At 36.5% G+C, this 1,064,862-nt stretch overlaps 2 protein-coding genes and 1 pseudogene across 3 annotated transcripts; 2 read left to right on the top strand and 1 right to left on the bottom strand.

Annotated features, from left to right (window-relative positions):
* Positions 1–89,999: 89,999 nt before the first annotated feature.
* Positions 90,000–92,484, bottom strand: LOC150103751 (pinin-like). The gene has a single exon (XM_090396527.1). The coding sequence runs from the start codon at positions 92,251–92,253 to the stop codon at positions 91,075–91,077; it is 1,179 nt and encodes a 392-aa protein (XP_090252653.1). The 5' UTR covers positions 92,254–92,484; the 3' UTR covers positions 90,000–91,074.
* Positions 92,485–107,960: 15,476 nt separating this feature from the next.
* sws (patatin like phospholipase domain containing sws) lies at positions 107,961–1,053,876 on the top strand. 2 transcript variants are annotated; one of them, XM_090396526.1, is made up of 34 exons: positions 107,961–108,084; positions 181,522–181,603; positions 208,148–208,242; positions 232,826–232,905; positions 256,917–257,054; positions 268,870–269,029; positions 269,121–269,201; positions 288,072–288,133; positions 288,556–288,703; positions 316,649–316,802; positions 334,536–334,672; positions 372,380–372,529; positions 395,565–395,717; positions 414,377–414,510; positions 420,838–420,969; positions 445,055–445,178; positions 445,890–445,939; positions 473,201–473,264; positions 494,135–494,207; positions 517,765–517,893; positions 565,217–565,280; positions 588,815–588,983; positions 610,793–610,975; positions 636,795–636,913; positions 645,792–645,948; positions 690,420–690,483; positions 724,744–724,866; positions 890,909–891,025; positions 932,570–932,718; positions 954,016–954,168; positions 954,315–954,419; positions 982,925–983,012; positions 995,197–995,285; positions 1,052,919–1,053,876. In XM_090396526.1, the coding sequence occupies exons 1-34, from the start codon at positions 107,971–107,973 to the stop codon at positions 1,053,003–1,053,005; spliced, it is 3,927 nt and encodes a 1,308-aa protein (XP_090252652.1). In that variant the 5' UTR covers positions 107,961–107,970; the 3' UTR covers positions 1,053,006–1,053,876. The 2 variants fall into 2 exon arrangements, with proteins under 2 accessions (XP_090252652.1, XP_090252651.1); XM_090396525.1 differs by lacking the exon at positions 890,909–891,025 and adding an exon at positions 890,712–890,828.
* LOC150103750 (U6atac minor spliceosomal RNA) lies at positions 828,678–828,761 on the top strand (annotated as a pseudogene).
* Positions 1,053,877–1,064,862: the final 10,986 nt, after the last annotated feature.

Raw genomic sequence — 1,064,862 nt, 5'->3', positions numbered from 1 at the left:
TTCATATCCAAAGTAGCTTTTGTTTGCTAATGAATAATAAAGGAATTATTTATAATGTGAAATCTCCAATTCCCAATCAGAGATTTCAATCTTATTCAGGCATCTTTAAAGTTCATTTTTGTATGATTCTATTTTACTTTCCTAAACTATCTGTACTGTGCAATGTATGTTGTGAAAAGCTGTAACAAAGTGTGGGTATATTTCCTAAGTTGTTTGTTATTTTGCTTCCGTATATTAAATATCTTTGATTTCAGTTAATTGATAAGTTTACTAAAATATATGTTCTCAGTTTCCTAGTTGATATAAATGAAATGGCCAAATCTTCTGTCTGGATATTATTCATATTCCAGACTACAACCATGCATAATATGAAATATAGTTAATTTGTCATAGAAAATTGTTTTTATAGATTGTAATAATTGTCATGATGAAAATTTGTTTGAGCAGATTATTTCATGGGTCGTTTTAATCTCTGATAAGATTTGTATGGAATGCTATCCTTTACTACTTGCCTTTCAAGGAGATTCAGCTTGCATTTTAAGTACATATTACTGTATTTCCTAAATCATTCAAACTTCAACATATAATGCTAATTAGTTCATTTATTTTCTTTTGCTTCTTATTTATCAAAGTGTGTTGTTTCTCTTCATAATTAGGATTTCTGATTTATATAATTTGGTTCCAATATAGCAAGCACTATTATAGCAAACTACTTCTGTGGCATAGCGAGAGTTGATTGTATATCCATTTGTTAATTAAATCATGGCTGTCAGTATGATATTCATATACACGAGATTTTCCTAAGGTGGGAGGTGAGAATATAATTATCTTTTAAATTAACTTTTTATACTATTATCTATCACTATGCTGCACGTACTAATAAAAATTCAATACAATAATGAAATCTCAAAAATTACCCTGACAAAATAGTGCAGTGTTCATCAATTTTGGTATATTGATTTTTCAGCATGGCAGTATATGCCCTCCTTAAAAGAGAGATATATTCCTCTTCTCCAACATATGCCACTGTGATAGGGTAGTGTTTGTAAATAATGGTAATACTAAATGTTGCAAAAAACATGTTCTAGTTCAAGAAGATGCAATTTAATTTTATTAGTTCAGTAATACTTCTCTTTCATAATACTTTATTTATTTTACATATCATGATATACATGATGTATTTCAGTGAGAGAGGTATCTAGATTTGTACACAAGATAAGGAATCTGAAAAGGGACCTCTCATCTTTCCTTAATAGGTTAGGCTCAGTCACCTGTCACCACCAACTAATTTGGCTTTGTATAAACCTACTTAATGATGTGATAGGATGGTTAATCTTGTTTTGCATTATGTTTGTCAGTTGTGTGCATTTTCTGTTTGGGTCCAGTTTACCTCATCTGTTAAATGGGGGGGGGGATTTCAAGTATTCCAGGAGAGGAACCTTGTCACTTCTATATGAGGCCACCTTACTAGATGTAAGAAACATTGTTGATTCACTGTGAGCTGCAGAAACTAAGGAATTTTTACCAAACAATTGGAATAAGTAAGAGATATTCTATGTTGGGTCCTATTAGTTAAGTGAGGTTGGTTACATGTTCAACTGACATGACATAGGAGCTAGTAGAGTTTGTATAAGTGTATAAGGATAATGTTTTTTTTTATATACATATGCATGTATATAATTTTTTGCCAATTCCAAAACATTGGCAAATTTGCCAATGTTTTATAAATTTTCAGTCTCATGAGAGATTGTAAATTTATAAAACATAAATTGAGTACTATTGGTTAGGAGTTAGATATTGTGGGAAACCTACTCTTAGAGCCCAAACATTTTTACCTTTTTTTTTTTTTTTTTTCAAGTCACTTCAGATGTACATCTAATAAGCAAGATAGTGGTCTTGCATTGAGTAATCCAATTGAATAAAAATCATAAATAAACATCCATGTCACAGTTACATGGAAATACAGTAACCTGCTTGATTATCTGGCATCTCTCTAGAAACAAAGAACAGAACCACGTAACTCATTTACATGGTTCCTCATGGATTAACTTGAGCATGATGATAAAGCATTTTTTTAAACTGTTCTATCTCCAAGCCAGCTTTGCAGGCCAGATAATATACTATGAAGGCTACAAGATATTGAAAAATTTACAGAATCTAAAACTATGATATCAATGTAATGTATTGTAATATCATGACATAGGAGTAATAAAAGTCATAGTTACATGGAAATACAATAGTACACTTGATTATCTGCCATCTCTCTAGAAACAAAGAACAGGTAACTCATTTATGTAGTTCTTCATGAATTAACTTGAGCATGATAATAAAGCATTTTTTTTTAAACTGTTCTATCTCCAAGCCAGCTTTGCAGGCCAGATAATATACCATGAAGGCTACAACAAGATATTGAAAGATTTACAGAATCTAAATTTGCCCTTTAAAATCTATGATATCAATGTAGTTTATTGTGATATCATGTATTGTCTTTGATGCTTTTATGGTGATGAGCTTTCACCATACATACATCACTTGCATGATTGCATGAAAGAGATCTAGCTTCAAATTTCATTTATGATGAGAAAAATGCACATGTGCATGTGTGCACGCATGCGCGCACACACACACACACACACACACACTTTCTTGAACCTGGATAAGTAGTTAGATTTAACTTAGCCTGCTTGTCCTCCCCCTTCCTCCAGAAACTTATGCATATGTTCTTAGGTCTAAGAACATATGCATTTGAAAACACATAATATGCATTTCTGACCAGTGATTGGCTTGATTAATAGGCCACAAGATTCTTATCTGACATAAGCATGATAAAAAAAGTATTGTGTCTATTCATATTGTCTATGTCGGCTCATATCATGATGATATATGTCACTGAGATATGTCTTTAACTGCCCAACTGGCCACATGGATCAGATATATTAAAAATATATGCTTCATATCCATATAATTTTTTCTATATTATCCAATAGTTATATTGACTTAAAAGGACACTTCGCATCCATGTAATTATGGTTGTATATACACTTACAGACATGGTTAAACCAGTGATTTCCAAATTTTATCTAGTTATGTCTAGTTATCTAATTGTAACTCTCCCCCCCCCACCCCCCAAAAAAAACATTTCACTGCATCTCTCCATTTCCTTCTGTTAAATAATTTTCTCAAATAAATAATGTAATAACTATCATATTTATTTAAATATAATAAATTGATATATTTTGGGACTATGATTTTATAAAGATATACAAATTAATGTACAAAAATTAATACATACACACTGGATGTTAATGCATGACATAATTACATTTGAAATGTAATTTAAAAAGATGAACACTTAGTGTGATCATTTAGCTTGTTTTTTTAGGGGAAAGTTTTTCATGTTGTGGTGTTTTATCTTGTCAAATCACATGATATTGCATTCCCCTGAACTTGCTACACTGTAAATAGCATGATAAATTGCTTCTTTGGACATGATTATATCTTCACGCTTCATCAGAGTTATGCCCAGTTTTGAAAGCAGCTGTAAACACTAACAAAACATCATTTTTGCACACTTAAAAATGATGCTTTAATGCTTAGTTTTTTTATTTTTTATACAGAATTATTTAATGTGCATTTTTCAGTTAGAACTGATGAAAAAATGAAATATAAACAAGCCAATAAGCATTTAGAGTTCACTTTTTCAGTATATGCTGCAGGTGCATGCATAATTTTTCACTTAAACTTTTTACTCACCTTCTGAAATTTTCAATGTATCTATGATATCAATGTATTGTAATATCATGTTTTGTTTTTGATGCTTTCACACAAGTAATAAAAATCATCAATAAACATCCATGTCACAGTTACATGGAAATACAGTAACCCACTTGATTATCTGGCATCTCTCTAGAAACAAACTTCTTTCAACTTCTTTGAAAATTTCAGAAGAAATTTTAAAAGAAGTTGAAAATTTCTTCTAATGTCCTTGCGATATCTTGAATATACAGTTATATCTTGAATAGGTGGACATTGAGGTGATTTATGAAGCAGTTGGTATTCCATTTGTCTGAACGTTTATTTTGCTCTTCAAAGTGAGAAATTTCTTATTATGCACTTGTATTTCTGTTTCAATTGTTCAAAAGTATAATGTCATAGGTACGCGGATCAAGAAGGCCTTACCCCAAGGTGAATACAAGTTTAAGTGGGAAATATGCATGTACCTGCAGCATATACTGAAAAGGTGGACTCTAAATGCTTATTGGCTTATTTTATATTTCATTTTTTCATCACTTCTAACTGAAAAATGCACATGGTCAGTAATCTGAGTAGAGACAATGTGTAATATCAACTCTTTAGCTTACCCCCCCCCATGCACACGCACACACACATACACACACAAACAAGAGGTCCCAAGACCAATGACATGATAGTACTGTGTGTGTGTGTAAGTGTGTAGGCAAGTGGTTAAAGATAAGGGATTTGTTGATTAACTGAGAGATGTAATCATTGAAGTAAACAGAGGTGTGGGAATGAAGTGAGATGTTGGTTAGATAACTGTGTAGCTGAATTATATATGGGTGTTGATCAGCAGCTACCTTTGTTCGTACATGATTTAAGGAAAGTAGAGGGGATGATTGTGGCCACTTAAGTGAAGCATTGTCCATGGAAATACTTATCAAAAAAAGACATAATTCATCATCATCAGCAGCAGAGTACATGTCAGAAAGTGACTGGAGGGAATCAATGACGAGCAGGGGATCATAAGTCTCATGCCAGCTCTCTTGAATACAATCAAGCATTCTGGGGATGTCCTAGGTACATACCCCAAATACGAGAACAATATTCTAAGGTTGGGTAGGCAGAGGATTTGTAATTTAGGGTATATTCAAAGTATTTTGAATAGGTCAATTTTCTATTTATGGTGTTTTGATTCCACATGATTATGTATTGCTCACTGTTTTTTTTCTAATGCCAAAAACTGGGTATTTCTTCTTGTGAGATGTCTCTTAAGGTGATATGACACTCCACTCTGAGCATTATAACTTGGTACATGTGTGTGTACATGAAGTTTTTGTGGCTGTTATAAGCAACTGACATAATTGAAAAAAATAGGAACATTGACAGTAACATCAAATGCCTGATATGTAACCTCAGAGGGGGGAGGGGGTACACAGGATATTATGATAGTACTAGATAAAGATTACATATTACAATCTTCTATTGGCAATTCTCCTCCAAATTGATGTGTTATTTTTTGTTAGGACTCTAATGTCATCAAATCTGATATTTTAGTCCTCTTCTTACTATTTTTTTTTTTTTTTTTTTTCTCCACCCGTTTTCATAGTCTGTCTCTTTATGGCTGATTTTCATACTGAATTACTGATCTCAGTAATTACACCACTCCACATGGTTCTTCTTTAGTTCTTTTGCCAGTATGATTTCTTTTCTGTTAATGCTTCTTATGTTGAATTCTACTGATGTTGAGTTTGTTTTTCCTGTAGCTGACTTTTTCACTGTGTTGGTTCCCTGATGAAACTTGTTTTAACTGAGAAGCACCCCAGTTGGCATGAAATTTCAACACAGCTTGATTGGCTGAGTCCCAGATTGCCAGCCCATCCTGGTATTATTCATCATTCCAATATTTACTAATGTGACATGACACATGAAGTTGAGGATTGGACATTAGATCAGAAGCCCTAGTTGATTCTCTGCATTCTCTGAAAGTTATGTGGTGTCTTCCCGGATATCCAGCTCTGATCCTTAAGCAACCCTAAGTGCTATGTATTATACTATAATGACTTTTTCTTCATGCTAATTTAAGTCTTAATGACTTAAATTAGTACTGAACCATGCTAAAAGGTTAGGTGCTAATTCAATGATAAACATCCACTTGTTAAAAACAAGTGGATATTTATCATTCCTACCTTATTATACTATATTTTTGATATCATGCTACATTTTTTGAAATGTTGAGATAAGGTGGCATAGCATAATAGAGCTATGAAACTTCCAAGAACTATATTACATTTCAAAAAGACAGTTTATGCAATAAATTGATGACTTTATATAAAAGTAGACCATCCAGTGATGTAGTCTCACAGATGCAGAGTGCTTTCATTTCTTTGGTGTTGAAGATCAAATTATGTTTTTCACTATTACATATAGTAACTCTGAGTTAGTTTTTTTTTTACTTTTCTTTTTGCTTTATAATTCTGAGATGAGATAATATCCACTGGAAATAAATGAGTTTTTTTAGTATCGTCTGAAAATTAAAGTTGTCTGAATGAATGAATGAATGACACACACACACACACACACACACACATCCACACACAGTATTTTTTGTTTCTTCTGTATTATTAAGGTAAGATAGTCTGAATGCAAACAATGTCACATGGAGTATAAAAAATTTGGTTGTAGTTTTTTTTTTTAAACAGTCTCTGGAACTTTTAAGATGCTTATTAGTTGTGCATTGAAATGGAGTATTTATTTGATTTCTGTAAGGATTGGTTCACAGTTCTTTGGGGGATAGTTGTCTACTTTCCTTTCTATCAAATTGAGCTCCAAGTTTATTCGAATTTGCATACATAAGAAGTGTATATGTGTATAAGAAATGTAGAAAAGCAAGTTTTTTTCAGCATTCTGCTCAGTTTGCTATCCAGTTTAATTAAAGGGCTCTTGATTACCAAAGCAAGTAGTGTCCCATTCCATATGAAATCCAAATATCCATTAATCGATTTAGCAGAAAAGAATATGGAAAATTAAAAGAAAGTTTGTAAAGTTAAAGTGACTTTTACTTTAAATTCAAGAATTCAATTCATTACATTAAATTTCATTAAATTAAAAAAAAAATCATTTCCTTAAACTCAAGAATTCACACATTGAAGTCAAGTCACACATTCTTAAAACACTATCTTGATATTTAAACTGTAGTATTTGTATGTGAGCAAGGATGAACATGTAAATTGCTTTTCATTGAAGATTACTTTTGCATGAAGAAGGAATTGCATTGGTTGTAGAATCAGCTACCATGTTTATTATTTCTGGTATGAAAACTACAATATAGGCGCAGTTCTTACACTTTAATGAGACTCATATTGTAAGAACTTTCTCTCTCTGTTTATCCAGATTCCCTCAGTTGTAATTGATATTTCCATCAAGAAATGACACAATTGTGCTGCATTTTCCTATTTCAATGTAGTTGTGTGACTGACTTGCACTATGGCTTGTAGGGACCAAAGGAGGAGTTTACTTTAGCAACTTGCCATTAAAATAGTACTGTTGACATGGGTGTTGTAATTTTGAAGATAGTCCTTATTGGAATTTCTCACCATACTTAAAACACATTCAGATATTGTTTGTCAAGTTCAAAGTTACCAGTGCATGAAGAAAACATAAGTCTAAATATCCAATATATAAGATTCTTTGTTTATTATGTAGTCTATATGAATAGCTTTCACAGCAGATTTACTCAAGTGCCTACAGTTGGGTAAATCTGCTGTGAAAGCTATTATCTCATTCCAGTTAATATGCAGAGCATATTAACTGGAATGAGAAAACTCAGAATTTTATTACAGTTTGGAGTCACTGTTGTGATGGTACTCACTTGTACCATTTATGAATTACATATATGTAATTACATGATATTTGATCTTCTTGGGGGTGGCGGTGTTTGGTAAAGCTACAAATGACAGACATTGGAACAGTTGACTTCTAGAGTTTTATGAAGTTAGTTCAAGATTTGATTCCCAAAACTGGTAAAACTGCAAATCATGAGCATCATAATATTACCTGCAGAAGCTCTGATATGAACTTGTACTCTACTGGGAGATGACATTCATCTTTCACTTTAGGTGGGAGACAGAAAATATCCAGAAATATCTAGAATGGCAAAAATATATGAATTAATTATATTTGACATATATTTAGATGTATAATAATATAGTATCAGCCTGACCTAATATAGTTAACTCTTATAATGTACACATGAAGATGAACTTCATCATCATCATGCATATCAAGGATTTAGGCCTAGCATGGCCTGTTCTGGCCTTAGAAGTCATCGTGGAATCTTTTAAGAAGACGTCCTGGTTTTCTTTTTCCTAATGGCTTGTACTTTAAGCCTTGTTTTGGTAATCTTTCTATTTTCATTCTTTGAATGTGTTCCATCCATTTATGTTTATATTTTTTAATTTTTTCTATTACTGATTCTTGGTTTAATTCTTTCATAATTTCTTCGTTTCTTTTGTGATCAAATAGAATATACTTTGCAGTTTTTCTCATAAACTTCAGAAGATGAATGCTCATTATAAAAAAACTGAAAAGTCCTAGCCAAAGTCTATAGTATGAATGCAATTTTAAAGCAAATTTGTATTACAAGTTTATTTCCTTAACAGACAAATTTCCTTTGATCCCTCTTAAGGACCAATGGAAAATAATCTATTATAGGGATAGGCATTTGATTGTATTTGATAACTATTTTAGTATCAACCTGATACAAAACATATAATAAAGTATATCAGTCAAATTGGATAAATATTTTTTTCTTATCAAGCAACAACAAATGGAAGCCAGCACAGTGAAATTGAGGTGTTTAATAAAAACAAGAATGGATATTATTATCCTTGTAGCTTTATCAGTGGATTTTTATCTTACAGTATTACATGTGTATAGTTATCCCTTCTCTTCTGTGTGCTTCAAATCATATATAATTTAAAAATATGTCTTTATATCAACATCTTTATGGTTAAAATGCACAAAGATTACAATATTCTTTGCCCAATCCTCTTTATACCTTCAACTATTTTCACATTAATGTTTACCATTTTTAGTAGATATTGACTTTTCTTGGGAAATGACCTTTATATGGATTTCTTTATAAACTAGGCTAGACCTCCATTTGTGTTTGAAGAAAATGTACCTTAAATTTTCATTGAGTTTTGTTCACCTCAAAACACTCTCTAATGACATTTGAAAATAAAATTATTTTCTTGTTCTGTTAATATTTGGGTATTTGTTTTCAATGTTTGCTATCCAACCATGTTATTATCAACAATTATTTAAGAACCACCTTGACCTTTGACTTATTTCACAAAATGCCTATCATTTGAATTTAGCTTCATATCCATTTTTACTTTCTCTCAATTTTTTATTTATTTATTTATTTTTGCATGATTAAGGCAATAAAATTGGCACCTGTACTAATAATAATGTATTACCCCACAGTAATATTTGGTCTTTAGTTGTTTTTGTCATTTATAGCATTTAAAAAGCACACATTAGTTAACCCATTCCATGCTGTTCTCTAGCATCTGCATCCTCAGTCATAAGGTTTAAATTATGATAATTTAAACCTAAAAAAAAGTGTGAGAATAAATGTTCTAAATTAATGCAAGTCATTTTGCTTGTGTGTGAACTGGTTACCCATTGTTAATGTAGAATAAGGTGTAGTTTCAATAATTAATTTTCAAAAGATCATTTTAGTTTTCTTTGCTTTTCAACTATATCACTAACATTCTTTAAAATAATTTAATAAATTTGCATTATCTCGCGTATATTGCTTTGCTGAAAAACAATGTAATCAACTTCTGATTGTGTCTCTGGTCATATATTTGGTGCATCTTCAAGACGAAAGTAAGAAAAGTTAATGGCAAAAGAAAAAATTTCATTCACTAATGTAAAGAAAAATATACACCTGCTTATATAAGCAAAGAAACTTTAAATAAAAATATTCAACTGGTGAAATTGTTGTTACACATAAAATTTTTCTCAAGAAATATGTTCATAAGTTTTGTCTGTGATCTTTAATCTGATATGTGGGCCAAAAATAGTACTATATATATTTTTAGACTCTTATTTATACTTATTTATATTGTTTGTACTTCATGTTAAGGTAGGAAGTTACTTGTTACAATGTGTGTGTGTGTACAAAAGTTCCTTTAATGTATTTACATTTGGTTTTTGTTTTATAGTGTTTCTAAAAAAATATATATTTGAACTTCTTGGATTACAGTATATAGTCTGGACTTTTTTTTTTTTTTTGTATGAGATATAAATTGAAAACATTTCCAGTTTGCTAACTAAATTGGCATACTTACAGGTGCTTCCAATAAAGCAAATAAAAATTTCCTTGGAAAATATTGTACTTTTATTTTTGTAAACGTGTAATATATTGCATATAAAAATGTTGAAGCACATATCCTATTGTATTTCTTTTTTATCACATATTTATGTTCTAGACTCTTCCAAACAGATGTAATTCTTGGTTTACACCCACTAAAGCAAAATTTAATTCCCCTTCATCCTTTAAAGCCATTGCAACAGCATCACACTCCTCTCTCTTTCCTCACTTAAAAAAAAAAAAAATCACCTTTTAATAGGAAGGAGCATATGAGCTATTTTGGAATTTCTTGTGGGATATATGGCCGTATGCATTGAATTACATGATATTTGATCTTCTTGGGGGTGGCAGTGTTTGGTAAAGCTACAAATGACAGACATTGGAACCGTTGACTTCTAGAGTTTTATGAAGTTAGTTCAAGATTTGATTCACAAAACTGGTAAAACTGCAAATCATGAGCGTCGTAATATTACGCTGCAGTTCAGAAGCTCTGATACGAACTTGTACTCTACTGGGAGATGACATTCATCTTTCACTTTAGGTGGGAGACAGAAAAGAGCAGTCACTGATATACTTTATATCAGAGAAACTTATTTATATCAATGACTGTTAATAAGAGTGTTGTAATGAATTAGTGAAGTAATTAACATGTGTAATCTGTTCCACTCTCTGTGTTCACAAGTAAAACTGCTTATCATGATTTAATAAACAAAATTTACATAGTTATGGTATCTGTGACAAAATATTATAGCTGACCAGCTATTCTGTAGTGGACCTTAGATGAGATCTAAATGCTATCAGAATGTGAGCAAGGGGATGAAGCACAGTAATGTTCAATTATGCAAAAAACTGCAGAATAAAGTCAAATTGACGTATGGTTATCTTTGCAAAAACTATTATGTTTATACTATATTATTGATATGCACATATACTGAACAATGAATTGAAAGTTTATTTTTCACTTGGTCAGACTATAATAAATTTAGTTTAATCCTTTATCCAAGTGTGTGCAAACAAAGTTTGCCCCTGAAAGTAAGTATCTTCAGGACTGGGGTAAAGTGGTACAACACCAGGCAACTCCTTGCAAAGGTGGAGCAAGCTACCAACACTTCTATCTCAGTATCTCCCATAATGCAAAACACATCTCCTTGTGGATATGTTTAATGTTATGCATTAAGGGAAGGGCCACTACCCAGACTAGTTTCGACCTTTATTGAGGTCTCTTCAGTGGGAGCCAGGCCCAAGTGGAGATACCAAGGCAGAAGCATTAGCAAGGTCATCTCCTCCTATAGGAGCTGCCAAACGGTGTGCCACCTTTTTATTAAATTACTCTGGATTTAGAGAAAGATGTTGAAAGTTTATTTTTCACTTGGTCAGACTATAATAAATTTAGTCTAATCCTTTATCCAAGTGTGTGCAAACAAAGTTTGCACCTGAAAGTATCTTCAGGACTGGGGTAAAGTGGTACAACACTGAAGAGACCTCAATAAAGGTCGGAACTAGTCTGGGTAGTGGTCCTTCCCTTAATGCATAACATTATACATATCTGCAAGGAGATGTGTTTTGCATTATGGGAGATACTGAGATAGAAGTGTTGGTATCTTGCTCCACCTTTGCAAGGAGTTGCCCGGTGTTGTACCACTTTACCCCAGTCCTGAAGATACTTTCAGGCGCAAACTTTGTTTGCACACACTTGGATAAAGGATTAAACTAAATTTATTATTATGAACAATGAATTAGAAACCTTTATGCAGATGTAAGTGTCACTTACTCAGTGTATATGAAGAATACTTGGTCACTTGCATCACCACATCTTCTAGGCAACTATTTTAAGAGAATACTGCTGGTCAGTAGTGTTGATCACAATGGGAAAAACAAAGGATCTTTTAGAGTTTGCTAAAGGACTTATTGTTGGTGCCTGTCTGGCTGGAGCGAGAGTTGAACAGCAGAGCTGACTGGTTTGGTGTGATATCCTGGGTATTGAATCAGTAGAAAAATAACCCATATTTGTCTAAGATTCGTAACTGTGGTCCCAAGACTGTCATGAATGAGACTGTAGTCGTCTGAAAAGGCTTGTAAGGACAAACAGAACTTCCTGTGTAGAGTAATTGAAGGACACATTTAACGAAGTCTGTTTCTGACCCATATGCAGAGAATTGAGCGATATTGGTGTGAAGAACCAGAAAGTTCATCTCCAGTGGTATCAGGAACACAGTGACTGGACACTGGAAGGCTGTAAAAAAAATTGTCATCTGGCAAGTCACAGTATACCTTGTTCTGTACTGATGCTAGAAGCCCCCATGAATAAATGAATCCATCCTGCCTTGTAAACAACTCAGTTTTAGAGGTGGTGTCATGGTAATGGGGCATGTTCTCTTAGTATGGAATGGGTCCTCAGATATTGCTGGAAGGTCAGGTGTCCTACAAGGAATATTTGAATGTTGCTGATTAAGTCCATCCTGCAATATTGATGTTGACTTTTTATCCAGCAGTTGACAATTGTTTCATGCACGACAATGCTACTGTCCATCATGCAAGAATTGTTCAACAGTGGTTCAAAGCTTGGATCTGAATTCCATTGAGAATGGATGGGATATGTTAGAAAAACAGATCTGGGAGCAAAGTCTTCTTCCATCAAATCTGAGCAGGTGAAACACTGTCTGGTGAATGCCTGGTATGTTGTAGACCATAGATTGTTGGATTGCACAAAGGAGGGCTAAAGGAGGTCCATGGTATTTAAAAGTTTCTAATTCAGTGGCCAGTATGTGCATGTTCTGGAATATTTTTAATTTTAACCAAATGACATGCAGACTGGCATTATACTTCACCTCCAACATGATCCAGACCAGAGACGCAATTTGTTTTGTACTAGTAGTTTTTCCACTGATATCCTGCTTCATAATGGGGGTTGAATGACTATATGTTAGTATTAAGAGGTTGAAATAGAAATTATGTGCAAGTATACATATTCAACTTAGCCTTTGTAACGCAGTTGGTAGATAATGAGTCATGTAATCACAATGCCCTTTGTCATTACAATCTCATCTATGATGTGAAGGAATAAGTACTTTAACAAGTGAAAATAAGTCAGCCAGTCTCATATGGAGGTTGGCAGCGGGCCTGGCTGGTGGCATGTGTGAAGTGTGCAATATACACAGGTGCCTAAAAGATGTCAAAAAATATGAGATAAGAGTAAATGAACAACGAATGGTACATATAATTATGAATGTATGTCTTCTTCCGTCTGGCCCCTTCAGATCTTCCCGGAAACGAACAAATGAATTCTGAAATTGTGTCCTGGACCAGATTATATCACTAATTTTGGATTAAAATTTATGAAAATATACCTAAAATAGTTCTTTATTTATTGATGTATTATAAATCAACTTATGATTAATTGTTGAGTTCCGTGTAAGGGCCATATCCTAATTTTAATTAAATCGGATGCATGTGGTCCAGCCCTAAAAGTCGGCTTACTACTGATAACTCATTCTTCTCGACATTCGAGCCGGTTATGTTAGCGGGCTGTTAGGGCGGTGTCAGCGACTCAAAATAATCGGCAAACTCTCGAGTCCAATGCAAAACATTCTTGTAAAATTCTCTTATCTATTTTCGTTGAATCTTCCTGGGAGAACTAAGTAGGCTAGTATTCTGTAACATTTCCGAGTTATATTGAACAATTGTTGGTATAAAAGAAATATTGTTTTGTATAAAAGACAAAGGTAGGATATTTCACTTGCTTTAGAAGAAATGCACATGGCTCCCATAAAGAGGAATACAAAGATGGATATTAGAAAATATAGGATAAATATTTGTGAGAACCTCCCAGAACTTTGCCAAAGCAATATTTCAAGGGACTTATCTTCCTTATAGAACCTCAAAAATAGTGCTCTGGGGGGGGGGGGTTCATATTGTTTAATATTTAATAAACAAAGATTTTAATAAAACACCAATATAACATCTAATACCAATCAATATTTTTCGTTCTTTAATTTTTAAAATACAGTAATTTTATCTTTTTTTTTCAAATTTATGTTATTTTAATAAAAATATTTTTTGCATTTTTCATAATTTTATCATTCTCTAATTTTTGTACCCATTTTTAAATTTTCCAAAAAAACCAGGAAATCCACTTAGCCCGATATATGGATCGAAAGAGAAAATTGTCAGATGGGCAAGACAAGGATAATTCTGTTCACACTATCGAACCAATGGACACAAGTGAGCTTAAGCATGATGGTGGAATTGTAACCATTGTGAGGCCTGGAGCTGAAACTGATGAAACTTGTGTTAAAATTGAATCAAATACTGGTACAAGTGCAACTAAACAGGATGATGGGAACTCAATCCACGTAGTGTTTGAAAGATAATGTTCAAATAGTGATGTAGAAACAAGTGCTGTGGAGATGGCTAGCTATTCTGATCTTGAAAACATTAGTGGATTAGCCAGAAAACTTACAGAATTTTCAAATTGAAATGATGGTAATGAAAGGGCCAGCATGAGCTAACCATTAAGCATTATCCAAAAGGCGTTTGTTGGGCTAAATGTTGGGTGATCATTTAGTAAAATATATTTCCAACGAAAAATTGGAAATATTTTTCTAATTTTTCCAATATTTTTGGGAAGGCGCCGAATGGTGAATTAGTGGATAGAACATGGCTTGTATATTCAACCAAATTAGATAGAATGTTCTGTTTTTGTTGCAAAATATTTAGTAGTGATGAATTTACCTTAGCAAAGGCCGGCACAAACAATTGGCGACACATGACGTTGATTTTGAAGAGACATAAACGAAGCACTCATTTTGATTGTTATGGAAAGTGGACTGAGTTAAAAAAAAATGACTTTCTGATGGTCAAACCGTTGATTCTTTGACGAACAAATTATATTTGAGTGAAGTAAAACATTGGGATGAAGTGCTGAAGAGAATTTCAATTATTTTAACGATGGCCTCAGAAAATATGGCATTTAGAGGGTCATCAGATAAATTATTCACCGAAAATAATGGTAAATTTTTAAAGTTGGTCAAGTTGTTCTCAAAATTTGATCCATTCTTAGAAAAACGTAAAACAGGCAATAGAAAATCCACACAAGACTCATTACTTGGGAAAAGATATCCAGAAGGAAATTATTTTATTGATCGCCAAAGCTACAAAGGATAAGATTTTGGACATGGTAAAAAATGCAACGTATTTCTCAATTATTGTGGATTGTACACTTGATCAAAGTCAAAGAACAGATGTCCATTGTTGTGCGTTACGTCCACATCGAAAAAGCAGCTCAGGGTCACAATGTCTGTGGAAAATAAAGATTTTTGGAATTTATTAGCGTAGAAAGAACTGGAGTAAAGATGACTGAAGAAATTTTAAATTCTTTGAAACAAAGTGATCTATCTATTATGAATCTTCATGGTCAAGGCTACGACAATGGAGCCAACATGCGAGATGAAAGAAACAGTGTGCAGTCTCAAATTGCAAATATTAACCACCTTACCGGCCGTTATGGATCAAATATGCATCCGCATATGCTTCGTATCCATCATATATTTCATTGTTATAACAATGGTATTACAATTTTAATAAGCACTTCGCATCCATGATAAAGTGAACGTCTATAGACGTCTTGGCCGGTAGCGTGGTTAATCCAAGTGCCTTTTTCATTCCATGTGTCTACTGTTCCTTAAATTTAGTCGTTGATGCAGTAAATGACGCTATTTAAATTGTTAATTTTTTTTTCAACCATTCAAATAATTTACAAGTTTTTCTCGAGATCGACAAGGTGTTGGCATATTTTTCAGTCCATGTGTTGTACATGTGTTGTAAATTGACAGTGAAATTGTTAAGCGATACTAGATGGGAAAGCCATGTTAATGCCATTAGTGCTTTGAAGACCAAAATGAAAGTTATTTATTCTGCATTAAAAAAACGTCGTTCAATTGGAAAAAGATTCATTTACACATATAACAGCGGAATAAAAAAATCAAAAATCGGCTAACGGCGTTTTGTTCCCGTATAGGGAGTAGGCGAGACCGTTTTTAAGCCTTGTCTAACTTTTGGAGACTGAGTGGACAGTTCAATCTCCACTGGTAGCCAACCAGAGATAGCTGGCCCAAGGCTATCACTAGTTAATCTGAAGATTCCTTTGAGAATTATATATCCCAAGCAAAATGCATCACAATAGATGCGGATTTAACAGACTATTTTAATCCTGAGTTAGATAATCGGATCGGAAAGAGAAAGAAATTCTTTGACGAGGGACCAGATACCCTGGAGCCCGTTGATGCAAAAAGGAAATTGAAAACCAAATTTTTCGACATTTTGTTCACAACAGCAATTACTTCAATAAAGGAGCGTTTGATTCATTTAGTAGCGTTTTGGAGTCCTTTGAATTTTTGTACATTACAGAATGTAATAACATGGAAGCCCAACAATTGGAAGAAAAATATAGTTCATTAGAAAAAGCATTAAGTGACAAAGAAAATAAGGATATTGAAGCAGAACTGCAAATAGAGCTGAAATTATTATCTAGAAAAATTGAAGCAACTAGTACACCAGAAATGGTTTCGAAGTGGATTTATAACAACAACCTTGAAGAACTCTGCAAATTCACTGATTGCATTGAGAATACCATTGACTTTGCTCGTTTCAATTGCTAAGGGAGAGAGAACATTTTCTAAATTACAATTAATAAAGAACCACCTGCAATCAAGCATGAGTGAAGAAAAACTAAATGGATTGGCACTAATTTCAATAGAAAATAATATTGCTCAGTCTATCAACATTGATATACTGCGACAGGATTTCGCTACAATGAAAGCCAGACGAGTCCCTTTTAGCAAAATTAATGTAAAGCATATTTGAATAAACCTCTTAACTTTATATTACTATTTTATGTTATTTTGAAAATTTATATAACTTGAAAAAATTTGTATAAGCAGGACTTGTTTTTCATTTCCTGTTCGTTTTATTCACACTTTATTAAAAAAGACCTTTTTTGGAAAGGCACCGAACATTAATCGCACACACAAGAAAAATACTATGCGCTGGTCCTGGTCGGCAGGGATGAAACATGTGTGAAACTTCGGAGTTTCATTCTTGCAAACGGGCCAGGAGGACATGTAATTTATAGACAGAATATCTATCCCAATGAGCATAAAGCTTTACCATCTTATCCTATTAAATTAAAATATCGAAATCAAGGATATTTGAGAGGTTAATGGATTGCAAAGGCCCAGAAACTACTGCAGAAAAAATATACATTCATTATATCCTTCAATGACTAATTCTCCATAGTTTCAGCATTGTGAAGTTACTTTTGGATATGCAGAAAGTTTATTTTTCACTTGGTTAGAGTATAATAAAATTAGTTTAATCCTTTATCCAAGTGTGAGCAAACAAAGTTTGCGCCTGAAGTATCTTCAGGACTAGGGTAAGGTGATACAACCCCAGGTCAACTCGTTGCAAAGGTGGAGAAAGCTACCAACACTCCTATCTCAGTATCTCCTATAATGCAAAACACATCTCCATGCGGATATGTCTAATGTTATGCATTAAGGGAAGGGCCACTACCTAGACTAGTTTCGACCTTTATTGAGGTCTCTTCAGTGGGAGCCAGGCCCTAGTGGAGATAGCAGGCAGAAGCATTAGCAGATCATCTCTACCTATAGGAGTTGCCAAATGGTGTGCCACCCTTTTTTAATAAATTACTCTGGATTTAGAGAAAGATGTTGAAAGTTTATTTTTCACTTGGTTAGAGTATAATAAAATTAGTTTAATCCTTTATCCAAGTGTGAGCAAACAAAGTTTGCGCCTGAAGTATCTTCAGGACTGGGGTAAGGTGATACAACCCCAGGTCAACTCGTTGCAAAGGTAGAGAAAGCTACCAACACTCCTATCTCAGTATCTCCTATAATGCAAAACACATCTCCATGTGGATATGTCTAATGTTATGCATTAAGGGGAGGGCCACTACCCAGACTAGTTTCGACCTTTATTGAGGTCTCTTCAGTGCGAGCCAGGCCCTAGTGGAGATACCAGGCAGAAGCATTAGCAGATCATTAGGAGTGTTGGTAGCTTTCTCCACCTTTGCAACGAGTTGACCTGGGGTTGTATCACCTTACCCTAGTCCTGAAGATACTTCAGGCGCAAACTTTGTTTGCTCACACTTGGATAAAGGATTAAACTAATTTTATTATACTCTAACCAAGTGAAAAATAAACTTTCAACATCTTTCTCTAAATCCAGAGTAATTTATTAAAAAAGGGTGGCACACCATTTGGCAACTCCTATAGGTAGAGATGATCTGCTAATGCTTCTGCCTGGTATCTCCACTAGGGCCTGGCTCCCACTGAAGAGACCTCAATAAAGGTCGAAACTAGTCTGGGTAGTGGCCCTTCCCTTAATGCATAACATTAGACATATCCGCATGGAGATGTGTTTTGCATTATAGGAGATACTGAGATAGGAGTGTTGGTAGCTTTCTCCACCTTTGCAACGAGTTGACCTGGGGTTGTATCACCTTACCCTAGTCCTGAAGATACTTCAGGTGCAAACTTTGTTTGCTCACACTTGGATAAAGGATTAAACTAATTTTATTATTTTGGATATGCACTTTAACCACCTCACGGGCCATTATGGATCACATACGCTTCGTATCCATCATATATTTCAATGTAATGTCAATGGTATTACAATTTTAATATGCACTTCGCATCCATGATAAACTTGACGTCTATAGACGTCTTGGCCGGTAGCGTGGTTTTAAACCACTATGTAATACCACACTGAAATGCCACCAAACTAAAATATGACACTTAAATTATGATATGATGAAATGTTACCGGATTTACTGTTTTATAGCTTCTTAAAATAAAATCTACATTTGTTCAAAACCAAGGAATCTCTTTACACAATAAATTTTTCTGCAGCATGTTAATACTACAGGAAAATTTATTGTAATTTTGAATTATGGGTTTTTATTTTTTGATTGGAGTCAGTTTTTCAAAAGCCTCTGTTAATCTTTGTAAAGTGAAGATAGAGGTAGGATTAGTTCTTCAATTTCTTCTTTGCTGTACCATTTTGATTAGGTTCTCAATGGTCGACTTTTCATACAAGTTCAGCAGTATACTAATGTCTTCAGTAAGAACTTTTAGGGCCTAAAAGGGCCTTGAGATTTGCTATCTCAACACCTTCAAAGAATTAACACTTTCAGAGCTGCAAATGACAGACATTGGAACCGTTGACTTCTAGAGTTTTATGAAGTTAGTTCAAGATTTGATTCACAAAACAATCAAGTTTTGTGAATCAAAAGTGTGTGAAAGCTCAGTTTTACAAATCAAGTTTTGTGAAACTGAGCAGAGTTTCTTCCAACCTTCAAGTTGGATTCAGCAATTTCATTCCATACATCTCTAAATTGGTTTGTAGCATCCAAAATGATGAATTTTTGCCCAAACTCTTGGATTGTTCTTCTCTATCAGCTGATAAAGGCAGTTTTCCAATGTTCAGCACTGGATGGTCCACTGGATGAAGAACTGAAGTAGTATTTAGAGGATAGAGCTTGAAGGATCGAAGAATGGCCTGATGTGTTATTCAAAAGTAGCAAAACTTTAAAATGAAGATAATTGAAAATTTATAACAATAATCCCTTAACATACAAAGACGTCTGTGACATGTCTTTTGTTTATTGCACCAAATTTGATTTTGAATTTTGGTTTCATATATACATACAACCAAATATAAATGCTATACAATCTTGTGCCTATTTCCTTTCAGCCAAGAAAAGTTGCCAACAGCGTGTATCGGCTATTTCGGTTGCGTTTGCACAAATTCATCATTATTTTTCAAATAATGATGAAATTGATCCAGCAAATCACGCTCTCCCAAAACTCTCAAAAAATTGGCAGAAAAACGACCGCTTTCTGATTTTTAATTGGTACGTTAAAAAGTTAAAGCAGGGCTCACTATATTTATTAAGGTTTAGTTTTTAACATACATACATCTTCATGGCCCACCTTTCCTAATTGGGTTGTGGGGGCAACAGCTGCAAGAGGAACTTCCAATGGTCACGATCCTCTGCCACCAAGCTCAGGTGTTCTGGTAGGCTTCCCAAACGTGTCCACCCAAGGTTTTGGATATAATCTATCCAGAGAGTCTTTGGCCTTCCACGTGGCCTCCCACCCTCTGGCTTGGCAAAGAGGGCCTGCTGAGGGAGCCTCTCTTGTGGTATTCTGACCAGGTGCCCGTACCAACGTAACTGTGATCTCTCAACACGGAGAAGCAGCGGTTGAGTATTGAGGGTTTCCCGAATTGCAGAGCTTCTGACACTGTCGAGTCTTGTCAGCCCCGCAACCCCTCGAAGGAACCTCATTTCAGCCGCTTGGATTCGTGTCCGCATTCTTTCGGTCATTACTCAACTCTCATAGGTGAGGATGGGGACATAGACTGTATTGAAGACAGCCAGCTTTGCCTTGTGGCTTAACTCCCGCTTCAATACTACCGAACAGCCAAGCTCCCGCAATATTGAGCTTGCTAAGCCAATTCGAGCATCTAGCTCTACGTCTCATTTTCCATCATTCGTGAATATGGACCCAAGGTATTTAACACTTTCATTGCCAAGCTAAAAATTGGAATTTCGTGTGGTGGCCAAATTTTTTTAAGTTTTTTATTTAGTTAGCGACGTCCGCGCTATAACGCGTGATCGGCAGTTTGGTGAGAACTCGCATCGAGTGATCACGTGATATCCTTCATTGCCAAGCTGAAAATTGGAATTTCGTGTGGTGGCCAAATTTTTTTACTTCTTTATTTAGTTAGCGACGTCCACGCGATAACGCGTGATCGGCCGTATGGTGAGGGCTCGCATCGCGCGATATCGCGTGATTGGCAATGAACGTGTTAAACTTCTCCACCTGCCTCATTGGGACTCCACTTACATTTAGAGTGCACTGGGATGGTTGTCTTGAGACCACAAATGTTTCAGTTTTGGCTACATTGATCTTCATTCTGGCATCTGCACAAACAGCTACAAACCTATCCAGGGTCTGCAGGAGGTCATCTCTGGAAGAGCTAAGCATAACTAGGTCATCTGCAAAAAGCAGACGTCCAATGCTACATCTTCCAATTCTGACACACTCACTGCCTCGGCTGTGCCTATCAATCCAGTCCATAAATATTATGGAAAGGAGGGGTGACAGAACACACCCTTGGCAGAAGCCAATGGAGACTGTGAAAGGTTCAGACTTTGTGCTGCTTACCCTGACACAAAACTCTGGGCATTCATACAGGTACTTGATGTCAGCTAATAGCTCGCCATCCACTCCATACTCCTGTACTACTTGCCAAAGCATATCCCGAGGAACCCGGTCATATGCCTTCTCCAAGTCCACAAAACATGTGTAGACATTCTTGGCATATTCCCAAGATTTCTCAAAGACTTGCTTAAAGTGAAGATTTGGTCAGTTGTGCTTCTACCAGGACGAAAGCCACATTGTTCTTCCTGGAACTTTGACTCAACTCCTGCACGGTCTTTCCAAGCACTTAGCATACACTTTCCCAGCCAGACTGATCAGAGAGATGCCATGATAGTTACTGCAATCCTTCTGGTCTCCCTTCTTAAAGACTGGTAATATTATGCCTGTCTGCCATTGCTTTGGTGCTCGCTCAGATATCCAAGCAGCCTGACACACTCGAGTCAGCCAGAGAACACCGTCTCGATTTAAGGCTTTTAGCATTTCGGGCCAAATTTCATCATCGACAGCAGCCTTGCCCGATTTTAGCGATTTTATTGCTAAATTGACCTCTTCTGCTGTGAGACTAGTCACTGCCCCGATCTGCATCTCTTGGATGTCCACAACTGCTGGGTCACCCGGGTTAAGAAGGCTCTCAAATTATTCCCTCCACCTGTGGAGGATATCCTTCTCGGTTGTTAAAAGTGCACCATCAGAGGCCTTAATTGCCCTTGCTGCGCACGATTTCCTTTCTCGAAGGCGGCGGATGGTCTGCCAGAATACTTTGTTTGCATTTGCATAGGATGGGTCTAATCTTTCTCCAAAGGGTTCCCAAGCCTTCTGCTTTGCTGTCTTTACTGCCTCAGCAGCAGCTTTTCGTGCCTCGGCATACTGCAAACGCATCTCAGGTGACCTGACTCTAAGCCATGTTAGGTAGGACTCCTTTTTTACCCGGACAGTTTTTTTGGGCTTCTTGATTCCACCAAGGTGTCCTTTTCTCACTGCCCGTTGCCACGCCGAGCCACTTTCTTTCACAGCATGAGAGTGCAGAGGCAGTGACAGCTGTTCTGAACAGCTTCCACTCCTCCGCAACATCTACAGTATGCCTGGGAATCTCTTTGAACTTGGAGGAAATGTCATCTGCAAAATTCTTCCTCACAGCCTCATTTTCCAATGTCTCCCATTTCACGCGGTATAGCTGCTTAAGCCTACCAGCGTTGATGGTAGCATCTGGTTTCTGAAGCCGTAGAGTGCACACAACAAGGTGGTGTCAGTTGACAGTTCTGCCCCTCTTTTCACACGAACGTCCAACACTGAGGAAAATAGGTCTGCCGAGACTATAAAGAAGTCAATCAGAGACCTTTGTTCTAGTGTATCCCTGTATCAGGTATACTTATGGACTTGTCGGTGCTGGAAGAAGGTATTCATTATGGACAAGCTGATAGTACAGCAGATGTCTAATAATTTCAACCCATTCGTGTTAAGGTCACGGGCGCCGTTCCTCTCAACCACACCCCTCCATGTCTGGTCATCTGTTCCAACATGTGCATTGAAGTCACCCATTAGTAGGTCTGATTCCATGTCTGCCACCCTCTCAAAAGCAGCATCCACTTCCTCTAGGAAGGCAGAGTATTCTGACTCCAGATTAGGTGCATAGGCTTGCACCACAGTCAAATCATGGTTTTTCATCTGAAGCCTTAACACACACATCGGCCCCCAATGGGATCCACTCTGGTGTGTCTGATAGCTGGGGACTTGTGAGTATCTCCACACCCGACTGATCAGACACTGTCGGGCTCACACCAGAGTAGTAGAGCTTCCACCCCTTATCCAGGTCGACAGTTCCAGAGCCTCTCCTCTTGATCGAAGAAAGCCCGACTAAGTCTAGCCGGTAGCGCTTGGCTTCCTCGACCAGTTTCAACTCCTTCCCTGTCAGAGAGAAGATGTTCCAGTTGCCTAAAGCCATAGTTTGGTGCCGTTGTCGTTGCCATTTCTGTCCTTTTGCAGAACCATTTCTTTGCGCTGCCCCTAAACACCCCCCAAACGGGTAGCGGGACCATTGATGGAGTTTCCTCTAGCAGAGTGCTGAGGAGTGGTGTCTAAGTGAGACTGTAACATATTTTTCGAACTGGTCCCTCTGCCTAAAACCCGAACGCGTCCCTTGGTAACCCGCGCGACGGACGACGTGGTATGAACATTTTTTGATGGCCTGATCAAGTTACAGTGTTTGATAATGTCCTGTTAGCACAAGACGAAATGATACAGCAAAATAAGAAAGCTTCTCTCGAATACTCTAATAGCATTCAGGGGAAGAAGCAAGAAGAGAAGAAAGAAAGAAGCAAGGGAGGAAGAGGAGGGACCAGTCTACAGATATTATAACAGATGTATATTACACGAAGTAAGGCATGGCCCAGCATCAGGTACCTCGGGTTTGCCACACCCGTACTCACTAAAGTGAGCCCCTGAGTTTTTAAAATATGAAATAATTAGTTTTGCTATTTTATGTAGTGCTACTGCTAATTGACATAAGTTTGAGACAAAACAAATATTTTAAAAAATATATTAATACTAAAGAAATGTATTTTAGTGGGTTAATTTTATTGACAGTATAGCAGGAGAGGGAGAAGTAGCTTGGGCCATGAGAAAACCGTCAAACAAGAAAGCCTCAGATATTGACAGGATACCTGCAGAATTCATAAAGCCAGTGCCAGTTCAACATTATCACAGCTTTCTGCCAAAAGAGATGGTTCACTTGCAAATGGCCTAAGGACTGGCAAGAAAATCAATATTAATCCCGTTACCAAAGTGCTGCCAGAGATTGCTCCAATTATCGCACAATAGCATTGATTTCTCATGCAAGAAAGATTCTACTGAAGATTATTCAATAGTCGTTCAATCAGGAGCTACCTGATGTCCAAGCTGTTTTCAGGAAAGGGAGAGGCACTAGAGATCACATTACCAACATCAGTTGAATTATTGAAAAGACCTATACACGTGCTTCATTGATTATAGTAAAGCTTTTGACTTGTAAAGGATTATGAGTCACGGGTGGCTTTACGTGACATCGGTGCCCATGTTACGTGATTAAGTTTATTGTTTACCTGATCAATATCACTATATATTGATCAGGAAGCAATAATATGAACACTTTATGGTGGCACACTTTGGTTCAAGATCAGCAAGAATGTGAGAAGGGATGTATTTTGTCTCCATTTCTTTTCAACCTCTATACTGAAGTGATCATGAGGAAATTAGATGTACTCATCCAATATCAGAGTGAAGATAGTTGGAAGAACTATAAAACAACGAGGTATGCAGATGATACAACTTTAGTGGTGGAAAGAGAAGACCTGTTAAATCTAATTTTGAAAATCAAGAAAGTGAAAAAATGGGGTTACACCTTAACATGAAGAAAACAAAGATCATGACAACATCAGCTAGTAGAGAACTGAAGTGTAAAATCAATGAAGAACAAATTGAATCAGTTCGGGATTTCACCTTCCTTGGTTAAAAAATTGACTATGATGGTACATCCACCTCTGAAATCAAGTGTAGGATCACACTGGGCCATACTGCAAGGGTCAGCATGAAATAAGATCTGGAAAAGCAAAGACATCGCTCTGAGTACAAAAAAGTAGACTAGTCGGAGCTATATTCTTTCCCATATGACATATGAATGTAAGAACTGGACATCAAAAAGTGCTGACAGAAGAAAAATTGATTCATTTGAAATGTGGTACTGGCAGAAACTGTTACAAATACCATGAATAGCCAGGGTGACAAATAGAGAAGTGCTGAAACTCATAAAAGCAGTGACATCACTGGAAGCTAAAATAGACTATTTTAGTTTCCATCCTGATAATTGCTCAAGATAAGGGTGACACTGATTTTATGATGACAAATGTGGTTGATGTTTGAAGCATGAGTGGTCTAAAAGTCAATTTTAAAAGACAAAATATTTGATGGTTGGTGAAGAAGGTATAGACTTAGATGTAAGTTGGTAAAGTCAAGCAGTAGGTCATTTCAGATACTTAGGATCTATTATTCATAAATTGGGAATGTGAGAAAGATATTAATGATTGTGTCAGCCAAGCTTGTAATGCTATTGAAGAATTGATGGTGTTCTATGGATTCGAGACATCCAACAGAAACGAAGATGATACTCCAAATGATAGTAGAGAGTGTATTATTGTGTGCAGGTGAAGAATGGACAGCTGCAACGCAGAAGAGTCCTTCATATAAGAGCTGGAAATGGATGGCTTATGACAAAGTGTGTATATCTTGCCTTCAAAGAATTAAGAACGACACTATTATGGAGAGATTGAATTTGCAAGAATGTCTCGAATCCATAGCACACCATCAATTCTTTAATAGAATTACAAGCTTGGCTGACACAATCAACATTCAACAGAAGTGAAGATGATACTCCAAATGATAGTATACACTAACTGCAACGCAGAAGAGTCCTTCCTATAAGAGCTGTAGAAATGGATGGCTTATGACAAAGTGTGTATATCTTGCCTTCAAAGAATTAAGAACGAGGCTATTAAGGAGCGATTGAATTTGCAAGAAAATGTGTAGTGTTCGTCTTTACAGTGGAAGGGCATGTTCAATACAGGAGAGATGACCCAAGAGTGACAAATTAGTCACCACCAGGAAGATGAAAGGAAGGGCAGCTTTGACTTACATGGAGAGGAGGAAGGATTGTGGAGATGATGTGGACAATAGAGTTCCTGGGATGACTGGTCACAGTGGAGAATGGAAAATGCCTATAAAAGTAAGTAAAATAAGTATCAACAGCTTTAGAGTATGGCTGTAGGAAATTCTGTTTCTCCTATACTTGCCAACTACTTTATGGAGTGCTTTCAAGATTGTCCCCTTAATGACATTGTCCCTTGTGGTATGGGTGACATATTTGCTGTGTTGAATGGTTCTCCATCAGTTTCAGGACTTTTTATCTATAAAATAAATGCAATTCGTTCTAGGATTCAGTTCACTTTAGAGGAGTAAAAAAAACAAAATGGGTAACTGTTCTGGATTTATTGATTCTCCTTGAAATGGATGATAATCTAAAATTCTTACTATTTCAGAAAGAAATAAGCTGAGTATATTTTGATTTTTCCAAAACCTGGACGATTCTATACGAGACAATAACTGGTATTACAAATATATCAATGAATAATATATGCACGTAAACACAAGAAAGATATTTAATTAACCAAATATTTTGGTCTGGAAATAGCAAACCATCTTCAGTGGCATTACAAGAACAGTTTTTTTTTTTTTTTTTTAATACAAGGTGGAATGCTAACAATAGATCACTTAAAAATAGAACAAGCCGCGTGATGTTATATCACTAATTATTAAAGGGAATATTTTTAAGCAGAGACATGATTGAAATAAAGATATTAATTAATAATATTAAATTACATAAAATTAACATGAATTAATGCGTTATCCTGATTAAACTTTCCCAGATTTTTGATATAGATATACAGTCATTCCGATTCAGGTTAGGACGATGGAGTAAGGCCTCTATGCTTTCTTTGAATAAACGTTCAAATTTATAACGGAATCTATATAAGAGGCGAGTTTTTGATCAAAGGATGTTGTGGTTAGTTTCAATCCCGTGCTGAGCCAATGCAGATTTTTCAGGTTTGTTGTGATGAGTGGAGGATTGATGTTCTTGGATTCTTTTTTCAAGAGAACGTCCAGTTTTCCCAAAATAGGAGAGATCACAGTTGCAGGGAATTTGATAAACTCCAGGAAGAGATATAGTTGAGCGTTTGTCTTTAGGAGAAGGAAAATGGGAAGATAATTTGTTAATAGGTGAATGCATAGTTGTTAATTCGTATTTCTTCAGAATTCTTGCGATAGGTTCTGAAATCCAGGAGATGTAAGGAATTGGAACTCGTCGTATTGAATCTTCGTTGTTTTGTGGTGGATTATAAGAATCTAGACGATGTTGGGTACTCTTTTCTGAAAAGCCATTGAGTTTCATGTGTTGTTGGACAGTAAAAAGTTCTTTCTGTAGAAAATTAGAAGTAGAACAATTAGTTCTGATTAGACATCTTATGATTACTGTTTTTTGACAAGGATGATGGTCTGATTCTTTAAGAATATAACGACCTGTGAACGTTGGTTTCCTGCAAACTGTAGTTGTGAGAGTATTTGAAGGTGACCGGATGAGGAGAACGTCTAAAAAACATAACTGGTTGTTTTCTTCCATTTCCATAGTAAACATTATACGATGATGTAAGGAAATGATACTGTTTAAAAAAGAAGGTAAGGAATCTTTGTTTTGCGGCCATACAGTAAAGATGTCATCTATATATCTGAAGATGGTCTACTATTTCCAGACCGAAATATGTGGTTAATTAAATATCTTTCTTGTGTTTACGTGCATATATTATTCAGTTTTTATGTCACAAGTATCCTTAAAACATCAAATTTTAATCCTTCACTGGGAAAATGCCATCACAATAACCGGTAAATTAGGAAAACTTTCAGTTATACAAGGTAGGTTACGAGCAAAGATCATTTTTTTAAAAAAATGCCGCGACAGCACAATAAGATTATTCCCAATTTCGCTAAGATTAAAGAAACTATAAAATCTCCTGGAGTTCATAATATTTACCGGAACACAAGTTTATCGATAATCCGTAACCAACTTAAAACTGCTAAACGTGACCTTGCTATTCACAGTCTTCATATTTCTGATCTTCGCACCTATATTTCCACAAAGTTGGATCCACATCTTTCACACATAGTTCTAAATGTGGCTAAACGTTCTACTCAACGAGCATATAATAAACTAAGTCAACATCTAAACCGAAAATATGAAGCTCTTTCGTCTGAACAATTCAAGCCCTTCAAAACTCCAGATAATTGGATTGTCAATATATCCGGACATCCTCTAACTGATAGCGAAACCCTCATCCTGTCAAAAGGACATGATTTTTCTATTGTTCCTAATAAGATACCATATCTAGATTTCCTAGTTAACATTGAATGGAATCTCAGTCATCTAACTAGTGATAAAGCTAATGCTCTTCGCCTAGAAGTCGCTTCTTCTCTACTCAAGGCCAAACTTCCTCCTTCCAACATATCTCTTTCTGAAATGAAATCTTTACAGTCCTTGAGAAAAAAACAATCACCTCATTATCACCAAAGCTGACAAGGGGAAAGCAACAGTAGTTATGGACTCAGCAAATTACAGAAGAAAACTTTCTCTTTTTCTTCGAGTTCGCTCCACATGTCAAGAACCTGATTATAATCCAACCAACAGACAACTAAAGAAATTAAATTCTCTCTTAGATGAAGTCATTAGTTTAGATAGAGATACAATTGAAAGACTCAAAACTCATTTTGCAAGACCTCTGAGATTTTATGGTCTTCCTAAAATACATAAGATTGACTTTCCTCCTCGTCCAATAGTAGATTGTATTGATTCTCCTACTTATCATATAGCCAAATATCTAGCTAAATTATTGAAATCTCACATAGGTAACTCTAGTTCCTTTCTAAAAAACTCCTCAGATTTCTTAGAAAAATTAAAAAATGTCTCATTGCAACCCACAGATCTCATGGTTAGCTTTCATATAGAATCTTTATATACAAATGTACCTCTCAAGGAGACTTTAAAATTACTTGCTGACATCTTTCCAGAAGACATTATAAAACTATTCGATTTCGCAATACACTCTGGATATTTCTTATGTCAAAACAAATTTTACAGCCAAGTAGAACGGCCGTAGGAAGTCCTCTCTCTCTCTCCTGCTTTAGCCAGCTTTTATTTAGAACATCTAGAAAAAGTCCTCTTCTCATCTATTTTCCCTCAACCATCCTTTTGGGTAAGATATATAGATGACATCTTTACTGTATGGCCGCACAACAAAGATTCCTTATCTTCTTTTTTAAACAGTATCAATTCCTTACATAATCGTATAATGTTTACTATGGAAATGGAAGAAAACAACCAGTAATCTTTTTTAGACGTTCTCCTCATCCGGTCACCTTCAAATACTCTTACAACTACAGTTTACAGGAAACCAACGTTCACAGGTCGTTATATTCTTAAAGAATCAGACCATCATCCTTGTCAAAAAGCAGGAATCATAAAATGTCTAATCAGAAGAGCCAAAACTAATTGTTCTACTTCTAATTTTCTACAGAAAGAACTTTCTACTGTCCAACAACACATGAAACTCAATGGCTTTTCCATTGAGTTTCATGTGTTGAAAAGAGTACTCAACATCTTCTAGATCTATACACGAGTGCAAATCACGTGTGCATGATATAGCATCGTGCGTGTTTACAACTATTAGTCCATTCTAGTAGTGATTCAAGTGCTATTCACAACGTGAACTTGACGTGTGCCGAGAGTGTTTTGCTTTAGTTTATGTTATAATTCTGCTTTGTTCCTATCCCTGTCATGCCTAAAAGGAATTATAAGTTCACCGATAAACTACAAAAGGACTTTCCTTTTTTTTCTTAAGAGATATTGTGATGAAGTTGATCGGGTGCGATGCGATCATTGTGCCTCAGTTTTCACTGTAGCGCATGGCGGGGGTCAGACATTAAAGACCACTTGAAAAGTACTAAACATAAAGCATTAAAATGTGGCAAAACAGCTTTGGTGAGGACGCCAGATCCTTTGCTTGGGCCAACAATAACATCTTATCATGGCCTGAAGTAGAAAAGTCTGCAGAAATTGCTAATGAGGCAGTTGGGTTTGAAGCGATAGATTTGGATAACCTTTTTGTCGAGTTGGTGATTGCTACGAATTTTTTAAAAGAAAGTAGGAAGAAGCAAACAGAAGAAAACTTGACTAGTGAAGAAAAGTGGGTTGGATTGTTCTCCCATTTCAAGAGCCAAAAGATAAATTTGTGTAACCTCTCTCGTGTCATAGAATACATATTCTGTGACATGATGAACAATGTGTGGTCAGAAGAAAAAAGTAGAATATTGGAATCAACTGTTAAAAGTTTATTGTATTGTAAAATTAATATTGCACTCACCTGCACACAGTTCTACGACAAAATAAAAAACAACACACAATTCTTAAAGAAGGTCCACTCAAGTGATAAATATGAGTGGTATACTACAGCTCAGAAGGAATAAAGACATTGGATAAAAATATTACGAACATTGTTTAAAATAATCATTAATCTCATCAACATTCAAAGACTCAAAACTATTTTTAAAGTTTAACAGTTTTATTCCAAAAAATAAGATAGACATTTAAAACATACATAATTAATAAAATACTTTAATTTTTTTAAGTTAATAGTAAACCTGTTTTGGAAGAATCGTGCTTAAATGTACAAGTACAATTATTTTGATGCCAATTAAACAATATAAAGTTAAAAGTCAATATTAATATATTTGATGTTTTATGGATACTTGTGACATAATATATGCACGTAAACACAAGAAAGATATTTAATTAACCAAATATTTCGGTCTGGAAATAGCAGACCATCTTCAGAGGCACTACAGCAACAGTTAAAAAAAAAAATAGTAGTAAGCCCAGGCTTACTCGCTTGGGCGAGCGCCTATGACTTTTAAGTGGTCAACGCTAAGGCAACTCGTCAATACATACGTAACAGGATGAAACCAAGTTTCCAGGAGAAGACCTTGCTAACGCCGTATGAGATCGGCTAACTCACCTTCAATTGAAAAAGCCCGTATGAAGATTCCTCTCATTCTTCACGAAAAGAATCGAATGCAGGTTCTTTTCATTCGAAGAGCGCAACGTTCCGCTGTTCTTCCAATTGTACTACGGAGACGCGGATTTCTGTTAGATTTTACTTCATAGAGCCTATTCGTAGAGCCTGTGTAGCTCAGTGGATGTGGCGTTTACACACCACGGCGCTTGGCCGCACGAAGGAAGACTTGGTTTCGAGTCTAGTCGGCGACTAGAGGAAATTTTTCTAAGCCTTTTTTCGACCGGTTCCCGAGTTAGTCGATCTCTGGCACGGGCAAGCGGGTTTTTCCTCCCGGAAACTCGGGTTTTTCGTCCCGTAAACTCAAGAAAATCGACCGTAGAACCCACATTATTTCGGACATTAAATATATTGTGTTAGGGTTAGGGACCACGAGATGGCGGCACATTTGAGCCGTCTCTCTTCACTGTGTACCGCTTAATTAGTGATAGCCTTGGGCCATCTATCTCTGATTGGTACCAGTGGAGATTGAACTGCCAACTCAGTCTCCAAAAGTTAGATAGGGCTAAATGGCCTCGCCTACTCCCCGTATACGGGAATAAAAAGGCGTTAGATGATTTTTTTTTTTTTAATTTTACTTCATTCCAATTTAAAACACATCTGATGGCCTGCGGTTATCCCTGTTGTGGGAAATATTATTGTATCGCTCCTAGATCTAACAATTCATAATTTTAGTTATATATATTAATATTAGCACATTCCCTTCCCCCGTCTCTCTCTCTCTCTCTCTCTCTCTCTCTCCAAGTAATCAGGAATTTATTGACAGGCTATTGTCTTAATTGAGCTGTGATGGCACTTTTTAAAATAATACTGTTAGCTTTATTTTAATATTTCTATCACTCTATTGTACTGAAGATGCCTTCCGTGATAAGTCTAAAATTTTACATCTTGCATCTCTAATTTTCGCTAATAATAATAAAGCTTTAGAAAAAAAACCGTCCATATCCATATGAGATGATAAAAACTTACCTTCAGCTGAAAAGTCTTAAAAAAGTTCCTAGATGGGATTCAAACCCAGGTCACTTGATGGGAAAATATCACAACACCTGGACAACTACATTTCAGAGGCACTATCAGGCTAGGTGGAAAAAAATGATAAAAAAAAAGAAACAAATGTCATTTGTCAGCAGTATTCAAGTGGTGCAGCAACACCGCTGCTCTGTGCAGACTTCAAAATAAGGTCGAAGATAATCTTTGGAAGCCATGGGATGAAGACAATTAAGTGTTTAGCTTAAAAGAAGAGTGTGAGGAACCGTTTTAGGAAAAGAGTGTTAGAGAGCATTTCGAATGGACTAGAAAGTGTACAAGATTGGTGGAGACATAATTCAAAGCAATTATAAGCTGTGCAATCGAGATGCTTGGCGAAACATCTGGAAAGATTAGAGAGCACAAGGATGGTTGCTGGTAGAACAATAACGTACAAGTAGTAGTGACGGATAAGAGGAAGGCAAAGAAGTAGGACGAGTCAAGAGTGGGAAAGGACACAGGAGTACAGAGAGAGAGAGAGAAAGCGAGAAGCCAAGAGAGTTTTTGCAGAGGCGAAGGCCATGGCATATCAAGATCTGTATAATCAATTAGAAACAAAGGAAGGACAGAGAAAAATTTACCAACTAGCGAAATGTAGAAATAAAGCAGCAAAGGACATCTTACATGTGAGGCAGATCAAAGATGCCGAAAGAAGAGTATTATGGAGGGATGTGGACATAAGAAACAGATGGGGAATATACTTTGAAGGGCTTTTGAATTTGGAAAATGCGAGGACTAACAGAGAAGATGGGCAGCCTTATCAGGGTATGGTGCAGAACATCATTAGAGTGGAAGTGAAGGAGGCCATAAAGTGGATGAAGAATGGAAAATCGGTGGGCTCTGATCCTAGTGGAGGCATGGAAGGCACTGGGGGAAGATTGACCTGCTGTGGGACCTGTTCATGAAAGTTTGCCAACAGGAAAATATACCTGAGGAGTGGAGGGAAAATACTCTTGTCCCCATCTACAAGGGTAAAGGGGATGCACAAAACTATAAGAATTACAGAGGAATAAAGTTGATATTCCACATAATGAAAATTCTAGAAACAGTTCTTGAAGGAAGACTGAGGAAGGAGGTGGAGATTGCAGTGGAGTAATTTGGCTTTATGCCTGATCAATCGACGACATGCTTTCTTTAGTTTACGACAGATGATGAAAAGTTTCGAGAAAAACAACAGGAGCTACATCTGGTGTTTTTTGATCTGGAGAAAGCGTACGATTAGTGCCAAGGCAAGAGGTCTGGAGGTGTCTGAGGGAGAAGAAGGTACCAGAGAAATATGTTGGGTTGGTGCAGGAGATGTACAGAAATGTGAAGACAAGAGTTCGGACCTGCTTGGGAGAGATAGAAATTGGCTTGCATCAAGGGTTAGCATTGAGTCCGTCCCTGTTTAATATTGTGATGGAGGTGATCATAGAGAAAGTGAGAGAAGACGTGCATTGGACAATGTTGTATGCGGATGACATCGTGCTGTGTGCAGAATCAAGAGCAGCGGCAGCTAAACTAAAAAGATGGAGGATAGTACTGGAAAGAGTGGTATGAGGCCGAGTAGAAGTAAGACTGAGTATATGTGTTGCAAAGTGGATGGCAGCCAAGAGACAGATCTGGAGCTGGAAGGAAATATCATCGGGAAGGTCAGTGACTTTAGATACTTAGGTCCAACAATAAAAGAGGATGGAGAGGCTGAGAAGGAAGTGGGATGCAGGATACAATCTAGATGGAGGAACTGGAGAGAGAGATGGCTGGAGTGCTATGCGATAAGAGGGGCCGATCAATCTAAAAAGGCAAAATCTGCAGAACAGGATGGAGGTAACGGAGATGAGAATGCTTAGGTGGATGTGTGGTGTGACCAGAAAGTATTGTCTGAGAAATGACTATGTGAAGGGAACGGTCAAAGGTAAGAAACTTAGAGGCGAAGATACAGGAGGCAAGGTTGAGATGGTTTCGTCATGAGATGATGAGGGAGGATGAGTATGTGGGAAGAAAGGTCATGCAGATGGATTTGCAGGGGAGGAGGAAGCAAAGGCAGCCAAAAGAAGAGATGGAGGGAAACTTGAGGATGAAGAACTTGGATGTTGTTACAGCCCAAGACAGGAGAATGTGGAGGAGACTCATTGAGAACAGCGACCCTACTTAAGTGGGACAAACTGCAGAAGAAGAAGAAGTATGAAGTATCCCCCTAACACTAACAATTATAGCTGCATTAATTCTGTCAAACTTTGGGAGACTTATTTTAAGGCCATCGACTGTTGACATTTCCAACCTTTGAGGTTGGAAATGTCAACAGTCAATGCCAAGCATACAGAAAAATAGAGTCCTAACATACATCCTTTGAGGATGTATGCTAGGACTCTCTTTTTCTGTGTTACAGTTTTAACTTATTTCCACTAGTCACTTAATTGTAGTTTAATTTTATTCATATAATATCATAATTTATATGAATCTTTTTACAATTGTTTATATTAGTATATTATTAGTTTTAGTTTCGTAACACGTATGATGTGCCTTTACTGATATTATTATTATTAAAATGAGAAGTAAAGAGTTTGAGATTTGATGTACTTACTGGATAGTTTGGAATAATTTCAATCTTCATTATTGTGATTTATATTTGTTAAGTGTTGAGATATTTCTCGTTCTTTGGGAAGACATTCTCTGTTACTAACGGCAAGAACGTCTCTACCTTCTAGCTTGCTTTTTACATGAAGTACTCATCCTCGCTGAGGAGACTGAATGGTTATTGACAGCTGACAAAGAGAGCATTCGGCATCCCAGAGAGAGAGGAACGCAAGTAGAGAGAGAGCGAGAGAGAATGAAAATTTGAAAACGGCAACCAGAGAATGCGTTTTCAAATACTACCCAGTCCTCCCCTCCACCCACAATGCCACTCGAAGTTTTTAGGTTTTACTTGACAGTCGGGAGAATATTAATAGAAGATTCCGAAAAGGAATCGTAGTACTGCGAATCTTTATACTGGAAGAGTTAAGACTGTCAACAAGCGTTTAGAAAATAAAAGCCGATATTTGGAGTTGCCATTCTAGTTCAATGTTCGAGAAAACGCTGAACGAAAAGTTTCCTCTTCTGTCTTAAGGACACCGGATCTATTTGTTATTCTACTGGGAAAAAAAGCGACGGAATTATTAAAATCTGGAACTGTAAATTGGCTTAACATTTAGATATGTTGTTTATGAAGTAGTAGAGGAAACCTCTTTCTTTGGTACAAAAATTAGTAATTTGTGCGTCAAACTGAACTGCGAGAGGTAAGAATATTTATACTACAGTGAAGCCGGAGGAATGATTGAAAAAATCACATGCTAAACAAGGAATTTAAAAAAGAAGGATTCCATGGAAGTGAAGAGGTAGTTCTGTTTTCAGAAAACTGCCTCTGATGAACATCCTCCACGAAAAAATTCTTGCAAGGTACCTATTCAATTCTGATATCTCTCAATCATGAATAAAAGAAAATATAAGCATAACTCCCTTATCATAACTGAGTGAAACGCAAATGGACAGCAACAAAATCCTGGAACTGCAAGAGTTCACTCACAGATACAATTCTGATATAATCTTTGTAAATGAAACACATCTCAGGCAAGCTAATAACCCTAAATTACGGAGCTACATATTGTACAAAACAGACAGACTCACCACCAGTGGAGGAGGTACAGCCATATACATTAAAAACTATCTAAGCCACAACGTCATGACCAATCAGCAAACAAAGAACCTAGAGATTACAGGTATTGAAATTCATACAAACAATGCTGGTAGTATCAAATTATGCTGTATACAGTCCACCCAGCATTCCAATACTAGTATCTGACTTGGGCTCCATTCTCAGCTCCAGGGACTTCATCATCATGACTGGAGACTTTAATGCCAAGCATACAGCTTGGTTCAGCTCCACAATCAACGACAAAGGCCGTATTCTAAATCATTACTCAACGTGAAATTCTATTGTTATGGCTAGACCCACAGAGCCCACCCATCACAGCTCAGCTGAAAGCTCAGATGTACTCGACATTTATATCTTGGGACAAGCTCTCCAGAACTCTCTTAGATGACATCGGCACAGTACCTATTATCTACAATAAAGAGGAAATAGACATAGCAGTAAACAATCTTACCAGCGAAGTCAAAAAAGCAATGGCATCAGTTACACAAACCACAGTCTTTCATCCTGGCAGTCAGATACCCGAGGAAATCATGGACCCAATCAGATTAAAAAAACAAAGCCAGAAAAAGGTACCATAATACAAGAGCCCCACAAGATAAAACAACTCTGAATAATTTAAATAGACAAGTCTGTGAAGTTCCTCGGCGACTAGAGGAAATTTTTCTAAGCCTTTTTTCGACCGGTTCCCGAGTTAGTCGATCTCTGGCACGGGCAAGCAGGTTTTTCCTCCCGGAAACTCGGGTTTTTCGTCCTGTAAACTCAAGAAAATCGACCGTAGAACCCACATTATTTCAGACATTAAATATATTGTGTTAGGGTTAGAGACCACGAGATGGCGGCACATTCGAGCCGTCTCTCTTCACTGCGTACCGCTTAATTAGTGATAGCCTTGGGCCATCTGTCTCTGATTGGGTACCAGTGGAGATTGAACTGCCCACTCAGTCTCCAAAAGTTAGATAGGGCTAAATGGCCTCGCCTACTCCCGTATATACGGGAATAAAAAGGCGTTAGCTGATTTTTTTTTTTTTTTTAAAGTCTGTGAAGCTCTGCAAAAACATCGAAACCAAGATTGGGAAACCAAACTGACCAATCTAATCCCAGAGGACAACTCCATCTGGAAATTCTTGAGAACCCTCCACACTAAATGCCAACCTATACCCCCAATACAGACCAAGAAAGGAATTGCTCATATAGATAAAGAAAAAGCTGAGCTCTAAGCAGCTTGGAAATTCAATGTAATCCCTCTTATGAAAATCTGAACATTCATCTTATCTACAAGATTCACTGCGGAAAAGGATAACCCAGAACCTATCACACCCACTTCTCCAGCAGAAGTTACAAATATCATAACCCATCTGAACAACACCAAGGCTCCAGGTTCAGATGGAATCACAAACAGAATAATTAAACTACTCCCCAGAAAAGCCATTGCGCATCTAGTCAACATAATCAATGCCATCCTCAGATTCAAACATTTCCCAATAACCTGGAAGATGGCGTATACCATGCCAATCAAAAAGAGTGGAAAAAACTCTCAACTACCCGAAAGCTACAGACCTCTCAGTCTTCCATCCAGCCTTGGAAAGGTTGCGGAAAAAGTAGTCCTTACAAGGCTTCAATCAGCAACGGATAAATTAGGTATTATTCCAAATGAGCGTTTCAGATTCAGAAAAACCATAGCACTGTACAACAAATACACCGACTGGTCGAATATATCACAAAAGGGTCAACTGGAATCTCCACACAGCTACGGTCGTTATATATGCTGCGAAGGCTTTTGATAAGGTGTGGCATCAGGTTCTTCTGTGCAAACTCTAGAAATTCAATATACCAATTAATCTAATAAAAATAAATAATTGACAAATACCTCAAAAACAGATACATGCAAGTCAAAATAAATGAAACTGTATCAACCGGACGCAAGATCCTAGCAGGTGTGCTGCAGGGTTTACTGGCCTCACTGCTATTTTCTATCTACATAGCTGACATCCCTCAAAATCTAAGTTCAAGAATCACTGCATTATATGCAGTGATTCTTGAACTGCTTTATTAGCAAGATATCGTAGCCCCAAACTAGTCAGAAGACTCCAAAGCAGTATTCATAACCTGGAGAGGTCACTGATGGACTGAAGGATCCAAGTAAACACCCAGAAGAGTTCAGCCATACTGTTCTCAAAAAGAAGGTCCAGACCAAGGAGGATATACACCTGCTAGGAGTCAAGTTTCCATGGCAGAGTGCAGTCAAATATCTCGGCGTGATGCTGGACAAAAAACTTCAATTCACCAGTCATATAAAACACATAAGCTCAAAGACTTGAAAAGTAATCGCGCAATTCTATCCCATGATCAGCAGAAGAAGCAAACTGGATACTCAGAACAAACTACTCATATACAGGATGGTAATATGCCCAGTCATCATTTACGCATCTCCTGCTTGGAGCCATACCTGATACAAACATTCAAAAACTGCACAGGGTACAGAATAAATGCCTGAGAATGATTCTGGACGCCCATGGTTCATTAGAAACTCCCAGATTCACAGAGACGTCTACATTCCCTACATCACATCCCTCCTTTATGATCTAGCAGTAAGGTTCTTCACCAAGACAAGCAATCATCCAAACCTGCTGATCAAGCAAGCTTCAGACTACAATAAAGCAGAATTCTACAAATACAAAAGACTCAAGTCATTCTGTGCTCAGCTGGACACAACTAATCTCACTGCCCTTCCAGGGCGAGCTTAAAGCTCAATAACTCTCTACTCAAAGAACTTCCTTCTTAGACAAAGGGGAACATGAAAAGCATATATGCTTCACTCATCAAACCAGTAACGTTCTGCGAATCTCAGCATTTACAGCATTGACTTTCGCTTGAACTTTTGATGAGATTAGACATGTTACTTTAGATTGAGCCTGATATTATTTTATAAGGTATTTCGGGAATCTCACATTTCACTGGCGCTAACACAATTTGATTCCTACTGTCTTCCCCTCTGCATGAAATATGCAAGAGAGGTCTGATGGCCGTGTAGACTGCAATGAGTGCCAGTGGTGGATGTATGGTATTTCAGGGCAGCGTTTCCCAGATTTTTCCTACAACGGAACACTTCATAAATCCTGAAATTTTTAGGGAACAGCTTGGTTATTTTGTAATGTATTAATAATTAATTATGGCATAATCATAAAGAGTATTAGTACACTTATGTATAAGGTGTGACATGTTGACAAATACAAAATTACATTTAAATTAGTTATCAATCACTGGACTAATGAAATCTTGTAGCATATTGTAGTTTCCTCAGGTCAACATCATTAAATTAATTTGTGCTGGTTTTCATTGACATATCCCATTCTGATCACACAAAATTATAATATTATTATAAGTACTTGCGAGTTAATGCAGACTTTTTCTCCTGTGTGCGGTAGTTTTCCCCTCGTTTTGTATATCCCGGAGATCGCTTTGTGGGCTGGAGGTAGATGAATCACTATCTGTTGCATCACAAACACCTTCAATAAGAGATTTCTTAACGCCAAAATTAAACAAAGTCCCTTGTCTCTTATTCATATTAAATTTAAATCAGTAGGCCAATTACTTTTAAAAAATCACTGCACTACGGTTTCGAAACAAGCACTTTCATCCTACAATACGAACTTGCGAAAAAAGTATTCATTATTACTTGATTTGAGAACCGGATACAGACTACCTTGAACTTCAATTTCAGTGGAAAAAGTTTCTTTATACTTCTTTGCTGATTGGTCACTAACATTGGCAACACACATGTTATTTCTTTCAGTTTTGAGAACAGATGATATGTCGCCTATTGTAATCGGCTTGCAGGCAATGTTTTTGACCGGTCATAAACAGCGGTATTTCCTTTCCGAATGTTGAAAGATTTCGATGTGTGAAGATTAACGATAATTCATGAATACTTCCATGTTTAAAAATATGCGGCTTAGTCACTGACATTTGCAACACAGATGTTATTTCGTTCAGTTTTGAGAACAGAGGATACGCTGCCCATTGTTGTAATCGGCTTGCAGGCAATTTTTTTGACCGGTCATAAACAGCGGTATTCCCTTTTCCGAATTACTTCCATGTTTAAAAATACACGGTTTGGTCACTGACATCACCGAACACTTATTCACTTTCCGTGGAACACAATTTGGGAAACCCTGTTTTAGGGAGGTAGGTTTTCACTCTGTGGCAAAGTGAGTTCTTGACACTCCTTTCCCCTTTTAGTAGGGCATTACAAAATTGTTTTACTTAGCTAGTAAATTTCCGCGTGAGTCTTCAGGATCTGATAGTAGGATATAAGCCTACATTGTTGTTATAATTATAACAACGTACTCCATCTGGACATACTGATGTGACAGAATTTATGGAAGAGCTACAGCCCAGATATAATGCAAAAACTCAACAAACAACTAAATGAAATCATAACAGACACAATAAACAGAAAAAAGATAACAAAACACCAATGGTGGAAGACAGGCCTTATCTCTGATGAATATGAAGAAAACATACAAATAATAGAAATAAAAGACCCACCATAAAGAAAAAAACATGAAAACAAGCCAATACAATTCACTCTGAAAGGAAAAATAATGGAATAGAAAACTAAACACATAATGTAAATATGTAGATATAAGTGTAGAAATATTGTATAGTAATGAATATATCTATTGGCATAAGAGGAAGTATAAGTCTTATAATTTTCAGATAAGGTAAAAATATTGTAATATTTCAATGGATGTTAAATGGCAAAATAACTGCCCAAAAGATTGCACAGGACTCTAGGTGAAAATAGATAGCAAATTTCCAAAGTAATAATTCACTTAGAGCCTATGTAGCTCAGTGGTTGTGGCGTTTGCATACCACAGCGCTTGGCCGCACGAAGGAAGACTTGGATATTTCGAGTCTAGTCGGCGACTAGAGAAATTTTTCTAAGCCTTTTTTCGACCGGTTCCCGAGTTAGTCGATCTCTGGCACGAGCAAGCAGGTTTTCCCTCCCGGAAACTCGGGTTTTTCGTCCTGTAAACTCAAGAAAATCGACCATAGAACCCACATTATTTCAGACATTAAACACGAGTGTTAGGGTTAGGGACCACGAGATGGCGGCACATTTGAGCCGTCTCTCTTCACTGCGTACCGCTTAATTAGTGATAGCCTTGGCCATCTATCTCTCTGATTGGGTACCAGTGGAGATTGAACTGCCCACTCTATTGGGCATGTTGTAAATAAAAATAAAAAAAATAAAATAATAAAATAGATAAAAAAAAATGTTAACTGAAATAAGCATGCCATGTACTTATTGCATATATGTTATTGTATATTGTATTATTTTATTGTACTGTATATATTATCATGTTGTAAATGAAAATTGTTAACTGAAATAAGCATGCTATGTACTTATTGTATATATGTAAATAGTTCGTCCGAATGTACATAGATGCTTTTGAGAAAATAAAATATTTAGAAGTGGCATTTGCACGCTACGGCGCTTGACTGCATGAAGAAAGGATTTGGTAGTTCAAATCTAGTTGCCGACTACAGAAAATTTTTCTAAGCCTTTTTTCGACCGGTTCCCGAGTTAGTCGATCTCTGGCATGGGCTAGCAGGGTTTTTCTCCCGGGAACTCAAGAAAATCGACCATCAAACCCACACTATTTTCAGACATTAAAAATATTGTGTTAGTGTTAGGGACTATGAGATGGCAGCACTAGCTTGCTGCCTTCTTCACTGCATACTGATGAATCAGTGATAGCCTTGGTTAGCTATCTCTCTAATTGGCTACCAGTGGAGATTGAACTGCCCACTCAGTCTCCAAACTTTAGATAGGGTAAAAGGCCTCACCTACTCCCTATACCGGAACAAATAGACATTAGCTGATTTTTTTTTTTAGGATAATGCGCCACTCTCTGTTCCACAGTTCCACTGTTGTTTATATGCAGTTTGCGCAAATAGTGGAGTGTTCGTAGTGCTTGTTGTCTTTAAATTTTGGACATTACAATTAAAGACATAACATTTGTTATAGTTTTTATTTTAGAACATTACTGGGGGGGGGTAGGCCTGTGTAGCTCAGTGGAAATGGCACTTGCATCATCTGCGCTTGGTCGCTTGAAGTCAGACTTAAGTTCAAGTCTAGTTGCCGACTGGAGGAACTTTTTCTAAGCCTTTCTTCGACCAATTCCCGAGTTAGTCAATCTCTGGCACGGGCAAGCAGGTTTTTCCTCCCGGAAACTCGGGTTTTTTTTCCCGTAAACTCAAGAAAATCGACCGTATTACCCACATTATTTCATACAGTAAAATATCTTATTAGGATTAGGTACCAAGAGATGGCAGCACTTGTTTGCCAGCCTCTTCATAGGCGGCTGCGATAATTAGTGATAGACATGGACCAGCTATCTCTGATTGGCTACCGATGGAGATTGAACTGCCCACTCAGTCTCCGAAAGCTAGATAGGGTATAAAGGCCTTGCCTACTCCCTATAAAGGGAATAAAAGGCATTAGCTGATTTTTTTTTTTTTTTTTTTTAACATTACTGGGGTTAAAAAATATTGTTTTATTTTTAAGTAATTTTGAATTATACCAAACCGTATAATTTTATCGATAATAAACAATATTGTTTCATGTTTAATTTTTTTTGAAATTTTTACCATAATTTTGATATTTTATTCAACCACATATACACTATACTTACAGTGTGTATGTATATTTCGAAAGCTGCAGCACCCTCATGATTTCAAGCCATGAGCCGCCACTTCTAACAATACTGGCAGCATCGAAATCTATGCCGTATACAATCCACCCAGCTTCCCACTGTTTGCATCTGATTTGGATTCCATTCTCGGCTCTACGGACCCCATTATTATTGCTGGAGATTTCAATGCCAAACACACAGCTTGATTCAGCTCCATAATCAACAATAAAGGTCATACACTAAACAGTTACTCAACCCAAAAATCTATAGTCATAGCCGGACCAACAGGGCCCACTAATCACAGCCCAGTTGGAAGCTCAGATGTATTTGACATAGTGATCCTCAGAAACGTTAGATAGATACCAATATCAGCTGGAAACACTAAATGAACTGTCTTCCAACCCCAACCCCATCTTACTTAAGCTAGGTATGCAGGAGCAACTCACTCCTCCGCACTCATTTATACCTTGAGAAAACTCTCTAGAATTCTCCCAGAGCACATCGGCCTAGCCCCTGTTATTCATAATAAAGAGGAGATAGACTTTCCTGTAAATAACCTAACCAGTCAAATAAAAAAAAAAAGCAATAAATTCAGTTATGCAAACTACAGTCTTCCACCCAATCAGTCGAATCCCTGAGGCAATCATGGAACTAATAAGACAAAAAACAAAGCCCGAAAAAAGATTCCACAACACAAGTCCCACAAAATAAAACAATACTGAACAGATTAAATCGGCAAGTCCGTGAAGCTCTTCAAAAGCACTGAAAACCTTGATGGGGGAACCAAATTGACTAATCTAAACCAGAGGACAACTCCATCTGGAAATTCTTGAGATCTCTTTGCACTAAAAGGCAAATTATACTCCCAATACAGACCAAGAAGGGAGTAGCCCACACTGACAAAGAAAAAGCAGAAGCTCAAATAGACAACTTGGAAACACAATGTAACCCCTCTTATGAAAATTTAAACATCAATCTCATCTACAAAATTCACCGCCATGTCAAGCAAGTCAACAAAAGTCAATCTCATCTACAAAATTCACCGCCATGTCAAGCAAGACAACAAAAGGAAAATTCAGAACCTATGACACCTACTTCTTCAGCAGAAATATCAAATATTATAGCCAATCTGAACAAAAAAAGGCTGCAGGTCCAGATGGCATCACCAACAGAATAATCAAATTACCCAGAAAAGCTATAATTCATTTAGTCAACATAATCAATTCTACTCTCAGATTTCAGCACTTTCCCACAACCTGGAAGACTGCCGACATCATTCTATCAAAAAAATTGGAAAGAACCTCCAACTCCCAGAAAGCTACAGACCTAACAGCCTTGGTAAGGTCACTGAAAAAGCTAATACTCACAAGGCTTCAATCTGAAATGGACAAGTTAGGAATCATTCTAAATGAGCAATTTGCATATGTAAAGACCATAATACTGTACAACAGATACATAGACTGGTTGAGCAAATTACAAAAGGTTACAATTGGAACTTCCATACAGCTGCAGTCTTCATAGATGCTGCAAAGGCTTTTGATAAGGTGGGGCATCAGGGCCTGCTATATAAACTTATAGAATTCAACCTACCAATTAATTTAATAAAAATAATAGATGCATACCTCAAAGACAGATTTATGCAAGTCAAAATAAATGAAATCGCATCAACTAGATGCAAAATCCTGGCTGGTGTGCTTCAGGGATCTCTCTTGGCCTGCCCTGTTATTTTCAATTTACATAACTGACATTCCCCAAAACCCTAATACTACCATCACTGCTTTATATGCAGATGACACTGCTCTACTAGCAAGATCACTCAGCCCCCCCCCGACTGGCAATCAGTAGGCTCCAAAGCAGTATTCATATAATAGAAAAGTGGCTGATGAGCTGGAGGATTCAAGTATTCAAGTAACCCCCCCCCCCCAAAAAAAAAGTACAGCTATAATGTTTTCCAAAAAGAAGGTCCAGAGCAAGAAAGACATACACCTATTACGAGTCAAGATTCCATGGCAGACCAAAGTGAAATACCTAGTTGTGATACTTGACAAAAGACTTAAATTCAACAGTCATATAAAACACATTGGCTCGAAGACATCTAAAGCAATCACGCAACTCTACCCCATGATCAACAGAAGAAACAAGCTGGATGTACATGACAAACTACTTATATATAAGATTGTTTGCCCAGTCATCACTTATGCATCTCCTGCTTGGAGCCATACATCGAATACAAATATTCAAAAACTCCAGAGGATACAGAACAAATGCCTGAGGATGATTCTGGATGCCCATGGCTCATAAGAAACTCCCATATTCACAGAGAAGTCAATATTCCTTATATATCCTCCTTTCTCTGTGATCTATCAGAAAAGTTCTTCATCAAGGCAAGTAATCATCCAAAACCGCTGATCAAACAAGCTTTGGACTAAAGCAGAATACTACAAACATAAAAGTCCCAAATCCATCTTATGTTCAGCTGAATATAGTTAATCTCAACGCCTTCACAGGGTAAGCCTAGAGCTCAATAACACTCCACTCAATGAACCCCTCTCGCATACAAAGAGGAATATGAAAAGCATTAGTGCTTCACCCATCAAACCAGCAAGCAATTGGGTGGAAGATTTTATGGTAGTGAGTAAATTGTGATTATAATGGTATTGCAAATGGCGATTTTGCAAGAAGATTGATACAGTGAATTGAGTGAGTGAATATGTGACTGTTTCCTGATATTGTGAGTTCTGTACATACTTGACCTGTTTAAGAAGCCTATTGAAGAAGTTCGAGACCAAGTGGCCAGGTTTCCTAAAACTGTATACACAAACAAACAATCCTGAAGGTGAAGAGGAGGATACAGAAGGTAAAAACGCAACTGTCTCTTCACCTAAGTAGCCCTGGTAGGCATGCTCTCAGGAGGAATAAACCAGCAAAAGACGTAGGATCGAAGATGACCACATGGAGGAGGGATCATCTGCACAAGACGTCCCAAGCAACAAAGAAAAAGGTCCCCCCCCCCCAGTAATTCTACAAGACAAAGAAAAGTGGACCTCAGTCTCACTGATTCTCAGGGAACAAAATATCGCCTACTCCTAGGCCAAAAGTACAGATGAGGGGGTAAAAATCCAACCTACCACTGTTGCTGATTACAGACAGATGATCAAAATGATAGACAATTATAAACTACAATATCATACCCTTCACTCTAAGTAGCGAAAGAACCTTGAGGGCATCACATCTGATGAGATCATTGCAGACCTCATTAACCAGGGCCTAATCCCAATCAGGATGTACAGAACAGACAAAAAACCAATGCCACTAGTGCTGGTTGAAATTAACAACACCCAAAAACAGATTTATGAGCTAACCACAGTCTGCAGTCTCAGGATCGCCACTCAGAAAAAGAGCTTCAGCAGGGCAATGCCATAGATGCCAAACATTTGGCCATGCCCAAAAGCTATGCAAAACAGAATATAGGTGCCTAAAATAGAATGAAAACTATCAAGCCATCACCTGCACCAACAAGAACCACACCGGCCAGATGTACCAACTGCTGCTGGCCTCATCCCGCCAATTATAAAGGTTGCAGCCTCCATCAGAAAAATTGTGGGGGTTACGAACACCCCCTCTCCCCAGGGCAATCATCCCCCCCAATACAAAGAAATCTAAACTCATTAACTCAGGAAAGAATCAAATCTCCAATCAAAACCTACATGGATGCAGTGCACTCATAGAGTACAGCACCTAATGACCAAACAAGCCCCAACCTAGCAGCAGTCTTGACTGCCTCACTAGCCACCATGCTCCATGAATTCAGTAAAACCAGCCCATCTTCCACAAAGAGATTCCTGCAAGGAACCCACTCCATTCTAACAGCCCTCAGTGAAGAATAAAAACAAACTAAACTCCCTCCTGATCACTGCCTGGAATGACAACGGTCTTACCAACAAGATACTAGAAGTACATGAGTTTGTACACAGACACAATCCCGACATAATATTAATCAACGAAATGCACCTCTGATCTGCAAATAACCCAAAACTAAGAGGATACTCCATATACCAGATGGACAGATTTGTCACTAGAGGTGGAGGCACTGTCATCTACATCAAAACCTATCTAAATCACAATGCCATAACCAACCCACAAACCACCAACTTGCAGATAACTGGCATAGAAGTGCACACCAGCAATGCTGGCAGTATCAAAATAGAGCTGGCTTGGTTGGCCGAGTAGTTAGCATATCTGTTCTCCAGCCAAAAGGTTGTGGATTCAAATCCTGCCATGGGCATGGATGTTTGTGATTGTTAAAATACTAGTGGTGGTGGTGGTGGTGGGTGGTACATGGTGTTGATGTAGACGATGATGGTAGTTGTGGTTCACTGTAGTTGATGGATTGAGTGGTGAAGACGGTGAGTTGTAGAGTAGGTGCCCTCCCTCGATGAGTGTTTGGAATCCTTGGAGGTGTCACGTAATAATAATAAATAATATATGCAGCTTGCAACTCACCAAGCAACCCCCCCCCCCCTACTGATATCAGACTTGTCATCCTCAACTCTACAGACTCCACCATCATAGCAGGAGACTTAAACACCAAGTACAAAGCATGGTTTAGCACTGCAATCAACAAAAATGATAGCACACGAAAACTATACAACACAAAACTCATTTGCAATAGCAGGACTCACCAAACCCACCCATCACAGATCAGATTAACTAGACATTGTTATTTTCAGAAACATCAGATATCAGTATCAACTAGAGACGATCAATGTGCTATCATCAGACCACAAGCCCACCCTGCTTAAACTAGGCACTCAGCAACTCCCCCCCCCCTTACACTCCTTCATAACATGGGACAAGCTATCCAAAATTTTCCCAGAACACATTTCCCAGCACCCATCATCCACAAAAAAGAAGAGATAGATGAAGCTGTGAATAACTGAACAAATCAAATCAACAAAGCTCTAGCAGCAGTCACCAAAACTACAATCGCCCACATGACCAGCTAGCTCCCAGAGGATATCATGGACCTAATTAGAACAAAAAACAAAGCCAGAAACAGATCCCACAAGATAAAAAAAATCCTAAACATGAACAGCCAAGTTAGAGAAGCACTTCAAAACTACAGAAATCAGGAATGGGAAAAACAAGCTAACAGCACTTGACCCAGAGGATCATACAGTCTGGAAATTCCTGAGAACCCATTACTAAATGTAAGTCACCCCCCCCCCCCACCTTAAGGCTGTCCAAGGACAACTCAGAATACATAAAACCCCCACTATCCAGCAGACATCATGAACATCATCAAGCATCTCAACAATAAAAGAGCCCCAGGTCCAGATGGCATCACCGAGAAAATTATAAAGCTGCTTCCATGAAACGCTATAGTGTACCTAGCCAACATGACAAATGCAATATTAAGTATACAGCACTTTCCCACAGCATGGAAAACTGTCCAAGAAGCCAGGCAATGACCCCCAGCTCCCCCAAAGTTACCTACTCATCAGTCTACTATCTAACCTAGGAAAAGTCACAGAAAGAGTCATCCTCTCAAGATTACCAGAAACAACAGATAAACTAGGAATCATACCAAATGAAATTTGGCTTCCGATGAGAGCACCGCACAGTTCAGCAAATCCGCCGACTAGTAGAATACATCAGAACAGGATATAATTGGAATCTGCACACTGGTGTGGTATTACAAGATCTAGCACCAAGGCCTCTATAAACTCATTAAAGCAAACATGCCAATAAATCAAACAAGATTAATAATAGCATACCTCAGCAAAAGAACCATGCAGGTAAAAATCAACAGAACAGTCTCAACCAGGCACATAATCCTAGCAGGAGTTCCATAGGGCTCCCTGCTGGCCTCCCCTACTATTCGTAATCTACATCACAGACATTTCACAAAATCCGAGGACAACCATCACAGCCCTATATGCAGACATGGCAATACTAGCAATATCTCTCTTCCCCCATCTGGCAATCTGATGACTCCAGGACAGTATCAGTACATTAGAGAAATGGTTCTCTGACTGGAGGATCCAAGTAAACCCCCACAAAAGCATAGCCATACTTTTCTCCAAAAGGAAAGCCTCCATCAATGATGACATCCAGCTCTTCAGAAAAAAAAAGATTCCATGGCAGACAGAAAAAAATATCTCAGAGTACAACTCAACAAAAACTCTTATTTAACAGCCACATCAAACTCATAGGTGCAAAGATATCCAAAGCATAACTCAACTCTCCCACATGATCAAGGATATCCAAGAAAAGGAAAGTCACTAGTGGAGTGCCTCAGGGGTCTGTTTTGGGGCCATTACTGTTTAACTTGTATATTAATGATATAGGTGAAGATTTGGATGGAGATATTCAGATGTTTGCAGATGAAGCAAAGTTGGGACGTACCATGAAGAGTAGTGAAGATGTTGTAGCCTTACAAGAAGACTTGAATAAATTGAGTGATTGGGCAGGAAATGGGGATGTGAGTTCGATGTTGCAAAATGTAAGGTTTTAAAATTTGGAAAACAAAGATGGGATACAGAATTTATGCTTGGTGAGGATATATTGTTGGAGGTGGAAGAAATAAGAGATCTAGGGGTGATAGTGGATAAGGATCTGAAATTTAGGGGACACATAGCCAAAATTGTGAAGACAACACAAAGACTTCTGGGAATGATGTGGAGGACACTGACGTGTAGAAGTAGGGAGATTCTTGTTCTGTTGTATAAGGCTTTGATTAGGCCACACATGGACTATTGTGCCCAGATTTGGTCACCTGGTTTTCAGAAGGATGAAGAGATGCTGGAAAGGGTCCAAAGGCAACTGACTAAGGTAGTTTCTGACCTCTGGAATGTTGAGTATGAGGAAAGATTGAGAAGATGTAATTTGCAGAGTCTGGTGGACAGGAGGAAGAGGGGAGATATGATAGAGACCTACAAGTTGGTAAGGTGGTTGTTATAGGATCAATGCTGGAGAAGTTCTACAGAAAATAGTGGGAGAACCAGAGGTCATCCCTGGAAACTGTATAAAGAGGGTGTGAGTAGGGGAGTGAGAGGCAGGTTTTTTTCGTGCAGAGTTGTAAATGATTGGAATGCCTTGCCTGAGAGTGTGGTGTCTGCAAGAAGTTTGAATATGTTCAAGGCACGGTATAATGAGCTGTGTGTATGATAAAAGGACCTTCCAGATGAGTCTTTGACTCCATGAGGTCTTGGGGTAATAATAATAATAAATAATCAACCTCTGCAGCAAACTAGATACATGAAACAAACTACTACTATACCAGATGGTGATACACCCTGTAATCACATATGCCTCCCTAGCATGGAGTTATACCTTTAAATCAAACATTCTAAAATTGCAACAAATACAGAATAAGTGCCTGAGGATGATACCGAATGCCCCATGGTTTATTAGAAACACTCAGATCCACTGAGAGACTAAAATCCCATACATCTTTCCACTCCTTCATGACCTAGCTGAGAGGTTCTTCTCAAACCCACTAAGCAAATAAGCTGCCAACTACAATGAATCCGAACACTGCAAACACAAAAGACCCAAGACAATCCTGCTCCCAGCTGAACACAGCTAATCCCACAGCCCCAATGGGTGAGCATAAAGCTCACAAACCCCCACCCCCAAGTTTCCTTATACAGATAAAAGGAATATGAAAAGCATATTTGCTTCACCCATATAGCCAGTAATGTTGTTGTTATATCTTTACATAGATGAAAAATGATAAATAAATAAAAACAATGGTGCAGCTGACAGTTTTTTTTTTTTTAAATAACTGGAACAGCTGAGCAGACATACTGATATAAAATTAAACAGTAGTGTCTTGGGTTTTCAGGACCAGTACTTTAGGGGCTCTCAAGATGCTGGTTTGAATCCAGTGAAATGTCAGCATCTTAATAACTTAAAGTTTAATAACTTTAAGTTATTAAGATGCTGACATTAAATTATATTAAATATAATTTAATCATTTTAATACTATTTAAATAGGTTAAAGTTATTTATATCAGATGTGTGTTAATTTCAGGCTATCATTAATGTTATCTTTGACAGCATTACTTGGAACACTATATTAGAACAAAATTAATGCACCCAAATATCTATAAACTAGCACTGTTAGAGAAAACACTTACCAGAAGCATAAGACATTACAACCCGGTATATAGTAGGAACTATTCATATTGTCAGGGGAAAGCAAGCAGTGAAGTTCTAGTGAGTGCTTGGGACTAGAAATAGATGTAGCCACGGTGTTAGGGTGGTATTAAAATTAGTTCCTCAAAATCTGGATGAAATGCAGTTACAATTTTAATGCTTTCTATGATAGATTGTAGTGCATTGAGTATTAGACAAGTCTTCTGTATCCTACAGATGCTGGTTTATATCTAGAAATATTTTTCCTAATATGATGTGTTAAATATTATGTTTTGTTTGAGTCTAAACAAAGGCAGAATTCTGAGAAGGTTGGTTGGAATTATGAATGGGGCAACTGAGAATATCAGGCTAGCTAGTGCATTTTTCTTCTTCCAGCTTATTAAGCCTGTATGATTTTTCACTGTAAAGACCATTTTCTTCCACCCTTTTCTATCCTATGCATTTCCAGTCTAATCCAGGATTCCAATTTTTTAGTCAAGCTTTTTGGATGTTATCCTGTTATCCTTCCAGTTCTCATTATTTTCATGTGTTCAAGCCATCTCAGTTTGTAAGCTCTAATTTCTTCAGTTAGTAGTGGAGATTTACATGGAATACAGTTAATAGATTTAGTTTAATCCTTTATCCCAGTGAGAGCAAACAAAGTTTGCGCCTGAAAATATCTTCAGGACTAAATATAGTGTTGTACTATCTTATCCAGTAAGTAGTGCAACACCACGAGTTGCCTTGGTGTTGCACTACTTACTGGATAAGATAGTACAACACTATATTTAGTCCTGAAGATATTTTCAGGCGCAAACTTTGTTTGCTCTCACTGGGATAAAGGATTAAACTAAATCTATTATAGTCTAACCTAGTGATAAATAAATTTTCAACATCTTTCTCTAAATCCAGAGTAATTTTTAAAAAAGGTGATAAACCTTTTGGCAACTCCCATAGGCACAGATGACTTGCTACTGCTTCTGCCTGGTATCTCCAGCTCTGGGCCTGGCTCCCACTGAAGAGACCTCAATAAAGGTCGAAACTAGTCTGGGTAGATGGCCAATCCCTTTAATGCATAACAGTATACATATCCACATAGGAAATGTGTTTTGCATTATGGGAGATACTGGGTTAGAAGTGCCTGGTAGCTTGCTCCACCTTTGCCACGAGTTGCCTTGGTGTTGCACTACTTACTGGATAAGATAGTACAACACTATATTTAGTCCTGAAGATATTTTCAGGCGCAAACTTTGTTTGCTCTCACTGGGATAAAGGATTAAACTAAATCTATTATAGTCTAACCTAGTGATAAATAAATTTTCAACATGGAATACAGTTCTTGATTATGTATTCTCCACTTTCCTGTTGTGTCGATTTCCAATGCTTTGCAAGGTTTTTTCATCTTGGTCTATTATGCTCTACGTTTCAGGTCCAAAATATTAGGTCAAATTATTGTTTTGTATATTTTTATTTTAATTCTGTGTAAGATAATTTTGGATTATAGTAAATGATAAACCCTATTTGATACTTTAATTAAATTTTGAAATAATCTGCATTAATGTTCCAATATATTTGAAGGAAGTAGCAATCTAAATTTCTTGTTGTTGGAAGTTTTTCTACTTGGTTATACTATAAATTAAAATACCAAGTAATCATATGCTTGGTTCAATCCTTTATCCAAATGTAAGCAAACCCTTGTTTGCTTACATTTGGATAAAAATTGAATTGAGGTCGAAACCCAGACTGGTTTCGACCTCAATAAAGGTCGAAACCGGTCTGGGTAGTGACCCTTCCCATAATGCATAGCATTATACATATCTGTAACGATATGTGCTTTGCATTATGGGATAAAGCAAGTAATATAAAGTCATAAGTCTCTATACACGAGTTGTCCCAGTCCTAAAAATAGTTCAGGTGCAAACTTGTTTGCTTAAACTTGGATCTACTTACTTATTACAATAAAGTGACTGCTTCCTTGGACAGAGGAGAAGGATACACAGTAATATACTCGGATTTCGCAAAAGCTTTTGATAGAGTACCTCATGATAAGTTGACAGTCAAACTAGAGCAGATGGGGTTGGATATTAGATTAGTGCATTGGATTGGAGACTGGCTATCTGATAGGTATCAACAAGTTGTGTATGGGGGTGCAATATTCAGGAAAAGGAAAGTCACTAGTGGAGTGCCTCAAGGATCTGTTTTAGGGCCATTACTATTTAACTTGTATATTAATGATATTGGCGAAGATTTGGATGGAGATATTCAGTTGTTTGCAGATGATGCAAAGTTGGGACGAACCATAAAGAGTAGTGAAGATGTCGTGGCCTTGCAAGAAGACTTGAATAAATTGAATGATTGGGCAAGCAAATGGGGATGTGATTTCAATGTTGCAAAATGTAAGGTTTTAAAATTTGGAAAACAAAGATGGGATGCAGAATTTATGCTTGGTGAGAATATATTGTTGGAAGTACAGGAAATAAGAGATCTGGGAGTGATAGTGGATAAGGATCTAAAATTTAGGGGACACATCGCCAAAATTGTGAAGACAACACAAAGACTTCTGGGAATGATGAGGAGGACACTGACGTGTAGAAGTAGGGAGATTCTTGTTCCATTGTATAAGGCTTTGATTAGGCCACACATGGACTATTGTGCCCAGATTTGGCCACCTGGTTTTCAGAAGGATGAAGAGATGTTGGAAAGGGTCCAAAGGCGACTGACTAAGGTAGTTTCTGACCTCTGGAATGTCGAGTATGAGGAAAGATTGAAAGGATGTAATTTGCAGAGTCTAGTGGAGAGAAGGAAGAGGGGAGATATGATAGAGACCTACAAGTTGGTAAGGGGTTGTTATAGGATCAATGGTGGAGAAGTTCTACAGAGAATAGTGGGAGATCAGGGGAGAACCAGAGGTCATCCCTGGAAACTGTATAAAGAGGGTGTGAGTAGGGGAGTGAGAGGCAGGTTTTTTTCGTGCAGAGTTGTGAATGACTGGAATGCCTTGCCTGAGAGTGTGGTGTCTGCAAGGAGTTTGAATGTGTTTAAGACCCGGTATGATGAGATGTGTGTGAGATAAAAGGACCTCCTAGATGAGTCTTTGACTCCATGAAGTCTTGTTTAATAATAATAATAATAATAATAATAAAGGATTAAACCAAGTATATAATTTTTTGGTATCTTTAATTTAAATTTCTTGTTATCGATAGTAAACTAGTCATTTCTTCTAGGTTACTATTTCTACATACATTTAAATATTAGTCTTAACCTGGTTGGTTTGTAACCTTAGATTTTCAGCAGCTGTTTCCTGACAATCTAAGGTTACAAACCAAACTTAATTTTCCTGAGTGTTATTCTAAGATCTTTAGCACTTTCTCCAACTTGTCAATTATTATTATAGTAACCTCCACTCAGTCAGCAGACTCATTGTGGGAGGCCAACTTAACTACCAACATATCTGTCATGTTGAACCTTGGAATCATATACACTTCCTGCATTCACAATGCATCCACTCACCAACTGCTCTCCATGTAAAAAATCTACCTCTCACATCTTTCTTCATCACAACTTCCAGGGATGACCTCTTGTTCTTTCCATCTCACTCTCTGCTCTTTTTATAATTCCTTCTGTATTAACTACGCTGGCAGGACCAGTACTACTGTAAACAGGAGGTTGAAGTTTATTAGACACTGTAAAATATAAGAACATGACTGGTGAAATGGTGAAAAGAATGTTGACAAGCAAATGGCTATTCAATTATAATAAAGCATTGATTACACCACGTTTGGGTTGTTGTGTACTGATTTGATCATTTGAATAACTGAGGAGATAAGGAAATTGAAAAGATTTGAAGGCAGACAACTGATGTAATATTAAAACTACAGAATATCTGCAAGGAAACTGAGTGAATGTACTCTGCAAAGTATGTGAACAGAACTAACTTACCAGCAAGATTTTTTTTCAAAAGGAGAAAAGAGTGAGAACCCATTCTTAGAAATTGTATAGATAAAGATGAGATAAGCAATGGTATAAAGAGCAGATTTTTGCATAAAAGGTGGTTAAGTAAGTGAATGAATCATTAGAGGTGAGATGTACAGATGGTAAATACATTTAAAATGCAATATAATAGATTGACAGGAAAATAAATTTGGATCTTGTTGGATTAGATCTACCATGATGGATCTTTTCACTTAAAAAAGATGTTAACACAATAATAATAGATCAGGATAAATCAGGTGGAAGATAAACGAATCATTATTATGCAATGTAAGTAGAAATATGATTAGTAAGCTTATAAATACAAAGCACTACATGGTAACAAAGGAAAAATTAATTATAAGAGAAAGTTAGCCAAGCAGGCCAAATGAAATCACAAAGAGTTCTTTTACTATGTGGCCAGTAAAGAAAAATTTATTATGGAAGAATTCATTAACTATAATGAATGTAGATAATAGGAAAGTAATAGTAGCAGAAGAAGAGTTGAGTTAGTAACTGACTACTTTGCAAAGATGTATCATTGAGGTGAAGATAGCACAGCAACTGATGAGAGTGAATATAGAAGAACAGACGATTTTCAAATCTCTTTGTGAATATAGTGATTAGATAGGATATCCTTCCATGTATTACAAAAAAGTGCAAGAGAACTAGCAGTGCCTTTTTTTTTTTTTTTAAATATATAAGTCTCAGCAGTAGCAGGTTCCCACAGACCAGTATGGGCAGGGATAATTCCATTACATAAAAGAGGGCTCCAAAATAGAAGCAGAAAATTATAAACCAGTATCTCAGTAGTCCAGTAGACCTCAATAGAATAGTATCTCTAAGCCAGCCTGATTAGCGTGTCAGCTCTCCAGCCAAGAGGCCGTGGGTTTGAACCCCGCCATGGATGTTTGTGATTGTCCTACAAACTTTGTGTGGAAAGAGAATCTGCGACCCTACCACTTATTCTAGCAGAAGACATCATTGCCAAAATCCATGTGAGGCACAGCAGTGACCATACGGCATCTACAAATGTGAAAATTTTTTTTAATCTCAGTAGTGGCAGGTTAGCATTGGAAAAGGTGGTTAGGGCCATTCAAGAATGGGTGGATAACAATATGATATTCTGTGGTGGACAGCATAGCTTTGTGAAGAGAAGTTTTTAACTAAGTACAGCTAATTCTCTTTTTACATGGCTTTTTTTACACGATTTTGAAATACCACAGTTTAGAAAACAAAAGCAATTCTCTTTTTTGCACTGTATATTTTGATTTAACACAGTTCAAATGGCACTTATTTTTAAAATTTCTGTTTGAATTCAGTTCTGTTAAAAAGGGTATTTCCATTATAATTATCATTTCCTAGTATGGTACATAAGTACTTAGACTTTAATTTTGGGGAACCCCCCCCCCACGATGTTTTAAATACCAGGGGATTACTCTATGCTACAGAATGTAGACAAATGCCAAGGTAGAACTTATATGGCGGAATCACAAAACAGTGCTGGTGACTTTAAAGCAGCTAAGAATCATGGACTCTATTATTTTGCAGCAGTGCTTCAGGAGATCGTATATTATTATTATTATTATTACTCCAAGACCCCATGGAGTCAAAGACTCATCTAGGAGGTCCTTTTATCACACAGCTCATCATACTATGTCTTAAACACACTCAAACTCCTTGCAGACACCACACTCTCAGGCAAGGCATTCCAATCATTCACAACTCTGCACGAAAAAAAACCTGCCTTTCACTCCCCTACTCACACCCTCTTTATACAGTTTCCAGGGATGACCTCTGGTTCTCTCCTGATCTCTCACTATTTTCTGTAGAACTTCTCCAGCATTGATCCTATAACAACCCCTTACCACTTGTAGGTCTCTATCATATCGCCCCTCTTCCTCCTGTCCACCAGACTCTGGAAATTACATCTTTTCAATCTTTCCTCATACTCAACATTCAGAGGTCTTAGTCAGTTGCCTTTGGATCCTTTCCAACATCTCTTCATCCTTCTGAAAACCAGGTGACCAAATCTGGGCACAATAGTCCATGTGTGGTCTAATCAAAGCCTTATACAACGGAACAAGAATCTCCCTATTTCTACACGTCAGTGTCCTCCGCATCATATTAAAACCATTACTCATTAATCAATCCCTAAAACCGCAGGCAATGAAAAGTGTGGATTTTAACACCTTACCAGTGAACTGGAAGGCAAATAAAAAAGGTTAGGTTACAAAAGAAATTTTTAATGAAAGGTTCCATCAATGTTTTGTTCCAAAAGTTAAATGCTATTTGATGGGAAAAAAAATCTGGACTTTAAAGTTTTATGGGTTATAGAAAATGTGCCTGTCCATCCTGTTCCAGAACACCGGAATGTGGAATTTTGTTTTCTGCCACCTAATTCAACATCTTTAATAGAACCACTAGAGCAGGGTGTGATCGCTATCTTCAAAACTTACTACATTAGAAGAACATTCCAATCATTTTGGATAAACTAGATAAGGATAATTTACTGAGAGTTATTGTTTTTGAAGGGTTTTTTCACTTGGTTAGACTATAAATTATATATTTAGTTTAATCCTTTCTCCATGTGTAAGCAAACAAAGTTTGTACCTGAAATATCTTCAGGACCGTGGCAAAGGTGGACAAACTTCACATCACTTGCATTAGTATCCCATAATGCAAAGCACATCTCCTTGTGAACATGTATAATGCTATGCATTATGGGAAGGGTCACTACCCAGACCAGTTTCGACCTTTATTGTCTGCAAGGAGATGTGCTTTGCATTATAGGATACTAACGCAAGTGATGTAAAGTTTGTCCTCCTTTGCCACGAGTTGTCCCAGTCCTGAAGATACTTCAGGTGCAAACTTTGTTTGCTTACACTTGGATAAAGGATTAAACTAAATATATAATTTATAGTCTAACCAAGTGAAAAAAACTTCCAACATCGTTCTCTAATCCAGAGTAATTTATTAATAAGGTGTGACACATTTTGGCAACTCGTATAGGTAAATATGAATCTCCATTGCTTCAATCTGCATTGCTTGAACTTTGGTATCACATGGAGTGAACAAGATGGCGAATTGTATTACGACGATTATGAATTGTGAGTGAATTTGATCAGTATTCGACTATTTCAGTTTTTTTGAGTTTGTGTGGTGCATAGAACGATTGAGGTAGTGTTGTTATCTGATGTGCAGTTCTGGTTACTCTAGGTAAGTACTTTACTTCAGAAAACTGTAATTACAACCAGGGCGATTTTCTAGGCCTAATTTTTCCTTCCATCGTCATTGCATACACACCGTCATTAGAATTGCCATTGTTGGCTTATATATATTATAAATAACAGATTATTAACTATTTTAGTGCCGTCATCACCATGTGTGAGGAGGAAGATGATGCTTATATTGAATCGCTCAACAAAGGGCTGGCACTCAGCATTCTCAAAAAGATTGTAAGAAAAGTCGAACATGAGTGGCGTGGCATCCTTAATTTCTACTCCTTGCCAGGAGAAGTTGAGGAGGGCGAAGACACTGCCCAGATGGAGGAGATGCTGGATTTGGTGATTTCCACTGCCCCAGACTTTGAAGAGGTCCGGGTGCACAAGAAGCGCAAAACTACTGATGCAGAACCTCCCATCATGGATTCCGGTATGGAAGATGACACTTCCAGTTCCGATCCCTCGGCCTCCCCCAAAGAGAGGGTGCCACCTATTGTCCTCCTGGAAAAGAAAAAATCGACACACTTAAGGTTTACCATGACAAACTTACAAATACAATATATTTCAGCTAAGAACATGGATGATGGCATCAAAATCCAGCCTACTAACGTAATGGACTATAGAAAGCTGACCAAAGAGTTAGATTCAAGTAATACTCAATACCACACTTTCTCTCTTGGCTCAGAGAGGAATCTGAAGGTGGTCCTCCGAGGTGTTACAAAGGATGTAACTACAGATGAAATAGAGGCCGATCTCCACCACCAGGACATGTCACCTATTAAAGTCAGTAGGATGATTAGAGCTGACAAAATTCTTATGCCTCTGGTTTTAGTGAAAATCCTTAAAGCTTACAAAAAATTTATGACCTAAGATCGGTCTGTGGACTCTGGATCACCCCAGAGCCCTCTGAGGAAGAAAGCTTCAACTGGACAGTGCCACAGGTGTCAAAGATTTGGCCATGCTCAGAGACTCTGCAAGGCAGAGTATAAATGCCTGAAATGTGCCAAGAGCCACCCCATTAACACCTGCACAAAGCCAAAAACCACCCTGGCTAGTTGTGCAAACTGTGGTGGCCCTCACCCAGCTAACTATAAAGGATGTGTTCAACACCCAAATAATAGACAGTCCAAAACCAACAGACAATCACCTGCCTCTATCAGCTCACGAACACTTACACCTCTGGCACCAGTCTCACAATGTTCAGCAATATGTGACAGAAGTCCCACTGCCGCAGTTTGAGGCTCCTAAGAGAACAAACTGCCAACGGCAGGCAAGAACCTATGCAGGCGTAGCCTGCTCCAAAACGACAACGAAGGAACAGAATCAGAATCAATCAGCAGATTCTGATTCTGAGTCAAACCTGACAATTGTCATTACTGCCTTGCTGGCAAATATGCTACAGGATTTCAGCAGGTCCAATCCTTCACCAGCTGCTAAAAAAGATTCCTATATGAAACTCAATCAATCCTCTCAGCACTTATTGATGAACAGGAATAAACTAACTCCAGACGCTTTACAGATTGTGATCTGGAATGCCAATGGCCTCAAACACAAGATTATGGAGCTCCAAGAGTTCACTCAGAGACTTCAGCCAGACATTGTTTTGATAAGTGAGACACATCGGAGGCCATCGGACAGCACAAAATTAAGGGATATCACCTCGACAGAATTGACAGGCCAAATTACAGAGGTGGTGGCACTGCAATCTTCATTAAAAATTATATCCAACACCATACAGTGAACAACCCACCCAACCACTAACCTCGAGGTTACTGGTGTGGAGGTTCTTACTAGCTCAGCTGGCAGACTGAAAATTTATGCAGCATACAACCCACAGCAAAGAACACTACTGCACACAGATCTGGATGCCATCTTAGATGCCAGAGAGCCCATCATTATTTCTGGGGATTTACACTCCAAACACCCGCATGGAATTGTAGAACCACAAACAAGAATGGATGCATCCTCGCTAACTACATAGGATTCAATTGCACTGTCGTCGCAGGCCCCACTGAACCTACTCATCACAGCCCGAATGGCACTGCTGACATCTTGGATATAGCCATCCTGCAATATGTTAAATTTCAATATAATTTAAGAACATTAAATGAGCTATCATCAGATCATGATCTAGTACTATTATAGCTGGGAACACAACACAACCTATCTCCCCCCCTCACACTCATTCATATCCTGGGAAAAATATAGCAAAAGCACTCCCAGAGTTCATTGGCCCTGTTCCTCTTATAAGGTAAAGCAAGAAATTGAAACAGCAGTCAAAAATTTTACTCAACAAATTAATGCAGCCATAACGGCAGTCACCTCTTGCACAACTTGCTCCACAACAAATCGGTTACCGGAGGATATTATGAACCTGATCAGAGATAAAAATAAAGCTAGAAAAAGTTTCACAATATTTGCGTGCCTCAAGACAAAAGAATTCTTAACAGATTAAATGGAGCTGTGAGAGACGCCCTCAAAGCCCACAGCGATCGACTATGGGATAATAAGTTGGCTTCCCCCCCCCCCCCCCTGCGGATCACTCTATTTGGGAACTCTTGAGGAATCTCAGAAACAAAAACAAATCTCTTCCCCCCTCTACAATCGGACCTGGGCATTGTGCACATGGATGCAGAGAAAGCAGAAACCATTGCAAAAAATTTAGAAGGGCAGTGTCGACCTGTTTATGAAAACTTAAATTTCAACCACTTGTATAAAATTCATCATTATGTGATGATGAATTTTAATTGAATGAATGAAAATGAACGAGAATTGAAACTCAACTTGCTGGAAATGAAAATGCATGCTGGAAAGCTACTTAGCCAGAATATGTGAAAAAGAAAAACTCCATACAACTGAATATCCCAATATCATCAGATTAGTACATGCAATTGGCAGAGAAGGATTTGATGATTTTTTGTCTGCAGATGTGGAAGAATTGATGGTTGATAAGGCTATTAGTGATGAATGAAATAATAATAATTATCATTATTATTTGACACCTTCAGGGAGTCCAAGGACTCAGCGAGGGAGGGCACCTGATCTATAACTCTGTTTGCACCATTCATTCACCAACTGACTGCAACTACACCAATGCCATCTACTGCCGACGACCACTGGCATTTCCACAGACAATCACAAACATCCATGCCCACAGCAAGATTCTAACCTGCAGTCTTTTGGCTGGAGAGCGGATACACTATCCACTTGGCCAACCAGGCTGGCGTGCTGTCCTTGAGAATCTCAATGAAAAAGAAAAAAGTGATGATGATGAAGAGATTCTACTCACTCTCACAGGATTAATTAAAGAAGAGCTTCAAAAATGGCTAGTAAAATTGCAAAGTCATTTTCTTACACATGATCCAAATACTGAACGAGCTGAAAGTTTAAATGCGAACTGAAGTCATGTATGGTGCAATATGAAGAATTATACAAAGATCTATTCAAAACAGGATTTCAACGATTAATTACAGAGTTCGTGGTAAAAAAAAAAAAAAATCAACTTTCAGAATTACTGGAAATTAGTGCTAATTTAGTTCCTTTTAATGAAGAAAACGTTTCACCATTGCAGTATGAACAGGACGGCCAAAGTGTTTCAAGTGATGGAGGTGATTTAATTCTGGTCTCACACAAAATAATGCAGCTACTGTAGAAAGTGACAGCGAATAAAATTTAACTAATAACCATATGCATGGACGTATTTGGGCCTTTTCGAATTTCTGTTTTATTAGTGACGCACTATGCTCTTTAAGATATATATATATATATATATATATGTGTGTGTGTGTTTTGTTTGAAAATAATTTATTCTTCGTATTGGGTTTTCACATCTGGAACTATTCTTCTATTTTTTCATATGCACTGTATTCTTTTTTTACACGGTTTTCATTTACATGAAATTTTTCTGGACCCAAATCTACTGTGTAAATGGAAAATTGGGTGTAATTTACTCCTTTTCTACAATAAAGTGGCAACTGAATGTAACAATAGAGGAAATGACTACACCATAATATTGCTGGGCTTTGCAAAGTCATTTGACAGGATAACACATGAAAATTTATTATGTAAATTACAGCAAATATGAAGTTGGTGGCATGGATAAGAGGATATTGAGAGAGACAGACATCACACAGTAGTATATGGTGGAACTGAATCACGCAAAAAAATTGCAAGTGACAGGTGGTGTGCCACTGGACTCTGTACTTTTGTTTAATTCTAATCAATTCTGCTTAATTTGTACATTAATGATAGTGGAAAGGAATTGGAAGAGTCAGGAATTGCCAGTTATTCACTGTTGAGTTTTCACTGGGAAGAAAGAACAATGGTAAATAATAGTAAATTCATAAATTAAAGATGCAAGATATTTTATATTTTTGGTTTAACCCTTTATCCAAGTATAAGCAAACAAAGTGCTAACATTGCATATGATGATCTAAATTGACTGACATTGTGAGCAAAGACAATCACTGCATTTTGATGTGACAAAATGGAATGCTATACACTTTGAGCTTAAAAGATTAAAACTGGGTATTACACTGAATGGACTATAAATGCAAAAATTAATTAGGCTTTGCAATGAGTTAATTTGGACTGATGATGGGGACAGCGATTTGAAGTTCAGCGTACTGATAATAAAACACAACAAAGATTCACCATGATGATGAAAAAGCACTATGGCAAGTAGTAATAAGGAAATTATTAATCCTCTATATAACCACATTGGGCCACTGTGGGTAGGCTGTATATTTCCTGTATATGTGGATGTATAAATGGTATAACAACAATGGTATTATCTTTGATGGACAGCATGGATTTGTTAAAGGGAGGTCATGTTTTAGTAATCTATTTACTTATTACAATAAAGTGATTGCTTCCTTGGACAAGGGAGAAGGATACACAGTAATATACTTTGATTTGGATAAAATTTGAAAAACAAAGATGGGATGCAGAATTTATGCTTGGTGAGGATACATTGTTGGAGATGGAAGAAATAAGAGATCTGGGGATGATAGTGGATAAGGATCTGAAATTTAGGGGACACATAGCCAAAATTGTGAAGACAACACAAAGGCTTCTGGGAGTGATGCGAAGGACACTGACGCATAGAGGTAGGGAGATTCTTGTTCCATTGCATAAGGCTTTGATTAGGCCACACATGGACTATTGTGCCAGATTTGGTCACCTGGTTTTCAGAAGGATGAAGAGATGTTGGAAAGTGTCCAAAGGCGACTGACTAAGGTAGTTTCTGACCTCTGGAATGTTGAGTATGAGGAAAGATTGAGGAGATGCAATTTGCAGTCTGGTGGACAGGAGAAAGAGGGGAGATATGATAGAGACCAACAAGTTGGTAAGGGGTTGTTATAGGATCAATGCTGGAGAAGTTCTAAAGAAAATAGCAGGAGAACCAGAGGTCATCCCTGGAAACTGTATAAAGAAGGTGTGAGTAGGGGAGTTGTAAATGATTGGAATGCCTTGCCTGAGAGTGTGGTGTCTGCAGGGAGTTTGAATGTTCAAAGCACAGTATGATGAGCTGTGTGCGAGATAAAAAGACCTCCCAGTTGACTCCATGAGGTCTTGGATAATAATAATAATAATTTTGCGAAGGCTTTTGATAGAGTACCTCATGATAAGTTGACAGTCAAACTAGAGCAGATGAGGTTGGATATTAGATTAGTGCATTGGATTGGAGACTGGCTATCTGATAGGTATCAACAAGTTGTGTGTGTGGGGGGAGCGATATCCAGGATAAGGAAAGTCACTAGTGGAGTGCCTCAGGGGTCTGTTTTAGGGCCATTACTGTTTAATTTGTATATTAATGATATTGGTGAAGATTTGGATGGAGATATTCAGTTGTTTGCAGATGATGCAAAGTTGGGATGAACCATGAAGAGTAGAGAAGATGTTGTGGCCTTACAAGAAGACTTGAATAAATTGAATGATTGGGCATGGAAATGGGGATGTGAGTTCAATGTTGCAAAATGTAAGGCTTTAAAATTTGGAAAACAAAGATGGGATGCAGAATTTATGCTTGGTGAGGATATATTGTTGGAGGTGGAGGAAATAAGAGATCTGGGGGTGATAGTGAATAAGGATCTAAAATTTAGGGGACACATAGCCAGCATTGTGAAGACAACACAAAGGCTTCTGGGAATGATGCGGAGGATACTGACATGTAGAAGTAAGGAGATTCTTGTTTTGTTGTATAAGACTTTGATTAGGCCAAAAATGGACTATTGTGCCCAAATTTGGTCACCTGGTTTTCAGAAGGATGAAGAGATGTTGGAAAGGGTCGAGAGGTGACTGACTAAGGTAGTTCCTAACCTCTGGAATGTTGAGTATGAGAAAAGATTGAGAAGATGCAACTTATAGTCTGGTGGATAGGAGGAAGAGGGGAGATATGATAGTGACCTACAAGTTTTTAAGGGGTTGTTATAAGATCAATGTAGGGGAGGTTCTACAGAATATAGTGGGAGATCAGGGGAGAACCAGAGGTCATTCCTGGAAACTGTATAAAGAGGGTGTGAGAAGCAGGTTTTTTTTCATGCAGAGCCGTGAATGATTCGAATGTGGTGTTTGCAAAGAATTTGAGTGTTTAAAGACGGTATGATGAGTTTTGTATGATAAAAGGACCTCCTAGATGAGTCTTTGACTCCATGGGGTCTTGGGTAATAATAATAATAAGTTACACAGCCATATATGAGACTTCCAGATTTTATAGTATTACATCCTGGTTCCAGTTTTTGTGTCATATTATCATATTACTTCAGGGGATTACTAAAATGTCCTTAATGTGGTTGTTGTCTTTAGGTATTGAAGCAGATAACCAATCAATTTCATGATGTTCTGAGAAAATGAGTGAAGTGGTGCCACTTTTATCTTTTCTGTTATATTTAATGTCTCTCATTGATACTTTTTTTTTTTGCAGATTTCAAATCTTCTTCCAGTTTGACAACTGGTTGCTTTGCTGCATGAACATGGAATCTCGTGATTTTCAAACAAAACACTGTTCTTTGGTGAACATAGAAAAATCTGTTGGGTGTGGACCACCTATTTAAAAGTGGTTCTAATGCTGATCTGTTTTAAAAATTGTAATATTTTGCAATTTTTAATTGCAAAATATTACAATTAAAAATGCAAAACTCTGCAGATGGGACAAGGAAATGGTACCTTTATAATCTACTTTTGTTATTGTACGAGTTGGTTTCTCAGAGAAGGGTAACTTATTTAGTAACTTTTTTTTGAGTAGCCATTATGAAGAAATTGGTGGAATAGAAGTTTTTTTTTTTTTTTTAAATGATTCTCAAGGCTGTTTTTCCTGTATATGGCTCCCTGTAGAATGTCCTGTGTTATTTCTTACAAGAGAGATCTTATAATCTCTGAGTGTAATTTCCTGCTTAAGACACCACTTCTCATCTGTACAACTGCTGACACTGTATACATTACAAATCCACCAACCATGATGTACTTCTCAGACATTTGGAATTGTGTACTGGAAACTTCCTTAAGAATGCTTAATGTTCTCCAGAAGAGGGGAATCTTATCAACTGATGATCACTAACTCATGGAAATCTTTTATTTTGCTTATATTTATATTTTCACAGATAATGTCCTGCTGAAGTGGCCACCATGAGAGGCTTCCATTTTCTCCATGACAGTAATAACACAAGTAGCTACTAGTTAACATGTGGTTACCATTCATCTTTGAACCTACCTGACCAGCTTTGTTTCCTCCTCCTCCTCCAGGTGTTAGAGGAGAACACTGATCACAAGAGATAAAAGTATGCTGTTCCATTGATGTAAAGATTGAACAGCAATGGTCCCAGGACTGAATCCTGTGGAACTCCACTTGTGTAATTACTTCCTACAACCTGATCTGCTCCCCCATACACAACTTTCTGATATCTATCAGAGAACCAATCACCAATCCAATCCACTAGCCTGATATCCAAATCCATATGATATAACTTAAAAAAGCAGCATACTAGGATGGAATGCTGTAATAAAGTGGTAATTAAATAGCTCAACTATGCCATCTGCTTTGGTTACCTGATTTCCATCTTCATCATGCAAGATAAACCGTCAACTATAATTTTTCCTCCTACTTGTCACATAGCAAAAAAACTCCTTGGATTGCAGTGCTAGGCTTCTCTCATATTCTAATTTTTCTCTCCTTTCAATACTAGTCACTTTCCTATCCTGAACCTTATATTTTTCATGCAACTGCTCTCTGCCTTTCTCCATATATGCCTTCACTAATCTCTTTTTCTTCTAAATTCCCCTTTTATTCCTTTTGACTCCAAACTGCTTTATCTTCTTCACTTGAGGTATACAATGTCATTATTGCTATCAACAATCTTTCCTGTTTTTCTTAAGTATCTCCTGTGCACTAACAACTCCTCTTCCTTCAAATTCTTTCATCCATGGCACTGCTGCAAGCTGGTTTCTAAGTCTATGATAGTCTCCTGCCTTATAATTCCACATAACTTCCTTCTGTTTTTTGATATCTCCCCATGACTCTTCATCCCCCAAGTCAGGACTAGATAGTCACTCTCACCAACGGGACAAGTATGTCACCATCAGATCCACTGATGCTATGACTAAATAAACTCTCGGTCCTCATGTTCCCTCGACAACATGCTGCCTAAGATAGTTGTCTTTCAAACTGAGAAGACCTTAACATAGCTTATAAAAATGCAGGGCAACAAGCACTTGTTACAATACACAAGCAACAATTAGTAGACAGTTCAAATTGTAATGGACAAAAAAAACCTAGATTCCTAATTGGAATCCCACTGATGTTGTATTAATAGAAATCTTAAGATGATGGTTTCCAAATTTTTGGCAGATTAATGCAGCCATGCTAGTTGTAGTTAGGCATGTTTCATTGCTGTTACCAACTCTAAGTCTCTCTCTCTCTCTGCAGCTAAAGTAGATTGTCCATGGAGCCAAGTGGCAAATACATAGCACATTCAGACTAAAGGTTTCAGAGTAAGTATGCTATAAAAAAACCCTGTTCTCTAAATACTCCATGTAAACATTAGCCAAAACAGAGAAGAGGGAAGGAACCCATTGCAGTACCATTCATTTGTAGATTTTTCTTTGCCAGGATGAAATAAACTGCATACATAGTAGATTTGATTAAATGTCAGAGAAGAAATTTGACTTTATTAAATCACGTCACTGTTAGTAGTACATTAGTAAATAAAAATGTGGTATCAAAACTAAACATGTCTGCATTTTTTAGTATGTGATACCTAAAGATTTGAAATGAACAGGATTTTTATTATAAAAGTAGGGAGTTGTTTATCAGGGGAGCAAGTAACTTTGCTAATTGTCTGGAAAGTTTGTAAGAGGGACTATCTATACTATCAAATATAGCACAGGGGTATATTGGATTTGTGAATTTTTGAGATCATGTAAATACAGGGTGATTTATTATATTATTATTAAGTGACACCTCCAGGGAGTCCAAGGACTCATCTTGGGAGGGCACACTACTCTATTTTGCTAAATACATCTCATCCTCTCCACTATTACTTAATTCTCCAACTATGACACTACTACCATCAATGCCATCTATTGCCCATCATCACCAACAACAACAGTATTTTTTGTCTGTAAATTGCATGCGTTCTGAAGGCCGATTTGTCTGTATGCAGGATGAAAAACTCAAGTTTACGGGAGAAAAAACCCTATTACCATTGTATGAGATCGGCTAACTCACCTTCTACTGAAAAAGCCCATATAAGGATTCCCCTCGTCACGATGAGAATCGAACCCAGGTCCTTTCCAATCAAAGGGCGCAATGTTCTGCTATTCTTCCAATTGCACTATGGTGGCTACATGAACAGATATTAATTTGTTAATGATTCTTTGGACCGAGAAGTAACTATGTTTTCAATAATGAACTTTTTTTTTCTTTTGAGACATGGTGGAATCTCAATCTATAATTTAGTGTAGAACTGTTATCTAGTACAGTGCTTCCCAAACTTATGGATGTAAAGGTCCCCTTGGAAAAATTAAAATATTTCATGGCCCCCATCGAAAAAAAAAATCGTAATACAGACATATATTATTATAATATTCATATTCAATACAAAACATACACAGCGAATATCACAAAAATCAAATGTAAATATTACATTTTTAGCATCTTACATACACATTTGACATGCCACACTTAGTCTTAAAACATTTTAAATTTGTTTTCATTATTTCATGGCCCCTTCAACAAAACTAACAGCCTCCAAGGGGACCGCAGCCTACAGTTTGGGAAGCGCTGATCTAGTACATGTACACTTTGGGAAACACTTTTTCCAGGGATAAACAAAAGGTCTTTAAGGGTGCATGTAGCACTTTTTAAAATTTTGACTACCATTTTTTTTTTTAAATTTTTTGTTGCTATATTGTTGCAGATAAGTGCAACAAATAATTAATTTTTCACTAGCTTTATTTTCCAAACTAAAAAAATCAAAAGGAAGTTTTAAACAAAATGGATAGTTTGCAGAATGCAATGTTTGCATAAAAAGTTTATATTCAAATAATTCAAACTATGAAGTCAGAAGTCTCTGCTAAATTTTAGAATCATATCTTAAATTGTAACAGTCCTCGGCTATTGTTTCATCACTAATATATATGTTTAATTGCATTTGTATCACAACTTGTGACAGATATAAAGATCATACATGTATAGATAATATTCTTACTACTTTAGCAGTTGCAGTGTTAGTTATTAATAAATCTTAAAAGTGTAGTATAATAGGAATCAACATTAAAAATATTTAATTAATATTAACATCTCTCTTTTGCATTTCTTAAATCCTTTAATTTGGATCACTGGTTAAAAACATGGTATTTGCAACACACAATAGAAAATAATGAAGGAAATAAAAATAATTATGGTAACTGTGAGAAAGAACACATTGATACATTAAGATCAAATATTTGTAATGAAAATAATGAGTGTGAACCATTAATTTATCATAATGCATATGTTAAAAAATAAATACCTTTATAATTATTTGTTTGAAAGAAATAGTATACAACTTCTCCCAAATTGCCTTTGGGTATACCAGTGTTACTAAAATTTTAAAAGGGGTACTTGATCCAGAAGAACCTGAATTTTTTTTTTGTTGTATTCCTCAAGATGTTCTCAATATGGAGGACATCATAAAGGTTTAATGGAGTATTGATAGTGCTAAGAAAGGATTAAAAACTAATTTTAATGCTTCCAATATTTCTTGTCAGTCACTGAGACATCTGCAGGAAGTACAAATAACACTTGTAGCACACACACAAAGACAGTACGATACTCAGTGAAACATATGGCTATGACTAAAGTCCTATCTAGGTGTCCTAGGATGTAAATTGGGACCTCTCTTAAAGGTTCGTTGTGCTAAGGAACCAAAGATGCTGTTGATCTGTTTAACGAAAATCTTGCAGCTTGACAAGTTCCACAGAAGACGTAATGGTGCAGTGGTTCTGTTGTATAGGGACTAATCAGATTGCTTTGGACTATTTACTTAGATCTTGTCATTGGGATTTGAAGAGGATGATGAAACTTTTGAAAGGATACAAAGGTGAATAACAATCTTTGTCAATGACTAGTTTATATTTCTGTGGTCAGTGGAGCAATGAGTAAGAGCCTGTATCCAGAATTGGACAGATGAGGGTAATGCTATTTATGGTCAGCAAGCACAGGTTATTAAGGAATGCTCTTGTTTCTGTAATCTCATTGTCTATTATAGAAAAGTAACAAGAGTGGTTGATGGGGGGAAAAGGCATACACTGTAATTTTTCTGGATTTTACAAAACAACTGGACAGTTTACCACGTGAAAAACTGATGTTTAAGGCTGCAATGCATGCATTTATATAGGCTAGTGGACTGAACTGGCCATCTGATAAATATTAGAGATGTATAAGGGAATTTAACATTAGCGAAAAGGAAAATTACAAATGATATTCAACATGGCTCAGTACTGGAATCATTGCCATTCACTCTTTATGTCAATGTACTGTCATGGGATAGTTATTTATTTAGTGTATGACATAACAATACAGACAAATCGGCCCTTCAGAACAACGTGCAATTTACCCACCACCAAAACATACTAGTATTGGTGGTGGGCAGTGAATGGCGTTGATGTAGATGATTGGTAGTAGAGGTTTGGTGTAGTAGTGAAGACAGAGAGTTGTGCAGTGGGTGTCTTCCCATGGTGATTCTTCGGACTCCTTGGAGGTATCATGAATAATAATAATAAAAAGAAAAAAGACACATGGCATCAATATACATACATACATATATATATATATATATATATATAATACATTTGTGTAGACAAGAAAATGAGACAGGTAGTGTATATGTACAATAACTAGTAAAAATATAAAATTCAGATAAAAAAAGTCACTAAAATTTTAAATCTAGTTCAGCTAGCCATTCAAGAGCTGAAGGATCTGCCTCGAAAAAGCTCTTATGCTGCAATCCTGCACAATGTGCCAGATGATTTGGTTTGTAGCCCCAGAGTCACATTGGTGTGTAGGTGATCTTCCCCACTTGTGTAAGCCGTCTGTGCAGATACCATGTGCTGCCCTGCGTATCCTATTTAAGCTTCTCTATAGGTGACGTGGAAGCCTAATCCCTTTTGGATTTTGGTTGGGAAGGATATACTTGTTTAAGTCTGGTGGCAATTTTTCCCAAATTTCTAGCCATTCTGAATTAATATTGAAATCACTATTTACAAGTTCTTCAGACAGTATTAGTGGAAGCTGTCAGGATTTCAGGCAATTTTTACTTAAATGTGAGAGGTTATCATGAATTGGTAACAGGGAGTTACTATTTATTTTTCTATACTCTTTTACGAGAGCATCTTGTCTGCACAAATTCAATGGTGCAATATTGCTCAAAGTTGGAAGCCATTAGAGGGGAGCAGATTTGACACCACTTGTTATTGGCCTCGTTGCTGCATTTATTCGAGTGTGGTCGATTTTCTTGATATAAGAACTGTTTAGCGATACGGGTGAACTATACTCTGCTGAAGTATAGACCAAGCCCAAATGGAGCAACACAGTGTAGTAGCAGAACCTCCAAAGTTTTTGTGATATTATTACGGGTTCTGATCTTTAATGAGATATTCTCCAGATGTCTTTTGAATGATAGTGTTTTATCGAAGGTAACACCCAGATATTTAAGGAAGTCTTGGTGTCACAGCATCGTGTTGTTAAAGTTGACCTGATGTTTCCTATTTGCCAATTTGGTGATTAGATGAAAAGAGCTAACATAGGTCTTATTGAGGTTTGGTGGTAGTCTCCATTTATAAAAGTATTCCCCAATAATTCTAAGGTCATTTGTAAGAATATTTTCAGTTACTTCGATGTTCTTATGTTGAATGGTGAGGGCTATATCATCAACATAAGTAAATTTTCTTGATCTAGTTGTTGGTAGATCAGATGTTTATAGAGGTTGAAAAAGATTGGTGCCGATACTGAGCCCTGCGGGAGACAGCTGTTCAGCTTTCTCAGTTTACTCATTTTGTTTCCCAGTACGACATGAAAGAATCTGTCAGAAAGCATGTTACCAATAAGTAGTACAATGAATTGGCAAGGAATGATTTGTATCAGCTTGTATAGCAACTCCTCTTTCCATACTGTATCCTATGTGGCAGTGAGGTCAACAAACACAACAGAATTCTTCAAGCATGTCTGAGAGCCTGCCTCGATATGGGTAGTAAGGCTTAGTTGGGTGATAGCTCTCTGCTTCATCCTGAAGCTTGTTGAGTTTTACTATGTGTGTTACTTGGGCCCTTAAGCCTGTTTGCTCAATACGGATATTTTTGGGCCAATTCTGTTAAGGAGGAATCTTTCGAGGAACTTATAACAGCAACTGAGGAGCGCAGTTGGGTGATAGCTCTCTGCTTCATCCTGAGGCTTGTTGAGTTTTACTATGCCTGTTATTTTGGTTCTCTTAAAGGCTCTTGGAAGGTTTCTGTCCTTAAAATATGAGAAAAGAATCTTGTTAGCCATTGATGAAACCAAAAATTCAGGATGAATACCACCAATGCCTGGTGTTTTGCTGGTTTTAAACTCCTTTAAGGCCACAGTTACTTTGGCTGTGATAAATTCTCTTGAAAATTGGAAACTATCAGCTGCACTTTGTTGTAAGTTTCTGAGTGATCTTTAAACCTTCTGTGTGCTGATGATCTTGAGGGGGCTCTAGACAGCGAGATTATTTGACAGGCAATTTGATCTGGAGTCGCCAAAAGATCTTTACTGGTGACTGAGTTGCTTCCACCCAACTTCTTTAATAGGTTCCATGCTTTTCTACTTCATTTTTTAATTTTTGATAATTAATTTTTTTTAAATTTTAAAATGTAGATTTTTAATTTTCCTAAAGCCAGTGTAGCTTTTATCCATTTCTCTCTGCACTTGTTTTCAAGCTTCTGGAGTAATTCATCAGCTATGTCACAGTCGCCAGATTCTAAATACACTTGGTATAACTCTTCGGTTTTTATTCCAGCAAGGTATGTATTCTTTTTGAAAACCTCTTGGAATATACTTCTTTGCTGATGATATGACTGCTTCAATGAATCCATCTTGCTACTTCATCCAGTTCTTTTGAAAAATCCTGCCAGTTCACTTTCCTAAAATTCCATCTTGGTTATGGAATGGACCGTATTACCGGTATTTGTTTTCTTCGTACTACTTCTATTAATACTGAGCAATGTTTGCTATGTGGAAAATCTTTAAGGACTTGACTTGTGTTTAGCAGCTGATTATGCAAATTTTGGGTAACAAAGCAGAGATCTCGGTTATATTCCCTATTCCATGTTGCAGCCTTAAAGGCTCCTTTGTCCTTTGCATAGAATATTAAGCTCAGACTGTTTTGCTCTGCCCAATTTGTTAATGTGTCACCATTTCCATCATTATTATTATAATTCCACAGGGTGTGAAGGCTGTTAAAATCCCCTGGAATGTGGAAATTACTTCAGGTGACCAATCTACCAGGGAAGGCTAGTAGATATAAATCACTGTGACATTCTCAACTTGTGCTATGATAGTGTGTATAGTTCTGGTTAATATGTGCTGATATTAAATGAGCATTCTCTATATCAGCGTTTCTCAAATTTTTCCTACGACGGAACACTTCACAAATCCTGAAATTTTAATGAAACACCTTGGTTAGAGTCGAGTATTATTAGTCTCTATTCAATGTAAAGCTAAGCGAACACTATCACTGCAGCAGGCTGTATCGCATCACATTGCAAAATTGTGACAGCGCACACTACAGGTGTGCCAGGCCACAGCACATTGCATTGACCTTGCTTGTGACTGCACGTTTCCTAGAATAGACACCTCAGTACTTCACTCGTGCTCGGAGGTGTCGACAACTGTGGGTGGCTGAGTCAAGGCCAGCACATGCTGGCCTTAACAGCACAATCCACATGCAAAGTGAGGAGCACCTGATTTTCAAACATATTTGAATTGTCACAGTATTTAAAACCATTCAAGGTTCATATTAATTTTGATAATTTTTCACGGAACATAGTTTGGGAAATGCTTCTCTATATTATATTATTGTGTATGTAAATTGTTCAACCATGAGCTTGGTGATATGTAGTCCTAGAATATCATACCCTACAATTCTTCCTCTAGATTTCAATTGCTGTTCATTATCTGTGTGTCTCTTGAATGACAGCTATGTCTATATCATTTTCTCGAAGGAAGGATTTTTGAGAGATATTGACTTTTAGCAAGGCTGATTCCTTCAATGTTGAGTTGGCAAATCCAGAAATTAGTACCCAGCTTCTGTAGCCAGGAGATTGTTAAGATAGGTCCAGCTGCCAGCGATTGCTCTAGCTTATTTAGCACCACCCATGGTGCACCACATTGAGGCATGCTAGAAATGCATCCCCCATTGGATAGTCAGGAGTTATGGCAACCTAGAGAAATACCAGAAGAGATAACAGCATGGTGATCCATTGTATAGGGACTGATCTGATCACTTTGGACTATTTACTCAAAGTGGATAACAAATAATAAGGAGCATTATTTGTGGAACTGTGAAACATTAGCTTTTAACATTGAGAAATTTTTTCATATGGTACAGCAAGATGCTACCCTTGGAAGTTGCATGAGGGAGTGATGAGAAAAGTAGGTGCATGGAAAGCATTGACTGAAAAGGTAATGAGAGTACAGACAGTAAATGAGTTTAAAGAGTAGTATGATATTTTGTGGTGTCTAAAGCAGATCTACTGCAACAAGTCTCATGACTTCATATAGGTTCTCTATAATAATCGACTAGCTGAAAGAACTCCACTTAGTATAAAAATAATTCTTTATTGACATCTGGTATAACACTTCTCAATAACAATACCAAAATTTCTGCATGAGACATGTTATACCAAAGTTATACTGCATGTGTATACTATACATATGAATAATAAGTATTCTCTGACATAACAGTTCATTCTTCAAGATATAAAGCTTTATGAATTATAAAGCAAACACCTATTAGAAAAATAATATATAGTTTCAATACTTCCTGGAATGCAAGTGGGAGTTAACATTAACCAAAGATAATAATAGTGAATGATATAAGAAAGGCATACATTACAAAATGCATGCTGCAACTTGAATGCACAAAAAAGACAATTATGCTAAATCATGATTCCATTTACATCCATAGTCAGTCCAGTTCTTTTTTGCACAATTCATATGCTTAAATAGCCGGTAGAATTTTTTTTGTGAGGACACAACAACATACATTTTGTAATGTATATAATATGCACATGCGTGTGCGTGCACACACAAAAAGAAAGTATTAAAATTAGATATATACAAGTCAACAATTTGGTTAAATCTGTGTGCTAAGAAACTATTTACATTTACTGTTTTTTTATGTAATTAATAATCAACTTTAATAATGATGAGTCCTTAGACTCCCTGGAGGTGTCACGTAATAATAAGAATAATAAGTGACTGTTGTTTGTGTTAAAGCAATATGAACTTTTCCCTCAATATTTTTATTTTGCCAATTCTCTCTTGTTAAAAACATTTTTTTAATCCAATTCACGTTTTATCTTTCTATCTCTTATTAATACTTGGATTTTGCGAAAAAAACAGGTCAAACCTTCCTTTAAAATTTGAAATGTAATCAGAGCTCAGTGTAGACTTTCTGGCATCTGAGATGAGGCTTTGATATTACATTTTGGTTTATTAATTTACCATTAACAGAGATCCTTGAACTTATTAAGTCCCACTTTCCCTAACATTTTTAAATTATTCAAATACACTGTTCATGCTGCTTATTTCATAAGTAAAGGAAAAATATACAAGCAGCTAGACGAGACTATAAATAGCCAATTTCTATTAAGCTTTTTAGCTAAATTTATATATATGACACTTACAGAACAAAGCATTCAATACAGCCACATGCAAACCCTTCAAGACTGGCTGTGCTATGCTGATGACATGCTTGCTATCTAGTCCTATGGGTCTAGATGTGTTATACTTTTTTTTTAGTGCATATAAAACGTCCAGAATAATCCAAAAATATACTACACAATAGAAAAGAATGAACTGTCTGCCTTTCCTGGAAGTTTGCAAGATGTCACACGTCTTAAAAATAGTTATAATTCTCACTATTTTCACTGTTTATAGAAAGCTAAGATACTTGCATATACAGAAACACCATTACTCTGATAGCCTGGTTGGCCAAGTCGAGAAAAAAATTTCCACTAACTAGAAGTTGGAATTTCCACTGTAAGAAAGATGTTTGTGAAAATTGCTGGTGAAAGATGATTTTCATCACCCCAGTGTGAGATCAATATCTTGCTTACTGGATGCATGAAGTTGCTTGACAGATTACTGTTTGGTCTGTGAAGTGGGATTTCTAGATTATTTAATCTCTTAGCCCAACTACTTTATTAAATGTACTATAGGTTGGCTAATTTGAATTTATGGCCAAAGCAACTCAAGGCTTTGAGGCTATTGTATTGTCTGTTAATTGCATGTGTTCTAATAACCAATTTGCTTGTTTTGTGGAATGAAAACCAGATTTCCAGTATTATATCTTTAAAACAGTGACATATAGCATCAGCGCTAAATAAATATAATCTTCAAAAACCACTCTTTCCTGTCAGTCCATAGGAAGCAAGGTTGCAAAGTGCTACTGACTCAACCAACCAGACAAGTATTCTTCCATTTAATCCTGTAAAAAAGGGAGTGCCCAATTCATTATGGCAAATCAACACTTTCTCTGGGTCTCATCTTCACAAAAAAAAAAAAAAAATGTTTTCCTAACCTTTCCTCTTCCAAGTAACCACACCACCTGAAGTTAGCTCTCTTCGCACACACACTAGTGAATGCAAACAATATCAAGTTCCTTCCTAATATCCTCATTTTCAATATGAAATGCCATCTGTTCACCGCCATAACCTTTCTTGGAACTACATGAGAGTTCTAAGTGTGGTCTCCAACTGATTAGATGTTTTATTCCTAATCCAGCACTCAGATCCATAAGTTAAAATTGGTTTAAATACCATTTTGTATACAGCTTGTTTAGTGTTTAAATTTCTCTCTTATTCAATATATAAATTAATAAAGTTGACTTCCTACGTACTAATTCTACTGTTTATTTCTATATTTAATTTGCCAACTTTGTTTAAAATTGTGCCTAAATAGTTGAAATGTTTTATTAGTTCTTAGAGGTTCTCCATTCAGGATGCAGTTGATGTTTTCAATGTTCCTAATTTATCCTCATTTTGCTGATTTTAATATTGAATTCATTGAAGATGTTATTCATTTTAGTTAGAGAATTCTGCAAACTTCTAATGAATTTGTTTAGAAGTAACATATCATCTGCATAAAGCAAAGAGCTGAGTTGAATAACCCCAATTTTAATATCAGCCATCTGGCATCCTTCATAATGTGATCAATATAGATGAATAACAATGGTGATAATGTGCATCCTTGTCTCAACATCAAACTATCCTCCTTCAAACTATCATCCTTTACCTCCTTCAATTCTAACTGCTGACTTCCAAGTGTTCCATTTACATCATATAATTGTAGGGTTTTGAACAGCTTTTCTCTTGGAGCCTTGTCGTATCTTTTTTCTCGATTACAAGATTTAATACAGATCCTTGTTATATTCCCATGATTTCTCAATTATTTGTCTTACAGTGAACATCTAATCCTGACAACCTATGTTTGAAGCATCCAGCTTTTCCAAGTTTCCCCTTCAACAATTTTTGTTTGCCTTTTCTCAAGCATGCTTGCATAAATCTTAAGCTGAACACTTGATAGAGAAATTACCAAATGATTCTCACATTCAGTGTTATTTCCCTTTTTTATAGCTGGCTACTATGAGAGCTCTAATCCAATCATCTAGAATTTGATCTTCTTATGAGGTTTTCTGAACTATGCAGTATTTGTATACAGCCACTTTAAAACTTTTAAATCCCAAATACTTCCATATTTGAGCGTTTCTGGTCAAATATCATCTACTTCAGCTGCCTTCCCACATCTCAGATTTTTGATAGCTCTACTCCAAATATAAAATAAGAAGCTGCAGCAATGTGGTGCTGTCACTGATTGTTTTATTTAGCAATCTTGCAAAGCAATTCCTGGAAATGGGATACTGTATGGGGGGGGGAAGAATGGTTTTGTGAAGGGCAGATCATGCCTCAGTAATTTGCTCACATTTTATAATACACTGATGGCTGAATTGGATAAGGATGGGTTTATAGTGATACCAAAGGCTATTCACAGACAACACATGGAATCCTGTTTTAGTAATCTACTTACTTATTACAATAAAATGACTGCTTCCTCGGAAAGGGGAGAAGAATACACAATAATATACTTGGATTGCACAAAAGGCTTTTGATAGAGTACCTCATGATAAGTTGACAGTCAAACTAGAGCAGATGGGGTTGGATATTAGACTAGTGCATTGGATTGGAGACTGGCTATCTGATAGGTATCAACAAGTTGTGTGTGGGGGAGCGATATCCAGGAAAAGGAAAGTCACTAGTGGAGTGCCTCAGGGATCTGGTTCAGGACCATTACTGTTTAACTTGTATATTAATGATATTGGTTAAGATTTGGATAGGGATATTCAGTTGTTTGCAGATGATGCAAAGTTGGGATGAACCATGAAGAGTAGTGAAGATTTTGTGGCCTTACAAGAAGACTTGAATAAATTGAGTGATTGGGCAAAGAAATGGGGATGTGAGTTCAATGTTGCAAAATGTCAGGTTTTAAAATTTGGAAAACAAAGATGGGATGCAGAATTTATGCTTGTGAGGATATATTGTTGAAGGTGGAGGAAATAAGAGATCTGGGGGTGATAGTGGATAAGGATCTAAAATTTAGGGGACACAGCGCCAAAATTGTGAAGACAACACAAAGGCTTCTGGGAATGATGCGGAGGACACTGATGTGTAGAAGTAGCACGATTCTTGTACCGTTGTATAAGGCTTTGATTAGGCCACACATGGACTATTGTGTCCAGATTTAGTCACCTGGTTTTCAGAAGTATGAAGAGATGCTGGAAAGGGTCCAAAGGCAACTGACTAAGGTAGTTTCTGACCTCTGGAATGTCGAGTATGAGGAAAGATTGAGAAGATGTTGCAGTCTGGTGGACAGGAGGAATAGGGGGAGATATGATAGAGACCTACAAGTTGGTAATGGATTGCTATAGGATCAATGCTGGAGAAGTTCTAAAATAGTGGGAGAACCAGAGGTCATCCCTGGAAACTGTATAAAGAGGATGTGAGTAGGGGAGTGGGAGGCAGTTTTTTTTTGTTTAGTTGTGAACGATTGGAATGCCTTGCCTGAGAGTGTGGTGTCTGCAAGGAGTTTGAGTGAGTGTTTAAGACACGATATGATGAGCTGTGTGTGTGATAAAAGGACCTCCCAGATGGGTCTTTGACTCCATGAGGTCTTGGGATAATAATAATAATAAATCCTAATCAGTAAACTTCAGCACATGTGGATGGATATAGGGTTGGTGAGATGGATTAGGAGGATGGTTGATGGAAAGATATCAAAGAGTAGTTTATTCAGGAATAGAGTCCAAAAGAAGGCCTGTGACTAGTAGTCTGCTACAGGGTTCTGTTCTTGGACCACTGTTTTTAATTTGTTCATTAATGATATAGGAAAGGATCTGATAGGAACTGTTCAGTTATTTGCCAATGATGCAAAATTGGGTAGAGCAATAGTTAATACACATGATGTCAAAAGTTTGCAGGATGATTTGGATAGATTGGTAGACTGAGCAAGGAGAATGGATGTCAGTTTAATGTGACAAAGTGTAAGGTTATTCATTTTGGGGTGAAAAGACTATCAGCAGTATACCACATTGATGGAACCGTACTCCAGGAAATTGATGAAGCCAGATACTTGGGAGTGTTAGTGGACAGGAGTTCGAGTTTAGGGGGCACATATCAAAAGTGGCTAAAGCAGCTCATCAGATCACTTGGTTGCTGAAGAATACTTTGACAAGCAGGTATTGTTCCTCTTTATCAAGCCTTGATAACACCCCCATCTTGAGTATTGTGCACAGATTTGGGTGCAGGATTTCTTGGTGATGGGGAGGTACAGAGGATCCAGAGGCGAGTGACCAAGATAGTAGCAGATCTATGGAATGAACCTTATGAGAACAGGCTGAAGATTTTGTGGGTTACAGAAACTGGTTGTCAGGCAGAAAAGGGGTGATATGATTGAAACATTCAAATTACTGAAGGGTTTTTACAAGTTTAATTCAGAGGAAATTTTTCAGAACAGGTCTGGTGATGGGAGAACTAGGGGCTGTCCGTGGAAATTGAGCAAGAGTGTAGTTAGCAAGGGTGTTAGAACTAGGTTTTTTACTTTTAGAGTAGTGAATGAGTGGAATAAGCTGCCAGAGTCTGTTGTGGGTGCCATGACTATGAATGAGTTCAAAGCAAAGCATGATAGATGCTGAGCAAATGCTGAATTGTTCTTCACATGATGTTTAGGGCACCTCTCTCAATGAGTCTAAGGACTCTTTGGAGTTGCCCGTAATAATAATTCATCCAGGCATTCAGAATATTATTATCTTCAGTTCTCATGTCATGTTTATAATAACTGATTCCTTTTACAGTCCAGAATATTTTGCCATCTTCTTGATATTTCTTTTCTTAGTTCATATCAAAGTCTTTCTGTGTCTTTTGTTTAGCTAGTTTTACACAATGCTTTGATTTCTTACATTTTTTTCTTGGTATTCTCTCAAAGCACATGCTGACTTACTAACCGGAAACTTTCAATATGCTTAAACGTGTAGAAAGGTCTATGTGTTCGTCATACATGTTGACTAATTTTGACGGTAAGATATCAGAACACAGAAAGATAAGTAAATAATTATTTATTGACTTATTGCTGATATTTCGCTAGTGTTATAACCAGCACCTTCAGAGAACAAAACACAATTTGTCACAGTACGTGAGACTACAGCAACAACAACATGGTATGAAAATTGTAGCAACAACACAAAGACTCAAGTCCTAATTAGGCACCCTCTATGTTTAAAAAAAAAAATGAAAAAAAAAAAAAACAGAGAGAGAAAGCAGGTACCAGTTATGACTTAAGATGACTGTCTCCCAAATCTTAGGCAATTTAAAGCCATATTTGTTAAGATTCGGAGTATGTTTCAAGGTTTCTGTTGCTTCTAAGAACAATCTCTCTGACTTGTAAACAGAAGACCTGAAACACACTCCGATCTTAACAAATATGGCTATATAAATTTGCCTAAGATTTGGGAGACAGTCATCTTAAGACATAACTAGTACCTGCTTTCTCTCTCTCTCTCTCTGTTTTTTTTTTAAAATAGAGGGTGCCTAATTAGGACTTTAGTCTTTGTGTTGTTGCTACAATTTTTCAAACTAGCCCCATTATTACACCACGTTGTTGTTGTAGTCTCACATACTGTGACAAACTGTGTTTTGTGCTCTGAAGATGCTGGTTATAACACCAGCGAAATATCAGCAATAAGTCAATAAATAATTATTTACTTATCTTTTTGTGTTCTGATATATTATCGCCAAAATTAATCAACACTTCCAATATGCTTTTTCTTGAGTCCTCCATAGAGGACTCAAGAAATCACTCAAGATCCCAAGGATAGAAAAATCAGACCTCTAGGTCTGATTTTTCTATCCTTGCAGACAACCTCATAACATGCCTCTTTGGCTGAATCAGTTGATGTTTTCATCAGGGTTTGTGAATGAATCTCCAAGGTTTGGCTCTTGTTATCAAATTCTGTCATTTTTATTGAATAGTAACGTATATTTGAATCTACAGTTCACCTCGGAAAGATGCTTGATTTCGATTCTTTCTAAAACTTTCTTACACACTTTTCAATTTTTTAATTTCAATCACTCAAAACTAAATAGTGATCATTTTCAATTTCGAAATTTACATATTCTATCCTTGCATGTCCTAAACCAGTATGAAGATATTGCATTCAATATCATTATTACCAGAATATAACTTTGTTGCTTAGAAGTTAGAATCTGTTAGATTGGCACCATTTTATGGTGCCAATCTTGAATGCTTCTGGTGTAGAGTTGGAGTTTGAGTAGCTGACTTTTCACTGTTTGCCCTAGGTTCCTGATGAAAACAGCAGGGGGCCTTGTTTAAGTGGGTGATGCCCCAGGTGGCATGAAGTTCTGTCATGTTGTATCATTTTATTTTGTTTTGGTTTAAGCCAATAAGAATAAATTTGGATTGGCTAAATTTCAAATTGCCAGTTCATTCAGCATCCAGGCAAATATCTTTAATGGAGTGCACCATGAGGTGAGGATTGGACATTCGGTCAGAAGCTTTGGTTGGTTTTCCACATTCTTAAAAGTCTATGTGCCAATCTCCTCCCAGTTATCTAGCTTTAACCCTCAACAACCCTTTAAGTAGCTTAACAAATATGGAAAATTTGGGAGACAGTCATTTTAAGACCACATTCAACTCAAACAGGAGACACCTTATACCATTTTGGGTAGGTGTCATAATAGGATGTTAGTTCTTTTGTCCGTTCTAAGTTTCTTATTGGCATCAGCAAAACTTTGTTTATAGAGAATGATATAAGGTTAGAATGTAGAAAAGTACTGAATTTTGATGGAGAGAATAGAATTGGAGAAAGCATATTGTGGACAATAGCATAATTACAACCAAGGTTAGAAGTGCAGCAGAAAGATAGTAGGATATATGAGGCAGGTATACTTAACATGGCAAAATACGTGGGCTGTTCAATAAGTAATAAGACTACTTTTACTGTGGCGAAACCACTCATCACAATATTAATTTCTGGATAAAGAAATGTTGCTATCTGTATTAACAAAAGAGGTTGATAGATAGCATATATGGGCTGATGTGCCAGAGTGTCACGTGACTAAACGCAAGCTTGTTTCGGAGCGCCTACGAGGCGTGACCAGTCTTCGAAATTGAAGCGTCCTTGGAACAGCATTATGCGATTAAATTTTGTGTGCGTTTGCAAAAATCGGCATCGGACACTTTTAACATGATACGCGAAGCTTTCCACGATGAAGCAATGTCGAGGGGAAGTGTTTTTCGCTGGCATAAAACTTTTAAGGAAGGAAGGCAAAATGTGGAAGATCTTGAAGGTGAGGGAAGACCTTCAACGTCCATCACAGAGACAATGATCAACACAGCAGCAATTATCATCAAGCACGTCAAAAGGAAGCGTCCATTGCTGAAGAATGGCTTCTTATTGTACCACGATAATGCAAGGCCACATATTGCTGGTTGTGTAGCAGGCGTTTTGCAGAAGAACAACACAGATATCCTACCACACCCTCCATACAGTCCTGATCTCGCACCGTGTGATTTCTAGCTGTTTCCTCAGCTCAAGAAACCACTAAGAGGCCGCCATTTTGAAAGCAACAAAGCATGTGTAAAAGCTGCGGAGGCGGTTTTGAAAGAACTCTCAAAAAACGGACTTTCACGTCTTTAAGAAGTGGACGCAACGTTGGGACAAATGCATCGCGTCTCATGGTAGTTGCTTCGAAAAAGACCATGTAAATGATGACTATTAAAGGTAATCTGTTTTCTGTATAAATATAGTCTTATTACTTATTGAACAGCCTACGTATATGGTCAATTGATGCTATAAGCTAGAGGTACAAAAGAAGATGTGGAGGACATTATTATTAACATCTGACTCAAAAGCCTTTGCAAAATCTAAGTATATCACTGTACATATCTACATTCACAACACACTCAGGCAATGCATTCCATTCCAACCATTATCCATGTAAAGAACCTGCTCCTCACTCCCATCACAATATCCTTATACAGTTTCACGGATGGTCTCTTGTTCTACCCATCTCTCCCATGCCAATCTGACCCTGACTAACTTATATGTCTCAATCATATCCCACCCCTCCTCCTATTCATGTATTCATGAGGCTTTGCAATTTACATCTTCTCAATCTGTCCTCTTACTCCACAAAGACACTACTGACTTAATCTTTATGACAATAATCCATATGAGGCCTGATACAATAGCATGATAACCTCTTTATTTCTGCCTGACAGGGTCCTCTGCATTACTACCACTATCCAATGTGACATCTACACAACTTGTGTAATGTGGCCCTGAATTTCAGGTCCTTGTCCACAACCACTCTCAGATCTCTCATCTCCTCTACCTCCTTTAAAGTTTCCCACTAAGTGTGTACTTTGCATCCCATTGTTGCTTACCAAATTTCAAAACCTTACTTTGCAATATTGAACTGACCTGCCCATTCATGAAATCTACTCAAATCCTCCTGTAAGGTCATAATATCTGCTTGACTCTGCATTGCTCTCTCCAATTTTGCATCATCTGCAAACAGTTGCATATCACCAGTTAAATACATCCCATTATTATTAATATACAAATTGAACAATAATGATCCCAAAACTGACCCCTGTAGCACACACGACCTTCCTTTTTTGGGATACTACACCTGCATATACAACTTTCTGATATCCATCTGACAACCAGTCACCAATTCAACTCTGAAGTTTGTTATCCAATCCCATTTGTTTCAGTTTAACAGCTTATCACGTGGCAGTCTATCAAAAGCCTTTGCAAAATCTAAGTATATATCCATCTGACAACCAGTCACCAATTCAACTCTGAAGTTTGTTATCCAATCCCATTTGTTTCAGTTTAACAGCTTATCACGTGGCAGTCTATCAAAAGCCTTTGCAAAATCTAAGTATATCACTGTATATGCATTTCCCTTGTCTAAGACATTGGTCATCTTGCTAGAGTCATAAGTTAGTATCTCCCTTTAACAAACTCATGATGACAACCACAGAGAATACTGCTGTTATCAACCCATTTCTGGATCCTAGTTCTCACCAATCTCACTAATACCTTTACCACAACTCGTTGTACAGATTGGCCTATAATTCATAGCCATAGCCTTATCACCACCTTTATGCAGTGGAACAATTTTAGCTTCTTTCTGCTCTCTTGAAACCTGTGCTGTTGTAAGACTTATTAATCAGGCATGCCAATTCCCTGGAACATTACCTTAGGGATGTGTCATGAGATGTAATCAAATCATATTGCCATATCGATATCAAGTTTAGTTCCTCATATATCTCCAGCTCACTCACAATTAAGCCATCCTCTCATATGTCCTCTACACTTGAGTTTCTCATGATTTCACCATGATGAGAATGAGACACCCTTATAAATTGATCACGGAGTACCTCAACAATGTCTTCTGGAGCAGTTACCATCCTACCATTTTTATTCATTAACATCATCTTACCATTATCATTCTTCTTTTGACTTGCCACATATCTACAAAACTCTCTAGGGTTTTTTCTTTGGTTGATTTGCTAATTTCTGTTCATACACATTACATTTTTGTTGTCCTTACTGAGTAATTCTCTTTCCTCTTTATACTCTTCATGTAACTGATTATTCCATTATGTATCTTGTATTGCCTCCAAAGCTCCTTCTTCCAGATTTCATGCTTAATCCCCTCATTCATCCATTTTACACCTTATTCAGCCTTCTCACCTTCAGAATACATTCACAGATGTTATTTCTTTGTCAGTTCTCAAGCAGCATTTATTTCCTTACCACTCAACTCCTCATTCCATGCCATAGCTCCTAGCTGTCTCCTTAGCTTGTCATAATCGGCAGCCTTGTATTCCACATATATCCTTTCCTCACAGAAGATTGCATATGGCTAGCCACAACCCAGGTGATCACTTCACGATCACTTTCACCAGCTAGAGGAAAGTGTGAAACCCCACTCACAATTACATCCTCTGATGAAATGATCAGATCTAAAACTCTCGATCCTCATGTGCCCTCCTTTATGTGCTGCCCGAGATAGTTATCTCTCAAGAACTCCATTTTTCTTATTCCCAAATGTTATCTCTTCATTCCAATCTATACCACCATAATTGAAATCACACATAATAATTACCCTTCCTTAGTTCACTATCCAAGTTGTTTATATATATATTTCTTCATCACCACCCTCTACATTCCCAGGCCTATAAGTAACATCCAACCAAATATCTCTTCCTGTCAACCTATACCTCAAACTACACTCCTCAAAACTATTGCCACTATTTCCCTTTTTCATATCCATGTCCTTTCTATCATCGTTAAAAACACTGTGCCCTTCCATTTCTATTACCATTAGGATATCTTCTTAATTCAACATATTTCACAATTTCGGGGCAAATAAACTCAATCGTTGAAACCATTTCATCTCCCTTATTTCTGATACTCCTGGCATTTGTAAATAAACACAACAGTTCACTTTTAGGTCTATAACCAGTTCTACCCAAGCCACTTGTTGGTGTGATTTTCACAACCAACAAGTGGTTGTGAAAATTGGGCAAGCAAACCTGTGCTTGCCCAATCACCTTTATTAATGCTTACCACATACAGGGTGTTCGGGATAAATTTGACATATTTATAATTAATTATATTTTTCCGTAAGTTACATGTATTAACACACACTTCTCTTCATTTAAAAGTTTGGACCCTTCTTCATTCATATACAAGATGTCAGAAAGGATGGATAGCTGGAACCCACCTGAATCATGGAAGAGAATAACTTGTATCATGATGATTCGTGCCCGCCATCAAAATAAGGATATTACGACTGCTGCCCAATGCTCCCTGAATACAGTAAAAACAATCAGGCATGAACTAGAGACTTGCAATGGTGACTACGAGGATGTAGCAAGAAGAAAGATCCCTAGCAGACGATCTGATTGCGTTCGTACAGCAGAATTCCTCGCAAATCTGCAGGAACAGGTGTTGAAGAACCCTGGCATTGGAATTCGGGCTTTGTTCGTGGAGTTGCTAACTGTAGTCAAGCCCTGGATAACAAGGGTAGCCAATGGTAGGCCGTATGTATGGCAGCAGGATTCGGCCCCTTGCCACACCTCTGGGAAAAGTCAAAAATGGTTGTCTGAAAATTTCTACGACTTCACCAGTCCAAATGTTTGGCCTCCAAACTCCCCAGACCTTAACCCCATGGATTATTTTGTATGGGGCGCAGTTGAAAAAGACACCAATCGCACTTCCAGTAATACAAAAGCCCAGTTAATGGATAAAATTAAAACAGTTTTTGCGGCCCTTCCCAGGGAGACTGTAGCATCAGCTTGTTCGAGGTTCCGAAGCAGAATTGAAGCTGTGATCGATGCTAATGGTGGTTATTTTGAGTAAATCTTGTTGATAGTATTGTAATTAACTCTGCCTGTAATGTTTTTTTGTCAATTCATTAAATTTAATAGATACAAAGAAGATTTTCTTTTTCCTTACGAAACTGTCAAATTTATCCCGAACACCCTGTATGTCTGCTCAGTCTCAACTGTCCCACTTACATCCCAATCTATTCTATGCTGATCATCCTCATACATACATTTGCTACTACTTCCAACATCCTCTCTTCCTATGCCATGTCTCCCTGACTCCCCCTGTTTCCTTTGAATTCCCATTGTCTCTCTCACACTACTACCATTGCCAAGCATTTCTGCATCTTCAATATCACTCTCCTAATTTTCCTCTTCATCTCATACTTGCATCACACACACTGCACTTTCATCTAGCAAAAGTTTCTCCAGTTCACTCCCTCCCAAACCATTCAAATGCAATTCACTAAGTCTGTATAATTCCATTCTTCCCTCAAATACATGCTATACATCCAAAAACTGCACTCCCTTCTCCTTACACAGCTCTGTTAGCATGCCATTCATGATTCTGGCTCTCCATCTCAACTCATCCTTGCAAAACATATCTCAGCAACACATCAACAACCTTTCCCACTGTACCGTTATATTTTGCCCTCCTGAATAACCTGCTGATATTTGCCCTTTTGTCCGCTTAAATCATTTCCTTTTCATATCCAAAGCATGAATTATCTTCCTTATCCCCCCCCCTCCAAGATAACAGACCTTATTGACTTTCTCATTAACCAATCCTCTAACTGAATCTCCATACAATGCTATTCTAGAATCACTCGTCACCTCTTTTACTTTCATTTTATTCTTTTGCAAGGTTTCATTTGTTTTCAATAAACGTCTAATATCAATCCGCATGTTCCTCATTTCATTTTTCATTTTGAATAACTGTTTCATTCATTCCGACAATTTCACTCTGTACTCTCACTACCTCTTGTTCTACAGCACTTTACTTCTGTTTCCTCATTTATACTTCCTTTTGCTTCTACATTCTCATATTCTTTCACTCCCTCAGTGTCACTAACTTTTGCTCTGTTTCCATTTCTTTCATTTACGCTATCTTTCATTTCTTTGTATGTGTTTTGCATTGTTAGCATTCAGGAATGTGTTAGCAAAGCTAATCTGAGGTGGTACATTGATTTTAACAGAATGGGAGAAGAAAGATTAGCAAAACAAGTGTTCTTTGTCAGGCTGGCAGGAAAAGACCCATGGGAAGATAGAAATATATGGCAATACTGAAGTTTAAGAGATAACAGATTCTCATGTGGAGGAAAATTGTCAATTAGAAGTCAGTAATGATGTATCTTTTCATGTAGTACTATCATAATATTCTGTCTACCCCCTGAGGTTACATGCAGAAATTTCACGATGATGATGATTAATTTGTCTTAGATTCCTTATGTAGCAAAATATAATACTCGTTTCCTGTTTTGTCCATTAAAACTACAAAATGTAGTTTTAATGGACAAATGGGCATGCACAATCATTAATATGAATTGTAAAAGTCTGTAGTGATGTCATCTGCTGGAGAGGAAGAGGACAAAAGTCATGGTTAAGACTTTTGCCTTTTAACAATGATAAGCACAAACAACACTGAATAGTAAGTTCTGGCATCAGTTAATTGGAATAAGGAGTGGGGGATTTGCGTCTTAGAAAATTACTCAGCCAGCTTACGATTATAGGCCACAAATATGTTTCCAAATATCACATTTTTTTCATTTATATAATTTCTCAATAATTTAATCAGTTATAATAGGAACATGCAATATTTACTTTAATCAACGTCAAAAATACATGAGACTTATGTTGCTTTTTTTTACCATGTATTTCATTTATGACATGTACAAATCTAAAAATAAAAACATCAACCAAAGAATCATACTTAAGAGCACATCTACATAGAAATACAATCACATCTCAATCAAATAAGCTAAACAAGTGTTTGGTTTTGAATTTGAAAGTGTATGTTGTAGTCAGAAGCTTTTGTGTTCTTTCAATATCAGGCAATATGAGGCATGCAGAATAGTTTTGCTTGAAGCTGGAGAAAAATTAAACATCTCTTTTTCCTAATCCTATCATTCCGTGAGTATAGTAATTTCATGTCAACACAAGCAGTTTTTTTTTTTTTAAAATATTCAATGTAAAATGGACTGAATATCACAAAGTAGATTTTTCCCAGCTTTTTTTACTTTCAAGGATGAGTAACCGCACAACATTTATCACAGACCAACAATCAAATATCAATGATGTCACAGAAATTAAGTAGTATTACTGAAGCTTAGAAAATGGTACAATGCAAAAATACCTGAAGACAAATATATTTTGAAATGTCAGCTTTTTTTTAAATTTTTTATGAAAGTACCAACTGAATCCTAGAATCAATATGCAATTAGCTTGCAGTTATTAATCACAATTGTATTTTGTATAAGCACAATGGGAAAAAAAGTATTTTAAAACAAGAGCAATATAGTATAGTTAATGAAAGTGATTATTTCACACCTTTCAGTATTATCTGATAGTTCACACAAAATCATTAGGTACAAATGTTGGGATAATTCACTGTATTATCCTCATCAGAACTATGCAAATTTGAAATAAATTTGCCTGTACTGTAAAATGCTAATGTATATTAATGTGATTTCAAATAAATGACAGAAGTAAAATTATTATATCTAATGATGATCTAGTCACTATTTGATAGAACTACCTCTGAAAGAAAATGATTATCATGCAATATTTGTATAAATTAACATACCCTTCATAATTAATTAAAGAATCATTAAACTTCACGATTCCTCTTAAAATTGTATATAAAATTAATGTCTGTTTTCTTCTACCATGATTCCAATGTTACCCTGAGTATATCAGTGTGAGTAATTGTATTTGGCTCTATCATGCTGCTTCACATGTGATGTTTTTAGTTTTCTTCTATGGCTAAGAAACAGTACATCACTGCTCATGTCTGCATCTTGCTGTGACTTGTGGTTATGTTTAGCAGAAAAATACATAATACTTCATTAATATAAAAGGTTAGATTAGCTTGCATCAGCTTGAAATCTTAAGTGTCTGAAGGCTATAGACTATAAGGCTAGTGTATCGTGTTTGTAAAATTACCTACATTTTTCTAGCCAGTTTGCCTATTTAGAGGGATGAAAACAACATCTCACCTCAGTATGATGAGACCAGCTAACTCACCTTCAGCTGAAAGTCCTTATAAAAGTTTCTTCATATCCTAGACATGATTCAAACATAGGTTTTTCCAACTAGGGTTCAATTGTAAAATGTTACATATGACTTCCTGTCCTCAGATGTTTAGTTATCTAGTAGTCCTTTTGTGGAGCAGAACGATAAAAACGAGTTCCACTATGCGATTTATTTTTTACTGATGGAAGAATACAACTACAAATTTTATGCACAATAGCTGACAAATCAGATATCATTTACAAGTCAGCATGGAAAGAGCTTTATTAACCTTTAAAAAAACAACAAAAAAACTTTGGTACTCCAAAACAATTTCTTGAGCCTAGATATGAATCATACCAAATGTTTTGAGAAAAACATTTCTAGCTCAGGTTTTAACCCATTTTAACAGAATTCTTACACAAAAACACATCATGCATACTTCAAATGATAGACTTAACTTTAAAATTATAAATTAAAAGCAGCTAAGCGTGAGGACCAATGGATAAAAATCACATAGGTTGTCAGTGTTAATACAGCATTGGGGTGTGTATGTCTGTGTGTAATAACAGCAAGCTAAATTACAGTGTCATTTCATGGTCTGATTTAAATTTTGATGGTCACTAAATCAAAATCATTTCTCTAACTTAAAATCATATTTACTTAAGATGGACTTAAAAAAGATATCTCAGTTATACCAAGCAGTAATTTATCACAACTTCAAGCTCTCATTATGAATAAGAGGTGTTATCTACACTGGATAAGAAAAACTTTTCAAAATTAAAAAAAGACTTAATTTCAACATAAAACATTAAAAGCATCAATTATTAGGAGAATAATGGCTGATTACCACCACTGAAAATGGCCATTCGTATCATCTTTAAAAAAGCCTTTATATGTCTTCATATCTATTATAAAACATTTTTCCGTTTATTAGTTGTCATTAAACCATAGTAATTCAGGTGATTAGCTTTAAAGGCAATTTCTATTTTTTTTTTATTTCAATTTTGTAGCACCACACTATAAAATTTAATTCAACTTACTTTAAATTATTTATAACCTGTAATAACACTCATTAAAGAAAGCAAAACCTAAGAAAGTTCACTGGATGATATTTATTATGGTTTCAAAATGCTAACAAACTAGTGAAATCTGTTAGCCTTTGGTCCAACTTGTAACACTTTTTAGTATACTTAAAAAAAGTTATTTCACAATCTTTTTTAGAATAATTGCATTTCCTCTCTTGAAAATCTCCCAAATTTAGTTTATAATATTCACTTTCAAATTTCCATAATTACATACAATCCTGTACCTATAAACATCTTTCTTACACTGCTACACATCATTCATCATATATTGGTTCAAATTCAGGATCACCCAATGCTTCTAAAACTTTTACCTCCTCTGTTGTCACTTCTTCATTTCCAGTTGCTGCAGATTGTGTTGTATCCTTGTCTTCACTAACTTTTGTTTCCTCCTGCTCTGGTTCTTGCTCTTCTAATACAACAGGTTCTTCATCAACTGACATTTTTTCTAAATTATCTTCCTGCTTCCCATTTTCTAATTTTTCTTCAAGTGGACCCATGTTTTCTTTGTCTACTGTGCTTTCCCCTTGATCCATCTCTTCCTCCAAATCTGCCTTTTTATACAGTTCATCAATTTCTTTAAGTTCAGCTTCCATTTTTAATCTCTGTGATTTAATAAGCGATTCAATTTTCTGTTTACTTTCTTTTAAACGTTTTTGAGATTCCTGATTATGTTTATTTGGTAAATACATTATATGTGGTTTAGCTTTTGTCTGAATGAAATTTAGAAGTAATTTCTTTTTTCCTTCCCATTTATCATACATCTTAGCTAATTCTATTTTTTGTTCTAAACGACGTAACTGGGCTTGTTTCTCTCTTCTTGATAAAAACAAATTTTGCCTTTCTTTACGAAGTTCTTCCCTTTCTTTTTCTGCAGCTTCCTCAAGTTTCTGTTCAATCTCAGCTCTTTTCTGTGCCTTCTCTTTCCTCCTACTTTCTTCATCCTGAAATTTATGGAGTGTTCCTATAATCATCCCGAACATTCGTCGATTTCTTGCCATTCCTCTGGTATCGTTCTTTTGCTCTTCTATTGTGTCACGGCGACTACGAATATCTTTAGGTGTTGCCACAACAGAAGATGGAAGTGTAGGTTTTTTCACTTCGGGATCATCATCCCCACTGTCTTCTTCCACGTTTCGTGAATCATCAACCCGTGTTCCTAACCTATTAAGGCCACTTTCAGAGAACCGTCTTTTAGATGATGGCCTATCATCTCCAGTTCTAGCTTCATGTTGCACTGCTCCTGCAAACCTTTTCACAGAATTATTAACACTAGAAGCGTTCCTCCTTATACTTGGAGCACGAAATTCATCCGGTTCTCTTCCCGTCAACCTTCTAATACTGTCTTCAACATGTTTTAGACTCGTCTGAGTTTCTTCAAATTCTGTTTGTAACTGTACATAAACACTAGGATCGATAGTTTCAACAGCAGCCATGCCCAATGAATACTTATTAGAGATAGCAAGTTATTATGATAGCCTAACTTACCATACACTTAATTACAAATATTAAAAAAAAAATGGTGCATTACACACTCAAACGTTATCATTTTAACCAAATATAACTGATGAATACACAGACTAAAAAACAACGTATTCTACTTATCACCAACATATCCAAAAACTTAAAAATTATCGGAAACATACAAAACAGTATGTTTAATATGTTATTTCCCGCATACTAAAGAGAGCGCAACGATAAGAAACAAATAAAAAAATATAAAGAGGGCGCTACAATAAGAAACAAATAAAATATATATATATATCAAACTAAAAATTATTGGAAAAAATATCGACTCCTGTAAACAATGATTTAGTATGAAATTTAATCGTGCGCATAAATTATAATCGGAATTTCTAACTTTTCTTAGAATGTTAATGCGGTCGCAAACCTAAATAATAATAATAATAAAAAGTGAACCTAACTAAAATATGATAGTTGCACTGCTAACTAGGTTCGCTGTGTTTCTTTATTCAGATTGTGTTGAACATAATCTGAAAAAAAAAAAAAAAAAAAAAAAAAAACTTGGGTTTATTTTTTTAAATCGTTATTGTAATAATTTTCTAATATCTGTTTTCAGCGTTAATTAGCTAAACTTCTACTTTATAATAATGCAGCAATTTTGATAATTAAATTCTCAGTATGCGGGATTTAGTTTATGTGCGTGTAGAATTTTTTTTTTTAACTGTTAGGGGTGAATGAGCAGAATGGATTATCTGAGATTGTTGTCATTGCTTTCTCACTAAATCAATTTACAAACCATTATTCACACAATACCTATTATATCTCTCCTTAAACTGTTCCAATGACAACAACCTCAGCTAACCCATTTCACCGATATACCATACTCGTAATATACATTAAAATATTTAAGTTCCACATTCCTACTAACTACATTTTCACTGAACTTCCAATTGCAACTTATTTCCAATCGAGCACTACTTATGCACAGGCGCTAGCTGGGGGCCTCCGAAAAATGAGGGCAAATTTAAGAACCCCAAGCAATGAGGGAGGAACACCAGAGCATTCTAGCACCTCAGGCCCCGCCCTCCTCGCCAAAAGTGTAAGCACGGCCTTGTTCCCTTCCTGATGTCTATTAAAAAATTATCCCCTAATCAATTATATTAAGCCATTATTTCTATTATATTCCTTCTCTTCCGTCTATCAACCAATTCTTGTAACTCACATATTTTCATAAGCATTCCACAAACCTGAAGCAAATTTTGCTACCTTGCCCTGAATGCTCGAAACCACCTTCATATCCATGAGAAATACAGGGGTTCAAATTCTATTAAATGTAGGGAATTCATTATGCAATCTCTGTAATTATTGATATTTAAGATCATGGAACCTACTTAATCTGAACGTGTTATTATGAGATTATGCAATCAGATTTATTATATCCATTAACAGCCTTTTTCTCTTTCTGAGCATTTGGACTAGCCACAATACTGGATTTTTCAACACGATAGTTAAGGTGCTCCTTAAGTGAGATTGACAGTAAGCCATATTAATATAACTCGCTGATTCCATTCTGTGAACCTTTCTACCGCCTGTTTTTAATGGATTACGGAACAGTAGGTAATCTGGAATTAGAAAGGATGATTAGCAAACATCAAATGTCACGAATGTGATTTTTGAAAAAAATGAAGACGAAACCTACGACAATATCAGGATGAAATCTCCCCTCTAATTTTTTATATACGGCGCTAAGCGTCTCCGTAGCGCACTTAGGAGAACGATAGAACATTGCAGCTTAATAATAATGATAATAATAATAATAAATTATTATTATTATTTGAGATCTCCAGGGAGTCAAGGACTCATCGAGAGAGGTCATAAATCACCCAAATCAGCTGTCATACCTTACTTTAAATTCATTCACACTAGATGAACTCACTGTCCCTAATTCACTGTCCCTCATTCACTGTTCTGTGAGATAAAAATCTAGCTATTACCCCTTTCTTGACTATTAAGAAACTTAACTTCCATGGATTGACCCGTGTTCTTTCCCCACCATTCTATATAACGAAACATTTCATCAATTTTTCACCTTTTGAATGGGTATAACACCCATTCAAAAGTTTATAGAACTCTATCATATCATCCCTCTTTCTCCTGTTAACCAGTGACTGCAGTCCACATACTCGCAATATGTTCTCATAATCTAAATCCCGTAATCCACATACAATCTTTGTAAATTTTCTTTGCACTCTTTCTACAGATTCTTTATCCCCTTATAACCCTGGAGACCAAATCTGTGCACAGTAATCCAGGTGTGGACTTATCAAAGTCTTATAAAGAGGTAAAATACCTTCCTTATCTTTATAAGTCAAGGTTTGCTTCAACATCATAATTATCCTCTAATTGTATTTGTGTGACGATTGAACTTCAAATTTCTATCCATCAATACGTCGAGATCCCTTGCCTCCTCAATTTCTTGTAGTATAGCCCTGCTAATATAATAAATATATCGCTGGAGTTCTAATCACGCCAAAGTGAATAACTTTATATTTACTAACATTAAACTGACAACAAACCGTTTAATTTCGCCCAAATTTCCAGCCTATTCAAATAATTTTGTAAGTGCTGAATAACAGTAGCATCTCTGATTGCCCTGCTCATCTTTTCATCATCGGCAAACAGTTGCACACCTGAAATTAGACCTTGCCTGATATCATTAATGTACAAATTGAACAATAATAACCCAAGGACCGAACCCAGAGGTACACCACTAGTAACCTTAAATCTGGCAGATTCACATGCACTGTATACCACTTTTTGATATCTATCTGTCAAACATCCCCTGAAAGTCAAGAATTTATATTCCAATTCCATGTTCTTATATATCTTCTGATGGAATAGATCAAAATAGCTTGATATAATTTGGACTTCCTCCCATATCACCTGTGGTTTTCATGTAACGATAGTAGCTCCTTGGTAAATTATATGGGAGAATCTGGAGCGTCTGCTGTTCCTATTTCAAGTAATGATTGGTTAGCTAAAAAGTCTGTTAGAGGCGGGTGGAAGGAGTTTGATGCTTGTAAAGGGAAGAACGAAGCCTCCAGACTCAACAGCCAATCAGTTCTTGTCTTAATTCCACCGTCTAGGCTAGAGTAGAGAGTTGTTCCTGTTATCTATCCGTCTAATACTGATAGTGCTAAATGTCAAACTGAAGTTGCTGCTGACCTACAGTTCTGAGAAAATAGCATACCTTTATTTCTGGCCCTACAATGTCAAAACTGCGACGCCTCGAAAAAGAAATGGATGACAGTCAGAAAGAAAGCGGAATGTATTAGAGCTAAATTGAGGACAGTGAATTGAAATGTTGGGATTCTTGAGAATACTTTAGTTGATGTGACACGAACGGGTGAGAGAGAGAGAGTCAGATGATCGACAGGAAGTCGAGAGATTGAAAGAATATTCGAAAGAGAAATAATAAGTGGATGCCGTGAAAGTGCGGAAGAAAGAGAAAGCGTGTTAAAGGGAAGGAATGAAAGAGCAGAAACACGTACACAGAGATTACTGAGCGATGTATAAAAGAATGTGAGAGAAGAACAAGGACAAAAACAAGCATCAGTAGGTATAAGGGATGTAAAGTTTAAAAGGAGGAAAAAAGATATTGTGCTGTATGGGAATTCAATAATTAAGGGTATGAAAGATGGTTGGTTTATTAAAGCATGTTATCCAAGGCAAGAGATTAGAGATATAACTGAGGCTGTGAAGTTGCAGAGGGATAGAGTGAGTGCTATCATTGTAGTTGTGGGGACGAATGATCAAGGTAGCGAAAGATTTCCTGTGAAACAGGACTTGAATGACTTGTTGATGATTGCAATGAATGCAGAGAGTGTGTGAGTGTGTGTGTGTGAGAGAGAGAGAGAGAGAGAGAGCAAAGATAACTAGTGTTCTACCTAGATCCGACAGTGATGAGTTAAACAGAAGAGTAGTTATAGAAAATGGAATAATGTCACAAGTGTGTAGAAACCTTTGCGCAGACACGAAACGGAATGTTCATATTATGAATGTCGGGGATGAGTTTGATAAAAGGAAGGAATTTTTTTTGAAAGTGATTGTTTGCACTTAAACGGATTGGACGCAGACATGAAACAGAATGTTCATATTATGAATGTCGGGGATGAGTTTTATTAAAGGAAGGAATTTTTTTGAAAGTGATTGTTTGCACTTAGATCACTAAAAAAAAAAGGCGTTAGCTGATTTTTTTTTTTTTTTTTTTGTTTGCACTTATACGGATTGGGCGCATGGCATTCGAACATTTATTGATAAAAAATAGAGTAAATGGTCAAAAACAGGGAATGAGATTTGCTAGGGAGGCAAGTGATAGAGTTAGCTGTTAATAGTATAACAGCTTACATTATATAGTATAATAGTATATAGTATAATTATAGTATAATACTATATACATACATACATATATATATATATATATATATATATATATATATATATATATATATATATATATATATATATATATATATATATATATATATATATATATATATATATATATATATATATATATATATATATATATATATATATATATATATATATATATATATATATATATATATATATATATAAGGGCTAATTCACATGCAGGATGGTTATGGGAGGAAGAGAGTATTGCACTTTATGTATACTAATGCGAGAAGTTTTCGGAATAAGTGTGAAGAATTTTTGATATTAGTTAGTACAAGAAGACCAATAATTATAGGGATTAGTGAGACTTGGTTAACTAAAAATGATATTGTTATAGGGATAGAAAATAAAGGGTACAGTGTTATCAGGTAGGACAGAAAGTGTAGAGGAGTTTTTTGTAATGATAGACGAAGCGGTAAAGCCAAAAAAGATATCAAAGCCTCAATATGACAGGTGTGCAGAAGGCAATTCATTTGGGGCTATTTGGTCTAAGATAGAGATCAACAGGATGAAATATGTAATTGGTTGCTGCTATCATCCATGGGGGTATAATAGAGAATGTAGATGGTATGCACTGGCAAGCTTGCATGATGAGTGAAGGTCGAGTAATTATTATAGGGTATTTTAAATATGGCGACATAGATTGGGAGAAGGAATGGTCACAAGGAAGGAAGGAGGGAAATGGAGTTTATACAGTTGTTAAGACATCATGTAATGGAAGGGAGAAGAGGTTCGAGAGGGTTGGAACTGGTGACTGCGTCTGAGAACATATCAATAACCAATTTAGTTGCACTCTCACCACTTGGGGAAAGCGATCATATGGTCTGGGAGATTGTAAGAAGTGCTGAATATTCTGTTATGTATAAGTGGAATAACGGGCTGGTGATTATGATAAGCTAATGAGTCAGATTTCAGTTGCGCACTGACTTAGGAATTTGTAGGAGAGATGCTCAAGATGCGTGGGAGATCGTCAAAGAGTGTTTAAGGAAATCAGATTCAGACTGTATTCCTAGAGTCAGGAGAAGAAATCAAGTAGGGGTAAGATAGATGAGTACTATTATTAAGCAGGAGTTGAAGATAATGAAAAGGTTGAGAAGGAAGTATAACAGAATACCCATTAGCAGTACAAGGTACAGGCAAAAAGAGTGAACCGTATTGTAAGAAAGCCAAAGCTAATTATGAGAGGAAGCAAGCAATGAGTCCAAAAGAAATCCTAAACAGGCCTTTCGCTAAGTGGTAAATAAAAAGTAAGTCTTAGTGCATTATAACTATGGAAGGATGATTTTAAAAAGTGTTGATGGTAGGAAGTAACAGAAGGAATCAAATAGTTGAATTACTTAGTGATCATTTTGCAAATTTGTACAATAGGCGTTGTAATATTGAGGTGTCGAGTGTCGCTTACTGATGAGAGTCTAGAGACAGAAGAAATAGAGATGCTTAGTATATTACAGAACCTTAACACTAACACTGCCATAAGGTCAGAGGCAGATCGGCCCATGTGTTAAGAGAATGTGCACGAAAATTAGCACCTCCTCTGACCGAGCTTTTTAATTTAAGGCTCAAAACTAGTAAAGTTCAAATTGAGTGGAAAGAGGGGGGAAATAATTCCACTGTAAAAGGAAGGGTCCAAGAGAAAAGTCGCAAATTATAGGCCAATCAGCATATCAGGAGTGGTAGTTAAGGTTTGAATAAATTGATAAAATTAGAATTCAGGAATATCAGAAATATGATATTTTATAAGGGGTAATGTGGTTTTGTAACGACTAGGTCTTCCTTTATGAATTAGATACTTTCTATAATAAAGTTACAGTAGAATTGGATAAAGGAAATCCTTATTCTGTGAACTACTAGACTTTGCAAAGACATTTGACAGGATTCCACACGAACCTCTGTTGCATAAATTGGAGCAACGTAGCGATCCGAAGTTTGTGAATTCGATTAGAAGGGCGCTGATGGAGAGATATCAAAGAGTGGTTTATGAATGAGCTGAATCTCTTGGAGAAGGCTAGATGACTAGTGGTGTACCTGTACTTGGTCCTCTGTTCTTTAATTTGTACACTAGTGTTATTATAAATAATTTGAAGGAAATATACACTTGTTTGCTGATATGCAAAACTGGGAAGGGCAACCAGCGATAGTCAATTCAAATAATGTAGATATCTTGCAGGATGATTTAAATAGGCTGCAGTATGGGCTTATGTAAATAGTCGTCAGTTTTAGTCTGGCTAACTGTAAGGTGAAGCACTTCGGGAAGATGAGATCACATCTTACTATACAATCTTAATGGAACTGAACTACAAAGCGTTGATGAGGCTAGGGACATGAGACTTACTGAGGATAGAGAACTTAAGTTTAGAGGACATATTTCAAAGGTTGCCGAAATATCACATTAAATTACATAGTTGTTGAACAACACGGTTACAAGCAGGGTGTGAAAGGTTTTTGTACTACTTTATAAGGTATTAATAAAACATATCTGGTTCACAGATATGGTCATTTGGAGTCTTTGGTGATGACGATATGGTGGAGAGAATCCAGAGATGAGTGAAAAAGATTGTCACCAAGGAAAGATAGAAGGTCTATGGACTTCGACACTAGCTGATAGATGTAAGAGAGGAGATATGAGAGAAGCATATAAGTTATTAAATTGCTTTTTATAGGATTGATGCTGATGATTTTTTCGGAACATTGCAGGAAAGAGGAGAAGGAGAGGTCGTCCCTGAAGATTGTAAGTGTGTGGTTAAAGACTTTTTGTTTGTAGGATGGTGAATGTGTGGAATACGTTACCAGAGGTGATTGTTTCATCTGTTAATGAATTTAAGGAGCTGTATGATAGGTATTCTGTGAATAATGGTCAGTGTGTGAATGTAGGGTATCCCGCGATGTGTCTTCTGACTCTATGGAGACAATTACAGTTCAATAATAATAACAATAATGGATTAATTTTATATTAATATACATAATTTTTCTGAATTTTGCCTTTTTTGTTGTTTTTTCAATATTTTTTTATAGATTCTGTGTTTAATACAGATATTTTATTTCTCTACAAAAATTCAATTCATTCTACAAGTTACTAAGTACATTCTTTTTTATATACTTGTTCGTTTGGGTGGAATTTCTGCTTACTTTCTGCAGAGCTTATCTGAGAAAGATAATAGATGGCGGTGGTTTCGTCACGAGATTAATTGTTTATATTTATGTGCATGGAAACTTATATATGAAGATATATAAGTTTCCATATATACATATATCCATGACGACTGTCGTGTTTCCTTTATCTGCTTTAATTATCACGATGTTGTTGTCAAGCCTTAATTCTTTAAATGCTGCAGATGAATGCAGAAGATAATGCAGAAGATTACGCAAGAGAGACGAACACCCTCTTAAAGGATTCCACCACCTATTCGCACATGGCGAGCACATAATAAAACTAATGACTTAATCAAAGAGACACCTAACTTGCCTGAAGAACTGAAAAAGAACTCTATCATCCAAACACCCATTAATCCCATGAATTTATGGAGCGCCAAAAATATATAAAAAAGATACCACGTTAAGGCCAATTGTGGATGGAAGAGATTCCCCGACGTCAAGTCTGGCGAAATATCTGACGAACATGTTAACACTACACATAGGAAAAACAGATTCATGCGTAAAGAACAGTTTACATTTCATCGAGAAGGAAAAGGATGTTAATATAGAACCTTCAGATGTTTTAGCAAGATTGGATATAGTCAGCCTCTTCACTAATGTACCGACAAATGATACAGTGACTCCTTGAAAATTTTCCCACCAGACATTGTATAACTCTACAAACATTACATTAATATTACGTTTTTCACATTCCATTACAAATTTTGGGAACAAAAGGAAGAACTAGCAATGGACTCCTCTCCCCATCTAGCCAACCTCTTCATGGAAACCTTTGAAACTAATGCTCTAAAAATATCAAAAGAAACCTAAGAGATGGCTACGTTATGTGGATGGAATTTTTGTAATTTGTCTAGGAACGACAGATGAATTGATTGTTTTTAGAATAACACCAAAATATAAAATTCACTTCGAAAATAGAAGAACATAAAAAATTACCTTTCCTGGATATTTTCGTAGAAAAAAATTAAGAGGAAAAAAGTTTAACCTTTTCCATTCACAGAAAACCGACAACTACAGGAAGATTTCTTAATGTGGCCACACACTGCCATCCATCATAAAAAATAGGTAAAATAAAATCCTTGAGAAACAGAAATATAAGATATCCAACATGGAAAAAAGTAAAATGAGGAATTACACTACTTAACACAGAACTTCATACTTAATGGATTTGAACCAAAAACAATCAAGAAAATCCTCAACATAGCTCTCACAACCAACGCAGAAAAACAAGATTTCAAGAACGCAATCTCACTACCATACATCAAAAATGTCACAGACATATTAACGACATTGCTCTGCAAGTACAACTTAAAAGTAGCTTTTCTCCCTTTAGAAAAATATCAAGACTCCTACATCCACCGAAACCATCCCATTAAAAACCAGGGATCTATCAAATCTATTGTTCTTGTGGCATTTGTTACGTAGGCAAGACGGGAAGTTCAGGAGAAATCCGTATGGAAGAACATGAAAAAGACGTAGAAAAATGAAGAGTACACGAATCAGGCCTAGCTTTCCATATAACTTCTACTAGCCGTACTTTGAGAAAAAACGATTATGACATATATTGATAAAATCTCTTTCACAAGAAAATTCAAGGAAGCGGCAAAAGTGCTTAGAATTCCTACACAGTGCAACAAAAATCAAGGTTTAATATTACACCAATTGTGGTCGGCCGAGATCTGAGGAAATTAGATTTCTAATTTCCTCAGATCTCGGACATAACACACGTGAAGCACAGAATGTGACAATGAATAAAAAAGTTCCAACAAACATTCAGTAACGAATGTTTCAAGTTTTTCAATGTTACAGTTGGCAACATGGACTATGAATTTAATCTTTGTTAGTTGTGTTTAACTTTTTTTATACAACAATTCCTTTGATGATGTAAGTCATACGATTATGAAACTTATCGGGTTTTCTCGTATCCTGTTCGTATTTAATAAACATATGGTCTCAATACGGAATCTATCTCTCCAACTACTGACCCACAGAAACCTTAGGATATACATGAGGTGATAGTATTTTCAACTATCTCTTCTAATGTATGACTATATGGATGGTGTTATGCTATATGCTGATAAGAGGTCTAGACATTGTGCTGTGTTGTTATTTATGTTTATAATATTTACATTTATGTCAAGTCACCTATTAATATCAGGTATTCTGAGTCTCCTTCTTCCTTCTATATAATAATAATAATAATAATAATAATAATAATAATAATAATAATAATAATAATAATAATAATAATAAATCAGCTAAAAAAAATCAGCTAACGCCTATTTGTACCCGTATAGGGAGTAGGCGAGGCCGTTTACCCTATTTAACGTTTGGAGACTGAGTGGGCAGTTCAATCTCCACTGGTAGCCAATCAGAGAGATAGCTGGCTCAAGGCTATCACTGATTCATCGGTATGCAGTGAAGAAGGCGGCAAGCTAGTGCTGCCATCTAGTGGTCCCTAACCCTAACACAATATTTTTTAATGTCTGAAAATAGTGTGGGTTCGACGGTCGATTTTCTTCAGTTTACAGGACGAAAAACCCGAGTTTCTGGGAGAAAAAACCCGCTAGCCCGTGCCAGAGATCGACTAACTCGGGAACCGGTCGAAAAAAGGCTTAGAAAAATTTCCTGTAGTCGGTGACTAAATTCGAACCACCAAATACTTTCTTCGTGCGGTCAACCGCCGTAGAGTGCAAACGCCTCTTAATAATAATAATAATAATAATAATAATAATAATAATAATAATAATAATAAAATAGAGCCTGTGTAGCTCAGTGGATGTTGCATTTTCACACTATAGTGCTTGATCGCATGAAGGAAGATTTGCTTTTGAATATAATCGGTGACTAGAAGAAATCTTTCTAAGCCTTTTTTCGACCGGTTCCCGAGTTATCGATCTCGCTGGCACGGGAAGCGGGTTTTTTCTCCCAGAAACTTGGGTTTTTCGTCCGGTAATTTCAAGAAAATCGACCCCTGGCCACAGGTTGAGCGGTCTCTCCTCACCGCGTGCCGCGTAATTAGAGATAGCCTTGGACCAGTTATCTTTGATTAAGTACGAGTAGAGTTTGAACTGCCCACTCAGTCTCCACAAGTTAGATACGACTAAAACGGCCTCACCTACTTCCTATACGGGATTAAAAAGGCGTCAGCTGATTTTTTTTTTTTAGTATGAGGATTAGTTGATTGAGGTGGACTAATACCACCTACTTCGAAGCTAGGGTTAGCTTTTATGAGGAGAGTGGGATTAGCCTTCAATATTTATGACGTTTCATACTGTTTATGGATGAAATGTGTATATCTGTTAATGCTATATTAGCTCTGTTGGTATAGTTTCTAGAGTTCGTGTTTTAATGTTCTGTAGTTGTTTATATGTTTTAAATTTCTTGGTAGGTTGTTGAGTAACTTGGGTATCAGATGTGATCTCATAAAATAAAAACTGTATGAGTTGTTGAATGGTCTAGGGATATAAAGCAGGGAGTCAAATTGGCGCCCCGCGGACTGCATCCTGTTCGCAAAACAATTTCTTGCGTTCCACGACGCCTGAAGGAAAGATACAAAAAAAAAAAAAAAAGAATTCTATTGGATAGCAGCTGTTCACGTGATGCGGAGCATACGTGCCCATGTGAATCCAGGCTATGCGAGTTTATAATTGCCTGCTACAGTCAACCAGCGATCTCTGAAGCACATGTCAGTGCTCCGAACACGAATAAATTTACTTTTAATAATGTAAGTAATTATATAAATACATTTTATAAAAATGGTCATCTACCCTATAGATATAAAATGATAAGCCTTTTATGTAACGTTTCTACGTAACGTTTTTGTGTCACGCTTTTTACTTGGCTTCTTAATATAACATATATTTAATAGTAATTAATAATAATAATAATTTGGTGTGAGTAGTGTAATTATTTTTATATAAAAAATTTGAGGAAAATAATACATTTTTTTAAAATTGAAAAATATTAAACGTTGCACTATTTTTATAGATATATAAGCCAAAGCTAATATTGAACAAAAATGGCTGTTTTCAAGTCTTAGCAATTAGTGCAACATGAAGGCGACTCGGAAGTAGTGCAAAAAGGGCCAAATCGCGGCAAAGGTGGAGCAAGCTGCGAGCATCTGATCCAATTATAACCAGCTTACCAGCTCAGAGAACCGGCGGTTTACCAGCCCGAAACCCGGGGCTTGGCGCCGTAGGCGCAAGTGGGGCGAAACCCTGCTTTCGAGTCATCAGAATTCGGCCTACCAGTCTGGAGAACCGGGAGAACCGGCCTACCAGTCTGGAACTCGGGGGGGGGCGCAAGAGGGGCGGAACCACTTTTCAAGTCTTCATAATTTGAATCATCAGAATTCAAGGAGAACAAGGAAACCGGCCTACCAGTCCGGAACTCTGGGGGTTGGGCGCCGGGGGGGGGGAAGAACTCTCCTTTCGAGTTTTCAAAATTCGAGTAACCAGAAATCAAGGAGAACTGGCCTGCCAGTACGGTTTGGGCACCATAGGAGCCTGGGGGAGGAGCTCCCCCTAGTTAATAATATATTTCTTCACTCCGAAAATGTTGCTTTCTAAGACAACTAGAAAAAGAAAAATTGCTGATAAGGGGAGAAAATTTCAAGAAAAATGGGAATTGAATTAATTCTGCACTGAAACAAACGACAAAATTGTGTGCATTATTTGTAAAGAAACACAGAATATAATACAAAAAGACACTATGATAAAATTCACAAAGAACAATATTCATTCTTTGAGGGTAAGAGAAGAAAAATTAAAAATATGAAGAATTCACTTCAAAGTCAACAATAAGTATTTTCAAAAATTATGAATGACAATGAATCAGCAGAGAGAACCAGTTATGAAATCAGCTATTTATTGCCAGAACATTCCAAACCTTTTAGTGATGGTTCCTTGGTTAAGGAGTGTATGATAAAGCAGTCGAAAACGTCTGTCCCAAAAATGTGCAAGTATTTCCCGATATTTCTTTGTCCAGAAATATTATGATCGAAAGAATAACCGAAATGGCAGATAATGTGCGTGACCAGTTGCAAGAAATATCTGCAAACGTAGTGCTTTTTAATTGCACTTGACGAAAGTTTCGATATTCACGACGTGGTTCAGGTTGTTCTGTTTCTTCGGGCTTGCGACAACAATATGAATATTACTGAAGAGTTCTTGGAAATGATTCTCATCCATGGAACCACTACAGCGGAAGATATTTATTACGCCGTGTGGATTATTTTGGAAAAATACCAAATTCCTCTGAACAGGCTCGTATCTGTGACAACCGATGGTGCTCTAGCAATGACAGGCAAAAATAAAGATTTTGTACCAAGACTTGCAGCAAAGTTAAAGGAAATATATCCAGACATTTCAAAACTGCATTCTTTCCACTGCATTATTCATCAGCGGGTCTTGTGCTCCAAGCATTATAAATGAGCAGGTAATCAAGCCTGTGACAATTACAGCGAACTTCATCCGATCCAGAGGCGTCAATCACCGCCAATTTCCACAATTTCTTAAAGACTCGGAGAGGGAATTTGAAGGGCTACCTTATTATACAGAGATTTGTTGATTATCTTGTCATTAGTTTCTAAAAAGCATTTTTCTACGTTTAGAGGAGATAAAAATTGTTCCTAGAAATGAAACAGTATAATGTTGCATTTCACAATGATCAGACATGGGTTCAAGATCTAGCATTCTTAGTTCATATTACAGGACATTTGAATGATTCAAATGTCAAACTTCAGGGTAAAGATCAGTTAATAACACACACACACATGAGATGTTTTATTGATTGAAAATGATTGTTCAATAGTGGGTGCGCATATTACTAAAAGCTATCAACCTGGTGTATGCAACACTGAGCTCACTGCTACCTTTCACAGAATGAAGAAACTCAGATGTATGCAGAGGAATTATTACAGTTGTTAATAACAATGCAGCAATAGTGACTGACGAGGTATCGGTGCGGATACTAAAAGCATTCAGTTGAACTAGCTATTCCTTGATTTTCAGAACAGGGAAGATTCTCAAGGAATAAGAAGAATGTATGGTAATCCCATTGTACAAGCGTGGTGCAAAACCGATATATCCAACTACTGACCAGTCAGCATATTTGGAGAGAGTGCAAAGGAGAATGTAAAAAATGATATCAGGTTTGTAGAATACAGATTATGAAGAAGAAGATTGATAATTTTTAGAGTGCAAGTACTTGCAAACAGGTGAAAGAGGGGTGTTATGAGACTTACAAACTTCTAAAAGTTCCATACAAGACTACAGTTAATGGAATTTTTCATTTTATGGATGGTGGGAAAGGACAAGAAGGCATCCTTAGAAGATGAGAATGAATGCCACTAAGAAGGGGGGATGATTGCTAAGACAGCTCCAGGGAGTCTGGGACTATTCTCCCAGACTATCATAGTTGTTCTTTAATTTATTAACACTGCTAAAACACTCCTGCCTCTGAAAGGATTATGCCAGGGAAACTCTGGCATAATTTATTAATTTATTATTTTCTTCATAGAAGGATTCATTTCAGAAATAGGATTTGTTTTGTCTCTTTACATGAATAACATCTACGAAAGAATATAATCCTACTGCACATTATTACCATGGATGTTTTGAAGGTTGGATAATATGTAAACCCTCCAAAACATGAAAGTTTCTCAAACCAGTTTAGTAATCACAGTTTTTTTTAACATTTCTTCCACTCTGCTGCGCTTTTTATTCCTTAATAGGATATTAAACCGTCAGGCCGTTTTAGTTTTATCTAACGTCTATATAAAACAGTGGAAATATTTCAGCACTTGGCTATATGGAAAAGAACATGTTGTGTTAGCTGCAAGTTGAATAAAGTTGTGGTTACTAGGGATGTATGGGCTCAATTTTTTGCATTGTAAGTTGTGAATGCGTGGAATGAGTTACTGAAATCAGTGGTGAGTGGTTTGTCTGTTAATGGGTTCACCTAAAATTATGATACATTGCATGAGACTTCAGATTCCATGAAGGCATCCATACAACAACAACAATAATAACTTTTGGAGATAACACGGGCAGGTAAATCTCCACTAGTAGCAAATCAGAGATAGCTGGCCCAATGCTATCATCAATTTTAAGTAAAAGAGATCACTAAGAAGTTCTGGTGTAGCTATTAAGTCAACACAATATTTTTTATGGGGGGATCTTACTCACAAAAAGTTTCTTTAACCAATTGGTAGTTTTGATTTGTTTTAGGAAGTCTAGGAAACCCTATTTTAGAGATCAAAAAAGGAACTTTTTTAAGCCACTGGGAGGTGATTTCATACCAGACTATGAAATTGATCTGCCATCTGAAGACAATCACAAACATTCATTTCCACGGTGGGATTCGAACCACAGCGTATTACTTGGAGAGCAGATACGCTGACCAGAGCGGAAGACAATATGTTACTGTCTGAATTAGTGTAAGTTCTAAGGTCGATTTTCTTCGCTTTATGGGACGAATAATCTGAGTATCTGGAAGGAAAAAAATGACTTGCCCATGCCAGAGATAGACTGATTCGGGAATTAGTCGAAGCAAGACATAAGATAAGTATCCCTAGTTCGTGACTAATACTGAACTTAGGTCCTTCTACAGGCAGCTTAGTGCTGTGGATGCAAACGTCACCTCCCTTGAACTACACAGGTTATGTTAACATTTATTTTTTGTTAATAATATTTTTTCATATTTTAATATATAATCTTTATTCAAATTTTAAAATTTTAAACTGGTCGCTATTTGTTTACTCTTCCAATACTAATAATAATAATAATAATAATAAAGCCCACCTGTCTTCTTAAAGATAGCTAGAGCTAACAGAGCTATGACTTCGGGAATAAAAGGCATTAGAGAATGTAACAACAATAATTAGAATAAAGATTCATTTGACTCAACAGATGAGACATTCTTACCTACTTTATGCTATATGTATTCTTTTGAATCGTCATAAACGTACAAATCTAAGTTCATAGATGTCGCAGCAAGTTAGCAGGTAACTATGAGCTGCCTATTCAAAGTAAATATTGCTAACAGAAAAGAATATGGATATGGTTAGTGATCCTGAAGCGCATTTTGAGGAAGAATTATTAGATTGGAACATAATGTTTTATAGATTGTGTCGGGTAGTTTTTACAACTTTTCTAGAGCCACCTGTGGTAAGCCTTTTGTTTTTGTTAACTAAAGAAACCTATTTAAAGTCTCGAAAAGCGTAATAATACACTTTCCGTTTTAGTTTGTCATTCCAGTTTTTAGGGCTTTCGATGTTTGTTTGACGTTTTGATGTTGGTAGGTGTGTAGCAAGTGATACATCTGTGAAGTTAAAACTTATAGTTTTTATTACAAGTTCGACCACAAATTTGAATTACAAGTTAAAACTTTTCTATTTGTTTTAGCAAGCCGTTATTGGCGTATGATGAACTAGATATTATTGAACTTTAAATATTTCAACAACTAGAGAATTATTCTCATTTCTTAATTAAAGTTATACGATGTTTATAAATTGGATATCCCATTAGGGACTGCGTTTTTATTGGTATAAGTTTTTTTTTCTTTCGTTCTTTTTTCTGTATTTTAGACAATGTTCCTATGTGTATTAATAAAAAATGTGGGTGGGAAATATAGCGACTCTTTTCGACGATGCCTTTTCGTTAGAAAGACTTGACGGTCCAGGACAGTGCTTTTTATTTTTATATATTTTTTCAAAGATTTATGAAACTGACCCACAATAAAGAGTATTCCACATCGCATCGCATCTTAACTATGCTCTCTCTCATACACAGCAAGACCCCGAGGGGAGTAGGATAGTACAATAAGAGGGTAACTCCAAACTTCACTTTCCAAAAACATTTTAATATCACTGCTCCCAGTGATATTAAGCTGAAATTTCTGATACGAAAATATGAAAAGCTACTGTGGAAATCTCTTCTTTTCAGTTTAAAATCTGATACTTGTCTCAAGACATTAAGCAAATTTTTGGAATGCAGCGAAGTGTCTGGAGGTCGATTTGCTTTTGCCTCGAGGCTGTGGTATCTCTTGAGTCATTCACACCCCATTGAATAACTTTTGTATTATATTGCACATAAGTTCATATCCCTGGATATCTCTTATAAGTTAACCTCCTTCAATATAATAAAGTTAATATCAAACACAATTTTATTAAAATTTAAATACAACATATGGAAAAAAAAAAAACCTCAAAGAACACAAATTATTTTTAAGAAGAAATATTTTATTTTATGCCATGAGTGTTCTTGCCATAAAGCATAAGATTTATTTTTATTCATAAGAATAAGGCTCACTATACATATTCTTTTGGAAGACCGGAATGAAATTGCCCCTGTGTACTCTCTATAACAGACTGTATATATATATATATGTGTGTGTGTATATATATATAAACTTAAAATCGGAATTATATCATTGAGACAGTTCAACAATATTAATTTTACAAATAAAATTTACCGAAAAAATTCAGATTAGAATCCTGTGTATGTTTAAAACTTATACAGTGGGTGAATTTTAAAAAATTCACCCACTCGAGATTATTTTATGTCCCTTCTGCATTAAACGAGTTCCTTCTGAATGGAAGGATGTGATACTGCCTGGTGTGAACCTGTTAAAGCTACAAATTGTGCAAGATACACTAATATTTTCTATTCTATTTCATTAAAACAAGCAAACAAGCTGATCATGACCTGCTAAACTGATTTCATAACCCACTAATGGGTCACAACGTCCAGTTTGAAAAACACTGGTCTAGGACATGAACTTTATCAGGACTTTTCAGTTGAAATGGGAAGTTAGCTGGCCTCATACAGTGCTGTAAGGATTTGTTCTTGGAAACTAGGATTTTACATCCAGTAAAACATACATTTAAACAGACTTAATTGCATATCATAAATCATGATTTATGATATGCAATTATGATTATAGTAAGCCATTTGGAGCTAGTGTGTTATGTCTGTTTAAATGTATATGTTTTACTGGATGTAAAATTCCAGTTTCCAGGAACAAATCCTTACAGCACTGTATAAGGCCAGCTAACTCCCCATTTCAACTGAAAAGCCCTGATATTATAATCATAACTGCATTTAACAAGCAAACTTATTTTAATATATTAAATGGTATTTGTGGATAACAGCTTACAGCTGACATAACTAATTATTGGCCACATCAGATTTTTGTAATATATATAAACTTATATTCATGAATATTAACTTCGATACTTAAATCATATGTAGAAGGTGAAGCACCTCCGTAGCGCAATTGGAAGAATGACAGTACGTTGCGCCCTTCGATTAGGAAAGGCCTAAGTTCAATTCTCATCATGACAGGAGGAATCTTTATATATGGACTTTTACAATTGAAGGCGAGTTAGCCAATCTTATACGGAGGTAGCGGGCTTTTTCTCCCAGAAACTCGGGTTTTTCATCCTGCATACAGACAAATCGGCCCTTCAGAACACACACAATTTACAGACAAAAAATACTAGCTGTGGTAGTGGTGGCCAGTGGATGGCATTGATGTGTGTGTGTGTGATTGGTAGTGGAGGTTCGGTCTCGTGGTGGAGGCGGAGTGTTTTATAAGGGGTGTCCTCTTGCGATGAGTCTTCGGACTCCTTGGAGGTGTCACGGATAATAATAATAAAGTTTGTGAAGAACAAAATGGCTTCCTAAAAGGAGATGATCATGCATTGATCTGGCTTTTACATTAAAAATAATAATATGAATCATGAATTCAACATAGAAACACATCTGGCATTTTTAGATTACCAGAAAGCCTTGGACAAAGTCTGGACCTTACTCAAGAATGTACATTCCAAATCAGCTGGTTGCTTCAATATCTAACATGTATCAAAACAAATGAATAGGTGTAAGAATAAATGAAAAAGTTACAGAATGGAAATCAATAAACAGGGGGGGAAGGGTCTGTCAAGGATGCCTAATGTCACCACACTTAATATCTATGTAGAAGAAATAGTAAAGAAATGGAACAAAAATATAAAATTATCATTTAAACTTGATTGTGGAACTATACTTAATACATCTTTTGTTTACAGATAACCCAAATGATCATAGGAAGTGAAGATGAACTCCAAAGATCAGTATACTCCTTAAACATAATTGCTAACATATTTTGAATACAAATATCAACTGAGAAAACAAAAATCTGGCTTTTTTTTTTACTTCTGACCATCTCCAGGCAGAAGTAAAATCATGATCAAAAATAAAATTTTAGAACAAATTAACTGTTTCAGATGTTCTATATCATATGCAAAAGAAGCTGACAGTTGATATCAAAATTTCAAACTTTCAAAAGATAACGGGGATGATCAGCAATCATTTCAAACCTTACAAAGTTCAAAAGCATACAGGAATAAGAGTTAAAAATTTTAACTTCTCTATTATATAGAAGTAAATTGTGGACCATAAAAACTGCAGAAGAAAAAAATAATAGAAACTGGAGAAATTAAATTCCTGCAAAGGATAGTAGACTATACTCTCTGGGACAGAAAAAAAAAAAAAAAAAGCACAGAAATATGTAAAGAACTAATCTGTATTCATAAAAGTATATGAATACCAAAAGAAGCTAACTCAACATATCGAAAGAATGGACAGTTGAAGGCTACCCAAAAAGACACTCCTATACCACCCAGTTAGAGAATGTAGAAGTCAGGGATGACTAAGGAAAAGATGAAATGAGATTGGAACAGGCCACTGGTCCTATTATAAATAGTTCTTGTGCAACAAAATGTCTTTTGTTCACAAGTAGTATAGAAGATTGGATTGTCATTGAAAGAAAAAAAAAATTGATGATGAATTTAGTCAATGACAAATCTGTACATACATTAAAAAAAAAAAAAAAAAAAAAAAAAATACAGAAAATTATGAAAACATTTGTAAGACGAGTTTTGAATTATGGAAGGAGCATCTAAGGCTCTGAGCCCAGTGTATTATATTATATACATACCCTGTATATATTAGACAGTCAAATTGGCCAGAGAATGTGTATTTAACAAGCAAAAATACTATTAGTGAGCAATTGGTGTAGTGCATGGTTGGAAGATTAAGTAGTGTAGACAGTTTGGTGGTATCTAGTGTCCTCCTGTGGTGAGTTCTTGGAAGTGTCAAGTGATGATGTTAATTGTGTGTTCCTAGTCTTCCTGTTTTGATGGAGGAAAGGGAAGTTCTGCTGCTTCTGTGTGAGATTGACTAATAAAGCTTGTGGTTGTAGTTACACTTCAAAGATAGTTTTTGGGAGATTAAACCTTGACCTTGAAATCAGTGAAGCATAACAAAAACATGTACAGAAAAAAATACTGAAAATTGTTCTAAATATTGAAATGTAAGAGGACAACATAATGATAAAATTATATAGTAACAGCATAACACTTATATTAGGAAAAATATTTACAGATCTGCTGGCAGATACAATAAAATTATTGTGCTGTGAATTTCCTCATGATATTGCGAAATTATTCGTCATAAATTACAGTTACTTCAGTTGTCTAAACAAACTGTATAAGCAGGATGAACTACAGTGGGGTCTCCTATGTCCCCTACTCTTGCAAATTATTTTATAGAACATTTTGAACAGCATATTCTCAATGTTTTTTTCCACTAAGCCATCTATTTGATCCAGATATGTTGGATGTTTTTTCTGTTTGGAACTCTTCCTTGTCTGAACATGATGAATTTCTTGAAAAAAATTATTACAGGAAACCGACACATACTGGTAAATATTTTAATGCTGCTTCTCATCACCATCCTTGTCAAAAATATGGTGATTAAAACTGGTGTACTGTTCACATAAGCTGTGTTCTACTGATTTCTTTTAAAGAATGAACTGTTATTTATCAGAACTACTTCCATTCTCTGATGGTTATAATACAAAAATAATTGACAAAATAATAATTAAGGCCTTCATCTTAATCCTCAAAGAAGTTTCTAGAATTTCAATTCCATATGTTAAAGGACTAACAGAGAAAATTACAAAACTTCTTTGCCTTATTGATATGAGTTTCTTTCTGTTCAGTTCATAAACTAAATTTTTTCCTGGCCTCTGAAAGACAAATATCCTCCTCTCTCTGATCTTGGAGTTTACAGGATCCCTTGTTCATGCAGCCTTTGTTATTATAGACAGATGAATTTTATTATTATTATTACGGGTATCTCCATGGAGTCCATTGACTCATTGTGGGAGACCCAAACTATCAAAACATCTCTCATACCTCTTCTTGAATTCATTTACAGACGAAGAACTCTCAACTGAGTCAGGCAATGCATTTCACTCATTCACCACTCTCCAAGCAAAAAATCTAGTTCTCACACCCTTGTTAACCACACTTTTCCTTAATTTCCAGGGATGACCTCTTGTTCTTCCATCACTATCACACAGCTAAAATATTTCCCCTGTATCAATGTTATAAAAACCTCTTAGTAATTTAAATGTTTCTATCATATCCCCTCTTCTCTGCCTATCAACCAATCTCTGCAATTCACAAGCTCTCAATCAATGTAGGGAACATTTTTTACATCACTCACCAACTTAGTCACTCACCTGTGAACTCTCTCCACAACCTCCTCATCTCCAAGGAATCCAGGTGACCAGACTTGAGCACAGTAATCCAAATGTGGAAGTATCAACACCTTATAAAAGGGAATAATAACCTCTTTATCTTTGGATGTTAGTGTGTTCTTCAATAACCAATGTGCCCTCTTAAATTCATCTCCCTATCCACCAACACTCCCAAGTCCCTAGCCTCATCAATCTCTTGGAGTACTGTCCCATCAATGTGGTACACAGCTGGTAATCTTTTAATCCCAAAATGCATAACTTTACACTTTTCCACATTGCACTGATATCCATTACCTTTTGCCCATTTTTGCCAGCTTATTTAAATCATTCTGCAAACTCTCATATCAGCTTGATTTTTTATTGCATTATCCAACTTTGCATCATCAGCAAATCATCTCCCGTCAAGCCATTTCCTATATCATTTATGTACAAATTAAATAATAATGGCCCAAGTACAAGAGCCCTGAGGCACACCACTGTTCACCTGCCTCATCCTAGACTCTGCTCCTCCATACACCACTTTCTGGTATCTCTCCATGAGCTATTCTCTTATCCATATCACCAATCTAGTATCCATTCAAATCTGCTCTAATTTGCGTGACAGTATTTCATGGGGTATCCTCTCAAAAGCCTTAGCAAAATCCAGAAGTATCACTGTGTAGCCATTTCCCTTGTCCAACTCAGATGCCATTCTATGTAAAAAGTTAATACATTTCTAAGGCAGGATCAACCTTTAACAAAACCATGTTGGCCCCTATAGAGTATCATATTCTGAACCGCCCATTCTTGAATTCTGTCCTTAACCAACTTTTCCAATACATTTACCACCACTCCTGAGATGGTGATTGGTTTGTAATTAACTACCTCAGTCTTAGAGCCACCTTTATGCAAAGGAACCACTTTGCCTTTCTTCCACTCCCTAGTTCTGGGACCATACCAGAGTTCAAACTTACGTTAAATAACCAAGTAAGAGGCATTGACAATTCCTTTGCACATTCACTCAACACCTGAGCTGATATTTCATCTAAACCTACAGCAGTGTTTGCATTTAAATTCTGCAACATATTAAGTACCTCTGATTTATTAACTTCAATTCTCACATTAGTTATTGCTACAGGTACAAAGATATCCTCACTTGGGTGATAGACTTTTGAAAAGTGATCACTCAGTAACTCTACTGTTACATCTGAATTGGTCACCTCAATACCATCAGCACCCACTAAGGTTATCCTTCCAAAGTCATTCTTCGTTTTACTTGCCACATTGCTGAAGAACTCTTTGGGATTACCCTTTATCTTCTTGGCTAAGGTCTTCTCATAATCTGATTTAGCTTTTCTTACTATGCTGGTAACCTTCTTAGCTTGAACCTTGTACTGCTCATGGGTGTACTGATCGCCTTTCTCCTTGTAAATTTTCTTAACATTTTCTTTTTTTGCAGATCAAGCCTGATACTACTACTCATCCATCTAATGCCTACCTTGTTTGTCTTCCTGACCATGGGAATACATTCTGATATTGCCTTCCTCAGATACCTGCTGATTATATCCCATGCACTGCTAACATCTTTCCCCTGCAATATGTTCTGCCATGGGATGGCTGTAAGCTCACTCCGAAGCTTGTTATAATTACCTAACTTGTAGTTCCGTATACACCCCTTCTTAAGAGAGAAATCCACAAATTTTGCAACCTCCCAAGTCAATACCACATGATTGCTCTCAGCAATTGCAGGTAACGAGGACACCTTACTTATGCATATACCCTCTGAATCTATGACCAGATCCAACACCCTCACATCATGAGTCCCTTCAGTTATGTGCTGTTTTAAGTAATCATCTCTTAGAAGAATTCTTCTGCTTATGAATTCTTCTGCTCAGATTTGTCTAGAACATCAAGAGTATATTTTACTTCAAGAGTCTGCTTCAAGATATGTTTTGTTTAGCTAGCCATACCTTAGAATACATAGAATTTATTTGGACAAAACTTAAATTATTATTATACAGGTATCTCCATGAAGTCAGAAGACTCATCACAGAAGACCCATTATTTACACAATACCTATCCTACCTCTCCTTAAACTCATTCACTGATGAAGCACTCACAACCACCTCTGGGTTGTGAGTGCTTCATTGTGTTGGCGAATGGGCAACACATTCGCCACTCTCTAAGCAAAAAATCTAGTCCTAGTATCCTCGCTAACCACATTCTTACACAATTACCATAGGTGACCCCCTTGTTCTCTTCCTTCCTGCCATGTATTGAAAAAAAAAGTCTTCAATGTTAATCTCATAAAATCCTTTTAACTTATGTTTCTATCAAACTCCCCTTTTTTTGCCTGTCAGCTAGTTTTTGAAGTCCATAGACTGTCAGTCTATTCTCATGGGGAGTATTCCATAGACCTACCACAATCTGTATGGCACCTTCTAGATCCTTTGCACCACTTCTTCATCCCATCAAATCCAGGTGTCCACTTCTGCATGCCCTATGTATATAAGGCCACATCTGGGCCTTATATACATAGGGGAACAATAACTTCTCTACTCTATCCCTGATTGTGTTTTTCATTGACACATAATCTGATGTGCTGTTTTGACTATCTAAGCAGTATGCCTTCTAAACTTCAACAACTTCCTGTCCATAATTCCCCCCCCCCCAAGTCTCTAGCCTCATTAGTTTCTTGTAGAAAAATCTTACACTAAAGTTTTCTTCTTGAAAGTTTAAAGTTTATATAAAGTTGTAAAGCTCACATTTGCAGTCCAAAAACTACTTCCTTAAACATTTCCAATTTTGGGAATTCATCCTAAGTGTGTTTCTTAATATGATTATTAAATTTATTTTTTTGAATTCTAAGTTGTAGATGGGGTTATCCTCCTGCAGTTGTTAGCGTATGCTGTCACACACTTACAGTTTAGTATTGTCTTTATCTCTTTACAACTTGATTAACATGGTGAGGATATCTAGCTGAAAATTCTACAAATAATTTTTTCCTAAAATAATGTTATCATTAAATGTTTAAAATATTATGACAGGAATTGCATCTTTGTGGTTGGTTCACCAAGGGCTGTTCAAAGAGGGGAGGCAAGAGCAACACCATCATAACCTACTAAGCAACTAAGGCAATTCTTAGGAGCAGTAAATTTGGAGGGCAGAATAAACCAGCAAAATTGTATCTCATCCAATAAAAACACCATTTTTAATTGTGCAATTAAAATGTACAATTACAATTAAACATTGTACAATTAAAATTTACAGTTGTACATTTTAATTGTTCTCTAACATTGGTCCTTTGCAAGAGTAATGTATGCAATTTCCCCTTCACACGAAAAAAAAAAAGAAAACAATTTTAGAAGATGTCAGTTTTTGTAAATATTAACTTAGAAGTTATTGAAAAAAAATAGTTAAGAGCTAGAAGGCTTGAGTAGGGGGCAGAAAAAACTGTAATAAAGGATATTATGAATTCATAATTTCATAGCCAAAATAATTTGACCAGGAGCTTACGAGAATACAATCTTCATCGCAGTTGCCTTGGTATGCTCTATTTGAAATACTTCTAGCAAGTTTCTCCTCTATCCTTACTTGGCCAGTATGTAAAATTATTATTACTACACCCTCTTTGGAGTCAGCAGACTTCATCGTGGGAGGTTTATTCAAATGACAACACATCTATCATACTGAATATTAAAATCTTGAACACTCCTTGCATTAACAACATATTCTGGTAATGCGTTCCATTCACTAATAATTCTCCGTGTAAATAATCTACTCCTTGCATCATTCTTCACCCCCACTCTTACATAACTTCCAAGGATGGCCTCTAGTTCTTCCTCTCTCGATTAATGCATTAAAAAAAATTATAAATATTATTTCTGGAAAATTTTCCATGTTATTTCTCTAAATTAATGTTAATTTTTATGGCTATTTTGCCTATTTTTCTTTAAGAGTACCTTTGTGTAATGTCATTGACTTGTTACTCAATTTATTTAAGGCATTATTGATATTTTAGAGACATGGATAAATGGAAAATATATGGAAGGAATAATTTTGGACATACCTTTGTAGGATGTTTGAGGTTGTCTTCTTTTGGAACAGCATCAGGCATATGACAGTAAACATTTATATAATACTGTGAAAGTATAACTGAACGGAAGTGGGGAGGCCGGAAATGTGGAGATAGAAGAAAGTGGGAGTTGGAATTGTGAGTTTTCTTCAACCTCTCTCCAAAGGTATGTGAATTAAAAATTGATTGTTGAAGGATTCTTTGGTGGGGAAAAAAAAAAAGAAAAAAAAAGAGAATATTTTTAGGGGAAAAGAGAAGGATAGAATATTTAGGGGTGCGGTGGGAGTCCTACCCCCCTAGAATATTATGGGAGTGGAGTCCCACCCCCATAATGTTCTATCATCATACCTAAGATGATAGAATATTTCTTCCTCCTTCCCCCCCCCCCCAAAAAAAAAGAATTTATAGTCCATTCTTGGGCACTCAGTTTTTTTTATTCACATACCTTTTGTTTTATCTGCAATTCTGACTTCTTCTTTCTCCGAATCCCCTCCCTCCTTTCAGTCATATTTTCGCAGTATTATATAAATGTTTATCGTTATATGCTTGATGCTGCTCCAGAAGAAGACAACCTCGAACATACTACAAAGGTATGTCTAAAATTATTCCTTCAATATATTTTCCATTTGTCCGTGTCTCTTAAATACAGTAATGCCTTAAATAAATTGAGTAAAAACTCGATGACATTATACACCGGGTACTCCTAAAGAAAAATAAGCAAAATAGCTATAAAAAAATCAATATTAATCCAGTAAAATCCTCTCACTTAACTTAAATGCCTCTATCATACCATCTCTTTTCCTCCTATCTACCAAACTCTGCAATCCACGTTTCTTCAACTTCTCTCCATAGCCAGCATTCCAGAGTCCTGATATTGTCTTAGTCACTTATCTCTGGATCCTCTCCAATGTTTCCATATCACATTGAAAACCAGGTGAGCACAATAGTCAAAATGTGATCTGACCAGTGCATTATACAGTGGCACAAGTACTTTTATATCCCTACACCCCACATGTTAGAGCATTTCTTATCAAAATGGCACTTCAATGTACAGTCTTTGCAACACTAGCAATATGCCCTCTAAACTTCAGTCTGCTGTCAATCACCACTCTCGAATCTCATCCACTTCCTGGAGTATACAGCACCATCAATATAGTACAGAGCTTTATATTTCTGCATTCCAAAATCCAACACCTTGCACTTATTAATATTAACACTGCATCCTCACTCCTTTTTCCAAGTCAAAAGTCTATTTAAATCTTCCTTCTTCCCAACTCTACATCATCAACAAACAACTGAAGATCCCCAGTCAGTTCACATGATATAAGATTTACAAACATATTAAGCAGCAGGGGCCCAAAAACAGAACCCTTGGGCATGCCACCGGTTACCCTTTTTTCTTTCTTTTTTTTTTTTTTTTTTGAGAGACTGCTCCATCATACACAACTTGCTGGTATCATTCAGAGAGCCAATTGTTGATCCATCTAACCAATATACTATCTGTTCCCCATCCTCTGCAGCTTATACACCAACTTATGATATAGTAATCTATCAAACACTTCTGCAGAGTTCAAGAATATCACAGTATATGCTTCTTCCTCATCTAACATACTTGTTACCTTATCATGTGAGTAAATTGCTAAAACAAGACCTGCTCTTTACAAATCCATGCTGACCATCATAAAGAATGATATGTCCATCAACTCAGTCCTGTATTCTATTCTTGAAGAATAGAATACAGGACTGGGTTTCTCCAACACCTTGACTAAGGCTGCAGTTATAAAGACTAGTCTATAACTGGAAACTTCTCTCCTAGCCATGCTAATGGAGAGGTGCTATTTTGCCTTCTTTACACCTCTTAGGAACCCTATCCACTGCAAGACATTCATTAAACAACCATGTCAAGCGAACTCCTTAAGAATACAATGTGATATGTCATCCATTCCCACAGCCTTATTAATATCTAACCCATCAACACCTGATTCATTTCCAATTCTCCCAATACTTACCTTCTTTCAATATATTGTACGGTATCATTTACATCAGTATGATATACACTTAAAGTGCTTGTTTAGTAATTCTGCTATAGCCTTTGTAGCTGTTATTCTGCTGCCATGGCTATCTACTAGTGTGGTGGATAGTCAATCTCCTTTCATACTGCACCTTTTCTTTATCATGCTCATCACCTTCCTAGCCTGCACTTTATACTCTTCATAGATCTAATCACCACCAACTGTCTTGCACATCCTCCACAGTATTTTGCTATTCCAGCACTACTTGCTTGATTTCACTGTTCATCCATTTCACTCCTACTCTATTTATTCACTTAACCTTTACTTGACAAATTCTTGATTTTATATTTTATCGAAGCATGAACAATGCAAGTTTGCATGTTAAGTATTTTCGTGACTGTGCTACTTGTATATGAAAAATTACTTATGCATTGATTTAACTCTCAGTAGCATCTTATATCTGGTTTTCACAGATGAGACCTAACTGAAAGTTGAATCTAGTTGTATTGTAAGTGGTGATGTCATGACGTTGTTCTCTTGATATTCGAATCCGCCATCTTGTTAAAAGTCACTTTCATAAATAATAGAAAACTAATTGTAAATTGATCACTAATCTAAGGTTAGAGAAATTTCTATTATACTGCGCCACTCTATCCTAAGATAAGTCTATATGAAATAGTAGGATCAATTCAAAGTTAGTTAGCAGTCTTCTCATTCATTCCGGCCGAAGTATTTATTTTCTCTCTCTTTGGGATTCCCGCTAGATTCAAATTTTTGTGAACGGTGCACTAAAAAGAATTTCAGGCAAATATAACAGTTAGGTTAACGAATAAAACATTTAATATAGGTCATATAACACTTACATAAATTTTACTTCTAATTTTTAACAATAGAAATAAGTCGCACATTAAGTCAAGTCAATTACATTAGCACAATCTTCCAAGTCTTCACATACACCTTCTTAGCTTCTGGGTTCTAAAGTTTTTACACTTAAATGAATATAACTGAACATCCAATCTAATTAGTTTTCACACATTTTTTAGTCATGCTATAAGTTCAAAATATTACAGGATCTAATAGCTGAAAATATCTTTCAAACAATTCTTATCTCCAACTCTTAATCACGAAGGGTTTCCACAGTTAAAGTTAATAATACACTATGATAAACCTTACCGGAAATGGTTCCTAGAACATCTAATATGTTGTGAGCAAACTTCTGGAATTCACTTATTACACTTAAAGAATAAAAACACATCTACAAAACTTATCCGCAGTTATACTTAAAGCACTATCAATTACGCTTCAGAATTCTTGACATCAATTACAGGGCACTTCAACTATTCTTATTACCACTCTTAAACTAATTAAACACCGTGAGGTTCTTTTTAGGGCAAATCGGAAATAAGCGACAATTCTAGAATAGCCGGGTTCATTCAGAATTCTTCCTTAAACATCCAGCTTTTTATTTCATCCGATTGTAGTATTAATTTCCTTTTCATTATTACTGCTGATTATACTTTCAGCTAACTATAAAGCTCGTTTCGTCCTTGCTCACTTATAAAAAAATATCCACTCAACTCCTACCCTTAAGAACCTTTTATTTACTTCTACTTCTCTAGTTTATTAAACATTTATTAAACAATTAAACATTCTCGCAAATGTTACATTAGGCTATACAACTACATTGAGTTAATACATAACATTAAGCTTTCACAAAACAGGAATAATTAGAATATTTGCTTTTCAATAAATGCGTAGTTAAATTACAAATATAAGTTCTTACAATATTGACATAACAATAAATAAAATAGCTTAATAATATTTAATACAGAATCTTATTATCATTAACACATTCCTTTGATTAAACAATTAAATATTTGACAAAATTAAGGTAGTTATATGAATATTAAGTTTTAAAATAAGTTATATACATTAAATAATATTTACAAGTCTAGCCTTTGTGATGGAAGATCATGTTGGATTCTGAAGCAAATAATAATTACTCTAATCTCTACATAATCAGAATCCAACAGTGACACACCTCCCAATAATACATGGGAGTACACACATGGGAACGTGTGCTGTGCATTATGTAATACTGAGATAAATTGATGTTAAGTCAACAGCTACTATGTGTGGGTAGCCTAGTCATGAAGATCATGTGCATACTTTTGTTTACTTAAAACTGAATAAAGGACAAAAAAACAAAATACACTTCTTGTCAATCGGTAGGTGTTGCACTGATATAATCGTCGGCTTGTCGAGAGCTCCTGAAAAGATCAGTAGTATTTTATGTTATCATTGGCAATTTTACTAGAATTTTACATAGTATTGTTTGCATTTTGTATCTTAGTGTGTCTGTGCGATTTTTCTGTGTTTTCTGTGTTATTTCAATTATTATTTTTAAGATACGATAGCGTCCATATGGCACCAATTAAAAAAAAAAGTGGCGGCCAGGTCACCATGTTTGTTTAAGAATTTGGATATAAAAGTGTTTATGCAATGCACTGTCTGTGAGATGTATACTTTGCAGAGAGCGGTTGGAGTCTGGTTAGATGGTGATAGTGGAGTGAATATGTGCAGAAAGTGTAAGGAGAATGAGGATCTAAAGTGTGTTTCGGGTGGTGAGAGTGATATCGTTAAAGAAAGTCAGAATATCAGATAGGTGTATCAGATAGGTGTGAGAGTGACATTGAAAGCGTAATTGAAGGTAAAAATACAAATGGAATGAATGGATGATTTAAACGATAATGAAAATGGTGAGATAGATGCACGTAGTGAGATGGCACGGTTGAGCGGAGCAATACATAGAGCAAAGCAGCAGCTGGAACGTATGCAAAAATGTGTACCAAACGTACCAACTAATAAATGGCGAAAGTCTGATACGAAAAATAAGAGAATGTTCGTAAATGTAAACAGAACGAAGGAGTGAGTGCTGTATGAAGATTCGTTATTAACAGGTGTGATAGTTGAGAGTTTGACGAAATCGTACCAACCGGGTGTGAACATTAAGGACGGCAGTGAGTCTATTAGAGCGCAAAAAAGAGGGTGAAAAAATGATAGTCGTGGCAGGAACAAATGATTTGAAAGAAGACAAAATGGAAATGATAGAGAATATGAGGGAATTACTAGAGGTAGCAAAAGAGAAGAATGAGAGAGTTAGGATGGTGAGTATTTTGCCGTGGTATGACAGTGAAGTGTTTAGAAGGAGGGCCATAATTGCCAATGACTTTATGGGCGGGTTATGCATGGAGAGTGGTGTGGAATTTGTGGAGTGAGGTTTAGGCGAAAGGATTTATACAAGATGGATGGTTTACATTTGAATGGATTTGGTGTACGGAGGCTTGAAAAAGTGTTGGTGAATGAAGTGGAAGTGGATGTACAGACTCAGGGAAACCAGATTTATTAAGGGGGTGGGGAGTAGATATGCAGACTTTAGAGAAGCAGTTGAGTGTATGAATGAGTATAATATGCCTGAGCGAGTACGAAGGACAACAAATCAGAATGGGATAGTTAGCATAAGGCATCAAAGTAGGGATGGGACTAACGGACTTCTGCAATTCATGTACACTAATGCCAGGAGTATTAGGAACAAGAAGGAGGAGGTTTGGCCTTGGTTGGTACTTCCAGGCCACAGGGTGTTGGTATTAGTGAAACATGACTGACAGAAGATGATAAAGCTAGTGGGATTGAATGTGACGGGTATAGCGTGTTCAGGAATGACAGGGAGAATAAAAGGGGGAGGAGTGTTATTGATGATAGCTGATGAGTTGCAGCCAAGGAGTATAGAAGTTGAACTGCAGGGTAGAGAAAAGAGCACATTTGAGGCTATTTGGTGTGAGATAGAGGCTAGCAGAACAAAATATACAATTGGGTGCAGCTATAGACCAGGTGATGGAATAGATGGTGGGGATAGTATACATAAGCAAATAGAAAAAATGAGTGGAAGAAGGGTAATTGTTATGGGGGATTTCAATTATGGTAACATTGACTGGAAGGAGGAGAGGGCACATGGGAGGAAGGAATTGGATTTTATGCAGTTGAGGGACAACTATCTGCGACAGCATGTAATGGAAAATACTAGGGGGCAGAGAGTGCTTGACCTAGTAATTGCAACTGAGAATGTGGCTGTAACGAACATGACCATGTTGCCACCAATTGGTGAGCGTGATCATAAGGTCATGACTTGGAAGGTGGCTAAAGGAGTGGAATTTACAATTAAGATAGGGTACATGTGGAATTACAGGGCTGGTAACTATGAGAATCTTAGGAACGTGCTTGGCTCAGTGCCATGGCATGTAAAACTGCAAGGGCTGGATGTTGATAGTGCATTGGAGGTGGTTAAGAAGTGTTTGCAGGAGGCAATGGTTGACTGTATACCAAGAGTCCAAATAATAAATCAAGTAGGGGTTAGATGGATGAATAACACCATTAAGCATGAGTTGCAAAAAAAGAAACAATTGTGGAGTGAATTTAAGGAGAAAGGTGACCTGCAGGTGCAGGAACAGTGTAAAGCTCAGGCCAGAAAGGTAACAAGGGTGGTAAGAAAAGCAAAAGTGGATTATGAAAGAATATTGGCCATGCAGGATAAAGAGAATCACAAACAGTTTTTTCAATATGTTGCAAGTAAAAGGAAAAATGTTCATGGCAGAATGATTTTAAAAAATGCTGAGGTTAGGGAGGTAACTGATTAAGTCGATATAGTGGAATTAATGAGCAAGCACTTTGCAAGAGTATATCATCCAGGTGGTGCCATTGCAGGAATGGAAGAACCAACAGCTTATACTGGAATTGTGATGAATGAAGTAGAGGTAAATAGTCTATTACAGAACTTCAATGTCAATACATCTGTGGGATTGGATGGTATACCAGCATAAAGGTGGTTCCAAGGCTGCTGTTGAAAATTACCGGCCAATCAGCATAACAGGAATCGTTATCAAGGTCTTGGAGAAAATAATCGAGAGGAAAATACAAGATTGGATAGATGAAAATGGGATACTGTATCGGGGACAGCATGCTTTTGTGAAGGGTAGGTCATGTCTCTGTAACTTGTTCACGTATTATAACACAGTGATGGCTGAACTGGATAAGGGTAATGGGTTTACAGTGATTCTACTGGACCTTGCTAAGGTCTTTGACAGGATACCGTGGAATTCTAATCAGTAAAATGCACCACATGGGGATGGATATAGGATCGGTGAGATGGATAGGAGGGTGGTTGATATCACAGAGAGATATCAGAGAGTGGTTTATTCAGGAGTAGAGTCCAAAAGACGGCCTGTGACTAGTGGTGTGCCACAAGGATCTGTTCTTGGACCACTGCTGTTTAATTTGTTCATTAATGATATAGGAAAGGATCTGAGAGGAACAGTTCATTTGTTCACAGATGATGCAAAGTTGGGTAGGGCAATAGTGAATGCAGATGATGTCAAAATTTTGCAGGATGATTTGTATAGATTGGAGGTCTGGGCTAAGGAGAATGGATGTCAATTTAATGTGGCAAAATGTAAGGTTATACATTTTGGGGTGAAAAGATTAGCAGCATTGGTGGAACTGTACTCCAGTAAATTGATGAAGCGAGAGATTTAGGAGTGTTGGTGGATAAGGAGTTGAAGTTTAGGGGGCACATTGCAAAAATGGCAAAATTAGCTCATCAAATTACTTGGTTGCTGATGAGCATACACAAGCATGTTATTTTCCTCTGTATCGAGCCTTGATAAGACCCCATCTCGACTACTGTGCCCAGATTTGGTCACCTAGGTTTCTTGATTGGGAGGAGGTTGAGAGGATCCAGAGGCGAGTGACCAAGATGATAGCAGGTCTGTGGAATGAGCCTTATGAGAACAGGTTGAGAATTTGTGGGTTGCAGAAATTGTTTGATTGACAGAGGAGGGGAGATATGATTAAGACATTCAAATTACTGAAGGGTTTCTATAAGATTAATTAGAAGATATTTTTGAGAACAGGGCTGGTGGTGGGAGGACTAGGGGGCATCCATGGAAGCTGGGCAAGAGTGTGGTTAGTAAGGGTCTTAGAGCTGGGGTTCTTTATTTTTAGAGTGCTGAATGAGTGGAATAAGCTGCCAGAATCTGTAGTGGATGCTGTGACAATGAATGAGTTTAAGGCAAGGTATGATAGATATTGTGTGAATGTCGAATAGTTGTGATGAACATGATTTGGGTCCTTCCTCGATGAGTCTAAGGACTCCCTGGAGTTGCCCGTAATAATAATAATTTAAAATCTCAAACTCTGCTCAGGAACCCAATAAGTTGTCTTTGGTTAGTGCTTTTGATTGAGGTCTCACTGGCCTCACATCTGTTTTAAACTGTTTCTCATTGGAGACCAGGTGAGTTTGTTCAAAGTCTACCAATCCAAGAATTGTGAATGATGTGTAAGGATTATCTCTCATTACTTTGTACCTGGATCATTCCAGAATAATTGGTCTGTTATGAATTTTGGCTCTGAAAAAAAACATTACCAATTCAGTGAGCACTAGTTGTAGACAAAAACTTGCCATGGACTGAGCTCCAGCTCTACTTAGTAGTAAGTCTATAAAATTGGAATGAACAGACAGCACCTAGGAATAAGAAAAATCAATTTTGATGTGAGAGACATCCAAATTGGACAGATGAATATTGATTCTTGAATGTGATCATACCATCAAATTATGTAACGGGAATCTTTCAGTTATATCATTTGATGGTATGATTAGAGTGGCAAAAAGTGACCATGAGATACTCTACTAGGCAGTTGTCCACACAAGAGCATTTTGTAAGAATATTTATGTTGAACTGTAAAAGTAAGTGATTATGGAAACCTTAGACAACTTGGAACAGTTGCATTGAACAATTGTGATCATTGCTTCTTGAGCACTCATCAAGTAATATTTAAAAACAACAGCTGAATGCGTTCAAAAGGTTAGGTTAAATAGAATGGATGTAAAAATGTCTGGGGGGGGATGTAAAAAATGTATAGGGTCATTTAAGGGTCAAAGCCAAATAACTGGGAGGAGACCACCATATTGCCTTTAAGGAATGTGGAGAACCAACTGGGGCTTCTGACCTGATGTCTAATCTTCACCTTGACGTGGTGTGCCCTGTTAGTAGGTATCTAATGGGTACTGAATGAATGAGGATAGGCTGGCAATTTGGGACTTAGTTGACCAAATTGTATTCTATATTGGCTTAAACCACAAATGTATATGATGGCACAACATGATGAGATTCCATACCAACTGGGGCCATCACGAGTTAAATAAGGAACCCCGCTGTTTTCGTCAGGGAACCAGAGTGAACAGTTAAGTCAACTACTGGAACAAGCTCCAACATATAGAAGAAGAATACACCTGACATCAGAAGAATTGAAGATAGGAATCATTAATATAAAGAATATTAACAGAAAGGAAAATGAACTTGCAGAAGAATTGGAAAAGTACCTCGTGGACATATTTGCATTACTGAGACAAAAACAAGACAAAAACAGGCAAGATCTTACCAAATAAGATGTTGGTTCCTCCACTCAAATTCCTCCACTTCTTCCTTGGAAGGTCCTTCCAAAGAAGTGGAGGAATTTTTTGAGTCATTAAAACAAGCAGCTGACATAAAGAAAATGGAAAAAGTGGTTCTTGTTGGAAATCTGAACAACAGAGTAGGAAATGAATCCCACTAGGCATATAGGATGTTATTTTCAGGCAGTAATATTCAAGGAAAGAATAGCGATAGCATTCAACACCAAACATCAAGATACTTTTCTTGATTGGAAGGCACTTTCAAGTAGAGTTTGTGGACAAACTTTAAAATGGGGAGATGGACAGTGAAAGTTATCTGTGCCTATGGTCCCATAGACGGTCCTTCCAAGGAAGAAGTGGAGGAATTTTTTGGCATTAGAACAAGCAGCTGACATAAAGAAAATAGAAAAAGTGGTCCTTGTTGGAGATCTGAATAGCAGAGTAGGAAATGAATCCCACTAGGCATATAGGAACATTGTGGGAAAATTTGGAGAAAAGGGCAAAGCTAATAATAATGGTAAGTATTTACCATTAATGGACTTCTGCTCAGAACATGGACTAGTCATTGCCAATACCATGTTTCAACATGAAGATGTGCACAAGTTCACATGGAGAAAAGACACAAGAAATAAGAAAAGCCTCATTGATTACATCATTGTTCATAGTGATATCAATATGCTGGTTCAGAATACAAGAATTACAGACATGAATGGCAGATATTAAAAATGAATATATTAGAAAGGAAGTTGACATTATTAACATTCAAAAATGTGTCAACAGAGGTAATCTCAGGTGGTATGGCTACTTAAATAGAATGGGTGGAGAAAGGTTAGCAAAACAGGTGTTTGATGATAGGAATGAGACCCAGAGGAAGACCAAGGTCTAGGTGCATTGATTCGGTCAGAAGTGCCTTAGAAGCACGGAGTGTTAGATAAGACAATATTGAACTGCTCACAAGTAATAGATTGATTTGGACAAAAATTATTGATAGGAGATAATAATAATGTAAACTTAATCATGTAGTGCTATCATAGTAACACTGAGCACCCCCTGGGGATACATAATCAGGAAATTGATGATGTAAAAATGTCGCATTTTATATCTATCCTATTTATCTCCCAAACCATTCAAATACAATCTATTAAATATTCCTTGACTAGTGTCCAAAGAACTTAGTTCATCTTATACTTCAAAGTAGTAGTATAAGTGAGAGGCAATAATCAATAACATGGAGCCTCTGCTACTAATGGCCCACTCAAGAAGTTAAGCAAGTTTGAGCACGGCTAGCAGTTAGAAGGGGTATATCGTTCGATGCTGTTGGCACACTCCCCCCTTGATGAGTCTTTGGACTCCCTGGAGGTGTCACATAATAATAATAAAGAGTAGGCTAGAAAAATCATAGTTAAAGAAAGAGAATGTGAGTGGACCAAGCGAATCCAAGAAAAATTTCAAGGAGTTCTTTTGATATATGTTTCAAGCACTGTGTATTGGGTATTGGACATGAGAAAATTGAATTTCATATTGAAAAGAAGAACACGTAAGAAAGTTTTGAAGCAAATAAAAATTGAGCAGCTCTGTTGCAATGTATTAATTTATTATGTTTTCTTTTTATATTATCTTTTGTACATGTGCATGTGAATTCTTGCTCTGCAATTATCCTTAAATTGTACTTCTTTAGTAGTTGTAATGGAAACACTACTTGTACCTCTCCTTGTATGCCTATTCAGTGCATAATACCTTTTGTGCTCTGTGGCCGTCACTTAGATTGATCACGTGTGTGAATTAGATTAACAAGGGGATTGCCTTTGGCTAGAGCCAATTCCCTTGTTACAAATATCCGGAGTTATCTCCTCGTTAGGTTCTGGAAAATTTATTTGTTATTGCTGCGCCATCCAGAACCCTTAGATTAGAAAAGCTTCTTAATCAAGGAGTTAACTCTCTGACAGACACACAGTTAATAGTTCTATTAAATTATTTAGTTCAAATTAACTAAATTTTCTGTACCAACTCTAGTTTGCAGTCATGGTCTCCGTTAAACAATTAAATTCTACTCAGGTTCTAATTAATAAGTAGTGCATTGGATTCATTTATTAGGCAACTAGTTAGGTATAAAGTACAAAGGTTCATTTATTAAAACTTATGCAATACACTTTCACCAAATATACACTGCTAAGATAATCACTTTCTTAAGTTACAGAACTTAATACAACAAACTATAATTTATATAGTTGAATCTTGTCATAAGACGCTACTATCAAATTGTCCTTTTGCATTCTTTGATCTACAATTCCTTCCAGGCATTAATCCAATTAACGTCACGTACGATTATACTATGACATACTAAACACGATCGACATTTACAATACATTAGACTATGCTCCTGGAACTGTAACACTTTGCTATTAGACTAAATACCAAAGTCCTGCCTCTTACATAATATGAGCTCTACTAATGAATGTTCCTGTTCACTATTATACAATAATTCTTTCTTCCACAACAAAGACTAAGGTTTGTACATTACTGGATCTTTAATTCCCTTTACAGCTTACTAATTCTTTATCCTGACGGTCGTCTCACCTAGGCCTGGTTTGGAGCTTGCTAACGTGATTTATCCTCTCTGATGTGGACGAGAAACAGCTCTGCTTAAGTTGGCCCACGTGGTCTAGCATTACGGTCAGCTTGCATAGATTTCCTCTGTACGCTGACAAAATGCTCATACCTGGCTCACTACTTTGCTGTTTATTTCCGTCGGGACATCGTTCCGTTGGCCAGGTTCACCTACATATCTCAGGGAACAACTCGAGCTTGGGCCCTCGAGAGACTGGTGCTGATGCTGAACAGGACAGCACGAGGAAGAACTCGAATCCAAGAGAAAAAAGTCCCAAACTGGGGGAGCCAAGCCCTTTTATATTGCATCTTTAGCGTCGCCCCTTCTGCGTCACACTTTTTCACCCGATTCTTCTGCACACAGTTCCATCCTTCTCTCATAGTGTCTTCCGGGAAGCTCGCGTGCGCACTGTGCTCCGTGCATACATGACTGCCGTAGGCTCTGTTGCTAATCAGAGTGTCTTGCTCACGTACCTTGAACTCATAATTTTACACGCTAACATATATTTCACAAATTATTCTTCCCTTGTTAAACATACAAAGATAGGTAATATTCCTTTACATAGAATTATTTAATGTCAAGATACAATATCTTTAAAGCTTTCCAGTAATTTACAATTCTATTTATATACGAGTATATCCTTGTCGGTGTGTTAAAACTTGTTAAATCTCGAATGAAATATTTCTTAGTGAAATCTCTTCATTCAAGATTTAACAGCTCTCAGATGTGAACTTTAGACTAAAATACACAAACATTTATTCAAGAAAAAATGAATGAGTTTGTGAACAGGAACCAAACCTTGGAGATTTAGTAGCAAGCCCTGAAGGAAACATTGATTCAGCCAGAGAGGCATCTGATGAGGTTGTCTGCAAGGATAGAAAAATCAGAACTCCATGTGGACACAGGAAGTTAAAGAGACGGTGAAGGAAAAGAAGAAAGAATATCAAAAGTTCCTGGTAAATAAATTCACATAATGGCATAGAACACTGCAAGGTAAGTATGTTAATAGTAGGATATAGTTAAAGGTCATCTAGAGGAAGCAGTATTAAATTGCATATCTAGGGTAAGGAGGGTTAATCAGCAGGAGTTAGATGAGTAATATCATTAAGCATGGGCTGCAGAAGAAAATAATGCTGTAGAGGTATATAAAGAGAAAGGTGGCCTGCAAACTCATGAACAGTACAAGGCCCAGGCTGACCAGCATGGCAAGGAAGGCAAAATCAGATTATGAGAAGAATCTAGCGGAGCAGGCCAAAGGAAATCCCAGAGAGTTCTTTCATTATGTGACAAGTAACAGGAAGAATGACTATGGAAGATTTACTTTAATGAGTGGTGATGGTCATGAGGAAGCGAATAAAATAGTTGAGCTACTGAGTGATCACTTTGCAAGGATATATCATCTTAGTGAGGTTACTGCTTTAACCTATGTGACACATACTTGTGTGAACAGAGGTTGATGAATCGGAGGTTCTTAGGATATTGCAGAATCTCAATGTAAATACATCTGTGGGATTAGATGGGATGACAGAATACCACGTGGAACTCTGTTATGCAAATTATAACAAATGGGAATGGATATGACACTGGTTAAGTGGATAAGAGGGTAGCTGCTGGACAGATATCAAAAAGTGGTAGAGGGGCAGAATCAAGGTGAAAATAAGTGACTAGTGGTGTGCTGCAAGGTTCATTGCTGGGACTATTGCTGTTTAATTTGTACATAAATGATATAGGAAATAACCTGAAAGGAAATATACAGTTGTTTACTGATAATGCAAATTAGGAGATAGTTAATCAGGGTGATGTGGAGAGCTTGCAGGACAATTTCAGTAGGGTGTCCGTTTAATTCCAAGAAATGTAAAGTTATGCATTTTTGGATAAATAGATTACAAGCAGTGTATCACATTATCACATTGATGGCACTGTACTCCAGGAAATAGATGAAGCTAGAGATTTAGGGATAGTGGTAGACAGTGAGTTAAAGTTTAGAGGACATGTTGCTAAGGTATCCCTTAAAATTACTCGACTATTGAAGAACACATTAACAAGTAGAGATAAGGAAGTTGTCATTCCTCTTTATAAAGCCTTGATATTCCCACATCTGGATTGCTGTGCTCAAGTCTGTCTCCTGGGTTTCTTGTGGGTGAGGAAGTGGTGGAGAGGATTCACAGGTGAGTGGCCTGTGGAATGTTCCTTGTGAGGATAGATTGAAAGTGTGTGGATTGCAGAAGTTGGTTGATAGGAGAAAAAGAGGGGATATGATACGAACATTTAAGTTGCATAAAGGGTTTTATAGGATAGATGCAGGGGAAATGTTTCAGCACTTGGCTAGAGGGACCAGAACAAGGGGTCATCCCTGGAAGTTGACTGAAGGTGTGGTTAGTAGGGGCATGAGGACTAGATTTTTTTTTTGCTTGGAGAATTGTGACTGAGTGGAATGGGTTACCAGAGTCAGTTGTGAATGCTTTGTCTGTTAATGGGTTCAAAGAGGTATGATAGATTGGGTCTCCCACCAACGAGTCTTCCGACTCCATGAAGGTACCTGTATAATAATAATAATAATAATATGAATATGCTTGTTGGATAATTACTTAACTAAATTTAATAGAATGATTATGGATAGATTACTTTACTCAGTGCTGATGGTGGGAAAATGACAGAAGCAGATAAAAATACTTCAGTTACTAATTGATCACTCTGCAAGGGTATATCATCCAAATGGTGACTTTGCAATTACTAAATGTGACAGACTGTTGTAAGAGCTGAGGTAAATGAAACGGAAGTACTCAGTATGTTGAAAAATATCAATATGAATACATCAGTGAGCCATGATTGTATGTCAGTTCACTTGTTCATAGCACAGAAGAATGTACAAATGAACTAGCAGTTCCTCTGAAGAAGTTGTTTAATTGGTTTTAGCTCTGGCAATGTTCCAATGGTTGGAAAAGGGGGAGATAGTTCCATTATGTAAAAGTCACTCCAAGGCAGAAGTAGAAAATTACCCAGCAGTTAGCATCTCCGTGGTGGTGGTTAAAGCATTGGAAAAGTTGGTTAAAAGTAAAATTCAGAAATGGGTGGATTGGAATATGACACTATAGGGTACAGCATGGCTTCATAAAAAGGTAGGTCCTGCCTCTGTAATTTATTCACATTTTATAATAAGTAAAATTATAAAACTGTAAAACAGTAGAATTGGATAAAGGAAATGGCTGCACCATAAGAGTAAGAAGTGGGGGGGGAAAAAGTGAAAAGAAAAAGTGAAGAGTGAGAAAGTGAAAATCATCAATATCTTACCTCGATATAATAAAAATTAAGAAGGGCTATGATGGCAAATGATTCGATGCATAGGCTGTGTAGAAGGAATGGATGTGAGTTTTTGGATGTGTGGAGTGAGTTTGAGGGAAGATTGGAATTGTATAAGAGGGACAGCCTACATCTGAATGCATTTGGTATCAGGAGCCTAGAAAAACTAATAACTAGTATGAGACCTAACACAGGAAGTCAGGGAAACTAAATTATAAAGGGAGGAATGGAGAGAATGTGAGTGTAAGAGTAACAATGTTATATAACTATGTTAATGATGGGAATGGGCTTTGTTGTGGAAATGTTGATGTGGAGAGAATGATTTCGACTTTGTGTTTGTCCAGTTCAGACCCATCAAACGTGTGTAAAGATGTCTGCATGTATAAGACACTAGAGAAGAATACAGATCTGCAAGTTGTCTGTGTCATGCAGACTGCAGACAAGAATATACAAAAGAACATGCAGGCAGATTATTATGTCTGTACATGAATGCTAGGAGCATCAGAAACGAAGTGTAGAGTTTGTTGTTGCCTTAGTCAATATGTTGGGACCTCAGCTTGTAGGGATTGATGAGACCTGGCTGTCAGAATCAGACATAATAACTGATATTGAGTGTCAAGGGTACACTATTTTTAGGAAGGATAAAGAGGATAGGAGAGGAGGGAGTGTGCTGCTAATGATATCGGATGACTTGAATTCCAGTTAGAGTTGAGACCTATGATTGTGGTATAGTACTACTAACAGTATTTAATGTGGCAGTGAGTTTGAAGCCATCTGATGTGAGGTGGAATCCAACAAGATCAATTACATAGTGGAGTGTTGTTACAGATGCTAGAGATGAAGAAATGCATCACCAAATAGACATGATGAGTGCGAAAAGAGTAATCATAATGGGAACTTTAATTATCCAAGTGTTGATTGCGCAGTAGAATCTCACGAGAAGAATGAAAATGCGTTTATTGAGCTGTTGCAGGACAACTTCCTCAAGCAGTATGTGACAGAAGGAACTCGAGATCAAAGAGTATTAGATTTGATTATAGTGTTAGAGGGCGTTTCAGTTAAAGAGGTATCTATTCTGCCTCCAGTTGGTGACAGTGATTATGCAGTACTCACTTGGGAAGTGACTAAGTTTATGAATAATCTATTCATGAATGGTTACGTGCTGAACTATATATATATATGACTAACTGAGGAGTATACCAAGTTCAGTGGAATGGAATCAGTTAATGGATGGGAAGAATATTGATGGTGCATGGGAAGCATTTACACAATACTTAAATGATGCAATATCAGAGTGTCTGCAGAGTTCGAAGAATAAATAGGAATAGTTAAATGGATGTGTAATCTTATTAAGCAAGAGATTCCTAAGAAAAGGATGCAGGCTAGAATAGTCACAACTGTTGTATGTAAAGCAAAGTCTGAGCATGAAAAGAAACTGGCTCTGCGTGCTAAAGACAACCCACAAGAATTCTATCAATATGCTGCAAGTAAAAGAAAGAATGAATATTATTATTATTATCTAGACCTCCATGGAGTCAAAAGACTCATTGTGGGAGGTCGTTCTTAGGAACCACAAAGTTTATCATACCACTCCTTGAACTCATTGGCTGTTCCTGCTCTAACTACTCTCTCTCTCTCAGGCAGTGCATTCCGCAGTTCAGCCACCCTCCATGCAAAGAAACCACTCCTTGTCCTCTTGCTCACAGCTTCCTTTCATAACTTCCAGGAATGGAAGAATGAAAGAAATGAATATGAAAGAATAACTCTTCCAAATGCAGATGGCATGAGGGTTATAGATGCAGAAGAGGTTTAACTAATGAGTGCCCATTTTGTTAAAAGCTATCAACTTGGTGTATGCAACACTGAGCTCACTGCTACCTCTTCACTGGATGAATAAATTCAGGTGGTGAGGTATTAGAAATGTTGCACAAGCTGAATAACAATTCAGTAATAGGGACTGATAGGATAGCAACACTGGTGCTAAAAGAGTTTTCAGCTGAACTAGCTATTCCTTTGACCAGGCTGTTTAGTATGACTCTCAGAACAGGAAAGATTATGCAGGAATGGAAAGAATATATGGTATTTCCATTGCATAAGAGTGGTGCAAAGACTGATGTATCCAACTATCGACCAATTAGTATCTCAGGAGTGGTGGTGAAGATTTTGGAAAAATTGGTTAGAGCTTGCATTCAGAAATGGGTTTGACAGTAAATCTCTACTACTTTGCAATGAACAGCATGGGTTTACTAAGGGGAAGGTCATGGTTTAGCAACTTGCTCACATTCTGTAACAATGTTGCCATTGAACTATACATTGAGAATGGATACACCATGATACTTTTGGATTTTGCTAAGGCTTTTGACAGCATGGTAGACTGTTGCATAAATTGGAGAATATGGGTTTGGAGTATAGAATATCAGCGTGGATAAGAGGATGGCTGACTGACAGATATCAAAAACTATCTCCAACCGGATTCCACCTGATTGTAGTAATTATATAGCCGAGTTACATGCCATTCAGGCATGTGCATATAAAAGAAAACTGTTACCAAAAGTGTGTAATTTATACAAATTCATTGAGCTCATTACTAGCTATCTCCTCTCCTATGTATAATCTACATCGAGTGCTTTATGAAGTGTTACACCTGTTGTACAAAATGAAAACCCTTAATTTTGGTGTTCGGTTGTGCTGGATTCCCAACTACGTTGAAATTAAAGGAAATGAGACCTCAGATGCAACTACTAGATCAGCTCATACTTTCTCCATGTACTGTTGATAGTACCATATACAGACTATAGGCAGTTTATAAAATCAAAGCTAATTGCTCAATTGCAATCATCATGGCAGGAAGCATTGGCAAATAAGTTATATCACTTTAAGCCTGAAATTAAGCATTGGCATTCTAATCAATTTCAAATGAGAAGAGAGAAAGTTCTTGCATAGATCACAGTCATCTTACACATTTTTATTTACTGAGGGCTAATGACCCTCCTGTGTGTGAAAAATGCAATGCACGTCTATATATATATATATTATTTACTAATTTATCTTTGACTGTTTGTGCTGCCTTTGACTTTGTGTATTGCTGTGACCTTTGCTGTAATTTTGTTTATATAGGTACTGCATTGCTAAACTTATTTTTGTGCATGCATATTGTTTACTAATTTGTCTTAGACTATTTATGTTTTGCTATAGCCTTTGACTTTGTGTATTATTAACATCTGCTCTCTATGGAGTCAGACTCATCATGGGAGGTACACACTATCACACAAAGCTCATCCAGCTGTTCCTTAAACCAATTCTGTGTGTCTACATACACAATACATTCAGGCAATGCACTCAACCACTGTCCATGTAAAGAACTCTCCTCACTCCTCTGCTTATGTCTTCCTTATTCAGTTTCCATGGATGACTGCTTCTAACTTTTTCTTCCATTCTATGAAAGATCTCTTCCATGTCAAGCTGATAACTCTTGATTAACTTATGTCTCAGTCTTATCTCCCCTCCTCCTATTCACGAGGCTTTGCAATTTACATTCTCTCAATCTGTCCTCGTACTCCACATTGAAAAGACCACTGACAACCTTTATGAATCTTCTCTGGACCCTTTCTAACATATCTCCATCACCATGAAAACCCAGTGACCAAATCTGTGCACAATAATCCATATAAGGCCTGATCAAGGCCTTATGGCATCACGTCCTCTTTATTTCTGCATGTCAAGGTCCTCTGCAATTGCCATTATCCAATGTGACGTCTTCGCAACTTGTGCAGTAGCCTCTGAATTTTTACCTGCCCATTCGTGTAATCTATGCAAGTCGTCTTATAAGGTCATAACATCTGCTTGACTCTGCATAATAAAGCATTGCTCTCCCCAATTTTGTATCATCTGTAAACAGCTGCATATCACCAGTTAAACCCATCCCAATATCATTAATATACAAATTGAACAACAATGGTCCCAAAACTGACCCCTGTGGCATGCCACTAGTGACTTTCCTCTTTCAGGGTACTACATGCTCCATATGTAACTGATACCTGTATTGTATTGCTGTGACCTTTGCTGTAATTTTGTTTATATGTAGATTCTGCATTGCTAAACATAATTTTTGTACCTGCATATTGTTTACTAGTTTGTATTTGATTATTTATGTACTGTTGTAACTTTTGATCTTGTGTATTGCTGTAACCTTTGCTGTAATTTTATTTGTATGTAGATACTACATTGTTTAACTTAATTTTTGTACAGAAATTAGGAAATGATGTGTATCTTTGACTATTTATGTATTGCAGTAACCTTTGATGTTGTGTACTTCTGTAACCTTTGCTGTTCTTATGCTAATAAATCATAAACCAACCAACCAACCAACCAAACCAATCTCTCACTCCTCTTGTTTAATCTCACAGCAAACATATTTGCCATATTGCCCATGCATACATATTATACTCCTTACACAAATCACCTTAGTGAAATCCACACCACTGAACACTTGATTTTTGCACCAAGTGTTTGACTGACCTAGTTCTTACAGCTATTTTAGCCTTCATTAACTGTTATTCTGATAAAGTGCTTCAAACTGAATAACTTTCAAATGCAAACATAGTACACTCAATCACAACCAAATATTCATAATCATAAGTAGTATGTACATTTATATTGTGTATATTATTAATAAAATGTTCATCAGAGTATGTACAGTAATCCCTCGATTAATGCACCCCCGATTAGTGTGTTTTCGATTAGTGCGTCTTTTTTCGATACACAAATTCGATTAGTGCGCCTATATACATCTTAAAAATAAATGTTACAGATTTTAAAAATTTTCTATCGATACATTTTTATGGCTACTATTTTAAAAAATCACTCGCTAGAATGAAATAATTTAGTTACCTATTTAAAACATTTTACAAAGTTATTTTTAATGGCATACTACACTACTTCCATGTACACTATGTATACTATGTTCCAAATTTTTACCACCAAAATTTATGTCGTCTGCTATAGTACGCCCACAGATTCGAGACCCTTCGACACTTCTGTGCATGTCACAAAAAGGAGAATCCATTCCAATAATAGGATAATCAATCTGTCTTTTGGGATGAGTTGTTTATTATTACACATCGAAAAATTAACTTCTCTTTTATGATCATTGTAGTTTTTAAAGTGGTTTTTAAACTATTTTGCTTGTATAACAGTTGGGAAATTTTATACATAAAGCATGTGATTTCACTTGTTGGCGACCAATTGGTACGTCCTTCATTTCTTTCTCCCCTTCAATGATAATGTCCAAGAGTTAATTAAATCTCATTCTGAAGAATTGAGTGATTCTGACCTGCTAAATTTAGATGCACAATGGGAAGATTCCGAAGAATATGAAGAATCAATCACTGATAGCCAGCCAAAAGAGATTTCACAGAAACAAATTTTTTTGAAAAAATATTTTCCAAAAAAAACAATTTGAAAATATTTTTCGTACAATCGAAGTTTTTTAGCAGCAATACTTAGACTGACCCTGATGAAGAGAGAAGCAGTAAAATTTGCAAAAGAGTAGAAGAGGCAATAGGGTCATACCGTCCGTTGTATGAACAAAAGAAACAAAATGCCCGCCAAACTACGTTATCTCAATTCTTTGTTAAGAAGTAGAATAATAAAATTTATATTCTAAATATGTTTTATTGTCTTTCAGCTTCATGGTTTTCCTTTAACTAGGCCCTAAGACATACCTTAATTCTTTTATAAAAAAAAATTAAGGTTCAAAAAAGAAATTTGAGGAACAAATTATACTTTTTCCCCATAGGTTATTATATTCGATTAGTGCGTTTTCGATTAATGCGACTGTTTTAAAGAATGCATTAGGTGCACTAATTGAAGGATTGCTGTATACAAGTAACCTAATTGTGAAGTGATTTCACATGCAAGCTTTGTCTACTTACTCTTGGATAAAGGATGAAACCGAGATTATAATTTCTTGGTATCTTTAATTTATAGTATAACCAAGTGTAAAAACTTTCAAAAACTTTTTCTAATCCAGAGTATTTTAATAATAAGATGAGATATCTTTTGGCTACTCGTATATGAAAATATGAATTCTGAATTACTTCAACCTTAGTATCACGGAACTAAAGATGGCGGCTCACGTGTTAGTGTTTTGTGTCGTGTATTATTGATGGTGAATTGTGAATTTGATTGATATGTTTTTTAGCGATTTATTTATGCTTATTCATTAGTAATAGTAGTTAATTTCTTGCTACCATAAACAGACACTTTATTTTCCATAGTGGTTTGTCCAGGGTAAGTCATTTGTAATTACAAGGGTGATACACTAGGCCTACTGCTGCTAGTATCGCCATTGTTTCTTACAATGACATTTTATTGCTGGTAGACACCTAAGAGTGTCTGCGGGATTTGCTAGTGGACCCTCAAAAGTCCACAGGATTATCTTTACCTGCTCGGGACACCTGAGAAATCTATGCTCTTTCTCCATCTGTGTCTTAACACATTTTAAATTATTGTAATGGCAAAACTTCTGAATGAGACCAAATTTGAGGAAACATGGAATTCCTCAGGCTGAGTGATAATTGGCCAGGAAAAGTCAAGCTCTTTGAACCACATTCCCACCCACAGCAGTCACAGAGGATAATATGGATGACATAAGCGAAGAGCCCATAACTCTGACGCAATCAGATTTTACACACTCCCCAAGTATGGAAGATGCTACATCCCAAGACAGCAGTTATCATACCTTGGAAACAGATACAGAGTACCAAATGGTCAAAAAGAAAAGGAAGATCTCCACCAAAGTGGAAGAACCCAAAACAACAGGGATAGAAACACTCAATGGTCCTAAAGAAAAAATACCACCAGTCATATTAAGGGATAAGGAAAAATGGATCCCTGTCTCGTCAGCCCTCAGAGAACAAAACGTCTCATTCTCATGGGCCAAAAACTCAGATGAGGGAGTTAAAATACAACCCACTACTGTCTCTGATTACAGACAGATGACCAGATTAATGGACAATGCTAACGTCCCATATCACACCTTCACTTTACCCAGCAAAAAGAACCTGAAAGTAGTTCTACGTGGGATAGCCGAGGGTATCACTCCTGAAGATGTGAGCACTGATCTCTCCAGACAGGGCCTGTCCCCAGTAAAAGTGAGCAGAATGCTCAGATCTGATAAAAGACCAATGCCTTTGGTGCTAGTGGAAATAAGCAACACACAAAAGCAGATCTATGAACTGACTGTAGTATGCATTCTCAAGATATCAACTGAGCCTCTTAGGAAAAGAACATCTGCAGGTCAGTGTCATAGATGCCAAAGGTTTGGTCTTGCCCAAAAATTATGTAAGGCAGCCTTTAGGTGTTTGAAGTGTGGCAAGGGACACCAGACCATTACATGCACCAAACCACGCACAACTCCAGCATGCTGTGCAAACTGCAGAGGACCTTACCCCGCCAACTACAAGGGATGCCTTTCCAATCCAAAAAATCGAGGATCTACAAAAGTCAATCTTGCTCCTCCACGTAACAACGTTTTAAGCAACCAAACAAATCATCCTCCAGTCCAAAACACCTCGCCTTCAACCTCACAGGAAGGAACAACCATGACCAAAACATATGCTGAGGCTGCAAGAACTAAGCCTCCTACATCTCTTAAGCTAGAAAGCTCCAACATAACATCCGTATTAACAGCCTCACTTGCCACTATGCTGCAGGAATTCAGCAAGACATGCCCCTCAACATCTTCCAGAAAGAGATTCCTGCAAGGCACTCAAAACATTTATTATTTGAATTTATTACTCAAATCATGAGTAATAAATTCAAACCAAAAGCTCGTAAGATAATCACATGGAATGCAAATGGATTGATGAACAAGGTTTTGGAACGTCAAGAATTTGCAACCCGTCTTAGTGCTGATATCATTTTAATTGGTGAAACACACCTAAGACCAGCTAATAACCCAAAAATCCGTGGATACACTATGTACAGAAACGACAGAATTGGCACAAGAGGTGGAGGCACAGCCATATATATTAAGAGTTATTTGAATCATAATACAATAGACAAGCCCAAAACAGTAAACCTGAAGGTGACCAGTGTGGAGGTACATACCTTCAATGCTGGGTGTCTCAAGATCTATGCTGCTTATAACCCATCTGATCTGGGTTAGATCCAACAACAGATCTGGACTCCATACTTGGTCTGAAAGATTCCATAATAATAGCAGGGGATCTCAACTCAAAACACACAGTTTGGTACAGCTCATCAACTAACACCAAAGGCCAGACACTTTTCAACTTTGTAATGCTCAACTCTGTTGTTATGGCCGGCCCTACCGAGCCCACCCACTTCAGTCCTTCTGGTAACTCGGATGTACTAGACATTGTCATCTTTAAAAATTTAAGATACCAATTCAAATTGGAATCAGTCAACGGATTATCTTCTGACCACAGTCCCATAGTGCTTAATCTAGGTTCATCAGATCAATTCTCTCCTCTGTACACATTCATACCATGGGACAAGTTAGCCAAGGTTCTTCCCGATCATATTGGTCCGGTGCCCAATATCAGTAAAAAGGAAGAGATTGACACAGCAATAAATAACTTAACCATACAAATTCAGAAAGCAATAGAATCAGTCAGACAATCCACTGTCTTCCACCCAACCAACCGTATCCCTGAAGAAATCATGGAGCTTATCAGAGCAAAAAATAGAGCCAGAAAGAGATACCACAATACTAGAGCCCCACAAGATAAAACAGTATTGAACAATCTAAACAGGCAGGTCCAGGAAGCTCTTCAAAAACACAGAAACTATCAATGGGAAACCAAATTGGCTAGCATCAACACTGAAGATCATTCTATATGGAAATTCTTAAGAGCAATCCGCACCTAAAAGCAACTCATACCTCCTATACAAACCAAGAAAGGGACAGTTCACAAAGATGAAGAGAAAGCCGAAGCACTAGTAGATAACCTAGAATCTCAGTGCAATCCATCTCATACAAATCTAAATATCAACCTTATGTACAAGATTAATCGTCATGTTAGAACAACCTTAAGTTAGAACACTGTTAACTCCAAACATATCACTCCTACAAATCCGGCAGAAATGATAAATATCATCTCCCATCTAAACAGTAAAAAAGCTCCAGGACCAGATGGCATAACCAACAGAATAGTAAAACTACTTCCAAGAAATGCCATAGTCCATCTAGTCAACATTACAAATGCCATCTTTAGATTCCAGCATTTCCCTACTACATGGAAAACAGCCACCATCTTGCCACTGAAGAAGCCAGGAAAAAATCCTCACCCTCCCGAAAGCTGCAGACCCATAAGCTTATTGTCCAGCCTCGGAAAGGTGACAGAGAAAGTGATCTCTCAAGACTTCAAGCAGAAACAAATAAGTTAGGAATTTTGTCTAATGAACAGTTCGGCTTCCATAAGGCCCATAGTACAGCTCAACAAGTGCACCGGCTGGTAGAAATCATTACTGAAGGCTTTAACTGGAGACTCAACACAGCTGCCATCTTCATCGACGCAGAGAAGGCGTTTCATAAAGTATGGCATCAAGGCCTTCTCTACAAACTGATTAAATTTAACTTGCCAGTTAAGTTAATAAAAATAATACATTCTTACCTGAAAGACAGATATATGCAGGTCAGGGTCGGTGAAACGGTTTCGACCAGATGCAGGATCTCAGCAGGCATACCTCAGGGATCTCTTCTGGCACCTCTCCTGTTCTCAGTCTATGTAGCGGACATCCCTCTGAACCCAAGAACAACATTCACTGCATTATATGCAGATGATACTGCACTGATGGCAAGATCACTGAGCCCAAAACTTGGCGACTAAAAGACTCCTCCAAACCAGCATACACATTTTAGAAAAGTGGATGGCAGACTGGAGGATCCAAGTAAACCCCCAGAAAAGCTCAGCTGTATTGTTTACTAGAAAAAAAAATCCATACCATGGAGGATATTTATTTATTGGGAGTAAAGATTCCATGGCAGATTGAAGTTACATATCTTGGAGTGATTCTGGATAGTAAACTCCTATTCAGCAAACATATTAGTTACATTATCTCAAAGACATCCAAAGTCTTAGCACAGCTCTACCCTATGATCAACAGACAAAGTAAACTGGACACGCAAACAAAATTAACAATTTGCAAGATGGTAATTCAACCGGTGATCACTTACGCATCCCCAGCGTGGAGCCACACCGCGAATTCAAACATTCTAAAACTTCAGAGATTACAGAATAAGTGCCTGAGAATGATTCTGGATGCCCCTTGGTTTATAAGAAACACCCAGATCTGTAGAGAAGTTAATATCTCATATATCTCTTTCCTTTCTCCTAAATCTAGCTGAGAAGTTCTTTACCAAGACAAGTAACCATCCAAACCAGTTAATCAAGGAAGCCTCGGAATATAATGAAGCAGAAATTAACAAATATAAAAGACCAAAGTCTATCTTAATTTCAGCTGAACACAGCTAAACTTCACTGCCCTCAATGGGCGAGCATATAGCTCACAAACACTCCATTCAAAGTTCTTTCATTACAAGACAAAGGGGAATATGAAAAGCAATTTTGCTTCACCCATCTAGCCAGAAATGTTAATGTCTTAATATCACCTTTGGGTCTGGTGATATTAATTCAACCGGTGATCCCACTGATGAGACCTCAATAAAGGTTGAAACCAGTCTGAGTAGTGACCTTTCCCATAATGCTATGCATTATATATATCTGCAAGGAGATGTGCTTTGCATTATGGGATACTAAAGCAAGTAATGTGAAGCCATTAGCTTCTTTATTTATATGAGTTGTCCCAGTCCTGAAAATGGTTAATTTCTTGGTATCTTTAATTCAAGTGGAAAAAGCTTTCAACATCCCAGATCTCAATCCCACTGAGAATTTGTGGTGCCAAATGGAGACTGAAATACACAAGAAGATGCCAGAAACACTTTGGGAGCTCCAAGAAGCCATTATAAGGGTATGGAACCATGAATTGGCAGTTTCATCCATCAAGAAATTGATTTTGTCCATGCCAAGCTGTAATAAAGGCAAGAGGAGGACCGATGAAGTACTAAACAGCAAAAAGTGAATTTTTAGCTTTGAATGTTAATAAAGCTGTTTAGTTGAACTAAATTTTGATATTGGTATTTGTTCTTCCAGAGAAAATATCACTGTCTACTCCATTTTGAAATATTTGCATATTTATCAAGTTGTCATCACCTAATTATGTTACATCTTGTACTAAAAAGAGCCAGTTATTAATCAAAAATAAAAATGTCAATTATTTGTGACAATTATTGTGTTATTCCTTTTCACATAGGCATTCAAATTTAATTACCAAATAAACATGGTTACAGCAGGTGATGCAGTTTCTATGAACATGAGTAGTTAAATTGTTTACTATTTTTGTGTGTTTTCAAAAGTAAGCCTGTTAGTTCATTTTGTCTGTCTGTCTGTATGTATGCAAGTTGTGTGTATAAGGGGATGCTAAACATTTTTCTTTGGATAGCTAAGATAGGATACATGATAGTAATGTCAAGAACTTAACCTCAGAAGTCTAAAATATCGATGCTACTAATGTTTCAACTTTAGTTAGTCTGTGTATCAAATTGTCTCATAGAAGTTTGTGGTTATTTTGCATATTCTTTGAGATCATGATTGTATATCTGCACAATCATGACACAAGGAATCTTTTTATAATTTTTTTTTTCAGTTGCAGCTGGATTAGGCCTCACTTGCAGGTGGAGTGGTTTTTCATCCTAACATTGGAGAATACAAATTAACAGACAGAAATACCATCTATTGTCATAGCAGATGATAGATTATGGTGGACAGAGTTCTTGGAACTCCATGGAAGTGTCATGTACCAATAATAAAATATAATTTAGTTATTTAGCTTTGTGGGCTCTGTGATTTGTTTTCTTGGGATTAAAATTACTTAAAATATGCTTACCATGTTAGATATGCAGGGCATTAAATGACATCATTTGACAGCTTAAAAACACACAAGACCTATTATTACCCCAAGACCTCATGGAGTCAAAGACTCATCTGGGAGGTCCTTTTATCACACACAGCTCATCATACCGTGCCTTGAACACATTAAAATTTCTTGCAGACACCACACTCTTAGGCAAGGCATTCCAGTCATTTACAACTCTGCACGGAAAAAACCTGCCTCTCACTCCCCTACTCACATCCTCTTTACAGGGATGACCTCTGGTTCTCCCCCGATCTCTCACTATTTTCTGTAGAACTTCTCCACCTCTGATCCTATAACAACCCCTTACGAACTTGTAGGTCTCTATCATATCTCCCCCCTCTTCCTCCTGTCCACCAGACTCTGCATCCTCTCAATCTTTCCTCATACTTGACATTCCAGAGGTCAGAAACTACCTTAGTCAATTGCCTTTGGACTCTTTCCAACCTCTCTTCATCCCCCTGAAAACCAGACCTTCCAGTAAAATAATGAGACTTCATATGTTTGTTATTTTATTGGAAGGTCTTGTGTGAAATATGTTATAATAACAAACTTAGGTGGAGCTAAGGGATCAAGACTTAGATCTAGTGGATGGTACTTGGATTTAGGGGTTGAAAGATGTCAGAAACTTTTAAGACAAGTAAATATCACATCTGGATAAACTGAAGGTGCTGGGCAGTGAATGTAGATCCTGAAAGTGGATTGCTTTATTTTTAAATGATAGCAGTAATTTGCTAAATAGTTGCTTTATTTCATTAATAACATTTATTTCCATTTTTAATTTATATTATAATAATATTGTCCATCCTATTTCAGTCAACTCAGGTGGAATTTTATGCATGCAGATGAAGTAAATAAATCTAATTGTAGTAATCACATTGGCAGATTTAAGTACTGTATTTCTTTTAATATCTGATATAGATATCTTTTCAAATTTTAATTATTTTATATAAAATATCAGCAAAGAGTTTGATTTGACAATTAAAATGACTATGATTATCATTTAAAAACATTTGATTAAATGCATTTATCTTTCTTTGGATTTTTTTTCCTGTTGAGAAATCTGCACTGGAGAAATGTTTTAGAAAACATGACCTTGACCAGTATAACAGTAGCAATTTCTGTACAAGCAAGATTGTGAAATCTCAATGGTGATGTAAACAACTGAATCAGGCACCTGACCTTGGGGGGGGGGGGAACCTTATAGTGAAGGTAAAATGAGAAGTTTTGGCAGTTGTCCAGATGGCTTGCCAAGAAGAAGATGAACTGTGCATGTTCAGTTTGTTTTGGCAATTGACATTTGAAATGCAGTTTATTTCCTCATTATTAGTTGTTAAAAGAAACATTGGGTCTAGATAAACTCCTGTTCCTTTAAAAATGTGCTTAAATATCCTCTGCTATACTTTTGTTGTTATTTCTAACTGTATAATTGGAATTATAAAAAAAAAAAAGCAGGCAATTGTTTTTTTATTCTCTAAGAATCAAGAATGTTAGTAACCTCATTTCACTGTCTGAAACAGATGTCAAAAGTTCAAAATTTTTGTATGACTTGATTGCTTTAAAGAGTTGTTTTGAATATTAAAATAAACTGTTTTATTTAACAGTAGTTTATCTTAATATAGTCTCCAAAGTAGTGTTTGTGTTAGTTTTGTATCCTGCCATTAGTTGAGCTTTTGTCACAGTCCATAAACACGATGCCCTTTGGTTGGTAATAGTTGGGCATAAAACACGATTTAAATCCTGTCTAGGATGTGAAAACCTTTGTAAGGGTTCAACTGAAAGTCAGCGTGCCTCATATGAAGGTGAAAGGAATTTCAGCATAATAGGCAAACGAGCTACAGAACACCCAGTTAGACGAAAATTGCATTTGCAACATGATTGTCATAGTGTGCGTAGCCTTTCGTGATCAATCCTGGAAGTCCATGGAGATGACATTTAATAATAAAAATTATTATTACATGACATCTCCAAAGACTCACCATGGGAGAGCACTCTCAATCTACCTACTTCTCCACTATTCACCATGTGCAACCACTGTACCACCCATTAATAGTATTTTTGTCTAAATTGTATTTTCTTGCCCATTTGATGTGTGTGGGATGAAAAACCAGAGTTTTGGGAAGGAAAAAACCTGTACTAAGTATGAGATCGGCTCACTTACCTTCAATTGGAAAAGCCCATATAAGATACTCAAGTCCTTTCAGATCACAGAGTGCAATGTCCTATTCTTCCTTCAACTTAGTATGAAGGCACTGAATAATAGGGACATTAAGATTATTTTAAACTATCCAAGTTTAAAATTCGTTTTTTGATATTTAAATATGGGTTGTTAAGGATTAGATGAGATTCAGACATAGTTTAAATCAGAAAATATAATTAAAAAAAAAAAAAAAAATATATATATATATATATATATATATATACAGGGTGTTCGGGATAAATTTGACAGTTTCGTAAGGAAAAAGAAAATCTTCTTTGTATCTATTAAATTTAATGAATTGACAAAAAAACATTACAGGCAGAGTTAATTACAATACTATCAACAAGATTTACTCAAAATAACCACCATTAGCATCGATCACAGCTTCAATTCTGCTTCGGAACCTCGAACAAGCTGATGCTACAGTCTCCCTGGGAAGGGCAGCAAAAACTGTTTTAATTTTATCCATTAACTGGGCTTTTGTATTACTGGAAGTGCGATTGGTGTCTTTTTCAACTGCGCCCCATACAAAATAACCCATGGAGTTAAGGTCTGGGGAGTTTGGAGGCCAAACATTTGGACTGGTGAAGTCGTAGAAATTTTCAGACAACCATTTTTGACTTTTCCCAGAGGTGTGGCAAGGGGCCGAATCCTGCTGCCATACATACGGCCTACCATTGGCTACCCTTGTTATCCAGGGCTTGACTACAGTTAGCAACTCCACGAACAAAGCCCGAATTCCAATGCCAGGGTTCTTCAACACCTGTTCCTGCAGATTTGCGAGGAATTCTGCTGTACGAAGGCAATCAGATCGTCTGCTAGGGATCTTTCTTCTTGCTACATCCTCGTAGTCACCATTGCAAGTCTCTAGTTCATGCCTGATTGTTTTTACTGTATTCAGGGAGCATTGGGCAGCAGTCGTAATATCCTTATTTTGATGGCGGGCACGAATCATCATGATACAAGTTATTCTCTTCCATGATTCAGGTGGGTTCCAGCTATCCATCCTTTCTGACATCTTGTATATGAATGAAGAAGGGTCCAAACTTTTAAATGAAGAGAAGTGTGTGTTAATACATCTAACTTACGGAAAAATATAATTATAAATATGTCAAATTTATCCCGAACACCCTGTATATATAACTGATGCACATAGTTAACTTCAATTGGAACTTTAGCACATTTTCCTTAATTAAATTAAGGGGATATTAGATCCCACATTGTTTTAAAACCGAATAAGAAACTCAAGGATTGGAATCTTTATACTAGCTGTAGATCCCACATGTTTTAAAACCGAATAAGAAACTCAAGGATTGGAATCTTTATACTAGCTGTAGATCCAGAAATCCAGAAATTGTGTTTGTATACCAATGCTAGAAGTATAAGAAACAAGGCGGATGAAATGGTTGCACTAATTGCATCTGTGCACCCAAAGATTGTCGGAATAAGTGAGACATGGTTAGATGAGGATGACATCCTGAAAGGAATAGAGATGGAAAGGTATGATGTGTTTCGTAAGGATAGAAGGGGTAAAAAGGGAGGGGGGGGGAGTGCTATTGATGATAGAGCAAGAGTTATGTCCATACAAGGTAGAGATGCAAGACGGGAATAGTGCCAGTGGTTTTGAGGCAGTATGGTGTGAGATTGAGGTGAATGGAATCAAATACTTGGTGGGATCTTGTTATTGTTGGGATGTTGGTGATAGTAAAATGTATAGTCAAATTAGCCAAGCAAATAAGAAAAGGGTGATCATTATGGGTAATATTAATTATGGCAATATAGACTGGAATGATGAGATAGCAACTGGAAGTAAAGGAAATGAGTTTCTTGAGTTTTTGAGGGATAACTACCTCAGACAGTATGTAATGGAGGGCACACGAGGATTAAGGGTCTTGGATTTGGTCATCTCATCAGAGGATGTAATTATAAATGAGGTGTCAAATCATCCACCAATTGGTGAGAGTGACCATGAGGTGATTACCTGGGTGGTTGCCAGCAGTGTGAGGAATCCTGTGAGAAAAGGGTATATGTGGAACTACAAAGGGGGGGGGGGATTATGAAGAGCTCAGGAGACAGCTTGCAGGTGTAGCATGGAATGAGGAGTTAGCTGGAAAAGAGATAAATGCAGTTTGGGAGATTTTCAAAATTATTTAGTAGATGCAATGTCTAAATGTATACCATGGGTGAGAAAGTTAAATAAGGTAGGTGGGAGATGGATGAATAAAGAGATTAAGCATGCGATACAGAGAAAAAGGGCATTGTGGAGGCAGCATAAGAGAAGTGGAAGTAACCAATTTCATGAGGTCTACAAAGACCAGGCAAGGAGTTTGACTTGGTTGGTGAGAGTAGCTAAAGAGAGGTATGAACAGCAGTTATCTAATGAAGCCAAAAAGAATCCTAGGGAGTTCTTTCGATATGTAGCCAGCAAAAGATAGAATGATTATGGAAGGATGACATTGATTGGAGTAAATGGTATAAAGATAGCTGTTGCAGAATGTGTGGTGGAGATACTTAATGAGTAGTTCATAAAGATCTTCCAATCTTGTGAATGTGACTTCATGGAGAGATTGAGAGCAGTTGATAATGGATAGGAGAGACTGACTATAAGTGAGCAAGAGGTGTTTGGGGAGTTGAGTAAGCTAGATGTAAATAAGGCTGTGGGACGTGATAATATTAATATAATAATAATATAATAGCCGGCAAAGGTTGGTCGATTGGTAGAGCCTCTGCTAATAATGGCTCAGTTAAGTAAGTTTGAGCGCGGTTAGTAGTTGGAAGGGGTCCAATCGTTCGATGCTGTTGGCACACTCTCCCTCAATGAGTCTTTGGACTCCCTGGAGATGTCAAATAATAATAATATATCACCGCGTATTCTGAAGGAATGTGCCAGAGAGTTGACACCTACCTTGACATATTTTTTTAATACGAGTCTTGCACTTGGTCAAGTTCCTAAAGAGTGGAAGGAGGGCAAGATTGTGCCACTTCATAAAGGAGGTGATCGAACTCAAGCATCAAACTATAGGCCTATCTCTGTGTCAAGTGTTGTAGTTAAGTTGTTGGAGAAGCTTGTGAGAACTAGGATCCAGAGTTGGGTTGACAACAATGGTATAATCTTTGATGGACAGCATGGATTTGCTACAGGGAGGTCATGTTTTAGTAATCTACTTACTTATTACAATAAAGTGACTGCTTCCTTGGACAGAGGAGAAGGATACACAGTAATATACTTGGATTTCACAAAAGCTTTTGATAGCGTACCTCAATATAAGTTGACAGTCAAACTAGAGCAGATGGGGTTGGATATTAGATTAGTGCATTGGATTGGCGACTGGCTATCTGATAGGTATCAACAAGTTGTGTATGGGGGTGCGATATCCAGAAAAAAGAAAGTCACTAGTGGAGTGCCTCAGGGGTCTGTTTTAGGGCCATTACTATTTAACTTGTATATTAATGATATTGGCGAAGATTTGGATGGAGATATTCAGTGTTTGCAGATGATGCAAAGTTGGGACGAACCATAAAGAGTAGTGAAGATGTTGTGGCCTTGCAAGAAGACTTGAATAAATTGAGTGATTGGGCAAGCAAATGGGGATGTGATTTCAATGTTGCAAAATGTAAGGCTTTAAAATTTGGAAACCACAGATGGGATGCAGAATTTATGGTTGGTGAGAATATATTGTTGGAAGTAGAGGAAATGAGAGATGTGAGGGTGATAGTGGATAAGGATCTAAAATTTAGGGGACACATTGCCAAAATTGTGAAGACGACACAAAGTCTACTGACAGAAGTAGGGAGATTCTTGTTCCATTGTATAAGGCTCTGATTAGGCCACACAAGGATTATTGTGCCCAGATATGGTCACCGGATTTTCAGAAGGATGAAGAGATGTTGGAAAGGGTCCAAAGGCGACTGACTAAGGTAGTTTCTGACCTCTGGAATGTTGAGTATGAGGAAAGATTGAGAAGATGTAATTTGCAGAGTCTGGTGGAGAGAAGGAAGAGGGGAGATATGATATAGACCTACAAGTTGGTAAGGGGTTGTTATAAGATCAATGGTGGAGAAGTTCTACAGAGAATAGGGGGAGATCAGGGGAGAACCAGAGGTCATCCCTGGAAACTGTATAAAGAGGGTGTGAGTAGGGGAGTGAGAGGCAGGTTTTTTTCGTGCAGAGTTGTGAATGATTGGAATGCCTTGCCTGAGAGTGTGGTGTCTGCAAGGAGTTTGATTGTGTTTAAGACATGGTATTATGAGATGTGTGTGTGATAAAAGGACCTCCCAGATGAGTCTTTGACTCCATGAGGACTTGTTTAATAATAATCAGAGAGTTTCATGCCGAATGTAGTATAAAAAAAACTATAAAAGTATCGGCGAATACTAGCGTGAGCTGAAAGCAAGTAGTCCTAGAACGTAGTACAAACATGGGCAACTTGTTGCAAAGGTGGGGAAAGTGCTGATCGCTAATCTTGGTATTTTCCATAATGTAAAAATACATTTCCTAGGAAATGTATGCTGTTATTACATTATGGTAGGGAGGTCACTACCCAGACTGGTTTCAGCCTTTTTTGAGGCTTTTTTAAACTGTACTACAGTTTTTTTATTTTAGATCTGTTGTTATTTTATGATGTTTGTGTTATTTTTATATAATTCTCTGTATTTGACACCTGAAGAAGTTGATTTTTTCAACGAAACTAGTAGTGTCTCATGATTAAACCTTATTCTTTTTTATTCTTGGTGTTATAGTCATTTAAACTATATCAATATATATATATATATATATATATATATATATATATCATCATCAACGGCTTTCTTCAGTCTACTGATGAACGAATGCCTTTCCTTCCTTTTCTATTTTAGCTGTTCTTGTGCATCTCTCCACCATAAATGTCCATAACATCTTATCTTATCATTTTATGTTACCACTGGTCTATCTGGTTTCTGATAACCAGTTGTTGGCATCAATTCTCTTTGTCTATCTGTTATCAGACATTCTCATCACATGTCCTGCCCAGCATCATTTGTTGCCTTTTATTACTAAGGCAATGTCCATTACCTTTGTTTGCTTCCTTATCCCAATATTATTCTTTTTATCTAACTGGGTTATTTTCAAAATGGCTTTCCATTTCATTTTCTTTGTGTTTTTAGTTTCTCTAGGTGTTTTTAGTCAGACTTCAGGTTTCACTATTATAGGTCATTGTTGAGAATACACACTGATTGTAGATCTTTCTTTTTAGGCAGATTGATAAATTGCTTTTAAATATCACCATAAGGGTTAAAAACTTTGAAATTTCATTATCAGGTTTATGATTATTGTAATGATTTGTCCTGGATATTTGTATGAACTCACTATTTCAATCTGTCTTTTGATTTATTTCAATTTGTTTTTGTGTTCTGAAGTATTTCTGCTATACATTATTTTTGATTTATCCATATTTATTTCTAGGCCTATATCCAGACTTACTTCATTTAATTTAGTAATCAGTTTTTTTTTTTTTTTTTTGTCCCAAGGATTTGAGGGTGATAAATTAACTGTGGAAAGGGTACAGAGGCAGATCAAAGATGGTTTCAGGGTTGTACAATGTTAGTTAAGAGGATCGACTGAGGGAATGTTGACTGCAGAGTTTGGTGGATAGAAGGAGAGGTGATATGATTGAGACTTTTAAACTGTTGAGAGGTGGTTACAGGGTTGACACCGGGGAGTTCTTTTGCTTGGTTGAACAGCTGGAAGGAGTGAAGACAAGGGGCCACCCTGGAAGTTATGAAAGGAAACTATGAGCAAGAGGCTGAGGAGTGGTTTCTTTGCATGGAGACTGGTTGAACCGTGGAATGCCTTGCCTGATAGAGTGGTGAGAGCGAGAATGGTCAATGAGTTCAAGGAGTGGTGTGATAGACCGTGTTTCCTAGGAAGGACCTCCCACGATGAGTCTTTTAACCCCATGGAGGCCTGAATAATAATAATCAAAGAATCATGGAGAATTTGGGCTTCCATTCTTAAAATTCTGCTATTTAAGCAATACAGCTTCAAAAATCCATAAAATATTGCTAACCTTCTCCATTACTACCTGGGTTTCATCTTACCCTTTTTGGAGTAAATGATAATAAAGGTCCATAAGCTGAGATTGTTCCTGAATACTGCGACACTCTGTGGCTAACTCTGACTGCTACAACACTCTGGCATTGACATTTTTTCCGTTAATAAAAATTAAAATTTGGTATAAAGAAATGTTTAATCTCTTTTGCCACAAACACTTCCACAGTTGGGTACTGACAACAACAACACTTTGTTTCATAACTTATTGAATTTCCAAGGATACCCTAGCAGGAGAGATCTTGCTTGGAGAATTGTATATGGCCACCTTCCAGTCAATACCATCAAATGGAGATACTTTCACATTGGAGATTCAATCTGTGACATCTGTTATCGATTGGAAACAGTAGAACATGGATTCTACAGCTGCCTTCTTGCCCTGTGTATTTGGAACAGAATATGTAATGGAATGGGCAAGCAGAACAGTTTTTTTTGCAGTACCCACCACTTGTCAGCAAAGGGAAGAGAATTTTGATTTTTATAATTAATGAATTAAAATACCATTCATGGAAGGTTAGAAAGAAACATGGATTTAAAAACTAGCAATATGACATCCAAATGCTTTATAATATTGTATATTGTGGAAGTTTTATTGTTCATTCAGACAATTTTTGTACTTTGAAAGAAGCATTCTAGGCGATATAAATTCTTTGACTACGTGGTGTAAACCATCCACATTAAGCAGTATTCACCACGGGGAGATAAAATTCTGTCTATTTTTGCTATGAGAAGTTTTTTAAATAGTTTCATCTTTCAAATCTTTCATCATCATCTTGGAACTACAAGGGTGATGTTATGAAGAGCTTAGGAGACAGCTTGCAGGTATAGCATAGAATGATTAGTTACTGGAAAAGAGATCAATGCAAATTGGGGGGGGATATTCAACAACTGTCTAGTAGTGTCTAAATGTATTCCAAGGGTCAGAAGGTAAAATAAAGTAGTTAAATAAAATAAAATGGATAAATGAAGAGATGAAGCATGCGATACAGAGAAAAAGTGGATTATGGAGGCAGCACAAGACAAGTGAAAATAACCAATTCCATGAGGATTACAAAGACCAGGCAAGGTGGGTGACTTGGTTGGTAATGGTAGCAAAAGTGAGGTTTGAACAGCAGTTAGCTAATGAAGCCAAAAAGAATCTTAGGGAGTTCTTTCGATATGTAGCCAGCAAAATAAGAATGATTATGGAAGGATGACATTGACTGGAGAAAATGGCATAAGCACATCTGTTGTGGAAGATATAATGGAGATACTTAATGAGCAGTTCATGAAGGTCTTTCATTCTTGTGAATATGACTTCATGGAGAGATTTAGAGCAGTTGATGATGGGGAGGAGAGACTGACTGTAAGTGAGCACAAGGTGTATGGGTATTCAAGCAAACTTGATGTTAATAAGGCTCTGGGACTTGATAATATATCACCATGTATTCTGAAGGAATGTGCCATGGAGTTGACATCTGCCTTGATATATTTTTTTAATATGAATCTTGAACTGGGTCAAGTTTCTAAGGAGGGCAAGATTGTGCTGCTTCATAAGGGAGGTGATAGAACTCAAGCATCAAATTATAGGCCTATCTGTGTGTCAGGTATTGTGGTTAAGTTGTTGGAGAAGCTTATGAGAACTAGGATCCAGAATTGGGTTGACAACAATGGTATTATCTTTGATGGACAGCATGGATTTGCTAAAGGGAGTTTATGTTTTAGTAATCTACTTGCGTATTATAATAAGGTGACGGCTTCCTTGAACAGAGGAGAGGGATACACAGTGGTATACTTAAATTTCTCAAAGGCTTTTGATAGATTACCACATGATAAGTTGATAGCCAAACTAGAGCAGATGGGGTTGGATATTAGATTAGTGCATTGGATCGGAGACTGGCTATCTGATAGGTATCAGCAAGTTGTGTATGAGGGAGCAATATCCTGGAAATGGAGTCACTAATGGTGTACCCCTCCGAGGGATCTGTTTTAGTGCCATTACTGTTTAACTTATATATTAATGATATTGGCGAAGATTTGGATGGAGATATTTAGTTTGCAGATGATGCAAGGTGGCATGAACTATGAAGAGTAGAGATGATGTTGTGGTCTTACAAGAAGACTTGAATAAATTGAGTGATTGGGCATGAGAATGGGGATGAGAGTTCAATGTTGCAAAATGTAAGATTTTAAAATTTGGGAAACAAAAATGTGATGTAGAAGTTATGCCTGGTGGGTGGATATATTGTTGGAGGTGGAGGAAATAAGATCTCTTATTTCCTCCACCTCCAACAATAGTGGATAAGGTTCTGAAATTTAGGGGACTCATTGGCAAAATTGTGAAGACAACACAATGACTTCTGGGAATGATGCGGAGGATACTAACTTGTTGAAGTAGGGAGATTCTTGTTCCATTATGTAAGGCTTATGTGTGATTACGCCACTACTGTGATCAGATTTGGTCACCTGGTTTTTAAAAGAATGAGATGTTGGAAAGGGTTCAGAGGCTACTGACTAAAGTATCTGACCTCTGGAATTCTAATATGAGGAAAGACTGAGAGGATGCAATTTACAGAGTCTAGTGGATAGGAGGAAGAAGGGGAGATATGATAGAGACCTAAGTTAGTAAGGGGTTGTTATAGGATCAGTGTTGGAGAGGTTCTACAGAAAACAGTGGGAGATCAGGGGAGAACTAGAGGTCATCCCTGGAAACTGTATAAAGAGGGTGTGAGAAGCAGATTTTTTGTATTCAAAGTTGTGAATGATTTGGAATGCCTTGTGCAAAGAATTTGAGTGTGTTTAAGGCACAGTATGATGAGCTGTGTGTATGATAAAAGGACGTCCTAGATGAGTCTTTGACTCCATGGGATCTTGGGGTAATAATAATAATTAATTCAGTGTGGCCTTGTAGTCAATTTCAGGGATTGACTGGAGAGCAATCCCAGACAGGGAAGACCAACTCATGGCAGTTAACTCAGATAAGGCTAACAACCTGGATATCAGTGACCTTTGTGCTTTAGTTTCAATTCGTCTTTTGGTTATTCATTCATTTATATGAAATTGGTGAAAAAAAAAATGATGATATAGCCAGAGGCTATAACATCATATAGCCTTTTGCTATATAATATAAAAGAAGCTGAGCCTTTTCTCTCTATATCTCTCTCTCATACTATCTATCTATCTGTCTTTTCTTTCTCCTGATACTGTCAGGCTCTCTTGCATCCCTACTCTAGGCCTATTCCCTTTTACTTTTCACTTCAAAGGTCAAAAACCAATCTGGGTAGTGGTCCTTCCCATTATGCATGTCATCATACATAATGGGAAGGACGTATAATGCTATGCATTATTGGAAGAGTCACTACCCAGACCAGTTTTGACCTTTATCGAGGACTCATCAATGGAAGCCAGAACCAGAGGTGATACTACGGTTGAAGTAATGCAGAAGTCATATTTTTGTATCTTCTTTTTCTTCTTTAGTATTCTGCAATTGAGCAGGTTCTTCTTTTAGTAGCAGAAACTTTCCTTCCACTCTCTTCTTTTCTGAGCCTTCTCTTTCAAGGTTGTGTACCTGTCTCCATTCAGCATGTCATTTAGCATTGTTTTTCTTACTCTTCCTCTGGGTTTTTTTCCGTCTATTTTTCCTTCGATGGCATCTCTGATGATTCCATTCCCTCTCAGAATATGTTCGATCCAGTTTCCCTTGCTTCTTTTTATCCTCCTTAACAGACTTCTTTCTTCTTCTACTCTTTTTAAGACCTCTTCATTAGTTATTTTATCTGTCCATTTGATTTTTTCCATCCTTCTCCAAATCCACATCTCAAAGCTTTCCAAAATCTTAATTTCTTCTTTCTTCAATGTCCAAGTTTCAGCTGCATAGAGGGCAACACTCCACACATAACATTTTATTAGTCTTTTTTTTAGGTTTCTGTCCATTTCACTTCTGAATAAATTCCATTTTCTATTAAAGGCATCTCTTCCCATCGCTATTCTTGCTTTTATGTCACTTTTACAACTTCCATCACTGCTAATAACACTTCCTAGATATTTAAATGTCTTTACTTGATTGAGTTTTTCCCCATTTATTCTGATATCCATATTTGTCTCTTTCCTTGCTATTTTCATCAGCTTTGTTTTTCCGATGTTAATTTTCATTCCATAATTGATACAAGATTCCAGTAATCTGTTCAACAGATGTTGTAGTCCTGTTTCAGTGTTTTGATAGTAATGCCTTGTCATCTGCATATCTTATTGCAAATATCTGTCTACCTCCCATCTTTATTCCTTCTTTCGAATTCTCCAGTGCTTCTTTTAGCATTGCTTCGGAATACATGTTGAACAAAATTGGTGACAGAGAACAGCCTTGTCTTACTCCTCATTCAATGATACCTGGTTCTGTTGTACCATACATGTCTCTCACCATGGCAGTTTGTTCAATATAGTGAGATAATTAGCCTTCTGTCTTTCCAATCTATACCAATCTTTTCCATTACTTCCACCATCTTATCCCATTTTACATAGTCAAAAGCTTTCTCGAAATCTATGTAACAGATGTTAACTTCTTTATTCACTTCCAGACTTCTTTCACTTACTATTCTTAACAGTCCAATCGCATCTCTTGTTCACCTACCCTTCCTGAAACCAAACTGATCTTCTCCAAGAAATTCTTCCACTTTAGTTGCAATTCTTCATGTTAAGATTCTCATAAGTATTTTTGATGTATGGGAAATGAAGCTTATTGTTCTAAAATCCTTCCAGTTCACTGCATTACTTTAATTTGGTATAGGTATAAATATTAAGGTCATAAAATCTTTTGGTAGTTCTCCTTTGTTATAAATTAAATTTATTATTTTGGTTATTTCTTCAGTTCCTTTCTTCTGAAGTTGTTTCAGGAATTCTGCAGGTATTTCATTTATTCCTCCTGCCTTTCCACATTTTAGTTCTTTAATGGCCATTTCAACTTCGGTCTTCAAAATCTCTGGGCCTAGATCATCTTCATTTACCTTCTATATATCTTCTAATGGCAACTCATTTGATCTATTTTCCTTGTCATATAGATCTTCAATGTATTCGTTCCATCTCATTAGGATTTTGTATACATCTCAATTTTGTATACAAGTAGCCAAAAAGCGTCACACCTTATTATTAAAATACTCTGGATTAAATACACTTGGAAAAAGGATTAAACCAAGAATATAATTTCTTGGTATCTTTAATTTATAGTATAACCAAGTAAAAAACTTGCAACAATCTTCAGTGAGTCCACATCAGAAGTGCATGCACTTTCTCCACCTCATTGTGAAATTATTATTATTCAGGCCTCCATGGAGTCAAAAGACTCATCGTGGGAGGTCCTTCCAAAGAACATAAAGTCTGTCAAGATTCATCGAGGGGGAGGTACCCCTTAAGAAACACAGTCTATCATACCACTCCTTAAACTCACTGACCGTTCTCGCTCTCACCACTCCATCAGGCAATGCATTCCATGGTTCAACCACCCTCCATGCAAAGAAACCACTCCTCACCCTCTTGCTCACAGTTTCCTTTCGTAACTTCCAAGGATGGCCTCTTGTCATCACTCCTTCCCACTGTTCAACCAAGCGAAAGAAGTCCCCAATGTCAACCCTGTAACCACCTCTCAACAGTTTAAAAGTCTCAATCATATCACCTCTCTTTCTTCTATCCACCAAACTCTGCAGTCCACATTCCCTCAGCCGATCCTCATAACTATCCTTGTACAGTCCTGAAACCATCTTTGTCATCAGTCTTTGTATCCTTTCCACAGTTAATTTATCCCCTTCAAATCCTGGGGACCAAATATGAGAACAATAGTCTAAGTGTGGTCTGATCAGAGGCTTATACAATGGAATGATAACCCTTTTATCTCTGCAGGTTAGTGTCCTTCTCATAATTGCAGCAATCCTCTGTGTTACCTTCATTACCTTTGCAATATGTCCCCTAAATTTCAGGTTTCTATCAATCAACAACCCCAGATTTGTGGAAAGGATACAAAGACGGATGACAAAGATTGTTTCAGGACTGTACAAGGATAGTTATGAGGATTGGCTGAGGGAATGTGGACTGCAGAGTTTGGTGCAGGTCAGTGTCCTTCTCATAATTGCAGCAATCCTCTGTGTTACCTTCATCACCTTTGCAATATGTCCCCTAAATTTCAGGTTTCTATCAATCATCAACCCAAGATCTCTTGTCTCCCCTACTTCCTCCAGTATAACTCCTCCCATAGAGAATGTAGCATCCCATCGATGTTTCCCAACCCTCAAGACCTTACATTTTGCTACATTAAACTGAAGCCCTCATTCATTTGCCAATCTATCTAGCTTATTCAAATCCTCTTTCAGAGCTACCACATCTGCACTATTACTAATAATCCTTCCCAGCTTCGCATCATCTGCAAACAAATGAATATCCCCTTGCAATCCACTGGCAATGTCATTGATATAAAGGTTAAACAATATAGGTCCTAGTACTGAGCCCTGTGGGACCCCACTTGTAACCCTCTGCCTCCTTGAAACTGCTCCACCATACACAACTCTGATAGCTATCAGACAGCCAATCCTGAATCCAGTTGACCAATCTGACATCCAGACCCATGTGCTGCAACTTAAATATCAGCTTATCATGTGGCACCCTGTCAAATGCCTTCGCTAAGTCTAAGAAAATTGCAGTATATGCCTTTCCCTCATCTAATGTTCTTGTAACTTTATTATAAAAGGCTAGCATATTGCTAAAACAAGAGCGCCCTTTCACAAATCCATGTTGACTCTCACAGATAACATTACCCTCATCTGCCCAATGCTGTGTATGGTCCCTCACTACTTCTCCAAGATCTTAACAACTACTGATGACACACAGACTGGCCTATAATTAGACACTTCCAGTCTGTTACCACCCTTATGCAATGGCACTATCTTACCTTCCCTCCATTCCCTGGGCACCCTTCCCACAGCCAGACTTTCATTGAAAAGCCAGGTCAAAGGCACTGTCAGTTCCCTAGCACATTCTCTCAAAACTCGTGGTGAAATACCATCCAGTCCCAAAGCTTTACTGACATCCAAAGTACTCAGTATCTGAAACACACTCTCCTCCTGTACCTCTAAACCTATCCCTCTAGCATTAAAACTGACTCCTCCAGGATGAAATACTTCGATAAAGTGTTCATTGAACAATTCCACTATGTACTCTGCATCAGTCACTCTATTCCCATTTTTATCCGACAATATCATTCTTCCACAGTCATTTATTCTCCTACTGGCCACATAACTAAAAAATTCCCTAGGATTTTCTTTGGATCTTAGGGCCAATCTCCTCTCATATTCCAGTTTTGCTTTCCTTGCCACACTAGTCACTCTGCTGGTCTGTGTCTTATATTCTTCATGCATCTTCTCTTCACCTGTCTCCTTATATCTCTTCCATAGCCTCTTTTTCACATGCAATTCCTGTTTAATTGTTTGTCATTCACTTTACTTCAAATTGTGTCCTCTTCTTCACTCGTGGTATACAACTTACCATTGCTGCTAACAATTATTCTTTCACAATTTCCCACACACTAATGATATCCTGGCCTTCCAATTCCTTCCTTCATGAAACTTTCCAAAGTTGACGTCTAAGACTATTATAATCACCTGCTTTATAATTCCACATAAGTTCCTGTCTCTTTGATACTCCTGCATGTCTATTCATTTTCCAAGTCAAAACCATATGGTCACTCTCTTCAACTGGTGGGAGAGATGTCATTTCAGTTATTATCAACTCTTCTGATGCTGTAACCAAATCCAAAACTCTCGAACCTCTTGTTCCCTCTATTACATGTTGCCTATGACATTTGTCCCTCAAGAATTCTAGAAATTCCATTCCGCTATTGCTACATGCATCTTCCTCTCTCCAATTTATACTACTGTAGTTAAATTCTCCCATAACAATCTTTTTTCTTGTACTTGCAAACCTTAACTGTCTAAACATCTCTTGGTCCCTACCCTCTGTGCTCCTGGGTCTGTAGCAACACCCCACTAAATATCCTGTATTGCCTACCTCTACCATATGCTCTCAAAATCATTTGTCTCACTTCCTTCCAAAGCCTCCACTCTTAGAGGACATAGGTCATCACTTATCATAAGCAGTACCTCACCACCACGCTTTCCCCTCCTATCCTGAGGAAAAATGCTGTACCCAGCGACTTCTATTCCTGTTATTATATCCCCTTCTGTCAACCACGTCTCAGTGATCGCAATAATTTTTGGCCAGGCTGATGCTATCTGCGCCACCAATTCCTCTCCCTTATTCCGCATACTCCTGGCTATAAAGCATATAAATGCCATTGTTTCTATACCCAGCATTATCCCTTCTAGACTCCACTGGGCTCAGTGTTACCTGTGTCGTCTCCCTTCTCCCAAGTATCCATTCCCACAAGAGGCCACCCCTGCTATCATCCTCCCGGGGGGACACTGGCTCATTCAGCAATCTCTCCAAATGCCTACGTCCTTCCTCATTCAAATGTAAGCAGTCTCTCGCATACAATTCCTCTCTTTCCTCAAATGCACTCCAAGCATCCACATATACCAGTCCTCTCTTGTCACACATTCTCGCTATTATGCCATTAAATATCACCGCTCTTCTGCTTAGCTCATCATTATCATACCTAGGCAACATGCACACTATTTTTCCTCTCTCTGTCTTCTTCCATACAGCCTCGAGCAAAAATCTCATATTTCTTGCTGCCCGACTTACATTACCACTCAAGTCATTTGTTCCTAGCATCACAATCATCTCATCCACCCTTTTACCTCTCTTAATTGCCATAGCCGCCCTTTCTATTGTTCCTCCTGGCAAACATTCCTCACGCATCCTATCTTGAACACCACGGATCATTGAGTCGCCATACATTATACCTCTTACCATTCCCTCTCTCCTATTGTTTCCATTCTCTCCTCTTCTTTCATTCCCATAGGTCTCTCTCATTCCCTCTCCTCTACTGCTATTCTCTCTTCTAGCATTCCCATACCTCTCTCTCTCCTACTGTTTCCATTCTCTCCTCTTCTAGCACTCCCATACCTCTCTCATTCCATCGCTCCTACTGTTTCCATTTTCTCCACTTCTAGTACTTCCATATCTCTCTCTCATTCCATCTCTCCTACTGTTTCCATCCACTCGTCTGCTAGCATTCCCATACCTCTCTCTCATTCCCTCTCTTTTACTGTTTCCATTCTCTCCTCTTCTAGCACCCCATACCTCTCACTCGTTCCCTCTCTTCTATTGCTTCCTTTCTCTCCTCATCTAACGCTCTCAAAATTCTCTCTTTCCCCCCCCTACTCTGATTCGGCTTGCATTTATCTCTTCCATTCTCCTAATCTTATCTTTCATACTTCTGCTCTCATTCACAAGACATTCCACCTCCCCTTTCAGCTCATCTAACTCCCTCTGCAGGTCAGTCACTCTTAATCTAAAATCACTCTCCCAAACAAAACCATCTCCTAAACTTTCAGTCACTCACACCTTCCACACTATCAACTATTATTTTCTCATTCATATATTTTTTTCATTCTCTCCTATCATACTACTTGTCTTCCTACATTCATTCCCTGTTCCTGTAGCAACAAGGTCAGATATTGATATTTTGAATGCACTTATTTCCTCCCACTGCCTGCATTTTGCACATATACGCACTTTGCTCTCTTTCACAAGCCACATATCCATTTCCTGAGATGCATACATGCCGCAAGTACTGCATGCCACAAAGTCCCTTATGATATTGCTTATAATAGAGTTCTTAAATGGCGGAGGACTTGGCGATACGCCACTTGCAACTGCAGCTGAATCCGCCATCATTCCTTACTGCTGAGTAGGGTAATCGTTAATTATTCAGTTAATAAATTCCGTTAAATAAATAAGAAAAAAAGTACAAACAAAACATTTAAGTACACTAAATAAAATGAAATATAACTAAATACGGTAATGAAAACTTAGCTTCGTTTTGTCTTCCACCGTTATGCATTCAATTCCGACGGTAACCAAAATATATTATATCGCGACAGCAACTAACTTCCAAAAAACAATGGATGTGTTACATGAATAGTGTTCTGGTGTAGATGGCATTTCTCCAGTTGTGATGAAAATATGTACTTCCGAATCAACATACATCCTATATTGTCTCTACCATCACTGTTCATTCTTTCAATGTATAGAAAGAAATTTAACCACAGTCTTATAATATATGCATTATTCTGAGTAAAGGTTTATAAGAGGAAGTGAATCCTACAGTTGACTTTTGTTCTTTAATGCTGCACATGTAGTGCATCATTAAAGAACTGGGAAGGTGATGCTCCACATATGTCCAATTGAATTTATCGAGTAGCACTTTCTTGTCTTGATTGTGTTCTGTGGATGTTTGGCTCTGTGTGACTGGCAGTGATGTGCAAGCAAGCCTACATACTTCTCAAGAAAAGGAATAAAAACTGTTGATCAAACATCAGACATTAGGGGGACGACATCAGGTAACACTGAGCAGGAGTCTAGAGGGGATAATGCTGGGTATAAAAACAATGGCATTTTTATGCTTTATACTAATGCCAGGAGTATCTGGAATAAAAGAGAGGAATTGGTGGCGCTGATAGCATCAGCCTGGCCAAAGATTATTGGGATCACTGAGACATGGTTGACAAAAGAGTATATAATAACAGGAATAGAAATAGTAGAGTACAGCATTTTTCGGCAGGATAGGAAGGGAAAGCGTGGTGGCGGAGTACTGCTTATGATAAGTGACGACTTTTGTACTCTAAGAGTGGAGGCTTTAGAAGGCAGTGACACTAATGATTTTGAAAGCATATGGTGTGAGGTAGAGGTGGGCAAGACAGGATATTTAGTGGGGTGTTGCTACAGACCAAGGAGCACGGAGGGTGGGGACCAGGAGATGTTTAGAATGTTGAGTTGAGCTTGGCAAGTGCAAGAAGAATGATTGTTATGGGAGATTTTAACTACAGCCGTATAAATTGGGGAGAGGAAGATGCATGTAGCAATAAGGGAATGGAATTTCTAGAATTCTTGAGGGACAAATGTCTTAGGCAACATGTAATAAGGGAAACAAGGATTTCAAGAGTTTTGGATTTGGTCATAGCATCAGAAGAGTTGATAATAACTGAGATGACATCTCTCCCACCAGTTGGAGAGAGTGACCATATGGTTTTGACTTGGAAGATAAACACACATGCAGGGGTATCAAAGAGACGAGAACATGTGGAATTATAAGGCCAGGTGATCATAATAGTCTTAGACGTCAACTTGGGGAAGTTTCATGGAGGGAGAAATTGGAAGGATGGGAAATCATTAGTGCTTGGGAAATTGTGAAGGAATATTTGTTAGCAGCAATAGTAAGCTGTTCCACAAGTGAAGAAGAGGACACAATTTGGAGTACAGGAGCTGCATGTGAAAAAGAGGCTATGGAAGAGATATGAGGAGACAGGTGAAGAGTAGATGCACGAAGAATATAAGCCATTTCTTTGGATCTTAGGGCCAATCTCGTCTCATATTCCACTTTCGCCTTCCTTACCAGGAGAGTGACTAGTATGGTATGGTATGGAAGGCGAAACTGGAATATGAGAAGAGATTGGCCCTAAGATCCAAAGAAAATCGTAGGGAATTTTTTAGCTATGTGGTCAGTAGGAGGAGAAATGACTGTGGAAGAATGACATTGTGGGATAAAAATGGGAATAGAGTGACTGATGCAGAGGATATAGTGGAATTGTTCAATGAACGCTTTATCGAAGTATATCATCTTGGAGGAGTCGGTTTTAATGTTAGAGGGATTGGGCAGATTTGAGGTTTAGAGGTACAGGAGGAGAGTGTGTTTCAAATGCTGAGTACTCTGGATGTCAGTAAAGCTGTGGGACTGGATGGTATTTCACCACGAGTTTTGAATGTGCTAGAGAACTGACAGTGCCTTTGACCTGGCTTTTCAATGAAATCTAGCTGTGGGAAAGGTGCCCATGGAATGGAAGGAAGGTAAGATAGTGCAATTGCATAAGGGTGGCAGCAGACCTCGAGTGTCTAATTATAGGCCTAATTAGTGTTAATTATTGTGTCTAATTATAGATCTAATAAAGTGTCTAATTAATAATTATAGGTTTGTGTGTCATCAGCAGTTAGTAAGATCTTGGAGAAAGTAGTGAAGGACCGTATAGCATTGGGCAGATGAGGGCAATGTTATCTGTGAGAGTCAACATTATTATTACAGGCAACTGCAAGGAGTCCTTAGACTCATCGAGGGAGGCCCTAAACATCATGTCCAGAACAACTATTCAGCATCTACAAAGTATCTATCATACTTTGTCTTGAACTCATTCACAGGCATGGCACCCACAACAGACATTGGCAGCTTGTTCCACTCATTCACTCTCCACGCACACAAAACCTAGTTCTAACATCCTTGCTACCCACACTCTTGCCCAGTTTCCATGGATGGCCCCTAGTTCTCCCACCACCAGACCTGTTCTGAAAAATTTCTGCTGAATTGATCTTGTAAAAACTCTTCAGTAATTTGAATATCTCAATCATATTACCCCTCTTCTGCCTATCAGCCAATTTCTGCAACCCACAGATCTTCAACCTGTTCTCATAAGGTTCATTCCATATACCAACTATCATCTTGGTCACTCGCCTCTGGATCCTCTCTACCTCCTCCCCATCAAGGAGAAACCCTGGTGCTCAGATTTGGGCACAGTAGTCAAGATGTGGTGTTATCAACGCTCGATAAAGAGGAACAATAAATTACTTGTCTCTTCTCGTCAAAGTATTCTTCAGTAACCAAGTGATCTGATGAGCTGATTTACCACTTTTGCAATGTGTCCCCTAAACTTAAACTCCCTGTCCACCAACACTCCCAAATCCCTGGCCTCGTCAATCTTCTGGAGTATAGTTCCACCAATGTGGAATACTGCTGCTATTTTTTTCATCCCAAAATGCGTAACCTTACTTTGCCACATTAAACTGGCCTATTCTCCTTATCCCAGTCTTCCAAAATATCCAAATCATCCTGCAAAATTTTGACATCATGTGGATTCACTATTGCTCTACCCAACTAGTGCTCTATGCAACATGGATTTTTGAAAGGGGTGCTCTTGTTTTAGTAATATGCTAGCCTTTCATGATAAAGTTACAAGAGCATTAGATAAGGGAAAGGCATATACTGCCATTTTCCTAGATTTAGCAAAGGCATTTGACAGGGTGCCACATGATACGCTGATATTCAAGTCGCATCACATGGGTCTGGATGTCAGATTGGTCAACTAGATTCAGGATTGGCTGTCCAATAGGTATCAGAGAATTGTGTATGGTGGAGCAATATCAGTGAGGCAAGGTTACATGTTGGGTTTCACAGAGCTCAGTACTACTGCAAACTATATTGTTTAATCTTTATATCAATGACATTGTCCGTGGTTTGCAAGAGGATATTCGGTTGTTTGTGGATGATGCGAAGCTTGGAAGGGTTATTAGTAATAGTGCAGATGTGGTAGCCCTCCAAGAGGATTTGAATAAGCTAGATAGATTGGCAAATAAATGGGGGTGTCGATTTAATGCAGAAAAATGTAAGGTCTTGAGATTTGGGATACATCGATGGGATGCTGCATACTCTATTGGAGGAGCTATACTGGAGGAAGTAGGGAGACAAGAGATCTGGATTTTGATGATTGATAGAAACCTGAAATTTAGGGGACATATTGCAAAGGTGGTGAAGGTAACACAGAGGATTGCTGCAATAATGAGAAGGACACTGACTTGCAGAGATAAGAATTATCATTCCATTGTATAAGACTCTGATCGGACCACACTTAGACTATTGTTCTCATATTTGGTCCCCAGGATTTGAAAGGGATAAATTAACTTTGGAAAGGGTACAAAGGTGGATAACAATGATGGTTTCAGGACTGTACAATGTTAGTTATGAGGATCGGCTGAGGGAATGTGGACTGCAGAGTTTGGTGGATAGAAGGAGGAGAGGTGATATGATTGAGACTTTGACACTGGGGAGTTCTTTCACTTGGTTGAACAGTGGGAAGGAGTGATGACAAGGGGCCATCCCTGAAGTTATGAAAGGAAACTGTGAGCAAGAGGGTGATGAGTGGTTTCTTTGCATTGAGGGTGGTTGAACCATGGAATGTATTGCCTGTTAGAGTGAGAACGGTCAATGAGTTTAAGGAGTGGTATGACAGACTGTGTTTCCTAGGAGGGTCCTCCCACGATGAGACTTGATAGACTGTGTTTCTTAGGAAGCACCTCCTGCAATGGGTTTTTTGATTCTATGGAGGCCTGAATAATAATAATCCCATTGCCCTTCCTTTTGTCCTCTTAAATAATGGTCATCAAGAGTGAGTCTCCAATAACATGGAGGTATGTTTCCAGGTGATGTAAGAAAGTTTTGGAGAAAGTCTTGTTTTATAGCTGTTCACATTCCAGGTTAGCTAGAAATCACTAAATCCAACATTCTTGCCATACAGCAGATTTAACCAAATTTGCACACCTTTGAACAGAAGTCATAGCAAGCTTTCGAGAAACTTATGTGGTTACTCTTGATATTTCAGGCATTAGGTCTGGTATAGAGGCTTCCTTACCAAGTCACATCTTATGATCTACCTTTTGCAATTAGTTGTTTGCTGTGTGTCATTACAGATGGTTTCCTTTTTTTCTGATTTCCCTCAATAATGCCAGAGTTATCCTAGGGATCTTGTATTTTTGTCCCTGCTTTTCATTCCATTCACTAATGACTATCTTAGTAATCTCTAATCCCCTCCCTAGTGCAGCTGATGGCAGCATACTTAGTGCTTTATTTGACAAAGATTGTAATTCTCAAAGTTTCAATATCTCCTATAAATATCTTACACTGATTCCAGTAAGGTGATGGCAATCCAGTGAACTTCACAGTCCTGTCTTATTTCTCACAAGAAAGATCTTTCTCCACTTTCCTTTATCATTTCGTAATATCTAACTTTTCAGGTAAGATGCAGTTTCTCTTCTTTGGCTGATTTAAATGTCTTGTTTCTGCACAGGAATTCTTTGGCAAGGAACTTCTGTATGAACATCCCCTCCCCTTCCCCAATTTTCTCTTAACCTGATAATGAAAGGATTTTGAAACATCGTAGATAAGTGAGAAGTTGCTTAAGGATTAAAGCTAGATAACAGGGAGTAAACCATCACATAGTCTTAACGAATGCAGGGAACTAAGCAGAGCTTCTGACCGTTGAGATCTCTCCTTGGAATGAATCATGTCAGCCCAGATATCCATCTGGGTACCAAACCAATGAAGTTGTGCTCACAGTTTGAGATCTAGCCAACCAAATTGTGTTCTGTGTTGGCTTTAATCAACAGATAGTGATGGTACGGCCAGATGAAATGTCAGGTACTAGAACACATTCAAACTTGACATCAACAGAATTCAACATTGGCATCAGCACTTTGCAACATTGCATTGACAGTTCCACTTACTGCCCATTCATGCAATCTATTCAAGTCGTACTGTAAGGCCATAACATTGCTTTAATCTGCATTGCTCTCTCCAATTTTGCATTATCTGCACAAACAGCTGCATATCACTAGTTAAACCCATCCCAATATTAGTAACATACAAATTGAAAAAAATGGTCCCAAAACTGACCCCTGTTGTACACATCTAGTGACCTTCCTCTTTCAGGATACCGCACCCCCATATACAACTTTCTGATATCTATCTGACAGCCAGTTACTGATCCAGCTCAGAAGTCTGTTATCCAAACCCATCTGTTGAAATTTATTTAATAGTTTGTTGTGTGGCAGTCTATCAAAAACTTTTGGAAAATCCAAGTACACCACTGTATATGCACTTCCTTGTCCAAGGTATTTGTCACCTTGTTATAGCACATAACTAGCACCTCCTTTTCCATCTAATTAGGGCCATTTGGCTACAGTTACTTCTCCTACTTGCCACATCACAAAAGAATGCCATAGGATTTTCCTTGGACTGTAGTGCTAATCTTTTGCATGTATTTCACATAGTATAGTAAGGAAGACCATTTTGGTCTTCCTTACTATATTAGTTGCTTTCCTGTACTGAGATTTTCTCATCCAATTACTCTCCACCTCTCTTTATCCTTTTTTCCATAACCTCTTTCATCTACAGGAAGTTCCTGTTTGATGTTTGGAGTGTGTTTGAAGGAAAAAGACAGTTGTATGCTAGAGATGGACTGCATCTTAACATGGAAGGACATAAGCGATTGAAGAAGTTACTGTTTTCTGAACAAGTTGAAGTAATTGGGCAGGGGAACTAATATTGAAAAGGTTGAGTGTAAGAGAGAGAAACTTTAGCTGATTGTATATTTATTGATCCTTATATGCAGAATAAATTGCAGAAGAGAGGGGATAAAAATCAGCATGGGACTACTGAAATTAGTGACATATATCTGTTCTAAAGCTAGTACAAGATCTAGAGGGAATCTGCAATTTTTGTATACCAATGCAAGAAGCATTTGAAATAAGAGAAGAATTTTTGGCATTAGTCAGTGCAATCTCACCAAAAGTTGTAGGCATTAGTGAAACTTGGCTGTCAGTAGAAGATGTGGTCACTGGAATTGAATGTGATGGGTACAGTATTTTCAGGGAGGATAGAGAAGATAGAACAGGGGGAGGAGTACTGTTGATGATAGCTGATGTGTTGCAGCCAAAGAAAGTAGTATATCAAGATGATAGACATGTGAATGAGAGTTCATTTGAGGTGGTCTGGTGCAAAATAGTGACCAATGCAACCAAATATACAGTTGGATGCTGCTATACGCCAGGGAGTTCAGGGGGAGATATTGAATTCATGCATCAGCAAATTAGTGCAATGAGTGCAGGCTTAGCGATTATTATGGGGGATTTTAATTACAGTGATATCAATTGGAAGGAGGAAATATCACGTAGCAAAAAGGAAATGGAGTTCATACATCTTATATGAGATCATTACTTGAAACAGCACATAACTTGAAGGGACACGTGGTGTGAGAGTGTTGGACTTGGTTATTGGTTCAGAGGTTATATGCATAAGTAAGGTGTCCTCATTACCTCCAATTGGTGAAAGCGATCATGTGGTATTGATTTGGGATGTTGCAAAATCTGTGGATTTTTCTGTTAAGAAGGGGTATATACGGAACTACAGGTTAGGCATTTATAACAAGCTTCGGAGTGAGCTTGCAGCCATCCCATGGCAGAACATATTGCAGGGGAAAGATGTTAGCAGTGCATGGGATAAAATCAGCGGGTATCTGAGGAAAGCAATATCTGATTGTGTCCCCATGGTCAGGAAGTCAAACAAGGCAGGCGTTAGATGGATGAGCAGTAGTATCAAGCTTGATATGCAAAAAAAAGAAAATGTTATGGAGAATTTACAAGGAGAAAGGCGATCAGTACACCCATGAGCAGTACAAGGCTCAAGCTAGGAAGGTTACCAGCATAGTAAGAAAACCTAAATCAGATTATGAGAAGACTTTAGCCAAAGAGATCAAGGGTAATCCCAAAGAGTTCTTCTGCTATGTAGCAAGTAAGAGGAAGAATGACTTCGATAGGATAACTTTAGTGGGTGCTGATGGTATTGAGGTGACAAAATCAGATGTAATAGTTGAGTTACTGAGTGATCACTTTTGAAAAGTCTATCACCCAAGTGAGGATATCTCTATACCTGTAGCAAAAACTAATGTGAGAATTGAATCAGAGGTATTTAATATATTGCAAAATTTAAATGCAAACACTGCTGTAGGCTTAGATGGAATATCAGCTCGGGTGTTGCGTGAATGTGGAAATGAATTGTCAACCCCCTCTTGCTTGGATATTTAATTTAAGTTTGAACTTTGGTATGGTCCCTAGGGAGTGGAAGTTAGGCAAAGTGGTTTTAGAGCCACTTTGCCTTACCAAAACACAGTTTTAGAGCCACCCTTATGCAAAGTTCCTTTGCATAAGGGTGACTCTAAAACTGCAGTAGTTAATTACAGACCAATCACCATCTCAGGAGTAGTGGTAAAAGTACAGTGGCATCTCGCTAATCCGAACCTCTTTAGTCCGAACCCTCCAGTAATCCGAACTGCTTTTAACCCTTTCTGCCCTAGTGATTCCAATTGGAATCACTAACTTTCTTGGCCTTCATAGCCTGTATTACGTGGCGAATGATTCCAATTCTGAAATGATTCATTTTCAATGAATTTCATAGTCTTAACGAATGCATAACGTTATACATTGAAAATGTATTCATGGAAATTTCATTAGAAAATGAAATTTCAATGAATCATTGAAAAAAAAATACTCTTTCATTTTCTGAAAAATGAAAATGTATTTTTCAGAAAAATACTTGATATCCTTGCTTTTTTAGACCTAAAGACAAAATAAATAGAAAGAAAAATTTTTTTCACTTGTAAAAAAAATTCAGGTCAGAAAGGGTTAAATGTAATTTCCCAAAATTATGACTTTACCACATCAATAAAAAATATAAGTTTGAAGAATGTAGCATTCTCAGTTGCTACTGCTTGGGAAGTCATCGAACCTGAAGCAATTCGAGCGTCAAGGAAAAAACTGTGGTCTTCTGGAATTTACCAAGATAACTACGGGGATACACAAAAAAGAGGAAATTCAAAACTTGCATAATTTGGTTAAAAATATAAATCCAGATGTTGAAATATCACAAACAGATGTTACGGAATGGATTACAGGTAGAACCGAAAGTGAATTCAGAAGCAAATCAGATGCTGAAATTATAAATATGACGCTACAGAATGAATTAGAAGACGATGATGACGATAAAGAACTTGAAGAAAAAAAAGTAAAACAGGAAGAGGCAGTTGACAGTTTTAATATGAATATAGAATGGCCTAAGCAGAATGACATGCCATTCCACAAAATTTTAGTGCTAATGCGGCTCCGAGAAGAAGCATTCAAAAAAATTTAGCTTCCAAGAAGCAAAAGAAAATCGGTGACTTTTTTTACAAAGAAATAAAAAAACTTATTTTTTGTTGTGTACAAGAAAGTGATATTTTTTATGCAAATTAAGTTATGTACTGAACTATGGAATTTTATTAAATCAGAATCCTCAACAACACAGGTACATACAAACTAAATATTTTACTAAAATAAACTTGCGTATTTTATTATTTTTTAAGTTTTACATTACAGTACAGTAGCTTTTTTTTCTATCAGTTACTTCATTTATTTACAGAATTAAATTGATGTACCATTAGAATATGATTATTTTTGTCTAGTTATTGTTGTCTCTTGGGAGAAAATTCGATAATCCGAACGAGCACGGTTTTTATTAGTTCGGATTAGCGAGATACCACTGTATTGGAAAAGTTGGTTAAAGATAAAATTCAAGAATGGGTGGATCAGGATATGATACTCTATAGAGGCCAACATGGTTTTGTTAAAGGTAGATCCTGCCTTAGCAATCTATTAACTTTTTATAATAGAATGACATGATAGAATAAGAATAATAGAATGAGTTGGACAAAGGAACTGGCTACACAGTGGTACTTCTGGATTTTGCTAAGGCTTTTGACAGGATACCCCATGGAACACTTACGCAAATTGGAGCAGATGGGAATGGATACTAGATTGGTGATATGGATAGGGGAATGGCTCAGGGAGAGATACCATAAGGTGGTGTATGGAGGAGCAGAGTCTAGAATGAGGCAGGTGACCAGTGATGTGCCTCAGGGCTCTGTGCTTGGGCCATTGTTGTTTCATTTGTATATAAATGATATAGGAAATGGCTTACAGGGAGATATTCAGTTGTTTGCTGATGGTGCAAAGTTTGGTAGCACAATAAAAAATCAAGCTGATGTTGAAAGTTTGCAGGATGATTTAAATAAGCTGGTAGAATGGGCAAAAGATGATGGATGTCGGTTCAATGCGGAAAAGTGTAAAGTCATGCATTTTGGGATTAAAAGATTACCAGCTGTGTACTACATTGATGGAACAGTACTCCAAGAGATTGATGAGGCTAGAGATTTAGGGGTGTTGATAGATAGGGAGATGAAGTTCAGAGGACACATTGCTAAGGTGTCCAAGATTGCACATAGGATTACTTGGTTGTTGAGGAACACACTGACATCCAGAGATAGAGGTTATTATTCCGCTTTATAAAGCGTTGATACTTCCACATTTGGATTACTGTGCTCAGGTCTGGTCACCTGGATTCCTTGGAGATGAGGAAGCTGTGGAGAGGGTTCAGAGAAGAGTGACCAAGTTGGTGAGTGATGTAAAAAATGCTCATTACATTGGTAGATGGAGAGCTTGTGGATTGCAGAGATTGGTTGATAGGCAGAGAAGAGGGGATATGATAGAAGCATTTAAATTACTGAAAGGTTTTTATAGGATTCATGCAGGGGAAATGTTTCAGCTGTGTGATAGTGATGGAAGAACAAGAGGTCATCCCTGGAAATTAAAGAAGAGTGTGGTTAACAAGGGTGTCAGAACAAGGTTTTTTGCCTGGAGGGTGGTGAATGATTGGAATTCATTATTGCCTGACTTAGTTGTGAGCTCTTCGTCTGTAAATGAATTCAAGAAGAGATATGACAGATATTCTTTTGCTAGTTTGGATCTCCTGCGATGAGTCTACTGACTCCATGTAGATACCCGTAATAATAATAATTTCATTAGTCTTGCACTTTTTTTTCACACGAGGAATACAATTGCCATTCCTATTGATAAATCATTCTTCACCTACTCTATGCACTGCTGATATCTGTCCCTTGCAATTCTTTAATCCTCGGAACTGTCCAAACTTGATTTCTAAGATTATTATAGTCACCTGCCTTATAATTCCACATAAATTCCTTTCTCTTTGATGCTTTTGCCTATCTATTCAGCCTCCAAGTGAAGATTGCATGTTTCCCACATCAATAGGAGACAAGACTGACATCTTAGTTAAAATCATCCTCTGATGCAAGGACTTAATCCTTTATCCTTGTCAACCACATTTCACTGATTTCAATAATTTTGGGACAATCTGAAGCTATTAAGGTCACCAAATCACTTCCTTTATTCTTGATACTCCTGGCCTTTGTATAAAGAAACATCAATGCATTGTTACCATTTCCATACGTATTATTATTATTTGCTACACATTCTATTTCCCAAGTGACTAGAGCCTCAAGTGGAAAGACCTGGGTTTGATTCCTCTCCATAACATGAGGAATTTTTATGTGGTCTGTTTTGACTAAAGGTGAGTTAGCCACTCTCATACAGAGGGAAGGTTTCCTCCCGAAAACTTGTTTTTTTTTTTTATCCCTCAGAATAGGCAAAGAGAATATGCAATTGACAGACAGAAAATACATTATAACCAATAGCTTCATGTTGGTTTCATAAGATAGTACCATGCTACCCATATGGACTCATGGCTGTTCCATCATTCGCTGATTAATTTTCCCAAGTGACTTTCCCCATAAGAAGACGCCCCTGCTAGCCTGGAAACTCTAGTTTCCATGCCCTAACATTCATTGTTCCTAGAACAAGTCTCTCCAGATGTCATTGGTCAGCTTGACTTGGCCAAAAATTATCAGTATCAGCAAGTCCTAGTTGACAGAATATATATATATATAGTTACAGGGATAGAATATAAAATGTATTATATTTTCAGGGAGAATAGAGGGGAATGGGACAGGCGGGATAGTGCTGATGATAATATCTTCAACCAGCAAAAATAGAAGTTTGGAAGGAATTTAGATCTGAGTGAGAATTCATTTGAAACTATCTGGTGCCAAGATAGAAGCCAGTAGACAAAGTATATTGATAATTGCTTTATTTACCAGGGAGACCATACACAGATGCTATCAGCAGATTTGCACAGTGAGTGTAGGCTGAGCAGTTATGGTGACTTCAACTATGGGAACATAGACTAGAGGGAAGAAAGGGTGCAAGTTGAGATGGAAATGGAATTTATACAGTTACTGAGGGATAATTACCTGAAACAGCATATCATGGAGAGGAGTGTAGTTAGTCATTTATTATTTTTTTTCCTGACTTTGCATTGACACAGTGCTATATACTATGGTCCCACATGTAGGCCCAGAAGAGGCCTAGGCCCCAACAATATCCTGTGCTGTCCAACTCCAGACATGGGAATTTGAAAAGTCATTCTCTGGCAAGTCCTCCATGCTGCCAGTGTCCCCTGCAAAGAGAGTATCTTGAAATCAGTTCAAGAGAGTCCAAAGCTTAGTAAGTCCATATAACTGACACCACACACCTTTAAAAGATACAGGCAGAGGTAAATTTTGGTTTTGGTGCAGTGTGGTGTTCTTCCTGAAGTAGCCTTACCAAGTCTTGGTTTCAGCATAGTAGGCAGCTTTCTCATGGAGGGGTTGAGTGGTCATCCAGCACCCACAACTTTTACATCAATAAAGATTAACTCATCTCCTCTCTTTACTATATAATGTCAAGCTTCCTCAAGCAAATGTTAGTCCTATAGTGGTGTTCTACTGCTGTCATCCAACCTTTGTTTTCTTCAACCTATTCTTCATAACCCTCACTATTGCATTGTGTCTTCTGACCTCTACTCCATGTGTGCAGTAACAACATTGAGCAACATGAGCCAAAGTTTCTACAGTCTGCTCTGCATTTCTTGTCATCACTTTTACCCAAGTTGTACAAGCTCGAGTCAGCAGAGCATTGATTCTCATTGTAATTAAATCTATATATTCAGAACCGGACAGGAAGTGAGTTCCATCCCTGATCCATTGATGCTGAGTCAGGACATATTTAGATTCTTGTAATGCAGCTCCATCTATTGAATGGTGTGCAACATTAAAGCCCATCTCTTTTGTTCAGCCAAGGCAGTCGTAATTGATGTCCTTCCATCAAGCACCCATCCAGAGGGTTGTCTCTAATCATCCTTAATACATGAAGTCCTAGAGGCAGCAAGAGATACTTTTGAAGAGGAGATAGAAAATTTCTGTAACCTGGATAGATGCAATCTAGGCACTAACCATCACAACAAGGGAATAAAAAGACTTCCATGGTTTATGGTGGCATAGTAAAATGCTAGTGGCACATCGTGAGGAAGGCATTACCATGAATGGATGGCTGAGCAAACTGTTATCTGGCATAGTACTGAGAGAGAGAGAGAGAGACTTTACCTAGGACTAACTTATGATAGTCTAGGAAGAAGGAAATAATTCAGAATAAAAAGTCTTGAAGCTTAAGTGGAGCTTTACAGAGAGAAGGAAGAAAAGATCCCACACTGGATGGGAAAAAGGAATGGCCCGCTGGAGAGAGAGAACACCAAGGTATCTCCACTCCTTTAAAATGGAGATAGCATGCAAGGATTTGCTGTGCAGGGAAAACTCAGTCTCGACATTGATATTTAAGCCATGAACTTGAAAGAAGTCAACTGTTTCCTATGGTTGAGGAGTTCCTTCAAGCCTTCTCTAGTAGAGGCTATGAGTATAAAGGTCATCAGAAAATGCCACAGCATTAACACCGGTTGTTTCAGAGTGGAAGATAGTGAAGAAACACTTCAATAACACGATTGAAGAAAATAGGAAAGAAAGAGAGAGGGTCTTCTTGGGATAGACATTGATTTGAAGCCCTGGGTGATGGTAAGGAAATTTGCAGAGTAAATCTTTGTTATGTAGGTGAGGAAAGCTTCTGGACATTCTGTAATAGATAGAGCTCAAAGTATAACTTTAAGGGAGACCTGTCAAATGCCTTTTAGAGATCGATGCCATAAAGAGAGACCAAAGTTAGTGCCAAGATTCAGAGAGAGAAGAGAGGAAAGAATGAAGATATTCTCAGGATAGCCTTCTCCAGGGATGAATGCCTTCTGCCTGAAATCATTTTGGATGTATGACTGCAGATGTTTAGCTAATAATTTATGAAAGACATAAGAGAACAGGAGCAAATGTAATTAGACAGAAAGGATGTAGATACATATTCCTTCTTTGGAATGAATATTGTTCTTGACTGGTGAAGATACATTTGTAGACATGTAGTAAACCAAAGTAAATAAATTAAATCTTGCAAGATAGGCAGAGGAACCTGTCGAAGTTCGGCAGCAGTAAGGCATTCTGGTCCTGTAGCTGATGCCTTACTGCTGCCGACTTGTGCTGAAATATTCTTCACTTCCAACTAGGAAGATGGACGGAAAAGTTCTGCTTCTGGAATGGACCTTGACATAGAAGGAATGCCTAAATCAGTAGGAATGGTGGTGGAGTGGAGAAGACTTCTCTTCAAAAGCAGACAAACTCCTCGTGTATCTCACTTGGAGAAGGAGTTGATGCTTCATCCAGTATTGTCCTAGCACAAATGCTTCTGTTCTTCTTATATAATGCCTGCATTTATATATTATATAAAGACACTTTCTGTCTTTCCACTTGGATTGAACTGATGATGCAGGATGATTCTCATCTAATCTGGAAGGAGAGTGTTACCTGGAAAATTCCATCTAAAAATAATGATGAATAATAAAGTGGCTTGAAAAAGTTATGTTTGCTCTGTTGGTCAGGCTTTCTAGACAATGCAAGAAATAAATACAATGGGGGAACTACCTTATCCTCTCACAGTACATATGTATTATAGGTTTATAGATGAGCCTTATAGATGAAGGAGACACACACACACAAAAAAAGCAGTTGACCTCACATAGTTTGGGTGGTTGATGGAGAGATATCAGAGAGTAGTTTATTCAGGAGTAGAGTCCAAAAGACGGCCTGTGACTAGTGGTGTGCTGCAGGGTTCTGTTCTTGGACCACTGCTGATTAATTTGTTCATTAATGATATAGGGAAGGATCTAAGAGGAACAGTTCATTTGTTCGCTGACGATGCAAAGTTAGGTAGGGCAATAGTGAATGCAGAAGATGTCAAAATCTTGCAGGACGACTTGGATAGATTGGAGTTCTGGGCTAGGGAGAATGGATATGGATGTCAATTTAATGTGACAAAATGTAAGGTTATGCATTTTGGGGTGAAAAGATTAGCAGCAGTATACCACATTGGTGGAACTGTACTCCAGGAGATTGATGAGGCCAGGGACTTGGGAGTGTTGGTGGATAGGGAGATGAAGTTTAGGGGGCACATTGCAAAAGTGGCTAAATCAGCTCATTAACTCACTTGGTTGTTGAAAAATACTTTGACGAGCAGAAACAAGCTATTGTACCTCTGTACTGAGCATTGATAAGACCTCATCTCGACTACTGTTCCCAGATTTGGTCACCTAGGTTTCTTCTTGATGGGGAGGAGGTGGAGAGGATCCAGAGGCGAGTGACCAAGATGATAGCAGTTTTATGGAATGAACCTTATGAGAACAGATTGAAGATTTGTGGGTTGCAGAAATTAATTGATAGGCAGAAAAGGGGAGATATGATTGAGACATTCAAATTGCTAAAGGGTTTCTATAGGATTAATTTAGAGGATATTTTTGAAATCAGGACTGGTGGTAGGAGAACTAGGGGGCACCTATGGAAACTGGACAAGGGTGTTAGAGCTGGGGTCTTTACTTTTAGAGTGGTAAATGAGTGGAATAAGCTGCCAGAGTCTGTTGTGGGTGCTATGACGGTGAGTGAGTTCAAGGCAAGTTATGATAGATAATGTGAGAATGTCATATAGTTGTGTGGACATGATGTTAAGGGCCTCCCTCAATGAGTCTAAGGACTCCCTGGAGTCGCCTGTAATAATAATAGTTTCTCTTTGTATCTTATAATGCACAACACGCATCACAGGGTATATATATGCTCAGAATTAAGGTGACAGTCATTTTTGAGACCACTTTCCTCCTTGAGGTCTTTATGACTAGGATTCAGATATTGTGAACTAGACAGTTAGCAAAAGTATTTCTCATATACAAGTAACAAAATGGTGTCACCATATTACTACTGTGCACAGGATTTAGGATAGTTACAGCAAGTTTAATCTATGGATTGGAATTGGAAATGACTTCTACCTAGGTATTTCTTGTTCTAAGTTTGGCTTCCATTGAGTCACACTCAAAGCTAGCTAGGTAACAGGGAGGAGACCTTTGCATAGCCTTTATGGAATGTGAAGAACTGACCAGGAGTTCTGACCTAATGTGCAGTCCTTACCTGTTTGCATTCGGTTAAGTATCCACCTAGATAATGAATGAAGATAGGCTAGCAATCAGGAATTAACTTACCAAATTGTATTGGCTAAAATCAAAAACAAAATTATTGTAACATGATGAAATGGTCTGATAACTTCTTCCATTCTTCTGATCCATGCACTTGTTTTGATCCAACAATTTCAATTGTTGGATCAAACGAGCACTTTTATTCTCACTCCCCTCCCCTAACTTTTATCGAAATTCTGGTTCTCTAACAAATGTCATTGCAGTCCAAGCTAAAAAAATGCATACTTCAGTGACTATGTAAACTTTCATACTTTGTAAACCAGTGAAAAAACTTTTTTACAACACATTGATCTAGTTATCAAAGAGCAATCATTTTGATGATTCTTTCTGTTGAATGTGTATAATGCATGGTGTTGAACATCATGCATTATACACCTTCTGTCCAAAAAGAAATCGAACTTTTCGAAAATAGAAGAAACTAGTGGTGCTACCTGTTGTATCTTTTTTTGTTGTCAAAAGCGACAACCTTCATTAGTGTTGTGTCAACTGTTTATGACATTTGTTTCATTAGAAGCAGAGTTAGAGTGACAGTGTGTTTTGATGAACGGTTGGAAAATGAGTTTCAAACAGAGAGCTGAATGACTTTTGTGTTAAACTTGGTAAAAGTTTTACCAAAACGCATCAAATGCCTCAAAAAGCATACGGTGATGAATGCTTATCCTGTACTCACATTTACGAATGGTTTAAGTGATTTCAAAGTGGTCGTGAAAATGAGTGAGATGCTTGAGGACAACGAAAAGCTGGGCTTCCAAAAACTGGACTGAGCAAAGTTAACATCCAAAAAGTGTGCGATTTCATCAAAGAAAACCCAAAATCGATCGTTAGATTGATTGAAGATGAATTGGGGATTCCAAAATCAACTATGCACAACATTTTGACCGAGATTTTGGGCCTTCGTAAATTGAATTCGCGATTTGTTCCCCACAAGTTGACCAATTATCAAAAAATGTATCGAATTGAACACTGTGAGGACTCAAACTTCCTTGAAACGATCATTACTGGTGACGAAACGTGGTGTTTTGAGTATGAGCCTGAAACAAAGCGCCAGAGTGCTGATTGGAGTTTTAGATGCCCCTCTTCACCAGAAGAGGGGCATCTGAAAAAAAAAGTCGCTTGGAGAAGTCAAAAGTAAAGACAATCCTGATTTGTTTCTATGATTCCAAGGGCATTATCCACAAAGAATTTGTTCCGCCTGGCCAAACGGTCAATGGTGAGTTTTATCTCTAAGTTTTGAATTGATTGATAGTGAGAATTCATCGCATACAGCATGAATATCGTGATGCAGGCAGCTGGTCACTTTTGCACAATAACGTGCCATCTCACCATTCGAACATTGTGAGACAGTTTTTGAGCAAAAACGAAGTTTGTGTGTTGTATCACTCGCCGTATTCACCTGATTTAGCACCCTGTGACCTCTTTCTCTTTCCCCGACTTCATTTGTTCAAAGGAAAGCAATACGACCATTAAAACAATCTCACTGTTCGAACATTGTGAGACAGTTTTTGAGCAAAAACGAAGTTTGTGTGTTGTATCACTTGCTGTATTCACCTGATTTAGCACCCTGTGACTTCTCTCCCTTTCCCTGACTTCATTTGCCACTGAAAGGAAAGCAATACGACCATTAAAACGTTCAAGCCACAATAACCACGATCCTCAACAGTATCCCAGAAACTGATATAAAAAAAAACTCATTTAATGAATTAATTGACTGTGCTAAACGCTGTATTGAAGCTGAGGGTGAGTATATTGATTGAAATAAATGATTTGAATAATTATAATTAGCCTGTGTTTTATTTTCTATCAAAAGTTAGGTTTCTTTTTAGACAGAGGATGTATTACTGTTATATGCTTAATTTGGGATATTTTTGACTTGCATCAGACTAAATTCTCATAAAATCATGTATGTTATGAAATATGACATCAAATTGATTCCTTTGCCATTAACATTAATATAAATTAATCAGAGGTAAAAAGCACTTACTTCAGCCATAAATCCTGTGCTCATTTCTGAAATGACAGTTTTTTTTTGTTTTTTTTTTAAATATTAAAAATGTATAACTACAAAAAAAAATGATTTAACATTTTATCTTCATAAATACACCTTTTTCAAAGGTAATTCATTTTTTTTTTCAGTTGACCATCTTTACTATAATACTGTTTATTGTGATAGTAGGAATGGGAATAATATTCTCATTTTGCAAATTAAAAACCAAAGGTATGTATACTTTCTACTTTCATTTATTTATGTTATGGAGAGAACAGAATAATATACTAAACTATATAGTCATAATTGAATGAGTGTTTATCCAGTTTTGTTATTTCATGTTTTTCTGACTGAAAGTTAATATACTCATGTTTGGTGTTTGACATTAAAATGAACTAAAATTTGCACTAATTTTATAACTTCATTAATGTCACTTCATCAGATTCCTAATATGTATCCTCAGGTGGAGCTTGATTAATGTTATGATTTTATATGATAGTACAGGTACACCAGATTTTCTGGCACCCTTGGTTCCAGAGCCTTGCCAGATCAAGCTACATGATCACTTTCTCCAAGCAGAGGCAGCATAGCTAGATTGGTTAGTGTTAAGTTCCCTATTGCAATGATCAGATCTAGCGCTCTTGAATCTCGTGTTCCCTCCATTACATTTTGCCTCAGGTAATTATATCTCAGCAGCTGTATAAATTCCATTTCCTTTTCTGTATATGACCATTCCTCCTCGCAATTTCCCATAGTTGAAACCCCCCATAATAATTACTCAACCTGTACTCATCATGCTAATTTGTGGATGCATGTCATCTACATTCTCCCATATACCCCCTGGATTATAGCGGCAGCCAATTACATATTTAGTCCTTTTGGCCCTTTATCTCACATCAGATAGCCACAAATGAACTACCCTCTAAATCTCCGTCCTTCTGATGTAACTCTACTTTTTTGGATTTAATTCTTTTGCTATCATTAGCAACCTCTCCCCACCACATCCTGTTCTTTCTATCCTCCCTGAAGACTAAATCCCTTACATTCTATTCCTATGACCATATCATCCTCAGTCAACCAGGTGCCTAATGCATATAATTTTTGGTCAAGTTGTGTTAACCAATGCCAGAAACTCCTCAACATTATTTCGAATCCTTCTGGTATTAGTATACATGAAGTGCAATACCCCCTTCATCTCACAACCTCTGTTACACCTTGTGTTACTTAACCCACTAAAATTAATCTGAGGTGCTACGTGTGATTACTCTCTCACATTAACCTCTAAGTTGCTTGGACCCATGCTCTCCTGCAATTCTCCCTAAAAATTCTAGTTTCTCTGACTGTATTTCTGGACTCTTAACTGAACAACACTTACTCAACACTCCTGATGCTAAATCTATTTGAATGCAAGCAATCCACCTTAATCCTTCCTTCCAACAGACTCACTCCACAAATCCACAGACTCCACACCATTCTTCCTGCACAATCTGTGCACCGACTCATTTGCAATCATAGCTCTATCTCAGCTTGCTTCTATCATACCATCGCAACAGACTCAACTTTTACTTTCTCACTCTTCTTTTTTGCATGCACTAGCAACTCTTTCATGTCTTCTCACATAGCACACTTTTCATGTGCTAAATACTTTGTACCAGCCAAAATAAACATCTCTTTCATCTTAACTCTCTGTAGCCTTTTCCTGGATGTCATTTATGCTTACATCCAGGAGAACATGATTTTATCACTCTTCTCAAGGACTCCTTATCAATGAATTGCCATACAAAATCCATTCCTTATTTTCACACTTCCACTCTTTCCTGCTGTGCTTTCTCTCCCCCTTTCTTTCACTTCTATGTCATACCATCTGCCAGGCATTTCTCCAACCACTCAATCTCATCTTTTGTTCTATAAGAACTCCATGTCTTTCTTTGTGCTATCTTTTCCATTACTATATTGTCACTTTCTTCATTTTCCATTGCATCATTCATACAGTAATAATAATCCATACACCTCTGACCCACTAATTATGACTCTCCCATATCTCAAAAGCATTATGAGTTACTAGAAACTTTAAATATTTATAACTTAACTGATTAATGAAATGTATTAGTATAAATAATACAGTGCAAGTGGATATGGACTCATGCTTCTGTGTGACACCACCAATGCCTACTGACCCATGCATAAGAACGCTAGTTAGGCTAAAATGTATGCAAAATAAGCTAAAAATCAAGAGCTCTTTTAGTGCAGACAGATAATTAAACAATTCCATGCACATCCGCAACACCATCTGTAGCATCCTGGTGAATTACTCTGGTAGTTTGAAGAATTTCAAGTATGCTCTTGTAATTTTGTCTGGACTGTGAAGGAGATGCTGGAACAGAAAATTGGTGGTATGCCTGTACAGCATGAAAAGTTTACATTATTAACATCTGAACTCCATGGAGTCAGAGCCTCATCGTGGGATGTATGCACTATCACACACAAAGCTCATCCAACCGTGCCTTAAACTGATTCAATGTGTCTTCATTCATAATTCACTCAGGCACTGCATTCCATTGATGCTAAGTTCATGTCAACAATTTTCTTCCGAATTTAAGTATTGTGAGAACTCCAGTTTCTTTGTGTCTTATCAATCCCTCTAGATCTTGGTCTTCCACTGAGATTTTTTCTTCTCAATCTGGCAAAAAAATTCCTGTTTTACAAACCTTTCCTTTTCCATTCTGTTTAAATGACAATACTACCTGAAACATTCCTAAATACTAACAATGTCAAGTTCCTTCCTAATATCACTGTATGTGATTCTGCTGTTGATGTCATTCCTTGTGTTTAGGCTTATATGTTGATTCTCCAGCATTGTGTTATTTAAGGAAATTAACTATGTAGAGTAGATAACTAAAAAGATTTAATTATTACTTCCTATATTTCACCAAAGTTAAATTGGCATCTTCAGAGATTAATACACTGGTATTGAACATGTGCACATAGGCACACTTCAGTAAGCAGGATGGAACAGGAGGACTAAGTCCTATAATTATCCCACCTGTTGGCTTTGGTTAGGTGTTCTTGGCTGTTGGGCTGACTGTCAGTCAATAAGGGTTTCTCATGTGAGAGACAGTTTGATACAACCATATTTGTTTTGGTTGGAATGATAATTGGTAAGTGCTGCAGCAGATTCGAGGAAAGGCCTCTCAAATTTAAATTTGCTTCGATGGAGTAATGTGGCTTCTTTCAATGGATCTTGTGTCAGGTTTCCAGGGCATGGTCTGCTAATCCTGAGTGGCTGTAGTGGTGGAAATGGATGTAATCCTGGTGCTTTGATATACAGATATTGGCTGTCCTACCTGTTTGTCCATAGTGTGAATGTCTACAGGTGTAGGTACCTGGTACATTCTGGATAAATCCAGAGGTTGTAGCTGGTCTTTGGGGGAGTGGATAAGGGTTGCTAGCTTTTTGTGTGGTTTATAAGTAGTCACAAGATTGTGGTTTTTTTTTAAGATCTTGGCAACCTTTTACCAAGATGCTATGAATATAGAAGATAGTGAAAAGGTGACCAAGATCTTATGTAAGATATTATAAGTGAGCATAATAAGAACATTATATTCTGACTTATTACAAATCAAATATTTCAAAAAGTACTTTAATTCACCTTTGGTAATAAGCAGAGATAAGGAGATGATTTTGTTATAGTCAAACTACACCTAGGTAAATGTACCGAAATTTAATTATCAAGTGTATTAATTGGGTTTGGTTATTTGCTTCTATATTTGAAATATAGCAGCAAAGACTATGAGGCCAATGTGCCCATTGCTTTCTTCGGCTAGTTTGCTTGTTTTGCAGGATGCAAAACTAGAGCTTCTAGGAGGGAAACTCTGCCAGCTCCATATGAGATTAGCTGAGCTAACTTAACATGGTAAGCAGGCGATGCATCGCATAAGGGCACTGAAGTGAGTATAAAAAATAAAATGAAAACACATTTTAATATTAACATTTATTAAATGTGGATATGCACTAAATATATTGTAATAAATACTGCAACTTTTAATAAAATTTAGCAAAAACAGCAAGTTGTTTTTTGCTATGTGTAGTATAGAGCTGGCGGAAGCACTAAATGAGATTTGAGCTTGCCTGTGGTGTTCTGTCATGGGGGTGGGGGGCACCTTACACAACCGACTTTCTTTTTTATATGCAGCACGCATTTGCCACTTAGGACATGAGGTGCACACATGTATCCAGGTTAACCTCTATTACGCAGTGACATTTGGGCATCTTTTGTGGATCGGACCTTGCACCTTGTTTGTAAATCTTTGAACTGTTGATTACTAAACACACAGTGAATGTGTAGTATTCATTAAGTAGATCCAAAATTTAACCTAAGTTTTACGCATCAGTGAAAAATTTATGCATTTCTTTAAGTATTTATTTTAATTTTTTATTTACATTTATTTTTTGTGTTATAAAATTTTTGGTGTTAGCTGATTTTTTTTTTTTTTTTAAAAATTTTTGGTTCAATAGATTTTTTACTTCAGAATAAATTTGGGCATAATGGAGACAAAGAAAAAAATTATCCGGAGCTGCAAATAAAAAAAAAAAAAAAAAGCACCGGCAAAAGAACTCGAAAAAGAGAAATAGAAAAGGTAGCTAACTAAATTTCTCAAAAAGTCTAAAGGTTTATCCACATACCACATATTTAAATTAAAAGATTTAAATTTAGCCATGCGAGGAAAACATGGCAGCATTCAGATACATATCGAATATTAACCCCCGAGCACTCTTTGTCCTGTTCACAGCACACACATTCAATTTGGTGATCATTGATGTTGCTAAACTTAATACTGAAACAATGAGTTTTTTAAAGCACTATACAAGAAATTTATAATTTCTTTAGTGGGACTAATGATGGGATATACTGAAAAAGCATACCAAAATTGCATTTAAAACTTTATCAGATACTAGATGGGAAGTGAGGATTGATGCTCTTCGTTTGCGTAGATTTAATATTGGAAAAGTTTCAGATTCTTTTGTGGAAATTTATGATAATATTCAAATTGACAATAATACAAAATATGAAGCAAAAACATAGCTTGGAAAATTAAAGATTATGGATTTTTGTATTCTCATATCTGGTATGAATTTTGTGCAAGATCAATGTAGTGAATAAAATGCTTCAGAATCCAAACACAGATTTAAGTGAATCTATAAACACGTTAAATAATGTAATCGACTTTACTAAAGAATTTAGATTGGATGAAAATTTTAATGTTATGCTTGAATCGACAAAAGTGTTAGCACTAGATTTAGAAATTTCTCCCGAGTTCAAAAGCGGTATATTACACAGATGTAAGAAGAGATTGTTCTGTAAGGAATGTTCAGACGAAACACCAGCCGATCCGCAATATAACTTTAAAGTTACGTTTTTTTTCCAGTTGTGGACACTATTATTAATTCTTTGGCTGAAAGATTTGATCTCCTGACAAGTCACTTTAACATATTTCAGTTTTTATACAGTTTCTAATATGGGTGAGGGCACTTGAAGAAAATGTTATGATCATTTACAAGTTGCGCTGACCTGATGGCAAAGAAAAGGAGATTTGTGCCTCTGAATATAATGAAATACAAATTTTAAAGGGCATCATACAGGATAGTGACAGCTTTAGATCCACTGAAAATATTGTACTGTATATATGCAAATGATTTAGAAGCATCTTTATTAATTTGGCAATTTCCCTTCGAATGTTTTTGACACTTCCAGTTTCAGTAAAAGTGGCGAGGGATATCGTTACCAAGAATCAAACTAATTAGAAAATATCTAAGATCTAGTATTTCATAGGAAAGACTGGTTGGAATGTCAATGATCGCAACAGAAAGTAATATCTGCGAGAAACTAGAAACAAGTGAAATTTTGGATGAAAATTTGCTTCTATAAACTCAACAAAAGCAAACTTTTGAACCATTTAATTTTTTATTACATTTCTTTTTTCCATTAAAAATTAAATGATTCTTGTCATTGTGTAGTTTTCTAGTTTGTACATCTCTAGTTATAATAGCCCATAGCCAGTAATCGGCAACCTATGTATCTGTAATTCTAGTCTATGTGCATTTTTGTATGTTTTGCAATTTTCACTGTGTTGTTAATATATGTGTTTTTCAAAGTACACAATTTTACACAAAAATATGTTTTGAGTTTTAACCGTTAAAAAAGTAAGGGCACCCAACTTAAAATCACATTGGGGTGCCAGAACCCCTAGAGCCAGCACTAGAGATTAGCCAATCCACATCTAAGGTACAAAACGTTTTGTTGCCTTAGATTGGATTTAAATTTGGGTCTTTCCATCAAGAGGATATCTTTGTTACTGAACTAAGCTATAGAGGCTCCAGATATGTTAGTGTTGCCTTCTAAGATAGTCTACAGATTCCATAAAGGTCACTTAATAAACATTTGAAAGAAATTTTGTTTTGAAGAGGGAGAAAAATTACCAAATCTTACTATGCAAAGGTGCTCTTAAGGTTCTTTAAGTTGCTTATTGCATTTTGTTTGCATATTCATTTGTTTTTGGCCTTGCATCAGCTGCTTTTTTTTTTTTTTTTTAGACTATTATCTTTACTTGTTTGTCATACAAAAATTGTGAATTTATATCTCTTGATACATTTCATGATTGGATTGCATAGTTGAGTATTGTCTGGGTAATGCCATTTACAGCCTGATAGATTAGAATTATTATCTCTGTTTAAGATATGAGTCTACTATTTAATTCTAGTTGGATTCCCTCTTTCTTCAATGCTTAATTTCTCTTCATTTGTTTTAGTTCTCAAATATATTTTCTTTTCAGCAGTTGATTTTAATTGCCTATATATCATTCATAGGTTGCTTCTAGTTTTGAAGGTGTTGATAATTGTGAATGTAGCTGAATTGTTTTCTCTTACTTGAGGGTAGACAGTTTTAGTTCTTCCATTTCATCTTTTTCACATCTAATACATTGTTATGTGACATCCAGTTGTTTTCGACTCTTGGTGACTCGTGAACAAAGGCTCTCCATCTTGCTCAGCCTCTTTTTTTCTTTTAACAATTGTAATTTCAAGTTGGTAAGTTTCTTTATGTTGTCCATCAGTCGTCTCGTGTCCTCAATCTTTCCCAACATAATTGCATTTTTCAGTGATTCATATGCTTGCATAATATTTCCAAAGTACATTCTCTTTTGTTTAGAGATCATTGACTGCAAGAAGTCTTTATACTCTCTAACACCTTGTTAGTCATTCTTGCAGTTCATGGGATTCTTAATATTTTGGTGGTCTGAAAAGTTCTCGGCCTAACAATGAAAAAACGAAAATAATTTCAAAATTATTTTTATTTTTCTCAAATAATCTCACTAAATAATCTCACATTATCCCATCCCTGTAGTGGTTCTCAGTAAGATCTACAAAATACCCCTCTACAGCTGCAATCACCTCTTGATTTGAAGAAAAACGCTGACCAGCGAGGAAGAGTTTGTTTTGGGAAGAGATAGAAGTCAGAGAGAGCCAAATCTGGGGAATAGGGTGGATGTTCCAACAATTCATAGTGCAGATTCCTTAATTTTCCCATTGCCAAAACACCTTTGTGGGCAGGTGCATTGTCCTGATGAAAGACGATTTTTTTCTTCTGCAAACTGGGTCTTTTCTCACAAATTGTTTCGTCAAGTCTGGTTAAAAGATCGGAATAATATTCCCCGGTTATTGTTGTACCCTTTTCAAGATGATTAATAAACAAAATGCCTTTAGTATTCCAAAACACTGATGCCATGACCTTTCCTGCTGATGGAACCGACTTTGTCTTCTTTGGTGCTAAACAACCAGCTTCTGTCCACTGTTTTGACTGCTGTTTGGATTCTGGTGTGTAATGGTGAATCCAAGTTTCATCCATAGTAATAAATCGAAGCAAAAAATCAGTTTTATTCTTGTTAAAATGCTCCAAGCACTGTTCAAAGATTTTCATGCAAATGCGCTTTTGATCTGCTGGGAACAAGTGCAGCACCCATCTTGCACAAAGTTTTTTCATTTGCAATTCTTCATGCAAAATGTATCCTACATGTTCTTTTGAAATGCCTACCATATTTCCCCGAAAATAACACCTAGCATGATTTTTCAGGACGCTCGTAATATAAGCCCTACCCCAAAAATAAGTCCCAGTTAAGATCATCAGCCAGATGGACGCATTTAGTACATCCGTTGCAACACACGACGGACGTATTGAATTATAAAATAATGATATTAATATATAATTAAATATAAATAAATAATATTGTTGACATTAATACTTAAAATAAATGATAATACAAATTATAATTAAGTATTTGTAAATACCCAAGTGGGCGCCTTTGGACGAGAGGTAAACGGCTATGTAAACAGATGAACTCTAGACTTAGTGCTGAATGACCGATCGCAGTACAGACACAACGCACGAATAACATGCGCACTTGATAACAAACGGACATGGTTGTGTCTAATATGAATCTTCATAATTCAATGCGTCATGTGTTGTAACGGATGTACTTAATGTACATGTTGTACATGAAAAAATAAGACGTCCCCTGAAAATAAGCCCTAATGCATCTTTTGGAGCAAAAATTAATATAAGACCCGGTCTTATTTTCGGAGAAACATGGTATAGTCTCAGCAATTTCATGCACTTTGACTCGCCAGTCATCCAATACCATATCATGCACTTGATCAGTGATTTCTGGTGGTGTTACACTTTTTGGATATCCTTCATGTGGATCATCTTCAAAGCTGGTACGGCCACGTTTAAACTCTGTATCGAAAACGAAGGAGAAGAGTGCCCATAAACGTTTATGAACTGCGAATGAATTTCTTTTGTCCTTAAACCTTCTTTTACAAGAATTTTATAATTGCACAATACTCGATTTTATCCATTTCAAGGGATATAGACAATACTTTTGCTTCAGACAGTATAAAAACCAACTACTTGATAGAATGACTTGCAATTTCACATAGATGCTTATGACAGATGTACCACCTTAGAAATTTTTTTTGTCGATAGTGCTGCCATCTATTGTCGAGGCGGAGAACTTTTCAGATATATGTAGAGGCTGTTGACTTCACATCAGTTACTTTAGTTTTCCGTGTGAAATTAACAGCTTCCACATTTTACAATTACATTACAACTCAAATGGATGATCTCAGTGGGAAAGCATAAAGTTTAAGCAGGTGTTTGCCAATTCAGAAGTTTTATGAATTCTTCCAGCTGAAATGGCCCAACCAACTGCAGGTTGAGTTTGAGAGACCAACAGACATTGACAACAGACCAGAGTCCCAATTTTTATGCCTTCAAAGAGGCATAAAAATTGATCCTGGAAACAGCTGAGAAACATCACGACAGGTTCTGCAAGGTCAGCAGGTAAAAAAACAACATAAGGAACTAGCATGTATCAAAACTGCAATCCCATAGAATCATTGGAGGTGTATAAGAGGTGTTATAAGTATAATAAACTACAATAAAGAAAGTTATTCTGAAGATCAAATGTTACAAAAAAGCCAGAGCCACAAAGGAGTGTCAAAGTACAGTCAGATATGGCAGCTGATTACTGTCCACTGACGAAATTCTTGAATGATAAAAAACATTTCATACCACATGTTCATTCTAAGAAGTGAGAAAAAAAAAAACACCCCCCACCTCTTCAAGGTGGTAGTATGTGGCATAATAGGATCTGTGTTCACAGAGATTACACAGAATCTTTACCTTTCTATCAAATTTTATTTAATGTGAGGATTTTAGATATTCAATATTTTATCATTATGCAATGCAAAATACTTCTTGTTTAATGTTATATAGTACCATGGTGATTAAAATATTCTATTCCTGTCAGATGCTGTGAAATGGAAGTGTGATTGGAGCATGTGCTCTGCCACTATCAAGAATACTGGATGTATAAGATGCCTTTTTATTGTGTGTGTATACATCAGGTTGGCATTTTTTTTTGTTTTAATTTTATTTCAGAAATGACCCTGGTGGTGGAATATGAAGTTATCTGCTGTTTGTAATTCATTTTAAAATTCATGGCTGGTGTTTCTGTAGAAAACCAATTCCTCATGAGTAATTATTTATTTTAAATAAATGGAAGATAAGTTTTGTGGCTATTGTCAAACTTAATGTAATAGTGTTTACAGTATTTGATTAAAATTTTTTGTTTGGAATGAAAACAAGGAATGCATTAACAAAGTTTAATTTCTCTAATATTTTGTGTCATAGAGACATCTTTAGGGATACAATATAAATGGCAACATGCATCCAAGCAACATATAACGAACTGAAATGAATAGAATTAATATAGTCTTATCCAGAAAGAGTGCCCTCTGTGGGCACTGCTGGCCTGATTTGCCGAATGGTTAGTGTACCCACTCTCCAACCAACAGGTCACAGGTTTGAATTCTACTACAGGCATGGATGTTTCTGATCATCTTATCCTGTGCACTGCTATAACTTTTGATATGGTGAAGTATGACTTTTGCTGTCCTTGTGCCATTAAAATCATAAATCGTCATCTGTGGGCACTAATAGGTATGTTTTGGTTTTACATGGGATACCTAAGAATTATAATTCCCTATATCTTGGGAAGTTATCTCCTATCTATTTAAGTTAGGGCAGTTTTAAGAGTAGCTGTATGTTCTAAGAAACATTTTACATTTAAATTTAAATGAAGACTACTATGCTTCCCTGCAGTGAAGCATAGTAGTCTTCATCCTTTTGATTCTGTGGGCAGTGTTTCTAGTATAGGTCTGCTAGTCTTGACTGTCTATAAGTGATGGATGTATTTTTTATGTTCTTCTAAACAGATGGTACCTAAACTTCCAATCTAGGCTAACTTGTTGGGAGAGAGGAAAGAGTTGGTCTTTACAAGAGTGGTCACCAGTTTCAATTGGGATTTGAAAGTAGCTCGGGCATATTTCATTAAAATTAGGATATGTTTTCATATGTATCCTAGATATATAGAATAGACCTACACTAGTCTGCATGTAGCAGCTGTGGATTGGGGCTGTATTAATATATTGTTAATCCTGTTGGAATTGTAGCCATTTATCTTACAGGTTAGTCTTTTTTTTTTTTTTTTTTTTTTTTTTTTCCAAGCCACTATAGACATCCAGTAAGTAAGTGGTGGCTTTCATCAGGTGATGAAAATCATACAACTGATGAAATATCTATATGTTCACATGGCCATCTATATACTGTAAAAGCAAAGTTTAGGAATATATGTTATTGAAGTGTGTCTAAAAACTATTGTCTTCATTGCCCAGACACATTCAGACTTTCCTGGACTTTTCCTTTCCCCGACGATTAGTTTAATACATTTTTTTGGAGAGCAGAAGCAATCAGATAATCCAGGAACTACCATGATCTTAGGTTAATATTTTTTTCAAGCTACTGTAGATATCCAATAAACAAGATGATGGCTTGCATCAAGTAATGAAAATCAAACAACTGCAATGAAAATCAAACCTACTCAAGGGAACCCTAACCATCATACCAAGCACTATCCAACATTTACATAGTATCTATCATACTTTGCTTTGAACGCATTCAGTCATGGCATATACCATAAATTCTGTCAACCTGTTTCACTCATTTACCACTCTCCAAGTAAAAATTCTGGTCTTGACACTCCTACTAACTGCACTCTTGCTCAGAGTCCAAGGATAGCTCTTAGTTCTCACACCAACAGACCTGTTTGGAAATATTTCCTCTATTAATCTTGTAAAACCCTTTAGTAATTTGTATGTCTCAATCATATCATCACCCCTTTTCTTCCTATCAATCAAGTTCTGTAACTCATCTTCAACCTGTCCTCAGGTTCATTCCATAGACATGCTACCATCTTGGTCAATTACTTCTGATCCTCTCTACTTCCTCATCCCCAAGAAACCCAGGTAATCAAATATACACACAGTAGTCAAGATAGGGTCTTACCAAGGCTCTATAAAGAGGTATAATAACCTGGTTGTCTCAGCTCATCTGGGTATTCTTCAGCAATCAAGTAATCCAGTGAGCTACTGTAGCCACTTTTGCAATATGCTCTCTCAAGTTTAACTCCTTAACCACTTCTTCAGCTTCATTCTTACTCAAGTAGATCAACCTCTTCTACTTAGTTCTGTTCAAGGCTATTTCCTCCTCTAGTCTGAAGTCTTGGAGGTCCCCTCTCAAGCTTTTCAGCTGTCATTTGTTTAGGTCTCCCATTACTTCTTTTGCTTGGTGGCTTCATCTCCAGCATTCTCTTTCTCACATAGCTTTTGTGACCAAACCACCTCAGCCTTGATTCCCTAATCTTTCCAGATACTTGTGTTACCTTCATTGTTTCCTTGATCAATGAGTTTTTGATCCAATCTTGTTACACCACTCACAAATCCCAGCATTCTCACATTCACACAGATACCTGAAAAATATTCATGCTCACATGTCACATTCACGTTTATTTGTATACTGTAAAAGCAAGGTTTAGGAAGACATGTTATTGTCTCTAGAAGAGGCCAAGCTATTGTCTTCATGGCCCAAATACATTGACTACCCCTCCCCCCCAGCCATTAGTTTTTCTATACATTTTGCTAGAGAGGAGAGAGAATTAAAGGAAATTACAACACACAGAATGACCTTATCACAACACACACACATAAAGTGGGACATATATGCTGTCGAAAGTTTTTCATTTGGTTATATAAATAAACGTGTCAAGAAATCATATTCTTGTTTAATTCTTTATCCAAGCCTATGTAAACTTAAGTTTGCATATGATGTATCTTCATGACTAGGCATCTTATATAGAGGTTAATGACTTCCCATTAATTGCCTTGGTACTTTAATCCTAGTTTCTCTTCTAGGTCTGGCTCCCACTGATGAGACCTCGGTAAAGGTTGAAATCAATTTGGGTAGTGACCCTTCCTATAGTGCATAGCTTTATATTCATCTGAAAGGATGTGTGCTTACCTTATGGGGATACTAAAGCAATTAATGTGAAGTCATTAGCTTCTGTATGCAAGTAGCCTATTCATGAAGATACGTCATTATTATTATTAAGAGAGACCTCTAGGGAGGCAGAGACTCATTGAGGGAGGCCACATACTACATACACCAGCTATCATACTTATTCTTGAATTCACAAGATTGCTCACAACATCCAATGGCAATCCATTCCAATCGCACACCACCCTCTGAAAGAAAAATCTAGCCCTAATCCCTTTCTTAGCAGCCTTCATTCTCAGCTTCCAAGGATGCCCTCTTGCCCTTTCCTTACCCTCCATAAATTGAAAATTTCCATTAATCGAAATCCTATATGACTCTTTTAGAAATTTGTAAGTCTCAATCATATCACCCCTCTCTCTCTCTCTCTCTCTCTCTCTCTCCTGTTTGTTAGTGTCTGCAGTCTACAAATTCTCAGTCTGTCTTCATAATCAGTATTCCACAATCCTGATATCATTTTTAACGCTCCAATATATCAGACTCGCAACGGAAACCAGGAGACCAGACCTGCACACAATAGTCCAAGTGAGATCTTATCAAGGCCTTGTAAAGAGGCAAAAAATAACATCCTTATCTTTACATGTGAACTTTCGTTTCAGGATTGCAATTATCTTTTAAGTTGTATTTGCAATCTTTGCCACATGGTGCCCCTGAATTTCATGTGTAAACTTTGTTTGCATGCACTTGGATAAAGGATTAAATGAGAATATGATTTCTTGGCATATTTACATTTGAACATATACATTGTATGTACAGTATTTGTATCTGTGTAGAACATTTTCAGTAATCATCAAACCGAATAACTATTCTTTAATTTAGTGTGTGTATTTGATTGAAAGAGCATTAATATTGTGTTGAATATAACTGCTGTTAAGTGAAAAGTTAATAAATTATGGGGAAAAAAAAAACTACTATTTAATTAACTGTTACAAAACGTGAGTCGCTTGGAGAGACTACTGCTGGAAGTTAGAGAAGTGAATAGAGAGAATGAATCAAATCGAGAGGGGAGTGATGTGGAAGAGCAGGAGAGTAAGACAGGATAGATTGAGGAGGTGGATATGAATGGGGAAGTGAGTGGTATGAGTATAGAGAATGGGTGTGCAAGAGGAGAAGGGAAACGGGGAGGCTCAGGGTGGACAGGGATACATAACATGAGAAAGGTGGATGCTCCAAGAGAAAGTGAGAGCATGCATAGCAGGAAAGGAATTGATGACCAGGGATCAAGAGGAAACAGTTGGAATTGAAAAGGGTTCTAAAATGAAGAAGCAGAAAGGGAAATGACCCCAGTCGAGCATAGAGAGATCACATCGAGTGAGTGGTATCAGTGGAACTAGCTGTAGATCCAGAAATGAGCTGTTGTGTTTGTATACAAATGCTAGAAGTATAAGAAACAAGGCAGATGAAATGGTTGCACTAATTGCGTCTGTTCACCCAAAGATTGTTGGAATAAGTGAGACATGGTTGGAAGAGGATGACATCCTGACAGGAATAGAGATAGAAGGGTATGATGTGTTTCGTGAGGATAGAAGGGGTAAAAAGGGAGGGGGAGTGCTATTGATAATAGAGAAAGAGTTATGTCCATACAAAGTAGAGATGCAAGACGGGAATAGTGCCAGTGGTTTTGAGGCAGTATGGTGTGAGATTGAGGTGAATGGAATCAAATACTTGGTGGGATCTTGTTATTGTTGGGATGTTGGTGATAGTGAAATGTATAGTCAAATTAGCCAAGCAAATAAGAAAAGGGTGATCATTATGGGTAATATTAATTATGGCAATATAGACTGGAATGATGAGATAGCAACTGGAAGTAAAGGAAATGAGTTTCTTGAGTTTTTGAGGGATAACTACCTCAGACAGCATGTAACAGAGGGCACACGAGAATTAAGGGTCTTGGATTTGGTCATCTCATCAGAGGATGTAATTATAAATGAGGTGTCAAATCATCCACCAATTGATGAGAGCGACCATGAGGTGATTACCTGGGTGGTTGCCAGCAGTGTGAGGAATCCTGTGAGAAAAGGGTATGTGGAACTACAGGGGGTGATTATGAAGAGCTCAGGAGACAGCTTGTGGGTGTAGCATGGAATGAGGAGATAGCTGGAAAAGAGATCAATGCAGCTTGGGGGATTTTCAAAAACTATCTAGTAGATGCAATGTCTAAATATATTCCAAGGGTGAGAAGTTTAAATAAGGTAGGTGTGAGATGGATGAATAAAGAGATTAAGCATGCGATATAGAGAAAAAGGGCATTGTGGAGGTAGCATAAGAGAATGGAAATAACCAATTTCATGAGGTCTACAAAGACCAGGCAAGGAGGGTGACTTGGTTGGTGAGAGTAGCTAAAGAGAGGTATGAACAGCAGTTAGCTAATGAAGCAAAAAAGAATCCTAGGGAGTTCTTTCGATATGTAGCCAACAAAAGAAAGAATGATTATGGAAGGATGACATTGATTGGAGTAAATGGTATAAAGATAGCTGTTGCAAAATGTGTGGTGGAGATACTTAATGAGTAGTTCATAAAGATCTTCCAATCTTGTGAATGTGACTTCATGGAGAGATTGAGAGCAGTTGATAATGGATAGGAGAGACTGACTATAAGTGAGCAAGAGGTGTTTGGGGAGTTGAGTAAACTAGATGTAAATAAGGCTGTGGGACTTGATAATATATCACCGTGTATTCTGAAGGCATGTGCCAGGAGTTGACACCTACCTTGACATATTTTTTTAATACGAGTCTTGCACTTGGTCAAGTTCCTAAGGAGTGGAAAGAGGGCAAGATTGTGCCACTCCATAAAGGAGGTGATCGAACTCGAGCATCATACTATAGACCTATCTGTGTGTGTCGGGTGTTGTGGTTAAGTTGTTGGAGAAGCTTGTGAGAACTAGGATCCAGAGTTGGGTTGACAACAATGGTATTATCTTTGATGGACAGCATGGATTTGCTAAAGGGAGGGCATGTTTTAGTAATCTACTTACTTATTACAATAAAGTGACTGCTTCCTTGGACAGAGGAGAAGGATACACAGTAATATACTTGGATTTTGCAAAGGCTTTTGATAGAGTATCTCATGATAAGTTGACAGTCAAACTAGAGCAGATGGGGTTGGATATTAGATTAGTGCATTGGATCGGAGACTGGTTATCTGATAGGTATCAGCAAGTTGTGCATGGGGGTGCGATATCCAGGAAAAGGAAAGTCACTAGTGGTGTGTCTCAGGGTCCTGTTTTAGGGCCATTGCTGTTTAACGTGTATGCTAAGATATTGGTGAAGATTTGGATGGGGATATTCAGTTGTTTGCAGATGATGCAAAGTTGGGATGAACCATGAAGAGTAGTGAAGATGTTGTGGCCTTACAAGAAGACTTGAATAAATTGAGTGATTGGGCACAGAAATGGGGATGTGAGTTCAATGTTGCAAAATGTAAAGTTTTAAAATTTGGAAAACGAAGATGGGATGCAGAATTTATGCTTTGTGAGAATATGTTGTTGGAGGTAGAGGAAATAAGAGATCTAGGGGTGATAGTGGATAAGGATCTAAAATTTAGGGGACACAGTGCCAAAATTGTGAAGACAACACAAAGGCTTCTGGGAATGATGCGGAGGACACTGACGTGTAGAAGTAGCACGATTCTTGTTCCGTTGTATAAGGCTTTGATTAGGCCACACATGGACTACTGTGCCCAGATTTGGTCACCAGGTTTTCAGAAGGATGAAGAGATGTTGGAAAGGGTCCAAAGGCGACTGACTAAGGTAGTTTTTGACCTCTGGAATGTAGAATATAAGGAAAGATTGAGAAGATGTAATTTGCAGAGTCTGGTGCACAGGAGGAAGAGGGAAGATATGTTAGAGACATGTTGGCAAGGGGTTGTTATAGGATCAATGGTGGAGAAGTTCTACAGAGAAATAGTGGGAGATCAGGGGAGAACCAGAAGTCATCCTTGGAAACAGTATAAAAAGGGTGTGAGTAGGGGAGTGAGAGGCAGGTTTTTTTTGTGCAGAGTTGTGAATGATTGGAATGCCTTGCCTGAGGGTGTGGTGTCTGCAAGGAGTTTGAGTCACGGTATGATGAGATGTGCGTGTGTGATAAAAGGACCTACCAGATGAGTTTTTGACTCCATGAGGTCTTGTGGTAATAATAATAAAAACATGTTAGAAAATATAAAATTAAAGCTTTCATATGCTAAAAAGCATTGCATGTGAATAAGCATCGTGAGTTGACCAGAAAAATTGGTAATCAAAAACATGTGCAATTTTTACTTTTTATGCATATGTGTTATATGCAAATAAGCATTATGATTAAATGTTGGTCTGTATATTACTTTAATTATGAAATTATTAAAATATATTATTCATATAGACCAATATTCTTCAATTATGCAATGGACAAGTTGCTCTTGCTTTTATGTTTCCAACCCACAAAAGGTTGTAAATCTATAGCACATTATTACTCTCTGGTAGGTTAAGTTGTTTTTTTTTCTTATTTTATTAATTTTTATAACTCTATATTTTTCTGTTCATTTTTTACCTGATCTGGAAATCTTTGTCTAGAGACTAAACATGGACCTTTCCAAGCCACTTCAGGCTTCTAATTAACTGGGCAATGGTCTATCACCTGAAGATAATTACATGCAGCCATGTCCACAGCTGGATTTGAACCTGCAGCCTTTGGTTGGGGAGAGGGTATGATACCTACTTGGCTGGTTGGCCAACCTAATTAGATAATTATGTTGGCTAACCAGGCCAGCATAATTGGATAATTGAAAGTTCAGTACAAATACATGGTGTTGTACCAGAAGTCATTTGACACATAATTCAGGACACAAGTATACAGGGAATTTAAAATAATAAGTGATCACCATTTAGTATGGATTAGGATAAAAATGGACAACATGTTAAAAATATGCACAAAACTTTTTTTAAAAGAATCAAAGTTGAGCTGATTTGATAGGTGAATTGTAGACTCAAATATATAGGTATTGTTCAAGAAAAAAAAAAGTTTAAAAACAAGAACCAAACTTTTTGAGATTCATTGGTAGACTGAAGAAAATATTGATTTAGCCAGGGAGGCATGTAGTGACGTTGTCTGCAAAGATTTAAATATAAATAAATAAATATTATTACTTGACACCTCTAGGGAATCCAAAGACTCATCAAGGGAGGGAATCTACTCTACAACTCTCTATTAGGGAAATTCCACTACCCACAATCCACCAACTACAATGAACATCTACACCAATGCCATCTACCACCCACCACTACCACTAGTATTTTCACAGACAATCGCAAACATCCAAGCCCACACTGGGATTCGAACCTTCAGCCTTTTGGCTGGAGAGCAGATATGCTAACCACTCAGCCAACCAGGCCAGCGAGGAGCCTTTAATAAGAATATAGAACATAAATATCAAGAAGGAAGCAAAATTCTCTGGAGGCTATTCAAAAGCTGAGAAATGGAGGAAAGAGTATAGCAAAAGGAATCAGTTGAAAAATGATAACAAAAAATGTAAAAGAAAATTCTCTATGTGGAGTAATTAGTGTGAAAGATTGTTAAATGAGAGTGATAAAAAGTAGTAACAGAACAGTAGAAGATGATACTCAAGAAGAATTCATCAAGAGGGACATATCAGTACTGGAAGTAAAAAAGCTTTCTCCACATTTCAGAAACCTGAAATGGTTTCAGGTTTCTGAAATTCCCAGAAAATAACATTTTGTGGGAATTACAGTGGAATTTCCCTGTTGAATGTTAAGTGAGATATTTATGTAAGCACATTACTTTAGAGAAGGCTTAAAAAAAAATGAAGAAGAAGAACAAGTCGCATTTTTTCCACAACATGGGTTGTCAGGATCAGATGTTTACTTTAAGGCAGATAGCTGAGACATCATGGGATTATAATAAGGTTCTGTATTTACGTTTTGTAAATCTGGAAAAGACGTGACAAGGTTCTTAGAGTTAAGTTAGCAGTTAGAATTCAAGGAGGTATGGGAAAATGATTTGAAAAGAAAGATGCATATTATCTCCACTCTTATTTATCTTATGTATAGATTTCATTATGATGGAAAGTTGTATTTAACCTGATATTATAATTTCAGATGTTATTCTCAGCTCTTTACTTGATTCAAATCTTTGAAGGTATCTGTGACATAATTAAAAAACATCGAATTACATAACCAGTAACAAACTTTAATGAAAGTGTAAATATTTCATACTGAAAATAACAATAACATTATCAGTGTGTGGAAACAACAAAATAAAATCAAAACAGGAATATATGTTACATATTACAACAGTCAGTTTACCAATTAAAAATGGTTAAAGTGTGCTAGAAATTAATCTTAATAAATAATATTTAAACTATTTATCATGTTTACATAAAATGAGAATCTTCCCAATCTACTAAATTCTCTGTGCTCCTTTCATTAAAACAGAAGAACCATATATCTATTTGAAAAGTGGATAAAAGAAAAGCTGTAGTAGTAATGAATAAGGTCGACTATGAGAAGAATAGACTGCCCTTTACACGATACTTCCTCTATCAAGAATTTAGTTATAGCCCTACATAAACACAGATTAAACAATAACTTCCTATATGAAGTTGTTACTTTAATTTTTTTTTCAGGCAATGACAATGTATACTAAAATATTAATTAAAAATTTTTAATCGATACCATCCAATATTTCGGAAATGTTACATTGCCATCTTCTGGGAACATAAAATTATGATGTTGAAAGTTTATTTTTCACTTGGTTAGACTATAATAAATTTAGTTTAATCCTTTATCTAAGTGCGAGCAAACAAAGTTTTCATCTGGAAATATCTTCAGGACTTGGGTAAAGTGGTACAACACTGGACAACTTGTAGTAAAGGTGGACCAAGCTAACATCACTCCTATCTCAGTATCTTCCATAACAAAGCACATCTCCTTGCAGATATGTATAATGTTATGCATTAAGGGAAGGGCCACTACCCAGACTAGTTTCGACCTTTATTGAGGTCTCTTCAGTGACTGTTATTCCCAACAAATAGACTCCTACGTTCTGACCTAATGATTCTTCGACAGACCACAGGGTTCCAGTCGTTTATTTTTTGTATCTCTGAATGTCTTCAAAACTCTGAAGGTCAGAATTTTGAAGAAGTGTATCACCTTAATTCCATATTTTCCTATCAATAAAATTTCTCATATGTTATGATCTACAAATGACAAACTGCCACCTCTATCTTTAGCTGGTGTTTTTACCAGATCCCTTGTTGAATGTAATTTGATATACTTTGGGCAGACAGGCTGTTCTGTGGAAAATAAAACAATTAATGAACATCAGTAGCACATTGATCATGTGAAACCTCAAAAGTTTAATCTGGCACAACATAGTATTGATACAGCATTCTGTGGAATTAAGCTCGTCTTCTACATAAAAGCAGGTTTAAATATGAATGCATTTTCAAAGAAAGTTGTGAAGCCCTTTTACATCGGCCTAACCTGAATTGGAATGATTCTCTTTCTCCCAAAAAATTGAGAGATTCTCATTTTATGTAAACATCAAAAATAATTTTAATATTATTCATTAATATTAATTTCTAGCATACAGCAACCATTTTTATTTGGAGCTGATTGTAATGTACCTTGTATTCCTATTCTTTGATTTACTTGTTGTTTCCACACACTTCTGGTCATTTCTGGCACAAAATATTTGTACTTTCATTAATGTTATTTATTACTGTGGTTATTATGTAATTTTGTTGTTTTATCTTTACCTGATGATTATTTATTTCCTTAAATAAATTCAGTATAAATCCATAGATTCCTTAACTGAATTCAGTAACTGCTGTATTTGGCATGAAAATCTGAAATAAAAATAGAAATTGTGAAAATATTATTTATAGTGAAGATGGGAAATTAAATATGAAAATAGACATCAAAATAAGCCAAGCTGTTATAGAGTGAAGTTAAATAATTTTATATGGAGTAAGAGAGAAATTAGTCAAAACACTAAACTAGCTATACATACAACAGTGCTTAAAACAGTTCTAACTCAGAGCTAGTTTAGAAATAACCATTTCATCAAAGACTGGAAATCATAGATATGAGAGTTCTGAGAAATATTAGACTGTGAATAGAAAGCATCAGTGGAGTATCATATTAAAACTTGAGGATATTAGGAAACGGCATTGTTAGCATTCAGGAATGTGTTAGGAGGGCTAATCTCAGGGGGTATGTCACTTAAAACAGAGTGAGAGAGGAAAAGTTAGCAAAATAAGTGTTCTTTTCTAGAACAGAGAAAAAAAACTCGGAGGAAGACCAAGATCTAGGTGGATTGATACAGTAAAAAGTGTTTTAGAGAAATACAAGATCATGATGTTGAAGTCTTGACAGATAACATATCAATTTTAAAGAAAGTTGCCAATACAAAGTCAGTACTTAAAAAAGCTACATCATTGCTATCATAATATCCTGTATGTTCCTGAGGGTATATGTCAAGAATTTGATGATGATATCAGGAAAGTAGTAAAATGTTCTAGAGGCTTAGAAAGGAAGAAATACTACTACAGTCGCAGAGGACCGTGCCCAGTGGTGACATGTGGTGCTTGAGGCCAAGTCTCCTCGGGCTGATAGCGCCTGGCTAATGTAATGTAACAGGCAGATGTGTAATCTTATTAAGTGAAGATTCATAAGAAAAGGGATGATGTGGAAGGAATACTGAATGCATAAGGATATCGGTTATGAAAATTATAAGCCAGAAGCATCAGCTGTTGTATGGAAAACTAAGTTTGAGTATGAAAAGAAATTGACTTTGCAAGCTAAAGACAACACACAAGATTTCTATCAATATGCTGCAATTAAAAGAAATAATGAATATGAAAGAATAACTCTTCTGAATGCAGATGGTGTGAGTGTGACAGATGCAGAAGAGGTCTGAATGTCCATTTTGCTAAAAGCTAACAGCCTGGTGTATGCAGCATTGAGTTCTCTGCTACCTCTTCACTGGGTGAAGAAACTCAGGTGTATGAAGAGGAGGTATTCGAGCTCTTGCACAAACTGAATAAAAATTCAGCAATAGGGACTGATGGGATATCAGCACGGGTCTAAAAGTGTGTTCAGCCAAACTGCCATTCCTTTGATGAGGCTATATAATTTGAATCTCAGAACAGGGAAGATTCCACAGGAATGGAATGAATGCATGGTAATCCCATTGCACAAGAGTGGTGCAAAGACCAACATGTCCAACTATCGACTAATCGGTGTCTCAGGAATGGTGGTGAAGATTTTGGAAATATTGGTTAGGGTTCACATTCAGAATGGGTCGAGAGTGAATCACTACTTTGCAATTAACAGTGTAGATTTAATAAGGGAAGGTCATGTTTTAGCAACTTGCTCATGTTTTATAATAATGTTACCACTGAAACTAGACAAGGAAAATGGATACTTTTGGATTTTGCTAAAGCTTTTGACAGAATACACCATGCAAGACTGTTGCATAAATTAGAGAATGTGTTTGAATTATGAAATATTAGTGTCATTAAGAGGGTAGCTAACTGACAGATATCAAAAAGTTGTATATGAAGAATGTCATTCTGCAAGATTTAAGGTAACTAGTGGTGCAGCACAATGATCTGTCCTTGGTCCACTGTTATTCACTCTGCACATTAATGATACTGGAAAGGATTTGATAGGTGACATATAGCTATTTGTTGATGATGCAAAGATAGGCAGGGTAATCAGGAATTCTGCTGATATGCAGTACTTGCAGAATGATTTGAATAGGCTGGAATTGCGGGCATGGTAAAATGGATGTCAGTAAATGCAAAGTCATTCACTTTGTGATCAGATATGCAATGCCATATTATATTGGTGGAATTATGCTAGAGGAAACTGATCAGGCTAGGGATCTTGGAGTGTTAGTAGATAGCAAGTTTGAAGTTCATGGGCAAAGATAATTTCTCTGTTATTCCATATAAATTTATTCAGCTTGTTACCCACCATACCAGCTTTGTTTATTCTGTTGTCTTGTCTATTTCTAGATTTAACTTGCCATCTTCAGTAAAAACTGTTCTTAAATAGCTGAAATATTTTACTTGTTGTGTAGGATTTCCATTCAGAATGCAGATGAAGTTTTCTGTGATCCTGTCTATTTTCATGGTTTTGATCTTTTTATTTTATCGCTTATTTTCATGCCAAATTTGTTACAGCTGTTATTCAATTTAGTTAATGAATCCTGAAGACTGTACTATATGTGTTTAGGAATAAAACAAAGAGCAAAGTTTGATCTCCAATTCTAATATCAAGCTTGATGCCACTTTCTTTCACAATGTGATCCATATAGATGATAAATAAGAGTGGTGATAATGTTCATCCTTGTCTTATGCCTGATTTTGCATCAAACCATCTTTCTGTATTTCCTTCAATTCTATCTGCTTACTGACAACTTAAATATAGACTATATATTGCTCTCTATAATGTTTCATTCACCCCTCAACTATTTGTCTTACAATTCTCAACTATTTGTCTTACAGTGAAAATCTGATCTTGACAACCTCTGTTTGACCTGAACAGAGGTTGTCAAGCTTGTTCTTCAAGTTTCTCTTCCACAGTCTTTGTCAACCTATTTTCAAGTATGCTTGCATGAATCTTACCTAGAACACTTAGAGAAATTCCTCTGTAATTCTAACATTTAGCTTTATTCCCTTTTTTTATGGATGGATACTATGAGAACTCTGCTCCAATCATTGGAAGTTTGACCTTTTGATCAGGCGCTCTGAATTATGCAGTGTAGCCAGTGCAAAACATTTATACTTGCATTCTGATGCATTTCTGGTCATATATCCATCTACTTCAGTTTCCTTTCCACATTTCAAGTTTTTTACACCTTTTACTACCTCAAGTATTGATGTGTACTCTTTGCATTCTTCTTGATTATTCTAGCATTGTTCTGTTACTGCTTGGTTTGCTTAAGTCTTTCAAAGTAATTACTCCATACATTTAGGATATACTTATTTTCAGTTTTCATGTCACTTTTATCATCTTTGATTTATTTTACAGTACTCTTTCCTCTATTTCTAAGCTTCTTCTGTAGCCTCCAAAACATTTTGCCACCTTCCTGATATTTATTTTCTTTATTCTTACCAAAGTCTTCCCATGACTTTTGTTTAGCTATTTTACACATAGCTTAGCTCGCTTACATTTTTCTGTATTCTTTTAGGACGTGTGCCTACTTATTTGCTAGGAACTTTTGGTATGTGTTTTTCTTTTCCAGTGCTCTTTAAGTTCTTGCGTCTGTCCTGTTATTTTTGTGTCCTTGCAGATAACTTCACTACATATCTCCCTAGCTGAATCAATCGATTTCTTCTTCAGAGTATGCAACTGAGACTCCAAGGTTTGGTTCTTTGAGTCTATAGTGTTAACAAGCTGCTCAACTTTAATTCTTTTTAAAACTTTCTTACATGCTGTTCTTTTCTATGTGATATCTATTTTAATCTTGCTTAGTACTAAGTAATGGTCACTTCCAATTTGAAATCCTCTGTGAAGATGTATGTTGATATCACTACCAACAATAACATAATTAATGAGGCTTTTATTTCTTGTGTCTTCTCTCCATGTGAAATTGTGCATCTTTATATTGAAACATGGTGTTAGTAATGACTAATCCATGTCTTGAGCAGAAGTCCAGTAAATACTTGTCATTATTATTAGCTTTGCCCTTTTCTTAAAATTTTCTCAAAATGTTCCTATATGCCTGGTGGGATTTATTTCCTATTCTGCCATTCAAATCCCCCAACAAGGACCTTGTTGGGGATTTGACATTTTCTGTATGTCAGCTGCTTGTTCTAATAACTCAAATTCCTCCGCTCTTCCTTAGAAGAACCTTCTGTAGGCAAAGATAAGTTTCATTGTCCATCTCCCCATTTTGAAGTTTGTCCACAAAACTACTCGAAACTGCATTTCAATCAAGAAGTTTATCTTCATGTTTGGTATTGAATGCTATTCCTTCCTTTCCTTGATCATTATTGTCTGAAAACATCTTATACGTATTATTTAGTAAGATCTCACCTTTTTTTGTCTTCTTTGTCTCAGTAATGCCAATTATTTCCACGTGGTACTTTTCCAATTTTTTTGCAAGTCCGAATTTCTTTTTTTTTATTACACCTTGTATTAATGGTTCCTGTCTTCAATTCTTCTGATGTTGGATTTATTCTTCTAGATGTTGATTGAAGCTTGTTCTAGTAGTTGACATTTCACTGCTTGCCCTGGTTTTCTGATGAAAACTTGTTTAACCAGGCGATATCCCAGCCAGCATGAAATCTCATTGTACCATCATGTGCATTTGTGGTTTAAGCCAATAGAGAGTTCAATTTGGTCAGCCAAGTTCCAAATTGATAGCCCATCCTCATTCATTCAGTACCCAGTAGATGCCTACTAATGGGGCATACCACTGAAGGTGAGGATTGGACATCAGGTCAGAAGCCACAGTCGTTTCCCTGCATTCTTGAAAGGCAATGTGGAGCTCTCCTTCCAGTTATTTGGCTTTGACCCATAAGTGGCCCATAATATGTCACTAAAGGGTCAAATATTAATATGTAATATACAAATATTTTATATACAAATATTTAATGTTATTGATTATTATTACAAGAGACCTGCAGGGAATTTGGACTCATTGAGGGAGGTTACATTGACAGCAGAGTTAAGAGTGGTGATTCCATTGTATGTAACTCTGATCAGATGACATTTGGATTAATGTGCTCAATTCTGGTCACTGGAATTTGAAAGTGAAGATGTTATCAAGATGGTACAGCACAGCGTTTGGTGAATAGAAGATGATATGAGGAGAATATGTTTGAGAACATTGCAAAAGGAAATAGTAAATGAGAGGGTAAGAAATAAATTTTTTTGCATGGAGAGAGAGAGCGAGCGAGCATTGATTATATTGCCCGAGAGGGTGGCGAAAGTGTGAATGATGGTTGAGTTACAGAGTGGTGCAGTAGACTTTGGGTTGTCTAAGGTGGACTGGACCTCCCATGATGAGTTTCACTCCAGGGAGGTCAGGAATAATAATATTAGCGTCAGGAAATATTGGGACATTTCCTGACCTGGATGGTCAAGTGGTTAGCATATCTACTTTTCAACCAACAGGTTGTCAGTTGGAATCTCACTGTGGGCATGTTTGTTTGTGATCTTTAGATGGAAGTTGAAGTTCATTGCCATCTGAGATCACAGCTCCACATATTGAAGGCTTTTGAAGCTCAAAAAAAGTTTCATGTTTTGATTTCTAGAGCAGGGTTTCCAGACCATGTAAAAAAAAAAATAAATAAAAATGCAAACTAAATGAAATTAATAAAAATGCAAAAAAAAAAAAAAATATTTATTCACAGTATAAATGTACTATAGCTTTCAAAGAAAGCTTTCATGGGTCACAGTCACATAAAAATACAATAAAATCATGAAAATAGCAGTAATATACTATAAACTAGTTATTCTCAGAGGAGGGGGAGGATGCAATAAAATAGATTTCTTGTCAATTTTTGTTTTGTTTAATAATACAATCAACTCTCACTCAGAACTTTAGAACCAAAAGATTAGTTTATAATATGGATAGTTGCCATAATATCCTTTTAGCATATCATTGGTGTTATGGAAATTTAGCCAGGACCTCACAATAGCTTGCTGTACATTAGTAAATTGATTGTTTACTATATCAACAGTTGTTTGCAATTTTATTGTTAATGTAAAATTCTTTGTATATATATAATTGCTCTGATGTACTTTATTTTCTTTTCTCAAGTGGAAAATGTTACTGCTAGTATAATAGGACACTCTAAACCTCGCTTTCGTAAAAGGGATAAAGTAATGTTTTATGGTAGAAAAATCATCAGAAAGGTATTTCTTTATCATATTAATAAATTACTTAAATATATACAGTATATACATATACATATTTTATAATTTTGAAATTACTGAGCTCCTGCTACATTCCTGTCCACTTTAAATTGTGAAGCGAAGCTCATAAGTTGTTCAGAAATTTATCAATTTTTATATCTCACTGACTTCAATAAGTTCATTGAAGTCATTAAAATATAGTGCTTTTTCCTTTCTAGCAAATAGGGCAAGATGATTATAAATAAATGTCTTGTTACTTTTTAAGGGAGATTAAGGCTGAAAACTACCTCTAAATTGATTTCCTTTAAACTTAATAAGACCATTTGATATAGAGAGAAATATTAAACATTTTTTAATGAGATATAATTTACAATTACCTCAGTGTTTGTTTGCAGACTATACCAGCAATTATTCTAGCTATATGTATACTAATGTAATGGAATTAGAACTGAACTAAATCTGGAAATATCTGACTTAAATATTTTCTGAATAAAATTCATAAAACTCAAAACTTCTGCTGAAAAACTAGGATTACAAATTAATCAGGATAAAACTAAATATTTAAAAGTAAAAATAACAACAAACAACTAAGGGAAAAATGATCAGTTCATTATTCATAATTATTATCACATGATGCCTCCAAGGAGTCCAAAGACTCATCGAGGGAGGGCACCTACTCTACAACTGTCTCCACCACAATCTTAATCCATCAAATACAGTGAACTGCCACTACCACCACTAGTATTTTTTGTCTAAATATTTCATGCGTACTCAAGGCTGATTTGTCTGTATGCAGGATGAGTTTCTGGGAGGGAAAAACCCTGCTTCCTCAGTATGAGATCAGTTTAAACCCTGCTTCCTCAGTAACCCATTCAATTGAAAAAACTCATATAATGGATTGAAATATTCGAAGAATGAATTCTTTTTGATGCTCAGACAATTATTCTGGAATGGAATGATATATTTTTTTTTGTAAATATATGTCTGTCCTACTGTTAAACAACTGATGTTTAGATTTTGATTGCAAATTTTAATTGCAAATAATGAAGAGGAGAAATTTTTTTTTTGGTAAATCATTCTGGTTCAGAACAAAAAAATTTTACTCTCAGAATATAATGCTACATCTGAAAACACATGCGCGTGCACACACACATTTATTTATTGATTTATATTGGTAGCTTTATATCAAATAACCTTGCTAATCAATTTTTTGATTAGTGGAAAAGAAACTTAAAGAAAATATACAAATTATATCAAATACAGGAATAAGCATTGACAGGAAGAAGAATAAATAAAAAACATTCTTATTGAATCAGCACATAATTTAAAAGAAAGCAAAAAGAACTGGACTAGGAAACAAGCAGAAAAAACAGTGAACCTCATTGAAAAGAGAAAACAGTTGATTACAGAAGGAAAAGAGGAACTATTGAAATAACCGTAATAAATAAGGATAAATATAAAAGTAGATATTAAGAAAAGAGAAGATGATATGATCCAAAAATCATTGATGACATTAAAAACCTCAGAATTCTAAGAAATAATCTTTTATATGAAAGAATATTATAGTTCTTGAAGACCAGAATGAAAGAAAATTATTTAACAAACAAGAAATCACAGAAATGAATCTGTATAAAAGTGAAGATAGAAAGAAAACTCCAGAATCAACAGAAAAATGGGACTATGGAAATGCCACTGATGTACTTCCATTAGAACTCTTTGAAATTGAAAAAGCATTAAACAAATGAATAATAATAAAGCTGTCAGAGAGGATGGTTTAATAATAGAGATTAAAGAACGTGGGGATATTCTAAAACAAGAATTGAAAATCCTCTTCAATAAATGCATCAAAAAAGGAGAAACACCCAAAATATGGAATAATGAAAACATTATTTTACTGTATAAAAAAAGGAAGTAAATTAAAAATAGAAAACTGCAGACCTATTTGTCTGTTATCCCATGTTTATAAGCTTTTCACTAGAATTCTAACCAATAGATTAGAAACAAGACTTCATTCATTATGACTTGAACAAACTAGTTTCAGAAAGAACTTCAGTACAAAAGTTGTTTATTATTTTAATGGTATAATAGAACACAGAAACTAAGTAAATAAATTAAGTTATTAACTTAATGCTGATATTTTGCTGGTGTTATAACCTGTATCTTCAGAGCACAAAAACACTGTTTGTCACAATACGCGAGACTAAAACAACATGGTGTATTTAAACAAAATTGTAGCAGCAACACAAAGACTAGAGTCCTGATTTTGGTGCCCTCTATCTGGAAAAAAAACAAAAAACAAAAAAAGCTATCATATATTACTAGAGTCCTAGAAAAGTGCTAGTTTTTTCTTAATATGACTGTCTCCCAGATCTTCGGCAAGTTCATACAGCCATATTTGTTGAGATTTGGAGTGTGTTTTAGGGCTTCTGTCGCCTCTAAGAACAATCTCTCTGATTTATATGGGTTTCTGTGTAGTACTTTTGTGTTTTTCCAGTTGATCCTGTGTGCAGGGGTATCCAGTGCATGGTCTGCTAGGCCCGACTTCCCATAATGATAATTCTGGACGTATCTTTTATGTTCGCTGATGCGGATGTTCACAGTTCTTCCTGTTTGACCGTAGTAGGCTTGATTGCATGAGCAGGGTACTTGGTAGACTCCTGGATGTGATAAAGGAGGAATGCTATCCTTGGGTGAGCGGATGAGGGTGGCTAATTTGCTACATGGTCTGAATGTAGTGCGTAGTTTTTGTTTATTGAGAATTCTTGAGATCTTTTCGGATGTGCCTTTAATGTAAGGGATGGTGACTGTTTTGCTGTAGTTCTCTGTGGTGGATGGTGGGAGGGGTTTCTTAGGAGTGTTTAGTATTTTGTTTATTTTATGTGGATTGTAGCCGTTGGCCAAGAAGGTGTGGCGTAAGTGAGTCAGTTCAGCAGTCAGAGCCTTGTCATTGGAACAGATTGCTCTCGCTCTATGGGTTAGCATTTTTAATATGCCATATTGTTGAGAAGGATGATGGTGTGATTGTTTGTGTAAGTATCTGCCTGTATGTGTGGGTTTTCTAAAAACTGAAAATGATAAGGAACCATCTGGGAGACGTGTGATGAGTGTATCCAGGAAGGGCAGACAGTTGTTGGTTTCCAGTTCCATAGTAAAGTGGATTTTTGGATGTTGGCTATTTAAATGTGCTAAGAATATTTTCAATGTCTCAGGGCCATGTGGCAAATAGCAAGCACATCATCAACATAGCGTAGCCAAAGTGTTGGTTTAAGAGTGGCTGTATTGATTGCTTGTTTTTCCAGGTGTTCTATGTAACAGTTGGCTAGGGGGGTGGAAAGGGGGGGGCATGGCTGTCCCATCAATTTGTTTGTATATTTTCCCTTTCCATGTGAAATATCCTGCATGTATTGTGAATTTGAATAGTTCAAATATATCAGGGGGGGAAGTGTGACTTCAGTAGATTGAGGGTTTCTATTAGTGGTACATTTGTGAATAGTGAAGTGATGTCAAAGCTTACTATTAAGTCTGAGCTTTTTTAGGGTAAGGTGTTGTAAGATGCTTTTTAGGTGTGCTGAATTTTTGACAAAGGAGGGAGAATTGTTTGTGAGAGTGGCTAGTAGCTTAGCTAAATGTCTAGCCAGTTTGTATGTGGGACTATTTATACTGTCCACAATTGGGCGTAGGGGTGTGCCTTGTTTGTGAATTTTTGGTGCTCCATAGATCCTCGGTGTTTTAACATGGAAGGGTTTGTGTTTGTTAACTGTGTCTTTGAGCCAGGAAGTGACTTTTTTCAATAATTTTCGTGCCTTATTCTTTTGTGTGTTGGTGGGATTGCGATCTATAATTTTGTATGTTGACTGATCTTGTAATAGTGTGTGCATTTTGTTTTCATATTCAGTTGTGTCCATCACCACGGTTGCATTTCCTTTGTCTGCTTTTGTTATGGTAATCTGGCTGTTGTTGTGTAGCTCTTTTATAGCAATGAATTCCTTATGTGGGATATTATTTTTGGGAGGCTTGGACTTGATTAGGATGTTGGCCACATCTAAATGTATGTTGTTAGCTATTGTTAGAGGCAAGTCGTATATTCCTCGTTCGATGGACGCCATTATTCGGCTTTTGGAACTTGCTTAGGGGTTATGGCAAAGTTGTGCCCTCGACTTAAAGCAGTCGTGGCTTCTTTGCTTAAGGTGAGTGACGATAGATTCACGACGACGAGGTCTTGTTGTAATTGCGGTCGTTGTATGGTGTTCCGTTGTTGGAGGTTTTCGAACTTATTTTGGTGCCGGTTTTCACTCTGTCGAATTCTTTTTTTGCCGTTGCGTCGGTGATATTCTCTAAGATTTGCCAAAGTTCCGTATTTAGAATATTATGCAGTGATTCTCGTAATGTGCTGATGGTTGCATTTGCTTTTGTTAATTCCAGGCGAGTGGTGCTAATCTGTTCACGTAACAGCGCTACACTCGCTCGTTTATAGATGCGTTGGGCTTTGGCCGAGTGGAACTTATTTTTGATTTTAAAACAGTTCGGTATTAATTTGGTGTCTCGGCACCTCTTTAAGAAGGCTAACCTGTTTAGTTGCTGCGCCAATTTCAACTTCCACTTACCATATTGTCGTGTCTTGCGTACGATATCGTCTCCGTGAAGAATCCTTAAACGTGTGGACAGACTTATGTGTTCGTCGAACATGTTGTTTATTATTTTAACGGTATAATAGAACACAGAAACTAAGTAAATAATTAATTTATTAACTTGATGCTGATATTTCGCTGGTGTTATAACCAGCATCTTCAGAGCACAAAAACACTGTTTGTCACAATATGCGAGACTAAAACAACATGGTGTACTTAAACAAAATTGTAGCAGCAACACAAAGACTAGAGTCCTGATTTTGGTGCCCTCTATCTGAAAAAAAAAAAAAAACCAGGCAGATACTTACACAAACAATCACACCATCATCCTTCTCAACAATATGGCATATTAAAAACGCTAACCCATAGAGCGAGAGCCATCTGTTCCAATGACAAGGCTCTGACTGCTGAACTGACTCACTTATGCCACACCTTCTTGGCCAATGGCTACAATCCACATAAAATAAACAAAATAGTAAACACTCCTAAGAAACCCCTCCCACCATCCACCACAGAGAACTACAGCAAAACAGTCACCATCCCTTACATTAAAGGCACATCCGAAAAGATCTCAAGAATCCTCAATAAACATAAACTACGCACTACATTCAGACCATGTAGCAAATTAGCCACCCTCATCCGCTCACCCAAGGATAGCATTCCTCCTTTATCACATCCAGGAGTCTACCAAGTACCCTGCTCATGCAATCAAGCCTACTACGGTCAAACAGGAAGAACTGTGAACATCCGCATCAGCGAACATAAAAGATATGTCTGGAATTATCATTATGGGAAGTCGGGCCTAGCAGACCATGCACTGGATACCCCTGCACACAGGATCAACTGGAAAAACACAAAAGTACTACACAGAAACCCATATAAATCAGAGAGATTGTTCTTAGAGGCGACAGAAGCCCTAAAACACACTCCAAATCTCAACAAATATGGCTGTATGAACTTGCCGAAGATCTGGGAGACAGTCATATTAAGAAAAAACTAGCACTTTTCTAGGACTCTAGTAATATATGATAGCTTTTTTTTTTTTTTTTTTTTTTTTCAGATAGAGGGCACCAAAATCAGGACTCTAGTCTTTGTGTTGCTGCTACAATTTTGTTTAAGTACACCATGTTGTTTTAGTCTCGCATATTGTGACAAACAGTGTTTTTGTGCTCTGAAGATGCTGGTTATAACACCAGCGAAATATCAGCATCAAGTTAATAAATTAATTATTTACTTAGTTTCTGTGTTCTATTATACCGTTAAAATAATAAACAACATGTTCGACGAACACATAAGTCTGTCCACACGTTCAGTACAAAAGGTCATATTCAGTCAATAAGCATGCTTATTGAAAAATGCAATGCATATAACATTTCTCTTCACATGACCTTCATAGATTTAAAAAAAAGTGATTGATTGCATAAAAACATCATCAATAATAGAATTCCTTAGAGATTATGGCATTGAAAAACAATTTATTGACATAAAATATATTTATGAAAATGCTACAGCAAATATCATTCTAAATGAATAAGTGAAAAATTTCACATAAACCAAGGAATAAGGCAAGGAGACATCACTTCTCCCAAACTCTTCACATCAACACTGGAACATATGATGAGCAATTTAGAATGGTCCAATAAAGGTGTCAATATTCATGGAATTAAACAACCTAAGATTTGCTGCTGATATTCTTATTGCAAACAATATGAAAGATTTAAAAGAAATGATAGAAGAGCTAACAACTAAATCACTAAAAATTGGATTAGACATTAATTCTGAGATAACCAAAATAACGAATAACGACAAACCGAAAAGGATACATGAAAGACAACATTATTAAGGTAAACAATAAAGAAATTGAAATAGTAGATGAGTATGTATACTTAGTTAATGAAGAAACAAGGAGTCATGAAAGAAGTGAAAAGAAGAATAGAAATGGGATGGTCAGCTTTTGGAAGACTGAAGAGATTTTCAAACAGAAAAATAAAACCTGAGAACAGAGCAATACTGTTCAACCAATATGTATTGCCTGTTATGACATGTGGAGCATAAACCTGGCCAATCAAAAAGGAAATAATAGATAAAATGAAAAAATTTGAAAGAAGAATGGAAAGATGTCTGCTAAACATAAGACTTGAAGATAAAATCAAAAATGAAGAAATAATACTTTGAAATCAAAAATGGAGAAAACGTACTTCGAAAGAAATGGAAATGAGTGAGACACATTGCAAGACTCAAGGACAGTAGATGGACAAAAGTTTTATTGGAGTGGCAGCCGTATGAAGATAAAAGATCTGTGGGAAGACCTGAAAGAAAATGGTCAGACAACATAAGGAAAGCAATTGGAATTTCCTGGCACCAAGAAGCTCAGGATAGAAACAGATGGAGAGAATTGGGGAATACCTATAGCCAGAAGTGGCTATAAAAAGTGTTAGTAGAAGAAGAAAGAAATGAATTTTTTGTTATTTTTTATTACTTTCACACACAAAAGTCAGAAGTGCCTATAACAAATCCATGTGTGGGCAGGAATAAAGAGTAGAGTAATCTGATATTCTTCTTGAATTGCTGGAGGTTGTAGTCCTTAGGAAATGCTTCATGGGAAGGTTGTTCCACAGAATTGAGATGGATGGAATGAAAGATGACTAGGGGTAGCAAGTTTGGTGAGTTTACAGTTTGACCGTGAAGAGATGTTGAGTAGCTGTTCAATTCCTGTAGATCTGGCAGAAATGGGAGGCATAATGGATGCTTGTTCTGCTAAACAGTTGCAATGGAAATATCTATAGAAGAGACACAATGTAGAAATTTTCATAGAAATCGATCTATGAAAAAGTGGCTGAAGAGAGTCTAAGAGATGTCATTAATTAACTAAACTGCCCTTTTGTGATGTTCATGTTGGAGGGAACCCCCCAAGTGATGGTACTGGCCCTTTTCATTCTTCCCCTTTTTCTTTGCTTTTCTTCTCATATTCTTTGCTCTACTTCTCTTCTGTCTTCCAGACTACTATCATTGGGATCCAACGCCTTGCCACCAGTTTGCCAATTGGTGCAACCAATGGGCATCCAGAAAGGGTAGTCTGGTAGTCTTGCACTACTTTGGCCTCTGCTTCAGCAAGTGCATGTGGTCCCTGATGGCCCAGTCAGGATTAGTCAGCTATTGGGCTAGCTAACAAGGGTCAAGGGTGTTGCAGCCTTAGGTCCTGTCCCTAGCATTCCACTTCTGAGCACAGTCATTGCTTGTCAGTCAGTGGGAATCCATGTGTGACTCTGTGGTAGGTGGGGAGCTCTGGCCCTGAACTAATTTTTTTCTGAGAATGAATAATTCTTCATCTTCTTGTTTAGTAAGGGCCATCAACAAGCCCCAACTAAGTTCAGTAACCATATTATCATCAACAAAGAACCAAAGTAAGACAAAAAAAACATCAGATGCTGCCATAAATACACCACTGTACCAACTTCATCCAAAAGGGTTTGGAAGATCTGGCAGGATCTCCAAAAGTTATAAAGAAACTGCACATTCAGGAGATATCCTTATTAAAGCAGTTACAGTAGCACAATCAGAAAAATTACTCCATGCAACATCTATAGAGGGAATACCAATCATAGTCACCTCACACAAAACTTTAAACTTTTCTATAAGTGTAATATCTGAGTGGACGTTTCTGATGAATAATGTTCTGAACTCAACGGTCAAGGAGTGACAACCATAAGAAGAATCCCGATACATTGGGATCGACATCTAGTTCCCACCAGAAACATCATCCTTACCTCTAACAAACCAAAACCGCCACCATTTGTCAAAGCAGGATATCTTAACTGTTCAGTTCAGGTCTATATCCCAAACCCCTTACGGTGCTTTAAATGTTAGAAATACAGTCATTCTCAAACTGCCCGTTGTGGCTCAGCCATCTATGCTGGGTGTGGCAGTGCAGAACATGAGAACAAAAAACCATAAGAGTAAAACACCAAAATGCTCTGCGAGAGAGAGACCACCTGGCATACACTTGAGCATGCCAAAGGTGGAAGGATGAAAAGGAGTTACAAAAGTTAAAAACAGAACACTGTATCACATACCAGGAGCTGAAGAGGCAATATACTACAATAGTAGCAACAATATCTGCTAAACCCTCTTTTGCTAAGAAGGTGTTTTGGTAAAGAAAGTGTTATAAAGAAACTGCACATAATGAGTCCATAATGACTTCTCTCTTTCATTCGCTCAAACAAGATAGAAAGAGAGAAGTCATTATGGACCACTCCTGAATATATGCCTAAAAGGGTCACACTACATGAAAATCCTCTTATTAAAAAAATAATGGAATGTGCACCACAGAGGATCAAAGATATGCCTCCCAATTCTTTATTAGATGGCCCATCAACAGATAGCATGGATCTGCTCCTCCTCAGGAAGATAAAACAATTTCTATGCCAAGTGCTCTTGAGGGTGTACAATTTGACATCTTGAATATTTTTCCAGATGAAGAAATGATAGATACTGGCCATCCACAATTCCCAAAAAAGAAAAAAATACAAGACAAAAACAAAAATACAAATACAAAAACAAAATCATTCAACAAAGGAAGCTAGATGATACCATCAAAAAGAAATAATGGAAACATTCTTCCTACAGTCTAACTGTCGTGCATTCTGGCAAAACATGGATGATGTCAAGGCACTCTTGAAGAAGTACGAACCAATATGCTTCTACTTGCAGAAACATACCTAAAGCTGAGGGATGATCTGATTCTTCATAATGTCATCATTATTTGTAAGGACAGGATGGACATGCCCATGGAGGAATCACCATCCTTGTGGGCAACCATATCCCCTTTCAACAAATCCATATTAACACCAACATAGAAGCAACTGCTGTGAGACTCGTGATTGGAAAGGGATATATAATAACAGTATGCTGCATCTACCTCCCTCCTGCAGCAGATATTTTTCAAGGTGACCTTGATGTTGTTGTTATATCCCAGTCCCCCACCCCCTCTCTTACTTTTAATGGAAGGGACATGCTGGACAAACATTAGAGGAAAAGTTGTTGAGCATATGCTTGAAAACAACGTCAATCTCTCCCTTTTAAACACAGGAAGCAATATCTTCTGTATGCCTACCTGAACATTCACAGCCATCTACTTAACTATCTGCTCACTCTCCTGATAACAACCTATTTGGGAGCGATTGCTATCCTGTGATATCCACTTTTTTAGATATCTGTAGATATAGTACCCATGTGTACTATATTACAGATATGACCGTGGAAAATTGAGCAAGCTTACTGTCCACCTTTTCTTAATTAGCACCCCTTGAGGGTACATATCAGGAATTTTGATGATTCTGCAACAGTCAATTCATCTCCTACTAGTGATGCAATGAAGCGTGTAACTGAATGTATTATAGCAGCAGCTACAACTGCAATTCCTAAACCTTCTAGTAAGTTCCCATGTTTTCTCAAGCCATGGTGGAATGATGATTGCACAGCAGCCAAACAAGCTCAGAAAAAAAAAAATTGGGATATTTTCTACAGGTATCCCAAAACAGCAAATCTAATTGCTTTCAAGCGTGCACAGGCTCAAGCTAAATATATCTGCCACCAGAGCCAGAAGGAATTCTGGAGTGAATTTACTTCTTCTAATCAGGATCCACCAACAGCAAAGATGTATGGAGAAAAAAAAATCTGGAAAATGAAAGGTAGATATCCATCCACTTGTCTCTCTGTCCTTGCGCACAATGGTTACACATATGCTGTGCAACCATTCTTACTGAGTTTCTTGCCCATAAAAAGCAAAGCAGAAAAACAAATCCAGTTTTCTTTGAACACCACAGAAGAATACAATAGGCAGTTTACCAAAGTAGAACTGAAAGTTGCTTTGCTTAAATGTCATCCAACTGCTGTTGGACCTGATAATATCCATTATGAGATGGTAAAACATCTGTCAGCATTGGCCATGGATCAATGTTGCATCTTTATAACAGAATTTTCTATGAAAGCATATTTTCAGATACCTGGCAAAAGACGATTATAATTACATTTCCTAAGCTGGGGAAGGATCCAAAATTCCCAAATAACTACCATCCAGCTGCTTGTGTAGGATTCTGTAAAAAAAAAAAATGGCCAACTCTTGTCTTTTATGGTTTCTTGAGAGAAACAACATTTTCTCCAGAACATGATCTGGCTTCCAAAAAAATATCACTCTAGTACTGATCTTGTCTGGCTGGAGGCATCCATTACAGGTGCTTTCCTAAAACTAGAGCATCTAGTTGTTTTTTTTTTAAATATGGAAAAAGCATGACACTGCTTGGAGATTTGGAATACTGAAAGATTTATATAATTTCAGAGGGAATATTCCTCTTTTTATCAAGAACTTCTTATCCAACCGAATCTTCCAAGTCAAGGGGGGTACTGCCCTCTCCTGTTCCTATAACCAAAAGATGGAATCTTATAAGATTCTAATTACAAGATTCTATAGGTAAATATGACACTTCTCCATTGCTTCCACCTCTGGGTCTGGATCCCACTGACAAGACCTCAATAAAGGTCGAAACCCATCTGGGTAGTGGTCCTTCCCTTAATGCATAGCATTATACATTTCTGCAAGGAGATGTGATTTGCATTATGGGAGATACTAAGACAAGGAGTGATAAGAGCTTGGTCCACCTTTACCACTAGTTGCCTCATTCCTGAAGATACTTCTGGTGCAAGCTTCGTTTGCTTACACTTGGATAAAGGATTAAACTAAATTTATTATAGTCTAACCAAGTGAAAAAAACTTCCAACATCTTTCTCTAAGTTCAGAGTAATTTAATAATAAGGTGAAACACCTTTTGGCAACTCGATGAGAGCTTAGTCCACCTTTATCACGAGTTGCTTCAGTCCTGATGATACTTCAGGTGCAAATTTTGTTTGCTTACACTTGGATAAAGGATTAAACTAAATTTATTACAAGATTCTAAGTGTCACACTTTTTTTTTAATCAAGGTCAACTCGATAACAGAACAACTTCCTTAGATGACTTTACCGTCTTCTGTCATTCATGTAATATGAGAGTCATAGAAAGACAGCTGCAGCAAACCATTGACATCTCTCAAAATGGGTGCTTTCAAATGGGTTTAAATTTTTTCAGCAGAAGACAGCTTATGTGCATTTTTTCCACAGGCATGGTTTTCATCTAGACTCAGATCTCAGACTAGAATAATGGCTAATTCCAGTTGCACCACAAGCCAAGTTCTTGGGACTTGATATTTGATAGTAAACCTTGCTTTCCTCCCTCATATACACCAGTTACGAGACAAGTGTTGCAACACATGAACATTGTATGCACCCTATCTTCCAATTGGACTGCTGATAGATGTTCTATGCTTTGATTGTACAGAGCACTGATAAGTGTTCCATACAAACTCTAGAAATTGGGTCTGACAACATAGCGCAGACATCCCCAAATTCACTTCTACCATGGCATTCTTACACTAGCATATAGCTTTTCTTTCAGCTACTGAAAATTTCCACCCTGCTGTCATTTACCAGCAGCTCTTCAAAGCTCATAGAACTGAATATTCTGATTTCATGCCTATCTACATAGACAGGTCAAAATCAAAGGACCTAGTGGGATTTCCTCCCATCTTTCCATACACCGTTATATCTGCACTTATCCACCCTTAGTGTAGCAACTTTATAGCAGAGCTGTATTTGATAGAGCTTGCATTAAAATATGTTAGATTCCATCACTTCCAAAGGTGCATAATATATTCATACTTGCAAAGTTCTCTTCATGCAATAAGAAGTTTAGAGTTACAGCAACATCCGGTACTCTTTTGAATTCAATACCTCTTTCAGTTATGGAAGCTGCACCTTGTACACTTCTGTTGGGATTAAGGAAAATGATGCTACAGCAAAGTCAGCTCATGTCTCAAACATCCACCATCTGCCTGTATCATATGCAGATTACGGGCAGATTATCTAGACTTTTTTTATGAAAATAATCACCCTGAAAGGATTGGGAGTCTATAAAATATAACTGTCATGGGCCTTGAATGATATAAAAATGTAACGATTTGGGTAAAGTAAGGTAATGGTATTACATTACACCGGTAGGTAAAGTAAGGTAGTGGTATTAAACAAGGTGATGTGAACCATGTGCTGCTTAATGAGTTTTGCAAATTCTTACCTCCCTGTAATTCAGACTGACAGCTTGTCGTTGACAAGAAAAGACTCTGTTTTCGTGTGCTGTGTTTTCTTTTATTATTTCCAAAAAACATTATTTATAATAATTATCTCTTGTAGCAGGCTTATATTTTGTGCTTTTTTTTAAATATATTTTTTTTAGTAGTTCAGTTTATTGTATCAATTCATGTTGCATGGTCTAGTGGCTAAATCATTGTTATTATTCAGGCCTCCGTGGAGTCAAAAGACTCATCGTGGTAGGTTCTTCCTAGAAAACACAGTCTATAATGCCACTCCTTGAACTCATTGACCGTTCTTGCTCTCACCACTCTATCAGGCAATGTATTCCATGGTTCAACCACCCTCCATGAGAAACCACTTCTCACCCTCTTGCTTACATCTTCCTTTTGCAACTTCCAGGGATGGCCCTTGTCATTGCTCCTTTCCACTGTTCCATGAAGTGAAAGAACTCCACAGTGTCAACCCTGTAACTACCTTTCAGCACTTTAAAAAAGTCTCCATATCACCTCACCTTCTTTTATCTACCAAACTCTGCAGTCCACATTCCCTCAGCCGATCCTCATAACTAACATTGTACAGTCCTGAACCCATCTTTGTTATCCGTCTCTGTACCCTTTTCACAGTTAATTTATCCCCTTCAAATCCTGGGGACCAAACTTGAGAACAGTAGTCTAAGTGTGGTCTGGTCAGGGTCTTGTACAATGGAACAATAACTCTTTTATCTCTGCAGGTCAGTGTCCTCAGTATTGCAGCAATCCTCTGGGTTACCTTCACTACCTTTGCAATATGTTTCCTGAATTTCAGTTTTCTATCAATCATCATCCCCAGATATCTTGTCTCCCCTACTTCCTCCAGTACAGCTCTTCCAATCGCATATACAGCCTCCCATCGATGTATACCAAACTTGAAGACTTTACATTTTGCTGAATTAAACTGATATATTTTATAAAAGACCTTTTATAAAAGGCTTATTACCAAATGGAATCTGTAGCAAATAATAATAGGTATGGAAATTGTAATACAGGTAGGTATTCAAAAATCCGGCAACCTCCCGACCTGAAGGGTGCCGGATTTTGAAAATGCTGGATTTCGGATGGTTATATATGCTGCATATTTTTAACAGAAAATGACTACCTGTACAGTCCTTTAAAGAAAGAAAATTAAACACTAAATGAAAAGCTTATGAAATTTTAATGTTCACCAACTAAATATAACGGTTCTACAGAATTTTAGTTCAACTGAATAAAATAGTTCCTCAGAATTTTAATTAATAAAATGTTGATGGTGGTGACAGCACATCTGGTTGACTTGAAGTTAATGGCAGTGGATTATCAAGAGTGCACACCACTGCTGCTTCTTCCTGCTTCCTAGCTATTTTCTTGAATATATTGTGCAGTGTCTGCTGCTTCCTAGCTATTTTCTTGAATATGTCGTGCAGTGTCTGCTGCTTCATAAAGTATATTCATACTTTCTCTAATAAGTTTATCTTGGAGCAAGTAAACATTCATGATTTCTTGTTCACTTACAAAAATTCGTTGCTCTAGTCCAGCTCAGTTGTCAACGTAATTAACCTGTCAATAGAGATTCTTTCTCTCACATCTTCCTCATTTTCATCACTACCTGTAGAGGCATTTCTCTCCAGACTTTTAACCATATCTACAATTTCAGAATCAGTGTAATGATGAACTGTAGGCACATTATCATCGACATTCATCCATTCTGTTAAAACATCTTCATTTATCATTTATCCTGAATGCTCCTTGGCATCAGGATTAGTTACATCTTTAACATAAGCAAGAAGTTCCTGTATAAACTGCTTTTCTTTAGGAACCGTAAATATTATTTAGGGTTCCCAAAGAAAAGCAATATTATTTTCAGTATCTTCGTTAGAATGAGAAGTAAACATTAAACTTGGCCACAATTTATGCCATCCATTTTGCAGTGTTGATGTTCTCGCAGACTTCCACGCATTGGCAACACAGTACACTGCATCCTTAATGTTGAATTCTTTTATGAACTTCTCTACTGGGATGCCTGAATTAACTGAACTCACTAGGCGCCTCATTAACAGGGATCGATACTTACACTTCATAGAATGTATAATACCATTGTCCTGTGGTTGAATTAGTGATGTGCAGTTGGGTGGGAGGTAGACAACAAAAACATTATCTTTCACTAGAAGATCGGCTTTTGGATGTGCCGAACAATTGTCTAAAATGAGAAGTATCTTGCAATTAGGGTCTAATCCAACCGAGTTGCAGTGAGTCCTAGCCTCAGGAACAAAACAGTTTTGAAACCAATTCAATGTAATATCAGTGGTAACCCACCCTTTCTTGTTGGCACGGTAATGGACAGGAAACTGTGTCATACTCTTGAAGGCCCTCGGATATAAACTTTTTCTGATAACAAGCAACTTACATCTATGGGTACCCGCAGCATTAGAGCAGCACATTACCATGATGTGATCCTTCGAAGCTTTAAACCCCGATGGCAATTCTGCATCCTCAGTTGTTAGAGTTCTTTTTGGTGTACATCTCCAAAACAAGGCAGTCTCGTCAGCATTGTACACTTGTTCAGGACTTAAATGTTCATCATTAACTAACTTTGCAAATTCATCCACATATGCACTAGCTGTATCTTTGTCTGCTGAATGTTTTTCCCCACACACCGCACGAAACTGTAAGCCATGTTGCGACTTGAAACGATGCAGCCAACCTTCTGAATATTCACACTTGTGTTGCAATCCCAGCTCTTCATGAAACATTTTGGCTTGTTCCTTTAATAAATCACCAGAAATTTCCACACCTTCACTTACACGAAAATTAAATCAGGTTATCAGAACTTGATCCAGTAACTTTTTCCCTCCGTCATTGACTACTTCTTTACAAACATTTGCTTTTTTGATACACTGTCAGAAAAGAACTTTAACAGTTTTTTTTCTGTTTTTTAATATCATACACTGTTGAAGAGCCAATGTCGTATATTTCACAAATGGTTCGCACAGACATGCCGCTATCAAGTTTTTTTAGCACTTCCACTCTCTCTGCGATCGACAATGCATGATGTTTACATTTTACGCCACCTCTTTTCTTTGCTTAATCCATAATGGGGCTATACATCAGCAAATAAATGATAAAATGAGAAGGAATAAGCAGGTTATTGCAATGCTTATCGACTACAGCGCTATAAACAGAAAACAGTGGCACACCAACACAGTAAATTTGCAAATGCACGCTCCGAAATCCATGCCGGAGATCTGAAGGAACCGGATTATCGATGGCCAGATTTTTGAATGCCTACCTGTAATGCATTGATGTTTCTTTATACAAAGGCCAGGAGTATCAAGAATAAAGGAAGTAATTTGGTGGCCTTCATAGCTTCAGATTGTCCCAAAATGATTGAAATCAGTGAAATGTGGTTGACAGCAGATGATGTCCTGACAGTAATAGACATAGAAGGATACAGCATGTTAGTGACGTAACAGTGGCACTTATAGTTTTATAAGAATATGATGCGAGATAGAAGTGGATAAGACAAGATATTTAGTGGGATGTTGCTATAGACTAGGGAAACAAGACAGTGATAAGCACAAAATGTTTAAGCAGATCTGTTTGGCAAGTGCAAAGTAAATAATAATTATGGGAGATGTTAACTATAGCAGTATAAATTGGATAGAAGCAGCAGCAAACAGTAGTAAAGGAAATGGAATTTCTGGAATTTTTGAGGGCCAAATGTGTCAGGCACTAGCAGAAGAAACACAAGGATATAAAAGATTTGCATTCAGTCCTTGCATCAGAGGATGATTTTCACTAAGATGTCAGTCTTGTCTCCTATTGATCTGGGAGAGCATGCACTCTTGACTTGGAGGCTGAATAGATAGGCTAAAGTATCAAAGAAAAAGGAATTTATATGGAATTATACGGCAGGTGACTATAATAATCTTAGAAATCAAGTTTGGACAGTTCCGAGGATGAAAGAATTGCAAGGGAGAGATATCAGCAGTGCATAAAGTAGGTGAAGGATTTATCAATAGGAATGGCAAATTGTATTCCTCATGTGAAAAAAAAGTGCATGACTAATGAAATCAAACATGAACTGCCTGCAGATGAAAGAGGTTATGGAAAAAAGCATAAAGAGACGTGGAGAGTAGTTGGATGAGAAAATCTCAGCACAGGAAAGCGACTAGTATAGTAAGGAAGACCAAAATGGTCTTCCTTACTATACAATGTGAAATACGTGCAAAAGATTAGCACTACAGTCCAAGGAAAATCTTATGGCATTCTTTTCGTGATGTGGCGACTAGGAAAAGTAACTGTAGCCAAATGGTCCTAATTAGATGGAAAAGGAGGTCAAGTGAAGTGATCAATATAGATGATAGTGGAGCTGTTTAATGTTCACTTTATTGAGGAATTCCATTGGAAAAGGCAGATTTTATTCCTGGATAGATGGAAAGAGTTGAAGGCTTAAAAGTGCATAAGCAGCTTGTTATGTGCTATAACAAGGTGACAAATACCTTGGACAAGGAAGGTGCATATACAGTGGTGTACTTGGATTTTCCAAAAGCTTTTGATAGACTGCCACACAACAAACTATTAAATAAATTTCAACAGATGGGTTCAACAGAAGGTCACTACATGTGTACCGCTGGGGTCAGTTTTGGGACCATTGTTTTTCAATTTGTATGTTAATAATATTGGGATGGGTTTAACTAGTGATATGCAGCTGTTTGCAGATAATAAATTATAGAGAGCAATGCAGATTAAAGAAATGTTATGGCCTTACAGGATGACTTGAATAGATTGCATGAATGGAACTGTCAATTCAGTGTTGCAAAGTGCTGATGCCTATGCCAATGTTGAGTTCTGCTGATGTCAAGTTTGAATGTGTTCTAGTACCTGACATTTCATCTGGCTGTACCATCACTATCTGTTGATTTAAGCCAAGACATAACCCAATTTGGTTGGCTAGATCTCAAACTGCGAGCCCAACCTCATTGGTTTGGTACCCAGATGGATATATGGGCTGACATGATGCATTCCAAGGAGAAATCTCAACAGTCAGAAGTTCTGCTTAGTTCCCTGCATTCGTTAAGACTATGTGAAGGTTTACTCCCTGTTATCTAGCTTTAATCCTTAAGCAACTTCTCACTTATCTATGATGTTTTGAAATCCTTTCATTATCAGGTTAAGAGAAAATTGAGGAAGGGGAGGGGATGTTCATACAGAAGTTCCTTGCCAAAGAATTCCTGTGCAGAAACAAGACATTTAAATCAGCCAAAGAAGAGAAACTGCATCTTACCTGAAAAGCTAGATATTACGAAATGATAAAGGAAAGTGGAGAAAGATCTTTCTTGTGAGAAATAAGACAGGACTGTGAAGTTCACTGGATTGCCATCACCTTACTGGAATCAGTGTAAGATGTTTATAGGAGATCTTGTGACTTTGAGAATTACAATCTTTATCAAATAAAGCACTAAGTATGCTGCCATCAGCTGCACTAGGGAGAGGATTAGAGATTAGTAAGATAGTCATTAGTGTATGGAAGGAAAAGCAGGGACAAAAATACAAGATCCCTAAGATAACTCTGGCATTATTGAGGGAAATCAGAAAAAAGGAAACCATCTGTAATGACACACAGCAAACAACTAATTGCAAAAGGTAGATCATAAGATGTGACTTGGTAAGGAAGCCTCTATGCCAGACCTAATGCCTGAAATATCAAGAGTAACCACATAAGTTTCTCGAAAGCTTGCTATGACTTCTGTTCAAAGGTGTGCAAATTTGGTTAAATCTGCTGTATGGCAAGAATGTTGGATTTAGTGATTTCTAGCTAACCTGGAATGTGAACAGCTATAAAACAAGACTTTCTCCAAAACTTTCTTACATCACCTGGAAACATACCTCCATGTTATTGAAGACTCACTCTTGATGACCATTATTTAAGAGGACAAAAGGAAGAGTAATGGGATTATTATTATTACTCAGGCTTCCATGGAATCAAAAAACCCATTGCAAGAGGTGCTTCCTAAGAAACACAAAGTCTATCAAGTCTCATCATGGGAAGTTCCTCCTAGGAAACACAATCTATCATACTACTCCTTAAACTCATTGACTGTTATCGCTCTCACCACTCTATCAGGCAATGCATTGCATGGTTCAACCACCCTCCATGCAAAGAAACCACTCCTCATCCTCTTGCTCACAGTTTCAACCCTGTAACTACCTCTCAATAGTTTAAAAGTCTCAATCATATCGCCTCTCCTTCTTCTATCCACAGAACTCTGCAGTCCACATTCCCTCAGCCAATCCTCATAACTAACATTGTACAGTCCTGAAACCATCTTTGTCATCCATCTTTGTATCCTTTCCACGGTTAATTTATCCCCTTCAAATCCTGGGGACCAAATCTGAAAACAATAATGTAAGTGTGGTCTGATCAGAGTCTTATACAACAGAATGATAATTCTTATCTCTGCAGGTCAGTGTCCTTCTCATTATTGCAGCAATCTTCTGTGTTACCTTCACCACCTTTGCAATATGTAAATGTGGGTAAATGGGCAATTGGGTAAATGTGGCGGTCGAGTTAAGCTAGTCTAGAAAACGTGTTTTTAAAGTTAAATATAGTGTGGCTTTTTGTCACAAATTGTGCTAAAATTGTGCATCGGTTAGAAACAAGTGTCCTTCAGTGGTATTATTGTTTAGAACTGTGTTGTATATATTGTGTTTTCACTGCCGTTTGTTTCACTATATCAACGTGTAAAGATGGCGTCCAACAAGAAACGTACGTCAGCGGCGCGCAGGACTTCTACTACTACACGAAAGGCTGGCTCAGCGTTAGATTTTTCGCAATGGATGCGTTGCGGAAACTGCTACATGTATGCACCGAAAAATGTGAAGGATCTGTGGTCGGTCTGGCAAAATGAAAAGAAAGAAAATGTCGACGTATGTGAGAAGTGTTGGGATAGGCTGGAGCGTTTAGGAATGGAAGCTGACATCGGGACCGTAGCGGAAGAACTTCAGCGGGAGTTTATGAAAATGAAAAATGACCTTCATCTTCTTCATGAGGAAGTGGAAGTGATCGGTAAGGAGATACTGGAAGTTAAAGCTGAGTTTAATGTGTTAAACAGAGAAATTAGGACTATAGAGATTACTTTAGCTGAAGTAACTAGAACAGGATTACATATGGGTGAGTCTTTGGTGAATGATTCAGTAATAAATAGTATGGGAGTGATTCGGAGTCAACATAATAAAACCACAAGTGGCCAAGAAGAAATGAGATGTAGTGAGAGTGGGGGGGTAAGTAATAGAGAGTTGAGTAATGAAGCTGGGAGAGTCATGCTGAATAGTGTAGAGAATGAGTCCATGAGTGTGAACTTGAATGAAGTTAATAGTGGTAAAATATATGGTGATTCTATGATTAAGGGTATGGAGAGTGGTATGCATGAGGAGTGCTTGGCTGATGGTACAATAGGAAGAGTGGCTTTAGCAATAAAGAGAGGGCATGAAACAGACAAGATGATAGTTATGGTGGGTACGAATGACCTGAGAGGTAGTATAAATCGGGTAGGAAAAGATTTAAGAACATTATTAGATATTGTGAAGAGGAAAAGTGTCAATGGGAGAATAGTGTGTGTGCTGCCTCGTTTTGACAATTACGAGTTAAGTAGACGAGCAATGATAATGAATGATATGATTGCAAGAATGTGCAGAAAAAGAGGTCTGGAGTTTGTTGATGTTTGGAGTGTGTTTGAAGGAAAAAGGCAGTTGTATGCTAGAGATGGACTGCATCTTAACATGGAAGGACATAAGAGATTGAAGAAGTTATTGTTTTCTGAACAGGTTGAAGTTATTGGGCAGGGAAACTAATATTGAAAAGGTTGAGTGTAAGAGAGAGAAACTTTAGCACTGATTGTGTATTTATTGATCCTTATAGGCAGAATAAATTGCAGAAGAGAGGGGAAAAAAATCGGCATAGGACTACGGTAGTTAGTGACATATATATCAGTTCTAAAGCCGGTACAAGATCTAGAGGGAATCTGCAATTTTTGTATACCAATGCTAGAAGCATTCGAAATAAGAGAGAAGAATTTTTGGCATTAGTCAGTGAAATCTCACCGAAAGTTGTAGGCATTAGTGAAACTTGGCTGTCAGCAGAAGATGTGGTCACTGGAATTGAATGTGATGGGTACAGTATTTTCAGGGAGGATAGAGAAGATAGAACAGGGGGAGGAGTACTGTTGATGATAGCTGATGTGTTGCAGCCAAAGAAAGTAGTATATCATGATGATAGACATGTGAATGAGAGTTCATTTGAGGCAGTCTGGTGCGAAATAGTGACCAACGCAACCAAATATACAGTTGGATGCTGCTATAGGCCAGGGAGTACAGGGGGAGATATTGAATTCATGCATCAGCAACTTAGTGCAATGAGTGAAGGCTTAGTGATTATTATGGGGGATTTTAATTATGGTGATATCAATTGGAAGGAGGAAATATCACGTAGCAAAAAGGAAATGGAGTTCATACATCTGCTATGAGATAATTACTTGAAACAGCACGTAACTGAAGGGACACGTGGTGTGAGAGTGTTGGACCTGGTTATTGGTTCAGAGGTTATATGCATAAGTAAGGTGACCTCGTTACCTCCAGTTGGTGAAAGCGATCATGTGGTATTGACTTGGGAGGTTGCAAAATCTGTGGATTTTTCTATTAAGAAGGGGTATGTACGAAACTACAGGTTAGGCAATTATAACAAGCTTCGGAGTGAGCTTGCAGCCATCCCATGGCAGAACATATTGCAAGGGAAAGATGTTAGCAGTGCTTGGGATAAAATCAGCGGGTATCTGAGGAAAGCAATATCAGATTGTGTCCCCATGGTCAGGAGGTCAAACAAGGCAGGCATTAGATGGATGAGCAGTAGTATCAAGCTTGAACTACAAAAAAAGAAAATGTTATGGAGAATTTACAAGGAGAAGGGCGATCAGGACACCCATGAGCAGTACAAGGCTCAAGCTAGGAAGGTTACCAGCATAGTTAGAAAAGCTAAATCAGATTATGAGAAGAGCTTAGCCAAAGAGATCAAGGGTAATCCCAAAGAGTTCTTCCGCTATGTGGCAAGTAAGAGGAAGAATGACTTCGGAAGGATAACCTTAGTGGGTGCTGATGGTATTGAGGTGACAAAATCAGATGTAATAGTCGAGTTACTGAGTGATCACTTCTCAAAAGTCTATCACCCAAGTGAGGATATCTCTATACCTATAGCAATACCTAATGTGAGAATTGAAGCTAAAGAATCAGAGGTATTAAATATATTGCGAAACTTAAATGCAAACACTGCGGTAGGCTTAGATGGAATATCAGCTCGGGTGTTGCGTAAATGTGCAAATGAATTGTCAACCCCTCTTACCTGGATATTTAATTTAAGTTTGAACTCTGGTATGGTCCCTAGGGAGTGGAAGTTAGGCAAAGTGGTTCCTTTGCATAAAGGTGGCTCTAAAACTGCAGTATTGAATTACAGACCAATCACCATCTCAGGAGTAGTGGTAAAAGTATTGGAAAAGTTGGTTAAAGACAAAATTCAAGAATGGGTGGATCAGGATATGATACTCTATAGAGGCCAACATGGTTTTGTTAAAGGTAGATCCTGCCTTAGCAATCTATTAACTATCCATAATAGAATAACATCAGAGTTGGACAAAGGAACTGGCTACACAGTGGTACTTCTGGATTTTGCTAAGGCTTTTGACAGGATACCCCATAGAACACTGTTACGCAAATTGGAGCAGATGGGAATGGATATTAAATTGGTGATATGGATAGGAGAATGGCTCAGGGAGAGATACCATAAGGTGGTGTATGGAGGAGCCGAGTCCAGAATGAGGCAGGTGACCAGTGGTGTGCCTCAGGGCTCTGTGCTTGGGCTAATGTTGTTTAATTTGTATATAAATGATATAGGAAATGGCTTAAAGGGAGATATTCAGTTGTTTGCTGATGATGCAAAGTTGTGTAGTGCAATAAAAAATCAAGCTGATGTTGAAAGTTTGCAGGAGGATTTAAATAAGCTGATAAAATGGGCAAAAGAAAATGGATGTCAGTTCAATGTGGAAAAGTGTAAAGTCTTGCATTTTGGGATTAAAAGATTACCAGCTGTGTACTACATAGATGGAAAGGTACTCCAAGAGATTGATGAGGCTAGGGACTTAGGGGTATTGGTAGATAAGGAGATGAAGTTCAGAGGACACATTGCTAAGGTGTCCAAGATTGCACATAGGATTACTTGGTTGTTGAGGAACACACTGACATCCAGAGATAAAGAGGTTATTATTCCCCTTTATAAAGCATTGATACTTCCACATTTGGATTACTGTGCTCAGGTCTGGTCACCTGGATTCCTTGGAGATGAGGAGGCTGTGGAGAGGGTTCAGAGAAGAGTGACCAAGTTGGTGAGTGATATAAAAAATGCTCCCTACATTGATAGATTGAGAGCTTGTGGATTGCAGAGATTGGTTGATAGGCGAAGAAGAGGGGATATGATAGAAACATTCAAATTACTAAAAGGTTTTTATAGGATTGATGCAGGGGAAATGTTTCAGCTGTGTGATAGTGATGGAAGAACAAGAGGTCATCTCTGGAAATTAAAGAAGAGTGTGGTTAACAAAGGTGTCAGAACAAGGTTTTTTGCCTGGAGGGTGGTAAATGAGTGGAATTCATTGCCTGACTTTGTTGTGAGCTCTTCATCTGTAAATGAATTCAAGAAGAGATATGACAGATATTGTTTTGCTAGTTTGGGTCTCCCGCGATGAGTCTACTGACTCCATGGAGATACCCGTAATAATAATAATAATATGTCCTCTAAATTTCAGGTTTCTATCAATCATCAATCCCAGATCTCTTGTCTCCCCTACTTTCTCCAGTATAGCTCCTCCAATACAGTATGCAGCATCCCATCAATGTGTCCCAAACTTCAAGACCTTACATTTTTCTGCATTAAAACGAAACCCCCATTCATTTCCCCATATGTGTAACTTATTCAAATCCTCTTGCAGGGCTACCACATGTGCACTATTACTAATAACCCCTCCCAGCTTTGCATCATCTGCAAACAACTGAATATCCCCTGCAATCCACTGGCAATGTCATTGGTATAAAGGTTAAACAATATAGGTCCCAGTACTGAACCCTGTGGGATCCCACTTGTAACCCTCTGCCTCCTTGAAACTGCCCCACCAGACACAGTTTTCTGATACCTATTGGACAGCCAATCCTAAATCCAGTTGACCAACCTGACATCCAGACCCATGTGCTGCGACTTGAATATCAGCTTATCATGTGGCATCCTGTCAAATGTCTTTGCTAAGTCTAGGAAAATGGCAGTATATGTCTTTCCCTCATCTACTGCTCTTGTAACTTTATTATAAAAGACTAGCATATTACTAAAGTAAGAGCGCCCCTTAACAAATCCATGCTGACTCTTGCAGATAACATTACTGTCATCTGCCCAGTGCTGTATATGGTCCTTCACTAATTTCTCCAAGATCTTAACAACTACTGATGAAACACAAACTGGCATATAGTTAGACACATCCAGTCTGCTACTGCCCTTATGCAATGGCACTATCTTACCTTCCTTGGGTACCTTACCCTTAGCCAGACTTTCATTGAAAAGCCAGGTCAAATTATGATTTACATGTATAAAGATCTGAACATTAGTCATCAAATAAATATGCATTTACTTTGAAAATATCTTGTAATTGAAGTAAGTGTATCTTGTTCTAGGTGCGACTGTTCTCAAGTCAAGCAGTAGGCAACAGAACAAGGATTAAAAAGAGACAAATGGTGCTTCGTTTTGCTAAAAGGTAATTTAAAAAAAAAATATTCATCTACCATTTTAAAAGGATGCATACTAGAAAATCTCAGTTGTATTTAAAATGATATTGTAGTGTAAAGATAAGGTTGCACTACAATATCAGTTGTACTACTACTTCTCAACTTTCACATAACAGAACCTCTGAAATCCATCCATCCCAAGTTATATTAACAATGTCATCCAATTCCTGAAACAATTATTTAACCATTGCCTTAGTTAATTGGCTACTAAATTCATTTCCCTATGTGTATCAGATAATTGAAAATCACTGTAAATCCTTTCATATTATACACAAAATTTGTAGAAAATTGTGTGTGTGTGTGTGTGTGTGTGTGTGTGTGTGTGTGTGTGTGTGTGTGTGTGTGTGTGTTGGGCAAATGATATGAAACTGATTCCTGTTGGAGATCTAAATAGCAGCGTAGAATTGATTCCAAGATCTACAGGAATGTTTGGAAAAAATTGCAAGAAAAACACAGACCTTATAATAATCCTAAGTATCTGCTGGATTTCTGCTTAAGATGATGCCATTATTTATTCCAAACCAACATATGTATATATTTGCATGAAAAGAATATACAATAAACAATTCGTACCTATTTCAGCATTGTAAACAGTGTTATTTATTTTAGGCTAATAGAAGATTATTATCATTATTATTATTATCATTACATGACACCTCCAGGGACTCTAAGGACTCGTCATGGGAGGGCACACCACTCTGCTTTGCTAAATACATCTCATCCTCTCCACTACTATTCAATTCTCCAACTATGACACCACCACCTTCAACGGCATCTATCGCCCATCATCACCAATAACAGCAGTATTTTTTGTCTGTAAATTGCATGCGATTTGAAGGCCAATTTGTTTGTACACGGGAGGGAAAAAACCCTGCTACCACCTTATGAGATCAGCTAACTCACTTCCAACTGAAAAAGCCCATATAAGTATTTCCCTCATCACAGTGAGGATTGAACCTGGGTCTTTTCCAATCAGAAGATACAAAGGTATGTAAGAGAACAGGATGTGAATACTATTTAGGCTGTCATAATATATGGTATTATCATTTCTAGTTTATACCAGATTGTATGATAGCCTAAATCAATAAGATTTCATGACTAGCTTTTGATTAATATTCTTCCAAATTGATTTGTTCAGACTCTGATCAGCGCTTATGTATATTAGCTTAAGTATATTTTGGTCTTCTTTCAGGTCTTAAAATTTCATATCCATTCTGTTTTGTGACCCGACAGTTTTAATTATCTGTGATTACATATTTTTAAATGCCCGTTTCTGATGTATTTGTTTCTAGTATAATTTTGCCATCTGTTTCATCCTCCTTATTTACCCCAGAAATGCTCATATTTTTAGTCTAGTCGATCATCAACTATGTTGTCATCCAACTCTCCCATCTATTTGCTAACATTGACTCATTTCCTTCATGATTACATGGTGATCAGCAGTCATTATTAAAAAGTTATGGAAACAACTTCAGTTTAATATAAACCAAAATAATCACTCGACATTTTGACCTTCATATTTAAGGTCATTTGGAGTATATACAATGAAACAAGCGATATTACAATCTATGTAGTATGCTAAAGTTACATTAATTTGGCCAACCATTAAAACTACTGGCTTGACCTCTGGTTTAAAAAAAAAAAAAAACCTTTCTACATCAAAGCTACAGTCCAGTTATTATTATTATCTATTTGGTTAAAAATAATTATAATTAAGCTATAGAGCAATATGCTTTCACATAATTACTTATGTAAGTATACACATAAATTAGAACAAAACAGTATGAATGGTGGCCACTAAGAACTGAAATTATAGCTTAGAGTCCTAAAGCAAGAGTTTGCTGGAAAACTTTAACTTAAGTGGGCTGAATGTGTGTGATCCAAATTCTTGGGATTTTTATGCCACGTTATTATTAAGATTAGGATGGTTGATCAAAATTTCACAGGCTTCTATAAATTTGTGGTCATACCTGTTTTTTATATGATGTAAAGAACAGGTACTTTTCCAAGCAGTTTGGTGTAGGGTGTTAAGAGTGTGATCTGAGAGACCTTCTTCACCAAAATTGTTAAATTTAATGTGTTGTTCTTTTTTTTACAGATAGGAATTATACTTCCAGTTTCACCAATATGAGATAAGTTACAGATGCAATGGATATGGTATATTCCAGGATGTGCCAATGGGCGGAGAGGATCCTCTCCGCCCATTGACATATGTTTATTGACATATGTTTAATTTTTTAATATGTTTAATATGTTGAATATGTTTAATTTTATAGGTGTTTTAGAATTCTATTAATTTTATCTAATAACCTTTTAATGTATAAGATAGCTATGGTTTTATTGTAATCTATATTATATGCATTTTTTGATGAAGAACTTCATTGATAGTATTTTTGCTATAGCCATTATTTATAAATGTATTAGTAATAATTTGTAATTCTTGTTTGTCATTCTTTAGAGAAAAATGTTATAGCTCTGTTTTTGAGGGTGTTAATGATTCCAAGTTTTGATGAAGTGTGGTCATAAGAGTTAGCATTTACATATTGGCCAGTATGTCTAGGTTTCACTTCCTTCCCTATTCCAGAAAGGAAGTGAGTTCTGATTTTCAATTTCATTAGTAAAATGTATGTGCTCATGTTGTTTGTTCAGGTGGCTGAGGAAGGTGTTTAGTTTGGTGGTCATGTGGTCTTGATGGCAAAAATATCTGCAACATATTTAAGCCAAACTGTAGATTTTAAAGTAACGGAATGTAGAGCACATTGCTCAAAAGCTTCCATATAAAAGTTAGCAATTGGAGGGGGGGGGGATAGTGGTGAGCCCATAGCCATACCTTCTTTTTGTAGGTAAAAATTATTTTGTCACACGAAGTAACCAGAAGGTAGTATGTGGGCAAAGAGCTGTAATATTGTGCAGAAATTTCTTCTGTAAGAGAAGAATTATGTTGCTGATTGGGAAATTTGTGAAAAGGGCAGAAATATGAAAACTGACTAATAAATCACCTTTGCTGAGCATTGTGTTTTTAATTTTGTTTATGAAGTGTTGTGTGTTTTTTATATAGGAGGGAGGGGGGGGGATGACCGACCAACTCCTTGAGTGTTGATGCTAATTTCTTGGCTAGGTGATAATTAGGGCTGTCTATACCTTCAAATATCGGCCAAAGTGGAATGTTATGTTTGTCTACCTTGGGAACATCATATATTCTGGGAAAGCAGGCATAATGGGGTAACAGTTTTTTTGATAATGCTCAGTGGCCAAAAATGTGACAGACTATAAGTAATATAGATTTAAATGATAACAGGACTAGCTTTGGAAAAGATTGACATCAACTGGGTTTATATTAGTCGAAGTAATTTATTTGATACTAAGTAAAAAATACTGAAGAGTTTCACCAACTTAGCTGTTTGGCTTCTTCAGGTTGAATGCAATAGATACAAAACAACTTAAACACTAAAAACTGTTCATGAAGGAATGAACCGAATACAATTGTATTTTACAAAACAGAAAAATGCGTACATCACATGCATGGGCGTGTATCAAGTCAACTGTTGTTATGTAGGAATGTTCTGTAATTGGCAGCAAGAAAAGAAGTCATAACAGTAATCCGTTCTGAACGCAACCTCAATAAAAACCAAGGATTAATTCTGGCTGATATTTGGAAGACCCTCATAAGATCTTTAAGCACGCCAGAGTTAAATCTCGCTGCCAATTGCAGAATGTTCCTATATAACAACAGTTGACTTCATACACTCTCCATGCATGTGATGTATGCGTTCTTCTGTTTTGTAAAATACAGTTGTATTGGGTTCATTCCTTCATGAACAGTTTTTAGTGTTTAAGTTGTTTTGTGTTTATTGCATTCACCCTGAAGAAGCCAAGCAGCTAAGTTGGTGAAACCTGTCGGTATTTTTTGCTTAGTATCAAATAAATTACTTCAACTAATATAAACCCAGTTGATGTCAATCTTTTCCATAGTTCTTATGGGCGAAGATAGCATAAATTCATTAGGACTAGCTTTGATGTAAGGTTTTTTTTTTTTTTTTTTTTTTTACCAGAGGTCAGGCCAGTAGATTTAATGGTTGACCAAATTAATGTAACATTAGCATACCATGTTTCTTAGTGTGTATATATATACAGGGTGTTCGGGATAAATTTGACATATTTATAATTAATTATATTTTTCCGTAAGTTAGATGTATTAACACACACTTCTCTTCATTTAAAAGTTTGGACCCTTCTTCATTCATATACAAGATGTCAGAAAGGATGGATAGCTGGAACCCACCTGAATCATGGAAGAGAATAACTTGTATCATGATGATTCGTGCCCGCCATCAAAATAAGGATATTACGACTGCTGCCCAATGCTCCCTGAATACAGTAAAAACAATCAGGCATGAACTAGAGACTTGCAATGGTGACTACGAGGATGTAGCAAGAAGAAAGATCCCTAGCAGACGATCTGATTGCCTTCGTACAGCAGAATTCCTCGCAAATCTGCAGGAACAGGTGTTGAAGAACCCTGGCATTGGAATTCGGGCTTTGTTCGTGGAGTTGCTAACTGTAGTCAAGCCCTGGATAACAAGGGTAGCCAATGGTAGGCCGTATGTATGGCAGCAGGATTCGGCCCCTTGCCACACCTCTGGGAAAAGTCAAAAATGGTTGTCTGAAAATTTCTACGACTTCACCAGTCCAAATGTTTGGCCTCCAAACTCCCCAGACCTTAACCCCATGGGTTATTTTGTATGGGGCGCAGTTGAAAAAGACACCAATCGCACTTCCAGTAATACAAAAGCCCAGTTAATGGATAAAATTAAAACAGTTTTTGCGGCCCTTCCCAGGGAGACTGTAGCATCAGCTTGTTCGAGGTTCCGAAGCAGAATTGAAGCTGTGATCGATGCTAATGGTGGTTATTTTGAGTAAATCTTGTTGATAGTATTGTAATTAACTCTGCCTGTAATGTTTTTTGTCAATTCATTAAATTTAATAGATACAAAGAAGATTTTCTTTTTCCTTACGAAACTGTCAAATTTATCCCGAACACCCTGTATATATATATGTGTGTGCATACTCTAGATGATGACCTTTAATGTGAAGCTCGAAACATTGAGTGATTATTTTGGTTTATATTAAACTGAAGTTTTACTATAACATGGTAGTTGTTTCCATAATTTTTAATAATGAATGTTAACATTGACTTTTATTTGATAGCTGTTATTTGGTCTTCTGATTGATCTCAACATTTTGTTCCATGTAAAATTATTCATCTGACTTCTTATTATTATTATTCCTGACACCTCCAAGGAGTCCAAAGGCTCATCGCTCAACCACTACACCAAACCTCTACTACGAATCATCTCCATCAACGCCATCTACCACCCACCTCCACCACCATATATAACATTTATTATAACAGTTTTACTCTTTTTTTTTTTTTATCTACTTCTGTATTTAATTTATTTTCACTGAAAACTGGGCATAAATATCTACAAAGTGTAATATGTTCTATTGGTTTGTCACTAAGAATATTGTTGATGTTTTTCTTTTTCTCTGCATATCTTCATTGTTTCTTTTATTGCTAATTCTCATACTAATTTCCCATAGATCAAGGGTGTTTGTGAAGTTGTTAGTTTGCAGATAGTAGAAGTGAAAGAATTGATTGTTTTGGCTGGTATGAATGATTTGAAAGATGAAAAGGTAATGAAAGAGTTGCTGATTGAAGCAAAAAAGTAAAGACTGTGAGTCTGCTGCCTTGTATGATAGGACTGAATTGAGAAAGGGTCATGATTCCAAATGAGTTGATGAGAAGAATGTGCATGCAGAATGGTGTACAGTTCATAATGCATGGAGTGAATTTGATGAACAAAAAGCTTGTTTATGCCTGATGGACTGCATTTGAATGGTTCTGGAGTTAGATAGTTGGGAAATTGCGTAGTGTTGTTCATGGAGAGGTTGGAAGTGCTTAATCAGGGAAACGAAGTATTGGGGGGGGGGGGATTCAGGCAAGTGTGAATTCACAGATTTCAAATCTGAATGAGTTGGTAACGACACTACAAAAAGGTAACTGTGGGTCCAAGGGGATTTTGAAATGCATGTACATGAATGCTAGAAGTATCAGAAATAAGAGAGAGGAGTTTTTGGCATTGGCCAGTTGAACTTGGCCAAAAATTATAGGCATTAGTGAGATTTGATTGACAGAAAATGATATAGTTACAAGAACTTTTACATTCTATCCCTATATTTTCAAGGAGGATAGAGGGAATAGGATAGGAATTGCTGATGATAGCAGAACAACTTCAACAAAATTAGACTATTTTAGGTCTAGGAGAGATTGTTTGTTTGAGACTATCTGGTGCAAGAAGAGTTCAATAAGGCAAAATGTATTGTTACTTGCTACTATAGACTGGGGGCGGGGGTCCACAGGAAGATGTGAATGCCATTCGTTGGCAGATTAGCACATTGTATGCAGGCTGAGCAATTATGAGAAACTTCAACTATAGAGACAGATTGCAGGAGGACAGGGTGAGACTCTTAGCAAGATGGAAGTGATATTTTTATAAAGTTGCTAAGGGATAATTACCTGAAACAGGATGTCATGAAAAGGACCAGGGTTTTAGAGTGCTGTATCTAGTAATGTAAAAGACATATCTATAACCAAGGTAGACACTCTGCTTCCAATTGAGGAAAATGACCATGTGGACTTGTTCTGGGAGGTTGCTAAATGTGTAATTCTCTGTTAAGAAAGGTTCTGTTGAACTATAAGTCTAGTAATTATAATGATTTTTAGTGGAACCTGTGGCATAGTAATTAAATAATAAAGTAACACATGAAAACCACAGTGATATCTTTAATTGGTAAAGGACAGATATTTCATACTAAAATTAATAGTACATCTTCAATGTCTGTAATAGGAATGGAATACAAGCAAAACGTTCGATGGATCACCTATTAAAATACAATTGTTGCCGCGTGCTAGGAAATATAGAAATAACAAATTTAATCTATTAAGATAAATGGTTTTTACGTAAGATAAGTCTCCCAGATCTTTGAGAGAGACATAGTCATTTCTATTTAAATTCGGTCGGTGTAAGATAGTTTCACAACTTTCTTTGAATAAGCATTCATATTTGAATCTGCATCTATGGAGGAGAACTGCTTTATCCCACTGGACACTATGAGTAGAGTTAATACTGTGCTGCACCAGACCAAACTTCAGAGGTTGGTTATAATCAATATAATATTGATGTTCTTTTATTCTTTTTTCCAAAGAACGGTCAGTTTGTCCAAAATAAGAGACATCACATTCGCAAGGTATTTGGTAAACACCAGCCGAAGATAGAGAAGACAGTTTATTCTTTGTAGAAGGTAATAAAGAAGAAATTTTGTTGATAGGAATATTTGTTGGAATCAGTTGATACTTTTTCAGAATTCTACCTATAGGTTCTGAGATTCCTGGAATGTACGGAATAGGAACTCTGTAGACTGTTGAAGAAACTGTAGGTGTTGGAATATAAGAGTTGAGTATCTGTTGGATTTGAATGGAGTTGTAATCATTTGATTCCATTAACTTTTTAATGATGGAAAGTTCTTGTTGTAAGATTATTGGGGAAGAGCAAACTTTATGTGCTCTATGAATTAGAGATTTAAGAATGCCAAATTTTTTTGAGACATGGTGCGCAGACTTTTTGTGAATGCATCTGCCAGTAAATGTCGGTTTTCGAAAGATACTTGTAGATAAGGTACCAGAAGACGTTCTAGTAAGGAGGATGTCCAAAAATGATAAAGTACCAGAGTTTTCTTTTTCCATAGTGAATTGGATGCATGGGTGAAGGTTATTGATCCATTGTAGAAAAGCAGTTCTCCTTCATAGATGCAGATTCAAATATCAACGCTTATTCAAAGAAAGTTGTGAAACTATCTTACACCAACCGAATTTAAATAGAAATGACTGTATGTCTCTCTCAAAGATCCGAGAGACTTTTATCTTATGTAAAAAACCATTTATTTTAATAGATTAAATTTGTTATTTCTATTATTTCCTAGCACGTGGTAACAATTGTATTTTAATAGGTGATCCACTGAATGTTTTGCTTGTTTTCCATTACTGTTACAGACACTGAAGATGTACTATTAATTTTAGTACGAAATATCTGTCCTTTACTAATTAAAGATATCACTGTGGTTTTTACGTGTTACTTTATTATTTAGTAATTATGATGGACTTAGGAGGCTGTTGAAAGTTTTTTCACTTGGTTATAAATTAAATTAAAGGTGCCAGGAAAGTATATTCTTGGTTTATCCTTATCCAAGTGTAAGCAAACAAAGTTTATGCATGAAATATTTTCACAACTAAGCTACTTGTATATAGAATCTAATGACTCCACATTAATTGCCCTAGTATCCCACAATGCAAAGCACACATCCTTTTGGATGTGTAAAAGTATTATGGGTCACCCAGAAGTGATACCAAGGTTGAAGTAATGCAGAAGTCTTTTTTTTTTTTTTTATATATATACAAGTAGCAAAACAGTGTCACACCTTATTATTAAAATACTCTGGATCACAGCTAGCTGTTGAAATTTTTTTTTCTGAGTCTATAATTTCTTGGCATCTTTAATTTATAGCAGTGTCATGGTTTGAGAAGCTACAAGAAGAGAATGTCAGTAATGTATGGAAAGCGGCCAAGGATTGTTTGAGTGAAGCAGTATCAGACTGCATATCTGTGGTCAGAAAGATAAACCAAGTGGGGATAAAGTGAATGGATATACAGATCTTGTATAGCGCGGTTTTGAACAATGCAGGTTTTGGTCTAATGCGGTTTTTATTATTACACTTTTTATTATTACACTTATCATTATTACACTAACATTGTCAACACTGACCGGCGACTCCTGAGTGCCGCAAGTGACAGTCGAGAGCCACGTTTATGCAGTAGTTATTCGATTGGCTCCAACATAGACACTTCTTTCCCCGTGACATTTTATTGTTTGTGTTAATATTAGTATTTAATATTTTTTTTATTATTTAAGTAGGAGTGAAAAGAGACAAAACAAAGAAGACACTGTTGGAATAACAAAAAAACGCAAGTGGTTGACATTAGAGAAGAAACTTGAAGTTATAAAATGTCGCTTCATTTGCTAAAATAGCACGTGAAAATTCAATGAATGAATCATTTGTACGAACAATTATTCAGAGCAAAGAAAACATTCAACAACATGGAATGAGCACCGCTTTTTTATATGTCAAAAGTGATCACGAGAAATCGATCTTCTACAATGGAAAATACGGAAAGCCTTCTAATGATCTGGATTGAAGATTGTAATCAGAAAAAGATTCCTTTGAGTCAAATGATAATCTAGGCAAAAGCAACGAGTCAATTTTGACAAAATAAAAGAAAATGAAAGCAAAAATGAAGGAGGTACAACCAGTGAAACTTTTATAGCAAGTTGTGGGTGGTTCTACAATTTCAAATAGCGTATGGGGCTCCATAACGCAAGTGCTGACACTAAAATTGCAGAATTATTTCCCAATGAATTGAAGGAGCTTATTGAGAAGGAAGGCTACATAGATGATCAAATTTTTAACACTGACGAGACTGGCTTGTTCTTGAAAAGAATGCCATCGCGCCCATTTCTAGCAGAGAAGGAAAAAACATAAGCTGGGTATAAAGTGTCAAAAGACTGACTGACACTTTTACTAGGAGGTAATGCATCAGGTGATTTAAAATTGAAGCCAATTTAAGTGTACAGAGCGGAAAACCCAAGAGCTCTTAAGGGTTTTACAAAGAACATTTACCTGTTCATTGCCGTTCGAATAAAAAAGCGTTCAATTTTCGAAGACTAGTTTAAAACTTGTTTTTGCCCTGAAGTTAAAAGCTATTGTAAAAAGAATGATATTCGTTTCAAAATTTTGCTTTTATTAGACAATGCAGGTCATCCAACTCTATTGACTGACTTAGATGAAAATGTCAAGATTCATTTTTTCCCTCCAAACACATCAATTCTGCAGCCAATGGATCAAGGCATTATCTCCACTTTCAAGGCTTACTATGTAAGATGAACTTTTGCTCAAGATATTAAAGCTGCAGCAGAAGAAGATTCTTGGGCTTTGAGTGAATTTTGGAAGAAATTTAACATAAAAGATGCCATTCAAAATATTTATGAATCTTGGCAAGAGGTGACTCAAAGCAACATGAGAGCTGCATGGCATATCCTGCCACATTGTTCAAAGGACTTTGTTGCCTTTGCAACACAGAAAGAGGAAATCTCAACAGAAATTGTGCAGATGGGCAAAGATCTTGGTTTTACAAGTTTAGATTGTAACAATGTGAATGAATGTATTGATTCTCATTCAAATGATCTGGATGATGAAACTCTTTTGGAGTTGGAACAACAACAAGCCTATGAAGCAGAAGAAGATGAAGATGACCCCACTGATGTCATGGTTGAAGAATTTTCCTTTGCTGACCTTTCAACTTTTCTGAGCAAATTCGACGAAGCTTCCGAATTTCTCATAAATGCCAACTCGAATTTGGAAAGAAGCATCAAAGTCTCAATAATTCCATCAAATGCTACAGAGATCTAGTACTTGAAGAGACAAATAAGACAAGGATGGTTCAACGAACACTAAAAGACTACTTTAGTAAAAAGTAAATTACAGTATGCTAAAATTGAAGCAATATTTGTTTTGTTTTCTACAACTTTTATATCAATTTAAAAGGATTTTATTTGTTATTTAGTTAATAAAAATAATTTTTATTTTCATTTTTAAAAATTTTTATTATCCTAATTTTTTGTAATAAACAAATTAAATTGAAAACCTTTATAAATAGACCTCGAACAACGTGGTTTTGAATAGCGTGACGCTTATTGGAACCAATTAACTGCGCTATACAAGGTATTCCTGTACATGTAAAGCAAAGGCCAAATCAGATTGACAGAAAAATAGCTAAACAGGCCAAAGTAAATCAAAAACAGTTATGCAACAAGTATGAGGAATTTTCTATGTTCATACCAAAGTTTTCCATGACTTTTGTTTAGCTAGTTTTACACAGTATTTAGCTTTCTTACGTATGTCTCTATATTCTCTAAGAGCACAAGCTGACTTATTTGCCAGGAACTTTTGATATGCTTTCTTCTTTTCCTTCACTGCCTCATTAACTTCCTCCATACGGAGTTTTGATTTTTCTATCCTTGCAGACAACCTCACTGCATGCATGCCTCTCTGGCTGAATTAATCAGTGTTTTCTTCAGGATTTGCAACTGAATCTCCCCAAGGTTCCTGTTCTCAAACTCCTTCATTTTTTCTTGAATAATGTTTGTATATTTTAGTCTACAGTTTATATCTGAGAGCTGCTCAACTTTTATTCCTTTTAAAACTTTCTTAAATGTTCTTCTTTTCAATATGAAATTCAGTTTTATCCTGCTCAAGACTAAATGGTGATCACTTCCAATTTCAAATCCTCTGGTGTCCTGCACCAACGGGAAAACATCACTATCAACAATAACATAGTCAACGATCCTTTTCTTGCCTCTTCTCTCCATGTGAATTTGTGCACAATTTTATGTTGGAACATTGTGTTAGTAATAACCAGTCTGTGTCCTGAGCAGAAATCCAACAGGTATTTGCCATTATTATTAGCTTTGCTCTTTTCTCCAATTTTTCCCAAAATATTTTTGTATGTCTGACAGTCATTTCCTACTCTGCTATTTAGATCCCCAACAAGGACCAACTTTTCCTTTTTCATTGTGTCAGTTGCTTTCTCTAAAACCCCCCAAAATTCCTCCACTTCTACCTTAATAGAACCTTCTGTGGGACCATAGGCACCAATAAGTCTCATTGTCCAGTTTCTCATTCTCATATTTGCCCACATCACTCTACTTGAGACTGCCTGCCATTGAAGATTAGCCTCGTATTTAGTGTTGAATACTATGGCTACTCCTTCTTTTCCTTGATTGTCATTGCCTGAATATAACATTTTGTATTTATTGCTCAGAAAGATCTCACCAGTTTTTCCCTTTTTTTGTTTCAGTCACCCCTATTATGTTGATGCGGTACTTATCTAATTCCTCAGCTAGCTCCATTTCTTTGCTATTCAGGCTTCTTATGTTTTTATAGTACCGATCTTGAACTCTGATGTTGAGTTGGGGTAAGTTTAGGATTTGTTCCTGTAGCTGACTTTTCGCTGTTTGCCCTGGTTCCCTGCTGAAAACAATGGGGGGGGGCGCTTGTTTAACCTGCCGATGCCCCAGCCGGCATGAAATTCTGTCATGTTGTACCATGATTTTATATTTTGGTTTAAGCCAATAAGAATACAATTTGGTTGGCTAAATCCCAAATTGCCAGTTCATCCTCGTTCGTTCAGTATCCAGGTAGATACCTAATAGGGTGCACCACGAGAAAGTGAGGATTGGACATTAGGTCAGAAGTCCTGGTCAGTTCTCCGCATTCCTTTGAAAGCTATGTGGAGGTCTCCTCTCAGTTATATAGCTTTGACCTTTAAGCAGCCCTGTGTGTGAAGTGAAAAAACTTTCGATATCTATTTCTAATCGAGAGTATTTTGCTAATAAGTTGTGACACGATTTGACTACTTGTACATTGGTAATATGACTTCTGCATTACTTCAACCTTGGTATCTCTTCAAGGGTCAAAGCTGTATAACTGAGAGGAGACCTCCACATAGCCTTTAAAGGAATGCGGAGAACCGACCAGGGCTTCTGACCTAATGTCCAATCCTCACCTTCTCATGGTGCACCCTGTTGGGTATCCATTTGGATATTGAACGAACGAGGATGGGCTGCAATTTGGGATTTAGCCAACAAAATTGTATTCTTATTGGTTAAACCAAAATAAAACATGATGATACAACATGACAAAATTTCATGCCGGCTGGGGTGTCGCCCGGTTAAACAAGGCCCCCGTTGTTTTCGCCAGGGAACCAGGGCGAACAGCGAAAAGTCAGCTACTGGAACAAATTTGAAAACAAACCCCAACTCAACATCACCAGAATTAAAGATCGGTACTATCAACATAAGAAGCCTGAATGGCAAAGAAATGGAGCTAGCTGAGGAATTAGATAAGTACCAGATCGACATAATAGGGGTGACTGAAACAAAAAAGACCAAAACTGGTGAGATCTTTCTGAGCAATAAATACAAAATGTTATATTCAGGCAATGACAATCAAGGAAAAGAAGGAGTAGCCATAGTATTCAACACAAAATACGAGGCTAATCTTCTTGAATGGCAGCCAGTCTCAAGTAGAGTAATGTGGGCAAATATGAGAATAGGGAACTGGACAATGAGACTTATTTGTGCCTATGGTCCAACAGAAGGTACTACTAAGGTAGAAGTGGAGGAATTTTTTGATGCTTTAGAGAAAGCAACTGACACAATGAAAAAGGAAAAGTTGGTTCTTGTTGGAGATCTAAATAGCAGAGTAGGAAATGATTGTGAGACATACAAAAGTATTTTGGGAAAATTTGGAGAAAAGAGCAAAGCTAATAATAATGGCAAATATCTGTTGGATTTCTGCTCAGGACATGGACTGGTTATTACTAACACCATGTTCCAACATAAAAATGTGCACAAATTCACATGGAGAGAAGAGGCTAGGAATAAGAAAAGGATCATTGACTATGTTATTGTTGATAGTGATGTTTTCTCCCTGGTGCAGGACACCAGAGTGTACAGAGGATTTGAAATTGGAAGTGATCACTATTTAGTCTTGAGCAGGATAAAATTGAATTTCATATTGAAAAGAATAACATGTAAGAAAGTTTTAAAGCGAATAAAAGTTGAGCAGCTCTCAGATGTGAACTGTAGACTAAAATACACAAAGATTATTGAAGAAAAAAATGAAAGAATTGGAGAACAGGAATCAAACCTTGGAGATTCAGTGGCAAACTCTGAAGAAAATATTGATTGATTCTGCCAGAGAGGCATGTGGTGAGGTTATCAGCAAGGATAAAAAAAATCAGAACTCCCTAGTGGACACAGGAAGTTAAAGAGGCAGTGAAGGAAAAGAAAAAAGCATATCAAAAGTTCCTGTCAAATAAGTCAGCTTGTGCTCTTAGAGAATACAGAGACAAATGCAATAATGCTAAACACTGTGTAAAACTAGCTAAAGAAAAGTCATGGGAGGAGTTTGGCAAGAATATAGAAAATAAATATCAAGAAGGTGGCAAAATATTCTGGAGGTTGTTGAAGAAGCTTAGGAATGGAGGAAAGAGTGCTGTAAAAGGAATTAGAGATGATAAAGGTGACATGAAAATGGGAGAAAAAGATATCCTTGAAGTATGGAGTAATTACTTTGAAAAACTGCTAAATGAAACAAGCAGTGATGACAGCACAGTGGTAAAAAACACTGACCAGGCATGCAGTCAGGAATACATACTTCTATTTGAAGTAGAAAAAGCCATCAAAGGCTTGAAATGTGGAAAGGCAGCAGGGGTAGATGATATTCGACCAGAAATGCTGAAGTATGGTGGTATAAGAGTCTTACAATGGCTGCACTGCATAGTTCAGAAAGCCTGGAAAAGAGGGACGAATTCCCGATGATTGGAGTAGAGCTCTCATAGTACCCATATATAATAAGGGAAATAAAACTGAATGTGAGAATTACAGAGGTATTTCCCTACTGAGTGTTCCTGGGAAGATTTATGCAAGTATACTTGAGAAACGGTTGAGAAGAATTGTGGAAGAAAAGCTTGGTGAAGAACAAGCTGGATTCAGGCCAAATAGAGGCTGTCAGGATCAGATCTTCACTTTACAACAAATAGTCGAGAAAGCATGGGAATATAACAGAGATCTGTATTTAAGTTTTGGTCGATTTGGAAAAGGCGTATGACAAGGTGCCAAGAGAGAAGCTATACAATACGCTACAGTTATATGGTGTCAACGGGGCATTATATCAAGCTATACTTAGTCTTTATTTGAGTTGTAAGTCAGCAGTTAGAATTGAAGGAAGTACAGGAAGATGGTTTAATGTTAAATGTGGTGTGAGACAAGGATGCACATTATCCCCTCTGTTATTCATTATCTATATGGATCACATTATGAAGGAAAGTGGTATTAAACATGATATCAAAATTACAGATGTTAATGTCAGCTGTTTGCTTTATGCGGATAATGTTATACTTCTAAATAAATCCGCTATAAGTCTGCAAGATTCTCTGACTAAATTGAATAGCTGTTGTAATAGATATGGTATGAAGGTCAGCAATAAAATGACAAAGACAATGAAAATAGGCAGAATCATTGAAAATGTCAACTGTGTTGTGAATGGAGAACCTGTGGAACAAGTGAAACATTTCAGCTACTTAGGCACAATTTTTACTGAAGATGGTAAATTAAATATAGAAATAGACAACAGAATCAGCAAAGCTGGTATGTTAGGAAGTCAGTTGAATAAATTCATATGGAATAAGAGAGAAATTAGTCGGAACACTAAATTAGCTGTATACAAGACAGTGTTCAAACCAGTTTTAACTTATGGATCTGAGAGCTGGGTCAGAAGTAAAACACTTGACCAAAGACTAGAAACTGCAGATATGAGAGTCCTGAGAAAGATTAGAGGCGTGAACAGATGGCATCAATGGCAATATCATATTAAAAACGAGGATATTAGGAAAGAACTTGACATTGTCAACATCCAGGAATGCGTTAGCAGAGCTAATCTCAGGTGTATGGTCACTTAAAACAGAATGGGTGAAGAAAGATTAGCAAAACAAGTGTTCTCTGCCAGGTTGGCAGGAAAACGACCCAGAGGAAGACCAAGATGTAGGTGGATTGATACGGTACAAAGTGCCTTAGACGATAGAAATATAAGATCTGATAATGTTGGAGTCTTTTCAAGTAACAGACTGATTTGGAGGAAAATTGTAGATAGGAAGTTAGTAATGATCTAATTTTTTTCATATAGTACTGTCATATCCTGTACACCGCTTGAGGGTACATGGCAGGAATTTGATGATGATGGTATCTATTCTGGGTCTGGCTCCCACTGATGGTAACTTGCTTCCAGGAGAGTACAGGAGTTCTGCTCGGTGACTGGTTTTTCACTGCTGAGTTTCCTTTCCTGAGTGATTAAGGTCAGGAGTTTGAGTTTAGAAGTGATCTTTAGGGTCACCATGAGATTTAGAAGATCTTGTAAATCACTAAGAATTTTTGGAGAGCTATCCCTGCACTTTAACATACATCAATAAAGGTCAGTCTGGGTAGTGGCCTTTCCCATAATGCAGAGCATCATATACATCTGAAAGGATGTCAGCTTTGTTTTATGGGATACTAAGGCAGTTGATGTGAAGTTGTTAGCCTCTATATACAAGTAGCTCAGTTGTGAAGATACTTCTTGTGCAAACATTGTTTGCTTACACTTGGATAAAGATTAAACCAATAATATAATTTCTTGTGATCTTTAATTTTAATGTTTTAACATTAATGCTCATTGACATAAAAACTCTCAGCATGCAATTGTAATTTATTTACTTTGCACTACTGAGAAGGTCATTAAAAATGTCTCGATAAGTGGATATACTAAAAAAAAAAGTTTTTTTTTATTTCAAAAGGCTGTCTATGTTGAATGGATGAACATAACAGAAAGGGACCAGTTTTGTTTTATAGCCACTTATCAAGAACATTTCTCATAAAAATTTCAAATTTTTGTTTGTTCCCTTGCATGACCTCTTTGAACTTCAAAGTTGCATTTTAAGTTTTTTCCAAAATTTTGAGGGGCACATTTATACACACACTGCTTGGGAAGAAGTCAACAGACACCATAGTGTGAGGAACAAACAGCTATGGCACCCACCTTAATAGGATGCAGGTTCTCTTTTTTCTGTGATGACCGCAGCAATTTTATGGGGGCATTTCAATACTGATCAATGGAAATTTTGAACCATTCTTCCTGTAGGCATGTAATGAGACCCTGGACTGTTGTGGGGTGGACATTTCTTAATCTCAACCGATGCTTCAGTTCATCCCACAGATGTTCAATAGAGTTTGAGGTCAAGGCTCTGTGGAGGCCAATCAAGTGTTATTGAAGTTCATGTTCACAAACTGTGCAGTTACAGCAACAGCCTTATGACGCAGTGCATTGTCTTGCTGAAAGTGATAGTGGTCATTTCCTTAGAAATCCTACAAAGTAGAAGCATCAATGTTTAGATACCTCTCAGAGTTCATTATTCGTGGCACCACAAACAGAGAACTGAGGCCAAACCAGGAAAATCAGGATCATACTATCACACCACCACCACTACCACCACCTCAGAATTTCATAGTTGGGGTGACGCATTCTGGTACGAGATGTTCACTAGGCATCAACTGCCCATTGCCATTTGGATCTTTTAATGGCTGTTGTAATGTCCCTCACCCTAGTCTGAGTGCTGATCTAAGTATTGTGTTTTCTATCTTTCATCTTTAGTTTATAGTATAACTATAAACTAAAGATGCCAAGAAATTATATTCTTGGTTTAATCCTTTATCAAGGTGTAAACAAACAAACTTGCAACTGAACTATTTTCAGGACTGGGCAACTTGTGTAAAGAAACTAATGATTCACATCACTTGCCTTGGTATCCCATAATGCAAAACACATCCTTATGTATAATGCTATGCATTATGGGAAGGGGGTCCTACCTAGACTGGTTTCAACCTTTATTGAGGTCTCATCAGTGGGAGCTAGACCCAGAGGTGATGTAGTAAGTTGAAGTAATGCAGAAGTCATATTTCCATATATGAGTAGCCAAAAGGTGTCACCCCATGTTATTAAAATACGCTGGATTAGAGATAGTTGTTGGAAGTTTTTCCACTTGGCTATGCTATAAATTAAAGATGCCAAGAAACTATATTCTTGGTTTAATCCTTCATCCAAGTGTAAGCAAACAAAGTTTGCACCTGAACTATTTTCAGGGCTGGGCAATTCATATAAAGAAGCTATTAACTTCACGTCACTTGCTTTCCCATAATAATGCATAGCATTATGGGAAGTAAGGATATGTGCTTTGCATTATGGGATACTAAAGCAAGTGATGTGAAGTCATTAGCTTCTTTATAAGAGTTGCCCCAGTCCTGAAAATAGTTCAGGTGCAAACTTTGTTTGTTTACACTTTGATAAAGGATTAAACCAAGATTATAATTTCTTGGCATCTTTACTTTATAATGCTTTGTTCATGTACATAAACATGTACGTTCACATATATAAAACACACATAAAATCAGGCTTGTGGATTCAACCTAGGGCTTGCTGGGTAGAGTACAAAATATGGGGGCCTTGAAACCAAAATCAGGTGGTATCATCTTTAAAAAAAAATGTCTGAAAATGAAATAAGAAATCAAAAAAGAAAAGTACAGACCTTGAGCATTAAAAGTATGGAAATTGGGTAATTGATAATTAGTTCTGATTAACATTAGAACCTCTGAAATTGTGAAAATCCTGAATTGGACTTGATGAATAAAAATGTCTGCCATAATTAATATAATGCCATGAAAAATCAACAAACAAACTTTTTTGTATTTTAGGATAGGTTGATAAAATAACTTGCTTTCATCAAAATGAAAAGTTATTTCACTTGGAATGACTCAAAAGAAAGATTAATATCAGTTCTTGCTTCATTTGTAGCACACATATTGGCATACTTCAGGTTTTTGTGTGGATTACATAAAAAAAGGGAAAAATGTTGAGTGTGTGTGTGTGTGTGTGTGTGTGTGGTTAACTGTTGTCTAAGGCCACATAACTGTCAAAAAATCCCATCCACACCATGTAAAGAATGATCACAATATGTTAATAGAAATTCAACATTACATGCTACTCCTTTGGTTCTCTACAAATTTGCTATACAAAGTGTAGTTTCATAATTCATCATCATCCTCAAATTCCTGATATGGACCCTCAAGGGGCATACAGGATATGATAGTACTACATGAAAACTTTACATTATTACTAACTTCCTATCTACAATTTTCCTCCAAATCAATCTGTTACCTGTCAAGATTACAACATTATCAGATCTTATATTTCTGTCTTCTAAGGCACTTTTTACCATATCAATCCACCTATATCTTGGTTTCCTCTGGATCTTTTTCCTGTCAACCTGGCAGAGAACACTTGTTTTGTTAATCTTTCCTTTCTCATTCTGTTTCAGTGACCATACCACCTGAGATTAGCTCTGCTAACATATTCCTGGATGCTAACAATGTTAATTTCTTTCCTAATATCCTCATTTTTAATATTATTTTGCCACTGATACTATCTGTTCACACCTCTAATCTTTCTCAGGATTCTAATATCTGTGGTCTCTAGTCAAGTGTTTTATTTCTAACCCAGCTCTCAGATCCATAAGTTAAAATTAGTTTGGAAACTGTGTTGTATACAGCTAATTTAGTGTTTTGACTAATTTCTCTCTTATTCCATATAAATTTATTCAGTTGACTTCCTACCATACCAGCTTTATTGATTCTGTTGTCTATTTCTATATTTAATTTACTATTTTCACTAAAAATATGCCTAAGTAGCTGAAATGTTTTACTTGTTCTATTATTATTAATATGTATAAGGTGCCTCCATGAAGGCAAAAGACTCATCACGGGACACCCAACATTGACATACTAACCATTATTCACACAATACCTGTTCCCCTTAAACTCATTCACAGATGAAGCAGTCACAACCACCTCTGGCAATGCATTCCATTTACAACCCTCCAAGCAAAAAATCTAGTTCTAATACCCTTGTTAACCACACTCTTACATAGTCTCCAGGGTTATCAGTATCAGTCCTATAAAACCCTTTTAATAATTTATATGCCTCTATCATATCTCCTCTCCTACGTCCATCAACTAGTTTTTGAAGCCCACAGAACTTCAATCTATTTTTGTAGGAGACATCCCACAGGCCTGCAACAATTTTCGTAGCCTTACTCTGAATCCTCTCTACCATTTCCACATCACCAAGAAATCCAGGTGACCAGATCCATGCACAGTAGTCCAAATGAGGTCTTATTAATGCCTTATAAAGTGGGACAATTACTTCGTTATCCCCTGCTTGTCGGTGTGTTCTTCAATAACCATGTAATCTGATGCGAAGTTTTGGCAACCTTTGCAACATGCCCTCAAAACTTAAGTTCTCTGTCCACAATAACTCCCACGTCCCTATCCTCATCAACTTCTTGCAGTTCAGTTCCATTAATGTAGTAAACAGCATGTGATCTCATCATTCCGAAGTGCATCACCTTACACTTATAGGTTGTCCATTCACAATGCAGTTGATATTTTCAATGTTTCTGCCTATTTGCCTTGTTATTACTGACCTTCATACCAAATCTATTACAACAGTTATTCAATTTAGTCAGGGGAATCTTGCAGACTTGTAGCAGATTTATTTAGAAGTATAACATCATCTGCATAGAGTAAAGAGCTGAGATTAACACTCCAATTTTGATATCAGTTTTAATACCACTTTCCTTCATAATGTGATCCATATAGATAATGAATAACAGAGGGGATAATGTACATTCTTGTCTGACAAGAAATTTAACATTAAACCATCTTCCTATACTTTTTCAATTCTAACTGCTGACTTACAACTCAAATAAAGACTAAATATTGCTTGATATAATGCTCCATTGACACTATACAACTGTAGCGTATTGAATAGCTTCTCTCTTGGCACCTTGTCATATGCCTTTTCCAAATCGACAAAACTTAAATACAGATCTTAGTTATATTACTATGATTTCTCAGCTATTTTTCGTAAAGTGAAAATCTGATCCTGATGGCCTCTGTTTGGCTGGAATCCAGCTTGTTTTTCACCAAGCTTCCTTCCACAATCCTTTTTAACTGTTTCTCAAGTATACTTGCATAAATCTTACCAGCACAGTAGGGAAATACCTCTTTAATTCTCACATTCTGTTTTATTTCCTTTTTTTATATGGGCACTATCAGAGCTCTACTTCAATCATCTGGAATTTTCCCTCTGCCCAAGCTTTCTGAACTATTCAGTGCAGCCACTGTAAAAACTTTCCATACATAAGTATTTCTGGTCGAATATCATCTACTCAACTGCCTTTCCACATTTCAGGCTTTTGATGGCTTTTTCTACTTCAAGTGTGGACATGTACAGGAATACTACTGAGCTGTCACTGATTGTTTCGTTTAGCAATTTTTCTGAGTGATTACTCTATACATTGAGGATATCTTTTTCACCAGTTTTCATGTTACCTTTATCATCTCTAATTCCTTTTACAGCACTCTTTCCTCCATTTTTGAGGTTTTTCAACAGCCTCCAGAATATTTTGCCACCTTATATTTATTTTCTATGCTCTTGCCAAAGTCCTCTCATGACTTTTGTTTAGCCAGTTTTACACAGTGTTTAGCTGTCTTACATTTGTCTCTGTATTCTCTAAGAGCACAAGCTGACTTATTTGCCACGAACTTTTATATGCTTTCTTCTTTTCCTTCACTGCCTCTTTAACTTCCTGTGCCCACCAGGGAGTTTTGATTTTTCTATCCTTGCAGACAACCTCACCACATGCATGCCTCTCTGGCTGAATCAATTAATGTTTTCTTCAGGATTTGCCACTGAATCTCCAAGGTTCCTGTTCTCAAACTCTAATTTTTTCTTGAATAATGTTTGTGTCTACAGTTTATATCTGAGAGCTGCTCAACTTTTATTCCTTTTAAAATGTTCTTATATGTTATTCTTTTTAATATGAAATTCAGTTTTATCCTGCTCAAGACTAAATGGTGATCACTTCCAATTTCAAATCCTCTGTACATTCTAGTGTCCTGCACCAGTGAGAAAACATCACCATCAACAATAACAAACTTAATGAGATTTTTCTTATTCCTTGCCTCTTTTCTCCATGTGAATTTGTGCACATTTTTATGTTGGAACATTGTGTTAGCAATAACCAGTCCATGGCCTGAGCAGAAATCCAACAAGTATTTGTCATTATTATTAGCTTTGCTTTTTTCTCAAAATTTTCCCAAAATATTTTTGTATGTCTTACAATCATTTCCTACTCTGCTATTTAGATCCTCAACAAGAACTGACATTTCCTTTTTCATTGTATCAGTTGCTTTCTCTAAACCTCAAAAAATTCCTCTGGTTCTACTAGTAGAACCTTCTGTGGGACAACAGGCACAAATAAGTGTCATTGTCCAGTTTCCCATTCTGATATTTGCCCACATCACTCTACTTGAGACTGCCTGCCATTGAAGAAGATTAGCCTCGTATTTAGTGTTGAATACTATGGCTACTCCTTCTTTTCCTTGATTGTCATTGCCTGAATATAACATTTTGTATTTATTGCTCGGAAAAATCTCACTAGATTTTGTCTTTTTTTTGTTTCAGTCACCTCTATTATGTTGATCTGGTACCTATCCAATTCCTCAGCTAGCTCCATTTCTTTGCCATTCAGACTTATTATGTTGATGGTACTGATCTTGAACTCTGGTGATGTTGAGTTGGGATGTGTTTCATGATTTGTTCCACATATAGCTGACTTTTCGCTGTTTGCTGTGGTTCACTGGCAAAAACAATGGGGTCCTTGTTTAGCTGGGTGACTTCCTAACCTTCATAGAATTCTGTCATGTTGTACAATGATTTTATGTTTTGGTTTAAGCCAATAAGAATACAATTTGGTTGGCTAAATTCCAAATTGCCAGCCCATCCTTGTTCGTTCAGTATCCAGGTAGATACCTAACAAGGTGCTCCACAAGATGGGGAGATTGGACATTAGGTCAGAAGCCCTAGTTGGTCTCTGCATTCTAATAAAGGCTATGTGGGGGTATACTCTCAGTTTCAGTTTTTACTCTTAAGCACACCAGTTTCATAATTATATATAGTAATATATTTAGTTATATATAGTTTCCTAATTATATATAGTAATATATTTAGTTATATCTAGTTTCATAATTTTATATAGTAATACCGTTATCTTTATGAAGATGATATTTCCAAAATCGTACTAAATAATTAAAAAATCAGATTTATAATACTATTAGTATTGCATAGTAAGAATTTTTATGGCTGAGCCTATTTTTGTTTAAGAGTGCCCCTTTTATAATGTCATTGGCTTTTTACTCAAATTTTAAAGCATTACTGATGTTTTATATAGACAGATATATGAACAATACATAGGAGGAATAATTCGGACATACCTTTGTAGGATGATGCTGGCTAACTTCTTATTCAGCGGCATCCTGGCATGTGGCGATATGCATTTATCTGCTGTTAAAGGAAGAAAGTATGATTGAAAAAAGGGGGTTGGAAATGTGGGGTTAGAGTGATGTGGGAGAATTATTGGTGAGGCAAGAGGTATGTGAACTTTTTGAAAAACCTGGGTTTTTTAATTATTAAAAGTGGCCAAAGAATACTTTGGGAGGGAGATGAAAAATAGAAATTTTTGGGGAATGAGAAGGATATGTTGGGATAAGATGAGAGGTGTGGGAGTAATGGAGTGTGAGCCATTGCGATAGTGCATCGTCTTCAGAGCTCGTGGGGAAAGAGGACGCTATGTCATGCCAGTTTGGTGTTTACTTCATCCCAAAGTATTCTCTGCTCACTTTTAATAATTAAAAAAACCTGGGTTTTTCCAGAAGTTCACATTCCTCTCCTCACCAATAATTCTCCCACATTTCCACCCCCCCATTTCAATCACACTGCCTTCCTTTAACAGCAGATGAATGTATATCACCATATGCCAGGATGCTGCTGAATAAGAAGACTGCCAGCAACATCCTACAAAGGTTTGTCTGAATTATTCTTCTTATGTATTCTTCATATATCTGTCTTATAAAACATCAGTAAAGCCCTAAAATTTGAGTAAAAAGCCAATGGCATTATAAAAGGGACACTACTTAAACAAAAATAGGCTAAATAGCCATAAAAATATTTACTTAGAGGAGTAACATGGGAATCTTCTCAGAAATAATGCATATAGTAAGAACTTTTTAAATCAATATTAATTTATTCCTTTATTTAGGTTATTGCGCTTGAAGAGAGATCAGCCATTAACTTTGCAAGTAAAAGAACCATCTCAGGCTTTCTTGGAGGAGGCTATCAGTGATCAGGCTGAACAGAGGCTACCACCTGAAGTTATGTACATGCTGAAAAGTATAAGGTAATATGTTTGATACCATTGTGTAACAGCAAAGTATAGTGAAAACAGATTCTGCTGCTGTATGTCCAACCTGTAAGGTTAAATCTTATGTGATGTGCATGTCATTAAATGCTATGTATATACAATATATTTAATGTATAGGATTTTTAATTTTTTTTAAATTCATAGGCTTTTGTTTTATGTTTATTCCTGCTATTTATATTCCTATGTGACATCTATTAGTTCTTCACCATCACAGTCAAATTCCTGATATGTACCCTCAAGAGGTGTATAGTACATAATAATAGTATTACTACATGAAAAATTTACATTATTATTAATTTTACAAATTTCCTCCAAATTAGTCTTATCTATCAAAACTCCAGTATTGTCTGATCTTATAGCAGAACCAAAGGTCATCCCTGGAAGCTGTATAAGAAGGGTGTGATCAGAAAAGGGAGAAGCAGGTTTTTTGCATTCATAAGGGAGATGATAGAACTCAAGCATCCAATTATAGGGCTAGCTGTGTGCCAGGTGTTGTCGTTAAGTTGTTGGAGAAGCTGGCGAGAACTAGGATCCAGAATTGGTTTGACAACAATGGTGTTATCTTTGATGGACAGCATGGATTTGCCTAAAGGGAGTTTGTTTTAGTAATCTGCTTAATTATTACCATAAAGTGAAAGCTTCTTTGAACAGAGGAGAGGGATACACTGTGGTATACTTAGATTTCTCAAAGGCTTTTGATAGATTACCACATGATAAGTTGATAGCCAAACTAGAGCAGATGGGGGTTGGATATTAGATTAGTGCATTGGATCGGAGACTGGTTATCTGATAGGTATCAGCAAGTTGTGCATGGGGGAGCAATATCCAGGAAGAAGAAAGTCGCTAGTGGTGTGTCTCAGGGTCCTGTTTTAGGGCCATTGCTGTTTAACTTGTATGCTAATGATATTGGCGAAGATTTGGATGGGGATATTCAGTTGTTTGCAGATGATGCAAAGTTGGGATGAACTATGAAGAATAGAGAAGATGATGTGGCCTTACAAGAAGACTTGAATAAATTGAGTGATTGGGCACAGAAATAAGGATGTGAGTTCAATGTTGCAAAATGTAAGGTTTTAAAATTTGGGAAACCAAGATGGGATGTAGAATTTATGCTTGGTGGGGATATATTATTAGAGGTGGAGGAAATAAGAGATCTTGAGGTGATAGTGGATAATGGTCTGAAATTTAGGGGATTCAACAACTTAACGACAACACATTGCCAAAATTGTGAGGACAACACAAGGGATTCTGGGAATGATGTGGAGGACACTGACTTGTAGAAGTAAGGAGATTCTTGTTCCATTGTATAAGGCCACACATGATCTACTGTGCACAGATTTGGTCACCTGGTTTTCAAAATGACGAAGAGATGTTGGAAAGTCAGAAGCAACTGATTAAGGTAGTTTCTGATCTCTGAATTTCTGATCTCACAGTCTAGTGGATAGGAGGAAGAGGGAGTTATATGATAGAGACTTACAAGTTAGTAAGAGGTTGTTATAGGATCAATGTTGGAGAGGTTTTACAGCAAACAGTGGGAGAACTAGAGGTAATCCCTGGAAGCTGTATAAGGGGTGTGTGAGCAGGGGACTGAGAAGCAGGTTTTTGGCATGCAGAGTTGTAAATGATTGGAATGCGACCTGAGAGTGTGGTGTCTGCAGAGAATTTCAGTGTGTTTAAGGCATGTATGATGAGCTGTGTATATGACAAAAGGACCTCTTAGATGAATCTTTGACTCCATGGGGTCTTGGGATAATAATAATAATATTTGTCTTCTAACTTAACCCATCCACCTGGATGATTGTTGTCTTCTGGGTCTTTTTTCATATCATGTTTGCATCAAACACCTGTTTTACTAACCTTTCCTCTCCCATTCTGTCCCCATACTACCTTAGATTAACTTTTCTCACACATTCCTTTCTAATATCTTCATTTTTGCATATATTTTTGCATTTATCCCATTTGTTCATACCCCAACTTTATTTTTAGAAATTTATGTTCTGTGCTGTGATCATTGATCAACTGTCCTTAAGAAAATGGTTCTCTTTTTTATATGAATATTTTCATATTGATGGCGGATTGATTCAGTTGTGTGAAAATGAGAAGTGTCAGGTGCTAAATGGAGCAAAAATTGGATGTAACCAGAGAGGGATCTTATATGATTGGTATGACCATTTAAAAAATGCATATATGAGACTGTTAGAGGCCTTCCAAGGGCCTCTAACAGTCTCATATGCTAAGAGGCAAAGAAATATACAATGGATAATTCAGCAAGTGAAGGAGAAAACGGAAGAAAAGAAGCAAACCTAAGCTAAGGCAACTTGTGAATGCCAGTGAGTGTATTTCCGTAAGCTTTCTGGTCAACTTATTTTTATGAAACTTTCAGAGTTTCTACATTCAGCTTTGAAATAATGATGAATCTAATATCCATTTTATTTATATAATTTTGCATTGCTGAACTGAATGAAACCTTTTGGCTCTTTATTTTAGAAATTACTTTTACACACCAACTGAGAGTTCACTTACAAAAAATACACTTCTCTGACATTTCAAGTTCCTTAGTACTGAATGAGAGTTTTTGCTCTCTTAAGGTTTCTACCTGGCCTCTGAGGAGAACACCAACAGTTCGAAAAAGCTGTCAAGTCAGTGAAGCCTTATCAAAATGGACTAATAGAAGATGAGTATATAGACGCTTGTGCAGCTTTTGTTTTCTAAGTAGTTCATGCTAAGGCAACTCGTGAATGCCAGTGAGTGTATTCTCTTAAGCTCTCTGGTCAACTTATTTTTATGAAATTTTCATGGTTTCTACATTTAGCTTTGAAATAATGGTGGATCTAATATCCACTTATATAATTTTGCATTGCCGAACTGAAACCTTTTGGCGCTTTATCTTAATAAATATAAGAGATGGTTAAGCGGTAATCAGGACAGAGAGTACAGCAATATTAAGAGACAAGTGAAAAGAATGGTAATTAAGGCTAAAGAAGAAATGTGGGAAAGAAAGCAGTGAAATTGAATACCAAATGGGATATACAGCAATCCCTTAGTTAATGCGCCTAATGCGTTCTTTAAAACAGGTGCATTAATCGAATATAATAACCTATGGGAAAAGGTATAATTCGTTCCTCAAATTTCTTTTTTGACCCTTAATTTTTTTATAAAAGAATTAGGGTATAACTCAGGGCCTAGTTAAAGGAAAACCACGAAGTTGAAAGACAATAAAACATATTCAGAATATAAATTTATTATTCCAATTCTTAACAAAGAATTGAGCTAACGTACTTTGGTGGCATTCTGTTTCTTTTTTTCATGCAACTGACTATGGGCTTATTTTACTCTTCTACTCTTCTCCAAATTTTACTGTTTCTTTCTTCATCAGGGTCAGCCTCTAAGCATTGCTGCTTAAAAACTTCGATTGTATGAAAAATATTTTCAAATTGTTTCTATGAAATCTCTTTGAGCTTGTCAGTGATTAAATTTTCTTTATATTCTTCAGGATCTTCCCACTGTACATCTAAGTTTAGCAGGTCGGAATCACTTGGTTTCTCAGAATGAGAATTAATTAACTTAGATTCATTTGGAAAGCCTCTAAAATCATTTGCATAATGTGGAAGAATGTGCTTCCAAGCATATTGCTAGCAGCAATGTCATTCGATTTTGTGACTCTACCAGGCTGAGATTTCTCTGATTTGACCAGAAAAGTCTTGGAAGGCATTCGCTTCCAAAAAAGGCTGGTTTCATTGACATTAAATATTTGTTGGCCACAATAGCTCCCTTCTTCCACAATTTTCTTTAAAATCTCTCGATAATTTGTGGCCAACTCCTTATGTACTTGCACTTCCCCACTCTGCACTTACAGCTTTGCCTGTGATTAGAACATTATGTAGGCTATTTCTCCTTTTGAAACGCTGAAACCACCCAGTACTTGCGTGGAATTCTTCTTGTTTTCTGTCATTGATAGCCCTTTTTTTTCAAGGTTGCAAAGAGACTTAATGCTTTTGATTTAATAAAGTCAGTGCTTAGCAGGATCTGTTTATGGTTACAATCTTTGATTCATGTAGAAAGAAGTCTCTCTAATTCAATCATTATAATACTCTGATTTCGAGTGGTCTGCATGCATGATGAACTTGAAGCAGCCTTATCTTTCTCTTTATATTCAGCAGCTTTGCTTAAAATTGCTCTTATAGTCGATTCATTTTTGTGTTCTTGTCCTATCTTTGCTCTGGACTCGCCTTGTTTATTTTTCTTTATTATTTCAAGTTTTTCTTCCAATGAGATTACTTTTCGAATCATTTTCACATTTCCACTGTTTTGCTTACTAATTCTTTTACTCATGATTAAAGTTTGGGAAAATACATTAAAATAAAAAAGTAAGGAAAACAATTGCAAAGGAGGCATTACACAGCAAAATGTTAGGTAATTAGTAGACAACATAAATTTTGGCAGTAAATTTGGAACATAATGTACCTGGAAACTAACTAAATTATTTCATCCTGGTGAGTGATTTTTTAAAATAGTTAGTCATAAAAAATGTATAGATAGAAAATTTTTAATATCTGTAATATTTATTTTTAAAATGCATATAGGCGCAATAATTGAATTTGGGTATAAAAAAAAACGATGCACTAATCAGAGGGATTGCTGTAATCGCTCTACTGAGGCCTAGCAATTTTGCAACATGCACGAGCTCCTTATACATCTCGAGCAGGACTTAATATCATTTCCCTTCAAGATTTCGAGAGATACTATGAAACTTTATTATATGAAGATAGGGTTAGAATATCAAGGAGATGATAGGCTGTTGAGAGAATGAACATGTGAAGTGACATATGGAGGTGAGCCAAGCTGTTCAAGCATCAAAAAAATGGAACGGCAGCCAGCCTTAGTGGAATGCTAATAGATGTTCAAGTATGGCAGTAGTAAAGTTCTACAGCTCCTAACAGTGATATTCAAAAAAGTGATTGTAGATGAGGATATTACTTATGAGTGGAACTTGCCATATAAATCATCCATAAGAAAGATCCCAAAAATTATAGAGGAATAAGTGTCATCTGTTTGGTTAGCAGGATATTTACTTGAATCATGAGGGACAGAATTGAATTTAAAATCTCACATAATATCAGAGGAACAATCTGATTTCAGAATACGAAGATTTTGCATGGATAATATATTCTTTTTTATGACAAATATCCCTCAAAAATTTTTGCATCAAATTATTAAAAAAACATCCTTGTTGATAAAAGTGTTTGTGGTGTTGTTAATACCGTGAAAAATAAGTCATGAATAACCATCAACACCTAAGCTTATCTGTTAGATCCCTCAAAAATGGTTGCTTAGAATAAATAAAGAACTCCATTTTAATTTTTCTAGATCTAGAGAAGGCTTATGATACTGTCCCAAGGAAGACAATGTGGCAGGTATTGAAGATAGAAGAAATAGATGAAGGAACAATAGAAATGGTGCAGAGGATGTACCAAGGATCTAGTTCTGCTATAAAGATTGGTAACAAACTTTTAGAGGAATTTGCTACCTAGCAAGGGGCTCAAGCAGGAATGTTGTATGTCACTGATCTTGTTTAAGTCCAGTTTGATACAGCCTTGAAGGATTGGAACAGACGATGCCATGGAATGGGTTTACTCATACGAGACAGTACATTCTGTTCTTTTTGCTGATGACTGGGTTATTCTCACATAGGATGTAGAATACCAGATGAGGAAATTGTTGGATACATATAAACATTGGGGACCTGGAAGTTGTTAAAAACCAAGTACCTAGTAGCTGGAGGTGATAGCACAAAAGATCTTGAGTTAGAGATGGGGGACTGTAAAATCTGTGGATGCCTTCAAATATCTTGACTCCATAATGCACAAGTCCGGCCAGTGGGTTGTGGGCATTGTTTTGAACAGGAGAGACACGAGAAGCTGTTTGAACCATGAATGATATTTATCGAGTTATAAGGTCTTAAGGAAAACTAAGAAGATGCTGTATCATGTGATTATAGAGAGCATAATGATCTATGAATGTAAGTGTTTGACACTCCCGATAGCCAGAAGTTGTGGAAATGGATTACTTTGGACAAAGTATGAGATCTACCTGTGTAAATTGTCTAGAAATGCATATAATCGAACAGAGATGAAAGCTGAACAGCCTGTTATGGAGAAGATAGAGGCATGTGCTAAGAAGTCATATGGACAAGTCTAGAGAATAACAGAAGAATGATAGCCTTTGAGAATTATGAACTGGTCACCCCCAGAAGGAGAAAAAGAGGAAGACCAAGGGCTACATGGAAAGTGATGGAGAATAGAGGCTTACTGGATGACTGGAGAAATCATACAGAGTGGAATGTGAACAAGCAGCTGCTGACTACTGGAGGAGCCTGAAAGAAGAAACAGAACAAGGAATATGTAGAATGCTTTAGAATTTTTTTTCAAGAATTGTGTGTAGCAGTCAGTTATATTTACCACACATCTGGAGCATTACCATATGTGGTCCTTTAAATTCTTTTTTGCCTGCATTTAGTTTTTGTAAGTGATCTATTAAGAATTATATAATCCTTCTCCAGTCATGCCATCTACTGGACTACATCCTCACAAATGTTTGCATCTAGAAATATTTATTTTTGAAATCCACAAATCCAATAATAATTACCTGTTCTACATGGTTTGCATCAGGGTTTGTATCTAACATGATCTAACATAACTGAGTAATATTTAACATTTCTTACATTATTCAAAATGATTTCATTGCATCTGCTATAATAATTTGGTTTTGCATTTCATTATTTTCATTACTGACAGACTCTGGCAACCTATTCCACTCACTCGCTACTCTCCAAGCAAAAAAATCTAGTTTTAACACCCTTGCTTACTACATTCCTACTCAGTTTCCATGGATGGCCTGTAGTTCTTCCACCAACACACCTGTTCTGAAAATTTTCCTCTGAATTAATTTTATAAAAACCCCTCAGTAATTTGTATGTCCCAATTATATCATCCCTTTTCCACCTATTAACCAGTTTCTGTAACTCACAAATCTTCGACCTGTTCTTGTAAGGTTCATTCCATAGACCAGCCACCATCTTGGTCACTTGCCTCTGGATCTTCTCCACCTCCTCATCACCAAGAAACCCTGGTGCCCAGATCTGCATGCAGTAGTCAAAATGGGGGTCTTATCAAGGCTCGATAAAGAGGAACAATAACCCACTTGTCTCTGTTCATCAAAGTATTCTTCAGTAACCAATTGATCTGATGAGCTGCTTTAGCCATTTTTGCTATGTGCCCACTAAACTTTAACTCTCTATCCACACACTCCCAAGTCTCTGGCTTCATCAATTTCATGGAGTACAATTCCACCAATGTGTGGTATACATCAGGTAATCTTTTCACTCTGAAATGCATAACCTTACACTTTTCCACATTAAACTGACATCCATTCTGCTTAGCCCAGTCTGCCAATCTATCCAAATCATCCTGCAAAATTTTGACATCATGTGTATTAACTATTGCTCTACCCAACTTTGCATCATTGGCAGATAACTGAACAGTTCCTCTCAGATCCTTCTCTATATCGTTAATGAACAAATTAAACAGTAGCTGTCCAAGAACAGAACCCAGCAGCATGCCACTAGTTACAGGCCTTCCTTTGGACTACTCCTGAATAAACTACTCTTTGATATCTTCTCTTCGTCAACCACCCTCCTATCCATCTCACCAACCTAAATGCTTAATAATATTTGGTGTCACTCTTCATGTAAAGCATAATTGTTCTACTTTAGTGCTATTAAATTTTGCTCTGGTTTCCAAATGAAAATTCTCATTATCAATCTCATGTTTCTTGAGATGATGAATGCTTGCCTCGTCAAAAATTGAATCACTGGTATTATGTATTCGATGCAGCACACTAGTATTTTTTTCTCATTTTCACATTGTTTATGTTCTGCAGCATTGATAGTTATACACAATTGATCTCTGAACAACACAGGTTTGAACTGCGTGGGTCCACTTATACATGAATTTTTTTTCAATAAATAATATTGGAAAATTTTTTGGAGATTTGCCACAATTTGTAAAAACTCGCTAGTGAATCATAGCTTAGAAGTATCGAAAACATTAAGAAAAAATTAGGTATGGCATGAAAGCATAAAGTATATATAAATACTAATCTATTTTATCATTTGCTACCATAAAATATGCACAAATCTATTATAAAGTTAAAATTTATCAATCTTATGCATACAAACACTTACAGATTGTACATGATGCCATTCGCAGTTGAAAGAAATGCGAACAAACGTAAAGATGCAGTTCTAAATCATGACTATATAAAATTAACTGTTATTAATTAATTTAATTTAATTAGCATAAAATAAAATTTTTATAACAATTCATTCATTAGTGTATAGGTTAGGCTACCCATAAAGCAATCATATTGCTGCTGCTTTATTATCAATGCATGAATCGTTATACCTGTAAATAAATATGAACATCATTTTCACATTATCTTTTCATTTTTGATGTCTAGTGTTTATAACACTTACAACATCTACAGTGTTTTGTATCATATAAAACAATATTGATGTAGGTACTGCCAGATGATTCATCTTGTAAACAGACGACCTAAACTTACAGTATCAATAAAGACAATACTGTAAATGTATTTTCTCTTCCTTATGATTGTCTTAATAACATTTTCTTTTCCATATCTTACTTTATTCTAAGAATACAATATATGATACATATAACATACAAAATATGTACAGGTATCCCTTGCTTAACGTGGTTTTGCTTAACATGGCGAAATTAATTGTGGCAATCCCTTGATATACGTGACAAGAGTTTTGATTAATGCACCTTTAACCCTCCGGAGCTCGCAGCTGATCTGACAGATACATGAAAAATGTTTAATATAAATATTCTTACACAATTCAGTGTATAGCTTGGAGGTCATGAGTAGCTGTGCATTCATATGTTACAAGTGAAATTCCGCACTGTTTTTTGCTGTCAGTTTGGTTTAACATATGTTATGTAATGATTTCTGATATTTTACAGTAAATTGTATCTGAGAGATATTGCGACCATCGATGTCAGTATATCATTGGTTTAGTTTTTTTTTTATTCTTTGTTCAATAATTTCTAGATTGTAACTGAAAATAAATAAACCATCATGTATTACTGAAATAGAGAGCCAAAGGTTTATTTATCATACATCTCCTCTAGGAGATATGCTTTACATTATGGAAAATACTAAGGAAAGTGATCTGGAGCTTACTCCACCTTTACTACGAGTTGCCCCCGTCCTGAAAGGTTGCTTATGCTTGCATCCACCGAAACTTTTATAGTTTCTATATATTCGTCACGAAACGCTTGTAGTTTCTATATTCGGCTGTGAAATAATATTGGATTCAATATCCACTTAATTTGTACCATCCTGTATTATATTTGCAGTGTTTTTTTCTTTATGTTTTATTACTTATTTGCCGAGGTCTGGAGAGTCATTTTGCTTGTTATCGTAGAATTTATGCTGATAAGAAAAAAAAAAACTAAAACTGTTCGAATGACTCTTGATAACTTTTTTTGATTAAAAAAAAAAAAAAATTGCAGTAAATAATGTAGGTATAAATATTTATTAAACATTTACTTTGCATTCATTTTTTATCATTCCTAAAAGAGTACCATATAAAACAAATTATTAATACAGTAATCGATCATGGAAGAATTGTAATTTTTACCATTGATTATTAGATTTGATTAACGCAATTTTGATATATATGCAGTAACATCGAGGGATTAATTAACTGCATTAATCGAGGGATACCTGTATTTATTGACTTTTGATGTTATCGGTAAGGCTTCCAGTCAACAGTTGGCTATTAGTAGTTAAGTTTTTGAGGAGTCGAAAGTTATATGCGTATTTTCGACTGTAGGGGGTCGGTACCCCCTAACACCTGCATTGTTCAAAGGTCAACTGTATGTTATTATTTTTTTAAAATTAATTTCAGTTTTGTCTAATTAACACTATTGTTGATGTATTTTATTTTCTTCATGTTTTCTAATAATATGGGATAATTGCTGCCAATCTTTATACCCATTCTCATTCTTTGGTTGATTTTTCAATGCCCAAAGAGTGCACAATACACAAATGTTTGGAGGTATTGGGTCTGGCTCCCACTAATGAGACCGCAATAAAGGCCAAACCTTTTCTGGGTAGTGACCCTTCCCATAATGCATAGCATTAAACTTGTCTGTAAGAATATGTGCTTGCATTATTGGATGGATACTAAGGCAATCGATGTGAAGTCATTAGCCTCTATATACAAGTAGCCCAGTCACGAAGTTACTTCACCCACAAACTTCTATATACTTGGATAAAGGATGAAACCAAGAGTATAATTTCCTGGCATCTTTAATTTATATTGTAAAAATAAAGTAGCCATGATCTAATGATTTTTGATCATTTGGAAGAATACACATCTAATAAGTTTCCAAAAACTTCCTGCTTGGACTGATATTTTGATAGTTAAGATTTATACTTGAGATGGATAATTTTCAACACGTGTCTTGTTTTATATTTAAGTAACGTGACCATACACCTGGATTTGCAAAAAGTATATTTGACTTAATAGATTCTTCAGATTTTTCTTTTCAGTGTTTTCTTGAAATTCTTCACATGGTTAGTATGGAAGCTTATGCCCTGCTCCATCGGTGATGTGCTACATTTTGTTGAAACTAGTAGTTCTGAAGTCTGTTTTCTTCAGAAATTTATTCAGTGATCTGAATAATTTTCTTTCATTTTCATTTTTAATGGCTTTCCATTTTCTCTTTTCTGATCTTGATAATTTTTATTTATTATTTATTTTATTTCCAACACTGGAGAGAGAAATAAATCAGTTTAGTATTTTATCTTAGAATTTGTAACATGTTAAATATGTAGCGAGATGCCATATTTTAACCATTAATTTTTTGTACTGATAAAATTTTCATAAATAAACAATTGCTATAATTAGCAGATTATTGCACAGTAATCTCTAATTTATATTTTATATCTGTGTACTCATTTACTACAAACGAATTAGTTATTTTATAGTGATTCATGTCATAATGAAAGTGGAAACTTAGCAGTATACCATTCTGGGTGTAAAGAAACAGACAGTATAAGTGTATTATGAAATGTCAAATTTAACCATTGTTCAAGATTTAAAAAAAAATCTTAAGATACTCGCTGATCAGCATATCACTCAAAGATCATGATTATCAGATTCCTGCTTTGTAAGTTGAAATGGAAACAATATATATTGACTGCTTGAACAAGACACTTTACTGCCATCTGCTGGAAAATTATAATAAATATCATCCATCTTTTGAGTCATGAAAGTTGCAATAAAAAATACAAAAAATGTTCAGTATAAAGATGTCTATGATGTGAATGGTACTCCCTTATATGTTGTGCCCTTATACAGTGCACAACCTTGAACAATGGAAGCCCTGATCTTTCCACTATGATAAGAAATAAAAGTAAATAGATGTAGAGAAAGACAACTAAGAAAAATGAGCATTAAAAAATGATTCACAAGTAACATTAGATAATGAGCTGGGTCTTAAATCCTATTAAGTTATTAATAAAATTAAAAAAAATTACTTTCCAAAATTGGGAGAAGTAATGTTATCTTTCCAATTTATATTTGGTTTGTGAGTAGATTTCCACCACTTACTTTGTCAAGCATTTCCATTAAGAAATGAAAATGAAATATTATACATTGCATATAATTAAAATTGAATACTGTATTTTATTTTTGCAGGGTGTTTGGTTTTTTTGAAAAACCTTTGTTCCTGGAACTGTGCAAGCATATTGAAACTATTCAAATTCCTTCTGAACAGCTGTTATTTTATATTGGAGATCCAGATGATAGTATTTATGTTGTGCAGACTGGCACACTTGCTGTTTATGTTACTGAGCCGGTAAGAATGTATTATTAAAACATTTAAGTACTGTAAAATAATTAATTGCAATTTAAGACCATTTTCCATTGCTTTTTTTTTCTTCTTTTAGGATGGTACTGAATTAAATTTAAAAGAAGTTTGCCCAGGAGAAAGTATTGCAAGTCTCTTAAGTGTAATGGAAGTACTAACAGTAAGCATTCATTTTAATGTGAATTTGAACATTTTGAGAGAAGATACAACATATTTATCTGAGATTAAAATGACTATTAGACAAGAATTATATTTAATTTTCATTATGAAAGTAATTTATTTTCAGTGTTCAGTATTTACTTTACAGCATGTTATAATATGAAACACTCTGAAATTAAATTATTCTTGATAGTTGTAGTAAACTACTCCTAGTAACCCATGTTATTTCAGAGAAATATAATACAGCATGATGTTGCAAAGAACTATGTTGTATATGTAGTTTTTAAACAGTGTAAAAAATGCAGGAAAGTTTTTCCAGCATAATTTCTGCTATTAATTATTTGTCTTATTTCTTTTTACATAAGTGATTCTCATTATTTTTGACTTTATCATTATGTGATTTTTAGAATGTAAACACAAGTGTTTTGTTGGTCTTTTGAATTGACATTTGTCATATGTCGTATGTTCATCTGTTTTAATTTAAATATCATATGTTGTACTTCTTTTAGGACACACACACACACACACACACCAATAAAGGGATCTTTTTGTAAAGTAAAAGCAGTATAGAGAATGAGCAAAGAGGAAGTAAAATCTGTTGTGTGAATTTACAGTGAATTCTGAATGAATAGCAGTTGCATGTGCGTTAACTTGATAGAAGGGAAATGTGGGATATATAATGGTGATAATTCGCATGAGTAGTAACTGTGTTATTACCTACAGAAAATGCAACAAAAAAATGTGAACATCTTTGATATGGAATGAAGTGATTTCATGATAAATGGATTGCAAATTAATATAATTCTTTTGTGCAAAATTCCAGATAGCCCTAAGTTTTTTTAAGATTAGTTTGTTTAGGGTTAATGGTTGTTCAGCCTAAAGCAATATTGACAAAAATAGAGTGAAAGGGGGAACCTACTCTTTGGACATTAATGAGATGAGCCATGATATGTTTGTCTAGAGCAGTGATTCTCAACCTTTTTTTCGTCACGGTACACTTTTAATAATTTTAAAATTTGGCGGCACACTAACAATAAGATAAATTTAAAAGAATTTTACTTGGTTAATTAATTCATGTACCTATAATATATTTTGTAAAAATAGCATACAATAATAATTTGCAATAAAATATAAAATGAAATTGCATTACAAAGTAAACAAAATGTTTATTTAATAATAAATTACATTTAATGCAAAATTTGAGCATGTTTTTTTTTGATAACTTAATGTATATTTGGGCATATAAATGATAATGCTACTCTCATTTCGTGATCCAGATTTAAAAGTCTGGATCTTTTTTTCATTTTTATATCGGTCAAAGCTGAAAATCCGAATTCACACAAATAAGATGTGGAAAATTGTAATAACACACTTAAAAGCTTTTTGTGATATTGTTGGATAATCGTATCTAAGATTAATCCAGAACGAATTAATTGATTCTTCTGAATGTTTTGAAATTAAATCTCGATTATTACATACAGAAATCAGTTCTTCTTCTTCTTTCAAAGTTAGTTCATACACCGATGTGTCGTTTATCACAAATGGATTCCGAATCCAATCAGATTTTTTTATTTCTAAATTTGGAAAGTAATGAACAATTTTTTCTGACTTGTCTGACGGCACTTATGTATGGGTATTCGCAGTGGTGGCACACTTAAAAAATCTTGCGGTACACCAAAGTGCCGTGACACAGTGGTTGAGAATCACTGGTCTAGAGAGAGAGAGAGAGAGAGAGAGAGAGAGAGGGGGGTGAGAGAGTTGAAGATCTTCAGATATTATTAATTATACTCCTCCTCTTACCCTATTTCTTCTGTCTTCTCTGAAAATAAATATCCATTACATTCTATCCCTGTAATTACCTCATTCTCTGACAACCAGGTCTCGCTGATGCTAGTAACTGTTTGCAAGTTGAGCTGATCAGTGCTAAAAACTTCTCTCCTTTATTTCTGGTACCTTGGGCATTTGGGTACATGCATTTTAACCTCCCCTTGGGCCCACATTTACCCTTATTATTACCCCAAGACCCCCATGGAGTCAGACTCATCTAGGAGATCCTTTTATCATATACACAGCTCATCATACCCCACCTTAAACACACTCAAATTCTCTGTAGACACCACACTCTCAGACAAGGCATTCCAATCATTCACAACTCTGCATGCAAAACAATCTGCTTTCCATGCCCTCCTTATACAGCTTCCAGGGATGACCTCTGGTTCTCCCCTGATCTCCCACTGTTTTTCTGTAGAACCTCTTCAAAATTGATCCTATAACAACCCCTTACTAACTTGTAGATCTGTATCATACCTCCCCTCTTCCTCCTATCCACTAGACTCTGTAAATTGCATCTTCTCAACCTTTCCTCATATTCGACATTCCAGAGGTCAGGAACTACATTAGTCAGTTGCCTCTGGACCCTTTCCAGCATCTCCTTGTCCTTTTGAAAACCAGGTGACCAAATCTGGGCACAATAGTCCATGTGTGGCCTAATCAAAGCCTTATATAATGGAACAAAAATCTCCCTACTTCTACAAGTCAGTGTCCTTCACATGATTCCCAGAATTCTTTGTTGTCCTCACAATTTTGGCAATGTCCCCTAAACTTCAGATCGTTATCCACTATCACCCCAAGATCTCTTATTTCCTCTGCCTCCAACAATATATCCCCACCAAGGATAAATTCTACATCCCATCTTGGTTTCCCAAATTTTAAAACCTTACATTTTGCAACATTGAACTCGCATCCTTATTTCCGTGCCCAATCGTTCAATTTATTCAAGTCTTCTTGTAAAGCCACATCTTCTTCCCTACTCTTCATAGTTCATCCCAACTTTGCATCATCTGCAAACAACTGAATATCCCCATCCAAGTCTTTGCCAATATCATTAGCATACAAGTTAAACAGTAATGGTCCTAAAACAGGACCCTGAGGCACACCAATAGCGACTTTCTTCTTCCTGGATATTGCTCCCCATACACAACTTGCTGATACCTATCAGATAGCCAGTCTCCAATCCAATGCAATAATCTAACATCCAACGCCATCAGCTCTAGTTTGACTATCAACTTATCATGTGGTAATCTATCAAAAGCCTTTGTGAAACCTAAGTATACCACTGTGTATCCCTCTCCTCTGTTCAAGGAAGCCATTACCTTATTGTAATAAGTAACTTGATTACTAAAACATGACCTTTCTTTAGCAAATCCATGCTGTCCATGAAAGATAATTCCATTGTTGTCAACCCAATTCTGGATCCTAGGTCACACCAACTTCTCCAACAATTTAACCACAACACCTGACACACAGATAGACCTATAATTTGATGCTTGAGTTCTATCATCTCCCTTATGAAGAGGCACAATCTTGCTCTCCTTCCACTCCTTTGGAACTTGACCCAGTGCAAGACTCATATTAAAACAGTATGTCAAGGCAGATTTCATGGTGTCAACTCCATGGCACATTTCTTCAGAATACGTGGTGATATATTATAAAGTCCCAGAGCCTTATTAACCTCAAGTTTGCTCAACTCCCCATACACTTCTTGCTCACTTACAGTCAGTCTCTCCTTCCCATCATCAACTGCTCCAATCTCCATGAAGTCACATTCACAAGAATGAAAGACCTTTATGAACTGCTCATGAACTGATATTATATAATGTCATTACCTGCCCATTCAGATTTGAAACCTGGGAAACTGCACCAAGCTCTTGATAATCATTTCTGTACTCATACTTATCTATCCTAGGTCTGGCTAGATACATGCTTGATTGCTTTCCCGCAGTATCTCTACTTTCCTTGATTTTGCACTATCAAACTCACTGAACACTTTCTTCAAGCATCTAACTTCAGAACCATTTAAGTACAGTCCATCATGCATTTTCAGGTTGTTATGTCCATCAAATTTACTCCACACATCTATAAACTGTATGCCATTTCTCCTGCACAATCTTTTCATTCACTCATTGCAATCATGGCCTTTCTTCCCAATTCTATTCTATCATATTGAGGCAGCAGACTCACTCTCTTTATTTTCTTACTCTTGATTTTTGCTTCTTCTAACAACTCTTTCATATCTTTTCTCATTGCATGTTTCTCACCTTTCAAATCATTTGTGCCTGCCAAAACCATTAATTTGTTTCTTCTTTCTTCTGCAAACTTAAAGCTTCACTAACATCTTTTATCTTTTCACCTGGAAAACATGCTTCTGTCACTTTCTCGTTATGTATACTTATTATCATCGAATCCCCATACAATATTATCTGTTTTCTCCCAGTTTCTTGCATTTTTATGCTTTTCACATTCACTCTTTATTTCATTCTCTGTCTTTCTATATCACATGCCAATCATTTTCCAGTCACTTGAGCTCATGTTTTGTCCTGAGAAGGATTTTGCGATAGCGTGTAGTTTCTTTCTGTGCTAGCATCTCATCATGTACATTATTACTTTCAACCACTTCCTTCAAACTTGCATTTGTATTTCATGCACTATCATTCACTGCTTTTGCTACATTCTCCGCAACACTTTCAATCCTGCCTTATCATAATATCAGTCACTTCATTCTTTTGCTCATGACATGACTTGCATTTCTTACACTCACTTAAGAGACATTTCTGGCAAATATTTTCTCCATTCTCGCTATCATACCAGAAACCATTCATTTTCAGCAACAAATACATTAAACCCATGCTACATCACACTAAATTCCACACGTTGATATCAGTCAACATCGATGTCGTGATCAGCATGTTTCTCATATGCATTACTATTATTACACAATATACTTTCAGAAACTTTTTTTTTGTTATGCCATTGATTTTATTAACAGTTAAAAATAAACAAAATACCACCAATTATGTATAACAATATCGCTAATATCTGCTAAAAAATTACTTATTTGAGCAACATGTGTACAGCAGCCACTACCAAGGAAGACAAAAACACACACTCAGTTACTTTATTTAAAACTAGGAAAGATATGTTCATTCATGTTCATGTATTTTTACTGGGATTGTGCATCCTGTTTTCCCCTTATGTAGGATGAATTACGGGTACACTGTATTTGTTTTATCCCTTGGTGGGCAAGGAATAAGCAAGGGGTTTCTTTAGATGAACCGAGTATTGTTTTTAATTTTGTGAGTAATTTGAATGTTGTCTTAATATTGTATTTATGCAGTATTCCATCTCCTTTTTTTTCTTCTTCTTTAGTAGCATTACTGTGAAGGATCCTGTGAACTCTTTCTGCTGTACCCCCTTTATTAAAGATTTTGTTTATAATTTCATATATATGAATATGAAATGTAAAGAATGATCTTCAGCACTTGTACTTCAGAGCAAATTGTTAGGGCTCTGTTTGAGAATGCTGAATTTTCTAGACACACTTGTCACATGTCTTCCCTCAGGCTGTCTGTCCTTCTTGCTTTACGATACCCCCCCCCCCCACACACACGCAAAAAAAATCTCATATCACCATTCAGCCCATCAGTACCCTCAAACAGAGCCTTGACAGTTTGCTCTGATGAGCAGGTGCTGAAGAATGAATATGAAATGAATTTTCTGTTGCAGATATTCTCATAAAGAACATCTGCAACAGAAAAGCAGTTCATGGAATCCTTGAGAATAAATACTACTAAAGGTTGAAAAAATTACAAAAATTCTATGGCCATACAGTACATTAGGAAAATATTGGGAAAAATTAGGAAAAAGAAAAAAAAAGAGCACTGCATTAATGTAATATTAAGGCAACATTCAAACTACTCAAAAAAGTTAAAAAAGCATACTTAGCCTATCTAAAGATCCTCTTCTCTATCTTGCTCACCCAAGGGTATCCAAAATCCAGTGCACCTATAACAGGAGTGTCAAATTTGTTTGGCTTCGTGTGCTGCATTGAAGCATAAACTAGATCTCACAGGCCAGATAAGGACAATTATTCTTAAAAACCCTGTTTTTAAGAATAATTGGTTTTTAAGTATTGGTTTTTTAGATATTTTTTATGTAGGCAAAAAGAAATAAAAGTTTTTGGAAGTTTTTTTCCCCCGCTTGGCTAGACTATAAATTATATATTTAGTTTAATCCTTTATCCAAGTGTATGCAAACCAAGTTTTTATTATTATTTATTATTATTATTATTATTACTGGTATCTTCATGGAATCAGTAGACTCATTGTGGGAGACCCAAACTATCAAAACAATATCTGTCATATCTGTTCTTGAATTAATTTACAGACGGAAAAACTCACAAGTGAGTCAGGCAATGCAATTCATTCATTCACCACCCTCCAGGCGAAAAACCTCATTCTTACACCCTTGTTAACCACACTTTTCCTTAATTTGCAGGGATGACCTCTTGTTCTTCTGTTTGTGTCTGAAGTATCTTCAGGACTGGGCCAACTCATGGTAAAGGTGGACAAAGCTTCTCATTACTTGCCTTAGTATCCCATAATGCAAAGCACATCTCCTTGCAGACATGTATAATGCCATGCATTATGGGAAGGGGTCACTACCCAGACCGGTTTCTTTTGGCCTTTATTGAGATCTCTTCAGTGGTAGCCAGACTCAGAGGTGATACCAAGGTTGAAACAATGCAGAAGTCATATTTACCTATATGAGTTGCCAAAAGGTGTCACACTTTATTAAATTACTCTGGATTAGAGAAAGATGTTGGAAGTTTTTTCCCACTTGGTTAGACTATAAATTATATATTTAGTTTAATTCTTTATCTAAGTTTTCGCCTGAAGTATCTTCAGGATTGGGGCAACTCGTGGTAAAGGTGGTATAAGTTCTCTTCACTTGCCTTAGTATCTCCCTTAATGCAAAGCACATCTCCTTGCAGACATGTATAATACTGTGCATTAAGAGAAGGATCAATACCCAGACTGGTTTAGACCTTTATTGAGGTCTCTTCAGTGGGAGCCAGACCCAGAGGTGATAGGTAAATATGACTTCTGCATTGCTTCAACCTTGGTATCACCTCTGGGTCTGGCTCCCACTGAAGAGACTTTAATAAAGGTCAAAACCAGTCTGGGTAGTGACCCTTTCCATAATGCATAGCATTATACATGTCTGCAAGGAGATGTGCTTTGCATTATGGGATACTAAGGGAAGTGATGTGAAGCTTTGTACACCTTTACCACGAGTTGCCCCAGTCCTGAAGATACTTCAGATGCAAACTTGGTTTGCTTACACTTGGATAAAGGATTAAACTATAAATATATAATAAGAAATAAAATTTTTTTTTTTTAATCTTAATTTTTGCTGCAGCCTCTGAAACTTGGTTTCTCTTTTTTTCTACCAGAATATTGAAGTTTGGAGAGAAGGATTTGTAGTTGAGACTTTCATTATCACATTTAAATGGTCATCAGTTATTCTTGAATGATATTTTGATTTGTTTATGTGCATTCAAGAGAATAACTGCTCGCAAACATGTGAACTTCCAAACATAGGCATTATTCTTGCACAAAATAGTTTGAATTCAAGATATTTATCTTCCAAATACTGATAAAATGTTTTTTGTCTACTTTTGAAAACTTATCCTTAAGAGCTAAATCGCACTTCATATTTATCACTTCAAGTTGGACTTCTTTAGGCACAATATCTATGTCAACTGAAAATGGATTCAGGAAAATGGAGAATTTTAATTTTCATTTCATCTAAATCTAAGAACATTTTTTGAAAGTCTCTTCTTAAATCAGAAATTACATTGCTATACTTGTCAAAGGATATTTCTTCATAATTGAGAGAATATTTGAGTGATTTCAAGGTAGCAAAAGTGAAATAAATTCCCTTTCAACATTTGATTGGCCCAAAGCTCAAGCTTGATCTCAAATTCTTTGATGCATGAAGAAAGTTCTGTCACTAACTTAGTACTTCCTTGCATTTTTAGGTTCAGATAATTCAAATGACCAGTAATGTCAACCATAAAAGCTAAATCTCGAATCCATTCAGTATCTTCAAATTCAGGCATTTTTTCCCTTTCATTTTCATAAAAACATTTATTTCACCAAACAATTCATAGAAGCATTTCAATGCAATACCCTTTCTCAACCAATGAACATTACTGTGATAGGGTAGTCTATGTGGAATATTGATCTCACTTAAGAAAGAAATCAAATTGTCAGTGATTTAAGACATGCACACATGTAAAATTAATTGAATTTTTTTTTCATTTTATCTAAATCTAAGAACTTTTTTGAAAGTCTCTTCTTATATCAGAAATTACATTGCTGTACTTTTCAAAGGATATTTCTTCATAATTGAGAGAATATTTGAGTGAGTTCAAGGTAGCAAAAGTGAAATAAATTCCCTTTCAACATTTGATTGACAATAACAATAACATGGTCCATTTTGAGAGCTTTGTAGCATAGTACTTTGTGATGTATAATGCAGTGCACATAGTCTAGATGATGATCTTTATTTATAGCCTGCAATTTTGATTTTAATCTGTACACTACCTAAGTCACTGCCTACCATTTGTGGAGCTCTATCTGTGGTCAAACTCACCATCTGTTTCCAGTCTATGCTTAATTTATCTAAAGTGACAACCAAAGATTGAAATATATCTTCCCCTGTTGTTTAGCCTTTCAGAGGTACAAGCTCCACAAATTCTTCTATGATGTACATATCTTCACCAACACCTTAAATAAAAATATACAAAGCTGCGCCACATCAGTAATGTCAGTGCTTTCATCAATGGCAATGGAAAATGCAAAAAAAAAAAAGAATAGTTTAAGTTTTTGGAGATATCCATAATACATTCTGCAATTGTATTCCTTGACAATGATATATCTGAAAAAAATTGCCATTTTTCATGACAAACTATCTCTGAAGTCTTCATGCATATTTTAACAAATTCACCTTCTGAAAAGGACATTGATGAAATGGCTATTTCATTTGCAATTACGTAGTTAGCTGCAACTGCAGCATCATACTTTTTGTGTATGTTTTTTTAAAAACTGCCAATTCTCTAATTGAGTGCATAGGTTAACAATTTTTCTTCATGAATCTTTCTACTATAATGCTTAAATTTCTTTTTGTGATATGTTACTCTTTTGACAGAAATTTGTTTATTGCAAATCAAGCAGATTGGATTACATCCAATTTGACAAAAAAAAAAAAAAAAAAAAAAAAAAAAAAAAAATATATATATATATATATATATATATATATATATATATATATATATATATATATATATATATATGGGGTGCTTAAGGGTCAAAGCTGTATAAGTGAGAGGAGAAATCCACATAGCCTTTAAAGGAATGCGGAGAACCGACCAGGGCTTCTGACCTAATGTCCAATCCTCACCTTCTCGTGGTGCACCCTGTTGGGTATCTACTTTGATACTGAACGAACGAGGATGGGCTGGCAATTTGGGATTTAGCCGACCAAATTGTATTCTTATTGGTTAAACCAAAATAAAAAATGATGGTACAACATGACAAAATTTCATGCCGGCTGGGGCGTCGCCCGGTTAAACAAGGCCCCCGTTGTTTTCGCCAGGGAATAAGGGCGAACAGCGAAAAGTCAGCTACTGGAACAAATCTGAAAACAAACCCCAACTCAACATCACCAGAGTTAAAGATCGGTACTATCAACGTAAGAAGCCTGAATGGCAAAGAAATGGAGCTAGCTGAGGAATTAGATAAGTACCAGATCGACATAATAGGGGTGACTGAAACAAAAAAGACCAAAACTGGTGAGATCTTTCTGAGCAATAAATACAAAATGTTATATTCAGGCATTAACAATCAAGGAAAAGAAGGAGTAGCCATAGTATTCAACACAAAATACGAGGCTAATCTTCTTGAATGGCAGTCAGTCTCAAGTAGAGTAATGTGGACAAATATGAGAATGGGGAACTGGACAATGAGACTTATTTGTGCCTATGGTCCCACAGAAGGTTCTACTAAGGTAGAAGTGGAGGAATTTTTTGAGGCTTTAGAAAAAGCAACTGACACAATGAAAAAGGAAAAGTTGGTCCTTGTTGGGGATCTAAATAGTAGAGTAGGAAATGATTGTGAGACATACAAAAATATTTTGGGAAAATTTGGAGAAAAGAGCAAAGCTAATAATAATGGCAAATATCTGTTGGATTTCTGCTCAGGACATGGACTGGTTATTACTAACACCATGTTCCAACATAAAAATGTGCACAAATTCACATGGAGAGAAGAGGCTAGGAATAAGAAAAGTCTCATTGACTATGTTATTGTTGATAGTGATGTTTTCTCCCTGGTGCAGGACACCAGAGTGTACAGAGGATTTGAAATTGGAAGTGATCACTATTTAGTCTTGAGCAGGATAAAATTGAATTTCATATTGAAAAGAATAACATGTAAGAAAGTTTTAAAGCGAATAAAAGTTGAGCAGCTCTCAGATGTAAACTGTAGACTAAAATACAGAAATATTATTGAAAAGAAAATGAAAGAGTTTGAGAACAGGAATCAAACCTTGGAGATTCAGTGGCAAACTCTGAAGGAAACATTGATTGATTCTGCCAGAGAGGCATGTGGTGAGGTTGTGTGCAAAGATAAAAAAATCAGAACTTCCTGGTGGACACAGGAAGTTAAAGAGGCAGTGAAGGAAAAGAAGAAAGCATATCAAATGTTCCTGGCAAATAAGTCAGCTTTTACTCTTACAGAATACAGAGACAAATGTAAGAAAGCTAAACAGTGTGTAAAACTAGCTAAACAAAAGTCATGGGAGGACTTTGGCAAGAATATAGAAAATAAATATCAAGAAGGTGGCAAAATATTCTGGAAGTTGTTGAAGAAGCTTAGGAATGGAGGAAAGAGTGCTGTAAAAGGAATTAGAGATGATAAAGGTGACATGAAAACAGGAGAAAAAGATATCCTTGAAGTATGGAGTAATTACTTTGAAAAACTGCTAAATGAAACAAGCAGTGATGACAGCACAGTGATAAAAAACACTGACCAGGCATGCAGTCAGGAATACATATCCATACTTGAAGTAGAAAAAGCCATCAAAGGCTTGAAATGTGGAAAGGCAGCAGGGGTAGATGATATTCGACCAGAAATGCTGAAGTATGGTGGTATAAGAGTCTTACAGTGGCTGCACTGCATAGTTCAGAAAGCCTGGACAGAGGGACGAATTCCCGATGATTGGAGTAGAGCTCTCATAGCACCCATATATAAAAAGGGAAATAAAACTGCATATGAGAATTACAGAGGTATTTCCCTACTGAGTGTTCCTGGCAAGATCTATGCAAGTATACTTGAGAAACGGTTGAGAAGAATTGTGGAATAAAAGCTTGGTGAAGAACAAGCTGGATTCAGGCCAAATAGAGGCTGTCAGGATCAGATCTGTACTTTACGACAAATAGTCGAGAAAGCATGGGAATATAACAAAGATCTGTATTTAAGTTTTGTCGATTTTCAAAAGGCATATGACAAGGTGCCAAGAGAGAAGCTATTCAATACACTGCAGTTATATGGTGTCAATGGGGCATTATATCAAGCAATACTTAGTCTTTATTTGAGTTGTGAGTCAGCAGTTAGAATTGAAGGAAGTACAGGAAGATGGTTTAATGTTAAATCTGGTGTGAGACAAGGATGTACATTATCCCCTCTGTTATTCATTATCTATATGGATCACATTATGAAGGAATGTGGTATTAAACCTGATATCAAAATTGGAGATGTTAATGTCAGCTCTTTGCTTTATGCGGATGATGTTATACTTCTAAATAAATCCGCTACAAGTCTGCAAGGTTCTCTGACTAAATTGAATAGCTGTTGTAATAGATATGGTATGAAGGTCAGCAATAAAAAGACAAAGACAATGAAAATAGGCAGAATCATTGAAAATGTCAACTGTGTTGTGAATGGAGAACCTGTGGAACAAGTAAAACATTTCAGCTACTTAGGCACAATTTTTACTGAAGATGGTAAACTAAATATAGAAATAGACAACAAAATCAGCAAAGCTGGTATCGTGGGAAGTCAATTGAATAAATTCATATGGAATAAGAAAGAAATTAGTCGGAACACTAAATTAGCTGTATACAAGACTGTGTTCAAACCAATTTTAACTTATGGATCTGAGAGCTGGGTTAGAAGTAAAACACTTGACCAAAGACTAGAGACCGCAGATATGAGAGTCCTGAGAAAGATTAGAGGCGTGAACAGATGGCATCAATGGCAATATCATATTAAAAATGAGGATATTAGGAAAGAACTTGACATTGTCAGCATCCAGGAATGCGTTAGCAGAGCTAATCTCAGATGGTATGGTCACTTAAATAGAATGGGAAAGGAAAGATTAGCAAAACAAGTTTTCTCTGCCAGGTTGGCAGGAAACCGACCCAGAGGAAGACCAAGATATAGGTGGATTGATACGGTACAAAGTGCCTTAGACGATAGAAATATAAGATCTGATAATGTTGGAGTCTTTTCAAGTAACAGACTGATTTGGAGGAAAATTGTAGATAGGAAGTTAGTAATGATGTAATGTTTTTCATGTAGTACTGTCATATCCTGTACACCCCTTGAGGGTACATGGCAGGAATTTGATGATGATGATGATGATATATATATATATATATCATAATGGAATTATGTAGATATAAAATTTTTACATAAAATAATTTGTAAAACTTCAAATAATCTTTAGTGAGAGCAGTACACTATCACTGACGAGTGTGTGTGTGTACGTACGCTTTGTTTAATGCAGCTTTGCTAGAGTGTTCTTTCCCTAGTGTAAACATAGCTCTGCAGCAAAAGATTAAACAGTTTATCTTTAACCCTTAAGGTTTCATGTTAACATGTCTATAGGACATGTTAACAGAATAATTTTAATTTAAAAAATAATTTTAAAAAATTTGTTTTAGTAAAATAATAAAATCCTGTTTTTCACTACACAGTAAAAAGAGGATGCACAATCCCAGTAATAAAAGGTAAACACACACGAATGACAAATTGAATTTCTTCATTATGGAAAAACAGGCCTTTCGAACCATGCTTACTTCAAATGTAGCACTGAATTAATTGGAAAAGATGCCTAGTCCCTACACAGCACCAAAAATTTGGTATGAAAGAAAATTAAAAGAAACTAGTGAGATGTTGATTGATCATGCAATCTCTCAACAAGAATGATGGATTAACAATTCCAAGAGTCTGGAAGACTCTTGGAACTTGTATTTATGCAGTGTTCTATCCCCCCCCCCCCCCCCCCCCCCCCCGGTATTTCCTTAATATGGCTATTGTGTGCCATAGCCACAGTATGGCTGTGGCATTTTTGTAATCTTATTTTATCTGCAACCCATATAGGATTTGGATATCAATTATTACACATCTATTCATAAGAATAAAGAAAATTTTTATGATTGCAAACATTTCAGCCAGAAATTAATGAGTCATTATCAGTGCATCAGTATAATCACAAGGTAAAGCTAGAACAAAGAATGCAGATCATGTTTTCAGAGCTGAGCCATGTACTGGATTGTCGCCTATGGGTAGTTATAAAATAAAATGAGAATGCAGTTAAAGCTAAAATTAGAATAATTTTGAAATGCAAAAAAAAAATAGATAAAATTATTGAATGACATAGCATTATATTAAGGGGTGGGGGGAGAAGGAAGGGAAGCATGCTATTGCTTGCCATTTACGAGGATGGCACTCTCCCAAATTTTGGCAATGAATAGACATTCATTCTGCACTTTGGGCTGTGTAGAATTGCTCAGCAGTCCCTTTAAATAATTGCTCAAACCTAAACCAACATTGATGTAAAAAGGGGAGTATTGGAACAGAAGATATTGTGATCAGTGTCCACTTTATGCTGAGCACCAGATTTTTTAGGTTTTTATTTGTTGATAAGATAAGTATTCTTATAATCATTTTTTTTTTTACTGAACATCCTGTTTGTCCAAAGTATGAGTGGAGGCACTTACACTGAACTTGGTGAATTCCAAGCAACATACTTGAAGTGTGGTGATGATCCATCATTATGAAATATAGCCCTCACTCATAAAGACAGAATGGGGATAGATCTGGTCATGGAGGAGACGTTATCTTTGTGAGCAACTGTATCCCTTTCCGGCAAGTCCCACTTAATACAAATGTAGAAGCAGTTGCTATCACTCTGTCAGATCTAACAGTATGCTGTGCATGTACTTAACTCCTGCTGCAGATATCTCTCAGGATGACTTTGACATCATATTGTATTTAAACACCTTTACTTTTAATAGGGAATTTAAAGAATACAGTACTCTATGGGATAGTGCCCGAACTAATATCAGAGGAAGAGTTGTGGACCGTATGATCAACAACAACCTCTACTTCTTAAACATGTAATACTTTTTACATACTTGCCCAACCTTTACTGCCATTGGCTTAATTGTCCATGGCAGTGAAATGCTCAATTTCCCTTTTTCCACTGATAACTTATTTGAGAGCTACCATTTTCCGATGGTGTCCACTTTTCTGCATGGGTAACCATGTACTACATCATGGATATCACGATGAAAAACCAAGCAAGCTGACTGGCTCACCTTCTCTTTCCTAGCAGAATTTGACTCTGCAACACGGCTATGAGCGATGCAGTGAGGCATATGAGCATCTTGCACAAGCTACCACAACTACAATTTCCAAAACATCTAGTTAGTTTTGGAAACCAACAAACCTCGTTGTTTTCAAATGTGTCCAAGCAAGACACATCTATTGTCTAAGCTAAACAGAATCCTGGATCCAATACACATCTTCCATAACAAGAGCAACCAATAGCAAAGAAGTGTGAGATAAAATACAGAAAAGAAAGGGCAGATATGCTATCCACCAGCATTCCATTTATGAACATAATGAAGGCATAATTGCTTTACCAATAGCACTCTCAGGGAGAATTTTGCTAAAACATCAGCAACATCATCTTATTCCCCCAGAGTTCCTTGTCCAAAAGTGTAAAGTGGAAAACTGAAAAATTATTTTTTTTGAGTGGTACAGACTACAACAGACTGTTTCCAAAAGAAGAAATGAAAGCTGCTTTGCTTAAACCCTATCCAGTTGCTGTTGGACAAGATAACACACATTATGAGATGATTAGACATCTGTTACTGATTTCCAAGAATCAACTACTGCACCTGTTTAGTGGAATTTTCTGTGAGAATACCTGGCAAAAAAGCAATTATCATGACCTTTTCCAAGCCAAGAAGGGATCCAAAATCCCCAGGTAATTATCAGCCAATTGCTCTGATCAGTTGCTCATGGTAGTTTCAGGAATAAATGATTTACTCTCATTTTGTATGATTTCAGGAGAGAAAGCTTTTTTCTCCAGGACATAATCTACCTTCTTTAAATACATTCAACAACCAATCATTTAGTCCAACTGGATGCATTCATTTCAGATGCTTTCCTAAAACACAAGCATATCGTATTAGTTTTCTTTGATAATATAAGTAGCAGACAGCATTCCTTGGAGATTTAAAATATTCAGAAACAAATGAATTACCCTTGTTGCTTTGATGCTAACAGCTGTCTCTTCTTCTTCAGCTTATCCCACTTAAGTAGGGTTGCTGTTTTTAATGAGTCTTCACCACATCCTCCTGTCTTGAACTGTAACCACATCCAAGTTCATCCGCAAGTCCTCCTCCACCAGCTCCCTCCATCTGTTCTTTGGCTGCCTGGACTTCCTCCCCTGCATATCCATCTGCATGACCTTTCTTCCCACATACTTATCCTCCCTCCTCGTCACATGACCAAACTGGCCTGGTTGGCTGAGTGGTTAGCATATCCAATCTCCAGCCAAAAGGCTGCTGGTTCGAATCCCACCAGGAGCGTGGATGTTTGTGATTGTCTGCAAAAATACTAGTGGGTGGGCGGTATGGCATTGGTGTAGATGATGATGATAGTTGTGGTTTGTTGTAGTTGGTGGATTTGAGTGGAGATGGAGAGTTGTAGAGTAGGTGCCCTCCCTCAATGAGTATGGACTCCTTGGAGTTGTCACATAATAATAATAAAACCATCTCAACCTTGCCTCCTGTATCTTCACTCCTAAGTTTGTAACTTTCACCATTCCCCTTACATTAATTTTTCAGATCCTTTCTAGTCACACCACACATCCACCTAAGCATTCTTATCTCTGCTACCTCCATCCTGCTGATGTTATTTTTCCTCAAGGCCACAGTTTCCATAACATATGTCATAGCTGGTCTCACTACTATCCTGTAGATTTTGCCTTTTAGATTAATCAGCACCCTCTTATCGCATAGCTATCCAGCCATCTCTCTCCAGTTCCTCCATCCAGTTTTAATCCTGCATCCCACTTCCTTCTCAACCTCTCCATCCTCTTTCACTGTTGAACCTAAGTATCTAAAGTCCCTAACCTTCCTGATGACATTTCCTTCCAGCTCCAGATCTGTCTCTTGGTTGCCATCCACTTTGCAATGCACGTACTCTGTCTTACTTCTCATACCACATACCTCTCTCCTCTAGTACTTTCCTCCATCTTTTTAGTTTTAGCTACCACTTCTCTTGATTCTGCACACAGCACGATGTCATCCGCATACAACATTGTCCAGGGCACGTCTTCTCTCACCTTTTCTGTCATGACCTCCATCACAATATTAAACAGGAATGGACTTAATGCTGACCCTTGATGCAAACCAACTGTCGCTTGAAAACTTTGTCTCTCCCAGGTAGGTCCCAATTCTTGTCTTCACATTTCTGTACATCTTCTGCACCAACCTGATGTTTCTCCGGTACCTTCTTCTCCCTCCGACACCTCCAGACTTCTTGCCTTGGTACTCTATTGTATGCTTTCTCCAGATCAATAAACACCAGATGTAGTTCCCGTTGTTTCTCTCGAAACTTTTCCATCATCTACCATAACCCAAAGATATCATGTGTCGTCGATTGACCAGGCATGAAGCCAAATTTCTCCTTTGCAATTTCCACCTCCTGCCTCAGTCTTCTATCAAGAACCCCTTCTAGGATTTTCATTGTGTGGGACATCAACTTTATTCCTCTGTAATTCTTAGTGTTGTGCATCCCCTTTACCCTTGTAGAAAGGGACAAGAGTACTTTCCCTCCATTCCTCAGGCATATTTTTCTGTTGGCAAACTTTTATGAACAGATCCCATAGCAGGTCAATTCTCTCTTCTCCCAATGCTTTCCATGCCTCCACTGGGATCCTGTCAGGGTCCACCAATTTTCCATTCTTCATCCTCTTTATGGCCTCCTTCACTTCCATTCTACTGATCTGAGACCATCCCACATGGTCAACTGTTTTTTGACACATTGGGAGAAACTGTACACCACTCATCAGACTGCCATTGGACCCCTTTGGTTTGTGACCTGAAGCTATCTTACAAGCTCTAGATGTTGTGATAGACAACATAGCATAGATGCCACTAAATGCAACTGTGACATTTATATGTTAAACATTTCACAAAATCAGGCACATGTCTACCAGCAGCTCTTTCAAACACAAAGTATGGAATAAACTGATTTTATGCCTGTCTACAGCTGGTTAAAAATTCCGACAAGTCCCAGTTGGAATGTAATAACTTTACCCCTGATTTGCATGTGATATGGCTTGCTTTAAACTACATATAACTGCATTGCTACCAAAGGTGCATTATATATACAGATAAACAAAATTCTCTGCTGCCAATAAGATACCAAGAGCTGCAGAAACATCCAGCTCTCTCATATCCAACATGTCCTCTCTCTCAGTTGTGTAAACCACACTTCAATTTATGCTTCTTTTGGTTTCCAAGCTTTATTGGAATAATTAAACAAGGTGCTGCTGCTACAGCTAGATCAGCTCGTTTCTTAAATATTCATTATCTGTCTTTCTCCCATAGACTGATTACCAGTAGATCATTAGATAGAAACTTTTATCCAGGTGACACTCATCACGGAATAGCGACAAGTAATAAGCTGCCTCAAATTAAATTGTGGCGTTCTAATCCATGCAGGGTCCAGAAAGAGGAAGTTGTTCTTGCTCAAGTCTGCATTGGTCATAGTCATAGAATTTTTCTACACTTCTGAAAATAAGTGTAGAAAGATTAATAAAAAAAAAAAACCAGCATATGATAAACTTTTGACACCTGTTTTTATGAATTTTCTACATTTATTTTTAAACTTTTTACATTCCTACACACCTTTACATTGACTTTTATGTACTGATTTTTATACCTGCTTGTGCTCCTTGTCTATTACTTAGTGTAATGGTGCACTGTGATCATAGCTGTTCTTGTACCATTACACCCAGAAACCAAACAATTCCCCCATCCTCCTCCTTTTTTTTTTGGGGGGGGGGACTTTTTGGTTGTTTTATAGGACTACTACTTTTTAAATATTGAATTATATTTTATTGGCAACTCAGATAATTCTTTGGAGAACTTTTTGATATTTAATAGCAAAGAAGTGATGCATGAATAAAAAGAAATTGTATTGCATGCTTTTTCACATAAAAAAAAAGTAGTTGTTTTTAAGAATCCAAAATTCTCATCGTTTCTTCTGTACTTTATAATGATCACTGTTTGTAATGCTAGAACAAAAATAAAACTCAAACTGTAGAATAAAGGAAATTAATGTTTTGTAAACTTGCTTTTTCATTGTAAACAACAATGAAAATTTTCAAAATGAAAAAAAGAGGATTTTAACAGAAAATGATCAAGACAACTGTTTTTGTTTCTCATCAAAATTAACCATCAAAAATTCTGTGTAAATTGTTTTGACTTTTCTTTAATTTTTGATATTCATTAAATCTGTAACATCACATTATCTCAATTTGCAACTAGTTTGCAAATTGAGATATGGAATGGGGAGGAGGAAGAAGAATAAGAGTATTTTCAGTTTCACTTAAATGTATTTTAAGTAAAAGAAGAAAAAATAAGCAATTTTTGATATTTCAGGGTCATATAGCACCATATAAAACAGTATCTGCCAGAGCATTAGAAGATTGCATTGTGCTAAGGTTAGTATTTTTTTATGATCATTTGTTTTGCTGATTTAAATCATTCCTTTGGAATTTGTTTTCAAACAATTTTTTTTTTATAATGTGAATTACCCATGAACGATTGTAAACCTGTTATATAGTAAGATCACAGATGAGCTGAGGGTTAGCTAATCTGGAGACCAAACATGGAACTTCAAGCCATTACAACTTCCACAGCAAATGAAATTCATCTACTACCATTAAATAGTCAGTGGTTATTATAGTCAATGGTTATTTTAGTCAAATTTAGCTTCATGTTATGTGTGCATGTACAAATTATAAAATAAATTCAAAACTAATTTATTAATGTGACTGTTTTTAACAAATTGTATTATATATATATATTAAAATATTTAATATATATTTAATACAATAACATTTTCTCTTTTTTTCCCTCCAAGGTTAAGAGTAGAAGCCTTTAGACAACTGTTGACAAAATATCCAGAGTCTCTTGTTAGGGTTGCCCAGATTATTATGATTCGTCTTCAGAGGGTGACATTTACTGCACTTCATCATTACTTAGGATTAAATAATCAGTTAATTAAAACTGTAAGCACTGTGAATTCTTATATTCTGAAAACTTTTTATGAAAGACTTAATGTTTGAAAATTGCTCACTATATAAATCATGTGATTTTTCTGAAGTTACCTTTCAGAGCTCATTTGTGTTGAATCTCTTAATTATCTCTAGTTTGTAAATAAATTAGAGCTCTAAATTTAATTCTTGTTTTGCTCTCATTTGCTTTTTTATAATGCTCATTTGTATTATAATAATTTATATTATAATGCAATCCATTTAGATCATATACAGGTACCATACATTACCAATACAATGCAGTTTCATCAGTATTATATGCTTGAAACTGAGGTGTTCATTTATAAACCTGTTGGTTGAGAGTGGATGTGCTAACTATGTGGCCAACCAGGCCAGCATATTGCCATAAGCCATTCATAATCATTTATTCATTTATGAATAGGGAAATATACACGTTGGAAGTTTTTCTACTTGGTTATACTATAAATTAAAGATGCCAAGAAATTATATTCTTGGTTTAATTTATCCAAATTTAAGCAAACAAAGTTTGTGCTTGAAGTAAATTCAGTATTGGGCAACTCGTATATAGAAGCTAATGACTTCATATCACTTGCAAGTGATGTGAAGTGATGCTAATGATTTCACATTACTTGCAAGTGATGTGAAGTAAATAACTTCTATATGCGAGTTTCTCAGTCCTTAATTTACTTTGGGGGCAAACTTTGTTCGCTTACATACTCAGATAAAGGATTAAACCAATATAGATTTATAGATTTCTTGAAATCTATAAATCTATATTGAAAATATTGATTTCTTGGCATCTTTAATTTATGAAAATATATACAGAAATATTCAAGAAACAAAAACTCATGGAGATGAAATTTATTAGATGAAAGTGAGCTAAGTTGCTCGGGTTTGTGTCAAATGGTAAATGTCCGATGGTTCATGAGCCTTATCTTCAAAAAGAAGTTTGCTCTTGTATTGCCAAAACTGTTTTCTTGGCCTCCCTCTTTGTCCAGTAGTTGGCCTGTAGAGAGCAAAAGCACCGAATGTATGAACGTGGATGTCTTAGTTAATGTCCCAACCATCGCAGTTGATTTTTAAGAGTTTCTATTAGGGCCTTTGCTGGATTAAATAAGCCATTAGTAGTTTATAAATAAGTTATATGTTAACAATGAAGGATACATAGGAAAATTGGTTGATGTGGAATCAAGTGTAAGACAGGGTTGCATGAAGAGGGCCGATGGATAATATAATAAGGAAAGCTGATATGGAAGACTTAGCTATATAAAATTATGTAGAGAGAGAGAAATCAGCCTAGACACCAAAATAACAGTATCTAAGACTATGTTCAAAATCATATGTAACATGTGGGACTGAAAACCATTTTCAAAACAGAACACTTCATTAAAGATTGTAGACTAGGTATACCTAAGTTCTGAGACAAATTGAGAAAATGAATACTGGCATTATTGGCAGCATCATGTTAAAAATGAAAGCTACTTCATGAAAATTTAATTTTTAACATTGTTCTGCCATTGGTATCATATGTTTCACTCTCCAACTTTGTACATCTCAACCAGACTTCATATAGACCGAATATAGATTAAATGTTTTGATCACTTTTCCTTGGTATCTTATATGCTATTTACATGGAGATAATTATATTCCAGTGATTTTTCAATAGTTTGTCATAAAATTAAGGATTGCCGAGAGCAGATTTTTATCTGCCATTAATCCAGCTCTTTCATAATCAATTTAGTCTTCCGTACTTCATTACAAGTTTCGAGAAACCTGTGCCATTGCTCTTGACATCTCCAGTGCTTTTCATGTGGTCTGGCATTGAGGGCCTCTCAACAAGTTACCATTATTTGGACTGCCTTCATCTTTGTGTTGCATTGGCAATTTTCTCTCTGATTGATCTCTATGTGTAATGGTTGACAACGTTCTCTCTTTGGACTTTTCTGTTAATACTTGTCTCTCAGGGCTTTTTCATTTGTGATTTATATAAATGACCTGTGCTTATTGATTGCAAACCCTACTCACAGTTTTACTGATGATATCAGACTCCACTTGTGCTGCTCATATGACAAGCCTTAGAGTGCTCAAACATATCAAGCTTCAAGACCATCTGCAATAAGTGCCCTGAATACTGATTCCCAGTTTACTTAAGTGCTTTCAAAATAGTTTTGTTTGTTTTCTTGCAAAAAAATCCCTTCAGATCTTCACTTACTTTCGATAATGCTCAGACCAAATCTCTCTTCTTGTACTGACTCTTATTCCAGACCTTTCCTGGCATTACGATATTAATTCTAGAGCATCGTCAGCATCCTTTTTCACTCAAGACTGTACTTCTCTGCTGAACAGTTACTCTTTATAAATCCCAAATCCAATTATAAATCCCAAGAATTTTATAAAAATTCTTGATACTGTTCAGAAAAGGGCAGTCTAGTTTATTAATAGCTTCTCTTTCAGACTGCCTTCAGCCACTTTCCCATAGATCTTTTTCTGCATTGTCTCTTTTCCAAATATTTCCATTGCCACTTTCAGCAGAACTTGCATCCATCATGACTCCCATTTCTGCAAGATCTGCAGGAACTCATGCAGCAGCTTCTCATCATTCCTTTACTGTCAGATTGCATGATCACTACATCTGTTACAGAGTAGCAGAGTACACCTGCTACTCTGCTCATTTTTTATTCCATCCTCCTCCTCACTCCTGTGGAACAGTTTACTCTGTGAAGCATTTCCAAAGCACTACAACTTCTAACAGTTCAAGAAGAATGTGAACAGTTTACTCTACTTTTGACCTTTGTCCACACTTGAGGGGAAATTGCTGTATAATATTCGCTTTTGTTTTAGTTAATAATTTTTTTTTTTTATATTTTATCATATTCGCTCTGGGCCAGGACAAACTTTCATTCTACATATGGACTCATCATCATTATCATCATAAATTCCTGACAAATACCCTCAGGGGGATGTGTACAGGATCTTATGATAGTACTACATGAAAAGGTACATCATTACTAACTTCCTATCAACAATTTTCCTTCGGATTAGTCTGTTATTTGTCAACATTCCAATATTATCAGATCTTATATTTTTTGTTTTCTGTCTGTCTTCTAAGGCACTTTTTACTGTATCAATCCACCTACATCTTGGTCTTCCTCTGGGTCTTTTTCTTGCTATCCTGGCAAAGAACTCTTGTTTAACCTGAGATTATCTCTGCTGACACATTCTTGAATGTTAACAATGTCAAGTTCTTTCTTAATTAATATCCTTGTTTTTAATATGATACTGCTGCTGATTCCATCTATTCAGTCCCCTAATTTTTCTTAGAACTCTCATCTGTGATCTCCAGTCTTTGATCAAGTGTTTTATTTCTAATCCAGCTCCCTTCATAAATTAAAATTAGTTTGAGTACTGTGTTGTATACAGCTGGTTTAGTATTTTGACCAATTTCTCTCTTATTTTATATAAATAGCTTATGTCTTACTTTCTGTTTATGTATTGGGTGAGCACACAAAAAATTGTGGTATATACTTCAGTTGAAACCAAAACTGTATAGAGGGGTTAAAAAGAATGTCTTTGTTTCAGAATATGTTCAAAATCAATAATTAAGGAGAATCCTATATTTGGTGGGTATATTTAAATTGCTAAAAACATAAATAGGTTACCAATAATAATAATAATAATAAAAAAAAACGATGACTGTATATATCGGTAACTTAATGAAATGATTATAGAGAAGTGCTTATTCATTGAAGTAATATTGATCAGATGATATATTTGGGTATGATGATCCTTTCTTTTAGTGTTACATGGTGATCAGCATTCATTTTCAAAATTATGGATTCTACAACCATGTTAGAATAACTCTTTTTATTATCCCGACGTTTCGATCTTCATATCAAGATCATCATCTGGAGCATACATAAATGTACAAGACAAGCTGCGTTACATTTCAAACTGAAAGCTAGAGAGACAATGATTTGATCACATGCTACTCACTGGCATGACCTCTAGTGAAAAAAAAAAAAATTACATCAAGCTAGATTTAATTTATGATTACATGAATAAACGTTCTTGCTTACAGATAGTTTTCCTTCCAATAACAGTGATGTCCTATTTCTATTATTAGAATTGTTATTTTTGATTAAAAAATTATTCATAAATTTCAACATGAATAAACATTCTTTCTTACAGATTTTTTCTTTAACAGTGATATCCTATTTTTTAGTATTAACGTTGTTATTATAGTTTCTACATAGGAGAAACAGGATGCACAATTCTGATCAGACAAAAAAGAACATAAACGACACATCAGATATAATAATTATGGTGAAGCTGGCCTTTCTGACCATGCCCTGTTAACACCTTACATAGAATTGACTGGAAAAACACTAGTTGTCTACATCACACCAAAACATGGTATGAATGCAAATTTAAAGAAGCCTGTGAAATCATTATCACCCATCCCGATCTAAACAATAAGGATGGTCTAAAAATCCCATACATGCGGAAGGCATATATTCGTCCCATGGATCCTGGATTTTCTACAGTCCTATTTATAGTTATTCTTAGAGAGGAAGGATTCGTGGGATGAATATATGTGCTTTTCCAGTCAATTCTATGTAAGGTGTTCAGGGTATGATCAGAATGGCGAGCGTCACCATAATTATTATATTTGACGTGTCGTTTATGTTCTTTTTGTCTGATCGGAATTGTGCGTCCTGTTTCTCCTATGTATGGTATGTTGCAGGTGCAGTAAATACAGTATACTTCAGGGTGGGCCAGTGGAGGGAGTGGGTCTTTGGATGAGTTGACTAAGCTTTTTAATTTTGCAGGAGGTTTAAAGGTGGCTTTGAGGTTGTACCTTTTTAGTACTCTGTTTATTTTGTCTGATGTCCCTTTAATGTAGGGAATGGTTATAGTTTGGTTTGTCTTTGTTTTTTGTTGAGGTCTTGTAGAGAATTTTGTTAATAGTGTTTTGGCTGTATCCATTTTTTTGAAACGCATTGCTGATCACTTTAATTTCGTCTTTCAGTGCCTGTTCACTGGAGCAGATCTTCAGAGCCGTGTTTTTAGGGTATTGATGACACATAGTTTTTGTGTTGGGTGGTGGTAGGAGTTTATGTGTTTATATTGGCCAGTATGTGTCTGTTTCCGGTAAACAGTGAAGAAAGATTGCCCGAGGGGAGACGTGTGACAAGTGTATCTAGAAACGGCAGTGTGTTAGATATGTTGACGATGTTTTCACGACCTGGTTTCATGGCTACCAGACACTAGACACATTCCTTTAGCCACCTAAACAAGCAACACAAACATATGCCATTCACAATTGAGATTGAAAAACATAACACACTGTCGTTTTTAGATACACTTGTCGCATGTCTCCCCTTGGGCAATCTTTCCTTCACTGCTTACCGGAAACTGACACATACTGTCCAATATACACACATAAACTCCTACCACCACCCAACACAAAAACTAGGTGTCATCAATACCCTAAAAAACAGAGCTCTGAAGATCTGCTCCAGTGAACAGGCACTGAAAGAAGAATTTAAAGTGATCAGCAATGCGTTTAAAAAAAATGGATACAGCCAAACACTATTAACAAAATTCTCTACACTCAACAAAAAACAAAGACAAACCAGACTACAATAAAACTATAACCATTCCCTACATTAAAGGGACATCAGACAATATAAACAGAGTACTAAAAAAATACAACCTCAAAGCCACCTTTAAACCTCCTGCAAAATTAAAAAGCTTACTGAACTCATCCAAAGACTCACTCCCTCTGCTGGCCCACCCTGGAGTATACCTTATTTACTGCACCTGCAACATACCATACATAGGAGAAACAGGATGCACAATTCTGATCAGACAAAAAAGAACATAAATGACACATCAAATATAATAATTATGGTGAAGCTGGCCTTTCTGATCATACCCTGATAACACCTTACATAGAATTGACTGGAAAAACACTAGTTGTCTACATCACACCAAAACATGGTACGAACGCAAATTTAAAGAAGCCTGTGAAATCATTATCAACCATCCCAATCTAAACAATAAGGATGGTCTAAAAATCCCATACATATGGAAGGCATATATTCGTCCCACGAATCCTTCCTCTCTAAGAACAACTATAAATAGGACTGTAGAAAATCCAGGATCCTAAATCTAAAATAACAACGTTAATACTAAAAAAATAAGGACATCACTGTTAAAGAAAAAATCTGTAAGAAAGAATGTTTATTCATGTTGAAATTTATGAATAATTTTTTAAATCAAAAATAACAATTCTAATAATAGAAATAGGACATCACTGTTACTGGAAGGAAAACTATCTGTAAGCAAGAATGTTTATTCATGTAATCATAAATTAAATCTAGCTTGATGTAATTTTTTTTTTTTTCTTTTTTTTTTTTCACTAGAGGTCATGCCAGTGAGTAGCATGTGATCAAATCATTGTTTCTCTAGCTTTCAGTTTTAAATGTAACACAGATTGTCTTGTATATTTATGTATGCTCCAGATGATAATCTTGATATGAAGATCGAAACGTTGGGATAATAAAAAGAGTTATTCTAACACGGTTGTAGAATCCATAATTTCAAAAATGAATTGGGTATGATGAGTTGTGTGCACTGGAGTGCCACGTAAGCAAATCATCCTATGCTCTATTTGTTTTGCTTATTATGTGTATTTCTTAAAATTTGTATATAATTTTTTCTTGTTTTCTGAGAAGAATTTTCATTAATTCAGTCCTGATGATTATGATCACTACACATTTTTTTTATATAGTAACCAATTCTGGATATGCTAATATTTTGTTGGAGATATCACTAGATACATTTCCTTTTCTTGTAAAACCTTAAGATTCATTTTTATTCACAGAAATAAATGTATTTTTACTCACTTTAACTGTTGCTTCCAAAGACTGGAATGAAAATGTCCCTGTATAATGAAAAATATTTCCTTCCTTCCCCACAGACTATACTACATAGATGCAAGCAAAACAAAGCAGAATTCATTTTATTAAATTGTTGGGACTATAACCACTTTAGAAATAATTACTTTAATTTTTCCTATGTTTCGACCTTCATGTTAAGTTCATCTGGAATATATGCACATATATACAAAGACAAGCTATATTACATTTCAAACAGTATGCCATGGTGACAATGATTTGATCAACATTTAATCCTACTGGCCTGACCTCTAGTGGAAAAAACTACATCAAAGAAAACAAAGAAGTTTTTATTGTAATCACTAAATATAGTGCTGAGACAGAGGTTGTGTACTATATTATGGATAATGAGAGTAATTAGTGTAATTAAAGATAACTAGAATGAAAATGACCCTGTATAGTGAAAAATGTCTCCCATCCCACAGATACTATATTACATACACAAACAAAACAAAGCATATAATAAATTTAGTTTAATCTTTTATCCAAGTGTGAGCAAACAAAGTTTGCACCTGAAAATATCTTCAGGACTGTAGCAAGGTGGTGCAACTGTTGGCAACTCGGAGCAAAGGTGGATTAAGCTCTCATCACTCCTTGTTTCAATATCTCAGGCCCACCTTTGTTCCTAGTTGCCAACAGTTGCACCACCTTGCTACAGTCTTGAAGATATTTTCAGGTGCAAACTTTGTTTGCTCACACTTGGATAAAGGATTAAACTAAATTTATTATAGTCTAACCAAGTGCAAAATAAACTTCCAACATCTTTCTCTAAATGTAGAGTAATTTAATAATAAGGTGGTACATCAATTGGCAACTCATATAGGTAAATATGACCTCTATTGCTTCTGCCTTAGTGTTGCCACCTCTGGGTCTGCCTCCCACTGATGAGACCTCAATTAAGGTCGAAACTGGTCTGGGTAGTAGCCCTTCCCTCAATGCATAGCATTATACATGTCCGCAAGGACATGTGCTTGGCATGGTGGGAGATACTGAGACAAGGTGTGTTGAGAGCTTGGTCCACCTTTGCTCCGAGTTGCCAACAGTTGCACCACCTTGCTACAGTCCTGAAAATATTTTCAGGCGCAAACTTTGTTTGCTCACACTTGAATAAAGGATTAAACTAAATTTATTATAGTCTAACCAAGTTCAAAATAAACTTCCTAAACAAAGTATAAGTTTTATTGTAGGGCTGATAACTAAATATAATGTCCTAACAATCTATTTCAAATTTTTACTTGCAGAAAATATGTGGTTGTGCTTGTTCATAATGGTCATTGATTGCAATAACCAACTGATTTATGAACAGCAAATTTTCAAAAGCAAAATATACTTATTAACTTAAAATCAGATACAATATGAGATTTTTTTATATCAAGATAGTTCACCAATATTGACTTTACAAAAAAAAAATTCTATTGAAAAAATTGAAATTGACATGCTCTGTATACATATATAAAACTTTATATAAATGTGCCCTCCCAATGCATCGAATGAGTCTAGTGAGTGTGATGCATTAATGCAATGATTTCTATACTACAGTCACATGAGATTCAATTTTTGCACCAAGCTTCTGAATTATGCTGTGTAACCACTGTAAAGCTTGTACCTTCATACGGTTTGCATTTATTATAGCAAACTCTGTGAACTCGGGAATAATTTTGTAGTGGATAGTTCATTATAATATTTATAAATAAATAGCATTGCAATAGATCCAAACTATTGATTCTGAATAATATCATCATCATCAAATTCCTGCCATGTAGCCTCAAGTGTGTACAGTATATGATAGTACTACATGAAAAATTTACATCATTACTAACTTCCTATCTACAATTTTTCTCCAAATTAGTCTGTTACTTGTCAAAACTCCAACATTATCAGATCTTATATTTCTATCATCTATCACTTATATTTCTATCATCTATCACTTATATTTCTATCATCTATCACTTATATTTCTATCATCTGAATAATATTCAGATTCAATATTATCCATTCTAGTTTCTTTTATATCAGGTTTTCTACTGGCTCTTCCTGCCTTTTGACACACAACAAAAAATACTCATGTTTTTATATAAGTATAAATTCCACATATGAGAGGCCACAAAGCCTACAACATAGCAGTGTCATGTATGGATAAGTGGTATGGAAAAAGAGAAATCCAATTGCATTTTGATGGGGTATTTTCCATCAATTTTCTTGCTAGCTACTTTTCCAAGTAATTATCTTGAATATCTAGATTATCTACAGTTTTTATATCACCTTTACCTTTTACCTTTACTCTTTGTTATTTTTTGGATTACAAAATTTTGACTTTTGTGTGGCTACTGTTATACATAACATTTTTTTACCATATTATGTAAGAGCATGCATGCTGCTTCACTAGCCAAGAACATTTTGTATGATTTCTTTTCATAGAATGTTTCATTAATTTGTTTTGTCACATTTTTCCTAATCTTTCTATCCTTGCTGGTATCCAATGCCTCACCATCATGTCGAGTGTACAGTTCAACTCATGGACATCTGAAAAGGGGAAGGGTTTCCATACTACTTTAGCAAGATGGGTAGTTCTGGATGGCCTGGCCAAGATCAGTTGCTAGTGGGCTTTCCATCAAGGGCCAGCAGTGTTGTGAGTCTCCATCCTCATTGTCTGGGGACAGAACCCAAGGCTTGCTGTGGTGCTGATATAGCATTCATGGTAACCCTGGTGTTTAACTTCCAAGCATAGTCATTGCTTGCTGGAGAGTGGTCATTCATTTGTAGCTCCATGTCATGTGGGAAGATCTAGTACTGAATCAAGGTCCTCTTGAGAATGAATGACTGTTTATAAATGCCTTTAACAAACCCAAACCATGTACTGAAATCATAGAAACATCAACCAAGAATCAAAATAAATAAAAAAAAAAACCTGAAGCTGTAACAAATACATCACTGTTCTCATCATCGCCATCATCAAATTCCTGATATACCCTCAAGGGGTACAGGATATGATAGTACTACATGAAAAATTTACATCATTACTAACTTCCTACAATTTTCCTCCAAATTAGTCTGTTAAATGTCAAGACTCCAATATTATTAGGTCTTATATTTCTATACTTCTAAGGCACTTTTTTACTGTATCAATCTTCCTGTGGGTCTTTTTCCTGCCAACCTGGCAAAGAACACTTGTTTTGTTAATCTTTCCTTTCTCATTCTGTTTAAGTGACCATACCACCTGAGATTAGCTCTGCTAATGGATGTTGACAATGTCAAGTTCTTTCCTAATATCTTTCTAAAATGTATGATATTGCCATTGATGCCATCTGTTCACACCCCCTAATCTTTCTCAGGACTCTCATATCTGCGGTCTCTAGTCTTTGGTCAAGTGTTTTACTTCTGACCCAGCTCTCAGATCCATAAGTTAAAATTGGTTTAAACACTGTCTCGTATAAAGTTAATTTAGTGTTTTGACTAATTTCTCTCTTATTCCATATAAATGTATTAAATTGACTTCCTACCATACCAGCTTTGTTGGTTCTATTGTCTATTTCCATATTTAATTTACCATCTTCACTAAAAATCGGGCCTAAGCAGCTGAAATGTTTTACTTCTTCTATAGGTTCTCCATTCACAATGCAGCTGATATTTTCAGTGCTTCTGCTTATTTTCATTATCTTTGTCTTGTTATTGCTGACCTTCATACTGTTGGATTACTTGATTACTTGGACCTCCAAGTAATCAAGTCGGATCCAAAGTATAGATTGAGAAGAAGTAGGATCCAACAAAATGGCGCAGCAGTCAGCAGAATTTGAATTCACTAAAAAAAGATTGTAATATTAAGTATTAAAATTTGTAATAGTAAAAGGAATTTAAAGATAAAATAAGTGAATCAAGTGAATTGGTTGTAAACTAAATTCAGGCAAACAGAGAAATTAATTTAGGATTCTGAATCTCTTTTTTGTTTGTATGCTGATAAAAATTAAAATGGCAGTTTCATCTAGTTCAGAGATGGAAAACAGTGAATTTTTCAGAAGTGTGAATCTCCAACAGCTAGGTCCCCAGTTTTCAGGAGAAGACTCTGATGTGTTATCATTTTTTACTTTTATTGAGAAACTCAGAGAAACAGCAGGTTGGGCGGACTTTCAGTTGTTGGTATTACTTAGAAACAAGCTAATTGGTAAAGCTAAAACATATTTTTTCTCATCTCCTATACTTAGAGAAACATTTGAGTACGAGAAATTTAAAGAAGCCTTACTATCTCAATTTTGTAAACAGAGGAGTGTTGGACGAAATTTATGGAAACTACAGAGAATTACACAGAAGGACAAAGAAAGTGTTGCTGATTTCTACAGTCGTTTACTAACCCTCTCTAATAGTTTGAATGAATCCAATGAAGACAAACCTCATTTGGATTGGGCAGTGTATCAACAATTTAGACAAAGTGTTAGCCAAGAACTGAGGGAGATGGCCTACAAGAAGAAAATAACCTCACTAGAAGAATGCCTTGTAGCTGTCAAGGAAAAGGAACAGATGATTGGAGACCTTTTGTCCCTCATCCAGTATAGGCCTTGTAAACATAGTAGAAAGAACTGATTATTCCCTAGGTGTAAATAAATCCTCAGAAGAGAATAGAAGGAAAGAAGATGAAAGGAAAATCATTAAAGAGAATTCTATTAATTATAACTGCATGTCTGAGACAAATGAGCAAACCAACAAGAAGTTATTCAAGGAAGTACAAGACTTTGTTCACCAGGAGGTAGAAAAGTTGCAACAGCCAATGAATAATAAGTTAGATGAAGTAATGAAAAAATTGACAGAAATAATGATAGGATTTCAAGAGAACTTCAATCCCATAGCAGATTATGTTAGCGAAGTAGTCAAACTGGAAGTTGAGAGGCAAAATAAACCAATTTTGACTAAATTGGATGGAGTGGTGGAAGCTCTGGAGAATGTTAGACAGCAAATTCCCATTGATTCTCAACCTCAGACAAGGAAAAAAATTCTCACAGATGGTGGAGATCCTCCTAAGTGTTTTAATTGCAACAAGATTGGTCACATTGCTAGGAATTGCTACTTTAATAAAAGAAACTACACTGACAGCAGATGGAACTCTAGTTTTGGACATATTCCTCACAGAGTGTATAATAAGTCTCAAAATTTCCCTAGATCAAGAGAATCAATGATGAGGATTACAGGATGTGTCAAAAGTCATAAATGTAACATTCTATTTGACACAGGTTGTAATGCCTCAACCATCAGTAAGCATTATTTCCTAAAATTAAGAGATAAATTATGGAAAAATGTTACCAATTTAAGGAGACCTGTGAAGATTACCACTCTATCTAATTCGAACTCTACAGCATATGAGAAAATTCGCACAAAAATTTATATACCAGACATCAACCTGTGTGTATATCAAGTTCTACTTATAGTTCCTTTCTCTCCTAGCTTGAACGATTCAATAATATTAGGAACAAATTTTATGGAGAAACATCACTTCTCTTGTGACTTTTCCAGAGGTGAAATATCCTTAAGAAACAGAAGGATACAAGTTAAAAGAAACATTAAGTCTGCATGCACAAGAACAAAGCAACTAATGAGGAAGGTACAAATAAAGATTGCACTTTACCACTTGATAAAGTGCAATCATCTATAAATAATCTAACTGAGAAAGATACTGATTCAAGCTCTATTGTAATTGATCAGCCTGTAACACAACCAGACACTGACTTGACATCAAAACTTCAAGTGTCCGATTCTGAGCAACAAATTGGTGATAAAAATCAAATACCAGATAAGAACAATTTTACTCAAGTATCTGCTTTGCATATCAGAACTAAATATATGAGAAAAGGAAAGAAATGCAAGGATTTGAGTGTTCACAGAAAGAAAACTAAAGGAATAGACTACAAAGATGGAAGACAACTTAGGTTGGATGTAAATGACAAGGAACGGAACTTCTACCCAGAGAGGACATTACCACACTTTAAGTTTAGAGAACAATTGTTTCCTTAGCAAAAATGAAAGAATAAATACAAAAGGAAATAAATGTATAAAACATGAACACAAATTAGACTTGATTCAAACTAGGAATTGTTTAAGAGTTCAAAAAGGAAATGAGCAGTCTGATTCCTCTATCAAAGGACCTAGTGTGAAAAATTTTTCAAAGGAAGAGTAAACCTTTGTTGGATTCTGATTATATAGAGATTGGAGTAATTATTATTTGTTTCAGAATCCAACATGATCTTCCATCACATAGGCTAGACTTGTAAATATTATTTAATGTAATTCACTTGTTTATAATTTAATATTCATATAACTACCTTAATTTTGTCTAATATTTAATTATTTAATCAAAGATATATGTATTAATAATGAAAAGACTGTATTAAATATTATTAAGCTATTTTAATTATTATTATGTTAATATTATAAGAACTTGTATTTGATAATTTAACTGTGCATTAATTGAAATGTAAATATTCTTTATTTATTCTTATTTGTAGAAGTTTAGCATTATGCAATATCTCAATTTTATTATGTTTTGTTGTCATGGAGATGTATGTAAGTGAGTGAGCACTTTTTGGAACACCACGTGAGGAGAAGGTTTATTGAAAAGAGTTTTAGAAAGAAATCACGAGAATAATTTAGGCGGGAAGAACAGATATATAAGTGATGAACGCTGAAATTATTAATGAATTAAGGGGAGAGATAGATTAGAGAGAGAGAGAGAGAGCATTGGCATTCGGTTGGAATCAGAGGATATTCTAATTTGGCATTCGGGAATCACAGTGCGATAATAGCAAGTCGGCAAGTCTCTCAAGCAGCTAAATAAAGTCTACTAGTCGAGAGGCAGTTAGCTAATAAGTTGTAGAATAACAATTATAGCTACGGAAGACAGCTGAGTAACTACTGAATGAATAGCGATACTAGAGTTGAGATTTAATTTCAGGGCCGACCCTTCACGGACACACACAATCTTGAAATAAAGCACGGAGTTACTAAAGAATAGTAGAGGCTGTGAAGTTGAAGTTTAAGGATAGCTGTGTATAGAATTATAGTGCCTAAAGAATTAATTGAATGCAGGAAGAATGAACAACTGTGCATATAAAACCTCAAGTTAAGAATTATTGTATGTTGCCTTTATTCATGAGTGATCAGTAGTACTTCATGCAAGAACGTTTGTTTATGTGTATTGTGACCGATAATTAATTCATTTATTAATTAGAAGATTCGTTTAATGAGTGCCATTTATTGTTTAAAGTGTTTACAGTTATAAAAAGTGTTTGCGTATAAGTAGATGAAGAAAGAAGATTTTCGGTAAGAACATTCCAACCAATAATATTCCTATGCAGAGATGTGCGTTTCATCCTAGAATTTCCTTATGTTAACAGTAACTATTGCGGAAATTAGCTAAAGTGTAAATTTAAAAGTGTTTGTTTGTGAAGAGGTATTACTGCAATTTTTGTTGTAATTGGAACTTAGGAACTGTAAGAAGACTGTATTATAGAGATGACAGATTTACCATGGTCTGAGTTTGTATGATTGAATTTATCAAAGAAGCTAAAATGTTTGTGATATTTTAATTACTAATTTAAAGTTAAGTGTAAAATTTGTGATTTTAAAATTAAATGTTTGTTTTTGTTAATCAAAAGTTGTATTTTGCTTGAATCTCTTTTACTGCACCATTCACAAATTATTCGAACCAACTCGGCCAGTATATATATTAACAACATATAAGGGAAAGGTGGTTAAGAGTTGGTTTATCTTCAATTCTTGAACTAATTCAGATATAGAGTGGCGCAGTCTATAAATATAAATTTTCTCTATATTTCAATTAGAAATCAACTTAGAACTTATCAGTTAGTTAAGAACATCGTAATAGTAATCATGTCGGATCCAAAGTATAGATTGAGAAGAAGGAGGATCCAACAATACCATATCTATCACAACAGTTATTCAATTTAGTCAGGGAATCTTGCAGACTTGTACCAGATTTATTTAGAAGTATAACATCATCTGCATAAAGCAAAGAGCTGACATTAACATCTCCAATTTTGATATCAGGTTTAATACCACTTTCCTTCATAATATGATCTATATAGATAATGAATAAGAGAGGAGATAATGTACATACTTGTCTGACACCAGATTTAACATTAAACCATCTTCCTGTACTTCCTAAAATTCTAACTGCTGACTTACAACTCAAATAAAGACTAAGTATTGCTTGATATAATGCCCCATTGACACCATATAACTGTAGCATTTGGAATAGCTTCTCTCTTAGCACCTTGTTATGTGCATTTTCCAGATCTACAAAACTTAAATACAGATATTTGTTATATTCCCATTATTTCTCAACTATCTGTCATAAAGTGAAAATCTGATCCTGCTAGCCTCTATTTGGCCTGAATCCAGCTTGTTCTTCACCAAGCTTCTCTTCCACAATCCTTCTCAACCATTTCTCAAGTATACTTGCATGTATTTTACATGCAGATCCAAAAATTAAGAACAGTGCAGTGCATCACTTATCAGGAGGTGAAGAGGCAGTATGCCACAACAGTAGCAATACCATCTGCTATATCCTCTTCTGTTGAAAGGCGATATAAAGTGTCAGTAGAGATGTTGACATGTATGTGAATCCCACCTTCTCACATTACAACATCCCTGAATGGTATAACTTGCTTGCGATCTTTTTTGGAGTTAATCAGAGAGAAAAATTGATATGGACTCACTCCTGAGGCAATGCCCTAAATGGTCCTGCTACATGAAAATCCTCATATTAAAAAAACATCTCTGCTTCCCACATGACAATAAAACAATTAACATACCTGGTGCCCTAGAGGGAATCCAATATAATATCTTGATACTTTTTTTTCCCAATTCATGAAAAAGGAAAAATCCATGACTAATGAAAACTTCTCAACAGAGGAAGCCAGATGATACTACCAAAAAAGAAATAATGAAAACATTCCTACAGTGTAATTGTTTATGACAAAACATCAATGACATCAGACTCTGCTCTTGTAGAAGTATAGGCCAGTTAACTTCTGCATGCAGGACACACCTGAAATCTCATCATGGGCAGTAGCACCTTCTTCCATATGCTTTCCCGAACCTTCACTGCAATTGACTTAATTTAAAGGTTGCTGCCAGTGTTTGAGAGAGAGAGAGAGAAAGAGAGATTGCTGTTGTTGAGCATGTGCTCAACAACTTTCTCTGATATGTGTTTAGGCACACTACCCCATGGAATGCCCATTTAAATCCCTATTTAAAAATGAGGGTGGAAGGGGATAACTGCAATATGATTATCAAAATCATCCTGAGAGATCTGTTGTAGGATGAAGGTAAATGCAGCATACTGTTACCAAATTTCCAACTGATAGTTTGAATGGCAACTGTCTCTACGTTAGTATGAAGTGGACTTGCAGAAAGTGTGTGCTTATCCACTAGAATGGCAACTCCAAAGAGTTGCCATCCTAGTGGGTAAGCACACACTTTCTGCCTATTCCCTGTCCTGCTGTTAAGTGGGAAAAAACTGAAGACAAGTTGTATGGAGGTGACTATTTCCACTTGACATCAGCCTTTTACATGGGCAACCATGTAGTATATCACTAAAAAATTGAGCAAGCTGACTGGTCACCTTTTCTACTTGAACTTAATTCTGAGACAGTCAGCTCATCTCCTATCAGTGCTAAAACAATGATATTTGGACAACAGGAGTTACTGAATAAAGTTACCATAGACGGATTTCAACTGGAATATGTGGAACACTTCGCTTATCTTGGATGCCACATGATGCATAACTTGGACCCAAAAAAAAAGAGGCAAAAATCAGAATAGCCAGAGCAACAACTGTCTTAAAAGCCATGGAAAAAATATGGAAGAGCCGAGCTATAAAGATGCACACTAAACTGCATATTGTAGAAACCTGTATCTTCAGCAGCATGGTGAGGCTTGGGGTACTCCTGAGAGAATCTTACAGGAGGATATTAGCATTCGAGAAGAAGTGTATAGGAAGATCTTTTAGAATAAGCTGGATCCAGAAAGTGAACAATGAGGAAATCTATAGATGAATACAACCAAAAGAAAACCTGATCCAGAAAATAATCAAAAGAAAACTACGTCTATTTGGCCATATATATGTCGAATGAACAATGAGAGGAAATTAAAAACGCTGATGTTTGGGATGATTGAAGGAAAGAAGAGGAAGACCAAACAGAGAATGGGGCAATGACATTGTCAAATGGTGCAGAAACTACTCTGTACACAAACTGAGTCATCTTGTGCAAAATAGAATGCAATGGAAGAATCATATCAAGATGGCATCAGACACCTATGGGCATTGAACCCATGGTTGCTGTTGATTGATATTCTTACTAAAGTCTTCTCATGACTCTTGTTACTTTTATGTGTTGCTTCACCCTTACACCACTTTTTCTCTGTATTTTCTTAGAGTGCATCATATCTCTTCATCCATCCAACATAGGATGGGTCGAGCCCCCCCCCCCTCCAGGTGGCTTATGGCTAATTAATGCAGTTGGGTCGCCACTCCTTGCTGCATCCCCCTAAGGGCAGTATTCATCCCCTAAGGGGATGTGTGTTCACAGGGCCAGTTTGCATATTCTTGGGGATGAAAAACCAGAGTTTCTGGGAGAAAAAAATCTCCCTTCCCCCGGATGAGACCGGCTAACTCACCTTTAGTCGAAAGAGACCATGTCTTAGAAGGGAATCGAACCCAGATCTTTCTGACTAAAGGGCTTTGTCTATAATGACTGAGCTATGGAGGCTCTCAGAGTACAATACATGTTGACTTATATTATGCTGTATTCATTTTCATGATTGTCTTTTTAACTTCTTCAGTTCACCATAGAATATTGATTTTTATTTATTTTTTTTAAATCCTCTCAGACAACTTCACTACATTCCTCTCTGAGTCAGTCATCAAGAGTCTACCAATGAATTTCCAAGGCTTTCATTTTTTCTTCAATAATATTTTCAATAACTTCTGAAAAACACATTTTAGAGATGCAGTTCATCTCTGAAAACTGCTCAACTTTAATTCATTTTAAACTTTTACAAGTATTTTTCTTTTCAGTAAGAAGTTCATTTTTATCCTGCTGAAAACTAAATGATTTTCAGCAGGATAAATATCTCCTATTTCAAATCTCTGTACTCTTGTCTTGAACCAGTGTGAAGATATCACTATCCACAATAACATAGGTAAATAATTTTTTTTTATCTTCTCTCCATGTGAATTTGTGCACATCTGTTGGAATATTATATTATTAATGATTTTAGTCTGTGTCCTGAACAGAAATCCAACTGGTATTTACCATTATTGGTACTTTTGCTCTTTTCTCCAAATTTTCTTAAACATTTCTCTTTGACTGGTATTAGTTTCCTGCTCTGCTAGTTAGATCTCCAACAATGATCAACTTTTTTTCTTTGCTAGCTGCCTTCTCTAAAGACTTGAAAAATTTCTCCTTTAGTAGAACCTTTGTGGGATCATAAGCACAAATAAGCATCATTGTCCAATTCCCTATGTTAATGTTTGTCCTCATCACTCTAAAGATTACTTTACTTTAAAAACACAAAGTCTGACTTAGGTATGTCGATGATGTTTTTGTTATCTGGCCCAATGGTAGGCAGACTTTAGACACTTTCCTCAGCCACCTAAGAAAATAACTCGAAATTGAAATTCAGAACACAATTCCATTTCTAGATACACTTGTCATGCATCTTCCTTCGACTGTTTACCATAAGCCAATATAAACACAAAAACTAAGTGTAATTAACACACTAAAAACACAGGGTTTTTAAAATTTGCTCTGATGAGCTAGCACTTGAACATGAATTAAGTTATCAGCAATACCTTCTGAAAAAATGGTTACAGCAAAAATACTCTTTTAAACAGTATGTCATAGTGTCATAAAATAAAATTAACAATAGCAATTCCATAGATTAAAGGGATATCAGATAAAATAAGCAGAATACTACAGAAATACAACCTTAATGCCACCTTTAAGCCTCTTGCAAAATTAAAGAACTTATTCAATTCCTCCAAGGATCCACCTCCTCTCCTGGCCCACCACAGAGTATACCATATTCAATGCACCTGTAATTTGCCTTGCATAGATGAAACTGGATGCACAATTCTTATCTGAAAAAAAAGGAATATAAATGACACATTAAATTATAACTATGGTAAATCTGGCCTTTCTGATCATGTCCTGAATGCTCTACATAGAATTGACTGGAAAGACATATTCATTCATGCTAAAACATAGTATGAGCACAAATTTAAAGCAGGCTGTGAAATTATAATCAACCGCCTTAAACTTAAATAATGGTCTAAACATCCTAAGAATATTAATGGTACATATTCTACCCACATAATCTTTTGTTCTAAGAGTTCATTATAAATTATAGTTAGGACTAGTAATCCAGGATTTTGGCTTTAATATAGCACACTTATGTTATATTATTGATTAGGCCACCACTATTGCTATATTAAAAGTATTAATATGAATTTTTTTTCTCTGACCATGTTATAAATAGGATATAGCTTTTTCAAAGTTTTTTTCACTTGGTTAAATTATAAATTTAAGATGTCAAGAAATTATATTCGAGGTTTAATCCTTTATCCAATTGTAAACAAACAATGGTTGCATGTGAAGTATCTTTACGACTAGGCTACTTGTACATAGAGGCTAAGGGCTTCTCATCAATTGCCTTAATATTCCATACTGAAAAGTGCGCACCCTTTCAGACCTCTATGCATTATGGGAAGGGGCTACCCAGACTGGGTGCGACCTTTATTGAGGTAAGTTAAAATGCGGGGATACCTCTCGAAAAATTCGGTGATCTACAGAATCACTCTAAATCTCATTGAGTTGACCTTACATGATCACTTCTAAACTCATTACTACTGACCTGAGTCACTCCAGGACAGGAAACTCAACCGATGGCTCCACTCAGTAACAGGCAAAAACCTGCCACCAAGCAGAGCCTTTCTACTCGCAAAGTAGCAAGCATACCCAAAGACAAACATTATAAAAGGTTATTGAGATTTCATTAGTGGGAGCCAGACCCAGAAGAGAATACTAAGGTTGAAATAATGCAGAAGTCACATATTTCCCATATACAACTACTCAGATGGCTTTATTTTTAAAATACTCTGAATTAGAGATAATGCTGAAAGTTTTTTCACTTGAACTATAAATTAAAGATACGAAGAAATTATATTCTTGGTTTAATCCTTTACTCAAGCATAAGCAAAGTTCATGAAGTTTCTTCATGACTGGGCTACTTGCACATAGAGGCTAATGACTTTACATCAATTGCCTTAGTATCCCATAATGCAAAGCACACATCCTTTCAGACAGGTATAAGGGTAGTGGCCCTTCCCATAATGCATAGCATTATCCTATCCTATCAGTGCTCCTAACAGGCACTTAAGTGTCCACGACCTTTTCAAGTAGCCCAGAGTTTCAGGGTGGAAAAACCCCCTTCTCCGTATGAGACTAGCTAACTCTCCTTTCATCGAAAGAGATAAAGGTTCCTCATGTCACTGACAGGAATCAAACCCAGGCTTTTCTGACCAAACGGCATCTGTATTGACTGAGCAATGGGGGCTCAATGCATAGCATTATACATGATCTGGGTGCTTTGCATTATGGGATACTAAGGTATTTGATGTGAAGTCATTAGCCTTCATGTATAAGTAACCCAGTCGTGAAGATACTTGACACATAAACATTGTTTACTTACACTTGGATAAAGGATTAAACCAAGAATATAATATCTTGGCATTTTTAATTTATAGGATATAGCTTTGATGTAGAGCTTTTTTTTTTTTTCACACTAGAGGACATGTTAGTAGAATAATGGTTGATCAAATCATTGTCACTTTGGTGTACTGTTTGAAATGTAATGTATCTTGTCTTTGTGTATATACAGGGTGTTCGGGATAAATTTGACTTATTTATAATTAATTATATTTTTCCGTAAGTTACATGTATTAACACACACTTCTCTTCATTTAAAAGTTTGGACCCTTCTTCATTCATATACAAGATGTCAGAAAGGATGGATAGCTGGAACCCACCTGAATCATGGAAGAGAATAACTTGTATTATGATGATTCGTGCCCGCCATCAAAATAAGGATATTACGACTGCTGCCCAATGCTCCCTGAATACAGTAAAAACAATCAGGCATGAACTAGAGACTTGCAATGGTGACTACGAGGATGTAGCAAGAAGAAAGATCCCTAGCAGACGATCTGATTGCGTTCGTACAGCAGAATTCCTCGCAAATCTGCAGGAACAGGTGTTGAAGAACCCTGGCATTGGAATTCGGGCTTTGTTCGTGGAGTTGCTAACTGTAGTCAAGCCCTGGATAACAAGGGTAGCCAATGGTAGGCCGTATGTATGGCAGCAGGATTCGGCCCCTTGCCACACCTCTGGGAAAAGTCAAAAATGGTTGTCTGAAAATTTCTACGACTTCACCAGTCCAAATGTTTGGCCTCCAAACTCCCCAGACCTTAACCCCATGGATTATTTTGTATGGGGCGCAGTTGAAAAAGACACCAATCGCACTTCCAGTAATACAAAAGCCCAGTTAATGGATAAAATTAAAACAGTTTTTGCGGCCCTTCCCAGGGAGACTGTAGCATCAGCTTGTTCGAGGTTCCGAAGCAGAATTGAAGCTGTGATCGATGCTAATGGTGGTTATTTTGAGTAAATCTTGTTGATAGTATTGTAATTAACTCTGCCTGTAATGTTTTTTTGTCAATTCATTAAATTTAATAGATACAAAGAAGATTTTCTTTTTCCTTACGAAACTGTCAAATTTATCCCGAACACCCTGTATATATATATATATGTGTGTATGTGTGTGTACTCCAGATGATGACCTTAATTTCAAGGTTGAAACATCAGGAAATTAAAGTAATTATTCTTAAAATGGTTGTAGTCTCCATAATTTATCAATATGAATGCTGGTCACTGTGTAACATTAAAGGAATAGATAGTGACAGTAGCGGGATATTACATATTGCAACAGTGACCTTCATTACAATATATTGTTTTATTATTAAAGAATTTAACATTTAATATACTTTATGAAGTATATTACAATATACTTCATAAAGATTACTTTATCTCTTACTGTATTTTTGGAAAGTTTTTATCTTAGGAACACATTTTGCATTATGTATTAGGGACCAGTAGAAAGTTTAAGAATATGTAGCCATTTCGTAAGTTAGCAAATATACACTCTTCATTCATATGTGATCATCTTTGTAAAAACTTTTGGTAAATGTGTGTTTGTGTTATGCTTGTTGTATTTTTTCCTATGTTTTGCCTCAATTGATAGTAATCTTAAACTTTGAGATAAAAATTAAAGGGCATATTGCTGAACAACATGACATAATACTTGCATATTTCATCATTCTTTGAAAGTGGTGTCATTCATAAAACTGTGTGATTAGGGGTGCATGTATGTGTATGTATACACACACACACTCGTTCATACATACATACACTGTTTGGAAAGAAGCCAGCAGACATCATAGCATGAGGAACAAATAGCCATGGTGCCTACCTTAATACCTTCTTTCACTGCGATGACTGCAGCAATCCTACAGGACATACTTTTCACAAGCACATGATAGTGATCAATGGGGGATATTGGACCATTCTTCCTATAGGCATGTAATGAGGTCCTGGACTATAATAAATTTAGTTTAATCCTTTATCCAAGTGTGAGCAAACAAAGTTTGTGCCTGAAAGTATCTTCAGGACTGGACTGTTGCGGGATGGATGTCCCATGACCTCACGTGATGCTTCAGTTCATCCCACAGATATTCAGTAGGGTTGAGATCAGAGCTCTGTGGCCTCCACAGAGCTCCACAGAGCTCTGTGGAGGCCAGGCAAGTGTGATGTTCATGTTCACAAACCATGCAGTTATAGCTGCAGCCATATGACATTGTTTTGCTAAAAGAGACAATGGTTAGTTCTGGAGAAATGCTACAAAGTAGGAAGCATTGCATTGTCCAGAATGTTCAGATACCTCTTGGAGTTTATTGTTTGTGGCACCACAAACAGAGGTCTGAGGCCATATCAGAAAAATCGGCACCATACTATCACACCACTACCTCCAAATTTCGTAGTTGGGGTTACACATTCTGGTAAAAGATGTTTGGCAGGCATCCACCACATCTAACCCATCCGTCTACTCGGTAGAAAGCGTAGTTTGATTTGTCACTCCATAACAGCTCTTCAAGTTTCCATGTCTCACTGTACACTCTCTTTGCACTACTGAAGATCATGCTGCATGTTGGTTCAGGTAATGTAGGGCTTGCATATTACAGTCCTGCTATGGAAACCTGTTGTAAGCCTTGGTTCTGAATGTGTTTGCAGATTTGTGTTCCAGTCGATGTGTTGAACTCTGCATTTACTATGTCGGCCGACAAATGGTGGTTCTTACATATTATCCTTTTAAGCACCCTATGGTCACATTCAGTGAGTGTGTTGGGTCGTCCACTATGGGTAGCACTTGCAGTTTACTACCTGCTTTCCATCTAACTATGGTATCTGATTGTCAACAAATTACAGAGAAGATAGGCCTGCAGCATGGCATCTTATCACCGTGCCTCTTTCAAACTGTCACTTCTCTTTTTGCAGCCATTTCACCCAGACACAGTTGCACTGACTTGAGTGCATCATATTTCTCCAATTTATACTGGCTACAAACACATGACCTGTTACATGGCACAATATCCCTTATCCATTGGGGTGTCTGTTGACTTTCAAAGGGGTACATACATTGTGAGTAAATAGTTTTATATACAAGGTGTATATAAAATCACATTTTAAAGCCAAGAGATAATTTTTCTTTCACAAAAACAATTTTAGCATAATTGCATGAGTTGACATCTCTCACCAAATGATTCAAACTGAATATCATATGGCAGGTGAGTTTTTCTGCTTCCTTTCGTATTATCGTTTACATTTCCTCTAATGTTTGCAACTGTAAACATGATTTTTTTTTAAATATCACCATGCAAAAAAAAAAAAAAAATAGAGAACAGGAGATATTGGAGGGTATTCAAAAGCATTTGTTAATAATTGGTGGATTTTTTTTATAGAGGATATTCATAGATATTATCTTAATATTAATCCTACCATAGAGATGATCTCTGTTTCTAACAATTATTTTTTTTTTAATTCCGAGTGTACGTACATGTTATTATATGCACAAGGGTTCACTCCAATTGGTGCAATGATCTTAACTCTTTCTTTCAGAATTCAAATAATCACTGACTCAAGACCAAAATACAAAATAAACACATTTGATATAACAAAAACAATATATATACACTTCAAACAAATATTACATAACTAATTACAAATTAATTGGATCCAAGGCCTTTTAAAAACAAACTTACACTTAAGACTAGATTAAACACTTTGTTTGCTCAATCACAAATGTTCATAGCCAGTTTCTTTCTCTGTCAAGGCCCTTTTCTAAAGATATGACTCTATTCTTCATTTTCACAGGATCCTTTCTCATCACTTATGTAGCACACATTAATTCTTCCTGACTTAATTCTGTCTCTTTTCTTCAGTAGAAATAATAGTCAGATCCGGCATCCTTGATACAGATGAAACTTCCTAATCAGAGTTTTCTTGAACACTCCTTTAGAACGTAAATAGCAACTTCTTCTTTTATTCACTAATGTTTGACAGTCTTAACTCTTCCACTTTAAAAGAATTTACAGTTCTATGATTCCCTTTTTAGAACCTATTGTAAATCTTTCAATTAGCGTTTCCTCCAATATTCCTTTTAAAACACCTATAGCAATATTTCCCTGTTATTTATCAATACTTATTCCACTTTAAACTTAATAGTTCCACGATTCCTTTTTTGGAATATACTATTAATTTTCCTCCGAATGTCACATAAAAACTTAAGTTCCTCCTAATCTAAATATCTGCCAGCTTGTGTTCTAATTTTCTCCCGAACGTCCTCTTGTTTAAGCCGTTACTCAGATACTGAATGCTTTCCTGTTTAATTTCTTGTTGCTTAGATATTGAACTTGTCAGCTGTCAATCACACATCAAACTTCTTGGCGAGCATGTGCACGCCATGAAACTGGTAAGCAAGAAGTTAGGTATAAATAATGGCTGGCACATTGTCTCCATTAGCGACAAGAGAGGATGTCTTCTTAAAAACACAAAAAAAGTTAATATTTTAAATTAGAATAAAATTCCTGTAAGTAATACAAATATCAAATCTAGTAAGTACATCAATTTTTTAACTTCTTTACATATCATTTTTGACAAAACAATTTCAATAACGGGCACATCGCAAGTGCCGACAATGCGTGTTATGAAACTAAAACTAATAAACATTCTAACATAAACAATTCGTAAAAATATTCAGAATTTTAATTATGATTATTTTTACACACTCTCTCGGTAACCTATCGCATGATCAGGAAATTGATTGTTGAGATAATTCTGCACCTGCTCTATGATAATGTTTCTGATATTTGGTACAGCATAATCTTTCAACATTTCCTGATAATTTTCACCATTAACAGTACCATTGAATTTATAAGGTCCAATTATTCCACATGAAGAGACTCCCATACATGCAGTGATCATAGGTAGATAGACAATTTTTTCACAATGAAGTGATTTGTCAATCTCTCAGTTTTAAAATGTGATAAAGAAAAATTTAAACAACGAATTACATGATAACCACAGTAATTAACTTTAGTGAAATGAAAGTACAGATATTTTGTACTGAAAATCACCAGCATGGTTGGCCAAGTGGTTAGTGTATCCACTCTCCAGCCAAATGGCTACGGGTTCGAATCCCGCCATGTGCATGGATATTTGTGATTGTTCGTGGAAATACTAGTGGTAGTGGGGTGGGGTGGGGCAGTAGATGGCATTGGTGTAGTTCCAGTTAGTTGTAGCTGGTGGTATTGAGTGGTGGAGACAGAGAGCTGTAGAGTAGGTGTCCTCCCTCAATGAGTCTTTGGACTCCTTGGAGGTCTAATAATAAAAAATAACAGTACATCATCAGTGCGTAGAAACAACCAAATCAAAGAAACGGGAATACAAGGTGCATACAGCAGTCCGTTGGTTTACCAATTTCTAGTGTGCGGCAACAGTTTTTAATTGATAAACCACTGACTGCTGTATGTACCTTCTATTCCGTTTCTTTCATTAGCTTGTTTCTATGCACTGATGATGTACTGTTATTTTCAGTACTAAATATCTGCACTTTCATTTCATTAAAGTTAATTACTGTGGTTTAAGTTAAGGGATATTACATCCCATATAGTTTCTTAGCCGAATAAGAAACTCGAAGATTTTCATGCCGAATATAGTAAAAACTATATATAAAGTTCGGCAATTCCAAGCGTAAGCAAATACCTGGATACTGCAGCACTGATCCCAAAGGGTAGTGCAAGCTGGGGCAACTCGTGGTAGAGGTGGAGCGAGCTCCGATCACTATTCTTGATATTTGCCCATAATGTGAACTTAGCTCCTAGGAACTGTATTTTTGTTCACATTATAAGAGAAGGTCACTACCCAGACCGGTTTCGACCTTTATTGAGGTCTCATCAGTGAGTAGCCAGACCTAGTTAATATCAAGTTTGTAGCGAACAGAACTTGTACCCTTACTACGAGTATTGCCGTGAGGTGCTCTAATAAATTATTAGATATGTGAAGAGCCAAAGGCTTCAATTCGGCGACATATAACTTGTTTAAGTTAAGGGATACTACATCCCATATAGTTTCTTAGCCGAATAAGAAACTCAAAAAGTTTCATGCCGAATATAGTAAAAACTATATATAAAGTTCGGCGATTCTTGCTTACGCTTGGAATCGCCGAACTTTATATATAGTTTTTACTATATTCAGCATGAAACTCTTTGAGTTTCTTATTCGGCTAAGAAACTATATGGGATGTAGTATCCCTTAACTTAAACAAGTTATATGTCGCCGAATTGAAGCCTTTGGCTCTTCACATCTAATAATTACTGTGGTTATTGTGTAATTTATTGTTTATAATCATGCCACAGGTACCATTAAAGAAAATTTAAATTGTTTATTATTCATGAAATAAATTTTTAAAGTATGGATACATAATTTTGAAACATCCTCTGTATTTACTCATATCCTGTTTATTAAATGAATGTTAATACTAAAGGTAAACACAAATAATTTTAATAATATAATACATTACACAATTTTTTAAAATTTATTTTTTATCTGATGCTTACATCAAATAAAAAATAAAGTTTATTTTTATCTGATCCACACACACGAAAGACCACATAAGAGCTATAGCACACCAGTGCGTGCATGGGCAAGAGTCTGTTCATATTTTGCTTGAGCAGCTGAGGGTTGTAATCTTTGGGGAAGGAAGAATGGGGGAGACTGCTCCAAAGGACAGAAGTAAATGGAATAAAAGGAGGCAGTGAAGTTGGTTCAGTGAATTTTAAGGTGGACTGTAAAAGAGTATTGGTTTAGTAGTGACTCTTGTTTAATGATTTTGGAGGACAGGGAGGAATAATAGTGGCCAATTTCAGCAGAGCACTATCAATGGAAGTATCTGTAGAAGATGTGCAAGGCAGAAACTGAACATTTGTGAGAGAGGGATCATTAATTAGCTGGATTGCTCTCTTCTGGATAGAATCGAGCGATCTAAGGATTTTGATGCACAAAATATGGGAGCTACATTCTACGGCTGGGTAGAGAATGCTAACTCTATCAAAGCTTGGGCTTTGTATAGAGTTAACAGTTGTGAAGGTATCTTGTGTGAAAAATTCTAATATGTAAACACTGTATTATATATATATGTGTGTGTGTGTGTGTGTTGTTTCTAGCAAATGTTTTACCATTCATGCATACTTTTATTATATTAGTGGTTTTTTAAACATAAACAATTTATTCTTTACTAGTCATCTCTTACTAGTAAAAGAACATCGGTGCTTTCACCAAAGTCTAGTCCATCTCGACCTACCTCCCGTCGCAGTAGTCAAGTTACAACTGTAAAGCCATTTGTTTCTGAACTTCCAACACATCCAGAAAAATTAGTTCTTACGGATAAAGCAGGTATTTAGTTCTCTAACTTTAACAGTGCTGAAGATGACTTCCATTGTACATTCAACTCTCACTGTGGCAAATATAGTGAGACAAAGTCCCAATTAGTATCCTATAAGTGCATTGCTGTTTTAAATGACTTTCCCAAAATTATGCTATTAATTACAGCAATCTATACCCATGGTCTCTGTTTGCTATGGTGAAAGTTGTCTGTGAGAATACCTCTGAAATTAAGATAATACTTACTATGATATATATTACAAAACTGTAACCTGAACTTTCAGCAACTTAATTGAGTAGTGATAGTATTAATGAATATAGAATAAAGGTAATTTCACATTTGCTTTATTTTTCTACATTTCATTTCATTATATAATCCTCTTGGATTCTAAGAAGAAACAGTGAGGCTAACATGGAATGGAAAATCGGTGGGCTCTGACAGGATTCCAGTGGAGGCATGGAAGGCATTGGGGGAAGAGGGAATTTGACCTACTGTGGGATCTGTTCATAAAAGTTTACCAACAAAAAATATGCCTGAGGAGTGGAGGGAAATTACTCTTGTCCCTTTCTACAAGGGTAAAGGGGATGCACAACACTATAAGAATTACAGAGAAATAAAGTTGATGTCCCACACAACGAAAATCCTAGAAACGGTTGTTGATGGAAGACTGAGGGAGGAGGTGGAGATTGCAAAGGAGCAGTTTGGCTTCATGACTGGTTCACTGATGATGGTTACTATCTTTGGGTTACGGCAGATGATGGAAAAGTTTCGAGAGAAACAATGGGAGTTACATCTGGTGTTTATTGATCTGGAGGTGTCTGATGGAGAGGAAGGTACCAGAGAAATTTGTCAGGTTGGTGCAGGAGATGTACAGAAATGTGAAGACAAGAGTTTGGACCTGCCTGGGAGAGACAGAAATTCAAATGACAGTTGGTTTGCATTGAGGGTCAGCATTAAGTCTGTTCCTGTTTCATATTGTGATGGAAGTGGTGAACATGAAGACATGAGAGAAGACATGCCTTGGACAATGTTGTATGTGGATGGCATTGTGCTGTGTGCAGAATCAAGAGAAGAAGTGGCAACTAAACTGGAAAGATGGAGGAAAGTACTGGAAGAGAGAGGCATGTGGTATGACTAGAAGTAAGACAGAGTATGTGTGTTGCAAAATGGATGGCTGCCAAGAGACAGATCTGGAACTGAAAGGAATCATCAGGAATGTTTGTGTCTTAGATACTTAGGTTCAACAGTGAAAGAAGATGGAGAGGCTGACAAGGAAGTGGGATGCAGGATCCAAGCTGGATGGAGGAACTGGAGAGATATGGCTGGAGAGGTATGCAATAAGAGGATGCTTAATAATCTTAAAGGCAAAATCTACAGGACAGTAGTGAGATAAGCTATGACTTATGCTATGGAAACTGGCCCTGAGGAAAAATAACACCAGCAGGATGGAGGTAGCAAAGATAAGAATGCTTAGGTGGATATGCGGTGTTTTAATAATGCCATATTGTTGAGAGCGGTGATGGTGGGAGAGTTTGTGAATGTATCTGCCTGTGTGTGTGTGTGTGTGGGTTTTGTGTATACAGTGAGGCAAGTGTATCATTAGGCAGGCATGTAACTAAGGTGTCTAGGAATGGTAAACATTTGTTCTTTTCCATAGTAAACTGTATTCTTGGATGTAGACTATTGAGATGACTGAGGAAGGAGTCTAACGTGTCTGGGCCATGAGGCCAAATAGAGAACAGATCATCCACATATCTTAGCCAGATAGAAGGTTTGAGTTGGACTGAGTATATGGCTCATTTTTCGAAATTTTCCAAATATGGCATTATTAAAACTTACCAAGAGAGTCCTCAATCTTGAGAACTGTCCTCACTACTGAGCTTAACGACATACACAGCACTTTCCTCTCCAATAGCTACAGCGATCACAGTATCAAAAAAAAATCAGTTCCTCCGCCATTCCCTGTCCTTCTCGTCAACAAGAATTTAAAAATGCCATCACCATACCCTACATCTGTGGCACATCCAAAAAAATAGCCAAGATTCTAAAAAAGTACAACCTACACACAGCATATAAGCCCCACCGCAGACTTGCTACCCTTATCCGTTCTACGAAAGATCAGCTCCCTCCTCTCTCTCTCTCTCTCTGCCTGGAGTTTACAAAGTACCCTGTTCCTGTAAGTTGGCGTACTTTGGACAGACAGGCAGATCAGCATCCAATCTGTAAACACACAACTATAGTCATTGAGGCTTGGCTGACCATGTTTTGGACACCACCCACAGGGTATCATGGAAGAAACCACCATGCTCCACCACAGCAAATTCAAGAAAGTAAGACTATTCTTAGAAGCAGCAGCAGCTCTCAGAAATCAACCAAATCTTAGTAAATACAGTTGCATTAAGCTTCCGAAGATTTGGGAAACACTCATCACCAGAGGTCCCACCTTACATTCCAGGCACCTACAACTGCCCTTAGAGGGCACTCCACCTATATAGGACTTTAGTGTCACCCACGTGGTTGTGCTTAGTATTGTTTTGTTAAAAAAGTAAATTTTGTAAAAAAAAAATCCATTAAGCCTCCAACATGAAGTTCTATAAGATTAATTCAGAGGATATTTTTCAGAACAGGACTGGTGGTGGGAGGACTAGGGGCCATCAATGGAAACTGGGCAAGAGTGTGGTTAACAAGGGTGTTAGAACTAGGTTTTTTATTTGGAGAGTGGTGAATGAGTGGAATAAGCTGCCAGAGTCTGTTGTGGATGCCATGACTGTGAATGAGTTCAAGGCAAAGTATGATAGATACTGTGTGGATGTTGAATAGTTGTTCTTGACATACGTTTAGGGCCTCCCTTGATGAGTCTAAGGACTCCTAGGAGTCACTCGTAATAATAATTGTGAACTTGAATAAATCGAATCTGCCTTGAGGAAAATGAGAGTTAATCAAATTAAGTGTCTCAGTTAGTGATACATTGTAAATAGTGCTGATATGACAGGAATGAAATGGAATGTATTACACTTACTGAGAGATAATTATTTAAAGCAGCATGTGATTGAGGAAAGTCGGGTTACAAGAGTGTTGGATCTAGTTATAGGATCAGGCCTATCCATGACTAGGATGGCTTCATTGCCTCCAATTTGGGAGTATGATCATTTATATTCTTGACTTGGGAGGTAGCAAAACATGTGGAAAAGTTAAGGAGTAGATGTGTAACTATAACTACAAAGCAGATGATTATGACATGTTTTGGAGAGATTTGAAGCAGTGTCATGGCATAAAGCAAGGGAAGGATGTTTATAATGCACAAGATGTAGTCGGGGGGGGGGTGTATCTGGAGAAAGCAAAATCAAACTACCTACGTCTTACCAGTGGTTCCCAAACTTTTTCAATTCTCGGCGTCCTTGCTGAATCCAGGTTTTCTCAAGGTGCTCCATGTTAAATTCTAACAAGTACACTTTTGAAATAGCGAATAAATTTTTTAAATTAAAGGGTTAGGTAAAAATAAATAAAACACGTATTTAAGATCACAAAAAAAATTAATTGAACAAATTCAACTAATTATCATTAGTGGGATGGATAAGCTTGTTGATCACTGCACATTTTCTCAAATCTTGGAATCAAACTGGACACAGCCCCCTCATTTCCTTCTCCACATTGATTTTTGCACGATACTTAGTTTTCATTATAGCAACCACCGAAAATCCTGCTTCGCACAAATAAAAAGTCGCAAATGGAATTAAAATTCTCTGAGCTTTTTCACTCAGAAGGGGATATTCATCTTTTACTGATATCCAAAATTCAGTTAATTCCATGTTGCTAAATTTTGTTTTCAACATATTGTCGCAAGCCAACTCAATAAGATTCTCTTCTTCTGCAGCAGTAAATTCAGATGGAGCACTGGCATTAAATGGATCTTGAATCCATGAAAATTTATCGATATTTTTCATGGTTAAGTGTTCTTCAAAAATGGATTTCATACCTTGAGAGAAATAAACTCCATTGGAGGTCAAAAACTGTTGCATAAGGGGAAATAATCTTTACTTCCTTCTTCATTCATTTTTCTTTTCCATAGTTTTAGTTTTTTATAAAAGCTGAAATTTTCTCAATCGACTTTAAAAAGATGCATGTTGCATCCCCTGCAGGGAGAGATTCAGAGCATTAATCTTTTCAAAAATATCACATAAGCAGTCTAGTTTTACCAAAAAATCTTCATTCACAAAATTTTCAGTATACTTGTGGTCTTCCTCTTTAAGAAAAATATAAATTTCCTGTCGCAGTTCAAACATACGAGACAAAACATTACCACAAGAGAGCCATCGCGAAGTGCTGTAGTACAACAAAGACATGTGCTCGGATCCTATATCCTCACTAAAATATATAGTGAAAGTTTACTACATTCACTATATATTCTAAGACCTGGTTCAATGTAGGACTCAGATATTTTGACGCGAGTGCTTCCCTGTGAATAACGCAATGGGTCTACAGTGCATCAGGGGCTTTGCCTCGAATAAGTGCCTGCAGTCCTCCATAACAGCTGCACATAGAATGAGCACCATCAGTACAGACACCAATGCACTTAGTCCACTTCAAATTATTTTCGGATATAAAAGTATCAAGGATCTCGAACAAGTCTTGAGCCTTAGCACCAGCAGTGATACTTTTACAAAAGAGAAGGTCTTCTACATTGTTATTACCATCTATAAACTGTACATAGCAAATCAAGTGAGCTGCAACCCAAATTCTTTCCCTTTTATTTTTTCAATTAATTGATCATTGAGGTCCTCTGCTATGTGCTGTATTCTGTGACTGATGGTGTTATTGGACAAAGGCACTTTTGAAAGCAGCTTCCCAGCAGACTCACCGATCATAATGTTCACCATATCTACAGCAACCGGTAGAATGAGTTCTTCTGCAATGGTATGAGGCTTCTTATATTTTGCGATTCTATGTGCCACCTTGTAAGATGCTAGTAAAGCATTGCTTAGTATTGATGCCTGCTTATAAACACTACCTTTTTGTTGATTTAACTTTTTTAACTTTCTGGTAAAGTGGTCATGAGATGTGCTAACCATGCTGGGATGATGGTTTCTAAATGGTGTTTCAACTTACTTGTTAGCATGCACTCTGGTGTCAAAACTGTCATACACAGTACACACTGCGGCCTCCCTTCACCATTGACTTCTGTCGACGTAAAACCAAAGTCAAAATAACTGTCATCATATTTTCGATATTTACGCTTCTTCGCACTCTTGCCACTATTTGACGGTATGCCCTCTTTATTTTCTCTCTCACAAAGCTTATTACTGTTTAGTAAAAACCGATCCATTTTTAAAAATACATACGAGAAGAAATACTTCAAAAACTTCACTTGACTAAATCGCAACAATATTCAGTTGATAAAATCTCTGAAAACTAATTCAACACCAAGACCACACGAAACCGACAGCTATTTATATACGAACACAAAGTACCAATAAAGGTCGAGAAACTACTGAAACAATCGAGAAACTTAATTATTGTAGAGCGGCATCTAGAAACCATTTGTAGAGGCTTCTGCAAACAGTTACTACTAAGTGAGTTACTGGTTTGCACCAAGTTCGCTAGATGTCACGTCCTATCACATTGAATTGAAAATGGAAATAAAATTATGGAAATTTTTGAATCGCGGTTCCCCTGTGAGGAAGCCGCGGTTCCCCAGGGCACCACAGCACACACTTTGGGAACCACTGTCTTGTATCAAAATCTAAGTCTTATACCAAAGGTAGGAGGGAAAATCAGGTAGGATTTAGATGGATGAGTAATATCATTAAGCATGAGCTTCAGAAAAACAAAATGCTGTGGAGTATATAAGGTGAAAGGTGACCAGCAAGCTCATGATCAGTACATTGTTGAGGAAAGAAAGGTGACCAGCATGGTAAGGATTATGAGAAGAAATTAGCTGAGCACGCCAAAGGAATCGCAAAGAGTTCTTTTGTTATGTGGCAAGTAGGAGGAAGAATGACTATAGAATTATAACTTTAAAACGAGTGCTGATGGTAAAGTGGTGATAGAGGCAGATGACATAATTGAGATACTGAGTGATCACTCTGCAAGGGTATATCATCCAAGTGAAGTTATTGCTGTGACAGAGGTGACAGAGACTAATATGATAAGAGGTGGATGAATTGGAGGTACTTAGGATATTGCAGAAGCTCAATACAAATAGGTGTGGGATTAGATGGGTTATCCGCTTATGTTTTACAAGAATGTACAAGTAAACTGGCAGTGCCTTTGACTAGGCTGTTTTAATTTAAGTCTCAGCTCTGGCAAAGTCCCAAGGTTGTGGAAGAAGGATCTGAGTCTATGCCAATTATAGACTGATCTTGGTTTCAGGACATTTTCCCTCTCTCTTTAGAACAACAAAAATAATAACCATTCTAAAACCAGGAAAAATCGATCATTAGGAGCTAGCTACTGACCCATAGCTCTTATGAGTGTTACTCTTAAACTTATGGAAAGGATTATATACAACAGAATATCTCCCATCATAAGCAACGTAATACCTCCTGAGCAAGTAGACTTCAGACCAGGAAGAGAATGTTGTGAACAAGCTAGCTCTTCATCAATGGCTTACATCAATGATTGTGAATGGTTTTGAGAGACATCTGAAATCTGTTACTGCGTTTATTGGCTTAACATCAGCATATGACACAGTATGGAGAAAGGGCCTGCTATTTAAATTTATGAAGATGATTCCATGTAGAACTTATTGAAAATATGCTTAATAACAGATTGATACAGGTAACTGCAAGCAATTCAAAAAGCCAACCACGCAAACTTAATAATGGACTCCCTCAAGGCTCTGCACTCTCTCCATTGTTGTTTAATTTATATATATATGATCTCCCTCAAACCAGTTCAAGGAAATTTGCTTGTGCAGACGACCTTGCAATAATCATACAAAGCGCTAAGTTTAATGAAGCTTAAAATATAATTACAAATGATTTGAAAATTCTCATATTTCAAAATATTCACATTTTGAAATACGAGTATTTCAAACAGTGGCATCTAAACTCAAACACTATCAAAAACTGAAGTGTGTACCCTTCCATCTTAATAACCATGAGGCTAATTTCAAACCTACTGTCTTCTTCAGAGATACATTACTGAACTTTAACAGTACACCTAAGTATTTAGGTATTACCCTAGATAGAACACTCACCTTTAGAGAACGCCTACTGAAAGTAGCTCGGAAAATAAAAACTCATAATAACATAATTCAGAAGCTGGCTAGTTCAATTGGGGTGCAGATGCTGAAGCCTTACATCATCTATTAGCCTTGTCTATCGGCCTTGGTTTATTCAACTGTAGAGCTGCTCCCCAGTATGGCTCAACAGTATTCATACTTCTAAGGTAGATATCCAACTTAATCAAACAATGAGAATAATAACAGGAACTATAAGATCTATAAATTATTGTCAGTAACATCGCACCTCCTTACTCATGTAGAAAAGCGTAATTTAGCTCTTGCTAAATTATGGACAAATTTAACCAACAATGTTAACCTATCTATCCACAAAGACATAACAAAATTCCCCTCCTCCCTCCACATAAGGAGACTAAAATCAAGAAATCCTAGTTGGAGAATAGCAAAGGAATTAATTGGTGAATCCTTCAACTTGACTGATAGATCAAAAGATGAATGGTTCCAACACTAACAATCCCAGATTAGCTATATCAGATCCTACATCTAAACTACCTGGATTTGGACAACCACGTCATCTTTGGACAACATTAAACTGTATTAGAACTGGTCATGGCAGATGTAAACACCATCTCCATAAATGGAAATGGACTTGTTAATAGGAAGTGATTTTTTTTATTATTTGATCTCTTTTATAGAGATGATTTCTCTTTAACAATTATTTTTAATTTCTGAGTGCTTTATTATATTTAATTATTGCACAAGGGTTCACTCCGATTGGTGCAATGATCTCTTTTTTACTATTGCTTTCAGAATCCAAAAAAATCACTGACTCAAGACCAAAATACAAAATAAACACATTTAATAAAACAAAAACAATATATATATATATATATATATATATATATATATATATATATGTATACACTTCAAACAACTTTACATAACTAAAAATTTAATTGAATCCAAGGCCTTTTAAAAATAGTCTTACACTTAAGACTAGACTAAACAGTGCACAATGACAAAATGTTCATAGTCAGTTTCTCTCTCTGTCAAGGCCCTTCTCTGAAGACATATGACTTTATTCTTCATTTTCATAGGATCCTTTCTCATCACTCATGTAGCACACATTAATTCTTCCTGACTTCGTTCTGTCTTCTCTCCAGCAGAAATAATAATTAGATTCGGCGTCCTTAACACAGATGAACCTTCCTAATCAGAGTTTTCTCGACCATTCCTTTAGAACGTAAATAGTAATTTTTTCTTTCATTCACTAATGCTTATTGACAGTCTTAACTCTTCTACTTTAAAAAATTCACAGTTCTACAATTCCCTTTTCGGAATCTACTATAAATCTTCCAATTTGTGTTTCCTCGAATATTCCTTTTAAAACGATCTATAGCAATATTTTCTTTTATTTATCAATACTTATTCCACTTTGAAACTTCATAGTTTCCACGATTCCTTTTTTGGAATATACTATTAAATTTCTTCTGACTGTCACATAAAAAACTCAATTTCCATCTGAATCTAAATGTCTGCTGACCTGTGTTCTAATTTCTTCCCGAATGCTGTCTTGTTTACACCCGTTACTCTGATACCAAACGCTATCCTTGTCAGCTGTCATTCACACATCAAACTTCTCAGCGATTATGTGCACTCCTTGAAAGTGGCAAGCAAGAATCTAGGTATAATGGCTGACACGCAATTACGTTAGCGACAAGAGAATGTCTTAAAATAAAACACAACTTAATATTTTAAACTACAATAAAATTGTTTAAAGTAACACAACTATTCAAATCCGGTAAGTACATCAATTTTTAACTGCTTTACATATCACTTTGACAAAATAATTTCAATAATGGGCACATTGCAAGTGCTGACAATGCGTGTTATAAAACTAATAAACATACTAACATAAACAATACTTAAAAATATTCAGAATATTAAATTATGATTATTTTTACAGACAGACTCTCTTGCTTGTGACTAGTTAGCACTCTCTCAAACTATTGACCATATTTTATGGACTGCCTGATATATGCTTTTGAGGGCACTGTACAAGATATACATAATGTTATAACAGAGCTATAAACTGGCTTGAAAAGTTGAAAATTGCTTTGTAAAACTTTCTTTTATGTGGCTTTTAGTTGTCATACATCTTACATTGGTGTATTATGGTTCTCGCTGTATTTTACCATCATACAATAAATAATAAATAAATAAATAGACCAATACCTCAGGAGTGGTGGTAAAAGTGCTGGAAAAGTTGGTCTGAAAGAGAATTCAGGAATGGATGGATAAAAATATGATGCTTTATGAGGGATAGCATGGCTTAGTGATGGATTGGTCATGGCTTAGTAATTTACTAACTTTTTATAATAGAAGGCAATCTGAATTGGATAAAGAGAATGCCTACATGATGATATGATTAGATTTTGCAAAGTCATTTCACAGAATAATATATGGAACTCTGTTATGTAAATAGGAACAAATGGGGATGGATATTCAACTGGTGATATGGATACAAGGATGGCTGATGGACAGATACCAAAAAAGTAGTATATGGAGGAACAGAATCCAGGAGAAAGCAAGTGACTGGTGGTGTGCTGCAAGGCTCTGTGCCTGGACCACTGCTGTTTAATTTGTACATAAATGATATAGGGAATAATTTAAGGTAGATTAACTTTTTGAGTTCCTTATTTGCTGCAGCTTTGGTTATGTTCACAAGGAATGCCCATACTTTTTTACAGATAGCATTGATGATGATTCAAAGTTGGGTAGGATAATAATCAATCAAGGTGTGATGTATGGAACTTGCAGAATGATTTGAATAGGCCGAATGTATGGCCAAAACATAATGGATTAATTTAATGTGGAAAAGTGCAAAGGTATGCATATTGGGATAAAAAGATTACGAACTGTGTACCACATTGAGGGAATTTTATTCCAGAAAATTGAAGCCGTCGATTGAAATATATTACTAAGTTAGCCAGGGCAGCTCACAAGATTATTTATGTTATTGAAGAAAATGCTAACAAACAGCAATAATGGAGTTATTCTTCTTAAGCCTTGATATGACTACATCTGGATTATTGTGCTCAGGTCTGATTACTTGGGTTTCTTGAGAATGAAGTGGTGAAGAGTATAGGTGAGTGACCTTGGTCACTCACCTATACTCTGTGATTGGTGTATTCCTATGAGTGTATTGGTGTATTCCACAAAAAAAGGGGATATGATAGAAACATTTAAATTATTTAAAGAATTTTCCAGGATAAATACAGAAGAAATATTTCAGCACTTCACTAGAGGGGGGGGGGCAGAGAAGAAGTCGTCTGTGAAAATTGGGTAAGTGTGTGAGGACTAGATTTTTTGCTTTGAGAGTATTGAATGAATGGTTGTGTTTCTAGAGTCAGTTGTGAGTGCTTTGTATGTTAATAGATTCAGTTGTGAGTGCTTTGTATGTTAATAGATTCAAGGGGAAGATATTGTGTAGATATCTGGGTCTTTCACCTCCATGGAGTTCTAAGACATGAGTCTTAGGGCTGCATGGAGGTGCTTGTGCAATAATAATATCAAAGCTAATCATTGTGTGAACTTTTGGGATATAGTTGTTTTTTTGTTTTTTTTAATAGTTTTACAATAAATAGAATTTTTTACAAAGGAGAAAAAGTTATCAGTGTAGGGGACAATTGATTTTGCTAACTGTTTAGCAAGTTTTTATGTAGGATTGTCTATACTATCAACAGTTGGTCATAGGGGGATATCAGGTATGGTGTTTTTATATACTGGGTGGCCTTACATGAAAAAGGCTTGAGTTTGTTAACAGTTCTTTTGTGTCGGTGTGACTTTCTTCAGTATTTAAGAACTTTTCTCTGTTGTGTATTAGTATATAGGAGCTATATTTTTGTAAGCAAAATTATCTTGCAGAAGATTATGCATTTTATCATATTCTGTTTGATTCATTTTTGCAGTAACGTGCCACGCCAATGAGTTTTTTCCGACACATAACCCAGGGCTCACCTTAAAAATAATTAAATAAGTAAATGCATATCCAACATCTTCATTGAGTTGTATATTGTAACTTAATAGAATACAATTTTATTAATTAGGGTGATACCAAATAAAAATGCAATAAAGAAACAAACACTATCAACTATTTTAGTAATAACAAGTAATAAGAAAATGAAACAAAATCCTATTTTCAAGCCATCTATCTCCACGATATATTGATGTGCAAGTTATCCTGTTTAGTTGTTACATTATTCGCTAGGTAGCCAGTCATGACGCGACTCCTTTACCATAATTTTATATATATTTTTTGTGTTTTGTAAAGAATTTATCGGTTTTCTAAAGCGTGTATATATGCGAATTTCGATTTAATTAAATAGTAAGTCAATAAAATATGGATTGGAAGTATTTATTGTCAATTAATATGTTTAATTTCTTACATATAAATGCAAATTTTCTTTACATTGCTATATCATCATCATTAGTGGTCCAAACAGGCACTTAAGTGTCTACGACCTTCCAGCTACATTATATTGTCATAAACATCAGTTATTGTTAAAGCTATGTGAAGTGTATTATAGTATCAATATTTAGGATTATCAATATTCAGGATTATGTTATCTGCACATGCTTAGATGACATGCATACCCTTCTCTTTTATTGGCATGTGTGTAGGTAGGCTTATAATTGTACTAATTTTTGGTGTTTGCTTAAACTTGGTAAGTGTATGCAGAGAGTGATTATGATGAGATTTTCTAAGTCCAAATTATAATTTTTGTCTGTGTCCATACGTCTCTGTCCACATTTTTACACCTCATGATCTAATTTTCATTAAAGTTGCAAGCTGTATGAAGAAAGCAATAATTTTTTTGTATGTACCTTGTAGTTGTGGTCATTCAGTTGTAATTTACTTTTTTCCTTTTGCTTTATTTCCTTCTTGACTTCTTTTCTTTCTTCCTCCTTTTTTCTATTCATATTTATGCTATATATATATATATAAATATACCATTATCAGATATTTTTATTTGCTTCCTGCCCTTTACAAATTGTACAGAATGTCACAATTACCAGCAAAGAAACATTCAAATGAAGAGGATATTAGAAAATTTAAAGAATACTTGACTGAAAAAATTGGTATGATTAAGAAAGATAATAATGCATTATGAATTTTCTGTTCCAAATCAGTTGTTTGTAGGTCTTCTGTAAAGAAACATTTTGAAATTGTTCATAAGACCTTAAGCAGTAAAAGTGAGCAAGAACAAAGAGAATTAATTTCTCGTGAACTGAGCAAGACAAAAAAAAACCCTCTGATACTTTGAAATCATGGAAATCTAGGCCTACTGTAACATCATGGAAAACCACTCAGTGATGGGGAATATATTAAAGAAGCATGGCTAGAATGTGCTCCTTTCCTTTTTGACAATCTTTCAGAAAAGATAAAAATTATTCAGTGCATTAAAGATTTGCCTGTGAGTAGAAAAACTGTTAAGGATAGGATACTTAAGTTGGAAAGGAATACAGCAGAACAATTAACAAAAGATTTGGCTTCATGTAAGTTCTTTTTTATTTGTGTTTTTGAGAGCACAGACATTACATCATCAGCTAGGGTTGCCGAACTATGCGAAGAGAAGATTAACCTTGTAACACTAACTGAGCGTACCACTGGGGTTGAAATATGTAAAGCAGTTATGAACGAATTAGCTATTCGACAATTGGTATCTGTCACAACAAATGGTGCACCCAGCATGATTGGTAAGGAAGCAGAATTTGTACTGATAGGTTTTCATTGCATCATACATGAGGAGACTTTGTGTGCAAAAGCTGGCCTAAAGGAACTTCAAGAAGTGATGCAAACAATAGCCAAGGTTGTTAATTACATTTCTGCACATGTGCTTTGAATAAAAGACAATTTCAGAATCTATTGAATGAGGTGGATTCGGTGTACAACGAAATAATAATGTACGACAATGTTTGTTGGCTTAGTCGAGGTCTTGTTCTGAAATGATTTGTTGAATGTCTGGATGAGATAAATCCCTTTTTGACTAATCAACAAATGTCTTAGAAAGAAATGTATGACATCATGTGGGTTTGTAAACTGATGTTTTTGCAGATTTTTTCAAAACATTTAAATGACTTGAATCTTAAAGTACAGGGCTCTGGTAAGACACTAGATGTTATGTTTGATGACATTAAGGCATTTGAAATGAAACTACGAGTTTTTATGAGGGATGTAGGCAGTGAGGGATTTAGATATTTTCCAAACTTAAGGAAATACATCAATAATCTCCAAAAGGATGACAAAACAAACCGCCAATATCTTCAAAAGCTATTTTTAAATATCACTGTATCAACTGTTGGGCAGTTTTTTTAAAAAATTTGTTAAGGTCAGAGAATTAGAAGAGACTGTAGAATTCATCAAGTTTCCAGACACTATAAAGCTGGATGAATCAAACTTGAAGATATTTTTGTGGATAAATATGGATGACTTTGAAACTCAATTGATTTTCAAAGTTGCTCAATTTGGAGGCAGAAATTTGTTGACCTCAGAGTTGACTTGGAAAATATTGAAAAGGAGCAATTAGAGACAGGAGTAACAGAGAGAAGTGCAGAAAATGAGGCACTAAGAACTTGAAATACTATTCCAGAAACTTTTGTATGTTTAAAAACCCATGCAACAGCATTACTATCAATTTTTGCATCTACATATTCTTGTGAATCATTGTTCTCGGTGATGAACTTTGTTAAGTCTCATAATAGCAGTAGTCTTACAAATGAAACTAGTTGCACATGCAGATCTCTAAAGGTTACAAAATATAAACCTGATATAAATTATCTGACATCGATGTAGCAGCAGAAGTCTCATTGATGCTAAATAAATAAAACATCTGCTATTTTTCTTTCTTTAGTTTTGATTTGATGTTTTCTGCTAAAAGAAGTAAAGATTAACTTCTGTTTAATATATTATCTTGGTAAAATAACATTTTATTTTATCTGTAATTATTATGCATTACTCATAAGGGATTAAGAATTAATAAAAGAATATCTTTAATTTTACTTTCTTTTATTGTTTTTTAGTCAAGTAAAATGATTGAGATTGTGCACTGTAACATATTGGAAAATTATTACTATTATTACGTGACATCTCCAGGGAGTCCAAAGACTCATCGAGGGAGGGTGCCTACTTTACAACTCCGTCTCCACCACTCACTCATTCCACCAACTGCAACGAACTGCAACTACACCAACACCATCTACCGCCCACCACCACTAGTATTTTCACAGACAATCGCAAACATCCATGCCACGGCAGATTTCGAACCCGCAGACTTTTGACTTGAAAGTGGATATGCTAACCACTCGGCTAGCCAGGCTGGCTGGAAAAAAACCCTGAAAAACTTGTATGATTGATCTTTATAAAAACAAAAACAAAAAAATTCAGAATTATTGTTTACTCTTTTGCTGATGTTAAAAATTGCATCTTTAAATTATATGGCTGTATGTGGCAGATAGGATTACACTTAAAGGCAAATAAAAAATATGCAAGCTATCAACAGGTTAGAAGGAATTTTAAGTAAAAATTCCTTCACTAATTTTTACATTCATTCAATCAATCTTACATGACTTACAATTATCACTCTTCTCTAATATTCTTTGATTTTACCTCTCTAGTGTGATTTTTGATTATTTGATAAAGTTCTCCCAATACTTAAAAGACACCAAATAATATGTTCCCCAAAATTTTGATTGGCACGTGAGAAAATTTTGCATCAAAGATTTGGTGATTTTGGCATGCCCACTTATAAAGGTTTCCCACCCCTAGCTTAGGTTATAACAATATTCTTGTTTCTGTATAATTTTAAGGCTAATTTCTTTATATATTGCTTTTAAGAGGTTTGGTTTTGGTTAGGATGTTTGCTACATCCAAACAAGAATTACTGGCTGAATTGTTGGGGTGGGAGTCATATAGTTCACATTCATGGATATCATTATTCCCAGATTTGGTACTTCATTAGATAAAGTGGCAGTTATTTGTCCAAGCTTCTTCCATCAATCACAAAATTGCAATCCTGATGTAACTGTAGTTAATGTATTTTATGATGTTGAAAGATTTCAGATTTCTTTTATAGTCTTCTTTTAACTTATCTGCTAATGCTTTGGTTATGTTCACAAGGAGTGCCCATACTTTTTCACAGATGGCATTGATGACTATATAGGATGCCCAAAAAAAAGAACTCTGGGGTTTTCAATGAAATTTATTTTATGACATTTTGAAGCAGAAATGTATATAGCATATTTATCAAAGTACATTGTCACAAGTTTTTGAAAGTTTATTTTCCACTTGGTTAGAGTATAATAAATTTAGTTTAATCCTTTATCCAAGTGTGAGCAAACAAAGTTTGCACCTGAAAGTATCTTCAGGACTGGGTTAAGGTGATACAACACCAGGGCATTGTCACAAGTTTGATTACATGTTAGTGTAACTCAGTATGTGCACCATTTACAGCCCTTCATACATCGAAATGGAATCCACTTCAGACCACACTCAGGTAAGCATATCCATAGGAATTGCTTCTGTGGTCGGTGTTATTCTATGGGGATTTGATTTTTACTTGATACACTATGTCTTTTACATAGCCTAAAAGAAGAAATACATTAGGGTCAAATCAGGATTGCGCAGTGGATCAGTGAGTCCTCCTTGCCTATCCATTTTCCTAGGAATCGATTGAGAACATAGTGTGTGTGGCATATGTGTGTGGCATAGAGTGTGTGGCATATCCAGGTATGCCACACACTCGTAAGCGTCTTCTCATGGGGAAAAAAAATGGCTCAACAATGCAATTATGCATGATTCAGCATCAGACATTGATTTTTGGGCTGTTACAGATGAACTCCACTACTTTTCTGACCCCCCCCCCCCCAACAATTATGGCGATTCACAACTCCATGCACATGAAACGCCTCATCACAAAATAAAATGCTATGGAGGTAGTTTCCATGTTCAGCAATGACGTCTAACATTGTGGTCACAAACTGAACTCTTTGTGGCTTATCAATAGGCTGGATATGATGAACGCGCTGCAGTTTATAAGCATGAAGTTTCAATCTCTTGTGGATAATGTCATGCACCGTGCTTTTAGGAATGTTTAATTGATGACTTGCATTATGAACTGAACGATTTGAGCTATGCTGGAAAGACAGTCGAATTTGTTCCAAGTTTTCCACATTGGTGTAGGCCTACCCGGTTAAGCGTCCTTTAAAAACACTTCCTGTTTCCCAGAACTGTTGATGCCACTTATGGATGCTTTTGTCACTTGGAGCATTCCTATATCTCTCGCCTGAAATTTCTTTGGACAGTTTTAACTAAGTAAGAATAACAGCAACGATAGAAGCAATTTTCATGGATATGTTTACCCGAGCATGGTTTGAAGTGGAATTCCATTTTGATGTCTGAAGGGATTTAAATGCTGCACACATTGAATATATTTTCAACAAAATTTAAAAAAAAGAAGCAAAATCAAACATTTACAGAATACGTAAATAAATAATGACTCTTTCTTTTAAGGTTACACGGTGATCAGCATTCATATTTGTTAAATTAGGGACACAAAACACACGTGTTGAAAAGATTATTTTACTGATTAATAATAAAATAATAACTTCACGTTTTGACCCCTGTATTGAGGTCATCTTCAGAAGGATACATTCAGAAGTATAAGAACAAGCTACATGCTGTTGCACTCTATACAAGTAAATTACATCTACGTTGTTAACTGATCTTTTTTCTTAGCCTGCCCTCTAGTGGAAAAAAAAATAAAAAAAAGTAAATAAATAAAATAAAATAAAAACTACAATAAACTCTGCTAAAGTCCTCACATACTAGGATTCTTCTGGAATTATACAGTTATATTACGATTATCTTCTGGATTTGTACAGTACAGGTTGCTATTGAATGTTCAAGAAAAAAAAAAAAAAAAAAAAACCACTTCACTAGGTCTTGTATTGAGATTTTTCTTCGTGGTTGCTATGAAGGTTGTAGATGGGTCCTCCACATTCTTGGAATTGTTAGACCATTTTTATTCAGATTCGGATCATGTTTGAGCATTTCACAATGCTCAAACATGATACAAATTATTGTAGTTTTTATTTTATTTTTGTCTATTTTATTTTATTTATTTTTTCCATTAGAGGGCAGGCTAAGAAAAAAGATTAGTTAACAACGTAGATATAATTTACTTGTATAGAGTGCAACAACATGTAGCTTGTTCTTATACTTCTGAAAATATCCTTCTGAAGATGACCTCAATACAGGGGTCGAAACGTAAAGTTATTATTTTATTATTAATCAGTAAAATAATCTTTTCAACACGTGTGTTTTCTGTCCCTAATTTAACAGATATGAATGTAAATAAATAATAATTATTACTTATAGGATACATTGTTGTTTTAAGCACTATTTTAAATTTGGTTCACTTCATCATGAAAGGGTAAGTAACAAAGCACAGTTGAACCCATTTTTAATATTCTAGAATAATTTAATGTTACTTGATTATAGGTACAGATGGGTCTGATGGTGAGGAAGGCCGAGAAGTTGATCTCAGTCCTGATTTTTCTACAAATGAAACATCATTGCAAAGGAAAAGTTCATTTTCAGTTGAATTCAAACCACTACCTTCATCTCCACAAAAACATGTGAGCATCTATTATCTGAAACTTGAAATATATTTTTAAAATATTTTCTCAATTAGTTTATGTAGTGTTAATTGTTTACCACCTGTGGAAAATAATGTTTTGCTTCCAGACAGCAAAATTCTCCAAATTCTTGTTGCTTATAGAGTGCATTTATTTGCTTCTGTTCCTTGTTTTATTCAAATATTATTTCAGGTAAGTGTAACACATATAACACTATATTTTCTAATTTACTGAACCCTTAACTTTGTACATGGTAACATCTCCACCAATAATGAATTATGATACATTATTGGTGGAGATGTGGATAAATTACACTGTGTTTTTTCACAGGTAGGATTTGAAGGATTTAAGGACGTAGTTCCTAGTTTTGAAATAGAAGTGTCACGCAATAAATGACTGTTATAATGAATCCCTGAGGCCAAAGAAATAGTTTGTTATAGTACGAGGTTTGCTATAGCCCTTCCTTTCTCACATTCCATTTCCAGAAAGTAAATACTGCCCATAACACTAAAATTATCAAATAACAAATTATTTTAGTCATGAGGAGTATTGAATAAGGTAACCATTTCTGTTTAGGTTTGTATGATAAATATGGGCGTGAAATATTATTTTTATATATAAACAGTCTTTCTAATAAAAATTGACTTTCCTGCAAAATTTGAGTCTCATTCCAAGTGAATCCTGTTTTTAGTAGCTGCAGCATGACTGGTAATTTGACTAATCAAAATCATGGAGCTAGGTGTAATCTTAGTGTGAGCAGGGAATTTTGTCAACTCCTGAATGGAAAAGTAAAGGATATTTATCTTCTGGGGAAAGTGAAAGAATAAATTTAGTTTGCAGACTGGACAGATGGAGAATTTATTGTGTTGAAGTCTGGCAAAACCTGTAGACACACACCTACATAAGTAATGGAAATTTTAAAAATTTCCTCTGATGGACTGAGATATAAAGACCAGACTTATTAATAACTTGGACAGTGTTGGAGTTGTAGCCATGGGAGATGAAGTTGGCTCTAATAAGAGTTCTGATTTTAGAATAAACTCTGTAGAGCATAAAGTGTGCATTATCCACTGAGGCGTTGATAATTCCTGAATTTTACTATAAGTGATGATGAGAAACAGTCTCAGTGTGTTTCCCTTTACTTGTATTCTTTCTTTATACTGAAGACTGCCAAATTAAATAAAGACATCTAGGAATGGTAGCCATTTAGTACCTTCTGTTTCAAGAGTAAATTTAATCCTTGGATGTACTTAATTATGGATTTGGCCTACTTGGTTGCATTGGCTCATCAAATCAACTTCTATTACTCTTCCTTCATTCTGCATACCTCTGTCCTTTGGAAAAATCTTGGTCATGCCATTTTTCTTAATGCATACAACCTCCAACTCTTCAAGAAACACATTAAGAGATTATGTACTTCTCTCTAATCACTTGTCTGCACACAGCACTGCCATGTTGCAGGTCTTGAGACCTTTTGTATGTGTGATTGATGTTTAAAAAAATAATTTTATTAAGAAAAACAGAGCTCCTCAGAAAGAGTTCTGTGCTGCGAAATTATCATGAGCATATCAAACCCGAACAGAACACCTGGGGAAAGGTGGCAAGAATATGCCATTCTAAATATTCCTGGAAATAGTTCAAGTGGAGGGGGAGAGAGAGAGGGGAAGACATTACTGTGTCTTCAGTTTATTTGTATAGTTTATTTTGGAAATGTATCCTGCATTTATAGTGAAGTTGAAACAATTTCACAATATTCTGAGGAAAATCATTATAGTAATGCTAGTGTATCTGTAGGAGGGATATGTTTAAAGAGTAAAATCATATCATCAAATTCCTGCCATGTACCCTCAAGGGGTGTACAGAATATGATAGTATTACATGAAAAATTTATATCATTACTAACTTCCTATCTACAATTTTCCTCCAAATCAGTCTGTTACCTGTCAAGACTCCAACATTATCAGATCTTATATTTCTATCGTCTAAGGCACTTTGTACAGTATCAATCCACCTATATCTTGGTCTTCCTCTGGGTTGTTTTCCTGCCAACCTGGCAGAGAACACTTGTTTTGCTAATCTTTCCTCACTCATTCTGTTTAAGTGACCATACCACCATAGATTAGCCCTGCTAACGCATTCCTGGATGCTGACAATGTCAAGTTCTTTCCTAATATCCTTGTTTTCAATATGATATTGCCATTGATGCCATCTATTCACGCCTCTAATCTTTCTCAGGACTCTCATGTTAACAGGAACAGAAGATGCGAAGTAAATGTACAACCTAAGTGGCAGTTTATTTATACCCACTTCTTATGTTTTCTTTTCAGCCTCAGAAAAGTAATAAGTGAATTATCAAAAAAATCAGCTAACGCCTTTTCTTTTTTTTTTAAATTCCTGTATACGGGAATAGGCGAGGCCATTTAGCCCTATCCAGCTTTTGGAGACTGAGTGGGCAGTTCAATCTCCACTGGTATCCAATCAGAGAGTGATGGCCCAAGGCTATCACTAATTGAGCGGTACTTAGTGAAGAGAGACGGCTCAAATGTGCCGCCATCTCATGATCCCTAACACAATATATTTAATGTCTGAAATAATGTGGGTTCTACGGTCGATTTTCTTGAGTTTACAGGACGAAAAACTCGAGTTTCTGGGAGGAAAAACCCACTTGCCCATGCCAGAGATCGACTAACTCGGGAACTAGTCGAAAAAAGGCTTAGAAAAATTTCCTCTAGTTGCTGACTAGACTCGAAACCAAGTCTTCCTTCATGCGGCCAAGCGCTGTGGTGAGCAAATGCCACATCCACTGAGCTACACATGCTCTAAGTGAATTATTACTTTGGAAATTTGCTATTGCTACAAGAAAATAAGTCTAAAAATGAGAGTAGAGCACTTGGTGAAATGAGATACAAATTAGGGACAGGAAAATTATTGAAGGATGAGAAAAAACTTTTGTGATCACAATTCTCTCTCTAGAGATAGTGCATGAATGACATATTTTCTAATGCAAAAATTTTTTTTGAAAGGGGAAACCTTTGTTAAATCTGGAACGAAAGGTTCAATTTGTTAGTGAGCATTTCATTCGAGATTTAACTAGGATCTAAAAAACTCTGTAAAAAGGAAATGCTTGTACATAAGGTGTAAGTGAAAACTTTAACGTATTAATATTTTATTAATGAATTTTGTAAGTGATAAATTGTAAACTGTCTTATGAATAACATACTGAGTCTAAATGGTCTTAGTGACGGTTACTTCAGAAAGAGAAAGTTTAAGCCAAATCCACTTTAGCCTAATCGGCTTTTGAACATAACCCTGGGGCATGGCAATGTGAAGTCCGAGACATGTGTACGGCACCCACATGATGGGGAGCATATCGGGGAGAAGCATAGGGGAGTGTGCAAAAAGAGTTAGTGAGTAACCAGCGACGTAGTTGGGAGAGCGGACAAGGGGATATATAAGGATTTGCCAGCAAATATAGCCCTCTCTCAGTCCTCTGTTCTTCGTGGTGTCTCTCTCTCCCGCAGCATTGGGGTCCGATGGAAGCAGTTCGTAGCAACGACTAGAAGGATGGTCAACGATGGCTACAAAGTCAGGTAGCAATCTGTTTCAAGCATAGCAATGGTAAAGCCATGCAACCAGCGGAGGCCGCAACCTTATGTCGAGTCGCACGTGCCTATCCGTTGAAGCGGTGGCGTTATTCGTGATCGTAATCACTGGTGGTAAGAAGTCGGAGGAAATTACAGGTAGCTGACCTAGGAACCTAACCGGAAGGAAACAACAAAGATTGATGTTAAACCCACATGGTCGGTAAAGTAGAAACTTTTATTGTCTTTCATGTTGAGAGCAGGACTAGAGCAGGTGAAAGTGCTAACCTTATGTGATAAGGCCTTTTTTAACTGTCTGGACTATAGTGTTTTATTTAGAGGCTAAATGTTGTAATCTTAGAAGTTCATTGTTACTGAATTATGCCCATGATAGAATTTTGGTATATCATAGTCTAATCTGGGGAATTGAAAGGTTAATTTATATAACTGTGTCGAGCTTACGAGAATTGGATTAATTGATCTGTTGAAGCTTATTAGCTCTTTATACTTAAGTAACTTAATGGTTGCACCTGTTTGGAAAACTCGTTCGCAGAGTACATAAGTTCTTTTCGCTATACATTTTGGTATTAGGTCTAGCTACTCACTGATGAAGCCTCAAAAAAGGCTGAAACCGGTCTGGGTAGTGACCTCCCTCCATAATGTAATAACAGCATACATTTCCTAGGAAATGTGTTTTTACATTATGGAAAATACCTAATAATAGCGATCTGAACTTCCTTCACCTTTGCAATGAGTTGCCCGGTATTGTACTACGTACTAGGATCACTTGCATTTTCTAATGCTAGTGTCACCGATACTTTATAGTTTACTATAATCGGCAAGAAACTCTCTGATTCCGATCTTTGAGTTTCTTATTCGGTTTTAAAACTATGCGGGATTTAATATCCCCTTAATTTAAGTAATGTTTTGCTTTCTATACCTACTAACGCCAATGTAATGCTTACTAAAATTAGAACCTGTATAAATTCAAGTGCGTGGGGAAGGTAATTTGGTTAGACTGCTGATTAAGAAATAAACTAATAGGGTGTATTAAATAATAGATTCTACTGCTGTGTAATCATCTGTGTGTTAACTCTTTGTCAGGAATATCTTTTTGTATAGGAATGAAGATGGCGCAGCTGTACTAACAAATAAATATTTCTTGATTCCAAAAAGGAGCTAACTCCAGATCTGTAACAATAGAGAAATTTGGCTCTCGCCCAGTGCATTGTCTTTGTCTGCAAGAATAGTACACGTGATCCATCAGAAAGAACGGTGTCTGAAAAAAAATCGACTCTAACTAAGATTAAGCACTGTAAATTAGCGGCCGGAACAGGAACAGCAGAACAATTAATTGAAAGAAAAAGGCAACTGGAGTGTATGGAAAAATGTGTGCTGAACGTACCGACTAATAACCGGCGAAAGTCTGTGACGACAAATAATAGAATGTTCGTAAACATCAATAAAATGAAGGAGCGAGTGCTGTATGGAGATTCGCTATTAAGAGGTGTGATAGTTGAGAGTTTGACGAAGTTGTACCAGCCGGGTGTGAACATAAAGGATGTCAGCAAATCTATTCACGTGCAAAAACAGTGGGTGAAAGAGATGATAATCATGGCAGGAACAAATGATTTGAAAGAGGACAAAATGGAAATGATACAGGATGTGAGGGAATTACTTGAGGTAGCAAAAGAGAAGAGTGAGAGAGTTAGGATGGTGAGTATTTTACTGCGGTATGACAGCGAGTGTTTAGGAGGGCCATAATTGCCAATGACTTTATGCGTGGGTTATGCATGGAGAGTGGTGTGGAATTTGTGGAATGAGTTCGATGGGCGAAAGGACTTACATAAGATGGATGGGTTCCATTTGAATGGAGTTGGTGTATGGAGGCTTGAAAAGGTGTTGATGAATGATGTGGAAGTGAATGTACAGACTCAGGAAAACTGGACTTATCAAGGGTGGGGGGGGAGTAGATATGCAGAATTTAGGGAGGCAGTTGAGTGTATGAATGAGTATGTTATGCCTGAGCGAGTATGAAGGACAACAAATCAGAATGGGATAGTTAGTATAAGGCATCAAAGTAGGAATGGGACAAATGGGCTTCTGCAATTCATGTACACTAATGCCAGGAGTATTAGGAGCAAGAAGGAAGAGTTTTTGGCCTTGGTTGGCACTTCCAGGCCACAGGTTGTTGGTATTAGTGAAACATGGCTGACAGAAGATGATAAAGCTAGTGGGATTGAATGCGACAGGTATAGCATGTTCAGGAGTGACAGGGTGAATAAAATGGAGGGAGGAGTGTTATTGATGATAGCTAATGAGTTGCAGCCAAGGAATATAAGTTGAAAACAGTGTTATTGATGATAGCTGATGAGTTGCAGCCAAGGAATATAAGTTGAAAACTGCAGGATAGAGAAAAGAGCACATTTGAGGCTGTTTGGTGTGAGATAGAATCTAGCTGAACAAAATATACAATTGGGTGCTGCTATAGACCAGGTAATGGAATAGATGGTGGGGATAGTATGCATAGGCAAATAGAAGAAATGAGTGGAAGGAGAGTAATTATTATGGGTGATTTCAATTATGGTAACATTGACTGGAAAGAAGAGTGGGCACATGGGAGGAAGGCATTGGATTTTATGCAGTTATTAAGGGACAACTATCTGCAGCAGCATGTAGTGGAAAATACCAGGGGACAGAGAGTGCTTGACCTAGTAATTGCAACTGAAAATGTGGCTGTAACGAACATGACCATGTTGCCACCAATTGGTGAGAGTGACCATAAGGTCATGACTTGGGAGGTGGCTAAAGGAGTGGAATTTACAATTAAGACAGGGTACATGCGGAATTACTGGGCTGGTAAGTATGACAAGCTTAGGGGTGTGCTTGGCTCAGTGCCATGGCATGTAAAACTGCAAGGGCTGGATGTTGACAGTGCATGGGAGGTGGTTAAGAAGTGTTTGCAGGAGGCAATAGTTGACTGTATACCAAGAGTCCGAATAATAAATCAAGTAGGGGTTAAATGGATGAATAACACTATTAAGCTTGAGCTGCAAAAAAAGAAACAGTTGTGGAGGGAATTTAAGGAGAAAGGTGACCAGCAGGTGCAGGAACAGTATAAAGCTCAGGCCAGGATGGTAACAAGGGTGGTAAGAAAAGCAAAAGCGGATTACGAAAGAAAATTGGCCATGCAGGCTAAAGAGAATCCCAAACAGTTTTTTTCAATATGTTGCAAGTAAAAGGAAAAATGTTCATGGTAGAATAATCTTAAAAAAATGCTGAGGTTAAGGTGGTAACCGAATCAGTCGATATAGTGGAATTACTGAGTGAGCACTTTACAAGAGTATATCATCCAGGTGGTGACATTGCAGGAATGGAAGAACAACACCTTATACTGGAATTGTGATGAATGAAGTAGAGGTAACTAGTCTATTACAGAATCTCAATGTCAGTACATCTGTGGGATTGGATGGTATACCAGCTCATATCGTACGTGAAGCGGCTAAAGAATTGTCAGTGCCCTTGACCATTTTGTTTAATTTGAGTCTCGGGTCTGGGTCAGTCCCAAGGGGATGGAAAGAGGAGAAAATAGTTCCGCTGCATAAAGGTGGTTCCAAGGCTGCTGTTGAAAATTACCGGCCAATCAGCATGACAGGAATCTTTATCAAGGTCTTGGAGAAAATAGTCAAGAGGAAAATACAAGATTGGATAGAAGAAAATGGGATACTGTATCGGGGACAGCATGGTTTTGTGAAGAGTAGGTCATGCCTCAGTAACTTGTTCACATGTTATAACACAGTGATGGCTGAACTGGATAAGGCTAATGGGTTTACAGTGATTCTTCTGGACCTTGCTAAGGCCTTTGACAGGATACCACATGGAATTCTAATCAGTAAATTGCAGCATATTGGGATGGGTATAGGGTTGATGAGATGGATAAGAGGATGGTTGACGGAGAGATATCAGAGAGTGGTTTATTCAGATGTAGAGTCCACAAGACGGCCTGTGACTAGTGGTGTGCCACAAGGATCTGTTCTTGGACCACTGCTGTTTAATTTGTTCATTAATGATATAGGAAAGGATCTGAGAGGAACAGTTCATTTGTTTGCAGATGATGCAAAGTAGGGTAGGGCATTAGTGAATGCAGATGATGTCAATATTTTGCAAGATGATTTGGATAGATTGGAGGTCTGGGCTAAGGAGAATGGATGTCAATTTAATGTGGCAAAATGTAAGGTTATACATTTTGGGATGAAAAGATTAGCAGCAGTTTACTACATTGGTGGAATTGTACTCCAGGAAATTGATGAGGCACGAGATTTAGGAGTGTTGGTGGATAAGGAGTTGAAGTTTAGGGGGCACATTGCAAAAGTGGCCAAATCAGCTCATCAAATCACTTGGTTGCTGAAGAATACGTTGACAAGCAGAGACAAGCAGGTTATTGTTCCTCTGTATCGAGTCTTGATAAGACCCCATCTCGACTACTGTGCCCAGATTTGGTCACCTAGGTTTCTTTTTGATGGGGAGGATCCAGAGGCAAGTGACCAAAATGATTGCAGGTCTGTGGAATGAACCGTATGAGAACAGGTTGAAGATTTGTGGGTTGCAAAAATTGGTTGATAGGTGGAGGAGGGGAGATATGATTGAGACATTCAAATTACTGAAGGGTTTCTATAAAATTAAATTCAGAAGATATTTTTGAGAACAGGGCTGGTTGTGGGAGGACTAGGGGACATCCATGGAAACTAGGCAAAAGTGTGGTTAGTAAAGGTGTTAGAGCTGGGTTCTTTACTTTTAGAGTGGTGAATGAGTGGAATGCGCTCCCTGAGTCTGTGGTGAATGCTGTGACAGTGAATGAGTTAAAGGTGAGGCATGATAGATACTGTATGAATGTCAAATAGTTGTGATGAATATGATTTGGGGCCTCCCTCGATGAGTCTAATGACTCCCTGGAGTTGCCCGTTATAATAAGGAACAACGTACATGAGATGTAACAATGGTGCAGCCGACAGGATTTAATTCACACAATTAATTAATCAAAACTGTGGCTTGAGATCAGGCGGTTTTTTTTTCTTTGTAAGAAATTTAGAATTAGCAGTACTTGTGTGAGTAATACTATATTCGTAAACTATACAAGCATGAATCAACCTTCAAGCTCAGGATGGAGGATTTCGAGTTTTTTAGGAGCATCAATCCACAACAAGTTATTCCACAGTTCTCTGGGGAGAAAAATAACGACGTTTTGGTTTTTTTTTTAGCTATGTAGAAGAGTTGAGGAAAGCAGGCAGGTTGACTTTTTCAGCTCCTATTCCTTCTGCGCAGCAAATTGGTGGGAAAAGCTAAGAACTTCCTCTACTCTTCCCCCATACTAAAGGAGAACCTAGACGACGAAAAATTTAAGGAAGTCCTCAGTTCTCTAGAGTAAGAAGTTTAGGCCCTAACATCTGGAAATTACAGAGAAGTACTCAGAAGGATAGGGAGACGTGACTAATTACTACAATAGATTGCTGACCAATGCCAACAGTATGAGCATTTCTAATGAGCATAAACCTCACCTTACATCGACTGCTATGTTTCATCAATTTAGGCAAGGTGTGAAGCAAGAGTTAAAATAGACCACCTACAAGAAAAGGATCACAAATCTTGAGGAATGTTATGTCGCAGTGAAAGAGAAGCAACAGATGCTCGGAGACATTTGTCCTACATCTGAGGCCAATTATGTTAACGCCATTAAAGAGGCGAATAATTATGCTAGTGAGAATGACTAATAACGAACCTACACATGTAATGGAAGGACTAACGATCAGAGGAATAGTGAAGAAGATAGACAAGGATCAGTCATTGTCAATCTAGTGACTGACTGTGAAATGAGCAACCAAAAACAAGTAGTGCTATCTGACATTGAAGAAGTACGTTCAATAATAAAACAAGAAGTTGGATGGTTACAACAGCCCTTATCGGACTGTCTTGATGCTGTACTGAAACAGCTGCCGGCAGTAAAATTCTTGGAATCAACTATACCTCAAGCAGAGAAAAACTAATGAGATGATAAGACAAGAAGTCGAACGGCTACAACAGCTGATGATGGACCGTCTTCATACAGTTGCAGCAGTTGGCGGCAGTAACTGCAAAGACCTCCGAAGTATCTCTACCTCAATCAGAGAGAAATAATGAACAAGGAGACAGAAGGGAGCCTCCTAGATGTTTCAGTTGCAATAAGATTGGGCACTTAGCTTGCAGCTGTGTTAGTAACAGGAGATCCTCCAATAGAAATAATAGATATGATTCAAGGCACACTCCTCATAAGTATGAAGGTAAACCATGGAGGAGAGGACAATGGAATAATGACCAACAAAAAGGGTCGAAAATGACAATTAAGGATAAGGTACAAGGATCGCATTGTGACATATTGCTAGATACTGGTTCCTGGGCCTCTGTAATTACTGAAGATTATCTTCAAGAAATAAAATCCGGTGTATGGCGAGGTATTTATAAACTAAAGAGACTGATTAGATTATCAGAATTACATATGTAATTCTCACATTCAGTTTTATTTCCCTTTTTATATATGAGTACTTATTTATTTATGCTTATGGCTACATGAAAACTGGTAAGTGAAAAGTACAATCACAATTTCCAGAAACAAATGATGAAAATCTTAACATATAAAAGTTCATTACATAAAAGGCACAACCTGCTTTCTAAGTCTTTCCTTTTTTTTTTAAATATAAAGCAAAAGTAACTTGTCATAATTAAGCCAGGGACAATTATTGTCCTAATGCACCAAGTATGACAAGGCTGCATGTTCTCACAACACTTCACAACATAAAAGTAGCTGTATCCGAGGTTTAAGTAGAGAGCAGTTTTGTCTTGTCTGCTGATACTATGACGAGGACTATGAGAGTAACTACGAGAATGATGTCTTCGTGGTGAGACGGGACTGTGATCTTCTGTTTCCTCCATAAACACCGCCACATCAACTACAGGTCAAGGTCCAGGCTGGAAAGCCAATTCAAGGCCTCATCCGCCACCTTGTGGATGTCCTGTAGGCCACCACCGTGAAATTGGCACCTTAGGCAGTCGTACACAATATGAGTAATCGTCTGAGCCACGGAAGAACAATCACAATAAGGGTGATCTGACATGTAGAAGATAGCCACATCTGCCCTGTCTAGTTCTGATCCTGTTTATGGATGACCAAATCTTCCTAGAAAGATCTGTGGAGCACAGGGATCTTCTACCAGGAAGCCATTTGTTGGGAGATTGTTGGACCAGTATTCTCTCCATATGTCAGATATTGATGGCAGCACAGCTGAAGAGAGTTCGTCCATGGACCAGAGAGGCTTTCTAGATTTGAGGTGAAGACTAGGTGGGTTTATGAGAGTCTGGTGTAAGGGGGTAGGAGTGGGTTGCTTGTTGCTTTATTAAATTCCTTAATCGAGACTTGTCTTCTCTGTATGTGTGGTGGAGCAATGTTAGATAGAACAGGCAGCCAGAAGAGAGTTATAGACACCCAGCTGAACTCTACCATGCACACAATTAGTGGGACAGTGCATCTCACTGTCTGGGAAAGAAGTACACACACGAACAATAATGTTAGTGTGTATGTACTTCTTTCCTAGACAGGGGCACAATATTCTGCTGCAGAGAATGTGAGGACTAGTGCAGAGGACCTTAGGACTTCTGTACCACAGCCCCAGGTTGTTCCAGCAAGCCTTGAAATGTTATTTCTGGTTTTAATTTTATTGGAGAGGTTGATGATGTGCCTTTTATAGGTTAGACTTCTGTCCAGGCTCACTCCAAGGTATTTTGGGTGAGGCTCATGTTCTACCATTTTTCCACAGAAGAAAAGGTTGAGTTGTCTATTCGCCTCTGCATTGTACAGGTGAAATACATTGTACAGCTTTGGTAATTTACCAGTCATGATGATTTCTGAGAAAAGGGTAGCCAGCCATGTTTGGCCATGTTGACCAAAATGTTTTAGGAATTCAGGGAATATACCATCCACTTCTGCAGCTTTGCCATTCTTGGTAACTTTTGAGGCTATTTGTACCTCTTTCCAAGATATTGGGTGTACGAGTTCAGGAAGCTCGGGTTCAGTCTTCGAGATTTGTCTGATGGAAGCTTGTACAGCAATTTTCCTGGTAGAGCTGGGATGAATCCTGGAGGTTTTCAATAAATGGTTAGCCATTTGATTAGGAGTTATCTCTATTGTTTTGTGTGTCATTGGCTCTGCTCCACCTAATTTTTTCAAAAGTGACCAGCTTCTCCGACTAGATGTGATGAAATCGAGTTCATTGATGGTTGAGATCCATCTTTCCTTTCTGTTTTTATCCAGGGTTGATATGAGCTCCTTAGCAATAATAGCTGGATCTTCAGTTTCCTCATATTTTCATAGTTGGCTAGGAGTTCCTCACTTTCTGTACTCCAACATGGGATATATTGTTTTCTGTAGCCTCTAGGGATAGAGGCTTTTGCTGCAGATTTGAGTAGTTTAACAAATCTAGGATAGCAGTTAGGAGTGGGTGGAATTGCTCTAATGGTTTGCTCGATTTGTTTCTGAAATGCAGACCAGTTGGACCTGCAGAGATTCCATCTAACAATTGGTGTTCCGCCGAATGACTGGGATTGATGTTCATATCTCTATTAATGTAGGACGATGTTGACTGTTAGGGAATCTGTTAAGGATGGTTCTGGTTGATGGAAGAGGGTGGTCTTCGGAGTCTTTAGTGACTATGCACCGATCTGGGGTGTAGGTTCTGTTCCATCTGGCTGAGTAAAGAGTGCCGTCCTGCTTGGCATCATAATTCAAATACAAATTATACGTATCCATCCAGTTTGCTAGATTATTACCATTCCGGTTGTTAGAGGAATAACCCCACATGGTGTGATGGGAATTGAAGTCACCAACATAGATAGCAGGGTGAATGAGGTGGTCGGTCCATCTGATCAGGCCAGGATTGCGATGGAGGTTTGTAGACATTGTAAATGATGATATTTTGAACTTTAATACCTATGGAGTATTCCGTATCAGGAACAATTTGGGTTATATCCTTGAGACCAGGCCAGATATAGGTTGCTAGGCCATGCTTGAGGCGGCAGTTATAAGACATGAGAATGAGTCCTAGGAACTTTAGTCTACTAGGGAACCCATGTCAGGCACATGGGTTCCCTAGAGAGTCAAGACATCAATTGCTTTATCTTTGGCTATGTTGCCGATGACTTCGATGTTGGATTTAGATAGCTCTTCTGTGTTTAGGGAACATATCTTGAGGTAGTGTTGATTAGGGGACTGTAACATATTTTTTGAAACTTGCCCTCCGCTTAAACAAGCAATGCGATCCTTGTTTTTTTCGGGCAATGATCAAGCCGGCATGGAACTTTTTATATTTTGTATTCATCATAATTGTAAGTAGTCCAGGAGGCTTGGAAACCTTTGGATGCCTTGTTTGAGACATTAGCTTCGTGTTACCTGTGATTCATCTCTGGGGCTTCTTTGGTCTGAAGCACCAACAATGTACTACAAGGCAACACTACTATATATGGGTGCTATGAGAGCTTTACTCCAATCATCGGGAATTCGTCCCTCTGTCCAGGCTTTCTGAACTATGCAGTGCAGCCACTGTAAGACTTTTATACTACCATACTTCAGCTTTTCTGGTCGAATATCATCTACTCCTGTTACCTTTCCACATTTCAAGCGTTTGATAGCTTTTTCTACTTCAAGTATGGATATGTATTCCTGACTGGATGCCTGTTGAGTGTTTTTTACCACTGTGCTATCACTGCTTGTTTCATTTAGCAATTTTTCGAAGTAATTACTCCATACTTAAAGGATATCTTTTTCTCCCTTTTTCATGTCACCTTTATCATCTCTAACTCCTTTTACAGCACTCTTTCCTCCATTTCTAAGCTTCTTCAACAACCTCCAGAATATCTTACCACCTTCTTGGTATTTATTTTCTATGTTCTTGCCAAAGTCCTCCCATGACTTTTGTTTAGCTAGTTTTACATAGTGTTTAGCTTTCTTACATTTGCCTCTGTATTCTCTCAGAGCACAAGCCGAGTTATTTGCCAGGAACTTTTGATATGCTTTCTTCTTTCCCTTCACTATCTCTTTAACTTCCTGTTTTCATCATGGAGTTCTTATTTTTCTATCCTTGCACACAACCTCACCACATGCCTCTCTGGCTGAATCAATCAGTGTTTTCTTCAAGGCTTGCCACTGAATCTCCAAGGTTTGGTTGCTGTTCTCAAACTCTTTCATTTTTACTTCAATAATCTTTGTGTATTTTAGTCTACAGTTCACACCTGAGAGCTGCTCAACTTTTATTCTCTTTAAAATTTTCTTACATGTTATTCTTTGCAATATGAAATTCAATTTTATCCTGCTCAAGACTTAATAGTGATCACTTCTAATTTTAAATCCTCTGTACGTTCTGGTGTCCTGCACCACGCAGAAAACATCACTATCAACAATAACATAGTCAATGAGACTTTTCTTATTCCTTGCCTCTTCTCTCCATGTGAATTTGTGCACATTTTTATGTTGGGACATGGTGTTAGTAATAACTAGTCCATGTCCTGAGCAGAAATCCAACAGGTATTTGCCATTATTATTATCTTGCTGTTTTCTCCAAATTTTCCCAAAATATTTTTGTATGTCTGACAATCATTTCCTACTCTGCTATTTAGATCCCCAACAAGGACCAACTTTTCCTCTTTCATTGTGTCAGTTGCTTTTCCTAAAGCATCAAAAAATTCCTCCACTTCTACCTTAATAGAACCTTCTGTGGGACCATAGGCACAAATAAGTCTCATTATCCAGTTCCCCATTCTTATATTTGCCCACATCACTCTACTTGATATTGCCTGCCATTCAAGAAGATTAGCCTTGTATTTAGTGTTGAATACTATGGCTACTCCTTCTTTTCCTTGATTGTCATTACCTGAATATAACATTTTGTATTTATTGCTCAGAAAGATCTCACTAATTTTTGATCTTTTTTGTTTCAGTCACCCCTATTTTTCGATCTGGTATTTATCTAATTCCTCAGCTAGCTCCATTTCTTTGCCATTCAGGCTTCTTATGTTGATAGTACCGATCTTTAACTCTGGTGATGTTGAGTTGGGACGTGTTTTCAGATTTGTTCCAGTAGCTGACTTTTCGCTGTTTTCACTGGTTCTCTGGCGAAAACAGGGGCCTTGTTTAACCAACATTTTGTATATTGGTTTAAGCCAATAAGAGTATAATTTGGTTGGCTAAATCCCAAATTGTCAGCCCATCCTCGTTTGTTCAGTATCCAGGTAGATACCCAACAGGGTGCACCACACGAAGTTGTGGATTGGACATTAGGTCAGAAGACCTGGTTAGTTTTCTGCATTCCTTTAAAGGCTACGTGGAGGTCTCCTCTCAGTTATATAGCTTTTCCCCTTAAGCACCCCAAAACATATCAAACTAATTAAAAGATCTATTGGTAGTATTCTCAAATAAGTAGAAAGGCTGATGTCTTGGCTGTGTATCTTAGTTTATTTAAGAGCATTGATTTACAACACAGAGTGATAAGAAAATTATATTTCTTAATTTATTTGCTGATATTTTACTGGTATTATATCCAGCATCTTCAAAACACAAGAACAGTTTGTCACAGTACATGAAACAACAACATTTTGGTTTTAAAGCTGTTGCTGATTCCAAAAAACCAATCTCTCTGATTTATAATATCTTATATTAGCACTTTTGTTTTCTTCCATTTGGTCCTGTATGAAGGGGTATGCAAGAAATGATTTGCTAGACCTGACTTACCATAACGATGGTGCCAGATGTATTTTTTATGTTCTCCAAAGGCAAATGTCAGCATTTCTTCCTGTCTGTCAATAGCAAGATTGGTCACAAGAACGGGGCACTTCATATACTCCTGGATGTGATAAAGAAGGGAATGTGTCCTTAAGTAAACAAATGAGAGTTGCTATTTTGGCATATGGTTTCAATATGGTGTGTAGCTGATATTTATTAAGCACTCTTAGATGTCTTTCATATGTGCCTAGAATGTACTATAGCAATAGTATATTCAAGTGATGGTAATAGTTTTACTGCAGTCATTTATAATAGGCAATGGAGCTGATATCCAGGGAGCATTTAGTATTTTTTTCCTGTATGGAGATTATAGCTATTGGCTAAGAAAGTGTGATGCAAGTGAGTGAGTTCAGTGGTAAAATTCATTGGAACAGTTAGCTCTGGCTCTGTGAGTTGGTGGTTTTAGGATAGCATTCTGCTGAACTGGTGATGGTGTGAATGTTTGTGCAAATATCTCCCTGTATGCGTGAATTTCTTTCCCTCAGGAACTTGCACTTGCTCCCAAATAGTATCATCGATTGGTTAACTGAACTGTCAATCTCTATAGAGTTTTGCTATTAATTTCTTGCTTACTAATTACAAAAGTGGTCTGAAAAGTTCTCAGCCTAACAACGAAAAAACGAATTTATAATTTCGAAATTATTTTTATTTTTCAACATAATCCCCTCTAAAACTAATACGTTTATTCCAGTGATGCTCCATCCCCATTATCCCATCCCTGTAGCAGTTCTCAGTAAGATCTGCAAAATACCCCTCTACAGCTGCAATCACCTCTTGATCGAAGAAAAACGCAGACTAGTGAAGAAGAGTTTTAGTTTTGGGAAGAGATCGAAGTCAGAGGGAGCCAAATTTGGGGAATAGGTTGAATGTTCCAACAGTTCATAGTGCAGATCTCTTAATTTTCCCATTGCCAAAACACCTTTGTGGGCAGGTGCATTGTCCTGATGAAATGATTTTTTCTTCTGCAAACAGAGTCTTTTCTCACGAATTTTTTCATCTAGTCTCGTTAAAAGATCGGAATAATATTCCCCAGTTATCATTTTACCCTTTTCAAGATAATTAATAAACAAAATGCCTTTAGTATCCCAAAACACTGATGCAATTACCTTTCCTACTGATAGAACCGACTTTGTCTTCTTTGGAACTGAACAACCGGCTTCCCTTCACTGTTTTGACTGCTGTTTGGATTCTGGTGTGTAATGGTGAATCCAGTTCTCATCCATAGTAATAAATCGATGCACAAAATCAGTTTTATTCTTGTTAAAACGCTCCAAGCTGTTCAGAGATTTTCATGCAAGTGCATTTTTGATCTGCTTCGAGCAAGTGTGGCACCCATCTTGCGCAAACCTTTTTCATTTGCAATTCTTCATGCAAAATATATCCTACATGTTCTTTTGATGAAATGCCTATAGTCTGAGCAATTTCATGCACTTTGACTCGCTAGTCATTCAATACCATATCATGCACTTGATCGATGATTTCTGGTGGTGGTGTTACACTTTTTGGATGTCCTTCATGTGGTCATCTTCAAGGCTGGTATGGCCACGTTTAAACTCAGCAGCCCATTTCTTAATTGTCAAAAACGAAGAAGACGAGTGCCCATAAACTTTTATAAACTGCAAATGAATTTCTTTTGTCCTTAAACCTTTTTTTACAAGAATTTTATAATTGCACGATACTCAATTTTATCCATTTCAAGGGATACAGACAATACTTTTGTTTCAGACAGCTGTATAAAACAAACTACTTGATAGAATGACTTGCAATTTCACATGGATGCTTATGACAGATGTACCAACTTAGAAAAAAAAATCTTGCCGATAGTGTTGCCATCTATGGTCGAGGCCGAGAACGTTTCAGACCACCCTCATATTTTCATCCATATGATAAATAAATGAATATTCGCACTACATGCACTTATTACTTCAACATAAAAAAGATGTATATATTCAAATGTAGAAAAAACACAAGAAATAAAAGTATTATTGACTGTTCTTGTTGATAGCAGTATCTTCACACTGCTTCAGGATGCAAGAGTGTACATAGCATTTGAAATAATAGTGATCATCATTTAATTTTGAACAAGAAAAAAATTATCATATTGAAAAGTGTGTAAGAAAAGTTTTAAAAAGAATCGAATTTATGTAGCTGTCAGAAGTGAACTATAGATACTCAAAAACACAAATATTATTCAAGAAAAAATGAGAGTCTGAAAATAAAAACCAAAGCTCTGGTTTCCTGAAGAAAACATTAATTGATTCAGCCAGAGAGGTGTTTGCTGAGTTTGTCTTAAAGGACAGAAATATCAGAACATCATAATGGAATCAGGAAGGTAGAGCTAGATCAAGAAAAGAAGAAAGCATATCAAATTCCTGGTGAGTGAGTCAGCTTGTGTATGTGTGTGCTCCAAGAAAAAGCATAACAAAATGTAAGAAATTGAAGCGCTGTGCAAAATTAGCTACACAAAAGTCATGGAAAGACTTTGTTAAGAAGACATTATATATCAGTAAGTTGGCAAAATATTCTGGAGGGTATTGAAAAAGTTTGGAAATGGAGGAAAGAGTGTTGTAAAAGGAATCAGAGATGATAAAGATGATATGAAAAACTGAAGATAAAGATATTCGAGATGTCTGGAGTAACTATTCTTCCCCTTCCTTGCACACAAAAGGCAGAAGAGTCTATACCAAACAAATGCCATGTGTGGGTAGGGTTGGGAGTAGAGTAATCTGCTGATATTCCTGAACTGTTTGAGATTATAGTTCTTTGGAAATGCTTCATGAGAATGGCTGTTTACAGAATTGAGGGAAGGAATGAAATTCTATTCTTGAGAGACACTTGTGACATTAAATTAAGAATTATAAACACGTTAACACAATATTTTAATATTTGCCAAATATCTCAGTCTGAAACTAACAGACTATCCTTAGTGGCTTGATAGGAATAGTTTTTACAAAGTGGAATACAAACAATCGATCATTCAAAAGTAGAATGAGCCGCGTGATGTTATATTGCTAAGCATTAAAGAGAGGTAAATTTCATTAGAGTGATGAATAAATTATAGGTATTAATTCATAATTTCATATAACAATCTTAATTTATAAATTCAATTAAATATAACATTAGACTAATGTAAGAATTACGAGTCTCAATTAAAAGAAAATTTTTTTTTAATGTCTTATCCAGATTAAACTTTCCCATATTTTTGAGAAGGATATACAGTCATTTCAATCCAAGTTAGGGCATTGAAGTAAGGCCTTTGCACTCTCTTTGAATAGGCGTTCAAATTTATAGCGACATCTGTGTAGAAGGCAAGTCTTGGACCAGAGAATGTTGTGGCTTATCTCTATCCCGTGCTGCGCCCCAGACTTATCGGATTTGTTGTGAAGAATGTATGATTGATGTTCTTGTATTCTTTTTTCTATAGCGTATCCTGTTTGTCCAAAGTACGACAGATTGCAGTTACAAGGAACTTGATATACACCAGGCAGAGACATAGTTGAGCGTTTATCTTTAGAAGAGGGGAAAAATGTGGATATTTTGTTAATCGGGATATAAGTGGCTGTTAAATCATATTTATTCAGAATTCTTGAAATTGGTTCTGAAATCCCGGAAATATATGGAATTGGAACTCAGCATATTGATTCTTTGTTGTTCTGGATTGGATTGTAGGAATTGATCAGATGTTGTGAAGTTTTTTCGCAGAAGCCATTTAATTTCATGTGATGTTTGATAGTTGACAGTTCTTTCTGTAATTCATGGGGAGTTGAGCAATTAGTTCTAGCTCATCAAATTAAACATTTTATGATTCCTGTTTTTTTGATAAGGATGATGGGCAGATTGTTGGAGAATGTAACGTCCAGTAAAAGTGGGTTTTCTGTGAACTGTTGTTGTCAGAATACCTGAAGGTGAGCGGATGAGGAGGATGTCTAAAAAGAATCACTTGTCTTTTTCAATCTCTATGGTAAACTTAATATGAGGATGTAAGGAATTGATTTTGGCTAAAAAGGAAGGTATGGAATTCCTGTTGTGAGGCCACACTGAAAAGAGGTCATCTATATATCTAACCCAAAAAGGATGATTGAGGGAAAACAGGATGTCTTCTAGATGGTCCAAATAAAAGTTGGCTAAAGCAGGTGAAAGTGGACTTCCCATGGCCATTCCTTCCACTTGGATGTAGAATTTGTTTTGACATAAGAAATATCCAGAGTGCATCACGAAATCGATTAATTTTATGATATCTTGTGGAAGATGTCAGTAAGTAATTGTAAAGTCTCTTTGATAGGTACATTCTACATATCGAAGCTCACCATAAGATCAGTAGGTTGTAATGCAATATTTTTTAATTTATTTAAGATATCCAAAGAGTTTTTCAAAAAAGAGCATGATTTGTCTATATGTGATTTCAATAATTTCGCTAAATATTTGGGTATGCGATAAGTAGGTGAATCAATACAGTCAACTATAAGACGGAGAGGAATGTCTGTCGTGTGAATTTTTGGTAGACCATAAAATCTAGGAGGTCTTTCTATTGTGTCTGCATCTAAACTTATCACCTCATCTAGAAGGGAATTTAATTTCTTCAGTTGCCTGTTGGTGGGTTCGTGATCGTTCGTGGAAGGAATGGCTATGGGAAGTCCACTTTCACCTTTCTTGGAATGTTGAGCGATCTCAAAGTAAAAGAGAAATTTTTCTTCTGTTGTTTGAAAAAATAATTATGGTGAGCTTTGATGTAGAATCTCTATATAGTAATGTACCGCTCAAAAAGTCTTTACAATTACTTACTGACATCTTCCCACAAGATATCGTAAAATTATTCAATTTCATGATGCACTCTGGATATTTCTTGTGTCAAAACAAATTCTACAACCAAGTGGAAGGAACGGCTATGGGAAGTCTACTTTCACCTGCTTTAGCCAACTTTTATTTGGAACATCTAGAAGACATCCTGTTTTCATCTATATTCCCTCAACCATCCTTTTGGGTTAGATATATAGGCGACATCATTTCTGTGTGGCCTCACAACAGGGATTCCTTACCTTCCTTTTTAGCCAAAATCAATTCTTTACATCCTCATATTAAGTTTACCATAGAGATTGAGAAAGACAACAATTTATCCTTTTTAGACATCCTCCTCATCCGCTCACCTTCTGGTATTCTGACAACAACAGTTCACAGAAAACCCACTTTTACTGGACGTTACATTCTTCAACAATCTGCCCATCATCCTTATCAAAAAACAGGAATCATAAAATGTTTAATTTGATGAGCTAGAACTAATTGCTCAACTCCCCATGAATTACAGAAAGAACTGTCAACTATCAAACATCACATGAAATTAAATGGCTTCTGTGAAAAAACTTCACAACATCTGATCAATTCCTACAATCCAATCCAGAACAACAAAGAATCAATATGCTGAGTTCCAATTCCATATATTTCCGGGATTTCAGAACCAATTTCAAGAATTCTGAATAAATATGATTTAACAGCCACTTATATCCCTGTTAACAAAGTATCCACATTTTTCCCCTCTTCTAAAGATAAACGCTCAACTATGTCTCTGCCTTTGTTGTTTTAAGGATACTTGCGACATAAGACTGAATGATATAATCACGTAATCACAAGAAAGATATTTATTTAACCAAATATTTCGGTCTGGAAATAGCAGACCATCGTCGGTGGTATTACAAGAACAGTTTAAAAAATATACAAGCTAGAATACTAACAATAGATCGTTGAAATTAGAACATGCCGCGTGATGTTATATCACTAAGTATGAAACGAAATATTTTGAAGTAGAAACATGATTGAATTTGCTATTAAAAAAAAAAAAAAAAAAAAAAAAAAAAAAAAAAAAATTAATGGGTAATCTTGATTAGGCTTTCCCAGATTTTTGATATAGATATGCAGTCATTACGATTCAGGTTGGGATGATGGAGCAAGGCCTCCACGCTTTCCTTGAACAAACGTTCGAACCTATAACGGGATCTATGTAAGAGGCGCGTTTTGGACCAAAGGATGCTGTGGTCAGTTTCAATCCCGTGTTGAGCCAAACCAGACTTTTCAGGTTTATTGTGAAGAATGGATGATTGATGTTCTTGGATTCTTTTTTCAAGAGAACGTCCAGTCTGTCCAAAGTAAGAGAGATCACAGTTGCAAGGAATTTGATAAACTCCAGGAAGAGATAAAGTTGAGCGTTTGTCTTTAGGAGAAGGAAATTGAGAAGACAATTTGTTAATAGGAGAATACGTAGCTGTTAAATCATATTTCTTCAAAATTCTTGCGATAGGTTCTGAAATACCGGAGATATAAGGAATAGGTACTCGACGTATTGAATCTTTGTTGTTTTGTGGAGGATTATAAGATGTAAGAAGACGTTGAATACTTTTTTCAGAAAAGCCATTGAGTTTCATGTGTTGCTGGATAGTAGAAAGTTCTTTCTGTAGATAATCAAAAGTAGAACAATTAGTTTTGGCTCTTTTGATGAGACATTTTATAATTCCTGTTTTATGACATGGATGATGGGCTGATTCTTTCAGAATATAACGACCTGTGAATGTTGGTTTCCTGTATACTGTAGTTGTAAGAATATTTGAAGATGATCGGATGAGGAGAACGTCTAAAAAAGATAACTGGTTGTTTTCTTCTAATTCCATAGTAAACTTTATGCGATGATGTAAGGAATTAATACTGTTTAAAAAGGAAGATAAAGTGTTTTTACTGTGAGGCCAAATAGCAAATATGTCATCTATATATCTTACCCAAAAAGATGGTAGAGGGAAACTAGATGTGAAGAGGACTTTTTCTAAATGTTCCAAATTTGGAACATTTAGAAAAAGTCCTCTTCACATCTAGTTTCCCTCTACCATCTTTTTGGGTAAGATATATAGATGACATATTTGCTATTTGGCCTCACAGTAAAAACACTTTATCTTCCTTTTTAAACAGTATTAATTCCTTACATCATCGCATAAAGTTTACTATGGAATTAGAAGAAAACAACCAGTTATCTTTTTTAGACGTTCTCCTCATCCGATCATCTTCAAATATTCTTACAACTACAGTATACAGGAAACCAACATTCACAGGTCGTTATATTCTGAAAGAATCAGCCCATCATCCATGTCATAAAACAGGAATTATAAAATGTCTCATCAAAAGAGCCAAAACTAATTGTTCTACTTTTGATTATCTACAGAAAGAACTTTCTACTATCCAGCAACACATGAAACTCAATGGCTTTTCTGAAAAAAGTATTCAACGTCTTCTTACATCTTATAATCCTCCACAAAACAACAAAGATTCAATACGTCGAGTACCTATTCCTTATATCTCCGGTATTTCAGAACCTATCGCAAGAATTTTGAAGAAATATGATTTAACAGCTACGTATTCTCCTATTAACAAATTGTCTTCTCAATTTCCTTCTCCTAAAGACAAACGCTCAACTTTATCTCTTCCTGGAGTTTATCAAATTCCTTGCAACTGTGATCTCTCTTACTTTGGACAGACTGGACGTTCTCTTGAAAAAAGAATCCAAGAACATCAATCATCCATTCTTCACAATAAACCTGAAAAGTCTGGTTTGGCTCAACACGGGATTGAAACTGACCACAGCATCCTTTGGTCCAAAACGCGCCTCTTACATAGATCCCGTTATAGGTTCGAACGTTTGTTCAAGGAAAGCGTGGAGGCCTTGCTCCATCATCCCAACCTGAATCGTAATGACTGCATATCTATATCAAAAATCTGGGAAAGCCTAATCAAGATTACCCATTAATTTTTTTTTTTTTTTTTTTTTTTTTTTTTTTTTTTTTTTTTAATAGCAAATTCAATCATGTTTCTACTTCAAAATATTTCGTTTCATACTTAGTGATATAACATCACGCGGCATGTTCTAATTTCAACGATCTATTGTTAGTATTCTAGCTTGTATATTTTTTAAACTGTTCTTGTAATACCACCGACGATGGTCTGCTATTTCCAGACCGAAATATTTGGTTAAATAAATATCTTTCTTGTGATTACGTGATTATATCATTCTGTCTCTGCCTGGTGTATATCAAATTCCTTGTAACTGCAATCTGTCATACTTTGGACAAACAGGATGCGTTATAGAAAAAAGAATACAAGAACATCAATCATACATTCTTCACAACAGATCTGATAAGTCTGGATTTGTGCAGCACGGGATAGAGATAAGCCACAACATTCTCTGGTCCAAGACTTGCCTTCTACACAGATGTCACTATAAATTCAAACACCTATTCAAAGAGAGTGCAAAGGCCTTACTTCAATGCCCTAACTTGGATTGAAATGACTGTATATCCTTGTCAAAAAAATATGGGAAAGTTTAATCCAATATTTTTTGGGATTAAAAGGTCCTGTCAGAAATAGAAGGCATAATAGATGCAAGTTCTGCTGAACAGTGGCCACAGTAATATCTGTAGAAGAGAAACAACACAGAAACTGATCTCTGGGAAAGTGACTGAAGAGAGTCTGTAAGAGAAGTATCATTAATCAACTGGACTACTGTTTTCTGAATAGCATCAAGAATTTTTAGTAAGATCTCAGGGACAGCAATCCAAATATGAGAGCAGTATTCTAGCGTAGGTTGGATTTTGGGATTTATACAAGGTAACTGTTAACATGGCAAAAAAAGTAAAGTAAGAACAAAGAGATTATGTGAAAATACTAAAGACTTAATTAAAAAAAGAGAAGAATTGAAAAAGAAAAGACACAAGTACCAGGGAAGAAATAGAATTTATTAAATTTAGAAAATAGTAAGAAGAGAAATGATATTAGAAGCTATAACATGAATAAACTACAATCAATTATAGAAAAGAATAAATTGTTGAAAGGAATAAGAACAGAAACTAATAAGGGTAAGAACTGGATTCCATGTCTCAAAACAATGAGATAAAGAAATGAAATAATGAAAATATGGGAAGACTTTTATACCAAGATGTATGAAGATATCTATCTTGGACTCACTAAAAATGAAGAAAATGAAGTCCAGATGATACCAGATATAATGGGGGAAGAAGTGGAGAAAGTAATTGCAGAAATGAAATTTAACAAAAGCCGAGGTGAAGATGGAATACTGGCTAAATATCTAAGGGCAAGAGGAAGGACATTATGGAAGGAACTGAATTTGTTATTTAATGACATGAAACAAAAAAACACCCCTAAACAATGGAATTGTGCAATTATAGTCCTAATCCACAGAAAAGGAAATGAAGAAGAAATACATAATTACAGGCCAATAAACCTATTATCACAAGTATATAAACTGTTTTCAAAAACTGTTTTTTCAAAAATTGCTAAATAGATTAATGATAACATTCAATGAAGCTCAACCAGTCTAGCAAGCAGGTTTTACAAAAAATTTTTTTTCTACGATAGACCATATTATGGTAAATCAGGGCTGGCAGATGATGCTTTGGACATCCCTTCACACAGGATTAGATGGAAGAAAACAAATGTGCTATTTAGAAATCATTACAGATCTGAAAGATTATTTTTTGAGTCAGCCATGGCTTTGAATTTCCTAACCTGAACAAATATGGTTGCATTAATTTGCCAAAAATTTGGAAGACTGTTATCTTAAGAGCAACTCCCACATAGCTATAATTTTTTTTTACAACATCAGAGGGTGCCAAAATAGAACTTTAGATCTTTTGTCCATTACAATTGTATTGTTTCACTTACTCAGTGTTGCATATACAAGTTGTGTTGTGCTCTGATGATGTTGATTTGAAATTCAGCAAAATATAAGCAGTTAATAAAACATCTTTTGATAAAATAGTTTGGTGTTGTTAATATCATTTAAAATAAGTCATGTACAATAGACCATATTCATACTATAAACCAACTAATAGGACAAACTAATGAATACCAAATAGATCTTCAAATGATATTGATAGATTACACAAAAGCTTTTGACTCCATGTTTCAAGACAAAATGGTAGAAGCATTGGAAAAACAGAATATAGAAAATATAGTTTAAATATATTAGACTAATAAATAAACTATACAAAAAAAAAAGCAACCATGACAATAAAGCACAGGAAAACCATTCCGAGTACAGAGAGGAATGAGACAGGGAGATCCACTTTCACACTATTCAGTGCAACATTGGAAGAAATATTTAAAAAACTAAATTGGGAAGTGGAAGGAATTAATATAAATGGGAAGCACCTCAACCATCTAAGATTTGCCAGTGACATAGTACTCATCACAAAGAACCACAATCAATGACAAATTAACTATGGTAGGAAAGTCTAAAAATGGGACTTGGAACTTAAAAATAAATATTGAAAAAACAAAGCATATGACAAAAGAAAATGAAGAGGACAAAATAACTATAGGCAGAAAAGAACTAGATCAAGTAGATGAATATGTCTATCTTGGAAAAAAAAAGTAAGTTTTTAAAGAAATCAACAAAAGAATCATTCAAGGTAATAGAGCCATTAATATACTGAAAGAGCCTTTAACAGAAGAACTACCAATGTGTTTAAAATGGAAAATACTCAGCAGCTGTGTGATACCAGTGTTTACATATGGTAGCATAACAGAGAAGCAATGTGAAGATCTGAGTCTAGTGCAGAGAAAACTGGAAAGAACAATGCTGAAAATCACTAAAAAAAAAAAAAAGAAGATAAAATTAAGAATGAAGAAATAAGAAAACAAACAGGAGTATGAGATATAATAGAAGTGATTAAAAAAAAAAAAAAAATTCAAAATGGAGATAGGGCTAGTCATGTAGGGAGAATGAGAGACAAAATGTTGATACGACTGATAATGGAATGGCAACCAAGAGAGGGAAAAAGGAAAAGAGGTAGACATGGAAAAAGGTGGAGAAATGATATCCAGATAGAGAAGAGTGAAATAGTGGTCAGAGACAAAAGAGAAGGAAAAAAGGTAAGGAGGAGAAGTAACTGTTCAGCAGAGAAGTACAATCTTGAGTGGAAAAGGATGACAAGTTTTTAGGAAGTTGATGATGCTCTAGAAGTGATATGATAATGCTAGGAAAGGTTTTGAGTAAAATAGTCGATCCGAGAAGAGAGATTTGGTCTTGATTGTTGAGCTGCATTATTAAAAGTGGAGATTTGAGATCTTTTTAATGGGAAAACAAAACTCCATTTCAGAAACATTGAAGTTGATCAAGTTGCTTTCATTCCGATCAAGGGTACTGCAATCAGTGTTCAGTGCACTTATTGCAAATGATCTTGAAGCTAGTTGTTTGAATGCTGCAAGGCTTGTTATATGAGTAGGATGAGTGATGTGTGCTGTCATCTTCAAAACTGAATAGGGACTATTCAGTTTTGAAGATGACTGTTTTTGAAGATGATCTCTTCACAGAGCTGAATTCAAAACTATGAATAGGGACTGCAGTCAATGAAAGCAGGTCATTTATATGAATCAGGAAGAAGGTGGGTGAAATGACAGCCCTGAGGGAACACCAACATTTATAGGAAAGTATGGGGAGAACACCATCTAACATTACATGTAGGGACCAGTTTCCTCTGATCAGTCTTCAGATTGATCAGAGGAAACTGGTGAAACTGGTGATCCATTTACAAAATTGAAGGCAGTCCAAATGATAGTAACTTGTTGAGAAGCCCTCAATGTCAGATCCTATCAAAAGCTTTGGAAATGTCAAGAGCAAAACCACAGGTTTCTCCAAACCTTTTTATTCAGTGGGTCCAAAAGTGTGTGATGTAGACCAGGAGATCTCCTGTAGATCTATTGGCAAGATCCATACTGTTGTACACTAATTAGATAGCAGTTTTCAAGGTGTATAAGAAGTTGACTGTTGATAATCTTCATTACTTTAGATGGAACTGATATGAGAGCAATAAGTCAATATCTTGATTGTAAATGTTTACACCCTTTTTTTTTTTTTTGTAAACTGGTTGTACATGAGCTGTCTTCCATGCTGAAGGGTGGATACCAGCTGAGTACAGTTTAGTGAACAGATGATAGAGAGCAGGTGTAAGTACAGGAGCACATCCCTTGAGCACAATGGGTGGGATTCTATCAAGTTCAGCTGCATTTGTTATCCAAATTATTCAAGGTTCTTCTGATGTCTTTCTGGCAGATGGTCACAGGAGGCATGAGATGCAGTGTTCTAGTAAAGGAGGAGGTAATACGCCATGTTCATCAATGGGAGAATCAGAAGGGAAGAATGAAGGCAGCCAAACTATTCTTAACTATGGTGGCACAAATGGACAAAAGTTGCACTCATCAGCTTTGGTGAAGGACCAAAAGCCCAATTGCCAGTGGCACAAGCAGTGAGTTGTCTACATTTATCCTTGTTGAATTTAGACTTTGCCCTTTTAATAGTGGGTTTGCAAGTGTTTCAGGCAATTGTATAGGCTGTGAAGGAAGCTGATGTTTTGGTCTCAAGCCACAGCCCTTGTACTCCTTGGAGAACCATGGTTTAATATATATTGGGAAATTTTAACAGAATGAGGAATGAAAGTTGCCATTCCAATATGAATTATTTCTGTAACAAGATCACAACAAATATCTGAATCAGAAGAATGAAAACAGCAGTCAGACTATGGAAAGAAGGTGTAAGTCACTTGGTCCTCCCACTCGGCATTGTTGTAATGCCAGAGCATCTGAGGTTGTTGAACATTCTTAACTCATTGCTGAATTAAAGATGTTCCACAAGAGATGAAATTTGGATGAGATTTTTTATCTGAATTACCAGGAGGAGCAGTCACCTGAACAGAGTATCTTGAAGGGAGATTGGGAGAGATCCAGAGTGTTGGATTGAGTGAAGAGGATTGTCAGGAATTCTGGTAGGGATGAATAATCTGTTTGATTCTAGGTTAGGCATCCTTTGACAAGGATGCCAGCCTAGCTGGACGAGTGGTTAGTGTATCCGATCTCCAGCCAAAAAAGCTGTCGGTTCGAATCTCGCCGTAGGCATGGATGTTTGTGATTGTCTGTGAAAGTACTAGTGGTGGTGGCAGGTGGTAAATAGTGGTGTTGTAGTTGGTGGATTGAGTGGTAGAAACAGAGAGTTGTGGAGTAAGTCCTCCCTCGATGAGTCTTTGGACTCCCTGAAGGTGTCACATAATAATAATAATATCAGAATGCACAAAAGCAGCACCTCCCTTATGGCTGGAGGAGGCATACAGGGTGTAATTTGGACAGTTAAAATGAGCTGTGGTTGATTTAGTAGAAACTTGAGGTTGTCAGAAACAAAGCATCATGTTTGATGACTGAAGATGATGATGCACATCATTTAAGTTACTGTTGATGCTACAGATGTTGGTAAAATGAATATGAATGAAATTTTGGATTAAATTTTTTTTTTTTTTTTAGTTAAACTGCAGACACTATACTTATTTAGACTGTTTCATATTTAATGTTATAAAAGGTGAAGAGAAAAGCAGGAGGAGGAAACATGCAGTGGAAGTAAATACTCTTGAACATGTTGTCCATACAGAGGGCATCCAGTCTCCAAACCACATGACCTTGACAGTGCCCCCCACCACCACCATTACATGGACTCCCTCCAGGCATGACCTGGCAATCTAGAAGGCAATGAGATTATGCACCAGTTGATCAGCATGCCTCCTAAAAGATGTGTTACCATCTGATTCAGTCTCATACACTAACTGGCAGTCAGCTTGTGGAACTGCTGTTGCACCCTCGAAGATGGGACAGGTGTTGGATCCCTGATATATATTTGCATGCCCTCGAAAGATATCATTCATACTGCATGTTGAAGGTGGTGGTGGGGAGGGAAACTGGAACCCTTTCTCTAGGAACCAAACATAGCAGGTAAGCACTTCAGGTCCCCAGTAAGCAAGGTAGTGGTATTTCACTGGGTGATGAAAGTCATCTACCACTCAGAACTAGTTTGCAGTTATTCCAATTAGAAAGATATCCCTGAATATTGCGCAGTACTGGCTTATGGGCTGGTGATGCACAATACACATTGAACAATGTAGTTTCCAAGTGATCCAAGTAGTGTTATGACACTACTTGGAAAGATTGCTAAACGAAACAAGTAGTGACAAGTGGAAGTAGAACACAGTCAAGAGGAACGCATTTGAGAGTACATATCATGTCCATACTTGAGATAAAAAAAAAGCCATCAAAAATCTGAAATATAGAAAAGCAGCTGGAATAGATATTTGACCAGAAATGCTGATATTTCATGTGCATAATAACTTTGTTTTGCTTCCTTGGGAAAAGGATTAAAACCAAGTATAAAATTTCTTTCTTTTATCTTTAATGAATAACAAACCCAAGGTAAAAAAAAAACTTTCTACATCTTTCTCTCATCCAGAGATTTTTTTATTAATAAGGTCAAGCACCTTTTATCTACTTGTATATGAGATATATATGATGACTTCTGCATTACTTCAACCTTGGTATCTTTCCTGGGTCTGGCTCCCACTGATGAGACCTCAATAAAGGTCGAAACTGGTCTGGATAGTGGCCCTTCTCATTATGCATTGTATTATACATTCCCAAAAGGGAATGGGGTGCTTTGCATTATGGGATACATACTAAGGCAAGTGATATATTAGCCTCTATATATAAGTTGGTCAGATGTGAATATATTTCATATGCAAAACTTGTTTTGCTTTCTTGGGAAAAGGATTAAAACCAAGTATAAATATAAAATTTCTTGGTGTCTTTAATGCATAACAAACCCAAGATAAATTGGAATAGTTCTTAAGGTACTCATCTGTGAAAAAGAAAATACAACAGTGTGACAATTAGAGGAATTTCCCTACTGAGTGTTCCTGGTTAGCATATCTGCTCTCCAGCCAAAAGGCTGTGGGTTCGATTTCCGCCATGGGCATGGATGTTTGTGATTGTCTGTGGAAATACTAGTGGTGGTGGTCGGCGGTGGATTGAGCGGTGGAGACAGAGTTGTACAGCAGGTTTCCTCCCTCGATGAGTCTTTGTTTGGACTCCCTGGAGGCGTCACGTAATAATAATAATAATAATACTTAAGGCAGGATGCTTTAAGAATAAAAAGCTGGACTCAGGCCAGATGGAGGCCAGATAATCAGCATTGGCTTTTTAATTTTAAGACAAATTAGTTGAGAAGGAATATAATAAGGATCTGTAAAAGGCATATGACAAGTGAAAAGCTGTTCAAAATGCTACAATTATATGGTATAAATGGGAGATATCAAGCAACACATAATCTTTATTTTAGTAGAGCCAGCAGTTAGAATTAAAGGAGGTACAGGCAGATAGTTTGATGTTAAATTAGGTGTAATACTTCCTTCATAATGTGAATCACACATCCCAAAAGGATATGTGCTTTGAATTGTAGAATACTAAGGCAATTAATGTGAAGTCATTAGCCTCTATATACAAGTAGCATAGTCATGAGGAATCTTCACATGCAAACTTTGTTTCCTTACCCTTGGATAAAGAATGAAACAAGAATATAATTTCTGCATTTTTAATTTATAATAAAGTGAAAAAATGTTCTACAACTAGCTCTAGTCCAGAGTATTTTAATAATGAGGTGTTATGCCTTATCCCTATTTGTATGTGGAATATATATGGGTTTTGCATTACTTCAAGCTAGGTATCCCTTCTGGGTTTGGCTGCCACTGATGACATTTATTAATGCTTGTCGTTGGGTTTGCTTACTCACCAGGGGAGTAGAGAGGGTCTACTCAGCGACAGGTTTATGACTGTCACTAGGTGGAACCACTGCTGAGTTTCCTGCCCTGGAGTGATTCAGGTTAGGAGCAATGAGTTTAGTAGTATCCTTTAGGATCACTCACTGAGATTTACAATGATCTTGTAGATCAGAGTTTTTGGAGAGGTATCCCTACACTCAAACATACCTCAATAAAGGTTCTGCTTGGTGGCTGGTTTTTGCCTACTCACTGAGTGGAGCCACTACTGAGTTTCCTGTTTTTAATGTGAACTGTTTTTTAAGGATGAATGGCATTCATGGTGCCAAGAAAGTCTTGTAGTTAGGATACAAAAATCTTGACAAACAAGCAAAAACATTGACAACCTATCTGTGTCATGCTGAATGATGGGGCTAAATGTTTTGGAGATAGCATTGTTCAAAATATGCCATGAAGTAATTAGCCAGCATACAGCATAGGAAAAGAGTCCACAACCATGCCTTCCATTTGCTGGTTTAAATTTGTTATGACAAGTTTTTATATATGTTGCCATACACATGAGGTTGGTTGATCAACCTATAGTACATTAGTACTGTGTATGGGTACTGGGTTGGGAAAGGAGAAACTTGTTTACATTTGATTTAAATGACTGTAAATTGTATTCCTTGGGAAACAGCAGGTGGGAGACTGTTTCACAATTGCAGCGATGAAGCAGGAGGAAAAGAAACTTGTTCTGTTTGTTTCTAGGTGTACAGTGAAGGGATGTTGAGCAGCAGCTGTACATGTTCCAATGAGCTTAGTACTGAGTTGAGGAATTATTGATGTTATTTCAGATGAGCATTTCCCATGGAAATATTCGTAGAATATACATACTGCAGTAACCAAACATCTGTGCAAAAGTGGAGCGAGAGAGTTGGTAAGAGATGGGTCATTGATAACTCTTATTGCTCTCCTCTGTATTGAGTCAAGCATTTTGAAAGAGCGTTTAGGGGGCCCACCCCATAGGTGGGAGCAGTATTCAACAGCTGGGCAGATTTGTGATTTGTATAATGTTAACAGCTTCAGAGGTAAAGTAACGTCTTGAGCTAAAGAGAAATCCTAGTTTTTTTGAAGCTGAGGATGCAATGGTTGTGATGTGTTTATGCCAGGAGTGGTTTGATGTGAGGGTAATTTCCAGACAGTTTGGTAATTCCAAACTGTTTGGAAATTTTAGTATCATCAAAAGGGATACTGGGAAAAAAATGGTTCTTTTTTATGGGAAATAGGACAGAACTGGGTTTTATTAGCATTGAAATTGATGAGGTTATCTGAACCCCAATGTAGGATGTCTTGGAGATTGGAATTGAGGGTGGTGGTGGTGGTTGATGTTCTGTAGTTTGAGGTGAGTTGTGTAGGGTAAGGTTTATCAAATGAAAGTGAGGAGTGTAGTGTGCTGACATCTGCAAAACAGGGTTGGAGGTCAACTGAAATAAGTCATTTGTATATAGCAGGAAGAGGGTTGGTGAGAGGACAGAACCTTGTGGAACCCCAGCATTAATTGAATGGTAAGAGGATAGGGAGCCATCCACCATCACACACAGTGTGCTTCTAGATAGAAAGCTGGAAATCCAACTACAGAAGTCCTGGGTCAGACCGAATGATGGTAGTTTGCTTAGTAAGCCTTTGTGCCAGACCCGGTCAAAGGCTTCGGAGATATCATGTGCAACCACTTGAGATTCGCCAAACTTCTCCATGGCATTTGTCCAGAGATTGGCGACATATGTGAGCAGATCTTGTGTTGATCGGCAGCGACGGAATCCATACTGGTGGTGGTTTATTAGGCAGGTGGTGTCTTCAAGATAGTGTAGGAGTTCCATTACTTTTGACAGGACTGAGGTAAGCAAGATTGGACGGCAGTGACTTGTCACCGTTCTTGGGAATGGGCTGAATATAGGCTAATTTCCATTTGTGGAATAGATTCCAGTAGAGTAAGAGAGTATATAGGCGAGGATAGGATAGGAGTCAGTTCTGGTGCACAAACTTTCAGGACAATTAGGGGAATGCCATCAAGGCCAGGAGACTTTTTTTGTGTCTCATTTGGACAGTATTTTTCTGATCTCATCCTGGCAAAAGGATATAGGGGCATTGTATGTTGGGTGTCTGGAATGGTTGGGGGACATTTACCATCGTCAGTTATGCATGAATTGGAAGCAAAGTGTGAAGCCAGAAGATTGGCTTTTTCTGTGAGTGATGATACAATAGAATCATCTGGGTATGATACGGATGGGAATAGTGTTGGGCAGAAGTTACGGCAAATAGCTTTGACTAGAGACCAAAAGGCTTGGCTACCGTTTGGACAGGCTTCACACTTTGCTTCCAATGCATGCATAACTGACAATGGTAATTGTCCCCCAAACAGACTGAATCAACTAATATATAAACTTATATTTTGGTGTACTAATCTTAAAAAAGAAACTGAAGACCTACCATGGCATACTTGTAGATTGTAGAGCATTGGTTGTCTAGGCTAATAATATATTGTCAATATAGTTTAGCTGTTTGATTTTTGTAATTCATTTAGGTTATTTCACTGCATAGAACAAGTTTTGCCAGCAAATGGAATGTACAGCTATTGGAAGTAACCAACCAAATCTTAATATTTCTATTAAGATTTGGTTGGTTACTGAGAGCTGCTGCTTCTAAGAAAAGTCTCTCTTTCTTGAATTTGCTGTGGTGGAGCATGGTGGGTTTCTTCCATGATACTCTGTGGGTGGTGTCCAAAACATGGAAGAAAACCACCATGCTCCACCACAGCAAATTCAAGAAAGAGAGACTTTTCTTAGAAGCAGCAGCAGCAGCTCTCAGTAACCAACCAAATCTTAATACGTATGGTTGTATTAAGCTTCTGAAGATTTGGGAAACACTCATCACCAGAGGTCCCACCTTACATTCCAGGCCACCTACTACTGCCCTTAGAGGCCTCTCCACCTAGATAGGACTTTAGTGTCACCCACATGGTTGGGCTTAGTATTGTAAGTTTTTGTGTGCATGTTACATTAGTTGTTTTTGTAATCCTCGTAGATGTCCTAGTGACTAGGACGAAATATAGGAAGTATTAAATTCTATTTTAATTCTTTTTGAGTGTTATAAAAAATCCATTAAACCTCCAACATAATGTCCTCACAGCACTTAAGCCTCTACACAAGAATTAGGAAAGAACTTGACATTGTCAGCATCCAGGAATCCATTAGCAGAGCTAATCTCAGGTAGTATGGTCACTTAAATAGAATGGGCAAGGAAAGATTAGCCAAACCAGTGTTCTCTGCCAGGTTGGCAAGAAAAGGACCAAGATATAGGTGGATTGATATGGTAAAACGTGCCTTAGAAGATAGATATATAAATATAAGATCTGACAATGTTGTAGCTTAACAGATTGATTTGGCAGAAACTTGTAGGTAGGAAGTTAGTAATGATGCAAATTTTTCATGTAGTACTATCATATCCTGTTACACCCCTTGAGGGTAAATGTCAGGAATTTGATGATGATGAAGTTGACTGATCACTTCATGGAGCATTTTATTATAAACAGCACCTTCTCCAAAACATTCAGCTTAAGTCTTCAGTATGGTACAGAGAGATGAATTTCTGCTCTTTATGACCAGCAGAAATATCCATCTATATCTAGATTCCAAGATTTTCTTTCCATGACCAGTCATATTCATTCTATGATATGGTTCATGTTAGAAATAGATCGTGTTGCCTTCTTAAATCTCCTCGTTCCTCATCAGCCAAACGAGAGATCTCAGCTTTTAGAAAGAACACACACATGATCATTATGATCATGCTCAGTCTCACTGTCATCCTTGTCAAAAAAAATCATAAGAATACTTGTACATCAAGCTCACTCCCGTTGCTTTACTGATGACTTGTTGAAACCAGCACATCAAATCCACTTTCTGATCTAATGATTATAGTGAATTCATTAGTAAAGCCATAAAGAACTTCAGGGGGCCCCCCTTTCCTTTTTCATTTTCTCTCTCTCTTTCTCCCTCAAGAGAATGAAAAATATTATCATTCCTTATCTGAAGGCATAAAAGCCTTAGAGTGGCATTCTAATGTGTCTGCAAGATTTTTTTTTCCCTTCTTTTCTAGGTTCCGCAAGAGACAGACTATCCTTATTGGATTTCCCTAGTGTTTATCAGATCCATTGCATTTATAGTTTATTCATTTTTGTTTTGGTTAGCACAGTAGATCTGGACTGAAAAATATCAATTCTATTAAATACCATAAACTGGAACAATATGATATTGCAAAGCATGCTATCATCTATAAACACTAGGTTCTTTGTGTGTGTGTGGAAGGGGGGAGGATTACAGAAGTTCTGCATATAAGAGCATTTCTCTATGGAATGATTGTACAAAGAGAACTGTAAAGCTTGGCGTCATTGTCCCTGTCTCAATACATTTGGCAGCACATCTTTATCCACTATATGAGAGATAGTACTCCTCACATTGTCTCAATTAGTGTTCCTCTCTACAACATTATGACTTGAATATAATTAGCACATGCTACTCTCTGTTAACTTAAGATTTATTTTCACAGTGCTTAATTTTTTCTCTATTATGTTTTTCTTGATCTGTATTCCAATTCATTCATATTGAAGGCACCCTTGCTACCTGGGTGAAAATTTTACAAGAAATAATTTTTATTTACATGCTATTAATTTTTTCATAATGGCTATTTAAATTTCTATTCTTTCAAAGTTTTTCCATAGGGTGTGATCCTTTTATCAGTTGGACAGAATTAGGTCTTAATAAAACTGTCTTCACAACTTACTTGGCAAAAGCATCTCCTATAGACAAACTATGGACTGTTTTGTTTTAGGTCTGTTTTTGTTTTCAACACAATGTACTAGCATATTATATTTTTTTGTTAATCACAGTGTTAGGTACAGTTTGCAGAATGAGTAAGCATATATTGATTTGATTTTGTATGTTCCATGCTTCCTTATGAAAGTTGTTCTTGCACTTCAGCTGGACAGGTTTTATTGAAATTCAGCATTTGTAATTCATGCAATAATTTATCTACTATCTCGGTATCTGTTTCAGTCATGGAGGCAAAGGGACATGATGTAATCAAGTTAAATATTGCAGTTAGCTCTCATCTGGGTTGATTGGAATTGAATAGATTAATTTGGGATATACACTAAAATGTGTTAAGTTTGTTCAGTTTGTATCATTTTGATCATTTTTATTGGCAAAATGATTCAGACTGATAGTAACAATCATGCTTTGGCTAGATGAAAATTAATGAAATTTGATATTTAAGGATTTTTTTTTAAAATCGTTAACTAGGAGTAGTTTATATTGACTATCTATGAATGATTCATCAGGTGTGACTCATAGCCTTTTATTAACTGAATGTTACCGAATTGATTAACATTCAGTTAATCAATTAAAGGTCATAAATTATTAACCAATCACGCCTTGTTAATCATTTATATACAATTTAAGATCTCTATTCAAATTTCTCAATTCATTTCAGTTTTGGTTTCATTTGGTTCATTTGTAGTGGCAAAGTTAGATGAAACAAACATTGTAAATAGCCTAAAATAGGCTGAAGTTTTATAACCTGTGTTTTAACTTTTGATACTTAATCTGTCTTTTACAAAAGTACTACTGTTTGGTAGCACTGGTTTGAAACTATAAGTTTGTTAGTAACAACATGATAGTTCATTCAGAAATTATGGAAATATTGACAATGAAAAACTCAGATTTGAACAGTTTTAAATATTGAGTATGATAAGAGCCTGCTAGCATGAGATGTTTTTGATCACATAATTTTCAGTCTTAGATTCTCAGTCATATACTATAACTGAACCATTTTTATTGGCAAAATGATTTGAAATTCATATCTCATTTCTTAGATAGACTTAATGGCAATAGTAAACCTGTCTCAATAACAAAATTGGGCAAAACACATGTTTACAATCTGACTGTTGTGATAATGACTTCACTATACAAGAGTGCTATTATAAAATGCACATTTTATGATATATTTGAAAATGCTTTATTTCTACAAGGACATGCTTTTATATTCCCTTTTGTATTATTCTGTGTGGGAATATGTCTTTTTGCTGGTATCACATAACTATAGTATTAGATTCTGTTTGATCCTCGTTAATAACATTACAGCAGTAATGTCATTTTCATATCTATTGTTTCTTTGAATTATTCATTTCTATCTCTCATTTCTTGTTTCCACTTTCATGAATTATTTTACTTCTCTCTTTCAAATATAAACACACACACAGAGAGAGAGAGAGAGAGAGAGAGCATTGCTTGCTTTGAAATCTGCAAAAGACTTACAAGGAGTCTTGCAATAGTGAAGGACTTTACATTATTCCAGAATATATATATATATATATATATTTTTTTTTTTTTTTTCATGATTACAGATATTGAAACAGGGCTTAATTTATTGAATATTATCTAAAGACAGTAGCAGCCAGATATTTTTCAAATTGAGTTTTTTAAAAAAATTTGTATATTGTTTAGCTATTTTCTTTATTGTGAGCTTTTATTCATATCGTTCTCAGTATTCTTTGAAGAAATATTTATGTTGAATTTTTTTTTTTTTTAATTAAAATTTTAAGATGCCACCCAATCACCTTCAGATAGATCATTCAAAGATTAGAAAAAGACGCTCTGGGATGTGTTCGCATGAAGATAAACTTCAAAACATTGACCCACAAGATTATGCAAAGTTAGCAGTTGAAGGATTTGTTCATCAACTTGGAATTGAGGTATGGTTTTCATGTACTAAAAATTTTAGTTGTATTATAAGTTCGGGTCTTGCTTGTTAATGTACTATGGACTTCTTTTCTAATAACTGGGTAAATAATAAATGGATAACTGAGAATTTTTTTTCTTTGAAGAAATACTGTCTTCTTCTCTCTTCCATCATCTATGTGGATGACAATGAGGCTGAATGAACTCTTTCCACTTCTGTCTGTACTGGGAAAGTCAGAAGAATTCTGTTCAGTTTGGTGTTGCTTGTTGTGATTTGGGTTTCAGGTTCTCCTTTATTTTGTCTATCCATCTAATTCTGGGCCGTCCTTTGGATCTTTTACCTTCCATTGTTGTATTCGGGGTTTTAGATGGTAGTCTTTCTGTTCCCATTCTGGTCACATGGCCAAACCATCGCAGTCTTCTTTCTTGGATTTTGTCTATTATTGTTATTTCTTGTTTTAGTCGTTTCCTTATGTCTTCATTTCTTAGTCGATCCAGCAGAGATACTTCTTCCAAGTAATCTTCTTAGCCAACCCATTTCAGTAACTAATAATTTTTTCTCTTCAGCCTTTTTGAGATTCTAGCATTCACTTCCATAGAGGAGTATTGGGAGGACCATTGTTTCATAGATTCTTACTTATGTTACTTGTTTGATGTCTCTTGACTTCCATATTTTATTAAGTCATCCAAAAGTTTGGGATGCTTGACTGATTTGTCTGTTTATATCTTTCGTAATTTCGCCATTGTACTCAATAACTCCTCCAAGGTAGATGAAGTTTTCTGCCTGCTCTAGATTTTTACTATCAATTTCAATTTTCAGATTGGTGCTTCTTTTTCCTTATTTGCATAATTTTTTGTTTTGTCTATATTTATGATTAATCCAGATTTTATACACCCCCCCTTTATTTTATCAGAAATTCGCTGTGAATTTTCTTCTGTGCTTGCAAGTAATGCAATATCGTCTGCAAATTTTAAATTTCTTACATTTTTCCCATATATTTTGATTCCGGAGTCTTCATTGTTTAAGGACTTATCGGTTGCTGCTTCCAGTGTAAGATTGAACAGGTCTGGTGACAGATTGCATCCCTGTCTTATTCTGCTCTCTGTGTAGAACCAGTTGGTTAAGGTGTCCTCCATTCGTATTGCACTTTCAGATTTCTCATACAGATTCTTTATTATTCTTATTGTTTTGTTAGGGATTCCAAATTCTTCCATAGTTTTCCATAGTTCTCTTCTATGGATTGAATCAAATGCCTGACAAAAGTCTATGAAATTTATGTAGCAACTTTGGTTGTACTCTAGTGTCTTTTCTATTAGCTGTCTTAAGGTGAATAGTTGATCAATTGTGCTTCAGCCTGGTCTGAAACCTGCTTGTTCTTCTCCTAGTGCTAGTTAAATATATATGGCTTAATTTGTTTTTGGAGTATTTTCATAAAAACCTTACTTGGAATACTGAGGAGGCTAATGCCTCTGTAATTATTGTATTCTGTTTTATCTCCTTTTTTGTATATAGGAGTTATAACTGATTTGGTCCAATCAGTAGACATTACTTTGTTTTTGTAGATCCTTTTGATTAATGTTTTTAATGGTTCCAAAAGTTGTTCCTTTCCTGCTTTTAAGAATTTTGCATGTATTTGATCAATGCCAGGTGCTTTCCTAGTTTTGAGTTTTCTATGCTGTGAGCTATTATTTCTTTGGTAAAGATATTTGTTTCCTCTTCCATTTCCGTGGCTGGAATAGTAATATCCTGCGAGCTGTTTTTATTATATAAATCTTTGAAGTATTCTTCCCATCTGGCCATTCTTTTTGTTTTACTTTCAATTAGTTGTCCCTCTTTGTTTTTGATCATTATAATTTTTGTTGTCCGTGTGTTACTAATTTGGTCTATTTGTTTATATAATCCATGAAGGTTATTTTCTTTTGATAGCTTTTCTGCCATTTTGCATTTTTCTTCTAACCAGTTATTCTTGTCTCTTTTAACTAGTTTTCTAATTTCTCTGGTTAATCTATTATATTCATTTCTGTTATAGTTCTGTTTTAGTTCCATGCTTTTCCTTTGATCGCTTAACCTTTTTACTTCCTTCGAGATCCAATCCTTTTTACTTTCTCTTTCTGTGTAACCTATTGTTTTTTCTGCCAATTTTAATATTATTTCCTTTAATTTGACCCAATGTTCTTCGATGTTTATATTCTGTTTTGGTGGTTCCTTCAAGTTTTTATCTAGTTCTTGTTGATATTTTCTTAGAATATTGTTGTCTTATAGTTTTTTTACATTCAGTTTCCTTTTGACTCTAAAAGTGATTTCAGATTTTAACTTTATTCTTAGGTTTGCTAATACTAGCTTATGGTCTGATCCACAATCTGCAGAAAAGGATCTGCAATTTAGGATACTTGATTTCCATCTTTGGTTTACAATAATATAGTCTATCATATTCTTGGTTTGTCTGTCTGGTGATATCTATTTTCTTTGGGGTTTTGGATGTTTAAAGAGTGTTGGTTATTGTTAGTCTATTATTTGAGCAGAAGTTTAAAAGTCTTGCACCACGTTGATTGCTTTCTCCATATCCAAACTTTCTGATTACTCTTGGCTAGGTATCCCAGTCTTTGCCTACTTTTGCATTTAAGTCCCCCATTACAATTATGAGATCGTGACTTGATGTCTGCTGTACTGCTTTTTGCAAATCTATATAGAACTCCTCAATGTCTTCTTCTGATGATGTCATAGTTAGTGAATATACTTGAATAATAGTCAGTGATCCGATTGATGTTTTAAATCTTGCTTTAATTATCCTAGGTGAGATAGGATTGTAGGACAATAGAAAGTTTTGAGCCTTTGGTTTTAATATAAGTGCTACTCCTTCTTGGTGTTTGTTGTCCACCTTACCTGAAGTTAAGATTTTGTATTTTCCATGGTGGAATTGTCCATGGTGACAATGGTTGAGGCAGTGTGATGTAACGTAGAGGTTGAGAGGAAGACATATTTAGTTGGATGTATAGGTCTGGGAATGTGTAGGGTCGGTGATGAAGAAATGTATAAACAATTTGGATCAGTGAACAAAGGAAGGGTAATTATTATGGGTGATTTTAATTATGGTGGTATAGATTGGAATGAAGAGATAGCATTTAGGAATAAGGAAAATGAATTTTTTGAGTACTTGAGAGATAACTATCTCAGGCAGCGCATAAAGGAGGCCATGCGAGGATTGAGAGTTCTAGATCTGATCATTTCATCAGAGGATCTAATTGTGAGGGGGAGAGGTTCACACTTTCCTCCAGTTGGTGAAGTGATCACAAAGTAATCACCTGTGTTGTGGCTAGTCATATGCAGACTTTTGTGAGGAAAGGATATATGTGGAAGAGCTCTATCGGAAGATACAACCAAAGGAGAATCTAATGCAGAAGATTATAAAATGGAAGCTGCAATTATTTGAACACATCTGCAGAATGAGTAAGGGCCAAAAGATAAAGACATTCATGTTTGGTATTATGTATGGTGTAAACAGAAGAGGTAGGCCATACAGAGAATGGATAGACAACATAGAGGACTGGTGTGGAATGGATGTACAGAAACTGTGACACTGTGCACTGGACAAAGAAAGGTGGAAGAAGATAGTGCAGGAGGCATCGGACACCAACGGGCAGTGAGCCCATGGTTCGTGATGATGATATATATGGAATTATAAGGCTGGTGATTTTGACAAGCTTAGGAGACGGTTTGTAGCTATAACATGGAACGAGGAGTTGAGCAGTAAGGAAATAAATGCTACATGGGAACTGACCAAGAACTACATAACAGCATCAATGTGTGAATGTATTCCAAAGGCCAAAAGGCTGAATCAAGTAGGTGTAAAATGGATGAATGTCGATCTTAAGCATGAAATCTGGAAAAAGTACATTGAAGGAAGTACAAGATGAATAATTGTAATATTGAGTCACATGAAGAGTATAAAAAAAGCAAGCCAGGATAGTGACTCAGTTAGTAAGGAAAACAAAAGTAGAGTATGAGCAGAAATTGGCAAAGAAAAACACATATCTAAAAAGGAAGTTTTTAGATATGTGACAAGTAGAAGGAAGAATGATCGTGGTAAGATGAAGTTAATGGATGAAAGTGGTAGAATGGTAACTGCTTCAGAATGGTAACTGTTGAGGTATTCAGTGATCAATTTATAAGGGCATTTCATCCTAATCTGGGTGGAATCATGAGGAACTTAAATGTAGAGGACAGGAGAGGATGGCTTAATTGTGAGTGAGCAGGAGGTATTTGAAGAAATAAACTTGATGTCACTGAGGTGATAAGATTTGATGACATATCACCATGCATCTTAAGGGAATGTTCCAGAGAATTGGCATGTCTGTTTAATCAAAGTTTTGCACAGGTTCCAAGGGAGTATAAAGAGGGTTAAATTGTTCCACTGCATAAAGGTGGCGATAAGACGTAGCTTCAAATTATAGTCCTGTCTGTATATCTGGAGTTGTGGTGAAAGTACTGGAGAGATTGGTGAGAAGTAAGATACAAAAAAGGGATTGATAACAGCAGTATTCTCAGTGGTTATTAGCATGGATTTGTTAAGGGGAGATCATGTTTCACTAACTTATGTACTATAACAAAGTGACAAATACTTTGGATAGGGAAGATGCATACACAGTTGTCTACTTAGATTTTGCAAAAGCTTTTGATAGACTGCCACACAGCAAGCTCTTAAATAAATTGAAACAGATGAGATTGGATAAACAGACTTCTGAGTTGGATCATTAACTGACTGTCATATAGGTATCAGAAAGTTGTATATTGGGGTGCAGGATCCTGAAAGAGAAAGGTCACTAGTTGTGTGCCACAGGAATCAATTTTGGGGCCATTGTTATTCAATTTGTATGTTTATGATGTTGGGATGGGCTTAACAAGTGATATGCAGCTGTTTGCTGGTGATGCAAAACTGGGAAGAGCAATGCAGAGTCAAGCGGATGTTATGTCCTTACTAAAGGACTTGAATAGATTGCATGAATGGGCAGGTAAGTGGAACTTTCAGTTCAATGTTGCAAAGTATAAGGTTTTGAGATTTGATAAGCAATGATGGGATGCAAAGTATACACTTGGTGAGGAAACTTAAAAAGAAGTAGAGGAGATGAGAGATCTGTGAGTCATTGCAAGGACCTGAAATTCAGCGGCCATATTGCACAAACTGTGAAGACATCACATCGGATAATGGCAATGATGCAGGAGACCTTGTCATGCAAAAATAAAGAGGTTATAATGCCATTATAAGTCTTTGATCAGGTCTAACGTGAGTTATCGTGCACAGATTTGGTCACTGGGTTTTCATGGTGATGAGGATATGTTAGAAAGGATTAAGAGAAGATTCAAACTCACTACAAAGTTCACTACAAAGGTGGTCTTGGAATGTGCAATATGAGGATAGATTGAGAGAATGTAAGTTGCAGAGCCTTGTGAATAGGAGGAAGAAGGGGGAGGGGATACGATTCAGACATATAAGCTAGTCAGGGGTTGTTATTGGGTCGACATGGAAGAGATTTTTCATAGAATGGGAAAAGGGGGTAGAACAAGAGGTCATTGCTGGAAACTGTATAAGGAGGGTGTGAGGAGTAGGTTCTTCTTTGCATGGAAAGTGGTTGGCGAGTGGAATGCATTGCCTGGTCAATCAGTTTAAAGCATGGTTGGATGAGCATTGTGTGCAATAGTGTCAATCAGTGGTGCACTCAGGATTTAATCTTGGGGGGGGGGGGGGGAGTTGAATAGACAATTTGAGAATACACATTACGCATTGCATACCACCTATGACTGAGCATCTGCAGTGATCGCCAATACATGATACCGTATCTCTGGCCCGACTCGGCAAACAAAGTATCACCCGAGCACTTACTTCGTTCGCCTTGCGTTCACAACGGCCGTGATTCCCGAGAGCCAGAGGATATTCCCATCTTATGTGACCGCTAATTCATAGGTGGTATAGAAATAGAAGACACAACATGACACAACACAAATAAAAAAAATAATTTTAATTAGAAAAAGATTTTTGTAAAATTTTCTAGTCTTTTTTCCTTTTTCTTTTGGAGGTTGCCAGGGCCCCTTGGCCCCTTCCCTGGGTACACCAATGGTGTCAATAGGGTGAACCTCCCACAAGTCTCTGACTCCATGGAGATCAGATGTTAATAATAACTATGATAACAAAAACAAAAAAAAAAGTGGGGACAAAGAGGGGGGGGGGGCTGTTAACTATGAGATTGACACTTCTCACCAGCCTTTTTTTTTGTCTGTCTACTACAAAATTAATTGGATCATTTGTGGAAAAAGAAATATGAAAGAAAAAGAGGTTACTTATCACAAGCAAATCAAAGACAAAAAAAAAATTAGAGTATATACTCCACAAATATTTGTAGTATGAGATTTAGACTATTAGAGCAGAAGGCTGGAAAAGAATTAAAGCATTTCAAATGTACTAATATTGAAGATTATTACTAGGAGAACATTAGAGAGACAAGGAGAAAATGAAAGAATATTACGAAATAAAAGTGTTAATATTGAAAATAGTCATAAAGTGAGTTAAAATTCCTACAACATATCAGGTATAACATATCAGGTTTGTGTTAGAAGAGAGAGAAGGGAAAAATTAGGAGGATATCTAATGTGAAGATAAACATGGATTAAGTAACTTTTCCATAGTAAGAGGGATCATCACTTAGAATGATAATGATGACAGGCTTAAAACACGGTAATTCCCCAGTGATGAAACTATTTTCTTGGTTATTTATTTCAAAATCAAAAATTAACATCTCGTCTTGGCTTTTCATTTATCTGGGGTGATAGCTATTGTTATATGAAGGTGGTAGGGTTCCCCCTTCCCCTTTCTGTAAACTCAGATTTTATATGTGAAGAGTGCTCACTATATGTAAGCACTCTTCTGCTATTATATCAGTCTCCATAAGAAAAGGATTTGGTTTGACAGCTAAAGCAACAAAGGCTATATAATCAGTGTGTTACATCTGCAAAGTAACCAGAAGAGTGTTTGCAGATGTAACACACCGATCATATAGCCTTTGTTGCTTTAGCTGTCAAACCAAATCCTTCTTTTATGGAGACTGATAGAATAGTAGAGTTCTGAAATTTGAAACTGTTAGGTATATGTGTATCTTATCTAGTGATTTGCTTATTTACTCATAAATTAAGTATGCTAAAGAGAAGCTTTTGATTTGATTCTTATAGAACTTCTGTTATTGATCATGTTCTTTTAGGTATTTTTTTCAACAGATTTTGTAGGCAGGTGGTCCTGAAACTTTCATGTCAACTACTCTTTGAGTTGAAATATTCTACCTTTGGATCCATAGATAGATTGCATAACTAGTTAAACTGCAAAGATATGCTTTGGAAAAATAAGGGTTCTATTTTCCAGATAAACATTTTTGAAAAATGTTACTAAGTGCTCTTTGCATTTTTGATGATGTCTTTATTATTTATAATGAGAGAACCCAGATACTGAAAGTTGGATACATTTATCCATATTTATGATCATAAATTAAAAGCTTCATAGTGTAGAATGAGGAAGAACTTTGACATTGATAGGCCTACCTGTTCTGCTTCTTAATGTCACATTGTCCATAGGCATTAGAAATCTAAATATGACAGTGAGACTGCATTTTTGAAAATTATGGAGACAACTACCGTGTTTGAATAAAAACTTTAGTTTAATATAACTAAAATCTACATTCGACGTTTCGACCTTTATGTCAAGGTCATTTTCTGGAGCGTACAAATATACACAGGAAACAAGCTATACTACAATCAAACTGGTTCGTTAAAGACACTGACCAACCACTACCACAATTGTTGGCCTGACCTCTGGTGAAAAAAAAAAAAAAATAAAATAAAATAAAATAAAAATAAAAAATTATACATCAACACTGGAGTCCTATTATTAGTGTTGTCTACTATATATTATATATATATATATATATATATATATTAACATCATTCCAACCAGTTGGTATGGAATGGTTTCTAATACTAGTTATGGATTGGCTAGAGTCCTGACTTATGCTAGATCTTTCATATTAGGTAGGCTGAATGTGTGCCATCCAGATCCTTGGAATTTTCATGCCATCTTTGTTATTGATGTTTGGGTGGTTTATCAGGATTTCGCAGGATTCCTTAAATTTCCTTTCGTACCAGGTTTTTGTGCGGTGTAAGGAGCAGGTGCTTTTCCAGTTGATTTGGTGTAAGGTGTTGAGTGCGTGGTCTGAGAAGCCTGCTTCACCATAATGGTTATATTTAATGTGTCTAATGTGTTCTTTCTTGCGTACAGGGATTGTCCGTCCTGTTTCACCAATGTACGGTAAGTTACAGGTGCAGTGGATGCAATAGACTCCAGGATGTGCTAATGGGAGGAGAGGATCCTTAGAGGAGCTGAATATGGTTTTAAGTTTAGTGGGTGGTTTAAAGGTGGCATTGAGGTTATAATGTTGTAGGATTCTGTTGATTTTTTCTGATAACCCTTTAATGTATGGGATGACTATGGTTTTACTGTAATCGAGATTCGTTTTTGTTGTAGAGACGTTGATGTATAATTTTTTATTTTTATTTTATTTTTATTTTTATTTATTATTTTTTTATTATTTTATTTTTTTTATTTATTTATTTTTTTAATTTTTTTTTCACCAGAGGCAGGCCAACAATTGTGGTAGCAGTTGGTCAGTGTCTTTAACGAACCAGTTTGATTGTATTATAGCTTGTTTCCTGTGTATATTTGTACGCTCCAGAAGATGACCTTGACATAAAGGTCGAAACGTCGCATGTAGATTTTAGTTATATTAAACTAAAGTTTTTATTCAAACATGGTAGTTGTCTCCATAATTTTCAAAAATGCATTCGGATCACCGTGTAAGCCTAAAAGAAAGGATTCATATCATCCATGGAAATGATACCCACAAGCGCTGCAATCGCTATGGTAAGCTAAAGATTTGTATTTCTCTCTTGATCAATCGACTGGCCTTTTTAAAAAGATGCAGAGACAATAACCTTATTCCGATCTGCATCAGGCTAAAAAAGAAATTTACGTCCGCTAAGGCACTCCGTATCTATGACCGCACAGATAAAGCAATGCTTAGAGAACAGATTCAAACAGCCCGCCAAAACCTAGCTAGAACACAAAATCTGGTTTCCAAATTACAATCCGAACTATGTTAATCCAGACATTCTACAAACACTTGAATGTGAACTACTGACAATTCGGCCAAACATGCCCTGGAAAAGAATAAAGAAAAACTAAAGAAAAAATTCCACAGTTTGAAACAACAGCAAAATATGGCGGCCAATCATAGGAATCCATCCAATCAGAGGACTTCCTCCCCGGTAAACAACAACAATGAACAACAAACAAGGGAGACAAGGGGCGACCAACCACCGACAAGCAAGAACCATGTGATTAACCTATCAAGCCACATCCTGAACAACGGCGAACTTACGCTACTGAATAAAGGACTGAACTACGCAATAGCACCAAAAAAGGTAAACAAATTGGATTTTATCTACCACATTGAAAGAGGCATCAGATCCCTACCGAACAATATAGCAGATAAAATACGACTAGAAAACAGTAATGTCCTAAATACTAAGAAAACCATACAGAACAACCTGACTAAAACAGAATTAGCTGCAATTAAATCATTAAAAGCCAAACAAAACATAATAATAACGAAAGCGGATAAAGGCAGTGCCACTGTTGTCCTTGACAGGTCAACATACATACTTCAAATGAACCAACTAGTAGCCAATAACAACACATATAAAATGGTAAATTATAACCCAACAAAAAGGATAAAGGATAAAACAGAAAAACTACTCGAGTCCGTCACTTCTTGGCCACCAGACACAGTTAAAAAAAAACTCAAACCCCACTACGCCCGCCCTCCCCCCAGATTATATGGGGTTCCGAAAATACACAAACAAAATGTGCCCCTTCGACCAATCGTGGAAGGAAATAGACAGTCCCAATTACCACCTAGCCAAAAAATTAGTGGCAACACTCAAGGAATTGGTAGGTCATTCCCCCTCCTACATAAAAAAAAACACACAACATTTTATAAACAAAATCAAAAACATAATACTCGACAAAGATGACTTATTAGTTAGTTTGACGTTTCTGCCCTTTTCACTAATGTCCCCATCAATGATACAATTCTCCTACTACAGAACAAATTTCCGCCCGACATTACGGCCCTCTTTGCCCACGTACTAAAGTCCGGTTACTTCGTGTGGCAAAACAAATTCTACCTACAAAAAGAAGGTTCAGCCATGGGCTCACCACTATCCCCCCAATCGCTAACTTCTACATGGAAACCTTTGAGCAAAGGGCTCTTGATTCCGCCACGCTACGACCGACAGTCTGGCTCAGATACGTTGACGACGTGTTCGCGATCTGGCCACACGGGTGACAAACACTAAACACATTCCTCAGCCACCTGAACAAACAACACGAACGCATACAATTTACCATCGAAATCGAAAACCAAAATTCACTCCCATTCCTAGACACACTAGTTACACGTCTTCCTTCAGGCAGTCTATCCTTCACGGTCTACCAAAAACTGACACACACTGGCCAATACATACATGCGAATTCATACCACCACCTATCACAAAAATATGGAGTCATTAACACCCTTATAAACAGAGCCACAACTATTTGCTCTAACCAGCAAGCCCTGAAACAAGAACTGAAAATCATTAGTGACACATTCATAAATAATGGCTATAACAAAAATACCATTAATAAAATACTCTATAAAACTACAACAAAAACGAATCTAGATTAATGTAAAAATATAGCCATCCCATACATTAAAGGGTTATCAGAAAAAATCAACAGAATCCTACAACATTATAACCTCAATGCCACCTTTAAACCCTTGATTATTTTTGCTTGTCTTACATCATCCTGGAAGATATACTTTGCCTCATGAATAGTCACAAGCAAATCTGTTCTTTACAAGAAAGTCATTCCCAAAAATCAGTTTAATGTGTGGGAGAGAAATTCTGGGCAAAACTCATGCTGAACACACACATTGAATTCAGGTAAGTATACCTTCAAAAACACTGACTTGGTTACATCGATTGTGGAGGCTGATACCCCAGACAACTTTACTGGCCTCTTAAAATATGAAATCTGACTCCTCACACAAGGTTCTATCCTCTTAAAATGATCCCCCGTAATAACAGAGGTCTGGGAACATGTGTCCAGTAAAGCTTCACAGAGTGTTCCACAGATCTCCCCCCCCCCCAACTATTAATCCTGGGGATTGGTCTTGGTTTCATCGACTTCTCTCCTAAAGAGAAGAGTTCGTGGCATCTCGAGTTGTTACTTCTGTCAGTTTCTTCATTACAGTGTCAAATTGGTCCAGCATGGGGTTGTTGCAGCCTTTCTACTACTGATTGTACTATTTCAACAGTCCTATCGGCTTGAGGAACAGGGAGCTCAGAAGTTCTCATGGACACCGCTGATAGTTGGTTTAGAACAGCATCAAGGAGGTCCATGATAGGCTGTTATAGACGCTCGACTTTTCGCTTAGTCATTAATTGAACTTCCTTCATGTCAGTCATACCATCTGGTTAGTGTTGACCGATCCAACTCCATCTCCCTCACTCTTATTAAGGTTATTGGTTCTTTCCTTCTTTTCGTGAGATTCCTTCTCTGGCTTAGGGTTACTAACTGAATTATTTTCCTTCTTGATGACATTCATATAGCTAGAAGCAGATGTGGGACTAATATCTCTGAGCATTTGCTCATTTTCTCTCACGGCATTTAAGCATTCTTCGATATTAGTTAATTTCTTTTTGTAGGCTGTCTCCCTGAGCTCTTGTTTCACTCTCAGCCTTAAAAACCATCCAATCCAGTTGGGGTTTATCCTCGTTTGATACGTTCAGTGTGTTAGCAAGAGTCAACAAATAATCCTCTGCAGTTTCCACAAATTTGGTCCTAAGCTTTTTAATTTAGAAAATTGGGAAATGAGGACTTCTTTAAATTTTGCATAGTCTAAAGTCTCTTCCAAGATGGGGGAGGAATAGAGGAAGTTCTTTGCCTTCCCCTACTAATTTACTGCGCAGAAGGATGAGGAGCTGGAAATCAGTCCACCTGCCTATTTTCCTCAACTCTTCGACGTAGCTAAAAAAAAGCTGAATATCGTCAGTTTCCTCCCCAGAGAATTCTGGAAAAACTTGCTGAGGGTTAATGGTCCTGAAAAATTCGGAATCATCCATCCCAGAACTTGATAGTTGATTCATATTTGTATACAGGTTTACACAATATTATCCTTTCTCACACAAAATTTTGTTATCTAAACTTCTTGTACCTAGATTGCCCAATCTTAAATCAAAACCAACTCACCTTGATTTACATAAATTTATATTCCTTTTTCCCTTTCTTTTCTGTTTAATTGAGTAAATCAAAATCCTACCGTCTGCACCATTTTGTCATATATGTATCTTATTAATTATATTTATCCTAACTCTCTTTTTATTAATTACTTCTTTAATTCTTGCTTCTATAGTATTCTTAAGCCCTCTACTACTACAATTTTATTTTAGCTAAATTCTGTCCTTTCTGTGGCTGCTCTTTCTATTGGATATGAGTGCAAATCTCAGCAAACAAAGAGAATGCCTCGGTTTTGAGCCAAATTTCCTTGAATGCAAATATAGAATCAACTCCTTTTTAGAATTAAGAAAAATTTGTTTGTTAAAGCTGTGCCATCTTATTTCCTATACAAGAGAAGTCTCCTTGTCAGAGAATTAACAATCAGACTAACCTATGACTCTGGAATTTAGCTATTAATATACCCAACTTCAAACTCTTAACGAACTTGATCTAAATATAGTCGTGGCTAATCCCCCGTGATTGAATTCATACAGGATTTAATCTTAATGAACGGGGCATTGATCTCAGAGATCAGGCAATTTTATAAGGTAAAGAAAACAGGAATGTTTATTCATTCTTTAGTACGTTACACTTGCATGTAACGCTATTTAACCAGACACAATCTCGCCACAATCAATACCTCACATTAAAAGACAATATCAATTTAAGATGTCCTACTCTCATTCATTTAACACTATGCAAGAGATTATTACATTCATTCTAAGGCTAAACGATTCAATATCAAACTCTACTACAAGACACCACTAGAATTACAAGAATTAGCTAGTGGATTACATGCTGGAGTTCTGCTACCAGTTGATAAGTCCTATCACATAATATATCAGCACTTTTCTACACTCAAACTTTGTTCAGAATACAATGGAACTAGAAAGGTTTTACATTACTGACCATTTAGATCACGCTGGGGTCTCTTCTCGATCAATTTGCTGAATTCATGTGGCTAGTCTTTTTATTCTACGGTCCAATGTCTTCAAATACGACCAACTAGTGATTATGTTCACGAATCACCTTCTTGCTGATGTGGGCGAAACTGCTCTGCCTGGATAGGTCCTCGTGGTTCAGCATGAAACTTTGGTGCTCGCTGACAGTCTAGCTGCACTGTTGTTATACCCGGACTGTTATACCTCGCAACATAACTGCCTCTGACCATCATTCTTCCCGACCACTTGGATGACTTCCACCGGTACCCGAAAGCCAAAAGGAGAAGCAAAAATAAGCCTTGAGTTTGCGCTATCCAACTTCTTATATCCTCGCGTAACTGCCCTCCCTACTACATCACCAATTCCTCATGACACCTAAGCCTTTTGCACTCAGTACTATCTTCTCCTCGTTATGTTTTCACTGTGGATATCTTGCACGGACCTCGCACACGCTACTGCCTCTGGTTACGTCTTTAAGCCGATTATTTCACTGTGAACTTTGATCTAACCTTTCCCTTTCTATTACAATTCTCACTAAATTTCAATTTTTGTCTTTTATTCACAGGACAGTTAAAAATATAAAAAAATTTAGAAGAATTTACAAAACAAAAGACTAATACATTATTTACAGTTTCATTTATACCCATATACAAGTACTTCTTTGGGAAATTTTGGTATCCTAGTTAAATCCTGAATAAAATGTTTTATGACAAATTAAACCTTTTATTTAAGATTTAATAGTAACACAATCTGTTGTTTCAAACTGCTGTTTAGTGTGGACAGGTTTTTAAATTCTCTTTATTTGTCTAAGGTAACTGTTCACAGAAGATATGCACATTTTTGAGAGAACCTAACTAAAATTCATGATTTATTATTCCTTAGCCCATATTGTAACATATTGCCAGCCTGATTGGCCGAGTGGTTAGCGTATCTGCTCTCCAGCCAAAAGGCTGCAGGTTCGAATCCTGCCATGGGCATGCATGTTTGTGATTGTCTGTGAAAATATTAATGGTTGTGGTGGGCAGTAGATGGCATTTGTGTAGATGATGATGGTAGTTGTGGTTGGTTGTTGTTGGTGGATTGAGTGGTGGAGACAGAGTTGTAGAGCAGGTGCTCTCTCCCTTGATGAGTCTCTGGACTTCCTAGAGGTGTTATATAATAATAATATTTAAGATTGCATAGGTCTTAAGTTATACTTGATCGATCATAAACCATTTTGACATAGTATATAGTTGATGTCCCCATTGTATACCGTGAGGACATCGATTGGAGGGAGGAAATTGGCATGACAAGATGGAAGTCGGATTTATACAGTTGCTAGGGGGTAATTATATGAAACAACCTTGTTATAGAGGAGACCAGGAGTTTGAGGGTGTTGCTTCTGATTATAGCATCAGAAGATGTATCCATAACCAGGGTAGACACTGCCTCCAGTTGGGGAGAGTGACCATGCTTGTTTTGGGAAGTTGCAAAACATGTGCAGTTCTCTGTCAAGAAGCAGTTTGTTCAACTATAAGGTTGGTGATTATGGGAGACTCAGGAATCATCTTGGAACAGAGCCATTGCTTGAGAAGCTACAAGGAAAGAATGTCAGTAGTGTTTCACAAGTGATCAGAGATTGCTTGAGAGAGTAGCAGTGTCACACTGCATACCCAAGGTCAGTAGGATAAACCAAATTGGATTAAGTGGAGTATTATACTGCAAAAAAAAAAAAGAAAACATTGTGCAGGAAATATAAAGAAAAAAGTGATCAGCATACACATGAGCAATACAAAGGGTGCCTAGTTTGGTAAGATAGGCCAAATCAGATAATGAGAGATAATTAGCTAAGCAAGCCAAAGTAAACCCAAAAGTTTTTTTCATTATGTAGCAAGTAGAAGGAAAAATGGCTATGGTAGAATGACTTTAAACAATGCTCATGGTAGGAAGATGACTGAACCAAAAGAAATAGTTGAGTTGCTGAATAATTATTTTGCAAAGGTGTATCATCCAGGTGATGATTTTACAGTTGCTGATGCTATGGAGATGTATATCAACATTGAGGTGGATGAACAGGAGGTACTTGGCATATTAAAAAATATGAATGTGAACATAGCAGTGGGACTGGATGGCATATCAGCCAGTGTACAATGTAAATGTGCAAGAGAATTGGCATTGCTTCTGCTGAAGTTGTTCAATCTAAGTCTCATCTCTGGCAGGGTTCCAAGGGAGTGGAAAAAGGGAAAGATAGTACCATTGCATAAAGGTGGCTCTAAGACAGAGGTAGCAAACTACAGAGCAATTAATATATTGGGATTGGTTGTTAAAGTATTCAAAAAGTTGGTTAAAGGTAAAAAAGACAACAGTGGGTGGATAGGGATGTGATACTCTATAGTGGGCAGCATAACTTTGTAAAGGGTAGGTCCTGTCTTAGTAATTTATTCATATTTTATAATAATGGCTACACCATGATGGCTAGCCTTTGCCAAGTTTTCTTTGACAGTAAACTACATGGTAATCAAATTATTAATCAGACACGATACCGGTTGATAATGAACAGCGAAATAAACTAAACCAGTGATGTTTAGTTTATTTCGCTCAGTTCAGAATGCAAATAAAGGTCAACAGATAAGAGGTTATAAGCTTCATGTAGGGAGTAACTTGATATATGATTTAGACCATAAAAAAAGAGAGATCTTGGATAACAAAAGCAAATATAAACCAGGAAGTGGACAAGATTTGGAAAAGTGAATCAGTGGCCCTTGCAGCAAAGCTAAGACTGCTGGAAACATGCATATTCACAAGTGCTCTGTATGGTTTTGAGACATGGGTAATGGTCAAGGACTGAGATGTATATTGGCATTAGAAAAACATCTTATGGAAAGATTCTGTAAACTGGATGGATCCAAAAGGTAATAACAAAGAAAGAACTGTGTAAGAAAATAAACTGCAAAGAGAATGCAATGCAGAAAATAATTCAAAGGAAACTTAAGCTTTTTGGGCATATCTGCAAGATGGACAACAGCAGAAAGATCAAAATTTAATGTTTGGTACAATGGATGTACAAACAGAAAAGAATGGCCAAGATGAGCATGGGTAGGTAATGTGAAGGAGTGGTGTGTAAAGAGTTTTCAGGATTGAGTCATCTGGCAATGGACCGAGAGAAATGGCAGAGAATAGTGCAGAGAGAGCATCAGACACGAATAGATACTGGTGATGATAAAGTGTCAAGACAAAAACTGCTTAAAACACTACAATTATATAATGTGGATGTGACATAATATTGAACAATACGTAGTCTATATTTAGTTGTAAGTAAGCAGTTACAGTTGAAGTCCAGTAAGATAGTTTGATGTAAAATCATCTGAAAGGCAAGAGAGAAAAACCCTGTCATAACTATTATTAATTGCATGTGATTACATTACCGAAGTATAGTGGCATTAAACCTGATATCAAAATTGGAGATTTTATGCTCAGCTCTTTATGTGGATGATGTTATACTTTAAATGAATTGCTTATCAGAATTCCTCAGTTAAATTGAGTAACTACTGTAAAGATTACATATGAAACTTGGTAATAAAAAGGGAAACAAAATAACTTTGAAAATAGGTAGGAAAATGGAAAATATCAGCTGCAACCTGAGTGGAAAAAACTATATATTTAATTTTGCCACCTTCATAATTTTTAGTGAAGGTGGCAAATTAAATTTGAAATAATGGAATAAACAAAGTTGGTATGTTGAGAAGCAAGTTTAATGCTCATTGTGGAAATTCCCACTCTCCTACACATACAGTTCATCATTCTGTATGTGTGTTCACTGTCTTTGCACTCATCAAAACTGTGGTGAGTGCAAAGACACTCCTCCTGTCTCCAGCCATTCTGTGAAAAAAATCTCACCACATTAATCTGGGTAATTATTCCTTACCAACTTATAATTTTTGATCATGTCGTCCTCCTATCCAGTAGGTTCTTTAGTTTGCATTCCCTCAACATTTCAGAGACCCAAACTCACCTTAGGCAGTCATCTCTGAACTCACTTCATCTCTTCATTCGTTTGAAAACTTTGCAACCAAATCTTATACAGTGAAATCATAACATCTTTACTTCCATGTATCACTATTCTCTGCATTAGTGTCATAATTGCCATTACCAGCCTGGTTGGCGCTGAGTGGTTAGCATATCTGCTCTCCAGCCAAAAGGCTGTGGGTTTGAATCCTGCTGTGAGCATGGATGTTTGTGATTGTCTCTGAAAATACTACTGGTGGTGGGCAGCAGATGTCGTTGGTGTAGTTGTGGTTCATTGTAGTTGGTGGATTGCATGGTGGAGATAGAGTTGTAGGTGCCCTCTCTCAATGAGTCTTTGGACTCCCTGGAGGTGTCATGTAATAATAATAATCCACTGTGCTACCCTCAAACTTTTAGCAAAATGTCCCTTAAATTTCAGATCCCTTCTCCCCCCCCCCCCCCCAGTTCTTTCATCTCCTCCACCTTCTGTAAGATATACCTCATTTAAAACCTTACACTTGACTACATTAAACTGGAAGTTCAACTCACATGCCCATTCACCCATACTATTCCACAAGCCCAATCTAGTCAGTCTTCTTGCAAGGCTACAACATCCATTCTATTCCACACAGCTATCCCCAACTTCACATTCATCTGCAAACAACTGTATTTCACCTTTAATTGGGAAAGGCTTGCCCTTACAAGCCTTTCCCAATGTCATTTACATACAAATTAAACAATTGTCCCTCAAAGCAGCCCATCACTAGTGACTATCCTCTTCTGGCATGTTGTTTCACAACTTCAACCAGCCAATTTCCATTCCAGTGTACTAATCTCTGTCCATTCCCATCTCTTCCAGTTTAACCAGTTTGTCATGTGGCAATCTGTCAAAGGCCTTGCAAAATCTGTTACTGTGTTTGCATTCCCCTTGTCCAATGTGTCACATTGTTATAACAATTCAGCAGATTACTAAAACATGATCTTCCTTTGACAATTGGATGCTCTCCATCAAAATGAGAGTTCTACTTCTGTTCTGCCTCTGAATCCTGGTCCTCTCTAACACCTTTACCACAACTTTAGATAAGCAGATTGGCCTGTAATAATCTGAAGCCTTAGTCTTATTATCCTCTTTATGAAGCGGATAAATTCTGTCCTCTTCCTCTGAAACTTAGGCTAATCTCATAACATGTAGTGATACACCATCACGTCCTACAGCTTTTATTGACATTAAGTTTACTCAATTCCTCATGTACTTCCTGCTCACTCATTATCAGTAGCTTTTCCCCTTTCTCACTGCTCTGAAGTTCTGCATTGTTATATTAACAAGGATTTTAATAAAGTACTCATTTGACATTTTTACTATATCTTACTAATATCATCCATCATCCTTCCACGATCATTCTTCCTTCTACTGGCCACTTATTGAAAAACTCCCTGAGATTTCTTTTGACCTAATTTGCTAACTGCTATTCATACTGCACTTTTGCTACCTTACCATGTGAGTTGCCATCCTTGCTTGCCCTTAATACAACTCATGTAACTGATTATTGCCACTCATTTTGTGCTGCCTCTGCAATACCTTTTTCTTCTAAAATGCATGCTTCACTTCTTCAGTCAATCCATTTTACATCTACCTTATTTAATCTCCTGACCTTTGCAATACACTCAGACATGGATTTTATTCTCATCCAGTTCTTCATTCCATGATACATAGCTGCAATCTGCTTCCTCAGTTTTTTATAATCACATGCATATCTGTAATTTTCCTCAGTTCATCCTTCACATGATTAATCTCTTGCCTCATCTTTACCATCTCTGCTTTCATCTCTCCAGTTACTTTCTTGCTAACATTTACACCAATCACATTCTTGCTACCTTGCACATCCACTGTCTTACTGCTCACCACTGTTAATGCACTTCCGGTTGTGGTGGGCACAACTAAATCGTCATCAGCTGCATTGTCTTTCATGCATATTACAGTACATACAGTTGGGTGCAGGCCAAATAGAAGTTGTCAGGATCAGGAATTTTTACTTTAATAGAAATCATAGAAATATTACAAGGAGCTGAATTTAAGTTTTATAGATTTGGAAAAGATATATACAAGTTTCCAAGTTGAAAGGTGATCAGAATGCTACAATTATGTGGAGTAAATGGGACATTTTATCGAGCAATACATAGTCTGTATTTGAGTTGCAAGTCAGCAACAAGAATTGGAGAAGGTTTGGGAAAACGGTGTGATGTTGAATGTGGTGTGAGACAATTCTGCATATCATCTCCACTGTTATTTGTCAATGATGTGAACCACATTATGAAGGAATGTGACATTTGTCCTAATATCAAAATATCAGGACAAACATCCTTAATATGAAAGTCAAAATGTCGGGAAATTAAAAATTATTATTTAAAACACTGTTGTAGAGTCCATAATTTGTCTAAAATGAATGTCAAAATTGGATATATTCATCTCAGCTGTCTACTTTATGCAAGTGTTGTCTTCCATGGCAAATCAAGACTCTGAAAATAGGCCAGAACATTAAATACATCAACTGCCTTCTGAATGGAGAACCTATAGAACAAATAAAATATTTTAGATATTTCGGCACAGTTTTAGTAAATATGGAAAACCAAATATGAAAATAGACAACAGAATTATCAAAGTGGTATGATAGGGAGGCTGAGTAAATTTATAAGAAATAAGGGAGAAAGTAGTTCAAAACACCAAACTATATATAACGAAGTGTTCAAACCAATTTTAACTTATTGATCTGAGAGCTGGGTTAGAAGTAAAACACTTGATCAAAAACTGGTGACCACAGAATATGAGAGTTCTGTGAAATATTAAGGACGTGAACAGAGAACAGATGGCATCAATAGTAGAACCATTCTCTGTTTCTGTGAACAGAGCTATTCTCAAGCGATATGGTCACTTAAATGAATGGTGGAGGAATGATTAGCAAAACAAGTATTGATTGCTAGGATGGATAGTGAAAGAAATTCAAACGAAAACCAAAATAGGTGGATTGATACCTTACTGTATCAAAGAAGTATCTTAGATGACTGAAATATAAGATCTTATGATATTGGAGGTCTGAAAAATTTGGAGGAAAATTGTGGATAGGAAGTTGGAAGTTGGTAATGAAAACTTTTCATATATTGCTATCATACTTATCCTGTACATCCCTGAGAGTACTTTCAGAATTCGATGATGGTATAAATTTTTTTGGTATTTTCATTTTAAAAATATTAGAAAGGAACTTTATTCTTATCTTTCAAGAGTGTGTGTGAGCAGAGCTCGTATGAGGTGGTATAGTTTACTAATAGCAGATTTGCAGGATAGCAGGAAAAGCACGATCTAGGTGATTGATGCAGTCAGAAGTGCCTGCGATGACTGAAATTTATGTAAGATCTAACACTATTGATGACCTGACAAATCAAATTAATTTGGAAGAAAACTGTTATTAAGTTAGTAATAATGGAAACTTAACCATTTAGTACTATCACAGTATAGGTGGTCTCCGGGTTACGGACAACCCGACTTACGGCATTCCGTACTGCTGTAGAATGCTATTGTTCATAAAAGAAAATTCCCTTTAAAATTCTGCTTGTGCTGAACATTGCTCCTGGACATGAAACATCTTTAGATGACCTTCACTCTAACGTCAAGGTCATATTTTTGCCACCCAATACTACATCGTTACTACAGCCAATGGACCAGGGAGTCATTTCTGCATTTAAGGCTTATTACTTACGGTGTACATTATCACAAGAAGTCAGGGCTATGGAAGATGATGTGATGGCCTTGAGAGAGTTCTGAAAGATTATAACATTCATGATGCCATCAAAAACATTGCTGATTCTTGGGAGGAAGTGAAGCAATCAACAATTAAAGGGGTGTGGAACAAACTTTGCCCTCAATTCTGTGATGATTTTCGTGCTTTTGCAGAACACATCGCCGCTGCCAGAAAAGCTGTGGTGGATGGTGGCAATGCACTGCAATCGAATATCAATGAAAATGATGTTATTGACTTGCTACAGTCCCATTCACAAGAATTAATGAATGAAGACCTTATGGAGATAGAGAAATAGCTGATAGAAACACAAGAACACGAAGAATCAAAAGATCCATAGCCAAGAAAGTTTATGACAAAAGAATTAGCTGAAGCTTTTCATCTCATTGCTAAGCTTGAGGAGCAAGATCCTAACATTTAGCAGTTTACAAAAGTTTATCATGCAGTTAGTGAGAACATCAGCTGCTAAAAGGCCATTTATGATGAAAGAAAGAAAAAGGCTGTGCAAACAACCCTAAATACCTTTTTTCAAGAAAACCGACTTCAGTGGTAAGCTTTCCTCGCTCCAGAAACAGAAGCAAATCCTGATTCTCCAGCACCAGGTCCATCCTCTCTAGCATCATCTCCATCATCTTCTGATTAATGTTAGCTTACCTTCTTGCCTCAGAAATGTTCCTTCCAGTAAGCAAGACATTGATGCAACCTTTAATATTCTTTTTTGAAATTTTTTATATCAAAACTTTTTATTATTATTATTATTCCTGACACCTCCAAGGAGTCCGAAGACTCATTGCGGGAGGACACTTACAACTGTCTCAACCACTACACCGAACTACTACGAATCATCTCCATGAACACCATCTACCACCAACCTCCACCACCACCACCACAACTAGTATTTTTGTCTGTAAATTGCATGTGTTCTGAAGGGCCGATTTGTCTGGCAGGATGAAAAACCCTGCTACCTCCGTATGAGATCAGCTAACTTTTTTGTATGAGTTTGTTTTTATGTTCTGTTTGTTTGAATTAAAAGAAAGGGCACAATAGTTTCTGTAACTTATTATTACAGTAGAGAGGTATTATTATCATTACAGTATTACAATGTATTATTATTGCCACATATGAGCCATTATAGTATTGTTATTATCATCACCGCATGTGCATCAGGGATCCGAGTTACATACAAATCCGACTTAAAGACTTTCTCAGGAATGTATCTCATTCGTAACCTGGGGACAGCTCTTTGATGGTGCATATCAGGAATTAAGATGATTTTGACAGTAAATTTTCTTGGAGAGATAAGTGTTAATAATGATATTATTATTTATAAACAAGTAACTTTGGTTTATATCTTTGTCAAACAGACAAGAGAATTTCTTATGTGGCTAGCCTATAGACAATAGACCAATTGACTGTTGACTTGAAAGCTGTTAGCTTGCTGTAGACTGATGGTGATTTCAAATGCCCTTTGCAGTTTTTCATCCTGTGTCAGTGTGAAGATATCACCAGTAAATAATGTAATAGATGAGATTATTCCTTTCTGTTCTCCATTAGATTTACATCCATCTTTACTGAGGATCATTGTGTTGTTAATAACTAATTATGTTCTAAGTAGACATTCACTAAGTATTTAATTATTGATGGCTTTGTCTTTTTGCTCCAAATTTTCTGAAACTGTTTTGTAGGTTGAGGATTTCATTATTGATCTCTTTGGACCTCCTAAAGAAACGGTTACTTTTGTCAGTGGTTCATATAAGTGCAATGCCTAGTTTCCACATTCTGAAATGTGGTCTCTTTACTTCACGTGAAATTATCTCCTAGTGTCCATGCAGTGACTATTAATTATATTTATTTTAATTTTTGATTGAACATGCATTAATTTTAATTCTAATTGGAAATCTTATGCTATTTAAGGATGAAGATCTGGTGGCAGAAAAGGTAATTGTTAAGGAATTGCCAACTGGCGCCTGTCTGACTCATGAAGAGACTCAAGAAGATATTGCACTTTTTTATGTTGTTTATGGCTCTCTAAATGTATCACAGAAAACAAATGACAAAAAGGACGAGGTAAATGTTAAACTGTTTGATATCTACATGAGAATCCAAAAATGGGAAATTTTTATTTAATGAAAATTTACTATTAAAAACCATCTACTTTCACTTATTTTGTTGGTTGTATTATCAGTTTTTAGGAAAAATTATAAAACACATTTATTTAAAGCTTACAATAAAAATGCCCTAAGCAATACACTATAACATTTTTCGAAGTGCTTTAAATGGAGATTCCAAATAAAAATTATAATTTAATACATTCATCTACTCATGATGCAGGTGTAATTAGATTTTAATAATCTCTCAATTTATAATTAAGAGAAAAAGTTCTTTTTCACTATTATTATTTTGTTTCTTTATAAATGTCACATCACAGCTTTGATATTTTATGAAATAGTTAACTTCTTGCATATTTTTTACTTACTGGGGAAAAATTAATTCTTTGTTTCCTAGTTTATTTCATAAAAATTGGCAAGGAAGGGAGGGGGGAGTGAAGAAGAGGAAAAAGAGAAGATGTGTGTTAGAATAGGCTAATTAAATTGCTGAATCCCATTTTTTAAAAGTTCATTTAATTTCAGTGGATATTTGTAATTAAATGAGATTTAATTCATATGCATATTTAAAATTTTAAGTGACATAATTATTACTATTGCATGGGCACCTCCATGGAGTCCTAAGACTCATTATGGAAGATCCAAACTATCCACATTATCTATTGTACCTCTCATTGAATCCATAATCAGACAAAGCCCTCACAATTGACTCAGGCAACCCATTTCATTCATTTACCACTCCCCGAACAAAAAATCTAGTCTTCACACACTTGCTAAGTACACTCTTACATAATTTCCAGGTAAGTACTGAAATATTTTTTCTGTATTAATCCTATAAAATCCTTTAAGTGAATTAATTTTTCTATCATACTCGCTTTTCTGCTCATCATATCTGTTATCCTATCAACCTCTGTTATCATATCGATCTATCACCTCTTCCATAGCAATATCTTCACTTGGATGATATATCCTTGCAAAATCTTCACTCAGTAGCTCTATTATTTTGTCTGCCACCATCTCTTTATCATCAGTGCTCATTAAAGTTATCATTTTATAGTCATTCTTTCTCCTACTTGCCACATAATGAAAGAACTCTTTGGTATTTCCTTTAGCCTGCTTATGTAATTTCTCATCATAATCTGCTTAGGCTTTCCTTACCATGCTAATCACCTTTCTTGCCTGACCCTTCGGCTGTTCATGAGCTTGCTAGTTATTTTTCTCCTTATATACCCTCCACAATATTCTGTTTTTGCAGCTCATGCTTAATGATACTGCTTATCCATCCACCTCCTATCTGATTTACCATACTAATCTTGAGCATACAGTGTGATATTGCTTCTTCCAGATATCCCCCCCCCCCCCATGCTCTGTGAACTTCCTTACCTTGCAGATTTTTATGCCGTGGCACTGCTTCAAATTGCTTCTTAAGTTTGGCATGATTACCTGCTTTTAATTCTACACATCCCTTCTTAGCTGTGATTTCCATATGTTTCATTACCTCCAAAGGCAAAACACATGATCACCCTCCACAATTGGAGGCAATATTTCCAATTTAGTTATGAATAGGTCTACTGATCTTATAACAGATCCAATGCAATCTTATACCCCATCACATGCTGCTTCAAGTAATTGTCTCTCAGTAAGTGTATAAATTCCATTTCCTTCCTATGATGTGATCTTTCCTCCTTCCAATCTGTCTCCGAATTTGAAGTCCCCCATAATAATTACTCGACTTCCACTCTTACTAATCTGCTGATGCATGTCTTCCACATCATTTATATAATAAAACAGATAAAATTAATTAATTATTTAGAAACTATATCAAAGCTAAATTCTATTTAAGATAACATAAGAGAAACATTCTTTCATATAGATAGTTTACTTACACTAACAATGATGTCCTATTTTAACATGATAATTGTTATATTAGATTTAAGATTCTGGATTATATACAGTCCTGTTTATAGTTGACTTTTAGGAAGAAAGGTTCCATGGGTAGAATATGTGCCTTCCATATGATTGAGATTTTTAGAATATCATTATTGTTTAGATTTAGGGTGGTTGATAAGAATCTCACAGGCTTCCTTAAATTTACGTTTATACCATATTTTGGTGTGAAGTAAAGAACTGGTGCTTTTCCAGTCAATTCTATGTAAAGTGTTCAGGGCATGATTAGAAAGGCCAGCTTCACCATAGTTATTATATTTAATGTGTCGTTTATGTTCCTTTTGTCTATAGCAATTGTGCATCCTATTTTCCCTATATATGGTAGATTACACGTACAATAAATACGGTATACTCCAGGGTGGGCCAGCAGTGGGAGTGGGTCTTTGGATGAGTTGAGTGAGCTTTTTAATTTTGCAGAAGGTTTAAAGGTGGCTTTGAGGTTGTATTTCTGTAGAATTCTGTTTATTTTATCTGATGTCCCTTTAATGTAAGAAATGGTTATAGTTTTATTGTAGTCCGGTTTATCTTTGTGTTTTTATTGAGTTCTTGTAGAGAATTTTGTTAATAGTGTTTTGGCTGTAACCATTTTTTTGAAACGCATTGCTGATCACTTTAAATTCTTCTTTCAGTGCCTCTTCCAGTGTCACTGGAGCAGATCTTCAGAGCCCTGTTTTTTAGGGTATTGATGACACCTAGTTTTTGTGTTGTGTTGTGGTAGGAGTTTATGTGTATATATTGGCCAGTATGTGTCGGTTTCCGGTAAACAGTGAAGGAAAGACTGCCAGAAGGAAGACATGAGATGTGTATCTAGAAACGGAAGTGTGTTCTGCTTTTCAATCTCAATTGTGAATCTTATGCGTTTGTGTTGTTTGTTTAGGTGGCTAAGGAAAGTGTCTGTGGTCATGGGACCAGATCATGAAACATCATCAATGTATCTAAGCCAGACTTTGGGTTTTAAAGGAGAGGAATCTAGAGCATGTTGCTCAAAGTTTTCCATACAAAAGTTAGCAGTAGGAGGGGGGTATAATGGCGAGCCCATGGCTGTGCCTTCTTTTTGTAGGTAGAAAGCATTTTGCCATACAAAATAACCAAAACGTATTATATGCGCAAAGAGCACCGCAAATGTCCCAATCAATGACACAATCTGAACGATTGTGTCATTGATTGGGACATTTGTAAAGAGGGCAGAGACGTCATAACTGACTAATAAATCATCTTTTTCTAATGTAATGTCTTTGATTATGTTTATGAAGTGTTGTGTGTTTCTGATATAAGAGGGAGAATGACCTACCAACTCCTTGAGTGTTGCCGCTAATTTCTTGGCTAGGTGATAATTCAGGCTGTCTATACCTTTGACTATCAGCCAGAGTGGTGTGTTTTGTTTGTGTATCTTTGGTAGACCGTAAATTCTCGGAGAACAAGCGTAGTGCAGAAGTAATTTTTTGATTGCATCTTCGTGCCATGTAGTAACTGATTTAAGTAGGAAAGAGTTTATTTTTTATTCTATTGGTTGGGTTGTTAACAATTTGGTATGTACTATTGTCTGAAACTAGCAGATTCATTTTTTCTAAATATGTGGCAATTCCTTTATCGGCTCTAGTTATTATGATGTCCAGATTTGATTTTAGTGATTTCACTGCTGTTAATTTGTGTTTCGTCAAGTTGCTTGTTGTTTTCTTATAATTTATATTTAAAATGTTGGCGATTTCTAAATGTATTTTATCTGCATGTGGTATTTGGGATGAATCTTAAGCCTTTTTCAATATTACAAATAAAATCCAGTTTTGTTCGTCGATCTGGGTGTTACGGTAAAATTTAGACCTTTGCTGAGTAGCGAGAGTTCATCTTTGTTTAAGGCATAGTTGGATAGGTTAACTACGTTACTATTACCTGCAGGCGATTGGTGGCTCCTGTTATTTCTTGCTTCTGGTTGTTAACGTTCACTGCGGAGAAATTCAAAAATGTCCATTGGTTTTGTTGATCTTTTAGTCCATGAAATTTGAATATGAGATTTTCTTTCTTAGTTTGAAGGATATGGTTCGCCATGTTGTCCGTAATCTTCTCGTGGATAACCCAAACATCTGAGTTCAACTAACTTGAAAGTTCAGATTTTAAATTTTGTATACCTGGTTTTGAGTAAAGGCCAAGTTTTTTCTAGTAGCCTGGATCTGTTCTCTGAATAATGCTTTCTCCATGAGGTGGTATATTCGTTTGTTGAGGTAAATTTTCTCTTTAGTTTGATGCAATTCGGAATGATATTGCTTTCCCTACAACATTTTAAAAATGCCAGTTGATTGATCAAACCAGAAACATGAATCTTCAACTTGACATATTGATTGTCGCTGTTGCATCTCCATGAATTATCAGAATCTTTTCTTTTAGTTTTGCACAGTGACCAGCATTCAGATTTAGAAACCGCCAACATTTTAAATATAAATTATAAGAAAACAACAAGCAACTTGACGAAACACAAATTAACAGCAGTGAAATCACTAAAATCAAATCCGGACATCGTAATAACTAGAGCCGATAAAGGAATTGCCACTGTTATTCTAAACCGAACCACATATTTAGAAAAAATGAATTTGCTAGTCTTGGACAATAGTACATAATTGTTAACTACAACCCAACCAATAGAATAAAAAATAAAACAGAGAAACTACTTAAATCAGTTACTACATGGCCTGAAAAAAATTACTTCTGCACTACGCTTGTTCTCCGAGAATTTACGGTCTACCAAAGATACACAAACAAAACACACCACTCTAGGTGATAGTCGAAGGTATAGACAGCCTGAATTATCACCTAGCCATGAAATTAGTGGCAACACTCAAGGAGTTGGTAGGTCATTCTCCCTACTATATCAGAAGCACACAACACTTCATAAACATAATCAAAGTCATTACATTAGAAAAAGATGATTTATTAGTCAGTTTTGATGTCTCTGCCCTCTTTACGAATGTCCCAATCAATGACACAATCCTTCTTTTACAGGACAAATTACCTCCTGATATCACAGCGCTCTTTGCACATGTATTACGTTTTAGTTATTTTGCATTGCAAAACACTTTCTACCTACAAAAAGAAGGCATGGCCATGGGCTTGCCATTACCCCCCCCCCCCCCCCCCATTGCTAACTTTTATATTTTTTTATATGGAAAATTTTGAGCAACATGCTCTAGATTCTTCTCCTTTAAAACCCACTGGCTTAGATACTTTGACGATGTTTGCACAATCTGGCCCTATGGCTGCCAGGCACTAGACACTTTCCTTAGCCACCTAAACAAATAACACAAATGCATACAGTTCGCAATTGAGATTGAAAAGCAGAACACACTTCCGTTTCTAGATATACATCTCACGTTATCCTTCTGGCAGTCTTTCCTTCACTGTTTACCACCACACAACACAAAAAATAGGTGTCATTAATACTCTAAAAAACAGGGCTTTGAAGATTTTCTCCAAAGAACAAGCACTTAAAAATGATTTAAAGTTATCAGCAATATTTTTCTAAAAATGGTTACAGCCAAAGCATATTAACAAAATTCTCTACAAGACCTCAATAAAAAACAAAGATAAACCAGACTGCAATAAAACTATAATCATTCATTACATTAAAGGGACATCAGATAAAATAAACAGAATTCTACAGAAATACAACCTTAAAGCTACCTTTTAAACCTCTTGCAAAATTAAAAAGCTTCCTGAACTCATACAAAGACCCACTCCCTCTGCTGGCCCACCGTGGAGTATACCATACTTATTGCACCTGTAATCCCCATATATTGCACTTGTTTCCCCATATATGGGGAAACAAGATGCACAATTCCTATCAGACTAAAGGAACATAAATGGCACATTAAATATAACTATGATGAAGCTGGCCTTTCTGATCATGCCCTGAATAGTTTACATGGAATTGACTGGAAAAGCACAGTTGTTTACATCACACCAAAATATTGTATGGACGTAAATTTAAGGAAGCCTGTGAGATTCTTATCAATCTCCCTGAATCCAAACAATAATGATGGTCTAAAAATCCCAAGCCTATGGAAGGCACATATTCTATCCATGGAACCTTTCTCCCTAAGAGTTAACTATAAACAGGACTGTAGATAATCCAGAATCTTAAATCTAATATAGCAGTTGTCATGTTAAACTAGGACATCATTATTACTGTAAAAAAACTATCTATATGAAAGAATGTTTCTCTTATGTTATCCTAAATAGAATTTAGCTTTGATGTAGTTTCTAAATAATTAATTAATTTTTTAATTTTATATGTATTTTTTTTTAATATATTATATTTTCACTAGAAGTCATGGCAGTAGAATAAACCGTTGATCAAATCATTGTTTCTTTAGCATACTGTGTGAAATGTAACTCAGCTTGTCCTTGTATATTTGTATATACTCCAGATGATGACCTTAATATGAAGGTCGAAAGTCCCCACCCCAAAAGTGTAATTCCATAGAAAAATCCTATTAGGTCTATAACTATTCCCAACTCCTCATCTCCTTTAGGACAAAACACTGACTTCATCTTTCCTGTCTTCTCTCTTATGGCCATAGCTCCATACAAGACTGTCAAGGTTGCTACAGGAGCTATTAGAAAGAATTACAGTCACTAGAGCTGAATAAGCATAATTAGTAATAACACTTTTTCTCTTCATAATGAAATGGCCACATCTCTTCCATCCTACCTATGGAACAACATTGACAGTGTTACATTCAACAAAGCAATAGCGATCTCAGAACAGAAGAAACATACATATAATTCATAAGTTCAACTTACTCCTTCAGAAGAAAGAAATACATAAAAAACAACTAGATTATTCAAAAGTAGTTATTAACCTTTCATCAAGAGTCCTAACAAAAGAAGAGAACAACCTTTTACTTAAGGGTTTTAACTTTGCCTTAATCCCACGTTTCCTACCAAAAATTGATATCATAGCACAAATAGAAAAAGGAATTAGAAATCTACCAGACAACATGGCAGATCTTATCTGTATAGAGTACAGCTTTACTATTAAAAAGCAGATTACCTCATAGGAATCTACTTACAATGAATATGCTTGCCTTAAAAAAATTAAAGGATGACAAAAATATTGTCATAATCAAAGCGGATAAAGACAACGCAACTGTCGTTTTAAATGCTACAGAATATGATAATAAAACGAAAAGTCTCCTGGAGGATACAAACACCTACAAACCCTTAGACAGATACCCAACTTGGCATACACACAAAAAAACAAATGATCTCATAAAAAAAAGTGCCTCTCTGGACGGAAGAACTTAAAAAATACTTACAATCAAAACATCCTTTGATACCAAGAATCTATGGTGTTCCAAAGATCCACAAGACAGATATACCTTTAAGACCAATAGTAGATGGAAGAGATTCACCGACTTGGCGAAATACCTCACCAACATGATTTCACATCATATAGGAAAAACATCTTCCTTCATAAAAAATAGTACACATTTCATAGAAAAAGTGAGATATACATTGGTCCATCAGACATCTTAGCAAGTCTAGACATTATCAGCTTGTTTACAAACGTCCCGAGACAAGAAATTTTGAATCTCCTAAAAGACCTCTTCCTTCCGGACATCTTAGATCTTTTTAAACATTGTATAAACAATATTTTTTTCACCTATCAAGACATAATCTGGGAACAAAAAGGACTGGCCATGGGTTCATCATTATCACCGGTATTAGCAAACCTATTTATGGAAAAATTTGAAAAGAATTACCATAAAAAAACAAAAATATGGCTATGCTATGTAGACGATATTTTCATCATATGGAATGGAACAACAGATGAACTTATCAATTTTAAAGATTATCTCAACAATTTGCACAACACCATAAAATTCACTTTAGAACAAGAAGAAAATAGAAAACTTCCTTTTCTAGATATTCTATTAGAAGTTAATGAACTCACCTTCTCAGGATATAGGAAGCCAACCAACACAGGAAGATTTCTAAATGCAGCCTCACACACTGATAAAAGAAGTGCAGAAAAGTTAGCAGAACTTGGTGTTAAGAAGGCGCGGAAATCAATCGCACTTGAAAAGAAGATGGAGGTGATTTGAAGAATGGAAGATGGGCAGACACGTGCTAATGTCTGTAGAAGTATGAACTTACCTCCATCGACTGTTACTACAATTATGAAAAATGCAGATAGAATAAAACAAACTGCACAACAATCTATGCAATACTAAATGCAAAACATGAAAGTTATAGCAGGGGTAAACTTCATGAAAAAATGGAAAAAATATTATCATTATGGGTGGATGACTTGAATCAGAAAAACATTCCTCTGACGCAGGATGTTATAACTGAGAAAGCAAAACAATTTTTGACGATATTAAAAAGACAGATGGAAGTGAAGAAACATTTTTAGGAAGCAAAGGTTAGTTCATGAGATTTAAGTCTCGAAGTAAGTGCCATAGTGTCAAATTATGTGGTGAGGCAGCAATTACAGATGTTGTGGCTACGGCTGCTTTTCCTAAAGAATTTCAAGACTGTGTAGAACAAGGAAGTTATCCTTCTGATCTCATTTTTAATGTTGATGAGACTGGACTCTACTGGAAGAAGTTGCTATTAATCACCTTCATATCCTGTGAAGAACATTCCACTCCAGGTTTTAAAGCTGCAAAAGATAGACTTACACTTTTGTTGGGTGCAAATGTTTCTGGAACTTTGAAGCTTAAACCAACGAAGCTTACCATTCACAGACACCATGTGCCTTCAAGGGGCTAAAAGCCATGCTTTCAGTCTATTGGAAATGAAAAAAGAAAGCTTGGGTTACACAAGCCGTTTTTATAGATTGGTACACAAATTATTTTTGTCCTAGTGTGCTTTGCTTCTAAAGAAAATGATATGCCAGCCAAGGCACATAAGTTGGTTAGGGGTTGTTACCAGATTAATGTAGAGAAAACATTTCATGGAGTAGAGGGTGGCAATGGTAGAACTAGAAGATATCCATGGAAGCTGTATAAGGAGGATGGGAGTGAGAAGCAGGTTCTTTGAGTGGAGAGTGATTGTTATATGGAATACATTGCCTGAAAGCATGGTGAATGCAGGAACTGTGAATGGATTCAAGACCTAGTTTTATGATATTTTGGCATGAAAGAATATAGAGCATGAAAGAACCTGGCTTGATGAGTTCTTTGACTCCATGGAAGTCAGATAATAATAATACAGTAAAAACCCCTTTTTTTTTACACTTTTCAGGGGACTGATGGAGAAAAGTGCAAATAACAGGAAAGTGTAAATAGTAGGAAATGTAAAAAAACATTAAAAAAGGGCTAAAAGATGACTTACTGCTAGTATGTGAGTCTACATACTAGATTACAAAATTTAATAACTGAAAATAAATGAATTTACAGTTACTTACATTCTATTTAAATCTATTAAAAAATCTTTAATTATTATTATTATTATTATTTCGGCAACTCCAGGGAGTCCTTGACTCATCGAAGGAGGCTCTAAACATCATGTCCACACAACTATACGACATTCTCACAGTATCTATCATACCTTGCCTTGAACTTGCTCACCATCATAGCACCCACAACAGACTCTTGCAGCTTATTCCACTCATTTACCACACTAAAAGTAAAGAACCCAGCTCTAACACCACTGCTAACCACACGCTTGCCCAGCTTCCATAGGTGTCCCCTAGTTCTCCCACCACCAGTCCTGATCTCAAAAATATCCTCTGAATTAATCCTATAGAATCCCTTTAGCAGTTTGAATGTCTCAATCATATCTCCCCTTTTCTGCCTATCAACTAGTTTCTGCAACCCACAAATCTTCAACCTGTTCTCATATGGTTCATTCCATAGACCTGCTATCATCTTAGTCACTTGCCTCTGGATCCTCTCCACCTCCTCTCCATCAAGAAGGAACCGAGGTTACCAAATCTGGGCACAGTAGTCAAGATGAGGTCTTATCAAGGCTCAGTACAGAGGTACAATAACTTGCTTGTCTCTGCTTGTTAAGGTATTTTTCAATAACCAAGTTGAGTTGATGAGCTGATTTAGCTACTTTCGTAATGTGTCCCTAAACTTCATCTCCCTATCCACCAACACTCCCAAGTCCCTGGCCTCATCAATCTCTTGGAGTACAGTTCCACCCATGTGGTATACTGCTGCTAATCTTTTCACCCCAAAATGCATAACCTTACATTTTGTCACATTAAATTGACATCCATTCTCCTTAGCCCAGAACTCCAATCTATCTAAGTCATCCTGCAAGACTTTGACATCTTCTGCATTCACTATCACCCTACCCAACTTTGCATCATCAGTGAACAAATGAACTGTTCCACTTAGATCCTTCCCTATATCGTTAATGAACAGATTAAACAGCAGTGGTCCAAGAACAGAACCCTGCGGCACCCCACTAGTCACAGGCCGTCTTTTGGACTCCATTCCTGAATAAATCACTCTTTGATATCTCTCCATCAACCACCCACCTATCCATCTCACCAACCCTATATCCATTCCCATATGTTGTAGTTTACGGATTAGAAATCCATGTGGTATCCTGTCAAACACCTTTGCCAGGTCCAGCAGTATCACTGTAAACCCATTACCCTTATCCAGTTCAGCCGTCATCTTGTTATAAAACTTGGGCAAGTTACTCAGGCATGATCTACCCTTTACAAAGCCATGCTGTCCCCTGTACAGTGTCTCATTTTCATCAATCCATTCCTGTATTTTTCTCTTGACTACTTTCTCCAAGACCTTGACAACAACTCCTGATATGCTGATCGGTCGGTAATTTGCAACCATAGTCTTGGATCGTCCTTTATGCAGTGAAACTATTTTCCCCTCTTTCCACGCCTTCGGGACTAAACCAGACCCAAGACTTAGATTAAAAAACATGGTCAAGGGCACTGATAATTCCTTAGCCGCTTCACGCAAGACCCATGCTGGTATACCATCCAATCCCACAGATGTATTCACATTAAGGTTCTGTAATAGACTATTCACCTCCACTTCATTCATCACAATTCCCATATAAATTAATGGCTCCTTCATTTTTTCAATGTCACCACCTGGATGATATACTTTTTGCAAAGTGCACGCTCAGTAACTCCACTATATCGACTGGTTCAGTGACCTCCTTACTATCGTCATTCCTTAAAATCATTTTGCCATGTACAGTTTTTTCTTGCTTGCAGCATATTGAAAGAACTGTTTGGGATTCTCTTTTGCTTGCATAGCTAGTTTCCTTTCATAATCGGCTTTTGCTGTTTTTACCACACTCATTACCCTTCTGACCTGCACTTCATACTGTTTGTGTGCCTGCAGGTCACCCCTTTCTTTAAATTCCCTCCACAGTTGTTTCTTTTTTTGCAACTCAAGCTGAATGGTGTTATTCATCCATTTAACCCCTACTTGTTTTACTATTCGGACCCTAGGTATACAATCAGCCATAACCTCCTGTAAATGCTCGTTGACCACTTCCCATGCTCTATCGACGTCCAGCCCTTGCAGTTGTACATGCCATGGTACTGATCCAAGCAATCTCCTAAGCTTGTCATACTTGCCAGCACGGTAATTCCACATATACCCTGTCTTAATCAAAAATTCCACACCTTTAGCCACCTCCCAGGTCAAGACCTTATGATCACTCTCACCAATAGGTGGCAACATGGTCATATTCATTACAGTCAAATTGTGAGATGCTATTACCAGGTCAAGCACTCTCACACCCGTAGTATTTTCATTTACATGCTGTCTCAGATAGTTATCCCTTAATAATTGAATAAAATCCATTTCCTTCCTCACATGTGTCCTCTCCTCCTTCCAATCAATGTTACCATAATTAAAATCCCCCATAATAATTACTTAGTCCTCATCTTCATCCCCCCTTTTATTCTTTCTATCTTCACAAAATATATCATAGCTTCCTTCTCTCATTCGTTCAGGATGTCACCTCATCCAACCATGTCTCACTTATGCCGACTATTTTTGGGTGAACAAATTCAATCAATGCAACCATTTCATTTCCCCTTATTCCTGATACTTCTGGCATTTGTATACAAACATAACAGCAGCTCATTCCTGGATCTATAGCAAGTTTCACTGATACCACTTATTAGATGTGACTTCTCCATACTTTCCTCGAGGCATTTCTTTTTCTTCTTACTCATTCCAGAAACTTTAATTCCAACTGTTTCCCTACATCCCAGGTCATCATCCTTCCCTTTTTTGTCTACACATGCATTCACTTCCTCTTGGAGCATCAACCTTTCTCACGCTGTGTTTCCCTGTCCACTTGAGTCTTTCTCTCTGTTTTCCTGTTTGTCTTGCACACTTTTTCACTCCTCTACACTCATGCTACCTACTTCTTCATTCATAAGCAACACTTCAATCTCTCCTTCCTTACTCTCCTGCTCTTTCACATCATTTCTTGCTTTCTCAGATTCATTCTCTACACTCATTACTCTCCCTTTCACAGCATTTTCTCTTCAAATTGCACACCAAAACCATTCAAATTCATTCCATCACTCTTATACAGTTTAATTCTTCCTTCAAACTCGTTCCACACATTAAAAAACTGCACTTCTTTCTCTTCACACATTTCTGCTAATTCACGCTCTCCACCTCATCTCATCACTGTCATACCTGGGAAACACACTGACTACCCTTCCTATCACACTATCTTTTATCCTTTTCAACAACCTCCTGATATCCAATCTTACATTCTCCTTGTTTTCAGTCAAGTCATTTGTCCCTACTATCCTACCGACTTCTATGTTTGCTTAGTCCTATCCAACACTTCAATTGCTATTGATTTTACCTCCATGAAACAAACCTTGTTTTGACCTTGTTTTTTCCACCTTTCACTCTTCCATACATCTGCAATTCTCTTCATTTCACTTTGCATCCTCCCCATCTTCACCAACTGAGTTTCCAAATCTTGTGTCCTTTTTTGACTTTCATTCACTCTATTTTAATGTTAGTCACACACACACACACACTTGTTCGCCATCAATCCCACTCATCACCTTACTGTTAACTACACTTTGTTTCTCGATATCATTATTGTCCACTTTATTTTTAATTTCACTGTTTTTTTTTAACTTTGAATAAATTATCACCTATTTTATTGTCAAACTTTTTTTCATGCTATTGTTTCCACACATGCTCTCTGAACATGTGCACATAATAACCATCTCACCGTAACAAAATCAGACAAGGGTAAAGCTGTAGTTATCATGGACACCACTGAGTACAACAAAAAAAAATTATCTTCTGTTGCCAGGAGATTCTCCAGAGCCCTACCAACAGCCAAATTAACAAAATTCCTTATTCAACAGAGTAATTAGTTAGGATGAAGACACTAAGAAATTGATGACTCATTTTGGTAGAAGTCTGCATTTTTATGGCCTTCCAAAAATACTTGAGGAAGAAATTCCACTGAGACCTATAATGGACTGCATAGACTCCCCCACCTATTGCTTAGTTAAATTCCTAGCTAGTCTTATAAGTCCACCACTGGCCACACAAACCTTAATGAAGAATTCATCAGGTTTTTTAACAAAAATAAAAAAACTTAACCTTTCAGCTTACAGACTTTATGATTAATTTCAATATCCAGTCCTTATTTATTAGTGTATCTCTGGCTGACAACTCTAACTGTTATCAGATGAGTTTCCTCCAGACATAGTTGAACTGTTCGACCTTGTCATGCACTCATGCTATTTCATCTGCAGGAGCCAATTCTACAAACAGATTGAAGGAACTACTTTGGGAAGCCCCTTGTTACCTGCACTTGATAATTTCTACTTAGAGCATCTTGAAGAATCCTATTCTCTTCATTACAACCCAGATATGTAGATGATGTGTTTGCCATCTGGTTAGACTCAGAAGATTCTCTACTTATCTTTTTAATCAAAATTAACAGCCTACACCCATGCATTAATGGTAAAAGAAAAGGATGGACAATTAGCCTTCTTGGACATCCTCCTTTCCTGAACACCTTCTGAAATACTACTATTTATCTTAAACCTACCTTCATAGGCCACTATCTGCAGCAAGATTCAGCATTTCATACATCTCCAAAAAATGGGCATCTTCAAATCTTTGTTCAACAGAGTCAGTGGCGCACCCAGAGAGGGGGCCAAAGCCCCCCCCCCCCCAAAAAAAAGAAGTTAAAAAACACTAGAAAATTTTTCAAAAATACTTTTCCTAATTAAAATTCATTTTTTATTTATGTTGTGTCATGTCTTCTATTTCTATACTACTTATGAATTAGGTGTCACATAAGGTGAGAGAACCCTCTAGCAGTGTTTCTCAACCTATGGTCCACGGACCACTTGTGATCCGCGACAATGGGACAGGTGGTCCACAGGCTTAAATTAACCAAATAAATCTATATATTTTAATTATCCAAACAAAACAAATTAAAATTGAATAAGTAAGTAAAAATTATTAAAATAAAATGAATATGTGTACTTAAAAAAAAAAAAAAAAAAAGCAGCAGAATGTTCATTCCATGAACATTCTGCCACTATTTTAATTTGTAGCGGCAGAATGACGAGTAATAAAAGAGCGGTGAAGTGAAAAACAATATGGTTTTATTGCTTCCATCTTCCCTTGCTGTTTTGTCAGATTTGAAGTGAACATGTGTTATCCACATGATTACATTTCAACCAATTGCTTGTTGTTTATTGATTTTTATTGTTGAAGGTTTTCCTCCTTCAACCAAGGCTCAATATATCTTCAGAAGTGCTAAGTAATACTTAGACAAAATGTGTTGTGAGTTAACTCCAGTATTTATATATTTTTCGGAAATCGCGCGAAAAGCAAGCTGACAATTGAGTTGAAATGCTAACTCTCCTCAACTGAATTCCAATAATATGTGAAACTGCCATAACAGCATTCACTATATATATATATATATATATATCTTAGTTTTAACACGTTTACGAATTTTAACACTTTTGGTTGAATTTTATTGCTGCCGAGCGAACTCACACAATCTAATTAATAACAATAGTTTTTAGTTAGCTGTGTTTGATGGTGCAACATATGGTTTTGCTTTAGTCTATATATACAGCATAGTTTCTGTATGAGGGGGACATGTGATTTATTAATTAGTGTCATTTTTATACCAGTTGTCTCTAATTGCACTATTTGTTGAGAAATATATTACACAGACTGCTTATACCTTATTCACTGACATAATAAAAGTACTAGTTTTCTTGCCTCTGCAATATAATGACTATTGGGGGAGAGTGTGTTGTTTACCGCAGGAGCAAGTTACTATCGCCTTTCTCTGAACATGTTTCAGCTTTTTTTCATTTGCGAGGTATATGCGAAACTTTTTTCGAAAAATAAAATTAGGGGTGAGAGTTATATGCAAGTAAGAGTACAGTATTTCAGTTATGGATAAGTATATTGGTACCTTCTTTAAATGAAAAAAAATCTCGGATGACAGTGATAATACAAAACGAGTTTGTAATGACAGTTTGTGTGTAGTTTCTGAAGAGAAAGAGATCTGTAATGAATCCACAGAAACACAGAATTCCCATCATTTGCAATGCGATAATATTAATACGCTTAACGAAAATATTAATAAATAATCCTTTAACTTATGGATCTGAGGGCTGGGTCAGAAGTAAAACACTTGACCAAAGACTAGAGACTTCAGATATGAGAGTCCCGAGAAAGATTATAGGCGTGAACAGATGGCATCAATGGCAGTATCATATTAAAAACAAGGATATTAGGAAAGAACTTGACATTGTCAGCATCCAGGAATGCATTAGCAGAGCTAATCTCAGGTGGTATGGTCACTTAAACAGAATGGGCGAGGAAAGATTAGCAAAACAAGTGTTCTCTTCCAGGTTGGCAGGAAAACGACCGAGAGGAAGACCAAGATATAGGTGGATTGATATGGTACAAAGTGCTTTAGATGATAGAAATATAAGATCTGATAATATTGGAGTGTTGACAAGTAACAGACTGATTTGGAGGAAAATTGTAGATAGGAAATTAATGATGTAATTTTTTTCATGTAGTACTATCATATCCTGTACACCCCTTGAGGGTACATGCAGGAATTTGATGATGATGATGAATAATCCTTTAAAGATAATTAATTTTTATTCATGATAGCATAGAATAAAAGTCTCCCAGATTTTTGAGAGAAAGACAGTCATTTCGATTTAGATTTGGCCGATGTAAAATAGCTTCACAATTTATTTAAAAAGGCGTTCATGTTTGAACCTGAATATAGAAGAGAAGAGCTTTATCTCACTGGTTATTATGAGTTGTGTCAATGCTGTGTTGTGCTAGACAAGACTTATGAGGTTTCATGTATTCAATATAATATTGATGTTCTTTAATTCTTTTTTCCACAGAACGGCCCGTTTGTCCAAAATAAGATACATTGCATTCACAACGAATTTGGTAAACACCAGCCAAAGATAGAGGTGAAAGTTTGTTTGTAGATGGTAATGAATAAGAGATTTTGCTGATAGGAATATACGTGGGAATCAGATGATATTTCAAAATTCTGCCTATTGGTTCTGAGATGCCTGGAATGTAAGGGATTGGAACTCTGCAGTCTGTTGAGTTAACTTGAGGTAATGGAACATAGGAATCAATTTAACTGCTGGATTTGATTAGGGTTGTAAACCATTTAATTCTATTAACTTTTTTTTTTATAGTAGACAATTCTTGTTGTAAGATTATTGGAGAGGAGCACACTTTATGTGCTCTATTAAATAAGGATTTGATAATGCCAACTTTTTTGAGATGTGTGATGAGCAGACTTTTGATGAATATATCTGCCAGTAAATGTAGGTTTTCAATAGACACTTGTAGACAAAGTACTAGAAGATGTCCATGTAAGGTGGATGTCCAAGAATGGTAAACTACCAGAATTTTCTTTTTCCATGGTGAATTGAATACGTGGGTGAAGGTTATTTATCTGTTGTAGAAATGTGGAAAGTTCTTCTTCAGCATGTGGCCAAGTAGCAAAAATATCATCGACATGATATTTTTTCTTTCATTTGTTGATGAAACGTGACTTCATCACTATGACCCAGAGACCACAATCAGTGGAGTGGAGACACAAAGGTTCTCCAGTTGTCTGTTGGGATATGGATGGTGTAATCCTTACCAATTACTTCAGAAAAGGTGAACCTATTACAGCAGCCATTTATTCAACGATTCTGAAGGAAAAATGCCACGGGAAACTGAGCAGAGATGTGTTGCTTTTGAAGGACAATGCACCTGCTCACACTGCTTATGAAATCCAACAAACAATACACAACTTGGGCTTTTGATGTCTGCCTCACCCACCCTATTTGCCAGACCTGGCCCCATCTGACTATTTCCTATTCCCAAATTTAAAGAAACACTTGAAAGGAACAAAATTTACCAGAGATGATGAAGTAATAAACTTTTTTCTCAGAGGATTGCAAATGATGCAGCAGCATTGTAACAAGTGTGTAACACTTCGTGGGGAATATGTAGAATAATGTGTAAGTTACATGGTTCTATTTCAATTCCTTTGGTGATTATTACAACTTTTCAGCACATCCTCATAATGTGCATCCTTGTCTTGCCTCTAATTTTACATCCAGCCATCTTCCTGTATTTCCTTCAATTCTAACTGCTGACTTACAACTTAAATATAGGTTATGTATTGCTTTGTTTAATGTTCCATGTAGATTATTATTATTACAGGTATCTCCATGGAGCCAGTAGACTCATCGCTGGAGACCCAAACTATCAAAGCGATATCTATCATATCACTTTTTGAATTCATTTACAGACGAAGAACTCGCAACTGAGTCAGGCAATGCATTCCACTCATTCACCTTCTAGACGAAAAACCTCATTCTTACACCCTTGTTAACCACACTTTTCCTTAATTTCCAGGGATGACCTCTTGTTCTTCCATCACTTATCACACAGCTGAAATATTTCCCCTGCTGTGTGATAAGTGATCAATCTTATAAAATCCTTTTAGTAATTTAAATGTTTCTATCATATCCACTCTTCTCCGCTTATCAACCATGGAACCTTTCTACTTTTCGCATGTTCTTTTATTAGTGCTTAAATCTGGATTTATTGGCCTGACAGCTGTTTCGAACTATTGGATCTTATCAGAGACCAGGCAGAAATCGAGAGCAAAAACTCTCAATACTGTAGCAATCCTATGTTAGAAAGTTAAATTCATCATAAGTGAACTTTTGCTAGGTGCATAACCAAATTACTAATGAAGCCTTTTGCCTGTATATTTTAGTCCTAAGTAGGTATTTCTGTAAACAACCTGGATTAAATGAAATAACAGGGAACAAAATTATAATTATGTAAATAGATGAAATGCTGATTATTTCTTCTTCCCCTTCCAATTGAAGTTGTAATTTTTATTTTTAGATTTAGAAATTCTTTCTTTCGATGATCTGGGACCAATTACCATAAATTAGCTTCATTTAAGATGGAAAATTTGAACTGGTGCTTTTTTGTTTCAGTTCACATTTTTTTATTTTTATTTTTATTAATCTTCTAAAACTAGTTGAATTATAGATAATGAATTTTAAAACTAATTGACTTATATAGCCCATTGAGAACTAAATATATTGTAATATTATAATTTTGTTTGTATAATATAAATTTTTTACACATGTAGAATATCTTATTTGTTGCCCACTCTGGAGAGATTGTTGGTGCTTTAGCTGTGATGACAGGTGAACCCTCGCTTTTCACTATTAAAACTCGACATGCAAGCTGTATTGGCATGATAGGGAAACAACAGATCTATGAGTAAGAAAATGTTTGTTCTTCAGCTATTAAGAAAGGAATATCTATTTAGCATTTAATTATATTTGTATATGTGAAGTGTATTGTAAATTGTATATTGGTTGTATATTTAAATTGTATATTTAAGGGTTAAAGCCAAATAACAGAGATCCTCCAAACAGCCTCTGATTTCAGTATCCATTAGGATACTGAATGAATAAGGATATGATATATAATAGACAAGCTCAGGTGTTGAATGTTATTCATAACTTATTTTAATAGTATTACAAACACCAATCCAACTAAATTATTTAAAAAAAGATGTTTATTAACTGGCTTATATTTTGCTGGATTTCAAACCAGCATCTCTCTTACAACATTAGAGTGTGCCGAATTAGGACTTTGTCCATTAGAATTGAATTATTTCACTTACTCATTGTTGCATGTTAACTGTAATGTGCAGTTTTCTCTGAAGATGCTGGTTCGAAATCCAGCAAAATATAAGTCGGGTAATAAACATCTTTTGTTATAATTTAATCGGTTTGGTGTTGTAATACCATTAAAATAGTTACAAAGGATATGCTAGCAATTTGGGACTTAGTGAACCAAACTGTATCCTTTATTGGCTATAACCGAAAATTAACATAGTGGTACAGCATGATGAGATTTCATGCCAGCTGGGGCATCACCTGGTTAACCAAGGCCATCTTTTTTTTTTATCAGGAAGAAAGGACAAGCACTTAAAAGTCAGCTACTGTTTGTAGCTGATGTTTTAGTGTTAGAAATAAGGAGTATCAATGGAAATGAAATCAGACTTACAGAACAACTGGATAAGTAGCATGTGGACATAATTGGTGTTACTGAGATAAGGAAGATAAAAACAGATGAGATACTACTAAATAATAAATGTAGGATGTTATATTTGGGCAGTAATGATCAAGGAAAGGGAGTAGTGAGAGCATTCATCCCCAAATATGAAGATAAACTTCTAGATTGGAAGGCAATTTCAAGGGCAAATGGAAGTTCTAAAGAGGAAGTGGAGCGATTTTTCAAGTCATTACAGAAGGCAGCTGATGTAAAAGAAAAATTGTAAAAGGTGGTCCTTTTAGAAGATCTAAGCAGCAGAGTAGGACATGAATCCCACTAGAATGCAGAAAAGTTTTGAGAAAATTTGGAGGAAAGGGCAAGGCTGATAATGGTAAGTACGTGCTGAATTTCTGTTCATGATGTTTGCTTGTCATTACTCACACAATATTTTAACATAATGATGTACATAAGTTCTCATGTTTTCTGACACAAGAAATAATCACTTAGTTTTAAGTAGAATAAAAATAAATATCACACTGAAATAACTATAAGAGAAAGTTTTTTAAAAACAATTCAAATTGGGTGGTTTTTACAGGCAAACTCGTAGAATCAACTATACAAACATTACTCAAAAAAAAAAAAAAATTAAACAGTTTGAAATCAAGAACCAAACCTTGAGTCTTGGTATCAGGCTCCAAAGAAAACATTGATTCAGCATGGTAGATACATAGTGAATGAGACTATTGAATGAAATAGACCGACAGAACAGTGGTATAAAATCAAGCAGAATGCAAAACAGGAGTGATATTAATACTTTAAGTAGAAAAAGCAATCAAAATCCTGGAAGGCAGCTGGAGTAGATATCATTTGCTCAGATATGGAGATATGAAAGTTTAGCAGTGGCTACACTTCATAATTCAGAACAGTCTAGCCATTGCAAAACTTTAACTCCATATTTGAGCAGGTCAGAAGACCCAAGGTCAAATTATAGATGATTGGAGTATAGCTGTCATAGCTTACATCTATAAAAAAAAGGGGGGGGGGGAGGAATGAAACTGAATGTGAGAATTACAGAGGAATTTCTCTAGTGAGTGTTTTGCAGATAAGATTTATGCGAGCATATTTGGGAAACATGAGGAGAAAAAAAAATTACATAAGAAAAATCATGAAGGAGAAACTTGGAGAAAACAAGCTGGGCTCATGCAAAATTGATACTGTCAAGACCAGGTTTTCACTTTATGAAAAATAGTTGAGAAATCATTGGAATATAAAAAATATCTGTACTTAAGTTTTATTTATCTGTAAAATGCATATGGGAAGGTGCCCACAGAGAAGCTTTTGAAGACTGCAATTACATGGAGTTGCTAAAACATTATGCAAATCAATACGTAGTCTATATTTAAGTTATAAGTCAACAGACTTGAAGAAATACATGAAACTGGTTTGATATAATATTAAACCAGTTATATTGTATCAAATTGAATTCAAATTCAAACTTTTCTGACTATGACCCACAATAAAAAAAAAAAAAAAAAAAAAAAAAAAAAAAAATTAACTTCTGAAACCACCTCACATGTGATACCTCGAGGAACTGAGTTTGTACACTACCAGGCAACTCACAGCAAAGGTGAACCAAGTACCAAGCACTTTGTCACCTTCCAAAAATTAGTTGAACATTTGATACCCATCAGCCACCCAACATAAACTAGTTTTTGGAAGGCAGGAAAGTGTGTGCAGCTTACCTCACCTTTTCCTTGATGTTGCACTACCTCTAGGGTCAACTCTCTCCATCGAGATGAAATGACACACACACACTCGCATGTATATATAAACTGAAATGAAAGTTTCCCAAAATAATGTGTTCTTACTATATAAAACCGAAACCAAAATGTAACAGTGTTAATCTCAAACATGAATTTTATTAGTATTTAAATATAACATAGGAAGAAAAAACTCTAACCAGCAAATAAATAATAAGACTGCTTAAGTTGTACTGTTATTTAAAGGAGGAAATAGAAATGAAATCAAAAATTACAGACAAATATCTATATTATCCACAATCTCCAAGGTTATTGAAATTCTGGTAAAAAACGAAATGCTTAAATAGCTATTTAAATACAATATCCTCTTATGCAACAATAAATATGGGTTTAGATCCGGATGTAATACTGAACAAGCGCTATTGGAGTTTCTTAAAAAAAAGGTCTATAGTGGAATAAATGAAGGAATGCACACAGCAGCTGTTTTTCTTGATATATCTAAAGTGTTTGACTGTGTTCATCATGATCTATTGCTACTGAAAATGTCCAAATATGGCATTAGGAGAATTAGTAATGACTGGTTCAGATCCTATGTGAATAATAGAAAACAATATATCAGCTATGATATATTTAAAAGCACAACAAACATAATAAAATACGGAGTCCCACAAGGGTCAGTACTAGGACCCATCCTACTTATAATATATGTTAATGATCTATGTAAATACAAACTTTTTGGCAAAATGATATCCTTTGCTGATGATACAGCTTTAGTATACACCAAAACAACCCTTGAAGATCTAAAAAAAATTGGATTAATAGCGATATGTTAAAACTAAGTATATGGTTTAGTAACAACAGATTTAACATTAATACCGACAAAATGAGATATATGTACTTTACATTAACAGACAAATTAGATCACAGTATAACAATAAAATGGCATGAAAGGAAATGTAGTGATACTCTAAATTGTAAATGTAGCTTAATCAAAAAAACAAAAACTGTCAGGTATTTGGGCCTCCATATTTATAGCAATTTGAAGTGGAACTCCCACACCACTTTCTTAACAAATAAGTTTAGGTTCATAATTAACAGATTATGTTATGTTAAAAAATTTGTAAATGCAGCATTCTTTGATTATACAATCATAAGTGTGGTCTGATCACACTTATGATTGTACTATCATAATGTAAATGTAATTTTAGCTAGAATGAAATTTGGTTAGACTCAACTCAGATTGCACATTGATAAAAGGGTTGTAACAATGATACTTCAGGACTAGAATTGGACGTTGGATTTGAAGCCACAGTTGAGTCTCTGTCTTCTTTGTAGGCAAGAGATCATACCCATAATGGGTGTAATTTCAGCCAGTGTAGAATACATTTGTAATATTTTGAGGTTTTTTTTTCTTTTATTTGATATTTACTTATGTTTCTGTTACTGTTGCTGCGCCTTTGTAATATTTCTATCTTAAATCTATCTATCGATTTCTTTATATATCTATTTCTTTAGATTTTCTTCTATATTCTCATTCGTTATCTGTATTATTCTTTATCCATTACCTTACTATATAGTCAGTCAGTCAGTCTTAATTCCTTTTCTCTACTTTCAGTATATTATACTTATACTGAGATTTCTAGAAATTTATTTGATTATTCTGGACTGCGCCACTAAAAATCTCTAATTGGCATAAGAAGTTAATTATACCTCTAGTAAAGCACCTCTGTACAGTTAATTACAGTCGTGGCTAACTCCTAACTTAAATTTCGTATCAAGGTTTAATTTCTTTCCCCACTTACAGGATCGGGTTTATTTGGGAACAGTGCAGTTGCTAAAAAGATCAGACGGCACTTCTTATAAATAAAACATATGTTTATTCACACTTTGACAATAATACAATGTATACACTTAAATGATGTTACTATCATTATCTCTCAAGGTTAAGCATCAAGATTAAAACATCATATAGAACAACTCTTGGGCAAGTTATAAACATCAAAGATGTAAATCATCAAACAATTAATTCTGTATATCAAATAACTATCATTTTCTCTCAAGGTTAAGCATCAAGATTAAAACATCACATAGAACAACTCTCAGGCATGTTATAGGCATGAAATACGTAAATCATCAAACAATTAATTCTGTATATCAAATAACTATCAGCCCATTTACAATCTAGGAATTATCATGCTTTGACAAGTAAATATCTCCAATTCTAACTTTCACAAAAAGAATGTAACACTCACTTAGCAATCGACCTTTCACAACATTAAAATTCTAAATTCTATAATTTTCTTATCAGCTCTTTTAAACCATTTCAATGTAATACAATGCAAGCTTAAACTTTCATTAACATCTTTTCAGTTATTCAAAAAGCAGATTTACTTCATACGAATTAGTTTTCAATCTATTACATCTTTCAATCCTATGAATTCAGTCTATCCAAAACAGTCCTTCACATCATAAATTAAGAGAAAGTTTTCGACAAAAAAATTCAATTTACATTAATTCTTTCATAGGCACAATTGCACTTTAATCGTATCTTCTCTTTGGGCTTATTCTGGATCCCCCTTTATTGTTATGGCTGGCTCTGTCGCTTCAGACGCATCATGGACACCGTGTTCTCCTCTGGAAGTACTCACAGGGATGGAGCGTGATCTTTCGGCATAGTAGGCACTCGGACATAGGGTCATCATGGTCTTGGGTCGCTGGTCGCTCTGCAAGGTTTTGCCTCCGTTTTTCCTCCATGACTTCATCTGGGATCATACATAGTCCATCGATCGGCTCCCTTCTTTTCTCCTGGCATCACATCTCTCCAAGTCAATCCACCTTAGTCCATTCCTGACCTTTTTATTTCATCTCTCTCTGGACCTTGCGTGAAGTTTCTTAGACCCCAAATATTGCCGCGCAAACTTTGAACTAAGGTCTGAGATCCCCGTACCTATCACGTGATAACTCCTTTCCTTTTAGAAAGTTCCGACTTCTATCTCCCTGAAGTGTAGTTTAATCCCTTTTTCAGCATAGCGTAACAGCTTCTGATGTATACCGCCCCCTTCTACTATCGACCTTGACGGCAGTGTCGGACTGCTTTGGTTACAATGGATTTCCATTCTACCCTATACCAAGTGATACATCAAATATATTTCTGAACTCTAAGGTAATTTCCCCTAAACTTCTATTTTTAGATACTTGTTTACTTTATTTTAGCATGCTTAATTCCTTGGGGTTTCTACAGATGGGCATTTTGTATTACTTATGTAGGTAATTCTACCATACTTCTGCTCCCTAAGGGATTTTCTTTTGAAATACACACTCATATTTTTTTATCTACAGTATCATGTAAATTTTTCTGGGCTAATTTTATATGGGCTGATGTTATTATTTACATCTATTATATACAAGTTTACAATTCCTTGAATTTCGGATGTGACTCCTGTAAAATCGATGCACTTGAACATTGTAAGAATTATGATGTTGCATGGAATTTTACACAGTTTGGTGTTAGGCTAAACCCCAAATTGCTTTCTTCTCCTTTCTTCAAGATCCTAATGTATATCTGGTAATGAGGTATACTGAAGGATTGCATCTTGGAAGATGAGAATTAAACATTGTTTTAGAAGCCAATTGGTTTTCTGCATTCCTTGTAAGCTACTGGGAGATCTTGCCATTAAGCAGGATATCCCCTCCCCCCCCCCTGAATTTGAAAAAATACAAACAAATGCTTTAAAAAATATTTATTTTACATTGGTAAACTTGATTTATTTTTCTATTTTTATAGAATACTCCGTCAGAAGCCATTAGTTGTGTTGAACTTAGCACAGAGCATAATCAAGAGACTTTCGCCTTTTGTTAGACAAATTGATTTTGCTCTTGACTGGATCAATGTTGAGTCAGGAAGAGCCATTTATAGGTAGGCTTACTTGAAATCGGTGCTAACCATTTATTAAATGATTTCTGTTAAAGTAACTAATAGAATACAGTCAACTCACATTATATCAAACTTGTATGGACCACAAAAATAGTTTGTCATGATGAATTTTCTTTATATATTAGTCTATGGAGCTTCACTTGCAATTTTAATAGTTTGTAGTGTTGTTTGATACAGTGCGAGTCAATTGTAATTGATTTTAAATGTTTTAATTAACATAGTTAATTAAAATTTTAAGCATATTATTATACCTAAGAATCCTAAGAATGTTAATAGACAAGAACCTCCATGGAGTCCAAAGATTCATAACTGACAGTTTATGATAACCATGATTCACATACACCATTATATCTTCCCTTAAACCCATTCATTGTAAATGCCCTCATGACTGCTGCTGGCAACATTTTATTCATTCCAAGACAAAAAATCTAATCCTCCTCCCTTGTTAACCAGACTTACACAATTTGCAGACGTGATTCCTTGATTTTGCATGTCTAGTCACGTACTGGAAAAACAGGAAAATTTTTTCACATCTACTTTGGAAAATTTTTGTTTCTATTCATATTCCGTTGTTTCTACCTGTCAACTAACCTTTGTAGCCCACAAGCTTTCAGCCTATCCTCATAAGAATCACTCCACAGACCCCTCACTGGTCACTTGCCTCTGAATCTCTGCCAACCCTTCCACATTCCTAAGAAACCCATTTCTTATATAGAGAAATCTGTGGAGTATTCATAACTATAAATTCACATGTATGCCACAGTAATTAACTTTTTAATAATATGTAAATATTTCGTCTTAAGTATAAGACATAAACAGTTATAAACAACAATAGGAATTACATTAAAAAAAAAAAAAAACATTAGTGTGCATGCTTACATTGGAATCCCTCTATGTATAAAGTAGCGTGTTTAAGGACTAAATTCTATTGGGCTGTAATTAAATTAAATTAAAACTGATAAATTTGTTTTATACAGTTGAGGATAACAATTTCCCAAACTTTTGGGGCAGTAAGACAGTTTAATCCTTCAGTTCAATTGTTACAGTTAAGATTGGGTCTGTGTTATAAGGCTTTAGCACTTTCTTTATACAAACGCTCATGTTTATATGTGAATCAGTGTAGTAGCTTGGCATGTAGCCATTGGATCCTGTGGTTGGCATTTTCAACTTCATGCTGTGCAAGACCAGATTTGTGAGGTTTGATAAGATGGATGTGGTTTTGATGTTCAAAGATGCGTTTATTTACAGATCTTCCTGTTTGTCCATAGTAAGACAAGTTACAAGAACATGGCACTTCATATATGCTAGCAGTTTGACAGAATTTCACACAAAAATAAAAGACACTAAACTGTCAGATATGGACATGTTGATAAGCTTCAACGTTGTCTTTCTGTTCACTGATATCCCTCAAAAAGAGACAATAGAATTGTTAACCCAAAAATTTCCATCTGATATTGTGGAATTATTCAAATTCACAATCGCATGAGGTTACTTCACATGGAAAAATAAAATATATAAACAAGAGGAAGGAACAGCAGTGGGCTCACCCTTATCACTTAACTTAGCCAACTTTTTTCATGAACACTTAGAAGAAAGAATTTTCGCTCTTGACCCAAAACTAACAATATGGCTATGATATGGCAATTTACAGACAAAAATTACTAGTTGTGGTGTTGGAAGTGGGCGGTAGATGGCGTTGATTCGTAGTAGAGGTAAGGTGTAGAGACAGTTGAAGATGTCCTCCCGCGATGAGTCTTCAGACTCCTTGGAGGTATCAGGAATAATAATAATAATAATAATAATAATAATAATAATATGTTGATGATATTTTTGCAGTCTGGAGTTGCACTGAACAAGAACTTTACTCATTTCTACATAATATTAACAACCTGCATCCTTGCATCAAATTCACACTAGGAAAGGAATCATCACAAGGTATTTCCTTCCTTGATGTACACATCCAACATAATCAAGATGGTTCCATTTCCACTTCGGTCTATTCAAAACCAACTTTTTTCAGGTCGCTATATCTATGATACATTGGCTCACCATTCATCTCAAAAATACGGCATCATAAAATCTTTGGTATCCAGAGCACACAAATTTTGTTCCTATGAAGAATCTTTAAAACAAGAATTGAAAATCATTAAAGATACAGCCTCACTAAATGGATTTAATCCAATAACTGAAAAAAATTATTAGCCACCCTCCAAAGCAACCTAGACAAGAAGAAGCCCACAAGACTCTTATACCATATATAATGTAATTCCTATTGTTATTTATAACTGTACTGATGGTGTCTTACGATACTTAAGACAAAATTTTTATATATTATTAAAAAGTTTACTGTAGCATATGTTTGAATTTATAGTTAAGAAACTGAGATCACGAAATCTGTATATAGTAGCCCAGATGAAACCATATCAATCTTATGAAGAGAAACAGTAAGCTCCTTATCTGTCTTTGTCAGTGTATTGCTCAATATCCAAGTAATCTGGGCTGTTTTACTCACTTTTTTTTTTTTTTTGCAATAATCCCCTCTGAACTTCAATTCCATCACTCTTACATCCCTTGCCTGATTAATTTCTTGCAGTCTAGTTCCATTAACGTAACACACACAGCTTGTAATCTTTTCATCCCATAACCTCACTCTTTGCTATATTAAACTGATATTCATTATCTTTTGTCTACATTCCCAGTCTAACTCATCCTGCAGGATCTCTACATCACCTTCGAGTTTTTGCATTATCAGCCCACAAATGGATATTCTCTCCCCCCCCTCCCCATACACAATCCATTTCCTATATCATTAATGTACAAATCAAATAATAGTGGCCTAGGTAGAGAGTCCTATGTGCCATGCCACTGGCCTTCTCTTGGATTCTACTCTACTATATACTAGTGCTCTTTGATGTGTCTGTCTGTCAGTACCACCCTTTTATTCAGTTCACCAACTCATTTCTATTCTGATTTCCTCCAGTTTATATAATAGATTTTTGTGTAACTTCGCCAAATGCTGTTGCAAAACCCACTATCTAGGTGTACTTTTATTTTAAAATTCAACTTTTATTGTAAAAATTAGTAAATTATCTCCATCACAAAACTGTGCTGACTCTCTCCCCTTTTTCATAAAGTATCATTTTTGCTACCTTAACTGTCATGTTTGTATCTGGTATCATGCCAGCACAAAATACAGTTTGGCCTGTAAAGTCTCGATTACCATCCCATCACTGTTTGTTCAGTATCTAGTGGATACCTACTAATGAGCATCATGTGAAGATCAGGATTAGACATTGCATCAAAAGTCTTGGTAGATTCTCTGCATTCCTTGAAGATTATGTAGAGATGTCATACCAGTTATCTAGCTTTGGCAGTTAAGCAACTCCTGGCAGTTGCTTGAGGATTGTAATTCTGAAATCCACATGAGGCTTGATTAGGGCCTTATCTATACATGTTAGGATTCTTTGTATATTGGGGAAAAAAAACAACTTATCTTTTTCATGCCCCATGGCACATATGACTGCAATGTGTTTCTTCTAGTTAGCCTATCTTGTACAACTAATTTTCCAGCTCTCTCAACCAAACATTCTTTTTGTTGAATTTTTTCTTGACAATTATTCATAAGCTATTACACTTTTTTTATATAATCTTTGTCAAGTAGCTTTATTTTATCCTCCTACATGTTTCGCCAATTTTTCTATTGGCATCCTCAGGGAATACAAACTAGTAAGCTAAAATGAAGGTTACAGACTAGGTTATAATTGATGGTTCTAATTCATACAGAAAATTGGTATTGTGCGTGTTTCGTTAACGTGATTTATTCGTTATGGTTCATGACGTAATTGTTATGAAAGTTCATTTCTTTGATGTTTAACGATCTGATAAAAGTTTTCCAAATTTCTGGTAAAATTAGACCTTGATTCTTATTTAGATTTTCAGTTTTATGGGCGACTGTAGCTGCTTCTTTAAAGGTTCTTGAATGGTAGTTATCTTCTATGTATGGCATAAGGCTCTTATCCCACTTAATGTGATGGTTAGTAGAGGCAAAGTGGCATGAAAAGCCTGAAATGTCTTGTCTGTTATTTCTGACATATCCTATGTGTTCTTTCTTTCTCGTTTCAAAGCTTCTAGAGGTCTGACCTACGTAACTAATACCACATGAGCAAGGTATATTGTATACTCCAGAGTACTTGTAGAATGGGTGAGGATCTTTTGGTGATCTTAAAAATTTCTGAATAGTGTTGATTGGTTTGAATGCCACTCTGATCTTATGTGGTTTTTAAAGGTTAGCTAATTTTTTGGAAAGGTTGCTGACAAAAGGAATCGTAATTGTACTGATGTATTGGACGTCATTACGTTGTCGATGTGGTATATCAGTAAAGAGAATCTTGTTGTAGAGTCTTTTTGGGTAACCATTTAAAGGAAGTTCTCTGGATATTGTGGTTAATTCCGTTAGTAGGTCATCCTTGTCTGTTGTATACTGTATAGCTCTTTTCTTGAGATTATGGATAATGCTAAGTTTCTGAGCTATGTGATGAGCAGAGTTGAAATGGAAGTAACGTCCAGTATTTGTAGGTTTTCTGTATACAGATAGGTTGATACTATTATTGGTTTGTTTCTTTATTAAAATGTCAAGGAATGGCAGTTTTTTATCTTTTTCCATTTCTAATGTGAATTTGATGGTATTGTGGAAACTATTGATTTGGTTGAAGTAATTCATTAGTTCTTCTTTCGTATGATCCCAAATGATAAAGATGTCATCTACATATCTGTACCAAATTTTCGGTTTTGGAATGATCTGGGTTAAGATTTTTTTCTCTAGATCTTCCATGAATAAGTCAGCACAAGGAGAGGGGGCTACCCATAGCTAATCCAGTGAGTTGTTTGTAGATCATTTTTTGCCAAATAAAATAGTTAAGTTAAACAGTGATTGAACAAAGTAGTGATGTTTCTTGGGAACAAGTTGTCTAAGATGTTGATGACTTCAACCACTGGAATGTTAGTAAACAGAGATGTAATGTCCAGGCTTGCTAGTATATCCTCTTCAAAAATAGGGATTTTTTTATTTTATCTATAAAATGTTTTGAGTTTTTAATATAAGTATCCGAGACGTGAATGTGTTGTTGTAAAATCTTCGCAAGATACTTGGACAGTTGATAAGTGGGAGAATAGATTCCATCAACTATTGGACGTAACGGTATACCTTCTTGATGAATTTTTGGAAGGCCATACAATCTAGGAGTTAGTGGGTGCATTGATTTTAGTTTTTTTTATAATTTCTATAGGCCAGTTATTCATTCCACGTAATAATTCATTGGTGTCATTATGGTTTTTTGTGGTAGGATCTCTACTGAGAACATCATATACAGACCTGTCAGATAATAGATTTTTAATTTTTTCTTCATAATCTGTAGTATTTAATATAACTGTATTATTACCTTTGTCGGCTTTGAGTATGATGATATCTTTATTATTCCTTAATTTGAGAAGCGTTCTTCTTTCCATGTGGTATTAGTTACATAGGTCAGACCTCTAGAAGCTTTGAAACGAGAAAGAAAGAACACATAGGATATGTCAGAAATAACAGACAAGACATTTCGGGCCTTTCATGCCACTTTGCCTCTACTAGCCATCACATTAAGTAGGATAAGAGCCTTATGCCATACATAGAAGATAACTACCGTTCAAGAACCTTTAAAGAAGCAGCTACAGTCGCCTGTAAAACTGAAAACCTAAACAAGAATCAAGGTCTAATTTTACCAGAAATTTGGAAAACTTTTATCAGATCATTAAACATCAAAGAAATGAACTTTCATAACAATTACATCATGAACCATGACTAATAAATCATGTTAATGAGACACGCACAATACCAATTTTCTGTATGAATTAGAACCATCAGTTATAACCTAGTCTGTAACCTTCATTTTAGCTTACTAGTTTGTATTCCCTGAGGATGCCAATAGAAAAATTGACGAAACATGTAGGAGGATAAAATAAAGCTACTCGACAAAGATTATATAAAAAAAGTGTAATAGTCTTACAAACATTCTTCCCCCCCCCCTTTTCTGACATTCTCTGTTAGTTTAGGTATTTTAGATTAGTTTTTTCCTCTCTCTCTCCCCTATCCGTTCTCAGTACATCTCCATTTCCATCTGCATTTTTTTTTTTTTTTAATCACTGGTGATACTTTTTTTTTGCTTAGTCCATTTATATTCATCATTTGTTATATGTTAGGACCCAAATATTTTTCATATTTTATGTAAACACTTTGTTTGAAAACCGTTTAATTTAGTTTTGTTTTTAGCCAGTTTCCCTGTCTTTGATCCATGTGGATCTTTATTTTTGTTTTATGATAATATCTGAATGATTTCCATATATTATCCAATTTGTTAAAGTAGTATTCCATTTGGTCAATCTTTGCATTATATCCCTGGTGATTTCAACTTCTGTTTCAATTTTAACTCTTGCAAATTTAATAGTGCTTGTCATTCTACAGGTTGTCAGATAGAAAACATATTTTTATGTTGGGCCCATACATGAAAGGTTGATAGTCAACTTATAGTATATTAGTACTATGTATAGGAAGAGAATTGGGAAATGAGGAACTTGTTCACATTGAATTTGAAGGCCTGCACATTGTATTTCTTGGGAAACACATCAGAGGAAAGGTTGTTCCACAATACAGCAGAAGTAGGAATGAAGGAGGAAGAGAAATGTGTTCTATAAGTATGTAGTTTGATTGTGAACAGATATTCAGTGGTAGCTATGTGTTCCATTGGATTTGAGGTTAGTTCTGATGAATATTTACCATGGAAATATTTATAGAAGATGCATGCAGTAGATATTAGATGCCTGTGTGAGAGTGGTTGGAGTGAGTTGGTAAAAGATGAGTTGTTAATCAGTCTGACTGCTCTCTTCTGCACTGTGTCAAGTGATTTTATGGAGCTCTTAGGGGCATCTCCCTCCCCAGATTTGTGAGCAGTACTCGATGTTGGATGGATTTGTGAATTGTACAGTAAATAGCTGTTTGTGGATAAAGTAATGCCTTGAACAAAAGAGGAATTCTAATTTTTGGATGCCTAGGAGACAATGGTTGTAATCTGTTTATGCTAAGAGAGTCTTGATGTCAAGATAATCCCAAGGAGAGCTCATCTTGTCTAGAGATTTCAGTGTTGTCAAAGGTAAGGCTGGGATAATATGGTTATGTTTTATGGGAAACAATGCAGAACTGTGTTTTGTTAGGCATTGAAATTGACAAGGTTATCTGTTCCCCATCGAAGAATGGTTTGGTGATCAGAATTTAATCTTGCAAATGTGTGTTGCTGTGTGAGTTGTGGTGGTTTTTGGTGCAAGGGCTGTCAAGTGAGAAGAAGGAATGTAGTGTACTGTAGTTGGCAAAACTGTATTCGATTGGTGGTCAGTTGGAGCAGGTCATTGATGTATAGAAGAAAAAGGGTGGGTGAAAGGACAGAACCTTGTGTGACCACCTCAGCATTAGTTGCATAGTTAGAAGTTAGGGAACAATCACACATAATGTTTGTCCAGTGAGAAAATTGGTGAAAATTGCAGAAGTCACGGGACAGACCAGATGTGGAAGCTTAATTATTAGGCACTTGCATATAAGCATATATAAGCCTTAGTACAACCACTTGGTATTCGCCAAACTTTTCCATGGTGCTTATCTAGAGGTGTGTGACATAGGTGAGCAGATCTCTTGTCGAACAGCATTGGTGGAATCCATTCTGGCAACATAGGAATTGGCTAGTTATGGTTCTTTCCATCAACCAGCCAACATTAATATCAGGTGATAGGTTGATGGTAAGGATCTGTCACCCTTCTTAGGAATAGATTGGACATGGGCTAATTTCCAGGGCATAGGGTAGATGCCAGTGGAGTAAGAGAGCATAAATAGGTGACATAGAATAGGAGTCAACTCTGGATCACAAATATTCAGGATAATTGGAGGAATGCCACCATGGCCAGGGAATGTTTTGGTATCTAATTTAGATAGAATTTTTCTGATCATTTCCTGGTGAAAGGTCAAGGGAGACATTGAGTGTTGGGCATTTGGAATGATTATGAGACATTTACCAAAATCATTTATGCAGGCATTTGAGGAGATGTTATGATGCCAGGAAATTGACTTTCTCCATGGGCTATGATACAACAGACCCATCTGGGTGCAGGTGCAATGGGAGTAGCATCAGACAAAAGCTGTAGTCAGCTGCTTTTGTCTGATGTACATGATGGACATGATGCAGATTTTCTGCTTTTGGTTCTTTGGAAATCAGTTTTACATGCATTGATAGTTTTTTTGCAGCTGTTTTGGGCTTTGGTGTAAGCACTAAAGATGGCAGAGTTCTTGATAATCGCCAGTTGCAGTACACTTGGCACATTTTTTTGAGAACTAGAGCTTATTTAGGGGATGGGAATTTAGTGTGGAATGAGGAATATATATTTCCATTCTGGAGAGGATTACTTCAGTGATCCATTCAGTGCATATGCTTGTTTTAGAAGATCGAAAACAATAGTCTGACCATGGGAATGATTCATGGAAATCTTGGAGTTCATTCCACTTGACATTCGTTTAATGCCAGACAACTCTTGGCTGAGAATGGTCATCTGTGTGGGTGTTGCTTGGTGGGAGGAAAGAGATAAGCACAAGATTGTGGTCTGAATTACCTAAGGAAGATGCAACCTTCACAGTATATTTGGAGGCATCACCAGCGAGGAAGAGGTCCAGAGTTGTTTGGAGAGTGGTTGGGATTTAAGAGAGTTTTAAAAAGAATCAAAGTTGATCAGCTGTTATTAGTGAACAGTAGACTCAAGTATATAAATATTGTTCAAGAACTGGCAAACTGAAAAAAACTTCACTTCACTCAGCTAAGGACATATATAGTGAAGTTGTCTGTAAAACTAGAAAAGTCACTTGTCAACCATCATTTATTAAAGAAGCAGACCTTGAAAAGAAGGAGGCATATCAAAAGTGAGCAAGTGCTCTACGAGAAGTTATATTGAAACTAGCTAAAGAAAAGCCATGGGAAGCTTTACTAAGAATATTTAAGATAAATATCATGGAGATGAAGAAATGTTCATTCTGAGGAGGCCATTGAAAAAGCTTAACATGGAGGAAAGATTATAGTAAAAGAAATGAGAGATAATAAAGGTTATACAAAAACTGAGATTAATGATATTTTGTCTTCGTAATCTACGTTCCAAAGACCAGAAACTGCCTAAGTTAGTCGTCTCTGAACTCCTTCCAACATCCCTTCATCCTTTTGAAAACCTAGTGACCAAATTTGCACGCAATAATTCATATACAGTCTGATCAAAGCCTTATATAGAGGAATCATAACATCCTTACTCCTACATGTTAGTATTCTCTGGATCATTCCCATAATATGCTGTGCTATCCTCACAATTTTTAGCAGAATGTCCCTTAAATTTCAGGTCCTTATCCACCAACATCCCCAGCTCCCTCATTTTCTCTGCCTCTTCTAAGACATCCCCACCAATCTTATATTCTTCATCTCATGTGTGCTTTCCAAACTTTATAACTTTAGGCTTTACGACATTGAACTGGCAGTCCCCATTCATTTGCTTGTTCAGAAAATCTGTTCACATTCCCTTGCAAGGCTACAACATTCATTGTACTCCTCATGGTTCTTCCCAACTTTGCATCATCTGCAAAGAACTGTATATCACCATTCAGGCCCTTTCCAGTTTCATTCACATACAAATTAAGCAGCAATGGACCAAAAAACAGAATGGGCGAGGAAAGATTAGCAAAACAAGTGTTCTCTGCCAGGTTGGCAGCAAAACGACCCAGAAGAAGACCAAGATATATAGGTGGATTGATACGGTACAAAGTGCTTTAGACAATCAAAATATAAGATCTGATAATGTTGGAGTGTTGACAAGTAACAGACTGATTTGGAGGAAAATTGTAGATAGGAAATTAATAATGATGTAATTTTTTTCATGCAGTACTATCATATCCTGTACACCCCTTGAGGGTACATGGCAGGAATTTGATGATGATGGACCAAAAACAGATCCTCACTGGTGACCTTCCTCTGGGATATTGCTCCTCCATACACTACTTGCTGATACTATCAGACAGTGGATTTTTAATCCAATGCACTAATCTGCTATCCAATTCCATCTGTTCCAGTTTATTACCAGCTTGTCATGTGGCAACCTATCAAAGTCCTTAGCAAAATATATTACCATGTATGCTTCTCCTTTATTCAATGCACCTGTCACCTTGTTTATGTAAGTGGATTGCTAAAACACGACCGACCTTTAGCAAACCCATGCAATCCATCAAAGAGAATGTTGTTGCCATCAACCTAATTCTGAATCCTGGTTTTCTCACTAGCCTCTCTAACACCTTTACAACAACTTCAGACAAACAGATTGGCATGTAATTCAAGGCCTTAGTCTTATCATATAACCCTTTATGAAGCAGAACAATTTTGTCCTCTTTCTACTCTTTTGGAACTTGGACAAATCAAAGTTAAAGAGGTAACTCCCTGGAACATTCCCTTATGACATGTTGATATACCATCTAATCCTATGGTTTTACTGACATTAAGTTTACTCAGTTCCTCACATGCATCCTGCTCACTGGCATCAGTGGCTCCTCCTTCCTTTTCACTGCTCTCAAGTTCATGATGTTACTTTCACTAGGATGAAATTCCTTTATGAACTGCTCATTCATCATCCCTACTATATCCTCTTCAGTGGTTATTATTGTACCATTCTCTTCAACCGGCATCATCTTTTCATAACCATGCTTTCTTCTACTAGCCATGTATCGAAAAAAATTTCCTAGGATTCCTTTTGGTCTTATTAGCTAACTGCTATTCATACTGCACTTTTGCTTCCTTTACCTCTCTTGCTTGCTCTTTGTACTCATGCAGCTGACTATCACCATGATTTATGTTATGCTGCCTTCTTCCAAATTGCATGCATCACTCCTTCATTCACCTTTCATACCCACCTTATTCAACCTCTTGACCTTTCGAATGAATTCAGATCTTGCCTCTGCCAGACAGTTTTTGAACAAATCTGAAGCAGCGCTGATCTCTTTTTCTTCCAATTCTTTACTCTGTGATATAGCTGGAAACTGTCTCCTGAGCTTTCCATAATCACTGTCCTTATAGTTCCATTTATATCCTTTTTTCACAGAAGTCTTCATATAAGATTGGCCTCTTAAATGAGGTATTGAATATTGAATGAGGTTAGTGAGAGTGACCATGAGGTCACTCTCACTAACCTCATTCAATATTCAATACCTCATTTACAATAACTTCCTTTGATGAAATAAGCAAATCCAGGACCCTTGATCTGCATGTGTACCATCTGCTCTTCCCTCATCTTGTCTATCCTCATGAAAAACATCATATCCATCTGTCTCTATTCCTGTCAGAAAAAATCCTCATTTGACCATGTCTCTCGTATTCCCACAATTTTTGGGCATTCAGCCAAAAATATATTCTATTAATATTTTATTTTCTTTATTTTGAATAATTTTGGCATACTAGCTTATTTCTGGTTCTATAACAAGCCTTCCAAACCTCACTCTTCAGATGTGCGACCCCCTCCTTAGCCACTCATCTCTGTCATCACTTATCTTACACCTCTCCTTACTTAGACATGTCTGTTTTCCCTCGCATCCCTGGTCATCCCAATCCTGTGTTGTACACACATACCTCCACCTCCTGTATTGATCATCTTATGCAGTGTCTCCCTGGCCTCCACATTTCCACATTTCTCATGTGTTCCTTCCCTCTCATTCTCTTCACTCATGTTACTCATTTCTGAATTCCCAAGCTCTCCTACTCTATTTACTTGCTGTTCCACATCACCTCTTGCTTTGTCAGGTCTTCAATTCACTTCAGTCATCACTCTCTAGCAGCAACAATTTCTTCAGCTCACATGGATCCATTCAAATGCAGCACATCTCTTTTATACAGCTTCATCTGTCTCTGAGATTCATCCCACACATTCAAAAAAAGAATTTCAGAATTACAGAGAAATTTATCTACCAAGAGACATTCCTTTGAAATTCTTCAGAAAAGACTACAAATTGTAGAAGAATAACTTGGAAAATAAGCTGAGTTCAAATCAAACAGAAATTATCAAGATGATCCGATTTTCACTTTACAACAAATAGATTGCTTAGGGGTCAAATCCAGATAAATGAGAAATGATCCCCACATAGCCATTAAGGAATGTGGAGAACCAACTGGGCTTCAGACTTTTTGTCCAATCCTCATGACTTAGCTAATTAAATTGTAATCTGTATTGCCTTAAACCAGAAATAAGTGTGATGGTACAGTAAGGTGAGATTTCATGCCAGCTTGGGTGTTACCCAGTTTAAGCCCCCCCCCGTTATTTTCATCATGGAACTGGGACAAGCAGTGAAAACTCTGCTACTGGACATCAAAAGAATTGAAGATAGACTCTATCAACATATCAACATAAGGATATCAACAGAAAGGAAATCAATCTGGCAGAAGAGCTAGAGAAGTAACACTTCAACATATTTATGTCTGAGACAAAGAATACTAAATCAGGTGAGATCCTGCTAATAATAAATATCAAGGTTTAGCATGATCTGACCTGTTTTAGTCTACTATAGTAATTAGGGACAATAGTGATCAAGAGAAGGAGGTGTGACAATAGCATTCAACACCAAATACAAAGATAAAGTTCTTGTTTGGCAGGCATTTCAAGTAATTATATGGGAATATTTCAAAATGGGGAAATTGTAGTTAAAGTTATTTTGCCTGTGATCCTGCATAGCAAGGCTTTTAACACCCTTAGCAAATCTGTAGCTAAATACCTTTTATAATGTGTAAACTTAGATAATGAGTAAAAAATATTCTGCTTCAGGAATGTAGAGTTCTGGCACCTTTGGCAGCTGTCCCAATGCTAAAGTATTTCTGCTCTTGTCCCACAGATGGTTCTTCAAAGGAAGATGGTGAAATTTTTTGAATCATTATAGAAAGCAGCAGATTTTTTTTTATTTTTAAAGTTTTTTCCTTGTGATCTAAATAGCAGGGAAGGAAATTAATCCCACGTATGTATATACATAAATGTTTTGAGAAATTTTAGAGAAAAGGGCAGATATGATAATGGTAAGTGCCTGTTGGATTTTTCTTCAGGATATGGACTAGTTATCACTAACACATCTTTTACCAAAAAGATGTGCATAGATTCACATGGAGAGAAGGAACAAGGAAACAGAAAATCATATTCACTCTGTTGTTGTGGATAGTGATATCTTCAACTGGTTCAGGATACAAGACCATGCAGAGGATTTGAAATTGGAAGTGACCACCACTTAGTTTTAAGCAGGATAAAAATGTACAAGGAAGTTTTAAAATGAATTAAAGTTCAGTTGCTTTTATACAGGGTGTCCCAAAATTCACGCAAGATTTAAATTTAGCGCCATTTGTGCGGTAAAGTGTTGCCAACGAGAAAAAAAAGACAGCGTGACAGCTGACAGTTCAGGGTTATTAAAAATGACCACACACAGCGAAGAGAGTTCGTTGAATGGATTATGGAACAACAAGAAGTGGATGCTTATTTTACGAACAAAATCATCTTCAGCAATGAGGCTCATTTTCATCTTGATGGCTTCGTTAATCGACAAAATTGTCACATTTGGGGTTCAGAAAATCCACGAGTGATTGTTGAGAAACAAATGCATCCACAACGTGTCACTGTTTGGTGCGGATTTTGGGCTGGAGGCATCATCGGTCCATTCTTCGAAAATGCGGCTGGTATGGCAATAACAGTTAATAGTGCTCGCTATCGCGACATGATAATCCAGTTTTTTGTGCCTAAATTGCAAGATATGGATGTGGACGACATGTGGGTTCAACAAGACGGTGCCACATGCCATACAGCCCAAGAAACAATTCAATTGCTGCATGAATCATTTCCTGGTCATGTAATTTCCTGTTTTGGTGATCAGAATTGGCTGCCCAGATCATGTGACTTAACACCATTGGACTTTTTTCTTTGAGGTTTTTTGAAGTCTAAGGTTTATGCCAACAAGCCCACGACCATCCACACCTTGAAGGAGGAAATTAAGCGCTGTATCAGTGAAATTCAGCCACATTTATGCAAAACGGTCATGGAAATTTTCGACAAAAGAGTGCATATGTGCCAGAAAAGCCGTGGAGGCCATTTACCCGATATGCTATTCCATGCATAACCCTATACTGTATACTTTATGAATCAATAAGAAATTACAATTTTTAATTAAAAACCTGTGTTTTCTATCAAAATTACTTCTTGCGTGAATTTTGGGACACCCTGCAGATGAACTGCTGAGTCATATATATAAATATTCCAGAAAACAAATAAAAGAATTTGGAAACAAGATCCAGAACTTGCAGTGTAAGTAGCAAACTCTGAAGAATAGCAGGATTCATTTCAGTTAAGGAGGCATATGGTAAAGTTCTTGCAAGGACAGAGAAAGATCTTGATGGTGAACACCAGAAGTTAGAGACATTTGTCAACACACACACACACACACACACACACACACACACGCATATCCAAAGTTTTTAGCAAATAAGTCAGCAGATGGCCTGAGAATGTGGCTTACTTGCCGCATTCTCAGGCCATCTGCTGATGGCTCCGAGAGTTATGTGAACATTCTGGACAATGTAATGCTTCCTACGGAAGTGTTTCTATGGAACTGACCATTATCTCTTTCAGCAAGACAATGCACTGTGTCATAGTCTGCTGCTGCTGTAACTGCATGGTTTGTGGATGTCACCACACTTCACTGGCCTCCACAGAGCTCTGATCTCAACCCTGTTGAACATCTGTGGGATGAACTGGAGTGTCAAGTGAAGTCAACAGACCCCCAACATTCCTGGACATCTTTACATGCCTGTAGGAAAATGTCTAAAATTCCCACTGATTGCTGTCATATGCTTGTAGAAAGTATGATCTATAGGACTGCTGCAGTCATTGCAGCAAAAGGAGGCCGTAATCTTATTAAGGTGGGTGCCATGGCTGTTTGTTTCTCACACTATGGTGTCCGTTAACTTATATCCAAGTAGTGTATGGTACAGTACAGTTCTATGTATATGGATAGGATAATTATTAACAGTTTCCTTAATCTCATCCTTGCTGTGATTGAGATAAGGTTATTTGTTTCAGCTACAATACTCTGTGAAATATATAAAGTTTGTACTGTTCTATAAATTATAAAAAGAAACAAGTTTTTTTTATAGCTGTATTTTTTTATATCTTATAAACTCTCTTTCCAACAGTCAGTATCTTTAGAATTCATATTTCTAACTTTAAGGATCAAAGCTGTATAACTGAGAGGAGACCTCCACATAGCCTTTAAAGGAATGCAGAGAAATGGCCAGGGCTTCTGACCTAATGTCCAATCCTCACCTTCTCGTGATGCACCATGTTGGGTATCTACCTGGATACTGAACAAACGCGGTTGGGCTGGCAATTTGGAATTTGGCTACCAAATTGTATTCTTATTGGCTTAAACCAATATACAAAATGATGGTACAACATGACAAAATTTCATGTCAGCTGGGGCATCGCCCGGTTAAACAAGGCCCCTGTTTTCACCAGAGAAACAGGGAGTACAGCGAAGAGTCAGCTACTTGAACAAATCTGAAAGCACACCCCAACTCAGTATCACCAGAGTTAAAGATTGGTACTATCAACATAAGAAGCCTGAATGGCAAAGAAATGGAGCTAGCTGAGGAATTAGATACGTACCAGATCGACATAATAGGGGTGACTGAAACAAAAAAAAAGACAAAAACTGGTGAGATCTTTCTGAGCAATAAATACAAAATGTTATATTCAGGCAATGACAATCAAGGAAAAGAAGGAGTAGCCATAGTATTCAACACAAAATACGAGGCTAATTTTCTTGAATGGCAGGCAGTTTCAAGTAGAGTGATGTGAGCAAATATCAGAATGGGGAATTGGACAATGAGACTTATTTGTGCCTATGGTCCCACAGAAGGTTCTACTAAGGTAGAAGTGGAGGAATTTTTTGATGCTTTAGAGAAAGCAACTGACAAATGAAAAAGCAAAAGTTGTTCCTTGTTGGAGGATCTAAATAGCAGAGTAGGAAATGATTCTCAGACATATGAAATTATTTTGGGAAAATTTGGAGAAAAGAGCAAAGCTAATAATAATGGCAAATACCTATTGGATTTCTGCTCAGGAAATGGACTGGTTATTACTAACACCATGTTCCAACATAAAAATGCGCACAAACTCACATGGAGAGAAGAGGCAAGGAATAAGAAAAGTCTCATTGACTATGTTATTGTTGATAGTGATGTTTTCTCCCTGGTGCAGGGAGAAACCTGCACCAGGGAGAAAGAAGACCAAGATATAGTACAGAGGATTTGAAATTAAAAGTGATCACTATTTAGTCTTGAGCAGGATAAAATTGAATTTCATATTGTAAAGAATAACATGTAAGAAAATTTTAAAGCGAATAAAAGTTGAGCAGCTCTCAGGTGCGAAATGTAGACTAAAATACACAAAGATTATTGAAGAAAAAATGAAAGAGTTTGAGAACAGCAACCAAACCTTGGAGATTCGTTGGCAAGCCTTGAAGAAAACCCTGATTGATTCAGCCAGAGAGGCATGTGGTGAGCTTGTGTGCAAGGATAGAAAAATCAGAACTCCATGGTGGACACAGGAAGTTAAAGAGGCAGTGAAGGAAAAGAAGAAAGCGTATCAAAAGTTCCTGGCAAATAAGTCAGCTTGTGCTCTTAGAGAATACAGAGACAAATGTAAGAAAGCTAAACACTGTGTAAAACTAGCTAAACAAAAGTCATGGGAGGACTTTGGCAAGAACATAGAAAATAAATATCAAGAAGGTGGTAAGATATTCTGGAGGTTGTTGAAGAAGCTTAGAAATGGAGGAAAGAGTGCTGTAAAAGGAGTTAGAGATGATAAAGGTGACATGAAAACAGGAGAAAAAGATATCCTTGAAGTATGGAGTAATTACTTTGAAAAACTGCTAAATGAAATAAGCAGTGATAGCACAGTGGTGAAAAACACTCAACAGGCATACAGTCAGGAATACATATCCATACTTGAAGTAGAAAAAGCTATCAAACGTTTGAAATATGGATAGGCAGCAGGAGTAGATGATATTTGACCAGAGATGCTGAAGTATGGTGGTATAAAAGTTTTACAGTGGTTGCACTGTATAGTTCAGAAGAACTATACAGCGCAAGGAGAGAGGGATGAATTCCTGATGATTGGAGTTGAGCTCTGATTCTTCTCCTTCTGCAGCTTCTCCCACTTAAGTGGTGTCATTGTTGATGATGAGTCTCCTCCACATCCTCCTGTCTTGGGTTGTCACCACATCCAAGTTCTTCATCCTCAAGTTCTCTTCTTTGGCCACCCGCGATTCCTCCTTCCTTGCACATTAATCTGCATGACCCTTCTTCCCACATATTCATCCTCCCTCCTCATCACATGACCAAACCACCTCAACCTTGCCTCCTGTATCTTCGCTCCTACGTTTGTAACTTTCACTATTCCCCCCTCACATAGTCATTTCTCAGATGATCCTTTCTGGTCACACCGCACATCCACCTAAGCATTCTCATCTCTGCTACTTCCATCCTGCTGATGTTATTTTTCCTCAGGGCCATAGAGCTCTGATAGTTCCCATATATAAAAAGGGAAATAAAACTGAATGTGAGAATTACAGAGGTATTTCCCTACTGAGTGTTTCTGGCAAGATTTATGCTAGTATACTTGAGAAACGATTGAGAAGAATTGTGGAAGAAAAGCTTGGTGATGAACAAGCTGGATTCAGGTCAAATAGAGGCTGTCAGGATCAGATCTTCACTTTGCGACAAATAGTTGAGAAAGCATGGGAATATAACAAAAATTTGTATTTAAGTTTTGTCGGTCTGGAAAACGCATATGACAAGGTGCCAAGAGAGAAGCTATTCAATATGATACAGTTATATGGGTCAATGGGAAATTATATCAAGCAATACTTAGTCTTTATTTGAGTTGTAAGTCAGCAAATAGAATTGAAGGATATACTGAAAGATGGTTTAATGTTAAATCTCAATCTGGTGTGAGACAAGGCTGTACATTATTCTCTCTGTTATTCATTATTTATATTGATCACATTATGAAGGAAAGTGGTATTAAACATGATATCAGAATTGGAGATGTTAATGTCAGTTCTTTTCTTTATGTGGACGATGTTATTCTTCTAAATAAATCTGTTACAAGCCTGCAAGATTCCCTGACTAAATTGAATAACTGTTGTCATAGATATGGCATGAAGATCAGCAATAAAAAGACAATGAAAATAGGTAGAATCATTGAAAATGTCAACTGTATTGTGAACGGAGAACCTGTGGAACAAGTAAAACATTTCATCTACTTAGGAATGATTTTTAGTGAAGATGGTAAATTAAATATGCAAATAGACAACAGAATCAACAAAGCTGGTATGCTAGGAAGTCTGTTGAATAGATTCATATGGAATAAGAGAGAAATTAGTCGGAACACTAAATAGCTGTATACAAGACAGTGTTCAAACCAGTTTTAACTTATCGATCTGAGAGCTGGGTCGGAAGTAAAACACTTGAACAACGATTAGAGACCGCAGATATGAGAGTCCTGAGAAAGATTAGAGGTGTGAACTGATGACATCAATGGCAGTATCATATTGAAAACGAGGATATCAGGAAAGAACTAGACATTGTCATCATCCAGGAATGCGTTAGCAGAGCTAATATCAGGTGGTGTGGGCTCCTTAAACAGAATGGGCAAGGAAAGATTAGCAAAACAAGTTCTCTGCCAGGTTGGCAGGAAAACGACCCGGAGGAAGACCAAGATATAGGTGGATTGATACCGTACAAAGTGCCTTAGATTATAGTAATATAAGATCTGATGATGTTGGAGTCTTGACAAGTAACAGACTGATTTGGAAGGAAATTGTAGATAGGAAGTTAGTAATGTTGTAAATTTTTCATGTAGTACTATCATATCTTGTACACCCTTTGAGGGTACATGTCAGGAATTTAATGATATGAACTTTCGTTGAAAAGCAAAACTTCGCAACAGGATTTGTTCATGCCCTGATATAAAAGATACTGATTTCTTTCATTGGTTCATTATTTTTAGGTAAATTGTACATTAGGAGGTCTGAAAAGTGAGTTTATCTTATATAAAAATAGTGAATGTTAAAGATCCAAATTATTTCAAAGCCAAATGTATGTAGAGACTTGGAAAGTTTTGTAATTTTGACCAGAGAGCTTATGAAAATACAATCCTTAGTATCAGAGCTGTCTTAGCTTGCAATACTTGAATGACATGAGGGTTGCCCAAGTGTCCATCAGAGCTGCCATTCACATTTTTCGAAATTCTCCAGATCAGACCTCAAAAATTCCCCAGATTAGGGAAAAATTCCCCAGGTAGTGTCATAACTAGGGCTCGGATTTTTAGGTTGTAAAAAGTGCAAAATATGCATCCAAGTATACACTAAAATCATTTGAAACATCCAAAATATGCTCTTAAATATGCAAAAAACTCAAACTATACACTTAAATTCTTTTATTAATTTATAATTCTGCATGGTTTAATTAAAACATTACACATAAATTAAAAACATAATATAAAATACAAAAAATTGACATTTAAATAGTTACCTACTAACTGACCAGAAAAATGACTTAAAAATTTGCTCATTTAAAAAAAATTTTTTTTATTAATTCCCTCATTCTCTTTTCCTGTAACAAAGTATACTTTCATTTAAAAAAAAATTATACATTTATATTATAATTGTATAATTTAATAATTAAACTTAATTCATTTTACCTTTTACCTCTTTAAATTTTACAGTTTCTTCTCTTTTTTTTTATTTTTTATTAATTCCCTCTTTCTCTTTCCCTGTAACAAAGTATACTTTCATTTAAAAAAAAAAATCATAAGTTTATATTATACGAAGAATACATGCTTTACTTACTTTAATTGACATTTCCTCCCTCTTCTTCACCAATATCTTCTGGTAATTGATCACATTCCCTTTGCTGCTCTGCGGTATTAAGTTGATTTTTATATCTATTATGAACTGTGTGACTTTACAACTCCTTGATTAATGTTTTTGGTGGCTCCCAAGAAGTACACATTGCATTTTGTCTTGCTAAGCGCTGCTTTGATAGGATTCTGTCTCTCACAGTTTCTGTTTTTAATGAATTAGCTAATTTTGTTTTTATACAATTCACTTGTGAGAAAATTCGCTCCATGCGATGAATGCAGCAGAATAGTAAGATTTGTCATAAAATATGACAGTAAACCATATTTATTATTATTAATGCCATCTTTTATGTCAGTCAATGAATGCCAATATCTTTAGTAATTAGTAGATCTGATGCTACGAGACGATAACTTCTCCACTCATCATCTATTTGATTTAACCTAATATCATCAACAAGTGAGGGGAATTGAGCAACAAAAGGAATAATGGTAGATGATGACTGGCTAGGGTCACTAGCAGCTTTTGGGTCCAAGATTCATAATTTTGCAACAATGCTGTCTTCTTCGAAGAGAAATCTTTTCTTTATTTGCGAACTAAGTTCCACATGAACCTTTAAACAATCATTTTTAAATCTCAAGAAAATAGAGTTATCTTCGAAAGGGTTTCTAATCAAGTGCGCCATTGCTCTAACACCGAAGTAAATATCATTGACATTTTTATAGTTGTTTTGGTTTTTTGGATCAATTTCTGATAATTTAGCTGTTCTTAAAATCTCATCTTTAATGAAGCAACATAAGTAAATCGAGATATTTTGTTGATACATTTAGGAATAGTTGGTGTAACCCGAAATGCTCTGATTGAAAATCTATATTAAATGTATTTACTTTTTCAAGAATATACTGAAGGAAAAAAAACATTCGTCTGGTTCCAAGGTCAGTAAGTGTATCATAAATTTTTTTGGCATTGTCAATTTTATCTGTCCTTGATTCATTTTGAAAGTATGGAACTAATGCATCATACTGTTCTAAAATAGTTGATACCACTTTTTCCCTCAACAGCTACCTGGTTTGAGCAAGTTTGGGAATTTTATGTGTAGCTATATCAGCAGCTTCTTGAAAGAGTACAAAATCTCTTTGCCGCTTAGCACTGCAGGAGAAGTAGGAGGTTAAATCCTTTAGAAAAGCTTCTAAGTATGAGGGTAAAACACTGACTGCATGACTAGTGCATAGAGCAAATGAATGACAAACACAATTCATCACAAAAACAGATGGGACATCATCTTTCAACAGTTTCTGAAATCCACTGTTAACGCCCATCATGGAGGAACAGTTATCACTACCAAACCCAATGATATTGCTAAGGGGAATGCCATGCCCAGCAGAAGAGTTTTGACAGCGCTGTTAAGACTTTTAGCACTTCCGTTCTCTACACACACTATGTCCAGTAATGCATCAGCTACATCTTTTTTATCCGTATCAAAATACTGTACAACAGCAGCCAAGATTTGAGTGACGGAGATATCTGTACTCTCATCTATTATAATTGAAAATTTTTGATTCTTGCATATTTCGGTAAGTTGAGACTTTTCATGGAATGATATTCCATTCTGAATAACATAAGAAAGTTAAGTTTTCTTCATTGGCTATCCAGAAATGCGCATTTACACATCGTTACAAAATGATCAACATGAGAAAATGGGACGTTATGCTCAGAAAAGAAGGCAATTATTAACTCACTTCTAGCTAATTGTTTATCCTCTGTTGACGCTTTCTTATTAAGAAATTGAGTAATAACAGCTGTCGGCTTAGCAGACTGATAATTAGTTTATTTTTGGCTGAATCTTTATGCTTTCTTAGCACAGATTTGTTTGCATTTTTAAATGTATTATTACAACACTTACAGTAACTGGTATCTTTGCTGTTCATGTCTTGCTGAAGCCAATCTTTTAATTCAGGATATTTTAACCAATCTTCTTTAAATGCTTGAGAATACCACTTCTGTTTTTTCTTTGATGGCTCCATATGGTTGGATTGGAAGTAGCATAAATATGAAAATAAGTAAAAATATTGATAATTTAAACAATTTGTCAAACACTGTACAAGCACAAGGATCTTTACGATAACATTACAAGAGGTTGCGCTATATATATGTAACGATGTAAAACCTGTGTGATAAGAAAGGGAAAACAAAAGCAGAACAGAGCAGAAACGGTTTCTTTATCAGATTTCTCAAAAAAAAAAAAAAATTGTGAGTATAATAGTAAAATATGACAAAATATTAAAATTCAAACTTTTGTTCAAATTTCCCAATATTTTGGGAGTTTTTTTATTAAAAATCTCTAGGTAACTCTAGGAGTGGCAGCCCTGGTGTCCATATACAGCAATCTATCGTTCATTTGACCTACAAAATAACGACCCTTTAGTTAATCAACCTCTGCATGTCAGCCGACTTCTGTAGAGCACCATGTAATAGTACTTCAATTATCCCATGCTTCAATTATTCAAATTCACTGTTCTGATAATTGAGGGATCAGATAAATGGTAGATCACTGTATTCATCTTTTATTAGTGCATTTGATAAAGATTTCACTGGTCTGACAGCCGTTTTGAACTTATTGGTTTTCTTGAGAGGCCACGGTATAAGTAAAGGGTCTTCTCCAAAAAGTAGGCAATCCCCCTAAGGCAAATCACTCTAAACTCAACAAGTGACCCGAAGGATCATTTAACTCACTACTCAGTGACAGGCTCACCCTACCACTGAGACTTATATCCTAGAGAAAAGCCTTCACTGATATGGACCACATCAGTGAATCTGGAAGTTGAAGATCTCTCTCCTAAGGTAGTACCTTGTTTGCTCTCTTAAGAGAGCACAAACTCTCATTCAGTACTAAAAAATCCCAAATGTCAGAGTTGTATAAGTGAACTCTCAGTCAGTGCATAATAGTAATTATCAAAAGAAAAAGCCATATGGCTTCATTTTGGCAATGTAAATTATATAGAAATAGTATATATTAAAGATCCAACATTATTTCAAAGCTGAATGTATATAAAAACTTAGAGAAAGTTTTGAAATTTTGACCAGAGAGCTTATGAATTTATCTATTTCAGATAGCTCAGTGATTGATATTTTTTATTTATTTGTTTTATTTTATTTTTAATCTGTTTTTAATGTTTTCTACTGTGAATTAGTGGGGGTCATAATCTAGAGGTTTGTAAATAGTATGGTCTCGGACCAATATTTATTTTGATTCTATTCACAAGTGTTGAGGACCACAATATTATTGCTGTTATTTGTTTTGGTAATTATTATTTTTTTCATGATTTATAAACAGCATTGAGTTCACTGTTAAATTTCTTTTAGGCAACAAAGCTTGCGTAAGGATGTTAGAAACAATGAGCCTGTTTGTCAGTATTTGTGGGTTGCAGACACCACATTCTTTATGCTTAATGAAGTATAATGTGTGCATGCAATATACGAGTAATCTACTGTTTATCCAACTATATCAGGGTGTGTGGTGGCAATTTAACTGAAGGTTCAAATAAGTGAAGTATAATTGCACATGCTCTACTATGTTATGTCTGACATATGTGGGTGGGTTAACTGAAGGATCATTCTTTTGAAGGTGAAATAAACTGGTGTTTATCTTACTTTCAAATCAACATAATAATCTCAATCTATGTTTGAAGATTTGAAGATTACATAGTAATCTTTATTACATAGTAGAAGATTACATAGTAATCTTCAAGTCATAGTAATCTCAATCAACATAGATTGAGATTACTGTGTGTGTGTGTGTGTGTGCGCACGCATGCAGAGATATATATATATTTGCTTTATTTTATTTTATTTTATTTTTTTTTTTTTTAGAATATGCTGTATATGAATGGTTCTCTTATGCATGAAGTGTAATGAAAATACTTTCAACATTTATGAATATTCCATTTAGTTTTGTTAAATCTGTTTATATTATTTATATCAATGAGCTATTATTTAATAAAATATCTACTTTTTTGTGTTTCTATGCAGACAAGGAGATGTATCAGATTCAACGTACATTCTTTTGGGTGGCCGATTGAGATCTGTTCTCACAAGAAGTGATGGTAAAAAGCGATTGGTTGGAGAATATGGCAAAGGAGATCTTGTAGGAATTGTAAGTATTCCATGAATTTCAATTAGAGCTTAACTTTATAAAACTAAACTAGAATAAAAGAATGTGTTGTAGCTTTTTTTTTTCCTCACATATTTTGCTGGATAATGCATATCTTACTATTTTGTGAGATGAAAAAAAATAATTTCATAATTAAAAAAACAAATATTTTATTACTTTTTTATTTTTTTTAATCATTCTCTTACAAAACATTCAGATACTGTGTAGCTCAGTTCATAATGACAATGCTTTATGGTTAGAAAAAACTTAGGTACAAATTCCATTTTGGACATGAACTTTTAAGAGCTTTTTTGGGTTAAAGCAAGTTAGTAGACATATAGAGGTGACAGAATGTTTCACTCTGCAAAGCAAGCAAAACAAACCACAGAATGCACACAACTGACAAATATTCTGACTCTGTATATAGGATTAACTACCTTATTGAAGCATTAATTAGGTTTCTAATTAATGCTTCAATAAGGTAGTTAATCCTATTAATTGTTACTTCATGAAAAGAAATTGAGCCTAACACATTACAGGAAAATGAAATACAAAACAATTCCATATATACAGTATTGGTGTGTTGTGTTCATTAATTAGTAAGCATTTGATTTATATTAGTTTTGAACTAGTAATTCAATTTTAATTTAGTATATTAATCAAGAATTATCTAATAAGAATAATTAGATATTAATAATTTCTCCTCTCTCATAGGTGGAAGTTCTTACACAGACTAAAAGATGTACTACTGTTATGGCTGTGAGGTAACAACTTTGTAGTTTTGATCTTTCAGTTTCTTTAAATTGATATTATTTAAACATGTAATTTTTATTAAACTAGTCTAATTTGCTTTTTTCTCAAGTATCTTCACAGCATTTGAATTCTTTAGGTATACTCAGTTTTTAATGAATATTGTATTATATATAGTATATAGATATAAAAGAAATATTTGTGCATCACATTATTATGGACCTTGTTTTTAAAGGTGACACTGTGATAAGCCACAGTACATGTGCATATCATCATCAGATTCCTCATATGATTCCTTAAGGGGTGTTCAGAATAGTATGATAGTACTACCTGAAAAATTCACATTATTACTATACTATTGACTATTTTCTTTCAAATTAGTTATCTATTAGGAGTCCAATGTTGTTTGATCTTTTATTTCAGCCCTTTAACTGCATCAATCCATCTGGAGATATCTACTATTACTATCTAGTCTTTTATTATTTTTTTATTTTTTTTCTAATCCAATTCAAGTCCATAAGATATTATTATTCTATGGGTATCTCTATGGAATCAAAAGACTCCATGGAGATACACATAGGGAGACCCACACTAACCATCATTCACATAATAGTTATTATATCTCACCTTAAATTTATTCATCATTGTCAAGTAAAGGGAAAACATCTAAAGTGACCAGCAGAAGCCACTGATTTGTAATTAGCAATGGTTTAGTTTAGTTTTGTTTTTTATGTGACTCCTACCCATAGTAGTATCATGGGCAGCCTAAGGTATTTTTAAAATTTTTTAACATAATACAAAATATCTTTTCCCAGCAATCAAAAATGAAATTTTCAAGCCATTTCAAGCTTCCAGTAAATGGGGCTGTGGTCTCATATTGGTGATGAAATTCGTTTTACATTTTGCTGCATTAAACTTGTACCCCCATTCCTTTGCCCATTTATTTAGCTTATTATTCTTATTCCGGGCAACTCTAAGGAGTCTACAGACTCATCAAGGGAGGCCCTAACATCATGTCAAGAACAACTATTCGACATTCACACAGTATCTATCGTACCTCGCCTAACTCATTCATGGTCGTAGCACCCACAACAGACTCTGGCAGCTTATTCCACTCATTCACCACGCTCCAAGTAAAAAACCTAATTCTAACCCTGCTAACCACTCTTTCTTTCACATTCTTTGCCCTTCCATGTATGTCCCCTAGTCCTCCCACCATCAGTCCTATTCTCAAAAATATCTTCTGGATTAATCTTATAGAAACCCTTCAGTAATTTGAATGTCTCAATCATATCACCCTTTTCCACCTATCGACCAATTTTTGCAACCCACAAATCTTCAACCTGTTCTCATAAGGTTCATTCCACAGACCTGCTATCATCTTGGTCACTTGTCTCTGGATCCTCTCCACCTCCTCCCCATCAAGAAGAAACCCTGCCGCCCATATCTAGGCACAGTAGTCTAGATGGGGTCTTATCAAGGCTCGATACAGAGGAACAATAACTTGTTTGTCTCTGCATGTTAAAGTATTTTTCAGAAGCCAAGTGATTTGGTGAGCTGATTTAGCCACTTTTGCAATGTGTCCCCTAAACTTCAATTCCCTATCCACCAACACTCTCAAATCCCTGGCCTCATCAATCTCCTGGAGTACGGTTCCACCAATGTGATATACTGCTGCTATTCTTTTCACCCCAAAATGCATAACCTTACACTTTGCCACATTAAATTGTCTTCCATTTTCCCTAGCCCAGTCCTCCAAACTATCCAAATCATCCTGTAAAATTTTGACATCCTGTGCACTCACAATTGCTCTACCCAACTTTGCATCATCAGCAAACAAGTGACCACTTCCTCTCAGATCCTTTCCTATATCATTGATGAACAACTTGAAAAGTAGTGTTCCAAGAACAGAACCCTGTGGCACACCACTAGTCACAGGCCGTCTTTTGGACTCAACTCCTAAATAAACCACTCTCTGGTATCTCTCCAATAACCACCCTCCTATCCATCTCACCAAACCTATATCTACTCCCATCTGCTGTAGTTTACTGATTAGAGTTCCATGTGGTATCCTGTCAAAGGCCTTTGCAATGTCCAGTAGCATCACTGTAAACCCATTAACCTTATCCAGTTCAGCCGTCACTGTGTTATAAAACGTGAGCAAGTTACTGAGGCATGATCTACCCTTCACAAAACCATGTTGTCTTCCACACAATATCCCATTTTCATCTATCCAATCCTGTATTCTTTTCTTGACTAATTTTTCCAAGACCTTGACAACGATTCCTAATATGCTAATCGGTCGGTAATTTACAACAGCAGTCTTGGAACCTCATTTATGCAGTGGAACTATTTTCCCCCTCTTTCCATCCCATCAGGACTAACCTATACCCGAGACTCGAATTAAACAAAATGGTCAAGTACCGACAATTCTTTAGCCGTCCAATCCCACAGATGTATTGACATTGAGGTTATGCAATAGACTACTCACCTCTATTTTATTCACCACAATTCCCATATAATCTATTGGTTCATTCATTTCTGCAATGTCTCCACCTGAATGATATATTCTTGCAAAGTGCTCACTCAGTAACTCAACTATATCAGCTGATTCAGTTACTTTCCTACCATCGGCATTCTTTAAAATCATTCTGCCATATACATTTTTTCTTTTACTTGCAACATATCGAAAAAAACTGTTTAGGATTCTCTTTAGCCTGCGTGGCCAATGTTCTTTCGTAATCCTTTTTTGCTTTTCTTACAACACTCGTTAACCTTCTGGCCTGCGATTTATACCGTTCATGTGCCTGCTAGTCACCTTTCTCCTTAAATTCCCCCCATAGTTGTTTCTTTTTTTGCAGCTCAAGCTTAATGGTGTTATTCATCCATTTAACCCCTACTTGATTTATTATTCGGACTCTAGGTATACAGTCAGCCATTGCTTCATGCAAACACTTCTTAACTGCCTCCCATGCACTATCAACTTCTAGCCCTTGCAGTTGTACATGCCATGCCACTGAACTAATCAAACTCCTAAGCTTGTCATACTTACCAGCCTGATAATTCCACATGTACCCTGTCTTAATTGTAAATTCTACACCTTTAGCCACCTCCCACGTCAAGACCCTATGATCACTCTCACCATTTGGTGGTAATGTGGTCATATTTGTTACAGCCAATTCCTCAGATACAATTACTAGTCAAGCACTCTCTGACCCCTATTATTTTCCATTACATGCTGTCGCAGATTGTTATCCCTTAATAACTGCATAAAATTCAATTCCTTCCTCCCATGTGTCCTCTCATCACTCCAATCAATGTGACCATAGTTGAAATCTCACATGATAATTACCCTCCTTCCACTCATTTCTTCTATTTGCTTGTGCATACTATCTCCACCATCTTTTCCATCACCTGGTCTATAGCAGCACCCAATTGTATAGTTTGTTCTGCTAGCCACAATCTCACACTAAATGGCCTCAAATATGATCTTTTCTCTATCCTGCAATTCAACTTCTATTCTCGTTGGCTGCAGCTCATCAGCTATCATCAACAATACTCCCCCCCCCATCACATTCAATTCGACTAGCTATATCATCTACAGTCAGCCATGTTTCACTAATGCCAATAATCTGTGGTCTGGAAGTGCCAATCATGGCCAAAAATTCTTCCTTCTTGTTCCTAATACTCCTAGCATTAGTGTACTTGAATTTCAGATCCCCATTAGCCCCATCCCTACCTTGATGCCTTATACTAACTATCCCATTCTGATTTGTTGTCCTTATTCGCTTGGCCATATTATACTCATACACTAAACTGCCTCCCTAACGTCTGCATATCTACTCCCCACCCTTTATAAATCTAGTTTCCCTGATTCTGCACATCCACTTCATTCAACAACACTTTTTCAAGTCTCCTTACACAGAATCCATTCAAATGCAAGCCATCCATCTTATATAGATCCTTTCGCCCATCGAACTCACTCCACACGTCCACAAATTCCCACTACTCGTCATACATAACCCACGCATAAAGTCATTTGCAATTATGGCCCTCCTTTTAAACACTTCACTGACATACCGTGGCAAAAGACTAATCATTCTAACTCTCTCACTCTTTTCTTTTGCTACCTCAAACAATTCATTCAGGTCCTCTATCATTTCCATTTTATCTCCTTTCAAATCATTCTCCTCCACAACAATCATTTCTTTCGCCCTTTCCTTTTGCTCTCTAATAGACTCAGTTACGTCCTTGATGGTCGCAACAAGTTGGTATGATTTTGTCAAATCCTCTACTAACACACCTTGTACTAACAAATCTCCATTTGTTAGTACAAGGTGTGTACATACAACACTCTCTCCTTCATTTTGTTTACATTCACACTCATACTTTTATTTTTCCTATCATACTTTTTATTATTGGCTGGTACACTCAGTAGACTTTTGTTCACACGCTCTAGCTGATGCTTTGCTCTTGGTATCACTCCACTCAACAACGCGATCTCACTCATAGCATCTATCTCATCTTTTTTATTTTCTGTTAAACCTTTAATTTGCTCTGTATTAATACCATCATTCACACTTTGTACATTCACACCCTCACAGTTCTCTGGTACAAACTCGCCATTTCTTGTCATATCACTATTTTCTTCATTCTGAAGTTTGACAAAAATATCACACTCACGACCTGAAATACACTTTAATTGCTGATTTTCCTTACATTTTCTACAAACATTCACTCTTTTATTATCATCTAACCATACTCCAACTGCACTCTGCAAAGCGTACATTTCACCGATAGTACACTGAATAATCTCCTTTATATTACAGTTATTGAATAAAGATGGTGAACCATTATTACTAGCTGCCATTTTCCTTCTTACGGCTGCCATACTCACTTCTATCGTATTTTATCAAATTAATAATTGAAACACCAAAAACACACAAACAGACATACTAAGATACGCAAAGCAAACAAAACTATGTAATATTCAAGTAAATTTGTCAATGATAACTTATAATAACACTTATCTTATCAGGAGCTCTCAACGAACACTACAGACTACGAATCCCTCTAGCATCAACAACCCATATTCAAATCTTCTTGCAGGGCTACCACATCTGCACTATTACTAATAACCCTTCTCAGGTTCGCATCATCTGCGAGCAACTGAATATCCCCTTGCAATCCACTGGCATTGTCATTGATATCTTCTTCTTCTTCTTCCTAACATGGAATATAGGCCATGTGGCCTGTTCCGGTCTCATGCCATCTCTTTCTTGGTCTTCCGATTCTTCTTTTTCCACTTATTTGTCATTGATATAAAGGTTAAAAAATATAGGTCCTAGTACTGAAGCCTGTGGGACCCCACTTGTAACCCTCTACCTCCTTGAAACTGCTCCCCCATACACAACTCTCTGATACCTATCGGATAGCCAATCCTGAATCCAGTTGACCAATCTGACATCCAGACCCATGTGCTGCAACTCGAATATCAGCTTATCATGTGGCACCCTAAAAGGCTAGCATATTGCTAAAACAAGAGCACCCCTTCACAAATCCATATTGACTCTCACAGATAACATTACCCTCATCTGCCCAATGCTGTATATGGTCCCTCACAACTTTCTCCAAGATCTTACTAACTACTGATGGCACACAAACTGGCCTATAATTAGACACTTCCGGTCTGATACCATCCTTATTCAATGGCACCATTCTTACCTTCCTTCCTTCCTTCCTTCCTTCCATTCCATGGGCACCTTTCCCGCAGCCAGACTTTCATTGAAAAGACAAGTCAAAGGCACTGTCAGTTCCTTAGCACATTCTCTCAAAACTCGTGGTGAAAGTCGAAAAAGATGAGATAAAGGTTCCTCATTTCACTGATGGGACTCAAACCCAGATCTTTCCGAACAAAGTGTTTCAGAAACGTAGTTCAGTCTATACTGACTGAGCTATGGAGGTCCTGTATAATCTTGTATTATCCTAAACTAGTGTGAAGATATCATTATCAACAATAACAATCAACAAGACTTATTTCTCTTGTTCTCTCCATGTAAATTTATGTGCATAACTTTACACTGGAACATGTCAGTAATGACCAGACAAATAACAGAAATCAGTAGGTTTGCCATGACAGTTAGTTTTCAAAGTACATGCCATTCAAGAAATTTATTTCTGTGTTTAGTATTAAACAATACAGCTATTTCTTCCTTTCTCTGATCATTACTGCCTAAATAAAATATCTTAATTATTATATAGCAACATCTCACTGGTTTTAGTCTTCATCTCAGTAATAACACCAATTATATCAACATAGTATATAGTACTGTAAAAAAAATTCTGCTAGTTTCACTTCTTTTACATTGTTCCTATCTTCAGTTCTGATGATGAGTGTGTTCCAATAACTCATTTTTTGCTATATCATATATGGCATGAAAATAAATGGATCTGGTAACATACATGTTGAAGATTGATGCAACATATCTGACTTGTCGTTGTCGTCATTAGTCCAATGCTAATAAAAATTGATAGAACAACATGCCCCTATGATTCTGATGCTTCTTGAAGATCTTGCACATTATCTGGATTTACCACCTTAAAGAAGAGCACTATGACCATAAATACGAAGAACATATTATTTCCAGTTATACATTGCTTCTTTTCTTTTTTGTTGTTGTACTATTGCTAGACTGAAATAAATGTGAGTGACTGACTTCATTGCTAATAAATCCCGTATCAGTTTGTATTGGCACTGAAGCCACTCACAATCCTTGTTACAGTTAGTTTGGGTTTCAGAACAGCAATAGTACTACAATAAGAAAGAAAACAAGTGAAGCACAAATGTAAATAAAATATAAGTTCTTCATATTTATAGTCCTGGTTATCTTCAAGGTGGTAAATCCTAATTGAATTAGTGAAATTATTTTAACTTGAACTTTCAGATAATTTGTTTGACAAGGTTAACTAATCATTTAGTTAGTTTTCTATAGTGAGTTCTACTGATATAACTATGCAGAATATTTTTGGAATTTCCTCTATTTATATAATTTGTCTAGTATCAATGTGCAAAAAACATTTCTCTATTTCATAGAACTAATAAATTAACTATTCATTTTCATTTATCTTAACACCATATCTTTCAAATTACAAATGTCTAGCCACCAGTGACACTTGTCCTGTTATTAAATTGCTTTAAGCTTTCCCTTTAAATGTTATAAAAATATATGAAAGAAAAACAAAAAAAAATCCTTAAAATCCTTACCCTAAAACACAAGATACATATAAAAAAGGACATCTTGTTTCTGGACATGGTAAACTAAGAAAAGTTCTTACAAAATTATGAAATTTTTTTTGCCATTCTTGATATCTCAGTACTGCGGTAATTAATTCTAGCTTTATTTATGTTGGATAACTGGAATTCCTGGTACTCATTATATTAGATTTATGGAATCAACTACCAGCTAAAATAAATAAATAAATAAAAATCAGGTAATAACTTTTATTCCCTTATAAGGAGTAGGTGAGGCCTTTAAACCCTCTCTAGCTTTTGGGGATTGAATGGGTAGTTCAATCTCCACCAGTAGCCAATCAGAGATAGCTGGTCCAAGACTATCATTATTGTAAGCTGCAACCGATGAAAAGACAGGCAAACAAGTGCAGCCATCTCTTGGTAACAAACTCTTAACAGGACGTGTTTTTGTTTGAAATAACGCGGGTTCTACAATTGATATTTAGTTTACGGGAGGGAAAAACCCACTTGTCCATGCCAGAGATAGACTAACTCAGGAACCAGTCGAAGAAAGGCTTAGAATAAGTTCCTACAGTCAGCGACTAGACTTGAACTTGTCTATTTTTGTGCAGTCTAGTGCAGAGGACACAATTGCCACTCCCACTGAGCTACACAGGCCTCGGAGTCAATTACCATTCAAGATAAAAACTTTAACAATTATCTCAAACAGTAGTTGACTACATAAATCTAATATAATGAGTGCAGTTCACATTTAATTTCACTAAATGAATAGAATTCTCAATATTTATCAATTCTAATAAACTAGAGGAACAAAACACACAAAAATAACCTTACTTTATAGTGATAACCAGCCTTTTCATCTTGAAGGAAATTATGCAGTGATTTATGACCTGTTTTCATAGTTGTGAATATTGCCTTCCCATGATTGTAGCCTACATCCTTCATTAACAGAAAATAAAACAAATATTCTAGTCATTTTTATCAGCAAAATAGAATGCTATTTATTTGATATTGAAATGACATATTTTCAAAAAAAAAATAGCACATGCATTAGCATAGAGAAGGTTAAAAAAATCAAAACAAATCATAATTTCATCAAAGCTGCCAAACTGTAGTGTTTATACTTGTCAATATATGTACAGTAGTGATTACTGTACATATATGGCCTAATATATGTACAGTAATCACTATATTTCACTTGTTCTAACTGCCTTACACAGCTTACAATGCCAATCGGGATTGAATTTCCCGAAGACTTGGAACCTAACAAAATAAACAAACAAATTTTAGTAATCTAACCAACTATAGATAATATAATCAGAACTACATAAAAGTACTTTGCTTTACTATAATATATTATAGTAAAGCAAAGATACAAGAATAGTGTAAAAAATGCATGCATGTATCCTGGAGCTGATATTTACTCTGACCAAACCTACTATTCATAGAAATAAATGTGAAACTAAAGAAAATAAAAGAAGCTATGAAAAGGAAAAAATGGAACTTAGAGAAATTAAAAAATACCAAGGAATTTGGAAATAGATTGGAGAAAGAATTAGAGGAAACAAGTTTTGTCAAAACTGAAGATCCAGAAAAGAAATGGGAACAAGTTAAAGAGAAAATAAAGAAGATTACAGAAGAAGAAATTGGATATGTAAGAACTAAAAGAATAAAAAAAAAACCTTGGATAACTAATGATATGATTTCTCTACTAGAAGAAAGAAGAAAATGGAAAAATAAAGACACCCCAGAAGGGAAAATACAATATAGAACCCTGATGACAAATTGAGAAGAGAAGCAGAAAGAAGTAGAGAGGATTGACTTAAAAAACAATGTGAAGAAATGGAAAATTATGAGAGAGTGGGAAGAGATGATCTTTTATATGAAAAAGCAAGAAGCATGAATCAAGAGAAATAGAATTCGAGCTAGAGGCATAGAAAATAAGAATGGAGAAATCATAACTGAAGAAGATAAAATCCTAATGAGATGGAAGGAATACATTGAAGATCTATATGACAAGGAAAATAGACCAAATGAGTTGCCATTAGAAGATATAAAGAAGGTAAATGAAGATGATCTAGACCCAGAGATTTTGAAGACAGAAGTAGAAATGGCCATTAAGGAACTAAAAATGTGGAAAAGCAGAAGGAATAGATGAAATACCTGCAGAATTCCTGAAACAACTTCAGAAGAAAGGAACTGAAGGAATAACCAAAATAATAAATTTAATTTATAACGAAAGAGAACTACCAAAAGATTTTATGACCTTAATATTTATACCTATACCAAAGAAAGGTAATGCAGTGAACTGCAAGGATTTTAGAACAATAAGCCTCATTTCCCATACATCAAAAATACTCACGAGAATTCTAATACGAAAAGCATCTAAAGTGGAAGAATTTCTTGGAGATCAGTGTGGTTTCAGGAAGGGTAGGGGAACAAGAGATGCGATTGGACTGTTAAGAAGAGTAAGTGAAAGAAGCCTGGAAGTGAATAAAGAAGTTAATATCTGTTATATAGATTTTGAAAAAGCTTTTGACTTTGTAAAATGGGATAAGATGGTGGAAGTAAGGGAAAAGATTGGTATAGATTGGAAAGACAGAAAGCTAATTATTTCACTATATATGGGACAAACTGCCATGGTGAGAGACATGTATAGTACAACAGAACCAGGTATCATTGGACGAGGAGTAAGACGAGGCTGTTCTCTGTTACCAATTTTGTTTAACATGTATTCCGAAGCAATGTTAAAAGAAGCACTGGAGAATTTGGAAGAAGGAATAAAGATTGGAGATAGACAGATATTTGCAATAAGATATGCAGATGACAAGGCATTACTATCAAATACTGAAACAGGACTACAATATCTGTTGAACAGATTACTGGAATCATGTATCAATTATGGAATGAAAATAACAAGGAAAGAGGCAAATATGGATATCAGAATAAATGGGGAAAAATTGAATCAAGTAAAGACATTTAAATATCTACGAAGTGTTATTAGCAGTGATGGAAGATATAAAAGTGACATAAAAGCAAGAATAGCGATGGGAAGAGATGCCTTTAATAGAAAATGGAATTTATTCAGAAGTAAAATGGATAGAAACCTAAAGAAAAGGCTAATAAAATGTTATGTGTGGAGCATTGCCCTCTATGCTGCTGAAACTTGGATATTGAAGAAAGAAGAAATTAAGATTTTGGAAAGCTTTGAACTGTTGATTTGGAGAAGGATGGAAAAAATCAAACATCAAACAGACAGGTAAAATAACTAATGAAGAGGTCTTAAAAAGAGTAGAAGAAGAAAAAAGTCTGTTAAGGATTGGACATATTCTGAGAGGGAATGGAATCATCAGAGATGCCATCGAAGGAAAATAGACTGAAAAAGACTCAGAGGAAGAGTAAGGAAAACAATGCTAGATGACATGCTGAATGGAGACAGGTACACAACCTTGAAAGAGAACAGTCAGAACAGATGAGAGAGTTTTTGCTGCTAAGAGAAGAACCTGCTCAATTGCAGAATACTCAAGAAGATAGATAATATGAAGTAGCCATGCTTTCGTCAAATTCCTCAGAGGCTGTGCAGGATGTTATAATGGTACTATATGAAAAATTTACATCATTACAAATTTCCTTTCAGTAATAACATGAATAACATTGTCCTCATGGATGACATGGTCCTGGTGGATAATATTAATATGCAGAAAAAAATTTGCTGCACGTTAATGCTATCCCTCAGGACCTCAATATTGTCAGATCCTATGCTGATAAAATTAGAGACTGTTCCACCACAGCTCTCCAGACCCAAGAAATTTGACTGCATCACATTGCCAAATATCTGGGAGACCATCATATTGAGACTTTCAGCAAGATTCCATCACTCCACCCATAAAGGACATGACTTAGGACTGTAGGTCTGGCCTTTTGAAATCAATCTGTTTGACTTCCTGCTGGTGTGCTTGCATGCATGTGCTTAGTTATTTCTTTGTAGTAATGAAAATGCCTTGGTGACTAAGGCAAACATTTTTTGTATTGATTCCATACACAAGAGGTTGAGACCTATAAGCACATCAGTACTGTGTGGGGTGCAAATGAGGACTGAGATAGTCTGATTTTTTTAAAATTAAAGTAAATTTAATTAATTTATTTTTTTTTAAAGAGCTGCAAGTTGTAATTGTTTGGGAATACTTCATGAGGAACTCTGTTCCAAAGGAAACAGATGGACAGAATAAAAGAGGCAGAGGAGAAGTAGGTTTCACGTGTTTGCAGTTGCATAGTAAAGGGATACTGGGCAGCTGCTGCTGTTCTTATATTAACAGGTGCAATTTGAAAGTGAAGAAATGATAATTGCAGTTCACTGGAGCATTGTCCATGGAAGTACCTGTAGAATAGACAGTGCTGACACACTGCATCTGTGAGATAGAGATTGTAGTGAATCTGTAAGAGAGAGGGATTATTAGTGAGCCTAATTACTTGCCTCTGAATAGTATCAAGGATTTTAAGGGAAGTTTTAGGTGCACCACCCCGAACATGAGCAATATTCTAATCATGGGTGGATTTGGGATTTGTATATAGTTAGGTGTTGGTTGGGTGTAAAATAACTTTTTAAATGAAAGAGAATGCCTAGTTGCTTAGATGCCGAGGAGGCTCTTGATGTGATGTGTTTATGCCAGGAGAGACTGGAGGTAAAACATTAGTCCAAGCAGAGAGAGAGAGAGGGATCCGATTTTGTATGATGATTTGAGTGTTACTGAGGGTAAAGGTAGGTGATCTCTTTTGTGAGAGAAAAGACAAGACTGTGTTTTGATGGCATTGAACATGACAAGATTGTCCTAGCTCCATTGCAGGATAGTATGAAGATCAATGTTTAAAGCACTGGTTGTAGATGATCTTGTAGCCTGGGATCTCAGAATACTGCATGATTTGTCACATGAGTGGAGAAGTTTTATTGTCAACAAAGCTGTGGATAGGATTAGTGGTAATTTTAAGCAGTGCAAGTGGTGATTCATGAACAAGAGAGTAGGTAATAGGATAGAGCCTTGAGACACTTCAGCATTGATGATGAAATTCAAAAAGAGGAAGCCATTTACCATGACTTGCAGAGAATGACAGCGGGTCAGCTTTATCTTTGGGTGAAGTAACAGTGATACCATCAGGATGAGATGGTATCTCCAGAGAGAGAGGTGGAAGTGCAGGAGAGCAGAAATTGCCTAATGGTCTTAGCAAGGGACCATAAGGCATGACTTCCATTTGTACAGGAGGCAAGTTTTTTGCTCTTGGCTTTTATGAAATCAGATTTGGATCTGCTAATGACTGATTTGCATATGTTGCATGATTTGGTGTAGGCATCTTTAGTTCTTGCAGTGAGCCATTTTGCAGTAAGCTGAATATTTTTCTTCAACTGCTTTGGTACAGTACACTTTTGGTTGAACCAGGGCTTGGAAAGCAGATGAGGATTATGCTGTGAATTGGAGGTCCCATGCCAGTGAGAATAATTTCTGTAACTCGTTCACAGCAGGTATTAGGGTCAGATACAGACATGTATAATGCTATGTATTATGGGAAGGGTCACTACCCAGACTGGTTTTGACCTTTATTGAGGTCTCATCAGCAGGAGCCAGACCCAGAGGTGATACTAAGGTTGAAGTAATGCAGAAGTCATTTTCGTATACGAGTAGCCAAAAGGTCACACCTTATTGTTATTATTATTCCGGCCACCATGGAGTCAAAAGACTCATTGTGGGAGGTCCTTCCTAAGAAACACAGTCTATCAAGACTCATCAAGGGGAAGTCCCCCCCCCCCAAGAAACACAAAGTCTATCATACCACTCCTTGAACTCATTGATCATTCTCCCTCTCTCCACTCCATCAGGCAATGCATTCCATGGTTCAACCACCCTCCATGCAAAGAAACCACTCCTCACCCTCTTGCTCACAGTTTCCTTTCGTAACTTCCAGGGATGGCCTCTTGGCATCACTCCTTCCCGCTGTTCAACCAAGCAAAAGAATTCCTCCAGTGTCAACCCTGTAACCACCTCTCAACAGTTTAAAAGTCTCAACGATATCACCTCTCCTTCTTCTATCCACCAAACTCTGCAGTCCACATTCCCTCAGCCGATCCTCATCACTATCATTGTACAGTCCTGAAACCATCTTTGTTATCTGCCTTTGTACCCTCTCCACAGTCAATTTATCCCCTTCAAATCCTGGGGACCAAATCTGAGAACAGTAGTCCAAGTGTGGTCTGATCAGGGTCTTATACAACGGAATGATAACTGTTTTATCTCTGCAGGTCAGTGTCCTTCTCATTATTGCAGCAATCCTCTGTGTTACCTTCTCCACCTTTGCAATATGTCCCCTAAATTTCAGGTTTCTATCAATCAACCCCAGATCTCTTGTCTCCCCTACTTCCTCCAGTATAACTCCTCCCATAGAGTATGCAGTGTCGCATTGATGTTTCCCCAAACCTCAAGACCTTACATTTTGCTGCATTAAACCGAATCCCCATTCATTTGCCCATCTATCTAGCTTATTCAAATCCTCTTGCAGGGCTGCCACATCTCCGCTATTACTAATGATCCTTCCCAGCTTTGCATCATCTGCAAACAACTGAATATCCCCTTGCAATCCACTGACAGTGTCATTGATATAAAGATTAAACAATATAGGTTCCAGTACTGAGCCCAGTGGGGACCTCACTTGTAACCCTCTGCTTCCTTGAAACTGCCCCACCATACACAACTCTCTGATACCTATCGGACAGCCAATCCTGAATCCAGTTGACCAATCTGACATCCAAACCCATGTGCTGCAACTTAAATATCAGCTTATCATGTGGCACCCTGTCAAATGCCTTCGCTAAGTCTTAGAAAATGGCAGTATATGCCTTTCCCTCATCTAATGTTCTTGTAACTTTATCATAAAAGGCTAGCATATTGATAAAACAAGAGCGTCCCACAAATCCATGTTGACTCTCACAGATAACATTAGACTCATCTGCCCAATGCTGTATACATTCCTTCACTACTTTCTCCAAGATCTTACTAACGACACACAAGCTGGTCTATAATAAGACATTTTCAGCCTGCTACCGCCCTTATGCAATGGCACTATCGTACCATCCTTCCATTCCATGGGCACCTTTCCAGCAGCCAGACTTTCATCGAAAACCAGGTCAAAGGTACTGTCAGTTCCCTATAGCATATTCTCTCAAAACTCGTGGTGAAATACCATCCAGTCCCACAGTTTTACTGACATCCAGAGTACTCGGTATTTGAAACACACTCTCCTCCTGTACCTCTAAACCTTGAACCTGCCCTATCCCTCTAGCATTAAAACTGACTCCTCCAGGATGAAATACTCCAATAAAGTGTTCATTGAACAATTCCACTATGTCTGCTGCATCAGTCACTCTATTCCCATTTTTATCCCACAATATCATTCTTCCACAGTCATTTCTCCTCCTACTGGCCACATATCTAAAATACTACTACTACTAATAATAATAATGTGTTTTGCATTATGGGATACTAAGGCAAGTGATGTGAAATCATTAGCTTGCCCCAGTACTGAAAATACTTCAGCTGCAAACTTTGTTTACTTACGCTTGGATAAAGGATTACACCAAATATATAATTTCTTGGTATCTTTAATTTATAGTATAACCAAATGGAAAAACTTCCAACCATCATTGTCATGCTTCCCATCATCATCTTCTCTGGAGTTGGGGCAACAACAAGAATTTTCCAGATGTCATCATTTGTAATATGGTCTAGTTGAGTATATCCCAGTGCCTGTTGGCACATCTGCATCTCCATGACATGTAGTGCCTATTCATGCTGTTTTGTTACAGGCCAACACTTTGCTTCATAAATTGCAACTGGTTGGATGACTGTGCGATAGATTTTGGATTTGAGGTGTCATATTTTTTTGTCATATAGGACTTTGGTGACCTGGTGCCATTTCAACCAGGCAGCATTAATGCATATTCTGGTATCTGGAAGGTACTACTATCGGACATCACATGGGATACAAGGTACTGAAAGGTAGAGGTCTTAGTAAGTTCAGTACCGTTGACTAGAATAGTGCCATCTGTTTGGGTGCGACATTCTAAATATTCAGTTTTTGTCAGGTTGAGTCTCAAACCAAAATCATGAAGGCATGTTTTCCAATGGTTGACCAGTAATTCAAGTTCAGCTCTGGTCTTTGTGGGCCAGCAGGACATTGTTGTTACAGTAGGGGGGGGGGGTCCATGGATTGAGGTTGTTGCTGGTCTGCAGTCACTGTGTCCATGCATAGGATAAACAGAAGTGGTGATAGGGCAGATCCTTGGTGGATGCCTCCCTAAATGTTAAATAGCTTGATAATACCGGCAGTGGATGGAACTGGTAGTATTAGTGTAGAGGAACTGCACCCAGCAATATATATAGGCTTAAGGAATGCCATGGGTGCATGGAAAGTATCAAATCAGTTCTTGTGGGACCTGATCAAAAGCCTTCTCCATGTCCAGGATGTGGAATGTTTTTCTTTTTCTTTTCTCCCTGTCTTTCCATTAGTAGGCAGATGGCATGGATTACATCTGTCATCCTGCAACCTTTTACAAAGCTATATTGATTTTGTGATATAGTAACAATGTCTTTTAAACAGGCATCAATTATACCTTCAAAAATCTTCATGGTGTGTAGAGGAGACAAATGGGGCAGTAGTTAGTGCAGACAGTAACGTTACCTTTGCCTTTCCAAATGGGTACTTTAGTGCTAGTCTGCAGTCATTTAGAATCTCTGTTTCCTTGATGCATTTGTTGAACAGTCCTGTCAAAAACTCCACTCTTTGTTGTCCTAACATTTCTCAGACTTCTATTGGGATATCATCAGGCCCAGTCACCTTGTGGTTTTTCATAGCACAGATGGCATTTGTAACCTCTGTAGCTGTGATAATTGGTGGATATGGGTACTCTTTGTTACATATTACATTAAAATAATCATGCCATTGTTGGAGGATGTCTGCTGGTTTTTGCAATTTCTGTCCTGCATCTTTGACATATATGATAACATCATACCAAAACAGACATGTCAAACATGTCTGTTTTGGTATGATGTCTGGATTTGGCTAGTCTGTATGTCATTAGCTACTTCAGGTTTATTCATGTGCGTATACAGGTTGTGGTAGTGCTCAGCTCTTGCTTCTGCTACTTCTCATTTAGCACTTGTCGTGAGTTGGCTGTAGAGTGAGGTTGTCATCATTTCTAGATTGTAGCCAGTTCCTGTATGCATCTTTCTTGACCTTTCCTATGTGCTGAATATTTTCATTCCACCACCAAACTTGCTTGTCTATGAATCTGTGGCCTGGTTTAGTTGCACCTAGAATTTTCTTGGCACTTGCCCGGATTTTCATGATAGTCTCATTCCATATTTCATTGGCTCTGTCGCCCGTTTCTATTTTGAGAGGATCAACAGCATCTATAAGTTGTTGCGAATGATTAGTAAGTTTCCACTACTTAATTTATTCAATAGATGTTACTAGTTGCCTGGGTGATTGAAGTTAGAGACGGAAATCAAGGACCAAGAGTGGATGTTAGGGAGCGATATTGTCAGATGGAATGACCTTGGAGTCTGTCACTAATTTCAGGTCTATTTTCCACTATAATAGGTGATGAGGTGGAATGGACATTTCCTAAAAAATGTTTGCCAGTGCCAGATCACATGCTTCACTGCATTTCAAGATGCATTTGCCTCTACCATGGCATGTGCTATATCCACAACCACCATGTATACAGTCAAAACCATCTCAGGAATGGCCACCATTTAAGTCTCAACCAATAATTAGTGGTTTATCAGATTTGGCAGTCTCCTACCCTCAGATTTATCTCATACATCCATGTACTCATGCCCTCTCTTCCTGCATATTTTAGTTATCTTACCATCTGTAATCAGCGCTCCTCTCTTCAGTTCCTCACTATCATACCTTGGTAACACTCACATTTCTTCCTCGCACACTGCCACTTCACTGTCTCTAGCAACACTTGCAAATCTTGCACTATTTTGTTTATACTGCAGAAATCATTTGTTCCCACCAGTGCAGTCAGGTCTTCTGCACTTCTAATCACAGCCTTAATCAATCTTCATATCATTGTTGTTCTAAAATAATTGTGAGATCTGCTCCATTTTCACATTTTTCCACATATAGTTCCCATATTGTATTACACTGCAGTCATTCACCTCTGACTCCTCAATCACTGATATCTTCATTTTTACACTTCCAACCATCAATCTCCTCTAAATTTCTCACTCTGCACATCCTCATTCATTCCTCAACCTTACTGTTTTTTTTGTAATATCTTCACTCATGTTCATATCTTTCATCCTATATTCTTTACATCCTGTCTTCATTCTTCTACAGTTTCACTGTCTTCAGTGTTCCACTTGATTACTACTCTCTATTGTGTCATTCAGTGTCATTATTCCACATGTTCTCCTCCTGAGGAGAAAATGTGGTATAATGATGTAAACTATGCCCACATTGTTTATATCATTCACCAGTCACCCACCTACTTTTTTTTTTCATAACTTTACCACTCACTTGCTCTTTCACATTATCTTTCTTTGCTATCAAACAAATACTTGTTGTTCTTATTAGATTCTAATTTCTCTCCCCAATATACTCAGCATTCAAGTTGTGTTTGACACTTTTTCTCCTTCCATTCACTTTAAAAATCCTTAACTTATCCACATAATTCATGAATACATGTAGCACACTTCATATTTCACAAAATGACAAAAATCAAAATTTAATTCACTAGACATAGTGGTCAATGAGTACTAAGGACACCAAAAGCATCATCATGCTTTTGGTGTCCTTAGTACTCATTGCTCTACCTTTAAAGAGTTTGAGGGAAAATTGAAACAAACAAGCAAGGACAACAAATACTACAAGTGCACAACTTCTACAATAGCTCTCTCACATAAAAACCCATAGTTAATTAACCAATAAACTTTTCTGAACCCACAATGTTCTTGATTACTAATTTATTCAAATTGCCATCTTCAATTTATTTAGTTATTTGTGATGTGAAAAACTATCAAAGGTCTTAGAAAAATCTAAATATAGTACTGTGTATGTATCGTCCTTGTCCAATACATTTTATATGCTGGAAATCATCTGTTTGGGCAATGGACTGGTCATAGTCATGTTGGTGATAGTGATACATGGCTGGTTATGTGACGTATCACTAACAACAATAACATTGTCATGATATCTTCACTGATTTCAGGATACAAAAGTATCCAATAAATTAAAAATTTGAAGTAATCATCTCTTAGTTTTAAGCATGACAGATATCATCATCATCAAATTCCTGCCATGTACAGTCAAGGGGTGTACAGGATATGATAGTACTACATGAAAACTTTACATCATTACTAACTTCCTATCTACAATTTTCCTCCATATCAGTCTGTTACTTGTCAAGACTCCAATTTTATCAGATCTTATATTTCTGTCGTCTAAGGTACTTTGTACCGTGTCAATCCACCTATATCTTGGTCTTCTTCTGGGACGTTTTCCTGCCAACCTGGCGGAGAACACTTGTTTTACCAATCTTTCCTTGCCCATATACCACCTGAGATTAGCTCTGCTAATGCATTCCTGGATGCTGACAGTGTCAAGTTCTTTCCTAATATTATCATTTTTAATATGATATTGCCATTGATGCCATCTGTTCCTGCCTCTAATCTTTCTCAGAATTCTCATATCCGTGGTCTCTAGTCTTTGGTCAAGTGTTTTACTTCTGACCCAGCTCTCAGATCCATAAGTTAAGACTGGTTTGAACACTGTCTTGTATACAGCTAATTTAGTGTTCCGACTAATTTCTCTCTTCTTCCATATGAATTTATTCAATTAGCTTCCTACTATACCAGCTTTATTGATTCTGTTGTCTATTTCCATATTTAATTTACCATCTTCACTAAAAATCATTCCTAAGTAGGTGAAATGTTTTACTTGTTCCACAGGTTCTTCGTTCACAATGCAGTTGATATTTTCAACGATTCTGCCTATTTTCATTGTCTTTGTCTTTTTATTACTCACCTTCATACCATATTACATATCTATTACAACAGTTATTCAATTTAGTCAAGGAATCTTGCAGACTCGTAGTGGATTTGTTGATAAGTATAACATTGTCCACATAAAGCAAAGAGCTGACATTAACACTGCCAATTTTGATATCAGGTTTAATACCACTTTCTTTCATAATGTGATCCATATAGATAATGAATAACAGAAGTGATAATGTACATCCTTGTCTCACACCAGATTTAACATTGAACCATCTTAATGTACTTCCTTCAATTCTAACTGCTGACTTACAACTCAAATAAAGACTAAGTATTGCTTGATATAATGCCCCATTGATACCATATAACTGTAGCGTATTGAATAACTTCTCTATTGGCAGCTTATCATATGCCTTTTCCAGATCTACAAAACTCAAATAGAGATCTTTGTTATATTCCCATGATTTATCCACTATTTGTCGTAAAGTGAAGATCTGATCCTGACAGCCTCTATTTGGCCGGAATCCAGCTTGTTCTTTATCAAGCTTCTCTTCCAAAATTCTTCTCAACTGTTTCTCAAGTATACTTGCATAGATCTTGCCAGGAACACTCAGTAGGGAAATACCTCTGTAATTCTCACATTCAGTTTTATTTCCCATTTTATATATGGGTACTATGAGAGCTCTACTCCAATCATCGGGAATTCGTCCCTCTGTCCAGGCTTTCTGAACTATGCAGTGCAGCCACTGTAAGACTTTTATACCACCATACTTCAGCATTTCTGGTCGAATATCGTCTACTCCTGCTGCCTTTCCACATTTCAAGCCTTTGATGGCTTTTTCTACTTCAAGTATGGATATGTATTCCTGACTGCAGGCCTGGTCAGTGTTTTTTATCACTGTGCTGTCATCACTGCTTGTTTCATTTAGCAGTTTTTCAAAGTAATTACTCCATACTTCAAGGATATCTTTTTCTCCCTTTTTCATGTCACCTTTATCATCTCTAACTCCTTTTACAGCACTCTTTCCTCCATTCCTAAGCTTCAACAACCTCCAGAATATTTTGCCACCTTCTTGATATTTATTTTCTATATTCTTGCCAAAGTCCTCCCATGACTTTTGTTTAGCTAGTTTTACACACTGTTTAGCTTTCTTACATTTGTCTCTGTATTCTCTAAGAGCACAAGCTGACTTATTTGCCAGGAACTTTTGATACGCTTTCTTCTTTTCCTTCACTGCCTCTTTAACTTCCTGTGTTCACCATGGAGTTCTGATTTTTCTATCCTTGCACACAACCTCACCACATGCCTCTCTGGCTGAATCAATCAGGGTTTTCTTCAAGGCTTGCCAATGAATCTCCAAGGTTTGGTTGCTGTTCCCAAACTCTTTCATTTTTTCTTCAATAATCTTTGTGTATTTTAGTCTACAGTTCACACCTGAGAGCTGCTCAACTTTTATTTGCTTTAAAACTTTCTTACATGTTATTCTTTTCAATATGAAATTCAATTTTATCCTGCTCAAGACTAAATAGTGATCACTTTTAATTTCAAATCCTCTGTACACTCTGGTGTCCTGCACCAGGGAGAAAACATCACTATCAACAATAACAGTCAATGAGACTTTTCTTATTCCTAGCCTCTTCTCTCCATGTGAATTTGTGCACATTTTTATGTTGGAACATGGTGTTAGTAATAACCAGTCCATGTCCTGAGCAGAAACCCAACAGGTATTTGCCATTATTATTAGCTCTGCTCTTTTCTCCAAATTTTCTCAAAATATTTTTGTATGTCTCACAATCATTTCCTACTCTGCTATTTAGATCCCCAACAAGGACCAACTTTTCCTTTTTCATTGTGTCAGATGCTTTCTCTAAAGCATCAAAAAATTCCTCCACTTCTACTTTAGTTGAACCTTCTGTGGGACTAGAGGCACAAATAAATCTCATTGTCCAGTTCTTCATTCTGATATTTGCCCACATCACTCTACTTGAGACTGCCTGCTATTCAAGAAGATTAGCCTTGTATTTAGTGTTGAATACAATGGCTACTCCTTCTTTTCCTTGATTGTCATTGCCTGAATATAACATTTTGTATTTATTGCTCAGAGAGATCTCACCAGTTTTTGTCTTTTTTGTTTCAGTCACTCCTATTATGTCGATCTGGTACTTATCTAATTTCTCAGCTAGCTCCATTTCTTTGCCATTCAGGCTTCTTATGTTGATAGTACCGATCTTTAACTCTGGTGATGTTGAGTTGGGGTGTTTTTTCAGATTTGTTCCTATAGCTGACTTTTCACTTCACCATGGTTCCCTGGTGAAAACGGGGGCCTTGTTTAACCAGGCGACACCCCAGCCGGCATGAAATTTTGTCACATTGTACCATTTTGTAATTTGGTTTAAGTCAATAAGAATTACAATTTGGTCAACTAAATCCCAAATTGCCAGCCCATCCTTGTTCATTCAGTATTCAGGTAGATTCCCAACAGGGTGCACCACAAGAAGGTGAAGATTGGACATTAGGTCAGAAGCTCTGGTTGGTTCTCCGCATTCCTTTAAAGGCTATTTTGAGGTCTCCTCTCAGTTATAGACCCTGCATGACAGATATAAATATATCAAAAATAACAATATGTATGGAAGTTTTAGAAAGCAGCTTTCAGAGGTGAAATGTGGACTCAGCTATACAAATATTATTCGAGAAGAAATGAAAGGATTTGAGAGTCCAAGGTTTGCTTCTTATTTTCATTGAACAAACTTGGGAAAATATATTAATTCAGCTAGAGAGACATGTTGGTGAGATTGTCTGCAAGGATAGAAAAATCAGCTCTATGATGGACAAAAAAAGAGTTAGCGGCAGTTATGGAAACATAGAAAGCGTATTATCAAAGGTTTCCAAAAAAGTAAGTTAGCAAATATCCTGAGTGCACACAGCAAAAAATAAGATAGCTATTATTAAAATAAAGAGCCAAAAGCGCCCTTCATTTCAGCAATGCAAAATTATATAAGCAAAGTAGATATTAAATCCAGCATTATTTCAAAGCTGAATGTAGACACTATGAAAGTTTCATAAGGTAAGTTGACCAGAGAGTTTACAGGAATACACTCCCCTGTATTCACAAATTGCCTTAGTGTGGGCCACTTAAAAGATATAGGTGCTGCCCAAGCTTCTATATATATATTTGCCTTTTATTAGTCCATTTTGATAAGGTTTCACTGGCCTGACAGCTGTTTCAAACTGGTTGGTTCTCTTCAGAGACCAGGCAGAAACCTTAAGAGAGCAAAAACTCTTGTTCGGTCTCTGACGTTTCAAATTCTTTAGTACTGAATGAGAATTTTTGCTCTCTTAAGGTTTCTGCCTGGTCTCTGAATAAGAGGCTGAGAAAAACTGAAGAGAATCTTGGAGAAGAACAAGCTGGGTTTTAGGCCAAATAAGAGGTTATGAGAATCAGATTTTCATTTTAAAACAAATAATAAAAAATGGTGGGAAAATGATAATTATTATTTTCCAGGGATGACCCATTGTTATCCTTTTGCCTGCCATGTACTCATAAGTCTTCTGTGCCAATCCTTTAAAATCCCTTTAAAAACTTATATGCTTCTATCATGTGCTATCATATTCACTTATCAGCTAATTTTTGAAATCTAGATACTTTCATCTGGATTTCAAATACTTAATTTCATTCTCATAGGAAGCATTCCTAGGAAAAATAAAGGAATCTAAATGATGAGATCTGCAAAAGTGATCCAGAGCTTATTAAATGAGGCATTATTAAAGCTTATTTAGAGTAACTGTAACTTCTTTATCTCTGCTTGGCTGTATGTTCTCCAACAGCATGTAATCTGGAGTGCTGTTTTGGCTACCTTGGCAATATGTCATCTAAACTTGGCCACAATCACTCTCTAAATCCCTGACTTCAAATTTCTTAGTTTGTTTCCATCAGTATATGATATAAGCTTGTGTTCCCTTCACCTCAAAGGGCAAGACACTTGCTTATTTACCTCTACCCATACTGCCAATATATTTGTCATCCTGCAGAATCTTTACATCATATTCTTGATTCATTCTTCCTAGCTGCATCATTGCCAAATGAATATTTCTCCTTAAACCATTTGCTTTATCATTGATGTATATATTAAAGATGACCTAGTGCTGAACTCGGCACTCCATTTATCACCTGCCTCCTCCTGGACTCATCTCCCTCATAGCACTCTTTGATATCTATCCATTATCCACCCAACCTCTTATCCAAATCACCAGCTTCATATGCATCCCATTTGCTCCAGTTAATGCAACAGAGTTCCATCTGGAATCCTGTCAAATGCCTTTGCAAAGTCTAGCCAGTATTATTATTATTATTATTATTATTATTACGGGCAACTCCAGGGAGTCATTAGACTCATCGAGGGAGGCCCCAAATCATTTTCATCACAACTATTTGACATTCATACAGTATCTATCATACCTCGCCTTAAACTCATTCACTGTCACAGCATCCACCACAGACTCAGGGAGCGCATTCCACTCATTCACTACTCTAAAAGTAAAGAACCCAGCTCTAACACCTTTACTAACCACACTTTTGCCCAGTTTCCATGGATGTCCCCTAGTCCTCCCACAACCAGCCCTGTTCTCAAAAATATCTTCTGAATTAATTTTATAGAAACCCTTCAGTAATTTGAATGTCTCAATCATATCTCCCCTCCTCCGCCTATCAACCAATTTTTGCAACCCACAAATCCTCAACCTGTTCTCATACGGTTCATTCCACAGACCTGCTATCATCTTGGTCACTCGCCTCTGGATCCTCTCCACCTCCTCCCCATCAAGAAGAAACCTAGGTGACCAAATCTGAGCACAGTAGTCGAGATGAGGTCTTATCAAGGCTCGATACAGAGGAACAATAACCTGCTTGTCTCTGCTTGTCAACGTATTCTTCAGCAACCAAGTGATTTGATGAGCTGATTTGGCCACTTTTGCAATGTGTCCCCTAAATTTCAATTCCTTATCCACCAACACTCCTAAATCTCGTGCCTCATCAATTTCCTGGAGCACTGTTCCACCAATGCAGTAAACTGCCTCCCATCTTTTCACCCAAAATGCATAACCTTACATTTTGCCACATTAAATTGACATCCATTCTCCCTAGCCCAGACCTCCAATCTATCCAAATCATCCTGCAAAATTTTGACGTCATCTGCATTCACTATTGCCCTACCCAACTTCGCATCATCCGCAAACAAATGAACTGTTCCTCTCAGATCCTTTCCTATATCATTTATGAACAAATTAAACAGCAGTGGTCCAAGAACAGATCCTTGTGGTACACCACTAGTCACAGGCCGTCTTGTGGACTCTACTCCTGAGTAAACCACTCTCTGATATCTCTCTGTCAACCACCCTCCTATCCATCTCACCAACCCTATGTCCATTCCCATATGCTGCAATTTACTGATTAGAATTCCATGTGGTATCCTGTCAAAGGCCTTAGCAAGGTCCAGCAGAATCACTGTAAACCCATTACCCTTATCCAGTTCAGCCGTCGCTGTGTTATAATACGTGATTACTGAATAGCAAACAGTAGTTTAGTAATTTCTGTCTTTACAGTGATCCGCTTTCCCACATAAAAAAAAAAAAAAAAAAAAAAACTGAAGAATTTAGAAACAAGATTTCAAGTATTGTTTTATTACCAATGATTATTTAATCAGTTTGAATGTGGTTTTCTTTTTTTACAAATATTTCTAATTCATGTATTAAAATTAATGCAAAAATTTTTTTCTGTTGATATTGTGAAATATTTGATTTCATATTATAATGCTGGTTGTTTTCTAGGTAATAAAAAAAAATAGCAGTGGGTTCCCCCAATCTCTCCTACCTATGCTGATTGTTTTAGATAGAACATTTTGAATAAGGTGTCTTGAATAACATATAGGTGTGCTGTGTTGATGATTTTACTTGCAGCATGGAACTTTTTGTCAGATTTAGATATATTTCTTTTAAGAATTAACTATTCATTTAAAATAAATAAATCTTCACTTCTATGAATATTATAGGAGTAGAAGACATTAATAACCTTTCTTTCTTAGATGAGACATCCAGATGGCGCTTCACAGTTTCCTCTACAGAAAGTAATTACTTTCTGTAGAGGAAAATTAATCAAAAGTAGTTGCATTTTTACTGTGGATTCTAATGGTATTTGTCATGTGCTTTTTCATTTTTTAATGGTTATTCTGTTCTCATTTTGATGAAATCTTACACTAGTAATGGTAATGAGAGATAACCAAAAATTGTGTTTATAATAAAATTTTTCCTAAGTTTTCTGTTTTTTAATTGTTATCATAATTTATCCAATATACTTATTATATTATATTATTATGTAACACCTCCAGGGAGTCCAACAACTCATCAAAGGAGGGCATCTACTTTACAAATTTCCAATTTCCACACTTGCAACTAACAATGCCATATACTGACATCCCACCACTAGTATTTTCACAGACAATCACAAACACTCATGCCTATGGCATGATCTGAACTCGTAGCCTTTTGGCTGAAGAGCAGATACGCTAACCACTCGGCCAACCAGGCCAGCATATGATGTCTTTCATTATGTAATTATTTTTGTAGTTGATTTTGCTGAGCTGTAGGATTAAAAAGTCAGTCTGAGTTACTTGCATGAAAAATTGATTCAGTTTGGTATTAACTGAGGGTGGAGGGGAGGGGGATAAATTAAGAAATTCCAATTCTCATTGACTAAACTCAAGCCTATATCTTTTTTCTGTTGGCCTAGAAACTAGAAAAAGTTCTCATAAGGTTATGCAGGCTACCATTCATTTTTGTTATAACACATAATGAAAAATAAAAATATTTCAAAGAAAATTGAGTTATTAATTTATTGACTATATTTTTAAAACAGATTTGGAAAATACATCAACAGATTATTAATCTTCATCACTTGATGCAATTTCCTGTTTACATAATTTGAATGATAACTAATTAACATACCTCATCTTTAAAATCTTTATAGTGCTCCTTATAGCCATAATGTTCAGTGTGCTTACTAACTTCTCTTTGTAATTGGTTCATTGGTTATTACATCGTGTGTGTGTGTGTGTGGTGGTGGTGAGGGGGGGGGGGATTTCAGAGGTAGTCCTCAAGGCAGCTTTCCGATGAATTTTCTGAATACCTTCCTACAAGTTCTTATTTGCAATCTCTAATCTTGGTTCTTCATTTTTCTGTCCTGGGTTCTGTTTTGAGATATTCTCACCCATTATTCAGACAGTATCCATTGCAGATAAGAGGTCCATAATCATGGGTTACTTTCAACCAACATCCTGCATTCAATCCATTTGTTGCAGACCCATTATATGCTCTAGTGTTCTTCTCTGATCTTACTGTATCGTGCAGCTCATACTTCTGAGACTTAACCCAGTTTTTGATTGGAAAAGTATTTTTATTCCAAAGTGTTTCTCATCTGAGTAATGAGAATTGCACTAGATCTTTTACAGCCAAACAGTGCACATGACATCATTTAAAGAAATATTTCAGATGGATTTATGATGTCACTAGAATAGCAATTAATTTAGAATATTGTATTTCTTTTGCTTTCGGTTGCTTTTTTTTTTGTATGCATTTAGTTTTTCGCAACCTTGAACTCTTTACTTAAAAATAAAATGCTATGACTTTTACATAACTTCTTTTTTTTTTTTTTTTAATTGTTAAAGTTTTTGTTATTAACAGTTCACCTGGAAAAATAGATGATAATTGGGCCTTGCTCTCCCTGCCCCCTGTCTCCCCCATTTATATTTGCATTCATACAAAATTGCATCAGCATCAAATTTGTGTAACTTTGGATTGGTTTCACCTATGATTTTAATTTATTAAATGACTTCGATATTATCATGCAATTAAAAATTATAACTTGCAGTTTAAAATATTATAAACTGTTAGTAATCTACTTTTATGTTTTTCTGATGTCTAGAGATTCGGAATTGGCTAAACTTCCAGATGGTCTTCTAAATGCAATTAAAATTAAATATCCAGAGGTAAGCATATCTGAGCTTTTTTTTTAATTATTTACACATTAGACTTTTCTTTTGTGAGGTAATCTCTCTCTCTGACAGAAGATTGATAATCCTGTATATGTGGATTCATATATGCATGTTCATGAAATATGCGCACCACACTTTGACAGTGCCTTTTGGTAAGAGTAACCTGGGTTCTAATCTATTTTGGATGTGAAGAACCTTTAAGGACTGGTCACATAAGTGGCAAGGTTTTCCCTCAGATTTTTCAATGCTTAAAGCAGGCAAACATCTTGTGCATATTTCCTAAAATGATCATATAACTTAGATGTGGATATCTCAGTTGTATTATCATTTAAAGATGTATGATCATCATATAACGATTTAACTTCTTTATTAAATCTAATTTATTCTCAAGATATATGCTTAAATTCCATTTACTGTCATCCATTAACAGCCCTATTTTGTAGTTTGTAATAGCATTTCCTTGTTTTAATGCACATTCATTTTAGACATATAGTTGGTTTGGTCCATGTGTACTTGTATTTTGGTGTCGATAATAGTCATTTAGCACCTATCACCCACCTGAATCAGCACAAATCCATTATCATCAGTATGGTCACCTCCTCCTCCTCCTCCTCCTCCCTCCCCTCAATGTCCCATTAAAGAAGTAGAAGGGCTTCAGCTCATTTATTCTTTCAGCTCCATATTTATAAATATTTTTGTATTTTTTTTCATATCATACGATTTAGTTTATGTTTATCTGATTCCCAAATTACCTCATTGCATTTAATGTTTAGGCCTTGTGGAATGTGGAAACTGAACTTGGGGAATCCGACCTAATGTCTGACCTTCCCCCCCCCCATTTGATTCTTTATTGGATATAATATAATTCACTGCTTTCATATTATCACAATTCTCATAGATGGATACTCTGAGAGCTCTGCTCCAATCATTGGGAATTTGTCCTTTCTGACTAGGTCCCTCTGAGCCATGCTTGTAGCCACTATAAAACTCTCTGCATTCCTGAAAGGCAATGTGGTGGTCTCCTCCCAGTTGTTTGGCTTTGACCCTTAAGCAGCACTAGCACAAACACACACACACACATATATATTTTTTTTATTTTGCTACTAATTAAGTATAGGATTTAAAATAAGAATTTAATGGAACATTTACAATAAGAATATGTTCCCTTGCAGTCACTTTCATGCATAAGTTTTCTTTCAAATTACATTTCTGATATAAAAAAACACATTGTCCAAAAAATAATAGTTAACTGTTTTGCTTCATTAAAACTGCTTATTCAACAGTAAATTAGTTTTTATAATTGAAATATTGCATCAGACCTCTAGATCATGCTTAAAGTTTTGTAGTGATTTTTGTTACTTTCTAGATTTGGTTATTATGTATTTCATATATGACTGTGAACTTTGAAAATGGCATACTTTTGATTAATGTGTAAAATGACATTTTCTAGTGGGGGGGGGGATAGGAAAGCAATAGAAATCAAGAAATGCTGTTACTGTCATTTGTTATTAATCATCATCAAATTACTGATATATATATATATATATATATATGACAGAATGATCATTGACTCGGTTAACATACATAGTTTTATGAAAAAATTGAATGACTAGAACCGAGATTTAATTAAAAAGGTTTTAATATAAACACACTACTAGTTTCGGCCTGTAACAGCCTTCTTCAGGTGACATTATAAAAGAAAAAACACTAAACATTGAGGGTTAAAAGACTATGAACAACACAGACAGTCTTTATACATAATTAGCATGAAAACGTTGTAGTTGTATTTGAAGCTGTTCTTTCGTTTGTTGCATTGTTGGGAGAGTGCGTGCTTGCTGCATCACGTGAACGCCAGTACATGATTACAGCTGAATGACTATCCGGGAGGTTGTAGCTTAAGTTGTTATTTAGATGAACAGGATTGAAGATGATTTCTCTCGATTCCACAATTTTTCTCTCTATTTCGTCACTGCAACGGAAGATGTTTGTAGATTTTTTCCAGCAGACTTTGTGACTTTGGTTATCATCATTAGGATTAGCCGAGAAAAGGATATGACTTGATAATGCACTCGCTCGCTGTCTCTTGTAAGTAATGTCTCTCATGTGTTCTTCCATACGCATTTCGACAGATTTGTCTGTTTGCCCGAAATAAGGAATATCGCAGTCACATAATATTTTATATACGCCAGGGTATTTGAGTTGATGATGACAAGGTTTTGGGTGGCTAATTAAGGAACGGATCTTTGGAAGTGGAGTGAACAAGGTTCTGATATTGTATTTTTTTAGAACTTTTGCTAATTTATGTGAAACAGTACTTATGTAAGGAATAGATATATTGCTTTTGAATCTATTTGTTTCTTCTGAGTGATGTCTAGGAGGATTAAGAAGGAATTTGTTAATGATTTTCTTGGAATATCCATTAACTTCGAAAGAAGTTTTCAGATGGTTTATTTCTGTAAGCAGTTCATTTGGATCATCAAGAAGAGAACGGGCTCTATGTCCCAAGGTGGAAATTATTCCAAGCTTATGAGGAGGGAAATAATGGGGCTGACTGTGCAGATATCTGTTGGTATGTGTGGGTTTTCTATATATCGATATTTTTAGTTTACCAGAAGAGCAACGTTTTCATGCTAATTATGTATAAAGACTGTCTGTGTTGTTCATAGTCTTTTAACCCTCAATGTTTAGTGTTTTTTCTTTTATAATGTCACCTGAAGAAGGCTGTTACAGGCCGAAACTAGTAGTGTGTTTATATTAAAACCTTTTTAATTAAATCTCGGTTCTAGTCATTCAATTTTTTCATAAAACTATATATATATATATACACACACATACACACACCCTCAAGGGGTATACAGGATATGATAGTACTTGAAAAATTACATCATTACTAACTTCCTATCTACAATGTTCCTCCAAATCAGTCTGTTGCCTGTCAAGATTCCAACATTATCAGATCTTATATTTCTATCTTCTGAGGCACTTTTTACTGTATCAATCCACCTATATCTTGGTTTCCTCTGGATCTTTTTCTGCCAACCTGGCAGAGAACACTTGTTTTGCTAATCTTTCCTCTCCCATTCTATTTAAGTGACCATACCACCTGAGATTAGCTCTGCTATTGCATTCCTGGATGTTGACAATGTCAAGTTCTTTCCTAATAACCTCGTTTTTAATATGATATTGCCATTGATGCCATCTGTTCATGCCCCTAATCTTTCTCAGGTGTCTCATATCTGCAGTCTCTAGTCTTTGGTCAAGTGTTTTACTTCTAACCTAGCTCTCAGATCCATAAGTTAAAATTGGTTTGAACACTGACTTGTATACAGCTAATTTAGTGTTTTGGCTAATTTCTCTCTTATTCCATATAAATTTATTTGGTTGACTTCCTACCATACCAGCTTTGTTGATTCTGTTGTCTATTTCCATATTTAATTTAGCATCTTCACTAAAAACTGTTCCTAAGTCGCTGAAATGTTTTACTTGCTTGATATAATACTCCATTAACACCATACAACTGTAGTGTTTTGCAAAGCTTTTCTCTTGGCACCTTGTCATATGCCTTTTCCAGATCTACAAAACTTAAAGACAGATCTTTGCTATATTCCCATGAAATCATGGGAATATAGCAAAGACAGATGGGAATATAGCTTTACGACAGATAGTTCCCATGATTTCATGGGAACTATCTGTCGTAAAGGGAAAATCTGATCCTGACAGTCTCTATTTGGCCTGAATCCAGCTTGTTCTTCACCAAGCTTCTCTTCCACAATTCTTCTCAACTGTTTCTCAAGTATACTTGCATATATCTTAGCAGGAACACTCATTCATATTCAGTTTTATTTCCCTTTTTGTATATGGGTTCTATGAGAGCCCTACTCCAATCATTTGGAATTTGTCCTCTGTCCAGGCATTCTGAACTATGCAGTGCAGTCACTGTGAGACTTTTATACCTCCATACTTGAGCATTTCTGGTCAAATATCATCTACTTTTGATGGCTTTTACCTGACTACATACCTGGTCAGTGTTTTTTTACCACTGTGCTGTCATCACTGCATATTTCATTTAGCAATTTTTGAAGTACCGTATATTATTGCGTATAATGCGATCCACGTATAATGAGAACTAGAAATTTTGTTTGAAAACTAGCCCTAAAATGCCATGTCCACGTATAATGCGATCTGTTAATCTTGTTCCATAACATTAGAAATAATACAATACGAATTAACGAAAGAAATATTTATTTTAAAACAAAATGTCAAAATACAATACGAATTAACGAAAGAAATATTTATTTTAAAACAAAATGTCAAAATCCTTTAAATTCTTCATCTTTTGAGTCATCAAACATTTCATTTATAAATTCATCTGTAGGGTGTGTAGCAGTTGTCATCATCAACTTCATGCTCTCCGTTTTGTTGTGCGTCATCCTCGCTTTCGTATATGACGTGATCTTCGGATCCATCCATTGAATTACTTATTCCACATTTAAGAAATGAGTTGAATCATTTCAGATGGTATCGAATCCCATGCTTCTTTAACCCAGCTGGTGACTCGGGTGATCTCAGGCTTCTGAAAATTTCCACTCTTTGTCATCTTCACCAAAATAGATAACATCCATTCTCTCCATTTTTCACGTAAGTGATCTTTAAATGGCTTATTCTAGCTGTACGTAGCTAGTACTAGGTCTGTACGTAGCTCACGTGCTTTCTCTTTGCTTGCCTCTGTTAAATGCGCCCGGAACATATCCCAGACTAGCATGCTTTGTTGACGTAACAAGCTACCTGGACGTATGTTCCATACTTGATCCAGCCACAATTGTACACCTTCTTCATCCATCCAACCTTTCTGATTGGCGCAAACAATTACACCTGGTGGAAATTTCATATGCTTCGGAATTTTCTTCCTTTTTAAATATCACTGTTGGCTTTAATTTGGTTCGGTCTGCTATGCATGCTTGAACAACGGTAAAATGCGTTTTTTCGTGTCCCGTTGTTTTTATGAACACACCCTTTTCTTACCAACTGAGTTTACTGTTCGATTCCGAGGCATATCAAAGTGCATGGGCATCTCATCCATATTGCCAATTTGGGAAAATTCATATCTGTGACACTTCCGTAATTTTATGATAAATTTATGGAAGGACTGCACTTTTTCTTCAAGCTGCTTTGGTAACTTCTGCGCAATTTTTGTTTGGTGTCATAATGTTAATGCTTTTGCTATAAATCTGTTGCACCACCGAGGGGAAGCAAGAAAAAATGAAATACCTGGTGTGTCCTTGAATTTACCATTCTTGAGTTGTAGAGCTCGAAAATGAATTGCATTTCTTGTTACTATAATGCCATCTTGTCGTTGCGTCAAAATCCATTCATGTAGCTCTCCTTCGAGTTCTGGAAAGGATGCTACATCTCCACGATGGGCATGTTTCGTTTTGGGGATTTTTTCAAGACTGTCTTTTTGCTTAAGCCAAAGTCTAATATTACTCTCTGCTACATCAAATTCTCTCATAGCAACACTGTTATTATGGTCTTCTGCAAACTGCACGGCACGCAATTTAAATCCTGCTTCAAAAGATGAACGTTTACGTTTCTGTTGGCTCATTTTCAGGCTAGGTTTGTTTAACGAATAATATTTGAAATGAACTGTGGTTAAACTGATATACCTAACTGTGCTCTATCTATCTCACGGTGCTCTATCATTCGGCGACGGAGCGCACATCGTATCTGCGCATAAAGCCAGTAATGTAGGTAGATTTATGCGCAGATACTATGCGCGCTCGGTAGCTGAATGGGAGTGGGTCAAGTAGATTTGGTTGCATAGGCATTAGGTAGTATATATTGTGTGTGTAAGTCTAATAAGATATTAAGTTTGCCCTGAAAGGGCAGTGAGATTAACTGTGTTCAGCTGAGCATAGAATTGACTAGGGTCTCTTGTATTTGCAGAAATCTGCTTCATTATAGTCTGAAGCTTGCTTGATCAGTGGCTTCGGATGATTAATTGTCTTAATGAAGAACTTTTCAGCTAGGTCATGAAGGAGAGATGTGATGTAGGGAATGTTGACTTCGCTGTGAATTTGCGAGTTTCTGATAAACCACAGGGCATCCAAACTCATTCTCAGACATTTCTCAGACTCATTCTGTATTCTCTGCAGGCTTTTGAATATTTGTGTTTGAAGTATGACTCCATGCAGGAGATGCGTAAGTGATGACTGGGCATATTACCATCTTGTATATGAGTAGTTTGTTCTGAGTATCGAATTTACTTTTTCTGTTGATCATGGGGTAGAGCTGTGCTATTACTTTAGATGTCTTTGAACTTATGTGTTCTATATGATTGGTGAATTGTAGTTTTTTATTGAGAATTATGCCGAGATATATGACTGTATTCTGTCATGGGATTTTAACACCTAGTAAATGTATATCTTCCTTGATTTGATGCTTTTTTCTAGTGAACAGTATGGCTGAACTCTTCTGTGGGTTGGCTTGGATTCTCCAGTCCATCAACCATTTCTCTAGTGTGTAAATACTGTTTTGGAGTCTTTTGATAGCTAGTTTGGGGCTGAGAGATCGTGCTAATAATACAGTATCATCAGCATATAATGCAGTGATTGTTGAGCTTGGGTTTTGAGGGATATCAGCTATATAGATAGAAAACAGCAAGGGGGCCAAGAGTGAGCCCTGCGGCACTCCCTCCACCCAAAGAACTTTCCTTTTCAGATGGAGGGGAATATGAAAAGCATTTATGCTTCACCCATCAAGTCAGTATCATTCTGCATTCTGCAAATAAGATGTTATATTTTTTAGGATCCGCATATAATCCGAACCCCCTAACTTTAAGTAGTATTTTTTACCATAAATTTTTCGCATTATACGCAATAATATACGGTAATTACTCCATACTTCAAGGATATCTTTTTTATCCTGTTTTCATGTCACCTTTATCATCTCTAATTCCTTTTATAGCACTCTTTCCTCCATTTCTGACCTTCTTCAACAACCTCCAGAATATCTTACCACCTTCTTGATATTTATTTTCTATGTTCTTGCCAAAGTCCTCCCGTGACTTTTGTTTAGCTAGTTTTACACAGTGTTTAGCTTTCTTATATTTGTCTCTGTATTCTCTAAGAGCACAAGCTGACTTATTTGCCAGGATCTTTTTATATGCTTTCTTCTTTTCTTTCACTGTCCTCTTTAACTTCCTGTGTCCACCATGGAGTTCTGATTTTTCTATCTTTGCAAACAACCTCACCACATGCCTCTCTGGCTGAATCATTCAATGCTTTCTTCAGGACTTGCCACTGAATCTCCAATGTTTGGTTCCTGTTCTCACATTCTTTCATTTTTTCTTCAATCATGTTTCTGTATTTTAGTCTATAGTTCACATCTGCTCAACTTTTATTTGCTGTAAAACTTTCTTGCATGTTCTTCTTTTCAATATGAAAAGAAGAACATGCAAGAAAGTTTTATGTGCTTATTTATCAATGCTCATTTCCAGGAAAAATGGTTGCTTTAATGGTAGTCTGCCCACACACACACACACACACACACACAAAATCTTTTTAAACGGTATTTAATTTATTGAAAGTTTATTTTTCACTTGGTTAGAGTATAATAAAATTAGTTTAATCCTTTATCCAAGTGTGAGCAAACAAAGTTTGCACCTGAAAGTATCTTCAGGACTGGGGTAAGGTGGTACAACACCAGGGCAACTCGTTGCAAAGGTGGAGAAAGCTACCAACACTCCTATCTCAGTATCTCCTATAATGCAAAACACATCTCCTTGCCGATGGCCCTTCCCTTAATGCATAACATTAGACATATCCGCAAGGAGATGTGTTTTGCATTATAGGAGATACTGAGATAGGAGTGTTGGTAGCTTTCTCCACCTTTGCAACGAGTTGTCCTGGTGTTGTACCACCTTACCCCAGTCCTGTGAGTCAGGTGCAAACTTTGTTTGCTCACACTTGGATAAAGGGTATTTAATTTAATGATGTTTTACAAATGAAATGTTTTACAAAATTTAGTAGAACATTTTTCTGAAGCTGATATCAAACATGGATATAATCTTGTCAAATATATTATTAGATATATGAAGAGCCAAAGGCTTCAATTCAGCGACATATGACTTGTTTCAGTTAAGGGATATTTCATCCCATATCGTTTCTTAGCCGAATAAGAAACTCAGAGTTTCATGCCGAATATAGTAGAAACTATATAAAGTTTGGCGATTCCAAGCGTAAGCAAATACCTGGATACTGCAGCAACTGACCCTTAAGGTAGTGCAAGCTGAGGCAACTCATGTCACAGGTGGAGCAAGCTCTTATCACTATTCTTGATATAGTAGAAACTGTATAAAGTTCGGCGATTCCAAGCGTAAGCAAATACCTGGATACTGCAGCAACTGGCCCTTAAGGTAGTGCAAGCTGAGGCAACTCATGTCACAGGTGGAGCAAGCTCTGATCACTATTCTTGATATTTACCCATAATGTGAACTTAGCTCCTAGGAGCTGTATCACTGTTCTACATTATGAGAGAAGGTCACTACCCAGACCGGTTTCAAACTTTATTGAGGTCTCATCAGTGAGTAGGTAGACCTAGTTAATATCAAGTTTGTAGCGAACAGAACTTACAACCCTTCTATGAGTATTGCCGAGAGGTATCCTAATAAATTATTAGATATATGAAGAGCCAAAGGCTTCAATTCGGCGACATATGACTTGTTTAAGTTAAGGGATATTTCATCCCATATCGTTTCTTAGCCTAATAAGAAACTCGAAGAGTTTCATGCCGAATATAGTAGAAACTATATAAAGTTGTGATTCCAAGCGTAAGCAAATACCTGGATACTGCAGCAACTGGAGCTAAGTTCACATTATGGGTAAATATCAAGAATAGTGATCGGATCTTGCTCCACCTTTGACATGAGTTGCCTCAGCTTGCACTACCTTAAGGGTCAGTTGCTGCAGTATCCAGGTTTTTGCTTACGCTTGAAATCACAACTTTATATAGTTTCTACTATATTCGGCATGAAACTCTTTAAGTTTCTTATTTGGCTAAGAAACTATATGGGATGAAATATCCCTTAACTTAAACATGTCAAATATATTTTAGTTTTTTCCTTTATCTGAGTGTAAGTAAAGAAAGTTTGAAGTATAACATATTTTCACGAATATATTATATTTATATATAGAGAGAGGGTGTTGGCTTCACATTAATTCTTAGTATCCCATTTGAAGTCTACATCTTATACATATAAACAGTCTATTTATGAAAATTTGCATGCAAGCTTTGTTTGCTTATACCTTGGATAAAGGATTAAACTAGAATATAATTTTCTCATTAGGTATAATTTACTTTGTAACCAAGTATGGGGAAAAAAAACTTTCTAAGAGATGGAAGTTGTCAGCTTTGTGCATTTCAGGGGGAAAAAAAAGGTCACTTAAAGATTATATTTGGATAGCTGAGAAGAGATCTCACATGGCTTCTAAGAATTTTAGCAAATACAATGGCTATTCTGAATTCTCACTGTCCCTGTTAGTAGGCATCCAAAGTTAACACATTTGACCTTCACTGTATCACATAGGGAATAGAAGCCAGAGTAACAGACCTTACTTAATATAAGAATTTTCTTAATAGACCTTTGTATGTCAGACCTAATCATAATCTTTAAAATATATCAAGAGCAATCACTTGATATTTCCCCAACTTTTCCATGGCATTTCCCAAAAGGTGAGTGACAGGCAAGAAAAATCCATTGATCAAAAGTGTTACAATCCATATTGACAATTGTTCATTAGTTAAGATGTTTTTGAATGCAGTAGTATTAATGCTGCTCTCAATTACTTCAGAAAGATGTGGATGGAATATCATGTGCATAAGGATGATGTCCATTATGAAAATTATAAGCAGCAGGCTAGAAATAATAGTCACAAACGTTGTACAGACAGCTTAATGAGTATGAAAGTAAACTGGCTCTGTAATGTAAAGACAACCCACAAGAATTCTAACGATATGCTGCAACTAAAAGAAAGAATGAATATGAAAGAATAACTACAGAATGCAGATGGTGTGAAGGTGACAGATGCAGAAAATGTAGTTCAACTCATGAGTGAACATTTTACTAAAAGCTATCAGTTTGGTTTGCATTGTTGAGTTTGCTGCTACCTCTTCACTGGATGAAGAAACTCAGGCACATGAAGAGGAGATATTACAGTTGTTTCACATACTGAATAAGAATTCAGCAAAAGGGGCTGATAGGATATCACACAGCTGCTAAAAGAATGTTCAGCTGAACTGGTTATTTTTTTGACCAGGCTATATAATTTGAGTCTCAGAACAGGGAAGAGTCTGCAGGAGCAGAAAGAATGTGCAGTAATCCCATTGCATAAGGTTGATGCAAAGACCGATGTATCCAACTGTCGACCAATTAGTATTTCACAAGTAGTGGTGAAGGTTTTGGTAAAGTTGATTATACCTCATCATCATCATCAAATTCCTGCCATGTACCCTCAAGGGGTGTACAGGATATGACAGTACTACATGAAAAATTTACATCGTTACTAACTTCCTCTCTACAATTTTCCTCCAAATCAGTCTGTTACTTGTCAAGACTCCAACATTATCAGATCTTATATTTCTATCGTCTAAGGCACTTTGTACCATATCAATCCACCTATATCTTGGTCTTCCTCTGGGTCGTTTTCCTGCCAACCTGGCAGAGAACACTTGTTTTGCTAATCTTTCCTCTCCCATTCTATTTAAGTGACCATACCACCTGAGATTAGCTCTGCTAATGCATTCCTGGATGCTGACAATGTCAAGTTCTTTCCTAATATCCTCATTTTTAATATGATATTGCCATTGATGCCATCTGTTCATGCCTCTAATCTTTCTCAGGACTCTCATATCTGCGGTCTCTAGTCTTTGGTCAAGTGTTTTACTTCTGACCCAGCTCTCAGATCCATAAGTTAAAACTGGTTTGAACACTGTCTTGTATACAGCTAATTTAGTGTTCCGACTAATTTCTCTCTTATTCCTTATGAATTTATTTAATTGATTTCCCACCATACCAGCTTTGCTGATTCTGTTGTCTATTTCTATATTTAATTTACCATCTTCAGTAAAAATCGTGCCTAAGTAGCTGAAATGTTTCCCTTGTTCCACAGGTTCTCCATTCACAACACAGTTGACATTTTCAATAATTCTGTCTATTTTCATTTTCTTTGTCTTTTTATTGCTGACCTTCATACCATGTCTATTACAATAGCTATTCAATTTAGTCAGAGAATCTTGCAGACTTGTAGCGGATTTATTTAGAAGTATAACATCATCCGCATAAAGCAAAGAGCTGACATTAACATCTCCAATTTTGCTATCAGGTTTAATACCACTTTCTTTCATAATGTTATCCATATAGATAATGAATAACAGAGGGGATAAGGTACATCCTTGTCTCACACCAGATTTAACATTAAAACCATCTTCCTGTACTTCAATTTTAACTGCTGACTTACAACTCAAATAAAGACTAAGTATTGCTTGATATAATGCCCCATTGACACCATATAACTGCAGCATATTGAATAGCTTCTCTCTCTCTTGGCCCTTTGTCATATGCCTTTTCCAAATCGACAAAACTTAAATACAGATCTTTGTTATATTCCCATGCATTCTCGACTATTTGTCGTAAAGTGAAGATCTGTTCCTGACAGCCTCTATTTGGCCTGAATCCAGCTTCACCAAACTTTTCTTCCACAATTCTTCTCAACCGTTTCTCAAGTATACTTGCATAGATCTTGCCAGGAACATTCAGTAGGGAAATACCTCTGTAATTCTCACATTCAGTTTTATTTCCCATTTTATATATGGGTACTATGAGAGCTCTACTCCAATCATCGGGAATTCGTCCCTCTGTCCAGGCTTTCTGAACTATGCAGTGCAGCCACTGTAAGACTTTTATACCACCATACTTCAGCATTTCTGGTCAAATATCGTGTACTCCTGCTGCCTTTCCACATTTCAAGCCTTTGATGGCTTTTTCTACTTCAAGTATGGATATGTATTCCTGACTACATGCCTTGTCAGTGTTTTTTATCACTGTGCTGTCATTACTGCTTGTTTCATTTAGCAGTTTTTCAAAGTAATTACTCCATACTTCAAGGATATCTTTTTCTCCTGTTTTCATGTCACCTTTAATATCTATAACTCCTTTTACAGCACTCTTTCCTCCATTCCTAAGCTTCAACAACCTCCAGAATATTTTGCCACCTTCTTGATATTTATTTTCTATATTCTTGCCAAAGTCCTCCCATGACTTTTGTTTAGCTAGTTTTACACACTGTTTAGCTTTCTTACATTTGTCTCTGTATTCGGTAAGAGTAAAAGCTGACTTATTTGCCAGGAACTTTTGATACGCTTTCTTCTTTTCCTTCACTGCATCTTTAACTTCCTGTGTCCACCAGGGAGTTCTGATTTTTTTTATCCTTGCACACAACCTCACCACATGCCTCTCTGGCAGAATCAATCAATGTTTTCTTCAGAGTTTGCTACTGAATCTCCAAGGTTTGATTCCTGTTCTCAAACTCTTTCATTTTCTTTTCAATAATCTTTCTGTATTTTAGTGTACAGTTCACATCTGAGAACTGCTCAACTTTTATTCGCTTTAAAACTTTCTTGCATGTTATTCTTTTCAATATGAAATTCAATTTTATTCTGCTCAACACTAAATAGTGATCACTTCCAATTTCAAATCCTCTGTACACTCTGGTGTCCTGCACCAGGGAGAAAACATCACTATCAACAATAACATAGTCAATGAGACTTTTCTTATTCCTAGCCTCTTCTCTCCATGTGAATTTGTGCACATTTTTATGTTGGAACATGGTGTTAGTAATAACCAGTCCATGTCCTGAGCAGAAATCCAACAGATATTTGCCATTATAATTAGATTTGCTCTTTTCTCCAAATTTTCCCAAAATATTTTTGTATGTCTCACAGTCATTTCCTACTCTGCTATTTAGATCCCCAACAAGGACAAACTTTTCCTTTTTCATTGTGTCAGTTGCTTTTTCTAAAGCGTCAAAAAAATTCCTCCACTTCTACCTTAGTAGAACCTTCTGTGGGACCATAGGCACAAATAAGTCTCATTGTCCAGTTCCCCATTCTCATATTTGCCCACATTACTCTACTTGAGACTGACTGCCATTCAAGAAAATTAGCCCCTCGTATTTTGTGTTGAATACTATGGCTACTCCTTCTTTTTCTTGATTGTCATTGCCTGAATATAACTTGATTATATTCAGGCAATTTTATTATACTTTGCATTCAGAAATGAGTTGACAGAGAATCTCTACTTTGCAATGAACAGCATAGATTTACTAAGGGAAGGTCATGTTTTAGCAACTTTCTTTCATTCTATAATTTACCATTGAGCTAGACATGCGAAATGGATACACCAATGTACTTTTTGATTTTTCTGTCTTTTGATAGAATACAGTATGGAAGACTGTTGCATAAATTTGGAGAATATGGATTTAGATTATAAAATATTAGCATGACTAAGAGGAGGGGGAGTGAGTGTGCAAAATTTAAGGTAACCAGTTTTCTACCACTAGGCTCAGTCCTTGTCCACTGCTATACAATCTGTACATTAACAAAATTGGGAAAGATTTGACAGGCAACACACCTCTATTTGCCTATGATGCAAAGTTAGGTAAGTTAATCAGGAATGTGGCTGATATGCATACTTGCAGAATGATTTGAATAGGCTGGAATTGTGGGCATGAGAAAATGGATGTCAGTTCAATGTCAGTAAATGTAAAGTCATGCACTTTGGCGTGATTACATATCTTGGATATATTGGATTATGCTAGAAGAAATTGATGAGGCTAAGGATCTTGGAGTGTTAGTAGATAGGAAGTTGAAGTTCAGGGGCATGTAGCAAAGGTTGCAAATAGAACTCAAAAGATAATTGCAATGCTGAAAGGAACTTTCACATGCAAAGATATGGATGTCATTTTGCCTCTCTACAAAGCTCTGATAAAACCTCACTCGGACTCTTTTGTGCAGGTCTTGTTTCCTAGTTTCTGTTGTGATTCTGATACAGCAAAGAGAGTGTAAAGGAGAGTGTCAAAAATAATATAAGGATTGTGGAATACTGATTATGAAGACAGATTGAGAATTTGTGGACTACAGACACTAGCAAACAGTAGAAAGAGGGATGATATGATTGAGACTTACATACTTCTGAAAGGTTTGAAAGGTCATACAGGATTTCAGTTGATGGAATTTTTCATTTTATGGAGGGTGGGGAAAGGACAAGAGGACATCCTTGGAAGCTAAGAAGGAAATGAGAACAAAACTGATTATGTTAATTGCATGTTGAATTAGCCGTCTTGGAAAAAATGAAAATAATAATAATAAATACATGCAAACCAGCCAGTAGAACACACAATTATCATATATAATACACTAAATCACATGTAAAGATATGGATGTCATTTTGTCTTTCTACAACGCTCTGATAAAATCTCACTCAGGCTCTTTTATGCCAATGACATCCAATGACCCTAGCTGCTTCGATTATTTGAATATCTATTTCCATTGGCCAATTTTACCTTTAATCAACTTTCCCAATACTTTAACCACCACTCCTGAGATATGAGTTGGCCTGTGAATTGCTACTTCTTTCATGGTGCTGCCTTTATGTGATGGAACCATCTACCTTCTTTCCACTCCCTATTAACTTTGAGGGATAAAACATACAAATGAGTAACTTCATCAGGGGCAAAGCCAGTTCTCTTGCACATTTGTGTAGTGCATGGCCTGACATGCCATCCATATCATACAAGTGATACATCTTTGCAAGGATGTATCACTTGTATGATACATCCTTGCAAAGTAATTACTCAGCAGTTAAACTATTTCCTCTACTGTCACCTTTCTACTACCAGTATTGATTAAATTCATCCTTGCATAATCATTATTCATTTTACTTGCTACATGTTGAAAAAACATTTTTTGGATTTACTTTGGCTTGCTTACCTAATTTTTTCTCATAACTTGACTTTGATCTTTCTTGCCCTTCATACTAACACTTTGTATTGTTCATGAGTATGCTGATTACCTTTTTCTTTATAGTTTTTCCACAATGTTTTTTTTTTCCTCAGCTTCTGTTTTAACTTAACCCCATTCACTAATTGATTTATTCTCCTGACTGTGGATATGCAGTTTGATAATGGTTCTCTCAGGCAATCGCTGATTACTTCCAATGCAGTACAGTGCTACCTTGCAATTCAACACTAATCCGTCGCTGAACTAATGTCGGATTGCGAAACTCTCGAATTGCGGGACAATATTTCCCATAGATAATCAATATTTCAAATAGATTAATTCCTTGTCAGACCCCTATCCCACTCCCCCATTAGGGGGAGTGGGAGAGAAATACGCCATATTATTTACTTTACTTATTTTACTATTGTATAACACTAAATTACAAAATACACTATTGTATACACAACACATACAATCACTATTGAGCCTTAGATGTTGGAAGGGAGTCTTCTTTATCCTGTTCTACTTCTTCTCGTCTCCTCTTTGCTTGAACAGGGATGAGGAACTAATCAAGGGTGGACTGTCTCTCTCTCTCTCTTTTTCAAGATGGTTTTGAAGTGATGGTGTTGTTGAACAAGTCTGTCATTCTACTCACATCAGCAGTGTTGGGGTGCCATTCCAAACAGACTGCACCTTCTTCCAATGGAATGAAACTTCTTTAATGGCAGCTGTTGGCATCAGCCCTTTTTCCCTGCCATCCTCTTCTTCAAGTGAAATTCCTCTTTCTCTCTCCTTCGTTTGCTATTCGCTGAGTGCTCTGAGTTCTTCCATGGTCAGTTCGTCATCGTGATCCTCCACAAGCTTTTTCTACATCAGCCTCATCAACCTCTTCTATGTCGAGATTCTCTGCCATCGAAATGATCTCTCACATTGCTGCAGCTGCTTCTGATTCTCCAGCTGCTTGGTCTGCACTGTTGTCATCCTGAGAAAAATTAGAAACGAGTTTCTTCCACGATGCATGAAGGGTTCTCTGTGTCACTCCACCTCAGGCAGTTTTAATAAAGGAAATGGCGTGGAGAATGTTGAACTCGGTCTTCCAAAAGTCCTTCAGTGTCTTGTCAGAAGAGTGAGTCACGTCAAAAAGCCATGAGAACAAAGCCTTGGTTTAAAGTTTTTTAAAACATGCAATCACTTCTTGATCCATGGGTTGGATCAGTGATGCTGTGTTTGAAGGCAAGAACTGGACTTTGATGAAGTCAAAGTCAATTTCAAAAATGTCCTCTAAGTCTTGAGGGTGGGCACTAGCATTGTCAAGGATCAGCAGTGTTTTCAAAGGCAAATTGTTGTCATTGAGGACAATACGCTCAGGGCAAACACCTTAAAAATCCAATCTTTGAAAACTTGCTGGTCTACCCAGGCTTTTGCATTGGATTTCAAAATCACTGGCAGTTTGGACTTAATGATTTCTTCCCAAAGCACTGAGGATTTTCTCAGTGGTAGACCAGAAGTGGCTTTAGTTTAAAGTCTTCGCTTGCATTTGCTGCCAATAATAAGGTAAGCCTATCTTTCATAGCCTTATGTCCTGGGAGCTTCACTTCTTGTGTGATGTAAGTTCTATTTGGCAAGCGCTTCCAAAATAACCCTTTTTCATTCCCGTTAAAAATTTGCTGTAGCAGGTAGTCTTTCTTCCTGATTAAATCTTCAAATTTTTTCACAAACTTTTCTGCAGCCTCTTTATCTGCACTAGCAGCTTCCCCCTGTCTGAGAACACTATGGATGCCTGTTCTACCTTGGAATCTGTGAAACCAGCCTCGACTTGCTTTGAATTTCTCAGTTTGATCTGAGCTACATTCTGGAGAATTCTTCAAAAATTAACCTAGCCTTCTCACAGATCATTGCCTGAGTTACTGGATCTCCTTTCATCTGTTTTTCTCTAATCCAGGTGATAACAGCTTTTCCATCCCTTCATTGATTGAAGATCTATTCTTGTCAGAAATGTTCATTGCACCAGCAGACACCCTAGCACCATAATCTTCTCTCTCTGTTGTCAAAAAGTTGCCATAGTTGACCTAGGAATGCCATACTCTTCAGCTACATCTGTAATTGTTCTACCTTTCACTACAATTTCTTTCTTCTTCTCTATTCTCAACACATGTGCTTCTTTCCTGAATTATACCTCTGTTCACTTCTCTTTGGACCCATTCTTAAATTTCACTCAAAAACTGTGAATGCACAAAATTTTTACTTTCTGAAAAATGCAGAATTGAAAATTAGCACAAATAACACAAGCAAACACCAATGCATCCCAACAAGAAATGACAAATGACATCACACAATTCCATGCATGTGCTCTTGCCCGCGAAATTCAACTGTCGAATTGCAGGACGTCGAATTGTGAGGCACCACTGTACTGACATTTTTCTTTAAGCCATAAATTAAAGAGGCCAAGAAATTATATTCTTGGTTTTAATTCTTTATCCGAGTGAGAAGACAATGTTTTGTGCGTGAAGTATCTTCATGACTGAGCTACTTGTATATAGAGGCTAATGATTTCACATCGAGTGCAAGATATGTATTAAAGAGAGCAAGAGCATGTAGTTTGGTTTCCTATACACATGTATCCTTCTGATGATGACCTCAATGCAGGGGTCAAAACGGCTTGTTATTTTATTAACAATAAGTAAAGTAATCATTTTAACATGTTTTTTGTGTCCCTAAATTCGGAAATATGAATGCTGATCACCATGTAACCTTAAAAGAAAGAGATTTCACTCAGTTGTCTTAGTATGTATCCCATAATGCAAAAAATACACCCTTTTGGATGTGTATAATACTATGCATAATGGGAAGGGCCACTACCAGACCGGTTTTGGCCTTTATTGAGGTCTCATCAGTGGGAGCCAGACCTGGATGAGATACCAAGGTTGAAGTAATGCAGAAGTCATATATTCCTCATATATAATTAATAAGGTGTCAGGCCTTATTAATTCTCATCCAGATTATTAAAATAATCTGGATGAGATTCCAAATATTTATGTCCTTGCTGAACAAAGATGGCTTGTGTGGTCACTTTTCCCTGATGGGAGGCAGAGTTTCTACCATAGTAATGGATACATCTTCTGATGCTGTTACTAGATTAAGCGTTCTCAAACCCAGGATTCCTCTTTGATATGCTAATTCAGGTAATTATCTGTTATGCAACCATTATTCTAATTTACTCATGCATGCCATCCAAACTTCCATTACACTTCCTGATCTATAGCAGCAACCAACAATATATTTTGTCCTATTGGCCACTTTCTTGCACTAGACAATCTCAAATGAACCATCTTTCCTATACCTAAAATCCTCCTTAACTTATATTTTTATTGTTTGAGCTATCATCAGCACTAACCCACTTCCTGTCCTGTTCCGTCTCCCTTCCTGGAAAATACAATACGCAGTGCATTCTATCCTTGTAACTATATGATTTTCTGTTAAGCAGGTCTTACTGATGCATATATTTTTTGGTCAAGTTGAGCTGACCAGTGCCAAAACTCATCTCCTTTATTTCTGATACTGCTAGTATTCATGTGCATGTGTTTTGCATTCCCTTGTATAATATTGTTACCAACATATTCAGATTTGGAACCTGTGAAAATGCATTCATCATTGTATAATTGCTTCCTAACACTCATTTGCTATGGTTATTGTCAATTTTCTGTAGAGCAGCAGCAATTGCTGGACAAGAATAAATATGGACAGGTGTTAGTTCAACTCCTGTCCATATTTATTCTTGTTCAGCAATTGCCACAATTGCTGGACAAGAAATAACCACAATCATCACCAGTTTTTGCATGTTTCATAGCTCCTACTATGGTCAAGTAGGAGCTATGAAAATTCAGCCTACTACTGGCTGAATTTTCATGCTTTTAAAATGTTCCATCCCTAATCTGGTGATGATTGTGGTTATTTCTCTATTTTCATTAATTTCACTGATTTCATTCTTCTTCTTGATAGTTTGTTTTACCAATCTTATTTTGGCAACAGAGTTAGCATCAGTTAGTGATAGTGAGTGTAATTTTTGAGGTAAGTATCTTGCTTCTTTGGCTAGTGTGTCTGCTCTTTCATTGCCTTCAATATTTTCATGGGCTGGTATCTATCGCAGTGTGCAGTTCTTATTTTTCAAATTTAAGGTTGTTAGTAATTCATGAATTTCCTGTGTGAGTTTTGTTTTTCCATTTTTTAATGCCTCAAGTGCAGATTTTGAGTCGCTGTAAATGGTTATTCCTTCTGTAATGTTTATTACTGGATTTGAGAGATAAATTTGAGAGCTGTTTGTATGCCTGTTAATTCAAAAGTGAAGTTTGAAGCTATTTTGTCAACTGTGGTTTTGATTTGCATTTCCTTGCCTCCAGGTAGAGTTAGAAAAACACCTGAACTTCCTTGGTTGAGTGCTTCATCAGGTAATCCATCAGTGTAGGCAATGGCATGGTTTGGATTATTTAAGTGATGTATAGTGTCAAGTCCTTTTCTTTTATTTTCTTGCTGTGAATCCTTTTTTGAACAAGGTCTGAGGAGATTTAAATTTATCATTGTGTTTTTTGGTAGAATAGTGGAAAAGAGTGGCTCTTTGCTTATTTCAATGGATAAGTGCTCAAAGTCAATCTGTTTTCTAATTTCTTGATCATAGAGTGGCTCTTTGCTTATTTCAATGGATAAGTGCTCTAAGTCAATCTGTTTTCTAATTTCTTGATCATATTGTAATGTAGATGATCTCTTTAGTCTAGATTTTAGTGAATTTTAGTCTATTGTTAAAGTCATTAAGGAATGCTTGTAAAAAATAAAAAATTACACAGATATATCCAAGACAAAAACACCAAGCTGACACGACATAGCCTCCACTTTTCCCCACGAGTTCTGAAGATGATGCACTGTTGAAATGGCTCACACCCCATCCCTAATCTTCTTCCATCATATTCTATCCTCCTTTCCACAAAAAAAATTGTTTTTCACCTTCTCCCCAAAGAATTCTCAGCCCACCGGTATTCGAGGCAAGAGGTATGCGAATTTTAAAACCCGGGTTTTAAAATTCACATACCTCTTGCCTCACCCACAATTCTCCCCCATCTGTCCATCTCCACATTCCCCCCCCTCCCCTCCTTCCAGTCATACTTCAGCAGTAGTACAAATGTATATCACCATATGGTGGATGCTACTGAATAAGAAGACAACCAGGAACATCCTACAAAGGTATGTCCAAAATTATTCTTTCCATATGTTCTTCATTTTTCTGTCTTTAAAACATTAGTAATGTCCTAAAAAATTGAGTAAAAAGTCAATGACATTATAAAAAAGGGTATTCCTGAAAAAAATAGACCAAAAAAGCCATAAAAATTAATATTTATTTAGAGGAGTAACATGGAAATTTTTCCAGAAATAATACCTATGAAAAATATATTTATCCATAAATTTATTAATATATCATTACATAAATAAATTGCTTTTGGAAGCTATTCATATGGTTAACGCATGCATCTCTGTTACCCTGATTATATAGGTTCCAATAATTGCATATATTTTAGCGTAGAAAAAAAAAAATCGCTATGCGATTAAGTATTATAATTTGTATTTCATAAACATGAGAAAGTGAGAGGAAGTATTTCAGTTTTTGAAGAGTGATGAAACAGATAAATTTTGATATTTTATGCTAATCTATGTGCTATTTTATCTTACTTAATTAAAAAAAATTTTTTTTTTTTTTATGAATTACATTTGCTCCTATCAGATTTGGGACATTTTATATGTTCTTTATTAATGTTTTGCTGTTTTAGGTTGTCACACGCTTTATTCATCTCCTTGGACATCGCATTTTGGGTGCCTTACAAAAAGGAGTTAGTTTAACAAGTAAGACTAGTATAAAAATATTTATGTAAGTAACATGTAATATACAATTGATTTTTATATTCTGAATTGTCATCCTGTACATTATTCATGTCATATAACCAAGTTGAAATTATTTTCCCTTCATATGAGAAGATATGCCACTATATCTTTGCCCTGGGCATAAAAATAATTTCAGATGAGTTATTGTCAAATGAATTCATACTAATCAAGGATGTTTTGACTAAGCTATAATCAGTGTCAGTCAACATGAAATCATATATCAGGATTTGGTGTTGACATTAGGGAAAAATACTTTGTTTTATGAAATAGAGAAGACTCACATTAAGTGAAATTGATTTTTGAATTGGAATTTGCATGTTTTCAAGCTATTAACCAACCTCCCCATTGACCAAAATGGATCAAACACATGAACTACCTTATGAATATTTAAAGATGAAATTTTGAACAGCTTTTTGGCTTTCATCATGTACTGTAATTACCTCACCTTTCATGAATCCTTTAATTCAGAGCCATTATAAATTAAGAGTTGAGTTGACATTTGAAATGCATGATTAAAGTGAATTCTTTGACTTGAAATGTTCAGAATCAGAAATTGGCATCCAGTATTTTTGCATTTAATATTATTATATACTGGCACCTCAATTAAGTCCATAGACTCATCATGGAAGGTCTATTTTTAAAATATTAATCAACAATTGTCAATATCTGTCATATTTTGCCTTAAAATCATTTATTGACAAAGCGCGCGCACGCACGCACACACACACACACACACACATTTGACTTGGACAATCTATTCCACTCATTCACCACTCTCGAAGCAAAAAAAAACTAGTCCTCATGCCCTTGCTAATCACACTTTTACTCAGTTTATATGGATGACATCTGATTTTCTTCACATTATTCATATATGGAAATATTTTATCCAAATCAATCCTGTAACCCCCCTTCCCGAAGCAAACTTATATGTTTATCACATCTCCCCTTATCTGCAGGTCAACCAGCTTCTCTAACCCCACAAATCTTAAATCTCCGCTTATGTGGAGCATCATACAGTCTTGTCACCATCTTAGTTACTTTCCTCTGAATCTGTTCCGCCTTATCCACATCTCCAAGAAATCCAGGCAACCAAATTTGTGCACAATAATCCAGATGCCTTATAAAGAGGAATAATGATCTTCTTATCGCTGCATGCCAGGTGTTCCTCAATAACCAGGTAATCCTATGCGCTATTATTTTATCCTCTTTTGCAATATGCCCACTGAATTTCAACTCCCTATCCACCAACACCCCCAAATCCCTGGCTTCAAGTTTCTGGAGTACAGTCCCATCAATATGGTACACTCCAAAATGCATAACCTCACGTTTCACTACATTCAATTGGCATCTGTTCTCCTTTGCCCATACTGCCAGTCTATTTAAATCATCATGTAAAATATCAACAGACTTTTTGTTGAGTATTGCTCCACCTAATTTTGTATCATCTGCAAACAATGAGATATTTTCCCTCAGATTATTTCCTATATCATTGATGATCAAATTAAACAGTAATGGTCCAAGTACAGAGCCCTGTAGCAGACCACTAGTGACAGGCCTTCTACAGGACTGTGCACCCTTATAAAGTACTCTCTGATATCTCTCCATCAGACACGTTCTTATCTGCAACACCATTTTCATATCCAGTCTCATTTGATGAAACTCATGTATCAGGATTCCATGTGGTATCTTATCAAATGGCTTTGCAAAGTCCAACAGTATGACTGTGTGGCCATTACATTTATTCAGCTTGACTGTCACCTTATTATAGAAGGTGAGTGAGTGTGTTACTTAAGCATGACGTACCCTTCACAAAGCCATGATGCCCCTCCATACGATATCCCATTGCTATCCACCCAGTCCTGAAATTTGCCCTTAACCAACTTCTGTGTAATACTTTGACTACCACTCTGGAAATATTCTGAAAATTTTGTTTGTTCACAAGAGATATAAAAATTGATTTCACATGTGCAAAAATAAATAAAAATAAATAAATTGCATCTAATTTTAAATGTGATGTGAAATTAATCTTAGCAATACATTACTGGAAATATTTGCAATCTTTTAATGAAATGAGTTGTATTTGCAGTTGTATTTTCTTGAAATCAGTTCAGTGGAACATTATTTTATTCAGGCATATTTCATTTTCATGAAAATATTAGAAGAGACCTCAAGGGAGGGCACATGTCAGTTTCACCACCAGTCATACCTTCTCTTGCTTTAATTTACCCTTTCTGTACTCGTGATTCAAAAGGCAAGCAATTTGAATCATGCACTGCTCTCGGAGGGAAAAAATCTTACTTTCACCCCTTTACTGCATTCATTCTCAACTTTGGCAGATGCCCTCTCATCCTCACCACATCCTTCATAAAATGAAAAATTTCATCTACAGGTGTCCTGTATGACTCTTTTAAAAGTTTTTATGTCTATTATATCACCCCTCTTTCTCCCGATTGCTAGTGTTTGGATTCCACAAATTTTTAATCTCTTCGTAATCTACATTCCACTTTTTTTTAGTCCAGATGATGTTATATTAATGCCTTGTAATGAGACAAAATGACTTCCTTACCTTTACATCAGTGTTTGTTTAATCATTGCAATTATCCTCTGAGTTGTATTTGCAGTCTTTACTATATTGTCCTTGAACTTCAATTTCTTGTGAAGAACTGAGTTATAAATAGCTGTTTTTTTCTTTTTGTTTAATTTCCTATTGGTTACTTCATCTTATTGTTTTGAGAAAAGAAATAAAATAATCAAAATGGCATGTCTAAAGAGAAGTGTTTCTTCTTAGTTTGATTATTTCAGTGACTATTTTTTTTTTTCTTGGCTTAGCATCATTTGTTTCAGGAGATAGCAAACACCTCAAATTATTTACATTTATCATCATGCATATCAAGGAGGCCTAAATGGCCTAGCATGGCCTGTTCTGGCCTTAGAAGTCATTGTTGAATCGTTTAAGAGGACGTCCTGGTTTTCTTTTTCCTAATGGCTTGTTTTGGTAATCTTTCTGATTTCATTCTTTGAATGTGTTTCATCCATTTATGTTTATATTTTTAAATTTTTTCTATTACTGGTTCTTGGTTTAATTCTTTTATAATATCTTCGTTTCTTTTGTGATGAAATAGGGTATACTTTGCAGTTTATCTCATAAACTTCATTTCTGCTGCTGTTAATCTTTGTTTGTCTTTTTGTTTTATTGTCCAGATTTCGCTTCCATACATTAAGACTGGTAGGACTAATGTATTGTATACTTTTAGCCTGGTTCGTTTTTGAACTAGGTTTGGTTTAAATATAGAGTTAATTACACCTGTTATTTTTAAATATTTTGCAATTTTTATGTTTATATCTTTTTCATATGTGATCGTACATCCTAGGTAGTTAAATGAATTCACCTGTTCTAAGATCTTGTTATCCATTACTATTTTACTTCTTGCTGGATCTTGTCCTTTAAAGGCCATAGTTTTTGATTTTTCTGTTGATATTATCATGCCATAATCTTCTTGGATATCTCATTTAGATCTAAAATAGCTTTCTGTAAGTTATCTTCAGAATTTGTAATTATTTGGTTGTCGGCAAAGAGGAGAGCGTTTAAGTTAACTGTAGGAGAAAGTTTAATTCCTTGATGTAAATTTTTATTCCATTTTATTATTATTTCATTTAAGTAGATATTAAAAAGAGTTGCTGAGAGGGGACATCCCCTTGGTTATCTCTCGTATATGATAGCTCGTGATTTAATCTTATTTGTATTTGATTATTCAGAAACCTTAAAAGGAAATTTAAGGAAGCCTGCGAAAGCCTGATAAATCACCCAAATATCAACAACAAAGATGGCATGAAAATTCCAAGGATCTGGATGGCGCACATTCAGCCTACCTAATATATAAGATCCAGCATAAGTCAGGACTCTAGCCAATCTTCTGCTAGTATTCGAAACCATTCCATACCAACTGGCTGGAATGTGTACATGATGTTAATATATGTATATAGATAAATACTTGTTGTAGTGCCCAATGCATTTCTACAACCAACAGATAACACTAATAATAGGACTCTAACGTTGATGTATAATTTATTTTATTTTATTTTATTTTTTTATTTTTTCACCAGAGGTCAGGCCAACAATTGTTGTAGCGGTTGGTCAGTGTCTTTAACAAACCAGTCTGACTGTAGTGTAGCTTGTTTTCTGTGTATAGTTGTATGCTCCAGAAGATGACCTTGACATAAAGGTCGAAATGTCGAATGTAGATTTTAGTTATATTAAACTAAAGTTTTTATTCAAACACGGTAGTTGTCTCCATAATTTTCAAAAATGCATTCTGATCACCGCGTAAGCCTAAAAGAAATTATTCCATGATTCTCTGTCTTTTTCTGACTTCTCTTTTAGCTGTGGCTCTTATTCTTTTATATTCTATTTCATCTTCTAATCTTTTACTGCTTAACCATTTGTGATAGGCTTCTTTTTTCTTTTTGATTATTTCTTTGATTGTATCATCCCCCATCTTCAGTTTTTTTCTTTTATTGACTTTTTTGGTCTTTCTAGCTTTCATTTGCTGCTGCATTTAGTATCGTTTTTATATTAAGCCATTCTATTTCTATTTCTTCATTTTGTTTTATTTTATCTAGATATTGGTTAATTCTTTGTTCATATAGCCATTGTACATTTGTGTCATTCATTAGTCTAGTTTTATAAACAAATGTTTCAATTTTTCTTTCTTTTCTTGTTACTTGTAGCCATTTGGATGGTAATCTTAATTTTATTTTAACAAGGAAGTGGTCACTGCTTATTTCATATCCTCTGTGAACTCTAACATCTAGTGAAAATTTTGATGTCTTTTCATTTAATATGAAGTAATCTAATATTGATTTCCATCCTCTTGCTGCCCAAGTATATTTATGTATGTCTTTATGTTTATAGAAGGAATTCATTATTTTTTGGTTATTATAAACTACAAAGTCAATCAGTTTTTTACCATTCCTGTTTAGAGTATGTTCTTCATGTATTCCTATATTATTATTAATTTTTGTGTTTCCAATTCTTGCATTTAAGTCTCCTGCTAAAATTATGTAATCATTTTTATTTATTTTATTATATATGTTTTGTAACTGATTATAAAAATCAATATTATCCTGTTCTCTTCCTTCTTCTGGGGCATATAAGCCAATTATTGTTAAATAGCCTCTATCTATTTTTATTCTAGCTTCTATTATTCTTTCATTCCATAATTTATAATGTTTTAACTGTTAGGAATCCAGATCATGATCAGAAATGTGTTTTGCATTATGGGAGATACTAAGGCAAGCGATCAGAACTTATTCATCCTTTAACCACGAGTTGCCCCAGTCCTGAAAATACTTTGGGTGCAATCTCTGTTTGCTTACACTTGGATAAAGGATTAAACTAAATGTATAATTGGTAAACTAGCAGTATATGAGATAGCATTCAAACCAGTTTTAAGTTATGGATCTGAGAGTTGGGTTTGAAATAAAGCACTTGATCAAACACTAGAGACCACAGATATGAGAGTTATGAGAAAAATTACGGGTGTGAACAGATGATATAAGTGGCAGAATCATTGAAAATGAAGATATTAGAAAGGAACTTGATGTTGTTAGCAACAAAAATGTTTGAGAAGGACTAATATCAGGTATTATGGTTTACTAAAACAATTTGGTAGAAAAGATTAGCAAAACAGGTGTTTACTGCCAAGATGGTAGGATTAAGATCCAGAGGAATACCAAGATCTAGGTGGACCGATTCAGTCAGAAGTGCCTTAGAAGACCAAAATTGAGAAATGACAATATTGGAGTGCTAACAAGTAACAGACTGATTTAGAAGAGAATTGTTGATATGTGATTAATAATAATGTAAATTTTATCCATGTACTGCTGTCATAGTAGCATATATATCCCTTGAGGGCACATATCAGGAAATTGATGATTCTGCCATCTGTTCACTGCCTGAATTTTTCTCAGAACTCTCATATCTGTAGTCTAGGGCTTGATTTACTTCTTTTATTTCTAACCTGACTTTCTATACTGTTAGTTTAGTTTGATTAATTACTCTCTTATCCCATATAAATTTTTTCACCTGGCTTCCCACCTTATCAGCTTATTGTTGTCTATTTCCAAATTGAAATATATCTGTGTTCTTACCTCTTTTCACAGTTTGTCTTCTTATTGCTGACTTGTATATCATAATTTGTTACATAATCCTGAATACTTGCACTTGATTGGTTTAGGATTACAACATTATCTGTATAAAGCAAAGAGCTTATCTCCAATTATTGCCACTATACTCCATAATGTGATCCATATGGATGATAAATAAGCGAGGAGATATTGGGCACCTGATTTTACGTTAAACCATCTTCCTTTACCTTCAGTTCTAACTGCTGACTTAGATATAGACTGCACCACAATGCTCTGTATAACGTTTCATTCACCCCATATAACTGTTTTTGCTTTTTTCCAGATATATGAATGAAGAACCTTGTTATGTTGCTACAATTTCTTGTAAAGTGAAAATCTGTTCTTCATGACCCCAATTTGACCTGAACCAAACTTGTTTTTCTGCAAATTTCTCTTCAACACTTTTTCTTAGCCTCTACTCAAGAATGCATGCACAAATTTTATCTGGAATACTTAGTAGGAAATTCTGCTTTCACTTGGCTATGCTACAAATTATATATTTAATTTAATCCTTTATCCAAGTGTAAGCAAAGGGTGTTTGCGCCTGAAGTATTTTCAGGTGCAAACGCCCTTTATTTATCATTTTATAGATGGAAATTATCAGAGCATTAGTCCAGTTCAATTATATGAGCAGGCCTTCCGAATTTTGCAGTGTGGTCAATGTAAAACTATTATACCTTCATATTCTCTTCATTGCATTCCACTTGAATACTTTCTACCACTGTTCTATAACTTTGTGTTTCACATTTAGTCATTTTTGAAAGTAATTTCTGGATAGTAAGAACATATTCAGTTTTTAAATAACCTTTATCATCTATAATTCTTCTATTGCAAAATAGTAAAGTCATGCACTTCAGGTTGAAAAGTTACATATTGTGTATCGCATTGATAGTACTGGATTACAGAAAATTGATGAGTCTAAGGACATGGGGTAATGGTGGACACAGAGGTGAAGTTCAGAGGCATATTGCAAAAGTTGGTAAAACAGCTCAAAGGATTACTTGGATATTGAAAAATGTGCTAACAAGTAAAAACAGGGAGATTGTTAAGGCTACGATTCAACCACACCTTGACTACTGTGAAAAGATTTGGCCACCTGGGTTTATTGGGCATCAGGAGGTGGTGGAGAGGATTCAGAGATAAGTGACCAAGCTGGTAAAATGAATCTGTGGAATGCTGCCTATTAGGATACGTTGAAGATTTGTGGGTTGCAAAGTTTAGTTAATAATGGAAAAAGAGGGCACATGATAGAAAGTTGTTAAAGGGGTTCTATAAGATTGACACAAACGAAATTTTTCATAACAAACAGAGAAGGAACTAGGAGTCATCAAATGAAAATTGTGTAAGAGAGTGTGATTAGTAAAGGTATGCAGACTAGATTTTTTGTGTGAACTGGTGAATGAGTGGAATCGATGGCCAAACTTAATAGTGAGTAACCTAACAGTGACTGAGTTTAAGAAGAGGTATATATATATATATATATATATATGATAGGTTTTGTGCATACAAGGTCACACGTGTATATAACATCTTGTATCAAGATGGAGAGAGAGAGCTTTCCATCACAAACCTCACATAAAGTCCTCTTATGCTGAGATGGCAGCAGTTAAGAAAATGACAAAAGAGTCAAAAAGCTATATTACTGTCTCACCATCTTACAATTTTGGCATATCTAAAAATGCTATTATCTTAATTGATCTTGCTCAGTTTTTGGAGCATATTAATCACACAAAGTATTACTGCATCATTCCTGAAACAGGTCCTAAAATGGTCTTTGTAGATGAGAACGTACTAAAAAAAATAATAAAATAAAAATAATGGCAAGAATGTTACATAAAGAAAACTTCTTTTCTTTGAGGCTTACACAGTGGTCAGAATACATTTTGGAAAATTATGGAGACAACTACCATGTTTGATTAAAACTCTTGTTTAATATAAACCAAAATCCACACTCGACGTTTCGACCTTTATATCAAGGTCATCTTCTGGAGCATATATACTATATACAGAGAAACAAGCTGCACTACAATCTACATGGTTTGCTAAAGGAGGAGCAACAAGTTTATATATATATATATATATATATATATATATATATTAACAACATGATTATATATATAAATTCCAACCAGTTAGTATGGAATGGTTTTCAATACTAGCTGAAGGTTGCCTAGAATCCTGAAGTATGCTAGATACTAAATATTAAGTAGGCTGAATATGTGCCATCCAGATTCTTGGAATTTTCATGCCACCATTATTGTTGATATTTGGGTGGTTTATCAGAATTTTGCAGGCTTGCTTAAATTTTCTTTCATACCAGTTTTTGTATGGTGTAAAGAGTGGGTATTTTTCCAGTTAATTTGGTGTAAGGTGTTTAGAGCATGATCTGAGAGGCCTGCTTCACCAAAATTGTTATATTTAATGTGTCTTATGTGTTCTTTCTTACGTATAGGGATTGTATGGTAAGTTACAGATGCAGTGGATGCAGTAGACTCCAGGATGTGCTAATGGGAGGAGAGGATCCTTGGAGGAGTTGAATATGTTTTTAAGTTTTGTAGGTGGTTTAAAGGTGGTATTGAGATTATAATGGTGTAGGATTCTGTTGATTTTTTCTGATAACTCTAATGTATGAGATGGCTATGAATCTACTGTAATCTAGATTCTTTTTTGATGATGTTTTATGAAGAACTTTATCAATAATATTTTTGTTATTGCCATTATTTATAAATGTGTCGCTGATGATTTTTAGTTCTTGTTTAAGAGCTTGTTGGTTAGAGCGAAATTGTTATAGCTCTGTTTTTAAGGGTGTTAATGACACCATATTTTTGTGATGGGTGGTGGTATGAATTAGCATGTATGTATTGGCCAGTGTGTGTGGGTTTGCGGTAGACCGTGAAGGATAGACTGCCTGAAGGAAGACGTGTGACTAGTGTGTCTGGGAACGGGAATGAGTTCTGATTTTCAATTTTGAGAGTAAATAGTATGCATTCATGTTGTTTGTTCAGGTGGCTAAGGAATGTGTTTAATGTTTGTCGCCCATGTGCCAGATAACAAACACATCATCAGTGTATCTAAGCCACACTGTATGTTTTAGGGTGAAGAAATCAAGAACACTTTGCTCAAAAGCCTCCATGTAGAAGTTAGCCCATGGATGTACCTTCTTTTTGTAGGTAAAATTTATTTTGCCACACTAAGTAACTGGAACGTAGTACGTGGACAAAAAGGGCTGTAATGTCGGGTGGAAATTTGTTCCTTAGGAGAAGAATTGTGTCATTGATTGGGACATTTGTGAAAAGGGCAGAAACATCGAAACTGACTAATAGATCATCTTTGTTGAGTGTTATGTTTTTAATTTTGTTTATAAAGTGTTGTGTGTTCTTTATATAGGAGGGGGAATGACCTACCAACTTCTTGAGTGTTGATGCTAATTTCTTGGCTTGATGGTAATTAGGGCTATCTATTCCTTTCACAACCGGTCGAAGCGGCACATTTTATTTGTGTACTTTCGGGACACCATATATTCTGGGAGTGCAAGCGTAACGGGGTATAAGTTGTTTAACCATGTCTTGATGGCCAAGAAGTGATGGACTTAAGTAATTTCTCGGTTTTTTCCCTTTATTCTGTTTCTAGTAGTAAGACTTATACGTTGGTTAGACATAACTAGTAATTAATTTACGGAATTAACAACGCATATAAAGTATATTAATTAAAGATAACTTTAATGAATCACTTCTATATTTCGGCAATGTCACATTGCCATCTTCAGGAACATAAAGATATGGTATGTGCACTAAGGAACTAACAAAGCAAATGAGGAAGAAAGTAAGAAACTAATTTTGTTCCTAAAGTCCTAATGGTGCCCTCCTGTGGGCTAATTTGGTAGTCTTGGCAGTTGGGCTGAAGTTCTCATAATGAAAGTCTCCCAAATTTGGGGCAGTTTCATGCACCCAAATTTGTTGAGGTTAGGAACGTTTTTTAGAGCTGCTGAAGATTCTTTGAATAATCTTTCGTATTTAAACTTGCTGCGATGGATTATTTTTGTTTTCTTCCAACGAATTTTATGGTCCATCACAGCAAGTTTAAATACGAAAGATTATTCAAAGAATCTTCAGCAGCTCTAAAAAACGTTCCTAACCTCAACAAATTTGGGTGCATGAAACTGCCCCAAATTTGGGAGACTTTCATTATGAGAACTTCAGCACAACTGCCAAGACTACCAAATTAGCCTACAAGAGGGCACCATTAGGACTTTAGGAACAAAATTAGTTTCTTACTTTCTTCCTCATTTGCTTTGTTAGTTCCTTAGTGCACATACCATATCTTTATGTTCCTGAAGATGGCAATGTGACATTGCCGAAATATAGAAGTGATTCATTAAAGTTATCTTTAATTAATATACTTTATATGCGTTGTTAATTCCGTTAATTAATTACTAGTTAACTTTATTCTGTTAGTTGGGTTATAGTTTACCAGCTGATAGGTGCTGTTATCGGAGACTAGTTGATTCATCTGATGGATGGATGTTGACCTGTCAAGGACAACAGTGGCATTGCCTTTATCCGATTTTGTTATAATTATGTCTTGATTAGCTGTCAATGACTTGATTGCTGCTAGCATACTTCAGGACTCTAGGCAACCTTCAGCTAGTATTGAAAACCATTCCATACTAACTGGTTGGAATTTATATATATAATTATGTATATAATACACACACACACACACACACACACACACACACACACACACACACACACACACACACACACACACACACACACACACACACACACACTTGTTGCTCTTCAGTCCAATGTAATGTTACAACCAATAGATAATAATAATAATAGGACTCTAGCATTGATGTAAGTTTTTTTTTTTTCCCACCAGAGGTCAGGCCAATAATTGTTGTAATGGTTGGTCAGTAACTTGAGCAAACCATGTAGATTGTAGTGCAGCTTGTTTCTTTGTATATAGTATATATGCTCCAGAAGATGCCCTTGATATAAAGGTTGAAATGTTGAGTGTGGATTTTGGTTTATATTAAACTAAAGTTTTACTCAAACATGATAGTTGTCTTCATAATTTTCCAAAATGCATAAAGAAAAACTTCCACAGAAAACAAATGTTCCTCTGTATCCACTGAATTTGAAGTAAATAGTAAATGAAACAACCAACTGAGATGCACTGGAGGAGGAGGAGATAGAAATTGGCTGTTCATAATCCCCAAAATCCAAGCCAGAAGAATATAAACCAGACAGAGTAAGGCCTCAACCTCTCCGAAATTTAAGTTTAAGAAACCAATGGATTAGGAAAATTCTTAGTGGAAAGCTATGAATTTTGCCAGCATGTTGATATCAAGCCCTTCTGCAGAATATGTTTTTGCACAAAGGCTTGATATGTTTCTATCTACAGAAGACATTCAAAACCCAGTGAGGACCTCACTTTAAGGCATTCACTATTACTCATAAGGACAGAGTAATTGTTTGTAACTGTAAACCATTGCAGACATTCTAGGAAAAAGCTATGCAAAAATATCAGCAGTGGCTTTACACCCTTCTGAATTTTTGATATTCAAAGAATGATGAGAGAAACAGTGGCGTTTATCTTTAAATGGGCTACAGCCATCCAATCAGCTGTTTAAGGAGTACTGAAAAGAGCACTCATGCCCTCCACCAGTGCCAAGGGTCCAATGATGTCCATCATGAGATAAAACATTGTCCACTATCTTCCTTGAATTTCCTTCACCCCAACTATATAACAATTTTTTTACCATGAATTTTGCCCCAAATCCAGAACTAACAAACAATTATTGTCCTATTGCTCCAACCAGTTATATTTGTAAGATCTTGGAGAAAATAGTGAATTTTCAGTTTCTGTAGTATTGATCTTTCTAGTCTAGAAAGCATTGATTTTTTTTAACATAAGTGTCACTTTTTTTTTTAGAATACTGTTTGACATTGGACCACTTGATCTATTTGGAAACATCAGTCCTATGACTGATGCTTTCCTGAAATGTAAGCATCTGGTTTTAGTTTTCTTTGACATAGAAAAAGCATATTCCCCTTAAGATGTGATATTAAAAGATTTTTATAATTTAGTTCTCCATCTTTTCATTTCAAACTTTCTCTCTAGCCGAATCTTTTAAGACATTATCATTGCCATATTGTGAAGAGGATGATGTTCTCCATGACTCCATCTTAAGTTTAACATTTTTTACTGTCAAATCATTAACAGAACATCTTCTTCCCACTATAGATGGTACTCTTTATGATAATGGCTTTATGATATATTTCATTGCTGTACCTTGAGGGTCAAGAGTAGCTGCAAACAAGCAATATTCATCTCTTCTTGGGCTCTAATAATGAGTTATGAGATTTCAGCAGGAAAATATGTCAATGCATACTTTTTGCTGAAAATGCAATCTTCACTGGACCCAGAGTTAAGAATAGGACACACATTATCCCAATAGCAACAGAAGCCAGCACTAATATTTGACAAAAAATTTATATTCCTTGCCACATTTGTTAACTAAGAGAAAAGTGCAAGGGAGCACTGAACATACTCTTAAGAATAGAGGTACTGACCATTGGAATTGAAATAGTTTGGCAATCTTAAGTACAACAGGTATGCATGGTAGAATAATATGAAAGGTTTGTAGAGAGACTATAGATAAAGTATAGATTTGTTGAAAGTGTGATATATTGATGGATACAAGTTATTAGCGAATATGAAAGATGGAAGGAATGAAAGTTAGCATAAATGTGGCTGAAAGATTATAAATAATGGAATAAAAGCGAGTGAGACTGTGGGAGTGAAAGAATGTACAAATGAGGAAATGAAAGTGACACAGAAGTGAAAAAAAAGTAGGAATAAGAAAATGGCTCAAAAAGGAATGACAGAATAAGAGGCAGTGACAGAGAGAGAAATTTGAAACCTAGGTTTCTGTGGTTTAGCAGTTCTGTGGGAAGTTTTTGGTATTGAGACTACATTATGATGTAAATAAAGAGTAATAATAAAACTAACAGGTTAATTAACTGAAGATTTTAAACCTAACATAGTGTTCAAAAACAAACTAAATCAAAAGTATATACATTAGTCCTACCAGCCCTCTTTCATTGAAATGAAATCTGGACAATAAAACAAAAATACCAAGATTAATAACAGCTGAAATGAAGTTTATGAGAAAAACTGCAAAGTATTCCCTATTCAATCACAAAAGAAATGAAGAAATTATGAAAGAATTAAACCAGGAATCAATAATAGAAAAATTAAAAATATATAAATATAAATGGATGGAACACATTGAAAGAATGAAAACAGGAATAAAAGCGAGTGAGACTGTGGGAGTGAAAGAATGTACAAATGAGGAAATGAAAGTGACACAGAAGTGAAAAAAAAGTAGGAATAAGAAAATGGCTCAAAAAGGAATGACAGAATAAGAGGCAGTGACAGAGAGAGAAATTTGAAACCTAGGTTTCTGTGGTTTAGCAGTTCTGTGGGAAGTTTTTGGTATTGAGACTACATTATGATGTAAATAAAGAGTAATAATAAAACTAACAGGTTAATTAACTGAAGATTTTAAACCTAACATAGTTCAAAAACAAACTAAATCAAAAGTATATACATTAGTCCTACCAGCCCTCTTTCACTGAAGTGAAATCTGGACAATCAAACAAAAATACCAAGATTAATAACAGCTGAAATGAAGTTTACGAGAAAAACTGCAAAGTATTCCCTATTCAATCACAAAAGAAATGAAAAAATTATGAAAGAATTAAACCAGGAATCAATAATAGAAAAATTAAAAATATATAAATATAAATGGATGGAACACATTGAAAGAATGAAAACAAAAAGATTACCAAAACAAGTATTAAATTACAAACCATTAGGAAAAAGAAAACCAGAATGTCCTATAAAGAGATTCAATAATAACTTCTAAGGCCAGAACAGGCCACTCTTGGCCTAAATCCTTGAAAAGTGTGATGATAAAAAATAAGGGGTACTGGTACATGTACCACCACTGATGATGCAAGTCTTACAACTTATGAAACTTGTTCGGTTTTAATTGCTTATTTTTATTAAACTTTTTAGTTGCATCATAATGTGGTCTCGATACCAAAAACTTTCCACACGGAGAGAAATTGTTGAAATGTAAGATTTGAAGACTCTTTCTTTTAAGGTTACATGGTGATCAGCATTCATATTTATGAATTTAGGGACACAAAACACACATGTTGAAAAGATTATTTTACTGATTAATAATAAAATAATAACTTGATGTTTCGACCCCTGTATTGAGGTCATCATCAGAAGGATACGTGTATAAGAACCAAGTTATATGCTGTTGCACTCTATACATGTAAATTACATCTACGTTGTTAACTAATCTTTTTTCTTAGCCTGCCCTCTAGTGATAAAAAAAAAACTACAATAAACTCTGCTAAAGTCCTCACATACTAGGATTCTTCTGGAATTATACAGTTTATACGATTATCTTCTGGATTTGTACAGTACAGGTTGCTATTGAATATTCAGGAAGAAAAAAAAACACTTCACCAAGTCTTCTTGTATTGAGATTTTTCTTTGTGGTTGCTATGAAGATGGGCCTCCACATTCTTGGAATGGTTAGACCATCATTTTTATTCAGATTCAGATCATGTTTGAGCATTTCACATGCTTTTTAATTTCCGCTCGAACCAAGTTTTGGTGCAGTGTATGGATTTGGTACCTTTCCAATAAATTTGTGGTATGTTTGGAGTGTGTGATCAGAAAGGCCGGCTTTTCCAAAATGGAGGTATTTTATGTGTCATTTGTGATCATCCTTCCTGATTGGCATGGTTCGCCCTGTTTCCCCTATGTATGGTATATTACATGTGCATTGTATTTTGTAAACCCTTGTGTGGGCTAGGTGTGGCAGAGGATTTTTGGAAGAACTGAGTAGGTGTCTTAATTTTGTCAGGGGTTTAAAGGTGATTTTGATGTTGTATTTGTGTTTTTTTCGGAAATGCCTCTAACATATGGTATAGCAATAGCATTCTTGAAATCTTTTTTTATTATTAGTGGTATCTTTGTGGAGGATCTTGTGAACAGCTTTTTTTCACTCTATCCATTTTTTATAAAGGTATGTTTGATGGTCTCATATTCATGGTTACGAGCTTGTTCATTTGAACAAATAGTTTGAGCTCTGTGTTTAAGGGTGCTTATGACCCCTAGTATTTGTGTTCGGTGGTGATAAGAAGTTTTGTGTATGTACTGGCCTGTGTGTGTAGGTTTGCGGTAAATTGAGACGGAGAGACAGCCTGAAGGAAGACGTGTGACAAGTATGTCTAGGAACGGAAGAGAGCTGTTTTTCCCTATTTCAATGGTGAATTGGATGCGTTTGTGTTGTTTGTTCAGGTGGCTAAGGAATGTATTTAGTGCTTCGCAGCCATGGGGCCAAATGGCGAAAATATTGTCGATGCACGCCGACTCTAGAGCTCGTTGCTCAAAGTCTTCCATATAAAAGTTCGCTATTGGGGGAGGGGGGTGATGAGCCCATGGCTGTACCCTATTTTCGAAGGGAAAAGAGGGCCATGATGTCATGTGGAAATATGTTTTGTAAGAGCAAGATAGTATCATTGATTGGGACATTGGTGAAAAGGGATGTTATGTCAAAGCTGACTAATAGATCTTGGTCGTTGAGTGTAATGTTTTTAATTTTGTTTATGAAATGTGTATTTTTTATGTAGGAATGGGAATGACCAATCAATTCCTTGAGTGTGGCCGCTAATTTTTTGGCTAAGTGGTAATTCGAGCTGTCGATTCCTTCCACAATTGGATGTATAGGTGTGTCTGTTTTGTGTACTTTTGTCAGGCCATAAATTCCGGGCATGTGGGCATACTGCAGTATTAATTTTTTAATTGTTTCTTCCGGCCACGTGTTAACTGATTTAAGTAGTTCAGTAGTTTTCTTTTTGTTGCATTGCATGGGGTTGTAATTTACCCCAGTTGAAGAGTTAGCTATTTGCAATTAGAGATGTGGTTAATGAGAACACCTACAAGATCTGCTTTCCAGGAGGGAGTAAGGTAATTCATGCTTTGCATATGAGAAGGAAATGAGCAATAGAGTTAGTGGTGGTTGTGGGAACAAATGATTTGATTGAACATAGGAAGAATATAAGAAATGATAGGAGGTTATTTGAGGAGTGTGAAAGGTTGCAGTGTAGTAGGAGGTTTTCAGCATGTTGCCGAGGTATGACAATGAAAAGTTGTGATAGAGAGTGAGAATCATGAATGGTATGCTGGCAGAGTTATGTGAAGAAAAGGGAGTGCTGTTTGTAGATGTGCGGCATGTATTTGAGGGATGAATGGATTTCTTCAAAAAGTGGCTGATTGTATTTGAGTGGCGTTGGTGCGAGTCCACTGGAAATATTGTTGCTAGAATGAAATACATTGAGCAAAGTGAACAAGAAATCAGAGGAAAGTGAATTGCTGTGCTAGGAGAATTAGAAATATTGGAGATAAAATTGTTTTACTGATTGAGTTTATTATTATTATTATTATTAATAGAGAAAAGATTGCATCCTCTGCAACTTTTGTCTCGGAAACATTACAGGGAAGAAGAGAAAGAAACTCTGGAACGTAAGATGGATACTATGAAAAAAGCATACGAAGATACCTTAAACCCTCCAGGGAGGATATCTCCTGATCCTTCACGTCTGAAAAACCAAGAATCTTCTCTTAAGGCTTGCAACTCAGAATGTAAGGACCTTATATGAAGCTGGGAAGTTAGATAACCTTATACAAGAACTTGAAGCAATGAAAATTGACATTGCTGGTATCAGTGAAGTCAAATGGACTAATAGTGGAAAAATTAACAGAATGAGCCATTCAATTATATACTCATGTGAAAACAGTCATAGGAATGGAGTAGCATTTGTACTAAAAAATAAGATTGTGCAATCCTTGGACTTTGGCCCATAAGTGAAGGATAATTGCATTAAAAATTGCAGCTCAACCTTTTAATATTTTTGTCCAAATATATGCACCTACTTCTGATTACCCAGATGAAGATGTAGAATGTTTCTATGAAGACATTCAAAATGCACTAAACAACACTAAATCAGATGACATAACTATCGTTATGGGAGATCTACATGTTAAAGTAGGCTCAGAAAAGATCTCTTCCTGCATGGGAAACCAGGGCCTGGGACATAGAAATCCAAGAGGAGAAAGATTAATACAGTTCTGTGAAGAAAACAATCTGGTAATAGCAAATACTTTATTTAGCCACCCTCTTAGAAGACTTTCACATGGAAAGTCCCAGAGACAGCTGCAGGAACCAGATTGACTATATAATGATTAAAAAAAGATTCCAGAATAACATCTTATAAGCCAAAACATACCCAGGAGCTGATATTGGATCAGACCACAATCCTGTGATTATTAAAGCAGCAATAAAATTAAAGAAAACAATGAAACCTCTAAACATAGAAAAATATGACCTTGGCTCCCTTAAAAATCAATAAATACAAGATAAATTTTTAAAAGAACTGGCACAATCCACTGCTGTTAATGTTCATGATCCCACCAAGTAGCCTTACCATAAAGATGAGATTGAGGATAGATGACAGAAATTTAAAGAGAGAAAAAAAATGGCAGTAAAACAAAAAATTCCCAAATTTGAGAAGAAGATGAGTAAACCCTGGAAGAATGTCAAGATACTGAAAATGATGGAGGAAAGAAAGAAACACAAAAATCGTCCTGAATACAAGGACTTAAATAAGGAGATCAGGAAAGAATGTAGGATTGCAAAAGAACTATGGCTCAATAAATGCAAGGAAATTGAACTTCTGAACAAAAAGCACAAAACCAGAAAACTTCATGAAAAAGTTAGGCCACTAACTAGCAAATCTTGCAAAAGGGTAGACTCTCATTGCATTGAAGATACCAGTGGAAACATCCTAATGGAGAAAGACAAAATAAGGGATAGACAGGTAGCGTATTCAAAAGAACTCTACAATCATGATAGAATAGATAAGCCAAATGAAAGAAGATTTGCAGAGGCCTACTATTCAAACCTGGGAAGTAACAAATGCCATTAGGAAACTGAAACCAGAAAAAGCTCCAGGAATGGATGGAATTATGGCAGAATATCTAAAGGCTTCAGATGATAAGGCTATAAGATCACTGACTGACATATGTAACAAAATATACGAAACTGGGCACCTGCCAAAAGATTTTAAGCACTCAAGGTTCCTACCAATACCTAAAAAACCGAAGACAATCAAATGTGAAGAATACAGAACAATCAGTCTGATCTGTCAGATAGCAATGTTATGTTATATATCATCCTAGAAAGAAATAAACATAAAATCAAAATGGAAATTAACAAAACACAATCTGGTTTCCAGGAAAATGAAGGAACTAGAAAAGGACTCTTCAACATTAGGACTATTATAGAAAGATATCTGGAGAAGCAGAAAGAAGTCTACTTATGTTTTATTGACTACACAAAGGCCTTTGACAATATACAACATGAACATCTAATGAAATGCATCAGAAATTTAGGAGTAAATGGTAAAGATACCAGATTACTGGAGGAATTTCCAGTAAAGAAGGGTGTCAGACAAGGCTGTGTTCCTTCTCCTATATTGTTTAATCTCTATACAGAAAATATCTTCCAGCAATTAGAAGAATTTAAAGGAGTCATCATAGGAGGCAGGAATATAAACAACTTAAGATATGCAGATGATACAGCACTGCTAGCAGAAAATAAAAAAAGATCTTCAAAACCTACTAGAAGAGTTGCTGAAGCTAAGTGAAAAATATGGACTTAATTTCAACTTCAAAAAAACCAAAACCATGCTGGTAACAAGAGAAAAAGGAAAAATACCCGATATAAATATTAAGATCAGAGGAAATACTAGATCAAGTAGCGAGTTATATATATTTGGGTCAACTAATTATAGAGAATGGAAAGTGTGATAAGGAAATATTAAGAAGAATAGAAATTGGTAGATCAACCTTCATTAGCATGAAAAACATTCTGACCTCAAGGGAAATTCACACAAAAACAAGAATTAGGCTGTCCAAATGCTACTTATGGTCAGCAACACTGCTATATGGAGCAGAAACCTGGACAATATCAAAATATTGTGAAAATAAACTAAAAGCCTTTGAGATGTGGGTCCTCAGAAGAATTCTTATAGTCCTATGGACTGCCAAAAAAACCAATTTAGAAATATTAGAGATGATTGGAGAAGATGGGAATCTGTTGAAAACCATTAAGAAAAGGAAAACCACCTCCCTTGGTCACATACTAAGGCATGAATCTATAAAAAACACTTCTAGAAGGAATGATACAAGGAAAAAGAAGAAGAGGAATACAAAGAACAGATTAGATGGAAAATATTAAGGACTAGACCTTTTTGTCCTATGAAGAATGCAAAAGAGAAGCACAAGATGGAAGCTCATGGTTGTCAACCTCCTGGAAGGAGATGACATTTGACATGAGTACAGTCATTAACTCCAAACAGGGGAAGATGAAAACCCAAGTGGTATCGGAGAAGGTCTGCACATGTGTTATCAGTCTGCAATATTTTATGGATTTTAGAAGCTGTATTGCTTAGATGGCAGAATTTTAAGACTGGAAGTCCAAATCCTACATGCTTCTTTGATAGGTGAAAAAATTCCTTTTTTTGTATATAAGTTCTTGGACTTTGTATATAAGCTCATGGTAGTCAACCTCCTGGAAGGAGATGACATCTGACATGAGTACAATCATTAACTCCAAACAGGGGAAGATGAAAACCTAAGTAGTATCGGAGAAGGTCTGCACATGTGTGATCAGTCTGCAATATTTTATGGATTTTAGAAGCTGTATTGCTTAAATAGCAAATCCTACATGCTTCTTTGATAAGTGAAGAAATTCCTTTTTTGTATATAAGCTCTTGGACTGGTAATATTGGGTAAGTGGAGAAGGGAATTCCAAGTGTAATGAGGGGGTTCTCTCTTAGGGGTTAGTTCAAAAGGAATGCCTCCAAAATCCCATTTTCCATAAACTTTTATTTTTGTCTTCTCTGCATTAATAATTAATCCACTGCTTTTGCTGAATTTTTCCAGAATATCAAAAAAATTATATATGGAATCATTATCCTTCAAAGTTCCCACTACATCATCAGCATATGCTAATACCTTATTTTCCTTTATAGTTGAAGGAACTGTTATTCCTTGCACAGCATGTATATTGTTGACTTCCTGTAAGAATGGTTCAAGAACCAATGCAAAGAACAGTGGACCGAGAGGGCAACCTTGTTTGACTCCTTTTCGCATTTTTACCGGGTCTGACAGTAACCCATTAACTAGGAGATGAGTGGTTGAATTGGCATAGTCCCCTTTGATAACAGGCAGCAGTTTTTTATCTACACCAATTTGCTGGAGGATGTGGAATAGAAAGGGATGCTGGACATTATCGAATGCTTGAGTAAGGTCTACTGATAGCACTGCCATCGATTGCTTTTTCGTGTTAACTAAGCAGATTAGATTATGTAGCAGAAATAGATTAAATTCTACTGCTCAACCTGGTACTCCATACACCCGTGTGCTTTTAATTATGTATCTCATTCCCACTTTAATCCTGTTATTGATAATGCAAAAAATATCTGGTAGTCAGTATTAGATAGATGAATAGGTCTCCAGCTGCTGATTAAGGTGTGATCTCTATTAGGTTTAGGAATGAGGACAGTATTGTTTGCTTACAAATTCACTTGGTGTGTGTCCTGATGGGAGAAAGGAATTAAATAGTGTAACTGAAATGGGAAGAATAAAATCTCAGGCCTCACGATAAAGTTTTATCCCTAGACCATCAGGTACTGGTGATTTTCTTGTTTGGCATTCTTTGTAGGTTGTGATAACTTCAAATGCTGTAATGGGTCTGTCAAGTCAATCTTGGATATGAACTGGAAACCATTAATGTTCTGAGAATTATAATTTTGAACAGTAGTATTGTTGTTTTCAAACAGATTTTTGTAGTGTTTTTGAAAGCAGTCAAGGATTTCTTTAGTGGTGGACATGTCTTCATGTCCTGCTGGTTGTGTGGCTCAAGGATCTGTTTTAAGACCATTGCTGTTTAACCTGTATGTTAATGATATTAAGAAAGGTATGAATGGAGATAATCAGTTCTTTGCAGAGGATGCAAAGTTGGGAAGAACTCTGAGGAGTAGAGTAGATGTGGCCTGCCAAGAGGACTTTAATATAAGTTCTTGGAATGAATGAGCTTGTAGATAGGTGGAGAAAGGCTTGTGGAGTATACACTTGGTGGAGAAAATATATTGGAAGAAATAAGAGAACTTAGGTGGATAGGAGGCTAAAATTTAGAAAACACATTGCAACAAATCATGGCAATGATGTGGAAAGTAGAAGTAAGGACTTGATTAGGCCACAAGTGGATTATTGTACACAGATTTGGTCACCTGGTTTTCAAAAAGATGAACAGATATTGAAAAGCGTCCATAAGTGATTGACTAAGGTAGTTTCTTCATGCTAAATATTATGGAGAATGTTTAGTATGAAGAAAGGTTGAGAAGATGCAATTTACTGTCTAGTGAATAGCAAGAGGAGGAGGGGTGATATTATGGAGATGTAAATTGGTAAGGGGTTCTTATCAGATTAACTTTGAAGAGGTTTTTTATAGAATGGTGAGAAATAGTTAGAGAACAAGCAGTCATCCCTGCAAGCTGTATTGAGGAGGTTGTGAGCAAAAGAGTGAAAAACAGTTTTTTTTTTTTTTTTTTGCATGAAGAGTGTAAATGATTGGAATGTGAATGTATTTACTGCATGGTACAATGAGTTGTTGGTATGACAGAGACCTCCCACAATGAGTCTGACTTCATGGGGATCTGAAGATGATAATAAAAAAAAAACTTATCTTCTGAGTGTTTTGCTTATCAACAATAGTATACTGTAGGTGTTATGAACATTCTTCTTCTTCTTCTCTCTCTCTCTCTGTGTTGCATGTGTATGAGAGAAATTATAATAAACTTTCCTGTAAAAGTGTCTTGTAGTCACCCTCATGGATATTGAACCAATGTAGATGAAGGATAATAAAGATTGATTATTTGTTTTCATTTATTCATTTGTTTTCTCTGAGTAAGGTAACTTCTGCTGAAAGGTGTATTCTCATATTAGTCGCTTGCTTTAAATTCCAAAGTTATGCACAGTTTTGCTACTTGGCTATAAAATAATAATGAATATTTATGTTTTTTTTTAAATTTTAATATTAAAAATTAAAATATTTATTAAAATATTAGAAATTAATTTCCTGATTCCTCAGGGAATCAGGAAATTAATTAAGCAAATAAAAGAACCTAAAATGAAGGGAAACTTAACAGTGAAAATTATTAAAAGAAAGGAATATATCCCCATCAGTATTTTATATTAAATAACAAAAATTTTTATTTTTGAAACTAAAAAAGTGATCACAAGCATTGATTCAGTATGTATTGCTAGTGCTGTACCACTTGAAAGAAAGGAATCCTATCCAGAAGTGCTTAATTAGTTATTTTGATTTAGTTTAGTTGGTTGACAGCTCTTTTGAATTGCTGGTTCTCATCAGTGGTCATGCAACTTTTCTACTGTAGCAATTTTATCAGTATCTGAGGATGTTCCACTTTCTGCTTTTACCATGGAGTTATATTATGCTTTGACCTCAATTGGTTAGTAAACAGAGTTAGAAAATAACAACACCAAGTGTATAATATTGTATATCCAATTTATTTTTATGTATATTTAAAAATAATTATTAAGTCCCAAAAATAAGTCCCAAATACCACAGCACCTCATGCTCCAAGACATATTATTTAAGAGTTTCCTCAGTAATTAACTCTTAAATTTTATGTTATTGATTTTTCATGCATAAGCCACTGAGGAGTTATTTTGAGTTTCTGCGTGGGCTCTGATGCTACTACTAATCACAAGCTATTAAAAGATGAATATATATATAGTTTCTGTATATAGACTATATATATATATATATATATATATATATATATATATATATATATAGTCTCGTTCAGCTTTCAGTATTTATCCTTGAGTAAAGTATAATTTCATGTTGGAGGTTTAATGGAGTAATGCACTACTGATATGCAGCACTAAGAAAGGATTAAGAACTAAGATTAGTTCTTAAGTAGTGCAATATGGTCAACTCAGGTTTGTTTCGTGTTTGCTCTCACCTATTTTCAAAACTTAAAAACATAACGCAATTGAGTTTCTTTCAAATGCATATAATTGAAATTTTACCTCTCAGTGTCAAAGAAATGTTAGTAATATATTTTCTTATTTTATATAGGTGAAGCCCTCACTATTGATTCAAGACCCTCAGGTTCAAACTTTTCTACTGTAGCAATTTTATCAGTATCTGAGGATGTTCCACTTTCTGCTTTTACCATGGAGTTATATTATGCTTTGACCTCAATTGGTTAGTAAACAGAGTTAGAAAATAACAACACCAAGTGTATAATATTGTATATCCAATTTATTTTTATGTATATTTAAAAATAATTATTAAATACAACTTCCAACAGCTTCTAATATGAAAAAGGTTTTTGCTCTTAGTAATTTATTTCTATTTATTTTTTCCCTCCAAGATAAGGGAAAAAATAAATAGAAAAAATTACTATTTTCATCAAATTACAAAAATCTAAGCAACACAACATTGTAGCCATCACTTCATTGATGACACTTCCATGTGTATCATATTGTGCAGATGTAAGAATACAGTCCTATGATAATCTGTTTGTGCTTTCTCATATTTCACTGCACCACCTTTTGCCTTTATTAATGCAGCACCTTGTAACAATTTATTATATATCTATGCTTTTATCTTTTACTCATCTGTATTTGGAGTACCCTCACAATTGGTTACCTCTATATGAAATCAGGTGACTTCACTTCTCTCATCCAGAGTACTTTAATAATCAGCTGATGTGCTATTTGCCAACTTGTGTTTGGAGACATGAATTCTCTCATTCAGCTTTCAGTATTTTCATGGATCAAATTACCAGTGGTGAGACCTCAGTAAAAGTTAAAACCAGTCTTGGTAGAGACCCTTCCCATAATACATGGCAATTTATGCATCCTTGAGTAAAGTATAATTTCATGTTGGAGGTTTAATGGAGTAATGCACTACTAATATGCAGCACTAAGAAAGGATTAAGAACTAAAATTAGTTTTTAAATCTATCTTAGTGCTGTCAATACTCCTTCCATCCATTAAACCCCCAACATGATATCCTCTAAGCACTTAATCCTTAACTTACGGATAAGTATAACTTACTGCAGCATGTCTCTCAAAGTGACGTGTTCAGTAAATTATACTTAACAGTTTTTCTTTCTTTCTTGCAATCTCCCTCTCTCTGTTGCTCTTCTCTTTCAATTACCAGTATTTTATAGTAGGGTTAGGATTGGATCTGGCTATTATCAGGCCATTGTAGTTGTGACTATTAATGTTTTGTATTTCCAGGTACTGTATTTTTAAGAAGGGGGGGGGTGAAGAAAAAGGATGGATATGGTGATGAAGGAAATACAAAAGAAACTTGTATTTTCAGTAGAAGTGATAGTGTAAGAGGTTGCATAGACATTTTAACTCAGTGATGCGAACTATTCCTGAAATTTAGTTTTTGAATGCACCAAACATCTCAATGATGGATTGTGAAGTAACTTTCATTTTAGTTTATCAATGTAGACATCGTTTGAATGTTCCTTTCTTGTAAGAAAGGTTATTGACTGATCCTTTTACTTGAATTTAAAGGTTTAGGTGTTAATGGTTGTTCATAACAGTGTTCCTGGTATAAGCAACACTGAAAAAAAGAAAGAATAATAAATTTATTTATTGATGGCTTACTTATTATTATTAAGAGAGAGACCTGCAAGGAGTCAGGGACTCATCGAGGGAGGCCACATACTACACATACCTCCTATCATACTTATTCTTGAATTCATTCACACTCCTTGCACTCACAACATCCAATGGCAATCCATTCCAATCACCCACCACCCCTGTGAGAGAAAAATCTAGTCCTCACCCCCCTTCTTAGGGGCATTCTTCTCAGCTTCCAGGGATGCCCTGTTGTCTTTTCCCCACCCTCATAAATAGAAAAATTCCATCAATTGAAATCCTGTGTGATCCTTTCAGAAGTTTGTAAGTCTCAATCATATCCCCCCCCCCCCTCTTTCTCCTGTTTGCTAGTGTCTGCAGCCTACAAATTCTCAATCTGTTTCATAATCAGTATTCCATAATCCAGATATCATTTTTAACACTCTCCTTTGCACCCTTTCCAATATAACAGTATCCCAACAGAAACCAGGAAAACCAGACCCGCATACAATAGTCCAAGTGAGGTCTTATCAAAGCCTTGTAAAGAGGCAAAATGACATCCTTATCTTTACATATAAACATTCGTTTCAGCATTGCAATTATCTTTTGATTGTATTAGCAATCTTTGCTACATGGTCCCTTAACTTTAACTTCTTATCTACTAACACTCCAAGATCCCTAGCCTCATCAATTTCTTCAAGCATAATCCCACCAATATAATATGACACTGGATATCTAATCATGCTGAAGTGCATGACTTTACATTTACTGACATCCATTTTCCCATGCCCACAATTCCATTATATTCAAATCATTCTGCATGTACTGCATACCAGCAGCATTCCTGATTATCCTACCTATCTTTGCATCATCAGCAAATAGCTGTATGTTGCTTGTCAAATCCTTCCAAATATCTTAATGTATAGATTGAATAACAGTAGACCAAGCACTGATCCTTTTGGTATACCACAAATCTTGCAGACTCACATCCCCCATATACCATTTTTTGATATCTCTCAGTTAGCCATCCTCTTATCCATGCTAATATTCTATAATCCACACCCATATTCTTTAATTTATGCAAAAGTTTTCTATTCTGTATTCTGTCAAAAACCTTGGCAAAATCCAAAAGTATCATGGTGTATCCATTCCCCTTGTCTAGTTCAATGGTAACATTGTTATAGAATGTGAGCAAGTTATTAAAACATGACCTTGCTTTAGTAAATCCACGTTGCTCATTGTAAAGTAAAGATTCACTGTCAACCCATTTCTGAATGCGAGCCCTAGCCAATTTTTCCAAAATCTTCACCACCACTCCTGAGATACAGATTGGTTGATAGTTGGATACATATGTCTTTGCACCACCTTTTTTGCAATGGAATTACAATACATTCCTGAGGCATCTTTGCTGTTCTGAGACTCATATTAAACAGCTGGCCAAAGGAATAGCCAGTTCAGCTGAACACTTTTAGCACATGTGCTGATATCCCATCAGTCCCTATTGCTGAATTCTTATTCAATTTGTGCAACATCTCTAATATTTTGTCTTCATACACCTGCTTCATCCAGTGAAGAGGTAGGAGTGAGCTCAATGTTGCATACACCAGGTTGATAGCTTTTAACAAAATAGGCACTCATTAGTTGAATAACTTCTTCTGCATTTAGAAGAGTTATTCTTTCATATTCATTCTTTCTTTTACTTGCAGCATATTGAGAGAATGCTTGTGGGTTGTCTTTAGCAAGCAGAGCCAGTTTCTTTTCATACTCAGACTTTGCTTTCCCTACAACCATTGTTACTGTTCTAGCCTGCTGCATTATAATTTTCATAATGCAAATGATATTCCTTCCACATCATGCTTCTCTTGCGAATCTCTTGCGTAATAAGATTACACATCCATTTGACTCCTGCTCTATTTATTCTTCGAACTCTCGGGACACACTCTGATATCGCATCATTTAAGTATTATTTAAATGCTTTCCAGGCACTGTTGATATTCTTCCCATCCATCAATCGATCCCATTCCACTGAACACAGTATATTCCTCAGTTGGTCATAATTTCCTGCTTTATAGTTCAGCATGTAACTTTTTCTGAATGGAACATTCATAAACTTAGTCACTTCTCAAGTGAGTACCACATGATCACTGTCATCAACTGGAGGCAGAATAGTTATATCTTTAACTGAAATGCCCTCTGACACTATAATCAAATCTAGCACTCTTTGACCTCAAATTCTTTTGTCACATGCTGCTTGAGGAAGTTGTCCTGCAATAGAATCTCATGAGATTCTATTGCTACCAATCAATATTTGATGAATTAATGATTACTTTTTTTTTGTGCTCATCTTTTCTATTTGGTGATGCATTTTTTCATCACTAACAACCGATCCACCAGTTCTGTAACGATACCCACTATGTAATTGATTTTATTAGATTCCACCTCACACCAGATGGCTTCAAACCTACTGTCACGTGAAATACACGTTATTTCACGTGACAATCATAGGTCTCACCTCTAACTGGATTCAAGTCATCCAATATCATTAGCAGCATTTTACAGGAGTGCTAAATTCACTGACCAACCACAATGTATCATCGAACCACCAGACATAAGGAGGAAAGCTGCCACTAACAGAGAGTGGATAAAATGTATGGAAAATAACAACTTACCTATTCATGAGGACCTCCAAAATCTACCACCTGTTCATTTGAAATCCTGCAACCTGATATGGAAAAATCAGCAATCAGATACATATTCTCCTGAAAATGAATGGAAGAATTGCTGACTTACTTCAACAACAAAAAATGGACACCTCATTACAGACCCCACAACAGAGGCCCCTGGCTTTCACCTACCCAGATGACAATGGAGCACACAACCACTTGAGGACAGGCCATGCCAGATGTGCTTACCATGATGTACAAGTGGAGCTTGTGTCAATCCCCAACAAGTGACTGTGGCACTGATCAACAGACCGTCAATCATATTATCCAGGACTGCCCACTGTGGAGTTATAAGGGCACAGTGATGGACCTGTTCTAGGTTAACCCAGACACAATCCAATGGATTAGAGACAATCTGAACTTCAATTTGTGATTTTTAGTATCTGGTTTTAGTATATATATATATATATATATATATTCATTTTTTCTGTTTTTATCTTTCTATTTGCACAAATCCAACCGATACAAAATATATGCATCATCGAACCAATTCTATGGTTGTTTACTTAAGCATAAGATAATCTTGTTATAATCTTGGCAAGTATAATTTACTTTGTGTTGGCCAAGTGGTTAGCATATATGCTCTCCATTTGACAGGCTGTGGGTTCAAATTTTGCTCTGAGCATGGATACTTGTGAATGCCTTTAGGTGGGAGATGAATTTCATCACCTGGTGTGAGAACTTTGTCCTGTTGATTTGAAGCCTGAAGTGCTTGAAAAAGTTCCATGTTTTTCAACATCTATCTCTAATCCAGAGTATTTCAATAATAAGGTGAGACGTCTTTTGGCTACTTGTATATGAAAAGCTCAGGAAACAGCTTGCAATAATAAATTGGAAAGAGGAAATGGATGGAAAGGAAATCAATGCTGCTTGCACCCTACTCAAGAGCTATTTGGTGGAGGCAATATCGCAATGTATTCCAAAGGTTAAGAGGATAAATAGAGCAGGTGTGAAATGGATGAATCAAGAGATAAGGTATGCAATCTGGAAGAAGAAGGTGTTATGGAAGAAATGCAAGATGAGTAGTTATAACAACCAGTTGCCTGAGAAGTACAAAGAGCAGGCGAGGAAGGTGACTCACTTGATAAGGGTAGCAAAGGTGCAGTATGAGCAGCAGTTAGCTAAAGCAGCTAAAAAAAATCCTAAGGAGTTTTTTCAATATGTGGCCAGTAGAAGAAAGAATGATTATGGTAGGTTGGGATTGATGGGTGAAAACGGAGGAATGATAACTGCTGTGGAGGATATAGTTGAGATATTTAATGAACAGGCAGTTTATAAAGGTATTTCATTCTTATGAATGTGACATCATGCAGAACTTGAAAGCAGTGGGAACGAAGGAGGAGGAGAAACTGTTAGTAAGTGAACAGGAGTATATGAGGAATTAAATAGACTTGATGTAAATAAAGCTGTGGGACTTGATGTTATTCCACGTTTTTTGAGGGAATGTTCCAGAGAGTACAACAGCTTTTGCATATCTTTTTAACATGAGTCTCTCACTGGGTCATGTTCTGAAAAGAATGGAAAGAGGGTAAAATTGTTCCAGTTCATAAGGGAGGTGGTGATAAGGGTAGGGCTTTGAATTATAGACTGGTCTGTGTGTCTGGAATGGTGGTTAAAGTATTAGAGAAGTTAGTTAGAATTAAGATTCAGAATTGGGTTGACAACAGGCCAATACTCTTTGGTGGCCAGCATGAATTTACTAAAGGAAGATGGTACTTTAGCAATCTGTTTACTTTTTATAATAAAGTGACAAATGCGTTGTATAAGGGTGTTGCATATACAGTGGTATATTTAGATTTTGCAAAGGCATTTGATAAATTGCCACATGACAAGCTGGTAATTAAATTGGAATGAATGGGGCTGAACAGTAGATTAGTTTGCTGGATTGGAGATTGTCTGTCTGATAGGTATCAGCGAGTTGTGTATGGAGGAATGATATCCCAGAAGAGGAAAGTTACTAATAGTATACCCCAAGGGTCTGTTTTGGGTCCATTGCTGTTTAATTTGTATGTAAATGATATTTGGAGAAATCTGAATGGTGATATGCAGTTGTTTGCAGATGATGCAAAGTTGGGGAGAGTTATCAGGGGTAGAGTGGATACTAGCTTTGCAAGAGGACTTGAATATATTGACTGAATGGGTATATGAGTGGGGATGTCGATTCAATGTTGCAAAGTGTAAGGTTTTGAAATTTGGGAAGCAGAAATGGGATATAGAGTACACAATCAGTGGAAATATCTTGGAAGTGGTAGAGGAGATGAGAGATTTTGGAGTGATTGTAGACAAGGACCTAAAATTTCAGGGACATGTTACTAAAATTGTGAGGACAACACAGTGGATAATGGGAATGATGTGGAGGGCACTGACTTGTAGAAGTAAGGATGTTATGGTTCTTTTATACAAGGCTTTGATCAGGCCACATATGGATTACTGTACACAGATTTAGTCACCTGGTTTTCAAAAAGATGAAGATGTGTTGGAAAAAGTTCATAGATGATTGACTAAGGTGGTTTCTGGTCTCATTGAGTATGAAGACAGATTGATAAGATGCAGTTTGCATAAATTGGTGGATAGGAGGAGGAGAGGGGATATGATCGAGACATATAAGCTGTTAAGAGGTTATTACCAGATTAATGTCAGGGAGGTTTTGCACAGAATGGGTGAAGATAGGAAGAGAATCAGAGGTCATCCCTGGAAGCTATATAAGGAGAGTATGAGCAAGGGAGTGAGGAGTAGGTTTTTTGCATGGAGAGTGGTGAGTGATTGGAATGCATTGCCCAAGAGTGGTTGAGTGCAGAGACAGTAAATATATTTAAGGCATGGTGATAAACTATGTGTATAATAATGGACCTCCCATGATGAGTCTTTGACTCCATGGAAGTTTTTTTATAATAATAATATGGAAATATGACTTCTGCTTGACTTCAACCTTGGTATCACTTTTGGGTCTGACTCTCTTTGACGAGACCTCAGTAAAGGTTGAAACCTGTTTGGGTTGCATAGCAGCATAGTATTATACAGTATAATGCAGCATAGCATTATACATGTCCATAAGGATATGTGCTTTACATTGTGGGATTCTAAGCAAGTGATGTGAAGTCATTAGTCTCTATATAAGAGTTGCCCAGTCGTGAAGTTACTTCATGCACAAACTTTGTTTGCTTACACTTGGATAAAGGATTAAATGAAGAAAGTAATTTCTTGGCATCTTTAATTTATCTCTAGAGCAGGATTTTCAGACTATGTAAAAAAAAAAATTTTTTAAAAAAAAAAAAATCAGCAAGATAGGGAAAAAAAATCCTTAACCCATCCATGGTACAAATGTACTATAGGTTTAAATAATTTCATGGGTGGGAATCGCATAAAGTGAAAAAAACTTTTCATAATGATCGCTTCTGATCCAGGTGATAAGGTGATTACACCATTTTGCTACTTGTATATGGCAAATATGATTCTGCATCAATTCAACGTTGGTACCTTTCTGGATCTAGTTCTCACTGTCATTATATATAATTCATGGCAATGTATGTATTTGTAAGGAAATGTGCTTTGTATTATAAGATACTGAAGCAAATGTTAACTGCCTTTGTGTACAAGTAGTAGCCCTGAAGATACTTCATGCACACACTTTGTTTGCTTACACTCGGGTATAAGATTGAACAAGAATATAATTTCTTGGCAAGTATAATTTAATAATTAAAAAAAAAACAAAAAAAAAAACTACATTTTCTAACCAGCATTGTAGTGTGAATTACAACTGTGGTGAACCTCAGAACTCAGTTAGGATGTTATGAATTTCAATTTCATATTGTAATTGAAAATGTAACTGAAAATACAAAGTCAATTCACAGAAGTTTGTGCTAATGTGGTCTTAGAATGATTAAGACCACATTAGGTGATAAGTCTCCCAATTCTTTGACACATTAATACAGACATCCTTGTTAAGGTTAGAGGAGCACTTCACAGCAAATGTTAAGTCTCATATTAGTCTCACACGTGTAGTGGCTTCTGTGTAGCACATAGTTGTCTCCTTTCATTTAATTATGTGTGAAAGAACATCCAGAGCATGATCTGCTGGTACTGACTTGTTATTATTATTATATCACACCTCCAGGGAGTCCAAAGACTCATCGAGGGAGGGCATCAACTCTACAACTCTTCGTCTCACTACTCCACCAGCCTTCATCATCTAACACCAATGCCATCTACCGCCAACTACCACCACTAGTGCTTTCACAAACGATCGCAAACATCCATGACCACGGCGGGATTCGAACCCACAGCCTTTTCGCTGGACAGCGGATACGCTAACCACTCGGCCAACCAGGCCAGCAAAAAATTGTCCTTTTTGCCAGAAGTGCTGTGAAGCAGAAGATCGTAGATGTAGTTCGTCTTAGGTTCTTCAAGATGATAACTGATCTACCAGTTTGTCTAAAGTCAGCCAAGCTGTAGGCACAGAGAACTTTATGAACTTCTGTTATGCAAGAATATGAAGTTGATCTGAAGAACAGATGAAAGAAAATAGCTAGAAAAATGTGTGGTTTGAATATTGTATGCAGAGTGCTGTAGCTGTCTTTTCAGACATACTTGGAACATAAGTGATGGGAATAATTTTGCTGTGATTTTGTGTGTTGGTTGCAGGGGGGGAGAGGGTGTGTGTGATTGGCGCATGGATCATTTTGTTTATTTTATAAGATTGCAGTCATTGGCTGAAAAAAGTGTTGTGAAAGAACTGAGTTCAGTTTCCAGGGCTGTGTTATTAGAACAAATAGCCCTGTCTTTGTAAGTGTTTACAGCAGTACTATTTGGATGGGTGGTGTGATTGCTTATGTAAAGTACCTTCTTAAAAACTAGCTCTTTTCTTTAAGAGTGAGTTCACAGGTTGGAATTTTAAATTTTTCATATGTTCTCAGTGAATAGATACCTTCATTACAAATGTTGTCTTCAGTACAGCCTGTCTAGCCAAAATAGGATTAATTACATCAAAAATTCCTTGACCTCTCACTAATTGTATAATATTACTGGACTCAGATTATTATTATTATTATTATTATTGAAAAGAAGTATAAAAATGGAGGAAAACTCGCATAAAATTTTATTAATGTAGAATTTTTGCCCAGGTATAATAGGCATTATACAAGATCACAGAATGACAATTAAACAATAACAGACAATTCTTAAAAGTGCCACCTCAGTAGTTAATGTAAGATAACCAAAGGTCAGTAATTTCCTAACTTATTTAAAAAAAAGTTATGTAAAAATATGCATCTCCTTACACAATTGGAAGAATGATGGTATGTTATGTCCTTCTGTTGGAAAAGACTGAGTTAGATTTTCATCATGATGAAGAGGAATCTTTATGTGAGATTTTTTTCAGTTGAAGGCGAGTTAGCCGATGTCATATGGAGGTAGCAGGGTTTTTTTCTCCCCATAACTTGGGTTTTTCATCCTGGATGGGCCTTGAGAACACACACACACACAATTTGCAAACAAAAAGTACTGAAGGTGTTAGTGGTGGGCAGTAGGTGGAAGTGATGGTTTCTGTAGTTGGTGCATTAAGTGGTAGAGTTGTATAGTAAGTGCTCTCCCCTCGATGAATCTTTTGGATTCATTGGAGGTTGTCATGGAATAATAATAATATACACAGACAAAATAAAGTTAGGAAAGATTAACAGATTTAAAAAGTATTCACTCCCTCAAAGGGGATAGATGTAGGCAATTGAATCCCTTTAAGTTAGGACAATGATGTAAAGTTTCACGTTTCTTTATAAAGAAATGTGAAACTTTACATTTCCACATTCTATGAGGAAATGACTTTTATGAAGGACTCTTATCTTCTTCAAATGAACTCTGTTTAGTGTTGCTAGCATGTCTAGACTGTTTGAGGCTTTTGGTATTTAATATAAGGCTTGTGTTCTTTAGACAATGCAGATCTACCTGTTTGTCCAAATTAAGATAACTCACAATAGCAAGGAATCTGGTAGTTACCTGGATAATTGAGAGGTGGAAGCTTGTCCTTATGAGAAGCAATAAGCTTGTGGATAAGTGGGAATTAAGGGGATGAATAGAGACATAAAGCAAGAGCTGAAAAAAAAAAAAAAAGAAAACACTGTGGAAGGAATGTAAAGAAAAGTGTTATCATACTCATAAGCAGTACAAAGTACAAGCAAGAAGGTGACCAGTATGGTAAGGAAGGCCAAATCAAATTGAGAGAAAATTAGATAAGCAGGCCAAAGTAAATCCAAAAGAATTTTTTTGTTATGTAGCGAGTAAGAGGGAAAATGGCTGTGGAAGAATGATTGTAAGGATGACTGATGCTAGGAAGGTAACAGAGGCAAAAGAACTAATTGAGTTACTGAGTGATCATTTTACCAAAGTGTATCATCCAGGAGGAAATTTTGTTGTAATTATCCTAAGACCCTCGTAGAGTCAAAGACTCATCTAAGAGGTCCTTTTGTCATACACACACACAGCTCATCATGCTGCACCCCACTGCAGACACCACCCTCTCAGGCAAGGCATTCCAATCATTCACAACTCTGCATGCAAAAAACCTGCTTCTCACTCCCCAGCTCACACCCTCCTTATACAGCTTCCAGGGATATAGCTTCATCTGGTTCTCCACTGATCTCCCACTGTTTTCTATAAAAACCTCTTCAACATATAACCACCTCTTACTAACTTGTAGGTCTCTATCATATCACTCCTCTTCCTCCTATCCACTAAACTCTGTAAATTGCATCTTCTCAACCTTTTCTCATATTCAACATTCCAGAGGTCAGAAACTACCTTAGTCAGTCGCCTCTGGACCCCTTTCCAACATTTCTTTGTCCTTTTTGTAAACTAGATGACCAAATATGTGCACAGTCCATGTGCGGCCTAATCAAAGCCTTATACAATGGAACAAGAATCTCCCTACTTCTACAAGTCAGTGTCCTCTGCATCATTCCCAGAAGCCTTTGTCCTCACAATTTTGGCAATGTGTTCCCTAAATTTCAGATCCTTATCCAATGTCACCTGAAGATCTCTTATTTCCTCTACCTCTGACAATATATCCCCACCCAGCATAAATTCTACATCCCATCCTTGTTTCCCAAATTTTGAAACTTTACATTTTTCAACATTGAACTTGCATCCCTATGCCCATTCACTCAATCTATTCAAGAGTCTTCTTATAAGGTCACAACATCTTCTCTATTCTTCATATTCCCCCCCCCCCAACTTTGCATCATCTGCAAACAACTGAATAATCCCATCCAAACCTTTCCTGATATCATTAACATACAGCTTCAACAGCAATGGCCCTAAAACAAACCCATTAAGCACACCACTGGCGACTTTCTCTTCCAAGATATTGCTCCCCCCCCCACACAACTTGCTGATACCTATCAGATATCTAGTCTCCGATCCAATGCACCAATCTAATAATCCAACCCATCCCACTCTACTTTGACTATCAACTTATAATGCGGTAATCTACCAAAATCTAAGTATACTGATGTATATCCCTCTCCTCTGTCCAATGGAGCCAATATAGAACATGAGTTTGCTGCCTATCAAAGATAATTACCATTGTTGTCAACCCAATTCTGAATCCTAGTTCTCACCAACTTCTCCAACACCTTAACCACAACATCTGACATGCAGATAGACCTATAATTTGATGTTTGAGTTTTATCATCTCCTTTATGAAGCAGCACAATTTTGACCTCCTTCCACTCCTTTGGAACTCAACCTAGTGCAAGACATATTTAAAAAATATGTCAATGCACTTGGCAACTCCCTGGCACATTTCTTCCAAATACATTGTGATATATTATCAAGTTCCACATCCTTATTAACATCAAGTTTGCTCAATTCCACATGTACCTCTTGCTCATTTACAGTCAGTCTCTCCTTCTCATCGACTGTTTTCAAACTCTTCATGATGTCACATTCACAAGAATTGAAAGACTTTTATGAACTTTTCATTAAGTATCTCCACTATATATTCTGCAGCAGTTGTTCTTATACCAAAGAATGATTATGAAAGGATGACACTTTCTGTGTCATCCTTTCATAATCATTCTTCTTTTTTTTTGCTGGCTACATATCGAAAGAGCTCCCTAGCATTCTTTTTGGTTTCATTAGCTAACTGCTGCTAATACTTCACTTTTGCTACCCATTCCAAGACTCCCTTCTTGCCTGTTGTTTGTAATCCTCATGGAATTGATTATTACCACTTTTTTTATGCTCCCTTCATAACGACCTTTTCTTCTGTTTTCCATGCTTAATATCTTCATTAATCCATTTCACACCTAGTTTTTATTTAACATTCTGACCCTTGGAATAAATATCGACATTGCTTCTACTAGACAGTTCTTGAATATCCCCCAAGTTACATTGATCTCCTTTCTTGCTAACTTCTCATTCCACTTGCTACACCTGCTTGCTGCCTCCTGAGCTCTTCATAATCACCAGCTTTGTAGTTCCACATATACCCTTTTCTCGCAGAGGTCCTCGCACTGCTGGCAACCATCCAGTAATCACTTCATAGTCATTCTCACCAACTGGAGGGTGATTTGACACCTCATTTATAATTACATTCTCTGATGAGATGATCAAATCCAAGACCCTCAATCCTTGTGTGCCCTCTGGATACAACATACAATAGGGATACAACACTAGTGAGCAGCATGTCTTTATAAAGGGTAGTTTCTTTCTTAGTAATTTATTCACATTTTATAGTAAGTGACAGTGGAATTGGATAAAGGAAATGGCTACTCTATCATGATGTTGGATTTTGCAAAGGCATTTGACAGAATACCATTTGGAAAATTATTACAAAAGTTGGAGCAAACAGGAATGGATGTGAAGCTGATTATATGGATGGGGTAGGGTGAACAGACAGACAGGCACAACAGAGTAGTGTATGGTGGGGTGGAATCTAGGAGGATTTTGTACTAGGAACACTACTCTTTGATTTGTATATTAATGATATAGGGAAAGATTTAGGGGTGGATATTCAGTAGTTTGCTGATGATGGCAAACTGGGCAGGGCAGTGATTGATAAAAGTAATGTGGATGTCCTGCAAGATGATTTACATAAATTGGCATTGTAAGTGAATGATACTGACTGGGATTTAATGTTGAAAAATGTGAGGTTATACATTTCAGACTGAAAAAGTTACATGCTATGTATTATATTGATGGTACTGAAATGCAGGAAAATTGAAACTTCGAGACGATGTTTGAGAGAAAGTTGAACTTCAGAGAGCATATTGGGAAAATAGCTCACTGAATTCTTTGGATATTGACAGACATTGAAGTAATCCAGTAACAAGTAAACAAGTTGATTGAAGTTTTTTCACTTGACTATGCTACCAATTATATATTTGGTTTAATCCTTAACATTTTTTGTTGTTGATTTTCATTCCAAATTTATTACAGCTGTTATGCAATTTAGTTACAGAACCCTGGAGTCTTAGCAAGTAGCTAAGTTTGATATCCCTAATTCTGATATTCAGGTTTAACCTCCCTACTGGCTGAGGGGGATGAAATAGTGAGACCAAATTTCACTTCTTATCCATGTTATTCAACAGGTGTTAGAGAATACTATCCAGATTTAGCTGGACGTCTATAGACATCATGGCCGATTGGAAGGGGTTAATGCCACTTTCTTTCATAATGCAATCCATATAGATGATGATGAATAATAGTGCAGATAATTCTTTAAAGATCAGAATCCGTAATAATATACAAAAACTGTGTGGTTCTACGTGGGGTTCTTCTGCTATTACACTGCGATACTCCACGTTGGCCATAGTCTACTCTGCGGCAAAATATTGTTCACCAGTAAGGGCTAAACACCTCATATCAAGAAAATTGCTCTAGTAAAAGAATACAAAAAATAAACAGCAATCCCCTGCTGCCAATACATGAAGACCTCCCATATATAAACATGAATCGCTTTAAATCCCGACGGTCTCCACTAATACTGGCTGAAGAACTAGTAAATAGCAATTTCAATGTTAACCCGAAATGGCTAGAAACTTGGAAAGAAAAATCGCCACCAGACTTAGACAAGTATATCCTTCCCAACCAAAATCCGAAAGGGATTGAGCTTCCATGTCATCTATGGAAAAACCTAAATAAGATACACACAGGACATGGTATCTGAGCAGACAGCTTACAGAAGTGGGGAAGATCACCTATAACCCAATGCGACTGTGGGGCCATAAACCAAACCATTTGGCACATTGTGGAGGACTGCAGCATAAGAGCCTACCCTAGTGACCTGAGAGGCTTTCTTGAGGCAGATCTTTCAGATCTTGATTGGCTATCTGAGCTAGACTTAAAATTTTAGACTTTTTTTTTATCTGATATTTGTACTATATATGTGCATTACTTGTCTCATTTTTATTGTCTGCACAAATATGTATTTATATGTTCCAATGTCATGTGTCTTTATTATGCCATACGCTAAATAAATAAATAAGTGCAGATAATGTGCATCCTTGTCTTATCTTTGATTTTTATATCAAACCATCTTCCTGTATTTTCTTCGGTTCTAACTGTTCACTGACAACTTAAATATAGACTGTGTATTGCTCTGTATAATATTCCATTTACCTCATATAATTTTAGTGTTTTGTAATGCTTTCCTCTGACCATGTTATATGACTTTTTCAGATCTGCACAGTTTCAGTACAGATCTTTTTATATTCCCATGATTTCTCAACTGTTGTAAAGTGAAAATCTTATTTTGACAACCTCTATTTGGCCTGAACCCAGCTTCTTATCTTTCTCTTCCACAATTTTTTCTCAACCTCTTTTCAAGTATGCTTGCACATAAATCTTTCCTGGAACACTTAATAGAGAAAGTATGTGAACTGTGATATGGCTGCTCCAGTCATATTCCAGATCATATCTGGAATATGATCCTCTGACTCTTTGAATTATGCAGTGTAGCCACTGCAAAAATTTTATACCTCCGTTTTAATTCTTTATTTGAGTTGTAAGTCAGCAATTAGAATTGAAGGAAGTACAGGAAGATGGTTTAATGTTAAATCTGGTGTGAGACAAGGATGTACATTATCCCCTCTGTTATTCATTATCTATATGGATCGCATTATGAAGGAAAGTGGCATTAAACATGATATCAAAATTGAAGATGTTAATGTCAGCTCTTTGTTTTATGCGGACAATATTATACTTCTAAATAAATCAACTACAAGTTTGCACGATTCCCTGACTAAATTGAATAACTGTTGTGATAGATATGGTATGGAGGTTAGCAATAAAAAGACAAAGACAATGAAAATAGGCAGAATTGTTGAAAATGTCAACTGCTTTGTGAACAGAGAACCTGTGGAACAAGTAAAACATTTCAGCTACTTTGGCATGATTTTTAGTGAAGCTGGTAAATTAAATATGGAAATAGACAACAGAATCAACAAAGCCGGTATGGTAGGAAGTCAATTGAAATTCATATGGAATAAGAGAGAAATTAGTCGGAACACTAAATTAGCTGTATACAAGACCATGTTCAAACCAGTTTTAACTTATGGATCTGAGTGCTGGGTCAGAAGTAAAACACTTGACCAAAGACTAGAGAACGCAGATATGAGAGTCCTGAGAAAGAGGCGTGTAGAGATGGCATCAATGGCAATATCATTAAAAACGAGGATATTAGGAAATAACTTGACATTGTCAGCATCCAGGAATGCGTTAGTAGAGCTAATCTCAGGTGGTATGGTCATTTAAACAGAACAGGAGAGGAAAGATTAGCAAAATAAGTTTTCGCTGCCAGGTTGGCAGAAAAAAGATTCAGAAGAAGACTAAGATGTAGGTGAATTGATACAGTAAAAAGTGCGGCAGAAATATAAGATCCAATAATGTTGGAATGTTGACAGATAATACTAATCTGGAGGAAAATTGTTGATAAAAAGTTAATAATAATGTAACTTTTCATGCAGTGCTACCATAAGATTCTGTATATCCTCAGGGGATGTACAGAATCGTCATCTGTACATCCCCTGAGGGATACTTCAGGACTGAGGTAAGGTAGTACAACACCAGGCAACTCGTTGCAAAGGCAGAGAAAGGTCTAATCACTCCTATCTCAGTATCTCCCATAATGCAAGGCAAATCTCCTTGTGGATATGTGTAATGCTATGAGAGCTTTCTCCACCTTTGCAACGAGTTGCCTGGTGTTGTACTACCTTATCCCAGTCCTGAAGATACTTTCAGGTGCAAACTTTGTTTGTTCACACTTGGATAAAGGATTAAACTAAACTTATTATAGTCTAACCAAGTGAAAAATAAACTCTCAACATCTTTCTCTGAATCCTGAGTAATTTAATAATGAAGTGGTACACCCATTGGCAACTCCTATAGGTTGGGATGACCTCTCATTGCTTCTGCCTTGGTCTCTCCACTTGGTCTGGCTCCCACTGACGAGACCTCAATAAAGGTCGAAACTGGTATGGGTAGTGACCCTTGCCTTAATGCATAGCATTACACATATCTGCAAGGAGATGTGCCTTGCATTATGGGAGATACTGAGATAGGAGTGATGAGAGCTTTCTCTACCTTTGCAACAAGTTGCCTGGTGTTGTACTACCTTACCCCATTCCTGAAGATACTTTCAGGCGCAAACTTTGTTTGCTCACACTTGGATAAAGGGTTAAACTAAACTTATTATAGTCTAACCAAGTGAAAAATAAACTCTAAAAATTGTGTGGACACTAGCAATTTTCAACTGATACCAGCAAGGAAACCCTAATATGAGATATATCTACCTTTGATTTTGATCACCTCCTGCACCCTTTGAGAGAGACTTTCCACCAATGTGTGGCAGACATCAGGTTCAATTTGTCTCCATTCCTATATCAATGCAGCACTGTGTTCAGCAACTGCTTCCTACTATCTGTACACCAGTGTTTATGTTATTAACAAACCTGCAATGTTCCATAACTTCAAGTAACAGGGGTATCCAGACAATTATTGGTAGATTGTGTATGTATACTCTAAAAATATATGTATACTCTAAAAATAAGTATGTAGGCACCTCCACTGACTCAGTAGACTCAACATGGAAAGTCCATTTAAAAAATTAATCAACAATTGTCAGTACCTGTACAATATCTGTCATATTTTCATTCATTGACAAATTGTGCATGCGTGCACACACACACAATCTGACTCTGCCGATCTGTTCCATTTGTTCACCATTCTTCAAGCAAAAAATCTAGTCCTCGCTTCCTTGTTAATCACACTCTTACTTGATTTACATGGATGACCTTTGGTTTTTCTCACATTAATGGAAATATTTCATCCATATCAATCTTGTAACCCCCCCCCCCCCAAGCAAATTCATATGTCTATCACAGCTCCCCTTATCTGCTGATCAACCAGTTTTTGTAACCCACAAATCTTCAATCTCTCCTCATATTATTAATAATAATATGGAGCATCATACAGTTTTGCCACCATCTTAGTTACTTTCCTCTGAATCTGTTTCACCTCATCCACATCTCCAAGCAATCCAGGCAACCAAATTTATGCACAATAATCCAGGTGCCTTATAAAGAGGAATAATGACCTTCTTATCTCTGCATGCCAAGGTTTTCCCCAATAATAAAGTAAACCTATGAGCTGTTTTAGCCTCTTTTTGCAATATGCCCTCTGAATTTCAACTCTCTATCCACCAACACTCCCAAATCACTGGTTTCATCAAGTTTCTGAAGTACAGTCCCATCAATATGGCACAAAGCTTAGTAATCTTTTCACTCCAAAATGCATAACCTCACACTTCGCTACATTAATTATTGGTAGATTGTGTGTGTGTGTATATGTATATGTAGGCACCTCCATTGACTCAGTAGACTCAATGTGGAAAGTCCGTTTAAAAAATTAATCAACAATTGTCAATATCTGTCATAATGTACAATATCTGTCATATTTTGCCTTGAAATCATTTATTGGCAAAGCACACACATCTGACTCTGACGATCTATTCCACTCATTCACTGTTCTCCAAGCAAAAAGAAAATATATTTTCCTCATGCCCTTGCTAACTGCACTTTTACTCAGTTTACATGGATGAACTCTGGTATTCTTCACATTATTCATGTACAGAAATATTTTATCCAAATCAATCCTGTAAACCCACCCTCCCCACTCCTAAGCAAACCTATGTATTTATTGCATCTCCCCTTATCTGCTGATCAACCAGATTCTGTAACTCCACAAATCTTCAATCTCTACTCATATGGAGCATCATAAGCAGACATTGAACTTCAATCTAGTTTTGTCACCATCTTAGTTAATTTCTTCTGAATCTGTTCCACCTTATCCATATCTCCAAGAAATCCAGGCAACCAAATTTGTGCACAATAATCCAGATGCCTTATAAAGAGGAATAATGACCTTCTTATTGCTGCATCCCAGGATGTTCCTCAATAACCTGGTAATCCTATGACCTTTTTTTTAGCTTCTTTTGTAATATGCCCTCTGAATTTCAACTCCTTATTCACCAACACCCCCAAATCCCTGGTTTCATCAAGTTTCTGGAGTACAGTCCCATCAATATGGTACAAAGTTGGTAATCTTTTCACCCCAAAATGCATAACCTTAGCTTCGCTACATTAAATTGATCTGTTCTCCTTTGCCCATACTGCCAATCTAATTAAATCATCCTGTAAAAATATCAACATAATTTTTGTTGACTATTGCTCTGCCTAATTTTGCATCATCTTCAACAATGGGATATTTCCCCTCAGATTATTTCCTATATCATTGATGATCAAATTAAACAGTAATGGTCCAAGTACAGAGCTGTGTGGCATGTGACTAGTCAGGCCTTCTACAGGACTGTGTACCTGCATAAACTACTCTGATATCTCTACATCAACCACTTCAACACCAGCTTCATACCCATACCCATTTGATGTAACTTTGCATCAGAATTTCCATGTGATATCTATCAAATGCATTTTGCAGAGTAAAAAAGTATGACCATATAACCATTACCTTTATCCAAATTGGCACTGTCACTTTATTATAGAAAGTGAGTTAGTTACCCTTCACAAAACCATGCTATCCTCCATAGAGGATCTCATTTCTCTTCACCCAGCTTGAATTTAGTCTTTAACCAATTTCTTCAATACTTTGATCATCACTACTGAAATGCTATGTGGTCTATAATTAGCTACTTCTGTCTATTTTACTTTCCATTCCATTGAGACACTATATGAGCTGAGACTCAGATTAAACAATATAGTCAAAGGGACTACCAATTCTTTAGCATATTCTCGTAATACACGAGCTGATACCCATTCAACCCCCATTGCTTATTGACATAGAGATTCTGTAAGATCCTATGTACCTCAGATCCTATGCTTAGCTACCTCCCAGGTCAAAACTGAATGATTGTTCTCACTAATTGGTTACAAAATATCCATCTTAGTTATACACGAATCTCAGATGTAATCACAAGGTCCGACACTCTCAGTCCCTGTGTGCTGCATAAATTCCATTTTCTTCTGCCTGTATGACCTTTCCTCCTGCCAGTCTATATTCCCATAATTAAAGTCACCCATAATAATTACCCACTTTCTACTTATTGAATTTATTTGCTGATACATATCACCTACATCATCCTTTGTATTCCCTGGCCTATAGTAGCAGCCAACCAAATACTTTGTCAGGTTAGCTTGTATCTCACCAGACAGCTCTAAAACTGATGATATCAGTTTTGGAGCTGTCTGGTGAAATATCAAATTACTCATCTGATATCAGTAATACCCTTCCCCCGTTCTATTTGCTCTATTTGCCATAAAAAATGCTATAAACTTCACTTTCTCTGTCAATAATTATATCATCCTTAATCAACCACATCTCACTAATGCCAATAAATTTCACCCAGTAAGAACTAACCAGTGCTAAAAATTCCTCCATGTTCCTGATACTCCTGGAATTAGTATATATAAATGACATAAACCTGGCAGGCCCATAATTGATCTTATGCTTTGTATCCACAACCTTAGAAACTAAATACAGCCTTAATGTCTGCTAGAGGGATTCGTGGTGTGTAGTGTTTGTTGAGAGTTTCTGATAAGATAAATGTTATTTTAAGTTATCATTGACAATTTTGCTTGAATATTACATAGTTTTGTTTGCTTTTTGTATCTTAGTGTGTCTATTTGTGTGTTTTTGGTGTTGTTTCAATTATTAATTTGATTAGATACGATAGAAGCGTGCACATGGCTCTGGTAAGGAGGAAAATGGCGGATAGTAATAATGGTTCACCATCTTTGTTCATTAACTATAACATAAAGGAGATTATTCAATGTACTATCTGCAAAATGTATGCGGTTGGAGTATGGTTAGATGATGATGGTGGAGTGAATGTGTGCTGAAAATGAGGAATTAAAGTGTTTCAGGTCGTGAGTGTGATATTTTTGTCAAATTTCAGAATGTAGAAAATAGTGATATGATAAGAAATTGCGAGGTTGTACCAGAGAGCTGTGAGGGTGGCATAGAAAGTGAGAGTAAAGGTATTAATACAGAGCAAATTAATGGTTTAACAGATAATGAAAAAGATGAGATAGATGCAATGAGTGAGAACTGGAGCATATGCACAAATGTCTATCAAGTGTACCAGCCAATAGAAAAAAAAAGTATGATAGGAAAAATAAGAGTAGGATTGTGAACGTAAACAAAATGAAGGAGCGAGTTCTGTATGGAGATTCGTTAGTACAAGGTGTGATAGTAGAGAATTTGACAAAATTGTACCAACCTGGTGTGACCATTAAGGACGTAAGTGAGTCTATTAGGGAGCAAAAGCAAAGGGTGAAAGAAATGATAGTGGTGGCAGGTACGAATGACTTGAAAGGAGATAAAATGGAAATGATAGAGGACCTGAAGGAATTGTTTGAGGTAGCAAAAGAGAAGAGTGAGAGAGTTAGGATGATTAGACTTTTGCTGTAGTATGACAGTGAAGAGTTTAGAAGGAGGGCCATAATTGCAAATGACTTTGTATGGGTTATGCAGGATGAGTGGTGTGGAATTTGTTGACGTGTGGAGTGAGTTCGATAGGTGAAAGGATCTATATAAGATGGATGGTTTGCATTTGAATAGATTCGGTATAAGGAATCTTGAAAAAGTGTTGTTGAATGAAGTGGATGTGCAGAATCAGGGAAACTAGATTTACTAGGGGGGGGTAGATATGCAGACCTTAGGGAGGCAGTTGAGTGTATGAATGAGTATAATATGCCCGAGTGAATAAGAAGGACAACAAATCAGAATGGGATAGTTAGTATTAGGCATCAAGGTAGGGATGGGGCTAATGGGGGTCTGCAATTCATGTATACTAATGCTAGGAGTATTAGGAACAAGAAGGAAGAATTTTTAGCCTTGGTTTTCACTTCCTGACCACAGGTTATTGGCATTAGTGAAACATGGTTGACTGAAGATGATATAGCTAGTGGGATTGAACGTGAGGGGTATAGTGTGTTCAGGAATGACAGGGAGAATAAAATGGGGGGAAGTGGTGTATTATTGATGATAGCCGATGAGCTGCAGCCAAGGAGAATAGAAGTTGAATTGCAGGATGGAGAAAAGAGCATATTTGAGGCCATTTGGTGTGCGATTGAGGCTAGCATAACAAAATATACAATTGGGTGCTGCTATAGACCAGGTGATGGAAAAGATGGTGGAGATAGTGCATAAGCAAATAGAAGAAATGAGTAGAAGGAGGGTAATTATTATGAGAGATTTCAACTATGGTAGCATTGATTGGAGGAAGGAGAGGACACATGGGAGGAAGGAATTGGATTTTATGCAGTTATTAAGGGATAACTATCTGCAACATCATGTAATGGAAAATACTAGGGGTCAGAGAGTGCTTGACTTAGTAATTGCATCTGAGGATTTGACTGTAACAAATATGACCACATTCTCACCAATTGGTGAGAGTGATCATAGGGTCTTGACTTGGGAGGTGGCTAAAGGTGTGGAATTTACAATTAAGTCAGGGCACATGTGGAATTACTGTGATGGCAAGTATGACAAGCTTAGGAGATTGCTTGGTACAGTACCATGGCATGTAAAGCTGCAAGGGCTAGATGTTGAGAGTGCTTGGGAAGTGGTCAAGGAGCATTTGCAGGAGGTTATCGCTGACTGTATACCTAGAGTCCGAATAGTAAATCAAGTAGGGGTTAAATGGATGAATAACACCATTAAACTTGAGCTGCAAAAAAAGAAACAACCGTGGAGGGAATTTAAGGAGAAAGGTGACCTGCAGGCACATGAATGGTATAAAGCCTAGGCCAGAAGGGTAACAAGTGTGGTAAGAAAAGCAAAAGCAGATTATGAAAGAACGTTAGCCATGCAGGCTAAAGAGAATCCCAAACAGTTTTTTCGATATGTTGCAAGTAAAAGAAAAAATGTATACGGCAGATTGATTTTAAAGAATGCCGATGGTAGGGAGGTAACCGAATCAGTTGATATAGTAGAATTACTGAGTGAGCACCTTGCAAGAGTATATCATCCTGGTGGTGACATTGCAGAAATGGAAGAACCAACAGCTTATACGGGAATTGTGGTGAATGAAGTGTAGGTGAATAGTCTATTACAAAACCTCAATGTCAATTCATCTGCGGGATTGGATGGTATACCAGCTCATGTTCAAGAAGAGGGTAAAGAATTGTCAGTGCCTTTGACCATTTTGTTTAATTTGAGTCACGGCTCTGGGTTAGTCCCAAGGGGGTGGAAAGAGGGGAAAATAGTTCCACTGCATAAAGGAGGTTCCAAGACTGCTATTGAAAATTACCGGTCGATCAGCATATCAGGAATTGTTGGCAAGGTCTTGGAGAAAATAGTCGAGGAAAATACAAGATCGGATAGAAGAAAATGGGATTCTGTATGGAGGACAATGCATGGTTTTGTGAAGGGCAGATCATGCCTCAGTAACTTGCTCATGTTTTATAACATAGTGATGGCTGAACTGAATAAGGGTAATGGGTTTACAGTGATTCTACTGGACCTTGCTAAGGCCTTTGACAGGATACCAGATGGAATTCTAATCAGTAAACTGCAGCATATGGGGATGGATTATAGGGTTGGGGAGATGGATAGGAAGGTGGTTGATGAAGAGATATCAGAGAGTAGTTTATTCAGGAGTAGAGTCCAAAAGACGGCTTGTGACTAGTGGTGTGCCGCAGGGTTCTATTCTTGGACCACTACTTTTCAATTTGTTCATTAACGATATAGGAAAGTATCTGAGAGGAAGTGTTCACTTGTTTGCTGATGATGCAAAGTTGGGTACAGCAATAGTGAGTGCACAGGATGTCAAAATTTTGCAAGATGATTTGGATAGTTTGGAGGACTGGGCTAAGGAAAATGGATGTCGATTTAATGTGGCAAAGTGTAAGATTTTGCATTTTGGGGTTAAAAGATTAACAGCAGTATATCACAATGATGGAACTGTACTCCAGGAGATTGAAGAGGACAGGGATTTGGTAGTGTTGGTCGATAGGGAGTTGAAGTTTAGGGAACACATTGCAAAAGTGACAAAATCAGCTCATCAAATCACTTGGTTGCTGAAAAACACTTTAACGAGCAGAGACCAACAGGTTATTGTTCCTCTGTATCGAGCCTTGATAAGACCCCATCTAAACTACTGTGCCCAGATATGGGTGCCAGGGTTTCTTCTCGATGGGGAGGAGGTGGAGAGGATCCAGAGACGAGTAACCAAGATAATAGCAGGACTATGGAATGAACCTTATGAGAACAGGTTGGAGATTTGTGGGCTGCAGAAATTGATTGATCGGCAGAAAAGGGGTGATATGATTGAGACATTCATATTACTGAAGGGTTTCTATAAGATTAATTCAGAAGATATTTTTGAGAATAGGACTGGTAGTGGGATGACTAGGGGGCTATCCACGGAAGCTTGGTAAAAGTGTGGTTAGCAAGGGTGTTAGAGCTAGGTTTTTTACTTGGAGAGTGGTAAATGAGTGGAATAAGCTGCCAGAGTCTGTTGTGGGTGCCATGACTGTAAGTGAGTTCGAGGTAAAGTATGATAGATACTGTGTGAATGTTGAATAGTTGTTCTTAACATGATGATAATTACTTGAAACAGCACGTAACTGAAGGGACACGTGGTGTGAGAGTGTTGGACCTGGTTATTGGTTCAGAGGTTATATGCATAAGTAAGGTGTCCTCGTTACCTCCAGTTGGTGAAAGCGATCATGTGGTATTGACTTGGGAGGTTGCAAAATCTGTGGATTTTTCTATTAAGAAGGGGTATGTACGGAACTACAGGTTAGGCAATTATAACAAGCTTCGGAGTGAGCTTGCAGCCATCCCATGGCAGAACATATTGCAAGGGAAAGATGTTAGCAGTGCTTGGGATAAAATCAGCGGGTATCTGAGGAAAGCAATATCAGATTGTGTCCCCATGGTTAGGAGGTCAAACAAGGCAGGCATTAGATAGATGAGCAGTAGTATCAAGCTTGAACTGCAAAAAAAGAAAATGTTATGGAGAATTTACAAGGAGAAAGGCGATCAGGACACCCATGAGCAGTACAAGGCTCAAGCTAGGAAAGTTACCAGCATAGTAAGAAAAGCTAAATCAGATTATGAGAAGACCTTAGCCAAAGAGATCAAGCGTAATCCCAAAGAGTTCTTCCGCTATGTGGCAAGTAAGAGGAAGAATGACTTCGGAAGGATAACCTTAGTGGGTGCTGATGGTATTGAGGTGACAAAATCAGATGTAATAGTCGAGTTACTGAGTGATCACTTTTCAAAAGTCTATCACCCAAGTGAGGATATCTCTATACCTACAGCAATACCTAATGTGAGAATTGAAGCTAAAGAATCAGAGGTATTAAATATATTGCAAAACTTAAATGCAAACACTGCGGTAGGCTTAGATGGAATATCAGCTCGGGTGTTGCGTGAATGTGCAAATGAATTGTCAACCCCTCTCACCTGGATATTTAACTTAAGTTTGAACTCTGGTATGGTGCCTAGGGAGTGGAAGTTAGGCAAAGTGGTTCCTTTGCATAAGGGTGGCTCTAAAACTGCAGTATTGAATTACAGACCGATCACCATCTCAGGAGTAGTGGTAAAAGTATTGGAAAAGTTGGTTAAAGACAAAATTCAAGAATGGGTGGATCAGGATATGATACTCTATAGAGGCCAACATGGTTTTGTTAAAGGTAGATCCTGCCTTAGCAATCTATTAACTATTCATAATAGAATAACATCTGAGTTGGACAAAGGAACTGGCTACACAGTGGTACTTCTGGATTTTGCTAAGGCTTTTGACAGGATACCCCATAGAACACTGTTACGCAAATTGGAGCAGATGGGAATGGATATTAAATTGGTGATATGGATAGGAGAATGGCTCAGGGAGAGATACCATAAGGTGGTGTATGGAGGAGCCGAGTCCAGAATGAGGCAGGTGACCAGTGGTGTGCCTCAGGGCTCTGTGCTTGGGCCAATGTTGTTTAATTTGTATATAAATGATATAGGAAACGGCTTAAAGGGAGATATTCAGTTGTTTGCTGATGATGCAAAGTTGTGTAGTGCAATAAAAAATCAAGCTGATGTTGAAAGTTTGCAGGAGGATTTAAATAAGCTGGTAAAATGGGCAAAAGAAAATGGATGTCAGTTCAATGTGGAAAAGTGTAAAGTCATGCATTTTGGGATTAAAAGATTACCAGCTGTGTACTACATCAATGGAAAGGTACTCCAAGAGATTGATGAGGCTAGGGACTTAGGGGTATTGGTAGATAGGGATATGAAGTTCAGAGGACACATTGCTAAGGTGTCCAAGATTGCATATAGGATTACTTGGTTGTTGAGGAACACACTGACATCCAGAGATAAAGAGGTTATTATTCCCCTTTATAAAGCATTGATACTTCCACATTTGGATTACTGTGCTCAGGTCTGGTCACCTGGATTCCTTGGAGATGAGGAGGCTGTGGAGAGGGTTCAGAGAAGAGTGACCAAGTTGGTGAGTGATATAAAAAATGCTCCCTACATTGATAGATTGAGAGCTTGTGGATTGCAGAGATTGGTTGATAGGCGAAGAAGAGGGGATATGATAGAAACATTCAAATTACTAAAAGGTTTTTATAGGATTGATTCAGGGGAAATGTTTCAGTTGTGTGAAAGTGATGGAAGAACAAGAGGTCATCTCTGGAAATTAAAGAAGAGTGTGGTTAACAAAGGTGTCAGAACAAGGTTATTTGCCTGGAGGGTGGTGAATGAGTGGAATTCATTGCCTGACTTAGTTGTGAGCTCTTCGTCTGTAAATGAATTCAAGAAGAGATATGACAGATATTGTTTTGCTAGTTTGGGTCTCCCGCGATGAGTCTACTGACTCCATGGAGATACCCGTAATAATAATAATGATGGATCTCCCTAAATGAGTCTAAGGACTCCTTGGAGCTGCCCGTAATAATAATAATTTTCTCTCTAATCATATGCCCATTTGCTTTATTGGTGCCTGCATGCTTCTTCACCTGCTTCCACCCTAACAACTCTAGTTTCCTTGATTTTGCATGTCCAAACCTATGACAGTCAGTAAGAAGTTTTCTGAACTTTTAAATCAAATACATGTAACTGCCAGCCATCTGCCTTATATAAGTCCTTTCGGCCAACAAACTCACTCCACATCCAGAAAATGCACTCCATTCCTCTTGCTCAGCCTAGGTGTTGAGTCATTTGCAATTATTGCCCTTCTTCACAACACACCTATATCATACTGCAGCAACAGGCTCACAACACACCTATATATCATACTGCGGCAACAGACTATCTTTACACTCTCACTCTTCTCTTTTGCTACTGTCAGTAACTATCATATCCTCCCTCATACTGTGCTTTTCTCCTTTCAGATTATTCTACCTGGCAAAACAATCAGCTCCTTCACTTTACCTTGCTGCATGCTACTAGCATCACTAACATCAATGTTTGCACGGAAACATGATCATGTCATTGCCTTACAAAAGTCAGCTTATGATAGAATATCCATATAAAGTTCTCATTCTACTTTCACTAGCATTCTTTGAAAAGAAAAGAAAGAAAAAAGAGGTACAAACCAAGAGAAAGCATTCCTTTCTCTTGGTTTGTACCTCTTTTTTCTTTCTTTTCTCAGCAGCACCACTTGCCAAACATTTGTTCAGCCAATCAAGCTTACACTTCATCCTATGAAAGACCACACGTAAGCAAGCTGTTTCTCTCATTACATCTAACTCTTCATTCACTACACCATCCATGCCTTTAATTCCACCTACATTAGCATCTTTCCTGTCTCATCCCCAACACTCACATATTACTCTCATGTCATCCTTTTAGTCATCCTTACTCCTTCTCTGAGTGCCATCTCCTAATGGAGGTCTGCCGACACTACCTTGCCAAATTTTGAGTTGATCCTCAGCCACTCTGAACAGTCCCTCAGAGCTCATGTCAGTCAACTGTTTGATGTCTGCCAGCCAAATTTTCTTCATTTTCTTTCCTTGTCCTCTTCTTCCATTTATCTTCCCTTTTATAATCAATAGAAGTAGCTTATATTTTTAATTACGAAGTAGGTTACCAAGATATGCAGTTTTTCTTCTTTTTATGGCATCTAGAAGTTCATGTGATTTCCCCATTTGTTCCAGTACTTCCTGATTGGACTTTTTTGCTGTCCATGGGATTTTTAACATTTGTCTGTATATCCACATCTCAAAGGCTTAAAGTTTTTTTATTGATATTGTCTTCAAGGTTCAAATTTTTGCACCATACAGCAGTACAGACCATAAATAGCATTTAACTATGCATACTCTAAGCTCTAAATTTAAATTGTAGTTACAGTGTTGATTTCATCAGGAAAAAATTTTTTCTTACCATTTCAATTCTAACTTTTATTTCCATTTCTGAATTGCATTCTTCATTGAACCAGCATTTGAGATATTTAAAATTTGTCACTCTTTCTATTTATTTTTTCTTATTTAAAGAACGTGCTGAATTAAGAATTGGTTTCTTGCTTATGACCATGAATATAGTTTTGGTGATATTTTTTTTTTTGATTCCAATTTTTCACTCTTCATTATTCTTGTGGTATCCTCTGGATGATCTAACGACAGCAGCATTTCTTTTTTTTCCCATCGTGGAGACAAATTTCAGTGATTATACCTATGCTACCGCATACGGGGCAGCCGACGCGACTCTTGATTTGGAAATGATGTCAGAGTTGAGAAATGAGCAAATCATTCCATCATCATCATCATCAAATTCCTGCCATGTACCCTCAAGGGGTGTACAGGATATGATAGTACTACATGAAAAAAATTATATCATTACTAACTTCCTATCTACAATTTTTCTCCAAATCAGTCTGTTACTTGTCAAGATTCCAACATCATCAGATCTTATATTTCTATCATCTAAGGCACTTTGTACCATATCAATCCACCTATATCTTGGTGTTCCTCTGGGTCGTATTGCTGCCAACCTCGCAGAGAACACTTGTTTTGCTCATCTTTCTTCGTCCATTCTGTTTAAGTGACCATACCTGAGATCAGCTCTGCTAATGCATTACTGGATGTTGACAATGTCAAGTTCTTTCCTAATATCCTCATTTTTAATATAATATTGCCATTGATGCCATCTGTTCATGCCTCTAATCTTTCTCAGGACTCTCGTATCTGTGGTCTCTAGTCTTTGGTCAAGTGTTTTACTTCTGATCCAGCTCTCAGATCCATAAGTTAAAACTAGTTTGAACACTGTCTTGTATACAGCTAATTTAGTGTTCCGACTAATTTCTCTCTTATTCCATATGAATTTATTCATTTGACTTCCTACCATACCAGCTTTGTTGATTCTGTTGTCTATTTCCATATTTAATTTACCATCTTCACTAAAAATCGTGCCTAAGTAGCTGAAATGTTTTACTTGTTCCACAGGTTCTTCGTTCACAATGCAGTTGACATTTTCAATGATTCTGCCTATTTTCATTGTCTTTGTCTTTCTATTGCTGACTTTCATACCATATCTATTACAACAGCAATTCAGTTTAGTCCAAAAATCTTGCAGACTTGTAGTGGATTTATTTAGAAGTATAACATCATCTGCATAAAGCAAAGAGCTGACATTAACATCTCCAATTTTGATATCATGTTCAATACCACTTTCCTTCATAATGTGATCCATATATATAATGAATAACAGAGGGGATAATGTACATCCTTGTCTGATACCAGATTTAACATTAAAACCATCTTCCTGTACTTCCTTCAATTCTAACTGCTGACTTACAACTCAAATAAAGACTAAGTATTGCTTGATATAATGCCCCAATGACACTATATAACTGTAGCGTATTGAATAGCTTCTCTCTTGGTACCTTGTTATATTCTCATGCTTTCTCGACTATTTGTCATAAAGTGAAGATCTGATCCTGACAGCCTCTATTTAGCCTGAATCCAGCTTGTTCTTCACCAAGCTTTTCTTCCACAATTCTTCTCAACCGTTTCTCAAGTATACTTGCATAGATCTTGCTAGGAACACTTGGTAGAGAAATACCTCTGTAATTCTCACATTCAGTTTTATTTCCCTTTTTATATATGGGTACTATGAGAGCTCTACTCTAATCATTGGGAATTCCTCCCTCTGTCCAGGCTTTCTGAACTATGCAGTGTAGCCACTGTAAGACTCTTATACCACCATACTTCAATATTTCTGGTCAAATATCATCTACATTTCAAGCCTTTGATGGCTTTTTCTACTTCAAGTATGGATATGTATTCCTGACTGTATGCCTGGTCAGTGTTTTTTTACCACTGTGCTGTCATCACTGCTTGTTTCATTTAGCAGTTTTTCAAAGTAATTACTCCATGCTTCAAGGATATCTTTTTCTCCCATTTTCATATCACCTTTATCATCTCTAACTGCTTTTACAGCACTCTTTCCTCCATTCCTAAGCTTCTTCAACAACCTCCAGAATATTTTGCCACCTTCTTGATATTTATTTTCTATATTCTTGCCAAAGTCCTCCCATGACTTTTGTTTAGCTAGTTTTACACAGTGTTAGCATTATTGCATTTGTCTCTGTATTCTCTAAGAGCACAAGCTGACTTATTTGACAGGAACTTTTGATATGCTTTCTTCTTTTCCTTCACTGTTTCTTTAACTTCCTGTGTCCACCAAGGAGTTCTGATTTTTTTTATCCTTGCAGACAACCTCACCACATGCCTCTCTGGTAGAATCAATGTTTTCTTCAGAGTTTGCCACTGAATCTCCAAGGTTTGATTCCTATTCTCAAACTCTTTCATTTTTTCTTCAATAATCTTTGTGGATTTTTGTTTACAGTTCACATCTGAGAGCTGCTCAACTTTTATTTGCTTTAAAACATTCTTACATGTTATTCTTTTCAATATGAAATTCAGTTTTATCCTACTGAAGACTAAATAGTGATCACTTTCAATTTCAAATCCTCTGTACGCTCTGGTGTCCTGCACAAGGGAGAAAACATGACCATCAACAATAACATAGTCAATGAGACTTTTCTTATTCCTTGCCTCTTCTCTCCATATGAATTTGTGCACATTTTTATGTTGGAACATGGTGTTTGTAATAACCAGTCCATGTCCTGAGCAGAAATCCAACAGATATTTGCCATTATTATTAGCTTAGCCCTTTTCTCCAAATTTTCCCAAAATATTTTGTATGTCTCACAATCATTTCCTACTCTGTTATTTAGATCCCCAACAAGGACAAACTTTTCCTTTTTCATTGTGTCAGTTGTAAAGTCTCAAAAAATTCCTCCACTTCTACCTTAGTAGAACCTTCTCTGGAACCATAGGCACAAATAAGTCTCATTGTCCACTTCCCCATTCTCATATTTGCCCACATTTCTCTACTTGAGACTGACTGCCATTCAAGAAGATTAGCCTTGTATTTTCAAATCATTCCACCCATTACAAAAAATATTAATATCATCCAATGTAATTTAAATGTTATCATTACCTTAGCAAGCAAAGAAAAACTAAATGAACTATTACTACTAGCTGACAAATATGATGCCGATATTATCTGCATCCAGGAAACAAACTTCGACAAACCCATAGACTAAACATTAAAAACTATGAAATCATATGACAAGATTGTGCCTACTGACACCAAAATGGAGGAGGACTTCTGACACTAATCCAAAACTTGTCATATAAAGTTAGCTAGACATAGTAGCAGTAGGAACTGAAATACAAGGAATCCAAATACTGGAACCAAGTAAGAAGCCATTAAATATATTCAATTGTTATCATCCTGACAAACCTGGACCAATTCTTTCCAGCCTATCCCATCTCATTGAAGAAAACTCCATTATTTTAGGAGACATAAATAGCAAACACCTCTTATGGGGTTCTGAGGAAATAAACCCAAGAGGAGAAACCCCTGAGTAATTTCTTAAATGAAACAGGACTAATAACTCTCTAACCTACTTATCTGTCTCATTCTTATGGTACAATAGATGCCCTAGATATCACTGTGGTGTCTCCAGATCTTCATGACAAAGCTATTTGGTCTGTTTTGGAACCAGTAGGAAGCGACCATACTCCAATATTAATCAATCTGAACCCAAAAATGACTAGAACCACCCAAAAAAGAAAATATCATTGGAACTTCCAGAATGCAAATTGAGAGAAATACAAGGATGAAGTAAGTAAAATGCTGAAAGATCACACATACCATGATGACTTAGACAAAGACTATATAACTTGGAAGAATACTATCCTAAATGCAGCAAAGAAAAGTATCCCAAAGGGTTACAGGAGAAAGTTATTTCAAACTACACAAAGGTTCACCAGGAACTTGCCAGTAAAATAACTAAACGAAATGAATTATTTAATATCTTAAAAATTGAAAGCTCCAGAAACCAGGATCGAGTACAACAAGATAAATGCTGAAATTAAACAAAAATATAACATATTACAAAGAACTAGGTGGCAAGAATTTTGCACAACTTAAATCCAAACTCTTCAGATACCAAACTTTGGAAACTGACTGCTAATTTACAAAGAGACCTACCAAAGGCAAGTGAGACTAACATGCTAAACGATCCAGATGGAAATATCAAAATTGGAGATAAGGAGATTGAAAATACCTTGGCCTTTAATTTTCAAAATATAAGCAAACTAGAGATGAATACTAGGAAAGACCATCAAATATCAAAACAGGCTCGACAGTAGAAAAATGCTGCAAACTCCCCAAAATATCAAAACAAAGTATTCTGGGATCCATTTACAATCTCTGAATTGGGAGATGTCTTGGAGAGACTAGATGTAAATAAATCATGTGGACCAGATAACATACAAGGAATTATCATCAAACATCTTCCTTCCCTAGATTGGGAAGGAAGATGTTTGATGGAAAAGTTCCGAAAGACTGGAAGACAGCCACAATCATACCAATCTTAAAGTCTAACAAACCGCAAGACCAACCAGGAAGTTATAGACCAATTTCACTGACTTCAATTCCAGGCAAATTAATGGAAAAACTGATACTCCAATGTTTAAATTACTATCTAAACAAAAATAGTATACTACAACATTTTCAGGCTACCTTTAGAAGAAATCATTCAACAACTGATCAACTTTTCTACTTAACCCAGACAATTCAAGATAACTTCCAGACCAAACCTACCAAATCCACCATTACAGCTTTTATAGATTTTAGCAATGCCTTTGACATGGTGTGGAGGCAGAAACTCTTTTCCAAACTTTGTCATATTGGAATAGAAGGGAAAGTTCTTAACTAGATCTATGACTTTCTAAGAAATAGAATAATTCGAGTTAGAATAAATAATACCTTTTCCAAGAAAGTGAAAATAAGACAGGGACTCCCTCAAGGTAGCAGTTTGAGCCCACTTCTTTTTTCCATCTACTTAAATGACTTAGATAAAAATATAAATAAAGAAACAAAGATAGCTATGTTTGCTGATGATTTGGTCCTATTCTCAGCTCACAACAACCTAGAAACAGCAGAAGGTCACTTAAACAAAGCCATTGAAAGTTTAGCTACATACTGTGAAAACCAAAAAATCAAAATCAAACCCTACTAAATCAGAAATCTGTGTTTTTACTATTAATAACCATCTCAGAAAGTGGAGACCAAAGATTAAGCTAAACAGTCAACTAATTACATTTAATGAAAACCCCAAATACCTTGGAGTTACTCTGGATCCATCGCTAAGCTTCGATAAACATATCAACAATGTTGCAGTTAGAGCAAAAAGAGGACTAAATATCATGAAAAGTATCTCGGGTAAAGAGTGGGGAGCCGATGCTAAAACCTTAAAAGTTACATATACCTCTATTATCCGTCCCATAATGGAATATGCTTCACCTATCTGGATGCAAACATCACAAACCAGTTTAGACAAGCTTATAAAAATTCAGAAAAATGCAGCTAAAATCATATGTGGACTAAGAATACAACTCCTAGAAAAATAGAAGAATTCAAATCCAACCTTGTTTCTTTAAAAATTAGGTGGCAAGAAAATCTTACCAAATTTGTAGAAAAAAGAGCCAACCTTACACATCATAGAACAAGTGAACTTTTTAAAAACTGGAAACCAACAAACAGAATAAAGAAAAAAAATCAACAATGCATGAAATCATAGAAAATAAAATTTCCTTGGATTGTCCAAATAAAATAGCCGACTACCCAGCATTTCTCCCAAATCAAGACGGGAAAAATATAGTTATCAACTCTGAAATAGGGAAACATGAGAAAAAAAGCCTAGAAAACCCTGAAATCTTGACATCACTAGCCCTTTCAAAAATAATGGAATATGGACCTGACTCAATAAAGATCTACACAGATGGCTCCAAAAATCCAAACGGTAATTCTGGGAGTGGCGTACTCATCTATGGCTCTCATAATATAAAACTAAAAACAACTAACACTATTGGATGCAACTCATACCATGCAGAATTAATAGCCATTAACAAGCACTGCAATATTTGGACAAACAAAACCTGAAGGAGTTTATATTTTTCACAGATTCCTTAGCAGCCCTTCAAGCTATTAAGAATTGCTACACTAGCATCAAGAAATACTTAGAGACATAGCAAAAAAACATAAACAAACTACATAAGGATTCCGAAATAATATTCCAATGGATACCATCCCATGTGGGATTAAAGGGAAATGAAACTGCATATGAAGTAGCAAAAATGGCTGAAACATCAAGTGATACCACAGATTTCGATCTTTTTAAAACCACCCAAAAAGAAAACATAAAAAGAACAATTCTTGAGGACATCACCACTGGTACTCAGCAGAAAGTCCAGGAGCTATGATCAACTCCAAGTTTAATCACAGTGCCACTACCATGATCTCTCGCCTCAAGACTGGCCACACAAGCCCAATCAAGTTTAGCAATGGCATAAAAGTCTTCCCCACCTGCAAAATCTGTAACATCGAGGAAGCATCACCAATGCATTTGCTAAACTGTATGAATATTTCCAAATGTAAACTCTATAACAACCCAGAAAAGGTGCTGTATAAAATACATGAACTTGACCTCTATGATCTGTTGTAATAATACCATGGGATGATAATAATAAAAAAAAAAAAAAAAACCTCTTCGTTCACTAGTTTCAGAAGATTTTGAAGATCCTGAATATTGTCAACCAGTAGAGCTGTGTCATCAGCATATTGGATGCTACTAATGATTTCACTATTTACATTAATCCCTTCCTCTCTTTCTTTTAAGATTTTTTGAAATATGGCTTCTGACTATATGTTAATAAGAAGAGGCGACAGCACATATCCTTGCCTTACTCCTTGGTTGATGTCAATGGAGTCTGAAATAATGCCATCAACTTGAACAGATGCCTTTTGGTTCCAATATAAGTTTTCAATGATCCTGACGTCTTTACCATCTAATCCAATTCTTTTTAATAGTTCAATCATTTTAGTATGTTGGACTATGTCAAATGCTTTCTCAAAATCGATGAAGCAAATGAATACTTCCTTGTTCACCACATTTTTGGTCACTACATTTTTGGAATAAAATTTGAGAACAGAAAAAAACCTTTCTCATTCCTAAACTGTTTCTAAAGCCAAATTTCTAAAGCACCTCTCTCATATACTATCACATTTTCTTGGAACCTTCTGATTTCCTCTCTTACCATTATACTTATTCCACCAAAGCTTTCATTAGCTTTCCCATTCTCTTCTCTCTCTCTCTCTCTCTCTCTTATTTCTTAAACTTTTTATATTAGCTAATCTTATCTGAAGTGTCCTAATTTCTTCATTCATTGTCTTCATCCATGTCCTCAAATCTTCTACTTAATTTCTGAATACCTCCATTTCTTTTTCCACGGAATTAAGAGTAGAAATGCAGGGGCAGTCCTCATGGGTCATAGAATTCAAAACTGAAGGCATTATCTTAAACTGTAGGTTGATAGAAGGAATATAAAATATCTGATTGTTACTTGGTCCAGGAATAGTATGCACCTCAGAAATACCTTTGCCATTGCTACTATTATCTTGGTATAGGATATCAACAAAGGGTGAAAGAGGAGGCTTTTTAGATAAGGTGGGGACCCTAGTCTCAGCGGCTTGAATTACATCTTGAGCAATCCAAGTGGATGGGAAAAGTTCAGGAAATACAAAACAATGAACTAATGGTGGACCATCTTCACATGCCTTTGATAATTTAAGATGAGGGTAAGCATCAACAAATCCAACAGTGGGTTATCAGGAATTAACATATCCTCTTGATGATATGTATCGGAAGATTATTATTATTACAGGCAACTCCAAGGAGTCCTTAGACTCACCCATTTCAGACAAATAGTCTGAGATCCTATCCTTGTGAAAAATTAGGTATAATTATTTAATAGATGACAGCATCAATCACAGATATTATATCAACAATTGCAGATATTTTGATTTATTATTTGCAGATATTTTAACTCACACATGCTGAGTTAGGCTTAGCCACAAGAACAAAATTCCCAAAACCTTCTATTAAACAATTTCTTAAAACAAATGCAGCTTGATAGAACTGTTTTCCCCAAAGCAATATCTTCGAAAATACATTTACTTTAATACTCAAATCACGATAATGAAATGTTTGATTACAACAATATATACCGCCATGTTTGTAGTTAGGCCTAGCAATGCTTGCATATTCAAATAAAAAAATTCACTAAGTTCATTTGAAATTACTCACAACTAAGCACAGCATCTGTAATAATCATGCAAACAAATATTAATAAATTAATACTACTAAACCCATTACTATAATAACCAAAAATATCAGAAAACTTTCAGCAGCACAGCCCCATTCCCTGTGTTTTCTACCAGAAATGCCCAGTGGAGGTATAAATATTACATGGTGGCTACGCTACATAATTCAGAAAGCTGCATTTCAGGTGATTAAAGTAAAGCTCTTAATGCCCATTCTGCAAAAAAAGGAAGTAAACTGAATGCGAGGAATTACAGAAGAATTTACCTACAGATTGTTCCAGGTAAGATTTATGTGAGTATACTTATGAAGAACTAAGAAGAAGAATTGTGAAAGAAAGACAATTTTGGGGGGCCAAATAGGGATTGCAGCATCAGATTTTCACTTTAAGACAAATACTTGAGAAAGAATGAGATATAACAAGGATCTGTATTTAAGTTTTGTAGTTCTCAAAAGGCATTTGAAAGGTACTAAGAGAGAACCTGTTCCAGTCAAGTGGTGTAATGAGACATTCTATAAAGCAATACAGAGATTCTATACTTAAGTTATAAAATCAGGTATAATCACACACTATTTCCACTATTATTCATCACCTGTATATGGTTCTTATTTTGATGGAAAGTGACATAAACCTGATCAAAACTGGAGATCTTCAACTCAGCTCTTTACTTTATGCAGATGTTATACTTCTGAGTGCAAGTCTTCAGAATTCTTTGGCCATAACAAATTTGGTATCAAAATGAACAAAAAAAAAAAAAAAAAAAGGCAAGTTCACAGAAAACATTACTGGTTCCTGAATTGAGAACTTATGAGTAGAATATTTTGGCTATTTGAGTACAATTTTTAGTGATGTCAAATTAAGTGACAAATAGTGTATTAAATCAATTAAATACATTTCTATGGAATAAAAGAGAAATTAGTCAAAACACTTAACTAGCTGTATACAAAATGGTGTTCAAATCAGTTTGTCATCATCCATAATCAAGCTCCTGACATATACCCTCATAGGTGTACAGGATCTGATCATAGTACTACATGAAAAGCTACATCATTTCAAACTTCCTATCAACAATTTTCCTTCAGATTAATCTGCTGTTAACATTCCAATATTATCACATCTTATATTTCTGTCTTCTAAGGTGCTTTTTACTGTATCAATCCACCTATATCTTGGTCTTCCTCTGGGTCTTTTTCCTGCCATCCTGGCAAAGAAGACTTGTTTAGCTATTCTTTCCTCTCTCATTCTGTTCAAGTTCAAACCAATTTCAACTTATTAATATGAGAGAGGGGTTAGAAATTAGAACATTCTTGACTAGTTTCAGAGTTCAGAGAAAAATTAGGGGAATGATGGCAGCAAAATGAAGATATTAAGCAGGAACTTTATTATTATTATCCAGGCCTGGATAATAATATTATTATACAGGCCTTGACCATAGATGGCAACACTATCAGCAAGATTTTTTTTTTTTAAGTTGGTACATCTGTCATAAGCATCCATGTGAAATTGCAAGTCATTCTATCAAGTAGTTTGTTTTATACAGCTATCTGAAGCAAAAGTGTTGTCTGTATCACTTGAAATGGATAAATTTGAGTAAAATGCAGTTATAAAATTCTTTGCAAAAGAAGGTTTAACGCAAAAGAAATTCATTCTAAGTTCATAAAAGTTTATGGGGATTCTTCTCTTTCGTTTTCGACAATTAAAAAATGGGCTGCCGAGTTTAAACGTGGCCATACCAGCCTTGAAGATGATTCACGTGAAGGACGTCCAAAAAAGTGTAACAACACTAGAAATCATTGATGAAGTGCATGATATGGTATTGGATGACTGGCAAGTCAGCGTGCTTGAACTTGCTGAGACTATAGGCATTTCAAAAGAATGTGTAGGATATATTATGCATGAAGAATTGCATATGAAAACATTTTGTGCAAGATGAGTGCCATGCTTGCTCACAACAGATCAAAAATGTACTCGCATGAAAATCTCTGAACAGTGCTTGGAGTGTTTTAATAAGAATAAAATTGATTTTGTGCATCAATATATTACTATGGATGAGACTTGGATTCACCATACACACCAGAATCCAACCAGCAGTCAAAACAGTGGACAGAAGCTGGTTGTTCAGTGCCAAAGAAAACAAAGTAGGTTCCATCAGCAGGAAAGGTCATGGCATCAATGTTTTGGGATACTAAAGGCATTTTGTTTATTAATTATCCTGAAAAGGGTAAAACAATAACCGAGGAATGTTATTCTAATCTTTTAACCAGACTAGACAAAACAATTCATGAGAAAATACCTGGTTTGCAGAAGAAAAAAAATCATCTTTCATCAGGACAATGCACCTGCCCACAAAAGTGTTTTGACAATGGGAAAATTAAGGATCTGCACTCTTTCTCGCTGGTCAGCGTTTTTCTTTGAATCAAGAGATGATTGCAGATGTTGAGGGGTATTTTGCAGATCTTACTGAGAACCACTACAGGAATGGGTTAATGGTGCTGGAGCATCGCTGGAATAAACATATTAGTCTTAAGGGAGATTATGTTGAAAAATAAAAATAATTTTGAAATTATAAATTCATTTTTTCATTGTTAGGTTGAGAACTTTTCAGACCAACCCACATATATGGAAATATGACTTCTGTATTACTTCAATCTTGGTATCACTCATGAGTCTGGCTCCCACTGATGAGAGAAAAATTCAGCAAGATCAGTGGATTAACTACTAATGCAGAGAAGACAAAATTAAAAGTTTTTGGAAAGTGGAATCTTGGAGGCATTCTTTTTGGAATAACCCCTAAGCGAGAAGTCCTCATTATATTTTGAATTCCCTTCTTCACTTACAAGTTCAAGAACTTATATATTATTATTATTATTATTATTATTATTATTATTCAGGCCTCCATGGAATTTAATGACTCATCGTGGGAGATTGTTTTTAGGAAACACAAAGTTTATCATACTACTCCTCGAACTCATTGACCGTTCTTGTTCTAACCACTCTCTCAGGCAATCCATTCCATGGTTCAGCCATCCTCCATGCAAAGAAACCACTTCTCACCTTCTTGCTCACAGCTTCCTTTCGTAACTTCCAGGGATGGCCCCCTTGTCATCACTCCTTCCCACTGTTCCACCAAGTGAAAGAACATTGTCCCAATGAACTCCCCAATGTCTACCCTGTAACTGCCTCTCCACAGTTTAAAAGTCTCGATCATATCACCTCTCCTTCTTTTATCCACCAAACTCTGCCGTCCACATTCCCTCAGTTGAACCTCGTAACTGACATTATCAGTCCTGAAACCATCTTTGTTATCTGCCTCTGTTCCCTTTCCACAGTTAATTTTATCCCCTTCAAATCCTGGGGACCAAATCTGAGAACAATAGTCTTAAGTGTGGTCTGATCAGGGTCTTATACAACGGAATGATAACTCTTTTATCTCTGCTTGTCGGCATCCTTCTCATTATTGCAGCAACCCTCTGGATTACCGTCACCACCTTTTCAATCATCTCCCCCAGATCTCATCTCCCCGAACTTCTTCCAGCATAGCTCCTCCAATCAAGTATGCATCCTTCTATCGTTGGATCCCAAACTTCAAGATGTTACATTTTGCTGCATTAAATCAACACTCCTCATTCATTTGCCCATCTATCTAGTTTATTCAAATCCTCTTGCAGGGCTGCCACATCTGCGCTATTACTGATAACCCTTCGCATGATTCGCAAACAACTGAATATCCCCTTGCAGTCCATTGACAATGTCATTGATATATAGGTTGAACAATACAGGTCCCAGTAATGATCCCTGTGGAAGCCCACTTGTAATCTTCTGCTTCTTATATTACCTCACCATACCCAACTCTCTGATACCTATCACAGCCAATACTGAATCTATTTGACTAACCCGACATTTAAACCCATGTGCTGTAATTTAAATATCAGCTTATCATGTGGCACCCTGTCAAATGCCTTCACTAAATCCAAGAAAATGGCAGTGTATGCCTTTCTCTAATCAACTGCTCTTGTCACTTTATTATAAATGGCAATCATATTACTAAAGCAAGCACACCCCTTAACAAATCCATGTTGATTCTCACAGATAACATTACTGTCATCCACCCAATGCTGTATATAGTCCCTCAACTTAATACTAACATTGTTAGCATTGAGTAATCTGCATGCATTCTTGTTTGCTTGCAGGTTGGCCAAGTAGTTAGTGGATCTGTGCTCAAACTAACAAGTCGTGGGTTCAGTTATTGCCATGGAAATAGACATTCCTGATTATCTGTATGTTAGCAATGAATTTCAACGAGGTGGTGAGAGACCAATGCTGCTCCCTTTCCCCCTATTGGAAATTTTATTTTATTTTTCTAACTTTGCACTGAAAACAGTGTCACATACTATGTCCCACACGTATGACCAGAAAAGGGCCAGGCCCCCAATAATATCCTGTGCTCTCCAATTCCAGAATTTGGGAATTGAGAAGGTATTCTCTGGTAAGTCCCTCATGCTGTCAGTGTGTCCCAAGAGACTCCAAACTTAGTAAGTTCTTTTAACTCTGACACAATACACTTTAAAGGATACAGTTTCAGAGCTAAATTTTGATATGATTTGGTGTTCTTCCTGAAGTAGTTCTACTAAATATTGGTTTTCAGCATGGTAGGCATCTTTCTATTGATGGAGGGTAGTGAGTGGTTGCCCAGCATCCACAACTTGTATGTCAATAATGACTAACTCATCTCCTCCATTTACTGTTTCTACTGCTATTATTCAATTTGTTTTTTAACCTTTTTTCCCATAACCTTACCATTGCATTGTGTCAGAAAACACATATGAGGGTGGTCTGAAAAGTTCTCAGCCTCGATCATAGATGGCAACACTATTGGCAAGATTTTTTGTTCGAAGTTGGTACATCTGTCGTAAGCATCCATGTGAAATTGCAAGTCATTCCATCAAGTAGTTTGTTTTATACAGCTGTCTGACAACACTTTTGTCTGTATCCCTCGAAATGGATGAAATTGAGTATTGTGCGGTTATAAAATTCTTTGTAAAAGAAGGTTTAATGCCAAAAGAAATTCATTTAAAGTTTTTATGGATACTCTTCTCCTTCGTTTTCGACAATTAAGAAATGGGCTGCCGAGTTTAAATGTGGCCGTACCAGCCATGAAGATGATCCTTGTGAAGGACGTCGAAAAAGTGTAACAACACCAGAAATCATTGATTAAATGCACAATATGGTATTGGATGACTGGCAAGTCAAAGTGCGTGAAATTTCTGAGACTATAGGCATTTCAAAAGAACGTGTAGGATATGTTTTGCTTTAAGAATTGCAAATCAGAAAGCTTTGCGTAAGATGGGTGCCGCACTTGCTCACAGCAGATCAAAAACGCACTTGCATGAAAATCTCTGAACAGTGCTTGGAGCATTTTAACAAGAATAAAACTGATTTTGTGCATCGATTTATTACTATGGATGAGACTTGGATTCACCATTACACACCAGAATCCAAACAGCAGTCAAAACAGTGAAGAGAAGCCGGTTGTTCAATGCCAAAGAAGACAAAGTCGGTTCTATCAGTAGGAAAGGTAATTGCATCAGTGTTTTGGGATATTAAAGGCGTTTTGTTTATTAATTATCTTGAAAAGGGTAAAACAATAACCGGGGTATATTATTCTGATCTTTTAACCAGACTAGATGAAAAAATTCATGAGAAAAGACTGTTTGCAGAAGAAAAAATCATCTGTCATCAGGACAATGCACCTCCCCACACAGGTGTTTTGGCAATGGGAAAATTAAGGGATCTGCACTGTGAATTGTTGGAACATCCACCCTATTTACCAGTTTTGGCTTCTTCTGACTTCTATCTCTTCCCAAAACTAAAACTCTTTCTCACTGGTCAGCATTTTTCTTTGAATCAAGAGGTGATTGCAGCTATAGAGGGGTATTTTGCAGATCTTACTGGAAACCAGTACATGGACAGGATAATGGCGCTGTAGCATCACTGGAATAAAATATATTAGTCTTAAGGGAGATAAAAATAATTTTGAAATTATAAATCCATTTTGTCATTGTTAGACCAAGAACTTTTCAGACCATCTTCTTACATCATGTGTGCAATAACAACATTGAGCAACACGAGCCAAACGTTCTATACTCTGACAGCATGTTTTGCAGTTCTTCTCATCACTTCTTCCCTGAGTTGTAAGAGTTCAAGTTGGCAGAGCATTGATTCTTGTTCTTATTAAATCTATATATTCAAAACCAGGCAGGAAGTGAGTTTTATCCTTGATCCATTGATGCTGAGAGGAAACATATTTAGATTTTTGTATTGCAGGTCCATCAACTGAATGGTGCAACATTAACCCTTTGATAATTAGGTTCCAGTTTCAGGTACTTTACCTCACATTTTTTTTCTCCTCTCGAATTTCAATACTACTTGATTAACAAGGTATAAAACAGTATTTATTTACAATTTTTATACAAAAACTGTCAGTGATTTACTAAAGAGGATATTAACTAATAAATGATTTTATACATACAACAATAACTGTAATAACCTACATTCAGTGATATTTCTTCTGAGGTTTCTAATTGTGTGGTAGATTTTGAAGCATGTGAAGTGTAAAACCTTTCTATCAATCGGGGCACCACATACGTATTTGTTTGTGAACCTTTTTTTCCAAAAAGTGATCTTGTGCAACAAGTGGCACATTTATTTATTTTTTGGCTCTGCTTGCTTTGCAGTAGGGGATGTATATTCTGGAAAGTGCCTTTCTGTCAATCCGATTGGGTTCCTTCCTTTAGCTGTTCTTCCACCTTTCTTGTCAGCCCTCGGGGTGTAGTAGGTTTCAGTGATTTTGTCTGTGAGATCCAGCCTAAAAGCAAAGCGATCAAGCTTATAAACTAACTTTCTGTGTAGTACAAAAGCATTGTACTACACAGAGATATGTAAAAGGTATCTGAATATTTTTACATAATATCTGTTTGTTCCGGGTAGCAGGATAATATAAAAGCATTTGGTCTAAACGATCAACACTTCCCATTGTGTTGTTGTACTGTAATATTATAGCTGGTTTTTTCATGGTGTCTTTCCTTGTTTCTACATCTTCCTTTTTATTCCCATGGATGGTGCTCAGCATAGTGACATCTTTCTTGTCTTTCCATTTCAAGGCAATAATCTTCCGATGCTGAAAGACACAAATTTCTCCTTTCTTCAACTTCTTTGATTTGAGTTCTTCAGGTATTTCTTTTCGAGCCATCTTAACAGTCCCATAAACATCAGTTTTCTTGGTAACTAAGTAGTCTGTGAACAAGGACTATTGAAATAATTATCTAAGGTAATGCAATACCCCCTAAGATGCTAAGATAATAACAATTCATGTACCAAAATAGGCATTAGGCAGTAAACTGGGTACCGAAGTTCCTTTACCTGTATAAGTTATTAGTTTATACATTGTAGCCCACTAGATGATTCACAAAGTTCAAAACATTTCAAACCAAAACGAGAGTGCTTCAGTGGCATGCACTGCTTCCAACCAAGTCAGTCCTTGTTTAAAATAAGTCTTTCATCCAAACAAGATAGTTGTGTGTATAAACGTCTTGGAACTTCTTTCTGAGAGAGTCCAAAATCCTTTTTGGTAAAGTGTAAAAATTTCATTATCAAGAAATACCTACATTCAGATGTAGGTATTTCAATCAACCTTTTTTTTAGACCAATACTATTTTATTTCTGATTTCTGAACTATGCCTTGAAGCAGTAATGATTCTAAAAACATTTTCAATTCACTGCTATTTGTGTCTTTCTAATGAAAACAACAAGAAAGGCTTTTGAGGTTTGTAGTAGCGTGAACTGCATTGCTTTCTTCTTCATTTCCTCAACTAAAATGTCAATATATCTTCATCAAAATATAAAATTCAAATAGTTTCAATGAGCTGAAAGTTTATTTTTCACTTGGTTAGAGTATAATAAATTTAGTTTAATCCTTTGTCCAAGTGTGAGCAAACAAAGTTTGCACCTGGAAGTATCTTCAGGACTGGGGTAAGGTGGTACAACACTAAGGCACTCCTTGCAAAGGTGGAGCAAGCTACCAACACTCCTATCTCAGTATCTCCCATAATGCAAAACACATCTCCTTGTGGATATGTCTAATGTTATGCATTAAGGGAAGGGCCACAACCCCAGTCCTGAAGATACTTTCAGGCACAAACTTTGTTTGCTCACACTTGGACAAAGGATTAAACTAAATTTATTATACTCTAACCAAGTGAAAAATAAACTTTCAGCATCTTTCTCTGAATCCAGAGTAATTTATTAAAAAAGGGTGGCACACCATTTGGCAACTCCTGTAGGTAGAGATGACCTGCTAATGCTACTGCCTGGTATCTCCACTTGGGCCTGGCTCCCACTGAAGAGACCTCAATAAAGGTCGAAATTAGTCTGGGTTGTGGCCCTTCCCCTAATGCATAACATTAGACACATCTGCAAGGAGATGTGTTTTGCATTATGGGAGATACTGAGATAGGAGTGTTGGTAACTTGCTCCACCTTTGCAAGGAATGTCCTGGTGTTGTACCACCTTAACCCACTCCTGAAGATACTTTCAGGTGCAAACTTTGTTTGCTCACACTTGGACAAAGGATTAAACTAAATTTATTATAGTTTCATTGAGCAATTACTTACAGGGGATATCTTGAAAAATTCCAGGTGTTTCCATAAAAGAAAATCAAGGACGATGTAAACATACCGAGTCAGCCAATATACGGCAGCATCTCCTAGCTTGGGACAAATCACAACTGTCTTTATCACTATCAGACTTTCCAATGACATCATCACTGTCATCACTTATATTCATATCTAAAAAAAGATTTCTTCAACATATTCTTCATCTGACTCACTATCAGAATCTCTTGCAAATAATGTGGAAGATGTTTTGTGCTTCTGCAGACTCGGTGTTAAAGCCATTTTTTTACACCAGTGCATCCTTCTTACTTTCATTTCAGGCTATGCAGAGTACACAAATTTCTTTTCTCACAGTGAAAAAATGCTCTCTATGTGTAAGGAAGAAAACTAAATCATAAACGCACCTATGAATTATGGAAATGCACTCACCTCTTTAGTGATGCTAAAGAAACAACACCAGTGAACGCTCACAGTGCATTTGTAATGGCCAAAGGATTAAAGCCCATCTTATTTATTCAGCCAAAGTAGTCATAATCAATGTCCTTTATATGAAGTTATATAGACAGAAAGACATACTTCTGAAGTGGAGAGAGAAAATTTCTGTAATCTGGATAGACTTAATCTAGGCATTAACCGATGCAATAAAGGAATCCCAAGACCGCCATAGTTTAAAGTGACATGGAAAAATGCTCGTGGCGCATTGTGAGGAAGGCAACGATGAATGCTGAGTGAACTGCCACATCCATCTGGGTCAGTATTGAAAGAGAGAAATGTGAAATAGGACTAATATATGCTAGTGTTGGAAGAAGGAAATAATTTAGAATGAAGAGCCTCTGTTAAGGTTTAAGTAGAGCTTTACAGAGAGAAAAGATTCTAAAGTGGATGGGAAAGAGAAAAACAAATATTGCCAAGCAAACCAAGGTATTGCTGCTTGTCCAGAACCGAGACAGAATACAAGGGCATGACATGCAGGGAAAACTCAGTCCTCAACCTTCAATTTCTTGTCTCTACCTGAGAGTACAAGAGAAAACATACATTGATGTTTAGTCCTCAAACTTGAAAGAATTTGCTTGGTTGAGGGAGTTCCTGCAAGCCTTTTCTAGTAGAGGCTATAAATATAAGGTCATCAGCAAATGCCATAGCATTAACAGTGGCTGTATTGAGAGGTGCGAGAGTGTTGCCAGTATAGATTGGAAGAGAGTGAAGAGACTCATCAATGACAATTGAAGAAAATAGGAGAGAGAGAGAGAGAGGATCTTCTTGGTGTACCCCCCCCCTAAGTATTGGGATGGATGTCGGTGTGGGTGTGAGGTGATAGTAAGAAAATTTGCAGAGTAAATCTCTGATATGTAAGTGAGGAAAGCTTCTGGACATCCTGATAGACAGAGCTCAAAGTATAGCATGAATGGAGACACTGTCAAAGGCCTTTTGGGATCTCATAAAGAGAGGTCTAAGTTGGGATTGAGAAAGAAGAGAGGAAAGAATGAAAATATTCTCAGCACAGCTATTTACAGGGATGAAGGCTATGCCTAAAATCATGTTGGGTTTATGAGTGAAGATATTCAGTTAATACTTGATGAGCACATAAGAATATGAGTTACTATAATTGTACAGTAGTCGGAGGGTACAGATGCATCTTCATTCTTTGGAATGAAGACTATTCTTGACTGGCAATGATATGATGGTAAACATAAGTAGATCAATTAAAAAATCTTGCAAGATAGGTAGAGGAACCCTGCCAAAACTCTGCAACAGTTAAACCTCCATACAGCTGAAAGTGAAGACTTCATTTCATCAAAAGAAGATGGATGGAAAAATTCTGCTTCTGATTGGGCCTTGAAATAGAAGGAAGAACTAAATCAGGTAGATGTGGTGGTTGAGTGGAAAAGACATCCTTCCAAAAGCAGACAAACTTTTCATGCATCTCACTTGGAGGAGATGCTCCATCCAGTATTGTTCTAGCACAAATGCTTCTCTCTTATATAATGCCTGCATTTAAACATAAAGATGCTTTCTCTCTTTCCACTTATGCAGGATGATATTCTACTAACTTGGGGGAGGAAGAGGATGTTGCCTAAAAAAATTCCATCTCCAAATAATGATTCAGCTTTGCTGTAATAGATACTACATTGAATACATTCTAATAATATTTAAAACCTGTGACTATATGGAGAGAGAGGAAGCTGATCCCCTAGTTTTGTAACCCCACATGTACTTCAGTGTCACAGGTGTCTGTGTCTAGTTTTTCTGTCTGTATTTTTGCACTAATTTATCTTCTTTCCTTATAGGGCCAACTTTACGGCTGACATCAGAAGTTATTAAAAAAACTCTTGGTTCCTCTGCACTTGTAAGGTAAGTTAGTATATTGAGAAAAATTATAATGCTTTTTAATTTACATTGAGTTATTAGTGCTTTCATATTATGTGAAATATGTCTGCTGTGTATTTTTTTTTTTTTTTTTAGTAATTAATGCAATTTATATTCTTTTTGATTTATCACTTTCTCAACTTTTTAATGTATAGTCATTTCTGTCCTTTTTTTACTATATCTTATATGGTATATTACATGAATATCAGCTTAAATGTGATAGACAGGATGGTTAACTGTAAACCTGGATTTTTCAGAATTATTTTTTGTATGGCTTCCACCCATGAAAAGTTTTCTATAAACCTATAGTTCATCCATATCATGGGTGGACAATGGATTTTTTCACCTATTTTTTTTATTTTTATTAATTATTATTTTTTAGTGTATTTTTATTTATTTTATACTTAGCTGGAATCCCTGCTTTAGAGACCAAACATGGAACTTTTTTTAATCCACTTCAGACCTCCAATAAGTGGGGCAGTGGTCTCTCACTTAATGAAAATCACAGATATCCATGGCAGGATTCAAATCCACAGCATTGGATTTGAATCTCGGTTGGAGAGCAAATATGCTCACCACTTGGCCAACCAGGCCAGCCTTTGTTTTGAGTAACAACTCTCTTACTCTCACTCACTCATCCATGCATCAAATTCTGTTACTATTAACCTCCCTACTGGCCGAGGTGCAATCTTCCCTCTAAGCTGTGCACATGTGCACACATTTTACAACTAGCTCACAAAGCAAAAAATATGTGCACACTAGATTTTCAAGATGAAATTAAAATTTATTAATTAAAGAAGTTCGACCTAAATATTAACCTATAAATTCTTTAAAAAATATGGTAACTCGGCAACACTCAAGCCTATAACCTCGCATTTTTTATTACTTTCTCGAAGTTGCACAAAACTTATAAATTATTAACAGTAACCTATTTGAAGCTAGCTATTTGATGCTAAAGTGAAAGGGGTGTGGCTTAAATGTGTAATTTTTAAGTAGCATATAGAATGGTGCATGGTTTGTTTACATTACGTCTCTGGCCTGACTCATGGAAAATTCCCAAACGTGATTGGCTGATCAATTAGTTTAAAATCATGATGAATTAAAACAATGGTTTCATAATTTTAATAGAAATAATTAAATACTTTTAAAAACTTAAATTAGAGTACAATTAAAAATATTGTAGCATTTCAAAATTCTCTAATTTTTAAAAGGAATGTTAAAATAGTAGATTAACTAATAATATTTGTGTACACGCATTGAGATACAACCAAGTTAATTAAATCTAGCCTCTAGGCATATCTTTTAGCTCTTGTGTTGCCCTCGGCAATATTTAGTGTTGGTTCAGCTTTTACCTTGCCAAGTTATTCAGTGAATAGTGTACATTTGTAAATTTATAAAAACAATAAAAAAACATTCTTTAAATAACAAAATTGCAAAAAACTGATGCGCCATGTCAAATTCAAAGGAAGCAAAAGGTGTGAAGCGAAAACGAACTGCTAGCTGCTTTAAAAGTGAATGGCTGGATGAAATAGTGAAAACTACTACGCCAAAAGCTCATCAGTTGATAAACATTCAGCTGTGTAAAATATTTATGTATGATGCTACAATTGGTGTTATTTGTATTTATTGTTGTGATGCAAAGGTTGCTGGGGATTTTCCTAATGGGAAGAAGTTTGATGTCACTTGGAAGTTGGACTTTTTTGAAATACCATTTGACAAGTAAAATATATCTCGATGGTATACACAAACTTAGGCAACAAAATTGTTCATTGCCAGCTACAGGAATACTGCGTATGCTACGTGAAAGTTCAGATGACCGAGAGAGAAAACGATCAAACCCAGAGCAGATTAAAGTTCTTATTGACAGTGTCTTATTAGTTGTTAAGATTAATAACTCTTTACTTTCAGTTCAGCTTTCAGACAGCTGGCAAATCAAAAATTATGCATTTGAATTTCTGGAAACAATCAATTTAATTGTTGAAAATTACATGTTTGAGCAAATTGTATCTGCAAATTTCCACACCTTAACCATTGATGAAAGCACTGATATAACTGTTAACAAATGTCTCATTTTCTATTTTAAGTTTAGACTTAAAGATTGTAATGAATATAAAACATATTTTGGCAGAATAATTCAGTTGTAGGCATGTGATGCCTCCTCCATTGTGTTAGCTATTAAATAGTTTTATCAAGAAAAGAAACCTGATCTCCAAAAAATTGTGATGGTTACCTCTGATGGAGCCACAGTGATGCTGGACAAAGTTAATGGTGTTGCTGCAAAACTTAAATTAGAAGTTCCACATCTCGTTCAGCAACACTGTGTAGCTCACCTTGAAGATCTCTGGTTCTGTGATACGTTGAAGGAAATGAAACTAATCAGAGATATTGATACATTAATGAGAACAGTGTACACACTCTTTTCTCATTCCACAGTGAAAAGACATGAATTTAAAGAAATTGTTGAGACGTTCTGAAAATGAAGCTATTGCCTTCAGGCCACTCAATGAAGTGCAGTGGCTATCCAGACATTTTGCATTACCGACAATAATAAGAAACTATGAGGGACTGATCACATATTTTGAAAAAGACAAATCAAATGATCCCGTGGTTAATTATTGTCACAATAAATTAACTAACATGACATTCAAAGTAGCTGTTAATGTTTTAAGTGATGTTTTTGAAGAAATGGCTTCCCTGTGCAAAATCTTACAAAGGATTAAGATTCTGCACAGGGGAAGATTAACAAAATCAGGAATCAGTATTTAGAAGGTGACGCTTGCTGGAGTGACAGGGTAAATGCTTTACTTAAACAAGAAGAGACTGAACCAGTAGATACTAGGCCCCTGTTAAATTTTATAAATTGTTTATGTGCACGTTTAGAGGACAGATTCCACGAGAATGAGATACAAGAATGGTCAGTGTTTGATATCTCCTCTATTTCACATTGTGATTTCTCATTTGGTAGTGAACATGTTAATGCCCTTTGTCTTAAATATCATGATTTTCTGGATGATACTACAGAAATAATTAGTCAGTTTAATGATTTCAAATTTTCTGTACAAGAAAAAATTAAATGCAAAATGATATCAAATTTTACACAAATGGTTGTATTTGCTCTTCAAAATGAGCAGTTTTGTGATTTGGCAAAGTTGATGGATATTGGAGGAACCTTCCTTGCATCTAGTGCAGACTGTGAGTGAGGTTTTAGTCTAATGAATCAAATAAAAAACCAACCTAGAAACCGTTTAGGAGAATGTCATTTCGATATACTAATGAGAGTGAAAAGTTACCAATTATATGGAAATTTTTATTATTATTATTATAATTACAGCTATTTTGCCTGCTTCAGTTTAGGAGTACCCCTGTTTGAATGTCATTGGCTATTTACTCATGGATTCTTAGGGCATTATGAGTGTAGATGTACTAAAAAGTATATGTAGCCTAAGGAATAGAAAATTGCACATACCTTTTTCTGGGTGTTGTGGCTTTTCCTCTGTCTGCGATGTCGAAAACTGCAGAGTGTGTGTGTGTGTGGGGGGGTAGGCAGTTTGGTAGAATAAGTTAGAAAAACCCGGGTTTTTTCGTAATATATAGCAACATATACTTTTATATAGGATGGCGAAAAAGTGAAAGGGTTAATTTTTTAAAATAGGGAGGGGGAAGGGGAAAGGTGGTTGATGGGGTGTGGACCGTTTCGACTATTCGTGGTCGTCATCTGAACACATTGGGAAAGTGGAAGCTATGTCAAGTTGGGTGGGTGCTTCTACTTTAGAGGTGTTTGTGTTGTCTCCTATTGGTCGGGGTTGTGACCTCAATTTTATGTTGTGAAGCTTCCAAACCTCGGAGATTATGTAGGGCCTGTGTACGTTGATAGAGTTCGCGCCACACTTTATAGCTATTGTTTCCGATATTCTGAGCATTGTTTCATTGTCTTGTCTGTCTATTATGATGGCCTTGTCTATCTGCGGGGTGTGTTTTTGTTCAAGGGCGTGAACAGCTATTTCCGTTTTTCCTGTGCTTTGTATATGATTTTTCTTTTTGGTGTTGCGTTTTTTAGTGTTTAAATGTTCTGGAATAGGGATGTTACAGTCACGGAAGTGTTCTTGTAGTCTTGCCCATAAAGACCTGATTCCACCATCAGGTGGAATCAGGTCTTTATGGGCATTTTTGCGCACACTCACAGCAAAAAATTAGAGGGAACATTGCTGAGGTGGATGAAATAACCAGACTATCCACCCAGCATTTTTCAAGGATCAAAACTACCTTTTATCATGTAATTAACCTCCTCTGCCATTAATCCCGTAACAATGATTTTAAGTCCATTAGCAGATTAACTGTGGCAGAGCGACCTTTGTATCACTTGTCTTTACGTGTACTATGTTGCTTGGAATTTCCTTTACTGTCCTATGATATTTGATCTTTTTTTATGCTGCACAGTTTATTTATTGTCTCTTCCCAAAAAGAAAAATGAGTTTTCCATGTGCAAAAATAAATAATCAATCCTGAAATGACCACAGATCAGCCTTTTCACTGAATCTGTTTAGTAGTGGTAAATCTGCTGTCTTTTATTTTTCAAATCAGTGCAACCAAACAAGACAACTTTGTTCTTTCACTCTACTGCTAATATAAAAGCAATTTTTTCTTTTTGCCAATTTTCAAATGTTTGTTTGCAGTGAAATATTATATCAAATACTAGGGGGGGTATGCGCCTATGGTGCCCAATCCCCCGTGTTCCGGACTGGTAGGCCAGTTCTCCTTGAATTCTGATGACTCGAATTTTGAAGACTCTACACTCAGGGTAGCCCCTGAGTTTCAAAACGTTTCAAAAAACATGACATAAAAAGGCTTATCATTTTATATATATATAAGGTAGATTTATATTTTTTAAATAACATTTATTGAAATAAATGACTTTTGCTTTCTTTCCTTGCAATATATGGATCGTCACAGTTCAGTTTTAGAAACTAATTTTTTTTATGAACAACAAATGCTGTTAAACTGCATTACTCGGTTTCCAATTGTGAGTCTTTTTTAGTATCAGAAATTTATATCTAATGATCTTATTTAAGTTAAGGGATATTACATCCCATATTGTTTCATAGCCAAATAAGAAACTCAAAGAGTTTTGTGCTGAATATAGTAAATATATAAAGTTCGGTGAGTCCAAGCATAATCAAATACCTGGATAGTGTTACAACTGACCCTTTAGGGAGTGCAACACTGAGGCAACTCATGGTAAGGGTGGAGTAAGTTCTGATCACTATTCTTGATATTTCCCCATAATGTGAAACCCAGCTCCTAGGAGCTGTATTATTGTTCTACATTATGAGTGAGAGCAGGTCACCAACCAGACCGGTTTCAACCTTTATTGAGGTCTCATCAGTGAGTAGGTAGACCTAGAAATACCAAGTTTGTAGCAAACAGAACTTACATATACCCTACTATGAGAATATGCTTGGACTCGCCGAACTTTATATATTTACTATATTCGGCATGAAACTCTTTGAGTTTCTTATTCGGCTATGAAACAATATGGGATGTAATATCCCTTAACTTAAATAAGTTTATATGTCGCCGAATTGAAGACTTTGGCTCTTCATATAATTAATATCTAATGATATTTTAGCAGGGACTCTTAGCCTTTGTCTTTTGCTTAAAATTGCAACAGATTTTTTTTTTCTCCCTCTGTAGGATGCACATTACTATAATATCCAGTGCATAACCACTGTAAGATATGTTGAAAATATAATATGAAGGATATCCTATACAGAATGATTCAAAATTTATCATTTATCATCATCATGCATATCAAGAATTTAGGCCTAGCATGGCCTGTTCCGGCCTTAGAAGTCATCGTTTAAGAGGACGTCCTGGTTTTCTTTTTTTTTTCTAATGGCTTGTACTTTAAGGCTTGTTTTGGTAATCTTTCTGTTTTCATTCTTTGAGCGTGTTCCATCCATTTATGTTTATATTTTTTAATTTTTTCTATTACTGATTCTTGGTTTAATTCTTTCATAATTTCTTCGTTTCTTTTGAAACTTCATTTCTGCTGTTATTAATCTTTTGTTTGTCTTTTTGTGTTTTATTGTCCAGATTTCACTTCCATACATTAAGACTGGTAGGGCTAATGTATTGTATACTTTTAGTCTGGTTTGTTTTTGAACTAGGTTTGGTTTAAATATAGAGTTAATTACACTTGTTATTTTTAAATATTTTGCAATTTTTACGTTTATATCTTTTTCATTTTCATATGTGATCATACATCCTAGGTAGTTAAATGAATTCACCTGTTCTAAGATCTTGTTATCTATTACTATTTTAGTTCTCCTTTAAAGGCCATAGTTTTTGATTTTTCTGTTGATATTATCATGCCATAATCTTTGGCTATCTCATTTAGATTTAAAATAGCTTTCTGTAAGTTATCTTCAGAATTTGTAATTGTTATTTGGTCGTTGGCAAAGAGGAGAGTGTTTAAGTTCCCTGTAGAAGAAAGTTTAATTCCTTGATGTAAATTTTTATTCCATTTTATTATTATTTCATTTAAGTAGATATTAAAAAGAGTTGCTGAGCGGGGACATCCCTGTCTGGCCCCTTGGGTTATTTCTCTCGTATATGATAGCTCGTGATTTAATCTTTTTTGTATTTGATTATTTTCATATATACTTGTGATAGCTTTTAGGATATTATTTGGTATTTGTCTTTCTTTTAATATGTTAAATAATATATTTCTTTTAACTTTGTCAAATGCTTTTTCAAAGTCAATAAATGCAATATGTGTTTCTAAATTGTATTCTCTTCTTTTCTCTATTATTAATTTTTGGCAAAAGGCCAGGTCTATACATGATTGTCCTTTTCTAAATCTATTCTGTACTTCTAAAATAAAGTTTTCAGAATATTTCATTAGTTTGCTATTTATGATTCTGCTATATATTTTGTAACAGGAATTTAGTATACTGATACCTCTATAGTTTTTAAGGTCATCTCTATTACCTTTTTTTTTAAAGATAGGAATCACAATTGCTTTTTTTCCATTCTATTGGGGAGATACCAGTTGAATAATTTTTATTTAAAAATAATAATCTTTCTTTGAATCTTGTCCCTGTGTATTTATATAGTTCTGAACCTAGCTTATCTTCTCCAGGTGATTTTCCGTTTCTTGTTTCTTTCAAGCTGATTTCTAATTTATTATGATTTCAAAATTTATGCTCATTTTAAAGATTTTCTACTGCTTCTCTCCCCCCCCCCCTTCTCCTCTCCTGGAACGCAATTATTTAACTCCTGTAAATTTCTACTGGTTTGAAAGCTTTCCCAGACAGTACTCAAAATCTGTTACTTCATTTTACCATTTTGACAAAAGAAATAAGGCAATAATATTGTTATCTGTCAAAACTTCTATTTCTGTAATACTTCTTTGCAATCTAAAATCAGCTCTTCAGTTGTTTGCAGAAATTATTCTAAGCTTTAGAAATGCTATGATATATTTTCACCATGTAAAACTGTTTATATGCATACCACACAAAAGAAAGTTCAGTAATGTTATTTTTGTTTCTTTTTCTTAAAAAAAAAAAAAATGCAAATATTACTATGTCTACTGCTGCTGGTTGCTATATTGTCAGATTGTTTTATATTGCCTGACTTTTTTTCATTAGTGTGAGACATATTCAGTGGATAATAACCATTACATGGCAATTTTTGAGTTCACCTTCCATCACTATGGCGTCTATGAGTAAAAAGCTTAAATCAAGTGATTCTTGTCAGGTTTTTAATGAAAAGTGGATCAATTTGTACTTTTTTGTGCCGATCGATGATAAGCCAGTGTGTTTAATTTGTCGTGAGTCAGTATCAAAAGAATACAATATCAAACAACACTATGAGACAAAGCATGTGTCCAATTTCGATCACCTTCAAGGGCGGCATCATGTGGACAGAGTGAACAGTCTCCAAATTGATTTAAAATGCCAGTTGGGTACATTTAAAAGGCAGAGGGAAGAGAGCGAGGCATGCATCAAAATAAGTTATGTAATAGCTGAAAAAATTGCTAAATAATCAAAAGCCTTAATAAAATTAGTTTAATCCTTTATCCAAGTGTGAGCAAACAAAGTTTGCGCCTGAAAGTATCTTCAGGACTGGGGTAAGGTGGTACAACACCAGGTCAACTCGTTGCAAAGGTGGAGCAAGCTACCAACACTCCTATCTCAGTATTTCCTATAATGCAAAACACATCTCCTTGCGGATATGTCTAATGTTATGCATTAAGGGAAGGGCCACTACCCAGACTAGTTTCGACCTTTATTGAGGTCTCTTCAGTGGGAGCTAGGCCCAAGTGGAGATACCAGGCAAAAGCATTAGTAGGTCATCTCTACCTATAGGAGTTGCCAAATGGTGTGCCACCTTTTTTTTTTTTTTTTTTTTAATAAAACTTTCATTTCATTTAAACTTTCAACATCTTTCTCTAAATCCAGAGTAATTTATTAAAAAAAGGGTGGCGCACCATTTGGCAACTCCTATAGGTAGAGATGACCTGCTAATGCTTTTGCCTGGTATCTCCATTTGGGCCTGGCTCCCACTGAAGAGACCTCAATAAAGGTCGAAACTAGTCTGGGTCGTGGCCCTTCCCTTAATGCATAACATTAGACATATCCGCAAGGAGATGTGTTTTGCATTATAGGAAATACTGAGATAGGAGTGTTGGTAGCTTGCTCCACCTTTGCAACGAGTTTCCCTGGTGTTGTACCACCTTACCCCAGTCCTGAAGATAATTTCAGGTGCAAACTTTGTTTGCTCACACTTGGATAAAGGATTAAACTAATTTTATTATACTCTAACCAAGTGAAAAAAATAAACTTCCAAAATCAAAAGCCTTCTTGGACAGTGAGTTTGTAAAAGAGTGTCTCATCACTGCTGGGGATATTCTGTGCCCAAATAATAAGGAAGTGTTTAAAAAACTGAGTTTGTTTGGAGTAACTGTAGCATCACATGTCAAAGAACTTGCCAATGACATTGAAGGAACTTTAAAAAAGGGTCGTCCGAATTTACGTCATATTCACTTGCTTTAGATGAGAGCACAGATGTGAAGGATATAGCACAACTGGCTGTCTTTCTCTGTGGTATTCATTAACAATTCACCGTGACAGAAGAACTTCTAGCACTCATACCTATGAAGGGAACGATGAAAGCCACTGATTTTCTTGAAGCCACCAAGAAAACGCTCCAGTGTTTCGACCTCAGCTTAACCAACCTCCAGGGTGTGGTAACTGATGGTGCCCCTGCTATGGTGGGAAAGAACGAAGGGTTTGTTGCACTGCTATGGAAAGAACTGGAATTAGAAGGAAAAGATTTTGTCCATTACCACTGTTTAATCCACAAGGAGAATTTGTATGCAAAAACTATTGGATTTGAGAATGTCATGAAAGTTATTGTCACTGTCATCAACATTATTAGGGCAAGAGGATTGAATCATCGTCAATTCCAAGAGTTTTTGACTCAAGAGTGCAAAGCAAGAGGCTTTGACTTAAGGAACGAAATATAGCAGTTCATGCAAACCAAGGGGAATCCGATTACAGAATTTAACAATCTGAAGTGGATGACAGACTTTGCCTTTGTGACTGACATCTCGTTGCATATGAATGACCTACATACACGGCTATATTCCAAAGATCAACTGGTGCACATTCTGTTTGATCACATCAAAGCTTTTGTGACCAAGCTCAAACTTTGGGAGGCACAACTCGCGAAAAAATACTTAACTCATTTTCAGCTTCTCGCTGAGTCCAACTGTTCGTCTCTTGATGAATATGCTACAAAATTAGCTGTGCTGCAGAGTGAGTTTGAAGAGAGATTTAGTGACTTTCATAACCAACAGTCTTCTTTAGATTTATTTTCAATGCCATTCAGTGACAGGCTCAGTACAAATGGAGCTGCTTAAACTCCAAAACAACTCTTCTTTGTGCGAAAAATTATTCAGTGTGCCCTTGCTTACATTTTACAAAGACTACATTTCTGAGAACGCATTCCCTAATCTTCGCCGGCATGCTTTGAAGATGTGCACTTGCAGGGGCGAATTCTCCATGCTTGCCATGCTTGCTGCTCAAGCTCATTAATTGAGAAAATAATATTTATTTGTTAATAAATGCATGCATTTTAAGCATTCCATTTAGGCTTTTATTTTTGTAGACAGAAGACGTCTTAACCACGCTACCGGCCAAGACGTCTATAGACGTTCACTTTATCATGGATGCGAAGTGCTTATTAAAATTGTAATACCATTGTTATAACAATGAAATATATGATGGATACGAAGCGTATGCGGATGCGTATTTGATCCACAATGGCCGGTAAGGTGGTTAAGCCTGTGCAGCAATAATTGAGCTTTGCATTGTGTATTGAAGGCCGATGCTTGTTCCTCTAGTCAAGGCTACCTTGGCTTGCTCAGTTGTAGGATCTTCCAGATCCTCGCAGCAGCACTGTGATTTCATGTGCGTGCATAGCCATTTCACGTCGTCTCACTGTGTTGCTTAAACACAGGCCATATGCAGTCAACGTAGCTCTAGCCAGTGAGCTTCAGCCAGCCTTTACAAGTGTGTGTGTGTGTGTGTGTGTGTGTGTGTGTGTGTGTGTGTGTGTGTGTGTGTGTGTGTGTGTGTTGCTTGGGAAAATTAAGTTACAACCAACTTTTTATGATGATGTTATTGACCAGTTCATAAAGAAATACTGTAGGGTAGAATTTGTATTCAAGTAGGTCAGCTAAATTGAAAAAAAAAAAAGATATAATATCATTTGTAAAATAAATGTTGTATTTGTATGATTAAATGTACATAAATTTCTAAATATATAGTTTTAAATGGTCAGTAATTCATTATTCCACTAATCAGACTCTAATCACACCTCTCATTCCCTGAATGATAACAAGAGCAAGCTTGAATTTCAAGACCAGCATTTGCCCCTGGCGCTTCGTTAGGAAGCACATACTTATGTGAGCAGTTCTTTTCCAGAATGAAACTTTTCCAGTGAAGTTCAAGAAAAATCTCAGATTATGGATCAACATGTCGAGAATTCTCTGTGCATAGTGACTTCCAACATTGATGCAAACATCGACAAGCTGGTCAAGGAAAAAATTGCCAAGTTGCCGATTGATATTGTAAAAAATGAATGTTTTCTTCATTAAATTATCTTTTTTCAAGTATTGATTGTATTTACTTATCACGAACTCGACTCCCTATGCTCTTAAAGCTGAGTTTGTTTATTTTTATAGGATTTTATGTAAAATATCAAATGCACAGCGTTCCTTGTGAATCTGGAAAACATCTTACAATTCTAAATACCGCAGTATAGCTTAGTGGCCCACGGGCTTCATTGAAATTTTTAATGCTGCCCACACTGTTTGAAGGGTCAAAGATCCCTGCACTACAGGGATGGGATAATGGGGCTGAGGAATCGCTGGAATAAATGTATTAGTCTTAAGGGAGATTATGTTGAAAAATAAAAATAATTTTGAAATTATAAATTCGTTTTTTCATTGTTAGGCCAAGAACTTTTCAGACCAGCCTTATACATGAAAAAAGTCCCTTTATCCCACATTTAGTAAAATATATATATTGCTGCTACTACCACTAATAATAATGCTATTTTCTATATTCCGTATTTTGAAAGTAGCCATATTTCTTATTTTTCTTTTTAAGTAATGTAAAACTTGAAGCCTGGTATGTTCTAGGATGAACAGTGGAAACTTCCAAGTGTTACTTTTGCATTTGCTAGTTGTGGAAAACTGAGACTTTCACAGCTCATCCAGAAAACTTTGCTCTGGAAAAACTGTGACCATGAGATTTCTGAAACAATAGAAAAATTATCCCAGCTTCATACCTTTTTAGAAATTTCTTTTCCATGCAAAACAAAGAAATTTCCTTGTGAATATCCATTTCCAAGATATGAGATATGTTATACATAGTATATGTGTCTAAAGCAGATGTGAAGAGAGTGTGCAACAGTTTTCTTAGGTTTCAAACCCAGGTTTTCTAACCGATGTAGTACTATTATCATGGCTTTTTAATATAAATAAATATAAATATCCAACTGATGGATATTTATATTTATTCTCAACTGAAAATGAGTTAAACAGTCTCATACTGAGATTATGGTTTTCTCCTACCAGGAAGTTGCTTTTTTCATCAAACAGGCAAAGCACTGGAAAATAAACACACGATGTGCTTCCCTCATAGTTGCTTCTGCCATAATTCCAATCGAAACAAAATCACAGCCTTAGCTACTCAGTTATTTTCCTGATTGAGACAACTAAGCTTGGGTAGCCAACTGGGGAGGGTCGCTGCATTTTTACTAAATGGCTGCATTTTAGAATCTTCAATACTGACACGAATGCTCATGAAAATATTTAGGTAGATAGATGAATTTAGCTCTGTAAATAGCATAGTGCAAGGTCATCACCCGATTTATTGGAGGCTTGAAAAAAAACATGTTTAGTCTTATCTCTGATGTTAATTACATATAGAATGTTTACATATACACATTTAACATGTTATAGATTTCCAAACTTTTGTAGTTGTCGACATAAAAAAAATAACAGTTTTTGCACCTACAGGGCATGTGTCCTGATGATCCTCCCTATTTTTATTTTCTTCCCTCAAAAAAGGCACTATTAGCCACTTTGAGAGGAACAATATTCTATGTGTTATAAAAACAGTTTAAACAAATTCCTCTTCAAGAGGAACTGGAATTATTACACTCAGCCATCTCTCTATCAATACTTGTAATCTGGAAAAGGACTGTATTGATGGCCCTGAAACGAAATATTTTTGTTTTCATACTGTTCAAAATTTTTATACCTTGAACAGGATGAACACACAAAGCAGTTTTACATTCTGGACACCAGATTATTGTCTCCTTTCTGATTTTTTTTATTTTTTTAAAGCAGACATGACATTAGCGTGTAGTGTTTATTTTTTGTGGGTGGTAAAGTTTATAAAGGTGGTAAAGGAAATAAAGTTAGCAGTGTTCAACTGTAGAAGTCTGGAAGGATTGCCTGTTTTCCTGCTTGCTGAAGGACCATAAACTTGTAGCAGTGCTTAGGCGATTTCTACTCTGTAATTTAGATATGTTATGGTAGAAATAACTTTTCCTGTACGGAAGGAAACAGTTCCAAATAATAAAATCCGATATGTCTAAATGCTTTTTTTAAAATACTTTTTGCAATATTTCCTCAATAAAGGGTAAAATTATAGCTACTAATCACACATATAGACTCCTCCCATAGTGTTGGTATATGCACACACAGCAGTGTGCATTTGTCTTTCTTGAAACCATGCTTCTCCACAGATTCTATTGATGAATTGTGCAGGGAAGACAGCAGAAAAATATTTTTGTCTTTCCAACATGGTGCAAAGGGCTTTCCCTCACTGCTTTGCTTGGATTTCAACCTAAGACAGTTTTCCAAATGCCATGCCAGATCTAGAAGAGTCTTGCCTTTTTGCATTCATATTTGAAACATTTTATTCGGATATTGCTTTTGTAGGATGACGCTGTTTTTTAAGCATTAATTTCCCCAATTACCCAATATTACATAATTTAATTATTTATAATTATCAGGAAATAATATAAATGAGAAAATATACAAAATTTGCTAATTTTTGCTAATAAAATTTCATTTTGACGCATGCACCTATACATGTTTTGAATGATAAACTGGTTAAGTATTGCTCCTTCAAAACTGCTGCATAATATCAAAATTAGCAGAAAATATGTACCAGACAGTTGACTTCATATCCACTATTTATTTCGATTTGTAGTGAGTGATTAGAAGAAACCAAGAAACCAAGCTACATTCAGTTACCTACAGCAAATCTTGCTGTAGGTAACTGAATGTAGCTACGTATGAAGGTAATCTGGTTAAGTGTTATCATCATGAAGGATTATTGCACCTTCTAATGGACATGATGGTCAAATTGCTCATATTCATGTTCTTTCAACAGGTGGTCTAAATCGTATCCAGGATTTGCTGGACATGTATATACGTCCTGGTTGGTTGGGAGGTTAAGTATATGGAAGTATCAGGTTTTTCTCCTGGGAACTGCTTGTAAAATTGCAGGATGCAAACCATCAGTAAGAACAGACACATTTAACAACCAAATTTGATGTTGTGGCCTTGCAAAAAAACTTGAATAAATTGAGTGACTGGGCAAGCAAATGGGGATGTCAGTTCAATGTTGCAAAATGTAAGGTTTTAAAATTTGGAAAACAAAGATGGGATGCAGAATTTGTGCTTGGTGAGAATATATTGTTGGAGGTAGAGGAAATAAGAGATCTGGGGGTGATAGTGGATAAGGATCTAAAATTTAGGGGACACATCGCTAAAATTGTGAAGACAACACAAAGACTTCTGGCAATGATTCGGAGGACACTGACGTGTAGAAGTAGGGCGATTCTTGTTCCATTGTATAAGGCTTTGATTAGGTCACATGGACTGTTGTGCCCAGATTTGGTCACCGGGTTTTCAGAAGGATGAAGAGATGTTGGAAAGATCTCTTCATCCAAAGGCGACTGACTAAGGTAGTTTCTGACCTCTAGAATGTTGAGCATGAGGAAAGATTGAGAAGATGTAATTTGCAGAGTCTGGGGGAGAGAAGGAAGAGGGGAGATATGATAGGGACCTACAAGTTGGTAAGGGGTTGTTATAAGATCAATGGTGAAGGTTCTACAGAGAATAGTGGGAGATCAGGGGAGAACCAGAGGTCATCCCTGGATGTTTGTGTTGAAAATTCCTGATAAGTGTTATTTTAAGTTATCGTTGATAAAATTACTTGAATATTACGTAGTTTTGTTTGCCCTGCGTATCTTAGTGCATCTGTTTGTGTGTTTTTGGTGTTTCATTTAATAATTTGATAAAATACGTTAGAAGAAAGTATGGCTCTCGTACGAAGGAAAATGGCGGCCAGTAATGATGGTTCGCCATCTTTATTCAAGAACGGTAATATAAAGGAGATGATTCAGTGCACTACCTGCGAGATGTAGGCTTTGGAGAGTGCAGTCGGAGTGTGGTTAGATGATAATAAAGGAGTGAATGTGTGTAGAAAATGTAGGGAGAATGAGGAATTAAAGTGTATTTCGAGTCGTGAGTGTGATATTTTTGTCAAACTTCAGAATGAAGAAAATAGTGATATGAAAAGAAATGGCGAGGTTGTACCAGAGAACTGTGAGGGTGTGAATGATAGTATTAATTCAGAGCATATTAATGGTTTTACAGAGAATAAAAAAGATGAGATAGATGCAATGAGTGAGATTGCATCTATCTCATCTTGAGATAGATGAGTGGTGCGATACAAAGGGCAAAACAGCAGCTAGAGTGTATGAGCAAAAGTCGACTGAATGAACCAGCCAGTAATAAAAAGTGTGATAGGAAAAATAAGCGTATGAGTGTGAATACAAACAAAATGAAGGATAGAGTGCTGTATGGAGACTCGTTAGTACGAGGTGTGTTAATAGAGGATTTGACAAAATTGTACCAACCTGGTGCGACCATAAAGGATGTAACTGAGTCTATTAGAGAGCAAAAGGAAAGGGTGAAAGAAATTATTGTTGTGGAGGTACGAATGATTTGAAAGGAGATAAAATGGAAATGATAGAGGACCTGAATTAATTGTTTGAGGTAGCAAAAGAAAAGAGTGAGAGAGTTAGAATAATTAGGCTTTTGCCACGGTATGACAGTGAAATGTTTAAAAGGAGGGCCATAATTGCAAATGATTATGCGTGAGTTATGTATGATGAGTGGTGTGGAATTTGTGGATGTGTGGAGTGAGTTCAATGGGCAAAAGGATCTATATAAGATGGATGGCTTGCATTTGAATGGATTCGATGTAAGGAGACTTGAAAAAGTGTTGCTGAATGGTCATCATCATCTTCTTTATACCCTCTTTTACCTTGCGGTGTTGAGGGTCCATTGATCATCGGACCTCAATCCGTTTCCAGGATAAGGTGGTCAGCCCTATGCCCCAGTATATCCTATGGCCTGTAGTGTTAAGTTCTCAAGGCCAGTTTGCCTGCTTTGCGGGATGAAAAACCCCAGAATAAACTGAGGAAAAAACCCTGCTGTCCACGCCCAAGACTGGCTAACTTGGCTGTGGCTGAGGAAGATCCTTCAGCTCCTCACGTCACCGACGGGAATCGAACCTAGGACACTCCTTCCCCAGGCATATGGTTACAAAGTGCACAGCCACTAGGCTAACCACACGGACGCTGAATGTAGTGGATGTGCACAATCAGGGAAACTAGATAAGGGGGGGGGTAGATATACAGTCCATAGGGAGGCAGTTGAATGTATGAATGAGTATAATATGCCCGAATGAATAAGGACAACAAATCAGAATGGGATAGTTAATATAAGGCATCAAGGTAGGGTTGGGGCTAATGGGGGTCTTAAATTCATGTACACTAATGCTAGGAGTATTAGGAACAAGAAGGAAGAGTTTTGGGCCATGGTTGGCACTTCCAGACCACAGGTTTTTGGTATTAGTGAATCATGGCTGACTGTAGATGATATAGCTAGTAGAATTGAATGTGATGGGTATAGTTTGTTCAGGAATGAGAGGGAGAATAAAATGGGGGGAGGAGTATTGTTGATGATAGCTGATGAGCTGCAGCCAAGGAGAATAGAAGTTGAATTGCAGAATAGAGAAAAGAGCACATTTGAGGCCATTTGGTGTGCGATTGAGGCTAGCAGAACAAAATATACAATTGGGTGCTGCTATAGACCAGATGATGGAAAAGATGGTGGTGACAGTATGCACAAGCAAATAGAAGAAATGAGTGGAAGGAGGGTAATTATTATGGGAGATTTCAACTATGGTCTCATTGATTGGAGTGAGGAGAGAACACACGGGAGGAAGGAATTGGATTTTATGCGGTTATTAAGGGATAACTATCTGCGACAGCATGTAATGGAAAATACTAGGGGTCAGAGAGTGCTTGACCTAGTAATTACATCTGAGGATTTGGCTGTAACAAATATGACCATATTGCCACCAATTGGTGAGAGTGATCATAAGGTCTTGACTTGGGAGGTGGCTAAAGGTGTGGAATTTATTCAATATATTTTTGAATATTTTTCCTTCCACCAATAAGAGTGCTGTCCTTAAAAATTGTCATCCTACTTTCTAATGTATTCCAACATGTTTTGAAGTCCAAAATTACATGTAACTTTATTTTTTTTATTCTTTATTTCTTTTTTGCAAAGTAGCATTTCTTCTTGGAGGCTATATCCCATTTTTATCTATTTCAAGGGATAGAGACAACACTTTTTCTTCAGACAGCTGTATGAAACAAACTAGTTGATAGAATGACTTGCAATTTGATATGGATGCTTATGACAGATGTACCAACTTAGCAAAAAAAAATCTTGCTGATGGTGTTGTCATCTGTGGTCAAGGCCAAGAACTTCTCAGACCACCCTCGTAAGACAAATGGTATGGTCGGCCTTCTACAATTTAACAGATAAAATTTCATCGTTTCTTTGAGGTCATGATGTAATAGGCTTTCAGTTTTCTATTCCAAGATTTCTGGATTCTTATGCGCTCAAATCTGCTCATCTTTCAATCGAGAAGACAATCGTCTACAAGATTCGCTATTCATGCATCACTTGCTCTTCTGGTCAAAAGTGATGTTCCAGAAAAATTCACATGTTAAAATATTTTAATGTTGAAAATATAACATAAATCTTGCACATAATGAAAGCATCTAGTACTTCCTTGTCAGTGATTTTTCAATATAATTGTTTTTTTTTTTTTTTTTTAGAAAATTTAAAGAAACTTCTAAAACATTCTACACTACCATGCAATGAGAACCAAGGCATTATACTTCAAGTTTTGTCTTCATTAAAAATATCACTTTTATAGACACTTGTCACTCATGTCATTCTAGAACAAAAATAATCCTAACTATTAATACACTTGCTTTTTTCAAGCATTCATTGTTTATTTTAATTTTCTTTTTATAAATGAGTTTTGATGACTAAAATAAATAAGAATAAAATGGATTTTTCTGAAGATTTGCTCATACATATTTGGTGGCTTCTTCAGGATTTATTAAAAGCATAAAAATAGAACAAATGCAGAGTTGTTCAATGCTGAAATATTCATTACATTGGAAATGAATAAATGCACCTTATAAGAATGCAAAATCACATTAGCTGTCACCCTGTAAGGATTTTTGGAAATATTGAAAATTAACATAAAAGATCTAATGAGAGATTTTCAGATATCATTTAATGTAAATTTTTGAAAAAGTTTTCTGTTCAAATAGATTTCTTAACAAAAGTTAAGAAATCTGTTTGAACAGATAACTTTCATATATTCTTTGTTCCTTTTGAGATGTTTTTTCAACCTTATTGGAGATCTCTTTTTACTGGACATTACCAGGCTTTATGAATATTTTAAACAACAGTTTGGCCTAACAATGGGCAGCTCCTTATTTTCTCCATCAAATGATCTCTTCATGAAGAATTTCAAGAGTTGTTTTCTGACTCAGACTACTGCAAACCCGGCCATTTGGTGAAGATATTTGGGTGATAAAGTGATGCAAGTCTAGCTGATCCTACAGGTAGTGCAAGACCAGGGCAACTCATGGTAAAGGTGGCATAAGCTCCAATCACTAATCTTTATATTTACCCTTAGTGCCAAAACACATCTCCAAGAAAGAGATGTATGATGTTTTGTATTAAAGGCAAGTGGCCTCTTGCCTTTAATACAAAACATCATACATCTCTTTCTTGGAGATGTGTTTTGGCACTAAGGGTAAATATAAAGATTAGTGATCGGAGCTTATGCCACCTTTACCATGAGTTGCCCTGGTCTTGCACTACCTGTAGGATCAGCTAGACTTGCATCACTTGCAGGTGCAAACTTGACTTATTTGTCTGTTTGCTTACTTGGGAAATGGAGTAAAACCAAGTTTAAAAATTGCTTGGTATTCTTAACATTTATATACCCAAGGTAAAACACTTTCTATATATATATATGACTTGTCTGTTTGCTTACTTGGGAAAATTGAGTTAAAAACCAGGTTTATATTTAAAATAACTTGGTATCTTTAACATATATTATACTCAAGATAAAAAACTTTATATATATATATATATATTTGTCTAATCTTTAAAGTCTAGCATGTGGCAACTGTTTTTAATTGGTAAACCAATTGTTGTATGTACCTTATATTCCCGTTTCTTTGATTTGCTTGTTTCTAGTATGAAATATCTGTACTTTCATTTCATTAAAGTTAATTACCATGGTTATTATGTAATTTGTTGTTTATATATCATCATCATTCATTATCGATCCACTGCTGGATGAAGGCCTTTCCAAGATTACTCCAACATTCTGTCCATGGCTCTCCTTTTTCATGTCACTCCTGCAAATCTGATGATATCATCAATCCACCATGATTTAGGTCGGCGTCGTTTTTCCTCTCGTGGACTCCAGTACTTCTTTTGTCCATTGCTGATCTTGTCTTCGGGCAATATGCCTAGTCCATTTCCACTTCAGATGTTTCACTCTTCCTATGATGTCAGAGACTTTGGTTTGATTTCTTATCCATGTATTCCTTTTGTGATCCAATCTTGTGATACCAAGCATACTTCTTTCCATACTAAATCGTGTTGTTCTTAATTTCTGAATTTCCTTTGCATTCAGTATCCATGTTTCACAGCCATATGTCAGTATAGGAAGAATACACTGGTTAAAAACTTTTCTCTTCAGATGGTAGTTGGCTTTTGAATATTGAATGCAATTTTCCAAATGCTTTCCACCCAAGCATCACACGCCTTTTAATTTCATCCATGATATTTTGTTCCATTGATATCTGTTGTCCTAAGTATATATAATGATCTACTTGCTTAATTTCCTCATTATTGTCATTATTGATTTTTATTATTTCTGGTTGGACATAACTATTGAACATAACTTGGATCTTCTTTAGGTTTATCTTTAGGCCTGCTGTTCTGCTAGCAATTTGGAGCTCATGGATACAAGTCTGTGATTCATGTGCAGTTGAAGTAAAGATAACTATGTCATCTGCAAAGCGTAAATGGCTTAAATATCTTCCATTTATCTTCAGACCTTTCCCTTCCCAATCAAGAAGTTTGAATATTTCTTCTTAGGCACGCTGTGAATAATTTTGCAGATATTGTGCCACCCTGTCTTATACCTTTCTGTATTCCCACAGTAGAGATGTTTCCATTGAAATGAGTTGCTGCTGTGGCATTGGCATATGCTGATTTGATGGTTCTGATGTAGGGCTCCTTCACTTGTTGGTTTCGTAATGCTTTAAGTATTGCACAAGTTTTAAGTGAATCAAAGGCCTTCTCATAGTCAATAAAACCAAGACATAGTGGTAATTGATATTCATAACACCGTTCAATAATCTGCTGTACAACTTGAATATGGTCCATTGTACTAAAGCCCCTTCGAAAGCCTGCCTGTTCTTTTGGTTGTGCTAGGTCCAGAGTCGCACAACATCTATTAGCTAAGACTTTTGTAAACACTTTGTAGACCACTGATGGTAGACTGATAGGTCGGTAGTTCGTCAAGTCTTCTATCCCACCTTTTTTATGTATCGGAATTAGGGTAGCCTTCTTCCATTTTGTTGGTACATCATTTTTCTTCAGGCTTAAAGTAATTAGTTTTGCTAAGAGTTCGTAGATTATTTCTCCACCTGTTTTTTAGAAGTTCAGCTATAACTCCATCCTCACCTGCAGCTTTCCCATTTTGGAAGCTTTGGATGCTCTGCATAACTTCTTCTGGTAGAATCTGTGGTACTTCAGCTGTGTTGTAGTTGCCTTCTTCATTTAATTCATCATCTTGGTATAATATTGAGTAGAATTCTTCAATTCTTTTTGCTATAGCATATCTATCTCTGGTGATGGTCCCGTCTTGTAGTTTACTGCAACCATCTGTTTACTGTTCATCAATTGCTGTTTGGCTTTTTTGAGACTATGGTTGTTTACATGTTTACAATTGAATTTTCTTATTTCTTCTGTGATACATTTTCTGATTATTTTGCACAATTCCGTGTATTCAATTTTATTCGGTAGGTTAATTGATTGTTTCATTTCTCTTCTTTTCTTCATAAGCTGTTTTGTTTCTTCAGAAATTTTGTCTTGTTTCTGTTCTGTGGTATCAGCTATTTCAAGTGAGCATTGTAAAAGGTTTTGGATAATAATGTCATTACTTTCTGATAGATTAGCATTGTCATCTATAATAAGATGTTTAAATCTGTTGTTTAGTTCGTGTTGGAATATATCCTTTTTAATGTTGAGTTTATGTACATCTCTGTTTTTCTTCTTTCTTTTTGGCAGTTGATTTGAATCTTACTGCATACCATACGATGGTCACTTCCAATGTTGAAGGTGTTTATAACAGAGCAGTCTTGAAAGATGTTTTTCTTATTGTTGAGGATAAAGTCAATTTCACTAGTTTTTCCATTTGGCCTTTTCCATGTCCACTTTCTATGTGTTTTTTTCTTGAAGGAATTCATGATATACAGGTTTTCTTTTTCTGCAAATTCTATTAACCTTGCTCCTCTGTCATCTCTCATGCCATTTCCAAAATTTCCCATTGAGCTTTCATCGGAATGTTGAATACCAATTCTAGCATTAAAGTCTCCCATTACAATTCTGAAATGATGTTTTCCTTTATTGTAGAGCTAAGATATATCATGATAGAAGGCTCCGATTTCTTTGTCAGTATGACTTATTGTTGGTGCATAGACTTGGACGATCTTAAGAGTGTATCTTTTCGAGATTTGAACAACAATACTTGCTATTCAAGCGGATACACTGTCAAATTCTATTATGTTGTTCTTCAGTTTTTTGTTGATCAAGAATCCACCTCCACTGATTCTTTATCTTGACCTCTATAATATAATATGTCTCCATTTTTTAATTGAAGAATTTCTTCACCATTACGTCTGACTTCGTACAGTCCAAAAATGTCCCATTTTAGTCACTTTAGCTCTTCAGTTAGTTCAGTTAACCGTGCTTCACTGCTCAGAGTCCAGCAGTTTAATGTTGCAAGTTCAAGTAACAATCTGGCCTCCAGGGAATGAGGGCCATTTTATTTCTTAGAAGGTTTAGGCCATAATTCACCACGCTGGCCAAGTGCATGTTGGTGAATGGCAATATTTTCACACGAATGATCGCGAGTCCCAAAACCACTTGTCCACAGCTCTTTATTCAATATATTCAGAGCTGCCCTAATATCCAACGGATGATAGTCAGGGTTTCCCCCCATCCGCCACCTAGGGGACGTGCTCAGTAGCCCATGGAAGCCTTGAGGATATATATATATATATATATATATATGTATTTTTTTTTTTTTTTTTTAATAGGTCTGGGGAAATCCTACTCCAGACACCAGACATGGAACTTTTTCCAGCTACTTCAGGCCTCTAATAAGCAGACTGGTGGTCTCACTGGGCGATAAAATCCATCTCCTGCCCAAAGACATTCACAAACATCCATGCCCATGGCAGGATCCTAACTCACAGCATGTTGGTTGGAGGGCAGATACGTGCATCTTTAGTTTATAGTACTAACCAAGTGGGAAAACTTCCAGTTAACTATCTGTAATCCAGAGTATTTTAATAATAAGGTGTGACACCTTTTGGGATACTCATATATGGAAATATGACTTCAGCATTACTCCAACCTTGGTATCACCTCTGGGCCTGGCTCCTGCTGATGAGATCTCAATAAAGGTTGAAACTGGTCTAGGTAGTAGTGATCTTTCCCATAAAGCATAGCATTATACATGTCTGTAAGGATATGCATTATGGGATACTAAGGCTATTGACTTCACATCACTTGCCTTATTATCCCATAATGCAAAGTAAATGTAAAGTCCTGAAAATACTTCAGGCACAAAATTTGTTTGCTTACACTTGGTTTAAAGGATTAAACGAAGAGTTTAATCCTTTAAATCCTTTAATTTATAGTTTAACCAAGTGGGGAAACTTCCAACAAATATTTAGACTGGTAAACAGTTTCTGGTTTATCTAATCCTTTGCTGATTTATTTGGAAAAAACAGAAATGTGTTAATAGATTTCTATTTTTCTGAGTTTAATTGTAATTAAAAAAAAATCAATCCACCATTTTGGTTTAAATGTTCATGTTTGTACAGCAGAGTATAAGGAACAGACCTTACTGCTTTCTTACTTACAGTTGGCTAGAAATGAAAAATCCCAATAAAATAGTATAATGAGATCTAGGAATGAATAATTTTTAATTAACCTAATCCAGAAATAGTTTTCATCAGTAATGTTTTCAGAGAACTTTATTTACATTTATTTCGAACAACTTTAGACTAATAATAATTTGGAGTTATATAATACTAATTCTTTTTTTTTTGGTGATTGAGATGAATAATTAGAGAATATTTTCTCTGTTATTTAAGACACTGTTGAAACTTGTACAGACTGCAGATTTAAAATAATAACTCACTTTATTCTTTTTTTTTTTTTTTTTTAGTGCTAGTGATTATAGACTTTGTAGCTGGCTAGGTCAGCAGGAAGACCAGCATCGTATTGTTTTATATCAGTGTGATTCTCATTTTTCCATGTGGACTCAGCGTTGTATACGTCAGGCAGACTGTATTTTAATTGTAGCACTTGCAGATCAGGAGCCTGCAGTTGGACAGGTAATTGCATAATAGTAATTTGCAGTATGCTGTATAGTGATCTTTTTTGTAGTAGTGTGGTTAAATACAATATTCTAAGAAATATATGTAATTCGAAATTCTGATGATCGCTGATAGTAATTATGCTAAAATCATTTTATCTTCATGACTCTTATGTACTTCTCTTACCAGGTAGAAGTTCTTTTGTTGGTATGTTGAAAAGAAACTTCCACATGGTAAGATAAGTTTACTATTAGCCCCAAATTGGTAAATCTTATTTCCCAAAATTAATCATCTTAAAAAAAAAAAAGTGCAGGATTATGCCAGGATTAAAAACTCTTTCTCCCATTAATAGTCACAAATATGAAAAAAAGTTACCTTTAAACAAATAACAAACAGTAATAAAATAATATTCTTGCATTGACCATTTCAGCCATACTATATTCTTTTGAAGAATAGCAAAATTAAAAGATTAAAAAATGAATAATAAAAAATTAAGAAATTATAAAAATAAGATTCTTGATCAAGAGTTTTGTGAAAGGTCCTTCATTAATTATAGCAATGGGAATATATCACAAAGCTAACAATCTATTCCTCAAGATTTTTCTCTCACTATAATTTCAACTGTTGCTCATTCTGTGTCAGAAGTAAATTGAAGAAATTTAGATTTATCCTAAGTTCAAGGGGTTGGGTGCATCTTCTCACTTTTTTCATTCCATCATAATATTATTCAAAGACAAAATTAACTTACTGATATTTGTGATTATTTGCTGATAATTTGTGATTGTCTGTGAAAATACTAGTGGTGGTGGTGATGAGTGGTAGATGGCATTGGTGTAGTTGGTGGATTGAGTGGTGGAGACAAAGAGTTGTAGAGTAGGTGCCCTCCCTCGATGAGTCTTTGAACTCCCTTGAGGTGTCAGGTGATAATAATATTCTTTCTTCTAAATTCTGCTTAGCTGACAAACCTTCTTCCTACCTCTTATAATACCAAGAATATGTTGTTCTGTTATTTTCTCTGATCTTTTGCCAGAGGACTTTAGAAGAATCACCAATAGCACAAGTCTTGTGACTCCATGGAGGTCAGGAAAATGATAAATCTTCTGGACCTTATAGGATCTTCCACATCATATTCACAATTTGTACTCCCTACCACATATCATACATTGTTTACAAATTGTTAAACTTGTTCTCAGATGAAAACCTTATAGAGCTTAGAAGTGCACATTTGTAGAAAAAAAAAAAAGCAGAACAACAAGAGGGAACCAAGTCCCCAAAAGTCTTGGTGAATAAACTGCAGAAACATCTGCCTCTGTTAATAAGACAGTCAGTTCTTCAAGCAAATGGATCCCAAAATGAAAAGATTTAGTAAAATGGAAAGAATGATGCAATTGCTTGCAATGGAGAAATTTTTGAAAAAAAAAAGAAAGGAAATTGGATGTAATGTACAAATTTTTAAAGAAGCCCACTCCTGCTGTCATCTCCCCCCCCCCCCCAAAAGATGAGCCTACATCTTTCACAAGTTATTTCATTGCAACAACTTCAACCATCTTCAGAATTCTTTGTTGCAATTCCTGAATTTGAAGAAATTGTTGTTGATTACTTAGTTTTTCCTGCCTCTTCTGATAAATTGTCCGATTTCTAAAGCAGAAGCTCTGAAGAATACTCTTTCTCCATGTCTTTCCAAACCAAATGATTATACAGGTAAATGCACCAGTAAATTCAGTATTTACTATAGAACAATACAGTAATTTTTTTTATAGTAATTTGTATGTTGTGTTATTTCATTATAAATAGAGTAATTGGTTAAAATAATAATACAAGCTTACATATTTTAGCATGCAGTCATGTATTTTGTTAACATATCCTTGTGTTAACAAAGTGATTTCCAACTTATGAATTGTCAGAATGGAACTCTGTCATGAGTTGAATCATAAGTAGAAAACCAACCCAAGCTTACCTATGTAGTCTATTTGATTTAGAACCACAGTCTATACAGATAAACTTGCATCTTTACTTTTTACATTGGTCTACCTACCTCGCTAGAGAATATGATCCCACCAGCTCCCAAATCAGAACACTCCATAGGCTGCTTAAGAAGATTACCTCTTGGCCTGTGGAAACGACTAAGAGACTAAAACCTCTTAACTCTAGACCCCCCCCCCCAAAAAAAAATATATGGACTACCAAAAATCCATAAGCAGAAAGTGCCATTACGTCCCATTGTGGATGCCCCCAAATACAAATTAGCCAAACATTTAGCCAAAATGCTTACACAATATACCGGCAACACACCTTTGCACACAGAAAAACTCAGCCGACTTTAAAGCCAGTATGGAAAACCTCTCACTCCAACACACTGACATAATGGTCAGTTTTGATGTCTCCTCTGTATTCACCAATGTTCCACTCAAAAGATATACTTTAGACCTCATCCAAGCCAAACTTCCTTCTGATATCTCAGTCCTATTTGAGTTCACCATGAACTTGGGCTATTTTGTTTGGCAAAGAAAATTCCGCAAACACAGGGGACAGCCATGGGTTCTTTACTCTCCACCCCTGGCCAACTTCTTTATGAGACCTTTGAAGAAAAAGCTTTAAACTCTGTCCCACACAACCCCACTGTTTGGCTACGGTACGTGGATGATGTGTTCGCTATTTGGCTACGTGGCCTGGATACACTCCACAATTTCTCAACACGCCAGGATCCAGTTTACCTTGGAAAAGGAAAACAACAGCAGTCTCCCATTCCTAGACACTGATTACATGCCAGGCTGATGGATCCCTGGCTCTTTCTCTGTTTGCAGAAAACCTACACACACACACACAGGTAGATACATTTACCAGCAATCACCCTTCCTCAACAATATGGGATTATAAAAACCGTATATAATGGCAAAATTAATCAGTTCAGATAACAATGCCCTAACCACTGAACTTAACCATATTCTTAACACCTTCTTAGCCAATGGCTACAACAACCCAAAAAATATTAAACCCAGCAGTTAAATACAGCCACTTGGGGCTTGCTGGCCATGCATTGGACACCCACCACAGAATATGCTGGAAGAAGGACACTTTATTACACCAAAACAAGTATAAGTATGAAAGATTATTCCTTGAATCAGCCTCAGCTCTGAAAAACTTCCCAAACTTCAACAAATTTGGATGCATGAGACTGCCCCAAATTTGGGAATCTTGCATTCTAAGAACATCAGCTCAGCTGCCAAGAGACATGCCAATTTAGCCTGCTGGGTGGGGTGGGGGGGGGGGACATCTTTAGGAATCTAGGACCGACCTCAGTTGCCTTTCTTCAACCTCATTTGCTTAGTGTTAGTGCCTGCATGCACATATCATTGTTTTGTGATCCCTGAAGATGTAACATTGCCAAAATATAGGAAGGTATTGATTAAAGTTTTTAATTAATATTCTAGTATATGTTGTCATTTCCTGAAAAATTAAAACTATGTATAACCAACATATAAGTTTATCTACAAGAATTACTATAGGATATCTGTATTAAAATTCAGATATTCCACAAATTAAAAATAACAAAAATGAATTAATTTAAGGTTAAGAAGTTAGTAATAGGGCATTATTTAAAAAAAAAAAAAAAAGTATTTTATGAAATGTTTGTTTCTTTTTGTATGTCACAAGTAAAACATTTTGATATATAATTTTTACCTTTGGCTACTGAAGTCTTTCTTAGATGTAAAATAAATTTATTGGAATTAGTTGTTAGAGGTTGATTATAATTTTGTATACACTGTTAAGTTTTGTAATTTTGGTGCTGTTTATATCAAGGTGATTAATTATATTGCCACTGACAGAAGAAGCACAGGTTAGGTTATTACTGTATTATTATTATTATTAAAACTAGACCTCCATGGAGTCAAAAGACTCATCATAGGAGGCACACACTATTATACACAAAGCCCATCAAACTGCTTTTAAATTCAGTGTATCTGCATTCATCATAATGTCAGGCAATGCATTCCACTCACCAACTACTCTCCATGCAAAGAATATGCACCTTATGCCCCTGTTTACACCCTCCTAATACAACTTCCAGGGATGTTTCCTTGTTTTATCCCCTTTCCCATTCTATGAAATATTTCTTTTATATTAACCTACTAACAACCCTTTACAAACTTAAATGTCTCAATCATATCTCCTCTCTTCCTCCTGTTCACAACACTTTGCAAGTTGCATTTCATCAATTTGTCTTCATATCCCAAAGACCCATTACAACCTTAATTAGTCTTCTCTGGACCCTTTCCAGTATATCTTCATTACTATGAAAATCAGCAGACTTAATCTGTGCTCAATAATCTATACGAGGCATCATCAATGTATTATAACACTATAACCAGAACCTTTATTTCTATTTCTGCTTGTTAAGGTCCTCTGTATCATTGCCATTAGCCAATGTGACAACTTCGCAACTTATGCAATGTGACCTCTGAACTTTAGATCCTTGTTCCCCACCACTCCAAGCACAGGGATTACCTATGTCATCAATCTACTTTTGTATCCTATATGTCATCAGTTGTCCACTACCTTAACTACAACTTCAGATATAAAAATTGACCTATAATTTGTTGCCTTAGCCTTATCATTACCTTTTGTAAAGTGGAACAGTTTTTCCTTCCTTCCATTCTTTTGGGACTTGTGCTCCTGCAAGACTCGTATTAAACAGGTATGCCAAGGCTGATGCTAACTCCTTGGAACATTTCCTTAAGACACATGATGTCATCAAATCCTATTGCCTTATTGACATCTTGCCTACTTAACTCCTCATGTACCTCTTACTTGCTCACCATTAAGTATTCTTTCATTTCATTCTCTACACTGAGGTTTTTGATTTCACACTGAGGATGAAACACCATGATTAACTGCTCACTCGAATGCCTTAACTTTGTCCTCAGTAGCAGTTGCCAGTCTTCCAATTTCATCCATTAAGATCATCTTACCATCATCATTATTCTTTCTACTTGCCACATATTGAAAAAAACTCCTGAGGTTTTTCTTGTCCTGATTTGCTAATTTGTGCTCATACTGCACTTTTTTGCTGTCCTTACCAAGTGGGTCACTCTCCTTGCTTACTTTTTATGATCTTCGTGCAACTGATTATTATCATTATTCATGCTGCCTTCTTCCAGATTTCATGCTTAGTACCCTCATTCATCTATTTTACACCTACCCTATTCAGTATTTTGACCTTCAGAATAGTTCATACATTGATGCTATTATGTATTTCTTTATCAGTTCCCAAACAGCATTTATTTCCTTTCCACTCAACTCCTCATTCCATACTATATGAGTAGCTCCAAGCTCTCTCCTAAGCTTGTGATAATCACCAGACTTGTACTTCGACATGTATCCTTTCCTCACAAAAGTCTTCATTTGGCTAGCTACAACCAGGTGATTACCTTGTGATCACTCTCACCATCTGGAGGGAAGTATGAAACCCCACTCACAATCACATCCTCTGATGAAATGATCAGACCTAAACACTCGGTCCTCATGTAATACTGCCTAAATAGTTCTCTCTTTCAAGATGTAGAGAAATTAATTTTCCTTATTCCTAAATGCTGTCTCTTCATTCTGATCTCTACTGCCATAATTAAAATCACCTATAATAATCACCCTTCCCTTGTTCACTCACCCAAATTGCTTATACATTTCTTCATCACCTTGGGTGAGTGAACAAGGGAAGAGTGATTATTATAGGTGATTTTAATTATGAGAGCACAGATCAGAATGAAGAGACACCATTTGGGAATAAGGAAAATTAATTTCGCTAGATCTTGAGAGAGAGAGAGAGAGAGAGAGAGAGAGAGAACTATTTTCGGCAGTATGTAAAGGAGGGAAGGTGAGGACTGGGAGTTTAGGTCTGATCATTTCATCAGAGTAAGTGATTGTGAGTGGGTTTTCACACTTCCCTCCAGATGGTGAGAGTGATCATGAGGTGATCATCTGGTGGTATATGCTTACTTTCTACCTGTTATCCTTCACAAAAAGCACTGTATCCTTCCATTTCTATTCCCATTAGAATATCATCTTCATTTTCATCCATGTTTCATTATTCCAATGAATTTTGGGTGAATAAACGCAATCAGTGAAACAATTTCATCTCCCTTATTTGTAATACTTGCATTTGTAAATAAACACAGCAGTTTATTTTTATGTCTGTAACCAGTTCTACCCAAGCCACTTGATGGTTTTTGATGTCCCTACCATACCTTAATTTACCCATTCACCTTTATCCCCCCCCCTTACCCCATATTCCACTCCATCTTGACGACACAACTCACATCCTGATCTGTTCCATTTCTATACTGATCCCCACACATACATACATTCGCTACCACGAGGGTGGTCTGAAAAGTTCTCGACATCGACCATAGATGGCAACACTATCAGCAAGATTTTTTTTTTTCTAAGTTGGTACAATTGCATAAGCATCCATGTGAAATTTCAAGTCATTCTATCAAGTAGTTTGTTTTATACAGCTGTCTGAAGCAAAAGTGTTGTCTGTATCCCTTGAAATGGATAAAATTGAGTATGGTTATAAAATTCTTTGTAAAAGAAGGTTTAACCCCAAAAGAAATACATTCAAAGTTCATAAAAGTTCATGGGCCTCTTCTCCTTCATTTTCAACAATTAAGAAATAGGCTGCCGAGTTTAAACGTGGGCATACCAGCCTTGAAGATGATCCATGAAGGACATAAGGACATCCAAAAAGTGCAACAACACCAGAAATCATTGATCAAGTGCATAATATGGTATTGGATGACCAGCGAGTCAAAGTACATGAAATTGCTGAGACTATAGGCATTTCAAGAGAATGTGTAGGATATATTTTGCATGAAGAATTGCAAATGAAAAAGCTTTGCGCAAGATGGTTGCTGCGCTTGCTCATAGCAGATCAAAAATGCACTCGCATGAAAATCTCTAAACAGTGCTTAGAGATTTTTAACAAGAATAAAATTGATTTTGTGTGTTGATTTATTACTATGGATGAGACTTGGATTCACCGTTACACACCAGAATTCAAATGGCAGTCAAAACAGTGAACAGAAGCTGGTTGTTCAGCACAAAAGAAGACAAAGTCGGTTCCATCAGCAGGAAGACATGGCATCAATTGTTTTGGGATGCTAAAGGCATTTTGTTTATTAATTATCTTAAAAAGGGTAAAACACTAACTGGGGAATATTATTCCGATCTAGATGAAAAAATTCGTTAGAAAAGTCCCGGTTTGCAGAAGAAAAAAATCATCTTTCATCAGGACGTGGAAAGAACAATGGAAAATTAAGGGTCTGCACTATGAATTGTGCAGATCCCTATTTCCCAGATTTCGCCCACTCTGACTTCTATCTCTTCCCAAAACTAAAACTCTTCCTTGTTTGTCAGTGTTTTTCTTCGAATCAAGAGGTGATTGCAGCTGTAGAGGGGTATTTTGCAGATCTGACTGAGAACTGCTACAGGGATGGGATAATGGGGATGGAGCATCACTGGAATAAATGTATTAGTTTTAGAGGGGATTATGTTGAAAAATAAAAATAATTTTGAAATTATAAATTCGTTTTTTCATTGTTAGGCGAAAAATATTTCAGACCACCCTCATACTTCCAACATCCATTCTTCCTATGCCATGTCTCCCTGTCCACCTGGTCTCTTCTTGCTTCCCTGTTCCTCTTGCATTCCTGTTCTCTCTAAATCTCTCACACTACTACTACTATATCCATTGTCGAGCACTTAATTCTCTGCATTTCAACTCTTCTCCCATTTTACTTTACTTCTTAATTCTAATCTCTCGCTTCCATTACACACTGCACTTCCATCTAGCAATAGTTTCTCCATTACACTCACTCCAAAGCCATTCAAATGCTTTTGTCACTATCTGTGTAATTCCATTCTTCTCTCAAATACATGCCACATATCCACAAACTGCACTCCCTTCTCCTCAAACATCTCTAACAGCTTACTATTAAAAAAAATAAAAGTAAATGAGATTGTAATTATAGTAAGTACTAACAACTTAACTAGTGATAAGTTCAGTATGATAGAGGCAATTCACTTACTATTTTCACTTTACCACTCTTCCAACAACCCTTTCATGTTCTCTCTCATACTGAACTTATCACTAGTTAAGTGATAAGTTCTTCCTATGATTTGATGCATAGGCTGTGTAGAAGGAATGGATACAAGTTTTTGGATGTGTGGAGTGAGTTTGAGGGAAGATTAGATTTGTATAAGAGGGACAGTCTACACCTGAATGTATTTAGTATTAAGATTCTTGAAAAACTGACAACTGATATGAGATCTAACAGAGAGAGTCAGGCAAACTAAATTATAATGGGAGGAATGTTGAGAATATGAGTGTAAGAGTGACAATATTTTATGATTGTGCTAATGATGGGAATGGGCATTATCATGGAAATGATTACGAGGAGAGTACGATTTTGATTTTGTTTTTCCGGTTAGGATCCATCAAACATGTATGCAAAGATATCTACATGTATTAGGCAATAGAGAAGAACAGAGACTGCAAGTTATCCAACTGTGTCATGCAGACTGCAGCCAAGAGTATACAAAAGAACATACAAGTAGATTATTATGTCTATACATGAATACTAGGAGTATTGGAAACAAAGGGGTAGAGTTTGTTGCCTTAGTTAGCATGTTGAGACCTCATGTTGTAGATATTAGTCAGACCTGGCTATTAGAATCAGACATACTAACTGGTATTGAATGTAAAAGAGTACAGTATTTTTAGAAAGGATAGACAGGATAGGAGAGGAGGGGGCATGCTGCTAATATTAGATGACTTTACAAAGCAAAGATGGCAGCAACAAAAGCCAATGACGAACGAGCACCATGTCTCACCAGTGCAGTGCCATCTATCACTGACAAACCCACAAAGTGCTACAGCTGTAAAATTGATTTCACCAATTTAAAAAAAAAAAGAAAAAAAGTTTATTCTGCTATTTCTGTTGCCGCTGGCTACACGCTTCCTGCACAAAAATAGATGAATTTGTGCACAAGCTATTTATCGACTTCAACTAGCCCTTTTTCGGTCTGCTGTGTCTACCTTCTCTAAAACAGCTCCTGAACTTAGAAAATGAGTTGAAAACCTCAAACAGCACATTATGGCTATGAACAAAGCTTTTTCCTCCAAAAGATGAGCACTGAAAGCTAAGCCCAAACTAATTGATGATCAGCACCGCAATCCAAGTTCACCACTGCCTGCGAATGAACTCTGCGACCTAATCACATAAATGGTACATGACTTGATGAAGGCCAAAAACATAAATTCAACACCTTTATTTTGAACTTTACAATGGAAAACAGAAAATCATTAAAAGAAGACATAGACAAATTAGCAGAAGAATGCAACATTGATTCTAAATATATCGTCAGTGGCATTGTTTCGGACCCATAAATAAAAGAAAGGACGGAACGAACTTTCCATGCCTCATAAAAGTGATGTGTGACATGCTGACAAGCACATCTAAATTAATAACAGTGATCAACAAGTTCAAAGACACTTGCCCACAATCATGCATACTTGCTCGTCCAGACCTAACATTTGCCCAGAGGGAACAAGTACAGCATCTTCTAAGACAAAATGGAAACACCAGTTGGATCATCGACCACAAACAAGTTTAATTAGAGCAGAAATCAAGTAATGGCAACATGGAGACCAGTATATGCAGGCACTGCATAGGAAATGTGCAAGACTTGCAGTCAAATATATGCCTCACATTATCTTGCATATCCACTTCACCAACATCTGTGGCCTAAACCCAAACCTTAATAGTGTCCACTACCATCTTTAGTCTACCAAATCCCTCACCTACTCTTTTTGGCAGAAAATCAAATTTCACTCCCTCCCAGCACTATTCATCTCAATCTTCCAAATTGCGCTCTTTAACTCCTTTTGATCCAAGGGTGGTGTCTGCACATACATCTATCCACTCAGACATCTCTTGCAGAGAGCACCCAACCTAGAATCACTAACTTTGACCTTCTTTGGTTGAAAATATTCTTTCCTCACTCAGTCAGATTCATTTGCTGTCTCTTTCACTCTTCTATTGCAACCAGCCACTCTGAGCTCTTTAATTTCTTCTCCTTAAAAATTGATTTTCTCCAGTCCCACTTTCCGAACAGCGATATCATCCTTCTAGGAGATTTTAATGTCCTGAATACCCTGGATTAGAGATAGTTAGTTGTTGAAAGTTTTTTTTCACTTGGTTATACTATAAATTAAAGATACCAAGAAATTATATACTTGGTTTAATCCTTTATCCAAGTGTAAGCAAACAAAGTTTGCATCTGAAGTATTTTCAGGACTGGGGCAACTTGTAAAGGTGATATGACTTCACATCACTTGCCTTAGTATAAATACTTCAGGTGCAAACTTTGTTTGCTTACACTTGAATAAAGGATTAAACCAATTATATAATTTCTTGGTATCTTTAATTTATAGTATAGCCAAGTGAAAAAACTTTCAACAACTATCTCTAATCCAGAGTATTTAGGACATTAAAATTATTCTCTTGCTGTTGGGAAAGTGGGATTGGAGAAAATCAATTTTTAAGGCGAGGAAATTGAAGAGCTTGGAGTGGCTGGTTGCATTAGAGGAGTGATAGAGACAGCAAATGAATTTGACTGAGTGGGGAAAGGATATTTTTAACCAAAGAAGGTCAAAATTAACGATTCTAGGTTGGGTGCTCTCTGCAAGGTATGTTTGAGTGGATATATGTGCAGACACCACGCTTGGATCAAAAGGAGTTAAAGAGTGTATAGTTTTGAAGATTGAGATGAATAGTGCTGTGTGAGGGGAGGGGGGGGGAATTTTGACTATGTCCTGTAAATGTGATTTATGCAGTGTAGCCACTGCAAAATTTATATACCTTCATACTGAAACATTTCTGGTCAAATATCATCTAGTCCAGCAGCCTTTCTGCATTTCAAGTTTATGATGACTTTTTCTACCTCAAGTATTGACATGTACTCCTCTTTGCATTCCCCTTGGAAATTTTTTATTATGGTTCTGTCACCACTTAGTTCATTTAAGCCTTTCAAAGTAATTATTCCAGACATTTAAGATATCCTTATCTTCAGTTTTCATGTTGCCTTTATCATCTTTGATTCCTGTTTTTAGTACTCTTTCCTCCATTTTTAAGCTTTTTCAGTAGTCTCCAGAACATTTTGTCATCTTTCTGATATTTATTTTCTATATTCTTACCAAAGTCTTCCCATGACTTTTGTTTAGATACTTTTATACATAGCTTAGCTCGCTTCCGTTTTTCTCTGTTTTCTTTGGGGGCATCTGTTGGCTTATTTGCTAGGAACTTTTGGTATACTTTTTTGTTTTCCAGGACTGCTTCATTAACTTCTTGTATCCACCATGGTGCTATTTTTCTATCATTGCAGACAATTTCACCACATACCTTCCTAGCTGAATCAATCAATGTCTTCTTCAGAGTTTGCCACCGAGATTCCAAGGTTTGGTTCTTGTTTTCAATTTGTTTCAGTTTTTCTTCAATAGCGTTTGTATAATTGAGTCTACAATTTACTTGTGAAAGTTGCTCAACTTTAATTATTTTTAAAACTTTTTTACATACTGTTCTTTTTAATGTTATATCCATTTTTATTTTGCTTAGCACTAAGTAATGGTCACTTCCAATTTCAAATCCTCTGTACATTCTTGTATTCTGAACTAGCATGTTGATATCACTATAAACAATGATGTAGTCAATGAGACTTTCTTATCTCTTGTGTCTTCTCTCCGTGTGAACTTGTGCACATCTTTATGTTGAAACATGGTGTTAGCAATAACTAGTCCATGTCTTGAACAGAAGTCCACTCAGTACTTATCATTATTTCATTATTATTAGCTTTGCCCTTTTCTCCAAATTTTCTCAAAATGTTCCTATATGCCTGGTGGGATTCATTTCCTACTCTACTGTTCAGATCTCCAACAAGGACCACTCTTTCCATTTTCTTTGTCAGCTGCCTGTTCTAATGACTAAAATAAATTCATCCACTTCTTCCTTGGAAAACCTGTGGGACCATAGGCACAAATAAGTTTCATTGTCTATGTCTCCATTTTGAAGTTTGCCCACATAATTCTACTTGAAACTACCTTCCAATCAATTAATTTATTTTCATGTTTTGTGTCAAATGCTGTTGCTACTCCCTCCTTTTCTTGATCATTATTGCCTGAAAATAACATCTTATACTTATTAGTAATATCTCACCTGTTTAGTAATATCTCGCTTGTTTTTGTATTCTTTGTCTCAGTAATGCCAATTATGTCCACATGGTACTTTTCCAATTCTTTGAAATTTCGATTTTCTTTCCATTAATATTCATTATATTGATGGTTTGTGTCTTCAGTTTTTCTGATGTTAGGTTAATTCTTTTTCTAGGTGTTGAGTTGGAACTTGTTCCAGTAACTGACTTTTCACTGTTCGTCCTGGTTCCCTGATGAAAACAGCAGGGGTTCCTGTTTAGCTGGGTGATGCCCCAGCAAGCATAAAATCTCATCATGTTCTACCATCACAAGCATTTATGGTCTAAGCCAGCAGGGAGTATAGTTTGGATAGTTAAGTCCCAAATTGCCAGCCCATCCTCGTTCAATCGGTACCCAGTAGATACCTTCTAATGGTGTGCACCCACGTGAAGTTGAGGATTGGACATTAGGTCAGAAGCCTCCAGTCAATTCTCTGTATTCCTGAAAGGCAATGAGGAGATCTCTTCTCAGTTATTTGGCTTTGACCCTTATGCAACACCTTAAGCTCAATTTTTTTTTTTATATTCAATTTTGTCTTCTTGTTTTTAGCTACTTAATCATCTTTAAAAGATGTTTTTTATTTTCAGTTATTCTTTTTATTTCATTGTCCAACATAAATAATTTTTTAGTTTTATATGTTTTGTGTGTTCCTGGTCCTTCACATGCTGCTGATGTAATAATTTCTTTTATTCCATTCTTTCTCAGTGTATTCATTTTCTTACATTTTTTTCTAAATAGTTATTAATCCTCTGTTGGTATACGTTTCTTATATTTCAATCGTTTAGTTGGCATTCTTTTGTAAATAGATTTTATTTCTCAAGTTATTTTATTTATTTATTTATTTTTTTTGTAACCAGTTTGGTGGAAACCTTAATTTTGCTTGACTAAATCATGATCTGTATCAATTTCTAGCCCTCTCCCGACTTTTACATCTAAGAAGAGGTTTGCTGCTTTTTCATTTGTTATAAAGTTAGTCTATTATTGATTTTTGTCCTCTTTCACACCATGTGTATTTATGTATATTTTTAGGTTTGTAGAATGTGTTCATTATTTTTAAATGATTATACAGGGTGGCCATAATTAAAGAGGAGGTGTTCAGAGCCCTGTAGCAAAAAGTGTATTGGAGGAAATTCAGCCAACTTACCCTCTAGAACATTGGCTTTTTGTTTATATTAGATTAAAAAAATTGTACAAAATTCTGCCACCAGGCGACATTTGGCACTATGAGCACATGGTTTGTAATTAATTAAACAGTAATGGCTAAAAGAGACACAACAAATCAATTTTCGTGTTCATATAACTTACAGATGTGGTTCAATATATCCCTTGAACATCCTTTGAGATGTTCTAAGAACTGCATTCTGTGAATGACATATTTTACAGCAGAATGAAACAGATCTTCATTTATTTACCTCACATGCTGCATTATTCAGTCTTTCAAGGTTGCTAAATCAGGAACATGTCCTTCATACACCACACGTTTCAAATGCCTAACAACCAGAAGTCACAGGTCTTTCAGATTAGGTTAACTAAGTGGCCATGCTGTGGGAAATCATGACTAATCACTCTGTGTTCTGCAAAGTGTTATTGTAACATTTGCTGTACCAGCAATCCAATGTTAGGTGGTGCTCCATCCTGCATGAACATGTAGAGTAAACACATATTTGCTGCTTACCTAACAGCAGAGATAGTACAAGTCATTGGTCCTGTTGGGTGAATTTCTTCAAGAAATGATGGACCGATAATAAATGTTGCAGTGAAATCACACCACACATCAAATGTAAAGGGATCTGATGGAACACATGAGGGTTATTCACAGTCCAAATGCAACAGTTGTGTGAGTTAATGCTACTGTTAAAAATGTGCCTTGTCACTCCACAAGATCTTCCATGGCCATGCATCATCCACCTCCATTTGATTAAGAATGTCATAGTAAATCATAGTTGAGTTTCTGCATTACCATGAAGCACAGCTTGAGTATGGGAGATTTTGTAGGGGGAAAACCTCAGCATGTGACCCAGGATTTTCCACACAGTTGAGTATGGCATGTCCAGTTGCCTTGATATTGATTGAGCACTGCTGGCCCCTTGTGCATTATTCATTCCGTGTTCCACTACAGCAGTTGCAACTTCATCAATTTGTGAGGAATAATCTGATTGCACCCTCTTCCTGGCTTCACTGCTAAAAACCCACTATTTTCAAATCATAAAATCATTTTTTTAAAAGATTTGTTATTGTCTTGGACCTTTTCTCCTGATCATCAAATGCTGGAATTCTTGAAGCGTAGCATTAGCATTACCATGTTGTTGATAGTAAAGCTTCACTAGCGATGCATGTTCCAGTGCGAATCCATTTTGGTCTTCCTGTATCTGCCAACTCATCAGTAGAAACAGTGAGATTATGCAAATATAAGTTTTCTAGTGCCAATTGTCTGCTGGTGGCAGAATTTTGCACATTTTCCTGTAAATCAAAACCCAATGTTCCAGAGTGTACTGTAATGAATTTAGTTTAATCCTTTTTCCAAGTGTAAGCAAACAAAGTTTGTGCCTGAAGTATCTTCAGGACTGAGGCAACTTGTGGTTAAAGGTGGACCAAGCTCTCATCACTCCTTGTCTTAGTATCTCTCATAATGGAAAGCACATCTCCTTGCAGACATGTATAATGCTATGCATTAAGGGAAGGGCCACTACCCAGACCAGTTTCGACCTTTATTGAGGTCTCATCAGTGGGAGCCAGACCCAGAGGTGGTGATACTAAGGTGGAAGCAATGGAGAAGTCATATTTACCTATACGAGTTGCCAAAAGGTGTTTCACCTTATTATTAAATTACTCTGGATTTAGAGAAAGATGTTGGAAGTTTTTTCCCATTGGTTAGACTATAATAAATTTAGTTTAATCCTCTATCTAAGTGTAAGCAAACAAAGTTTGCACCTGAATTATCTTCAGGACTGAGGCAACTCGTAGCAAAGGTGGACCAAGCTCTTATCACTCCTTGTCTTAGTATCTCTCGTAATGCAAAACACATATCCTTGTGGACATGTATAATGCTATGCATTAAGAGAATGTCCACTACCCAGACCGGTTTCAACCTTTATTGAGGTCTTGTCAGTGGGAGCCAGATCCAGAGGTGGTGATACTAAGTTAACTGTTAATTTCTGTGGCAGATGGAATGAGCCATTGGCTCTTTATCCCTCTATCTCTATTTTGCTTGAGGTTGTGTGGGTATTACACCCACTCTTTGTGAGCTTTTGTGTCGGTTTTTACTTTAAGATGGCTTTTGGTCTTCTGTGTTTGAAATGGTCAGTTGGGCTATAGTTTGATGCCTGTCTTTGTAATTAGTTCTGGTGGTTTTCTGTTATTGTGAAGAATTTTTCTGCACTGTTTTTCAGGAGTGTCTTGATGCTTGGTAATTTAGTATCCTGATGAAGTTGAGTGTTTCTGACAAACCATGGTGCATTTAGTGCCCATTCTGAGGCATTTGTTCTGAATTTGCAATTTTCTAATATTTCTTTTTGTGTGTGTGTGTGTGTCCCCAGGTTGGTGATGCATAGATTAATTGCAGCCTTATTACTGTTTTGTATATGAGGATTTTGTTGTTTTGGTTTAGGAGGCTTTTCCTATTTAGGAGTGGGTACAGCTCTGCTATGGTCTAGTTGGCCTTGGTGGTGACGTAGTCGGTGTGCATCTTTAAATTTAGTTTCCTGTCCAGGTGTACTCCTAGGTATTTTGCTGTCTCCTGCCAGAAGATTATTTTCCCAAACATTTGAATGTTGTCTTCGGGTTCTGTTTTCCTTATGCTGAATAATACTGCAGTACTTTTTGCTGTATTAATTGCTATCGCCATTTGCTGTACCAGTTTTCTAAGATGTTGATTGCTATTTGAAGTTTCTTGGTTGCGAGTTTTGGTCTGAGGGATCGCTATAATGAGTGGGTCATCGGCAGAGAGTGCAGTGATGGTTGTGATAGGTTGGGGAGGTCTGCCATGTATATGGAGAAGATTAGAGGAGATAGCACGGAGCCTTGCGGGGGGGGGGACGTTATTTTTCTTTCTGTGGATCTGATTCCTTCTATTTTAATTTTGAATTTTCTATGACTTAAGTAAGATTTGATGAGTTAGACGAGTGCTGTTGGGATTCCTGCCTTGTGTAGTTTGTACAGTAGCCTGTAGTGCCAGATCTTGTCAAATGCCTGAGCAATGCCTAAGAAGATTATTCCTGAGTGTTGATGCCATTCATATCCTTGAGTGATATGTTCTATGACTCTATAGATTTGATGGGTTGTTGAGTGTTGTTTTCTGAAGCCGAATTGTTCGTTAGGTATTATGTTGTTTTCTGTTGCTTCTTGGATTCTTACAAGGATTACGTGTTCTGCTGATGGGCCTGTAGTTTTGTGGGAATTGTGTGTCCTTTCCTGGTTTAGGGATTAAAAAGACATCTGCTAGTTTCCAGCATTCTGGGTAATGTTTTAGTCATAACATAGCTTTGGTGATGGCTACTAGATGCATGATGCTTGTGGGGGGAGTAGTTTAAGTGCTCTATTTGGGATCCTGTCAGGTCCTGGGGCTTTCTTGGTTTTTAGTTTTTTGATGATCTGATATATTTCTTTTGGTGACGTGGGTTCTGGATTATGGACAGGTTTGGTGTTCCGAGTTATCTTACGTACTTGTTTATGGATTTTCTGGATGAAGTTGGGGCTGCATTGTCTTTCCAAGCTCTGCAAAGGTTTTCGTGTATGCCATTTTGTTCTCCCCTTTGATTGGGGGATATGTGCTGTGCTGTGCTTGGAGCGAAGCGTCTTCATGATTTTCCATATGTGTTGATCTTCTGTGTTTAGTTGTTCTATTTTGTTGTTCCATTGTTGATTGTGATGGTCTTTAAGTGCGTATCTGACTTTGTTCATTGCTTGTTTATCTGTGGGGTCCATGATTCTTTGGTATTATCTTCTTAGTCTGTTCTTTTCTTTGACAAGTTGTTTGATTTCTTCTGGGAGTTTGTTTGGGGATGTCTTTGTGGTTGTGATTGTTACAGAGGATATTGCTGTCGTTATCTGTTCTTCAAATGTTGTCGCTACTCTTTCCATCTCTTCTGTGTTTGCTATGTGTGGTACTGGGGCCGAGATTTTTTTTTGAAGGGCTGTAGGCAGTTGGTTCCACTTTACTGTGGTGGTGGTGGTGCTGTCTTTTGTTGGGTCCTGTATGGTGCCCAGTATGAATGATGGGGTTATGGTCTGAGCTCAGCTCGTTTACTGACTGTATTTGGTAGCTGTATAATATATTCTGTAGTATAGCTATGTCGAGGACATCTGGATGGCTGGTAGCTCCATAGTGCTTGGGTTCTGTTGGTTTTATTATTGCCATATTTCTTGTGGTGGCATATGTGTTGAGTATTTTCCCATTGTTATTGGTGTTTCTACTGTTCCAAGTCAGATGTTTGGCATCGAGGTCTTTGGCTATGATTACTGCCTTTCCTGTGTTCAGTATTTCTTCTGAGTCTGTTTCTAGGAGTTTTTTTTATTTGGGGAGGTTGTAGGCTGCAAATATCATGATACTATTTGTGTTCTCCATGTGTATTTCAATTCCTGTTGTCTATATGTTCTGTTTGAGGTCTGGCTATTGTGTTGTGTTTTATGCTCCTTTTAATGAAGATGGCTGTGCCTCCTCCTCCTCTTGCATAGGTTCTGTCTGTGCGGTACGTGGTTTAGTTGTTGATTCTAGTCTTGTCACATGGGCACAGTTGTTTCATTTACTAGGATAATGTCTGCTTGGGTCTCTGCCACAAATTACTGTAGTTCTATTGCTTTGTTGGGTAGTCCATTAGCATTCCAGCTGATGATCTGTAGAGAGTTGGGTTTTCTTTTGCTTTTATCCATTAACTATTGCAGAGAATAAAATCTGTGTGTGTTTTAGAATGATGTCATTGGCCTCTCGTGTTGGGTTAGTTTGCCAGAGTTCTGCAAGTATCTCTCCTATGCAGCTTGTTATGTTGAGGAGATTGGTTTTGCTGGTTTGCTGTGGGTGGTTTGTTTTGGGTTTGGAATCTTGTTGTTGGGTTGGTTTTGTAACTTCTGCATATGTTCTTCCTTTTTTTGTGGAGGCCGTGATTTGTTGGGTGGGTTTTCTTTCTTGTATCGGCTTGCTGCTTTGGGGTGGTATCTTCTGGTTTTGGGGATGTGATGACCTCCCCCCCCCCCACAGTTAGCACATTTTGCTGGCTGGGAGCATGGTTTCTGACATTCTAATGTGCCGTGTTTTTCCACCACATTTCACGCATTATAATTCAGCTTTGCAGCACATCGCTGTGCATAACCGAACTTCTGACATCTGTGACATTGTGTTGTTGTGGATTTGCGTTTCATAGCCTCTACTTTAATAATTAGGTTGCAGCTGGTCTGGAGGCCGTATATGTTTCTGGTCTTTAGAGATTTCTACTAGGATGAAGGGATAGGGAGTCCTGTCTGCTCTGTGCATTTGACTTACTTTATGAGTTTAAATCCTTTGTTATGTAGGTCTGTGGTGACTTTTTCTGTTGGTATTGTTTCTGTGATTCCTCTTAGTACTACTATGTCCCTGTTGAGTTGGAATATGTGGTATGGTAGGTTGCTGTTATCCAAGAATTTTGTTATGTTTCTGTAGTCTGTCGATGTCTTAGGTTGAATGCGTATTTCTTCTTCCGTGTTTGTTGCTTTTGTGAAAGTGATTCCTGTTGATTTTAGAGCAGTGGCAATCTCGACCTCCAGTGTTCCTTGGACCTTAGGATGACTGGGGGGGGGGTTCTTTCTTTTGTTCCTTTGTTTGTCTCTGTTTCTATTGTTTTGGGTATTTCTGTTGTGTTGGATATTTTTCTTTTCTTTTGTACTTTCTGGAAGTTGGTATGTGATTCTGCTGTTTGGTGAGCATTGCTTTGTATTGCTTGTTCTGATTGTGGCAAAAGTGCTAAGTCTTATTGTGGTTGTGTTTCATCTTTGTTGTTTTGATCGTCCATGATGTCACTTGTGACCGTTGTGGGGGGAATGTATCATAGAGTTTTATCTTCCCTGGCCAGTTATCATTTAAAAGTTTTCCTAACCTTAGGAACTCTCTGTAAACCTCTTCGAATGTTAGGGACTTTTCCATGGTCTTGGTAATGCTAATTTACACAGATAGAGAATTGGCTGGTACTTACCTTAGTAGGTTTTCTCATCACCACTCACAATCCTTTGCTATAGTTCTGACACTCAGAATCACTTCTGTAATCAGGTGTTCCAATACTTTTAGATTAATCCGTAATTCTGAGAGACACGAATGTACACAATCCTTCATCAGTCAATCACTCACTCCTGAATTCTACACTCCTCTGTAATCACTCAATCCGAGATCAGTCAAGAAACTTGATTGATTTTTCTGTTGGTCCAAACTTAATATCACCAGTCAATCAAAAATCAATCCTGGTGATATTAAGGTGGAAGCAATGAAGTCTTATTTACCTATATGAGTTGCCAAAAGGTGTTTCACCTTATTATTAAATTACTCTGGATTTAGAGAAAGACGTTGGAAGTTTTTCCCACTTGGTTTGGCAACTCATATAGGTAAATATGACTTCTCCATTGCTTCCACCTTAGTGTCACCACCTCTGGGTCTGACTCCCACTGACGAGACCTCAATAAAGGTTGAAACTGGTCTGGGTAGTGACTCTTCCCTTAATGCATAGCATTATACATGTGTGCAAGAGATGTGCTTTGCATTATGGGCGATACTAAGACAAGTAGTGATGAGAGCTTGGTCCACCTTTACCATGAGTTGCCTCAGTCCTGAAGATACTTCAGGCGCAAACTTTGTTTGCTTACACTTGGATAAAGGATTAAACTAAATTTATTATAGTCTAACCATAGTGGAGAAAAAAACTTCCAATGTACTTATACCAAGTTTGGTTTAGTTTCATTAAATACATTTTTCTACAGGACCCTGAACACCTGTTTAATTATGGACATCATTGATATTATATAATCAATGCATCATTTTCTATTTTTGTTTACTGTTGTACTCTGAAGTTTTCTCTTATTAAATTTTTTCATTCTTATTCTGACATTAAGTTCTCCAGCTATAATTATATTTCTGTTTTATTTAATTTGTCTTATATTTCTTGACTGTTTGCAAAATTCATAGTTTTCTTCTTGTTTTCCTTCTTCAAGGGCATATGCTCCAACAACTGTTAAATTGCTTTATTTAGTTTTAATTGCACTTCTAATATTCTTTCATTCCAGTATGTATAATGAGTGTTTTTGCTTTTTTTTGTTTCTATAAGAACTGCAGTTTCTATATTTTCTTCATTTAAAATTGTATATAATTATTTATGTGATATTCTTCTGTTTTTCATGTAACATGTTTCATGCCATTTTTCTTTTTCCAAAGTTTGCTAACTTTTTTCCAGTTTGTGGTGTTCTCCATCCAGTTTAGATTTCTTTGAGACTTGAAAGTGAATTGTTTTTCCTTATGTCAAGTTACTAGCATAATGATAGATATCCTAGTGGTGCGGCTGCCACCTTAAGGTACAAGTACTAGGCTTACCTTTTTTTTAGTAGATAGTTTGAGAGGAAAGAGTCACTCCTTTACCCTCAAATTGCTCTAAAAGCACGGGGGGGGGGGGGCATAAGAGAGAGAGAGAGTAGAGGAAAGAAGAGTAGAAGACCAGTCTATAGATATAATATACCAAGTGTATATTGTATAATTATAATAATGTGAAGAATGTTTTAATGGCTTCTTAATTGATCATAATTTGTCCTTTCCCCCATACAAAGGTGGCATTTATTCCTCTTGGTAGTCCATATTTTCTTCCACAAAATAGACAGAGAACACATACACACACAGTGAAAATCATCTGTCACCTAAAAATTTACAACACCCCCACCTCTGTTGTATTTATATTCAGAACCTGTATGTGGGGAAGTTATCCACTCAGCTTGCTAGAGTAACAAATTAGTGAACACAAACCATTATAAATTAAAATTTATTACACTCTTCTTGATATATAAGATACTTGTTTGTAATTTAACAATACCCAGTATGCCTGTCATTTCAAAATGTCAGTACCTAGATCTTTGAAAACATTTACTGAAAATCACATTTGTTTCAGTAATGAAATACTGTGAGCTGGCATAATCACAAGATCTGTTGACAATCCTTTCCACATACTTATTGAATGCTTCCTGACCTTGCTCAGCTTCCAATGATGACTTAGAGTTCTTCTCCACTTTCCCCACATGAGCTCTAAAATTTCACTTGTACTGTAAGTTCCCTTATGTTTCTCTCATATTCTCTTTTCTGTCTATTTCTCATATTTTGAACACCACATTACCTCAGTCTGGCTGTGCAGTTTCATAGATCAGATATCTGGCCTATGGAACTGCTTTGGATCTTTTCAACTGTTTCAACTCGGGTGACCATAGCTGAAAATGGTAGTCAAGATGTGGTCTTATATAGAATAGTATGTAATAGGAATGTAAAAGAATTATGCCTATTAAGAGCTTATATGGTGTAAATTATCCTTAGGTTGAAAGACAACTTGACAATTTAGCTGTTAGGACCCAAAAGGAACTTATTTTGCTTCATAGAGAAAATGGCATGAAACCTCGTGATACAGTTCAGTGGCTCAATATCAGATCTTGGTGTTCATCTCATCATCATATCCTATGTCATAAACGAATGTTTACCAGAAAATCCCCATCAAAAATAGTAAGTATATGTTACTTTTATCAAATTCATATTTTTTTTTCTTATCAATAAACACAGAATATTTTAACCATATTTCATGCTTAGGATGTATTATTAAATTACGCATATCAGCCACTGAATTAGAAACCTTTATGCAGATGTACATAAAGGTCACTTATGCAGCATATATATATATATATATATATATATATATATATATATACACACACACAAAATACTTGGTCATCACATGTGTCACATAGAAACTATTTAAGAATGCTGCTGGTCAGTAATCATCAATGATTTAAGTTGATCGCAATGGAAAAAAACAAAGGATCTTTTGGAGTTTAATAAAAGACTTATTGTGGGTGCCTTTCTGGCTGGAGCCATGATTTTGAAAACAGCAAAACTGACTGGCTTCTCCAAAGGTGAGATATTCTGGGTTTTTAATCAGTGGAAAAATAACCTATATTGCTTGTCTAAGAAGCGTAACTGTGGTCCTAAGACAGTCTGTCAGAAACGAGATCAACATCATCTGAAAAGGCCTGTACAAATAAACAGAACTTCCAGCACAGTTCACTGAAGCATTTAATGAAGAATGTTCCCGACCCATATTACACAACTATGTGCAGAGAATTGAAGAGGATTGGTAATGGCAGTCACATGCCTATATGGATACCACTGATTTCTGTGATATTAATTGAAAGGTTCTAATTCAGTGAATGAACTTAAAAGTAAATAAATCATCCAACTCCTTACACTCCAAAGGAATGAAGTAGGGGGAGTGCTTTAACCTTTACATTTTGGTAATAATTAGCTTTATCATCTGAGTAGTTCAGATCTGCAAGAATTATAGACTTACAGGCAATGCAAGTATTATAAATGCTGTGATCTCATTCTCTTAATCCTAAACTTGTACTGTTGTGTGAAATAGTATGAATTCTCTGAATATTTCTGAGATGTGTGGTTTTCAAAAAAGAAAATCCTTACTTGCCTGTGCCAAAGACTGACTGACTAACTTCACAACTAGCTGAAAAAGCCTAGAAATAAAAGATTGTCTCTGACCAAAATTTAACCTCACATAAAGGTTTTTCCTTCTGCCTTTATTATGAAAGTTGCTACACAGACAACACATGTATTGCATATGCAATATCTTAGTTTTGGTATACCTTTCTGATTAAAATTTATTACACATTAATGTTTGTGTAATGTGACATACAGAAACGTAAGACATAATTAATGAATAAATAAAATTGGATTTAACTTGTATATGTGTTTTTGTTAGTATAAAATTTTTACCCTAATGAAAATCTGCTGAAAGTATGACTTTCAAATTTGATGTTTTAAGGATTCTTGTGACATAAAGACTGAATAATATAAGCACGTAACCATCTTCAGTGGCACTACAAGAACAGTTTTAAAAAATACAAGGTGGAATACTAACAATAAATCATTTAAAAATAGAACAAGCTGCGTGATGTTATATCACTAAGTATTAAACGGAATATTTTTAAGCAGAGACATGATTGAAATAAAGATATTAATTAATAATAAATATTAAATAAAATTAATATGAATTAATGAGTTATCCTGAGACTTTCCCAGATTTTTGATATACATATACAGTCATTCCGATTCAGGTTAGGACGATGGAGTAAGGCCTCTATGCTTTCTTTGAATAAATGTTCAAATTTATAATGGGATCTATGTAAGAGGTGAGTTTTTGACCAAAGGATGTTGTGGTTTGTTTCAATCCGGTGCTGAGCCAATCCAGATTTTTCAGGTTTGTTGTGATGAATGGAGGATTGATGTTCTTGGATTCTTTTTTCAAGAGAACGTCCAGTTTGTCCAAAATAGGAGAGATCACAGTTGCAGGGAATTTGATAAACTCCAGGAAGAGACATAGTTGAGAGTTTGTTTTTAGGAGAAGGAAAATGGGAAGATAATTTGTTAATAGGTGAATACGTAGCTGTTAAATCATATTTCTTCAGAATTCTTGCAATAGGTTCTGAAATACCAGAGAAATATGGAATTGGAACTCGACGTATTGAATGTTTGTTGTTTTGTGGCGGATTATAAGAATCGAGAAGATGTTGAGTACTCTTTTCGGAAAAGCCATTGAGTTTCATGTGTTGTTGGATAGTAGAAAGTTCTTTCTGTAGAAATTAGAAGTAGAATAATTAGTTTTGTCTCTTCTAATTAGACATTTTATGATTCCTGTTTTTTGACAAGGATGATGGGCTGATTCTTTAAGAATATAACGACCTGTGAACATTGGTTTCCTGTAAACTGTAGTTGTAAGAGTATTTGAAGGTGAACGGATGAGGAGAATGTCTAAAAAAGATAACTGGTTGTTTTCTTCCATTTCCATAGTAAACTTTTATACGATGATGTAAGAAATTGATACTATTTAAAAAAGAAGATAAAGAGTCTTTGTTGTGTGGCCATACAGTAAAGATATCGTCTATATATCTTACCCAAAAGGATAGTTGAGGGGAAAATAGATGAGAAGAGGACTTTTTCTAGTTGTTCTAAATAAAAGTTGGCTAAAGCAGGAGAGAGAGAACTTCCCGTGGCCATTCCTTCTACTTGGCTGTAAAATTTGTTTTGACATAAGAAATATCCAGACTGTATTACGAAATTGAATAGTTTTATAATATCTTCTGGAAAGATGTCAGCAAGTAATTTTAAAGTCTCCTTGAGAGGTACATTTATATATAAAGATTCTATATCAAACTCACCATAAGACCTGTAGGTTGTAATGAGACAATTTTCAAATTTTCTAAGAAATCTGAGGAGTTTTTTAAAAAGGAACTAGAGTTGCCTATGTGAGATTTCAATAATTTAGCTAGATATTTGGCTATACAGTAAGTAGGAGAATCAATACAATCTACTATTGGACGAAGAGGAAAGTCAATCATGTATTTTAGGAAGACCATGAAATCTAGGAGGTCTTGCAAAATGAGTTTTAAGTCTTTCAATTGTGTCTCTATCTAAACTGATGACTTCATCTAAGAGAGAATTTAATTTCTTTAGTTGTCTGTTGGTTGGATTATAATGTTCATGATATGTGGAGCGATCTTGAAGTAAAAGAGAAAGTTTTCTTCTCTTTTACTTACGTTTATTGAATGGAATCTCAGTCATCTAACTAGTGATAAAGCTAATGCTCTTCGCCTAAAAGTCGCTTCTTCTCTACTTAAGGCCAAACTTCCTCCTTCCAACATATCTCTTTCTGAAATGAAATCTTTAGAGTCCTTGAGAAAAAACAATCTCCTCATTATCACCAAAGCTGACAGGGGGAAAGCAACAGTAGTTATGGACTCAGCAAATTACAGAAGAAAACTTAAAAACTTACAAAAAACTGAGAATTACAGGCAAAAAATGCAATACATAATTGACATAAAAACATTGTATTTTTCAAGTCATTCTAACGTGCTTGCAGGTTCTCATGAGCACCAGTATTGAACAACTGCAGTATGGCTATCAGGGATGTTATAACTCAAATTGCTGTTCAGATGTTCAAGATTAAGGAGGATTTCTCTGGACACCATGAAAATGTTATGCAAGTAACAAATTGCTGTTCAAATGTTCAGGATTAAGGAGGATTTCTCTGGACATCCCTGATAGCCATACTGCAGTTGTTCAATACTGGCGCTCACAAGAACTTACAAAAAACTAACAAAATATTGTAAGTTGCAAGCACGCATGCAACAAGCAATAGCACGTTAGATAGAATGACTTGAAAAATACAACGTTTTTGTGTCAATTATGTATTGCATTTTGCATTTTTTGCCTGTAATTCTCAGTTTTTTGTTACTTCAATTTTTTATTACTGTGTTCTACCTTTAGTGGATACCTGAAGAAGGCTGTAAAAGGCTGAAACTAGTTGTATCATTAAAATTTAATATTTTATCTCGGTTTAAAGTCATTTAAAATTTATTCTTTAATATATATATATATATATATATATATATATACACATACATATACACACACAGTAGTGAGCTGTGGAAATTTTAACAAAGGGCTCGCATCATCGAGCAAAAAAAAAAAAAGAAAGAAAAAAAGCTTAACTTAGTCCTTATAATACTTATATTGCGACTTTGTAGAGCTTCTGACAGATATGATAATTCCTGTAGGATATCAATCATTAATGCTAGATCTTTTAAAAATTCCAAATTGAGAAGTCGGTTTAAAAATCCCTTATTTATCGTTAGATGCAAAATGCTTGCATAAAGCTGGGTAATTTCTCCACAAAGCAAGAGCTGTTCGTAAACTGCAAGCTGCCCATCGTGGTCCAAACACACGGCCAATCTTTAGAATTTCGATACCAAGGTCTTTTGCAATTGTATTTAATTCTTGTTGATTTTTTGGTGATTGATGATAAAAAGCATATAATTTATCCATAAATATTTCAAAATGATTTATTTCTTTAATGTTTTTTTTTTATCGAATCGTCTAATGCTAATTGTAAACAATGAGCGCAATGCCAAATCATAATGTTGGGAAATTTTTGTAGAAGTTTGATTGCAACACCTGATTTGTTTCCTAACATTACACTAGCTCCATCAGAACAAAATGCAATGAAATGATTTTTATATACTCGTAGTTATCAGAAAATCCATATGAATTTGAAGTAGCAATTATAGTAGCATGTATACATTCCACAGTGGTATTTTCTAGTTCTACAAGATTATTAAACAAGAAGAACAAGGAGCTCGCAAATTTGAGAAAAATTTAACAAAGGGCTCGAGCGAGTCCCTTATAGCTCACCACTGTGTGTATATATATATGTGTGTGTATATATATATACAGGGTGTTCGGGATAAATTTGACATATTTATAATTAATTATATTTTTCCGTAAGTTACATGTATTAACACACACTTCTCTTCATTTAAAAGTTTGGACCCTTCTTCATTCATATACAAGATGTCAGAAAGGATGGATAGCTGGAACCCACCTGAATCATGGAAGAGAATAACTTGTATCATGATGATTCGTGCCCGCCATCAAAATAAGGATATTACGACTGCTGCCCAATGCTCCCTGAATACAGTAAAAACAATCAGGCATGAACTAGAGACTTGCAATGGTGACTACGAGGATGTAGCAAGAAGAAAGATCGCTAGCAGACGATCTGATTGCGTTCGTACAGCAGAATTCCTCGCAAATCTGCAGGAACAGGTGTTGAAGAACCCTGGCATTGGAATTCGGGCTTTGTTCGTGGAGTTGCTAACTGTAGTCAAGCCCTGGATAACAAGGGTAGCCAATGGTAGGCCGTATGTATGGCAGCAGGATTCGGCCCCTTGCCACACCTCTGGGAAAAGTCAAAAATGGTTGTCTGAAAATTTCTACGACTTCACCAGTCCAAATGTTTGGCCTCCAAACTCCCCAGACCTTAACCCCATGGATTATTTTGTATGGGGCGCAGTTGAAAAAGACACCAATCGCACTTCCAGTAATACAAAAGCCCAGTTAATGGATAAAATTAAAACAGTTTTTGCGGCCCTTCCCAGGGAGACTGTAGCATCAGCTTGTTCGAGGTTCCGAAGCAGAATTGAAGCTGTGATCGATGCTAATGGTGGTTATTTTGAGTAAATCTTGTTGATAGTATTGTAATTAACTCTGCCTGTAATGTTTTTTTGTCAATTCATTAAATTTAATAGATACAAAGAAGATTTTCTTTTTCCTTACGAAACTGTCAAATTTATCCCGAACACCCTGTATGTATATATATATATATATACATACTCAACTTCAAACCATAATAGCTTTGCTTATTCTATTGATTATTTCCATATTTTTATGTGTCATCTTCACTAAAATATTGTGCCTAAATAGCAGAAATCTTTTATTTATTCTCTATACTCTGTATTGAGGACATTTGATGTTTTTATTCCTCAAGGATGAACAGGATACAATCAAAATAGAATCTTTTGATTTTCATACTAAATTTGTTACAGCAGTTATTCAGTTTAGTAAAAAATATTAGACTACTAGTTTTATTTAAAAATACAACATCTGCATAACATGAAGAGCTGAGATTAACGTCTTTAATTTGATAAGTTTATTCCCACTTTCCTGCCTAATGTGATTCATATATATATATATATGAATAATGTCATTCTCTTGATTATTTCCATATTTTGTGTGTCATCTACACTAAAATATTGTGCCTAAATAGCAGAAATCTTTTACTTATTCCCATGTTTAAACACCAATTTTAAATATTAAATCAATTTCCTGTATCGGCTTTTCTAGCTACTAACTTTACTGTTGTATTCGGAGGTTTGACTGTTCTAACTGTGTTATTCCGCACTTATATCCAACCTATATATTAAAGTCAGTCATGATGTATAAATAACAATATAATTATATTTTTTATTTTAGTTGTTTAGAAATGTTTCAGATTCGTATCTGTGATGATGCATTGACTTCGAAAATCAACGTGCATTCAAAGAATGAAGCTGTAGTATATAAAAAAAGTTAAAATATTTACTGTAAACATGAAAATATATATAATAGATACAACTTCTGTATACTAAGTAATTCTCTTTATCTCTCTAAAGAGATCTGACTTCATATTCTCTGTAGAATTGTCTTATCTTGTCAGGTGTCATCTCCTTCCAGGAGGTTGACTACACTGAGCTTCCACCATGTATGGTTTTATGCTTCTCTCTTACATTCTTCATAAGACAAAAAGATCTGATCCTTAATATTTCCCATCCAATCTGTTCTTTTTCCTTCTAAAAAGTGTTTTTTGTAGGGATTCATGCCTTGGAGTGTTGGAGTATTTGGGTGAGTAAACTACTCTAAACTAGTGCTCCAGCATTTTATTGCTACTGCAAGTGTTTCTCATTCAAATTAAATATCAAACGAAAATCTTAACAGCAGGAACTAAGGATCAATTGCTTCTGCACAACCTGTAAATACTTATAGTGCATTAAATCAGTTATCTTTGAATCTAAAAATCAGCCACGTGCAAGCATGCGCTATGCCTACTTTGGAAAGCAAAGATGGTGGCAAACAAAGCCAACTCCAAACAAACACCTTGTATTTTGCCAGCGAATCGCTGTTGGTTGCCGACATCAATAAAAAAAAAAAAAAAAGGGTATAATGTGAGAGTTCTGTTGCCACTGGTTACATGCTTCCTGTGCAAAAGTAGATGAATCAGTGTATAAGATATTTATTGACCTTTGCCAACCCTTTTTTCTGTTCACTGTGCCTCCAACCTGTAAAACAGCTCTTGAACTTAGGCAATCGAATCGAAAACCTCGAACAGCACGTTGGTACTATGAATGAAATTTTTTCCTCCAAAATATGAGCACTAAAATAGTCAAAGTGTGTGTGTGTGTGGTCTGACCAGTGCTTTATTCACTGGTGCAACCATGCTTGTTAGATTAGGTTAGTTTACTTCTTCTTATAGCAGCACTAGTATGTGCAGATTTGCAAAGCTTGCAATATGCCCTTTAAACTTCATCTACTGTCAACTATCACTGCCAAATCTCGAATCTCATCCACTTCCTGTAGTACGGCACCATCAATAGAGTACACAGCCTATATTTCTGCACTTCACAGGGCAAAACCTTACGCTTGTTAGCATTAAAACTATAACCTAACTCCTTTGTCCAAGTCAAAAATCTATTCAAATCTTCCTGAACGAAATTAACATCAGCAGTGCTACTCATAATTCTCTCCAACTTTGCATCATCAGCAAACAGCCGAAGATTCCTAATCAGTCCACATGATATATCATTTACAAACAATTTAAACAACTGAGGCCCAAGAACAGAACCCTGGGACATGCCACTGGTTGTGGTGAGGTATGTAATATTGGCTTTTTTTTCTTATGTAATGTCATTGGTTTTCCCTCAACTTCTTAACTTCCAGAGATGGCCTCTGGTTTTTCTCATCTTGCCTTCTGCTCTTTTCATAATCCCATCTGGATCAATCCACCTTTTTTTGAGTCATTGCTCTGTTGTACACAACTTGCCAGTATCATTCAGAGAACCAATCTCTGATCCATCTAACCCAGTATTTCTCAACCTTCTTTCATGTGTGTGTCCCATTTTTTAACATTTTTGGCATCCCCCCCCCCACACACACACACGCCTTCCCATCTTGCAATTCTTGTGTTGAGACACTGACAATACCCATAAAAGTTAGCAAAACAACAGAAAAAAAAAAAAAACAGGAATTAATTAACATTTTTAAATATTCATACAGATTTAAATATGTCACCAAATATGTACCACCTTACCCCAGTCCTGAAGATACTTTCAGGCACAAACTTTGTTTGCTCACACTTGGATAAAGGATTAAACTAAATTTATTATACTCTAACCAAGTGAAAAATAAACTTTCAACATCTTTCTCTAAATCCAGAGTAATTTATTAAAAAAGGGTGGCACACCATTTGGCAACTCCTATAGGTAGAGATGACCTGCTAATGGTTCTGCCTGGTATCTCCACTTGGGCCTGGCTCCCACTGAAGAGACCTCAATAAAGGTCGAAACTAGTCTGGGTTGTGGCCCTTCCCTTAATGCATAATATTAGACATATCTGCAAGGAGATGTGTTTTGCATTATGGGAGATACTGAGATAGGAGTGTTGGTAGCTTGCTCCACCTTTGCAAGGAGTGTCCTGGTGTTGTACCACCTTACCCCAGTCCTGAAGATACTTTCAGGTGCAAACTTTGTTTGCTCACACTTGGATAAAGGATTAAACTAAATTTATTATACTCTAACCAAGTGAAAAATAAACTTTCAACATGTCACAAAATCTTTCAAAAATTGTATAGATCTGGCATCACTGCACAGACTGTTGAATCATATAGACCTTTTGGAAACATTCGCGATGTCATCACGGAAGTCTCGAATGTTCTGGAAATGTTTCTGCGAGTATAAATAAGGCTTGAAATGGCAAGATGGCAGTAACACTGCAACAGTGACCAACAGTGAGAAGTTGATGGTCAGCATTATTTTACTCCTATTTGCAATGACTATGATGCACTGTATAAAAACAATCTTTTCTACTCTAAAAAAATTGATAAATTTTTAATTGGACGTAAGCGTGCATCTGACATCTGTGGAGTGTCGACGGCAACAAATTCAGGTGCACAGAATATCACTCCGAAAGTAAAATCAATAAAGTATGCAGCAGAATATTTAGATTTCGGTTTTACAAAGAGTGAAGTAAATGATGAAGAAAGGCCACTATGTGTTATTTGTTTGAAAATTTTAGTGGCTGATAACATGACACTGAATAAACTTAAAAGACATTTGGAAACACTTCATAAGGAGTATGTTAACAAACCTCGAGTGGTCTTTGCTGCCAAACTGAAATGTTTTGAAAAGCAAAAATTTAGCATTAAAAAAGCTTTGTCTGTAAATGAAAAAGCTTTACTAGCTTCTTACAAAGTTGCATATAAAATAGCTGTGTGCAAAAAGCTCCACACTGTCGGAGAAGACCTAATTCTTCCAGCTGCAATTGATATTGTGGAAACTATGCTTGGAGAAAGTTTTTACCAACTACAGTGCGTACCTCTATCAAATGATACTGTTGCTTGGCGTATTGGTGATATATGTGAAGATAGGCAGCAAAAACTTTTGTTGAATCTTTGTGACCAGTTATTCTCAATTTAGCTTGACAAAGCAACAGATAGCAACAAGGAGTTAATTGCTTATGTTCAATTTTGCAATGGTTATCAGCAGTTCAAGAGTTATTGTTTAGTAAACCAATAGAAAGAAGAGCTACAGTACCTGAATTGTTCAAAATATTGGATGATTTTATGTGCAAGGCAAACATACAGTGGAAAAATTGTGTCGGAATTTGTACTAATGGTGCTCAAGTTATGTCTAGAAGGTTTAAAACTTTACAAGCCCTTGTGAGGGAAAAATTCCCTCAATGTATGGACACATTGTGTGATTCATAGAGAAGCTCTTGCTGCAAAGGAAATGAGCCCTGGTCCATTGTGTTAAAAATGGTTATCACCATGGTGAATTATATAATTCTTGTTGAGAGGCTTATACCCTGGTTAAACATGCTAACTAATATTTAAGGAATCGACAGCGTATACTAGAAATATAGATTAAATAAACTTTAATATATACTTTCCGATATTTCGGCGAACGTCACGTTGCCATCTTCTTGGGAACTTACTACAATGACACGTGCACACAAGTACTAATAACAGCAAATGAGACTGAAGCTAGGAAGCTAGCGTTTCCTAAAGTCCTGATGGTGCCCCCTGGCCAAACAGTCCTACTTTGGCCAAATAGGCAGGACAGCAAATATCAGAATCTCAGAACACAAGGATTACATCCGATTTTACCAGTACAGCCACTCTGGGCTTGCAGACCACGCTTTGGATACTCGCCACAGAATAAGATGGAAGAAAGCCACAATAATACACCGCAGCAAGTTCAAGTATGAAAGACTATTCATGGAATCAGCCTCGGCCCTTAGGAACATGCCAAACCTCAACAAATTTGGATGCATGAAACTGCCCCAAATTTGGGAAACTTTTATCAGAAGAACTTCAGCCCAAAGGCCAAGAACTACCAATATAGCCCGCCAGGGGGCACCATCAGGACTTTAGGAAACGCTAGCTTCCTAGCTTCAGTCTCATTTGCTGTTATTAGTACTTGTGTGCACGTGTCTTTGTAGTAAGTTCCCAAGAAGATGGCAACGTGACGTTCGCCGAAATATCGGAAAGTATATATTAAAGTATTTAATCTATATTTCTAGTATACGCTGTCAATTCCTGAATTATATAAAAATGAGACCCTTAAAATCAAAACTGTTTTCTGAACTTTTCAAAGACATGGATGGAGCGGAAAATTATTATTTTACTGCAAGACAAGATAGTTATCACAGGGAAAATGTTTACGACATGTTTACAAATTAAGAAACGAAATAGCAATCTTCTTGGAAGCAAAAAATCGCAAAGAAGCAGAGAAGTTTAGAGATCACTTATTTGTGATGAAATTGAGCTACTTAATGGACATATTCATGAAACTAAATATATTAAACCTGCAACTCCAAAAGAAAAATACACATCTTAGAGATGAGTGACAAAGTTAAAGCTTTTCATAAAAAACTAGTTATGGAACAAAAAGGTAAAGCAACAAAACATTAGAAATGTTTGCAAATGTGGATAAATTTATCAGAACCTGCAAGGCAGAAGAGCAACGCATCAAAGTTTTATTTGCAATTATTGAAAATCATTTAACAATGTTGATGAAGAATTTTAGAAACTATTTATAACCGACGACCACATAATGGTAATGTACGAGTGGGTTAGAAACCCATTTCAAACTACCCTGGAAGGGTTTCTCAATTGAAGAAGAGGAACAATTTATAGACTTCACGTCAAACGGCAAAATCGAAAGACAATTTGCATCTAAAGTACTGTTTGAATTTTGGACTCTCATCAATGATGAATTTTCTGCACTAAAGTCAACAGCTTTTCATGCACTTTTGTCATTTCCAACATCTTATCTTGAAATCAGGATTTCTATAGTGGCTGTCTTAAAAACAAAATATAGATATCAGAGAAATATAGAAAGAGAACTAAGAGTGTCAAATTTCAATGTATCACCATCATGTGAAAAGCTTTGCTCTATAATACCAGGCCCAAGGAAGCCATTCATTTTTAGATTAATTGTTATTGTTTAGTTTTAATTAGTTGCTTGGTATATTTTGCAATATTGATATGTTCTCGTAAGCATAACTAGTTTATTCAACACAATAGATTTTATGCATTTTATTATTTTATTTTCAGAGTGTACTTTTTGTTTTTATATTGTTTTTGTGTCAATAAATAGTTTCATTAAATGCTTTTTTCAGTAAAGTAATTTTTCAGTGTTTTCCTTTGATTTCCACTTTCTTCACTTTCTTCTTGCCCTCCCTTTAGGTATTTCATGCCCTATAGGTTGAGAATCATTGATTTAACCAATATGTATGCGCCAAAGAATGTGAAGGATCTGTGGTTGGTCTGGCTAAATGAGAAGAACGAAAATGTCGACGTATGTGAGAAGTGTTGGGATAGGCTGGAGCATTTAGGAATGGAAGCTGACATCGGGACCATAGCGGAAGAACTTTGGCGGGAGTTCATGAAAATGAAAAATGACCTTCGTCTTCTGCATGAGGAATTGGAAGTGCTCAGTAAGGAGATACTGGAAGTTAAAACTGAGTTTAATGTGTTAAACAGAGAAATTAGGACTATAGAAATTACTTTAGCTGAAGTCACTAGAACAGGATTATGTATGGGTGAGTCTTTGGTGAATGATGAAGTAATAAATAGTGCGGGAGTGATTGGGAGTCAACAACATAAAACCACAAGAGGTCTAGAAGAAAAACGAGATATCGTGAGAGTGGGAGGGGGGGGTAAGTAAAAGCGCATTGAGTAATGAAACTGGGAGAGTCATGCTGAATAGCATAGAAAATGAGTCCATGAGTGATGCTTGTGTGGACTTGAATGAAGTTAAGAGTGGTAAGATATACGTGGTGATTCTATGATTAAGGGTATGGAGAGTGGTATGCCTGAGGAGAGCTTGGCTGTTGGGACAATAGAAAGAGTGGCTTTAGCAATAAAGAGAGGCCATGATGCAGACAAGATGATAGTTATGGTGGGTAAAAATGACCTGAGTGGTGGTATAAATCGGGTAGCAAAAGATTTAAGAACATTGTTAGATATTGTGAAGAGGAAAAGTGTCAATCTCGTTTTGACAATTATGAGTTAAGTAGATGAGAGCGATGATAATGAATGATATGATTGCAAGAATGTGCAAAAAAAGAGGTATGGAATTTGTTGATGTCCGGAGTGTGTATGAAGGTAAAAGACCGTTGTATGCTAGAGATGGGCTGCATCTGAACATGGAACGACATAAGCGATTGAAGAAGTTACTGTTTTCTAAACAAGTTGAAGTAAATGGACAGGGAAACTAATATTGAAAGGTTGAGTATAAGAGAGAGAAACTTTAACAGTGATTATATATTTATTGATCCTTATTCGCAGAATAAATTGCTGAAGAGAGGGGATAAAAATCGTCATGGGACTACTGAAATTAGTGACTGATATATCAGTTCTAAAGCCGGTACAAGATCTAGAGGGAATCTGCAATTTTTGTATACCAATGCAAGAAGCATTCAAAATAAGAGAGAAGAATGTTCGGCATTGGTACTCCCTGGCCTATAGCAGCATCCAACTGTATATTTGGTTGCTTTGGTCACTATTTCACACCAGACTGCCTCAAATGAACTCTCATTCACATGTCTATCATCTTGATATACTACTTTCTTTGGCTGTACACATCAGCTATCATCAACAGTACTCCTCCCCCTGTTCTATCTTCTCTATCCTCCCTGAAAATCATCATGGGACTACTGAAATTAGTGACTGATATATCAGTTCTAAAGCCGGTACAAGTTCTAGAGCGAATCTGCAATTTTTGTATACCAATGCAAGAAGCATTCAAAATAAGAGAGAAGAATGTTTGGCATTAGTCAGTGCAAGCTCACCAAAAGTTGTAGGCATTAGTGAAACTTGGCTGTCAGCAGAAGATTTGGTCACTGGAATCGAATGTGATGGATACAGTATTTACAGGGAGGATAGAGAAGATAGAACAGGGGGAGGAGTACTATTGATGATAGCTGATGTGTACAGCCAAAGAAAGTAGTATATCAAGATGATAGACATGTGAATGAGAGTTCATTTGAGGCAGTCTGGTGTGAAATAGTGACCAAAGCAACCAAATATACAGTTGGATGCTGCTATAGGCCAGGGAGTACAGGGAGAGATATTGAATTCATGCATCAGCAAATTAGTGCAATGAGTGCAGGTTTAGTGATTATTATGGGGGATTTTAATTATGGTGATATCAATTGGAAGGAGGAAATATCACGTAGCAAAAAGGAAATGGAGTTCATACATCTTCTACGAGATAATTACTTGAAACAGCACATAACTGAAGGGACGTGGTGTGAGAGTGTTGGACCTGGTTATTGGTTCAGAGGTTATATTATTATTATTATTGTTCTGGGAAACTCCAAGTAGTCGACAGACTCATCGAGGGAGGCCCTAACATCATGTCTGGAACAACTATTCAACATTTACACAGTATCTATCATATCTTGCCTTGAACTCATTCACGGTCATAGCACCCACAACAGACTCTGGAAGCTTATTCCACTCATTCACCACTCTCCAAGTAAAAAACCTAGCTCTAACACCCTTGTCAACCATGCTCTTGCCCAGCTTCCATGCATGGCCCCTAGTCCTCCCACCACCAGTCATATTTTCAAAAATATCTTCTGGATCAATCTTATAAACACCCTTCAGTAATTTGAATGTCTCAATAATATCTCCCCTCATTCGCCTATCGTCCAATTTCTGCAACCCACAAATCCTCAACCTATTCTCATAAGGTTCATTCCACAGACCTGCTATCATCTTGATCACTCGTCTCTGGACCCTCTCCACTTCCTCCCTATCACGAAGAAACCCTGGTGCCCATAACTGGGCACAGAAGTCCAGATGGGGTCTTATCAAGGCTCGATACAGAGGAACAACAACTTGCTTCTCTCTGCATGTTAAAGTATTTTTCATAAGCCAAGTGATTTGGTGAGCTGTTTTAGTTACTTTTGCAATGTGTCCCCTAAACTTCAACTCCCTATCCACCAGTACTCCCAAATCCCTGGCCTCATCAATCTCCTGGAGTATGGTTCCACCTATGCGATATACTGCTGCTATTCTTTTCACCCCAAAGTGCATAACCTTACACTTTGCCACATTAAACTGACATACATTTTTCCTAGCCCAGTCCTCCAAACTATCCAAATCATTCTGTAAAATTTTGACATCCTGTGCACTCACAATTGCTCTACCCAACTTTGCATCATCAGCAAACAAGTGAAGACTTCCTCTCAAATCTTTTCCAATATCATTCATGAACAAATTGAAAAGCAGTGGCCTAAGAACACAGCCCTGCGGCACTTCACTAGTCACAAGACGTCTTTTTGACTCCACTCCTGAATAAACCACTCTCTGGTATCTCTCCTTCAACCACCCACCTATCCATCTTACCAACCCTATATCTATCCCCATCTGCTCCAATTTACTGATTAGGGTTCCATGTGGTATCCTGTCAAAAGCCTTGGCAAGGTCCAGTAGTATCACTGTAAACCCATTACCCCTATCCAGTTCAGCCGTCACTGTGTTATAAAACGTGAGCAAGTTACTGAGGCATGATCTACCCTTCACAAAACCATGTTGTCCGCCATACAATATCCCATTTTCATCTATCCATTCCTGTATTATTTTCATGACTAATTTCTCTAAGACCTTGACAATGATTCCTGATATGCTAATCGGTCGGTAATTTACAACAGCAGTCTTGGAACCACCTTTATGCAGTGGAACTATTTTCCCTTCCTTCCACCTGCTCGGGACTAACCCAGACCTGAGACTCAAATTAAACAAAATGGTCAAGGGTACTGACAATTCTTTAGCTGCTTCTCGTACAACACGAGCTGGTATACCATCCAATCCCACAGATGTATTGACATTGAGGTTATGCAATAGACTACTCACCTCCACTTCATTCACCACAATTCCCATATAATCTACTGGTTTATTCGTTTCTGCAATGTCACCACCTAGATGATATGTTCTTGCAAAGTGCTCACTCAGTAACTCAGCTATCTCAACTGATTCAGTTACCTCTCTACCATCGGCATTCTTTAAAATCATTGTGCCATGTACATTTTTCCTTTTACTTGCTACATATCTAAAAAACTGTTTAGGATTCTCTTTAGCCTGCATGGCCAATGTTCTTTTGTAATCCTTTTTTGCTTTTCTTACCACACTCATCACCTTTCTGGCCTGCGCTTTATACCGTTCATGTGCCTGCCGGTCACCTTTCTCCTTAAATTCCCTCCATAGTTGTTTCTTTTTTTGCAGCTCAAGCTTAATGGTGTTATTCATCCATTTAACCCCTACTTGATTTATTATTCAGACTCTAGGTATACAGTCAGCCATTGCTTCATGCAAGCACTTCTTAACTACCTCCCATGCACTATCAACTTCTAGTCCTTGCAGTTGTACATACTATGGCACTGAGCCAATCAAACTCCTAAGCTTGTCATACTTTCCAGCCCGATAATTCCACATGTACCCTGTCTTAATTGAAAATTCTACACCTTTAGCCACCTCCCAAGTCAAGACCCTATGATCACTCTCACCGATTGGTGGCAATGTGGTCATATTTGTTACAGCCAAATCCTCAGATGTAATTACTAGGTCAAGCACTCTCTGTCCCCTAGTATTTTCCATTACATGCTGTCGCAGATAGTTATCCCTTAATTACCGCATAAAATTCAATTTCTTCCTCCCGTGTGTCCTCTCCTCACTCCAATCAATGCGAACATAGTTGAAATCTCCCATAATAATCACCCTTCTTCCACTCATTTCTTCCATTTGCTTGTGCATATTGTCACCACTATCTTTTCCATCACCTGGTCTATAGCAGCACCCAATTGTATATTTAGTTCTGCTAGCCACAATCTCACACCAAATGGCCTCAAATGTGCTCTTTTCTCTATCCTGCAATTCAACTTCTTTTCTCTTGGCTGGAGCTCATCAGCTATCATCAACAATACTCCTCTCCCCATTTTATTCTCTCTGTCATTCCTGAACACACTATACCCATCACATTAAATCCCACTAGCTATATCATCTACAGTCAGCCATGTTTCACTAATACCAATAACCTGTGGTCTGGAAGTGCCAACCATGGCCAAAAACTCTTCCTTCTTGTTCCTAATACTCCTAGTATTAGTGTACATGAATTTAAGACCCCCATTAGCCCCAACTCTACCTTGATGCCTTATATTAACTATCCCACTCTGGTTTGTTGTCCTTATTTGCTCTAGCATATTATATTCATTCTTACCTTCAACTGCCTCCCTGAGGACTGTATATCTACCCCCCCCCCCTTAACAAATCTAGTTTCCCTGAATTTGCACATCCACTACATTCAGCAACATTTTCTCAAGTCTTCTTACACCATAACCATATATGCATAAGTAATGTCCTCGTTACCTCCAATTGGTGAAAGCGATCATGTGGTATTTACTTGGGAGGTTGCAAAAGCTGTGGATTTTTCTGTTAAGAAGGGGTATATACAGAACTACAGGTTAGTCAATTATAACAAGCTTCAGAGTGAGCTTGCAGCCATCCCATGGCAGAACATATTGCATGGGAAAGATGTTAGCAGTGCATGGGATAAAATCAGCAGGTATCTGAGGAAAGCAATATCAAATTGTGTCCCCATGGTCAGGAAGACAAACAAGGTAGGTGTTAGATGGATGAACAGTAATATCAAGCTTGATCCACAAAAAAAGAAAATGTTATGGAGAATGTGCAGAAATGGACTCTAGGTATACAGTCAGCCATTGCCTCCTGGAAACACTTCTTAACCACCTCCCATGCACTATGAACATCCAGCCTTGCAGTTTTACATGCCATGGCACTGAACCTATCCAACTCCTAAGCTTGTCATACTTACCAGCCCGATAATTCCACATGTACCCTGTCTTAATTGTAAATTCCACACCTTGAGCCACCTCTCAACTCAAGACTTTATGATCACTCTCACCAATTGGTGGCAACATGCTCATATTCATTGCCAAATTCTCAGATGCAATTACTAGGTCAAGCACTCTCTGACTCCTAGTATTTTCCATTACATGCTGATGCAGATAGTTTACCCTTAATAACCCCATAAAATCCAATTCCTTCCTTCCATGTGTCCTCCTTCCATGTCTTTCTTCCAGTCAATGTTACCATAGTTGAAATCTCCCATAATAATTACCCTCCTTCCACTCATTTCTTCTATTTGCTTATGCATACTATCTCCACCATCTATTCCATCACCTGGTCTATAGCAGCACCCAACTGTATATTTTGTTCTGCTAGTCCCAATCTCACACCAAATAGCCTCAAATGCTCTGCAGTTCCACTTCTATTCTCCTTGGCTGCAGCTCATCAGCTATCATCAATAACACTCCTCCCCCTATGTTATTCTCCCTGTCGCTAATGAACACACCATATCCCTCACATTCAACCCCACTAGCTATATCATCTTCTGTCAGCCATGTTTCACTTAATGGCAGTAACCTGTGGCCTGAAAGTGCCAACCATGGCCAAAAATTCTTCCTTCTTGTTCCTAATACTTCTGGCATTAGTATACATGAATTGCAGAAGCCCATTTGTCCCATTCCTATTTTAATGCCTTATACTAATTATCCCATTCTGATTTGTTATCCTTCGTACTCACTCGGGCATATTACATACATTCTACTGTCTCTCTGAAGTCTGCATATTTACTCCCCCCCACCCTTAGTAACCCTATTTTCCCTGATTTTGCATATCCACTTCCACTTCATTCACAAACGCCTTTTCAAGTCTCTGTACACCAAATCCATTCAAATATACAGAATAACACCATTAAGCTTGAGCTGCAAAAAAATAATTTAAGGAGAAAGGTGACTGGCAAAGCACATGAACGGTATATAGCACAGGCTAGAAGGGTAACGAATGTGGTAAGAAAAGCAAAAGCATATTATGAAAGAACATTAGCCATGCAGGCTAAAGAGAATCCCAAACAGTTTTTTCGATATGTTGCAAGTAAAAGAAAAAATGTATATGGCAGAATGATTTTAAAGAATGCATCATTTAAAGGGAGGTAACCGAATCAGTTGATATAGTGGAATTACTGAGCGAGCACTTTGCAAGAATATATCATCAAGCTGGTGACATTGCAGAAACGAATAAACCAACAGCTTATATGGGAATTGTGGTGAATGAAGTAGAGGTGAATACTCTATTACAAAACCTCAATGTCAATACATCTGTGGGATTGGATGGTATACTAGCTTGTGTTGTACGTGAAGTTTCTAAAGAATTGTCAGTGCCCTTGACCATTTTCTTTGATTTGAGTCTCGGGTCTGGGTTAGTCCCGAGGGAGTGGAAAGAGGGGAAAATAGTTCCGCTACATAAAGGAGGTTCCAAGACTGCTGTTGTAAATTACTGGCTGATCAGCAGATCAGGAATCGTTGTCAAGATCTTGGAGAAAATAGTCAAGAGGAAAATACAGGATTGGATCAATGGGATCCAATGGGATACAGCATGGTTTTGTGAAGGGTAGATCATGCCTCAGTAACTTGCTCAGGTTTTATAACACAGTGACGGCTGAACGGAATAAGGGTAATGGGTTTATGGTGATTCTACCAGACCTTGCTAAGGCCTTTGACAGGATAACACATGGAATTCTAATCAGTAAACTGCAGCATATGGGGATGGATATATAGGTGATATGGATATGAGGGTGGTTGATGGAGAGATATCAGAGAGTGGTTTATTCAGGAGTAGAGTCTAAAAGATGGCACGTGACTAGTGGTGTGCCGCAGGATTCTATTCTTGGAGCACTACTTTTCAATTTGTTCATTAACGATATAGGAAAGGATCTGAGAGGAAGTGTCCATTTGTTTGCTGATGATGCACAGTTGGGTAGAGCAATAGTGAGTGTACAGGATGTCAAAATTTTGCAAAATGATTTGGATAGTTTGGAGGACTGGGATAAGGAAAATGAATGTCAATTTAATGTGGCAAAGTGTAAGGTTTTGCATTTTGGGATGAAAAGATTAGCAGCAGTATATCACATTGGTGGAACCGTACTCCAGGAGATTGAGGCCAAGGATTTGGGAGCGTTGGTGGATAGGGAGTTGAAGTTTAGGGAGCACATCACAAAAGTGGCTAAATCAGTTCATCAAATCACTTTGTTGCTGAAAAATACTTTAACAAGCAGAGACAAACAGGTTATTGTTCCTCTGTATCGAGCCTTGATAAGACCCCATCTTGACTACTGTGACCAGGAGGAGGTGGAGAGGATCCAGAGATGAGTGACCAAGATGATAGCAGGTCTATGGAATGAACCTCATGAGAACAGGTTGAGGATTCTTGGGTTGCAGAAAAGGGGTGATATGATTGAGACACTCATATTACTGAAGGGTTTCTATAAGATTAATTCAGAAGATATTTTTGAGAATAGGACTGGTGGTGGGAGGACTATGGGCCATACTTGGAAGCTGGGGAAGAGTGTGGTTTGCAAGGGTGTTAGAGCTAGGTTTTTTTACTTGGAGAATGGTGAATGAGTGGAATAAGCTGCCAGAGTCTGTTGTGGGTGCCATGACTGTGAATGAGTTCAAGGCGAGGTATGATAGATACTGTGTGAATGTCGAATAGTTGTTCTTGACATGATGTTAGTTTCTCCTTCGATGAGTCTATCGACTCCTTGGAGTTGCGCGTAATAATGATAATGTACAAGGAAAAATGCAATCAGTACACCCATGAGCAGTACAAGGCTCAAGTTAGGAATGTTACCATCATAGTAAGAAAAGCTAAATCAGATTATGAGAAGACTTTAGCCAATGAGATCAAGGGTAATCCCAAAGAGTTCTTCCGCTATGTGGCAAGTAAAAGGAAGAATGACTTTGGAAGGATAATTTTAGTGGGTGCTGATGGTATTGAGGTGTCAAAATCAGATGTAATAGTCAAGTTACTGAGTGATCACTTTTCAAAAGTCTATCACCCAAGTGAGGATATCTCTGTACCTGTAGCAATAACTAATGTGAGAATTGAAGGTGAGAAATCATAGGTATTTAATATATTGCAAATTTAAATGCAAGCACTGCTGTAGGTTTAGATGGAATATCAGCTCGGATATTGCGTGAATGTGCAAAGTAATTGTCAACCCCTCTTTCTTGGATATTGAACTTAAGTTTGAACTTTGGTGTGGTCCCTAGGGAGAAGTTAGGCAAAGTGGTTCCTTTTCATAAAGGTGGCTCTAAAACTGCAGTAGTTAATTACAGACCAATCACCATCTCAGGAGTAGTGGTAAAAGTATCGGAAAAGTCGGTTGAAGACAAAATTCAAGAATGGGTGGATCAGGATATGATACTCTATAGCGGGCAACATGGTTTTGTTGAAGGTAGATCCTGCCTTAGCAATCTATTAACTTTTTACAATAGAATGACATCTGAGTTGGACAAAGGATCTGGCTACACAGTGATACTTCTGGATTTTGCTAAGGCCTTTGACAGGATACCTCCATGGAACTCTGTTACGCAAATTGGAATAGATAGGAATGGATACTAAATTGATGACATGGATAGGAGAATGGCTCAGGGAGAAATACTAGAAGGTGGTGTATGGAGGAGCCGGTCCAGGATGAGGCAACTGACTGGTGGCATGCCTAAGGGCTCTGTGCTTGAGCCATTGTTGTTTAATTAGTATATAAATGATATGGGAAATGGCTTAAAGAGAGATATTCAGTTGTTTGCTGATGATGCAAAGTTGGGTAGTGCAATAAAATATCAAGCTGATGTTGCAAGGTTGCAGGATGATTTAAATAAGCTGGTAGAATGGGCAAAAGGTAATGGATGTCAAGAGTGTTTATTTGGGGTAAGGTGGTACAAGGTGGTGTTGTACCACCTTACCCCAGTCCTAAGATACTTTCAGGTGCAAACTTTGTTTGCTCACATTTGGATATAGGATTAAACTAAACTTATTATAATCTAACCAAGTGAAAAATAAACTCTCAACATCGTTCTCTGAATCCGGAGTAATTTAATAATAAGGCTGTACACCCTTTGGCAACTCTTATAGGTTGGGATGACCTCTCACAGCTTCTGTCTTGGTGTCTCCACTACTGGGCCCGGCTCCCACTGACGAGTCCGCAATAAAGGTCGGAACCGGTATAGGTAGTGGCCCTTGCCTTAATGCATAGCATTACACATATTCACAAGGAGATGTGCTTTGCATTATGGGAGATACTGAGATAGGAGTGATGAGAACTTTCTCCACCTTTGCAACAAGTTGCCCGGTGTTGTACCTCCTTACCCCAGTCCTGAAGATACTTTCAGGTGCAAACTTTGTTTGCTCACACTTGGATAAAGGATTAAACTAAACTTATTATTGTAATGGATGTCATTTCAATGTGGAAAAGTGTAAAGTTATGCATTTTGGGATTAAAAGATTACCAGCTGTATACTACATTGATGGAACAGTACTCTAAGAGATTGATGAGGCTAGGGACTTAGGGGTGTTGGTAGATAGGGAGATGAATTTCAGGGGACACGTTGCTAAGGTGTCCAATATTGCACATAGGATTACTTGGTTGTTGAGGAACACACTGACATCCAGAGATAAAGAGGTTATTATTCTCCTTTATAAAGCATTGATACTTCCACATTTGGATTACTTTGCTCAGGTCTGGTCACTTGGATTCCTTGGAGATGAGGAGGCTGTGGAGAGGGTTCACAGAAGAGTGACTAAGTTGGTGAGTGATGTAAAAAATGCTCCCTACATTGATAGATTGAGAGCTTGTGGATTGCAGAGGTTAGTTGATAGGCAGAGAAGAGGGGGGGGGATATGATAGAAACATTTAAATTACTGAAAGGTTTTTATAGGATTGATGCAGGGGAAATGTTTCAGCTGTGTTGATAGTGATGGAAGAACAAGAGGTCATCCATGGAAATTAAAGAAGAGTGTGGTTAATGAGGGTGTGAGAACAAGGTTTATTGCCTGGAGGGTGGTGAATGAGTGGAATTCATTGCCTGACTTAGTTGTGAATTCTTCGTCTGTAAATGAATTCAAGAAGAGAGATGACAGATACTGTTTTGCTAGTTTGGGTCTCCCGCAATGAGTCTACTGACTATATGGAGATACCCGTATAGTAATCTATAAACTGCTTTAGTAAAGTACAAGAATATCATATGATTTCCCCTTATCTAATACACATACATTACCCGATCATAAAATGCAAGTAAATTTTGAAAACAGGACCTACCCTTTATAGTTCCATGCTGACCATAATAAAGAATGCTATGTCCATCAAATCAATCCTGTATTCTATTACTAATCAATCTCTCCAATATCTTGACCACAACCACAGTTATACAGACTGGTCTATAATTGGAAACCTCTGTCCTAGAATCATGTTTGTGAAATAGTGCTATTTTGCCTATTTTCCACTTTAAGAACCCTATCCACCACAAGACTTTCACTAAGTAACTTGTTCAAGAGCATGGCCAACTGCCGTGCACATTCCTTAAGAATACATGGTAATATTCAATCTGTACATTAATGATATTGGGAAGGTTTTGAAGTGACATACAGCTATTTGCTGATAATGCAAAGATAGGTAGGATAATCAGGAATGCTGCTGATATAAAGGAATTGCAGAATGATTTGAATAGGCTGGAATTGTGGGCATTGGAAAATGGATGTCCATTTGTTGTCAGTAAATGTAAAGCCATTCACTTTGGTGGGATTAGATATCCAATGTCTTATTATAATCGTGGGATTAAGCTAGAAGAAACTGATGAAGCTAGAAATCTTGGAGGGTTAGTAGATAGGAAGTTTGAAGCTCAGGGACCATGTAGCAAAGATTGCAAATACAACTCAAGATAATTGCAATGCTGAAATAAACGTCTACATGTAAAGATAAGGATGTCATTTTGTCTCTTTACAAGGTCCTAATAAGACCTCGCTTGGACTATTGTGTGCAGGTCTGGTCTTCTGGTTTCTGTTGTGATTCTGATATAGTGGACGGTATGCAAAGGAGAGTGTTAAAAATGATATCAGGATTGTGGAATACTGATTATGAAGACAGATTGAGAATTTGTAGACTGCAGACACTAGCAAACAAGAGAAGGAGGGGTGATACGATTGAGACTTACAAACTTCTGAAAGAGTCATACAGGATTTCAGTTGACGGAATTTTTCAATTTGTGGAGTTTTTGGGGAAGAACAAGAGGGCATGCTTGGAAGCTGAGAATAAATGCTCATCCAGAAGAGGATGAGGGCTAGATTTTTCTGTCATAGGGTGGTGCATGTGATTGGGATAGATTGCCATTCGATGTTATGAGTGCAAGTAGTGTGAATGAATTCAAGAATAATTATGATAGCTGATGAATGTAGTATTTGGTCTCCCTCGATGGGTCTCTGACTCCCTAGAGGTCTCTCTTAATAATAATAATAATAATGTCATTCATTCCCATAGCCTTATTAACATCTCACCCAATGAACACCTGATACACCTCTGACTCTTTCACTTCCAATTCTCCTAATACTTTTCTCCCTTCTACATATTGCCCTGCATCATTTACACCAGTATGATATACATTGATAAAGTGCTCATTCAGTAATTGCACTGTATCTTTTGCAACCTTTATTCTGCTGCCATAACTATCCAATAGTGTCAACCTGCTATAATTATTTCTCTTACTTGCTATATAGCTGAAAAATTCTGTTTAGTTAACGTTGGCCTGACCAGCCAATCTCTCTCATACTACACCTTTTCTTTATGTACCATGCTCGTCACCTTCCTAGCTTACACTTCACACTCTTCATGGATTCCATCACCTCGGATTCTTGTACCACATCAACTGTCTTGTGCCACCTCCACAGCGTTTTCTTTTCCAACACATCTTGCTTGATTTCACTGTTTATCTGTTTCTCATACCCTATCTACTCACTTAACCCTTGGTATGCAGTTATACATTGCTTATGTCAAATACTGCTTTGTGAGTTTTCACACACTGTCAAAATCTTTTCTACTCAACTCATCTACTCAATGTACTGATGTTAACAGGGCTTCCTATCATTACATGCTTTGTACTTCCAGATATATCCATTTTTGTAAGTAAGCTTTGTTTCACCACTTCTCAAACAAGTACCTCGTGATCACTCTCACCACCTCATTAACAACTACATCTTGTGAAGTTATCACCAAATCCAACAAATTAAAGCCTCTAGTTGCTTCATTCACAGATGTTTATCTTTCAAAAACTCAACAGACTCACTCTCCTTGTTCCCACATACTATCTCCTCCTTCCAGTCTCTATTCATGTAATTAAAGTCTCCCATCAGAATCGCCTTCTTTTTACATGCCCAACCAATTTGCCTAAACATTGCACAATCAGTAATCTCTACATTCCCTGGCCTGTAACATCATCCTCTCAGATATACTAGTCTGTTAATTTCAACTTCACACCAATTCAAAATCTGTTCATGTACTAACATATAGATGTGTGAGACCACTGTTCTGCTTATTGGAAAGTTTGAAGAAACTTGAAAATATTTTTGTGTTTGGTCTCTTAAACAGGGATCTTGGGTTATTTAATCCTTAGCATATTAATGGTCCAACAAATGCACTATAGGTTTCAAGCATTAGAATTTTGAATAAAATAATTCAGTTCTGATTAATGGTTTGTTTTTCTGAAGATGAGCTTTGCTAATGAAAAAGGTTATGTTAATAGTTTTTAGTTATTCTGAATGATTGTCCTTACTGTATGTGAATAAAAAGTATTCTCATTTTGAAAGGGTTTGTTATAAGGAAGTTTAATACTGTGAGGCTTTGGCCTGAACTTTTTAAATTTTTATTTTAGAGGATTCACTATAATGATGCTTGTTATTGTGGATCCTGTTACTGTTGCAAAAATGTATGCTAAAAAAAGAAGATATACAAACTGTTTTATGTAGTTTTTGAGATTCTAAACAAAGGTAGTATAATTCTTACTACTATTTTTATGGATTAATTTTCAGAATGTTGAAACTATCGATAGACTGTAATTTTTTTTATTTAATTTAAAGAGGTAAAAAGTAACTAAAAACCATATATATCCAATATATTTGCAGAACAAAATGTCTGAGTAATTTCTCTGTTGATTACTTATTCAGATGAAGTGAATTAGTTGTTTGTATTTTCAGATGGAAATGTACAAGCGAATGTTTGAAAATCCACCCAATATTCATTCAGATTTTTCCCGTTTAGCTCGTTTTCTTACTGGCACATCAATTGGTCTTGTGCTTGGTGGAGGTGGTGCCAGGTAAGATTTAATAATTGTTTTTCATTATAGAGTAACCGTTAATTATAGCAGACTGAAATAAATTTTTAAAGAGTTTGAAAAAACAAATATCATGAAATGAACTTTATTGCTAAGAAAATGTTAATACAGTTGAGTGCCTTACATTATAATCCATTCAGTTTTGTCAGAAATAGGAACTTAAAATTTCTAGTAAACCACTGTTACGAAATCTTAGGGTTATGTACCAGGCATTAGGATAATTCAGCTAATAATTTCATGCTTACTTTCCTATTAACAATTTCTTTCAAATTGGTTTATTATTATAAACCAATAATATCTTATAATGAAATCACTGAAATTAAAGAATCCAATGCTCTTAAAGCAGAAGATTTCAAAATACTTTGAATTATAAGTTAGTTTCAATACATAGATGTATTTATAGTCATATAAAATGCAGTTAGAATGTCAATTTGTCAATGCATAATTATGTTCTTGAAAAACCTTTTTAGGACAATTTTAAGCTGATATTCAACATATTGAAATTAATTTGACTTATTTGCTTTTTCTTCAAAGTAAAACAATTTTTTTAATTTGTTGTCCAGTGTTTGTCATGCCTCTGGTTTAATTTGCAATTTGGTCTTCTAAAGCTTTCTTAACTACATCACCCCCACGTATGCTCTTTAGTATTCCTCTAAGTCTTTTGTTTTAAATACCTGTTTTATTAATTATGTATCTCCTATTCTGTTTATGTGACCATGTCATCTTAATTACTTTATTTACATATCTTTTAATTTAATAATGGCAAGTTCTTTTTGTTATCTTCATTTAAAAAAAAAATATTATTGATGTCATTGTTGACTAGCCAACTGTCAGATCCATATATTAAACTAGGTTGAACACTAATACTGAGCGCAACATGGAAACATAAAAGAAATAGTTTATTAATTATATGGATCTGACAGTTGGTTAGTGACATCAATAATGTTTTTACAGCATATTTATGGTCATATAAAATGCAGTTAGAATGTCAATGCATAATTATGTTCTTGAAAAACCTTTTTAGGACAATTTTAAGCTGATATTCAACACATTGAAATGTCATCATTGGAAACACATCTCGCCCTCTTAATATATTTTGGGATATATTTCATAGATACCCCACCACATCGAACTTAATAGCTTTTAAATGTGCTCTGGGCAAAGCACGTTACGTGAGAGATCGGAGTCAAAAACAACCTTGGATCCAGTTTACTACATCAGTAATCAAATGACCAGTCCAAAAATTATATGGGATAAAACCTGGAAAATTAAAGGTAGATATAGAACACACTGTTTGTCTACCTTAGACCATAATGGAAGTGTTATTGTTAAGGAGGAAGGAAAAAAGAGCTCTTCTACTGTCTCACCCTAGTGCAGTAGGGTCTGATGATATCCATTGTGAAATGATGAAACATCTAGCATCATCTTCTGTGGATCTCCTTCTCTTAATATATAACAGAATACTTGCAGAGGAAGAGTTTCTAGATTCTTGGCATAAGTCAATTGTCATTGCTATCCCAAAACCAGAAAAGGATTCAACACAAGCAAATTGTCAACCTATTGCTCTGACTAGCTGTCTATAAGATACTAGAGAAAATGGTTAATGCCAGACTTCTCAGGTATTTAGAAAGCAAAGATCTTCTCTTGAATACACAATGGTCTAAAGTTGAACAGTGTTCAACTTTAGACCATTTGGTTCATTTCAAAACTTGTATAAAAGATGCATTTCTGAAGCAAGAACATCTTGTTTCAGTTTTCTTTGACATGGAAAAACCTCATGACACAGCCTGAAGATATGGCATATTAAAAGACCTCTATAACCTGGGTTTCAATGGACATCTTCCTGTATTTATTAAAAACTTTCTGTCCAGGCAAACTTTCCAAGTCAGAGTGGGATGTACGCTGTCACAACCATATCAAGAACAGGGTGTTCCCCAAGGCTCTATCTTAAGTATGACACTTTTTGCTATTAAAGTTAACTCAATCACTGAACAGCCTCCTCCCACTGTAGACAATTCTCTATATGTTCATGACTTCACAATTTACTGTCACTCTTGTAACATGAGGGTAATTGAAAGACAACTTCAGCAAGCAATCGATCATGTTTCTCTGTGGGCTCTTACTAATGGGTTCAGGTTTTCAATAGAAAAGTGTCTTGTGTACACTTCTGTCAAAAACTCACTCTTCACCCAAATCCTGAATTAAGAATGAGACGAACTGTTATTCCACTAGTTACAGAAGCCAAGTTCTTGGGACTGATCTTTGACAGAAAACTTACATTTCTAGCACAATTTGTTAACTAAGAGAAAAGTGCAAGAAACCATTGAATCTCCTTCACACTCTTTTCTCTACTGAGTGGGGTGATGCTGATCAATCTTCATTGCTCCATCTTTATTGTGCACTTAAAAGTTCAAAGCTGGATTATGGGTCTCAAGTTTATAGTTCTGCAAGACAGAGTAACCTGCAATGGTTGGATTCCATCCATCATCAGGGTATACAGATAGCTACTGGTGCCTTTCGAACATCACCCGCTCAGTCTTTATATTGAAGTAAATGAACTGGCTTTATCACTTCGAAGGAAACAGTTGTCTCTTAATTATGCCCTAAAGATAAAGTTTCTCCCAGATCATCCTACATGGACTGCCATATGTCCTTTTGGTATGTGTGTTAAAGACTGTGCAAGCTGTTGTTATGAATGTTGACAGCATTACCTACACTAAACATAACAGCATCCATCCATGGCTGGTTTGCACTCCATCTTGCATACAGAAGTCTCATACTCCATCATCTGTCTACCTGCAATTGTTTAATGCACACAGAGCAGCACACTCTGATTTCTTGCCCATCTATAGTGATGGTTCAAGAACTGATACCTCTGATGACTGCTGCTGCTGCTGTGTTTCCTGACATTATCATCTCCAACCAGATCCCACCTGATTGCAACAATTATACAGCAAGAGTTGCATGCCAGCTTGCACTTGTGCATATAAAAGAAAACCACTACCAAAAGTGTATAATTTATGCAGGCTCATTAAGCTCATTACAGGCTATTTCCTCTCCTGTGTATAATCCACATCCAGTGCTTTATATGAGGTGTTACACCTGTTGTACAAAATGAAAATCCTTAATTTTGATGTTCAGTTGTGCTGGATTCCCAGTGACATTGGAATTAAGGAAAATGAGGCTGCAGGTGCATCTGCTAAATCAGGGCTGCTTTGTGCAATGTTTCCTCATAGGGAACATTACACAGACCACTCACTATCTTAGTCACTTGCCTCTGAATCTTCTCCACTTCTTCCTCATCCCCAAGAAGCCCAGGAGACCAGACCTGAGCACAGTAATCTAGATGTGGATATATGGTCTTATAGAGTGGAATAACAACCTATCTCTACTTGTTAGTGTTTTTCATGAAATCTTATGAGCTTTTAGCAGCTTTAGCAATAAGTCCTCTAAAATTTAAATCTGTCTACCATCACCCCTAGCTTACTGTACCTCTAGCTTCATCTATTTCCTGGAGTACAGTTCCATCACTATGGCACACATCTTGTAATCTATTTATCCCAAAATGCATAACTTTACATTTCTTCACATTAAACTGATACCATTATCTTTTGCTCATACCGACATCCTGTTTAAGGACGTCGGTATGAGTTAATCAAGACGATGTTAAGTTGCAAGCTCTTAACATCGTCTTGATTAACTATTACTCTATCCAATTTTGCATCATTAGCAAACAACTGAATATTTCCTTTCAGGTTATTTCCTATAGTAATGGTCCCAGCACTGAACCTTGCAGCACACCACAAATTACCTGTTTTCAGGCTTAATTTTGCCCCTCCACATACCACTTTTGATATCAGTCCAGCAGCCACCCTTTTATCCACATAACCAGTGTTATATCTATTCCCATTTGTTCTAATTTGGAACAGAGTTCCATGTGGTATTTTGCAAAATTTAGCAGAATCATCATGCAGCTATTACTTTATCCAACTTCTTGCCTCCATTATCAGCATTATCAAAGTGTCACTCCTGCTATATTTTTCATCCACTGGGTTTCCACAATATAATTTATTGTGGAAACCTAGAGGATGAAAAACATATATATTTAACAGATATATTTATTTGATGTTAATCTGATCTCGCTAGTTCCATTCCATCCCTATGGTTTCGCTTACCTATTTGTATTTTGCATCTGTTCATCTCCTTTACTATTTGATATGTTTTCCCAGATTCATACGGTGTCTTAATATCCCAACATCCAGTTTTAGTTGCTGATTTGGGTGTGAAGGTACCCTTTCCAAGAGCCTTTCTCCTGTTGGCTTCTTTAAGAGAGCATCACCAACTTGCATCATTTCCTCAGATAGTTCTTCAGCTGAAATAGTTTGATTTCCTTCAGTCCTTGAGGTTTCTCTAGGAAAATTTTTTTTTATATGTTGTGGTTGCTAGCCACAAGTAAAACCCTCCTCCTTTCTTATCTGCACATGGGATCATAAGTCGGAGAGTTATAGTAATTTATTGCATTACCCATAATACCAGAACATTACAGAGGAATAAAGTTGATGTCCCACACAATGAAAATCCTAGAAAGGGTTCTTTATGGTAGATTGAGGAAGGAGGTGGAGATTGCAAAGGAACAATTTGGCTTCATGCCTGGTAGATCAACAACAGATGCTATCTTTGGGTTACGGCAGATGATGGAAAAGTATCGAGAGAAACAAAGGGAGCTACATCTGGCATTTATTGATCTGGAGAAAGCATATGATAGAGTACCAAGGCAAGAAGTCTGGAGGTGTCTGAGGGAGAAGAAGGTGCCGGAGAAATATGTCAGGTTGTTGCGGGAAATGTACAGAAATGTGAAGACAAGTATTCGGACCTGTCTGGGATAGACAGAAATTTTTCAAGTAACAGTTGGCTTGCATCAAGGGTCAGCATTAAGTCCGTTTCTGTTTAATATTGTGATGGAGGTGGTAACAGAGGAGGTGAGAGAAGATGCACCATGGACAATGTTGTATGCAGATGACATCTTGCTGTATGCAGATTCAAGAGAAGAAGTAGGAACTAAACTGGAAAGATGGAGAAAAGTACTGGAAGAGAAAGGTATGAGGCTGAGCAGAAGTAAGACAGAGTATATGTGCTGTACAGTGGGCGATGGCCAGGAGACAGATCTGGAGCTGGAAGGAAATGTCATCAGGAAGGTGAGAGACTTTAGATACTTAGGTTCAACAGTGGAAGAAGATGGAGGAGCTGAGAAGGAAGTGGGATGCAGGATACAAGCGGGTTGGAGGAACTGGAGGGAGATGGCTGGAGTGTTATGCAATAAGAGGGTGCCGATCAATCTGAAAGGCAAAATCTATAGGACAGTAGTGAGGCCAGCTATGACGTATGCTATAGAAACTGTGGCCCTGAAGAAAAATAACATCAGCAGGATGGAAGTAGCAGAGATGAGAATGCTTAGGTCGATGTGCGCCGTGACCAGAAAGGATCATCTGAGAATTGACTATGTCAGGGGAACAGTGAAAGTTACGAACTTAGGAGCAAAAATACAGGAGGAAAGGTTGAGATGGTTTGGTCATGTGACGAGGAGGGAGAATGAATATGTGGGAAGAAGGGTCATGCTGATGGATGTGCAAGGAAGGAGGAAGTGTCGGCGGCCAAAGAAGAGATGGAGGGAGCTGGTAGAAGAAAACTTGAGGATGAAGAACTTGGATGTGGTGACAGCCCAACACAGGAAAGTGTGGAGGAGACCCATTACAAACAGTGACCCCACTTAAGTGGGAGAGGCTGCAGAAGAAGAAGAGACCCATAATGCCAGAACTTTAAATGATATTTCTTTATATGTAACACATTTATTTGTATTCATGCCTTTTCTTTTCTTTGGTAGTGTCACTCACACCTCAGTTTTTTTTTTTTTTTTTTTTTAATGTTGGACCCATATACAGGGGATTGGCTGGTCAACCTATAGTACGTTAGTACCATATATGGGTGGTGGGTTGCGAAAGGAGAAACTTGTTTACATTCGATTTGAATGCCTGTATGTTGTATTTCTTGGGAAATACGTCTGGGGGGAAGACAGTTCCGCAATACTGCAGTAGCAGGGATGAATGGGGAGGAAAAGAAATTTGTTCTGTGGGTTTCGAGGTGTATTGTGAAAGGATGTTGGGTGGCAGCTGTATGTGTTCCAATGGGCGAATTATTACTTCGCCGAATTATTATTCCAATTATGGGCAAATTATTATTCCAATGGGCGAAATACTACAGGGTGGGGGAATTATTGATGCTGTTTCAGATGAACATTTCCCATGGAAATATTTACAGAATATACAGATTGCGGAGACCAGGCATCTATGTGAAAGTGGGAGGAGTGAGTTGGTGAGGGATGGGTCATTTATTAGTCTAATTGCTCTCCTCTGTATTGAGTCAAGCATTTTGAGGGAGCTTTTTGGAGCCCACTCCAGATGTGAGAACAGTATTCGAGAGCTCGGGTGACTTGTATAGTGTTAACAGCTGTTTAGAGGTGAAGTAGCATCTTGAGCGAAAGAGGAAGTCTAGTTTTTTTGGAAGCTGAGGATGCACTGGTTGTGATGTGTTTATGCCAGGAGAGGCTTGATGTCAAGGTAATTCCGAGAAGAGAAATTTCATATTGTCTGAGAATTTGAGTGTTATCGAAAACAATGCTGGAGGAAAATGGTTTTTTTTTGTGAGAAATATGACAGAACTGGGTTTTACTAGCATTGAAATTGATGAGTTTATCTGAGCCCCATTGGTGGATGGCTTGGAGGTCAGAATTAAGGGTAGCGGTGGTTGATGTTCTGTGGGTTGAGGTGAGTTGTGTAGAGTAGGGTTTGTCAAATGGAAGGGAGGAATGTAATGTGCTGTCATCTGCAAAACTGTGTATTGGGTTAGAGGTCAACTGAAGTAGGTCATTGATATATAGAAGGAAGAGAGTCAGTGAGAGAACTGAACCTTGTGGGACCCCAGCATTTGTTGGATGGTGAGAGGATAGGGAGCCATCTACCATCACACATAATGTGCATCCAGACAGGAAGCTGACAATCCATCTGCAGAAGTCCTGAAGCAGTCCAAATGATGAGAGTTTGCTTAGTAAGCCTTTGTACCAGACTTTGTCAAAGGCTTTGGAGATATCGAGTGCAACTACTTGGGATTCATCGAATTTCTCCATGACATTTGTCCAGTAATGGGTGATGTACGAGAGTAGATCTCCTGTTGAACAGCTTTGACGGAATCCGTACTGGTGGTCGCTTAATATCCGGGTACCTTCAAGGTAGATTAGGAGTTGAGAGTTGATAATTCTCCATTACTTTAGATAGGACTGAAGTGAGTAAGATAGGGTGGTAGTTAGATGGTGGTGATTTGTCACCCTTTTTAGGAATGGGTTGAATATAGGCCAGTTTCCAGGTTTTGGGATATATACCAGTGGAGTAAGAGAGCGTTTACAGGTGACATAGGATAGGGGTCAGTTTCGATGCACAGACCTTCAGGATAATTGGGAGAATGCAATCAGGGCCAGGAGACTTTTTTTGTGTCTAATTTAGGCAACAGGTTTGTGATGTCTTTTTTGGCAAAAGGATACAGAGGGCATTGTATGTTGGGCAGTTGGAATGACTGGAAGGCTTTTGCCATTGTCAGTTATGTGTGCATTGGAAGCAAAGTGTGATGCCAGGAGATTAGCTTTTTCTATGGGTAATGTTGCTATTGAGCCATCTGGGTATGATAGAGGTGGAAATAGTGTAGAGCAAAAGTTACGGCCAATTGCCTTGGCAAGAGACCAAAAGGCATGGCTGCCTTTTTTGAGAGGCTGCTAGCTTCCTGCTTTTGGCCTGTTCAAATTCTGTTTTGGAAGTATTGATAATTTTCTTGCATTTGTTTCGGGCTTCAGTATAGGCAGTGAATGAGGATGGGGTTCTTGATATGAGCCAGTTGTGGTATGCCTGATTTTTCATTTGGACAGCCTTGGCACATTTTTTGGAGAACCAGGGTTTAGTTAGGGGATGGCAGGTGTGAATAGTGTGAGGAATATGTTTTCATGCCAGTAAGGATCATTTTGGTAATGCGTTGGACTTGAAGGCCGGAAACAATAGTCTAACCATGGGAATGAAGCATAGTAGTCTCGGAGACCGTCCCATTTGGCACTGTTACAATGCCAAACTACTCTTGTGTGGGGGTGACTGTGTAAGTGTTGTTGCATGGGGGAGAAGATAAGCACTAAGTTGTGGTCAGAATTGCCCATTGGGCTCACTACATTCACTGCATATTTGGAGGGGTCATTAGTAAGGAAGAGATCTAGGGTATTTGGGGAGTGGTTTGGGTTATCTGGTATTCTGGTTGGTTTTTGAACAATTTGTGTGAGGTCATTAGTGATTGCAGTCATTAGTAATTTCCTTACCCGCTCTTAGAAATTTAAACATACTAACCAATTATTGTAAATCTCTTTAGTGATTGTTATATATCCAGAAAGCAACAAATCTTTATTTTTCTACAGAGCACCTATAACAGTTTGTTTGCCTTGAAATGGAAAATTGACAGTACACAATGATTTGTCACTTCCTGATCCACCGGTGTGTATGCATTGATACAATTTGTGTGGTGTCCAGTGTTGAATGTGTTAATTTCCATTGATTTTTCCATCTGATGGAAAGAAATGGCAAGTTTGAATGATCATTTAAAACCTCTTTGCTACTCGCTCTCTCTTCCTCTCTCTCCCTCTCTCACACTCAATCTTGCTCTCTTTCCATGTTATTTGAATATTAAAAATTATTGTTCCTAATTGTTTTCTAATAAGATATATTATTGTTAAAAAAAAATTAGCTTTTTATTGAACATTGTTATTTTTATGATGCAGAGGAGCAGCACATGTAGGTATGATTCGTGCTATTGTGGAAGCTGGAATTCCGATAGATATGGTAGGAGGTGTCAGTATTGGAGCATTTATGGGTGCCCTCTGGTGTCAAGAAAAGGACCTCACTACTTTCACTCAAAAAGCCAGAGAATGGTCTTTTGTAAGTATAGGAACAATAGTTGCTATAGTAGGCATGAAACAATAGTTGCTACACTATTCGACTCTCACTAGCAAGCACCATTATTACAAACTCATTCATTATATATAAACAAATTACTTGATTATTACTCCTTGAAATTATTACTTACTTGAAATTACTCCTGACAAATGCTGCAGTCCTATAAGTATAAAGAAATTCCACTATAATAACTATTCACTAAAACAACCTTTTTATCCCTGTAATCCCCTCAAGTGGGCATTAGTAAGAGTCGACTGCATCTTATTAGCATTTTTAAAAAAAGCCTTTCTTTAATAAAACCCAGTGTTTGTTTACTGTATTTTTATGTACTGGCTTGTCATTTTATCAGGTACTAGTTGGAGCAATTTTTGCAAGAACGTGCTTCTTATCAAAGGTTGCTCAAGTTTGCTGTTTGGTAGCTATGTCAATGTATTGTACTTTTTTGATCTTAAAAAAATGTTAAGAATGAGGTGTATATCATGCTATACATCACAGGACGTATTTTTATTTAAAGTGTTAGTTACAATAACGCATTCACTTAAGAATATATATATATGTATATATATTTTAAAAGATTAAATGACTGAAAGCCGAGAGATAAAAATACTATTTAATTAAGTAGATTGCATGATTAGTTTCATCTTCATAGAAGATGAAAAAGGGTGTTGAGGCTAGCTGGTAAACGGACGTGCTATCGGAGAGCTCCTGAGAGATTTGTGATTTTTGTTGATTTATTGATGTTTTGGATTCAATGTAATGGACTTAAGTGTGTAATTTTGGTATATTATTGGGCTTTATTAGTGTAGTTAGTGTACTAAAGTGTTTTTTAACATAATCTATGTCGGGAAGTCGCCGCTAGATGAATTCATAATGTGTAGTGTTCGTGCAAGCTCCAAATAAGATAAGTATCATTTTCAGTTATCGATACAAATTACTTCATATTGTGTAGTTTTGTTTTGTTTGCCTTGCGTATTTTAGTGCTTCTGTTTTTGGTGTGTTATAACGTATAATTTGACAAAACACGTTGCAAATAAGTATGGCACCGTGCGAAGGAAAATGGCGGCCAGTAATGAAGGTTCGCCATCCTTATCAAAGAACGGTAGTATAAAAGAAATGAGTCAGTGTACTAGCTGTGAAATGTACGCTTTGCGGAGTGCGGTCGGAGTGTGGTTAGATGATAATAAAGGATTGAATGTGTGTAGAAAATGTAGGGAGAATGAGGAATTGAAGTGTGTTTTGGATCGTGAGTGTGATATTTTTGTCAACCTTCAGAATGAAGGAAATAGGGATATGACAGGAAACGGCAAGGTTGTACATGAAAATTGTGAGAGTGTGAATGTAGAAAGTGTGAATGATAGTATAAATGGTTTCTCAGAGAATAAAAAAGATGAGATAGATGCATTGAGTGAGATCGCATTGTTGAATAGTGTGATAGAAAGAGCAAAACAGCAGCTAGAGTGCATGAACAAAAGTAGACTGAATGAACCAACCAATAATAAAAGGTATGACAGGAAAAATACACGTATGAATGTGAACATGAACAAAATGAAGGATAGAGTGCTGTATGGAGACTCGTTAGTACGAGGTGTGTTAGTAGAGGATTTGACAAAATCGTACCAACCTGGTGCGACCATAAAGGACGTAACTGAGTCTATTAGAGAGCAAAAGGAAAGGGTGAAAGAAATGATTGTTGTGGCAGGTACGAATGATTTGAAAGGAGATAAAATGGAAATGATAGAAGACCTGAATGAATTGTTTCAGGTAGCAAAAGAAAAGAGTGAGAGAGTTAGAATGATTAGTCTTTTGCCATGATATGACAGTGAAATGTTTAAAAGGAGGGCCATAATTGCGAATGACTTTATGCGTGGGTTATGTATGACGAGTGGTGTGGAATTTGTGGATGTGTGGAGTGAGTTTGATGGGCGAAAGGATCTATATAAGATGGATGGCTTGCATTTGAATGGTTACGGTGTAAGAAGACTTGAGAAAGTGTTGCTGAATGTAGTGGATGTGCAAATTCAGGGAAACTAGATTTGTTAAGGGGGGGGGAGTAGATATACAGTCCTTATGGAGGCAGTTTAATGTAAGAATGAATATAATATGCCAGAGCAAATAAGGACAACAAATCTGAGTGGGATAGTTAATATAAGGCATCAAGGTAGGGTTGGGGCTAATGGGGTCTTAAATTCATGTACACTAATACTAGGAGTATTAGGAACAAGAAGGAAGAGTTTTTGGCCATGGTTGGCACTTCCAGACCACAGGTTATAGGTATTAGTGAAACATGGCTGACTGTAGATGATATAACTAGTGGGACTGAATGTGATGGGTATAGTGTGTTCAGGAATGACAGAGAGAATAAAATGGGGGGAGGAGTATTGTTGATGATAGCTGATGAGCTCCAGCCAAGGAGAATAGAAGTTGAATTGCAGGATAGAGAAAAGAGCACATTTGAGGCCATTTGGTGTGAGATTGTGGCTAGCAGAACTAAATATACAATTGGGCTGCTATAGACCAGGTGATGGAAAAGATGGTGGTGACAGTATGCACAAGCAAATAGAAGAAATGAGTGGAAGGAGGGTGATTATTATGGGAGATTTCAACTATGGTCGCATTGATTGGAGTGAGGAGAGGACACACGGAAGGAAGGAACTGGATTTTATGCGGTTATTAAGGGATAACTATCTGCGACAGCATGTAATGGAAAATACTAGGGGTCAGAGAGTGCTTGACCTAGTAATTACATCTGAGGATTTGGCTCTAACAAATATGACCACATTGCCACCAATCGGTGAGAGTGATCATAGGGTCTTAACTTGGGAGGTGGCTAAAGGTGTAGAATTTTCAATTAAGACAGGGTACATGTGGAATTATCGGGCTGGAAAGTATGACAAGCTTAGGAGTTTGATTGGTTCAGTGCCATGACATGTACAACTGCAAGGACTAGAAGTTGATAGTGCATGGGAGGTAGTTAAGAAGTGCTTGCATGAAGCAATGGCTGATTGTATACCTAGAGTCCGAATAATAAATCAAGTAGGGGTTAAATGGATGAATAACACCATTAAGCTTGAGCTGCAAAAAAAGAAACAACTATGGAGGGAATTTAAGGAGAAGGGTGACCGGCAGGCACATGAACGGTATAAAGCACAGGCCAGAAGAGTGACGAGTGTGGTAAGAAAAGCAAAAAAGGATTACAAAAGAACATTGGCCATGCAAGCTAAAGAGAATCCTAAACAGTTTTTTAGATATGTAGCAAGTAAAAGGAAAAATGTACATGGCAGATTGATTTTAAAGAATGCCGATGGTAGGGAGGTAACTGAATCAGTTGAGATAATTGAGTTACTGAGTGAGCACTTTGCAAGAGTATATCATCCAGGTGGTGACATTGCAGAAACAAATAAACCAGTAGATTATACGGGAATTGTGGTTAATGAAGTGGCGGTGAGTAGTCTATTGCATAACCTCTGTGTCAATACATCTGTGGGATTGGATGGTATACCAGCTCGTGTTGTACGAGAAGCAGCTAAAGAATTGTCAGTACCCTTGACCATTTTGTTTAATTTGAGTCTCGGGTCTGGGTTAGTCCTGAGCGGGTGGAAAGAGGGGAAAATAGTTCCACTGCATAAAGGTGGTTCCAAGACTGCTGTTGTAAATTACCGACCGATTAGCATATCAGGAATCATTGTCAAGGTCTTAGAGAAATTAGTCAAGAAAAGAATACAGGATTGGATAGATGAAAATGGGATATTGTATGGGGGATAACATGGTTTTGTGCAGGATAGATAATGCCTCAGTAACTTGCTCACGTTTTATAACACAGTGACGGCTGAACTGGATAGAGGTAATGGGTTTACAGTGATACTACTGGACCTTGCCAAAGCCTTTAATAGGATACCACATGGAACCCTAATCAGTGAACTGGAGCAGATGGGTATAGATATAGGGTTGATGAGATGGATAGGAGGGTGGTTGAAGGAGAGATATCAAAGAGTGGTTTATTCAAGAGTGGAGTCTAAAAGACGTCTTGTGACTAGTGAAGTGCCGCAGGGCTGTGTTCTTGGACCACTGCTTTTCAATTTGTTCATCAATGATATTGGAAAGGATCTGAGAGGAAGAGTTCACTTGTTTGCTGATGATGCAAAGTTGGGTAGAGCAATTGTGAGTGCACAGGATGTCAAAATTTTACAGGATGATTTGGATAGTTTGGAGGACTGGGCTAGGAAAAATGGATGTCAATTTAATGTGGCAAAGTGTAAGGTTATGCACTTTGGGGTGAAAAGAATAGCAGCAGTATATCGCATTGGTGGAACCATACTCCAGGAGATTGATGAGGCCATGGATTTTGGAGTGTTGGTGGATAGGGATTTGAAGTTTAGGGGGCACATTGCAAAAGTAACTAAAACAGCTCACCAAATCACTTGGCTTCTGAAAAATACTTTAACATGCAGAGACAAACAAGTTGTTGTTCCTCTGTATCGAGCCTTGATAAGACCCCATCTGGACTTCTGTGCCCAGTTATGGGCACCAGGGTTTCTTCGTGATGGGGAGGAAGTAGGTAGAGGGTCCAGAGACGAGTGACCAAGATGATAGCAGGTCTGTGGAATGAACCTTATGAGAATAGGTTGAAGATTTGTGGGTTGCAGAAATTTGACGATAGGCGAAGGAGGGGTGATATGATTGAGACATTCAAATTACTGAAGGGGTTTTATAAGATTGATCCAGAAAATATTTTTGAAAATATGACTGGTGGTGGGAGGACTAGGGGCCATGCATGGAAGCTGGGCAAGAACGTGGTTGACAAGGGTGTTAGAGCTAGGTTCTTTACTTGGAGAGTGGTAAATGAGTGGAATAAGCTTCCAGAATCTGTTGTGGGTGCTACGACCGTGAATGAATTCAAGGCAAGGTATGATAGATACTGTGTGAATGTTGAATAGTTGTTCTTGACATGATGTTAGGGCCTCCCTCGATGAGTTTGTCGACTCCTTGGAGTTTCCCGGAACAATAATAATAATAATAATAAGATTTTTTTGGGTGCATAAGAAAAAAGTGTTGTGAAATACCTTCATGACACTTTCTACTGTATCAATCCACCTATATCTTGGTCTGCCTCAGGGTATTTTTCCTGTCAACCTGGCAGGGAACACTTGTTTTGCTAATCTTTCCTTTTGCATTCTGTTTAAGAGACCATACTCCTGAGAAAAGCTCTGCTAGAACATTTCTGAATACTAACAATGTCAAGTTCTTTCCTAATATCTTCATTTTTAATATGATATTGCCATTGATGACATCTGTTCACATCCCTAATCTTTCTCGGGACTCTTATATCTGTGGTCTCTAGTCTTTGGTCAATGCTTTACTTCTAATTCAGCTCTCAAATCCATAAGTTAAAATTGGTTTGCACACTGTCTTGTATACAGCTAATTTAGTGTTTTGACTAATTTCTCTCTTATTCCATATCAATTTATTCAGTTGACTTCCTACCATACCAGTTTTGTTAATTCTGTTGCCTATTTCCATATTTAATTTAGCATCTTCACTAAAATTGTGCCTAAGTAGCTGAAATGTTTTACTTTTTCTATAGGTTTTTTCCATTCACTATGCAGTTGATATTTTCTACCTATTGTCTTGCTATTGTTGATTTTCATACCAAATTTATTACAACAGTTATTCAATTTAGTCATGGGATCCTGCAGACCTGTACTGGATTTATTTAAAAGTATAACATCATGAGCATAAAGTACAGAGCTGAGATTAACATCTCCAATATTTTGATATCAGGTTTAATACCACTTTCCTTCATAATGTGATTCATATAGATAACAGAGGGGATAATGTACATCCCTGTCTTATACCAGATTTAATATCAAACCATCTTCCTGTACCTCCTTCAATTCTAACTGCTGACTTACAACTCAAATAATGACTAAGTATTGCTTAATATAATGCTCCATTGACATAATATAACTGTAGCGTTTTGAATACCATTTCTCTTGGCACCTTGTCATATGCTTTTTGCAGGTCTACAAAACTTAAATACCAGGAACACTCACTAGGGAAATACCTCTGTAATTATCACATTCCATTTTATTTCCCTTTTTATATGGGTACTATGAGAGCTCTACTCCAGTTATATGGAATCTGTCCCTCTGTCCAGGCCTTCTGAACTATGCAGTGACTGCGAAACTTTTATACCTTCATACTTGAGTATTTTTCATTGAATATCTACTCCTGCTGCCTTTCCACATTTCATGCTTTTGATGGCTTTTTCTACTTCAAGTGTTGTGAGTGTTTTTTACCACTGTGCTGTCACTTCTCATTTCGTTTAGCAATTGTTCGAAGTTATTACTTCATACATCAAGGATATCTTTTAAAGAAATTTTTTATCATTATTATTATTATTATTATCATTATTGCAAGAGACCTCTAGGGAATCAGGAACTCATTGAGGGAGGCCACATACTATACACACCAGCTTATCTACTTATTCTTTAATTCATTCACACTGCTTACACTCACAACATCGAGTGGCAATCCATTCTAATCACTCACCACTCTGAGAGAAAAATCTAGCCCTCACCCACTTTTTAGCAGCATTCATTCCATCTTTTAAGTATGCCCTCTTGTCCTTTTCCATCCTCCATAAAATGAAAAATTCCATAAACTGAAATACTGTATGACCTTTCAGAAGATTATAAGTCTCAATCATATCACCCCTGATTTTCTTGTTTGCTTGTATCTGCAGTCTACAAATTCTCAATCTGTCTTCATAATCAGTATTCTACAATCCTGATATCATTATGAACACTCTCCTTTGTACTCTCTCCACTTTATCAGAATCACAGCAGAAACCAGGTGACCAGATCTGTGGACAATAGACCAAGTGAGGTCTTATCAAGGCCTTATGAAAAGGCAAAATAATATCCTTATCTTTAGATGTTAAAGTTCTTTTCATCATTGCAATTATTTTTTGAGTTCTATATGCAGTCTTTGCTACATGGCCCCTGAACTTCAACTTCCTATCTACTAACACTCCAAGATCCCTAGCCTGATTAGTTTCTTCTTGCATAATCCCACCAATATAATATGACATTGAATTTCTAATCATTCCAAAGTGCATGAATTTACATTTACTGACATTGAACTCACATCCACTATTCATTTTTTTCTGTTAATTATTATTTCTTTAAGATATAAGAGCAAAGTCTGTGATGAATGAATGAATAAAGGTGCACCGGTTTTTCTAAGTCTAATTTTCCATAATATTAGATAGTATAATTGTATAAGGCTTTGATTTGGCCACACATGGACTATTGTGCCCAGATTTGGTCACCTGGTTTTCAGAAGGATGAAGAGATGTTGGAAAGGGTCCAAAGGCGACTGACTAAGGTAGTTTCTGACCTCTGGAATGTCGAGTACGAGAAAGATTGAAAATATGTAATTTGCAGAGTCTAGTGGAGAGAAGGAAGAGGGGAGATATGATAGAGACCTACAAGTTGGTAAGGGGTTGTTATAGGATCAGTGGTGGAGAAGTTCTACAGAGAATAGTGGGAGAACCAGAGGTCATCCCTGGAAACTGTATAAAGAGGGTGTGAGTAGGGGAGTGAGAGGCAGGTTTTCTTCGTGCAGAGTTGTGAGTGATTGGAATGCCTTGCCTGAGAGTATGGTGTCTGCAAGGAGTTTGAATGTGTTTAAGACCCGGTATGATGAGATGTATGTGAGATAAAAGGACCTCCTAGATCAGTCTTTGACTCCATGAGGTCTTGTTTAATAATAATAATATTAGTTTAAGAATGAAATACTGGAAAATGACTTACAAACAAACTGAAAAGAGATGATTCTTCTTAGATATCTTGTATAAAAATAAATAAATTAAAAAAAAAAAGTGGAAATGTTACTTTAAAAATTGGATAAATGGCACAGTGGCATGGAGTGGATGTTGAAGTGATATAGAATCACAAGGCTCTGGTGAAAAATAGATAATAATGATGATGGACTGCTGAAACAGATGAAACCAGAAGGGAACGCTAATAAATTCTGAAATTAGCATTTTTGTTCCTTTTACACTTACTCACTCTCTCTCTGTTTCACACACACGCACGAGAGATTGAGGAACCTATATTCCATTAGTGCCATATGTGAAGTTTGATAAAGAAAAAAGGTTGTAGTTGGAGGGGAATGCTTTGTGCAGAAGACTGTTCAAGAAAACAGAAGAAGAGGACAGTGTAAGCAAAACAAAGTTTGTGCTGTGAAGTACCTTCATGACTAGGCCACTTGTATATATAGGCTAATCACTTCACATTAATTGCCTTATTATCCCATGCAAAGCATACATCTAGCCATGAAGATATTTCATGCAAAAATTTACTTGCTTAACACTTGAATAAAGGATATAATTTCTTGCCCACTTTAGTTTTATAACCAAGTGAGAAAAACTTTCTATAACTCAGTAAAATGGCTATTATCTGGGGCTAAGTTATCCCTGGGGGCAGATTAACCATGGTCCTCTGTAGTACATACAAATTTCATTTTTATTTAATTCTCTATACAAGTGGATTCATAAAATAACAAAAGTCATTACTGCATATTTTAAATAACACTGCATCATAATTAAACAATATATCATTGCTCTTCTGGCAGAACTTGTTTGTCATCACTGTTATAGTGTATCATTATGCTGTCAGAGTGCACTAGTCTCTTTTGTCTGTTGAACATTACAAAAGCTTGTTTGTGTATTCCTATTGTGTTACCAAATTTATCTAGCCTAGCATTTCAATCCCTAAAACATTGGGAGAAAGAAAGTTGTTTTAACAGTGGAAAATAAATTGGAGATTATTAAAAGACGTAATGAAGGCAAACGTGTTTCATCACTTGCAGCTGAATTTGGTATTGGCCAGCAAACTGTATAGGACACAATTAAAATCCAAACAAGATACACAGATTTCTTTCTAAATGTGATATATTTGCATGTACTTCACAAAGCTCAAAGTGTTACAAATGATAAAGTGGTTTTTACAACACAGAATTGCAGGAACACATATCATGACCACTGATTTTAAGTAAGGCAAAATATTTTTTTTTGAAAAATTAGGCATGCCCAGGACATCTAAATTTTCTTGTGGTTGGTTAAAGTGATTTAAAGAGATGCATGGTATAAAGGAATTTAAAAATACAGGGTGAAAAGCTCATTGCAGACAATGTATGAGCAATATTATTCTGTGATGATTCGCAATGATTTTTAAAGAGAAGGCTCTTGTACAATCACAAATTTACCATGCTGATGAAACAGGATTTTTTTGGTGAGCAATGCCCACTCACACATTAGCGTCTGTACAAGTTTTCAAATATTTGTGGACATGTAAGAAAAATAAAACAAAAAATAATGCTTCCAAGAACACAAACGAAAATCAGGGAATTTCTTTCTAAATAAGTTTAAAAATGAGAGCACAGGAATGTTATGTTTTTATAGGTTTATTTTATGTATTTAACCCAATAAAATGTAATCTGAGTTAACTATGTTTTTCAATTATCCAAGCTGTAGAATCCCCCAATTACTATCGATAATCAGTGTTTTACTGTATCTCTAAGTCAGAGTATTTTAATAATAATGTGATACACCTTTTCACTAGTTGTATGTGAGAAATACATGACTTCTGCATTGCTTACATTCGCTTTGGGGTTTGGTTTTTCCTGTTTATCGTTCTGATGAGACTTCTCATTACCGTTTGTGTACCGCTTCCATGTCACGTGGGAGGGCTTAACTGCAACACAAAGTTTCACCCCTTTAGTTGAATTTTATTGTTGCTTGTTTGCGTTCCATTTCCATGTCGGGCTGGAGGGAGGAAGGACTCATGCACACATTATATGCATGTTAGTTTCAGTTTGTTGGTAGAATTTTATTTGAAGTTAGCCTTTGTGATCTGCCTTAATGACAATGAGAATTTCAAATGCAATCAAAACAAACACTTATTTTATGTAATAGAAAATTTGGACAAATATTTGGACAGTAGTTTTCAGTTCTGTACTGTATTTGACAGTACAACATACAGTTTTGCTCGAGTCTATACAGCATAATTTCTGTGGGAGAAGATGTGATTCATTAGTTAGTGACGTTTTTATCCCAGTTGCTTCTAATTGCACTATTTGTTGACAAATATATTACACAGATTGCAAATGTCTCTGTACCTAGTTCAGTGATACAATAAAAATATTGTGTTTTTTTTTTGCATGTACGAGGTATATGTGAAGCGTTTTAATTTCTTTTTTCATAAATATTAAAATCAGGGGTGCGAGTTATATGAGAGGGTGGGTTATATTTGAGTAAATACAGTGCTTAGGTTTTTTCCCTTTGTTCTTTTTACTTTGATATTTTAATTTTATTTTACTGGTACTAGCAGTGGTTTCTCCCCCCCCCCCCCACACACAATTGCACTGCATTATTTAAGGAAATATTAATGTGATATCTGGTACTGCAGTTAATATCTGCATTACAGGATTACAGCCATATCAAAGCTGTCATTTTATTGTTACTCCAATATAGCATTTACTGGCGGTGTAGAATTATTTCTATAGCATGGAATTATTTAATTTTCAGTCTTGTGACCGAAAGGTTTCTCTTATAATTGAATGAAGAAGTTTTAGTTGCTACCGAAATAATGGTGCTAATTCCTCCAAGGGTGCAAATTCTAGGAATTGAAATTCCAGGCTTTGAGGAAGTGAAACAAGTGACTCAGGCTTAAAAATAGATAATATGAGATACCAAGATTTATTCTTTCATGGCAGAGACAAATATATATTTATAGTTAAAGATGTGGAAATTATGAATAAACTATACCTAACTAAGGATAAATTAAGAAATTTTTAATGGAATATATAGAAAACAGTAATGAAATTCTTATCCAGACATTCTCAAAATGTGTTAAAATCAGTAGTATAAGAAAGGGTATCTCAGGCAAAGCTCCAAACTGCCTTTATGCTGAGGTCACCCTCACAAGGGACATAAATACTTGTGCCCAAATTTTGTCAAATTCAATACAACTTGATTTATGGTGGACTACCCCAGACTGCAGAGACAGTGCCTACATTGTGGTTCATATGATAAGTTTTTTTTGGCCATTGCACCAACGCTAAATGTTTTAACTGTATGAACATATCATTAATCAGTGTCTCAGAAATGCAAAATTTCTTAACATTACATTGCTACCTGTCCTTTTAGAACTATCGCCAAAAGTAGGAACATTGGTACAGCCTATTAGAATAGTGTATATATTATTAGTATTATTATTGCGTGACACCTCCAGGGAGTCCACAGACTCATCGAGGGGAGCACCTACTCTACAACTCTGTCTCCACCACTCACTTCACCAACGCCATAGTGCCAACCACCACCACCACTAGTATTTTCACAGCCAATCACAAACCTGCATGCCCACATTAGGATTCCAACTGCAGCCTTTTAGCTGGAGAGCGGATATGCTAACCATTCGACCAACCAAGCCAGTATATGTTGGAGAGGAATAAAGAAGAGTTCTCAGATCTTCCAATTCAGTCGAATAAATACTTTCAAACAAACTATACAGACAGATCCTGAGATACATAACAGAATGGTTGAAATTCAGTAGATAAGCTTTCAAGCTGACAAGTGTAATGTGATTATGTACAAATACTCCAATAAAGATGATGTTCTTTTTGATGATGTTGATTTAATCAGAGCAAGAGGAGGAAAGTCAAGGGAAGCTGCCTTGTCACCCATCTGTCCTGAAGGTAGGGCAATTCCAAGTATCTTCAGAACTCTTCTTTATTCCTCTCCTACTGCGGTATACCCACCTGTATACCATTGATTTTTGCACAAACATGAAAAAGAATGGAAGGTTGAAAGCAATGGTTCCTGCATATCATAATTAAACTGAACAGTGGCCTTTCAGTGAGCTGTTATACGAGGATGGTCTGAAAAGTTCGATAGTATTGCCATCTATGGCTTCAACCATAGATGGCAATACTATTGGCAAGATTTTTTTTTTCTAAGTTGATAAATCTGTCATAAGCATCCATGTGAAATTGCAAGTCATTCTATCAAGTAATTTGTTTATACAGCTGTCTAAAGCAAAATTATTATTATTATTATTATGTGACACCTCCAGAGAGTCCAAGGACTCATCGAGGGAGAGTGTGCCAACAGCATCGAATGATTGATCTCCGTCCAACTACTAACCACGCTCAAACTTGCTAAAGCCATTAGTAGCAGAGGCTGTACCAATCGACCAACCTTTGCTGTTGCCTGTATCCCTCGAAATGGATAAAATTGAGTATCGTGCAGTTATAAAATTCTTTGTAAGAGAAGGTTTAACTCCAAAAGAAATTCATTTGAAGTTCATAAAAGTTTATGGGCACTCTTCTCCTTCATTTTCAACAATTAAGAAATGGGCTGCTGAGTTTAAATGGCCGTACCAGCCTTGAAGATGATCCATTTGAAGGACGTCCAACAAGTGTAACAACAACAAAAATCATTGATCAGGTGCACGATATGGTATTGGATGACCGGCAAGTCAAAATGCGTGAAATTGCTGAGACTATAGGCATTTCAAAATAACATGTAGGATATATTTTGTATGAAGAATTGCATATGAAAAAGCTTTGTGCACGATGGGTACAACTAGAGGCGTAGCTAGGGGGGGGGGAATCCGCCCTGGGTGGTACTTTGAACCTTTTTGAAGTTTTGTAGTTAATTCTAAAACACAGTCTCGAGAACTCATTTTCAAATATTGTAATACTACTGCAAATTTTCCTCACAACTGCTGTATGTGTTATTAGTTTTGAGAGGAGTTTTTCTAAATTAAAAGTGATTAAGAATTACCTACATTACTATGAAATAAACTTCGCCAATGTCATCGACAATTTTCCTAAAGCAAGAAAATAACATTTTAGAATGTAGAAATTAAAGTTTTACTTCAAAAATAAACATGGTGTTTTAATTTATTTCCCTATACGTCATTTTGACTTTTTGTAGTATTTTTGGTGTGTATTGAGATGGGTGGCAAAGTCAGGGACCACCCCGGGCAGCAAAAGCTCTAGCTACACCACTGGGTACAACACTTGCTCACAGCAGATCAAAAACAGGCTCACATGAAAATCTCTGAACAGTGCCTGGAGCATTTTAACAAGAATAAAACTGATTTTATGCATCGGTTTATTACAATGGATGAGACTTGGATTAACCATTACACACCAGAATCCAAACAGCAGTCAAAACAGTGGACAGCAGCGGGACAGCACCAAAGAAGACAAAGTCGGTTCTATTAGCAGGAAAGGTCATGGCATTAGTGTTTTGGAATGCTAAAGGCATTTTGTTTATTAATTATTTTGAAAAGGTTGAATAACCAGAGATGTTGAATTGAATTTAAACGGTATTGAATCGAACACAGATTGATAAGAAAATAACTATTAACTTAAAAGCTAATATTTCGCTGGTGTTATATCCAGCATCTTCAGAGCACACAAACAAAGTTTGTTACAAATGCAAGATAACCACAATTTTGTGTAACAGTGGGGCTAGTATAAGTAATTGCAGCGTGCAACACAAGACTAAAGTCCTAATATGGCACCATCTAAGTTAGTCCAAACAAAACAGTAGTCCAAAGTTTTGAAAAAAATATAGTAATCCTTGAAAGTTTTGAATAAAATAAAATAAATTAAATTGAAATAAATATTAATTTGGTCTTAGGATGACAGTCTCCCAAAACTTTGGTAGATTTATACAGCCATACTTGTTAAGGTTTGGAGTATGTTTTAAGGCTTCTGTTGATTCCAGGAACAACCTCTCTGACTTGTAGAAGCTTCTTTGCAGTACTTTTGTTTTTTTCCAATTGATCCTGTGTGCCAGGGTATCCAAAGCATGATCTGCCAGACCTGACTTGCCATAGCGAAAGTGCCGGATATATTTTTTGTGTTCACTGAGGCCACAGTGGCAATAATCCCCATAAGATAGACAAAATACTAAATGCTACCCAGAAATCCCCCGCACTATCTACCACAGAAGACTACAACAAAACTATCATCATCCCATACATTAAAGGCACATCTGAAAAGATATCTAGGGTGCTTAACAAACACCAACTGTGCACCATATTTAAACTTTATGTGTATTTGGTAACTCTCATCTGTTCACCTATCCGTCCACTTGGGTGCTTCATAGACTCCTGCATGTGATAAAGGAGGAGTCTATGAAGTGCCCTGTTCTTGTCATCGAGCCTACTACGGACAGACAGGAAGAACTGTGGATATCCACCTAAGTGAACACAAAAAATATATCCGGCACTTTCGCTATGCAAGTCGGATCTGGCAGATCATGCTTGGATACCCCGGCACACAGGATCAATTGGAAAAAAACAAAAGTACTGCACAGAAGCTTCTACAAGTCAGAGAAGTTGTTCCTGAAATCAACAGAAGCCTTGAAACATACTCCAAACCTTAACAAGTATGGCTGTATAAATCTACCAAAAATTTGGAAGACTGTCATCCTAAGGCCAAATTAATATTTATTTTAATTTTATTTATTTTGTTTTATTTTTTTCAAAACTTTGGACTATTTTTTTTTTTAACTTAGATGGCACCATATTAGGACTTTAGTCTTGTGTTGCACACTGCAATTACTTATACTAGCCCCCCAGTGCTACACTGAATGGTTGTCTCGCATTTGTAACAAACTTTGTTTGTGTGCTCTGAAGATGCTGGATATAATACCAGTGAAATATTAGCTTTTAAGTTAATAAATAGTTATTTTCTTAACAATCTGTGTTACATCTAAGTAAGCTGTGTTATAATTGTGTTACAATTGTTATTATTCTAACTAGTCCCATTGTCACACCGGATTGTTGTCTCATGCACTGTGACAAAATGTTTTTTGTGCTCTGAAGATGCCGGTTAGAATACCAGTGAAATATCAGCAATAAATCAATAAATAATTATTTACTTTTCAGTCTGTGTTCTAATATATGCCGTCAAAATTAATCAACAGCTTACTATTGCTGCTAACAAATATTCCTTCATAATTTCCCAAGCACTAATGATATCTCACTCTTCCGATTCCTCCCCCCATGGAACTTCCCCAAGTTGATATCTAAGACTATTATAATCACCCACCTTATAATTCCACATATGTTTCCTTCTCTTTGATACTCCTGCATGTCTATTCATCTTCCAAGTCAAAACCACATGGTCACCTTCTCCAGCTGGGGGGGGGGGGGAAGAGATGCTATCTCAGTTATCATCAGCTCTTCTGATGCTATGACTAAATCCACTTGAACCTAGTGTTGGACAAATGTCTGTTGCCTACGACACTTATCCATCAAGAATTCTAGAAATTCCATTCCCTTATTACTACATGCATTTTCCTCTTCTCAACTTATACTGTTCTAGTTAAAATCTCCCATAACAATCATTCTTCTTGCACTTGTCAATCTCAGCTGCCTAAATATATCCTGCTCCTCACTCTCTGTGCTCCTTGGCTTGTAGCAACACCCCACTAAATATCCTGTCTTTCCCACCTCTATCTCACACCATATGCTTTCAGAACCATTAGTGTCACTGCCCTCCAAAGCCTTCACTCTGAGAGAACATAAGTCATCACTTATCATAAGCAGTTCTCCAAACCACATTTTCCCTTCCTATCCTGAAAAATGCTGTACCGTGCTGCTTCTGTTCCTGTTATTATATCGTATTCCGTCAGTCACATCTCAGAGATCCTGATAATCTTCAGACAGACTGATGCTATCAGTGCCACCAATTCATTTCCTTTATTCCAGATACTCCTGGCATTAGTATAAAGCATAAAAATGTCACTGTTTCTATATCTATCCCTATATCCTCCTGATTCCACTGAACTCAGTGTTACCCAATGTATTCCCCCATCTCCCAAGTACCTCTTTCCACAAGAGGCCACTCCTGCTACCATCCACCCTGGTACTTCTGGATTCCCTGCATTGACACACCAACTTGTTCAGAGAACTGCAATCTCTCCTGATGCCTACATCCTTCCTCATTCAAATGCAAGCACTCTTTCATATGCGGTTCCTTTCTGTCCTCACAGCCCTTGTTTTCCATATTTTAATACTCTGTTCAATATATATGTTACCGCTAAAGTGCAGAAATCAGTTATTCTGCAGATTAACTTGGGTGATCCATTAACGTGCAGAAAATTGTTTCTTTTCTCAAATTACCTAGGTAATCTGCAAATTACCTAGATAATCTGCACATTACCTACTAGGCACTCGTTAAAGTGAAAATAAGATCTTTACTGGAACAACAGCAACATTTCTGTACGCTTAAATTAACATAATGTTATTTATTTATTTTTCGATATCTAAAGAATCAAGTTAATACAATCAAACAATCAACAAATTAGTTGATAGAATCAATCATCAGTCAATTAAAAAACTATAATACAAAGAATCAAATGGTTTAAAATATTATTACAATTAAGGAAATGAATTTGCAAAACGTATGACACTGGCGAAACCAAACTAAAAGTGGAGGGAGAGGGGGTAAGGAGTAGGGAAAGGAAATGAGAGAAACAAGCTTTTGAACTTTAACGATACGGAAGCCGTTAATGTGCACATTACCTAGGTAAAATGCGGAAAACTCTTGATTCTGCACGTTAACGGAGCAAATCAGTTAATCTGCAGATTAGCTAGGTAATGTGCACAGTAACGGCTTTCGAGCTTTAGCGGTAACATATATATTGAATAGAGTTGGAAATATTCTTTTGCCAGAAAGAGATTAGAAACCTATTTTCTAAATTAGACAAAAAAAAAAAAATCTCCTGGCCCTGATGGCATTCCTGCAATTGTTCTGAAGATCTGTGCACCAGAACTGACTCCTGATTTATTTCAACCTCTTCTGTTAATTTATTACCGAACTGTAACTGTTATTTATGTATCTTTATGTAAACTTTGTATAGTTTGTACCAAATGTAATGGATAATATCCTTATTTTTCATTATATTCCATAGTTTTTCTCTGTGTATTTTGTCAAAAGCTTTCTCGTAATCTATAAAAGCCATAAGAGTCTAAATTAAATTCTCATCTTTTTACAGTAATTTGTTTTAGTGCATAAATATTGTATATACATGATCTTCCATGTCTGAAACCATTTTGTTCTTCTGAGAGTAGGTTATTTACAGTATTTCTTTTATTCAGGATTTTACTGTAAATTTTGTAACCTGTATTTAATAAACTTATTCCTCTGTAATTTTCACAATCATCTCTGTTTCCTTTCTTAAATTTACATATAACCTTAGGTTTTAACCAAACTGATGGAATTTCATATTTCCTCCAACAGTTATTAATTAATTTTAAGAATGTGTGATGTAAATATTCTCCATCATATTTCCAAAGATCTGCATTTATGCCATCTAATCCAGTCGATTTTCTATTTTTTGATACTTTATTGCTTCTTTTTAGTTCTTCCAGTTTTATTGGTTCTATATCAGTGTTGATTTCTTCATTATTATTTTCTGATATTAAATTTAGGGTCATACCATAAATTCTTATGAAGTCCTATCCATTGTTTCTCTTGTATTATGTTGATTGGTTTTGTAACTTTTTTTCATTGTTTAATTTCCTTAATCTTTTGTAGACTGTGTCTTGTCTTCCATATATGTCTTCTATTTTATTAATAAATCTGTCCGAAGAATCTTGATGAGCCTTTTTGTACTATGGTTTTAGCTATATTTCTTTTGTTTTTGTATATTTCTTCTGTTTCTTTTGTATGTTTTGAAGGAGTGATTTGTATGCCATTTGTTTTTCTTTTATTGCATTTTCTATATCAGTGTTCCAGATTTTTAATGTTTTTCTTTTTAATATTATTCAAATTCAGCATGCCAGATGAAAATATGGTTATTTTGATGTATTAATCGTCAAAATAAAGAACTACTTTAACAATTATTTAAGGTACATATAACAAATTATTTGTTATACGTACTGAATATTTTACTTAGAGCCTCTGCTACTAATGGCTCATGAAAAAAGTTAAGCAAGTTTAAGTACAGTTAGTATTTGGAAGGGTTCGATCATTCGATGTGGTTGGCACACTCTCCATCGATGAGTCTTTGGACTCCCTGGAGGTGTCTAATAATAATCATTTCTTTCCAAGTATTTCAGAGGCTGATTTATATTGTCTTTATTAAAGTTTTCCATTCTTCTATATCTTTGCTGATTTGGGCTACTTTTGAGTAATCTGTTAATAATTTGATTTAATATAGCATCCTAATGCTTTCTTCTTGTAATAAATATAGTTTGTATACTTGTTTGATTTCTTGTTTTTTCTTATTTACTTTCTTTCTTCATTTTGCTAGTATTTCTATTTTAGAGACTACTAAATAATGATCTGGAAAATTTTCACTTCCTCTGTAAACATGTACATCTCTCACACATGGAGCTAGTTTCTGATTAATAACACAGTCCAACACACTTTTTGCTGACTTTTATATGAGACTTGTTTTTTACTAATTTGGGTGCGCTGATTTCAAATATCAAACCCATTTTTCTCTATCACGTCAGGTTTTTCCTCTATGGCATTTTCTTTTTGCTAATTTGTAAGTTTTTGATAGTTTTAAGGAGGCAGTACTATTTAGAGGATCAAAAAAATCGATTTTTTAATATTTTCTTAAAGTATGTACTTTTAAAAATCTGTTCCTAACTTTTTATCAAGACATTCGAAAAATTCCTGAAGATATAGCCTATTATTCAAAGCGGTGCGCAGATCAGAATCGGAGCACTCACTGCTCTCGCTTGTTAGTAAACGAATAAATGCGTAAGAACCTGCAACGGCACGTACTGACGCTTTGAATGTGAGAGAAGCCGATAATTAGATACATAACTACTTAACAATATTCATTAAAAATTACAAGAATGTTTATAAAAAAATAACAATTTTACTTACACATGAGTTTCAGGGAATAAATTTTTGTTTGTAGCAATTTCTGCTGTGTGTTCTGTTTTGGCAATCCCTTTGAATACTCCGACAGTAGTCGGCCATCATGTGAGAATCCCATCTTCCTTGATACCGATCTTCCATAGTTTAAGTCTTGATGAAATCTTTCACCTTGTTCATCGCTTACAGCACCTAAATTCTCAGGAAATCTATCAAGATGACTGTATAGGAAATGAAGCTTTATGCTCATGTTGCAACCTAGGTGCTGGAAATTTTCAAGCATTGTTTCCATTAGATCTTTGTAATTGCATGCTTTTTTGTTTGCAAGAAAATTATTTGCAACCATCGTAAATGAAGTCCAGGCCTCTTTCTCAATTTCATTCATAGAGTTGATGAAATTTGGGTCTCTCATTAAAGTTCTAATTTGCGGTCCATCAAATACACCAGCTTTAATTTTTTCATTACTAAGTCGTGGAAATTTTTCACATATGTATTGGAAACAGTCACCTTGTAAATCTAAAGCTTTAACATACTGCTTCATAAGACCTAGTTTGATGTGTAGAGATGAAAAAATGATTTTTTCTCTGTCGATTAAAGGTTGATTTATAACATTCTGTTCTCCAACATTTAAGGATATTCTAAGAGGCCAATGTTTCTGACTCCAGTGTTGGTTTCTAGCTCGACTATCCCAGAAGCATAGAAAACACGGAAACTTTGTATATCCTCTTTGAAAGCCAAGTTAAAAGTTCACCATTTTAAGATCCACACAGATGATCCAGTTATGGTCTGTATATTTTAATAACTTCAGAACCTTTTTAATGTCCTCATATGTTTCCTTTAAGTGGACTGAATAGCCAATAATAATTGAGCCATATACATTCCCATTGTGTAGTATGACACACTCGAGACTTCTGCTTGAACTGTCGATAACTCATTCGGATGATATTGTACAACACTCATTTCAGTTAGTAAACCTGACACATTGTTACAGTAAACAAACCCACACTCGTGTTTAAAATATTGTTGTACAAGATTACTTTCCCTGCTAGGATAAAAAGTTATCTTCATATCTTGCTCCAGTAAGTTTTTTTCATTTAATCTTGAAGCTAACAATTCTGATGATTCCTTTGATAGGCCCAAATCTCTTACTAAGTCATCCAATTCCGCTTGAGTAAAACGTTGTGGTTCAGAACTATAAATTAAATTTTCATTGTCTAAATCAACATCCGGGTCTTGCTCCTCAAGAACATCTGGCATATCCCGATCATGTTCGTTCTCAAGTAAAGGAAGTCCTTTATAAATTGGCACAGCTATTTCATTGGAATGAGCAACTGGCTGAATTGCTGAGTCAAGATTGGGATACCCAATTTTTTTCTTATTCTTCTTATTATAACCAGAAGTCTGAACTAAACAAAAATAGCAATCATCTACGTGATTTTTTGGTTCACGCTAAATCATTGGAATGCCAAAAGCTAATTTTTGGCGTTTTCCCTTGCTCCACTGTCGTAAATTTTCTACACATGACTTACACACTTTATTTGGAGCCCATGAATTGTCCTGATCTGCAAGTTTTACATCAAAGTATGCAAAGTACACTTTCTTAATGAAATCAGTTATATTTGTCCTTTGACTGGGAACAGTGAAGCTGCCACAAATGTTTTAGGTAGTTGTCATCGCCTACTTTTCATCATCTAAATGTATTAGGTCGGTTATTGGCCTCTCTCGCATTCAAAGCGCCAGTACGTGCCATTGCAGGTTCTTAAGCATTTATTCGTTTACTAACAAGCGAGAGTGGTGAGTGCTCAGATTCTGATCTGCACGCCACTTTGAATAATAGGCTGTATCTTCGGGAATTTTTCGAATGTCTTGATAAAAAGTTAGGAACAGATTTTTAAAAGTACATACTTTTAGAAAATAATATTAAAAAATCGATTTTTTTGATCCTCTAAATAGTACTGCCTCCTTAAAACTGTCAAAAACTTACAAATCAGCAAAAAGGAAATGCCATAGAGGAAAAACCTGACGTGATAGAGAAAAATTTGTTTGATATTTGAAATCAACACACCCAAATTAGTAAAAAAACAAGTGTCAGATCATCATAATCAGGAGAAAAAAAATTTTTTATGTTGACCAGTGTAATGATATAATCCAGTGCTTCCCAAACTTCAGGATGTCAGGGCCCCCTTTGCAAAAATTAGAATATTTCATGACCCCCTCGAAAAAAAATCGTAATAAAGAGATATATTATTATAATATTTATTATATTTATATTTAATACAAAACATACACAGCGAATATTGCAAAAATCAAATGCATATATTACATTTTTTGCCTCTTACCGTTTGGTTCTGAAAACGATACGGGCTGTTCTGGTAAAATATGAAATACTGTCCTTTTTTTTTTAATCTTTTTCTGCTTCTTGGATTGTTTGCGGGAATTTTTTTATATTTTTTATCAGCCACTTATCCATCTAAGGGTTAAAATTTTTAACGTAGACTAGATCAAATAATATCACCACTTACTGATACTGGCACACCACAGACCGATAACATGAAATTAGTGAAAATTACCTGAATAAGGGAATCCTCGGACCAGGAAATTTTTCTCTTTTGTGACTTTTCTCCCTTTACGGTAATTAAGCTTAATGTAAAACAGACAGCAAAGGCAGGTTATTAAAACGTGCATATGATTGGTGCAGTATTAACAAAAGATCGCGCAACCGAAAGATAAAAGCATAGCTGACAATTGAGTTGAAATGCTAACTCTCTTCGACCGAATTCTATATGTGAAACTGCCATAACATTCATTATATATATACATTACTTAGTTTTAACAATTTTACGAATTTTAACACGTTCGGTTGAATTTTATTGGGAAATCAAACTCGCACACATCTAATTAATAACAATAGTTTTTAGTTAGATACTGTGTTTGCCCATGCAACATATGGTTTTGTTTCAGTCTATACGGTATACAGCATAGTTTCTGTATGAGGGGACATGTGATTCATTAATTAGTGTGTTTTTATCCGTAATTCCTGGGTTCTGAATCCATTTACAGTGACAGCTAAGGCAGCAGACTTCAGTGCAAGCGATTATGAAAATCTAATTGACTTAATTAGTGGCTCTGATTTAAAACAAAAATACAAGGAACTGTCAATAAATGATTTCTGGACAAATTTAACAGAAGAGTACCCCAGTTTGTCAAAATTAGCTATTCCTGTTTTACTTCCTTTTACGACATATTTATGCAAGGCAAGATTTTCATATTATGCTGCAACCAAATCAAAGTCCAGGAACAGACTTGATGCTACACGAAATATGAGAATTCAACTTTCTAATATTGTACATAATATCAAAAGAATTTGTAATTCAAAGATCCAAAAACCTCGGAGTCATTAAGAACTTAATTTGCAATATACGTGTTTTACTATTTTTGTGTGTTTTGTTTTTACTAATTAATATTTGACAATAAATGATTGTTTTTTGCTTAATGCTTAGGTTTGCTCATTTATTTTATTTATATCTACCTGCCCTACAAAACCAGAACATGTGAGAAAAAAGTCTGCATTCACTCGTAAGTTATAATACTATATAAAACTTATAATAATATTATAAATTTTTGCTGATCAAAATATGTCAATGAAAATCAGCACAAATTAATTTAATGATGGTTTAATCGATGTTTAATTAATTATCAATTATTAATTAACAATAAAATTAGCTAAATTATCAATTAATTATTAATTAATACATTACAAAATAACCAAGATGTTCCGTGAACATTTCAGGATTTGTGAAGTGTTCTGTCGTAGAAAAAGTTTGAGAAACCCTGCTATACTGCATAGTTTCTGTATGAGGGGACATGTGATTCATTAATTAGTGTGTTTTTATCCGTAATTAGAGACAACTAATAGTGCAATTAGTTGTCTCTAATTGCACTATTTGTTGAGAAATATATTACACAGACTCCTCATACCTTATTCACTGGCATAATAAAAGTACTTGTTTTTATTGCCTCTGCAGTATAGTGGCTGTTAGGGAGGGCGTGTTGTTTACCACTGCAGGCGAGTTACTATCTCCCCACATGAACTTCTTTAAGCTTTATTTCATGTGTGAAGTATATGCAAAACTTTTATTGGTAACAGAAAACTAGCTCGGATGACAGTGATAATATAAAACGAGTTTTGATATGTATATAAAGTCAATATCAACAGTCCCTGATTACGAACGCGTGATGAAAGGAACATTAAGATTTGGAGCTTCCCTGGAGAGCATTCAAAGTAAATACAATTCACCACTACTTTGACATGAAACATATGAATAAGCAATATTTACTAATATTCATTAAGCACCGATATACGCAGGAAGCAAAGTTTGTGAACCAACACCAATGTTTGAATTTGTCCATTAAAATATAAAAAAATAATATAAAAAAAGAGATAATAAAAGTTAAATACATTTCTTTTAAAATAAAAAAAGTCTACTTAGTCTTAAAACATTTTAAGTTTGTTTTCATTATTTCACGGCTCCCCCTCAACAAAACCTATGGCCCCCAAGGGGGCCACGGCCCACAGTTTGGGAAGCGCTGATATAATCAATTATAGATCTTGTTCCTCTGCCATTCCAGGTATATTTATTTATATTCTTTTTTTTTTAAAAAAAAAAGTATCGGTTATTTTAAAATTATTGAAACTACATGAGTCTAATAGTTCTTGACCATTGTTATTCATGCAAATTTCTCCATATTTTCCTAAGACATTTGGGTTTGGATTATTTCTAACTCTGCATTAAGATCTTTGCTATTAATGTATAGTCATTTTTATTACATTCATTTAACTGTTTTTGTAGTTCTCATAAAATTGTAATTTAAAGGTGATAGAGAGAAAACTCTATCAACTTTTAAACTTTTTTAACTTTACTGTCACTGTGTCACTTTTCAACATAATCTCCCTTTACTTCAACACACTTTTCACATCTTTGAATTAACATTACTTTGCCCTTAAAAAAAAAATAGTCTGTACTTTTGTCTTGAAAATGGCCTAAAACTACATCATTTAGCTCATTGTCATCTGCAAATTTTCTTCCTCAAAGGTCTTTCTTCAGTTTCGAGAAGAGGCAGTGGTCACTGCATGCTAGATCTGGGCTGTATGGTGGGTATTCAACCTCCTGGAAGCCACAGTCCTTCACTGCAGCCTTCACAACAATAGTCATATGGACTGAGCATTGTTGTGAAGCAGGCAAACACCATGACTGCATCACTTGTCTCTTCTCGTTTATGGTGTTGTGTAGGAATGAAGCATAATATTCTGCATTCATTGGTATTCCTTTCCTTGAAGTTAATCAGGGGAATTCCCTGGCAATCCCAAAAGATTGTTGCATGATCTTCTTCGTGGATTATGAGTGACCTTGGCTTTTCTTGACTGTGCTTTCTCTGGTTTGCACCATTCCATGAATTCTGTTTTGGAAAGAGGATCATAATAAAGGACCATGGTTTCATCCCGTGTGACAGTGGATTCCAGCACATCTCTCTGATTCCCTTTGCAAAGTTATAAAAACTTCCAGGAACAGGATGAACATGATGCTCCTTCTGAATTGAAGAGAGAAGTCAGGGCACCCACCTTGCACTGACCTTCGTTATGTGAAGCTTCTCGTGAATGATGCGAAAGACAGTTGTTATAGAAAGCCCAACCTTACTGAGCTTTGCTTTGAGCTTCAGCCATCTGTCATTGAGCAGTTCCTCCTCAACAAGAGAGACATTTTCCTCAGTCATCACTTCCACAAATCGACTATTGCGAGGATCATCCTCGATGCTCTCTCTATTCATAGGCGAAACTGTTTAGTCCATTCTTTCATGGTGGAATACGAAGGAGAAGCTTCACCACAAACACCATCCAATCGCATCCAATTTTGGAGAAAGCCCTTCTTTCGTGAAAAACTTTATCACAGCATGGTGCTCAATTTTTTACATTACAGCCGCTTAGTGTGCCATGTGTTTGCCAAACGAGTGTCTCCAACCTTTAAAACGATTTCCGCCAAAATTAACATTTTGTGGGTTAGGCTAGGATAGCTTGATTGATACCCCTCATTTATACAGTGCCCACATAATTAACACGTTCGCTGCCAACTACGAGTATACTCGTAGTGGGTAAACCTGCTTCACAAGCCAGCTACGAGTATACTCGTATGAGGCTTACCGCCGGGAACGAGATTATTGTAGTGACCTTGAAGAAGTGAAAATGCTTGGCTTGTGGGGCTAGCATCAAAACTGTGTATTCTCATAGACCGTATATGCTCTGTACAAGCCAACTACGAGTATACTCGTAGGACGTTTACCTCCGGTAACGAGATTATCGTACTGACCTTGAAGAAGTAAAACTGCTCGGTGTAGGGGAACAGACCATGCCAAAGTAGCGTGGCAGCGAACGTGTTAATAATGCACAGGTAGAGAGTTAACTGGTACACTAACTTTCCCATAGATGGTGCATGGCATTTTAAAATTTAGTGAAAATTTTGTATGTCAGGCCAGAAACTTTTAGAACCTACCTCATAGCTTCTTCTTGGGAATATACTCCTATGATATTTAAGTAGCTTTTATTTGTTTTTAATTTAACTGTTATAATTCGGTTATTTACAAAATTGTACTTGTATCTTCTATTTTTCCACTCATTATCGATTAAAATGACCACACCACTAGAAGCTCTGATATGTTGGTCCACTCCACTATATAGCATAGTAAAACCATCTATATATTTTTATAATAAATTTAGTTTAATCCTTAATCCAAGTGTAAGCAAACAAAGTTTGCACCTGAAGTATCTTCAGGACCGAGGCAACTCATGGTAAAGGTAGACCAAGCTCTCATCACTACTTGTCTTAGTATCTCCCATAATTCAAAGCACATCTCCTTGCAGACATGTATAATGCTATATATTAAGGAAATGGCCACTACCCAGACCGGTTTCGACCTTTATTGAGGTCTTGTCAGTGGGAGCCAGACCCAGAGGTGGTGATACCAAGGTGGAAGCAATGGAGAAGTCATATTTACCCATACGAGTTGCGAAAAGGTGTCTCACCTTATTATTAAATTACTCTGGATTTAGAGAAAGATGTTGGAAATTTTTTCCCACTTGGTTAGACTATAATAAATTTAGTTTAATACTTTATCCAAGTGTAAGCAAACAAAGTTAGCTCTTGAGGTCATTGGTGCACACATGCCTCCTTACTACATGAAGATAATGGAAATACTGTTATGGAGAATCTATCATTGGTAAACTTCTGTGAAAATAATATACTTTGAGAGAATGAACTTATTCTGTCATTATAAAACATTATCATACCATTTGCAATTACAATATTGTTATAGCAGATCAGACTATCCAGCGCAATATGATTATGCCATGGTGACCTATCCAGACACATTGTTTTGTTTTTTTTAAGCCAGCAATACTAATAGTTCAATTGAGACCAAGTTAGCACTAATTTTGTGATAAGAAATCATTGCAGAGAAAATAAATATATGCAGTATAGAAGTCAAGTCCATGTTAGTTTTTTGTACATGATCATCAAAACCTTTAAAAACATTTCCCCAAAAATTAATATTTTGTGGATTAGGCTAGTATAGCTTAATACCTTCATTTATGCAGTGCCCATTCCATCATTGCAGCTGGAGATTTGAATTGTATTGAAAACTCCATATTAGACAAAATAGGAGGATACCCCCAGAAGTGAAAAAATAGGATATGTGCAGTTAAAAATATGTCTTAACAATGCCCAACTAGCACACATGAGGATTCACAACACTAATCTCCAGGCTTACACTTGCATGAATCAAGGTATTGGTACCTTGATTCATGTAAGTTTAGCATGTAAAATTAGCATGTGATCGAATTTATATATCCTCTTCCCTTATAAGCAGGGTAATTTAGATAAAAACATCTTGACGTCAAAATGTCAAATCATAATCCAATTCTACTTAAATTCCACTTCATGGAACTAGTAGAGATCAGTTCCAGACCATGGAGACTTCCACCAAATTTCCCATTGATCTTTTCAACCAAACTCCAGACTCTGTTCAGACTGGAATAATGTTCCTGGAACTGAGATATGTGGTTAAAATGCAAACAAGCAGTAAAACAATAAGTGAATGGAGAAAGGAACAAACTTTACTCAAAAGAAAAAAAGTTGAAAGACTTGTATAAAGAGAGAAGCTGGCAATGCAATAATATTGAAAGCATCAGCATCATTATAAACATTAACATAGAAATAGAACTGTAAAGAAAAAACAATTGGAAGAAAGAAATTTTAAAATAAGCATACAGCAACACTCAGCAGATAGTACTTCAGCTGCTTTCTTCAATAGACAATTCACTAAATTCTGTAAAGAAAGGACTATCACTCAAATCTATGTAGATGATGAAGACATGTCAACTTCACAAAGACATTCTTTCACTCCATTCAAAAACATTATAAAAATCTATTTGAAGACAATAGTACTGTGGTAAACTCTAACTCTTGGAACATTAATGCCTTTGCTGTTCATATCCAATATGGGCTCAACAGACCATTACAGCAGCTGAAGCCACCTCAGCCTATAAAGTATGTCAGACAAGAAAATCTCCAGGACCTGATAGCCTAGGAATAGATCTTTACCATGAGTCCTGGGATTTTATTCTTCCCATTTCAGCTATACTCTTTAAGTCTTTTCTCTATACAGATTACATACCGTGTGAATTTGTAGCAAGCCATATATACCATTCTCATTCCAAAACCTAATAGAGATCATACCTTATCAACAGCTGGAGATTTCTCTATCTAATACTAACAAGATATTTTTCTGCATTATTAATAACAGGTTCAAAGTAGAAATGAGATACATAATTAAAGGCACACAGGTGTATGGAGTTCCAGGCTGATCAGTAGAATTTAATCTGTTTCTGCTATGCAGTCTACCTAGTTAATGCGAAAAAGCAGCTAATATCAGTACTATCTGTGAACTTACTCACGTATTCAGTAATGTCCAGCATCACTTTCTGTTCCACACTCTTCAGCAAATTGTGTGGACAAAAAGCTGCTATCCATTATTAAAGCAATGTATGCCAATACCTACCTCCTAGTTAATGGGTTTCTCCCAGATCAAGTCAAAATTCAAAAAAGTAGTCAAGCAAGGTAACCCTCTTAGTCCATTGCTTTTCATGTTGGTTCTTGAACATATATTTTTTTGCAGGAAGTTGATAATTCACTTGCTGTGTGAGGGATAGCAGTTCCCTCAACTATGAAGGAAAATAAGGTATTAGCATGTGCTGGTGATGTAGGCACTTTGAGGGATAATGATTCAATATATATCTCTTTGGTATATTGGAAAAATTCAGCAAAATCAGTGGATTAACTCTCAATTCCAACAAGACAAAATTAAAAATTTTTGGAAAGTGGGATCTCAGAGGCATTCCCTTAGGGTTAACCCCTAACAGACAACCTCTCACTATACTTGAAATTCCCTTCTCCACCTGTCCAATACCTCAAGTTCAAGAACTTGTATACAAAAATATTGAAACCTTAGAATGCTGGAAAATTAGGCCATTTTCCTTTTCCTCTAAAACAATAAACTTACCTGCTCAGCTGTACATAATAAATATTACAAACATTACAAAATCTGAAGAGAAACTATTATATATACTTTCTTCAGTCTTTTGGTCTAGCCCAGTGTTTCCCAACGTGGGGCATAATTTGAATATTTTTGGGGGCAATTAGAAAATGATGTTCATTTGTCACCTCATCACTGATATATACTCAAAAAAACTCACCATTGTCGGTGATAAATTGTTGATGTTGCAACCCTGACTTTCTGAGAAAAAAAGCTGACATCACTAGTACAGCAGTCAATATAAATACAGTATCAAGAAGAACTTTCAGAAAGGCAAAATGATGCTCTATTAGAAGTTTATTTAACATAAAAGGAACAATGGCATAGCTTTCTGATGAGACAGAAACAAAATATTGAAATTCAATTAGTTTAGCAAAAAAAAAAAAAAAATACTGTTGCCTTTCCTGTTGTCATATTTAGTTGAATGTGGCTTTAGTGCTGTAAATGACTTGCTACTGAAAAAAAGAAATCATCTGGATATCACAAACCATGGGGATTTGAGATTGAAAATGACTAAATTAGTACCTCAAATGAAAACTCTTTGCAACAGACATCAAGCTCAAGGATTGCATTAACTTGGATTTTATTTTCCGGAGTTCAGTTCAATTTATGTTTTATAATATACAAAGTGTAATATAAAATTTATGTTCATTGAAGAAGGTCAAATTAAAAACAGTTTTACCTATGTTCCTTTTTTATTTAAGTACATATTTATATTATACTTTTTCAGAACTTGACTATTATACAAGAGGTGGGGCATCAGAATCTTTGAGGCGTTGAGGTGGGGCATCATCCAAAAAAGTTGGGAAACACTGGTCTAGCTGATACCAAGAAGTTAAAAAGAAATTTCTTCGATTATCAAAGAAGCATTGGAGGCTTTGGTTAAAATTCTGTATTTAAGCAGTACAGCTTCAAAAATCCATAAAATATTGCAAACCTATCACACATGTGCAGACCTACTCAGATATTACGTGGGTTTTAACCTCCCACTATTTGGAGTAAAGGTCCAAGAACTGAGATTGTTCTTAAATGTACACGTTCTGTGCTTAACTCTAAGAAGACTGCTACAACATTCTGGCATTCGCATTCCTTCTGTTAATAACAGCAAAATTTAGCATAAGGAAATCTTTAACCTCTTCTTGCCATGACCTTTTGCAGTCAGATTCTAACAATAGTACTTTGTTTAACAAAGTATTATTGTTACTGAAGATACTAAAGTTCCAAGAATACCCTAACAGGAGAAAGCTTGCTTGCAGAATTGCATACAATCACCTTCCAGTAAATATCATCAAATGGAGGTACTCTAACATTGGAGATCCAATCTGTGACATCTGTTACAGATCGGAATCAGTACAACATGCATTCTAACAGTTGCCCTCTTTCCCTGCGTATTTGGAACATATTATGCAATATTTTGGGCATCCCGTTACTTAGAACAGAACAGGTTCTTTTATTGCATTACCCTTCCTCCCCACCACCACACCTGTCAGCAATGGGAAGAGAATTTTGATTTTTATAATTAAAGAGTTGGGAAAAAACATCGATTTGAAAAACAGCAATATGATATACTAATGCTTTTACAATATGTATAATCGAAATTTGATTGTTCAGTCAGACAATTCTTGTATAGAAAGATACAAAAATTTGGGATCTCCTCTAGGAGGTGCCAAATTTTTGGCTAGATGATGCAGATCACCCATGTTATGCAATATTTACTGCAGGGAGGATAAAAATTCTGTCTGTTTTTATTAAATGGATCCATCCTTTTAGTTCATTATGGTCTAATGAAGACCCCTATGATCTAATGGTCAGTAGCAGGAATGACTGGAGAACAATCCAGAAAAAGCTCAACTCAAGTTAACTTAGATAAGGATAACTACCTGGATAACAGTCATCTCTGGACTTCAATTTCAATTGGTCTTCTGCATGTTTCAGTTGTATGAGACTGGTAAAAAGAAAAAGGGATAGCCTTCAGCTACATGATGATATAAAAGAGCTGAGGCCTTTTTTCTATCTCTCATACTATCCATCTCTCTTTTCTTTCTCCTAATACTGTCAGGCTCTCTTGCACCCCCTATACTTCTAAGCCTATGATGAACACCCCCTTTTCACCTCAATAAAGGTTGAAAACGGTTTGGGTAGTGGCCCTTCCTATAATGTACAGCATTCTACACATCCAAAAGGATGTTTGCTTTGTATTATTATTTATACAGGTACTCTATGGAATTAAAAGGCTCATCGCAAGAGACCCACACTACATCATTGCAATACCTGTCAAACATCTCCTTAAACTTATTCACCGTTGGGGTGCTCACAACCACCTCTGGCAATCCATTTCCCTCATTCACCACTTGTTTTCCCACAACTCCCCATTTATTGAAAAATTTCTTTTGTGTTAATCTTATAGAATCCCTTTAGTAAATTATAAGTTTCTATCATATCCACTCTCCTCCACCTGACAGCTAAACTCAGCAACACACACCTTCAATCTTTCCTCATAGGGAACATTCCACAGACCTGTCGCCAGCTTCGTCACTTGTCTCTGAATCCTCCCCACCACCACCTCCCAATCCCCAGGAAATGCAGTGATCATTACTGTAGTAGTCAACATGTCACTGAATTATAGTCTTATAAAAAAGAGGGATAATAACTTCTCCATCTTTACTTGCCAGTGAGATCTTCAACATCCAAGTAATCATCTGAGCTATTTTCTGCCAAATTTTGCAACGGGTCCTATGAATTTCAAATTTTTATCCACCATCACCTCTATATCCTTAGCCTCATCAGTTTCGTGTAAATTAGTACCATCAATATTGTTACAAAGTATATAATATTTTTGTCCCAAAGTGCATTACCTTACATGTTACAACATAAAATTGACAACCATTGTCCTTTGACCACACTGCCGATTTATTTAGATCATCCTGTAATGTACGATATCTACATCACCTTTATCATTTTTGCATTGTCAGCATAAATGATAAAGGTGATGTAGATTTCCCCCTCCCACTCTTCTCAAATCTTCTGTTATATCATTATTGTACAAATTAGAGTAGTGGTCCTAACACAGAGCCCTGGGACACTCAACACCCTCATTTGCCTTGATTCCACTCCACTATACACCACCATGCGATGTCTGTCATCCCCCCCCCCCCATCCAAGTCACCAGTCTCATATCCAGTCCCATTTGCTCCAGCTTATGTGATAGTTTTCCATGTGGTATTCTATCAAATGCCTTTGCAAAGTCTAGCAGTATCAGGATGTAGCAATTTCCTTTATCCATTTCCACTGTCACCTTATTATAAAATGTGAATAAATTACTGAAACAGGACCTACCTTTTACAAAACCATGCTGCCCCCTATAGAGTATTCCTATCTATCCATTCCTGAATTTTACTTTTAACCTACTTTTTCCAATACTTTAACCACCACTCCAGAGATACTAATTGGTTTGTGGGATACTAAGGCATACAGGGATACTGGAATTATGGGATATTAAGCAATTAATGTGAAGTCGTTAGTCTCTATTCTCTATGTAACTAGTCTAGTCATGAAGATACATCACATGCAAAGTTTGCTTACACTTAGATAAAGGATTAAACCAAAGTGCAATTTCTTGGTAACTTTAATTTGCATTGGATTCGAAAGGGATGTTGGGCACCTGCTGCTGCTTTTAACAGACCATGCAAAGTGGAGGAATGATTAATGCCAGTTTTTGGTAGAGCAGTGCTTGTGGAAGTTACTGCAACAAAATGCAAGCCAACACAGACTATATCTGAGATAGTGGTTATAGTGAGTCATTGAGAGAGAGAGAGAGAGATCATCTATCAGCCGAATCAGTCTGCTGGGCAGCATCAAGAATTTTTAGTGAGATTTTAGGTATACCATGCCAAACACGAAAAGCATACTATGGTTATGCAGATATGGGATTTGTACAGAAAATAACTAGATGGATGAAAAATAGTGGAAAAGAATTATCCTTTCCCACTGTAGAATGTTATGGAGATCAGTGTTTAAGTCATTGATTTTAGATTTTGTAGTGACATGCTTGTGTACTGCATGGTTTGTAAAATGAAAGGGACAAGTGGAGTGTATTATCAACAAATACTGAGGATATGATTATTGGGTAATGAGAGAAGGTTATACATATGTATGGGAGACAGAGGCCAGGCAATAGAACAGTGCCCTGAGAGATTCCTTTATTGGTGAAAAAACTCAAAGAAAGGAAGCAGGCTTCCCAATTATGGAAGGCACAGGGTAGACCCAAAAGATGGAAATTTATTAAGCAATAATTCCAGATACAATCAAATGTCCTGTAAATGTCATGAGCAACAGTGCACATTTCTCCAAATCTTTCTACATCAAATGTGTAGTTGTGGGTGATGTAGGAAAAAAGATCCCCTTGGGATTTAGAATAGTGGAGTGGCTCTATAGGTAGTGGAGAAGTTGTACTATTGATGACCATCCTCTTTGTTTTGAAGAGGACAAGAGGACAGTCAGATGGTATTTTGATGACAGACTTTCATTATCTTACCCATTTTTTAAAATAGGATAGATATATTCTTGCTTCCTTGTATTGGAATAAGTGCCATGTACACACTGTGCCCATTAAGTAATGCGACAACAATCATATCAAAACAAAGAATTATACGCCCTCTGTCCAAAAAGAGACCGAACTTTTCGAAAATAGAAGAAACTAGTGGCGCCAAATGTTGCATCTTTTTGTTGTAGAAAGTGACAACCTTAATTAGTGTTGTGTCAACTATTTATGACATTTGTTTCATTAGAATCCGAGTTATAGTGCCAAGAGTGACAGTGTGTTTTGACGAACGGTTGGAAATGAGTTTCAAACAAAGAACTGCGATTGACTTTTGTGTTAAACTTGGTAAAAGTTTTACCAAAATGCATCAAATGCTTCAAAAAGCATACAGTGATGGATGCTTATCCCGTATTCAAGTTTATCAGTGGTTTAAGCGATTTCAAAGTGGTCGCGAGACGCTTGAGGATGACAAAAATCCACCATCCAAAAACTGGATTGAGTGAAGTTAACATCCAAAAAGTGCATGATTTCATCCAAGAAAACCCGAAATCGTCCATGACATTGATTAAAGATGAATTAGGGATTCCAAAATCAACTGTGCACAACATTTTGACTGAGAGTTTGGGCCTTTGTAAATTGAATTCACGATTTGTTCCCTACAAGTTGACTGACGACCAAAAAATGTATCGAATTGAACACTGCAAAGACCTCATTAAAACTTCTCGTAAGAACTCAAACTTGAAACGATTGTTACTGGTGACAAAACGTGGTGTTTTGAGTATGAGCCCGAATCAAAGCACCAGACTGCTGAGTGGAGACCACCAGATGAGGGGCATCCAAAAAAAAGTCGCTTGGAGAAGTCAAAAGTAAAGACAATGCTGATTTGTTTCTATGATTCCAAGGGCATTATCCAAAAGAATTTGTTCTGCCTGGCTAAACGGTCAATGATGATTCTATTTCGAAAAATTTGGTTTCTTTTTGGACAGAGGGTGTTTTTGGAACTGTCAATTACACAGATTCAAAATAATCTCACTCCAACTCCACACAATGTTTACATCTGATGTACAGGTGTTTGAAGGCAAAGCAGAAGTCCTGAATGGGAAATCACCTTCATTGTTCTGGGTCACACTGTGTTGGATGTCCTCATTGTCACTGAAGTGCTCCCCTTTCAAGACACACTCCATCCTTACAAAGAGGAAAAAGTGTGGGAGCTAAATTTGGTGAATAAGGGACATGGTCAATCACACAGATCGGCTTTGAAGCCAGACAGTGCACAGTGCATGGGGCATTGTTGTGCAACAGAAACCAGTTGTGAAACAGTTCTTTGTTGACACATCGCATGCAAGTGTACAGATATTCCATTACTCCTAAGCAATATTGACCATTCACTAAATTTGCTGGGGATTATTCCAGCAGCATTGAAAAATCAATCACCATTGTCTTGAAGTGTGATTTTTTGCAGTTTGACTTTCTTCTTCTAGGGGAGAAGATATTCCATAGTATTCCATGCCTCTAGCATTTTGTTTCCATAACCAACATGAAAATACCAACTTTCATCACCAGCAACAATTCTTTGCAACACATCAGTCTTGATTAACTGCATGGATGAAATGTTGACAACATGCAACCCAGTGCTCTCTCTGTTTGTGTGTCAACATGTGCAGCATGAGCCTCAAACAAATCTTCCTGTTGTGCAAATTGTTTTCTAAGATTAATCTGGCCATTTCCCTTAGTGGTTATTCACCTGTCATGGGCAACAATTCCCCTAGCTTACACCACATTTTCATTTGTCCATGCAGAAATTGGCCGTCCACAGTGTGGTTCATCCTCCAGTGATTCCCTCTCTTCTCTTTAAACATTGAAAACTAGCGAAACATCTGTGCACAGCTCAGTCATTGCTGTAAATTTTTTTTAGGTCTCGGTACACTTCTGTAGCGGTTTTTCCTAATTTACAGTAAAATTTTATCACAGCTCTTTTTGCCCTATGATGCAAGTTCAGACACTCTTCACTCACACTCCCTTACTTCAATGGTTACCACATGAAAACTGCTGCATCATCTAACTTGAAAATTCCACCTGTGATTACAGCACACTCTGTTGAAAGTTTTTTTTCACTTGGTTATATTATAAATTAAAGATGTCAAGAAATTATATTCTCGGTTTCATCCTTTATCCAAGTGTAAGCAAACAAAATGAGACCTAAATAAAGGTCAAAGCTGGTCTGGGTAATGTCCTTTCCCATAATGCATAACATTGTACATTATACATGTCAACAAGGATGTGTGCATTGCATTATAGGATACTGAGGCGATTGATTTAAAGTCATTAGCCTCTATGTACAAGTAATCCAGTCGTGAAGTGACTTCACGTGCAAACTTTGTTTGCTTACACTTGGATAAAGGATGAAACCGAGAATATAATTTCTTGGCATCTTTAATTTATACAACACACTAGTGGTCAAAACTATAAACACATACTTTTATTCAAAGAGCTGTCTTGTAAAAAATCAATCTCATTACTTAAAAGGCACACTGTGTATGCAGGGCTTCAGAAATCCACTTCGTTTCTGGAACACTGCTTACACACCCTGCTTACAACTCCAGAAATCCACTTGATTTCTCTAGTGTGAATAAAACGTCCTGAATTTGAAATCCTTAATTCAAATACTGCCACTTTCCCTTTTAAAGAGTTTTAGTTGGTAATTTTTTCTTAAAGCATAATGTGAACTACTTCACTTTTTTCCATCCTTATATCTCCTTTAAGGTTCAGAACTTTACATTTTGTTCTAATATGAAAAACTACACACACACACACACACACACACAAAAAAAAATGAAAAGTCATTAAAAACACCTGCCATATTTTCTTCCCCAACAGTTCTGTTGTTGCTGTCATAGCATAACAATTGATAACTATTAAACGTAAAATTTCATAGATATCCGCCATTGAGTTCCAGAAATCCTCGTTTCTCTCATAGCAGCATTTTATGATGTTCTTTTCACTCCATGCATGCTCCAATATGTTTCGCACATCTGGTTTTCATTTGTCATGATGTGAAAAAGATGAGTCACCAATTACATGTTATAGTTACAGCACTTTTCTTGAAAATAGTAAGCCTTCCACACTTGAAGTGCGTGAGAAAACATTCAGTTTTCTTGCAGACATATCATCATGAATATGTTTAAATTAGTTATTATTTCCAATAAAGAAATTTTTAAACACAGCAATGCATTCGTTTGGTTTAATATTAAACTTAAACATATATACAGTACACACGACATATGTAATAGACAATCTATTATTAAAAAAAAATTTTAGTTTTCTCAATATACATAAAAACCTCGCTTAATGCAAATTTGATATGCATGATAATCAGTTAGTGCAATTGAGTAAAATGATACTATTTCCTGCTTTAAGCAAGTGATTAATCAGTTAATGCGTCGACTCCTTGGAGTTTCCTGGAATAATAATAATAATAATAATAATAATATGCGTTTTTTTTACATTATGCAAAATTTTATGTTACACAAAATTTTTTGTTGCCAATCTGCAGTGAGTGAAAAAGCTGGAAGTCATTAAGAGATATGAAAATGGCGCTAGTAATACAATGATTGTGTGAGACCTGTAATACAGCGAGTCTACAGTTTGGACTATATTAAATAAGAGCAAAGAATACAAAGAACAAGACAAAGTTGCTACTGCTTCTTTAAGCATGCAGATCACCCAAAATAGAAGCCATTTAATGATAGAGATGGAATGACTTCTATCACTCTGGATTGAAGATTATAACCAAGAAAGAATATCTCTTAGCACAGAGAATATTCAGGCTAAAGCTCTCAATATTTTTACCTCATTGAAAGAGACCAAATTTCAAGAGGAATGTGAAAGCTTTACTGTGAGTTTAAGATGGTTTGAGCATTTTAAAAATCGAACTGGACTGCAGAACGTAAGTATAACTGGGGAATCTGCTAGTGCTGATAAAGATTCTGCATAGTTTCCTGAAGAACTGCAAACGATAATTCACTGGGGTGTAATAACGATTGGCAAATATTCAACTTTGAAGAAATTGGTCTCCTTTGGAAGCATATGGCAACAAAACTTACTTTCCCTAGCTAAAACTGAAGCATCTCAATCAGGATACAAAGTACCTAAAGATCGTCTTAAACTTTTATTAGGGGACAATGCTAAAGGTGATGTTAAATGCAAGCATATAGAAAGAAACTTGGATTTAATGAACTGGATAATGAAGATGTAAGAAACTTGCTCGATTCCCATTCTGAACAGTTATGTGAGAATGATCTCCTTCAACTAGAAGAATAGCATGCATATGAAGAAGAAGAAGATAAGGAGTGCGAACAAGAAGAGAATGTTACAACTAAGAAACTGACTGCAAAAGAACTTGAGCTAGTTTTCAATCACATCGAGTATGCTAAGGAAATTTTGTTTGATGCTGATCCTGATATTGTACGAAGTTTTGAAGTCCTCTGAAATCTTGATATTGTGAATGCCAGCTATTGTTAATCGCAGGACAAGATGCAAAAGTTGAGCATGATTCAAACATCTTTACTTAAGTTACTTAAATATAAAGAGCCAGTAGGCTTCATTTCAGCGATATAAACCTTATTTAAATTAAGGGGATATTAAATCCCACATTGTTTTAAAACCGAATAAGAAAATCAAAGATTGGAATCAGAGAGTTTCATGCCGAATATAGTAAACTATAAAAGTATCGGCGATTACTAGCATGAGCTAATGCAAGTAGTCCTAGTACGTAGTACAATCTCGGGCAACTCGCAGCAAAGGTGGTAAAGTTCTGGTCACTTCTTGGTATTTTCCATAATGTAAAAACACATTTCCTAGGAAACGTATGCTATTATTACATTATGGTGGGAGGTTACTACCCAGACCGGTTTTAGCCTTTTTTGAGGCTTCATCAGTGAGTTGCTGGACCAAATAAATTTCAACAAATACATTTCCTAGGAAATGTGTTTTTACATTATGGAAAATACCAAGAATAGCGATCAGAACTTGACCACCTTTGCTGTGAATTGCCTGAGATTGTACTACGTACTAGGACTACTTGAATTAGCGCACACTAGTAATCGCTGATACTTTTCTAGTTTACTATATTCGGCATGAAACTCTCTGATTCCAATCTTTGAGTTTCTTATTCAGTTTTAAAACAATGTGGAATTTAATATCCCCTTAATTTAAATAATCTTTACTTAATATTTTGTAAAAAAAAAAAAAAAAAAAAAAAAAAAAAAAAAAAAAAGTAGCTCAGTCAAATGTTTTGACTTTAAATAAAAAATTAAGCAATTGAGTGGATATTGAATTCAACATTATTTCAAAACCAAATATATAGAAACTACAAGAGTTTCGTGCTGATTATAGAAACTATAAAAGTTTTGGCGGATCCAAGCGTAAGCAACCTTTCAGGACGGGCAACTTGTTGCAAAGGTGGAGTAAGTTCTGATCACTTTCCTTAGTATTCTCCATAATGCAAAGCACATCTACTTGTGGACATATATGATGCTATGCATTATGGAAAGGGGTCACTACCCAGACCGATTTCAACTTTTGTTGAGGTCTCGTCAGTGGGAGCCAGACCCAGATGTATTGTAAAATACCCAAGTCAAAGTGATGCAGAAGTCATTCTTTCCCATATACGAGTTGCCAAAAGGTGTCGCATTTTAAAAGGTACCAAGAATTACTGAAATAAAGAGCCAAGAGGCTTCACTTCGGGGATGCAAAATTATGCAAATTAAGTGGATATTGAATCCAACATTATTTCAAAGCCGAAGTCCCTGTCCTGAAAGGTTGCCTATGCTTGGATCCTCTGAAACTTATATAGTTTCTATATTCGGCACGAAACTCTTATAGTTTCCATATATTCGGCTTTGAAATAATGTTGAATTTAATATCCACTAAATTTGTATAATTTTGCATCGCCAAAGTGAAGCCTCTTGACTCTTTATTTCAATTATACTGTAAGATTTTTTTTTTCGATTTACACTGATGGATGAATTATAATTATTCCTATATTGCATTTGCTTAACACGATTTTGCTTAGCGTGCATTAATTGATGGATTAATTAATCATGTTAAGCGAGGTTTTCCTGTAATTTCAGCAAAATAAACAAGTAATTATAAACACACAAATTAAAAATGGCACAACTACTTAAATGCTCTAGTAGATTTATACATCTCATTCTTCCAACAATTTGCCCTAAGCATAGTTTTTTATTTAATTAACTTTGTGTAATTAAATATTTGAAATTTTTACATAACGAATGCTTTTTAATACTGTTATTTGGGCAGTAGATGGCATTGGTGTAGTTGGTGGATTGAGTGGTGGAGACAGAGTTGTAGAGTAGTTGCTCTCCCTTGATGAGTCTTTGGACTCCCTGGAGGTGTCATGTAATAATAATAATACCATTATTTAAAAAAATACAATTATTTTGCAAAGATCAACCAGAGTGCATTGTGAAGAGTGAGTCTAGTTCCACATGGAATGCTGCTTACTTTGTTTTTTTATGGATTTTATTATTTGCCTTTCCTATTAAACTATTGTTTATGGATAATTTATATAAATTCACCCTCATTATGAACAATAAATGAAAGACCCCTTTTTGAGTTGTGATGAGCTGTGTTGTCATATATTTTAAACACACGTTAAAGGAAAGCATGTTTCTGTAAAATTCAGTGTAATGTATAGTGAGAATTAAAGAATGTATTACTTTGTTTTGTTATCTTATTATTTAGTTTTTAAAACATCATCTTGATGTTTTAAAAAATGCAACTAGGGATGCACCGAATATTTTGTTTTGCTTCAGTTTTGGCCAAATCAATAGAAAGATTCGATGTTTGGCTGGTCCAAGCAGAAAAATTCATGTCGTGTGTCATGACAAACATAACGAATCTGGAAAAACCTTACACCCTATCTTGCTCAACTGCTTATCCAATGCTCGTATTGTTTTCTATAGGTGTTTATTTTAGTTCACCACATTCATTTAGTTTATATTATGAAGCTTGAAAATACTAAAAATCAGTTCAGTTTTGGCATGAATAATAAAAGAAAATGGGTATTATTTCTGGGAAATTCCCATGTTACTCCTCTTAAAAGCTATTATTTTTACGGCTATTTTTGCCTGTTTTCGTTTAGGAGTGTCCCTTATTTTGTAAATTGGCTTTTTACTCAAGAATTCTTAGGGTGTTATAATAGAGACTAATAGAGGAAGAAATTTTGCACAAGGTATGTGCAAAATTTCTTCCTCTATTAGTCTGCATATATTTACCTTTAAAATACACTTATAATACCCTAAGAATTCTTGAGTAAAAAGCCTCTCTCTGTGTTCACTGGGCATCTACAGATGCCGTATGGTCACTCCGTTGCTCGATGATGTTCCACACTAGGCCTCGCCATGTAGTCCTGTTGTTTGCCCTTCTGGCAACCTCAACTCTCTGAAGATCAGTCACTCCACACACGCCATCCATCCATCTCATTGATGGTCTACCCCTGCCTCTTTTTCCAGGAACTTTTTCTATTACTGTTCTGAGAAGTCCTCCTTCCATCCTTTCTATGTGTCCAAAATATTTTAATTTTCTTCTGTCAATATCCTTAAGGAGCCTTAAAGTTCTACTAATCTTTTCTAACACCCATTCATTTGTACGCCTTTCAGTGTATGATATCCTCAACAGCCTTCTGTAACACCACATCTCAAAAGCAGATATCCGTTTCTTATCTGACTTCTTTAGGTTCCAAGTCTCGCGTCCATAAGTCGCTGTTGGAAAAACAACTGCATCCAAAATCCTCAACTTTGTTCCCATGGAGATAGATCCATCCTTCCAGATTTTAGACAGGTCTCTGACTGTTGTTTTAGCCATTCCTAACCTTTTTCTGACATCTTCTGAACAGCAATTCTTCACATTAATAATGGATCCCAGGTACTCAAACTTGCTGACTTCCTCAATTCTTTCTCCATTAAGATATATTTGTTTCCTCAAGAGCTTCTCTGTTTGTTTTTCCTTTGAGAACCATGATCTTTGTCATGCTAGAATTGAGTTGAAGTTCTCTGTTATTACTGATCTTGTTAACTTTGTCAAGAATTAGTCCTAGTTCTTCCATGTCATTACAAAGGAGTACTGTATCATCAGCGTACCTCAGATTACTGATCAATCTACCTCCTATCCTAATTCCTGTCCTGAGCTCATCCAGTGCTTCACGCATGATGTCCTCTGCATATATACTAAACAAGTGAGGAGAAAGTAAACATCCTTGTCTAACTCCTTTTCCAACTTGAAGCCAGTCAGTTAATCCAACACCTGTTCTTACTGTGGCTTCTTGCTCCTTATACAAGTTGGCTATCAACCTGATAGTGTGTTGAGGAAAACCCATTCTTTCCATTACTTCCCACAGTTTCACATGCTCAACACAGTCAAAAGCTTTAGAGTAGTCTAAGAAACACATTACTAGAGGGAGTCTGAATTCTTTATATTTTTTTATGATCTGTCTAAGGCAAAGGATCTGATCTCTGGTGCCCCTACCTTTCCTAAAACCTGCTTGTTCCTCGGGCATCTCTGCCTCAACTTTGGCCTCAATCCTATTTAGCATGATCTTTAATAAAATTTTGCTTGCATGAGATATCAAACTAATAGTTCTATAATTCTTTCATGCCTTCATATCACCTTTCTTGTGTAGTGGTATGAAAACTGACTTCTTCCAGTCTCTAGGCCATGATCCTATCTCCCATATCCTTGTAATCAATCTATGAAACACTCTTATCCCTCCATCTCCTGTGGCCTTAATTAACTTTGCTGGGATTTCATCTGCACCTGGGGCCTTATTGCTGTTGAGCTGCTTAACTGCTCTTTCAACTTCATGCCTAAGTGGAGGAGGTTCCAAATCAAAATTTTCTTGGTGGGAGGACTCCACATTTTCTTTATCCACTCTGCTGTACAGTTCCTCACAGTATTCTTTCCATCTGTTTTTGATTTCCAACTCTTCTGTTAGAAGAGTTGGAATGATCCATTCCTGTCTTTGATGACATTCAATTTAGGCTTGAACTTGTGCTTTAAGTCACAAACTAAATAAAACATCCTTTTATAATTATGCCTTCTCACCTGGAACTCTATTTCTTCACATTTATTAGTATAGAACTTTTCCTTATCCTGCTTGATGGCTCTTCTGATTTCTCTATGTAATCTCTTGTATTCTTCGGTCCCTGTGTCTCTTTGTTTTTCCAACCGCCTTCTTTTGATTAGTTCCCATGTTGAATCTGATATCCATGGGTCTCTTGGTTTTCTTATTGGGTAAAAAGCCAATGTATTTAAATTAAGGAGCACTCCTAAACAAAAACAGGCAAAAATAGCTGTAAAAATAATAAAAGAAAACAGTGTTTGGAACTTTTATGATTTATGTGAAGATTCAAAATTTGCAAAATGTAAAATATGAAAACAGCAAATATCTCTGGGTGGTAGGAAAAAAAAACATAAGTACAATGTCTATGATTAATCATATTCAAAGCAAGCATAATGATGTATTTGTAAAGCAAAATCATGCAACTGAAATATGAAGCTAGAATGCAAAAACAAGTAAGCAGTCAGAATTGAAAATGAATTCGCTAAAACAACACGTTATTTGACATTATAGAAAAATCTAAAAAATGGGATTGTAGATAATAAACGTGCGAAAACTTTGCATTATGCCATCACTGAAATGATTACATTTAGATAACATTCCATCTGCAGTTAGGCTAATGAGCATTACTCCACAGTAGGATGTGCCTGCAAGAAAATATTTTACAGGAAAAAAAAAGATTATGGATTTTTATGCCCAATTAGTTGTAACTATTAAAAACAAGATTGCAGAGGCTAAATATATTTATCTTACATCAAATATATGGGACCTGCCAGCATACAATTGGAAGTTTTATTAGCTTCACAGGGCACTGGCTTGATGCAGATTTTCAACATAATCCTATAGTTTTGAATTGTCAACATTTTCCTGGAAATCATACAAATGATATGATTAAAGAAAGGTTTTCAGCTATTTTACAAATGTGAATATACATATTTTAGGGATTCAATTAATAGTACAAGATAATGGTGCTAATATTGCTAAGGGATGCACAAATGTGAATTTCAAGGAAAAGATAGAACATTTAACCATTCATATGCTGCATGCTCGAAACTAAAAGATATTCAAACCAAATTGATTACCAGCCGCATAAAATTAGTTTAAGATGTACCTACTCAGTTCCACTGAGTAGGTACATCTTGAATTTACATGCTATAAAAAATACAAGAAAGAAAGAAAAGAGCATTAAATATTTATGCAATCAACAATTTAAATACATTAAGCTCAAATCAGTAATCTTTTATGGAACCACTGCTAAATTTATTGGAGCCTTTTGAGGAAATGACCAAAACCACGAGTTCAAATTTTGCTTTAATTTCAGAAGTGCTCCCAACTATTGTGACTGCAGATGTATTTATCTAGAGATGATGATAATACTCTCTTTGCGCTTATTATTTCGTGAATCCTCCAAGGAGTCCAAAGACTCCTCAAAGGAGGGTACCTACTCTACAGCTCCATCTACTGCTCACCACCACTAGCATTTTTTGTCTGTAAATTGCATGTGTCCTGTAGGCAGGATGAAAAATCTGAGTTTCCAGGAGGAAAAAACCTTACTACCTCTGTATGAGATCAGCTAACTCACCTGCAATTGAAAAAACTCATATAACGATTTCTCCCATCACTACGAGAATCAAACTTAGGCCTTTTCCAGTCAATGGGCATGCCGTACCATCGTTCTTCCAATTGCACTATGAAGGCTCTTTTCCACCTGATTCATGAATTTCATCATCCAGTGTGAGATCACCACTCTGGTTATTTTGGATGTTTGAAGTGGCTTGGAAATGTTCCATGTTTGGTCTCTAGAGCAGGGTTAGGCTGTGTAGAAAATAAATTACAAATACAAATATATATGTATATAAATTGATAAAAAAAAAAAAAAACAGCCCACCCATGGTACAAAATGTACTATAGGTTTTCAAATAAACTTCTGGGTGTGAGTTGCATAAAACTTGTTAATGAAGTTGGAAAATTGCTGATGTAGATCACTGACCAATGCACACCAAACAAGAATTATTTATCTTGGTTTGTAACATTTGTTAAAATGTATGCATAATAAACAGGACAGCTTGCTTATTATTGATACAATAAGCAGAAATCTAGAATTTAATAAACACTTTAAGAAGATTCTTTATTGAGGGATTTTTAGTGCATCTTTTGTCTTATTAATATGAGTGAATAGGTTAATAAGAAATGATTTCTTATTTACAGAAGATGACGTCCTACTGGAGACAAATTTGGGATCTGACTTATCCGGTTACTGCAATGTTCACAGGTAAAGTATCTATCTTTTATGTGTATGTATTTATTTTATGTGTGTAATACATGCATACATTTATTCATAAAATGTTACAAGTATCTTACTCTTTTGACTAATCTTGAATTGCTCAAACATTGAATTGCTTCTTGATCTTTTACAAATAATTCCTTTACCATTAATTTTCATGCTATTCTTTGGTGGGGCATGAACAATCTAGGCCAAAATAGTTAGCATCAACATTATTCCTGCCAACTAAAAGAAATGACTCAGTTACAAAATATGAACATAAGTAAACATAAATTTAGTTCAATCCTTTATCCAAGTGTAAGCAAACAAAGTTTGCGCCTGAAGTATCTTCAGGACTGAGGCAACTTGTGGTAAAGGTGGACCAAGCTCTCATCACTACTTGTCTTACTATCTCCTATAATGCAAAACACATCTCCTTGCAGACATGTATAATGCTATGCATTAAGGGAAGGTTCACTACCCAGACCAGTTTCAACCTTTATTGAGGTCTCATCAGTGGGAGCCAGACCCAGAGGTGGTGATACTAAGGTGGATGCAATGGAGAAGTCATAATTACCTATACGAGTTGCCAAAAGGTGTCTCACCTTATTAAATTACTCTGGATTTAGAGAAAGGTGTGGAAGTTTTTTCCCATTGGTTAGACTATAATAAATTTAGTTTAATCCTTAAGCAATAGCATGATCCAACCTTCAGTCCTGAAGATACTTCAGGCATAAACTTTCTTTGCTTACACTTGGATAAAGGATTAAACTATAATAAATTTAGTTTAATCCTTTATCCAGCAGCATGATCCAACTTTCAGTCCTGAAAATACTTCAGGTGAAAATCTTGTTTGCTTACACTTGGATAAAGGATTAAAATAAATTTATTATAGTCTTACCAAGTGGCAAAAAACACTCAACATCTTTCTCTAAATCTAGAGTAATTTAATAATAAGGTGAGACACCTTTTGGCAACTTGTATAGTTAAATATGACTTCTCCATTGCTTCCACCTTAGTATCACCACCTCTCTGTCTGGCTCCCACTGACAAGACCTCAATAAAGGTTGAAACCTGTCTGGCTACAACACATCAGATGTAGCATTACACATGTCTGCAAGGAGATGTGGTTTGCATTATGGGATGCATTATACTAAGACAAGTAATGAGAGCTTGGTCCACCTTTACTACAAGTTGCTTCAGTCCTGTAGATACTTCAGGCTCAAACTTTGTTTGCTTACCCTTAGATAAAGGATTAAACTAAATTTATTATAGTCTAACCAAGTGGGAAAAAACTTCCAATAAGTAAACATACTCTTACAAGATGGAAAACTTACATTAATTTAATATTAATAATAAGCTAATGCTTTTTATTCCCTTATAGGGTGTAGGTGAGGCCTTTAAACCCTATCTAGCTTTCGGAGACTGAGTCGGCAGTTCATTCTCCACCGGTAGTCAATCAGAGATTTATGGCCCATGTCTATCACTAATTAAATACGACACTGATGAAGAGACTGGCAAATAAGTGCTACCATCTCTTGGTACGAAACCCGAACAGGATATGTTACTGTCTGAAATAATGTGGGTTCTATGGTCTATTTTCTTGAGTTTATGGGATGAAAACCCCAAGTTTCCTGGAGAAAAAAACTGCTTGCCCATGCCAGAGATCGATTAACTCAGGAACCGGCTGAAGAAAATCTTAGGAAAAGTTCCTCTATTCGGCAACTAGACTCAAACTATAAGTCTGTCTTCATGTGGCCAAGTGCAGAGGATGCAAGTGCTACTTCCACTGGGCTACACAGGATTCTAAATTTAAGATTCAATTGTAGAATTCTTGCTTATATATCACAGGCATCCTCATTACGTAAAACAATAGTACGACATCAACAGATTAACAACAATATTGCAAAATGTACCATGGCAGCTTTAGTAAAGTAAAAATCAGTACATTTCTAGATTTAAATAATGATAATAATAATAATAAAAAAAGATAAAAACAGAATGAAGACAAGCAAGCATAGCCCATCAGATATGTTCAAATTCGGAGAATGTAATAATGCTTCACATCTTTCTTTATAAAAACATCCATAAGGAATCTGCTCTTATGTAGAATATTTGTTTAATTCACAGGACTCTATGCTTAGTAGAGATGGTTTATCGAGGCCAGATTGTTCAAGTTTCATGATATTTAATGTATTTTTTACATTCCTTTAGATGAGCAGAGCTAGATCTTACAAAATAAGATGGGCTACAAGAGCAACACATCTAATATGTGCCTGAAAGGTTTTGTGGATATAGCTTGTCTTTAGTTGAAGAACATTCTTGATTTTTAGCAATGAAGGTCCAATTTTTTATCTTTGTCTGGTTCCATCTGATATTACAAATAGTTTTGATATAATCTTACTCTTCATCAACATATCTTGAATTACTTACGTAGGATTTTTCTTTTGGTATTCTTAAACTTTTTTTTTATTTTTGTTTCATTCATTCTTAATACTTTACCATTCAGAATAAATTGTATATACTGTAATAGTTATCCCTGTCTTACCCACAATTGCAGGCTCTTTTATGGAACACTACAAACATTATTTCCTGTGATATTTCTCTCAAACCTGTGTTATGGTAGAGATATGTTGATGACATTTTTGCAATTAAAAAAAAATCTTTTTGGGATCTGCCAGGTCTTTGTCAACTTGATGAAAGTTTTCGTTTTCTCTATTTTTGAAAAAAAAAAGCTCATGTGCTGGACAATTAGGCTCATGCATTGTCTTTCCATCCTATTCGAAAAGGTGGGATTATTAAAACCTTAATACATCATGCCATTGCTCTTTGTTCTACTATGGTGTTAGAATTGATTGTCCATATTTCAATTTATTCATGTGGATTCAATTCTTTCTTATTCTGTTATCAAATAAATAAGACCTGAATAGCATAAGACTTTACAGGAAAAGAGGTTGGAACTAGTAATTCCTTTGCTATTGAGATAGCTGGTGCTTCTGATGCTGAAAAGAACAAAACAGGAGAGATGCATCTATTAATAAGTAAAATGATTTATTCAGGTCATAGAGGTCAGGGAAAGAAGGAAACACTAAATACAATAACAAACTTCTTGAATAGCAGTTCATGTAATTGTGCAAGCAAATTTGGAAAATGGATTTTTCTTATTTTGACTTATCTATGGAGTTACTAAAGGATTAATACTCTGCCTGGGAAGTTAACCTCAATTTAGAGAATTGACCTGGGCTTCAGCATCCAATTTCCAATCCTCACCTGGTGGTATGTCCCATTATTTAAGTATACCTCTACTTAAAGAAACAAAGATAGGCTGTCAATATAGAACTTGGCCAACCAAATGTTTTGTCATAATGGTTAGCTTATGTAATGGTAAATGTTATGAAATGCCATGCCAGTTGGGATATCGTTAGCATTCAACATTAAATATAAAAGAAAGCTTCTTGAGTAGTAGCCAATTTTAAATAGTGATGCAGGCAAATTTCAAATGGTGAAATTAGATAGTTCTACCTATTTGCATAGAACTTTGTAGAACTAAGTATTGCAATGAAAGTTTTAGTAGAGAAATTTAGTCATTACAGAGTATTGACTCATTGGAGAACAATGGATAGGAAATGAATGTCAAACATGTAGAAACATGTTTGTGGAAAATCATGTATATTTTAACTGCTTTTAAGATAAATATTAAAAATATTTAGTGCTATATGAGTGTTTTAATCATGTGCTCATAGTGGATTGTTTTGTAATTATTTATATGCATTGATAGTGTATGCACTTCCTCTGATGGTAAAACACACAACCAAATTGACTTTATCCTTGTAAACACAAGATTTAAAAACTCCATCAACCTCACAAGAGCCAGATCATTTCCTGGAGCCGACATTGGCAGCAACCACAACATGGTCATCGCAACTGTGAATATGAAAATGAGGGAAAGATTACCTACAAAATCAACTCATAAAAGATATAATATAGAAAAACTAAAAGATCCCAAAATAAATATACTATATAAATACAAATTAAAACAAATTTTTGACACAAGCTTCAAGAAATATTATAGTATCGAATCTAAAACCAAATACTTCTCACAAAAGATAACTGTGACAGCTGAAGAAATCCTTGGAGACAAAAAAGGAAAATAAATAAACCATGCATAACCAAAAATATTTTGGACCTATGCAACGAACGAAGATATTTGAAATCTCATATTAATAGCAGTGATAATAGAGAACAGTATAAAAATATTACTTAGATTATTAAAAAAGAAATCAAATATGCTAGAAACTTATGGATATTGGATGAATGCAAAAATATAGAAGAGGATTTAAATAAAAATAATTCTAAAAGTGCTTTTCAAATTATCAATAAGTTATCCAAACCTTTTGCCGCAATTAATTGGAGCATAGAAGATGAAGATGGAACTCCTATCACAGATAACCGGAAAATATTTGATAGATGGAAATGTTATGCAACCGAGCATTTTCAAAAGGACCCTCAAACTTAGCTCCTCAAAAATAGGAAAATCACCGGGAAGTGATGGTGTCACAATGGAACTGACACACGAAGGAGGTGACATCATCATAGACACCTTGCTAAATTTATTCCATGATGTATGGAACACAGAGACTTGGCCCTCTGATTTGCGGACTTCACTCCTTGTACCTATTCCTAAAAAGGGAAACAGCAATAAATGTAGCAACTATAAAACAATAAGCCTTATTAGTCATCCAAGCAAAATCCTGTTAAAAATACTACTGTCAAGAATCGAAAAGAAAATAGAAAGCAGATTATCAGATGAACAAGCAAGTTTCCGGAAGTCCAGAAGTACAATTGACCATATTTTTACAATACACATACTAGGCGAAAAATACATAGAACATAACAAAATAATCTGTCACAACTTCTTAGACCTTCAAAAAGCTTTTGACTCAATATGGCATGAGGCATTATGGAAAATTTTAGAACATTATGGTATTGACAGCAAAATCATTAGGATTATTAAATCTCTTTATTCCTCATCTGATATGAGAATTGAAATTAAAAATTACAGCAGTGAACCGTTCTGGGCAGAACGAGGGGTAAGACAGGGATGCATCTTGTCCTCTCTTCTTTTTAATTGTTTTCTGGAATATGAACGAAGCTCATAGACGAAGCTCTTTATGAATATGACACTGGAATAGTAGTTGGCAGACTAAGAATAAATAACTTATGTTTTGCTGACGATATTGATCTTCTGGCAGAAAGTGAAGAAGAATTACAAGAGATTACCGGCCATGTTTTCAGAACATTAAAAAAATATGGATTATACATAAACCTACAAAAAACAAAAACAATGATAATCTCAAAATCAGACATTGAATTCTTAAAGATACAAATTGGCAATAAGCAAATTGAGAATGCAAAGAAGTTCACTTATCTAGGAAGCACGTTGAGTCAAGATGATCGTTCAAAAACCGACATTAAATACCGAATTGCTAAGGCAACTGTGACCCTACAGAAGTTAAAACCATTGTGGGGAGATAACAGAATAGCATTCACAACCAGACTAAGACTATTTGACACCTTGGTGAATTCTGTCCTCTTGTATGGTTGTGAGGCCTGGACTTTATTGAAAGGAGATGAGAGGAGACTCCTATCTTTTGAAATGAAAACTTACAGAAGACTTCTGAGCATTCCCTATACTGCTCACGAAACTAATGAAAATGTCTGAAAACTGATTGATTCAATAGATGGGAGAAAAAGGGAAAATATTCTGACAGTCATCAGAAGAAGACAGATGAAATGGTTCGGACATGTGGAGAGGGCTAATGGCATTCTAAAGCACTAGAAGGAATCATTCCAGGATCTAGGGTGAGGGGCCGACCTCAATTAAAATGGACTGATAACATCAAAAAAATGGACAAATTCCTCCCTTTCTCAACTGACATCAAGAACAAGAGACCGAGACGACTGTAGGAGGCTAGCAGAGAGTATCACCTACCAGCCATGAATGACCCAATGGTTCATTTAGGACTACAGGAGAAGAAGAAGATAGTGTATTATATTGTTTGGTATAACAATGGAGACAATGAGTTTCAACTGAAAAATTTCATTCCATGTATTGGTCAATGTGAATGTTTTTTTGGGGGGAAGGGAATGCTGTCATTTTTCCATGAATGTATGATAATTAAGCAAATAGAGAAGTGTGAAATGTTGACTATGAGCAGAAATTGAAATGAGGGAACAAATGAGATGAAGTAGCAGGTAGTGATGCATGCTAAGTGGAATGAGAGTAAAAATGGATGTGTTAGAATGCAAGATGGCAATAGTGGTGTTTGTGTGAGAGAGTGTGAAAAAGGAGATAGGAAAATAAAAAGAATGGCATGATGTTGAAAATTTTAAGGCTTTGATGTATGCTGCAGAATACTACACACTAAAGCTAGACTGAAAAAGTGCTTGACACAAGAAATAAGACAAAACACATGAAGTAAAGGATGGATCACAAATTGGGGGAGGGGGGGACAGAAAGTGATATATGGTAATTCCATGATTAAGAGCAGAAAAACACGTTTTCCGAGTGCAAAAATTTATGACATAACTGAAGCAATATGTGAGTAAGTATTTGTTCTTATGTTGATTGCAAAATAGCTGCAGTTTAAGAAAGGATATGAAAGATTTGTTGAGTGAGGCAAGAAAGAACAACAGAGTAGTACTGATTGTAAGTTTTTTTAATTCCTCACAGTATGATAAGACTGAGCTACTCAGCTGAGAAGAGCTGTGATTGCAAATGAGTTATGAAATAGTTTGTGTGGGTGGGAATCATCTACAGTATGTAGATATATGGATTGGAAATATAGATTCTATTTGTAGATATGTAACCTACAATACATATATGTACAAGGGTGGTCTGAAAAGTTCTTGGCCTAACAATGAAAAAACGAATTTATAATTTCAATATTATTTTTATTTTTCAACATAATCTCCCTTAAGACTAATACATTTATTTCAGCGATGCTCCAGTGTCTTTATCCTGTCTCCCTGTAGTGGTTTTCAGTAAGATCTGCAAAATATCCCTCTACAGCTACAATCACCTCTTGATTCAAAGAAAAACACTGACCAGTGAAGAAGAGTTTGTTTTGGGAACAGACAGAAGTCAGTGGGAGCCAAATCTTGTGGAATAGGGTGGATGTTCCAACAATTCATAGTGCAGATCCCTTAATTTTCCCATTCCCAAAACACCTTTGTGGACAGATGCATTGTCCTGATGAAAAATGATTTTTTTCTTTTGCAAACCAGGTCTTTCCTTGAGAATTTTTTTGTCTAGTCTGGCTAAAAGATCAGAATAATATTCCGATCTTTTAGCCAGAATTTTTCCCCGGTTATTGTTTTAACCTTTTCAAGATAATTAATAAACAAAAGCATCCCAAAACACCGATGCCATGACCTTTCCTGCTGATGGAACTGACTTTGTCTTCTTTGGCGCTGAACAACCGGCTTCTATCCACTGTTTTGACTGCTGTTTGGATTCTGGTGTAATGTTTAATGGTGAATCCAAGTCTCATCCATAGTAATAAATCAACACACAAAATCAGTTTTATTCTTGTTAAAACACTCCAAGCACTGTTCAGAGATTTTCTTGCGGGTGCGTTTTTGATCTTCTGTGAGCAAGCATGGCACCCATCTTGGGCGACGCGTTTTCATATGCAATTCTTCATGCAAAATATATCCTACATGTTCTTTTGAAATATCTATAGTCTCAGCAATTTCATGCTGAGATGAATATCGTGCACTTGATGAATGATTTCTGGTATTGTTACACTTTTTGGATGTCCTTCGCGTGAATCATCTTCAATGCTGGTATGGCCATTTCTTAAAAACTAAAAACTCGGCAGCCCATTTCTTAGTTGTCAAAAACGAAGGAGAATAGTGCCCATAATTACTTTACTTGCAATTTAACATGGATGCATATGACAGATGTACCAACTTAGGGGTAAAAAAAAAAATCTTGCCGATAGTGTTGGTATCTGTCGTCAAGGCTGAGAACTTTTTAGACCACCCTCGTATATATATATATATGTATTGGAGATTGTATGTATATATATATGGATTGAAAATATTTTACTTTAACAGTTTGGAGAAATTGTCGTTCATTGAAAGAGTGAATTGTCAGGGAAACCAGATATTTCTGAATGAATGCAAAAATGTGGCTGTGTCCATTAAAATGTTAAAAATTGAGTGTAATGACAGAGGAAGTGAGACACAATATCTTTTTAGGAATCATCCCAGGAAGTGCAGGACTAGTGTTGTTAAGAAAGTAATCAACTGTTATGTGTATACATTAGTGTCAAAAGCGTCGGTAATCAAAATAAATTAAGAGCTATGTGATGATGTTCAGCCTGTTTCTACCCACTACAGGGTGAAAGTCTCTCCCATTGTAGGAGGGTTGGGTCTGCTTCTCCCATGGTTCCCCAGTCCATATTGGGAGATTGTATTTATACTTGGATGAATGAATGAATGTATGAAGGTGGAAGACAATCACAAACACTAGACGGGATTCAGATCCGCAGCCTCTTGGCTGGAGAGCAGATATGCTAACCACTCAGTCAACCAGGCCAGCAAGAGCTGTATAAAAGAGGATATTGTGCATGTGATATTGAAAGAAGAGTGATGATGAGATTTTTTTCTGGACCACTATAAATATCAAGCTGAGAAAGTAACATGGATGGTGCAAAAGGCAAAATTCAGATCATGAATTAAAAAAAGGTTATCACTATGTAGTAAGTAAATGGAAGAATGACCAGAAAAATAACAATTGTGAATACATATAGTTAAAAAAAAAAAAAAAAAAATTGTATACACAAGAAACAGCTCAGTACTTTAAGTGTTCACTTTAGTAAGATATGTATTTATAGGAGAGAATGACTACTATTTGGGTTTTATTGGTCAAATATGTTTATTCTAAACTAAGTTATACCAACTAGTTTCGCCAACTGTGGCTGTTGACTTCATCAGGGTTAAAATTATATAAATGTAAGAACACTTAACGCTAAAAAACTGTTTGACTGAAACCATAAATGGACCAAATACAATTGCATTTTTATAAAAGCAGAAGAATGCGTACATCACATGTATAGAACGTGTATGATCTACTAGTTATTATGTAGGAATGTTCTGTAGTTGGCAGCAAAATTTAATTCTGGCATGTTGAAAGATCTAATGAGGGTCTTCCAGATTTCGGGCAGAATTAATCCCTGGTTTCTATTTAGGTTTTCTTCTGAATGGAGAACTGTTGTGACTTCTTTTATCATTTGGGAGCAGAAATCCTCCTCTAAGTTGGGCATGGAGCTTTTATCCCATTCTATAACATGGTTAGTCCTAGCAAAGTGAAAGGCTAACCCCGATTTGTCTTCTCTATTATTATTGACGTCTCCTATATGTTCCTTTTTTCTGATTTCAAAACTTTAAAAGGATTTGTTCGTTTTCCTAAGCAAGATCAACTCTTTACATCGCAAAATTAAATTCACTCTAGAACTGGAAAAAGAGAACCAATTACCATTTCTGGACATTTTAATTAAAAAACAAATAAATGGAGGCATCAGCCTTACAGTTTATTGCAAACCTACCAATACAGGTAGATATTTACACTTCACTTCTTCACAACAATATTTCTGAGAAACTTAGCATTTAATATTTTTTATTATTATATGATGATAAAGACCTCCAAGATGAACTATCCCTGATATCAAATAATCTTACAAAGAATGGTTATCCTAGAAAATTGATCCACAAGATTCTTTTCTGTGATTTCCCCCCCCCCACACACAAAGACGACCAGAAGATATACATTACAATTCTACTATTGTGATTCCGTTTACAGGAACAGTTTCTAATAAGATTGCTAAACTCCTCAAGCCACATGGAATACGAGTAGCTTTTAAACCTTCACAGACCATTCGCCAATTCTTAAGATCTCCAAAAGATAGTCATCCTTTTTTCAAATATGCCTGAGTTTACAACATCCCCTGCTTGTGCAGCTTAAACTATATTGGCTAGACTTCAAGAAGTTTTGAAATCAGAAAAAAGGAACATATAGGAGACATCAGTAATAATAGAGAAAACAAATCGTGGTTAGCCTTTCACTTTGCTAGGACTAACCATGTTATAGAATGAGATAAAAGCGCCATCCCCAACTTAGAGGAGGATTTCTGCTCCCAAATGATAAAAGAAGCCACAACAGTTCTCTGTTCAGAAGAAAACCTAAATAGAAACCAAGGATTAATTCTGCCCGAGATCTGGAAGACCCTCATTAGATCTTTCAACATGCCAGAATTAAATTTTGCTGCCAACTACAGAACGTTCCTACATAATAACTAGTAGATCATACATGTGCTATACATGTGATGTACGCATTCTTCTGCTTTTATAAAAATGCAATTGTATTTGGTCCATTTATGGTTTCATTGCAAACAGTTTTTTAGCGTTTAAGTGTTCTTACATTTATATAATTTTAATCCTGATGAAGCTAACAGCCACAGTTGGCAAAACTAGTTGGTATAACTTAGTTTGAAATAAATATATTTGAAAAAAAAAAAAAAAAAATAGTAGTCATTCTCTCTCTCCTATAGTTCTTGTGGTCAAAAATAACTGTTTATTATCAAGATATGTATTTGGCATAACCATTAGCTCTTCCAACAAAAAATAGAAACTGGATGAAAGAATAGTAATAGAACTACAATAAACTCTTGATTTAATGGATTCCAATTCAACGGACATAATTTGACAAATAAATACAGATAATGAAGTAATTAATAAAAAATAATAATATGATGGTTATGTAATTAAAATAAAAAGCCAAAAGGCTAGTTTTCTGGCAATTTAATAGATATTAAATGGATAAGAATCCTATATTGTTATATAGCCAGTAAGTGAAACTCGAGATCGATAACTACGATCTATGAGTTTCAATGCTGAAAAACTATCGGCGAAGGCAATTCGAATTGCCTTTGCCGATAGTTTTTTGGCATTGAAACTCATAGATTGCAGTTATCGATCTCGAGTTTCACTTACTGGCTATATAACAATATAGGATTCTTATCCATTTAATACGATGGTTAATCGGAAGCGATCGGCAATGTTTATAAATCGCGTCTTCAGATACATTCGCATATGGTCATGATATTTCGTGCTTTGCCGGAGTAATTTTCAGTTAAACCTTTATTAATATCAGTTAATATGTCTGGGGTTAAAAGAAAATGAATAAACTTGACGATAGCACAGAAACTTGAGATAATAAGTAAGTTGGAAAGTGGTGCATCTGTTGCTCATGTTTGTGAACTTTATGAGGTGAAAAAGCAAACAGGTTTGGACACATACAAAAATAAAAACAAACTTACTCAGTTTTCACTAAAATATAGCATTGAGAGATCCAAAAGTGGTTTCACTGTGGCTGATAAGAAACGTGAAATTGGCCAAGCATAAGAATTTAAAGAAGGAGTTTTCAAGTGGTTCCACAAACACCACAAACAACCACCACTAGACCACTGTTGAAGGTGTTGTTTGTGGTGTTGAACTAAGGTTGGCTGCTGAAAAACTGGCACAACACATAGGCATACAGTTCCAGGTGAGAGATGGGTGGCCTTGGTGCTTTCCTAAATGCATTGCCATTACGAACAGGAAAACGTGGTGAAGCACTGAGCACCGATATTGAATTCATTTTAATCCTTTCTTTTAGGGTTACACAGTGATTAGCATTCATTTTTAAAATTTTATGGAATTTACAACCATGTTAAAAAAAAAACTTTTTTATTATCCCGACATTTCGATCTTCATATCAAGATCATCATCTGGAGCGTACATAAGTATACAGAACAAGCTGAGTTACATCATTAGCGCCTCCGTAGCGCAATTGGAAGAACGACGGTACATTGCGCCCTTCGATTGGAATAGGCCTAAGTTTGATTCTCGTCGCGACGGGAGGAATCTTTATCTGGTCGATTTCAATCGATGGTGAGTTAGCCGATCTCATACGGAGGTGGCAGGGTTTTTTTCCCGGAAACTCGGGTTTTTCATCCTGCACACATACAAATCGGCCCTTCAGAACACACGCAATTTACAGACAAAAATTACTAGTTGTGGTGGTGTTGGAGGTGGGCGGTAGATGGCGTTGATTCGTAGTAGAGGTAAGGTGTAGAGACAGTTGAAGATGTCCTCCCGCGATGAGTCTTCGGACTCCTTGGAGGTATCAGGAATAATAATAATAATAATAATTAACTGTAAGCTAGAGAAACAATGATTTGATCACATGTTATTCTACTGGCGTGACCTCTGGCGAATAAAATTTTAAAAAAAAATTAAAAATAAATAAATAAAATAAAATAAAATAAAACTTTTTTTTTTTTTTTTTTTTTACATCAAGCTAAATTCTATTTTTACAATGAAATAAACATTCTTTTAGATGGTTTTCTTTCAGAAACAATTGGTGTCCTATTTTTAGTATTACAATTCCTATTTTTGATTTACAATACTGGATTTTCTACAGTCCTGTTAATAGTTGTTCTTGGTGAGGAAGGTCGAATATATGTCTTCCATATGTTTGGGGATTTTTTAAACCATCATTGTTGTTCAGATTGGGGTAGTTGCTGATAATCTCGCAGGCTTCCTTGAATTCCCGTTCATACCATGTTCTAGTGTGATGTAGACAGCTGGTGGTTTTCCAGTCAATTCTGTGTAAGGTATTCAGGGCATGATCAGAAAGGCCAGCTTCACCATAATTATTATATTTAATGTGTCGTTTATGTTCTTTTTGTCTAATAGGAATAGTGCGTCCTGTTTCTCCTATATATGGTATGTTGCAAGTACAGTAAATTCGGTATACTCCAGGGTGGGCTAGTGGAGGGAGTGGGTCTTTGGATGAGTTGAGTAAGTTTTTTAATTTTGCAGGCGGTTTAAAGGTGGCTTTGAGGTTGTACTTTTGTAGTACTCTGTTTATTTTGTCTGATATTCCTTTAATGTAGGGAATGGTTACAGTTTTACTGTAGTCTGGTTTGTCTTTGTTTTTTATTGTGGTTTTGTAGAGAATTTTGTTTATAGTATTTTGGCTGTATCCGTTTTTTTTTGTAGGTTATTACTGATAATTTTAAACTCGTCTTTCAATGCCTGTTCACTGGAACAAATCGTCTGAGCTCTGTTTTTTAGAGTGTTGATGACACCTAGTTTTTGTGTTGGGTGGTGGTAGGAGTTTGTGTATATATTGTCCCATATGTGTCGGTTTTCGGTAAACAGTGAAGGAAAGATTGCCCGAGGGAAGACGTGTGACAAGTGTATCTAGAAACGGAAGTGTGTTGTGTTTTTCAATTTCAATTATGAACTGTATGCGTTTGTGTTGTTTGTTTAGGTGGCTAAGGAATGTGTCTAATGTCTGGTGGCCATGGGACCAGATCGCAAAAACATCGTCAACGTATCGTCATCGTCAACATAAGCCAGACTTTGAGTTTTAGAGGGGAGGAATCTAGAGCAAGTTGCTCAAAATGTTCTATGTAAAAGTTAGCAATAGGGGAGGATAATGGCGAGCCCATGGCTGTGCCTTCTTTTTGTAAGTAGAAGGCATTTTGCCATACAAAATAACCTGACCGTAATACATGCGCAAAAAGCGCCGTGATATCTGGAGGGAATTTATTTTGTAGGAGAAGGATTGTGTCATTGATTGGGACATTCGTAAAGAGGGCAGAGACGTCAAAACTGACTAATAAATCATCTTTTTCTAATGTAATGTCTTTGATGATGTTTATGAAGTATTGTGTGTTTTTGATATAGGAGGGGGAATGACCTACCAACTCCTTGAGTGTTGCCGCTAATTTTTTGGCTAAGTGATACGTCGGGCTATCAATTCCTTCAATGGTAGGTCTTAGCGGGGTGTTTTCTTTATGAATTTTTGGTAGCCCGTAAATTCTAGGGGAGTGCGCGTAATGAGGGAACAGTTTTTTGAACTGATATTGAATGAGTTGAGTCCTTCAGAAAATACATCAATGAAGTGACTGAACCTGAGGGTCTTATTTTGTCTCAAGTTTACAATGCAGATGAGACCAGCCTGTTCTATCATGCTGTTCCTGAAAATACCCTTGTGAATGAACATGACATTAGCATGCCTGGCCACAAATTAATGCTAATGGCATGCATCGCCTGAAGCCAATGGTAGTCATTAGAGCACGAAAGCCTTGCACTTTGAAGAATGTTATGAATCAGTTGCCTGTCATCTATTTCAGCTCAAGGAATGCCTGGTTTACAAGCGACATTTTTTCCGACTGGTTTTTCAATCACTTCATACCTGAAGTGCAAAACTACCAAGAAGATGTCCTGAAAATCTCTCCTGAAGTTATAAAAGCTGTTTTACTTATTGATAATGCATCAGCCCATCCTAATGCTAAGAAGTTGGTTAATAGGAATGGAAGAATAAAATGTATCTTCCTTCCTCCAAACACCACTTCTATAATACAGCCTATAGACCAGGGAGTCATGGTTGCCTGCAAGAGGTTGTATAAGAAGAAGTTTCTTGAAGAGGTTATGGTTGTCTTGGAGAACAAAAATAATCTCAAATAAGATACAAGAGGTGCCAAAACACTTCAAAATTTGCGTGCATACAACATCAAGTCCACCATCTTTAATTTTGCTGTGGCTTTGAAGGAGATAAAGACTACAACATTGGCTAATGGCTGGACCAAGTGACTGAATGGGAGTGAACGAGAATATAATTTCCGTGAAACTTTGATGCGAGCTGGTAATAATGTCAGTGAAAATGACATTGAACAATGTCTAGACATTGGGTGTCCCAGACTACCAAATTCTCAGTCAGGAAGATATTGCTGAAGATGTTCTATTGGGTGATCAGGAAGTTGACAACAAGGAAGAAGTGGTTCCAGCTGGTCTGAAACTATCGGTGCTTATAGGTGGCATCATCTCGTTCATAGGTGCATCTTCAGATCCAGAGGCGATTGCTTATTACGAACATTTTCTGCAATTTTGATCGTTAATTATTAAGAAACAGTATAAAAGTGGAAAAAAGCAGCTGAAACTTGATGCATTTTTCAAGCCCGATCCTCAGTAAAATTGTATTTACATAAAAATGTTCTCATTAAAATATATTAATACCGTACCACGGAAAGTATTTTATTTTCAATACTATTCCCAAGATTTCCGATTTAATGAACTTTCGATTTTACGGACAGCCCTTAACCCCTAGTCTGTTAAATTGAGAGTTTACTGTATTAAAAGTTTTATGTCAGGTTGACTTAATGCAGTAGTTGGACTGGGTGGGATCAGCATGGGTGTTGGAGGAATGTGCAAAAGAGTTAATATTACTACCTGATTGTTCACTTTGAGTCTCAGCACATGCATATTCCTAATGAGTGGATGAAGAGCAAGTTAGTTAGTTCCGTTATTCAAAAGTGGGTCTAAGACTGATGAAGCAAATCATTGCCCTATTAATATCTGTGTAGTCATCAAGGTATTGAAATTGCTAGTAAGGAATCTCATCTGAAAATAGGTAAATAATGGTGGAATCCTCCATTGAGAATAGCATGGTTTTGTATAGACTTACATTGCTATAGCAGTCTGCTGATGTACTAATAGTAACCTCAGACTTGGATAAGGATAATCAATATACCATGATATATCTGGATTTTGTCAAGACAGAGGTTTACATTTGCAGTTCTTATACAATTAATAGATATCATAATCGGGCAATAATGATTAGGTAAAAGAAGGGGCTAGCTGTCGCATTCAAGACTAAACACTAAGAAAATTTTCTTGGATGCAGGAAATTTCAATGGATTGCCCTCTTCTGTAGATCTTAGAGAGGATTTTGGTGGACCACCCCAAATATGGAAACAGTATTCCATGGCTGGATTTGTATAGCAAATTCCAAATCTGCAGCTGTGAATGTTTCGTCAACAGTCACAATAGAAGCCAAAAAAATTTGCACCTGATTTCTCAAAATGACCCAAAATCCCTTGAGATGACAGCATGCATTCTCTTTTGGTCGGCATTCAAACATTTGGGGATCCAAATGTTTGAATGCCTTTTGCTGAGAGTTTCTGCATGTCTGGTGGATAATGACCTCAATTCATTCCCTAGATATCCCCAGTCTTTGCAATGTTTTTGGCTGGTATTCATATATCATCAAGAATTGTGGCATGCACTGCATCGATGTTTTCAGATGTAATTACTGTGGAAGGTCTTCTTAACCTTGGGGTATCTGTTGTCTCAGGATGTTCAGTTTAAACTTGGCCGCCCATCTGGCACCTGTTGGATATGCTGGGGCATCATCCCCTAAAGTCTCACACAAAGTTTAGTGAATCTCAGTTTGTGGACATTTCTTGCAGCATGTAAAACTTGATGATGGCCTTCACCTCTGTGTCTTCTTATTTTTTCAAAATCTCTCTGACATGCTTCTTATATATCCTAAAAGAACAAATTATTACAATTCGATGAAACATGGGAATTAGAGGGTTTTCAGATATGTTCTTCTTTGTGGTTATATCAGTTGCTTTAATATCGTTTTTGTTCTAGGTGTTTATCAGAACTTTTTAGTCCCCCCCCATATAATTATTAATTTTGATTACATACCTTCTTTTCTTCAGATTGTCATAAATCTACATTTCAATCCATTTTATACATGAACTATAGTTTTTTTGTTTATATAGAACCATAAAGTAGGTTCTATGTAAACAAAAAGCTTGCTGTATATTCTCATACCCTTCCATTTCTCTTCCCATCAGGTTGTCATTCTCATATAACTATTTTTGGGCAAATAAACTCAATGCAACAATTTCATCTTTTTTTTTTATTTCTGATATTCCTGGCATTCTTGAATAAGCATTCCTACTAATTCCATCCCTCATATGTGACCTCTTCACACTAGCTTCTGTTTTCTCACTTTTGTAACCCTTTGTTATATATTAGAATTACTTCCAAGACTCCATGGAGTCCAAAGACTCATCTCAGGAGGTCAAACACTCACAGACCACAATAACTATCATACAGTGCTTTGAACCAATTCAGTGTTGGAGTATTCACTACCCACTCTGAAAATGCATTTCAATCATTCACCACCTTCCAAGCAAATGATCCCTTTTTTGCCTTTTTACTCACACTACCTTTGTACACTTTCCAGGAATAACCTCTTGTTTTTGCATCTCACCCATTATCCTATGCAATAATTTCCCCTGTATCTGGTAGGCTCCTCTCACTAGCTTACATATCTCAGTTATATCATCTCTCCTATCTGTCAGGATCTGAAAACCACATTCCCTTAATCCATCCTCATACTCAATATTCTAGAGTTCTTACAGTCTTAGTTATTCATATCAATATAACCAGGTGATCAGATCTGTGCACAGATGTCCAAATGAGGCCTAATTAGCACCTTATAGAGTAAAACTAGAGTAAATTAGAAAAAGGATTGAAATCGCAAGGTCAATTTTCAACAGTATGAAAAATCTACTAACATCTAGAGAATTAAATCTGAAGATAAGAATCTCCAAATGCTACATATGGTGTACATTATTATATGGAGTAGAGACATGGACACTCTCCAATCTGAGTGTGGAAAAACTGGAGGCCTTTTAAATGTGGATGCTGCGAAGAATTATGAGAATATCATGGAAAGAAAAAAAGACTGAAGAGGTACTAGAGATGGCATGCGTCAACAGGAGCCTGATGAAAGAAACTAAAAAGAGAAAAGTCAGATATTTTGGACATATTCTGAGACATAACTGCCTACAACGGACACTTCTCGAAGGAACTGTTGAGGGAAAGAGGAAGACAAAGACTGGAGTGGATGAAAAATATAGAAGACTGGACTTATCTCTCATATGAGGAATGCAGCAGAGAGGTGCAGAATAGGACATGGTGGAGGCACATGGTAGTCAATCTCCTGGAGGGAGAAGACACCTGACAGGATAGAGTAAAACTATCACCTTCTTATCATATGTCATCATTCTTCACATTATAGCAGCAGTTTATTGGATAACCATTACAACTTTTGCCATGTGTCTCTGAACTTCAGTTCCCTATCTACCAAGATGATCAGATCTTTTGCTTCCTCCACCTCTTGAAGCAAAATTTCTCCAATGTGGTCAACCTCATTCCATATTCTCTGGCCATAACTTTACACTTAACAACAGTGAAATTCTTCAGCCCAAAGTACAAACCTATTCAAAATGCTCTTGTAAAAACAACCCATCAGATTTTCCTGGCATTGCTCTTCCTAATTTAGCATCTTCGGCAAACAACTGAATCTCTCCTTTCACACCATTAACTATATTGTTGATATTTAAAATAAACAGCAGTGTTGCCAGAACAGAATTCTGTGGCACTCCACTTGTGACTTTTTTTTTTTTATGTAGCACTGCATCCCTGTGGATGCAGTGACCCCTATTAGTCAACCAGCATTCTAACCACCTTCCAAATGACTCTCCATCCTAATCCTGCCCAATTTCAACAGTAGTTTATCATGTGATACATGATCAAATGCTTCAGCAAAATCCAAATAAATCACAGTATATGCATCTTCATGATCCAATACACTAGTACTTATTTATTTATTCTTATGGCAAAAGCAGCTACAGGTCAATGTCCAGACCAGAAAGCCAATTCAGGGCCTCATCTGTCACCTCATGGATGTCCTGGAGGCTACCACCGTGAAATTGGTGCTTTGGGCAGTCATTCACAATATGAGTGATCATCTGGGCCACAGGGGAACAGTCACAATAAGGGTGGTCTGATAGTCTCCATTTATGCAGTAGGTAGCCACATCTGCCCTGATTAGTTCTGATCTTGTTGATAGATGACCAAATCTTCCTAGGAAGGGCAAAACCAAGCTGCAGAGCACAGGGATCTTCAACTAGGAAACCATTTATTGGAAGATTGTTGGGACCAGTGTTCTCTCCGCATGTTAGGTGTTGATGGTAAGGCAGCTGAAGAGAGAGTTCGTCCATGGACCAGATAGGGTTTCGTGATTTTAGGCGAATACTAAGTGGATTTATGAGAGTCTAGTGCAGGAGCAGGAGTGGATTGCTTATTACTTTATTAAATACTTTAATCGAGGCTTGTCTTCTCTGTATATTTGGTGGAGCGATGTTAGATAGGACAGGCAGCCAGGGGAGAGGGGTGCTTCTCAGTGTCCCACTAATTGTGCGCATGGTAGAGTTTAGCTGGGTGTCTATAATGTTAGTGTGTGTACACTTCTTTCCCAGACAGGGCACAGTATTCTGCTGTAGAGAATGCTTGGGCTAGTGCAGATGACCTTAAGACATCAGCACCACAACCCCAGGTTGTTCCAGCAATCCTTGAGATGATATTATTTCTGATTTTAACTTTGTTGGACAGGTTGGTGATGTGCTTTTTATAGGTAAGGCTTCTGTCCAGGCTCACTCCAAGGTATTTCAGGTAAGGCTCATGTTCTACCATTTTGCCACAGAAAGAGAGGTTGAGGTGTCCATTTGCCTCTACATTGTTCAGGTGAAATGCTGTGGACACAGTTTTTCTTGGATTTGACTTCCGGTACCACTGCTTGAAGTATGCCTCCAGGATGTTCAGGCCTGTGTTCAAGGTTGTTTCCAGGTTGGCAAAGGAGGTAGACTGGTGTGGGATAGTGAGATCATTGGCATATATATATATGCTTGAGCTGGTATGTGGTAAGTCAGACATGTAGATGTTAAATAGTAAAGGGAATAACATGGAGCCCTGTGGAAGACCATTGTAGGAATCTGGGCTTGCTCTTTTTTCTACCAATATAGACCCAGATCTTTCTGTTTGGATAGAATGGATTCAAAAAGCTGGAAAGTTGTTTTGCACCTTATGATGTTACTTAGCTTTAGGAGGAGGGCCCCTGATCTAGACTGTATCATAAGCTGATGTTAGGTTGGTTAAAATGACTCTGGATTTAAGTTTCTTCTGGAAGCCTGGTCACAGCAACTTCTTCCGAGCCTGAAGCCAGTTTGTTCAATCGGGAGCGCTCTTTCGATGAGTGGTGAAATTCTTTTAAGGAGAATTCATTCAGAGCTTAAAGATGGAGCAAAGCAAGAAGGGAGTTAGGTCATAGATTTTTGACATTATTTGGATCTTTCCTTGGTTTGGGCACAGCAATTATTTTGGCTTCTTGCCGCAGTTTTGGTAGTTTTCCAGTTGTTATAATATTTAGGAAGAGGATGGCCAGCCATGTTTGACCTCATTGGCTGAGATGTTTTAGAAACTCGGGGAGGTTACCATCCACTCCTGCAGCCTTGCCATTCTTAGTGAGTTTTAAGGCTTCCTGCATCTCTTTGAGAGAAACTGGCTGTACAAGTTCAGGAAGCTCGGAGGCCATCTTCAGATTTTTACTGATGCAAGATTGCACAGTTATTTTCCTGGACTTATCTTGGAGGCAGCCAAGATGAGTGTAACCAAGTTACTAAAGCATGACTTCCCCTTAAGAAACCCATTCTGCTCTCTCATTATTTCCATTCTCATCAGTCCAGATTTATATTCTGTCTCTAACTAGGCTCTGTAATATCTTCACCACCACACCACCAACTTGGATTCTCTCTTATGCAGTAGCACTATTTTTCCTTCTTTCCACTCTTCTGGGATTGTTTTTTGCCAGACACCTGTTTAACAACCAAGTTAAGAGCATTGCCAGTGCTTTTACACATTCCCTTAATATTCAATAAATGGTGATATCCTATCCAATCCTACAGCCTTATATGCATCTATGCATATGCATATCAAGGTTACTTAATATTCTAAACACTTCTTATTCTTGAGCTGTCCGTTATCTGTCCTCCTGCCTGTTGTTATTCAACACTATTCTTAGATCCACTCTACATGAAATACACTAACAAAATAATCATTAAACATTTCCACCATATCTTTGGCAGATGTGACTCATGTTCCATCTTCAGCAGCTAAAGTCGATCCATATTCATCCTTTCTTCTACTTTCAACATAACTACAGAATTTTCTCGGATTTTGCTTTCCTGCTTCATCCAGGCTCTTTTCATATGCCAATTTTTCTTTCCTTACTTCACTTGTCACCTTCCAAGCATGCATCTTGTACTCCTCATGCTGCTGTTGATGGGTACCCTGTTCTTTATATCTCCTCCATAACATCCTATTTCTCAGACATTCCTGCATAATTCCATGATTCATTCATTTCACTCCTACTTGATTTATCTTCCAAACCTAAAGAATATAGTCTAACATTGCCACGAGTAATTGATTCCAGACCAAATCCCAAGCACTAATGATTTCTCTTCCTTTCAACTGATCGAGCCACTGCACATTACAAATATTTCCTTAATTTATAATAATCTCCTGCTCTGTTATTCTATCTTGTTCTGTGAAGCTAGTACCTGCCTAGCTACTCCCCACGTCAAAAAAAACCAAATGATCACTTGCCCCAATTGGTGGCATCATAGTGACACCTCTATTATCACCATATTACACAATAGTATTAAAACTAAATAAACACACGTAAAACCACAGTAATAGGTTTTTAATACGTAAATATTTCAACCTAAGTGTCTTAGGACATTGTCAGTACAGTTAAGAACAATACTAGGAATAACATACAGATACGGCATGAATACAATGGCATCCGAATGCATGCAGCAGCGCTTTCTAGCGTTAAAAAATAAATAAAATAAATACATTAGATTATTTAGATTAAATTAAAATTAAAATTGATTTATTTTACACAATTTTGTATGACAATTTCCCATACTTTAGGAATGACAAGAACATCATTGCGGTTTAGATTGGGTCTGTGAAGTAGGGCTTCAGCACTTTCTTTATATAAATGTTTGTGTTTGTATGAAGCTCTGTTTAGAAGTTTGGTCTTTTCCCAGTGGATCCTGTGGTTTGGGTTTTCAACTCTGTGTTGGGAGAGGCCGGATTTCTGTGGCTTGATGAGACTGATGTGATCTTGATGTTCAGAGACGCATTTAAGAACAGATCTGCCTGTCTGCTCAAAGCACGACAGTTTACAGGATCATAGTGCCTCGTACACACCAGTAGTAACAGAGGTGGAACTTTGTCTTTAGGCTAAGGTATCAAATTGTAGATCTGGTTGATGGGTTTGTAGGTCGCAGCAAGATTGTATTTTTTCATAATTTTTGAAAGTCGCTCTGAGATGCCTTTGACATAAGGTATGGGAATCCTATGGGCTTGTTCTTGTCTAGATTGATGTGTGGAGAAGTGGCTGATGATTTTTTGAGTAGTTTTAGAATTGTATCCATTTAGAATGGCTGTGTTTTTGATTATTTCCAATTCTTGTTTTAGAGATTCCTCAGAGGAGCAAAATCGGTGTGCTTGTTACCAGTGATTTGACGATGCCAAATTTTTGAGAAGGGTGATGAGCAGAAGAGTTGTGCATGTAGTGACCTGAAAAGGTCGGCTTTCAATAGACAGAAGTGGTGGTGGAACTGTCTTCTTTTCTTTGGTTGTGTAAATCCAAGAAAGAGATACCCTGTGGAGATTCTTTTTCTAACGTAAATTTGATGTGGGGGTGAAGAAGGTTTATTTTATTTAGAAACAGATGTAGCTCTTGTTCGGAATGACCCCAAACTGCAAAGACGTCATCGACACAACATAGTCAGATTTTTGGTTTGGGTTGAAACACTAAAATTTTTTTCCTCAAGGTCTTCTATAAACAGGTCTGTCAAGTTATGTGATAAGGGGAACCCCCATAGCTGTTCCCTCCTCTTGCTTGTAGATTTTTCTTTCCAAGTGAAGTAACCTGAAGTAATTGTAAATATGAATAGTTCAACAATATCAGACGGAAATTTTTGAGTTAACAGGTCCACTGTTTCCTTATGGGGGATATTAGTGAAGAGGGAGACAATATCGAAGCTAATTAGCATGTCAGTTTCCAACAGTTGAGTGTCTTTTATTTTACCATGAAAACTCTGTGGAATTTTTAATTGATGAGGTTGAGTGACCAATGTGGGGATGGAGAAGGTTAGATAAAAATTTTGCTAACTTGTAAGTCGGGCTGCTAATAGAATCAAAGACGGGTCTGAGTGGGACGTTGTTCTTGTGAAGTTTGGGTAAACCGTATATTTTAGGAGGTCTAGTGTGGCTATCTTGAGTTTTTTTACAGTTTTTTTCATCTAAAGAAGTTATTTCATCAAGTAGCTTGTTCAGTTTCTTGAACTGTCTTTTTGTGGGATCATAATCAAGTTTTGTATAAGTATTTCGATCTCGGAGTAGTAAATTCATTTCCGGTCATATGACTGAGTATCAAGAACCACAGTAGTATTTCCCTTGTCAGCTCTGGTGATGATTATGTTTTTATTATGTTTTAAGGCTGTAAGAGCTTTCAATTCTGATGGTGGAATTTTTAAGTCTGAAGGTTTGGCATCAAAAATTATTTTTGCTATTTCAAAACAAAGTTTGTTGGCTTCAATACTGGAGAGGTAGTCCAATGTTTCTTTCGATGTTGTGTGTAAAATCTAGATATGGAAAGCATTTTGAATGGGAAACTTATGACCTCTTGCTAGAACATTTAATTCATCTTCTGTTAGAAGACGGTTAGATAAATTAACCACCCATTTTTCGGACGGTAATTTGTTGGTATTTTTCTTAGATCGCTTTGACAAATTGAGGTATTTTTTATGTAGGTTAGTGTTACTTTTATCAAAAGCTTTGGTCCCCGAATTTGTTGAAACACTAATAACACAGTCCAACACAATTTTTGCTGACTTTTATATGAGACTTGTTTTTTACTAATTTGGGTGCGCTGATTTCAAATATCAAACCCATTTTTCTCTATCATGGCAGGTTTTTCTTCTATGGCATTTTCTTTTTGCTAATTTGTAAGTTTTTAATAGTTTTAAGGAGGCAGTACTATTTAGAGGATCAAAAAAATCGATTTTTTAATATTATTTTCTGAAAATATGTACTTTTAAAAATCTGTTCCTAACTTTTTATCAAGGCATTCAAAAAATTCCCGAAGATATAGCCTATTATTCAAAGTAGTGCGCAGATCAGAATCGGAGTGCTCACCGCTCTCGCTTGTTAGTAAACAAATAAATGCATAAGAACTTGCAACGGCACGTACTGGAGCTTTGAATGCGAGAGAGGCCAATAATTAGATACATAACTACTAAACAATACATAACTACAAAAATATTTATAAAAAAAATAACAATTTTACTTACACATGAGTTTCAGGGAATAAATTTTTGTTTGTAGCAATTTCTGCTGTGTGTTCTGTTTTGGCAATCCCTTTGAATACTCCAACAGTAGTTGGTCATCATGTGAGAATCCCATCTTCCTTGGTACCGATCTTCCATAGTTTTTAAGTCTTGATGAAATCTTTTGCCTTGTTCATCGCTTACAGCACCTAAATTCTCGGAAAATCTATCAAGATGACTATATAGGAAATGAAGCTTTATTCTCATGTTGCAACCTAGGCGCTGGAAATTTTCAAGCATTGTTTCCACTAGATCTTTGTAATTGCACGCTTTTTTTGTTTCGAAGAAAATTATTTGCAACCATCGTAAATGAAGTCCAGGCCTCTTTCTCAATTTCGTTCATAGAGTTGATGAAATTTGGGTCTCACATTAAAGTTCTAATTTGCGGTCCATCAAATACACCGGCTTTAATTTTTTCATAACTAAGTCGTGGAAATTTTTCACATATGTATTGGAAACAGTCACCTTGTAAATCTAAAGCTTTAACATACTGCTTCATAAGACCTAGTTTGATGTGTAGAGGTGGAAAAATGATTTTTTTTCTCTGTCGATTAAAGGTTGATTTATAACATTCTATTCTCCAACATTTAAGGATATTCTAAGAGGCCAATGTTTCTGACTCCAGTGTTGGTTTCTAGCTCGACTATCCCAGAAGCATAGAAAACACGGAAACTTTGTATATCCTCTTTGAAAGCCAAGTTAAAAGTTCACCATTTTAAGATCCACACAGATGATCCAGTTATGGTCTGTATATTTTAATAACTTCAGAACCTTTTTAATGTCCTCATATGTTTCCTTTAAGTGGACTGAATAGCCAATAATAATTGAGCCATATACATTCCCATTGTGTAGTATGACACACTCGAGACTTCTGCTTGAACTGTCGATAACTCATTCGGATGATATTGTACAACACTCATTTCAGTTAGTAAACCTGACACATTGTTACAGTAAACAAACCCACACTCGTGTTTAAAATATTGTTGTACAAGATTACTTTCCCTGCTAGGATAAAAAGTTATCTTCATATCTTGCTCCAGTAAGTTTTTTTCATTTAATCTTGAAGCTAACAATTCTGATGATTCCTTTGATAGGCCCAAATCTCTTACTAAGTCATCCAATTCCACTTGAGTAAAACGTTGCGGTCCAGAACTAGAAATTAAATTTTCATTGTCTAAATCAATATCCGGGTCTTGCTCCTCAAGAACATCTTGCATATCCCGATCATGCTCGTTCTCAAGTAAAGGAAGTCCTTTATAAATTGGCACGGCAATTTCATTGGAATGAGCAGCTGGCCGAATTGCTGAGTCGAGTTTTGGATACACAATTTTTTCCTTATTCTTCTTGTTAGAACCAGAAGTCTGAACTAAACAAAAATACTTATCATCTACGTGCTTTTTTGGTTCACGCCAAATCATTGGAATGCCAAAAGCTAATTTTTGGCGTTATCCCTTGCTCCACTGTCGTAAATTTTCTACACATGACTTACACACTTTATTTGGAGCCCATGAATTGTCCTGATCTGCAAGTTTTATGTCAAAGTATGCAAAGTACACTTTCTTAATGAAATCAGTGATATTTGTCCTTTGACTGGGAACAGTAAAGCTGCCACAAATGTAGCAGAAGGAATCTACACTAGACACATTTTCAAGTAGTAGACATGATGTATTTTCTTCACTGCAGACTAACATGCAATTAACAAGACAAAAAAGCCAGAGACTTTATTGAAACGTTATAAGCACTCATCATACTTTCACGATCGATTAACAATTGACTGATTTCGATCGTTCTTTGTCCACTATGACACATATAGCATTCATTTGTTTTAGGCAGTTGTCATCACCTACTTTTCATCACCTAAATGTATTAGGTCGGTTTTCGGCCTCTCTCACATTCAAAGCGCCAGTACATGCCGTTGCAGGTTCTTACGCATTTATTCATTTACTGACAAGCTAGAGCGGTGAGCACTCCAATTCTGATCTGCGCACCGCTTTGAATAATAGTCTATATCTTCCGGAATTTTTTGAATTTCTTGATAAAAAGTTAGGAACAGATTTTAAAAGTACATACTTTCAGAAAATAATATTAAAAAATCGATTTTTTTGATCCTCTAAATAGTACTGCCTCCTTAAAACTATCAAAAACTTACAAATTAGCAAAAAGGAAATGCCATAGAGGAAAAACCTGCCATGATAGAGAAAAATGGGTTTGATATTTGAAATCAGTGCACCCAAATTAGTAAATAACAAGTGTCAGATCATAATCAGCAGGAAAAAAAATTTTTTTTGTTGACCAGTGTAATCACTTGTAGCAACTCTTGATTTAATGTTTGACAATTCTGCTTCTAATTCTATAATTTTTAAATTATTTGTTGCCAATTCATGTTTAGAAACTCATAGCTGATTAAGCAGAAGTGAATGGCTTGCTTTCTGATAGATTTTATGAGCACCTGGTGATTTAATAACTTCCTTTAGTTTAGCCAATGTTGGAATGAGTTTATCGCGTATGCACTTTTTTAAAAAAGAGATTCGGGCATGTAGCTTACCCTGTTTCAGTTGAAGTTTGCCTAGTAAGTCCGTCTTCTGTGCTGTCTGTTCCTCGTGAAGGAATAAGACTTGATTATATGAAGAAACCTGTGGAAAATTCATGACTAATAAACACACGTAAAACCACAGTAATAGTTTTTTTTAATATGTAAATATTTCAACCTAATGTCTTAGGACATCGTCAGTACAGTTCAGAACAATACTAGGAATAACATACAATAACGTACTTTGGGCAGGCAGGCAGGCAGATCTGTTCTTAAACACATCTCCGAACATCAAAATCGCATCCGTCTCATCAAGCTGCAGAAATCCGGCCTATCCCAACACGGAGTTAAAAACCCAAGCCATACAGACCCAATCTAAACTGCAATGATGTTCTTGCCATTCCTGAAGTATGGGAAATTGTCATACAAAATTTTTAAAATAATTCAATTTTAATTTTTTAATTTAATCTAAATAATCTAATGTATTTTATTTATTTATTTTTTTTTTTTTTATGCTAGGAAGCGCTGCTGCAGGCATTTGGATTCCATTGTATTCATGCGCCCATCTGTATGTTATTCCTAGTATTGTTCTCGACTGTACTAACGATGTCCTAAGACACTTAGGTTGAAATATTTACGTATTAAAAAAACCTATTACTGTGGTTTTACATGTGTTTATTGAGTCATGAATTCTCCATAGATTTCTTTATATAATTAAACAATAGTATTAAATCTAACGCTTGATTACTACATGGTGCTTCAACTACATGCTGCATTAGATAACTGCCCCAAAGTACTCAAGAAATTTGATCTCATTATTCACACACATTTCTTGCCTACAGTCCATACTTCTAATTCACCCATTATTATTACTCACCTGCACTTACCAGTCTCATCTGTCTGAACATTTCAGAATCATCTCCTTCTGCATTCCTTGACCTGTAGTGACATCCTACTAAATATCTAAAATTTTTGCTAACCTCAATCTCACATCAGATTCATTCAAAGCCATTATCATTATTGCTTTCTTCAAGTTCCACATTAAGAGGATATAACTGTTCTGAAACGAACAATACCACACCTGCTCTTTTATCTTTTCTGCCTTTTTCAAAAAAAAATCTATAATTATCACATTATATTTCTGTGAGCATGTCATCCTCTGTTAACCATGTCCCAGTGATCTTCCCATATATCTCCCTATGGGCTTATAAAGATGCTGATTATCTCTATTCATTCATTCATTACTGCTTCCAGAATCCACTCTTCTTGCATTGTCTCCCCTCAATTCTCCCCCGACTTCTTCCATTTCAGTGTTCAGCTTGCGTTTCTTTTCATGCATTCTCATCTCTCACTACTTTCCTCTCCATTCACAAACACTGTAGTCTCACCTCTTCTACTCATTCACATCACCACTGACTCTCCGATCTCTTGTTCATATCAGTCATTATACTTCCTTCTAGCAACTTCTCTGGTTAATTCATGCTAACCATTTTAAATACTGTCTATCTCTTTTGGAGAATTCCATGCATTCTTTAAGTGCATTCAGTGCATCAAGAAACTACACCCTTTTCTTCTCACACCTCTGCTAGCATATTATTCACAATTTTTGCTTGAATCTCAACTCATTATTGTCATACAGACCACATGCTCCAATTATTCTTCCCTACCAGAATGTTGCATTTCACTTTCCTTAATAATCTCTTGATATCCATCCTCACATAAATTTGTGCCTAACCAAAGCACTCATTCCTGTGACTACCACCATTTCATATATTTACTTTTCATACCCAAAGCATCAATCACTGTTCATCCTCCCTCCTAGAAAACAAACCTTGTGCACATCTCTCATCCAGTATATGAAGATTCCACTATCTTCATATACTGGATGAAGATAATGGAATTTTTTCACACTCTTCCATTCATAGCCACCAAATGGCCAATCTCATTTTGAATACACATTATCTCATTTCTCAATTAATCATCTCATTCCTCTTATATATTCTGGCAATTGCATTCTTTCATATCAGCAGTTCATACTCTCACCCGTTCCCACAATCAGGCCTTCTTTTGTCCTTTCAGGCTCTTATGTATTCACAAGTGTATTCTCTGCACTCATATTCTCTTGCTTACCTACATATATCTCTAGTGAAGATATATGCAGGTAAGCAAGAGTTTTGCACTCTTCACTGCCTTTTGCCTTTCATTGAGTATTCATGTCTCATTCTTGACTCCCATTTAACTCTTCACTGTCAATTAAAATATCAAAATTAAGCTGGGATGGCATATAAAAAAATACAGAGGAAGATCAAGATCTAGGTTCGTTGATGCAGTTAGATATGCTATAGAATAAAATGTAAAATCTGATAATTGAAGTTCTTCCAACTAAAAAAAAATTAATTTGTGAGTGCAAATGAAATGCTGGCTATGTAGAGAGGTGGGGGAGGGGTGAAGAGATGTGGATTATAGAGTTTGGTGGATAGGAGGAAAAGAGGTGATATGATAGAGACATTTAAGTTAATGAAAGGATTTTATCAGTTAATCCAGCGGGGATTATAAAAAGAGTAGAAAGTGTGAGGGAAAGAACCAGAGGTTGTCTCTAGAAGTTATGTAAAGTGAAAAGAGGTGTGAAGAGTAGATTTTTTTACATATAGAATTGTCAGTGAGTGGAATGCATTACCAGAATATGTTGTAATGCAAGGAGTGTTAAGGATTTTAAGATTCCATATGATAAATATGTTGTCAATTGAATGAACCTCCCACAATGAGTCTGCCAGCTCCATGGAGGGTATAATAATAATAATAATAATAATAAAGAATAATTAAGTTAAGGGGATCATAAATCCCTCATTATTTTAAAACCGGATATGAAACGTGGAGATCGAAATCTAAGAGTTTCATGCCGAAGAACTATCGGCGAGTCCAAGCGCAAGTCAACACCTGGGTAGTACAACACTAGGGCAACTCGGAGCAAACTCCATCACTATCCTTAATATTTTCTCATAATGTTAAACGCAGCTCCTAGGAGATGTATTACTGTTTTACATTATGAGGAGAGGTCACTACCCAGACCAGTTTCGACCTTTATTGAGGTCTCATCAGTGAGTAGGTAGACCTGGAATAACAAGGTTTAAGTGAACCGAACTTACATATACCCCTACTAACGAATTGCCATACCGGTGTACCTATATATTATTATTACTACGATACATAGGAATAATAAAGAATGCGAAGGAATTTAGGACAAGGTATGACATGTGCTGTGATTGATATCTAGTCTCCCTCAATAAATCCCTGACTCCCTACAGTCAGGGATTTATTGAGGGAGACTAGATATGTAATAATAATAATAATTTCAGGATGTTGATGTGTTTTTATTAGTAACCTGAGTTTCTTTCTTAAGCTGTTATAGATTTCAGCATTTTTTTTATTATAATTTGCAATATTCATAATAACAGTATAATTTTCTGTGTGAGACACTGTAATGATTAGTAATGTAACGAAAATCTTGGTATGGCCAGTATTCGACTGAAGTAAACTTGCAAAAACATGCATACTTCAGTTGGAACATTGACCATGAAGATGCTATATATATATAGAGAGAGAGAGAGAGAGACACTTGCAGAATATTTGATAATGAACAGTAAATTTGCCTACCAACAAAAAGCTGAAAATTTTCCTGGAGGTATAGCCTTAGCAGCATGTACTACTTAAACTCAAATTTTAGACAAACTTTTCATTGTTAAATAGCCCAGAAAAGTAACAGTCAAGAGCAATTTTGTCCTTTTTGTACTTTTTAATTAGAACTTAATGAAAGGAATAAATGTTCTGCCTGAAGTCAGTGTTTAATTTCTTCTCCCTTCTATGGAGAGTGTTTTCAGAGAAAGGAAAGATCCTTCATAGTTGCATAAATGAAAGAAATATGAGGAAGGTGTAATGAAAAAGACCTTTTCTGGTCTATGGATGTCATCTTACAAATGGGCTACTAACCTCAGCCATTTTTAACATTCTAATTACAAATACACTATAATGCTGTGATTTAAAGAGACCATGAGAGCATAATGCAGAAGGGATGGCATGACAATAAAGTTGATAGCCTAAAGTGACAAAGAAAGAACAGTGCAATACCAAGAGAGCTCCTTCAGAGAGAGAGAGAGAGAGAATGGATTGTTGTATCTGTTATTATTACAACCTCCTACAAAAAAAAAAAGCCTCACTCAATTAGTAACCTGTCTATCATATTGAACTTTGAACTCATTCACTCACTTCTCCAGCACGTGTTTACACAACTTCCAGAAATGTGTCTGAATCTCCCCCCCCCCCTCAGCTTCCACTCTTTTGTTTTTTATAAACCTTATGTATTAATCCAGTAAAATTTCCTCACTAACTTAAATTTGTATCACATCACTTTTTTTCCACACCATTCTCTGCAATTGACATTCTCTCAGCATTTCACTGGCATTGCCTTACTTACATCTGCTCTCTCTAATATTTCCACAACACACTGGAAACTAGGTGAACACATTTGAACACAGTCTTCTATGTTTTTTTTTTTTTTTTTTTTAAATAACGAAACCTGTGGTGCGATCATAATTAAAAGAAACACATGTATTAACCACAGTGAAAATTATTTAATTGTAAATATTTCATCCTAAGTATCTTAGGACATCATAAGTACAGTAGTTTTAAACAATAATAGGAATAACATACAGTTAGGGTGCATGATTACAATAGAATCTCATTAAACGTGCATAACGTGCTACAGAAGTAAAAAAAAAAAAAAAAAATTAACACAATTTTGTATGACAATTTCCCATACTTTAGGAATAGTAAGAACGTCATTGCGGTTTAAGTTCGGTCTCTGTAGTAGGGCTTCAGAACTTTTTTTGTATAAACGTTCATGTTTATATAAAGATCTATGTAAAAGTTTAGACTTTTCCCAATGGATCCTATGGTTTGGATTTTCAATTCTGTGTTGAGAGAGGCCAGATTTCTGCGGTTTAAAAAGACAAATGTGGTCTTGATGTTCCGAGATGCGTTTCTGAACAGACCTACCTGTCTGTCCAAAGTAAGATAATTTGCATGAGCAAGGAATCTCATAAACGCCAGGCAACATCAAAGGTGAGAGTTTGTCCTTAGGAGAAGGTAACAAGTTGTAAATTTGGTTGATAGGTTTGTAAGTAGTGGCAAAATTGTATTTCTTCATAATTTTAGAAAGACGTTCTGAGATGCCTTTAATGTAAGGTATGGGAATCCTATGGACTTCTTCCCGTCTGGTTTGATGTGTGGAAAAGTGACTGATGATTTTTTGAGTTGTTTTAGGATTATATCCATTTAGGATGGCTGTATTTTTGATTACTTCTAATTCCTGGTTTAAAGATTCTTCAGAGGAGCAGAATTTGTGTGCTCTGGAAACTAGTGATTTAATAATGCCAGATTTCTGAGATGGAGGATGAGCAGAAGAATTGTGAATGTAGCGACCTGAGAATGTAGGCTTGCGAAAGACAGAGTGGCGATGGAACTGTCTTCTTTTCTTTGGATGTGTAAATCCAAAAAGGAGATACCCTGTGGAGATTCTTTTTCTAACGTAAAGTTGATGCGATGATGAAGAAGGTTGATTTTATCTAGAAAGTTGTAATTCATGTTCGGGATGATCCCAGACTGCAAATATGTCGTCGACATATCTTAACCAAATTTTTGGTTTGGGTTTAAAAGTGAATATTTTTTCCTCAAGGTGTTCTAGAAACAAGTTTGCTAGGTTTGGTGATAAAGGAGATCCCATTGCTGTTCCTTCTTCTTGCTTGTAAATTTGACCTTTCCAGGTGAAGTAACCTGATGCAATAACAAACTTGAACTATATCAGATGGAAATTTTTGAGTTAGTAATTCTATTGTTTCTTTATGGGGAATGTTTGTGAAGAGGGAGACAATGTCGAAACTGATTAACAAGTCAGTTTTTGATAGTTGAATGTCTTTAATTTTTGTGTGAAACTCAGTAGAATTTTTGATTGAAGAGACTGAGTGGCCTATGTGAGGGCGGAGAAGGTTAGATAAGAATCTTGATAATTTGTATGTTGAACAGCTGATACAGTCTACGACGGGTCTAAGTGGAACATTAGTTTTGTGTAGCTTAGGTAAGCCATAAATTCTAGGAGGACTTGCATGGTATGTTTTAAGTTTTTTGATTGTTTCTTCATCTAAGGAGGAAGTTTCGTTAAGTAGCTTATTTAATTTTCCGAGTTGATGTTTTGTAGGATCATAATCCAATTTGGCGTAAGTATTACGATCTCGAAGAAGTAAATTCATTTTTCGTTTGTATCAAGAACCACAGTGGTATTTCCTTTATCAGCTCTAGTAATGATTATATTTTTGTTACATTTTACGGAAATAATAGCTTTCAATTCTGATGGTGGGATATTTAATTCTGAAGGTTTGGCATTGTAGATCACTTTAGCTACTTCAAATTGAAGTCTGTTGGCTTCAATACTGAAGAGATGTTTGAATTTTCTTTCTATATTATGTATGAAGTCTAAATATGGGAAACACTTTGGTGAAATCGCAAATTTATGGCCTCTTGCTAGAACATTTAATTCATCTTTTGTTAGTGGACGGTTAGATAAATTGACTACCCATTTTTCTGTTAGTAATTTGTTAGTGATCTTTTTTGATCGATTTAATAGATTAAGGTATTTAATATGTAGAGCACTATTGCTTTTATCAAAAGCTTTTTTTCCAGAATTCTTTAAGACAGTTATAATTAATTGTAGCAATTCTTGATTTTACATATTTGACAAGTCTGTTTCTAGTTCTGTACTGTTTCTAGTTTTGAACGTTTATGCAAAGAAAGTTCTGAAGCCCTGCTAAACAGACCAAACTTAAACCGCAATGACATTCTTACTATTCCTAAAGTATGGGAAATTGTCATACAAAATTGTGTTAAATAATTTTTTTTAACTTCTGTAGCACATTATGCACGTTTAATGAGATTCTGTTGTAATCATGTGCCCTAACTGTATGTTATTCATATTGCTGTTTAAAACTATACTGATGATGTCCTAAGATACTTAGGATGAAATATTTACAATTAAATAATTTTCACTGTGGTTAATACGTGTGTTTCTTTTAATTAGTCTTCTATGTGCAGTCTGCCCATGTTTAATACAATGGCACAAACCATCTCTTGTTTGTTCTTATGATCATACCAGCATTGTGCTGTGTAGTCTTTGATGTAGTCTCTAATAATGTTACATGAATGTTTTCATAGCACAAATGTCAATTTGCATTTACATGGTTTAGATTTTTTTTTTAATTTCTAGAAGTCTTGAAATGCTTATAATAGGCAGTAGAAATCTAAATTTGTGCAAGTGAATTTCAGTTAAAAAAAATAATAATAATAAATAAATAATGGATTGTAGTTAATAAGTAGTGAAAAGTTTCAGAAGTTTACATCTGGTTTGTGATATTCTACAGCTACAGCACTGTTTATGAAACTGTTTCTAAAGTTTTGTATGTTATTAAACAGGTGCTACATTCAATCGTTTAATTTTTGAAGTGTTTGGTGAAAGACAAATTGAAGATTTGTGGTTGCCCTACTTCACTGTGACTACTGATATAACCAACAGTACTATGCGGGTTCATACTCATGGTAAGTATTTATAAATCTACACCGCTATTAGATATTTTAAAGAACAGCAGTTTCATTTAAATACTGGTTAATGAATACTTCTTTCTAAAATTATGGACAAGGTCATCATCAACAACCAACTCTTGAACCACCTAGAGACATATCTAATCAGTAACTAACAGTATGGATTCCACCACTTGCAATCTACAGCTGATCTTACTTTCACCAATCTAACAGATAAACTTAGTTTTTGACGGTTATTCATGACTTATTTTTAATAGTATTAACAACACCAAACGGATTATTTTATAAAAAGATGTTTTATTAACTTGTTTATATTTCACTAAATTTCAAATCAGCATCATCAGAGCACTACACAGCACAGCATGTATTTGTGACAGTGAGTAAGTGAAACAGTACAATTGTAATGGATAAAAGATCTAAAATCCTATTTTGGCACCCTCTAATGTTGTAAAAAAAAAATACAGTTATGTAGGAGTTGCTCTTAAGATAACAAGTCTCCCAAATTTTTGACAAATTAATGCACTCATATTTGTTCAGTTTAGGAAAAATTATTCATAGCCATGGCTGACTCAAAAAATGATCTTTCAGATCTGTTACAACTTCTAAAAAAAACAGCACATTAGTTTTCTTCCATCTAATCCTGTGTAAAGAGGTATACAAAGTGAGGTCTGCCAGTCCTGACTTGCCATAATAATGGTAGCAAATGGTTTTTGTAAAAAAAAAATAAATCTGTTAATGAGTTCAAGGAGAAGTACGATAGTTTGGGTCTCCCACAGTGAGTCTTTGGACTTCATGGAGGTGCCCATACAATAATAATAATAACATTGCTCATGAAAATACCTATAGAAGATATATATGGCCGAAACACAATGCCTACAAGACAGATTAGAGTGAATTCATTTGTTTTGGCAGTGGGAGATAATCAGTTAACGTGATTGTCCTCTTCTGGATAGCATCAGGCATTTTTAGAGAGCTTTTGATCCTGGTCAGGATTAATCAATTAGCAGGCCTGCCTGCAAGAATCCATGATGTTGCATTAAGTCCCCCCCCCCCCCCATGATCTGGGAGCTGGTCCCAAGGCTTGCTGTGGCACCAGTATGGCATTTGGGATAGCCCTGACATTCCATTCCCAAGCACAGTTATTGCTTAGCAAAGAGTGGGAATCCATGTGTGGCTGCATGACGGGTGGGGAGCTCTGGTACTGAATCAGATTCCTCTTATGAATGAATAATTTTTCATTCTGTTGTTTATCAAGATGGGGAAGGCTCAAAAACAGCTTTTTTGCACACTATCTCAAATTTGAGAGCAGATTCTAAGGTTAGGTGGATTAGAAACTTTAAGCATGTAAAGTAGTATTGTAAGGGGAAAAATTTTTTTGGATGCTGAATGGGCTATGGATGTGATATATTTGTGCCAAAAGAAGCTGGACAATGGAAAGAATAGATCAGAGTTTAAGGGATTGTTTATGAAAAATCTTAAATTTGCAATGATTTTGCATTATAAGATTTGTTCAAATGAAAAAAAGCAATCATGTGTGCCATTCATCAGTAAAGCTATTAATAGAATGTATGGTCAGAATCATTTTTTCATTATAAGTAAGAGAGCAAGTGAAAGCACAGTACCTGAGATTTTCTAGCATTGGTGGGAAAATCTGAAGCCAGTAGCATCAGTGGTCATTCCCATAAGTGAATAAACAGAGAGGAAACTGGTGACCCAGTTGCAAAGAGAAGGAAGTCTATAAGATGATAGTGTTAATAATTGGTGGATTTTTATATAGATAGAGTATTCATAGCTATTATCTCAATATTAATCCTACCATAGAGATGATCTCTGTTTCTAACAATTATTTTTTTTATTTCCGAATGTAGCTATATATTATAGTTAAGAACTATCGGCATGAAACTCAGCGCTCCTCATAATATAATGACAGTATTACATTTCCTAGGAGCTGTGTTGTACATTATGAGAAAATATCAAGAATAGTGAGGGAGCTTGCTCCACCTTTACTTCGAATTGCCTTTGCCGATAGTTTTTCGGCATGAAACTCATAGATCGTAGTTATCGATCTTTAGTTTCGCTTACTGGCTATAAAACAACAAAGGATGTTTATCCCCTTAATTTCTATTAAGGTTGCCAGAAAACTAGCCATTTGGCTTTTTATCTTAACTATAAAATATAATTACACCTTTATGGCATTCGTATAGTGAAGGTATGCAAGTTCTTTTCGGCATGAAAAACTATCGGCATAGATCGTTAGTTTTTCATCGATCTTTAGTTTCGCTTACTGGCTATGAAACAACAAAGGATGTTTATCCCCTTAATTTCTTGTACCTATATATTATTATATGCACAAGGGTTCACTCCAATTGGTGCAATGATCTTGACTCTTTCTTTCAGAATCCAAATAATCACTGACTCAAGACCAAATACAAAATAAACACATTTAATAAAACAAAAACAATATATATACACTTCAAACAATATTACATAACTAACTACAAATTAATTGGATCCAAGGCCTTTTTAAAATAAACTTACACTTAAGACTAAACACTTTGTTTTCAAAATGAGAAAATGTTCATAGCCAGTTTCTCTCTCTGCCAAGGCCCTTCTCCAAAGACATATGACTTTATTCTTCATTTTTACAGGATCCTTTCTCATCACTTATGTAGTTCACATTAATTCTTCCAAACTTAATTCTGTCTCTTTTCTTCAGTAGAAATAATAGTCAGATCCAGCATCCTTAATACAGATGAAACTTCCTAATCAGAGTTTTCTCGGACATTCCTTTAGAACGTAAATAGCAAATTTTCTTTTATTCACTAAATGCTTATTGACAGTTTTAACTCTTCCAATAAAAAAAACTTACAGTTCTACGATTTCCTTTTCAGAATCTACTATAAATCTTTCAATTAGTGTTTTCTCCAATATTCTGTTTAAAACGCATATAGCAATAGCAATATTTCCCTTTTATTTATCCACATACTTATTCCACATTAAAACTTAATAGTTCCACGATTCCTTTTTCAGAATATACTATTAATTTTCCTCTGACTGTCACATAAAAAAAACTCAGTTCCTCAGAATCTAAATATCTGCCAGCTTGTGTTCTAAATTCCTTCCGAACGCTATCCTTGTTTTCTCTCCCATTGTTTCGATACCCAACTTGTCAGCTGTCAATCACACATCAAACTTCTTGGCGAGCATGCACACTCCATGAAACCCGTAAGCAAGAAGTTAGGTATAAATAATGGCTGATACGTTGTCTCCATTAACGACAAGAGAATGTCTTCATAAAAATACAAAACATAATATTTTAAATTACAATAAAATTCCTGTAAGTAATACAAATATCAAATCCAGTAAGTACATCAATTTTTTAACTACTTTACATATCATTTTTTGAAAAATTTCAATAACGGGCACATCGCAAGTGCCGACAATTCGTGTTATGAAACTAAAACTAATAAACATTTTAACATAAACAATTCGTAAAAGTATTCAGAATTTTAATTATGATTATTTTTACAATAGCATGGTGAGGTTTGGGAGAGAGGTCTATGCCAGACCCAATCAAATGTCCTAGAACTGTCAAAAGTGACCACATAAGTTTCTTAAAACTATTCTTTTTGTGTCCAAGCTCTTTTACACTTGTTTTTGATTAACCTTTTACACCTTCCTTTTATTCTTTTTTTACACTTGTTGCTGCATATGCTTTTTTACACATTCTTATCTCTACTTGTTTATGTTTTTGTTCATTTATCAATTTTTTTTTTTTTTTTTTTTGCACCCAATTTTCTGTTTTGCTTTGATTTCAGAGAATAATGTGTAGAAAGAATAAATAACATATAAAAGCAGAGAGCCTTGAGGTACTCTAGCAATGATAAGGGGGAATCTGAAGAGAGGAAGTTATCTATGATGGCATGTAGTAAGCAAAGAGAAGCTTGTGACCCAATTTTCAAGGATTAGGTGACTATAAGATTACAGTTTGCTGAGCAGACCTTTTGCAACATACTACCTGATCATATATCCTATAAATGTCGATCAACCATGTGACATCTACCATCATTTCCATGCCTTGTATCCAAAGATGTGTGATGATGGCTAGAAAATTTGTTGTGGACTGAGAACAGCATGATCCATATATGCTGATCACTGATTAGCTGGTGGGCTTATAAATGAAGTTGTGTTAATAACCTCTTCCATGATTTTTTTGACAGAAATTAAGTAAGAACAATTGGGCAGTAGTTTTTTAGTTGGCTCTTATGACCCCCCCCCCCCTCTTTTTTGGATATATGCTTGTTTTTATTTGTAGGATGAAAGAAATGCCACTGAGTGAGACAGATTGAATGGTGATTTAGATGTTAACTCTGGAGCACAAGATTTAGGCACAGTTGAAGAGATATCATCAGAACCAAGTGATGTATTAAGTTCTAAGCTATTCAGACACTTCTTTCTGATGTCTTTGTGATGAGAATATGTGAAACCAGAGACTAGGCTTATCGATTCTAAAAATCTAATACTTTGGATAATAAACGGCTACCCCTCATCGGTGATAAATTCAAAATAAGGACAAACATCTGGCTAACAGTTCATAGCAAGCTCCATAGCCTATAAGCATTGATATCCAAAGCATTGGCTAAAGATCTAAAATCATCTGAATCTCATATAAGAAAAGGCTACTAAAATTGAAATCGGCATGATGTAATATAGGGCCTTGAATTGCTATGAATGATTAGTCCATTATTTTAAGTTCAGCTTTATTTTAATTTATCACTGGTGATGGATGGTTATTTTTCATCCAAGGTATTTAATTTTTTGCTATCAATAAAACTTCTGTATTTCTTTGATTTTATTTGTAGTTTTTAGAAGGAACCTTGTATTTTCTTTCTGAAGAGACATGGAGAAAGTTGCTCCTTGATAATGTGTAGTTTACCATGTTTCTCTCTGTAAGATTTGGAGAAGAATGATAAGCAGGTCGGCCTTATTTTTGGGCGACAGTGATCATCACATTAGGGTGAGTGAAATGGAAGTATCAAATCATAGAAATAGTACCCACTGGCCCTGAGAAGAGAACAGAAGGCTTACCTGCATTTGAACAGGAATTTTTTTCTGCATTTGGCCCTTTCAAAATTGCATTGATTTCTGAATAGTTATTTTACAGCAGTTGCACATTACGACTTAGGCTGAGTAGGATGCTAGAGTTTGATCTCACTCCACCTTATGATATGCTGAATTTGTTTCTTTGACTACCTAGTATTCTTGTTGGATAACCAAGGCTTGGATAGTGACTTGGGATTTGTGATGGAACTGGAGGAATGGACTTTTCTTCAGTTTGAGAAACCTGCTCAAACCAAATGATATTTTATCAGGAGAGCAGAAGCTGTAAGCACACCATGGAGGGATAGAAGTCATGAAAGTCATCCCATTTGGCACCATTAACGATAAAGGACACAAGATTGAAAATGGCTGGTGTTTTTATCCCATACATGAGAGATACAGGAATCTATAGAACATCAGTGCCATGAGGATTGAGAAATGAGAAATCTATTGTCCTTAAGGTGCTGCAGGTTGAACTTGTTGGGAAACACATGTTGAGGAAGGATGTTTCAGAGGACAGAAGTCATCAATTTCCTGATAAGTAACCTCAAGATTTACGGTGTTTAGGCTACTATAACAGCACTAACTACATAAATAAGTTTACAAGGTTAATAATCTCCTCTCAATAATTTTCCTCCAAATTATTCTCTTACTCGTCAGCACTCCAGTATTGCCATATCTAACATTTCATTCTTCTCAAGTATTTCTGACTGATTCAATCTACCTGGGCCTTCCTCTTGGGTCCCCCCCCTTTTCCATTTTGGCATAAAATACCTGTATTGCTAACCTATCCTCTCCCATACTACCATGGATTAATCCGTCTCACACATTTTTGAATACAAACAATGTCCAATTCTTTCCTAATGTCTTTATTTTTAATAAGATATTGCCATTGATGTCAACTCCCCTAATTTTTTTTGAACATTCGTCTGCAGTCACTAATCTTTCATCAAACACTTTATTTCTAACCCAGTTCTCAGATACATAATTTAATCATGTTGGAGGCTTGATGGTACATATACATCACTCGGAAAGGATTAAAATCAATTTTAATGCGTCCAATATTTCGTCTCAGTCACTAAGACATCTTCAGAAATAACAAAAAAAACTATTGTAACACACACTCAAATACAACACAATACTAAGTGATACACATGGGTGACTCTAAAGTCCTTTCTAGGTGGCGTGCCCTCTATTTGATGTGCGCCCTCTAGATCAGTGTTCTGCAACCTTTTTACACCTGCGCACCAGGGAAAATAGAAGAAATATTTCGTGGACCGGCTGACGGCTAAGACAGCAACATAAACCAATGTAGATAGTATTTTATTTATTAAATACAGTGTTATAAAATTACTATTAAAATTACAATTTTTAGCTAGTGCGATATCTCCTGCTGCTTAGAGGTTAGAAAATTTGATATACATGGCTAGAGCGTTGTTTTGGAGAGACGAATTGCTGCAATTACATCCATTTGATTTCTCTGTTTGGTTTTTATTACTGACATGGCTGAAAAAGTCTTTTCACACAAATAGGAAGTAAAAAAAATAACGACCAACAATATGATAGCTTTATAACTCGGAGATGGATATTCTTTTTCGAGTGATATCCAAAATTGAGACAATGATTGCATTTTATGTCTGGACATCAGAAGAACTCGATCAGCTTTTCTTTTTCACGAGGATCTAGTGCGCATTATTTTATATCTTCCAAGAAGGAATTATTAATCCAGAGGTTACCTTTAAGAGGATCCTCATTTTCAGGGAAATAATTGTTAAAGTTTTCAGCTAACGCCCTTAAATGTTGACATGTTGATTGTGACTTTCTTGTTGACATCAGCAGCAATCAACAATTCTCCCAAAAGTGGAAACATTTCTATATCTTCCTCTTGTATGCGATTATCCCAAAGAGCCGGCTTCTTTTTGAATGCATCCATTTTATTTCTCAGTGTAAAAATATTGTATAAAAAACAATGAAGAAAAATATTAAGTTCGTTACAAAGGCTAAATATGTCTGCCATATACGCAAGCTTAGCCATTAGCGTCCATTCCTCATTCAACAAGGGCTCTACTAGGTCAGATTTTTGCTCTTGCAGGAACTGCTTTACTTCTTCCCTCAGTTCTGAAAGGCATGCAAGAACCCTTCCTCTCGATAACCACCTCACTTCTGCATGGAGAAGAAGAAGATGGTGGTGGTGTGAGTCCATACTCTCACACAGTATCGTGAACAGCCTGGAGTTCATAGCTTGACTACAAATTTCATTAATGATCTTCACCACATCATTCATCACAGTGTTTAGTTCAGTAGAAAGCTTCTTTGCAGCTAGGTGCTCCCGGTGGATCATACAGTGAGTGGACAAAACTTCTGGGGTGCACAACTTCGTTTATTTTTGCAACTACTCCTGAGCGACGTCCAGTCATGCTCGCAGCACCGTCTGTACACACTCCGACGCATTTGCTCCAGTCTAAGCCCTGCGCTTGAAAATACCCTTCAAGAGCATTAAATATCTCTGAACTAGTGGTCAGGTAAATCAAGACTGTACTGACCAGGTAAAGCAAGGCAGTAAAGAAGTTCTTCCCTTAAGTTTTCATCTTCACTATATCTCACAAAGCAAAGTAGGATAGCATGGTTACTCACGTCAGTTGAATCACGAAACATCTCGATTTCTTTATCCCCTCTACAACTTGCTTTTCAATATCGGTGGCCATATCAATAATTCTCCTCTGAATGGCAGTTGTGTCCAAAACCAATATAGTCTCCATTTTTTTAGTGGCTTGAGGACCCAAAATTTCTCGTAGGACATCTAAGATGGAAGGCTTTACTAACTCCAATAGTACCAATAGTAAACGGTTTTTTCGTTTTAGCTATTTGAAGAGCAATTAAATAAGATGCTTGAAGCAGTGACTTGTCACTAGTCATCATCAATTTCTTTTCACTTTTCTGACTTTTCATCTGGTCACATAATCTTTAAGAAAAAGTTCACTGGCTTATCAATAAAATCTCTATGCTTTGAACGCAAATGACGAGCAAGTTTGGAAGGTTTCATTGCGTTTTTTTTTTTCCAGAATTTTGGAACATACTACACACAAAGTCCGTGGTGATAGTTCACTGCCAGGGGCTACAATGAAACCAAGCTTTAAACCCAGCTTGTCCAACCCGCAGCCCGCAGGCGGCCCAGGACGGCTATGAATGCGCCCAACAAAAAATCGTAAACTTACAAACTTTATGAGATTGTGACTAACTAAAAAATACCATTAATAATACTACAAATCCAATTTTAACATGCTGTTAATTTATAAGCAATGAACTTTTGAATTTAACACGTTCTTTAGCAATGAGAGATTCATAAAATCATTCTCAAATAATTGTATTTATTCAAAATTGCCGCCCATGCGAGTAGTTACTTCTCGACATAATAAATGGCACTAGCGCTCTTGCTTCCTACTTTTACCACGCAATAGATGTCTCTCTATGTGCGCCATGGGTACGCTGGTATGGCTTTCAATGTGCAATTGTAAACAGTCGAGTTGACACTGAAGAAAGGTGCAGACATTACGTGTTTGTGGCGATTTTGCGAGTAATTTTTTTAGTAGTAAAAATTTGGCGATTTGGTGACTATTAAACCTAGCTTTCTAATTTTCAATCTATTTTTTTTTTTAATTCCAGCATGGCTTCCACAGTGTTTTAAAAGAAAACCGAACCAAAAAAAAAAGAAAAATTATAGAAGAAGGAAGATTGTTCAACGAAAAGTGGACAGACGAGTACTTTTTTGTCAAGGCAAATACTAAGGCAATCTGCTTAATTTGTAGGGAATTTGTGCCAGTTTTCAAAGACTACAATTTGAAAAGGCATTACATGCAAAAACATACTGCGAAATTTAGTGCGTATCAAGGAATGTGTAGTAAAGACAAAATAGCGGAACTGAAAAAAAAGTCTATCATCTCAACAAAGTTGTTTTAAAAAAATAACAACTGAAGCGGATTCTATTGTAAAAGCTAGTTATGTGGTTGCAAACTTGATAGCAAAAAAATCAAAAACTATGCCGATGATGAGTTTATTAAGCAATGTATGGAAAGCGTGGCAGATATAATTTGCCCTGATAAAAAAAAAAAAAAGGAGATTTTTCTAAAATCAGTTTGTCTCACCAGACTATAGCCAGGTGAATTGATGAAATAGGAAAATCTGTCGAAAAAGGTTTGGAGAGTAGAGCTGCTAATTTTAAATTTTATGCTTTGGCGATAGACGAAAGTACTGATGCTACTAATACAGCTCAATTGGCAATTTTTATTAGAGGCATTGATGACGAATATAATATCACTGAAGAAATGGCTTCTTTAGTGCCATTGAAAAACACAACTAAATCAAGAGATTTATACGAAGCAGTGAAAAATACATTAAAGCAATTTTCTTTGTCCATTGTGAACATATCCGGTATAGCTACTGATGGTGATTACAGATAAAAGAGATGGACTTGTAAAATTAATAGAAGACTATGCAATTGCCTCCCAAAATTTAAGTATGATGAAATATCACTGCATAGTACACCAAGAAAATCATCATCATCATCATCAAATTCCTGCCATGTACTCTCAAGGGGTGTACAGGATATGACAGTACTACATGAAAAATTTACATCATTACTAACTTCCTATCTACAATTTTCCTCCAAATCAGTCTGTTACTTGTCAACACTCCAACATTATCAGATCTTATATTTCTATCGTCTAACGCACTTTGTACCGTATCAATCCACCTATATCTTGGTCTTCCTCTGGGTCGTTTTCCTGCCAACCTGGCAGAGAACACTTGTTTTGCTAATCTTTCCTCTCCCATTCTATTTAAGTGACCATACCACCTGAGATTAGCTCTGCTAATGCATTCCTGGATGCTGACAATGTCAAGTTCTTTCCTAATATCCTCATTTTTAATATGATATTGCCATTGATGCCATCTGTTCACGCCTCTAATCTTTCTCGGGACTCTCATATCTGCGGTGTCTCTAGTCTTTGGTCAAGTGTTTTACTTCTGACCCAGCTCTCAGATCCATAAGTTAAAACTGGTTTGAACACTGTCTTGTATACAGCTAATTTAGTGTTCCGACTAATTTCTCTCTTATTCCATATGAATTTATTCAATTGACTTCCCACCATACCAGCTTTGCTGATTCTGTTGTCTATTTCTATATTTAATTTACCATCTTCAGTAAAAATCGTGCCTAAGTAGCTGAAATGTTTTACTTGTTCCACAGGTTCTCCATTCACAACACAGTTGACATTTTCAATGATTCTGCCTATTTTCATTGTCTTTGTCTTTTTATTGCTGACCTTCATACCATATCTATTACAACAGCTATTCAATTTAGTCAGAGAATCTTGCAGACTTTTAGCAGATTTATTTAGAAGTATAACATCATCCGCATAAAGCAAAGAGCTGACATTAACATCTCCAATTTTGATATCAGGTTTAATACCACTTTCCTTCATAATGTGATCCATATATAGATAATGAATAACAGAGGGGATAATATACATCCTTGTCTCACACCAGAATATTAAACCATCTTCCTGTACTTCCTTCAATTCTAACTGCTGACTTACAACTCAAATAAAGACTAAGTATTGCTTGATATAATGCCCCATTGACACCATATAACTGCAGCGTATTGAATAGCTTCTCTCTTGGCACCTTGTCATATGCCTTTTCCAAATCGACAAAACTTAAATACAGATCTTTGTTATATTCCCATGCTTTCTCGACTATTTGTCGTAAAGTGAAGATCTGATCCTGACAGCCTCTATTTGGCCTGAATCCAGCTTGTTCTTCACCAAGCTTTTCTTCCACAATTCTTCTCAACCGTTTCTCAAGTATACTTTCATAGATCTTGCCAGGAACACTCAGTAGGGAAATACCTCTGTAATTCTCACATTCAGTTTTATTTCCCTTTTTATATATGGGTACTATGAGAGCTCTACTCCAATCATCGGGAATTCGTCCCTCAGTCCAGGCTTTCTGAACTAAAAGTATGGTGATAGAAGTATGGTGGTATAAAAGTCTTACAGTGCAGCCACTGTAAGACTTTTATACCACCATACTTCAGCATTTCTGGTCGAATATCATCTACTCCTGATGCCTTTCCACATTTCAAGCCTTTGATGGCTTTTTCTACTTCAAGTATGGATATGTATTCCTGACTGCAGGCCTGGTCAGTGTTTTTTATCACTGTGCTGTCATCACTGCTTGTTTCATTTAGCAGTTTTTCAAAGTAATTACTCCATACTTCAAGGATATCTTTTTCTCCTGTTTTCATGTCACCTTTATCATCTCTAACTCCTTTTACAGCACTCTTTCCTCAATTTCTAAGCTTCTTCAACAACCTCCAGAATATTTTGCCACCTTCTTGATATTTATTTTCTATATTCTTGCCAAAGTCCTCCCATGACTTTTGTTTAGATAGTTTTACACACTGTTTAGCTTTCTTACATTTGTCTCTGTATTCTGTAAGAGTAAAAGCTGACTTATTTGCCAGGAACTTTTGATATGCTTTCTTCTTTTCCTTCACTGCCTCTTTAACTTCCTGTGTCCACCAGGGAGTTCTGATTTTTTTATCCTTGCACACAACCTCACCACATGCCTCTCTGGCAGAATCAATCAATGTTTTCTTCAGAGTTTGCCAATGAATCTCCAAGGTTTGATTCCTGTTCTCAAACTCTTTCATTTTCTTTTCAATAATCTTTCTGTATTTTAGTCTGCAGTTCACATCTGAGAGCTGCTCAACTTTTATTCGCTTTAAAACTTTCTTACATGTTATTCTTTTCAATATGAAATTCAATTTTATCCTGCTCAAGACTAAATAGTGATCGCTTCCAATTTCAAATCCTCTGTACACTCTGGAGTCCTGCACCAGGGAGAAAACATCACTATCAACAATAACATAGTCAATGAGACTTTTCTTATTCCTAGCCTCTTCTCTCCATGTGAATTTGTGCACATTTTTATGTTGGAACATGGTGTTAGTAATAACCAGTCCATGTCCTGAGCAGAAATCCAACAGATATTTGCCATTATTATTAGCTTTGCTCTTTTCTCCAAATTTTCCCCAAATATTTCTGTATGTCTCACAATCATTTCCTACTCTGCTATTTAGATCCCCAACAAGGACCAACTTTTCCTTTTTCATTGTGTCAGTTGCTTTTTCTAAAGCGTCAAAAAATTCCTCCACTTCTACCTTAGTAGAACCTTCTGTGGGACCATAGGCACAAATAAGTCTCATTGTCCAGTTCCCCATTCTCATATTTGCCCACATTACTGTACTTGAGACTGACTGCCATTCAAGAAGATTAGCCTCGTATTTTGTGTTGAATACTATGGCTACTCCTTCTTTTCCTTGATTGTCATTGCCTGAATATAACATTTTGTATTTATTGCTCAGTAAGATCTCACCAGTTTTGGTCTTTTTTGTTTCAGTCACCCCTATTATGTCGATCTGGTACTTATCTAATTCTTCAGCTAGCTCCATTTCTTTGCCATTCAGGCTTCTTACGTTGATAGTACCGATCTTTAACTCTTGTGATGTTGAGTTGGGGTTTGTTTTCAGATTTGTTCCAGTAGCTGACTTTTCGCTGTTCGCCCTGGTTCCCTGGCGAAAACAACGGGGGCCTTGTTTAACCGGGCGACGCCCCAGCTGGCATGAAATTTTGTCATGTTGTACCATCATTTTTTATTTTGGTTTAACCAATAAGAATACAATTTGGTCGGCTAAATCCCAAATTGCCAGCCCATCCTCGTTCGTTCAGTATCAAAGTAGATACCCAACAGGGTGCACCACGAGAAGGTGAGGATTGGACATTAGGTCAGAAGCCCTGGTCGGTTCTCCACATTCCTTTAAAGGCTATGTGGAGGTCTCCTCTCAGTTATACAGCTTTGACCCTTAAGCACCAAGAAAATTTATGTGCAAAAGCTTTAAAGATGGATAACCTCATTCAGATTGCCATCAAGGCTGTAAATTTCATAAGGGCCATGGGATTGAATCATCGCCAATTCCAGGAATTCCTGAAATTTATGGATGCTGACTATGGGGACATCATTTACTTTTCGAAAGTAAGATGTTTAAGTCGAGGTAAAATGTTGAAAAGATTTTATGATTTGCGAAATGAAATCAAGTTGTTTATGGAATCAAAAACAAAATTTGTGCCAGAACTTGACGATGAAAACTGGCTCACAGATTTGGCATTTTTAGTAGACTTGACCGCTCATTTAAATGAGTTAAACATGTGTCTTCAAGGTGAAATTAAACTGATCAATACAATGTTTCAAACTATAAGAGCGTTCGAAATGAAACTGAAACTATGGCAATCTCAAATTAAGGCAAACAATTTTATGCATTTCGACACGTTGGCTAAACACGGTCCTGTGAACAACAAAAAATATGCACCCTTGCTTTTTGATTTGATACAGGAATTTGAGAAGAGGTTTCAAGATTTCTGGAAAAATCGTCAATCTTTTGATATATTTGCGACTCCATTTTCAGTCGACATAAACATATTACCTGCCAATTTTCAAATGGAATGCATAGAGCTACAATCTGACATTCAACTTAAAGAAAAATTTAATCATGTCTCTTTACTGGACTTCTATAAGCTATATCTTCCCAGAGAAAAATATCCCTCACTTCACAACCATGCCTTATTCATGTCATCGCTATTTGGAAGCACCTACATTTGTGAGCTGCTATTTTCAAGGATAAAGTACACGAAGAATAAAACTAGAACCAAAATATCTGATGAGCACCTTGAGAACTCACTGAGAATTGCAACTACCTCCATCGAACCAAATATCAAAGCATTAGTGTCTCAAAAACAATGTCAAACATCTCACTAATTTCATGTTGCTGTCTTGTCTTTTACTTTTATAATAAAAAAAATTCATGAATTAATGAAGTTTAAATTACTTAAATATGTTAACTATACATTCTATGTTTTTTTGCTCATCAGCTATCATTAGTGTATTTTATGTGTGGTCTAAAACAACTCTTCTTCTTCCAATGTGGCCCAGGGAAGCTAAAAGGTTGGACACGCCTGCTTTAAACAGTCCTTGTCGAAACGGCTAACAAAGTTTCCTTTTCTTTTTTTTTGGTTTGTATTGCACATTCCAAAGTATCAACATATTTCTTTTTCTTTGTTTCTTCTAAACTTGAAGCACTAGTACTTGGCATACTTTCGGTACCATCACAACTTTTCTCCTGAATATTGTCCTTTCCTTTACTAAAGAAGGTTAAAAGGTTTTTTGCTGTTTGACTTTTTTGTCTCCATTTTGTAAGGTTTCAAATTTTACAAAAGAAATAACTTGTTTTCCGAAATACCACAACACAATATTAGAAAACAATACGGACGAGTGCAATAAAATAAGAATTTTTGCGATGTGTCGTCGACAGGCAAGCTGACGCAATACTGACATTTGACGGCCATGCACTTTGCCTATACCTCGGATGCTACATTGTCGCATGCAGTGTCCCGCTCGCCCTGCAACAGTGTTGTGCCCGAATCATGTAGCCGCTATATGATCGAGGGGATATTTTTGACAGCCCGCCAGGAAATTTCTGTGAACCGGCACTGGTCCGCGGACCTCAGGGTGAAGAACAAAGTTCTAGATAATGTGTTCTCTATTTGACCATGAGGCCAAATAGAGAAAAAGTTATCTACATATCTTAGCTATATAGAAGGTTTGAGAGGAGCTGAGTCTATGGCTCATTTTTCCAAATTTTCCATGTAAAAATTGGCAAGAGCGGATGAGAGGGGAAAATCAGCATAGTGGTTCCCTCTGTCTGCTTGGAAATTTTTTTCTTCCAAGAAAAGTAACCACATTGCAAAGGAAAAGAGATCTAAGATATCAGAAGGAAAAACGTTTTTTAAGAGTGTTAGGGTGTCATTTAACGGAATATTGGTAAACAGTGAAGTGATGTCAAAGCTTACCAATATGTCTGTATTATTTAACACATTTGCTGCCAAATACGAGCATATGCGTAGTTGGTATATGAGTCTCACAAGCCAATTATGAATATACTCGTATGTCAATTACTGACCTCCTATGTCAAGCACAAGTTAACTCGTAGTATAAGCACATTAATTTTGACCCTTGGCTTGTGAATAAAGTGGAGAGCACGTCTGGGGGCTTGGTAGAAGGAAAATAATTTCGGCAAAAGTGTAGTATATTATAAGAGGTATTGTTGCATAAACTGTGTATTTATTAATGCAAATGAAACAATTTTTTTAATTTTTTTCAACATATATTTATATATGATATATCATCATCTGAGTCATCGCTAGAATCGTCTGTAGGATTATAATCATCTTTGGAATCGGAACCAAATAATTCATTCCATTCATCATCGCTCATATTAGCATAAGCTTCTTATTCTTCATCAGTTAGCTTTCTTTTACAGGCCATGGCATAATTGAAGGTTTTTATTTAGATAATTTTAAATAATTGTAAGACTAGATGCAATAAACCTTACTGCACTGAATGCCACTGACCCTGAACTCAAGTTACACAGTCATCAGTGCATGTATGCATAAGTGGGGGGGGGGGGGGGGGTTGATACGAGATTATTCATAGTTGGCGAATGAAACAAAATTCTGTCTAATAAGCCAGCAACGAGATAACTCATACTGACCTTGTAGAAGTAAAATGCTTGGTGTGCAGTAACAAACTATGCCTGAGGAGCTGGCAGCGAACATTTTAAAGTTAGATTTTAATCAGGGTTTTAAAATGGGTAGAGTTTTTTATATGGGATGTGGGAAGTACAGTGAGGATGGTCAAAGAGTTAGCTAGCTGCTTTGACAGTTTGTAGCATGGTGCATCAGTGTCATCTACTATAGGTCTTAGGGGGGAATTAAATTTGTGGATTTTTGGTAAATCAGGTATTTCGGGGGGGGGGAATGAGAACTGAAAGGTTTGATTTTTGTAATGTCCGGCAGCCAAAAGGATACTTTTTAAGAAAGTTTTATAATTTTTTTAAGTTGCATTTTGAGGGATCATGTTCTAGTGGGATGTGAGTAGCACGATCTTGGAAGATAACCTCCATTTTACAATTATATTCTGTGGCATTAAGGATGATTGTGGCATTACCCTTATCCGCTCTTTTTTCATTCCGTAATTTTCTGAAAGCAGTGAGTTGGCTGGATGATAAATTACATTTTGGAGGCAATGACTGATCTGATGTTATTGCCGATTTCCTGTGCTAAACAACAGATTTTGTCGATGTTGTACATTACATCTAGCACTGGCACTTCTTTCGGTGCAATGGCATAATTGTGGCCAAGGCTTAGGCTGACGGCATCTTCCTTGAGCTTTTTTGAAGTAAGATTGACTACTCTCTGGCAGTCGAACTTGCAGTTATGGTTTCGATTTTTTTGTTATACTTTTTGATGTGCTTATTTTTTATTTTTCAGAATTCTTTCTGTGTGGAAGGTTTTGTGATGTCCGGAGAATGAACCAAAGTTCAGGGTTGATTATCGCACAAAGCTCTGAATTTAAGGAGCCAATGGCAGTTCATCGCGGAGAGTATGGTACGTGTTGTAGTGATCTGCTCTGGTAGTAGTGCAAGGCTGGCACTTTTATATATATGGAGGGCTTCTTTTGAATGAAATTGGATTTTTAGTTTAAGGCACTTAGGTATCACTCTTGTGTCCCAACAACTTTTTAAAAAGGCCAGCCAATTTAATTGCCTAGATAAGCATTGTTTCGACTTACCATGTTGTCTTGATTTGCGTGCTATTTAGTCACCATGACATCTGTGTGTTGAGGCTTAATTATTAAAAATGGAAGCATTAAAATCAGTTTTAATCCTTTCTGAGTGTTGTATATATATTCCATTAAGCCTCAAACATGATGTCCTCACAGCACTTAAGCCTGAACACATACATAACTTAAAATGGTTTTGAATGCTGTCTTATATATTGTTATTTTTGTGTTTTGGCTAATTTCTCTCATATTCCATATTCCATATGTTCAACTGGCTCCCAACCATACTAGCTTTGCTTATTCTGTTGTCTATATCCAAATTTAATTTTTCATCTTCACTGAAAACTGTGCCTAAATAGCTGCAATATTTTACTTATTCTATGGACTCTCCACTCAGAATGCAGCTGAAATTTTGTTTGCCTACTTTTGCAGCTTTAGCATCATTGTTGATTTTCATGCCAAATTTGTTACTGGTATTATTCAATTTAGTTAGTGAATCCTGGGGATTTGCACTGGATGTGTTAAGGAGTACAGCATCATCTGCATAAAGCAAAGAAATGTTTGATATCTCTGCTTCTAATGTCCAGTTTAATGCTACTTTCTTTCATAATGGAATCCATGTAGATTATGACTAAGAGTGGAGATAATGTGCATCTTTGTGTGACAACAGATTTACATCAAACCATTTTACGGCATTTCCTTCAGTTCTAATTACTGACTTACAAGGATGTCTGGAAAGTTCTGATAAACATCTAGAACAAAAATGATATTAAAGCAACTGATATAAAAACAGGAAAGAACATACAAGGAAATAAGAATATGAGAACATATTTTTATATCTAGTAGCAGAGTTATGAAGCTATCTTCATAACTCTGCTACTAGTATGTTCTTTCTTCTGGTTATATCAGTTGCTTTAATATCATTTTTGTTCTAGGTGTTTATCAGAACTTTCCAGTCCCCTCTCCTTGTACAACTTCAATATAGACTATGTATTGCTCTTTATAATATTTCATTTATCCCATATAATTGTAGTGTTTTGAAATTACATGGACAGAGGTAAATCGAATAAATAAGAAAGAGAAGCTGGTTTGGTGAGTATGCAGTTATACTGAAAAGGGATATTGATCAGCTTGCTACTCTTGTTTTATCAGCTCCAACAGCAATTGGAGGAATGATCTTTGCTAATTCCCTGGAGCAGTAACCATGTACATACTTGTAGAAGATACACAGAGCTGAAAGATTCTATCTGTGAGATAGAAGTGAGCCTATGAGAGAAGGGTCATCTGTGAGCCAAACTGCCCTTCTCTATACATCATTTGAATTTTTAAGGAGATTTTGGGTGCATCACTCCAAATGTGTGAACAGTATTATAAGGGTGGATAAATTGCTAATGTATATAGGGTTAGTAGCTGGACAAGTTAAATAGCTTTTTGAATGGAAAAGAATACATAGTTTTTTAGAAACTGAGGAAACTATTGATGTGATGTGTTTGTGCCAGAAGCGACTGGAGGTAAATGTTAGTCTGAGGAGAGATAGTTCATCCTGTCTGATGATGTGTGTATTACTGAGGAGAAGGAAGGTAAGCTGAGATCCCTTTTGTGTAGTAAAAGACAGGCCTGCATTTTGGTGGCACTGAAGATGATTGGGTTATCCTTGTCCCACTGAAGGATGATATGAGATCAGTTTTTAAGACAATGGTTGCACATAATCTTGATGTAAGGGATGTCTGGGAATGACATGGTTTGTCAAAGTAGTAGGATGGGAGAACGCTGTTGTCAGCAAAGCTGTGGATAGAATTTTTAGGGATTCAGTGTAGGTCATTTATGTATAAGAGAAAGAGGATAGGTGATAGAATATAGCCCTGAGGCACTCCTGAATTGGTTCAGAGCTCAAATATGGCTATCCAATTACAGATGTTCATGGGTGGACTGAAAGAAGGCAGTTTACAAAGTAGATCTTGATGTTAAACACAATTGAAAGCCCTGGAAATGTCAAGGAAGACGGCTCATGTATCTTCAAACTTTTCCATGGCATGTGTCAAGTGGTTGGTGATGTAGGCTAAGAGATCATCCTTGGATCTCATTGGTAGAATTGATACTGGTGGTTGCTGATTAACTGGTGAGCTTTAACTCATCAGTAATGATTCATAATGAAGAAGTTGACTATTGATAACTCTCTATCCATTATTTTGGAGAGGATTGAGGTGATGGCAATTGTCAGTAGTTGGACAGTAAGCATTTGTCTCCCTTTTTAGGAATGGGTCGAATATATGCATGAGATGGAATAGGCGCTAGCTAAGTATAGACAATTGAAGAGAAGATAGAGCACAGGTTTTAGCTCTGGAACACAATGTTTTTCAATACAGTAGGAAATATGCCATTGGGAGCAGACATCTTTGTAGCATTCAGGTTGTCTAATATTCTTCTTATGTCTTTATCAAAAGACCACATGATAGTGCTAATTTGCTAGCATGGAAGTGATTTTCCTTCATATACGTAAGAGTTAGAAGAAAAGAGTGATGCCAGGAATTCAGCTTTTTCTTTGGGTGCTGTATAGTGGTGCCATCTTGATGGGAGAGAGAGAGGTAGAGGTACAGATGAGCAGAAGTTGCATCTAACGGCTTTTGCAAGGGACCAGAAGGCACAGCTTCCATGTGGACAAGAAGCAAGTTTTCTACTATTGGTCTTTATAAAGTTGGATTTGGATTTGCCGATAGCTGTTTTACATTTATTGTTCTTGATCCTAGCCACCTGTGGTAAGCAGAATTTTTTCCTTCAGCTGCATTCATATGCCTTCTGTTGAACCACACTTGGAAAGTGGATGAAAAGTTTGTGTGGAATGACAGATGAATAACTTCATGCCATTGTGGATGATTTCTGTGACTTAGTGCAGGTGTCTGGATAAGAACTGTGAAAGCAATAGTCATGTCATATAAAAAAAGCTGAGTAATAGATACCGCTAATGCCTTGCTGCAATGTCTGCCATGCAGTGTAGCCCTTGGATTTCCAGAAAGGGGGATCCTGGTAGTCTTGCACTACTCTGGTATCTGCTTTGGCAAGACAGGTGGTTCTGGATGGCCCGGACAGGATCAACCAACTAGTGGGCTTGCTTGCAAGGGTCAAGTATGCTGCAGTCTGCTTCTCCATGGTCCAGTGACTGGGCCCAAGACTTGCTGTGATGCTCATATAGCTCTGGAATTCCACTTCTGAGCACAATCATTGGTTGCTGGAGAGTGAGCATTCATGTGTGGCTCCATGGTGGGTGGGGCACTCTAGCTCTGAACAAAAAAAAAAAAAACACTCGAGCATGAATTCTTCATCCCCAATTGTTTCAGCAGTCGAAACAAAGTAATGATACCATTGATGCACCTTTTGATAGCATACCAGTATAAATGTATCAGTTTTTCCTCATCCATGTAACAGGTGAAAAACCAATAAGGGAAAATGTCACCTTCTTTTTTTAAATGGGTTTAGAACTGGCAAGTTCTTTCTTCCAAAGCAGTTAAGAAACTACGATCCAGTTATGTCCTTGTAGAAACATCATGTCAACAACAACATGCTAAAAAAACTACTCAGAGCAACATCAGTGGATGAGAATACTAATAACAGTTACGCATACTAAAGCACTCAATTCCTGTAGACGAGTAATCTCAGAATGGGATGATGTTTCTGATAAGGTAGGGTTACCATATTCTAAAATGCCAAAATGCTGACACCCCGTCTCCTGACCAACTCGTTTCGGATACAAACATCTAACACAAAAATAAATACATATGTTTGAAATCTTTACCTTTGTAAGGTTTCATTAATTTTTCATTAATTAAGGTTTCATTTCATTAATTAATGTAATGAGTATGCTTATTAGAACACACAAAAATATGAGATTTTAAGTGTCATCATAAGTCTTATGAAACAAGAGTAGGCCTACATGAAAAAAAATAGACTTATCACACTACATACATTACTTTACAGCCCATGCATGTTTTTCACTAGACCTAATTTTCTTTAGCAGTTCTTTGTTTCAACACAAATAGTCAAACATATTTTTACATCTAAAATGTCTGTAATTAAATTTAACTATAGCAAGTCCTTTTACAGATTCTATGATAAATCTATTTCTTTCCTTGGTCCACTATTTTCATTATCAAAATGCAGACATGTCCGCTAAATGCTGATGTATGGTAACCCTATGATAAGGAGATATGTTCAGAGCTGATAGAACGGGGGGTTAATTATGAGGTGAATTCTGATCCATAGGGATTGTCACCTTGTTCCAACCAGAAACATCATCCTTACTTTTCATACTCATAAGCCTCTGACATCTGTGAAAACAGGATATTTCAATTTGTCCAGTTAGACTACATCCCTAATCCACAGAGATGCTTCCAATACCAGAAATATGGACATCCCCAAACTGCTTGTCATGGCTCTGCAACCTGTGCCTGATGTGATAAAGAGCATGAAAACAAATCTTGTGCCTAAAAGAAAGCTAAATGTGTAAACTGTCAGGGAGATCCAGCATTCTCCCATGTATGTCAAAAGTGGAAAGATGAAAAAAGAAATACAAATGATAAAAACAGAACAAAATATCATATCAGGATGCAAAAAGGAAATTAACTACCATCACACCTGTTCTGAGATAACAGTTAAGAAAATGTTAGCAGCAACTCAAACTCGTTTATCTATTCCACCATCTGATAATATCACCATGCCTGAACGTTGTGATCGTGTCTGCTTCTGAATTGAGCTCATCAATTGCATGAAGTATGTGAAAAAAATTATGGCAAGGTTATCATTTTGAAGCCAAACCACCAGCCCTTCCACAAAAAAAACAGTATACATTGAAAGTGATTTGAACATACTCAGTGATCCTGACACATCCGATGATGTATTGGAAATGTTTTTCATCAGAAGCGATGGACTCTGATCATCCATCATCAAATTCCTGACATGTAACCTCAAAGAGTGTACAGGATATGATAGTACTACGTGAAAAACTTACATCATTACTAACTTCTATCTACAATTTATCTTCATCTACAATTTTCCATCAAATCAGTGTTACCTGTCAAGACTCCAATATTATCACATCTAATATTTCTATCTTCTAAGGCACTTTTTGCTGTATCAATCCAACTATATCTTGGTCTTTTTCCTGTCAACCTGGCAGAGAATACTTGTTTTCTCTATTTTACCTCTCCCATTCTGTTTAAGCGACCATACCACCTGAGATTAGTTCTGCTAATACATTCCATTCCTGGATGCTACCAATGTCAGGTTCTTTCCTAATATCCTCATTTTTAATATGATATTGCCATTGATGCCATCTGTTCACGTCCCTAATTTTTCTCAGGACTCTCATATCTACGATCTCTAGTCTTTGGTCTTCCTCTGGAAGGGATAGTGTACATCCTTGTCTGACACCAGATTTAACATTAAATCATCTTCCTGTACTTCCTTCAATTCTCACTGCTGACTTACAACTCAAATGAAGACTAAGTATTGCTTGATATAATGTCCCATTGACACCATACAACTGTATGTTTTGAATAGCTTCTCTCCTGGCACTTTGTCTATGCCTTTTCAGGATCTACAAAATTTAAATACAGATCTTTGTTATATTCCCATGATTTCTCAACTATTTGTTGTAAAGTGAAAATCTGATATCGACAGCCCCTATTTGGCCTGAATCCAACTTGTTCTTCACCAAGTTTCCCTTCCACCATACTTCTCAACCTTTTCTCAAGTATACTTGTATAAATCTTACCAGGAACATTCAGTACCTCTGTAATTCTCACATTCCATTTTATTTTCCTTTTTATATGGGTACTATGAGAGCTCTACTCCAATCATCTGGAATTCATCCCTCTGTCCAAGCCTTCTGAACTATACAGTGCAGCCACTGTAAGACTTTTATACCTCCATACTTGAGCCTTTCTGGTCGAATATCATCTACTCCATTTGCCTTTCCACATTTCAGGCTTTTGGTGGCTTTTTCTAATTCAAGTATGGATATGTATTCCTGATTGCATTCCTGGTCAGTGTTTTTTTAGCACTATGCTGTCACTGATTGTTTCAATTAGCAATTTTTTGAAGTAATTACTCCATACTTCAAGGATATCTTTTTCTCCATTTTTCATGTCACCTTTATCATGTGTAATTTCTTTTGCACATCCATTTCTGAGCTTCATCAGCAACTGCCAGAATATCTTGCCACCTTCTTGATATTTATTTTCTATGTTCTTACCAAATTCTTACCATGACTTGTTTAGCTAGTTTTACAGTGTTTAGCTTTCTTACAGTTGTCTGTGTATTCTCTAAGAGCACAAGCAGAGTTATTTGCCAGGAACTTTTGATATGCTTTCTTCTTTTCCTTCACTGCCTCTCTAGCTGAATCAGTCAGCATTTTCTTCAGTGCTTGCCACTGAATCTCCAAGGTCTGGTTCCTGATCTCAAACCCTTTCATTTTTTCTTGAATAATATTTGTGTATTTTAGTATACAGTTCACATCTGAGAGCTGCTCAACTTTAATTCACTTTAAAACTTTTTTACGTTCTTGTTTTTAATATCAAATTTAATTTTATTCTGCTCAAGACTAAATGGTGATCACTTCCAATTTCAAATCCTCTGTAAATTCTGTTGTCCTACACCAGAGAGAAAACATCACTATCGACAATAACATAGTCAATGAGACTTCTCTTATTCCTTGCCTCTTTTCTCTGTATGAATTTGTGCACATTTTTATGTTGGAACATTGTGTTGGTAATAACCAGTCCATGTCCTGAGCAGAAATCCAACAGGTATTTGCCATTATTATTAGCTTTGCTCTTTTCTCCAAATTTTCCCCAAATATTTTTGTATGTCTGACAATCCTTTCTTATTCTGCCATTTAGATCCCCAACAAGGACGAACTTTTCATTATTCATGGTATCAGTTGCTTTCTCTAAAGCTTCAAAAAATTCCTCCACTTCTACCTTAGTAGAACCTTCTGTGTGACCATAGGCACAAATAAGTCTCATTGTCCAGTTCCCCATTCTCATATTTGCCCACATCACTCTGCTTGATATTGCCTGCCATTCAAGAAGATTAGCTTCGTATTTAGTGTTGAATACTATGGCTACTCCTTCTTTTCCTTGATTGTCATTACCTGAATATAACATTATGTACTTATTGCTCAGAAAGATCTCATCAATTTTTGCCTTTTTTCTTTCAGTCACCCCTGTTATATCAATCTGGTACTTATCCAATTCCTCAGCCAGTCCATTTCTTTGCCATTCAGGCTTCTTATGTTGATAGTATTGATCTTGTACTCTGGTGATGTTGAGTTGGGGTGTGTTTTAGGATTTGTTTGAGTAGCTTGACTTTTTGCTCTTCACCCTAGTTCAAGAGAAAACAACACGGGCCTTGTTTAACCAGGCGATGCCCCCCACCAGCATGAAATTTTGTCATGTTGTACCATCATTTTTTATTTTGGTTTAACCAATAAGAATACAATTTGGTCGGCTAAATCCCAAATTGCCAGCCCATCCTCGTTCGTTCAGTATCAAAGTAGATACCCAACAGGGTGCACCACGAGAAGGTGAGGATTGGACATTAGGTCAGAAGCCCTGGTTGGTTCTCTGCATTCCTTTAAAGGCTATGTGGAGGTCTCCTCTCAGTTATATAGCTTTGGCCCTTAAGCACCTCCACTGATCATCCTTCTTTCCCAAATGTAATGAGGAATATAAACTTGAAAAGGATAAGGCCTGACTTCTTAGAAATCAGACAAGTCTATGAAGTCTAAACAATAGGAAAATTTTTATGAAACTGGGTTTTGCCAGAATATTGATGATATCAAGAAACACAAACCTTTGTTTCTGTCTGCAGAAATATTTAAAATTCTGTGAGGATCCTACCTTCAGGAATATCACTCTTTTATACAAAGATGGAACTGTATATGGTCCTGCTCATAGTAGAGCATCTATTCTTGTGGGCAGTCATACACTTTTGCATCTTGTCCAGTTTAATACTGTTCTGCAAGCAGTAGTGATTTTCATATCTGTGGGTTTCTTCTTAGTGTATCCTCAATATATTTACCACCATGTTATGAATTAAATGAAATGATGCTTAATAATCTTACATTGCAACTGCCTCAGCCCATGCTCCTGGACATAACACTGTGGATTAGTGCCAATATGAATAGAAGAGGTCGTATTATTGAGCAAATACTCAACAACCATGACCTCTCCGTTATTAATAACAGAGTAAATACTTTCTTCCATATGCCTACTCCTTCGTATTCTACAGTTGATCTTACAATCTGCTCTCCTGCCATTTTTCTACTACTCACATGGGATGTCAAAAAAACATACAGAAGCAATCATTTGCTTGTTATTAGAACTCCATCTTCACAGAACCATGTCCTCCTTTTTTAAATAACGAAACCTGTGGTGCGATCATAATTAAAAGAAACACATATTAACCACAGTGAAAATTATTTAATTGTAAATATTTCATCCTAAGTATCTTAGGACATCATCAGTACAGTAGTTTAAAACAATAATAGGAATAACATACAGTTAGAGCGCATGATTACAATAGAATCTCATTAAACATACGTAATGTGTTACAGAAGTTAAAAAAAAAAAAAAAGAATAATTGAACAGTTTTGTATGACAATTTCCCATACTTTAGGAATAGTAAGAACATCGTTGCGATTTAAGTTTGGTCTGTGTAGTAGGACTTCAGAACTTTCTTTGTATAAACGTTCATGTTTATATAAAGATCTATGTAAAAGTTTAGACTTTTCCCAATGGATCCTATGGTTTGGATTTTCAATGCCGTGCTGAGAGAGGCCAGATTTCTGCGGTTTAAAAAGATGCATGTGGTCTTGATGTTCCGAGATGCGTTTCTGAACAGACCTACCTGTCTGTCCAAAGTAAGACAATTTGCATGAGCATGGAATCTCATAAACTGGCGTTTATGAGATTCCAGACAATTTGCTACTCCTTCCATGAGTAGCAAATTTTTATAGCGTTTATGAGATTCCATGCTCATGCAAATTGTCTTACTTTGGACAGTAAGACAAACAGGTTCCTAAAGTATGGGAAATTGTCATACAAAATTGTGTTAAATAATTATCCGGGTAATCATGCGACCCCCAAATGTATGTTGTTATTCCTATCACCAGTACTACTGTACTGATGATGTCCTAAGATACTTGGGATGAAATATTTACAATTAAGTAATTTTCACTGTGGTTAATACATGTGTTTCTTTTAATTTTAATCATGTCCTCCTGTGTGAGAAACATATACCAGATTGACTGGAATACACTTTCCCATCTTGCAAAATTTAATACTAAAACAGTAGCCAAACACCTATCAATGAAGTAGCAAAGTATGCAACAGTGTATTTTCCATGCAACAACTACAGCATTTCCAAGAATATTTTATTGATTTCCACTCTATCCAAAGTCTTGGTGAAATCCAGAGTGTCAATTAGCCAAAAAATGATCGAGATAGAGCATGGGATATATTTCATAGATATCCTACTCAGGCTAAAGCATGTTATGTGAGACGTCAGTCAAACACAATCCTGGATCCAATTTATATCATTGATTAATCAAATAACCACTGCAAAAATTGTATAGGATAAAATTCAGAAGATGAAAGGTAGATACAAAATACACTGTTTGTCTACCTTGAAACATAATGGATGTATTGTTGCTAATCCCAAAGCTATTGCAGACACTTTTAGAGAAAACTTTCCCAGAATCTCAGCAACAGTTTCATATCCTCCTCATTTTTTTAATATTGAAAGAGCAACAAGAGAAACAGTGGCTTGGCTTTTGTAGTAATAGGATAGAGTTGTACAATTAGCCATTTAAGGAGGTACTCAAAAAAGCTATTTTCCTCTCACCGTAGTTCAAATGGCTTATGATGTCTATCAGATGATTAAACACCTCCCATCATCTTCTGTGAATCTCCTTCTGTTATTGCACAACAGAATATTTACAGAGGAAGAGTTTCCAGGCTCCTGCCATAAGTCAATTTTTATTGCTATTCCAAAACCAGGCAAGAATTCAACCCAGGCCAACAATTATCATTCATTTGTAGCTGTATTTGTAATGTCTTGAAAAAAATGGCAAATCCAAGGCTTCTTTGGTATTTAGAGAGCAACAAACTTTTAGACTTTGGACCATTTGGTCCATTTAGAAATATATAAGAGCTGCTTCCTTGAAATGAGAACATGTGGTTTCAGTATCAATTTGACATGAAAAAAGCATATGATAGCCTGGAGATGTGCCAATGAAGTTGTCCATTGGTCTGAATGGACAACTTCCTGCTTCTATTAAAAACTTTCCATTCAGCCAAGTCTTGCAAGTCTGAGTGAGAAGCATGTTATCTCAGCCATATCATCAAGAAGAGGGAGTTACTCAAGGCTTTGTCATAAGTGTGACCCCTCTTCACTATTAAAGTGAACTCATTTACTTAACAGCCTTTTTGACAGTAAGCAATTGCCTTTATGTTGATGACTTCACAATTTACTGTCATTCCTGCAATATGAGGATCATCGAAAAACAATTCCACAAGCAATTGATTGAGTCTCATCTTTGTCATGGATTCAGAGATTCTGTGGAAAAATCTCTCAGTGTTCACTTCTGTCAGAAACCGCACTCTGCCCCCCAATTCTGATTCAATAATGGGATAAACTATTATCTCAGTAGTACCAGAAGCAAAGTTCTCAGGACTCATCTTTGAGAGAAAGCTAACATTCTATAAACCCATTCGTCATCTTCAGGTAAAGTGAAAAAAGCATTGAATTTCCTCTGTATTCTTTCCTCTAAAGAATGGGATGCTGATCAATGTGCCTTCCTATGCATTGATTTTGCACTTGTACGTTCAAAACATTGCTTGTGTTTTGAACACTGTGAGCACTCCAGTATTGTCATATCTAGCATTTTGTGCTTCTAAGGCACTTCTGACTAAATCAATCCAATTAGACCTCCCTCAGGGTCTCTTTCCTGCTGTCTTGGCATCAAACACCTGTTTTACTAACCTGTCTTTGCTCATTTTATTTAAGTGACCATACCACCTTAGGTTAGCTCTGATGGCACATTCTTAAATGCTAATAATGTCAAGTTCCTTTTTAATATGATTCTGCCATTGATGCATTGGTTTGCACCCTGAATTTTTCTAAGAACCCCTCATATCTCGGATCTTGAATTTTTGATCAATTGCTTTATTTCTAACCCAACTCTCAGATCCATAACTTAAAGCTGGTGGGAACACTGACTTATGTACTGCTAGTAGATGAGGATATTTGTCTCATAATTATGCCCTACAAATTAAAGTCCCTCCCAGATTCCTGCATGGATTAATTTATTTATTTAATATATATTGAGATGTCCAGCATCACACACAGATCAGACTGCCATTTGGCCTTTTGGTATGCATGTTAAAGAGGCTGTGGAAATTATTGGCATGATTGTTGACAACACTACCTGTATCAAACAAAACAGCATTCCTCCATGGCAGGCGTCATCCCTTCCTGCAACTTTCTCCACAAGAGAAGTATCATATACCATCATCTGTTTACTTCCAACTGTTTAATGTCTAGAGAGCAGCTAATTTCTGCCAACCTATACACTGATGGTTCAAGATCAGAGATCTCTGGTGGCTCTGTTACTGTGCTTCCTACCATTACTATCTCCAACCAGATACCACCACCTGAATACAGTAATTATACAGCAGAGTTGCATGCCATTCAGCTTCTTTCTTGCATATAAAAGAAAACAAAACTCTTACCAAAAGTATATGGTTTATAAAGACTCTTTGAGTTCTTTACAGGCTATCTCCTCTCTGGTGTATAATCCAGATTCACTGCTTGGTGAGGTGTTACAACTTTCATACAAAAAGACCCTTTTCCACATAAAGGAGAATCTGCATAATGGAGAATTGAAGTCAATAGTATTAAAGATGCCAAGAAATTATATTCTTGGTTTAATCCTTTATTCAAGTGTAAGCAAACAAAGTTTGCATGTGAAGTAACTTTCTGAGCTACTTGTACATAGAGGCTAATGACATCACATAAATTGCCTTAGAATCCCATAATGCAAAGCACGTATCCTTATGGACATGTATAATGCTATGCATTATGGGAAGGTCAGCTACCAGACCGGTTTTGGCCTTTATTGAGGTCTCATCAGTGTGATCCAGACCCAGAAGTGATACCATGGTTCAAGTAATTCAGAAGTCATCCATATACAAGTAGTCAAAAGGTGTCACATCTTATTACTAAAGTACTCTGGATTAGAGTTAGACGTTGAAAGTTTTCATGCACAACCAGGAATATAATTTCTTAGCATATTTAATTTATAGTATAACCAAGTGAAAACACTTTCAACATCTGTTTCTATTCCAGAGTATTTTAGTAATAAGGACACCTGTTGACTACTTGTATGAGGGTGGTGAAGTTCTTGGCCTCGATCATCGATGACAACACTATTGGCAAGATTTTTTTTTTCTAAGTTGGTACATCTGTCATATGCATCCATGTGAAATTGCAAGTCATTCTATGGAGTAGTTTGTTTTATACAGGTGTCTGAAGCAAAAGTGTTGTCTGTATCCCTTGGAATGGATAAAATTGGGGATCATGTAGTTATAAAATTCTTTGCAAAAGAAGGTTTAATGCCAAAAGAAATTCATTTGAAGTTCATAAAAGTTTATGGGCACTCTTCTTTGTTTTCAGCAATTAAGAAATGGGCTGCCGAGTTTAAATGTAACCAGCCTTGAAGATGATTCACGTGAAGGACATCCAAAAAGTGTAACAATACCAGAAATCATTGATCAAGTGCACGATATGGTATTGGATGACCAGCAAGTCAAAGGGTGTGAAATTGCTAAGACTATAGACATTTCAAAAGAACGTGTAGGATATATTTTACATGAAGAATTGCATGTGAAAAAGCATTGCACAATACTGACAATAACACTTTGTTTCATAACTTATTGTAGTTCTATGGATACTATAATAGGAGGGATCTTGTTTGGAGAATTGCATATGGTTGCCTTCCAGTCAATAATATCAACTTGAGGTACTTAGACATCAGAGATCCAATCTGTGACATTTGTTACCAATTGGAAATAGGAGAACATGCATTCTACAGCTGCCCTCTTGCCCTGCATATTTGGATTTTAGATTTTAGATATTTTGGAATTTAGATTTTTAGTGAAAATGGTAAATTAAATATGGAAATAGACAACAGATTCAACAAAGCTGGTATGGTAGGAAGTCAATTGAATAAATTCATATGGAATAAGAGAGAAATTAGTCAGAACACTAAATTAGCTGTATACAAGACAGTGTTCAAACCAGTTTTAACTTATGGATCTGAGAGCTGGGTCTGAAGTAAAGAACTTAACCAAAGACTAGAGACTGGAGATATGAGAGTCCTGAGAAAGATTAGAGGCGTGAACAGATGGCATCAATGCAATATCATATTAAAAACGAGGATATTAGGAAAGAACTTGACATTGTCAGCATCCAGGAATGCGTTAGCAGAGCTAATCTCAGGTGGTATGGTCACTTAAACAGAATGGGCAAAGAAAGTTTAGCAAAACAAGTGTTCTCTGCCAGGTTGGCAGCAAAACGACCCAGAGGAAGACCAAGATATAGGTGGATTGATACGGTACAAAGTGCGTTAGACGATAGAAATATAAGATCTGATAATGTTGGAGTGTTGACAAGTAATAGACTGATTTGGAGGAAAATTGTAGATAGGAAGTTAGTAATGATGTAAATTTTTCATGTAGTACTATCATAAAGGAAACTTTCTATTTCTTCGAGGGCGCTAGCGTCGCTGTAGCATGTGGCGGTGAATTTGAGCTGTGTAGAAGAAAGTGATTTTTAATTGGTGAATAGTCTGTTTTTTTTCCCGTTTTTCTAAGTTTTTGAGTGCTAAATCGTTTCTCTGAATACGAGTGTACTTCAGTGGTTATTTTTTGGAAGTTAGTTGCTGTCGCGATATAATATATTTTGGTTACCTTCGGAATCGAATGCATAACGGTGGAAGACAAAACGAAGCTAAGTTTCATTACTGTATTTAGTTATATTTCATTTTATTTAGTGTACTTAAATGTTTTGTTTTGCTTGTAATTGTTTGTACTTTTTTTTCTATTTATTTAACGGAATTTATTAATTGAATAATTAACGATTACGCTACTCGGCAGTAAGGAATGATGACGGATTCAGCAGCAGTCGCAAGTGGCGTATCACCAAGTCCTCTGCCATTTAAGAACTCAATTATTAGCAATATCATAAGGGACTTTGTGGCATGCAGTACTTGTGGCATGTATGCATCTCGGGAATTAGATATGTGGCTTGTGAAAGAGAGCGGAGAGAGCGTATATGCGCAAAAGGCAGGCAGTTGGAGGAAATAAGTGCATTAGAAATATCGATATCCGGCTTTGTTGCTCCAGGAATGGGGAAGGAATGTAGGAAGACAAGTAGTGTGATAGGAGAGAATGAGAAAAAGATATATATGAATGAGAAAATAATAGTTGATAGTGTGAAAGGTGTGAATGACTGTGAAAGTTTAGAAAATGGTTTTGTTTGGGAGAGTGAATTTAGATTAAGAGTGACTGCCCTGCAGAGAGAGCTAGATGAGTTGAAAGAGGAGGTGGAATGCCAGGAGTATCCGGAATAAGGGAGAGGAATTGGTGGCGCACATAGCATCAGCCTGACCAAAAATTATTGGGATCACTGACACGTGGTTGACAGAAGGGGATATAATAACAGGAATAGAAGTCAATGGGTATAGCATTTTTCATCAGGATAGGAGGGGAAAGCGTGGTGGTGGGGTACTGCTTATGATAAGTGATGACCTATGTCCTCTAAGAGTGGAGGCTTTGGAAGGAAGTGAGACAAATGATTTTGAGAGCATATGGTATGAGGTAGAGGTAGGCAAGACAGGATATGTAGTGGAGTGTTGCTACAGACCCAGGAGCACGCAGGATGGGGACCCAGAAGATGTTTAGACAGCTAAGTTTGGCAAGTGCAAGAAGAATGATTGTTATGGGAGATTTTAACTACAGTAGTATAAATTGGAAAGAGGAAGATGCATGTAGCAATAGTGGAATGGAATTTCTAGAATTCTTGAGGGACAAATGTCTTAGGCAACATGTAACAGAGGGATCAGGAGGTTCAAGAATTTTAGATTTTGTTATAGCATCAGAAGAGTTGATAATAACTGAGATGACATCTCTCCCACCAGTTGGAGAGAGTGACCATATGGTTTTGACTTGGAAAATGAATAGACATAGAGGAGTATAAAAGAGACAGGAACTTATGTGGAATTATAATGCAGGTGATTATAATAGTCTTAGACATCAACTTTGGGAAGTTTCATGGAGGGAGGAATTGGAAGGCTGGGATATCATTAGTGCGTGGGAAATTGTGAAAGAATATTTGTTAGCAGCAATGGTAAGTTGTATACCACGAGTGAAGAAGAGGACACAATTTGGAGTAAAGTGGATGCAAACAATATTAAACAGAAATTGCATGTGAAAAAGAGGCTATGGAAGAGATATAAGGAGACAGGTGAAGTGATGATGTGTGAAGAATATAAGACACAGGCCAGAAGAGTGACTAGTGTCGTAAGGAAAGCGAAACTGGAATATGAGAGGAGATTGGCCCTAAGATCCAAAGAAAATCCTAGGGAATTTTTTAGCTATGTGGCCAGTAGGAGGAGAAATGACTGTGGAAGAATGATATTGTGGGATAAAAATGGGAATAGAGTGACTGATGCAGAGGACATAGTGGAATTGTTCAATGAACACTTTATTGGAGTATTTCATCCTAGATGAGTCAGTTTTAATGCTAGAGGGATAGGGCAGGTTCAAGGTTTAGAGGTATAGGAGGAGAGTGTGTTTCAGATACTGAGAACTCTGGATGTCAATAAAGCTTTTGGACTGGATGGTATTTCACCACGAGTTTTGAGAGAATGTGCTAGGGAACTGACAGTGCCTTTAACCTGGCTTTTCAATGAAAGTCTGGCTTTGGCAAAGGTGCCCAGGGAATGGAAGGAAGGTAAGATAGTGCCATTGCATAAGGGTGGTAACAGACTGGAAGTGTCTAACCAGTCTGTGTGTCATCAGTAGTTGTTAAGATCTTGGAGAAAGTAGTGAGGGACCGTATACAGCACTGGACAGATGAGGGTAATGTTATCTGTGAGAGTCAACATGGATTTGTGAAAGGGCGCTCTTGTTTTAACAATATGCTAGCCTTTTATAATAAAGTTACAAGAACCTTAGATGGGGGAAAGGCATATACTGCAATTTTCTTAGACTTAGCAAAGGCATTTGACAGAGTGCCACATGATAAGCTGATATTTAAGTTGCAACACATGGGTCTGGATGTCAGATTGGTCAACTGGATTCAGGATTGGCTCTCTCATAGGTATCAGAGAGTTGTGTATGGTGGAGCAGTTTCATGGGGACAGGTTACAAGTGGGGTCCCACAGGGCTCAGTACTAGGACCTATATTGTTTAACCTTTATATCAATGAAACTGCCAGTGGATTGCAAGGGGATATTCAATTGTTTGTGGATGATGCGAAGCTGTGGAAGATTATTAGTAATAGTACAGATGTGGTAGCCCTGCAAGAGGATTTGAATAAGCTAGATAGATAGGCAAATGAATGGGGGTGTCAGTTTAATGCAGCAAAATGTAAGGTCTTGAGATTTGGGAAACATCGATGGGATGCTCCATACTCTACTATGGGAGGAGTTATACTGGAGGAAGTTGGGGAGACAAGAGATCTGGGGTTGATGATTGATAGAAACCTGAAGTTTAGGGGACATATTGCAAAGGTGGTGAAGGTAACACAGAGGATTGCTGCAATTATGAGAAGGACACTGACCTGCAGAGATAAGAGGGTTATCATTCCGTTGTATAAGTCTCTGATCAGACCACACTTGGACTATTGTTCTCAGATTTTGTCCCCAGGATTTGAAGGGGATAAATTAACTGTGGAAAAGATACAAAGATGGTCTCAGGACTCAGAATCGGGTGAGGGAATGTGGACTGCAGATTTTGGAGGATAGAAGGAGAGGTGATATGATTGAGACTTTTAAACTGTTGAGAGGTGGTTACAGGGTTGACACTGGGGAGTTCTTTCACTTGGTTGAACAGCGGGAAGGAGTGATGACAAGAGGCCATCCCTGGAAGTTATGAAAGGAAACTGTGAGCAAGAGGATGAGGAGTGGTTTCTTTGCATGGAGGGTGGTTGAGCCGTGGAATGCATTACCTGATTGAGTGTTGTGGGCGAGAACTGTCAGTGAGTTTAAGGAGTGGTATGATAGACCTTGTGTTTCTTAGGGGGGAACCTCCCCTCGATGAATCTTGACAGACTTTATGTTCTTAGGAAGGACCTCCCACGATGAGTCTTTTGACTTCATGGAGGCCTGAATAATAATAATAATAATATCCTGTACATCCCGTGAGGGTACATGGCAGGAATTTGATGATGATGTCGGAATTTAGATTTTTATAATTGATGAATTAAAATACCATTTATATAAGGCTTGAGAGAAACATGGATTTGAAACCCAGCAATGTGACATCCAAATGCTTAATAATATTGTATTGTGAAAATTTTATTGTTCAGTCAGATGATTTTTGTATTTAGAAAGAAGCATTCTAGGCAATATCAAATGTTTGACTTTTTTTGGGTGTAGACCACCTATAAAATTTCAATATTCACCAAGATATGAGAGGTTTTGTGCATTAGTTTCAATTGGTCTTTTGGTTATTCATCTACATGAGATTGGTGAAAAATGAAACTGATAGCCTTTGGCTATATGATGATATAAAAGAGCTGAGGCATTTTGTCTATCTCTCATACTATCTATCTGTCTTTTCTTTCTCCTAATACTATCAGCCTATCTTGCACCCCTTTACTTTTTCACCTCAATAAAGGTTGAGACCATCCTGGGTAGTGGCCCTTCCCATAATGCATACCATTATAAATGTCTTTAAGGATATGTGCATTGCATTATGGGATGCTAAGGCAATTGATGTGAAGTCATTAACTTCTGTACACAAGTAGTCCCGTCATGAAGTGACTTCAGATACAAACTTTGTTTACTTACACTAGGATCAAGGATGAAACCAAGAATATAATTTCTGACATCTTTAATTTATAGTATAACCAAGTGAAAAAACTTTCAACAGTGTGCTCAGATATGAGACTCTCAATCCGCATGTGTGCCTGAGATAGTTGTTCATCCAAAACCCAAATTCATTTTCCTTATTCCTAGATGCCATCTCTTCATTCCAGTCTGTATTAGCAGAATTAAAATCACCCATAATGATCACCTTTCTCTTGTTCACTAAGCCACTTTGCAGGTACATTTCTTATCCACCATTCTCCACATTCCCTGGCATATTCAGTACTCTCTTCCTATCAACATTTCCCCTATGCATCTCCAATAATATTTGGGCAAATAAACTCAGTCAGTACAGTAATTTCATCTCCCTTATTTCTGATATGCCTTGCATTTGTCAATAAACATAGCAGTTCATTTTTGGATGTATGACTAGTTCTACCCATGCCACCTCTCAGCTGTTGCTTCTCTACACCTGTTGTCCCTGCCTATCCATCTTTATTGCTTGTTACCCCCATCTAACAACCCTTGCCTCCTAGGTATCCCATTTCTGTGCTTACTATTCCCAGACACATTCACTGCTGATTTCAACATCCATTCTCTTTATGCAGTATCTCCCTTTTCACTCCAGCTGCTCATCACTCTATTAGCTTCATTCTCATCTGGTACATTCTCCTGCTTTTTCAAATTACTTCTTATTTCCTGTGAACATTATCAACTATGACAAAGTTGATGTCATGGAATTGAGTGGTAACAAGGATGCTTAATTTGAAGCTTCTCTAAGAAGGCATTTTTTATTCTTTCACTGTTTTCTTAGGTTCATTTATGTATAATTGATACGTTATTATGGTTTTTTAGTGTATTTATTGCATTTCGTGTATTCACTATATTTGTAGATGTATTGCTAATTCAAGGCTATGTGTAGAAACCACCAAAAATCCATAAGAACAGTAGCAGCATCAAAAGTAAAAGCTAATGTAAATGCTGGAGATGAGAATCTAGCCACACTGAACTAAAGCATCACAACACTGATTTATGATACAAATGAAGATATAAAATAGGTTTGACATGAAATTCCTAGGTTAAAACAAATGATTAGACATCAGTCCAACACTTAGAAAAAGTTGGGAGACATTTAGAAAACTTAGAGCAAATAAGAAAAATAATCAAAAATATAAGAGACAGTAATGCACAGAAGTCAGTAATATGTCAGTGAAAATACTGTAATTACTTAAATTGACTAGAATGTTTAAAAAAAGAAAAGTAATATGGTATAGTGATTTTCTCATTTTTGCTTGATGATGGAGTTACTACTTTTAGTTTTCCAGGAGCAAAGATTACAGATGTGATGAATGCAATTGAAAAACAGAAAAGAAAGGTAAAAAGAGATAGTAGTGCACATAGGAAGAAATGATTTAAGTAGTGATAAATACAATATGAAAAAAGAGAATATGAAAGGATTGCTGGAAGAAGTAAGAGTGAAAATTGTCAGTCTGTTACCGAATTATCAGCTGAATGAAGGAGAGCTATGATAGCTAATGATTCAATGCACAGACTGAAATGGGTGTGAGTTTCTGGATATATGCAATAAGCTTGATGTAGAAAAGATATATAATCAGGATAGCCTATACACTTAAATAAATTTTGCATCAGGAGCCTGGAGAGATTGTTCACTGGAGAAAGACCTAATGTAGAGAGTCAGAAAAACTAGACAGTCATAGGAGAGATAGTGAGAATGGGTGTAAGTTCAGCCAAAGTATGCAAATTGATAATGATATGAATGTCAGTGGACATGGTTATCAACTGGTGAAGGGGTGGACTTGTACACTTTAGTTCTGTATAAGTTACACGTAGTCACAGTTGAGTAATTATTTAATTAATATAGATTAACTACAAATATTTTGCTTCACATATTGTGAATCATTGTTAGTACAATCCAATTGAAAATTTTAAAAAAATTAAAAGGTATATGGTGAATGGAATCTTTCTTTGCGTGCAGTCGCGAGCCAACCAGGTAAAAACTGATACTCTTAGGATTAGTTGAAGTGTGTGTGCATTTGATTTAAAAAAAAAAAGCTTGTGTACATGTAATAAAAACTTATATAATTAACCAGTATAGTTCTTAATAATTTCCCAGGTTTTTGATATGGAGTGTCCATCATTGAAGGTTGAGATTTGGGCCATGCAGAAATATGTGGAAACTTTCTTTAAAGAGATGATTAGCATGGGAGGTGGTTAAGGAGTGTTTGCAGGAGGCAATGGCTGACTGTATACCTAAAGTCCGAATAGTAAATCAAGTAGGGGTTAAATGGATGAATAACACCATTAAGCTTGAGCTGCAAAAAAAGAAACAACTGTAGAGGGAATTTAAGGAGAAAGGTGACCTGCAGGCTCATGAACGGTATAAAGCACAGGCCAGAAGGGGTAACGAGTGTGGTAAGAAAAGCAAAAGCAGATTATGAAAGAAAATTAGCCATGCAGGCTAAAGAGAATCCAGAACAGTTTTTTTGATATGTTGCAAGTAAAAGAAAAAATACATATGCCAGAATGATTTTAAAGAATGCCGATAGTAGGTAGGTAACCGAATCAGTTGATATAGTGGAATTACTGAGCGAGCACTTTGCAAGAGTATATCATCCACGTGGTGACATTGCAGGAATGAAGGAACCAACAGCGGAATGGTGAATGAAGTGGAGGTGAATAGTCTATTAAAAAACCTCCATGTCAATACATCTGTGGGATTGGATGGTATACCAGCTCGTGTCATACGTAAAGCAGCTAAAAAATTGTCAGTACCCTTGACCATTTTGTTTAATTTGAGTCTCGGGTCTAGGTTAGTCCCAAGGGGGTGGAAAGAGGGAAAGATAGTTCCACTGCATAAAGGAGGTTCCAAGACTGCTGTTGTGAATTACCGATCGATCAGCATATCAGGAATCGTTGTCAAGTCTTGTAGAAAATAGTCAAGAGGAGAATACAGGAATGGATAGATGAAAATGGGATACTGCATGGGGGCATGGTTTTGTGAAGGGTAGATCATGCCACAGTAACTTGCTCAGGTTTTATAACACAGTGACAGCTGAACTGGATAAGGGTAATGGGTTTACAGTGATCCTACTGGACCTTGCTAAGGCCTTTGACAGGATACCACATGGAATTCGAATCAGTAAACTGCAGCATATGGGGATGGATATAGGGGTGGCGAGATGGATAGGAGGTTGGTTGATGGAGAGATATCAGAGAGTGGTTTATTCAGGGTCCAAAAGACGCCATGACTAGTTGTGTGCCGCAGGGTTCTGTTCTTGGACCAATACTGTTCAATTTGTTCATTAACGATATAGGAAAGCATCTGAGAGGACGTGTTCATTTGTTTGCCGATGATGCAAAGTTGGGTAGAGCAATAGTGAATGCACAGGATGTCGAAATTTTGCAAAATGATTTGGATAGTTTGGAGGGCTGGGCTAAGAAGAATGAATGTCAATTTAATGTGGCAAAATGTAAGTTTATGCATTTTAGAGTGAAAAGATTAGAGCAGTATACCACATTGGTGGAACTGTACTCCAGGAAATTGACGAGGACAGGGATTTGGGAGTGTTGGTGGATAGGGAGGTGAAGTTTAGGGGTAACATTGCAAAAGTGGCTAAATCAGCTCATCAAATCACTTTGTTGCTGAAAAATGCTTTGATGAGCAGACACAAACAGGTTGTTGTTCCTGTGTATCGAGCCTTGATAACACCCACCTAGACTACTGTGCCCAAATTTGGGTGCCAGGGTTTCTTCTTGATGGGGAGGAGGTGAAGAGGATCCAGAGGCGAGTGACCTAGATGATAGCAGGTCTGTGGAATGACCCTTATGAGAACAGGTTGAAGATTTGTGGGTTGCAGGAATTGGTTAATATGCAGAAAAGGGGTGATATGATTGAGACATTCAAATTACTGAAGGGTTTCTATAAGATTATTTCAGAAGATATTTTTGAGAATAGGACTGCTGGTGGGAAGACTAGGGGGCCATCCATGGAAGCTGGGCAAGAGTGTGGTTAGCAAGGGTGTTAGAGCTAGGTTTTTTACTTTTATTGTGATGAATGAGTAGAATAAGCTGCCAGAGTCTGTTGTGGGTGCCATGACTGTAAATGAATTCAAGGTGAAGTATGATAGATACTGTGAATGTTGATTAGTTGTTCTTGACATGATGTTAGGGCCTCCCTCAATGAGTCTTAGGACTCCTTTGAGTTGTCCGTGCTACTACTACTACTACTACTAATAATAATAATAATATTTATGGGAACATCTGTGTAGTAATTTGGCATCATTCCAAAGGATACTGTGGCTAGTATTAGTAATCCTATGAACTGGTTCTAGCAGAACCATTTTTTGGAGATAATATAGGATATATATTGATGCCATCTCCAATTGGCCTGTTTGTCAGAAGTAGAAAAAAAGCAGTTGCATGGGAATGAACAGACTCCAGGTAGCAGCAGATATGGAATTTAGCTTTTGGAGATGACATCATTGAGATAATTGAATTTATAGTCTAGAATGCTGTGGAACTATTAAACTTCTTTCAAGTACAAGAAGTACACCCTGAAATGCCTTTAATGTATGGGATGGTGATTTTGTATGAGTGTTGTCTTCTGATAGAAGATGGAGAAAAATGTCTATACATCAGGTTTACTTGCAAAACAATATGAATAGGAAAATTAAGGCAAGTTGAAATGGATGCCAGTTCACTGTTTGTAAATGTAAAGTTATGTATTTTAATTTGATAAAAACTTCAGTGACATATATCACACTGGTGAGGTCATTCTAGAAGAGAACAGATCAGACTAGGGATCTTGGAGTTTGATAGGTAGGAAGTTTGAAGTCTAAGGATCATATAGCAAAGATTGCAAATGCAACCCAGAGAATAATAGCAGTACTGAAATGTATATTGACTTGTACGGGTAAGGAAGTCATTTTGCCTGTTTATACAACCTCATCTGGACTATTGTGTACAGATCTGATCTCTTGTTTTTCAAGATTATGCAGATACAGTAGAGAGGATAAAACAGAGGATGTTAAAAATATTCGGATCATGGAATGTATGGATTGAGAATGTGTGATCCAGACACTAGCAATCAGAAAATGGGGGGATGTGATATGATAGATCTACAAACTTCGGAAAGGGTCATATAGGATATCAGTAGATGGAATTGTTCATTTTATGGAGTAGAGAAAGGACATCCTTGGAAGTTGAGAATGAATGCTGTCAACAAAGGGGTGAGAACTAGATTTTTTCTCTCGTAGAGCAGAGAGTGATTGATATGGCTTACCTTTTCAAGTGTGTGTGTGTGTGTGTGTGTGTGTGTGTGAATTCCAGAAAAGTATGACAGCTGGTAGGGTGGCATGTACCTCTCTCAATGAGTCTCTGGCTCTCTAGAGTTGTCTTTGTCCACTACACACATACACTACATGAGCCACAATCCACTTGTTCTGTTATTTACAGTACACATTAAGTATTTTTGTCAATTAAGTTCATGTGTTCTCTGGTTGATTTGCCTGTATGTGGGGTGAAAACCTGTTTCTTAGAGAAAAAAATTGTGCAACTTCTACATGTGATCACTTAACACACCTTTGGTTGAAATAGCTCATATAAATCATCCTCTCATCATTATAAAAGTCAAATTCAGATCTTTTTCCATTTTGACAGTGCATTATCCTGTCATTCTTCCAACTGCAATATGGAGGTACTCTTTTCCTGAAAGCTATTGTTGTATATATAAAAAAAAGCTAATTATTGCTGTTCCATGATTGTGACTTCAAATGCTGTTTTGTCTTCTGCCATGGGCATCTTTAAAAAATAAGGAACTGGGTTTCTTAATGCTATATGACTGGATATTGAAGACAGACTAACTTAAATAAACATTGTTTATAACACTTAGACTAAAGCTGTACTACAGGTCTATTTTCTTTTATAATTTAGATGCTTCTTAAATTGAACTGGGTTTTTTCTTAATTCTATATGACTGGATATTGAAGACAAACTAACTTAAAAAAGCATTGTTTATAACACTTAGACTAAAGCTGTACTATAGGTCTGTTTTCTTTTATAATTTAGACGCTTCTTAAATTGAACTGGGTTTCTTAATGCTATATGACTGGATATTGAAGACAAACTAACTTAAATAAACATTGTTTATAACACTTAGACTAAAGCTGTACTACAGGTCTGTTTTCTTTTATAATTTAGACGCTTCTTAAATTGAAATCCTAAGCTACTGCTTGATTAGATTTTCTTTAGCACAATAAGTCAGTACATATATAACTGCTGACAATTCATTTTGCACTATCCTGCTTATTAGCAGCCTGATACAGTTTGTGGGAAAAAAAAAAAAAAAAAAGTTCCATCTCTGTTTCAAGGACATGCTACTTAGATAAGTCAGCCAACCTTTTGTGGGTGAGCTGCATGTTAAAAAAAAAAATAAAAAAAAAAAAAATAAATAAATAAAAAAATTAGCAGAACCCAACAATGTAATAGATGGTGTTCGATCTACTTTAGTTTGAGCAAACGAAATGAAAGTAATTGCCTGTCCAGTCACTATAGTCTCTTCTTATTTTTTATTTTATTTTTTTTTGTTCTTTAACAATAAACAGATATCAAAATGTTATCAAAACCATGAGATTCATATTCATATACTTAAGTAACTTAATGGTTGCACCTGTTTGGAAAACTCGTTCGCAGAGTACATAAGTTCTTTTTGCTATACACTTTGGTATTAGGTCTAGCTACTCACTCATGAAGCCTCAAAAAAGGCTGAAACCGGTCTGGGTAGTGACCTCCCTCCATAATGTAATAACAGCATACATTTCCTAGGAAATGTGTTTTTACATTATGGAAAATACCTAAGAATAGCGATCTGAACTTCCTCCACCTTTGCAACGAGTTGCCCGGTATTTGTACTACGTACTAGGATCACTTGCATTGGCTAACGCTAGTGTCGCCGATACTTTATAGTTTACTATATTCGGCAAGAAACTCTCTGATTCCAATCTTTGAGTTTCTTATTCGATTTTAAAACTATGTGGGATTTAATATCCCCTTAATTTAAGTAATGAGATTCATGCTTATTTTTCATAAATTGTTTTTGAGAATGCCATTAAGTGTGAAGTTTGATTCACTTGATCATGTCAAAATCACCTCAATTTTATAAAAATCTGAGGGAAAATTTGTGTTGTATTGTTTATCTCAATTTTGCCCATCAGTTTTCTATTTAAATTCTGTATTGGCCATTTTTAAGATGACTAGATCTATAAAATAAAAATAAAAATCAGTAATTAATATTACATAAAGATTTAGAAAGTAAAGCAGCATTTAGATTTAAATGCTGCTTTACTTTTTTTTTTTATCACTCTTATAATAGACATCTAAACATGGCAATTGCATGATATTCAGAAGTAAACATTAATATTTCCAAGCAAACATGGAACAAAATATCTGCTACTTAAATGCCATTGCTTATCTGACAGGAAATATTTTTGTATCAGCAATCAAAAGATCATTTCATTTCATATTTTATTTTATTTTATTTTACAGCAAATGATACTGGTTCATTTATGGAAATATTAACTCATCTTTATATTGATAGTATTAGGATAAAAGTCGAATTCAGATTTTTTCCATTTTGAGAGTGCATTATCCTGTCATTCTTCCAACTGCAATATGGCAGTACTCTTTTCCTGAAAGCTATTGTTCTATTAAAAAAAAGCTAATTATTGCTGATCCATGATTGTGTCCTCAAATGCTATTTTGTCTTCTGCCATGGGCATCTTTAAAAATACGTTCTGCTTACTTATTAATTTCATAAGTGGGGAGGAGGAAAAATACCTTGATATTATCTTTAGGCATTGCTAACCAACAAAAATAATGCTTGTTATTTCTGTGCTGCTATTCATAGCTGTTTAGCACGATTCATATTTTGTTGTTCTCAAGGCTATGCAAGGCTACGTTCCTTCATTTTCACTCATATATTTCTGGATGTTTATGTATTATTTATTATAGACAAATCTTTGCAAGAAAAATTGAAAGAACAGACTGTTTGCATAAGCCCACTTGCAACTTTGCAAGTACTCCATAAAATATTCCTTCAAAATAATAGTTTGTCATTGAAACATGGATATTTTTTAAAAAACTTGTTTGAAGTGAAGTCTGTCATTGAAGGCTCAATGTTAATGTTATTATCAGTTTGCATTTGCCCAAACCATCGATATAGTTAAATTCACTGCTTTCCCCATAAGTATTATTATATTCATTTAAGATCTGAAGGTTTTCTGTGAAATTTTAGTACATATTGTACTTTAAATGCAAAACATAAAATAAAGAAATGATTAATTCTGCACACTTGTAGTCAGGGGTTTGGGTAATCATAGACATGTAAAGATGTAACACTGAATAAAAAAAAAAAACATATCCTCAGAATATCTCATGTATAATCATTTTTATTAGTTCATTTGCTGTTAGTTATTATTACGTGACAGCCAATAGTGTGGGAGGCCACTCTCTCTACCAACTGCATTATGATCCACCGTCAACATTGCACAGCCTACTATTTTCAGCATGTTGTTCACCAACCGCTACAATAGTAATTGTTTTTGTTAGTCATGTATTCTCATGTATTCTCTATTTTTATGGGATGAAAAAAACCAAGTTTCCTGGAGAAAAAGTGTTAGACTGGTAACTCACTTTCAGATGAAAAAGCCTATATAAAAATTCCTCACAGCATGAATGAGAATTGAACCCAGATTTTTTTCCCACTTGAAGGACATTTTTCCCATCATTCTTCTTACACTATAGAGGCAAATATTCTTTTTAAGATTATAATTTTTTTATGATTCTTCTCCACATCAGTTACAGACTTTTAGTTCTCAGTGATAGGTAGGAACACTTTGATATTAGTGACTTGTAAATGCCACCAGATCCAGAGCAAAAACTGGTATTAATTGCAAAATTTATTATATTTATTAAATTTATTATATAACTAGAGTGGATGAGTTTGCTTACTTGGAAAAAAATGGAGTAAAACCAGGTTTAAAATTGCTTGGTATCTTTAACATAACTATACCCAAGTTAAAAATACTTTCTACATCTAGAGTGGATGAGGTTATTAGTGGATATTAGATTGGTGCATTGGATGGGAGACTAGCTATCTGATAGGTATTAACAAGTTGTGTATGGGGGAGCGATATCCAGGAAAAGGAAAATTACTAGTGGAGCGCCTCAGAGATCTGTTTTAGGGGCATTGCCATTTAACTTGTATATTAATGATATTAGTGAAGATTTGGATGGAGATGTTCAGTTGTTTGCAGATGATGCAAAGTTGGGACGAACCATGAAGAGTAGAGAAGATGTTGTAGCCTAACAAGAAGACTTGAATAAATTAAGTGATTGGGCATGGGAATGGGGATGCGAGTTCAATGTTGCAAAATGTAAGGTTTTAAAATTTGGAAAACAAAAATGGGGTGCAGAATTTATGCTTGGTGAGGATATATTATCAGAGGTGGAGGAAATAAGAGATCTTTGGGTGATAGTGGATAAGGATCTGAAATTTAGGGGACACATAGCCAAAATTGTGAAGACAACACAAAGGCTTCTGAGAATGATGCAGAGGACACCGACTTGTAGAAGTAGGGAGACTCTACTTTTATTGTGAGCACAATAGGCCACACATGGACTATTGTGCCCAGATTTGGTCACCTGGTTTTCAGAAGGATGAAGAGATGTTGGAAAGGGTTCAGAGGCGACTGACTAAGATAGTTCCTAACCTCTGGAATGTCGACTATGAGGAAAGATTGAGAAGATGCAACTTGCAGAGTCTGGTAGACAGGGGGAAGAGGAAGGATATGATAGAGACCTACAAGTTATTAAGGGGTTGTTATTGGGATCAGCTCTGGAGAGGTTCTACAAAAAATAGTGGGAGATCAGGGGAGAACCAGAGGTCATCCCTGGAAACTGTATAAAGAGGGCGTGAGTAGGGGAGTGAGAAGCCGGTTTTCTATATAAGGGAGATGAATTGGAATGCCTTGCCTGAGAATGTGGTGTCTGCAGTGAATTTGAGTGTGTTTAAAGCACGGTATGATGAGCTGTGTGTATGATAAAAGGACCTCCTAGATGAGGCTTTGACTCTATGGGGTCTTGGGTAATAATAATAATAATAATAATAATAATATTACATACACTTTTAAAATCAACATCTGCTGTAAAGCATTGCCCCAATCTCATCAAGTGTGGTTGCATTCTTTTGCCGAAGATCTGAGAGAGTCAATTATGAGACAAGATAACTTGACTTCTCCAAATTAACTTTATGTTTATCCAGCCCATAGATGGTGCCATGTTAAGACATTAGTTTTGTTTCAGTTACAATTTGAATTGTTTCTAATGTTTTAGTTTAGTGCCGGTGTGCTTGTCACAGTTATAATTTGAGCTCCTCAGATGCTAGGTAGAAAACCAGTGAAATATTAGTAAATTCAAGAAATTAATTTTTTTTCTCTCTTAGTGTTGTTTATATCATGAAACATTATTATAAAGATATTGGAAAGGCTGGTTAGGGATTGCATCCAAAGCTGGGTAGAAAGAAGAGTGAAGGATAACAGTATAGTGGGAAAGGCTGTCAGTGTGTTGCTGAGGTAGGACAGTGAGCTGTGTAAGGAGAAGGGAGTGCAGTTTGTGGATGTATGACATGGATTTGAAGGAAGAATGGAATTATACAGATATGATAGATTGCATTTGAATGGATTTGGAGTGAGTGAACTGGAGATGCAAACAAGAGATCAGAAGTAAGAGATGAAGTGAAAGATCAAGAGCGTGATGTTGAAGTGATAGAAGTACTTGGCAATGGAAACAGTAGTGTATGAAATGAAGAGAGAATGGGAATGCAAGAGGAACAGAGAAATGGGTGAAGCCCTGGTGGACAGGGAGACATTAGCATATGGAGATAGGATGTTGGAAGTAGTAGTGAATGTATGTATGGGATGATCAGTATAGAAATGGAATAGATCGGGATGTGAGTGGGGAAGTTGAGACTGAGCAGATATATGTGGTAAGTGGTGATAAAGGTGATCAGACAAGGGCAGGTGTGGTGGGGAAATCACAACCAAGTGGCTTGGGTAGGACTGGTTATAGACCTAAAAGTGAACTGCTGTGTTTATTTACAAATGCCAGAAGTATCAGAAATAAGGGAGATGAAATAGTTTCACTGAGTGAGTTTATTCACTCCAAAATCATTGGAATGAATGAAACATGGTTGAATGAAGATGAGATTCTAACAGGAATAGAAATGGAATGGGGGTACAGTGTTTTTTGCAAGAATAGAAAGGACAAGAAGGGAGGGAGGAGTGCTGCTACTGATAGTAGGGGAAGTATATCCACATAACGTAGACATGAAAGAGGGAAATAGTGGTAATGGTTATAAGACTGTGAGGTGGAGGTTGACAGGAAGACATATTTTTGGATATTGCTATAGGCCAGGGAATGTGAAGGGTGATGATGAAGAAATGTATAAATATAAATAACTTGGGTTAGTGAACATAGGAAGAGGTGATTATTATGGGTAATTTTAATTATGGTTGTATAGATAGGAATAAAGAGATAGCATTTGGGAATATAGAAAATGCATTTCTTGAGAGATAACTATCTCAGGCAGCATGTGAAGGAGGGCAAGTGAGGATCGAGAGTTTGAGATATGATCATTTCAGAGGACGTAATTGTGAGTGGGTTTCACACTTTCCTCCAGTTAGAGAGAGTGATCATGAAGTGATCATCTGGCTTATTGCTAGCCATATAATCAGACTTCTGTGAGGAAAGGTTTATGTATGGAAGTACAAGACTTTGCACCAACAGGCTTAGAATAGAAACAGAGGGAGAGAATTGGGATACACCTATAGCCAGAAGTGGCTATAAAAAAAGGTTTAAAAGAAAAAGAAGACAATTGTTATTATTACGACAGGCTTATGAGAAAGCTTGAAGCTATAAGCATAGAATGTGGAGTTGCGCATTAAGGAAATAAATGCTGCTTGGGAACTGATAAAGAAATATGTGACAACATCAATGTGTGAATATATTCCGAAGGACAAAAGACTGAACAAGATAGCTGTAAAATGGATGAATGAGGGGATCAAGTGAGAAATCTGGGAAAAGGCACTTTGGAGGCAGTACAAAGAAATAATGGTAATAATCGGTTACATGAGGAGTATAAAAAACAAGCTAGGAGAGTGACTCTGTAAGGACCACAAAAGTGCAGTATGAGCAGAAATGAGCAAATCAAGCAAAGAGAAATCATAGAGTTTTTTAGATATGTGGCAGGTAGAAGGAAGAATCATTGTAAGATGATGAAAATGGTAGAATGGTAACTGCTGCAGAAGATATTGTTGAAGTATTCAGTGATTGATTTATAAGGGTATTTCATCCTCATCAGGGTGAAATCATGAGAAACTCGAGTGTAAAGGACATAGGAGAGGATGGCTTAATTGTGAGCGAGCAGAAGGTATATGAGGAAATAAATAACTTTGATGTCGAAAGGTTGATTAGAATTTGATGACATATTCCCATGTGTCTTATGGGAATGTTCCAGGAATTGGTAGTAGCATTTGCATGCCTATTTAATAAGAGTCTTACAACACACAAGTTCTAAGGGAGTGGAAAGAAGGCAAAATTGTTCCACTGCATAAAGGTGGTGATAAGGATGTGGCCAATCTGTTTATCTGGAGCTGTGGTGGAGGTACTGGTCAGAAGAAATTGGTCAGAACTAGGATACAGAAATGGGTTGATAACAACAGTATTTACTTTTGTTGTCAGCATAGGATTGTTAAAGGAAGGTCATGTTTTACTAACTTATGTATATAAGAAGGCAATCTATTCAAGTCTTGGACAAAGGAGATGCATATACAGTGGTATGCTTATATTTTGCAAAAGCTTTAGATGGACTGCCACACGACAAGCTGTTAAATAAACTTAAATGGATGGGATTGGGTAACAGACTTCTGAGTTGGATCAGTGACTGGCTTTCAGATAGGTATCAGAAAGTTGTATATTGGGATGAAGTATCCCAAAAAAAGGAAGGCTTCTCGTGGTGTACCACAGTTTGCAGATGATGCAAAATTAGGGAGAACAGTGCAGAGCCAAGCAGATGTTATGGTTTTACAGGAAAACTTGAATAGATTGCATGAATGGGAAGATAAGTGGAGCTATAAGTTCAAGATTGCAAAGTGTAAAGTTTTGAAATTTGTAAGCAACTATGGGATGCAAAGTATACTCTTGGTGGGGCAACCTTAAAGGAGGTAGAGGAGATGAGAGATCTGAGAGTGGTAGTGGACATGGAACTGAAATTCAGAGACTACATTGCACAAGTTGTGAAGACATCACATCAGATAATAGCATTGATGTAGAAGACCCTGACATGCAGAAATAAAGAAGTTATGATGTATAAGGCCTTGATCAGGCCTCATATGGATTATTGTGCACAGATTTGGTCACTGGGTTTTCATGGTGACAAGGATATGTTAGAAAGGATCCAAAGAAGATTCACAAAGATGACCAGTGGTCTTTGGAATGTGGAGTATGAGAACAGATTGATAGAATGTAACATACTGCTATTCAAGAGGCAGTCTCATGATCGAGTCTCATGATTTCATATGCTATTAGGTTGAGCATATGAGCAGATATGAGGGATATGAGCAGAGGAACGAGAAGAAGGTTCTTTACATGGAGAGTAGTTGGTGAGTAGAATGCATTGCCTGAGTGCATTGTGAATGTAGACACATTAAATCTGTTTAAAGCATAGTGGGATGAGCTTTGTGTGTGATAGTGCGTATTGCCCATGATAAGTCTCAGACTCCATGCAGGTTAGATGTTAATAATAATAACACTATGATCCTCTAAAGAGGTCAATATACTTTTGTTAAAGCTTGATCTTACTTTAGTAATCATATCCCCACCCCTTCTTACATTCTATAATAGTGACAGTAGAAGTGGATAAGGGATGTGGATATACCATGATACTTCAGGATTTTGCCAAGGCATTTGACAGGATTTCACAAGTGAGATTGTTATATCAGCTGAAAGGGTTAGCTATGCAAAATAAGCTTGTGATGTGGATAGGAAATTGACTGGCTGACAGTTGTATGAATTGATCTGCTAAATCAAATAGAAGGAAGGTAACTAGTGAAATAATACAGTTTCTGGGTCTGGGGGAGGAAATTACCTTCTATACAATACATGTTTGCTATAGCAAATCCCTGATATCAGAGAAATAGCTTATAGTGCAAAATTCACTTGTGAATATAGGGGGAGGGGATGACTGATCTCCACTTTGTTCACAGAAGACAAAGGAAATTATGGTAAAATAATTTTTACCAGAACTTTCTGCAGGGAGTTTTTTTTTTTTTTTTTTTTTTTTGACATCTATAATGTCTCATGATGATAATTTCAGATAAGAGACATAAGCTAACATAAATTTTCAAAATTTAAACACTAATTCTGGATTTTAATTTTTATAATTTAATTCTTTTTTTTTTACTTCTCTTCTCTCTTATGTCTCCATTATTGTTTACATTTGTACTTGAAAATGTTACTTTGTTTGTTTTATGTACAGTTTTTGCTATCCATTATGTTGTTTTGTCAGTTACAATTTTGGCTATTTCATTTATTCTGTTTCCTGCCATTTTATGATGTACATTTCACAGAATTACTCCCAACAGCAGCAGTATTTGTAACATGGATTGTGACATCATTATTGGGGAAATCCAGTTTCATGGAAGATATTCAGCTATCATGTTTGTGCTTTTACTGTTCACAATAGTGAGCTTAAAATAACATTGGTTCTATGGGACTTGGGCTAGGTCTTTTCCATAGTTCATGCATTATTTCATTATAGTGGTGTTTGTAATAGTGCTTGTCTTCTACATTAATGATGATTATTAATGATGTTGGGTGTGATTTAGAATGTGATATTCATTTATTTGCCAACTGATGATGCAATGTTAAATGATAAGAAACATATCTGATAGTGAATCTCTACAAGCTGATCTGAACAGACTAATTTTATGGGCAGGTATTAATGAGGAAATTTAATTTTTCTCAGTGCAGTGTTATGCATTTTGCACTAAGATCATTGTAAGCAGAGTGTTACATTAATAGGAATTTCTTGGACATAGTCAGCAAAAGCTAAAGACTTGAATTATTGTGGAAAGTGAGTTAGAGCATAAGAATCGAGTTGCTGAGGAGGTTGTTATTGCACCGAATAATGCTATTTTTTAAATGATGAAATTGAGCAAAATATGTAGGATTATTTAATAAACTTTAGTTTCCTTTACATGTCTGAAACCATTATTTAAAAAATACTATTATGTCTACCACATGTCTTTAGCAGTATGCTGTTAAAGAGAACACTACCTTGTATTAGTAAAGAGGTCGTCCTCTCACTTTACAAGTCTTTGATTAGACCATCTCTGGATTACAGTGCATGGATATGATTACCTGAGTTCTAAGGAAATGAGAAGGCAGAAGATTCATTGGCAAGTAGCAAAGAGAATATTGGGCCTATGGAATTGCACACTGGAGAAAAATTGTAGATAAGAAGTTAGTAATGATGCAATTTTTCATGTAGTACTATCATATCCTGTGTACACCCTTTGAGGGTACATGTTAGGAATTTCATGATGATGATGAAATTGTACACTTGACAGTAAACCCAGGTAATCTAGTTTTCAACCTTTTGAGGAATAGACAGAGAAGAGAAGATCAATAAAAGCATACCAGTTGATAAGGAGATTGTACATTATTGATACAAGTGAGATTTTGCTGCTTATGGTAGCAGGGGTAGATCTCAGTCATCCTGAAAAGCTGACATAATGGTCTTTCATTCTTGTGAATTCAATGGAGAGTCTGAGAGATTAAGTATACAGTATGGAACAACAAGGCATTATGGAGGCAACATAAGAAAGAACAGTAATAATCAGTTGTATTAAGGGCACAAAGAACAGACAGAGAAGTTAAGTCAATAATTAAGAGTAGAACAAGTGCTGTTAGCTAATGAAGCAAAAAAAAAAAAAAAAAAAAAACCTCTAGAATGTTCATTCAATATTTAGCTAGCATAAGAAAGAATGATTATAGAAAGATGATGTTGGTTAGTAAAAATAGTTCACTGTTTTCACTAATCTAGCAGAACTAGGCTACTTATATATATATAGAGAGAGAGAGAAAGAGAGAGAGGGGCTGTTGACTTCATATCCTTAGGATCCCATGATGCAAAGCACACTTCCTTGCTGACACACACATACACACACACACGTGTGTGTGTGTGCATATTGCTGTGCATTATAGGAAAGGTCACTACCCAGACTGCTTTGATCTTTATTGGGGTGAAAAAGTAAAGGGGTGCTCATCACAGGCCTAGAGTATAACTGGTAATTAGCTTACGAAATTAACAACGCTTATAAAGGATATTAATTAAAGGCAACTTTAATGAATAACTTCAATATTTTGACAATGTCATGTTGCCATCTTCAGGAACATAAAAATATGGCATGAGCACACAGGCACTAACAAAAGCAAATGAGGAAGAAGGTAAGAAACTAATATTGTTCCTCAAGTCCTAATGGTGCCCTCTGGCAGGCTGATTGGGTTGTTTTGGCCGTTGTGCTGAAGCTCTCATAATGTAAGTCTCCCAAATTTGGGGTAGTTTCATGCACCCAAATTTGTTGAGGTTTGGGATGTTTTTTAGAGCTGCTGATGATTCCTTGAATAATCTTTCATACTTGAACTTGCTGCAGTTTTTTTTTCTGTTTGACCAAAGTAGGACAATTTGCAGCTGCAAAGGTCCCTTGTATACAGAAAAAAAAAGAAAATAATACACCGCAGCAAGTTCAAGTACGAAAGATTATTCAAGGAATCAGCAGCAGCTCTTATAAACATTCCAGACCTCAACAAATTTGGGTGCATGAAACTACCCCAAATTTGGGAGACTTACATTATGAGAACTTCAGCCCAATGGCCAGGACAACCCAATCAGCCCACCAGAGGTCACCATTAGGACTTGAGGAACAATATTAGTTTCTTACCTTCTTCCTCATTTGTTTTGTTAGTGCCTGTGTGCACATACCATATTTTTATGTTCCTGAAGATGGCAACATGATTGCTGAAATATTGAAGTTATTCATTAAAGTTGCCTTTAATTAATATCCTTTATATGCGTTGTTAATTCCGTAAGCTAATTACCAGCTACGTATGACTAACGTATAGCCTTGCTACTAGAATTAGTGAGTATAAGAGTGCAAGAGAGCATAATAATAATAGAATTAGGAGAAAGAAGGGATAAATGGATAGTATGAGAGACAGAAAAAACCTCAGTTCTTTTATATCATCATATAGCCAAAGGCTATCAGTTTTCCTTTTTCACCAGTCTGATGCAGATGACCAACCAAAAGAGCAATTGAAACTAAAGTGCAAATGTGACTGATACTGAGGAGGTTTAGCCTTATTTGAATACCAATCATACAAATCCAACCAATCAGGATATCTCTTCTCTGGTAAACAACTCCAGCAGTGAACAACAAACAAGTGAGACAAGGAGCAACCAACCACCTGCAAGCAGTAGTCATGTGATCAACTTATGAAGCCACACCTTAAATAACAGTCAACTTTCATTACTTGGTAAACAGACAGACAGAACCAACAGAAGAACACACAAGTAAAAGGCGCAGGACCGCAGATGACCCCATGGCAGAAGATGCACCCACACCAGCAGTCTCAGGAAATAAAGAAAAGGTCCCCCCCCGGTAATCCTCCGAGACAAACAAAAGTGGACCTCAATTTCGAAATCGCTCAGAGAACAAAACATCAACTTCTCCTTTGGCCAGAAACTCAGACAAGGGAGTAAAGATCCAGCCTGAAACAGTCACCGACTACCCCATGATGACAAAAATGCTGGACAACTCCATGCTGCCTTTTTACACATTTGCACTGGCTAGTGAAAAGAACCTGAAAGTGGTGCCCGGAGGGGGTTGCTGAGGGAATCATGACCGATGAGCTCACTGCCGATCTCGTCAACCAAGGCCTGATCCCAGTTAAAGTGAGCAGAATGCTGAGATCGAACAGATAACCAATGCTACTAGTATTGGTAGAAATATCCAACACCCAAAAAAGACTATACAAACTAAGAAATATATGCCGGCTCAAAATCATAACTGAGCCACTAAGAAAGAAGGCATCGACAGGAAATGCTATAGATGCCAAAAGTTTGGGCACACCCAAAAGCTCTATAAAGCAGCCTACAGACGTTTAAAATGTGGCAAGGAACATCAGACTAGCACCTGCACAAGCCAAAAAGAACACTGGCACGGCGTGCTAACTGCGGAGGACCTCACCCCACCAATTACAAGGGGGTGCACTTCCCATCCAGAAAATCATGGGATAGCAAGAACTAACCTCATCCCCCCCTTTCCCTCAACGACTCTACTATCAGGCAGGCAACTCGCTCCCATCTCAAATCACCTCAACAACACAGGACAGGATACAGCCAACCAACATGACAAAAATGTATATGCAGAGGCTGCACAATCTAAGACCCCCACATCCTATGAACAGCGTAGCCCCAACTTAGAAACAATCTTAACTGCCTCGCTCACTATCATGCTGGGAGAATTCAGCAGGACAAAGCCCCTCACTATCCTCCCGAAAGAGATTCTTACAAGGAACCCAATCCATCTTAACAGTCCTCTGCCATGAGTTAAAAACTCAAACCAAACTCACTAAAGATTGTAGCTTGGAACGCAAATGGAATAACAAACAAAATAATGGAACTCCAAGAATTTACGTCCAGAGACAAACCTGACATCATTCTAGTTAACGAAACGCACCTTAGACCAGCAAATAACCCAAGCCTCCAAGGCTTTTCCATGTACAGAAATGATCGACTTGGTGCAAAAGGTGGAGGCAGAGCTGTCTATATCAAAAGCTACCTAAACCACAACACAGTACCCGACCCCCAACTATGAACCTAGAGGTGACTGGAGTGGAGGTACACACCAGCAACACAGGCAGTCTAAAGATTTATGCAGCTTATATCCCAAAAAAACCTTATATCCCATTACGCCCATTCTCCCAGAATATATGGTGTGTTCCTATAGTACACAAACAAAACGTTCCGCTTCGACCAATAGTTGATGGAATAGACAGTCCTAATTATCACTTAGCCAAGAAATTAGTGTCAACACTCAAGGAGTTGGTAGGTCATTCCTACTCCTATATGAAGAACAACATATAGGAGAACAACATTCCTACTCCTATATGAAGAACAACAGTTTATAAGCAAAATTAAAAAGATGATTTATTAGTCAGTTTCGACATTTCTGCCCTTTTCACAAATATCCCAATCGGTGACACAATTCTTCTCCTACAGAACAAATTTCCACCCGACATTACGGCACTCTTTGTCCACTTACTGTGTTCCGGTTACTTCGTGTGGCAAAATAAATTTTACCTACAAAAAGAAGGTACGGCCATGGGCTCAGTACTACCCCCCCCCCCTCTCCCCATTGCTAACTTTTATATGGAAGCTTTTGAACAAAGTGCTCTTGATTCCTTTACTCTAAAACCTACAGTGTGGCTCAGATACGTTGACGATGTTTTCGTTGTCTGACCACACGGTTGACAAACTTTAAACACATTCCTTAGCCACCTGAACAAACAACATGAACGCATGCAATTTACTATTGAAATTGAAAATCAGAACTCGCTCCTGTTCCTCGATACACTGGTCACACTTCTTCCCTCAGGCAGTCTATCCTTCATTGTACCGCAAACCGACACATACTGGCCAATATATACATGCTAACTCATATCACCACCTGTTGCAAAAATTTGGAGACATCAACACCCTTAAAAACAGAACTAGAACATGAAGTATTTTTAACTTGGGTATAGTTATGTTAAAGATACCAAGCAATTTTAAACCTGGTTTTACTCCATTTTTTCCAAGTAAGCAAACAGACAAAATGTCAAGTTTGCACCTGCAATTTATGCAAGACTAGCTGATCCCACAGGTAGTGCAAGACCAAGGCAACTCGTGGTAGAGGTGGAGCAAGCTCTGATCACTAATCTTAATATTTACCCTTAATGCCAAAACACATCCTCAAGAAAGGGATGTATGATGTTTTGTATTAAAGGCAAGGGGCCACTACCCAGACCGGTTTCGACCTTTATTGAGGTCTCATCAGTGGGGAGCCAGGCTGGAAATACCAAGATTTAGTAATGCAGAGCTTGTAAGTATTTTACCAAAATGAGTTACCATAAGGTGTTATATTTGGTAAAATACTTATAAGCTCTGCATTACTAAATCTTGGTATTTCCAGCCTGGCTCCCCACTGATGAGACCTCAATAAATGTCGAAACCGGTCTGGGTAGTGGCCAGTTGCCTTTAATACAAAACATCATACATCCCTTTCTTGGGGATGTGTTTTGGCATTAAGGGTAAATATTAAGATTAGTGATCAGAGCTTGCTCCACCTCTACCACGAGTTGCCTTGGTCTTGCACTACCTGTGGGATCAGCTAGTCTTGCATAAATTGCAGGCGCAAACTTGACATTTTGTCTGTTTGCTTACTTGAAAAAAATGGAGTAAAACCAGGTTTAAAATTGCTTGGTATCTTTAACAGAATTAGAACAATTTGCTCTTATCAACAAGCTCTTAAACAAGAATTAAAGATTATAAGCAACACATTGATAAATAATAGCTATAACAAAAATACTATTAATAAAGTTCTTCATAAAACTGCATCAAAAATAAATATAGATTACAGTAAAACCATAGTCATCCTATACATTAAAGGGTTATCAGAAAAAAATCGATAGAATCCTATACCATTATAATCTTAATGACTCTTTTAAACCACCTATAAAATTAAAAAACATATTCAACTTAAATATAAAGAGCCAATAGGCTTCATTTCGGCGATATAAACATTATTTGAATTAAGGGGATATTTAATCACACATTGTTTTAAAACCAAATAAGAAACTCAAAGATTGGAATCAGAGAGTTTCATGCCAAATATGGTATAATAAACTATAAAAGTATCGACGATTACTAGTGTGAGCTAATGCAAGTAGTCCTGGTACGTAGTATAATCTCCGGCAACTCACAGCAAAGGTGGTAAAGTCCTGATCACTATTCTTGGTATTTTCCATAATATAAAAACACATTTCCTAGAAAATGTATGCTGTTATTACATTATGGTGGGAGGTCACTACCCAGACTGGTTTTAGCCTTTATTGAGGCTTCATCAGTGAGTAGCTAGACCAAATTAATATCAAAGGGTATAGTGAAAAGAACTTATATACTCTGCTACAATCTCTGCTAGGACTACTTGCATTAGCTCATGCTAGTAATCGCTGATACTTTTATAGTTTATTATACTATATTCGGCATGAAACTCTCTGATTCCAATCTTTGAGTTTCTTATTCAGTTTTAAAACAATGTGGGATTTAATATCCACTTAATTTATTATTATTCAGGCCTCCATGGAGTCAAAAGACTCATCACGGGAGGTCCTTCCTAAGAACATAAAGTCTGTCAAGACTCATCAAGGGGAGGTCCCACCCCCTAACAAACACAAAGGCTATCCTTAAACTCATTGACCGTTCTCGCTCTAATCACTCCATCAGGCAATGCATTCCACGGTACAACCACCCTCCACGCAAAGAAACCACTCCTCACCCTCTTGCTCACAGTTTCCTTTCGTAACTTCCAGGGATGGCCTCTTGTCATCACTCCTTCCCGCTGTTCAACCAAGCGAAAGAACTCCCCAGTGTCAACCCTGTAACCACCCTTTGACAGTTTAAAAGTCTCAATCATATCACCTCTCCTTCTATCTACCAAACTCTGCAGTCCACATTCCCTCAGCCGATCCTCATAAATATCCTTGTACAGTCCTGAAACCATCTTTGTCATCCATCTTTTTATCCTTTCCACAGTTAATTTATCCCCTTCAAATCCTGGGGACGAAATCTGAGAACAATAGTCCAAGTGTGGTCTGATCAGAGACTTATACAACGGAATAATAACCCTCTTATCTCTGCAGGTCAGTGTCCTTCTCATAATTGCGGCAATCCTCTGTGTTACCTTCACCACCTTTGCAATATGTCCCCTAAACTTCAGGTTTCTATCAATCATCAACCCCAGCTCTCTTGTCTCCTCTACTTCCTCCAGTATAACTCCTTCCATAGAGTATGCAGCATCCCATCGATGTTTCCCCAAACCTCAAGACCTTACATTTTGCTGCATTAAACTGATACCTCCATTCATTTGCCTATCTAGCTTATTCAAATGCTCTTGCAGGGCTACCACATCTACTATTACTAATAATCCTTCCCAGCTTCGCATCATCCACAAACAACTGAATATCCCCTTGCAATCCACTGGCAATTTCATTGATATAAAGGTTAAACAATATACATTCTAGTACTGAGCCCTGTGTGACCCCACTTGTAACACTCTGCCTCCTTGAAACTGCTCCACCATACACAACTCTCTGATACCTATCAGACAGCCAATCCTGAGTCCAGTTCTGACATCCAGACCCATGTGCTGAACTTAAATATCAGCTTATCATGTGGCACCCTGTCAAATGCCTTCACTAAGTCTAAGAAAATTGCAGTATATGCCTTTCCCTCATCTAATGTTCTTGTAACTTTATTATAAAAGGCAAGCATATTGCTAAAACAAGAGTGCCCCTTCACAAATCCATGTTGACTCTCACAGATAACATTACCCTCATCTGCCCAATGCTGTATACGGTCCCTCACTACTTTCTCCAAGATCTTAACAACTACTGATGACACACAAACTGGTCTATAATTAGACACTTCCAGTCTGTTACCGCCCTTATGCAATGGCACTATCTTACCTTCCTTCCATTCCCTGGCACCTTTGCCGAAGCCAGACTTTCATTGAAAAGCCAGGTTAAAGGCACTGTCAGTTCCCTAGCACATTCTCTCTGAAAACTCAAGGTGAAATACCATCCGATCCCAAAGCTTTACTGACATCCAGAGTACTCAGTATCTGAAACACACTCTCCTCCTCCTCCTGTACCTCTAAACCTCGAATCAGCCCTATCCCTCTAGCATTAAAACCGAACACTTTATTCAATAAAGTGTTCATTGAACAATTCCACTACGTCCTCTGCATCAGTCGCTCTATTCCCATTTTTATCCCACAATATCATTCTTCCCCAGTCATTTCTCCTATTACTGGCCACATAGCTAAAAAATTCCCTAGGATTTTCTTTGGATCTTAGGACCAATCTCTTCTCATATTCCAGTTTCGCTTTCCTTACCACACTAGTCACTCTTCTGGCCTGTGTCTTTTATTCTTCATGCATCTTCTCTTCACCTGTCTCCTTATATCTCTTTTATAGCCTCTTTTTCGTATGCAATTCCTGTTTAATATCGTTTGTCATCCACTTTACTCCAAATTGGGTCCTCTTCTTCACTCATGGTATACAACTTACCATTGCTGCTAACAAATATTCTTTCACAATTTCCCACGCACTAATGATATCCCAGCCTTCCAATTCCTCCCTCCATGAAACTTCCCAAAGTTGATGTCTAAGACTATTATAATCACCTGCATTATAATTCCACATAAGTTCCTGTCTCTTTTATACTCCTCTATCTCTATTCATTTTCCAAGTCAAAACTATATGGTAACTCCCTCCAACTGGTGGAAGAGATGTCAACTCAGTTATTATCAACTCTTCTGATGCTATAACCAAATCCAAAACTCTTGAACCTCTTGTTCCCTCTGTTACATGTTGCCTAAGACATTTGTCCCTCAAGAATTCTAAAAATTCCATTCCCCTATTGCTACATGCATCTTCCTCTCTCCAATTTATACTACTGTAGTTAAAATCTCCCATAACAATCATTTTTCTTGCACTTGCCAAACTTAGCTGTCTAAACATCTTCTGGGTCCCCATCCTCTGTGCTCCTGGGTCTGTAGCAACACCCCACTAAATATCCTGTCTTGCCCACCTCTACCTCACACCATACGCTCTCAAAATCATTTGTCTCACTTCCTTCCAAAGCCTCCACTCTTAGAGGACATAGATCCTCACTTGTCATAAGCAGTACCCCACCACCATGCTTTCCCCTCCTATCCTGACAAAAAATGCTATACCCAGCAATTTCTATTCCTGTTATTGTATACCCTTCTGTCAACCACGTCGCAGTGATCCCAATAATTTTTGGCCAAGCTGATGCTATCTGGACCACCAATTCCTCTCCCTTATTCCAGATACTCCTGGCATTAGTATAAAGCATATAAATGCCATTGTTTCTATACCCAGCATTATCCATTCTAGACTCTAGTGGGCTCAGTGTTACCTGATGACGTATCCATTCCCACAAGAGGCCACCCCTGCTATCATCCTCCCTGAGATACACTGACTCATTCAGAACAGCAATCTCTCCAGATGCCTACATCCTTCCTCATTCAAATGTAAGCGGTCTCTCGCATACAATTCCTCTCTTTCCTCAAATGCACTCCAGGCATCCGCATATACCAGTCCTCTCTTGTCACACATTCTCGCTATTATGCCATTCAATATCACCGCTCTTCTGCTCAGCTCATCATTATCATACCTAGGCAACACGCACACTATTTTTCCTCTCTCTGTCTTCTTCCGTACAGTCTCAAGCAAAAACTTCATATTTCTCGCTGCCTGACTTACATTACCACTCAAGTCATTCGTTCCTACCATCACAATCATGTCATCCACCCTTTCACCTCTCTTAATTGCCATAGCCACCCTTTCTATTGTTCCTCCTGGCAAACTCTCCTCACACATCCTATCTTGAACACCACGAATCATTGAGTCGCCATACATTATACCTCTTGCCATTCCCTCTCTCCTATTGTTTCCATTCTCTCCTCTTCTTTCATTCCCATAGGTCACTCTCATTCCCTCTCCTCTATTGCTATTCTCTCTTCTAGCATTCCCATACCTCTCTCTCCTACTGTTTCCATTCTCTCCTCTTCTAGCACTTCCATATCCCTCTCTCATTCCGTCTCTCCTGTTTCCATCCTCTCGTCTTCTAGCATTCCCATACATCTCTCTCATTCCCTCTCTCCTACTGTTTCCATTTTCTCATCTTCTAGCATTCCCATTCCTCTCTCTCATTCCATCTCTCCTACCATTTCCATTCTCTCCTCTTCTAGCACCCCCATAGCTCTCACTCATACTCCCAAAATTCTCTCTCTCTCTCTCTCTCCCCTACTCTGAATCGCCTTGCATTTATCTCTTTCATTCTCCTAATCTTATCTTTCATACTTCTGCTCTCATTCACAAGACATTCCACCTCCTCTTTCAGCTCATCTATCTCCCTCTGCAGGTCAGTCACTCTTAATCTAAATTCACTCTCCCAAACAAACCATCTCCTAAGCTTTCACAGTCACTCACACCTTCCACACTATCAACTATTCATATATATATATTTTTCATTCTCTCCTGTCACACTACTTGTCTTCCTACATTCATTCCCCATTCCTGGAACAAGAAGGTCGGATATCGATATTTCTAATGCACTTATTTCCTCCAACTACCTGCATTTTGCGCACATACGCTCTCTTTTACAAGCCACATATCCAATTCCCGAGATGCATACATGCTGCAAGTACTGCATGCCACAAAGTCCCTTATGATATTGCTTATAATAGAGTTCTTAAATGGTGGTGGACTTGGTGATATGCCACTTGCAACTGCAGCTGACTCCACCATCATTCCTTACTGCCGATTAGTGTGATCTTTAATAATTATTCAATTAATAAATTCCGTTAAATAAATAAGAAAAAAAAAATACAAACAATTACAAGCAAAACAAAACATTTAAGTACACTAAATATAATTAAATAAAATTAAATAAATTAATACAGTAATAAATACTTAGCTTCGTTTTGTCTTCCACCATTATGCATTCGATTCCGAAGGTAACCAAAATATATTATATCGCGACAGCAACTAACTTCCAAAAAACAACCACTGAAGTATGCTCATATTCAGAGAAACAATTTAGTGCTCAAAAACGTAGAAAAACGGGGGGAGAAACGGACTATTCACCGATTAAAAATCACTTTCTTCTGCACAGCTCAAATTTAAATAACATATTCAACTCCTCAAAGGATTCTCTCTTCCCATTGGCACATCCTGGAGTTTATTACATCTACTTCACCTGTAACTTACCTTATATTGGTGAAACTGAACATACAATCCCTAAACATAAAAGAAGAACACAAAAGACACATTAAATATAACAATTTTGGTTAAGCAGGCCTCTCAGATCACGCTCTCAACATCCTACACCAAATTGATTGGTAAAGTACCTGCTCGTTACATCATAAAAAAACGTGGTATTAATGAAAATTTAAAAAAGCCTGTGAAGTTCTGATCAATCACTCTAATCTCAACAATAATGGTTTCATAAAAATTCCAAGATTTTGGATGGCATATATTCAGCCTACTTAGTTTCCAGCTTACTTTAGGACTTTGAGCAATTTTCAGCTTTTATTGGAAACTGTTCCATACCAATTGGTTGAAATTTATATGTATAATCACAGTTATATATATTATGAAAAAGCTTTAATGACTGATACCGAGAGATAAAAAGATGACATGATATATTTGAAAAGATACTACTCGTACACTAGTTTCTTTGAATTGATCAACATCTTCAGGTATCACAATCAAAGAAGCATATAAAGAATTACAGAGACTTAAAATTGTAATAACAGAACAAGTACAAAAAGACAGTAGAGTGTTTGAAAACAAAATGCGAGCTTGAGTTCCAAACAAACGTATACTACGTGCTGTCGCGAGTGCACCAGTACTGAACAGAGGCAACATGTGCGTCAGAGAGATTGAAACTCAGGCTGTTGTTGATATGAGAGGAATCTAGAGAAATTTCCCTACATTTGACAATCTTTCTCTCGAGTTCATCATAGCACACATGTTAGAAGTTTGAGTCCAGTTTACAATGTGTTGGCGGCCTTCATCTGAGTTAGCTGAAAAGAGAACGTGGCTAGAGAGAGTGCTAGCTCTAGTCCTGTTATAGGAGATATCTCTACGGTGTTCTTCCAAATGTAGAAGGATGGATTTAGCAGTCTGGCCATAGTATGGCTTTCCACAATCACATAAAATCTTGTACACTCCTGGAAAGATGAAGTATCTTCACAACCAGCCTACTTGTATATAGAGGATGTTGACTTCATATTAATAATAACTCTCCATGAAATCACTAAACTCAACCCTAGGGGTTTTGATAAACCAGCAACTTATTAAAATTACACCCATTCTTGTCATTCACAACACACTCCAGTAAAACAAGAAATTGTAAAGTGATTTGATTTTCAATTTAAAGTAGCATAAAAAACTTTATGCCATTTTGAAAATTACCCATACCTTTACTTCAGAATCACATTTGATTATTATTTGTATTATCAGTTAATTCAGTAAACACTTCCCCCTTTGCTGGAACTGATTTTCTGTTTTTCCTTAGTGTTGACATCCTTTGTGGAAATCTCTTATTTGCTTAGTATAAGCACATTCAAATGGAAAGTATAATAAATATTACTTGGATGGATTTGAGTGGGAGTCATGTACTTTATATGTACATGATTTATACATAAATTATATGTAATAACTCTTATATTTCAATTTTATTAGCATTTTATAAATTACATTACAAATTTCAATTATGAATTCCTGCAGTTATTAAATCTGCATAAATGCCTTTCTTTAGGGAATGAATTATAAACTGTAAGATAAATGCACAATTTAATTGAAATTATTGCAGTATAAATGATAATGATATAAAGTCACTGTTTGTTTGATTCTGGGACATTTCTTTCACCATTGCAAGCTCTTGTTACACTGTATGCATATATGGGGAAACTTTAACAGAAGCAGAGGAAATGAGAGATCTAGGAGTGATTGTGGACAAGGACCTGAAATTCAGGGGCCACATTGCACAAGTTGTGAAGACATCACATCAAATAATGGCAATGATGCGGAGAACCCTGACATGCAGAAATAGAGAGGTTATGATTCCATTGTATAAGGTCTTGATCAGGCCTCGTAGATTATTGTGCACAGATTTGGTTGCCAGGTTTTCATGGTGACGAGGATATGTTGGAAAGGGTACAGAGAAGATTCACAAAGGTAGTCAGCGGTCTTTGGAATGTAGAGTATGAGGAGACAGATTGAAGAGCCTCATGAATTGGAGGAAGGGGGGGGGGGGGGCTATGATTGAGATAAAGCCTGGCTGGCCGAGTGGTTAGTGTTCCTGCTCTCCAGCCAAGAGGCTGCATGTTCACATCCCGTCATGGGCATGGATGTTTGTGATTGTCTGTGGAAATACTAGTGGTCAGTGGTGGATGGCGTTGGTGTAGTTGTGATCAGTTGATGGATTGTGAATGGTGGAAAGGGAATCTGCTCTACAGAGTTGTAGAGCAGATTCCCTCTCTCGGTGAGTCTTTGGACTCCCTGGAGGTGACAAATAATAATAATAATATAAACTGGTCAAGGGTTGTTATCAGGTAGACATGGAAGAGATTTTTCATAGAATTAGAGAGGTGAGTAGAACGAGGTCATTGCTGGAAACTGTATAAGGAGGATGTGAGAAAAGTTTCTCACACCCTCCTTATACAGTTTGGTGTAGGAGTGAGAAGCAGGTTCTTTTCATGGAGGGTGGTTGGTGAGTGGAATGCATTGCCTAAGTGTGTTGTGGATGTGGACACATTTAATCAGTTTAAGACGTGGTTGGATGGGCATTGTATGCAATAGTGAGTACCTCCTACGATGAGTCTCTGACTCCATGGAGGTCGGGTGTTGATAATAATAATATGATTATATTGCAATTATATCTTTTATAGGTGGGATTAATGGCTGCAAAATCTATGGCATATCAGTGTGCCATGTTTATGGGCAAGAATGAACCTGTTATGTTTTTTTGAACAACTGTAAGTCATATTCCTTAGGAAATCATGTGAGGAAGACTGTTCCAAACTACAGCAGTAGAAGAAATGAATAAGGATGATTATTTGGTTTTTGTATAGTTCAAAACTGGACAGTGAATGGATGTTGATAAGCAGTTGCTGATATGTGTGTTTATTGGCTTCAGGGAAGTTTTGGAATGCTTGCAGCTTGTTCAGCAGAACAGCTCCCATGAAGAGGTACAAGACAACAGAACATATGTGTGAAAGCGAATGGTGTGTGTGTTTGAGAGGCGTCACTAGTTAACCAGATTGTTTCTTTTTGAATCACTCCATCTCTAAGAACAATATTCTAAGTTTGGGATTTATAATGTTATGACTTATTTATGCAAAACAGATGCTTAGCTATGTTTGGAGATAGAGGGGGACTGTGAATGTGATTTATTTATGCCAGGAGAGGCTAGAAGTGTTAGCCTGTTCAAGTAAAGATCAGATCTCACTTGAAATCACAGTATTATCCAAGGCAGGAGTGGGTAAAGTATGTGTCTTGTCTTGCATAAAATAAGACAGAATTTTGTTTTGGTCATATTGAAGTTGAAGCTGAAGTCTTCACTCCACTGAAATATGGCAAGAAGATCATTGTTTAATGCTTTGATTATGGAAGATATCATAGCATGGGATATATGAATGCTGTGAGGGTCATTCATTGAAAAAGGAGGAATGCAGAGTTCTAACATCAGCAAAACTATGGATAGGATTTGAGATTAGCGATGGGTCATTTATGGGAACACTTGGTTACAGAGCCCTGATGTATTCTAGCATGGGTGGGAAGATCTAAAGAAAGGAAGTCATCCATCCACTGTGATGTAATGAATGATCAGAAAGGAAACTGGCAATCCAGTTGCAGAGGGTGGATGAGAAACCATAAGATGATAATTTGGTAAGTAGACCTTTGTGCCAGACCTGATCAAATGTCCTAGAAATGTGTTAGTGATCATATTCATCAAACATTTCCATAGCAATAAATTTCTGAAATTTGTAATTACTAACCAGTGAAAGACCATTATATATATATATATGTATAATAATTAACAGGAAGAAATTAACCTTTTCAGTACTCTTTCATATATTTTGTTTGATTTTCCCTTCAGTTTGCAGAGAAATCAAATTTGTTGATAAAATAATCTTTTTTGGCACTTTCATCATTATAAACATGAATATACTTAATATTGCATAATATCAAATTTTGAAACATTTCATTTAAACTGCTTTAAATTAATTGTTTAAATTGTATTGCTTTTCTTTATTTCATAATGAAAACTGAATGGTGGATGAAATTAATATGTAATTACCTGATATATTTGGAGCATTCATCAGGAGTTTCACACAAAAAAATTTCAACTGATGCCTAATATTTTAAGAACCTGACAATCTACTTTTCTAAAAATTTTCTTAACTTTCACATAATTCTTGTATGTTTTAAGATCAGTTATAAATACCTTTTGTAGCTTTTAAAATCTTCTGTCATTGTCACTGGCTGACTACTTGGAATTGTTTGGCTGTATAGTTAAAGACCTTTGCAAAACTAAAATGGTGCAGCTTCTGAGTTATAGGTTGCTCATTTTTATTTTGTTGTTTATTTGGTCTCTTGGTATTAATAAAAAAAAAAAAACTACTTTTGTGCATTTTTGCCAAATAATTTGCATGTCCCTTAAATACTTCCTACTAAATAGTACTTCATGTTGCTTCTGTCTTGTATGTTTTCTGTTTTGGTAATAACATAATGTTCAAAAATAAATATACATTTTTATATGCATGCATATTATTAAAAAAAAATTGTTGTATGCATGAGTCTTCGGACTCCTTGGAGGTATCAGGAATAATAATAATAATAAAAAGCATCTTCTGATGCTTAGTTCTTAACGAAATCATTCTTTTATATATATATGTATATTAATGTATTTTAAATTAGTTTTTCAAAATATTTATAAATGAAATTCTAATTTAGAAAAGTAGTTAAAATATTTTTTCAGCATAGCATAATAATTTTTAATTTCACAAATTAAGATGCTATTATAATATGGCACCTAGTTGGGAGGGGGGGTTACCTTAGGAGCAATTTTCATTTTCCAATTGTGAAATATGTCTTCTTCAGTAATAATAAATTGGAATTATTTCTAAATCAAATACATTTGTATTTTTTTAAAGTTTTAATATGTAAGTAGCTTGTCACAAACATTAATGTGATTTATTTTGCTTATTTCTCTTATGGTGAAGGAGAATTTATTTTCCGTTATCTGTAATTAGTCATTACCATTTACTATGAGGTTATTGTTATCACATTTCTAAATGCATGCATTTGATTCTGTTAAGTAATTATTATTAAACAGATCTAACCTTATTCATCACCTGCCATGAGAACCTGCTAAACTAGTAACAGACTTCATATTGCACATTAAGGTGTAATATCACACCTTAATATTACACTCACTTATTCATACTCTCTGCAGTTATAACAGCTCTGGCAGGGGATTGTATTTGTCTATCATTCTCTGTGTTTAAAAAAAATAAATAAATAAAAATACAAAGAATACTCTTTATTACCTTATTCATCACATGCTTATACAACTTCCAGTAGTTGTCTCTTGATCTTCCCCTCTATTCCTCCACTCAATGAACAGTTTCAATATTACTTTGGTAAAATTCCTTCATAGTTTAAACATCTTCAATTATAATCACTCCTCCTTTGCCTGTCTACCATGCTCTGCAATTTGCTTTCTCTCAGCCTATCCTCAAAAAACATCATAGAATCTAGTTTCCTTACTTACTTAACTTTTGGAGTAGAGTTTCCTTGTAACTGTGAAAAACAAGTTGACCAAATTTGATTATCATGATTCAAGACCTCCATGAAGTCACAAGACTCATCATGGGAGTTCCACCCTAGAAAACACAGTATCATATATCATACTACTCCTTGAGCTCATTCACCATTTGTACACTCATCACATTATCAGACAATGCATTCCACATTCAGCCACTCCATGCAATGAAACCACTCCTGATCCTCTTGGTCATGACTTCCTTCCACAACTTTCAGGGATGGTCCTTTGTTCTTGCCCTTGTTCTACCAAACAGAAGATCTCCCCAATGTTAACCCTGTAATGACCTCTCAACAGCTTAAATGTCTGAATCATATCACCTCTTCTATCTACCAAACTTTGCAGTCTACATTCCTCACTCTATCCTCACAACATTATACAGACCTGATATCATATTTCTTATTTGCCTCTGCATTCTTTTAAAGGTTAATGCAGGGGTCTTCAACCTTTCAGACAGTACGGGTCACATTAAAAAAAAATTTCAATGAAGTCATCGGGCCACTAAACTATACTGCGGTATTTAGAATTGTAAGATGCTTTCCAGATTCACAACGAACGCTGTGCATTTGATACTTTACATAAAATCCTATAAAAATAAACTCAGCTTTAAGAGCATAGGTAGGAGTCAGGTTCATGATAAGTAAATACAACCAATACTTGAAAAAAGATAATTTAATGAAGAAAACATTCATTTTTTACAATGTCAATGGGCAACTTGGCAATGTTTTTCCTTGATGTTGGTCCGTAATCTGAGTTCTTGTCTTGGACTTCATGCTTCATTCTGGAGAAGGACTGCTCACATAAGTATGTGATCCCTAACCAATCGCACATCTTCAAAGCATGCTGGAGAAGATTAGGAAATGCATCCTCAGAAATGTAGTCTTTGTAAAATGTAAGCAAGGGCACATTGAATAATTTTTCTCTCAAAGAAGAGTTGTTTTGGAGTTCAAGCAGCTCCATTTGTACTGAGCTTGGCATTTCGGCAGCATTGACACCGAATGGCATTGAAAATAAATCTAAAGAATGCTGTGGTTACAAAAATCACTAAATCTCTCTTTGAACTCACTTCGCAACACGGCTAATTTTGTAGCATATTCATCAAGAGATTAACAGTTGGACTCAATGAGAAGCTGAAAATGAGCTAAGTCTTTTTTTGCAAGTTGTGCCTCCCAAAGTTTGAGCTTGGCCACAAAAGCTTTGATGTGATTAAACAGAGTGTGCACCAGTTGATCTTTGGATTGTAGCCGCGTATTTAGGTCATTCATATGTAACGAGATGTTGGTCACAAAGGCGAAGTCTGTCATCCACTTTGGATTGTTAAATTCTGTAATGGGATTCCTTTTGGTTCGCACGAACTGCTGTATTTTGCTCCTTAACTCTTTTTGAACCTTCCCTCTGCTCAACCAATACACATCACTATAATAAACCATATCACATTGATTTGCTTTGCACTGTTGGGTCAAAAACTCTTGGAATCGATGATGTTTCAATCCTCTTGCCCTAATAATGTTGATGACAGTTACAATAACTTTCATGACATTCTCAAATCCAATAGTTTTCACGCACAAATTCTCCTGGTGGATTAAACAGTGGTAAATGACAAAATCATTTCCTTCTAGTTCCGGTTCTTTCCATAACAGTGCAACAAACCCTTTTTTCTTTCCCACCATAGCAGGGGCACCATCAGCGACCACACCCTCGAGGTTGGTTAAGCTTAAGTCGAAACGCTGGAGCGTTTTCTTGGCGGCTTCAAGAATATCAGTGCCTTTCATCATTTCCTTCATAGGCACGAGCACTAGCAGTTCTTCTGTCACATTGAATTGCTGATCAATGCCACGGACAAAGATAACCAGTTGTTCTGTATCCTCCACATCTAAAGCAAGTGAATATGACGTAAATTTGGACGACCGTTTACTAAAGTTCCTTCAATGTCATTGGCAAGTTCTTTGACACGTCGTGCTACAGTTACCCCAGACAAACTCAGTTTTTTAAATACTTCCTTATTATTTGGGAACAGAATATTTCCAGCAGCAATGAGACACAAACTCACAAACTCGCTCTTTCACAAACTCGCCATCCAAGAAGGCTTTTGTTGATTTTTTAGCAATTTTTTCAGCTGTTACATAGCTTACTTTGATGCACACTTTGCTCTCTTCCCTCCTTTTTCCTTTCCTTCTCTTCCTTTTAAACATACCCTGCCAGCATTTTAAACATACCTCATGCTTTATCTCATAGTGTCATTTTATATTGTATTCTTTTGATACTGATACTGACACTGGCTTATCGTCAATCAGTACAAATTGATCCACTTTTCATTAAAAACCCGACAAGCATCACTTGATTTATGCTTTTTACTCGCAGACGCCATAATGATGGAAGGTGAACCCAAAAAATGATCCAAAATGGCTGTTTAATGGTTATTATCCACTGAATATGTCTCACACTAATGAAAAAAAGTCTGGCAATATAAAACCACAATAGGTTATGACTGACACGACGAATCTGCGTGTGCTTATACATGAATATCACACTGTTCACGGCTTACTGACTGACTGTGGATGAGATCCTCTTGTATTTATATGAAAATAACGAAGTATCGAGAACCTTCGAGCTGTATCTGGTAGGCACTAGACAGCGCACTCAAACAAACTACTTTTTCAACGAACTGCTTCAGCCATCTATCTGCAACATTAGTACTAGTACTTAAGTACCGCTTGGTGGTGATAGATGGCTGAAGAAGCATGTCTATTTAATATTTATTTTTATAGGATTTCATGTAAAGTATCAAATGCACAGCTTTCCTTGTGAATCTGGAAAGCATCTTGCAGTTCTAAATACTGCAGTAAAGCTTAGTTGCCAGCAGCCATCATTGAAATTATTTTTTATTTAATCGCGTTTTAATGTTAAGTAGTTATTTTTTTAAAATGGCCAGCAGGCCATGGCAAAGAGCTTCTTGGCCCACAGGTGGCCCGCAGGCCATGCATTGAAGATCCCTGGTTAATGATCTCCTTCAAACCCTGGTGAAGAAATTTGAACAAAATAGTCCAGGTGTGGTCTGATCAGGGTTTTATACAATCTCTGCTGGTCAGCATCCTCAATATTGCAGCACTCCTCTGGTTTACCTACAACACCTTTGCAATATGTTCCCTGAATTTCAGGTTTCTATCAATCATCACTCCCAGATTTCTTGCCTTCCCCACTTCCTCCAGTATCTTGTCTTGTGAGATGTCATCTCCTTCCAGGAGATTGACTACCACGAGCTTCCACCATGTACGGTTTTGTGCTTCTCTTTTGCATTCTTAATAGGACAAAAAAGGTCCAGTCCTTAATATTTCCCATGCAATCTGTTCTTTGTCTTCCTATTCTTCTTTTTCCTTGTATCATTCCTTCTAGAAGTATTTTTTATAGGGATTGATGCCTTAGTATGTGACCAAGGTAGGTGGCTTTCCTTTTCTTAATGGTTTTCAACAGATTCCTATCTTTTCCAATCATCTCTAATATTTCTAAATTAGTTTTTTTGGCAGTCCATGGGACTCTAAGAATTCTTCTGAGGATCCAAATCTCAAAGGCTTTTAGTTTATTTTCACAATATTTTGATATTGTCCAGGTTTCTGCTCCATATAGCAGTGTTGACCATACATAGCATTTGGACAGCCTAATTCTTGTTTTTGTGTGAATTTCCCTTGAGGTCAGAATGTTTTTCATGCTAATGAAGGTTGATCTAGCAATTTCTATTCTTCTTAATATTTCCTTATCACACATCCATTCTCTGTAATTAGTTGACCCAAATATATATAACTCTCTACTTGATCTAAAGTATTTTCTCTGATTTTAATATTTATATCGGGTATTTTCCCTTTTTCTCTTGTTACCAGCATGGTTTTGGTTTTTTTGAAGTTGAAATTAAGTCCATATTTTTCACTTAGTTTCAGTGTCTCTTCTAGTAGGTTTGAAGATCTTTTTTCACCTAGCAATACTGTATCATCTGCATATCTTAAGTTATTTATATTCCTGCCTCCTATGCTGACTCCTTTAAATTCTTCTAATTGCTGGAAGATATTTTCTTCCAGTATACTGTTCTTCTAACATAGTATGCAGCCTCCCATTGATGTATCCTAAACTTCAAGGCTTTTACATTTAGCTGAATTAAACTGACCTTCATTTGCTTATATGTCCATTATATTCAAATCCTCTTGAATGGCTACCACATGCACTATCACTAATAACACTTTCCAGCTTCACATCATCTGCAAACAATTGAATACCTCCCTGCAATCCATTGACAATGTTATTGATATAAAAGTTAAACAATACAGGTCCCAGTACTGACTCCTATGGGACAACTTGTAACCTTCTGCTTTCTCGATACTGCTCCTGCATACACAACTTTCTGATACCTATCAGACAACCAATCCTCAATCTAATTCACTAACCTGACATTCAAATCCATGTGCTGCAACTTATGCACAATTTATCTCATTCTCAAAACGTAAGCTTCAAAGCCATTGTACATATTGCATTCTTTTATCTCTGTTTTTAGATTGTCTTTAGACTCTTTCATCTTTTCTTCCCACAAAATAGGCTGGCTAGAAAAACAAATGCAGTTAAAACTAATATATGAGACTCAGTCAGTTGTTTCATCATAATTATAACAAAACCAAAGTGCATAATACATCATTCTAATACTACTTATATTTAACAAAATATTCCATTTGAGATCCTAAGATCAATGTACTTACTTATCCAATCCTTTACTTTAAATACAAAAGAAAAAAGTAGAGTGATATATCACACTGCAACAAACTTTTTGGAGATGTACAAGATACTATAATGGTGCTACATAAAAAGAAGTTTCCATTATTACTTAACTTCCTATTTACAATTTTCCTTCATCTTTGTCTTCATCTGGGTCTTTTTTCCTGCCATCTTGGTTTGGTTCTTTTCTCTATTTGTTTAAATGAGGTTAGCTCTGCTCAATCATTTCTGAATGTTAACAATGTGAAGTTTTTTCCTGATATCTTTATTTTTAATGACTTGGCCATTGATACCCTCGTCCACTCTCCTAATTTTTCTCAAAACGCTTGTATCTGTGGTCTCCAGTCTGACCAGTTACTTTACTTCAACAGCTTTCTAATCCATAAGTTAACAGCATACAAGACGGTTTTTAAGCTAGCTTAAACACTGTCTTGTATGCTTCTAGTTTAGCATGCTAGTTTTTTTCTTATTCCATATAAATTTATTCATTTCACTCTTAGCTCAGTTGGTTTTAGATGGGTCGTTTAGTTATAAAGACCTGGGTTTTAATTTCATCTATGACATGAGGAATGTTTATCAGTTGTTTTCAATCAAACTGCAAGTTAACCAGTCCCATATGGAGGTGTAGGATTTTTACCTTACAGAAATTCAGGTTTTTTTTGTCCCTCAAAACAGGCAGACTGCTAGGTGAACACACACAACTTACAAAAATACACTAATAGCTTAATATTGGCTTCATACGATGCTCTATCACCTCATATGCTAATTAATTAATTTGACTCCCTACTATACCATCTTTATTAATTCTGTTACCTATTTCAATATTTAATTTTCCATTTTAACTAGCCACCATATCTAAATGACTAAAATGTTTTTTTTCTGATTTGGAATGCGATTGAATTTTTATTTGGATCTTTTGATTGCTGATTTTCACCATTTTTTAATTTGCTAAGATTGGACACACCCAAAACCACAAGACTGCTAGTATCATTTTGCATTGAAATAAAAAGTAGGTATCTTCAAATCTCAAATGGAATATAGCGTGTTTTTTAGCATGTGGCTATTGCCCTAGAAATATAATTACATTAATAAACATATGCAACAGCCTATTCAAAGACTTATGTTTACCATTCTTATGTCATTATTCTCTTACAGTATGTCACCAGTCTGTACCATGCTAACTTACCTTCCTTATTGCTATAATACCTGAGAAAGGTAACTTAGCATCCCTCATCACACTAGTGATGAGCAAGGTAAGTTGGCATTCCTCTTCACACTAGTTATTGAAATCTCTGTGCATTATGTAATGCAGTTATACGATATAATGCCACAGCATTTGCATTTTGGTTAGAAAGAACTGAATTCATATCCACTCGAGGATGTGAAGAACTTTTATAAGAGCTTATCATTTGAAAGTGAATTAACCAATCTTATGAGGCTATGGCTTCAGTTTTCCTCCTGTGAAAGTACATACCATCCTGACCTCATAGCCTTAGTTGTTTTAGCTGTAACTTCTAGCCAACCTGAGTGTCCCATTTCTTATTCTCCTCTGTTCACAGTCATTTTCTTTCTTTCACTTCCTCCATTTTGTCCTGTCATAATCATTCTTTCATCCTTATATCACTTCCTCAATCTCTTATGCACCAGTTTCTTCTAACTCTTTCATTTCGCTACTTAGGTTGTCTGCTTGTCCATCTTCTGCATGTCTTTTCTTGATCAACAATGGTCACTCCCAGTATTTAGTACCAAACTTTTTTTAATATCAACCTTACATACAGAAGGTTGCAAAACCTGTAGCACACACTTGAAATGACTCTAGCTTCTTCTGAAATTAACACTAAACATTCACAGACTGTTCACTTTTTGCTGCATACTGCTCAACTATCATTAGCTTTATTATTAATAAAACATATTTTAACAATAGAATCATATTCTTATAACTATTGCACTTTATGATCTGCGGGAACATTTTTTGCAGACAAAATAATGCATGTATATTGCCATTATACATTGATAATATTTCTATTAATTACTCAAGTGTGAATATGATGTACTGTTATATTTACATGTTCATGGAAGTAGACTGAGTAGAGTTATTGAGGCATTGGATATGTGAAGTAAGCAGGCAAAAGAGTTGGTAGTTTTAATAGGTACAAATGACTTCACTGTGAACAAAGAACACATCAGATTGGATATCAGGAGGTTGTTTAGAGGGGAAAAAAGAGAATAGTGTGATAGGAAAGGTACTAAGCATGTTGCCTAGGTATGACAGTGGTGAGATGAGGCAGAGACAAAGGATTATGAATGATATGTTAGCAGAAATGTGTGAGGAGAAAGGAGTGCAGTTTGTTAATGTGTGGAATGAGTTTGAAGAATGAAGTGAACTGTATAAGAATGATGGACTGCATTTGTGTTGTTTTCGTGTGAGTCACTTGGAGGGAATGCTACTGGAAGGTAGAGAAGTGAGCACAAAGAATGAATCTGATCAAGTGAGAAACAATGTGGAAGAGCAGGAGAGATTGAAGATGTGGTTATGAATGAAAAAGCGAGTGGCTTGAGTATATAGAATGAGAGAACGGGTGTGCAAGACGGACAGGGAAATGGGGAGTCTCAGGGTGGACAAGGGAACACAGCATGAGAAAGGTGGATGCTCCAAGAGGATGTGAATGCATGTATAGACAGGAAAGGAAGGGGCTGATCTGGGATCAAGAGGAAACACTTGGATTTGAAGAGGGCTCTAAAATGAATAAGGAGAAAGGAAAATGGCTTGCGTTGAGCATGGAGAAATCATGTAGAAAGTGGTATCAGTGGAATTAGCTATAGATACAGGAATGAGCTGCTGTGTTTGTATACAAATGTTAGGAGTTTAAGAAACAAGGCAGATGAAATGGTTACATTAATTGAGTCTGTTCACCTAAAAATTATTGGAATAAGTGAGAAATGGCTGGATGAGGACAACATCCTGATATGAACAGAGATGGAAGGGTATGATATATTTCATGAGGATAGAAAGTGTAAAAAGTAAGGGGGAAGTGCTATTGATGGTAGAGAAAAAGTAATGTCCATACAAAGTATGGATGCAAGAGGAAAATAGTGCCAGTGGCTTGAGGCAGTATGGTGTGAGATAGAGATGAATAGAATGCAGTACTTGGTTGGATGTTGTTATAGACCTGGTAATGTGGATGGTAGTGACTATGAAATGTATAATCAAATTAGCCAAGCAAATAAGAAAATGGTGATCATTGTGGGAGATTTTAATTATGTCAATATAGACTGGGATGATAAGATAGCAATTGGAAGTAAAGAAAATGAGTTTCTTGAGGGTCAACTACCTCGGACAGTATGTAACAGAAGGCACACGAGGATTGAAGATCTTGGATTTGATCATCTCATCAGAGGATGTAATTATAAATCAGGTGTCCAATCACCCTCCAATTGGTGAGAGCGACCATGAAGTAATTACCTGGGTGGTTGCCAACAGTGTGAGGACCTTTGTTAGAAAAGGGTATATGTTGAACTACAAAGGTGGGGATTATGAAGAGCTCAGTAGACAGCTTGCAGGATTTAGCTGGAAAAGAAATCAATACAGCTTAGGGGATATTCAAGAACTATGTAGTAGAAGCAGTGTCTAAATGTATTCCAAGGGTCAGAAGGTTAAATAAAATAGGGGTGAAATGGATGAATGAAGAGATTAAGCATGAGAATACAGAGAAAAAAGAGCATTATGGAGGCAGCATAAGAGAAGTGGTAATAACCAATTCCATGAGGATTATGAAGACCAGGCAACATTGGCAACTTGGTTGGTAAGGGTAGCAAAAGTGAGGTATGAGCAGCAGTTAGCTAATGAAACTAAAAAGAATCCTAGAGAGTTCTTTCTTTCGATATGTAGCCAGCAAAAAAAAAGATTGATTATGGAAGGTTGATTGGAGAAAATTGCATATGGACAACTGTTGAGGAAGATATAGTGGAGATACTTAATGAGCTGTTTATAAAGCTCTTTCATTCTTGTGAATGTGACTTCATTGAGAGAGTGAGAGCAGTTGATGATGGGGAGGATAGACTGACTGTAAGTGATTAAGAAGTGTATGAGGAATTGAGCAAACTTGATGTTAATAAGGCTGTGTGACTTGATAATATCTCACCATGTATTCTGAAGGAATGTGCCAAGGAGTTGACATCTGCCTTGACATATTTTTTTAATATGAGTCTTGCACTTGGTCAAGTTCCTATGAAGTAGAAGGAGGGCATGATTGTGCCGCTTCATAAGGGAGGTGATAGAACTCAAGCATCAAATTTTAAGGCCTATCTGTGTGTCGAGTGTAGTAGTTAACTTGCTGGAAAAGCTGGTGAGAACTAGGATACAGAATTGGGTTGACAACAATGGTATTACCTTTGATGGACAGCACGGATTTGCTAAAGGGAGGTTATGTTTTAGTAATCTACTTCAGTGTTCAACATTATTACACCTGCGGACCGGGGAAAATAGGAAAATATTTCACAGACCGGCTCACAGCTAAAACAGAAACATAAACCAATGTAGATAGTATTTTATTTATTAAATCCAATGTTATAAAATTACAATTTTTAGCTAGTGCGACATCTGCTGCTGCTTAGAGGCTAGAAAATTTGATATACTTGACTGGAGCGTTGTTTTGAGAGACTTGCTGCCATAACATCCATTTGATTTCTCTGTTTGGTTTTTATTACTGACATGGCTGAAAAAGTCTTTTCACACAAATAGGAAGTCAAAAAAACGACCAACAATTTGATAGCTCTATAACTCAGAGATCGTTATTCTTTTTTGAGTGATATCCAAAATTGAGACAATGATAACATTATATGTATGGACACCAGAGTAACATCAGAAGATAACTCGATCAGCTTTTCTTTTTCACGAGGATTAAGTGCGCATGATTTTATATCTTCCAAGAAGGGATTATTAATCCAGATCTTACCTTTACGAGGATCCTCATTTTCAGGGAAATAATTATTAAAGTTTTCAGCTAACACCCTTAAATGTTGACTTATTATGTTGATTATGACTTTCTTGTTGACATCAGCAGCAATCAAAAATTCTCCCAAAAGTGGAAACATTTCTATATATTCCTCATGTACACGACTATCCCAAAGAGCCAGCTTCTTTTTGAATGCATCCATTTTATTTCTCAGTGTAAAAATATTTGTACAAGACCCCTGAAGAGAAATATTAAGTTTGTTAAGAAGGCTAAATATGTCTGCCATGCATGCAAGCTTAGCCATTAACCATCCATTCCTCATTCAACAAAGGCTCTACTAGGTCAGATTTTTGCTCTCGCAGAAACTGCTTTACTTCTTCCCTCAGTTCTAAAAGGCATGCAAGAACCCTTCCTCTCGATAACCACCTCACTTCTGCATGGAGAAGATGTTGGTGGTGTGAGTCCATAATCCAGGCTGTTTACGACACTGTGTGTCGTGGACAGCCTGGAGTTCATAGCTCGACTACAAATTTCATTAATGATCTTCACCGCGTCATTCATCACAGTGTTTAGTTCAGTAGAAAGCTTCTTTGCAGCTAGGTGCTCCCGGTGGATCATACAGTGAGTGGACAAAACTTCTGGGTGCGTGACTTCCTTTATTTTTGCAACTAGTCCTGCGCGATGTCCAGTCATGCTCGGAGCACTGTCTGTACACACTCTGATGCATTTGCTCCAGTCTAAGCCCTGTGCTTGAAAATACCCTTCAAGAGCATTAAATATCTCTGAACTAGTGGTTCGACCAGGTAAGTCAAGGCAGCAAAGAAGTTCTTCCCTTAAGTTTTCATCTTCACTATACTTCATAAAGCAAAGTAGGATAGCATGGTTACTCACGTTGGTTGATTCATCATGTTGAATCGTGAAACATCTCAATTTCTTTATCCTCTCTACAACTTGCTTTTCAATATCGGTGGCCATATCAATAATTCTCCTCTGAATGGTGTCCGAAAGCGATATAGCCTCCAGTTTTCTAGTGGCTTGAGAACCCAAAATTTCTCATACGACATCTAAGATGCAAGGCTTTACTAACTCCTCACCAATAGTAAACGTTTTTTTTGTTCTAGCTGTTCGAAAAGCAACTAAATAAGACGCTCAAAGCAGTGACTTGTTACTAGTTATCATTTTCATTTCACTTTTCTGACTTTTCATCTGGTCAAGTAATCTTTGGAAAAAAGTCCAGTGGCTTATCAATAAAATCTCTATGCTTCAAACTCAAATGACAAGCAAGTTTGGAAGGTTTCATACCGTCATTTGACAGAATTTCGAAACATACTACACACAAAGGCCATGGTGATAGTTCACTGCCAGGGTCTACAATGAAACCAAGCTTTAAATAATCCTTGTCAAAATGCCTAACAAAGTTTCATTTTCTTTTTTTTGGTTTGTGTTGAACATTCCGAAGTATCAACATATTTCTTTTTCTTTGTTTCTTCTAAAGTTGAAGCACTAGTACTTGGCATACTTTCAGTACCATCACTACTTTTCTCCTGAATATTGCCCTTCCCTCTACTAAAGAAGATTAAAAGGTTTTGCTGTTTGACTTTTTTGTCTCCATTTTTTATGGTTTCAAATTTTATGAATACCACAACACAATATTAGAAAACAATATGGACAAACTCGATAAAATAAGAATTTTTGTGACGTGTCATCGACAGGTGAGCTGACACAATACAGCAATCCCTCGATTAATGCGTTCTTTAAAACAGGCACATTAATCAAAAATGCACTAATCGAATATAATAACCTATGGGAAAATGTATAATTCATTCCTCAGATGACTTTTTTTTTAACCCTTATGTTTTTTTTTTTTTTTATTAAAGAATTAGGGTATGTCTCAGGACCTAGTTAAAGGAAACTATGAAGCTGAAAGACAATAAAACATATTCAGAATATTCTTCTTCTTCTTCTGCAGCTTCTCCACTTAAGTGGGGTCACTGTTGATGATGAGTCTCCTCCACATCCTCCTGTCTTGGGTTGTCACCACATCCAAGTTCTTCATCCTCCAGTCCTCTTCTACCAGCTCCCTCCATCTCTTCTTTGGCCACCCATGCTTCCTCCTTCCTTGCACATCCATCTGCATGACCCTTCTTCCCACATATTCGTCCTCCCTCCTCATCACATGACCAGACCATCTCAACCTTGCCTCCTGTATCTTTCCTCCTAAGTTCTTAACTTTCACTGTTCTCCTCACGTAGTCATTTATCAGATGATCCTTTCTGGTCACACCGCACATCCACCTAAGCATTCTCATCGCTACTACTTCCATCCTGCTGATGTTATTTTTCCTCAGGGCCACAGTTTCTATAGCATACGTCATAGCTGGCCTCACTACTGTCCTATAGATTTTGCCTTTCAGATTGATCGGCACCCTCTTATCGCATAACACTCCAGCCATCTCTCTCCAGTTCCTCCAACCCCTTGTATCCTGCATCCCACTTCCTTCTCAGCTCCTCCATCTTCTTCCACTGTTGAACCTAAGTATCTAAAGTCTCTCACCTTCCTGATGACATTTCCTTCCAGCTCCAGATCTTTGTGGGATCTGGTTGTGGGATGCAGGATACAAAACCTTGTATCCTGCATCCCACTTCCTTCTCAGCTCCTCCATCTTCTTCCACTGTTGAACCTAAGTATCTAAAGTCTCTCACCTTCCTGATGACATTTCCTTCCAGCTCCAGATCTGTCTCCTGGCCACCGCCCAATGTACAGCACATATACTCTGTCTTACTTCTGCTCAGCCTCATACCTCTCTTCCATTACTTTTCTCCATCTTTCCAGTTTAGTTCCCGCTTCTTCTCTTGAATCTGCACACAGCAAGATGTCATCTGCATACAACATTATCCACGGCGCATCTTCTCTCACCTCCTCTGTCACCACCTTCATCACAATGTTAAACAGAAATGGACTTAATGCTGACCCTTGATGCAAGCCAACTGTTACTTGAAAACTTTCTGTCTGTCCGAGACAGGTCCGAACACTTGTCTTCACATTTCTGTACATCTCCTGCACCAACCTGACATATTTCTCCGGCACCTTCTTCTCCCTCAGACACCTCCAGACTTCTTGCCTTGCACTCTATCATATGCTTTCTCCAGATCAATAAATGCCAGATGTAGCTCCCGTTGTTTCTCTTGAAACTTTTCTATCATCTGCCGTAACGCAAAGATAGCATCTGTTGTTGATTTACCAGGCATGAAGCCAGATTGTTCCTTTGCAATCTCTACCTCCTTCCTCAATCTTCCATCAAGAACCCTTTCTAGGATTTTCATTGTGTGGGACATCAACTTTATTCCTCTGTAATTTTTACAGTCTTGTGCATCCCCTTTACCCTTGTAGATGGGGACAAGAGTACTCTCCCTCCATTCCTTGGGTATATTTTCCTGTTGGCAAACTTTCACGAACAGGTCCCACAGCAGGTCAATGCCCTCTTCCCCCAGTGCCTTCTATGCCTACACTGGAATCCTGTCGGGGCCCACTGATTTTCCATTCCTGATCCTCTTCATGGCCACTGTCAATTCCATTCTACTGATGTTCTGCACCATCCCCTCAGAAGGCTGCCCATCTTCTCTGCGAGTCCTGCATTTTCCTCGTTCAAAAGTCTCTCAAAGTATATTCTCCATCTGTTTCTTATGTCCACATCCCTCCATAATACTCTTCCTTCAGCGTCTTTGATCTGCCTCACATGTAAGATGTCCTTTGCTGCTTTATTTCTACATTTCACTAGTTGGTAAATTTTTCTCTATCCTTCCTTTGTTTCTAATTGATCATACAGATCTTGATATGCCATGGCCTTCGCCTGTGCCACAACTCTCTTGGCTTCTTGCTTTCTCTCTCTCTGTACACCTCTCTGACCTCTTCCACTCTTGACTCATCCCACTTCTGCTCTGCCTTCCTCTTAGCTGTCACTGCCACTTGTACATTATTATTCCACCACCAACCCCCCCTTCTGCTCTCTAATCTTTCCAGATGTCTCACCAAGCACCTCGATTGCTCAGCTCAGGATTACTTTTGAATTATATTTCCACCAATCTTGTACACTTTCCAGTCCATCCGAAATCCTCTCTAACACCCTCTCCCTAAAATGATTCCTCACACCCTTTTCTTTTAAGCAAAACCACTTAATTGTCTTCATCCCATGGCTTCCAGAGGTTCTTATCTTCAATCTTATTTTAAAGTCTGTGCACAGCAGTCGGTGTTGCTGTGTCACTTGATCTGTTGGAATTACTTTACAATTTGTCACAACCTTAAGATATTTTTGTTCTAGTCAAAATGTAGTCAATTTGTGAACTGTTGTTACCACTCCTAAATGTTATCAAATGTTCTTCCCTCTTGTAGAAAAAAAACGAGTTCACAATTGCCAGATCAAACGCTACTACAAAGTCCACAACACCCTCTCTCCTTCCTGGTTCATCATTCCCACTCCGTGGCCACCATGCACCCTTTCACAGTCTCTATTCTGTCTCCCTATGTGTCTGTTCAAGTCTCTTCCGACAATCACCATCTCATTTTCTTCCAGTTCCCTCATTTCTTCATCTAACACATTCCAGAACTCATCTTTCTCCTCTGCTGTACAGCCAACTTGCGGAGCATATACACATAATACGACCACCCGCTCTTCTCCAAGACCCAGTTTCATTTGCATGATCCTGTCGTTCCTTCTACCCACTTGCAGTACTTTGCCCTTCATTCTGCAATACACCACAATTCCTACACCATTTCTTCCCTCGTTATTCACTCCAGAGTAGAACAATTTATATTCATCTCCCAGTTCCTGGCCTTCCCCCTTCCACCTTGTCTCCTGTACACACAAAACGTCCAACTTCCTCTTCCTCATCATGTCTGCTACCTCTCTTCCCCCTTCCAGTCATGCTTCCAACATTCAGTGTTCCCACTCGCAACATCCTCTCCGCCTGCTGGGCTCGCTTCTTTAACCACACCCGTCCTTGATGCGGTAGCCCTCGTTCACTTCTCGCAGCTGTAGGGTGATGTGGCTGTGCATCGCTTAAGGGATATGCCCTAGCCCTTATATCATTTTCTCTTGGACTGATATCATAGCTAGAGCTGGCAGTGAAGTTTTACTACCAGATGCCCTTCTTGACATCAACCCTCACCATTTATCCGGGCTATAAATTCAGAATAATAAATTCAGAATATGAATTTATTATTCTGCTTCATAACAAAGAATTGAGCTAACGTAGTTTGGCGGGCATTCTGTTTGTTATTTTAATACAATGGAAGGTTGTATTAAAATAACAAATATTTTAATACAACCCTTTTCCCTCTTCTGCAAATTTTACTGTTTCTCTCTTCACCAGTGTCAGTCTCTAAGCATTGCTGCTTAAAAACTTTGATTGTACGAATACTATTTTCAAATTGTTTCTGTGAAACCTCTTTGGACTTAAATTTTCTTCACATTCTGAAGATCTTCCTGCTGTGCATCTGAATTTAGCAAGTTGAAACCACTCAACTTCTCAGAATGAGATTTAATTAACTTAGATTCATTTGAAAAGCCACTAAAATCATTTGCACAATGTGAAAGAATGTCCTTCCAAATGGCTCACATATTGCACTAGCAGTAATTTCATTCGACTTTACGACTTTATAACTAGGCTGAGATTTTTCTGACTTGGCTAGAAAAGTCTTGGAAGGCATTCACTTCCAAAAAAAGCTGGTTTCATCGACATTAAATATTTGTTGATCACAATAGTCCTCTTCTTACACAATTTTCTTCAGAATCTCTGGATATCTCTTTATCTTCCCTTGCAGCTTCGCCGGTATTAAAACATTGTGTAGGCTATTTCTCTTTTTGAAATCCTCAAATCACCCAGCACTAACGTGGAATTCTTCTTTTCCATTCGTTGATAGCCCTTTCTTTCCAGGTTACAAAGAGACAATGCTTTTGATTTAATAAGGCTAGTGTTTAGCGGGATCGTTTTTGGTTACAATCTTCAATCCATGTAAAAAGAAGTCTCTCTAATTCAATCATTATAATACTTTGACTTCAGTGAATGCATGATGAACTTGAAGCAGTTTTACCTTTCTCTTTGTATTCAGCAGTTGATTCACCCATTTTTGTGTTCTTGTCCTATCTTTGCTCTGGACTCCCCTTGTTCATTTTTCTTTATTATTTCAAGTTTTCTTCCAATGAGATTACTTTTTGAATCATATTCACCCTTCTATTTTTTGCTCACTAATTCTTTTACTCATGATTAAAGGTTAGGTAAATAATTTAAAATAAAAAAGTAAGGAAAACAATTGCACGAGATTTGATCAGCAAAATGCTGATCAAATCTACATAAATTTTGGCTGTAAATTTGGAACATAGTGTACATGGAAATAGTGTAGTATGCCATTAAAAATTAACTTTGTAAAATGTTTCAAATCAGTAACTAAATTATTTCATCCTGGTGCATGATTTTTTAAAATAGTTAGCCATAAAAAATGTATAGATCAAAAATTTTTTAAATCTGTGACATTTATGGCTAATTTATGCACTAATCTGGCTATACTGGCATTCGACAGCCACACACTTCACCTATACTTCAGGTGCTACATTGTCGCATGCAGTGTCCTGCTCGCCCTACAACAATGGAGCACCTGAATCATGTACCACTACATGATTGGTGGGAAATTTCTGTGGGCCAGTGCCAGTCCGTAGACCACGGGTTAAAGGACAAGGATCTACTTACTTATTACAATAAGGTGACGGCTTCCTTGGACAGAGGAGAGGGATACCTCTGCAAAATCTAAGTAATATACTTAGATTTTGCAGAGGCTTTTGATAGATTACCACATGATAAGTTGATAATCAAACTAGAGCAGATGGGGTTGGATATTAGATTAGTGCATTGGATCGGAGACTGGCTATCTAATAGGTATCAGCAAGTTGGGTATTGGGGAGCAATATTCTGGAAAGGGAAAGTCACTAGTGGCGTACCTTAGGGGTCTGTTTAAGGGCTATTACTTTTGACTTGTATGTTAATGGTATTGGTGAAGATTTGGATGGAGATATTCAGTTGTTTGCAGATGATGCAAAGTTGGGACAAACTATGAAGAGTAGAGAAGATGTTGTGGCCTTACAAGCAATCTTGAATGAATTGAGTGATTAAACATGGGAATGGGGATGCGAGTTCACTGTTGTAAAATGTAAAGTTTTAAAATTTGGGAAACAAAGATGGGATGTAGAATTTATGCTTGGTGGGGATATGTTGTCAGAGGTGGAGGAAATAAAAGATCTTTGGGTGATAGTGGATAAGGATCTGAAATTTAGGGGACACATTGCCAAAATTTTGAGGAAAACACAAAGACTTCTGGGAATGATGCGGAGGACACTGACTTGTAGAAGTAGGGAGATTCTTGTTTCATGTATAAGGCTCTGATTAGTCCACAGATGGACTATTGTGTACAGATTTGGTCACCTGGTTTTAAAAAGGATGAACAGATGTTGGAGAGTGTCCAGAGGCGACTGACCTAGGGTAGTTTCTGATCTCTGGAATGTTGCATATGAGGAAAGATTGAGAAGATGCAATTTACAGAGTCTAATGGATAGGAGGAAGAAGGGGAGATATGATAGAGGCCTACAAGTTAGTAAGGGGTTGTTATAGGATCAATGTTGGAGAGTTTCTATAGAAAACAGTTGGAGATCAGGGGAGAACTAGAAGTCATCCCTGGAAACTGTATAAAGAGGGTTTGGGCAGGGGATTGAGAAGCAGGTTTTTTTTCATGCAGAGTTGTGAATGATTGGAATGCCTTGCCTGAGAGTGTGGTGTCTGCAGAGAATTTGAGTGTGTTTAAGGCTCGTTATGATGAGCTATTTGTATGACAAAACCGATATCTCTTCGTTTCCTAGCGAAGTAATTCTAGTTTTCCTGCTATCCAAAGTGTCCTTACATTCCATGTTCCTACTAAAAGTTTTATTTTAAATTCTTATCATCAAGGCATTTGCTGCTCTGGCTTTGCTAATCTTTCCATCTTGAATGTGGTCTGTGTTTAATCATTTCTGTTGGTATCTGATATCTTTTCACCCGTAACTGAAGGGCTCACTTCTAGTGAGTATGGGCCTGGCAACCTCGAGGTGCTTGGGCTGGATTTGATCATACTTGATACTTATCTGATAGTCAGATTACTTTCATGTCTCCTTAATTTCCTCTTGGAAGGAGGACTATAATGGAAGAGGAGCCATTAGTCCTTGAGTTATTGGTGTAAATGAGACATATCAAGCAATACATAGTCTATATTTCATTTGTAGGTCAGTAGATAGAATTGAAGGAAGATGACTTCTTAGAAAGATTAGGGGGAATGGAGACAGATGGTATCAATGGCAGTATTATGTTAATAATGAAGATATTGGGAAAGAACTTGACATTTAGCATTCAGGGATGTGTTAGCAGAGCTAATCTTGATAGTATGGTATGGTCAACAACAGAATGGAATCAGATGTAAGACAAGGATGCACATTATTCCCCTTTTATTCATTTATATGGATCACATTATGAAGGAAAGTGGTATTAAAACTGATATCATAATAGGAGATGTTAATTTTGGCTTTTCACTTTATGCAGATGTTATACTTCTAAATAAAAGCAACATAAGTCTGCATTATTCCATGACTAAATTGAGTAACTGTTATAATAAATTTGGTATGAAAATCAGTAATGAAAGTAGCCAAAAACATTGAAAATATCAACTTTCTCCTGAATGGAGAATCTATAGAACAAGTAAAACATTTCAGCTACTTAGGCACAGTTTTTAGTGAAAGTAACAAATTAAATACGGAAATAGACAACAGAATTAGCAAAGCTGGTGTAGTAGGTGGTCAACTGAAGACTACAGATATGAAAATTCTGAGAAAGATTAAGGGAGTGGACAGATGGTATCAATGGCAGTATTTTGTTAAAAATGAAGATATTGGTAAAGAACTTGATAGTTAGCATTCAGGGATATGTTAGCAGAGCTAATCTCGATGGTATGGTCACTTAAACAGAATGGAGAGGAAGGGTTAGCAAAGCAACTGTTCTTTGCTATGATCGTAGGAAAAAGACTCAAAGGAAGACCAAGATCTAGGCAGACTGATACAGTAAAAAGTGCCTTAAAAGAAAAAATATAAAATCTCTTAATATCGGAGTCTTGACAGGTAACAAAAATAAACTATTAAATTTCAATCAGTCAAAAGAACAAGCTAGTTTCAGAACATATTTCTCAACTTACCATTTATAAGCCTGAAATTGAGTAATGAAAAAAACAAAAGAATGTAACATTCAATTTCTTTGTCATTCATAAATTATGAAAATGCCTCTGATTCAGTAGGCCTATGTAAAATGCTAGAAGTTTAATGACATATAGGCATAGATGATGTTTATATTATTATATTAAGTCATATATATGAGAGAGGTTCAGCACTAATAAATTTAATTGGAAAAGAAAGACAAATAGAAATAAACAGTGGTCAGACAGTGAAACTATCTCACCAGAATTATTTTCTACAGCCCTTGAATAGAATGAGAACTGAGATAAAAGGGGATTGAATATTGAAGGAGAAAAAGAACTAGTTATCAGAAACCAGGCAAACCAGCAGCAAGATGGGATGATGAGATCTCAAGAGGTTATGGATATTTATGGTGGAGAGATGCACAAGATCAGCCAAAACAAAGAAGCATGGAGAACTATTCGTCCAGGAGTGGACTGAAGAAAGCCATTGATGATGATCATTCCCCATCCTTTAAATGCTCTTACCATTTCTCTCTCTCTCTCTATATATATATATATTTTCCTTCATCTTTTCATTTAAGCCATAAATACATAATTCTCTTCTAATATTGCATGATCTGATTTTTGATTTTGCATTCTTTAATTAATCTTACAAATCTCTTACAAATCTCCTTTTTGCTGCTTACAAAAGTGATATCGGGATTATGGAAGGTAGATTATGAGGATAGATTGAGAGTGTCGACTGCAGACACAGGTAGACAGGAGAAAGAGGAGTGATATGATGGAAGTCAGTAAACTTCTGAGAGAACATTATAGGATATCAGTAAATGAAATTTTTCATTACATGGAAAGTGGAGAGATGAAAAGGAGGGTTCTAGAAAAATTCGCTGCAAACATTTATGACGTAAGACATTTTCGATGCAAGACATTTTGCATTAATTTTTGTAAATAATCAATGGATGATAAAGGGTATTATAAATTCATTAAAAAGGCAAATCTTTATTAAGCTGAATGTCAGTGATACATAACATAATGAAATTATTTAAAAATTGTGCAAATTAAAAGCGATGCTGCGTAAATAATTAACTTTTTGCTGCGGTTCGTCAATTCAACAAATTCATCAGTAACATCGCTCGGAAAAAATGCTAATGCTGTGAAGCATTTAATTTTCATGTTGAATTCAGCCTCTATTTGATGACAACAATTTTGCGATAAGGATATCATGCCATATGAAACAAATAACCCATTATAGTTGTTGATGTAAATATGTTAGAAAAAGCATTGATAGTTGCTTTTTCGAAGTCAACCATTAATGTTTCGAGATCTAATGATGAACATAAGCCCTTTAAGGCACTGAATAATCTGCTGTAAGTTAATTCTGATTTTCCAGGAAGCAAAGCAAAACACCACCATGGAATCCTTAGTAGTCTCATGCCAGTCCCAAGCCTGGATAAAGGAGGAAGGTTGGTCAGATGAGTATCAATGCTCTGACCATAAAGAAAAAACATGATTGTTATCTGATGCATATACGATCAACAGCTACAACATGCCGGCTCTGACGTCACCCGGATCAACAAGGACCACAATGCCAAACAAGCGATTCTATATCATACTCATTAAATGTTGATGACATCTGCTTCAATTCTTCAGTCAGTTTCCCAAATCTTGCCCATTGCTATACAGTTTTATCTTTATTCATCAATACTTTGCCTTTTTCGTCTTTAACTGTGGTCTGTTTTGGTTGCCACCTTCTATTAATGATTCTAATCATTTTGTACACCTCCCTAGTTTTATGCTCTCCATAATACTGTTCTATATTATTGCATTGGGCTTCTAACCATTTCATCCTATCTGGCTGACTGCTGTTTTCACCTCATTACACCTTCTTCTATATTGCTCCTCTATTTGTTCTGATGTAATCCTTCTTATCTTCAACATTCTTTTCTCCTGTACCAACTTCAGTGTTTCTTGTCTAATCCATTTCTTTTTGATAAGATCAAAAAGAAATGGATTAGACAAGAAACACTTTTTTTCGAATTTCAAATTTTTTTCTTTGTCCATATTTTTAAGTTTCTCCTCTAACACTGTTGTGCACATTCTTCCTATTTCTGCTTCACTCGTTCTGCTCTCTTCATTTCTGATGATGGGGTTTATATTTTCTTTTTTAATTTCAACTTGATGTTTGCAATCACTAAACTACGATCCGAGTCTGTGTCCGCTCCTTGAATAGTTCACACTGCTGTACTGATGTTATCCATCTTCTTTTAATCATATCAATCATGTTCTTAGTTTGTCTATGATTTGATCGCCACGTCCATTTTCCACACTCCTTTTGCTGGAATCTTGTGTTACATTAATCATATCGTGGTCCACAGCAAATTCTAACATTTTTTCACCTCGTTCATTTCTTTCTCCGAAATTATATTTTCCCATGACTCTTTCCCAACCATCATTATATATTCCGACTTTGGCATTCCAATCTCCTTCAATAATTAGTACATCTTGTTTTGGTATTGTTTCTATTGTCTCTGTCAGATCTTTCTAAAATGAGTCAATATCCTTATCTGTGTTGTCAGATGTGGGTGCATATATCTGGACTATTGATATATTAAGTGGTTTTGCTTGAAATCTTGCTGCTATGATTCTTTCATTGACTGGTTTGTAGCCTGAGAGTGCCTTTCTAACTTTTTTGTTAAGAAGGAAACCAACTCCTGCTTCATGCTTGGTGTCATGTCATGACCATACAACCTCGCATCTATTTATCTTTCCTGCTGATGTCCATCACAACTCCTCCAATTCAAGTATATCACACCGATATCTCTTCATTTTCTCATGAAGTAATTCTAGTTTTCCTGCCATCTAAAGTGTCCATACATTCCATGTTCCTACTGATAATAGTTCTGTTAGTTTCAGTTTCTATTTCCTTTCGGTATCCCACTTTTCGATCTAACCCCCGATCGCTCGATTGGTATTCAGACCTTGTTGATCCAGGTGACATCCGAGCCAGCATATTGTGGCTGTTGATTGTATAGGCATTAGATAACAATTGTGTTTTTTCTTTACGGTCAGAGCATCGACACTCATCTGACCTACCCTCCTCCTTTATCCATGCTTGGGACTGGCATGAGACCCCTAAGGATTCCATGATGGCTCTTTGCTTTGCTTTGCTTTCTGGCAAATCAGAATTAACTTACAGCAGATTATTCGGTGCTTTAAAGGGCTTACATTCATCATTAGATCCTGAAACATTAATAGTTGACTATGCTTTTTCTAACGTAGTTACATCAACAACTATAACAGGTTCTTTATTTCATATGGCACAAAATCGTTATCGTAACATTGTTGCCATTGGTTTGAAGTTACACTATCAGACAGATGCTGAATTCAACATGAAAATTAAATGCTTCACAGCATTAGCATTTTTTTCATTGAGCGATGTTACTGATGGATTTGCTGAATTAACGATCCACAGCAAAAAGTTAATTATTTACGCAGCATCACTTTTAATTTGTGCAATTTTTAAATGATTTCATTATGTTATGTATCACTGACATTCATTCACCTTAATAAAGATTTGCCTTTTAATGAATTTATAATACTCTTTATTATCCATTGATTATTTACAAAAATTAATGCAAAATGTCTTATGGCATAAATGTTTATGCCAAAAATGTTTGTATTGAATTTTCCTATGGCGAAAATGTTTCATTCAAATTTTCCGGTCACTGAAAAGGAGGAGCATCCATGAAAGTTTGGGTTGTGTGTGGTTAGGAAATGGTCAAGAGCTAGATTTTTTCCTTACAGAATCATGAGTGAGTGGAACAGTTTGCCTGTTGAAGTAGTGAATGCATCTAGTGTGAATGAGTTTAAAAGAGGGTATGAGCTGGTGTGGGTGATGTATGGCCCTTCCTTGATGAGTCCTTGACTTGACTCCATGGAGGTCTAAAATAATCATATTGAGGTGGTGTAGAGGATTCAGAGATAAGTGACTAAGTTGGTGACCTGTCAATGAAATTGTTCCATTCCATTGACTTGTCAGTGTAATGCTTTCTATGAGGATAGGTTGAAAGTGTGTGGATTACATAGTTTAGTTGATAAGTGGAAAAGAGGAGACATGATGTAAACTCAAAATGTATTAAAAGAGGTTCTATAAGATTACCACAAAGGACATTTTTCAATACATGATGAATGGGGAGAGAACTAGAGGTCACCCCTAGAAGTTGTGTAAAAGTATGATTAGTAAGAGTATGTGGAGTAGATTTTTTGCATGGAGAGTGGTGAACGAGTGGATTGCCAGAGTTAATTGTGCGTGCTCTGACTGACAGTGAATGAGTTTAAGAAGTATGATAGGTATCATGTGTATGAAAGGTAGTGTTAGTCTCCCATGATAAGTCTTTGGACTCCATGGAGATCCCATGTAATGATGATAATATTCTACTTTCATCTTTCTTTTTAACAATCCATATTTCTGAATCACATGGTAGAGTGGAAGTGACTATTACTTTATAAAATTTAAGTTAGCCTTCTCTCTCTCATCTTGTTTTCTTATTCAGTGTCCTTGGAATTGTTCCATAGATTTTCTGAAATATATTTATTTTTTATCTATATTATTATTTTCCTGACCTCCATTCATGGAAGATCAACACAGAGTCCATCATATCACTCCTTAAACTCATCCACTGTCTGCATGTTCACCACCTTCTCAAGCAATGCATTCCACATCCCTACTACTCTCCATGAAAAAAAAACATACTTCTTACCATTTTACTCACCACTCCCTTTTGCAATCTCCAGGGATGGCCCCTTTTATTTGCTCCTTCCCCTGGTTCTACCATAGGAAAAATCTCAGTGTTAACATGATAATAACCATTCAACAGCTTAAATGCCTCGATTATATCTCCTATGTCTTCTATCCATAAAACTCTGTAGTCGGCATGCCCTCTCAGTCTGTCCTCATAATCAACATTGTATAGTCCTGATATCATTTTTGTTGTCTCTGCACCCACTCTAAGGTCACTTCATTCCCCTTCAAAACCCAGAGTCCAGATATGAGCATAATAACACATCTTTTAGATATGTTATTATGCAATGTAAATAATTCAACTGTTACCTGTTTTACTTATCTAATGTTTTATCTTCTGTGACATTTTTGATCTAATAGCCAGCCTGGTTGACCGAGTAGTTAACGTATCCACTCTCCAGCCAAAAAGGCTGCAGGTTCAAATCCCACTGTGGGCATGGATGTTTGTGATTATCTGTGAAAATACTAGTGGTGGTGGTGGGTGGTAGATGGCGTTGGTGTTAGTGTAGTTGTGGTTCATTGTAGCTGGTGGAGACAGAGTTGTAGAGTAGGAGGCCTCCCTCAATGAGTCTTTGGAATAATAATAATATCATCTCTACCTTTTAAAATGCCATGATTTTTATGTTCTTTTTTTGAAATCTTTAGATTGTATTGTCAGCTTATTTTGTGTAATTTATAAACGTTTATTTTATAGGTAATCTTCATTACTTCACAATATCATCTGATCATTTGCATTGCATCTTTACATAAGTTCTGGTTAATTTCTATACCTTATAATTTTCCATATTTTTGTAATTGATTTTTGTGTACCAGTTATATATTTGGTTTAATCCTTTATCCAAGTCTAAGCAAACAAAGTTTGCACCTGAAGTATTTTCAGGACTGGGGCAATTCGTGGTAAAGGTGGTATAAGTTCTCATCACTTGCCTTAGTATCTCCCATAATGCAAAGCATCTCCTTGTGGATATGTATAATGCTATGCATTAAGGGACGGGCCTCAACTTATCTCTAATCCAGGGAATTTTAATAATAAGGTGTGACACCTTTTGGCAACTGGTATAGGTAAATATTATTATTATTATCCAGGCCTCCATGGAGTCAAAAGACTCATTACGGGAGGTCCTTCCTAGGAAACACAAAGTCTATCAAGACTCATCGTGGGAGGTCTCTCCTAGGAAACACAAAGTCTGTCATACCACTTCTTAGACTCATTTACTGTTCTCCCTCTCACCACTCTATCAGGCAGTGTATTTCACTGTTCAACCACCCTCCATGCAAAGAAACCACTCCTCATCCTCTTGCTCACAGCTTCCTTTCGTAACTTCCAGGGATGGCTTCTTGTCATCACTCCTTCCCACTGTTCAACCAAGCGAAAAAACTCCCCAGTGTCAACCCTGTAACCACCCTTTGACAGTTTAAAAGTCTCAATCATATCACCTTTCCTTCTATCCACCAAACTCTGCAGTCCACATTCCCTCAGCCAATCCTCATAACTATCCTTGTACAGTCCTGAAACCATCTTTGTCATCCATCTTTTTATCCTTTCCACAGTTAATTTATCCCCTTCAAATCATGGGGACGAAATCTGAGAACAATAGTCCAAGTGTGGTCTGATCAGAGGCTTATACAACGGAATGATAACCCTCTTATCTCTGCAGGTCAGTGTCCTTCTCATAATTGCAGCAATCCTCTGTGTTACCTTCATGACCTTTGCAATATGTTCCCTGAATTTCAGGTTTCTGTCAATCATCAATCCCCCACTTCCTCCAATAGAATATGCAGAATCCCATTGATGTGTCCCAAATCTCAAGACCTTACATTTTTGCTGCATTAAACTGATACCCCAATTCATTTACCCATCTGTCTAGCTTATTCAAATCCTCTTGCAGGGCTACCACATCTACATTATTACTAATAATCCTTCCCAGCTTCACATCATCTGTAAATTACTGAATATCCCCCCCCTGCAATCCACTGACAATGCCATTGATATAAAGGTTAAACAATATAGGTCCCAGTACTGAGCTCTGTGGGACTCCACTTGTAACCTTCTGCCTCCTTGAAACTGCCCCACCATACACAACTCTCTGATACCTATCAGACAGCCAATCTTGAATCCAGTTGACCAACCTGATAACCAAACCCATGTGCTGCAACTTAAATATCAGCTTATCATGTGTCACCTCAAATGCCTTTGCTAAATCCAAGAAATGGCAGTATATGCCTTTCCCTCATCTACTGCTCTTGTAACTTTATTATAAAAGGCTAGCGTATTACTAAAACAAGAGCGCCCTTTAAAAAATCCAGGTTGACTCTCACAGATAACATTATTCTCATCTTCCCGATGCTGTATATGGTCCCTCACTAATTTCTCCAAGATTTTAACAACTACTGATGACACACAAACTGGCCTATAATTAGACACTTCCAGTCTGCCTACCACCTTTATGTAATGGCACTAGCTTACCTTCTTTCCATTCCCTGGGCACCTTTCCCTTAGCCAGACTTTCATTGAAAAGACAGGTGAAAGGAACTGTCCGTTCTTTAGCAATATGACTTCTCCATTACATCCACCTTAGTATCACCACTCTGGGGTCTGGCTCCCACTGATGAGACCTCAATAAAGGTCAAAACCGGTCTGGTAGTGTTCCTTCCCTTAATGCATAGTGTGTGTGTGTGTGTGAAATGCAGTCGGAGATAAGCTATGGCCTTGTCTTCCAACCTTGAATAATTCAATCTCTTGTGTTAATTTATTACATAATCGTAACTTTATTTCTGTGTTTTTCCATAAACCTTTGTATAGCTTATACTAAATGTAATGGGTATTCTAACATTTTTGTTATATTCCATAATTTTTTTGTATTTACTTTATCAAAAGCATTTTCATAATCTATAAAAGCTTAAATGCATCTCCAAATTAAATTCTCATCATTTTTTTTTCCAATAATATTTTCTAAGACATGAACATTATCTGTACACTGTCGTTCATGTATAAAAAACATTTGTTCTTCTGAGATTTCACTGTTTGCAATATTTTTAAGCCTTTTATTCAAAATTTTCCTATTAATTTTATAACTGCTTCTTTTAGTTCTTTCAATCTAATTGGCTCTATATCTTCTTCATTTACTGTTTAATAAATTTCAGTAATACCACAAATTATTACAGTTTTCTTTCCATCCTTTCTTTTTTTGCTATTTAATTTCTTAATATTTTTGTAGGATATTTCTTGCCTCCATATAGATCTTTAATTTCTTTAATCTGTCCCAAGATTCTTGGCGAGCTTTCGTTCAAGGTTACACGGTAGTTAGCATTCATAGTGAAGAATTTATGGAGACAAAAACACTTGTTGGAGTAATTATTTATAATAATGAAAATAACACTGGACATTTTGACCTCTGTATCAAGGTCATCATCAGGAAAACATGACACAAGACACAAGTGTAGTGTCATGAAGACACAAGCTTCATGACACTACACAAAACTAAGGTAAATCTAAATGCTTTGTTAATTGTTTACCCTAGCCTGACCTCCATGAAAAAATAATAATAAATAAATTGATTAATTAATTAACAAAATAAAATATACAGATGGTAGGTTAAAAAAAAAAACAACTAAATAAATAAAAAAAAATAAAGTTTTATATCAGAACTATATTAAACATCTCTACTGTCCTCTTATGCTTAGGTTTTCTTCTGTTGGGGTTCTGCCGTCATGTTCTGGATGCCATGTAGGTTGCTGGGTCCCTCAGATTCATGGTATTACTAATCCATCATTCTTGTTTAGATTCTGATGATGCTTCAGCATCTCACAAGCTTCCTTGATCTTTCTTTGAAACCAAGTTTTGGTGTGGTATAGGGACTTGGTGCCTTTTGAATTGATTCTGTTATGTTTTAAGTGCATGGTCTAACAGACCTGTCAGACCATAGTGGAGGAATTTAATGATGAATTTAATTTAAACAGCTAAGTTGCAATTTAACCAAAGCAGAAAAATTAGCCCTTATATCTCTAAGAAATACCAAGATGTCATTATTACCAAGGTAGTGCTACCATTGTTCTTGATTAGACAGCATACCTTGTATAAATGAACCAGTTGTATCCATCCACAACACACCAATTTGTTAACTACAATCCTACAAATAGCATTTAAAAATAAATAAAATAATCAAGTCAGTGATCACGTGGCCAGAGGAAACAATTAAAAAGCAATTGCTGCATTATGCCCACATTTCCAGAATTTATGGCCTGCCTTAAATATGCAAAACAAACTGCTAAGACCGATAGTTGAAGGAATCGATAGCCCCAATTATCACTTAGCCCAAGAAACTATATACTCAAGGAGTTGATGGCTCATTTTCCTTCTCCCTCTTACATAAAAAATTACAGAACACTTCATCAACAAAATTAAAAACATCACACTTAAGGACGAAGATTTATTAATCTGCTTTGATATAACTGCCCTTTTCACTAATGTCCTGATGGTTTGAGGGCAGATGGTCCAAGATTTTTATTGTCCTTTTATAAGCTTGTCCAAGGGAACACTCGTCCGGTCGGACATTTTGTCCAACCTCAATTTGTCCTATATATCACTATGTCCAACCAAGTTTTTCCTCAGTGAAAATGCAAGAGTGATTTTGAGCCACTTGTTTCAATTTGTACAAATTTCTACAAGATATGTATGTGAGCATTTAATTATAACAAATCAAATAAGGAAACAACAGAATTAATTCGGAAATTGATGTGAAAAGGTATGTGAAAACGAGATAATGGATTTTGAAATCTGAGAAGTTTGGAGAATTTAGTCTTCTTCATTGACTTCCTTGGCTGGGTTCACCTTCAAATGATAAGTGATTGACCGCAGGTACGTGTTGAGTCTGTTTTATGCCTTGTACTAAGGAGAAAATGCATTCTTGGTTACGTAGGTACTGGCTATTCACATGAGCCCTTTGACCTCCAAGAGGCGTGTTATATCTTGTTCGTTCTGCCTCTGTTCCTCCTTCAGGGAATCAATGAACCTCCAAAAGTGATGGATGGTACACCATCATCAACTTTTGGAATTTGTTATGCCAACCTTCTACAGAAATGACCAAATCATGGACATTACATATCTCGGATAGAAAGCGAGGGTTTTTTGCCCCTCCCCCACGTCCTCGAGCTCGACACCCTCTGATGTAAGCACATTCAACATACTCTATCATTCCTTCCAGGTCTTCCAAAACACTCTCTGCAGTGTAGTCAAATACCTCGAGTATGTTGTCGATCAGCACGAATGGCAAGCTGAACAGCATCGATGCTTCTTCACGTATAGGGCTTTCTGCAACTTTATACTACTGTGACAGACCCAAAGCTGCCGTATGTCACCAAAGGGCCTGAGAAAAGTGAAATAGACAACACTTTATATTTGCATTAGGAAATATCTCCAATGCAGCATTCATATTCGCCAGGTCGAAATCCATCATATCAGTGTGTGGATGCACAATGATTCCTGCTTGTTTTGCAGTGTTGACAACATGCTGGTATATTGACCAATATGTAGTCTCAGTTTTTGCAGGAGTTAGCGCGTACACCAGAGGCATGACATGCTCTCAAAATATTCCATGCATAGTAAACAACTGAGCAAATTGTGAGGGTGCATTTTTAAATGTGCCATCAGAGAAGATAATGTCACTCACTCCAAGTAATCTTAGGTTCTCCGTTGTGGCAAAAACAAGACGATGATTCTCGTCCTGTACACCAGAATCATAAAAAAGAAATCTGTCATGATTTAACGTTTATAACTCCTTGGACTAATATGAAGAATTGGACGAAATGTCCTACTGGACGAGAAAAGTAATGGACAAGATTTTGATTGGACAAAAATAATTGGGCGAACTGCCCTGAAACCGTCCTGATCAGTGATACTATTCTTCTCACACACAGAACATTCTGCCTGATATCAAGGCCCTCTTTGCCCATGTACTTTCTCGAGATATTTCATGTGACAAAATTATTTCTCCCTGCAAAAAGAAGATACAGCCATTGGGTCACCACTCTCCCCACACACACACACACAGATAACTTTTACATGGAAGATTTCAAGCAACAAGTTCCAGATTCAGCAGGCCTAGAGCCCAGGGTCGTGTTTAGTTAGTCTAGAAAATACGTTTTTAAATTTAAATATAGTGTGGCTTTTTATCTCAAATTGTGCTGCAGTTGTGCATCGGTTAGATACAAGTGTCCTTCAATGGTGTTATTGTTTGGAACTGTGTTGTATATATTGTGTTTTCGCTGCCATTCGTTTCACTACTTCAACCTGTAAAGATGGCATCCAACAAGAAACATACATCAGCAGTGCGCAGGACTTCTACTTCTACACAAAAGGCTGGCTCAGCATTAGATTTTTCGCAATGGATGCATTGCGGAAACTGCTACATGTATGCGCCGAAGAATGTGAAGGATCTGTGGTCTGGCTGAATGAGAAGAACAAAAATGTCGACGTATGTGAGAAGTGTTGGGATATGCTGGAGTGTTTAGGAATGGAAGCTGACATTGCGACCGTAGCAGAAGAACTTCAGCGAGAGTTCATGAAAATGAAAAATGACCTTCATCTTCTGCATGAGGAATTGGAAGTGCTCGGCAAGGAGATACTGGAAGTTAAAACTGAGTTTAATGTGTTAAACAGAGAAATTAGGACTATAGACATTACTTTAGCTGAAGTAACTAGAACAGGATTATGTTGGGTGAGTCTTTGGTGAATGATGCAGTAATAAATAGTATGGGGGTGATTGGGAGTCAACAAAATAAAACCACAAGTGGCCTAGAAGAAACGAGATGTCATGAGAGTGGGGGGGGGGGGGTAAGTAATAGAGTGTTGAGTAATGAAATTGGGAGAGTCACGCTGAATAGCGTAGAAAATGAGTTCATGAGTGACGCTTGTGTGGACTTGAATGTAGTTAAGAGTGGTAAGATATATGGTGATTCTGTGATTAAGGGTATGGAGAGTGGTATGCATGAGGAGTACTTGGCTGGTGGGACAATAGAAAGAGTGGGTTTAGCAATAAAGAGAGGGCATGAAGCAGACAAGATGATAGTTATGGTGGGTACAAATGACCTGAGTGGTGGTATAAATTGGATAGGAAAAGATTTAAGAACATTGTTAGATATTGTGAAGAGGAAAAGTGTCAATGGCAGGATAGTGTGTGTGCGCTGCCTTGTTTTGACAATTACGACTTAAGTAGACGAGTGATGATAATGAATGATATGATTGCAAGAATGTGCAAAAAAATAGGTCTGGAATTTGTTGATGTTTGGAGTGTGTTTGAAGGAAAAAGACAGTTATATGCAAATATGGACTGCATCTGAACATGGAAGGACTTAAGCGATTGAAGAAGTTACTGTTTTCTGAACAATTCAAAGTAATTGAGCAGGGAAACTAATATTGAAAAGGTTAAGTGTAAGAGAGAGAAACTTTAGCACTGATTGTATATTTATTGATCCTTATTGGCAGAATAAATTGCAGAAGAGAGGGGATAAAAATCGGCATGGGACTACTAAAATTAGTGGCTTATGTATATATCAGTTCTAAAGCCAGTACAAGATCTAGAGGGAATCTGCAATATTTGTATACCAATGCAAGAAGCATTCTAAATAAGAGAGAAGAATTTTTGGCATTAGTCAGTGCAATCTCACCAAAAGTTGTAGGCATTAGTGAACTTGGCTGTCAGTAGAAGATGTGGTCACTGGAATAGAATGTGATGGGTACAGTATTTTCAGGGAGGATAGAGAAGATAGAACAGGGGGAGGAGTACTGTTGATGATAGCTGATGTGTTGCAGCCAAAGAAAGTAGTATATCAAGATGATAGACATGTGAATGAGAGTTCATTTGAGGCAGTCTGATGTGAAATAGTGACCAACACAACCAAATATAAAGTTGGATGCTGCTATAGGCCAGGGAGTACAGGGGGAGATATTGAATTCATGCATCAGCAAATTAGTGCAATGAGTGCAGGTTTAGTGATTATTATGGAGGATTTTAATTATGGTGATATCAATTGGAAGGAGGAAATATCACGTAGCAAAAAGGAAATGGAGTTCATACATCTTCTATGAGATAATTACTTGAAACAGCACATAACTGAAGGGACACGTGGTGTGAGAGTGTTGGACCTGGTTATTGGTTCAGAGGTTATATGCATAAGTAAGGTGTCCTCGTTACCTTCAATTGGTGAAAGTGATCATGTGGTATTGACTTGGGAGGTTGCAAAATCTGTGGATTTTTCTGTTAAGAAGGGGTATATATGGAACTACAGGTTAGGCAATTATAACAAACTTTGGAGTGAACTTGCAGCCATCCCATGGCAGAACATATTGCAGGGGAAAGATGTTAGCAGTGCATATTATAAAATCAGCAGATATCTGAGCAAAGCAATATCAGATTGTCCCCCCGTGGTCAGGAAGTCAAACAAGACAGGCGTTAGATGGATGAGCAGTAGTATCAAGCTTGATCTGCAAAAAAAGAAAATGTTATGGATAATTTACAAGGAGAAAGGCGATCAGTATACCAATGAGCAGTACAAGGCTCAAGCTAGGAAGGTTACCAGCATAGTAAGAAAAGCTAAATCAGATTATGAGAAGACCTTAGCCAAAGAGACCAAGAGTAATCCCAAAGAGTTCTTCCGCTATGTGGCAAGTAAAAGGAAGGATAACTTCAGTGGGTGCTGATGGTATTGAGGTGACAAAATCAGATGTAATAGTCGAATTACTGAGTGATCACTTTTCAAAAGTCTATCACCCAAGTGAGGATATCTCTGTACCTGTAGCAATAACTAATGTGAGAATTAAAGCTAAGAAATCAGAGGTATTTAATATATTGCAAAATTTAAATGCAAACACTACTGTAGGCTTAGATTGAATATCAGCTCGGGTGTTGCATGAATGTGCAAATGAATTGTCAACCCGCTCTTACCTGGATATTTAATTTAGGTTTGAACTCTGGTATGGTCCCTAGGGAGTGGAAGTTAGGCAAAGTGGTTCCTTTACATAAGGGTGGCTCTAAAACTGCAGTAGTTAATTACAGACCAATCACCATCTCAGGAGTAGTGATAAAAGTATTGGAAATGTTGGTTAAAGACAAAATTCAAGAATGGGTGGATCAGGATATGATGCTCTATAGAGGCCAACATGGTTTTGTTAAAAGTAGATCCTGCTTAGCAATCTATTAACTTTTCATAATAGAATGACATCTGAGTTGGACAAAGGAACTGGCTACACAGTGGTACTTCTGGATTTTGCTAAGGCTTTTGACAGGATACCCCCATGAAACACCGTTATGCAAATTGGAGCAGATGGGAATGGATACTAAATTGGTGATATGGATAGGGGAATGGCTCAGAGAGAAATACCAGAAGGTGGTGTATGGAGGAGCCGAGTCCAGGATGAGGCAGGTGACCAGTGGTGTGCCTCAGGGCTCTGTGCTTGGGCCATTGTTGTTTAATTTGTATATAAATGATATAGGAAATGGCGTACAGGGAGATATTCAGTTGTTTGTTGATGATGCAAAGTTGGGTAGTGCAATAAAAAATCAAGCCGATGTTGAAAGTTTGCAGGATGATTTAAATAAGCTGGTGGAATGGGCAAAAGATAATGGATGTGAGTTCAATGTGGAAAAGTGTAAAGTCATGCATTTTGGGATTAAAAGATTACCAGCTGTGTACTACATTGATGGAACAGTACTCCAAGAGATGGATGAGGCTAGAGACTTAGGGGTGTTGGTAGATAGGGAGATGAAGTTGAGAGGATACATTGCTAAGGTGTCCAGGATTGCACATAGGATTACTTGGTTGTTGAGGAACACACTGACATCCAGAGATAAATAGATTATTATTCCCCTTTATAAAGCATTGATACTTCCACATTTGGATTACTGTGCTCAGGTCTGGTCACTTGGATTCCTTGAAGATGAGGAGGCTGTGGAGAGGGTTCAGAGAAGAGTGACCAAGTTGGTGAATGATGTAAAAAATGCTCCCTACATTGATAGATTGAGAGCTAGTGGATTGCAGAGGTTGGTTGATAGGCAGAGAAGAGGGGATATGATAGAAACATTTAAATTACTGAAAGGTTTTTATAGGATTGATGCAGAGGAAATGTTTCAGCTGTGTGATAGTGATGGAAGAACAAGAGGTCATCCCTGGTAATTAAAGAAGAGTGTGGTTAACAAGGATGTCAGAACAAGGTTTTTTGCCTGGAGAGTGGTGAGTGAGTGGAATTTATTGCCTGACTTAGTTGTGAGCTCTTCGTCTGTAAATGAATTCAAGAAGAGATATGACAGATATTGTTTTGCTAGTTTGGGTCTCCCGCGATGAGTCCACTGACTCCATGGAGATGCACGTAATAATAATATATGTTGATGTTATTTTTTCCATTTGGCAAAACAGCTGCAAAACATTAAATACATTGCTAAGCCACATGAACAGATAACACAAACATATCCAATTTACTATTGAGATTGAAAACAATAACTGTCTTCTTTTTCTAGGCATATGGTAACACGTCTATCCTCAGGCTTTCATTCACGGTCTACTGCAAACCTACACACGCAGGCCAATACATATATAAAAATTCATACCACTGACACAAAAACCAGAAATCATTAGCACCCTCAAACATGAAGCCCTAACAATTTGCTTCAATGAGCAGGTACTGAACAAAGAATATGATGCCAAACAGTTCTAAAAAAATGGCTATATCAAAAAAAAAAAAGTTTGCAAGATCTTCTACAATAATACTATTAAAAGCAAAAAAAAATTACAAGAATTCTATAGCCATACCATGGATTATGAGAATATCAGAAAAAAAATAGATAGTGCATTGCATAAATACAACATTAAGGCAACCTTCAAATCTCCTGCAAAATTAAAAAGTATACTCAGCTCATCCAAATATCCCCTTCCCTATCTTGCCCATCCAAAGGTTTGCAAAATTCTGTGCACCTGCAACATACCCTATATAGGTAAACAGGGTGCACTATCCCAATAAGAAAAAGACAAACTCAAATGTCACATTAAATTCCACGAAGGAATTTAATTACAAGCCTACCAAACCATGCACTTCAAACATGTCACAGAATCAACTGGAAAGACACCAAGTCCCTATACTGCACCAAAACATGGTTTCAAAGAAAGTTCAAGAAAGCTTATGAGATGCTGAAACATCATCCAGATCTAAACAGAAATATGAATTACTAATTCCAAGAATCAGAAGGACCCATCTGCAATCTATAAAGCATGCATAATATGATGCAGAACCCCAACACAAGAAAACCTTAATATAAGAATATAGTAGAAATGTTTAATGTAATTCTGATATAAAACTTTATTTTTATTTATTTAGTTGTTGTTTTTTTCCATCATCTGTATATTTTATTTTGTTAATTTATATATTTGTAGATTTTTTATTTATTTTTTTTTCACCATAGGTCAGGCCTACAGGTAAATGATTAACAATGCATTTAGATTTATCTTAGTTTTGTGTAATGTCATGAAGCTTGTACCTTGTGTATATGTATGTTTTCTTGATGATGACCTTGATACAGAGGGTTAAACGTTTGAGCATTATTTTCATTATTATAAGAAAAGTAATTACTCTAACAGGTGTTTTTGTCTCCATAAATTCTTCACTATAGAATTAGCTATATTTCTTTTGTGTTTATATCTTTAAAGGCACCTGTGGCATGATTATAAATAATAAATTACACAGTAAACACATTAATTACCTTTAATGAAATGAAATTACAGATATTTTATACTGAAAATAGCAGCACATCATCAGTGTGTAGAAACAAACAAGGGAACCGGATTACAGCAGTCGATGGTTTATCAAATCCCAGTGACTAATTTTAGCGCAGAAATTCAGATGTTGTCTGTCAAAGCTTTATACAACGGAACATCACCCTTTTATCTCTCATGGTCAATGTCATCCTCAGTATTCAGCAAATTCTTCAAGTTGTTTTCATAATGTTTCAATATGTCGTATGAACTTCAAATTTCTGTCTACAATCACTCCAAGATCCCTTGCTTCTTCCATTATAACTCCACCCATCTGTGGATCCCAAATTTCAAAACCTTACATTTAGTTGCATTAAACTGGTATTCCCATTAATTTGATCACCTTTCCAGCTTATTCGACTTATCTTGAAAAGCAAACAACTGAATATCATCCTGTATTCCATTGACAATATCTTTGATATAAAGATCGAAGTATAATGGTCCCAGTACTGAATCCATTGGGAACTATACTTTTAACCTTTCCACTCCCTTATACTGCTCCCCGATATGTAACTCTGATATGTTGTAACTTAAGGATCACCTTGTCATGTGGCACTCTGTCAGATACCTTTGCAACCCCCCCCCCCCAAAAAAATAATAACAGTGTATTTGTTACCCTCATCCACTGCTCTTGCTATTATAATATAAAAGGCAACCTGATTACTAAAACAAGAATCTAATTTAGTAAATCCATGTTGGCCTGCATAAACAGTAATATCCTCATCTGTCCAAATCCTGTATACAAGTTCTTACCAATTTCCCCAAAATCTTAACAATTGAGTAAGAAAGACAAACTGGTTTATAGTTTGATACCTCCATTCCATCCTATACCTATTGCAGTGGCACTATCTTACTCTCCTTTCACTCTCCAGGAATTGTGCACTTGTAGTATAGCCAGTTCCACAGCATATTCCAATTGAAATGTAGCGAAATTCCATCTAGTATATTCAGTATTCGGAATACATTCTCTTTGTTCACATCTAATGCTTCACTCTTCATCCCTTACAAATAATACATTCTTTACCACGATGGTACTCTCTAATAGAGTGATCATTAAATAGCTGAACTATGTCATTTGCCTTGGTCATACCAAGTCTTTCTACATCCAGCAGGGTGATCCATCCACAATAATTTTTCCTCCTACTGGCCACATAGCGAAAAAATTCCTTGGAGTCTCCTAGGTTTGCAGCTCTAGTCTGTTTGTATTCTAATTTTTCTCTCCTTAGTATACTAGTCACCTTCCTAGCCTGAGCCTTATATTCCTTGTGTAGCTGTCATCCACCTCTTTCTCTTTATTTGCTTTCCATAATCTCTTTTTACATATTCAATTCCTATTTTATTTCTCTAGTCATCCATTTGACACCAAATATAAGGACGGACCATCCTCTGGGCTTAATACATATAACATTAAGGCACTGTTGCTTACTTCGTAGCACTTAACGAATTTTTTTGCCAGCCTGCTTGGCCGAGTGGTTAGCATATCTGCTCTTCAGCCAAAAGGCTGCTGGTTCAAATCCCACTGTGGGCATGGATGTTTGTGATTGTCTGTGGAAATACTAGTGGTGGTGGCGGACAGTAGATAGCTTTGGTGTAGTTGCAATTAGTTGTAGTTCAGGGGCCTTTAACCTTTCAGACAGTGCAGGCTGCATCAAAAATTTCAATGAAGCCCGCGTGCCACTAAACTATACTGCGGTATTAGAATTGTAAGATGCTTTCCAGATTCTTAAGGAACGCTGTTCATTTGATACTTTACATAAAATCATATAAAAATAAACAAACTCAGCTTTAAGAGCATAGGTAGGAGTCAGGTTCATGATAAGTAAATACAATCAATACTTGAAAAAATATAATTTAATGAAGAAAACATTCATTTTTCACAATGTCAATGAGCAACTTGGCAATGTTTTTCCTTGACCAGCTTGATGATGTTGGCATCACTGTTGGAAGTCACTATGTGCAGAGTATTCTCGAGAAGTGGTCCATAATCTGAGTTCTTGTCTTGGACTTCACATGCTTCATCCTGGAGAAGAACTGCTCACATAATTATGTGCTCCCTAACAAAGTGCACATCTTCAAAGCATGCTGGCGAAGATAAGGGAATGCATCCGCAGAAATGAGGACGTTCTGAAAATAAAGTAAAATGTAAGCAAGGGCATTGATCCGCTTCACACTCTTAGGTTAAAAACTCTTGGAATTGACGATGATTTAATCCTCTTGCCCTAATAATGTTGACGACAGTCACAATAACTTTCATGACATTCTCAAATCCAATAGTTTTCGTGCACAAATTCTCTTGGTGGATTAAACTGTGGTAATGGACAAAATCTTTTCCTTCTAGTTCCGGTTCTTTCCATAGCAGTGCAACAAACCCTTCATTCTTTCCCACCATAGCAGGAGCACCATCAGTTACCAGACCCTCGAGGTTGGTTAAGCTGAGATCGAAATGCTGGAGCGTTTCCTTGGCAGCTTCAAGAATATCAGTGCCTTTCATCGTTCCCTTCATAAGTACAAGCGCTAGCAGTTCTTCTGTCACTTTGAATTGTTGATCGATGCCATGGAGAAAGATAGCCAGTTGTGCTGTATCCTTCACATCTAAAGCAAGTGAATATGATGTTAATTTAGGACGACCGTTTTTTAAAGTTCCTTCTATGCCATTGGCAAGTTCTTTGACACGTCGTACTACAGTTACCCCAGACAAATCAGTTTTTTAAACACTTCCTTATTATTTGGGCACAGAATATTCCCAGCATGAATGAGACACTCTTTCACAAACCTGCCATCCAAGAAGGCTTTTGATTTTTTACCAATTTTTTCAGCTATTACATAACTTACGTTGACGCACGCTTTGCTCTCTTCCCTCGGGCATTTTAGATCAATTTGGGTTCACTTTGTCCACACGAAGCTGCCCTTAAAGGTTATTGAAATTGGACGCATGCTTTATCTCATAATGTCGTTTTATCTTGTATTCTTTTGATGCTGACACTGACTTATCATCGATTGGCACAAAAAAGTACAAATTGGTCCACTTTTCATTAAAAACTCAACAAGAATTACTTGATTTATGCTTTTTACTCATAGACACCATAGTGATGGAAGGTGAACCCAAAAATTGATCCAAAATGGCTGTGTAATGGTTATTATCCACTGAATATGTCTTGCACTAATGAAAAAAGCCTGGCAATATAAAACCACAATAGGCTATGGCTGACAAGACGAATCTGCGTGCGCTTATACACGAATATCACACTGTTCATGACTGACTATCTGACTCTGGATGAGATCCTCTTGTATTTATATGAAAATAACGAAGTATCGAGAACCTTCAAGATGTATCTGGAAGGCACTAGACAGCACTCTTGAATGAACTACTGCTTCAGCCATGTACCTGTGACATTAGTATACTAGTACTTAAGTACCACTTGGTGGTGGTAGATGGCTGAAGAAGCATGTCTGTTTAATATTTATTTTTTTATAGGATTTTATGTAAAGTATCGAATGCACAGCGTTCCTTGTGAATCTGGAAAGCATCTTACAATTCTGAATACCGCAGTATAGCTTAGTGGCCAGCGGGATTCATTGAAATTATTTTTTATTTAATCGCATTTTAATGTTAAGTAGTTAATTTTTTCAAAATGGTCTGCGGGCCACAGGTGGCCCTTGGGCTATGCGTTGAAGACCCCTGTTGTAGTTGGTTTGTTTAGTGGCCCTGACAGAGTTGTAGAGCAGGTGCCATTCCTCGATGAGTCTTTGGACTCCCTGGAAGTGTGATATAATAATAAAAAAATAAATAAAATAAATAAAAATTGCTTTGGTGTCAAATGGATGACTGTTTGATTGCTGTCAATCAACAGTTTTTTTTATTAAGTAATTCCCATGCACTATTGATCTCTTGTTTCACGTTCTTTCAACAATTGCACTGCTGCAAGCTGGTTTCTAAGCCAATGATAGTTGCCTTATAATTCCACATACATTCCTTCTGCCTTGATACTTCTACATGCCCATTCATATTGGAGCATGTATTGGAGCCCATACATGCTCCAAGTCAGGACTATGTGGTCACTTTCACCAATTTCGGGCTAGTATGATGTCTCAATCATGATCAGATCCTCTGATACCGTAACCAAGTCCCAAACTCTTGATCCTCCCACTACATGCTGCCTGAGACAATTGTCCCTCAATAAATCCAAAAATTCAATTTCTTTAGTACTGCATGCCACCTCCTCTGCCAGTTTATGTTGCTATAGTTGAAGTCCCCACCCCCATAATGATTACTCTTGCAAAACTAATTTACCTAAACATTTCCTGCTCATCACCATCTATATCTCCTAGTCTATAGCAGCATCCCACTAAATGTTGTCTTATAAATTTACCTCAGACCATATATAATCTCAAAAGCCATTAGTGTCATGTCTGCCCTGATTTTATACCTTGAGAGGGCACAGTTCATCTCTCGTCATGAGTAACACTTCACTACCATGTCTACCTTCCCTATCCTGATTAAAAAATATGCCATACCCTACAATTAATATTCCTGTCAGAACATTCTCCTTAGTTAACCATGTTTCATTGATATGAACGATCTTTGGAGAGACTATCTATCATTGCCACAAACTCATTCCCTAATACCCCTGGCATTTGTATGCAGAAAAACCTTTAGTGCATTGCCATTATTCATATAGCATATTATTACTCCCTATATGCTCCATCTGGCTTTACAATATGGTATACATTTCTAAAACCACTATCCTCACATGAAGCCATTCCTCTACATTTTGCCTTTACAATTCCAGTTTCCCTGCCATAACACACTTACTTGTTCAGAAAACAAGTCTCTCTCCATGGGCTTCATCCATTTGTATTCAAATGTAATCCATCTCTTGCATACAATCTACTCCTATCCTCAAATGTACTCCACACATCCACATATTCCCAGCCTCTTTTCCTACACATTCTTAGTATCATTTCATTCATTATCACTACTCTTCTCCTTCACTCTGCATTATGATACCAAGGCAGCACACTCACTGTCTTCCCTCTGCCACATTTCTGCCACATTACACCTGACATCTGTCTGAAATCATCCCTTACCATGCAAGACACTGTTGTGTGATGCTCAAAAATCAAGGTAGAATTGCATGACTAAGGTAGTTCCTGACCTCTGGAATGTTGAGTATGAGGAAAGATTGAGAAGATGTAATTTGCAGAGTCTGGTGGAGAGAAGGAAGAGGAGAGATATGATAGAGACCTACAAGTTGGTAAGGAGTTGTTATAAGATCCATGGTGGAGAAGTTCTACAGAGAATAGTGGGAGATCAGGGGAGAACCAGAGGTCATCCCTGGAAACTGTATAAAGCAGGTGTGAGCAGGGGAATGAGAAGCAGGTTTTTTTCGTGCAGAGTTGTGAATGATTGGAATGCCTTGCCTGAGATTGTGGTGTCTGCAAGGAGTTTGAGTGTGTTTAAGACACGGTATGATGAGATGTGTGTGTATGATAAAAGGACCTCCCAGATGAGTCTTTGACTCCATGAGGTCTTGGGTAATAATAATAATTGCACTTTCCAAGACCAAAATGCTGATGTATTTGAGGTTCCAACCACAGTGTGGTGTTTGTCGACGTTCGACGAAGTCCAGTTATTCTGCAGAAACCAAATCTCTATCCACACCTTTATGCTATCAGGCTGTCTAGGATATATTTTCCAGCCAATAAGCATTAAACTATCAGACTTGAGTACATTTCAGAGGCTCTACACTGTACAGAATCCCTCAAGCTGAACTCTGAACAAAGATAATTTGGGTGACATTGCTTGCTATGCATATGTTCATTAAAACTAAAAGTAGACTTATTCCATGTTTTTATTAAAGAAAGTAATTATACATAATTACTTTCTTTGACAAAAAAAAATGGCTGATTTTAAGCCCATATGGATAATAAGACTAAAATACCTAACTATAAAACACAGAATTATCTTAGCAAACTTCTCTTAAAACATGCAAATGTCTTTAAAGAATGTGACCCTTTTTTTTTTAATACCCAATAGAAAATACACATTTTCATTCTATTTAAGAATAAAATAAACCAACTTAGTCATGATTAGCACTGGCAGCCAAATGGATTGTATGCTATGGTGTTAGCTTAAGATATCCAGTAACTTTGAACACCTTTGTCTCCCCAACCTCCTTCATATGGATCATTATTATAGCAAATTTTTTTCTTATTAGTTGGCTGGGTAGTTTAGCATATTCACTTTCCAACCCACTTGGGCTGAAATTATTCTACTGCTTAAAAACATGAATGCCTTTAGATCATAGATGAATTTCATTACTTGGTGTGAGACTGTCTTCCTGTTTACTGGGGGTCTGAAGAGGCTTGAAAAAGTTACGTTTGGTTTTGCCTAGATCAGGTTCTCGATTACCTAGACCTCAGCCTGCCCGTGATGATAATAACAAAGTGATGTATTATAGATTAAATAGCCCTTTGTGGATGAAATCACATAAACAAAAGCTCCATAAAATGATTTTTATATACAGGGGGTTGGACAAAATAAAGGAAACAATAAAATATTTAAGAATAGAATTTGTTTGTGTTGGTTACATTGAAAAAAAAAAAAAATGTGGTGGCAACAGAATGTTCTTGTTTTGTTTACAAACAAAACAAGAACTGTAGTTCTCATGCAAGTGCATTAGTGATTGTACTGAGTGATAATTCATGTTAAAAAAAATCAGAAAATGGGCGACTTGTTCGACTTTGAAAGAGGACAAATCATTGGTACACATTTAGCTGGAGCATCAGTGACAAAAAAAAAAGTGTCAGATTATTAGGTGTATCGAGATTGGCAGATTCTAAGGTTATGTCAGCATACACAAATCAGGCTAAGAGAACATCATCGAAGAGAAACGGTGATTGAAAATCAAAAATGATAGAAAGAGATCATTCGACATTGAGAAGGTTTTTGTTTGAAAAATGCAGAATTACTGGCACAAATAACAGCAGAACCTGTTTATTATTATTATTATTATTATTCCTGATACCTCCAAGGAGTCCGAAGACTCATTGCGGGAGGACACCTACAACTGTCTCAACCACTACACCGAACCTCTACTACAAATCATCTCCATCAACGCCATCTACCGCCCACCACCACAACTAGTATTTTTGTCTGTAAATTGCATGTGTTCTGAAGGGCCGATTTGTCTGTATGCGGGATGAAAAACCAGAGTTTCCGGAAGAAAAAAACCCGCTTCCACCGTATGAGATTGGCTAACTTACCTTCGATTGAAATTGTCCAGATAAAGATTCCTCCCATAGCGACGAGAATCGAACTTAGGCCTATTCCAATCGAAGGGCGCAATGTACCGTCATTCTTTCAATTGTGCTACAAAGGCGCTAACAAAGCCACAATAACTATTTGACGTGAGCTTCATAAATCCAATATTCATGGTAGAGCTGCAATTGCTAAACCTCTGATTACCGAAAAGAATGCTCAGATGCATAAACAATGGTGTCACGACCATCAAACAAGGACAGTAAAAGACTGGAAATGTATGATATGGTTAGATGAGTCAACCTTCACATTGTTTCATACATCAGGAGGATTATACATCATACAACTACACTGTTCTTTGGAGAACACTCAAGGAAGACTATAATCCAGAATACAAATTGTGGTATTCTGTTGGTCCAATTATTACTCTTTGTGGCAGAATTACTGCAAGTGATTATTTGGGTAATCAAGTGCATCCCAAGATCCAAACAGTATCTCTAAAGAACAGTGTAGTATTCTAAGACATCAATGCTCCCATTCACACAGCTTGGACTGTGTACAGTCATGGTTTGAAGAACATGAAGGTGAACTTCAACATCTTCCCTCAACAGCATAATCACCAGATTTGAACATTATTACACCACTATGGTCAGTTTTGAAGACTAGAATAATAAACAGATTCCCACCTCCAACATCTTTAAAACAACTTGAAGAATGGTAAAAAATCCCATCAGAAACTTTATGCTGTCTCTGAACATATAGCTCGCATTGCTTATTTTGTAAACCTTGAGTAAAGAGATAAAGCTTTTAGGTTATGGAGCAGCCTAGATCAGAATGCATTTTTTGACTGCAACTATTTTTTAATTAAAAATTTAATGAAATCATATACATTGCCTACCATCATTGTGCTTTTGGCAATAACGATCTTTGAAATACGGAGTTATTATTTATTTAGCATATGATGTACAGGTCTCAGGATATTACATACATTTTACATAAAACAGCTTAAAAACAATTGTAAAAATCATATTAAAAAGGGATACAATAGGTTGAAATGATTAAACATTAAAATTAAGAATCAGGAGTCAGAGCTTAATCCTTAAATCCCAGATCCACTCCAGGGATTCTGGGGTCAGTTTAAAAAAGTCCTCTCTAGTATCTGAGAATGAGTATATATGGCACTCAAGCACAATGTGATTGATAGTCTGTATCCCACTTCTGCATTCACAGTTTGGAGTATCGGACCAATTTCATTTATGCACGAGATGCTTACATCTCCCTTGTCCTGTTCTGATCCATAAAGTGGTCCATACATGTCTAGGGAGATCGAAGCCCTCCAGGTGAGATGTTGGATTGAAATGGGAATTTGAAGATTGGAGACCAATTGGAGGATACGTTGAAGCCAATACTTTCCCCATGACTCGCATAGGTCAAAGTTCTGGTCATTCATTTATATTTGCACTCCTCCAGGCAGGGTGCCTAGATTTCAGTCTTCGTGAGATATGGAAGGAAATGTCTTGGTGGATAGGCAAGGAACTGTTTCCAATTGTGTTTGTCCATAATTTGCTTAAGGCTTGGGTCCTGCGAAGTGAGGGAGGGCCATTTTTAATCTTAAAGAATTTACTTTTGGATTCATTGAGAGATACTTGTATTTCATCCATCTGCTAGTATTTCATTAATTAGGTTGGCTAGTTTTGGTGATGGAATAGTTTCTAAGAATCTAAAATAAGACCCTCTCTCCACACTATGAGAGGTCCCTACATGGACCGGCAGCAGAGAGGTCCACGAATACCACTATTGTTTCCATTGTTTTTCATAACCATTCTCTATAAAGGTTGTCAAGGCCAGTAGTTGATCGCAACAACTTCTGTTAGACTTGAAGCCATCCTGTTCCTAGGGAGTTCTATTGTGTATACTTGATGAAATTCTGTTGTATATCATTCTTTTGAGAAGTTTCAGGCAGATGCTTAACAAGGCGATAGTACGGTAGTTGGAAATAATTGTAGGGTCTTTGCCAGATTTTAAGATGGCAATGATTTTACATCTTTTAAAAATTGATGGAGGCATGCCAGAGTCCAGGATATTATTATACATAGCAGTAAACCATTTAATAGTTTTTGGTCCACAGTTCTTAATGAATTCAGGGTAGATGTTATCAAGTCCAGCCACCTTCCCAGTTCTCAATGAGTTAACTGCCTGAGTAAGTTCCTGGGAAGTGAAAGCTTGAGATAGTGATGATGGTGGAAGATCTGTTTTAAGAATTTTTAGTTTTTCTTTCACCTCTCTCATAGCTACTCTATCTTTAGGATATTTAGTCATTGAAACTATATGCTTTGCAACGTGTTTTGGATCTGTGGCGAGCAGTTTGTTTACCAGAAGTCCTTGTATTAGGGTCATGCCTCCTAATCAGGGACCAAGCTTTTTGGCTGGAATGAGTAAAATTAAAATTGTTCATTGTCTTAATCCCTTTGTCTTTCCTAGCATTGTCGAGAGACTTCAGTAGCTCAATGGCTACTGTAAGGGTTAATATTAGTAGAGAATTCTTTGTACAGCCTTTCACTGTCACTATTCTAGCCTTGGAAATAATCTCTCCTAAAATCTCTTAGAATGGTTCATTTGGCATCACCAATAATAATGCCAATAAATCTATTGTAATTGTTTACAGTGGGCTTTATAAATCTTATTACAGTGTCAACCTGTTTCTTAAAAAAAATCCCAGTCAGCTTTGAGAAAATTCCACTAGGTTTTAATACTATTCTTATGATTGGAATATTTAGGCCTACTTTATAGATTATAAGTCAATGTTGGCTATTTGGAAAATTGTCTGATACTTTCCTAGAGATGGGGATGTGGCTGCCATTATCATCCACAGTACAGAAGCACAAATCAGGATTATATCCTCTTTCCCATCTAGAGGAAGGAAAACTCGGTTTATCTTTGGCATCAAAGATCAGATAGAGGTTCTGATTTTCCATCCAGTTCACTCGTAAGGTACCATTTAGGTCTATAGCCACAAAGGGAGTGATGACTATTAAAATCTCCTAAGATAATGCTTGGATACTTGATCAGGCCATTTAACTAAGGGAGGTTTATACACGTTGGTTATAGTATAACCAGATATTATAATAGATATACGTCCTTGCTGGTGCTTGGTTCCCAGATCTTATAATTAGAAATGTATTTTTTTAAATATGTTGCTATACCATATTTGGGATGGTTTATGCAATTAATCACATTATATCCATGTATTTTCCCTCTCGTTAGTAAGTCTACATCATCCTTAGTTTGAGTTTCCTGTTTACAACATCTATTTGATGGTAATTCGGGATCTTAGTAAGAACTTTGTATTAGCCCTACTTATGCCTTCTATATTTAATTGGCATATTTTTAAAAGGGAGCCCATATTGTTGATTCTCAGGTTCTTGGTAGGTGTATGTTGGTTATCCATGAGTATCCATGGATAACCTGTATCAATGAGTCCTGCTAGGAGAGTATGGAGCCATCTGTCACTGTAGGCTATTTAGTATTATCCAGAGTGCACCATGAGGAGGCAGTCAGTCTATGTTACATCCTGAAATATGGAGTAGAGATTGCAGATGGTGATGGAGTATGATATTGGTGATAGGTAAAATAGTAAGAGGGAGCTCCATTGAGTTTTAAAAATTAAAACAAATATGAATAAAGGAGTTAAAAGCAGAAAAATAATAGTATACTATTAAAATATGAGAATAAATCCACTAATGAATGATGTGATATGATTAGTAAATATACTATAAAATTTTAAAATAAAAAAAGATTTAAAAGTTTAAAAACTATAATGTAAAAAATGTAAAGGATAAAAGAACGTAAGGGCGTTAAAAGTAAAACATAATCTTAAAAATATATGATGAAAGATGAAATGGATTTATGGGGTGAAATAAGGCCATTTCAGGAAAGACATCATCAGAATAAAAGAATGACATTTCATAGTGTATATTGCATAGACTGTATCAATGTTGTTAAGATATTGATTGGTTGAAAGTTTTTTGTTGTTGGGGTGCTGTCAAACCTCAGATATAGTACCTCATTAGGGATGGTAGACATTGACAATGTGTTTTTATTTTGATGGGTTCTTATATTCTTAACTTTGTTTCATTTTTTTGGTAAGCTGAGAATGGTTGCCTTGTCTGTTTGTGGAATGTGGTTGCATTCTATTGTGTGTGCTGCTATTTGTGTAGTTGAGGGGAGAAGGGTTAGTTTCTTTTGAAAAAAAATTGGGTATAGATATATGACAATCCCAATAAGGCTCATACAAGTGGGAATGAAGTGATCTGATTGTAGACCCAGTAAAGGCAACATTGCAGTTCGGTTGACAAGGGAAGTGATGAACAACATTGCAATGCTGTAGAATGTCATGGATTATTTTCTTTTCTGTTGTTTTTAGTTGACTTAACAATTTAGAATCACTAGTGAAAACTACTTTATAAAAAAGAATGTTTGAATATATATATGTATATAGCCAGCCTGGTTGGCCAAGTGGTTAGTGTATCCGCTCTCCAGCCAAAAGGCTGAGGGTTCGATCTCACCGTAGGCATGGATGCTTGTAATTGTCTGTGAAAATATTAGTGATGGTGTAGTTGCAGTTCGTTGTAGTTGGCGGATTGAGTGGTGGAGACAGAGAGTTGTAGAGTAGGTGCCTTCCCTCGATGGGTCTTTGGACTCCCTGCTTTATGATTTTGTTGTAGGAAATATGTACTTCACCCGAGAAGTGGCAGTTCTTATTAATGTTGAAATAACATAGTTGATTAATTGCTGAGGATAATTGCAGTTTAAGAAAATCTGTTTATCAAAATACCTTAATGGCATTGACGCAGCTTACATAATATCCACTACTAATCATATCATTCATTACTGGATTTGGTATGAGGTCTATTTCATCCCAGCCGTCATTCAAATGACAGATTTTTGTTGCAATTTCGAGTAGCTGAGTTTCTTGCTACCTCCGTGCCAAAAGCATAACAATGGTAGGCAATATATATTATCACTTCATTAAATTTTTATTTTATTTTTAATTAAAAAATAATTGCATTCAAAATACACATTCTGATCTAGACTGCTTCATAACATAAAAGCTTTACTTATCTTGTTATATATTCCATTCCAAGAAGAATTCTAGCTGTACTGAAGGCAAAAGGTGATCCAACATCATATTAATAAATAAATATGTATAAGAAGTGTTTCCATTTTTTGTTCAATCCCTGTATATACAGATACACCACCGATTTTCTGGCAACAGATGGTTCGATATCTCCGTTAGTCTAGACAAAATTGCGAAAGTGCATTTGAAATTCCTGTGACTACTCAAATTCACTGATACACTTAAAGAATTAAGACCATGCCCTCTTAATTAGTGTATGTGACTTTGATGAAGAATGCCTTGGAATTTTTATCCATGAAGTTTGGGGTGAAAAATAGCCTGTAATCCACAAAGGAGCTAGTGAGTATGTGAACAAATTTCTTAAACTTATAGTTAATAAGTCCCTCTGTCCTTGAGCAAGTGTATGATGTTTATGAAACTGCATTATATTGACAATGCACTTTGTAAAGGACATTTTACAGCAGAGAATGAAGAAAGGTCCATATGATTCAGACAGTCTAAGGATAGTTATTTTCCCAGGGTGCTCAGATGCAGCAGGCAGGCACAGATGTAATCCACTAGTGACAGAAAAAACTAAGTGTCCTAGTACCTTGAATGGCATTAAAATTTACCTTAAGATATGTTAGAATCGTTCAAACAACCTGAAACTCTAGCATGCTATACATGTGCAGGTCTATCAGAAGATTGCAAAAGTCTCATTCTTCACAACTGTTCACCTTAAATAAATATTCCTGAGCTGAAATGCTCTGGGATATTTATTCAGTGTATACCACTAAACTGTTCATTCTTTACCAAAGACCATGGAATATTATGCTTTGTGATAGCCAAGTATCATTCACTTTTCATGAAATGTTTGTTACATGTAAATGCTGCAAGCCTGTAGAGATGTTTATTAAAGAATATAACATGAACGAAGTGCTTTGGTTCTTTTCTAGTGAGGGGAAGAAGTTACAAGCATGAACACTAAAGAAATGGTGGCATAAGTTGTGATCTTTCTCGACATTTGATGTGCCAAAGGTGAAAGAAATTGTTCTTGAATTGCTTAGTATGCAAAAATTGTTCCAAGACCTACTTATAAAGGTATAACAAATAGGCTTAATGAAGAAATTTGGCCGAGTGTATTAACATTGACATGAAACACCTATTGTTCATTATACTGGCTCTGGAATTGTAGACATTGTTCTGAATCTGGATAAAAATGATTAAAAAACAATGATACAGTGCAACAATTGCACTGTATTATTTATACTGCTGTATTTCATTTCATCACTTAAATCACATTTAATGTTTAAGCTTCTAGGTCTATGGTGCTTTAGAGACACCAGAGAATTATAAATTGTGGATCCAGAGGTGTACTGATGAATTATTATTATTACATGACCTTGGTTGGTGGTCCAGTAAGGCTCTGGAAGCTAGAGTACTGAAAAATCAGTGGTGTGTGTGTTTTAAGCTAAAAGTTGATTAATGATTAATCAACACTCGAGAACATCATGACAATAGATGACTTCAGCATCTTTGTTAATTGTTTCACTGATATGTGATTTCAAGTTCATTCTATTCATGCCTATGAGGTGTATGGTTTTTCCAGTTGTGGAAGGCTTTATTAATAAATTTGGTTTTTGTAGTACGTAGAAAAAGCAAAATACACTTCTTTTTTTTTTTAACTGAATAAATCTGCCATCAGAAATTGAGTTTTTTCCACCTTTGGGCAAATTATCTAGCATAAAATGCAGCAGAAAAATGGTTCCCTTCCATTTTGAAAAATTTAAATGTGCTAAGTTTTTTTAATTCTTATTCAAAGAATTAAAGAAAATCTTGCTGCTTATCATTCAGAAATTCAGGTCAAATTCCAGTATTAATTCAATCTTGAAACAATACTGTCTTGTCTTTGCATTCTAAATTTTCTTGTGAGGATGCACAGGTTGAATTGCTAACAGCTTTTCTTTTTTCTTTTTAACTGTTGGTAATAAAATTAGTCTAGTGTACTGACTGGGGAAAAAATCATCGTTAACACATTTTAAGAATGCAGCGATTGTCAGCAAAGCAAAATAACATATTGGCGCTGTCTGCAAATTTACATGCTAGAGAACATTCTGGATTATTGCAATAAATTATACAAACCTACACATCAATGTATACCGTATAGACATTTCTAGAATATTTTGAATGTTCTATGATTATAAATAGTGTAGAAAACTATTAAACATAGTTTCAGTTTTTCTTTAAATCAGTTTGAAATGGTCTAAATGAATGTACTTCAGATAATAGAGTTACAGAAATTGCCATGTACAACTTATGTAAACTTAATTCAGTTGCTGTTATATAACACATAATAAGGTATCAGACTACTTCAACAAAACAATCATGATACCTTATTACATAATAAGGTATCATGACTGTTTTGTTGAAGTATTATTTCCATTTTATTCTAATAAACAGATTACTCTAGCAGCATTTGGATTCTATGGGTGAAATTTAAATTGTTGGCATCTACTGTGTGTGTGTGTGTGTGTGTGTGTGTGTGTGTGTGTGTGTGTGTGTGTGTGTGTGTGTGTGTGTGTGTGTGTGTGTGTGTGTGTGTGTGTGTTAATTTCAGTGATCAGCACACTATACAATAGAAACCAAGGACTTTTTGTTGTTATTGTGCAAATTTGGCAGCCTCAGATTCTGCCTTGCTCACCTATGCCTAAAACTGACTTTGTATCAATCCTACATTTTTTTTTTCTAGACCATTTTTTGGACTGTATTTAACCACCCCACTTAAGAGTAGGTAGATTATATGCTACTATCTTTATTAGCCTGTTAGAAGGTTCAGGAAGTGTTTCGGAATAACAGCTTGCTCTCAACTTATTTTAACAGTATTACAACGCCAATCCAACTAAATTATAAAAAAAAAAGATGTTTATTAACTGGCTTATATTTTACTAGATTTCATATCAGCATCTTCCGAGCATATTACAGTTAATACGCAACAATGAGTAAGTCCACCTACTAAGTGGATTCAGTTACTTATTGTTGTGTGTTGCAGTTGGCACAACACATTCACATGTTGCACAACACACTGTCGGATAGTAAAGTATGTTTCACCACTCCAGAATCCAATGGCACTGAGCTTTACATTGCTTCGACTGACACTGGGCATTGTCTTTAACTAATATTATGCTTGTTTGCAGTTGTGTAGGCATGGAAACCACTGTTCTTCAGCTCCCGACAAACAGTTGTGGTGATCGCATTGCTTCCAGAGGCATTTTGAAACTTGGTAGCGAGTCTTTGAACTGAGGACAGCCAATTTTTTTATGTGCCAAGTGCTTCAGCACTTAGCAGTTCAATTCTGTAGTTTTATTATTTTTGTGGCCTATCAGAATATTACAGTTCATCACAGCAATTACAATAGGACAGAAATTTTCCAAACTGAGTTGTTGCAAAGATGGCATCCTACGATAGTGCCACATTGAAAGTTACTCAGTTCTTCATACAGCCCATTTCACTGTTAATATTTGTCTGTGAATATTGCAGTACCATGTTGTGCTACCTTTTATACTTGTATAAAAGGTAGCACAACATGGTACCTTTTATACTTGTATAAGCCATAGTTGGGATGTGTATAGCCATGATACAAAGGAGTGTCAGGATCTGTTTGATTATGTCAAATTGTGGTGTCATGCACATGGCACTATGTTACTTAATAAAAAAAAATAAAAAATAAAAAAAGTACTGCAAAGAAGCTTCTACAAGTCAGAGAGGGTGTTCCTGGAATCAAAAGAAGCCTTAAAACATACTCCAAACCTTAACAAGTATGGCTGTATAAATCTACCAAAGATTTGGGAGACTATTATATATTTTTCAAAACTTGACTACTGTTTTTTTTTTTTTTTTTTTAACTTAGATGGCGCCACATTAGGACTTTTGTCTTGTGTTACACACTGCAATTACTTATACTAGCCCCACTGTTACACCGAATTGTGGTTGTCTCGCATTTGTAACAAACTTTGTTTGTGTGCTCTGAAGATGTTAGATATAATACCAGCGAAATATTAGCTTTTAAGTTAATAAATAGTTATTTTCTTATCAATCTGTGTTCGATTCGATACCATTAAAATTCAATTCAACTATGTTACTGTTCTCATTCATTTTTTACTTCAATGTGTACAGTCATATTGTAAATTTTTATTTACTTAAATAGCTAAAATGAAAAGGGAAATTCCATGATTTCAGAAATACTTTATTAATAACAGTGAATTGTTATTATTTTTATTAATTATTTATTGATTGATTTAAACAATTTCTTCTGGAATGTCTAGTTTTGTTCAACTTGTAGACAGGATTATATGTTGCCAGTTATTCATTTCACATTTAACTATTCAATAAGCCAATACGAATGAAATAAGTTATGAAGTTGTTGATATGTTGATATTTTGCTGTTTCAAACCAGCATTTTCAGAGAGCAGAAACAACTTATCACAGTATGCATACATGTTGGAAACATTATAATAGACAAAAGAATTATAGTACTGTTTTGCACCCTCATGTTAGATAAAAAGAAGTTTATAGCTGCTTGGTTGGAATTGATCTTAAAATAACTGTCTCAAATCTTTAGTCACTTAATTCTCACCATACTTGTCGAGATTAGGAAAGTGCTTCATCACTGCTGCAGAATTTTAAAAAATAATACCTCAGACTTGTAATGACTGCTCTGTAATAATGAAGTATCATTCTTCATCTAATCCTGTATAAAGGGATGACTAAGAATGTAATTTTTTAATATATATATATATATATATATATATATATATGTGTGTGAAATGAAGAGTATTATTTTATAAATCAGGTGTGAGTGGGAGAACTGATTTGCTAGAAGTCGATTTGCTTGGCCTAAAGAAATCTTTAATGAGCCAAAATTCTTTCATTAACATGACCCTCCCAAAAAAAGTAATTATGAGGTCATTCTTACATGCTATAGTTTGATGGTTATTATTATTATTATTATTATTATTATTACGGGTATCTCCATGGAGTCAGTAGACTCATCGCGGGAGACCCAAACTAGCAAAACAATATCTGTCATATCTCTTCTTGAATTCATTTACAGATGAAGAGCTCACAACAAAGTCAGGCAATGAATTCCACTCATTCACCACCCTCCAGGCAAAAAACCTTGTTCTGACACCTTTGTTTACCACACTCTTCTTTAATTTCCAGAGATGACCTCTTGTTCTTCCATCACTATCACACAGCTGAAACATTTCCCCTGCATCAATCCTATAAAAACCTTTTAGTAATTTGAATGTTTCTATCATATCCCCTCTTCTTCGCCTATCAACCAATCTCTGCAATCCACAAGCTCTCAATCTATCAATGTAGGGAGCATTTTTTATATCACTCACCAACTTGGTCACTCTTCTCTGAACCCTCTCCACAGCCTCCTCATCTCCAAGGAATCCAGGTGACCAGACCTGAGCACAGTAATCCAAATGTGGAAGTATCAATGCTTTATAAAGGGGAATAATAACCTCTTTATCTCTGGATGTCAGTGTGTTCCTCAACAACCAAGTAATCCTATGTGCAATCTTGGACACCTTAGCAATGTGTCCTCTGAACTTCATCTCCCTATCTACCAATACCCCTAAGTCCCTAGCCTCATCAATCTCTTGGAGTACCTTTCCATCTATGTAGTACACAGCTGGTAATCTTTTAATCCCAAAATGCATGACTTTACACTTTTCCACATTGAACTGACATCCATTTTCTTTTGCCCATTTTACCAGCTTATTTAAATCCTCCTGCAAACTTTCAACATCAGCTTGATTTTTTATTGCACTACACAACTTTGCATCATCAGCAAACAACTGAATATCTCCCTTTAAGCCGTTTCCTATATCATTTATATACAAATTAAACAACATTGGCCCAAGCACAGAGCCCTGAGGCACACCACTGGTCACCTGCCTCATTCTGGACTCGGCTCCTCCATACACCACCTTATGGTATCTCTCCCTGAGCCATTCTCCTATCCATATCACCAATTTAATATCCATTCCCATCTGCTCCAATTTGCGTAACAGTGTTCTATGGGGTATCCTGTCAAAAGCCTTAGCAAAATCCAGAAGTACCACTGTGTAGCCAGTTCCTTTGTCCAACTCTGATGTTATTCTATTATGGATAGTTAATAGATTGCTAAGGCAGGATCTACCTTTAACAAAACCATGTTGGCCTCTATAGAGTATCATATCCTGATCCACTCATTCTTGAATTTTGTCTTTAACCAACTTTTCCAATACTTTTACCACTACTCCTGAGATGGTGATTGGTCTGTAATTCAATACTGCAGTTTTAGAGCCACCCTTATGCAAAGGAACCACTTTGCCTAACTTCCACTCCCTAGGGACCATACCAGAGTTCAAACTTAAATTAAATATCCAGGTAAGAGGTGTTGACAATTCATTTGCACATTCACGCAACACCCGAGCTGATATTCCATCTAAGCCTACCGCAGTGTTTGCATTTAAGTTTCGCAATATATTTAATACCTCTGATTCTTTAGCTTCAATTCTCACATTAGGTATTGCTATAGGTATAGAGATATCCTCACTTGGGTGATAGACTTTTGAGAAGTGATCACTCAGTAACTCGACTGTTACATCTGATTTTGTCACCTCAATACCATCAGCACCCACTAAGGTTATCCTTCCGAAGTCATTCTTCCTCTTACTTGCCACATAGCGGAAGAACTCTTTGGGATTACCCTTGATCTCTTTGGCTAAGGTCTTCTCATAATCTGATTTAGCTTTTCTTACTATGCTGGTAACCTTCCTAGCTTGAGCCTTGTACTGCTCATGGGTGTCCTGATCGCCCTTCTCCTTGTAAATTCTCCATAACATTTTCTTTTTTTGTAGTTCAAGCTTGATACTACTGCTCATCCATCTAATGCCTGCCTTGTTTGACCTCCTGACCATGGGGACACAATCTGATATTGCTTTCCTCAGATACCCGCTGATTTTATCCCAAGCACTGCTAACATCTTTCCCTTGCAATATGTTCTGCCATGGGATGACTGCAAGCTCACTCCGAAGCTTGTTATAATTGCCTAACCTGTAGTTTCGTACATACCCCTTCTTAATAGAAAAATCCACAGATTTTGCAACCTCCCAAGTCAATACCACATGATCGCTTTCACCAACTGGAGGTAACGAGGTCACCTTACTTATGCATATAACCTCTGAACCAATAACCAGGTCCAACACTCTCACACCACGTGTCCCTTCAGTTACGTGCTGTTTCAAGTAATTATCTCGTAGCAGATGTATGAACTCCATTTCCTTTTTGCTACGTGATATTTCCTCCTTCCAATTGATATCACCATAATTAAAATCCCCCATAATAATCACTAAGCCTTCACTCATTGCACTAAGTTGCTGATGCATGAATTCAATATCTCCCCCCGTACTCCCTGGCCTATAGCAGCATCCAACTGTATATTTGGTTGCGTTGGTCACTATTTCGCACCAGACTGCCTCAAATGAACTCTCCTTCACATGTCTATCATCATGATATACTACTTTCTTTGGCTGCAACACATCAGCTATCATCAACAGTACTCCTCCTCCTGTTCTATCTTCTCTATCCTCCCTGAAAATACTGTACCCATCACATTCAATTCCAGTGACCACATCTTCTGCTGACAGCCAAGTTTCACTAATGCCTACAACTTTTGGTGAGATTTCACTGACTAATGCCAAAAATTCTTCTCTCTTATTTCTAATGCTTCTAGCATTTGTATACAAAAATTGCAGATTCCCTCTAGATCTTGTACCGGCTTTAGAACTGATATATAAGTCACTAACTACCGTAGTCCTATGCCGATTTTTTTCCCCTCTCTTCTGCAATTTATTCTGCCTATAAGGATCAATAAATACACAATCAGTGCTAATGTTTCTCTCTCTTACACTCAACCTTTTCAATATTAGTTTCCCTGCCCAATAACTTCAACCTGTTCAGAAAACAATAACTTCTTCAATCTCTTATGTCCTTCCATGTTAAGATCCATGGTATAGATGATTCCACTTAAAAACGTGTCAAAAAAGTTTGTCAAGTCAGTCCAAAGGGTCAGACTTTCCAGAGTTATTCCTTCCTTGCAGCTTAGCTCACTCATTATCAGTGACACCCCCTGGGTGGAAAAACCTGAGTTTGAATCTTGTCTAGGACACCAAGAACCTTTATCAGAGTTTTTCCATTGAAGGTGAGTTAGCTGGTCTCATATGAATGTGGCAGAGTTTTTTCTTCTGGAAACTTTGGTTTTTCATCCTGCAAAACAGGCAGAAAACATTGCATTGCAGACATAATCTGGCCTCATGGCATTAGTTGCTTTGGTTGTAAATCCAAAAGAAACAAACCCCTCCCCAAGTAACCTCTCTCCTTTATAAAATATTTGGTTTTCCACTTGCGTTTGTTATAAAAATAATAATAATAAAAACCTTAAAAATCAAAAGTAACTTTGTTATTTTGTTAACCAATATATCAACTAGTAGTGAACCTTTGACTTAACAAGATTCCACTTCATTCCAGATATCTTTGAATTATTCAGATTTACAGTACATATAGGTTGTTTTAAATGTTATCCAAACATCCGCTCCACAGTGGAATTCAAGCCCACATCTTTTATTCTGTTACAAGTCAACAGATTGTATTGGAAAGAAGTCTTAAATCTGAACATTTGAGAAATTTGTTAGTGTTTGCCTCCAGGGGATGGTTTATCTATTCATAAGTTATTTTGGATAAAACATTAATAATTATTGATCAGAAATAGTTTTGGGATATATGAAAGATAAGTTTATAAAATTATATACTTTTATGTGCACTGTTAAGACACTTGGCCTTATGCAAATCAGATTGTCTGTGAAGTAAAGTTAAAACAGATCTGTGTTTTAACTATTTAATGCATGTAGCATATTTTTATACTTATTTGATTTTCACAGGATGATAGTGATAGTACAATCACTGAAATTTATTTCTCTATCTCCTGATCTCTTAATTTGTTGTAAAAATTTAATTTCTCTGCATGCATTTTTTCAATTCCTCAAATTCTTTGTGCATTGCATATTTTTCTGATTAATGTGACCTTCATCTGTTTGGAGCATGACAATTTTGCATGTGCATCCTTCAGAAAACATTTTTGTAATCAGAACTCTTTAGAAATAATAGATAACAGTTATTAGTCAAATATGTTATTGAGGGTATACTTTGAAAGGGTGAATGAATGAATAGAACAGTAATATATTTTGCATGCTGTTGCTGCCAAGACTTGCTTTAAATAATGTGATGATGTGCATATTTTCATGCATTTTCTTATATACTGATTTATTGTGAATGCTTCAATATGGAAAAGCTGAAGTAATTCTGCCAGAATAATTTCTCTAGTCGTTTATGATAATTGTTCAGATCTGTACTAACTAAGTTATAATTTTAACAATTCATATATTCCTTCCAAATACTTTAGAGATTATTTCAATGAAATAAACTTAAATATAACTACTCTTTGTAAGTAATAATAGTAATAATAAATGATTTTTAAATGGTAAGAAATGAAGTATGAGGATATGACTATATTTATTATTATTCTACAGGCCTCCTTAGACTCAACTCAGGAGGCTAAAATCTCACTGGTCAAAGTACCCATTGTATCTTTCCTTGAAAATATTCAGCATTGGAGCATTTACCACCCACTCCAGCAATGCATTCCATTCATGCACTACTCGCCATTCAAAAATCTCCTTTTTACTTCTTTACTCATGTGACCTTTGTACTGTTTCCAATGATGATGTCTCATTCTCTCATAGCCTATTATGTTGTGCAAAAAATTTACCTGTATCTACCTGGTAAGCTCCTCTCATCAACTTATGTCTTAATCATATCACCCTTTTTATTCACCAAACTCTGCAGTTGTCTACATTCCTTAATCTGTCCTTGTATTCAACATTCCAGAGTCCTGAAACAATCTTAGGACTCTGGAATATTACTTGTCTTTGCACTCTTTTTTTTTTTTTATTATTATTATTCCATATAACCAAGTGACCAGATCTGTGCATAGAAATATAAAAGTGGCCTCATTATGCCTTGTACAGTGGCCTCACTTTATCCCTTGTTAAGATTTGCTGCATTATAGCAGCAATTTATTTGAGTAACATTTACTTTTGCAGTGTGACCCCTGAATTTTAGTTCCCTATCCATCAAGATACCCAGATCCCTCACCACTCCAGAATGATAACATCCCTTCAGTTTTCTCCTGTTTACACTTAGCAGCATTGAAATAATATCCCCATTCTTCAGCCAAAGTACTAACTTATTCACGTTCTCTTGTGACAACTGATCTTCCTGATTTATTATAATCAGCAAATAAATGAATCTCCTCTCAATTGAACTATATCATTGATATATTTTTGAACTATATCATTAATATGATTGAGACATTTAAATTACTGAAGGGTTTCTATAAAATTAATTCAGAAGATATTTTTGAGAACAGGGCTGGTTTTGGGAGGACTAGGGGACATCCATGGAAACTGGGCAAAAGTGTGGTTAGTAAAGGTGTTAGAGCTGGGTTCTTTACTTTTAGAGTAGTGAATGAGTGGAATGTGCTCCCTGAGTCTGTGGTGGATGCTGTGACAGTGAATGAGTTTAAGGCGAGGTATGATAGATACTGTATGAATGTCAAATAGTTGTGATGAATATGATTTGGGGCCTCCCTCGATGAGTCCAATGACTCCCTGGAGTTGCCCGTAATAATAGTAATAATAATAATAATAATAATATAAATTAAACAGACAGCAATCCTAGAAGAAAACTTGTAATACTCCACTTGTCACCTTTCTTTTTGGGAGGACTGTACCCTCGTATACACACAACTCAGTGGTTCCTGTCAGCCTATCATCTCTGTAACTAAGCTACCAAACTATCCATCTCCATCTTATTTTCAACAGCAGTTTGTCATATAGTACTGTATCAAATGCTTTGCAAAATCCACGAAAATTGCTATATAAGCAGCTCCTCTAATACTGTAGTCACCCTGTCATAAAATGTAACAAAGTTACTGAAGCACAACATCTCATTAACAAACTACGAATAGTGCTGCTCTCTTGAAAAATATCCATCTTCCTTAATCCAAGTTTATATTCTATCTTATAACCAGTCTCTCCAACCTTTTCACCACTATGTATGATGCCATTTACTTAGATATTCTAAGTGGCGCTATTTTTCTTTCTTTCTATTCTTCTTCTTCTGGGAGTGTTCCTGTTGTCAGATTCTGTTCAGTAGCCAAATTAAAGGGACTATGAATCTGGTTCCACTGCCTTGTAAACATCAAGCTTGCTTAAAATTCTAAACATTTCACATACCTGAATTGTTAATATTCTGTCCTCCTTCCTATTGTTATTCAACACTACTACCAATTTCTTTACATGAAAGACACTAACAAAATACTTACTGAACATTTTCACTACTACCTGTGGATGTCCCTTAGCATCTAAAGCAACTAGAGCAAATTTATGTTCTAATACTCAGTTTTAAGAGAGAGAGAGAGAGAGAGATCATTAAAATTTAGGCTACTTATATTTAGTTATATCAAGCGAATACCAAGAGTCTAAATAAAGCATATTTGAGTTTAAATATATATACACACACAACACACACAGGAAAACCTCACTTAACGTGATTAATTAATCCATCAGTTAATGCACCCCAAGCAAAATCATATTAATCGAATATGATTTTGCTTAGGGTGCATTAATAAACAATAGGAATAATTATAATTCATCCATTAGTTAGCATAAATTTGGGGGGGGGATTACAGCATAAGCTATATTTAGAGGATGAAATCATCAAAGTTAATAAAAATCAATTGCTCTTAAATTTTTATTTAATGTCTAAACATTTGATTGAGCTACTTTTTTTACAAAAAAATTAAGTAAAGATGTTAGAATAGCGTTTGACTTTTTCATCTTGTTGTGCAATCTGCGATAGTATAATTTTCACTAAAGCTTAGCAAGGGTTATGAACAAAGAATACAACTGGAAAAAAAATTAACATTGATGAGCATTGTTAATTTCTAGAAGTACTATTTCTGATAATTAGGATAAGCATGTCCATTAGATTTCTTCAAATTTTAATGTAGTAATGTTTCCCAATGTTTTACATACAATCTTATCATGAGGAATCCTCTCTTATATTGGACTTCAGTTATTTCCATGGAATTCTCTGCATGCAGGTATAGCATGCTCTGCAAAGCCTATTTACCAGCTTATAACAGTTGGTATAATTCTTGGTGTTTGCTAAACCAATGCAGGTCATCCTGACTGGATAAAGAAAGGCAAACAACAGGCGCAAGTTAGATAGACCTCATACTTGTTGTTTGTTTTACTGATAACTGAATGAGCTTATTCCAGTGGTATTCCCTGATAAATACTAGTGAAGGTCATTCATTCATTGTTGAACTAAAGAATAATTATCAACAGGATGGAATGCTACTTGAAAGTTAAAAGTTTTAAATCTTCCCAGAGATTCCTAGAACAATAGAGATAACCACACAGATAACTTTGTGAGTAGTTTGAAATGAAATATTCTATATTTATATAAGCACTGTTGATGAAATAGTCACTAAAACAATTACTAGATTTTATGTTTTATTATTGTAATGGAGTCCATTAAAACAAAGTGCTCTGTGGATGAGAATCCATCTCTCTCTCTCTCTCTCTAAAACAAAAAATGGAGATGTCTAAGAAGGGAATGCAATCTTTATTTCAGTTTCTTATGTGTAAACCAAATCATTGGGTGACCAGTGTTAATTTGATTGATAAACCCCTGAAACTGCTAATGCCCTTATGAAAGAAATTCTGAGCACATAGCCATGATACTTGGAATTTTTAACTGTTTTCTTTAGGAAAGATAGTGTGTGTGTTGCCCAGATATGATAATGATAAGCTGAGCAGAAGAGCAGTAATAATGAATAGCACAATAGCCAGAATGTGTTAGAAGAGAGGATTGGAATATGTGGATACTTGGAGAGCATTTGAGGACAGAAAGGAAATGTATGTGAGAGAATGCTTGCATTTGAATGAGGAAGGATGTAGGCATCTGGAGAGAGAGATTGCTGTTTTCTGAACAAGTCGGTGTGTCAATGCAGGGAAACTAGAATTCCCAGGGTGGATGGTGGCAGGGGGTGGCCTCTTGTGGGAATGAGTACTTGGTGGAAGGGGGACGACATCAGGTAACGCTGAGTCCAGTGGAATCTGGAGGGGATAATGATAGGTATAGAAACAGTGACATTTTTATACTTTATACTAATGCCAGGAATATCCAGAATAAAGGATATGAATTGGTGCTGCAGATAGCATCAGCCTGGCCAAAGATTACACAGGCCTGCAAAATTTGACACATGAAAAGTTGTCTGGAAACTATTAACTGTTTCTGATTTATTTTTGACTGCTGATTTCAAATATCTCTTCCATTTTTCTCTATCACATAAGTATTTTTCACAAAATGGATCTCAATATTACAGTAAAATAGTTTAAAATGCATTATATTAAGTAAAATAGCAGTATTTAAATTTTCTGTAAACATTTTTGGAATGAAACTATTGGAAAAAAAATTTTTAATTAAAGTAATTAAAGATTAAGCTTTAGTACATGCTTTATATTTCGTTGTGGTGTCTTTTTCTTTTTCCTTCAAAGCTTCTTTTTGAACTTTTTCTGTGAAATTCTTTTCCCAGTTCGTCTCTGTGCAACATCCAGCAATAGTCCGCCATCATGTTGATACCTTCTTTTCATCTTCTTGATGTCTTGGTGGAATCACTCTCCTTGCTCTTTGCTGACAGTTCCCAGATTCTCAGGAAAGTCTAAATGAGAGTTGAGAAAGTGTATTTTTAAGCTCATGGAGCATCCCAAATCCTTGAATTTCTGTAGCATGTCTTCCACAATCATTTTATAGTTGGGTTCCTTGTGATTTCCTAAAAATTTGGTCACCACCTCTTTCAAAGCTTTCCATGCTTCTTCTTTTTCAACAGTTGCCATTTTTTTCTTCAAACATTTTATCCTTCATAAATTTCCTGATGTCTAGACTGATAAAAATGGCAACTGTTGAAAAAGAAGAAGCATGGAAAGCTTTGAAAGAGGTGGTGACCAAATTTTTAGGAAATCACAAGGACCCCAACTATAAAATGATTGTGGAAGACATGCTACAGAAATTCAAGGATACATCTGTGCAAAATTTCTTTCAATTTTGCTGTAGATAATCCCAGCAATTTTGCACAGATGTATTTAAAACACTCTTCTTCTTTTGACAAAGTCTTGACAAATTACGTCATCATTCCCACCTTTATGTGAAGCGGGGATAAAAGGATTTTTTCCCGAGCATTCAAAGTTTCATGTAACACATTTTTACTTCTAGGTTCTAATATGACTCTTTCTGGCCATTCCTTCTTGATCCAATGTGCCCTCAATCATGGCTGTCCCACTTGCACAAAAAGCACGAGTACTTTGTTAGTACCGTATTTTCCGGTGTATAAGACGCACCCAAGAAATTTAATACAGTTTTCTGGAAAAAACCTCACAGGCTACTTTGACTACATGTGTATGAATCATTTTTGTTGAAATGGCAATGCCATTTTGCTGATTTTCTTGCACACCCATTTCAAAACTTCGGTCTCTAGTTGTGGCCACTTCGCAATTTTTCCACTTTCCGTGTGCTTTTCATTATGCAAATTGTACAAAATCTCCTTCTGACCATGCCAAGTTCTAATCATTTTTTCTGTAGGCGGAGGTCCAAAATGTCTTTCAGCTTCCCTATTCCCATGTTCTTTTGCATATTTTACAACCTGCAATTTGTAACTTGAAGTATATGAATGTCGCCTGTTTTTTTCCATCACTAAAATCTATGGGGAAATATCAAACTGAACACAAAATATCTCAACGCGTCAACTCAATACTGATAAACATCGGTAACTGATTACTTGGATAAGATATTATGAAACTTGAATAGGGACTCCCCGTTCTTAGCCAATGACACTCTAGAAGTCACGTGAAGGTCACGCATCAATTTGATTGCACAATTAATCGCCTACAAAGATCTTGGAACATATAATGGAGTGCGTATGACTTTGAAAAGAGGAAACAATCTTGACCTTCATTATATAAGGCGCACCCCATTTTTAAGATGAATTTTTAAAATAAAAAAGTGCATCTTATACACCAGAAAATACAGTATATTTTTGCAACCTCTTGAAGCCATTACAAACACCACTTAAAACATAGTTAAACGAATTTTAACAAATGACATCAACACTATTACACAACGCTACTTAAAAACACTTAAAAAACCACACACACATTAAATTTTCGCACTTACTTAGAAAATATGCCACCTTTCAGAAATATGATAACCTTAGTAGTCAACGACTGAAGTTCAACTAAGAATCGCACAAGAAAATGTGTGTGTGACAACAGGAACATCATCCATTATCTCAGTGAATCAGATTCAAAGTAGCCACCTGCACTTTTATCTGCATTCCTCTCTCTCCTATCTTAAGAATGAGAAGTTTTGTGGAAATTTCTTTATTTACCATAAAAAGGCACTTAAAAAAGTACTTATATAACTAATTATTTGTAAATAAAGGAGAATAAATACCAATGCTCTGAATTTAAATCCAAATACTACTAATAAAAACTATAAAATTGGTGGGTGATGGAATCTTTTTACTATTTTTTCTGAACTCAGCACCTAAAAATCTATAAGAATCGATTATTACTTCTCTGACAACTTTTCCATTGCGCAGGCCTGTGTTATTGGGATCTCTGAGACGTGGTTGATGGAAGATGATTTAATAACAGGAATAGAAGTAGCAGGGTGCAGCATTTTTTGGCAGGATAGGAATGGAAAATGTAATGGTGAAGTACTACTTATGATAAGTGATAACTTATGTCCTCTAAGAGTGGAGGCTTTGGAAGGCAGTGACACTAATGGTTTTGAAAGCATATGGTGTGAGGTAGAGATGGGCAAGACAAGATATTTAGTGGGGTTTTTCTTGCTACAAACCAAGAAGCACAGAGGGTGGCGAAGCAGGAGATGTTTAGGCATTTAAGCTTAGCAAATGCAATAAGAATGATTGTTATGGGAGATTTTAACTACAGCAGTATAAGATGGGAAGAGGAAAATGCATGTAGTAATAAGGGAATAGAATTTCTAGAATTCTTGAGGGACAAATGTCTTAGGCAACATGTATCTCTGGGACGTATAGAATAGAGGGAACAAGAGGTTCAAGAGTTTTGGATTTGGTCATAGCATCAGAAGAGCTGATTGTGGAAGAATGATATTGTGGGATAAAAATGGGAATAGAGTAACTGATGCAGAGGACATAGTGGAGTTGTTCAATGAACATTTTATCAGAGTATTAAATCCTGGAGAAGTAAATTTTAATACTAGAGGGATAGGACAGGTTTGAGGTTTAGAAGTGCAAGAAGAGAGTGTGTTCTAAATACTGAGTACTCTGGATATCAGTAAAGCTGTGGGACTGGATGGTGTTTCACCACGGGTTTTGAGAGAATGTGCTAAAGAACTGACAGCTCCATTGACCTGGCTTTTCAGTGAAAGTTTGGCTATGGGAAAGGTACCCAAGGAATGGAAGGAAGGTAAGAGTGCCATTGCATAAGGGCAGTAACAGACTGGAAGTGTCTAATTATAAGCGAGTTTTTTGTGTCATCAGTAGTTGTTAAGGTCTTGGAGAAATTATAGAGGGAAAATATACAGTGTTGGGCGGATGATGGGAAATGTTATCTGTGAAAATCAACATGGATTTGTTAAGGGTCTTGTTTTAATAATATGATTGCCTTTTATAATAAAATGACAAGAGTAGTTGATGAGGGAAAGGCATATATACTGCCATTTTTCTGGATTTTGCAAAGGCATTTGACAGGGTGCCACACAATAAGCTGATATTTAAGTTGCGGCACATGGGTTTTGATATTGGTTTAGTCAACTGGATTCAGGATTGGCTGTCTGATAGGTATCAGAGAGTAGTGTATGGTGGGGCAGTATCAATTAGGCAGACGATTATAAGTGGGGTCCCACAGTCTCAGTACTGGTACCTGTATTGTTTAACCTTTATATCGATACATTGTCAATGGATTGCAGGGGGATATTCAGTTGTTTGCAGATGTTGTGCAGCTGGAAAGGGTTATTAGTAATAGTGCAGATGTGAAGTACAAATGTAAAGTCTTGAAGTTTGGGATACATCGATGAGAGGCTGAATATTTGATTGGAGGAGCTGTACTAGAGGAAGTAGGGGAGAAAAGTGATCTGGGAGGTGATGATTGATAGAATCCTGAAATTCAGTGATCATATTGCAAAGGTGGTTAAAGTAACCCAGAGGATTGCTGCAATACTGAGGACTCTGACCTGCAGAGATAAGAGTTATCGTTCAATTTTATAAGACCTTGATAAGATCACACTTAGACTATTGTTCTCAAATTTTGTCCCCAGCATTTGAAGGGGATAAATTAACTGTGGAAAGGGTACATAGGCAGATAACAAAGATGATTTCAGGACTGTACAATGTTATGAGAATTGGGTAAGGGAATTTGGACTGCAGAGTTTTGTAGATAGAAGCAGAGGTCATATGATTGAGACTTTTAGAACTTTTGAGAGGTAGTTACAGGGTTGACATTGGGGAGTTCTTTTGCTTTGTGGAACAGTGGGAAGGGATGATGACAAGGGGGGCTTTCGTAACTTCCTTCCCTGGAAGTTACAAAAGGAAGCTGTGAGCAAGAGCGGTTCTTTGCATGGAGGGTGGTTGAACCGTGGAATGCATTGCCTGATAGAATGGCGAGAGCAAGAACAGTCAATGAGTTCAAGGAGTGGTATGACAGACTTTGTGTTTCCTAGGAAAGACCTCTCACGATGAGGCTTTTGACTCCATGGAGGCCTGAATAATAATCTGTCACCAAAGACATCATCAGGGATTAAAAATAACTTGCAACACACACGCACACGAAGACAACACAATACTAAATGAAACACATGAGTGAATCTAAAGACCCAACTAGGTGGTATGCCTTCTATAGGTGTTTGTAGGTGCCTAGGATGTGAAGTTGGACCTCTGACAATTATTGTTTTCCAAATTTTGGGAGGCTTTATGCATCCATATTTATTTACATTTTTTTGCTTTCTGAGTGTCACTGCAGATTCTAAAAACAGTGTTTCCTTTTTAAATTTACTATGGTGGAGCATGGTGGTTTTCTTCCAGGAGATCCTGTGGGTTGTAGCCAATACATGGTCTGCAAGGCCAGATTTACTATAGTGATTTTTGTTATTATGATTTGTGTTCTTATAAATGGATATTTACTGATCTACCTATCTGTCTGAAATAAGCCAGCTTGCATGAACTGAGTACTTTATATATTCCAGGCATTGAGAGAGAGAGGAGGGAGCTGATCCTTGGTAGAATGGATAAGGGTAGCAAGTTTCTGGTGGGAGTTAAAAGCTGTGTAGAGGTTGTTATTTTAAAGACCTGGCTATTTTTTCTGATATCCCATGGATGTGGTGACAACATTTCTGAAATCCTTCTGAAGCAATGACCAAGGAGTGTGGGACGAACTGATTGTTTTTACTGTAGTCATTGGAAAGGAAGGTGTTGTGTATGTGGTTGAGTTCAGTTGAAAGAGAGGTATTCCACTGGAACAAAGATTAGGCTCTATTGCTTAGTTTTATTAATACCATATTGTTGAGAGGGATGGTGATGGTGGTGGGAAAGTTTGTTAATGTATCTGCCTGCATGAATGGGTTTTCTATATACAGTGAGGTTACCATTAGGAAGATGTGTTACCAAGGTTGTCTTAGGAAGGGCATACTATTGTTATTTTCCTTTTCCATCATAAACTGGATTCTTGGATGTAAACTATTGAGGTGACTGAGAAGGAGTCTAATGTGTCTGGGCCATGAGGCCAAATAGAGAACATATCATCTACATTATCTTAGCCAGATAGACGGTTTGAGAGGGGCTGAGTCTATGGCTCATTTTTTAAAATTGTCCATGTAAAATTTGGCACAGTGAAGGAAAGGTTACCATTAGAAAGGTGTTACTAAGAGATGTCTTTCCAATGGCTATAGTAATTACAGAATTAAAAAAACAATCAGTTCCTCCTACATTTCTCAGCCATCAGAAGGATTTCAAAAATGCCATCACCATCTCCTACATCCATAGCACATCAGAAAAAATAGTGAGGTCTTTAAAAAAAGTATAACCTATACACAGCTTATAAGCCCCATTGTGCAGTTAGTGAGAACATCAGCTGCAACAAGGCCATTTATGATGAAAACAAGAAAAAGGCTGTTCAAAACCCTAGATACCTTTTTCAAGAAACCAACTTCAATGATAAGCTCCCCTCCTCTAGAAACAATCAAATCCTGATTCTCCGGCACCAGGTCCATCCTCTCTAGCATCATTTCCCTCATAATCATCTTCCGATTAATGTTAGCCTACTTTCTTGCCTGAAAAATGTCCCTTCCAGTAAGCTAGGCATTGATGCAGCCTAATCAGTATTCTTTTTTGAAATTTCTCCTATCTAAACTTTTTGTATGAGTTTGTTTTTGTTCTGTTTGTTTGAATTAAAAGAAAGAGCACAATAGTTTCTGTAACTTATTATTACAGTACAGGGGTATTATTATTGCCACATATGAGCCATTAGATTATTATTATTACTGTATATGCTCTGTTCATCAGGGATCCGATTTACATACAAATCCAACTTAAAGACGTTCTCAGGAACATATCTCATTCGTAACCCGGGGACTGCCTGTATTCACTTTCTAATTGGTCTATTTTTGATAAGGTTTCACTGACCTGTGCTAGGGCAGCTCGTAAATGCCCTCAGTTGTATTCTCATAAGCTCTCTGGTCAACTTATTTTTACTAAACTTTCAGTTTCTACATTCAGCTTTGAAATAAAGCTGGATCTAATATCCATTTGATTTTTATAATTTTGCATTGCAGAAATGAAGCCTTTTGGCTCTTTATTTTAGTAAATACATCATAATGGATTATGCCAATAACTACTAGTCACTTGACTTGCTGAAGTGAGAGGTTATGGTTCCATTGTGTAAGATAAGACCCTAACCAGACTGCACATGGATTACTATGCAAGGATCTAGTCACCTGGTTTACAACGGAATGAGCATATCATGTAGATGGTTTAGAGAAAAATGTGCTGAATGTGGTATATATGAATAAATTGAGGGAATGCAATTTACAGAGACTTATGAATAGAAGGAGAGGGGATGTGGTCTAGACATAAGTTGGTAAAGGGTTATTATTATTATTTATACAGATACACCATTTGGAGTTAAAAGACTTATTGCAGAAGACTCCTACTATTCATTAAAGCAATACCTATTATACATCTCTTACGAAAATTAAAAGCAATATTTATCGTACATCTCTTTAATAACTGCCTCAACACTTATTCACTACTTTCAAACTAAAGAACTTAATCCACACAACCTTGCTAACCATACTCTTAGAACACTTTCAAGTGTGATCCCTTGTTTTCCTCTACTCGCCATGTAATGAAAAAATTTTGTGTCAGTCTTATAGAATCCCTTTAGTAACTATCATATCCCTTCTCCACTGCCTATCAGCTAAAATATGCAACCCACATATATATATATATATATATATATCTTCGATCTGCCCTCATAGGGAACATTCCACAGACCTGTCATGAGCTTGGTCACTCATATGTGAATTCTCTCCACCATCTCACATTCCCCTAGAAATGCAGATGATGAAATCTGTGCACAGTAGTCAACATGTGACCATATCATAGCCATATTGAAAAATATCAATGTGAATACAGCAGTGAGCCTAGACAGTATGTCTGCTCCTGTGCTACGAGAATGTACAAGTGAACTAGCAGTACCTCTAACGAAGTTGCTTAATCTAAGTCTGAGCACTGAGCACTGGCAAGGTTCCAAGGGAGTGGAAAGAGGATAAGATAGTTCCATGACATAAAAGTGCTCCAAGACAGAAGTAGCAAATTAGAGACCAGTTAGTATCTCTGGAGTGGTGATTAAAGTATTGGAAAAGTTGGTTAAAAGCAAAATTTAGGAATGGGTGGATAGAAAATATGATGCTTTATAGGAGACAGCATAGCTTTGTAAAAGATAGGCCCTGCCTCAGTAATTTATTCACATTTTTATAATAAGGTGACAGAAGAAAATGATAAAGGAAATGGCTACACCACTATATTGCTGGACTTTACAAAAGAATTTGACAGAATATCACATGAAAAACTATTAGATAAGTTGGAACAAATGGTAATGGATATGAGGCTGGTGCCATGGATAGGGGGTGGTTGAGAGACCAACATCAAAGGGTGGTGTATGGTGGACTGGAATCAAGACAAGGGGTGACTAGTGGAGTGACCCAGGGCTCTGTACTAGGACCATTACTCTTTAATTTGTACGTTAATGATATAGCAGAAGATTTGAAGGGGGATACTCAATTGTTTGCCAATGATGCAAAACTAGGGAGGGCAATATAGATATCTTACAGGATGATTTAAATAAATTGGAATTGTGAGTGAAGGGTAATGATTATCAATTTAATATTGCAAAATGTAAAGTTATGCAGTTCGGGTCAAAAAGTTTGTATTCTGTCACATTGATGGTACTGGTACCAGACTGTAGGAAATTCATTAGGTTTGGGAGTAATGGCAAACAGAGAGTTAATTTCAGACAGCATATTGCAAAAGTTGGTAAAATAGTTTAAAGGATTACTTTGATGTTGAAAAGCACACAGGTAAATGAAGAAAGTTATTATTCCTCTTTATAAGGCCATGATTCAGTTGCATCTTTACTTCTGGACATAATTGGTTACCTGGGTTGACCAACTGTGTCCAGAGTTGGGAATCGGCAGGTGGCAGAGAGAATCAAGAGACTAGTGACCATGTTGATGACAAGTCTGTGGAATGTTCCCTATGAGGATAGTTTGAAGGTATGTGGGTTACAACATTTAGTTGATAGGTAGAAAAAGAGAGGACTTGATAGAAACTTATAAGTTATCAAAGAGGTCTGTAAGATTGACACAAAGGACATTTTTCACAATGTCTGTAAGATTGACACAAAGGACACATGATGAATAGAGGAGGAACAACCCCTAGAAGTTATGTAAGAGTGTTGTTAGTAAGGATGCATCAACTATATCTTTTATTTGGAGAGTGTTGAGTCATTGAAATGGATGGCAAGAATTAGTTAAGTGCCTTGACAGTGAATGAGTTTAAGGAGAGGTGTGATAGGTACTGTGTGTATAAAGGTTAGTGTTAGTCTCCCACAACTCCATGGAGATATGTCTATAATAATGACAATGATAATATTATGGTTGAAAGTTAATTCATTTTAATTTTAGTTTTTTATTTTAATGTTACACCTGCACAATGGACATTCTATAAATCCCAAATCTGTCCAACCTTAAAATACTGTTCTCACATTTAGGATAGTACATCAGAAACATGCTTGAGAATGCTAGAAGGTGATATCTAGAAGAGACTGGTTAACTAACATCCAGATGAGGAAAGTGAAGGAATGTCAAAGTTCTTATCTTGGACATTTAGAATCATCAGCATTATTGGCCATTGTCGATCCACTGCTGGATGAAAGCCTTTCCAAGTTTACTCCAAAACTGTCCATCCATGACTTTCCTTTCCCATGTCACTCCTGCAAATCTTGGTGGATTTATGATATCATCAGATTTGCCAGGACATTTAGAATATTAGTTCAAAATAGCCTGGTCTTTCCACTTAAGGTTATTTGTCAATACTGACTAAGCTATAGAGACCTTATCAATAAGGTGAAAGCAGAAGGGAATAATTTTCTGAGGGAAAAAAAAATTATTTATTTGTTTTACCACAGGCAAAAAGATAATGGACACATTATTTCTTAACAAGACAGTAATATAAGTATTACTATTATTACGTCATTGGACTCGTCATGAAAGGGTACACTACTCCACTACATACACAACTCGCTCTCTCCTCTACTTAATCTTCCAGCTACGCATTATGACACTGCTACCATCAACACACGATACCCATATACTGCCTACTACAATCATCATTTTTTTTTTTTTTTTGTCTGTAAATTGCACATGTTCTTTTGGCTGATTTATCTGTATTTAGGAGAAAAAGCATGCTACTGCTGCATGAGATTGGCTGACTCACCTTCAGTTGAAAAAGCCTACATAATCATCATCATCATTAAATTCCTGCCATGTACCCTCAAGGGGTGTGCAGGATATGATAGTACTACATGAAAAGAAATTACATCATTATTAATTTCCTATCTACAATTTTCCTCCAAATCAGTCTGTTACTTGTCAACACTCCAACATTATCAGATCTTATATTTCTATCGTCTAAAGCACTTTGTACTGTATCAATCCACCTATATCTTGGTCTTCCTCTGGGTCGTTTTGCTGCCAACCTGGCAGAGAACACGGAAATGGGCGAGGAAAGATTAGCAAAACAAGCCTACATAAAGATTACTCATATCGTGATGAGAATTGAACATAGGTCTTTTTCCAGTCGAAGGGCACAATGTCTTGTTCATTTCCAATTGAACTACAGAGACACTAAGTAAAATAAATTCACTGGACACTTTTAACATGGATACAAAAAAAAAAAAAAAAAAAAAAAAAAAACAGTTTCGTTATTGCTTGTCCTTTTAACACTTTGGAATCATAAGATCGACTTGCTAAGAATCTACTATTCAGTATTGCTACTTCCGGTCTTGCATATGATTGGTGTGGTATGAACAAAAAATCGCACAACTCAACAACAAAGGAAAACCGATGATTGTTGAGTTGAAATGCTGATTCTCTTCAACTGAATTCCAAAATATTTGAAACTGCCATAACAACATTCACTATCTATTTTTTAAAGTTTTAAAAACTTTTTTTGTGTACCAAGTATATGTGAACTTTTTAATTTCTTTTTTCGCAAAGTAAAAATAGGGGTGTGCGAGATATATGCGAGGGCACGTTATAGTTGAGTAAATATGGTATTTCCCCCTACAGTGCTTAAGAGTCAAAGTTAGATGAGTTGGAAGAAACCTTCACATCATAGCTGAAAGGAATGACCTGACCAGGGTTTTAATCCACTGTCCAGTCTCTACCTTCCTGTTCTAAATCCTGTTAATCAACTTATATGCTAATGAACAATAGCCTGAAAATTGAGCTTTAGTTGGCCAGATTGCATTATGTATTGGATTATACTGTGTGGATTATCATGATCCAACATAATTGAATATTATGTCAGCTGGAGAATTCTCTTCAAACTGATAGTTACTGTTTTTATCAGGGTACCAGAACAAATGGTGAAAATGACTTAAGCTACTGAAACAGCAGCAACAGAAATAAATTTGATTGACATGATAAACATATGGTGTCAATCATTTAAATTGATCAAAATCAATCTAGAACACTTATTGGTATTCCATCTCCAACTATTTAGGCATTTTAGGTAAAACAGTCACAGTCCAATTATAAATGCAAGGAAAGAAATTAATATTATCACATACCTCCATGGAGTTGAGGACTCACTGAGAGGTGGTGGAGGGAGCATAGCTCACCCACACCAGATATCATACTTTCCTTTAAACTCATTCACACTGGATGTATTCACTACTTCGGCAGACAAACTGTTGACGTAGTGAATGGTAAAAAAAGAAATAGTGAAGAGAGAAAAAGTTAGCTCTCATCCCTTTAACTGTCCACAAACTTAACTTAAATTCCGTGGATGCTCCTTGTCCTTTTTCCACGTTGATGAGTTGGATGAAACTAATATTATCCACATAATGAAAAATTTCATAACCTATAACACCCTTTCAGAAGTTTATTAACCTCTATCATATCACTCCTCTTTTTCTTGTTTATCAGTGTTAGCAGTACATACATTCTCAATTTGTCCTTATAATCAATATTCCATAATGCCAGTATCATCTTTGATACTCTTTTTTTTGCACTCTTTCCATAGCTTCTTTATCTCCTCCAAACCCAGGAACCGAAATCATCAGTACCTTGTAAAAAAAAATTTAAAAAAAAACTTAACCTTACATATCAATGTTCATTCTCAACATTGCACTTATCCTCTCTGAGTTGTATTTGTAATCTGTCTTTGAACTTTAGTTTTCTATTCATCATAACTCCAAGATTCATAGCCTCATCAGTTTCTTGTAGCATAATCCCACTAATACAATATGCCATTGAAAATCTCATGCCAAAGTGCATAACTTTACACTTTGAATAGATAGCCATTATTATTTATCCATTGTCGTAGGTTATTCAAATCATACTGTAAGTACTATATCATTAGCATCCCTGAGTGTCCTACTTATCTTTAGATCATCACATATATTCTTTCAAGGTGGTCACTCAGTGATCAACTATTTTATCTGTGTCTGCCACTCTTCATCACCATCAGCACTCATTAAGGTTAATTTCCATACCAATTCTTTCTCATTGGTCACTTTCTCCACTCGGAGGCAATGTGGCCACCCTGGGTAGCTCTTCTAATCCTGTGACAGGTTCAGTACTCTCACACCATGAGTCTCCCTCCATCACTTTTTGCCTTAAGTAATTATCTCTCAGTTAGGTGTATAAATTCCATTTCATTCTGCCATATGATCTTTCTTCATTCCAATCTATATTGCCATAGTTGAAGTCCCCATAATAATCACTTGACCTGTACTAATTTGTTGATGCATATCTTCCAGATCATCCCTGCAAACCCCTGACCTATAGCAGCAGCCAACCATATATTTTGCCTTATTAGCCTTAATCTCACACCAGACTACATCAAATGGATAGCCATCCTCCTGCTTGCAGTAGCAAACAAATTAATCTGAACAAGCTGAATTTTTGTCAAGTTTTTCGTTGGGTTTTTGTTTCAGTTCACAATAATTTTGGTTATAGTTTACTATTTTGATTAAGTACTACATGTTTTAACTGTCTCTACAATATTTATTAATAATGTCGTGGGTTTTTAATGGTGGAAACAAGTCGACATTCATGGTGTTTTATTTATTTTGTGTACCTATAAAATGAATACATCTTCAAGAAAGCATTCAAAAATATGTACTCTTTTTCAGCACACATCCATGACTCAAAGAAAAAATGCCAATGAGTGTGGTGTTGGAGGTTAGTTTGGGTACTGTTAAATCGATTTTAAAGAGGTTTTTTTTGGGGGTTAACATCTCTTGTTAAAAGGTACCTGTTAATAAGAGATGTTAACAGGTATCTTTTCTCCTGACAGAAAAGAAAAATGTGGGCAAAAAAGGAAAACTACACTCAATCAAGATCATTTACTAGTTTAGCAAAAGCAAAATGAATCCAAGATTGTCTGCTGTCGACTTAAATAGAAACTTGGCAGCTAGCGGGATTAATGTTTCTGACATAACAGTCCATTGAAGATTGTTGGAAGTAAGGACTGCCCACAGACCAAAAAAAAAAAAAAACTGTTGACGAAGACTGCACAGAAAAAGAAGCTTCAGCTGGCAAAGGTGTACAAAGATTGGACTACTGAGAAGTTCAAGAAGGTCATATTCTCAGATGAAAGCCATTTCTTTGTCCAAGGATCACTTGTGCCTGTTGATAGTATGATGAAGTGACCAATACATAAAAATATTGGAGAAAAGAGTGGTCCCACAGATCCATAAAGACAAAGAACTCATCTTCCAACGGGATCTCGCTTCATGCTACACTTCTTAAAAAAAAAAAAAAAAGTGAAGTAGTTCCTCAAATATCATGACATTCATTTGCTTCAGTGGCCAGGTAACTTTGCTGACATTTACCTAATACAAAATTTGTGGGCCATAGTGGGAAAAAAAGAGAGACACTTTGAAAATTAAATTATGATACAAAGGATAATATAATACAATTATAAAATCCATTATAAAAGTATGTTTTCAAGATGCAGAAATATGACAAATGTGCTCTCTGTTGGTAGAGTCCATGCTTAAGCAAATTAATGAACTTATTAGGAACAGAGGAGCACCTATAAATTATTAGGTAAAGTTAGAGTTTTTTTTTTGTATTCATTTTCTTGCGAAATAACAATATTTCTTTAAAATGCCAGTATTCAGATTACCATATTTTTTGCCTTATAAGACACACTGTTGTATCGGATGCATCACATTTTTTTCATGTCAAATTTTTTGAAAAAAAAAATTATGCATTAAATTTTTCATGTAAATATATTTTTTTTAATTTTAATACATGTATTATCCATTTGATAGATTTAAAAAAATAATTATTCTTAAAAAATCATCAAATAATTAAAAAATCTAATATATATATATATAATATAAAAAAAAATAATTTTTATAAATTTCATTAATCTTCTTTTTAAATCTTTATTCATCTTCATCTTCAATAAATTAAAGATACCAAGAAATTATATACCTGGTTTAATCCTTTATCCAAGTGTAAGCAAACAAAGTTTGCACCTGAAGCATTTTCAGGACTGGGGAAACTCGTATAGAGTAATTTAATAATAAGGTGTGACACCTTTTGGCAACTCGTATATGAAAATATGACTTCCACTGGTCTGGCTATCACTAAAGGTCGAAATCGGTCTGGGTAGTGAACTTTCCCATAATGCATAGTATTATACATACCCGTAAGGATATGTGCTTTGCATTATGGGATACTAAGGCAAGTGATGAAGTTATTAGCTTCTATATATGAGTTGCCCCAGTCCTGAAAATACTTCAGGAACAAACTTTGGGCCCCGAAGCATTTTCAGGATAAAGGATTAAACCAAGTATATAATTTCTTGGTATCTTTAATTTATAGTATAACCAAATGAAAAAACTTCCAAGAATCTTCATCAGAAACAGTCATCGCTGTCTTGAAATAAGTCATCCTCCATACTATCAAGAGAATTACTCATGCTATACTTTTGAAAAGATTTTATGCTAATTTTGGGTTTCACTTCATTCCATGAACTCTTTACCCATTCACACACCTGCGATGTGGTCTTCTTTCTCCTACTTGCAGATGTTTCCTCATAAATCCTTTAAATGGTTTGTTTATTGATACATCTAAAGGTTAAAGTGTGGAGGTAAGCCCTCCTGGAATTATAGCTATTTTTGTGTTCATTTTGCAAAGTTCATTCTTAACAGCTTCAGTTTTATTATATCTAAACTGATCCCATGAAATTTGAAAGGCAATGTATAACTGTTTTGCTACTGATGCAAAGCTGGGAAGATAGTAGTAATTAGAACTGCTTTGACGATTACACAGGAAGTGAATAATCATTGACATCATAGAAAAAGGATAATGGCTGCAAATTCAGTATTGCAATGTGTGAAGTTATGAATTGGGAGTTTAAGAGATTACAAGCTATATATTGCATCACTGCAACTGTTGCAAAAATGGATGATGCTTGGGATTTGGGTATGATAGTGAAGAGTAGAAATCCTGTAGATACGTTGAAAAAGTAGTTTAAAAAATGATCGCAGGTGCATTGAGAAAGACATGAGCTGGAATAAGGACACATTGCCCCTCTTTATGAAGGCTTGAGTTAGTGACATCAGAACTTCTGTGCTCATATTTGATCTCCTGACTTTTATAGGAATGAGGGGAAGTGGTTGAGAGAATTCGGAGGCAGGTAAAAAAAAACAATAGTATTAATCTCTGAATGCTTGCTATGATAAATGAAGATTTGTGGACTCCAAACTTTGTTAGGCAGGTGGGAAAAAAAATAGATATGCTACACATTCCAAGTTTTTTTGGGCCACAACATACAACAGGATTTTAGAAGGGAAATTTAGAGAAAAATTTTTTTTCGCATTTGATATTAAGAAATAACTACTCAAAAAAGGCAGTGTACTATTAGATTTTTATTGGTCATAGAATCTCCTAAAATATTCATTGTTACTATCCATTCACATTACTATTACTGATTTTACTTTTAACTTTCTTGAAATAGTATGCTTTCTTAGCCAATATCTCTTCATAAATCTGTAATCAAGGAATTGTCCCAGCAAAATCAGTTGTGCTATTTGTGATTGCCCGTCTTCTTGCTTCGAAAATTAGCAATTTTATGCACACAGAAGTTCTGTTCTTCATTTTGTCTGGTCAGATACATTTTGTTGTGTGTGTGTGTATTAAGTGTTTATTCCAGGGATTCCCAACAGGATTGATAGGCTTGAGAGAGGGAGGTCAATAGATGCTAAAATATTAATGGGCAAATGATATTATAATAATAATAAATATAAAAAATGTATAATTTAAAAATACAACTATGAGCAATGGTCTTGTAAAGAAATCAGGTACAACTGTCACATTAGAACAGACATGTAATATTTAATTTTTATGAGACTAAAATAAGAGTTAACCTATAAGCCAAATAATAATTATTATTAATACAAATTGATTGTTATTTTTGTTATAATTATGTTATATTTTTAATAAATACATATATCACACTTTTCTTCTTATTATTATTATTAACATCTGACCTCTATGGAGTCTGAGACTCATTGTGGGTGGTACACGCTATCACAGACAAAACTCATCCAACTGTGCATTAAACTGATTCAACATGTCTTCACTCGCAACACACTCGCAACGCATTCCTCTCACCAACCATTTTCCACGTAAAGAACCTGCTCCTCATTCTTCTGCTCACACCCTCCTTAAACAGTTTCCAGGTCTGGCCTTTTGTTCTACTCCTAAACCAATCCATTAAAGTTAAAAATTCATTTTTGGATGAGGGAAGAATCAGTGAAGAAGAAGAAATGATTTTATGAAGGGATTGGTATGTAAAAAAAGGCTGAGACCCCCCCCCCCTTTCCGCTTTATTATTTTCTAACTTCTGTAATTCTTCCTCTTTCTTTCTTCATACACATAATTTTATAGGCTGGTGATGGATGAAAATGTCTTTCAGCTATTTTGTTCCTGTGCTATTTTGCATACTTTATCACATTTAATTTGAAACTTAAGCTCATTAAATCCTCATCTATTTACTGTATGTTCTAGAAGAACAAATGTTATTTTCAATAAACTTGAATTATTTCCATTATCACTACATTCTACTTAACAACTATAGTTTGCCCATAGTTTGTAGGTCTCTGCTTGGCATCTTGCCAAGAATAGTCGATTCATGCTGAATGGGAGAAAAATGACAGGACGTATGAATTTGTCGCCAACGTGCCAAATCACATGCTTTATAGGTAAAATATTCTCTTTTGCCACAGACTTCCACAGTTGGGTACTGACAACTACACTTTGTTTCATAACTTATTGAAGCTTCAAGGACACCCTAATAAGAGGGATCTTGCTTGGAGAATTACATATGGTCGCCTTCCAGTCGATAACATCAAATGGACGTACTTTAACATTGGAAATGAAATCTGTAACATCTGTCAGTTGGAAACAGGAGAACATGCATGCCACAGCTGCCCTTCTGCCCTAAATATTTGGAACAGATTGTGATGTGTTAGGCATTCCATTACTTACAACAGAACAGGTTATTTTTTTGTGGTACCCACCACCGGTCAGTAATGGGAAAAGAATTTTTATTTTTATAATTAATGAATTAAAATACCATTTAGGGAAGGTTAGGAAAAACCATGGATTTGAAAACCAGCATATGACATAAAAATGCTTTATGATATTGTATTGTGGAAATTTTATTGTTTAGCCAGACGATTTTGGTATTTAGAAAGAAGCATTCTAGGAGATATCAAATTTTTGACTAGATGGTGTAGACCACTCATATTATGCAATATTCACGAGGTGGGAATGGCTCTATAATGCATAGCATTATACATATCTGCAAGGATATGTGCATTGCATTATGGGATACTAAGGCAATTGATGTAAAGTCATTAACCTCTATATGCAAGTAGCCCAGTCTTGATGTTACTTCACATGCAAGCTTTTTTGCTTACATAGTGAAGAATTTATGGAGACATAACACGCATGTTAGAATAATTATTTTACCTTATCATTAACAAAGTAGCATTCGATGTTTCGACCTCTATATTAAGGTCATCATCAGGAAACCATACATATGTACAGGATACTAGCTACATGACAATACACTACACTAAAGTAAAATGAATCTAAATGTTTGTTAACCATTTACCCTAGCCTAACCTCTAGTGGAAAAAATAAAAAATAATAATAAAAATGAAATAAATTTCTAAAGTCCTCTCATATTAAGATTTTCTTTTGTTTGGGATTGTTCTGGATACTATACAGATTGAATATGGGTCTTCCAAATTCTTGGAATAATTAATCCATCATTCTTGTTCGGATCTGGATGATGTTTCAGCATTTCACAGACTTCTTTGAATTTTCTTTCAAACCAGGTTTTGGTGCCATGTAGGGACTTGGTGCCTTTCCAGTCAATTCTGTGACATATTTGGAGTGCATGGTCTGATAGAGGCCTGTCTTACCATAGTTGGAGGTATTTAATGTGGTGTTTGTATTCGTTTTTTCTAATTGGATGGTGCGTCCTGTTTCCCCTATGTAAGGTAGGTTACAGGTACATTGAATTTTGTAAACCCCTGGGTGGGCATGGTATGGAAGAGGATCTTTGGCAGCGGCAAGTAAATTTCTTAATTTTTCAGGGGGTTTGAAGGTTGTCTTAATATTGTATTTAAGTAGTGTTGTATCTATTTTTTTTTTTTTTTTTTTTTTTTTTTTCCCCTAATGTATTGGTATGGCTATGGATTCTTTTAATCTTTGATTTTAATGGCATTTTTGGAGGATTTTGTGAACTTTTTTTTTTTATTTATTGTAGCCATTTTTTACAAATATTTGGCTAATAATTTTTTCCAAATTCTCGTTTCATTGGAGCAAATTGTTAGGGCTCTGTGTTTGAGGGCGCTGATGACCCCTTATTTTTTGCGTTGGATGGTGATATGAATTTTTATGTATGTATTGGCCTGGTGTGTAGGTTTGTGGTAGACTGTGAAGGAGAGGCAGCCTGAGGGAAGATGTGCATATTGAAAAGAAAGAGAGTTGTTGTTTTTGATTCCAGTGGTTAATTTGGATATGTTTGTGTTGTTTGTTCAGATGGCTCAGGAATGTATTTAATGTTTCGCAGATGGGCCAAATGGCAAAAATATCATCAACATATCTGAGCCAGACTTTGGGCTTTAGGCTGTCAGAATCCAGAGCTCGTTGCTCGTTGGGGGTGAAAGTGGTGAGCCCATGGCCGTATCTTCTTTTTGTAGGTAAAAATTATTTTGCCACACGAAATACCCAGAGTACATGGGCAAAGAGGGCTGTAATACTGGGTGGAAATATGTTCTGTAAGAGAAGAATAGTATCATTGATTGGGACATTAGTGAAAAGGGCAGTTATGTCGAAGCTGAATAATAAATCTTCGTGTGATTTGAGTGTGATGTTTTTAATTTTGTTCATGAAATGTGTATTTTTCATGTAGGAGGGTGAATGACCGACCACCTCCTTGAGTGTGGCCGCTAACTTCTTGGCTAAGTGTTAATTAGGGCTGTCAATTCAACTATTGGTCATAGTGGTGTGTTTGTTTTGTTTATTTAAGGCAGGCCATAAATTGTGAGAGTGCAGGGCTAATGCAGTATTAGTTTTTTGGTTGTTTCTTCTGGCAACTAGATTACCAGTTTGATTAGTTTTGTTGTTTTCTTTTTGATGGTGTTTGCAGGGTTTTTCTGGCCAGTTTTTCTGCTCTGACTTTAGAAATTGTTTAATGTAGTTCAATTTTTTTTATTTTATTTTATTTTATTTATTTATTTATATTTTATTTTATTATTACTGACCACCATGTAATCTTAAAAGAAAGAATTTGTTTGCTTACACTTGGATAAAGGATTAAACCAATAGTATAATTTCTTGGCATCTTTAATTGATTGTTGAAAGTTAATGTTAAAAAAACTTCCAACATCTAACTTAGTAGTGTTTAACTAAAGGCCAGTGTGTGTCAGGTGTTGTGGTGACTGTGTTAGAGACAGAATACTAACTTGTATTAATGAGAATGGATATTTTTGAGAGAGAGAGAGCAGCATGATTTTTTTAAGGGGAAGTTATGCTTTATAATCGGGTAACTAGTGTGTATTGGACAGAGGATATGCTTATGTGGTGATATATGTGGTCTCAGAACAGAACCCTGTGGTATCTCACTCATCACCTTCCTTTTTTTGGGATACTGTATCCCCATACACCACTCACTGGCTCAACCATCTCTATAACCAAGCTACCATCCATCCCAAAACAGCTCAATTTCAATAGTAATTTATCATGTGTTACTCAATCAGAGACTTTTTCTGAAGCCTCCGATTGAGTAACACATGATAAATTACTATTGAAATTGAGCTGTTTTGGGATGGATGGTAGCTTGGTTATAGAGATGGTTGAGCCAGTGAGTGGTGTATGGGGATACAGTATCCCAAAAAAAGGAAGGTGATGAGTGAGATACCACAGGGTTCTGTTCTGAGACCACTGTGATTTAATTTATGTATCAATTATATAGTTGAAGGTGTGAGAGGAGATATTCAGTTGTTTTCTGATGATGCTAAATTACGAATAGCAATGTCAGGAAATTTTGATGTGATTTTGGCATAAGAGGATTTGAATAAGTTGGTGCTTTGGACTGAAAATGAGGATGTGATTTCAATGTTGTTAAGTGTAAAGTTATGCACTTTGGCCAGAGAAGATGGAATGAGATTTATCATAGTGAAAGAACTTTATTTCAGGAGGTGGAGGTAGCAAGAGATCTTGGGCATCCTGGTGGATAGGGAACTAAATGCATTGGACACATTGTGAAAGTTACACGAGTTACCCAGAAAACTGCTGTTATAATATAAAGAACACTGTAGATAAGGTGATAGTTCCACTCTTTAATCTTTAAGACACTAATTAGGCCTTATATGGATTTCTGTATACAAATCTGTTCACCTAGCTATGTTGGCAATAATGAATCATTAGAGAGAGTGTAGAGGGGAATGACTATGCCTGTCTCAGGACTCTAATGCTGTGTATGAGGACATATTAAAAGATTGTAGTCTGAAGAACTGGATAAGTAGGAGGGGAGGTGATATGATTGAGACATAAGTTGATGAGAGGGACCTCTATCCAGACAGATATAGAAGAATTATTGCAAAGACTAATCCCTTACTAACTGTGAAGATACTCTATCATATCACCCCCTCTTTCATCTATCCACTAGACTCTGCAAATTGGAAGATGAAAGGTCATTCCTGGAAACTACACAAAAGTCAAAAAGTTATTATTATCCCAAGACTCCCCCATGGAATCACAGACTCATTTAGGAGATCCTTTTTGTTGTACAGCTCATCATGCTGCACATTCAAATTTTCTACAGACACACACTCTTGGACAATGTGTTCCAATCATTCACACTTCTGCATGCAAAAAAAAACCTGCTTCTCACTCCCCTCTTCACACCCTCCTTATATAACTTCCAGGTATGACCTCCTGTTCTCCTCCTAGTCTCCCACTATTTTATGAAAAACTTCAACGTTAATCCTATAACAATCCCTTACTAACTTGTACGTCTCTATCATATCACCCCTCTTCCTCCTATCCACTAGCCTCTACAAATCGCATTGTCTCAACCTTTCTTCATATTCAACATTCCAGTGATTCTGGTCAATTGTCTCTGAATCTTCATCCTTTTAAAAACCAGGTGACCAAATCTGTGCACATTAGTCTATATGTGGCCTAATCAGAACCTCCTTACTTCTACAAGTCAGGAGTCAGTGCCTCTGCACCATTCCCAGAATTTGGTATGTTGTCCTCACAGTTTTGGCATTATGTCCTCTAAATTTCAGATCCTTATCCACCACCACCACCGAGATCTCTTATTTCGTCCAACTCCAACATTATATCCCCACCAAGCATAAATTCTACATCCCATCTTTGTTTTCCAAATTTTAAAACCTTATGTTTTGCAACTTCGAACTGGTACTCCCACTCCTATGCCCATTCACTTGGTCTATTCAAGTCTTCTTGTAATTCATTTTCCTTTCCTTTAGTGTTACATAGTGATCAGCATTCATTTTACACAAATTATGGACTATACAATCTTGCTATAAATAATTATTTTAATTTCCCAACATTTTGACCTTCATATTAAAGTCATCATCTGGAGTACACACATGTATATACAGAGTCAAGCTACAGACTCTTAGGCACACCACTAATGAATTTCCCCTCCTGAAGATTGCCTCCCCAAACCATTCACAACCTATCAGATAGCCAGTCTCCAATCCAATGAACTAGTCTAATATCCAACCCCATCTGCTCTAGTTCGACTATCAACTTATCATACAAGAATCTATGAGGATAAAGCCTTTGCAAAATCTACCTCATGGTACCTGATAAATGGAGCAATAGAAAATGACATTACTCCTTATTCTCCATACATTCTATATCTGTTTGATAAGGGGCTCGCTAAGTTATGTTTCAGTCATGACTTACTTCTTAGATCTTACAGATCATACTTTGTCATCTTATGGAAAACAGCAGTGTTGTGTATCCAGCTCCTTTGTCCAATGAAGCCATCACTTATTGTAGTAAGTAAGTAGATTACTAGACCACTATATATAAAACACGACCTCCCTTTAGCGAATCTGTGCTCTCCATCAAAGATAATATCATTGTTGCCAAACCAATTCTGGATCCTGATTCTCACCAGTCTTTTCAACACTTTAACCACAACACTTGACACACAGATGGTCTATAATTTGATGATTGACTTCTGTCACCTCCTTTCTAAAGTGGTACAATCTTGCCTTCCTTCTACTCCTTTGGAACTTGACCCAGTGTAAGACTCATATTAATCAAATATGTCAAGGCAGATGTCAACTGCCTTTCACATTCCTTCAAATACATGGTGATATATCAAGTTCCATTGCCTTATTAATATGAAGTTTGCTTAATTACCCATATACTTCTTCCTCACTCAGTCTCATCTTCTCATCATCCACTGCTTTCACACTCTCCATGGTGTCACAAGGAGGAAAGACCTTTATGAACTGCTCGTTAAATATCTCAACTATATCTTCTCCAGCAGTTGTCCTTATACCATATGTGTGGGGAAGTGAAAAAAGATTTTTTGCATGGCAGGTGGTGAATGAGTGGAACACATTGCTGTGTGGATGAAGAGTGCTCCAATACATGAAATATCTTCAAGGAAGGTATGATAGTTATTGTGGTAAATGTGAGTGTTTGACCTCACATGATAAATCTTCAGATTCTGTGGAGATTTGGAAGTAATACTAAAAATGTTCTCATTTTCTTCCTCATGGTACCTGATAAATGGAGCAATAGATAATGATATTACTACTTATTCTTCATACAACATTCTATATCTGTTTGATAAGGGGCTCACTAACTTATGTTTCAGTCATGATGACTTACTTCTTAGATCTTACAGATCATACTTTGTCATCCTATCCTATTCTGCATCGCATATAATTGATACAATGTTAGTTACTTCCTCTGGGTGTTCTTAAGTGATTTTCCCAATTTTCTTTATATATATATATATATATCAGTCCATATACAGCCTGCCCAATTACTTATATGACATGGTACTCACTTGTCAGCATCATTTTTTATGTCTTCAAAACCACTGCTGTTTTCCATAAGCTTAAAACTTTTGATGAATCAGGTGCAGTCCATTTCCTCTGGCCACAATGCAAAACTTACCACTTGACAACATAGAACTGCTAACCCCCACTCAGATGTCTACAGTATCAGGCTATCATCTGCATTATCTTCCTTCACACTAGCCACTGTGATTAGCATATAAATTAAACAGTAGGTAATCACTGAACACCCTGTAATATGCCACCTGATGCTACATCCTATTCTGAGACACAACTTTCCTATATATATATAAACTGCTGACATCTGTCAGATGACCATCTCCATATCCAAGCAACTCTTTTATGTATTCCCATTTGTTATTCTATCATTTTGAGGGCCTTTACACAAAGGGGGAAAAAAACCTTTAGATGCATTTCCTCTGCCTGTTGTAATTGCAGTCCTATTATAAAATGCAACTGGCTGAATGAAAGAGGGGGGAAAAAAGCTGTTCTTAAACTTATGTTGCTCTTTTAAAAATTCATATTTTCATCACTCCAGTTTTATTTTCGAACCAGCCTCTCCAGCAACTTCACAATTCTTGAAACACCAGTTAAGTGTTTGGGATTCCTGTTAATGCAGTTATGCCAATTTTTCGTCCACTCCTCAGTAAATTTTATGAAACATCCAACTTAAGCATGTTTTTTCAGACATTCTTCAATATATATATATGGTAATATTCTATCTAGTCCCACAATCTTATCAAGAGTGCAGATGGTAGGTGGAATGCATTGCCTCACATTGTAGTGAATGTGAATGAGTTTAAAGTAGGGTATAATGGGCTTTGTGTATAACAGTGTGTGCTCCCTGCAATAAATTTTTTGACTGCATTCAGGTCTCATGTTAATGAGGCATTGGATATGAGGAGTAAGTCATCAAAACAGTTGGTAGTAGTAATAGGGACAAATGACTTGATTGGGAACACAGAACATGTAAGATTGGATATCAGGAAGTTGTTGAGAAGAATAAAAGATAATAGTGTGATAGGAAAGGTAGTCAGTGTGTTACTCAGGAATGACAGTGATGTAATAAGATGAGAAAAGATAGTGAATGATATGTTAGCAGAAATGTGTGAGGAGAAAGGAGTGCAGTTTGTTAATGTGTGGAATGCATCTGAAGGATAAATTGAATTGTGATGGACTGCTGAAATTTTTATTTTTCACTTGGTTAGAGTATAATAAATTTAGTTTGATCCTTTATCCAAGTGTGAGCAAACAAAGTTTGCGCCTGAAAGTATCTTCAGGACTGGGGTAAGGTGGTATAAGGTGAAATAAAAATTTCAACATCTTTCTCTAAATCCAGAGTAATTTATTAAAAAAAGGGTGGCACACCATGTGGCAATTCCTATAGGTGGAGATGACCTGCTAATGCTTCTGTCTGGTATCTCAACTTGGGCCTGGCTCCCACTGAAGAGACCTCAATAAAGGTCGAAACTAGTCTGGGTAGTGGCCCTTCCCTTAATGCATAACATTAGACATATCCGCAAGGAGATGTGTTTTGCATTATAGGAGATACTGAGACAGGAGTTGTTGGTATCTTGCTCCACCTTTGCAACGAGTTGCCCTGGTGTTTTACCACCTTACCCTAGTCCTCAAGATACTTTCAGGCGCAAACTTTGTTTTCTCACACTTGGATAAAGGATCAAACTAAATTTATTATGTGATGGACTGCATTTGTATGGTTTTGGTGTGAGGCATTTGGAGAGACTGCTGCTGGATGGTAGAAAAATGAGTGTCAGATTCATTCTCTGCACTCATTTTTCTACATTACTCCTTCAGTAAGGAAGGAGAGATTGAAGTGGTGGTTATGAATGAAGAAGTGGGTAGCATGAGTATAAAGAATGAGAGAACAAGTGTGCAAGACAAACAAAGAAAATATGGAAAGTCAGAGTGGACAGGGGAACACAATGTGAGAAAGGTTGAATAACAAGAAGGGAAGTGGATGACCTGGGATCAAGGGAAAACAGTTGGATTTCAAGAGGGTTCTAAGATGAATAAGAAGAAAAAGAAATGGCTCAATTTAAATATGAAGAAGTTACATAGTAAGTGATATCAGTAGAATTTGTTGTAGATCCAGGAATGAGCTATTATGTTTGTATACAAATGCTAAAAGTGTAGGAAACAAGACAAATGAAATTGTTCCATTAATTGAGTCTATTCACCCTGGAATTATTGGAATAAATGAGACATAGCTGAATGAGGATAACATCCTAACAGGAATAGAGATGGAAGGGTATTATGTGTTTTGGGAAGAAAAAATGGTAAAAAGGGAAGGGAGAGTGCTATTGATGATAGAGAAAGAGTTATATCCATACAAGGTAGAGATGCAAGATGGAAAAATAATCGCAGCTGTTTTGAGGCAGTATGGTGGGAGATAGAGGTGAATAGAATGAAATACTTGGTCGGATGTTGTTACACACCTGGTAATGCGGATGGTAGTGACTATGAAATGTATAATCAAATGACCCAAGCAAATAAGAAAAGAGGAATCATGGGCGATTTTAATTATGGCAATATAGACTGGAATAATGAGATAGCAACTTGAATTAAAGAAAATGAGTTTTTGAGGGACAACCCACCTCAGGCAGTATTTAACAGAGGGTAAACAAGGATTGAGGGTCTTGGATTTGATCAACTCATCAGGGGATGTTAGTAAAAATGAGGTGTCACATCATCCTCCAGTTGGTGAGAGTGGCCATGAAGTGATTACCTAGATGGTTGCCAGCAGTGTGAGAAAACAGTATATGTGGAACTACAAGACTGGTGATTATGTGAATCTCAGGAAATAGCTTTCAGTGTAGCATGGATTGAGGAGTTGGCTGGAAAGGAGATCACTGCAGCTTGGGTGTTATTCAATAACTGTTTAATAGAAGCAATGTCTAAATGAATTCCAAGGGTCAGAAGGTTAAATAATAAAGTTTGTGTGAAATGAATGAATGAATGATATGATTAAACATCCAGTACAGAAGAAAAAGACAATAACATAAGAGGAGTGGTAATAATCAATTCCAAGAGTATTATAAAGGACAGGCAAGGAGGGCAATTTGGTTGATTGGTTGGTAAGGATATCAAAAGTGAAGTATGAGCAGCAGTTAGCTAATGAAGCCAAAAAGAATCATAGGGAGTTCTTTTAATATGTAGCCCAAAAAAAAAAAATGATTATGGAAGGATGAACTTGGGTAGAGAAAATGATATAAGAAACAACTGCTACAGAGAATATAATATAGTTGAGATATTTAATAAGCAGTTCATAAAGGTCTTTCATTTCTGTGAATGTGACATCATGGGGCATGTGAGATGTATGAGGGTGGTCTGAAATGTTCTCAGCCTAACAATGAAAAAATGAATTGATGCTTTCAAAATTATTTTATTTTTCAACATAATCTCCCTTAAGACTAATACATTTATTCCAGCGATGTTCCAGCGCCATTATCCCGTCCTTATAGTGGTTCTTAGTAAGATCTGCAAAATACCCTTCTACAGCTGCAATCACCTCTTGATTTGAAGAAAAATACTGACCAGCGAGAAAGAGTTTTAAGTTTTGGGAAGAGATAGAACTCAGAGGGAGCCAAATCTGGGGAATAGAGTGGATGTTCCAACAATTCATAGTGCAGATCCCTTAATTTTCCCATTGCAAAAAACACCTTTGTGGGCAGGTGCATTGTCCTGATAAAAGATGATTTTTTTCTACTGCAAACCAGGTCTTTTCTCATGAATTTTTTCATCTAGTCTGGTTAAAAGATCGGAATAATATTCTCTGGTTATTGTTTTACCCTTTTCAAGATAATTAATAAACAAAATGCCTTTAGCATCCCAAAACACCGATGCCATGGCCTTTACTGCTGATGGAACCGACTTTGTTTTCTTTGGCACTGAACAACCAGCTTCTGTCCACTGTTTTGACTATTTGGATTCTGGTGTGTAATGGTGAATCCAAGTCTCACCCATAGTAATAAATCGATGCAAAAAATCAGTTTTAGTCTTGTTAAAATGCTCCAAGCACTGTTCATAGATTTTCATACGAGTGCATTTTTGATCTGCTGTGAGCATGCACGGCATCCATCTTATGCAAAGCTTTTGCATTTGCAATTCTTCATACAAAAATATATTCTACACGTTCTTTTGAAATGCCTATAGTCTCAACAATTTCATGCACTTTAACTCACCAGTCATCCAGTACCATATTGTGCAGTTGATCAATGATTTTCTAGTGTTGTTACAATTTTTGGACGTCCTTCACAGCGGTCATTTTCAAGGCTGGTACAGCCACGTTTAAACTCTGCAGCCATTTCTTAATTGTTGATAACGAAGGAGAAGAGTGCCTATAAACTTTTCTGAACTTTGAATGAATTTTGTTTGTCATTAAACCTTCTTTTACAAAGATATTATAACTGCACGATACTCAATTTTATCCATTTCAAAGGATACTGACAACACTTGCTTCAGACAGCTATATAAAGCAAACTACTTGATAGAATGCTTGTAATTCCACATAGATACTTATGACAAATGTACCAACTTAGAGAGAAAAAAAATCTTGCTGATAGTTTCGCCATCTCTGGTCAAGGCTGAGAACTTTTCAGACCTCCTTTATATGAGCAGTAAAACTCATGTAAGGTATGAGTAGCAATTAGCTAATGAAGCCAAAAATAATCCTAGGGAGTTCTTTTGATATGTAGCCAGCAAAAAAAAAAAAAGATTATGGAAGGATGAAATTGATTGGAGAAAATTTTATAAGAACAACTGCTGCAGAGGATATAAGTTGAAATATTTAATGAGCAGTTCATAAAGGTCTTTCATTCTTGTGAATGTTACATCAAGGAGAGTGTGAGAGCAGTCGATGATGAGCAGGAGAGACTGACTGTAAGTGAGCAAGTGGTATATGAGGAATTGAGCAAACTTGATGTTAATAAGGCTGTTGGGCTAAATAATATATCACGACATATTTTGGAGGAATGTTCCACAGAGTTGACATCTGCCTTGACATATTTGTTTAACATGAGTCTTGCACTGGATCAAGTTCCAAGGCAGTGGAAGGAAGGCAACATTGTGCCACTTCATAAGGAAGGTTACAGAACTCAGCATCAAATTATATGCCTATCTGCATGTCAGTTGTTGTGGTAAGTGTTGGAGAGGCTTGTGAGAACCAGGGTTCAGAATTTGGTTAACAACAGTGGTATTTACCCCTTGATGGACAGCATGAATTCGCTAAAGGGACGTCATGTTTTAGTAATCTGCTTACTTACTTACTACAATAAGGTGATGGCTTCATTGGACAAAGGAGGTGGATACACAGTATTATTATTATTACGTGACACCTCCAGGGAGTCCAAAGACTCATTGAGGGAGTGTGTGCCAACAGCTTTTGCGAGGCTTTTGATAGATTCCTGTATGATAAGTTGATAGTCAAACTAGAGCAGATGGGATTGGATATTAGACTAGATCATTGGATTGGTGATTGGCTGTCTGATAGGTTGTGAAATGGGGGGGGGGACAATCTTCCGGAGAGGAAACTCACTAGTGGTGTGCCTAAGGGTCTGTTTTAGGACCATTGCAGTTTAACCTGTATGTTACCGATATTGTGAAAGATTTAAATACGTTGGTTTGATTTGAATTCAGTGCAAAGTCAGGATGAAGTATGAAGAGTAGAGCAGATGTTCTGGCCTTATAAGAAGACTCGAATAGATTGAGTGAATTTACACAGGAGTGGGGATGCTAGTTCAATGTTGCAAAATGTAAGGTTTTAAATTTGGGAAAGAAAGATGGGATGGTGAATTTACACTTAGTGGGGATATATTGTTGGTGGCAGAGGAAATAAGAGATCTTTGGGTGATGGTGGATAAGGATCTAAGATTTGTTGTTTTAAGGATACTTGCGACATAAGACTGAATGATATAATCACGTAATCACAAGAAAGATATTTATTTAACCAAATATTTCAGGTTGGGATGATGGAGCAAGGCCTCCACGCTTTCCTTGAACAAACGTTCGAACCTATAACGGGATCTATGTAAGAGGCGCGTTTTGGACCAAAGGATGCTGTGGTCAGTTTCAATCCCGTGTTGAGCCAAACCAGACTTTTCAGGTTTATTGTGAAGAATGGATGATTGATGTTCTTGGATTCTTTTTTCAAGAGAACGTCCAGTCTGTCCAAAGTAAGAGAGATCACAGTTGCAAGGAATTTGATAAACTCCAGGAAGAGATAAAGTTGAGCGTTTGTCTTTAGGAGAAGGAAAATGAGAAGACAATTTGTTAATAGGAGAATACGTAGCTGTTAAATCATATTTCTTCAAAATTCTTGCGATAGGTTCTGAAATACCGGAGATATAAGGAATAGGTACTCGACGTATTGAATCTTTGTTGTTTTGTGGAGGATTATAAGATGTAAGAAGACGTTGAATACTTTTTTCAGAAAAGCCATTGAGTTTCATGTGTTGCTGGATAGTAGAAAGTTCTTTCTGTAGATAATCAAAAGTAGAACAATTAGTTTTGGCTCTTTTAATGAGACATTTTATAATTCCTGTTTTTTGACATGGATGATGGGCTGATTCTTTCAGAATATAACGACCTGTGAATGTTGGTTTCCTGTATACTGTAGTTGTAAGAATATTTGAAGATGATCGGATGAGGAGAACGTCTAAAAAAGATAACTGGTTGTTTTCTTCTAATTCCATAGTAAACTTTATGCGATCATGTAAGGAATTAATACTGTTTAAAAAGGAAGATAAAGTGTTTTTACTGTGAGGCCAAATAGCAAATATGTCATCTATATATCTTACCCAAAAAGATGGTAGAGGGAAACTAGATGTGAAGAGGACTTTTTCTAAATGTTCTAAATAAAAGTTGGCTAAAGCTGGAGAAAGAGGACTTCCCATGGCTGTTCCTTCTACTTGACTATAAAATTTGTTTTGACATATGAAATAACCAGAATGTATAACGAAATCGAATAGTTTTATAATATCTTGAGGAAAGATGTCAGCAAGTAGTTTTAAAGTTTCCTTAAGAGGTACATTGGTGTATAAAGATTCTATATCAAAACTAACCATAAGATCTGTAGGTTGTAATGAGACATCTTTTAATTTTTCTAAGAAATCTGAGGAGTTTTTTAAAAAAGAACTCGAGTTGCCAATGTAAGATTTCAGTAATTTAGCTAGATATTTGGCTATACGGTAAGTAGGAGAATCAATGCAATCTACTATTGGACGAAGAGGATAGTCAATCTTATGGATTTTTGGAAGGCCATAAAATCTAGGAGGTCTTGCAAAATGAGTTTTAAGTCTTTCAATTGTGTCTTTATCCAAACTGATGACTTCATCAAGGAGAGAATTTAATTTCTTTAGTTGTCTGTTGGTTGGATTATAATCAATTTCTTGATATGTGGAGCGATCTCGAAGCAAAAGAGAAAGTTTTCTTCTGTAATTTACTGAGTCCATAACTACTGTTGCTTTTCCCTTGTCAGCTTTAGTGATAATGAGGTGATTATTTTTTCTCAAGGACTGTAAAGATTTCATTTCAGAAGGAGATTACAGAAGAAAACTTTCTCTTTTGCTTCGAGATCGCTCCACATATCAAGAAATTGATTATAATCCAACCAACAGACAACTAAAGAAATTAAATTCTCTCCTTGATGAAGTCATCAGTTTGGATAAAGACACAATTGAAAGACTTAAAACTCATTTTGCAAGACCTCCTAGATTTTATGGCCTTCCAAAAATCCATAAGATTGACTATCCTCTTCGTCCAATAGTAGATTGCATTGATTCTCCTACTTACCGTATAGCCAAATATCTAGCTAAATTACTGAAATCTTACATTGGCAACTCGAGTTCTTTTTTAAAAAACTCCTCAGATTTCTTAGAAAAATTAAAAGATGTCTCATTACAACCTACAGATCTTATGGTTAGTTTTGATATAGAATCTTTATACACCAATGTACCTCTTAAGGAAACTTTAAAACTACTTGCTGACATCTTTCCTCAAGATATTATAAAACTATTCGATTTCGTTATACATTCTGGTTATTTCATATGTCAAAACAAATTTTATAGTCAAGTAGAAGGAACAGCCATGGGAAGTCCTCTTTCTCCAGCTTTAGCCAACTTTTATTTAGAACATTTAGAAAAAGTCCTCTTCACATCTAGTTTCCCTCTACCATCTTTTTGGGTAAGATATATAGATGACATATTTGCTATTTGGCCTCACAGTAAAAACACTTTATCTTCCTTTTTAAACAGTATTAATTCCTTACATGATCGCATAAAGTTTACTATGGAATTAGAAGAAAACAACCAGTTATCTTTTTTAGACGTTCTCCTCATCCGATCATCTTCAAATATTCTTACAACTACAGTATACAGGAAACCAACATTCACAGGTCGTTATATTCTGAAAGAATCAGCCCATCATCCATGTCAAAAAACAGGAATTATAAAATGTCTCATTAAAAGAGCCAAAACTAATTGTTCTACTTTTGATTATCTACAGAAAGAACTTTCTACTATCCAGCAACACATGAAACTCAATGGCTTTTCTGAAAAAAGTATTCAACGTCTTCTTACATCTTATAATCCTCCACAAAACAACAAAGATTCAATACGTCGAGTACCTATTCCTTATATCTCCGGTATTTCAGAACCTATCGCAAGAATTTTGAAGAAATATGATTTAACAGCTACGTATTCTCCTATTAACAAATTGTCTTCTCAATTTCCTTCTCCTAAAGACAAACGCTCAACTTTATCTCTTCCTGGAGTTTATCAAATTCCTTGCAACTGTGATCTCTCTTACTTTGGACAGACTGGACGTTCTCTTGAAAAAAGAATCCAAGAACATCAATCATCCATTCTTCACAATAAACCTGAAAAGTCTGGTTTGGCTCAACACGGGATTGAAACTGACCACAGCATCCTTTGGTCCAAAACGCGCCTCTTACATAGATCCCGTTATAGGTTCGAACGTTTGTTCAAGGAAAGCGTGGAGGCCTTGCTCCATCATCCCAACCTGAATCGTAATGACTGCATATCTATATCAAAAATCTGGGAAAGCCTAATCAAGATTACTCATTAATTTTTTTTTTTTTTTTTTTTTTTTTTTTTTTTTTTTTTTTTTTATAGCAAATTCAATCATGTTTCTACTTCAAAATATTTCGTTTCATACTTAGTGATATAACATCAAGCGGCATGTTCTAATTTCAACGATCTATTGTTAGTATTCTAGCTTGTATATTTTTTTTAAACTGTTCTTGTAATACCACCGACGATGGTCTGCTATTTCCAGACCGAAATATTTGGTTAAATAAATATCTTTCTTGTGATTACGTGATTATATCATTAAGGATCTAAGATCCTCTAAAATTTAGAGGACATATTGCCAAAATTGTGAGGACAACACAACAAAAATTCTGGGAATAATGTGGAGGACATTATAGAATTAAGGAGATTTTTTTTTCATTGTATACAGCCTTGATTAGACCACATATGGACTACTGTGCACAGATTTGGTCACCTGGTTTTCAAAAGGATTAGGAGATGTTGGAAGGGGTCCAAAGGCAATTAACTAAGGTAGTTTCTGATCTTTTTAATGTTGAATATGAGAACAGGTTGAGAAGAAGCAATTTACAGAGTCTAATGGATAGAAGGGTGATACGATAGAGATGTACAAGTTGTTAAGAGGTTGTTATAGGATCAGTGTTGAAGAGGGGTTTTTTCATAAAATGTGGGAGATTGGGAGGAGAACAAGAGGGCATCCCTTGAAACTGTATAAGGAGAGTGTGAACAAGAGTGAGAAGCAGGGTTTTTTGCATGCAGAGTTGTGAATGATTGGAATGCCTTGCCTGACAGTGTGGTGTTTGCAGAGAATTTGCATGTGTTTAAGGCAAGGTCTGATGAACTGTACGTATGACAAAGGGACCTCCTAGATGAGTCATTGACTCCATGGGGGTCTTAGGATGATAATAATAATATTATTCACTGTGGAGGATGACTTCACCGTTAAGCCAGTTGGATTGCAAGAAATAAAGCTACACAGATATGAAGCCAAAAATAACTGATTGATTTTCAAAATTAACGTTACAATAGAGACAGTGGATGAATGATACATAATCTTAAGCTGCATAAAGTGAAAAAGAAGAGATTCAGGATAATACATTCACCTAGCAAGGAATTTTGGATTGACAGAGATACCACCCTTATGAGCAAAATAAAAATGAGTTGGAGTTCCTGTGAGCTGAATAAGAAACTCAAAGAGTTTCATGCTGAATATAGTAAATATATAAAGTTCGGTTGATTATCTGAAGATCCCTTGGCTCTTCATATAATTAATAATTTATTAGGCACCTTCTTTGCAATTCTCATAGTAGAGTATATGTAAGTTCTGTTCGCTACAAACTTGGTATTTCTAGGTCTACCTACTCACTGATGAGACCTCAATAAAGGTTGAAACCGGTCTGGGTAGTGACCTTCTCTCACTCATAATGTAGAACAGTAATACAGCTCCTAGGAGCTGGGTTTCACATTATGGGGAAATATCAAGAATAGTGATCGGAGCTTGCTCCACCCTTACCATGAGTTGCCTCAGTGTTGCACTCCCTAAAGAGTCAGTTGTAACACTATCCAGGTATTTGCTTATGCTCGGACTCGCCGAACTTTATATATTTACTATATTCGGCATGAAACTCTTTGAGTTTCTTATTCAGCTATGAAACAATATGGGATGTAATATCCCTTAACTTAAATAAATTTGTTTTTTATTTTAACTGCAGTGGCACTATTAGTATTTCAAAAATTAAGAGAAAAAGTAGGGAAAGGAGTGGGAGGAGATACTCCCAGGCATGTTGCCCATGCCATCTATGCGGGCATAATGAATCTGGCAGTGAGATTATGCAACAGATGATTAGGCCGCCACCTAAATTTATTGTCATCAGTTTGGCTCTGTACACTATCTGGCAGTCAGCCAGCAAAGCGACTTTACTGCTTTATTCTTGAAGATGAAAGAAGGTTTTATATCTCCACAACATGTTTGGCAAGTCCTTGAAGGATACCACTTACACTGAAGGGACCAAACATGGAAAAAGCCACTTTGGGTGTGCCTCCTTCCCCAATAAGCAAAGTGATGTTTCAGTGGGGGGCATTTCCTCTTACTAAGAAGACATCCTTTTATGGTGTAGGAATGCTCACTGGTACCAGAACCCCTTTTAGTGAAAATGGGTCATATTTCAAAAATGAAAGATTGACTTTACTGGGAGAGACTATATATTGTAAATCCTGTATACTAAATTTAAAAATTGTCTACAGCAATTTTACTTGAACATAGAGGTTTAGGTATTTTAGTTATTTCTTACTAAAATAAAATGATAAAATGCCTAAAAAAAATAAAAAAAAAAGTCTACATGTAACAAATAAAATACTAGTCTTCATAAATTAAGCAGTTTTTCCATTGTTGGCATTAGCAGCCTGGTAAATCATGCATTAATCATTATTAATGTTGTGCTTTTAGAGATTTAATTACGTAATCAAGTCTTGCGATTTACTGTCTGATGAGTTTTATTTCACCTGCCAAAAAATTTTAAATTGCTTATAATCAGCAGGATTATAAGTTTATCAGACAACAAACATCAGTGATGTGTTTCAAATAACCTAACTTCAGCTAATGAAACCTTGAGCTGCACTGAGTATCTTCACAGTAGAAGTGATAGTGTCCCTTGATTTGAAATCTGACTAGTGGTATTGTTTGAACATGAGATCCATATTCTTCTCATAGCATGTGGTGAGTGTGTGTGGAATGGGCTTTCTTTAGATGTTCTGAATGTGCATAATCAGTCAATGTTTCAAGGAGAGATATAATAGGTATTTAAGTATGAATGTTAAATGTTAGTACTGAAATTATTAATTTTGCTAAATTTATATGATAGTTACTTATGCACTCATGGTCAGGCTTAGGTGCTGGTTCAGAATCACATTAGATATTTAATGAATGTAAACAGCACCAAAAGAGCACTCATGAAAGAACGTATAAAGAGAAAGTGTAAGATGATGGGACACGTATTAAAAGGATCATCACCTGACACACAGTTAGGCCTATAGTTTGATGCTTGAATTCTATCACTTCCTTTATGAAGTGGCACAACTTTCCACTCCTTAGGAACTTAACCCAGTTCAAGACTCATATTATACTTGTATAGGTATTAAAAAAATGTCAAGGCTGGTGTCAACTCCCTGGGACATTCCTTCAGAATACGTGGTGATATATTATCAAGTCCCACAGCATTATTTACATCTAGTTTGCTCAACTCCCCATACACTTCTTTCTCACTTACAGTCAGTCTCTCCTCACCATCATCAACTGCTCTCAATCTCTCCATGAAGTCACATTCACAAAATTGAAAGACCTTTATGAACTGCTCATTAAGTATCTCCACCACACCTTCTGCAACAGCTGTTCTCCATTCAATGTCATTCCTTCTATAATCATTCTTTCTTTTGCTGGCTACATATCGAAAGAACTCTTAGGCTTCGTTTTGGCTTCATTATCTAACTGCTATTCATACCTCTCTTTAGCCACCCTCACCAACCGAGTCACCTGCCTTGCGTGGTCTTTGTAGTCCTCGTGGAATTAGTTATTTCCACTTCTCTTATGCTGCCTCCATTATGTCCTCCTTCTCTGAATCACATTCTTAATCTCCTTATTCATCCATTTCACACCTACCTTATTTAACCTTCTCACCCTTGGAATACATTTAGACATTGCATCTATTAGACAGTTTTTGAAAATCCCCCAAGCTGCACTGATATCTTTTCCAGCTAACTCCTCATTCTATGCTACACCTGCAAGCTGTCTCCTAAGCTCTTCATAATCACCCCCTTATAGTTCCACATATACCCTTTTCTTACAGAGGTACTCACGCTGCTGGCAACCACCCAGGTAATCACTTCATGATTACTCTCACCAATTGGTGGGTAATTTGACACTTCATTTATAATTTCATCCTGTGATGAGATGACCAAATCCCCCTAAATCCTCGTGTGCCCTCTGTTACATACTGTTTGAGGTAGTTATCCCTCGAAATACCTCAAATTTCACACAAACTTGATTTAACTTTCTGACCCTTGGAATTCATTTAGACATTACTTCTATTAGACAGTTCTTGAATAACATCCGAGCTGCAGTGAACTCCTTTCCAGCCAACTCCTCAATCCATGCTACACCTGTAAGCTATTTCCTGAGATTCACATAATCACCAGTCTTGTAGTTCCACATATACTCTTTTCTCAGACTGCAGGCAACAATCCGGATAATCCTCCAGTTGGTGAAAGTGACCTTCATGGTCACTTTCACCAACTGGAGGATGGTGTAACACCTCATTTTTTCTAACATCCTCTGATGAGTTGATCAAATCTAAGACCCTTAATCTTGTTTGCCCTCTATTAAATACTGCCTGAGGTGGGTTGTCCTTCAAAAACTCGAGAAACTCATTTTCTTTACTTCAAGTTGCTATCTCATGCCATAATTAAAATCGCCCATTATGATCACTCTTTTCTTATTTGCTTGGCTAATTTGATTATACATTTCATAGTCACTACCATCCATATTTCCTGGTCTATAACAACATCCAACCAAGTATTTCATTCCATTCACCTCTATCTCACACCATACTGCCTCAAAACCACTGGCACTATTTCCCTCTTGCATCTCTGCTTTGTATGGACATAACTCTTTCTCTATCGTCAATAGCACTCCTCCTCCCTTTTTACCCCTTCTATCCTCACGAAACACATCATATCCTTCCATCTCTATTCCTGTCAGGATGTCATCCTCATCTAACCATGTCTCACTTATTCTAACTAAACTTAAGAACTTTAGTCTGATAAGTTCCTCTTTACTTTGTATTCCTTGTATGTTTGCTAGTTGATATTGTATCCCTGAAGATATCTCTGTGATAGAGATAAAATATTGTCATCATTAAACTGTTATTTAATTCCTCAGGGCTGTTTTCGTTCCATTAAACATATAATGTAAATCTTTAAAATTTTCTCTCTTTTTTTTTTTTTGCTTTGCAATTTTCTTTTTCTTAATTTGCATTGCTTTATTTAGTTTGTAATGAAAAAATTACTGCCTGCAATGAGGAACTACTTTTAATTTTATTTTATAGTTTTGACATATGTCAGATAAATTTCTGAATTAGGTATATTCTGGAGAGAGAGAGAGCGAGAGAGAGAGAGAAAGAAAGAGAGAGAAAAAAAAAAGCTGCACCATATTAGTTTTGTGCTAAGAACACTCAAGCCAGTGACTTGCTTGGTAACTTGTATAATTTACAGGGTCGTTATGGCGTTACATCCGCTCCAGTATGTCATTATCAGGATATATGCCTCCTCTTTGCGATCCAGTTGATGGACACCTCCTACTTGATGGTGGTTATGTCAACAACTTACCAGGTCAGTGTTTTTGAAACTAATTTATTCTTTTATCACTTGAAACTCAATTGTCCCTATTTGTTGGTTACTCCCACACATAGGTGGCCTGTGGAGGTATGTACGAGCCAGTATGACCTTTGCGGGGCCACTTCCTCCTCTCTGTGATCCTCAAGATGGCCATCTCCTGGTTGATGGGTGCTACATCAATAATCTTCCAGGTATACTTTAAATTATTACTAATTTGTAGCTTTGTGTGAAATGTTTTGTTTTATATTCAGTCTCTTCATGCATGCAAATAGTAATACAGCAATTTGTTTAATATATATCCATTCTATATATATAAAAAGATAAGCCGAAATTTGAAACGTTCTTATGTCACGTTTTTTGTTACATGACAAAAATATCCCCTACATATATATGTTTGGTATCATTTTTTTCTGAATTTATTCAGAAAACTGTCATATATATATATATATATATATATGACATATTTTGGTGCCATAGGCACCAGGGGAGTGGAGCCCCCCCCTAGTATATATATATATATTAAAAAAACCTGACAAATTGAACTTGCAGCAGTTTCATCCTTTTGTATAATCACCTTCAGTGATGTTACTACCTACAAAACACACACAGCACATGTGCATTATGTCTGTCAATACTTATGAACTGCATCAGTAAAATTTATTTTTTTGTATGTCACCAGTAAAAAAATGTAATTTTTCAAGAGAGCATTTTTAAGTTTGTTATTATTATGGACTTTTGTAGAGTCACGAGAGTCATTATGGGAGGTTTGCATTAAATAAGTCAGTTTTGTAATTTCCATGGATAGCCTCTTGTACTTACCCCTCATTCTGCTACATGAAAAATCTCCCAGGTGTCAATCCTGCAGATTCCTCTCAACACCTAAAGTCTCTTAATCATATTCTTCCCTTGTCTTCTATCCACCAAACTGTAGTTTGCATAATCGTGTTCAAACTGTACAGTTCTGATATCATTTTTGCTATCCCCCACATACCCACTTGCAGGTTATTTCATCTCCTTCTAGTCCTAGTAACCAGCAGTCTAGATGTGGTCTGATGTGTGCTTGAATGGTGCTGACCTGTCATGGTGCGTTGATTCTGAATTTTCTATTATAACAAATCAGTCCTCATTCTCCATTGTTAGAGGGAGGGTGACCTCTTAGCAAACATCTGGAACACATTCCTTTGGTTTAGGAAAGGCTGCCTAGAGCCAAGATACAACTCTGAGATTCCAGGCTCTCTGGCAATATCATTAATTTTGTTGCCTTCAAGCTTTCCAATAATTCTTCCCACGTGTGAAATCATTTAAATGTCCTTAAGATATTACAAGACATGCAACTTTATTCCTTTATGAAAAAAGTTTCCTTCAAACACAATTCACTTAATGCAGCCTTCTTCAGTTATACAAAATTTCTACAAAATGATTCATCTGAATATATGGTTATGATCTTCAGAAATAGTGTTCGTCCTTTGGTTTTGAACACCAGTGTATTTGCCTCTATCACACATTATACTGCATCAAAACTACTGTCACTATTTGTAGTGACAGTACATACAAGGTAGAGACATAACTTTTCTATCATCAGTAGCACTCTATCTCCCTTTCTACATTTTCTATCTTCATGAAATATATCATATCCTTCCACCTATTTCTGTCAGGATGTTATCCTCATCCAACCGTGTCTAATTATTCCAACAATTTCTGGGTGAATGAACTCAATCACTACAAACTATTTCATTTCCCTTGTTTGATACTACTAGTTATTCAAACATAAGCTCATTACTGGATCTATAACAAATTTCCTCCTTTTTTCCTCCTTCCTCATCTTTAGAACCTTCTTCAATTCCAAATTGTTTTTTCCTACATAAGCACCTCCATAGCGCAATTGGAAGAACGATGGTATGTTGTGCCCTTTGATTGGAAAATGGTCTAAGTTCGATTCCCGTCATGACAGAAGGAATCCTTATATGGGCTTTTTTAGTTGAAGGTGAGTTAGTCAATCTCATATGGAGGTAGGAGGGTTTTTTCATCTCACATATAGATGACAAATTGGCCCTTCAGAACACATGAATTTACAAACAAAAATACTAGTTGTTGGCAATAGATGGCATTGATGTAGATGATAATAGTACAGGTTCAGTGTAGTTTGTGGATGGAGTGGTGGAGTTGGAGAGTTGTAAAGTAGGTGTTCTCCCTCGATGAGCCCTCAGACTCCTTGGAGGTGTCACGAAATAATAAATACGAGGGTGGTCTGAAAAGTTCTCGGCCTAACAATGAAAAAAACAAATTTATAATTTCAAAATTATTTTTATTTTTCAACACAATCTCCCTTAAGACTAACACATATATTCCAACAATACTCCAGCACCATTATCCCGTCCCTGTAGTGGTTCTCAGTAAGATCTGCAAAATACCCTTCTACAGCTGCAATCACCTCTTGATTCGAAGAAAAACACTAACCAGCATTTTAATTTTGGGAAGAGATAGAAGTCAGAGTGAGCCAAATCTGGGGAATAGGGTGGATGTTCCAACAAATCATAGGACAGATCCCTTAATTTTCCCATTGCAAAAAACACCTTTGTGGGCAGGTGCATTGTCCTGATGAAAGATGATTTTTTTCTTCTGCAAACCGGGTATTTTCTCATGGATTTTTTTGTCTAGTCTGGTTAAAAGATCAGAATAATATTCCCCAGTTATTGTTTTACCATTTTCAAGATAATTAATAAACAAAATCTTTAGCATCTCAAAACACGATGCCATGACCTTTCCTGCTGATGGAACCGACTTTGTTTTCTTTGCTGCTGAACAACCAGCTTCTGTCAACTGTTTTGACTGCTGTTTGGATTCTGGTGTGTAATGGCGAATCCAAGTCTCATACGTAGTAATAAATCGATGCACAAAATCAGTTTTATTCTTGTTAAACCGCTCCAAGCACTGTTCAGAGATTTTCATGCGAGTGTGTTTTTGATCTGCTGTGAGCAAGTGCGGCACCCATCTGGCGCAAAGCTTTTTCGTTTGCAATTCTTCATGCAAAATATATCCTACACATTCTTTTGAAATGCCTATAGTCTCAGCAATTTCACAGACTTTGACTCACCCACCATCCAATATCATATCGTGCACTTGCTCAATGATTTCTGGTGGTGTTACACTTTTTTTGGATATCCTTCACATGGATCATCTTCAAAGCTGGTACCGCCACATTTAAACTTGGCAGCCCATTTCTTAATTGTTGAAAATGAAGGAGAAGAGTGCCCATAAACTTTTATGAACTTCAGATGAATTTCTTTTGGTGTTAAACCTTCTTTTACAAAGAATTTTATAACCGCATGATACTCCATTTTATCCATTTCAAGGGATATGACAGCTGTATGAAGCAAACTACTTCATAGAATGACTTACAATTTCACATGTATGTTTATGACAGATGTACCAATTTAGAAAAAAAAAAAATCATGCTGATAGTGTTGCCATCTGTGTTCCAGGCCAAGAACTTTTCAGACCACCCTCGTAATAATAAAACCCAGGCCATCCCATTCCCTTCTTTCTACACATGCATTCGCATCATATCTGAGCATCAATCTTTCTCATGCTGTGTTCCACTATTCGCCTTGAGTCTCCCCTGTTTCCCTGTTTATATTGCACACTTGTTCTCTCATTCTCTACACTCATGTTATCTACTTCTTCATTCCTAAGCACCACTTCAATCTTACTTACTTTCCTGTTCTTTCACATAGCTTTTTACTTGCTGAGATTAATTTTCTGCACTTATTACTCCTCCTCCTCCCAGCAGCAGTCACCAAATAACTTGCCCTAAAACCATCCAAATGCAGTCCATCACTGTTATATATTTCATTTCTTCCTTCAAGCTTATTCCACACATTAACAAACTGCACTCCTTTCTCCTCACACATTTCTGCTAACATATCATTCACAGTCTTCGCTCTCCACCTCATTACATCACTGTCATACCTGGGCAACCTTTCCTATCATACTATTATCTTTTATCCTTCTCAACAATCTCCTAATATCCAATCTTACATGTTCCTTATTCTCATTCAAGTCATTTGCTCCTACTACCACTACCAACTCTTTTTTGCTTACTCCTCATATTCAAATGCCTCAGTCACTCTATTCATTTTGCCTCCCAGAAAACAAACCTTGTGTATCTTCTCATTTATCACACCTCTAATCGAATCCACATACAGCTCTTGTGGATCTTTCTTTACTAATTTAAATGTCATTATTGCTTGCTTTATTGTGTATCGAACTCCTTTCCGCCCTATCACTCTTCATTTCACTCCACATCTGCCTCATCTTCACACTCAACTTTCAAATTTTGCATTATTTTTTCATTATTATGCACTCATGTAGCAGCCACAGATGCTTGTTTGCCATTAACCAAGCTCATCACCTCACCATTAATCGCACTGTTTTTCAACATCATTATCACCTGCTTTATTGTCAATTGAACTTATTTCCTCACTATCACTTCCACACACTTTCTCAACATTCACACAATCTTCAACGGCTGTTTCAGTTACATCATATTTTCCCTACTCTTTTTAAACTCACACTTAAACAAGCGTTATAGTCTATCGGAATATTGCATTTCCTACATACCCTCACTTGCTCATTTCTCTTATTCATCCTCTCTCTCTGCATAAATATCTCCCCATGTATACATACCACAATCACTGCACTGGACCATTTTTGGAAAATTCACACCATTTACTTGACTTGACTTCTGTCAATCAAGTAAATGGTGTGGATTTACTTCACTTGACAGCAACAATTTGCCTTAAACCACCATTTTATAGCAGCGTACTAACAAGAACAATGAATTTATAGTAATACAGCCTAAGGAATTTATCCAAACACTGTGTTCCACACTAAAATATCTCCTAGTAACACTCAAAGCATGTCATTATAGCAAGTGCAAACTCAAAGGAAGAATCTCACTTATTTCGTCTTAATCTTAATAATATCCAGATCATCAAAGAGGATCGTTTGTTGTTGTTCTTGTACTGACTTACACTTCTAGCTTCTCTGTTGTAAACACATCTCATAGCATCTTCATCCTTCAAACCGCTTAATGCACCTTTTCTGTATGAGAGACCCTCTCACCTGCTATAAATCTCAAATCTTTCCAACCTTAGAATACTGCTCACACATTTGGGGGTTGTGCATCTAAAACCTTCCTGAGAATGCTTGATATTCATAAAGGATCAGTCAAAATAATTGATGACTCTTCTCTCATAGATTTGCTCCACTCACTCTTTCTTGTATGCATTCTGTGTCTGTCTTATCTCTTTTGTAGGTATTTCTGTGAACAGTGTTGCCCACCTTCAAACTCACTGAACCACCTTCTCGTCCTCCTCCTCCTCTTTCATTTAATCTATTTCTGTTTTTTGTAACATAAACTTCACTCATTCTATCTTCCCCAAAGATAACAATCCTCATCTGCCACTGGAACAAATCATAATTACTGTCATTCATTTGGCTTTAGAAAGATGCCATTAGTACTCTGTTTTGACTGCAGCTATCCATGACTCCAAAAGAAATACATGTAACTCCTGATTTACACAATTTGCTTTTATGCATTTTTTGCCCCAACCACACCACCGTCTATACATTGCTATGCACTTGCATGCATGTGCCATATGCACAGCACATCACCTCATATCTGTGAGTCCACAATTCATTGCTAATTTGAAGACAAACTTTAAAAACGGAGTCACACAAATATCAGTACAATACACTTCTGATGTTATTGTTTCCATATGTACATAATTTATTACAGGTTTAATGTGTACCCTTATCAAACCTGTCAGTAAGACTGGCAAAGGAAAATCACAACAGCGTTATCAATTTTGGTACAAAGTTAAAAATCATTCTAAAACCAAAGTCCGGTTTTAAGATTGTTGACATTGCTGTACAGATACAATCTGTACTGATTGAAGTACTTATACTGTCAGTACAGCATTTATTAACAGAAGTAAGAAATAAAATATATGTGATACCACTATAAATGTACCAATATTTCTGATCATCCATGCAACAGGTGAAAAGCCACAGGGGTAGGATGCCCTCTGTGGGCACCTTTTGGCAACCTAGGATGTCAACTGAGAACTTGAGGTATTAGTATTTCTCATATTTTGGGAAGATTCGTGCAACCATATTTATGGTCAATCAAGCCTTGCAGACCATGCTTTAGATATGACTCATCATAGAATCTGTTGGAAAAAGACCACCTAATTTAAATAAATATGGTTGCATAAAACTTCCCAAAATATGGGAAACACTAATGCTTCAAGATCCTAGTTTATATCCTAGGCTGCCGCACCTGTTATTGGGCACCCTAGTTAAAACTCTAGTCTTTCATTCATGTGCTTCACTTAGTTTTGTATTGTGTGTGTGTTGAAGACTCATATTGCATTCTCTGTGCAATATTTCCTCTCAGTGTCAGTGACTGAGAGGAAATATTGAAAGAATTAAATAATATTTTAATCCTTTCTCTGGGCTGTTTCACTCCATTAAACTTCTAACATAGGTCCTGATAGCATTCATTATGAAACGATAAAACATCTTCCATTATTGTCTATGGATCTTCTTCTCTTAATATAAAGTAGAATACATGCCGGGGAAGAGTTTCCAGATTCTTGGCATAAGTGAGTTGTCATTACTATCCCAAAACCAGGAAAGGATTCAGCACAAGCAAATAATTATTGCTCTGACCAGCTGCTTTTGTAAGATATTAGAGAAAATGATTAATGCCAGACTTCTCTGTATTTAGAAAGCAATGACCTTCTCTCCAATACACAATGTGGCTTTCATAGACATTACTCAATTTTGGATCATTTGATCCTTTTAGAAATTTGTGTAAGAGACGTTCTTGAAACAAGAATATCTGGTTTCAGTGTTCTTTGACATGAAAAAAGTTTCACACAGCCTGGAGATATGGCATATTACAAGACCTCCATAACCCAGGTCTCAGAGGACATCTTCCTGCATTTATTAAAAACTTTTGTCTGGGCAAACTTTCCAAGTCAGAGTGGGAAGTATGCTATCTTAGGCATATCATCAAGAATAGAATGTCCTCCAAGGCTCTGTGTTAAGTGTGACACTTTTTGCTATCAAATTTAACTCAATCACTAAACAGCTTTCTTCCACTGTAGACAATTCTGTATATATGTTGATGACTCCACAATTTACCGTCACTCTCATAACATGAGGATAACTGAATGACAACTTCAGCAAGCAGTTGATTGTGCTGGGCTCTTAGCAGAAAAAGTGTCTGCCTACCTTATGTCAAATGCATTCTTCACCAATATTCTGAATTAACATTAGGATAAACTGTTATTCTAGTAGCAACAGAAGTAAAGTTGGTACTCATCTTTGATACAAAGCTTGCATTCCTTGTACACATTCATCAACTAAGAGAAAAATGCAATGATCAATCTTCATTGCTTCATCTTTATCATGTGTTTATACGTTGAAAGCTAGATTATAGGTCTCAACTTTATAGATCTGCAAGGCAGAATAGCCTACAATTATTGGATCCCATCCATCATCAGGGTATACGGATACCTGCCAGCGCCTTTCACGCATTGTCCACCTAGTCTTTATGTCGAAGCAATGAACTAGCTCTGTCATTTAGACAGAGCTAGTTCACTGACAGATGGAAACCGTTGTCTCATAATTATGCTCTAAGAATAAAGTTTCTTCCAGAGCATCTTACATGGACTAGTCCATTTTCTCTACATTGAGAAGCTGAATATCACACACATCATTCCCAGCCGCACTTAATTAAAGGAAATGAGACTGCAGCTGCTAGATAAGCTCGTACATTTCTGATGTACTATTTGACAGTGCCATATTCAGACTACACACACTTTATAAGATCAAAACTAATTGCCTAATGGTAAGAATCACTGACAAACAAATTGCATGTTTTTAAGCATTGCAGTCTACTCCATGTAGAAACAAGAAGAGAGGAAGTTGTTCCGTTGGCTCTGTATAGGTCAGTCATCTTACACATTCATATTTACTGTAGGCTTGATGATCCATCTCTGTGAAAAATGCAACATGCCTCTTATCATTTGTGATATTCTAGTGGAGTGCTAACACTTCCCACAAGAGAGGGATGAAATTTTTACCTACTAGCCAAGCTATATACCCTGCTGCAGATATTATCAGACTTCGACATATTGAATGACATTTTTAACTTTTTTACAAAAAAAATTAATTTATACAAGCACATTTAATTATAAATTTTATTTATATGTACATACTGCTTTTGCTTAACTTAATTTTTGTACTTACATATTATTCACTAATTTATCTTTAACTATTTATTGATACCTTGTGTACTGCTGTAACCTTTGCTAATGTGCAGTATGGTCTTTGCTGTCCTTGTGCCAATAAACCAACTAACCATCCATCTTATCCTAGTCTTCTTAAATGATTTAGAAACTTAAACCTTATAATCCTAAGCTAACGTTTGAATTTATTTATTATTATTATTATTATTATTGTTCCGGGAAACTCCAAGGAGTCGACAGACTCATCGAGGGAGGCCCTAACATCATGTCAAGAACAACTATTCAACATTCACACAGTATCTATCATACCTTGCCTTGAACTCATTCACGGTCGTAGCACCCACAACAGACTCTGGAAGCTTATTCCACTCATTTACCACTCTCCAAGTAAAGAACCTAGCTCTAACACCCTTGTCAACCATGCTCTTGCCCAGCTTCCATGCATGGCCCCTAGTCCTCCCACCACCAGTCATATTTTCAAAAATATCTTCTGGATCAATCTTATAAAAACCCTTCAGTAATTTGAATGTCTCAATCATATCACTCCTCCTTCGCCTATCGTCTAATTTCTGCAACCCACAAATCTTCAACCTATTCTCATAAGGTTCATTCCACAGACCTGCTATCATCTTGGTCACTCGTCTCTGGACCCTCTCCACTTCCTCCCCATCACGAAGAAACCCTGGTGTCCATAACTGGGCACAGAAGTCCAGATGGGGTCTTATCAAGGCTCGATACAGAGGAACAACAACTTGTTTGTCTCTGCATGTTAAAGTATTTTTCAGAAGCCAAGTGATTTGGTGAGCTGTTTTAGTTACTTTTGCAATGTGCCCCCTAAACTTCAAATCCCTATCCACCAACACTCCAAAATCCATGGCCTCATCAATCTCCTGGAGTATGGTTCCACCAATGCGATATACTGCTGCTATTCTTTTCACCCCAAAGTGCATAACCTTACACTTTGCCACATTAAATTGACATCCATTTTTCCTAGCCCAGTCCTCCAAACTATCCAAATCATCCTGTAAAATTTTGACATCCTGTGCACTCACAGTTGCTCTACCCAACTTTGCATCATCAGCAAACAAGTGAACACTTCCTCTCAGATCCTTTCCAATATCATTGATGAACAAATTCAAAAGCAGTGGTCCAAGAACAGAGCCCTGTGGCACTCCACTAGTCACAAGACGTCTTTTAGACTCCACTCCTGAATAAACCACTCTTTGATATCTCTCCTTCAACCACCCTCCTATCCATCTCACCAACCCTATATCTATACCCGTCTGCTCCAGTTTACTGATTAGGGTTCCGTGTAGTATCCTATCAAAGGCCTTGGCTAGGTCCAGCAGTATCACTGTAAACCCATTACCCCTATCCAGTTCAGCCGTCACTGTGTTATAAAACGTGAGCAAGTTACTGAGGCATGATCTACCCTTCACAAAACCATGTTGTCCCCCATACAATATCCTATTTTCATCTATCCAATCCTGTATTCTTTTCTTGACTAATTTCTCTAAGACCTTGACAATGATTCCTAATATGCTAATCGGTCGGTAATTTACAACAGCAGTCTTGGAACCATCTTTATGCATTGGAACTATTTTCCCCTCTTTCCACCTGCTCGGGACTAACCCAGACCCGAGACTCAAATTAAACAAAATGTCAAGGGTACTGACAATTCTTTAGCTGCTTCTCGTACAACACGAGCTGGTATACCATCCAATCCGACAGATGTATTGACATTGAGGTTATGCAATAGACTACTCACCTCCACTTCATTAACCACAATTCCCGTATAATCTACTGGTTTATTCGTTTCTGCAATGTCACCACCTGGATGATATACTCTTGCAAAGTGCTCACTCAGTAACTCAACTATCTCAACTGATTCAGTTACTTCCCTACCATCGGCATTCTTTAAAATCAATCTGCCATGTACATTTTTCCTTTTACATGCTACATATCTAAAAAACTGTTTAGGATTCTCTTTAGCCTGCATGGCCAACGTTCTTTCGTAATCCTTTTTTGCTTTTCTTACCACACTCGTCACCCTTCTGGCCTGCGCTTTATACCGTTCATGTGCCTGCCGGTCACCCTTCTCCTTAAATTCCCTCCATAGTTGTTTCTTTTTTTGCAGCTCAAGCTTAATGGTGTTATTCATCCATTTAACCCCTACTTGATTTATTATTCGGACTCTAGGTATACAGTCAGCCATTGCTTCATGCAAGCACTTCTTAACTACCTCCCATGCACTATCAACTTCTAGTCCTTGCAGTTGTACATGCCATGGCACTGAGCCAATCAAACTCCTAAGCTTGTCATACTTTTCATCCCGATAATTCCACATGTACCCTGTCTTAATTGAAAATTCTACACCTTTAGCCACCTCCCAAGTTAAGACCCTATGATCACTCTCACCGATTGGTGGCAGTGTGGTCATATTTGTTACAGCCAAATCCTCAGATGTAATTACTAGGTCAAGCACTCTCTGACCCCTAGTATTTTCCATTACATGCTGTCGCAGATAGTTATCCCTTAATAACCGCATAAAATCCAGTTCCTTCCTTCCGTGTGTCCTCTCCTCACTCCAATCAATGCGACCATAGTTGAAATCTCCTATAATAATCACCCTCCTTCCACCCATTTCTTCTATTTGCTTTCCTGTCATATCCCTATTTCCTTCATTCTGAAGGTTGACAAAAATATCACACTCACGATCCGAAATACACTTCAATTCCTCATTCTCCCTACATTTTCTACACACATTCAATCCTTTATTATCATCTAACCACACTCCGACCGCAATCCGCAAAGCGTACATTTCACAGCTAGTACACTGACTCATTTCTTTTATACTACCGTTCTTTGATAAGGATGGCGAACCTTCATTACTGGCCGCCATTTTCCTTCGCACAGGTGCCATACTTATTTGCAACGTGTTTTGTCAAATTATACGTTATAACACACCAAAAACAGATGCACTAAAATACGCAAGGCAAACAAAACAAAACTACACAATATTAAGTAATTTGTATCGATAACTGAAAATGATACTTATCTTATCTGGAGCTTGCACGAACACTACACCTTACGAATTCATCTAGCGGCGACTTCCTGACATAGATTATGTTATAAAACACTTTAGTACACTAACTACACTAATAAAGCCCAATAATATACCAAAATTATACACTTAAGTCCATTACATTGAATCCAAAACATCAATAAATCAACAAAAATCACAAATCTCTCAGGAGCTCTTCGATAGCACGTCCGTTCACCCTTATGTTGCTCAAAATACTTGAACAAAACAGCACTGATACATGTAGCTGACATGTTGGTTCTGCAAAGTATGAAGTAGGCAAATACTTATCTCTGCACTCTCTTGTTACTGATACCCCACCCACATTTAAAAGTTATGCACTTCAAATCTTGTCTTTCAGACATTTTCCTGAAAGATACTAATATTATGGTTGCTTTAACATAGCCAGTCTGTTCACTGATGACAGCTAATTCTCCTTTATCCTGACATCCTGAGTGTGTTTATCATATTATGAAATATCAATATGAACACAGCTGTAAGATTGGGTAGGTAGTAGGTGGCCTTCCTTGCTCAGTGAAACACCACCATCCTGCTTATTGAAGACCTGAAGTGACGAAGATATGTTTGGCTTCTAGAGCAGGAGTCCAGCCTATGTTCCTCCTCTACATGTAGTGTGAGTGATGCCCTTCAAGGGCATGCTTAACATACTTTAACACCCAGATCCTTCTACATTTTGAGGATACATAAGTTTAAACTCTGGTAATGCAGCCCGGCTGCCATATAGTATACAGGCTTGAACCAGTCAGTAATGAGTCAGGAGGCTTCCCAATCAACTAGCTCATAATCCTGCTGTCATATACTCTGCCAAATTTTGCTTGGTGAAGTCTGAGTAGTGGTATGTAGGAGGCACTGTCAGGGCCATGGAATGGCAAGGAGACTGGTTGCTTTCTGTATAGGTGTCTCATTCACGAGTACCTCCTCCCACTCATCTAACAATAAATCAAAAATGAAACAGACAAACAATGATGGTACCCTCCCACCCCTGTTACCCTGTATAACTGTTAAAATGGTGTTACTCTGTATGTACTGTCGAAATGTTAGAGGTTCATAACCTCCTACATTTCGACAGTACATCAGTTAAAATGGTGGCCGCAGGCTGGCTGCCGGTTCGTGCACTGACTTGATTTGTCCATAATGAGTCAGGAGATGGTTTTCCGATCAACTGATGCATATAGTCCTCCAGTGTCCAAACTACTCCTTTTATGATTCTTTTCCCTCTGCCTTTGTGAAATCTGACATTAGCCTGCCAGGGAATGGCTAAATTAGAATCCCTTGCTTTTGATCTTATCTGAATTAAGATTTCCTAGCTCCATTTAGAAACTTTCATTTTTTGCATTTACAGGTCTTTTACACTGGTAACCACTCGGGTCTCTTCGTATTCCTTTCCACAGAATCTGACTACCTACAATCTAGTTAGTGAGATTATCTTCCTGGAAACTGTAACATCCACAATTCTGACTCCTACTCCAATGCCACCAATCAAACAGGATGTGAAACAGAAATCTTTGCTATAAGTAATGACCTAACATAAATCATATATCTATCCACTCAAATTCCTGATAACCCCCTTCACTTTCAAAATACTTCTTTGGATTTCTTTTTGACCAGTTCTCCTTCTGGGTACACAATAGGGGTCACTTCTCCTCTCAGCAGCTTAGACCAGAATCTTCTACAAGTCTCCTTTCTCAGAGAATGCCCCTCTCCAACCACTCGTAATCTCTCATCCACTTGCGCTACAAAGGAGCCTATTGTAATGGTCTCTAGAATTTCTACTCCTCCTTTCCTTGATCTAACTATTGCTTCCACTCACCTGATCCTAACACCTGCTGTGAACAAGTCACAGAAATTATTTTCATCCCCCATTCAATCCATAATCCTCATCTACTTTCCAAGCCCTGGTTCAACTGAAAATGTATAAAAGTAGTCAAGAAAAAAAAAATAATAATGAATAAAAAATTCAGCTTACCATATGTAGCTTGCATCAAGAACTCTAGCTTCATACTCTACTTATGCCAAAGCACATAACATATGAAGATCATTCATCAGCACATCCAAATCACCTCCTATACTAGAATTCAAGTAACGTATGCCTTCTATAGTTTTTCAACAAAAAAACTTCCCTAAAAATACTTGATGCTCTCCAGGGGAAAGCAGTTTGGCTCATAGATGATCCTCTCTTACAGATTCACTGCAGCCACTATGTCACAGATACAGTGTTTCAGCATTGTGTCTGTTCTATTGGTATTTCAGTGGCCATTACTCCACTTAGCTGACAACCATCTTTCCTCCACTTTCTGCAGTACTGGTTAACAGAAGAGCAACAGCTGCCCAGAATCCCTTTTCAGGACAGCTGCAAACACACTAAACCTTCTTCTCCTCTTCCTCTTTTATTCCATCTACCTCTGTCTTCTGGAATATCTCGTAATGTGTTTCCTCAACAACTTCAACCTCCATCTCTTTAAGAAAAATGCCAATATATTTCTTCTTTTACAGTCGTTATCTGCATCTCACACACCATTGATGTGCTGTAGGTTCTTGTGCGTGGGATGATTAAAAAAAATGTTTGTCTCAGGTCTGGCAAGGTTCTGGAAGAGGACAAGATAGATCCATTACATAAAGGAGGGGCTTTGTGCAATCATGGTGGCAGATTATATACTGCTCAGAATATTCAGAGTTATGCTTAAGGTATTCGAAAAGTCGATTAAGGCAGAATTTGAGGAATCTGTGGATAGGAATATGATACTCTATTGGGGTAATAGCATGGCTTTGTGAACGATAGGTCCTGCATTAGTAATTTATTCACTTTTTTATAAAAAATAATAGTTGAGTTCACTAAAGGAAATGGCTATGAATCTACTGGACTTTGCAAAGAGCCATACATGAATGCCCAGGTTAGTGGGCACCCATGTGTGACTCTGTGGTGGGTGGGGAGCTCTGGTGCCAGACAAAAAAAAAAAAAAAAAAAAAAAAAAAAAAACTTTCAGCTATGAATCCTTCAGTATGCATACAGATATTATTAAGAAACCGAATGCATCTGACACACATAAATGCCAGTGTTTCTTATCCTGCAACAAATGAAAACCCAATAGAGAAAATGTTGCCCTTCTTCATTCAAAAGGGTATAGAAGAACTGGTAGGATGCTCTGAAGTAGTTAAAAAAAAAAAAAAAAAAAATTACATTCTACCGATACTGTTGTCAAAATATCATTTCAGTAACATTGCTGAGAGCAACATCAATGGAGTGGGCAGTTACAGTAACACCCCATAATACACTCAGCTATTTTCAGAGCTTGAAAAATATTCTTATCTGCTCACCCTTGACAACTGAGGACTTTTAGTTAATGAGTAAAAAAAAAATCAGAGTTTGTTCGTTAGTTTCATTTACATGATGTGGATTCCATTTCATGTCATAAGTAGTTTTTGGGATGTTTACCTTATCACATCTATTAGAGAATGCTAGTCATTATGAATGCCCATATTTTTGATTATTACTTTTATTATAATGGGATATGACCAGCAAGAAGAATAAGATATGCACATATTCAGAGCAGTGCTTCTTAAAAACTGTGTTTGCCATTTATAACTTATTTTAGATATAGCATCTGAAAAACTCTTCAGGGAATAGTGAAAATACTAATTTTTATTAAATTTACTTATTTCTAGAACACTTATGTTATTTATTATTTGTAATATTATCTATATTTTATTGATTAAAATATTTTGAAGGTTCATTATCATAATTCCTTTCTCACAATTTTTTATGAAAATTTCCACAGGGATTTTGCAAAAAAAGAAATTTTTATGTAGGGCTTCAAAATGTTTACGACAGTGCTTTAAAGAGCATTCAGTTGCACTGCAAGGTATCAGATTAATTATGATATGTCATCCTAAAATAGACAAACAGTGAACATTGGTATTTAACTTTCATACCCACTGATCAAATAAGCAGAATGTGACCATTAATAGTACATATTAAAACTGGGAAAGTTGAGAAAGATGGATTTATATTCCAAAAATATTTCTTTATGTTGATTCTAACCTAAATATTGTTCAGTTGTTTCTGGGTTGTTGCCATGTCATTTGGCATCACTAGTCCTGTTCCCTCAATGAAGTTTCAGTACCAATCGAATTCAAAAATGCTCAAATGTAGACCTAAGGGTGAAAGATTTTATAGTACTGAATGTTTTCAATTTATATTAGCAAAGAAGTTGCTTTTTTTTTTTTTCATGAAAGGGATTCAAGACGTAAGCATTAGAAGCGAAAACATTAACATAAATTAAAGAGTCCAAGAACATCTGATATGTCCAATCAAGTCCAAGATTACTATTATTACTATTACTATTATTAGGGGCAATTCCAGGGAGTCATTAGACTCATCGAGGGAGGCCCCAAATCATATTCATCACAACTATTCGACATTCATACAGTATCTATCATACCTCACCTTAAACTCATTCACTGTCACAGCATCCACCACAGACTCAGGGAGCACATTCCACTCATTCACTACTCTAAAAGTAAAGAAACCAGCTCTAACACCTTTACTAACCACACTTTTGCCCAGTTTCTATGGATGTCCCCTAGTCCTCCCACAACCAGCCCTGTTCTCAAAAATATCTTCTGAATTAATTTTATAGAAACCCTTCAGTAATTTGAATGTCTCAATCATATCTCCCCTCCTCCACCTATCAACCAATTTTTGCAACCCACAAATCCTCAACCTGTTCTCATAAGGTTCATTCCACAGACCTGCTATCATCTTGGTCACTCGCCTCTGGATCCTCTCCACCTCCTACCCATCAAGAAGAAACCTAGGTGACCAAATCTGAGCACAGAAGTCCAGATGGGGTCTTATCAAGGCTCGATAGAGGAACAATAACCTGCTTGTCTCTGCTTGTCAACGTATTCTTCAGCAACCAAGTGATTTGATGAGCTGATTTGGTCACTTTTGCAATGTGTTCCCTAAATTTCAATTCCTTATCCACCAACACTCCTAAATCTCGTGCCTCATCAATTTCCTGGATCACAGTTCCACCAATGCAGTAAACTGCCGCCAATCTTTTCACCCCAAAATGCATAACCTTACATTTGCCACATTAAATTGACATCCATTCTCCTTAGCCCAGACCTCCAATCTATCCAAATCATCCTGCAAAATTTTGACGTCATCTGCATTCACTATTGCCCTACCCAACTTCGCATCATCCACAAACAAATGAACTGTTCCTCTCAGATCCTTTCCTATATCATTTATGAACAAATTAAACAGCAGTGGTCCAAGAACAGATCCTTGTGGCACACCACTAGTCACAGGCCGTCTTGTGGACTCTACTCCTGAGTAAACCACTCTCTGATATCTCTCCGTCAACCACCCTCCTATCCATCTCACCAACCCTATGTCCATTCCCATATGCTGCAATTTACTGATTAGAATTCCATGTGGTATCCTGTCAAAGGCCTTAGCAAGGTCCAGTAGAATCACTGTAAACCCATTACCCTTATCCAGTTCAGCCGTCACTGTGTTATAATACGTGAGCAAGTTACTGAGGCATGACCTACCCTTCACAAAACCATGCTGTCCCCGATACAGTATCCCATTTTCTTCTATCCAATCTTGTATTTTCCTCATGACTATTTTCTCTAAGACCTTGATAATGATTCCTGATATGCTGATTGGCCGGTAATTTTCAACAGCAGCCTTGGAACCACCTTTGTGCATTGGAACTATTTTCCCCTCTTTCCACCCCCTTGGGACTGACCCAGTCCTGAGGCTCAAATTAAACAAAATGGTCAAGGGCACTGACATTTCTTTGGCCGCTTCACGTACGACACGAGCCGGTATACCATCCAATCCCACAGATGTATTGACATTGAGGTTTTGTAATAGACCAGTTACCTCTACTTCATTCATCACAATTCCAGTATAAGCTGTTGGTTCTTCCATTCCTACAAAGTCACCACCTGGATGATATACTCTTGCAAAGTACTCGCTCAGTAATTCCACAATATCGACTGATTCGGTTACCTCCCTACCCTCAGCATTTTTTAAGATCATTCTACCATGAGCATTTTTCCTTTTACTTGCAACATATTGAAAAAAACTGTTTGGGATTCTCTTTAGCCTGCGTGGCCAATTTCCTTTCGTAATCTGCTTTTGCTTTTCTTACCACCCTTGTTACCATCCTGGCCTGAGCTTTATACTGTTCCTGTGCCTGATGGTCACCCTTCTCCTTAAATTCCCTCCACAATTGTTTCTTTTTTTGCAGCTCAAGCTTAATAGTGTTATTCATCCATTTAATCCCTACTTGATTTATTATTCGGACTCTTGGTATACAGTCAACCATTGCCTCCTGCAAACAGTTCTTAACCACCTCCCATGCACTATCAACATCCAGCCCTTGCAGTTTTACATGCCATGGCATTGAGCCAAGCACACACCTAAGCTTGTCATACTTACCAGCCCAGTAATTCCACATGTACCTTGTCTTAATTGTAAATTCGACTCCTTTAGCCACCTCCTAAGTCATGACCTTATGGTCACTCTCACCAATTGGTGGCAACATGGTCATGTTCGTTACAGCCACATTCTCAGTTGCAATTACTAGGTCCAGCACTCTCTGCCCCCTGGTATTTTCCAATACATGTTGCCGTAGATAATTGTCCCTTAATAACCGCATAAAATCCAGTTCCTTCCTCCCGTGTGCCCTCTCCTCTTTCTAGTCAATGTTACCATAATTGAAATCACCCATAATAATTACCCTTCTTCCACTCATTTCTTCTATTTGCATATTCATACTATCCCCACCATCTACTCCATCACCCGGTCTATAGCAGCACCCAATTGTATATTTTGTTCTGCTAGATTCTATCTCACACCAAACAGCCTCAAATGTGCTTTTTTTCCCCATCCTGCAGTTCAACTTCTATACTCCTTGGCTGAAGCTCATCATTTATCATCAATAACACTCGTCACTCCTGAACATGCTATACCCGTCGCATTCAATCCCACTAGCTTTATCATCTTCTGTCAAACATGTTTCACTAATACCGACAACCTGTGGCCTGGAAGTGCCAACCATGGCTAAAAACTCTTCCTTCTTGTTCCTAATACTCCTGGCATTAGTGTACATGAATCGCAGAAGCCCCTTTGTCCCATCCCTACTTTGATGCCTTATACTAACTATCCCATTCTGATTTGTTGTCCGTCGTACTCGCTCGGGCATAATATACTCATTCATACATTTAACTGCCCCCCTAAAGTCTGCATATCTGCTCCCCCCTCTTAATAAATCTAGTTTCCCTGAGTCTGTACATCCACTTTCACATCATTCATCAACACTCTTTCAAGTACACCAACTCCATTCAAATGTAACCCATCCATCTTATATAAGTCCTTTCGCCCATCGAACTCATTCCACATATTCACAAATTTCACACCACTCTCCATGCATGACCCACGCATAAAGTCATTGGCAATTATGGCCCTCCTTCTAAACACTTCACTGTCATACCGCGGTAAGATACTCACCATCCTAACTCTCTCACTCTTCTCTTTTGCTACCTCAAACAACAATTCTCTCACATCCTCTATCATTTCCATTTTGTCCTCTTTCAAATCATTCGTTCCTGCCACGATTATCATCTCTTTCACTCTCTGTTTTTGCAGTCGAATAGATTCGCTGACGTCCTTTATGTTCGCACCCGGCTGGTACGACTTCGTTAAACTCTCAATTATTACGCCTCTTAATAGCGAATTCCCATACAGCACTCGCTCCTTCATTTTATTGACATTTACGAACATTCTATTATTTGCCGTCACAGACTTCCGCCGGTTATTTGTCAGTACGTTCAACACACATTTTTCCATACGCTCCAGTTGTCTTTTAGCTCTGTGTATCGCACCATTCAAACGGGCAATTTCGCTACTTGCATTTATCTCACCATTTTCATTATCGATCAAATCATCCATTCTTTCTGTGTTTCTACCTTCATTTACACTTTCAGCGACGCTCTCACACCTATCTGGCACTACCACGCAATTCTCTAGCACACCGCCATTTTCTACATTCTGACTATCGTTAACGATATCACTCTCGACACAAGAAACACGCTTGAAGTCCTCATTCTCTTTACACTTTCCTGATGTTCCTGATATGCTCCAAACTCAATGACTAAGGAGTGATAGCCACAAAAAAAATAGCGATACACATGGATGGGCATCTGGTTCCCACTAGAAACAGCATTCTCACCTTTAACATCAAAACCCACCAACATCTGTCAAAGCAGGATATCTCAACTGTCCAGTACAGCTCTATATCCCAAACCACTTATAGTGCTTTAAATGTCAGAAATATGGTTATTTTTCAAACTGCCTGTCATGGCTCAGCCATCTATGCCTGATGTGGCAGTTCAGAACATAAGAATAAAGACTAAGAACAAAACCCAAATTGCTCTAACTGTGAGGGAGACCACCCAGCATACTCCCAAGCACGCCAAAAGTGGAAGGATGAAAAGGAGATGCAAAAATAAAAACAGAGCAGTGCATCACATACCAGAAAGCAAAGAGGCAGTATACCACAACAGTAGCAATATTTGCTAGACCCTCTTACACTAAGAAACTTTCTTTATATTGTGAAGACAGTTTCAGTCAGGACATTGACAAGGATGTCAATCCCACCTTCTCACAACAACATCCTTGATAGATATGATTTGCTCACTATCTCCTTTGAGCAAATGAAGGAGATAAATCACTATGAACTCACTCTTGAAAATGTACCAGAAAGGTTCCCATTAATGAAAATCCTCTTATTAAGAAATGTCAGAACATGCACCACAGATGATTCAAAGATATGCCTACAGATCCTTTATTAGCTGACCCATCAACAGATAGCACAGATAAATCTTCTCACCATCAGGAAGATAAAATAATCAATTACTAAGTCCTAGAGGGAGTAGAATTTGAAGTTTTGGATATTTTCCCATAAGAAGAAGAAATGCTGTATACTGGCTGTCCATGATTCTCAAGGGGGGAAAAAAAAAAAAAAATCCAGAACCAGTGATAACAAAACCACTCATCATAGAAGCCAGCCAAAAATATATATATATATGAAAAAGGAAACATTCCTACAGTGAAATTGTTATGTATCTCGACAAAACTTAGATGACATCAAGGTTCTATTGCAGAAGTATAAACCATTATGTTTCTCATCATCATCATCATACGTATCAAGGATTTAGGCCTAGCATGGCCTGTTCCGGCCTTAGAAGTCATCGTTTAAGAGGACGTCCTGGTTTTCTTTTTCCTAATGTCTTGTACTTTAAGGCTTGTTTTGGTAATCTTTCTGTTTTCATTCTTTGAACGTGTTCCATCCATTTATGTTTATATTTTTTAATTTTTTTTCTATTACTGGTTCTTGGTTTAATTCTTTCATAATAGCTTCGTTTCTTTTGTGATCAAATAGGGTATACTTTGCAGTTTTTCTCATAAACTTCATTTCTGCTGTTGTTAATCTTTGTTTGTCTTTTTGTTTTATTGTCCAGATTTCGCTTCCATACATTAAGACCGGTAAGGCTAATGCATTGTATACTTTTAGTCTGGTTTGTTTTTGAACTAGGTTTGGTTTAAATATAGAGTTAATTACACCTGTTATTTTTAAATATTTTGCAATTTTTATGTTTATATCTTTTTCATTTTCATATGTGATCATACATCCTAGGTAGTTAAATGAATTCACCTGTTCTAAGATCTTGTTATCTATTACTATTTTAGTTCTTGCTGGATCTTGTCCTTTAAAGGCCATAGTTTTTGATTTTTCCATTGATATTATCATACCGTAATCTTTGGATATCTCATTTAGATTTAAAATAGCTTTCTGTAAGTTATCTTCAGAATTTGTAATTATTATTTGGTCGTCTGCAAAGAGGAGAGTGTTTAAGTTAACTGTAGGTGAAAGTTTAATTCCTTGATGTAAATTTTTACTCCATTTTATTATTATGTGTTTCTGCTTGTAGAAAACATACCAGAAATCGAGTGATGATCCAACTCTCCATAATGTTACCATTATTCATAGAACAAGAGATTAACCTGTCCACAGAAAAGTCAGCATCCTTTTGGGGCAATCATGACCCCTTCTAACAAATCCAAATTAACACCAGTATAGAAGCAGTTGCTATAAGACTCTCTCAGAAATATAACAGTATGCTGCATCTACCTCTCTTCTGCCATAGAATTTTCTCAAGATGATCTTGATGATGTCATGCTTGCAGAAAAGCATGACATCATCATGTGTTGCTACATCATCATGCGATGTAGCAACCATGTGCTACATCACAGTTATTGCTCCCGTTACTTTCAATGGGGGATTTAAATGGACATAATGCTTTGTGCAATGGTGCTCAGACAAACATCAGAGGAAGAGTTGTTGAGCATATGTTTGACAGCAACAATCTTTCCCTCTTAAACACAGGAAGCAACACTTCTTCCATATACTTACCCCAACATTCACTGCTATTGACTTTTAACCATATGCTCACTCTCCCTTTTCCCACTGTTTAAGTGGGAAACTGATGACAACATATTTGGGAACAGTCACTTTCCCATGATATCCATTCTCTTCTACATGGGCAACCATGTGCTACATCACAGATATCGTGGTGAAAAATTGAGCATGCTACCTTTTCCTTCGTGGTGAAAAATTGAGTCTACCTTTTCCTCCTTAGCAGTTTTTGATACTGCAGCAGTCAGATCATCTTCTATTTCTAAATATCTAGTCATTTCCCCCATTAGCCTAAGCTATGGTGGAATGATGATTGTACAGCAGCCAAAGAAGCCCAGAAGAAAGATTGTGTATTTTTCACAGATACCCCATAATGAAAAAGTTAATTGCTTTCAAGTGAACTCAAGCCTGAGCAAGACATATCAGGCATGTACTTCTTCTGTATCTAGATCCACCAACAGCAAAGAATTGTGAGAAAAAAAAATTAAAAGAAAATTAAAGGCAGATATACCATCCACTGGCTCTTTATTCTTGAGCACAATAGTTGCACAGTTGCTGATCCAACAGTGACACACCTGGGGAGACTTTTGCAAAAACATCAGAAACCTCTTAACCCTCTGAGTTACTTGCCCAAAAAAGCAAAGCAGAAAAACAAATCCATTTTTCTTTGAATAGTACAGAAGAATACAACAATCCTTTACCAAAAAAGAAGAAATGAAAGCTGCTTTACTTAAATGTCATCCAACTGCTGTTGGATCAGATAATATTCATTACAAGAGGGTAAAACATCTCGGCCATGGATCAGCTGCTACACCTTTACAACAGAATTTTCTGTGAGAGCATATTTCTGGATACCTGGCAAAAGGATATTAAAATTGCCTTTCTTAAGCCAGAGAAGGATTCAAAATTCCCAAATAACTACCATCCATTTGCCATGACCAGCTGCTTGTGCAGGATTCTGAAAAAATTAGTTAACTCTCGTCTTTTCCAAAACACGATCTGGCTTCTGAAAATATCATTCTAGCACTGATCATATTGTCTGGTTGTAGGTATGACTGCTTAGAGATTCATGATACTGAGAGACTTACATAATTTTGGTCTTAGAGGAAATCTCCCTCTTTTTATCAAAAACTTATCTAACTGAACTTTCCAAGTCTGAGTGAGAACTGCCCCTCTCACACATCTATAACCAAGAAGAGGAAATCCCACAAGGTTTGGTGTTAAGTGTCATGCTTTTTGCAATTAAGGTCAATTCAGTAACAGAACAACTTCCTACAACAGTAAGTGATGCTTTATTATTATTATTATTATTCAGGCATCCATGGGGCCTAAAGACTCATCGAGTCTATATGTGGACAATTTTATTATCTTTTGTCATCCATGTAATATGAAGGTCATAGACAGCTGCAGCAGGTCATCAACCACCTTTCAAAATAAGTGCTTGCAAATGATTTCAGATTTTCAATGCAGAAGGCTTCTGTGCACTTTTGCTGCAGGTGTGGTCTTTGTCCTGACCTAGACAATCCTGACTAGGACAATCCAAGTTGCATTAGAAGCCAAATTTTTGGGACTGATATTTGACAGTAAACTAGTTTCCTCCCTCACATATGTCAGTTACAAGACAAATGCCATAAAGCAATGAACATTCCACCAGCTAGAGTGCTGATTGTTTGTACAGATCAAAACTTGACTGCTGATCCCAAGTATTTACTCGAATATAACTCTCACTTTTTTTCCCCAAAAAAAATTAAAGTGAAAAAATCATGGTGTTGAGATATAGGAGGGGATTTTTGGTAACTAAAGTTTTCAGGATAAAACTGAAAAGGGTATGACTTACCAAGAATCTCCTGTTCACTATTGCTACTTCTGGCTTTGAGCAGTTTCAATCTTTGAGTGTTAAAACCAGCATTTGTAACTTGAACATTTCTCCATATTTCAAGCAAAAATTACCAATAATTTGTAAGACTTGATATACGTAATGAACAATCCTTCACTAATGACTAATGAGAAGTGAAAGCAGAGTGCAAAACAGACAACAATGGTAGACCAGTAGAGATTAGCAGCTATGAAGACGTGCATATAATTGGTGCGGTATTAACAAAAGATCGTGCGACTCGACGACAAAGGCAAGCCAACAATTGTTGAGGTGAAATGCTGATTCTCTTCAAGGGAATTCCAAAATATCTGAAACTGCCAGAAAAACATTCACTATATATTTCTTAGTTTTAACACATTCACTTCAGGATGATGTTTCTTCCGTTTATCATTCCGACTAGACGTCTCATTACCATTCGTGTACTGCTTCTGCATTGTACAGATGTGCTCAACTGAAACAGAGTTTCAACTCCTTGGTTGAATTTTATTGCTACGTGTTTGTGTCGGGCTGGCAGGCAGATCACACACATTAAACGGCATGTTAGTTTCAATTTGCAGTAGAATTTTATTTGAAGTTAGCCTTTGTGATCTTAATATACTGCAGATGCAAGAAAAACAAGTAGTTTTTAGTGTATCACTGAATAAAATACAGAGATTTGCAGTGTGTGTTATATATTTGTCAATTTCCACTGTAATCGAACAAACACTTATTTAATGTAATTGAAACTTTGGACAAATGTTTGGACAATAGTTTTTAGTTAGATATTGTGTTTGGCAGTACAACATATGGTTTTGCTTGAGTCTATGCAGCATAGTTTCTGTGGAAGGAGACGTGATTCATTAGTTAGTGCCGTTTTTATCCGTTGTCTCTAATTGCACTTTTCTTGCATCTGCAGTATAGTGGGGAGGGCGTATTGTTTACCATGGCAAGCAAGTTACTGTTGCCTCGACATGAACGTGTTTTCACAGCATTTCACACATCACCCATTTCCCAGTTTGTACCTTGAGGCAAATGAGCCACCTTCATTATTTCGATGTCAACAGTTGTCTCTGGTAGACATAATTAAAATAAAATCCCTTCATATCCATCCCACATGCCATAAAACCCTTTGGTTTTTGGATACAAGCTCTCTTACAAGCTTTAGAAATCTTCCACTACAATGGGAGAATCTCTACAACACTCGGCAGAATGCCATAAAACCTTTTAGTTTGTAGATAAAACTCTCCTACCAGCTTTAGAAATAGCAGTAAACAACATAACTCAGATGCCACCAAGCTCTTCCATCATGGCAATTACACATGCATGAAGCTTTTCTTTTAGCAGGCAACTGAAATTTTCCACTTCTACTGTTGTCTACCAGCAGCTCTTCGAAGCTCATAGAACTGAATACTCTGATTTTGTGCCTGTCTACACAGATGGCTCAAATTTGGAGGATCTAGTGGGAATCTTCTGCTGTCTTTCCAGACAACATTATATCTGCACAAATCCTACTAGAATGTAATAACTATGTAGAAAAGCAGTATGCAATAATAGAGTGTGCTAAAATACATCAGACTCCACTACTACCAAAGGAATAATATAATCAGACTTGCTAAGTTCTTGTCAGGCAATAAGAAGTCTAGAGTTGCAGCAACAACCAGTGCTTTCTCATATTCACAACCTCCTTTATTAGTTATGTGAGCTACACTTTGATGTATGCTTCTGTTGGGATGAAGGGAAATGAGGCTGCAGCAAGGTCACTAGTTTCTCAGACATCCATCATTTGCCTGTACAGTACACAGATTATCAGACAAACCTTGGCTTTTGCCAGGTTGCATTTCGCTGAAAGGTTTGTGTAAAGAAGGGCTCCCATTTCATATAATTTTTTGGAATAATTAATTGTAAATAAGTGTGTGTTTATGAGTAAGAGTTGCGGTAAAAGTTGCTTGCAGTGTTTCTAGTGTGTGGGCTTGATTGTTACAGTTTGTTTACAAAATCGTTAAACTTAGGGTGAAGTATAGTAAAGATGGCAGTACTTTACACAAGTTTAATTTTGATTTTAGTGGTTTTGTGAAATGTGAGATGTCGTATATGCATTTGTTCAATTATGTAGATAAATTATGGATATTTAAGATGGATGGAAGGAGGGTGTGTGTGTGAAGTGTGATCTGATTGAGGACTTGATAAGCGGTAATGTATTGGTAACTGAAAGTGTTAGTAGCGAGAATGCCATGAAATGGATGAGTCCTTGTCTGATAGCAAAGAGGGACAGTGTAAAAGAGCATAAAAAAACTGGGCAAAAAAGTTTTGAAAAAGCGAATGAGCAATCTGATGAACTTAACAATGAATGGTAAGAATGACGAAAGCAATACAAATGTAGTGGAATTTCAAAAACAGAGTGCACTTAATGGTAAGGTGGTGAGTGGCATTGAGAGCGAACCAGCATATATGCTGGCAATAAAATTGAGAGAGTGAATGAGAGCAAAAAAATAATGCAAGATTTGAAAGCTGAGTTGGTTAAGATGAGACAAGAGATGAAATGAATGGCGAGTTAAATGCAGAGAATTCGAGATATGTATGGAAGAGTGATGAAGATGAAATTAATGATGTCAGTATGAAAAAGGGATGGCCCAAGTTAAGTATGGAGAAGTCACATCTAATGGATGGTATCAGTGAAACTTCTTATAGTCCAGGAATGAGCTGTTATGTTTATATACAAATGTGTAAGAAACAAGACAAAAGAAATGGTTGCATTAATTGAGTCTCTTCACCCAAAAATTGTTGGAATAAATGAGACATGGTTGGATGAGAATGACATACTGACAGGAATAGAGCTGGAAGGGTATGATCTGTTTAGTGAAGACAGGAAGGGTAAAAAGGAAGGAGGAGTGCTATTGGTAATAGAGAAGAAGTTATGTCCATACAAAGTAGAGATGCAAGAGGGAAATAGTGGCAGCGGTTTTGAGGTGGTATGGTGTGAGATAGAGGATGAATAAAATGAAATACTTGAATGTTATAGATCTGGTAATGTGGCTGGTAGTGACCATGAAATGTATAATCACATTACTCAAGCAAATGAGAAATGGGTGATCATAATGGGTAATTTTAATTATGGCAATATAGACTGGAATGATGAGATAGCAACTGGAAGTAAAGAAAATGAGTTTTTGAGGAATGACTATCTCAAGCAGTATATAACAGAGGGCACATGAGGATTTGAGGGTCTTGGATTTGATCATCTCATCAGAGAATGTTAGTATAAATGAGGTGTCAAATCATCCTCCAGTTGGTGAGAGTGACCATGAAGTGATTACCTGGATGGTTACCAGCAGTGTGAGGAAAGAAGATATGTGGAACTACAAGGCTGGTGATTACAAGAAGTTCAAGAGGTAGCTTGCAGATGTAGCACAAAATGAGGAATTGGCTGGAAAGGAGATCAATGCAGCTGGGTGATATTCAAGAACTATCTAATAGAAGCAATGTCTAAATGTATTCCAAGGGTCAGAAGGTTAAATAAGGTTGGTGTAAATGGATGGATGAATGAAGATATTAAGCATGCAATACAGAGAAAAAAGGTATTATGTAGACAGCGTAAGAGAAGTGGTAATAACCAATTCCGTGAGTATTACAAGGACCAGGCATTGAGGGTGACTTGGTAAGGGTAGCAAAAGTGAAGTATGAGCAGCAGTTAGCTAATGAAGCCAAAAAGAATCCTACGGGAGTTCTTTCGATTGATATGTAGCCAGCAAGGGGGGGGGGGAGTGATTATAGAAGGCTGACATTCATTGGAGAAAATGGTATAAGAACAACTGCTGCAGAGGATATAGTTGAGATATGTAATGAGCAGTTGATGATGAGATGGATCAATGATGAGATCAATTTTATGATCGGTTACCTAAACTGTTATACGATTGTAAAAGTGATGACTGTGTATAACCATGTGGAAAAACTTTCAACATCTATCTGTAATCCAGAGTATTTTAGTAATAAGGTGTGACACCTTTTGGCTACTTGTATATGAAAATATGACTTCTGCATTGCTTCAACCTTGGTATCACTTCTGGGTCTATCTCCCACTGATGAGACCTCAATCCTTCCCATAATGCATAGCATTATATATGTGTGTAAGGATATGTGGTTTGCATTATGGGATACTAAGGCAAGTGACATGAAGTCATTAGCCTCTATATACCAGTAGCCCAGTCGTGAAATTACTTCACGCACAAACTTTGTTTGCTTACACTTGGATAAAGGATTAATCCTAGAATACAATTTCTTGGCACCTTTAATTTATGATAACTGTGATAGTGAATTTTTGCAAGGAATTCTGTTTCAGCAATTCAGAAATGGATTAAAGCATGAAATTAAAAATGTCAGTTTACAAACATATGATTACTGATTTTAAAAGAGCTCTTGAAGTTCCTCAAAGGGAAGAATCATTAATTCATAGTTTGTTCACACACAACCATATCTGTCAATGCAATTGATGAATCAAGACTTCCATGTAAATAGCATTGCCTTGCAAGAAGAATCCCTGTAAATCCAGTGTACATTCTTATGCTACTTCTAATGACATGAACTGTCAAATGTAAAAATTTGATAAGCAATTTGAGAAACTTAAACATCATCATAAAATTCTTTTATTTATATATATATATATATATATATATACACACTCACAGAGGGTGTACAGGAGAAAGAAAGAAACTTCATTAATTGAAGAGAAGAAACTAAAACATGAGTTAGAAAAGAGAATTGATGATAATGTGTTATTTCAAATGAAAGCAAATATGTACAGTTAAAACTATTTGAAGGGTTTTAGATGTGGAGAACTAGGTCACATCTTCAAGAGAACTAAGCAATTCATATAAAGATTCTCAGTCCTTACATTCTGTGCAAAATATGCCTAGACGCAAGTGAAGAATTTTAAATCTTTATAATCTCATCCTTGTTGTAAGACTTGAACAACTTGGGATTCAGAACCTTTAAACTTAGTGGATGCCAAAATTGCAGGACTATCTTGTTAGGTATTTTTTGATACTGGAGCATGTATTTCAGTGATTAATTGACAGTTTTTCACACTAAAAGGAAAGAATAAAGACTGACATTCAGTGTTTGGATAATGAGATAAAACTGAAAGGTGTATTTAATCAGGAATTACCTGCTTTTTGCATGAGTTGCTTATCTCCTAAGCAATTTCTAGTTATTTGTTTCATTTTGTTTTAGATGAAGAATTTTTGGTCTCTCCATGGTTATTATTGTAATTATTCATCTGGAGTTATTTCTTTGTATGGGTTGACTTTCTTACAAATTCTCTGCAGAACCTTCTCAGAGTTTGTTTCCTTTGAATCAGGAAATCCATGAGGTTTGTTTGTGGACTGAAAATACTAAGGATATTGGAGCAGGCCTTCTTCCCTTTGTTCTTTCTGAGAGAACCCTGGGCAGAATAAATTCTGATGATAATAAGCACATTGCATCTAAATGTTTAAAACATTTGAGAAAAAAATTCTCTGATACTTTTTAATGAAGGTATACATGGACTGTCTTCTATGCAGGTAGAACATTCTTTGATCGTTAATTCAAAGAAACCTATTTCATAAAGCAGTATCAAACATCTCAAGAACTCAAAGGCTTAAAACCTTGCTAAGCAATATTTGGAGGTTGGTATTATTCAGCATTCTCATTCGTTATGGAATTCTCCATTTCTTTTAATGGAAAATTCTAATGGAGAGTTAAGATTTGTTCTTGGTCTAAGAGCAGTAATTAACACGGTGGAATCTATTAATTTTCTGCTTTGTGACATTGAAAAAGAACTTTTAGCTACTTCTGTGTTTTGGCCATACATGAGAGGTTGGTGGATCAACCTATAGTGCATTAGTACAGTGTATGGATAGTGGGTTGGGAAAAGAAGGTACTTGTTCACATTTGATTTGAATGACTGCATATTGTATTCCTTGGGGAACACAACCGGGGAAGACTATTCCATAGTACAGCATCAGGGATGAAGGAGGAGAAGAAACTTGTTCTATGGGTTTCAAGGTGCACCGTGAAGGGATGTTGAGCAGCAGCTTCACGTGTTCCAGTGAGCTTAGTACTAAGTGGGGGAATTATTGATGCTATTTCGGATGAACATTTTCCATGGAAATATTTATAGAATATACAGTGCAGAGACCAATCTTCTGTATGAAAGTAGGGGGAGTGAGTTGATAAGAGATTGGTCATTGATAAGTCTGACTGCTCTCCACTATATTGAGTCAAGCATTTTGAGGGCCCCACCCCATATGTGAGAGCAGTATTCAATGGCTGGGCTGATTTGTATAAGGTTAACAGTTGTTCAGAAGTGAAGTAACGTCTTAAGCAAAAGAGAAATCCTAATTTTTTAGAGCTGAGGATGCAGTGGTTGTGATGTGTTTATCCCAAGAGAGGCTTGTCTGGAAATTTGGATGTCGTCAAAAATAATACTGGGAGAAAATGGTTCTTTTTTTATGAGAAATAAGACATTACTGGGTTTTATTAGCATTGAAATTGACTAGGTTATCTGAATCCGATTGGAGGATGGCTTGGAGATCAGAATTGAGGTCAGTGGTGGTTGATATTCTGTAGGTTGAGGTGAGTTGTGTAGAGGTTTATCAAAAGAAAAGGAGGAGTGCAATGTGCTGTCATCTGTAAAACTGTGTATTGGGTTGGAGTTCAGCCAAAGTAGGTCATTGATATATAGCAGGAAGAGGGTTGGTGAGAGGATGGAATCTTGTAGAACCCCAGCATTAGTTGAATGGTGGGAGGATCCATCCACCACCACACATAATGTACATCTAGACAGGAAGCTGGCAATCCAACTATAGCAGTCTTGAGACAGACCAAACAATGGCCGCTTGCTTAGTAAGCCCTTGTGCCAGACCCAGTCAAATGCTTTGGAGATATTAAGTGCAGCCTCTTGAGATTCGGCAAACTTCTCCATGCATTTGTCCAGAGATGGGTGACATATGTCAGCAGATCTCCTGTTGATTGGCAACGACAGAATCTATACTGGTGATCATTTATTAGGCAGGCACCTTCAAGATAGTGTAGGAGTTGGGAATTGATGCTTTTTTCCATTACTTTAGACAGGACTGAGGTGAGCGAGATGGAGCAGTAGTTGTACGGCAGTAACTTATTGCCCTTCTAGGGAATGGGTTGAATGTGGGCCAATTTTCAGGCTGTAGAATAGATACTAGTGGAGTAAGACAGTATATGCAGGCAACATAGGACAGAAGTTAGTTCTGGTGCATAAACCTTCAGGACAATTGGAGGAATGCCATTAGTGCCTGGAGACTTTTTTTGTGTCTAATTTGGACAGTATTTTACTGTCACACATGATATTTAGGCTTCTCTAGGTTAGCATTATTTATTTCGTGGATAATCAAAAATATTTTATATAGCCTTAGTTGATGCGTAGAACTTTACATGATGCTCAATTATTTTCATAGTTAGATCTCGATAATGGCTACTATCAGACACCTTTGAGAAAGGAAGATAGCAAGTAATTTGAATTTGCTACATCTTGGTCCAAGTAAGGTACTCACATCATTATACCCAGGTTACCTCAAAGTGCAAAGAACGCTGCAGTCATATCAGGCATGAATGAATTTAGTGTTATCTGAATTTTCAGGAACCAATGCTTTTGGTATTTCAAGGTGATTTACCATTGTTTTCTCCAGATTTTAAGTTGTATGCAAGACTACTAAAGGCAGTAACCAAGAAGCTTCATGAGGCAAAGCTGTAATTAAAGACTTCAAAATATGAATTATTTTGGACTTCTTATAGATAAAGAAGGTATTAGACCTGACATTGAAAACATGAAGACAATTCTTAAGTTCATGTACAAAGTTAATTCATTCCAAAGTGATAAAGCTGTTCATAAGGTTTTCAGTAGTTTTTTCAATGGAGCTTATTGCTTTGATATGGAAAGTGATCAAGTCATTAAAATGCCTAATGAAAACGGGATATTTTTTCTTCAGTGTGCCATGAATTTAGATGCATGAAGAGGAAAAAAAAACTCTTTGAATGCCAAATTTATTACATCTGTAATTCACTTTAGTTGGAGAATCCTGGAGACTTGCACTTAATGTATTTAGGAGTACAATATCATTGCAAAGAGCTAAGTTTGATATCTCCAATTCCAATATCAGATTTTTAATTTTTCTTTTATAATGAATTCCATAGAGATGATGAATAAGAATGGAGATAATGGACATCCTTGTCTTACATTTCACTTTACATTAAACCATCCTCCTGTACTCTTTCAATTCTAACTGCTCACAACTTAAATATTGACTATAATTGCTCTGCATAATGTTCTATTTGCCCCATATTATTGTAGAGTTTTGAAAAGTTTTTGTCTAGGCACCCACCAGGTTTGTAAACCTTTTCTACTGTAGGTTTACAAAACTTAAGTACAGATCCTTGTCATATTCCCATGATTTCTCAACTATTTGTCATATAGTGAAAATCTGATCTTGACAACTTTATTTGGCCTTGTTCTTCTCCATATTTCTTTTCCATAATTTTTCTCAAGTATGCTTGCACACTTGCTTCTTCTGGAGTAGGCTTGCATAAATTTTAACTGGAACTTAAATTCTCTAATTATTATTTTTGACATTATTCCTCCTTTTTATAGATGAGAGCTCCACTCATCTGTGAATTCCATTTTCTGACCAGGCACTCTGAATTATGCAGAGTACCAACTGCAAAACTTCCATATTTGAGCATTTCTGGTTGAATATCATCTACTCAGGCTACCTTCCCACATTTCAAGTTTTTGATTGCTTTTTTTACATCAACTACTGATATATTCCTGTTTGCATTCCATATGAAAATTTTCTGGTACTATTCTGTCATTGCTTGTGTCATTTAACAGTCTTTCAAAGATGATGAGCTGCATGCATGTATGACAAAAGAGACCTCCTAGATGAGTCTGTGACTCCATTGGGTCTTAGGAGAATAAAAATAATAATCAGTAATGTTGTGTCCTGAATAATCAAAAATTGGGACAAAAGATTATTTTATTCAGGAACAACTATCTTTAATTGTAGGCAGAGAATGTTGTGCTTTGGCAAGGAAATAAAAATGTACATTATAACTTTAAGGCAAAACTAAAGAAATGTTTAGCATAAGAAATGTGAGACTTAACCCGTTTGTACAGAGTCAAATAGAGGAATTTATATACTATAATATACTATAATATACTATAATTTATAATATTATCTAATTAGATTATAATTTAATTAGAGTATCCCATTCTATGTATTGTATGAAAGCAAGTTGAGTGTAAGCTAAAGTCCAAGGGTCACACTTTCGCCGTCCAATATAATATGACCTAAGGGAAAGAGAAATTATAAGGACAACGAAGCGAGAACGCATTCTCGGAAGAACGCCACGCACACGTGGATGAGTGCCATGCGGTAAAAAACGTAGCTAGGCGCAAGAATCTCCAAGAAAAAAAGGGGAAGAATATAAGGGTCAAGTTCCCCCCACATGGGGCTTTTTGGTTCCTGTTTCGTGTGTACGTTGGCTCGCGCTCTCTGCCAACGTCAAGATTCCGGGTCGGCCGTAGAAGACACGAGAGGACTATCGATGTTTGCAAGGCAAGACTAGCTATCGCTTCATAACAGAGTAGCTAAGCCATATCGAGTGACTAGTAATCCAGATGTGTGCATGCGGTACCAGAGAAAGCCCAGAGCGGCACATTGCCTTATTGACTCAGGGAACCAGACCGTGCTGCTATTGTAAGTGATCAGGAGAATCACAGAACAAAGATGCCTTGATGTTCAAACAAGGCTGATGATAGAACAGAAAATCATTCCATGGGATGGTAACGTAGAATGTTAAAGTATCTGATTTCCAATTAAAGATTTGAGTGAACTCTATAGGTTAATTTGTGTATGGACATGCTGTAGAGAACTTTAGAGATTATCCCAATTTGGCAGTGACCTGTCCCTGTTTTGAAGAATGTCTGCCTAGAAGGGATCTGTATGTGAGATAACTGAGATATATTGTGAGATATGAGTAGTGATCAGAGAGTGATTGAAAATAATGTTAAATTAAGCCAGAAGTTTGTATGTTTATAGAAAAACTCTGTGGATCTAATTATTATGCATGTATTTTTGTGTTAGTAATGATATCAGAATTTTACTAGGAAAGTGATTAAGTTAACCATGTACTTTAATTTTCTCATGTATATCTTTTAAACCTAAATAAACATGTTTTATATCATTTGCCTGAATCTAGCCTGTCTTATGAATTCAAATAGCCACTTATAAAAATTTTATCAAACCTAGCGGGAGGGATATATGAATATAGTTTGATTTTTCAGACCACCACTGCATGCAAAGACAAAGTGAATTGAGATTAGTTGAATTAGGGCAAGAAAGTTCATCACTGTGTAATACTCTGAGAGAGCCACCTTGAATAAGAGTCTCATCTATCCTATGTATTGGCTGGCGCAGCAAAATATAAATTCGTGAATATTTAACAGGCGGACTGTCTCAGAGGTTATATTTTAAGGCCTTGTCCCATACTTAGACAAAGCTCTTATGAATGAAAGAATTACACGTGACTAAACTTAAGAGTGGCCTGAATTTTAGTTTGTTTAAGGATAGGAGGGTGATAGTTGATTTGCTAAATTTATTGGAAACTATTACAGAAGCTAGAAGGGAAATAACTATGTATGAATGAGTGGTGAAACATAATAGATAAGAAAAGAAAGGTATATAACAATGGCACAGTCACCCAGTAGGATGTGATTGGATCCCATAAAATTAGTAAATTGATCAATCACAGTGAGTTGGTCTTTGAATTCATATCAGGCAGTCAGGAGATTATTGAGAAAAATAGAATATTTCTATAACATATTATTGTAAGCCAAGATACAAACATGTCTCTACCTACAAGCTCTAACATGAATAACGAAGAATTCTTTAGAACCATAAATCTGCAGCAGGTATTACCACAGTTCTATGGGGAAGACACCGATTATGTGGTTGCCTTCTTCGAATATATTGAGGAACTAAGATAGATTGGACACTAGAGTGATTTCCAGCTACTTGTATTACTATGCAGCAAGTTAGTGGGGAAGGCAAAGACATACTTTTATTCCTTGCCTGTCTTAAAAGAAACTAGAGATTACCATAAGTTTAAGGAGGTCCTGATATACCAGTTTTCTAAAGTAAGGAATGGGACCAAATCTATGGAAGCTCCAGAAGATAGTACAGAAAGACAAAGAAAGTTGTCAGAGCTACCACAACTGAGTCTTAGCTCTTGCCAATACTTTAAGTGTCATATTCTTAAAAGACTGGCAAAGACCCAGTTAAGATGGTGCCAGACAAAGACTGGCACCATCTTAACTGGGTAGTCTTCCAACATTTTAGGGGGGGGATTGAGACAAGAACTGAAGGAAACAGCATTTGGGAGAGACATAACAAATTTAGAGGAGTGCTTGACAGCAGTAAGACAAAGAGAGCAACTGCTTGGAGACATTTGTCCTGCAAGCTCAATTGGGTCCGACAATGTCATTAGAGAAGAGAAAAACGGAAATGTTTACATGATTAAAGAGGCGAATGATTCCACTTGTGTGAAGAATACTGAAAGGGAGTCAGGCACAAGTGAGAGCATGATTAATAATGATCAAATGAGTAGTGAGAAAGATGGAGAAGGATCAATCGACTTCAATCAAGTTACTGACTATGAGACCAACACCACAAAGGAAGTAGGACTGTCTGACATTGAAGAAGTACGTTCAGTGATTAAACAAGAAGTTGAACGCTTACAACAGCCCATAATGGACCGTCTTGATGCTGCACTTCAGCGGCTGGTGGCAATAACTGAAGAGACCTCTCAAACAACTATATCTCACAGAGAGAAGACTGATGAGATGATAAGAAAGGAAGTCGAAAGACTACAACAACCGATTGTGAGCCATATGGAAACTGTATTGAAACAGCTGGCGGCAGTTACAGAAAAGACTTCAGAATGAACCATACCCCAAAATGAGAAGACCAATAAGATAAAGAACAGAAGAGAGCCTCCTAGATGTTTCTGTTGCAATGAGATTGGGCACATAGCTCGCAACTGTTTTAAGAATAAGAGACTCTCCATGAGAAATAATAGAAATGAGTCTAGGTTTGGGCACAGTCCTCATAATTATGAAGGTAAACCATGGAGGAGAGGACAGAGGAATCATGAACATCTTAGAGGGTCAAGAATGATAGTCAAGGGGAACGTACAGGGATGTTATTGCAACATACTGCTAGATACTGGTTCCTGGGCCTCTGTAATTACTGAAGATTATCTTCAAGAAATAAAAGTCCGTCTATGGCGAGGTAGTTATAAACTAAAGAGGCCGATTAGATTATCAGGAATTTCTACATCAGAGATATATGTGACAAAGAAGGTTAGAGTAAAATTGTACTTACATGAATTTAACATGAATGTTTGGCAAGATTTGTTGGTCCTCCCTGGGACATCTCGCCCAAGCTCACAAATCATCTTGGGAATAAGATTTCTGGAGAAGTACAAATTCTCATGCGACTTCTCTCGTAATGAAATGTTCCTTATGGGAAGAAAACGGTCAGGTAAAGAGGGAAATAATAATGGAAGGAAAGTTAGAGAATCACGTCAGGGCAGAATGCAAAATAAGACTAACATCGTACAAAGTGTACAATCTAAGAGGGATAATGAAGAATGTATAGATAACCAGACTGATTCTTCATTAACTTCAACATCCAAAGACAACAGCCAGACTGAGACTTACCTCATAACAAACGTCAAAGTAGTAGATGATCAAAGCATAGAGGAAGGGAAATTAGGAGAAAGTAGTCAGGGAACAATCGCTGTGAATTTAATTGAGAAATTTGAAAGATCTAGAGGTTCCTTTAACTATTCAAGGTGGAACAGGAACAGAAAACGTGAAGTAAATGTACAATCTAAGCGGCAGTTAATTTATGCTCACTTCTTATGTTTTCTTTTCAAGCTTAGAAGGGCAATAACTGAGTTATTAGTTTGGGATTTATCTCTTGCTATGAAGGCTGCACACATACTCACAGACTGTGCAAGATTTTTGAATAATTCAAATGAAAATGGAATTAGGTCCAATACATTACAAGATAGCAGTGTAGTCAAATGTGATCAGAAGGATAAGGCACAGAGTAATATAGGATACATGTTAAGTTCGACAGAGATAAGAGAAGGAAGCACAGCCAATGGGGGAAAAAAAAAAAAGTTACTTGTGAAGGTGAGAATGAAAGAGGCATAGAGACAAGGGCGGTTAACCACAATGATAAGGAACGAAACCCAACAATTTCCCCCAAACGACAAAAGGGTGTCGGGCATGAGACTCAAATGGGGCAAGGCAATCAAGGCTACACAGATTGCAAGTATACGGAAGTCAAGAAAGCTGCAGAACATGCCTCACCTGAACGTATTATAGATGCTAGACCTAAGAAATGCAAGGAGGTTAATCCTAGATAACTGGAGGAGGAAAGCTGTAAAAGGATTTTACAGAAGTAAAATTTTTTCTTAGAGGTGGGGGGGACTATGTTGTGTCCTGAATAATCAAAAATTGGGACAAAAGATTATTTTATTCAGGAACAACTATCTTTAATTGTAGGCAGAGAATGTTGTGCTTTGGCAAGGAAATAAAAATGTACATTATAACTTTAAGGCAAAACTGAAGAAATGTGAGACTTAACCTGTTTGTACAGAGTCAAATAGAGGAATTTATATAAGATTATAATTTAATTAGTGTATCCCATTTTATGTATTGTATGAAAACAAGTTGAGTGTAAGCTAAAGTCTAAGGGTCACACTTTAGCTGTCCAATATAATATGACCTAAGGGAAAGAGAAATTATAAGGACAGCGAAGCGAGAACGCATTCTCGGAAGAACGCCACGCGCATGTGGATGAGTGCCGTGCAGTAAAAAATGTAACTAAGCGCGAGAATCTCCGAGAAAAAAAGAGGAAGAATATAAGGGTCAAGCTCCCCCCACAAAGGGCTTTTTGGTTCCTGTTTCCTGCGCTCGTGGACGTTGGCTCGTGCTCTCTGCCAACATGAAGATTCTGGGTCGGCCGTAGAAGACATGAGAGGGCTATTGATGTTTGCAAGGCAAGGCTAGCTATCTCTTCATAACAGAGTAGCTAAGCCATATCGAGTGACTGGTAATCCAGATGTGTGCCTGCAGTACCAGAGAAAGTCCAGAGCGGCACATTGCCTTATCGACTCAGGGAACCAGGCCGTGCTGTTATCGTAAGTGATCAGGAGAATCGCAGATCAAAGGTGCCTTAATGTCCAGACAAGGCTGATGATAGAACAGAAAGTCATTCCATGGGATGGTAACGTAGAATGTTAAAGTATCTGATTTCCAATTAAAGATTTGAGCGAACTCTAGTTAATTTGTGAATGGACATGCTGTAGAGAACTTTAGAGATTATCCCAATTTGGCAGTGACCTGTCCCTGTTTTGAAGAATGTCTGCCTAGAAGGGATCTGTATGTGAGATAACTGAGATATATTGTGAGATATGAGTAGTGATCAGAGAGTGTTTGAAGATAATGTTAAATTAAGCCAGAAGTTTGTATGTTTATAGAAAAACTCTGTGGATCTAATTATTATGCATGTATTTTTGTGTTAGTAATGATATCAGAATTTTACTAGGAAAGTGATTAAGTTAACCATGTACTTTAATTTTCTCATGTATATCTTTTAAACCTAAATAAACATGTTTTATATCATTTGCCTGAATCTAGCCTGTCTTATGAATTCAAATAGCCACTTATAAAAATTTTATCAAACCTAGCGGGAGGGATATATGAATATAGTTTGATTTTTCAGACCACCACTGCATGCAAAGACAAAGTGAATTGAGATTAGTTGAATTAGGGCAAGAAAGTTCATCACTGTGTAATACTCTGAGAGAGCCACCTTGGATAAGAGTCTCATCTATCCTATGTATTGGCAGGCACAGCAAAATATAAATTCGTCAATATTTAACAGGCAGACTGTCTCAGAGGTTATATTTTAAGGCCTTGTCCCATACTTAGACAAAGCTCTTATGAATGAAAGAATTACACGTGACTAAACTTAAGAGCGGCCTGAATTTTAGTTTGTTTAAGGATAGGAGGGTGATAGTTGATTTGCTAAATTTATTGGAAACTATTACAGAAGCTAGAAGGGAAATAACTGTGTATGAGTGAGTAGTGAAACATACAAATATATATATATATATAATAAAGAGGAAGTAAAGATATATAACAGTAATTACTTCAGAAAATCTAGGATATCTTTATCTTCAGTTTTCATATCATCTTTATCATCTTCAATTCCTGTTTTAGTACTCTTTCCTCCAATTCTAAACTTTTTTAGAATATTTTGTCACTTACCCAAGTCTTCCCATGACTTTTGTTTAGCTACTTTAACACATAGCTTAACTCTCTTTCATTTTTCTCTGTATTATTTTAGGGCATCTGTTGACTTGTTCTCTAGGAACTTTTGTATGCTTTCTTCTTTTCCTGGACTGCTTCTCACTGAAAAAACTCTCAACATCTATCTCTGATTGAAAGTACTTTAACAACAAGGTGATACAACTTTTCACTACATGTATATGAGAATATATTACTTCTTCATTACTTCAACCTTGGTATCCCTTCTGGTTCCCTCTGATGAAACCTGAATAAAGATTGAAATTGGTCTGGGTAATGGCCGCTCCCATAAATCACAGCATTATACACATCTGAAAGGAATGTGATTTTCATTATGGAATATTAAGGCAATTGATGTGAAGATTAGCCTCTATCTATATACAAGTGGTCCAGTCATGAAGATACTTCATGTGCAAACTTTGTTTGCTTACACTTGGATAAAGGATTAAATGAAGAATATAATTTCTTGGCATCTTTATTTTATGTCTCAATCATATCACTCTCTCTTTCTATCTGCCACACTCTGGTAACCACATTCCCTCAATCCATCCTCATACTGAATCTTCCAGAGTCTTTAGGAAGTCTTAGTTATTTGCCTCTGCACTCTCCCTTATATTTCCTCATCACCAATATAGGCAGTTGACCAGCACAGAAATTAAAGTGAGGCCTAATTAGCTCAGTGGCACTAATTTGACAGTGGTGCTATCACCTCCTTATCTGTACATGTCAGCATTTTTGACATTATAACAGCAGTTTTCGGTAACCCTTACAACTTTCACACTGTTTCCTTATCTTCAGTTACCTAGCCACCACTAGATCTCTTGTCTCCTCCTCTTTGAGGACAGAATTTTTTGTAGATGATGTTGAAGCTTGATATTTGAGCACTGCAAGGTTTGTTGTATGAATAGGATGAGTATTTTATGCCAGAAAGGCCAGGAGTAAGAGATTAATGGTTTGATACTTCAGTTCTCTTATTTTAATGGCTAAACATGGAACTTTTTCAAGCTACTTCATGCCCTTGAATAAGCGAATAAGCACTCAGGTGGTCTCACACCAGAGAACAAAATCTGTCTACGTAAATTATTAGCTAAGGTTTTAATTACAGTCCTCATACATTTATTATTAAAAAAATATGAAACATCTACCATGTTGTAATAAAACTTCAGTTTAACATAAACCAAAATAATAAAATACTAAAAAAAAAATCAAAATAATCAACAACCGAAAAAAAATTTATCCCCATAATCTTATGTTTGATTCCTTTTGACAGGAAGGAATTTATTTTGTTTTTCATTGCACAAAACATACTATTTGCTAATATCATGTAAGTTTATAAAATTGATCGACTTTTCAATTAGTTCTTCAATTTAATTCAGTTTAAAAGAAAATATTTTTTTAATTGTCAACTATTAAAATGCAATTTCTGGAAGGTATGAGAACAGTGGTGCATACTGTATTTTTTGTCTTATAAGACATGCTTTTTTGTACCTAAATTTAGCTGAAAATTAGGATGCGTCCTATAAGCCGAATGCATCTTATAAACTGGTGCATCATCGCTTATTGCTAATATGTGATCAGTTTGAATATTTGCATGTTCATTGATGGCAGGTATTTAAACTGGTAATTAATACATTATTATATTTAAATTTTTTTATAACCCATAGATTCTACGAAGGACAGACATCGTGATATGATTGTGTTTAAGCATAGTGTGATTGAGTATGCAAAAAAGAATGGCAATAAGGGCAGTAGATAGGCACTTTGGGCATCCACCTACAGAGAAAATGGTACAAACTTGTAGGAAACAAGAGCAGCAATTAATGGAATCAGATTCTAAAATACACAATCTCTGCAGAAAACCAGCAAAATGGCTAGAAATTAAAAATGAATTAAAAACTTGGAAAATGGATCAAAGAAGATTGAGTTGCTATGTATCTACCGAAATGATTATTCAATGAGCAAAATGATTGGTGACAGAAAGAAATATAGTCGATTTTACAGGATCACCATCATGGTGCTTTAGATTTATGTAAAGAAATGATTTATGCATACGTGCAAAAATGAAAATATCATTAAAAAATTCCAGACAAATTTGAAAATAAAATTATTGAGTTTCATAGATTCATCATAAATGACTTTTCTCTGACTTTTGATGTGCTCTTGAATAAACTGTTGACTCAAAGGGTAAAAAAATGTTATTGGTTAAGGCTTCGTGCATCTTATACTGCAAAGAATTTTTTTTCTAAGAATTCAACATGAAAAATGCGATGTATCCAATACAATGGTGTGTCTTATAAGGCATAAAATACGGTATGTTTGTCTTATTTACTGCTGATGTGTAGGTAACCAGATAACTTAAAAAAAAAAAAAAGTTTCCTTTGAGAAGCAGTATTCATCTTTTTGGGTTGTACTAATAAGATACGTTTCAATTACTTTTTATGTATGTGTACACACAAATTATATTTACCCCAGTGACATTTAAATTCTTTTGGTTATTTTATATTTTTAGCTGATATCATGAAAGAAAGAGGTGCTGAAACAATTATTGCAATAGACGTTGGAAGTCAGGATGAAACTGACCTTAGTAACTATGGTGATACACTAAGTGGATGGTGGCTTCTTTGGAAAAGATGGAATCCTTGGGCAGAGTCAATAAGAGTAAGCTGTTTACTCTCTTTTTCTTCATTGGATATAAATTGATTATAAATAGAATAAAAATATTGTAGGAAGGTGCACCATCAGGAACAGTAATGTGAAAATGTAAACTGCACTTGCAAGGGATACATTTGTATGAAATGCATATGAAGATTAACTTTATTTCCTCATTGAGTCTCTTGACTCCATTGAGGATCATACTAATAATAATTCCTCCTTTCTTATGAATTCCTATTCATGGTGAATATGAAATTTGATTTCCATATGCAGTGTGCACCTGTCTACATAACACTCATGTAACCAAACATTTTTGCCATCATCTGTAGTCTGATGTGCAGGTCCATCGTGAAAAGAGGGAAAGGGGGGTAAGATTCTCCAGGCCCATAATTTCTAAGGGCCAAGTTAGGTACTAATATATTAATATAATTCTTTTAATATAGTATTGCTAACAAAATAACATTCAACTATTCTTAAATGATTGACAATTTACCGAGAGAATTCAAAATATATATTGGGTTGTTGCAAATGAAATGGCCGATTTTAAGGACAATTGAAAAGTAAGAGAATAAAAAGAAGAATACCTGTTTAATCAAAGTAATCTCCAGCAGCATCAATGTATTGTTGCCAATGTGTGGCAAGGTCATTTATACCACATTTGTAAAAATCAGTGTCTCTGGAAGTGATGAAGTCCTCCACTGCCTGATAAATTGATGCGTCATTAGCAAAGCATTTCTTGGACAAAAAAATGGCTCAAGTGCCGGAAAAAATGGTAATCTGTTGGGAAAATGTCAGGAGAGTATGGAGGATGAGGCACAATTTTGTATCCCAAATTGTTGATTTGCTGTATGGTTGTGCCGTATGTGGTCGGGCGTTATCCTGAAGCAATAGGACTCCATGTTTATTCACAAGTGCTGGTTGCTTAAGGCACAATTTGTCATGCATTTGTCGCATATCTGTACAATATCGAGCTGCATTTATCGTTTCACCTCGTGGAAGGAATGAGTAATGAATAACACCAGCAAAAGACCACCATACAATAAACATCTTCATTGGATGCAGAGGTGCCTTTTGGAGTCCTTCCTGGAGCGTCTTTCACTCCCAACCACTGCAATGAATGTGTATGATTGTTGTAGAATATCCACTTCTCATCCACAGCCACAATTCGCTGCAGGAACCTTTCTTCTTTACTTCTTAAGAGAGAAGAGCACACTTCCTAGCGCCGTGCTTTGTTTTCATCAGTGAGTTCATGAGACACCCACTTGTTGAGCTTCCTTACTTTTCCTATTATTGCTAAGTGCTGTGAAACAGTTGAGAAGTGTACGTTTAGTGTCTGGGTGATCTCTCGTACAGTTTGTCATGGATCTGATTCGATTAAATCCTTTAATTCATTCGAATCAATGGAAGAAGGACGATGGCCACAGGGTTCGTTTTGTAGCCTCAAATCTCCTGAGCGAAATTTTGCAAACCAACGGTGAGTGGATCTCTCATTAGTTGTTCCTCCACCAAATGCTTTATTGGTGTTTTTTACTGCAGCCGCTGCAGAATTTCCCAATTTGAACTCGTAAAGGTATAGCAACCTTAATTGACTGGTTCCATGATTGACTTGATGTCGGTAGTATTCAATGTTTAATGCTCGTTGAATGAAACAAATACTACAATTGCATCACCCACGTGTGACACTATCACATGACATAAAAAATTTGCATATACCTCAGTGTTTGCTTTCTTCAGCAACCAGTAGAAACCTGACAGTCATTCAACGGCCATTTCATTTGCAACAACCCAATTTTAAATACCCGACGACATTTATTCAATTGCCTATTTTTTGTGTGTTAAGGATTGCAATAAATAGCTTGAGCACCTGGAATTGTTCTCAACAAGAATATGTTTAGACTTTGGTCAGTGTATAGTCTGTTCATTTGTAAGAGACTATCGATGTAAACAATAATACAGGTGAACAATACATGATCATTAGGTAAAGTTTATTATAAAAGAAATTAAATTAAATTTTCAAAAATAAAAATTTACCATCACAAATCAGGAACAACAAAATGGAAAGAACAAGAAAAAAGAATCAAAGAACTCTGGAGAACCTAGGATTTATAGAGAGCATAAGTACAACTACAGTAAATGTACAATATTTTGATTTGGAAACAAAGAGCCAAAAGAAGGTAAAGATAATAAACAACAATGCCCCAAAGATTCAGAACAGCAGTTGACTTGGCAAGAGTCAACTGCTGTTCTATATCCCATAATGCAAAACACATATCCTTACGGACAAGTATAATGCTATGCATTATGGGAACAGGTCACTACCCAGACCGGTTTCAACCTTTCTTGAGGTCTCATCAGTAGGAACCAGACACAGAGGTGATACCAAGGTTGAAGTAATGCAGAAGTCATATTTCAGAGTATTTTAGTAATAAGGTGTGATGCCTTATGGCTACTTGTATATGGAAATATGACTTCTGCATTACTTCAGCCATGGTATCACTTCTGGAAATGGCTCCCACTGATGAGACCTCAATAAAGGTCAGAACAAGTCTGGGTAGTGAGCCTTCCCATAATGCACAGCATTATACTTGTCCATAAGGATATGTGGTTTGCATTATGGGATACTAAGCCAAATAATGTAAAGTCATTAACCTTCATATAAATTATAATACTTGAAATATCCTGATTAAAATAGATTATTAGACAATCGACAAGAAAATTAGAAAATTCAAGAAACAACAAAAGAAATTCTGACATGATAAGAAAAGTGAGCAGAACAAGAAGAAACAGGTAAATGTTGACGCAGGTACGATAACAATGAAATTATACTAACAATGAGGTAAGTTAGTTGTAACATATATAAGAAAAACAAAGTAATATGGTACAGTGATTCAAATATGAAATTTTCACTTGCTGATGAAATCACTACTTTGATCTTCCCCGAAGCAAAAATTAAAGATAAGGCAAATGTAATAGATTACAGAAGTAAAAGAAATGATAGGGCTTGTTGGAACTAATGATTTAAGTACCAATAAATATAGTATAAGAGAGAATATGAAAGGTTTATTGGAAGAAACAAAGAAGAAAATTCGAAATAAAAATTGTTAGTTTATTATCCAGATATTATTATTATTCAGGCCTCCATGGAGTCAAAAGATTCATCGAGGGAGGTCCTTCCTAGGAAACACAAAGTCTATCATACCACTCCTTAAATGCATTGACCGTTCTCGCTCTCACCACTCCATCAGGCAATGCATTCCATGGTTCAACCACTCTCCATGCAAAGAAACCACTCCCTCACCCTCTTTCTCACAGTTTCCTTTTGTAACTTCCAGGGATGGCCCCTTGTCATGACTCCCTCCTGCTGTTCAACCAAGCAAAAGAACTCCCCAGTGTTAACCCTGTAACCACTTCTCAACAGTTTAAAAGTCTCATTCATATCACCTCTCCTTCTTTATATCCACCAAACTCTGCAGTCCACACTCCCTCAGCCGATCCTCATAACTAACATTATACAGTCCTGACACCATCTTTGTTATCTGCCTTTGTACCCTTTCCACAGTTAATTTATCCCCTTCAAATCCTGGGAACCAGATCTGAGAACAATAGTTTAAGTGTGGTCTGATCAGAGTCTTATACAACGGAATGATAACCATTTTATCTCTGTGTCCTTCTCATTATTGCAGCAATCCTCTGCATTACCTTAACTACCTTTGCAATATGTCCCTTAAATTTCAGGTTTCTATCAATCATCAAACCCAGAACTCTTGTCTCTCCTACTTCCTCTAGTTTAACTCATCCCATAGAGTATGCAGCGTCCCATCGATGTGTCCCAAACCTCAAGACCTTATATTTTGCTGCATTAAACCAAACCCCCATTCATTTACCCATCTATCTAGCTTATTCAAATCCTCTTGCAGGGCTACCACATCTGCACTATTACTAATAACCCTTCCCAGCTTCACATCATCTGCGATCAACTGAATATCCCCTTGCAATTCATGGACAATGTCACTGATATAAAGGTTAAACAATATAGGTTCCAGTACTGAGCCCTGTGGAACCCCACTTGTAACCTTCTGCCTCTTTGATATTGCTCCACCATACACAACTCTCTGATACCTATCAGACAGCCAATCCTGAATCCAGCTGACCAATCTGAGATCCAGACCCATGTGCTGCAACTTGAATATCAGTTTATCATGTGGCACCCTGTCAAATGCTTTTGCTAAGTCTAGGGAAATAGCAGTATATGCCTTTCCCTCATCTAATGCTTTTGTAGCTTTATCATAAAAGGCTAGCATATTGCTAAAACAAGAGTGCCCCCCTTCACAAATCCATGTTGACTCTCATTGATAACATTACCCTCATCTGCCCAATGCTGTATATGGTCCCTCACTACTTTCTCCAAGATCTTACTAACTACTGATGACACACAAACTGGCCTATAATTAGACACTTCCAGTCTGCTACCGCCTTATTGCATAAGGGCTGTAGCAGACTGGAATGGATGCGATTTTTTGGATGTATGGTGTGAGTTTGATGGTGGAAAAAATTTGTATAAGAGGGATGACCTACATTTAAATGGATTGCATCAGGAGCCTGAAGAATTTGAGTTGAGATCTAATACAGAGAATCAGGGAAACTAGATCATAATGGAAAGAAAGGTGTGAATGTGTGTGTGTCTGTATAACTTATGGTATGCAAATCAACAATAATATGAATGTTATTATGGTTATGAATCTCATAAAGAGGAAATTTACACTTTGGTTCAGACTGTTTGAGTGTATCTGTGGACAGAAAACAAAGTTGCCTGACTAAGCCAAGCAGACTATATATATATATGTGTGTGTGTGTGTGTGTGTGTGTGTGTGTGTGTGTGTGTGTGTGTGTGTGTGTGTGTGAAATAGCCAGGAGCATCAAAAACAAGAGAGTAGAGTTCATTGCCTTAGTGAGTATTGTTTTGGCATAAGATTATTGGTATTAGTGAAACCTGGCTATCAACCAGCTGTAGTAAGTGGAATTGAGCATAAAGGGTATAGTATTTTTAGGAAGGACAGAAGAGATAGGAGAAGAGGAGGATATTATTAATGATATCAGATTCGTCCGATTTGTGAAAGAATCGACAACCTGAATTACCACTTAGCCAAAAAATTAGCAGCCACACTCAAGGAATTGGTAGGTCATTCCCCTTCCTACATAAAAAATACACATTTCATAAACAAAATTAAAAAATTACACTCAATGACCAAGATTTATTAGTCGGATTTGACATAACTTTCCTTTTCACCAATGTCCCGATCAGTGATACTATCTTGCTTCTACAGAACATTTTTCCATACGACATCACAGCCCACATACTCTGCTCCGAATATTTCGTGTGGCAAAACAATTTTCACCTTCAAAAAGAGGGTACAGCTATGGGCTCACCACTTTCCTCCCCCCAATAGCTAACTTTTATATGGAAGACTTTGAGCAACTAGCTCTAGAGTCAGTGTGCCTAAAGCCCCAAATTTGGCTCAGATACGTCGACGATATTTTCACCATTTGGCCCCACAGCCACAAAGCACTGAATACATTCCTTACTCACCTAAACAAACAACACAAACATTTCCAGTTCACCATTGAAATAGAAAAAATAACTCTCTTCCTTTCCTAGATACACTTGTCACACGTCTTCCCTCAGGCTGTCTCTCCTTCTCAGTCTACCACAAACCTACACACACACAGGCCAGTACATACAAAAAAATTCTTATCACCACCCAACACAAAAACTTGAGGTCATAAGCACCCTTAAACAAGAGCTCAAAGTATTTGTTGAAATGAACAAGCTCTATTAACCAGGAATACGAGATCATCAACCATTCATTTATAAAAAATAGATACAGTAAAAAAACTATTCACAAGATCCTCTGCAGAGATACCACTAAAAATAAAAAAGATTTAAAGAATGCTATTGCCATACCTTATGTTAGAGGCATTTCTGAAAAAATAGACAGAACACTACACAAATACAACATCAAAACCACCTTTATACCTCCGACAAAATTAAGATGCCTACTCATTTCTTCCAAAGATCCTCTTCCACACCTAGCCCACCCAGGGGTTTACAAAATACAATGCACATGTAACCTACCATACATAGGGGAAACAGGGTACCATCCCAGTTAGGAAGGACGAACACAAACGACACATTAAATACCTCCATTTTGGAAAAACCAGCCTTTCTGACCACTCATTCCAAACATACCACAAATTTGATTGGAAAGGTACCAAGTCCCTACACTGCACCAAAACCTGGTTCCAGAGGGAAATTAAGGAAGCATGTGAAATGCTCAAACATAATCCAAATCTGAACAAAAATGATAGTCTAACCATTCCAAGAATGTGGAGGACCCATTTGCAACCTTTATAGCAACCAGAACAAGCCAAAGAAAAATCTCGATACAAGAAGACTTGGTGAAATTTTTTTTTTTCCCTTAACATTCAATAGCAACTTGAACTGTGCAAATCCAGAAGAATTTTAGTACAGGAGGTCTTTAGCAGCGTTTATTGTAGTTTTTTATTTATTTTATTTATTAATTTTTATTTTATTTAATTATTTATGTTTTGTTTTTTTTATTGCTAAAGGTCTGGATAAGAAAAAGATTAATTAACAGCATAAATTTAATTTACCTTTATAGAGTGCAAGAGTGTTAAACTGTGAATGAAATTGTTTTGTATATTTTTGTTTTTGTTTTTTTCATTCACATTTAACATAATATACCATATACCATGCAAGACTTGTGTAAATATTATTTAATGTAAACAACTTATTTTACAATTTAATATTCATATAACTACCTTAATTTTGTCTAATATTTAATTATTTAATCAAAGATATATGTATTAATAATGAAAAGACTGTATTAAATATTATTAAGCTATTTTATTTATTACTATATTAATATTATAAGAACTTGTATTTGATAATTTAACTGCGCATTAATTAAAATGTAAATATTTTCTATTTATTCCTATTTGTAGAAATTTAACGTTATGTAATAGCTCAATTTTATTATGTTTTGTTTTGTTGTCATGGAAACGTATGTTAGATAGCTTCCACATTTTGGAACACCACGTGAGGAGAAGGTTTATTGAAAAGAGTTAAAGAGAAAATGTAAAATAACAATTATAGCTACAGAAGACAACTGAATGACTACTAAATAGACTAGCGATACTTGAGTTGATATTTAATTTCACGGCCGACCTGTCAAGGACACACAGAATCTTGAAATAAAGCACGGAGCTACTAGAATAGTAGAGGCTGTAAAATTGAAGTTTACCGTTAGCCGTGCATAGTGCCTAAAGAATTAATTGAATGCCAGAGGAATGAACAACTGTGTATATAAAACCTAAAGTTAAGGAATTATTGTGTATTGCCTTATTTCATGAGTGATCAGTAATACTTTATGCAACAATGTTTGTTTATGTGTATTGTGACGGATGATTAATTCAGTTATTGCTTAGAAGAATTATTTTAATGAGTGCCATTTACTGTTTAAAGTATTTACAGTTATAAAAAGTGTATATGTATAAGTAGATGAAGATAGAAGATTATCGGTAAGATTATTCCAACCGTTAATATTTCTATACAGAGAAGTGTGCGAGTTTCATCCTAGAATTTCCTTATATTAACAGTAACTATTGCAGAGAATTAGCTAAAGTGTATATTTAAAAGTGTTTGTTTGTGAAGAAGTATTACTGCAATTTTTGTTGTATTTGGAACTTAAGGAACTGTGAGAAAACTGTATTATAGAGACAACAGATTTACCATTGTATGAGTTGAATGATTGAATTTACCTGAGGAGTTAAAATGTTTGTGATATCTTAATTACTGATTTAAACTTAAGTGTAAAATTTGTGATTTTAAAATTAAATGTTTGTTTTTGTTTATCTAAAGTTGTATTTTGCCTGAATCTCTTTTACTGCACCATTCATAAAATATTCGAACCAAAACAGGTAAATTAAGTAAGTCAAATGTACTCAGCCAGTATATATATTTAAGGAGAAATAGTTGAAACTTGATTTGTCTTCAATTCTTGAACTAATTCAGATATAGAGTGGCGCAGTCTATAAATATAAATTTTCTCTATATTTGAATTAGAAATCAACTCACAACTTATCAATTAGTTAAGAACATCGTAATTGTAATCATGTCGGATCCAAAGTATAGATTAAGAACAAGTAGGATCCAACAAGAGCATGTAGCTTGGTTTCCTATACACATGTATCTTTCTGATGATGACCTCAATACATGGGTCAAAACGTCAAGTGTTGTTTTATTAATAAGTAAAATAATCGTTTCAACAAGTGTACTGAAATTCGTAATATGAATGGAAGGAAGATTTGTGTCCAGTTAGGGGAGAAAGCAATAATGTATTAATAATGCTTCATGCATTAGTGAGTTTAAGGCTAATAGAATAAAATATAGTGGGATGTTGCTACAGACCCTGTGGTTCAGCTTCTGTGGATGAAGAAATTGTATTGCCAAAATACCCTGGATACATTGATTGGGTAGAAGAGAAATATTATAAGAATCAAGTGAAATTTATTGAGCTGTTGCAAGGGAATCTTTCTTAAGGAGCATGTGAAACAAGAAACTTGAGATCAGTGAGTATTAGATTTGTTTATAGCATCAGAAGATGACTCAGTTAAGAATGTGATAGTGATCATGTACACTGTCCTGGGAAGTAGCTAACTATATGTCTATTCTAATTAGGACAGGATGCATGCTAAACAACAAAGCAGAAAATTATGACAAACCAAAGAGAATGCTAGCTTTAGTACGATGTCAGTTACTGAATGAGAAGCAGATATCAGTAATGAGGCCAGAGATCTTTGGATGGTGGATAGAGATTTGATATTCAGAGGACATATTGCAAGAGTTGGCAAAATAGCTCAGAGAATTACTTGGATGCTGAAAACATATTGATAAAGATAAGGAGGTTATTATCCATCCCTCTTTATGAGACTAATTTGGCCACATGTTAACTACTATGTATAGATTTGGTCACCTGCATTTCTTGTAGATCAGAGGTAGTGGAGATCATTCAGAAATTAGTGACCAAGATTGTGTTGACAGGTTTACAGAATGTCATCCACGAGGACAGATTGAGGGTGTGCAGGTTGCAGAGTTTAGCTGACAGGCAGAGGAGAGTAGATATGATACACTTATAAGTTACTAAAGGAATTCTATAAGATTGACACAGAAGAAATTTTTTAATACATGGGTAGAGGAAGTTAAACAAGGGGTCACACTTTGAAGTTGTCTAAGAGTGTGGGTAGTAGGCGTGTACAGACTAGGTTCTTTACTTGAAGATTTTGAATGGATTGCCAGGGGTGGTTGTGAGTGCCCCAACAGTGAATAGGTTTTAGGAGATGCATGATAAGTATTGTGTTAATGGATGGAGTGCATCTTCCAACTCTGTGGAGTACCGATATACATAATATTTCATAACTCCTCTCACTCTTATTCTCCTTCCACATCATCATCATCTTATAGGTCTCTTGCTTAATAAGGTTGCACATCCATTTCTCTCCACTTTATGCATTCTATGAACTCTACGAACACCTTCAGATACCTCATTTAAGTGCACCTTTTCAAAGCATCTCATGCAATTTCTTGTAAACTAGTACCTGTAATCTTTTCATCTCAAAATGCATTATCTTACATTTTACAACACTGAATTGACAACCATTGTCCTTTGGCCACACTGCCAGGTGGTACACACTGATATGAGGGTTGTTTTAAAAGTTTGGTAAAAAAAATAAGTTAAACACATTTTTTGGAAAAAATCACCTTTATTTCTCAACATAGTCTTCCTTGAATTCTACACATTTGGTCCAGCAAGTTTCCAATTTTTTCATCCCATCTAAAAAGTAGGATTTGTCAAATTGCACAAAATAGTTATTGACAGCCTTGATGACATCCTCGTTTGAAGAAAATTTTTTCCTACCAAGTGAAATTTTAAGTTTAGGAACAAGAAGTCATACGGGACCAAGTCTGGAGAATATGTTGGATGTGGAACCGATTCGAACCTCAATTCGTGTAGTTTTGCCATTGTAATAGCCGCGTGTGGGACGGTGCATTGTCTCGATGAAAGAGCACTTTTGGGTTGCACCATTCTTGGCCGTTTTTTCTTCAGTTCTTTTAAATAGTCCAACAATCTTCGATGGGCTTATGACCACGTTTAAACTCATTTATCCAAAAATAAATAGTACTGGTCCTTAATACTGGTGCAGAATCCCCATGAACTGCATCTAACTTGGCTTTCATCTGCATGGCCGTCCACTTCTCAAATAAGTGTTTTATCACTGCACAAAACTCGTTTTCTTCATTTTTATGAAAAATTTAAACATGGTCATTTTAAATGTTTGCATACATGTCACATGTGGCTAAAATTTTGCCAGGGATCATGAAAAAAGATGATACGTGCCGACACTGGTATGAATAAACGAATTGTGTCGCTATCTATTGGAAATTTACCAATGTTTTCAAACAACCCTCATATTTACATCACCTTTATCAACTATTGCTCTTTCTAGTTTCACATCATTGGCAAACAACTGAATGTCCCCCTTCAAATTTTCTGCTATATCATTAATATACAAATTAAAGAGTAGTAGTCCTAGTACAGAGCCCTCAAGCACTCCACTACTTACCATAATTTGTTTTGAATCCACCCCACCATACACTACCCTTTAATTTCTCTATCAGCCACATTCACCCCTTATCCATGCCATCAGCCTCGCATCCATTTCCATTTGCTCCATCTTATGTAATAGTTTTCCATGCAGTATTGTGTTAAATGCCTTTGCTAAGTCCAACATTATTATTATTATCTCAGGCAACTCCAAGGAGTCGACAGACTCATCAAGGGAGACCCTAACATCATATCAAGAACAACTATTCGACATTCACACAGTATCTATCATACCTCGCCTTGAACTCATTCACGGTCATAGCACCCACAACAGACTCTGGCAGCTTATTCCACTCATTCACCACTCTCCAAGTAAAAAACCTAGTTCTAACACCCCTGCTAACCACACTCTTGCCCAGCTTCCATGTATGGCCCCTAGTCCTCCCACCACCAGTTTCTCAAAAATATCTTCTGGATTAATCCTATAGAAACCCTTCAGTAATTTGAATGTCTCAATCATATCACCCCTTTTCTGCCTATCAACCAATTTTTGCAACCCACAAATCTTCAACCTGTTCTCATAAGGTTCTCATAATTCCACAGACCTGCTATCATCTTGGTCACTCATCTCTGGATCCTCTCCACCTCCTCCCCATTAAGAAGAAACCCTGGCGCCCATATCTGGACACAGTAGTCTAGATAGGGTCTTAATAAGGCTTATAGAGGTACAATAACTTGTTTGTCTCTGCTTGTTAAGGTATTTTTCAGCAACTCTTGATGAGCTGATTTGGCCACTTTTGCAATGTGTCACCTAAACTTCAACTCCCTATCCACCAACACTCCCAAATCCCTGGCCTCATCAATCTCCTGGAGTATGGTTCCAAACATTATCACAGTGTAGCCATTTCCTTTATCCATTTCTGCTGTTACCTTATAAAATGTGAATGAATTACTGAGGTAGGATCTACCATTTTCAAAACTATGCTGTCCCCTATAAAGTATCATATTTCTATTCACCCATACCTGAATTTTACTTTTAAACTATAATAAATTTAGTTTAATCCTTTATCCAAGTGTAAGCAAACAAAGTTTGTGCCTTTACCACGAGGCCTGAAGCAACTCGTGGTAAAGGTGGACCAAGCTCTCATCACTCCTTGTCTTAGTATCTCCCATAATGCAAAGCACATCTCCTTGCAGACATGTATAATGCTATGCATAAGGGAAAGGCCACTACCTAGACCGATTTTGACCTTTATTGAGGTCTCTTCAGCGGAAGCCAGACCCAGAAGTGGTGACAACAAGGTGGAAGCATTGGAGAAGTCATATTTACCTATACGAGTTGCCAAAAGGTGTCTCACCTTATTTTTAAATTACTCTTGATTTAGAGAAAGATGTTGGAAGTTTTTTTTCATCAGTGGAATACCCCAGAAATTGGTCCTTGAACCACTGTTATTAAATCTCCACATTAATGATGATATTGTTATGTGACACCTCCAGGGAGTGCAAAGACTCACCGAAGGAGGCTATCATCTATAAGAAACTGCAACTACACCAACTCCATCTACCTCCCACTGCCACCACTAGTATTTTCAAAGACAATCACAAACATCATGTCCACGTCGGGATTCGAACCCCCAGCCTTTTGGCTGGAGAGCAGATATGCTAACCACTTGGCCAACCAGGCTGGCTAAGGGAAGAACCTGATAGGAGACATTCAATTGTTTGCTGATGATGCAAAGATATGCAGGGATGCTACTGATATACATAATTTACAGAATAATTTGAATAATCTGGAACAGTGGACAAATGTGGAATGTGGTTTGCAACACACAGAAAACTGGCATCCCTTATCCGCTCCACCAAAGACCAACCACTTCCCCTAGACCTACCTGGTGTATACCAGGTCCCTTGCAGCTGTAAACTGTCCTACTTTGGCCAAACAGGCAGGACAGCAAATATCAGAATCTCAGAACACAAGGATTACATCCGATTTTACCAGTACAGCCACTCTGGGCTTGCAGACCACGCTCTGGATACTCACCACAGAATAAGATGGAAGAAAGCCACAGTAATACACCGCAGCAAGTTCAAGTATGAAAGACTATTCATGGAATCAGCCTCGGCCCTTAGGAACATGCCAAACCTCAACAAATTTGGATGCATGAAACTGCCCCAAATTTGGGAAACTTTTATCAGAAGAACTTCAGCCCAAAGGCCAAGAACTACCAATATAGCCCGCCAGGGGGCACCATCAGGACTTTAGGAAAACGCTAGCTTCAGTCTCATTTGCTGTTATTAGCACTTGTGTGCACGTGTCTTTTTAGTAAGTTCCCAAGAAGATGGCAACGTGACGTTCGCCGAAATATCGGAAAGTGTATATTAAAGTTTATTTAATCTATATTTCCAGTATACGCTGTCAATTCCTTAAATATTAGTTATCATGTCTAACCAGCGTATAAGCCTCTCAACAAGAATAATCCTAGACTAACTGGAACTAATCAGAATTTTTCATTGAATGTCCAGTTCTTTATTTATCCGATTACGGCATTAATTTTCCTTTACAACACAGCTGACTTCACTTGCAATTAAGTATATGGTTCACTATGTTTTGGCTCACTTCTAAACACTATTCTCATGAATTTCTGCCCTAGAGAACTTATAATTTTCTTCCACTTCCTTTGCTTGTATCCTACCTTCCTTTCCGCTCCGCAAAAACTTCCTCCCTTCTCTCTAATTAAAAATCTTCTATTATTTTTCTCCTTTCAGTCCGAAGGTCACGCTCTCTTCAACTCGTGCTTGTTTATTTCGTGCGTCTCCATGACAACAAATGAACGCAAACATTTCGCTAATGTAATACAATGCTCTACTACTATATGAGTGATTACATAACGTTAAATTTTCACAAATAAGAATAAACAGAATATTTGAGCTACTTAATCAGCTTTTTCATTACGTCTAGAATTAATTATAATAATACTTTTCGTTACATCATATATATCTTTTAGTTATTATAAATTGTGCACATATTATTACTTAATAAATTAATAGTAGGTTAAGTTTAGAATAAATATTTAAATAGTAATCCTAAATTAAGGAATAATAAATAATTTTTATACAAATCATGATTAATACATAATAAGCAACTTTAAATGTGAATGAAAAAAAAAAAAAATTACACAACGTAGTTTCATTCACAATTTAACATTAGTAAGTTGAAAGTTATGCACTTTGGTGCAATGAGATTTCCAGTGGCATATTATATTTGTGGAATTATTTTACAGAGGCTACAGATCTTGGAGTTATGGTGGATAGGAAATAAGTTCAAAGATCATATTGCAAAAATTGCAAATACAACTCAGAGGATAACTGTGATGTTGAAACAAACATTGACATGTCAGGGGTAATGAAGTCATTTAGCCTCTTTGCAAAGTCTTGATATTACATACCCAGACTACCATGTAGATTTAGTCTCCTGGGTTCAGAATGAATAAATATGCTGTGCAAAGAAAAGTTACAAAGATGATATTGAGATTATGGAATGTTGATTATATGGACTCCAGACACTGGTAAACAGAAAACAGAGTGATATGATAGGGATCTACACACTTCTGAAAATTATAGATTAGTAACTAATGAAATTTTTCATTATATGGAAAGTGGGAAGACAAAGATGCATCTGTGGGAGTAAAGTCTATATGTGGTTTAGAAAGGGATGAGAGCTAGATTTTTCTCATCATAGTGAGTGAGCAGAATGATTTGCCTGTTGATTTGGTGAGTGTATCCAGTGTGGGTGAATTATGGCCTCCTTGACTTCCTGATGATGATGATGATAATATATTCTTCTTGAGTATTTTGAAATTCAGCAGGTTCTTCTTTTAGTAGCAGAAACTTTCCTTCCACTCTCTTCTGTTCTGAGCCTTCTCTTTCAAGGTTGTGTACCTGTCTCCATTCAGCATGTCATCTAGCATTGTTTTCCTTACTCTTCCTCTGGGTCTTTTTCCATCTATTTTTCCTTCGATGGCATCTCTGATGATTCCATTCCCTCTCAGAATATGTCCAATCCAGTTTCCCTTGCTTCTTTTTATTCTCCTTAACAGACTTCTTTCTTCTTCTACTCTTTTTAAGACCTCTTCATTAGTTATTTTATCTGTCCATTTGATTTTTTCCATCCTTCTCCAAATCCACATTTTAAAGCTTTCCAAAATCTTAATTTCTTCTTTCTTCAATGTCCAAGTTTCAGCTGCATAGAGGGCAACACTCCACACAACATTTTATTAGTCTTTTCTTTGGGTTTCTATCCATTTTACTTCTGAATAAATTCCATTTTCTATTAAAGGCATCTCTTCCCATCGCTATTTTTGTTTTTATGTTACTTTTGCATCTTCCATCACTGCTAATAACACTTCCTAGATATTTAAATGTCTTTACTTGATTCAATTTTTTCCCCATTTATTCTGATATCCATATTTGCCTCTTTCCTTGCTATTTTCATTACCTTTGTTTTTCTGATGTTAATTTTCATTCCATAATTGATACATGATTCCAGTAATCTGTTCAACAGATATTGTAGTCCTGTTTCAGTATTTGATAGTAATGCCTTGGCATCTGCATATCTTATTGCAAATATCTGTCTACCTCCAATCTTTATTCCTTCTTCCAAATTCTCCAGTGCCTCTTTTAACATTGCTTTGGAATACATGTTAAACAAAATTGGTGACAGAGAACAGCCTTGTCTTACTCCTCGGCCAATGATACCTGGTTCTGTTGTACCATATATGTCTCTCACCATGGCAGTTTGTCCCATATATAGTGAAATAATTAGCCTTCTGTCTTTCCAATCTATGCCAATCTTTTCCATTACTTCCACCATCTTATCCCATTTTACAAAGTCAAAAGCTTTTTCAAAATCTATATAACAGATATTAACTTCTTTATTCGCTTCCAGACTTCTTTCACTTACTATTCTTAACAGTCCAATCGCATCTCTTATTTCCGCTACCCTTCCTGAAACCAAACTGATCTTCTCCAAGAAATTCTTCCACCTTAGATGCAATTCTTCATGTTAAGATTCTCATAAGTATTTTTGATGTATGGGAAATGAGGCTTATTGTTCTAAAATCCTTGCAGTTCACTGCATTACTTTTCTTTGGTATAGGTATAAATATTAAGGTCATAAAATCTTTTGGTAGTTCTCCTTTGTTATAAATTAAATTTATTATTTTGGTTATTTTTTCAGTTCCTTTCTTCTGAAGTTATTTCAGGAATTCTGCAGGTATATCATCTATTCCTTCTGCCTTTCCACATTTTTTATTTCCTTAATGGCCATTTCTACTTCTGTCTTCAAAATCTCTGGACCTAGATAATCTTCATTTACCTTCTTTATATCTTCTAATGGCAACTTACAAGGTTTATTTTCCTTGTCATATAGATCTTCAATGTATTCCTTCCATCTCATTAGGATTTTATCTTCTTCAGTTATGATTTCTCCATTCTTATTTTCTATGCCTCTAGCTCGAATTCCATTTCTCTTGATTCATGCTTCTTGCTTTTTTATATAAAAGATCATATTTTCCCACTCTCTCATAATTTTCCATTTCTTCACATTGTTTTTTAAGCCAATCCTCTCTATTTCTTTCTGCTTCTTTTCTCAATTTGTCATCAGGGTTCTATATTGTATTTTCCCTTCTGGGGTGTCTTTGTTTTTCCATTTTCTTCTTTCTTCCATTAGAGAAATAATATCATTAGTTATCCAAGGTATTTTTATTCTTTTAGCTCTTACATATCCAATTTCTTCTTTCTGCAATCTTCTTTATTTTCTATTTAACTTGTTCCCATTTCTTTTCTGGATCTTCAGTTTTGACAAAACTTGTTTCCTCGAATTCTTTCTCTAGTCTATTTCCAAATTCCTTGGTATTTTTTAATTTCTCTAAGTTCCATTTTTTCCTTTTCATAGCTTCTTTTATTTTATTTAGTTTCACATTTATTTCTATGAATAGTAGGTTGTGGTCAAAGTAAATATCAGCTCCGGGATACGGTGCATGCATTTTTTACACTATTCTTGTATCTTTGCTTTACTATAATATATTATAGTAAACTGCTACTCCTTGGCATTACAGTCCATTTAGGACCTGGGCCTGTCTCAGGATAGCCTTCCATTCTTCACGATTCTGTGCCTTGCTCCTCCAGTTCTTTACTCTCATTTTCTTTAAATCATCCTCCACATCATCAAGCCATCTCCTTTTTGGTCGTCCTCTGGACCTGGATCCACCTGGTCCAGACAGGAAGACATTTTTTACGGCTCTATCATCTCCCATTCGCTGAACATGTTCTAGCCATCTCAGTCTTCTCACATTTATTTCAGTAATAATATAATAATATCCACTTCATTGAATTTCTCCATTATTTCTTTGTTATTCCTCACTCTCCAAAGTCCATTCTCATTAATTGGGCCAAAGATCTTTCTTAATTCCTTTCGTTCCCATATTTGTAATTGGTTTTGATCTCTCTGGATCATTGTCCATGTTTCGCAGCCGTACAAAAGCACAGGTTTGAGGATTACTTTATATAGCTGGATTTTACTTTTTATCGAAATCAAATTCGATTTTAATAGTGGCTGAATGCTATAATAAGTTCTATTTGCAGCAGCTATTCTATAGGTAATTTAAACTGACATATCATTACTTTCTGTTATTACTGAACCCAAATATTTGAACTGCTGGACTCGTTCAAAGGTTTCTTCATCTACTGTGAAACTTTGGCTGTTTCCCAATTTTTGTTTATCTCTGGCAACAATTAAGTATTTTGTTTTAGTTTCATTTGTTTGTAGTCCCATTTTCCTTGCCTCCTCTCTCATTTGTCTATAACCTTCTCTAAGGCTTCTCTCAGTCCTTGCAATACAGTCCACATCATCTGCAAAAGCTGTAGACTTCTATTCATAACAGTCCACCTCTGTTTATAATTACATTTCGTATTACCCTTTCAAGGCATAGGTTGAAAAGCATTGTTGATAGTTGATCTCCTTGTCGTAGTCCTTTGGTAATCCTGAACTCAGGTATGAGTTTGCCCTGTATTTGCACTACCCATGGTATTTCTGAGTGTCATTTTAACTAATCTTATCAGTTTAGGTGGAATTTGGAATTCCTTCATGATTTAAATAGCTTATCTCTATCGATGTTATCATAGGCTTGTTTAAAGTCCACAAACAAATGGTACAGATTGATATTGAACTCGTAGCATTTCTCCATTATAGTTCGTACTGTAAAAATCTGGTCTGTTGTTGATCTATCATACCTAAAGCCACATTGGTAGTCGCCCAGTGTTTTTTCTATAAAGGGTTCCAATCTAGTTGCCAGTACCCTCGCAAATATTTTATAAATTACTGCTAACAGTGATATTCCTCTATAATTTTGGCACAGAGACTTGTCATTTTTCTTATGTATAGGAACGATAATAGCAGCATACCATTCAGTAGGCATAGATTATTTCCCATACCTCTGACAAGCACTTATGTATTTTGATTAATAGTGATTGCCCACTGTATTTTAATAGCTCAACTGGTATTCCATCTTCACCAGGCTTTATTATTTGTCATTCTCTTTAGGGCTAATTGTGGCCTTGCAAGAAGACTTGAATAAATTGAGTGATTGGGCAAGCAAATGGGGGTGTGAGTTCAATGTTGCAAAATGTAAGGTTTTAAAATTTGGAAAACAAAGATGGGATGCAGAATTTATGCTTGGTAAGAATATATTGTTGGAAGTAGAGGAAATAAGAGATCTGGGAGTGATAGTGGATAAAGATCTAAAATTTAGGGGTCACATCGCCAAAATTGTGAAGACAACACAAAGACTTCTGGGAATGATGAGGAGGACACTGACGTGTAGAAGTAGGGAGATTCTTGTTCCATTGTATAAGGCTTTGATTAGGCCACACATGGACTATTGTGCCCAGATTTGGTCACCTGGTTTTCAGAAGGATGAGGAGATGTTGGAAAGGGTCCAAAGGCGACTGACTAAGGTAGTTTCTGACCTCTGGAATGTCGAGTATGAGGAAAGATTGAAAAGATGTAATTTGCAGAGACTAGTGGAGAGAAGGAAGAGGGGAGATATGATAGAGACCTACAAGTTGGTAAGGGGTTGCTATAGGATCAATGGTGGAGAAGTTCTACAGCGAATAGTGGGAGATCAGGGGAGAACCAGAGGTCATCCCTGGAAACTGTATAAAGAGGGTGTGAGTAGGGGAGTGAGAGGCAGGTTTTTTTCGTGCAGAGTTGTGAATGATTGGAATGCCTTGCCTGAGAGTGTGGTGTCTGCAAGGAGTTTGAATGTGTTTAAGACCCGGTATGATGAGATGTGTGTGAGATAAAAGGACCTCCTAGATGAGTCTTTGACTCCATGAGGTCTTGTTTAATAATAATAATAATAATAATAATAATAATAATTCCACCTCGTTTAATTCTGGTGCTTCCTCTGTCTCAGCTTTTCCCATACTTGCCAGGGGTTCCTTAAACTCGTCTTCTTCTGGAACGTCATTTTCCAAGCATGTTTTGTCCTGAAGGAGATCTTCAAAATATTCTGCCCACCTTCTCAAACTGTCCTCCTTTCTGCTGAGCAAGTTTCCCTCATGGTCTCTGCAGAAAGTTGTTCTGGGTTGAAATCCACCTTTAATTTCCTTTATCTTATTATACATTTTCTTAATTTGTCCTGTAGTCTTCAAAATCTCAATTTCATTTAGCCTTGCCTTTTCCCATTCACGTTTCTTTCTTCTACAAATCTTTTTGGCTTGTTTTCGTTTTTCTCTATATTCATTCTCATTTGCTCGAGTTTTTCGTCCAAGCATCTTTAGACGAGCTGTATTTCTGTCTTCAACACATTTTCTACATTCCAAATCATACCATTCATTTCTTTTATCATTGTTTCTGAATCCCAGGACTTCTTCAGCCACTTTAGAAATTTTATTCTTGATCCATTCCCATTTTTTATCTATAGTCATATTATTTATATGTTCATTCTCATTTATTTCTTCTCTCAATCTTTCAATATATTTTTGTCTGATTTTTCCATCTTTTAATTTTTGGATGTCATATCTTGGTGTTCTCTTTCCTCTACCTATTTATTAATTTTTATCCTTTGTTTATATTTAATTCTTAACAAGTAATGATTCGTATCACAATCTGCTCCTCTAAAACTTCTTACATCAATGATATCTGTCGCATGTAGTCTATCAATCATCACATGATCTATCTGATTTTCCGTTATTCCATCCGCTGATCTCCAGGTAACTTTATGTACTTTTTTATGTGGAAAACAGGTTGTACATATGATCATATTTTTGCTACTTGCAAAATCAATTAGTCTCATGCCATTTTCATTACTTTCTTCGTGTGTGCTATCTCTTCCAATTGTTGGTAGGAAAGTCTCTTTCTTTCCTATTTTGGCATTCATGTCTCCTAGAACCATTTTTACATCATGTTTCAGTGCCTGATCATGTATCTTTTCCTAATTCATAGAAATTCATCTTGTCTTCTTCACAAGAGTCCTCAGTTGGTGAGTTTGCACATATAAGTGAAATATTGAATATCTTAAACTTTATTCTCAGTACACAAAGTCGTTCATTAACTGGTCTAAAATCAAGAACCAAGTGTTTCCATTTTTTATTAACCAAAAATGCTGTGCCAAAGGCTTTTTGATCTCCTCCACTGTAAAAAATAGTAACTGGTATCAAATATGCCACTTCCTTTCCATCTCACCTCCTGCAATGCTGTTATCTGCACTCTATATCTCTGTAGTTCCTCACACACTCTCTTCAATGTTCCTGGTCTGTTCAGGCTCAAGACATTCCAGCTTCCAAACCAATATTCGTAATCCTTTTTCTGTTGTCCAAGTTGTTCCGCAAAGTCCGTCTGGCTAATTTTCCTTTTGACTTTCTTAACAAATGAGTTTTTAAAGGACAGGGTTGTTAGCCCTGCACCCAACCTTACAAGAAGGAACCCGGCTATACCCCCGGGTACTGGGTACCCATTTTAGTTGCCTTTTACGACATGCATGGGCTACATTGGGACTATTCTTCAACCCTGGTCACTACACGGAGTATTATTATTATTATTATTATTATTATTAAACAAGACCTCATGGAGTCAAAGACTCATCTAGGAGGTCCTTTTATCTCACACACATCTCATCATACCGGGTCTTAAACACATTCAAACTCCTTGCAGACACCACACTCTCAGGCAAGGCATTCCAATCATTCACAACTCTGCACGAAAAAAACCTGCCTCTCACTCCCCTACTCACACCCTCTTTATACAGTTTCCAGGGATGACCTCTGGTTCTCCCCTGATCTCCCACTATTCGCTGTAGAACTTCTCCACCATTGATCCTATAGCAACCCCTTACCAACTTGTAGGTCTCTATCATATCTCCCCTCTTCCTTCTCTCCACTAGTCTCTGCAAATTACATCTTTTCAATCTTTCCTCATACTCGACATTCCAGAGGTCAGAAACTACCTTAGTCAGTCGCCTTTGGACCCTTTCCAACAGTAAAGCAAAGTACTTTTATGCAGTTCTGATTATATTATCCATAGTTGGTTAGATTACTAAAATTTGTTTGTTTATTTTGTTAGGTTCCAAGTCTTCCGGAAATTCAATCCCGATTGGCATACGTAAGCTGTGTAAGGCAGTTAGAACAAGTGAAACATAGTGATTACTGTACATATATTAGGCCACCTATTGACAAGTATAAAACACTACAGTTTGGCAGCTTTGATGAAATTATGGTTTGTTTTGATTTTTTAACCTTCTCTATGCTAATGCATGTGCTATTTTTTTTTTTTTGAAAATATGTCATTTTAATATCTAATAAATAGCATTCTATTGCTGATAAAAATGACTAGAATATTTGTTTTGTTTTCTGTTAATGAAGGACGTAGGCTACAATCATGGGAAGGCAATATTCACAACTATGAAAACAGGTCATAAATCACTGCATAGTTTCCTTCAAGATGAAAAGGCTGGTTATCACTATAAAGTAAGGTTATTTTTGTGTGTTTTGTTCCTCTAGTTTATTAGAATTGATAAATATCGAGAATTCCATTCATTTAGTGAAATTAAATGTGAACTGCACTCATTATATTAGATTTATGTAGTCAACTACTGTTTGAGATAATTGTTAAAGTTTTTATCTCAAATGGTAATTGACTCCTAGGCCTGTGTAGCTCAGTGGGAGTGGCACTTGTGTCCTCCACACTAGACTGCACAAAAATAGACAAGTTCAAGTCTAGTCACTGGCTATAGGAACTTATTCTAAGCCTTTCTTCGACTGGTTCCTGAGTTAGTCTATCTCTGGCATGAGCAAGTAGGTTTTTTCCTCCCGTAAACTCAAGAAAATTGATTGTAGAACCCTCATTATTCCAAAGAAAAACACGTGTTGTTAAGAATTTTTTACCAAGAGATGGCTGCACTTGTTTGCCTGTCTTTTCATCGGTTGCAGCTTATAATAATGATAGTCTTGGACCAGCTATCTCTGATTGGCTACTGGTGGAGATTGAACTGCCCATTCAGTCCCCAAAAGCTAGAGAGGGTTTAAAGGCCTCACCTACTCCTTATAAGGGAATAAAAGTCATTACCTGATTTTTATTTATTTATTTATTTTAGCTGGTAGTTGATTCCATAAATCTGATATAATGAATACCAGGAATTCCAGTTATCCAACATAAATAAAGCTAGAATTAATTACCGCAGTACTGAGATGTAAAGAATGGCAAAATATTTTTCATAATTTTGTAAGAACTTTTCTTAGTCCGTACCATGTCCAGAAACAATGTCACTTTTTATATGTATCTTGTGTTTTAGGGTTCTGCATTGGATTTGATTTAAAAATGAATATCCACAATGTAAATCTGGATTCCAAAGTATGTTTGTTAATAAGGATTTTTTTTTTGTTTTTCTTTCATATATTTTTATAACATTTAAAGGGAAAGCTTAAAGCAATTTAATAACAGGACAAGTGTCACTGGTGGCTAGACATCTGTAATTTGCAAGATATGGTGTTAAGGTAAATGAAAATGAATAGCTAATTTATTAGTTCTATGAAATAGAGAAATGTTTTTTGCACATTGATACTAGACAAATTATGCTTCCAGTAGTGCTGTTATTGATAATCCTTATATAAACAGAGGAAATTCCAAAAATATTCTGCATAGTTATATCAGTATAACTCACTGTAGCAAACTAACTAAATGATTGGTTAACTTTGTCAAACAAATTATCTGAAAATTCAAGTTAAAATAATTTCACTAATTCAGTTATGATTTACCACCTTGAAGATGATCAGGACTATAAATATGAAGAACTTGTATTTTATTTCCATTTGTGCTTTACTTGTTTTCTTTCTTTGTTGTAGTACTATTGCTGTTCTGAAAGCCAAACTAGCTGTAACAAGGATTGTGAGTGGCTTCATTGCCAATACAAATTGATAGGGGATTTATTAGCAATGAAGTCAATCACTCACAGTTATTTCAGTCTAGCAATAGCAACAACAAGAAAGAAAAGAAGCAAAGTACAACTGCAAATAAAAATGTTCTTCGTATTTATGGTCATAGTGCTCTTCTTTAAGGTGATAAATCCAGGTAATGTGCAAGATCTTCAAGAAGCATTAGTATCATAGGGGCATGTTGTTCTATCAATTTTTATTAGCATTCGACTAATGGTGACAACTTGTGCAAGTCAGATATGTTGCATCAATCTTCAACATGTATGTTACCAGATCTGTTTATTTTCATGCCATATATGATATAGCAAAAAATCAGCTATTGGAACACACTCGTCATCAGAACTGGAGATAGGAACAATGTAAAAGAAGTGAAACTAGCGGAATTTTTTTCAGTACTATATACTATGTTGATATAATTGGTGTTATTACTGAGATGAAGACTAAAACCAGTGAGATGTTGCTAAATAATAATTAAGATGTTTTATTTAGGCAGTAATGATCAGAAAAAGGAAGAAATAGCCGTATTGTTTAATACTAAACACAGAAATAAATTTCTTGAATGGCATGTACTTTGAAAACGAACTGCCACGGCAAACCTACTGAATTTCTATTATTTTTCTGGTCATTACTGACATGTTGAAGTGTAAAGTTATGCACATAAATTTACATGGAGAGAACAAGAGAAATAAGTCTTGTTGATTGTTATTGTTTGATAATGATATCTTCACACTAGTTTAGGATACAAGATTATACAGGACCTCCGTAGCTCAGTCAGTATAGACTGAACTACGTTTCTGAGACACTTTGTTTGGAAAGATCTGGGTTCGAGTCCCGTCAGTGACGTGAAGAACCTTTATCTCATCTCTTTTGACTTTCACCACGAGTTTTGAGAGAATGTGCTAAGGAACTGACAGTGCCTTTGACCTGGCTTTTCAATGAAAGTCTGGCTGCACAAAAGGTGGAAGGAAGGAAGGTAAGATGGTGCCATTGCATAAGGACGGTAGCAGACTGGAAGTGTCTAATTATAGGCCAGTTTGTGTGCCATCAGTAGTTAGTAAGATATTGGAGAAAATAGTGAGGGACCATATACAGCATTGGGCAGATGAGGGTAATGTTATCTGTGAGAGTCAATATGGATTTGCGAAGGGGTGCTCTTGTTTTAGCAATATGCTAGCCTTTAAGGGTGCCACATGATAAGCTGATATTCAAGTTGCAGCACATGGGTCTGGATGTCAGATTGGTCAACTGGATTCAGGATTGGCTGTCCGATAGGTATCAGAGAGTTGTGTATGGTGGAGCAATATCAAAGAGGCAAAAGGTTACAAGTGGGGTTCCCCAGGTCTCAGTACTGGGACCTATATTGTTTAACCTTTATATCAATGAAATTGTCCATGAATTGCAAGGGGATATTTAATTGTTTGCAGATGATATGAAGCTGGGAAGGGTTATTAGTAATAGTGCAGATGTGGTAGCCCTGCAAGAGGATTTGAATAAGCTAAATAGATGGGCAAATGAATTGGGGGGTGCAAGTTTAATGCAGCAAAATGTATGGTCTTGAGGTTTGGAACACATCGATGGGATGCTGCATACTCTATTGGAGGAGCTATACTAGAGGAAGTAGGAGAGACAAGAGATCTGTGGTTGATGATTGATAGAAACCTGAAATTTAGGGGACATATTGCAAAGGTGCTGAAGGTAACACAGAGGATTGCTGCAATAATGAGAAGGACACTGACCTGTAGAGATAAAATGGTTATCATTCCGTTATGTAAGACTGATCAGACTTAGACTATTGTTCTCAGATCTGGTCCGCAGGATTTGAAGGGGATAAATTAACTATGGAAAGGGTACAAAGGCAGATAACAAAGTTGGTGTCAGGACTGTACAATGTTAGTTATGAGGATCGGCTGAAGGAGTGTGGACTACAGAATTTGGTGGATAGGAGGAGGAGAGGTGATAGGATTGAGACTTTTAAACTGTTGAGAAGTGGTTACATGGTTGACACTGGGGAGTTCTTGCACTTGGTTGAACAGCGGGAGGGAGTCATGACAAGGGGCCATCCCTGGAAGTTACGAAAGGAAACTGTGAGAAGGAGGGTGGGGAGTGGTTTCTTTGCATGGAGGGTGGTTGGACCATGGAATGCATTGCCTGATAGAATGGTGAGAGTGAGAACGGTCAATGCGTTTAAAGAGTGGAATGATAGACTTTGTGATTCCTAGCAGGGACCTCCCACGATGAGTCTCTTGACTCCATGGAGGCTTGAATAATAGTAATAGTAGTAAATAATAATAATAAAAAAGGTGAATTAGTCGATCTCATAGGGGTTTTTTCAGTCAGAAACTCAAGTTTTTTGTCCCCCCCAGAACTGGCAAACTGGCCCGTGAACACATGCAACTACAGACATAGGACACACCTGGAGGTATAGAGCTAACCACCTTATCCTCAATACGGTAGCAGTTAAGTGAATAGAAAATCTTAGACACTACAAGGTAAAAGAAGAAGGGAAGGAATAAGATTATACAGGGATTAGTATCGGTGGAAATTTTTCATGTAGTACTATCATATCCTGTATACCCCTTGAGGGTATATATCAGGAATTTGATGATGATTATTATATAGGGATTTTGAAATAGCATGCAATCTCCATTTAGTTTTGAACAGGATAGAAATTAATATCACATTGAAGAGAAAATATGCATGAAACAGCTTTCAAAAGTCGAACTGTAGACTCAAATATTATTATTACGTGACACCTAGGGAGTCCAAAGACTCATCGCGGGAGGGCACCTTCTCGACAACTCTCTGTCTCCACTACTCAATCCACCAACTACAGCGAACCACATCTTCACAAACGGCATCTACTGTCCACCACCACCACCACTAGTATTTTCACAGACAATCACAAACATCCATACCCACTGCAGTTTTCAAACCCGCAGTCTTTTGACTGAACGGCAGATACGCTAGCCACTCGGCCAACCAGGCTGGCTAAATATACTAATATTATTAGAGAAAAATATGAACTTTTAAACTTTGGTTCCTTTGAGCAATTGGATTTAATGTTCTCTGGTGAGCTGGTAACACAACCAGAAAATGCCTCTCCTGTGTTAGGTGGGTATATTGATATAGCCTTCATAGCTAGGGTGGTCCTTCTGGAAGTATGCACTTCCAGTATGCTTTGCCTACATCACCCGTTTCATTCACCTCCATTCCACTGTGAAGTACAGGTTGGATTTGTGGATATGCTGATGATATAATCTTACTAGCAGAAAATAAAGATAACCTAATATATTCAGTAATGCAGCAAAAAAGAAAAATATGAATATATCATAATTTTTTTGCATCTTATGGGTACCTTGGCAACAGTCACTGTTGCCAAGGAACCCATAAGTTGCAAAAAAATAATTGAACAAGTTAGAATCTGGAAGAATAAGAACATAGCAAAGAAACAAAAATAAGAATCTATAGAGGAATAATCAGACCAGTACTTAACAACATTAAGAAAAGTTGAAGGTATAACAATATTAAACAAATTCCAGAACTCACAAATCAGAGAAATTTGTTAAAGGAACCTTTAAATGATTGGAAATGCAAAATAACAGATGGTCAAAGCCAGTAAAGAACTGGACACCAAAGGAAAAGTAAACAGAAGATCAAGAAAAAAATGGCAGGATGGTCTTTAAAAATGGAGGCACAAGTATTCATGCATAACAGAAGAAAAATAAAAATATGAAGGAATATGAAAACAGGAAGAATCAAAACACACACACTCGAGACTCGCTGGAAAAATCTGAAGAAAATGTAGATTTTTTTTTTCAGCTTTCTGTGGAAAAAAGTGTGGGTGACAGTTGTTTGCAAGGATAGGAAAAATCTGGATTTCATTATGAACTCAAGAAGTTAGAGGCAGTCACAGGACTTCAATAAAAAGACAGAAGATAAATCTTATGAAGGTGGAAAAATGTTCTGGAGATCATTGAAAAAACTAAGACATAAAGGGAGGAGTAATGTAAGAGGAATCAGATGACAAGGCTTAAAAACTATAGATAAAGAGATTTTTGATGTCTGATTTTTGATGATGAAATTGCTTTGAAAAATTATTAAATGAGAGCAACGGAAGAGTGGTAGAAAATATTGAAGATGAAAGCAATCAAGAGCATGTATCAGTACTTGAGGTAGAATTGCTATCAGATAGCTAAAATGTGGAAATGCAGCTTGAGGTAGTAATATTCAATCTGAAATGCTTTAATATTGGACATATGAAAGTTTATACTGTGCAGCATTCGATGCTTGCCATGTTTGCATCCAGCAGTTAAAGTTATAGCAGGAAAGAGGCAATGGAGTCCACATCTGCATAAAATGTACACTATGGGAAGACTTGCATGTTTGTGTGATGCCAATATAAGCATTTCTGGTTTCACTAGTAGCAGCAGTAGTAGTGGTGTGTTTAAAAAGCAAGTGAGTGCAGGCAGAGAGACATGAGTATCACTATTGAGGGTGAGGTAGAATTCAAGAATGACTTTTAGATGAATATAACATTAGAAAGTGTAGCAGATTTTGGAGGGTGATGTTAATCAGTTAGTTTAATGTCAAGCAGTTTGTGGGATGTTTGGAGGGGGGGGGGATACTGAGTGATGCAGTGGAAGATATGATGAACGAGTTCAGAGACATGACGCAGGACATTAGTAGTCTCTTAAGGCTAATTGCCATTAGGCAAACAAAGTAGGAGGAGAGAGAGAGTTATGACAATGATAGGAGATAATGGGAGGATCAAGAAAGTAGAAGTAATGAGAGGATGTTGTGATAGTGAGAAATGAGAGAAAGGTAGGTGACAGAACAGAGTTAGTGTTGAGGAGGGGAAGCAAATTTGCAAGGAAGACTGGATTAATGAGAAATGCGATGTGATTCATTGATTCATAGTGTGCAAAATAAAATGCTAGAGGTGCACTTGCCCTTTACGAATGATAATGTAACCATAGCAATTAAGCGTGGTGAACACATATGATATAATCATGATAATGGTACAAATGACTTGAGAGGTAGTGTGAATCATGTGGTGAGAGATCTGTTGTTAATAGTAGAGGTTGTGTAGCAGAAGAATGTGAGAGAGAAGATGTGAATTTATTATCCAGTTACAATAATGCAAAGTTGAAGAAAAGCAGCAATAATGTGTCAAAAGAAAGTCTTGGATTATGTCGATGCCTAGAGTGCATTCCACATAATTCAAGAAGAAAATCCAAGAACCAAGAAGAGAAGTTTATTTAATGAAAGATGAGAACTGTATGCAAGAGATGGACTGAATTTGAACATGGAATGATGCAGACATTTGGAGAGATTGTTGCATTTTGAGCAAGTAAGAGTATTAGGGCAGGGAAACTAGAACCGTTTGGGAAGATTGGTGGAATGGATATTCTCTTGTAGGGATAGTCACTTGCGAGATGGGAGAATGTATGGTATGTTGAAGTCAAATGAAGCCTGAGGTGGGGGAAACAATAGGTATAGGAATAATTATAATAAAGTGATATTCTCTATACAAACCAGGAGTCTCAGGAATAAAGTGAATGAAGTGGTTGGATTAATAGCCTTAGCCTATTCGAATATTGTTGGGATCACAGAAGTGTGTTTAACAGAAGATGGCATCCTGACAAAAATAAAAGTTTTTATATATATCTGATCCACACATGAAAGGCCACGAGATCTATAGCACATTAGTGGCATATGTGGGCAAGAGCAATAGAAGAAAGGAAGAATCTGTTCATATTTTCCTTAAACAGCTGAGGGTTGTAATCTTTGGGGAAGGCAAAGTGGGAAAGACTGTTCCAAAGAACAGAGGTAGATGGAATGAAAGAGGAGGCAGTGAAGTTGGTTCGATGGGTTTCAAGATGGACTGTAACAGGGTGTTGGTTAGCAGTGGCTCTTGTTTTAGTGATTTTGGAGGAGAGTGGAGGGATAATAGTGGCCAATTCAGCAGAGCACTGTCCATGAAAGTATCTAAGAGGCACAAGGCAGAAACTGAACCTATGTCAGAGAGGGATCATTAATTAGCCATATTGTTCTCTTCTAGATAGAATGGAATAATCTTGGAGAAGGTTTTGGTGCTCCACCCCAAATATGAGAGCAATATTCCATGACTGAGTCGATTTGAGCTTTGTATAGAGTTAACAGCTGTAAAGTAGTATCTTATGCCAAAAAAGTACACCAAGCTTTAGTTGAAATGTGGTTGTACCAGGAAAGATCAGAGTGGCAGGTCAGTCCAAGACCTGCACCTCTGATCTCGTATCCCTCCCCCTTACCTTCAGTAAGGGGGAGGCATACGAGCTCTTTCTTATGAGAGATAAGACAGAACTGAGTTTTGGTGGCAGCACTGAAGTTTACAAGGTTATCCATGCCCCACTGGGATATAGCTAGATATGAGTTCAAGTCCCTGGTCATAGTTGATCTTGAGGATTCTAATACTTCAGCACTCAAGGTTTGTCAAATGAAAAGGAAGAATGGAGTGTACTGTCATTGGCATATGGATAGGATTGGAAGTCTGTGAGAGCAGGTCATTTATATACAAGAGGAAGAGAGTGGGTGAAATAACAGAACCCCGGGATACTCCTGCATTGGTCGGGAAATCCAAGGAGAGTAAACCATCCGCTATGACACACAGTGAGTAACCAGAGAGAAAGTTGGTGATCCAATTGCAGAGTGAAGAAGGGGCAGACCATAGAATGGCAGTTTGTTAAGTAGGCTCCTGTTCCGAACCCAATCAAATGCCTTTGAAATGTCAAGAGCAACCATGTGAGTTTCTCCAAATTTCACCATAGCTTGAGTCCAGAGGTGAATGGTGTAAGCAAGAAGATCAGCTGTAGATTGATACGTCTCTAGGTAGTTCAAGAGTTGGTTGTCTATGACCTTCTCCATAATTTTAGAGAATTCGGAAGTTAGAGCAATTGGACGGAAGTTTGTTGGTCGATACATTTTGGAAAATTATGGAGACAACTACCATGTTTGAGTAAAACTTTAGTTTAATATAAACCAAAATCCACACTCAACATTTCGACCTTTATATCAAGGTAATCTTCTGGATCATATATACTATATAGAAGAAGAAGCTGCACTGCAATCTACATGGTTTGCCAAAGTTACTGACCAACCGTTACAACAATTATTGGCCTGACCTCTGGTGGGAAAAAAAAAACCTTACTACATCGACACTAGAGTCCTATTATTATCTATTGGTTATAACATTACATTGGGCTGAGGAGCAACAAGTCTATGTATATATATATTAACAACATGATTATATATATAAATTCCAACCAGTTAGTACGGAATGGTTTCCAGTACTAGCCGAAGGTTGCCTAGAGTCCTGAAGTATGCTAAATACTAAATATTAAGTAGGCTGAATGTGTGCCATCCAGATTCTTGGAATTTTCATGCCACCATTATTGTTGATATTTGGGTGGTTTATCAGAATTTTGCAGGCTTCCTTAAATTTTCTTTCATACCAGGTTTTTGTATGGTGTAAAGAGCGGGTAATTTTCCATTCGATTTGGTGTAAGCTGTTGAGAGAGTGATCTGAGATGCCTGCTTCACCAAAATGGTTATATTTAATGTGTCTTATGTGTTCTTTCTTATGTATAGGGATTGTACGTCCTGTTTCACCAATGTATGGTAAGTTACAGGTTCAGTGGATGCAATAAACTCTAGGATGTGCCAATAGGAGGAGAGGATCCTTAGAGGAGTTGAATATGTAGGTGGTTTAAAGGTGGCATTGAGTTTGTAATGGTGTAGGATTCTGTTGATTTTTTCTGATACCCCTTTAATGGTTTTACTGTAATCTAGATTTGGTTATACGGCTATGGTTTTACTGTAATCTAGATTCTTTTTTGATGATGTTTTTATGAAGTACTTTATTAATAGTATTTTTGTCATAGCCATTATTTATAAATGTGTCGCTGATGATTTTTAGTTCCTGGTTCAGAACTTGCTGGTTAGAGCAAATTATTATAGCTCTGTTTTTAAGGGTGTTAATGACTCGATATTTTTGTGATGGGTGGTGGTATGAATTAGCATGTATGTATTGGCCAGTGTGAGTTGGTTTGCAGTAGACCATGATGGATAGACTGCCTGAAGGAAGACGTGTGACCAGTGTATCCAGGAATAGGAGCAAGTTCTGATTTTCAATTTTGATAGTAAATTGTATGCATTCGTGTTGTTTGTTCAGGTGGCTAAGGAATGTGTTTAGCGCTTCTTGCCCATGTGGCTAGATAATGAACACATCAACATATCTAAGCCACACTGTAGGTTTTAGAGTGAAGGAATCAAGAGCACTTTGCTCAAAAGCCTCCATGTAGAAGTTAGCAATTGGGGGGGGGGGGGGAGGAACAGTGGTGAGCCCATGGCTGTACCTTCTTTTTGTAGGTAAAATTTATTTTGCCACACTAAGTAACTGGAATGTAGTACGTGGACAAAGAGGGCTGTAATGTCGGGTGGAAATTTGTTCCTTAGGAGAAGAATTGTGTTATTGATTGGGACATTTGTGAAAAGGGCAGAAACGTTGAAACTGACTAATAAGTCATCTTTGTCAAGTGTTATGTTTTTAATTTTGTTTATAAAGTGTTGTGTGTTCTTTATATGCTCCTAAAAGAAAGGATTGTTGGTTGAAGTGTACCTTTCTTTGGGATGGGCTGGATGTGGACCTGTTTCCATGAAAAGGCATTAGTGTAGGTGTTAGTTCTGGGGCACAAATTTTTGAACACAATAGGTGGGATACCACCAGGAGCAGATATCTTTTTGTGTTCAGGTTATTAAGGATTCTTCAGATTTCTTTTTTTCAGAAGACTATGGGAGACATGAAGGGAGCCATTCTTTGTGGAGTAAAAGGCCCTGGTCTTCAGTGTAAGAATTCGAAGAGAAGATTGATGTAGGAAGTTGGCCTTGTCTTTTGGTGAGTTGACTTCAGTACCATCAGGGTATGTGGTGTCATGGAAACCTGGATGGGCAAAAGTTGTGCCCAATGGCCTTGACAAGGAACTAGAAGGAGTGTCTGCCATTTGGACAGGAGGCAAGTTTACAGCATCTTGTACTTGGTGATGATTCTTTTGCAACTGTTGTGAGCTGCAGTATAGGCAGAGAGGGCAACTGTAGTTTTGGTCTTGAGCCAATTGTGGTAAGCAGAGGTTTTTTATTTTACAGCATTGTCACACTTTTTTGAGAACCAAGGCTTTGGATGGTGGCTGAGAATTTGGAATGGAATAAGGGATGAAAGCCTTCATTCCTGTGAGGATGCTTTCTGTTATTCAGTCTGAGCAGGTGTTTGGATCAGAAGAACAGAAGCAGTAGTTGGACCATGGGAAGGAGGAATTGAAGTCATGGAAGTCCTCCCAGTTGGTGATCTTGTAGTGCTGAAGGACACAAGACTAAACTGGTGGGTGGAGGTTGTTCTATGGCAAAAGAGACTTGTATGAGGTTGTTGTCTGAGTTACCAAGAGGAGAACCAACAGTCACAGTATACCTGGAAGGGGAGCTTGTTAGGAAGAAGTCAAGTGTGTTGGCAAATCGGAGGGGGTTGTCAGGTATTCTGGTAGGAAGATTGATGATTTGAGATAGGTCATTACTGATGGCAGACACCTCATCATCCCAACCCGCTTGATTGGTGAAACTGGAGAAGGGAAACCAGTGTTGAGTTGTGCACATTGAAGTCTCCAAGAAGGATAAACTCACTATTTGGGTATTTTGACTGCAGAAAGTTCAGCTTTAATTAAGGAGTGGTAACTGAAGAGGTCAGAGTGGTTGATGGCATTTTTGAAAGCAATAGAGGGAGCATATGAAAATGGCAGGTTGATTTGATAGAGAAAATTTGAGCCCAAAGCATATCAAACATTGGGGATTTTAGGATTTGCAGTCTCTGGCATGGTATGTCAGGTCTGACAAATTATTATTATTATTACCCCAAGACCTCATGGAGTCAAAGACTCATCTGGGATTTCCTTTTCTCACGCACACACAGCTCATCATACCATGCCTTGAGCACATTCAAACTCCTTGCAGACACCACACTCTCAGGCAAGACGTTCCAATCATTTACAACTCTGCACGAAAAAAACTGGCCTCTCACTCCCCTACTCACACCCTCTTTATACAGTTTCCAAGGATGACCTCTGGTTCTCCTCTGATCTCCCATTATTTTCTGTAGAACTTCTCCACCATTGATCCTATAAAAACCCCTTGCCAACTTGCAGGTCTCTATCATATTTCCCCTCTTCCTCCTGTCCGCCAGACTCTGAAAAAATTACATCTTCTCAATCTTTCCTCATACTCGACATTCCAGAGGTCAGAAACTACTTTAGTCAATTGCCTTTGGACCCTTTCCAACATCTTTTCATCCTTCTGAAAAACCAGGTGACCAAATCTGGGCACAATAGTCCATATGTGGCCTAATCAAAGCTTTATACAATGGAACAAGAATCTCCCTACTTCTACACGTCAGTGTCCTCTGCATCGGTCAAGATGCACTAGGTGTTGCTCTTGTGGCGAAAAGAGCTGTGTAATGTGTAGTTTGGACAGTAGTTCTGGTTTAGGCCACAGATGCTGAAGATGATGTGGAAATTTTTTTTTGTTAAGTTAATGTTGGTGGGTTTGGTTGGATTTCTGTTGTTTTTTATGTTTTTATAGTTCTTTTTAACTGTTTTTTTATGGGAGAATTTTTTTATGGGAGAATCTGAAGTAAAATCACATGAGGCATGCAGTGAGAAGTGACACACTTTCAAACATACCCTCATAGAGTGAACTTGGTGTCCTGACCATACGAGGCCTCGACATTTCCCCCTGCAGCTACAGTATTTGGTGTCTCTTCAGTCATGAACTGGAAAAATACGTGGTTACAAGATTTGATGCTGGCTGATTGGGAATCCCCCAGATTTGTTGCTAACTGGTTCAGTTCCATGTAATAACCAATGAGCAGCCTGCTGAACCATTTCACTGTTGTACCCTCGAATGGGGGAGGATCTGCACCCACTACAGTGAGATTAGTATGTCATTGAGGGTATCACTCTCACTGCATGTGGGGGGGGGGGGGGGGAAGAAACCAGAACCCTGACCTGCAGGTCTCTAATAAGCAAGGTGGTGGTATTTCACTGGGTGATGAAAGACATCTACCACGTAGAGGTCTAGTCAGCATTTTTTCCAACTAGGAAAGATATACTTATTCGACAGCAATGCCCACCAGGTTCGGCAGAGTCCCATTTGTAGAAAGAGGCTATAACAACACTGGAAGGTGGGGATGACTTGACTGCAAGAGGCTATACAGGGTGTTCGGGATAAATTTGACATATTTATAATTAATTATATTTTTCCGTAAGTTACATGTATTAACACACACTTCTCTTCATTTAAAAGTTTGGACCCTTCTTCATTCATATACAAGATGTCAGAAAGGATGGATAGCTGGAACCCACCTGAATCGTGGAAGAGAATAACTTGTATCATGATGATTCGTGCCCGCCATCAAAATAAGGATATTACGACTGCTGCCCAATGCTCCCTGAATACAGTAAAAACAATCAGGCATGAACTAGAGACTTGCAATGGTGACTACGAGGATGTAGCAAGAAGAAAGATCCCTAGCAGACGATCTGATTGCGTTCGTACAGCAGAATTCCTCGCAAATCTGCAGGAACAGGTGTTGAAGAACCCTGGCATTGGAATTCGGGCTTTGTTCGTGGAGTTGCTAACTGTAGTCAAGCCCTGGATAACAAGGGTAGCCAATGGTAGGCCGTATGTATGGCAGCAGGATTCGACCCCTTGCCACACCTCTGGGAAAAGTCAAAAATGGTTGTCTAAAAATTTCTACGACTTCACCAGTCCAAATGTTTGTCCTCCAAACTCCCCAGACCTTAACCCCATGGATTATTTTGTATGGGGCGCAGTTGAAAAAGACACCAATCGCACTTCCAGTAATACAAAAGCCCAGTTAATGGATAAAATTAAAACAGTTTTTGCGGCCCTTCCCAGGCAGACTGTAGCATCAGCTTGTTCGAGGTTCCGAAGCAGAATTGAAGCTGTGATCGATGCTAATGGTGGTTATTTTGAGTAAATCTTGTTGATAGTATTGTAATTAACTCTGCCTGTAATGTTTTTTTGTCAATTCATTAAATTTAATAGATACAAAGAAGATTTTCTTTTTCCTTACGAAACTGTCAAATTTATCCCGAACACCCTGTATATTGCACATTGACAGCCTTTTTGTAGCCTGTAGTAATAGATAGATATATATAATATATCATATTATAATAGATTAATTATATTAAAAAATTTGGAATGCAAATATCAAAGACAAAACAAAAATCATGGCTTTTAAAAGAACCATTTCCAGTCAGAAGTAAAATCATAATTGAAAATAAAATTTTAGAACTGCTTCAAATACCGTAGATGTGCTGTATCATATACAAAAGAAGCTGGCATTGACATCAAAATATCAAATTTTCTAAAGATAACAGGAATGATCAATAATATTTTCAAACCTAATCAAGTTCAAAAGCATACAAGAATAAGAGTTTATAAAGTTCTGGCAAGAGACCTTCTCTACTGTATGGAAGTAAATTATGGACCATAAAAACTGAAGAAATGAAATTCCTGTGAAGGGCAGCAGGCTATACTCTGTGGGACAAAAGAAGAAGCACAGAAATACGTAAAGAACTAAAAATAGACTCAGTATTGGACAAAGTATATGATTACCGAAAGAAGTGGATTGAACATATCGAAAGAATGGAAAGTTCAAGACTCCCCATAAAAATACTCCATACCATACCACCCAGTTGGAGGATATAGAAGTCGGGGACGACCAAGGAAAAGATGGAGAGAGACCGAAACAGGCCACTGGGCCTAAATCCCTGAAAGGATGATGATTACCCAACCCATTTTAGTTGGGCGTGCTGTTGTGTCGCTTATGCACCTGCCCTGCAAAATTCATGTCAACTTGACCATATGATCTCATTCTTATCGATGTATGAAAGTTTTAAGAGTGTTTAGTGCATCAGCATGCATCTTAATTGGTCCAATACAATTGATTCTAGGATACATTTGAATACTTTATCAATTAATTGTAACCAAATCTGTATAGAGTGGGGGACAATGTGTTAAACACATATTGTGAAATAGAGAAGTGTCTCATGCATTCAGTTTTTGCATCTTTGTGCTTTCTCAGTAAATTTGGAAGAGGAGGATGAGACTTACCGCCTTCTACTACAATCATACAATCTGCAAAAGCTCTGGCAGAAAACAGGACATTGAGTAGATCATCAACACTGTTTCCCATTGTAAATATGGGCAAGAAAGTCATAAATTATTTATAGAAATTATATAATAAAAAAGTTGTCTATATCAATGTTGTTTATATCAGTAACACATCATTTCACACTTCATGCATGCAAAACAGATGAAACTCAGAAAACAAAAACAGCAACTCATGACAAATGACAATGCTTTCAGTTGGATTGGTTGAGAATAACCAATCACACTTATGGATTTCTGGGCTATTGTATCAGCACACACCCTACCTGGGGTTTAAAATCACGGGAAGCTAAGAATTGGGCCACTGCACCATCTGCTCAAAGGTGTCCATATTTGAGACTGCATACCCAGGCTATTAATGCGAATGTGATGCAATATTTAAATGCCAAAAAGTGTCCTTTTCGTGAAGCATTCGTATATTGTGTTTAATTTTAGGAATCATGCAAAGCCAGGAAACAATTAGGGGAGTCTTTAACAGGAATAAGTGCAAAAATATAATATCAGTGAAATTGCTATTCCGTGGGTAGGGTGTGCACCATACACCCTGAATATACACTCCTGATATAGTAGCAGAGGGATTTAGTAGAGGGATGTAACATATTTCAACAGGATAGGAAGGGTAATTTGGGGAGAGGAGGAGCTGTACTTAAGCGATAAGTTGTGCCTTCTTGGAGTGTAGAATTTGGGAGCAAATGGTACTCATGGTTTTGAGAGCATATGGGGCAAGGTTGATATAACAGAATATATATATATATATATATCAGGGAACACAGAGGGAGGAGATGATTAGGAAGTTTGGCAAGTGCAAAATAAGTGATCAATATGGGAGATTTTAAGTACATCACTATCAATTTGAGAGAGGAAGTAGCATGTGGTAGAGAGCATGAAGTATAAAAGTTTTGGATTTTGTCCTAAAATCAGAGGATCTGGTAACAGATATCATAATCCTCCCCACTCCTGCAATATGGAGAGAGAGACCACATAGTCCTGACACAGAAGATGGATAAAGATGCAGAGGTGTCAAAGAGAATATTTATGTGGAATTATTATTGCATGATTATAATAATCATAGAAATCAGTTTGGGAAAGTTCTATAGATGGAAGAATTGGAAGGGAGAGAGATCACAGGTACATGGGAATAGTGAAGATACATATATTAGTTGCAATGGCAATATATATATATATATATATATATAACCCAAGTGTGTGTGGGGGGGGGGCCTTTGGTGTTAAGTGGAGGAATAATGAAATCAAATGAGAACTACAGATGTAAAAGAGGTTCAGAAAAAGTATGAAGAGCTGGGTGGAGAGCAGTTGCATGAGGAATAATAAGACTCAGGCTAGAGAAATAACAGTCATTATAAGGAAGATAAAACTAGATGAGAAGATATTAGCTCTGCAACCAAGAAATAGGACTTTTAGGTGGAGAAGTGATTGCAGAAGAATGACATAGTGGAGTTGTTTAGTGATCACTTTATTAAGATATTTCATCCTTGAAAAGTAGGTGTGTTACTAGTAGAATGGGGAAGGTTCAAATCTTGGAAGTACAAGAGGAGAATGCTTTTATTGACATCCTGTGGTGGATGTTAATAAGGCAGTCAGATAAGAGGAGATTGCAGCACGTTTTAAGAGAATGTGCTAAGCAACTGACAACTTCATCAGTCTAGCTTTTCAATTAAAAGTCTAGCTATGGGAAAGGTGCTTAAGGAGTGGATTGTCAAATTATTGACCATTTTGTATTTTGTCTGCAGTTAAGATTTTGGAGAAGTTAATGAGAGATCATGTACAACATTAGGCAGATAAGGACAATGTTATTTATTAGGGTCAGCATTGATTTTTTATGGGCATTCTTGTTTTGATAATTTGCTTGCATTTTTATCATAAAGTAAGACGAGACGTTGATGAGGCATATACATCTTTCTTGACTTTACAAAGACTTTTGACAGGATGTCACAAGATAATCTGATATTTAAGTTAAGCATATGGGTTTAGGTATTAAGTTAGTAAACCGGATTGGAGACTAGCTGTCTAATGTTTGTATGCAACCAGAGAGTTGCATACAAAAGGAGCTATGTCAAGAAAGCAGAAGGTCCCAAGTGAGTACCACAGGGATCACTACTGGGACTGCTGCTGTTTAACTTTTGTCAGTGACATTGTCAGAGGATTTCAGGAAGATATTCAATTGTTTGCTGATGATGATGGGAAGCTGGGAAGGATTATTAGTAATAGTACCAATGTGGTGGTGGTTCATCAGAAGGATTTGAATGAGCTGGACAAATAGGCAAAGAGATGAGAATGTCAGTTTAATACAACTAAATGTAAGGTCTTGAAATTTGGAATCCACCAATGGGAAGCTATATACTCTAGTATCAGAATTGTATTAAAGGAACTGTAGGAGGCAATGGATCTTGTGGTGGTGATTGATAGAAATTTTAGAACATATAAAGCAAGCTTTTTTGACATTATGGAATTCCCTACTTTAATGAACTGTTTACTCTCATATCGATCATCGATTTCTTGTTTTTACTTTCCAATTTTCATTCAGACTTATGTTTTTATCCATTTTACACATTTTTACTCAATCTTGCATTATATAGTAGTTTTTTAGTCTTTACCTTTTCATATTTTGAATTGTATCTATTACTTCTATAACTTGGTTTTTTTAATTATTATTCCCATATCCTGAGTTCCATCATTAATTTTATTTCATTGGTTTTTATTCAGTATTTTTCATATCTCGGTGTTTATGTATTTTTTAAATCCATTTTATGTGTGTTTTATTCACTATTTAAAGGAGACTAAATTTATACAGTTAATTTAGTTTTCATACTATTTCCACATGTCAGAAGTTAATAATATCATGAACGTACCTGGTATTTTTATATAGATGCTTTCTTTTCACTAATATAACTTTAACCACATCTCATGGCATAATCATAAATCAGTTGTAGCCAAAGCAGTTCATTAAAGTAGGAAACTCCATATCATAAAAAGCTTGCTTATATATACATTCTTGTATTTAAACTAAAGGAGCAACATGAATCTAAGTAATAGAATTTTAAGTTTAGGAGACATTGCAAAGGTGCTGCAAGTAACTCGGAGGATTACTTTTTTTTGCCACTCTTCTGTCGCTGACCAGCAGAGATAGAAGAGTTTGTGATTCTGCTGTGTAAGGCCCTGATCAGACCACATTTGGATGTGCTTGAATTTGGTCATTGAATAAATTAAGGGAATAAATTAACATTGGAGAGGGTGCAGAGATGAATGGTAAAATGCTATTGGGACTGTACAATGTTGGTTATGAGAATAGATTAAGGACATATGGACTGCAGAGTATAATGAATGGGAGACAAGGTGGTGATATGATTGAGACATTTAAACTATTGCTAAGTAGTATAGGATTGACACTGGGAAGATCTTTTGTGTGATGGAACAGAGTGACGGAGCAAGGTCATCTCTAGAGGTTGCAAGTGGAAAGGATTAGAGGTGGCTTTTTTTGCATGGGGAGGAGGTTGGACTGTGGATTGCATTGCCTGATGGGGTGTTGAGAGCACACGTTTAGGGAGTGGTGTGAGACTTTGTGTTGTCTTACATGGGTCTCCCACAATGAGTCCTGTGATTCCATGGGACTTCTGATCAATAATAATAATTCAGAAGGTTGAATTACAGATGATTAGAGTGGAGATTCCAATATTTCCCATATATAAAATGAGAGAGAAAACTGAATATAAGAATTACGAAGTAATTTCTCTGCTGAATGTTCCAAGTAAGATTTCTACAAGCATACTTGCAAAGGTTAAAAATAAACTGTGCATGAGAAACTTGGGAAAGAACAAGGGTTTAGGTGTTGGATGTTTTTATGAGCATACTTATTGCAAGCACACTTTACAAGGAGTGCAGGAAGAGAGAGAGTGTTCCAAATACTGAGTACTCTGGATGTCAGTAAAGCTGTGGAACTGGATGGTATTTCCCCATGAATTTTGAGTGAATGTACTAAAAAACTGACAGCTCCTTTGACCTGGCTTTTCAATGAAAGTCTGGCTATGGGAAAGGTGTCCAGGGAATGGAAGGAAAGTAAGATAGTGCCATTACATAAGGGTGGTAGCAGACTGGAAGTGTCTAATTATAGGCCAGTTTGTGTGTCAGCAGTAGTTGTCAAGATCTTGGAGAAATTAGTTAGGGACCGAATACAACATTGGAAAGATAAGGGTAATGTCATCTGTGAGTCAACATGGATTTGTGAAGGGATGCTCTTGTTTTAGTAATATGCTAGCCTTTTATAATAAAGTTACAAGAGCAGTAGATGAGGGAAAGGCATATACTGCCATTTTCTTGGATTTAGCGAAGGCATTTGACAGGGTGCCACATGATAAGCTGTTATTTAAGTTGCAGCACATAGGTTTGGATGTCAGATTGGTCAACTGGATTCAGGATTGGCTGTCCGATAGGCTTCAGAGAGTTGTGTGTGGTGGGGCAGTTTCAAGGAGGCATGGGTTACAAGTGGGGTCCCACAGGACTCAGTACTGGGACCTATATTGTTTAACCTTTATATCAATAACATTGTCAGTGGATTGCAAGGGGATATTCAGTCATTTGCAGATGATGTGAAGCTGGGAAGGATTATTAGTAATAATGTAGATGTGGTAGCCCTGCAAGAGGATTTGAATAAGCTAGATAGATGGGTAAATGAATGGGGTGTCAGTTTAATGCAGCAAAATGTAAGGTCTTGAGGTTTGAGATACATCGATGAGATGATGCATACTCTATTGGAGGAGCTATGCTGGAGGAAGTAGGGGAGACAAGAGATCTGGGATTGATGATTGATAGAAACCTGAAATTCAGGGGACATATTGCAAAAGTGGTGAAGGTAACACAGGATTGCTGCAATAATGAGAAGGATGCTTACCTGCAGAGATAAAAGAGTTATCATTCCGTTGTATTAGACCCTGATCAGACCACACTTAGACTATTATTCTCAGATTTGGTCCACAGAATTTGAAGGGGACTAAAGACGGATAACAAAGATGGTTTCAGGACTACACAATGTTAGTTATGAGGATCGGCTGAGGGAATGTGGACTGCAGAGTTTGGTGGATAGAAGAAGGAGAGATGATATGATTGAGACTTAAACTTTTGAGAGGTACTTACAGTGTTGACACTGTGGAGTTCTTTCGCTTGGTTGAATAGCAGGAAGTAGTGATGACAAGGAGCCAACCTGAAGTTATGAAAGGAAACTGTGATTAAGAGGGTGAGGAGTGGTTTCTTTGCATGGAGGATGGTTGACCCATGAAATGCATTGCCTGATAGTGGTGAGAGAGAGAACAGTCAATGAGTTTAAGGAATGGTATGATAGACTTTGTGTTTCCTAGGACGGAACTCCCACAGTGAGTCTTGATAGACTTGTGTTTCCTAGGAAGGACTTCCTGTGATGAGTCTTTTGACTCCTTGGAGGCCTAAATAATAATAATAATAATTGTTGTGATTAAGGTTTGGTCGATAAGATATGGTTTCAGCACTTTCTTTGAATAAGCATTCGTATTTGTACATAGATCTGTGTAAGAGTTTGACTTTCCATTGGATCCTGTGGTTGCATTTTCAATTCCATGCCATACCGGGCTAGATTAGTGCAGTTTGATAAGTCAAATATGCCTAAACATCACCTGCTCTTCATCCCTCTATGCTCCCTGACTTGTAGCAACATCCCACAGAGGCTGATGCTATCAGCACCACCAATTCATCTCCTTTATTCCAGATACTCTTGCCATTAATATAAAAAAAAAAAATCAAGCCATTGTCACCGTTTCTATACCTATCTTTATACTAAACAGTCATAGAAGTTGCAAGGTACAGCATTTTTCCACAGGAAAATTATCGGGGTGAATTCAGCATTACCCGAATTCCCCCCCCTCCCAATCACTTATTCCCACAAGAGGCCATCCCTGCTACCATCCACCCTGATAATTCTAGTTTCCTTGCATTGTTCTCTCCAGATGCCTACCTTCCTCATTCAATTGTAAACCATCTCTCGCATACAGTTCCTTTCTGTCTTCAAATGCCCTCCAAACATTCACATATTCCAAGCCACTCTTTTTGACACATTCTGGTTATTATGCTATTTATTATTGATACTCTTCTCTGCAGCTCTGCATTATCATACCTGGGCAACACATGCATTATCTTCCCTCTCTCTCTCTCTCTCAGTGTTCTTCCATACAAGCTCAAAAGCATGAACCTCTGATCTCTTGCCATCCGATTCAAACTACCTCTCAAGTCATGCCCACCATCAATCATCTCATCTACCCTTTCACCTTGCTTAATTGCCATAGTCACACTTTCTGTTGTTCTTCCAGCACTCCTTAGGTGTTCCTTCTTGCCCATCACAGATCATCAAGTCTCCATACATCACATCTCTTACCACTCTGTTTCTTCCTTGCTCACCTACATCTCTCTCTCTCTCTTCCCCCCCTTCTCTAACACTTTCTTACTTTGTTCCCCTGCTTACCTGTTGTTCTGGTATCTCTCCATCCCTTGTTCCAGCACGCTCTCACATTTTTCTCGTTCCCTCTCTTTTACTGATTCTCCTATTCTCTCCTCTTCTATCATCCCACCTAACTCTTTCTCACTCCTATTCTGATTCGCTTTGCATTCATCATTTTCAGTCACTTAATCTCTTCTTTCATGCTTCTCAACTCATTCCCAAGACATTCCACCTCCTCTTTCAGTGCATCAATCTCTTTCTCTCTGCAAGCTGCCTACCTCTTACTTGCCATTCATCCTCCCAGTTAACATCATCTTCGAAAACTTCACAATGATACATACTCGCTACTTTTATTTTTTCATTTGCATTCTGCTCATTATCCTCACTCTCAGTCACACTATTATCCATGGAATTTTGCCAAGGCATTTGACAGGATTCCACTTGCCAAGATATTACACAAACTCAGAAGAATGGGTATGCAAAGTAAACATGAACCTGCATTGTAGAGCAGTTGATTGACAGTTATCAGCAAGTTGTGTTTTCTTGTAATTAATGATATGAGGATAGTCTTGGCAGGTGATATTCTGTTATTTGTTGATAATACTGAGTAGCAATGGACATATCTCATACTGAATCTCTGCAGGCCCACTTTCAACAGACTAAATTTGTTGGTTAGTATTAATGAATTAGTGTAATGTTTCCAAGTGGCACGTTATGCATTTTGGACTGAGGATATTTTAAGTAGTGTATTATATTAATTGGAAATTTTCTGAAAGTAGTCACTGAAGCTAGACTTGGGGTAGGCATTATAATGGATAGAGAATCAAAGATTAGAGACCACATTACTAAGGTGGTTAAGACATATTAAATAACTGTCCAGTTGAAGAAAACACTAATTTGTAAGAAAAATTAGGTTCTTTCAAGGCATTGATAAGGCCACTTTTTGGATTACTGTGTGCAGATATGGACACCTGGGTTTGCAAGACAGGAAGAAAATGGAAAACATCTAGCAGCAGGTAATCATGATAAGTGGCTTTGGAACTGTGCACACGTTTTTTTTTAAACAAGCCTTGTAAACTTAATAAGCTATACAAGATTGTCCAGAGCAGACTTCTACAAACCTCCATGTCCATGGTGGGATTTGAACCCACAGCTTATTCATTGGAGAGTACAAGTGCTACCCATTTGCCAACCAGGCCAGCAAGATCAGATTAAAAAAATGTGGTCTTTGAAGTTTCAGGAACAGACGTAGGAGAGGAGATACGATAGAAACAAGTTAATAATGAGAACTTGCAGTATAAACACAATTTATATTTTACATCTCATGGCAAGTGGGTAGCACTTGTGCTCTCCATTGAACAAGCCATGGGTTCAAATCCCACCATGAACATGAATGTTTGTAGAACTCAGTCAGCCCTAGAAGCTGGCTAAAGGTGTGGTTAGGAAGTTTGTGAGATCCTAGTTCTACTCATGGCATATGGTGAGTGTGTGAAATGCCATTATATGTTGTGAATGCATCTTTAGTTAATGTATTCAATGAGCAATATGATAGGTATTAGGGTCCTCCTAAAAGGGAAGGCTTGAGAGCATCTTCCATTAAGTGAATCTTTAGACTTTCCTAGAGAAATTATAATGCTAATAATATTAATAATAGTAATCATAACTCACCTTACAATTTTTCAAACCATATTTTGGTATCTGTTATTCTTTCATTGTATTTATCTGAACCTGTAATGGGCAAGTAATGTACAATATAGCCTCTCCCTGTCAAGTCAACCCTGTTTTCCTGTGGTGTGACCTGTTTTCACAAAAGAGGCTCTGGAGAACCCAGTAAGTGTTCTCACTACAAAAGGATACCTTTCTAGTTGGAGGAAATGCCCACTAGACTCACTGGTTGGTAGATAACCTTCATCGCCTACTAAAATATCACCACATGGCTTAATGGAGGCCTGAAGTGTTGAATACCATGTTTGGTCTCCAGAGCAGGGGTTCTATGTTCTAAATCACCTGTCTCAGCTCAGGTGATTATACTGTCTAGATAGCAGGCACTAAATAAATATGCCTCTGCAACTAGCTGATGTCAGTGTCAGTTTGCTCACATGGCACAGGCTAAAAGTAACTAGAGTGTATTAAGTTAGAAAGTGTTAGAGCAGCTTTTGGATTTCAGGAACCCTTTACACTCTCAAAAATTAACGAAGACCCTAATAATTTTTAAGCCTTTTGTTTATGAGTTATATATTGATATTGCAAAAATTATTTTATATATTATAAAAATTATAAAGTTATAAAAATAGTATTAACTTTGAGTACCCACAGGGATCTGCAGACCACAGTCCAAGAGCCACTGGGTTAGAGTAATATTGGAGTGGAGATATTGGAAAAATTAATAAATTAAATAAGTAACAAGTATAGTTTATCATTTAATTTATTTTTATATTTTGTTCAGAAATTGACTGTAAATTAGAAATTCTGAAAGCAAAAATTTGTGTGTGTGTGTGTGTGTGTGTGTGTGTGTGTGTGTGTGTGTGTGTGTGTGTGTGTGTGTGTGTGTGTGCTTGCTTTCTTTTTGACTGGTGCAAGCGTGCACAGTTTAGAGTGAACATTTCCATAACTTCCTATATTTCTGGATTACATTAGTAAAAATTGTGGTACTGAAAGCCATCCACCAGACATATGGAATGGGCTAACATTTTGATCTTGTGAGTGCATCTTCGGTGAATGTGTTTCTTTCATTCTATAAGGCATTGATAAGGCCACTTTTTGGATTACTGTGTGCAGATATGGACACCTGGGTTGCTATCAGCAGGTAATCATGATAAGTGGCTATGGAACTGTGCACACTTTTTTTTTAAACAAGCCTTATAAACTTAATAAGCTATACAAGAGGCTATGATGATTAACTAAAATGGTCCTCACTCAGAGCCCTTGTACTCGCTGTTGGAGTATGCATGCATAATAATAATAGACCTTCATGATTTGCATCTTTTAATCAGCAACAAATCCTCATGCTATGGTAAATTTCTATTTACTGTGATATGAGGTAAATTTTTTAGTCAGTTGAAAGCATTTATGAATGCTCCTTGTATCCTTTGGTATGCATATGAAATATTTTATACAAGCTGTGGGCGTTACTGTAGACAGCATACTTAGTTTTCTAGTGTCATATAATTTCAAACACTACTGTTATGCCACCTGTTTTTCAACTGACTCCATTTGAAAGCCCTTATAAATGTTCTTCATTTCCTTTTGTGTTCATGTCAATCATCTTATATCAGTTTTAGGTATTACAGTAGACAACATTCTCCACGCTTCACTTTTCTAATGACTTAATTTATAAAAAATTATTTCTTAAGTTAGTAGCCAAAATTCCTTTGCTTGATTTTTATCTTATCTTTTCCTCTTTTAGTAGGCTAAATGCTCATCATGTTGAAGCAAATATCTTGAAGATAAATATTAGCTTTGCTTCCTCTTCATAATTAGATTAAATTTTTGGACTTAAATTATAAGGCTATAATGGTTAAATTGGTTACTGATTAGCTGCAACAACATATACAGCTTAAGTTTAACAGGGATTACAATCCAGAGGTTTGTTGTCTTTCTTACCATAATTGGGCCATAATTCATTTTGCAAAAAAATTATGGTCCAATCATAGAATCCAAAGTCAGAGTATATACCATTCATGCTCTTTTTCCATAAAATGTGAGTTTTTACTTTCCTAAATTTGAGAGTTCTGTCACAGATCTTACCATACATATGAAAAATATGTATGGTAAGTCAACAGTCAAGGCAACATGACCTTTTGTATAGTAATTGGGAAAATTGAATTTCAAGTCAGAATGATCGCTCACTTGGTTTCATTGGAAAACAGAGAAATTTCTGCATCTGAGAATAATACTGATAAAACTGCATAGTTTTATCAGCTTTACTCCATTATTAATGGCACAACAAGACTTTGTGAAGGTTATCGCTAGATAAGTCTGTTGTACCACTCCTTAAACTTGTCCACCATTTTTACTTGTGCACTCCTCTCAGGCAATGCATTTCATGCTCCTACCACTCTCCATGCAAAAAAAAAAAAAAAAAAACACCTTCTTACTCACCACTTCCTTTTGCAACTTCCAGAGTTGGCCCTTTTTTTCCTTGTTTCTTCCTCTCTTTCTGCCATATGAAAAATCTCCTCAATGTCAACCTAATTATAATCTTTCAACAGCTTAAGTATCTTAATCATGTTCTCCCTCCCCCCCCCCTTGTCTTCTATTCACCAAATTCTGTAATTTGTAAGCCTTCCATCTATCTTAATAACCAACATTGTACATCCTGATATCATTTTTATTATCTTTCTGTGCACATCTTGTTTATCTTATATCATCTCCTTCTGGTGAATTTAAATAACCAGATATGAGCACAGAAATCCAGATGCACTTTGATTAAAGCTTCACACATGGGACCACCACCCTTTTATCTCTTATGGTTAGTGGCCTCCTCGATATTGCAACACTTCCCTTAGTTTCCCTTAGTTGTTTTCATGACTTTTGCAATACATTCTCTGAACATTGAATTTCTGTCTACAATCACTTGAAGATCCCTCTATTCCTCCACTTCTTCCATTATAACTCTAAGTGAGTATGAAGTATCCCATCTGTGGGTCCCAAATTTCAAGACCTTACATTTAGTTGCATTAAACTGATCTATTTATCCAGCTATTGAAATCCTCTTGAAGAGCCAAAATATCAGCATTTTGCTAATAACCTTCCCAAGCTTCACATTATCTGCAAACAACTGAATAATTCCCTTTAGTCTAGTGACAATATCATTGACATAAAGATTGTAATGGTCCTGGTACTAATCCTTGTGGAATTCCATTAGTAACCTTCCTGCTTCCTGATATTGCCCTCTCATATACAACTCTGATATCTATCAGAAAGCCAGTTACCAATCCAGTCCACTAACCTGATATCCAAACATATAAGTTGTAACTTGAAAACCATCTTGTCATGTTGCACTCTCCTGTCCAATGCCTTTGCAAAATCCAAAGAAAATGAGTGTATGCTTTACCCAAATTCACAGCTCTTGTTGCTCTATTGTAAAAGGCAACCAGATTAATAAAACAAGAGTGTCACTAACAAATCCATGCTGGCCTGCATAAATAATATTGCCCAATTCTGTATACAAGACTTACATTTCTCCAAAATCTCAATTGGAGATTTTTTTCTTCAACTACAGAAGAAATACAAACTGGCCTATAGTTCGGTTTATCCATTCAATCACCATTCTTATGCAGTGCCAATATATTACCCTCCTTCCGCTCTCCGGTGCTTGCCCTATTGCAAGACTTATATTAAACAGCCAGTTTAATGGCATGGTTAGTTCCACAGCACATCCTCTTAAAACACATAGCAGAATTCCATCTGGTTCCCTTTCCTTATCGGCATATACTGTACTCATATACTGTACTGTTTGGAATAGATGTAATATGAGGGTGGTCTGAAAAGTTCTCAGCCTAACAATGAAAAAACGAATTTATAATTTTACAATTATTTTTATTTTTCAACATAATCTCCCTTAAGACTAATACATTTATTCCACTGATGCTCCAGCGCCATTATCCCGTTCCTGTAGTGGTTCTCAGTAAGATCTGCAAAATATCCCTCTATAGCTGCAATCACCTCTTGATTCGAAGAAAAACGCTGACCAGCGAGGAAGAGTTTTAGGGTGGATGTACCAACAATTCATGATGCAGATCCCTTAATTTTCCCATTGCCAAAAACACCTTTGTGGGTAAGTGCATTGTTCTGATGAAAGATCATTTTTTCTTCTGCAAACCGGGTCTTTTCTCACAAATTTTTTCATCTAGTCTGGATAATTAAAAGATTGGAATAATATTCCCTGGTTATTGTTTTACCCTTTTCAAGATAATTAATAAACAAAATGCCTTTAGCATCCCAAAGCACCGATGCCATGACGTTGTCTTCTTTGGTGCTGAACAACTGGCTTCTGTCCACTGTTTTGGCTGCTGTTTCGATTCTGGTGTGTATACTAGTGAATCCAAGTCTCATCCATAGTAATAAATCAATGCACAAAATCAGTTTCATTCTTGTTAAAATACTCCAAACACAGTTCAGAGATTTTCATGCAAGTGCATTTTTGATCTGCTGTGAGCAAGCGTGGCACCTATCTTGCCAAAGCTTTTTCATTTGCAATTCTTCATGCAAAATATATCCTACACATTCTTTTGAAATGCCTATAGTCTCAGCAATTTCACGCACTTTGACTCGCTGGTCATCCAACAATACCATATCGTGCACTTGATCAATGATTTCTGGTGTCGTTACACTTTTTGGCTGTCCTTCACGTGAATCATCTTCAAGGCTGATATGGCCATGTTTAAACTCGGCGGCACATTTCTTAATTGTCGAAAATGAAGGAGAAGAGTGCCCATAAACTTTTATGACCTTCGAATGAATTTCTTTTGCCGTTAAACCTTCTTTTACAAAGAATTTTATAACTGCACGATACTCAATTTTATCCATTTCAAGTGATACAGACAACACTTTTGCTTCAGACAGCTGTATAAAAAAAAAAACGACTTGATAGAATGACTTGCAAAAACACATGGATGTTTATGACAGATCTACCATCTTAGAAAAAAAAAAAAAAATCTTGCCGATAGTGTTGCCATCTGTGGTCGAGGCCAAGAATTTTTCAGACCACCCTCGTATATGAAATAAGTTATATCATTTTGTTATTGGTAGTGGTATTACCACGAATTGTGTACTGTAAATTTTTCCATCTTTCAAGGTGTTTTTTTTTTTTTTTTTTATATCATTCCCACACATGAGAAGTAAAACTTATAGCTCATCAACATTACTTCTATAAGTGATACTAAAATAAGAAACAAAAAAATAATGCATCCTGTAATTGTACCGATTAAATATATATTTTCTCTGCTTATATAAAATGTAAGTTGTGGAAGTGATTTAAAATTTATTTCTAATGATGCCATTTCTCACTACCTTGATTATATTAAAGACTAAAATTCATAGTGTAATGAAGGCAATGATAATTATCATTGCCTTGATTACACTATGAATTTTAACCACTATGAATTTTGGTTGTAACCAGTGTGATGTGCACCCGACAGACTATAAAAATGTGTAGAATTTAAACTTTCTATTTTGAAAGATTAGTAGTTATAGCAGATATAACAATAGATTATAAAATATTGAAATTGCCTTATTTGAAATGAATTTTTATTTATTTATTTATTATTTTTATTTTTTTATACAGTCTGGCAGCCTTCAAAATGCTTCTTTTACTGATCTTGCTGAATTAGTATGCAAGATCCATCCTCCTCGTCGACGGCATTTATCAGATGGTAAGTATAAAGACGAATATTTAGTTTTTCAACTGTGGATATATTTGTCATATTTTGACTCTTAATGAATCAACTTTTTAGAAACATTACAAAGGGTTGTAAAACTATGTGAGAAATTTAAAAGATTTTCTTTTACCTTCGTACATCCTCCAAATTATCAGTCTCATCTGATCCAATGGATCAGGTGAGACTGATAATTTGAAGCTTGGCCATTCAAACAGTATTTTGTACTGGTAGAAACTGTATGGACATTATGTGATGGTCAGCATAATCAGATATAATGTTGGTTGGGGCATCATAGTTATACAAAGTTTTCCCCTTTTTTTTTTTTTCATTAGGATCATGGTGAAAAGTCAGAAACAAACTAGATGGAATTGAAGGTAGGCACAAAAGAATTAGTGGAAAGGAGGTTAAGCTAACAGAAAAATTAAAGAAACCATGTTACCAATATGAATAGGACTAAAATAAATGAGATTCTTCCAAATAATAAGATAATTTATTCATTTTCAAGTAGAGTAATGTGATCAAATTTCAAAATTATGAAATTGGATAATGAGATCTATTTTGTGCTTTTTATCTCAGCAATGAAACTGGTTACGAAGATCTCAAGAAGTAATTAGAGAGCGAGTTAACACATAGACTGACTCTTGTCTAGCCTAAAGAGTAGCGAATGAATCTCAAATATAGGGTAATGTTTTGAAAAATTTCTAGAAAATGCATTAATAATAATAGTAACTCATTAATAATAATGATGGTAAAACAAAAGCTAGTTTTCTTTGGGAGATAAGCAGCAATATAAGAATTTATACTTGTTATCTGCTAGATTTCTGTTCACACAATGGACTAGTCATTAGTAACAAATAATTAAACCAGTGAGCTAGTGTGTAATTAGGTGTTTTGAGAATGAAGCACGTGTTAGTAGAGTCGATAGTACTGACGGTAGACTGGGAAAATGTTGATCTTGAAATTAATGTGCTGTGGTGGAAATCCAGGAGAAGACACTACTTCCCTTAATAGAGAAATAGTGTGCTTGTGTATTACCCTTCACAGGAAAAAGTGTAAAATTGGAAAATTGTAGAAACATCAAGAAATTTTCAGGACTAAGAAGAGATAAAAGCAGAATGTCCAAGGTAAGGAAGATTTTGCATGGAGATTTTTTAATCAGAGGAGTGCTTAATGAAAGCATAACAAAATCTCATTTCCCTGGCACAGAAATTAATATTAATGATGATATCAAGATGCAGAAATGCAAGGTGAAAGGATTTAATTGTTTTGGTTGGCACTAATGACCTCAGAGGTGAGAAGTGTTCTATGAAGGAAGATATGAAGGAATTGGATGATGTGAGAAAGCAAAGATTGTAAGTCTCCTGCCATGTTATGATAGAGGTAAAGAGATGAGGATGAGAGCATTGATAGCAAATGAATCAGTACAGGTTATGTAGAAGGAATGATGTAGGATTTGTGGACCTATGGTCTGAGTTTGATGTACAGAAGGATTTGTATAATACTGATGGATTGCACTTAAATGGTTTTAACATTAGGTGTCCAGAGAAGTCTTTGTTCACTGAGAGTGCAAAAGTGCAATCAGGAAAACTTAAGCAATAGGGTGGATGCAGGTGAGCTTGTGAAGGCAGTCATGAGGAGAGTAAGTATAAGAATGACCAGCAAATGCTGTATCTGGTCTTAAGCAACCGTATCAGATAGGATAGTCACTTCAGGAAGTAAAGGTGGTTGGGAGTCCTAAAGGGATGCTACAGTATCTACTGTATATACTAATGCTAGACGTATAAGGAATAAGAGAGGAAGAATGTTGGCATTGGTTAGTGCAACCTCTCCAAAAGTTATTATAGGCATTAGTATGACTTTGCTAATAACAGATATAGTTACATGGACAGAATGTGAAGAGTTTAGTATTTTCAGGGAAGATAGGATGGGAAGGAGTACTGTTATTAATAGCCAATGAATTGCCATCAAAAATGGGAGAGGAGGAGAATGGCAGTGCTTTTGTGGCAGTTGGATGTGAAATTCAGGCCAATAAAAAAAATATAAATAAAAAATTCATATACAGAGTTTGTTAAAAAAAAATGTATATACACTTCAGCAAAAGAAAAACCTGTATAAAAATTGTAATACTAAATTTATACTGACATCAAGGGATGAATACAAGTTACTTTTGACTTCTACAATTACACGAGGTGCTCAAAGTGGTTACTATTAGCATCCAGACACTTATTATTTCTTTTAATAAAGTGTCTGGATGTCTGGATAATTATTTCAATTTCTTCCTGAAGGGCCACCAGTATAGCTAGTTTTCTACGATACACTACATCCTTTAAAGTTCCCCATAGGTAGAAGTTCAAGGATGTTAAATCCCAAATTTGAAATACCACTTTAAAATGGTCTTGCATTCGTCGAATGACAATCGTGCCTCAGCCATTTTGTTTGACTGTCCTACTGGTCACGTATTGATGCTAGTATTCATGTGAGTAACGACATTGTTTGAGAGAGCATCATACTACATAATGCTACCGTAATTTGATCCAGTTTCGAAAAAAGTCCATAGATGTTACTGCTAAAGTGTGTATACATTTTTGATGGACTGTGTGTGTGTGTGTGTGTGTGTGTACACACACACACACACACACACACACACACAGTTCCTACTATAGACCAGTGGATTTTAGGGATGATGTGGAGCAAATTAGTACAATGAGTGCAGGTCAAGTAACTATTATGAGGACTTCAACTATGCAGATATAGATTGCAAGGAGGAAAGAGCACATGGTAGGAAAGAAATGGATTATATATACACCTACTGAGAGAATTACTTGAGGGAGCATGTGATGGAGGGAACTCGGAATACAAGTGTATTGGATCTGGTCACAGGATCAGAACCATCCATGAGCCAGGTGGTCACATTGACTTTGATTGGGAAGAGCGATTATGCAGTCTTCACTAGGAAAGTTGATAAAAATGAGGAATGTTTTCTCTCAAGAAGGTGTGTTTGTGGAACTGCAGAGCAGGTGATTATGACAAGCTTAGGAGGAAATTTGAAGCTGTGCCATGGCATAAGGACCTGCAAGGGAAGGATGTTAGTAATGCACATGGGAGATAGTTGTATCTTAAGGAAGCAGTATCAGATTTGTTTACTCATGCTCAGGAGGGATAATCAGGTAGAAGTTAAATAAATAATATCACTATGCAGGAACTACAAAGAAAAAAACTTTTGTGAAGGGTGTATGAGGAGAAAAGTGACTAGTGAGCTCAATCAGAACAAGGGTTCAGCAAAATGGTGATCAGCATGGTAGGAAAGGCAAAATCAGATTATGAGAAGAAACCTGCTGAGCAGGGCAAGGGAAATTCCAAAGAATTCTTTCATTACACCATCTAACTTTGATGGTGGCAAGGTGGCAGAAGCAGATAAAATAGTTGAGTTACTGAGTGACCACTTTGCAAGGGGAAAACATCCAAGTGAGGTTACTGCGGTGACATATGTGACAGGGACTGATGTGCGAACAGAGGTAGATGAATTGGTGGCTCTTGGGATATTGCATAATCTCAATGTAAATATGGCCATGGAAGTAGATGGGATTGTGGCTCATGTTTTACAAGAATGTGCAAAGGAACTGACAATGACTCTGACTAGATTCTTTAATTTATGTCACAGCTCTGGCAGAATTCCAAGGGATTGGAAAGAGGGAAAAATAATTCCTTTGCATAAGGGAGGCTCTAAGACTGCAGTAGCAGGTTATATACCAATCGGTATCTCAAGAGTGGTGGTAAAAGTACTGGAAAAGTTGGTCCAAAAAAGAAGTCAGGAATGGGTGGATAAGAATATGATACTCTGACGGATAGCATGGTTTTGTGAAGGGTTGGTCATATCTTAGTAATTTACTAATTTTTTATAATAGAATGGCCACTGTGTTGGATAAAGTGAATTGTTACACAATAATTCTGCTGAATCTTGCAAAGGCATTTGACAGAATACCACATGGAACGCTTACACAAATTAGAACAAATAAGTATGGATGTGACACTGCTTATATGTAAAATCACTCATGATAAGTAACTGGTAACTTATCATGTTTGCTTTTACATGTTTTTTAAATTGGGAGAATGCACTTAGAAAATTGTTAAACTTTGACTGAAATTATAATTTCTGTAATATTATTGTATTCAGCCTTTGTTAAAAATATTGTGGTGCATGACATCATCAAATAAGTCTAATAAGTATAATGTTAAATAAGTAAGTTTAATGCTAAGATTAGTGAAAGAATTCTGAGAATTGCCATGGATGGAAATTTCCAAAGGATGCACAAAAGATGACTACACATAAAACATAGAAGACAAGGATGGGCACCTGCTAACCAAAAAGAAAGAAAAGAGATAGAGAAATTTTAGAGTGATGGAAAGAATTCTTTGAGGATCTTTTCAAAAATTCAGATATCTTAGATAAAGAATGTTTGACACATTCATTAACTAAGGACAAAGAATTCCAAATACACGCGAAGAATGACGTCAGCATGTCCAAAGGTAAATACTTGACCAAATTTGAGAGATGCATACAAAGGGAAGTCTAAGCCTATATAAGGCAGCTCACCAGAAAGGAATTTTGTTCTTAGGGTTTTCTATCTCTTCCCTTACCTGAGATCACTGTCACGCAATATTTTATGAGGTGGGAATTGAAGGAGAAGTGTTGCTTGTCTACCTGCATCACTGCCACACAAGAATTGTGTTGGGTCGTCTTGAAAGGAAAGAGCTGTACATCCCTGTAATGTTAAGGATTTAAGGATCCATAAAGAAAGGCATAGTCGACTACTCACACAAGGGAGAAATTTAGCTGGAAAACAGAAATGAGTCAGTAAGTGGGAAGAAAGACAAGAAAAGGACTTGTGTGTACAAAAGTTTGATGTGGGAGACTGTCTGCTGAGCAAATATTATAAGTAGTTGTAATACTGAACAAGAGTATATGTCTTTGTTTGTGAGATATGTAAAAGGTGATGACTATAATTGAGCAATGGGTCAATTATAGGACGGCTTTAGAATATTATGCTATATTGTATTTAGAGTACAAAGAATTGAGAGTAGCAAGAAAACTGTAATGATTTTGTATATATATGTAAATCACTCTGTAAATACTTCCTTTTGACTTATTAAATGGTTTGTAAACAGCATACTGGACTGATTCTGTCAATGCACTATCCTAAAAATTATTCTAACCTGCATAGATAGAAGTTACTATGATTTATATTTAAGCCATGACAAGTTTAAAGTAAGAATAATATAAGCAGGGAATATAAACGATATCTGCTTTGTCTTTGGTTTAAGATCTTATACTCTCACACTCAATATATAGTCTAACTGGCACAGTCGTTAAATAAATTTGTTAGACTACAGCACGTGAGAGATAAGATATAGTAGAAATATATATATATATATATATATATATGTATATATATATATATATGTATATGAGGTGGCCATATATATACAGGGTGTTCGGGATAAATTTGACATATTTATAATTAATTATATTTTTCCGTAAGTTACATGTATTAACACACACTTCTCTTCATTTAAAAGTTTGGACCCTTCTTCATTCACATACAAGATGTCAGAAAGGATGGATAGCTGGAACCCACCTGAATCATGGAAGAGAATAACTTGTATCATGATGATTCGTGCCCGCCATCAAAATAAGGATATTACGACTGCTGCCCAATGCTCCCTGAATACAGTAAAAACAATCAGGCATGAACTAGAGACTTGCAATGGTGACTACGAGGATGTAGCAAGAAGAAAGATCCCTAGCAGACGATCTGATTGCGTTCGTACAGCAGAATTCCTCGCAAATCTGCAGGAACAGGTGTTGAAGAACCCTGGCATTGGAATTCGGGCTTTGTTCGTGGAGTTGCTAACTGTAGTCAAGCCCTGGATAACAAGGGTAGCCAATGGTAGGCCGTATGTATGGCAGCAGGATTCGGCCCCTTGCCACACCTCTGGGAAAAGTCAAAAATGGTTGTCTGAAAATTTCTACGACTTCACCAGTCCAAATGTTTGGCCTCCAAACTCCCCAGACCTTAACCCCATGGATTATTTTGTATGGGGCGCAGTTGAAAAAGACACCAATCGCACTTCCAGTAATACAAAAGCCCAGTTAATGGATAAAATTAAAACAGTTTTTGCGGCCCTTCCCAGGCAGACTGTAGCATCAGCTTGTTCGAGGTTCCGAAGCAGAATTGAAGCTGTGATCGATGCTAATGGTGGTTATTTTGAGTAAATCTTGTTGATAGTATTGTAATTAACTCTGCCTGTAATGTTTTTTTGTCAATTCATTAAATTTAATAGATACAAAGAAGATTTTCTTTTTCCTTACGAAACTGTCAAATTTATCCCGAACACCCTGTATATATGGCGGCAATCGAGAGTTAAGGCAGCCGACCATTAACTTCTCTTTACTTAATTATCATTAAGTAAAGAGAAATTTAAGGCGAAGCAGACTAGTGGAAATATGTAGTATAACAAAAGGCGCAACTGACAAAAATACTGAATGGATAACCACAGTAATTTCAATATGGATATGAAGTAGCAGATACCAAAAGAAAGCTGATGACTAGTTAGGTTAGGTTAGGTTCTGTGCTAGGGCCACAGTAGTGTTCCTAGCACAGAACAACATAGAAGACAAGGATGGCCACTTGTGCTAACCAAAAGAAAGAAAAGAGATAGAGAAATTTTAGAGTGATGGAAAGAATTATTTGAGGATATTTTCAAAAATTCAGATATCTTAGATAATGAATTTTTGACACAAACATAGGAAAATGAAACTACCATCTTCTGAGAGGAGGTGGAACTAGCTATCAAAAATATGAAAACTGAAAAGCATCAAATAATGATGGAATTTATACCAAAATGATTTCTTTTATTTATTTATCCTTATGGCAAAAGGAATACAGAACAACTACATGGTCAATGTCCAGTCTGGAAAGCCAATCCAAGGCCTCACTGTCACCTTGTGGATGTCCTGTAGGCCACCACCGTGAAATTGGTGCCTTGGGCAGTCGTTCACAATATGAGTAATCGTCTGAGCCACAGGAGAACAATCACAAAAAAGGGTGGTCTAACAGCCTCCATTTATGTAGTAGTTAGCCACATCTGCCTTGGTTAGTTCTGATCCTGTTGATAGATGACCAGATCTTCCTAGGAAGAGCAAAACCAGACTGCAGAGCACAGGGATCTTCTATCAGGAAACTGTTTGTTGGAAGATTGTTGGACCAGTATGCTCTCCACATGTCAGGTGTTGATGGCAGGGCAGCTGAAAAGAGTTCGTCCATGGACCAGAAAGGCTTTCTAGATTTTAGGCAAAGACTAGGTGGATTTATGAGAGTCTGGTGCAGGGGCAGGAGTGGGTTGCTCATTGCTTTATTAAATTCTTTTATAGAGGCTTGTCTTCTCCATATGTTTGGTGGAGCAATATTAGATAGGACAGGCAGCCAGGAGAGAGGGGTGCTTCTCACTTTCCCACTAATTTTGTGCATGGTAGAGTTTAACTGGGTGTCTATAATGCTAGTGTGTGTGCACTTCTTTCCCAGACAGGGGCACAATATTCTGCTGCAGAGAATGCGAGGGCTAGTGCAGACGACCTTAGGACTTCTGCACCACAACCCCAGGATGTTCCAGCAAGCCTTGAAATGATATTGTTTCTCGTTTTAATTTTGTTGGACAGGTTGGTGATGTGCCTTTCATAGGTTAGGCTTCTGTCCAGGCTCACTCCAAGGTACTTTGGGTGAGGCTTGGAGTGAGCCTGGACAGAAACATCCTGGAAGAGTACTTCAAGCAGTGGTACTTGAAGTCAAATCCAACAAAAACAGTGTCCACAGTATTTCACCTGAACAATGCAGAGGCGAATCAACACCTCAATCTTTCTTTATGTTCAGGTCTGTGTTCAAGGTTGATTCCAGGTTGGCAAAGGAGGTAGATTGATGTAGGTTTGCTATGTCATCAGCGTACATATACTTGCTTGAGCTTGAATGTGGTAAGTCATACATGTAGGTGTTAAAGAGTAAAGGGGATAACACAGAGCCCTGTGGGAGACCGTTGTGAAGGAATCTGGGCCTGCTCTTTTTACCACCAATATGGACCCAGATCTCTCTATTGGAGAGAATGGATTCAAAAAGCTGGAAAGTTTTTTTTTTTTGCAATTTATAATATTTCCTTGCTTTAGGAGGAGACCCCTGATCCAGACCGTGTCATAAGCTGATGTGAAGTCAATGAAAGTGGCTCCAGATTTAACTTTCTTCTGGAATCTTGCTTCAATCTGTGTTGTCAGGGCCAGGACCTGGTCACAGCAACTCTTTCCTGGCCTGAAGCTAGCTTTTTGTTGAAAGTTTTTTGATTGCATTTTGATTTGATTGCAAGGAGTTCCCTGGTGTTGTACCACCTTACCACAGTCCTAAAGATACTTTCAGGCGCAAACTTTGTTTGCTCACACTTGGATAAAGGATTAAACTAAATTTATTATATTCTAACCAAGTGAAAAATAAACTTTCAACATCTTTCTCTAAATCCAGAGTAATTTATTAAAAAAGGGTGGCACACCATTTGGCAACTCCTATAGGTGGAGATGACCTGCTAATGCTTCTGCCTGGTATCTCCACTTGGGCCTACTCCCACTGAAGAGACTTCAGTAAAGGTCGAAACTAGTCTGGGTTGTGGCCCTTCGCTTAATGCATAACATTAGACATATCCGCAAGGAGATGTGTTTTGCATTATGGGAGATACTGAGATAAGAGTGTTGGTAGCTTGCTCCACCTTTGCAAGGAGTGCTCTGGTGTTGTACCACCTTACCCCAGTCCTGAAGATACTTTCAGGTGCAAACTTTGTTTGCTCACACTTGGATAAAGGATTAAACTAAATTTATTATATTATGAAGCCAGCTTGTTCAATTGGGAGTTCTCTTTCGATGAGTGGTAAAATTATTTTAAGGAGAATTCTTTCAAAGAGCTTAAAGGTGGAGCAAAGCAAGGAGATGGGTTGTAGATTTTTGACATCATTTGGATCTTCCCCTGGTTTGGGCATGACAATTATTTTGGCTTCCTGCCGCACATTTGGTAGTTTTCCCATCATTTTAATTTTTGAGAAAAGGACGGCCAGCCATGTTTGGCCTTGTTGACTGACATGTTTAAGAAACTCGGTGAGGATACCATCCACTCCTGCAGCCTTGCAATTCTTGGTGAGTTCTAAGGCTACCTGTACCTCTTCCCGAGATACTGGGTGTACAAGTTCAGGAAGCTCAGGCCCGTCTTCAGGATTTGTCTGATGGAAGATTGCACAGTAATTTTCCTGATAGACCTGGGACGTATCTTGGAGGTTTTCAATAAATGATTAGCCATTTGATCAGGAGTTATCTCTGTTGTTTTGTGTGTTGTTGGTTCTGCCTCACCTAATTTTCTCAGAAGTGACCAGCTTTTCTGGCTAGATATGGTGATATTGAGTTTATGGATGGTTGAGATCCATCTTTTCTTTCTGTTTTTATCCGGCGTTGCTATGCGCTCCTTAGAAACAGTTAGGTCTTCAGTCTCTTCATATTTGGTTAAAAGTTCCTAAATTTCTCTACTCCAGCACAGGATGTATTGGTATCGACTGCTTGGCATCGTAAATCAAATACAGGTTATATGCATTCATCCAGTTAACTTGATTATTACCAACCCGGGTTGTTAGAGGAATAGCCCCACATGGTGTGATGAGAGTTGAAGTCACCAACATAGATAGCAAGGTGATGTGTGGCCAGTCAATCTGATCAGGTCAGGATTGCGATAGTGGTTTGTAGACATCATAGATGGTGGTATTTTGAACTTTAATACATATGGAGTATTTTGCATCAGGTATACAATGGGTTATGTCCTTGAGGGCAGGCTGGATGTAGGTTGCCAGGCCATGCTTGGGATGGCAGTTATAAGACATGAGAATTAGGACTGGGATCTTTAATCTATTGAGGGCTGTGTCAGGCATGGGTTTCCTGGAGAGAAGAAGTCAATTGTTTTGCCGATGACTTCAGCTTTTGATTTAGATAGTCCTTCTATGTTTAAAGAACATGTTTAGGGGACTGTAACCTATTTTTCAAAGCTTGCCCTCCACCCAAACAAGCAACACGATCCTTGTTATTCTGGGCGACAATCGAGCTGGCATGGAGCTTTTTGTATTTATCATAGTTGCTGTAAGTGGTCTAGGAGGCTTGATGCCTTGTTTGAGACATTAGCTTCATGTTACTTGTGATTCATCTCTGGGGCTTCTTACCAATATGATAAAGTGCATGTATACAATAGGGATTAAAAGTAATGTTAAGATTATGTGTTAAGATTTGGTGTCCTCTTAAAGAGGGCTCAAAAGCCCTCTTTAAGAGGACACCAAAGCCCTCAACTGTATAAATTGGAATTTTTGTGGGAAATAAATGATGCTCAAATAAGTCTGGTTTTCCCCAACATTTTATCCAGTTAATAAGTCACCTTTACAACAATAACCAAACTGCAGTAAGAATTGATAACACGATATCAGATTGGTTCTGTTTACAAAAAAAAAAAAATAATAAGGAAAGGTTGTATATTATATCAATGACTATTATATCAATATTATTAATGACTGTAATAGGGGCATATTGATAGATAGCTCAAGGGTCAGTAACTTAATATATGCTGACAACCTAATACTAATGACAAAAAATTAAAAGGACATGAATTCACCTTTTAAGAATAGAATGCCATAGCCTGACATAGGGACTCAAGATTGACATCAGTAAAACAAAGCTGATGATCTTTGATAGGAATCATAATGGAAATACTTCAGGACTGCTTATTAATGTAGATAAAATCAATCAGTTTATCTATCTAGGCTCATTGCTTCTCTGCCAATTGGAGTTTGATTTAGTGTCTTATGGAAGAAGTAAGAACATTAATTACAGGGAGAAGATCCACAATGACTCAGCTTACCAAGATCTGGAAGAATAGAAAACTATCAACACAAAGATCAGACTGCTCGGATCTTGGTGTTTTCTGTGGTACTTTATGGCTCAGAGTCTTCGATATTGAACCAGGCTTTTAAGACCAGTGCTTTTGAAATATTAAAGTAGAGAAGGATGTTTAGAGTTCCTTGTACAGAGAAAAGAACCAACCTGAGCATAAGAGACCAATCCAATTTTGAAATGATTTCTACAACATAGTGGAGAGAAGAATCCTTAGATATGAGTATGGACACATCTCAAGAACGGGCCAGGAGGTACAAGAAAAGACAGGTCCCATAGAAGATGATTAGATCAAACTCTTACTGAACTAAGGTTAGAGGATTCACTTAGAATGACAGAAAACAGGAACAGATGGAGAAGACAAATATCAGGTCACAAGTTCTCAGCTATGGGGAGATAGAATAAGAAGATAACGACTGCATGTCCATTATGGTTTGCACACAAGTGAACACGAGAAGAATCGCATTATCAAACACATTTCTTAACATATTTGATGTCATCCACTGCACATCAAAAATGCTGTGAAATGTGAAACTATAGGTTTTCCATATAAGGGAGATTTTGAATACACTGTTTTTAATAACCCCCATAAAATAATAATTAAATATATGATTTAACTTGAACATCAGAAAAAGCATGTTAGTTTTCTTTGTGTATGTGCGTACCTAAAACACCTGTAAACTATACTTTAATTATTGGAACTTATTATTGAGAAATGCAATAATTTTCTGCTTATTATGATTGTTGAAAATACGTTATCTTCAATATTTCTGTATTTTTGCTAACGAGTGAAAACATTTGTTACTTTTAATTGTGTGCAGTATCACATCTCTCTGTCAGCAACCAGCTCATTAGAAAGTTGCAATGGACTTAAAAGTCCTTCAAATTAGCATCTCAACAAGCTTATGATCCAGAGCAGTATGCACAGTACATTCAGTTAACTAACAAGCAAATCAATTTTCCAAGATTATTGAATAATTGGGATTCACTTTAATGAAGAAAACTTTTTTTTTTTTGTTTCAGAAAGAAGTGCATGTTTTAATTCAAATTAATATATTAGATTAATATGTTTAGAGGTTTAATCATATTTTTAGTAGTATAGTCATATGACCAGAAATAGTTAACAAATAATTCTAAAATGTATTAATGTCATTTCTCTTAATTTTTAAGTATCAGAAGAAGATCGGGAAGAAGTCTATGAGAGAGATGCTGGGTATACATCAGAACCTGAACCTAGCCTCTTAGGAGATACTGATAAAGTAGGATGGATATATGCATATATATATATATATATATATATATATATATAATATAATATAAACTTCCCTGTAACATGATTTATTTTTCTAAACAGATCTCTTGTTCTACCCATAATATTTATTGCTTTCTTCAGTTTCCTTTGATTTCATACACGTTGTTTAATCCAGTGGGTTTCTTCAATCTGTGATATTATTTATATGGGCACTACTTGGAGTCAAAAGACTCATCATGGGAGGCCCACTCTATCCATTAATACAATACCTATCATACATTTCCTTAGACCTATTCACAGTTGGGGCACTCGCAACCACTTCTGCCAATCCCTTCCATTCATTCACCACTCTGCAAATAAAGAACCTAGTCTGCATACTCTTACTAACCATGTATTGAAAAATTTCTTCTGTGTCAATCTTATAGAATACCTCTAGTAACGCATAAGTTTTATCATATCCCCCCTCTCTTCTGTTTGTCAGCTAAACTCTGCAACCTCACTCCACACACACATGGTCTATCCTCATAGGTAAAATTTTACAGACCGTCACCAACTTAGTCACTTGTCTCTGAATCCGCTCCACCACCTCCCAATCTCAAAGAAACACAGGTGACCAAAACTGTGTGCATTAATCAACATGTGGCCGAATCATAGTCTTATGAAGAAAAATAATAACTTCCCTATATTTACTTGTCAATGTGTTCTTTAGCATCCAAGTAATACCCTGAGCTATTTTTACCAGTTCTTGAAATATGTCCTCTGAATTTGAATTCTTTAACCACCATCACCCTCAGATTCCTAGCTTAATCAATTTCCAGTAAATTAGTACCATCAATATGATACAAAATATGTAATTTTTTCATCCCAAAGCATTACCTTAAATTTTACAACATTGAATTGACAACCATGGTCCTTTGCCTGTGCTGCCAATTTATTTAAATCATCCTATTATGATTATTATTATTATTACCCCAAGACCTCATGGAATCAAAGACTCATCTAGGAGGTCCTTTTATCACATACACATCTTATCATACCATGTCTTAAACACACTCAAACTAATTGCAGACACCACACTCTCAGGCAAGGCATTCCAATCATTCACAACTCTGCACGAAAAAAACCTGCCTCTCATTCCCCTACTCACACCCTCTTTATACAGTTTCCAGGGATGACCTCTGGTTCTTCTCTGATCTCCCACTATTCTCTGTAGAACTTCTTTACCATTGATCCTATAACAACCCCATACCAACTTGTAGGTCTCTATCATATCTCCCCTATTCCTCCTGTCCACCAGACTCTGCAAATTACATCTTCTCAATCTTTCCTCATACTTGACATTCCAGAGGTCAGAAATAACCTTAGTCAATCGCCTTTGGACCCTTTCCGATATCTCTTCATCCTTCTGAAAACCAGGTGACCAAATCTGGGCACAATAGTCCATGTGTGGCCTAATCAAAGCCTTATACAACGGAACAAGAATCATGCTACTTCTACACATCGGTGTTCCCTGCATCATTCCCAGAAGCCTTTGTGTTGTCTTCACAATTTTGGCAATGTTTCCCCTAAATTTTAGATCCTTATCCACTATCCCCCCCCCCAGATCTCTTATTTCCTCTACCTCCAACAATATATTCTCACCAAGCATAAATTCTATATCCCATCTTTGTTTTCCAAATTTTAAAACCTTACATTTTGCAACATTGAACTCACATCCCCATTTCCATGCCTGCCCAATCACTCAATTTATTCAAGTCTTCTTGTAAGGCCACATGGTTCGTCCTACCTTTTCCTCATCTCCAAACAACTGAATATCTCCATCCAAATCTTTGCCAATATTATTAATATACAAGCTAAACAGACCCCTGAGGCATAATATCTACATCAATCACCTTTATCAACTATTGCCCTCCTTAGTTTTGCATCATTAGCAAACAACTGAATACCTTCCCTTACAAATCTTTGGCTATATCATTAATGTACAAATTCAAGTTATGTACTAGACCAGGGCTGTCAAAAGCACGGGCCACATGTGGCCTGCAGTGCGATTTTGTGTGGCCCGCCTGTGGGTTTTCATTTTCACGAATGAAAAAATAAAATAACGATTTGAATCGAATGCATATTAGATATTTTAATTCTGTCACTAATCGATAATCTTGATGTTGATAATTTAATTTGGTGTTTTTATGTATCCACGTATTTTTCAAATATTAGATGTGTCAAAGAAGCGTTCTTATACTGTTTTGTTCCAACACACACGCTCCGGGCACTCACAGGGAACATGAGCGCTCGATTATTGTGCAGTTAGCGTTGTTCGTTTGTTCAGCTTTCGAGGTTGTGTCGCTGCTGCTCACCAAATTACTAGATACACAATGTATGTGGCTCTCGGATTACCTAAGGTTGGATAGCCCTGTACTAGACTGTTGAATTTCATAAAAATTCTCTTATTTGTAATTATTTTGTCTACTTTTTTCATCAATTGATACAAGTCCTCCCCAATAGTATACAGTGACTTACAACACTTGTCAGGTTTTATTATTCTAATAGTAACGAGGGTGCTCATGAGTCAATCATGGCAGACGTGTGTAAGAAGAGCTCCTGATTGAGATAAGTTATTCTTAGAATAATTAAGTATATATGAATGTTTGTTTGAGTAAGAGTTGCTGTAAAAGTTGTGGGCTACTGGTATTATTAGTGTGGGGGATTTTTTTTTTGCCTAAACTTAATTACGAATTCATTATTATTAGACCTCAGAGTAGAAACCGGCAGAGGAAACATGGTGGCGGCTTTGTCTTTCCATGACTTTAATTTAGACTTCAGTCGTTTCGTTAAGTGTGAGGTGTGTTATATCTATTCTTTTGATTACATAAATTATTTGTGGATGTTTAGGGTGGATGGAAGGAGGGTGTGTGCAAAGTGTGACCTGAACGAGGAATTGATGAATGCAAATATGAAATTGATGACAGAAAGTGTTAGTAGCGAGAATGTCGCGGAGAAAATGAGTGCATGTTCGAAAGAGAAGGATGGTGAGAAAGAGAATCGAAAAAATGTTAAAAAATCAGTAAAAAAGAAAAAGTGATTTGAAAACTGTAACGGATATTAAAAAGGATGAAAGTTAGGTGAGAGTGGCAGAAGGAAACGAAATTGAGAGAATGAATGAAACTGGAAATGGCGTGATGCAGGATTGAAAGTGAAAAAAATCTAAAGAATGAATGATAGCGAAAGTTGGACGCATGTTGGACCGAAAGTATGGAAACACAGAAGGACCAATGAGAGTGAAAGTGAGAAGAGGGGGTCGAGAGTTTGAAAATTAGAAAGATTGAATGATAGAGAGAATATGATGCGAGATTCAGAGGTTGAATTGGATTGGATGAGGCAAGAGATGAAATGGATGTTGAATGAAATTAAGAAAAATTGGGTAAAAACTATTAAAACAAAGCATGATGGCACGAAAGAGTTAATGAAAGATGAGTGAGTGGCATTGTATGGCGACTCCATTATTAAAGGTGTGCTGGATGATAGAATGCACAAGGTATGTTTTCTAGATGGTAAAATGAGTAGAGTGATTGAGACATTGGATATGAGGTGGGAGAGTTAATAGTTTTAATAGGTACGAATGATTTGACAGAAGACAAAGAGCATGTCAGAATGGTTATCAGGAGGCTGATTAGAAGGATAAAAGAGAATAGTGTGACAGGAAGGGTAGTCAGCGTGGTACCTAGGTATGACTGTGATGAAATGAGGTGGAGAGCAAAGATTATGAATGATATGCTGTCTGAAATGTGTGAGGAGACAGGAGTCCAGTTTGTTAATGTGTGGAATGAGTTTGAGGGATGAAGTGAACTGTATAGGAGCAATGGACTGCATTTGAATGGTTATGGTGTGAGTCACTTGGAGAGATTGCTGCTGGAAGGTAGAGAAGTGAGTAGAGAGAATGAATCAGATCAAGTTATGAATGGGGAAGTGAGTGGTATGAGTATAGAAAATGAGAGAATGGGTGTGCAAGAGGAGCAGGGAAATGGGGAGGCTCAGGGTGGACAGGGGTACACATCATGAGAAAGGTGGATTCTCCAAGAGGAGGTGAGAGCATGTGTAGACAGGAAAGGAATTGGATAACCTGGGATCAAGAGGAAACAGTTGGAATTGAAAAGGGTTCTAAAATGAATAAGCAGAAAGGGAAATGGCCCCAGTCAAACATGAAGAGATCACATCGAATGAGTAGTATCAGTGGAACTAGTTGTAGAACCAGAAATGAGCTGTTGTGTTTGTATACAAATGCTAGAAGTATAGGAAACAAGGTTGAAGAAATGATTGCACTAATTGCGTCTGTTCACCCAAAGATTGTTAGAATAAGTGAGACATGGCTGGAAGAGGATGACTTCCTGACATCCATACAGATGGAAGGGTAAGATGTGTTTCGTGAGGATAGAAGGGGTAAAATGGGAGGGGGAGTGCTATCGATGATAGAGAAAGAGTTATGTCCGTACAAAGTAGAGATGCAAGACGGAAATAGTGCCAGTGGTTTTGAGGCAGTATGGTGTGAGGTAGAGGTGAATGGAATCAAATACTTGGTGGGATGTTGTTATAGACCATGTAATGTGGATGGTGGTGATAATGAAATGTATAATCAAATTAGCCAAGCTAATAAGAAAAGGGTGATCATTATGGGTAATTTTAATTATGGCAATATAGACTGGAATGATGAGATAGCAACTGGAAGTAAAGAAAATGAGTTTCTTGGATTTTTGAGGGATAACTACCTCAGACAGTATGTAACAGAGGGCACATGAGGATTAATGGTCTTGGATTTGGTCATCTCATCAGAGGATGAAATTATAAATGAGGTGTCAAATCATCCACCAATTGGTGAAAGTGACAATGAGGTGATTAACTGGGTGGTTTCCAGCTATGTGAAGACCTCTGTGAGAAAAGGGTATATGTAGAACTACAAGGGGGGGGGAATGATTATGAAGAGCTCAGGAGACAGTGTTGGATTCTGAATGAAGAGAAATTTAAATTATTAATACTCTTTTCAGAATCCAACATAATCCACCATGGCAAAGGCTACATTTGTAAATATTATTTAATGTAAATCACTTGTTAATTATTTAATATTCATATAACTACCTTTAATTTTGTCTAATATTTAATTATTTAATCAACGATATGTATTAATAATGAAAAGACTGTATTAAATATTAAGCTATTTTATTCATTACTATATTAATATTATAAGAATTTGTATTTGATAATTTAACTGTGCATTAATTGAAACGTAAATATTCTTATTTTGTTCCTGTTTGTAGAAGTTTAGCATTATGCAATACCTCAATTTTATTATATTTTGTTTGGTTGTCATGGAAACATGTGTAAGTGAGCGAGCACGTTTTTGGAACATCACATGAGAAGGTTTATTGATTTAGAAAGAAATCACGTGAACAATTTAGGCGGGAAGAACGAATATAAAAAGCGAGGAATGCTGGAAAAGAGGAGCATTAGAGATTTATAAGAGAGAGATTGGCATGAGGTTGGAATCGGAGCTTTCAGGAATCACAGTGCGATAATAGGAGTCGGCAAGTCACTCAAGCAGCTAATAAAGTCTACTAGTCGAGAGGCGGTTAGCTAATAAGTTGTAGAATAACAATTATAGCTACGGAAGACAGCTGAGTGACTACTAAATAGACTATCAATACTTGAATTGAGATTTAATTTCAGGGCCGATCTTTCAAGGACACACAGAACCTTGAAGCCAAGCACGAAGTTACTAAAGAATAGTAGAGCTGTAAAGTTGAAGGATACCAATAGCTGTGTTTAGAATTGTAGTGTCTAAAGAATTAATTGAATGCTGGAAGAGTGAATAACTATGCATATAAAACTTCAAAATAAGGAATTATTGTGTATTGCCTTAATTCATGAGTGATCGGTAGTACTTCATGCGAGAACGTTTGTTTATGTGTATAGTGACCGTGAATTAATTCAGTTAATGCTTTAAAGATTTATTTTAATGAGTGCCGATTATTGTTAAAAGTGTTTACGGTTATAAAAAGTGTTTGTGTATAAGTTGATGAAGATAGAAGATTATCGACAAGATTATTCCAACCTTTAATATTCCTATACAGAGAAGTGCGTGAGTTTCATCCTAGAATTTCTTTATATTAACAGCAACTATTTCGGAAATTAGCTGAAGTGTAAATTTAAAAGTGTTTGTTTGTGAAGAAGTGTTAATGCAATTTTTGTCGTATTTGGAACTTAAAGAACTGTGAGAAGACTGTATTAGAGATAACAGATTTACCATTGTCTGAGTTTGTATGACAGTATTATCAGAAAGGCTGAAGTGTTTATAATAACTTATTTAGTATTTTGATCTTAAGTGTATAATTTGTGATTATAAAATTAAATATTTCTTTTTGTTAATCTAAAGTTGTGTTTTGCCTGAATCTCTTTTACTCACCATCCATAAAATATTCGAACCAAAGCGGGAGAGATAAATAAGTTAAATATACTCGGCCAGTATATACAATATCAACACCTAAAAGGAGAGATAGTTGTGAGTTGGTTTTTCTTCAGTTCTTGAGCTAATTCAGATATAAAGTGGCACAGTCTTTAAATATAAATTTTCTTTATATTTGAATTAGAAATCAACTTATAATTTATCAATTAGTTAAGAACATCGTAATAGTAATCATGTCGGATCCAAGGTACAGAATAAGAACAAGTAGGATCCAACAACAGTTTGTGGGTGTAGCGTGGAATGAGGAGTTAGCTGGAAAAGAGATCAATGCAGCTTGGGGGATTTTCAAAAACTGTCTAGTAGTTGCAATGTCTAAATGTATTCCAAGGGTGAGAAGGTTAAATAAGGTAGGTGTGAGATGGATGAATAAAGAGATTAAGCATGCGATACAGAGAAAAAGGGCTTTGTGGAGGCAGCATAAGAGAAGTGGAAATAACCAATTTCATGAGGTCTACAAAGACCAGGCAAGGAGGGTGACTTGGTTGGTGAGAGTAGCTAAAGAGAGGTATGAACAGCAGTTAGAGCTAATGAAGCCAAAAAGAATCCTAGGGAGTTCTTTCGATATGTAGCCAGCAAAAGAAAGAATGATTATGGAAGGATGACATTGATTGGAGAAAATGGTATAAAGATAGCTGTTGCAGAAAATGTATGGTGCAGATACTTAATGAGCAGTTATAAAGATCTCTTAATTGAAAGTTCATGAAGATCTTTCAATCTTGTGAATGTGACTTCAAGGAAGGATTGAGAGCAGTTGATGATGGGGAGGAGAGACTGACTGTAAGTGAGCAAGAGGTGTATGGGGAGTTGAGTAAACTAGATGTTAATAATGCTGTGAGACTTGATAATATATCACCACGTATTCTGCAGGAATGTGCCAGAGAGTTGACACCTGCCTTGACGTATTTTTTTAATATGAGTCTTGCACTCAGTCAAGTTCCTAAGAAGGGCAAGATTGTGCACTTCATAAAGGAGGTGATCGAGCTCGAGCATCAAACTATAGGCCTATCTGTGTATCAGGTGTTGTAGTTAAGTTGTTGGAAAAGCTGGTGAGAACTAGGATCCAGTATTGGGTTGACAACAATGGTATTATCTTTGATGGACAGCATGGATTTGCTAAAGGGAGGTCATGCTTTAATAATCTACTTACTTATTACAATAAGGTGTCAGCTTCTTTGGACAGAGGAGAGGGACACACAGTAATATACTTAGATTTCTCAAAGGCTTTGATATGATAGAGACCTACAAGTTGGTAAGCGGTTGTTATAGGATCAATGCTGCTGGAGAAGTTCTACATAAAATAGTGGGAGATCAGGGGAGACCCAGAGGTCATCCCTGCAAACTATATAAAGAGGGTTTGATTAGGGGAGTGAAAGGCAGGTGTTTTTCGTACAGAGTTGTAAATGATTGGAATGCCTTGTCTGAGAGTATGGTGTCTGCAAGGAGTTTGGATGTGTTTAAGACGTAGTATCATGAGCTGTGTGTGTGATAAAAGGACCTCCCAGATGAGTCTTTGACTCCCATGAAGTCTTGGGGTAGTAATAATAATAATAATAATAAAAAAATTAGTTTTGATAAAAAAAAACAAAAAAAAAAAACGCTGTCTCTATACTGGAAGTGAAATGAACATTTGATTAACCACAAAAATACATTCATTGGACAAAACAATAGAAAAAGGGGTGATGAGAAGTTGACACTGGCATCTCCTACACAGAGTAAATCATTCCCAAACCGAATACAAGCTATAAATAGGCAGACATAGGGGCTTCCCAACAGTGTATCACAGTCAACAAATATGGGTAAATGTGGCAATCGTAGCAACTTTGAACATGGACATATTATTGGCAGAAGACAGATGAGTCATTCTATCACCCAAGTGGTAAGAACCCTAGTATACTCAAGGGTAACCATATCAAGGATCTACCACAAGTATACTCTCAACAGATGTACCCATGCCCAGGGCCGAATCAACACCTTCTTGGGCCCAGGTGGGAAGAGAAATGTGAGGCGCCTATCACATTTCCTAATGTTCAGTAATAATAATAATTAGATACGCATCGATTTTGATGTTATATTAAGATTATGTAATATTTAACCGGCCCATGTCGGGCACTGAAAATTTGTTTGGTTTCTCTATTTTAAAAAATAAGAGAATGGAGCCCCCTAAATAGCCGGTTCACCGTTATCTTAAAACAGCCCTGCCCATGCCCAGCAAACAAGTGGTGGCCAACCACATTCCATCAATGACTGCAGTCGATGTAGACTGTCCAGGTTCATACAGACCAACCACAGGGCAATGGAAGCACAAATCACATCCAGTTTCGATGTCAGAGGTCCAAGTAGCATCACCGAACAAATGAAACATACATCATACCCTGCATGTAGTGGGCTATGGGAGCTGATGCCCTAATCATGTACCACTCTTGACAGCTCATGAGGCATTATGCCTTGCCTGGTGATGAATCCCATTATCAGTTGTACCAAGCTGACGGAAAGGTGCTGATGTGGCATCGAGCATGAGGCCATGGCTCCATCGTGCCAAGTCAGCTCTGTTTAAGGAGGTGGTGGCGCTGTCATAGTTGGGGGAGTCCTCTCATGTGACACATTAGGCTCCTTAGTGTGTCTGGAGAGGTCCTTAAATGTTGCGAGCTACCAGAATGTGCTGGCTGATCACCTACACACTTTCATAGCCTTTGCACATCCTGCAGCAGGACAGTGTACATCCCCACCAGGCCACAACCATCCAAGCATAGCTTGAGGAAGACTCATCTGAATTTGGGACCATCCAGTGTTCCCTCCCCCAAGGTCCCCAGATTTACATCTAATGGAATCTGTCTGGGATGCCATAGTGTGAAACATCAGCTCTACCTATCTGAGACCAATGTCTAAGGTGCAGTTGTGGACAATGTTGCTGCAGGCATGGCTGGAATTACTTCCAGCATCTCATGGAGTCAGTGTCTCGAAGAGTACAGGCTGTTATTTGCACCAGAGGAGGACCAACACACTGTTAGGGTATCTTTATTGTTTTGTCCTACTAAAGGTGTATGAGACATCATAATTTGATGTGAAGTTGTTTGGCTGTAGAGTAGCCTAATGGTGACATTACTTGCAAATATTTGTTTGTGCATGCTTGGGTAAAGAATATAATTCCTTGTCAAGTATAATTTACTTTCTAACCAAGTGGAAAAAAAACTTATTCTAACATCAAGAAGATGGTAGAATTTTTGCAAGCTACTTGAAGAAATTAGAAATGGATGAAAGAATAAAGATGAAAACATTATTATAAAAACTGAAATAAGTATTTTCTACAGGACTAGAATAATTACTGGTAAAAACTGTTGGAGGAGATAACTGATAATAGAAAAGTAGTAGAAAATATCTAGGAAGTATACAGTAATAAACACTTCAACTAAAATGAAATAGTTGATAGATGATAATCTTTGTAAGATAGGTGGCACATGTACATGCAAGCAAGCGGTTACACGTTAACAGAGCACTGATCTTTGATGGAATTAACTCAACCCCCATTATTCTTAATTGTTAACCGTTATTATTTGAACTGTTTGAACTGCTTTTGCTGAGTTAGAAGAAATATTGAAACAGAAGTGTAGCTGTAAGTAAAATAACTTAATAGGTCAAAATTTCCTCTAAGTACTGCTAGAAAGATTGAGAAGAAAAATTCATAATTTAAGAAGACTTGATGTGTAGGAGAGGAGGCAGTTACAGTAATTGTTATATGAAAGATTTGTTGAAAATGGGAAGCATGATGAGGTTACTAAGATGTTGAATTAAAGCAAATAATACAGATCATAAAAAGTTGGCTGTTGTGCACTGAGGGGGGGGGGGGGGGGAATATAGAAAGCAAGCAAGTCTTGGCATTAGACAACAACTTACTCAAATATTAAAGGGTGGGCATGTTATTCAAAGTGCCTATAAGGTAGGCAACTTTTTTTTAATTTATGGAGCATGTTTTTTTTTAGTATAGAGCAGTGTTTCTCAACATGTGGTCTGCAATGATGGGACAGCTGGTCTGCAGGCAGACTTAAATGAATTAAATAAATATATATTTTTTAATTATCCAAACAAATTTAAATTGAATAAATAAGTAAAAATTATTAAAATCAAATGGAAACTTAAAAAACAACAAATAGCATCAGAATGTTCAAAGGCAGAAGCAATAAAACTATATTGTTGTTCACTTCACCCCTCTTTTATTACTCTTCATTCTGGCACTACAATAATTTGTAGCAGCAGATGACAAATAATAAGAGGGGTGAAGCGAACAACAACAACATAGTTTTATTGCTTCTGCCTTTCCTTGCTGTTTTGTCAGATTTGAAGTGAACATGTGCAATCCACATTTCAACCAAGGCTCAGTATACCTTCAGAAGTGCTAAATGATACTTGGACAAAGTGTGTCGTGAGTTAACCTCAGTATTTATGGGCTTAACTCACAACACTGGAGAGGTCCTGGACCTCTCCAGTGTCTCATATATATTTTTCGGAAACATTTTTTAATAACGGAAAAGTGGCTTAGAACTAGGACTTCGAAAAGAAGAGCAAATGAAACAGGTGATGCTAACCCTAATTGTGATATAAGTTTTGTAACACTGAGAAAATCTGATACTATTAAAGTAGAAGAAACAAGCAGTTCAAAGAAAAAGTACAGTAGGAAATATAACAGTTCATATTTCAAGTTTACTTGGTGTGGAAATGAAAGTGAACAGAAACCTCAGTGTGTTTTGTGTTATGAAGTGTTGTCGAACGAGTGCATGAAACCTGTGAAACTCCAACATTTAGAAACTAAAGATTGTGATGTGAAAAATAAGCAAATTGGAAAAAAAAGCCTATTTCAGCAATGCTGAAATAGGCTTTTTTATTAATTAATTACATAATACACAAAGGGATCCAGTGGGGAAAATGTATAGGCTTCTGTTTGGATGGAGTTCGTGCCCTTACAGACAGGCATAGTTGGGGGTTGTTGCTATGGTCAAGTGGCTCTGGATATGAATCAGGTATATTGTTTCATACATAGGGAAAGGTTGGCCTCCAGAGGAATGCCACCAGAATTTAAAACTGTGCTATGCAACGCTGTAATGCTAGTTAATTTTATTAAGGATCAACCGTTAAATAACAGGTTATTTTCAGTACTCTGCGATGAAATGGGCAGTGAATATATAAAACTTTTGCTTCATTCTGAAATTCGCTGTCTTTCCAGGGGCAAAGTACTAATAAGATTATTTTTATTAAGGCACAAAGTTTTATTGTTTATAAATGAACGTAATTCTAATTTTGCATCACTCCTTGTTGACGAAGCATGGTTATCAATCCTATCTCAATTTTTCTGAAATTAAATGAACTAAATCTCTCCCTTCAGGAAAATTCTTTAACTGTTCTTGATGCCTATGACAAAATAAAGGTATTTGAGAAGAAAAAAAAAAAACTGGTGTTGTGCATTAGTTATGTAAAAAAAAAAAAACAGATAATTTGCACCTTTTTCAACATTGGAATCCATTTTAGTGGAAAATGATCTTTTTGTTGATTCCGAGTTTCTGGAAAGGGTTTGTAACCACCTCAGAACTCTGAAACAGAATTTTGAAACATATTTTCCGAATAACTTTTATAAGAAATTTCTGTGGGTTCAAGATCTATTTCAGGCTTATAGTCATGAGAACGACCTTTCATTATCGAAAAAAGAACAGTTAATTGAGCTTTCAAGTGACAGTGGGCTTAAAATGCAATTCCATGATCTTGGTTTGGCTCGATTCTGGATCTCACCTTCAGTGATGTGTGAATTTCCCGAATTATCTGAAGAAGCACTGAAAATCGTCATGCAGTTTTCTACAACCTATTTTTGTGAGAAAGGATTTTCATCGATCCTTCAAATAAAAACAAAATACAGAAATCATCTTAGTGTGTGTACCGATCTTCGACTGAAGTGACCAATATTGAGCTAGATATCCAGCAACTCTGCAAAGGCCGAGAAGCTGAACCATCTCATTAAAAATAAGTAGTAACATAATTATACCATATTATTTATTAGGACTACAGTTTCCGATTATTCTTGTTACTGGTTTTGGAATTAATCCATTTCAAAAATCGGGGATGAAACAAAAGTTATACAAAGTGACGTTACGGTGAGGCTCAGGTCTGCTGGCGAGGAGAATAGCTGCCCTCGTCCCGTTTAGCGAAATACCATATCTCGGTCGCTTGCAGGAATATGTGGCCGAGCACACCGAATCCGTCGCATGCAGACAACAACATCCTTACGATCATGGACTGTACAGAAACACACATCATAACGTAATGAATACAAGCAGCTCACAGAACAGATATAAATAAAACCGCCACACGATTAATGAATCTGCCAGATTTACGATGACCACTGGTGTGCCTCTGGATAAAACAGGATGGATATAATTAAAACCACCATCATAACACAATTAGTACAAATCACATGTCACATGCAAATGGTGTATACTGCATACGGTTGCTGGTGGGAAAATGCGCCTGACCACATGGATGGCACTTTGCCACTGACATTGTGGGTTGGACTGTTTATAGATATCGCGAAGGACCTCACATAACAGGATGTCTTAAATTTTTTTGCTGGTCATGGAAAACTCGTCAGAGAAATAAGGCGATTTGTATCGGCCGGAAGTGTGTGTGGATGGAGTGGGGCATTAATGGCTTTGGGATGTTCTGAGTGAAAATTTTGGATATATGCAGGGGATGGTTTGGACAGGACAAGGGATGTCATCCATAATGGAATCCATGGATGTCAAGTTTATATTCAGTATTATGATGAATGGAGTAAGATAAGAACAACATTTTCCCTTCATCTCACAACGCACTTAGCGAATGGAATAGTTTACATGTCGCAGATTGAATCAGAGAGTGTGTGAATTCATCTGCCCACACTTCATGAGTGTGGGCAAATGAATAGGGATAACCTATAAAATATAAATGTTGATGTGGGTAGATGAATGAAGGTATCAGCGAGATGGCACTGACATTCCCCATTCATTTACCCATAGTACGAACGGTGCTAAAAAGTTGTTGTGGGGTGAGCTTAATGGCTGTGAGCAGATGAATGGGGATAACATATAAAATATAAAAGTTGTTGTGGGAGATGAATAGCAATGTCAGCAGGATAGCACCGACATACCCATTCATTTGCCCACAGCAAATCGGAAACTGATACCTTTATTTATTTAATAAAAATTAAAACTTTATTCAGTGATGATACACTTTTAATCGTTTACTTTCAACTTAATTATGTTTCCATATGTATTTAAAACATGCTTTTAGATTTATTGTTATAAAAGGCACAGTTTTTCCAAAATGTTGGTAATCCCCATACATTTTTTTAAAAAATTGCATAACTTAGCGGTCCGTAGAATTGTTTTAGGCATTTTACTGGTCCTTGGGATTAGAAAGGTTGAGAAATGCTGGTATATAGAATACTTAGTATAAGGCTGACTCCTCAGCATCATTCTTCTTATTCAACTCCTATATAAATGATGAAAGCAAATTACTTCCTCCTTTAACTTTCAACACTGCATCACATGCTTCTTGTAGCCTTCTTCCAAAAAGGCATAAGAAGAATCTTGAACAACCTGGATACTAAAGTCTTCTGGTTATGATGTAATCTAACCAAATGTGCTCCGTTTCTTTATCTTTCATGCAAATACAAATTATACTGTATTTATTTCTCATCAAGATTTAAGCACATACTAAATGCTCTAAATCTTGATGAGAAATACAGTATAAGCTTGCATTGAACAACATAAATCATCAGTGTTTGGTGTAATGTTTGTCAGAGATAGTCTTAAAGGTGTCACATTCACTTATTTTGATGTTTAGTTAGGGATCTAAGTGACTGTTTCTGTGAAAGTTGATCTTTCATAAAATTCTTCATACAGTTCAAAGGAGAGTGGTTAGGTTGATTGATGGTCCTTTCTTTCTCACTGACTCCAGCCACTATCTCATAATATCAGTTTCCACATTGTGTCTTCTACAGATATTTACATGGACACGGTTCAGCAAATTCCAGATTGCTGACTGATCTGCTACCTATCCTACTTCCTGTCTTAAGCTCATCCAATATACACATACATACATGCAACATAAACAATATCTTCAGTGTACATATTAAACAGTTGAGAAAGTAGGCATCCTTGCCTACCTGAAGCCAAACAAACATCTATTACTGTTAGTCATCTTTTATTCCATCTACTTTGGTTCTGTAGAACAACCTTCTCCATGAAATGGATAGAATTGGGGATATTAAAGATCCATCCTTATTTCATAGTTGAAGAAAAAGTAGAAATTTTGAAAGTTTCCAAAAATTTGACCAGAGAGCTTATGAGAATACAATCCTTAGCATCAGAGTTGCCTTAGCTTGCAGCACTCAAAAGACATGAGTGCTGGGTACCTGTGTGTGTGTGAGAGCACACATACACACAGGTAACCAGAATTAGTGCTTTTGATTAAAGTTTCACTGGCCTAACAGCTGTTTTGAACTGGTTGGTTCTCATTAGAAACCTCAAGAGGACAAGAACTCTCATTCAATACCAAAGCAATCCAATTTCAGGGAGTTGAATTTTGCATAGATGAACTCTCAGTCAAGTGTATTCTTTCCCACAGTCCTTCCTGTCTGTCCATAGTAAGCTCGATCACATGACCAGGGCATTTCATAGACTCCTGGATGTGATAAAGAAGAGATTCTTTTCTTCGGTGAACGAATGAGAGTTGCCAATTTCACCTATGGTTTAATTGGTCAAACCATAGGTGAATGGGGAATATACGACCTACCTCCAGTAACAGCCAATAATATTCGTTTAGATGTGGCCAACATACTAATCCATTCTAAGCCTCCCAAAAATAATATCCCACATAAAGAAATCGTTGCTCTAAAAGAGCTACACAATAATAACCACATTATCATAGCCAAAGCAGACAAAGGGAATGCAACTGTGGTGATGCGTTCAACAGAATATGAAAGCAAAATGCACACACTTCTACAAGATTGTGCATAGTTGATGTTTGTTAAGCACTCTAGATATCTTTTCAGATGGGCCTTTAATGTATGGGATGGTGACAGTTTTGTTGTAGTCCGTGGTAGATAGTGGGGAGAGAAGGGGATTTCTGCAGAGCATTTAGTATTTTTTCTATCTTATGATGATTATAGCCATTAGCCAAGAAAGTGTGACGTAAGTGAGTGAGTTCAGTAGTGAGAGCATTGTCATTAGAACAAATTGCTCTAGCTCTGTGGGTTAGTGTTTTTAGGATACCATATTGTTGAGATGGGTGATGGTGTGATTGTTTGTGTAAATATCTCTCTGTATGTGTGGGTTTTCTATGAACCGAGAATAGTAAGGAACTATCTGGAAGACGTGTGATTAGTGTATCCAGGAAGGGCAGACAGCCATTAGCTTCCAGTTTCATTGTAAAGTGGATTTTTGGGTGTTGGCTATTTAAATGCACTAAGAATATATCCAATGTATCTGGGCCATGTGGCCAAATAGCAACCACATCATCAACATAGCATAGCTGAAGCCTTGGTTTGAGAGTGGCTGTATTAATAGCTAGCTTTTTTTCAAGTGTTCTATGGACAAGTTGGCTAATTGGGAGAAAGGGGGGAACCCATTACCGTCCCATTTAACTGTTTGTATATTTTCCCGTTCCATGTAAATTAACCTGCCTGTACTGTGAATTAAAATAGTTCAAAATATATCAGGGGGGAAAGTGTGACTTTAGTAAATCAAGGGTTTCAATTAACTGTACATTTGTGAATAGTGAGGTGATATCAAAACTCACCATTATGCCTGAACTTTTTAAGGTATGATTTTCTAAAATACTTTTTTAGTTGGGTAGAATTTTTAACAAAAGATGGAGAATTATTTATGAGAGTGGCTAATAGCTTGGCTAGATGTCTAGCAAGTTTATATGTGGAACTGCTTATGCTATCCACAATAGGTGTAATGGTGTAATTTCTTTGTAAATTTTTGGTGCTCCATTATCCTGGGTGTTTTAACATGGAAGGGCTTGAGTTTGTTAACTGTTTCTTTACGCTAGGAAGTGACTTTGTTCAATAATTTGCATACCTTATTCTTTTGCAAGTGACCCATAATCTGGTATGTTGACTGATCCTGTAGAAGTGTGTGCATTTTGCTTTCATATTCTGTTGAATCCATCAATCAAAGCAGACAAAGGGAATGCAACTTTGGTTATGGTAATGTGGTTATTATTGTGTAGCTTTTTTAGAGCAATGATTTCTCTATGTGGGATATTATTTTTGGGAGGCTTAGAATGGATTAGGAAGTGGCCATATCTAAACGAATGTTATTGGCTGTTGCTGGATGCAGGTCATATATTCCCCATTCAGTGGAAGCCATTATTTTGGCTTTTGGAACTTGTCTGGGAGTAAAGGCAAAATTGTGTCCCGATTTAACCATTATTGACTTCTTTGGTTAAGGTTAAAGATGATAAATTCAAAATGATGTGATCTTGTTGTAATTGCAGTCATTGCATAGAACCGTGTTGTTGGAAATTTTCTCTAGTGCCAGTTTTTAACTTTGAATTCTTTTTTGGCTATTGCATCAGAGATACTGTCCAGGATATTCCACAGTTTTAGATTTAAAATATTAAATAGTTTATGATATAGGGCATTGATGGATGAATTTATTTTAGATAGCTCTAGGTGAGTAGCATTTATCTGTTCCTGTAATAGTGCTAAACTCACTCGTTTGTAATTACGTTGAGCTTTGGCTGAGTGAAACTTGTTCTTAATTTTGACATAGTTCAGTATTAAACTGGTGGCACATCTGAAAAGATTATTATTATTATGTGACACCTCCACGGAGTCCAAAGACTCATCGAGAGAGAGAGAGAGAGTGTGCCAATAGCATCGAATGATTGAACCCTTCCATCTAGTAACCGCGTTCAAACTTGCTTAACTTTTTTTGTAGGCCATTAGTAGCAGAGGCTCTACCAATCGACCAACATATCTAGAGTGCTTAACAAACATCAACTACGCTCTGTATTTAAACCATATATGAAATTGGCAACTCTCATCTGTTCACCCAAGGATAGAATCTCTCCTTTATCACATCTAGGAGTCTATGAAGTGGCCTGGTCATATGATCGAGCTTACTATGGACAGACAGGAAGAATTGTGTACATATGCCTCAGTGAACATAAAAAAATACATCCGGCACTATCACTATGGCAAGTCAGGTCTAGAAAACCATGCTTTAGATACCTCAGCATACAGGATCATTTGGAAAAAAACAAATGTGTTGCACAGAATCTTTTATAAGTCACAGAGTGGCTAATAGCTTAATGGAGGTTGTTCATGGAATCAATAGAAGCCTTGAAACCAAACCTCAACAAGTATGGCTGTATAGATTTGGCAGAGATTTTGGAAACAGTCATCTTAAGACCAAATTAATACCTGCTTTCCCTCTCTCTCTGTTTTTTGTCAACATAGATGGCACCTAATTAGGACTTTAGTCTTTGTGTTGTACATAACAATTTTTCAAACTAGTCCCATTGTTATACTGGATTGCTGTTGTCTAGTGTACTGTGACAAACTGTTTTTGTGATCAAGATGCTGGATAGAATACCAGTGAAATATCAGCAATAAGTTAATAAATAGTTATTTTCTTATCAGTCTGTGTTCTCATCTATACTGTTAAAATTAATCACATGCATGATGAACACATAAGAATTACCACATGCTTTTCAGATATACAAAACTTAGATACAGATACTTGTTATGTCCCCATGATCTCTCAGTTATTTGTCTTAAAGTGATCCTGACAATCTCTATTTTTTCTGAATCTAGCTTGTTCTTTTCCAGATTTCTCTTCTACAATGTTTCTTAACCTGTTCTCAATTATGCTTAGATAAATGTTACATGGAATGCAAAGGTGGAAAATTTCTCTGTAATTCTCACCTTCAATAATTTTATTTCCCTTTTTATTCATGAGTATTATTGAGAGCTTTCTTATAGTCATCTGGAATGTGACCCTCTGGCCAGTGCTAAAAATTTTGGTTACGACTGCAAAACTTATACTTTCTGGTCAAATATCAACTCCAGTTGCCTTTCCACAACTCAGGTTGTTGTTTTTTTTTTTTTTTAGTATTGACATGCACTCCTGGTTGCATTTCTCTCTCCTCAATGTTTTCTATGACCATCTTTTTTTGTTTCATTTGACAATTTTCCCCTTGTCATGACGAATCTTTATTAATATTTTATTATTATTATTACCCCAAAACTCCATGGAGTCAAAGACTCATCTAGAAGGTCCTTTTATCATAAACACAGCTCATCATAACTTGTAATAAACACACTCAAATTCTCTGCAGACACCACACTCTCAGGCAAGGCATTCCAATCATTCACAACTCTGCATTCAAAAACCTGCTTCTCTCCCCTGCTCACACCTACCTTATACAGCTTCCAGGAATGACCTCTGGTTCTCCCCTGATCTCCCACTGTTTTCTGTATAACTCTCCAATATTGATCCTATAGCAACCCCTTACTAACTTGTAGGTCTCTATCGTATCTCCCCTCTTTCTCCTGTCCACCTAGACCCTGTAAACTGAATCTTCTCAACCTTTCCTCATATACAACATTCCAGAGGTCAGAAACTACCTTAATCAGTCACCTCTGTACTCTTTCCCAACATTTCTTCATCCTTTTGAAAAATCAGGTGACCATATCTGTGCACAATAGTCCATATGTGGCCTAATCATGGAACAAGAATCTCCCTACTTCTACAAGTCAGTGTCCTCTGCATCATTCCCAGAAGTCTTTGTGTTGTCCTCATAATTTTGGCTATGTGTCACCTAAATTTCAGATCCTTATACATTATCACCCCCAGATCTCTTATTTCCTTCACCTCTGACAATATATCCCTTCCAAGTATAAATTCAACATCCCATCTTTGTTCCCCAAATTTTAGAATCTTATATTTGCATTGACTCACATCCTCATTCCTGTGCCCATTCACTGAATTTCTTCAAATCTTTTTTGGAAAATTATGGAGACAACTACTGTGTTTGAGTAAAACTTTAGTTTAATATAAACCAAAATCCACACTCAACATTTCAACCTTTATATCAAGGTAATCTTCTGGACCATATATATACTGTATAGAGGAACAAGCTGCACTACAATCTACATGGTTTGCTAAAGTTACTGACCAACCATTAAAACAATTATTGACCTCTGGTGGGAAAAAAAAAAAAAAACCTTACTACATCACCACTAGAGTCCTATTACTATTATTATCTATTGGTTATAACATTACATGGGGCTGAGGAGCAATAAGTCTATGTATATATATATATATATATATATCATCATCATCATCATCATAAAATTCCTGCCATGTACCCTCAAGGGGTGTACAGGATATGACAGTACTACATGAAAAAATTACATCATTACTAACTTCCTATCCACAATTTTCCTCCAAGTCAGTCTGTTACTTGTCAAGACTCCAACATTATCAGATCTTATATTTCTATCGTCTAAGGCACTTTGTACCGTATCAATCCACCTACATCTTGGTCTTCCTCTTGGTTGTTTTCCTGCCAACCTGGCAGAGAACACTTGTTTTGCTAATCTTTCCTCTCCCATTCTATTTAAGTGACCATACCACCTGAGATTAGCTCTGCTAATGCATTCCTGGATGCTGACAATGTCAAGTTCTTTCCTAATATCCTCATTTTTAATATGATATTGCCATTGATGCCATCTGTTCACGGCTCTAATCTTTCTCAGGACTCTCATATCTGCGGTCTCTAGTCTTTGGTCAAGTGTTTTACTTCTGACCCAGCTCTCAGATCCATAAGTTAAAACTGGTTTGAACACTGTCTTGTATACAGCTAATTTAGTGTTCCGACTAATTTCTCTCTTATTCCATATGAATTTATTCAATTGACTTCCCACCATACCAGCTTTGCTGATTCTGTTGTCTATTTCTATATTTAATTTACCATCTTCACTAAACATTGTGCCTAAGTAGCTGGAATGTTTTACTTGTTCCACAGGTTCTCCATTCACAACACAGTTGACATTTTCAATGATTCTGCCTATTTTCATTGTCTTTGTCTTTTTATTGCTGACCTTCATACCATATCTATTACAACAGCTATTCAATTTAGTCAGAGAATCTTGCAGACTTGTAGCGGATTTATTTAGAAGTATAACATCATCCGCATAAAGCAAAGAGCTGACATTAACATCTCCAATTTTGATATCAGGTTTAATACCACTTTCCTTCATAATGTGATCCATATAGATAATGAATAACAGAGGGGATAATGTACACCCTTGTCTCACACCAGATTTAACATTAAACCATCTTCCTGTACTTCCTTCAATTCTAACTGCTGACTTACAATTCAAATAAAGACTAAGTATTGCTTGATATAATGCCCCATTGACACCATATAACTGCAGCGTATTGAATAGCTTCTCTCTTGGCACCTTGTCATATGCCTTTTCCAAATCGACAAAACTTAAATACAGATCTTTGTTATATTCCCATGCTTTCTCGACTATTTGTCGTAAAGTGAAGATCTGATCCTGACAGCCTCTATTTGGCCTGAATCCAGCTTGTTCTTCACCAAGCTTTTCTTCCACAATTCTTCTCAACCGTTTCTCAAGTATACTTGCATAGATCTTGCCAGGAACACTCAGTAGGGAAATACCTCTGTAATTCTCACATGCAGTTCTATTTCCCTTTTTATATATGGGTACTATGAGAGCTCTACTCCAATCATCGGGAATTCGTCCCTCTGTCCATGCTTTCTGAACTATGCAGTGCAGCCACTGTAAGACTCTTATACCACCATACTTCAGCATTTCTGGTCGAATATCATCTACTCCTGCTGCCTTTCCACATTTCAAGCCTTTAATGGCTTTTTCTACTTCTAGTATGGATATGTATTCCTGACTGCATGCCTGGTCAGTGTTTTTTACCACTGTGCTGTCGTCACTGCTTGTTTCATTTAGCAGTTTTTCAAAGTAATTACTCCATACTTCAAGGATATCTTTTTCTCCTGTTTTCATGTCACCTTTATCATCTCTAATTTCTTTTACAGCACTCTTTCCTCCATTCTTAAGCTTCTTCAACAACCTCCAGAATATTTTGCCACCTTCTTGATATTTATTTTCTATATTCTTGCCAAAGTCCTCCCATGACTTTTGTTTGGCTAGTTTTACACAGTGTTTAGCATTCTTGCATTTGTCTCTATATTCTCTAAGAGCACAAGCTGACTTATTTGACAGGAACTTTTGGTATGCTTTCTTCTTTTCCTTCACTGCCTCTTTAACTTCCTGTGTCCACCAGGGAGTTCTGATTTTTTTATCCTTACAGATAACCTCACCACATGCCTCTCTGGAAGAATCAATCAATGTTTTCTTCAGAGTTTGCCACTGAATCTCCAAGGTTTGATTCCTGTTCTCAAACTCTTTCATTTTTTCTTCAATAATCTTTGTGTATTTTAGCCTACAGTTCACATCTGAGAGCTGCTCAACTTTTATTCGCTTTAAAACTTTCTTACATGTTATTCTTTTCAATATGAAATTCACTTTTATCCTGCTCAAGACTAAATAGTGATCACTTCCAATTTCAAATCCTCTGTACACTCTGGTGTCCTGCACCAGGGAGAAAACATCACTATCAACAATAACATAGTCAATGAGACTTTTCTTATTCCTTGCCTCTTCTCTCCATGTGAATTTGTGCACATTTTTATGTTGGAACATGGTGTTAGTAATAACCAGTCCATGTCCTGAGCAGAAATCCAACAGATATTTGCCATTATTATTAGCTTTGCTCTTTTCTCCAAATTTTCCCAAAATATTTTTGTATGTCTCACAATCATTTCCTATCTGCTATTCAGATCTCCAACAAGGACCAACTTTTCATTTTTCATTGTGTCAGTTGCTTTTTCTAAAGCCTCAAAAAATTCCTCCACTTCTACCTTAGTAGAACCTTCTGTGGGACCATAGGCACAAATAAGTCTCATTGTCCAGTTCCCCATTCTCATATTTGCCCACATTACTCTACTTGAGACTGACTGCCATTCAAGAAGATTAGCCTCGTATTTTGTGTTGAATACTATGGCTACTCCTTTTCCTTGATTATCATTGCCTGAATATAACATTTTGTATTTATTGCTCAGAAAGATCTCACCAGTTTTGGTCTTTTTTTGTTTCAGTCACCCCTATTATGTCGATCTGGTACTTATCTAATTCCTCAGCTAGCTCCATTTCTTTGCCATTCAGGCTTCTTACGTTGATAGTACCGATCTTTAACTCTGGTGATGTTGAGTTGGGGTTTATTTTCAAATTTGTTCCAGTAGCTGACTTTTCGCTGTTCGCCCTGGTTCCCTGGCGAAAACAACGGGGGCCTTGTTTAACCGGGCGACGCCCCAGCCGGCATGAAATTTTGTCATGTTGTACCATCATTCTATATTTTGGTTTAACCAATAAGAATGCAATTTGGTCGACTAAATCCCAAATTGCCAGCCCATATTAACAACATGATTATATATATATAAATTCCAACCAGTTAGTACGGAATGGTTTTCAATACTAGCCGAAGGTTGCCTAGAGTCCTGAAGTATGCTAGATACTAAATATTAAGTAGGCTGAATATGTGCCATCCAGATTCTTAGAATTTTCATGCCACCATTATTGTTGATATTTGGGTGGTTTATCAGAATTTTGCAGGCTTCCTTAAATTTTCTTTCATATCAGGTTTTTGTATGGTGTAAAGAGTGGGTACTTTTCCAGTCAATTTGGTCTAGGGTGTTTAGAGCATCATCTGAGAGGCCTGCTTCACCAAAATTGTTATATTTAATGTGTCTTATGTGTTCTTTCTTACGTATAGGGATTGTACGTCCAGTTTCACCGATGTATGGTAAGTTGCTGGTGCAGTGGATGTGATAGACTCCAGGTTGTGCTAATGGGAGGAGAGGATCCTTGGAGGATCCTCTCCTCCCATTAAAAATTGTTATATTTAATGTGTCTTATGTGTTCTTTCTTACGTATAGGATCTTACTCCAAGGATCCTCTCCTCCCATTAAAAATTGTTATATTTAATGTGTCTTATGTGTTCTTTCTTACGTATAGGGATTGTACGTCCAGTTTCACCGATGTATTGTAAGTTGCTGGTGCAGTGGATGTGATAGACTCCAGGTTGTGCTAATGGGAGGAGAGGATCCTTGGAGGAGTTGAATATGTTTTTCAGTTTTGTAGGTGGTTTAAAGGTGGCATTGAGATTATAATGGTGTAGGATTCTGTTGATTTTTTCTGATAACCCTTTAATGTATGGGATGGCTATGGTTTTACTGTAATCTAGTTCTTCAAATCTTCTTTTAAGGCCACAACATCCTCTCTCTTCATCATCATCATCATCTGCAAACAACTGAATATCTCCATCCAAATCTTTGCCAATATCATTACATACAAGTTAAACAGTAATGGCCCTAAAACAGACCCCTAAGGTACACAACTAGTAGCTTTCCACTTCTGGAATATTGCTTCCCCCCCCCCCCGCCCATGCACAATTTGCTGATACCTATCAGATAACCAGTCTCGGATCCAATGCAGTAATGTAATATCCAACCCCATCTGCTCTAGTTTGACTATTGACTTATCAAAGCCTTTGAAATCTAAGTATATTGCTGTGTGTCCCCCTCCTCTGCCCAAAGAAGCCGTCACCTTATTGTAATAAGTAAGCAGATTATTAAAACATGACCTCCCTTTAGCAAATCCATGCTGTCCATCAAAGATAATACCATTGTTGTCAACCCAATTCTGGATCCTAGTTCTCACCAGCTTTTCCAACAACTTAACTACAACACCTGACACACAAATAAGCCCTATAATTTGATGCTTGAGTTCTATCACCTCCCTTGTGAAGCAGCACAATCTTGCCCTTCTTCAACTCCGTAGGAACTTGACCCAGTGCAAGACTCATATTAAAAAAATATCTCAAGGCAGATGTGAACTCCTTGGCACATTCCTTCAGAATACATGGTGATATATTATCAAGTCCTACAGCCTTATTAACATCAAGTTTGCTCAATTCCTCATACACTTCGTAATCACTTAGTCAGTCTATCCTCCCCATCATCAAATGCTCTCAATCTCTCCATGAAGATTCAGAAGAATGAAAGACCTTTATGAATAGCTCATTAAATATCTCCACTATATCTTCCACAACAGTTGTCCTTATACCATTTTCTCCAATCAGTATCATTCTTTCATAATCATTCTTTTTCTGGCTACATATCGATCAAAAGAACTCCCCTAGGATTCTTTTTGGCTTCATTAGCTAACTGCTGCTCGTACTTCACTTTTGCTACCCTTACCAACCAAGTCACCTGCCTTGCCTGGTCTTTGTAATCCTCATAGAATTGGTTATTACAATTTCTCATATGCTGCCTCCATAACCCTTTTTCTCTGTATTGCATGCTTAATCTTCATTCATTCCACACCTACCTTATTTAACTTTCTGACTCTTGTAATGCATTTAGATATTGCTTTTATTAGATATTCTTGAATATCCCCCAAGCTGCATTATCTCTTTTCTAGCTAAGTCCTCATTCTATGCTACACCTGCAAGCTGCCTTCTGAGCTCTTCATAATCACCACTCTTGTAGTTCCACATATATCCTTTTCTCACACACACTGCTGGCAACCACCCAGTTAATCACTTCATTGTCACGCTCACCAATTGGAGGGCGATTGGACACCTCATTTATAATTACAAGATGATCAAATCCAAGACCCTCAATCCTTGTGTGCCATCTGTTACTGTCTGAGATAGTTGTCCCTCAAATACTGAAGGAACTCATTTTCTTTACTTTTGCTTGCTATCTCATTATCCCAGTCTATATTGCCATAATTAAAATTGCCCATAATGATCACGCTTTTGTTATTGGCTTGACTAATTTACTTATACATTTCATAGTCACTACCATCCACATTACCAAGTGAATAACAGATTCTAAGTATTTCATTCTATTCACCTCTATCTTACACCATACTGCCTCAAAACCACTGGCACTATTTCCCTCTTGCATCTATTTCCTTTTTATGGACATAACTCTTTCTCTCTCATCAATATTACCCCCCCCCCTCCCTTCTTAACCCTTCTATCCTCACAAAGCACATCATACCCTTCCATCTCTATTCATCTCAGGATGTTGTCCTCATTCAACCATGTCTCACTTTTTCAAACAATTCTGGGGTGAAGAGACTCAGTTAATGCAACCATTTCATTTGCCTTGTTTCTTACACTTCTAACATTTGTATACAAACATAATAGCTTATTCCTGGATCTATAGCTAGTTCCACTGATACCATTCATTCGATGTGATTTCACCATACTCTACTCAGCCATTTCCCTTTCTCCTTATTCATCTTATGAGGTTGTCCTTCAAAAACTCTAGAAACCATTTTCTTTACTTCAAGTTGCTATCTCATCATTCCAGTCTATATTGCCATAATTAAAATCTCCCATAATGATTCCCCTTTTCTTATTTGCTTGGGTTATTTGATTATACATTTCATAGTCACCTCTGCCTGGTCTAATCCTCATGGAATTGGTTATTACAATTTCTCACACCATACTGCCTCAAAATCACTAGTACTATTTCCCTCTTGCATCTCTGCTTTTTACTCTTTCTCTGTCATAGTACTCTTCCTTTCTTTTTACCCTTTCTATTCTCACGAAACACATCATACCCTTCCATCTCTATTCCTCTCAGGATGTTGTCCTCATTCAACCATGTCTCACTTATTCCAACAATTCTGGGGCAAAGAGACTCAATTAATGAAACCATTTCATTTGCCTTGTTTCCTACACTTCTAGCATTTTTATACAAACATAATAGCTCATTCCTGGATGTGACTATGTTACTATGTGACTTCTCTATATTTAAATTGAGCCATTTCTTTTTCTTCCTTATTCATCTTAGAACCCTCTTCAAATCCAACTGTTTTCTCTTGATCCCAGGTCATCCCCTTCCTTTCCTGTCTACACATGCATTCACATCCTCTTGGAGCATCGACCTTTCTCCTTGCGCTGTGTTCCCTTGTCCATCCTGAGCCTCACCGCTTCCCTGTCCGTCTTGCACACCTGTTCTCTCATTCTCTATGCTCATGCCACTTGCTTCTTTATTCATAACCATTTCTTTAATCTCTCTTGCTCTTCCACTTCAAACTCATTCCACACACTAACAACTACACTCCTTTCTCCTCACATATTTTTGCTAACATATCATTTATAATCCTTGCTCTCTGCCTCATCTCGCCACAGTCATACCTAGGCAACATGCTTATCACCTTTCCTATCACGCTATTCTCTTTTGTCCATCTAAGCAACTTCCTGATATCAAATCTGATGTTTCTTTGTTCACAGTCAAGTCAATAACGTTTACTTCTCATATCCAATGCCTCAATCACTCTACTCATTCTACCTCCAGTAAAACATACCTTGTGCATCCTCTCATCCTGCACACGTTTAATAATTGAATGACCATACAACGCCACTCGCAGATCTTTTATTACCTCTTTTATACCAACCTTGTTTGTTTTCATCATTTTCACTCCCCATACATATCTCAAATTTTCTTAACTTCATTCTGTATCTGTTTCATCTCTTGCCTCATCCTGACCAACTTGACTTTCGAATCTTGCATCACATTTTCACTGTCATTCATTCTTTCGAATTTTTGAACTTCATTCTTTCGAGTTTTTGTACTTTCAAATCGAAAGAATGAAGTTCAAAAATTCGAACTCTTTTTGTGTCAAACTCTTTCTCTCATTCATTCTCTTAATTTCGTTGCCTTCCGCCACATTCATATCGCTTTTACAAAATTTTTTTACATTTAAATAGGCTTTTTCAATTCAAGGGAGTTAGCTGATCTCATACAGATGTATCGGGTTTTTTTTATCCTAGAAATTGTGGGTTTTTTCATCCTATATAAATGCAAATCAGCCAAGAGAACACATGCAATTTACAGACAGAAATTACTGTTGGTCATGGTAGATGGTATTGTGTGATGATGGTAGCAGTGTTCTTGTGTGTAGCTGGAGAATTACGAGGAAAGGCAGCGGACTCCTTGCAGTCTTCACATAATAATCAAGTAACTACTCCAGACACTTAAATTTTTTCAGTTTTCATGTCACCTTTCTCTGATTCCTTCCTTCCTCTATTTCTAAGCTTTTTCAATACCACTAGAATATTTGCAATCTTCCTAATGTTTATCTTCTATAAGATTAAAAGTCTCCTACCATGCTATGACAGAGGCAAACTGTGAGGAGGAGGGCATTGATAACTAATGAGTCCCTACATAGATTGTGCAAAAGGAATGATGTAGAATTTGTGGATCTGTGGTCTATGTTTGATGGAAAGAAGGATTTCTACAATTCTGATAGACTGCATAGATTTGGTCTTAGATGCCTGGAGAGAAAGTTGTTCACTGAGTATGCTGAAGTGCAAATTCAGGGAAACAAGCAATTGGATTGGAAGCAATTGAGTTTGTGGGAAGGCACCATGAAGTGAGTGAGTGTGCGAATGACGAAATACGGAATCTAGTCTCTCAAGCAAAAATATTGAATAGGATAGTCTGTTCAGAAGGTAAAGATGGGTGTGAGACTAAAGGGATGCTGCAGTTTCTATATACTAATCCCAGAAGTATCAGGAACAAGAGGGAGGAGTTTTTGGCATTGGTTAGTGCAACCTCACCGAACGTTATAGGCATTAGTGAGACTTGACTAACAGCAGATGATATAGTTACAGGGAGTGAATGTGAAGGGTTTAGTATTTTCAGGAAAGATAGAGAAGATCAGTGTGGCCAAAACGGAAACATTTGTGGTCTCAAGACAACCATCCCAGTGCACTCTACATGTAAGTGGAGTCCCAATGAGGCAGGTGGAGAAGTTTAAATACCTTGGGTCCATCCATATTCACAAATGATGGAAAATGGGACGTAGAGCTAGAAACTCGAATTGGCTTAGCAAGCTCAATATTGCAGGAGCTTGGCCGTTCGGTAGTATTGAAGCGGGAGTTGAGCCAGAAGACAAAGCTGGCTGTCTTCAATACAGTCTAGGTCCCCATCCTCATCTATGGTCATGAGAGTTGGGTAAACCGAAAGAATGTGGACACGAATCCAAGCGGCTGAAATGAGGTTCCTTTGAGGGTTTGCAGAGCTGACAAGACTCGACAGATTCAGAAGCTCTGCAATTCGGGAAATCCTCAATACTCAACTGCTGCTTCTCCATGTTGAGAGATCACGGTTACATTGGTACGGGCACCTGGTCAGAATGCCACGAGGAGCTCCCTCATCAGGCCCTCTTTGCCAAGCCAGAGGGTGGGAGGCCATGTGAAAGGCCAAGGACTCGCTGGATGGATTATATCCAAAACCTTGGGTGAACACGTTTGGGAATCCCACCAGAACACCTGAGCTTGGTGGCAGAGGATCGTGACCATTGGAAGTTCCTCTTGCAGCTGTTGCCCCCACAACCCAATTAGGAAAGGTGGGCCTTGAAGATGTATGTATGTAGAAGATAGGATGGAAGAGGAGTACTGCTGATGATAGCAGATGAATTACAACCAAAAAGAATAGGAGATAGGTGGGAGGGTGACTGTTCATATGAAGCAATCTGGTGTGTGAGATTAAGGCCACTAAGACAAAATATACAGTTGGTTATCACTATAGGCAGAGAGTTCCACAGATTATCAAGAAAACGTGCATCACCAAATTGGTACAATGAGTATCAAGTGATAATTATGAGTGGAGATATAGAGATATAGACAGAAAGAAAGTGTAAAATCTTTCTCTCTTATTTTCTTATTATTTTACTCTATATTTAGTCTATATTCTCTTATCTTTACCTCTTGATTATTCTTAATTATACTAAAACTTTATCTTCAATCTTAATTCTCTTAACTTCAATATCCCTCTTGGCCAATCTATACTTACAAGAACGATGCTAGTGGTTTGTGGGACAAAGGAATTACTAATGGCAGATACCTATTCCTTTGTCTCACACTGGTTCTAATTCCTTTTTTGGATTCAGGGAAAATTTATGTTTCACTGCGCCACCCCGAATCATAGATTAATAGATAGTGTAGAATTGAGGAACCAGAACACAGTTCAGCATACAATCTTATGTTACTAAGAGTTACATTTGCAGTCGTAGCTTCTCTATAATTTAATCTCCCGCTGTGGTCCGTAATTTATGAGCAAGTGCAACAGAGAAGAAAATTAGGCAAGTCATCAGTTAAACAAAAGAAACAAAACATTTAATTCAATTGAAACATTATACAATCTATGAATTCACTCTTAATAAGTAATCTGCAATTGCTAATGAATGAGCACTAATTTACTTAGCTTCTCAATATCTATCTTAGCATGCATGACAAAAAGCCTCAGTTAATGCTTACAATTTACACTTGAAAAATCACACTTATTCATTAATGCTAAGGACAATTATTAGCTGAATTACTAAACTAGCTTCATGTGTTCTTATACAATTTCTTCTCACAAAATTCTCATAACCTTTTCTATCATTAAAAGACAATTCTAAGGCACCACGTGCTCTTAATTAATTTACTTAACAAAATACTCAAAATTCTCATTATTACTTTATCATTCAAAGAAAACTTTCTCTAAAGTCCTTCCTAAAGTTTACATAAATTCTTCTAATACACATGTACACACAATAAAACATGGATTGTACGTTACCAATTGCTGGGGAATCATCTAGCCATTTTACATATCTCGTCTGGACAATTACTTTCAACACCACATTCCTTCTGCTTTCTCTGAGGCATTCTTCAAAGGTTCAATCTGCTTCTGCCGCCGAAAATAGGTAGACATTGTTCCATGGTGAACTCGTTCAACATCATAACGACATCTCCATATGCATTGACGAATACTTTCTGCTGGGCTGGTCGCTGACCGGTAATTTGTTGGGAAATCTACGGCAAAGTTCCTCCGTCCTTGTCTTGAATCCGCGAGGAACGAGGGGATGCCACAAGGAGGCTACATACACATCAGCAAGACCACCCAAAAAACTCCGGAGCGCACCTCCACACAAGAGCAAGAGTAAAAACTCCGCCTAAAAAAAACCAGAAGCACAAGAGAGCTTCCTCGGTGCTCACGACTTTTTAAATTGCGCTCCCCACGTTCACTTCACGTCATCGATTACTCCTCCCATTTTCTCAGCTTCGCCTCACGGCGCCCAGTACTGCGCACCACACACGGAAATCATCGTAGCCTACTCTTCTGTGCGTATGAGGGGGGGGGGGGGATTACTTACTTACTAAAGGGTGCACCTGTACTCTTTGATACACGTGTTTCAATTCCGGCCATCTCTATTTAATCGGATTATCTCTTTCACCCAGCAATTTATAAGTACTTACACTTAAGCAGTTTAGCAATTCTCAATACTTCATAATATCACATATTAAATGAAGGCTTCTCAGCTTAGTAACATTTTAGTGAAATTTACAAGAGTCTAGTACATTCTAGTACATCAATAATTGATTCAAAATTTCAAGCCCATGTTAAGTCTGAAGGAAACGTAAATTAATTTAATTTTTGATTAATTCAGAACTTAACAAAAGATCACATGGTAGGAAGGAAATACAATTTATACATCTGTTGAGAGATAATTACTAAAGGCAGCATGTAATGGAGGGGACCAGGAGGGGGAGAGTATTGGACCTGGTCATAGGATCAGAAGAGCTATCCATAACCAAGGTGACCACATTACCTCTAATTGGTGAAAGTGGCCATGTAGTCTTGACTTAAAAGATTGTAAAACATGAGGAATATTCTATCAAGAAGGGGTATTTGTTGAACTACAAGGCAGGTGATTATGACATGCTTAAGAACAAGTTTAAATCTGTACCATGGCATAAAATACTGAAGAGTAAGTATGTTAGTAGTGCATGGGATATAGAGGAAGCAGTATTAAATTGTATACCTAGAGTAAGGAGGATTAATCAGGTTGGAATTAAATGGATGAGTAATATCATTAAGCACAAGCTGTAGAAGTAGAAAATTCTGTGGAGAGTATATAAAGAGAAAGGCGACCAGCAAACTCATGAATAGTAAAAGGCTCAGGCAAGAAAGATGACCAGCATGGCAAGGAATGCAAAATCATATTATAAGAAGAACCTAGCTGAGCAAGCCAAAGAAAATCCCAAAGAGTTCTTTCGTTATGTGGCAAGTAAGAGGAAGAATGACTATGGAAGATTAACCTTAATGAGTGATGATGGTCACGAGGAGACAGAAGCAGATAAAATAGTTGTTACTTGAGTGACCACTTTGCAAGGGTATATCATCCTAGTGAGGTTACTGCTTTAACCTCATGTGACAGTCACTAATGTGGGAACAAAAGGTGGATGAATTGGAGGTTTTTAGGATATTGCAGAATCTTAATGTAAATATAGCTGTTGAATTAAATGGGATATCAGCTAGGGTTTTGCGAGAATATGCAAGGGAACAGCAGTGTTTTTGACTAAGCTGTTTAATTTAAGTCTCAGCTCTTGTAGAGTTCCATGGAAGTGGAAAGAACGCAAAATAATTCCTTTCCATAAGGGAAGTTTTAAGAGTAGCAAATTATAGACCAATCAGTATCTCAGGAATGGTGGTAAAGGTACTAGAAAAGTTGGTAAAAAAAGAGAATTCAAAAATGGGTAGATAAAAATATGATACTCTATGAGAGTCAGCATGGCTTTGTGAAGGGTCGGTCATGCTTTACTAATTAACTTTTTATATAGAGTAACAGCTGTGGAAACACGATGATTTTCAGGGATTTTGCCAAGGCATTTGACAGAATACCACATGTATCTCTATTACGTAAATTAGAACAAATGGGATGAATATGACACTGATTAAATGGATAATAGGGTGGGTGCTTGACTGATATCAAAAAGTGATCGAGGCAAAAACAGGTGACTAATGGTGTGTTGCAAGGTTCAGTGCTGGTACCATTGATGTTTAATTTGTACATAAATGATATAGGAAATAACCTGAAAGGAAAAATTCAGTTTTTTGCTATTGATGAGAAATTAGATGGAGTAATAATTAATCAAGGCGATGTGGAGAACTTATAGGATTATTTAAATAGTCTGTCAGTATGGGCAAAAGTTAATGGGTTTCACTTTAATGTTGAGAAATATAAAGTTATACATTTTTGAATAAATAGATTACAAGCCATGTATCACATTGATGGCACTATACTCCAGGAAATAGATGAAACTAGAGATTTAGGAGTGGTAATAGACAGAGAGTTAAAGTTTAGAGGACATGTCGCTAAAGTAGCCCATAAGATTTGGCTATTGAAGAACACATTAACAAGTAGAGATAAGGAAGTTGTTATTCCTCTTTATAAGGCCTTGATAAGGTCACATCTGGATTACTATGCTCAAGTCTGGTACCCTGGGTTTCTCGGAGATGAGGAAGCAGTGGAGAGGATTCAGAGGTGAGTGGCCTGTGGAATGTCCCTAGAGGATAGATTGAGGTTGTGTGGATTGCAGAAGTTGGTTGATAGGAGAAAAAGAGGGGATATGATAGAAACATTTAAGTTGCTTAAAGGGTTTTATAGGAATCGATGTAGGGGGAAATGTTTCAGCACTTAGCAAGAAGCACCAGAACAAGGGGTTATCCCTTGAAGTTGAATGAAGGTGTGTGTGTGGTTAGTAAGGGTGAGAGGACTAAATTTTTTGTTTGGAGAGTTGTGAATGGGTTTTGCCAGAGTCGGTTGTGAGTGCTTTTTCTGTTAATGGATTCAAGGACAGGTACGATAGATTTGTTCTTCTATGATGAGTCTTTGGACTCCATGGAGGTGCCCATCTAATAATAATAATAATCTTACTTTTTTTTAATTGCTTTCATACATTGCTTTGATTCCTTACATTTTTCTCTGTATTCTCTGAGCCCATGCTGACTTGCTAGGAACTTTTGATATACTTTCTTCAATTTTCTTCACCATTAAAGTCATTTGACTTTGATTCTTTTTAAAACATTCTTTATGTTTTTCTTTTCAGTGAGATATTCAATTGTAACTTGCTTGAAAATGGTGATCACTTCCTGTTTCAATTTCCCTCTATACTTTTATTTTCTCAGCCAGAGCAAAGACTATTAGCAATAACATAGTCAATGAGACGTTCTTGTTTCTTTTACTTCTCTCCATGTGAACTTGTGACATCTTTATTTTTGAACATGGCATTAATAATGACTGGTTCATGTGCAAGGATGAACACATGTCCTGAACCAAAATAATAATAATGGTAAATACAAGGTGGCTGTAATTAAAGAGGTGTTCGGAGCTCTGTAACAAAAAATGTATTGGACAAAATTCAAACAAACTTGGTGCAAGTACACTCAGAAATATTGGTTTTTTTATTTACAGAAGATAAAAAAATAGTACAAAATTCTACCACTAGGGAACATTTGCCACTATAAGCACATGATATTTGTATGATCTCACTGTTTCTACTGACGAGTTGGTGGAAGACCGAAATGTACTTCCTTCATTCTGATAAGATTGAAAGTGTAATGGATCTCATCTTATCTTACTGGAACATGCATTGTTAGTCAAGCTTTACTATCAACAGTGCAGTAACACTAATGCTGTGCTTTGAGAATTCCAGCTTTTGAAGGATAGGAGAAAAGGTCCAATGACCATAACAAATCTTAGAGGAATGATTTTATGATCTGAAAATAGCAGACTATTAGCAGTGAGTCCAGGATGAGGGCACAAATGGATTATTCCTCAACAAATTGATGTTTCAACTGCCGTTGTGGAACATGGAATGAATAACGCACAAGGGTCCAACAGTGCTCAGGCAATAGCAAGGCAACTGGACATGCCATACTCAATTATGTAGAATATCCTGCATCAAATGCTGAAGTTTCCCCTTACAAGGTCTCCTGTAAGGAGACCTTGTAAGGGGAAACTTCAGCATTTGCTGAAGGATATTCTACATAATTGAGTATGGCATGTCCAGTTGCCTTGCTATTGCCTGAGCAAGTTCAAATCATTTCAAATCATTCCAGTTATCTTCTCAAGCTTTGCTTCATGGTGATGCAGAAAACTGCAGTTGCCCTGATTCTTAGCTTGAATGCAGATGGATGATGCATGGCCTTGGAAGATCCTCTGAATGTGAGGTAGCACACAAAATTGCCATTTTGGCTGCAAACAACTCTCATATTTCTACAGACCCCTTTATACTCACCGAAAGTCACAGTGTAGGGTGGTTTCACTGCACTGGTTATTATCAGTCCGTACTTTTTCGAAGAACTTCACCTTACAAGACCAATTACTTGTACTGTCTCTGCTGTTAGGTATTGAGAGATGCTGTGGAACTTTGTTGTTCACTGCAGCTGCAAAGATGCTTTGACTCTGCCGTATTCATGCAGGATGAAGCAACACCTCACATTGGATTGCATTGTATAGTGAACGTTATGAAAACATTTCACAAAACACAGTGTGATTAGTTGTGCGTTTGATCACCTCTTTCACCTGATCTCAATCTGAAAGACAGAATAATGCTGCATGTAAAGCAAATCAGTGCAGATCTGTTGCATTCTGCTGTATAAAATGTCATTCACAGAATGCAGTTCTTAGAACATCTGAAAGGAGAACATATTGAACCACATCTGTAAGTTATATGAATACAAAAACTGATTTGTTGTGTGTCTTCTAGCCATTACTGTTTAATTAATCCCAAACTATGCACTTATAGTGCGAAATGTTCCCTGGTGGTAGAATTTTGTACTATTCTATAAATAAATTCATTTCAGGCAAATTATGGAGACTATAACCATGTTAGAAATAATTACTTTAATTTCCCGACGTTTCCACCTTTATGTTAAGGTCATCTGGAGTACACACACGCACACACAGAGACAAGCTATATTACATTTCAAACAGTATGTCAAATGTTCTGACCTTAATATGAAGGTTGAAATGTCAGGAAATTAAAGTAATTATTTCTAACATGGATGTAGTCTCCAGTTGTAGGTCATTTGTCTGAAATGAATTCTGTAAATAAAATCCCTGTTTCAGAGTATACTTACACCAAGTTTGGTTGAATATCATTTAGTTTTAATTAATACATTTTTCGCTACAGGTGACACCTCCTCTTTACTTATGGTCACCCTGTATATAGTGGATACTTACCTTATATTTCCATTCTTATTAGTTTTGCTCTTTTTGCCAAAATTTCCTGAATCATTTATGTCTGATTTTCATTACCATCTCTGCTGTTTAGATCAAATTTTCTTTTGTTCTTTATTTCAGCTACCTTCTCTAATAAGTAGGGTCACAACTAGACTGACTCAAAAAAATATATAAAATTCTTCCTTTTTTCCCTTAGTAGAACTTTCTTTGAGACCATAGGCACAAATAAGTCTCAGTCCTATTTTGATGTTTGCCAACATCACGCTACTTGATATTGCCTATCATCCTTAATGGTATCTTGTATTTTTTGTTTAAAAGAATCTCAATTGTTTTCTTTGTTTCTGTAACCTAAGTTATATTGCTGGCCTTCTGATTCCTCCACCAGTTCCACTTTGTTTTTGTTTTTTGTTAATGCTTCTTACAATATCTATCTTAACTTCTGCTAATGCTGAGTTTATTTGAGTAGCTTACTTTTTACTGTTTGCCCTCATTGTCTGATGAAAATAGTGTGTGTTGGTTGGGGGGGGGGGTTAACTGGGTAAAACCCCAATCACTATGAAATTCAGCCATGTTGTTTTACCATCTTTTGGCTTTGGTTTAAGCCAATACAAATATACAATTATACAATTTGGTTAGCTAGATCTGAAATGGTTATCTCATCTTTGGTTGTTTAGTATCCACACAGGATGTATCACAAGAAGATGATTGGTCAGAAGCTCTAGTTGGTCAGTTTTCCTTATTTTGAGATATCCTCCCAGTTATCTAGTTGTGACCCTTAAGCAACCTCATCAAGTAATAGCGACACCTACATTAATGTATGCATCAGAAATATATATATATATTCAAATTAGAAGAGAGGATTGGAGAGTACCCTTAATGATAGCAGAGGAATTGTGTCCTTCAAGAATGGAAGTGGAAAATAGTACCATGTTTTGAAGATTTTGAAGTTATTTGGTTTGAAGTTGAGATCAGTAGAATAGTACAGCTAATAGGATGTTATAGGCCAGGGAATGTGGAGTACTGATTGCAAAATGTTTAGACAAATTAGTTGGGCAAGTAAAAGAAAGGTGATCCTAATGGGCAATTTCAAGTACAGGAATGTAGATTAGAAAGAAGAGATAGTATGATAAGGAAAGCAAATTTGTTGAGTTTCTACAGGATAACCTGCTGGCCTGGTTGGCTGAGTGGTTAACATATCCACTTTCTAGCCAAAAGGCTGCGGGTTTGAATCCCGCTGTGGGCATGGATATTTGTGATTATCTGTGAAAATATTATTGGTGGTGGGCGGTAGATGGCGTTGGTGTAGTTGCATTTCATTGTAGTTAGTGGATTGAGTGGTGCAGACAGAGAGTTATAGAGTAGGTGCCCTCCCTCGATGAATCTTTGGACTCCCTGGAGGTGGCACATAATAATAGTAATAATAATAATAACTATTTAATTATTAGGACTTAGCCAACCAAATTTTATTCTGTATTGGCTTAAACCAAATATAATGATACGACATGATCAAATCTTGTGCCATCCAGGCATCATCAAGTTGACCAAGATTCCTGCTGTTTTTTCAGTAGACCAGAGTGAACAGTTAAAAGTTAACCACTAGAACAAATTCAACCTCAGTAAAAACTCAACATTGTAATGGAACTAGCAGAAAAATTAGAGAAAGTTACTAAGAGGAAAACAACAAAACCAGACAAGGTGTTGCTAAATAATGATACATTATATTTGAGCAATTCTTCTTCTGCTTGGTCTCCTCATGTCTGAGGGCTTGTGACCTTAGCCACATCTCTCCATTTCCTTTTGTATTTTGTTGCAGCAATGGTCTTTTTAATATGGTCCAACCATCTTGGTCTTCCTCTTTTTCTTTGTCCTTCCACTTTGCCCTGAATGATAAAGTTTTTCCAGGTTGTCATTTTTGCTATAAATTAAAGATGCCAAGGAATTATATTCTTGGTTTTATCCTTTTTCCAAGTGTAAGCAAACAAAGTTTGCTCATGAAGTAACTTCAAGACTGGACTACTTGTATCTTAATTAATGCAGAAATATGACTTCTTCATTGCTTCAACCTTGTATCACTTCTGGGTCTGGATTCATCCATCTTCTCAAAGTCAGTATTGTGGACAAAATTGTCATTTTCATCTATGGCCATGTATTTTGTTTTATCACAGTTAATTCTTAATCCATATTTCAGGCTTTCACAATCAAATCTTTTAATGAGAGACTCCAGTTCCCCTTTGCTGCTGGCAATAAGAACAGTGTCATCGGCATACCTAAGTTATTTATCTTTTTACCAACAACTGAGAAACCATTATCTTATCTGTTAAGTGCCTTTCTCATAATGTAGTCTCCGTAAAGATTATATAGATCTTTACGGAAACTACAAAGTATACTTCCTTGTCTCACGCGTTTTTTGACATTGAAGCACTGAGATGTTTTTCCAATCATCTTCACTGCAGCCTGATTCTTTGCAGAGTTGTTTTAAAAAGTGTGTCAATTTTTCTGGGATGCCCTTTTTACTTAGTATTTTCCACAGATCCTCCCACCTGACACAGTGAAATGCTTTAGCATTATCAATGAAGCACACATACAAAGGAATAATAAATTCTTGAATCCTTTTGAACCAAGTGGCTTTGGTTAGAATTTCATCTCTGGTTCCACATCCTTTTCTAAAACCTTCCTGTTTTGCAGGACGTTGCAGCTGAACATATTGTTTAAGACTTTCATTGTAACTTTTTATATTTGTCACTTAACACTAAGTATGAGATATTTTCCTTTTGGATTTATTAGTAGACCATAGTTATTCATAAATATACAGTTGTCGACAAGTTTCGCCAGCTAATTCTGTCTGGCTTCTTCAGGACAAGAAAATAGGTACACTAACGTTTACTGGTAAAAAAGAAGAATGGAGTAACACAGTTAAATTAATTAACTTATTATTAAATATTATTTACCTTGAAATAGTTTGATTTGAGACAATGGCGGAAAAGCTGAGCAATGTCATGTGGATAGAGATTTTTGTTGTTTGTTGATTGCGTTTTATAGTTTTCTGTGAAATTAAATTCTGCTAACCTTAGTGAATTTATTAAGCTTTTCCAAATGTCTTTCAGTATCATGCCTTGATTTCTGTTTAGATTATCTTCTGTCTGGTGTACCACTGCAGCAGCTTTAAAGTTTCTACATCTGAAATCTTCTTCAATGTAAGGCATGGAGCTGTTATCCCAATCGATGGAGTGGTTCAAAATCGAGAAATGATGTGCTAATCCTGAGGTATCTGTTCTGTTGTTGACATCCCCTATATATTCTTTTTTTTTGGATTTCTAGGCTTCTTGATATTGGCCTATATAATTCAGTCTACAGGAATATGGGATGTTATATACACCTGCATACTTGTAGAAGACAATACTATCCTTAGGAGATCTTAACATGTGTCATGTAGTTTTAACAGGTTTGAAGGCAACCCTGATGTGGAAAGACCTCATGAGTTTGGCTATTTTTGTTGAAACTGAGCCAGCATAAGGTATGACAATGGACGATGTATACTGCATGACTGGAGGTTGTTGCTGTGGGTCGTTTTTATGGGCAATCCCTTGGGTAGCCATTGCTAACTAGAGTTTGAGATATGAGAAAGAGTTCATCAAGGAGATCTTTTTCTTCTGAGATAATATTTGTTGCCCTATTTTTAAGCATAATGTATAATGCTAAGTTTTTGTGCATGATGGTGAGAAGATTTGAAGTGAAGGTAACGTCTAGTGTCTGTAGGTTTGCGGTAGATTGTGAGCTTGATTTGTCCATTCTCTTGTTTTTTTATTAGTGTATCTAGAAAAGGTAATTGATTGTTATTTTCCAGCTCTAACGTGAACTTGATATTTGGGTGGAAAGAATTTATTTTTTTAAGGAACTCATGTAAGGCATTTTCTGTGTCTTTCCAAATAATGAAGAGATCGTCTACATATCTCCACCAGACTAATGGCTTCAGATTTATTTTTGAGAGGATGGTCAGCTTCTTGTTTTTCCATGAACAGATCTGCACAAGGAGGTGACAAAGGATTGCCCATGGCTAAGCCATCAAGTTGTTCATACATTATATTATTTACCTTGAAATAGTTTGATTTGAGACAATGGCGGAAAAGCTGAGCAATGTCATGTGGATAGAGATTTTTTATGATCTTGATAACTTCTTCAACAGGTACGTTTGTGAATGTGACACTACGTCTGGCTTGCAAGTATGTCTGTATCATCTTCTTCTTCTTCCTTTCCAGGCTAATAGGCCAAGTGGCCTGTTCCAGACTCAATTCCATCTTTTTAAGGATCTTCCTCTGCATTGAGTTCCTTTTGGGTGATAATTTAGAATTTGTGTAGGTATTTTGCTTCTATTCTATTTTTCTATTTTGATTCTATTCATTCTCATTGTGTGTTCTTTCCATTTTTCTCTATAGCAAATAAATGTTTCATTTAGAGAGGTTGTAATTCCAAGTTTTTTCTGATTTTGCTGCTTTTCATTTTGTCCATTATTGTGACTCCTTCAGTTCTGCACAGAAATTTCATTTCGAATGATTCAATTCTTCTTTCATCTGCTTTTTTTATTGTCCATATCTCACTGCCATAAAGTAAGGTTGGTTTAGCTACTGTATTGTAGATTCTTATTCATGTGTATTTTTATACATAATTGGGTTTAAAAATTTTATTTATAATGCCTGTTACTTTTAAAAAGTTTGATATCTTTAGTTCTATATCAGCTTCATTTTCATATGGCATTGTGCAACATAAATATTTGAATGTATTCACTTGCTCTATTATTTTGTTATTGTTTACTATTTTGCCTTGTTGGATCCTACTTCGTCTTAATCTGTACCTTGGATCCGACATGTTATTTACTACGATGTTCTTAACTTAAAAATAGTTGCTAGTTGGTTTCTAATTCAAATATAGAGAAAATTTATATTTAAAGACTGCGCCACTCTATATCTGAATTAGTTCAAGAATTGAAGAAAAATCAACCCTCAACTATTTCTCCTTAATATATATACTGGCCAAGTATATTTGACTTACTTAATTTACCCGCTTTGGTTCTAATATTTTATGAATGGTGCAGTAAAAGAGATTCAGGCAAAATACAACTTTTGATTAACAAAAACAAACATTTAATATAAGCTATATAACACATACATAAATTCTACTTCTAATTTAAACAATAAAAACAAGTCAAACATTAAGCCAAGTCAATCACGTTAGTTCAACCTTCCAAGCCTTCACATACACTTTCTCAGCTTCTGAGTTACAAAGTTCCTACGCATATATAAATATAATAGAACTTCCTATCTAATCAGTTTTCACACACTTCTCAGTCATGCTATAAGTTCAAAATATCGCAGGCACTAATAGTTGAAAATATCTCTCTAACAATTCTTAACTTCAACTCTCAATCACGAAGAGGTTCCACAGTTGAGGTTAGGTTAAGCATAGCGTAATTAACACTCAATTCTTCAAGCATTGAAATAATACTAAGATAGTCCTTACCGGAAATAGTTCCTAGTACATCAAATACGTTGTGAGCAAACTTTTAAATTATTTTTATTTCACTTAAGAACACATTTACAAGACTTATCCACAGTTATAATTAAAACACTATCAATCGCACTTCAGAAATCCAGACATCGACTGCAGGGTACTTCAACTATCCTTGTTACCACTCATAAACTAATTAAAACACTGTGTGGTTCTCCTTAGGGCAAATCGGAAATAAGCCGCAATTCTAGACCAACTGGGTTTATTCAGAATTCTTCCTTGAACGTCCAGCTTTTTATATTATCTGATTACAGCATCAATTTCCCTTTTATTATTACGGCTGGCTTCACTTTCAGCTAACTATAAAATTCACTTCATCCTTGCTCGCTTATAAAAATTATCCTCTTAACTCCTGCCCTTAAGAACCTTTCATTTACTTCTACTTCTCTAGTTTATGCCCTTGCTTCCTTTCACTTCCAAGTTTCCGTCCCAACTCTCTCTTGTTACCTCTTATATTTTTTTATTCTTTTTCCAGCCCTCGCTCTGTTCCATTCGCGCTCGTTTCTTTCACACGTTTCCATGACAACAAATAAACGTAAACATTTTCGCTAACGTTACATAAGGTTATACCACTACATTCAGTTATTACATAACGTTAAACTTTCACAAACAAGAATAAATAGAATATTTGCATTTCAATAAATGCATAGTTAAATTACAAAAACAAGTTCTTATAATGTTGACATAACAATAAATAAAATAGCTTAATAATATTTAATACAGAATCTTATTACTATTAACACATATCTTTGATTAAACAATTAAATATTAGAAATAATTAAGGTAATTACATGATATCAAATTATAATTTAAGTTATTTACATTAAATAATATTTACAAATGTAGCCTTTGTGATGGAAGATCATGTTGGATTCTGAAGCAAATAATAATTACTCTAATATCTACATAATCAGAATCCAACAGCCTCTTATTGGATTAGCACCTTTGAAGGCCATGACTTTTGTTTTGTCTGTTTATATTTCCATGCCATATATTTTTATCAGATTATTTAGACTGCATAATGATTTTTATACTTCATCATCATTGTTTCCAAGGATTATTTGGTCATCAGGAAAAGGAAGAGTAACTAATCTGGTGTTACGGTTTATCTTGAATCCTCCTTCATTAGTTATCTTCCATTCTTTTATTATTTTATATATGTATATATTAAATAAAACCGGTGAGAGGGGGCAACCCTGAAATACTCCTCTATTTATTGGTTTCCAGCTTGATGTTGAATTATTGTACTTCACAGATATTTAAAAATAAAAAATAAAAAATCAGCTAATGCCTTTTTATTCCCGTATACAGGAGTAGGCGAGGCCATTTAGCCCTATCTAACTTTTGGAGACTGAGTGGGCAATTCAATCTCCACTGGTACCAATCAGAGATAGATGGCCCAAGGCTATCACTAATTAAGCAGTACACAGTGAAGAGAGACGGCTCAAATGGGCCGCCATCTCGTGGTCCCTAACCCTAACACAATATATTTAATGTCTGAAATAATGTGGGTTCTACGGTCGATTTTCTTGAGTTTACGGGACAAAAAACCCGAGTTTCCGGGAGGGAAACTCCGCTTGCCTGTGCCAGAGATCAACTAACTCAGGAACCGGTCGAAAAAAGGCTTAGAAAAATTTCCTCTAGTCGCCGACTAGACTCGAAACCAAGTCCTCCTTCATGCGGCCAAGTGCCGTGGTGTGCAAATGCCACATCCACTGAGCTACACAGGCTCTACAGATATTTTATTATCTTGATATATATTATATAAGGCTCTAAAGAGTTGGTTTGGTATTTCATATTCTTCTAGGATTTTCCATAGTTTTTCTCTGATAATTTTATCAAATACTTTGGTGTAATCTATAAAAGCTATGTGTGTTTCTATGTTCATTTCTCTGTGTTTTTTAATTAATAATTTTAATGTAAATGCAGAGTCTATGCAAAACCTGCCTTTTCTGAATCCACTTGTTCTGAATCCACTGCAAAAGTAGCTAAATCAGCTCATTAACTCACTTGGTTGTTGAAAAATACCTTGACGAGCAGAGACGAGCAAGTTATTGTACCTCTGTACTGAGCCTTGATAAGACCTCATCTCGATTACTGTGCCCAGATTTGGTCACCTCGGTTCCTTCTTGATGGGGAGGAGGTGGAAAGGATCCAGAGACGAGTGACTAAGATGATAACAGGTCTATGGAATGAACCATATGAGAACAGGTTGAAGATTTGTGGGTTGCAGAAACTAGTTGATAGGCGGAGGAGGGGAGATATGATTGAGACATTCAAATTGCTAAAGGGATTCTATAGGATTAATTCAGAGGATATTTTTGAGATCAGGACTCGTGTTTGGAGAACTAGGGGACACCTATGGAAGCTTGGTAAGAGTGTGGTTAGCAAGGGTGTTAGAGCTGGGTTCTTTACTTTTAGAGTGGTAAATGAGTGGAATAAGCTGCCAGAGTCTGTTGTGGGTGCTATGACGGTGAACGAGTTCAAGACAAGGTATGATAGATACTGTGAGAATGTAATCGCATAGTTGTGTGGACATGATGTTTAGGGCCTCCCTTGATGAGTCTAAGGACTCCTGGAGTTGCCCGAAATAATAATAATAATTTTGTTCTTCTATTAATTTTCGGTCTATTATACGTTTAAGTTTATATGCTAAGATTTTTGCATATACTTTATAACAGGTACTAAGTAAGCTGATTCCATGACTATTGTTACAATCAGATTTGTATCTTTTTTGTAGATGGGGATAACTATTGCTTTGGTCCAATCTTGTGGGCATTTTCCTTCTTTCCAGATCATATTATAAAAGTTAAGTAACCTGCGTGAGGATTCAAGTCCTGCATATTTAATAAGTTCCAAGTTTATATTGTCTTCTCATGGAGCCTTTCCTGTTTTGCTTTGGGTTAATGCTTCTGTTAATTCTTCTAGAGTGATGTTTTCCAAGTTATCTGAGATGTTTACAAAGGGTAGTTTTCTTGTTTTGAATGTTTTCATCATACCATAGATCTTGGTAGTAATTTTGCCATGTTTCTATTTTAATGGTATTAATATCTGCTTTTTCTCTAGTTTCATTGCTTAGATCTTTGCGGATTTTATATGTATTAGGTCTTTTGAGCATACAGTCTCTCTCTAATTTTGTTACAAATTTGTATGTCTGTATTTGAGATGTTATTACTTTTTAATTTTTCAGTGAAATGCTTAGATTTCTTTATATTATCTTTCAAAAGACTGGCTCTAAAAATTTGGCTAGTAGATGTGTTGGAGAATTTCTACCGTCAACGATCGGGCAGAGCAGAACTTCAACTTTGTTAACTTTTGGCACACCATTTAAGCATGGTGGTAATCTTCACTTCAAATCTTCTCACCATCATGCACAAAAACTTAGCATTATACATATGCTTAAAAATAGAGCAACAATATTATCTCAGAAGAAAAAGATCTCCTTGATGAACTCTCTCTCATATCTCAACTCTAGTTAGCAATGGTTACCCAAAAAATATAATCCAAAAGATTCTCCATAGAAACAACCCACAGCAACACCCTCCGGTCATGCGGTATACATCGTCCATTGTCATACCTTATGCTGACTCAGTTTCAATAAAAATAGCCAAACTCGTGAAGTCTTTCAACATCAGGGTTGCCTTCAAACCTGTTAAAACTACATGACATGTGTTAAGATCTCCTAAGGACAGTATTGTCTTCTACAAGTATGCAGGTATATAACATCCCATGTTCCTGTGGACTGAATTATATAGACCAAACATCAAGAAGCCTAGAAATCCAAAAAAAAGAACATATAGCAGATGTCAACAACAACAGACAGATACCTCAGGATTAGCACATCATTTCTCGATTTCGAACCACTCCATCGATTGGGATAACAGCTCCATGCCTTACATTGAAGAAGATTTCAGATGTAGAAACTTTAAAGAAGCTGCAGCGGTACTCCGTACAGGAGATAATCTAAACAGAAATCAAGGCATGATACTGAAAGACTTTTTGGAAAAGCTAAATAAATTCACTAAGTTTAGCAGAATTTAATTTCGTTGAAAACTATAAAACGCGATCAACAAACAATGACTAATACTCCATTCTGTTGATGTTACATGTCATTTTCAATTTTAATTAATTTAACTGTGTTACTCCATTCTTCTTTTTTACCAGTAAATGTTAGTGTATCTATTTTCTTGTCCTGAAGAAGCCAGACAGAATTAGCTGGCAAAACTTGCCGACAACTGTATATTTATGAATAACTATGGTCTACTAATAAATCCAAAAGGAAAATATCTCATACTTTATTTAAGACTTTCTTTAATAATATAGAGAAAACTTTTTAAATTTTGCTTGCATGTGAAATCATGCCTATTGTTTTGTAATTATTACATTCATTGGCATTTCCTTTTTTGTGTATTAGTATAAAAATTGATTTTACCAAGTCATCTGACCAATGATCTCTCTCTTCCATATTTCATTACAAACTTTTTCTGATGATTTTGATTTCTATGGGTCCCAGATATGGAAGAAATTAGCTTAGTTGGCTGTACCTGGGACTTTCTCTTTTCTGGGTTTTTTTAGAGCTTTTTCAACCTGTTATTTTAAAGTGCAAGGTTTCTTATGGAAGTATCTCGTGTTTTCTTTGTTGAATAAGACTGAATTATCTTTATATAGATTTCAGCAATGGTCTTTCCATCTATTAAGGATGTCTGTTGGATTAGTAAGAATACCTCTGTTAACATCAGCTATACTCGAATACTTTGGTTTAAATTTTCTATTCAGCATCCTTATTTTGCTAAATAGGTCTTTGGTTTGATTTTGATTTGGGCGATCTTCAATTTCTCTGCATGTGTTGTTGATAAAACTATTTTTATATTTAATGCAAAGTTTTCTGATGAGCTTGGATTACTCTCCATAGCTCTACCTATCATCTTCTGTTTAAAATCTTTTTGATTTTATTTCTCATCTTCTCTTGACCTGTTTCATATTGATATCCAGGGTATGTTGATTCTGTATTTTGTGGCCAACATTGACTTTGCAGTTTCCAATGATATCATTTTGGTTTTATCCCCAAATTCTTCTGGGGTTGTTTCATCAGTGTAATTCCTTAGTTCTAGAAATTTATTTTCCACTTTAATGCTATATGTCTCCATAATTCCTGTGAAATCTAATCTGGGTAGATATGTTACTTGTTTTCCCAATGTATTTTAATATCAGCAATGAGGAGTTAGTGATGAGAGCCATGGTCAGCTCCAGGAAATGCTTTAACATTTTTCGTCATAGACTTCCAACTTGGTTAATAAGGGTATAATTAATTTGGTTCCTTGTTCTGTCTTCAGGTGACCTCCAGGTGTATAGTCTCAGTTTATGTTGCTTAAAGGTGTTAGTGACCATAAGTTCTCTTTCTATACAAAAATCAATCAGTCTTTCACCTCTTTCATTTTGGGTGCCCAGTCTGTGAGATCCCAGGACTGTTTTGTTGTGGTCTTCCATCCTTTTTCCAACTTTTCATTGAAATCACCCTTATTGATCAAAATGTCTCTTTTCAGCATCATATCTATGGCTGAATTCAGATCCCTGTAGAAGAGGTCAATGATCTCTTCATCTGCATCACTTGTAGGAGGAATAAATCTGTAAAAGTGTGATTGATATTGGATTACAGTCAATTTCTTAAGAAAATTATCCTATCCTTGATAGGATTGTAGCTCAACACTGATTTGTACATACATTTTTTGACAATTTTTCTACTCCATTTCTGCTTATAGAATGATGTCCAGCAAAATTAAATGGTATTGCCTAGCTGAGATGTCAAGTGTCTCTTGTTTTTCTAATGTGTTTCTGCTATTCCTAGTATATCGATGTTTAGTCTTTTCATTTCATTTTGCACTATGTCTAGTTTGCCTGTATATAAAAATCCTTGTACATTCCAAGTACTAATATGTGTAATATTTCTTAATTGGTGCTTTTTGGTCATAGTTGGATTGTGGCTGAGAAAGATATCAGATTTTTGAACATCTTAGGTTTGCAGCAGGTGTCAAGATTGGGAGCACACATTCCTTTCCTCTCTGTGCCCAGAGGTAGCTACTAGCCTTTTAGTAGGTTTACCAGGCTAGTAGCTGCCCCACTTTCTTCATCATTCTTCGTTGTGGCTATGGTTGTCATGGGAGGATAGTAGCCCTTTGGTGATATTGATACCCTGGAAGTGGACAACAGCACATTCTGGTAATGGCATGCTGGAGATGTGCTGTTGTCCACTTCCAGGGTATCTTGCTTATTCTAGCTCTGACCCAAATGAGACCTTGACCGATGTGGGTGGCCCTGTAGGTTACTAATCCACCACCTGTATAGCTCTCTGGTTTGTCAGAGCATTCAAGCCCCCTCCCTGCATCGAGGCGGAAATACCTTGGGGGGGGGGCAATAGTTACCAGATAATTTGATAATAGTGATCCGATAAAGTATCAGTATTCAACGCTTAATGCAAAAGATAAACTTCTTTGATAGTAGGCAATTTAAAGGAGAGCAATGTGAACACATTTCAAAATAGAATTGAACAATGAACTTATTTTAACTATCATTATTATAAACATAATGAAGGAATAGAGAAAATTTTAAAATTATAGAGGACAATTAACATAAAAAGAAATAAAATATTGTGGTTAAATTTGATGAAACTGCAAAGTTAATAATAATATTAAATACCTATTCATTACTATTTAGGACATCAATAATCATAACTAACACCATGTTTCCAACATAAAAATGTGCATAAATTCACATGGAAAGAATACAAGAAATAGATCTCATTGACTATGTTATTGTTAATAGTGGCAGGTTCAGGATACAAAAGCCTTATGTGAGGACCATTCAGTTTTGACTAGGATAAAAATGAGTTTCATACTGAAAAGAAATCTAAAAAAAAATTGACTGAGTTGTCATTGTTTGGATGACATTTTATTTAAGGCATATAGTTGAAATCATGATCTGTACAATTATCTGTATTTACTTTTTGTAGATCTGGAAAAGGCATATGGTAATTTATAACGGGGAAAAAGTTCAAAATGTTAGACTTATTATGGGACATTAATACAAAGCATTATATAGCTTATACTTAGTTGTAAGTCATCAGTTGAATTGAAGGAAGTATGGGAAAATGATTTGATATAAACTCAGGTGTGAAGTGAGTGCATTCTAATTCTCATATTATTCATCATTTATATGGATCACATGATGAAGGAAAGTGGCATTAAACATGGTATCAAAAATCTGATATGTGAGGAAGTGCTGAAAAGTTGTAATAATCACCATGAAGGAAATGAAGTAGAACCATGTAACTTATTTCATGGAGAATATTCTACATATTTCCAACGAAGTGTTATACACTTGTTTCAGTGCTGCTGCATCATTCACAATCCTCTGAAAAAAAAAAGTCTTTCCCTTGCTGCACAAACCAGTCCTCAGCTGCAGATATGACTTCATCATCGGTGGTAAATTTTGTTCCTTTCAAATGTTTCTTTAAATTTGGGAATAGAAAATAGTCAGATGTGGCCAGGTCTTGTGAATAGGGTGGGCAAGGTAGACATTGAAAGCCCAAGTTGTGTATTGTCTGTTTGGTTTCATTAGCAGGTACATTGTCCTGCAAAAGTAACACACCTCTGCTCAGTTTCCCATGGTGATTTTCTTCAGAGCTGTTGAATAAACTGCTGCTGTAACAGTTTTGCCTTTTTTTTTAGGTAGTTGATAGGGATTACACCATCCATATCCCAAAAGCAATACCAAAAACTTTCCCCTGACTTTTGGGTTTGAAACTTCTTTGGCTGTGGAGAATTTTTTGTGTCTCCACTCCACTGACTGTTGTTTGGTCTTTGAGTCATAGTGATGAAGCCATGTTTCATCAACAGTCACAATACGAGTCAAAAAATTTGCACACCTGATTTCTCAAAATGACCTGAAATCCCTTGAGATGACAGTACACATTCTCTCTTTTGGTTGGCATTCAAACATTTGGGCACTTTGTTGAGAGCTTTTGCATGTCCAGATGTTGGTGGATAATGACCCTTGGACAACTTGTCCCTTGGACAGAGTCTTTGCAATGTTTTTGGTTGGTATCTGTCTATCATCAAGGATCATGACATGCACTGCATCGATGTTTTCAGGTGTGATCGCTGTGTTAGGTCTTCCTGACCTGGGGCATCTGTTGTCTTAGGATGCCCAGTTTTAAACTTATCCACCCATTTGCAACTGTTGTATGTTCTGGAGCATAGCCCCTAAAGTCACACACAAAGTTTGGTGAATCTCAGTTGTGGACTTTTCTTGCAGCATGAAAAACTTGATGACAGCCTGCACCTCTGTGTCTTCGAATTTCTTCAAAACCACTGATATGTCTTATATATCCTAAATGAAAAAAGAACAAATTATTACAATTGGATGAAACATGGGAGTTAAAGGGTTTTAAGATATGCCCTTTACTCAGTACTCATGGTAGGAAAGTGACAGAAGCTGAAGAAATAGTACAGTCATGAAGTGATCACTTTGCAAGGGTATATCATCCAGGTGGTGACTTTGCAGTTACTGAAATGACAGAGACTGATATGAGCATTAAGGTAGATGAACAGGAGGTACTCAGTATATTGAAAAACATCAATGTAAATACAGCAGTTGACTTGGATGGTATGTCTGCTCATGGGCTACGAGAATGTTCGAGTGAACTGCAGTGCCTCTGACGAAGTTGTTTAATCTAAGGTCTCTAGCTAGGTTCCAAGGGAGTGGAAAGAGGGTAAGGTAGTTCCACTACATAAAGGTGGCTCCAAGATAGAAGTAGCAAATTACAGACCAATTTGTATTTCTGGAGTGGTGGTTTAAGTTTTGGAAAAGTTGGTTAAAAGTAAAATTCTGGAATGGGTGGATAGGAATATGATATTCTATAGGGACAGCATAATCAAATTTCTGACATGTATCCTCAAGGGATGTACAGGATATTATGATAGTCATAGTTTATTCACAGTATGATACAATGCGAAAAGGGAAAAGAGATTTACATTAAAAATTAAAGATTGCAAATTATGGTCTTCCAAGTCTCTCTATCTTGAACTAACTGGTAGGTGCCATTTTACAGTTCAGCCTATCGATGGTTTCACAAATGTATTGCCAAAATTTTGTGCCAATATTATGATAGTACTACATGAAAAACTTACATTGTTACTAACTTCCTATCAACAGTTTTCCTCTAGCATCATTTCCAAATGGCAGCTATGCATTTTGGTCTCTCACCAGTAGGTCACAACTTTTGTCCAGCACTGCACAGATGGATCTATTGCATCATTAATCACAGAGAAAGCCAATCTCCTGTCATCATGTGTTTCCTCAAATGCCTGCATAGATGATTTTAGTAAATATCCTCCAACCATTTCAAAACTCAATGTGTCTTCTGATCTTTCACCAGGAAGTGACTGGAAAATTCCTTTTCAATTTAGATACCAGAAAGTCCCCTGGCCTGATGGCATTCCTCCAATTGTCCTGACGATTTGTATGACCAGAATTGACTCCTATTCTATGTCACCTCTTTATGCTTACTCCATAGGCATCTACTCCCCACCCTGGAAATTAGCCCATGTCCAACCTATTCCCAAGAAGGGTGAGAGATCCTTGCCATCAAGCTGTCACCCAATCGCTCTCACTTCAGTTCTCTCTAAAGTAATGGAAAGAACTATCAGCAGCTGGCTTCTGTGGTGTTTTGAAAGTACTCAACTAATAAATGACCATCAGTATGGATTCTGTCAATGCCATTCAACAGAAGATTGGCTCACCTATGTCGTACACCTCTGGATAAGAACCATGGAAAAGTTTGAATTCCATGGTGATTGCACTAGATATCTCCAAGGCTTTTGGAAATATCTAGATCCAGATCTGGCCCAAGGGCCTAATAAGTAAGCTTCCATCATTTGGTTTGTCTCATGACTTCTGCAACTGGTTGCCGGTTTTCTCACTAGATGCACATTGCATGTAATGGTTCCTTATCTTCAATCTATGCAACTAATGCCAAGGTCCCAGAAGGTTCTGCCCTGTCACCCACCCTGTTTCTTTTATGCAGCATTGATGCATATCAATGAATGACCTGCTCCAGCTGATCACCAGTTCAATACACAATTTTGTTGCCAACAGTGCACTGCATTCATCCTTCTCACTTGACAAACTTTGCACCAAACAAACCACAACTCACAGAACAACAATCTCTGCAAGCCTAAATTCTAATCTCCAAACCATCCTTTGATGTGACAATTTCAATGCCTGCAAAACACATTTCTGTTTTATTTCCCACAAAAAATAAAACAGAAATGTGTTTTGTATCCCAGCCTTATGTTTGACAACACCCAAATCTCTAGGCAAGATGAGATCTCTTTCTTTGGAATTACCTTGTTATCAAATCTTTGTTGGAATAACACATTATTGCCATTGCCTCCTTGGCATCCAAAAAATTAGGATTCCTCTTTCATTCAAGGCATTACTTTACCCTTGAACAGCTATTAAACCTGTAGAAATTATAAATTCACCTATCCATCAGTTACTGCTCCACATCTGGGATGTGCCTATGAGATGCCTAAAAATACTCAGTGCAATACAAAAGAGAGCTGTAAGACTAATAATAATAAATACTAATCTCTTACCAACTCGCTCCAGTCACTCTCGCACAGGTCTCTAGTATCTACTGCAGGCATCTTCTATAAATATTTCCATGGAAAATAATCATCAGAACTATACGCAATAAGTCTCCCCTCTCTCTATGAAATCTCTTGAAACGTGCATCTTCCACCCAACATCCCTTTACAGTCAAACTCCATACTCATACAACAAGTTTTCTTCTTCCTCCTCCTCCTTTTGGAACAGCCTTTTTCTTTGAGGCTTCAATCCATTTGCAACCTTTTAGCTCTTTGTTTTAGTAATTACTTTTATTATTATTATTATTATTTCGGGCAACTCCAGGGAGTCGACAGACTCATCGAGGGAGGACCTAACATCATGTCAAGAACAACTATTTGACATTCCCACAGTATCTATCATACCTCGCCTTGAACTCATTCACAGTCATAACATCCACAACAGACTCTGGCAGCCTATTCCACTCATTCACCACTCTCCAAGTAAAAAATCTGGCTCTAACACCCCTGCTAACCACATTCTTACCCAGCTTCCATGTATGGCCCCTAGTCCTCCCACCACCAGTCCTATTCTCAAAAACATCTGGATCAATCTTGTAGAAACCCTTCAGTAGTTTGAATGTCTCAATCATATCACCCCTTTTCTGCCTATCAACCAATTTTTGCAACCCACAAATCTTCAACCTGTTCTCATAAGGTTCATTCCATAGACCTGCTATTATTTTGGTCACTCATCTCTAAATCCTCTTCACCTTCTCCCCATCAAGAAGAAACAATGGCGCCCATATCTGGGCACAGTAGTCTAGATGGGGATCTTATCAAGGCTCGATACAGAGGAACAATAACTTGTTTGTCTCTGCTTGTTAAAGTATTTTTCAGCAACAAAGTGATTTGATGAGCTGATTTAGCCACTTTTGCGATGTGCCCCCTAAACTTCAACTCCCCATCTACCAACATTCCCAAATCCCTGGCCTCATCAATCTCCTGGAGTACAGTTCCACTAATGTGATATACTGCTGCTAATCTTTTCACTCCAAAATGCATAACCTTACACTTTGCCACATTAAATTGACATCTATTTTTCTTAGCCCAATCCTCCAAACTATCCAAATCATCTTGCAAAATTTTGACATCCTGTGCACTCACAATTGCTCTACCCAACTTTGCATCATCAGCAAACAAGTGAACACTTCCTCTCAGATCCTTTCCTATATCGTTAATGAACAAATTGAAAAGTAGTCGTTTAAGAACAGAACCCTGCAGCACACCACTAGTCAGAAGCCGTCTTTTGGACTCTACTCCTGAATAAACCACTCTCTAATATCTCTCCATCAGCCACCCTCTTATCCATCTCACCAACCCTATATCCATCCCCATATGCTGCAGTTTACTGATTAGAGTTCCATGTGGTATCCTGTCAAAGGCCTTGGCAAGGTCCAGTAGAATCACTGTAAACCCATTACCCTTATCCAGTTCAGCCATCACTGTGTTATAAAACGTGAGCAAGTTACTGAGGCATGATCTACCCTTCACAAAACCATGTTGTCCCCCATATAGTATCCCATTTTCATCTATCCAATCCTGTATTCTTCTCTTGACTAATTTCTCCAAGACCTTGACAACGATTCCCAATATGCTAATCGGTCGGTAATTTACAACAGCAGTCTTGGAACCTCCTTTATGCAGTGGAACTATTTTCCCCTCTTTCCACCCCCTCGGGACTAACCCAGACCCGAGACTCAAATTAAACAAAATGGTCAAGGGTACTGACAATTCTTTAGCCACTTCACATACAACACGAGCTGGTATACCATCCAATCCCACAGATGTATTGACATTGAGGTTTTGTAATAGACTACTCACCTCCACTTCATTCACCACAATTCCCGTATAATCTATTGGTTCATTTATTTCTGCAATGTCACCACCTGGATGATATATTCTTGCAAAGTGCTTGCTCAATAGTTCAACTATATCAACTGATTCAGTTTCCTCCCTACCATCGGCATTCTTTAAGATCATTCTGCCATATACATTTTTTCTTTTACTTGCAACATATCAAAAAAACTGCTTGGGATTCTCTTTAGCCTGCATAGCTAATGTTCTTTCATAATCCGTTTTTGCTTTTCTTACCACACTCATTACACTTCTGGCCTGCACAGTTTATACCGTTCATGTGCCTGCTAGTCACCTTTCTCCTTAAATTCCCCCCATTATTATTCTCCATATTATTCGGACTCTAGCTATACAGTCAGCCATTGCTTCATGCAAACACTTCTTAACTGCCTCCCATGCACTATCAACTTCTAGCCCTTGCAGTTGTACATGCCATGGCACTGAACTAATCAAACTCCTAAGCTTGTCATACTTACCAGCCCGATAATTCCACATGTACCCTGTCTTAATTGTAAATTCCACACCTTTAGCCACCTCCCACGTCAAGACCCTATGATCACTCTCACCAGTTGGTGGCAATGTGGTCATATTTGTTACAGCCAAATCCTCAAATGCAATTACTACGTCAAGCACTCTCTGATCCCTAGTATTTTCCATTACATGCTGTCGCAGATTGTTATCCCTTAATAACCGCATAAAATCCAATTCCTTCCTCCCGTGTGTCCTCTCCTCCTTCCAATCAATGTTACCATAGTTGAAATCGCCCATAATAATTACCCTCCTTCCTCTAATTTCTTCTATTTGCTTATGCATACTTTCTCCACCATGTATTCCATCACCTGGTCTATAGCAACACCCAACTGTATATTTCGTTCTGCTAGTTTCAATCTCACACCAAATAGCCTCAGATGTGCTCTTTTCTCTATCCTGCAGTTCCACTTCTATTCTCCTTGGCTGTAGCTCATCAGCTATCATCAATAACACTCCCCCCCCCCATTTTATTCTCCCTATCACTTTTGAACACACTATACCCCTCACATTCAATCCCACTAGCTATATCATCTTCTGTCAGCCATGTTTCACTAATTCCAATAACCTGTGCCCTGGAAGTGCCAACCAAGGCCAAAAATTCTTCCTTCTTATTCCTAATACTTCTGGCATTAGTATACATGAATTTCAGAAGCCGATTTGTCCCATCCCTATTTTGATGCTTTATACTAACTATCCCATTCTGATTCGTGGTCTTTCATACTCGCTTGGGCATATTACACACATTCATACACTCAACTGTCTCCCTAAAGTCTGCATATCTACTTCCCCTCTCCCCTTAATAACTCTAGTTTCCCTGATTCTGCACATTCACTTCCACTACATTTGACAGCACCTTTTTAAGTCTCCGTACACCAAATCCATTCAAATGTAAACCATCCATTTTATATAAATCCTTTCACTCATCGAACTCACTCCACACATCCATAAATTCCACACCACTCGTCCTGCACAATTCATGCATAAAGTCATTAGCAATTATGGCCCTCCTTCTATACTCTTCACTATCATATCGCAATAGACTCACCATCCTAACTCTCTCACTCTTCTCTTATGCTACCTCAAGCAATTCCTTCACATCCTCACTCATAGCCTTTTTGTCTCCTTTCAAATCATTTTTACCAGCTGCCACTATCAATTCTTGCACCCACTGCTTCTGCATTCTAACTGACTCACATACATCCTTAACGATTGCACAGAGTTGGTACGATTTTGTTAAACGCTCAACTAACACACCTCTTACTAAGGAATCTCCATACAACACTCGCTCTTTCATTTTGTTTACACTCACTATCATACTCTTATTTTTTTTTTTCTATCATACGTTTGCCGTATGATAGAAAAAAGACTAGTGAAACCTTTATCAAATGGACTAATAAAAAAAAGCGAATATATGGACACTTGGGCAGCACTTTTAGTAGTGCTGCCCAAGTCTTTTTAATAGTCTTTTTAGTTAGCAGTAACATGTCTTTTTAGTAGTCCATTCCTCGGTGGGGATACCGAGGAATGCATTCCTGCAAGCTCTATGGTGAGCTTACAAAACTTTCATAGTTTCTACATTTGGCATTTGAAATAATGCTGGATATAGTATCCACTTTGCCTATGTAATTTTACCTTGCTAAACTGAAGCCTTTTGGCTCTTTATTTTAGTCATTATTGAAACATTGCCAACCTTCACAAAACTGATATTTCCTATATGAGATCACCTTTTTCTCCACCATTTTTTTGTAACTTCTCCAACACCCTTGAGAAGCTGAACAGTCAATTTGCTGCTTTAGTCTTGTTGGAGCCTTCTTTATGCAACAGAACTATTTTTCTTCCTCTGTTTGCTCACTCGGGATCTAACCAGAGCTAAGACTTAAACCATCCGTAGCCCATTCTGGTAACATATATGCTGATGTACCATCTGATCCCATAGCTATATACATGTCAAGGATCTATAATATCCTATGCACCTCCAATTCATCTGTCCCCTTTCCACATCAGTCCCACTGCCACTCTTGTTACTGCAGTATCTCCACCTAGATGATACACCGTTGCAAAGTGATTGCTCAGTAATTCAAATATTTTGTCTGCTTTAGTCACCTTCCTGCCATCAGCATTCATCAAAATTATTCTACGTGAAACCTTTATCAAATGGACTAATAAAAAAGGCGAATATACGGACACTTGGGCAGCACTCATGTCTTTTAAGTAGTCCATACTAAGGCAACTTGGGGATACCGAGGAATGCATTCCCGCAACAATCATTCCTCTTTTTACTTGCCACATACCTAAAGAACTGTTTGCGATTACTTTTGGCTTTCACATTTGATCTGACTCTAGGTGTGCTGTCTTCTACTACATCCTGTAACTACTGGCTTACCATTTTCCATGCTTGTACTATTAACATACAACCCTTGCAATTCCTAATATCATGGCACTGCTCCAAGCAGTCTTCTGAATTGGTCATAATTACCCAACTCTGTAATTCCATGTAATGTATACCATCTTGAAGGTAAAAACAAGTATCGATCATGGATTTTGTGAAACTGCAACATGAAAAACGATACTTTCAGTTAAGAAGAAAAAAAAAAAAAATCTTCTTTCATCCAGGAATGCGTTAGCAGAGCTAATCTCGGGTGGTATGGTCACTTAAACAGAATGGGATAAGAAAGATTAGCAAAACAAGTGTTCTCTGGGTCTTTTTCCAGAGGAAGACCAAGATATAGGTAGATTGATATGGTAAAAAAAAAAAGTGCCTTAGAAGAAAGAAATATAAGATCTGATAATGTTGCAGTCTTAACAGGTAACAGATTGATTTGGAGGAAAATTGTAGATAGGAAGTTAGTGATAATGTAAATTTTTAATGTAGTACCATCATATCCTGTACACCTCTTGATGGTACATGTCAAGAATTTGATGATGATGATGAACAATGTTGATACATTTGTGAGCCTTTTATTTTTAAGGTCCATACTAGAAACCATGAATTAATAAACTTACACAGAGAAGAAGAAGAACATGTTTTTGGAACATATCTCCTCACTGTTCTTAAGTTAGGAGCTTTTAATTTACATGGTTTCAGTATACATGGCTTTTTTCAGGAGCGGTACTATTTTTTACTGTATGAATTGAGGATCAACTATTTACTTTTAATTATTTAAATTACTATATTGTTTATTGTGTAGAGCCTATTTCAGATCTCTTGAATAACATATTTTACTTTATATTTAATGATATTATTTGATGAATCAGGAAGAAGAGGATTTGTCTCCCCTGCAACGAAGACATGCTGGATCCCTTTCAGATGTTGAATATTCTCTGGAAGGAGAAGATTTATGATACTGGATATTAATTTTGCATCATATTTATCCAAAGATTTAGTTCACATCCTGCCAAATGCCGAATTTCATGGCTGTTTGTGATTAAAATATATAAATAGGAAGAACAGTGTGCCATATGTGATTAGGTAACTTAATTACCATCAGGTAATGTTTTGTGCACCTCGGATGGATCTCACATTTGGTTTTCAGAAATGATTTTTGCATTCATTAATTTTGTACTTCAGTATTTATCTGCCCCATGATGAAAATGAAGTTTCCTATTTTTTATACATAGTGAATAAAATGTCATTTCAGAGCAAATCTATTTTGCATATACATATTGTAAATTGATTCTTGAAATGAATAATGTTTTTTTTTTTTTACATCATTCATCCTGGATGTACATGTTTAATACTTCTGATAATGAATATAAAATGGGTAACTGATGTAAAGGACTTATATAGATTAGTTTTTTCTCAGAATTTGAGATGTTTTTTTTTTTCAGATTTTCTGTAGCAGCTATTAAATATGGGTTTTTTTTATTAGATTAAGTGAGTGCTTTATTCATCATTTGCCAGTAAGAGAAAAATGGTCAAATTTAATTGGTTTCCTTTGTTATGATTTCTTCCTTTCATTTTTGTTGATATCAAATTATTGGAAATGCATGCTATCTTAATTTTGTAAGTCTGTGAATTAAGACACTCCTTTTTTTGACAACTTAAGAATATCTTTGCATTTTGTAAATACTATGACCATCACATTTGTGATTCATGGAAATCCAGTGATTTTCATTAATCTATTTTATCTAGTCATGCAAATGATTCTAGTAGTAAGACTTATACGTTGGTTAGACATAACTGGTAATTAATTTACGGAATTAACAACGCATATAAAGTAAATTAATTAAAGATAACTTTAATGAATCACTTCTATATTTCGGCAATGTCACATTGCCATCTTCAGGAACATAAAGATATGGTATGTGCACTAAGGAACTAACAAAGCAAATGACGAAGAAAGTAAGAAACTAATTTTGTTCCTAAAGTCCTAATGGTGCCCTCTTGCGGGCTAATTTGGTAGTCTTGGCAGTTGGGCTGAAGTTCTCATAATGAAAGTCTCCCAGTGCATGAAACTGCCCCAAATTTGGGAGACTCTCATTATGAGAACTTCAGCCCAACTGCCAAGACTACCAAATTAGCCCACAAGAGGGCACCATTAGGACTTTAGGAACAAAATTAGTTTCTTACTTTCTTCCTCATTTGCTTTGTTAGTTCCTTAGTGCACATACCATATCTTTATGTTCCTGAAGATGGCAATGTGACATTGCCGAAATATAGAAGTGATTCATTAAAGTTATCTTTAATTAATTTACTTTATATGCGTTGTTAATTCCGTAAATTAATTACCAGTTAAGTCATGCAAATGTGAACTCTGTTCAACTTTTGTTTTGTGCCTTTGAGCTGTTGAGCATTAAAATGCAATTATTTTAAGTATGTTGTTCATACCTCAATGAAAAAAAAAAAAAATTTCCATCTGCCAATGATTGCACAACTATGATTTTCATAGTTTTTTTAAGTTCCTGACGATTCTTTCATATTAATTATAACTGTTGATTTAATACGATATGTTTGTTTTTGTAAATTGTAGATGTAATTGCAAAAAAAAAGTGGTTTTTACATTTTTTTCTTAACTGACCTAATTGTATATTCTCTTTGGATAGACCATAAATATTACAGATTGTAACTTGAATGACTAAATTAGCAAACACACACAAAAAAAATTCCATTAAAAATATAGTGGCATTGTTCCTACCATAAAAATGGATATGCAAATGAAATGACCAAACTTTTTTCAGAAAAATTATGTCTAAAAGCTGGAAAAATTAGAGGAAAAAAATTAACCCGATGTACTCAGTACAATTACAGTGCCCATAGTAATTGTACTGAGCACAACCAAAAAAATTTGTACACGCTAACAAGTTTTATTTTTTTAATCTTTAAGTAATATCGATCAAAATTATTAGGCCAGATTTCAGCTTCTTTGTCAACACAATTTTAGCAATTGTAATTACCTAAACAGTGGAATATTTGGTCTTTATATATACATACTGTATTTATTATTTTTTTGTAATGCAAATCCCCCACCCATGAAGGGCTGCAAACATATAGCACATTAGTATTGTGAGTGTGCTAAATGTGTGTCTTGTTTTTATATGCAGCTAATAATCATAATCTACTTATGTTTATTTTGATTTGTTCTTTTTCTTTCTGTAAATGTATTTTAATAAGACTGTAACATTCCATAGAAGAGTAATTATTCTTGATTCACAAAATATTTTCATTCGAATTCAGTGTGATAGTTATAAGTTGTGTTTCAGAGATGTCTAAATGTTGTTAATATGACTAAGTCATTTTGGCAGAAACCAGTTATCTTAGTGAGAAATAGTAATCATCTTATATGCATAATCATATATATAACAATATATATATATATATATATATATATATATATATATATAATATGGTGAAAGATTTAATTAAATGAGGGATACTTCCATTATAAATGTCATCTCGTAAATACTGAGATTTTTAGAAAGGATTTTTTTAAAAAAATAAATCCATTTAAAAGTAACTAATTCTTTGTACAAAAAACAGTGCCAACTGTACACCAGCCATATAGGAGTTGATTTATGATACATGGTCTAAAATTTTATTCATATAAATTCCAACAAGATTTTGTTTTATAGAATTAAAAATTATCTGCAGGTAGTTTGATAAATTGTATTATTTTTAATCAGTGCCTTTGGTTTAAAGTCTTACTTTTCATTTATTACTTTTAAAAATGTTACTGCCATTTAACAATGCAAAATAAAGTGTTACATTTTTAAACTTTTTAAGTTAAGTGTTTGCATTTTAGCAGTTATAGCTCATTATGATTCTCTACAAACCAGTGAAATGAAAACAGCTAGTTAGTGAATTGAAACAAAGTTGCATTGTATGTATTCTACATTTTGTGCGTGTGTGTGTTTGAATAATGGTAGAGTACAGATTTATTTTCTCACTGATATGTTTGTCATCGTTGAGTGAAAGGAATATTAATATTTGAATATTATTCAAAGTACTTGTCCCCCTGCCCCACAGGAAAAAAATGATCATTTTGGAAGGAAGATAGAGAACAAGAAGATATCCCCTGAATGATCTAACGATATTTTTGTTTTTCCTTGTTAGCAATTGAAACTCAGTTAGTAATTAAAAAAGGGAACAAAAAAAAAAAAAAAAAAAAAAATTATAATAAAAGAATATCATGAAACATTTCTATTATTAATATTCTTGGTATGTTATGCCAGAAATTTTATAACCTATTTTAAAGATGTAAAAAAAAAACTAGAAAATTATTATAATCATTAATGAATTCTTAATTCTTGCCTTGATTCTTTACACTAATACCTTTACACTAATCCAGAATAAAGGAGATGAATTGGTGGTGTTGATAGCATTAGCCTGTCCAAAGATTATTGGGAACTCTTAGACATGGTTGATGAAATATAATATATTGACAGGAATAGAAGTTAGCAGGGTATAGCATTTTTCAACAGGATAGGAAGGGTAAACACGGTGGTGGAGTACTGCTTATGATAAGTGATGAGTTAGATCCTCTCAGAGTGGAGGATTTGGAGGACAGCGGCACCGGTGGAGTGTTGCTATAAGCAGTGGTGCACTCAGGATTTAATCTTTGGGCAGGGGGGAGTTCAGTAGACAATTTGAGAATACACACTACGCATTGCATATGACCTATGACTGAGTATCTACAGTGATCGCCAATACATGATGCCCGTGATCTCCTCAAGCCAAGCTTGGGCAAACAAGGTAGTGCTCAGAGCCCCCCCCCCCCTCCCGAGAGCTATAGGGTATTTTTGTGACCACTAATTCATAAGTAGTATAAAAAATGAATTTTAATTGGAAAAAGATTTTTGGAAAATTTTCTAGTGTTTTTTCCCTTTTTCTTTGGGGGGGAGGGGGCAGGACCCCTTGGTCTCCAAAGCCAAGGAGCATAGAAGATGAAGAGTAGGAGATGTTTAGGCAGTTGAGCTGGGCAAGTGCAAAAAGAATGATTGTTATGGGAGATTTTAACTATAGCAGTATAAATTGAGAAGAGGAAACTGCATGTAGTAATAAGATAATGGAATTTCTGTAATTCTTGAAAGACAAATGTCTTTGACAGCATGTAGTAAAATGATCACAGGTTTCAAGAATTTTAGATTTGATCAAAATCTAAAAAAGATATAACTAAGATTGAATCTCTGCCCATGGTTGGAGAGGGTGACCATGTAGTTTTGACTTGGAAGATGAATAGACACGCAGGAGTATCAAAGAGAAAGGAATGTATGTCGAATTAAAAGGTAAGTGATTATAATAGATAGCAGCTTGGGGCAATTCCATAGATGAAGGAATTCGAAGGGTAGAATATTATTAGTGCTTGGAAACTTGTGAAGGAATATTTATTAGCAGCAATAGCAAGTTGTATACTGTGAATGAAAAAGAGAACATTTGTTCTCTTCTTCGTTTGTATAAAGTGGATGACAAACAATATCAGACAGAAACTGCAGTTAAAAACGAGGGGTAGAGAGCAGATGCATGAAAAATATGACTCAAACCAGGAGAATGACAAGTATGGTAAGGAAAGCAAAACTGGAATACGAGAAAAGATTGGCCCTTAAATCCACAGAAATTCCTAAGTAATTCTTTTGTTATGTGGCCAGTAGGAGGAGAAATGATAGTGGAAGAATGGCATTGTTGGATAAAAATGGGAATAGTGTGTTGCAAATGACATTTCTGGAGAAGTAGGTTTTAATACTAGAGTGATAGGGCAGGTTTGAGGTTTAGAAGTGCAAGAGGAGAGTGTGTTTCAAATGCTGAATACTCTGAATGTCAATAAAGCAATGGGACTGGATGGGATTTCGCCACAGGTTTTGAGAGAATGTGCTAGAGAACTGACATCTCCCTTGACCTTTTCAGTGAATGTCTGCTGCTCAAGGAGTGGCAGGAGGGTAAGATAATGCCATTGCATAAGAGTGATAGCAGACTGGAAATGTCAAACTATAGACCAGTTTGTATTTCATCAGTAGTTAAGATTTTGGAGAAATTAGTGAGGGATCATTTATAGTGTTGGACAGATGAGGGTAATGTTATCTGTGAGAGTGAGCATGGATTTGTTAAGCATGGTATTATTTTACAAAGGCATTTGGCAGGGTACCACATAAGTTGATATTTAAGTTGCAGCACATGGTTTAGATATCAGGTTAGTGAACTGGATTTGGGATTAGCTGTCTGATAGGTATCAGAGAGTTGTGTATGAGGGAGCGATATCAAGGGAACAGAAGGTTGCAAATGGGGTCTCACAGGGCTCAGTACTGGGACCTGCATTGTTTAGTCAGTATATCAATGAAATTTCACTGGATTGGAGGCGATACATTCAGTTGTTTGCAGATTATGTGAAGCTGGGAGCCCTGCAAGAGGATTTGAATAAACTTAACAGATGGGCAAATGAATAATGATCTCAGTTTAATGCAGCTAAATGTAAAGTCTTGAAGTTTAGGATACATCAATAGGAGGTTGCCAACTCTATTGGAGGAACAGTATGTACTGGAGGAAGTGGAAAAAGCAAGGGTTTGCAGGGGTAATTATTGATGTAAACCTGAAATTTAGGACATATTGCAAAGGTGGTGAAGGTAATCCAAAGGATTGCTACAATACTGAGAAGGACTCTGACCTGCAGAGATAAGAGTTGTTATTCCATTTTATAAAGCCCTGAAAAGATCACACCTGGACTATTGTTCTCAGTTTTGGTCCCCAGGATTTGAAGGGGATAATTTAACCATGGAAAGAGTGCAGAAGCAGATAACAAAGATGATATCAGGACTGTATAATGTTAGTTATGAGAATAGACTGAGGGAATTTGGACTGTATAGTATGGTAGATAGAAGGAGATGTGATATGATTGACACTTTTAAACTGTTGAGAGGTAGTTACAGGATTGACACTGAGGAGTTCTTTTGTTTGGTAGAAAATGGGGGAGCGAGGACAACAAGCCATCCCTGGAAGTTACAAAAGGAAGTTGTAAGCAAGAGGGTGAGGATGGTTTCTTTGCATGGAGGGTAGTTGAACTGTGGAATGCATTGCCTGATGGAGTGGTGAGAGCAAGAACGGTCAGTGAGTTCAAGGAGTAGTATGATAGACTTTGTGTTTTCTAGGGTGGACCTCCGATGATGAGTCTTATGACTCATTGAGGCTTCAATCAATAATAATAATAAAATAAGATCAACAGTGTAGATTCTTAGTAACTATTGCAAATTCAAAAATGCTAAATTGATTTAAAAATCAAGACATAATTATAAGACATTATAATACATAGTTTTTATGTATGTGATTCCTTCATTAATTAATATTATAATATCAAAAAGCTATAAAGTTTTTACAAAGGATTACCTGTAGAAAATTCATAACTCATTAAGGAAACATTAAATATGGTACTCATTACAAACAACATTTCAAATTCATTATTTAAACTACAAAAATGGCATAATAAAAACTAATACATTAGACTCATTGTTGAAGGCCAAAATTTCTTCTGGTTACAATATTCATCATATCTTGAGGCATTCACCATCCTCTCTAGCAATGAGTTCCACTCACTATTCTGTGGAAGCAAATCTACTTATCACAACCGTACTCACATAGCACATATTTTCCATAACCTGTTCTGTCATTTATTACTCTCTACAGTAGGTCTGCTCCTTGCCTGTGCTGGCCTTTTTAATGCTTCCGTAATATCCATACCAGATCAGATTGGTGGCACTGTTTACTTCATCCCTTCTTGTTAGGGTGCTTTGCACTATGGCAGCAATTTTTTGGATTAATCTTTACAACTTTTATTATTATTATTTATTATTATTATTCAGGCCTCCAAGGAGTCAAAAGACTCATCGAGGGAGGTCCTTCCTAAGACATAAAGTCTGTCAAGACTCATCAAGGGGAGGTCCCCCCCTGAGAAACACAAAGTCTATCATACCACTCTTTAAACTCACTGACCGTTCTCGCTCCCACCACTCCATCAGGCAATGCATTCCATGGCTCAACCACCATCCACACAAAGAAACCACTCCTTACCCTCTTGCTCACAGTTTCCTTTTGTAACTTCCAGGGATGGCCTCTTGTCATCACTCCTTCCTGCTGTTCAACCAAGCGAAAGAACTCCCCAGTGTCAACCCTGTAACCACCTCTCAACAGTCTAAAAGTCTCAATCATATCACCTCTCCTCCTTCTATCCACCAAACTCTACAGTCCACATTCTCTCAGCCGATCCTCATAACTATCCTTGTACAGTCCTGAAACCATCTTTGTCATCTGTCTTTGTATCCTTTTCACAGTTAATTTATCCCCTTCAAATCCTGGGGACCGAACAATAGTCCAAGTGTGGTCTAATCAGAGACTTATACAATGGAATGATAACTCTCTTATCTCTGCAGGTCAGTGTCCTTCTCATAATAGCAGCAATCCTCTGTGTTACCTTCACCACCTTTGCAATATGTCCCCTAAACTTCAGGTTTCTATCAATCATCAACCCCAGATCTCTTGTCTCCCCTACTTCCTCCAGTATAACTCCTCCTATAGAGTATGCAGCATCCCATCGATGTTTCCCAAACCTCAAGACCTTACATTTTGCTGCATTAAACTGAACCCCCATTCATTTACCCATCTATCTAGCTTATTTAAATCCTCTTGCAGGGCTACCAAATCTGCACTATTACTAATAATCCTTCCCAGCTTCACATCCATCCGCAATGGAAATTTTGTAGTGTGTTCACTAAACTTCATCTCCCTATCTGCCAATAATCCCAAAAGTGACATGGATAAGAAATATATTATATTTGATAAATTATATTCTTCTTTTAATCCTTATCCAAGTGTAAGCAAACACAGTTTGCACATGAGGTATACTGCTTGACAAAATTATCACATTAGAAAATACGGTGTTAATTCATACAGTTTGTGGTGAAGCAGGATAAAATTTGGTGGTGGTATACAATAGAATAACAATGAAATGATGAGAAATATGATAGATATAAAATATAACTGCTTGGAAAGAAGTCAATGGGCACCTCGATGGACAAGGTGCATCGTGCCATGTAACAAGCTATGTGTTTGTAGCCAGTATAAAGAAGAGAACTAACAGAGTTTGAAAGAGGCATCGTTATAGGAGGCCATGTTGCAGGCCTATCTGTTAGGCAAATTCTTGACGAATTGGACCACCTCAGGTCAATAATCAGTGATACCATACTGAGATAGAAGCACAGGGAGTCAAGTGCTACCTGCAGTAGACAATTCACCACACTCACCGAACATCACTATAGGGTGCTATGAATGATAACGTTTTCAATTCATTCAACATGAGATAGATGCTGAATGTAAGAATGAGATATTGGATGCCTGGTTCATTGTTACAAGATATTGCGTAGTTTCTATGTATGTGTTGCCCAGAGTAAAACCAAGGTCTAGTATTGATTTAATACTAGACCTTGGTTTTTATTACATTGGGTTGGACATTTTAACATCTTATTTGCCTCCTTAAATTTATGTAAGGAGGCAAGTAAGATGAAATACCCACATAATAATCTACAAAAATCCAGATATAAAATGGCAAATCCATTGCTAGTGAAGAGATGATAACTCAGTTTTTTATAATAATACTTTACTTTAAAAAACTGAGTTATAATCTCTTCATGACACCTCTTAGAACTCATTGCAAGGGGGCTTCAGTTAACACTTCTGGCAAGATGGACTTGGATTTTTTTTTATCCCTTTATTGGTTTCTGAAATTATAAAAATGCAAATTAGGTTTTAGTGATTACTTGGCTCATCTATTTGGGAATGATAAGCAGTGTTTTTGTACTTACCTGCACAGTGCATTTTGGGACATTTGTGTATTGAAGATGTGCTAATCATGGTTCACTGCCTCGCAGATGAATGGGTTGCAATGGATGGCTGCATTCATAATAAAAAAAAGTTGCAGTTGTTTCATGGAGGAAGATTGCAATATCTGGGATATTGGCTTCTGGATGAAGCTGTACATTCCTCATGAACCGTGGAGCATTCAGCGCCATTCAGATGAACTTGTTTGTATGATTTCTTTGATGTTCAAGTCTGCTGTGTGTGTGTCCCCAGCTCAGTGAGCCATACATCATTATAAGTCTAATCATCATATTCTATAGGAGTATTTTGATTTCCATGTCTAGCTGACTATATCAGTTCAGTAATGGGCAAAATTGTCCTGTTGCTTTGTTTACTTTTGAGTTGGTATAATCTACATGGAATGCACAGTGGAGTCCTTTATCTAACTGTATCCCTAAGTATTTCATGAGTAGCTGCCAGGGAATATCAATATCAAATGGGGTGTGCCTGTTTTCTCGTGAAGAGGACAATGAACACCCTTCTGTTTATTAATGTGCCATCTCTTAAACCACTGCTTTAATTCTGAGATAGCAGTCTGCAGTTTTTTGGTTAACGATCATGTCCTTAGGGATTGGACCAGTATTGTGGTGTCAACTGCATATAAAGCCACTGTTTCAGTGGCCATGCAAGAATGTCAGCCATATAGATGCCGAAGAGTAAAGGTGACAGTAAGGAGCTCTAGGAACTCCTGATATAATCCTGCTTTCAGATGATTTGATTCCCTTTCATTTTACACAAAGCTTCCAATCCTGAAGATGGGAGTTTGATGTTAATTAGTTTGTAGAGTAGCTCTCTATGCCAGACCTTGTCAAATGTCTTTGCAACGTAAAGAAAGACTGCGCCGGTGTACTGTTTCTAGCTGCATCCTACACTGATATATTCCATTACTTTCACAATTTGTTATACAGTGGAGTGACTCTCGCAGAAGCCAATCCGCTCAACAGGTATGAGATTTTCTTCCCCTCAGGATTTTTTTTTTTTTTTGCAATCTTGGCAGTATCACTCATTCAGCACTCTTTCCCAGATTCCCAGACAGGAGAACAGGCTGAATGAATGGTAGTTCTGAGGGAACTGCTTTCCTCAGTTTCAGGATAAAGGTTATCAGGTTCTTTCTAGCTTGGCAAAAAGTAGTGAAATCATAGCATTGCATTAATGACTGTTATAAAGTGCATATAATGGCTTTGGGGGGTAGTTGTTTGATGTTGGAAATTCTGTCTGGGCCCGGTACTTTCCTGTTCTTTAGTTTCTTGACTATTTCTCGTATTTCAGTAGGTGACGTTAGGTGTCATTTGGGGTATTTGTGCAGTATGCTTGCTTGAGCTTTAAAGATGAAATCTAGGTCTGCACTATTTTTCTAAACTCAGCAAAACCTTCTGCTTTCTTGGCATCATGATAGATTAAACCTGTTTCACCATGAATTGATGGGAGGAGTTTGCTGTCTTTTCTGAAAGCCTTTGTCATCTTACACAGTGTTTAGAGACAGCAGTTTTATTTCCTGCTGTTGATTCCAGTGGTTCCTCAGTGCTTGTTGGACTAAATAGCTGGCTCTGTTGAGGGTTTGTCAATCTCCAGGGACCAGCACCTGGCTCTGTTCTTCTTGCAGATGATATTCTTTTGGGTGGTGGTTGGTGTTTTTTGTGTTGTATTGTAGAGGTAGCAGCTTGGATTTGCTGTTATCTGCTTTTCAGTTTGTTTATTGAAGTATTAATCATCTCTAGATTTGATAGTAAGGAGTGGGCCTATGAACTCAAGTATGTTAGGTAGCTTTCCCCTGGTTGATTACTGACAATGATTAGGAGTATTTGCCTGTGCTAAATTTTAGTGAAATAGTACTGGATTGTGGTCATGTCTAAAATGTCAGGACATGCTATCGTATATGGATTCTAGAAGTCACACAACTGCGATATCCCTTGTAGCTGCAAAATCATTAAGTGTTTTACCCTTCCGATTAGTGGTGCTGCTATTACAGGCTGGTGGCGCTCAAGTTGTCTGTTACTGGCACTGATCTGTTTATGTTTAGTATCTCCAATAAGTTAGTTTCAAGTAGATGCTTGCTGTCAATGCAGGTAGCATTCGATACCCAGTCTGCCTCCAATGGAGTTGGGCCTGTCTTTGCAATATAACATGTTTCTGAACCTTGACTTGTGTGGCAACGCAGATGAGGTTTATTCACCAGGATTAGGTCAGCGTCATGACACTTCGTAAATTCTTGAACGTCATGTATTTTGTTTCCTAGGCCTTTAGCATTCCAGAAAGTGATCTCTGTGGAACAAGGGCTTCTACATTCGTTAACTTTTCATTAATTAGAGAGAAAGAGAATTGCTTACATTTGTCTCACAAACCAGTTTGTGGCTTCTTGACAGGCTGGATTTGTAATGTACAATAAGCATGGCAGTTTTATTGGACTGTAGCTTTGGCAGTTTTATTGGATGCCTTGGGTTGCTGATGCTCCAGTTTTATTCTTTTTTTTATACACCACCACTTCTGCATATCGAGGTGTGTGCCTCTGCAAATTTTGGCATATTCAGATTTTTTGGGGTTGAATGCAGTGGGCTTTTTTCTCTGTCTTGATTTCAGGCTGGGCTTAAGTTGGTTTTTCTGGTTCCTTGGATATCAGGTATTCTCTGCCTCCTTCGTAGTCGGAAGGATGTGGTCCACCGCAGTTGGCACATGTTGCCGGTTCTGTTCTTGGTTTCGTGCATGCAATCATTGCATGATTTCCTCACACTTAATGCAATGATACTCAGTCTTACAGCAGCGCTGTGAATGGCCAAATTTTTAGCAGTATTGGCCATTGGATGGAGATTCTGGTTTGATGACCAGGTCGCAGACAGTAAAGAGGTCAAAAATCTTGCGCTGGTCTTTACT

Source organism: Typopeltis vanoorti, chromosome 8, assembly GCF_054136105.1.
Source record: "Typopeltis vanoorti isolate ZY-2024b chromosome 8, IOZ_Tvanoo_1.0, whole genome shotgun sequence".
NCBI classification, from domain to species: Eukaryota; Metazoa; Arthropoda; class Arachnida; order Uropygi; family Thelyphonidae; genus Typopeltis; species Typopeltis vanoorti.
This window is presented reverse-complemented; position numbering and strand designations above follow the sequence as displayed.

What these genes read in the sequence shown, in the direction of transcription:
- LOC150103751 (XM_090396527.1), bottom strand. Translation starts at nt 92,253, where the DNA reads ATGGCTGCTGTTGAAACTATCGATCCTAGTGTTTATGTACAGTTACAA.
- sws (XM_090396526.1), top strand. Translation starts at nt 107,971, where the DNA reads ATGGATATGGTTAGTGATCCTGAAGCGCATTTTGAGGAAGAATTATTA. An exon ending in AAGGAGATCTTGTAGGAATT is followed by an intron (nt 445,179 to 445,889) that starts GTAAGTATTCCA and finishes CCTCTCTCATAG; the next exon opens with GTGGAAGTTCTTACACAGAC. An exon ending in TTAAAATTAAATATCCAGAG is followed by an intron (nt 473,265 to 494,134) that starts GTAAGCATATCT and finishes TTGCTGTTTTAG; the next exon opens with GTTGTCACACGCTTTATTCA.